Source organism: Bos mutus, chromosome 5 (assembly GCF_027580195.1).
Source record: "Bos mutus isolate GX-2022 chromosome 5, NWIPB_WYAK_1.1, whole genome shotgun sequence".
Taxonomy (NCBI): domain Eukaryota; kingdom Metazoa; phylum Chordata; class Mammalia; order Artiodactyla; family Bovidae; genus Bos; species Bos mutus.
In genome coordinates, this window is record NC_091621.1 from 23,126,291 (window position 1) to 24,256,329 (window position 1,130,039).

The 1,130,039-nt window shown below is 40.6% G+C and overlaps 8 protein-coding genes, 3 long non-coding RNA genes, 1 other non-coding gene and 2 pseudogenes across 33 annotated transcripts; 9 read left to right on the forward strand and 5 right to left on the reverse strand.

Annotated features, from left to right (window-relative positions):
* Positions 1–2,399: 2,399 nt before the first annotated feature.
* Positions 2,400–47,452, forward strand: TBK1 (TANK binding kinase 1). The gene is made up of 21 exons (XM_005902530.3): positions 2,400–2,484; positions 5,174–5,291; positions 9,356–9,496; positions 12,570–12,699; positions 14,612–14,793; positions 19,538–19,698; positions 22,542–22,652; positions 25,697–25,876; positions 28,351–28,547; positions 29,409–29,467; positions 29,864–29,955; positions 31,443–31,544; positions 32,820–32,898; positions 36,991–37,112; positions 37,211–37,287; positions 37,888–37,927; positions 38,729–38,830; positions 38,959–39,055; positions 39,960–40,066; positions 40,290–40,361; positions 45,201–47,452. The coding sequence occupies exons 2-21, from the start codon at positions 5,205–5,207 to the stop codon at positions 45,250–45,252; spliced, it is 2,190 nt and encodes a 729-aa protein (XP_005902592.1). The 5' UTR covers positions 2,400–2,484; positions 5,174–5,204; the 3' UTR covers positions 45,253–47,452.
* Positions 47,453–131,040: 83,588 nt separating this feature from the next.
* On the forward strand, positions 131,041–206,831 carry RASSF3 (Ras association domain family member 3). Its single transcript, XM_005902529.3, has 5 exons — positions 131,041–131,429; positions 197,290–197,397; positions 199,444–199,672; positions 201,236–201,345; positions 204,131–206,831. The coding sequence occupies exons 1-5, from the start codon at positions 131,319–131,321 to the stop codon at positions 204,278–204,280; spliced, it is 708 nt and encodes a 235-aa protein (XP_005902591.2). The 5' UTR covers positions 131,041–131,318; the 3' UTR covers positions 204,281–206,831.
* LOC138987910 (uncharacterized) lies at positions 131,436–170,841 on the forward strand. The gene is made up of 2 exons (XR_011464191.1): positions 131,436–132,114; positions 170,159–170,841. It is a non-coding gene; the product is annotated as an uncharacterized lncRNA (long non-coding RNA).
* Positions 206,832–217,889: 11,058 nt separating the features above from the next.
* On the reverse strand, positions 217,890–267,628 carry GNS (glucosamine (N-acetyl)-6-sulfatase). Its single transcript, XM_005902527.3, has 14 exons — positions 267,277–267,628; positions 256,195–256,254; positions 252,728–252,934; positions 250,739–250,804; positions 250,205–250,303; positions 248,420–248,587; positions 246,379–246,461; positions 244,980–245,098; positions 243,174–243,277; positions 235,815–235,916; positions 227,714–227,821; positions 226,613–226,723; positions 224,838–224,998; positions 217,890–220,527 (listed from the first exon to the last, which is right to left on the reverse strand). The coding sequence occupies exons 1-14, from the start codon at positions 267,490–267,492 to the stop codon at positions 220,449–220,451; spliced, it is 1,683 nt and encodes a 560-aa protein (XP_005902589.2). The 5' UTR covers positions 267,493–267,628; the 3' UTR covers positions 217,890–220,448.
* Positions 267,629–267,677: 49 nt separating this feature from the next.
* On the forward strand, positions 267,678–559,280 carry TBC1D30 (TBC1 domain family member 30). 12 transcript variants are annotated; one of them, XM_070370534.1, is made up of 16 exons: positions 267,678–267,813; positions 278,336–278,479; positions 278,652–278,761; positions 290,438–290,602; positions 332,956–333,017; positions 333,559–333,624; positions 338,299–338,424; positions 340,035–340,220; positions 345,693–345,861; positions 347,843–348,011; positions 352,633–352,738; positions 360,712–360,824; positions 362,656–362,795; positions 365,386–365,592; positions 365,765–365,806; positions 368,952–372,543. In XM_070370534.1, exons 3-16 carry the CDS (start codon positions 278,671–278,673, stop codon positions 369,734–369,736), a joined length of 2,427 nt encoding a protein of 808 aa, XP_070226635.1. In that variant the 5' UTR covers positions 267,678–267,813; positions 278,336–278,479; positions 278,652–278,670; the 3' UTR covers positions 369,737–372,543. The 12 variants fall into 12 exon arrangements, 9 of the variants coding, with proteins under 9 accessions (XP_070226635.1, XP_070226636.1, XP_070226642.1 ...); XM_070370536.1 differs by lacking the exon at positions 267,678–267,813 and adding an exon at positions 267,837–269,694; XM_070370535.1 differs by having other exon boundaries at positions 278,336–278,761.
* On the reverse strand, positions 303,333–305,708 carry LOC102278459 (E3 ubiquitin-protein ligase SIAH1-like). Its single transcript, XM_005902526.3, is given in 2 exon segments — positions 303,333–303,689; positions 303,691–305,708. Coding segments are annotated over 2 exon segments (1,116 nt in total). The 5' UTR covers positions 304,450–305,708.
* Positions 467,775–468,416, forward strand: LOC102281560 (large ribosomal subunit protein uL30 pseudogene; annotated as a pseudogene).
* WIF1 (WNT inhibitory factor 1) lies at positions 543,908–635,761 on the reverse strand. Its single transcript, XM_005902525.3, has 10 exons — positions 635,257–635,761; positions 634,568–634,707; positions 579,384–579,492; positions 566,665–566,805; positions 565,393–565,488; positions 559,445–559,540; positions 554,840–554,935; positions 548,939–549,034; positions 548,332–548,427; positions 543,908–544,689 (listed from the first exon to the last, which is right to left on the reverse strand). Exons 1-10 carry the CDS (start codon positions 635,402–635,404, stop codon positions 544,568–544,570), a joined length of 1,140 nt encoding a protein of 379 aa, XP_005902587.2. The 5' UTR covers positions 635,405–635,761; the 3' UTR covers positions 543,908–544,567.
* On the reverse strand, positions 556,388–556,499 carry LOC138988014 (U6 spliceosomal RNA). The gene has a single exon (XR_011464363.1). It is a non-coding gene; the product is annotated as a U6 spliceosomal RNA (small nuclear RNA).
* A 72,401-nt stretch (positions 635,762–708,162) lies between the features above and the next one.
* Positions 708,163–798,939, forward strand: LEMD3 (LEM domain containing 3). 2 transcript variants are annotated; one of them, XR_011464195.1, is made up of 14 exons: positions 708,163–709,727; positions 746,727–746,764; positions 750,824–750,890; positions 753,153–753,220; positions 771,459–771,538; positions 771,623–771,768; positions 772,885–772,986; positions 773,094–773,196; positions 773,873–774,051; positions 778,728–778,809; positions 780,620–780,725; positions 780,826–780,904; positions 781,122–785,581; positions 794,407–798,939. XR_011464195.1 is itself a non-coding variant. In XM_070370542.1 (13 exons), the coding sequence occupies exons 1-13, from the start codon at positions 708,200–708,202 to the stop codon at positions 781,283–781,285; spliced, it is 2,742 nt and encodes a 913-aa protein (XP_070226643.1). In that variant the 5' UTR covers positions 708,163–708,199; the 3' UTR covers positions 781,286–787,929. The 2 variants fall into 2 exon arrangements, 1 of the variants encoding a protein (XP_070226643.1); XM_070370542.1 differs by lacking the exon at positions 794,407–798,939 and having other exon boundaries at positions 781,122–787,929.
* On the forward strand, positions 788,073–791,670 carry LOC138987911 (ubiquitin-conjugating enzyme E2 D3 pseudogene; annotated as a pseudogene).
* Positions 798,940–811,547: 12,608 nt separating the features above from the next.
* On the forward strand, positions 811,548–991,907 carry MSRB3 (methionine sulfoxide reductase B3). Of its 6 annotated transcripts, XM_070370543.1 has the most exons (8): positions 811,625–811,736; positions 850,582–850,682; positions 852,783–852,909; positions 872,259–872,367; positions 873,981–874,058; positions 916,380–916,408; positions 981,692–981,789; positions 991,668–991,907. In XM_070370543.1, exons 2-8 carry the CDS (start codon positions 850,653–850,655, stop codon positions 991,872–991,874), a joined length of 678 nt encoding a protein of 225 aa, XP_070226644.1. In that variant the 5' UTR covers positions 811,625–811,736; positions 850,582–850,652; the 3' UTR covers positions 991,875–991,907. The 6 variants fall into 6 exon arrangements, with proteins under 6 accessions (XP_070226645.1, XP_005910414.2, XP_070226644.1 ...); XM_005910352.3 differs by lacking the exon at positions 850,582–850,682 and having other exon boundaries at positions 811,585–811,736; XM_070370547.1 differs by lacking the exons at positions 811,625–811,736; positions 850,582–850,682 and adding an exon at positions 811,995–812,141.
* LOC138987912 (uncharacterized) lies at positions 852,941–872,251 on the forward strand. Of its 5 annotated transcripts, XR_011464200.1 has the most exons (5): positions 852,941–867,507; positions 869,561–869,681; positions 869,955–870,470; positions 870,590–870,656; positions 871,002–872,251. It is a non-coding gene; the product is annotated as an uncharacterized lncRNA (long non-coding RNA). The 5 variants fall into 5 exon arrangements; XR_011464198.1 differs by having other exon boundaries at positions 870,590–872,251; XR_011464199.1 differs by having other exon boundaries at positions 869,955–870,177; positions 870,271–872,251.
* Positions 991,908–1,111,483: 119,576 nt separating the features above from the next.
* On the reverse strand, positions 1,111,484–1,117,977 carry LOC138987814 (uncharacterized). Its single transcript, XR_011464108.1, has 3 exons — positions 1,117,850–1,117,977; positions 1,116,487–1,116,577; positions 1,111,484–1,113,385 (listed from the first exon to the last, which is right to left on the reverse strand). It is a non-coding gene; the product is annotated as an uncharacterized lncRNA (long non-coding RNA).
* Positions 1,117,978–1,130,039: the final 12,062 nt, after the last annotated feature.

The following is a 1,130,039-nucleotide window of genomic DNA, read 5'->3' on the forward strand; positions in this document are numbered from 1 at the left end:
GAATCTATAATAGAGATTAAAACTTCATGGTACCTGCTGCTGCTGCTGCTGCTGCTAAGTCACTCCAGTCGTGTCCGACTCCGTGCGACCCCAGAGACAGCCTCCCAACCAGGCTCCTCCGTCCCTGGGATTCTCCAAGCAAGAACACTGGAGTGGGTTGCCATTTCCTTCTCCAATGCATGAAAGTGAAAGTGAAGTCGCTCAGTCCTGTCGGACTCCTAGCGACTCCATGGACTGCAGCCTACCAGGCTCCTCTGTCCATGGGACTCCAGGCAAGAGTACTGGAGTGGGGTGCCATTGCCTTCTCCATCATGGTATCTAATCATGTGTAATAATTCACACTTTGCTTCCTTGAAGTTGTCTAGAGCACTTCACTTAGGGGGTGCCATAGCAATTAGGAAACTTTCATCATAAATTGCCTTACCTGTATTGTATAATAGTCTCCAAAAGCAAACACCCCAATAATTGTCTCAAGGGTGAATCTCACCTTAACAAAGCCTCACTGAGGCAAGAAGACAGGGATTTGTATGTCTTAACTATGGAACTACAAGTTTTATGAGGCCTGGTACAGTTTTGGGCCTAACAGTTTATTTAAATCTTAAATACTAACATTAAATGCTTCACAAACGGCTTGATCTTCCAGAAAAAGTATTTCAGTGTTCCTCAATGCAGTAAACATTTTGAATCAAGGCCTTCAGCTAATCACATTTTCTCCCATTCAACTTTGAGATGTAGGTTATACTGTTATAAGGAACTTGGACTCAAGGCCTTCTCCTTGGCATTAGATAGGGGTGAACTAAAATTAGTGGGAATTGTAAGCAATGAATAGACCGTTGTTAGAATGATTCCATCATTAAACATTGTTTAAAAGTTTAATAATGTAAATTCCTTTGTAACATTATAGTGGATTTTGTTTTCTCCGTTTTGTACCTATGATATATGATAAAAACACGCTTAAGGACTTAAGTATTAGTTGCTGAGTCTCTGTGACTCCATGGACTGTAGCCAGACAGGTTCTTCTGTCCATGGGATTTTCCCAGCCAAGAATACTGGAGTGTGGTGCCATTTCCTTCTCCAGGGGGTCTTCGCCACCCAGGGATCGAACCCAGGTCTATCGCATTGCAGGCAGATTCTTTACCTTCTGAGCTACCAGGGAAGCCCTAAAAAACAGGCTTAGGTTAAAAAACAAATTGTCTAAAGCCAGTTCAGTCGCTCAGTCGTGTCCGACTCTGCAACCCCATGAACCGCAGCACGTCGTCATTAGCAAAAAGCGCTGGGACTGCAATCCAGGTCAGCTCCATTCAAAAGCCTCTGCTCTTAAACCACTCTGCCACAGTTTCCTTCTTTCACTCCTGGCACCTGTAGTTCTCACCTGGAAAGGACTCCCGCCTTCCTCCTCCTTCCCTCCGGAATTTCTCTCTCAGCAGCAAAAGTCTCTTGAGCCTCTAGTGCTGAGAAAGGTTGCAGTGCTGTCAGTGGGCCAGAGGGATCTCTAGGGAATAGCTGCTTGAGCTCTCAGCGGCACAAATATTGCAGGGCACCTGATTTTAGTCCCTAGATTCTCCACTATTGTCATTTTCCAAAGCAAGAGTACTGGAGTGGGTTGCCATTTCCTTCTCTAGGATATCTTCCCGATCCAGGGATCGAACCTGGGTCTTCCGCGTTGCAGGCAGACACTTGACCGTCTGGGCCACCAGGGAAGCCCAAAAGTGAATGAAGTTGCTCAGTCGTCTCCGACTCTTTGCGACCCCGTGGACTGTAGCCTACCAGGCTTCTCCGTCCATGGGATTCTCCAGGCAAGAATACTGGAGTGGGTTACCATTTCCTTCGCCAGGGGGTCTTCCCGACCCAGGGATCGAACCCGGGTCTCCAGCGTTGGAGACAGACGCTTTAACCTCTGAGCCACCAGGGAAGCCGGGAAGCCCAAAATACAATCTAAAAAGATGGAATTAAATGAGCTTGTTTACATTCGATAATCTGGCTCCCCTGCAGCCAACGTGGTCTTCTTTACGTACGAATCTATCCCTGCAGCGATGGCCCCGCACGTGTCAGTATTCTGCATAGTTGTGATTATTATATGTTTGTAATCATCGGTCCCTATCTGTCTGCCCCACTATCACTGCACTGGGGGACGCGGCGGAATTTGCCGCGTGGGAATCTGAATTCTTGCGCTCACTGCGCAGAGCTCTCCGGCTTTACCCTCAGAGTAAGCGGGAGACAGGCGGTGGATGTGGACTGGGTCGGACTCAGACACCCACCCAGCCTCCTGGATCCTCGTCACAGAAAATCGCGGAGCCAGCCGTGCGACCAGCCTTGGCAGCGGAGGCTGAGGCCCAGGCCGAGCCGGCGGGAGTGCGCACGCGCACCCGCGCGCCGGCCGTCGGTCACGTGGCCTCTGTCCAGGGTTTGCGAAGCCGGAAGTGGCCTGAGGCGCAGGGAGGCCGCGGGAGCCCGCTGGCGGTGGAGCGGCGGAGACCGGGCAAGGTAAGCCGGGACGGCTCGGGCGGAGGGGTTGCAGACGCGTGGGGCACGGGCTGCGGAGCCAGGCATGGCCCGCGAGAAGCAATCCCGCCCCCGTGGGAAACTGGTGTGCTGAGTCAGGGCGGAGGCGGGGCGGGCGACCCGAGGAGCCTAGCGGGACCCGAGGCCGAGCCCTCCCCGACCCTGACTGGGCGGACACCGCCTCCAGGGTGGCCGGGGCGTGCGAAGCCGGCCGAAATGGTCTCGCGGGCCGGTCCGCTGCGTCTGGACTCTTCGCCCCATGGCCGGCCCTTTGACCCGGGCCCTCACGGGTCTGGTGTCGTTGGGCACCGAGAAAGAGGATGTATCCGTTACTGGGGTTGGGCCCTGGCCGCCCGGGCAGGCGGGCATTGATGCCCCTTTCCCTTGGAGTTAGACTGGCTGCTTTCTCCTGTCTTTCCGAGCGTGAACGCGATCGTTTGATTTTTCAGACGATTAAAAAGACATGTCATTAGGGTTTTAATGAAAACAGCAGGGGTTGGCTCACCGGAAGCTAGAAGCCGAAAACGTTTTTAATGAACATACATGTAATGCAAATTCCCAAACGTTTCCTTTGGGAAATGGCTTACGAGTGTATTTTCCAGCCCGTTTCCCCGGTGTTTTCAATAGGTGTCCTCAAAACAAGTTCTCCCCAATAATTGTGTGCGTAACCGAAGGCCGGCTTTTTTCGCTGTAGAACGCTGAATGTTATGTTTAATAAATGATTCACTTAGTGGTAGAGTTTGGAAATCCTGGAACTTTGTCCATATGCGGCGTCACCAAGCCGGTTTTCATCTATGAACAAATGGTAACTTTCAATTTGGACGGTATAAGGAAGTAGACTTAAGGCAGGATCGCCAATCCCGTACTTGTTGAGTGCCTGCTTATGTTGTGTCAAATTTTTGGAAAGATTTATATAGCAAGCATCTTCTAGGTGTGCTGAGTCATGTTTTAGCATGCTGTTGTTGTGGGATAATTGGTAGATAGTTTGAAAAGGCATTTCCCCAATCATTGTGACACCGTAGCTTAATATCTGCATATGCTGCTGCTGCTACTGCTAAGTTGCTTCAGTCGTGTCCGACTCTGTCCGACCCCATAGACGGCAGCCCAGCAGGCTCCCCCATCCTTGGGATTCTCCAGGCAAGAATTCTGGAGTGGGTTACCATTTCCTCCTCCAGTGCATGAAAGTGAAAAGTGAAAGTGAAATCGCTCAATCGTGTCCGACTTGTAGCGACCCCATGGACTGCAGCCCACCAGGCTCCTCTGTCCATGGGATTTTCCAGGCAAGAGTACTGGAGTGGGGTGCCGTTGCCTTCTCCATCTGCATATTAGAGAGCCTCATATCTTAGCTGATCAATGTGTTTTATATTACCCATTAGATGTACATAGGTACCTAATGATATTATTTGTCAGTTATAGTTAGCTCAAGCAGCAAAGTTACATTAATTAGGGAAGCTTTTCATTCTTGAGAAATACTTGAAGATATTATTGAAAAGATATTTGACAATTTTATTATATCAGTAGCTGATATATGTGTATTTCATATTTTGAAAACAGAATCTTATTTTTACTGCTTATTTCCCATAAATTACTGTATATAAAATTATTTATCTGAATTAGTTGGGGGTAAAATTATATTCATATATCTTAATATACAAAGATTGTTGAAGTTTGGACCTTGTCCATTCTTTGTGTTCTTAACCCTACTTGGAATATTGGCATTCATTAATTCATTCCAGAATATCTATTTCTGACTTAACTGTGAAAGGATGTTAAGATTAAATGTGACACTACATCAGGTTTAGATTGGCATGGTGGAACAAGTGTTTATGCTATTTAGCATACCTCATTTTTACTCCCATCATGGAGCACAAATATTTACAATATCCTTATAGATACACAGTTTTAGAATATTGAAGGACAAGGGTAGGGGTATTGTTTTTTTTTTAAAGACTTAATTTTTTTAGAGCAGTTTTAAGTTCACTGCAAAATTGAGCAAAAGGTACAGAGATTTTTCCATATATTTCTTGCCTCTAAACATGCATAGTCTCCCCTGCTTATTTTTAAAGACTTGTTAATATACACTAAGTATGTGTTTATTTATATATTTGGAGGTTGGAAAAACTATCCTTAAGTTAATTTCAGAATTTGTGGCTGAAAGGTCTCTTTTGAATCCTGGTTGTCAGGCTCTGGGTTGAGGAAATTTTAAATTAGGAAAGGTTATGTAATGGCGACAATTGTTTTCGTTAGTGTTGCCTTGCACCTGAAAGAAACAAAGTTATTTTTTTCTATATTTTTGTTGTATTTTACCTTATTTTATTTAAAACACTTTAAAATATGATGCATCAGTGATTAATCTCTCAAAACATTTTAAGGAGGTAAATTATCACTTTCATTGACAGAGAAAAAATTAGAAGGAAATAAATATTTTTTTCAGCCCTGTGAATTAAACTGAATATATAAGATGTCATTAGTTAAAGCTTTTTCAGAGCCCACATAGCATTTTAGTCTTTACTATTGCTGGAAAGTTAGATTTTTATTGGACTGTTTGTACACTTCAATTTAGCAGTAAATTATAGGTGCTCTTTCTTGAGAATAAAAGTAGCTAACATTTGTTTCTTAAATGTATTATTCCCTTAAAACAAGCATGCAATTTTTTTTTCTTTTCTCTTAGTATAACAGGAGGATCGCCTGAGCACGCCGAGATGCAGAGCACTTCTAATCATCTGTGGCTTTTATCTGATATTTTAGGCCAAGGAGCTACTGCAAATGTTTTTCGTGGAAGACATAAGGTTGGTACGGAGAATTCTGTGAAAGCACTGTATGTGTAGTTTTCTGAGATGCACGCTTACACTTGGTGGGTTTGATTATTTTGTCTAAAGAGAGTATGTGTTTCTGTGGTTATTTAAGGTATTGCTGGTGTCAGAGGCGGTGTTATCTACCTAGGAGTGGCAGAGGTCATGTGCTGGGGAAAGGAGAAAAACAGAAGGTTCTATGAAAAAAGGAACTAGGGAAAATTAGTGTTGGCCTTTTGGCTCTCTCCTCCACCTGGTCCTCCTGCGGTAGAGAGTGAGCTCACTGACAGAGTTCAGTGTGGCGGTGATTTGGGGTAGGAGGCAGTAGAGAGAGGCGTGGTGAGGAGCAGATGGGAACTTTTGAGGGGAACCCCCAGATGATTCTGCTGTGCTGTAGTAAGGCTTCTTGCCCCTGAAGTAAACCAGCATTCTACAGAGTAGATTGGTGTAAAGTGAAGTTATCAACAAGGAGCCCAGGTTTCAAAGGCTATATCCTGGTATGAGGTAATCAGAACTGGTTAGTGCAAGGGAGAATAGAATAAAAGGGCTAATCCCAGAGGCATTTCAGGAACCAAAAGGACTCTGTGTCAGCTTCTATACTGGAAAATGAAATGAAAGATAATTGAAGTCATTTAAAAATGAAGAAATTTAAAATCATTAAAATTTCTGTTCTGGGAAGGAAGCTGCAAAAATAATAGAATAAAAACATCCTTTTATGATGCAAATAATCATCTACTAGTTTTTCAGCACTAAGAATTCAGCCCAGGAGCTCAAAACACTTTAGTAAGGAGGAGTTTCTATATATTTTTCTGTAGCCTTGAGACCACCAGTCAGTTCTGTCTGTGACAATGAAATAAATGTTCACAGAGGGGTGCTATTTCCTCTGTGGCTCTTAGGGAGTGAATCAGAAGTGTCGAACAGTTTTCAGCTTTTTTTTCACCTCCAGTTTTTAGAATTATCCACACGTTCCAGTCCTTGATCAGATTCATGGTGATCAGCCTTGAATATTCCTGTCCTAGAAATTGTTTTTGTTTCGTGCAATGTGCCAAGAAGAGAAAATGGGTGGCAGCACTGAATTTAGCAGTGAGACACATCTGACCCTCTGTCTTCCTATGACCCAAATTAACTTATCAGACTTACCTGGTATATGTCAAATACTTTGAGTGGACCTAGTGATTTTAGCCACAGAATTTATTAAAATCACTAAGATTTTAATGATTTTAAGTACAGTTCCTGCATGAAGAGTTTTGGGTTTAGTAGCAAGGTGGCACTGGAAGGAACATAAATTAGAAACTGAGGGAGTGACAGGTACTCAGTAGTGGTAGGAACTGAGGGAGGCATATTTAAAGTGCCTGAGGCTAGTAAATATCTATTTACTAGTGCCTTTCCTTACTTCCCTACTTAGATATCCAGTGTCCTTCATGTTAGTACTTACATTTAGTAGGTGGTATAAATGCCTGATGACTGAAAGAATGAGTGAATGAGGACGAACTACAGTAGACTACCCTGACACGACCTAAAGTTCTTCAAAGGAAGTAAAAATGTTCTTTATCCAATAGAGTTCAAAAACCTCAAATAAGGATTTGAGAGGCATAAGAATTGACTTATAATATTGCCAACATCTAGTTTAGTATTCAAAATGTGTTTTGAGAAACCATATTTGTTCTCAGTGACATCAGTTGGACTATACCCCCAAAATCCTGCTTCCCCCTTAATTACTGCTTGTTTAAGGATCTTTAATTGTATTAGCTAAACCCTTTTTATGTTATTGCTGGGAGTGACCAGGTCCCTAAATTTACTATTTGTTATTCAGGGTATTTGTTGTTGTTATTGACTAGTTGCTAAATCGTGTCCAACTGTTTATGACCTCATGGACTGTAACCCACCAAGCTCCTCTGTCCATGAGATTTCCTAGGCAAGAATACTGGAGTGGGTTGCCATTTCCTTCTCCAGGGGATCTTTCCAATCCAGGGGTTGAACTCATGTCCCCTGCATTGGCAGGCAAATTCTTTACCATGGAGCCACCAGGAAGCCCTGTACAAAATATGAAAGTGAAAGTGTTAGTTGCTCAGTAGTGTCAGACTCTTTGTGACCCCATGGACTATAGCCCGCTAGGCTCCTCTGTCCATGGGATTCTCCAGGCAAGGACACTGGAGGTAGCCATTCCCTTCTCCAGGCAGACTTCCCAACCCAGGGATCGAACCCAGGTCTCCTGCATTGTGGGCAGATTCTTTACTGTCTGAGCCACCAGGGAAGCCCCATACAAAGTTTATTACCTACTTAATTTGTCTCTTTTTCATTAAGTTGCCTGGAGCTGCTACCGTGTGTGGATGAATGTATATGCATGTGATAACTAGGTGAAGTTAAAGGGGGGAGAGCTTTAGGAAGGACATGTTGACCTGCACGTTGTATATATGTGTACTCGTGAATCTCTAAATATTATTCGTAGTGCTTTGACTTAAGGACAGTGACTGATAGGTGACTGTGCAGTTGAATGGAGGGAAACTGGGACATGCTGTCACATATCCCAGTGAACTCAGGGGTATGTTTAGACCACAGAAGAGTGGAAAATACTGGCCTTGGTCACAGTGGATACATTGCAGCATTGTGTTATTTCCCCTGCTTGCTCTTTTCTTAGGATTCTCCTCATTTCAGACTAAGTTTAAGACAAATGTTCTCAAGAAAAATCTCTGTCGGGTGGTAATAGATTTGATAGTGTTCTTATCCTGGCTGATCAAATGGTAAAACAGTATGAATGAGCCCTGGTTAAATTGTTCCATTTTCATTCTGTCTGAAAACAGTCAGTTGGTCTTTTCCTCTGGAAAGAATATACGTGTATTTGGTGTGGAGGGAGCATGGGAGAAAGGGAGGAGTGATCTCATCACACAGATGATGGTCTCTACAGAGTGCACTTAAGACTGAGCTTGTGAGACAGCTAAATGGTCTTAAGAAGAAGATCATGAAATTCTAAGATGAGGGGAGGAGGGCGACGAGATGTAGGTGGTTAATCTGGGTGGGAAGCTGTAGAGAGGGCTTCAAAGCAGGAAAAGCGCAGGGTCCTCGAAGACAGAGAGCCATGAGAAAGCTTTACGTAAGGCATGCTTGAACCCCAAGCTCATAGAGGAAACGAGCTTTCCACTAACTAGGCGGGTTCAGCCTTGGGTTGTGGGAAAAGTAAGGTTAAACTCAGAGAATCTGGCCTGAGTGATTGGAAAGAGGTGAGAGGGTTTGCAGGAGAGCCTTTAAGGTTAATTCTGTGAAGAACATGAGAATGTGCTGTTCACCTGGAATGAAGCATGTGTTTTGTACTTCTAAGATGCCTTCCCAATTTCGGCTGTGCTTTGTAATTCTGTGTTTGATGTACTTCAGTGGACCCTGAGAGAGTGAGAGTTGGGCTACCGCAGCTGTTTTGGTAAAGGAAAGGAAATGCCTTTGATCCTTTAGAAATTATGTGGGAAGCAGCAACCTGCCCTAGTCATCTAGGTGAAGTTGCAGAAAGTCCCCAGCAGCAGCCATGGTGCAATCCAGCAAGAAGGGTGTGCTCTAACCTTACTGTTAACTCCTCCACTTCCACATACACACATTTTATCCAGCTAGGGAATCTTAAAAGTTAATTGCCTTACTTTGAGATTCTTACTAAAAATTTCATATGTGGAATATAATCTTTATAATCTTTCTCTTCCTGCTTTGATTAGTTTAAAACTATTAGTTCCCAGAGAAACCTTGTGAGTTTCACTATTTCTCAGTCAAAATACGTGTTTGCCTTTAGTATTGTTGGCTGTCTTTGCCACATGTATCACAATGGAAGCTTTATTTATAATATGAAAGAAAATAGCCTTTTCTACATTCCAAAGCATACTATTTGAAATAAATATTGAGCAGTTGATTAATGTATTTTAGATTAAAAAAAAAAAGATCAAGAGTCCTAGTATAAACTACCAATGCTTAAAAATATTCAGGGTGTTCTACAAAAAAGATAAATTGCTGTATCTTGTTCTAATGCTACCTTTTTTATTTTCTTTATATTATAAGTAAATAAAAGCTTTCTCTCCTTTTCTTAGAAAACTGGTGACTTATTTGCTATCAAAGTATTTAATAACATAAGCTTCCTTCGTCCAGTGGATGTTCAAATGAGAGAATTTGAAGTGTTAAAAAAACTGAATCACAAAAACATTGTCAAATTATTTGCTATTGAAGAGGAGGTAAGTCATCAAGCTTTAGTTAATCCTGTCATGTTTATTGTTGTTAATACAATTCAGGAGAAATAATCTAACATAAAAATTGTTCTATAAAGAGTGGGTTTTTTAATGCTGAAAATTAAGGCTCATACCATCAAATATTTATTCTCAGAAACAGATATAACAATGGAAATTGTTGGAATGGAATGGACTATAACAATGGAAAATCTCATGGAATCAGAAAAAGTAGTTGAAGTAATAAAAGAATATACAATGTGGTTACCAGTATTATTACTAACAGCAAAACCTAAGCGAAGTTAAATTGACATAATTACATAAAGAGAAAGTTAAACAATGCAAGGAAGGCTTTATAAAAAATCTTTGGAATCCAGAGAGTGATATGTGAATCCAGTTGTCAAAGACAGAATTGATTTTAGTGGGAAACAGTGAAAATAAAAATGTCTTTAGAAAAATAGAAATCTCATTATTATGGGTAATCAAATCACACCTTTTTGAAAAACAATTTGGCAGTTTATATTCCTTATATCAGTGATTTCATTTTTAGTGATTACTTCTTAGAAAGTAATCAGAAATGTAAGCTATAATTTCATGCACAAAGATGTTCATTGCTGTCCTGTTTATAATAAAAAATGGTTAAATAAATTAGAATGGTTGATGGATAGTTAGCCAGAGTTAGCGATACTGAAGATTAAAAGCATAGCCCTCTGGACTGCCAAGTCTGTTCAAGACTTCTTACACGAGCCACAGAGGAGTTGACAAACCGTGCAGTCAGAGAAGTCCCTCCAGACTGCTCATTCAGACACGAGCTGCAAGTTCAGGCGTCTCCAGGGCCATCTTCCCTTAAGATCAGCTGGCTACAAATTTGGGGCTTCCCATGACTGCCCTCAGATTTGATAGTTTGCTAGAATGTTGAATGACTCACAGAACTCAGGAAGGCACTATACAGTTGACCCTCAAACTGCACAGGTTTGAACTGCACAAGTCCACCAATAATAATGTGAATTTTTTTCCACTAAATATGTACTACAGTATTACACAATCTGAGATTGGTTGAATCTGCAGATATGGAGCTACAGATACAGGGCGTTGACTGTAAACTACTTTCTACTGCATGGAAAGTCAGCACCCCTAACCCCTGCTTTGTTCAAGGGTCAACTCTACTTACAAGTTAGTATCTCAGCAAAGCAAAAGGATATAAATTAGAACTAGCCAAAGGAAGAGATCCATAGGGCCATAGGACAGAATGTAGGAGGGTTCTAAACATGAATCTTCCTTTCCGCAAGGATACATTATCCTCCTGGCATTGATGTATGATATGATAGTACACACAGAGTACTGTCAACCCTGTAAGCTCATCCAAGCCTTTGGAGTGCACAGTTTTTACTGAGGCTCAATCACATATTCCGCATGGCCGAACTTTAGTCTCCAACCCTTCCTGTGGGTTCTGGCTAATTCCTTAGCCTCCAGAAGTCGAAACGGAAGTGCACGTCCTAAGATCCCCATCATAAATTACATTTTTAGACCGTCACATGGCCAAAGCCCCCAGATAGAGACACTTTTAGCAGATAGGACATTCTAGAGGCCTATTGAATCAGCTCCCAGTAGCCAAGGGCTTTAACTCTCTAGCTAAAATTAATTCTGTACTGCACAGTGGTTCGGTTCAGTTCAGTTGCTCAGTCGTGTCCGACTCTTTGCGACCCCATGAATCGCAGCACACCAGGCCTCCCTGTCCATCACCAACTGCGGGAGTTCACTGAGACTCACGTCCATCGAGTCAGTGATGCCATCCAGCCATCTCATCCTCTGTCGTCCCCTTCTCCTCCTGCCCCCAATCCCTCCCAGCATCAGAGTCTTTTCCAATAAGCAGTAATAAAAAGAAATATTTAACAAAATTTCAGTCACCTGGGAGCATGCTTATATATAATGTTTTGTGAGAAAATGAGTATTAAAAATATATATGCAGTATGATCTTGATAAATACAGTATGGTGTACAAAGTGTTATGTGTCTATAATGTGATTTGTTACGTAGAAAAAAGACTGGAAGGAAACATACCAAATATAATTATCTCAGTGATGAAATTAGAGATATTTCTCAAATTTTCAACTCCTCAAAACTCAGTTATTTCATTATTTAAAAGCAACAGCTTTTTTCTTTTAAAATTATTTCTTTCATACTACTCAATAGTAAAGAAGTTTTTTAAATATTTTATAAATTTATTTTGGGGATATATAGAAAAAAATTATAAAAGGAAGAAAGAGTAAAAAATGATAATGACTGCTGTACTTAAGATTCATTCACATTTTCAAGTTTCTGAAATGGGCATTATGTTATAATCAATGTGTATTTGTAAGTTGGTAATGCTTCTTTTTTTCCTCTATAAAGCTATTGTTAAATTGATGTTGTATCTTATAATCAATGGTACATTAAAATCATGGTTTAAAACAGATCAGCAGCTCAGATTCCTATGAGCTGACTAGAACTTTGCTCCAAGGGGACCACTCAATTATTCTGCTACCTATTTTTTTTAAGGCTAAAACTCAGGGAACTCTCTGGCAGCCCGGTGCTTAGGGCTCTGGGCTTACACTGCCTGGGGCGCAGGTTGAGTTCCTGATCTGGAAACTAAGATCCCACATGCCACATGGTACTGCCCCCCCAAAAAGCTATAACTCCCTTCTTTGAAGTAAAAGTAGTGAAAGTGTTTGTCACAAGAAGAACTCAAGTGTTTTAAGAGATTCATGACAAAAGCTCATATCCTAAATGTACTATTATGTATTAGAAATTAAACAATTTTGAAAGATCCGTTATAACATTGTAGCAGTGATTTTCTAATTGGATTTAGCCAGCTTTTACTGTGGTTTGTCTTTAAAGACAAATCCAATTTTAATATTAATTTTGGAAAGTGTTAACTCTCATCTGTACAGTCAACAAATATTTAACAAACCCTAGGTAAAAAGCAGTTCAAAATACCTTCATTATTGTAGCAAATCCAACTTTTAAATGAAGTCAGATGAGTATTGGCATATATTGAAAATTTATTTTTTCCATTTCCCCAGTCAGTGATTTTTTTTTTCCAGACAACAACAAGACATAAAGTACTTATTATGGAATTTTGTCCATGTGGGAGTTTATACACTGTTTTAGAAGAACCATCTAATGCCTATGGACTACCAGAGTCTGAGTTTCTAATTGTTTTGCGAGATGTGGGTATGTTTATTTGTTTATATGATTATATATGTGTGTAAATATAATTTAATGACATAAGAATTTTTAAAAATAAATTTCTTACATTCAAAGCTAAAGACCTTTATGGAGTGCTTTCTTAAATATGATATCAAAAGCACAAGTACAATAAGAAAAAAGTAGATAAATTTCATCAACATTAACTTTTGTGTGTCTAAAGGACAGAGTCAAGTAAAAAGACAGCTCATAGAATGAGAGAAAATATTTGCAAATCAGATGTCTGATAAGGAATTTTTATACCATCAAGTCAACAATAAAGAGACTACCCGATTTAAAAATCAGTAAAGGATTTGGTAGACATTTCTCCAAAGAAGATATGCAGGTGACCAACAAATATATAAAAAGATCATTAGGCATTAAGGAAATGCAAATCAAAACCGTAAAGAGATGCCACTGCATACCCACTAGGATGGCTAAAATCAAAAAGACAAAACAAGCATTGGTAAGGATGTAGAGAAATTGAAACCCTCGTATACTGTTGGTGGTATTGTAAAAAAAAGTGCAGGCACTTTACACAGTAGACTGACAGTTCTTCAAAAAGTTAAACAGTTACTATAGGACTTATCAATTCCATTCCTAGGTATTCATCTAAAAGAATTGAAAATATTTCCACACAAAAACTTGTGTACCAGTATTTATAATAATAGCAACAACAAAAAAAGGAAGCCCAGTATTCACCAACTGGTGAATAGATAAATGGGCTACATACAGTGGAGTGTTATTTGTTTGCAACAAGAATGAAGTAGTGGTACATGCTGTAACGTGGATGCACCTTGAAAAATTATGCTTAGTGAGAAACACCAGATACAAAAGGCAACAGTATTTGTATGATTTCATTTATGTGAAATGTTCAGAATAGGCAGATCCTTAGAAACAGAAAGCAGAGTAATGGTGGTCAAGGCTTTGAGAGAAGAGTGGAGTCAAGGAGTGACTGCTAATAGAGATGTGGGGGTTCTTTTTGCATAATGATAATGTTCTGAAATTGGTGTGATGGTTTGTATACTCTGTGGCTCTATACTAAAAACTGCTGAATTGTATACTTTAAAAAATGAGTTTTATGATATGTAAATTTTATCTCAATAAACCTGTTATTAAAAATAAAAAAGAATATGGCAGCCACAGGGAATAATATCTTCTTGGAAAGAAATGAATCAATATTTGAAGAATAGGAAAAGCCCAGTGTTATAAAGTATGAGGTTAGTGGGAATTCTTGAAATTGATACTGGAAGCAGTAGAGACTACTTAGCTTCCTAAGTATACTGGTAGTCCTGAGTTTCCATAATTGAATGTTGATATCTTGAAACTTATTTTTATATGTCATGCTTGGACATTAATCTGTCAGCTGTCAAACAAATGGTTCAGACTATCATTCTATGACACTGCATGTCAGTTAGCCCAAACAATTTCAGCAATTTCTATTAATATTTTTTTTTACTATATTATGTATTGAGTCTAGTTTACTATTTTATGGAATTTTTTTCCCCAAAGTAAAAATTTTAATTATGGTGAAATATTATTTTTCTTGGAAATTTGTATTCTTGGGTTTAGGTAGATGGCCCACAGGTATATAACAAAAAGTAATTCAGGAAGTCATAGGCTTAAGATCATTGTGTTCCATTTTCTTGACAGTATTTAAGAGAGACTGGACTCTTCCTTAGACCATATTGATCCCTGTTCTTCTAAAATTTCTCATTACTCAAGCATGAAATACAAAATCTAAGTATAATCTATTACTTCTTTGATTAAGATGACTTTGGACCAACTTATGTAAAAACTTACATTGAGTGAATAAGAATATATTAATGTTCATTAGTGAATCTGATGCACACACACATACCTACTTATGATTTCCTTTGTTTTATATTTATTGTTGAAGTGGGTGGAATGAATCATCTCCGAGAGAATGGCATAGTTCACCGTGATATCAAGCCAGGAAATATCATGCGTGTGATAGGGGAAGACGGACAGTCTGTGTACAAACTCACAGATTTTGGTGCAGCTAGAGAATTAGAAGATGATGAGCAGTTTGTTTCTCTGTATGGCACAGAAGAATATTTGGTAAGTCATGCATCACTAATAATTTTATTTTGGAAGCTGGATATATTATAAATATGGGTAGTTGGTCAACCAGATCACTCTATAAAATGTCTTAACTCATGGCAAAAACTAAATTTTCTATTCTAATGAATATGGTATGTAATGTGGAATTAGGTATTGGTTTCTAAGGGTGTTGCTTTCTGTTAAAAAAATTCTTGTAAGTTTTATAATACTCTTAAATAATTTTACTAATGTTATGCATCTATGTTAAAAGAAAGAACTGTCTGTACACTCCAGAAGCATCTAGCTAGTAAAGGCTTCCTTATTTGGATCAGAGCAGTTAATATATTACAAGCTTGTTATAATACAGTTCTCTGTAGAGCAAACTTCATTATAATTCTGAAGAAGACTCTCTTCAGGGAGGCTGGTTACTGAAAGATGAAAAGAACCATTATTAGAAACACACACAAAAAAATGAAATGCCTCTAAAAGATCTAACTTCAAATACTAGAAAACTAGAAAAGCTCCGTGGTTGAAACAGTTTATATAGATGTGTTTGTGTGAAGTTAGTAAACATTTGAAACACTTAAGAAAGGCACTTAAAAATAAGTACATTTAACATGTAATCAGAAAGTTTATAATATATAGCTGTCACTAATTGGTTATGGCTCTGAGTTTTATTTTAAAAGTCTTAGATTCTGTGACTTTTTTCCAATTGGATTCTGTGATGGTTATTTTATAATTTGAATAAAGTCAAGGTGCCCCTATAACTTTATTCAGATTGTTCTAACTCTGGCATGCATTAAAGTATCTTAACTTGTTCTATCAATATGTAACCACTAATTAATCTGCAGTTGTATTTTGATAATCTTTTATTAAGAGTACTTAAAAATGGGGACTTCTCTGACAGTCCAGTGGTTAAGACTTCACACTTAGAGTGCAGGGGCACGGGTTTAGTCCCTAGTCGGGGAATTAAGATCCTGCTGTGCAGTGCGGCCAAAAAAAAAAAAAAAAACCTAAAAATGGATTATATTCACCCAACAGCTATTTATGTACAAGCATTGTTGTGGGAATTGAGACTTCTGTAGTGTACCGGAAATACATGATTTCTGCTCCTGTGGAACCTACAATCTAGTGAGGACAGTAGACAAGTAAATAAGATAAATTCAGATAATTAAGTGTTGGAAAGACAATAAGGTAGCAAAGCAGAAGAAAGATAGCTGGGGAAAGCTTCCTTTCAATCTTAAGTCAGCTGATACTTTAATGATGAAAACAGGCAAGCCATGCAAAGATCTGGGGGGAAAGCAGCATTACAAGCAACTACAAAGGCCTAAAAACAGAAGTGACCTTGGATGTTTGGGAAACAGAAGGGATGACAGAATAGCTGGACCTAGTGAAAAGGCAGGTGATAAGAATTGGAGAAGTAAGCAGAAGCCAACCAGAGCACAGACTGGTGGTTTCTACCCTGTATGGTCACCCCCTGTTAATAATAAATGTTTTACAATATTCTTTTCAGTATCTTGAAATGAAATTCTTAGATAATATAATCAACCAGCATACCTAATTAAAGGAAGAGCATAGTATCTTAATATAAAGGAAAATATGATAAAATCATAGCTATTTAATATGTAAAAGTTTACTATCAATTTCAGTAGCAAACAACTGAAATCATTAGATGCCTGTACCTGTGTATGATGTTACCCCCAGTGCACATGCAGTGATAACCTGTGTATTGAATTGGTGAGTCATATTATCATAAGTCTTGTTACTGACATCATTTTCCAAAGCACTGAAGAATTCCTGATAAAGTTTCTAACTTAATAAAGTAGATTTGTGTATATTGCATTCCTATAGCTACAAAAATACTGTTTACTTTATAGTCAAAAATACACTGTTTACATATAAAATGAAGTGAGATCTTTATAAACAGATTTCTTAGCTGCACAAATATCTAGCAGGATATTCAAAAGTCATGCAGGAAGTCAGCATGTTCAACAGGATGTCTCTCATCTCTGGTCTTTGCCCACTAAATTCCAGTAGCCCTTCCCAATGACTGTGGTGATCGAAAGAAACAACGGCAGTACCATACTAGCCTTTGTGAGGGTGATCCCTATTACCGACTGTCAGTCTTTCACATAGTCTGTGAAGGCCACAATTTAGCCTCTGCCACTAACAGACTTGTAAAATGGAAAGAACACAACATTAAATAAACTAACTTCCAAGTCCATGCTGATCTCTTGGCTGAAATTTTACTGTAGTCTATTTTCCTATTTCAGGTTATTCCCAACTCTTTTTTCTAATAGATTACACCAGCAGTTATGATATAAGACACACACAGCCTGAAACTAAGCAGTCTAGAAATATTTCTGTTTTTAAATGAAAATTTTTCTCATTTTGGAATTCCCGGACCAGATGTTGAATCTTCTCCTTTTTATGTGTTAAAGACCAAAGGAAGCACCAGCATTTTTTCTTCTACTGTTTTTAATATGATGGCTTTCTTAATATGAATTACCCAAAAAGTTCATTCGGGTTTTTCCATAAGATAGTGCAGGAAAACTCAAATGAACATTTTGGCCAAACCGATTTAACCTGAGAACCTAGAGTAGGTTTGTCCTTATGCTCCTGTCCCAGATGCAGGGGCCTGGGCACACTAATGCTAATCCCTGTGCAAATACAAGTAGCACGTTCAGGAGAGAGCCTGTGGACCCAGATATGTCAGACCAGCATGCATCAGGCCATTCCAGCTAATCATTCTCAGCCTAGGGAAGGCTTCCAGCTATACTATTTAGGAACTATATTAGTGCACCTTTTGAGGAGGTCCCGCTTTGTCTCCTTCTAGAATCGCTGTATCTGCTCTTCCCAGGTTGGCAGCCTCATGTTCTTTGAAGATCAGGCATGTCCAGGTACTCTTGGCCTCTTCATAGCACCATTGATAAAGTAAGAACCTTCTGCTAGGACAGAGGTCTGGCTCGTGCTTCTTTAGACAATAATGCCTTATGTACCAGGCCACAGAATCAGCAAAACCACTCAGACCCTGTGTATCTGGTAGCCATGTTCCGACATACGTCTTAAGCCCCTCATGCTTGTCACCTCTTCTAATTTCTCATTAAAATGTATTTCCCAAAAAAGTCCCATCCATCCCCCCCAAAATAATCCAGAGCTTGTGACCCTTCGAGAGATGAATTCATAAACTGCATCATTTACAGTAGAGACACCCTCCCAGCAGTGTTATCCCAGTCCCTTGGGCCACTGCCGTATACCACAGTGTCATAAGGCATTGTTTTAGTTTGGGATCATTTGGGAGATCACTCTGCTCTGGTCCAGAGTACACTCTTACAGGTTTATCTACCAAAAATCTTGATTTACAGCATGTAATTTACATAAAGACAGTGTCACGGAGGCTAAGCATGTATGACTTCTGGCTGTCCTTTGCAGAGCTTAATGTCCATAAGAATCTCTGTCTGGATCTGTAAGCTCCTAAGCCACGCCCTATAAATTCCATCTGTTCTTCACAACTGTATCATAGTGTCTTCTGTGCTTAAGGACCATGTGGTGAACATCAGACCAACTTATCTGAGTTGCTGTATCCTCCAACATACCCAATCAGGCTAGTCCTCTGAATTTATTCTAGAAATTTAGTTTTCATCTTAGAGCCCTTATGACTTGCTCACATGGATTGCATGTGAGGTACGAGGGAAAGGAATTGAGGCTGTCTGATATGTTTTGGGTATGAGCAACTGGGTAGATGATGATACCATTTACTTAAAGGGTAAATATTAGAAGGAAGCAGGTTTGAGTCAGAAGACCAGGAGTCTGTTTTTGATACCTTAAGTTTAAGTTACCTTTTAGACATTTGAGAAAACTGTAGGATATATGAATCCAGAACTCAGGACAAGAAATGGTTTGGAACATTAAAGGATATAGGTAACATTTAATGCCACAGGCTGGAATGGGAGATGAAGAAGTAAGGCAATTGTCAGTGTGGACGGCTGTTTTGAGTTTTGCTATGGAGGGAAGCAGAAAATTTAATGATAGCTCGAAGAGGTTGTAAGGTCAATTTGGAGTTTTTTTTAATGGGAGATATGAAAGCATGTGTGTAAGCTGAAAGAAATGAGCCAATAGAAAGGGGGGAAATGATGCATAAAATAAAAGGGGTAGTTTTAGGAATTGATTTCTAGATTTGATGAGATGATATGATGGGCCCCACAGCACAGAAGTGGTGCTAGTGGTAGAGAACCCGCCTGCCAGTGCAAGAGACATAAGAGATGCGGGTTTAATCCCTGGATCGGGAAGATCCCCTGGAGAAGGAAATGGCAACCCACTGCAGTATTCTTGACTGGATAATCCCATGCACAGAGGGACCTGGCAAGCTACAGTCCCTGGGAGTGCAAAGAGTCAGACACGACTGAAGCAACTTGGTACAGCACAGGTGGAAAAGTTAAGCCTTTGATAAGAGCAGTTCCATTGTAACTGGTTCTGAACACAGATTCAGGTAGGTTGGCTTTTGGTAAAAGATATAAAGGAGAGTTGATCTCTGATTGCTTCCATTTTCTCACTGTAGAATGAAGTGAGGTCATCAAAATTGAGGGTCTAAGGAGGTGGTATTGGAGGTTTGAGGAGAGAGAGGAAGATGTGAAATAGTCTTTTCAGATTGGGAAAGTAAAATTATTAGTAAAGTAGAATTTCCAGACATTATTGAATACCTATTTTTGTGTAATGTATTTCACAGAACACAAGTTAGCAGCTTTTTCTTTTCTTTTTAAAGCATCCTGATATGTATGAGAGAGCAGTGCTAAGAAAAGATCATCAGAAGAAATATGGAGCAACTGTGGATCTTTGGAGCATTGGGGTAACATTTTACCATGCAGCTACTGGATCACTGCCATTTAGACCATTTGAAGGGCCACGTAGGAATAAGGAAGTGATGTAAGTGATTTCTCCATTTAAAATTAGAAATGATTTTTAAAATGTATATGTCTTACTGTATTTCATCATGTTAGAGAGGTACACTACTGAGTATTGATCTAGCCATCATTTCCGATATTTTAAACTATTTGATTTTTTAGTAAGAGTACAACCTTATAAAAATGTATAGAGATACTGTTTCATACTGTGTTTAACTATCTTATGTACAAAGTATAAATGGCATCCATATTTGGTCCATCCAGTCCATATTAAAAATATTGTGCCTTCTGAAATTTATTTCAGCACTATTTAGTCCTTTTTGTATGCTTATTAGTTTTTTCCTCCATATAACTAAGAAAATTAAAAAATACTTGCATGAAGTAATAGAACCACTAATAGAATTAGTGGATCAAAAAGAAATATGAACTGACCTGATTTCTTTAACTATTTCAAAAATAACATTTAATGTAATATTATTTTTCTAGTGTTGCTGTTTCAGTCTAAAACATTTTGCTGAATGCATTTTACTAGTACATTATACATTTATGCAACTGCCATAGTTACTAGGAAATTATTACTATATATGAAGTCACTGTTATAAACCAAATAATGGAAGAAAAGAGGGGTGGATTGTTAGATGTGAAGTTTATGATAAAACTCATTTGTACATTGGCCGCACATCTTTCTGTTTTGAAAGAAATTAGTGGTTGATCTTGCCTCATGAGAAATAGCCAACCTCTGTACACATAAAACTATAAGGTGAGGTTATGAATGTTGTTCAGTTCAGTGAAGTATAACTCACTTGACAGCCTTAATGTGTTCAACTGTTCTTTTAGATTTTGACGTTTCTCTCACATCTTTATATATTTAACACTGCCTTTTATAAGTGGAGCTTTCCTGGTGGCTCAGATGGTAAAGAATCTGCCTGCAATACAGGAGACCCAGGTTTGATCCCTGGGTAGGGAAAATTCCCTGGAGGAGGAAATGGCCACCCACTCCAGTATTCTTGCCTGAAAAATTCCATGGACAGGGGAACCTGCTGGGCTACAGTCCATGGGGTCACAAAGAGTCGGACATGACCGACTAACACTTTATAAGTAATAATCACAAGTGTAAACGTAAAATCTTTGGTCTTACCTCAGAAAATTAGGAGAAGCATATTTTTTCTTTTGTTTGTTTGAGGAGGTAAAACTAGTTTAGCTGATACCATGACTTTTGCTAAAACCTGAATGTTTTCCGTCAAGGAAAGCATACATATTTGTGGGAAGAAGTTATCCATTAGTGTACTGATTTTGGTATAGCATCATCACAGCAGAGTCCTTTTTATAAAATCTCTTCATTAGTGAAGGCTTAGAGTCAGTTTCTGTCTTTCTTCATTAAACATAAAGTGTGCCAAACAGTTAATCATGCTTTGCTGTCATAGGTGTTTTAAAGCAGTATCAGCATGTATTGCTGCAGTAAGAATGGGTTAAATAAAAGTGTAATGCTCTTTAATAAAGGAAACATGACTTATAAACAACTGGGAATACCTGGTACATTCTAATATCATTGGAAGAATTTTTTTCTTTAATTGCACAGAAACTAAACTTTTTATGAACATTGATGCTAATGAATGTTCAGAAGCGCTTTAAGAAATAATAAGGATTGTTTTGCTTGACTATTGAGTGATGTATTCCTCTCACATTATAGGAGTGTTGATCCCTCAGAATCTTATTTACATGTTAATAAATATATTTAGATATGTATCTTAACAAAATAAGTTTTTACAAGAGTTTATAAGCATTACCTTAATTAAGAATTCTGCCATTCATTCTTTTCACATCTCTTCTTGCATTATTCTCACAAATCTCTACTTAACTTCTCCACAATCTGATCCTTCTCACGTGAATGCAACTTATTTTTCACATTAATTTCCTTCTTTGAAAAATCTCTTAGTGCAGAAATCCTGGCTGTCTCTACTGAAGAAACAGCAAGCAGCTCAGATCAGTTGTTCTGGTTCCTTCTACTTTTTTAAAGAGTATGTTAATCTGCTCAGAGCACATTTATGTAGACATAAATCAAAAATTATGTCAGAAATACTGTCTATAAACTTACATAAGATTCTGATGTGTTATGATGTACATTTTCATCTTGAAGGCATGAACCTCTTATTTCTCTCCTAATTTCAGATTTTGTTTTAGAAAGGGCTGACACCCGTAAGGCTGCTTTCATTGCCCCACCTCCATCATTATTAGTATTCTTTCACTTCTTCATTCATCTCTTTCTTGACTTCATCTTTATTTTTATCACCATCATCAAGAAACAGATTAAGTTTGGCTTTTAATTTTGGTACACACATCTAATCCTGTAATGTGTATATATTTTCTCAATATGCAGAAACTTTCTGATACTGTGCTATGTATAGTTTTATCTTTTTTTTTTTTTAAAGGAAGCTATTGTTCATTCTGTAGTAATTTCATGGTCCAGTTGACTGTGCCTTTGGATAATATGAGTAAGAGGGATTAGATGCTTTTTTCCTAGTCTAGAGACATTCTGTAACATAACTTTTTTTGTGTTTGCTCAATTTTTTCAGATGGAAAAATGAATATTTTTGTTGTGAACATCAAGATGCTGTTATATGGCACTCTGAGAACCCAAATGAAAATTAATTATGGCATATGTAAAATAATCGTACAGCCACTATTCTACTTCAGTCAGTCAGATTCAAAGTGTTTTGATTGTTTTATGGATCCTGTGAACATCAGTCGCAAAGTTTTGTCTAGTAGATAATTGTAGGTGCAACTGAGGAAATATTTTTGCAGAGCCCTTTGATAGGCTATGCAGTAACAAACTGCTTATTTTAATCTGCTTTTATTCCTCCCAAGGTATAAAATAATTACTGGAAAGCCTTCTGGTGCAATATCTGGAGTACAGAAAGCAGAAAATGGACCAATTGACTGGAGTGGAGACATGCCTGTTTCTTGTAGTCTTTCTCGGTAAGTACAGTGTTATGTGCCCTGTTCTCTTTGGTGTTGGGATCTTTGTTGATTAAAGTCACCAATACTTAAGTGTAGTTTTGTTCTTAATTTTTCAGTAGATGTTATTAAAGCATGCATTGATTTGTAATTTTCATCTTTGTGGAAATGTAAAGATTGATTTGAGTCTATGTAAATAATATTGCCAGATCTCTTTTAAGACATAGAGCATACATACATTTTTCAGATTGCTAATCACTGGTCTTAGAATTGTGTCCAGTGTGGGGTTCCAGCTTAGGACTTCGGTGTCTCTTGTGCTGACCTTCATTATGACCAAGCACAAATACTGGTACAGATAGGAATAACTAGAGTTCTAAGAAACAAACGTTGAAGAAGTCTAATATTACCCTCATTTTCAAAAAGTAAACCTATTATTCAAAAGGTGAGAAATAACAGTTTTCTACTGCTTTTTCCAGCATTTCAAAAGTTCATATGGGTCTTAATATAGCAGCCAGAACTCAAATTATACATGAATCCTGTTATCACAGAGAGAGATTTAAGGTAAAGGAAATTAAAAGTAGAGAGTAAATTTTTTTTTCTGTTGTATATCTTTTTTTATTGATGTATATTTGATTTACAAAGTTGTGCTAATTTGAGAGTAAATTATTTTAGATTTTACTCTGAAATAAAACCAAGGCAATCATCAGTATTTAGAATTTGTAATTACTGAATTACTTTCCATTTTTCTTGAGTGTGGGGATTGTATAATCCACAAGTGAACATATAGGTTATGTTTTATTGGTTTAACGCCTTTTAGAATCTGTGGGTGCTTTTTGTATTACTTTCAACATATAAGTAAATATGTTTATTCAAAATATTTAGACTGTACATATATACTATATATACCACAAGTTAATGAAATATGTTCTGTCATTTTATGTATTGATATCTGTGAAAACTCATTTAAACCAGTAGTTCCAGTGCGGAAATAATTTTTGAAAACCACTGGCCTCTGTGGGAGAGGGAGAGGGTGGGAAGATTTGGGAGAATGGCATTGAAACATGTAAAATATCATGTATGAAACGAGATGCCAGTCCAGGTTCAATGCACGATACTGGATGCTTGGGGCTGGTGCACTGGGACGACCCAGAGGGATGGTATGGGGAGGGAGGAGGGAGGAGGGTTCAGGATGGGGAACACATGTATACCTGTGGTGGATTCATTTTGATATTTGGCAAAACTAATACAATTATGTAAAGTTTAAAAATAAAATTAATTAAAAGAAAAAAAAAAAAGAAAACCACTGGCCTGACAGTTTCATTTTTGTGTGTTAAAAGTCTCCAAAACTAAATTGTGTCATGCAACTAGAATTACCAAGAGAAAGTCACTTTATTGGAGAGCAGAAATTCAATGTTATAGTAGTGATCTGTGTTAAATTTTGATTTAGAAAAGTACCCATTTGGAAAATCTCAGGCAAAACTGATAAAATTTAAAGGGGTCAGGAAATGAGCACTCGCTGTTTAATGTTTAACTATATTGCTGACATTCACACAGTGTTGTGTCAGTCTGAAATATAGATTGCATATTTCAGGAGGGTAGCAGGCCTTATCTAATTATTCTTCAGTATACTAAGTTATAAATTTTTTTATAAAAATTGCTTAGGTATCAAAGTATGTTATATGATTTTTTTAAATACTAAAGACTTTGAGTACTAACAATCAATAATGAAAACAACTACCAAAAATGTAAGAACTACAGAAAAAAGATAACCATCTTCTTTCTCATATGTATTAGTCAAGACTAGATAGCCAATGAGACAAATCTAACTCAGCTTGAGTGAAAACAGATATAAGTGAAAAATAGATTGACGTAATTCAAAGTTCATGTGTGTATGTAACTCAGAGCTCCACTGAATCCTCAGATTCAGATTATCATCAAGACTTGGTGGGCTTTCCTGGTGGCTCAGCAATAAAGAATCCACCTGCAATGCAGGAGATGCGGCAAAAGACCTGGGTTTGAGCCCTGGGCCAGAAAGATTCTTCAGAGAAGGAAATGGAAACCCACTTGAGTATTCTTGCCTGGAAAATTCCATGGACAGAGTCTGGTGGGCTACAGTCTGTGGAGTTGCAAAGAGTCGGACACGACTGAGCACGCACATGCTGCATACACATACCGTAAAAACTGTTAACAGATAATTATTTCATTGTCATGTAGTCAAGAATATATTTTTAAGATGACTTGAAATTCCATGAGTGAGTCTATTTAAACATATTTTAAAATTCAGGTAGTGCATGAGAAAGAATTAAGTTCTTTCCATTCATTTTTTTTTTTTTAATATTTAAGTTTATTAGTTAAAGATTGGAGGCTTCCCTAGTAGCTCAGACGGTAAAGCGTCCACCTGCAATGCAGGAGACCCCAGATTCAGTCCCTGGGTCAGGAAGATCCTCTGGAGAAGGAAATGGCAATCCACTCCAGTATTCTTACCTGGAGAATTCTATGGACAGAGGAGCCTGGCAGGCTACAATCCATGGGGTCACAGAGTCGGACAAGACTGAGCGACTAACACAGTCAAAGATTATTCTTAGTTTAATTGGCATTAATTGATTGCTAAATGATTATAGTGATTTTCCTTCTTGAAGAAGTATGCTACAAAAGGCATATGAATTCAGCATAAAAAATTAGGTGTTGGAGTGACATGTTAAAAGGACATTAATGACCCTGAAGTTAAACCATTATCCTCATGACCACAGGGTTCCAGTCAACTGATCTCACCTGGATAGCCATGTATATACAATGTTAGGATGTTTGGAAAAGTGAGGAAACTAGGGAAGGAGAGAATCAAAGAAAATAACATGTAAAAGCCAACATAAAAATACCATAATCCCTGGTTCATTGACAAGTAATATTAAATCAAGGTTACCTGGCTTTCCAAAAAGTTGGTAGATTTTTTACAATTTTAAATTAATCTTATCTGATAATAGTAATAACAGTTCCTTTGATTTGTTGGTAAATATTATGATTTTGTACTTAGATTCTTCATGTAATTCTTTTCAATACTATTTTAGGGGTCTTCAAGTTCTGCTTACTCCTGTTCTTGCAAACATCCTTGAGGCAGATCAAGAAAAGTGTTGGGGTTTTGACCAGTTTTTTGCAGAAACTAGTGATATACTTCACCGGATGATAGTTCATGTCTTTTCACTACAACAAATGACAGCTCATAAAGTTTATATTCATGGCTATAATACGTAAGTACCTCTTTATATTTTTTCCTATATCATGATGTTATATAATAGTTACGTATCTTCACAAATCAGGTGAAGAAAAGATGTACCCATTTCTGGGTAGAAAGTGTTAGAAAATGTTTTGGTACTTAGTAAATTACTTTTCACTTATCTTTAAAGTAAAAAGATTAATTTTCTAAAATTTACAAGTAAGCTAACTTGTTCTTAAACTACAAATTTTACAAGACTATTTTCCTTTATGTGCCTTCTTTCAAATTACTTAACCACATAACTACAATTAGCATTTACTAATAAATGAGCCAGGTTTTATTAAGAGTATTGTCCTGTCACTTAAAAATATTAAAGCATAAGTCTTAAAGATAGTTCATGTAATTATTTGCATATGTGGCCTAAAGCCCTTGAGTGCTGGGGAAAGACCCATTCCTTTTATCTTAAAAAAACAGATTATACCTACGTGATAAAAATCTACCCATGTGATAAAACTACATATAACTAAATCACACACACCTTTACATGTAGAACTAGGGAAATCTGAATAAGATAGGTGGATTATGTCAGTATCAAGGTCCTGATTATAATAGTGTACTATACTTATGCAAGATGTTACCACCGGGGGTAAACTGAGTGAAGAGTATTTAGTGTCTCTCTATACAATTTCTTTCAATTGCACATGAACCTACAGTGATCTCAAAATGCTTTTTTTAAATGAAAGTGGAAAGCATTACAAACCCATTCTATATGCCTTAGTTTCTATTTTAACAAGACTCAGGTAGCAGTTTTGATGCCTCATGAAATTAAAAAAGAGACTTTCACTGGTTATTTATTAAGGAATAAAATCAATTAGATGGAATAAAACTTTAGACATTTTGTCTAATATCTGTATCCAATAAGGGGCTTCCCTGGTGGTTCAGATGGTAAAGAATCTGCCTGCAGTGCAGGAGACCCAGGTTTGATCCCTGGTCAGGAAGGTCCCCTTGAGAAGGCAGTGGCTACCCACTCTAGTATTCTTGCCTGGAGAATTTCATAGACAGAGGAGGCTGGTGGGCTTTAGTCTCTGGGGTTGCAGAGTCAGACACGACTAAGTGACTAACACTAACTAACATTACAATATTATAAACATTGAAAATAATGTAAATAGAATGAATAAAATAATATTAATATAACATTAGGTTCAGTTCAGTTCAATTGCTCAGTCGTGTCCGACTCTTTGCAACCCCATGAATTGCAGCACGCCAGGCCTCCCTGTCCATCACCAACTCCCAGAGTTTACCCAACTTCATGTCCATTGAGTCGGTGATGCCATCCAGCCATCTCATCCTCTATCATCCCCTTCTCCTCCTGCCTTCAATCTTTTGCAGCATCAGGGTCTTTTCAAATGAGTCAGCTCTTCGCATCAGGTGGCCAGAGTATTGGAGTTTCAGCTTCAGCATCAGTCCTTCCAATGAACACCTAGGACTGATCTTCTTAGGATGGACTGGTTGGATCTCCTTGCAGTCCAAGGGGCTCTCAAGAGTCTTCTCCAACACCACAGTTCAGAAGCATCAGTTCTTTGGCACTCAGCTTTCTTTATAGTCCAACTCTCACATCCATACATGACTACTGGAAAAACCATAGCCTTGACCAGGTAGACTTTTGTTGGCAAAGTAATGTCTCTGCTTTTTAATATGCTGTCTAAAATATATTTAATCATCATCTATATTTTGGTGCTTAATAGCCTGAATAGAAATGTACCATAGTTAGGTGTTGGCCACTATTTCATTGTAAGAGTATATGTGTACATAGAAAGCCCACCTGAGCCCGAGCCAAAAATCACAGCAGAGGCTTTTTGGCAGAGAAAAATCACAACAGTGCTGCTGGAATGTTGGTTTGTTTCTTTTTTTCATGGATCTTTTTAGGGAGAATCTACCTTTTCCCCCAAAACATCATTTTGAAAATACCTGATTTTATTAGCTTATTTAACACATATTATATACTCATGTTGTAAGTGATGTTCTCAATTCCTTATATATTTGTCATGTAGTCCTCACAACAGTTCTGTGAGGTGAGGACTGTTACTCCCATTCTGTGGATAAAGAAACACAGCACAGAAAAGTTAAGTAGTTTAAGGTAGTAAGTAAGTGGTAAGCAAGCAAACTGAAATTTGAGCCCAGCTGTTCTGACTCCAGTCAGTAACCTCAAACTGTCTTCTGTATTGGCTCCCATTTATGAAATACTAAGACTCCTGTGAATTGCACATATCCAATATAGGTGTCCAGACATAAAAATGTCTTGGAATTGACTGCCATACCGATAGACCATGTGGAATTTTCAGTTTAGTAGACTTTATAGTGTCCACATCAACAAAGCAGCATTTCTGTGGACTGGTCACAATCTAAAGTTTTACTGAGAAATGGATGTCGTGGCACTGGTTTTAAAAAAAAGATTTTACCTCTCATTTTATCCCAATTATGTTGTCCTTTTCGATTTTTCTCACACAGTGCTACTGTATTTCATGAACTAGTATATAAACAAACCAAAATTATTTCTTCAAATCAAGAGCTTATATATGAAGGACGACGTTTAGTTCTAGAACCTGGAAGACTGGCACAGCATTTCCCTAAAACTTCTGAGGAAAACCCTATCTTTGTAGTAAGCCGGGAACCTCTGAGTACCATAGGATTGATATATGAAAAAAGTAAGTTGGGATTTTTCTTGTTGTTCTTACTAGCCATTAAAAAACAACAACGAACTGGGAATTCCCTGGTGGTCCAGTGGTTACAGCTCCACACTTTCACTGCTGAGGGCCTGGGTTCTGTCTCTGGTTGGGGAAATACGATCCCACAAGACACACAGCGCAGCCCAAGGGAAAAAAAACTATAAAAATGATTGTCATCTTCATAAAGTTGATTAATGATGACATTAATGTGGAACTTTTATAAATATTAAAATTTGTAAGTTAATCAAATGAGTAGTAGTACAATTTAAAATCCTCATAGATAACAAGATTTGACAGTAAATATTTTGTTTATAAAATGGTAAAATACTTTGTCATACATGTTTTACTGTAGCTCTCTGCTTTTAATATTTTACTAACCCTCAGAATAACCTTTTGTATCATAAATTTCAACAAATGTTTATTGTTTTCAGGGTGAATAGGACCCTTTGCCAGGCTTTGGAATCTAAGAATAATTAGATCTATATTTTGGAATCTTTTAAATTATTAATTCTGATGGTGAAAAAAAATTACCTGAAATTTTACATTTGTATTTAGATCTTTGGGATTTGATTTAGATTTAAAGAAAAGCATTGAATTTGTTATGTTGGAATATATTTAAGAAAAAGAGGTGAAACTCCTTAGAAATAGTTCAGGTAGTAATTTGTTAAAGAATGAGCATGTTTGTTTTTAAACCAGGGAAAGAACATTAAAGAGTTTTTAACACTAATGTTTAATTTAAAGGTAATTTAGAGGTTAATGTTTGATTTGGAGGTTGATGTATAAAGGTTAAAATAATGCATTTTTTATTTCTGATTTTAACTATTTTATTTCATATTTCAGTTTCCCTCCCTAAAGTACATCCACGTTATGATTTAGATGGGGATGCCAGCATGGCTAAGGTTAGTATTTAATTAAATTACTATCTAAACATCTGAATTAAAATTATCAATAATGGAAGCAATAAAAAGTGTATCTTTATATACACCTGTATAGCTTAGGAAATTATTCATTTAGATTGTTATCCATTACAAATTGTCTCATGTTCTCTCTTCTTTATATCTTTTCTTGAACACATAAGAAAATGTTCTTCATTGAGACAATGCATGTTTACCATTATTATATTAAGGATGAAATGTTTATTGCAGTTATATCTGTCCTTAGCTTTTAGGAACTAGTAGCTTTATCCTGTTTTTAATGATAAAAATAGGAATGTTTGAAAAATTTTATGTGAAAGTTTTTCTTACCCTATACCACAATTTAGCACCAAATATTGACACTTTGTATCTCTTCATTAGGCAATGACAGGAGTTGTGTGTTATGCCTGTAGAATTGCCAGTACCTTGCTGCTTTATCAGGAATTAGTGAGAAAGGGGATACGATGGTTGATGTAAGTAATGGATTGAAATTTGAAAATTGATCTTCACATAGACCTCACTAAATAACTGATCATCTCTTCATGGGTACTTTACCTCTTCAGACTAGGTAGGGTCACGTGCATGATTTTTACTATAGTACATTTGTTTCACATTTAGTTTACAAAATATTTAGCAGCTTTTTTTTCCTTTAATTTTATTCCTACAAAATATAAGACAGGACAAATAGTATCTGAATTTTAAAATTTTTAAAAATTAAATTTTAAATTTTAAAACAGATCAGGAGAAAATGGGACTTCCCCAGTGGTCCAGTAGTTAGGACTCATGCTTTCACTGCCATGGTCCCATGACCCTAAGAAATGTTTTGTGGATAAGTATATATGTCCTCAGAGAAGTGGAGAATGAATGGTCTCTCTTAAAAACCATGCCTTTAGTTCTATACAACGTCATTTGAAGCTTTTGGATTTTATAGACACATAATGATGGACTCGTGTGCTCCTGGGCTTTAATGCTTGTGACAGTTTGTGTATACCCACCTCACACCTGTCCTTCCCTTCTCACAAAAACATACAGGAAGCGTTTCATCATTCTTGGTCTGCTGTTTTTTTCTAAGAAGAAAAAAGTATAAGCCTCTTTTTTTTTTCTGTCACCTTTATGTTAAACCTGTCATTTATGCTTCAAATATTTTTTATGTGTTCACATACCCAACTTGTAAACCTGTGCTTTTCTCTTTCTATTAAGAAGCCTGTTTATTTTTACTAAACGGTTTCTGGGAAAATCTAAATGTTGACTTCATTCAGTATCATAGCATTGTTACTAACAGCTCTTGTTTTCTCTTGCTCTTTTCTGTCCAAGTCACAGCTCTATGAACCTTTTATTTTTTTACTTATTAGTTTTTAGTTCAATAAGTTATAAGAAAATAGTTTTTCATGTAGACCACTGTTGGCATATTTTTTCAAATAATAACTCTTTTAGGCTTCATGGGCCACAAGTTTTCTTTGTTTTCATTTTGTTTTTACAAACTTTAAAAATATAAATACTCTTTTTAGCAAAAACAGGCATCAGGCCTTAGTTTGCTGACTTGATATAGATCAGAAGCTCTTCAGTTATATACTGTCTCATTATGTGTTTCCTTAGAGATCATATTTATTGATTTAAAGTATAAATCAGACAGTAGTCTACTATGAACAGTAAAAATTAATTCTGGTGGTATAAAATATAATGTTGTTCAGCTTATTTGTGTGGTTGAAGATTAATTTTTATTCCTTAATGTAATTTGAATGCCTTAGATTTCCAAATTATTGACCTGGTAATGGTTTGTGCCCTGGATAAGTGTTACAGAGATGCTTTCAGTAATAAAAAGGTAATTGGCTTTCATAATATATCAAGACTATTAAGAAGTTTGTGTGAACAGAAGGTAGTACATCAGTGTAATTAGTGAAAGACAACAGCAAATAAATAATTCCTTAGATAGACTAATAAGAATATTATTATTTTTTAGAGAATTAGTTAAAGATGACTATAATGAAACTGTTCACAAAAAGACAGAAGTTGTGATCACATTGGATTTCTGCATCAGAAACATTGAAAAAACTGTGAAAGTGTGAGTAGATTGCCATCTTACTGATAATAGTTAAAATGTTAACTATTATTCCATTTCTGTTTAATTTGTTTAGTTATTGTTAACATGATATAGCATGCCATGCAAGTCTTTCTGTTAAGGGACAACCTTAGATTAAGTCATTTCCTCACAAGGGCAGAAATATCCAGTTGTCTCAGTAAGAAATGATACCATCTCTTTGGTAGCATTTTCTCCTTCCCTTTGAAAAGGAAAAGGAATCTGAATTAGAAACATTTCAATTTTTTACCTGCTAAACATACAACTCTGCATAGGAAATATAAAACCTGTAATCAAAGAAAGTAGGAAGTTATTCTAAAACTGTATTTTGAAAGTAGTTTTAGAATTTGGGGATTATTCTTCAATTTATTCTTCACTTCAGTCGCTCAGTCAACCCTTTGCAACCCCATAGACTGCAGCATGCCAGGCCTCCTTGTCCATCACCAACTCCCAGAACTTGCTCAGACTCATGTCCATCGAGGCGGTGATGCCATCCAACCATCTCATCCTCTTGTCCCCTTCTTCTCCTGCCTTCAGTTTTTCCCATTATCAGGGTCTTTACCAATAAGTCAGTTCTTTACATCAGGTGACCAAAGTATTGGAGCTTCAGCTTCAGCATCAGTCCCTCCAATGAATATTCAGGACTGATTTCCTTTAGAATTGATCGGTTTGATCCCCTTGCAGTCCAAGGGACTCTCAAGAGTCTTCTCCAACACCACAGTTCAAAAGCATATTCTTCAGCGCTATATTAATAAGTTTATTCTTACTTATATTAGTATTTAATTGACTCTTACTTATTATTCTTTAGTTTACTCTTACTTACTGTTACTTTGTTTACTCTTACTTACTATTGTTTAATTTACTCTTACTTATTCCTGAGAATGCCTTTTGAAACACAGTGATATTTTAAACTGCCCTGTTCCTAGGCTCTACTACTTGTACTGTGTAGAAAAAATAATAACTGAACCTGTATATACTGCTGACCTCCATTAAATCAGAAATCTAGTATTTTGACTATCCTGGCATAAGACTGAAGTAAAGTTGTCTTTTATAGTTTATCTCTTAGTCTGAACATTTATAAATACAAATATATAAAATTGCATTTTTATAGAGACATCATGTTTTCTTGAAATTGTTGATTGTAGGCTTTGCATTCAATATTCTATTCTTAAATCGTTATGATAATAGGTCAAATATAATTTATGAAACATCTTTTAAAATCTATGCCCATTTAATTTTTCTGTACTTGTTTTTGTACAGATATGAAAAGTTGATGAAGATCAACCTAGAAGCAGCAGAGTTAGGTGAAATTTCAGACATACACACCAAGCTGTTGAGAGTAAGTGTTTACAAAGTTATGACAATTGTAGGTTCATAGTCTATTCCTTTGATGACAATATTAAAAATGAACTTTCCTAGAGAGATGATGTACCTAAAGATCTCAGGAGAAATAGTAGCCTTTTCCTACTGTAAAAAACTATTCATAATTATTTAAATACCCTTTACTGCCGTGAAGTTCTTCATGACATTTCCAAATGCCTTCTTTGCTTTAAGCCCATTTCTGTCTCTCTCTTCTCTTCTCTTCTCTCCCTTTCTGTCTTTAGAATTCAGAGTGCTTTTGCGTTGCTTTTGTGGAAGTTAAAGCAAGTTCATAAATGTAATTTGACATGCAGAATGTATAAACTTGTTTAGAAATAGATGCAAGTTAGGAAAATACCCAATCTTTTCTAAAATAAAAAGTAAGGAAAGAAAGATTTGAGTTTCTCAAGGCAATAATTTGTTTCTATAACTGAAAAAGAAATTAGGACAAAATCTCTGCTGAAAAATGCAGTAGCATTTCAAGTAATCTCTGGATCTCTTACTAAAATGTGTGGTGGAAGAGCATGAAATTAGGTATTGTGAAATGACTCCTAATCCCAGATAGTCCCTGTTTACCCAGTGATTCCTGCCTGGCTACGTAATTAAGCAAGGCCTTCAATTCTGTGCATTCTTGCTTTTTTCTTCTTTAAAATGGGTAGTTTCGTACTCTGCCTACCTCACAGGTTATTGTACCAATTAAACGAGATAAATAAAAATGCTGTATATACTCCTGCATGCTTTTAGTATTTTAAGTATTCTGTCATGAAATGGATGTTAGAAATTTTAGAACTTGCTGTTATACTCCTTTTCTCTTTCCAAGCTTAGGCTGATTTTTAGTTATTTCTTTTCCTCAGTTTTAGATCTGAAATAATGGTTTTCAAAATATGAGCCATGAACAATTAGTAGTTGTAAAGTTTAATGGCGTTGCAACCAGCAATGTTTTAAAAATGAAATAGAGTAGAAAATGTCACAATGCATCACATATAAGGATATTACTAGTCCATGAAACTTTCTGTTCAGTTTTACTGTTTACGCTTTAATGATACTGGGTTAAAACAAAGTGAATTTCTTTCTATAGGTCATGACCAAAAACGTTTGGAAAATGTTTCTATAGAATAGACATGAAAAGTCAGAGAAACGGGAAATAGTTTTCCCCAGTATCTGTCCATATTAAAATACAGGCAGTCATATTGTTGTAAACGTTTTCTATTATTTTTTCTGCCTTTGTTTTGGAGCTTGACTTACCAGCTCATAGACCTCACGGCACTTTCAAGTGCCGCTGTCATTTCAGCACTTTGAATTGAAATTGCATGTTTTCTTTCATGGAGTCCAAAATGTTTCTCATTTTTATGACATTTTTGTGAGGATTTAGATTTCGTAGGAGAAACAAAGCATGGATGGTTAAAATATTCATGGAGTCTTACAAAGTCAGGGCTTTAACTTCAGGCCATTTGTTTTTCACTAGATTTCAGTGTTTTTCCTCATACATGTTGAGTTGTTGTGGCTCCTTCCCTAATGGAGACCTCAAAATTTTTTCCCACCATAAAAGTAAGATATATAAGTTAGAAAAGGTTATGTATATACATACCAATCAAAAATGATTATTAAAAGTTCTGTTCAGTTACTCTGATTCAGTTACTCTGATTCTCAGAGTAATTCTTGAAATAGCAGCCTCACCTCACATGAGAACTTGTTAGAAATGCACATTTTGGGGCCCCACCTGTTGAATCAGAAACTGATGGTAGGGCCCAGCAGTCAGTGTTGCAAGCTCTCCAAATGATTCTGATGGTGCTAAAATTTTGTCAATCACTGTTTGGTTGTCTTTTTATATATATTATTAAATGATTTTTTTCCCTATGTATATACAGTTTTTTTTATTTTTTGTATGACATTATAGTAAAGGCATTTTCCAGGTGTTTTTTTGTTGGTAATAGTACTTTTTACTGTTTTTGACTGTACTTCAGCATGTGGGATCTTAGTTCCCCAACCAGGATCAGACCCACACAAACTGCATTGGAAGCACAGAGTCTTAACTGCTGGACTGCCCGGAAGTCCCACTACTTTTTAAATAGACATTTAATAATATTACAGCCAATTGATTTATTATTAGTTTTATTTATTACCCCCCTAATGTTGGTCCTTCAGGTTGCTTGCTATTTCACACACTTTTGTGCTGTAAAAAAAAACTTTGTCCATAAACTATTTTCCATATTTTAGAACTATAAGGTAACACATTCTTAACATTAGTGTTAAGAAAGATATAAAGCATGAAAAGCAAGATATGAGTTTGGCTATATAAGAATTTAAAATCTTTTTTTTTTCCTTTGGTCTGCTCCACTTGGCTTGTGGGTTCTTAGTTCCCTGACCAGGGATTGAACCCTGGCCACTGGCAGTGAAAGCATGGAGTCCTAATTACTGGACTGCCATGGAATTCCCAAGATCCCTATATGTTAAATGAAAAAAAAAAATGTTAAAAACAAATAGATTGAGAAAATGAGATAAAGAGGCTTTTTCTGTTGTTGTTTTTTTTTTTAAATAAACACAGCTCATAGAAATGCATAAAGTGAAGTTAGTCATGTCTGACTCTTTGTGAACCTGTGGACTATAGCCTAGCAGGTTCCTCCATCCATGGGATTTTCCAGGCAAGAATACTGGAGTAGGTTGCCATTTCCTTCTCCAGGGGATCTTCCCAACCCAGGGATTGAACCTGGGTCTCCCGCATTGCAGGCAGACTCTTTACCGACTGAGCCACCAGGGAATTTTTTCCCTAACAAATGCATAAGGAAAACATTAAATCTGCAGTAAATAGACATAGAACATTTATAAATGATTTAAAAATGAGTAGATCTAAGTGAAACTCTTGGGGTAAAAAGTTCAACCCTGATAGTAATAGAAAATTGCCTATTAGGATAACAGTAAGATACCATTTTGTCTTTCAAATTAACAAGGCTTTAAAAATTATCCCTTCTCTCCAACCTTACCTCAGTCTTTTCCTGTCTCTTTTCACTCTGTGTTCATTTATTTCTCTGCCCATTTAAACAAATGAGCACACACATAACTCTGGGCCAGACCTGTTCCAGGCAGCAGAATAGCCACGATGACCAAAATCCCTGCACTCCTCGAGTTATGGGTGTTTGTGAAATATTCAGTTCTTACTCCCTGTCCTGAACTGGCTTAAGGCTTTATCTCCTTTTCCTTGCTGTGAGTGATGTTATGGGCTGGCTTGTGCCCTCTAAAATGATACACCGGGAATTCTCTGGCAGTTCAGTGGTTAGGACTCCATGCTTTCACTGATGAGAGTTACGGGTTCAATCCCTGGTGCCGTAACTAAGATCCCACAAAGCATGCAGCACAGTAAGCAAGCAGGCAAATAAGTAAAACTGTATAATGCCAGTGCTAACAGAGTAGGGTGAAAAGGGCACGTTTGTTTGTTGCTAGTAGCTGCCTAAACCATCACTTAAAACTTCGAAAAACAATAATATGTATCAGGACATTTAAAATATTCAAATATATTTATCCTTTAAGTCTAACCATCTTTTCTTTGTAAGTTATACTCAGATCTTTGGTAGATAAGTGATAAATTTATTAAGCTTAAAATGAACAGGGTCTTAGATGAAGTTTCTTTGCATTTTTTGTTTTTATGAGGACTTCCTTTTTTTAATCTCTAAACAATTTTGCATACCTACATTTATACCTGGGGTTATGCTAATAGTTCTCCTGTTTGATTTTCATGAGATAGAGTACTAACCATACTTTGTAACTAAAGAAACAGAAGCTTAACTGAATGATTACAAGTATTTTGTGTGTGTTTTTGAAAAAGAATATTTGATGTAAGCAGTGTTTATAAAATGTATTCATACTCATGTTTAATTACATATTGTCATATGATAATTATCATTATCATACTGAATACTACCTAAGAAACTGTCCTTGCATTTAAAGGTAAAAATAATTATTCTGACTTTGAGGTAATCTACAAAAGAAATACTATTCAGACATTCAGCTCATTGGCATTGTGATTTTCGTATCTGATTTTTGGTAATCTGGATCTAAACACTTTGGTTTTATTTAGCTTTCCAGTTCTCAGGGAACAATAGAAACCAGTCTCCAGGATATTGAAAGCAAATTGTCTCCAGGTGGATTGCTTGCCGATACATGGACCCATCAAGAAGGCACTCATCCCAAAGATAGACAGTAGGTTATAAGTGCATTGGTAGTTTCTGCTCTTATTATTAAATGTTCTTTTTCACATAGACTCAATTAATTTATTTGGATTTTTCTTCCTAAAACAGTGTAGAAAAGCTACAGGTCCTGTTAAATTGCATCACAGAGATTTACTATCAGTTCAAAAAAGACAAAGCAGAACGTAGTAAGTAAAATTTCCCATTTGTTACTCTAATGAGTCAGTCCTACTGGTTGTAATTCAGTTGAATTATTTGCTATATGTAATAAAGATGTCTACATAAAGTGATTTATTTCAGAGACTTGATTTCTGTAAGGCAAGAGGTTGAATGTATTAAAAATTCAACCTTTTGAGTATTTCAAGTCAGGGATCATGGTCTCTAAAACCTCTAGTGGCAATGCATGTAAAAGAAAGGAATGAGATTTGCCAATAGAGACTGAGGGGAAGTAGAGAGGAGCCCCTCGCCAACCCTGCCCCCATCAGAAGGGGAGAGCCAGTACTCAGATTCACCTAATTGTTTTTCCAGTCTTCCTAGATCTCAAGAGAAGCTAGAAATAGACTTTACTAGAAATATCCTGATTTTTAAATGTTGACAATTAATTTTTTTTAATGTTAGCAGTATATAGACCAAATAAAAAAATTTGTGGGTTATATCTACCCATGGGTCACAAATTTGTAACAGCTGCTTTAAACTCTTAGGCTTTTTGAAGTAATAATCTCAGAAAACAGTTGCATGTGATTTTATGATTCTACATTTATAAAAGTAATATATATTTTTATTTTTAGGACTAGCTTATAATGAAGAACAAATCCACAAATTTGATAAGTAAGTGTCCAGATTATGGTTTTTTAATTATATTTATTTGTTTTAATTGATGATTGCTTTACAGTATTGGTTTGATTTCTGCCATACATCAGCATGAATTAGCCATAGGTGTACATATGTCTCCTCCCTCTTAAACCTCCCTCCCACCTCCCGTCTCCCACCTTTTCCCACCCCTCTAGGTTGTGACAGCCTCAGTTTGAGTTCCCTGAATCATAGCAAATTTCCATTGGCTATCTGTTTTATGTGTTAGTTTATATGCTTCCATGCTACTCTCTCCATTCATCTCACCCTCTCCTTCCTCTCAGATTATGTTTAATAATTATTTTTGGTTATATTGTTAATGAGATTCTTCTTAAAGTTGTGATTAATCACAATAAAAAATACATCTTGATATTGGCTTTATATAGAACTGTTACTGAATGTGCACATATTTGAGGCCTACTCACCTGGCTCCCTGGTTCAGAGGTTACAGAGATAGGAGAATAAGGGGGACAGTCTTCTTCCGCCTCCTGGGCTCTGATTACAGAAGGACAGATAATAGAGAACATAGGTGAGGGCACACCTAACCACCTCTAACCTCATTCAGTAAATAGATTTTGACTGTTCTCCCCTATGAACCTTCTTTTTCTTCTCTTGCTGCTAAAATGTCTGTCTTAGAAACCTTAGGCGCTTTCTACTGTAAATATCCTAAACCCACAACAGTCGTTACAGGAAATAAATTTCATATATTTTAAGACTCTTTAATATTGGAAATAGAGACAGTGACATTGCTTTAAGCCCCTGATCATTTCTAAATTACAGGCAAAAACTGTATTATCATGCAACAAAAGCTATGACCCACTTTACGGATGAATGTGTTAAAAAGTATGAGGCTTTCTTGGATAAGTCAGAAGAATGGATGAGGTAAGTAAACTTTTTGGGGGGCGATTAGTGGTTGACTGCACAATATACAATCTAATCTATATTACACATTTTAAGTAAGGGTAATATTTCCTTAGACTGCTTATTAATCGATTCTTTTTGGTTTTCAGAAAGATGCTTCACCTTAGGAAACAGTTATTATCCCTAACTAATCAGTGTTTTGATATTGAAGAAGAAGTATCAAAGTATCAAGAATATACTAATGAGGTATAGCTTCAAAATTATCTAGAAAAAAAGCCTTTTTCCTATTAGGGAAAATTAAAATTCTTCTCAGTTTAAATCTGATAATGATTAAAAAGAGAGAAATAGGATATAATATGCCTGTATTCAGCTCCACTTGCTCATTTGTGATATGTATTTTTTTAATGTACATAGTATAACATTTACCATTTAAATCATTTTTAAAGATATTTATTTATTTATTTAGTCTTCCCTGGTGGCTCAGACAGGAAAGAATCTGCTTGCAATGCAGGAGACCCAGGTTCTGTCCCTCAGTCAGGAGGCTCCCCTGGAGAAGGGCATGGGCAGCCCGCTCCAGTATTCTTGCCTGGAGACTCCCATGGACAGAGGAGCCCGGCAGTACAGTCCATGGGGTGGCAGAGAGTTGGACACGACTGAGCAGCTGGCGCGCCTGTTTGTGTGCCTGTGTCTCGTCTCCGTTGTCGCAGGGGCTCTTCCGTTGTGGTGAACACACTCTCTAGTTCTGGCACTCGGGTTCTCCAGTTGTGGTGCAGACTCTAGAGTGAGCGGGCTCAGTAGCTATGGTTGCTCCACAGCAGGTGGGATTATTAGTTCCCCAACCAGAAATCAATCCCATGTCCCCTGCACTGCACAATGGATTGTTAACCAGTGGACCACCAGGGGAGTCCATGTGATACATATTTGGAGCCAAGTTTCAAGAACTTAGATGTTTTTAATTATAAAACATCTAATCATTTTTTATCATCTAAAATTTTTTTAAAAAGAGTTTTAGTTTAAGTATTATTGATAGTTTTGAAATTACAGCATAAAGTTATAATAGGCTTATTAAAACCTGTAATATTTGTTCCAAGATCTGTAGTAAGTATTCTGTTCTGTGATTGATGTGGTTTTTTTGTTTTTGATGTTTTAGTTACAAGAAACTTTGCCACAGAAAATGTTCGCAGCCTCCAGTGGAATCAAACATACCATGACCCCAATTTATCCATGTTCTAACACATTAGTAGAAATGACTCTTGGGTAAGAAATTTATTATTTGGTAACTGTAATGTTTCTATTTGTTTTTATTTTGTTTTACTTGCTCTTTTATTTTGAAATGTTTTATATTTGTTAGGAATACATTTGCTAATGTTATTTAATGGCTTAGATCAATCTAGAGAACTAAACATACTGTAAATATAATCGTAGAACATTTGCTTACTTTTTTTAAGCAGAGATACTTTCATTTTTATTTTGAATATAGTATGAAGAAATTAAAGGAAGAAATGGAAGGGGTAGTTAAAGAACTTGCTGAAAATAATCATATTTTAGAAAGGTGAGTAATTAAAAAATCATTCTGCCTGGTGATTATGCAATTGAGTGCATACATACATATCTATACTTGTATCTGTCTTCCTGTATCAATAGGTTAAGCAGTGAGAAAGGAGTATTAAGTTAGAACCCTTAGGTTTTGTGAATTTCATGATACCTTTTAATGTTTGGGATTTTTTGGATAAAGAAATAATTATGATTGATTTCATTTTATAGAAGCGCTGGTTAATACTAGATTTGGTGCAAATGTAATTGCAGTTTTGGGTCATGAATGTTAAATCATAACTAGGCTCAAACACATCTTTATTAGTCAAAATGCTGCTGCTGCTAAGTCGCTTCAGTCGTGTCCAAGTCTGTGTGACCCCATAGATGGCAGCCCACCAGGCTACCCTGTCCCTGGGATTCTCCAGGCAAGAGTACTGGAGTGGTGCCATTTCCTTCTCTAATGCATGAAAGTGAAAAGTGAAAGTGAAGTCGCTCCGTCATGTCCGACTCTTAGCGACCCCATGGACTGCAGCCTACCAGGCTCCTCTGTCCATGGGATTTTCCAGGCAGGAGTCCTGGAGTGGGTTGCCATTGCCTTTTCCATGTTAGTCAAAATGCTGCTGCTACTGCGAAGTCACTTCAGTCGTGTTCGACTCTGTGTGACCCCATAGATGGTAGCCCATCCCTTGTCCCTGGGATTCTCCAGGCAAGAACACTGGAGTGGGTTGCCATTTCCTTCTCCAATGCATGAAAGTGAAAAGTGAAAGTGAAGTCGCTTAGTCGTGTCTGACCCTCAGCGACCTCATGGACTGCAGCCTTCCAGGCTCCTCTGTCCATGGGATTTTCCAGGCAAGATAGGCACCATTAAAATCAACAAATATTTACCAATGAGAGATAAGTGTGTTTATTCCTATAGCATACAAATCCATGCTTCGGGATTTGACGAACCCTTGGAAAGAATTTTCTGCTTCCTACTGGTAGCATTTTCCCTGCAAAAAGTTGTCTAGATGCTTGAAGAAGTGGTAGTCGGTTGGCAAGAGGTCAGGTGAATATGGTGGATGAGGCAAAACTTCATAGCCCAATTTGTTCAGCTTTTAAATGTTGATTGTGTGACATGCTGTTGGGCATTGTCGTGGAGAAGAATTGGGCCCTTTCTGTTAACCAGTGCTGGCTGCAGGTGTTGCAGTTTTCTGTGCATCTCATTGATTTGCTGAACACACTTCTCTCAGATGTAATGGCTTCGCCAGGATTCAGAAAGCTGTAATGATCAGTTGGGCAGCAGACCACGAGACAGTGACCATGACTTTTTTTGGGTGTAAGTTTGGCTTTGGCAAGTGCTTTGGAGCTTCTTCTTGGTCCAAACACAGACCTGGTCATCGCTGGTTGTTTATATAAAATCCATTTTTCATCCCACATCACAACCAATTGAGAAATGGTTTGTTGTTGCATAGATTAAGAGAAGATGACACTTCAAAACGACAATTTTTTTTGATTTGTGGTCAGCTCATTAGTCACCTGCCTGCCAATGCAGGAGACTTAAGAGATGTCTTAGAACCCCCTGGGTTAGGAAGATCACCTAGAAGAGGGCATGGCAACCCACTCTAGTATTCTTGATTGGAAAATCCCATGGACAGAGGAACCTGGTGGGCTCCAGTCCATGGAGTCTCAAAGAGTCAGACACAACTGAAGTGACTGAGTTCGCATGCACATGAGGTACCGACTTCTCGAGGTTTTTCACCTTTCCAGTTTGCTTCAGATGCCGAATGACCATAGAATGGTTGAGGTTGAGTTCTTTGGCAGCTTCTGGTGTATTTGTAAGAGGATCAGCTTTGATGATCCTCTCAGTTGGTCATTGTCAACTTCCAATGGCCGACCACCACGCTTCTCATTTTCAAGGTTCTCATCTCCTTTCAAAACTTGTTGAACCACCACTGCACTGTAGGTTCACTAGCAGTTCCTGGGCCAAATGTGCAACTTATGTTGCAAGTTGTCTGCTCTGCTTTATGACCCATTTTGAACTCAAATAAGAAAATAACTCAAATTTGCTTTTTGTCTAACATCATTTCCATAGTCTAAAATAAATATAAAATAAACAGCAAGTAATAAGTCATTAGCAAAAACATGTAAGGTGAGACATGCACATTAATATGATGTCTGACAACGTAACCACATTTATTTAAGAATGTATTCCAGTATCAAATGGCAAATTTCAACAGTGTAAAACCGCAATTTTGCAGCAACCTAATAGAATTCTTTGAATCAGTCAGTGAAAACAAAAATCTTTTGCATATTATTTTTCCAAACATTTTCTCATTGGAATCATCATTTTCAGTTCTGAAATCAGATTTGCTTAGCAGATGGCAGCACTCTGATAGTGTAACTCACAGAACCCTCTGCACACCTCCTTGCACGTGAGCATCATCTGTTCATTGAGTTATTGGAGGAGCTGAGTGTCTGCTTATCTCCAGAATCCTAATAGATCAAGGAGAAAAAGTTGGAAAACATATAGAGCCAATAAAGCCACTTTGTTGGCTATTTTTCTCAGATTCCTTGTCTGTGTTTCTCAGAGAAGTGAAGTCATATTTGGCTCATGAAGGAAAAGCCTTCTTTTTCCAGCCCTTAGGTGTTTCTCCAGAGTCGTCTCACCACCAAGATGTTAATGCAAGGACATCATGTTTATGTGGTGTTTTGCATACTTGAAGAGCACTTTCATGCTGTATGACCTCACTAAGCATGCATTCCAGCCTTGCATTCCAGAGTCTAGCAGATTTGTCAGTGTTCCACAGATGCTGACGTTCATACCTGAGAAGATGAACTGGAGCTGGAACCCAGCCTCCTATCTCCTCACATCATCTTCCCCCTACTAACCCTGTTCTCTCAAATAAAAGACCACACAGCTTCCTAAGGCTTGAAAAGATTAAATGTCAGGAAATCACATGATATTTGAGCTACATGCAGAAAGTTATCAGACACTTCTGTGATATCATCGGCCTTCTTAATGAATTTAATGAATCGGTAAATCAACTTTTAGCCGTATGTGATTGTAAAAATTGAAATAAAAGTCTTCATCTACTGTCTCATACTTCTCCACCCCCATAGAAGTAAACAATAGTTTGTTGTGCATGTGTATTTTATAAGAATGGAATCATTCTGTTCACACTGGTTTAGTCTTTTTTCACTTAAGGCTATATATCAAGAGCACTTTTTCATATCCATACCTATAGCTTTAGTTTTCTCATTTTCAGCGGCTGCCTGGTATTCTAGCGTATTCATCTACCATATCTATTTAGTGCATCCCTATTTATTGGGCATTTAAATTGTTTCTAATTTTTCACAATTACAAACCATGTTTCAGTGAACATAAATGTTCATATATCTCTTCATGTGCTTGTGTAAGAATTTTTGAAGGGTTGATTTCTTGAGGTTTCTAGATATGGAATTGTTGGGTCTAAGGTTATGCACATTTAAATTTTGATAAGCTTTGTTAGTTTGTTCTCTGAAAGACTTGCTTATTATCCCGTTGAATGTTACCACTTTTTCAAGTGCCAGTTTGTTTAGTAGATGTTGGTATCTTATCTTAGTTTGCATTTCTTCAGTTAATAGTGATATCAAACATCTTTTTATATGTTTCTTCTTTTTTTTTTTTTCTGTGAATTGCCTGTTAGGTTTTAAAGTCTTTTCCTATTGGTTTATAGCATCTACATAGAAATTATCTCTTTATAACTTCATAAATTTATTCAAACTAGTTTCTTCACAACTTTAGCTAAATTCTAAATTTATCCAGAAAGGCTGAAGATTAGCAAGTAGAAAAGATTATTAAAATTTTTTAACAAAATTTTATTGATATATTGAATCACTTCTGTTTTGTGAAAGAAAATCCCCACTTCCCAAAGCATGTCCAATAAGTCATGCTTTATGTGCTGGCTTGACAATTCATGGGTAACCAGACCTGGCAGAATCATAACTTAAATATTTGAGTGACCACTTAAGGATTTGTGCCAGAACAAGTAATAGAAACCAAGTCTTGTGCACTGTCTCCACATAGATACCTGTCACTTCAGATTTTTTTGTATCTAAAATCACTTGTCATCCTTCCCAACTCAGTTTCCCCTGTAATTTCCTCCTCCTCTTCCCCTTTCTTCTCCTTCCATGAACATAAATTGTTCTAGACACTAGCTCTTTTTTTTGCTTCCTTTCATCATGTTTGGTAGTCTTCCTTCAAACTGTCCCCTGTTGCCCTCATCGGCCTCGTTTAGATCTCCTTCCCTCCCTCGTGAGCCATGGCCATCATCTCCTACCTGTATGCCTGACCAGCCCTTCTCCTCTGCAAACTAATCTTCCCAAATGCTGATCTAATCATACCACATAAATTCCTGCTACCTAAAAAGTCAAATATAAATTTGTACTGAATTCAGAGAATATAATAGTCTGATGCCAGCCTAATCACCCAATTTTATTCCTCCAAATAACATTCTGTTCTAGCAGGATTCCATTCCACACTGTCCCTGACTCCCAGCTCCATATCTTTGTTTATAAATCCCATCCCAAAGAAATTACCCAACCAAAGAAATTACCCAACTCTTCCTAATGCTTTCTAGATTATGTCACTCCTCGTTTTCTCTTAAGAAGTCTTCCCAAGCCATTGAGTTGTATTTTTTCAAATATTTATAATAATACCACTGTGTTTCAAATTAGAGCAAGTGTATTTTGCTCTATTTTCAAAATAGAGCAAATTATAGTTGGTTAACTCTTTAAAAAGAATAGTTTGTTCATCTAAGAAGTATTTTATATTCTTTAAAATGTTAGAGGTCAAATAAATGAATCTTGTGAGATTGCCTTTTCTTCTTTTGTGTTTTAGGTTTGGCTCATTAACCATGGACGGTGGCCTTCGCAATGTCGACTGTCTTTAGCTTTATAAGAAGTTCGAGGCAAGTTTCAGTTTGCACAAGAAAATAATGTCGAGGCATTAAATGAATGCCTGTATAGGTGGTCTCTTGTTTCTATATTTCACTATTTGATGTGGTCATGTAAATATGTATAATATTGTAAATACATAAAAATATATAAATTTTTGGCTGCTGTTAAGATGTAATTTTACCTTTTAACATTCGTAATTATATGAGGACATTTGACCTCAGTTAGCACTTAGAAGAAAGCCATGACTGATATTCTGAGATACTGATGGTCGACTTTTCTGAGTAAGGCCAACTAAGTCATGTATCTCCGACTGCCTGCTGAAAACATTTTTTAAGTGGAACCAAAATTGGCATCCTTACAATCAGTAAAGGCTGATTGTTGACACGTTTGTAAGTGACAGAATGGTGAGATAGCTTCTGTGAGTGGAGAGCTGAGCCGAACCACTGTTGTACTAAGATCTCAGTTTTTTTGAGAAGGATAAAGTGGCATTATCCCAGTTATCCTCCTATCTGTTTAATTTCAGGTAAATTACTGAGCAAAATTTTTGAAGTGATGAATTATTAAAAACTGTTCATTTTTTATTTTGGCCATAAATGTATAATTGTCATAAAAATTTTAGGATCATTTCAACTGTTTTAGGCTGTACATTTCTTCTTTACTTTAATTCTGCTTACTATTTCATGAAGAAATATCAATAAATTTCTCGATTTTAATGTAACAGTTTGTATTTTTCTGTGTACAACAGTTTGAGAAACAAAAGTTATCTTTTGAAAAATAATGTGGATGGTAATGGTCAATTAGCCTTAGAAATTGGACGAGGGACAATTCTGTGTCTCTTCTAAACCATTGATTCCAAATTTAGTAGAAGTTCTTTCATAAACATACGCTGTACAAATCCAAAAGAGAGCCTTCTCTTTGAAAAATGTACCCAAGGTTCTAGACAAAAGAATTGTGCTCAATACGAAATTATTTTATCCCAGAAGGATTAGGTTTTGGTTTTGGTTTCTCATTTCTTAGATGATTGAAGTATGATCGTGTACAACCTGTATATCATGAAGAGACCATGTTTTAAAGAGTAAATAAATTTTGGCTACTATGGACACTGGAAAACTGAAAACGGATTAGGATGTTATTTGAAATCTCAAATTGATATTTATTGTGGTAGGGAATTTTAAGTGTCACATGTACACATTATAGAAATAAATACATGGGTAAATGACATTACTTTGATTGTGACAGTTATCACCATCAAAAATTGTTTAGTCAGAGAATGTGTGGGGCAAGGGGGTGTTTAATCTCTTATAATTTTAATTTTCCATTTGACCATCTAACATGAATGTCTTTAATTGTGTAGTTTAAAAGTTTATGTCACTGAATACTAAGTAATAATTTTACCTAAGTTATATGGTCAGTTAATATATTGGAAATTTTCATTTTTATTCAAGCACCTCTAGAAAAGAACATCAATAAACAAACCCTTGCTGTGGGGACTGTATTTGTATAACTTGTGTAAGTTGTCCTGGTAAGATCAGTTCTTATCCACGCTAATAATTGGTTAAGACTTACTGTTCTGTTCCTCATTACAGCAGCATGTAAATCAAGCACACTTGCTTTCAATAGACTACTCTCAAGAATGCATCTTCATTCAAAACACCTTATGTCAATAAATGCATAGTGACTGCTCTGCTAACCAAATTTTCAGAGTTACTATGTAAGTAAAATTAGCTTTAAAATAAGTTACATCTCTAGTTTAGTAGCTTTTTTTTTTTTTCAGTATTTGGATATATTTCCAAAAGACGGAGATTAAAAATATTAAATGTAACAAGTGAAAGAGTTGGTGGATTTAACTCTTCTTTTTTTTTTTTGGTAGTTTTTTTAAGTTGATGTACAGTAATATACAATATTATATGTTACAGATGTACAATATAGTGATTCACAGTTTTAAAGGTTATATTCCATGTGTAGTCATAAAGTAGTGGCTATATTCCTTGTTGTACAGTATATACGTTTAGCTTATTTTATACACAGTAGTTTGTAGCTCTTCATCCCCTACCGTATTTTGCCCCACTCTGCTTCTCTCTCCACACTGATAAGCACTAGTTTGTTCTCTTTATCTGTGACTCTATTTCTTTTCTTACTATATTCACTAATTTGTTGTATTTTTTAGAGTCCACATAAAAGTGATATTGTACTGTATCTGTCTTTTTCTGACTTATTTCAGTCATAAGCATAATACCCTCCAAGTCCATCCACATTGTTGCAAATGGTAAACTTTCATTCTTTCCTTATGATTGAGTAGTAGTCCATTATGTATGTATACACCACATCTTTATCCATTCGTCTCTCGGTGAACACTTAGGTTGCTTCTGTATCTTGGCAACTGTAAATAATACAGCTGTGAGTGTTGGGGTGCACATCTCTCTTCAAGTTAGTGTTTGGGGGTTTTTTGGATGTGTACCTCAGGGTAGCTTGCTGTCATATGATAGTTCTACTTTTAGTTCTGCTTTGGTTTTCCGCAGTGACTGATCAGTTTACATTCCCACCAGCAGTGTACAGGGGTTTCCTTTCTCCACATCCTCACCAACGTGTGTTATTTGTGTTCTTTTTCATGATAGCCACTCTGACAGGTGTGAGGTAGGATTTAATTCTTAATGTAAAAAAGAGATTATGGTTCTAATAGAAGAAATAGTCAAAAATGAAATAAGTGAATGTAAATTATGTGGGGAAAATAGGGATATCTTTTAGTAAATAAAGAAATTAGAGGTTAAGGAAGAAATGTGGAAAATAATCCCATCATATCTTCTAAAGCTCCCATTTCCATTATTTTGGAAATGACCAAATACTGTGTAAGTGGCTTATAGCCCTTGTTAACACTGTCAGAGTGTCTCTTATTAGATATAAAAGATCTTTTCCTCAAAATATTCCTTTAAAAAATATAATACCTACATCAGTAAGTTATCCAGAATGTGTTTTTGTTTGTTTTTCTGGGGTTTCTTTAAGCGATGAAGTTTGCTTTTTGTGGTGTTCTGTGCTGAAAGAGGTTTGTTATTTGGAATTAAGAAAGGAATTACAAATTATCAGTAGGTATAAACAGTCTCAACTGAAATGTCAGAACTTTTATTGTCCCATCAGAATCACAGCCACAACAAGAGCTAGTCTTTTTATCTTTGAACTGACTCCACTCAGAAGGGCATTTTTCACCTTGTACTTTTTGTCTCTGAGGAAGTGCTGTAGAAAAGTTACAGTTACTCAAACATTTAAAATGTGCGGGGGCAGACACTGAAAACATAAAGAAGTCTTAATGCTGTCATTTTGGGCAAGATCCACCAGCCTGCATCCTATTTTTAGGAAGAGGAGAGTATCAGAAAGTCTTACACTATGGTTTTAATTGGATTTTCTCCCCCAATTGTCACTTATAAGCAGACTCCTAAGCAAATTCATAAGAACTCATGGAAGTAGAGTAGGAAACAAAAACATCTGACTTGGAAACAGAAACTGGTAATAAAATAGTTTCCTTTTGTGGGTGTGTATAAGTCAGCTCCAAAAATGTAGCGTGTCACATAAAAAAAGCACTGTCCAAACGTTACATCAGGCTGTTTTAAGGACTAATGTATGAATAAGTTTATTTCTTTTGACATAAACAGAATGCACAAAGATCAGTTGTTAGATGTAGTTCCAGGACTGATGATGTGTGTTTATCTTTTATACACTTCTTGACTTGTAAGAATCAGTCAAATTCATTCTTTCTGCGATAGATTCCTGCCAAGGTTTAAAATACATTTCATTTTTCCGATAAAAAAATGTGCAAAACAAATGGGATCAAGGCTATGGCTTTTAGAAGTAGCTTGTTAAACACCAGCAAGTCCTGCAGACTGCCGTTGCCAATTCTGTTGGATGCTGTGTTAGTGGATACTGGTGACTTTGTCCCTGTGAGAAAGTAATTGTAATTCTTTGGAGGAGGTGGGGCAGGGGTGGTGTCTATACTTAAAAATTATCAAGTGTTGCATTAGGTTAGAGTTTCTGAAGCTTAAAACTCTTTCTTTAGAAAGAACATCTATTAATACAGTTTCTAGTTATGAGGGCTAAGGTCCAAAGGACAGACCGAAGGAATGACAGAGGAAGGGGATTTAGGGCTGACAGGTGGTCCCCAGACATATTGGCTGAGAGAGAGTTCACAGCTAAAGTGTCACATGCGGGTGTTACTGTGTTTTCCTCATCCACGCTCTCGTGGAGGGCTGTTCTGAAGCACTCAATAGTACTGGCTATGGCCATCAAAAGTGACTTTAACAAGACATTCAGAAGAATAGCCCGGCTCTTTTACTGGTTCCCCAGGTCACTAACCTGCTCAAAGAATCGGAAATCCAAGTTGCTCTGGAGCCAGGGGCGAGGTAAGATATCTGAGGCTAATGCTTCATTTGAATACATTTTTTTCTGTTAGTAAAATGGAGCCTCTCTCAAGTAGGGAGGAAAAAAAAAAGCTCTTAAAACCTTTAAAAAGTTACTTAACATGGTTTTCTGAGAGAAAATTAAGAGAAAGCAATTTGAAGATGAGATATTAAAAGCCATGAACATTTTATAATCCAGTTTTGCTCTATAGGCATTTGGGTTTGGAGACGTTTTCTAAAGAGAGATGGAGAATGCTTAGCTTTTTTTTTTTAAAAAAAAAAAAAGCTCTTATCAGTGAATCTCAATTTGCTTGTGGAATTAAAATACCTTAGAATAAGCAAAAAAAGAATAATCAAATACATTCCCCTTCTCACAGAAAATTTAAAAAGTCAATGGACCATTTTATTTCTTTGGGTCAGTTTATACAGCATATTTTAGTCAAGCATTAAGGTAAGATTTTAAAGCACCTTCTGTGTACCACTGCATTTCCGTCTGGTCCTGCCTGGCTGGAATATGAGGAGTCCTAGGACGGGGTGGAGGGAAGAGGATACCTGGCTCCTGCAGAGCCCAGCTCTCACTTTCCTAGCCTGCACCTGGGGGAGGTCTGGGAGTGCCGCTGGGAACGAGGTGAGCAGACGCTCTTCCTTCAGTGTCTCATCTTGCAGCGGACTCAAAACTTAGAGCTTTTTGACACCCATGTGGCTCTGCATGTTATATAAGAGCTTAACGTTTACCCTTTGTCTGGTAGGTAATCCAGCATAATATGATGATATGATAGAAGAGCCACCACCACATCTTCCTTTAACTGATGCAGAAATGACTGTGGGTATCTGATTAAGAACTTTACAAAATGTAGGGCCTAGTACATTTCAGTCATCTCTTTTTCCTTAAACTGATACTTCCATTCTTTTTCACTATCAAAATGTGTATAATCTAGCTTAATAGTTTAAAACTCTCAGGGGATGGGTGTGTGTGTGTGCACGTGTGAATTATACTGCAAGGAAGTTAATCTAAATTAAAAGTTATTATATCATTAATAATTATTAAGCATGTTGATGGAAATAGCACATCTAGATCAAAACCTGCCACACAAGTTCTGAATAGATGTCTGCTTCTATTTCTAGTCCTAATGGTGCATTCAAGAAAGCTAATTTTTGATCCTTGAAAGCAAAAAAAAAAAAAAAGTGTTGTAGGTTCTCCAAATGGGAGCCTAGATATATGTGTTAAATATGAATATGGTGTTTCACTCCTCTGGATTCCTGTTACTATTCCTGCTAGCTGAGAAGTATTGAGGTCATTACTGAAAAGAGGACACTGAAAAAAAAAAATGACTGATTGAAATTGGGGGTGTTGATGTAGCCTCTGGCTACATTAATGTCTTAGAATTAGACGGACCTTAAATGTCCGTGAGCCCAAGAACAAATGCAAAATTAAACAACTGGGATTTCTTAAAGAAGCGTAATAATTTGCCCAAGACACGGAGCTGAAAAGTGACATAGTCCGGGGAAGTGAATTTTGGTTTCATCTTTGCCTGAGTTTGAGCTCTTCACCGCACTTCAGAGCCCTCCTGGATCTGTTCCCCCAAATCATGAGAACATAGCCCTTCTACTTGCTGCATTGATCTCATCTCTAGAAGAGAGGGGGAGTCTGTGAAACTACGAGAAGTTCAACTTACGAAGCTTCAAATTTTTAATTTCGTACTTATAAGTGCTTTAGAAACAGCAGACCTTTTTGGAACACCAGGAGGCATGAAAGCAAGTACTTTTGGAAATGCAGTGTTTCCTGTGACATGGTTTTCTAGACAGATCCGGAAAGTTCAAAGTAGAACACCTTTGAAAATACCAAAAAGCCTATGTTACAGGATGAATCTTCTCTAGGCTCAAAACTTTCTTTTTTTGAGAGCATATAAAGTAATAATAGAAATTGCAACAAAGCTTCTGTTTCCCAGATGTCAAATCTATTATTTTCATCTCAGCTCCTGCTGGAGGACATAGGGAGAAATTGGCAAGGACCCGCCTTTAGCTTCTTTTAGTCACCAAAACACCAGCATGGTGATAGACCCATGGTAGGACATGCTCAGTGCTGTTGATGAAATGTGTGGTTAAGATGTTTTAATTCTTCATCCCACCCTCTCACCTGACCCAGCAGGCACACAAAAGAACACAAACATGCATACATACACACAGCATCTAATCAAGTCTTGTCAACGGCGATTTTAGGACTGGTCACTATCAAATGATTTGGATGATTTGTCAAGAGAATTGAGAACTCATTCATGATAATGACCAGGAGTGCCAACCCAAGAAATTAAGGGACCAGAAGTCTCCCCCTCTCCCACCCCCCAAACGATTTGGCTGTGATTTCTATAGCCATCCACCTACTTGGTTTCAGCTAATGAAGCTGGGGATTCCACAGTTTCTCTGTCCCAGGAGGGGTTTAAAATGCAACAAAACAAAACATTTACAGGACTAATCCTGAGAATCTGGTTCCCTGGGGAAGAAAGAAGAGCAAGGATTTCCTCAATTCTATCCCCTCTCACTGCTTTGAGTTGCTGAACCCCCTCTGGGAATCCAGAATAGTGTTACTTCTAGAGCAGCTACGTTTTCCAAACCCAAGGTGTCAGGCACAGGGACGTGGTGTGAAGGGATGGGAGCTGACCATTGATTGATTGCAGGGGAAAGAAAGATGCCCACGTTTTTTTCTCTGAGATCACTTCTCTGTTCATTTGCTTAAAACCACATGGGCTTCCTTGTTTGGACGCTACTGTGTAGATAAAAATGTCCCTGTAGGTCCAGAAACCCCTCTTTGCCCCCCAGGTCTGCCAGGCTTCAGCAAGTGCTCTCTCTAAAGATCAGCTCCCAAATTTGTGTATGATCCAGAGTCACTTATAGCCTAAGACCAAAGACTGAATTTGGGGATGGAAAAAGCAAGCTGCAACAAGCACAAATGTTTTTAACAAAGTGGCCTTCACCTCGGGCTGATCTGCCCACAACCCAGTTCTGAGTGGGTCAGTTGACCAGGGAGGGGCTGGAAAGCTGGTGGTGGAAGGGAGGTCCAGAGTCCCATTGGATTGCTGTTGTCACTTGCTAGCTGTTCTGGCTTCAGTCATTCTTCCTTCTTCCCTTCCTTCCTCCCATCATGCTCCCAGCTTCCCCCAGAGTGAGGTTTCTAAAGCACATGTATGCTCCCGTCACTGTCCCTCCCGAGTCACACACTGCATTGTAGCTTCCTGCTGCTTACAGTTTTGTTTTGGTTTTTTTTCTGATTCTCCTGCACCACTTATGCCCAGAACACCTCTCATGATGCTCCATGGTGTCAAGGTGCAGGGTCTAAAGAGGGCGCCAATGCTCTATTTGAGATCCGCTGACTTTTAAGGTACTGACTCCTTTGTATGCCATTCAAGGCCCAGCTCGATCCAGCCTACATAGCCAGTCCCATCTCCACATACTTCCTACATTGCATCCTCTGCAATAACTACATCAGCATCCACGTCGTGCTGATACACAGACTCAGATACCTGTAAAATTCCAGATGTGACTTAACCAAAAGGAAAGACTTCCCTTGTGGCTCAGCTGGTAAAGAATCTGCCTGCAATGTGGGAGACCTGGGTTCAATCCCTGGGTTGGGAAGATCCCCTAGAGAAGGCAATAGTTACCCACTCCAATATTCTTGCCTGGAGAATTTCATGGATAGAGGAGCCTGGCGGGCTACCCACAGTACATGGGGTTGCAAAGAGTAGGACACAACTGAATGACAAACACTTTCATTAACCAAAAGGGAAAGTATCGGGTATAAGAAAAATGGGAAATGGGGGGATTCTGGCAACCTGAAGAGCTCAGGTTCCGACTTCATCCTGTTGATCCAGTTGTTGGGCATCAGGTCTTAGAGTTTCAAAAACCTTTTTGTTCATCTGCTCATCAAACTTTATACCTGTTTCAAGATACTTGTACTTCTCTTATGGCGCTTGTTACCATCTTGTACTTTGATTGTCGTTTGTGTACATTTCTTACCTCTTCTAAACTGTTCATCTGAGAGGGACTAACCAAAAGTTCATGTCCTCCTTTTCAGAAGCTCTGAAAGCATCCTCTCCTCTTTTTCCTCCTTTTTTTCTCTCTCACTTTTTGGCAGACCTGACTAGCAAAGCTGTCCTGGGGCACAGGCATCTCTTGTCCTCATTGTCTCTTTGGAAGAGACATACACATTCTTCCACTATTTTCAGCCTTTTAAAGCCCATATACTCCGCCTGCTTGCGATCATAATGAGCTTCGGCTGTGGAATGGGGAAACAGGCTGGTAGGTGGCATCAGTGAGTGCGGGTGAGATTCTGCAGACCTAGAATTTATTTGATTCTGCCCTGAAGTTTTTCAAAGCTTACTTTTCTACTGTTATCCGTTCTGGAGTTTCTTTTCTTCTGGTAGGGTGATCAGGAACATAGAGATCTGCTGTCAGAACCGACTTGAGAATACAGATCAACTGATTCCTTGCAGCCACTGTGATGTGTAAAAGGAACAGTTGAAAGAGACATGATGTCAGCTCATTACTTCTGCCCCACAGGCTGCAAACAGCCACAAATATGACAAGCCGGGTGAACAAGGGAGGGAGGGAGGTCAGTAGTGACCTCATCCCCCCACAGCTACTCATTATTCTAATTATTCTGAGGACCACAGCCACTTCTCAGTGTGAGACCACAGGTCCTCTTACTTCAGAACGTCCTGGGGTGATTGTTAAAACTTTGCCTCCCAAACCTCCAGCCTAAGGACCCGTACTCCTGGGGGAGGGGCTGTGACGCTGCAGCTTTAACAAGCTCCCCAGGTGGTGCTCATGCTGTCTTCATCCCCGGCCTACTGAACTACACACCCCTACCTTCGGGTCTCAGTAAAGCTTCCACGCTGCACTGCCGTCCACAGTCGCCATCAGAGCACAAGGACCAAGAACTTGGGTGAGGTCAGAGCCTGGCTTGGCCACATACTGGTAAGAAAGCAACTTCCCCTCTCTGCCACAGCATCTTCTTTGATAATATAAGGATGATAATAACAGTACTTATTGCTTAGGATATTAAGAATTAATGCTTACAAAGTGCCAGGTTCCTGGCTCAGTAAATTGTAGCTCCATTTCCCAATCCTGGAATTCCTAAACTTCCATCATTCATAGGCCATTGTTGCAATTTTTTGCCATATTTGCATAAGCCTCTACTAGAATCACTTAATACATATATATATTACTAAATAATATACCCATTTTACTTAGCATCATCCTAAGAAGAAATACCTGGAAAATAATTGGCTTGGTGTACTATTATATTTTTACACATTAAAATGTGTATGTGATTCAGGAAAATGTAAACTGTTCATTTCAGATACCACCATGGTAAGTCTACCTACCACCAGTGGGAAACCCTGATCAAATCCAACTTCAGTTCATGAAACAGACTCAGGTTAAGTGGGTTTTCAAAAGTCATACAGGGAGTGGTGGGCAAAGGCAGAACTAGAGGAATCCAGGTCTCCTTCTAACTAGGGCAATGCTCCTTCCTTCACATCAACCTGGTGCTTATACAGTGTTCTAAAAGATACATTGAAATGTACCGAAAATAGAACTTTCCTTCCTGAGTCTGATGTCAGTAAACAGAAAATACCCTTATACATTAAATTGGCTACAAAGGAAAGCTCTCTTTAGCCTTGAGAAGACATTGAAAGTGCAGGTTCATCTAATTTTATCCCTAATAGCCTCTAAGCGGGTGTTGGAGAACAACACACAAGACAGATGAGGCTGAGAAGCCAAGCTTCTGGGACTGACCTGTGCAGCTAGGGCTCCTGGTAATGGGGCAGACAGGCCTGTGCCTGCAGAGGGGCAGCCAGGGCAGGCTCTCCTCCCCCTCACAAGCTTGACCTCACCTAAGTTACTTGACCTTTCTGGACCTCAGTCTGTAATATTCTCATAGGATTGTTGGAAATTTTAAGTACCATCTAGGGAAAATGCTTAATACGGTGGGGGTGGGGTGCTTTTCTTGTTTGCTTTTTTTTTTTGGCTGTGCTGGGTCTTTGTTGCGCATATAGGCTTCTCTAGTTGGGCTTAGTTGCCCCATGGCATGTGGGATCTTACTTCCCGACCAGGGATCAAACCCATGTCTCCAACACTGGAAGATGGATTCTTAATCACTGGATCACCAGGGAAGTCTCTTGTGTGTTTTCCTAGACTGAATGATCATATGCAAAGAAATACAATTAGCCTTGAAGTCAGAGCTTGAAAGGAATAAGGTATAGAAAACCTGCTACACCTGGTGGTCAGAACTTTAGTGTCTTTCCTGATCAAGTGAGTTCATAATTCTATGTATCTTTAATACAGAATGCAGCTACTCCCCCACAGTCAAGCTTTCAGGGAGTGCAATTAAGCACCATGTTAAGCTAATTGGTAGTTCTTTGCAGGGGTTCATGTTGAAGGTGCAGTGGGTCTCTGGTTTTCATTGGGAAACCATTCATCTCCTACTTGGAGTTGATCCAAGGGTGAACACATGACCCAAGCCTGGCCAGACAGCATTTTTTAACACCCAGACATAGACATGTAAGTCCATCCAACCAGAGTCAGTCCTGGATCTTTCGATGGAACTTAGGAAATCCAGAAGCACTCTGTCTGCTAGATGCATGCCAGGAGCTGCTGACAGTCATCTTGCCGCCCTGAGAGAAGACGTTCTTGAAGATGGAGCCATCACAGACTGGAGAATGAGGAGATGGAGGTAGAGCAAGGGCCAAAGATCTCGTTTGAGACCATGGATCCAGCCACACCTGAATCTAATGTATCCTTGCACTTATAGGCAGTATCATTTGTCTGCAAAAATACAGGGAAGCCTAACCAACAGATTATTCATTCGAATTATTGCTATGACAAGAGAAGAGATAAATCTCAAGGGACTCAATTTTCGTATCTTATGGCAATCAAGCTGGGTGAGACATTTCCATTCAAGTACTATGCACATGCCCTGCTACCTGGGACCCTATACCCTTTTCTGCCAAGCCACTCCCATCTAAAGAGCTTAATCCCATAACTTCGGAGTCACCACAATCAAGATAATGAACACATCCATCACTCCCCACAACCCCCTCATGCGCCTTTATCATCCTTCCCTTTAACCCCTCCTGCCCCCACCACATAACCCCTCATCCACTTTCTGTTGCTGTACATTAGTTTGCACTTTCTGGAATATTCTGTAAATGGATTCTCACAACATGTACTCTTTTTTTTTTTTTTGGTCTGGCTTCTTTCACTCAGTATAATTATTTTGAAATTCATTTATATTGTTGTGTATATCAAAATAGTTCCTTTTAAAAAATCACTGAATAGTGTTTAAATATGCCATAATTTGTTTATTAATCTGCTCATGGACATTTGAGTTCTTTCCCAGTTTGCTGCTAAGTCGCTTCAGTTGTGTCCGACTCTTTGCGACCCCATAGATGGCAGCCCACCAGGCTCCTCATCCCTGGGTTTCTCCAGGCAAGAACACTGGAGCAGGTTGCCATTTCCTTCTCCAGTGCATGAAAGTGAAAAGTGGAAGTGAAGTCGCTCAGTCGTGTCTGACCCTCAGCGACCCAATGGACTGCAGCCTTCCAGGCTCCTCCATCCATGGGATTTTCCAGGCAAGAGTACTGGAGTGGGGTGCCACTGCCTTCTTTCCCAGTTTAGGACTATTAAAAAATAATGCTGCTGTGATATTTGTGGACAAGTCTTTGTATGGACAAATCCTTCCCTTCCTCTTGGGTAAATACATAGCAGTGGTATGGCTGAGTCATATGGTAGCTATACATTTAATTTTTTAAGACACTGTCCAAATATTCTTCCAAAGTGGTCCTACCACTTCACATCTGCATCAGCAGCATGTGAGACAGGGTTCCAGTAGGTCCTCCCCAGGACGTGCTATGGTCACTTTTCTGTTTTAGCCATTCTAGCAGGTGTCTGGCAGCATCGCATTGTGCTTTTAACTCACATTTCTCTAATGACTAATAATATCTAGCCTCTTTTCATGTACTTATTTGCCTGTGTGTCTTCTGTTTTTTTGTCTGTTCAAATCTTCTGTTTTTTTGTCTGTTCAAAGTCTGTTCAAATCTTTGGCCCATTTTTTAAAATATATTTTTTATTGTTTGTTTACTCTTGACTGTGCTGGATTGTCATTGCTGTGCATGGGCTTTCTCTAGCTCTGGTGAGTGGGGGCTGAGCTCTAGCTGTGGGCATGTGGGCTTCTCTTGTGGCAGCTCACGGGCTCAGAGCACGGGCCCAGGAGTTGTGGCACACAGGCTTAGTTGCCTTTTGATATGTGGAATCCTCCCGGATCAGGGATCGAACCCATGTCCCCTGCACTGGCAGGCGGATTCTTAATCACTGGACCACCAAGGAAGTCCTGGTCCATTTTTTGTATTGACTGTTTACTTTCTGAATGTTAAGTTTTGAGATTCATTGTATTTTTCTGCATCAGATTTGCAAATATTGACTCCGTCTTTTCATTCTCTTGACAGTGTCTTTTGAAGAGAAGAGGCTCTTAATTTTGATAAAATCTGATTTGCAATTTTTCTTTTATTAATTATACTTTTGGTGTCTTATCTAAGAAATCATTGCTTAACCCAAAGTCATAAAGATTTCCTCCTATGTGTTCTTCTAGAAATTGTATGCCTTTAGGCCTCACATTTAGATCTGTGATACATTTTGAATAAATTCTTATACATCATGAGAGGTATGAAGTTTATTTTAAAATATGCAAAAAACATATGATGTCCAACTGCCCCAGCACCATTTGTTAAAAAGATTATCCTTTCTCCACTGAATTTTGTTCTTCGTTGAAAATCAGTTGACCAAGTACGTGTGGGTTTATTTCTGGACTTTCTACTCAAATACTGTTTTATTTTACTGTGGTAAATATATATATATAACAGAAATATTGCTATTTTAACCATTTTTACATATACAGTTGGGTGGCATTAATTCACAATGTTCAACCATCATCACTACTTTTTCCATTGAAAAAGTGAACATATTTAAAATCTCACTTTTTCCTTGAAAAATACTTGGAAATTTTGAACTGCATTCCATCACACTCCCAGTTTTATTTTAATGTAAAAAGTAATGTTGAAAAAAAAAAAAAGTAATGTTGATGCTTCAGAAAGATGAACCATATTGGCCTTTACCTTTATGAGGATTCCACAGCACCCCTCACTCCCTATTTGTGCAAACTCCAACTCAGAGGAAATCAGAACTACGGAGACCTCACAGGTCATCTAGAAGCACCCCTTCGTTTTACAGATGCGAAAATTGAGAACCCAGATCACACACGGTAAATGACAGAGCCAGCTGAGGAATAAGAAAGGCTATTTTGGGGCTGCTGAGGGTTTGTACCAAATCCTGACCTCTTCCTTCTATGAGATCTGCCTTTGGTGAAATCAACTCCCCTCTCTGCCTCCAGGCACCAGAAAAGTGAAGCAAGGCTACCACCATCCTCACAGGACTAACCCGAAAGTTTAACCAAGGGATAAAAATGCTTCAAAGTTGACAACGGGGTGATCAGGGACAGAAGAGCACAGCCACGCGGGAGAGAAGCTTCCAGTTCTCACAGGAGGCAAGAGCGACACTCAACAGCAGTTCATGCTCTCAGGAACTTCGGGTTTTCAGTGCAAAGATAAAACAGTCCCACTGACGGACCTGCTTGAAGAAGGCAGGCTCACTTCTCCTAATTCTTGACTGCTGTTGTAAGAGGTTCCTTTTCCCCAAACAGTGGGACTTGTGACCTGACTTAGTGTATGATACTTTCCTAGTATCCTTGGAAGTCGTTAAAACCTGTTACCCAATTAACAGCCGTGCTCATAAATGCATATTTTCTTAATAGGAAAAGCACAGGGCTTCCTTCAACAACAATTATAGTATCAGTGGGTAACCTGTCTGGAGAGGCTTACTATGATGCTGGACATCATTCTAAGCAGTTTTTTCTTGTTTTGCTACACCACTCTGCATGTGGGATCTTAGTTCCCCAACCAGGGATTGAACCCATGCCCCTTATATTTGAAGGGGGGGAATCTTAACTGCTGGACCACCCTGGAAGTCCTTTAAGTCCTTATCAAAAGTCAGTGCAGTGGGGACTATCTTACAGAAGACATAATGGAGGCACAGAGAGGTTAAATAAATTGCCAAAAGCCACACAGCTCACCTCGATCATCACCTCTGTGTCCAGAGGCCTTCCTAACGACAATACAGGCATCTCCAGATAAGACTGTGGACTAGGAAACCCTTGCCCTCTCCTGGCCTGATTTATAGACCTGGCTGTGAGAGTTTGACAGCCCTGACGAACAGGGCTGCTGAGCACGCTGGTGGCCAGTTGGAAAAATACACGAAGCCAGGGAGTGGAAGGAGGCCTGGCCGCCTGGTGGGCTCTGAGTCACATAGGTCAGCGGGAGCTGGCCCACTCAGCCTGTCACCCTCAGCTGTCTCTCTGCTGCACACGGAGCCAGGGCTTGGAGATGGGAACTGCGATTTATAAGCTCTCAGGCAAAATCAACTTTCGGGTGAAGAAAACCCACATACCCGGTAGGTTCCCCTGGCTTCTGACTATCTGACGGCACCCGGGCCACTGGGAGGACTGTCTTGACATTGGTTCAGTTGTTCGTGCCTTTGATGTTACAGAAGGACCCAGCTGGCCTTCAGGGCTGGGGATAAAAGCTTCAACGGGGACTGCTGTTTGGGTTTCTTGTCATCTGAGTTCTTTTATAAGCCAGCTCACAAGTAAGCTTTATTTTCTTGTAGACCAATGTGCTTTCAAATGTTGCATGAGTTAAACAAAGGGTGGTGACAGCAAAGCCCTGCAGCTTCTTTCTATTACAGGACAGCTCAGAGGTTTAATTTTCCATAACAGATGGAACAGTAACTCCAGCATTATTTTGACCAGTTATAAATATCAAAGACATGTGTTTTGCTGGCTAGATTCTTCCTAAAAGGATTCAAGGACCTCTAGGGGTTAGTCCTCGGCTCCCAAATCTTTCTTGAGGAGCAACAGAAATTGCCTTTGGGCTCACGGTGTAGACGGGGTGATGGAAGCTATCTGGTGATAGGGGCACCGGTATGATCAGGAGAGTTTCTAATAGCTTCAGCTGTCGGTAGATCTTCATTGGCAACAAAATCGAAATGAGGGTTTAACAGAGAATAAGTAAAAGAGGGGTACCTCCCACTTTTCTCTTGCCAGTGATGGATAGAGTGCCCGTCCTGAGGCTATAAAGGCCTCTGCAAGGCTGTGGGGGAGCAGGAGGCGGCGCTGCTGTGTGTTCCTGCGTGTATTTGGAGTGAGAAGGTGACAGGGGCTGGCATGGACCCAGAGAGGAATTCTACCTGGTTTTAAGCCATCAGCTGTCTTGTTTCTTGGCCTGAGTAGCAAGATGCTGGTCTTAATGCTAAGCAATGGAAAATGTTGCCAGGGCTGTGTGTCTGCCACACGACCGTATCATTACTATTGTGTAGAGGTTCTTACAAAACCAATAAGTGGTTGTGTTTCTAGAATTGCTTGCCTGGTCCTCAGGCAAATCATTGTTGTGTTTGATTATATCTAAGACACTATCGATTGTGATGCTTTATGAACCACAAAGAAAGGAAAATGCTGGACTTCCCTGGTGGTCCAGTGGTTAAGACTCCGTGCTTCCACTGCAGGGGTCATGGGCTCAATCCCTGGTCAGGGAACTAAATCCCACATGCCAAGTGGAGCAGTCAGTAAGTAAACAAATTTAAACTGATTTAAAAAAAAAAACACACCTTTAAAAAAGGAAAGGAAAATGTTGTCAATTAGATGATACATCATTCATTGTAAGACAGTTCACTTCAGAGATGTTTACATGGTTTTAAAAAGTGCCTTTAGTATAGATGAAATTTGGTAGATAGCCTTCCAAAGTTCCTTTTAGTCTTGTAAAACAGTGCTTCCTCATAAAAGTATCCCCATCCCATTAAAACTTTGTTTACAAGAAGTAGATAAAACTTTCCCAAATTGGGTTTTGCTTTCTCTTTTTTGAAGTATGCTTTTCATAAAAGGAAATAGTGGGCCTGCTGTAGGCTTGACATTACAGTGAAAGAGATTGAAATTAATTATGAATGAGGGACAAAAATACATCAAAAGAGAGTATGTTTCCTAATATCCTTAGTAAACCTTGAATAGCTTGTAGAATATTTGACTATCACACATCTCTCTAATTCAATTGGCCTATATTGGGTTTATTAGAACATCAACACATATAAATAATAGCAGTATCAGTCCAGTTCCCAGATAAGAAAGGAGACCTATGGAGCTCTTTAAAAAAATAAGATGGTGCACACCTTGGGAAGGAAAACCATGGAATAAGGGATTGGAGTGCATCTCTGCTCTATGCTCCAAACTTGTCTTGTTGGCTTCTCTGTGACATGTGCCAGGCCTGACCAGCTGTTTTCCTGAAACTTTCTGCTGTCTTGACTTCCTTTTCCACACCCTTGCATCTTTCTCCTCTTGCCTCTTAGGATTTTACTTCTCAGTCTTCCTCACAGCACCCCCTTCAGCATCAGTGAGCTTTCCTCATCCTAGTTCTTACTATGGTAGGGATAGCTGCCACTTTGTGTGAGCTCCTATTCAAGAGGATTCTTGGACTTAACATGCTACATCATTTGAAGGCTCATGGGAGCATGGTGAGGCTCCAAGATGCCCTCTGCTCGCAGAGGGTCACTTGAGCTTCAGAGTAGGCTAATAATTTGTTTAGAGCTTTACAGTAAGTAAGAGGCAGAGGCAGAGTTCAAATCCAAACGGTCTAACCAACAAACTACACTCTTTCCAGTAGGCTACTCTCCCTCTCAGATGGCTCTCAGCCATAACCCAGACCTTGCCATACATCTGAATAAGATAAGTGACTCCCCATCTCTGACCCCGTCTCAGCGCTCCCTCCTGAACTGCAGACTCACTCACCCAGCTACCAGCTGGACATCCTCCTTCATAATCCACTGGCACCTGGATCTCAAACTGCCTAGAGCTCAGCCATTCATCTTTTCTACCAGCATCCTTACCCTGTGGCAGACATGACCTGAAGGACTCATCTTAGAGTCAGTCCTCTTTCTCTGAATCAACACCCTGACAGGACTAGCTGCATTGTTCGCTAGGGCTGCCGTAACGAAACACCAGAGACTGGGTGGCTTAAACACCAGGACTTGATTGTCTTACGGTTCTGGAGGCTGAAAGTCTGAGATCAAGGTGTTGGCAGGTCTGGTTTCTCGGAGGCCTCTACTTTTGGCTAGCAGGTGGACGCCTTCTCTCTGTCCTCACGTGGTTGCTCCTTGGGCTCTGTGTGGCCTGTGTCCTAATACACTTTTTTTTTTTTTAATTGTATATTTATCTTTGGCTGTGCTGGGTCTTTGTTGCTGAATGGGCTTTTTTCAGCGAGCAGGGGCTACTGTTGGTGGCAGGGCTTGGGCTTGTCATTACGGTGGCTTCTCTTGTGGAGCATAGGCTCTAGAGTCCGCAGGCTTCAGTAGCTGCACGTGTGGGCTCAATAATTGCGGTTCCCGGGCTCTGGAGCACAGACTCAGTCGTTCTGGTGCACGGGTTTAGTTGCTACTCGACATGTGGGATCTTCCCAGGTCAGGGATCAAACCCAGGTCTCCGGCATTGGCAGGCAGATTCTTCACCGCTGAACCACCAGGGAAGCCTTCATATACTTTTCTTATAAGAACACCAGTCATATTGCATCAGAGTCCACCCATTTAACCTCATTTTATCTTAATTACTTCTTTAAAGGCATTATCTCCAAATATAATCATATTCTGAGATATAAGGTTAGGTCTTCAACAAAGGAATTTGGGGAGAACACAGTTTATACCATGAGACTAACCTTTAGGCATCTCTAAAATCTGACTTTCCATCTTCATCCCTTTTAGTTCAGAACAATGCCATTTCTTACCGTTATGAAACTCTCACCATTATGAATATTATAAGTAATTTGTTTCTGATTACAAAAAGAATTAGATGAACTCTGTATAAAATGTAAAAAAGCACAAATAAAAAATAAACCCCTATAATTGGTAATTGACATATAGCCTTACCTTTTTTCTATGCATATATATTTTAAACACTGAATCATAACAGATTCTCCTTAGTCATTTGACCGTATCATTTAACAGTTTCTCATGCCAATGAATGTTATTCTCCAACATCACTTGTTGATCATGTCACAGTATTCCATCACATGGATGTAATGTAGTAACTGACTTCCCATTGCTTCCGCATTTCTACCATTACAGTGAAGATCCTGCATCATAAGTCTTTCCTCACATCATGATTATTTCCTTAGGGTAAGTTCTTAGAAGCAGTGTTATTGGGTGAAAGTGTTAGTCCAGTCTGAAGATTTTTGATATATATGTTCACAAATTGCCTCCCCAAAAAGGTGGTTTCAGTTCAGACTCCTGCCAACACTGCTAGAAAGTATCAAATTCTCAGCATTCTCACCAGCACCATGTGTGTGCCAATTTTCTAGCTGAATATGTTCTCTGGTTCTCACTGGGTGATGACAGAGCCAGCTTCCTTACAGTGAGTTCATTTCTGTAGCACAGCAGTCTCCAAAACAGAGTCAGCTCACAGGCCAGTTCTCACGCTCCTAAAATCTGCGACCTCGGTCTGCAGCCCACCCCTCCTCCTCTTCAGCCCTCCGTTCTGTCCTGTGCACAAAAGGCCTTGCACAAGGGCCCCTGTCCAACCCCAATCAACACTACTGCTCCTGACTGGCATCTCCTGTTGAAGGAGGACCCAGGCAAGAAGACTGCATGGGCCCTGGGAGCAGGCTGGAGACCATTTGGGCAGAGAAACTCTGAGTCCTGGGTACCCAGCGAGTGATACCCAGAAGCTGGCCATGTTGGCTCTAGGTGGGCGTGTCCTGGGATTTCCATGGGGAGAGCGTGGCCAGAGGGAGGCCAAGACAGGCATCTAGGCAATACCATGAGTACCTGCCAGTGTGCAAGATGAGCCACTAGAGACTGAGAAGATAACAGACGTTCTTCAGTATTATCCTTAAATTTTTCTATTTTATACATTTTATTGTATATGTAATGTATTAATGCAGTAATTTATGTATACAATAATAAATAAATATATTACTTACCCTGCATGCATTAGAGACATACGTTCAATTTCCTCTCTCTCTCTCTTTATTTTTAATGACAGCAGAGTGAGTTCAAAACAGTGTAAAGACGTCACCATAGGAATTATATAAATTGATGGTCTGGGTTTTTAATCCATCTCCTTTCTTTAATCCTGCCAGTTCCCCTTCCAGTCTCCATACTCCTACCAGAAGGATTTTTTTTTTAACAATATAGACCTGATTTTATCACACTTGTCCTTTAAAATATTTCTGTTGTTTTCCTTTGGTTTGGTTTTTCAGGATCTCCTGCTCCTGAATTCATCCTACCTCGCAGCTTTCCTAAAAGTAGTCCCAGGGCCAGCAGCACTGTCTCTGTCCAGCTTGCATGACTTGCACAGATATGATGCTGCTTCTGCTTGAGTTGTTCTCTCTCACCTCCTCCAGTGCCAGCTGCCTAATTTGTAGGCCACATCACCTCAAGTAGCACCTCCTCTGGGAGCTTTCCCTGGCTCTCAAAGGCTGACTTAGGCGTCTATCCTGAGCCCCCACGCCTTACTCTTGTTGCATTTGCCACACTGTGTCGCGTAGTTCATTTCTTATCCGTTTCTCACACCGAAGGCCAAGACGGGCCCTCTATGACTGCGTATTGAACTGCCCAACAGGCCTGGGGAATGAAGTAGGCATGAATATTTGTTGCACGGCTATAAGGATGTAGACAAGCATGCAGAGTAAGTCCCTGCAGATTAGTTGACTCTGACTGTAGAGACTGTGGCTTCTAGGTCACCTCTGGATGCCATTAAGAAAGCTAGGTCCCTGTTACCCTCCAGTAGGTTTAATCCTGGCATCAGCACACAAAACATTTTTTATAATGATGATGCAGGCTGCTGTATCCTTGGCTAGAAGAAGAACTACCTGTAGAGCCCCACTCAGTGTTTTCCTCCAGGTTCTTCTTGCCTGGACACCACTTTCACAGAGAAAGTTACTTCATAATAAGGCCCCTTAAGTATTTCATAGTGTAAGATGCTTCTTGAATGGGTTTCATTACTAGACTACTGTTTAGAGAAGTCTATTAGCTGGTGAGTAGAGTTATAGAAGTTCTTATCGATGTGTTGTGATCTGGCTGAAAGAGACCTTTTAGAGAGATTTACATTGGAAAACAGTTTAGGAGTTCCTCAGAAACTTATACAGAACTACCATATATCCCAGCAATTCCTCTCCTAGGAATGGAAACAATCCAATGTCCATCAGGGGATGAATAGATAAAATGTGGCGCTTCCAGCCCGTGAAATTTTCAACAATAAGGTATCTTCTGATATGTGCTACAATATGCATAGACCTTGAAAGGAGCTAGACACAAAAGGCCACGTGTTATATGATCCTGTCAAAACAAAATGTCCAAAATAGACAAATCTGTAGGAACAGAAAGTAGATTAGTGATTTCCAGGGGCTAGAGGAAGAAGGAAATGGGCAGTGGCTGCTAACAGGTAGAGGACTTGTTCTTGGGATGACGGAAATGTTCTGGAATTAGATAATAGTGACTACTGTGCAATGTTATGGTTATACTAAAAATCATTTAATTTTATTTTTTAATTTGTATTTATTTTTTTGGCCACACCATGCAGCTTATGGGATCATAATTCCCTGACCAGGGATTGAACGTGGGCCCTCAGCATTTAAAGCACCAAGTGTAACCCCTGGAACTCCATGAAATTCCCTGAACTCTCTACTCTTTAAAATGGTGAATTTTAATCAACATATAGTTCATTTACAATGTTGTGTTACAGCAAACCCAGCAGAGTGTTTGCAAAGTGATTCTGTTATATATTCTTTTTCACACTCTTTCCCACTATATCAATAGTGTGTCACAGGATGTTGAATACAGTCCCCTCTGCTACACAGTAGGACCTTGTTCATCCATGCTATACATAACAGCTTGTGTCTGCTAACCCCAGACTCCCGGCCCTTCCCTGCCTCACCCCCTCCTCCACTGGCCACCACGCGTGGGTTCTCTATGTATGTAGGTCTGTTTCTCTTTTGTACATATGTTCATTTGTATTGTATTTTAGATTCCAGATATAAATGATACAATATGGTATTTGTCTTTCTGTTTCTCACTTACTTGGCTTAGTGTGATCATCTCTAGATCCAACCATGTTGCTGCAAATGGCATCATTTCATTATTTTTTTATGACTGAGTTATATTCCATGTATTTTTATACCACATTTTCTTTATCCATTCATCCATCAGTGGACGTTTAGAAATAACCTAAACCATTTCTTGGTTATTGTAGATAGTGCTGCTATAAACATAGGGGTGCATGTATCTTTTCAAATTAGAGCTGTATCTGGGCATATGCCCAGGAGTGAGATTGCTGGATCATATGGCAACTCTGTTCTTAGTTTTTTGAGGAACTTCCATATTGCTCTCTGTAGTGCCTGCACTGATTTACATTCCCACCAACAGTATCAGAAAGTAAGAAAAGTGTTCCTTTTTCTCCACAACCTCTCCAGCATTTATTATCTGGAGACTAGACTTTTACTGATGGCCATTCTGACCTGTGTGAGGTGACACCTCATTGTAGTTCTGGTTTGCAATGGCCATCTCCATGTCTTCTTTGGAGAAATGTCTCTTTAGATCTGCCCAGTTTTTGGTTGGGTTGTTTGTTTTTTGTTGTTGGATTTTATGAGCTATTTGTATATTTTGGAAATTAAGCCCTTGTCTACTGACATCATTTGCAAATATTTTCTGAGTCAGTAGATTGTCTTTTCATTTTGTTGATGGTTTCCTTTGCTGTGCATAAACTGGTAAGTTTGATTAGGTTCCATTTGTTTATTTCTGCTTTTATTTCTATTGCCTTGGGAGACTAAACTAAGAAAACATTGCTACAATTTATGTTTTGCCTATTTTCAGAGAATGTTTTGCTTTTGTTCTCTTCTATGAGTTTTACGGTGTCATGTCTTATTATATATATATTTAATTATTTAAGCCATAAGTGGTGAATTTATATTATGGGAATTTTATCTCAATTTTTAAATTGTGAAAATGACATTGATAGTGGTCTAATCTGTCTTTGTAAAATGTATTCACTGGTATCATGTTTGGATTTCAGCAAAGGCCAGGTTTTTATAAGTGGCTCAGCATACCGCTATGAATAGGCCCTACACAAACACATGTCTCCATTACTCCACATCAGATACTGGGTTTTGGTTTGGAGGCTTCAATTTCCCTGTGCCCATCAGATGGACAGAGATTCACATACCTCTAACCAAGAACCTCCTGCACTTTCTCTTTCAGAGGGTAAATACATATGCCATTCTTACTGCCAAGACCTGGTACATCTGGATTATCCACAAAATGGGAAATTACCAAGCGGTATGCCCATTTGTGAAGTAAGACACTCAAGCCAAAACAACCCTCAGGTAGGTGCTACACAGTGCTTACAGTGTTTCAAACTGGGGATTTGAAATCCCCATTCAAGGGAGTGCCATCACTTGAATGCCAACAGAATGGGCTCCTTACCCCCATGGCTTACCTGTGTGTCTTCACAAGTGCTAACTCGTGTTTATCCTTTGCCATGACTCCTTTCTTCTGTTGCATCAGAAGTTTAACTGTGGGTTGTGATCCTAGAAATAATAGGATAGAATGTGCTAATAGTTTATGCAACAGATTTTGGGAAAGATGCAAGGTGTCAATCTGTACCATTGTTAGTCCACGTTTAGGATGAGGTCTGGCTGACAGGCGTACTCACTGCCAACTGACAATGGGACTTGAACTTTGAACGAGTGTGTTGGTTGTCTCTATATCTGATAAACAGCCTCAGCATGAACACTCTATTCAGGAATCCATCATTTTTTTACTGGTTCTGTTAAAGCCAGGATCTCCAAATAGTTGGTCAAGATCTACTTTTGATAGGTCCTCAGCCTGGTTTCTGGCAGACCTTCCTCCTCACTGTTTTCCCTGGTTTGTTGAGATTTCCAGAAGAATGGGGGTACCCCCAGCAGTGAAGCCTACTCCTCTGCTACCTTGACTGTTTCTAGCATCTTCTCTCCTGACCTTTCAAGACTTTTCTTTAAAAATCGTCTTTCCTCCCCACCCCAGAAAGTTGTGGGCAGTGGCATTAAATGATCCTCGAGTGTCTTGTTGATTTCTGGGAGCTCATTTTCATGTCTGAATAGGATTACTGAAATCAGGCAACGATATACATCTTTCCTTTACATGTGTCTGAAGTCATTATTCAGTCTGGGGCCAAGAGACGGATTCTGTACAGCCCCCTGACCAATGCTGAGCACAAAAGAACAGATAGGTGATTTTTGCCACTTACTTTTCCCCTAACAAAGTTAACTCTTGATCAGAGCAGTCATAGCTGCTGTGATGAGTTTGTTCAGCGTGTGTGGCTCTCACATCTGTTAAATTTCTATTCAGTTTAATTACACTTGGCAGGGGCATAAGGAATGAATGGGGAGTCAGTAAAGGGCATGAATAATAGCTTGTCTGGCAAACTGATGGCTTCATTTTAACTAGGGACTGATGGGACTTTTACAACGGGAGTCGATTGGAGTTCCTGCAGAGTTGTACCAGCTTTAAAACTAATTTCAGAAAATGCCTTCATCTCCAAAAGAAAAGCTTGGATTAGGGAGGCAGTTTGTAATTTAATAGGATGACTTTGGAGTGAGCAGAGAGAATAATAGAGGTATTGTGAGAGGCTCTAGGGAGAACAAATACATACTTGTTCGGCTTGAAAAAAAAAAAAAAGTAGAGTTCAAGTGTAAGGTTTAAACAAATTCTTTAGGAAGTCTCTTAAAAGGTACCTGAACTACCAATGCTGAATAAATCATACACTTCTTATATACATTTTTCAAAAGTAACACTGAGCAATCCTACTTGGCTCTAAAAGCTTTACATAATTATAAAGCAATTTGATATTTGATTTTAATTAAAATTCTTTTGGGGGGGACCATTTTTAAAGTCTTTATTGAATTTGTTGCAATATTGTTTCTGTTTTGTATTTTTTGGGTTTTTGGCCATAAAGCATGTGAGATCTTAGCTCCCCAACCAGGGATCAAAGCTGCACCTCAGCACTGGAAGGTAAAGTCTTAACCACTGGACCGCTAGGGAAGTCCCTAGTTCACTTATTTTTAAACTGTAGAATTTAAGATTTAAAAGTTGATGTTCTGGGGAGTTCCAAATTGGTTTGCTGGATAGAGCCAAAGCAGAAGATGTGAAAAATGGCTTCCCAACAGGCTAAGTATAAAATTTCTCTATATTAAAGTAAGAATGCCCCCCAACTGGGAATACCACCCTAGCATATCATTTCCTGCATATACATCTAGGGGATAATGTATACTTCACAGGAGGTGATGAGAATTAAATTCAATTTTGAATATTTTTTCTTTTCATAAGGCATATCCAATATAATACATTGTTTTAAAATTCTACCTAACCAATCTATTCCTGTGATTTGAATTGGGGTTTGATACTATATTTAGCTTTTCTCATGAGTTGTTTTTTTTTTTAAGGTTTTTTTATGTGGACCATTTTAAAAGTTCTTATTGAATTTGTTGCAATATTGTTTTTGTTTTGTTTTGTTTTTGGCTGTGAGGCATGTGAGATCTTAGTTCCCTGACCGGGGATCGAACTGGTACTCCCTGCATTGGAAGACATAAGTCTTAACAACCACTGGACTTCCAGGGAATTCCCTCTCAGGGGTTTTAAACCTGCTAAACGATCAATACGATGGTTTCAAAGTCCTTTACAGGATTCTCAGTTCTGACAATCTCTCAGGATATTAACCTTTTGGAAGTGTGTGTCAGCTGATGCTATAATGTTTGGCCACTGCTAGAGGGATAAACTTCAGAATGGTTTCAATTCTGTGGAGACCCTTAAGAAAATTATTTCAAGCAAAATTACCTAGAAGCTATAGAATTTGACCCAGAACCAATACAATTTTTCTCTCACTCACTCTTATCTTGCAACTGCTTTTTGATACGCTGAGGGCTTTGAAAGATGGTGGATGGAATAGACCCAACCACACAATCATTTTTCTATCTTACTCACCAAATCTTAAGGGACTAAGCCTTTAAAAAACACCACCAACAAATTTTGAACACGATACAATGTGCAGGAGACTGAATAAAAGTTTGAGATTTGGTGAGTGACTTGGGGAAATGATTGAACGGCTGAACCTCTTCCAGTTTTCCAAAATTGTAATTAGTCAAGTCAGGACTCAGAGAGGTAGTGATTCTGTGATCTCCTACCCCTGATAGCTGGTCATTCTCAGAAGGGTTACACAGAAGATGTAGGCTTCACAGCCGCTTGTCCCCTCGAGGCTCTGAAAGTATATCTTTTCCCAAAGTAAGGGAAGAAATGGAAGGTCTGAGTGAACTAGCAGAAAAGTAGGGTACAGCAGCCCACCACCACCTGTGCTTCTGATGCAGGTAAGGATGGGATTTAAGTATGAACGATGCTAGAAAATTTTTAGGGCTTCAGTAAAACAGCCCATCATTAAAATCGCTGAGGAGAGGTTGTCTGTTCCTCTTTCAGCTCTAGCTTCCACAGGCCACAACACCATTCTTCAAGTTGCTGTGTCTTATTTCCTTTGTTTTCAGCATTTTAAATGATACACTCTGGTTCTGAATTACTCCCCATCTGTTGTTCAGTCACTAAGTTGTATCTGACTCTTTGTGACCCCATGGACTGCAGCACGCCAGGTTTCCCTGTCCTTCATTATCTCCCTGAGTTTGCTCAAACTCATATCCACTGAGTCGGTGATGCCATCCAGTCATGTCATCCTCTGTCGCCCCTTCTCCTCCCGCCCTCAATCTGTCCCAGCATCCAGGTCTTTTCCAATGAGTCGGCTCTTCCCATCAGGTGAACAATGTCTTCCCATTGAATATTCAGGATTGATTTCCTTTAGAATTGACTGGTTTGATCTTCTTGCAGTCCAAGGTACTTTCAAGAGTCTTCTCCAACACCACAATTTGAAAGCATCAATTCTTCAGCGCTCAGTCTTATTTGTGGTCCAACTCTCACATCCATACATGACTACTAGAAAGACCATAGCTTTGACTATATGGACTTTTCTCAGCAAAATGATGTCTCTGATTTTTAATACACTGTTGAGGTTTGTCACAGCTTTTTTCCCAAAGAGCAAGAGTCTTTTAATTTCATGGCTGCACTCACCATCTGCAGCGATTTTGGAGCTCAAGAAAATAAAATCTGTAACTGCTTCCACTTCTTCTCATCTATTTGTCACGAAGTGATGGGACTATTGGGAAAGGAGTATATCAAGGCTGTATATTGTCACCCTGCTTATTTAACTTATATGCAGAGGACATCATGAGAAATCTGGACTGGAAGAAGCACAAGCTGGAATCAAGATTGCTGGAAGAAATATCAATAACCTCAGATACGCAGATGACACTACCCTAATGGCAGAAAGCAAAGAAGAACTAAAGAGCCTCTTGATGAAAGTGAAAGAGGAGAGTGAAAAAGTTGGCTTAAAACTCAACATTCAGAAAACTAAGATCATGGCATCCAGTCCCATCACTTCATGACAAATAGATGGGGAAACAATGGAAACAGTGACAGACTTTATTTTGGGGGGCTCCCAAATCACTGTAGATGGTGTCTGCAGCCATGAAATTAAAAGACAATTGCTCTTTGAAGGAAAAGCTATGACCAACCTAGACAGCATATTAAAAAGCAGAGACATTACTTTACTAACAAAGGTCTGTCTAGTCAAAGCTATGATTTTTCCAGTAGTCATGTATAGATGTGAGAGTTGGACTTTAAAGAAAGCTGAATGCCGAAGAATTGATGCTTTTGAACTGTGGTGTTGGAGAAGACTCTTGAGAGTCTTTTGGACTGCAAGGAGATTCAGCCAGTTAATCCTAAAGGAAATCAGTCCTGAATGTTCATTGGAAGGACTGATGCTGAAGCTGAAACTCCACTACTTTGGCCACCTGATGCAAAGAACCGACTCATTTGAAAAGACCCTGATGCTGGGAGAGATTGAGGGCAGGAGGAGAAGGGGATGACAGAGGATGAGATGGTTCTATGACATCACTGACTCAATGGACATAAGTTTGAGTAAGCCCCGGGAGTTGGTGATGGACAGGGAAGCCTGGCATACTGCAGTCCGTGGGGTTGCAAAGAGTCAGACATGACTGAGCGACTGAAGTGAACTGAACTGATGGGACTGGATGCCATGATCTTTTTTTTTTTGAATGTTGAGTTTTAAGCCAGTTTTTTCACTCTCCTCTTTCATCTTCATCAAGAGGCTCTTTAGGGACTTCTCTGGTGGTCTAGCAGCTAAAACTTTGAGCTCCCAAGGTAGAGGGCTAGGGTTGATCCCTGGTCAGAAACTAGATCCCACTTGGTGCAACTAAGATCCAGTGCAGCTGAATAAATATTTGGAAGAAAAAAAGAAAAGAGGCTCTTTAGTTCCTCTTCACTTTCTGCCATTAAAGTGGTTTCATCTGCATATATGAGGGTGTTGATATTTCTGCTGGCAATCTTGATTCCAGCTTGTGAGTTACCCCGTCCAGCGTTTCACATGAGGTATTCTGCATATAAGTTAAATAAACAGAGTGGCAATTCACAGCCTTGATGTACTCCTTACCCAATTCAGAACCAGTCCCTTATTCCATGTCCAGTTCTAACTGTTGCTTCTTGATCTGCACACTCCCTATCTAGCAGTAATGATTAGGTGCTGCTGCTGCTAAGTCGCTTCAGTCATGTCCGACTCTGTGCAACCCCACAGACGGAAGCCCACCAGGCTCCCCTGTCCCTGGGATTCTCCAGGCAAGAACATTGGAGTGGGTTGCCATTTCCTTCTCCAATGCATGAAAGTGAAAAATGAAAGGGAAGTCGCTCAGTCGTGTCCGACTCTTAGCGACCCCATGGACTACAGCCTACCAGGCTCCTCCATCCATGGGATTTTCCAAGCAAGAGTACTGGAGTGGGGTGCCATTGCCTTCTCGGATGATTAGGTGCAGTCACAGGAAATCGACATTTTTGTAGATTATAAATGGCTGAATAGCAGCTAATGTCATAAGGCTCAAACTCAGACTAAGGGAATTATTCTTAATCATTATGAGCAGATGGTAATTTTTTTTTTTTTTAACTTAAATATAGTTGGCTTCCCTGGTGGTTTACAATGTTGTGTCAGTTTCAGGTGTATGGCATACGATGCAGTATTTTTGCACGTTAATGGTACCGTTTTCTAATGGGAGCACCTGCAGCAGCATGGATTCTGCTGTGCTCCCCTCCTTTCGGTGCCTGGAGCGGGTCAACAGCAAGTAAGGCAGAGCCTTCCGGTCCCGACCCTTAGAGGCCAAGGTCGGGATAGTAGGTTTTGCTTGTGATATTAGAGCCACCAGAGGGCGCTCTAACACTGACTACAATATGTTTGCGCGTTTGCCTTGGACATAGGCGCCTGTGAGGCTACAGTCCACGGAATCGCAAGTCGACACGACTTAGCGACTAAATCACTACCACCACCACCAATGAAAAAAGCAATAAATATACCAAGACGGTATTTATAGAGCACTCATGGAGAGAACCAAGGTTTAGATATATCATTATTATGTTTATTGCTAACATTAGTTAAGCGTCTGTGTGCTTGTCACATACTTCATTTTATGCTTACTACAATTCCATCAGCAAGATATTTTCATTTTTACAGATGGGGAGATCAAGGCTTACAGACGTTAAGTGATTTTACAAATAAGAAAACTAAAACAGATTTTATCTAGAGGCTCAGCTCGCTGATAAAAGTCTCTTGCTTTCCCATCCTCTTTTTTCCTTTTAAAAAATTCTTTCTTTAAAAGAAAAAAGAATCAATTATACTTCAATTTTTTAAAACTATTTTTAATTTTAAAACTTAAAAAGTTGTTAAATAAACAAAGAAAGAAGAAGCCAGAGAGAGAGAGAGAAAGACAAAGAAGCAGAAGCTTGTGTCCAACAGGTCAGTGAACTCTCCAGTCCTGACTGCCTGCACAGCAGGATACAGTATCCTGCGCAGGACTGCCCTGCTCCCGCAGATCTCTCAGTCTGCTATTTCTATGACTCTCCCCACCCCCCAGCTTGCCCTAGACGACTATTTGATCTTGGTTTCACCCTTATTGGAATTCAAGCAGTAGGAGCAGACAAGAGGAGAAAGTTAGGAACCTCCATAGCCTCAAAGATAGCAGCTCTACTTCTATAACCCTTTATAGTATGTTCATGACCCACAGCGACCAAGGGCAAGGAGATAATCACGCAGCCCCCTACTAGCTGGGTGGCCTTGGTTACCAAGTCATGTAATGTTGCCAAAAAATTATATGTAAAAAATGTAGTAATATCTTATTCTTAGGGATGTTGTAGAGATTGAAACAGTGCATAGGAAAACACTTAGTCCAGTGCTTGGCAGGAACTGATTTAATTAATGTTGCTTGGAAGGACTGATGCTGAGGCTGAAACTCCAATACTTTGGCCACCTCATACGAAGAGCTGACTCATTGGAAAAGACTCTGATTCTGGGAGGGATTGGGGGCAGGAGGAGAAGGGGACGACAGAGGATGAGATGGCTCGATGGCATCACTGACTCGATGCACATGAGTTTGGGTGAACTCAGGGAGTTGGTGATGGACAGGGAGGCCTGGCGTGCTGCGATTCATGGGTTGCAAAGAGTCAGACACAACTGAGCGACTGAACTGAACTGAATATTGCCAACAAAGTTCTGTCTAGTCAAAACTATGATTTTTCCAGTAGTCATATATGGATGTGAGAGTTGGACTATAAAGAAAGCTGAGTGCCGAAGAATTGATGCTTTTGAACTGTGGTGTTGGAGAATACTCTTGAGAGTCCCTTGGACTGCAAGGAGATCCAACCAGTCCATCCTAAAGGAGATCAGTCCTGTATAGTCATTGGAAGGACTGATGGTGAAACTGAAACTCCACTACTTTGGCCACCTGATGCAAAGAACTGACTCATTTGAAAAGACCCTGATGCTGGGAAAGATTGAAGGTGGGAGGAGAAGGGGACGGCAAAGGATGAGATGGTTGGATGACGTCACTGACTCAATGGACATGAGCTTGAGTAAACTCCGGGAGTTGGTGATGGACAGGGAAGCCTGGCTTGCTGTAGTCCATGGGGTTGCAAAAAGTCAGACATGACTGGATGGCTGAACTGAACTGAACATTGCTCTTTTATTTAATTCTCCCAACAACCCTATAAGGTTTGCGTTTCACAGAGAACCTGGCTTAGGCCATGATTCTTTGAGTTCTTGTGGTTTACAGAAGAGGAAATTTGAGTTCCCCAGGGGCTAGGTGACATGCCAAAGGTCCACAGCTAGTGTTACAACTATAAAATATTTTCAAAATTTTTTCATTGTTTTCAGTTTTTTTCAGCAGGCGAGACTGAGCACTATCATTTTCACATGTGCACCTTATCACATGTGCACAAGATGTGCGCCTTACACAAGTACTAAGGCCTCCCAATGGCCTTCGGAAAATCCCTGGTGTTGGTTAATAGGGAAACAGCACCCCAAGTTTAGGGGAACCTTGAAACGGATCTAATTTAAACATCCTAATAAGATTCTCTGAACAGTTAACTTTTTCTTTATGCTTTGATTGTTGTTAAAAGAATGTGAAAGTGTTAGTTGCTCAGTTGTGTCTGACTCTTTGTGACCTCATGGACTTCTCCATGGAATTCTCCAGGCTAGAATATGGAGTGGGTTGCCATTCTCTTCTCCAGGGGATCTTCCCAACCCAGGGATCGAATCCGGGTCTCCCGCATTGCAGGTGGATTGTTTACCATCTGAGCCACCAGGGATGCCCTTTAAAAGGGTGTGGGAGAATATAATTTTGGAGGCTGGGGAACTAGGTAGAAGGCGGAGGGAGAAAGAGAAATAAACTGTGGTGGGAACACAGAGAACTAAGGCTCAGAAGATCCTGAGCAAGAACGCTGAAGCCTGGGCTTCATTGTCCTTTTTTTCCAAAGTGAGCAACTTGTATTCTACCTCTAAGTCCTATGATTTGAACATATTCTTTCTCCCTTTATCTTGCAGATCTTTCCACGTTCTCTTTTAGGTATCACACAATGCTTTATAGTCTCAGGATCAGTGTTAAAGGTGTGAAAGAGATTCACTTTTTTTCTCCCAACAAGTTTATTATTATACTCTTTAAAGGGCTACTCAATAATGACACCAGGTTCAGTCGTTAACTGAAGAGAAGAGGTAAGTTCGTTTTGTAGACCACAACTGGTCGAGCAGTAAATAGGAAGTAAGCAAGCTGTATGTCTATGATTCTGGGGTACAAGCTGCCACGAGGCAGCGAGACTGGGCCAGGGTGTTAAATGGCCCTGACCTTGGGTTAGGGAGGGTGGATAGGGCAGTGTTTGCAAACACTGTGGTGCTGGTAAGTTACTGCCAGGAAACTTGCACTTTTAATCAAGAATTACAGTAAAATATGGAGACAGTCATTGCCCTTCTGCCTGCAATGTGGGAGACCTGGGTCCAATCCCTGAGTCAGGAAGATCCCCTGGAGGAGGTCATGGCACCCCATTCCAGTGTTCTTGCCTGGAGAATCCCCATGGATAGAGGAGCCTGGTGGGCTACGGTCCATGGGGTCGCAAAGAGTCGGATAGGAGTGAGTGGCTACATGATGATGATGAGGGGACTTCCCTGGTGGTCCGAGGGTTAAGACTCTATACTTCCAATGCAGGGGCTATGGGTTCAATCCCTGGTCAGGGAGTTAAGATCCCATGTGCCATGTGGCTTGGCCAAAAAATAAATTTAAAGAAGAATTACAGTAAAATAGACACTGGTAATATGTCCTTCACAAAGAGAAATGTACTACCTAAGGTCACAAACATCTGATGCTCTCTCGGCGCCACAGAACCACCACATCTCTGAGGGAGACTGGACCTGGGGTATCAATATGCCTGAGAGCCTTCCCAGCCCATCTAGTCTCTGCTTAAACATTTCCCTTAAAGAGATGCTTGCTAATTTAAGAAGTCATCTTCTACACCATCAGGGCTTTAGGCTTCTTGATGCTAAACATAATATGTCTCCCTTCAGTTTTAGCATGTTGGCCCAATTTTTTTTTTTAAGAATTAAAAAAATTTTTTTAATTAATTTATTTAGCTGCACCTGGTTTTAGTTGTGATACATGGGATCTAGTTCCCTGACCAGGGATCAAACCCAGGCCCCTGCAGTGGAAGCATGGAGTCTTAGCCATCGGACCACTGGGGAAGTCCACTGGTCCGAGCTCTGATCCAAGGAACAATGCAGAACATATCCTTCTCTTTTCAGACTTCTGACCCTATCCCTGTTTTCTGGGTCATTGTTCCCCTTAACATGTGACTACAGAGGTTCAGGGGCAGTGCTGTCAGAAAGCAGAGGGATCTGGTGTAAAGGTTTTCTTAAGAGTGAAATTCTGGCAGGTAAAGAAACAGGCATGAGCAGATTCCTGGAGGTATCACGACCAAGTAAGTGGTAAGAGGGGCCAATAAATGGTCAGTTCCTTCAGGACCATCCTAAGGAGATGCCTAGTTTTGTCTCTGGCTCAATTCAACTAATGAGATTCAACAAGTATTCATTGTCTCCACTCTGAATAGCACACTGACTCCAACATGGCCCTATCCTCAAGGCGCTTATGGTCCAGGGAGCAATCTCATCTCCCTGTCTTCAAGGCAGGATTGTCTTCACTCGGAAAATATTCACTGAATACCAACCATGTAAACAAAATAGACAACAATAGCTACCTTTGTGCATCTTACATTCTGGTGGGGAAAAAAAAACACCATCAACAGTAAATAAAGCATATAATTATATAGTATAATAAATGCTGATAAGTGCTTTGGAAAAAGAAAAAGTAGAAAAAGAGATAAGGGAATCTGGAGTGCCAAGGGGTAAGCTGTTTTCAAATGTTTTAGTATGGGAACTTACCTGGTGATCCAGTGGCTAAGGCTTCATGCTCCAGTGCAAGAGACATGGGTTTGATCCCCGGTCAGGGAACTAGATCCTGCATGTCATGACGAAAGATCCTTTGCACCACAGCTAAGACCTGGCACAGCCAAATAAATAAACAAAAATAAATATTTTTTAAAATGTTTTAGGGAATTCTCTGGTGGTCCAGTAGTTAAGAATCTGCCTTCCATTGCAGGGGACACAGGTTTGATCCCTGGTCAGGGAATTAAGAATTAACATGCCATGGAGCAGCTAGAGAAGCTGCACACAGCAACGAAGGTCTCTCACATCACAATTAAGACCCATCACAGCCAAATTAATAAATAAATATTGTTAAAGTTGTTTAAAACAATGTTTTAGTGTGGTCAGAGTAGGTCTCACTGAGAAGGAGCCATCTAGAAAAACTTGAAGAGCGAGCCTTACAGATAACTGGGGAAAGAGCATTCCAGATGTTGGTACAAAGACCCTTGGCAGGAGTGGGCCTGGTATGTTGAAAGCCAGTATGAGTGAGGACAAGTAAGGGAGGAGGTGCGGGTGACGGTGGGTAGTCAACTAGCCCCCTCCACAGATTCGATTTTTATTCTGAGTGAAATGAGGAGTCATCACATGGCTTTGAGTAGAGAGTGATGTGTTCTAATTTCTTTTAAAAGGATCACGGGGGTTTCTGGGTTCAGAATAAATTATAGGTGGGGGCAGGGGTAGAATTGAGGAGACTCACTGAGAGGTTATTACAGAAACCTCAGCAGGAGTTTATGGTGGCTCAGCCAAGCAACAGTAAAAGGGAGGAGATGGAATCTGATTCTGGAACATCAGACTCACACTGATGTAGCTGCAACGTGTGGCTGACACTAACGAGCAACTGGAAGGATGGAGTTTCCGTCAGTTGAGACGGGGAGACCAAGTGAGACGTAAACAGTTGAACACGAGAGGCTGTCTCCACTGGAGTATTAGGGAGGGAGGTGGGGTTTTGTGATCCCCAGATGTGCTCACGTCTGCCTCCTTACAGGAAGCAGTAGACTTTCATTCCATCATGAGCGGGTCTTTGTCTTCCCCGTCCCTGTGATCTCAGTGTGTGGCACATGGCGGAGGCTCAGTGAATATTTGTTGGATGAATGAAAAATGAATTTTGATATACTACAACTATAATTGAAAACTGGAAGAATTGAAAACTGGAGAATTCCATGTACAGAGAGGAGCCTGGTGGGCTACAGTGCATGGGATTGCAAAGAATTGGACACAACTGAGCGACTAACACATGGACACTTAGGTGAAAGTGAAAGTTGCTCAATCGTGTCCCACTCTGTGCAACCCCATGGACTATACAGTCTACGGAATCCTCCAGGCCAGAATACTGGAGTGGGTAGCCTTTCCCTTCTCCAGGGGATCTTCCCAACCCAGGGATTGAACCCAGGTCTCCCACATTACAGGCAGATTTTTTACCAGCTGAGCCACCAGGGAAGCCCAAGAATACTGGAGTGGGTAGCCTATCCCTTCGCCAGTGGATCTTTCCAGGCCAGGAATTGAACCAGGGTCTCCTGCATTGTAGGTGGAGTCTATACCAACTGAGCTATAAGGGATTAAAATTTTGCCAAAAGACTAGATTTTATGTTAGGTGTTTACATCACAAAATAATAATAAAAAGGAAAATTATGGAGGTGATAGTTATTATTGGGCATAGATTGTGGTGTAGTGTCACAGGTATGTACTTACCTCCAAACTCATCAAGTTCTATAACTTCGATATATGCAGCTTTTTTTTTCCAATTTTCTTCTGATGTGGATTGTTTTTAAAGTCTTTATTGAATTTTTAACAATCTTGTTTCTGTTTTATGCTTTGGTTTTTTGGCCATGAGGCATGTGGGATCTTAAATCCCTAGCCAGGGATTGAACCCACACCCCCTGCATTGGAAGGCAAAGTCTTAACCATTGGACCTCCAGGGAAGTCTCTATGTAACTTTTTAATATGTCAATCATACCTCAATAGTGGTTTTTAAACAAATGTAAGGGATGGAGACTTGGAAAAAAAGTGATCATGAAAGGAGTTTGCATCTTGCAGGAGTGGGCCCACGTTAGTCCCTCATCTTTGCTCAGTCATTGACTAGAAGCAGCCAGTGGGAAGAGGGGCTGTGATCCAGAATGTTAGCAGCTCTGGCTCTCAGTCCTGCAAGCGCCCCGCTGCCAGAAAGCTGAGCAGTGCATTGTCGTGGCCACCACAACCTCCCACCAAGTCCCTTAAAGCCTACTTACACCACTATTGCTCATTTATCTTGTGAGTCACTGAATAAGGAAGCTGTCTCTAACCTCAGAAATGGTTTCATCTAATGTCTTCATTTTAAGGATGAAGAAAGAAAGAGGGACTTCCCTGGTGGTCCAGTGGTTAAGACTCCACTGTGGAGGGGATGTAGGTTCAATCCTTGGTCAGGGAACTACGATTCTGCAAGCCAGGCAGCATGGCTCCCCCACCTCCAAAAATAAAATAAAGATGAAGAAAGAGAGAGGCAGCAATTTTAAATAAATTTTCCCAAAGTACAGAAATTTTGGACTGGACATTTGTTCTTGTGCCAAGACCATCCTGGCCCCAGAGACTGGATGCCAATTGACTCCCCATCCTGACAAGTAACACTGCTCCTTCCTTTTCTATAAGCTCCTTGGAGGCAGTTGAGTCCAAGAGTACCACTGAACAACTCATTATTGATACCTGATAACCAAGACAGAATTATTATGCAGATAAGACCACTACACAACGCGCTTCTGTGACACCAAGAGCATATGTAACAAAAAATGCCCCAAGGAGCCTCCCCCATTCCTGCTTCTGCATCTTGATAGCATTTTACAGTGGTGATTTAGTTGCTAAGTCGTGTCTGACACTTTTGCAACCCCGTGGACTGCAGCCTGCCAGGCTCCTCTGTCCAAGGGATTTCCCAGGCAAGACAGTTGTAGTGGGTTGCCGATTCCTTCTCCAGGAAATCTTCCTGACCCAGGGATTGAACCTGCATCTCCTGCATTACAGGCCAATTCTTTACCACTGAGCCACCAGGGAAACCTTGATAGCATTTGTCTTTTACGTAAATGCTCCTTAGACTTGCTGGTGAGGAGGCCCATTCTAGGTAATGCTGTGCTTAGTTCAACTTGCATTCTTCGTATTGCTTCGCAAGTGAGCGAAAAGTACCTCAAAACCAAACTGTGGCTTTTCCATCCTTTCCCCATAAGGCTCCTTCCTTCCCACCTCTTCCCTCATCTTTCCCTTCTAACTGTGTGACTCTTCCCTGCAGCTAGTTGTTTAAGTTAAAAACCTGGCAACCTACCTCAATTCTTCTCTTTCTCCCCACATCCAAAGAACAGATTGAGCTGGCTCTGTCTCCAGAACATAGCAAATGTCCTCTACTCTCCTCTACGTCCCCCTGCCGCCACCCTGTCCAAGCCACCACCATCTGTTTTGCAGCACTATGATACCGCCCATGTTCCCTGCTGGGGAACGTAGCAGCCTGAGAATATCTTTCAAAACGTAAACCAGGTTTATTCTTAATTAAACTTTGCTTTAATTTGGAATATAGTGTATTTACAATGTTATGTTAGTTTCAGATATACAGCAAAGTGATCCAGTTACACATCTATCCATTCTTTTTTAGATTCTTTCCCCAGGTAGGTTATTACAGAATATTGAGTGGAGTTCCCTGTGTTATACACTGCTGCTGCTGCTAAGTCGCTTCAGTTGTGTCCGACTCTGTGTGACCCCATAGACGGCAGCCCACCAGGCTCCCCCATCCCTGGGATTCTCCAGGCAAGAACACTGGAGTGGGTTGCCATTGCCTGCTCCAGTGCATGAAAATGAAAAGTGAAAGTGAAGTTGCTCAGTCGTGTCCGACTCTTCGCGACCCCATGGACTGCAGCCTACCAGGCTCCTACATCCATGGGATTTCCAGGCAAGAGTACTGGAGTGGGGTGCCATTGCCTTCTCCAATAAGTTTACTTAGGTCCCATTTATTTTTGTTTTTATTGTTATTTCTCTAGGAGATGGATCCAAAAAGATTTTGCTGCAACTTATGTCAAAGAGTGTTCTGTCGTATATTTTCCTCTGAAAGTTTTTCAGTATCTGGTCTTATAACAATAACCCAGACTATATCACATACCTGTTTAAACACCTACTACCCTTAGAATAAAATATACATTCTTTTATTTTTGGACGGGATCTTAGTTGCCCCACACTCATGCCCTCTGCAGTGGAAGCACAGTCTTAACCACTGGACTACCAGGGCAGTCCCTAAAATTTGCACTCTTTACCATATTTACAAGGTCCTCTGTGGCCTGTGATCTAGCCCCTGCCTCCTATGCTGACGTGGCTCACGCCACTGCCTCACTCAGCAACTGTAAACTAGCTCCCCTGACTCCTGCTCCATTGCTTAAATAGCCCAAGCTCAGTCCTGAGTTCCTCTACTGTTCTTTCTGCTTAGAATATCTCCCCGCAGGTACGTCTTAACTGGCTCCTTGATCTAGGACTCAGATCAAATGTCACTTTCTCAGTGAGGCCTTACTTAACCACTCAAACTAAATAAAGCATCCCCCGCCCCCACCATTGTACTATAACATATTACCCTGTTTTATTTTCTTCATGCCACATATCATCATCTGACTTTATTTTGTTTAGTTTTGTCTCTCTGTTGTAGAATGTAAGTTTCATGAGAGGAGGGACTCTGTCTGTTTTGTTCATGGCTGCATCCCTCATGCTTATCTCATCCTGCACAGACTGTGTTCTCAAAAATATCGATTATACCTTTGATGTACACAGTCATCGAGTCCTGTCAACTGGCTAGACCTTTTGACTTTCAATATATACAACTTCCCAAATGGTGGGGTTGTTGTGTTAAACACTGCCAATTGTCAACATTGGCTTCAACTTTCAACTGACAGACAGACAATATTGGCTATTTGACTCTGGAACATGTGTAAGTTCAAAACAATTTTTTATAGATGAACAACTGAGGAGCCCTTGCCCTCTAACAACTTCTGTGGTATCTTTATTAGGTTGGAGGCTAATTCTTCTTGGGCGAAAGTGAAAGTCGCTTAGTCCTGTCTGACCCTTTGCGACCCCATGAACTACACAGTCCATGGAATTCTCCAGGTCAGAATACTAGAATAATGGAGTGGGTAGCTATTCCCTTTTCCAGGGGATCTTCCCGACCCAAGGATCGAACCCAGGTCTCCTGTACGGTAGGTGGATTCTTTACCAGCTGAGCCACCAGGGAAGCCCAAGAACACTAGAGTGGGTAGCCTATCCCTTCTCCAGTGGGTCTTCCTGACCCAGGAATCAAAGCAGAGTCTCCTACATTGTAGGCCCTAAATATAGTAAATGCCTCCTCGTCCTCATCATGTTTCTACAAGTTGCCCTCTCTAAGAGAGAAACAATCATGTTTTAGAAATACATGATTGGTCCTCTCTCAATATATTTCCATACATTGTTTTTCTTTTCTGGGGGAGCTATGCCACATGGCTTGTGGGATCTTAGTTCCCCAACCAGGGATTGAACCTGAGCCCTCAGCAGTGAAAGCCCAGAGTCCTAACCACTGGACTGCCAGGGAATTATCTTTCATACATTTTTAACAACCTCAAAACTAAATTCTGCATACATAAAAGAAGGTAAACTACAACTCTCCTGCAAACCAGAAACAGAAGTCCGGTTCATAAGCAGAGAAAGTGTTTTTGCTTCAGTATGGTATGTGTGTTAGGAGAACACTGGAGGAACCTCTTCTTATACTAGTCACCAATCCCCAAAGGACTAAAGTCTTACTGCTGGAACTCTATCCAGAATAAGAGAGAAGAGAAACTTCTCTAAGAATGCTCACCATCCTAGACATTTCTCGTTTTTTTCCCCCCAAGGAATGTGAACTATCTTGTTTTACATTTTTTATTTTATCATTTAATCCATTTGCATGGCACTGTTGCAGAGCAACTGAAAAACACATTCCAAAGCACAACTCATTGGAAGTAAGGACACTGACCTCAAAATTCAGTGTCCAGCAGTGCCCGGCACCTAGGGAGCACTCAGTACGTATGTTGTGTTGTTGCTCAGTTGTGTCCAACTCTTTGCAACCCCATGGACTGCAGCACGCCAGGCTTCCCTGTCCTTGACTACCTCCTAGAATCTGCTCAAACTCATGCCCATTGAGTCAGTGATGCCATCCAACCATCTCATCCTCTGTCGCCCCCTTCTCCTTCTGCCCTCAATCTTTCCCAGCATCGGGGTCTTTTCTAAAAAGTCGGCTCTTTGCATCAGGTGGCCAAAGTACTAGAGCTTCAGCTTCAGCATATTAACCAGGCCAGAAGTCCTGGGAGGGTCCTGAAAGGAGACAGAGTCCCAATTCCCAATGACTCATTGATGAGTTCATTGCCAAAACTACCCAGAGGGTAGGTGGAAGTGGAGGGGACTGAGATGGTAGTAAACACATCCTAAAATGGCAATACTGAGAAATCTAATCGAATATGAATTGAGGGTTCCACATGCAAGCACCAGGAATGCTCCCAGACAGAGACCAATAGACCACAGGCTATTGCTGCTGGAAGCCCATGAGTGAAGTGAAGTCGCTCAGTCATGTCCGACTCTTTGCAACCCCATGGACTGTAGCCCACCAGGCTCCTCAGTCCATGGAATTTTCCAGGCAAGGGTACTGGCGTGGGTTGCCATTTCCTTCTCTAGGAAACCCATAGTGAGACCTAATGTAAAGATGGCGGCCAGTTTGCTGCTGACAAACAGGACTTTGCTTTTCTAACCCTTCTGTGCACGTTGCATCTGTAACACGGACCTTAGTATGCATGCCTGCCCCATCCTCCCTAAGGGCTAGGGATCCTAGACTCTTGAAAGTCTGAGGTGCTGTTGTGTTGTTGCCAGGTGGGGACCAGGATAAAAAGCAGTTGTTGGAGTGATTAGGTCCAGATTAAGTACAGCTTTATGGGCGGAGGCTGAGACCTTGAATCCTACCCTCGAGCAGATCTGCAGACGCTGCAGTTCACTGAGGGAAGTGATAATTGATCCTCCTGCTACTAGTCAAGGAGTAAGAGAGCAGCTGGGGTTTGCAACTGTTGTGGCAGATCAATTTCAAATGAGGCGTAGGGAGGAGAAGCCTGTGGCAGGAGCTGGGCTGGAGACAAAGGCTTGGGTGCGGTTCCCAGGGGAGAACCTGGGTGACATTTTACCTGAAGCTGAGAGTCACACCCTGGTTCTTGGTCCTGCCTTTACCAGTCACAGCAACAGGAGCAACTCTCTTACTTGAACAGGTGCAAGTATAAAGAAATGAAAGGAACACCTCCCAACCCGACCACAGGCCACACACTAGAACTTCCTCTGTGCAGAGAGACAGGGACCAGCCATATTCACGTGTCCATGCCCTGGTTTTCTTCCCAGGCACGTGGCTCCCTTCTTTCCCAGATACCTGAGTTCCTGCCCAGAAAATGTGGTGGAGGTGCTGTTGGCCACGGTCAGGCCTGGCCCTACTTGCAACCAGCCCTCACTCCTCATCCGCTGGCTGAATAGAGAGGACTTTGGGAAACCCAGGGATGCTGGAGCCGGGAGTGGCAGGAACCTGGGCCCCTGAATGACTGCCTATCCATAGGCAGGGGGACTAGGATTTGGGGTTCCCTATGATGGCTAACTAATATTCTGCTTCCCAGGTGGCTCAGTGGTAAAAGAATCCTCCTGCCAGTGCAGGAAAGGCAGGAGATGCAGTCTCAATCCCTGGGTCAAGAAGAACTCTTAGAGTAGGAAATGGCAACCCATCCAGTATTCTTGCCTGGAGAATCCCTTGGACAGAGGAGCCTGCTGGGCTACAGTCCATGGGGTCTCAAGAGTCGGAAACGACTGAGCGACTGAGCACATACGCACACATAATGGTTAACATAACCTGAATAACACCCTTCTGGAACTGCATCTGCTGGAAACCTTGTTCCCTGAGAGTCTCACAAAGTCACTGAGGGAGCTGCTGGTCTAGGAGTTGGATCTCCATACACCAGACACTGGGCCTCTCATGCTGGTTCCACAGGGCTTCCTGGCCTCCGTTTGCAAGCCTGCTTCCCAGATTGCAGCTCGAGTTGATGCTGGAAGAGTCTTTGGATAGATCCTCTTGCCTTTCCCCTCACAATCTGGGCTGTGCCCAAGTATGTCTGTGTATATGTCTCTCTGTGTGTTTGCTTGTTTTGGGGGGTTTGTGAGTGTGTGTGTGAGTGTGTATAACATAAAATTTGCAATTTTACACAGGGAACTCTGCTCAATATCATGTGGCAGCCTCTAGGGGAGGGGAGTTTGGGGCAGAATGGATACAGGTATATGTATGGCTGAGTCCCTTTGCTATCCACCTGAAACTATCACAATATTGTCAATTGGCTATACTCCAGTAGAAAAATAGAATGTTAAAAAAAAATAAACACACACACGCATATTTGATATTCTTTTTTCCCAGAAATATCTAGGCTTTACCTAACATGAAACAATGAACCTCTGGTTATTTAACTAAGTTAAAATAACATAAGGTCCCTAAACACTTCATGAATCAAGATATAAAATTTGCCATTTTAACCAGTCTTGCTGGTTTCTCTTCTTGCTGTTACAACAGAGGGAGGGCCCTAGGCTTTCGGAAGGACCACTTCCCCCTGTTGGAGTTGGGATGGGGTCCTTCTGCACAGCCACTTTTCCTCACACGACCCCCAACACACAGCGGCCATTCCTCCTAACCCTTCCCTGTTTCCAGAACAGCCTCCGGAGTCCAGCCCAGCAGGAGCTGCAGGCGCGCATCTTCTCACCTCTTTGGGTGTCCCATTGTGTAGAAAACCCCAAAGGTGTGTCATTTTCACTCACCCACAGCACCAGCCCTGTGCTGTAAGGTCACCGAGGAAGTCTCGCAGTGGAATTTGAGGACAGTTGATGAGGCCTAAGTGTTGCTCCCAGAACAGGCTCTGGTTAGGACGTGTCCATACCCACCCCAGCATTCAGTGACCCAGACACAGAGCTGTGTATGTGGGTGGCAGTTTCTCTCTTGCCCCTCCCCCCCGCCCCCAAGTGATGTCCTCTTCTGCCCAGATTTCTTCCCACTCTTGATATGCCTTCTAGAAAAGCTGTCTTGCACTGTTGCTATTGAAGCCTCCAGAGTTCCTTTGGGGCATCGCTTTTGAGCACAAATTAGAACAAGGCTCCTCCTCTGGCAGCCACAGGTGCCCCAGTTTGGCTGGTAGAGGGCGGGCTGGATCCCAGCCTCTGCCTGGGTTCAGTCAGGGATATACAGTGTTCCCCCGGACCCTTCCACCTGGCTGCCGGAGTCTTCTCACAAACATTGCCATGAGTTATATTTTCTACTTTTACTATTATTTTTTGGCTTTACTATGCACAATGTGGGATCTCACTTCTGCCTACCAGGGGTCAAACCCTGGGCCTGGCAGTGAAAGCACTGAGTCCTAACCACTGCGCTACCTGGGAAGTTCTACCGAGAGTCTTAAATAACCAGTTCCTCCCTCCTCCAGCTCATCATTGTCACCCTAGGGGTTCAGAGGCACAGGCTTTGGGATTTTAAGGTAGCCGGAGGTGACTTTAGTCACACTGTGCCAAGCAGAAGGCTGTGGACTGATGAGAGAACACTACTACCTTGACACCATTGTTCCTATGGGGAAATGTATCCCTAGGTCTTTTCCAACTATCAACTTAAAAATAAATCTTAGCGGACCCTCACCAGAACTAAATCAGCAGACACCTTGATCTTGGACTTTGTAGCCATCAAAACTGTGAGAAACAGGGAATTCTCTGGTGGTCAAGGACTTTCACTGCCATGAATCCGAGATCCCACAAGTCAAGTGGCATGGCCAAAAAATAAAATAAAAAGTGGCGTGCTAAGTCGCTTCAGTTGTGTCAGACTCTTGGTGACCCCATGGACCATAGTCTGCCAGGCTCCTCTGTCTATGGGATTTCCCAGGCAAGAATACTGGAGTGGGTTTCCATGCCCCCCTATAGGGGATCTTCGCGACCCAAGGATTGAACCCGTGTCTCTTATGTCTCCTGCATTGGCAGGCAGGTTCTTTACCACTAATGCCACCTTGGCCTTAGAAAACTAAGTCTTTGGGGACAATCTGCCCATGAGAAACAGGACCTGTAATGTAGGCTACTACTTCTCACCCTCAGGCTTGTGAATGGCTATAGCTGACTTACTTTGGCCTTAGCTGTCTCAGATTTGATTGTGGCTCCAGAGTCTGCCCCACAAGTTGTGCAAGCTTTGGAGAACAGATTTCTGGTTGTAGGATCTCCTTTGTAACTTGAACCCCAAGCACAGGAGGTATCTTTGTACATGATTAATTTAATTAAAAAGTAGACAGGGCTTCCCTGGTGGTCCAGTGGTTAAGAATCTGCCTACCAATGCTGGGGACTCGGTCCCTGGTCCAGGAAGATTCCACATTGCCTTGGGGTGACTGAGCCTGTGCACCACAACTGCTGAGCCCGTGCTCTGCAAGAAGAGAAGCCACTGCAATGAGAAGCGTGCACACTCTAATGAAGGTAGCTACCACTCGCCAAAACTAGAGAAAGCCTGTCTATAGCAATGAAGGCCGAGCGCAGCCATCAATAAATAAACAGTTTTTTAAAAGTGGACAGATGCTGATGATCTCATGTCTCCTTTTGGAATGCTTGCCTGGTGCCAGCCTAAAGCTGATGTTTAGTAGCTACTGGGCTAGGAGGTTAGAAGTTTTACCTTTAGCCTTTTACCCTGGGCGTTTCTCATCTGGGCATCATATTAATACCAAGGGACAGACAAAGCTGAGCTCAGCACCACCACTTGACCTCATTTCTGTTTTAGGAATTCTCCCTGCAACCATGCAGTTTGAGCAGAAAGCCATCTCTGAAGTGTTTTGAATTTTAATATCTTTTCATACTGCCTCTTTCTTGTCAAGACACCATGTGTGCCTCTGGCCTAACTTGCTGACTAGAAAACTGAAACACACTTCTAGCTGGTAGCCAGAAACAAAGGGAAAAATTGTCTGTCTGAAGAGCTATTTAGCTGTCTGCATTTCCATGCCCCCACTGTCCCACACCCCCTCCTATATGAACAACCCCCACAAGAATCCAGCTGCTTTTCTATTAACGTCAGTCATGGCATTTCTCACAGTGGTCTGTTTAGCGCTGAAAAAGTCGGAGCTCTGTGATTTCAGTGTGGTTCATCACAGCACGTTGAAGCCTGGGTCTTGAGGGAGCCTGCCACAGGGGAGGGTCTTGAGAGGGTCTCAAGGCATCTGCCAAGCCAGACCCCAGGTTAAGATGCCTCCAGAAACCTCGCTTAAAGTTATGTCCTTTTAATCAGCTTGCTCCTCGGCTCCTTAGACACTACACAGGATAGGTTCAAGGAGTTGGCAGGGGCTTCATCTGGAAGCATTTTCCTGAAACATGCAAATATTTGTACCTCGAGGGACTCTGACTCCAGAAAGGCGTACACCAGCGTGAGTGCTGTGGAGGAAGCATAACTCATGGGACGCTCTGAGGGGAGACCAGGTTTTACCTAAGCAAGAAGAAAATTTTGAATTCCAGCAACAGGAATAACCCGTAACAGGAAAAAGGCTACAGGAATAGAGAGGCAGAGTGGGTGTGAAACAGGCAGTACCTGAAAGTCAGGCCTCCAGATGTTAACTGGCCTGTGGAAGAGGCGTGTGGGGAATGCCATCACTATCTGTCTGCTCTGTGCTTTCTAACGACATGCTGCAGATACTGGGCCCTGACCTCTGACACAGAGCAGAAAGGCTGTCAGCTCTTCAAGACAAAGGCTTCAGAAGACTGGGAGGCCACCCAGCAACCGGAAATGAGAACACCCTCCTTCCATCCTGAAGGCGGCTCTGCAGCCTCAGTCTTACCGGGCAATGGAGAACGCCGCTGCCATGAGTTCTGGCTTGAGATGGGCTGAGGCTTCAGGCTTAATGAGTCTCCTGATCATTCAACACTTTCTTCTGCACTTTCTTTAAGACACCTGTGCTTTTTGGCTACCCTGAGCAGGGAGAGAAGCCAAGCTGTTGGCAGCCTCCTCAGATCTGGTGTTCACAGCATCACAGAGGCTATTTCCAGCAATTATCTTCCCATCGTAGGTGTTCTGTGGGGAGATTTGTGGCATTTTCTCTACATGGTTCCATACAGGTCTCCAGCATTGCAGGTGGATTCTTTATCAAGGCATTCATTGAAATTGGGAGATGAATTCTGTTCAAATGGTCTACCCTCTCTTCTTGTCAGGTTCCCACACGCTGGCCAGCCTGACCATAAATGGCTGAGCACACAAACCAAGCCGTGCTGGTGAGGATGGTGGGGGCAAGCAGAGTGCGTTTCGAGATTCTGTTGGTGCTAGAATCACTCATTCTATCCTTTCTGATAGGCAAAGGGCAAATGTCCTCCTACCAAGCTCAGACTTTGTAGTTTATGATGCTTATAAACATCCTCTCACCCTGAATTAGGCCCAGTTCCCCTCTGGATTTCTCCCATGGCTCCCTGAACCTGTCTTTCACAGCTCCTCTCACAGTTTGTGACTAGATTTGTGTGGGTGTGATTATTTATGTCTTCCTCTCATTAGACTGTCAACTTTATGAGAGCAGGAGTCACATCTGCTCTCCTCATGATTGACTCCCAGCACTAAACACAGAGACGGGCATATGGTTGGAGTCCAATCGATATTTATTAAACTAGTGAACAAGTAAATGAATGGATGGATGAATTAATGAATGGAGCTTAAAGAAATCATAGACAGTAAGTCTAGTGCCATCATTCAATAGATGAAGATACAGAAGTTAAATAGTTTGTTCAAGTCTATGAAACTTTTTTGATTTCACATGTATGAAGACAGATTGAGTCTGTCAATTAATTCTGAAGTATTGATTGAACATGTATTCCGTTGTGTTAAGAAACTCTAAGATGGCTAAAATTCAATACTCCTACTGTTAAAAAGTATCAGTTAAACTGAAAAGAGAAAAGTAGTGACTATTCATTAAGTGCTTTCAATATATTATTTCATTTATGAAATAGGTCTTAGCATTTCCATTTAACAGATGGGAAAGACAAGCTCAGAGATAATATTACTCAATTGTGTTGAGCTTTTACTATATGCCAAAGCATTTCTACACGTTTTATCTGCATTCATAAATTAATTTAATCATCAAGACTTGACTAGGGGAGGACCCACTTCCAAGCTTGGTCATAGGAGTATTGTCAGGACTCATGTCTTTACTCGCTGTTGGCCAGAGACAGCTCCTCACTAAATGGGCCTCTCCATAGCAGGCTCACAGCATGGCACCTCGATCTTCTGAGAGCAATGCCTGAGAGAGACAGACACAGAGAGAGACGGAAGTTAAAGAAGTTAAAGTCTTTGTAACATAGTCTCAGGGGTGATTTCCTATCACATCATTATCATTTTTTAATAAACATTTGTTTTTAATTTATCTAGCTGCACCGGGTCTTTGTTGAGGTATGTGAGATCTAGTTCCCTGACCAGGGATTGCGCCCAGGCCCCCTGTGGTGGGAGCAGAGTCTTAACCACTGGACCACCGGGCAAGTCCCATCATTTTCTATTCATTAATAATGAGCCATTAGGTCCAACCCACACTCAATGAGAGAGTATTACACAAGGGTGTGAATAACAGGAGGCGGGGATGACAGGTCATCCTAGAATCTGCCAACCACAGCAAGGTTAGTTTAATAACCCAAAATTAGTGTATTAACCACAGTAATATAACAAAGAAGAAAAGGATGATCACCTCAATAGATTTTTTTAAAAAAACAAGTATTTGATAAAATGTGACACCACTGATGACAAAAGCTAAAAATGAAAGTGATTGGTCTTATTCTGATAAAAACATGAGATAGATTGCGTTAATACCCTGACTTCCTCACCCTTCCTGTACCACACCCTTTGCCATGTAAGTTTATGGTGGCCTCCCATCATGAGCAAGATTACTGTGGACTCTGGACTCAGCCATATGACTCACTTTGGCCATATATTGCCATTAAAATATTTGGCATATTAACAGATGTGATGCCAGCAGCGTTCTGAAATGAGACTGCCTATTGGGGTTTGCTCTTTTGTTCTTCTGCAATTCACTGTGAGAAAGACCTAAGCAGGCTAGCCCACTGGCTCCATGAGGAGATGAGAAACAGGTGGAGCACAGCTACTCCAGCTAAAGTATGCAGTCAAACCCAGGTGAGACCAGAGCCACAGGTGACGTGTATATGCGTGAGTGACCCCATCCAGGACCAGCACAACAATCCAGTGAAGCTCAGCTCAGATCAGCTGACTACCACACATCTGTAAGACGTGTCTATTGTTATATGTCACTGGGGGTTTTGTGGTTCTTTTGTTATGCAGTAAAAGCTGACTTATACAGGTTATCTATAAAGCTACCATCAGCAAATACCAGCTTAAGAGTGTTATGTTAAAAATTTTCCTCTGAGACTAGAAATTTCTTAAGTTGGACTGCAATTCATACTTCTTTTTAACTTGGGCATTTTCACCAGTGCAAAAAGGCAAGAAATGGAAATAAAAGAAGAATAGAAAGAAAAAAATAGTTGTCCTAATTTGCAGATGATCTGACTATATACACATACAATCCAAAAGAATCTTCAAATCAATGATCAGAATTAGTAAATGGATTTATCTAGGTCACTAGATTCAAAGTCAATATATAGAAACAATTGTATTTCTATATGCCAGCAATAAAACAAAAGATTTTCAACATCTCTGTACAGAGACTACTGAGAGAAATTAAAGAAACTACAATAAAAGAAAAAAGGACTATGTTGTGTTCATGGATTGTAAACACGTCATCCCCAAATTGATCTCTTCAGTGTAATCCCAATAGAATTCTCAACAGGACTTTTGTGAAAATTTACATATTGTGTTTCCAAGTAAATTTTGAAACCAAAGGGCCAAGAATAGCTAAAACCATCTTGAAGAAAACAATATGGAAACTTTTTTTTTTCCCTCAGAAAAATCAATATAATTAAGGCTGTGTGGCTTTTTGTCTCAAGCACAAGCAAATAAACCAATGGAACAGAATTGAGAGCCCAGAAACAGACTCACACATTTATGGATATTTAATTTAGGACAAATGTGACTGCTCTGAGCAGTCTTTAAGATAAATATTTCTGGATTGGTTGGCTATCTGTATGAAAAAAAGAAAAAGTAGCTGGACTCCTATTTTAGTGTTACACAAAAAAGAAATTCCAGTTAGGTTGCTGATCTAAATGGAAACACAAACTTTAAACGATACAATAGACCAGTTAGACCTAATTGATATCTATAGGACATTTCATCCCAAAACAATGAATTTCACCTTTTTCTCAAGCGCACATGGAACCTTCTCCAGGATAGATCACATCCTGGGCCATAAAGCTAGCCTTGGTAAATTCAAAAAAATAGAAATCATTCCAAGCATTTTTTCTGACCACAATGCAGTAAGATTAGATCTCAATTACAGGAGAAAAACTATTAAAAATTCCAACATATGGAGGCTGAACAACACACTGCTGAATAACCAACAAATCACAGAAGAAATCAAAAAAGAAATCAAAATTTGCATAGAAACGAATGAAAATGAAAACACAACAACCCAAAACCTGTGGGACACGGTAAAAGCAGTCCTAAGGGGAAAGTTCATAGCAATACAGGCACACCTCAAGAAACAAGAAAAAGTCAAATAAATAACCTAACTCTACACCTAAAGCAACTAGAAAAGGAAGAAATGAAGAACCCCAGGGTTAGTAGAAGGAAAGAAATCTTAAAAATTAGAGCAGAAATAAATGCAAAAGAAACAAAAGAGACCATAGCAAAAATCAACAAAACCAAAAGCTGGTTCTTTGAAAGGATAAATAAAATTGACAAACCATTAGCCAGACTCATCAAGAAACAAAGGGAGAAAAATCAAATCAACAAAATTAGAAACGAAAATGGAGAGATCACAACAGACAACACAGAAATACAAAGGATCATAAGAGACTACTATCAACAATTATATGCCAATAAAATGGACAACGTGGAAGAAATGGACAAATTCTTAGAAAAGTACAACTTTCCAAAATTGGACCAGGAAGAAATAGAAAATCTTAACAGACCCATCACAAGCATGGAAATTGAAACTGTAATAAAAAATCTTCCAGCAAACAAAAGCCCCGGTCCAGACGGCTTCACAGCTGAATTCTACCAAAAATTTAGAGAAGAGCTCACACCTATCCTGCTCAAACTCTTCCAGAAAATTGCAGAGGAAGGTAAACTTCCAAACTCATTCTATGAGGCCACCATCACCCTAATACCAAAACCTGACAAAGATGCCACAAAAAAAGAAAACTACAGGCCAATATCACTGATGAACATAGATGCAAAAATCCTTAACAAAATTCTAGCAATCAGAATCCAGCAACACATTAAAAAGATCATACACCATGATCAAGTGGGCTTTATCCCAGGGATGCAAGGATTCTTCAATATCCGCAAATCAAACAATGTAATACACCACATTAACAAATTGAATAAATAAAAACCATATGATTATCTCAATAGATGCAGAGAAAGCCTTTGACAAAATTCAACATCCATTTATGATAAAAACTCTCCAGAAAGCAGGAATAGAAGGAACATACCTCAACATAATAAAAGCTATATATGACAAACCCACAGCAAACATTATCCCCAATGGTGAAAAATTGAAAGCATTTCCTCTAAAGTCAGGAACAAGACAAGGGTGCCCACTTTCACCATTACTATTCAACATAGTTTTGGAAGTTTTGGCCACAGCAATCAGAGCAGAAAAAGAAATAAAAGGAATCCAAATTGGAAAAGAAGAAGTAAAACTCTCACTATTTGCAGATGACATGATCCTCTACATAGAAAACCCTAAAGATTCCACCAGAAAATTACTAGAAATAATCAATGACTATAGTAAAGTTGCAGGATATAAAATCAACACACAGAAATCCCTTGCATTCCTATACACTAATAATGAGAAAACAGAAAGAGAAATTAAGGAAACAATTCCATTCACCATTGCAATGGAAAGAACAAAATACTTAGGAATATATCTACCTAAAGAAACTAAAGACCTATATATAGAAAACTATAAAACACTGGTGAAAGAAATCAAAGAGGACACTAATAGATGGAGAAATATACCATGTTCATGGATTGGAAGAATCAATATAGTGAAAATGAGTATACTACCCAAAGCAATTTATAGATTCAATGCAATCCCTATCAAGCTACCAACAGTATTCTTCACAGAGCTAGAACAAATAATTTCACAATTTGTATGGAAATACAAAAAACCTCGAATAGCCAAAGCGATCTTGAGAAAGAAGAATGGAACTGGAGGAATCAACCTACCTGACTTCAGGCTCTACTACAAAGCCACAGTTATCAAGACAGTATGGTACTGGCACAAAGACAGAAATATTGATCAATGGAATAAAATAGAAAGCCCAGAGATAAATCCCACACATATGGACACCTTATCTTTGACAAAGGAGGCAAGAATATACAATGGATTAAAGACAATCTCTTTAACAAGTGGTGCTGGGAAATCTGGTCAACCACTTGTAAAAAGAATGAAACTGGACCACTTTCTAACACCATACACAAAAATAAACTCAAAATGGATTAAAGATCTAAACGTAAGACCAGAAACTATAAAACTCCTAGAGGAGAACATAGGCAAAACACTCTCCGACATACATCACAGCAGGATCCTCTATGACCCACCTCCCAGAATATTGGAAATAAAAGCAAAAATAAACAAATGGGACCTAATTAACCTTAAAAGCTTCTGCACATCAAAGGAAACTATTAGCAAGGTGAAAAGACAGCCTTCAGAATGGGAGAAAATAATAGCAAATGAAGCAACCGACAAACAACTAATCTCAAAAATATACAAGCAACTCCTACAGCTCAACTCCAGAAAAATAAACGACCCAATCAAAAAATGGGCCAAAGAACTAAATAGACATTTCTCCAAAGAAGACATACAGATGGCTAACAAACACATGAAAAGATGCTCAACATCACTCATTATCAGAGAAATGCAAATCAAAACCACTATGAGGTACCATTTCACACCAGTCAGAATGGCTGCGATCCAAAAGTCTACAAATAATAAATGCTGGAGAGGGTGTGGAGAAAAGGGAACCCTCTTACACTGTTGGTGGGAATGCAACCTAGTACAGCCACTATGGAGAACAGTGTGGAGATTCCTTAAAAAACTGGAAATAGAACTGCCTTATGATCCAGCAATCCCACTGCTAGGCATACACACTGAGGAAACCAGAAGGGAAAGAGACATGTGTACCCCAATGTTCATCGCAGCACTGTTTATAATAGCCAGGACATGGAAGCAACCTAGATGCCCATCAGCAGATGAATGGATAAGAAAGCTGTGGTACATATACACAATGGAGTATTACTCAGCCATTAAAAAGAATACATTTGAATCAGTTCTAATGAGGTGGATGAAACTGGAGCCTATTATACAGAGTGAAGTAAGCCAGAAGGAAAAACATAAATACAGTATACTAACGCATATATATGGAATTTAGAAAGATGGTAACAATAACTCTGTATACGAGACAGCAAAAGAGACACTGATGTATAGAACAGTCTTATGGACTCTGTGGGAGAGGGAGAGGGTGGGAAGATTTGGGAGAATGGCATTGAAACATGTAAAATATCATGTAGGAAACGAGTTGCCAGTCCAGGTTCGATGCACGATGCTGGATGCTTGGGGCTGGTGCACTGGACGGCCCAGAGGGATGGTATGGGGAGGGAGGAGGGAGGAGGGTTCGGGATGGGGAACACATGTATACCTGTGGCGGATTCATTTTGATATTTGGCAAAACTAATACAATTATGTAAAGTTTAAAAATAAAATTAGAAAAAAAAAAAATTCCAAACAAAAAATAAATGTGAACATGAAAACAATAATGTTTCTAGATATCTAGAAACATCTAGGTATCAAAGATGTTCCCAGGATCTGGGGGTAGGTAAAGATTTGTTAAATGTAAGAAAAAAAAATTAACTGAAAAGGAAATAATTGATAAATAGATGAGAGACTGGTAAACTACAGTGCACAGGTCAAATCTGGACACTTGTTTTGTAAATAAAGTTTTACTGGCAGACAGCTATGCCAAGTCATTTACATATTATCTACGGCTGCTTTCATGATACAATGGCAGACCTGAGTGGTTGTGTAAGAGATCTAATGACCCACAAAGCCTAAAATATTTACTCTATGGTCCCTTTCAGAAAAAGTTTGCTAACCTCTGAATTAGACTAAATTAAAAATAGGAATTTCAAGTCATTGAAGAGCATCACTAAGAAGGTAAAAAGGCAAGTCTCAGAGTAGGAAAAATGTATATAACTGACAAAGGTCTTCTATCTAAAATGTATACTGCATGCCAAGAAATTAATACGAAAAAAGCTCAGTAGAAAAATGGGATAAAGAGATGACTAGGTACTTATCTCACAAAAGAAGAATGGCCAACACATCTTTTTTTTTTTTTTGGCCACCTATGGGGGCTTGCTCAGAGAAGGCAATGGCACCCCACTCCAGTACTCTTGCCTGGAAATTCCCATGGACAGAGGAGCCTGGAAGGCTGTAGTCCATGGGGTTGCTGAGGGTCGGACATGACAGAGTGACTTTACTTTCACTTTTCACTTTCATGCATTGGAGAAGGAAATGGCAACCCACTCCAGTGTTCTTGCCGGGAGAATCCCAGGGACAGGGGAGCCTGGTGGGCTGCCATCTATGGGGTCGCACAGAGTCAGACACGACTGAAGTGACTTAGCAGCAGCAGGGGGTTGCTGGATCATCAAAAAAGCAAGAGAGTTCCAGAAAAACGTCTATTTCTGCTTTATTGACTATGCCAAAGCCTTTGACTGTGTGGATCACAATAAAGTGTGGAAAATTCTGAAGGAGATGGGAATACCAGACCACCTGGCCTGCCTCTTGAGAAATCTATATGCAGGTCAGGAAGCAACAGTTAGAACTGGACATGGAACAACAGACTGGTTCCAAATAGGAAAAGGAGTATGTCAAGGCTGTATACTGTCACCCTGCTTATTTAACTTCTATGCAGAGTACATCATGAGAAACCCTGGGCTGGAAGAAGCACAAGCTGGAATCAAGATTGCCAGGAGAAATATCAATAACCTCAGATATGCAGATGACACCACTCTTATGGCAGAAAGTGAAGAAGAACTAAAGAGCCTCTTGAGGAAAGTGAGAGAGGAGAGTGAAAGAGTTGGCTTACAGCTCAATATTCAGAAACCTAAAATCATGGCATCCAGTCCCATTACTTCATGGGAAATAGATGGGGAAACAGTGGCTGACTTTATTTTTTGGGTCTCCAAAATCACTGCAGATGTGATTGCAGCCATGAAGTTAAAAGACGCTTACTGTTTGGAAGGAAAGTTATGACCAACCTAGATAGCATATTAAAAAGCAGAGACATTACTTTGTCAACAAAGGTCCGTCTAGTCAAGGCTATGGTTTTTCCAGTGGTCATGTATGGATGTGAGAGTTGGACTATAAAGAAAGCTGAACACCGAAGAATTGATGCTTTTGAACTGTGGTGTTGGAGAAGACTCTTGAGAGTCCCTTGGACTGCAAGGAGATCCAACCAGTCCATCCTAAAGGAGATCAGTCCTGGGTGTTCATTGGAAGGACAGATATTGAAGCTGAAACTCCAGTACTTTGGCCACCTGATACAAAGAGCTGACTGATTTGAAAAGATCCTGATGCTGGGAAAGATTGAGGGCAGGAGGAGAAGGGGACGACAGAGGATGAGATGGTTGGATGGCATCACGGACTCAATGGACACGAGTTTGGGTAAACTCCAGGAGTTGGTGATGGACAGGGAGGCCTGGCATGCTGCGGTTCATGGGGCCGCAGAGTCGAACACGACTGAGCGACTGAACTGAACTGAACTGATGGGGGCTTGTAGAATCTTAATTCTCTGACCAGGAATTCAACCCTTCCCCCCCTGCAGTGGAAGCATAGAGTCCTAACCACTGGACTGCCAGGGAATTCCCTGGTTAACACATATGTTAAAATGTGCTCAACATTGTTAGGGAAATCAAGATCAAGAAATTCCTAATCAAGGGAGTTCCTTGGTGATCTAGTAGTTAGGATTCCACACTTTCACTGCCTTGACCTGGGTTTAACCCTTGGTTGAGGAATTGCAAGCCACACAGCACAGCCAAAATAATAATAATATTTCTGATGAAGTGTAGGAACCTGAAAAGGATGCATGGTTTTTTCCAAAGTAAAGGATGCAGGATGCACGGAGGTACCCATGCGATGATGACAGATATGTAAAGTGTGCATGCCTCTGACCAAGGACTGAAAAGTATTTTGCAAAAGCAAAAATAGTTGGTAGTGATAATTTTTTTCTTTTCCCTGAACAATTCCTGAATTTGTTGTATGATCTTTCTATGAATGGCAAAAGAAGGGAAGGGGACTTCCCTGGCAGTATAGTGGTTAAGACCCTATGCTTCCAATGCAGGGGCGTGGGTTTGATCACTGGTCAGGAAACTAAGATCCCACATGCCTTGTGGCGCAGCCAAAATGTTTTTTTTTTTTAATTAAAAAAAGGACAAAAAAAAAAAAAGGAAAGCCTTTCTTCTCTTTGAGAAGTCCCATTCCCCCCAGAAATGTACTGTAGTTTGTAAAGGTCTACTCTGATGAGTTTCTTTAAAAAGGACTAGTCTATCCCTTAGGGGTTGTGTGGTCAGGAATGCTAGCTTCTATTTTCAGCCCTGCTGACAGACAGATGATGAAGTTCACGAAGGTCCTTTAAGTTTTTCCCATCTTTGAAGTTGAGAACAGTTCCACTTGTTGCTGCCATTTACATTAATGAGGTACATTTAATGCCCATGAAGTTCATTGTGGCATATCAGATTAGTCTTCCTTTGAGAAATCGGCGATATTTATGAAGGAGAAGGAAGCAGTAGGAGTAGTGTCAGAAGTGAATTCTTTCAACCAATATTATTGCACAACTGCCCTGCGCAGGGTATTGTGTCAAAGTTATTCAGTGCAATAAAAGATGTCTGAGTCAAGCCTTCAGGGAGCTTGCAGTCTTCCAGTGATTCTAACTGAAGGTTTGTATCCACCGACCAACAGCTCTGGAATTGTGATCTAGAATATTGTGATAAAATCATAGCGTTTAAGTTATAATTAGGTGTTTTAATATGTTGTTTGGGGAAGAGAGTCGTGAGTCATAGCAAAATGTTAAAAAAAAAAAAACTGTTCTTAGTGTTATAACTTTGTGTTGCCCAAGATTACATTTTTTCCCAGGATCTGTAAGGAATTATAGGGTGAACTTTGATTATGCTGTGAAAGGAGTACAAAACTAGGTCTTCGTCTTCTGGTTCTTCTGATCTATGCACCATAGAGTTAGACTCTAGTGTTTTAAAAGAGCCTAAAGGGCATGACTAGTCCAGTATTTTTCATACTGTGGGTTGTGAAATCAATGGACTAGGTTATGACAAGCATTTTCAACAAGTAAAACAGACTAGAATAAAGTTGCACATGGTAAAGATAAGTATTATTTAGCAAAAACCTGTTTTAATACTGGAGTGGGTTGCCATTTCCTTCTCAAGGGGATCTTCCCGACCCTGGGATCAAACCTGTATTGCAGGAGATTTGTTGAATCTCCTGCATTGCAGGTGATTTCTTTTCCATCTGAGCCACCAGGGAAGCCCATGTTTTAACTATTATATTGGTTGCATCGGTTCAGTTCAGTTCAGTCGCTCAGTCGTGTCCGACTCTTTGTGACCCCATGAGTGGCAACACGCCAGGCCTCCCTGTCCATCACCAACTCCTGGAGTTCACCCAGACTCACGTCCATCGAGTCAGTGATGCCATCCAGCCATCTCATCCTGGGCTACCATAATCAAGTACTACAAACTAGAAGGCTTAAAGCAACGGAAATTTATTCTTATCTATGTCCCTGCCACCCTGAACGCACCCAATCTCATCTGATCTTAGAAGCTAAGCAGGGTCGGGCTGGGTTAGTACTTGGATGGGAAAAATTTATTCTCACAGTTTTAGTAACTGGAAGTCCAAATTCAAGGCGTCAGTAAGGCCATGTTCCCTCTGAAACTCTGGGTAGAAGGCTTCCTTTCCTCTTCCTATTTTCCCATGGTAGAGAGAAACCCTTAGCGTTCCTTGGCTTACAGCTGCATCACTCATCTTTGCTTCTGGGGTCACATGGCATCCTCTCTGTGTGTTTGAACACGTCTGTATCCAAACTCCCCTGTTCTCATAAGGACACCAGTCATACTGGATAAGGGCCCACCCTAATGACTTCATCTTAACTTGATTACATATACAATACCCTATTTCCAAATAAACTCACCTTCACAGCTACTGGGGGTTCCAACTTCAATATATCTTTGGCAGGAGTGGGAGGGTGGACACAGTTTAATCTAAAACAATCATATATATTTAAAGCCTGTGTGCTGAGTCACAGTGTTAAATGTACTTAATATTAGTTGTGATTAAAAAAGAAACGGCTTAACACTTTAATCAGTCATCCAGTTCTTGACTTTTCTGTAATATATTGACAGTAGTACTAGGGTCCACATGGAGCCCATCAAAAGTGGCTGAGCACCTCAGTAGATACCCTGTGGGTCTATGGACAATCCTGATTGTTGACAATGCTTTTATCAGGGAAGAACTTATTAGGATTGTATACACAGCTAACAGGAGATCTAACAGAGCACCTTGAACCATCAGGTTAGGTTTTTTTGTGGCAGTGGTTACAGATAAAGTGCTCTTTCAGAACAAAGTATAATATGGAAATAATAATGATAATTACAACAATATACAGGACTGAGCGACTGAAGAACAACTTCCATATAATAATAATTAACATTGTTATATAAAAGTATAATACCAGAAAGCAGTCACATTTAGTGATGGAAAAATTTTAAAATCAGTTTTGGGAACTCCCCAGTGGTCCAGTGGTTAAAACTTGGCACTTTCACTGCCAAGGGCCTGGGTTTAATCCCTGATCAGGGAACTAAGATCCCCACAAGCTGTGTGTTGTGCTTAGCTGCTCAGTCGTGTCTGACTCTGCGACCCCACAGACTGTAGCCCACCAGGCTTCCCTGCCGATGGGGATTCTCCAGGCAAGAATACTGGAATGGGTTGCCATGCCCTCCTCCAGGAGATCTTGCCATCCCAGGAATCAAACCCAGGTTGCCTGAGTTGCAGGTGGATTCATTACTCTCTGAACCACCAGGGAAGCCCAAGAATACTGGAGTGGAGTGGGTAGCTTTTCTCTAGGGGATCTTCCCAACCCAGGAATCAACCCAGGGTCTCCTGCATTGCAGGCAGATTCTTTACCAGCTGAGGTACCAGGGGAGCCCCATGAGCTGTGTGGTGTGGCCCCATACACACACACAAAAAAAACAATTTTAGAGGCAAGTTTTAAATGTTACGTATAAGGAAGATCTCATTGCCAAAGCTTGAAGAAAGATGCATCTTTTAAAATCTGAAAGGCTTGTTCAAAGGAGATCAAGATACTTTTTATTGTAGAAGATAGAAAAAATGAACTAGGTTAAAGGCTCCCCAACCAACAGATCTAGGCCTGCTGTAAAATTGTGAAGCCTTACCTTTACAGATCTCTCAGCGTGTTGCTACCACCCTGCCCAGCTCTCTGAAATTCACCATCTTTTCCTCCTCTACTTAGACACCTGGCTGCCAGCACCCATCTGCTCTTTCTAATGAAAAGGCTTTGTCCTGAAAAGTTTACCTAGTCTGACCTTTCCTTAGGTAATTTCTAAATAAATCATTGTGTCTATTTTTACATTAAAAGCTTTGCCATTTGATTCATAGAAGATCATTGTTAGATATTAAAGGACACTCCAGGTAACAATCTTTTTTGTCTCTGAGACATTCAAGCTGCAAACAGTCCTATCAATGACAACTCATCACCCTGCCGAGATTCTTGGAGGGGTGGGACTTAGTGGGGAGGTGTGGGGCTACATTTTAGAAGGAAAGGAAAGACGGTATGGAATTTGAAAATATCTCGTTCTGAAACAACCTGCCCCCCTGACACCCACCTTCACACCTGCCCTGGAGTCAGACCTGGGTCATTGGTGGCTCCTGGTTGTGCTCTGGGGACTGCAGGACAGGGAAAACACCGAGGATTAAGCCAGAGTTTTGATTTGGCCCTGCCAGTGATTTCACTACCAGTTTGTATACTTGTTTATTTTGTCATCTTTACATGGAAAGGCTGGGATCCCTGGGTCAGGAAGTTCCCCTGGAGGAGGACATGGCAATCCACTCCAGTATTCTTGCCTGGAGAATCCCATGGACAGGGGAACCTGGTGGGTTACAGTCCATAGGGTCGCAAAGAGTCAGACACGACTGAGCGACTAACACTTTCACACTTGTGTGCTCATTTATTTTCTCATCTTTACAAGGGAAGGCTGACTATACAGAGGAACTTTGAGCTACCACTCATTTTCGCAGGGCTTGATCCATGCTAGTATATAGTAACATAATTAATTTGGCTGCTCAGGTCTTAGTTGCAGCACATGGGATTTTTGGTTGCAGTGCATGGACTCTCTAGTTTTGGCAAACTCTAGTTGTGCCACAACTCTAGTTGTGGCAAATGAGCTCAGTAGTTGTGGCTAACTGGCTTAGTTGCTCTGTGGCATGTGGGATCTTAGTTTCCCAACCAGGGATTGATCCCCTGTCCTGTGCTTTGCAGAGAAGGCAATGGCAACCCACTCCAGTGTTCTTGCCTGGAAAATCCCATGGACGGAGGAGCCTGGTGGGCTGCGGTCCATGGGGTCACACAGAATCGGACACGACTGAAGCGACTTAGCAGCAGCAGCAGCCTGTGCATTGCAAGGCAGATGCTTAACCACTGGACGACCAAGGAAGTCCCCCTCTACTTTCTTTTTGCTTTCAACACGAGCAGTTTTCAGACCTCCAGAGATTTCCTTTAACCTACCTCCACTCCACTCCCTACCCAAGGCAACAGGAGGCACTTGGGAACATACACACAGCACAAAGTATTGAGCCTTTGTCTCAAGTGGGAAAAAAATGGTCTCCACCCTCTGGCATAGTTAATGCAGCTGCATTGTTTGGGCTTTTTCTAAAATTAAAAATAATCCCTTTAATTACTTGCTGTTTATGGGCTCAGTGGTAAAGAATCCGTCTGCCTGAAGGAGACTTAAGTTCTATCCCTGAGGTCGGGAGGATCCCCTGGAGAAGGAAATAGCAACCCACTCCAGTACTCTTGCCTGGGCAATCCCATGGACAGAGGAGCCAGGCAGGCTACTGTCCGTGGGGTCACAAAAGAGTTGGACCTGACTGAGCAACTGAAACAGCAATGGGGTAAAGAGCTCAAGGGTTCTGAGTTAGGTTAGAGGAAATCAGACTTGTATTTCAGTCATCCACATGATGTTTGCTGACACCAAACACACCCCCCATCCCTCAGGTCATCCTGACAGCCTTCCAACAAGGCTCCTGCATGGAGTCTCCTTGACTTCCTGACCCCCAATCCTGTCCTTTTCCCCAAAATGTTGTCTTTTTTTTTTTTTTTTAGGCTGTGCTGGGTCTTCACTGCTGGGCCAGGACTTGTGGCGAGTAGGGGCTACTCTCTAGTTGCGGTGGGAGGGTTTCTCATTGCTGTGGCTTCTCTGGTGGCGGAACCTGGGCTCTAGGATGTGCAGACTTCAGTCGTTGTGGCTGCAAAAGTAAGCTCAGTAGTTATGGTTCCTAGGCTCTAGAGCACGGGCTCAACAGCTGTGGTGCATGGGCTTAGTTGCTCTGTGGCATGTGGAATCTTCCTGGACCAGGGATGGTATCTGTGTCCGCTGCATTGGCAGGTGGATTCTTATCCACTGTGCCACTGGGGAAGTCCCTCCTATTTTCTTTTGAACCTCACTGGCAAGATCTTATTCTGCATGGAAAACATGGTGGGTTTATCTGTGCCATCAATTTCTGATAAGCATACATTTTGTCCTTTGTCCCTCCACATTCCAGGCTCTAATCATGCTCCAGTGTTGCTGTACAGCTCTTGCCCAGAAATACTGCTGTCCAACTAAAACCATATATTCAGGCAGCTGATTGAAGCCAGAGACCCTGACCTTGAGCTGCGTTGCTGTGCAGTAATCTGAGCCATCTGCGCTCAGCAACAATTAAAACCTTCAGATCTCTTGGGCGTTTCCTTCCTCTGATGATAACTTAGGGGCTGCAGCACAACTCGGAGGGAAACAGTGCAGTCTTTGGTGCCAGCTTGATTCCTGCGGGGCAGTTCTAAACAGAGAAATCCCTGCTTGATGTACTAGTTCTTTCCTCAGCTGAAATGCAGGTTCTTAACATCTAACAAACCCTGAACATTTAATTATTCTGATTGCCTCTTTTGCCCAGAGGGGCAGAGGAACCTTCTGTTTATGGAGCCAGAGTCAGACAAAATTATGAGGTAAAGTTGGTTGTGAACAGCTCATGTCTCCTCTGTAGTCCAAATCTCTTTTTCGGCCTTTCCTGCCAGCTTTCCATCCCCTCAGAGGTCTTGCTGCCTTCTGCTAATGAGATCCAACAACAACAACAACAATAAAACCCCAAAGCAAGTTATTACTTCACTCCTTACCTCCTTTCTTTCCCTTCAAAATGCTTGAATCCTTATGATTGTGACCTTTCCTATCAATTCCGGGGGAAATGCACACAATAAATACATTTAACCAAAGTGGCCAAGAAAGTCATACTGTCACTCTTGGGAGACGGAGGTGAGAAGTTATAAGAAAAAAAATCCTTCAGGAAAAGAATTTGAAAAGGAATAGATATAGGTATATGTATAACTGAATCATTTTGATGTATACCTGAAACTAACACATTATAAATCAACCACAGTCCAATATAAAATAAACATTAGAAAGAAAGAAAAGTCCTTCCAGAGAATTGATTTCTTTTTTTAAATTTAATTTTATTTTTAACTGGAAGATAATTACTTTATAATATTGTGATGGCTTCTGTGATACATCAACATGAATCAACCATAGGTATACATATGTCCCTCCCTCTAAAACCTCCCTCCCATCTCCCTCCAACTCCCACCCCTCTAGGTTATCACAGAGCACCTGCTTTGGGTTCCCTGCCTCATATAGCAAATTCCCACTGGCTATCTATGTTACATATGGTAACGTGTAGGTTTCAAATGGAGAAGGCAATGGTACCCCACTCCAGTACTCTTGCCTGGAAAATCCCATGGATGGAGGAGCCTGGTGGGCTGCAGTCCATGAGGTCATGAAAAGTCGGACACGACTGCACGACTTCACTTTCACTTTTCACTTTCATGCATTGGAGAAGGAAATGGCAACCCACTCCAGTATTCTTGCCTGGAGAATCCCAGGGACGGGGGAGCCTGGTGGGCTGCCGTCTATGGGGTCACACAGAGTCGGACACGACTGAAGTGACGTAGCAGCAGCAGCAGGTTTCAATACTATTGTTTCAATTCAGCCCTCCCTCCCCCAGTGTGACCATAAGTCTGAGAACTGATTTCTGATGGAAAGCATTATATCCTTAGCAAATCCCTGGGAAGGAGGAAAGATTTGGTTGGCTGGAATGTAGCAAGTTACACTACGTCCATTGCAGTCTTATTCTATAGGAGCAAGCCCTCTGGGAAGGCACAAAAGGGTTCTTCAGACTCAGGCTCTGCTGCTGGACGGAGCTGCCACTCTAGGTCTAGAGACACCACTGAGGATCTCCTGGGTGACCGCTGGAAAGTCTTAAGACTGTAAAGAGTTCTTTCTCTGAGCATCAGGCTGGGGAGACTATATTGGGGTTGTAGTGCTTGAAGCACTAAGATTTGACAGAATAGTTCCTAACTCAGATGCCAGTAAATGAAGAGGGGTGAAAATAAGATATTTCTTTCCCCAATGCTTGATCAATACTCTTACTGAGTTTTGGAGATGTGTCTTTAACAGTTGTCGTGGAACACTATTACAGACCTTCACTGTCTCACTTGATCCTCTTTAGAACCTTGTGAAATAGGCATTTTTCACACTCTTAAAAATTAGAAAGTGAAGATCATGCATAAACTTATTTTTGAGAGATAATCACTGATACATATTTTAAATAGTATTATCATCCTCACTTAACAGGTGAGAAAACCAAGATTCAAGAGAAGTAAAATAATTTATCCAAAGCCAAATGTTCTATCTCCAAATTTGTATGCTTTTTATAAGCTTACTTTCCATACCCTCTCCTCCTCTGTTTTTGTGGAGTGGTAGTGATTGTGTCTATGCCTTTTTCTTATTTAAAAATTTTTCCTACTCGATGAACATGAGTTTGAGCAAGGTCCTGGAGTTGGTGATGGACAGGGAAGCCTGGCGTGCTGCAGTCCATGGGGTCTTTCACAAAGAGTTGGACACAGCTGAGAGACTGAACTGACTGACAAGGGAAAAAATGGCTAATAGTTTGAGAATAACCTAATGTGGCTGTTTTATCTATAACACTGTTATGTTGCCTGGCCAGGGTATTGCTAGGTGAAATGTAAAATATATAATTTAATTTGGCTTGCCTGATAGCTCAGTTGGTAAAGAATCTGCCTGTAATGCAGGAGACCCCCATTTGATTCCGGGTCAGGAAGATCCGCTGGAGAAGAGTTAGGCTACCCACTCTAGTACTCTTGGGCTTCCCTTGTGGCTCAGCTGGTAAAGAACCTGCCTGCAGTGCAGGAGACCTGGGTTTGATCTCTGGGTTGGGAAGATCCCCTGGAGTAAGGGAAAGGCTACCCACTCCAGTATTCAGGCTTGGAGAATTCCATGGACTGTGTAGTCTCAAAGAGTTGGACACGACTGATCGACTTTCACTTTAATGTTTATTTTTTAAACTACATTTTATTGAAATATAGTTATTTACAATGTCATGGGTTCTTAATGTTACTTATGTTTTTAAAAAATTATTTTATTGAAGAATCAGTTCAGTTCAGTTCAGTTGCTCAGTTGTGTCCGACTCTTTGTGACCCCATGAATCCCAGCACACCAGGCCTCCCTGTCCATCACCAACTCCCGGAGTTCATTCAGACTCACGTCCATCGAGTCGGTGATGCCATCCAGCCATCTCATCCTCTGTCGTCCCCTTCTCCTCCTGCCCCCAATCCCTCCCAGCATCAGGGTCTTTTCCAGTGAGTCAACTCTTCGTATGAGGTAGCCAAAGTATTGGACTTTCAGCTTTAGCATCAGTCCTTCCAAAGAAATCCCAGGGCTGATCTCCTTTAGAATAGACTGGTTGGATCTCCTTGCAGTCCAAGGGACTCTCAAGAATCTTCTCCAACACCACAGTTCAAAAGCATCAATTCTTCGGCGCTCAGCTTTCTTCACAGTCCAACTCTCACATCCATACATGACTACTGGAAACACCATAGCCTTGACTAGATGGACCTTTGTTGGCAAAGTAATGTCTCTGCTTTTGAATATGCTGTCTAGGTTGGTCATAACTTTCCTTCCAAGGAGTAAGCATCTTTTAATTTCATGGCTGCAATCACCATCTGCAGTGATTTTGGAGCCTCCCAAAATAAAGTCTGACACTGTTTCCACTGTTTCCCCATCTATTTGCCATGAAGTGATGGGACCAGATGCCATGATCTTCGTTTTCTGAATGTTGAGCCTTAAGCCAACTTTTTCACTCTCCTCTTTCACTTTCATCAAGAGGCTTTTTAGTTCCTCTTCACTTTCTGCCATAATGATGGTGTCATCTGCATATCTGTGGTTATTGATATTTCTCCCGGCAATCTTGATTCCAGCTTGTGCTTCTTCCAGCCCAGCGTTTCTCATGATGTACTCTGTATATAAGTTAAATAAACAGGGTGACAATATACAGCCTTGACGTACTCCTTTTCCTATTTGGAACCAGTCTGTTGTTCCATGTCCAGTTGTAACTGTTGCTTTATTGAAGTATAGTTGATTTATAATGTAGTGTTTATAATTTAATTTTAAAGGACTGGGTTTTGGTGGCTTTCCCTGGTGGGTTTTGATAGTGGGTCACCATCCAGAAGACCCCAGAGGACTAATGTTCCTGATGCCTGGTGGTGTCACCGCCCACTCCCCTAACCTCCCCACTGCCCCAGCCCCACCTCCACTCCCCCACTCCTCCACCCTCCGTTTCACATGTGGGATAAGGGACAGATGCTTCTTGTTCAGAGGATGGTGGGGTTCTGTTGGTATTTGCCAGGCACTTGAGCTTCTACAGTTGTGGCTTCTATACTAAGAGGTGAGGTCCTGGTTGGTTTCTATCATTCCAACTGCTTACAACATGTAACTGAAAAAAATGGAAACTGTAACAGTTCTATTTTAGCTGTAGCTAAAAATATCTCAACATAGACAATGGTATCTCAACCCAATATTTTTTCAAGACCATGATATTTGTTTTTTTCATGGTATTAACTAAATAAACAGTCACACACACACATACACCACTCCTCCTCCCCCGCCCTAACCCGCTGCATCTTTAGGTTTCTATAATTATCAAAATCCATTTGCTAAACTAGTACATCAAGGAAGAGCAAGTTATCCCACATTTTATTAACATGGTTACTGAGAATAAAGAAAAGGAATAGAGGAAAACGTCACAGGGGAATATTTCTTTATATCTGGTCTTTTGCTGCTGTGATGGATGGAAAATCAGAACAGTGAATTATGAACTATCCAGTCAACTGTACATGATGTAATCCACTTCTACATGTCATAGAGTTGGTGGGAGCTGTGTATATCACTATTTAAAGTATTCATTCCTGTAGATTAAAATCCAGCATAGAAAATATATGTATTTAAAAATATTTTTTCTTATGATAAAAGCAATATATATCAATTATAGAAAATCCACTAAATGTAGAAGACAGAAAAAAAAACTAAAAATTATTGATAATTCCTCCAGATTAAGATGGTATTTATAAATATCTTAGCCTTCTGGTATTTCCCTGCTGGTCCAGTGACTAAGACTCTGGGCTTCCACTGCAGGGGGTATGGGTTCAAACCCTGGTTGGGGAACTACGTTTCCACATGCCATGTGCTGTGGTCAGTAAATTTTAAAAATTTTAAAAATAAAACAAATATTCTATCCTTTTAATCTTTTTTCTATGCATAACTTATTTTTAGAAAAAAATTGAGATCATGTCAAATATTTAGTTTTGTATCATGTATTTTTTGTTTGATATTAAATCATGAATATTTCTCCATGCTATTAAATAAGACGATTTTGATGTCTGTATAATATACATATGTAAAACCTGTTTTATGTAACTTCTAATGTGATTGAATATTTTTAATGGGGTAAAACTATATACCTTTTAATTCCTGTGATTTTTCCCATGACTTCTTTTTAATTTTTATGTGTAAAAAGTTGCTATGACCAAATTTTTTTTTTAAAAAGACTGAAGGTTACAACAGGTGAAATATAGCCAATATTTCATAATAACTATAATTGGGATATAACCTTTAAAAATTGTGAATCACTATGTTATGCACCTGAAATATACGATATTGTACATCAGTTATGCCTTAGTTAAATTTGTTAAAATAAAAATAATTTTTAAAAATTAAAACCTGAAAGAAAAATTAGAAGTAATTACACTTGTCTTTTGAAAAAGAGTAAAACAGAGTATTTAGATAATACCAAATCTGTTACATAAATCAAAGAACAAGGGCAACATGCAAATTCCAACATGGTTGGAAGTTAATTCTCTTTTTCATATTCAAAGTGTCAGAATCATTGAACAGTTCAAGATGATACTCTACAATTAAAGACCAGAGCAGCCGTCCTCTAGTTAGGGCTTTCCCATAGGCCAGTATTGCTTCAATAAACATGAGCATGATTTTAAACCATTTAGAGGTGCTATTTAAATCAACGTCCTTTTTCTCTCCATAAAGGAAAAGCTGTTCCAGACCTAGACTCGCCCTGTAACAATGCTTTCTGTGACAATTTGATGAACATTAATTTATTAGCCCAATTCTTCCATACATAAAGGAAGGGAGCCAAGATAGCACAAATACATTAAATAACCACTGTGTTCTACTATGATTTCTTTGTAGACATAAGCCCATGAAACTGACTTTAAAATAAAGGGGAAGGGACACCCTTAATTTCACAGTAGTGTTCAGGAGGAATACAGGTGGACAAACACACAGACACACGATGGAAAAGCCTAAATGTATAGCAAGGTTTTTAACTAGTTCTAGACTATTCTTTCGGAGAAGGCAATGGCACCCCACTCCAGTACTCTTGCTTGGAAAATCCCGTGGATGGAGGAGCCTGGAAGGCTGCAGTTCATGGGGTCACTGAGGGTCGAACAAGACTGAGCGACTTCACTTTCACTTTTCACTTTCATGCATTGGAGAAGGAAATGGCAACCCACTCCAGTATTCTTGCCTGGAGAATCCCAGGGATGGGGAAGCCTGGTGGGCTGCCGTCTATGGGGTCACACAGTCGGACACGACTGAAGTGACTTAGCTATAGCAATAGACTATTCTTTTACATAGGAAATTTGGGGTTTTAAGGTGATGTTTCTAATGTGTATAATATTTAACCAAAGTGCTCGAGTAAAAGCTAAAATAACATGAATTTTAATCTCATCACATGATGTTCATCTCCTCTGTGAAAGTGAAGTCGTTCAGTCGTGTCTGACTCTTTGAGAGCCCATGGACTATATAGCCTACCACGCTCCTCCATCCATGAGATTTTCCAGGCAAGAGTACTGGAGTGGGTTGCCATTTCCTTCTCCAGAGAATCTTCCTGACCCAGGGATTGAACCCGGGTCTCCCGCATTGTAGGCAGACGCTTTACCATCTGGGCCACCAGGGAAGTTAGCTTCATTTCCTCTGTGAAGTTGCTCAGTCGTGTCCGACTCTTTGCTACCCAGTGGACTATAGCCCACCATGCTCCTCCGTCCATGGGATTCTCCAGGCAAGACTACTGGAGTGAGTTGCCATTTCCTTCTCCAGGGGATCTTCCCGACCCAGGGATCGAACCCATGTCTCCCGCATTGCAGGCAGACGCTTTAACCTCTGAATGAGCTGGTCTGGTAAAAAATCTGAGTCCCAGTGTCAGTTCCGCTGAAACTCTCTAAGACTCAGTTTCCCACCTGTGAAGTGACAGTAATTACAGAACCTTTAGGAGAATCTGAGATAACTATGTGAGAAAGTACCACAAGCATCTACAAAACTATGGACCAAGATACATCAAGCTGTTATTATTATACTCCTGTTTAATTTCTCCAAGTAGAAATATAGCAAGCAACTGAAATACTCCTCAATGACACAAGGAAGCTCAGTATCTTTAAGGTTTCTAAAGAGCTTTGAAGATGAAAGAGTGCTAAGAGATTTCTTCATAGGAGTTCAGATCTGGTCCCAGTTGAATTTATTTTTAAATAGTGTGAGAGAGTTAGTGATTGTATTCACATGGAGTTACTAAAATTAACATCTTAAAAAATTTTTTATTAAAAACTTAATATGAGAACGAATTGTCTAATGAACTCTCATATACCCATCAGGAACATTCAAGATTTTGCCACCCTTGTTTTATCTATTCCCTTTTGCTCAATTCCCTGACAGCATATCATTTCATCCATACATCTTGCAAAATATATTTCTAAGAAATATGCACATGAAAAACAATGGTTATGAGTAAATAATGTATATTTTAGGGAGTTCCCTGAGGGTCCAGTGGTTAACACTCTGCTTTCAGTGCAGTGGGCATGGGTTTGATCCCTGATTGGGGAACTAAGATCCCACATGCTTTGTGGTATGGCCATAACAAAGTCAAAAACAAACAAAACCAATCCTGCCATTATCACTTAATTAGTTTATCCTACAAATATTGCTATAATCACTTAAAAATAATACCATTATAACATTTTTGCACCTTAAGATTAGTTAGTAAATAGTTTATGTACTTAGAACATCACACACTAAGGGACATTCAGACAAAATACTATTTTAAAGACATTGAGAACAATTCTTTGTGTGTGTTTCTTTGATGCTAAATACTTACTTAGTTTCATTTATCTTAATGTATTTTCAATTTGTAGGGGGGTTGCCTTTCCCTCCTTCTGATAGAACTTAAATAAGTATGTAGTCATTCACACAATTCCAAAATCCAAATCATATACCAAGATATGCTCACAAAATTGTGATTCTATTCCCCGTGTCCCCACTGGTTCCCTCTAACTCTCTAAAAGTAACTAATTTTATTTTTTATTTTTTGTTTATCCTTCGTTGCTTCTTTTAAAAAATATTCTCCAAGTAGATAGCATATGACAAACTGTTCTACAGTGTTCTAATGGAATGGTTAATCTTGGAGATCATTCCATAGCAGTGTGCTGAGATCATTCTCATTTCTTTTCAGGGCTACAACGTATTTATTATTTAGCTCATTGCCCAATTGGTAGATAGTTGGGTTATTTCCACTTCTTAAATTATCATAAATAACGATACAGTCATAACCTTAACCATGAGACACTTTATATTTTTGTCCTGTGTCTTTGACATTGTTTCCTACAAGAGGAAACAAATACGTAATTTTGCTAGGTATTGCTAGACTCTTCCCCTGGAGCTGGAGTTGCACCCACTTTGCATTCAAACAACTATATGTACATCACCTGGAAATATAGCCTTTATCTTATAATAATTTTAAATGGAGTTTAGTCTATAAAAATACTGAAACACTGTGCTACATACCTGAAACTAACATAACGTGAATGAAACTGTACTGTAATTTGAAAAAGAGAGAGAGAGAATCTCTTGATGGTCCAGTGGTTAGGACTCAGTGTTTTTACTGCTGGGGCCCTGGATTCAATCCCTGGTTGGGGAAATAAGATCCTTCAAATAAATAAATAAATTTTAAAAGAGGATTGTAAAATTGAAGATGCAATATAATGACAAGAATCGAGTAAAAGAGTAAATCGAGTAATCGAGTAAAATAATCTCATGATAAAAAAATAAAACAGTGGTCACTGTGGTGGTTAATTTTATGCATCAGCTTGACTGGGCTGAGGGATGCCCAGATAGTTGGTACAAAATTATTTCTTTTTTTTTTATATATTTATTTATTTATTCAGCTGCATCGGGTCTTAGTTGCAGGACATGGGATTCTTCAGTGCAGCCCACAGATTCTTAGTTGTGGTACATGGGCCCAGTTGCTCTGCAGTACGTGGGATCTTAGTTCCCTGACCAGGGATCGAACCCAAGTCCCCTGCACCTCAAGGCAGACTCTCAGCCACTGGACCACCAGGGAAGTCCCCAGAACATTATTTCTTAATGTCTTTGAACGTTTCTGGAGAAGATTAGCATTTGAGTCTGCACACATGGTAAAGAAGCCCTTTCATGAGTGTGGGTGGGCATCATCCAATCCAGTGAGGGCACAGATAGAATAGAGGGTCCGTTAGCTCTCTCTTCTTGAGTGGGAACATTTATCTTCTGCCTTCGAACATCAGCACTCCTGGTTCTTGGGCCATCAGACTCAGACTGGGACTACATATATCATTGGCTACCCTGGTTCCAAGGTTGTCAAGCTTGGGTTGGGACTAGACCACTGGCTGTCCTAAGCCTCTGGCTGGCAGACCAGATCATGGGACTTCTCAACCTCCATAATCTTGTAAACCAAGTCTTCATAATAAATCTCTTTTTATATAGGTGAAAAAACAAAAAGCAATCATATGTGAGAGTGTGTGTTTCCTTGCGACCTCAGTAACAAGGTTGTCTAACTTTTTTTGGATTTTTGCCAATTTGATAGAAAAGAAGCTGTATCTTACAGTAGTTTTGCTTTTTTATTTCCCCCTTTCACTTTTATTGAGATATAATTGACACACAGCACTGTATTTGTTTCCCTTGTGGCTTCCCTCAGGCTTCCCTTGTGGCTCAGCTGGTTAAGAATCTGAAATGTGGGAGACCTGGGTTGATCCCTGGGTTGGGAAGATCCCCTGGAGAAGGGAAAGGCTATCCACTCCAGTATTCTGGGCTGGAGGATTCCATGGACTCTATAGTCCATGGGGTCACAAAGAGTCGGACACGACTGAGCGACTTTCACTTTCATTGTATATGTTTAAGGTGTACAGTATAATGATTTGACTTACACATACCTGAAATGATTACCACAATAAGATTAGTGAGCATCCATCATCTTATACAGATAGAAAACTAAAGAAATAGAAAAAAATTTTGCCTTGAGAAAAAAATTTTGCCTTGTGATGAGAACTCTTAGGATTTCCTCTCATAACTTTCATCATCTAACACACAGCAATGTTTATTTTCTTTATCGTGTACATTATATCCTTAGTACTTGTCTTACAACTGGAAGTTTATAACTTTTGATTGCCTTCAACCAATTCCCCCTCTGCTTTTCTATCTGCATTTCTATTGTGAGGTTGCACTTCTTTTTATATAGATTTAAGGGCTATTTTCTTTTTTCTGTGAACCAACTTATCTTTTGCCCACTTTTCTATTGGGTTCCTGCTCTTCTTGATGTTTAGGAATGTTTTTTAGATTATGGATATTTTCCATTTTTGACAAAATTTTTATTATTTTTTCCTGGTTTGTTAATTACCCTTATCCTTATTTAAAAAATTAGGGGGAAAAATAAATAAATAAATAAATAAAAATTAGGGCATAATTTATACACAGTGGAATTCACCCTCTATAGAGCACAGTTCAACAAGTTTTGACAAATGTATACAATTGTGTAACCCACCATGACCACAGTCAGGATTTAGAATAGTTAGTTCCTGTCATTTATCTTTGACTCTGCCCATTGTGTTCTATTTTGCCATGATTTTGTACTTTTTATTTTTTAGCTACTACAGCCATGACTTAATGTAAACTGTTTATTTCAGTGAATATCTCATAATTTTTTCCTGAGTTTTAAACAAACATTACATAACCTAAAGGTACGTTCCACCTGGGGAGGAGAGGACACATATAACTAATAAAATGCATTTTTTTTCTGTTAAAGTTGTTAAAGCAAAACTGAATAGAATTGCTCTTTTTCATTTGAGGTGTTGTGGGGCAAGCATTAAGTTGAAGGTACAAAAAGAAATATGGCAGGCTTTAAAGGGCCTTTGGTAGTATTGCTATTTCCAACATGCTACTAAGAGGGAGGCGGAGGAGCCTGGTAGGCTGCAGTCCATGGGGTCTCGAAGAGTCAGACATGACTGAGCGACTTCACTTTCACTTTTCACTCTCATGCATTGGAGAAGGAAATGGCAACCCACTCCAGTGTTCTTGCCTGGAGAATCCCAGCGACGAGGGAGCCTGGTGGGCTGCTGTCTATGGGGTCGCACAGAGTCGGACACGACTGAAGCGACTTAGCAACAGCAAAAAAGATTCTATGAGTCAAAAGCAACTGAGGAACAGCCAACTCCAGAAAAACTCTAAAACCAGAGTATAAATTTCCCTTTTGCAAAGGAAATTTACATTTTTAGAAAGGAAATCTGCATTTGTACACGTCTTGCTCTCCTGTAGAAAGAGAATGAGCAGCGACTCTTATCTAAGATGACTTGAGTCTGCTTAACTAATCTTACTTAACAACCTTTATTTACCTGGTGACCATCCTACAACTTCCCCCTCCTCTGTTGCCATAGTCCAAAATTCCCTTCACACTGATATGAAGATATTTAAGCCCTGGGATTTCAGTCCTTTTCTGGAAAGCTCCCTCATGCCTATGTAACAAACGTATGTGCGTGCTCAGTTGCTAAGTCATGGCAACTCTTTGTAACCCCATGGTCTGTAGCCTGCCAGCCTCCTCTGTCCACGGGATTTCCCAGGCAAGAATACTGGACTGGGTTGCCATGTCCTGTTCCAGAGGATCTTCCAGACCCAGGGATTGAACCTGCATCTCCTGCATTGGCAGGAGGATTCTTTACCACCGAGCCACCTAGTAAGCCCCCATGTAACAGATATTTTCTCCTACTAACAAATCCTTTTCTCCTATTAATCCTTTTGTCAGCTTAATTTGTAGGGCCTTCAAACCTGGACCTAAGAAAATAGAGGAAAAATTTCTTCCTCCCCCTATTACCTCCCTGGGTAGAATGTGCATTTAGGCTGTATAATGATCATTTAAAATCCAGAAGAGAATCATGAGAAATTTGTTGAAAGAACCTGTTTACATTAAAAAAAAGAGAGAGACAAAATCATGGTAAAATAGAATACAGTAGTCAAAGATACATGATGGAAACTGTCCTAAATATAGATTATGGTCATCGTGGGTTACACAGTTGTATACGATTGTCAAAATTAATTGAACCATCGTGGGTTACACAGTTGTATACGATTGTCAAAATTAATTGAACCGTCCTTATCACTTGCATTTTTTGAGTTTAGCAGAAGATTGAATTTTGCTAGGTTGTTTTTGACAAGAGCAGTCAGTGATACAAAGTTCAAGGATTTGAAGTCCTGTCTCACGATGCAAAACCAAGGGTCACCCTTTCTGCACTGTGTGAGCCCCTCACAAAACCACAGGAAGTTTCACAAGAGATGGTCAGCTTGTTTGTCCTCTCTTCTCTGTTTGGTGTTACAACACAAGCCCCATGGCCTTGCCTGCCCTGCCCCCACGCCCCAACACTCTCCTTCATGTCAAACCCAGGCTGGTAGTTTCCAAATTCCTGGCAGATAAAGTCTTGCCTCCTTGGCTTATGTTTCTACACCTTGCCCCTCATCTTCTCAGGTCAACTTTTCTTCTCATCTTCGAGTGTTTGATTCAGTCATCAAATAGGCTGTGCTTAAGTTTTTGCTAGTGACCTTTTCTCTCGTCCCTGAAACTCCCACTCTATTCTCTGCCTGTCTCTCTCCTTTGATGCTGCTGCTGCTGCTAAGTCGCTTCAGTCGTGTCCGACTCTGTGCGACCCCATAGATGGCAGTCCACCAGGCTCTGCCGCCCCTGGGATTCTCCAGGCAAGAACACTGGAGTGGGTTGCCATTTCCTTCTCCAGTGCATGAAAGTAAAAACTGAAAGTGAAGTCTCTCAGTCACGTCTGACTCTTAGCGACCCCATGGACTGTAGCCTACCAGACTCCTCCGTCCATGGGATTTTCCAGGCAAGAGTACTGGAGTGGGTTGCCATTGCCTTCTCCTTTATGACTCACCAAATCTTCACGTTTTCTGATCTTCGGTTTATATATTCACATATTCTTCAGAGATGGCCTTGGCACTGTTTATCTGTCACTATTAGGGAATTGTTTCTTTGGGTATGTTTTCCTCACCAAATATAAGATTTTATAGTTTTCTTCACTAAAATATAAGATTTTGGAGGACAGGGAACCTATCACTTAAAAAAAGAAAAAAACTTTATATATTTGTATTTGGCTGGGCTGGGTCTTCACTGCTGCTGGGGCTTTTCTCTAGTCGCTGTGAGCCGGGGCCGCTCTAGCTGTGGTGTGCGGGCTTCTCATGGCAATGGCTTCTCTTGTGCTGGAGCACGGGCGCTAGGGCACGTGGGCTCAGTATCTGCAGCCCCAGGCTCTACAGCACAGGCTCAACAGCTGTGACACCTGGGCTTAGCTGCTCTGCAGCATGTGGGACTTCCCGGATCAGGGATTGTCATGTCTCCTGCACTGGCAGGCGAATTCTTTACCACTGAGCCACCCAGAAGACCCCCATCACTTCTTTTATACTTTACCTGGTTTTTCTGATTCTGTGCACACAGGGAGATCTGAATTGTTACTTAACATAACGAAAGAATGAAGGTAACAGAGCGCCAGAGGAGAGCAGGGGAGAGCTTTAACTCAGCTCTGGAAATCTATCCCCATCACCAATTCTTCTCTTCTATGTGGACAATTTTATGTAGCCCAGGACAATTTATGTGCTGCCCTTAAGGCTTCCTTCATAGAAATTCTGAAGCCACCATGAGCCTTTCCTGGACCAAAAAAAAAAAAAGCGTTAATATCTAGCTAAAGCAGTTATCTTAAAACACAGACTTCAAAGTCAGATATTTTAAGCTCTGGGAATAGGTGCTATTTACTGAAAAAACAGTCATCAGACCACTGTCCCGTGTTTGTGATAAATGTTCCATAGTCAGCCACTGTTGAGGAGAATCTTCCTCTGTCCTTCACAGGTTCTTTTGGCTGGTTTAATGATCAAATTGACATCAGGCAGATTAACAGGAGAAAAGCAAATTTATTTATTTATTTAATGTCCACATTTATTTGTTTGCTTTTTTTAAAAATTTTACTTATTTATTTGGGTGCACCAGGTTCTTATCAGCAACACACAGAATCCTTGATCTTAGTTGGGGCCTGTGGGATTTAGTTCCCTGACCAGGGATCAAATCCAGGCCCCCGGGCATTGGGAGTATGGAATCTTACCCAATGGACCAGCAAGAAAATCCCATAAAGCAAACTGAATTCCATACGTATGGGAACCACACAGACAGGAACAGTTGGAAGACAGAAGGGTAAAATGAGGTATATATGCCACCCTGAGCTAAGGAATGGGAAAGGGGCCTGGGTGTTCACAGGGAGGAAGACAAGTCACAGGGCAATCGGAAGAAGAGCAGACATTTGGGAGACGTTTGCTGTGCACGTTAAGTCACTTAGATAAATTTATCTCTGGTAATCATTCTCATTTTGGGAAAGGGCCTCAATTTAAATTCTTTTCCCTAGTTAAGGCAGAAGCAGAAGTTTCCAGCTCACAGGGTCCTGATTGCCTTTAGTTCAAAATAAGCCACATGCCAAAGTGGCACGTTTTGGGGAGGCTTGTCTTGAACCCCTTCACCACAGAACTGTCCCAAGTCTCCTTTCCTCCCTCCAGCTACCAGCCCCTTGAGATTAAATCTCAAGCAAAAATGGCAGAAAATGTCTTTTTATTCTTCATAGGTTGTAAAATGAGTATGTCTGCAGAGAGAATATCACTTGACAAGTAGGCCCAGCAGTGGCCTACTTGATTGACTCCTTTCTTTTTATTTATTTATCTATTTGGGTCTCAGTCATGGCACACAGAATCTTTGATCTTAGATGCAGCCTGTGGGATCTAGTTCCCTGACCAGGGATGGAACCTGCATTGGGGGCTGAAGTCTTAGCCACTGGACCACCAGGGAAGTCCTTGATCCCTTTCTTTTAATGTCCCAGTCACAGCTCTGCTTTCAGAGACCCCTGCAAGAGACAGTGCCAGTGTGTGTGTGTGCTCAGTTGTGTCTGACTCTTTGTGACCCCATGGACTGTAGCCTGCCAGGAGTGTGTTGACAGTTCCTACCCCGATGCCAGTGTGAATGGGGCATAATAAGGATGACTATTCCATGGCGAATGAGGGCAGGTTCTCTCTACCTGTGTTCAAAATAAAAGGCTCAGAGCTAAAAGCCCTTGGCAGAAGTGTGGGAGTAGGGTGGAGTCTTAAATTACTTGGAAGGACTGGTGAAAACAAATATTGGAAAGTTCAGAGTCCTAGTCAATTGAATAAGAATAATCATTTCTCTCATTTAAAAACTCCAAATAGCAATTTTTTTTACACAAATGCACTCTGTTATAATGCATTTCAAATCAATTCACTGCAAATCATTTCTGGTTGGCAGAAACCTGGCTCTTCTCTGAGGCAGCCGGCCTAGATTGGTTAAGTCTCAAAGGCTGTACAGTGGTAAGGAGGGTGAATATAGGAGTTACTACTGCTTCACTCAGGGCAGCTGCTATAGAAACCTGTGTTTCTTTTTTATCAGGGGACAATGATGGGGCTTCTGGGGGTTAAATGAATTAATACAAACCAAGCATTCAGAATACTGCCTGGCACATAGTGAAAGATCAATAAATGTCCAGTGAATTTTATTTATTTATTTTTAATTGAAGTATAGTTGCTTTACAATGTTGTTTCAGGTATACAGCAAGGTGATTTGTGTGTGTGTGTGTATTTTTTTTCCAGATTCTTTTCCATTATAAATGTTTAGGCTTTGTTTTTTTTTTTAGTTTTCTTTGGATTTTTATTGACAACATATTGACAAGTGTAGCTTGGTGTGTTGTTGGGTGTTTTTTTTTTTAGATTCTTTCCCATTATAAATTATTATAAGATATTGAATATAGTTCCCTGTGCGATACAGTTGATCCTTGTTTATCAATATTTATTTTTTGCCTTGTCTGAGGGATCCTCTATGATAATAATATCTTGGAAGTTAAAAATGAGATACCAATTGTATCAGGATTTTTTTCTATAGGATATCTTTCATTGAATGTGACTAAACTAATACTTTAATGAAGGCAAACAAGTATGTTTATTCCGTAAAGTTCCCAACTATTTGAGGAACAATCCACCTAATTAAGTTTTAGCTTCAGATGTCCTTTGGAAGTCCTGTATATTTGCCAAAATGATTCAACTATGTTTTTAATGTTTTGTTTTTTTGTTTTGCTTCTTTGAAGGCAACTAGAGTTTTCATTCTAAAATTTTCATTCAACATGTATACATTCATCTTTTTAGCTTGACTTATAAAAATTCTCAACTAATTCATATGTAGTTAATGGTATGTGGAAAATACCAATGAACATCTTAGACTCCCATGGTGGTTTTGTATGGTGTTGGGTTTTTACAATTTATGAAGCTATAGCAAACAAAATTTTATTGTCACTATATTTGATTTTTCAACCTTAAACTACTTTTTACTCTGGACCACTTTTCCTTGTTTTCTTTTGAGATTTGCATGAGAAAAGAAATGTTTAGGTATAGAAGTGCTAAATGTTTTTCCTCTTGTCCTCATAATCTTCTCTTAGCACCCTCGCAAACCCCCAGAGTGTCTAAACCAAGATCATATTGGATTTTTATCTATCTAGGGGCTTCCACTGGAGAGGGGAATGGCAGTGTTCTTGCCTGGAGAATCCCAGGGATGAGGAGCCCAGTGGGCTGCCATCTGTGGGGTCGCACAGAGTTGGTCACGACTGAATTGACTTAGCAGCAGCAGCAGCAGGGCCTCCCCTGGTGGCTCAGATGGTAAAGAATTTGCCTGCAATGCCCGAGACTTGGGCATTTGATCCCTGGGTTGGGAAGATCCCCTGAAGAAGGGAATGGCTACTCACCCCAGTGCTCTTGCCTGGGAAATCCCATGGACAGAGGGGCCTGGTGCACTACAGTACATGGGGTCACAGCGTTGGACAAGACTGAGCAACTAACACTTTCAACATTTTTCAGGCTTACTGAAACTATACTTGTAGTTATTGCCTTTTAAAATAAAATATTTTTCACAGAGTTATTATTGAGAGTCTATTTTACTATTATGACTTAACTTTTCAGAGGTTTTAGGACCGAGGCCCCCTTCTTCCATTCCATAATCCGTGGAAAAAGTTCCTCGTAGTGTTGAAACTCAATTGTTAAAAAAGTTGCAGCTATTATCTCTAAGTTTCATTTTGATTTTATAAAGCTAAGGAATATTCCAGGCATACAAAAAATACAGACAATACCATAAAAACTCTCTTCAATATCTAGATATTAATAAACTATTTATTAATATTTTAACATATTTGTTTTAGTCTTTTTTCTCTAAGAAATAAATGCCACAGCTACAGATAGAGATTGCTCCCCATGCTTCTTCCCTTCATTCTCTCATATTTGGGGCATAACCTTCTCATCTTTCTTTTGTCTGTCTTTTAATGGAGACAAGTGATTATCACTTAAGAGTTCCTGTTAATGTCTATGGCTTTGAGGGTCCAGAGAAAGAAGGTAACATGATTAAGTATCATAATGATGAAGGGCTTTTTCATCAGATATGTGCTTTCCCTTGGCCTGTTCTTATCCAAATAATGAGGAAATGCAAAAGCCTAAGATGAAATCTGGGCTTCCCTGGTAGTTCAGCTTGTAAAGAACCTGCCTACAATGCAGGAGACCTGGGTTTGATTCCTGGGCCAGGAAGATGCCCTGGAGAAGAGATAGGCTACCCACTCCAGTATTGTTGGGCTTCCCTGGTGGTTCACACAGTAAAGAATCCACCTGCAATGTGGGAGACCTGGGTTCAGTCCCTGGATTAGGAAGATCCCCTGGAGGAGGGCATGGCAACCCACTCAAGTACTCTTGTCTGGAGAATCCCCATGGCAGAGGAGCCTGGCGGGCTACAGTCCACGGGGTTGCATTGCAAAGAGTCGGATGCAACTAAGCACAACACAGCAAGATGAAATCTACTTGGATATAGACACCAAACCATGGGGTCATCTTTGGAATATTCATGCCAGGTAGTGTCCCTTGCAGGAAATATTTTGGTTTGTTTTAGTAGGTCCTAGTTGGATTGGCAAATCTAGTGATGGGAAGGACCATTTGTTTTTCCCTCCACCATGTCCCATACACCTAGGTAACCTTCATGATAATAGGTAGTGAGTATATTGTTTTCTTGGGTACTGGAGATATGCCCAAACATGGAAATACTATCCTTACTGTAATCATATTACCTAACATTAACTGAGTTGTTATTATGTGCCAGGCACACTCACCTTATCTATTCCCTGTAAGAACTCGTCAAGATAAGTACTGTTATCCCCCATTTTCCAGACATGGAACCAAAGCTTAACCAGGTTAGACAATGTGCTGCTGGTTACGTGATCTCAGGCTACATTTCAACCTAGGCAGTCTAATTTCCAAGCCCACATACTTAACCACCAAACACACAGCCTTCCAGTTATTATATTGTTTATTTCTGTGGTCATGAAAAAAACTGGAGTAACAGGAGGGTGATCATTGATACCACAGGCCCTGTTTGTGTTGAAACAGAAGAGATACTGATTGTACCAGTGTAGCTACCAACGTGCATATCCTCTAAATATCAGCCCTGAGGTAACCAACTGCCATCATCTTTGAATCTGAGTGTCATAGAATTTTTGAGACAAATTTGAGCATATTTCCTTTTTAAAAGGAATGTAGCATATTTAGCATATTTCCTTTTGAAAGACATTTTATTTTTTAAAAAGTATTATTTTTTTATTTTAGGCCACACTGTGCAGCATGTGGGATCCTTGTTCCCCAACCAGGGATCAAATCCGTATCCCTTGCATTTGGAGCACAGAGTCTTAACCACTGGACAGCCAGGGAAGTACCTTAAAGCCATTTTAAAGACCAGTCCTTTAGGACAAGTTCTGTCTATTTCAATGTGAGAGAATGACCTTTCTAAATTATTTTCAGGGGAACAAGTCATCATTTTGAAAGTCTTATTTCTGATTCTGTGTCTCTATTGATTCTACCCAGTGTCAACAGAGAACAGAACTTGGCAGAAACATGATGAGAGGGACTTTTCTGGCAAGGAAAAAAAAAAAGATATGATGGGACTGTCTCATGATAATATGGCTGACTTAAGTGGCTTAAACAATTTAAAAAACACTGTTTCACATAACAAGGAGTCCTAATTAGAGCAGCTTCAAAGTTGGTTAATTCAAGGACCCATGCCAGTTCTTTGCATCATTCTGCTTTGCCATCTTTAGTCTTTAACTTTTGTCTGCAAAATGGCTACAGAATTCCCAGGTACCATATTCAGGCATGACAAGATCCAGGGGAAGAAGAGTCTTCTTTTGGTGAGTCTCTTTTCAAGGTAAGGAAACTTTCCCCCAAAGCCACCAGCGAACATTCCCTCAGGTCTCAAAGTCTCAGCGGGCAGGTCTGTAGGAGACCTGCTCACACCTAAAGGAGTTGATTGCGAGAGCCTTGGGACACCACGGGCATGCGTGTTCAATTGCTCTGTCATGTCTGAGGCTTTGTGACCCCATGGACTGTAGCTCACCAGGCTCTCTGTCCATGGGATTTTCCAGGCAAAAATACTGGAGTGGGTTGTCGTTTCCTCCTCCAGGGAATCTTCCCAACCCAGGGACTGAACCCACGTCTCCTGTGGCTCTTGCATTGGCAGGCGAGTTCTTTCCCACTGCGCCACCTGGGAAGCCTCATGTGGCACCACACCTGACTGAAAATCAGGCCTTCCTTCTGGGCTGGGATTGGACCACCCTCCCTGGGAGGGGAGGATTCCTGAACTAAAGTCCTTGTTTGGTTAACAAGGAAGTGAGTCATGGATGTTGAGTATGTAACAAAGTCTAATATTTAGGGCAAGAAAGGCTAATATTTGCTTGGCCTTGTTTTATGCCAAGGGCTTTACGTGGATTCTCTTATTTCATCCTTAAAGTAAACTAAAGGAGCTAAAACAGGGACATTGTTAAAGATTTCCATTTTACTTATGATGAACCTGAGGCAGAGAGGCTAATTGAATTATTAACGATCACACAAGAGTAAGTGACAGTGTTATTCAAATTCCTGCCAGGCTAACCCCTATGGTCATGCTTCTTCCGTATGACAAAGGTATCCAAAAAGCAGTTGTTTTCAATGTGACCTTTATTATAAATCTCCTAGATAAATTATCTCAGTCTTTAGTATATCCTACGAATACTACCTACAATTATGATTACACAAATGTAATCACTGCATACATGCTGTTTCATGACCTGCTTTAGAAAATACTTGCTAATCTCATGAGTGAACAATGTACCTTGTTGTTTTAATTTGCTGGAGTTTTCAGAAGCCTTAACGGTTTATATATGCCCAGCAACCAAAGGATTCCTTTACAAAAGTAAGTCAAATCATGTCATTTCTCTGTTTCAAACCTCCAGTGGTTTCTCATCTCAGAGTGAAAAGCAAAATCAAATTCCCTATAATCCTCAGTCCAAAGGGTCACAAAGAGTTGGATACAACTAAAGGACTTGGTGCACACACATGCATACTTAGTCAAAGTGTGCGGTGTCTAAATTTTTTCTACATTTATTATATTTGAGTTTCTACTATTTGTGGATATATACTACTTAAAGAATCTGATTTAAACTTTGGGATTTGTAATCACATTTATTTTTCTCCTGGGTGGTTTATTTTGTGAGCAAGGGTTAAAACTGTTCCAAAAGCCTCTTCTTCTGCATTAATTCAAGGAAAATGGTTTGTGGTACAGGATGATTAAAATTATGAAATATTTGTGTGTGTTTATAATATTTACATGTATTTATTGTTTTCAATATAGTCTCCATTTAGCATAGAGATAAAAGGTCACTAGGCTATAAATTTCAATCATTAGGGGCTTGTGTAAGTGGGACATTTATGATAACAGAGTCCACTTACAAATTCTACTCTGTATTTGATGGTAAGTCCATTCAAAATTGAACTTGCTTGCATACATTTTATTTACTCCATCACCTTCCTTGAATTTTAAATGTTAAAAAGTCTAGTTGCTTAATGTGACATTTTCATTTTTTACAGACAAGTACCCGTTTTATGTGACTTCCCAGGTGGCTCAGCAGTAAAGAATCTGCCTGCCAATGCAGGAGAACAGGATATGCAGGTTCGATCCCTGGGTTGGGAAGATCCCCTGGAGGAAATGGCAATCCACTCCAGTATTCTTGCCTGAAAAATTTCATGCATAGAGGAGCTTGGCAGGCTACAGTCCATGGGGTCAAAAAGAGTCAGACCTGACTAAGTGATCAAGCACACACCAATTTCATGAACCAAATTTTAAATTTGTGATTTTTTTTTTTTATCAGGAATACTATCAGGAATTCCCTGGCAGTCCAGTGGTTAGGGCTCTGCACTCTCATTGCAGAGGTTCAATTCTTGGTCGGGAACTAAGATCCCACAAGCCACATGGCGTGGCCAAAAAAAAAAAAAAGGGTACTAAAGTTTGCCCAAGTGTTTTAAAAAAATACTATCAGAAAAATGTGGATATGTGACTACTATGCTGATTTAGGAAACAGAATACCAATTTTTCTTTCTTTTATTTACTTATTGCTTTTTGTTGTTTAAAGCAGTGCTTCTACTTCAATTATGCCTTTTTGTTACACCCAATTCTGATGATGCGCTGACAAATATAAAAATTAATTCTGTCCTTTGGAACTTAAAAACAATACCAGGAAAATATCCTATTTATGGTATGGTGGCTCACAAAGCACTTTAATGTATTTTTTCTTTTAATATCTTTCTTCAGAGTATTCAGGAATTGTGCAAAACAATTTGTTCTGGGTGGGGTTATTTCCTTCTTTCCATTTACAATCAAACAAGTTATGTTATATAAATCCTTTAACGTACACACGACTCTTAAATTGGAGTATTTAAGTATTTAAATTGAAGTATCATCACTGCAGATGGTGACTGCAGCCATGAAATTAAAAGATGCTTACTCCTTGGAAGAAAAGTTATGACCAACCTAGATGGGTAGGTTATGACCTAGATGGCTAGAAAAGTTATGACCAACCTAGATTATTCAGTGGCTGTGAGGCTGGAAAGGCTTCAGTGTTGCAAGATCTTTAAAGTGTACTAAAAAAAAAAAAAAGTGTACTGGCTGTAATTCCAAGGCCTGCTGCCTAGGGTGACCGAGAATCCCTTGAGTTAATAGACAACTTTGCAAACTGGATGTGAGTAAGCCTGAAGGCGTGCAAGCCTTCTTTCTGTCTGAGGAGAGAATGACTGAAACCAATTCTATCCTTCTTGTCATCTCTGGGTTGAAAAGCAGAGACATCACTTTGCCAACAAAGGTCCGTCTAGTCAAGGCTATGGATTTTCCTGTGGTCATGTATGGATGTGAGAGTTGGACTGTGAAGAAGGCTGAGCGCCAAAGAATTGATGCTTTTGAACTGTGGTGTTGGAGAAGACTCTTGAGAGTCCCTTGGGCTGCAGGGAGATCCAACCAGTCCATTCTGAAGGAGATCAGCCCTGGGATTTCTTTGGAAGGAATGATGCTAAAGCTGAAACTCCAGTACTTTGGCCACCTCATGTGAAGAGTTGACTCATTGGAAAAGACTCTGATGCTGGGAGGGGTTGGGGGCAGGAGGAGAAGGGGATGACAGAGGATGAGATGGCTGGATGGCATCACTGACTCGATGGACGTGAGTCTGGGTGAACTCTGGGAGTTGGTGTTGGACAGGGAGGCCTGGCGTGCTGCGATTCATGGGGTTGCAAAGAGTTGGACATGACTGAGCCGCTGATCTGATCTGATCTGATCTGATCCCACCAGGGAAGCACAATTAATAAGGATTGTGTTAATGAAATAATGGAAAGCAAATGACAAAAGTCTATCATAAAGTAAGTATATCATCTGATTTCCTTACATCAGTTTATGTGCATGGCACACATAGGGGTTGGGCTTCCCTATGGCTCAGATGGTGAAAAATCTGCCTGCAATGCAGGAGACCTGGGTTTGATCCTGGGGTTGGGAAGATCCCCTGGAGAAGGGAAAGGCTACCCACTGCAGTATTCTGGCCTAGAGAATTCCATAGACAGGAGCCTGGTGGACGACAGTCCATGGGGTCACAAAAGAGTGGAACATGACTGAGTGACTAACATTTTCACACAGGGATCAGCTTAGATTGGGTGAAATAACAGAATATCTGGTTTCTAATTATTCAGTGGCTGTGAGGCTGGAAAGGCTTCAGTGTTGCAAGATCTTTAAAGTGTACTGGCTGTAATTCCAAGCCCTGCTGCCTAGGGTGGCCGACAATCCCTTGGGTTAATAGACAACTTTGCAAACTGGATGTGAGTAAGCCTGAAGGCATGCAAGCCTTCTTTCTGTCTGAGGAGAGAATGACTGAAACCAATTCTATCCTTCTTTTCATCTCTGGGCCAGTTCTCCCTCCCAACTATTCCACATGGCTGACCACTGACCAAGGAGAGAACCTAGAAGGGCATCTGAAGCTCTTCAGATCACAAGGGCCCCAGTCCTTAAAGTAGCTCCCCTCCTCTCTTTAAGCCTCAGTTGCTCTAGATGCAGTGAAGTGGAAGTCGCTCAGTCACGTCCAACTCTTTGCTACCCCATGGACTGTACAGTCCATGGATTTCTTCAGGCCAGAATACTGGAGTGAGTAGCTTTTCCCTTCTCCAGGGGATCTTCCCAACCCAGGGATCAAATCCAGGTCTCCCACACTGCAGGCAGATTTATCCGCTGAGCCACAAGGGAAGCTAACTCTAGAAAGTATCCTTCAAATCAAAGACTGAAAAATAATTGGCTCATTCAGGAATTTTAAAACAAGTCTCCAATTATCATTTGTTTTTTATACCCAAAATAGGAGTATTGCATGGACTGTTACAGAGAATTAATAGCCCTTGTTCCTTTAAATTTTCATGTAAAATAGTACGAACTACCTTGAAGTTGCTCAGTCCTGTCCGATTCTTTGTGACCCCCACAGATTGTAGCCCCCCAGGGTCCTCTTGTCCATGGAGGTCTCCAGGCAAGAATACTGGAGGGGGTGCCATTCTCTCCCACCTAGGGATCCGAACCCCAGGTCTCCTGCATTGCAGGAGATTGTTTACTGTATGAGCCACCAGGGAAGCCTGCTAACTACCTTACGCAGTTGTTTTCAGGACTAAAGGAGATAATGCAAGAAAGTTTAGCTATAATGGCGGAAAATTTTGTTTTCTAACCCTCTCTTCCCCTCCTAATGTAACTCTCCTAAAGCCGGCTTACCACAGCAGAACTGAAACTTCAAAAACACCTTTCAGTCAGGATCTCTGCAAGGGAATTAGTATGGTTTAAATCAATTTAATAACACCAAGATGTAAATGAGTATCACCCACAGGTGGCCTGGAGAAAAATTTTGCATTTTAAAAGAGGATTAGCTGACTGGAAGGATTCAGAAAATACGGAACTTGTTTGTTTTTTGAGGAGGATGAATAGAGTTCTCTGAACCCTTCACCCCAAGATTGAAACCGTGCCTTGTAGGTAAAGCAGATTTTGGAGGGGGAGATTTAAGAAGCACGTTTAATTAATAAGCACTGAACCGCAGAACTAGTTCACCCTTCAACGCGCCAAATGGCCTCAAAGATCATAATGACCTTGGCCGTCCTTATTTCGGAATGAATCCTCACTAGAAAGAAGGGCGAGAGAGAAAGACCAAAGCTCAACTGAATTTCCGGAAAGGATGTTTTTATTTAAATAAACTCTACCCAGTCGTTACTTCCTCACGCTTCTCAGCTAACTTTAACCCTCCTTGGAGGGCCGGGTTGCCAGAGTTCTCTTCGGGGCGAAAAGACTGCAGAACTGCGGAGGGTCTCGGGGGTGGGGTGGGGGGGTCCCCTCCGCCCTGCAATCTTCACCCACCGGACCCCGGGAGGGGGCGAGCAGTGCGGAGACGGCGGAGAAAATTTCCGGCTTTGCTTGGGCCCTCCCCCAAACCCGAGCTAGCCGGGCGCGGGGACTGATCTCCGAGGAATTGGCAGTTTCCGGGAGGCTGGGGTAGCGACCCGAAGCACAGACGCAGCCATCTAAGCAGGGATCCGGGGGGCTCCCCAAATACTGCTCGGGAAGAGCAGCGCTCGTAGAACAGCCCAGCTACATCGCCCCCACTCCCACCTGCGCCGGGAGTGACCAGACCGCCTGGAGCGCGTCCCAGGCCTCTCGGGGCGGGGCCCGCGGAGCGCGGGGCGGGGCCGGGGCGGGGTCGCGGTCCAGGGGGCGGGGTCGCTGGGCGTTTCTGGGGCCCTAGCCGCGCCAGGAGCCGGGCCGGGAAGCCGGGAGGCGGCGGGAGGGGCCGGGACGGATTGAGCGGCGGCCGCAGCTGCAGCAGGACGGCCCGCCGGCGGCTTGGGGCCGCGCGCCGGGAACCTCGCGGGGCGGGCGGGCGCTGCACCCCCTGCCTGGCCGCCAGCGCCCCGGGGAGGCGGCCCGCGCGCGACGGGACCAGCAGCATGAGCAGCGGCTACAGCAGCCTGGAGGAGGACTCCGAGGACTTCTTCTTCACCGCCAGGACCTCCTTCTTCAGGAGAGCGCCCCAGGGCAAGCTCCGCACCGGCCAGCAAGTGAGTGGTGTGCCGGGTAGGCGCAGTAGCCGGCGCCCAGTCGCTCCCGGGAAATCCCGGGGCGGCAGGACCCCAACTCCACGTGTCTCCGCGGGGTGCACGAGGGATGCTCGCCAGGAAGGAGGAGGAGGCCGTCGAGAAGGGGCTTCTGTCTTTTCGGATCCCGGAGTAGTGCCTCGAGCTGGTGCCTGCGGGCTTACGGGCTTGCGCTGGGCGCACCGGGGAGGAAGGCGGAGGAAGGGCGGGGAGGCGGAGGGCCCGCTCCCGCCTGCCGCGCCAGATGGCCTCTGCGACTCCGCCTTGGGCGGCCGGCGGCTGGGGAGCAGTTCTGAGAGCCAGGAGTCGTCCCCAGGCCACTCCCCACGTTTCCCCTGTGCCCGGGGACGCCTTTCGCCCCCTCGCAGTCCTCATGGCGGCCCCCTCTATTAGTCCGTTCATTGGCTCGTGGCCCCCGGAGGGTTTTGGGGGCAGGGTAACGGCCAGGAGTGGACGTGGGGACCCAGCCTCCCATACCTTCTCGGTCCGAGCGCCTCTCGTGGCGGGGTTGGGGGCGCTGAGGGAAACACGGGGCCTCGCCAGAGCAGGCGCACATTAAATCTGGGTGGCAGGAGTCACGGTGGTGCGTTTCCAGTAAAGTCACGTTTATAGGTGCCTCTAATGTTTTGTAAACAAGTTCCGGTACTAGGTAGGAGCAGCCGGCGAGAGCTGAGCCTTGGGTCGGTTTCTTCCTTTTTTGGAGGAAGCGTACAGTGGAAAGCATGACTTGGGAAAAGATTGGAAGGGAACTTGGGTTGGTTTCGCCGACCATGATTGTGTGTTTCAGGGAGGCTCCCCCGAAAGGGGACGCTTGGGCTGATGTCTGAGTCCGGTGCTTGAACCCCGCGGCCTCCTGGCCCTGGGAGCCTCAGCAGGGAAGTCCTGCCAACGCAGACGTGCTGGTATCCGATTAGAGAAGGCTGGAATGGAACAAATTGATTGCTCTTAAAAAACAGCAGGCGCGCGCCCAACATTGCCATCAGACTTCTTTCTGGAGACTAGAGGCAAGGAAAATCAGGGCCGGATGATGACTTATGGGACGAGTGAGGACGGAGTAATGTGTCAGGATTTCCTTGCCAGACCTTTTAAGTTTACTTAACCACTTTAGGAGGTCAAATTTCTTTTTAAGATTCGGAAGTTTTAGTCTTTTGAACCTCTTAACTTCCCAAACCTGAAGAAGGGGCGAAGGGTAGGCAAGGGCAAGAGTCAGGTGCCCTTACTCAGTAGCTGATGATCCCAAGTGAAGTTCCGAGTCAGTTGTTTCTAAGGCTTAGTCACTTTAACCTGAGGCTGCTATAACCTATGCTAGGTGACTTCATCAACAAAGTTACGTATTTCTGAAAGTTCTAGAGGCTAGATGTCTTGAGATGTGGGTGCCAGCATGTTGGGTTCTTTTTTTTTTTTTTTTTTTGCCTTTAGGGGTATGCAGGGGATCCCCCCCAATCAGGGGTCAAACACTTGCCCCCAGGCAGTGGGAGCCAGGAGTCTTGACCATTGGACCACCAGGGAAGTCCCAGCATGTTGTATTCTGATGAGGGCCCCTTCCTGGCTGTAGATAGCTGATAGCTATCTGGCAGTGCCTTCACTCCAGGAAAAGGGCTACCTCTCACCTTCTTATAAGGCCACTCATCCCATCCTGTGGGCCACCCTAAAGACCTGATTACCTCCCAAAGGCCCCACCTCCAAATCTTATCACATGAGAGTTTCATCATGTGAATTGAGGGGTAGGGGGCAGAGGCAAACAGTTCATAGCAAGTGATATCTTATTTTTAGTGAAGTGTATTTTAGCCATGAGTTTGCTGTGAAGTTTGGAAGTCAGGAATGCCTGCCTCTCCAGTCAGTGCATTGAAGAATTGCATTTCCTTCCCTTTTTTTTTCACTTTGCTTTTCTCTTTCTTGGGCTCTGCTTCCTTTCTCTTCTCTACTTTGTGCTTTTTTGGTTTTTTTCCACTTATGTCACTGTCATCATTTGACACTTTGAGTAGAGACTGTCAGAGACCGTTGTGCTCATTTGAAGTCTATCCCAGAGGTACTGGTAGCTACAGGAAACTAGCTGGTGTTGAATTCTCCAGGCATGAGATGCTCCTTTATGAGGGCCAAGGTATCCAGGTTGAACTTGTATGAAAATGTTTTAATGCTTTAAAAAGTAAGAATGTTTTTTTTTCTGGGTTTGTACACTTCGAATGTCTATGTTATACTCATTAACTTATGTAATATTCATCTACTATATATAACATACTCATTTAATGGTACTTATTTAGTATTTAGGATTGTCCTACCATCAGTATATATTTTGAAGATTGTGCTGAAAATCAGAACAGTAAGTCCTAGATCTTGCTTAAAGAGCTTCAAAGTATATTCTGAAACTTTATTGCTGTGTATTTCCCCTTCTAACATAACACTTACTGGATTCTGAGTTAGAGGACTTATTTACCAGTTGAGAAGGTGTACTAACTGAATTTTTGTGGGCATTTTGGTTTATTTGAAGAGTGAGTCTGTTAAATTCCTGAAAAGATTTATGAGTTAAGGAAGTCAAACTTATCATAAATTTAAAGCAAAGCACTCTTTTTTTTTTTCTTTTTAGCAAAGCACTCTTAATGCAGAACATGTCTTTTACCCAATGTTAGATAAATCTTTTTTTTTTTTATGTCAGTGATTGTAAGAATTAGGTAGGCACCTCTGACATATAGTTTAGAAGTGAAATTTATGTTTTCTCTAAAGAGGTGGGAAGAGAAGTGTTGCCAGAAGGATCTATTATGGATAATAGTGATTTTTTAAAAGTGCTATACCACCTGGTGGAAAAGCCAGGAAAATGTGGTTTCTAGAACTCTTGAAAATATCCAGGGAAAATAAGATGTCTGTGGTAAATGCAGGATGGTGAGAAAGGGGGAGAGAGGGTGAGAAATTTCTTTCTTCTCTTGCCAGGCAAAGGAACATAGCCCAACTTTTTCTTTCTTATTTTATATCGGTGCCCTCTTTAAGAAAAAAAAAAAGGAAAAGGCTTAAAAACTTGTCTGAAAGGTACAAAGGAAAGCAATTGTGGCCTTTTTCTAGGAGTTTGAATGCCATGCTTACTGCTGTATCCCCAGGGCCTCCATCAGTGAATATTAGTTGAATGAATTGATGTTTTCCTGGTTTGATAATTGTTGGCTCTTTATGGGTTTTCAGTGTACCTGGTCTTATGATTCTCCCAAGAATCCTCTGCAGCATTAACCTAATGAAAGGTTGGGCCTCGTTAAGTGATTTGCTAAAGAGGGACTTAGCAGCAGCAGCAGCAGCACACTTAGGTAGGGAAAAGGCAGAGCTCAAGTTTCCCTGACTCAGTTTTCACTGCTTCTTGGCTATAAAAATAATTTTAATATTCCAGTTTACTTTCGCAAAATGGGCATCTGTAATTTAGGAGTTTCTTAACATTTTGACACCCTAACTTTCATGTATCTTCATTACAGTGTTCATAAGTCATCCTTTTGAACGTACTGTTATGCTTTGTGCAGAAGCAAGAATGTCAACAGTGTGTTAACTCATAATTTTCCTTTTCTATGTATTCAGGCTTCCAAGAGTAGAAATGGACTAAAATCATTAATCTATCAGAGCATATTCTGCTTCTTCTCTAAACCAAGGTGATCACTTTTCTTCCTGAGCCTTGGGTACATAATAGGAATAAGAAATGATGCTGTGTTTGCTTTAGAAGTAGAATAATTAGGAAGTAACTATAATTATAATACAAGGGAGTTAATAAAAATTTTTTTAAAAGATAAAGAAGTCTTATTTAGGAGCTTGAAATTGTCTTTTGAACCCTCCACACTTTTTAAGAAGTTCTGCTGAAGAATGGGTTAATAAGGCAAGCGTGTGAGACTCCATGTAACAGATCTTAAGTTCACCCATAGGTTTTTTCCTTGTTATAATTTAAATATTTTGGGGTTTCTCTGGCTCTGCACTTTACACCTAGAACCAACAGTAATGAGTTGCACTAGTTTATTCAGTGTTTCCATTAGAAGTTTTGGTGATAGAGTGCTAATTTACAACATCAAAGGTCTTTTGCTTAAACTTTTTGTACTGACAGAGCCCCTGTATTACTGAATATAAACATTCCCAGCAGTTGTTTTGCCCGGTGTATGGTTGTTTGCACATCCCGTCGCCGTGTCTGATATATTCTGTTCTTACATAGTGTTAATCCAATGGAATTTTGTGTTTGTGTGAGCAGGACTCACAGAAACACATTCCTTTAACTGAATTTCAGAAGAAAATTGGTCACCAGTCTTATATACCAGCAAGCATGAACAATACACTCTCTACCCCATTTCTTTTAATGGCTAACATGCAAGAGATAGAATTCTTTGGAAAGCAGTGACACAAAACATTTACAAAAAGGAAAGCTAAACGCATCCAATAATGTGGTTATTCTTCTTAGATTTCCTTTGGCAGTTAGTGCATGTCATACTGTAAACATTCGTTTTGGGGACAAAAAAGTGAGACTGGCCGAATGCTTTCTCGTGTACCGACTCCTTGCCTAGAGCATCAACTCTTGTTTACTCTTAGCTTTCCACAGAAATTGCTGCCTTTTGATAAAGACCCCAGCTTGAGGCTTGCTTTTCGTTTCTAATTTGTCCCAGGGTCATTGGCTAGCCGGGCCCCTCTTTGGATGGATGATGAGAGACAGTGTAGGGTATAATAAGGTAAATGCTTGCAAAGATACATCTTGACTAACTTGGCCCATTTTTGTCCTTGTCTCGTTGAAGAGCTGATACGTGTTGCCTTGTAGGAGGCTATTATTCTGGTTAAGCAGGCAGGCTACAGTCCTACAGTCTGTGGGGTCGCAAAGAGTCAGACACAACTGAGTGACTGAGCACACAAAGCATTGCCTATTATTATATATGTTATATATGAAGAGCTAGCTCATTGCTTGCTCTCTGATGCAACAACTTTTTAAAAAAATACTTATTTATTTACTTACTGGCTCTGCCCAATCTTAGTTGCAGCACACGGGATCTTTAGTTGTGGCATGTGGGATCTAGTTCCTCCACCAGGAATCGAACCCAGACTCCCTGCATTGGGAATGCAGAGTCGTAGCCACTGGACCAGCAGTGAAGTCCCTGATGCAACAACGTTAATTAAGAGTCTTTAACTAGGAGTCTAGTCTTATTAGGCCTCTTCAGTTCCCTTCAGGATTCAAGTTAGTCCCCATCACAGAACCGGGGCCTGGAATTGCTTCTCTTAGTTCTTCCCTTGTCAACTTACATGCCACCTTCTCAGAGAAGTCTTCCTGAACCACCAATCCAAACTAGACACCCTTCCCTACTCTGCTCTTTCCCTTCATAGCAAAAGTTGTAATGTCTTGTTATAGTTTGTTTAGAACAGAGACTAGCATGTTTACCCAGGGTCTAAAATAAATGCCTGGCACTTGGTAGGTGCTTGAGTAAGTGAAAGCCTACTCATCATTTTGAAAGAAAGTCCCAGTACTAGGTTCTGTGAGTTTTCTTTTAAACACAAGTACACAATTTCCCCTCTTCTCACAACTAGACCATAATCCTCCACTGCATCTTATAGAGGGTAGTCATTTAAAAATGGGTAATATTGGTGGTAACCGTTACTGCTGGTTTAGCTCACTTTATTTTTCCTTATTTTAAGCTTCAATCATTCATTCATTTATGCAACAATTGAGTTTATTTTTGCTATGAAGGGAAAGAGCAGAGGGCTGCTTCAGATCCAGTGATTCAGAAAGACTTCTCTGAAAAGGTGAACTGTAAGGAGAAAAATGTGACCACTCCACCCAAATCTGGCTCTGGGAATAGAGCAATGAAAAAACAATGTCCCTAACCTCATTTAGCAATAATTTTTAAAAAGCTTATTAAATAAATAAAGCATCTCTTCATTTTTTTTAAAGAGCTTGCTTCTTTGGTAAAAGGAAACTTTTGAACTGTTTACATTCAGGAATACCCCTGTTGTGCAAAGTTTGGTAAAGCTATTACGTCTATTTAGATAGAAATGTTGGCTGAGATGTGTGTCCCTGTAAAACAAGCCACATTTCTCTGTTGACATCTGTCCTAAAATTGTGGAGACTGTAATATATAATCATCCTATAGTTAGTGTTGGCTTGGCTGTCAATGGCTAGTTGAAATGGTTTTTGCTTACTTGTATATACACACATACATGCACATACACACATTTTTAATGGAGAGGGCCCAGTTACACACCAAGAAAGAGATATCAGAGCCTATAAAAAAATTAACATGTGAAATGAATGTAAACGTGTCACAAAAATGACCATCATTCTAAAAGTGTGTTGCCCGCATAGGGTAGTTACTAGTCAGGTATGGCTGTTGAATACTTGAAATGTGGCTAGTCTGATTTGAGAGATGCTGTTAAGTCTGAAATCTGTACTGAATTTCCAAGACAAAGGAAAGAGAAAATATATCACAATACTTGTTTTTATTATGGGTTACATGTTGAAATAATACTCTGAGTATATTGAGTTAAATAAAATTAACTTTTATATGTTTATTTTTTAGCATGACTATTGGAAAATTTAAAATTAATGACTTCCTAAAATAACTGACTTCCCTGGTAATCAGTGGTTAAGAATTCGCCTGCCAGTGCAGGGGACATGGTTTGGGGACATGGTTTCGATCCCTGGTCTGGGAAGACTCCACATGTGGAGGAGCAGCTAAGCTCGTGCACCACAGCTACTAAGCCTGAGTGCTGCAACTACTGGCCTGTGTGCTCTAGAGCCCGGCTCTGCAGCAGGAAAAGCCACTGCAGTGAGAAGCCCATGCACAGCAGCTACAGAAAGCCCACGTGCAGCAATGAAAGCCCAGCACAGCCAATGCATAATAAAGAGTGGCTTGTGTTATACCTCTGTTAGACAGTGCTGTTTGCAAAAGCAGAGCTGTGAACTCTTGCCAAGGGTATGAACCTCTATTCTCTAGATGGCTGCAGGTGGACAGATTGGGTACCAGCCAAGCCCACTGGGAAGATTTTTCTTTGTGAAGGGAAATGTGCCCTTTGCTGTTTGGAATAGTTTCTTCTTAGCTTAGCTTGGGTCACACATATGAGCTAAATGAGCATTTTGAGGTTGTGAAACTTGTGTATATAGGACTTCCTTTTTTTTCACTTATGAACTGAAAGGATAAAACCATCCTAGTGGCATTCTAACTGCAACTGTGCCTTCAGTGTGCAGAGGCAAGGGCTCGTCTTTCATAGAGTATTAAAACAGCCAGAGTAATCTGCATTTTATAGACTGTAATTGCCTACCGCTGCTACATATGATTCCATCAGCTAAGATAATTTGCTGATTATATATTGCAACACTCAGTTCTTTTTCCAGATACTAAACGAAGTGAGATAATTAGAGGAGGAAAAAGCGTGAGGTGGGAGATTGGAAGCCAGAAGAATAGATTCAGAAGATCTTGGATTTAAAAGATTTGGAATGTAATCAGCAGAGTGTTTTCATGAAATTAATGCCAGTTGGCCAAAGTATGTGTGTGGATTGTGAAAGGAGCTTTCTAAATTCATTTCCCAAATGTTTATGAATATTCACAATGGGCTAGACTGCTGCTGGGGATTCAGTGAACAAAACAGATTGAAACCTGCTCTCATGGAGTTTAGTTAGATCAATTCTTATCCCTGGTAAAGAGCAAGATCTTAATTCAAACTTTGGCTCCATGTTTGTTATATATATGCTGAAAAAAGGAGTAATTTCTCATATGTACATCATTTGCACTGGAAAGATTTTAAAGATTTTGTGGGTTAGCTAGAGCAGTATTTCTAAATTTTTAAAAATAGTGATATAAAAATCACATCACAGATGATATTAATACATAAATATTTTGAAGAATTATTTTCTAGGCTTTTTCACTTTTTTGTTTTACACATATGTAATCTTACTGTACTGGTATTTTTTAAAATTGTGATTTGGGAGTTCCCTGGCAGTCCAGTGGTTAGAACTTTGTGCAGAGGGCCCCGGTTCAATCCCTAGTCAGAGAACTAAGATCCCACAAGCTGTGCGGCCCCACCAAGAAAAAAACATAAATTGTGGTTTAATACAGGTAACATTTGCCATCAAAACCATTTTTCAGTGTTCAGTAGTGTTAAGTGTATTTACACTGTTGTGTATTCAATTGCCAGAACTTTTTCTTGGGAATTGAAACTCTGTCCTCATTAAATTACAATACAGTTCCCCTTTCCTCCTCCCCGCCAGCTCCTACTTTTTGTTTCTGTTTGGCTGTTTGATATCTCTCATTATTCGTGTTTTTGTGACTGGCTTATTTCACTTAGCATAAGATCATGGCATCCGGTCCCATCACTTCATGGGAAATAGATGGGGAAACAGTGGAAACAGTGTCAGACTTTATTTTTTTGGGCTCCAGAATCACTGCAGATGGTGACTGCAGCCATGAAATTAAAAGACGCTTACTCCTTGGAAGGAAAGTTATGACCAACCTAGATAGCATATTGAAAAGCAGAGACATTACTTTGCCAACAAAGGTTCGTCTAGTCAAGGCTATGGTTTTTCCTGTGGTCATGTATGGATGTGAGAGTTGGACTGTGAAGAAGGCTGAGCGCCGAAGAATTGATGCTTTTGAACTGTGGTGTTGGAGAAGACTCTTGAGAGTCCCTTGGACTGCAAGGAGGTCCAACCAGTCCATTCTGAAGGAGATCAGCCCTGGGATTTCTTTGGAAGGAATGATGCTAAAGCTGAAATTCCAGTACTTTGGCCACCTCATGCGAAGAGTTGACTCATTGGAAGAGACTCTGATGCTGGGAGGGATTGGGGGCAGGAGGAGAAGGGGATGACAGAGGATGAGATGGCTGGATGGCATCACTGACTCGATGGACGTGAGTCTGGGTGAACTCTGGGAGTTGGTGATGGACAGGGAGGCCTGGCGTGCTGCGATTCATGGGGTTGCAAAGAGTCCGACACGACTGAGCGACTGAACTGAACTGAATGTCCTTAAGGTTCATTCATGTGTCAAGATTTCCTTCCTTTAAGTCTGAGTAATATTCCATTGTATATGTATACCTCATCTTGTTTATCCATTTACTCAGTCAGTGGACATTTGGCTACTTCCACCTTTTGGCTCTTGTGAATATTGCTGTTGTGAACAGGAGTGTACAGTGATATCTCTTGGAGACCTTGCTTTTATTATTATTATTGCTTAGAAACTTTGGTATTATTTCAGGTATGTACCCAGAAGAGACACTGCTGAATCATGTAATTCTGTTTGTAATTTGTTGTACTGATAGGTTTCCTGCTATTTAAACTTAGAATTATGAGATATAGCTGTGTGACTTCAGCTATCATTTTGATGTCTGTATTGTATTTTATTGAATAGGCTCTCATTCCCGAAATAGGGAAAACATGGACGTTTCTAATTTTTGCTACTATACATAACACTGTAGTGAACAAGAGCAAGAAACCTTTACCATTTATGGATGTTTTTTAGGATAGATATATAAAATAGAATTTACTGGGCATGAGGGTGTAACCATTTTTATGAGTAGTTATTTATTGTCAGTTTAAGACTATTTTTAATCTAGTTTCATTGCACCCTCAGCTGCCCTGGATGCAGTCATTAAGATAGAGGAAAAACGTTGCAAAGTCACCTCTTTGTTATTTAATTTGCATTCCCTAGGTTAATAGTGAGTGTAGGGACTTCCCTGGTTGCTCAGTGGTTAGGCCTCTGTGCTTGCCCTGCAGGGGGGCACAGGTTGGATCCATGGTGAGGGGACTAAGATCCCATATGCCATGGGGCAACTAAACCTGAGTGCCACAACTAAGAAGCCAGTGTGCTGCATGAAAACCCAGGGAATTTAATATTTTTTGGTGCTTTTGCATGGATCTTCCTCTTGGTGTGAGCAGTGTTCATGGCCTTTGACCATTTGTTAGGTAGGTGGAAGTCTGGAGAGCTTTGCTCTTTGCGTCTCATGTCTATTTAGCAGGGTAAATGCTTCTTCCCCTTTTTTGTGGTCAGCTGAACTTCAGGTTATTTTTGACTTTGTTTGTACCAAAGGGTGTTTGCATATTCTCTCCTTTTGAAATACATTAGAATGTGTTTCAGGCTGACATCACTGAAACTCAGAGCAAAATACTTTTTACTCCTATAATTACGGCACGGGAAAAGCATTGCTAAGACAGCATCAGCGTCCTGTGAATACACTGCAGGATATAGAGGGCGGGGAGCTGGATGATGTGTCTTTTACTAATCATGTGAGAAAGGGTGACTAGGAGTCCTGTTTTCTTTGAATTTCAGTGAGTTTACCATGAGTTTTCCCACCACTATGGTAGAATTTGGAGGAACTGAAGTTATAAGTGTACTGGGAACTGAAAAAAGTTTGGGACAAACTAGTAAAAACCCCACCTACGAAAGAGGATTTTTATACCGTTTACTTATAAGCATATTGTCCTTGGTTGAAAAATTGCGATTAGATGGAATCTGACCCCATAGTCCACTTCAAGGTTCACCTGTGTCCAAAATTGTTGCTTAATGTTTTATAATCTGATTGTTTCACTCTCATTTTTTTCCTTCTTTCAGAATATTTTAAGTAAGTGAATCTTTTAAAAGGCTGTGTAGAGTTACTTCTGACTTTAAATAGATGATGAACCCTTCTCAATCTTCATATTCTTAGACAACTCAAATTTACGCTGAAAACTTCCCACAGATGCTTGTTTCGAGAATATTTTTTTATATTTTTCCAGTTAGATCATAGAAATTTGTGTATCTGATATAGTTCTCCAACAGCAAAACAAACAAAAACCAAACTTTTTTTTTTTAAATAGAAAGCATAACTAGGTGCACTGCATTGGAGAAAAAAAAAATAGTAATTCTAAAATGAAGTTTAACATTCCATAATGTTTTACAGTTAAAGGAGCTTTCCAAGGGAATTAAGATTCATTTGGTTTATTTGGGCTTTAATTTCAGCGGAACTTTGAGATGATAAATTAAACAGAAGTTTTATTGGTTTAGGCCTTAAGCAGATCCAGGTTTAATGGCATGGCAGAGGTGAATTCAGGGGTTACTTGACTGTAGTCAGTGATTTCCCAGCTATGGGAAAATGTAAATATTATGTAGGTGGCTTAAAGAAACAATAACATTACTTTTGTCTGTTTAAGCCTGTTTCTGTTGGTTTAAATGGGCTTGTGGATTGCTTTTTCTTGCCAGTTTTCCTTTGAGGGGAAGTGTTGCCCTTTGAGAGCCTTCTGAAGTTTGAGAATTCCTTTCTTGCTTTTCCTAATGATCTGTGTGGGACACGCAGCCCAGTTGGCTGGTGTGAGGGTGATGGTTCTGCCATGCTGAGTTGTGGGGTTGGATCCTCGCTGTCCTGTGGCTCTCAGCTAGAGGGAATTTGTTCTGTGAACTGTACCCAGAGCATAATTGTACCTGACATTTGGTGGAGAGGGTCTGGAGGTAGGTTGTGTAGAATGAATATTTTTCAAAAAGGCGAATCTAGCACCAGTATCAGCAAATTAACTTGAAAGCCATTCTCACAGCACATAGTTCTGTGCAGTTTTAATTACAATGGATCTCAGCAGGGAGAAGCAAGATAGGGATTGGGGGTTGAGAAGTACAAACTGTTATATATAAAATAAGCTACAAGGATATACTGTACAGCACAGGGAATATAGCTTCTATTTTATAATAACTACAAATGAAGTATAACCTTTAAAAATTTTGAATCACTGTATTATACACCCGTAACTTACAGAATATTGTACATCAATTATACTTCAATTAAAGAATAAATCAATATTTTTAAGAAGAAAAAATGGATCTTGATCTTTTCAGGTGAAGCTATTACTGTTTTTTAAAAAAGGGACTGGATTTTGTTATGGGCTAAAAGGATGGCGTTCTTCTAGACTACTTGCAAGCAGTTGTGTGAGGCAGCCGGAGTTAAATCAGTGCTAGCTGTGTTGTTGTGGGCAAGTCACTGCATCTCTTTAAGCCTCAGTTTCTTCATCTGTGTATGACGTGCGTGCCTGGCACATAATAAGCAGTAACAAATATTAGTCATTGTTATTTGTAGAAGGTTCTATATATGATCATGTACTTTGCGTATGCTAGGTTGAATAGAGAACTGACAATAGTTGAGAGGTTTGAAGTGAACCTAATAATCTAGCTGAAGAATAAAAGACAGCAGGAAATTAGGTTGTCTCTCTTTGGCTATATGGACCAAAGTAAATTGGGAATCTCAATGTAATTGATCAGAAAGGCGCTCCATTCATTCCCAGAGGCTTAATTTTCTTTTCTTCTTCGTTTTCCTCCTTCTGTATCACTGTGGTGTCTTTCTTTTTTGGTAAAAGGGCTGATTCCTCCTGACCAAGCCTGAGGCCACCCATCAAAGTCTTCACCCGCTTCTTCCTCCTTTAGCAAGCCATTCCATCGGAAAGAGAAAGAACAGGCATAGGGGAGTGGGGGTTCTTTTGCCCAAGCCTTTGTGTAAAAGTTAACGTACGTGCGAAAGCGTTTTTCTTTTCATCTTCGTCTGTTCTCCCTGTTTTATCTGCCTCAGAGTACAGGTTTTAGTTGCAGTTTTGCTGGAGGTTGCTGGCTTGACCCGGTGACAGATTCCATTTCTTTCTGGGGCTTTCCTTCTGCCTCCAGAAGCTCTAAATCGCCTTGTGCTCGGCGTTAGGGACTTAGTCACTGTCTTCTTTCTGGTTTTCCTAAGGTCAGGCGGAATGAGGTAATTCATATGAACTTTGTAATATGCTGCAGGGGGAAGCTGTGGTTAGAGTCCTGGTTCCGTGCGCTGTGGCTGGCCTCCTACCCACAGAGGGTCTGTCTCCTCTCTAAGGCATTTCTGTGTTGCTGAACACATCCGCAGTTTGGAAACAAGCTTGCTTTTGCAGAATTTAAATGTAGGCATGAAAGAAACTCGATGAGTCATGTGATCCATTTGGCTAACTCTTCAGGGGTCACTTATGCTCTCTGAAAGTGGTATGAGTTTTAGAGTCCGGTGGGGAACCTCTTCTTTGGGCCACTTGAGCCTGTTGGGGTTTGCTGTTCCCTCTCTGCCCTCAACCATCCCTCCCTTTGGAGGAGGGATGATTGAGGGCAACCAATAATTAGTTGGTTGTCTGAAACTGGCTTTATATTAATTCTGAATACCATTGTGAAGAATTTTAATCGCTTTAAAAACTTCTAATTTGACTGAGCTGTAGTATTACTGAAGTACTTTTTTAAACAAACAAAAATTATTTATTTGGCTGCACCGGATCTTAGTTGCGGCATGTGGGAATCTCATTCCCTGACTCAGGATCGAACCTGGGCCCCCTGCATTGGGAGCACAGGATCTTAGCCACTGGACTACCGGGAAAGTCCCTACTGGAGTACTCTTATGAATAATATCATCAATTTATGTAAAAGACTTGCAACAGTATCTGGCATGTGAGTGCATGTTTAATACACTAATATTAACTAGTGTTTTTTCTACTGGTTTAGCATTATCGATTTAAAACAGTTTGGTGTAGGAGCTTTGATTCAGACCGGTGGCTCAGATGGTAAAAAAAATCTGCCTGCAATCCAGGAGACCTGGGTTCCGTCCCTGGGTCAGGAAGATCCCCTGGAGAAGGGAGTGGTTACCCACTCCAGTATTCTTGCCTGGAGAATGCCATGAACAGAGGAACCTGGCAGGCTACAGTCCATGGGGTCGGAAAGAGCTGGACACGACTGAGTGACTAACACTTATTGAGACAGTTTGGTTCAATAGAAAATCTCGGAATCTAGAATTACATTAGGCTCTTGCTTTTGGATCTGTCATCTATCAGTTCTGAGAGCTGCAGCAGGTTCTTTAACTTCCTTGAGTATCATTTTGGTAATCTTTAAAACAAATTATCATAGAGGGGTTAAATGAGAAAATGTGTGTTATAATTCCTAGATTATAGATTGTAACATAATTGTTAAGTATGACAGCGTCACAGGTGTGTTTAGAGACTATAAAAGTTTTTATTTTTAATATATGTCTTGTCTCTTATAAATTGATTACATATTCTCAGCTTATCATGGTATTAGAGGTGACACTTGACAAATAGTTGTTGAAAAATGAATTTATTCCTCCATCTCGTTCATGTGTGTCTATATCTGCAAAGTGGTGATTTGTGTTTGAACAGTTACATCTAAGAAAGTTTTAATTACTTATGAATGGATTGTGATACTTAGGAAGCACTCAGATACTTTGGGAAAAAATGACATTCTAGTTCATTGTCAGATGAATCAGGGACCCAAGTAAATTTCATTAGTTTTAAGCCTCCCAGATTATCCTGTCTGTAAACTTCATGACTCTGATGCTGGAAAAGATTGAAGGCAGGAGGAGAAGGGGACAATAGAGGATGAGATGGTTGGATGGCATCACCGACTCAATGGACATGGGTTTGAGCAAACTCCAGGAGATGGTGAAGGACAGGGAAGCCTAGTGTGCTGTAGTCCACGGGGATGCAGAGTCAGACACAACTGACTGACTGAGCAAAAACACGTTTTACAAGGGTGAACCACTTCTGTCCTGTTCACCTCTGTATCCTCATTGTTATGTGGTGCTTGGCTCAGGGCACAGAGGGGGGCCATTGATTTTTGTTGATTGGCCATCTGGTTGTTGTTTGATCAGACTCCCATCAGAATTATAATCAAGAAAAAGAAGTTGGGTGACATAGTGGAATAGATTTCTTTTGGTTTCAAGAGTAGTAATAGTAAGCAATGACAATAGATTCTGTATCATGTGAAAGTAAGACTTTTAGGTGAAATGGAAAGTATTTTGGACTGGGGATGGTAGAGACCTCCTAGGTAGGTAGGTTTAATTGCAAAGTCATGTCTGACTCTTGCAACCCCATGGACCATAGCCTGCCATGCTCCCCTGTCCATGGAATTTCCTAGGCAAGAATACTGGAATGGGTTGCCATTTCCTCCTCCAGGGAATCTTTTCTGACCCAGGGGTCAAACTCAGGTCTCCTGCATTGCAGGCAGACTCTTAACTGACTGAGCCACAAGAGATCCATGGAAATTTCTTAGGCTTGCTCTTTGTTAAATAGCGAAGATAACTTTTGGAATTACTTAGCCACTTTGAGTTTCAGTTTGTTCCTCAAAGGTCTTGTCCAGTTCTGGGACAAATAGTTAATTTATACTAGAGCTGCATTAGTTATTGGAGGGAAAGTAACAGATAAATCTTGAAAAGGACTCCATGAAATGTATTGAGATGCCAAATGAATTAGTTTGGAAACAGCTATCTGAAGTCTTATCTGGTTGGATGGGGTTGAATTTAAGGGTATTGATTAGTCATTGCTTTTTGAGAAATGAGTAGAATATGTAGAATTATTTCTTTTTTGAAGAGTGAACATCTTGGGAAAGAATCAGAGAAGTTCTTGAGATGTATTTAATTCATCCATATATAGTGCCAACAAGAATGGGTGTCATGCAAGCTGAAGGGAACACTTAATTGTCCTGAACTTCTGTATTGCTGGAGTTATAAATGTAGTGTCAAGAGCTACTTAGGAAAGAACCCACCAGCAGTGCCACATTCCTCAAAGACAGGGCAGGATAAATGTTTGAGAGTCCTCCGCTTGCTGAGAACGTGAGGCCAGGAGCCACTGTGCTCACTGAGGGTGCATTCTTGTGGGCTGGTGTGGCATTTGGGAGTGAGGCAGTATATACATTTCCTTTGGAAAACTTAATTTTTTCTTTTGTTTCTAATATCTCCTTTATTCCAATTGCACGTACTCTTGCCTGGTAAATGTTCCTTGAAAACTACTTTTAGCAAGTAAAATCCTACTACGAAACATTTCAGAGTCTATTGTCTAATACAGCATAGCCAAATTCCAGGCTTCTAGAGGCGTCTGTCCTCTTGCCCACACTGTGTGTTGAATGCCTTAACCAGCCTCTCCATTCACTGATCCTGAAATACCCAGTTTAAGGCTCATTTCTTAGAATCTCTTGTCCTCTGATTGCTTTATGTGTATTTAAATATGGCTGTCTTGACGAGAATGAAAATTCTTGGGGGCTGAGGATTTTTGCTATAGAGGCCATGTCAAATGATTTATGAATGTGATGATTAACTTGGTTCATTACTGAGACATTGTCTTTCCAGAGAATTTTTTTTTTAGTGGCTGTGCTGCACAGCTTGTGGGATCTTAGTTCCCTGACCAGGTATTGAACCCAATCCCTGGGCAGTGAGAGCACCAGCGTCCTAACCACTGGACTGCCAGGAATTCCTGAGAATTATTTTTAATCTGGGCAGTTTATTTAGAACTTGGCTCTCATATGTTTCTAATTTCATATATACTTCAGGGGATGTTTCTTCAAGAACCTGAGGGGGAAGATATATCCTTAAAATTGGTTTTTAAATATTTGAGGGATTATTGATAATTTAGAATAATGTAAATCTAGGTGGAATGGTCTTTTTAACCTGAGGAGTCTGAGGTTTTTGGCTATTTTAGCTAGAAGGAGTATGCTTAATGTATAATTACATCAAGCTTTGCTTTCAGTCATGGAAATCATTGAAAATTATTTTTCTAGCAACAGCTGTTCTTTTCATTAAATATACCATAGTATCCCTAAAGTTTTGTGGTGCATTTTCAGATTGGAAAATGTGCGATGTGATAAACAGAAGAGATGATTGATTTAGTTAACTGCTCACATTTTGTGTTTGTTTTAATTTGAAATATTGGCCTCATAAAAATGAATATTGTGTCAGAATAGTTTGTGTGAACTAAAATGTTAGCATCTTGTGGCAAGTAAGGCACTGAGTCTCCAGATCCTATATGTTACAGTCATTAAGCATTATTTGAAGTATCTCTGAGTTTACATAAGACATTCCATTCATTTAGACACTCACTGATTTTTAACACTTTTAGTGATCAAAAGGGAAAGTGTGGGCTGAACTATAAAGTAATAGATTTTCCCCAGATGTAAAATATATATCTCAAAAAAGATGGAAATATAAAGTTCAAAAGCTACTTGGAGGGACTTCCTTGGTGGTCCAGTGGCTAAGACTTCATGCTCCCAGTGCAGGGGGCCCAGGTTCAATCCCTGGTCAGGGAACTAGAGCCTGCATGTCGCATCTAAGAATCTCGCATGCTGCAACTAAAAGATCGTACGTGCCGCAACTAAGACCTGGTGCTGCGAGAAAGAGATAAAAAGAAAAAAAGAAAAAGCTGCTTGGAAACTCCAAACCATTCTTTGTGGCTGTCAGAACATGATACATCCAGTCGTGTCTGCCTCAGGAGTCAGTTCTAGCCAGTCCCCAGTGGCTGTTGATGAGAGTGGTGATAAAGTGGAGGAGGGGTTAGAGATACTGCTGATTTGGGAGGATTTGGTCATGTTGAAAGTGTTGGGGCAGTGACAGAAGGGAATCAGGGAGGAATTCGTGAGTTTCTGGCTTGGGTGACCGGAAGATGATGCTGTCACTGACCAAGAAAGGGAATATAGCAGAAAGATCAGATTTGGGATCTGATAAGGGTAAGTTCAGATAATATATTGACTCCATTCTTCCCTGGTGCCTCAGACAGTAAAGAATCTGCCCGCAATGCAGGAGACCTGTTTTGATCCTTGGGTTGGCAAGATCCCCTGGAAAAGGGAATGGTAACCCTCTCCAGTATTCTTGCCTGGAGAATCCCATGGATAGAGGAGCCTAGTGGGCTACAGTCCATGGGGTTGCAAAGAGTCAGACACAACTGAAGCAACTTAGCGTGCTCATGGGGTCTTCAGCCAGAAGGATGGAGGGTTCCAGGGTTTAAGGGGCAGTCGAAGCAGAGTGTGTTCATGGAAATGGATCAAGGAGTGGCTGGAAGGGAGGGAAGAGAACCCAGAGAGAGTGGGTGTCCTGGGAGCCAAGGTAGGGTCCTGCCTCAAGAACAGGAGCTTGGCATTGCTCATCATCAGGGAAATACAGATCAAAACCACTGTGAGCTATCACCTCACACCTGTCAGAAGGACTCATCAAAAAGAACACAAAATAGTAAATGTTGGCGAGGATATGGGGAAAAGAGAACCCTACTACATCGTTGGTGGGAATGTAAATTGGTGTAGCTGCTGTGGAGAACAGTGTGGGGGTTCCTCAAAAACTTAAAAATAGAACTACCATATGACCCAGAAAGTCTACTCCTGGATATATATCTGAAAAAATAAAAAGAGTAATTTGAAAAGATACACGTACCCCTCTGTTCATAGCAGCACTGTTTTCAATAGCCACGATGTGGAAATAACCTAAGCGTCCATCAACAGATGAATGGAGAAAGAAGAGTGGTACATATATAAGATGAAATACTACTCAGATACAAAATAAATGAAATAATGCCATTTGCAGTAACATGGATGGACTTGGAGCACATCATGCTAAGCGATATAAGTCAGAGAAAGACAAATACTGTATGTAATCACTTATATCAGTAATCTTAAAAGTATAACAAACTAGTGAATATAACAAAAAAGAAGCTGACTCAAGATATAGAGAACGAGTTACTGGTTACCAGTGGGGAGAGGGCAGTATAGGGGTAGAAGAGTAAGAAGTACAAAATACCAGGCATAAAATAAGCTGCTGCTGCTGCTGCTAAGTCGCTTCAGTCGTGTCCGACTCTGTGCGACCCCATAGACGGCAGCCCACCAGGCTCCCGTCCCTGGGATTCTCCAGGCAAGAACACTGGAGTGGGTTGCCATTTCCTTCTCCAATGCATGAAAGTGAAAAGTGAAAGTGAAGTCGCTCAGTCGTGTCGGATTCTAAGCTACAAGGATATATTGTACAACATGGAAATAGCCAGTATATCTTTAAATATGGAGTATAACTTTTAAAAATTGTGAATCACTGTATTGTATGCCTTTAATTTGTGTAATATTATATATCAACTAAAATTTTAAAAAAGAACGACTTTAAAAAGAAAAAATAAAAAGAGCAAGAGCTTGGTCAGTAGGACAAGGACTGCAGAAAAGCAACGAAGGACTGGAGCGGAGCCAGTAGGAGGTCTCGGAGACCAGTAGGAAGAATACACGAGCAGTGAGGATAAGGGGATCGTTGTAGGGGATGTCTGTCTGCCCAGTGGAAAGGACTGTATTTGGACCGGAAGTGGAAGGGACTGCTTAGAAAGACGGCTTCCTGGAGAACGGGGTCGGGGGCAGTGAAGTCTGGAAATACGCACATGATACAACAGATACAACAGGAGATGACTAGGAACTTGAGTTGGTGGCAGATGGATTTGGATGGAAGAGGGAGGTTTGCACAGATGGGGGGCAGGCATGGGCAGAAATCCTCAGAGGCAGGAAGAGGGAGTGCTGGTATACCTGGACAGCTGGCTGGTGTGTGGGCGTGGCAGCTGCCGGTGTGGTGAGAGCCACGCCTGAAAGAGGAAGGGTGACTGGCTCTGAACTAGTTTGCTTGCCAGACTGAAGACTTTGGACTTTGTTTTCTGGGTAAGGAGGTGCCATTTAGGGAGGAATAATACGGTCTATGACTTTGAGACCAATAGCAGTTTATGGCAGAGTTGAGAGGCAGGGCCGTGCCCTGGTAGGCTATTGTCATAGCCTGGGTGAACATCATTAGGGCTAGAAATAGGACAGGTGTGGTGGGAGAGAGGAGAATTCCAGAAGTTGAGTGAGTAGATTGGCACCTGCCTGATCAGGTGCGGGAGGGAGAGGAAGGGGAGGAGGAAAAGGGAGAAGGAGGTGTGGAAAGTGCCTGAGAGCATGACAGCATTGTTGTGGAAACAGCACCGGTCTAGTGAGGAGGGGGGACAGTGCAGTTTTAGGCACATTTACAAAACATCTATGGAGCATCTAGCTGACAACCAGGACCAGGGCTCTGGAGCTCAGGCGGGAGGTCAAGGCAAGAGGCAAAGACTTGGCAGCATGAAATCATCATCCTTGAGTTAGAGCCGGTTAAGATTTATTTGAAGGAACAAGAGAAAAATAAATCTTGATGTGGAGCTGTAAATGTAAACTTCTCAGACCACCGCAGTATATTTTTATCTTTCTTAGAATAAGGCCTTTGATGACTGGAATGTGGACCTGCCCCCCCAAATACCTCAAAATTAACATGACAAGATGTTAAGAAATGTTTCACTAGAAATGCTGTTATCTTGATAGTTTTTTCTTCTCCTGTTAAAATCTTTTCCTTCAATCCTTTTGTTTTTTCTTTTTGATGAGACAGACATTAGAAGACTGATGGGGACTAGCTAGCTGGTTGTATTTTTGAAAAGTCTTTGAAGGTGAAATATACTGGGTTAAGTGTGGTATCAATGCATTTTATTCCCTGGGTTTGGCAACGGTGGAGAGATGATCTAACACAATGTCCAGGGATGGATTTAAAGAGAACTAAAGTGGTTTATACTTCTTTTCAGGAAATAGGCTGATTGCAATTTATGTTTAGCTAAATACTGACTTGTAGAGCCTTGCCTTGGGATGGTCTCACAGAAAATCTATGTTTTCCTGCTTTCCTTTGGAAAACCTATAAGCCGGTAATATTGCTGTTCTGTGGAAATGTTAATTACACAGAAGTAGGTTCTTTAAATCTCTGGAATGTCCAGCAGTGTGGTGGGCGTTCTAGAATTTGTGGAAGGATGTGAGTGGTTATTCTTCCCAACCCCAGCTGCTCTCTGTCGAATTATCTCTACTGCTTCCCTTTTGACTTAATGCTTCAGAAGCGAGTTGAATCTGTCTGCTTTAATGGTATCAACAAACATGTATTGAGTGCCTGCCTTACACCCAGAGCTATGCTTGGCTCTGAGGATGGACTCAGAGAGGAATAAGTCAGTATTCCTTCCCTCAACAGCACAGTCCAGTGGAAAATCATAAAGAGCTGTTGTGATTTTGTGACGTAAAAAGAAATATGTATTTGGTGCAAAAATTCTAAAAGCCCTTGGAATGTCCTAAGTGTTAAGAGTGATGAAAATGAAAGGAATGTCTTTTATTATTCATAATAATAATAAGCAAGGGGATCAAATCAGCCAATCCTAAAGGAAATCAACCCTGAATATTCATTGGAAGAACTGATGCTGAAACTCGTCAGTTCTGAAGCTCCAATACTTTGGCCACTTGAGGCGAAGAGACCCAGATTCTGGGAAAGATTGAGGGCAGGAGGAAGAGGGGACAACAGAGGATGAGATGGTTGGATGGCATCACCGACTCAGTGGACATGAGTTTGAGCAAGCTCCAGGAGATGGTGAAGAACAGGGGAGCCTGGTGTGCGGCAGTCCATGGAGTCACAGATCAGACTGAACAACAACAAAGCTGCTTTCAACTAACTAGAGTTTCTGTTAAGGAGGTGAAGTCTGAGAAGCCCCTAAGGTTTGAGGGGCTTGTTGCCAGGGGAACCAAGCACGGGATTAGAGGTTTAGGATAGGGAGAGTGGCTGGAGATTGGGTTCAATCACCAGTGGCCAGTGAGTTAATCAATCATGCCTATGTAATAAAGCCTTCATAAAAACTTATGTGCAAGGGTTTGTAGAGCCCCCTGGCTGGTCAACAAGGACAGGTTCTGGGAGGATGGCACCCATGGAGAGCCATGGTCAGTTTGAACCTCTTCCCATGTACCCAGTCCTATGCCTTTCTTTCCACTTGCCTGTTCCTGAGCTGTGTCCTTTGTCATAAACAGGGAATAGTAAGTAAAGTGCTTTTGGGAGTTGTGTGAGCCATTCTAGCAAATTATCAAATCCCAATAAGGGATTGTGAAAACCCTCGATTTACAACTGGTTGGGTAGGAGCACAGGTGACAACCTGGACTTGCCATTGACATCCAGAGTGGGAAGGAAGCTGTGTGGGCATGACCTCTGTAGCCAGGGGATCTGCTTACCCAGAATTCTCAATGCGAGAATGGAGTTAGTGTGGGATACTCAGGCGGAAACCCCCACGTAGCGGGAGTCAGAAGTGCAGTGTTGTGAGCAGTACAGCAGAGTACAGAAAGTTTTCCTTTCAGAGACCATGTGGCTGCTGACCATTGATAACCATGGTGGCTCATGTTCATGGCCCAATTACAGTGCATTTTACCTTGATTGCTTCAGTTCATCCTCACACTAACCCAGTGAAGTAGGCATGGTCATTCTCTTTGTACATGAGAGGCATGGAGAGGTTCACTGGTAACTGGTGAGTAGAGGAACCAGGAATAGAAACTGGGCAGTCTGCTGTGATAACCCACACCTCAAGAAAGTGGTGACTTCCCTGGCGGTCCAGTGTTTAAGACTCTGGGCTTCCACCCCAGAGAGCGTGAGTTCCATCCCTGCTTGGGGGACTAAGGTGCTGCATGGTGGGGACCAAGAGAGACTAAGAAGAACAGGAAAAATAAATAGTTAAAAAAAAAAGAAAAAGTGGTGAAGAGAGTAGGGGAAGTTAGTTAGGGTGCCTCTGTCACATGTGCAAAGTCAGGGGAGGAGTGTGTGGAGCTTGGGCTGGGGGTTGGGGAACAGTGAGAGGAGAAACCATAAGGTTAAGGTTGAATTAAGCCTGACTAGTTTGAAGTCAAGTAGTGGAAGGTGATGCTAGAGGGAGGGAGGGAGGGACCCAGATTGTGAAAATAGGCGGTGTCTCCTTTTACATTGTTTACCGTGAAATTCCTAAAAATATAGTTTCACGTCTGTTGCACATTTACTGTGGACATTCAGCAGACGCTGTTTGAATTTATAGCATTCTTATTTTCATCCCAGTTGTACTCATTATCAGCTAAAAAAATATGCTTGTACCACATGGGTGGAAGTTACAGTGATTATATGATTGTCTCTTGCAACTCCAGAGAAGTTGGGAATTTCTGCATGGTTTATTGTAATTTAGAGAGCAGTCTGTAATTAGCAGACTTTGGAAATTTGTTTCAAGAAGTGGGAGACCAAGGCCCTCAAGAGGCTAGCTGTATATTGCTGCGTGTTTGTTTTCCTCTCAGATCAGAAAGAAAATTTAAAGGGTATCTTGGGTGAGTTCCAAGTGTTAAAGTCAGCCACTCGCCCTTATTGGCACACTGAGATCCCTCCGATGTTTGCAGTAAGGATTACTGAGAACAGACCATGCTCAGAGCTTAGTACTGTATGTAACTGGGTCATTATGAAAGAGTCCTGCTCCCTCCCTGTAAGGAGCTCTGGGGTTGCATGGAGAGATCTACGTAATAGGATGCAATTTGTGAACAGTAACAGCAAGGAGAGAGGATTAAAATAAATACATTCTGTGTATGCTCAGTTACTTCAGTTGTGTCTGACTCTTTGCAGCCCTATGGACTGTGGCATGCCAGGCTCCTCTGTCCGTGGGATTCTCCAGGCAAGAATATTGGAGTGGATTGCCATGCCCTCCTCCAGGGGATCTTCCTGATCCAGGGATCAAACTCTCATCTCCTGCTTGGCAGGAGGATTCTTTACCCATTGAGCCACTTGGGAAGCCCAGATACATTGAGGAGACATTTAAAATAAACATGTTATAATACTACCCCTGATCTATTCATTTGTGAAACTCTTGATAAGTATGGGGGTGCCAGGAGGCAGAACAGAGAAAAGGGCAGACCTAATTAGGAATACCTCCTGAAGTTTATTTGGATTTGGGTGTCGGAAAGATAAAAGCTCAAGCAGTACTCTTGCCTGGAAAATCCCATGGACGGAGGAGCCTGGTGGGCTGCAGTCCTTGGGGTTGCAAAGAGTTGGACACGACTGAGCGACTTCACTTTCCCTTTTCACTTTCATGCATTGGAGAAGGAAATGGCAACCCACTCCAGTTGTTGCCTGGAGAATCCCAGGGACGGGGGAGCCTGGTGGGCTACCGTCTGTGGGGTCGCACAGAGTCGGACACGACTGAAGTGACTTAGCAGCAGCAGCAGCAGCAGTGATGGAGTGGGTGTGTCTTTTATTTGTCTGAAGAAAAAGCAATGGTGTGTGTTTTGAAAAGGTTTAGATTGTCTCCAAAACATGAATTTTATAGACTTATTTTCAGAAATACCCCATGTGCCTCTAATAGCGGTTATCTCTGGGGGTAGGTGTAGTGAGTACTGTCTAGGAACATTGCAGATTCTATCAATTGGAATCAGTCTTAAATGGGGATGTTTCTTCCTGCTCTTTTTCCATAATTGTTAAATCAGATATTTCTGCCAGAGAATCCAGGGTTATAATACAAAAGGAAATTATTTTCTAATTGCTATATTGTCAAAGTAAATGTGACTTTCTTGAAGCAGGTAAGAATGCTAGGAAAGTGTGTTTTTCTTTTTACTATTGTAAAATAATTCTGAATACAGTAATTATATGAAAAGAGTATGAATACCTTTGTAATTGCCATCCATCGCAAAAGAGAAGACACTGCAGATAAGAATTGAAGCCTCTGTCTGGGTCTCACTTCTGGCCTCATTTTCTCTCTCCCTTCCTTTCTCTCCAGTTTTTTTTTTTCTTAATTATTGCCACCCATGTATTCCGTATTTTTTCCATGGGTGTCTGTGTAAATACTCATCATCAATAGTGTTATTGCACATGTTTTTAAAGATGGTAGCAGTGGTGTCCTAGTGCGTCTTTTTGTCCGGCGCTCACTTCTATTGTTCTGCCTTGCTTTTGAGAATTTTTTCGGCTCTAGTTCATTCTTTTTAACTGCTCGACACACCATAGTGTATCCATTTCCCTGTTGATGGACATTTAATTATGATTTCCTCCCATTTTTCTCTAATACAAATGATATTGCAATACACATTTTTACGTGTCTTGTTTCATGTGCATGAGATTTTCTGTAGCTTGTAATCTCAGGAGTGGACCTGCTTAGTTATAGAGAAGGGAATGCATCTTTGTGTCCTTTGGATACGTTCCTTAGTCCCTTCTTTGAAATGGAAGCTTGAGGATTAAAACATTACCTCTTTTTAACTTGTATAGTGATTTTTTTTTAAATAATCATAATGAGCCTCTGAAACTTGTGGTTTGGGGGAAAAGAGTACAGAATAGGTAGTATTTATGATGCATTAATTTATTGGTGATTTACGTAAAGTTCCATTTAGTTGAATAATGCATGGTTGCATATCTTCACCTAGGATCTATTTTAAAAAAAGAGAAAAATTTCAACTCTATTTCTTTGATTACCAGTACATACTCACGTGAAGTTAGAGTGAATGTGACTCGACAGGACAGGGGAGACGTTTGAATAGAAAATAACGTGTTTTGGTGGTTGTTTACATTTTCTTACGTTTACTTGAAAGTCTCTTTAAATTAAAAGCATCCTATTGAGGCATAATTGACATGCAACATTATATTAGTTTTAGTGTACAAACATCATGATTCAATATTTGTATATATTACAAAATGACCACCACAGTAGTCTGGTTAACATTTTTCACCAAACATAGTTACAGAATTTTTTTTCCCCTTGCAATGAGAAGTTAAGATTTATTCTCTTAGCAACTTTCAGATATGCAATACGGTATTAACTGGTGTCACCATGCTGTCCTGAAAATCTCTTTTTAAATCCTTGTTATCTCTCAGGGTGATCAGGTAGAAGGGAGCAGGTGCCTGAATTATGAAGAATGGCGTAAGTCATGACAGAGTCTCTATGAAATGACCTAGTGTGCTCTCTTTGGGTGAAAGAGGGTTCTGTTTTCTTATCATCTTCTTCCTGCTCAAGCTGCCTACGTGGAATTTGTGGCTTACAAGATACCCGTTGGACTGGCTTTAGGCTGATAATATCACTTCCTTCATGTTTTCTTCCACATCTTTTTTTAAAAAGAATATATTTATTTTTGGCTGCGCTACACAACATGTGGGATCTTAATTTCCCGACCAGAGATCGAACTTGCTTTCCCTGAATTGGAAGTGCGGAGTTTTAACCACTGGATCACCAGAGAAGTCCTTCCATGTCTTATTTTTTAGAACTTTTTGGTAACTCTTTTCAGTGAGATCCTAAAACTTTCCTGTTATGGTTTAGTTGTTTCTCCAAGTATTTATTTCTTCTGGCAGGAATCAATAAGAGAGGTACTTCTCATGACTCTTGGCTGCAAGTTGTGATGTGTCATTATTGACAGCAACCTTTTGAGCAGCATGGATGATCCGTTATTTTTGTGATGAAGAAATGAGGGGTAAACTTTGTATTTATGGATTTAATGTAAATTTCGACTGATTTCATCTGAGTCTTTTGAGAGCCTTTTATATTCTCCTCCACTGTCTTGCTGGTTGGGACTTGGAACTTTCAAGTGAGTGACGGTCAAAGCTGACAACAAATGGGAAATCCTGTGGATGTGGGGTCCTGTGATTCTGTGCAATTGTTGTTACTGGATTTGAGAAGTAACTGACTCCAAGGGGTATTTAAGTTCATCTGTTCTTGAATACCTGCATTTCTTTAGTCATGTGAAGTACATACTGATTCTTATTCCTATACTTGGAACCATCTAATTATAATTATTTGTTGCAAATTACCTTTTGAGGTTTCCTTGTAAGTTGATCAACTGACTTGGTTATTTAAATTGTTTGCTTTATCCTCTGACCTAGTACTTACACTAAAGTTTATCCTAAAAAAAAAAAAAAACCAAAAAAACAAAACAACAACAAACCTATGGAAAGATCTCTTACAAGAAGTCTCATCACAGTCTTGTTTTTAATAGTGAAAAATTTGGACACAACGTAAAGGCCCAACACCAAACCTCTCAGCTATATTAACATTCAACTATTTAAAATCATTTGTATAGTGATTAAAAGTTCAGGTTCTGGATCTAGACTGTATAAATTCTAATTTTAGTGTTGTTACTTAGAGCTGTGTGACCTTGGGCAAGCTTCTTTTTTTTATTTTTTGAATTGTAAAATATACATAGCATAAAATTTACCATTTTAATTCCCTTCAGGCATACATTTAAGTGATTAGTGCATTCATATTGTCATGTAGTTAATGAAATTCATCATTGTAACAGTTAACAGCTTTCTTTGGGTTATTTTGGATATCAAAGAAGTTAAAAGAGTAGACTGCCTGAAGTCAAGTGAAGTGAAAGTCGTCATGTTTGACTCTCTGCGTGCGACTCCATGGACTGTAGTCTGCCAGGCTCCTCCATGGGATTCTCCAGGCAAGAATACTGGAGTGGGTAGCCATTCCTTTCTCCAGAGGATCTTCTTGATCCAAGGATCGAACCCAGGTCTCCTGCACTGCAGGCAGATTGTTTACCATCTGACCCAGCAGGGAAGCCCCCTAGACTGGTTCATAGTAAATACTCAATTCAGTTAAGTTCAGTTGCTCAGTCGTGTCCAACTCTTTGCGACCCCATGAATTGCAGCACGCCACGCCTCCCTGTCCATCACCAACTCCCGGAGTTCACTCAGACTCATGTCCATCTGATGCCATCCAGCCATCTCATCCTCTGTCGTCCCCTTCTCCTCCTGCCCTCAATCCTTCCCAGCATCAGAGTCTTTTCCAATGAGTCAACTCTTCGAATGAGGTGGCCAAAGTATTGGAGTTTCAGCTTCAGCATCAGTCCTTCCAAAGAACACCCAGGGCTGATCTCCTTTAGAATGGACTGGTTGGATCTCCTTGCAGTCCAAGGGACTCTCAAGAGTCTTCTCCAACACCACAGTTCAAAAGCATCAATTCTTCGGCGCTCAGCTTTCTTCACAGTTCAACTCTCACATCCATACATGACTACTGGAAAAACCATAGCCTTGACTAGATGGACCTTTGTTGGCAAAGTAACGTCTCTGCTTTTAATATGCTGTCTAGGTTGGTCATAACTTTCCTTTCAAGGAGTAAGCGTCTTTTAATTTCATGGCTGCAGTCACCATCTGCAGTTATTTTGGAGCCCCCCAAAATAAAGTCAGCCACTGTTTCCAGTGTTTCCCCATCTATTTGCCATGAAGTGATGAAACCAGATGCCATGATCTTCGTTTTCTGAATGTTGAGCTTTAAGCCAACTTTTTCACTCTCCTCTTTCACTTTCATCAAGAGGCTTTTTAGTTCCTCTTCACTTTCTGTCATAAGGGTGGTGTCATCTGCATATCTGAGGTTATTGATATTTCTCCGGCAATCTTGATTCCAGCTTGTGCTTCTTCCAGCCCAGCGTTTCTCATGATGTACTCTGCATAGAAGTTAAATAAGCAGGGTGACAATATACAGCCTTGACATACTCCTTTTCCTATTTGGAACCAGTCTGTTGTTCCATGTCCAGTTCTAACTGTTGCTTCCTGACCTGCATACAGATTTTTCAAGGTCTGGTATTCCCATCTCTTTCAGAATTTTCCTCAGTTTATTGTGATCCACACAGTCAAAGGCTTTGGCATAGTCAATAAAGCAAAAATAAATGTTTTTCTGGAACTCTCTTGCTTTTTCAGTGATCCAACGGATGTTGGCAATTTGATCTCTGGTTCCTCTGCCTTTTCTAAAACCATCTTGAACATCTGGAGATTCACGGTTCACGTATTGCTGAAGCCTGGCTTGGAGAATTTTGAGCATTACTTTACTAGCGTGTGAGATGAGTAGAGTACATTAGCTATTTTATTTTCATATAAAAATAAAATGTGTGAGTGTGTACATGTATATGGGTATTTGTTGTTTTTAATCACTAAGTCATGTCCAACTCTTTTGCACCCCCATAGACTGTAGCCTGCCAGGTTCCTCTGTTTGTGGTGTTTTCCAGGCAAGAATACTGGACTGGGTTGCCATTTCCTTTTCCAGGGGTATATATATATTCTTGTTTTAAAAACAAAGATGTATATCTATATCTATATCTATATAAGGCATACACTATAATGATTGCATATGCATAATGAAATGGTTACTCAGTTAAGCTAATTAACATCGTTTCCTCACATAGATACCATTTTTTTGATGTGTGATATGACAGGACCTGAAATCTATTCTTAGCAGATTTCCTGTTTTCAGGACAATATTATTAACTGTAGTCATGCTGTACATTAGCTCTCTAGACTTACTCATCCTGCATAACTATAACTTCGTATGCTTTGACCAACAAACATTAGCTATTGTTAAAGTATTCAATACCCAGATACTCACGGAATTTTTTAAAATGGAAAAGATTTTCACTGGCAGACTCTTATCTCCTCTGGGTGATAGGAAAAGTCTCATTTTGCTTCTGTCCTTTTTTTTGCCTCCTGTAATTACCGTGTTTTTCTTTTGTAATAGGAAAAAAAAATTGCATGCAAATTTTATTCCAGAGTCTTTGGATAAAAATACCCAGAGGTTACTGGCAAGTTAATCTAAAAAGGACAATTTTATTTTTCACTTGATCTCAGAGTTTCATTTGTTCCCCCTTCATTGAGTAATTGTTTAAATAAAGTTAAGGTTCATTGTGGCGTGCCTACAGTTGTGTCAAAAACACATTTTCATACAAAGGCCAACTTCCTTAAGGGTATACTTAAGATTGTGTATAGTTTGTTAATCTTATTGTGGTATTTTGTTTTTCTTAACTATAGTTTCCTGTTCTTTTGATTTTGCATGTGGACATTGCTGGAAATAAATATTTTGGTCTGCAGAGTTTGTAAGCGAGATGGAGTGGTGTTTATAATTCAAGGAAATAGCGGAAACTGACATCAGTTGAAATTGCATAAAAGGCCAGGTGTACTTTGATTAGAGTAAGGTAGAAGAGCCAACTCTTTGGAGAAAAAGACCCTCATGCTGGGAGGCAAAAGGAGAAGGGGGCAGCAGAGGATGAGATGGTTAGATAGCATCACCGACTCAGTTGAGCAAACGCTTCGAGATAGTGAAGGACAGAGGAGCCTGATGTGCAGTCCATGGGATCCTAAAGAGTCAGACATTGCAACTGAGCAGCAAAAACAACAAAGAGAGCGAAGAATAGTCTCTGTTCCCTGTGCCCACGTTGTTAAAGCCGTTACTAAAGATAAAGAGAGTGAAACAGAAACGTTTCTCAGCGGGGTCATGTTTTATTTTAGCAAATGTAGTTTTTGTAATACCTGTTTATTATTTTTTAAAATACATTTTTATTTCTTTATGTGGCTGCACTGGGAGCTTGCGGATCCTAATTCCCTGAGCGGACATGGAACCCATGCCCTCTGCAGTGGAAGCACGAAGTTCTAACCACTGGACTGCCAGGGAAGTCCCTTAATACCTGTTTAAACATCAATACATTTTCTTTTCCATTTTAAGTCACGTTGCCTCTGGCATATGTGCCATATTTGTTTTGACTTTCTGGCGTACCTCGGAACCCCTGGAGGCTTGTGTAGATGCTGGAATGAGAAGCAAGGCCCACACAACTTGGGTATTTTCTTATGGATTCAGGTGGAATTATTGATGGTTTGCATGCTTTGAGAGAGCTTCTGTGAGTTTATTCAACAAATATTGAACACTCACTGGGTTGAGAATTTTTGTGGGTTGGGCCAAAAAGGAGTGACAGTAATGTACAAATAATTTAGGCAAATAATTATTAAGTGATGAATACTGTGTACTGTATTAATGAGCATGTACTGAGTGAATTAGTAAGAAAAGGCATGGTATTGGGTGCTTAATTGTATCAGTTAACCATCATCACCCTGTATGTAATCCTAAGACTGGTATGGTTATCATCTTTACTTATAGGAGGGAGTACATTAGGGAAGGATTTATCCTTTCTTTAAAAATATTTTCATCTTGAAAGTGTTTATGTACATTTGGGATATTTTCTATTTTATAAAGTAATACTTTTTATTACTAATCTTCTCTCCTGCCATCTATCAAAAAAAAATTTTATTCCTGAGATTAAGCATGGAGTATATTGTGTCTTCAGACACAGAAGCTTCATCTGTACTTGTGTAGATAGCTAAATGTTAAAACTGGAGATATAGCTGGCATAAAGTTGTAATGGTACAGTTTAGCAAGTAGCACTCTCTCTGCCCCTTTCTCTCCCCACCACCATCACCTAAATCAATACAGCACATTCTGCCACCCCAGGAGATTCCTTTGTGTCCATTGCCGGTCAGTAAGCTCCTTACCCCTTGCCTAAAGCCACTGTTCTGACTTTTATCACTGTAAATTAACTTTGCCTCTTCAGCTTCATATGAATGAAACCACGCAGTCACTATGCAGCCTTCTGCTCAATACAGTATCATGTCATTGATCCGTGTTGTTGCGTGTGTCAGCGATTCGTTATTGCTGTGTGTTATTCCATTGTATGAACATGCCATAGGGTACCTGTTTTCCTGATGAACATTGGGATTGTGTTTTCAGCTTCTTTGATGAACATTATTGTAGCGCATATCTTTTGATGGACATATATCCTCATTTCTTTTGGGTGTTTACCTAGTAGTGGAACTCCTACATCGTGGGGTTAGTGTTTGGCTTTAGTAGATGTGCTCCAATGTGATCAGACCAATGTACATGCCCACCAGCAACATATGGGAATTCCCTTTGCTGCATTTCCTTGCCAACAGTTTTTTTTTTTTTTTTTAAGACATTTGAATTTTTGCTGCATCTTTAAGTAGGGAGCTTGGGAGAATGTTGTTGATTGCTGCAGCTTGGATAGGATGAAGATAAATGAACAATATACAATCAGCCATAAAATTTTGCTCAGCAGCTTTTTCAGACATAGTGGTTATTTCAGTGGCAACTGAAAAATAGTTGGTTGGACCCCACCCATCCACTTTTTATTTAAACCAACTTTGTCAAAATTCTAGCCCAATTATGCTTATATTTTTTCAGGATAAGAGACTCATCATTTCCTCTCTGGTTTTCATGTTGAAATATTTTTTAAAAATCTCCGAAAATGTCTATAAGAAACCTTATACTTCAGAAGGAATCAGTGTGCTTTTCCCTTCTCTGGCACATATTTCTTCTGTTGAAATGGAGCGAGAGACCCAGGAAAAACAATGTCTAAGTACATTTTGTTGATCTAATAACACTTATTACAGCTTTCATTGAGGGCCTCCTCTAGGCCAGGCCCCGTGCTGAGTGATTTATATTCCCTAGCTTCTTTATCCTTTATCACAACCCAGTGAGGTATAGTTCCTGTTATTATTCCCATTTTACAGATGAGGAAACTAAAGCCCTGAGAGGTTAAGGAGTTTACCCAGGTTTATCCAGTAGTAAGAAGCTGAAATTTCAAGTCTGTCTAGCTGACAAAGAGCAAAATTAGGCTCCCTCCTTATCATTACTAGTTTTTAATCATTAAGTAAGTGATAGATCTCTACATAGTTATGATTTACTAATTCAATTTTTTTTTAATTGAACTTTCCCCTCCTCATCCCCATACTGGCAAAAGGTGAATGAAGCCCATATTTGTTTTTCCCCAAGATTGTTTTTCGGCCCTCTGAGGAGTATACAGAACACAGTGAATGGGAATCGGGTCCAGTCAGTCTTCCGCAGTGCTGTATGTGGTCCTCGCGATGAGAGAAGCATATGGCTGGTGTGAGCTAGAAAGCGCATGACATGGATGAAGAGCTGTGGCTGTCGAGGTGCAGGCTTTGTGCAGGAGATACCTGCCCTGTGCTTTGAAATGACTGGACTTTGGACTTGTGGGCACTAGAGTCTGGGCCAGGGACGATGGGATGGAATCTGTGCTCTCCCGCCTCCAAGTTGCAGATACTCGTGTTTGGTGGGGCATGAGGTATGTGTCAGGCATATGCTTGGTGAGTCATGGCCCCACCAGATCCTGATCAGGTCAAGGAGGCTCTTGAATGTCTGGCTGTGAAGCTTTTCGAGGTGTTTCCTGCTTTGGGAAAATGAACTGGGCAGCACTGTGGCAGCAGGTGGAGGTGGAGAAGCCTCTGGAAAGTTTGCAATAGGATGTTGGCCATGTGGGATGGAAGGTCAGCAGGGAGGCCTGGGCTGGAGGAAATGGACACGAACTGGTTATAGGAGCTGTGCGAGTGGATGGAGGCCTCTGGCTAGCTCCCTAGTGTCTTCAGTTGTGTCTGACTCTTTGAGACCCTATAGACTGTAACCTGCCAGGCTCCTCTGTCCATGGGATTCTCCAAGTAAGAATATTGGAGTGGGCTGTCATGTCCTCCTCCAGGGGATGTTCCTGCCCAGGGATCCAACCAGCATCTCTTATGTCTCCTGCATTGGCAGGTGGGTTCTTTATCACTAGCAATGGCACCCCACTCCAGTACTCTTGCCTGGAAAATCCCATGGATGGAGGAGCCTGGTGGGCTGCAGTCCATGAGGTCGCTAAGAGTCAGACACGACTGAGCGACTTCACTCTCACTTTTCACTTTCATGCATTGGAGAAGGAAATGGCAACCCACTCCAGTGTTCTTGCCTGGAGAATCCCAGGGACAGGGGAGCCTGGTGGGCTGCCATCTATGGGGTCGCACAGAGTCGGACACGACTGAAGTGACTTAGCATAGCATAGCATAGCATAGCACCACCTGGGAAGTCCCTCCCTAGAGGAGTGGAGTTAACCAGAATTACTTATAAAAACTCTTCAAGATACACAGGCCTGGACCAACCTTGGAGCTTCTGATTGGATGGATTCTGGGATGGATTTTAAGCATCTGCTTATTCTAATGCCTTTTCCCTCCCCATTCTGCAGTTTAGTGTCAGTGAGGAAAATGGGGATGCTTCTAGGACCCACTCACATCTCAGGGGAGGAGAGTCAGACGACAGTTTCCTGTTTTGATGGTCAGGGGAGCAACATTAAACATCTCCAAAAAGGACTTGTTTCCAAAGTGGGCACACTGTTCCTGCTCAAAGATTTCCAGAGCCAAGAGCTTGCCAACTTCCCAGGCTGCCGTTTTTGGACAATTTCGAGGATCAGAAAAGCTTTTCAGTGGAGTGAGCCAAAGTGTCTCCTTGTATAGCTTTCCCAGGGTGGGCCTCCCTTGCAGGGAGCGCAGGGCTGGTGCTGTGTCCATGTGATACTCTTTATGGTTTTAAAGGCAGTTTTCACGTTTACCCAGTTTTCCTTTTCCCCAGATGAAACACCCCCAGTGTACCCTCGTATCGTTTTCAGAGCCTTTGTTATGATCTTCTTTGAACTCTTCCTTATTGTCGCTGTTGCTTTTCTTTTCTAAGATTTTTTTTTTCTTTTTTGGCCGTGGATCATTTTAAAGATCTTTATTGGATTTGTTACAAGATGGCTTCTGTTTTGTATTTTGTTTTTTTGGTCTAGAAGCATGGGGGATCTTAGCTCCCCAACCAGGGATCGAACTTGCACCCTCTACATTGGAAGGCAAAGTCTTAACCACTGGACCACCTGGGAAATCCACTGTTGCTTTTCAAATAAGACCTCCCCACATCCAGGCATTTTGACCCACACAAGATAGAGTGGGACCTTTTATTCCTGTCTCGTTACATAGAGAAAACCCTTCTGCAGTTTTTTTGGAAGGAATGGAGGGATCCCAAGTATAGACCTTAAATATACCTTTGATTTCATCTTGGACTCAACCTGCTCTTTGAGCCTGTGGACCTTAACTGTGTTAGCTGGCCCACCCTCCCGGCTGTTATTTTGCCAGTTTGATAAGCAAATGTGATCCTCTCCCAGCGGAAGAGGAGGCAGGCCTCAAGGCCAGGCCGAGGAAGCCCCTCCTGTATATCTTTATCTCATGACCCACTTGGTAAGTTCAGTTAGCCGTTGACAGATCAAATTCTAATATTTAATCAATACTGACTAATGAGTTGTCCTCGGAAAGTTCACATTTAAAAAAAAAAAAAATGGCCTTTGCACCCCAGGAGATGTTTACTAGAGAGGAGTTTTGGGCGTCTTTTCCTGCATCTTAAAGAAGCAATTGCAAGTGAAAAAAAAAAAAAAAAAGCAATTGCACTAGAGAGATTTTCTGTTGTAGGTGTTTTGTATAGCTTCTTACAAGCCTGCTTCAAATGTATTATGAGCATTGGAAAGTCCCTGCGCTGGGTGTTTACTTTTAGTCATACTCTTCAGCAAACTACGACTTGGGCGTGTAAGATTGTTTATGTGGCTAGGTCTTCTGCCTCTACTGCTGTTGACACTGATTTCTTACCTGCTTTTAGAATAGTGTCCCAGAGGTATTTGCTGTATATGCTTGACTGCATTTGATAGAAATACATTTCAGGTTGGCGCTGCAAAGTGCTCTGTAACCATATACAGAGCTAACTTACTAAGGATATGTTATTGCATTTCAGATGCTGAAATCTAATAATAGAAAAAGCAGTCTTTTGACAGGCTGTGCCTCTCTCTGATGCCCCTTCAATTTTATTTTTTTAAATTGCTAACTAAATGTCAGGAGCTTTGGCAGCAGCTTACCTAATTGAAAGCCGAGGATATTGGGGAGGCAATAAAAATGATAATGACCATGGTGCCTTTGGATGCATTTATTGAGGGATATTTTTAAGGTACCATTTAATGTTTAATCATAGATGTGATTCAGTTCAGTTCAGTCACTCAGTCGTGTCCAACTCTTTGCAACCCCATGAATCGCAGCATGCCAGGCCTCCCTGTCCATCACCAACTCCCGGAGTTCACTCAAACTCATGTCCATTGAGTCGGTGATGCCATCCAACCATCTCGTTCTCTGTCGTCCCCTTCTCACACGGACCACAGCCTCGTCTAACTCAATGAAACTAAGCCATGCCGTGTGGGGCCACTCAGGCAAAAACTGACCAGAGAGATGGGCCTGTCTGCTCAGATGTGATTATTATGTATAAACTACTAAACATTCTTGCTTTGAATTATTGGAAGTGCAAAGGCAGTAGTTTTGAAGATTGCTACAAAAACCTAGTTGATTAGATAAAAGATTAGCAGGTTTTTAAGTATATCAGCAATTTCCTTTTCTTATTGAATAGAGATGAGGAAGGGTGGTATCTTAGCTATAAATTAGAGGAATAAGCAGAATAAACATTGTAATCTTATGATTTCTTGAATAATGTAACTTTCTGAATAGTGTATTTTTATTTTGCTTTATAGAACCCAATTTGTGACTTCTTTAAAGACGCTGTCCATTTTTAAACCTTCTATATTTTAAAACTTCTATATCTTTCACTGGGACTTCCCTGGTGGCCTAGATGGTAAAGAATCTGTGGCAGTGCAAGAGTTGTTCAGTCACTCAGTCCTGTCCGGCTCTGGGACTCCCTGGACTGCAGCACGCCAGGCTTCCCTGTCATTCGGTATGTCCTGGAGTTTGCTCAAACTCATGTCCATTGAGTTGATGCAATGCAGGAAACACGAGGTCATTTCCTGGGTGAGGAAGATGCCCTGGAAAAGGGAATGGCTACCCACTCCAGTATTCTTGCCTGGAGAATCCCATGGACAGAGGAGCCTGGTGAGCTATAGTCCATGGGGTTGCCAAGAGTCAGACACGACTGAGCTACTAATACACTCATCTTTCACTGTGTGCTATATATATATAGCATAGTGTTTTTCTTCATGGCAGGTGCTCAGACTATTTTTAAAACATACATCCCATGATTTATTGGCTGTATGCTCATTTTTCAGAGAAAGCATTAGTTTATTTGCCTGGGCCAGTGCTTGAGCGGCCCTCAGACTCAGGGCCCATCCAGTACTGACGTGAATGAGGCCTTTACGCTCTTCACTTAGTCCTTTGCTGCCTTTTACTCCAGGAGAGGTCCTGATGAATGTGTGATGGAATTATGTCAAGGTTACCATAGTAATCACATACTTACTTTCTTAAATTATGTGGTGCTTGGAGAACTTCAGTATATAATTCTCTTATCTTTGAAGTCCTGGCATCTTCAGCAACCCCAGTAGCATGCCTACAGAGTGATGTCTGAGAGGATGACCATGGAGCCCAGCTCAGGTTGACCCAAGCATCATCAGGTTGGCAGGGGCGGTTGTCAGTGGAGCTGCTTTTCTGGATCATGAGCAAGTTCATTTTGGGAAAGGATCTGCCTGCTCCATTGACAGATGGCAGTTTTTCCTCTATCAGTTGGTAGCACTGCTGCTGCTAAGTCACTTCAGTCGTGTCCGACTCTGTGACCCCATAGACGGCAGCCCACCGGGCTCCTCCGTCCATGGGATTTTCCAGACAAAGAGTACTGGGGTAGGGTGCCATTGCCTTCTCCGGTTGGCAGCACTGGGAGGAGTCATTTCTACCTTGGCACAGGTGGATCTTGCCAATAGTCTAATTTTTTTTTTTAGAATTTTTTTTTTATTGCTAGTACATAGAAATACAGTACTTTTTTTTTATGGTTGCACTGGGCCTTCGTTGCTGCGCTCCGGCTTCCTTTAGATGCGGTGTGTGGGCTTCTCGTTGTGAAGCACAAGCTCTAGGGCACGAAGGCCAGTAGTTGCGTGAGGCGGTCTCAGTAGACGTGGCACTCAGGCTCTAGAGCACCGGCTCCAAAGTTGTGGCGCACGGGCTTAGTAGCCCCGTGGGCAAGTGGGATCTTCCTCAACCAGGGATTGAACCCATGTGCCCTGCATTGGCAGGGGTATTCTTAACCACTGGATCACCAGGGAAGTCCCAGTCTGACTAATTTTTAATTAACAGGCTATATTCCACCTGGAATGAATTTACTGAGATTGCCTTCTCTTATTTCCAAGTAAATGATTTCAGTAAACATCATGGTCTCCTTTGTTACAGCATTAACTTCAGTGAAGGCTATTTTAAAACATTTCTTGTGTGCTATGACTTACTGACTGTCAAGAACAAATGACACACAGTTACCTGTCCTAGGAGAAATCAGGTCCCAAGAAAAAGGAGGGTGAGGGGATTTTAAGTTCAAAACTGGTTCACAGAGAATGCCCATGCTTTCCTCTAAGCAGCTCAGTTGTAGATCATAGAAGGTTTTGAAATTCACAAAATGCTCACAAGTTTTTTATTTAGTATTTAGTTCATCTGTAATTATGAGTACGTAATTTGCCTTTTTTTTAAAGCTGTGATATTGACACTGTTTTATTTAAGAGGATGCAGCATCCGAGTTTTAAAACACATGACTGACTTAAGTGTCATTTCATAACCTGTATTGTTGTTAGCGGTGGAAAAGAGGCTGGATTCTGCACAGGACAGAGGGCGTATCTGGTCTTCCATTGTGCTGGGAAGGCAGGGCTGGAGAAGAGCCCTGGACGTTCCACAGAGGAGAGGCCTCTCCTGAAGTGCTCCTCTTGGCCACTGTTACTGCTTTGTGTGGGCTCAGTTGTGTCCGATTCTTTGTGACCCCGTGGACTGTAGTCCACCAGGCTCCTCTGTTTGTGGAATTTTCCAGACAAGAATACTGGAGGGGTTGCCATTTCCTACTTCAGGGGATCTTCCTGACCCAGGGATCGAACCCACATCTCTTGCGTCTCTGCACTAGTGGGCAGATTCTTTACCACTGATGCTACCTGTTAGTGCTTTAAAATTGTTTAATTATAAACAAAACAAAAGTTACTTCCTTAGGAACATACTTTTTAAGAATTATAAATTCCTTTATTCTTAACTAGAATCTCAAGTTAGTGGGGGAGGAAGAGATCTTGGGATATGTCTAGCAACAAAATTTCTGACACAGTGTTTACTGGAGGGAGTTATTTTTGAGGTTAATGGTGATATACGTATATATGCATTTGACGGTCGTAGATAAGTATTTATGGGAATTTCAAGTACCTGCTGAGTACTTTGGGAGATGCGGGAGGGATATAAGACTAACAACTAGATACAGAGTTTAAGATCGTATGGGAAGAAGTAAGGTACAGCTCTAATGGGTACAGGGTTTCTTTTAGGGTTGATGAAACTAAATCTGGAACCTGGGGATGGTTGTACAGCCTTGTGACTATACTAACTTGTATAGTACACTTGTGACTATACATTGAGTTGTATGCTTCAAATGGATGAATTTTATGGTATGTGAGTTGTATCTTAATAAGGGTGTTTTAAAAAAAGATCTTATTAATGAATTTACAGTGAAGATTCTAGAATTGCCTTTGACTTCCTGCTTTCCTTTTTCCATTCTCCAGCTCTCTGAAAGTAGTTGAAATGAAAGACAAAGAAGACCAAACACTCTTCCCTTCTGTGGTGGGGACATGTGAGCGAGTGGCCCAGACCTGTACAGGGGAAGTCGTTTACACAAGCTGTGAGGCTGTGAGCTCAGAGATAAGAAAAACCAGGCCGAAGGCCCACTCGGCCAAAAACTGACCAGAAAAATGGGCCTGTCTGCTCCCTGGGAAATCTGAGATTTCCTGAAACTTGGTCCCATAATTTGTGGACAAAGCTAGGCTGTCAACTAAGTAGTGCAAAGTAAAAGTGAGATTGTGGCACAGGCAACAACATGGAGGAACCCTGATTACTGGGGGAAATACCAACAACCTCAGATACACAGGTGACATTTCCTAATGGCAGAAAGTGAAGAGGGACTGAAGAGCCTCATGATGAAGGTGAAAGAAGAGTGGAAAAGCTGGCTTAAAACTCAGCATTCAGAAAACTAAGATCATGGCATCTGGTCCCATCACTTCATGGCAAGTACATGGGGAACAAGTGAAGTCAGGGACAGATTTTATTTTATTTTATTGGGCTCCAAAATCACTGTGGACAGTGATTGCAGCCATGAAATGAAAAGACTTTTGCTCCTTGGAAGAAAAGCTATGACAAAGCTAGACAGCGTATTAAAAATAAAAAGCAGAGACATCACTTTGCTGACTAAGGTGCATAGTCCAAGCTATGGTTTTTCCGGTAGTCATGTATGGATGTGAGAGTTGGACCGTAAAGAAGGCTGAACGCCGAAGAATTGATGCTTTTGAACTGTGGTGTTGAAGACTCTTGAGAGTCCCTTAGACAGCAAAGAGATCAAACAGTCAATCCTAAAGGAAATCAGTTCTGAATATTCATTGGGAAGACTGATGCTGAAGCTCCAATACTTTTGGAGCCATTTGATGTGAAAAGCTGGCTCATTGGAAAAGACCCTGATGCTGGGTTTGATTGAGGGCAAGAAGAGAAGGGGGCAGCAGAGAATGAAATGGTTAGATAGTATTATCAACTCAATGGCCATGAGTTTGAGCAAACTCTGGGAGATAGTGAAGGACAGGAAAGCCTGGCATGCTGCAGTTCATGGGGTTGCAAAGAGTTGGACATGACTTAATGACTAAACAACAACATTAAGAGAAATATGCCAGTCACAGAAGGTCAAATACAATATGACTCCACCTCCATGAGGTACCTGCTGCTGCTGCTGCTAAGTCGCTTCAGTCGTGTCCGACTCTGTGCGACCCCATAGATGGCAGCCCACCAGGCTCCTCTGTCCCTGGGATTCTCCAGGCAAGAACACTGGTTGCCATTTCCTTCTCCAATGCATGAAAGTAAAAAGTGAAAGGGAAGTCGCTCAGTTGTGTCCAACCCTCAGCGACCCCATGGACTGCAGCCTACCAGGCTCCTCCATCCATGGGATTTTCCGGGCAAAAGTACTGGAGCGGGGTGCCATTGCCTTCTCCGCGTGAGGTACCTAGAGTTGTGAAATTCATAGACACAGCAAGTAGAACAGTGGTTGCCAGGGCCTGGGGAGTTAGTGTTTACTAGGTACAAAGTTTCAAGATGAAGAAATTGTGGAGATGGATGGTGATGATGGTTACACAACAATGTGAATGTGTTTAACTTCACTGACCATTTAAAAATGGTTAGAATGGAAAGTTCCCTGGTGGTCCAGTGATTAAGACTCCACACTTCCAATGCAGGGGCCATGGGTTTGATCCCTGGTTAGGGGGCTAAGATTCTGCATGCCACATAGCTCCCTGCCTACCTACCAAAAAAAAATGTCTACCACAATAAAATGTTATGCCTACCACAATAAAAAAAAATAATAAACTTAAAATTACTTAGAGGAAAAAGGGGACAAGGTATTTGGATTCTTTACTAGACTGGACACCTTTTTTGGTGGCCTTGCTTCTGCTGCTGTCGCACGCGCACGTGTGTGTGTGTGTGTGTGTGTGTATGAGAGACAGTGCTTAGTGAGGCCTCTAACCTGCTCCACCTTCTTTCCCGTCCTTCCACCAGTCACTCATGGAGCGTTGCCTGTGTTCCAGAAACTGGGCTGGGCACTGGGGAAAGAGGCATTTATAATGTAGGAGGTTGGGAAAGATGCATTTGCTTTTTTCCAGAAAAGATTGTGACATTATGTTGTGCTCATCTATGGTTCGAAGTGTGGGTGGCACTATTTAGGTATTACTTGGGCTGGGGGATAGGATGGGCGGGAGTGACAGTGAGATGTCTGGAAACCTGATTTAAAGTAGTAAAATCAACATGTGACTGAAAGTTGATACTTGCAGATGAACTCTTTGAAAAAAACAGTGTTTCTCAAGAAGAGTAATATGACTTTGTATATAACTTAAAAATTCTTTATGGAAGAAAGAATTCCTTATGGTGCTAGAGGAGCCACCAGGATAAGGATGAGACAATCTATTTAATGGCTACTGTTTCCTGAGACAGCAGAAGAAAGACACAGCTAATTTCTTAAGGAACTGTGGAGGAGACTAAAGTACAAATGTGAAGCAGATCATATTTACAGAGTGTCTTAGTCTGTTCACATGCTGTAACAATACAATAACAATATATAACAATATTTTTGTTGTGTCCTCATATTGCAGAAGGGGTGAGGGAGCTGTCTAGGGGTCTCTTTTATAAGGGCACTAATCTCATTCATGAGGGCTCCACCCTCATGATTAACCAACAACTCCAGCACTACCTCCTAATAGCATGACTTTGGAGATGCAGTCAGTCTAGTACAGAACAGTATATAAGTAACTGACAATTAATTTATTAAGGACAAATTAAACAAGAGGAGAAGCATGAACGTCAGGTGGGCCAGGGACCACAACCTCTAGCTAGGAAAATCCAGTTTCAAAACACATTTAATGTTTTAAGAGAGAGAGAGGTTGCAGAGGCAGCCCTCATCTGTTAAATAGATTCTTTACTAGGGAGGAGGTGGAGTAGAGGTGAAGTGGGGCAAGGATGTGATATTTTTGGAACAGTTTGAGATACTAAGTAAGTAACTTCCTGATAAGATTAATTTCCTCCTAAGTTAAATCTGCAGTGTGGTCATGCTCTTACTAATGAAAAAGTCAAGTGGATAAGCTGGAATGATCTGGCTTCCTAGCTGTTGTGCTCAGTTCTGAGGTGTGTACTGAGCACACTTGAGAGAGTTGGCTTTGGGATAAGGGAGGGAATCTGTTTTTGTGGAATACCATATTTTTTTTCTTAAAAACTTTTTTTTATTGAAGTATAGTTGATTTACAACGTTGTGTTAATTTCTGTTGTACGGCAAAGTGATTCACTTATTCATGTACATCCATTCTTTTTAATATTCCTATCCATTGCGGTTTATCACAGAATAGTGAAGATAGTTCCCTGTGCTGCACAGTAGGACCTTGTTGCTTATCCATTCTATATCTACTACTTTGCATCTGCTGACCTCAAATTCCTTAGCGTACTTGGTTTTGATTTGAGATTTGTTTGTGAATTTCACAGTAAAAGTAAGTCATAGTCTTTTCCTGTCCTGTCAGTTTTCCACTGTGTACGCGTGGCAGGGTAAGGGAGTGGTTTGCGACAACTCAGAGTATAGCAAAATTTAAAAGGAAGTTTAGAAAAATCAAATACTAAGAATTATTATCCTAATGTGGCTGGAAACAAGTCCTCTGCTTTTTTTTTTTCCCCCAGAAAAAAAACTAGAAAATAATTAGATTAGTGATACCTCTTTCTTTCTATGTGCTCACGTTCCATTCCTGTTAACCAGTTACATTTAGAAGGCATTGTAATAATTGTAATAGGCAGTTTTGGAATTTATCCCTGGTAGCTCAGAGGGTAAAGAATCTGCCTGCTATGCCAGAGGCCCAGGTTCGATCCCTGGGTTGGGAAGTTCCCCTGGAGAAGGAAATGGCAACCCACTTCAGTGTTCTTGCCTGGAACATTCCATGGGCAGTGGAGCCTGGCAGGCTGTGGTCCATGGGGTCACAAAGAGTTGGACAGAACTAAGCGACTGACACTTTCACATTTTCACTTTAATTTTTCTTAATTTTTTTTTATTTAAAAAAATGTGAACCATTTTTTTAAGTCTTTATTGAATTTGTTACAGTATTGCTTCTGTTTTATGTTTTATTGGCCCCCAGGCATGTGGCGTCTTAGCTCCCTGAGCAGGGATTGAAACTCTGTGCCCTGCATTGGAAGGCGAAGTGTTAACCCTTGAACCAGCAGGGAGGTCCCCGTAATAGGCATTTTAAAGGAAACTAATAAAGTGCTATCTCATTTTGTTTAAAGCTGTGAATACTAAAGAGTTTGTGTTGGCCTATATTGTGAGAAAACTGCTGCCTGAACCTGGCTTGGTGCTGTCAGCTCTGGGGGACAAAGGCTAAGACTTTATCATTATTCTGCTTTCTTGATCTTTAAGGAGTAGGTCACAAATATATGTGTATTTAAAAAATAGGCGGTGACATTATCATTTGTTTTTCCTCATAAAGGCTAGGGAATTTCTTTTTACAATAGATTTTCCCCAATGACTAAAATAACATATACTCAATGCAGACAACTTGGGAGTAGACAAAAATAGAAAAGTTTCTGGAAAACCTCTCCCTTTCAGGGAAACGATTGACTTTATTTTGTAGTAGTCTGTGTTCCTGCTGACTTGCCTTTTTCTCATCTCAGCAGATCTTTCTGGTTTGGAATCTCCTTTGTGGAGGGCTTGTCAAGGACACAGCTGTCCTTTCTGCCTCCACTCTGGTCTCTTGAGTTTGGAGGACTTGGAAGGCAATCACCTGGCTTTCTCACCCCATCCACTCCCTGTCTTTCAAATTGTTAAAATGCTGAAATCCGTAAACTGGTTAATGGAACATCCTTGGTGGCCCCATACTTGTGAACATGTGTCACCAGGGCTTGTGTCTGAGACTGAGGCTTGACAGTCGGAACGCATCTTGCTGAGGAAAAAGACCCCTTGTGCAGGAGGCACTGGGTCCAGACTGCCCCACTTCTCAGTTGAACTGTGTATGGTGTGAGAATCATTCAGTCGTGTCCAGCTCTTTGCGACCCTGTGGACTGTAGCTCTCCAGGCTCCTCTGTCTATGGAATTTACAGGCAAGAATACCAGAGTAGGTTGCCGTTCCCTTCTCCAGGGGATCTTCCTGACCCAGCAATGAAACCTGGGTCTCCTGCATTGCAGGCAGATTCTTTACCATCGGAACCACCAAGGAAGCCCTCTCAATCAAACTGTAGCTGCGACTGAAAAAATTGTACAACTTGAAAGTTGAGAATTATGTTTTATTTGGTGGTATTCTGAGGACTTAAGCCTGGGAGACAGCCTCTCAGAATAGGCCTGCGGGACTGCTCTGGAGAGGTAAGGGAGGGACCAGGATATGTAGGAGGTTTTGCAAAGGAAAAAAAAAACAAACTCAGGTAGTCAGAATACCAAAAGATTACTCTTGAGAATCCCTGGTTCCAGTGTTTTAAGAATCCGCCTTCCAGTGCCTAGGACACAGGTTCAATCCTTGATCCAATAAGACCCCACATGCTGCGGAACAACTAAGCCTCTGCACAACTACTGAACCTATGCTTTAGCACCCACAAGCTGCAACAAGAGAAGCCACCTTAATAAGCTGCGCACTGAACTGAACTGAAGTGCTAAGGAGGAAAGCATGGAAAGGGAGATATAGGGGGGGTGTGTGTGTGTGTATACACTGGTAGAGAAGGAACATTGACTTATTTAGCTTGTAACGTAGCTGTGTATAATTTCACTATGTAATGAGTCTTTAAAATTTTTTCTTTTGCGTATTTTATTTATGTGTATTTGGCTCTGCTGGGTGGTCTTCGTTGCTGTGCGGGCTTTTCTCTAGTTGGAGCGGGAGCTGCTTTCTAGTTGCGGTGTGAGGGCTCCTCTTGTCGCGGAGCACAGGCTCAATAGTTTTGGCACACAGGCTTAGTTGTTCACTGGTATGTGGGATCTTCCAGGATCAAGGATCCAACCGGGGTCTCCTGCATTGGCAGGCAAGTTCTTTAGGATGAGCCACCAGGGAAGCCTTGTAATGGGTCTTTATGCTCCAGCTGGAGGCAAGTACTCACCCCTCTGTTGAATAGGACTTCCTCTCTGTCCCTGGAATGCTGTTTCTGGGAGGATGTAGGTTCTGAATATTGCCTGGCTGGAAATGAGGGCTCCACAACAAGGTTTGGCGTTTGAGAGGGGTGTGTGTGTGTCATAAAACTCAAAGTTTTAAATAGAAACTGGAGGGGCCACTTTCTTGGAAAAAGTGCCCAGTGCTAGAAGCAGTAATGACGTAAGTGCCAGAATTGGAGCGGAGACGTAATCTTGGCACACTGCCCCCCCCACCCCCCAATCTTTCCCACACTGGTACTTCTCTTTTTCACATACTGCAGATTCTATCCTTCTCCTTCTTACATCCCTTGAGGCCATTTTGGAGAAAGAAGTTTTTAAGGGACGAACTACAGTTAGCATATGTGACAAGTGATAAAGGCCGCCTTGTGTGATAATCTATTGTATCAATAGGTAAAAGGAAGAAGCTTTTCAAAGAATAATCAGGTTTCTAAAAATGTACATGGATAAAGGAAAGAGGATAAGAGATCTACTAAAGATGTGGTGTGTGCTGATTGATGAGAAAAAAAAATAGCTTTCCTAAATGCCGGCCATATCTTGTTTAGTGGCTAAGTGTGGGTCTTAGAAAGTACGGAACTCCATTCCAAAGTGCAGGCTTGTGCAGTGTGGTTTGTACGTGCAATTTCTCATTACTTCTCAGTGATGCTTTTTAGTTTAAGAAATATGGATTCCATTACTGGTTTTAAAAGTTATACTTCAGAAACTTTGCTGATGGCTACTCCTAATTATTTGAATTTTCTGTGCAGTGTGGGTACCTCAGTATTAACAGTGGTCACCAAAACATTTTAATACTAGGGCTCAGACTTCTCTGGGCTTCCCTGGTACCTCAGTCAGTAAAGAATCTGCGTACAGTACGGGAGACCTGGGTTCGATCCCTGAGTTGGGAAGTTCCCCTGGAGAAGAAAGTGGCAACCCACTCCAATATTCTTGCCTGGAAAATCTCATGGACAGACGTGCCTGATGGACTACAATCCATGGGGTCGCAAGAGTCGGACACAACTTAGCAACTAAACCACCAGACTTCCCTGGTGGTGCAGTGGATAAAAATCTGCCTGCCAATGCAGGGGAAAACAGGTTCGATCTCTGGTCCAGAAGCAGTTAAACCCGTGCCCCACAACTGCTGAACCTGTGCCCTAGACCCTGCGAGCCACAACTACTGAAGCCCATGCACCCTAGAGCCTGTGTTCTGCAAGAAGAGAAGGCACTGCAATGAGATGCCTGCACACCACAACTAGAGAACGCCCAAGTGCAGCCAGACCCAGCGCAACCAAAATTTAAAAGTAGGCCTCCACTAGAAAATCCTAGAAACCACCCCTGCTTAAAAAATCAGAGATCCAGAATTAAAAGGTACAGGGGTTGCTGTTGGTTAAGGTATTTTGTGGCCTAAACTATCTTCTAAAATCAGAAAAGCAATGAAGTATTGTGGAAAGTTTAGAATTTGCATGGGTCTGGGTTAGAATATCAGCTCCTCTTTCAACCAGTTATGAAACGATTTGGGCAGATTAGTCTCCGCATCTCAGTTTTCTCACATGTGAAATTATTATCTCACAGAGTTGTCGTTATGGTGATTAAATGGCATCTATATGTGTTTGGTACAAAGTTGATGCTAATGGCTTTTAAAAAAATGTTTAAATGTTTGTTTATTTTGCGATGCTGGGTCTTGCAGCACTTGGGATCTGTGATCTTTAGTTGTGGGATGCGAACTCCTAGCTGTAGGATCTAGTTCCCTGGCCAGGGGATCAATTACAATATTGATTTTGAGAGCCCCAGTCAGACTGCCTGATTGACAGACATTACTTTTTAATGTTAGATTTTCATGTAATAATTAATCACTAACTAGTAATAATAGTAATAATAATGATGATGGTAACCGGGCATTATTATAAGGTGCTTTTGTGTGTGCTATTTTGGTTACTCTGAACAGGGACTACTTGAGAGCAAGTATTTGTATTATGTTCATTTTGCTGACAAGAAACTGAGGTTTTGTGAGATTAAGAGATTTAGAAAGTAAGGAAAGAAAAATGTTACCTTAAAAGATCACTTTTTATTGATTAAGATAACATCTGAGTTGAAAAGTCATGGGAGATTGCTTTCATAAGATAGTGTTTTGAAGCAATTCAGCCTTTTGCAGGGCAGAAGCCGAGACCTCCTGCGGCTGTAACGTGGAACCACTGTTCGTTTCACAAATAAGTACTGGGCCCTTTGAAATCCGAATGAATGGAATCCTAAAGGTCTGGTGTATTGACGCTACCTTCCTGAAAATTCCCAGAAAGTGTGTAACTTTACTTTGCTGTCAACAGATCTGTTCACCTGGGGAACTGGATTCCTGCTGATTACTCTCAGTTCCCGCTGGAATGAGAGTCCAGCCTGAAACCTCTGTTTTGCAGGGAAGGAAATAGGTTGGAAAACCACAACAGATAGGTCTGCCCAGGGTGTCTGGTGATCAAGCTGAACTGTGCTTTATTTCTTTTTTCTGATTTTTATTTATTTTTGGCTGTGCTGGGTCTTTATTACTCTGCAGCCTTTTTGTCTAGTTGCGATGAGTAGAGGGTAACCTCTAGTTATGGTGATCAGGCTTCTCGTTGCGGTGGCCTCTCTTGTTTTGGAGCGTGGACTCTGGAGCTCCCAGGCTGCGGCAGTTGCCGCTCCCAGGCTCTAGAACGCAGCCTCAGTAGTTGTGGTGCTTAGTTGCTCCTTGGCATCTTCCCAGATCAGTGATCGAACCTGCATTGGCAGGTGGGTTCCTTACTGCTGAGCCACCAGGGAAGCCCTGAAATGTGCATGATTTCTGTCACTTTCTCTCTTCCTGTGGGATTTCTGATGATGAGGCTCACCGGGCAGCTGGGAATTTGTGGTGAATCAGCAGTTGCCTGTCATTAAATTTAGAACTCTTAATACCCTCCATACTCCAGCTACCCACAAATGAAAAATATAAAGTTCTAGAATGTGACATTCTCTCCTCATGCTTACATTTGTGCTTATTTCTCTGTTTGGATGCCAGCATTTTAGTGAATTCATAGAGAAGTTGTATTGATCTCAGAGTGTTATGAAAATAAGTCCAAATGGACATGACAAACCCTAGATAAGAACCTTGATTGGATCAAAAACAGCTATAAACGATATTTGTGGGACAAATAAGTAACTCTGAATATGGACTTGATACTGGATAATATGAAATTATTGATTTTCTTAGGTATGATAATAAGGATGTTTTGATTATGCGGCAGAATGGCCTTATTCTTGAGAGATTCATGCTTAAGTATGAAGGGGTAGGATGTCATCATGTCCGCAGTTCAGAGATGATTCTGCAAAAAGTGGAACTCACTCCCTACACAGAAGGGTGAGATTAAACTCACCGAGGGCAGGGTTTGCACCAGAACCAGTACCTGAACATGTAACTGCACAGTGAGTATCTGCCAGTGGGAATTCCTTACAGAGAAACCAGCCTGCACAGCCAGCCACCTCTGTCCCTTCCCCCGTACCGAGCTCCTCCAGGTCTTTGAATCTTCCCCCAAGCACCTTGCACAGTGCTGGCTCTCATTAATCTCTGTTGAAGGAATGGGGAAAATGCTGAACCAGAAAGAACAGCAGTGGCCACCTGAAACTGGGTTACTTTTTCCTTGCAGACATGGGGACCTGCAGAAATGCAAGGATGAGGGGGCAATCTGTCTAGTTCTTGGGGGTTGTTTTCAGGGAAGTGAGGCTGAGTTATTAATAGTAACAGATCTGAAGAAGGAGCTGCAGGGCACTGGGTGATACAGCTGAAAACCCCAAGTATTTGTGCAGAAAATAAGCAGGTGCCATTGTGCATCATGAAAGCTGAGCTTTCTGGAACGTCCCATCCTTAACTTTGGAATTTGGTTTGGTCTTAGGCTGAGCTAGTTTTTTAAGTTTTACAAGCCTAGGGTAAATCTACAGCTGCTCTCAGGTTTTGAAACACATTTAAGCCCCTTGTTGGGTGGTATTGAGAATGGAAGGAAAACTTGGCATTTTGTCCAGATTGATTGCTGATTGTTCATACGTGTTTTACAAGATATGCAGTGAGAAAATCTAGGCCGTAGTCAACTTTCTTCCCCAAGTGCTAAGCACTTGATTATGGTATTCAGGCATTGAATGGAATTAGTTACAGAATGCCTAATGTCAATTGTGTATTTTATGTTTTAGGATGAAAGAAATGGGACTCAAAAGAGGGAAAACAACTTTTTTACTTGTTACAAATTTGAAATCTATTTTTCTTCTTTCTCTAACTACTGAGAAATCAAAGTAGTTAACTGAAACAGACTCTAAAAATACTCTTTAGCAGCATGCTAAAGTATTCTTTCTTTGTCTAAAATTAGCTGATTTGAGCTGGGCGCTCTGGTTTTCAAAAGCCTTCCAGTAGATTCTCCAGCTCCTCCTCCCTGGTTTTAAGAGCTCTCCATAACGAGTTTGATGGGGAAGCAGAATTTACAAACGCCCAAGGCGGGTTCTGGCTTAGATCTCACCTCCTCCGGGAAGCCGTCCTGAGGTATTCCTCTCCTGCACTCATTTCTGACGGCTCTGACACTGTAACCTCCACTAGTACCCCTTTTCCTGTCCCAACCTGCCCTGAAGGGCACACCCTGTGCCCTGCTCACTGTCATCAGTGCCTCACACAGCTGTTGGTTAAATATTTAGTGAAAGTGTTCGTCGCTCAGTTGTGTCTAATTCTTTGTGACCCATGGACAGAAGCCCACCAGGCTCCTCTGTCGATGGAATTCTCCAGGCAAGAATACTGGAGTGGGTAGCTATTCCCTTCTCAGGGGATATTCCCCAGCTCAGGGATTGAACCCAGGTCTCTTGCATTGCAGGCAGATTCTTTACTGTCTGAGCCACCAGTAGGCTCTCATATTTAGGTGCTGAACAGGTACTTGTTGAATGCTAAAATTGGTCCATTGGCTAAGTATATAGAAAGTATTTGTTGGCAGTCTTGACAAAGAGTCTTATCAAGAAGGAAGTGGGGACAGAAAAGAGAGTGGGAGAGAAACTAGTTGAAATGGGAGTGTCTCAGACATGTTGACAAGGTCAGGATGTGGTAGGAGAAGGCCTTTGCCTGGAAGAGGGGTGTGGCAGAGACAGCTACTGCTTGCCCCTCCTCCTCTGCCTGAGCCCTCTAGATGGCTTTGGACAGAAGTAAGGTGTGTTTTGTTTTTAAAACAATGTGCTTTCAAAAATACCTTTTACCTGCTTTGACTGGGAAATGACATTTATTTTTATGAAAATATGTGTACTTAGTAAACAGATTCCATTTGTTAAGTATCTGGAAATGTTTTTTAGTTGGCGTGTGGGATGTGTTTGTATTTTCTATCACTAGTTCCTTGAGAGGCTTCCCTGGTGGCTCAGACAGTAAAGAATCTGAGAATCTGCCTGCAGTGCAGGAGTGAGTGAGTGAAGTCAGTCCTGTCCGACTCTTTGTGACCCCCCTGGACTGTAGCCCACCAGGTTCCTCCATCCATGGGATTCTCCAGGCAAAAATACTGGAGTGGGTTGCCATTTCCTTCTCCAGGGGATCTTCCCAACCCAGGGATCGAACCCAAGTCTCCTGCGTTGCAGGCAGATGCTTTAACCTCTGAGCCACCAGGGAAGCAATGCAGGAGACCTGGGTTCAGTCCCTGGGTTGGGAAGATCCCCTGGAGGAGGGCATGGCAACCCACTCCAGTATTCATGCCTGGAGAAAATCCCCACGGACAGAGGAGCCTGGTGGGCTGTAGTCCATTTCAGTTCAGTCGCTCAGTTGTATCTGAATCTTTGTGACGCCATGGACTGCAGCAAGACACCCTTCCCTGTCCATCGCCAACTCCTAGAGTTTACTCAAACTCATGTCCATCGAGTCGGTGATGCCATCCAACCATCTCATCCTCTGACGTCCCCTTTTCCTCCGGCCTTCAGTCTTTCCCTGCATCAGGGTCTTTTCCAATGATTCAGTTCTTCACATCAGGTGGCCAAAGTATTGGAGTTTCAGCTTCAGCATCAGTCCTTCCAATGAGACAATGAGATTTGTGTCGAACTCTTTGCAGTCTCATGGATTATAGCCTTTTTCATACTGAGAACGCTATGAACAGTATGAAAAGGGCTATAGTCGGTGGGGTCGCAAAGGGCTATAGTCTGTGGGGTCGCAAAGGGTCAGTCATGCCAGTGACTACGCACAGCACAGTTCCTTGAGACAAGGGGGTTATAACTTCTATTTTAGGCCAATAGAATTTCTGTCTTAGACATATTCCCATTTTACAGGACCAGACTTCATCCCATTGAGTTCTGAATCAGTTGAGAAGACCAGATTGAGAAGGATAGAGACCAAAATTTACCTTTACTCCTGGTTTGGAGCTGATACGGATAATGTAGCTTATCCCTGTGGGCAAGGGGCCTTCCTGAGGCTGACCTCCTGTGCTGTACTGGTGAAGACCCCCCTACAGGGTCAGAGCAGGATGCTGGCCCCCAGTGAGGACAGAGGGAGGGGCTGACTGTGCACGCATGCCCACTTTCTCCTTCCAGACTCACTGCTCCCCCTTCTGACAGGGTAGAGAGAGGATGCCTTCTCTCCCTTTTAAGTGATAAGAAAACGACACCTGGAAAGGTTTTGTACTTTCTTAAAGTCACCCAGCTAGTTGGCAACAGATTTTTCTCCTGGACTCTAGAGGTCATTTGGTACACATAGAAAGGACATGGTTTGGGAACTGGCCAGGATTTGTGTTTACATGCTACCTCTGTGACCTTTGCCTGGGTTTATGCATCTGTACAGTGGGGTTAAACTTTCTACCTCAGGGCTTTTGAGGGTTCCATGAGCTCTAACCCGTGTTTAGTAAGCTGGCCAGTGTTCTGTTTCTTTAAATGAGCATCACACGCATCAGCCTGCAAGACTGGGTCATTTATCAATCCTCCAGTTCATTTTTTTCTTTTTTAAATCTGGCATGGAGCCTCAGAAAACTTGGTGATTGGGGGATTTTGATGTTTTAGAAGGAAAAAAAAATGTCCCTAACTTCCTTATGTCCTAAATTGAAAGAAATATACATGTCCCACTCACCCTAGAAAAACTTGCTTCATACCTAGAATTGACTTTATATATAGTCAGGAGTTGAAAGTGGCCTATTTAACTTTGGGAAGCCAGCATCTTTATTTTGGCTGCACTGCATGGCTTGTGGGATTTTAGTTCCCCAACCAGGGATTGAACCCGGACCCTTAGCAGTGAAAGCCTGGAGTCCTAATCACTGGACCTCCAGGGCATTCAGCTAACATCTTTCAAATCTAAATATTCACGTTTCTTTTCTAGGACTTTCTTTAAGTAGCTGTTTGAAGAGTTTTGTTTTGTTCGGTGTTGGGGTGGGCTGGGGGGTGATGCACACATCAGTGGCCCGAGTGAAGGGGTGAAAAGGTGAAGCAATCTTTGTGCCAGGGGTCTGGCCCAGAGCTTGTACATTGTGATATGGTGTGGTCGCTGTCTTCAGGTCTCCTTAGACAGATGAAGCAGTTCCCTGTGCCCTCTGGGACACTGTTGTTTCAGGCAGTTGCCCCACGTGGGGACAAGGATGCAGCTCTAAGCCGGCCCATATCCTGTGTTGAATACTGGCATTGACCCTCCACTTTGAGTGTCTGCTATTTCTTCCTGTCCAGATCTTCAGTTTAGTGAGGTCCACACAACTTTGATCCACATGTTTGTTTCAGACCCCTAATGCCAGCACATTCATTAAATTCAGTTTCTCTTCTTTCTTCCCCTTCAAATCAAGCCTTTTACTTTATAGTCCACACCTCCTAGCTGAGCAGCACCTCCACCCGCCCTTGCCTCCCCCATCTGGCTCCGGGTGTGGGGGTGGCTGTGCGGCCAGGCTGCTGACCCCTAGCCCTGAGGAAAGGTGGGGCGGGAGGGTGCTTCCTCCAGGCCTTGGACTTCCTGTGCTCACAGGGAGGAAAGCGGAGCCAGAGGGTGTGTGAGCCCTCAGGTCTTGGAAGTGACAGAAACATTCCTGCACAACAAAGAAAATCCAAGTTGCTTGTGAATTACCCCCCACTGCCAATGGCTATTCAGTTTCCAGGGCGACTGGAATGTGGCTTTTATTTATAAATTGGACTAATAGGGTGATGTTTAAAAAGCTACTTTTCCTTTCCTTTGGTCAGTCCTTCGCAGTAGCAGGTTGTGGTGGTGGTTGTTTTTTAAATAGCTGGAAGAAGCCTTCTTTATTTTGCAGACCGCGGTGCCTTATTTTCACCTAGATCTCTGGTTTGCTCTCTTCAGGCAGCTTCCCTACTTCGACCTCTGCAAGTGCATTTGGCTGCAGGCGTGAGCTCAGTTGCTTTAGTGCCTCTCTTCTCAGTGTCAGAGTTATCTCCCCGGGGGTGGCTCGCCTGCCAGGAGTGGCTGGCACATCAGAGTTTGTTCAGTTGCTCTGCCAGGGTGCTGGATTACATTGTGTTTACTGTTTCCTTGGCTGTTTTTTAAATTTTTTTAAAATACGTGAACGTCTCCCCCATCCCCCACTAGCTTTTACTCCCCACCTCCGCCCCTGGAAGAATCCCCTGGACGGGGGAGCCCCACAGACTGCAGTCCACGGGGTCACAAAGAGTCAGACAACGGTGGAGCAACTAACATTTTCAACACACTTTCCACCCCAATTAACAGTCATACAGACCAGAGAAGTTTTTGAAAATTTTGTCAAAATTTTGTACAGAAAGAGAATTAAAGCCTTAAATCTTACCAATCAAACATAAACACTTAACATTTTGAAATATTTCCTTCTTGTCTTCAGGCACGTGGCTTGTTACGTTGGATATGCGGCTTCTCCTGATTTTTTTCTTTTGTTTTGTCTTCCATTAATATCTCTCTGTAAGCATCATGTTCAGAGCTTCTCTGTGGTCTACTCTTAAGGTATATGAGCGCATTTAACCATTTCCCTAACACTGGGCATGTAGTTTGTGATTTTTAACTAATTTTCTGTAGACTCAGCCAGGTGAGCAGTGCCCCTGGTAATTGCTAGTTGTGTTAGTACCTCACCCTCCAAAATAGGTTGCGTATCAACCGCCTCCCCCTCTGGAAGCTAGTGACGCACAAACCTGATGGTCTGTCCACGAGCTTTCACCTCCTCCACGGTCCCTTCCCTCCTTCTCCTCCTTTCTTGGCTGAATGGGCTTTGAGTCAGACAGACCTCCTGTGACCTCAGGCCCTGCACTAACTGCATGCCCTCGCCATGTGAATTCTTCGAAACCTCCATTTTCCTATTTGCAGAATAGGGATAAGAATGAGTCCTCAAAACAAGTTATTATAAATGAGTTCTGAGTCGGGTGTGAAGGGTGTGGTGAGGGGGGTCTGACCTGGGTGATGCAGCTGCCACCACCTCCAGCAGCCTTCCAGGGTTTCAGGTTGGCTAATTTTGCCCATCTGGTTTTGGAATAAGAACAGAGAGAATAGGGAAGCAAAATGGGGGAGGTGTATTGAGATTTTTCTTCCCGTTCTCAGTATAAGGGCTTCCCTGATAGCTCAGTTGGTAAAGAATCCGCCTACAATGCAAGAGACCCCGGTTTGATTCCTGGGTAGGGAACATCCCCTGGAGAAGGGACTGTCTAATCCACTCCAGTATTCTGGCCTGGAGAATTCCATGAACTGTATAGTCCATGGAGTTGCAAAGAGTTGGACATGACTGAGTGATAAAGTTAAAGTGTTTGTTTCAGCACTGCCTGAACCCTCAGAGCAGGGTGTCTGGGATCCCTGGCTGGGCTCGTGGGGTGGGAAGCATGGGCCAGGGTCGCCAGGCCCTTGCCTATTCTCCTGGCAGGGGTCTACCTTCCTAGTCTCTCCCCTTCTGGTCTTTCTGTTGGTGTCTCCCAACTCACCCCAAGCCTTGAGGTTCTTGTGATGACCTTGATGTTTCTCAGCTTATCCACAACCAAGCAGGAGGGCAAGGAGCAATTCCTGTGCAAAAGAGTATCTTTAGAAATTGCTGGAACTTCGCTGGTGGTCCAGTGGTTAAGAATCCTCCTGCAAATGGGGACCGTGGGTTTGATCCCTGGTCTGGGCAGATGCTGCAGGGCATGTAAGCCCATGCGCTACAACTACTGATCCCCTGCTCCAAAACAAGAGAAGCCACCGCGATGAGAAACCTGAGCACTGCAGCTAGAGAGCAGGCCCCGCTCACCGTGGCTGGAGAAAGCCTGCACACGGTAATGAGAACCCAGCACAGCCAAAATATAAATAAGTAAATTTAAAAGAAGATGGCTCATGTGAGACTCTTTAAGGTACTTATCTCCCAGATTTTTTTTATGAATTGCTCTAACTTTTCTTTTAATTCTTCCAGAGTACTGTCACCTCCTTGGTAGGAAGGAAGAAGGTGATTCCTCAGAGAAAACCAATACATGGGCAGTTAAGGTGGAGCTGAATCTGTAAATATCCTTCATGTGCCCGTTTTCTGCACAGATCATTGTCCTTCTGAGAGTGGAGGGCGTCATGTGTTGCTCGTGAAGAATACACAGAGAAGAATGAGGCCTTGTACATTTGGTACTTCAGCCGTGCCTTTTAAGGGCTATGAAGAGGCTGAATCAGAAGAACCATCTTGAGTGCAGTGGAGCATGGAGGGGAGGAGAATTCAGGCCGAGGCAGTGGATTGCATTAATAGGAGCATGGGTAATATAAAACAGCTTAACTGCGCATGGGCTCCTTCAGACTCTCCACTTGCATGTTAAAAAATTGTTCAGAGTCTGGGGAATTCCCTGGTGGTGCAGTGTGCAGTGGTTAAGACTCTGTACTTCCATTGCAAGGGGCACAGGTTCAGTCGCTGGTCGGGGAGCTAAGATCCCACATGCTCCGTGTACCACGAGGCAGGCTCCCCGCTGCGCGCCACCCCCTGCCCCCCGCAAAAAAAATGTTCAGTCTGGACATGTGACTTGGAAGGACTGCCAGTTCTCTCCCTGTACCTGTGGTGCCATCTCCGCACCTCGGTTGGTTGAGAGTGAGCTATGCAAATATGTTTTTAACTGGTGCTTTAGCAAGGCTGCACTGAGTAAGAACTGAAGATGTACAAATCCACCCCTTCCAGGAGCTGTATGTGACTGTCTCTCTGGACATTATCAACTTGAAGAAGGTGTCGTCATCTACATTTTTCAGCTCTATGTCACCTGAAAATGGAGAACCTAAGTTGCTTTTTAATTCTCCTATTATACTATGACGGCAGCTTAGACTCCTTACGATAATTGGCAGGGAAGAAGATACCAAGCTTGCATCTCACAGTTTTCCTTGGAGTGCTTGTCTACAGACATTTCTTATTTGCTTGGGACTGTCCGTCTTCTGTTCAAATTTGCTTTCAGCTGGCAGGTGGAATTTGTTTTCAGGGTGACAGCCCCGTTGGTTTGCAGTCCGTGCCCCTGGTTTTCTGATTCCTGCTGTTGGCGGAGCTGGAGCCTGGAGTTGCCCATATGGGCTCCACCTGCCTCCTCCCTGCCTGCTGCCATGTTCCTTTGTGCTTCCTGTCTGGTGCCCCTCCAAATGAGCCTGCTCATTTCCTTTCTCCGGAACCTCCCCTTATTGCCAGGGTTCAAAGGTTTCATCAAGGATATGGTGGTCACCAGACCTGACCTCCAAACTCTGACCTTTGAGTCTCTAGTATCCTTGGGGTAATCTCAATCAGGGGACTGTGGCCACAGCTGTAATTGCTGCTGAAGGAGATGGACGGCTGTCAGATGACCTCTAGAGTCTTGAGCAGTGACAGGTTTTAATCTAAAATTTAGGGCAGATGCTCTGTCATGTTCCCCATTGTAGCGTCTTGTCTCTTTTCCCTCTTGGTTTCTTGGCCACCTCTGATATGTATTTTTCCCATTAATTTTCCTACTGCCCAGTGGACTTTGTAAGCATTGTATTTGATTAGGGTGGTGGTGTAGATGGTATAAAATCTTAGAAAAGTTACTGCTGAAAGGGACTATGATCCAGTGCTCTCTTAATCATCAAGGAAACCGAGTTTTTGAGGCCATGCCTTCTTTTGGAAACCTGAGTCCCTTCTGATGGAGACCTCAGAGAAATGGGCTTCCCAGTGGATTGGGCCAGGGCAGGAGTGCTGGCTCATCTAGGGCCACATTCTTTTTGTAATGATCACAGCTGATTAGCAGGATTTGGTTGTGCTTGGCTCTGAGGCCTCTCATAATCTCTCCTTTCTTTGTTGCCTTAGAATTTAAAGAAAGTTAAGCCAGTTGTGAAATGTATCACCTTTCAGAAAGGGGTAGCATCTTAATTGACTCCCTTTGAAAACATGTCACACTGGGATTTTTTAAGTACACCATGTAATCTGGTATGCCTTGAGGTTGAGACCTCCAGCTGGGGCACACTGGGGAGACTGGTCCACCTCCAAGTTTGTTTTCTGGCTCCAAACAAATGAGTGACTGTTTGACGATTGGCACGCGACCCGGTTTTAAAGTACAACCATATAGGGTATGGCAGACTGGTAACTGAGAGGGGGGCGGTTGAAAGAGCGAGGTCATGGAAGGCCCAGATGAAACGCTTTTAATGTGTATCACAACTGCAATTAATCTTATTAACACGCTGGGCTGGGGCTGCTCACCCTGCCCCGGGTGTTCAGGGGTATTGGAGGGGCATGCTTTGAAGGACTGTTTTCTTTGATGGTGCAGATGGAACAGAAGCGTATCAGACTTTGTATCTGGTACCAGAAAGGCCTTTTGTGTGCCCGTGCAGATGCATTCCGTTTTGAGAAGCAAACAAAACTTAATGCAGATTGATAAGATGTACAAAAGAGAGTGGGTTTTCAACGTGGTCTTGTAGCTGTGGACTCTGGGACCAGACAGAATCAGCTGAAAAGGGAGGGAGCCTCCTCCTTGGTGCTCAGCATCCGGCTCGTGACAGCTCCGGGAGCAAAAAATTTAAAAAACATGAGTTGTTGGGAGGCAAGAGTAAAAATACAGGAAACACCAAACCAGAGAAGGTGTTGTGATGAGAAATCTAATGGATGGGGTGGTGCAGGGGTTCCTGAGGCTGCTGTGGTTAGAATGGCTTCCTGGGTGGGGTGGCCTTGATAGGGTCACAGGGTGAGGGTTGGGAGTGCGGGGCACTCATGGGGGAAAGATAGTGGGCCAGAGGGCAGGGTGGTGTAGTGGGTAGGGGTGAGGCTGACCTGTAGATGCCACACTTTGATCTATCCATGTCTGTCTTCCACAAGTGTGTGCGAGAGAAGCTAGTACAGTACTGCATCCTTATAAGGCTGCTGCCCAGTTCTGTTTCTGCCACCCCCTTTTTTTTTTTCCAGAAGTCCTCTAAAATACCTCTAGATTCCCTTCTGCTGTACTCTTTGTTGTTGTTTAACAAGTAGCCTTGGGGACAAAGAGGTTGTTTGAAATATTGAGTTCAACAAATGTGGTTTGGGTATGCTAATATCCTCTGACGAATACACAGTCTAGTCACTAAGTGAATAATGGATGGGAAAAGAAATATCTGTTCCTGTATATAATGTACCCACTTGCTCATAATTAGTGAATGTCACACTTAAAACATTATTAAAGATCTGTTCTCTTCAAGTCTCCTTGCTGTGTATGTACATATGCCAGTTTTGCACCTGCAGGGCTTCTCAGAGACTTCAGCATCCTGAAGTTCTTTGGGAATCAGCGAGGGGGAGTAGAGGAGGAGGAAGAGGGGGACGGCCCTTGCTGTCCACAGGACATCTTGGAGGATTAGCAGTGCTGTTGACAGTGTCCTGTGCGTTGCCCTTGCTCCCTCAGCTGCCCTCCACTTGGTCCATTTACTTTTCCCGCCTTAAGACAATAGCGGTGCATCTCTTGAACCAAGGACGTTGAGGGGGCTGTTACATCCCCGCTTCCTTTTTCTTTGCTATTGGAGCGGCAAACAGATGGCTGCATAGAAGAGCTGCCTACAAGCTAAATTTGGGCAAGACGGGTCCCTGAATCTTCATATAAATGGAAATAAGAGTCCTAGCTCTATATCCTGCCACTAAAAAAAAAAAAAATCTTCCTGTGTGGTGGGGGATACAACCCGAGACTGGTGAGAATGAATCAGTGTGCCATGGCCAGACGTCCCTTGACGTGGCACCCGTCAACCCTGGTGCCATGAGAATGAGGCAGCAAGCAGCACGCTGTGCTTCTAAGGTCAGAACGGCACCTGGGACTTCCCTGGTGCTCCAGTGCTTAAGACTCTGAGCTTCCACTGCAGGGGGCACAGGTTCCATCCCTGGTTGGGGAGCTAAGAACTAAGATCCCGCATGCCCCGTCACGTGGCCAAAAAACCCAAATAAACAAAACAGACAAACAGAAAAGAAAAAACAGCAGCACCCAACCTTCCAGAAACAAGTGTTCTGGTTCTTTCCTTCAGGAATAGACTCTTCCTTACTCCGGACTCTGCCTGCAGTGCAGGAGACCCGGGTTTGATCCCTGGTTTGGGAAGATTCCCTGGAGAAGGGAATGGCTACCCACTCCAGTATTCTTGCCTGGGAAATCCCATGGACAGACGAGCCTGGTGGACTACGGTCCATGGCGTCACAAAGAGTTGGACACAGCTGAGTGAGTAACACTTTCACTATTCCAGAACAATTGTCTTTTTACTGTGATGTATTTTGCTTTGCTTTCTTGTGGGTTTTCCTCCCTTGTTCATGACACCTGCCCACGTTGCAGTTCAGCTTCACACTGTCCACTGGAGTTCCACTAGCTGCCTGAGGCTACATAGCCTTAAATTATTTAAAATGAAATAAAATTTAAAACTCAGTTCCCCATTTCAAACTCTCAGGTGCCATGTGTGGCTTGTCCTATTTTGGACAATGCAGATATAGAGCTTTTCCATCATTTCAGATCATGCTGTTGGATGGAACTTTCTGAGTTCCCACAGCACCTCTACCTACTTTAACACTTAGAGGTTGTGGTGCCGTAAGCGAGGAATGTTTGGCAGATGTTGACTGTAAATATGAAGCTGTCCCCCATGGACTTTCTTGAGAGCACCATTCAGGGTTGAGCGGGGCATTTCGTGTGCCTGCTCAGTCATGTCCGACTCTTTGTGACTCTTTGGACTGTAGCCTGCCAGGGTTCTCTGTCCATGGGACCTTCCAGGCAAGAGTACTGGAGTGGGTTGCCATTTCCTCCTTCAGGGGATCTTCTGGACCCAGGGATTGAACCTGAGGCTCATGTGGCTCCTGAATTGACCCTCTTGGGACTTTGCAGGCTTAGCTTTGTGTAACAGCGTTTCTGTGTTCATCACAGGGTTTCCGCTTTGCACATGTAAAGGACATCTCGGGACAGTGTTTTCCTACCTGCTAATCTAATGGTTTAAAATACAATTCAGGAGCATCGCCCCTGACTTGCAGAAAGCGTCTTTTGAGCTCCACGAATGGCTTGCTCAGTAGTTCCTGGAAATCACTGCTTCATCCTGTGCTTTCATATGCAGACCTGCTTTGGTTTGCTTATAGGTTCCTCCTTGATTGCCGTAGAAGAATCTCTCCTGGAGGAGATTTTCCTATTTTGCTTAGGTCCATGATACTTTATATGATGTCTTTGTTGGAACAGAACCTGGAAGGAAGACGTGTGAAGTCTTTACCTAGACTACACTTCTCTCAAGCTATTTGTGAATTCCATTTGCAGCATGGCCAACTTGTCCAGGGAAGGGTAGTCTTAGGAAGGAGGGTGCTTGGTGTTTTATCCCCTACACAATACAAGGCTGGCACCTGTTCCAGCTGTAATTGCACCCAGCATCCCAGTCTTTGAGGGACATCAGTAGGTCACTGCCTATTTCAGCTGGAGAGGAGATGAAAAGTAGGAATTCATGAGTTTGGAATGGAACCTCACTTAGAGAAGGTACCTGTTGACTTGATAAGTTTATCCTCCTCCACTGAGAGAGGCTGGGCCCCAAACTGGTCAGGAGTCAGAGCTGCTCCCCATGAGAGCCGCAGGACTGCCAGTGGGGAGGTGATGACAGTCTTTACTCCTGTCTTGGCATGATGCGGATATGTATTGTCCTCCACTCAACCTAGGAATCTGGGCTATTTGCAATTTTTAAAGAGTCAGTTGTTTCTGGGAGAGGTCTGTGATGCAAACAAAATAATGCCACACGTGCAAGGGCAGGGAGTACGACAGACTTGACTAGGCTGAGAACCAAGAAAAGGCAAAAAGGCTGGGACCAGAGTGGTCTCTCCCAGTTTTAAGTGCTTGGTACAGAGCTGGGCATCAGGAGGCATGTAATAAGTAGTTGTTGAATAATGGGTTGTATTGGCCATGGGTCACAAAGAGTCGGACATGACTGTTAGTTTCATAACAGTCCTATAAAGTTCATATTGTTCTGTACATTTTAAAAAGATGAGAAAACTGAGACTCAGGTTAAATAACTCACCTTTGGTCCCACAGCTAGAATGTGGCAGAGCCATGATTCAGACCTAAGTATGCCTAAGCCTTAGACCAGCTGCCTTCACTAGGCTCAAACAGAAGGAGCAATAGGGCCATATTCACCTTCTCTTCTTTTCCCTCCCTCTGCCCTCCCATCTCTCTCCCTTTCTCCCTGTTCCCCCCTCATAGTTACTCTCAGATGCTTTATACTTGTTTAGGTTTTTTTTTTTTATTGTTATATTTTTAACTCAAGAAATTATGCTGTATTTTATACAGTGCTGTTGTCAATTATATCTCAATAAAACTGGAAGAAAAAAACTTTAATTGTGATATGATTTCAGAATTAGACAAAAAAAATGGCAGGAAGGGTGTAAGCAGTGTCCAGGTTCGTAGGGGTCTGTATATTCTTGGACAGTTGTGTTGTGAGCCCCTCCAACCTGGAGCCGGGCCACGCTGACTTCACACAGTCTGAGCCACACTGCCTGGGATTCCTGTGTGTCTGGGAGGTAGGGCGTGCCCCTTACGAAAGTTCATCGGTGTAAAAACAGCAGTGTGACCTCACCCAGAAACTGAGGTAAACCCAAGAGCAAGCCGTCCAGAGATTGCTAGGTGTAAACGTGAGCAAAGAGTCTAGGGTTTATAGTTTTGAGCTCACCCTCTGAGAAACTGGAGGGTTTGGGGAATGTAAAAGAAAAGTGGCTTATAAAAAAGATGACTGGTAACTAACTTCCCAAGCAGACACTCTCAGGCGTGGCACCATACCCTCCCCAGCTGCCAAGAACAATAGCGGATGCGTTCAGAGACTCCTGCGACCATGCCATTTCCTCCTCGCCATGCAATTACAGATGAATGTTTATGCTCCGTGCTCTGTGCTCCACGCCCGCCACGCGGTTTTTTTTTTAACCCTCTCCTTCCTATCACCTTTGTACTCATGGAATCTACTTTCTCCCTTCTGGGTTCTGTTCTGCTAGTATAGTAGTAGTGTTAGTAGCTCAGTCATGCCCGACTCTTTGAGACCCTCCTCTGTCCATGGGATTCTCCAGGCAAGAATACTGAAGTGGGTTGCCATGCCCTTCTCCAGGGGATCTTCCCGAACCAGGGATCAAACCTAGGTCTCCTGCATCGCAGGCAGATTCTTGACCATCTGAGCCACCCGGGAAGGGTGTCCTCCACTCCAGGGCCTCACGTGTGGCTCCTAGGCCTTTCCCTTTGCTGCCAGACTCCTTTACTTGGAGGAACTGAGCTTAGTTAACCTCCTGGAAGTCTTTTTTCTCTGGCATTCCTCACTCACACCTGTGCTGGACAGGAAGTGCCATGAAGATGGAGGTGCTGTGTGACGTTCCCTCACGGGCAAGGCCTGGCCCACAGCTTCTGTTGAGAAAATACTTGCTGAATGAGTGGGCCTTGGTGAGTGCTACCTCAGTTGACTGAAAAATGCAAGATCACAGAAGAAGAATGTAGATCTTAGACTCTTATCAGAAGGAAAAAAAAATTAACTCTGGGTGGTGATGAATGTAAACTAAACTTATTTTGGTGACCATTTTTATGTACATATAAAGTCATTAGGTTCTACACTTGAAACAAACAGGATGTTACACGTCAAAGTCACTTAAGTCGTGTCCAACTCCGCGACCCTATAAACTGTAGCCCTCCAGGCTCCTCTGTCCAAGGGATTCTCCAGGCAAGAATATTGGAGTGGCTTGCCATGCCCTGCTCCAGGGGATCTTACTGAACCCAGGATCGAACCTGAGTCTTCTGTGTCTCCTGCATTAGCAGGCGGGTTCTTTTCCACTATCACCACCTGGGAAGCCTACTATGTTTATACCTTAAACTATTATAATGTTGTGAATCAATTATACTTGATTCACAAGTATATATAGGTATTTAAAGAAAATACAAGCTCACAGCCCTTTAGGGTTTAATTGCTTCTCTGGGATTTGCTTTGCAGTTGATCTTTTAATAATGAGATTTTAGGTTTGGAGGAGATCTTGGAGACCTTTGGGTCCAGCTCTTCTCTGTTGTTGCTTCCTATGGTTTGCTGGGTTTGTAATCTCTGAGGAAGTCGGCTAAGTGGTTTACACAGGCATGTCTCAGTTATGCGTGTGTGCATGACCCAGGGCAAGTTTCTCTTCCCAGACTGGCCTGCGCCTTTAACTAAAGCTCCTGGGAATGCTGACCCGAGGGGGCCTCAAGATGGGAGCCAAGTCCAGTGTCTCAGCAAAACCTGTGATCAAAGACTGACCGAAATGATCTGACCGCCTGCCCATTGCTCTTCTGCACTCCTCTCAGCCTTTCTCTCCTTCTTTCTTCAAGTAGTAAGCCCCTGGATCACATGTATGCTCCAGTATTCAGACAGGTCACTATTTTTGTGTATTTTTCATGGTGAGCCTTTGGTTTCCTTGACGCCTTGAGTGGAGCCGTCCTGTCTCGTCGGTCACGCTAGTGGAAGCACGTTTTTGCTAACAGAAAGCCGGGAAGCACTTTGGAGCTGTCTACTCCAGTATCGTTTCTTATTTGAAAAGAAACGAGAGAGCAGACTCAGGTTAGTAGCCCAGAGCACAGCATTAGTTTTGGTGACCTGGCCTAGCTGCAAGTCTGGTTGGAATGGGGCACTTTCCCAGCACCCTTTGCCCTGCCAACATCACGTCCCACACCCATGACATGGAACGTCTCTTATTGTATACTTTTGTTTTTAAAATGTTACGTATATATATTTTGTTTAATGAAAGGTTATTTTTGGCTGTAGTGTGTGGCATGTGGGATCTTAGTTGGGATTCCCAACCAGGGATTGAATGCTCGTCCCTAGTCATGGAAACGCAGTCTTACCCACTGGACGTCCAGGGAAGTACCATGTATTATAATTATTTTCTTTTTTTTTCTCAATTGAGGTGTAGTTGATTTACTGTGTTTCAGGTGTACAGCAAAGTGGTTCTGTTTCAGATAGATTCTTTTTCAGGTTCTTTTCCATTATAAGTTGTAGAAGATACTGAATATGGTTCCCTCTACTATACAGTAGGTCCTTGGTGTTTATCTTTAGTATTTACTAGTGTGTTTCTGTTAATCCAAAATTCCTAGTTTATCCCTCCCCCTCTTATTGTATACTTTTTAGGGTATGCTTTGAAGAGTCTTTGGATAGTTCATAGTGAATAATGAATGCTGGAAGACTCATTTTCTGCTTCAGCCATGACCTGTAGCTGGCTAATTGTGGACTGGAAAGAGCAGGTCAGGCAGAGAGACTTGAGAGACATGTTTTAAATAGGAAATAGTCACTGAAGCTCCTAAAAAGTTACTTTAATCTACAGCTTTTTCCTTCCCTAATCATTGACACCAAAAATAAGATTGCTCTGGGACTTGACACTGGTAGATAGAATGCTCCCCAAGGGACTTGAGGTTTGTTTCCAAAGCTGGGCAGTGACCACGCTGGCCTCCCAACACTGACCCGTCAGACCTCGCCAGGACAGGACTGGAATCGAAAAGTTCCTGAGATGACTTACAGTCAGCACAGCTCTCTCTGGGTCTCCAGTCAAGGAACTTGAGACCTGAATGGATTTGATGCCCTTAAAGTTCTTTCCTCGCTGGTGGGGGTGTGTTCATCACACTAGCTCACAGTGCCTGGTGGGAGCAAATGCCTACTCGGATAGCCTGCAGCTGCGAGGATGGGGTGATGTATCTGGCTGGAAAAGAGGTACTTTTTAAAGGCTGTATTTAGGGGGTTATTAAATCATCCGATCTTCTATCTTGAAGGTTATTAGGACCCTCTTCTTTTTTTGAGTTTATTTCCCAGGCTTGAATCTGATTATGCAGCCTTTCTTTAAGTTTTCAAACACCCACACAGGAATGGTGGGGGCCTATTCAGTTTAGTGGAAACAGCATAGTGGACCTGCGTTAAAATCGAGCCTGGTCTCTTAACCAGTTGGGTTGTCCCCGGCAAGAAACTTGACCCCTGTTAACCTCAGTGTCTCTGTAACATGGGGATGCTGACGAAGATTAAATGAGGACCCCGGGTGGAAGTGCCTGGAGTTACTGAGGGTCGGTGGGCTTTGGGATCAGGTTTTTCAGGTAAGTGCCAACACTTATACAGAGCAGTTTTTATTGGTATATTAGTTTATGTCTTAGAACTTGATCTCATCTAGAAACGAAAGTAAAAATGCCTGCTTGGTTAGGTTTTTGGGAGAAGCAAATGCCGTGTAAGTCAGGTGCCTGGCATGCCTGGCTTCAGGGGCCACAGTACTCTGGAGTGTGGCCATCGGTGATCGACATCAGCTGTCACACGATGTCATGCACTGGTTGAGCTCTTTAGACAAAACAGTTAGTGAAATTTTCACAGTCAAGAGAGGATTTCACTAAAATCTTCCCCTCCAGAGTGTGGGGAGAGACTGGAGGGATGGGGGTTGAGAGTGGGTGGGTCCAGGAAGTCTGGCTACCTGTATCTTCCTTTGGAAGATGAAATTACCTTCTGGCAGTTGTGTTGAATTTGACAGGTCAGTGATTAGTGCCAGTTTAACACTTATTAACTACCATTTGCTGATAAAGACTGTAAAGCTATAAAAATCGTAAAGTTCATAAGGGGTGTGTGTGTGTGAAGGTAAAGTGCTCCATAGTTATTGTTTTGTGGCATGTGAAAAGAATCCTGGCTTTTCTGCATTTTTTCCTATGATTGCTCATGGATGGTTTGGCTTATTTTTCTTCTAGGATGTGGAGAAAGAGAAGGAAACCCACAATTACCTCAGCAAAGAGGAAATCAAAGAGAAAGTTCATAAATACAACTTAGCAGTCACAGACAAGTTGAAGATGACCTTGGTGAGCACCCATGCTAATAATACTGTTTAGCTTGACAATGTCAAAGGACAACTATAAGTTGTTGGTACCACAGTCTGTATGTTTAAAAATGTCTGAATCACGCTTGCAGAAATTTAAAGATTAAGGTATATAGGACCGGAAAACCCGATATTTCTGCATCTTTCAAATGAAAGCTGTATTTTGAAGTAGCTTTATCTCAAAATCAGTCAACGCTTCATAACATTTTATTTTGAAAGATGTTATGACCTCCAAAGGGTTCTTAGCATTGAGTGTAATCCTTGCCTGTTTAACACAGGGGCGGTAACTCAGATTCTAACAAGGCCTTAGATAAGTTTTACCTTACGCAAATAAATCTGGAAGTGTCAGGAAAAGGATTTTGTCACCATGGATTGGGATATAATTGAGCTTGGAGTTTTCTCAGCTGGTTGTGGGTGTAAGACGGAACGTGTATTAATAATACTCAGCTTCCTACACTGTTGTTTCAACTTTGTGTTTTCTGCACCTTTGTGCTGGAGCTGTTTGAAGCTCAGTGGGGAGCGAGGATGTAGGAGGGAGAAGCCCAGGCTTGGTGGCACAGGAAGGGAAGCCCACAGCAGAGCCCGCTGCGGGTTCCTCTGGCTGGTCTGGCCTTGCCCCGCCACTTGGTGACCTTCCTTGAAGCACCTGCCACCCCTCGGTGCCAGTGTCCAGGGGCTTGAAGCCCTGCCTGGCCGTCTAGTGACCCTGAACTGACAGAGCTCAGATAGGACGACCTGGTTAGAACAGGTCCCACTGAATTCTGTGACCCTTGGGGAGGAGCTTTTAAAAGTATAAACCTTGTGAGAAAGGATCCCTATCTGGTGGGATTCTACCCAAAAAGGGAGGCAGCAGATAATACGCCTCTTTATTCCACCAGTCTTCATCTCCTTTTTCAAACATGGTTTTTATCAAAGCAGAACATTCCTCCTCGGAGATTAAAACAGATGCAAATTTCCATGTCATTTCAAAGATTAAAAAGAAAAAGTGAAATGTTGTATAATACTTTCCACAAGAATAATGAGTGAATTAGTATTATAAATTGATCTTATAGAAAGGAAGAAAAATAATGGCCCGTAAAGGAGATTTTTCATGTTCTGTGTTAACTGTCATTTATATATAACTTAACCTGAAGGCTCATTTAAATAAAGCATTACAATATTTGTTTTTTTTCTGAATATACTAGAAGTTAAAAGTGAAGACCAGACCATTATAACTATTTGTAGCAACTAAAATATTCTACCACCAATTAAGACAAGTGAAGGTGATTTCCCCTGGTCCAGTGGTTAGGACTCCACATTTCTACTGCAGGAGCCCCTGGTTAGGGTATTAGGACCCTGCATGCTGCGTGGCCTAGCCAAACAAAAAAACAAAAGAAAACACAAGTGTTTGTATCATAATGTCTGTGGTTTACATTGTAACTTGAATTTGTTCTAAAAATATTTCTGCTTGAGGTGTCTGAAGTGCCTCATTGTATATCCCATGCTAGCGGGGAATCCTACGCTATATAAAATAGTTTACACAAAATTGGTAATAGCTGGCACACAGGCTAGCCACTAGGAATGAAAATAGCTTGTTTGCTTCCTGTCTGCTGCTTGTTATTTGACTGTTTCAGAGTCCTAATTGTGACTTTCCTTTTTTGTGTAATAGCTGGTCATCAGTTGGAGATGTTGTTTCCTTTGAGCAGTTAGCCTGCACATGGCCCCAAGCTTTAACAAGCCTTGTGGTTTGGCCAGCATCTGTGCCAGGGGATGGGAGGCTCACCCGTGGGCCCCGACCTTTCACATGCAGCTTCGCAGGCTTTGGTCCCCACATCTGCCCTGCAGACCTTGCCTGAGAAGCACTTTCCTGGAGTGTGTTAACCTTTCCGAGGTCATCTCCTGAGGGGCCCTCTTGAATGAGCCTCTGCCACAAAGCCATAAAAGAAGCGAACAAGAGAGGGAGTGTTTCACCTTCCTTTTCTGTTGTTGTTTTGATACGCTCCTTCCCTAAAATGCCCAGCTCATGTGTGTGTTCCTCTTCCTGCCTCAGAATTCAAATGGGATTTACACTGGCTTCATTAAAGTACAGATGGAACTCTGCAAACCTTCACAGACTGCTGGAAAACCCACTCCCAGTAGCAATGGCTGTATGAACACCCTTCACATCAGCAGCACAAACACGGTTGGCGAAGTGATTGAGGCCCTGCTTAAGAAGTTTCTTGTGACCGAGAGCCCTACCAAGTTTGCACTTTATAAGCGGTGTCACAGGGAAGATCAAGGTACCATGCTTAAAATGAAAATGGTTCCTGCTTTTGTTTCTGTCTTTTGACTTCATTTGTGGAAGACTGGTGGATGTACCTGTATCAGTTATGTCAGAGCCCAGGGACATATTCTGGAATAAATGGTGAATGCATCCTGGTTGTCCGAGTTTTTCAGGTGGACAGCTCTCGGTCTGAGAGCCCAGAGGTATCTGTATGTGAAGTATGTGATGGGTATTTATGGAGGATTTATGGGATAGCCTCCCTCCTCTTTGCCCCCACTGCCCCACCCAGCACAAAGAATGCCTTTGGGCTTAAGTTTTCAGTAGCACATTGATGTTGGATGTGATTGGTGAACTTGCAGGCTTCTGTCAATGGCACAGTCCTACGCCCTCCTTTTCCCTTAGCCTGTCTCATGCTAGGTGTGACCCTGGGATGGGGGCACCCTGCCCACCCCACCTCTACCCCTCCAGGGGCATATGCAGTAGATGAATAACATTTTGATCTGAGGTCTACCTGTCTGAACTTAATACCCACTATCAGTGGATTAAACAGAATCTTAAATTACTGCATGAAACTGAATAAGATATTCCAGATCAGGTCATCGCTGAACAGAAATGGATACCGATGGTGGACAGCAGGGATTTAGTGATTCACTAAGTACTGATTTGAAAATGGTGTATATATGTGAACTTGTGCTTTCCCTAGTTTTTGAGTTGAGCCTATAGCAGCTGTGGCAGAAAATCCACTCACCTTGGCATGATGGGAAAGTCCCTTGGTTGCCTAGGGATAAAACCCCAGTAGATGCTGAGTATGCTCACGCTTCTTCAACACATACTGTGGGCTGAGCCTGCAGAATACAGGGATGAATAGGCCAAGGTTCCCATCCTTCAGAGGCCACAGGCACTCAGCAGTGGGGGGAAGTTTACATCTCCAGGGGAGATGTATGTATAATGTATAACGCAGTGGTATCTGGAAGTTTGTCTTGCCACCGTCTTTGCCTGCCCCACCTGATCTTTAGCTGCATAATCTAACAGTAATAGCATCCTACTGATGTATTACCCACATGGCAAATCTTTCAACCCTACAAGGCAGAGAGAGAGAGAGAGAGAGAGAATACAGATGCAGAGAGAGAGAGAGAGAATGCAGAGCTTGCGTTCAGACAGACTGCTTTGTTTGTGCCTGCTGATTCTAAATTAATCTGTAGGAAGATTTGCTTCTAGAGTTCTGATTTCATGTTCTTGGGAAGGTATATTTTTATTGTTGCAGGGATTACAGATCCTTTTTTAAGTTTATCTTGCTTTCTAAAAGGAGGAACGGGATTAATTATAAGCCCATTTTGAGAGTGCTACTCATTTAAATCCATTCTCAAGAATTATTTCCTTTTTAAAATCAAGGCCCAGTTTACATTATGCAGATAGAATGGAAATAGTATAGAACTCATTCCACTGTGGGCTATTTATTGGTGACAAGATGAGGGGTGGTGCCCGGGTGGCTGAGGTAATCACACTGTTGCGTTGATCTGGGGATGGGGAGGGCAATGATGTCGTGCTGTGTTTGTGACATGCCTCTCGTTCTCACCAGTCTACGCCTGCAAGCTCTCGGACCGGGAACATCCACTCTACCTGCGTTTGGTAGCAGGTCCCAGAACAGACACACTCAGTTTTGTTCTTCGCGAACATGAAATTGGAGAGGTAAGTGATTGTTCATTCTTGCTTTAAACTCTGCAGACCAGCTGGTCCTGTTTTATCGCTCTGGTCTAGTGACTCTACCACTGACTGCGGAGGAGGAGGGGTGGGGAGGAGAGAGGGAATGTGTGTGTCTGTGTGTGTCTGCCTGTCATGGGAGGAGAGGTGGTCCTGTGGAGGCAGGGTGTTTTTGAATTGTCAGAAATGAACCCAGAGTTAGTCTACAATATAATTTTCTTGTAACACTCATTATTTTGGTCTGTAATTTTCAGAGGTGGAAGGATATACACTTTTTAAAAAATTTGATCACCACCCAGTCTCATTTTCACCCTTTCTACCTCCACATTACTCTAATCCAGCTGAGCTTTGAAAGTCGACACTCTCCATATGTTTGCTGGTAATCAAAGTCTCCAGGCTCCTTTGCTCTAAAGGGAATAAAGGGAAACACAGTCTCTTTACTGTGAAAGCCATTTAACTTTCTAGACTCTCTCTTTCCTCTTTGCCCAGATGATTTAAGAATTCATGTCTATACGTGCATTATTTGCCATTTTCTCTCCAAGAAAGCTTGTATTTAGATCAGTTCAGTTGAGGGAAAAGGCACTTTAGACTGTCCTTCTAGATCAAGTGTCAGTTGAGTAAACCTCTCAAGCTCTGGGTCTCAGCCTTTTGTCTAGAATCAGAAATGGCATGAATTGTCTGTGTAGAACATTTTGTGATGCAGTGAGAATAGTTCTAGGTTAAAAGTTAAAAAACCAAGACTCTGCTTCCTGCCATTCCTTTTACCAGATTAGGAGCACAACAGTGGGTAAATCTATTCTTTTCAGTCCTCAGTTTTAAAATCTGTAAAGTGGGATTGAAAAGGTGGTTTTGAGTCGCAAATTAGAAATGTATGTAAACATGCTTGGTAAAGAGTATGTTTATATGTCACTGTAAATTGGAACTTTATTTAGGGGAGTTTTAGGAAGACAGTGATTTGGGACATTTTGGAAGTTTCTTTTGATCTTTATGTTTTGAAATCTTTAAAATCCACTCTCAGTTTGAAGAGATAGCTTGGTTACAAAAGTCTAAAATTTGAGGTTTTGGTTGGCACACGATAGTCTACCCTCTGCAAACCCAAGTCAGACATATCAGCACAGTCTTGCCAGCACCTTCCCTTTCTTGGTGCTGCTTTCTGAGTGTTGCACGTAGTTTAGTTAGTGTAATTGGAGCTGCATTGTCTGGGAGGGAATTATGTTGGCTTGTTTTGAAATTCACTTTACATTGTGTTCTAATGTTCCAGATTGCTTTTCTGACCTCTCTATGGTATGCTTGTGTCTCAAGTTTTCGAGGTTAACTGAATTGAGAGAAGAAACTTTCCATAGCTGTCAGAGAGTGGGAGGGAGATGCTATTTTATAACATCTTTATTTTGGAGAACTTATGTGAAAAATAAATTGTTAATTTTCAAATTAACAGAGTATTCTAATGTAGACAGTTCTGTTCTCCTGCTTCACTTCTCATTTTCTTTAGTAACTAGCTCAGTCAATCTCCAAGAGCCAATCTCCTTCAATCATCGATCCACTTGGTGGTTTTATTCTGTCTCCTCTCTCTGCACTTGTAATAGGTTATCCTGTTTTTCCCTACCCCACACGCCCTGGGAGTCCCCCATCAGACATTGCTCTTGGCCGAGATAGTGGTGCTCAGCCCAGGACTGAGGGCCTCCTTTTGGGAGGGGAGGACATGTAGTTTGGAAAGAAACCTCCCAGGTCATGCCACATACCCTTCTTGATGTTTACTGCTTAAAAAAAAATTTTTTTTTTTTTTTAATTTTAAGAAAAATGCCATGAACATTTTGTGCCTGCCAAGTACCAGGTGCTATTAGGGAATATGAAGTCAGAAGCTCAAGGGCCAAAGACAAAGCCCACATAGTTGGAAGTATAACAGATGCAGTACAGACAAGAGAAATACTAAGCAAATAATTATAATACTATTTAGATCCTTTGTGATCAGGCCGTGATCAGGGCTTCCAGTGTTCAGTGAAAGTTTCTAAAAGACATAATCCTGACTGAGAGAGAAGGGAAGGAAATCATGGAAGGCTTCTCAGAGACAGTGGCATTGAATCTGGGACTTGAAGGTTCAGGAGTTTGCCAGGCAGAGTGGAGGAGGGGAGAGCATGTGCAAAGCCACACAGGATAATGAGTGAGGGGCACAGGGACAGAGATGGGACTGGAGAGGGGAGGGTCTTTCAGACGTAGCAGAAACAACCACGGGAAGCCATTGGATGATTCCAGACGTGGAGGGTCACGCCTAGACTGGCATTCTAGAGAGAGTGTTCAGGCTGGTTGTTTGGGGGAATAGATTAGGGAATGGAAAAGTGGAGCTAGGAGGCTATCCCAGGGTTGGAGGGGAGGGTGGTGGTGGATAGGAGGGAGTAAGATTGACAGTGGGAACTGGGGAAGAAGGCAGTGACAACAAGGACCCCACGGAGAGGGAGGGTGGAAGGGAGGGTGGAGTTGCGTTTCATGCTTCTGTGGGTTAGTGTCTGATGGAGATAGGTGTTGGCTCTTAGAGCCCTTTTGGAGGCCCTGGGAGGAGGGGAGCAGTGGGCAGTGGGAGTGAGCTGAGGTGGGGATGTAGGGCTGGTCAGGAGGCTCAGCACTCGTCCACCAGGACTTCTGAGAAGGCCTGGCAGCGTTGGGCAGTGTGAGTCAGGAGGGGAAGGCAATCACAGCCCCATGTGCTCCCCGCCCTCCTCGTTCCTAAGTCTTGAATTAATAAACACCTGGCATTTTTCATTTTTGTGTTCCCTCACAGTGGGAAGCCTTCAGCCTGCCAGAGCTGCAGAATTTCTTGAGGATCTTGGACAAGGAAGAAGACGAGCAGCTACAGAACCTGAAGGAGCGCTATGCAGCCTACAGACACAAGCTGGAAGAAGCCCTCAGCCAGGCGTGGAAACCGGGGTAAAGTGTGGGACTCTCTGCCCCTCAGGGACGGCACGGGACCTGCGTGTGCACCGGCGGCCAGGGTCTCTCTTGTCGGAGGGCGGTTTTCTTGCCCTATGATGCTAGGGCCTTTCCTCTTTACAAATCTCTAGATCTAGTTACCCCAAACTGGTCACGCAGCATCCTGCAGCTTGGGCGTCCTCTGTCAGGGATTCTGCAAGCTTGTTCTGTTAACGGCACCACGGTGTTACCTCTTGGCAAGCTGTGAACCTGTGGTCTCATCTGGAGCATTCTAGAGTGCTTTGAAGCATGGACTTTGAGGTTTTTTATTTTTCCTTATTTTCTTTTAGTTAAGTATATGATGATGTTAAGCTTAAGGTTGTGCAAATGATTTTTTTAAAGCTTAACAAGGACTCTGAATACTTGTCTTATGTTGAAACTACCTGTCTGTTACTGGGTTTTTTGTTTTGTTTTTAACGTCAGAGGAAACAATTCATGTGAATTGAAGGGCACAGGAAGCTAGGGACGCTGAGGAGTTGGTGAAGGATTTTGGAGGAGTCTGACAGAAAAGAGGAAGTATGGAAGAAGGTGGAGGGTGGAGGTGGGGAGTCCTGACGGAAGGTGGTTTGGGTAAGTGGATGGTGGAGAAGGAGGTGAACTTGCTTGTTTAAGGGGTTAAAAGGTTTCAGTTTAGAGACATTAAGTCCATTGTCATATTGCTTGATTTCCTGGTGAGTAAAATGTGGGAACGGAAACCAAAGAAAGTAGGAGCTAGAGCCAGAGGAGGAACTGACGGCGGCGGCAGGGAAGCCAGGAGGAGCCGCCATCTTGGTGAGCTAGCGCCCTCCCGGAGCGGAAGGTCTGACTGGTGCAACTTCTCTGCGCCGTCTGGGCCGTGAGCATCAGCTATGACGCCAGTGAAGTTACAGTTTCACCTGAGGTTGTTTTTCAAAGTGGAAAAGGAGTTTCGGGAGGAGGCAGTGTAGCCCCCAACCCCCTTCCCCCCCTCCCCCGCCCCCCACCACTGGGACTTGTCGAGTGATTTGCAGAGTGAGGAGCTCTCAGCACTCTTTTTTGACAATCATGCCCTCCTTTCCCTTTAGTCTTCCCCTCCCTTCTTCCTCCTTCCCTCCCCTCACTGCTCTCCCTTCTCCCTTTGTCTTATAAATTGAAGTAGACTTGATGTAGAACAGGGGTGTGGATTAAGGAGGCACAGGACGGACCATCAGATCCTCAGTCCCAAAGGGTGACTGTAAAGTGGGGGAGGGGTGGGGGGGCCGCGTCCACTCCCAGCGGACCACAGAGGAGGGGGGTTCTTACGTTTTTAACAGAAGTGCATGTTCCTGCAGACCAAAGAAGTGCATGTGCAATAGGAGCCTTCCTTAAAACAGGTCAGATAATCTCATTTTACGCAGTAGTTAGTCTGAAGCCAGCAGGAGAGGTGTGCTTCTGGAGGGGCCTTCCAGTCTATTTGTAGTCTAGATGGTGTTTATAAATTCCCAAGGAATTGTTAACACTTTGGTGACACCTAATGGATTCTTTTTGAAATTCCAAGGTGCTTCAGTTCTTTGCCTCCTAAGTGAACTGTGCCTTTTTTAAAAATTGCATTTCTGTTCCCTTCTTGGTGGCTCTTCTGACTTCTCAGAGAACACCCGTCTTGTTGGAGGCAGATATGTCGCTTCTGCTATGCCACACACATTTCTGAGACAATCATATCTTCCTAAGCTTTTTAAGGAAAGTTGGAAAGAAACCAAAAAAAGTAGAACTAGCTATAAAATATGTATGGCACATCTTGTTTAATTTTGCATGTAAGTTCCTTTTAGTGCCTCAGTGAGGTTTTAGTGACATTGTCAACCAATACTTTACCTTCATTGTTCAGGGAATGCCTTCATGATTTTTATACTGGTTTTACTATTCAGACTATGGCTTAGGTGTGAGTGTACTGTTATCAACCACCTGGTCTTTTCATTACCCATCCCAGTAAGCTCATATTTTGTGAAGCCTTCGTTTCTCAGACTAAGACACTGTTCGGACCTTAAAGTGTAGTACCTGATGGGTATCTGTGAAATTTTTTTTTTTTTTTACTTGAAGTAGACTGTCTAAATTAGGCATCCTCGTCTGTATGATCCGGGACCTCGCTCATTGTCATGTGCACTACAAGTTTCAATTTGGAAAACTTACTGTGTTGAAGTCCTGTCGGTTCATAATTCTTGAAGACCAATGGTCTCTCCTCAACACTGGTGGCTGCAGCATTTTTAATGTGTAAGAGGCCATGGGGGCCAAAGATTTAAAAAATTATTGTACAAATTCTTATGTTAAATTAAACTATCTAAGCTTTGCTGTAATACTGTTTTCTCTTCAGTATGTGATGGTACAGGAACGAGGTTAAATGAAGGGGTGGTATTGCAGGGGAGCATTTTAAATCACAGAATTTAAAAAAAATTATAATATTTATAATTTTCATGAGTTTAAGTTTATTTTTATGGGGAAGAGTTTTTTTTTTTTTTTTTCCCTAAAATTGTTTCTGGAATGGCAAATTGTTTCCATTATTAAAAGTTGAAGTTGTTCGTTGATGTTTGTGTGTTTTTATTTATGGTAATATGCCAGATAAAAGAAGGTCATGGGAGTGGGAGGAACTGCTTTTGAAGATAATTGTGGACATGGGCTGAAACGTGACAGTTTTCAGTAGGTTTATGTGGTTCACATTTGTTCTTCCAAATGGTGCTTTTCCTTTGCCTTACCATCTGCGGAAGATAACTGGAGGTGAGTGTCTGCCCACATTCCTAAAACAGTTGTTTTGTGAAATATACATATATTTAGAAGTGTATGAAGTGTATACATACAAGTGTATGAAGCACGTGAATAAAGAATTATTATAAAGTGGCTGCCCTGTGACCACTACCAAGATAAAACATTGTCCCTTCCTTAGCAAGTCTTCTCCTTCACCACCTATTCCTTTCCTGAGACCTCCCACTTAAAAAATGTATTTGTTGGCTGCACTGGGTCTTTGTTGCTGCGTGCAGGCTTTCTCTAGTTGTGGCGCGCAGGCTTCCCATTGTGGTGGCTCCTCTTGTTGCAGAGCGTGGACTTCAGTGGTGGTAGCGCATGGGCTCAGTAGTTGGGACACACAGGCTTAGTTGTCCCTCAGCATGTGGAATCTTCCCAGACCAGGGATCAAACCCATGTCCCTTGGATTGGCAAGTGGATTCCTAACCACTGGACCACCAGGGAAGTCCCCTCCCACTCTTAAAATAGACCACTTTCAACGTTACATTATCTGTTTTTTTGAGTCACTGTGACTGTCTCTCATGGGATTGGGTGCACAACTGCTTCTCTTCATAGGCTTCCAAGCCTGGTGGAGACAAGTGATTTTACTACTGCACTAACCCTAGAGGAGGTGAGGAGGTAGGTGCAAAGCTGTACCAGTTGGTGAAGGGGAAAACATTTAAGTGCCATACCTGCTTTGCAAGTGAAAATATTATGATAGAAATCATGGCTCAATATAGGTCTTTTTCCCAAAAATATCCAGAAGAATCTAGTTTAGAAGTTTGGCCTGGGTTACTACCCAAGGTGCATTTGGGAATGTCTGGGAATTTTTATCCCTTTAAGGGAGTTAGCTTCTTGCCCAAGGAATTTGTCATCAGTTGATAATTAAATGAATATTCTTATGTTGCAAAGTTTGTTCTCAAGGATTTGTACACCGTTTTGGGACTTTGTGAGTTCAGATCAGTTCAGTCGCTCAGTCGTGTCCAACTCTTTCTGACCCCATGATCACAGCATGCCAGGCCTCCCTGTCCATCACCAACTCCTGGAGTTCACTCAGACTCACGTCCATTGAGTCGGTGATGCCATCCAGCCATCTCATCCTCTGTCGTCCCCTTCTCCTGCCCCCAATCCCTCCCAGCACCAGAGTCTTTTCCAATGAGTCAACTCTTTGCATGAGGTGGCCGAAGTATTGGAGTTTCAGTTTTAGCATCATTCCTTCCAAAGAACACCCAGGGCTGATCTCCTTTAGAATGGACTGGTTGGATCTCCTTGCAGTCCAAGGGACTCTCAAGAGTCTTCTCCAACACCACAGTTCAAAAGCATCAATTCTTCGGCACTCAGCGTTCTTCACAGTCCAACTCTCACATCTATACATGACCACTGGAAAAACCATAGCCTTGACTAGACGGACCTTTGTTGGCAAAGTAATGTCTCTGCTTTCAGGTGATCCTAATTAGGAATTTTTCTGTTTTTGAATGTTTGAATGAAAGGAGGAGTCTATATACAGATCTTTTATATATGTGTGTGTGTATATATATATATGAAATATATATTACATTATTTTTATTTATTCATTTTTGGCTGCACTGGGTCTTTGTTGCTGCACAGGCTTTTCTCTAGTTGTGTTGAACAAGGGCTGCTCACCAGCTGTGGGCTCCGGGTTTCTCGTTGCAGTGGCTTCTCTTGCTGTGGAGCACAGGAGGCAGGGTGCACAGGCTTCAGTAGCTGCAGCTCCTGGGCTCTGGAGCACAGGCTGAATAGTTGTGGCACATGGACTTAGTTGCTTCGTGGGATGTGGGATCTTCCCAGATCAGGGATCGAACCCATGTCTTCTGCATTTTCAGGTGGATTCTTTACCACTGAGCCATCAGGGAAGCCCCATATACAGATTTTCTTTGATTAACTGTGGGGTTATGTTCTGATAAACCCATCATAAATTGGAAATATATAGTAAGTCAAAAATGCATTCCATACACATCATCTCCCAAACATCATAGTTCTGCTTAGCATACCTTAAACCTGCCCGGGACACATGCATTAGCCTACAGTCAGGCAAAGTCATCTGACATAAAGTGTGTTAAGTGTTGAATATCTCATGTAATTTATTGAATACTCTCCTGAAAGTGGAAAACAGAATGGCTGTCTGGGTACGGAATGTTTTTTTTTCCCCAGAATGTTGTAAGTATATTGGTTGTCTACCTTCATAAACAAACAAAAAAAATCACTAGCCTGGGAAAAGATCACAATTCAAAATCCCAAGTACATTTTCTAGTGAACACGTACCACTTTCACACGGTCGTAAAGTCAAGAAACTGTTAATCAAACTATTGTTAAGTTGGGGACCTTCCGTGCTTAATAGCAAGTTCAGACACAGTGCTTACCGTGTTCTAGGCATTATTCTAACAAGTTTAATATGTATTAACTCAGTTTCCCCCCATGAGATAGGTATTGTCAACACTCTCATTTTACAGATGAGGAGACAGAAACCCATTGAGGTCCAGCAGCTTGCCCACGGCCACTCTGTGAGTGAATAAAAGATGTCCCTTCCTGTGCACCAGCTTTCCCTGTGAGGTCTACCCTGTTTTTCAGTAAAACTGCCTAATAAGGGCCCATCAGAATGCCTGTAGTGGGCAGTTCAACTGAAATCAGGCCTGTTGGTAGAGTTGGGATCTGTGGGAGATGGAAGGACAGGCTTGATGTCAGAGCACTCTTATCCTTGGATGTTGCGGTTCACTTAGCATTCCATTTAAGTGGTTATACTAAGGTACAGAGAAGGAGGTGCCTACCTGTGTTTTCATTTACAGGTTCTGTTGCGTGCAAGAAGCTGACAGGGTAGGTAACCGAGCCTCATGTTCTCACTGCAATTAGATAATTCCCTGGACCCACTAGAAGAATAGCTTCAAGAAGTCACAGTTCCCAGGAACCACTAAATACTTGAGAAGGCTGGAGTTTTGCTTCCTCATCAAGGATGAGCCTTTCCAAAGAAACATGGGAAACTAAATATGCAAATTCTTGAAAGTATACATTTGCCTGGTGTGAATCACTGCTTGCTTAATTAAGTGCTTAATTAGGAAAACAGATTTGTATAAGGATGGGGTGAGAAATGGGGCCAAGGGGTGGTGGTGGAAAGGGGTGGGCAGATTAAATAGCTGTCAGTTGAATGTATTAATTCTATCTGTAGGATTTTTTTGGTTTTTAAATTTTTCCTGGTTTTTGGATTTTTAGAGGTTGGTAGTTTGGGGGTTCATTTTGGGTTTGTTTTTTGGCAGATCTTTCCTTTTAATTCTATAAGGTGAGACTGACCAGGTAGATGACAGACCTTCTAATCTTCGTATTAGTTTCCAAAGTCACTTGTGACTCACTTGGTGGCAGTTGAACTCAGAAAGCTCCTCTTTCTGAGAAAGGTAATTGGCATTTTAAAATGTTTACACACAAACAGAAAGTATCAGGACCCTTTGTAAACTTAAAAGAAGTTGGGTTTTGGCTTTGTGTCTGGGAAGGGAGTTCCTTTATCCAGGAGAATTGGTTTTGATCTTTCTAAGCAACAAGGCTTACCGTGAATGCTCCTCTGTCTTCAGCGGCCACAGGTCTGCATGTTGCCTGATGTGTGCACCCTCCCCTCGCTTTAGCCACCCTGTGTGGACACAGGAGATTAATTAAACCCTGTGCAGTTCCTTTTCTCTGAAGTTCTAGGGGACTCTGATCCAGAGGATGTTCTGATTTTCAAATGAGAGAAAATTTGCTAAAGTTCTAGTCATTCTGGAGCAGCACAAAGTTCTAGTCATTCTGGAGCAGCACCCTGAGGTGTCTTACCACAAGTTAGAATCCTTGAATCATGGGCTGGGAGGTGACAGCTTAAATTCACATCTTTTTCATGCATCTGTGACCGCCCGAGGAAAATGTTCCAAGTCCATGACTTTTAGGTAAAACTGAGCATGTTATTAAATGCCTGATCAATAAAAGATACTTGTCTGAGAATACACAGCAGCTTTAGAAGTCAGAAACTTGGCTGTCAGCCTTCAGAAAGCCCAGGCCTCATTGCCTTAGTCCCAGATGGACTTTCTGCAGGAGTTTGTGTTCCTGTCCCGTGTGTCATGCCTGTGTCACCTTCGTGCCACCCTCTGCTCCCGGCTTGTTTTTAAAATTTTTGTTCTATTCCAAGCAGTGGCACTATAGTTCTTGGGGGAAAAGTGTTATGAAGCTAGTAGTTGGGAAAGGGTAGTGTTTAAGATCTGTTAGATGAGATTTCAAGACAAAAATGAGGTGATTACTCGTTTCTTTATAGACTACCTATAGGTGCTGATTTTTAAAAAGCAGATTTTTCTCTACCCTACCCCAAAGCTAATACTAAGCCCTGAGAATCTCCTACTTTAACAAGCACCCCATGTTTTTTTCAAATACTAAGTGTAAATCTTAGAGCTCTGCAGAGTATTTCATAGATTGAAGGGATATATCCAGGTGCACAGTTCTCTTTAAACAAATTACTTCCACACTGAGAGCAACGGCCAGCCTGCAAAGAGACTCCCAGTCTTGCCTCACTTATCCCTGGAAAGGATAATTCTTTGCATAGTGTTACCCTGTGCCCCAACCATGCATGGCTAATTGGATTTTAGTTAGGCCTTGGATACAAGACTGTTGATCAGTTAGACTTTCTTAAAATCCTAAATAAAGAAACAGAGGAATTGTAGTTAGTCTGTGATGGGTACTCATAAGCCAGGGGACTGAACCCACCATTGAGCCTGTGTCAGAAGCAGAGAGAGACTGCAGAGAAAGCAGGGGAATGGAGCAGCAAGAAGCCAAGAGGAGAGTCTGTGGCCTCTGGAAGGTGAAGAGTAAATTCAGAATCTACTTGATATTTGTTAGCTGTTGAATTTCTCCTGGTATCCTCTTCCCTCAGAAAGGAATTATCTTTGTTTACATGAACTCTGTACTCGTGCCCATTTCTACAATGGGGTCAAGAGTAGAAACGGAGGGAAATTTATGGTACTAAATGCCTTTTAGAAGAGATGAAAGGGCTCAAACGAATGACCTCAGCCTCCTCTTAAGAAAAAGAAAAGCAGAAGAAAGGAAGTGATAAAGAGTGGTAATAGATGAAACAGAAAAAAAAAATCAGGAAAACCAAAAGTATGTTCTTAAGAGATCAGTAGAGTTGATAATTCTCTAACCATACTGACCAGGCAAGAGAGAGAGGACGCAAATTACTGATACCAGGAGCGGTGACATCACTACAGATATATTCATATTTTAGGTCCTTGCATTGCAATAAGTCTCCTTAAAAATTAGTGTTATTTTTTGGAAAAACAAAACCAAGGTGAGTTCTACACATTCCTAATTTTGCCTAGTTTTGAAAACTTTGCCAAGTGACAAATGCTGATGTTACTTGTACTATCAACTGTTTGGGTCCCACAGTTATTCACAGTATTGTGACTTTAATGCATATGATCAATACTATTCTAACAATATTTAAGGTTACTTTCTGCTTATTAAAATGTGAATTATGATAGTTTCCTTCCTCTCTTCCATCCTCCCCTTCCTGTTCCCCTCCCTCCCTCCTTTTTCTTTCTCTTTCCACAAACAGCTTAGAACTAATTGTAATCATAGTTGAGGAATGAGTGTGTCTGTTTTACTGTTGGGTTCTGTGATACCTGTCTTCTTACAACGATCCTTTTTTAATTTTTTTAATAACTTTTCACTCCTATTAGTTCTTTCTGTCTTCGCACAAAAAGAAACTTGAGTAGAACACTGAGTGTTTTAACGTCTTTTATTCAACAAGTACTTTTAAATTACCCGAGGATGTTAGGACTGTGTCGATTATGGTGAGAAAGAACATCATGGTCCTGTCTTCACCGAAACTGGTTTGCTTCAGTTTCCATGTGTAATGAAAACCGGCAAGTGTCACAAAGATGAGATACAGAGCGTTGTGAGAGTTTATTACTTAGGCTAATTTTAGAGAAGGCTTCCTAGAGGGAGCGATTTAGAGCTACGATTTTTAAGGATGAGTCGGAGTTACCTGGCAGAATTTATGATTTACAGGAAACTTTTCTACGTAATAGCCACTGGTTTCTCAAACCTTTCTCTTGGTAGTGTGTTATATTGGCGTCACTCTTGCTGTCTTTCCTGTTATGAGAAAGGAACTTACAGAGTGCTAAATAATTCTCAGTGGGTTCTGAGTTCATCTTTGGCAGGGGCAGAGTTTAAATTTACAGTAGCAATTGCCCTGGATCAGCTGTTTCCTCCCCTGTAAAGCAGAGAGGGCATCATGTTTGCTTTCTCCATAAGGTCAAGGTACTCTACTCCCTGTAAAGCCTAATGTAGTGTAAGGTGGTCCTATTTTCCAAATTCTTCCTATAGTGGTGTATGGCTGCTTTACTTCTGGGCCAGGATGTTTACATAGCATGTTGACACTGACATTCATCTAAGCAGCATCACCTAGGATGTAATTTCCAAGAGGGACATTTTTTTCAAAGTGAAATTTTTTGTTTTTGTTTTTCTTTTTTAACCTCATGCTTAGGGAAGGCAAAACACTCAAGATCCAGGGCAATTGACAGACCAAAAAATCTACATTCAGTGCTTTTCTATGTGCCTCCCATAAATATAACGGCAGAGTGCTGTCTGCCTGCTCTGACAAGTTAGACCCACAAGGCTCAGAGCTGCAGGACCGGGGCTGCCCATGCTGTCACGGTCCTGTAGGTGCTGAGCGATCCAGACCAGAGGGTCACGTGTGGGTGTCACCTGGGGGCCCTGGCCTTTGTTTCTCGTCCGGTGTTGTCATGTGTGTGAATTCTCACCCCAGATAGCAATCTCTCTGGGGACTGGGGCATGTCCTCAGCTCATTTCAACTCTCTGAGCTGGGGGGCATAACGTCTGTGGGACTAAACATTTCATCGTGTCTGGAAACAGCCAGTTGGGCAGCTTGGAGAAGGAATGGGGCTGTTCTGCAAGGCTTCCTGCCTCTCCTTGTTAAGTCAGTGTTCACCCCCGGCTGAACCCTTCACTAGGGCCCTAAGTGGCAATACAGGGAGGAAGGGGGCAGGGTGACCGAGGCCCCGTTTTTGTGTTCCCCTGCTGTACAGAAGACCAGACTCAGCATCCCAGGCTTCGTTCTCTGTGGAATCATCCATAAAAGTGCAGTCACTGGCTGAAGACTGCCTGATAGATGACTCAGTAAGTGGTCCCTCATTCCAGACCGCTGAAAGGATCCAAGTTCTTGTGTTGATGTCAAGTCTAATAAAGTTGCTACTCAGGCGATCTCGGAGGAGCTGGGAAACACAGGAGACCTGGGGAAGAAAAGGACATAGGGAAGCCACTTTCCTTCAGGACTTAAACAGAAGCGGCTGCATTTCTGAGCTACTTTCCTAGCATTAGGACGAGGCAAAGGAGTAGCATCTGATGGTCTTGATTTGGACAACAGGTGCCTCAGAAGCCAAGCCAAGATCTTGGCCTGCAGCAGCTGCTGAAAGCAGCTCCGCCCATGCGCTGGGCTCTCCCACGCACCAACTTGTGTGTGTAAGAGACCCTCTGGAGGGAAGACTTGGACTTGTGTCTGGGGCCTGCCAGCCTAGAGTCCATTAAAATGTTTTCCAGCATGTGCTGAGAACAATACTTTAGCAACCATATAAAGAAGCTTCTACTAGGTTTTGGCAGTTATAGCTGCAAACTGGTATTTACTTATACCTTTCAGTTACACAATGTGCAGAAGGTCGTCTTCTGCCTTTGGAGACAAGTTGAGCTTCTACCACTGGGCAGCTTTGCCCTGTCCCAGGCTCCTACCGTTTTATAGGTTTTGGCTAAAGGTTTGTCCCATTTTCTCTTGGTAAATTAGGTTTGGTCATTATTTTATACATTGCCATACGTAGTTACAAAAATAATTTTTTTATGAGGACGTTTAACATGTACTCGTAGCAAATTTCAAATATGTAATACAGTATTGCTAACTGTAGTCACTATGCTGTACGTTACCTCCCCACGGCTTGTTTTAGAACTAGAAGTTGGTACCTTTGGGCCCCCTTCACCTGTATGTCCTACTCCCCAACCCCCACCTCTGGCAACCACCGTATCTGTTCTCCATAGGGATAAGCTTGGTTTCCTTTCCTGTTGTAATTATTATTTTTTAAATTCCACGTATTAGTGAGATTGTAAAGTATCTGTCGTTCTTTGGCTTACTTAACATAATACCCTTAGGGTCTATGCATATTGCCACAACTGGCAAGATTTCATTCATTTTTATGGCAGAATAGTATTGTATATATATACATCTTCTTTATCCATGCATCCATTGATGGATACTTAGGTTGTTTCTGTATCTTAGCTATCGTAAATAATACATAGGTTGTTTCTGTATCTTGGCTGTTATAAATAATGCTGCAGTGAATATGGGATTTCAAATTAGTGTGTTTTTTTTTTTTTTTTCCAGATAAATACCCACAAGTGGAATTGCTGGATCATATAGTAGTTCTGTTTTTAATTTTTTGAGGAACCTCTTACTGTTTTCCACAGTGGCTATTTCAGTTTACATTCTCACCAGCAGTGCACAGGGATTCTCTTAACATCCTTGTCTTCTTATTTTCGGCTGTGTTGTGCAGCTTGCAGGATCTTATTAAATAGTTCCCTGACCAGGGATTGAACCCTGGTCAGTTGTTTCTTGTCCTGCTCAAAGCTTTCAAGTTTTCATTGTTGAGTAAGATGTTAGCTGTGGACTTCTCATCTATGGCTTTTATGTTGAGGTGCATTTCCTCTATAACCATTTATCATAAACGAACATTGAATTTTGTCAAATGCTCTTTCTGTATCTGTTAAGTGATTATCATCTTTCATCTTGTTAACGTGGTATATAACATTGATCTGTGTATATGGAACCATTCTTAAATCCTTGTACTAAATTCCACTTGATCCTGGTGTGTGAACCTTTTAGAGTGTTGTTGAATTCAGTCTGCTGATACTTTTTTGAGGATTTTTGCCTCTATATTTGTCAGGAATATTGACCTGTTGTTTGGTTTTGGTATGAGAGTAATGCTGGCCTTGTAAAATGAGTTTGGAAGTGTTCCTTCTTTTTCTATTTCTGGAAGAGTTTGAGAAGGATTGGTGTTAATTCCACTTTGAACGCTTGGTAGAATCCACCAGTGAAGCTACCTGGTCCTTACTAGTGATTAGACTATTCACATTTCCTGTGTTTTTCATGATTCAGTCCTGGAAGGTTCTATGTTTCTGGGAATTTATTGTTACTGGCATCTGATTAATTGTGGTACTCTCTTAGGCTTCTTTGTATATCTGAGGTGCAGCTGTAATGTCTTCCCTTTCATTTCTGATGTTACTTATTTGAGATCTTGTTATTCTTGGTGAGTCTATTTAAAGGTTTGTCAGAGGAGCTCTGTTTTGAAAAGTCAGGCTGTGGAGCAGGACAAGAAACCATTTCAATGGTAGTGTCAATTCTCCTTCTTAGTCAGAAACTATTTTCCCCATAAATACAGATATCAGGGACAAGTTTTCTTTTCAATCTACATGATGTCCTGGAGGTCAGAAAAAGAATATTTCTCTTTCATAACCTAGCTCACTTCCAGAGTAGGCACTCAGATCTACGAGGGTGGAATCCTTCTTAGATCACAGCGACAGCAGAATTTAATAGAAAGACGTCTTCAAAGCCAGATCTTTGAAATCTTGACTCTAATTAGCTTTACGAGCTTGGGTAAACTGAGTTAAAGAACCGAGTCTACAGAACCCTTTTTGTCACAATAAATGCTAATTACAACCATTCTTTGTATTCCTCTGCTCTTTGAGGACCTATCAGCAGGTCAGAGCTGCAGGTCACGAGGATCTAGATCTCAGGTCTCACCAGCTTAAAGTGTCATGAAAGCGTCCTCTCAAAGACTGAGATTTAGAACTGTCATCTGCTCTGTGGTCCTCCTGAAGCCAGCTCCCACGTTCCACATATAAATCTTGTCTTACGGAGGAATCCCTAGGCCATCAGTAAAGTTCTCTGCATCGAGCTTTCAGCTGGGGGCCTTAGGTTCTCTGCTCTTGCCACAACAGACTTCCAGGCACACATATGACTAGTCCATTAAACCCACTGTGGGTAGACAAAGAAGATGAAACAAATACTAAGTGTGTATGGTATTTGGTTCTACAGGGCAAGGTAGTCTCAGTGGGAACAGACAGGGTGCAAGTTAGAAAAATGGATGGAGTCATCTGTACTTACCCTCACTCTGAGTCTGTGCAAATAAAGTCTCCTCTCCCTTGCTGACTTGATACTGTGATAAATCCAAGTATTTGTTTTTCTGATGGTAGTCTGGAAACTTAATGGGTGTCTTCTCACCTCTTGTTTTTCTGGTCTTCAGAACTTCTAAGAGGCAACCTACTACATCTGAGATTGGCAAATTATGGCTTTTTCCCTTTTTGATGATGGAACATAGCCATGCATATTCAGTTGTGGGTTGTCTATGGCTACTTTTGTACTGAAACAGCAGAATTAAGTATCTGCAATACAGACATGGCCTGCAAACCTAAAATACTATCCCTTTAAGAAAAAAAGCATGCCAACCCCAGTAGGACTTCATTTCTCATTTAGGGCAATGGATCACGTGACTAGATATCAAGGCAAAGCACCTTTGGAAGTGGCCAGTTTAAAGCTGGCCAAGGTAAGTTTTTTTTTCCCCCCTCCAAACTGTAAATGCATGAAGAATCATCAGGAAGATTTTCTGCATGCTACTCATCAGGGACACATACATGAGCTTTCCAGGTAGGGACTATAGTACCCCATGGAAACAGCCCGTCTCCAGTACTAGGTGAGCCGTTAAAACATTAAACAGTATATAATAACAAAGAGAGTCAAAATTACTACTTGTGGACTAAAACAAAGGACACATTTCCACTACAACAGAAATAAATTTTAATTCATTGAAAAGTGCAGCAGTGAACAGGGTCCTTCGAAGGGCACTTTCTAAGTCAAATGACTGAGATGACACAGAGCCAGGGCAGGACTTCCAGGAACAGATGAGGCAAACACAGGAATTCACAAAGTCAGTGGGACCTAAGTGGTGGTGAAGCGAGAGACCTAAATATTCCCACCTAGCTCCACTGGTGGGTCAGTTTAAATACCCCTTTGCTGTCTCTTAATAAGGATCCTGGGACAATTTATCTTCTTCTGTTAAAATACTAGTCCTTAGACCCTTAGAAGTAAATTTAAGAACAGTTGCCAGACTACCCTAATGTTGTTAATTAAAACATTTAGAAACAGCACCGCTGGTCGAATTCAAAGATGCTCAAAAGGCATTCCCTACTTTTTAGTTGCAGGGAATGTTATTGTATTTGAAGGAGAGCTTTGTAGTAGGAAGTCTAATAAGGCAAAATCTTTATTCATCCCCAAGATCTCTGTTCATTCCTGATAGTTACAGTTCTCTATTCTGAAGGGCACCTGGTCTTCTTAAAAGGGAAAATAAACCTCCAGTCAGTACAATTGAGAGAAAAAAGGCAATCCTCCTGCAGTGAGGCCCTTATGCATATTCTGAGGAATTTCAGTGCATTTTATGGTCTGTTAGTCTATAAACCAAGGCTTCTTTATGAAAGATGATTTTAGCATAGACCCAGAGAATGAAGCCAGTCCAAGAGAAAAAAATTAGAGACCATTTAAAAATGAGAGGTACAAAGAGGGCTTCAGTCCATCCCCCTACCAACCCAACCCAAAATCTGCATGTAAGAGCAGGTAGTTGATCTGAGTTACTCTCATGACCTCATCTGCTTTTAGGAAGCAGCATCATAAAACTGAATAATGTCACATCACAGTACAAGACCTGGTAAGAGTTGGTTTCTTTTTATTTGGGAATAACTGGTCAACTTTCATTAATGTGGAAACTGACTGATTAATGTTAAGAATCATAGAATAAAGCTGATACCCATACTCAACACTGTAGTTTGCTTTTAGTTACAAAACTGTTAGAATTTCTTTTCCTAAAACAGTTCAAACAGAAGTATTCATTTCTCTTGCCCATTTCACCTCTAAATACCACAATTACTGGGATTGTGTGAGGTAAAGGAATAAACCTAATGGCTATTAACCCAACATGGCAATCTGGGATTGTGATAGAAAGTCACTTATTATGGCCATGTGTTACAAAGTGCTTAAAGCTCAACCTAGGACCTTACATAAGGCTAAAATCAGACTGCCTGAGTGGGACAGGTTATAAACCATAGATCCTCTTCTTACCTGCTGCCCCACCATCAACTAGCCTTCTTGTGAAGACAACATAAGAATGGGGATTAGTCTTTGAGCCAAGAGACAGAAATATAGGTGTTCTAAACAGTGAGGAAGCATCAAAAAAAATCTAATTTTGACAGAGAAACAGTAAACAAGGCCCAAACTGCACCAGACTCCAAAAACTCAGGAAGAAGTTAGCTGAGAGGGAAGAAGCTAAGTAGTTGGTACCTCACATCAACTCTAAAATTCTTACATCTTATAACAATGAACAGAATGTCAGCAAAATGCAGAGGGAGTGTCACAACTTCACTTGTGGGCCTGGAACCCAGGCTCCCTGCTGGGCAGGCACTTAGTACACCTAATTTATGGCCTTTCATCAACCGGACAGCCCTACCTACAGAAGGCCCTCCGAAAACACAACCTTCACCAACCCTTGGAAGTCCTTCTCTGCTGAAATACTTAACCCACTTTTTCAGATCTTAGAGGGGAGACATTCCCTCAATAGCCCTGGTGTTAACGGGCTCCCTATGTGAGCAGTCACTGGCAAGTAGATGTCTATCACCTTCAGGAACTACTTAGAATTAGCCTGTACCAAAAGCTTGCTACTGTTCTATTTCAATGAAGCACAAGCCCAGAATTCCCAAAAATGAATAGAGCTTGGTTGATAAGTTTTGAATTTGTGACCTTACCACGTTGTGATGAATATTATAAAAAGTGTATTTTTACTAATCTAAAACCAATGGTTTTTGTTTTTAATCAGGTGGTTCAGCTCTGATGGTGGTTCTTCAAGCCATGTGATATTGGTATTTTTGATAGTGAAGTGCTCAATCTGGAATGCTATGCAGGTCCTCTGATTTTAGGTCAAGCTGGATACCAAAAACATTTCCCACCCCCGGCAAAGCAGTGCCATTTATCTGAATGGATTTATAAGTCCAGATCACATGGGGACTAATTAAAAACTGTGGCCCCAGGACAAAAAGGGTTTGGTGAGAACAAAGATCTCAGGAGTATTGTCATCAGCTAAATAAAGGGACCAGGGACAGCCACTCCTGACACACAGGCAGAGTTCACAGTTTAACACATTGCACAAGGAAGTCAGCTGATTGGGTTGCTTTTTCAAACAGGACTTAAAGCCAGTCCAGAAACCCTTCCAGGCGTGGTCTTGAAGACTAGCTACAGACACCTACTCCAATCACTTCATCAGAAAGAGGTGAGCAGAGATCCAACCGCACAGGTGCTACAGAAGGTGTTTTGAAAATCTTCGTGTCCTGACGCTGCCATGATTGCTGAACATAAGCCGAGGGTCAAACCTATACCTGGGGACAGAAAAAGCGTAAGACAATGTGGCATTAACTGTTGTGAGCCATTGAGTACTTCATTCAGAATATTAACTGGAAAGACTGGCAGGAAGGGATACAAAAGAAGCAACTAAATCACCAGAAGAGGATCTAGTGGGAAAGTAGTACAGAGCAGGAGTACTTAGTAATTAAGAGCAATTCCATCATAAGTCAGTGAGCACAAAATAATATAGTAAAAGTGCAGAAAAGAAAAACAGAGGTAAGGCAAATCTTGAAAGGTGTTAGGAGGAAAGGTTAAAGCTTTTCGGGGGAGGGAGGAATCCCTAAACTATAAAGCAGCCTGGTGCAAGAGTGTAGCCCTTGCTGAAAGCCCCTGCCGCATTTTCACAGCCCCGTCTTCTTTTACGTTTTGACACACAGACCGTGGTAAGAGGTAAGGTATGCACTTCAGACAGGAGCTTGAGTCTGGCTTATTATGAACATAGGTAAGTCACTGACATCTCTGGCCACCAATAAAACAGGAAGGCAACTTATGTGAAGTATCTAGCACATAAAATCAATTCTGCCTGCTGATGCAGAAGATGTGGGTTTGATCCCTGGGTCAGGAAGATCTCCTGGAGAAGGAAGTGGCAACCCACTCTAGTCTTCTTGCCTGCGAAATCCCATGGACAGAGGAGCCTGGCAGCCTGTAGTCCATGGGGTCACAGAAAAGTTGGACACAACTTAGCAACTAAATAACAAAGGAATTTAAAAGCCACGTGGACTTTAGCTTAAGCCAACATCAGCAAAGCCAGCATTGAGAATCTTAGCCCTAACCCTCCAGAATGTAAACAAGACACTTAGTAATGGTTAAAAAAAAAACAAAGCAATTTCATGGAAGAAGGCATAAGAGAGTAAGGTGTTGTTGAGACCATCTGGATTATATAAGTGGCTGAACCCCATTAAAGCTTCTATATAAACCTTAAGGTTCTGCGAGGCAGGTGTGGAGATCTACTCATCTTGTGAACGCCCAAGACAAGCCTCTCATACAAGCTGAGGCTTGTTCAAGCAAGATAATGTGTCCAAGGATCAACAGCTGTTTTGAGGATGGAGACAAGATGGCTGGGTAGAAGGATATGAACTTACATCTTCTCATGAAGACAAAACCACAACTACCTGCTAAACAAACACTGGCAACCCCCCTCCCCCCACCATCCCCAAACTTACCAAAAAGATATCCTACATCCAGAGACAAAGAAGAAGCCACCACAAGGCAGTGTGGATGGGAGGTGGGGTGAGAGAGACAAGATCATGTATATATATGGGCAGGTCCCTCTGCTGTTCACCTAAACTCTCACGACATTGTCAATTAGCTAGCCCCCAATACAAAAAAAGAGAAAAAGCCACAACAAGACAGCAGGAGGGGTGCAACTGTGACAAAATCAAACCCCACACCCATGGGTGGGTGACCCACAAACTGGTAAAATATTTTATCACAGAGGTTCTCCCACCAGGGTGAAAGTTACGAGCACTACATCAGGCTCCCCAGCCAGGTGGTCTTGCATTGGGAGGAGGAGCTCCGAAAGCATTTGGCTTTGAAGGCCAGTGAGTTTAGACTTGGGGAGGAAGAGAAACTCCACCCTTGGAGGGTGCAGACAGTATGCACCAGGACCCAGTGGAAAAGCACTGTTTTCATAACGTCTGAGCCAGATCTATCTGCTGGTGTTGGAGGGTCTCCTGGGGACGCAGGTGGGCAGCTGTGGCTCCCTGTGGGGACAGTGGCACTGGTGGTGGTAGTTCTGAGCAGTACTAGTTGACACGAGCCCTCCTGGAGGCTACCTTCTTACAAGGCCCGGCCTCACCCAACAGCCTACAGGCTCCAGGGCTGGGATGCCTCAAGCCAACCAACCAAGAGGGTGGGAATACAACCCCTCCCATCAGCAGACAGGCTACCTAATGTCATCCTGAGCCCACAGCACCTCGCTAAACATAACCCATGACATGGCCCTGCCCACCAGAGGGACAAGAGCTGGTGGAGTTGGACAGTGGGCCCAACTCCACACCAATGGGCCCACACCCAGTCTTCTCACCCCCTAGGAAGCCTGCAAAAGCCTCTTAGACTGGCCTCATTCACCAAGGGGCAGATAGCAGAAGCAAGAAGAACCACAATCCTGCAGCCTGTGGAACAGAAACTGCAACTAACTTTTCTAACAGAAAAGGCAGACCAGATGCAACAGCAGAGGAATATGTCTTATACAAGGGAACTTGATACATTCCCAGAAGAACCACCAACTGAAATAGAGACAAGCAATACAGATTCAGAGTACTGACAGTAAAGATTATCCAAGATCTTGGAAAAAAATGGAGATACAGATACAAGAAATGCTTAATAAAGAGACGATCTGAAGAAGAAACAAACAGATGAACAAAACCTGAATGAAAAATACACTAGAAGAAATCAGTGACAGAATAAATGAGGCCAAAGAATGGTTAAGTGAGCTAGAAGACAGAATGATGGAAAGCACTGCCTTGGAAAATAAAGAAAAAAGAATAAAAAGAAATGAGGACAGTCTAAGAGACCTCTGGGACAACACTGAATGCACCAACATTATAGGGGTCCCAGAAGGAGGAGAGAGAAAGGGCCTGAGAAAATATCTGGAAAGATAATAGCTGAAAAATTCCCCCATATGGGAAACAGTCACTCAAGTCCAGGAAACACATAGTCCCGGGCAGGACAAATGTAAGGAAGAACACACTGAGACACACATTAATCAAATTGGCAAAAATTAAAGAGAAAAAATTTTTAAAAAAGGGAAAAACAACACATACAACAGGATCCTCATAAGGTTGTCTGTTGATTTCTCAGCAGGCCAGGAGGGAGTGGCATGATATATTAAAAGTGATGAAAAAGAAGAACCTAAAACCAAGAATACTCAGAAAGGCTCTCATTCAGATCTGATGGTGAGATCTAAAGCTTTTAAGTTAGTCATCAAATCATAGGAGGAGAGAAAAAAGGGGAAAAAAAAAGACCAGCAAGAACATACCTATGTATCAGTAATTAGCTTAAACGTAAGTGGATTAAACGCTCCAACCTAAGGAAGTACAAAACAACCCGTATATACGCTGACTACAAGAGAGCCACTGCACGTCTAGTCACTACAGGCACTCTATGTCTAGTAACAGACAGACTGAAGCGAGGGGCTGGACGTATTCCATACAAATGGAAATCAAAGGAAAGCTAGAGTAGCAATACTCATATAAGACAAAACTGACTTAAAAAAAAAAAGGACTCTTATATGAGACAAAGAAGGATCTCAGTTCCCTGACCAGGGATTGAAGCCACACCCTCAGTGGTGAAACTGGAGTCCTAACCACTGGACAGCCAGGGAATTCCCATTACCTAGCTTTAGTTTACTGGCATCCATGTCTCTGGCTCTACATACAGTGTTTGAAAGCAAAAGTGTTACATTTCTTTAACAAATAGTCTACAATCCCCTTTCTTTAGTCACATACATTCCTTACGAACTTGGATTGAAGATACCACTTGACATGTTAGGTGGCTAAATAATTAAGTTACTAATTTTCATCAGCCTAGGATATCATTCTTTCCTCTTTCCTAGAATCAGAGTACACAAACTGAAATAATTCTTTGCCAAAGAGAGTTTGATTTTTAATTTTATAATCAAGCCCAAAATGACAGGCGGCTTCCCACATGCAGCTCAAATGCATAGGGTGTTGTGAACCATGTTACTGGTACAAAGTTACTATTTAAGAGGCGTGAGAGTAGGAAGAACAGAAGTAACTTAGTGAGTGAGTTAAATGTCTTTCCAACCTTCATATACTGCAGTGGGCTTATTTATTTTGACATCTGAGAGCTCATACTTACATTTTGTGTATTTATTATATTAAATTTACTGGCAAGTATTCAAGTTTCTATAATTGGGGCTTCTGAGAAATGCAAGGCAGGCAAGGCTCTGAGAAGCGCTAGGACCAGGGTGGCCCTTGGTCAGCTTACATTAAAGCAGCCCCAGGTGTTACCAGAGCAATCAAGTGGGTAACATGACAAGAACCACAGGCAGGAAGGGTAGCAAGAGCCCTGTGTGGTGGGGACCAGGGCTGTGCCTCCAGCTAGAGCACACACTGCCTGTGGAGAGCAAGACTTTCAAGCAGCTCATTTTCTCAGCACAACTGGCTGCTGCACTAAGACCCAGCATTCCCCGTATAAAGCAGAGCAGTGAGAAACAGCTCAGCTCAGAGCAGAAGGACCCACTGGGCTCCCTCTGCCTCCAGGAACGGCAGAACTGCTGAAGACAACTGGGCAAAGTCACTGAGGACGATGGGAAACTTACCCGGGGTCAAAGACCCCTGGAGTGCGGCAGGTTGGTCCAGAGCAGGACTGTAACATCATCAGCCGATAGTTCATCTTTCCCAGCAGCTCTGGATCTATGCTTTTAGCAATGTTATTGAGTTGGTGTGGGTCTGCAGTCAGGTTATAGACTTCTACAAACACCTACAGGAAATGAAAAGATGGAGGAAAAAGAAGAGCAAGGGTTATCACATCTGAAGAAATAACGCCTCATGTGAGATATTTCTAAATGGAAAGAGAGGAGGTGGATTAAAAACCAAGGCCTGGGAGAATAGCATCCGGTCTCAAGATCCTCAAAGAGCCCTAGGGTACGGAGCAGACAGTGGACCATCTGTTCTGAGGGTTGAATTACTCTGAGTCTATGGCCCACGTGCTGGAAACGGGCCTCCAGCACTCCTGTGCCTTCAGGGAAAGTCAGGAGGGAAAAGCCTTCCTTCTATAATTAAAGCGGAGAACAGAAGGCAGGACTGTCAAATGGCAAGGGCTCAGAAACGAGACCAAGTAATAAGGTTACTGCGTGAGACTTGATATCTGAAGTTTATCTTTGCCTTACAGTTGTGAGGATTCAAATGAGAACAGATATGAAAGGAACCCATCTTATAAAAATGTTAAGTTTTCCTATTTTAGATACATACCACCACTTGAAGAAAGAGACGTTATTTCTAAAATGAGAGGCATCTAATAACACTATTTTCCCCTCCATCAGTACTTTGTTCTCCAGATTGGAGTTAAGTGATAGGCTCAGAAGATGTACATCAATTTTGCTTATAAAGGCTTCAAGGAGCTGCCCTCACACGATCACTTATAAAGCGGAAGGGACTGAGTTTGAGGGAAGCTCTCTTGCTTGTTCTCTGAAGTGCTTATGACCCACAAATAAATAGTGAGCAAGTCAATTTCTGAGAAACATGATGAGTGCTGGCTCCATACGGCAAAATGTAGGCTGCCAGATGGGGCAGGTGTGCACCCGCTGATGAAGAGTAAGAACAAGGGACTGGAGTGCGTGTGCTCCTCCAGATAATCCACACTGATCCAGGCTGGCTGAAAGCCACCTTCCTCCAAGGATGCTGCCTTTAACTTGATGATCCATGTGAGCAGCACTGGTCTATGCTGTGCTAGGAACAGGGGGGTCTGAGCCAGCTGCTGGCCAGGAAGCTTTCTAGGAAAGGCCCCCGACTCCTTTCATCTCCATAGAAGTTCTTACCCTCACCCCAGACCAGGCATGTAGCATTCTGGAAAAGTGAACCGTGTGTATTTCAAGTGTATGTGTGGGAGGTGGTGGAAGTAGAGAAAGCCCCACCCAGCAAGGTCAGTTAGAGAAGTCAAGTATGGCCTTGTGGAATTCTATTTCCTTAACCAATGGAGACATAAGTGTGAGTATAGATAAGAATTGGGAGATTGTGACTGACACACGTATGCTACCATGTATAAACAGATAGCTAGTGGGAAGCTGCTCTACAGCACAGAGAGCTCAGCCTGGTGCTCTGTGATGACCCTGAGGGTGGGATGAGGGAAGGGGAGGGAGGTTCAAGAGAAGGTGATATATGTATCCACACACAGCTATGCACTTCAGGGCACAGCAGAAACTAACACAATGTCGTAAAGCAACTATGCTGCTGCTGCTGCTGCAACTTTACCTCAGTGAGAAAATAAACCCGATTGCCCCAGGAACAGTCCTGGAATTTCTCTTCGGCCACCAAGTCCAGCTAACAAAGCCCTGGCAATAGACACAAGGGGTGGTGGGGCAGCAGGCCCTCTTACCTCCTGGTCATCAAACTCGCAGTATTGTAAGTTCCACCGTTCTGACATGGTCCTCACACAGGCATAGGTGTTGTTATATGCATCTTCACACACACAGTCAGGGAAGCATTGCTGTAGGGACATTGAAAAGTTAGCTGAAGAGCACCTTCAACAGTGACAAATGCTACTTGCATACAGCAGCAGCCAGGCTGGCTTGAGCCAGACATACAACTGGACAGAAAGGAGGAAACTTTCCACAGAGAAGTAAATTGAAAACAGACGTGAGACTCAGCTCCTACTAAGGGCTGACTCGATTAAGGAACATGAGGTGTGGCTGCTGTGTGTGTAGACTGCTGCCATCCCTGCCTGCTAATCTCCTGACAGGAATGAGTTCTAACGAGCCCCTGTAAATATACAGGTTGGTAAGGAGAAGAAATCACTACGCAGGTGAATCACTCTGCAGGTTTTTTTAGGTACTTTCATCCTCAAGGCTTGGGGAAAGTCTGAAATGAGCTTTGTGGAATCATTTGCAGTAAGTTGTTTATGAGCACTCTTATCACCAAATAGGACTTGACTTTGATTCCATCAAGTCTTCCATACCATCTTTTGGTTGGGTTTTTACTATATTTTAACATGTCAGTGTCAGGCTTCCATTTGGAGTTGACTCTATTACCCATTCTCTAAAGAGTGGCTGATGTCGCTCATGTCCCCTCCATGACCAGTCTGGCTGCCACCAAATCAAGATGCTCATGCTGGCCCGCTTATAGGTGGAAACCCTGTCTCTCTGCTGGATGCCACTGATCACATCCCTAACAAAAAGTGGTACCACAGTTGGGATGGGTAGAAGAAAGGAAGGGGTCCCGATAAAGTAAGGAGGGCAGATTTGTGAACTTGGTATAAAAACTAGAAGAATTCGAAGTGTCCGTTTTTGACGGCAGGTCGGCAGATCATCATTTTCAGGATTACTTTTACCTTTGTTTATCTCCTAACCTCCCAGAGTCAAGTGACAAACTGAAAGGAGGAGGACTGAGATTAACTGAGTTTCAGCACTTGGCACGTCTAAACCCACGCCAGTTGTGCCATCCGTGAGAAGGCGTCTAAGACAACTTGCGCCACACTCACAGACACTCCAGGACTCAGGGAAGGACACGTGGGGTCGGTGACGTTGCGGCCTTCTCCCTGATATTCCACCAGGACGTCTGATCGCCAAGTCAGATTACTGGCCCCTTTCTAGAAAGAAGAGCAAAAGTGGTTTCAATGAGGCGTACAGAGTAGGCTAAAATCACAGTGTTATTCATTCTACCACTCAAGGGGTCCTGGGAGTCAAAATGAACTGACCGTTCAGTAACTTAAGGGAATGACTAAAATGGAGGCATTTGAAGGCTACCGAGTATCACGTCCAGTTGTAGAGTCCTCACATGCTCTGTCGCTCAATCATGGCTGACTCTTTGTGTCCCCATGGCCAGGCTCCTCTGTCCATGGGATTCTCCAGGCAAGAATACTGGAGTGAGTTGCAATTTCCTCCTCCAGGGAATCTTCCCAACCCAGAGACTGAACCCATGTCTCCTTTGTCTCCTTGCATTGGCAGGTGGATTCTTCACCACTGAGCCACCTGGGAGACCCCCAGGATTCTCACAAGTAATGTCAAATGCTTTGAGCATAGTTATTTCTCAAGACCACTCCTGTGGAGCAGGTCAGGAATGGAAACCAACGAAGTCGTGAAGCAAGAATCAAAGTTGTATGGCAAGGTGCTGAAAGTTCAGATCAGACTAAACAATACTGTCTATAAACTCTAAAAATTCGTCTAAGCTAGTGCTGAGAAATTAAATATGGCTGGTGAGCTAAGGACTGTAACAGGACTTGATGGTCAACAGGTTCTTGATGGTCAGAACGAAGATACCATACATATATAAACTCATTTCATTTTTGCTGCACATCAATGGAGCAGAAGGAAAAGAGCAACGGCATTTGAAACGGGAATGTTTAAGACAGGCACACAAATGGTGAAAAGGAGAGGGAGTTTGGGATCAAAAGGACAGTGTAAGGCCAGGGTGGAAGCAGGACACCTGGTATGTGGGTTCCTGATACCCAGCTTTCAGACAAGGAAGCAGTGCCAGGGCCGGTGGACAGGCAGGCTGGTACCAAACAGAATAAGGTCCGGACAGCAGGCTGCCCACTTGTACTACATAGAATGGCAGGTGACGAGAGGCTCTGGGGCTTCTGAACAAGGAAGTGACACAGTCAAGGCTGTGCTTTAGAAAAGTCAGCCCAGCAGCAGAATCTGAGCTAGGCCAGGCTAGAAGGGGCTCCTAAGGGAGTTCCTTGATGATCAGTGGTTAGGACTTGGCACTGTAACTGCCAAGGGGTGTGTGTGTGTTTGTGTGTGTGTGTACACGGGTGTGTGTACGTGGGGGAGCGAGCTCTTAAAATGGTCTATAGTCATAGTAGTCAAAATCTGGTTTGTGGTCTATCAGCAGCACCTGGGGGCTGCTTAGAAATGCACCATCTCAGGCCCTACTTTGGTCTTAAAAAGCCTGTCTGCATTTTTAGTAAGATCCTTGGGTGACTCATATGTACAGTAAAATTCGAGAGGCACTGCTCCAAAAGAGTGGTGCTCAAAATGTGCCCCCAGGAGCTGGAACTGGTTACAAACTCAAATTCTTTATTCCCAGTGGGGGCGGGGAGCGGTCTGCACTTGAACCAGCCCCTCAGGCACTGCTGATGGGTGCTAGTGTGAGAACCACTACCCTGAGGACTGGAGTGGACCTATCTAGCCTGGTGACCACAGTAGGGGGGGAGTGTGTGGTCTGCTCAAGGCTGTAGGGGGTCACAGCTGCTTGGAAAGGAGAGTCAGAGAGGAACTGATGTCCTCAGTCACTGTTCTATGAAGAAACCCGCACCATCCTGTGCAGATGAAGGTCACAGAAATCCTAAGCTACAAAAGACTTCAGCAGTCACCAACTCCCCTGTAAGAACCCATTCTGCCAATCCTGAGCCATGGAAGCTGGGGCTCAGGGGAAGAGCTTATCTGTCGGACTTGAGTGGACCTCAAAACCGCACACTTAAATGTCAAAGCATGCAGGAAGGAGAAGAGTGCCTGGGGGTCGAGAGCAGCTCTCCAACTCAGCTGCGTGTTAAAGCCACCGTGGGGCCACGTCACATCTCCAATCAATCAGGCTTACTGGGGCTGGGACCCAGGACTTAGCATTTTTCTTTCCCAGGAGATAGGAATGTGCCACCAAGTTTGAAACCAACGAAGGGGTCATTCAGTGTTTTCTGTCAAAGGCTAGATAGTATTTAGAGACTGTGGCTACACAGTCTCTGTTTCCACTACTCGATTCTGCTATTGCAGCAGGAAAGTAGGCCAAGCAACACACACATGGACTACACGGATGAGCACGGCTGTGTCCTGATACAGTTTCATTTTCAAAACCCCCAGGGTGGGCTTGACTTGGCCCACAGGGGTTTGCCACCCCCTGGTCTACAGCAGCCCTGTGCAGCAGAACTTTCTGACTGAAATGTTTTGTAACTGTTGCCTGATACAAGGTGTCTGGAGCAATTGATATGTGGCTACTGCCACTGAGGAACTGAATTTCTCACTTTAGTTAAATAGTCACAGGCGGCTAGTAGCTACCATATTAAGGCAGAGCGAGAGGTACGACAGCCCTAATACACCAGAGGTTTCCACAGGACTAACCTTCAAAACAAAAGAACAAGGAAGATAGCCAGGTCCCAGGGGGCATTTACGAAACTGCAGAGAAATTAATTATACATAGCATAATGACTTTAGCCCTGTAGTGAAGTTGTTTTTTTTTTCTAACTAGAAATAAGATTAACGGTGTAAGATTTGTTTAGGAAGAGTGAAGAGATAAAAATTTCCCTCTATATGATCCTATAGATTTATTGCAATTCCAGCCAAAGCCCAAAATGATTTTTTAAGCAATCTGAAAAGCTGTTTTTATAAAGTTTACATGGAAGATAGAAGAAAGATAACTGTCTTTTAAGATACCCCTAAGAACAACTCTTAAGAGACCCCTAATAACCCTAAGAGAGAAGAGTACACATGCAAGGTTTAATTATACAGCTTTGTAACAACACACTGGTTGAGGGACAGACATATTTGTGTAACAGAAAAGACAATTGAGTATTTATAGAAAAAGAAATGAAACTGAATTCCTGACTCCTACCATGCAAGAAAACCAATTCCAGATACATCAAGGACTCAAAGGTTAAGAGGCAGAACTACAGAATTTTCAGAAGAAAATTTGGGAGAACTATTTTCTGACCTCAAGGTTCAAAAGTATTTTTATAAACAAGACACAAAGGACACTAAATCATCTCATAAAAGAGGTGCTTCACACACTCCTGCACTGTCATATCTTAATGCAGGGAGAAGACAAGTCACAAACGGGGAATATCATGGCAAAAAAGGCATTTCACAAGGCAAGAAACACAAAAGACGTAAGTGAAAGATGACTCACTGATCAAACACCCAACTGAAAAAACAAGCAAAGGATCTGAACAGACATTTCTCCAAAGAAGATATACAAATGTCCAACAAATACATGACAAGGTATGTTTGTGACAACAAATCAACAAGATTAGTCATTAGGAAAATGCAAATCAGAACCACAACGAGTCCCACTCATACCCACTCAGTTCAGTCGCTCAGTCGTGTCCAACTCTTTGCGACCCCATGAATCTCAGCACGCCGGGCCTCCCTGTCCATCACCAACTTTCGGAGTTCACCCAGACTCACGTCCATCGAGTCAGTGATGCCATCCAGCCATCTCATCCTCTCTCGGCCCCTTCTCCTCCTGCCCCCAATCCCTCCCAGCATCAGAGTCTTTTCCAATGAGTCAACTCTTCGCATGAGGTGGCCAAAGTACTGGAGTTTCAGCTTTGGCATCATTCCTTCCAAAGAACACCCAGGACTGATCTCCTTTAGAATGGACTGGTTGGATCTCCTTGCAGTCCAAGGGACTCTCAAGAGTCTTCTCCAACACCACAGTTCAAAAGCATCAATTCTTCGGCGCTCAGCTTTCTTCACAGTCTGACTCTCACATCCATACATGACCATAGGAAAAACCATAGCCTTGACTAGACAGACCTTTGTTGGCAAAGTAATGTCTCTGCTTTTCAATATGCTATCTAGGTTGGTCATAACTTTCCTTCCAAGGAGTAAGCGTCTTTTAATTTCATGGCTGCAGTCACCATCTGCAGTGATTTTGGAGCCTCCCAAAATAAAGTCTGACACTGTTTCCCCATCTATTTGCCATGAAGTGATGGGACCACATGCCACGATTTTCGTTTTCTGAATGTTGAGCTTTAAGCCAACCTTTTCACTCTCCTCTTTCACTTTCATCAAGAGGCTTTTTAGTTCCTCTTCACTTTCTGCCATAAGGGTGGTGTCATCTGCATATCTGAGGTGATTGATATTTCTCCCGGCAATCTTGATTCCAGCTTGTGCTTCTTCTAGCCCAACGTTTCTCATGATGTACTCTGCATGTAAGTTAAATAAGCCGGTTGACAATATACAGCCTTGACGTACTCCTTTCCCTGTTTGGAACCAGTCTGTTGTTCCATGTCCAGATCTAACTGTTGCTTCCTGACCTGCATATAAGTTTCTCAAGAGGCAGGTCACGTGGTCTGGTATTCCCATCTCTTTCAGAATTTTCCAGTTTATTGTGATCCACACAGTCAAAAGTATCAAAAGGCAAAATGATAGGATACTGAGAGAGGAACTCCCCAGGTCAGTAGGTGCCCAATATGCTACTGGAGATCAGTGGAGAAATAACTCCAGAAAGAATGAAGGGATGGAGCCAAAGCAAAAACAATACCCAGTTGTGGATGTGACTGGTGATAGAAGCAAGGTCTGATGCTGTAAAGAGCAATATTGCATAGGGACCTGGATTGTGAGGTCCATGAATCAAGGCAAATTGGAAGTGGTCAAACAGGCGATGGCAAGAGTGAATGTCGACATTCTAGGAATCAGTGAACTAAAATGGACTGGAATGGGTGAATTTAACTCAGATGACCACTATATCTACTACTGTGGGCAGGAATCCCTTAGAAGAAATGGAGTAGCCATCATGGTCAACAGAGAGTCCGAAATGCAGTACTTGGATGCAATCTCAAAAACAACAGAATGATCTCTGTTTGTTTCCAAGGCAAACCATTCAATATTACAGTATTCCAAATCTATGCCCCAACCAGTAATGCTGAAGAAGCTGAAGTTGAATGGTTCTATGAAGACCTACAAGACCTTTTAGAACTAACACCCAAAAAAGATGTCCTTTTTATTATAGGGGACTGGAATGCAAAAGTAGGATGTCAAGAAACACCTGGAGTAACAGGCAAATTTGGCCTTGGAACACAGAATGAAGGAGGGCAAAGGCTAATAGAGATTTGCCAAGAGAACACACTGGTCATAACAAACACCCTCTTCCAACAACACAAGAGAAGACTCCACACATGAACATCACCAGATGGTCAACACCGAAATCAGACTGATTATATTCTTTGTAGCCAAAGATGGAGAAGCTCTATACAGTCAGCAAAAACAAGACCAGGAGCTGACTGTGGCTCAGATCATGAGGTCCTTATTGCCAAATTCAGACTTAAATTGAAGAAAGTAGGGAAAACCACTAGACCATTCAGGTATGACTTAAATCAAATCCCTCACACCCACTAAGACATAGTAAAAAGATAACAGCAACTGATGGCAAAGACGTAGAGAAACTGAATCCTTTTACACTGCTGGTGGGAATATACAGAACAGTGCCATCACTTTAGAAACAGTCTGGAAGTTCCTCCAAAGGTTAAACAGAAAAATCACCACATGACCTAGCAGTTCTACTAAGGATACACTCAAGAGAATGGAAAACATTAGCTCACCCAAAAATCTATATATAAATGTTCACAGCAGTGTTACTCATAGAGTCAAATGGGAAACAATGCAAATGTCTATCAACTGATGGCTGGATAAATACGTGGCTGGATAAATACATGGAATACTACTGTTTAGTAATAAGAAGGAATGAAGTAGTAACATGTGTTACAATGGGGATGACCCTTGAAGACAGCTCAGTGTTTTCAGCCAATCACAAGAGACCACATACTGTATGATTCTATTTACAGAAAATGTCCACAGCAGACGATCTGTAGTGACACAAAGGAGTGCCTGTCTGGTGCTGAGAGAGGGAGCCTGGAGTGACTCCTAGTGTATCTGGGGGTTTCTTTTTGGGGGTAATGAAAACGTTGTAAAGTTAGATTATACTGAAGTTGTACAACTCTGACTATATCAAAACCTAGTGAGCTGTCAACTTTAAACTGGTAAATTGTATAGTAAGGGAATTAAGCTGTGAAAAAAGTGATTCATCTCATTAATAAAGAAATGTACCGTAGAACCAACTATAATTTTGTTGTTTTTCACCCCCTAGATAGGCAAAAAAATGAAGCAGTCTGATAGCTTCATATAGAGCAAAAGGAATTCTTACACATTACTGGTGGAATATCAACTGATGATGATTTTGGACAATAACTTGGTGATATTTGTAGGAATGAAGATGTGAGGTTCCCGTGACCTTGGTGTGTATACACATGCTCACTGGGAAACACGTATGAGAATGTCATGGCAGCACCACGCCTAGAGCAAAACTAGAATACCACAAATGTACAACTGATAAAAAAATATAATTAAGAGGTGAAGCATTCCTTCTTATGATGGAATATTAGGTTATCAGTGAACAATATGGATCAATCTGCAAACAATGCTGAACTGGAAAAAAAGGCTTGATTACAACTAGTAGAATGTCATCTTTAGAGTGCAAAACAAGATAGGTATTTTTCCCCCAAGACAGGTATGTTGTTTATGGCTACGTACATGATAACTACTAAAAAAATAAAAGCCAGAGAGTAACAACCATAAAATTCAGAAAAGTGATAACTGGTAAGGGCAGGTAAAGGGGTGGGATGGGGAGGAGTGCATAGGAAGACCCATCAATATGAGGAGTATTTCAGTTCTTAAATGGGATTATGGGTTCATGGGTATTTCCTGTGTTTTATAACTTACATGAGTGACATGTACTCTCTTGGATAAGTCACACCTCACCTAATAATTGTGACAGATTCATACAAATCAGTAAGAGTTACCTATAATATACAGTACTGATCCGTCAAACTTCTCTATGCCTAAACATATTCACATACATTTTTAATGAAAAAGAGATGCTGTTTGAAACCTCCTTTTCTCCCTGCAGTATGTGGTGGTCATCTTTCTAAGTCAATATATACTTACGCACATCATTTAGTGCTGCTTCAATAGTCTTGTTTAATTTTGCCACAATGTGACCAATTCCCTTCTGTATATTCAGGTTTTATAATTTTCTTCTATTACTACTGTATGTAGGGTTTTTTAATTAAACTTTTTATTACGTATTGGGGTACAGCTGATTAACAATGTTGTGACAGCTCCAGGTGAATATTACACGCAGTTCTTTATAGTTAGCACTGTGCAGTGCCAGACACAGTAGGTACTCAGATAATTCTTGAACGAATTTTGTTCTCTTAAGAGTAAATTCCTAGATCTGCTTGATGTGTGTATTCTGAAGTGATGGGTCTTATTAAATTAGCCTACTGATAGCTTATACTGATTACACTTCAATGAGTCTGAGTAGCTTTCATTTTTTTTCAGACTTCTATAATTACTGGGTATTAATCTTTTTCATCTTTGCCAGTTCTACAGGCAATAGGGGCCTCCTTCAGTTAAGCCTTTCTTTGATCAGCATTGAAGCAATCTTTTTGCACTGACTCTAGTCATTTTTAATTCCTCTGAGAATTGATTAGTTACTTCTTTTGCCTATTTTTATACTGAGATATTAATTTTCACTTTTAAGAATTCATCTATTAGGATTAGTTACCCTTTTTCATATATGCTGCAAATATTTTCTCAATTTGTTACCTGTCTTTGTGTATGATGGGGCTTTTGGGGGAAGAAGGAGAAAAGGAAGGATGCAGAACTCTGTTTATATGTGTCTAGTCTTTTTAAAGAAAGCTCCTTCCCACTACAGATATGAGAAAAGCTGTATTCTCTGCTTCCCAAATTTAATAGTTTTAAGATTTAAAGGGTCTCCCCTGAAGATTTAAAATTTAACTCTACTTATACAACCTGGAATTTACTTCAGAGTCTTGGCTCAGGGCTGATTGAGAGCTTTATACTCACCAAAATGGGCAAAAAAGACATCCCATCCATCTGGGTCTTATTCAGGCTATAGCCCGCAATGTCCAGAATAGTAGGGCCCAAGTCAATGTTGGCAACGAGCATCTATGAGAAAGAGAAAGAAACAATAAATTGACTCAGAACACAGCTGGTCTCATTTTCCTTTTCTATCTACACTAGAGTTCTCGTTCCCCAAACCCATCCTTGAAACAAGCAGCACTTTCTATTATCTTTTGTACAAACCATACTTCCTATTGCATATATTCAAATATAACTATGACAATTTAAGATATAAAACATAAAGCCTTATAAAGTTTATAATACAGGCCCCTGGGAAGTTATGCTTATTTTACACAGTTATTGACCAAAACATTTTTCAAGATTCCTTTAGGATTGCCTTGAGTCTGTTATGAATGATGAGAAATATGTCAGGCTACTTTATACAAGTGTTTTCCACCTTGATTATTCTCACTAGTTCACTACTTGACTTCAAATTGACTCCTGACATTTTTGAAAGGCTCAAAGGTTGAATGCTTGTCGCCCATTAGGGTATCCGCCTTTTAAATACTTTTTCAAAGTGACAACATGGCTAAAAATATTTGCAGTAGGCTTTGGAGAGTGCAGAAAATTTATCTCAACAATGCCTCAGTAAGTTTCCTTAATAAGCACGAAACCTGGATGTTTAAATAAAAAAAGCCTAGAAATTAAACACTGTGTAGCATTTATTCCTTGACATATCTCCTTGATGTACTGGATAATTTTCCTTCTGTACACAATATCTCTACCAGGTCTAAACCTGCATAGTCCGATAGAGGATAGAACAGGAGTCATATGTGTAACTTAAAATTGTCTAGTGACCACCCTAGTGGCTCAGACAGTAAAGAATTTGCCTGCAATGCAGAAGACCTGGGTTCTATCCCTGGGTTGGGAAGATCCCTGGAGAAGGAAATGGCTACCCACTCCAGTATTCTTGGCTGGGAAATACCATGGACAGAGGAGCCTGATGGGCTATAGTTCATGGGATAGCAAATTGAGCAATTAATACTCTCACTTTCAATGATCACACTAAAGTAGAAAAAAAAGAGGTAAAATTTATTGCAAATGTTTAACTATTACTATTTAATATATAAGCAATACAAAAGAAAATGATGAGATTTTACTTTATAAAAAATTTTGAACCAATTATTTGAAATCTGGTATTCTGCATCTCAGTCTGGAGTATCCCATATATGTTCTGGCTCAACAACAACATGAACTTTTGTAGCAGAGGGCATAGGTCTAGAAGTCACATGGTCACAAGCTAGAAAAAGCCTTGGAATGATGAGACAATCCAGGGAAATGAACTAATGTTCACCAAGCACCTACTCCGGGCCAGTTCCTAACGCATATCCTCATTTAAGCCTCACCATGATTCTAGGAGCTTCCCCGGTGGCTTGGCGGTAAAGAACCTACCTGCCAATGCAGGAGATCCAGGTTCAACCCTTGGGTGGGGAAGATCCCCTGCAGAAGGAAATGGCAACCCACTCCAGTATTCTTATCTGGGAAATCTCATGGACAGAGGAGCCTGGCAGGTTACAGTCCATGAGGTCGCAAAGAATCAGACACGACTTAGGGACTGAGCATCCACGCACCATCCTAGGAAGCAGTATTTCCCCCATTTTACAGATGAGGAAACGAAAAGAGAAGTAACTGAAACAAAGTCAGCAGCCTGTAACTGGAAAAGCTGTCATTTACTAGAAATAAATACCAGTCAAGAAAACTGTAGAGAAAACTCAGATCATCTTAGGAGAAGCCAAAAGGGGATTAAAAAAAACAACAACAACAAACTAATCCTGCTACTTTTAATTTAAAAACAAAACCAAAGTGCAGACACAAAAGGCAAGAAGACATCTTCTGAGTAGCAGCCAGGTTTCCTGGCTCCTGGAGAAGGAGTGATGGTTCCTGGAGGGCAGAGTAATATACATATCCTGGCTCTGAATCAATTAGTATAACTCTGCAGCTGTTGGAAATTAACCTTCAGTAGCAGGCAACTCAGGAAAAGCAATCCATACGTTAGTGAGGATAAAAAACACAAAAACTATGTCTCTGGGGATTGGTGTTGGGCGGTATCTTTCCTGGTTCCAAGTCCCCCAGGTAGACTAAGCCACTTAGGAGACAGTCAACAAGAGTGAGTATGAATATGAAAGAGACCATGGCAGGAAAAGACAGACAAGCAGAGATACCACCTCCAGAATCAGATAAATGCAACAAGACTTCAAAATGTGGCTGACATATTTTCAATGATGTCCAGAACATGAATGAAGCCAGTCCCACAGGTATTATTAACATGTCCAAGGCACCAAAATAATGAAATGGACAGACATATAAAACAGTGACTGCCTGGCTCAGCCATCAGCTAGGGGTGGGAATGCCCTCTAGTGGCAGGCTGTTCTGCGTGTGGGGGGGGGGGCGCGGGGAATGGGGAGAGGGGAGGGGGCGGGGAGAAGGACTGCAAGATCCAGAACAAACCAAGTCGCTAAGATTCAGCACAAGTACCATAAACACCATCCCCAAGACACTCTCTTTCCAAGTGTCTACATAATCATATCTTCCCTAAAAATGATGGAGTTTTGTTTGACTACTGGGTTTTGTTTGACTAAGAAGTAGAGTCTCAAAATTAGCATACAATGTTAGGAGATGGGGGACTTCCAGTAGATACCAAGTGTAATTGAAGAATTTGAGAGAATTACCTCTCTCTGGTTTTTATACAGCCAAGAATTACAATGTATACTGTGAGCCCATCACCATAAGGATGTCTAGAAACATTAGCATTTCAAGATCCTAAGATGGTACTGCTTTTATCACTGAGTGTAAACCTAAAGATTCATTTATGCATTGGAACAGAAAAGGCTCTGCCAAGACCAAGGAAATCAGTCCATAAATCACAGCCTCACAATTTATTTGGGAATGGTCCTAGGATTTAAGTATATAGACATTTTGATCAAACAGAAGGCCCTAAAAAACTGAGGCATGAGATTGAGGGATATCATGTCTTGAACCTGCTTATTTTTAGGTCTAGAAACTACCTAAAAGAATACGGGCTCCCAGGACTTCAGACAGACATTTAAGCCCTGATGTTAAAAGAGTTCATGTAAGGCTTTCAAAAGAAGACTGGAAGCGTACCAGATAGCACCCCAGACCCATCTAATGAGCAGCCCTGAGAGCAGAGAACGCTTCACCTCGATTTGCCCCTCATCCCCCACTTCCCTAACAAGGAGTAAGCTGGGATGAGACCTAGTAACACTAGAGAATTCACACTTAGCATCTTTCCAATTTCACATGGGGAAACCAAGGCTTAGTCTAACCAGTCTTAAAGCCAGTAAGCGGTCTTCCTGAGTCCCTGCTCAGTTCCGTTTCCCCTGAATCATGCTATGTCCTTTCCATTTTCCTACCAACATTTTCCTTTGTTAAAGCCCGAGAACTTCCACCACCAAATCTAAAGCTAGGTTAATGTTCCTCCAGAGGAGAAGACCTCAACAGCCAGCGCTTAGCATCCGCCCATACCACCTGCCCCTGCTCTCCTCAACAGCCAACACAAAGTTAAAGCCACTGCTCAAATGTGCCCTGTTCTGGCCACCAGGCTGTTGCCAGCTCAGCTCATTATGCTCAACTCACCACCCCGTGACCCTCACACAGAACCTGCACTGAGACAACTGCGCTGCCAGCACAGGATGAATCAGCCACCATTGCTGACACTGTGTTAGAGGCAAGCTGGAAATTTCACACTTCTCACACCACAACTGCCAGTACAGAATGTCATAAGCCATGGCATAAGCACAGATGACTTAGTATGTTAATTTCTACTGCACAGTAAAGTGATTCAGTTATACACATACAGAGATACATTTTTTTTTTAATATTCTTTTCCATTATGGTTTATCATAGGATATTGAATGCAGTTCCCTAGGACCTTTTAAAAATTTTTTGTTTTATATTGGAGCATAGTTAACAATGTTGTGTTTTTCTTTTGTTGGCTGTACTGCATGGCTTGTGGGCTCTTACTGCCCTGACCTGGGATGGAACCCAGGCCCTTGACAGTGAAAGCACCAAGTACTAACCACCGGACCACCAGGGAATTCCCCCAAACCCACGGATTTTTGAGAACAGTTAACTTTCAGACTTGGTTCTGCCACTTACTGTGTAACCTTGGTAATATCCATTCACACAACTTGGATGTCCACCATTGTACGTTAAGGGCTAGGTATTCTTTTTTTCATTGAAGTACAGTTGACTTAGTATGTTAATTTCTGCTATACAGTAAAGTGATTCAGTTATACACATACAGAGATACATTTTTAAAAAATATTCTTTTCCATTATGGTTTATCATAGGATATCGAATGTAGTTCCCTAGAGTACATAATAGGACCTTTAAAAATTTTTTGTTTTATATTGGAGCATAGTTAACAATGTTGTGTTAGTTTCAGGTGTACAGCAAAGTGATTCAGTTATACGAATACATGTATCTATTCTTTTTCAAATTCTTTTCCCATTTAGGTTATTGCAGAACATTGAGGAGAGGTCCCTGTGCTATACAGTGGGTCCTTGTTTATTCACTGCATAAGCAATTGCTTACATCTGCTAATCCCAAACTCTCACTAAGGGTTGGGTAGTCTAAGTTCGGATAATACCTCTCAAGTAGGGACTCCTGGAGTCAAAAAGACATACTTAGTCAGGTGTGTTAAGTGTGAGGCCAGCTGGGAACCTGGGAAAGGCACCCACTCTCTGTGGGGCAGGTATCTGCCTTGATGTCCCAGAGGAGAGCCCTAAACCAAAGCCCCAGAGGACACTAACTTAGCCGAGTGAAAGGAGCATGAGGTGGGCATGCAGACAGAAGCGGCCAGCCGCGCAAAGGTAAGGGGGTGAGAGAGACGCCTGGCCCAGGTAGGAAGTGAAAGGGGTTCAGCACAACTGCCACCTTCTGCCCATGAACCAGCTGATCTCCTTCTTCTCCCGGTGCCTTCACAGGCACTGTCCCGCTGCTGAGGACGCCCTCCCACAGATCTCCACGTGACTGAAGCCTTCCAATACCTGAGTCTCTGCCTAAATGCCTCAGAGGCTTTCGCTGATGAATGCAGCTCAAGTATCTGGCTCCCCCTTGACACAGGGAGTTAAGAATTAACCTTCCAATGACAGCTCTTGCTGTGACTCCCAGGCTCCTCATGTAGTGTGCTGGCACAAGAAGATACCTGTCTGAACCGTAGTCATGGTTGAGTGTATGAATTCTGGTTAAGCACACATCAGCCAGACTGCCAGAGTTCAAATGCAGGGCTCTGCTATTCTTTAGCTACACCATCTTGGGCAAATCACTGAACCTCAGTTACCTCATCTATAAAACGGGGATAACTGTATTCATATCTCAAAAGGCTGTGAAGGTTAAGTGAGTTGGTATAGGCAGTAACACTTGGAACAGCACCTGCTGCATCCTAAGTATTCAATAAAGGTTATTATTGTTGAAATGGCTTCCTAGGACCTGGTTTCACTTAAATGACTTATAGAAGATGAAGTTTCTGATTTTAGTGACACTGTCAACTTGAAGAAAAAAGGAACAGTCTGTTTCCTGGGCAGCTGGCTGACATCTGTGCTCATCAGCCTCCCTCCTCGCACAGATGTCGTCCCATTAGCCCTCTTCCTGGGACATGCACATGGCTACAGATGTGCCTCCTCAATACACTCCCAACACCCAGAAAAAGCTCTTATGGTTGAATGGTCTTCCAATCTTGTCCACCTCTCCTGAAAGGAGATGTCCGTTTAGAGGGTAATGGATTTGTAGTGGAAAAGTGACTGGCTTTAGAAATGTGGGTCTTGAGAGGAAAAGAAAATTCAGAAGGCAGTTATGAAGGCCACTTTAAGTTTCTGAGAGAATTTTAACAGAATTCCAATCAAGAGCATTGTGAAAGGAAACAAGTAAATGGCAGACATTTAAACAAAGTAAACATTAAACCCTCAAATCAAATTCAAGTACACAGGATTCCTAGAAATGCTGGCCTATCTTCCAATTTTAGCTTAAATGATCCATTTTCTTGATTTTTGTTTGTCTCTCTCACAGAGCTCAGACTGAAATTGTGCTATCCAGGAAGACAGTAAACATAACTGGTAGAGCCTATCAATTCTTCTCTCTCAAGGTCAGACCAGAGAGTTTGGATCAAGGTGCCCATCATCTGCCTCAGTATTAAAACCAAGTATGAAACCAGATGGAAATGGTAACAAAAGAATAATGTGATCCTTTATGACAATTTTAGGAAAGAGAATCAGTAAAGCAGAAAGGCATTAGTAAGGAAGAGTCCCACAGAGAGGGACTAAATTCTCAGAAGACAAGCTTTCTGTAGCCTTATATGCAGAGGGAGCTCAGACCAGGTGGACATCAGCCGGGAATACCTGGGAGCAGGCTGGATTGAAGAATCAGAATCTGCATGTCAACAAGGCCCCCAGGGGATGCGCACACACAACAAAGCCTGAACAGCCTGGCTCGACAGGGCTGTGGGCTCCAGCCTGGGCTGCCTCTCAAGGGTCATTGTTAACTTGAGGGAAAAAAAAGCAGAGACAGCGTTTCTAGTCCAGTCCAAGTGATTCAATCCAAAACTTTGTGGATGTTGAGCCTTTCACTTTCACTTCCAGGAGGTAGTTTTAACGAGCACCCTGGGGAAGTGCAGTCACCATGTAAAGATTCAGTCTTAAGAGACAAGCAAAAGCTATTCATGCTGATGTGATACGTATACAAGGGGAAAATACAGCGAAGAGTGGGTGGCCAGCAGTTTACTGTTATTATATGTCAGACAGTGAAAGACAAATACTATAAGATATCATTTATTTGTGAAATCTAGCAAATACAACAAACTACCAAATATAACAAAACATGGATATGGAGAACAGATACAGACACAGAGAACAAACAAGCGGTTACCAAAGGGGAGATGGGAGGAGGAGGAGAAATACAGGAATGGAAGGTTAAAAGGTACAAAGTATTAGGTGTAAAATAAGCTACACGGATATACGGTACGACACAGGATATACTGTACAATACAGGATATACAGCCAATATTTACAAGTAACTCAATGGAGCATGGCCTTTAAAAACTGTGAATCATTATACTATATACCTGAACTTACAGAATTATTGTACATCAAGTATACTTCAATTAAAAAAAAGAAAGAAATAAGAATCACCGTTTGCAAAGCTTATAAATACACTTGTAAAATCTTAAGCCAATCAGCCTTTATCCTCAAAGGAGGAGAGACAGAATAGGTCTCCTTTTGGGAGGAAATGCTTTCTTTTCTCAGGCAAATACTACCTGTACACGGCATCACCGTATCAGGAACCTACCTTGCTTGTCTGATTTGGTTTGATCCCAGGCCCTCGAACCAATAGTGGAACTTTGATATCAAACTCATACAGCTGTCTTTTGTCTATTGGCAAAGAAAACTGTCCTGGAGAAAAAAATGCATAGGGTAAAGATGGAGCCAAGATAGAAATGTCTCTCACGCATGCATTCATTCAATCAACAGTAAAAATAAAAAATAGCCTTGTTTTACTAATTATGGTGTCTTAGCAAAGAGCTTAAATCCCCCAGGGTCTCTAATTATTACAAGGCAGGAAACAGTGAGCTCATCTTCTTTAAATAAATGTCCCGAGGAACTCCCTGGCCTTAAATAGGCAAATACAACAAAAGGAATGACTAGAAAGTATTGAAGCACAAATATACATTATTTATGTATGATACTCCACCTGATCACAACTGAATGAAGTTAGTCTTAAAGCTGTTAAATAAAGGAACAAAACCATTTATCCAGCCTTTCCTGAATAAACTGTACCTCAAGATAGCCAAACAGTTGATGAGGCAAATTTCCTGAGGAATTCCAGCTAGTAAATTCAAAAGGAAGGACAGAGTTATGAAGTCAGATTTTTCAGTTTCTGAGGGAACTGATTTACGCACAATCATCAATGGACGTTTCAGGCACAAGAGGTTCACAGGAGGAGCTCAGGTTGGTCCACATGAGCCATCAATCAGAAACAACATCTCTAAAGTGAGGCAACCAGACACCCAGGCTTCATGATGTAAAGCAGTAAGAAGTACACAGCAGCATCAATAAGAAAGCATTCTTGTTGAAAAACACACAGTTCTATTAAGACTCTCGCTCTAACTATCAATCTATAGAAAATGCTGAGTATAGATAAACAAGTTATCACATATGCAATTAGCCACATCTAGAATGTGATATTCTAAAGGACAAAAGACCAGTTTCTCCGATAAATCAGTGGCAAGAGACAGCCTTACAACACATAAAAAGTAAAGGTAGCGTATGGGTTTTATGTAGGTTCTGATACGTAATCAACTACTCAGAGGCACAATCAAGTGCTGACGTATGGAATCACCATGTCTCGAGTGCCTTCAGAAACTTCTGGCTAAAAAAGAAACATGCAGAAGGAATGAGGAATTCAAAAGACTGGCCCTGTGTCACTGAAAATTAAAGCTAGACAACGAAGGTTAATTTACTAGTCTTTACTTTGACTTTAAAAATATTCATAATAACACATGAAATGCCTAATCAATCTGCTCCTGTGCAAATATCAGATTAATTACCTTCAAGTTTAGGAAATTTAAGAGTGGAGAAAGAAGAAAATACTGATTTTTAGCTAAAGAAGGTCCAAGTAAAAAGGATGAAAGTCAAGGACACGGGGTTGACTCATATGGCAGCTGTGAAAAGACAAAAGCCACAAAAGAAAAACCACACATACCAAAAACCTAATTTCACAAGAAAGTTTTTCCCCAAGGCAACCCTCTCTTGGTCTTCCTGTGTAAAATGTCATACCCCTATTCTCTAAGATCCACTTATCTTTTAAATCAAGTTTAGTTTCTCACCTCTTTCATAAAGCCTGCCTCCAACCCATCAAGCTTATTCTCTGCTTAGACTCCTTAGAACACCACATAACTTAGCCTGTCAAATGGCAAGTAATGAACCTGGGTCTTTCCCCAAGGGAATGAGTTGGCCTTCTAACCAGAGGAGCCCTGATGGCAAGACCCGCCCTCTGGCCTATTCACCCCTGCAAAAGGACAGAAGCTCCCAGCCAGCGCTACTGACTGGGTGAGAACGGAAAGGCACTTCACCAAGGTCATGGTCTGCCCCTTACCTGTGTGATAGCCATTGTCTGAGGTATAAAAGATGTAGGTGTTGTTGAGCTCCCCATTGAACTCCAATCGCTTGACCAGCTTCTCCACGAGGTCATCCACTGAGAGCAGAGTCTGCCACCTGAATGTGAACAGAGGGCAGCAACAGCACCTCAGAGACAAAGGGCTGAGGTACTGCCATCTTGCCAAAACAGCAAAAGCCAAGTCCAAACAGGCTCCTAAACCCAAAACACCCCCAAACTCCCTCCCAAAGAAACCCCTCAAAGCCACTCTTCCCCGAAAGCTCCAATCCCATATTTCCTTTCTTTCATTGCAAAACACAGATTAGAAAATTCCAGAACACTCCAAATTTAACTGATTCCACAGAAATAAATTAGGCTTTTTAAAAATGAATTAGCTTTATTATTTATCATAACTGGTGATGAGAATGAAAGACTATTGGTGTTGATGTATGACAGACACCAACACAATATTGTAAAGCAATTATCCTTCAAGTACACAAACAAACAAACAAAAAACCCACTACCAGAAGGCAAACTTGTCAAATCAGCACTGATTGACAGAGATGAATTCAGATGGACCTGTGCTGCAACAGTGTTTAATGGACTAAAATGGGCCAACAAACTGTAGTCATGGGTCAAAGCTTGACCACATTCTTTCTGTTTTCAACTGTGGTACAAGACATAAAATATTACTGTTTTAACAATCTGTAAGTGGATAGGTCAGTAGGGTTCAGTATATTCACAGAGTGAAACCAATCTCCAGAACGTTTTTCACCTTGTGAATCTGAAACTCTACACCCCCAAAAACGACAACTTGTTGGCTGTTTTTATATCAAGTTTTACTGGAACACAGCCATGCTCATTCATTCTCATACTGTCCAGGGCTGCTCTACACTCCAACAGCAGAGCTGAGCATCAGCAACAGACACAAGATGGCCTACAAGCCTGTAATATTTACTATCTGCCCCTTCACAGAAGAAGTCCGCCAATTCCTGGTCTAAAACTAAATACACCGTAAGAGAAAGTAATGAACTTTTAAAAACCTGACTTAAAAGAATTTTCTCAAAAACTCAAAACAGCAAAGGCAGATATTTTGCTCTAGTCTAAGCCTTTGGGTCTTATGTAATTTTCTTTAGACATAGTGAAAAGAAAAATTTCAATCAAATGGCTCCAATATGTAACATTTTAACGAGTCAGAAGAATGGACTGTTTAATCAGTCCTAAGGGCCAAAGGCCACCTTACTGCTAAATGCGGAGACCCCCTATTAGAGTCTCTCCCACCAACTTGCTAAGCTCTGATTTTTTTCTCACAGATAACCACATGGTGCAGTCCTCTATTCATGGGTTGCTTCTGAGGGTCCTCAAAGACCACCCAGACTGAGAAAGGAGCAGCTCTTACCTTTTCCTAAATGCATTATCTAAAAACTGTATTGAAGAATTAGTCATTGGGGTCTTGGCTTGCCGAATTAACCAGTGCTTGTTCTAAAATTTAAAGAAAAAAAAAAGTTAGCACCAAGTCACCAGAGTCAAAGTACTAGAGTAGATAAAAGGATCACTTGATACTTGAGCAAAAAGGAACTAACTGGAGCCTGTTTAAGCAACTTCAGATTTTCCCTCCACCACCCACTCCCACCTCCCTTCTCTGTGTTTGTAAGGAAAAAAAAAACATTCTGCAAATTATCACTTATTTTTTAGCTTCTTCCCAACCCCTCCCTAACAGCAGAAGGCCTGGGATCCTTCCTGAGCAGCATAAGACATTTAGAGAAAGATACTGGAAACTGACTAGATTACATTTGTAACTTGGAATCTGTGCTTGAGTCTGCCACTCAAACTACAAAAGGGTAAATACTAACTTTACCTTCCTCTAAGTTTTGCCTAATAAGTTATCATTCTATTCCCCTCTATCTTCCTACCTAAGGTATAGACCTTGGGGGAAAAACCTTATCATAGCAATTTTCTAAAACTTCAAATCCAAATCTAGAGGCTTCTTCTCATTTAAATAAAGAAGTTTTTTTTTTTTTTTAATTGCCAAATACTTTTGATTTTCATCTCCCTATTCATACAACCCTAGGCTGCCACCATGCAAACTATGATCCTCAGTCTTCTTTAGTTAGTATGCTTGAAAAATGCTATACAGCATGTTCTCCTATTGCAAATTCATGTTAGAACATGAATAACTGAGAAATTCTATAGCACAGTGACGTATTTAACCTTAAGCTGCTAAGCTTACTTAGCCATGGGAACTTGTGTGTACTTCTTTTGGAACAGAGAGAGACCAGCCCTTTGGTTTAAAACTCAATTCACTCAGTTTTAACATCATACACACCAAGCACAGCCTACCATGTGCCAGGCAACGTGCTAAATGTTTCTATGTACAGACTCTTGAGAGTCCCGTGGACAGCAAGGACATCAAACCAGTCAACCCTAAAGGAAATCAACTGTGAACATTCATTGGAAGGACTGATGCTGAAGCTCCAATATTTTGGCCACCTGATGCAAAGAGCCACCTCCTTTGAAAAGACCCCAGTGCTGGGAAAGATTGAAGGCAGGAGAAGGGGACAACAAGAGGATGAGATAGTTGGATGGCATCACCGACTCAATGGACTTGAGTTTGAGCAAACTCCAGGAGATGGTGAAGGACAGGGAAGCCTGGCGTGCTGCAGTTCATGGGGTCGCAAAGAGTCAGACAGGACTGAGAAACTGAACCACAACAACAACTTCAATCCATTCAAGAGTTGCATGAGAGGTCAGGATCTCCCACTTCAGAGGGAAAAACGGAAGTTAAGCCTCTTACTAACCGTCAGGTCACTTAGTTAGAAAGCGGTAGTACTGAATCTAACTCCAAGACTCATTCTTTCTACCACCTCACGAGTAACTAAGACTTCAGGGAAACAAGCATCAGGTGGTAGCAGTCTTCAGTCTTCGAACCAGTGAACTGCCCATCTCCTGGACCGAGGGAGGGCTAAGTGGCACTGGAGGCAAACAGCATTTAGGTCACAGCCCTTTATTACACTCCTTGCTCTGGCTCACTTCTCCATCCAACTTCCCTTCCCAATCACATTACGCTGTGTCACCACTTTTTCCTATGCCTCCACCCAGAGGAGAATGCTGCAGGCCCCATTCAGCCCCAAGGGACACGTCTCGGCCACTGCCGGGCAGGAGAGCCAGCGTGGAGGTTATCAGCAGGGACTGTAGGCAGGAAAGACAGCATTTCTCTACCACTCCCTGTGGACTCTCGAGCTGCTCGCCCAGTGCATGGCAGGAAACTTACCTGGACTCCTGAAGCACGTGTATACTACCTAGTGTGCTAGAGACAGGCACAGTTACCTCGAAAAGACTGAGAAGGAAGACCAACTACATGACTCAAAGGCCTCCTGACCAGTGTATTATACACGCAATCACATCGAGCCTGGCTTGATGCAAGGCTGAGGGGAAGTTACCGTTCCATGGATGTTGAAGTTCTTGTTTCTTGGTGCAAAGACGTTCTGGAAGGCGTTTTGGTATTGAGGTGCAGCCGTCCATGGCGAATGAGGCGCTGGGGTGGAGATCATCATGAAGAATGGCTCGGAGTTGGACTTGTAGTCCAGGAAGTCCAAGGAGACATTGGCCTGACACACAGAAAGATTGGTCACCTCACCCTACCCAGCAACTGAGGCCTAGACAAGTATCTGTTCTCTGTGAAAGGGGTGCAGGGGCCTATGCGCTTCTCGCAGTTGTGGCACACAATCTACGGCACAGTCACTTGCAAGCGTGTTGCTGGAACGAATCATCTAGCTTTCAGGCAAACGCGTGAAAGTACTGGAAAGCACACCCCTTCTTAAGAAAGCCCGAGAAGGAAATGGCAACCCAGTCCAGTGTTCTTGCCTGGAGAAACCCCATCGACAGGGGAACCTGGCAGGCCACAGTCCCTGGGGTCTCCAAGAGTCAAACAAGACTGAGCAACTAACGCTGACGATTTTACATAACCTAAAAGTTGTTATGCCTCCCATGAGGAAAAAAAGAATAATTTGGCCATTTTAGTATTAATTTACATTAATGCAGCTCAGAGCATAAACATTTGATGCTTTAATGAATATAAAACAGAGTCAACCTAATTCACAATAGGGGGAAAAGTGAATTAAGTTACCATAATCTTACAAAAATGCTGGCATCAAGAAGGATATCCTAAGTTATCCCAGCTGAAGTTAAGCTAAATGAATAATATTAAGTCCAAATATGCCACACCAGGGTTTTAATTTATCTGGACTTAAATTTTTCATTTGCTTCTCTGGAGACAGTTTATGAAAATCAAAGCTTCTCACATACATACATGCTATATTTTTAATTGTTCTAGTTGATGTACATCTTCATTTCTCCCCAACATGAAACTCAAAAGACACTATCAATTTCCTACCATCATCCCACCCATCTAACTTCACTTCAGCCCCGTCAGAAACTCTGTGGTTTCTCCAACACGCCAGGCACACCCATCTCAATACCTTCACACTTTTTGCTTCCTTTGCCTATGGCACTCTTTCCACTGATCTGTATAGCTCATTCTCATCTCCTTTAGGATTTTGCTTAAATACTATTTAAGTATCTTCCATGCTCTGCCTTATTGCTCTAACTCATCACCATCTAACAAGACAACACACATATGTGTAAATAAACCCACCCCTAAAAGGTGACCTCCCATAGAATCGGGGACTTTGCTTTATTTATTGCTTAGTACTAGCTCCAAGGGGTGCTGAAGTACTTGGTGAAAGAATGCCCTTTGGGGGGTTGTCATTAGAACCATCTTAGACAGGAAAGGAGAGTCCCCAATTCATGTTCCCATCTCAGTACTTTTTTTAATATATAATACTCAATGCCTGGAGAACCTCCCTGCCTCTATCCCCTTACCCTCATGATGAAGCTGTCATCCTGCAGCCTGTGAGTAAAACTGGGGTCGAGAGTAGGAACCCTTACAGTGTAAAACCTCTTCAAAGTAATCTCCACAGTTTTAGAGATTAGCCTTTGGAAAAGGGATTTGCTGCTGGAATTTCAAAAACATTAGATCTGAGCCTGGCTTAATTACAAAGAAAAACACTCTCAGGAATCTTTAACCAGCTGAAAATATTCTTCAGCAGTTAGATCAAGTTATTATTCATGCTACTCAAAGTGAACAAATATAACTAAAGGTTTCTGAGGCAGAGTCTTTAGTTAAACATGAGCTAAACTGCAAGGACAGAGCTTCCGGAACTCACCAAGACATCTGTCAGGTAGTCCACACTGTAGTTCTCACCATGCTTCCGTGCCTTCCCATTGATAGACAGGGTGTAATTATAATATTTAGAATTCTTTTCCTATTAAAGAGAGGAAAGTGAGTTGTCTTTTTTTTAAATGAGGCCAGCATACAAAATGAAAGTTGGAAACCATACTGGGCTAAACTGTACTCTGCTTAAACAGTGGTAAGACATAAAAGGTAACTGCTCAAGTCAATACTGAATTAGACTTCTTGACTACGGTTTTATTAACTACGAGTAGAATTTCAATAATATGTTTAGTTAAAAAAAACCAGAAACAGATCCGGTAGAACAGCAAAATATGTTGCTAAACCTTGTGGAATGCAAGAAAAATATCTCACAACAGAGTGACTCACAAATCAACAGACTTTCAAGGAGATGAAATGGCCAACCGTAAATGCAAACCAAGTAACGCCAATATCAGAGCTACAGTAGAAAGTAGACAAGCATCTGTAGGGTTGTGTGTAACTGTCGCTGACTTCACTGTTCACTCACCAATGCATACCAGTAACTCCAGCCCAGAGGAACGTGTCCGAGTCCACCTGCATCTGGGGCTCCATACTGGAAAGCAAGACAAGCAATGCATTAGAAGTTCATGGGATGGGACCAGACCAGAAAGAAACACGAAACTTGTCAGAATCTTTTTACATCAGTGCCTGAAACCCAGTTAAGTGCTCAATTCCCACAAGTACAAAAATCAATTGAAAAGGGAAGAACACTAAAGACCTAGGAATTTCTGAAGCATAAGTTGGCAAATTATGGCTGGTCGGCCAAATCTAGTCTGCCAACTGTTCTGGATGGCTGGTAAGCTAAGAATTTTATTCCAAACCTTAAAAAATATAAATACTAAAAAAAAAAAAAAAAAACAAACCAAACAAAATCAAATATACTTGAATTAAAAAAAAAAAAATCAAAAGAGGATTATTTTTGTGACAGTTTGCCTGAAATTTAAACTTCAGTGATGGTGAAGCACTACTGAAACACAGCCACACTCCCTGGTTTCCGCAGGCCTGTGGCTGCTTTCCAGCGACAATGACACAACTGAATAGTCACTACACAGACATATGGCCTGCGAAAGCCTAAAATATTTACTCTTAGTCCTTTACAGGAAAAGGCAATATAGCTAAAGCCACAGGGCTCATCTGCTGAGCTACTGACTGCATAGACTGAATGGTCTAGCCAGCCTTGTGGCTAAGAGCCCAAATCAGGCTATAAGTTCTCAGTCTATCACTTCAGCTCTCCTGCTGATGGAGTCCATTTTTGCTACTTTATTTATGTTTACTTTTTGACCATGCCACATGGCATGTGGGATCTTAGTTCCTTGACCAGGGATTGAACCTGCACCCCCTGAATTGGAAGCTCGGAGTCTTAACCATTGGACCACCAGGGAATTGCCCTTAAGACTACATTTGGACTCAATTTATCTGATGAGATGAATTAAGTGAAGAGATCACAGAGTCATCCCATTTTATCTTGACAAGGCTTAATACTGTCCATTTAACACGGTACCTCTAAGAATAATTCTTTGTATTTTGAAGAATTTCTAATTTTGTGTATGTTAGAAGATCTTCAATATGAAAAGTAGTGTATGTTCTCTTTATGACCTGTAGCCATAAACCACCACATTTATTACTCACGATTCTTTTCAAACTGACTCATTTTTCATCAAACCCACAAAGCTGCAAATTCCCCCAATTATTACAGGCAGGGAGAGAATTAACAAAGTTCAGATCAGATATTAAAAGCTCTAGCAACCACGGATAAAGTACATAAGAAAACACACATGTTCTCTTTGTCCTGAATCCCACTTTTACTTTAAAAGATAATCTCAAACACTCTCAAACACATTATTTTCATTAAGCCTGAACTCTGACTAAATGCTAAGGCCAGTGTGGTGGACACAAGGCCCTGAAGTCTGGCCTGGGCAGGTCACAGTGAGGCCTCCCTTCATCCCAGGCCTTCAAGGCCAGCATGCCAACCACTCAGGCACATACTTCAATGGCCTGAATGTCTCAGGCTTGGGTGCTCTTCCTTCGTCACTTATCTCCCCACAATCTGTTTCCAAAAAATGGGTTAAGTTGTTATTATTCAGGAATGAAGCTCAAAGGAAAAAATTCTTCACTCTGGTCCTGATAAAGGAGAACTGGAAACAAAGATACCATGACAGCCATGTGACAAGCAGAATTCTTGAGGAAGAAAGGGAAGATGTCTCAGACCACAGTGGTCTGAGACTATTTTAAAATAAATGCTCCAGAGACTGTTTGAAGAAAGAATAACCACCATGTCCAAATCCTGTAAATTACATTCATGTAAATAAGTTCCTATTTAACAGGTAGATTAAGAGAAATGCCAGATACCTGAAAACCCTTTAACATGACTTGAATGGATACTAATTAAAAAAAAAATTAACATGAATTATATACATTCACATTTCAGGAGCTGTTATTAAAAAACAAAAGGGAATAATTAGATCATTCAACATACCTCATTTAAGTATTTCCCTGCAAAAAAGGTCTGATAACCACACATTGATCTGAGAATTGCTGGGAAAGTATTCGGTTCTTGGATCTTCTGCCAGGACTTACTACTGCAGTTTCCCTCCAGAGTGTTGTTAACCACGTGATGATTGTGTGGGTACTTCCCTGTCAGGATGCTGGCTCGGCTTGGGCAGCAGAGAGCACTTGGCACATACTACAAAGGGAAGAGAAGCAACAGAGACCGAGTTACACAAGACAGATGGATTTCGCATCATTTCTAATCAGAATAAAGAAAGCTGCTCAATTCCCCTAACTTCAAATCTCTAGTTTCCCGTGGAATTGGGATTTTCTTTATACATGACACACTTCAGAGCTGCTTTAAGTTCTCTAGTGGAGACAGGAAACAGAACAACCAAGAGAACACACCTCTTTTTCCGCTAGTTTCTTTTTACAGGATAACCTGAAGTTGTTCTAATCTCATTGGCCAAATTAATTTTACGTACAAGGAACACAGCATGCTGGGAGCGAGGTCCTGAACAAACATGAAGAATACTCCTCCAATCTAGGGCAGCTGAGAAGTAGGGAGTCATTTTCAGGCTGATCTGGAGTTTTGTAGATTACCTGCATCACTTTAATACACTGGACACAGATTTTTTTTTTCCCTACTCTAATTATGTATCCACTAGCTCCTATCATCAACAGAATTACCCTATTTGACCTAGTAATATTTGTCTAGGTCCTAACACTCATTACCTATCCATTTTACAGAAGGGTAATAGTAGCTTATACTCACACCAGCAGGGCAGGAATGCTCATTTTGCTCATTTGAGCACACCCTTGCCAGAATTACGTATCATCCCTTTGAAATAATTCACATGTCTCTGGCCTTTCAAATTGGAATTGGCGTTCTTAAATACTGGTGAGGATGAACATTCTCCACATGCATACTGATCAATTATGTTCATGTGAATGGTCTGTTCACGTGCTTTGCACATTTTCCCCTCCTGTTATACATTTTTTTTTTTTTTTAGACTTCCCTAGTGGCTCAGACAGTAAAGTGTCTATCTGCCTACAATGCAGGAGACCTGGGTTCAATCCCTGGATCGGGAAGATCTCCTGGAGAAGGAAATGGCAACCCACTCCAGTACTCTTGCCTGGAAAATCCCATGGATGAAAGAGCCTGGTAGGCTACAATCCATGGGGTCTCAAAGAGTCAGACACAATTGAGCAACTTCACTCACTCACTACATAAGCTTTAAGGAAGGATTCAATAATGCTACAAATACTTCCAAGTTTTTACTTTTGCTTTTTAATTTGGTTGGATGTTTGACCTTTGTAATTTTCACACTGGCAACTCTTTTAATTCTTCTCCTTTTTTATTTCCTGATCTATTTTTTGGCCAGTGCTATGCTGTTAACTGGATCTTCATATTACATTTCAGGGTCTGGTAGAGATATCTCTTTAAAATTTTTACCTTGATTATTCTAACCTACTTATTATTCCAGATAACTCTGGAATCACTAAATTCAGCCTAAAAAGAATCCCACTGGGATTCTGACTAGAAGAAGCATTTTATAATGTGTCTCCCTGCAGAAATGATGTGTATAACTATGCATGAAGTACTTTGCTGCTGTGTCACTTCAGTCGTGTCCGACTCTGTGCAACCCCATAGACGGCAGCCCACCAGGCTCCCCTGTCCCTGGGATTCTCCAGGCAAGAACACTGGAGTGGGTTGCCATTTCCTTCTCCAATGCATGAAAATGAAAAGTGAAAGTGAAGTCGCTCAGTCGTGTCTGACTCTTAGTGACCCCATGGACTGCAGCCCACCAGGCTCCTCCGTCCACAGGATTTTCCAGGCAAGAGTACTGGAGTGGGGTGCCATTGCCTTCTCCGTGAAGTACTTTATCACTCACCAAATATTCTAACTGCATTTATAGGTCTTAACCATTACTGGACACCACTAGCTATTCCTAGAGTCTATATTTTCCTGCCTTTAATCAGCGGGATCACCTCTCCCCCAACCTCATCTTTCTCTAACTAGTTACATGGAAGAAAGTTATTTACAGCTTTTCATTTCTAACGTACTAAATTCTATTAATTTAAAAGCTTTCCAACAACTCTCTTATGATTTCTAAGTAGAAACTTCAGACAAGTGGAAATAACAATTTTGGTCTTCACAAGACTTAATGCCAGTGACTAGACAGTTCAGTAGATGATTAAGTGAGAGATACTGGGCTCTTGTTGTCTTCCCTAAGAACAGTACCCTGAGACTTTAATCTTAACTATAAGTTGTGCTATTTGTTTGAAATAGTCATCATGGTATATTTTCTAATGGTTTAACAAACTATAAGAAAAGGGGTGCCAACATTTCAGATGCCTTTTTTTTTTTTTGGATGTGGACCATTTTTAACGGTCTTTCTTGAATTTGTTAAAATACTGCATTTATGTTTTTGTTTTTTGGCTGCAAGCATGTGGGATCCTAGCTCCCCGAGCAGGAATCAAACTCTCACCCCCTCAATGTTGGAAAGCAAAGTCCCAACCACTGGACCACCAGGGAAGTCCCTCAGAGGACTTTTAAACACCTACTGAGACAACCATCTAATTTTCCTTCTTTTAACCACTGCTGGTGGACGATATAACAACCACCATTACGCAGTGGTACTTACTACAAGTCAGGCATTGATATAAATGCTTGCTTTACCTGTAACAATCCATTTAACCTCTGAGATAGGCTTTAGTATTCCTATTTACAAATGGGGAAACCAAAGGCAAAAAAGCTTAACAACTTGCTCAAGGAAGCACAGCTAGAAAAGAGACAGCAAGAACATTCAAACCACGGTGGTCTGGTTCCAGAGTCTGTGTTCTTCACCGCAACACTGTGCTGCTCCTTCAAAGGATTTCCTGACACTACACTATGCTACCACTGACTTGGTTATGAGCATGGTTCCTGAATTTGATTTGTTAGTATTTTGTTTTGGATTTTTGCATTTATGTTTATATATGAACATATACACATGTATTAATATTATGTATATGCATGCACACACATATGCATAGTTGTTACATTTGTTCTGTTTTGTTGGTATTATCTTTGCTAGGTTTGACTAAAAGGGTTAACTGGGCTTTGTAAAGTAGCCTACAAGCTTTTACCATGGAACACTTTACAGAGTACAAACGATACCCAATTCTTACAATCCGTTTTCAAACCTCCAATGATGAAGGTTTAAATAAACTTCTCTAGTTCTGAGCTGCAGATCAGAATGGCTTACAAGATACCTGCCATAGATCTTTAATAGTTAAGTAGTAATATTTCAATTAAAAGAACTTACATCACATTAAATAGAATCCTTCCTTCAGATCAGGCATTTAACTAGAAGAAAAGCCATAAAAATTACAGTAGACTACTCAAAAGAGTGTTTCTTCTTAGAATATAAACACAGAGTTTAACAAAATTAAATCAGCTTCAAAACTTACAGCACTGGAGAAAGTCATTCCCATTTCTCCAATGAGAGCCTTGGTTTTCTTCAGTGGTGTCTGTAAAATAAATAAATATTCATCAAACAATTTCTTCCAATAAACTAAAGCACACAAGACAAAATTTGTGTTTTTTGATTACTCTCAACCTTTTATTCCCAAATGATCAGCTCCATCTGACACTAAGAAACAGCTGAGAGTCCCATGTGATTCAAGAGATGAACCCAGCAAGTTTGATTTCAGTCAGTTAGTGAAAGTGAAAGTGAAGTTGCTCAGTTGTGTCCGACCCTCAGCGATTCCATGGACTGCAGCCTTCCAGTTATGTCCTGTGCAAAAGTTCAGGTAGTTAGAATGCTTGCAGGAAGGGAAAGTTCACAGCTGATGGCATTATTCTAGCAACGCTGATTTCAATGTAATGAGATCTTGATGCCCTTCTTTCATTTATCACCAGTCCCCTTACAAAAAGATGGGGCATATCTACCTCCAATAATTCATCTTTACAAGCAGAATGTGGAAAATGATATGAAAGGAGCCTTTCACCCCTTAAACAGAAATAAAACAACACTTAGGTTCTAAAAGTTAGACAAGGCCCCCAAACTGACTCAAATATCAGTCACTTGGCAGTACAGGCCATGCACACTTTCTGAGTATAAGCTCATGGCCCTCTGCACCAGACCAACCACCACCTCAGGTAAAACTTGAGCCAAAGGGCAAACAGATCTACACAGAACCTCATCAAGCCAAAGAATAGTCAGAAATTAGTTTATATCCTTGCTTTTTATCTTTTGCTCAAAATTTAAGATCCTGACAAGTATAGAAAACAACTAGTTTCCAATCCTATGGTGAGGACAGAAAGCATGATGTTGGTCATTTAGATACAAATAATAGTAATAAATACTAATAATCTTTATTCAGATTCCAGACAGCAAGAAAGGACAATCTGAAGAAGCTCATTTTAGCTGTATTATGAGAGTCAGTTCATGATGATTCTGAAGTGCCTTTGAAAGCTGAGATCATACTGAACAGTTTTAAGTGTATTTTGTTGTGTAAAAATTCCTTACAGACCAATAACCCAAATACACAATTATATTAATAATAGGGTCATTCTCCCTGTATCAAAGTTACCACCATTGTTTTATACAGATGTTAGAAAACCTAAAGATCCATTAGCCTGAGAATTTTCATTTATTCAAGAACTCTGAAAAAGCATTTGAGAAAACTCAACATCAATTTAAGATAAAAATTCTCAAAGTAGATAGACAAGGAATGTGCCTCAACATAATAAAGGTCGTATGTAACAAGTTCATAGCTAACATCCTACTCAGAAGTGAAAAAAGTGAGTCTTTCTTCTAGGATCAGGAACAAGACAAGGATACCCACTCTCGCCAATTTTATTCAACATAGTTTCAGAAGTCCTAACCACTGCAATCAGAAAAGAATAAGAAAAGAAATTCAAATTGCAAAGGAAGTAGTAAAACCGTCACTGTCTGAAGACGACATGATACTATGCACAGAAAATTCAAAGACATCACCAAAAAACACTAGAGCTCAATGAATCTGGTAAAGTTGCAGGGCACAACAGTAACATTCAGTTAATAAAATTAATACGGTGTTGCATTTCTGTACACTAACAATGAATTATCAAAAAGAGAAATTAAGGAAACAATCTCATTTATAATCACATCAAAAAGAATAAAATACCTAGGAATAAACCTACTGAAGGAAGTCAAAGACCTACACTCACAAAATTGTAAGATAGTGATGAAAGAAACTGAAGAAGACACAAACGGATGGAAAGATACACCTGACTGATGGATCAGAAAAATTAATATTGTTAAAATGACCAAACTACCCAAGGCAATCTACAGATTCAATGCAATTTCTGTCAAAATACCAATGCCATTTTTCACAATACTAGAACAAACAATTTTTCAATTTGTATGAAAACACAGAAAACCCTGTATAGCCAAAATAACCTTGAGTAAAGAGAATGGAGCTGGAGGTACCATGCTCTTTTGATTCAGACTATACTACAAAGTTACAGTAATCAAAATAATGATATTGGCACAAAAACAGTCATGTAGATCAAAGGAACGGAAGAGAGAGACAGAAATAAACCCATGCACTTGTGATCTATTAATATATGACAAAGGAAGCAAGGATACTCAAAGGAGAAAAGACAGTCTCTTCAATAAGTGGTGCTGCCAAAACAGGATGGCTTCATGTAAGAGAATGAAATTAGGACATTTTCTCCCACCATATGCAAAAATAAACTCAAAATGGACTAAAGACCTAGATGTAAGACTGGAAACCATAAAAATCATTAAGGAAAAGAGAGGCAAAATGCTCTCAGACATAAATAGTAGGAATATATTTTTGGATCTGCCTCCTAGGGCAAGAAACAAAATAAAAAACACATGGGACCTAATGAAATTTAAAAGCCTATGCCCAACAAACTATTGACCGAACAGCAACAACAAAAAACCACCTACGGAATGGAAGAAAATAGGGGCAAATGATATGACTGATAAGAGATTAACATTAAATATATAAACAGCTCATATAACCCAGTAGAAAAAAACAAACAAACCCTGATTAAGAAACAAAAGACCAGGGCTTGCCTGGTGGCTCAGCGGTAAAGAATCCACTTGCCAATGCAGGAGACATGGGTTTGATCCCTGATCCAGAGATCCCACATGCCCCGGAGCAACTAAGCCTGCGTTCCACAACTACTGAGCCTGTGTTCTACAGCTGGGACCCACAACTACTGAGCCCACGGGCTGCAACTACAGAAGCCTGTGTGCCCTAAAGACCATGCTCCCCAACAAGAGACGTCCACATACCGCAACTGGTGAGTAGTCCCCGCAAGCCACAACTATAGAAAAGCCCGTGCAGCAATGAAGACCCAGAACAGCAAAAAAAATTAATAAACTTATTTTAAAAAAAGAAACAGATGACCTAAACAGACATTTCTCCAAAGACATACAGATGGCCAGACACATGAAAAAAGATGCTCAACATCATTAATCAGACAAAAGCAAATCAAAACCACAATAAGATACTACCTAACACCTGTCAGAATAGCCATCGTTAAAAAAGACCACAAATAACAAATGCTAACAAGGATGTGGAGAAAAGGGAACCCTTGTACACTGCTGGGGGAAATATAAATTGGCACAGTCGCTGTGGAAATAGAACGGAGGTTCCCCAAAAAACTAAAAATAGGACTACCATATGATCCAGCAATGCTACTCCTGCATATATACCTGCAGAAAACAAAAACATTAATTTGAAAAGATACAGGCACCCTAATGTTCATAGCAGCATTATTTACAACAGCCAAGACATGGAAGCAACCTAAGTCTCCATCAGCAGGTGAATATATAAAGAAGATGTGGTATATATCTACAATGGGATATTACTTAGCCATAAAAAAAGAATGATATTTTGCTATCTGTAACAACCTGGAGGGTACTATGGTTAGTGAAATAAATCACACAAACACTGTATGTTATCACTTATATGCAGAAGCTAAAAAATAAAACAAACGAATGAATATAACAAAAAAGAAAGGAATTAACAGATACAGAGAACAAAGTAGTGGTTTACCAGTAGGGAGGTGGAGGTGGGAGGGCCAAGACAGGAGTAAAGGATTCAGAGGTCCAAACTACTATGACTGAAATGTATAAAATAAGGTACACAGAAACACTGCACAGCACATGGAAAACAGCCAATGTGGTATAACTATAAATTGAGTATCATCTATAAAAATCTGGAATCATTATGCTGCACACCTGAAACATACTGTAAACCAACATACCTGAACACCAAAAAAAAAAAACCACTATAGTAGTCAGAACAGAAATGGTATAAAAACAGAGACACAGATTAATAGAACAGAATAGAGATCCTAGGAATAAATCCACACACTTATGGTCAATTCATTTATGACAAAGGAGTCAAGAATACACAATGGGAAAGGAATATACAATAAATGTTGCTGGGAAAGCTAGAAAGCCTCATGAAAATCAATAAAGCTAGAATACTCTTTCATACCATATGCAAAAACAAACCCAAAATGTTTTAAAGACTTAAATATGACACCATAAAATTCCTAGAAGGAGGAGGCAAAACACTCTGACATAAACTGTAGCAATATTTTCTTATATCAGTCTCTCAAGACAAAAGACATAAAGGCAAAAATAAACAAACGGGACCTAGTCAAACTTACAAGCTTTTGCACAGCAAAGGAAATCATAAAGAAGAACATAACCTATGGACTGAGAGAAAATAGCTGCAAACAGTGGGACCCACAAGGGGTTAATTTCCAAAATATACAAATAGATCAGTATCAAAAAAACAAAACCCCAATCAAAAAGTGCAGAAGACTAACAAGATGTTTCTCCAAAGGAGACATACAGATGGCCAACAGGCACAGGAAAAAATGCTCAGCATTGTTTAATTATTAGAGAAATGTAAATCAAAACTACAGTGAGGTATTACCTCACACCTGTCAGAAAGGCCATCACAAGAAGTCTACAAATAATGCTAGAAAGGGTGAGGAGAAAAGAGAACTTTCCAACAATGCTGGTATGAAAGTAAATTGGCGCAGCCACTATGGAGAAGAGTATGAAGGTTCCTTAAAAAACTAAAAGTATAATTACAACATGATCCAGCAGTCTCACTCCTCAGCATGTATCTGGAAAAGACAAACAGTCTAAAATTTGCAAAGATACATGCACCCCGATGTTCACAGCAGCACTATTTATGACATCCAAGATGTGGAAGCGACCTGAATGTCCATCAATAGATAAAGTAAGATGTGGGGGGGTGTGTGTGTGTGTACACACGCACACATATACACACAGTGGGATATTACTCTGTAATAAAAAGGACGAAGTTTTGAAAATTTACAGCAACATGGACGGACCTAGAGATTATCATAATAAAGGACACAGAAAGACATATAATATTATATGATACACTTGTATGTGGGATCTAAAAAAATAATACAAATGAACTTATTTACAAAAACAAAAACAGAGACTCACAAACATAGAAAACAAACTTACGGTTACCAAAGGTGGGGGATGAAGAGATAAATTAGGAGTATGAGATTAACAGATACACATGACTATATATAAAACAGATTAAAAAACAAAGACTTACTATGTACCATGGGGAACTATGGGCTTCCCAAGTAGCACTGTTGGTAAAGAATCTGCCTGCCAAGGAGATGCCAGAGATGTGGGTTCAATCCCTGGGTTGGGAGGATCTCCTGGAGGAGGAAATGGCAGTCCACTCCAGTATTCCTGCCAGTGAACTCCATGGACAGAAGAGCTTGGTAGAACACAGTTCATGTAGTTGCAAAATAGTCAGACACGACTTAATGACTAAACAATAACAATAAGGAACTATATTCACTATCTTACTATAAACTATAATGGAAAGGAATCTGAAAAAGTATATGTATATATACAACTAAATCACTTTGCTGTATACCTGAAACACGATACTGTAAATCAACTACAGCTCAATTAAAGAATAAAAAAAAATCTACAGAGCAAAGGAAACTTACTGAATGGGAGAAAATACTTGATAAAGGATTAATAGGCAAAATATATAAAGAACTGACACAATTCAATAGCAAAAACAATATCCAACTAAAAAATGGGCAGAAGATCTGAATAGATGTTTTTTCCAGAAAAGACATATGAATGGCCATAAGGTACACGAAACAATATTCAATGTTTCTAATTGTCAGGGAAATGCAAATGAAAACCACAATGAGAACCTCCCACCTGTTAAAATGGCTATACTCAAAAAGACAAGGAATTACAAACACAATGAGATAGTACCTCATATCTATTAGAATGGCTATTATTATAAAGACAAGAGATAAAAAGTTATGTGGCAGTCTGGGTGGGAGGGGAGTCTGGGGGAGAACGGATACATGCGTATGCATGGCTGAGTTCCTTCTCTGTTCACCTTAAACTGTAACAACATTGTTAATCAGCTATACCCCAATACAAAAGTAAAAGTTTTTTAAAAATAAAATACATGCACAACTTTAAAAAAATGTGTTGGTAATACAGAAAATAAGGAACCCTTACCAGGCTTCCCTGATGGCTTAGACGGTAAAGAGTCTGCCTGCGGTGCAGGAGACCTGGGTTCGATTCCTGGGTTGGGAAGATCCCCTGGAGAAGGAAATGGCAACCCACTCCAGCATCCTTGCCTGGAAAATTCCATGGACGAAGAAGCCTGGCAGGCTACAGTCCATGGGGTCCCAAAGAGTTGGACATGACTGAACAAGTCCACTTTCTTTCTTTCTTATGCAATTGTTGATGGAAATATAAACTAGTTCAGCCAGTATGAAAAAATCATATGGAGGTTCCTCAAAAAATGAACAATAGAACCAACCATATGATCCAGCAGTTCCACTTCTGAGTATCTGAAGAAAATGAAAACACTAACTTGAAAAGATACGTGTACCCCCATGCTCACTGCAGCATTACTTACAACAGCCAAGACATGGAGACAACCTCAATGTCCACTGACAGGTGAATGCGTAAAGAGGATATTGTACAATGGAATAATACGCAACCATAAAAAAGAATGAAAATATGCCATCTGCAGTGAATACATAGGGAGGGGAAATAGGAATGCAAAGTGTAAATGGGAAAAGGACTGTGTGAGCTGATTATAGGGAACTTAATAGTCAAATTGGTATTCATTCAAAGCTACCGGAGACTGATTTTACAACAAGACTAAATTGTGCGATTATTACACATTTACTAAACAAAGTGTGCCAGGCACTGATCAGGGCAGTGGTGGACAAAAGATAGAAGGTCCCTGCCCTCATGATCCTTGCACTTAAACAGCAGGGAAACAGACAACTGTTTCAGGCAGTGAAGAGTACCATAAACCTGGACATTGTACTTGAGGCTGATGAGAGCAAAGGGGGAAACTACTTTAGATGGGTGGTCATGAGAGGCCTCTTTCAGGATGTAACTTCAGTACTGACAGTCACATGATGAGTCAGTCATGCAAAGCACGAGAAGATGCTTTCAGGGTGAGTGAACAACAAGTAAAATGCTGCCAGAGAAGGAAAGCAACACCCATGAGGGTGGAACAAAGGCCAGTGTGCTAGAAGTAGCAAATTAAGTAAAGGGAAGAATGCGGTAAAAAGACAAGGACAGAGAGATAGGAGCCAGACGTCAATGCAGGGCTGTATAGTCATTCAGATTTTAGCTTAAGTGAAAGTCGCTCAGTCATGTCCAACTCTTTGAGAACCCATGGACTATACAGTCCATGGAATTTTCCAGGCCAGAATACTGGAGTGGCTAGCCTTTCCCTTCTTCAAGGGATCTTCCCAAACCAGGGATCGAACCCAGGTCTCCCTCACTGCAAGCGGATTCTTTACCAGCTAAGCCACAGGGGAAGCCTAAGAATACTGGAGTGGGTAGCCTATCCCTTCTTCAACGGATCTTCCTGACCCAGCAATCAAACCGGGGTCTCCTCCATTGCAGGCGGATTCTTTACCAATTGAGCTATCAGGGAAGCCCTTTAGTTTAAGTAGCAACGGTGTATTAATAACCATAACCTTTATACTGCTAACAGTAGTACAAGGGATAACCATGCTGTGTGCTTAATCAAACAAGTCCCAAACAGGAACTTGTTTGTACCAAAAATGTGTATGTGAACCCATGCTAACCTGAATGATAAAGTCAGTCCTTAAGATCTAAACACAGACAGAGGCTGGTCAGGTTAAGGCCAAACTACATTCTTTAAAAAACAACCAATCTTACACTTGCATATAACTAATGTGCTGCTTTACTTGTCTGAAGCAAAAAAAAAAAAAAAACACAACGCTAAAGGAGTCATTTACTTTCCTGGGCCCCAAACACAGCTGCTCTGAAACAACATTTAGACCATTCTGATAGTTCTATGGCTAACTTTTAAAAATGAAAGATCACTTTGCCTTAAGCAAAGACATGATGTATTCATCTCCTTTCCTCACTTCCTTGAGATTTTGACCAAACGGCACTTTTTCTAGAGAGAATGACTTTAAAAAGAGCAACCCGTGCTTCACTGAAGAACAGTATGCCCATCACACCACCACAACAAAACCAATCGTAACAAAACCAAGAAACAGATGAACAGTTCCCTGGGCAAAAACTAAAAATGGAGTTCCACAGATGAAACCTACAACAAAAAAGATGAACTGTTGAAGATGATGCTGCCACATAAAAAACTACTACTTTTTTGGTAGATGATGGCAAGATTCCACATCAAACCACAACCCATACAGGTGCTACAATCCTTTGACCTGAGTTAGTCTGGGGGATTGACACCTGTTTATTTGCCAACTATGGCGGCAATTCATGATCTTTTCTGCAGGGTCGGGGGTCAGAGACTTCCCTCTCTCTGCAGAAATGAAAATAATACACACAAAGTATTGCATGTAAATTAAGGAGTTGCATGACCCCACCTGTGTTCCTCAACGTCACCTGAAAAAATCTCTGATCTATGTATGGTATAAGTGACTATGCTGATATGGGTATGTTGAATGATATCTGGTAAATCAGTATTACCACAGTATTTTAGAATAGGAGAAAAAGCATTTAATCTCAGGGTTCTGAGATTACAAGATGCCAGGATTTGCTCCCAATTATAGCTATGTGAGGCTTCCCTGGTGGCTCAGTGAAGAATCTGCCTGCAAGGCAGGAGACCTGTGTTCGATCCCTGGGTTGGGGAGATCTTCTGGAGAAGAGAAAGGCAATCCACTCCAGTCTTCTTTTCTGGGAAATCCCAGGGACAGAGGAGTCTGATAGGCTACAGTCCAGGGGGTCACAAAGAGTCAGACACAACTGAGTGACTAAAAGCACCAACCACATTGCTATATGAAGTTTGGCCAAGTTACTTAGCCCCTTCTAAATTTAAGTTTCTCATTTTTTAAGGTAAATATAATACCTACAATAGAGGATTCCTGTGATGACTGAAGCACAGGATAAAACACTTCACACTTTGACTAGTTCTAAAAGTGAAAGTCAAAGTCACTGAGTCGAGTTCAACTCTTTGAGACCCCATAGACTATGTGGTCCATGGAATTCTCCAGGCCAGAATACTACAGTGGGTAGCCTTTCCCTTCTCCAGGAGATCTTCCCAATCCAGGTATCTAACCCAGGTCTCCTGCATCGCAGGAGGATTCTTTACCATCTGAGCCACCAGGGAAGTCCAACTAGCTCCAAGTAGGTTCTCAAATGCCATTATTTCTTTGCTCTTCCCCTTCAAGTCTTGTTTGACTATTAGTGGTAGAATATTCTGTAAAAGATTACAGAAGTCAGACTTCTCCAGAAAATTGAGAGTATTAAATTTGACTTTTCCTCCACTTAATTTTGGCTCTTCTCTCCAGCACAAACATCTATAGAAAGAATCTGCTCCTGGTTTAAAGGAGTAAACCTGATTAACACACTAAGGGGAAGAAACCTCAGATACACACAAACCACACTGGGGGTCTATGAGAGCTGAAGAAACTGAATCCTGAATATCTCAGTCAAGTGATGAACTTTGTATTCAACTGAGCTATGAAGACTTGGCCTTTTAATTAAGTCACTAAACCATTATTAATTTTTGATGGAGATGGCTTGATTTTTCTGGCCAAAACACTTCAAAAATATATACAAAAATGTGTTTAAAAAGGAGTTACGTGGGACTTCCTTGGTGGTCCAGTGGCTTAGACTCCATGCTACCAATGCAGGGGGTGTGGGTTCAGCCAAAAAAAAAAAAAAAACACTTTCGTTAGGAGGGTAAGTGTGGCAGCTGGAATGGTGGGAAAAAACAAGTAAAATCCAGGAGGGCCATTAAGTCAAGATTCTTCAATGTCAGTGGGACTGGGCAGAAACTAAAAGGCAATGAGGTACACGTGGCAGGTACAAGTATGGAGTTAAAATGCAAGCATCTTAAACATCATTTAGAAAAGACTCTTATACTCTTGAACACAGCTAAAACACACCTACATTTGGATATGCTTACTCTGACTGCCATGTATCACACATTTTCTATTCTACTCTATTCCGTAGGAAAGTAAAAATGCTGGTGGCTACTCACTGAACTCATTTCGTAACTCACTTATGGGTTGAAATCAGCAGTCTGAAGGACACTGAGCTAGAGTGTTCCCACACAGTAAAACTTAGGAACCTCGTGCCTCAAGTGTTTCAAAGCAAAAAGAGAACTGAAAGGAAGAAAGCAATAAAGAACTTGTTTTTAAAAAGATTAAGGGGAATGCCATTCCCAGGATCAGAGCACTAGTCAAGATTTGTCTGTACTGCCACAACCACTCATGTGCCTGAGGCAAGCCACTTTCTGGGCCTCCCGGAGGTAGGGGGTTAGTTGAGTAGATGCTCTTGAAGGTCACAAATAAGAGAACGCGAAGATACTGAAGTAAAATTCACCCTGGCAAAGAATGAAGTCTCGGAAGAACATCCATCTGATACAAAACGGAGTGCTGGCAGTATTTAATGCATCAGCCAGGTGCTCAATTAGGCTAATTGAATCTTCCTGATTCTTGTAAGGCAATGCATTCCCTGAGGAGTTCGACAACCTACCTACCAGAACAGTTCACGTCAGCACTTCTTTTATAAATATTAGGCACAGACATCGTACACAGGGTCAAATGCATAAGTGGCTTAGGTCCCTCACAGAGGGGGCTGGTTTTGTCCTCTAGCCCAAAAGACAATCAAGGCTTGTGTACTCTTAGCCATCATCTGCTACTTATTGGTTCACCCCATCCCTAACTGACGTCCACATGTTTGTCTTGAGACATGAAGCAAACTCCTCAGCGGTACGGTCCAGAATAGAAGCTCTGTGTGGTGCATGCATGTGTGTGGACCCAGAACCGACACGAAAGGAAATAGAGTCCTTCACCTCTATAAGCCTGCGTATGGGCCTGGCGCGGCGAAAGCAAATCAGCTCGGGGTAGAGGTAGCTAGGTGAAGGAGTTTGGGTGGGGAAAAAGGGCCAAAAACCCAAGAGTCAGCCCGGGAGATGGAGGGGCGGGGCAGAAATAAAAAGAAGAGTTACCATGCCACCAAGCACTTCGTCCTGGTCATCAGCAAGAAGCAGCACCACATTGGGCCTCCGAGAGCTCTTCGCCGCCCCGGAGACCCCCAGGCAACCACCTAGCAGGAGCAGCAGCAGCAGCAGCGGCGGCGGCGGCGGTAGCGCGGGGCTCCCGGAGGTCAGGTGGCGAGGGCCGCCTCGCCGGGGCCTATCTGGGGCCAGAGACAGGAGCCGCATGGCGGACAGGGCTCCGGGGGTACCCCGGGCGGAGTGGAGAGATCTGCGGCTGACTGACGAGCAACTGGAAGATAAGGGTGTACAGTAGGGGGCAGGGGCTCAGGTCAGGCGTTTTCTCCCGGGCGGGATCACGTGAATCGGGGGCAGGAGGCGGAGCACGCCGTGCGGTCACGTGACGGGTGATGGGGCGGGGCTTCGGGCGGAAAGGGAGCTGGGCTGGAGCAGCCGGTAGGGAAAGCGGGAAGTGGCCTGGAAGCGGGGAGGAGGATGCCGCCCGGCGGACCCGCCCTTGCTCCCAACTCGGGCAGAAGTTGGGTTCTGGTAGGACCTGTTTCGGAGTGCTTTGCGCAGGGATGAAAATGGGGGAAAGATCGGATAAAAGGAGGAGGGAATCAGTCAATAGGAAGCAATTACAGCATCTGGTCCAGTCACTTCATGGCAAATAGATGGGGAAACAATGGAAACAGTGACAGACTTTATTTTGGGGGCTCCAAAATAACTGCAGACGGTGACTGCAGCCATGAAATTAAAAAATGCTTGCTACTTGGAAGAAAAGCTGTGACCAATCTAGACAGCGTATTAAAAAGCAGAGAAATTACTTTGCCAACAAAGGTCTGTCTAGTCAAAACTATGGTTTTTCCATTGGTCATGTATGGATGTGAGAGTTGGACTAAAAAGAAAGCTGAGTGCCAAAGAATTGATGCTTTTAACTGTGGTGTTGGAGAAGACTCTTGAGAATCCCTTGGACTGCAAGGAGATCCAACCAGTCCATCCAAAAGGAAATCAGTCCAGAATATTCACTGGAAGGACTGATGTTGAAGCTGAAACTCCAATACTTTGGCCACCTGATGCGAAGAACTGACTCATTTGAAAAGACCCTGATGTTGGGAAAGATTGAAGGAGGGAGGAGAAGGAGATGACAGAGGGTGAGAGGGATGGATGGCATCACTGACTGGGTGAGTGGGAGCAAGCTCTTGGAGTTGGTGATGGACAGGGAAGCCTGGTGTGCTGCAGTCCATGGGGTCGCAAAGAGTTGGACACGACTGAGCGACTGAACTAAGAAAAAGGAGGTATATGCCTCCCAGGTAGTGGAAGCTGGTGGGCAAAGTCTGGGTATTACTGTATTTAATCCCTGAGTCAGTGCAGTTCAGTTCAGTCGCTCAGTCGTGTCAGACTCTTTGCGACCCCATGAACCGCAGCACGCCAGGCCTCCCTGTTCATCACCAACTCCGGGAGTCCACCCAAACCCATGTGCCATCGAGTCGATGATGCCATCCAACCATCTCATCCTCTGTCGTCCCCTTCTTACACAGACCACAGCCTTGTCTAACTCATTGAAACTAAGCCATGCTGTCTGGGGCCACCCAAGATGGCTGGGTCATGGTGGAGAGGTCTGACAGAATGTGGTCCACTGGAGGAGGGAATGGCAAACCACTTCAGTATTCTTGCCTTAAGAACCCCATGAACAGTATGAAAAGGCAAAAAGATAGACTGAAAGATGAACTCCCCAGATTGGTAGGTGCCCAATATGCTACTGGAGATCAGTGGAGCAATAACTCCAGAAAGAATGAAGAGATGGAGCCAAAGCAAAAACAACACCCAGTTGTGAATGGGACTGGTGATGGAAGCAGGGTTCGATGCTGTAAAGAACAATATTGCATAGGAACCTGGAATGTTAGGTCCATAAATCAAGGCAAATTGGAATTGGTCAAACAGGAGATGACAAGAGTAAACATCAACATTCTAGGAATCAGTGAACTAAGATGGACTGGAATGGGTGAATTTAACTCAGATAACCATTATATCTATTACTGTGGGCAGGAATCCCTTAGAAGAAATGGGAGTAGCCATCATGGTCAACAAAAGAGTCCGAAATGCAGTACTTGGTTGCAATCTCAAAAACGACAGAAAAATCTCTGTTCGTTTCCAAGGCAAACCATTCAGTATCACGGTAATCCAAGTCTATGCTCCAACCCAGTAACGCTGAAGAAGCTGAACTTGAATCCTTGGGTCAACAAACGCTTATTGAAAGCTCTTATATGTAAAATTGCTTTTAATATTTCCTGCAACTCATTTTAACTGTAAACCTGACTATACTATTCCTCAGCTGATACCGTGATTTCAAACCAACAGTTTCAGGATATTTTGGCAGCCTAAATATCCTTTGATGGATTTTGGAATATTTACCCTAACATTCAATTGGTGAGTTTATGAAAGACCTCTTAGATGAAGTTGGAGGCTGTGTAATTAAGCAAAAATCAATACACTGCTTTATGGTTACCCAACCAAATATTAAGTAAACTTTGGGGGGAAATTCTATGAACCTAAGACTCCAGATAGTTCTGTGATAGCTCTAGAACAGCTGCTACTCTGCCCAAGTCTAGGAAACAGAACTATCTGTGGCCTTGGAGGGTATATGTTTAGTGAGATAAGTCATACTGAGAAAGACAGATACTGTGTGGTATCATTTATATGTGGAATCTAAAAAAGAAAACAAACTAGTGAATATAACAATAGCAAAAGAAATATCCCTGGCAAGGTGAACAAGCCTTATCAACTGAGAATAGCAGGCTGTCGCTTCTGTTTCCTAACAGATAAAGTGTATTTTTTCTAAGCTGAGCCCTCTGACTGGAAGTCTTCAAACTTGTGGAAGCTCTGTGGTAGTATAAGGTAAAAATAATTATGGAAGTGCTTAGGAATGTCATACATACAATCAGGCTTATGCAAAAGGTAATGTCCTTTATTTTATTACTATTTTTAAAAAGTACAGAAGACAAGAGAATCTTTTAAAAATGAAGTAGAATATATAAAACAGATAACTAGGAAGGACCTACCATATAATATAGGAAACTCTTACTCAATACTCTGTAATGACCTATATGGGAAAAGAATCTAAAAAAGAGTGGATTTAACATATGCATAACTGATTCACTTTTTGCTGTATAGCAGAAACTAACACAACATTTTAAATCAGTCAGACACAACTGAGCAACTTCACTTTCACTTTTCACTTTCATGCACTGGAGGAGAAAATGGCAACCCACTCCAGTGTTCTTGCCTGGAGAATCCCAGGGATGGGGGAGCCTGGTGGGCTGCCGTCTATGGGATCGCACAGAGTCAGACATGACTGAAGCGACTTAGCAGCAGCAGCAGCATACTCCAAAAAAGTTTTTTTAAAGTGCTGTGAAAAAAGAGAATGCAGTAGGTTTCCACTGCAAGAGAGAATTGTGTTGGGAATCTGGTCAGACTACTCCCCAGATGGCCAGTGTAGTGTGTTACAGCCTCAAGCTTGGCTAATTTGCACCCTGATGGAAAAACTAACCCTTATGTATTCAGATTTCAAGGCTTCCAGTAAGACTTTCTGCGCAAATAAAAATAATCTATCTGCACCAATGCTCCAAATTGTAAAATTTTATCACTGTTTTTGTTTTGAAAGTAGATTGTAAATTATTTGAGGCCAGAGATTGTATAATTAGACACGAGCTTTGTTCCAAATGTTAGGCTCATGCTGAAGACACACTCCCTCTTTCATGGAATTTGCAATTTAGTGGCAGAGAAATTTGGGGCTTGCCAGGTGGTTCAGTGGTAAAGAATCCACCTTGCTAAGGCAGGAGACACGGGAGACTCGGATTTGATCCCTGGGTCGGGAAGATCCCCTGGAGAAGGAAATGGCAACTCACTGCAGTATTCTTACTAGGAAAATCCCACGGACAGAGGAGTCTGTAGGGCTACAGTCCATAGGGTCATGACGAGTTGGATATGACTGAGCATGCACATACAGGAGAGAAACACACAGTGTAACAATCTTAAAAGTATGTAATTGCAAATAGGGACACATGCTATGAAGGAAAAGTAGAATGTGATGAGCATTTAAGCGGGTAGTTCAGTTCAGTTGTCACTCAGTCGTGTCTGACTCTGCAGCCCTATGGACTGCAGCACACCAGGCTTCGCTGTCTGTCACCAACTCCAGGAGCTTGCTCACACTCATGTCCATTGAGTCGGTGATGCCATCCAACCATCTCATCCTCTGTTGTCCCCTTCACCTCCTGCCTTCAGTCTTTTCCAGCATCAGGGTCTTTTCATATGAGTCAGTTCTTCACATCAGGTGGCCAAAGTATTGGAGCGTCAGCTTGAGCATTAGTCCTTCCAATGAATATTCAGGACTGATTTCCTTTAGGATTGACTGGTTTGATCTCCTTCTAGTCCAAGGGACTTTCAAGAGTCTTCTCCAAGACCACACTTCAAAAGCATCAATTCTTTGGCACTCAGCTTGCTTTATTGTCCAACTCTCACATCCATACATGACTACTGGAAAAACCATAGCTTTGACTAGACGGACCTTTGTTAGCAAAGTAATATCTCTGCTTTTTAATACTCTGTCTAGGTTGGTCATAGCTTTTCTTCCAAGGAGCAAGCATCTTTTTATTTCATGTCTGCAGTCACCGTCTGCAGTGATTTTGGAGCCCCCCCAAAATAAAGTCTGTCACTGTTTCTATTGTTTCCCCACCTATTTGCCATGAAATGATGGGAGCATATGCCGTGATCTTAATTTTTTGAATGGAGTTTTACTGATCTAAGATATCCTGAGGAAGTAACTTTGAATGACAGTCTGAAGTTTAAAGAAGGTAATATGTTAATAGAATAGTTGGTGGTAGAATGCCTCCTAGGCTTCCCAGGTAGTGGTGGTAGTGGTAAAGAATCTGGCTGCCAATGCAGGAGGCAAAAGAAATGTTATTTGATCCCTGGATTGGGAAGATCCCCTGGAGGAGGAAATGGCAACCTGGTCCAGTATTCTTGCCTGAAAAATTCCATGGACAGAGGAGCCTTGTGGGCTACAGTCCATGGTGTTTCAAAGAGTCGGACTCGAATGAGTGAGGGTGCACACACACACACACACACACACACGCACACAGAGAAAGTTTCCTAGACATGGACTTCAGCATGTGCAAAGGCTCTAAGGATGTGCATTCAAATAACTTAAAGAAGCCAGCATGGTTGCAGCTGAGGCAGAGAGGAGAGGGAGAGGTAGGCAGGGTCCAGACCCTATGTTAAAGATTTTGGTCTTTAGCCTAAGGCTAAAGGGAAATCACTGGAAGAGTAGAGGAGAAAAATAGTCATACATACATTTTTATAAGATCCTTTTGGCTGTGGTATGGTGTACAGACTAGAAGAGGACAAGAATGCATAAAGGTAAATCAGTTAGATGGAGAAGATGATGATGACAGAGGCAAAAACAGATTTTATATGACCTGAAGCTTATATACAATTTGGGGGGCTCCTTAAGCAAAAGAATAGCAATTATAAATACAAAAGTTAGTATTTAGACTGAGAAAATAAATAAAGGGACTTCCCTGTCGCTCAGACAATAAAGAATCTGCCTGCAATATAGGAGCCCCAGGTTTGATCCCTGGGTTGGGAAGATCCTCTGGAGAAGGGAATGGCAATCCACTTCAGTATTCTTGCCTGGAGAATCCCATGGACAGAGGCTGGCGGCCTACAGTGTGTCCCCTCGTGGGGTCACAAAGAGTCAGACACAACTGAGCAACTAACACCAGACTGAGAAAAGAAATTGTAATATTATAAATTACTAAAAGTTGAAAAATATTATGAATAATGCAAAAATTTTAAATAATGAAATATTTTATTAGTTAACTGTCAGACATTTCTCTCCAAGCTTTCCCCCCAATTTTTATGGAGTCTTTAAGTGACTCTTCATATGACAACGGTTTGTAATATTTTCTATAGAGATAATACAAAGATAATTTATTTTTTCTCTAGCATGGTTATCAGTATTTGTTTTTCATTAATACCTCAGACAAAATCTTTTCATCTTCGTAGTTCGTTGTTTGTGTGCGTGTGTGTATGTGTGTATGAAATTTCAGAAGTTCCATCAAATATTTTACATGAGCATTTCAAATTTTCTTGCACAGTTACTAATCTTAGATATTCTTTGAATTGACAGCACTAATTTAGTGATCAGTGCACTCATTGTAATCACCTATTTTGAGTTTAGATCATCTTCATTGATATTAGTTTGAGGTCAAATCAGAAAAAAATTTAAATATTTTAAAATGAATTTATATGATTCACTTCTCCTTACCAATTGATTATCAAATGATTCAAGAGCCTATTTATTTGCAGTTTGTCTCTTCCTCTTAATGAGTTACTGTCTTTGTTACGATCTGAAAACAAATTATCACTACTCACTTGTCAGTGTCAAAATAATTTTGCTTGATTTTCTCACTCATCTTTATCATTTTGATTTCATATTCATTAATTTTTAATCTCAATTTTATCTCAATGCTTTAAATCAATAAATCTAAGGATGATGAAAGAAGGTACCTACTATTATATACGTCCACATCAGGAGTCTATAATTTATCAGTTGTTTCATTGAAGCATTCCAAAATATCTTTCTAAAATTGCAATTAAAATTGAGTTTTACCAATGGGTTGAATAATGTTATTACATCTCCTGGGTATTCTGGTTTGTCTTTTATCATTGCAAATACACTTTAGAGTCCATTTTCGTTGAGTCTTATGTTGTAAGGGTTGAAAACCTTTGTAAATCACAGACCTTTTACTATACTTAGACTCTTCAAAGAAAAATTCCCAATGGTATATGTGTTTAAAATATTCCATATAGTAGTTGAACCTGAAAATAAAATACACAGCTGTTTCACATTATTGAAGTAGTTAACAATGTCAAGTACTTTGAAGGCAGCCTTTCCTTTCACAAAAATAAGCTAATGAGTTTTGCATGGCTCCTATTCTGTAAAGTTGTATTTAAAGAGCCTGCAGCCTTTTGGCTTAATCGTGGTAATAGCTGTGCTGACATATGACTGATTGTAAATGTTGCTCAATTGCATGTTAAAATAGCCCAAATCTTGTCCCACTTTGAAGTTTCATAAATGTTTTCAGTTGGCTAAAAAAATTAAAAATTATTAACAGGGTTTCCTATTAGAAGCAACCCCATGGACTGTAGCCTACCAAGCTCCTCTGTCCATGGGATTTTCCAGGCAATAGTCCTAGAATGGATTGCCATTTCCTTCTCCAGGGGATCTTCCCAACCCAGGGATCGAACCCGGGTCTCCCGCATTGTAGACAGACGCTTTACTGTCTGAGCCACCAGGGAAGTCTATTAGAAGAGTAGTGCACAATAATTGACAACTGATCAGTATTTGTCACATCCTGAACAGAATATGTAATATTATTTGGTGTCTGGTTATGAACTTGACTTACCACTTTAAAAAACAAAATTATTTATTTATTTTTGCTGTTAGCTCTTAGTTGTGGCACATAGGCTTCATTGCCCCACGGCAAGTGGGTTCCTAGATCCCCCAACAGGTATTCAACCCTTGTCCCCTGCATTGGAGGGTAGAAATTTCTTTTTTTTTTAAATAACTTTATTTACTTATTTATTTATTGGCTGTGCTGGGTCTTCGGTGCCACGTGGGCTTTTCTCTAGTTGTGGTGAGTGGGGGGCTACTTTCTAGTTGCTGTGTGGTGGCTTTTCATTGCAGTGACTTCTCTTTTTGCTGAGCATAGGCTTTAGGGTGTGTGGGCCTCAGTAGCTGCAGCTCAATGGCTCAGTAGTTGTGATTCCCAGGCTCTAAAGCACAGGCTTAATACCTGTGGCACATGGGCTCAGTTGCACGGTGGCATGTGGGAATCTTCCTGAACCAGGGATAGAACCCATGTCTTTCGCATTAGCAGGTAGATTCTTTACTACTGAGCCACCAGGGAAGCCCTGGAAGGCAGTTTCTTAACCACTGGACCACTAGGAAGTCCCATGACTTACCACTTTTAAGAAAGCATTTTCCTATCACTTTAATTAATTTTTCATAAATTATTTTGATAAAAAAGTTATACTTATTCATTTTGTCATTTTCCCCAAGAGTTTAAACCAAAATGTATAAAATCCAGCTACTGAAAAATTACCATAAAATTTTTTAGGTACAACACCATCTTTTATCATAACCTGTTTCACTTTTAATAACCTCAAAATTCTAGCCTCTGGCCATGAAAGAGAAACAGGGCCAGATTAACCCTCCTGCTCTGAACAAGTAGAAAACAGGACAAAATGTATATTTTCACACAATGGACAAGAGTCAGTGCAAGACTGTAATCTATGTGTGAAGGAAAATAAACAATTGCCCCAGTTTTCAATGGGGAGGCACATTCTGAACCAGGGAGCCAGAAAAGGGATAACATGTAGAATAAAGTTGAATTGAAAGGAGAAAGGTTCAGTTGAGGGGGGCTGAAATAGCTAGAATTTGGGGCAACGTTCCAAAGAGGAGGAAGCTATGTAGGTGCTGCTGCTGCTAAGTTGCTTCAGTCGTGTCCGACTCTTAGCAACCCCATAGACGGCAGCCCACCAGGCTCCCCTGTCCCTGGGATTCTCCAGGCAAGAACACTGGAGTGGGTTGCCATTTCCTTCTCCAATGCATGAAAGTGAAAAGTGAAAGGGAAGTCGCTCAGTCGTGTCTGACTCTTAGTGACCCCATGGACTGCAGCCCACCAGGCTCCTCCATTCATGGGATTTTCCAGGCAAGAGTACTGGAGTGGGGTGCCATTGCCTTCTCCATATGTAGGTGCAAAGATATATAAATCTGCAAAGATATCCTTGTGAGACTTTGTTGAACACTAAGATGTGCATGCCTTGGGTGAAGGCAGTACAACCTAAGGCAATGAATGACCAGGGAGATGTAATAATTCTGAGAGGAGTTGGAAATGTTTGCGATCCAACCATCCAGAAGGGAAAGTCTTTCTTGATCACAAGGAGCATTCAGTGGAGAACACAGAAAGGTTACACTTTTGTAACAGAGCTAAACTATCATGAATGAAAAAGTACTGTATGCCTACAATAAGGAAGTTAGAATACAAGTCTCAAAATACCAATCTGATCTGCAAGAAACAACTTGCATGCCAACACAAGGCCCCATACTCTTTAAGGGAAGGCTACAAAATCTAGACACAAAATATAAAATTTACAATGGCCTAGATCCAATAAAAAATAACTACTACACAGGGCCCCTCAAAAGGAGAATGTGACCCATAACCAAAAGAAAAATCAGTTAGTAAAAAGAGATAATAAATGACAAGATGAATAAATTAGCCCATCAGGGTATTAAAACACCTATTATAACCATATGTCATAATAGAGTTTAAACAGATTTGGGCAGCCTGTGGAACATCTATCCATCCATTACATTGATGATATCATGCTGATCAGGTAAGATGAACAAGAGGCAGATAACAGGCTGGAATCTTTCATGTGACACAGCTCTTGAGGATAGGAGAGAGACTCTATGAAAATTCAGGGACTCGGCACTCAGTAAAGGATCTTAAGGGTCCAGGGTTGTGTCAGGACATTGCCTCCAAAGTAAAAACAAATCACTGCTTCTTCCACTTCTTGCTGAAAAAAAAGAAAGGAGGGAAGGCACATTGCTTGGTAGGCCTTTTGGTATTCATACACAACCCATTCTATCTAGGAGTATTACTCTAGCCCGTATGCAGGGTGACAGGAAAGGATACCAGATTTGGGTAGAGGCTGGAGCAGATAGGGCTTCCCAGGTGGCACAGCAGTAAAGAATCCACCTACAGATGCAGGAGATGCAAGAGACGTGGGTTCAATCCCTGGTCAGGAAGATCCCCTGGAGTAGGAAATGGCAACCCACTCCAGTATTCTTGCCTGGAAAATCCCATGGACAGAGGAGCCTGGCAGTCTTCCATCCATGGGGTCACAAAGAGTCGGACATGACTGAGTGGCTGGAGCATACACGCTGGAGCAGAAAAGCACTCTGTAGCAGACATGGCTGCTAACACAATCTGTGGGGCTTTTTGTTAAAATAACAGGAAAAAAGTGCCACTGAGGATGATAAGATACAAAGATTTTCATTAAGAAATATTGAATTGCTTACAAAATACAGTAGGGGTTATAGTGAAATATGAATAAATAACACTAATCTTACAAACGGCAAACATTTTTTGGTGTTATAATTTATATAATACAATAATAATTTATTAATGTGATATCTTGATTGATGATATAATTTTTCTGGCTTGCTTCCCTACAAATTCATTTCATAGGCCTTCAAAATGTGTATTTTTAACAATGTCATTTTTCAATTGATATAACTAAAAGCAATCTCAGTGGCTCTGAGCAAATGCCTGAATTGCAAATAATTTTTGATAATTTTTAATTTTAAGGAGGATATTTCTTCTAATATAACTGATACTGGAGCTTTTAAGGGTACTCTATAGAGTGTATAACAGTGGTATAAATTTTTGACAGATTATTTCAAAACACAAATTTTAGCACAGGTAGAGCTAATGACTGTGGAATAATTTTTATAAAAACAATTATTTCTACAGATCAGTTTTATTTAGATATGAATTTAATTTTAAATGTAAGTCATACATTTTTATAATTTTGCAATTGTAAAGTTATAACTGGTGTAATAGTTACATTGTAATATTTCCTCTGACATTTCCTATGACTTGTGAAGGGTATACAAGAAACCTCAGGTGGCTTCAAGTTTTTATATAAGTGCCTGTATATGCATTTTACCACTATACCTTCAATTATAAGAAAAAAGTAAAATTTTAAGTTGTTTTCATCATTAATAACTAATTTATCCAGAGCTACATATGAAAATAGTGTTCTTTTCCACCCAGTGCAATGATCTTTTTAAAAAATAAATTAATTAACTATTTTTGGCTGTTATGGGTCTTTGTTGCTGCATGTGGGCTTTCCCTAGTTGCAGCAAGCAGGGGCTACTCTAGTTGTGGTGAATGGGCTTCTGTTTATGGTATGCTGTCTTCTCATCTTCTCATTGCAGTGGCCTCTCTTGTGGAACACGGGCTCTAGGCACGTGAACTTCAGCAGTTGTGGCTCAGTTGCTCAATGACATGTGGAATCTTCCCTGACCAAGGATTTCAGGGACCTGTGTCCCCTGCACTGGCAGGCAGATTCTTGCATCACCAGGGAAGTCTCCATGCAATGATCTTTAAATTTAATTTCTCTCTAAGCTCGTGGATATTTGATTTGCCACATTGTAGAAGTTTTCTAAACCAGAGACTCTAAACTCTTTGAAGAAGTCTAATAATTTTCTGATATGCTTCATTTCAATATCCACATGTGTGCTTTTATTTTATAGTGATTTATTGACAAAGTATGTTGCCTGAAAGCTGGCAGTTCCTGTCCTGGACCTCAAGAGATCTGGCAAACATCGTTGGGGAACAGATGGGCAAGCTCTACCCTTACAGTAGGTCTCAGTATCAGTTTTAAGTAGAAAATCTTCCTTTCCTCCTGCTGCTGGCTGCTGCTTTTCCACTGTTCTCTCCACTGTTGCTGCCACCAGCCTGGGCTCTGGTCTCTGCCTGTTCACCTGTGGGCCCTGAGGCTCTCTGGCCTGCCTGGAGACAGGGTATGACAATTTCTTGGTGCTTGGCTACTGCCTGCTCTACCCCCAATCCTGGTTTATCTCCACTGTTTATGCACATCTTCCATTGTCCCATGGCACTTCACTGACAAAACACAAGTTCAAAAAAAATATTTTTAGTAATTTCAAGTTGATGACAACAAAATGTTAAACCAAGCCTGGGGACTTGCTGATAATGCAGATCTGTATAACTGCAGAGGTCATATCTTGCAATCTTCTCCTGGTGGCAGTTTCAACTCGTGGTGCACGTTTGGGCCATACATTCTGGCAGACTGGTACTCCAGGTATCAGTGATGAGAAAAGATGCAATGTGAAGCACACTCCAATAGGAAGATCACAATGCAGACTCCTGGGACTTTGGAGCAAAGTTATGCTACCTATAGCAGGAATTACACATCTTTTGAAAAACAGCTCCTAATGTACTGAAATGGGACTCTTGGCCATGAGGCACTAAATGATGATGCTTCCTGAGCTATCCATCACCAGTTGGGTTCTCTAGGATCCTCAAGTCATAGAGTTGGTCAGCATCAGCAGTAGTTCTGCTGCTGTGCCGTGCTTAGTTTCTCAGTTACGTCCAGCTCTTTGCAACCCCGTGGACTGTAGCCCGCCAGGCTCCTCTGTCCATGAGATTCTCTAGGCAAGAATACTGGAGTGGGTTGCCATGCTGTCCTCCAGCAGCTCTTCCAAACCCAGGGATTGAACCCAGGTCTCCCACATTGCAGGTGGATTCTATACCGACTGAGTCACCAGGGAAGCCTCAGCAGTAGTTCTACATAAGATGAAATGGTACATCTCGAACTAAGCATGAATAAGAGCACAAACAAGTGCATGAAGAGATAGTGCAAACTTCCATATCACTCATTATGGTTACCCTGTACTCCTATCTCGGCTCACACCTGTGGGACTAAAGATCAGCTGAAAGAGGAGGAGAAAGCATGAGCTTGGTTTAAGGATAAAACAGCTTGGTATATGGGTGGGTGATGGTTGCGCTACAGCCTCACTTGGGTTGGCCTTGGCCTTGAATGACAGTGATGAGAGAAAACCTTTTAATGAGCAGAGCTTTGGGTGGTGCACTTGACCATCCAGTTTATGTAGAAAGAAGTGATCTGAAGTTAGAATATTCATGGACTCAATGGCAATGATGAATGGCCTCTGCAGGCTGTTCATCACGTTGGGAGGAAAATGACTGGGAGATTGGAGAAGGGGAGGTCTGGGGTGGAGGCAAAGGGATAGACATGTAGGAACAGGCTCAAAGTGTGAAGATCTTTGTATGATGTGTTTACATCCATCAGAAAGCATTCATGTGAGGCACGAAGCAAGGATTTAGACAAAGCAGTTTAGGCAAATGATGTTAGTTGGCCTTTGTCAGTGACTACCTAAGTGCTGGCACAATAGACATCTCATTTTCAAGGAATGTCACTTAAATATGGGTGAGAGATGAGAGATTCAGTTCCCAGCTGATAGGCATTGAGCAGTCACATTTTTTTTTTAAACTATTGCAGAGGGGAGGTTATAGTCTGTCACTTTGAAATATAGTATAATAATTTTTCAGCACTAGTCAAATGAGATATCCAAAGTTCCTCTAAGCACTCAAATTTTATGACTTAAATGTCTTTCTACTGTCTACTATGTATGGACTCTTGAGAGTCCCTTGGACTGCAAGGAGATCCAACCAGTCCATTCTGAAGGAGATCAGCCTTGGGATTTCTTTGGAAGGAATGATGCTAAAGCTGAAACTCCAGTACTTTGGCCACCTCATGCGAAGAGTTGACTCATTGGAAAAGACTCTGATGCTGGGAGGGATTGGGGGCAAGAGGAGAAGGGGACGACAGAGGATGAGATGGCTGGATGGCATCACTGACTCGATAGAAGTGAGTCTGAGTGAACTCTGGGAGTTGGTGATGGACAGGGAGGCCTGGCGTGCTGCGATTCATGGGGTCGCAAAAAGTTGGACACGACTGAGTGACTGATGTGATGTGATCTGATCTGATGTATTACTATGTATTTCCCAAGGTGTCTGTCTAAGGCTTGGTGTCTTTTTAAAGTATGAAATCCTCTTTTTATCTCTTATCTCAGCTTTTTGGATTGAAAAATATGATTCTTCATGTATAGTTATTAAATTGAAAACAGAAATTGTATTGCACTCCAAGGATATAAATAAATTGTAATCAGCAATTAATTTTGAGCAAGAGTGAACTTCCATGAGAAGCTGAAACCTGGCAATGACCCTGTACATTTCTCTTGTGACTCAAAAATGAGTAATCCCTGAAGGATTAGAGTAAAAGGTTAACTGCTAGATTCTACAAATCAGCCATTCTAAGAATCATCATAATTTTCATCATAGCGATTTAGTCTTTATGTGTTTGCACATGTTGAAAAAAATTATCAAGATATCAAAAATGTTGAGAGCCTTGTTAAGGTAGTTTTAAATGACAGGTGAACAGAAGGTTATTGGCAAGACTATGATATAGGTTTGGAAATAATTTAACTGTTCATAGTCTGTATCTTGTACACAGATTTATATAAATTACATTCTATAGATTATAGTAAATTACACTCAACTTTGAGATAGATGCTTCTTCAGTTCAGTTCAGTTCAGTTGCTCAGTTGTGTCCGACTCTTTGGGACCCCATGAATCACAGCACGCCAGGCCTCCCTGTCTATCACCAACTCCTGGAGTTTACCCAAACTCATGTCCATCGAGTCGGTGATGCCATCCAGCCATCTCATCCTCTGTCATCCCCTTCTCCTCCTGCCCTCAATCCCTCCCAGCATCAGGGTCTTTTCCAATGAGTCAACTCTTCGCACGAGGTGGCCAAAGTATTGGAGTTTCAGCATCAGTCTTTCCAATGAACACCCAGGACTGATGTCCTTTAGGATGTACTCGTTGGATTTCCTTGCAGTCTAAGGGACTCTCAAGAGTCTTCTCCAACACCACAGTTCAAAATGCTTCTAAGCTTCTTGTAAATATAATGCAATACTAGACCTTATATCTGGTAAAAGTAATTAATATAATTATCTAAATATTAAAACTAAAGTTCCAAACAAATTAAAATGCTAATTATTATTAGTAACATAGTCAACCATAGTAAATTTAATTTAATCTATTAATTAGTCATGATCAGTTTGAAATCATATTCCATCTCGCCAGTGGTTCTCTCTCATATCCAATTAGTTGACTTCAGACCTTTAGGGAACTCATTGCGGGCCTTTCTCTCACTGGGAAAGCAGAAAGGCGGGGTACAAAAATGGACTGCTTTCATCAACACCTCTTCTAGGATTCTGTTTAATGGAATTCACTTTTTTTAGGAAAGGAGGTCATTGGTTGATCTTTTCTCTAGTTTTCATGTTATTCATTCAGTTAATTAATTCAACACCTATTTATTGAGTACATATAGTGCACTGGCATCTGTTCCAAGTGGTGGCCATACCGCTGAACAAAGGAGACAAAACTGTCTGCTTTCAAGAGCTTATAATTTACTAGCAGAAGACAGAGAATAAAATTAATCCATCAATGTTATAATATGTTGGAAGGTGGTGAGTGCTATGGAAAAAAGAGAACAAAGAGGGGGAAGAAGGGAATACTGACGGGTAGAGAGCTGCAATTTTAAATGGAGCAGTTAGGAAGGATTCATGGAGAAGATGATATTTAAACAGAGACCTGACCTGGTGAGAGAAGAGTCACGTGGATATCTGGGCCAAGATCATTCCAACAAGAGCAAGGAGCTTGAATCTACTTTCCTTGTTAGTTTTTATTTTGCCAGTTTTCTCTCCTCAGGAACAGGAGATGATTTTGAAGTTCTGATTCATTTAGAAATGTTGACTATCAGTGACATACTGTGTTCCTGGCCTCTTTCATCATCCCTTTCAGCCCACTTTGAGTTTCTTTATAGGTCCTGATAGTGATACCCCGGATGTGAAACTGTGCTGAAGACTACTAGTTATCACTTCTCTTACTAGGTGGAGATAGAGAGAAAGGGCTGGGAAAGGCTGGGAAATCAGCTAAGAAAGAAATTCAATTTCAGTGTTTCTCTTTCTTAAGTCTTGCTTGTTGCAATGTTTGACATCTGAAGGAACAATTTCAGGACTCAAATGCCATGCTGGAGACAACAGGAAAAAAAAAACCCTCAAAAAACAAAAATAACAACAAAATAACAAATAATTCCATTCCTTCTATTGTATACATTTTAAAGTTAAATGGATATAGTAGTAGTTAATACAGTTAGAAAACCAAAAAATACTATTTCTAGTGCAATTTTAAATTCTGGATACATTAAAGTTATAAAACTTCTGCTTCCCTTATAATTAATTCCAGTTTCTAAAACAGTCTTATTGCTCTCACTCTATGTTTACATATATCTTGGTGGCGGTCCAAAGGACATGGGGTTTCTACAGGCTCTATTACGCAAGTGCCTTGGAAAGTAAAAAGTGTACTGAACAAACATGAAACACCCCCAATGTTCACCAGGTACATTGTTGTTCCTTTAAAAAATATGCAAGTATTTAACAGCATTAGTTCAGTTCAGTCACTCAGTCATGTCCGACTCTTTGTGACCCCATGGACTGCAGCACACCAGGCCTCCCCGTCCATCACCAACTCCCAGAGCTTGCTCACACCCTTGTACATCAAGTCAGTGATGCCATCCAACCATCTCATCCTCTGTCATCCCCTTCTCCTCCTGCCCTCAATCCCTCCCAGCATCAGGGTCTTTTCCAATGAGTTGGTTCTTCGCATCAGGTGACCAAAGTATTGGAGTTTCAGCTTCAGCATCAGTCCTTCCAATGAATATTCAGGACTGATTTTCTTTAGGATGGACCGGTTGGAGCTCCTTGCAGTCCAAGGGACTCTCAAGAGTCTTCTCCAATACCACAGTTCAAAAGCATCAATTCTTTGGCACTCAGCTTTCTTTGTAGTCCAACTCTCACATCCATACACGACTACTGGAAAAACCATAGCTATGACTAGACGAATCTTTGAGGGCAAAGTAATGTCTCTGCTTTTTAATATGCTGTCTAGGTGGGTCATAGCTTTTCTTCTAAGGAGCAAGCGTCTTTTAATTTCATGGCTGCAGTCACCATCTGCAGTGATTTTGGAGCCCAAGACAATAAAGTCTGTCACTGTTTCCATTGTTTCCCCATCTATTTGACATGAAGTGATGGAACCAGATACCATGATCTTAGTTTTCTGAATGTTGAGTTTTAAGCCAACTTTTTCACTCTCCTCTTTCACTTTCATCAAGAGGCTCTTTAGTTCTTCTTTGCTTTCTGCCATTAGGGTGGTGTCATCTGAGGTAATATAGTAGTATCAGGAGATAGACAGATACATACTTATCCATAACGAAATATGTATTCATCCATAATGAAAGCCAGAGACTAAGTTTTAAGGAAAATTCACTTGACTCTTTGTGAATGGCCAGTTATTCAGCATCTCTGTGCTTCAGCTCTCTCATCTGAAAAGTGAGGGGAAGAACAAATAGTTCTTACCCTTCTAACTGTATGGTAACATATGTGAACTAGTTTTACTGTGGTGATCATTTTGCAACATGTACAAATGTCAAATCATTATGTTGTATCCCTGAAACTAAAATAATGTTATATGTCAAGCTGGGGATTTCCCTGGTGGTCCAGTAGTGAAGATTCTGGGTTTCCAAAGCAGGCAGTGAAGGTTTGATCTCTGTTCAGGGAACTAAGATCCCACATCCTGCCCAGTGCGGGCTCCCCATCCCCCAAAATGTGCTTACTCCTTAATTGGGTTAAAGTGAGAATTAAATGGGAAGATTCATGCAAAGAAGGCAGAACAGGCCCTGGCACACGAAAACATTGACAATAATTAATAATTCACAAAAATATCTACAGTGGAGGGGCATCCAATTCTTCCATTGAGGTCTAGGGTATCGTGTAAACTTTTTATTTTACTGACAGAATCAGCTGCGTCAATTAGTTTTGTCTTCTGGTAACATTTATTAAATCCCCATTCTGTTAGGTCTTGTGCCAGAGATTTAGTTGATCTTAATCTAGGTGAAAGAATCTTTATTAATCTTAATTCTTTCACCGAAGGAAAAAAGTTTACAGCGTTATTAAATCGCAAGTACATGCCAGATCTTCGGAAAGGTTAGTGTCAGAATCTAAACTAAGAAACGCCTTTGTTCTGTGCTTAGTCGCTCAGTCGTGTCCGACTCAGGTGGGAAGGTGAGAAGGGCTGGCTTTGAGGAGTATGTGAAGGAGGGAGCTCCTGGCCTCGGCCTATTGCTGGGTGTTTGGAACTCTCCCAGGCACCTTTTCCTACTGGTGGCTGAATAGGATGCAAGAGTTGCCCTCTTTTTGAGTTAATCACTTACATGCAAGTGAAGGCGGCAGCAGCCAGAGCGCCCTTCCCCCTCCGGGCTAAGGGCTTCATCCTGATACGTTCTGGCCACATCCTGCTCCTTGGCTCTCTTTAGACAGTGTTCCCGGGCTCAGGCGGGCCTCACCTGCGGCAGGTGAACCCAGGTATCCACTGGTGTGGCCGTCCCCTCCCCCCCCCGCCCGGGGCCGAGGAGCTGCGGCGCGGGTTCCCGCCCCGGGGAGGTCGGGCACCGGGGGATCCGGAGCCCGCTGGCGCCGCGCCCGGCCCAGGACACCGGCTGCGGGGCCGAGGCCGCGCCTCCTCCCGGAACTGGCTGGCGCGGCACCGCGGGAGGAGCGGCGGGAGCCGGGCCGGGGGCCATGGAGGTCCTGCCCGCCGGTGGGGGTCGGACGGGGCGCCCGCAGCCCGAGGCGAGGCCGGAGGACTCGGGGCGCGGAGTTCCCCCGGCGGAGCGAGCGCGGGGCTCCCGGGACTCCTGGGAGGGCGAGGAGGACCCGGAGCCTGGCGAGCCACGAGGCAGCCGCACGGCGTCCCTGGTGAGCGGGCTGCTCACCGAGCTGTACAGCTGCACCGAGGAGGAGGAGGCGGTCGGCGGGGGCCGGGGGCCCCGGGGCCGCCAGCGGCGCCGAGACAGCCTCGACAGTTCCACCGAGGCCTCCGGCTCCGACGTGTTCCTGGGCGGCCGCGGCGGCGCCGGCGACTCCCGCGTACTGCAGGAGCTGCAGGAGCGGCCGAGCCCGCGGCACCAGATGCAGTACCTGCGGCAGAAAGGTGAGGGCCGGGGCGGGTGGGGGTGTTCGGGGAGCGTCCTTGTGCAGAGCCCCCTCCAGGTCTGCCGGCGCTCACCTGTGCGCACCTGTGCTGATGGGCCGAGCGCCCGGAGATACTGTGTTTAGGGCGTCTCCTTTGATCTGTCGCGGCTGTCCACGGTGTCACGGATTCATAACTAGTCTTAGTTCTTACGTCCCCCCATTCCCTCTCGAGTCGGCGAGTGAAGCATCACTTGTTGGAATGGTAGCCACGGGTCTCCCCCACTCCCCGACCCCTTCCCCATCCTCGTGTTTGCAGAGGCCGGAGGCGAGAGGCAGTCCAGGTTCTAATTTCATCAGAACAGCTGTTAAGACGGGTTTGGAGTTTCTGATTTACCCATCTGAAATTACCTAGAGGGGCCCCAGGCGGAATAGAGGTGACCCTCGGGGCTGGTTTAAGAAGGGGAAAAAAAGCTTTTTTTTTTTTTTTTTTAATCCTCCTTCTTTGGCTACGTACTTGAATAGTATTTAGTGAGGCAGAATAATTCAATAATGCAATTTCTAAGCAGAACGTGTGAGATCCATTGCTTAAAACGCCTGATTTCAAGAAGCTCACTAGGTGGATTTTTTCCCCCTTGGGTGGTGGGTTAGTGGAGGGCCCTAGAGCAAAGTCGTTATCATAGCATTTAACTGCTGGAAACTTCAGTTGAAGAGGTCGATCAGAAAATGGCCTTTGACTTTTGGGGGCAGAGGTTAGTTTGGTGTTTCTTTTGTTATCAGACTCTGATACTGCTGTCTTGTCCTAATTGAGATATTTTTTCCCCCTCAACTTGCCTTTCAGGCACTTACACTTACTTACAATTATCTTTTTGTATAGATATATCCAGACCTCAATTTACAAAGTGAAGTGAGGTGTGGAATACAAATGCTAAGCTATCATAACATTTCTTGAATTAATGTCCTTGTGCTAAATTACCAGAAAAGGGAGGAACAGGAATACTATGGAGTGGTCTCCTGTCTCCTATTTGTAAGATCAGTCTAGCTGGTACCAGAGGGGAAAAGAAACTGGAAATGGAGTAAATCTGTCTGCTTTCTGAAATCTGTGTAAACAGCTTTTGCTTCCTCTTTTGGCTTCCCCTGAAGATTTTTTTCCCCCAGTTGATTGTTACAAATGGCTTCCACCTTCCTCCCCCTGCCTGAGACTTTAGCTGGAGTCATGCCATTTAATTTTATACAATTATTTGGCTGTTCTCAGAGTGTCTGTTTATGCCAAGAAGTTCCGTAGGGCAATAGTTCTTTCAGAATCCAGCGAATCAGTTTTGAAGAATTATGATTTGGCTTTTTGTTTTTTTCACAAGGTTATTCACTTTTCATTACTGAGAGAATTTTGTGGATTAGTAATTTCCTTTTGGAAGAGGAAATTTGGCAAGCTAAAGTTTAACGAAGAAAGAGGTCACAGTTTTGGAAATACAGATCACAATGAGTGACCACTCTCCTACTCATTCCTAAAACCTATAAGCGCCAGTTTTGCCCAGGTCTCAGTCTTAAGCTCCCTACTAATCTCCTCTTTCTTTGTAGTCGACTCTCTAAGGAAGAGCATGATGCCATGTTATGCCAATCCTACACACACAGATACACACCTTTATCAATAAACATCATCAGAGTGCTAAGATTGAGGAATCAAGTGATGGAAACTGCTGTCTGCTAAAATAATTGTACATCTTATTAGGTTATTTGATTTTTTTCAGGATCAAAAAATATCCTTCCTGACGTAAAACAGTTAAGACTCTCTTATAAAGTAGATAACCTGTGTGTTAATTCTCTTTTCCCTCTATTAGAGATTTTGCTGTGGCACCTATTTAGATATTTAGCATGTGTGGGTCATTTATTTATGTGAGGCACCATAATGGTTTCTCAGGAAATCCAGGTGCTCTTCTCAGTGTTTTCATTAAGGGCGTGAACTTTGGAGTCAGCTTGAGTTAACATCCTGCCGCTCGCTGTTCCTTACTAGCAAGCTCTTTAACCTCTCTGAGTCTCATTTTCCTTACCTACAAATAGGGATAATAATGCTGCTGCTTCATAAGTCAGGCAGAGAAAAACAAATATATACTATCACTTATATGTGGAATCTAACAAATAATACAAATGAATTTATTTACAAAATAGCAACAGGCTCACAGACATAGAAAACAAATTTATGATTATCAAAGGGGAAAGCCAGGGGGAATGGATAAATTAGCAGTATGGGATTAACAGATGCACACTTCTATATGTAAAATAGATAAGCAACAAAGATTTACTATATGGCATAGGGAACTATATCTTGTAATAACCTCTAGTGGAAAAGAATCTAAAAAAATATAACTGGATCGCTTTGCTGTATATCTTAATCTAATACAAATATTGTAAAGCCACTACAACAAAAGAAAATACTACTGCTTTATAGCGAGGAAGTGACACTTATGTAAGTTAATGTGTATGAAGTGCTCAATAAATGTTCAGTCGCTTAGCTGTGTCTGACTCTTTGTGACCCCATGGACTGAAGCACACCAGACTTCCCTGTCTATTACCAACTCCCAGAGCTTGCTCAAACTCATGTCCATAAAGTTGAGGATGCTTATTTTAATTATTACATACACTGGAGTTCCTTAAAGAGGAGATGATGATCATTGATGATGATCAGTTGATGATCTCTTCAGTTTTCCTCATTTATTTAACACTGTGTTAGGAGCTATGGCTGATGCTGTGGGACATATAAAGATAAAGGAGACCTTATTTCTATCTTCCGGATATTTATATACCAGCAGATGTTGCTGTAAAACGCGTTTTCAAATTCAACTATGAGGATTTTTCCTATACTGGACAGTGCATATTATTCAAAAAAAATCATAGAGCTCTAGGTACCTTAAGAGTCACTGAAAATGACTCTTTTGTGGAAGGAAAGTGTAATTTAAATGCAAGATGATGATATTCCTACCTCTTTTGTTTCTAGAAGGAGCTACTTTAAACATTCAAATTTGCTCTATTTGAAGGAATGTAGATTTAAAGAGTCTGTGGTGTTTTCCTGTTGCTTGATTCCATATTTAATCATCCTCAGAACCCAAGTATTTTCAATTAACCTAAGTGTGTTCTTCTCATTATATCTCACATTTGAACTCAAGGAGAGAAATAATGGGCTTTTGTTCTCTTCTTCATAGCAATTCCTTATTCTTTATTGCTCTTTATATTAATGTTTATAAATGCTATTCACATTTGTTTCCCAGAATAATCTTGTATAATTTGAGACCTGGAGCACAGCCTTGTCTAAGATCAGACAGATAGTTGATTAATCCCAAGGCAGTTCTTTTTAACTCAGGGTCAAATGCATTTTTCATAATGAGGTCAACTGAGTATGACAGCTGTTAAAGCAAATACCCCCCTCCACTTGTGTTACTCAGACCCCCAAAGTTCACTTCCTTTGATCTCTGGAGTATTTTTCTTACTTTTGAACATTTCTTTTGTTCTCTCTGATCCTCTCTAGTTTCTCTAAATCTCTTTCAGAATGAGTAGATCCAAACTGCACACACGACCTCTAATGAGGGCCTCGCCAATGCCATGCCAAGTAGAAGGCTTTGCTCGCCTGGCAGGTCACAGTATGGTGACTAATGATAACATTAAGTATAACTAATGAAACTCCCAAATTGTAATGATTATTCACGTAAATGTTGTGATCGCTTCTGATTCTCAAGTCTTTTTTCTTTTGTAGAAAAACTGATGTTGAGAGTATTAGTTTTATGGATGTGAACTATCTTTTATTTATCTGATTGAAGGAAATTTATTTTCTACCATATTTGGAGGTGAAGTATTGTCCCAATAATCAAGCTCTTGGAAGACTGTGTATTTGAAACAAGATGGTCATCACTGCGTGTATCTACATTAGAAAATGTAGTATTACCTACTTTTAACTGATCATTTACAAAGCTGAGTACTTTAAAAAGTTGTTATCAGCTGTTAGGTTTATCATTGATTTAACAGACTAAAAACTTCTCTTTTCTTGCAAGTTTACCGTCTGAGCACTTTAATGATACAATTTTGAGTCAATGAAACATAAATTTGCAATCAGAGCTGGATATCTTAAGATTCTTTGCTTACATGTTACAGGTAGCCTCAAGAATACAGTTTATTTTACAGTATTTACATGGACAGGGCAGGAAATAGATGCACTCATCAGAGTGCATCTTCATCAGAATCATCTGAATGATTACTTCATCAGAATCAGCTGAATATGTGTATGTAATTCTGGGTGAAAATTCAGGATTACTTGGTTTAAAGGATGTTCCAGAGATTTATCTTATGATCAGTATCATTTTGGAATTTGTATTCCTCTCAGAGTATTTATTGCTCTCTTTTCCTTTTTGCTGATAGACACGAATGAACTGGAGACGATCCTTCGAGAACTGAAGTACAGGATTGGCATTCAATCAGCAAAGCTACTTCGGCAGCTGAAGCAGAAAGATAGGCTTGTGCACAAAGTACAGAGGAACTGTGACATTGTGACGGCGTGCCTGCAGGCTGTGTCTCAGAAGAGAAGTAAGTGCGCAGTGGGGTTAGCCCTGCTGCCCTGTGGGACTGGAGTGTTAGTGAAGCTACATCAGTAGTCATGATATTTTCGAATATTTGTATTGAGAAATTTTAAACGGAAGCCTACCCCTTCAGCCTATCCCTTCTAGAACAACTCAGACCGTTTCCTATATTTTTCAGTTAAGTGTGTATTATTGGTTTGGCCCAAAAGTTTGCTTGGGTTTTCCATAAGATAGAATGGGAAAACCTGAATGAATTTTTGGGCCACTCCAATACATATCTGATGTTACAGACTTAGTTTTATTGTTCTAAATTTGAAGTAGTATTCTCCTTTGAAAATGGTTGTTTTTGCCTAGTGCTAAATAATGTCTAAAATCTTTATTTTTAAAATGGCAGCAGAGACACAACCTGGAAGTCATGCCTCTGCTTCCTTACGCTGTGTGTTGCTCTAATAAGTGAATTATGCAGTTGACTTAAAAGAAGGAGACTCTTGTCTCCAGGATCTTATAACTTACTCTGAAATCTGAAAATGATAAAATATTTTAAAAATTAAATTGTGTCAGGGGGTTAATCCATTCAAAACCAAGAGATGCATGGTTTGTTAAAAACAAAATGTTAAATTACTAATCCATGTTAGATACTAGATATAAAAGCTTATGAATCGGTTTTTTAAATTCTCCATGCAAGAGTTTTATGTTTTTTATTCTGCTAATATTTCCCCATTTTTGTTTTGTATTTTTTATTAACATGCAGCACGGCAGAACAGTATGTTCAGGTATGGTAAATATAGGCACAGTGATGTGTTTTGATGGAATGCAGCTTTTTAGGTGCATGTGAAAGTTGCCTTTTTGTTCCTTTACCTTCTCACATTTTGCGTGTAAAGTGACACTTCCTAGAGTTTTTTTTTTTTTTTAATTCTAAATTAAGATGTGTCTATTTATGTAAAACAAGTTTCAGGGTTTGATTAGCTTCAGATAATATAATGGCTTAAATTACATTCTTATGTTTGTTATTTAAAAGAAAATACTGTTTGCTTCCTCTCCTTTTATTGTATCACTGTTATCCCAAAATTATTATTCATGGTGTTTACTGAAGCAGGTTTTGACCTAATTAAACAGAATACTGCTTTATTATTATAATGATGTAATACTCCATACAAGAAGCAAAAATGTCATTCCATAGAGGGTTTTCTCCAGAGCTAGGTACTTGTCTGAAATTGCTGGAGAAGGGTAGAGATACAGAAATATACATGTACATATATAGACATACTATATAGTACATATCTATCTGTATATGCATGTGTATCTACAAGAAGTTTCATGTGTTATAAGTATTTGATATTTTTCCGTGGATTCTGGTTGATTCACTGGTATTCAGTAAAAAAGGTATTATTTTCCCTTTTAATGGTGAAATGTTTTGATCTTGATTTTTCTCTTGTCAACTATTGTTTTCGTCTTCCCATTAGTATTGTTTGTTCCAGAAGTTAAAAACCCAGAGTGGTAAATGCATGGATTTGGATGTGTGGGAAAGTGTAAGTGGGTGATGGAGCCAGTGTTAGGAGAGAAAGGAAGGTCAGGTCAGCACAGTATCACGGGTTGCTAATCACCAGGGACTGATCATCATTTAGAATTTCACTTTGCTTGACTGATGAAAGGACTGGCTTTTATGTCTTTTAAGAAAAATATGTCCACAAGCCAGTGATTCAACTTGTGAACTTGCGGAGGCACCATTCCTATGTATTTTAGATTTTTGTCTCTTTAAATCTAGGGTTTTACATTTCAGAGAATGTGGGGCATAATGGCTCCTTTCCTGGGATTTAAATTCTCACTTAGCTAATTAGACTCTATTAGATGGAACTAATAGAGTATTTTTGTTGAATTAAGAAATAACAATGTCTCAGAATTATTCTTATCGCATGATACAGCATTATGATGTAGACATTGTTAGAAATTTGACTAAGTGGTTATTTAGAGAACTCTATAGAGATTTGGAAATGGCAACCCACTCCAGTATTCTTGCCTGGAGAATCCCAGGGACGGGGGAGCCTGATGGGCTGCCATCTATGGGGTCACACAGACTTGGACACGACTGAAGTGACTTAGCAGCAGCAGCAGCAGCAGCAGCAGCAGCAGAGATTTGGTGTTTAGTGACTGAATGCCTGAGTTCAGTAGTTGTACATTTGTCCTCTTTCCTCAAAGTTAGCTAATAACAGATAAATAGATGTATATAATTAGTCACTGAACTTTCATTTTAGTAGTGACTGTCAGTGATTCATTCAAATACAGCATTGTTTATATTTAATGTGCAGGAGTCCAGATAATCCCTATTTTTCTCTCCATATAGATTCAGTGCTTATGATTCTTTCCATAAGTGGTTTTTTCCCTTTCATAACATGCCATAGGGGAGAAGGCAATGGCACCCCACTCCAGTACTGTTTCCTGCAAAATCCCATGGATGGAGGAGCCTGGTAGGCTGCAGTCCATGGGATCGCTAAGAGTTGGACACGACTGAGCGACTTCACTTTCACTTTCACTTTCCACTTTCATGCATTGGAGAAGGAAATGGCAACCCACTGCAGTGTTCTTGCCTGGAGAATCCCACGGACGGAGAAGCCTGGTAGGCTGCAGTCCATGGGGTTGCACAGAGTTGGACATGACTTTCGCAGCAGCAGCAGCAACATGCCATAGAATAAAACAATTTAAATCTTTTATTAAAATGGGTTTTTCCTGTTGATACATGAAAGGGGATATATTAATTTTGAAATAATCATAGGTATGGATTATGAGCCAAAATGACTAGACCATTTTTATTTCTAACACAAGCACTTAGACTTTTTGATTTTCTACACCAAGTCTTATGGTAACATCCCTTTATTTTCACATTGGGGTGAGAATAAGAGCAGGATCAGTATTTGCCTTCCAGAACAGCAGATTTTTCCCTTATATTTTACCAGTCATCTAAAGGTAACCATAGTATAAGCACTTTAATATTAATGATATAATTAATAATAAGAATAGTAGCAGCAGTTATTATTCATAAGTATGTGTTTTATGCCAAACTGTTGGTTTTATCTCTCGTAGCAATTCTGAAAGTATATTATCTTTGCATGTGTGCTTAGTCATGTCTGACTCTTTGTGACCCCATGGATTGTAGCCCTCCAAGGCTCCTCTGTCCAGGGGGTTCTCCAGGTAAGAATACTGGAGTGGGTTGCCGTTTCCTCCTCCAGGGGATCTTCCTGACCCAGGTATCAAATCTGTTTCTCCTGTGTCGTGGCAGGCAGATTCTTTACCACTGAGACACCTGGAAAGCCCATTTAGGCACATTTTATTGTTTTTATGCACATTTTATTGGGAAATTGAGATTCAGAAAGTTTAAGTAATTTGTCTAGTGGCTGAGATGGAATTTGAAGATAGATATCCTAAAAATTCACTCTTTATACCATAAATTGTGACATAAGAGTGTTCTACTTTTTTTCTTAGCCACTAGATTGATACTGGATTACTGTTGGAGCAATAAGAAATTTTTAACATGCAAAGCATGTAATATAGAGTTTCAGGTTTATTAGAAATACTGCTTTAGCATTGTTTTCATGTGATATAAAATATCTTTTCTTGGCCAGGTGGATTATGGAACAAATGCATGTGGTGTGCAGGAAAATCCACCCAAAGACATTAAGATGATGGGAAGAATAAGATGACTATTTGGCCAGGAGTTTGACTCTGATGTTCAGATTTTTAAGCAGTTTGCTTATCCCATGGTTTGACTATTTTTCCTGAAAGCAGAAGGGAGGCCACCTTAGTGATCGGCCTTGCCTAGTTCTACAGTTTTTTGCATTGGTGCATTAAATGTTTAAATTATGCTGGTTGAATTTGTGAAAGGTGCTATCACTCCAGTGATAAAATCTGGTGAAAACCGGAAAACTATGAAAAGCATATATATGAAAACAGTGTTTTCTTTTTTTAAAGAATCACTCTATTTATTTACTTATTTGGCAGCACTGGGTCTTAGCTGTGGCACACAGGATCTTTGTTACGTCATGCAGGTCTTTCATTGCAGGGTACGGACCCCCTAGCTGTGGCATGTGGACTTCAGTAGCTGCGGCACATGGCTCTCTAGTTGTGGTGTGTGGGTTCAGCCGCTGTGGCCGTTTCAGTAGTTGTAGCTGGTTCAGTTAGTTGCTGTGACATGTGGGATCTTCATTCTCAGAATAGGAATTGAACCTATGTCCCCTGCATTGCAAAGTGGATTCTTAACTACTGGACCACCAGGAGAGTCTTGGAAATATTGTCTTTATTTTTAGCCTGGTCAGTAAGTACAGGAATTTTAGGCAGCTTAGAGATTCATTTTATTAGTGCGTCAGCCCTGGCATCTTGATTATTATGATTATTATAATTAAATCTTGCTATCATAAATGCCTGGTAGAGACTTTTGTCAAGTAGGAGTGGTCATTGTTCTTCTCTGTCTGTGGTTATCTTCTCTGCAGTAGTACCTTGTCGTCTCTGGCAAGAGAAGGAATTTGTGTGACCCTAACCTTGGTGTCACTGACATTCAACATTTCCATTAAGAAGCAATTCCCTTTGCTTTTTAAAAAATTATAAAAGTAATGCACTCAACCATCTATCTACTCCCAGGTATTTCCCCAACAGAACTGGAGATGTATATCCCCATGAAAATTGGTACATGAATGTTCATAGCAACTTTTTTTTTTTTTTTTTATCATAGCCCCAAAGTGGAAACAATGCAAATGTTAGTTAGTGGATGAATGGATAACCAAATGTGATAAACCCATATGTTGGAATATTATTCAGCCATAAACAGGAATGAAGTTACTAATTCATGTTACAACATGGATGACCCTTGAAAACATGCTTAGTGAAAGAAGCAGACACAAAAGTCCACATACTTTATGATTCCATTTGAAATGTTCAGAATAGACAGATCCATAGAAATAGAAAATAAATTAGTCATTGCTAAGGCTGGCAGTTTGGGAGAACAGGAAGTGACTGCCGATGGCAAGGCTTTTTTGTTGGAGTGATGAAAATGTTGTGCTGTTAGATAGTACACAATTTTGTGAATATACTAAAAATCATTAAACTGTACAGTTGAAAAGGGTGAATATTTTATGGTATGTCAATTATATCTCAATAAAAACTGTTTAAATAAATTAAAGGAACTTTGGAAAATACAGAAGTGTGAAAAAAAAGGAAAAAATAATTTTCTAAAGATGGTCTCTTAAATTTTTGAATTTTTATTCTATTTGAATAAAAATATGAAGTTTTTAATATGAAGTTTTTCCAAAATCAGTGTACTGTATAATATTTCTGTATTCTGCCTTTTTCGTGTGACATTCCGTAAACTGGTGCCATTGTCATAAATTATTCATAAACATAATTTTGAATGATTAATGCACTATATTTCAGTCTACCATTTTTTTGTTGTTGTTACCATCTCATGGCAGTGATGAATCTCCTTTCAGTTGTGGGTACAGAAACTCATTATTTAAGCAATATTGGAAACTGATGGACTTACCTAATTAAAAGTCCAGGGCTGTGCCTTCAGGTGTAGCTAAATCAGATACACGTGCTCAAAGAGCATATTTAAAAATATGTCTTCATCTCTTAGCTGTGCTTTCCTCTGTATTAGATAATACCCAAATGACCAACAGCAGCTCCAACACAGCAAACTTATCAAAAGAACAGATCTTTTTCCATAATTCCAGAAAGTCCCATAGTTCACTTTCCTTGACTTAGTTGGGTCACAGGCTTACTGAGAATCAGTCAATCCTTTTTTATATGTATGTAAGAAGGTGTTAGGGCTTCCCTGGTAGCTCAGGTGGTGAAGAATCTGCCTGCAGTGCAGGAGACCCGGGTTCAATCCCTGTGTCAGAAAGATCCCCTGGAAAAGGAAATGTCTACCCGCTCCAGTATTCTTGCCTTTAAAATCCCATGGACAGAGGAACTTAGTGGGCTACACAGTCCATGGGGTCGCAAGAGTCAAACACAACTTAGTGACTAAACCACCAACAAGGTGTTAAAGTAATAAGTGCTATGGGGAAAAACAACAGGATAAGAAAGATTTGGAGTTGCCGACAGTTGGTGTTGATGTTGTCAATCCTTTAAATTTTAACTATTCTAGTGAGTGTTTTAGTGGCTGCATGATTTTTGTTCTAATTTTGCTGATTACTAATGTGGTTCAGCACCTCTTTTACTATTTGTCTCTAAGAAAGATTGTCTCCTTTTTCTTATAGATTTGTAGGACTTCTTTATGTATTCTGAATATGAGTCTTTGTCAGATGTATGTGATGCAAATACCTTCTCCCACTTTTCTGGTTAGCATTTTCACTCTCAAGAGTGTTGTTTAGAAGGAATCTATGTATGTTCTGCTGGGAGTCATTCTTTCCTCTCTGGAATCTCACCTGCTACTTTGTGTATAGGGTCAGATTCCTGACATGTTTTGTTTCCTGTTGTTTAGTCAAGTTGCTCTTCCTGGGGTGTACTAAACCTGGTGATTTTTTTCAAAGCTTTTTTTCCCCCTTTTGTTTTAATATACTGAGAAAGAAATGGGAATGTTAAGATCAATTTTAGGAGTGGTGTGTGTTGAGTCTGACTCTTTGAGACCCCATGGACCACAGCACACCAGGCCTCCCTGACCTTCATCATCTCTCGGAATTTGCTCAAACTCATGTCCTTTGAGTCGGTGATGCCATCCAACCATCTCATCTTCTGTCATCCACTTCTTCTCCTCCCTTGAATCCTTCCCAGCATCAGGGTCTTTTCCAATGTGTCGGCTCTTTGCATCCGGTGGCTTCAGCTTCAGCATCAAGCCTTCCAATGAATATTCAGTGGTGTGTATGTTAAATAGCTATTCATTCTGGAACATGGGGACAGGGTTGTAATAAAAGGGTATGGAGCAGTTGAAAAAGAAGAGTGTCATTCAATGAACTAGAGTCCTTAGTTTTTATGTAGTCCAGTTTACTAGTCTTTTAGCTTCTTGGAGGGCCAGCTTCATCGGCATGTGATCTGTGCAGACACATGGGGCCTGTGCTCATTAGAGCCCCACACTTGATTTAATGCTCTGTTGTTGCTGTTTATGATTTTAAGGGGTCCCATAGATTACAAAACCAGTGCTGCATTTATAGCTGGTGCTTTTTTATTCTCCCATTTTATTTTCAGAAAGTTTTAGTATTTTGTTTTCAGATCTTGAGTCACCTAGAATTGATTCATTTTGTTTGTGATATGACATAGGAGTCAAATTTCATTTGTCCATATGGACATCTAAGTACTTAGCCTAGTTTATCAGAGACCATCCTTTTCCCACTGCTCTGTGGTGCCATTTTTGTAAAAATGTCTGTATGTGTGTGGTCTACTTTGAAGCTTTTATTCTGTTTTGTGTATCCTTGAGCTAATGCAACACTGTCTTAATTATTGTACTTTATGGAACCCCACCCAAGTACTCTTGCCTGGACAATCCCATGGACCAAGGAGCCTGAAGGCTGCAGTCCATGGGGTCACTGAGGGTCAGACACGACTGAGCGACTTCACTTTCACTTTTCACTTTCATGCATTGGAGAAGGAAATGGCAACCCACTCCAGTGTTCTTGCCTGGAGAATCCCAGGGACGGGGGAGCCTGGTGGGCTGCCGTCTATGGGGTCGCACAGAGTTGGACACGACTGAAGTGACTTAGCAGCATAGTAACTCTTGCCATCTGATTCTCTTGGTTCTTACACCTTGTTCTTCTTTAAGATTGTTTTATTATTGGCTTTTTGGGAATAATTGATGTCTTTACAATGGTGGGTCTTCTGGTCTGTAAAGATGGCATTTTTTATTATTTATTATTATTCCAACTTATTTGAATGCTATTTTACAGTTTTCTATATAGAGGCCTTATATATTTTTACTATATTTATTCTTAGGATATTGAGTTTTCTTGATGCTGTTTTGAATTGGTATCTTTTAAGAAATTGTTTCTAGTCATTTTCTGCACATGAATTTTATATCTAGTAATCTTACTTTTTCTTTTGTTAATTTTAATAATTTATCGTAAAAGCTTCTGTTTTTTTCTAAGTGCAAAATCTTTATCACCTGTGAATACTTTGTTTTATGGATTTCTTTACCATCCTTTTATTTTTCTCCTCTTGTATATTGGTTAGGAACTCCAGTTTAATCTTGAATAGAAGCAGTGATAATGGTTGGAAATTTTTGTATCTTTTTTTAGATTCCACATATAAGGGATGTCATATGATATTACTCCTTCAAGGTACCTCTTTTTCCATTCTTTAGAAGAGATTGTGTAAGACTGGAATTATTCCTTTCATAAATGTTTGGTGGAATTCACTGGTAAAATATTTAGGCCCTAAGTTTCTTTGTAGGAATATTTTAAATTATGGATTCAACTTTAAAAATTATAGCATTATTTGTATTCTCTAATTCTTATTCTGTTAGCTTGGGTGAGTGACATAGAGTTTGCCCATTTTATATAACATTTCACATTTACAAGCATAAAAATTTTAATAAAAATTTTGGGTCTCTTTAGTGTTTTAATATACTAAAACAATATCACTGATTTAAATAGAATTCACTTACCACTTAAAATATTATAGAATGTATCACCATAAAGAAGAATATTCTAATACATATATGTATATTGAAAAATAAACAAAAGGTGATGTATGTGGATATCTACCTATCAAGATTGAGTAACAAATATTACTGGCACATTAGAAGTCTCTGTGTGGAGAAATGCAAATCAAAACCACAATGAGGTACCATTTCACGCCAGTCAGAATGGCTGTGATCCAAAAGTCTACAAGCAATAAATGCTGGAAAGGGTGTAGAGAAAAGGGAACCCTCTTACACTGTTGGTGGGAATGCAAACTAGTACAGCCACTATGGAGAACAGTGTGGAGATTCCTTAAAAAACTGGAAATAGAACTGCCTGTGACCCAGCAATCCCACTGCTGGGCATACACACTGAGGAAACCAGAAGTGAAAGAGACACGTGTACCCCAATGTTCACTGCAGCACTGTTTATAATAGCCAGGACATGGAAGCAACCTAGATGTCCATCAGCAGATGAATGGATAAGAAAGCTGTGGTACATATACCCAATGGAGTATTACTCAGCCATTAAAAAGAATCCATTTGAATCCGTTCTAATGAGGTGGATGAAACTGGAGCCTATTATACAGCGTGAAGTAAGCCAGAAAGAAAAACACCAATACAGTATACTAATGCATATATATGGAATTTAGAAAGATAGTAATGATAACCCTGTATGCAAGATAGCAAAGAAGATACAGATGTATAGAACAGTCTTTTGGACTCTGTGGGAGAGGGAGAGGGTGGGATGATTTGGGAGAATGGCATTGAAACATGTATAATATCATGTATGAAACAAATTGCCAGTCCAGGTTCGATGCAGGATACAGGATGCTTGGGGCTGGTGCACTGGGATGACCCAGAGGGATGGGATGGGGAGGGAGGTGTGAGGGGGGTTCAGGATGGGGAACACGTGTACACCCGTGGTGGATTCATGTTGATGTATGGCAAAACCAATACAATATTGTAAAGTAATTAGCCTCCAATTAAAATAAATACATTTAAATTAAAAAAAAAAGTCTCTGTCTGTTCCTCCCTGGTTGAGATTGGCTTTCTCCCTTGCATTTGTGTTAATTATTCCCTTGCTTCTCTTTATAGTTTTTCCCACCTCCTGTACATATTCATAAATAACATATAGTTTTAAAGAGCTGAGTAGCAAGCCCACCCCTACTTGTGAAGGGAAAGGGTAATGTTACCTCTGGAAAAGCTTTGAAAAGATAACCAGTTTCTGGGTCACAGTCTGATGAATTCACTGGAGCCCCTTCTGGGGTTGTCAGAGGGCAAGATTGTAAGCGGGTCGTGTAGCATTTGCCAGGACTGTAGTTCGGACTAGTTGCTGAATAATAAGCTAAGTTAGGGGAGTAGACTACTGCTTTTTTTTGTAATTTATTTTTTTATCGAAGGATAATTACTTTACAATATTGTGTTGGTTTCTGCTATATATCAACATGAATCAGCCATAGGTATACATATATCCCCTCCCTCTTAAACCTCCCTCCCACCTCCCACCCCATCCTACCTGTCTAGGTTGTCACAGAGCACCTGTTTGAGCTCCCTGAGTCATGCAGCAAAATCCCCCTTGACTATCTATTTTATATATAGTAATGCATATGTTCCTGTGCTACTTGTCCATTTGTCCCACCCTCTCATTCCCCTACTGGGTCCACAAGTCTGCTCTCTATTACTTTTTGGCTGTGCTGGGTGTTTGCTGCTGTGTGCAGGCTTTCTTGTTGTGGTGAGCGGGCTCTACTCTCTAGTTGTGGTGTGTGGGCTTCTCATCATGGTGACTTCTCTTGTTGTGGGGCGTGGACTCTAGGTGCATGGGCCCAGTAGTTGTAGCCCAGCTTAATTGCTCTGTGACTGCTGCTTATTTTTGATTTGAAGCCCGCCATGGCTTTGCTCCTGCTCTCAGAAGTAGGTCCAAGCAGAATACTTTTGTGGGTATGGAGGGGAGTAGAGAATAGGCACTTCATCAGCGCACTGAGATAAACAAGCCCAGGTGAGAATCTGGGCCAGCTCACCTGGGAATTCTCTCCTTTAGTTAGAAAGAGGGTCTAGTAGCAGGAAGCATCTTGTGTTGACTGCAGTCCACACCCCTGTGACCTGAGTTGCTGCTCCACTCCGCACTGGCCATGCCGTGTCTGAACCTGAGCTGCTGCTCCACTCTGCCCTGGCCATGCCATGTCTGAACCCGAGCTGCTGCTCCACTCTGCCCTGGCCATGCCGTGTCTGAACCTGAGCTGCTGCTCCACTCTGCCCTGGCCATGCTGTGTCTGAACCTGAGCTGCTGCTCCACTCTGCACTGGCCATGCCGTGTCTGAACCCGAGCTGCTGCTCCACTCTGCCCTGGCCATGCCGTGTCTGAAGTACACCTGTCATCTTGAGATCTCTCTTCACTCTTATCCTGGAGGTTGTCTTTGCTGTGTTGGATCTCTTTCTTCTTGTGTCCCGTATTTTTCTTCTTATTTTTTATATCATCGCCCATGTCCCCTTGAGAAAGGATGCCTATGAGGTCAATTTCTGAAAACTGTGCAGGGATGGAAATGTCTTTATTGTATCCTTACTTTGATTGACACTTCTATTCCTGCTCTGTTGCCTCCTTGCTTTCATTGTTGGTCTAGAGAAGTCTGAAGCCTTCTGATCTGTCATCCTTTGCACTGGACTGTTTATTTTTCCTCGTTGAAAGCTTGTGAACTCTTCTGTTTGTTCTTGGCCTTCTGAAATTCATGGTCAGGTTGCTTGGTATGGGTTTATTTTCCTGCATTGTGCTGGGTCTAGACAGGCTTTTTCAATCAGGCAACATGTCTTTCAGTTCTGGAAAATTTATGTGAATTAATTCTTTGTCTTTCCTCTCTCTTTTTTTAAAATCAAGTTTTATTGAAGTATAGTTGCTTGACAGTGTTGTGTTAGTTTCTGCTGTACAACATCCTCTATATTTTTTTTTTTCTTTTTTCCTCTTTCTGTAATTCTATTATTGTTTGGCTGTTAGAGCATCTGAACTAGTTCTGTAATTCTTTTTTTTTTTAATTGGCCAGATATTCTTTTAATGAGAATTATAAAAGACCAAAAACATTTTTTTGCAAATTGCCTTTTTTTAAAACAATGATTTGCTTTTAATTACATATACTGTGTGAGACGATGCCTTCTTTTGCAAAACCAATAAATACAAGAACAAATTTTAAACATATGTGATTTGTCCAAGATATGTGGGGGGGGGAGCCTGATATTTTTTCCTCAGTATTAAAAAAATCAGTACTCTCTAGCTTGATAAAGAATAAGTTTGAAGGTATGACTCAACTGGAGAAGAGAGGGAGGCCATTTTATAGCTGCTTTAAATAGCTCCTGATGGTTCTTCCAATATTACCTTTGCTTTTCTGAAACCCATATCTTCACAAAATAGTTGAATTTAAAATATTTCTAATAAACTGATTAATGGGGGAAAATATGTATCAAACACATGTATAAATTTTACCATCAACAATTATGCATATCAATAAGACACTAACTTTAAAAGGTACAAAAAAAGTGAGGAAAACCGTGAATTACAGAAAAGAAAGTCAAATTTATTTAATGAAAAACTAGAATTAATAAAAATTAGCAAATACACACACACAAAAATATACACACAGCAGCAGGACTATTTATTGACTCACATAGGGGAAAAGCAGTGGTCTAAGACCACTCAACATGGCTTTTCAGTTAAAGGGAAAAAAAATCCAAACATGCACACACATACACACACACACACACACACGCACGCACACAAAAAACAAGAACCCAGTATTTTTCTACAATATACTCAATCTACAACAAACACAAATTCAGAATTATTTTACAGTGCTTCCTTTCTTAATATAAAAGATGCCCATCTTGGGTGTGTGTATATATATATATGTATATATATATATATTTCAGTGGCTTACTGTTGACTTATTTTTAAATATATTAGTGTTATTACATTTATGACATTAAATATATTGCATGTTATTACATTTATTTAATGGCCTTTCCTTTTATTTACCATCATGTGTCTAGCTTCCACCTACCAAAAATTTCTGATTGGTAGGCAGATAGGTGCCTTATTCTCTGAAATCGAATGTGATGGTTTTAAACACTGGCCAGAAAATGTTTGATTGCCATTTCAACACATGGAAATAGTTACATTGATGCCTAAATTGCCATTTTCTGCAAAAAACTGTGCAACTCTGGTGTCAAAGACTAGGCAGTCGCTATTCGTAATGGCTGTTGCAATTTCCTCGTGAATAGATCGAGGCGTGGCTTCCCAAGTCAGCCGCCGCCTCGGACCGTTTAGTTCAAGTCGATAAGCAAAGTCTTCAACCTGTTTGCGTGTTCCTATCAGCTGTACAATCGCAAAGAATTGCTGGTGAGCAACATATTTTTCCTGTTTCTCCAAGACTAATATGAAGTGAAAACCAAAACAGGACTGCATCATCACCCAGTCAACAGCACCAGGAAGATTAATGTCTGTTGCAAGGAAAAACTATGTCCTCTCCCTGCAGGGTTGTGATGGATTCATGCTGATGCATCAGATGCGGTATTACAGCATCCAAAGAGCCTTGCCATTTACAGGAAGCACCAGGGCACGGACAGGAGTAAGGCCTAAACTCACAGAACTCTTCGTGGTCTGCTTTTTCTGTGTGTGTCAAAGTTATTTCACATCCAGAAGATGCATATTTACAAGGGAAAAGGACTGAATCGGCCACTTTCTCCATAGCCAAGTTGCGAATGGATCTCAATGGGTCGCGGCAAGTTGGACAACGGGAGATCTTTGGGCGACAGTTGCTCCAAACAAGATGGCCACTGTGACACTGAAGAATGGGTGGTAACACATAGTCAAAGCAGATTGGACACTGAAAGAGACTCGCCCATTCACTGTTGCACGAAGTTGTGCCAGTCTGGGAGGTTCCAGTAGGTAACGCTGTTGCTGTCTGACGACTCATTTCTGTGGACGGAGAGCCCTCCTCGGCCCGGTCCTGGTTCAAACACGCTGGGTCGTCGCCAACCGCCGCCACCGCCTCTTCCTCAGGCCAACACTGACGGGACACTCTGGGTCGCTGATGCCGCTGGAGAGTGCGGCCCACAGCGGCCGCCCTGTCGCCCCCCAGGCCTCTGTCGCCCCCCAGGCCTCTGTCGCCCTTTCCCACACGCCTTCCCGCTAAACACCACACAGTGGTGCGGCCGCCATGGAGGCGCGGCCGCCATGAGGAGGTGCTCTGGCGTCCTGGGCGCGCTGTCATTCTCGTTTTGTTTCCTGTATCTGTTACTTTGCTTGCCTTTCTCAGAGATTATCTCAACTTTATTTCCCAATCCTGTTATGGGGACTTGTTTGGGGCATTGTTATTTGAATGTTTCATGTATATATACAGTATTCTGTTCTTATAGATGCAATATATTTTCTTATTGCTCTAGGGATATTAATTATGGAGACTTAAAACAGACACACAGAAAACAGCTATTTGGAGAAAATAGGCTGTACAGGAAGGAAAAAAATTTTCAAAACTGCTGTTCTGGTTCGAGTTCCCTGAATATTTGGTAGTCCTTGGCTGTCTGCTCTTAAATGTGAGGATCTAAAAGAATGACTTGAACTCTGTCTGAGCTCACCACTAGGGCTTATGGGCTTGGAGCTTTACTGAAGGGTTGTCTGGATGGGACCTTTCTTATTCCCTACCCCCAACCCCCACCCCCCAGCCTAAGTCAGTGTCTTTAGGTTTTTCTTGTGGAGCTGGTGAGAGGCCTCAGGGAAGAGTCTCCTAACTTCTTGCCTGGGTGGAAGTTTTGTGGGGATAAGAGCTGGGTCTCTGCATTCAGCACTCAGGGTGCATATGGTCAAAGAATCCCTCGGTTTCAGGTCGAGTTCTCACTCTTAGCTGGTTGTCCAGCAACTCTGTTTTAACCCTTTTCAGGAACCAAAACTTCGGTCTCTTTTGCAGGGATGGTAGAGAAGCAAGTGGGGCTTTCCAGGTGGTGCTAGTGGTAAAGAACCTGCCTGCCAATGCAGGAGACCTCAGAGACATGGGTTTGATCCCTGGGTTGGGAAGATCCCCTGGAGGAGAGCATGGTAACCCACCCCAGTATTCTTGCCTGGAGAATACCATGGAGAGAGGAGCCTGGAAGGCTACAGTCCATGGGGTCACAAAGAGTTAACCATGACTGAAGTTACTCCACACAGAGGAGTAATTGACCAGCCTCATGAAGTAGAGGAGAGAATCTAGGGATCCAAATGTTTTTCAACAGCTTTCTCCCAACTCTCCTTATTAAGCCTGGCTACCTCTTTCATGGAGTATGTGGTATAATAGAGTTTGGATTTCAGCTTTCCCGTGTCATTTTGGGATCCGGCTTTCTAGGATCTGCTAAGTCAATTTCTACTTGTCTGTATGTTTTTTCTATACAATATATTTCAATAACTCTATTGCTCTTGTCTATGCTGTTTTTTTGTTGTTGTTGTTGTTTGTTTGTTTTTTTACTTCTTGATCCTTGTTGGTTATGATAAACAAAAATCTCTTAACTGTATTTTTAGTGTGATTTTGATGGGGACCAAAATTAGTTGGGACCAAAATTCATTGGAAGGACTGATGCTGAAACTCCAACACTTTGGCCAGTTGATGTGAAGAACTGACTCATTGGAAAAGACCCTGATGCTGGGAAAGATTGAAGGCCAGAGGAGAAGGGGACGACAGATGAGATGGTTGGATGGCATCACCGACTCGATGGACATGAGTTTGAGCAAGTTCCGGGAGTTGATGATGGACAGAGAAGCCTGACATGCTGCAGTCTATGGGGTCACAACGAGTTGGACATGACTGAGAGACTGAACTGAAAATTAGTTGGAATTTTTTTTGAATCTTCCTTAATCCAGATGCGTGTGCTCCTTTTTCATAAGCTTGTTTGTTTTTCTAGGTGGAAAGAAATGAGCATTTTTTCAACTTTACTGAAGTTTAATTGACTTAACTTAGCATTTAGATTAAGGTAGATGTGCCTTAACTTTGGAACATGGTTGCAGAATTGTGAATTTTGGCATAAATCTGATAACAGATTTAGGTAATGTCTTGATATATGATTAGCAGCTTGGTCTGCCCTAAAGTTACTTAGTAAGACTATGACTAGAATAAAGAAAGTAGCTTATCATTGCTTACAATACATTTTAACAACAGTTTCCTCTCATATTCTTTAAGCTCTTAGTGTCTTGCTGCCGAATTATTTTTTCATATTGTCATAATTTATTTATTTTTATCCATATTGGAAATTTGTAAAATGTTTGAAAGTACTGTATAGCTTTGGAACCTCTCACTTCTGGGGAGATTCTTGTGACTTTGAAAGAAAAAACAGTAGATGTTTCTTGTGACCTCATCACAAAGAGAACTGGTTTTTAGACGAAAAAAATCAGTCTCAAATTCGTAATAATTTAGAGCTAGAAGAGAACTTAAACGTGATTTCTGTTTACTCCCGACCTTAGGGTTGAGCAAAATGAGGTGTGGAAGAGTTAAAAGTGTTGCTGAATATAATCTAAAAACACAGAACAGAACAACAACAACACAAAAACTGAATCACTATGCTGTACACCTAAATCTAACCCAATATTGTAAATCGATTATACTTCAATTAAAAAAACACAAAACATTATGGAAACTGTGTTGATCGGTAACTCAATCAAGGCTCCCCTGGTTGGTGGTGTCCTAGTGATCATTTATGACAAAAGGAAACTACATTCATCAGCAGAGGGAGTTCTCTTTCTCTTTTTAGTTTTCCTAAGAACCGTGTTAAATCTATGTTCTCTGTATTGTTGGTCGTTACTTGAATCCTAGTTCAGCCATGTAATTACACGAGGTGCAGTTTCATGTAAGTCCTTTGACATCCCTGTGCTTCATTTTTCTCATCAGTGGGGGTGGGGGGGCGGGAAAAAAACGGGGGCGGGACATGATGATAATACCTACTTCATAGGATGGTTATGAGAATTAAGTGAGTTAAATTATACAAAATGCTTATTGAACAGAGTCTGGACATACCGTTTTCTATGAATGCCATTATTCCTGCTGGGAGGAGATTTAGAGGCTGCCTTTTCCATCAACATGTGGGTACTTGCCTTTTGAAGGCAACTGTGAAGGCTGTTGGGGTTCTTCACATTTTAAAAATTTGATAAGATGGGATTGTTTGAGGAGGAGATACTGGTTATCATAATTTGGGATTTAGACTTTTCAGCTCTTTGGGAAAGGATGGCTTACTCTTGTCCAATAGCATGGAAGGAGATTGCTCCTCTTTTGTGTGTTTCCATTGAAAAGCTGATGGTTAAACATGTTTTGGGGATACACATTTTATCTGAAAGTAGGCAACTGCCTGTGTGTATAAGGCCAGTAGGGTCCAAGGTGAGAATCACCTAAGTCCCCCTTGAAGCCTTGCGAAGAAGAACTAGGAATAGAAATGATAGGAAGTGCTACGTGGCTAGGGGTAGGTGGGCTGGGGAAACATCCCAGGCAGAAATAATTGTAGAGGCTGTGAGGACATCAGTACTTAGGATGTACTTCTGGTAATCCTAGTATTTCTGGGTATAAAATTGGGCTAGTGTAACTGCCTGTTAACATAGAACACTAATGTCCGTGAACTGCCTTCTCAGCTGGATTGAAAGCTGTTTGAGGGCATGGCTATTTGACAATAGCTATTGGATAAGTAAACATTTATTTTGTTAGTATATAGTACTGATAATGATAATGCAATATTATCTCTATGTGAGGGTGAAGTGAATGGAGAAAATTAGATGACGTCATTCTAGTTAGAAAGTCTGAAAAATAGGTTGAGAATTTATACTGTTTATAAATTTATATATTTATAAGTTTATATATCTCAAATGGTAAAGAGTCTGCCTGCAATACAGGAGACCCGGGTTCAATCCCTGAATCTGGATGGTCCCCTGGAGAAATAAATAGCAACCCACTCCAGCATTCTTGCCTGGGAAATCCCATGGACAGAGGAATCTGGCGGGCTACAACTTAGTGATTAAACAACAAAAAAGCAACAGGAGAATAGCCAAGACAAATTATTCAGCTATGTTTTCTTTATAGAGTATCTCTTTCACATTATTGTAAAATTTTACCTCTCTACTCTCAATTCTAAATATGGATCTGATTAACTCCCTCCCCAAACTGCAGGACCTTTATTTTCCTACCTACTTCTTGGAATTTTCGTCAGGATTTTACTTTTGACGTCATTGAGCAATAGTCTAGCATTTTTTTTTTCTGGGGAGGGCATGAACAAGTTGGTATTTGCAATGGACTCTGTATAGAAACATGTTTTAATGTTATGTTGGAAGAGAATTGTCTCTAACGAATGCACATCGTTGGCCCGTGCCTGGTCTTTTAGAGCTCTTTTTTGTCTTATACAGTATCTTACACCATTTGCAGAAAGAAGTGTTCTGGGATGTGGTCACTAAGGCAACATCAGAATTTACTCTTTGGCCTGCGATCTCTCCCAGAAGCTTTCTGTGCTGTATGGAAGTTGCTATAGCTGGGCTCCTTGTTTTTTGTATGTGTCTAGTTCTTCCAGCTCAAGGTGGAGATCGCCTCACACCTTACTGACACTACCCAGGGTTGACAGCAGAGGGCAGGCCTGCTCCTTTCCCTGACCTGGGACCTGCACTCTTCTGCCTAACTGGGTCTGCTGCCTCTGACATTCAGCAGTTTTCTGACTTGTCAGATCACAGTTTCTGGCATCAGTTATGTAATATAATTCAAACCAGTGGAGAAGGGACAGAGAAATCATTTCCTTGTTTTCTCTATACATCTTGGATTCTTTCTGGGAAGATTCTTTTAGCCCATGTTGGTGGCCCTCTCTGAACTTTTTCTGCCCTATTTCTCCCAGGATGACCCATAAGAGGTATTAGGGATTCGACTCTCTGCTCGTGTAATGTGAGAAGATTGTGGTCCTCAGGTGTAAGATTCAGCTCTCTATTCATGTAATGAGAAGGTGTGGTTCTCAGGTGTTAGGTGATGATTCTTAATAGGTCATCAAGGAAGCTTTTCAAGTTTGATTCCTGCACTGAGAGCCACATCCATATGAATAGATTTGTTGTTGTTATTCTTGGAAAGATGTGATATTATTTCTCCTTTGTAGAGCAGGTGCTAAGTTGGCAAATAGTATTGGGCTGTGAGTTCAGGAGTCCTGGATTCTGTGTCTGATGCTGTTGGTTTTTCTGCACATCATCCTGCTTGCCTTTGTTCATATATTTGAAGAAACAGTATTCTTCTAGGGGACTTACTGGTGACTCTTCATAGTATCTCATTGAGGAAAACAACATGTCCTCTTTCAAAGTTTTAGCCTTTGTATTTGTGAGCAGAAACAATTCACCCCATGTCAGAAAAACAACAAATTTCCCAAACCGATCGTTAAAAAATTTAGTTGCGATGTTTATCCCTTTATTTGAGTGAAAGTTGAACAGTGAGTGGAAGGTGTCTCCGTTATTGTCATTGTCATGCTGTGCTCAGTCATGGCCGACTCTTTGTGACCTCATGGACTGTAGCTCGCCAGGCTCCTCTGTCCATGGGATTTCCCAGGCAAGAACACTGGAGCTGGTTGCCCATTTTGTACACCAGGGGATCTTCTTGACCCAGGGATCGAACCCACGACTCTTCTGTCTCCTGCAGTGGCAGGTGGGTTCCTTACCACTAGTGCTACCTGGCAAGCCCTAGTGTGCTATATAGTCCACAGGGTTGCAAAGAGTCAGACATGACAACGAAGAGTCAGCAGCAGTAGCACACACACGGGCACCTGGGAAGGCCAGTGGTTTGTGAGATTCACTCCACCTGTGTGGACCAGTCACCTTCAGCATCCAGTGGTATCAATGTCCTCTCCATGGATGGCTGGGACCATACTTTCTTAAACTTTCCCATTAAGTTAATACTCCTTGCACTTGAATTTCAGTCTGTGTTTTACTTGAAACTATATCCAGAATTGGTATCAGTGCTGTAACTATAGTTAGGGAATGGGAGTCTCAGAATGAGTAAATGACCTGACTGGGATTTCCCTGTTAATCAATCCAATGCTCCTCTCAATTTATAGAATAATGAAATTTGAGATCCTTGGGGACCAGCTAGTCCAGCATGCTTATTTTACAGGTGAGGAAATCGGAGGCTGAAAATGGCTAATAAGATGGTTGCAACTACCTCACATCTATTAGGAAGGCTGCTGTTAAAAAAAAGAAAACAGAAAATGATTGTTGGTGAGAATGTGTGAAAAACGGAAACCCTTTTAGAGGGGCAGTAAAATGGTGCTGCTGCTATGAAAAATGGTATGACAGTTCCCCCCAAAACTAAAAATAGAAGTACCGTATGATCTCACAATTCTGGGTATACAGTTGTCCCTCGGTGTCTACAGGATCACTTCCAAAATCCTTGGATGCTTGAGTCTCTCTGTATCTGTAGTGCATATCTGTGGAGTCAACCAGCTGCAGATGGTGTAAAAAACCTGCATATAAATGGACAAGCACAGTTCAAACCCATGTTGTTCAAGAGTCAACTGTATACCCCAAAGAATTGAAAGCAGGGTCTAGAAAAGATATCTGTACACCCATGTTTATAGCAACGCTTTTCACAGTATGTGAAAATATTCCACAAGATGTGGAAGTGACCCAAGTGTCCATCGACGGATGAACGGATACATGAAATGTGGTATATACATATGTGTGCTTAGTTGCTCAGTCGTGTCCGACTCTGTGCGATCCCATGGACTGTAGCCCACCAGGTTCCTCTGTCCATGGGGATCGTGTCTGACTCTGTGCGACCCCATGGACTGTAGCCCACCAGGTTCCTCTGTCCGTGGGGATTCTCTGGGCAAGAATACTGGGGTGGGTTGCCATGCCCTCCTCTGATACATACATATGGTGGAATCTTATTTACCGTTTAAAAGGAAAACAAGTCTCACATATGCTAAAACATGGCTGATCCTTGAGGACATTATGCTAAGTGAAATAATAGTCACAAAAAAACAAATAGGTACCACTTATATGAGGCATCTAGAATCATGAAATTCACAGAGACACAAAGTAGAATGGTTGTCACTAGGGGCTGGGAGGAGGGAGGATGGGGAGTTGTTTAATAAGTAGAGTTTCAGTTTGGAAAGATGAAGAGTTCTGGAGATGCATTGCACAACAGCGCGAATGTACTTAACATTATTGAACTGTACATGGAAAATGGTTAAGAGGGTAAATTTTATGCATATTTTATCACTCCCCCTCAAAGGTCTTATGGCCACTTGGATAGTTGGAGCTTCCTTGCCTCTCAACTATTCTGTGCTTGTCCTCATATGCCATTAATGACATTCTTCCCACAAAATCAATCATGCGCCAGAAGCTAACACATCCTTTCCTAACTGGGTTGTCACCACCCAGAAAGATCATTTTCATTGTTGACATGTGGTTGCTGTTTGATGCTCCATTGTTGAAGTGTGGTTGCTGTTTGATGCTCCATCCTCCTCTCTTCAAATTGTTCTTTCCCACTCTGCGCTCCAGGCAGGATGAATTACAGCTGGTTGTAAAAATTCACCACATGCTCTTGGCACGTGCTATTCGCTTTGGTACTCTCCTCTCCATTACCTCTCTATGGTAACTTCTACTTTTAGGATCCAGCTGAGGCATCATGTCTTCTGGAAAGTACCTTTGACCACAGACTCTGAATCTGGGGCTTCTCTGTTCAGGCTCGTCCTGGCCACATGGAGTTTTCATGCTTCTGTCCTGTGGTCTGTATCTACCGCTGGACTGTGCCTTACTTATTTGACGTTCCCGGTGTCTAGTACTCTGCTTGCATAGGGTAGTTGCTCAAAAACCTCTGCTGAAAAAATAACTGTCTTGGAAGATGCTGTTGTAAGAGAGGCATATTCAAAAATGTACATCATCAATCACTGATCTGCAGCTCTCTGGCTTCTTTTTTTAAAGAATATCTCTCATCTTTTTAAACTGTGGTAAAATGTAACCTAAACTGCACCATCTTTTTAAAAATAATTTTATGTATTTATTTTTCACTGTGCTGGGTCTTTGTTACTGTGCAGGCTTTTCTCTGGTTGTGGCAAGCAGGAGCAACTCTCTAGTTGCAGTGCACAGGCTTCTCATGGCGGTGGCTTCTGTGGCAGAGCACGTGCTCCAGGGCTTCAGGAGTTGTGGCTCTGGGCCCTAGAGCTCAGGCTCAGTAGTTGTGGCCCACTGGCTTAGTTGCACTGTGGCATGTGGGATCTTCCCAGGCCAGGGATTGAATCCATGTTTCCTGCGTTGGCAGGTGGATTCTTTACCACTGAGTCACCAGGGAAGCCCCTAGACTTTTCCATTTTAAGTATGTGGTTCATTAGTATTCCGTAGAGCATAGTTGCTGTGCAGCCATCACCACCATCCGTCTCCAGAACTCTTCATCTTGCAGAACTGAAGCTCTGCACCCATTAAGCAAAACTCCCCAGTCCTCTCCCCAGTCCCTGGCAACCTCCACTGAGTATGGGTCCTTTTACCATGGGCTTATTTCATTTAGCAGAATGTCCTCAAGGTTCATCCGTGTAGTAGCAGCATGTGTCAGAATTGCCTTCATTGTTAAGGCTGAACAATATTCCACTGTGTGTAGGTAACACATTTTGTTTATTCATTGATTGACACTTAGATTGCTTCCACCCCTTGGCTATTGTGAATAAGGCTGACATGAACATGGGGCAGCTCTGACTTATTAAGCATGACAAGCCTGTCCTTGTGTTGTTCACACAGCATCACATAAACACAGCTTTCATACTCTGAATTCTTCCTACCTCCATCCTGAGTCATTTTTCTCCATCCATCTGCTTTCTTCCCTGTTTCAGTCTCCCCAGTTTAGGTCTTGTAACTTGTTTTCCTCACTTAGAACTGCTTCTGTTGTGACAAACCCACAGCAAGTGTAATACTCAAGGGTGAAAAGCTGAAAGCCTTCCCACTAAAATCTGGTACAAGACAAGGATGTTCACTCTTACCACATCTCTTCACCATAGTATTGGGAGTCCTAGGCACAGCAATCAGACAAGAATAAGAAACAAAAGGTATCCAAATTGGAAGGGAAGAGGTAAAATTGTCACTCTATGCAAATGAAACCATAGAACTGCTTCTGTGGTTTCCCTCTGCATCTGTGATTCACACTCACCCTCTTGTCTGTTTTTTCAGATCAGTCATGCTACAGACCCAGTTGTGGAAGACCTGTTTCTCTACCTCGTGGAGTTTGGGATCTTTTGACAGAATGTTTTCCCTTCCCTCGTCTATTGTCTCCTTCCCATCAGCATTTTCTCTTCTGCTTTGCCAGCTATTCCCACTGGAGAAAGGAAGCTCCACTGGCAGCAGCCTTCCCATGCTCTGTTCAGCGTGAAGCAACCCCTTCCTTCCCCTTGACCCCTGCTGCTTCCTTTCCCCAATCTCCCATGATTGCAAGGCTTCGGAGACATCAAAAGTGATCTCCTGAGCTAGAGATGACCTATTGCAAAATACAGCCCCCACTCTCAACAGCCCTTGTTAGGGAATCTGGTGGGAGAGGGGTTTGTTTCACATCTTTTCTGCCTGGTATCCTGCTTCTCCAAGGTCACGTGCTGTCTGTCCCTGTAGCACCGTCTTTTCTCTTCACTCTATGCCTGTTCCTCCTCTTTTAGTCCCCAAAGTACCGCTGGCAGGAGGCTGGCTGTGAGTAATGTCCTTGACTGAAGGTTTTAGGATGACATGGAGGAAAGCTGCAGCATGGAAGTACAAGAGGTGGTTGACTGGTGAACTGAATCTTGGACATCCTTGCTTTTAAATGTTCTTGGGCCATTTTCCTCTGGGAATTTCTCCCTGGTAGTCTTTTCCTTTAGGCTCTAGTAATCTGGTGGCTCAGATGGTAAAGAATGTGCCTGCAATGCAGGAGACTCAGGTTCGATCCCAGAGTCTGGAAGATCCTCTGGAGAAGGAAATGGCAACCCATTCCCGTATTCTTGCCTGGAGAATCCCATGGACAGAGGAACCTGACGGGCTGTAGTCCATGGGGTTGAACAGAGTCTGGACATACCTGAGGGACTAACACTTTCACAATAATCTATTTTAGGCTTCCCAGGTGGTGCTAGTGGTAAGCAGGAGATGTAAGAGATTCAGGTTTGATCCCTGGGTTGGGAAGATCCCCTGGAGAAGGGAATGGTGACCCACTCCAGTATTCTGGCTTGGAGAATCCCATGGACAGAGGGGCCTGGTGGGCTATAGTCCATCTGGGTCGCAAAGAGTCCAACAGGACTAAAGTGACAGCCCAAGCACAATCTATTTTAGGGCTCAACTGCCCTTGCGGTCAGAAAGCCAGAGGATCAGGAGTTAGACGGTAAACCCGCACCACCACCACCGCTGCTACTGCTGCTAAGTCGCTTCAGTCGTGTCCGACTCTGTGCGACCCCACAGACGGCAGCCCACCAGGCTCCCCCGTCCCTGGGATTCTCCAGGCAAGAACACTGGAGTGGGTTGCCATTTCCTTCTCCAAAGCATGAAAGTGAAAAGTGAAAGTGAAGTCGCTCAGTCAAATCTGACTCTTAGCGACCCCATGGACTGCAGCCTACCAGGCTCCTCCTTCCATGGGATTTTCCAGGCAACTGGAGTGGGGTGCCATCGCCTTCTCCGAAACCTGCGCCACTGGGCTTGCCTAAATTTTTCCTCACAGGAGAGTCAGCTGTAGTTAACTTTGCTGCCTGTGCTACCCTTCTACGTACCCTTCCCAGCTCATCTAGAATGAGCTCAGGTGGGATGGTGGAGGCATTCTAAACACTTCTGTTTGGCTAAAGTTCATTTTGAATCAAGTCATACAGTAAATTTTGTTTTGATTTTTAAAACTTTTTTATTGAATGAAAGATTCTTTAAATTCTATGGTGCTTTACAGTTTTTAAAATGTTCACACACATGATTTCATATAATCTCATAATAACCCTTTTTTCTCTTTTCCTCTCCCCTTTTATATTGCCCTTCCTCCTTCCCAGTGGTAACCACTGGTTTGTTCTCTGTATTTGTGAGCCTGCTTCTTTTTTATTTTATTCACCAGTTCATTGTGTTTTTTAAGTTCCACATATAAGTGATGGGTTTCCCTGGTGGCTCAGATGGTAAGAAAATGCTGAAGAGCAGGCTTTGATCCCTGGGCTGGGGAGATCCCTGGGAGAAGGGAATGACAACCCACTCCAGTATTCTTGCCTGGAGAATTCCATGAACAGAGGAGCCTGGTGGGCTATACAGTCCACGAGGTTGCAAAGAGTCTGACATGACTGAGTGACTAACACTAACTAACTGCAGGTGATATCATACAGTATTTCACAGAGCACAGTGCCCTTTAGGTTCATGCATGTTGCTCCAAGACATTATTACATTCTTTCTTAATGGCCAAGTATTATTCCATTGTGTGTGTGTGTGTGTGTATACACACATGCACACATCCTTTTTACCCATTCATCTTAGGTACCAAGTGTACCTAAGTGATGTACACTTAGGTTGCTTCCATTGGGGTGCATGTATCTTTTTGAATTAGTGTTTTTTGTTTTTCTTCAGATATATACCCAGAAGTTGCTGGGTCATACGAATCCTCCCTAGCAGCTGCACCAATTTACACTTCCACCAACAGTGTATGAGGGTTCCCTTTTCTTTACGTCTTCGCTGGCATTTGTTCTTTGTGTTCTTTTTAATGACAGCCATTCTGACCTGTTGTACACCAAATTTTGTAATGGAAGTGTTGGACATCCAGCAAGGAGGCATCTGAAGCATTGAGTCACTACATCAAAGCCTCAACATCAGCAAGTGGTTAATGAGCTTTTTCTGTTGTGTGTGATATTGTGCAAGAGTTTCAAACACATTTTTAAGAGTCTGGGCAATTTAGTCTGAATCATCTCCAATGTTACCCTGACTCTGGGACACAGTGATTGTGACAGCTGGTCCCTGCACAAGAGGAAGCACAACAATGGCACAGAAATTATTCAAGAACAATTATACCCAAAGTCCTCATCTTCGAATGTTTTCTCTCTATGGAGAGGATCTTTGGTTTGTCGCTTTCTCAGCTCTTGAGCCTGTTTCCTGTTTCACATTTGACAGATTATTTTCAGAGACAAATCGTATCTGCAGTTTCTTGGGGGAACTTCAAGGGGGCCCAGATTTTTCCTGGATGAGTTATAAGGGTGGTTGATGCAGAAATGATTGTCTTGTGAGGTTTCCACCAAGCCCCATGTCGCCAGGGGCTCTTAGAGGAAACAGCTGGTCTTCAGTAATCCTTCCCTAAGAGCTTCACCCATTTTCTCTGGCATCATGGAATCTTTTTATTTAATTGGCAGTGCTATGTGGACCTTGTTGATGCTGCTTCTCTGTTATCACTACCAGTACCTTGTTTGTTTTAGTAGGTAAATAATACATGGGGAGTTTAAGGAGATGGTGGATGTTTCATTCACTTGGTAACATAAATGAGGCTGTGAACAAGTCTCCTTTCAAAACTTCCAGAGTGTTTTTGGTCCTGCTTAGATCAGAACTATCTGGTTATATTTTATTGGCTTGGTGTAGCTTTTCAGGGAGGTGGACCTGGGTTCAACTCCCAGCTCCACCACTTATTAGTCATATGACCTTGGGAAACTTACTTAACCACTTCATTTGTTCCTTCTTCTTTCCTTTCTTCCTTCAGGAATAAAAAAATTTAAAAAGTACAAGGAAAAATACAATAAATTCCTATATTCCTACCACTCAGAATTAACTATTTATAGTTGAATCTATTTTCTTTTAGTCATTTCCCTGTCATGCTTAGTAAAAAATTATTACCCTGATGATATATGTGTATACTCTCCCTTTACTCCCCACTTCTTGGGGAATAATGCTTACCTTGTGGGGTTAAAATAAGATAAGAGACCTAAAGCACCTAGCCAGTGCCTGAGCCATAGCAGACAGCTGGCGCACGGTAGCTGTTATTTATTTTTCTCCTTCCATCCTTACTTCTCTCTTTGTGCATCTCCATTAGAAACTGTAGTCCTCGAAAACTGACAACCTTCTAAAAATGATTTTTTTCTTCCACAAACTCTTTTCCCTTCTAGGGTGTATTTGTAGCCCCCAACTCAAGGAATTGATATCAATACATGTGGGAATGGATAGAATGCACCAAACAACTTATTTATATTGCAAATAATCAAAATACATTGAAAGGCCAGGACTTGCTGGTGAATGATGGATTACATTTGGGAAACCCTTTAAAACAAAATGATTGAACCAAATTTTAGATAACTGCATGCATTATTTTAAAAGCTGTGATATTGCAGGAATAGAAAGATTGAGATGAAAATTGCTTATTTAAACTCTGCTTAGGAAGATTGGTTTCTTCCTTGTAGTGATCTTGCAAAGCAAGAGGCTGTTGAGTAATTAATACTAGGGCTTTATTAATTTATGAGAGCAGAGAAGGATTAGCTTGTTTGCACTGAAGTGAATTCTTTCCAAGTAACATGTTGAAAAAATTAAATGATGAGAAGTGCAAACAGTTTGTCAATTTAAATGAATATTCCTTTTTATGGGCTTCCTAGACTTGTTTTAGGAGAAGGCAATGGCACCCCACTCCAGTACTCTTGCCTGGAGAATCCCATGGATGGAGGAGCCTGGTGGGATGCAGTCCATGGGGTTGTTAAGAGTCAGACACGATTGAGCGACTTTGCTTTCACTTTTCACTTTCACTCATTGGAGAAGGAAATGGCAACCCACTCCAGTGTTGTGTTCTTGCCTGGAGAATCCCAGGGACGGGGGAGCCTGGTGGGCTGCCGTCTATGGGGTTGCACAGAGTCAGACATGACTGAAGCAACTTAGCAGCAGCAGCAGCAGCAGCAGCAGCAGACTGGTTTTGAGGCTTCCCTTGTGGCTTAGCTGGTCAAGAATCCGCCTGCAATTTGGGAGACCTGGGTTCAATCCCTGGGTTGGGAAGATCCTCTGGAGAAGGGAAAGGCTACTCACTCCAGTATTCTGGCTTGGAGAATTCCATGGACTGTATAGTCCATGGGGTCGCAAAGAGTTGGACACAACTGAGCGATTTTCACTTTCACTTAGACTGGTTTTGCAATAAAATCTCTAGGCCCAAAAGCAAGGTAACATAATTAAAGAGCAAAGACACTCAAGTGACCAGGTGGCATCGTTTGTAACCTACAACAATGTTGATGTAAAAACTTTCAAGATGTCTTTCCTTAAATTCTAAGTGCCTTTAATACTGTGTACTAATGATAACAATAAATCATTTATAAAGAACTTACTCTGAGCCAGACAGTACCATAAGTGCTTTCCTTGTATTATTTGATCCTTAGAATAACTGTTTTGAAATACATTGTTTCCCATTTAATGGGTGAAGAGATGAGATAATTAACCTACCCAAGTTTATGTAGTTCCTGAATGTTGGAGCCAGGTTTCAATCCAGGTAGCTGGTTCTAGAGTCTGATTTTAGCTGGTGTACTATCCTGGAGGTTCCCCAGTAGCTCAGGTGGTAAAGAATCCACCTGCAATGTGGGAGATCTTGGTTTGATCCCTGGGTTGGGAAGATCCCTTGGAAGAGGGCACGGCAATCCACTCCAGTGTTCTTGCCTGGAGAATCCCGTGGACAGAGGACTGCCAATAGCTAGAATTTAGGAGTGTTTTATCTGATGAAAGTGAAAGGCACTCAGTTGTGTCCGACTCTTTGAGACCCCATGGACTGTGGCCCACCAGGCTCCTCTGTCCATGGAATTCTCCAGGCAAGAATACTGGAGTGGGTAGCTATTCCCTTTTTCAGGGGATCTTCCTGACCCAGGGATCAAACACAGGTCTTCTGTATTACAGGAGAACTTTTTACTGTGTGAGCCACCAGGGAAGAGTAGAACACATATGTGATATTTGAGCATCACGTATATTTTGGAAACTTGTCAGGGAGACTAAGAATAGTGATTATGGATTTTTTTTGGATACATGGCATAAATGTCAGTCAAAATAACTTCATAAACACATCTGCTTATTTCTCTGGTAGTTGAATAAAAAGTCCTCCACCCCTGCTTTTTTTTTTTTCTTAAGGAGTGAGAATGTCTGGCTCTCTTCTTGACATGAGTTTATGATGTTGTTTATTGTTCGTGTTCTTGTACTGAGTGTCAGGTGTGTATGAGCCCCATGCTGCTTGCAGGCAGGGGAGGCGAGAGATCCAACAATGAAGAAGTCTTAGATCCTGTGTTCAATGCAATTTATGTTCTACTGAGAAGCGTGTAAATAATTCAAGGGTGTGGGTCAATGAGGTGTGGCGGTGGGAGAAGTGTGGCGTCTGAAATATAGGCAGTTACCATTTAAAAATGTTCAGTCAGCAGGATCCCAACCTGATATTCTTTGTGTCATAAATGCAATTAAAAAAATTTACTGAGTTCTTACTGTATTTTAGGCCTCATGCTAGAAAATTATTTTGAACTTTCCTAAAATGGACTGTGGTACTTATTTTCAAGCATTAGGAAGATTTAAAGTTTAGAGAAGCCAGAGGTAACTTTATTTAGACATAATCTATTCCCTCCTTGGGAGCTGGTGTATGTGATTGATGCTGGCATTAGGCCAGAGTGACGTACCGCCCTGTGACACTCTGTGGCAGGCTGGGACAAAAGACAGTGGCAATTAAAGTGTCAGTGCTGCTATATTACGTACATGAGTATACTAGGCCACACCTGTATTGCTTCTAGAACAGAAGAGCACTTGGGAAGTACATTTAGTAAAAGTGTCTGCTTCCTTAGGAGTTTTTCTCTGTTACCAAAACTTTACATTGACTTGCAAAACTGGAACACATAGATGACTATTTTTAAGACTATACTGGTGAATTCCTGTGTCTGTGGAGGTAAAGATAAAAGTGAGTATCAGTCACCAGACTTGCTACCCTTTAGAATGCTGAGGCCTATATTGACTGACATACAATAAAATTCCTCTTACCCCCAAGTCTCTGTCACCCGCATAATTCAGGAGACATGTGTTTTCCTTTTAATGTAGTTCCTAATGTGATTTTCAGTTCCTTTCTAATGCCTGTCCCGGCCTCTCAGACAATGAGAATAAAAATATAAAGACAATGTAAGATTTTTTGTAAATACATAAAAATTCAGTTTGTTCAGGCTCCTCTTTTTAAGTCAAGAAAATATAATGATACATTTAAAAAATATCCTTAATGAGGATTGAAGCCTCATTAAGCCTCTTTTTTGCTTAAATGTCAGTTTATCTGAAACTATAATAATCCAAGCTGTATTCTCTAAGCATTATAGTTGGTCAGTATTTATACTGGATGGAGGAATTCTTAGAAAGTAATAGACTCTGAATATCCATTCAGTTGGCCTCAGAGAATCGTAGTGTTGGAAGCTGTCTTACTGATGATAATAGTTGAACCTCATCTCATTTTAAGTGTCCTTTCACAGCACTCCTGACTGCTGGGCTTGCAGTCTTTGCCTGGGAACTCCAAAGAAAGGGCATTATGATCTCCTGAGGCTACGATTTACTACAGTTAGAGTGTCCTTAAATTCTGATGTGTGCCTCTCTGTAACCCCATTTAGCGGTTCTGATTTTGCACTTTGAAGTGAACATGAATATATAGTCAATATTCCTTCCCCTGAGTGAGAGCATGAGGGTAGAAATGCTAAAAGGGAGCATCTGGTGAGGACCTCAGTGGGGTGTTCTAGCCAGCCAGACTTTCCCTGTAGGTCAGGTCCTGGGCCTGTTGTGCAGACTTCTGGTAGACTGTGAACAGGGCTATTTTATTTAACCTTTATTTTGTACAGTTGTCAACAAACAACTGAAGAGAACACCCCAGTGCAAAGGTATTGAGTGACTGCTTTTCATCACTACAGTGTTAGAGTCTTGACTTTCATTATGCGACCCCATTCTCACAATTACTCGAGGGTAAGTATCATTAATTCCAAAGAGGAGAAACTGAAACCCAGAAATTAAGTAACTTGCCCAAGGACATAGAGCTAGTAAGTATGGGCATTGACATTCTAATCTTGGTCTCTCTCCTGCATCATCAGGATCTTCCTTTTATTTTATTTTTTATTAAATTTATTTACTTTAAATTGAAGGATAATTGCTTTACAGAATTGTGTTGGTTTCTGCCAAACATCAACATGAGCCAGCCATAGGTATACATATGTCCCCCCTGCCCTAGGACCTTTCTGACGCACCATGTTGCCTCCTGGAGGCCTTACCAGGTGTAGCTTTCATGGGTTTCCTCATCAGTTCACATGTTTTGTATCTTCTCTTCTGAATGAATCCAGCTGGGAAGTCTAAGTTTCCCAGGCCAGCTAAGTCAACATTCATGTTAATTCAGCTCTCTCTCCTCTTTTTGATACCTCTATAGCATTACCAGGAGAAGGCAATGGCACCCCACTCCAGTACTCTTGCCTGGAAAATCCCATGGACGGAGGAGCCTGGTAGGCTGCAGTCCATGGGATCTTGAAGAGTCGGACACAACTGAGCAACTTCACTTTCACTTTTCACTTTCATGCATTGGAGAAGGAAGTGGCAACCCACTCCAATGTTTTTGCCTGGAGAATCCCAGGGACGGGGGAGCCTGGTGGACTGCCATCTATGGGGTCGCACAGAGTTGGACACAATTGAAGTGACTTAGCAGCATAGCTTTACCATCAAAGTTAAGCATATTGTTTTTAAAGCATATTATTTCCTTTTTTCTCTCTGCTGCTGCTGCTAAGTCGCTTCAGTCGTGTCCGATACACATCAATAGGTATGGGAAACCTCTCCTTTCATATTCCTCAACTGGATCAAAAAGCATCTCAGAATAGTTTGGTTTAAAGACTGGGAAATCTTAACTAGTCCACTTGTGACCAGGTTGAACCACGATTTCATCTTCTAAAGTGATTGGTCTGAGTTCTACTCTTGATGTGCAAATAGAAGGCTGAATATCACAATTATGAGAAGAACAGAGATGAGCTTTGTCCTTTTAGCCTGCTTTCAGGTGAAATTTAATAGTTCAATAAAATGAAGCCCTGGGAAAACACTGGAATGTCTGATAGGAGTAGAGATAATGGTATCCCTCCAAGTACTTGCATAGTAATTAATTTTTAATTGAATTTTAGGGGATGTATAATATTATATAAATTACAGATGTACAACATGCTGCTACGTCACTTCAGTCATGTCCGACTCTGTGCGACCCCATAGACGGCAGCCACCAGGCTCCCCCGTCCCTGGGATTCTCCAGGCAAGAACACTGGAGTGGGTTGCCATTTCCTTCTCCAAGGCATAGAAGTGAAAAGTGAAAGTGAAGTCGCTCAGTCGTGTCTGACTCTTCGTGACCCCATGGACTGCAGCCTACCAGGCTCCTCCATCCTTGGGATTTTCTAGGCAAGAGTACTGGAGTGGGGTGTCATTGCCTTCTCCGATGTACAACATAGTGGTTCACAATTTTTAAAGGTTATATTCCACTTATATTTGTTATATTTGCTATAATCATGCTCCCTGACTTTGTACTATACTATAAAGCTAGAGCAACCAAAACAGTATGGTGCTGGGAAAACTGGGCATGTAGAAAAGTGAAATTAGAACATCATATACATTGTCTAACATCATATACAAAAATAAAATGGATTGAAGACCTAAATGTAAGACTGGATACCATAAAACTCCTAGGGGAAAACATAGGCAGAACACTCTTCAACAAAAATCATAGCAATATATATTTTTTTTGCAAAGTATTTGAAATTAACCTTTCACACTGTCCTGTTACTACCTGCTTTGTCTGTCCCTCAGTAAATTTAAGCTTCTTGAAGATAGAGAACATACTGAATTCAGACTTTTATTTCCCAGAGGCCACAGCACAATGCCTTTCCACAGCAACTGAGGAATAACTTTTCACTAATGAATGAATGAATAACAGAAATTAAAGATGTCTTATGTGGTCAACATAAACCTTCCTTAAGTGGTGTTGAATCAATTTCTGTTATTATTATTTTTAAAAATTATTTATTTATTTTTGGCTGTACTAGATCTTCACTGCTGTGCTTGGGCTTTCTCTAGGTGTGAGTGGGGGCTACTCTCTGTTGCGGTGCATGGGCTTCTCATTGCAGTGGCTTCTCTTGTGGAGCAGGGACTCTAGGCACGTGGGTTTCAGTAGCTGCAGTACATGGACTCAGTATTTGTGGCCCACAGGCCCAGCTGCTCCAGACATTCAGGATCCTCCTGGACCAGGGATCGAACCTGTGTCCCCTGCCTTAGCAGGTGGACTCCCAACCACTGGACCACTGAGGAAGTCCCTCAATTTCCATTCTTTTGAGGCAAAAAAATACTTTCTAGAAAATAGAAAATTTTGAGTTAGCTATGCATCTGAAGTTATGCGGACCTGGCTGCAGGGTTTTATACGTATTTCCAGGATGGTACTCTGAAATAGGGCTTCACTCTAGCTAGGAATTAAATTTTTATATTAGATGAGTTTTGAATTTGAAACCTTCTGGTTTGTAAATAAAACTGGTTAGCCTTAAAATACTTCATCCAAGATATTCGCGCATGCTTGGGGTAAATGTTAGGTGTGCTTTTGTCTTGGAAAATATCTGATTAAAAGCATGATTCTGAGAAAGCAGAAGCAGGGACCATTGGGACGTAGAAGATGGTGCTGAGTGTGATTTGGTGTTGAAATTTCAAAGCTTCTCTGTTCCATGTGCAACAGAATTCTATCTCTGAGATAAACAAAATAGAAAAGCTACACCTAATTGTCTTCAAGGATGCCTGTATTTAAGTAGAGACATAGGTTTTATGACTAAGAGAAACCATTCAAAAAGAAAACAAAATGGTCCAGTATATCATGCGATGTGTCAGATAATTGTAAGGTTCTTCCTTTCCTCTCTGTCTCTCTCATGAGGGAAAATGTTTATGACGATGTCTCCATGAGCTCACAGTTGTGTGGGCTCCTTCCTGGGTAATGAGTTGAAGGAGCTATTTATTAAGGCCCTACTTTTAGTTCGGTCTGAGGAAAGAACTTATGGGACTGGTCACAGTTTACGGTCCCTTTAGGAGATATGACTTTTCCTATTTAGGAGTTGCTCACGGACCTGCAGAAGTTGTGGGGAGAGCAGAGAGAGGAGACTTTATGCCACCAGGCTGTGTGTGTGTGCGCGTGCTCAGTTGTGTCCGACTCTTTGCGACCCCATGAACTGTAGCTTGCCATGCTCCTCTGTCCATGGGATTTCCCAGGTAAAAATACTGGAGGGGGTTGCCATTTCCTACTCCTGGGCATCTTCCCGACCTAGGAATCAAACCTGCGTCTCCTGCATTGGTAGGTGGGTTCTTCACGACTGTGCCATCTGGGAAGCCCGTGCCATCTGGGAAGCCCATGCCACCTGGGAAGCCCGTGCCACCAGACCACCACCCTTTTCATTAGCACAAATGCAAAGACATACCAGACTTCCCAGGTGGCTCAGTGATAAAGAATCTGCCTGCAACACAGGAAATGCTGGTTGGATCCCTGGTACGGGAAGATCCTCTGGAAAAGGAAATGGCAACCCACTCCAGTATTCTTACCTAGGAAATCTCATAGACAGAGATGCCTGGCGGGCTACAGTCCATGGGGTCACAAAAGGGTCAGACACAACTTAGCAACTAAACAACAACAACAGAAGACATAATATCTCCTGCCTGAGGAAGGACAGCGCTGGGCCTGGTGTCTGGAACATCTCTTCTAACTCTCAAACACTTGTGAGCTTGAGCGCAGCTGCCAGAGAGAAATGAAGCCGGGAGGATGAATTCAAGCCACCTCCCCAGAGTGGGTCAACTCCCTTTGCTTTCTCTCTCTTTGCTTCAGGTTTTCAGAGCTTTGTCTCTTGGTAATTGTCACTACTTGCTCTGTTCAGTCCCCAAAGATAAACACATAGGCCCTTTTTCTTTTAAGATTTACCTGTTAAAAATAGCAGCATTAGGAAATCACAGAAACCCCGGACCTGATTGCCTTCTGGAAGCCCCGGGGGACTTGGCTTTTATTTCTTAAAAATGTTGGACTTGCTTTTCCTGCTAACTTGTCTCCTTTCTCCATTAAAGGAGTCATCTGCTCTCAAGAAAGCTTCACTGCCAGCATGTAGGCCTGGAGATGCACAACTAGCTGAGTGATCCCTACTTTCTTGTTTTGGCCTGGAGCTTGCATCTCTGGGGATATACTATGGGTATTGGACTCTGAGACGTTCAGAGTATTTCCTCAAGCGCTCATTTTCTTTGGCAAGCCAGTAACAGATTCTCATCCGATGTGACGTTTTTGGTTTTCTTAAATTCAGCTTTAATCATAACTGCTCTGGACTATGCCAAAGGCTGATTTGCCCAAACGTGAATTCACAGATATTATTTGATTAGGAAAAATCACTCAGTTAGTGAAGGGTGATGGTAAGTTGGCTTTGGGTGGAAATCTCACCAGCTAAGATCCTCCAGCTGAGTTCATGCTGGCATTGTTTCCTCTACGAGTTGACTTCAGATGACATCTTTATCTTTTGCTTTTGGAAAACAATATTCCAGACACGAATAAGAAACTATGAGTCATACAATAAATATAATGCTAGGCTTGTGCTGTGACTGTTTTTAGAGCATTGTATTTTAGTGCTTAATTATCTGTTTACTACAAAAGTTGGCAGTCTTGGCTTTCCTCTCCCATGTAAACAAAATAATATTATTTAATTCCTTCATTATGTATTGCTTTAATAGTAGAAACTCTTAAATTTTTGTGTGTGTGTGTCAACTTCTGTGTAGTTTAGAATGAGAAATTTTCAAGAAAGTTTTTTTTTTTAAGAGTCAGCTTTTCCTTGTAATAAATCTAAGTGCAATAAGATTTTGATCTTGAAGGTAAACAAGCCCCTGTCACTAACAGTAAGAGAAAATGCTGTAACTGAAGAATTTCAGAGAAAAACCTTTTTGTCAGCCATGACATATCTGGCAGTCTGAGGTCTATACTCGAGCTTCAGCAGCCTAGAGATATGATTTTATCAATTCACTGAGAGTTGAGTGAATTCAGGAATATTGACTGCGGTTAACTGGTCAGTGTATTCTCTCCTCAGTGTCAAAGCCTCTACATAAGCCAAATGCAATCAAAAGTTTGCTTGGTGAATGTGGAGTCTGAGCCAAAGGGTGTGGGATGGTTTGAGTGGTGGATGTCAGCCAGGCCTAGACGTCCTCTCTAGCCTGGAGGCAGTGTTGTAGAGCAGCGTCCATTTCTCCTCCTCTTGGTTGGTGAGGCTGTCTTTCCTGCTGGCCCAGTGCTAAAACCTGAGCATGAGTAGCCTTTCGTGTTGAGAACATAAACCCTCTGTGGTTTGAGCAGATGAGACTTCTGGAAAACCAGACCATGTGTCCACTTTCCAGCTGGATTTTCTTTCTCCTTCCAGTTTTCTTCCTTTAACTATGGGTGTTCAATACCATCTTCACCCAGGGGTTTGTGTTGCCCTCTAAAAAACTGGCTAACGTCAAACATCAGATGGGCTTCCCTGATGGCTCAGTGGTAAAGAATTTGCCTGCAGTGCAGGAGGCACAGGTTCAGTCCCTGGGTTTGGAAGATCCTCTGGAGAAGGAAATGGCAACCCACTCCAAAATGCTTGCCTGGAGAATCCCATGGACAGAGGAGCCTGGCGGGCCACAGTCCATGGGGTTGCAAAGAGTCAGACACGACTGAGGGACTGAGCACGAATAGTTGATTTACAATGTTGTGCTAGTTTCTGGTGTATAACAAAGTAATTCATTTATATATATATATATATACACACACACACACACACACACTTTTCATATTGTTTTCCATTACGGTTTATTATAGAATATTGAATATAGTTCCCCATGCTATACAGATGTACCCTGTTGTTTATTTTGTATACAGTGGTTTGTATTTGCTCATCCTAAGCTCCCAGTTTATCCCTCTTCCACCCCCTTTCTCTTTTGGAAACCGTTTGTTTTCTGTGTCTGTGAGTCCGTTTCGGTTTTGTAAATAAGTTCGTTTGTGTCATATTTTGGATCCCTGGTCTTAGTGATATCATATGGTATTTGTCTTTTTCTGACTTACTTCCCTTGTGGCTCAGCTGGTAAAGAATCTGCTTGCTATGCGAGAGACCTGGGTTCGATCCCTGGGTTGGGAAGATCCCCTGGATAAGAGAAAGGCTACCCACTCCAGTATAGTGGGTAGTCCGTGGGGTCGCAAAGAATGGGACACAACTGAGCGACTTACTTCACTTCACTTCTGACTTACTTCACTTAGTATGATGATATCTAGGTCCATCTATGTTGCTGTAAAAGAATGGTATTTCATTCTCTTTATGGCTGAGTAGTATTCCATTCTGTATATATACCACATCTTTTTTAATCCATTCATCTGTCCATTAGCAACCATTGTTTTTGATGCTCAAAGTGTTCCAAATAGGCCGATAGTGTCCTGTTTGTGTGGCTCTCATGTCTTTTTGACATGACTCAGTTAGTCTTGAAGCACCTCCTTTCTTCCTTTGTTCATCAAGATGTTTCTAAAGGAACCCTGATTCCTTTTAGTGGGGAATGAGTTTTAGAGACCAAATTCTGGGTGCTAGGGTTATTCAGTGATGCTGGGTGGCTCTTAGTTCTAAACCTATTCAGTGGCTTTATATGTATTTTTGAAAAGAAAAAAGACGAGTTCATACATTATTTCCATTTAAGATACACTGTTGCAGGATTAAAAAACTTAATTTCTTTGATTGCACACTTTTATTTTTTGTTAGATTGAAAACACCTTGGTTCCTTTTGACATGAACATCATTTATTTAGGTTATTCTATAGTGTACATAAGAATTTTAAAAAACCAATATTTTTAATAATAATAATGCTACAGAATGACATTTAAGATTTCTTTGTAGTTCTATTTGCTCTTAACAGGTATACCACCATTCTACAAGCATAATACTATACTCTAAAGCAACCTATTTTTTTCTGTGTTCTTCTGCCATCAAAAGGATATTGAGTTAGGTTCATGTGTTTCTATTCATTTGTAAATTTTAGAGTTTCCTTTTTGTTTGATTTATTAATATTATTACTATAATGAATTAATAATACTATTAATAACCATTAATAATATTAATATTATTCCAGAGTCCAAACTACATAAGGTACATCCAGAGAAATGTTTTCTATTCCTCTCTCTTCTACATTGTTCTCTTCCATATAAATACTATTTAGTTTTTTTTAATCCATCTGTTGTAACTTTTCTAAATATATATACAAATACCTTTGTATTTCCCTCCACATCCTTTCCTTTCTTATGACTCATTCATCTTTATGATTAATATCCATTGGAGAATGTTGGAATGTCCTAGTTTATGAATGACTTAAAAACAGCAGTAATTATCGCTAGTAGTTCTGACTACTGAAGTCTCTGGCTGGTGAGATGGAGGAGCCACTTTAAAAATCCCTGCTTTTAAGCTTCCTTGGTGGCTCAGAGGTTAAAGCGTCTGCCTGCAATGAGGGAGGCCTCAGTTTGATCCCTGGGTCGGGAAGATCCCCTGGAGAAGGAAATGGCAACCCACTCCAGTATCCTTGCCTGGAGAATCCCATGGACTGAGGAGCCTGGTGGGATCCCCTGGAGAAGGAAATGGCAACCCACTCCAGTATCCTTGCCTGGAGAATCCCATGGACTGAGGAGCCTGGTGGGCTACAGTCCACACGGTCACAAAGAGTCGAACACGACTGAGCGACTTCACTTTCACTTTTAAGTGGAACAGTTTTATTTTTAATTCCACTTCCATAAGAAACAGCCATTATTATAACAATATTATATATTTAATATATAATTAACATACAACATATATTAATAATATTAATATATAATACTACAACTAATGATAATACTTTTAACGTGCTTCCCATGCCCCTCTAAGATGCTGGGAAAGAGTTTAACACAATTTGGGATGAAGCTGGTGCTTCACCATCTACCAGCTACTCGCTGGTGTTCTGCACCTGAGATTTGCTCCCTTTGATGCTCCCTCCAGCGTCTCAGATCTTGGGAGAAACACGGAGATCTCTGTCACTGCTCCTGGTCTCGCCGTTGCTCATCCGCCCGCGCCCAGGCTGGGGGTGCTCCGCGGCTCCCCCACGCAGGTGCCGGGAGCCTGCCAGGCGTTGGGGAGCTAAGGCTGCCCCGCCTGCGCACGGTGATGCCGGGATTGGGGGCGGGGGCGCCGCCTCCGTCTCCCAGCACTTGATCGCTCCCGCCCTCCTCCCCGCCCCAAGCCCTCTCCAAGCCTCAGCCCGGCTGGCTCCGCACTGCAGATGCCTGCCTGCCGCTCCACTCTCAGCGGCTCCCACGGTGCTCCGCGGGTCCCTCGATCCCCTAGCATTCTCGCTGCTTCCCAGGGACCCTCGACTAAGCGAGCTCACCAAGCCCCCAGCGCGCGCCAAGCCGCTGCGCCAGTGGAGCGGCGGGAACCCAGGCGGAGCGCGGGATCCCAGGGCGCTCTCGGATGCGGCAGGACAAGCTGACCGGCTCCCTGAGACGTGGAGGGAGATGCCTGAAGCGGCAGGGTGGTGGTGGCGGCGGCGGCGGTGGCGGCGTGGGCACCATCCTGAGCAATGTGCTCAAGAAGCGCAGCTGCATTTCTCGGACCGCGCCCCGGCTGCTCTGCACCCTGGAGCCGGGTGAGGACCTGGGGCGGCAGAAGGGAGCACTGGAGAGTAGCTTGGCGCCCACCTCGCTGATATCTCTGCCTTAGCTGGGACTCCGCTAGGCCCGGGATCACCCGCCGGTCGGCGGGTTCTGGGTGCCGCGGCTGGGCGCAGGTGGGGCTGGGTCGGCCTGGGGTAGGGAAAGCGAGGACCCAGGCCTGGCCGGGGCAGCGGCCTCCCTAGGCGCGGAGGAGGCTGCTCCCGCCGGCTGCCCGCGCGCCCCCACCCCGCGGCCTGTGAGTGGTCCAGCCCTGGCTTGTGCCCGGAGCTGCTGGCTGTTGGTGCGCTCGGCTAAGTGCTGGCGGCTGCCTGGGCTGTCAGAGGCCGCGCAACCAATTGTGCTTCGGACTCAAAAGAAGCCACACCTTAAAGGAGGTGTGGGAGGCGGAGAAAGGCACAGGTTTGATACTTGGGGTCGGAGGGAAAGGAAGTGACCGCGAAGGAAAAAAAATCGGGTGCATTTTCTTGAGCGTCCCTGCTTCGTGGGTGCCGGGATCATATCACCGGGAGCCTCCGGGTGGAGAGCAGGCAGGAAATACTCCTGCAAAGTAGAGATCCTTTCTGTAGGTAAAGACCGAGTGAGCTGCCTGTGTTAGGTAGGCCCTTTCTGCTGTCAGCCTGTGTTTACACATCCCTACATCTCCAGGCTGCATAATTCCGCGCCTGCTGCATCACCCGGCATTCCTCCCTGGGGGTTTTATGAGCCCAGCCCTGGCGTGCTCAGGCCCCTGGGCATAAGGCTTCGTGGTTAGGAGTGGCCGCAGAGGGAGCCGGCTGTGCCCGGACCCGTGCTTAGCGCCCACTTGTCCCCAGGGTGGCACCAGCTGGCTTCCAGGTGGGTTTGTCCTCCCCTGAACCCCCTCCCCCCTCCCCCCTCTCCCTGCTCCTGAACCGCCTCCCCCCCTCCCTGCCCCCTCCCCCCTCCCCCTCCCCCCTCTCCCTGCGCCTTTGGGGACCTGCTATCCCGAGGCTGCAGAGAGAATCAAGGCACTGAGCCCCAAAGGGTGGAACGCGTCACTGCCTTTCCGAACCTCGTGGTTTCTTTGTTTTTCTCCCCAAGGAAGTGTCTAGTTGCAAAAACTGTAGTAGTTGTTCAGTCTTTCTTTAGCCTTAGGAAAAAACAAAAAACAAACAAAAAAAAACCTCTTTCCCATGTTAAAAGTGTTTTGTGTTCCTGAATCCGAAATATCCAATGATTACCAGATGAAACACAAACCTCCTCTTCCTTATTCAGTTAGAAGAAAAGAGGTAGAAATGACCTGATTTCAGCTTTTACGTGCAGGCGGCGAATGATCAATTCCAGTGAAATCCTGTGACTCATTTTTGATCGTGAGAAAATAGTTGTGATTTTGACTAACCCCAGCCGGGTGTCAGCTCAGCAAGGCGATTGGCACGATGCCCAGCAGGTACTTCTGATAAAGTCAAGGGAGCATATTCGGTCGTACATGCAGGGAATCCAAGGATTTTAGATCGGTTGAGATAAGAGCATGGGACCGAATTTCCTGGTCTTTGTTATGTTATAAAGCAAACGCCATTACTAAAAACGCTTCTATTCAGCACCCTGCATCTGGACAGCAACCTCACCAAGAGGTTTTATCTTGTCTTAAAATCATGGCTCCAGCTGGAGGCACTCTTATCGCCCGTTGTATCATTGCACAGTGAGGCAAGACTTCATTTAAATCATCTCACAGTAATGAGAATCCATCAAGATACATAATATACCTTCAAAGAAGAAAATCTTATCTATCCAGACACTGTATGCTTTTGGCTGGGAAGCTCTGAAAAGAATTATAAGAGCACTGATTATAAAGCTTGACTTTAGAAATCTAGGACCGAACTCTTGTATACATAGTACTCTTCTAGGACTCCAAGAAGGGCATCTTCATACTGTCATGGGCTTGGGTAAATCAGACACATCTCTTTTCAGCTTATATGCTTTGACTCCATATATGCTTTTAAAAAGACATGTCTACTTTATCATTAGACTTTTACAAATTCTAAAGTATGTTCTTATCTACATACCAGATTCTAAAGAAAGATTGTTCCCTAAGTACTGGAAGTTGTGGAGAGGTTTCAGTATGCTTAATCTGCTGTTCAACATCTTAGAAGCAAAAATGTCATCATAAATGACAATTGTAAATTGTAAAACAATGCTATTGATAATTTTTGGTGTATCTTGGTCCTTGAATTATTAAGTTTAAAATGGGCTTAAAATGTCATTTTGAAATTATAAAAAAAAGAATACATAGCATTTTCAGGTTTGTTTACATTATTTTTGATATCATTTAAGTGGGAATAAAAATTGTCATGTAATTTCATCTCAATAATAAAAAAGTCCAATATGAATATAGCATATAGTCTTTATACATTTTCCTCTTTACTTTCTTCTATTCTGTAGATTTGAGATTTGAGTCAAAGAAGTTTATCTAAGGTTGTAGATAACTTGAAATTGGGGTTCAGTTATATTCTTAGCTTGTAATCTAAATATACAAACATATCTTTAATGAATAAGTCTATCATGACAGAATTTTAAAATATGGATTATTCCACAAGTGGGAAGGCAATGACATTATTTTTTTTATACCTTTTGATATTTCACTGAATTTTCCTTAATAGAATTAGCCAATGCAACTGTCTTAAAAAAACAAATTCTGTAAATAAAGAATTCTCTTCCCATGTTTCATAAATATTAATTATACTGTACTAAGTGATTTACAGTTAATCATTGCAATAACTAACTGAGATAGGCTTTATCCTCATTTTAAGGATGGAGAATTGAAACTCAGGTTAAATAATTTGTTTGACTGTAGGAACCAAAGCTGAATGCAAGTCTGTATGACTGCAAGCCCATGTGTCACTTTTTGTTTTTGCACAGCACCAGACAGCTGTGGAACCACCATTCTATGGATAAGTTCCATTCTATTATCATAGGATGTGTTTCTATTTTAATAATTAATATTCTTTTTCTTTTAACAAAATTGACAATTAACAAGATTGTAATCTAGTAAAAAACAAGTGTTTTAAAAATTTTATGATGACCCAGTAGTATGAGGTTAATTTTTACTTTTATTTTTGATATAGTGTATTTTCTCCCTAAATAATTGTTATTTATGTCTTTTTATTTTAGGAGTTGACACAAAGTTGAAGTTCACTCTTGAGCCATCTTTAGGTCAAAATGGTTTTCAGCAGGTAATTTTATTTTTAGTTTCAAGAATACCTTTATTTGGGGGTAACTACAAGGTACACTGAGATATATTCTCAAAGTGAGAAGATTAGCATGTGCTTGGATATGCATAAGATGAGTCAGTTTTTAAAATTATGGATGAAATAACTTGTGAAGCTCTAAGTGGCCTGGATTTATACTTGCAGTGAAAAATTTTGTACTTTCTTTTAATGGTTTCAAGTGTGGGGAAAAAATTGAAAAACCAACTGCTGTTATTCTGAATCTATAACACATGTTTTGATTTCTCAACCAGAGCTTCCCCTTGTGTGCAGGTGTTGCAAGTGGATAATAGGTGTGTTAAGGGGGCCTAAGTGGAGGAGCTTGGGGCAGTCACGGCCCTTAGACCAGACAAACCTAGCTGAAGGAAGCTCGGAATGTTTACCCCAGTGTTCCGTATAAATATTATCATATTATCATATTCTACAAATGTCAAGATGGAAAAAAGGTTGAAAAGTGCTTAACCAGGTCAATATTATCACTTTGACAGTGTTTCTTCTTTATTTCTAGTGGTACGATGCTCTAAAGGCAGTTGCCAGACTATCAACAGGAATACCAAAGGAATGGAGGAGAAAGGTGAGGAGGATTTGTATGGCTAAAATGCAAAAGGACCATCACTCTGTCTCTCTTTAAAGTGTCTGGAATGTCAAAAAGAATATTCTAGATTTAGTAATTTGAAATCTGTCCCTCTTCATTATTCATTAATTCAGTAAGTATTTATTGATTATTCTGTGCCAGGTACTTTCTGTAGGTACTGGGGATACAGAAGTGGGAAAAAAAAACCCCAACAGACCAAAATTTTTATCCTTGTAGAGTTTATTATGAATATAATATAAAGTATTTCAGATGATGCCAAGTGCCATGCGTAAAAATAAAGCAAAGAAAGAAGTAAGGAGAGTGCAGGGGAATGGAGGTAAGGAGGTAGCATTTTAAATGGCAAGGTAACATTTGAATAGGGCCCTTAAAGCAGTGAGCAGGTGGCCACGTAGCTACCTGGTGGAGGAGTACTCCAAACAGAAAACACCCTCAGGTGAGAGCATCTCAGGAGTATCCAAGCAGAAGTAAGAGGCCAGGGTGGCTGAAGCACAGAGGACAAAGGGGAAAGCAGTGGGGGGTGGGTCGTAGAGGTAATGTGATGACCTTGGGGGAATGGCAGATCCTGTAGGACCTTACAGGCCATAGGAGGACTTTTGCCCAGTGTGAGATGAGAAGCGTTGGAAAGTTTTCAGAAGGGGAATACCATGGTATGACTTATATTTTAAATGGACCATTCTGACCGCTAACTTGAGAAAGTGAGGGACAAGGGCAACAGCAGAGAGAGAGCAGTGAGACAGTGCGCTAAGTCGTGTCCGACTCTTGCAACCCCATGGACTGTAGACTGCCAGGCTCCTCTATCTATGGGATTCTCCAAGCAAGAATACTGGAATGGGTTGCTATTTCCTTCTCCAGGGGATCTTCCCGACCCAGGAATCGAACCCAGGTCTCCAGCATTGCAGGCAGATTCTTTACTGACTTGGGTGGAGGGGGTGTAAGAACAAGAGAGCAGTAGGAAACTTGCAATAATTCAGGCAGGAGTTGATCAGGGTTTTGGTAGTGGAGATGGAGAGAAGGGATAAGATTCTAGATGTATTTTGAAGACTGAGTTGACTTGAATTCCTATTAGATTGAATATAAACTGTAAGAGCAGTGTCATCAAAAACTTCAGGATTGACTTGAGCTTCTGAAAGGGAAGTGTTACTATTTTACCAGAGGGGACGAGCATGTGTGTGTGTGTGTGTGTGTGTGTGTGTGTGTGTGTGTGTATCTATGTAGTTGGGGGTGACGGTTGGTTAGATGATTGGTTTTGGATATGTTAAGGTTATGATGCCTGTTGGATATCTAAATTGAAGATATCAAGTGTATATTTGCACATACGATTGTGATGCTTAAGAGAGAGGTCTGGCTAGAGATATTAATCAGTCTTAGTCCTGCTAAGTCATGTTCAAAAGTCAAAACTGGACAGTTGATAGTTGTTGACCTGTTGATAGTCAAAATGTCAACTATTTATTTGTAAACCTAGTTTCTCCCCCTTTTAAAAAATCTTTATTGAAGTATAGTTGATTTACAATGTTGTATTAATTTCCACTGTACAGCAGAGTGATTCAGTTATATATTTCTTTTTCATATTCTTTTCCACTATGGTTTATCAGGGAATATTGAGTTGCCTTGTCTAGAATAACGAGTATAGTTCCCTGGGCTACACAGTAGGACCTTGTTGTTTATCCATTCTACTTATAGTAGTTTGCATCTGCTAATCCCAGACTTCTTATCCATCCTTGCCCCTCCCCCATTTGGCAACCACAATTCCCATTTCTTTTTAAAACTTAATTTTTTTATATATTGGAGTATAATTGATTTATAATGCTGTATTAGCTTCATGTGTACAGCAAAGTGATTCAGTTGTACACATACATATATCCATTCCATTTCAGATTCTCTTTCCATATAGGTCACCACAGAATATTGAGTAGAGTTCCCTGTGCTGTACAGTTGGTCCTTGTTGATTATCTGTTTTATATACAGTACTGTGTATATGTTAATCCCTCACATTTCCCCCTTGGTATCCATAAGTTTGTTTTCAAAGTCTGTGAAGCTGTTTTGTAAATAAGCTTGTTCGTATTATAAGCTAATCTTAATACTCTTAGAATTTGAACATTGAAGGTTCCTCAAAGTGCATATGAAAAATGGCATTATGAAGCAACTTTTCTGGATAAGGTAATGAAAGGAGTAATGGTATCCAGTGATTCCTTTAAAAGAATTATTCTTTATGGGAACCCATCTATCAGTTTTCTTGTGTGTGTTAGAGAGGGATGGTGGAAATGCAGAGGCGAAAACAGGCCCATTCTCCATGGAGCTGCAAAGGGTCAGACACGACTGAGTGTGCACACACACATATGTGTGCACACACACACAAACAAAAACACACTCCACCCGCCTCTCTCTCCATGGATGGCCAAGGAGTTCTTGCCCAAGCATAGAGAGTAATCTGGAGCCCAGTATAACAAGCTCATAAGATACTCTGGAATAGGGAATGGCTACCCACTTCAATAAATAATAGAATGGGAAAGACTAGCGATCTCTTTAATAAAATTAGAGATACCAAGGGAAATTTTCATGCAAAGATGGGTACAATAAAGGACAGAAATGGTATAGATCTAACAGAAGCAGAAGATATTAAGAAGAGGTGGCAAGAATACACAGAACTGTACAGAAAAGATCTTCACAGTCCAGATAATCATGATGGTGTGATCACTCATCTAGAGCCAGACATCCTGGAATACGAAGTCAAGTGGGCCTTAGGAAGCATCACTACAAACAAAGCTAGTGGAGGTGATGGAATTCCAGTTGAGCTATTTCAAATCCTAAAATATGATGCTTGAACGTGCTACATTTACTATCCCAGCAAATCTGGAAAACTCAGCAGAGGCCACAGGACTGGAAAAGGTCAGTTTTCACTCCAATCTCAAAGAAAGGCAATGCCAAAGAATGCTCAAACTACTGCACAATTGCTCTCATCTCACATGCTAGTAAAATAATGCTCAAAGTTCTCCAATCCAGGCTTCAACAGTACGTGAACCGTGAACTTCCAGATGTTCAAGCTGGTTTTAGAAAAGGCAGAGGAACCAGAGATCAAATTGCCAACATCCATTGGATCATCGAAAAAGCAAGAGAATTCCAGAAAAACATCTATTTCTGCTTTATTGACTATGCCAAAGCCTTTGACTGTGTGGATCACAATCAACTGTAGAAAATTCTGAAAAATATGGGAATACCAGACCACCTGACCTGCCTTTTGAGAAATTGGTATGCAGGTCAGGAAGCAACAGTTCAAACTGGACATGGAACAATGGACTGGTTCCAATGGGGAAAGGAGTGTGTCAAGGTTGTATATTGTCACCCTGCTTATTTAACTTATATGCAGAGTACATCATGAGAAACACTGGGCTGGATGAAGCACAAGCTGGAATCAAGACTGCCAGGAGAAATATCAATAACCTCAGATATGCAGATGACACCACCCTTATGGCAGAAAGCAAAGAAGAACTAAAGAGCCTCTTGATGAAAGTGAAAGAGGAGAGTGAAAAAGTTGGCTTAAAATTCAACATTCAGAAAACTAAGATCATGGCATCTGGTTCCATCACTTCATGGCAAATAGATGGGGAAACAGTGGAAACAGTGACAGACTTTTCTGGGCTCCAAAATCACTGCAGATGGTGATTGCAGCCATGAAATTAAAAGATGCTTGCTCCTTGGGAGAAAAGTTATGACCAACCTAGACAGCGTATTAAAAAGCAGAGACATTACTTTGTCAACAAAGGTCTGTCTAGTCAAAGCTATGGTTTTTCCAGTAATCATGTATGGATGTGAGAGTTGGGCTATAAAGAAAGCTGAGTGCCGAAGAATTGATGCTTTTGACCTATGGTGTTGGAGCACATTCTTGAGAGTCCCTTGGACTGCAAGGAGATCCAGTCAGTTCATTCTGAAGGAAATCAGTCCTGAATATTCACTGGAAGGACTGATGCTGAAGCTCCAATACTTTGGTCACCTGATGTGAAGAACTGACTCATTTGAAAAGACCCTGATGCTGGGAAAGATTGAAGGTGGGAGGAGAGGGGTATGGCAGGGGATGAGATGGTTGGATGGCATCACCGACTCAATGGACATGAGTTTGAGTGAGTCCATCACCAGGTGATGATGGACAGGGAGGCCTGACATGCTGCAGTCCATGGGGTCGCAAAGAGTTGGACAAGACTGAGTGACTGAACTGGACTGAACCCACTCCAGTAATCTTGCCTGGAAAATCCTACAGACAGAGGAGGCTTGCGGGCTACAGATTATGGGGTTTCAAGAGAGTCAAGCGTTACTGAGAAACTACACAACAACAGCAAAGATAATCTAGCTATTCTACTGAACTGAAATAAAATTTGATATATTTTTGTTTTCTTAACAATATCCTTAATGGCTGGATTGTTACTTGGTACATAGTAGGAACTCAATAAATATTAATTGAAAGAATAAATAAAAGTCCCTAATTGGTACAGTTTAGTACAGCAGACTTTTCAGTGAGGTTCTTAGTTAACTTTCTACATATAGGCTATATCTCTTCTGGTAACAGTTTTCATTTTCTTGCTGGATGCAGTCAGTATTGCCTAATAAAGAAAGATGAAATTATGTATTTTACTTTAGCATTCTTCTTTATTACTATTTTAGGTTTGGTTGACCCTGGCAGATCATTATTTGCACAGTATAGCCATTGACTGGGACAAAACCATGCGTTTCACTTTCAATGAGAGGAGTAATCCTGATGATGACTCGATGGGAATTCAGATAGTTAAGGTAATACCTCTGAGTTTGATTTATTGTCTTAACTTGGAAGATTTTTAAGAACCAGATGCGTCCTGGACAGACGATCAAGCCATGGTTTGAATGTGTATATTTCCTGCTTCCTAATTTCATTAGTTTAACAACTTTTTAAAATGGGGAATTTGTTGATGCCTTGTCTTTGTGCATCTGCATGTTGCTAGTAAGAAGAAAATGTATCCATTCATATTCGACTTATTTTGCTTGCATGATAGGAAATTGAAGTTCCTTTTTTGTTTAGCATGCGTCAGTGCTTTTAACTGGATTTTTACATCAAAGTCACTGAGAAATTTAGTTAAGCCTATTTCATATTAGAATAATTGGGCAGTTATTAGGATTTTGATAATTTCTTAGCTGTCATTTTATGAAGATAGTTAGATTGACTGATGGGTTTACTTTACACCAGATGGTTGAATGTTCAGGCCAGCTGTGGAGGCAGCCGAGGTTCACCTACCTGGATTATTACTGCTGATTAGAGCCTGGCACCAAAAGCCAAGGATGCTGATTTGATTTAATCCCATTATTCTCCTCTTACATAAGCCTCTAGGGCATGCTTTTTATTTTATATGAGTACATTATGTGTGATGCCTAGCTGAGGTTTTAAAAGGAAAGTTGTTTCATGTAAAGTTTGGTCACCAGAAGTTGGCTAATGTTTTGGCAGATTTGAAAATATTTTTTTTCAGGAGCAAGTACTAACTAAAAAGAGCTATATTTTCATCTTATTTGGTGTATTTCAGACAAGTTTCAAAAAAAAATGAAATTTTATACTGTAATATGCTTGAAAAGCCTCTGTATTATGCACATTTGAGCTGTTTGTTTGGAATTTCAGTATGTGTTCCCTAGAGATGAAGTATTCCATATTTGAAATACTTTCTTTCAAGTGGTGAGTTAAGGCAATGCATGTTTTATAAGAATCATGTTCTTAGAATCTTTTTTGCTCGTTGAAATGAATATCACTAAAATGAATATGTCCTGAAAATCATAGTCTCTGCTTGATAATTATAGGTATTGCCTTCATTATATATTAAAGCACAGCAAATATTTCTGTCCTTTTATACATATTTATCAAACAACTTGGACAGAATGATTTTTCTGTGTCTTTTTGGTACTGGTTGCATTTTGCTCCTGAATACTATTTGGAGTTTTGATAACTAAAATTTTTATATATATATATGTATGTATATGTATCTTTTTTGATAGAAAGAAATAATGTTAGCATCTATCATACATGTGTTGAAATGACTTGTTTTATTTGAGATGTATCATTAAAATAAACTGTCAATTTATTTGAAAGCCTAATGTTATATTTGTTAATTCTGAGGGCCCTTTTGTGTTAACTCTGGAAATACTTTTGGTAGAAAATTTGCCTGATTGAAATTCCCCTTGCAATGCCTCAGCATATTAGAAAACTAAAAGACACAAGCTTTGGTCTATGTATATAAGTTGCTTATATATTTTAAAAACTAAAATCCATTTTGATAGTCTGACTTAATGCTGAGACAAAGAAAAAAACAAAAGTTTTTTTTTTCTTTTAGAGAGAGCATAAGGAGTTATTTTAAAAAGTGTTGTTTCCCCTCTCATTTTAGGATCTTCACCGTACAGGCTGCAGTTCGTACTGTGGCCAGGAGGCCGAGCAGGACAGGGTCGTGTTGAAGCGCGTCCTTCTGGCTTATGCCCGATGGAACAAGAATGTCGGGTACTGCCAAGGCTTTAACATCCTGGCTGCACTGATTCTGGAGGTGGTGGAAGGCAACGAAGGCGATGCTCTGAAAGTGAGTGTCAGACTCTGAAGAAGGCAACTGAAATTCTTCAGAGAGTGAAATACTAGAACTGTGGTTTCTCTTCCCTGATGCCCCACCTCCTTCCAAAGTATATACTGTATCTTTCTAATTATCCATGATTTCCCCAGGTTAAAGCTCACAGGACAAACTTCTGTAGCTGCCAAATTTGAGGAGAATGATTATGTTTTTAGCTCCCTTATGAGAAATATAAGGACATATATATGAGTGTGTGTGTGTGTTAGTTGTTTAGATGTGTTTGACTCTCTGCAACCCCAAAGGCTGTGGCCCACCAGGCCCCTCTGTCCATGGGATTCTCCAGGCAAGAATACTGGAGTAGGTTGCCATTTCCGTCTCCAGGACACACATATATATATATGGCTTTTTGAGGATGAGGGTGGGGGAACAGATCTTTCTTTCTCTCTCTCTCTCTGGTGTGCAGCATGTGGGATCTTACTTCCCCAACCAGGTATTGAATCCATGTTCCCTGGGTTGGGAGCTTGAGTCTTACACTGGATCACCAGAGAAATCCCTGAGGCATCATATTTTTAAACCAAGTTCAGTACTACTTATATTGATTACCCAGTGCTGCATAGCAAATCAGTTGCTTCAAACAGCAAATGTGTATGATATTTCTTTGAGTCAGGAATCTGGGCACAGCTTAGCTGGCTCGGGGTCACATTATCGTGGTATTCAAACTCTCAGCTAGGGCTTTAGTTTCATCCGAAGGCTCAATTGAGTGGGAAGAGCACTGGCCTCCAAGTTCATTCATGTGATCCTTGGTAAGATTTCATTCCCCACAGATGGCTGGACTGAGGGCCTCAGTCTTTTGCTGGATGTTGTCCTCTGCTTTGTGGGCCTTTCCGTTGTGCAGCATGGTGGCTGGCATTCCTTAGAGCGAGCAAGAGAGTGAAAGAGAACGAGCAAGTCAGAGGAGACTATGTTACTGATCTGCAGCCTAGTATTAGAAGTGACATTCCATCACTTTTGCCCTGTTTTATGTTTTAATTTATTTTTAATTGGAGAATAATTGCTTTACAGTGTTGTGTTGGTTTCTGCCATACATTAATCAGCATAAGCATACACATGTCCCCTTCTTCTTGCATCTCCTTCCCACCTCCCACCCCATCCCACCCCTCTAGGTTGTCACAGAGCACCAGGTTGCGCTCCCTGTGTCACACAGAAACTTCTGCCATGTTTTATTTATTAAAAGTCAGTCACTAGGTCCAGCTCCTATTTAAGGGTAAGGGCTTATACAAGAGTGTGACTATCAGCAGGTATAGATTCTGGGGGGTCATGCTTTAAATTGCCTTATTTGTTATACTTAATTCTGGTTGGTTCTTCTTCTTTTTTTTTTTTTTTTTTGATGTTGACCATTTTTAAAGTTTTTACTGAATTTGTTACAGTATTGCTTCTGTTTTATGTTTTGTGTTTTTTTGGCCCCAAGGCATATGGGATCTTAGCTCCCCAACTAGGCATTGAGCCTGAACCTCTTGCATTGGAAGGTGAAGTCTTAACCACTGGACAACCAGGGAAGTCCCTGGTTGGATCTTCTTAACAGGTTGCTTTCATATCTGGGGTGAGGTATGAAGGAAATAGGCTGCAAGTGAATGTCTGCTGAAAGGTGCTTGTGTGGAGAAAGGCTATGAAAGTGAATGATATGTCTTATCTTTTAATCTTTGATGTCTAGGGCCTTTTTTTAGTTAAAAAAAATTTCTGGAAACATTTTGAGATGGGATACTAGTAAGTTAAATTTGTAGGTCTGAATATGACTCAGTGAGTCACCACAAAAAGTCTTTATGAGAAATGAAGGATTTCAGGTGTCGAGGATGGCCACTGCCTTATTTGCTTGGGGTAATATATGGTTGCTAATTCGTATTTGGACCCTGAAACTGTTGTTGATTGCGGTGCTGTGTGATGGATGAGATAAATACTTAGTTTTTGTATTCAAGGTCCCACTCCTCCCAATTCTGTTTAATTATAGTGCATACCTTAGTGAGAGTCTCAGTAACTCACTTAATGTCATATGGAAAAATGAACACATTTTTCTCTTGGTTGTATACACATTGTGTTGAAATTAATTATAAATCCATCCTGACATGATCTCAATCTGTATTCAGCCACTCAGACTTTCCATTCATGTATTTAAGGAAGCAGCTTTGAAGCTACTTGTGTATCACATAGTTAGGGGTGGAAGAGGGGGAGGCAGTGGCAAATCAAATACATGAGTTTAGAACATTTTTTATTAAAAGCAATTTTGTTTACTCATTCTGTATGCTTTACTCCGTTTTTTCCCCAGGTGTAATTTGCACGACTATGGAATGAGAGCTGTTTAGTTGAAAAGCTGAAATGAACAATTCCGATTAGAGAGTAGGGTGGAGAGGTTTGGGATATGGGATGTACATGCCAATCAAATCATGAATCTCAGTGACGCTTGAGAAGCTAAAAATTCACATAAAAAGATGAATTAGACAAAGCTGAGGAACTGAATATTTATATTTCTGCTTCTAAGAAAATGAACTCTGTGGAATGAAATGACATCATGATCATTTGGGAATCTTGTGGTTAGACATTCAGTATGCAGAGGAAGGTTGGGTTCCTGAAGACAGTTCTTATGCTAAGGGAAATATTGGATGTCAGTGTTTTTCCAGGGGCTATTTTGGCCTCGGTAAGTTTTAGTTAATAGGGAAATAAATAGTTTATCAGAGTAGGTAAACCATTTTCCCTGATTTTTTGCATTTATTGTTTTTTCTTAGTAACTTAGGTTTTTAAAATAGTAAAAAACAGAGTTTTGAAAATAGTTAAAAACAAAGATTTAACTGTTTGTTAAAAATTTGAAGCTTCCCCATTATGTTTTTAATACTTCATTTTAAGGAGCAGTTTCAGGTTGAAGTCAAAATTTAGAGGAAGAAACAGAGATTTTCCATATACCCCCTGCCAATGCAGGAGACATAAGAGATACTGGTTGGATCCCTGGGTCAGGAAGATCCCCTGGAGTAGGAAATGGCTACCTACTCCAGTATTCTTGCCTGGAAAATTCCATGGACAGAGGAGCCTGGCAGGCTCCCAGTCCATGGGGTTACAAAGAGCTGGACATGACCAAGCAACTGAGCTTGCACGCACACTTTTGTAATAAGTGTATAGTGGTATCTCATTGCTTTAATTTGAATTTCTCTGATGACTGTGATATGAAGCATCTTTCATAGCTTATTTGCCATCTGCATATCTTCTTTGGTAAGGTATCTGTCAAGGTCTTTGGTCCATTTTTTAATTGGATTGCTTGTTTTCTTATAATTGTTGAGTGTTAAGAGTTCTTTGTATATTTTGGGTGACAGTCCTTTGTCAGATGTGTCTTTTCAAATATTTTCTCCCAATCTCTGGCTTGTCTTCCAATCTTCTTGACAGTGTCTTTCACAGAACAGAAGTTTTAAATTTTAATAAACTCTAGCCTACCAAGTATTTCTTTCATGGATTGTGCCTTTGGTATTTTATATAAAAAGTCATTCCCATATCCAAGGTCATCTAGGCTATATTTATCTCCTATGAGTTTTATAGTATTGTGTTTTACATTTAGGTCCATGATCCGTTTTGAGTTACATTTTGTGGAGAGTGTAGGGTTGTTCCAGCACCACTTGTTGACGAGACTATCTTTGTTCCACTGCCATTATTTATCCTATTTTTTTTTTAATCTAATGTTTGTTCTTTGAAATACAGGAGTGGTTGGAGCAACATAACTGGCTCTTATGTCTTATGTTCGACTTTGAGATGCCTCTGGACAGAGAATTTCATTGGGTCAGATGAATTACTGTGATAATTGGAATTTTTTTTTTCTAGTTTTCATATAATTTTGAGGGATTGTAATCTTTTCATAAAACCTTATAAATTCATTTATATAATTCATAAAAATCTTTCTTGGTATTATGTAACTTACTCTAGATGAAAAGTGCAATAATAGACTGTTACCTTTAAATTTTGTCTTTGTGATCCCATCAGTTCCTCTTCTTCTTACCTGTAGAGTGTGAGGTCCCTGACAGAGGCCTCTGCTCTGCTAAAAATCTGTCCTCCCCCTGAACTGGCCTGGCTCCTCAAGGACTTCCTCCCTCCACACAAGCTGAATATATTGCTTTTATTGCTAAGCTCTTATTTCTAGCGTGATGATACATATACCTGGTAAATTCTGTCTGTGTGTAAGAAAGCTAAAGTGATTCCCTGGACGGGTCACTCCTGTAATATAGGCTTCAGGGAGGCCTTTTTGAGAGGATATTCCCACCCTTGTTGACTTAGTCAAAACTATGACCCTGAAAGTAGAAGTTACAAGTCAAGGATGAGAGAAAAATGGGCCCTTGGCAGATCTGGGAGATAATTTTTTTTAAATAGTATTTTGTGAAAAAATATGAGACAGCTACTTCTCCACCACTGTATAGGGCCAGCTATGATTTTGCTCTTAATTTTGCTTTTCCTGTATTCTGGGAAATGTGTAAGTCACCTAGGGATGAGGGCATTAACAGGGCATTCAAGCTGACAGGCAAAGGACCAGAGATTGACATATAGAACTCGGGTGTATTTTTCTGGGTCTTTCCAGTGGTTCTTGACATCTTAGAAAAGATAACCACGAATAGAAAAGTTAGGATGAAAACAGTAATTTGAAGAATATGAGGCAGTCTCATCTGATTTTAAAAGCTCCATATGCTCAAAACAAAAATGTACCGTTTGTTGCATTGTCCCAGGAGAGAAAGTGGACAAAAAGCTGACATTGGTTGTTCAAAAACTCAGGTTGATGGTCAGTGAATCTTGCGATCGACTGCTGTTGGGATATTCCATGATGGGCCAGCTGTGAGTTTTCAGATTAAGGTTGTAAAATTGCATTGATATCAAGGAGTTGACCTTGAGATTTCTGCTGGATGCTGAGAAAGCTTGAGCTCCATGGCTTGTCAGGGAGGCTGAGGATTATATCATCACAGCTACTTCCAGGATGAACTCAGGTCTAGTGGCCCAGCTAAAAATTTTAGACAGCAGCAGATTCGAGGTCAGAGTGAGTTAAACCAGTGGTCCCCAGCCTTTTTGGCAGCGGGGACTGGTTTCATGAAAGACAGTTTTTCCATGGATGAGGCTTGGGCAGAGGAGATGGTTCAGGCCATAACATGAACAATGGGGAGTGGCAGATGAAGCTTCACTCGCTCTCCCACTGCTCACCTTGTGTTGGCCAGATTCCTAACTGGCCAAGGGCTGGTGCCAGCCCATGGCCCTGGGGTTGGGGACCCCTGACTTAGACATTTATGCCACTTGCTCCTTACCTTGAAGTGGAGAGGAGCCTTGAAAATCCAGAACATTTGGTGCTGACACGTGTAAAGAATGGTGTGCTTTGGCTAACTGTCTTTTGCCAATTTGAATATGTTCTATGTAGGACGTGTTAGTATAGCAAGCAGTTTTTGTGAAGCAATCTTATTCTATATCTTTTTTCTTCAGATTATGATTTACCTTATTGACAAGGTACTTCCTGAAAGCTATTTTGTCAACAATCTCCGGGCACTGTCCGTGGATATGGCCGTCTTCCGAGATCTCTTGAGACTGAATCTCCCTGAATTATCTCAGCACCTGGATACTCTTCAGAAAACTGCAAACAAGGAGAGTGGAGGTAGTGATGATTCGATGCTATTTTACCTTTGAAAGTAGTTTCCTTTTCTGATACCACTGTATCTGTGAGCCTAAACCTTGAATAGTGAAACATGGTTTCAGATATTTCACTTGGTCGGAGCTTGGTGCAGTGAAATAGATTTCTAGAGAACAAAAACAGAACTAAAAACAAAACCCAAATGGAGGGCCAGATGTTGACTCTCTAACTGGTTATGGTTAAGAAGTCAGTCAGGAACCCAGTACCTCACCAGTACCAGCTCACCAACTATATATTGTAGTCTAGGTAAAGAATGGTATCCGTGCCTTGTTATCGGTTAATCTGCTCTAAGTTGGCATCAAAACTATAGGAGTTCTTTAAAATTAAACTACAGGTACAGCTTGGGCAAGCCTGTGGTTTTGCTTCAACCACTGAGGTTATGGAGAGTAGAATATGTATTTTCATGAGGTTGTAGGAGATAAAAGCAGTCCTTTGGGCTGAGATGTTTAATGCTCCTTTTATTCACTCATGTGAAGTGAAGGATATTTAGACTTACTTGAGATAAATGGACCAGTTCTTACTGGAGAAGGGCTCTCTTGGCCTTCAGGTAGAATCTGAGCCCTGAAGGAAGGGACTGGGTTGATTAAGGTGGCAATGGAGATGGCTCTGCAAGTAGCTGAGTCTCTGCCATCTAGTTGGCATCACCAGCTTCCCAAGTACCCGAGCTTCTAGCTGTCATCATACCCACTTCTTGCACTTCTCCAGATACCAAAAATACAATGTTTGCTATGTTTTCTTTAAATGGCTGTCAGTTCCTGACCCATGCATTTAAATCTGGGAAAATCTGAAAGGGTTTTGAGGACCTCATCTATGATTAAAATACACTGGAAATTATAGTGACACCCAGGTGTCTCTAAGCATTTTCTTCCAAGTAGTTGGAGTAATCTTATTTAATTTGGCTGTGCAGTATACTTGTGCACCAGTGAGGATTTCATAAAGCTTCCAGCAAGACCAGATTGGCCTGTTCCAGAGTCAGACACACTTCACTGGGCTCCACATTTGCCCAAATGCCTTGGTGACCTTAGATACTAGCCTGTGAACAAAGATACTCCTTTGTGTGTAGGTAAGAAGGAAGAAAGTGGATACAGGAAGACAGATCTTCTTTTGCTTGTACTTGGGTAAATGTACCTTCTGACTGTAATTTGGAGAAAGGATTAGTCTAGTATCTAAATTTTTATATTTCATTAAAATATATGCTTATGCAATCATAATGAGAAGTGGGAGAGGACTCTATTGTTTTAGTGAATTTGGAAAGTTCAAAGTGAGCTGGATCCCAGATCTTTAAAACTGAATGTAGTTTAGTTAAAAATATTTTAAAATGTCACTTTGCTTAATCTCCAAGTATTTGGGGATTTTCCAGCTTTCTTTCTGTTATTGATTTCTGGTTTAATTACATTGTGGTCTGAGGACTATGGATAAATTAACAAGTAAACAAGTAATTGCTTATGAGCAATTTTATTTTTATCAGCAGCATTTGAATAAAAGTAGGTTTTAGGAGGTTTTGGAAATCAGCTTTTACTTTTGAGTGGTTAAAATCCTTTCTTTTATCCTGTTTTTTATAGGGAGAGCATCCTCCTTGATTTTCAGTGCCCCATAGTAGGTACACTCAAATTAAATTTTAGGTTAAGATTTCTGAAATGTCACAAAGAATTTGTGAAGTTCATAGTATTGCAATTTTTATTAAACACACCTATGTTCTCCCCCTACCCCCACCCAAATAAGGAAAGAACAAGAATTTAGAGAGATTAAAAAAAAAGCAGCCATAACATATTGGGTTGGCCAAAAAAAGTTCTTTTGGTTTTTCCTGTAAGATGTTATGGGAAAACCCAAATGAACTTTTTGGCCAAGCTAATATTTGAGTGGACATGAGAGATTGAAAGCGGGTATTTTCATATCTTGCACACCATCAATTCTGCAGAAATGTAGAGTGTTTTTTTCATTTCAGGTGGATATGAGCCTCCACTGACCAATGTCTTCACGATGCAGTGGTTTCTGACTCTCTTTGCTACGTGTCTCCCTAACCATACAGTTTTAAAGATTTGGGATTCAGTTTTCTTTGAAGGTTCAGAAATCATCCTACGGGTGTCGCTGGCTATCTGGGCAAAGTTGGGAGAGTAAGTAATTTCCCCTTCCTGTTCTGTACTGTGGTGTGAGAGTCTTCCAGCGCTTTTGTTCTCCAGTGTTTATTCATCAATATTTAAATCAATATTCATCAATATTTAAATGTGAGGACAAGAGAAAGTTGTGAATGCTGTGCAATTGCTTTTGCCTTCTGAACTCTCTGTCGGCTCATCAGTGAATGTTGGGGGCAAGTGGAAGCTGTTTTAGAGAAGGGGGCAGGCTGTTTCAGGCCTGGAGTTCTCCTCCTCCTCAGTGCTGGTGTCCTGGCAGGCCCACGCTGTTGGCATCTTTTCTAAACCTGGTTGTGGAGAGGGAGAGGGACTTAGGTGGAAGAGGAACTGAAAGATCTGGAGACAGCTGTGTGGGTTTGTTGGTTAAGACTGCAATTTGGCTTATGTTTGAGTCTTTATAATTATTTTGTTGTTCAGTCGCTCAGTCGTGTCTGACTCTTTGTGACCCCATGGACTGCAGCATGCCAGGCTTCCCTGTCCTTCACTATCTCCTGGAGGTTGCTCAAACTCATGTCCATTGAGTCAGTGATGCCATCCAACCATCTTATCCTCTGCTGCCCGCTTCTTCTCTGGCCCTCAATTTTCCCAGCATCAGTGTCTTTTCCAGTGTGTTGGCTCTTCACATCCAAAAGTATTGGAGCTTCAACTTCAGCATCAATCCTTCCAGTAAATATTTAGGGTTGGTATTTTGTGGAATGTGATAAAATTAAACGAGATACTATGTATAAAGGTATCTAGCATGGTGCCTAGTGCCTAGTCAATAGTAGAACACATGGAACTTCTTTCCTTTCATCGAGTTAATTCCATTTGAAATCTATTACCACCAAACAGATTTCACTTACATTCTTATCTAGTATCAGGGCTGAAAACACTAGGGTATTTTCACCCATCTCTAATGTATTATGACTATTACATTAAACATCTGCCTTTGGGTAATGGGAGAGACATCAGGATGAAATTGTTACAGTTAACTGAACATGCAGAAAAGTTTTTAATGTTTCTTTCCTAGAGCTATTTTTAAATGACTTGAGTGGGTGCCCATAGACAACACGTTAGAGAACTTATAAATCACTTCCAGTGTTTTGTTTCAGAAACCTCTTAAGTAGCCTTTTTATTGATGGGAAGTTGTTTCCTGAGAGACTTGCAGCATTTTTTAATTTTGTAAGAAAAATCCACCAACTAACAATTCAGGGATTTAAAAAAAAAATCATTGTTGTGTGGAAGTGTCTTTAAATATCACGTAGCAATCTCCTCCGCCATTGTTTCACTGCAGATAGCTTTTCAGTGAGGCAAATAAATTCACCTGTGGGGGATTTGTTGTGACATTTACATACCTGTTTACTTTCTTCTGATGTCAGCCTTTTTCTGCAGTCGTGTATTTCCAGCCTACTACTTCACAAACTGAGCATTGGTAGTTTCTCTATTACCAGTATCACACTCTAGCCATCGTGATAGTTGCTGGATAATTAGCTTATAGGATTAAAATACTACAGCACTTGACTGTATGCTGGGTTGATTCTAGTCCCCTTTTTGTTAGTTCTTAATTATGGGGCAGGAGGAAAAGAGGTGGTTCTTATTTTATTCCTATGTACTCTACCCATTATCTATCAGAATTTATTGATATGGTCATCCCAGGGATGTCACACTATTGAAATAATAATAGCTACACTTAATATCCAATATTCACAGAGTGCTTGCAATGGACAGGCATGATTCTAAGCACTGTAGATGTAAAATTAACTCATTTAATCTCACTGTCATCCTAGGAGGTAGGTTCTATTATCATCCCCATTTTACAGATGTCATCACTGAGGCACAAAGAACTTAAGAAAATTGCCCCACGTCACCCAGTTTGTAAGTGGAGAGACCTGATTTTGAGTGTGGGCACCTTGGCTGTATTATCTGTGCTTCTAATAATGTGAATCTACTGATTATAAATGGCTCCTGTTTATGAAGTTCAGGAATCTGTGAGTTAGACTGGTAGAATTTTAAATGTTTCAGAGTTTTTGCTCATTATAATTTTCACATGTTTTGAGCATTAAGTGAAAGGAAAGGCAACTAACACACAACATCAAGGACCTGCAGTCATTATATTAAGAAGATTAAACACATTATCTTACTCACTTCTCCCCACAACCCCATGACATAGGTAGGATTATTCTCCCTGTCTTTTCAGGTGAGAAAATTGCCCCAGGAACGCTGACTAATTAGTTCAAGGTCCCACAGCTAGTGAGTAGAGCTGGGATTTAGCCCTGGATCTTTCTGACTCCCGGGCCTGTCGTCTTCCCCACCACCTATCCATTGGAAAAGTCCTGAACATCCTGCAGATGATCTCTGGGTCATGTGTACCGCAGTGACATCAGGGCTTCATGTGTGCGTATCCATGGGCCCTTCCCATCACCTTGATTCTGCAACGTGAAACTTCCTCCTCTGCTCGTACAAGGGCACTTGTGGAACGTGTAAGCTGTCGACCGTCAGCAAAGTCTCAGCAGCATCTCTTTCACGTGTCCTTTCTTCTCTGACCTAACTGCCTTGGCTCCCTCGCTCATTGCCTCATGCCTGGCACAGCCCTCCATGGCCTTCCATCACACCCTACACTTGCCATGCCGCCTCGGGGGAAACCTTGCCAATGGCACGTCTGTTCCCACACTCTCTGTTAAAGGCCTTTCCGTGACTCTTGTCCTGAGAGGGCTCAGCAGGCAGATTAGGCCTTTGCGATTTGCTCTCTGCACCTCTCTACCTTCAGCTTCCCTAGTGGCTCAGTGGTAAACAGGAGACAAGGGTTCGATCCCTGGGTCGAGGAGATCCCCTGAAGGAGGAAATGGCAACCCACTACAGTATTCTTGCCTGGGAAATCCCATGGACTGAGGAGCCTGGCGTACTGCAGTCAAGGGGGTCACAAAAGAATTGGACACGACTAAGCAGCTAAACCTCCAGTACTCTTGCTTGGAAAATCCCATGGACCAAGGAGCCTGGTAGGCTGCAGTCCATGGGGTCGCTAAGAGTCGGACACGACTGAGCGACTTCACTTTCACCTTTCACTTTCATGCATTGGAGAAGGAAATGGCAATCCACTCCAGTGTTCTTGCCTGGAGAATCCCAGGGACGGAGGAGCCTAGTGGACTGCCGTCTATGGGGCCGCACAGAGTTGGTACACGACTAAAGCGACTTAGCAGCAGCAGCAAGCAACTAAACAACACCATCACCCTCAGCTCTCTCTGGCTACCCCTGGCCATACAGCCACCCCCACTGTGATCTGTGGACCTACATGCATTTCCCCAGGTAGGGCCTTCTGTCTCCTGTATGCACGTGTTTGGGATGCTTTTTCCTCCTTATCAATCTGGAGAATATTTATCAAAACTCACCTTAAACATTACTTCTCTTCCTCACTCTCCACCTGGCCTCCAGGATAAACTTAAGCACTTTTCAGTTTATGCCCACAAGCTGCTCTAAATTTTTGCATCGGCACTTCAACAGTTTATTTCATTTATTTACCTACATGATTGTGGCATTGTGATTTGAACAGAACTCTAGAGCCTGAAGTTTTCCCAGGATCATATTTTTTTTTGACTGGCTTTATGGAGATCCCCCAACCTTAGCATATGTCAAAGAGTATGTCTTATGATTGGTAAGGCAAATAGTTTTTCTGCTATGCCAAGAATGACATAATAGATAAATATCCAGGTCTCTGCTTTGGGTAATTCCTTTTTCTTCCCTCTCTAGAAGAAGAATTAAAGTTTTACCTGTCTCACAGGATGGCAGGTGACAGTCTTTATTTACCTGTTGAAGCAAATGCAAGAAACAAGGTGTAACTGCTATGTTTAAAATGGATAACCAACGAGGACCTACTATACAGCACATAAACTCAGCTCAATGTTGTGTGGCAGCCTGGGTGGGAGGAGAGTTTGAGGGGGAATGGGTACATACATACATACATACATACATACATACATACGTGGCTGGGTCTCTTCAGTGTTCACCTGAAACTATCACAGCATTGTTAATCAGCTGTACCCCAATACAAAATAAGAAAAAAAATATAACAGGGTGTCATCGCCAGCTAGCAGCAGTGTCCTGAGAAGATTGGAAAGACTGTGAAAATATCCTGAGGACTGATGAAATGTGCAGATAAAGTTCTTGTGTGTTTCATCTTTCATTTCTACCGTGGTTTGGTTTCAGTCTGTCAATGGTACTGCTGTTTGCAAATTGAGAGCAACAGATTCCCTCCAGGGGATAATTGTTCTTGGGTACCCAATTTCTTAGTTATTATTTCTGATCAGTGATGGGTGTTCAGATGTGTAGAAGGTGTCATGTGGGAGCAATAAAAATGCCACAGGTGGAGCTGTGAGTCAGGAGAGTGGTATAGCAAAGAGAGGAACTCACCCTGGAATAAGGACCACTGTGTTGACCTTCCAGTTTTTAAAATCTTTTCTCTGCCTACCACAGGCTGTACTGTGAGTGTAATCATAGGATTTTGACTTCCATTGATTGCTAACTTGGTTGATTTGATGGCAAGGGAAAACATGTCTTATTGTGCCTGCAGCGTGTGCCTAATAGCAGGGGTCTCCTAAACAATTCCTTTTTCTGTCCTTTCTTTATCTAGGCAGATAGAATGTTGTGAGACAGCAGATGAATTCTATAGCACCATGGGGCGCCTTACCCAGGAGATGCTAGAGAATGATCTTCTGGAAAGCCATGAACTCATGCAGGTGAGTGGGCAATGCCTGCCCCGCTTGGCTCAGGGGACCCCAATACCTTGAGAACAAGCAGAGGAAGGAAGAAACGAATAATGAATATTTATTATGACTTTCATTAAACAATGTTATATTTCAATTATGGCTCAAATAAAGCTGGAAAGTTTTTTAAAAAACCAAAAAATGCAATACAAAAACAAACAAACGAAAAACCCCATCAGAGCACCAGCCCCCGTCACCAACAAATCCCCAGGCACTTTTTCTGGATCTGATTCTTAGCCTTAACGGGAGACTGGTGGGGAGAAATAATTATTTCTGGGAAGGAATTACTGAGGATCAAAAGAAGATTATTCTACTTCTCATTTTGGTTTATTTGTTTTGTCCACATTTGCAACTCATGTTTTTACATAGGAATCATAAATTTCAAAATTGCCAACTTGAAGGGTTTTGTTACTTTCTGGCATGTTACTGTATCTCAACATCATACTGGGCAAGTCATTAAAAATGGCAGTGAGTGTAGAAGAGATAGCAGATTTGTTAGCTCTGTGTCTTCCATTAGGCTCTATAACATGAGTTTTTTTCTCATTCTTCTCCTGGGCTTCTGATGACACTTTCTCTTCCAGGTTCTTCCTTCATCCTGCAAACTAACCAGCAGTGGTTCTTGTCCAAAGTGGTTGTTGGGCCTTGGTTCCTTCTTTCTCTGTCGTGCCTCTCTCTCTCTTTTTTAAAATTTCAACTTTAATGTTGGGTTCCATGCCTGAGGTCATTTTGGTGGCTGGGGCCCAGTCAACGGGTTAGAAAACAAAGACCCAGGCCCTCATTTAGGACTTGAGAAGAGGTTTTATTTCTCTTCTCATCTCCTGGCACCTCCACCTACTTCTCGGAACCCCTCACTTTTAGCGGAAAGCTGCCCAAGTTGTTGAGAATACTGACCACCTGGTAGAATTTCCCTGAGCATTTCTATTTTTTATTTCACCTTTTCTTTGCATTCTCGTCTCTCCTTTCTTCCTTCCTGTCTGACTTAGAGCAGGAAGTACGCTATCTGCACCTGACCTCTGTGCTCTGATTCCAGCTCCTGTCACACCTCCCGAGCCATTGCTTCCTTGCTTCTTTTCTCTTGTAGAGGGAAGTGTCTTTTATTAAACATTATTCTCATATTCTACCTATGAGATCCTTTTCAGAGGTCCCCAATCTTTTTGGCACCAGGGACAGATTTTGTAGAAGACAAGTTTTCCACAGACCAGGGTCAGGGAGTGGTTTCAGGATGATTCAAGATTCAAGCATGTTATTAATTATGCACTTTATTTCTAATCTAATGCTGCCAGTGATCTGACAGGAAGTACTCTCTGTGGCCTGGGGGCTGGGGACCTGTGCTTGACATCCTGCAGAACTGCCTGATTCACGTGCCCTGGGCAGGACTCAGATCTCATCCCTTTTTCCTCACTCGTGAAAGTTCAGTGACTACTTATTACCTACAACACAGAGCGTGGGTTTCTCAGCTCATCAGCCAGTGCTCTTGACTGTCTGGCATTTACCTGTCTTTTCAGCCATAGTTCCTGTTGTTCCCTTTTGTACCCTTGATCCAAGTCTAGGTAAGTCACACTGTCTTCCATGTTCCTGGAGCTCCTGGGGGATATGCCTGCTCCACACCTTTGCTCCCTCTGTTCCGTCTCCCTCAGTCGCTTCACGTGTTTCCCTGTTCAGTCTCTTCACGTGTTTCAGGCCTGCCTCCCTGTGAAAGTGCCAGTTCATGTGCCATCTCCTTCATGAAACTGTCATCAGTCAGTTCAGTCCAGTCGCTCAGCTGTGTCCAACTCTTTGTGACCCCATGGACTGTAGCACACCAGGCCTCCCTGCCCGTCACTAACTCCCGGAGTTTACTCAAACTTATGTCCATTGAGTCGGTGATGCCATCCAACCATCTCATCCTCTGTCATTCCCTTCTCCTCCCGCCATCAATCTTCCCCAGCATCAGGGTCTTTTCAAGTGAGTCAGTTCTTCGCATCAGGTGGTCAAAGTATTGGAGTTTCAACTTCAGCATCAGTCCAGTCTCTGATAGGCTCAACTAAAAGCATCTCCTTCTTTGATTCACCACATTTTCCTTGTACCACTCTTGTGAGCCTTCATCACATTCTACCTTGATTTGAGGCTGGATTTTATTTCCTCAGAGATATTATGAATTCCTGGAGGACAGGGACTCTTTTCTCATAATATGTAGCACTTGACCTTCTCCTAGAAAGAAACAAGAAAGAAAGTGAAGTCACTCAGTTGTGTCTGACACTTTGCGACCCCATGGACTGTAGCCTGCCAGGGTCCTTCGTCGGTGGGATTTTCCAGGCAAGAATACTGGAGTGGGTTGTCATTTCCTTCTCCAGGGGATCTTCCCAACCCAGGGATCGAACCCAGGTCTTCTGCACTGCAGGTAGACTCTTTACCATCTGAGCCACCAGGGAGATACTGCCTTCTCCTGCCGCTGCTGCTGCTGCTAAGTCGCTTCAGTCATATCTGACTCTGTGCAATCCCATAGACGGCAGCCTACCAGGCTCCCCCGTCCCTGAGATTCTCCAGGCAAGAACACTGGAGTGGGTTGCCATTTCCTTCTCCAATACATGAAAGTGAAAAGTGAAAGTCAAGTCGCTCAGTCATGTCCGACTCTTTGTGATCCCATGGACTGCAGCCTACCAGGCTCCTCCGTCCATGGGATTTTCCAGGCAAGAGTACTGGAGTGGGGTGCCATCGCCTTCTCCGCCATAATGCCTAACGTAGTGCTAAGAATCCCCCTGGCTGCTCCATGGATACACAGAAGTATAAAACATTAGAATTTGAGGCAGTGTTTTTCAAACTTGACTGTGTATAAGCAACATGTCAGGAGTGTATTAAAAGGCAGATATTTGGCCCATGGGTCGTGGTTATGCAAGTGGTTTGAACTAACACTTATAGAAACACTGGTTTGAAAGACTCTTAAAGGTCCAGTAACCTAATTCTGTCACTTAACAGAGAAGAAACTAAGACATGGAGAGTGAGCATCTTGCCATATTCTTGGGTTGTCTAGTGGCAAGCCCAGAACTGGTGGGATCCAAGCTCAACACGTGGCCTGCTGCTGCTCCTCGCCACCCAACACAGGGTTTCTACCTTATTCAAAACATGTCTTTCTAAGATCGGAAATCCCTTTTAGAAGAATGGCAACATTTTATTTCACCTGAAGTTTAAACATTGTAAATGATAGATACATTGCACTTTGTCTTCTGGGAATTTCCTATCTTAGATACCAGGAGAAAAGAGAGCCCCCTCTTTACTTTGCTTTAAGAGAATCCTAGAAGGAAAAATGTAGACTGTGGCTTGATTGATTAGATTTCATTTTAGCAGCATTTCTCCTGCCGAGGAAAACATCTGGTAAAGATGAACTGAGCCTAATTTTGTACAACTTATGATTTCATGTTTTTTGTAAAACATGTCAGTGATGAAAAAGAGAAATACTATTCCTTTTCAGCAGTACCTAAATATAAATGTCTATTTAAATGCATGTTGGTAGTTTGGGCAGTAAATAGACTTGTTGGTTTTCCTTGACATCGTAGAGTATTAAGGAAAGAAATGCTGAATGTCATTTCAAGCGCTCTCTTTTCTATATTTACTCCTTAAGAAAATTAATTCAGTGGCTATGATCCAATTACGGTAGACCTTAAGTCTGTCAGCAAACTTGAAATGATGAAAAATCCAATCAGATGAAAAATGTGGACCACATACAAGATCTTTATTTTTGAACTGAAGAGATGCAAAGATTTTCCCTGTTTGGTTTTCCTTATTTCTTTCAGTTCTAGGTGCCATGCACCAAATTATCTACTGGGTTTGTTTGTTTGTTTTACCATAAATCTCATCACTCTTTTATATTATTAGCAATGGCCATTTAAATAAGAGATAATGTTAGAAAAAGAGGTTGGGAGAATACTGATGAAATAGTTTATATGGATTTTGCTACGCCTTTTGACAAAGTCTCTCATGGATTCTTTGAGAGAAAAGTTATAGGTTTTTTTTTCTAACTGCTCCAGGACTTTGTTGTGGCATGCAATTTTTTTTTTAGTTGTGGCATGTGAACTCTTAGTTGCAGCATGTGGAATTTCATTCTCCGACCAGGGATAGAACTGGGGCCCCCTGCATTGGGAGCACAGAGTCTTAGGAACTAGATCACCGAGAAAATCTCCCTCTATAGTTTTGTATATAGTTATTATATATAGAGGGCTTTCCTGGTGGCTCAGCAGTAAAGAATCTGCCTGCAATGCAGGAGACCCAGGTTTGATCCCCGGGTCAGAAAGATCCCCTGGAGGAGGGCCTGGCAATCCACTCTAATACTGTTGCCTAGAGAATCCCACGGACAGAGGAGCCTGGCACGCTGTAGTCCATAGTGTCACACAGAGCCAAACATGACTGAAGTGACTAAGCAGCAGCAGCATTATATATAGAAAAGTTAGTTACATGCAATTACTAAACGAGTTTGGAGAAACCTCACCAAAAGTGGTTGTCAATAATTATTTACGGTTACCTGAGGGGAGCTTTCATGTGCCATGAGACTGTTCCCTTTTTCTATCAGTGATGAAATGGAAATCACATGGATGTGAATGCTTGTCCAATAGAAGGATACCATTTGATTATTAGTGCTGTCAAAAATGAAACTGTCTTGGCTTGCAAAATTGTGTGGGACCATAACTGGAAGTGTTCAAGCAACACCCTTATGATCAAATGTTGGAGATGCTCTAGAGGGCGCTCTTGCATGGGAGGGAGGTTGAACCAAATTATTTTTAAATTCCTTTTTAAGATACTATTTGTGTACTATACTTTGGCTCTAAGATAATTAGTAAAAGTCCTTTCTTGAAATCAGTTGTAAATCTCTGATTTGCACAGTTGAGTACCTGGAGCTTCTCAGGTATCCTGAGAACTGTGGTGGTATGTCATGTACCTTCATGAGATAAATATGTCTGCTGACAAGTGAGACCTTTAAGTAAGTGAGTGAATACATGCGAAATACTACAAGGACATTTCTTTCAGAAACACTGATTTATACTTTAAAGGGTTAACTAAAAGTAAATTATAGAGAAAGGAAGAGCAGGAAAAGAGCATGAATCCCAGTGGAGCCGGTGTTCTTTTTGGTTCAATGGCTTTAGCTGAGCGGCCCTTGAAGGAGCTTGGTAAGACCCAGACCGTTTACTCTGGGGCAGGATGGGACAGAGTAGGGCCAAAATGTACCCCTCTTTCTTTTCTTACACACTTCCTTCATAAGTCTGGGCCAAGGAGTTTTCTGATAACTTTTAATAAAATTAGCAGAAATAAAAGGTGACTTTTCAGCTAGACATCTCACTGATTGTCTCCAGTGAGACATCTTCCTTCATTTGTAGAGAATTTTGAAATTCCTAACATTAGTAATTTCATTTTTTTTAATAGTGAAATTTATTTTTAATTGAAGGATATTTGCTGCACAATATTGTATTGGTTTCTGCCAGACATCAGCATGAATCAGCCATAGGTATACCTGTATCCCTCCCTCTTGAACCTCCCTCCTAGTAATTCCATCTTTTAAACTTGAATCCCAATGATATGGGTTTGTTTATTGAGATATGATTGACATATAGCATATTAGTTTCAGGTGTACAACATAATGATTCGGTATTTGTATATATTGTGAAATGATCACAAAAGTCCAGTCAACATCCATCACTGTGCATAATTAAGACTTTTAAAAAATATTTATTTATTTATTTTGCTGCACCAGATCTTAGTTGCAGTATGTGGTGTCTAGTTCCCTGACCATGGATCAAAGCTCTACTGGCCTTCTATACTGTCAGTAAAGCAGCTTTTAGGGCAGTGAACTGATGGCAGCCTTTTGTGGCATCAACGAGAGTGTACTCTGACCATGTTATTAATGAAATCATATGAAGTATTTCAGGCAACAGAATGTATTAAAATAATATGACAAAATGTACACACCCATGACCCAGTTTAAGAAATAAAACATTAACAACACAGGTGAACACCCTCATGTACTCCTCTCAGGTCCTGCTCCTCTCAGAGGTAACCACCATCCTTCACTTTTTCATGATGAGTTTCATGCCTTCACTTCTCAGATGAAGAAAAGCAGGCACAGAGAGGTTGGGAAGCAGCATAATCTCACATTCCGGACTAATGGGAGCCACAGGGCACCTTCTGCTTCTTTCCAGGGGGAAACAGTTCACTGTTAGTACATTTGTGCTGCTTCTCAGCCATTTTGGTACACGGATCTTCCTGGACTTAGGACGGGGTTATATGCAGATAAACTCATCATACACTGAAAATGTATTTAATACACCTAACCTACCAAACATCACAGTTCATCCTAGCCTGCCTTAAACATGAAGCCATTTATGTTTAACCTATACTTAAACACTGCCTTAAATACTCAGGACACTTATGTTAACCTATACTTGGGCAGCATCATCTGACATGAAGTCTGTTTTATAATGGCAAGTTGAATAACCCATATAATTTATTGAATGCTGAACTGCAAGTGAAAAACAGAACAGTTGTCTGGGTCCAGAATGGTTGTAAATATACTGTTTGTTTCCCCTCGTGATCACTTGGCAGATGGGGAGCTTGATTGCCTAGCATCATGAGAGAGTATCTTTGGCACATTGTAAGCCCAGGAAGAGATCCAAATTCAGAATTCAAAGAAGGGTTTCTACTGAATGCATATCGCTTTTGCACCACCATAAAGAGGAAAAATCATTTAAGTTGAACTGTTGTGAGTCAGGGACTGTCTGTGATCAAGTATGCATGAGATAAATTGATTTAGAGAGGACTTTTGTGGTCTTGATACACTTTGTAACTTTGCACAGTAAGCAATGGAGAATCAAAGGAATTGTAGCCAGCATTTCTGTGTTTGGAGTCTTGGGATGTTACACTAAGGTATAAGTGGATAACACGAAGTTTGGAGACAGTCCGATGTGCAGGCTGTTTAGAATCGAGATTTCAGTGGACTGTTCCAGTGGCAGCTCTGAGCTGTGGGGTGAGACTGCAGCGCTAGGAAGCCCCTTTTAGAGCCCTCCTTTTTCTACCTGTGCAGAGATGAGAGATTTCCTAAACCTTCTGAATAGAAAAATACTACTTTAAAATATTTTCCTCTAAAAATGTCATCAGGACATTGAATGGCTTCCTAGAAGAAATGAAAGTTCATGTGACTAATATGCATCTTCTGATGAATAAGAGCCCAAAAGATTGAAGAAATGTGTTTGGAGCAATTAAGTTTTTATCAAATTAAGAGAACAAACAAGATGATTTTCTTCTCCCTGGTAGAATGATAGATCATCTTAAAATTCTGGAGGAAGCACAGGTACTTTTCCCATTTTTATTTATAGATTTTTTAACAGCCTATGCTTTACACCCCTGTCACTTCCTTCTTTTTCTTTTTTTTCTTTAAAAATAACAGTTAACAATTTTCGCCTAGAACTCATTCGCAGACATTTGAAAAGGTGGTATCTTTGGAGGAAGCTTGCAGGTGATCATGAGATTGTCCCCCAGATTTAATTTTATCTGGAAGGCTGACATTTGATGTCTATAAAAATCATCAAGGAAAGCTTTGGAAAATGAGCAGTACATATAAAGAAGATTGATGGGTTCTCTGGGAAATAAGTAATAGGGAGCTATGGATTTCTGAATTAACCTATCTATCAAAGGAACAGGGGGATGTCAGACTGTCCTCATTTCTCCCGCTCCACCCCTACCCTGCGTTCACCAGGTGGAGTGCCCAGTCGCAGCTGGATTGATTTGAGGACTCATTATTGTTTTATTTTTTAAAAATTCTTTTGTCTTTCTCTAAGATAATACTGAAGTGGACTCTCTCCATCCGCTGTGTAAGGAGCAGTCTCTACCTCTTCACACCCAAATCATAGAACTTTCATGTCTTCGCAGGATTGATAAAGTTAAGACCACGATTTCAGACATGGCATTTCGTTCTTGTTTTCCAGACTGTTTATTCTATGGCTCCATTCCCCTTTCCACAATTGGCAGAGTTGAGGGAAAAATACACTTACAACATTACACCGTTCCCTGCCACAGTTAAGCCCACCTCAATTTCTGGGTAAGATCTTTTTTTCTTTTTGCCTTGTTATTTTCATGATGAAAGACTTAATATTTTGCTATTTATATTTATTGAACCTCAGAAATACATTCAAAATAGCTTGGTGCTTAAAATCTGAATATCTCTTTCCCAAAGGCTTTGATTTAAATTCAGGAGGAAGATTTTTGAAAGTGTTACTTTTCGAAGAAGGTTGGGACATAAACTGAAAGGGTATTTAGCAACCCTACAACTTATTTAAAAATATCAAATATTAAAAATTTCAGTAATTTAAAAAGTATAGAATTGGTGCCTGAAGAGACAGATGAGCTAATTTAAAATACTGTGGTGACCAGAAATTGACAAATATATGTACATAGGAATTTAATATATGAAAATGTACATCACAGTGAAATGATATACTATTTAGTAAGTGGTACTGGGCCTATGAGACTCAATCTGGAAAGAAAGAAAATAGGAGTCATACTTTATACCACACATCAGGATAAATTCCATATAGATGAGAGAGTTAAATGGAAAAAAAATGAAATAATAAAATAAGCAGCAGAAAATATGGAAGGATGTCTTTATATCTTTGTAATTGGGAAGGTGTTAATAACTGACTCAAAATTTTAAAGATAAAGGAAAAAAGCACTTTAAAAATAATTTTCTGCTTGACTACAACCAAAACAGAGCCAAAAAACAAACAAACAAACAAAAAACACCTCCATAAGCAGACAAAAAAATACTTGTGGAAAAATATTTGTAACTGATTTCTCTCATGTATAAGTTTCTTACAAGTCCATAAGAAAATGACCACCCAACTGAAAAATGATGAAAGGAGGGGAATAGGCCGTTTACGTAAAAGGCAGCATCACTTAGAATCAGGGAAATGCAAAGTGAGATTGTGAGATTAAAGTGAGATTTAGATTCTGTTTTTTCACCTATCAGATTGACAAAACTTTAAAAGGTTGGTGTGCTCTCTGTCGATAAGGCTGTAGGGAAACAGACACTCTTACACTTTGCTGATGAGAGGTTAATTACCATAGGATTTGGGGCAGGCAATTTGACAGTATTTCCTCAGATTTTAATGCACATATCCTTTGATCCAGCAATTCTACCTTTCTGATTTATCCCACAAATATATTTGTACACATGCAAAACACAGTGTGTATAAGGTTATTAACTGCAGTGATGTTTGTAATAGTATAATATTGGAAACCACTCAAGTGTGCATCATTAATAGCCTAGTCCATAACATGGACTATATAGATACAGTACAGTACATGCATACACATGATTATGTATACGTATATGCAGTATAGTGCAGCTGTTAGAAAGATGAGGAAGAAGCTCTGTGTGTGAATACAGAGACTCTTTTTTCAGTTGAACAAAAGCAAGGTGCAGAAAAGTGTACTCATAGATAGTATGCTAATACTTATGAAAAAGAGGAGAAAAATAAGATTAGTCATATTTGCTTATTTACCTGATAACAAAGCTGAAGAATACATCAGAAATGAGTAACAGTGATCACCTATGGGGATTATGTGAGGCAAGAACCAGGCAGAAGTTGAACAAGGATGGGAGATGGACTTTATATTGGGTTGGCCAAAAGGTTTGTTTGGGTTTTCCTGTAACATCTTGCAGAAAAATCAAATGAACTTTTTGGCTAACCTAATATATAGTTATATAATAACTATATAGATATATTAAAATGTGTATTATAAATATAATTATATAAATGTGTTATATAAATTATAGCATATATGTATGTCATTTAAATCATGTAGGTATGTTACTTAAAAGTAATGCCACTATTTTTTTGAATATTGCTTTTTCTTTTATGTTTTCCAAGACGACATGGTAAGGTCAGAGACAGCGATGAAGAGAATGACCCAGATGATGAAGATGTCATTGCTAATGCAGTGGGGTGTCTCGGACCTTTCAGTGGACTCCTGGCACCTGAACTGCAGAAGTACCAGAAGCAAGTTAAAGGTAAAGAGGTGGCCTCTGTTAGATAATCACAGTGTGTTGGTTCACTATGGGCAGGGTATTATTATTGTGGCCTATAATATATAATATATTGTGGCCTATTGTTTCCTGAACTGATTACCACTGTTAAAGATCTTCATTAGAAGTATCTTCTCTGTTACTTTATCATTTGAGAGGATCTCTCTGTTATGTGTCACACACATCATACATATTTCTTTTTCTTTATGATTAGTTTTGCTTTCCACTCATCTGATTCAAGTTTGTGTGCTTAGTTCCTTAGCACAGAGCCAGACATATAATAGATGCTTACTATATTCTGTTTGAGTTTAATTGGAGTCATTATAGACTAACTTCTTTTCCACTATAGAAATATTCTCTAAAGCCAAAACATTATGGTAGCCTCTATTTGAATTTCAGTGACCAGAAACGTATTATCTCATAGGACATTCTGCTAAATTCCTCTGCTTAGCCCAAGGTTTCTAGATTTGAAAAGATAACTTCCACTTACCAGTTCTGATTATCAATAGTTCTTCTGTTCAGAGCAAAACAGAACAAGTCTGCTCCCTCTTCTGCTGGATGTCTCTTGGATCTTGAGACCAGTCATCATATCCCCTAGAGCTTTCTCCATGGTTCAGAATTTCTTAAAGATATGTCTTCCAGAACTTTTAATATTCTATAAATTCACCTCTAAATGTCCTGCAGTTTGCTAGTATTCTTCTTAAAAATGGTACTTTAAATTGAATGCCATGCTGTTTGTTTTTTCCTTACAGAGAACAGACTTGCTGTGAAGTCTGGACATTATCCATGCAATGAACTCTTTTAAGCAGTTTGTTGTTCTCCCACTATGATCTTTCCTATCTTGGGTGGCAGTTCTTCCCTTAGGACATTTAATTCTGCCTCTTCAAGTTTGAAGACCATTTTCCTTGCTGGAAGAGTACAGGAACAAAAGATGGCAGGCACCTCTGCATTCTCTCTGCCATCTGCTAGCTTTATACTGCCATTTCAAAGTCATGAGCTATTTTCTCATTTTTTGTTCTTCATGCTTTTTTTGTTTGTTCATTTTGTTGTTGGTGTTTTGGTCGTGGTAGTTTTAACCCTCAGCATGTTTTGTATTTTAACCTGCTTAATGTTCAGTTCATGTCATTTTGTGTGTGTGTCCTTGGTATGCACTCCCTTGTCATCTTTTGAAATGACTTAAAAAAAAATCTGAACTCAACCAGGGTTCTGTTGATTTTGTAATGTCTTCTTCCTTCTCTTTTGTTGCCTGAATTTTAGCTTTTGGTTTCCAGCCATGGGATCAATATGTATTATAACTCTAACATTTTGAATCTAACATTATAATGTATTATTAACTCTAACATTTTTATAGTTTGGGTCTATGTTCCATTTTTCTACCCTGTTATTTTTTCTGTGCAACTATGTACTCTGGTTTGACATGGTAACTTTCTCCTAAATTTCATCATTAGTCTTTGTTGTTGGTTTTACTTTAGTTTAGATTAGCAGATCTCCTTTTAATTTTCTTCTCCTTAGAGAAGTATTTTCAATAAACATATCAGATATTCAGTCTTTATCTGAATAACGCTTTCAGCAGATGTTAGGATACTTAAAATCCCCTAATAATCTTTGTTTTTAAAGCTTGTCCCCAGGCTGGTTTTACATACTGTGTTAGAAAAATCTCAATTTATCCCCTTTTGCCTGTGTGACATGGGAGTGTATTCTCACACAGTACTTATTTCTGTTTCTTGGCTTCCTTGGTGGCTCAGATGGTAAAGAATCTGCCTGCAATGTGGAGACCCAGGTTCGATCCCTGGGTCGGGAAGATCCCCTGGAGAAGGAAATGGCAACCCACTCCAGTATCCTTGCCTGGGAAATCCCATGGACAGAGGAGCCTGGCAGGCTATAGTATACAGGGTTGCAAAGAATCAGATACGACTGAGTGACTAACACTTTTCATTTTCATACTTGGATGTAATCTCAAATTTAAGGGATAAATCTAGTTGTTGGTGTCACAGGAGCAGAAACCACACCAGATATAACAAACATAACAGAGAGTCAGGAAATGCTTATTAAATGAATAAAACCATTAATTTCTAGTGGTACTGTGTTCTGAAGTCTTAATAATCTTGTCTTGCTATTTTTAACTAAGGAAAAAACTCACTTTTAATGCCTAACTAAACCCTGCAAACGGACGATCCCTTGTAAATTCTTGTGCAGTTATATGGAAATCTGTACCCTGACTTTAGACAGCTAGAGTTGTATTTTTCTAAGGGAAGTTTAGGAAATGGCAGTGATTTTTATCTGGAAACAGCTGACCTTATGTCCATATAATGATCAAAGTGGTAATAAAATCAAACAATGAACCCACACAGCTCATTTCAGATTACAGTTAGGCTAATAAGAAAATGAGGAAGTATTTTCAGGACCAAATAAAAACAAGTACTAGACACATTCTAGTATACCTGGATTTTTTCTGTGGTTCAGAATTTCCTGGAGGTTAAGATACTACCCTGGGTTATATAGTGTCATCAATTCCCACTTAGTTCTATTCTCCCCCAGTGACACCATCTCCTTGGCTCTCTTCCCTGGAATACAGAATCAAATGGGGACCAGAGTCTGAGATCCAATAACATTGCAGAACTGAGTCCAGGAGCCATCAATTCCTGCCGAAGTGAATACCATGCAGCTTTTAACAGTATGATGATGGAACGCATGACCACAGATATCAATGCACTGAAGCGGCAATATTCTCGGATTAAAAAGAAGCAGCAGCAACAGGTTCATCAGGTGTATATCAGGGCAGGTAATATACTTCTTTGAGTTAATTTCAGCTGTGTGTCAACTTGTGCAAGTCGACACAAGTATTTCTAGAATGGCCTGGAGATTACTGCTCAACTCTGGCTCAGCACCCACCAACACAGCTGGCAGGAGACAACAGCATCTTTACCTTTTCACTTTTTATTTTATCTTATCAGGCTCTAAAGAAGAAAAAGGTCCCAAGGACCAGGCAGCTGATGGTATCAAACACCTCTTTGCTTTTGGAGACGGGTTTACAAATGATGAGAATGTTGCAAAGCCATGCAATCCTTGGATTTGAGACATATTGGAGCTCTTGCTTCTTAAGCTCCAGGCATTTGGAAGTAGAATTTAGTCGTCTGTGTACTAGTAAATTAAGCTATTCTTCAGCCATTTAGATAGTAATATAACAGATGTTGTGATCAGAGGAAAAGGAAAAATCCATTTCTGTGCCTGGCTGATGGGTTAGCAGCATCTTGGGAGTCTGCTGAGAAGAACACAGTTGTACTGTAGTTGGAGTTGCTCTTTTCCAAGGATTGTTGAGCTTCTTTTTTTCTTTAAATTCCCCGAATCCCAGTGAACAGTCTATTTTATTATTTAATATATGCTGATTTGGGAATTGATTTGTCTTATTCTAAGTGAAATCCTAATGAAAATGATGCCAGTCCAGAGTTAACCACGGTATAAATTTGACATGTTTTTAAGAGACTGGTAAGCATGTGACTGTCTTGCACAAAAACTGAATTTACCTTTTACTTGTTGGGAAGAAGTAGGCAACTTCTTGAAGATTCTTACTTTATCCTGAATCATTATAAAAATCTATCACAAAAGAAACTAAAAACTATAACACTTTAATTTTCAAAGCATTGATGTATACATGTCCTTATTTGTCCTTAAATCTACAAGTAAAGCAAGAACAGATGTTTTCATATCCTTGTGAAAAATAAGGAGATGGTAATTCAGGAAGGCTTAGCAATTGTCTAGGATTATATAGCTATATTGAGTGGTCAGGCCAGGGCTATAACCCCCATGTTTTGATTCTTTATATAGTTCTGTTTGAACCACTTTCAAAAGCTTTGGATGGGATGTTGAACAGTTGCCTTTGGGTACTAAATCAGCCCACTGTTTGGACTGTAGTCTGTACTGTATGTACAGACATACAGAACTATGGTCTATAGGTCAAATTCTGCTCAATGTCTGTTTTTATAAATACAGTTTTATTGGAACACAGGCATGCCCATTTGTCTGCATATTGTCTATGATGGCTTTCACTTCAGTGGCAACAATATTTATAGTCTGGTCTTTTATAGGAAAAGTTTGCTGACCCCTACTCTAGATCATGGTTTCTGTGGTTATTTTTAGAGAAATATTGGTACTCAAGGGCAAAGTTCAAGAACATTGCTTCTCAGACTTTAGTGTGAATATGCATTGCTTGGGGATATGTTAAAATGAAGAATCTGCTTCCTGTAGCTGTGGGGTGGGGCTAAGATATGCATATACTATAAGCCTCTAGGTGATGCCACTGCTGCTGGGTGAGGATTGCATGTTGAGTAGAAAGGTTTTGGAGATGGTATAGGTTAGGATTAGCAGTACAGGTGGAGAGAGTGAAATTCAGCTAGAGGCAAAAGTTCCCAGCTTCTGGGAAGTCCCTGGTGGTCCAGGGTTTTACACTGCCAATGCAGGGGGCACAGGTTTGATCCCTGGTCGGGGAACTAAGATCCCACATGCTGCGTTGTGTGATCAGAACAAACAAAAATCCTCAGCTTCTGAGATTTAAAGAAAGGTGGTGAGGCTGGTGATTGAGGTACCAACTTTCTAGGTTTGGGAGGACAGGAAGTTAAGCATTTTAGTCCTAATAGATTCTGTTTTTATGAAGAAATTGGAGAAAAAGTTGTTTACTTGGGAGTAAGTTGAAGGTTGTGTAGGAGCTTAAAGAAGGAATGAAAATTTAGATTGAACACTGAAAGCAATGGGAGAGGGAAAGAAAGTTTGTTCAGTGCAATTGAGGACCTAAAAAAATAGGAAGTTATGAATTTAAGGAATATCAATCCACATAACTGTATGAATCCCCCATTCCCCTCACCGCTACCCCATTAAGCTCCCATTTTGGAAAAGAGAACATGAATTGTGGCTCTAGAGTGGAGTTTTGTCGGGCATGTGTGGTACAGCCACAGGGATGCTGAAACATGTGGTTATTGATGAGGTGTGGTCCAAGGGATCAGCCATGCTCCTAGCAGGGTGGTGGTGGTGGTGTAAGGGAGCCGAAGAGACAGTGAGAGATTATGAGAAGACTGGGGGATCAAGGAATCGAAGTCTCTATGGTTCATTACCAAGAATAGTTACATCCAAGGTCTGAGAGCTAGAAGAGTCAAAGAGAATAGGAGAGTCCAATATTTTTCATGTGAGGCAGATCTGGGTGATGTTTAGGAAGGAACTGAACAGGTTGAGGATGGGTCAGTCACAGAGGCTGTGATGTAACTCAGGGAGGTAAGAGGACATAGTGCGAAGGGGAAACAGGTGTCCAAGTTTCACTGAAGACTGGCCTGTGACCAGAGGTAGAGAGGTGAGAGCAGTTGAGAAGCACAGAAGGGAGGATGACCACAACCACATGACCCAGGTGATGTCAGAAGGAAGGCTGCTCACACAAAGATGGTCTTTTTCTGCTACTTCTGCCTGCAGCTCTTGTCCTTGGGGCTATGAGCGTGCAAACTTCATTGAAAACAGGGGCTTGGTCATCGCCACAGGAGGGAGACAGTACTACTATAGTGTCTTCCAGGAGAACCCAATTTTGGGTGCTTTCCTGTTTTCAGTTTGCTTTCAGAGTCTGTTAAGGACACAGGAGTGGACCTGGGACCAGGCACTTGATGTCTGTGATGTCACGGCGTTTTTACCACCTCCTTTCACTTCTCTCATTCTGCTGTCTCTCACTTAATAACATGCAGTGTGTGGTTTTCCCACCTCTCAGATGCTGACAGCTGGTAATCCATATGGTCATAGTGTTTGACTTATTATTTAAAAAAATTTTTTTTTCCAAAGATTTCCTAGATATATAACCTGGGAGGTTGCTTCTCAGAAGCAAAGTTCTCTGTAGAAAACATTAGAGAGCCTGGACTCTAACTGATAATAAGGGGTCAGAGTCTGTTCCCTTTGTGTCCTCAGCCCCTTGTCTCCTCTGTATTAAGGGAGAGAATCGGTACCCCAGGCTCAAGGACTGAATTCAGTTTCTGCTGCCTTCAGTTACATGACTCTGTCCTTACCTGGGAAATATGTGGGCAGTGGGCAGGGACAGCCTGTCTTGACTCCTCTTCCAAGATGGATGTTTTTCTCTGTGGTACCTTTCACACGACCTTTCAACCTTTCTTTCAGACAAAGGGCCGGTGACCAGCATTCTCCCGTCTCAGGTAAACAGCTCTCCAGTTATAAACCACCTTCTTTTAGGCAAGAAGATGAAAATGTCAAACAGAGCCGCCAAGAATGCTGTCATCCACATCCCTGGTCACACAGGAGGCAAAATATCACCCATCCCCTATGAAGACCTTAGGACTAAGCTCAATTCTCCATGGCGAACCCACATCCGTGTCCACAAAAAGAACATGGCCAGGACCAAGAGCCAGCTGGGCTGCGGGGACATGGTCGGGCTGATAGAAGAGCAGAGCGAGGGCTCCAAGACTCACACCCTGGGGGCGGCCAAGGCATCTCCTTCTGATTGTGTCGGGACAGCTCAAGGCGGCTGCTCCGATGGCAGCACAGGCAGGACCATCGAAGGGCGGTCTCCGGAGCCAGTGTTTGGGGATGGAGATGCTGATGTGTCTGAGGTCCAGGTGAAGATAGAAGCCTTGGAACTGACCCCAAGGGATGCTGCTGCTGAACCTGAGCCCAGGGTGCCTCCACCCAGCCAGCGGCACTTCCCAGAGCCACCCAATGCCCCGGGAGGAAACAAGGTCCCTGGCAAGGCTCCCCAAGGTGGTAGCCACCCGAAGACCCCCATCTTTAGCCCCTTTCCCAGCGTTAAACCACTGCGGAAGTCCACCGCCGCCAGGAATTTGGGATTATATGGTCCGACAGAAAGAACCCCAACCGTGCACTTTCCTCACATGAGCAGGAGCTTTAGCAAGTCCGGCAGTGGCAACAGCAGCACAAAGAAACGGTGACCTTCTCTCAGAAACTATCCACATTCACCTCTTCACGGTGGCAGGAGGGTTCCAGCTGGATGGATGGCTCCAGATCAGCTCCCGTTGTCCACTGAGAGTGAATCCAGAGGTTCAGAGATGAGCAGCGGTCCTTAAAAAATGGGAATTGGAAATTGTATAATTGGCGCTAGAATCGGGATGTCTTCTGATTACCGATACAGTGGGTTCTTGTGGCAAAATAAATATTGTGGTTTTAAAGTGTTTGCCCAACTTTTCCTTGTGAGCTGTTTAGAGAAGACTTTGTATCTAGACTGTTAACTCTTCTTCCTTCCCTCCTGTTCTGAGGGCCTTCAGGGTCCCAGTGGCAACCCCCCAAAACTTCCAGTTCTCTGGGTGTTATTAATACTCAAGCATGCACACACAAGCTGGCTAGAACAGAAACTGCAAAAAGAAAGTTAGTTTCTTAGTTGCAAAAAAAAAAAAAAAAAACTTCCCAATTTCCCTCTTCATGCCCTATTTGGGGCAGCGGGGAAATGTTTGTATGTGTGAGTTTTCCTTCAAGAGTTTTGGCCAGTCTCAAAACTGGTTTTTATTCTTGTGCTGAAGTTCAGGAGAAAAATCTAGACAGCCTTTCCTTCACTTTCTGTTTCTACCTGCAAAATGAAGAAAACCCTCATCTGTTGAAATGTAGGTTCATCACCAACTTGAAGATCTTATACAGGGATCCCAAAGGGAATATGCATTAAGCAATTGCCCCAAACAGCTTGCTGATTCCACTAAGCTTTCCCCGAGCTCCATGTTCTTCTCCTAAGGAGAGTATAGGTCCTCAGCGGTGGGATCTCTGATGGGCTCTACACAGAGCTTGTCTGGCACCCTCCACCATGCAGCTCATTTACCGACCAGCTCTCCACTACAGATGCAGGAAGCCTCTGCTCAAAAGCCAGAACATAGTACCTGTAACTCTGTTACTTGAATTTTGTGCTTTTTTGGGGAGGTTGGAGTTCTTTGTTACTTGAACACTGCCTTTTCCTGGAGAAGGCCCCAGTACTTTCTAGCTCTCTCTCACCCCTTCCTCCTCAGAGATAGTACCTGTTATCTCTACTATGCAGATGGGAACCCTGAGTCACCCAGAGGTGAATAACCCTTCAGATACTCCAGGTAAATACTCTCGGTACTCAGTGTGACTCAGCCACGTTTCCTCCAGTGCAATAGGCGGGTTTCATGCTCTTTGTACACAGATGCGTTGGCTACCTAGGTTCTAGAAACCAAGACTTGGAAGCCATTCACTGCACTCCCTCCTGACTCAAAGAACCTTTCGCCAGATGTTACAGAGTGCTGTCATGGCATTTTGTAAAAGCAGCTCTGACCTGCTTATCTGAAAAGGTAGTTTATTAAAAAACAACAACAACAACAACAACAACACTTCATGCAGCTCTCATTTTGGCTGGACAGAAGGCTCACTCCACAACCCCCTTTTCCCACTATCTTTAGAGACAGACTCAGCGATTTTATCCTCGTCCCTGGAAGACCTTGACCAGGCTGGCAGGCATTTTGATGATGCAGACAATATTCATTTGACCTAACTGGAGGATTGCTAATTCTGAAACCAAAACTATAGTTTAAGAAAGGATTTTTTTTCCTATGGAGAGGCACTAATGTTTAGAATAAAATAGAGAATGTGATTATGTGGGCTTTTTTTGAACAGAAAACATGAGAATGATATATACAATGAGAAGAGTTATCCTTTTTGTGGTATTTTTACCCCTTAAAGAGTTGAAGATAGAAAATCTGAGTAATAAGTTATTGCAGTTTGGGTCTGGAATTTGGTGCTCTCCAAAGTTAGCATGCAGCTTCTTAAAAAGCAACCACACCCACAGCCTGTGTCTTGGAAAGAGTGTAGGTGGAGAGTCGGGATTACTTTGCATAAGAGACCATGTTTTCCAAAGTTAAGCCAGAGATTTCTTCCATCTGCTCAGCCTTTCAGATAAGAATGACTCCACCTTGTATTCTTTTCTCCTCCCCTGTCCCGAGTGAGTCAGAAGAGTCCCGTTCCCTGGAGGGATGTCTGATTTGAACAGAGAATTGTTTTTCTTCTCTTGAGTCAGTTTCCAGCTCCCCGAGGGGTCTGAGGTTGGGGAGGTGGGTAATGAGGTGGAGGGTACTTACTGCCGTTCTTAGGCTTGTGCCATCGCTGTCTGCTACCTATCTTAGGGTTTGTAGCACATATTGTACAGTTTCTTGCAGTTGGTCTTCCTGAAGAAAGGGTGGATGTGATGGCATGCAGTTGGGGATAAGTATTTGTTGATAATGAGTAAAGTACTGAAAGGATAATAAATAGTCTTCTGAGGTAAGAATGACCACATCAGGATTTCAAAATCCGACAAATTCCAGTTCAAGCACTCTGTCCTGTTAAAGTGCATGCATTGTACCATGTAATCACCATGTGAATTGGTCAATTTGTGAGCTTTGCCTACTTTAGAAAATAAAGAATCTGTAGTAGCCTGTAGCACACAGCATGTACGAAGACCAGTGTGGACTTTTATCTTCCTTTGTGTTGGACACTGTATGCCAGCACCAGAAGTACTTACCAAGTAGCAGTTTCTTTATTTGTAGATATGTCTGTACCCCATCAGCACTATTCTGGGAGTCGATTTATGTCTCTGCACCTCAGTCCTCTTACAAAAGCCTCCAGCTAATCTAAACCTAGTTTGTAATGTCAACATGGGGCTGTAACTGTTTGGAATATTGTATTCCCTCTTTTTGTCTCTCTTGTTCTAAAGAACTGTACTGATCACAGAAATATATGCATAAAGATTCTCATTGTTGTAGCTATTGTGGTGGTGTTTAATCTGAACGCCTGCATAGAATGCTGTGTGACTGTTCTCATCCTCTTCTCTTTTCCTGTCAACTTCCCCCCAGCCTCCCCCCTGGCCTTTGTTCATGTGAACCAAGGAGCAGCCCAATAAACTCCAGTGACCCCAGTTTAATCGCTAGGTTGCAAGGTGGCCTATGATCTGCCAGGAACTTGGCAGAATGCTGGGTTCCTGAGTATGAGTAAGAGAGTTTGCTCAAGAATGTGCGTACGTGTGTGTGAATGTATGTGTATAAAATGAATATGTAGATCTTTCGTTTCTCTTCGTTGTAATAAAATAAGCAGTAATTTATCTTCCGGGTCTTATGGAATCTAGATGAATAGAGAACTGTGGCCAAGTGTACAGCTGCTGCCATCTCCCCTCATAAAATCTCTCTCTACTCTTTCTGAGCTACTCGTTGTTTTTTTTGCTGCATACAGCCATCATCTGAGGCAGCATTTTAAATATACTATATTTCCTTATTAGAAAAGTGACACGTGGGTTAAGAAAACTTGGAAAACAGAGCACAAGGGACCATCGGTGTTCTGGAATGGGTCTCTCCGCTGTTTGTTTATGTTTGCATGGATACATACACCACTGTCTTCTAAAAGGTGTATTGAGAGCACTAGTTGAAGCTTTGTTTTTCCAAATGCTCTTCTACAGCAGCGTTTCATTGACCAGTATTTTATCATGTGTTCATGCCAGAATTCACACAACAGCATCTTATTGTAAAAGAGATGTCTTTTTTTTTTTTCATATTGAAGTGTAGTTGATTTACAATATTATGTTAGTTTCAGGTATATAATAATTAATTTGGTTATACATAGATCTGTATATTGTTTTTTAGATTCTTTTCCATTATAGTTTAACATGAGATAGTGAATATAATTCCCTGTGCTATACAGTAAATCATTGTTTATCTATTTTATATATGGTAGGGTGTATCTCAAACTGGTATTTTTTGGTTATAGATAGTACTGGAAAGACTGCCCTAACACTTATATCTTTGTGCACAGACCTAAGAATTTTCTTAGGGTATGTTCATCCAAATGGAGTTGGCAAGGTCAGAAAGTACGTGAATTTCTAAGATATATATATATAAAGATATATATAAATAAATATATGTATATATTTATCTCCACCTCCAAATTGCTATACTTGAAGACTGAAGTAACTACAGAAGTACTCAACGAAAATGCCTTTTTTTTTGGTCCCTAGGGCCTCCAGAATTGATAGAAACAATGATAATAGGCATTCATATCTCATCCCTGACTTTTAAGAAAACCATTAAGTAGGATGTTTCCTGAGGTTCTTGGTAGGTATCTTTTAACAGGTTAAGGAAAGTACCTTTTATTCTTTGCTCACTAAGAGTTTTTAAAAAATCAACACATATTTAACTTTATCAAATGATCCCTAAATTGCATCCTTTGAAAAGGAAGTGATGCTTAAGACTTTGTATCTTGAACTTGAGAAAATAGCTATTACCAAGTTTCATCAAAGCATATTAAGGTATTTTAGAGTTGGAAGTGATAGTGATGAAAGTCCTATGTGCAAATTTTCATAGCAATATTAAATTTACTAGAGGAAATTTGGAAATAATGTAAACATCTGAGGACATGGATAACAGTTGCATGAATTATGGTTCATATACAAAGTGGAAGTGTAAGGGCCCATGTGTGTTTGGACTGTTGACATGGTGGTTCTCTTATCTTCATGAGGCAGTTCAGGTGAAAATTTCAGCGAAATCTGGAATCACAGAATCACTGGATACAGCTATGAATGGGAGGCCCTTACTGGATGATGGCTGAAACCAGAACCGTGCAATGTGGCTGTTCCACAGAGGCAGTCTGGGCTCAGTTAAATGGGGACTGAATGGAGATACGAAGACACTTGGGGTTGGTTCAGCTCCCATGAGGTTCCCTGCTGGCCATCTCCTGAAGCTGAGTCTACTTCCTAGTGTGCAGCTCTGATCAAACCCATTGACCTTTTTGCAAAGTCACTCTCCATCCCATTCTGTTCCTTCCTTCCAGCATGGGCAAGCCTTATCTGACTGCCTCCCCCTGCATCCCAGGGGCCTCAAGAGGTTAAAAACTAGGTTTTTAACTTTAACTAAGGTTAAAAAACTAGAAAGTTGACTTTCTTAATTCTTTCTTTCTTTCTATATACTCCCATAACACTTCTAGTTTTTCTTTAGGCAGTGTTGATCCTTGAGAAGGAGGTGGATCAATTGCCCTAAGGGACCACTAGCTCTCTGGATGGAAATAAGCTGATACTTCAAACCCAGGTGTCTCCCAATCCCTGGAGAGTCTATAAATCTGGATTGAAATAAAGCAAAGCAGCCACAGAACAAAAAACCTCCCCTAGAAATTTTGATACTGAACTAGATTTGACAACCACTGGTCAACCTATTTTAATGGTCTTTCAAATAGTCTCCCAGCCCACCCCACCTCTCTTTGTTGGTGTGACTACATATTGCTGCCAGAGTAATTCTTCTAAAATGAAAAACTGATCAGACAACTCCTCTGGTCAACACCCTTCAGTTGGTTCCCATCTTCTGAAGGATAAATGTTGAAACCCTTATCTTAGCTGGATCTAGCCCATGGTCATTTTTCCAGCTTGTTTTCCCACCATCTTTCCCATTCATTGCCTTCTGCAATCTGTCGTCATCAGCACAATAATGTCAACCCTTTGTTGAGATCTTATCTGCTAGGCACTGTACTAGCTCCTTTATGTTATCTTGCTGGCATATCCCTCCAAAGAACCCCACAAACATATTATTCCTGTGTTAGAGATGATAAAAGTGGGTGAGTGGTTGTATTCTTGACCACAGTCACCTCATGGTAACTGGCAGAGTCCTGATCCTTCTGACACCAGAACTTAAGCTCTCTGCTTTGCACTGTCTGTACCGTCTGAGACCTTTGCATACAGCAACTTGAAATGCCCTGAAAGCTTCTTACTCTCACCCTTGTAACTGTGTATTTGTTAACCTCTTCCCTGAGCTCACTCCTTGCTCCAGTCTGCTTGGAAAACACCCACCCACCCACCCTTTTAGTCTTATCACACACATTAATAGCATCAGCTCCAACCCTTGCCACTTTCCAAGAGTATGATTTTGTGTGTGTTTCTTAACCTTCTCTTTCCACGTCTGTACAATGAGGATAATAATTTCAATCTCACAAGGTTTGTTGTAGACTTCTGTGAGTTTTGCTGACCTAGAATTAACATTCTTCCTTTGGCAGTAATGTCCTGGAGAGGTTTGTTCTCCTCTCGCCACATACATCTCTGTGAGGCTGATGCCCTAGGAGCACACAGTCCAAGCTAAGCCATTCAGCATTCTCCCTCTTCCCAGCCATGGTGTCTGACCCATGGTCAAGCACACAAAGAATCTCAATTCCTGGGCTCTTGTTTTGAACTCGTGGGGAAAGCTGATTTGCTCATTTTTAGTGGATTTGAACCTGGAAGGAAAAAGCCAAGGAGCTGCTGCTAGCAACCATCTTGTAACATCTCCCCATCCAGGGAGAGATTCTTGGAGGAGTGAATCGAGACTGAGCAAGCAGATCTGAGAAACAGAAACCTGGCTCTTTTTATATCAGAGACCCCTGGATCAGACCATACCTGAAGCAAAATTACTCTCTCTACACCACTTATTACATCAGCCAACCTTCCAGTTTTTGGTTTTAACCTGTTTGGTCAGGTTTTTTTTATCATTCATATTAAAAACCTGTTAATTGGAATAGCCATTTTATGAGGATGACAGGTTAAAAGGCAAAATAGTAGGCACCGTGACTAACAAGGAGCTAATAGCTTTTGTTGACAGTGACTCAGACATCTCCTGAGCTCTCTCCATGATTTCTGGCTCTGTCCTCCCCATCCTAATAATGGATAGTATAAGTTGGTGACAGGAAGTGTGGTTCTTGTTTTATGAATGGGATTCTTTCCTCCAACCTTTGAATCTTCTTTGGCCTCGTATCTCCTTGTGGCAGAAGGAGAGGTGATTCTGAGTATGAAGCAGTTTTCCACCAATTTCACCTCTCATTCCAGCCCCATCTTTGTTCACAGCTGAGTCCTGTGGGGAGCAAAATAACTGTAAGCAAGTCACAAAAGGGTTATTTTAATGAAATTCCACAAAAGTTGGGCATCCAGGCAGCCTGTGTGTGGAACTTCCTTCCCCGGGTGTGATGGAAACCAAGGGCATCTCCCCCTGTTCCCTCAGGAGCCTGTTCAGCTCTCTCACAGGGAAGGCTCTGGAGCAGCTCTGATGGCATCTGTTGGAAAGTAGCAGGGCTGGATGGGAGTGGGTGGGCCTCTTGGGGGCCTGCAGCATCCACTGGGAGCACCCACTAGGAGCACACCTTCTGGGAAAAAAAGAGGAGCACCTTGTGAAGATTTCAAGAAAACATTGCCTGGTGTTAAGGGGATGGAAAGACCTTATAGCCACTGCCTCAAAATATGTGAGAACAATGGTTTTTGAAAAATTTAAATTAATTTTTATTGCAGTATGTTTGCTTTACCATGTTGTGTTGGCTTCTACTGCATAGCAAAATGAATCAGCTGTACATACAGGTATATCCCCTCCTTTTTGGAGTTCCTTCCCATTTAGGTCACCACAGGGCATTAAGTAGAGTTCCCTATGCTATACAGTAGGTTCTCAATAGTTGTCTACTTTTGCATAGTATCAATAGTGTATATGTATTAATTCCAATCTCCTAGTTCCTTCCACCCGACCCCTTTCCCTATTGGTATCCACACATTTGGAGAAGAGTGGTTTGAGTCATTGTTACAGGGATCCTATGTGGACCAAAAATTTGCTGAGTCTGTGAAAAGTCAGGTTACATAAAACCTGTATCACACATACGTGCTAAATTCCACAAGTGTATATGCAACAGAACCTAGCAGATGGTGAAAAGCTTTAAAGTATTTTTTTTTTTTTTCCCCATATGGAGCTATGGACTGGAGTTTCTAGTACGTTTTTCAAGTGGGAAACAAATCACAGAGTCATGGAATTATTTAACAAAAATGCTCGTATCAGAATAATGAAATCACTAAATGTCAGACCCAGAGAGCATGGAGCTCAGTTTCAAAAATTTACTTCCTTATTTGTTTAAAGTGGAGTATATTTGCTTTACGACGTTGTGTTAGTTTCTGCTGTGCAACAATGAGTCAGCTCTATGTATACGTATATCCCCTCCTCCTTGGACCGCCCCCCACCCCATCCCACCCATCTAGGTCATCACAGAGTGCAGAGTTAAGCTCCCCATGCTTTACAGCATCTTCCCACTAGCTAGCTATTTTACACATGGTATATATTTTATGCAATGTATATATGTAAGTGCTACTCTCTCCATGTAAACTTTCACTTTAAATAAGTAATATTTGCACATGTTGAAAATTCAAAATGTACAAAAAGCATATGGTAAAAACTAAGTCTCCCTCCATACCCTGTCTCTTAGCCAGCAGTTTCCCTGTTCACTGGAAACCACTGCCACTGCTTTGTTGCATCTCCTTCCAGAGAGATTTTATGCATATTCAAGCACTTTCATACACACACATCTGCATAGGTAGTGGCATAAGAACCTTCTGGAACCTTCTGAACCCTTCTTTTTCACTTATGTATCACAGAGATGAGTGCAGGCAGCAACCTCAGCCTTTTTTTTTTTTTTTTTTTTTTTTTTTTAAATTGCTGCTTTAATTTTCAACTTACTGTACACAGTGAATTTACCCTTTTGGGCTTTGTTAGATAATTTGATTGCTTACAGTTCCATACCTGTACTAAGCTAGTGGTAAAGAACCCGCCTGCCAATGCAGAAGACATAAGAGATGTGGGTTTGATCCCTAGGTCAGGAAAATCCCTTGGAGGGGGAAAAGACAATCCACTCCAGTATTCTTGCCTAGGAAATCCCATGGACAGAGGAGCCTGGCAGGCTACAGTCCATTCATGGTGTTGCAAAGAGTAGGACATGACTGAAGCAACTTAGCATTTAGTTCCTTCCCGATGAGTATACATATCCTTGTACATGTGTTGTTATATTACAAGCAAGCAAGTTTAGCTGTAGGATAAGTTCCTAGATATGGAATTATCTGGTAACTGTGTGCATTTTAGGTTTTGATAAAGTTGCCAAATTACTCTCTACAGTTGTTCTGTATATAAATTTTGACTTCCATTGGAGATGTGTGAAAATGCCCAATTTCTCCTACCCTCATATTACTCAATATCTTATCAAATCTTTTTATCAGGTATTTAATGTGTATTTAAAAACATGCATGAAGTTAACACTCATTTAAAAATTCTTTATATGTTGTTTGTTCATAGCATTTGCTCAGTTTTGCTCTTTTTTTCCTTGTTGATGCCAGTTCTTTTTTAAAAAAAATTAAAATACAGTTTTATTCTAAATGTGGACAATTTGCATATGTTTTAATTGTTTTTTAAAAAACTATTTGTATTGGGGTATAGCCAGTTAAGAACATTGTGATAGTTACAGGTGCACAGCAGAGTGACTCAGCCATACATAAACAGTATTCATTCTCGTCCAAATTCCCTTCCATCCAGGCTGCAACATAATGAACAGAGTTCCCTGTGCTATACAATAGTTAGTTGTATGGTTAGTTGATAGTTAGTTGATATAACTATTGATACACTATTGATACTATTGATATACAATAGTTAGTTGATGGTTATTCATTTTAAATATAGCAGGATGTGTGTGTGAGCTGTAGTGTCTGACTCTTTGTGACCCCGTGGACACATGGACCCCATCTGACTCTTTGTGACCCCATGGAGCCTGCCAGGTTCCTCTGTCGATGGGATTTCCCAGGCAAGAATACTGGAGTGGGTTGTCATTTCCCCCTCCAAAAGATCTTCCTGACTCAGGGATTGAACCCGTGTCTCTAGTGTCTCCTGCATTGGCAGGCGGATTCTTTACTAATGTGCCACCTGGGAAGCCCAATATAGCAGGATACTAGTTCTTTATACAAGAAAAATGTCCTTGTCTGTTATATGAGTTGTGATATTTTTCTTATTTTGCTGATTATCTTTAAATTTGTTTATATTAATTTTTTGACATATATTCAGAAACATTTTTGTTTTCAAATTCATCAGTCTTTTCTTTTATATCTTCTGGATTTTGTGTGACATTTAGAAGGGCCTTCTCCATATCTTGTGCTTATTTGAAAAGTCTCCCTTTTTTCTTCTACTACTTTTATGGGTTTCATTTTCATAATTAAATCTTTAAATTGAAGTGTAGTTGATTTACAATGTTGTCTTAGTTTCTGGTGTACAGCAAAGTGATTCAGTTACACATATACTTTTTCATGTATTTTCTATTATGGTTTATTACAGGATATTGAATATGGTTCCTTGTATAATAACAAAGCTATACAGGACCTTGTTGTTTATCTTTTTAAAAAAATATATATAGTAGTTTGTATGTGCTAATTCAAAGCTCCTAATTTATCCCTACCTCACCACTTTCCCTTTTGGTAACCAAAAGTTTGTTTTCTATGCCTGTGAGTCTATTTATGTTTTGCATATAAGTTCATTTGTGTTGTATTTTCAGATTCCATATATACGTGATATCATATGATATTTGTCTTTCTCTCGCTGACTTACTTCACTTAGTATGAAAATTTCTAGGTCTATCCATGTTGCTGAAAATGGCATTATTTCATTTTTTATGGCTGAGTAGTATTCTATTGCATATATATCCTATATCTAGAAGCAATCTAGATGTCCATCAACAGAAGAATAACTAAAGAAGTCACAGTACATATACACAATGGAATATTACTCAGCCTTAAAAAGGAATGAATTTGACTCAGTTCTAATAAGGTGGATGAACCTAGAGCCTATTATACAGGGTGATGTTAAGTGAGAAAGAGAAAGACAAATATCATATATTAACACATATGTGTGGAATCTAGAAGGTTGGTACTGATGAAGCTATTTGCAGGGCAGCATTGAGACACAGACACAGAGTACAGACTTGTAGACACAGCAGGGGAAGGTGGGACAAATTGAGAGAGTAGCATTGAAACATATACATTCAGTTCAGTTCAGTTCAGTCGCTCAGTCATGTCCGACTCTCTTCGACCCCATGAATTGCAGCACGCCAGGCCTCCCTGTCCATCACTAACTCCCAGCGTTCACTCAAACTCACGTCCATCAAGTTGGTGATGCCATCCAGCCATCTCATCCTCTGTCGTCCCCTTTCCTCCTGCCCCCAATCCCTCCCAGCATCAGGGTCTTTTCCAATGAGTCAACTCTTCGCATGAGGTGGCCAAAGTACTGGAGTTTCAGCTTCAGCATCAGTCCTTCCAATGAACACCCAGGACTGATCTCCTTTAGAATAGACTGGCTGAATCTCCTTGCAGTCCAAGGGACTCTCAAGAGTCTTCTCCACCACCACAGTTCAAAAGCATCAATTCTTCGGCGCTCAGCTTTCTTCACAGTCCAACTCTCACATCCATACATGACCACTGGAAAAACCATAGCCTTGACTAGACAGACCTTTGTTGGCAAAGTAATGTCTCTGCTTTTGAATCTGCTATCTAGGTTGGTCATAACTTTCCTTCCATATGTAAAATAGATAGCCAGTGGGAATTTTCTGTATGATGCAGGGAGCTCAAATCCAGGGCTCTGTGACTAGAGGGGTGGGATGGGGTGGGAGGTGGGAGGGAGGTTCAAGAGGGAGGGGACACATGTATACCTATGGCTGATTCATGTTGATATATGGCAGAAACCAACACAACACTGTAAAGCAGTCATCCTCCAATTAAAAATAATAAATTTAAAAAGAAAGTTCACAGCCAACAGTTGACACATTGCACTGTTTTTATTTTCATAGTGGTCCTGACCTGAGTGGAATCATTGCAAAGTGTTTCCAGTAAATGAGCATCTCCTCCAGAAATCCTTCTTCACTTCAGCTGCTTTGATATGGATTTTGGTGCCAGCAGCTCAGATGATGACGGATAAGGTAACTTTTAAAATTTCTATAATTAGTGGTGGTGGAGTGGGAGAGATAAGCGGTGCTGTAGAACCTGTGGAGGGTAAAAGGGAGGCTCTGCACCCAAAGCAGTCAGCCCCAGAGAGTCTGGTTCTGCCTTCCTTTTGAAAATTCTCTTAGAGATGAACTCTGGAAGGAATCGCCTCCATTGCTTGAGTTGGCCTCATATGGGATTTGGAGTATCACAGAGGGACACGGTAAATATGATGGCACGGTGTAGTTATACTGACGTAGCTTGAAAGGTCAACAAAGAATAAGTAAAACACTTTTAAAGGGTCTCACCCAACATCAAGATTTGCATAAAGGCTTGCCACAAACAACAAGTCAACCTGTGATGATATAAAAATAACAAATTAATAATCAAGTCATACCCAACCATTGGATTTCCAGATTAAAAAAATTTTTTTTCTAAAAAAGAAATTATGCCAAGTGAATGTCTTATTTTCCTTGAACTGACTGTCTTCCAAAAAAAAAAAAAAAGTAAAACAAACAAGAAAAACAATAGAAACAGCTGCATAGCTTAACCCAGAGAAGTGGTTGGGATCCTGTAAAAGTATTATTAGTCGGAACCAAGCTTTGTCTGTGCAGTAGCGAAATGGGGATCTGGACTTCTGCATGACCGGGTCTGAGTTTCTGAACCAGATGGAGTAAGGCAGGCTTTGGATGAAAGGGCTTGCTGCCACCTTTCAGCAAAGCAAGGCCATGGTTGCACCCGCAATTGTGTTTTCATATCCAGGTCCATGAGACCCATGACTCTACCATACTGATCTCAACAGTGGAAAATCTGGACTGATGCTATGGGCTACAGCTGCAAGCCTCATAGTGCGGTCTGGGGACCCTGCAAGTCGCTGAGGTCCTTTCATGGGGTTCCTGAGATCAAAACTATGTTTATGTTAATAACAACACTAAGATATTGTCTGTCTTTTTCACGTTTTCTCATGAGTGTACACGGAGTTTTTCAGAGGCTACCTAATGTGAGATATTAGAACAGACTGAATGCAAAAGCCAGCTCTGTTGATAACTGGACATGAAAGAAATCTGCAAAAGTGTAAAGCAATGCTACTTTCTTATCAGATATTTTTGTTTTGGAAAGTGAAGCTATTTTTTGTAAAATGTTGTTTATGTTAATGGATTAATTGTTGTCATTTAAAAAAGAATTCATATATTTTGAATTGACATAAAAAAGTAAATATAAAATTACATAAGCTTTGAGCTCTGTATGGTCCTTATAATTTTTAAGAAAATGTTTAAGAATTTAGGAGGATCCTGATACCAAGAAGTTTGAGAACTGCTGGTCCATGGGGTACTGAAAGAAAATAAATGCAAGATAACAATAGTTATTTATAAGTACTTCCTGTTTGACAGGTTCTGTGCTAAGGGCCTAACATGGATTACCTCATTTTACTCTCATAACCATCCTAAGAGTGGGTACTAATGTCCCTTCTTAGGTTACATACGAGGAACCTGGGCTTAGAGAGGACAAATATTCTCAAGGTCAGAGAGTTCAAAAGTGGCAGAGTGGAACTGAACCCAGGGAGTGTGGTTCCAGTTCTCACCCTAAACCACCTAGTGACAGTGCTTCTAGAAGTCAGTGCCTGCTCTTTTCCCTCTTGCGGCCCATCCCAGCCCTCCCCCTAAAAACTGGGTCTGATGAAAGAGGCAACCGGAGAATCAGATGTGTCGCTGACTAGGTCTCCCCACTCCTGAGTCAGGGTCGACTGGAACAGCTGTTGGCACCCATAATAAGGAGGATGCCACATGGACCCAAGCTCCCCAAACCCATACTCATCTCTCCTTCTTAAGTTAATTTTGAACCTGAAAGAGTATGATTGTTAAAAAAAGAAAAAGTAAAGAGGGACAAATATGAAAGGGAAAAAACTCACAAAAATCAGTAGAGGGAATTTTGTTTCACAAGACTTAAGATTCTCTACTATTTTAATAAACAAAAACTGGACCTTTTTAGGTGATGTATGATGTTTGATTTATGCAACATAGACTAGCAATGATTTAATGGATCTGCATTCAGTAAAGAAACCTTGGATGTATGTGTGTGCATGTTAGTCGCTCAGTTGTGTCCGACTCTTTGCGACTCTATGAACTGCTCTGTCCATAGGATTTTCAAGGCAAGGATATTGGAGTGTGTTGATATATATCTACGGCTAAATGAAAGTATCATTAGCTATATTAAGAGTTTGTGCGTGTGTGTGTGTGTTAATCGCTCAGTCGTGTCCAACTCTTTGCAACCTCGTGGACTGTGGCCCACCAGGCTTCTCTGTCCATGGGATTTTCCAGGCAAGAATACTGGAGTGGTTTGCCATTCTCTTCTTTAGTAAGCTCTTTATGCATCATTTTAATGATTCTCTGTTTTACTGAGTTTCTATTTTCCAACTAACTTCCCACCCATCTGGTTGCATAAGAGATACAAAGGGATGGGGAGAAAGATTGGTTTTTCATTGTTTTTTCCACTTCAACTGAGCACGGGTATGACAAACTTATGTAACCACTAGGTGCCACTGTTGCTTCATGCAATATCGCCAGACCCCTGCGTTTTAGCATATGTTGGGAATTTTATTTTAAAGTGTTCAGGGTGTTTGAGTGGGGGTTGTTGTTGTTCAATCACTCAGTTGTGTCCAACCCTTTGCGACTTCATGGACTGCAGCACGCCACGCTTCCCTGTCCTTCACTATCTCCCGGAGTTTGCTCAAACTCATGTCCATTGAGTCAGCGATGCCATCCAACCATCTCATCTTCTGTCATCCCCTTCTCCTGCCTTCAATTTTTCCCAGGATCAGGGTCTTTTCTAATGAGTCAGTTCTTTGCATCAGGTGGCCAAAGTATTGGAGCTTCAGCTTCAGCATCAATCCTTCCAATGAATACTCAGAATTGATTTCCTTTACAATGACTGTTTGATCTCCTTGCAGTCCAAGGGACTCTCAAAAGTCTTCTGCAACACCACAGCTCAAAAGCATCTGTACTTTGGTGTTCAGCTTTCTTTATGGTCCAAATCTCACATTCATACTTTGACCATATCTTTGACTAGATGAACCTTTGTGGGAAAAGTAATGTCTCTGCTTTTTAATATGCTGTCTAGATTTGTCATAGCTTTTCTTCCAAGGAACAAGTGACTTTCAATTTCATGGCTGCAGTCACTGTCTGCAGTGATTTTGGAGCCCAGGATCCACAGTGAGTGGGGAAGGGACCTGGAAGAATCCCATTGGTGCATGCCCACCCCCATCCCATTCCCATACTCCCATCTTATAAATTTTTTTACAGTATATAGAATTGGCTGTTGAGTAAGGAGCCCTCAAGCACAAAGTTCCCAGTCAAAGATCATTATTTCTTGAAGAATGACTTTAAAATCAGCTTCAAGTAGAATGTGAAGCTAGCTGAGGGAAAGCAAGGGCTGTGGCCGGTTTAGGCATAAGTGCCCAGTGCAGTGTCCAGTAGAGGTGACTCTGTCTTAAAAAGATGCCCTGCCTGTTGTGCAATGGTAAAAGTTGAGCCTGGAGCCCAACAGCATCTCTCTTTGGAGAAGATGGAGAGGAGGAGCTCACAGTGGGGAGGGGAGGAGGGCTAGCCACGGCCACACCCTCTGTAGGTCCTGATGTCTGTTCTAGGGACCCCAGAACTGAAAGATGAACTGGAGTACCTTCTGAAATACACTCCATACTGAGTCATACTTTGTTGGGCGTCTTGTTTCACTGTGGGATGGATCTGCTAGACACTACATTCTGTGTTCAATTTACCTTAATCATTTCTCATGTGATTTCCAGACTCAGGGTACTTATTTGTTGAGCAGCGTTAGGTCCAAGGCTCTGTGCCAAGCCATCTGGAACATCCTCTGGAGAATATTGGGGTTGCTGATGTCCTTTGATCTCTGGGTCGGGAAGATCCTCTGGAGGAGGGCATGGCAACCCACTCTAGTACTCTTGCTTGGAGAATCCCAAGGACAGAGGACCCTAGTGGGTTACAGTCCTTGGGGTCGCCAAGAGTCGGACATGGCTGATTGACTAAACAACTACAACAAAACGTCTTTCCAGCTGTGTCTTTCCTGGAATGAAACATAGCTTTCCAGGTAAGGTCTAATTCACGCCAAATATAGGGATAATTACTTCACTTGGTCTGGAAGCTTCCATCTAATAAGATTGTATTAACATTTATATATTATAACCACTCTGATTCTTCTGAATTTGAGTTGGGTTTCAACCCCCAGGGCTCTTTTCTTAGGATGTGTGTCAGGGCAGTTTTTTTTACATGCTGGACTTTTCCCACCAAAATTTCCACTACAAACCCAGGTCTTTATTCATCCATTCATTCAATTAGTTGGTGTTGGGGACCTCACAGTCCTATATGTCATTTGGCTAAGACATATGACAATTTATTCTACCTTTTATTTCTTTTCGTGTAGATGACTCTCCCAGGGTTATGCCATTCTCAGATTTGGAATATATATCTGCTCTGACTTCATTCTAATTGCTAAAATGTTACTGTTTGTGCTTGTTCATTTTATAGGAACTTTAGAAGGATCTGACTAATTTTTTGAAATCTGATTCCTCAAGGAATATGAATGAAACCTAGCTTGGGTTTTGGATTCTATTTATCATTGTGTTATAAACATAGGGCTTTAAAAAATTTCAAGTTTACTTAATTTCACATTTTTAGTAAAATTTGTTTCATATAGGTACATAATTATGTTTGAGTTCTTAGAACAGTAGCTTATATGAGAGAAATCAGAAATAGACACTATGGAAGCTTATACCGTCCTACACATGTGAAGCATTGTTGATATTTACTTTCTGGGGCTCAATTATTGTTTGGGGGAAATAAGAGCTTGAAGGCCCTTTTTAGTATAACTGTAAGAGCTTCTGATTTAAAAGGATGATCGGAAGCTAAGAATAGTAAGCCTCTACTTCATAAGGAGTAAATGTTTCCAAGAAGCCTTCTAGAAATACATAAGGTGTCTCTTTTCTTGCAGACATTGACCAGAGTTCATTTGTGTTTTGCTTTGGTAAGCCGTTAGTGCCACACTGGCCAGACTGGCCCTTGTCTCTATCGTTGGAAGAAATAACCAAGTCCAAGTGGTTCCAGCTCTCACTAAGTGTTGGGCTTCACTCTTGGAATTAACTAAGTAATATATTATCTGAACAATTACTAGATTGATTATTAAATATTAGTCATTTTGTGTTTAGAGGGTTTTCTTAGGATGAAGTGTAGAGTTAGGAAGAGATCTTTCTCCCAGTTTTGGTCTATAGCGACCCATTTTGGTAAATGACAAGATTAATGATTAGATAACGTTGCTATTATTGCATTTAAGATGTTACTCGTCTGTGTTGATTTGGTATTTCTATATAAATATTTCCTGTTCATGTAATACCTAAGCTTTCAGTTTATTTAATCAAACTGTGATACTATCATAAATCGGAAAACAGATGGAAATTAAATGGAGATAAGACTCCGAACCAGAAGAACTGTGTGTAATAAATTAATGAGAAATTAAGCACAGTGATGAAAGAAATATTTACATTGCCTGCTGCATTTTTTATGCAAGTAGATTATAATTTCTTAGAGAAGGCCCTAAAATAGTCAGTCTAGGTTTGGAAAGAAATTTTCTACTCACAGGTTCTAGTTCATGGATTGTTTTCACTCGACTCTCAGGACATGCCGCTCTCTTGGTTTCCCTTCTGCATCACTGATGGCAGCTATCCATCTCCTTTCCTGGTTCCTCTCTTTATTTCCATTCTGTTTTATATTAGGGTGCCTTGGGGCTCAGCAGATGGCAAAGAAAAGACTGAGGACCGATTCCAGGACACCACACAATATTAAAGATGTGAGTCAGAAGAGAAGGACAGCACAGGAGGTTGAGAAGGGACAATTAGGCAATTGGGACAGAACTAAAAGTGAAGACGATTTACTAAGAAGGAGGAGATCAAATGCTTCTGATTAGTCAAAGGCAAGAACTAAGAATTAATCATTGTGTTTAGCCACATGCACATCTTTGGTGATCTTGATAAAAATAATTTCAGTGTTTATGATGAATAGGTCTGAGATAGAATAGAAGGAAAGTTATTAGAGACAATCAGTACTGAGAAGGCTTTGGGGAGTTTTGCTGCAAATGGAGCAAAGAAAAGGGGTAGTGGCTAACCAGAGGATGTATCAGAGAATCAGATGTGACTTTTAAGGGCTGATTGTAAGACTATAAGCAGGAAATGAGGCAAGAGTCCCACAACAAAGGCCAAGGCAGATCTTGGTTGAAATAATTCAGAACGCAAGTCGAGAATGAGGCAAAGCACTTCCCTAGGGGTCCAGTGGCTAAGACTCTGTGCTCCCAATGCAGGGGGCCCAGGTTCAATCACTGTTCAGGGAAATAGATCACATACACTGCAACTAAGAGTTTGCATGCTGCAACTAAAAATTCTGCATGCCAAAACTAAGATCAAAGATTCTGCATGCTGCAACTAAGACCCAGCACAGCCAAATCAGTAAATACCTGAATAAATAAATAAATATATTTTTTTAATGAGGCAAAAGTCTAGGGATTAATTATTTTGAGTTTTTATGGACCAGAGGCAGGCCTACTGGCTTGGGCCAAGCTGGACTAGACAGTTCTTGTAAAGATATCCTTTCAAGTAAAGGGCTGGAGTTAGCTATATGAATTTTTCACAGTTACGTCACCCAAGATTCCCTGGTATCTTTGGCTTCTTGGGGTGGACTTAGTTTGTGTTGCTTTGAATGTGGAAGTAAATTACAGGGCAGTGGATGTTTGGACTATTGCAGTAGCCCTTTATCTGCCTTCGGCTTGTTCCCCTTTGTTCCTTTCTCTGTTGCCATTAGCATCTTTCTAAATGCTAAGCCAGCTATCAGTCCTCTGTCTAAAAACTGTCTATAGCTTCCCATCGTAGTCAAGATAAAAATTTAGACTCCCTTGTACGGCATACAATGTTATCCTGAATTTAGTCCCTACCCATTTTCCAGCCTCATATCCTGCTTTTCTCTGCCTTGTAATGTGTAGTGGAGTTCCTGTTGTCTGCTGCTACACACACACCGTGAAGTTTCACACTTCCATAACTATGCTCATGCTGTGTATCTTTCTGAAACACCCTATCTGCTTTTCTGCACTTGGCCAACCTTTATTCATTGTTTAAGACTCATTTCCTTTAGGAAGATGGATTGATTAGAATTATGTTTGGTTGCAAGTGACTAAAAATAAGAGTGACTTGGCTGCTGCTCAGGAATGGGAAGATGTGTGTTACCTGCCTTCACCTCTAGGAGAATCAAATAGTCATATATTTTTGTTTCATTTTAAGATTTGTCCTGAGCCTTGTTTTAGATGAATCCATTAGTTCATTAATTCATCAATGACTGATTCACAGGCAAATTCACTATAATTTACTATATGAAATGTTGTTTCTTCTGGCTTAATCATCAGGGTTGTGGAGGTATAGAATAGCAGATCAGTTATCGCTCTGTAATCTCTTGAGATGAATTATGTATAGCTTTAATGCTTCTCTGCTTATTCATATTATTATTTGTTAAAAAAGATTGAGCACTTGTCATTTGCCAGACACAGTGCTTGGTGCTCAGGACGCAGATTGAAAGAAGGAGCTATAGTCTAGTGAGTGTAGGTAAGAGAAGGAGTAGACTAGAGTGTGTTAAGTGCTTGGATCAAGGTTTACTCACAGTGTTATGAGAGTCCAGGAGAGGGACATGTGATCAAGACTAGGGTGTCAGAGAATAATCTCCAGAGAAAGTGCTGTTTAAGCTGAGTGTTGAGTTATCAGGGAGCTAATGTGGAGGTAAACTGGTGGTGGCTTGATGGGATTAGAACTCTCCATGATGTTCATCAACCCTAATTCACACAACCCAAGGGATTATACAGTCAAATTAAAACTAGTGTGCTTGGTGTCAGACAGTATTTTATTACAGTGCCCATAATCTCTATCACCCCACCCCAAGTTATCCCAAATTACTATAGAATACAAGTTCCCAGTTTCAAGTATATGTCTACCTGAATGCCCTCCTATAGAGACCTCTGGAGATGTTACTGCCCTATATCCCTCCCCAAACCCACCACTCAAATTCATCCCCGCCCCTGATGCCTACAAATCAGCATTATCCTTAGGCTCATCCAAAGAGAAGGAAGAGGAAGGAGTGGAGTTGAAGGAGGCAAGCCTTAGAGGAGGGATGGGGCTTTGGGATGAGAAAGGACCAGCAATAGGGTGAGGATGCCTGCTGTGGATGTTATGCTATTGTGTGGCATGTCTCTGCCTTATGCTTCTGAAGAACTCTTTCTCCGTCTGGTGGTGCAGAAGAGAAAGTGGAGAGGGTCTCATTCACCAGTGAGGGAGTTTATGGAAAGAGTTCCCATGAAATGTGATTAGGGGCAGTGTCTTGCTAAAGGTTATGGTGAAGAAGGGACAGATTTGAGGAATATTATATTATTATTTTTTACTGCCTTCTTCTGATTGTAGAAGAAATACACTCTCATTAAATCATAAAATTTAGAAAACACAGGAAATTATTTATCATTATCAGAAATTTCAACATCTAGTGATAAGACTGTTCATATTATGGGATATTTTCCAGTTTATTTCTATGCATATTCAGACAAATTATATATGTTACCTACCTATTCTATATAATCAGGATCCAACTTTATGTACATTTTTCCTGGTAGTTCTTTTTCTTCATTATTGTGGTGAGACATACATTCCATAAAATTTACCATTTTAATTATTTTTCAGTGTACAGTTCTGTGACATTTAGAATATTAACATTATTGTCCTTTCCTGGCACTTGAGTTCTTTCTATCTGCAGACATTGGTCTTCCTTTAATTCAAGAAAAGGTCTTCTAGCATATCTGGATCATTTCTTTGGTTCTAAATGTCGCCTGTGTAAATATGTGCATGTGTGTTTAACCATCCTTGAATCTACATTTGGAGGAGAGTGAAACGATGTGAGTTCTAGTGATTTCTGCATTTTTACCCTCTTGAGCTGCTTCAGAAGTTAGGTGTTTACTCTGATGAGAGTGAAGACCTCTATTTTGGAGGCAGGTCAGCATAACTCTCTGCAGGTAAACCATAGACTTAGGATGCAAAGGGCTCTTGGTAGCCTGTGCAAAGAACCAGAGCCCTGCATGGTATGAGCCAGTGCCCACACCAGGAATGTCTTTGCTTTTCCAGGTCACCTGCAGGGAAAGAAAAATTGTCTCTCAACAGAGAACCATCTTTCTGTTTGATGATGCATGCCTCTTGGCATCTGGAATTTAATCGACTCTTCTCTTAGAGCCAGGAATCTGGGTGGGAATGTCAGATGTGATTCGGTCTTTCACAATGGCACCAAAGAGAACTTATCAACACTCGGTTAACAGCTTAATGAGATGATGATGAAAGCTGGACACATGTGAGGGTGTGGTGCCAGGGGTCCAGCCCCGGTGGATCCAGGGAATTCGAAGCGGGGATGGCGTCGGCGAGGATCAGGAAACAACTGCTTAATTAAATGTTAATTAAGGATATAAAGAGTAATAGAATAAGGATAGCTCAGTGAGGAAATTCAGTGGAGAAAAGAGGCTGAAATAAGGATAGCTCAGTAGGAAAATTCAGTGAAGAAAAGAGGCTGAATAATTCAGCCAGAAGGTAAGAGAAAGAACGACATGGGGAGACCAAACAAGGCCCGCACTTTATTTCCCAGAGTAGTTTTTATACCTTAAGTTGTGCATAGAGGATAATGGGGGAAGGGGTAGAGTCATGCAAGGACAGCAGTTCCTGATCCTAATAGAAGCCAGGCTTTCAAACTTATCATATGCAAAATTTAGGTGATTTACATCATCTTCTGGCCAGGAGGCCTGTTAACATTTTAAGAAACTTATTTTTCCTAAAGGTGATTGGTCAGGAGCCACCCTCCAAAAGCATTAGATAAAGTTGCATTCCTATAGGGCAAAGGTGTGGTGGGCTCAATCAAGAAAAGAATTAACTCAAGGGTCCAAGGTTACAAACATTGAGGCTACTACTTACATTTCTATACACCCATTATATCAATCAATACACTGCCAAGGACACAGTAGGTAAGGGATATGGAGACTTAACAGCAAACATTGGCCCAACAAGTGAAAAACCCTTCACCAATACAATTTATAATCAATCTTTTAACTACTCAAAGGAATCTGTGTTTAGACAGTTTAGAACATCTCCTGCCTCTCACAGTTGGGAGGCTCTGAACAATCACATGTGGCCGGAAGAACCTATTCAGGCAGGCTAGAGGACTTCCAAAGGAGTTTGTAGGTTGAAACACTCTTGTCATGCCCAGGAACTTTATTAACTGGAGCTATAAGTTAACACTTTTTCGGAGAGAGGTGGTGGGGGACAGCCCCCCATAAAGTCAGAGGTGTAGGTGAGAGCACAAGGCAGAAAGTAGGCAGACTCTGGTTTTGGGGGTAGATGCTCGAGAATTTCCAGGGGGACTCCTGAGGCTCGATCCCGCCTTTGCGTATGCCGAGCCTCCTTCCTCATGACCTTTGCCACGGGCGGAGTTCCTCACGCTGGCTCCCAGCAGTGATAGAATTCCAGTTGAGTTATTCCAGATCCTGAAAGATGATGCTGTGGAAAATGCTGCACTCAATATGCAATATGCAATATGCACTCAATATGCAATATGCCGGCTCCCGGCAGTGTGGTAAGGAAGAGGCTGGGGTTTTATGAGGTGGTGGCAATGTCTAGCTCAGTGTTGGGCACGCGTTTGCCAACTCTAAACTGGGAGTTTCCTTACTGAGAGTCTGATTGGACCTGATTTTAAAGCAACTGTTTTCTTTGTTCCCTGACTTTGTTTACTTTTATAGATTGCTAGCCATGCCGTGAATGTGTGCTCAGTCATGTCTGACTCTTTGTGACCCTATGGACTGTAGCCTGCCAGGCTCCTCTGTCCATGTGATTCTCCAGGCAAGAATACTGGAGTATGTTACCATTTCCTTCTCCAGGGCATCTTTCCAACCTAGGGATCGAACCTGCATCTCTTGCATCTCCTGTATTGGCAGGTGTGTTCATTATCAGCTGAGCCACCAGGGAAGCCCTAGATTGCTAGCAACCAACCAAGCACTAATCATAGACATTGACTAATCACTTTATAGATAATAAAAGAGCAAGCATTAAATACTTGTGTGCTCTGGAGATAATTATTGCAACTTTATTTATACCTAAAGGGATAGTTCAAGACCAATAAGATGTTGGGAAGGAAATTTTTTTTTTCGCTTTTTCCATAGAACTTTTTTTTTTTTTAATTGAAGTATAGTTGGTTTACAATATTGGGTTAGTTTCAGGTGTACAGCAAAGTGATTCAGTTACGCATGTCTGTTCTTTTTCAGATTCTTTTCCTTTAAGGGTTATTACAAAATATTGAGTATAGTTTCCTTATACCGAGGGTCCTTGTTGGTCATCTATTTTATATATAGTAAAATGTGTATGATAGTAAGTATTTTTTAAATTAAAAAGATGATTTGACACTTAGGAGGTGGCATGTTGTGAAGAGAGGACCAAAGCCCAAGATTTGGAAAATTTGAAATTATAAATGTGGGTTGAACTAGATAACTTGAAAGTATTCTTTCTCTAGGATTCTTTTTCAAAATATTTATTTATATTTATTTATTTGGCTGCACTGAGTCTTAGTTGCAGCCTGCAGGATCTAGTTCCCTGACTAATGATGGAACCCCGGTCCCCTGCTTTGGGAGTGTGAAGTCTCAGTCACTGAACCATGAGGGAAGTCCCTCTCTTGAAAGTCTCCTTTCCTTTGTCTTGTTTGGACCAGTGGTGTCACCACCTGTCTAGTTTCCTAAGGAGAAAGTGTGGAGACCTCTTTGCGTTGCTTTTTCCCTCACCTATAAGGAATCTAAGCAAGTAGAGAGGAAGGAGCAGTTTTAGACCCCAGATGGGCTGGGAGAGACCTGGCCTTCCCTCAAACATGGAGACCTCTATGATCTTGGTCACATCACTTATATCTGAGTCTGTTTCCTTCTCTGTTATAGAAAACATGGTTAAAAGCACTTGCCATCAAGGGTAGAGAGAATGTATGTAAAACATGGAGCTCAGTAGCGGGCATGGAATAGGGCCTCCATACATGTTAGTGGTTCTTATTCAATAGGGCTAGAGCTTAACAACTGCTATGCACGAGCTCTTCCTCGGTGCTTGGCACTGTGCTACATGCATGTCACATATACTTACTAATTTAATTTTCACAACAGTCTTTTAAGGTGGATACTGTTATTACCTGTATATGTTTTGCAGATGAGGAAAGTAAGAGATCACACAGCCTGTAAATGGTAGAACCAGGACTTGAACCTTGGACAGTCAGACTTCAAAGCCTATGCTCAGCTACCACGTTCTTTCAATTCTGTCTCTGAAAAAGGGTCTTCTTTTTGTCCATACCTCTCCTTTTGATGCTTTTAGATTATTGTTGTAGCTTTCAAACTGGCCTGTTTCTAGCTTTTCTATTACTCCCATCAATTCTCCTTGCTGCCCAGTGTGCCGTTCAAGGCCCTGTCCACATTTCCAGCCTTATTTCCTTTCTTTTTGAAATATTTATCTTTTTATTTGGCTGTTTCGGGCCTTAGTTGTGGCACTCAGGATTTCTCCTTGCATTGCACAGACTCTCTAGGTGTGCTGCGTGTGCCAGAGCACATGGGCTTCGGTAGTTTGTGCGCTCGGGCGTAGTTGCTCTGCAGCATGTGGGATCCTGATTTCCTGACCAGGGATCAAACCTGAGTCCCTTGCATTGTAAGGCGGATTCGTTAACCACTGGACCACCAGGGAAGTCCCCATCTTTATTTCTTTCCAGACCTCTTTCCAGTACTGGCCACTCCAGCCCAGGGAGAGCCTTTGCGGCTCTCTGTGTGTTTTTGGATGCTGATTCGTTCTGTTGGCTGGACTCGGGGTTCTCCTCCCCAGTTTGTTTGTCACCCCTCAAGGTCTGATGGAAATCTCCTCCTCTCTAAAGCCTCTCCCATCCTTGCAGGCCCCATTGGATCCCTTCCTCTGTTTGGCCAATCTTCTGCATACTCTTATGGGAGCTGCACATTTACCTGAGGCAGGAAAACCCACCTCATTTATTTTTATGCCCTAGTATGTAGTAGAAGCTCAGTAAACCCTGCTGGGGTTATGATTCAAATTTTAAAAGGTAGAAGAGAAGCTTTACTGTCTTTGCTCATTTTACAAATAACTAAGCTTGTTGGCTAGAATCAGACACCCTCAGCCCACCACTTAGAACCCACCACTATGAATATTTTAAAATATTTTCCTCCAGACCTTTTACTATGTTTACAGGAACACAGAGATAGAAAATTTTCAAAGTAAAGTTGAGATCACACTATGACTCCATCTTTGTAGGATAATCTTTTGGCTCAATGTGCTGCAGGCATCTTTCTATGTGAAAAATTAGGAGTTGGACCATCACTTTTTGAATAAGTCATCATACGCTGGAATTTTAGGCTGTTTCCAGTTTTTCCAACTACTATAAATAATACTGGGTTAAATATCCTTACATGTGGCTCCCTTTTTTCAGTTATATTTACCTAATCACTGTTTTAAAAGGAATTTAGGTTATTTCCAATATTTTCCTACTACTATAAATAATACTTGGATAAACATCCTGTACACACATCTTTGTCCTCTTTTCAATTATTTTCTTAGGATAATTTATTTATAAGGAACCTCATTGGTTACCCATTGGTCAAAGGGCATGTCCTTTGTAAAGATTTTGGATGCAAATTGCCAAATTACCCTACAGTAAGGTCATGTCAATTCATACAAACATTACCAGTGTGTGACGGGTCCCCTTTCACCTCTCTTTTGCTCACACTGGGGGTTTTATGAAGTGTAAAAACTTGATTAGTTATGTTTTATGGACTGGTGTCAGGCCTTAACCACAAATAGCACGATTTCCCTAGGAAAGTGTATACTTCCTAAATGGCCAACTTAGAAATAGCCTTCCTCCATAAGAGGGAGGTTGGCTGGGAAAATGTCCTGGGATCTTTCCTTAATGCCATCCATTAGAAAATGTACCAAGACTTGAGATGGGTCCCTCCACATTGGCTTAATTGCTGTGAACCAAAGGACCCTGAAGGAAAATAGTCTCTCCTGTAAGGACGTCTTGTGATATGCACTCCTATGACAAAATTATCATGTTGTTCTAGGGGATATTTATTATACATTTATGGGATAATCAGGTCAGTGATATTTAGAACTATATACAAGACTCTTTGAAAGGATTCAGGACAGGAGATTAATTGATGAGTTCCCCCCAAATATGGCTTTTACCCCAGCAAATTATATTTAGATAACCAGTACAAGAAATACATAGACAGGTTAGAGAGAGTTAAGAGAAAATTAGTAAAAATGGTGAAGTAAACTGGTATTTGCAGGATGGCTGGATGGCATCACCGACTCAATGGATGTGAGTTTGAGTGAACTCCGGGAGTTGGTGATGGACAGGGAGGCCTGGCGTGCTGTGATTCACGGGGTCGCAAAGAGTCGGACACAACTGAGCGACTGAACTGAACTGAACTTAATGGTGACACAAACGTAGAGAAGAGACTTATGGACATGGGGGTGGGGAGAGAAAGGAGAGGGCAGGGTGAATGGAGAAAGTAACATGGAAGCATAGACACTACCATATGTAAAATGATAGCCAATGGGAATTTGCTGTATGACTCAGGGAACTCAAACCAGGGCTCTGTAATAACCTAGAGGTGTGGGAAATGGCAGGGAGGTTCAGGAGGGAAGGGATATATGTAGCCTATGGCTGATTCATATTGATGTATGGCAGAAACCAACACAGTATTATAAAGCAATTATCTTTCAGGTAAAAATAAATAAATTTTAAAAAATGGTGAAGCAAACGGGGTCGGGGGCTGATTTATGAGGAGAGATTAAAGGCACCAAAAACACAGAGCTGGGACCCAGAAAGGACTTCAGGGAATGTGATAACAGACAGGAAATACTTGAAAGGTGTAACCCGCCAAAGCAAAGACTTATTTAGCCTGGTGCCCAAAGCGTAAGCGATGGCAATGAGGTGAAATGAAAGAGAAGATTCACTAGTTTACTCAGGGGTGTCTCCAGAGAGATTGGAGGTTCCCTGACTGGAAACATTTAGCTCCAGACGGCACTCAGCTCCCCCAAGGAGGGATTCTAGACCGGAAAGCAGGACAATTGACTTGCAGGTTAGATCACGCCAAACTTTGGAGCCCTTCCACGTTGTTACCTCACGGTGACTGTATAAACATACTATCAGGGGTCCCAAAGGTAGAATAACACGTCTCATCTCTCTTTCATTTCCTGCCTTTAATGCCTCTAAGTGAGCAAGTCGAATCGTGTCTCAACATACGCTGCTTCCATTGAGTCTCTCCACAGGGAGCCTTAACGGCAGAGGTGGGGAGCTGACGCTATTGTTCAGGAAGACAGTGGCTGTGGCCCCGGTGTTCTTTCCTGCCTGTCTGAAGTCCTGAAGGAGGACAAGGGGTAGAGCCCAGCCGTCAGGCGTGGAGCCCACCCACCGTAAACCTGGAGAGGATGTCTCTCACCAATGAGGCCTCAATATTGTTGTTCTCAAACTAACCCCCAACATAGAAATGTAGGGGCTCTATCTATCCCTTCAGAATTCTCACAAACTAGCAAGTCCCAGGGGAGGTGGATAAAGTGTGTGAGGACCTGCTTATGGGATATGGTCATGATTTGGGGCTCCTTGCTCTGTTGTCAATAATAGTTAATTTGCTTGGGTTTACTCTAGCCAGTACTCGTTATTCATAGAATGGGGAAGAGAACAATAAGGATCACTAAAACAATAGCATACACACACACACACACACACACACACACTCTCATAACCCATTGTTTAAAGCATTCTGCCCCCCATGACAAGCCAAGTGTTTAGTAAGCAGGTCATGTGCTCGAAGCTGGCATGGCTCCATGAGTAAAGCTGAAGCTGCTTTTTGTAGAATCAGTGCTGGGGCAACTCAAGGTGGCAATGGAGACTCAGGAGGAGAGAGGGTATACTGTGCTGCCACCTCTCATCAGATAGAGAGAGAGGCCGTCTCTGAGGTATTCATGTTAGGAGCTTCCACTTTGGCCATGCTGCTGCTGCTTACCAACCATGTGACCCAGCTCAGATGATTAAACCTCGCTCAGTCTCCATCACTTCATTATGAAAAGGAGAGATAAGAGCAGCAGCAGCTCATAAGGTTTGGGAAGAGGGTTAAGTAAACAAAACATTCGATGTACTTAACCAGCCTTGTACAAGGAAGCATTCAATAAATGTCAGTTGTAACATCCCTGCCCTCCTCCTGCACACACACACACACACACACACACAGATATGCATAGACATATGGCATCGCCTATCTCAGAGTCCACAGGGTCTTCTCTGGGCCCACCTGTGAGAAAGGGAAAGTAAGGGAAAGTAATACCTTACCTCTGAAGGTATTTCTGAAGCTGCAACCATGGATTCCCAGGAGATGCAGTGAGAAGTTACAAGTTTTTTTTTTTTTCTTGCTGCTGCTGCTGCTAAGTCGTTTCAGTCATGTCCAACTCTGTGCGACCCCATAGACGGCAGCCCACCAGGCTCCCCCGTCCCTGGGATTCTCCAGGCAAGAACACTGGAGTGGGTTGCCATTTCCTTCTCCAATGCAGGAAAGTGAAAAGTGAAAGTGAAGGCGCTCAATCGTGTCCAACTCTTAGCGACCCCACGGACTGCAGCCTACCAGGCTCTGCTGTCCATGGGATTTTCCAGGCAAGAGTACTGGAGTGGGTTGCCATTTGCCTTCTCCAGTTTTTTTTTCTGAATTCAATGCTTTAATATTAAATATATTTAATGTTTCAATATTTAAAAAAATGGAATTTGGGATCATATCTGTTATCACCTTATGTCCAACCACCACCGTTTAATTTCAGTGCCCACATTTGCTGCCAGGTTTGTAACTAGCGATAACAGAAATTGATAGCTTTAAACTTTCTCTTAAACTGAGATATGAGTCTATCAGTTTTTCTGTATGTCTCCCACGTTTGAGAAAAGCTTAGCTATTCTATACTAAGCTATGCTTAGGCAGGTAAGGATGTTGAAGATGGAAGGGCACATGTTGGACAGTCCCAGGAGAACCTGAAAGAAGGAGAACATTCCAGAAAGAGGAGGCAGCATCTGGTAGAGGTTAATTATGAGCTATGACCTAGGCTGACTTGATTTAGAGGCCAGTTCAGTCACCTGGGCTGCAACATTGGCACCTAGAGGCCATCACAGATGTATGAGAATTAGAGAAACATTTATGTGAAATCCCTGGAGACATGGACTCATCTTAAGGACCGACATCTCTTCACCCACATCCACAACACAACACACAACCTACGTGCTCAAGGAGTGGATTTATACTCTCCTGTGCAGACTCTGGTCAAGGCACTAACTGAGGCAGCAGGAGTGTTCCCTGGGTTACATCTCCACGGCCGTGAAGACCCCGCTCAGCCACAAGAAGCAGAGTTGTGAAGGGGACAACTTCTTTTTTTGTTTTTATTTATTTATTGGCTATGCTAGGTCTTCCTTGCTGTGTGTGGACTTTTTCTAGTTGTGGTACTCGGGCTTCTCATTGCAGTGGCTTCTCTTGTTAAGGAGCACGGGGTCTGGATTGTGCGGGCTTTAGTAGCTGTGGTGCATGGACTCAGTTGCTCTGAGGCACGTGGGATCTTCCTGGACCAAGGATCGAACCCATGTTCCTTGTGTTGGCAGGTGGATTCTTAACCACTGGACCACCAGGGAAGCGCTGTGAAAGGGACAACTTCTATACAACAAATACAGAATCAACAGGGGCCAGTTCCTCACCAGGGAATGAAAGTGGCAGAAGACATTTTTAGAGGAGGAGATTCGACAGTGCCCCATCTGAGGCTGTCAGAGAGAGGGGTGAAGACAATTGTATAAAATACCTAATATTGGGACTTAGAACTCAAGCAGGAATTGTCGTGCTTCTGCCGTGACTGGCCATCCTGATCTTGTATAACGTGGGTCTTGATTGCATGAGCTCAGGCACCTCTGCTCGCGCCCTTGGGACAGCAAAGCCCCCAGTTGCACTTGGCTCAGCCTCTGGACCTGCTGTCCTGCAGGTCCAAACAGCTCCTTCTCCCAACTTGGAGATCACACGTTCCAGGTTGGCTAACGTGTGACCTGGAGGGCAGGGGCAGGTCTAAGAGGGAGACCCGTGGGCCAATCTCACTGAGACTCTGCTTTCCCATCAGAAAAATAGGGATAATTTTGAGGTTGTAGGAAAATCATCTAGCCCAGGCCCTTGTACCCAACAAATTGTTGCTATCTCATGGTTGTTTAAATCTGATAGTAGATAGAACAGGGTGGGGAAGCCTGGCTTCCTGCCCGGAGAACGTAGTAGAAGAAAACTTGAGTTGCTCAGCCTTTGAGACTTTTTTTTTTTACCTTAACTGGTTGCCCTGAGGATCTCTAGAAAACAGATCATTGTCTCACTGGCTACATGTGTGCAACTGAGAATTCTGCTTGGAGGGCATGAGAGTGTCTGGGAGAAAGGGCCACACTGAGTTTCCTGTCCAAGCCATCTTCTCTCCGGCTTGGTCTTTGGACATGGACTTATCTGACTGACCAAAGGATCCCTTTTCATTTTCTCTCTGTAGCTGATTAAGGTGACCTTAAACTCTAGATAGATTGTAAATATGTATATAGGGACCAGTATCTGTGCCTGATGAATGTAGCTTATCACCTTGGTAAAAGTCTGGACATTCAGATTCTAGCTCATCCTAACTATGTGACACAGGCTTGGCCCTTTCACTGTCTGGGGCCTCAGTCACTTTATCTGCAAGTTCCTCAGGAGACTGGATTAAATGTTATCTAAGGAAGGGCCCTTCAGTGTTTTTAGCTGCTCTGTGAATGAGTTACTGGAATGCCTGGTGGTTTTTGATTTTCTTAAAAGTCCTGGAGCCAACCCCTGTAGTCTTAGAAAGGTGGGTTGAGGAAAATCTGTTCCATGAACCATCCCTTATAGGGAAAAGTATTTAATTGAGGATCTTCTCAGTTTTTATTTTATTTTAAAATTTTTTATTGAAGTATAGTTGCTTTACAATGTTGTGTTAGTTTCTGCTACACAGCAAAGTGAATCCCTTATCATATACATATATCCTCTCTTCTTGTATCTCTTTCCCATTTAGGTCACCACAGAGCACTTAGTGGGGTTCCTGTGCTATACAGTAGGTTCTCATTAATTACCTATTTTATACATAGTATCAATAATGTATATATGTCAACCCTAATCTCCTAATGGGCTTCCCTTGTGGCTCAGCTGGTAAAGAATCTGCCTACAATGTGGGAGACCTGGGTTCGGTCCCTGGGTTGGGAAGATCCCTGGAGAAGAGAAAGGCTACCCACTCCAGTATTCTGGCCTGGAGAAATCCATGGACTATACAGTTCATGGGGTCACAAAGAGTTGGACATGACTGAGCAACTTTCACTTCACAATCTCCCAATTCATCCCACTCTGCCCTCTTCAGTCTTTAAATTCACCTTTTCCTTCTACTGTCTATGTATGGGCTTACTTTTCACTGGTATTTCCCTGATTCAGTGGAAATAAAAAGAGGTGAACACCCTATGTACATCAGTGAGGAAAATCTTTGCTGCCTTTGGCTAAATCAGAGTTACAGTACATGAGTTTGATGGACTTTAAACCCACTTGGGTGTCTTCAGAGAAGAAACTGTAATGACCTCTAGAAGCAATAAGAAAATAGAGAACACAGGAATAAATTCCTCTTGGGCTTCCCTGGTAGCTCAGTGGTAAAGAATCTGCCTGCCAACGCAGGAGGCATGGGTTCGATCCCTGGTCCAGGAAGATCGCATATTCCATGGAGCAACTAAGCCCGTGTGCCACAGCTACTGAACCTGTGCTCTAGTGCCTGGGAGCACCAACTGCTGAGCCCATGTGCCTCAACTACTAAAGCCCACAAGCCCTAGAGCCCATGCTCTGCAACGAGAGAAGCCACCACAATGAGAAGCCTGTACTAGGCAACGAGAGAGTAGCCCCTGCTCGCTGCAACTAGAAAAAAGCCTGCATGCAGCAACAAAGACCCAGCACAGCAAAAAATAAATAAATAAATAAAATTATTTAAAAAAAGAATTCCTTCATTTAAAAAAAATTATTTATTTTAATTGGAGGCTAATTACAATATTGTGGTAGATTATATTTTATACAATTGATTTTTCACTAATAATTAGGATATGTTTGGGACAATTTGACAAAATAAGTATTATCAAACTAATAAATTATTACATTTCTGAAAAAAAAAAAAAGAATTCCTCTTTAGAGAGCTGTCTCCCGAAACCAAAGGCCTTGGGATGATCTTACATGCCGTGAGATAAGTGAGGTATTGCTGAGACGATGGCAGGAGGGCCAGCTCCTTTAGTTAGTTAATTTACTCTTGGCTGCATTGGGTCTTCAATGCAGTGTGCAGGGTGTTCCATTACTCCTGTGTGCAGGAGCTCCAGTGTGCAGGAGCTCTAGAGCACATGGGCTTTGTAGTTGCAGCATGCAGGCTTAGGTGCTCCACAGCATGTGGAATCTTCCTGGACCTGGGAGTGAACCCGTCCCCTGCATTGGAAGGCAGATTCTCAACCACTGGACCACCAGGGAAGTCCTACGAGGGCCAGGTCTGAGGGAGAGTCCTTCTCTTCTCTACTTCAATCTCACCAAGTCAAACTGAGGATGGAGAAGTGGTTTACGGTGAAATCCAGAGCCCCATGCAGGCTGCTGAGGCATGTCCCTATTGTAACGCCACCTGTAGGTCCAGGAAGCATGAATGCACATTTATTTGGATGCAACTGGCTCTAAAGTCTGAGGCAGGAAAGCAAGAGCTAGATTTTCTGTAACCTGAATTCTTTTAGCTGTTAAAGTGTTTTTGTGCAGTTGGATGAGTGGAAAAAGCATGAGGTTAAAGCAGTTAGTGGTCTTGCTAGCTCCTTTATGGAAACAGGCAGGAGTGAACAAAGGTAGGAAGAGAAGGAGAAGAGCCAGTATGTGGGAACTCTTTGTACTTTCTGATCAATTGTTCTGTAACCTTAAAACTGCTCTAAAAAAAATCTATTAAAGAGAAAGAAAAAGCCACAATCGGGGATGAGTAGTTCACTTTGAAAAATAATGATTTATCAGTATTTGCTCCCCTTTTTATTGTTACTGAGCTAAAAATCATTTCATAATAATAATAAAAACATAATATGTTTTAAGAAAGAACATAGAGGGATGGGTCATTTGCTGGCCTGACCTCTGATGGGGTCACTGAGAGCAGAGGTGAGCCTGGAACATGACCCATAATAGACACTCAATAAGAATAAAATGAATGGTTAGATAAATGAAATAAGTGAGGTGATCAGCCTGTGTTGGGACTTAGGGGTCTTAGTGGTGCTCTGGGGCACCACTCAGGCACAGCCTCCCTCTGGGGACCAGCCTTGTCCCCTGCCCCAGGGGACACTCACTGTATTCCTGGACTCCTCAACACAAAACCATAAGCTTGCCTCTTCCTCATCAACCCTGAAGGCAAATGATTGAGCTTTATTTATTTATTTTTGACTTAAGAGTTTTGCTGTTGATTGTAGGGGAATAGAAGCAAATCAGAATTTCTTTCTCTAAGTTGCTAGAATACTGCAAAATTCTCAGTGCCTTACCCGCAGTGGAACTGGATGAGCCTTTGGTATTCAGGGATTGGTTTTTATCTCCTGTCATGTCACCCCACTTACTAGCTAACACTATTTGTCTTCTTGGTGATTGTATGCCTCATTTTCCCTGGATACAAATTCCTTGACAGAAGGAATTTTGCTTTCTCCTCTAGTGGATGTTCTGATTGGAGAAGGAAAGAATGGAAACCCAAAAATCAAAGGCAGTTTGGAGAGAAAATTGGAACCTGAGCTGGGGATGTTAGCAGGAGTCAGACACATTTGGAAGACAATTGGAAATAGGGACATCTGACTTGTTCATTTGTTTAATAACTACAGTAAGTCGTAGTTATTACTGTACCCATACGTACAAACCTTCAAGTTGCAAATGTTCAAAGGTGCAAATGTGCCCCTCTGTGCCAGCTGTTGTATTGTGCTTCTGTACTTTCCAGGCTACTGTATTGTAAGATTAAAAATGTTTCCTTTTTTTTAAATGAATTATTTGTGTGAAAAGTATTAGAAACCTATTACAGTACAGTACTAGATAGCTGATTGTGTCAGTTGGGTACCTAGGCTAACTTTGTTGGACTTATGAACAAATTGGACTAATCAACAGACTCTCAGAATGGAACTTGTTCACATATAGGGGACTTACTGTATTACTGAAGCACCTACTGTGCACCATCTACCATGTGGAGGTTTTAGATGCCGATTGACCTTCAGCTGCAGATGTCCAAACTCAGGAATAGAATCTCTAGACCTGGTTCTCAACTTACTTCTGCTGCCAGGGTGCTGCGTGGGTTGGACCCAATGACTTACCCTCTCTCTGTACTGAGGAGGTTAGCTGATATTACACTGCCTTGTGGACCAGTTGTGAGGATTAATTGGCGTTTATAGAGTGCTTTGAGATCCAGAGATGAAAGGTCTATTTCATCTGCCAAATCACGTGATGACAGTAGCATGGTGAGGATGAATGATTTAGAGCTTATGAGGGACTTTGAAGATGAAAAGAGACTAATTATTATGATTTCTTTTAGCTTCTGGGCAATACTGACCTGGAGGTTTATGTGTCCCCGAGGCTCTCTGGCACCACTGGGATTCTGTCTTTTTTTCTTGTTCCTCCTAAGAAGTTACATTAGTCCTCAAAAATTTTAATTTGCAGTTTCCAAAAGAAAAATCAAAGGCAGCATCCTGCATTATAGAAACACAGCTTCAGTGAGCCTAGAGCTGAGAGAGGAGAGGGAGGACACAGAATGAATTTTTCTGTAACATTCTCATCCCTGAATTTAGATCCAGTTGCTCACTGATTATTGGCACCAGTGAATTCTACTGAGAGTGACTCCCTTGAGAAAAAGAAATCTAAGGAGTAATCAACCTGAAGGTTGGCTTGAGGCATCAGTTTGTTTAATGTTAGATTTAGAGATGGGCTTTCTAGGTGACTCGGTGGTAAAGAATCTGCCTGCCAATGCAAGAGATGCAGGAGGCAGGGGTTCAGTCCCTGGGTCAGGAAGATCCCTTGGAGAAGGAAGTGGCAACCCTCTCCAGTAGCCTTCCTGGAGAATTCCATGGACAGAGGAACCTGGCAGGCCGCCGTCCATGGGGTCGCAAAAGAGTCGGACACAACTGAGTGACTGAGCTGCATGCAGATTTAGAAATATGTTCAGAGATAAAGTCTCTGAGGATATATTGAAACTATTTCACATGAAAAACAAAACATTTATCTATAACCTGCCTATTGCTGGAGTTTTTCTCCTTCTTAAGGACCCATAAGACCCACTCCTGAAGGTGGAAAGATTCCCCCTGGTACTGCAGGGCCTTCCACAACTTCCTTCTGGGTTCCCAGGACCCTGGAGAAGGCCACCACTGGCTGGAACGTAGACTAAAGCTGTGTCATACCTTGGAGGAGGGTTTCTGGGCTTGGGGGAACAAAATCCCCAAGGGATGGAACCTGTGCCTCCTGCAGTGGCAGTTCTGAGACTTAACCACTGGGCCACCAGGGAAGTCTCAGAGATAATTGTCTTGATCCTTTTGTGCATCCCTATGTCTCCTACCACCTAATTTCCTCAGACCTGAGGGTCTCTTTTTACTGTGCTCTTTTAGAGTGTACACCGGGTAGGTTCAGCCAGGAAGCAGGGGGCATGCTTTCACTGATAGTCACCCTACCTTCTAGCATATTTACAGGTAAATGAGAGTTTGGCTTTTGAAAAACATGAAGAGAGTGCAGTTTAAGCCAGAACCACCAAAAACACGAAGTCTCCCCTGAGACCCATTTCTGGGAATTCTTATCACTGTACAAAAATCACTATTGTGCTAAGCTTAAACACTGTAATCCTGTGCCCTGCCAGAAAATGCATTTGCACAGGCATTTCTGGCCTGAAGAATTTGCGTCTGAAGAATCTCAAGGACGTGTATCCGAGTGCCAAGTATAGAGAGCACCCTAATACTAGTGAGAGGGGATCTGAGAGGAAACGGTCGTCTATTCTTTCAGAGCCTTACCGTAATTCACGAACAGGGAGGCCATTCAGTGGCATAACTGAGTTTTCCATTTCTAAATAGTGATATAATAACATAGTAGTTTGATCCAAAATTTTGTCCCCGAATGTCCCATTTCTTGGCAGTGATTTTCAGTGCTACACGTGAGTTTTGTTGGATTTGGGGAGTGTTTCCCATTCTTTTGCCAGTGCTTTCTGAAGTTGTCTGATTGCTTGATGAAAGATGCTTTGTGAAAACAATGCCTTGTTTTAAGAAAGCATTATTCAATTTTTATGCCATATCTCTTCCTAGTATTTGCGTTAACAGATTGCCCTAGGTAAATCTAAAGTTGCATGGTTTTTAAGCACAGTTTCTATATACATTTATTATCATTTTTTTAATCATTTCTGAAGATTGTCTTCAGTAGTCTTCTATATATCTTGTTTTTGTTATGTCTGATTCTAAATTTACCCAGAGACGGCTGTGGTTTGATGAGTTTAAAATCACAGGAAGGACATGTGCTAAATTAAAGGCTTGTTGGTAATTCTTTTTTTTTTTTGGATGCTAGGTATTTTTAACCCTCTTCTCTTGTTGAGGAGAAATAGGTTTTTTTTTTTTTGAATGTATATTTAAAAACATTTTTTTTGATGTATGACTTCTGAAGCTGAAAGAATGCTATGATGCAGGAAAGGGCGGGGAGATTATTTGCAAGAGAAACATAAAAATGAAATATTAATACAATCAGACACTAGCTTCAAGGCGTTTGTTCTCCAGAAAATAAATGCTGCCACATTTCATTTCTTGAAGCCCTCTGTCTAACATAGTTCATATCTCTGTCCTCATTATTTAATTATAGGCCTAAGGAGTCACTGGAGAGGGAGGGCATCTGGTCTGATGATTGATTTTATTTATTGGTTGTGGTCAGTTTAGGGGCCTCTGGGAAGTAGGCAGTTTCCAAGAATAGCAGATTTCAGATGTTACTTAGTTGCCTATTCAAAGATTGGTTCAATTCAGTTCAGTTGCTCAGTTGTGCCCCGCTCTTTGCGACCCGATGGGCTACAGCATGACAGGCTTCCCTGTCCATATTTAACCAGAGTTGAGTTGCTGCCTGACTGTCCACAGGTGTAACACACTGACTGTCATTCTCTCTTATAGGGATTTCATCAGAAAATTCTCTGGGCACTCCTGGAAAAGTCTCCCCAGTTAGGACTAGGGTAGGAAGTGTGCTTTGACTTGCCAGCTGGATTCCACATGATGAGAGTTAGAATCTTAATTTGGAGTTGAATGGTCACAAACAAGGGTTCTATGACCATTAAAATTATAAGCACCATTTTTTCTGGGGAGGGAGCGAATAGTTTTTATGCTGTCCCCTAAAGAGCCACAATCCTGAAAAGAGGGGAAATCTTTTCTAAGCAGATGGCTCACTCAGTCTTCCCCCCACCCTGGACTGGCCCCTGCGTCAGTGACAGGTGTCACTCACACGTGTCCCTGCTAGAGAGGAATGCCGGCTCCTGTTGAGCCCCACGCTGATTCCCTGAGAGCTGGGATGGGAGAGTTGGAGTCATACTCAGAGCCCCGTAGGCCCTGGCAGGTGGTGTAAGCCTGTAAAGCAGGGCCCAGGCTAGGGTGGTGACAAGGGAGGCACACGCCCTTTTAGGGGTAATTTGACCCTCTTTACCGTGAGTTCTTGTCGAGCAACCTTGTAGCTCAGTGCTGCAGGTGGTTTACAGATCTCACTATGTTTAAATGTCAGCGACTATTTCAAATCTTGGAGTCTTGAAGAAACCCCACAAAAATGTCGCTTTGGAGGCTTGGGTAAGTCACTGAAAGACTTTCAGCTTAGAATTCTTTTTCTTGTCTCAAAATGACATTTTAACTACTCAATAAAGTCTTCTATCTTGACTATACTATCTTAAAAAAATTTTTTTTTTTGCCACATCCTTTGGTTTGTTGCCTTGCTGCCAGAGTTGTGGTTTACACTGAGGGTGAACTCAGTGCTCTGTTTTCCTCACATATATTTGGCATCAGTTTCTTTTCTATTCTGAAGTGAAACCCATAGATAATACAACTAAGAAGCATGATTTAAAAAAAAAAGAGAACATGTTACCTTAACTGTAATACATAGGAGAGGTAACAGGAAAGAAACTTACAATCACAGTGTACATGCGTGTTTGCTCAGTCCTGTCCGACTCTTTGTGACCCCCTGAACTGCAGCCTGTCAGCCTCTTCTGTCCACGAAATTTTTCAGGCAAGAATACTGGAGCAGGTTGCCATTTCCTACTCTAGGGGATCTTCCCTGACCCAGGGTTGAACATGCATCTCCTGTGACTCCTGCATGGGTAAGCAGGTTCTTTACCACCGAGCCACCTGGGAAGCTCAATAGTGTATATATTAGCATGTGAACACTCCGGTATGACAATATCAGAAGTGGAAAAAGCCCCTATAAATTCCCCAAATGTTCGCTAGGGGGCAGGATTGTCACCATGGGAAATCACAATGCTAGACGCTTCTGACCCATGGGAACCCTATCTTGCCTCTTTCTAACTCATTAGACTTAGCTCTGCCCTCTCATGCACACAGATCACGTTCAGTTTTGTCTTTATAGGACAACGTTTAAAAAAACTTAAAAAGAGTTTCTGTTTCTCTCCTCACATACATCTCATACCCAGATCTTGTCTTTTTTCTTCAGTCAAGCATTTTCAGCTCCTTCAACCATTCCTGACACACTTCATCCTCCCAGTGACCTTCGTGAGCCTTGCCTCTGCCATTTTCATATGTCTGGGACCCCAGTTCTGAATCCATCCTGCATGCAGGATGTGTGTGAGCTGCCCTGTCTTTCCTCTCCTAAGCCCCAGTGAAAGAAAAAAGTGAAAATGTTAGTCGCTCAGTCATGTCTGACTCTTTGTGAACCCATGGACTGTAGCCTGCCAGCCTCCTCTGTCCAGGGGATTCTTCAGGCAAAAATACTGGAATGGGTTGCCTTTTTCCTCCAGGGGATCTCTCTGACCCAGGGATTAAACCCCCGTCTCCTGGATTGCAGGCAGGTTCTATACTGTCTGAGCCCCCAGGGAACAGTGGGCATTTGTAGTCACCCGTGTAGAAGAACTTGGACTGTTGTGTTCCGTATGGCAGCCAAGGCCATCTTGATGTCACAGTGAACTAAGAAATGAAGACCTGGTTACGAGTGCTAGGCTGTCCCCTGGGCATTATAGTACACTGGAGCATCTGAATGGCCAGATTGAACTGTATGGACCTGTGACGTAAGCTATAATCCTAGTATTTGTACTGGTGCAGTTAACTGCAGCCACGTCTCATTTGTTGATTCACTCTGGAGACTGCTTTGTTGCTTATTACTTTTGAGTGTTGGTGTTTTCCGTGTTTAAGTCAGCAGTTTTATTCAGTGCTCTGATTTTCAGATGAGACCTTTCATGGACGCATAGGAAGCTGATTAATTGTTTTATTTGGCTCTTTTGTCCTAATGGGCTTTCTCCATCTAACTTCACATCTACTCCAATGTGAAACTTGGCCTAAGACTTTATTTATTTCTCTATTTGTATATTGATTTATTTAAAAAATTTTTATTTGAGTCAAATTGCTTTACAATGTTGTGTTAGTTTCTAATCTATAGCAAAGTGAACTCTACATATGCATTTATCCCCTCTTTTTTGGGTTTCCTTCCCATTTAGGTCACCACAGAGCACTGAGTTCCCTGAACTACACAGTAGGTTCTTATTAGTTATCTATTTTATACATAGTACCAATAGTATATGGGGCTTCCCTGATAGCTCAGTTGGTAAAGAATCTGCCTGCAATGCAGGAGACCAATAATGTATATATGTCCATCTCAATCTCTCAGTCTATCTCATCCCCATCCCCTTGGTGTCCATACATTTGTTCTCTAAAGGCAATGCCAAAGAATCCTCAAACTACCGCACAATTGCACTCATATCACACGCTAATAAAGTAATGCTCAAAATTCTCCAAGCTAGGCTTCAGCAATATGTGAACCACGAACTTCCTGATGCTCAAGCTGGTTTTAGAAAAGGCAGAGGAACCAGAGATCAAATTGCCAACATCCGCTGGATCGTAGAAAAAGCAAGAGAGTTCCAGAAAAACATCTATTTCTGCTTTATTGACTATGCCAAAGCCTTTGACTGTGTGGATCACAATAAACTGTGGAAAATTCTGAAAGAGATGGGAATACCAGACCACCTGATCTGCCTCTTGAGAAATGTGTATGCAGGTCAGGAAGCAACAGTTAGAACTGGACATGGAACAACGGACTGGTTCCAAATAGGAAAAGGAGTTTGTCAAGGCTGTATATTGTCACCCTGTTTATTTAACTTATATGCAGAGTACATCATGAGAAACACTGGACTGGAAGAAACACAAGCTGGAATCAAGATTGCCGGTAGAAATATCAATCACCTCAGATATGCAGATGACACCACCCTTATGGCAGAAAGTGAAGAGGAACTCAAAAGCCTCTTGATGAAAGTGAAAGTGGAGAGTGAAAAAGTTTGCTTAAAGCTCAACATTCAGAAAACGAAGATCATGACATCTGTTCCCACCACTTCATGGGAAATAGATGGGGAAACAGTGTCAGACTTTATTTTTCTGGGCTCCAAAATCACTGCAGATGGTAACTGAAGCCATGAAATTAAAAGACGCTTACTCCTTGGAAGGAAAGTTATGACCACCCTAGATAGCATATTCAAAAGCAGAGACATTACTTTGCCAACAAAGGTTCGTCTAGTCAAGGCTATGGTTTTTCCAGTGGTCATGTATGGATGTGAGAGTTGGACTGTGAAGAAGGCTGAGCGCCGAAGAATTGATGCTTTTGAACTGTGGTGTTGGAGAAGACTCTTGAGAGTCCCTTGGACTGCAAGGAGATCCAACCAGTCCATTCTGAAGGAGATCAGCCCTGGGATTTCTTTGGAGGGAATGATGCTGAAGCTGAAACTCCAGTACTTTGACCACCTAATGCAAAGAGTTGACTCATTGGAAAAGACTCTGATGCTGGGAGGGATTGGGGGCAGGAGGAGAAGGGGACGACAGAGGATGAGATGGCTGGATGGCATCACTGACTCGATTGTCATGAGTCTGAACTCTGGGAGTTGGTGATGGACAAGGAGGCCTGGCGTGCTGCGATTCATGGGGTCGCAAAGAGTCGGACACGACTGAGCGACTGATCTGATCTGATCTGTGTCTCTATTTCTATTTTGCAAATAAGATCATCTATACAATTTTTCTAGATTCCACATATATGCATTTAATATATGATATTTGTTTTTCTCTTTCTGACTTATTTCACTCTTTATGATAGTCTCTAGGTCCATCCACGTCTCCACAAATGATGCAATTTCATTCCTTTTTATGGTTAAGTCAGTGGCACCCCACTCCAGTACTCTTGCCTGGAAAATCCCATGGACGGAGGAGCCTGGTAGGCTGCAGTCCATGGGGTTGCTAAGAGTCGGACCTGACTGAGCAACTTCACTTTCAATTGTCACTTTCGTGCATTGGAGAAGGAAATGGCAACCCACTCCAGTGTTCTTGCTTGGAGAATCCCAGGGACGGGGGAGCCTGGTGGGCTGCTGTCTATGGGGTCGCACAGAGTCAGACACAACTGAAGCAACTTAGCAGCAGCAGCAGTATTACATTGTATATATGTACCACATCTTCTTTATCCATTCTGGCCTAGACTTGAAGAATTCATGAATTTACTGTTTTTTCTTTTTAAATTTCAGGGTGTCATAGGAGTTACCACATTGCATATATGTAGTATGCACAGACTCATATATGCATGGACTTCCATCATCTCAGTTATTTCTCTCTTGTCTTCTCCTCCTTCCTCCTGGACTGCCTGTGAAACTTCAAAAATGCATTCCTCTTTTATACAGAATAATCCAATTCTCTTTAACTTTGGTTATAGCCAACATATAGGACCCAACAATGTGTATTAACCCATTTGGGCTGCCACAACAAAGTGCCATAGACTGGATGGCTTATAAATGACAGATATCTAGTTCTTAAAGTTTTGGAGGCTGGAAAGTCCAAGATTGGAACTTCCAATCTTCTGGATTCAGGTCAAGAAGCAACAGTTAAAACTGGACATGGATCAATGGACCGGTTCCAAATTGGGAAAGGAGTGTGTCGAGGCTGTATATTGTCACCCTGCTTATTTAACTTATATGCAGAGTACATCATGCAAAAAATGCTGGGCTGGAAGAAACACAAGCTGGAATAAAAATTGCCGGGAAAAATATCAATAACCTCAGATATGCAGATGACACCACCCTTATGGCACAAAGTGACGAGGAACTAAAGAGCTTCTTGATGAAAGTGAAAGAGGAGGGTGAAAAAGTTGGCTTAAAACTCAACATTCAAAAAATGAAGATTATGGCATCTGGTACCATCACTTCATGGCAAATAGATGGGGAAACAATGGAAACAGTGACAGACTTTATTTTCTTGGGCTCCAAAGTCAATGCAAGTGGTCACTACAGCCATGAAATTAAAAGATACTTGCTTCTTAGAAGAAAAGCTTTGACAAACCTAGACAGTGTATTAAAAACAGAGACATTACTTTGCTGACAAGGGCCTGAATAGTCAAAGCTATGGTTTTTCCAGTAATCATGTTTGGATGTGAGAGTTGGACCATAAGGAAAGCTGAGTGCTGAAGAATTGATACTTTTGAACTGTGGTGTTGGAGAAGACTCCCTTGGACTGCAAGGAGATCCAGCCAGTCCATCATAAAGGAAATCAGTCCCGAATATTCTTTGGAACGACTGATGCTGAAGCTGAAGTGCCAATACTTTGGCCACCCGATATGAAGAAAGACCCTGATGCTGGGAAAGATTGAAGGCAGGAGGAGAAGGGGACAACAGAGGATGAGATGGTTGGATGGCATCACTGACTCAATGAGTTTAAGCAAGCTCTGGGAGTTGATGATGGATAGGAAAGCCTGGCATGCTGCAGTCCATGGGGCCGCATAGAGTTGGACACAACTGAGTGACTGAACTCAAGTCCAAGATTAAGCTGTTGGCAGACTCAGTGGTGAGAACCTGATTCCTGCCTCACAGAGAGCCATCTTTTTGCTGTAACATCACATGGTAGAAGGGGGAGAGATCTCTCTGGGGTCTCTTTTATAAGGGCATTCCTCCCATTCAAAACACCCGCATGACCTAGTCATCTCCCAAAGGTACCACCTCCAACAACCATTGTGTTGAAGGAATAGATTGCAACATATGAATCTGGTGGGGGATATAACATTCAGTCCATTGTACCAGGGGAGAGGAGTGAAATAGGGAGAGAGGAGAAGGTCTCACTGTGCACCCAGTCTTTGTTAAAATGATTTTTCAGACCAAACTATTTCCCTTTCTAAGATTCTTATGCCAGCTGTGAAAATTACAACTTATTTTCTCTGTTCTATACATTTGGATGGTTTATGCCATCCACTTATGTGAATGGAGTACACATTTACCATTTATTTGTGTATTGCTTCCACACGCATTTATTAAGTGCCAGCTCTGTGCTGGGGAATGAGCTAAGCACTGGTCTGCACAGCCCTTAGCTCAGGGAACTGGTGTTTTGGTGACAGGCAGAGAAGCAGACAAACATGTCAACCTTGTGTGTTTTGGGGGCAGTGTCACTGGATGCTACGGGTGCACAGAGGAGGGCTGTGTAATCTGGCTTTCAGAGGTCAGAGAGTCCCAGGTCGAGCAAATGATGGTCGAGTCTTAAAAGATGAGCAAGAGTTAGCCAAGAGGGGAAGGGAGTTCCAAGTAGGTTGAGAAGCTTGTGCAAAGGGACAGATGGAATCTCTAGCACGTGGCAGAGAACATCAGTCCTAGCCACGCTCAAGTGGCTTGCTTGTGATCGCAGCAAAGGCTCTTCCCATGCATGCTAAATGCCCCCAACTGTATTTTTGTTCTACAAGTAAAGGCCCATGTAGTTTACTTATGGTGTTTGTTCAGCAAAGCCTTTACCCTTGGTATTAAGAGCTTGATTCTTCTCCTGTCCCCATTGAATTACTATTCTTCCCCTTCCTGCTATCTTGGCAGCACTTAAGGAAATGAAGATATTTGGAGAGGCTCGAGGCTCTTCTGAGATCTCATCTCTAAAGAAATAAAAATCAGAATTCTGGCCTGTGGGTTTGCTCAGGGTAGAACACCTTGTAGTTGAGTAGAAATAGGTTCCTGTCCCACTTCTGCTATTTCTGCCTGCCTGCTGGCAGGCAATCATTTAACACTTTGAGCCTCAGTTTCCTTATCCATAAACTGGGAATAAAATAATTCCTGCATTATAGAGTTGTGGTGGTGTGAGGTAACATCCCATAGACCAGAAGCATTCAACAAATGAGAGCTTTCGTCTCAATTCTTATTAAGAACATAAAATTCCGCTTGCTGAACAGGGAGATAGTGGCTGTAGAAGTTTCTGCATATGTGGGGAAAAATGGTTAAGAATTGTGCCCGTAACAGGTGGGGAAGGAAATCTCCTGATCTCATTGCCTTTCTTTGTCACCAAAATAAGAAAATCAAGGAGCTGTTACAAAGAATTTGCCAGGCCTCAGTGTCCCCCTCTCCAAAATAAAGATTGGATTAGATGATGTTTCAAGACCCTTTCAAACTATAACACTTCATTTATTTCAGTCTCCTGAATAATTGCTAATGGAGGAAATCAATTATCAAGGTCCAGCTCTTCTAAATTATGGCTACATAGTAGAGTCCTTAAGAAGTTTTTGAGAAACCCTGATGTCCAGTTCCCAACCAGGCATGTTAAATCAGGGTCACCAGCGAGGGTGGTGATTTTATGGGGCAGCTGGTGTTGAAGGTTTCACTAGTGGCTAAAGTCGTCTTGTCTTTGATTTTCATCTGATGGCATCCTTTATAGTAAGTCCCCTAGGTTGGAGAATTAGATGTCAAAAGTGAATATCGAAAATTGCTTCTGTTGTTGCTTGTTCAAACATTTTTGTTTTACTCCTTAAAGTGAATAATTAGTCTTCTCAGAGATGTATGTAATTGCCAGTCTTTGAACTTCCTTTACCAAAATATTCCTAGCATAAAGACATATGTTACCAATTATGCTTTTAATTAGAATGGAAATGTGTGTAAAGCTCTTTCATAGAAATGCATACTAAATCTGTTTTAGAGAAAATTACTTGTCAGTCTTTTTTTTTTTTTTTTTTTTTCTTTTTATTCAATCCCAGTTCAGGCTTTGGCCTTCAATCAAGAGAAGCCACTACAATGAAATCTTTTTTGACACTATGTGGAAATAGCTGTCCTTGATGTGTGTCTTTATTTATGTCAGGGCTCCTAACAACTCCCACAAATAAAACCTGTTTTTTCAATGAAAAACATTTCAAAGTGGAAGAAGGGTATATGTCATGTTGACCAAAATAGCATGAGGATAATGAGCCCAATATTGAAGAGGCTTTAAAGGCCCAAATCTTCATGAAAAATATTTGTTGATTTTACTTCACTATAATTGGAAGAGAAAACATAATGGTATTTTTGCATGACAATTGCTTGATGTGTATTTATTGAACTTCATCATGTGTGGTCTGTTAAAATGGATTTCATAGGAGACATTTCATAAGTCATATATATGTGTGTATATATCTGAGAGGTAATAACTACATACATTGTTTTGTTACTTGCTTTTTTTTTTTTAACTTACTTATAGTAGATGTTTTTCCTTGTAAAAATCTTCATTCTCCATCATTTTAATGACAATATATAGTATTCTTAATTTTCAATACATGAGAATTTACTTAATTTCATTATTGAGCATTTAGATTATTTCCAACTTTTTCATACGTTCCAGTGAACATCCTTATTCATATATCTTCTTGCCTTTGTACAATTATCTCTTTAGGATGAATTCATAGAAGTGGGATAACTGAGTAAAATAGTGTTCATAATTTTAAAGATTTTGATACATCTCACCAAATTGTATTGACGGTGGTATCAATTTATACTCCTATCTGTACAATTATTTCTTTTCAAATTCTTTCTGAAAATTTGAAAAGCAAATTCTTTTCAGCAATAGAATGTTGTGAATCATTTGAAATACAAAGTAAAACGGTGCCCTTACATTAACTCAGCAAATACCTTCCTAACTCTAAACTCATTCTGCAACATAAAATGCTAGCCATGGCTAAACACATAGTGAAGTAACAAGGGTGGAGGCCAAGGGAATGAAGAGGAGAAAGAGGTTGTCAACAACGGGCTTAGAAGAACTTCACCTTTTTTCCTCTTGCCAGTGTCTGACCCAACCTCTTGGACAATGAGCTTCCTCCCAAAGAAAAGTCGAGGCTGGAAAGAAGGGGAAACTAGAAATTCTATTTAAAATTCCACTGGGTCTTATATTTGAGATTGGCAGCACCGAGGCATTCCAGATGGCTCTGTCTATTCTTTTGAACCTACCTTTTGATCTTATTTAAATTTCCTCCTCATTTCACCTGTCTGGGTTTATTGCCTGGAAAACAAGCAGGTGAACATATTAGCTCCTCCTTAAGGTGCCCCTAGACTACAGGAAATTGATGTTCAGGTCAGGAATCATATAACATGACTACATGCTCCACATTTATGGGCAAGTTAAGCAACAGGGAATTTTATGCTGGGATTTATGACACAAACTTGTAGCAGACACATTGTGAGGTGGGAGGGAAATTTAAATAAGGAAAAACTCTGCCATTAATATTGATTCAAGTTCTCCACTTGATGGAAAAAACATGGAAGAATTTTATTCTGGAAATTGCCTGTGAGTTAAACAAGGGGCAGGAAAACAAAAATATAATAAACACATCACCCCTCCTTCCCCATATATTGATTCCCCTCTTTCAGATGAAGTCAGTTTTCTAGTCAGTCAGTGTACAGGCCGGAACTATCTAAAAGCTTTTAATTTGATTCTTTAGTGACCTTGATCCCCATTAATTCCAGGAGGAAAGGGGGAAGAAAAGAGAAATGTATGTTGAGTTGAGATGGCAAGATTTCTACATTTTCTGAAAAAAACTGACCTACACCTATGGATCTGTCTTTACAGCCCATAAAAGCCAACACAAAGGAGAATGCCAGCTGGAATCGTTCAGTGAAGGTAAAGGCTTTCAAAGCCCTGGCTAGCAGCAGGTGGAATATGCATTAGGGGTTCTTTTATTGTTCAAATAGTATTTATTTTCCATGGGAAGCAATATGATTCTTATATAGTCAGTAAAGAGCATATTCAGGAGTTTTGCCCTTTAGCCAGCATGGCTGATGGTTTGTAATGACTCTGGCATCCATTACCCATAGAACTCAGAAGACCAAGGTACCAGTGGCCATGGGTCCTGGCTTGATTCTTCAGACCCACGTCAAGGTCCATACATATACAGCCTAAGGGCCAGAACGATTTCAGAGTCTTGGGCTCCTGGTCAGTGATTGCTTGGAAAACTGCTCCTCCAAGCCAAACTAGCTTCTCTCTGATCACTGCTTGTTTGGCCAGCGGCACCACTTGGGTGGATAAGCTGTGTATGGACCAGGGAGGTTTTGAGTAAATTGTCTTGTTTGTCCTGATAACATCTTTGTTTAGGAGTTACAGTGGTTTGCATCCTAAAAATAGGTGGGTGGTGGTGGTGAGCAGATAGAAGAGCAGGGGATTCCTAAGTGGTCCCCTGCCTTGGGAATTCAGGGATTCTAGGAAAGGCCAATGGTGTCCAATGCCAGGAGACTCAGACTGTATGCTCCTTGAGGGGAGGCCTTGCTGGTTTTGTTCCCCACTCTTCTTTCAGTGCCTGGCACCCAGTAGGAGCTTCTTAAATGTGTCATGTTGCCCAAGATCAAGTAGCATGGTAGGGGGTGATACCACCAATTGTGACAACAGTAAGCTGGAAAGCTTTACTAAGCCCTACAGAGGGATGCTCAAGGGACTTAAAAATCTGAAAAATGGTTCCCATCATTAATTTCTACTTTTTCTCACGATGTGCATCTCGGGCTGAAGTGGGCAGGAGGTGGCTTGTTTAGGATGCTTGATTCATCATTGCTGAGAAGTCAGGGAAAGCTCACGTTCTGAACCCAAGGACTTTCTTCCCTGCTTTTTGTTAAATACAGAATAAGGAGTTGGATCCTCATTGAAGAGGGAATGCACGGCATAGGGCAGTGGCTTGTTGAAACACAGATGCCTGGGTCCCACTTCTCGAGTTTCCGACTCAGTGGGTTTGGGGAGGAGCTGAGGATATGTGTGTCTAAGAAGTTCCCAACTGGTGCTGATACTGCTCTTCTGAGTCTGGACTTTGAGAGCCAGTGGGCTCAGAGGAAAAAGCACTCACATTGGAGTCAGATAAAGCTGGACTCCTGTCTTGCTGTGTGACCTTGGTCAGGTCAACTTTGCATAACCTTAGTTTCCTCATTTGTAACATGGTGGCAATTTCCACCTCATAGGACTGTTGTGAGGATGAAATGGAATAAAGTGGCCAAGATGGCTGATCCTTGGTATTCACTCGCTTCAAAAATCTGAGACCTTTCTCCCTAACTCCTCCTGTGGGCTCCTCAGACAACACAGGGCCTGTTTGAGAGCTTATGCCTTGTGAACTGAGCATCTGCTCTGTTAGTTTCATATTGAGTTCCTTGGACTGCAAGGAGATCAAACCAGTCAATCATAAAGAAAATCAGTCCTGAATATTCACAGGAAGGACAGATACTGAAGCTGAAGCTTGAATACTTTGGCCACCTGATGCAAAGACATGACTTGTTGGAAAAGACCCTGATGCTGGGAAAGGTTGAAGGCAGGAGGAGAAGGGGACGACAGAGGATGAGATGGTTGAAAGGCATCACTGACTCAATGGACATGAGTTTGAACAAGCTCTGGGGGTTGGTGATGGACAGAGAAGCCTGGTGTGCTGCAGTCCATGGTGTCGCAAAGAGTCAGACATGACTGAGCGACTGAATTGACTGACCGCTTGTTTACATATCCTGAGGGTTTTACTGTTGCTGAACATTTGCTTTGTGAATGGCACAGTGTGAGAGTCTTTTTACATTATGTGTAACACTGGATGTTATTCCTGTTTAACAGATGAGGATGAATAACTTGCACACAAAGCCACAGCTAGTAAGTGGCAGAGCTGAAGTGTTTACACCAAGGCCTCCTCCCCACAAGGCTCTTGGCTTCTTTGTAATAGTGCTTCCCATGATTCCATGTGGGCCAAGATTATTAGGTCCTTTTCTCTAATTACTCACTCACATGGTGTATCTGGGCTTCCCTGGTAGTTCAGCTGGTAAAGAATCCTCCTGCAATGCAGAAGACCCGGGTGTGATTCCTGGGTCGGGAAATTCCCCTGGAGAAGGGCTAGGCTATCAACTCCAGATTTTTGGGGCTTCGCTGGTGGCTCAGATGGTAAAGAATTGGCCTGCAGTGCGGGAGATGTGGGTTCAGTCCCTGGGTTGGGAAGATCCCCTGGAGGAGGGCATGGCAACCCACTCCAGGATTCTTGCCTGGAGAATCCCTATGGACAGAGGGGCCTGGTGGGCTACAGTCCACGGGGTGACAAAGAATCAGACATGACTGAGCAACACAGCACAGCATGGTGATCTATCTACAGAGGGAACACATCTGAGAGAATTAAGCAATTATTCTGAGGATATGAATGAAAGGGGATTAGTTTTCTTGTGTGTTTTGAAACCTGGTACTCTGTTGCATTCATCACACATGCTGCTTTGTGCACAGAGGAACTCAGTGAATACTTGTGGAATTAACAAAGGCTCTGAAGGTTCAGATCAACTGACACCCTCATCTGCCTTAAAATTACTGGGTTCCCTCCTTAAATGATGCTGAAGTTCCAATACTGTGGCTACCTGATGCAAAGAGCTTACTCATTGGAAAAGACCCTCATGTTGGGAAAGATTGAAGACAAAAGGAGAAGAGGGTGGAAAGGATGAGATGGCTAGACAGCATCACCAACTCAATGGACATGAATTTGAGCAGACTGGGGAAGACAGTGAAGGATAGGGAAGCCTGGCATGCTACAGTCCATGGGGTTGCAAAGAGTCGGACACGATTCAGCTACTGAACAACAATAACAACTTAAATGACCGATGAGACTTGCCTCATTATCATTCATATGCACTAATTAGCTGTGGTTCCTGAATAGTTATGAAGATTCCCTTTTAAAGTTAGTTAATTGATTAGGCTGTGCTCAGTCTTCGTTACAGCATGTGGGATCTTTAGTTGTGGCATGTGAGCCTTAGTTGCAGTATGTGGCTTCCCTGACCAGGGATCAAACTGGGGCCTTCTGCATTGGGAGAATGGAGTCTTAGCCACCAGACCACCAGGGAAGTCCCAGTGAAGATTCTCTTAAGTGTTGATTTAGAACTTTTGCTGAAACTGATCCGCAGTTGTTAGTTATTTCCCTTGCCTGGATAATTTGCACTCATGATTTGATTAGCCAGAACAATTTGGTAAAGCAAACCAGGGAGCCTTATCACCAGAGGATCATTTTTGAATCCTTGCAGGTAAAATTTCACCTCTGTTCTGTGTAAGATAACCTTGAATCTTTCCATACTGAATCCTGGGTGTGTAGAGAAATAGTTCTCAACAACAACAAAAAATCAGTCATTTACTCCATGATCCTTTACTTCTTTCATAAAAACTTCTAGCAAATCAGAACAGAAAACTGCTCTGAGCAGGGAAGGCCACAGGAACGGCCTGTCTTGGTGGGAAAGTTGCAAGCAGAAGGCTTCGGGCAGGGCTGTGGATTGTCAGTCATCCAAAGATGCATGGCAAATAGCCCACTCCTGCTACTGGGCATTCCTGAGGGCAGTGGTGGCTTCCCCCTGGCGACATCTGCAAATAGCAATCAGGGATGTAAAGGGGGCGAGTGGGCTACACACTCTGAAAAGGTGGCCGCCTTTATGCTATTTTGTCACATGCACTGTAGATCACGGCTTCCTTCCTTGGAGCAGATGTAATCTTACTATTTTGTCAGTGTAAGTGTTTCAAGGACAAATTTTAATTGTGCTATGCTGCTGCTAAGTCGCTTCAGTCATGTCCAACTCTGTGCAACCCCATAGACGGCAGCCCACCAGGCTCCCCCATCCTGGGATTCTCCAGGCAAGAACACTGGAGTGGGTTACCATTTCCTTCTCCATAATTGTGCTATAAGTATTGGAAAAAAAAATGTCCAAAAAACAAAACAAAACAATTTCCAATGAGCAGCACACAGTCTCTACCAGTTAATTGCTGCAGGTATTTGTTCTGAATGGCTAGTACCTGTAAGTTATCTGTTGTTAAATTGTTTGAATAGCACTCCTGTGGTTTCTGTAATAGAAACCAGTACAGCAATTTTATATCTATGCTTTGCAAGATCAGTGGGGGGCTGATGACATGGCATGATTTCCTAAAATTACCAACACTATCACTTGTCTGATAATGGACAGGTAAGAATGAGTGAGGTGGTGATTATACTTGAGCTACTGGACCCAGAAGAATGTCTAACAGTGTGACACAGGCCATGAGATGTACAAAAGGAAAGATTGTTTTGGCTCAGACTCTGATCAGAAAGCAGCTCTTCTGCTTGACTTTTTCTCTGATTCTTCTTTCCCAGTCCAAGTCAGAGCAGCAAGGAAGGCAGACCCAGAATATTCAGACTAGAGACAGAGTCCATTTCCTGGTTAGCATGTCAGGCAGGCAGCCAGCATTTTATGGGAGATTTGAGAGAAAAATCATTTTCTATAGAAATCAGTTGGCAAAGATGATTCTTGAACTTATATCAGTTGGATTGCATGTGAAGAGACCAAGAATATGTGAAAATTAATCAAAAGAGCCTTAGCTCAAGATCATACTCATTGCAGCTGACTCGTGCAAAGGAGCATGTTGTATGGCACAGTATCAGGTGAGCAGACCTGGAAGAAGAGGAATCCCATGCAAACCCACCACACAGGAGGTGCTCATGTCCACAAGCTGTTTTCATCGACCACAGCGACATAGCTCACTCATGTCCTGTGTCCTCTGCCAGCCTGACAGCAACTGCAGCAGGTTCACTGGACAAGGGATTTACACCAACTTGAGCAAGCCGAATTTCAGTTCTCTTTTTACTAGAACTGGAAAGTGGGAACCACTGACATGTGAATAAAAAGCAAATACATTCATTTCTCAAAAGCATGGCCTATTTCCTTTAGAATACAAGAGAATAAAATATCATTTACAAATGTATAATTTTATACTTAAGTTTTGGACTCACATGTAAAAGGCAATAGTCACTTATTTATTTACTTGAAGATTCTGTCAAACTGCACCATGGCTTCAATTCTTAAGAGAAATTTGGAAACAAACACAATTTTTTTTTTTTTAAATTAAGTGAAGTAGATAGACTTAAAGTTCTCTTTGCTCTGTCTCTTTTTTGATATTTTATCCAGGCGGGATTTTTTTTTTCAGTTTAATTCAACATTCATTTATTGGACTGTTCTTTTATACTTGGAATCAGGTTAGCTGCTGGGGTATAAAGATAAAAACCATATATCAGAACTCTTTCATTACCAAGATGTCTTATTAGTATATGTGTGTATATGTTGGGGGTAGGTGTACCTTAATTCTTGTTTTAGATTTGTGTATATGGATGGATATGTATGCAGGTCAGGAAGCAACAGTTAGAACTGGACATGGAACAACAGACTGGTTCCAAATAGGAAAAGGAGTACGTCAAGGCTGTATATCGTCACCCTGCTTATTTAACTTACACGCAGAGTACATCATGAGAAACGCTGGGCTGGAAGAAACACAAGCTGGAATCAAGATTGCCGGGAGAAATATCAATCACCTCAGATATGCAGATGACACCACCCTTATGGCAGAAAGTGAAGAGGAACTCAAAAGCCTCTTGATGAAACTGAAAGGGGAGAGTGAAAAAGTTGGCTTAAAACTCAACATTCAGAAAACGAAGATCATGGCATCTGGTCCCATCACTTCATGGGAAATAGATGGGGAAACAGTGGAAACAGTGTCAGACTTTATTTTTTTGGGCTCCAAAACCACTGCAGATGGTGACTGCAGCCATGAAATTAAAAGACACTCCTTGGAAGAAAAGTTATGACCAACCTAGATAGCATATTCAAAAGCAGAGACATTACTTTGCCAACAAAGGTTCATCTAGTCAAGGCTATGGTTTTTCCAGTGGTCATGTATGGATGTGAGAGTTGGACTGTGAAGAAAGCTGAGCGCTGAAGAATTGATGCTTTTGAACTGTGGTGTTGGAGAAGACTCTTGAGAGTCCTTTGGACTGTAAGAAGATCCAACCAGTCCATTCTGAAGGAGATCAGCCCTGGGTGTTCTTTGGAAGGAATGATGCTAAAGCTGAAACTCCAGTACTTTGGCCACCTCATGCGAAGAGTTACTCATTGGAAAAGACTCTGATGCTGGGAGGGATTGGGGGCAGGAGGAGAAGGGGACGACAGAGGATGAGATGGCTGGATGGCATCACTGACTCGATGGATGTGAGTCTGAGTGAACTCCAGGAGTTGGTGATAGACAAGGAGGCCTGGCGTGCTGCAATTCATGGGGTCGCAAAGAGTCAGACATGACTGAGCGACTGAACTGAACTGAACTGATAGGGGTAGAGGAAACTTTTTTTTTTTTTTTTAAGAAAATATCATTGACATTATCTGATTTCTTAAACATTTTTTAAAATACCTATTTATATCTTTGGCTGCTCCAGGTCTTATTTGTGGCACGTGGGATCGTTGATCTTCATTGGGGCATGTGGGATCTTTAGTTATGGCATGCAAACTCTTAGTTGCAGCATATGGGATCTAGTTCCCTGACCAGGGATGGAACCCAGGCCCCCTGCATTGTGCATGTGGAGTCTTAGCCATGACCACCAGGAAAGTCTCTGAAGTTCTCAGATTTCAAAAAAGTTAAGAAAAATCCTTCTGAATGACAATAGTGGGGTTTTCTTCATGGAAAAGTGGAACTCACAAAGGGCTTCCTAACCCAGCCCACTCTTGTGTGGTCCCGTCCCAAGTGCTCCAGGACACAGGAGTCTCCCTGGGAGAATGTGCCCCCCTCTGGCCTAACACAGGTTCATCTTGACCTTGGTGTCAACTCAGAACCCACCCTCCAGCAGGGATCCACTCAGCCTCATTGTCACCAGGTCAGATGTTCTCAGAGAGTCAGTGTTCTCAACTAAATGAACCCCAAAGCAACTTTAAAGGGGAAGAAAATAACATTTATCATGTTTGAGAAAATAAAGGACTTTAAAAAGGCAAGAGACGAAATAAACTTTGGGTGCAATACCTAACCGACAAGTACAAGCTATAATAAACAATAAGCACTTGGGGAACCAGGCGTTCCCCTGACTTGGTGAGACCATTAGTCCATGGTAGGTACAGTTGTTTTTTTTCAGTGTCAATTCAGCACTGTAGTTATTAAACAAACAAACAAAAACCCACTGAGTCATTTGGGAGTGAATTGAATCAGTAGAAGAAGTCATCCTTTCAGCTTGATAGTTGCTTTATATCCAAGTCCCCATTGGCCTCTTGGCCCTTCAGGGGCAGCATGAGGGTCCTAGGCCCTAACATTCAAGTATCACCTGGTTTCCTTGTCTCTATAAGGTTTGAGAGACCAACTAGTCTTATGAAAGATAGAGTGTGCGCGTGTGTATGTGCAAGTGTTTATGTGTGTAAAACCTATCTTTTCTGCCACCTCTGCTAAGTCACTTCAGCCGTGTCCGACTCTCTGTGACCCTATAGACTGTAGCCCTCCAGGCTCTTCTGTCCATGGGATTCTCCCATGCAGGATTCTCTCTCCATGCAGGAATACTGGAATGGGTTGCCGTGTCCTCCTCTAGGGGATGTTCCCAACCCAGGGTTTGAACTTGCGTATCTTATGTCTTCTGCATTGGCAGGCATGTTCTTTACCATTAGCACTATTTGGGAAGCCCCAGTTGAATACTAATTCTGTAAGATTCCTCTGTGATCATCTGGGTGTTACTCTCATGCGTATTTCCCAAGAGCCCTGGTCTCATCACTTCTGGGTAGATACAGGTCACTATGACACAATCTCAATAACAACCTTTGGTGATCAGATTATAAAATCAGAACCCCTCAAAGAAACCCTTTGAGGTCAAGGTACAGAGAGTATTTTGAATTTCTGAGAACAATTAGAAGCTCTGAGTTCCGTCTCTAATTTTTTCCAAAGCCCCACCCTATGACTACACCAAGAGGGTTCAGTATTTGTTCCCTGGGGAATAATTTGTTGGCTTGTGGACTTAAACATTCCTATGGAGTGAAAAGGAGTGGATACCCACACATATCACCCCACCAAGGAACCCCAAGGCCCTGAGCCCTAAGACAACCTCATTCTGACCCTAATTCCATCAGTTTTCCTAGATCCCTAGGAACTCAGGGATTCTAATGGTTCTCATTCATTTAATTGAATGCTAGTCCCTGCAGGGCTCCTGGAGTGGGTAGGGGCAGGGATTAAAAATAAAAATTGTGCCTTTTTGTAGGAAGGAACAGCATAAATCTTGAAAGGCTTTAGATCTACAAATATTTTCAGCCCAGAGCAGGACTCATTCTGCAGTAGGTGATAAAAAGTGAAAAGCATTAGTTGCTGAGTTGTGTACGACTCTAAAGACAGCCTACACTGAAGGAGACCCAGGTTCAATCCCTGGGTCAGGAAGATCCTCTGGAGTAGGAAATTGCAACCCACTCCAGTATGCTTGCCTGGGAAATTCCATGGACAGAGAATTCTGGCAGGTCCTGTATGGATGTGAGAGTTGGACTGTGAAGAAAGCTGAGTGCCAAAGAATTGATGCTCTTGAACTGTGGTGTTGGAGAAGACTCTTGAGAGTCCCTTGGACTGCAAGGAGATCCAACCAGTCCATCCTAAAGGAGATCAGTCCTGGGTGTTCATTGGAAGGACTGATACTGAGGCTGAAACTCCAAAACTTTGGCCACCTCATGCGAAGAGTTGACTCATTGGAAAAGACTCTGATGCTGGGAGGGATTGGGGGCAGGAGGAAAGGGGACGACAGAGGATGAGATGGCTGGATGACATCACTGACTCAATGGGGATGTGAGTTAGAGTGAACTCCGGGAGTTGGTGATGGACAGGGAGGCCTGGCGTGCTGTGATTCATGGGGTCACAAAGATTCGGACACGACTGAGTGACTGAACTGAACTGACAGTCCATGAGGTCGCAAGAGTCAGCTCAATTTAGCGACTAAACCATCACCTTTTTGACCCCTTGGACTGTAACCCGCCAGGCTCCTGGAATTCTCCAGGCAAAAATGTAGGAGTGGGTAGCCAGTCCCTTCTCCAGGGGATCTTCCTGGCCCAGGGATCGAGCCCAGGTCTCCCACATTGCAGGCAGATTCTTCACCTTCTGAGCCACCAGAGAAGCTCCACAGTAGATGATAAATGAATGTTAAATTGAGTGAGGAGCTGACTTTCAGGGTGCACCTTGGTTTGACAACTTACTTTAACATCACCAGTTCTCTGTAGGGTATGTAGGGTTTTTGTTCTTGTTTGTTTGTTTCTAGTCCTGGAATTCTTAGAATTCCTGGAATTCTGGGGAACAAAGAAAAGATTGTTAGATGGGGAGATTCTGCTCCATGACTCTCTGCAGACAATTTACAAAGCGGATGGATGGTTCTGTGGTTGACCAAACCACAGATGAGCTCCTTAGGGACCGATATGGAATGCATATCTAAGGCTTGCTTGATTAGGCCTGTTCCAATATAATTTATGGTGTTAAGAGATGTTCCCAAAATATAGTATTCCAGAAGTCTATCTTGGGGAGCCTAGAGTTTCTCAGGGGGAAAAAAGCCTCCTTTCATATAATGGACTCTTAGTTGCTTTCCTGTAGAGAAGCTAAAAAACATGTGAGTAAGGGATGACCTTGGAACAATCTCAGAGAGATCCACTCCCCATTTCCCCATCCCCACCCCACCAAGTTGTTAGGTGCCTTGTTGCATCTTCTTTGAGTCCACGTTCATTTCCTCCAGAGCACAGGCCTGGAGTGTACATATCATAGTATTTATCCATGTGTTTGTTTGATTACGGTCTACTGTCTTTCTCTAGGATCCATAGGTGCAGGAATTGGGTATGATTTTAGTAACTATTGAGTTCTCAGCACTTGGTATAGTATATGGCACAAAGTCAACACTAAATGAACCAGGACTTCTGTGAATGAACTTGCACTCTATTTAAGAGCCATTAGTGTCACTGTCATAATGCACTTGCTGCTATTTGCTTTGTCACCTTGCAATTTTACTCACTCTCTGACACTATTAAAAATATGCGTACTGGGGATATATATACACACATACATCAGATCAGATCAGTCGCTCAGTTGTGTCCGACTTTTTGCAACCCCATGAATCAAAGCACACCAGGCCTCCCTGTCCATCACCAACCCCCGAAGTTCACTCAGACTCATGTCCATCGAGTAGTGATGCCATCCAGCCATCTCATCCTCTGTCATCCCCTTCTCCTCCTGCCCCCAATCCCTCCCAGCATCAGAGTCTTTTCCAATGAGTAACTCTTCGCATGAGGTGGCCAAAGTACTGGAGTTTCAGCTTTAGCATCATTCCTTCCAAAGAACACCCAGGGCTGATCTCCTTCAGAATGGACTGGTTGGATCTCCTTGCAGTCCAAGGGACTCTCAAGAGTCTTCTCCAACACCGTAGTTCAAAAGCATCAATTCTTCAGCGCTCAGCTTTCTTCACAGTCCAACTCTCACATCCATACATGACCACTGGAAAAACCATAGCCTTGACTAGATGAACCTTTGTTGGCAAAGTAATGTCTCTGCTTTTGAATCTGCTATCTACGTTGGTCATAACTTTCCTTCCAAGGAGTAAGCGTCTTTTAATTTCATGGCTGCAGTCACCATCTGCAGTGATTTTAGAGCCCAGAAAAATAAAGTCTGACACTGTTTCCACTGTTTCCCCATCTATTTCCCATGAAGTGATGGGACCGGATGCCATGATCTTTGTTTTCTGAATGTCGAGCTTTAAGCCAACTTTTTCACTCTCCCCTTTCAGTTTCATCAAGAGGCTTTTGAGTTCCTCTTCACTTTCTGCCATAAGGGTGGTGTCATCTGCATATCTGAGGTAATTGATATTTCTCCTGGCAATCTTGATTTCAGCTTGTGTTTCTTCCAGTCCAGTATTTCTCATGATATACTCTGCATACAAGTTAAATAAACAGGGTGACAATATACAGCCTTGACATACTCCTTTTCCTATTTGGAACCAGTCTGTTGTTCCATGTCCAGTTCTAACTGTTGCTTCCTGACCTGCATACAAATTTCTCAAGAGGCAGATCAGGTGGTCTGGTATTCCCATCTCTTTCAGAATTTTCCGCAGTTTATTGTGATCCACACAGTCAAAGGCTTTGGCATAGTCAATAAAGCAGAAATAGATGTTTTTCTGGAACTCTCTTGCTTTTTTGATAATCCAGCAGATGTTGGCAATTTGATCTCTGGTTGCTCTGCCTTTTCTAAAACCAGCTTGAACATCAGGAAGTTCACGGTTCGCATATTGCTGAAGCCTGGCTTGGAGAATTTTGAGCATTACTTTACTAGCGTGTGAGATGAGTGCAATTGTGCAGTAGTTTGAGCATTCTTTGGCATTGCCTTTCTTATACACAGATGCATATATATATTTGCATATGTATGTGTGATGTATACACGTGTATATATATGTGCATATATATGTGTATGGGCATGTTATATATACATACACACCTCTGTGTGTGTGAATGTGTGTGTGTATCTGCAAAATCATGGAGACAAATTGCAAACTGAGAAATATATGCAGTAAATATGACAATATGTTAGTATTCTTATTATGTAGCGGGGAACATCAGTTAAATAAAAGAAAAAGAAAGAGTTTAGCTATTTGGAGTTGCCAAGAGCTTCTTATGTGCAATACAGCTGTACACTGGGATCATTTGGGAGCTTAAACAAACCCTCATGCCTGGGCCTCATCCCCAGATAGGTGTGGCTGTGGCCTGGGCAACAGCAGTTTCTAAGAACCACTCAAGAGATGCCAGTATGGAGCCAGGATAGTGAAGGACTGGTTGAGAACCAGACAGTCCTTTTGGAGCAGATTTTGTACCTTTGTGAAGACTCACTCTGTATCTCAGGTGGGTTGTACCCCTTTCTCCAGGCAAAGTGCTTCAGAAATGGGGCCTTTCTGTGTGGTTTAACAAAGAGAATGAGTGTGGAGAGGAACCCAGGATCCTTTCTGAAGTGAAGCAATCAAGATTTTGACCCCTACTTTTTTGAGATTCAACCTTCCAGTGGATTGAGATGGTCCCGGGGAAGGTCCATCACCAGGAAAAGATCTCAAGAAAAGTCTTTCATGAGAGAAGGGGGCATCTGATCATCTGGGCCCAATGCAGGCCACATTTTAATGATTAAAATGGTGACAGACTGCTCCGAGGCTGTTTTACCCTCATTAATGTTGTTGATCTGGTTGCGTGTATTTAGCCTGCAAGTAGGTGGCTGACAGTGACGAATTGTCCCATCAGAATGACATGGCTGGGAGAGCGTCGGTTCTCTGGTGGGAAGATGGGTAGTCGGCTAGCAAAACCCAACAAATGTGCATCCTTCTTCCAGTTAGCTGGTGAACTCCTTGAGCGCAATGGCTCTGCTTGCCTCTCCAGCTTCAACCTTCTTTGAAGAGACTATGAATGCGGTTAATTATCAGCTTGTTCTACTTCTTTCTCAGTTGAGGCTTTGCCTTAGATTTTTGCTCAGTTTCCTTGCCGCTAAATTATCTTCCTGAACTTGTGAGGGACAGCTTGTTGGAACAAGGAAAGGTGTTCACACAGAAGTACCCGCTCTATGCTGAACAGGAAAGACAAAAGGGACCTCAGTTGTGGCGTTCAGCCTCCAGGACCCCTTGAGCAATGGGGGAAGAGGCTGCTGGCACAACCACTGGAAGACAGAATTCATTCCAAGTCTCAACAATCCTTGAAGTCCTTTGCATGCTCTTAGAGAGTCTGAATGAGTGTCACTTCAGATGTGGTGAGAAGCTGAAATGGAAACTATTACATCAAAACATTTCATTTGGTGGGGGGACTGTTCGGAAAAAATCTTAATTTTTTTTTTTTAAGGAACAAAGAGAAGTTGATGAAAGGATTTGAGGTTATAATGACCAAAGTCTCCACTGCCTCCCTTCTCTCCCCACCCTTCTTCCAAAATGGAGAAAAGAAATGAAGCCAGAGAAATGTCTTAAATATTGTCAGTCTGGCAGGCCAAGCTTTTAGCTAGGACAGCATGTAGTAGTAATACCTTTTAATTACAGTTGTACAATTATAAATAGGAAAGAAATGAAAAGATGAAGATGCGGTTTGTAATGAAATTACCATAAATACCATGGCAAGCTTTAAAGTCGTCACGAAAATCCATAATACCAAAACATGAATGTGGAGGTTAACTTTTACGAAGGGTTGAAATTAAAATTTTGTGGATTTGTGGTCTTCCTTGTTAGCTTGGTATTTCCTCCTAAGTACACATAAGCACCATTATTTTGCAGACACAAACAGACCTTTAAAAAGTCAGAGTCCTGGTTGGCAACTCTTCTGTTCTCCAAGCCACTTGGGCAAGCTGACATAGAAATGACTTGGGTTCCCAAGGCAAATGGTAGAAACATCAAAAGAAATCTAGTCCAACTGCCTGGACGGTTTTGATTATTTCTCCTTTTGGAAGCAGACATGTATTTTGTTCGTGATACACAAGTTTATCTTGCAGTCTTTCTTTAAAGATCCATTTTACTTCCCACTGAATGGACACATTTTTATGACTGAGGATAGGGGATCGTAATTGTGAACTGCTGCATCCGTCCTGAGGCGAATGTTAAGCTATTCCATGGGAGCCTTTAGATGTTACATCACCTTTTGGTGCCTTTGCTTTTCTCACAAGTTAGCTCCTGTTTGTTAAAATACTGCTAATGAGATCAACATCACGAGGTCAATTTCCATAAGCCTGTTTCCTAGCTGCATACTGCTAAGACATCTTGAAAACATGAAACCTTGATCAGAAGAGAGATCAAATAAATGAGTTTGGCTCACTCTATTGCAAACCTTTCTCCAACATTATGAAAATGCTTAACACATGTCCTAGTGATGGTAGATTGTGTCCTCTCTTTGCACGTGACAAGAGACTTTTTTCTTTTTCTAAAGTGAGAACAGAGATTTTGCCACTTTTTGCTGCCATTTAGCTTATGGGCTAGTGCAATCAAGAGGTATATTTTTATACCTCTGCTATGAATAAGAAATTATGCTGTGACGGCTATCTAGGATTAAAGATGGGACAGCAAAGTAAACTTGAGGATGCCAAATAGGGGAAAGTATTGAGGGAAAAGGGCAGATTAGAGAAGGCTTTTTATGTGAACTTAAAAATCCAATGGATAATGGAGAGTCATTGAAGGTATTTGAGCATGGAAATGACATCATGAAAATGGTATTTGGGGATAAACTGAAAAGTAAATAACCTAGAAGCTGGTCACTGCCTGCCCTGGATACACTGTGGGGGCAGGAACCAAGTGACAATCAGTTTTCCTTAGCTTGAGGCAATGGGAAACCTAAAGCCCAATTACCAATGCCAATCAATGGTGGGTGGGAAGTCTGGCTCCTGAGAATTCTCTCTTCCTTCCTCCCACTGCCTCTACCAACTGGGCTAGGTGATTTCCAGTGAGGGATGCAGCTCTCCAAGTATTGCAGCACCCCAGGTGGGAAGAGAGGGAGGTTCTTGGAGTACAGCACCTCTTAGTTGAGGATGCCTGTAGTTGTGTGTGGTGGTGGTGGAGTTTGAAATGGTCAAGAAGAAGTGCTCTCATTCCTCTCTGCTCCTTTCTAAACTCTCAGGAAACTATCAATCTGGATGACTTTGATTAGCCCCTCCATCTGATGCCACTTGCTAGCCAAGAAGCTAACATGCTGAATTCACTGGGGGAAAATAAGGAGAGATTGGACGGGTCTGACTTTTACGAGGACAAGCTGAACAACCTATAACAAAGAAAGTTAGAATTAATGGATCAGAGCATAAGAATATAAAACATGCATAATATATTCAAAGGAAAAAATATCAGAAATAGAAAAAAAGAAATGAGCAGTCCTAAAGAAGACCCTACCAGAGATACTGGGTAAGATGAAGACAATAGATGAAGAACTCAATAGAGGGATAGAACAGTAGAATGAAAATCTTAGGTGAACTAATTAGTGAGCTGGAAGACCAAGCCCTTAGGCATCAGAAAGCAACAATAAGGAGAAAGACTGACTAAAAGAAAAATTAAGAGAAAAAGATATGTACCAACATAATAGGGATCCTAGAATGAGAAAGGAGAAAGTAATGAAGAACTATTTTGAGAACTAAGAACTCTGTATATAGAAATATAGATAAAAGGCTTTAGATTGAAAGGGCTTTCAGTAGAGATAAAGAAAATGATACAGTAGAGATAAGGAGAAATCAATACAAGCCATATTATGAAGACATTGAAGAAATTAGAAAGCAAGAAATTCTAGAAGATTCTTGAGAGAAAGAACAGATGACCTTGAAAGGAACAAGAATAAACTGTGATCACATCTCTCAACAGCAACACTCGATGCAAGGCAACAATGGAGTAATACTTTCAAAGTGCAAGTATGTTGTTTCTGAGGTTTTATACCTTGTTAAACTTCATGCAAAGATGGGCTCGATAAAGGACAAAAATGGTATGGACCTAACAGAAGCAGAAGATATTAAGAAGAGGTGGCAAGAATACACAGAAGAACTGTACGAAAAAGAGCCTCATGACCCAGATAATCACGATGGTGTGATCACTCATGTAGAACCAGACATCCTGGAATGTGAAGTCAAGTGGGCCTTAGAAAGCATCACTATGAACAAAGCTAGTGGAGGTGATGGATTTCCAGCTGAGCTATTTCAAATCCTGAAAGATGATGCTGTGAAAGTGCTGACTCAATATGCCAGCAAATTTGGAAAGGTCAGTAGTGGCCACAGGACTGGAAAAGGTCAGTTTTCATTCCAATCCCAAAGAAAGGCAATGCCCAAGAATGCTCAAACTACCGCACAATTGCACCCATCTCACATGCTAGTAAAGTAATGCTTAAAATTCTCTAAGCCAGGCTTCAGCAATACATGAACCATGAACTTCCAGATGTTCTGGCTGGTTTTAGAAAAGGCAGAGCAACCAGAGATCAAATTGCCAACATCTGCTGGATTATCAAAAAAGCAAGAGGGTTCCAGAAAAACATCTATTTCTGCTTTATTGACTATGCCAAAGCCTTTGACTGTGTGGATCACAGTAAACTGTGGAAAATTCTGAAAGAGATGGGAATACCAGACCACCTGACCTGCCTCTTGAGAAACCTATATGCAGGTCAGGAAGCAACAGTTAGAACTGGACATGGAACAACAGACTGGTTCCAAATAGGAAAAGGAGTACGTCAAGGCTGTATATTGTCACCCTGCTTATTTAACTTATACACAGAGTATCTCATGAGAAACGCTGGACTGGAAGAAGCACAAGCTGGAATCAAGATTGCTGGGAGAAATATCAGTCACCTCAGATATGCAGAACACTACCCTTATGGCAGAAAGAGAAGAGGAACTAAAAAGCCTCTTGATGAAAGTGAAAGAGGAGAGTGAAAAAGTTGGCTTAAAGCTCAACATTCAGAAAACAAAGATCATGGCAGGTGGTCTCATCACTTCATGGGAAATAGATGGGGAAACACTGGAAACAGTGTCAGACTTAATTTTTTTGGGCTCCAAAATCACTGCAGATGGTGACTGCAGCCATGAAATTAAAAGACGCTTACTCCTTGGAAGGAAAGTTATGACCAACGTAGATAGCAGATTCAAAAGCAGAGACATTACTTTGCCAACAAAGGTCCGTCTAGTCAAGGCTGTGGTTTTTCCTGTGGTCATGTATGGATGTGAGAGTTGGACTGTGAAGAAAGCTGAGTGCCGAAGAATTGATGCTTTTGAACTGTGGTGATGGAGAAGACTCTTGAGAGTCCCTTGGACTGCAAGGAGATCCAACCAGTCCATCCTAAAGGAGTTCAGTCCTGGGTGTTCATTGGAAGGACTGATGTTAAAGCTGAAACTCCAATACTTTGGCCACCTCATGCAAAGAGTTGACTCATTGGAAAAGACCCTGATGCTGGGAGGGATTGGGGGCAGGAGGAGAAGGGGGTGACAGAGGATGAGATGGCTGGATGGCATCACCGACTCGATGGACATGAGTTTGAGTGAACTCCGGGAGTTGGTGATGGACAGGGAGACTTGGCGTGCTGCGATTCATGGGGTCACAAAGAGTTGGGCACGACTGAGTGGCTGAACTGAACTGAAATGAACTGAAATTTTCACTGAAATGCAAGGGGTCAAATGAAGATATTCTTAGCTATACAAGGTCTAAAAATGTTTGCCTTATAAAGACATGCTTTAACATGCTGTTGGAAGATGAAAAGTCATTCTAGGCTGCTAAGAGTATAGGGTATGTATCAGTCAGCCAGAGAACAAATCATTTTAGATGTTTCAAGCTGATTTAATGCAGGGAATTGATTACAAAGATGCTGAAAGAGTCAAAGGAAAAGGTGTTCTACTCAGAGCTCAAGGAGCTGCTATTACCCCTGAGTTGGAGCCTCTGACCCCACACTCGGTTTGGCTGCTGCTTGCTGCCCTGCCAGTGCTGCTGGAAGCATGGGGTGACGCTGGGCTGGAGCCACCATTGTTGCCGCTGAAGTACTGTCAGAAATAGAAGGCCTCTGATCATCTTTCTACCTGCTGATCAGGTGCAGGTGCCTCCCACTGGGAGAACCTAGCTAGAATTCAGTGAGCAAGGAAGTCTGGGAAATGTAGAACCTTTTGCTTGCTCTTCTTCAAGAGAAGAATACAGAAGAGTGCATTTGGGACTAGGAGCCAAAGATACATATCTAACCTGGGAACTCAGGGTGTATCAATAAACTAGAAAAGTTAATTCTTGTCTAAATAAGGGGAACAAAGAGAGAAGAAAGGCATGTCCATTACAATCTAGAACATAAATGAACAATACCAATATGGCAGGGAAATGAGAGTATGCTAAGATATGTGTGTTCTGGGTAAAGATATAGATATTGAAAAATGTAAGAAACTGATACATTCAATCTCGCTAGTTGTTGTAGGAAAGATGACTAAAACAATAGTGAGATAACACTGTACAGACATCAGGGTGGCAAATATTATAAAATTGAAGGACTCCAAGTATAGGCAAGAATTTGGTTAAAAAAAAAAAGGAATCCTTGTGCATGTAACTGGTACAGTCATAATCTGGCAGTACTGAACAGAAACTCAACATTCAGCCAAACCTCTCCTGGGAATATAGGCCAGAGAAATACTTGTATCATAAGGGGACAGGAACAATGATGTCCATTGCTGTATGTGTGTGGTAGTAGACAGGTGGAAGCTAAGAAGTCAGATGCCTATCGCTAGGAAACTGATTAAGTAAAACGTGGGAGCTTACTATGGAATATGAGCTAGGTATCTAAGAACATTATGAAAACAGAGAAACATAGTGTTAAGTGAAAATAGGAAGATAGAGAATAAGATGTATAGGAAAATATTACTTGTGAAAAATAACATAATTCAGTGACATTGACAGTCTAATTAGAAGTATAAATCATTTTTCTGTTCAAACACATCAAGTGCTCTAAATTTTACCTTCCTCCATTTTCCTCCAATCTGAATGGGTTACCCCAAAGCAACTGTAATCTCTATATATGTCTCAGCTATAAATAATATTAGGGGCTTCCCTGGTGGCTCAGAGGTTAAAGCATCTGCCTGCAATGCAGGAGACCTGGGTTTGATCCCTGGGTTGGGGAAGATCCCCTGGAGAAGGAAATAGCAACCCACTCCAGTATTCTTGCCTGGAGAATCCGATGGACTGAGGAGCCTGGTGGGCTACAGCCCACAGGGTCGCAAATATTTATGAAATAAAAAAAGAAAACTAACATATATATACACTAAACCTCTACGTAACATTTAAGAATACCAGAGTGAGTTGAATGGTAACCCCCTCAAAAGATATGCCCACATCCTGCAATTTGTGAATGTGATTTTTTTTTTAAGAAAAAAAGTCTTTGCAAAAGTAATTAAGTGAAGATCACAAGATGGGGTCATCCTGAATTATCTGGATGGGCCCTAATATTAACAACAAGTGTTCTTAAAGAGACACACAGAGTATGTGAAGAAGACAGCCAGATGAAGACAGGCAGAGACTGGAATGATGCAATCCCAGCCAAGGACATCTGGAACCTGCAGAAGCTGGAAGAGGCAAGGAATGGACTCTCCCCTGGAACCTCCAGAGGGAGTATGAGCCTTCTGACACCTTCACCTTGAACTTCTGTACCTCCAGAGCTGTGAGAGGATGAATTTATGTTTTAAGCTACCATGTTGGAGGTAATTTATTACAACAGCCACAGGGAACTAATACAGATGCCTTTTTAAACTTTATTTGATAGATTTCTAAAGCTGTACATGAGGTGAGTCAGTCAACCAGGGGTCTGCAGGGACCAAGTAGCAGTGGCAGGAGATTGTCCTGGTGACCTGTGCCCTATACTCCTCTTCCACACCATTCCTTCTTTCCCCTTAGAGTCTGTTCTTATCCTGTGTATTGGTTATCCACTGCTGGGTAACAAGTGACCCCTGTATTCAGCATCTTAAAACAACAAGCATTTGTTATCTCACAGCTCCTCTGTATTAGTAATCTGCGTGGTGTGGCTTAGTTGAGTGCCTCAAATTTACCATCTCTTTAGAAGGCTACAGTCAAGATCCCTGCCAGGGCTGGAGTCATCTCAAGGTAAGATTTGTTTTCACGCTTACTCTCATGGCTGTTGGCAGGCCTCAGGTTCCCACTGGCTGGAGACATCTGTCTCATAACCCACATCTGTCTCATAATCCACAGGGCTGTTCACAGTGTGGTAGTCTGTTTCCCCCAGAATGAGAGAGAGAGGGGCCAAAACAGAAGCTGTGATCTTTTATAACCTCATCTTGGAAGAGACATCCTGTCGCTTCTCTCTATTCTGTTCATTAGAAGTGAGTTACCCAATCCTGTCCCTACTCAAGGAGGAGGGAGATTACACAACGGGTGGGTACCAGGAGGCAGGAATCACTGAAGGCTGTTCAAGAAGTTGCCTAAAACACTCCACGAGGAAAATAAAGAAACAGAGCACTGTCTCCTAGTAAGGAGTAGGATGTATACAAGTAAGAGGAGCCATGGGAGTTCTTATGAGAAAACGTGTTTTAAGCAGTTTAACATTTACTCAGACCTCAACCATTTCTCTCTGAGCTCCTCTTTGGGTTCTAGTTTATTAACCAAACCAACTGAACAAAAACTAACTGACTCCCATGCTTCTCACTTCTCCAGATTTCAGATTCCATCCCCTCCACAACCTGTTTGCTGTTGTTTACTTTCTGAAACCCTCAGGAGTTATTTTTTATGTTTTGTCCAGAGTTTATAGTAGTTAGTGGGAAGGTTGTTCTGTAAGCAGCTTACACCACCATAGTAAACATGGAAGTCTACTTAAAATACATTTGATCAATGTTTGCAAATATGTTACCCTGGTGACAGTGGGAGGGAAAAGGATGAACGAGCCTAGGAATTGCTGGGTCAAAATGACTTGTTTGGGCTTTCATAAAAGACTCTAAGGGTTCTAAAATTCATGTTTCTTCCTGAAGTAGAAAGAATATGCAATGGGGAGCTTGGTGGATCTGGTTTAAATTCCGGTTCTACCATTACTAACAGAGTGACCTCATGCAGTGAATTAACCTGTGATTTAATTTCCTTGTCTGTAAATATTGAGTAAAAATATGTGAGTCTTTGGAATGTACAGGGTTAACCAAAACAATGTATGCGAAATGCATGCAGAGCCCTGCATGGAACACAGGTGGCCTTCCTCAGAGCTCTTTAAGCTTTCCCTCCCTCCCTTCATTATCTAGTTATCCTGTAAGTGCATTGCGCCAACACATTTTGGCATTTGCTAGACCATCATCTAGAGCATCCCAGAAAGAAAACAGCTCAGTGAGAATGGCTTTCTTTGTAGGGGAAAGTGTGGTGTGCGCAAGGCTGGCTCCCAGCCTGGGATGCAGGGGTCAGTGGGGCTGCCGCCAGCCGTCTGCTGTGTTAGCCGGGGAAATCGACTCACAGCCCTCCTGGCACCTACTGCTGGCCTTGGGTAAACATAATTACAGTCTTTAAAAGGAGAAGAGGGAACACAACCAAGATCCCCACTCACCATGTAAACAGGATGTCCACTGAATGGCAGCCATGGAGATGTTTATGTTCTGTTCAGGGGACAGTTGACCAAAGGCCTTTGGGAGCTTTATTGCTGCCTGGAGCAGTGGTCTGCCAGCCATGGAGGTGGCTGGGTTCTTCCCGGGTTTGTGAATGCTGGGTTTTAGCTGAGATCTCTGGGGCTGTGCTGTCTAGAACTGGATGCAGTCCTTTGGGATGCTGGGTCTGGTTATCTGCTCAAAGGCCCTTTATACAGAAATGGGGCATTCTGTGTCTGTGCTCAGCTTTCAGAGTGCCTCCTATGAGCTGGAGGCTGACTGGTGGAGGCCTTTATGAAATAATCCTCATTGATAAGCTACCATTTACTCAGAGCAAGGCAGCAGGCCAAATACTTCATGTGGATTATCTCATCTTTTAACCCTCATCACAACCCTTTGTGGTAATTTTATTGTCTTGAAGAGGCCCTGCAAAGATAAGCAACTGGATTAGAAGTCAATTCAGTTTAAAAGTTTTTTTTACTAATTCATTTATCTGTTTTGTTTTTTCAGTTGTGCTGGGTCTTTGTTGCTGTGCACGGGCTTCCTCTAGCTGCAGTGAGCAGTGTCTGCTCTTTATTGTGCTGTGCGGGCTTCTCATTGTGGTAGCTTCTCTTGTTGCAGAGCACAGGCTCTAGGCACACAGATTTCAGTCAGTGGCAGCACGAATGCTCAGTAGTTGTGCGCGTGGGCTTTAGTTGCTCCATGGCATGTGGAATCTTCCCAGACCAGGGATGGAAGCTGTGTCCCTTGAATTGGCAGGTAGACTCTTATCCACTGTACTACCAGGGAAGTCCATGAAATCAGATCAGTTTTATCTCCCTGTGTTTAATGGTAAGCTACATGAAGGCAGGGACCTGTCAAGTTCAACACTCCATCTCTACAGCCCAGCATAGTGTGTGCGAAAACTTTTTTTTGTGTGTGTGTCTCGGCTTTCTTTTCTTTTTTTTTTTCTCTTATTAGACCCAAACCCAAGCTCGATCTTCTCAGCTCGCAACAGGCTAATAATTGGGAAACGAGGAGTTAAGGCAAGGAATAGCGACTTGATTCAGAAAGCTGTGCACCTGAGAAGATGGTGGGCTAGGGGAGAAGGCGATGGCACCCCACTCCACTACTCTTGCCTGGAAAATCCCACGGACGGAGGAGCCTGGTAGGCTGCAGTCCATGGGGTCGCGAAGAGTCGGACACGACTGAGCGACTTCCCTTTCACATTTCACTTTCATGCATTGGAGAAGGAAATGGCAACCCACTCCAGTGTTCTTGCCTGGAGAATCCCAGGAATGGCGGAGCCTGGTGGGCTGCCGTCTATGGGGTCACACAGAGTTGAACACGACTGAAGTGACTTAGCAAGGGCCCTAGAGTACTGTCTTATGGGGTGTGGATGCCAGTTTCTTTTCTAGAATGGTGAGGAGGAGGAGGTGAGGAAGTAAAGTAAAAAGGCCATAAATCTTGTAAAATTTCTCTTAACTTGGCCAACCTTGGGGAGGGGATGTGTTAACTGCTTCTTTTTCTGCAGTTCTTTGCAGGTGGGCAGGGTCAGAATGTCTTCCTGCTAGCTGAGCAAAGGTGCTTAAGTTTAACATTCAGGCAGAGGGGCAGATTCCCCAAGGCAGGCCGTTAAGTATGCTTACACTACAAGACAACATCCCTTTAATGACTATAATAACAAAAGCAACCAAAAGCAAAGATTAAAAGAATAGAAATAGATCCAACAGGAGTCATTTTCTGGGGAGCATATTTCCCCGTAGTAGTGAGAGTGTGTGGGGGCATGGTGTACCCCACACATTTCTTTTCTGGTGACTCAGGGTGCTCATTGGTCAATACTGGCTGCAGTAGAGTCTTGGGTATGGATTGAGGCACCAAGGCAGTGACTACTTGGCAAAGTGTCTAACTGAGAAGCCAAGTCCTGTTGTAGTCCCGTCTTCTCTGGAACTGAGGTCAGGGAAGGCATCTCTTGGGTCCATCCAGTCCAGCCTGCTCCCAGGGCAGCAGAAACAGTGAAAGGAGATGCTCATCTCAGCTGGCCTCTGTCTGTGGTGCACGAGCCAGCCCTGGAGAACAGTTTAGCGGCTGCTCTTCCAGTCGCAGGAGGGTTTAAGTGGAGTTGGGAAGATAGGCTGAGCAGATTTTCCAGGAATGCCAGGAGGTGATCCCTCTCCCTTTATAATTCTAGATGCACTAGGTGGGTATCCAAGAGCCCTTTAGTCTTTGAATTCCTGAATAGAAGGGAGGGGCATGCTTGTTCTGCAGGATGGATTATAACATTAACATGCCCAGGTTCTGAATAGAGCATGATCTTTATCCTAAGTCTGAGTTTTAGATTAGAGGGAGATGCAACCTTCTCACTCTCTATTCAGGTCTCCTTCTGGGGAGGCACCTGAGTGCTGATCATTCCACTGCCTAGAGCTGAGGTCCTAGTGACCTCCATATTGTTACTAAGTCTCAGGCAAGTGCAGATGGTTGTTTTCAATGGCCCAAGATGTCAGGATACTGCTGAAAAGTAAAAGCATGCCAAGGCTTGGCCAGACTCGTGTTATTTGGTTGATGCTGTTAGGTAGTTAGAATAGGGAGAAGGAGTCCCAAATGGCGGTGGCTAAAAGACAAGGAAGAGAAAACCCGTGAAAATAGAACAGAGGAAGGTCAAAGGAAGGTCCGAGGACCGGAATGAGGACTTCAGGTAGAACAGCACTCCTGACTAAGCCCAATTTACATAGGGCAGGCCCAGGGGGAAGAAAAAAACGTATAAAAAGAGGAGCCAAAGGGTTCACTCTCTCCCTCCCGCGCGCTGGGGCGCTCTTCTCTTCGTGTCTTTGGATCGACGTGCCCTCACGCCTCGAAGATGGATTTTCCTGCTATCTTCTAAATAAAATAGAGCTGTAACACTGAGCTGTAACACTGATTTGTCTAAGAGCTATAACACGGTCCGTTTGACCTGAGAGCTATAACACAGTCTGTCCGAGACCCGAGAGCTGTGACACACCGAGGGGGCTTTAATGTCCGTCACTCCAAATCTTTGTTGTGACGAGACAAAAACCGAGGAGCATACACTCGCGTGACAATGCTAAAATGATGGAAAGGATGAGGTCTTGTGCTGTGTGTGTTCATTGTTGGTGGTGGATTCTTTTTAAAGCATTATAACCATCACATTCTCTCTGTCCCAGATTCTGGACCATTGGTTGATGATATGTCCTGTTAGGATACACCAGACTCTCAGATAGGCCTGGGATTTCAGAGAGCAGTCTGGGACCAAAGGTATAATTCAGCATCCTTCTCAGTGGTCTCTTTATGTTTATTCAATCCTGCACACAGCACAACCTTCCACTATCTTGCTTCCTCTCATCATTCAGTCTCAGTGTCCAGTCTGGGCTCCTATTCCAGATGCTTCTCACAGAGAGTGTAGCCTTAGAAAGCAGAGTGGGTTTTATAGCTCCCCTGGCATGCCAGTGTATCGCATCTTCTTTATCATGCCTTATGAATTAGCAGCTCTCTTCATAAAAGAGGAATTTGGGCTGGAAAGAAATAGCCTGGGCCTCTAACCACCACTTCTGCCCACATTTTCTATGCGAACTGGGTTGGCATTTCTACCTTCAGTCTGCTTGGTCCACTGCAAATTTTGGGCTTTATGTTCAGCATATGTGACCTGTTCCCTGAGCTTCCCTGGTGGCTCAGATGGTAAAGAATCTGCCTGAAATACAAGAGATCTGGGTTCAGTCCCTGGGTTGGAAAGATCCCCTGGAGAAGAGCATGGCAACCCACTCCAGTATTCTTGATTGGAGAATCCCATGGACAGAGGAGCCTAGTGGGGTACAGTCCACAGGGTCTCAAAGAGTTGGACATGACTGAGCACACATACATTCACTGGTCTTGTGCCTGCTTCTACAATATGTGCTTGTGCATGTGTATACACACACACACACACACACACACACACACACCACTTTAACTCCCTCAGTGCCTAAAGAATCCCCCATTTAGATGTATAAAGATCAAGTATCCTGAGACAAGAATGGGTTATTTTCTTGGGGCAGCACTTATTAAATGAATTAACAATATCCCAGAGATATGAGTCAGTTCAGTTCAGTTGCTCAGTCATGTCTGACTCTCTGTGACCCCATGGACTGCAGCACACCAGGCTTCCCTGTCCATCATCAACTCCTGAAGTTTGCTCAAACTCATGTCCATTGAGTTGGTGAGACCATCCAACCATCTCATCCTCTGTCATCCCCTTCTCCTCCTGCCTTCAATCTTTCCCATCATCAGGGTCTTTTCCAATGAGTTAGTTCTTCGCATCAGGTGGCCAAAGTATTGGAATTTCAGCTTCAACATCAGTCATGAATATTATGGTTCAAATTTGGAGAACTCCTCTTTCTCACTGTCAACCTTTCCTCCTTCAATTGCTGTTTCCGTGACATTTTGGAGCTGGTTCCAGCTTTTCAGGTATAGATCTGGTTGAGCTTCTGTAGAATGTTGTATTGGTTAGGTAGTAGGGATCACAAAAGTTTCAGTTGAAGCAATAGACTTGGAATAAAGTGATAAGCTTAGAATTAGAAGCAGTGCTGGAGCGACTTTGAGGAGATACCCCATGTCCAAGGGCAAAGGAGAAGCCCCAGCAAGATGGTAGGAGGGGTGAACTCACGTTTAGAATCAAACCTCGTACCTACCAGAGACACTCAGAGGGCTCAAACAAACCTTGTGCACACCAGGACCCAGAGACCCCACAGAGACTGAGACAGAACTGTGTTTGAGTGTCTCCTGTGGAGGTATAGGTCAGCAGTGCACTGCCTCAGGGGCAGGGGCTTTGGCGCAGTAGACCTGCATATGGCATAAGCCCTCTTGGAGGAGGTCCATACAGCCGCCAGTGGAAACAGTTTGACAGTGGAAACAGTGTCAGACTTTATTTTTGGGGGCTCCAAAATCACTGCAGATGGTGACTGCAGCCACGAAATTAAAAGATGTTTACTCCTTGGAAGGAAAGTTATGACCAACCTAGATAGCATATTCAAAAGCAGAGACATTACTTTGCCAACAAAGGTCCGTCTAGTCAAGGCTATGTTTTTTCCTGTGGTCATGTATGGATGCGAGAATTGGACTGTGAAGAAAGCTGAGTGCCGAAGAATTGATGCTTTTGAACTGTGGTGTTGGAGAAGACTCTTGAGAGTCCCTTGGACTGCAAGGAGATCCAACCAGTCCATCCTAAAGGAGTTCAGTCCTGGGTGTTCTTTGGAAGGACTGATGCTAAAGCTGAAACTCCAGTACTTTGGCCACCTCATGCGAAGAGTTGACTCATTGGAAAAGACTCTGATGCTGGGAGGGATTGGGGGCAGGAGGAAAAGGGGACAACAGAGGATGAGATGGCTGGATGGCATCACCGACTTGATGGACGTGAGTTTGAGTGAACTCTTGGAGTTGGTGATGGACAGGGAGGCCTGGCATGCTGCAGTTCATGGGGTCGCAAAGAGTCGGACACGACTGAGCGACTGAACTGAACTGAATTGAACAGCCGCCAGGACTTACACAGGACTGGGGAAACAGATTCTTGGAGGGCACAAACAAAACCTTGTGTGCACCAAGACCTAGGAGAAAGGAGCAGTGACCCCACAAGAGACTGACCTAGACTTGCCCATGAGTATCCAGGAGTCTCTGGCGGAGGCGTGGGTCAGCAGTGGCCTGCTGCAGGGTTGGGGGCACTGAGTGCAGCAATGCCTGCATGGGATCTTTTGAAGGAGTTTGCCGTTATCTTCATTACCTCGACCATAGTTTGGCCTCAGGTCAAATGAGCTCTGACTATCAATAGAAAATTAGATGAAAGATTTACTGAGCATGGCTTCACCCATCAGAACAAGACCCAGTTTCCCGCTCAGTCTCTCCCATCAGGAAGCTTCCATAAGCCTCTTATCCTTCTCATCAGAGGGCAGACAGAATGAAAACCACAATCTCAGAGAACTAACCAATCTGATCATAGCCTTGTCTAAGTCAATGAAACTATGAGCCATGCTGTGAAGGGCCACCCAAAACGGAAGGGTCAGGGTAAAGAGTTCTGACAAAATGTGGCCCACTGGAGAAGGGAATGGCAAACCATTTCAATATTCTTGCCTTGAGGACCCCATGAACAGTATGAAAAGGCAGAAAGATAGGACACTGAAAGATGAACTCCCCAGGTCAATGGGTGCTAAATATGCTACTGGAGATCAGTGGAGAAATAACTCCAGAAAGAATGAAGAGATGGGGCCAAAGCAAAAACAACACCCAGTTGTGGATGTGACTTGTGATGGATAAAGTCTGATGCTATAAAGAGCAATATTGCATAGGAACCTGGAATGTTAGGTCCATGAATCAGGGCAAATTGGAAGTGGTCAAACAGGAGATGGCAAGAGTGAACATTGACATTTTAGGAATCAGCAAACTAAAATGGACTGGAAAGGGTGAATTTAACTCAGATGACCATTATATATACAACTGTGGGCAAGAATGCCATAGAAGAAATGGAGTAGCCATCATAGTCAACAAAAGAGTCTGAAATGCAGTACTTGGATGCAATCTCAAAAATGACAGAATGATCTCTGTTCTGTTCCAAGGCAAACCATTCAGTATCAGAGTAATCCAAGTCTATGCCCCAAGCAGTAATGTTGAAGAAGCTGAAGGTGAAAAGTTCTATGAAGACCTACAAGATCTTCTAGAACTAACACCCAAAAAAGATGTCCTTTTCATTATAGGGGACTGGAATGCAAAAGTAGGAAGTCAAGAAACACCTGGAGTAACAGGCAAATTTGGCCTTGGAGTACAGAATGAAGCAGGGCAAAGGCTAATAGAGTTCTGCCAAGAGAATGCACTGGTCATAGCAAACACCCTCTTCCAACAACATAAGAGAAGACTCTACACATGGACATCACCAGATAGTCAATACTGAAATCAGATTGATTATATTCTTTGCAGCCAAAGGTGAAGAAGCTCTATACAGTCAGCAAAAACAAGACCAGGAGCTGACTGCGGCTCAGATCATGAACTTCTTATTGCCAAATTCAGACTTAAATTGCAGAAAGTAGGGAAAACCACTAGACCATTCAGGTATGACCTAAATCAAATCCCTAACCATTATACAGTGGAAGTGACGAATAGATTCAAGGGATTAGATATAATAGACAGGGTGCCTGAAGAACTATGGACAGAGGTTCATGACATTCTACAGGAGGCAGGAATCAAGACCATCTCTAGGAAAAAGAAATGCAAAAAGGCAAAATGGTTGTCTGAGGAGGCCTTACAAATAGCTATGAAAAGAGAAGTGAAAGAGAAGAAAAGGAAAGATATACCCATTTGAATTCAGAGTTTCAAAGAATAGCAAGGAGAGATAAGAAAGCCTTCCTCAGTGATCAGTGCAAAGAAATAGAGGAAAACAATAGCATGGGAAAGACTAGTGATCTCTTCAAGAAAATTAGAGATACCAAGCGAATATTTCATGCAAAGATGAGCACAATAAAGGACAGATATGGTATGGACCTAACAGAAGCAGAAGATGTTAAGAAGAGGTGGCAAGAATACACAGAAGATCTATACAAAAAAGATCTTCATGACCCAGATAGCCATAATGGTGTGATCACTCATCTAGAGCCAGACATCCTGGAATATGAAGTCAAGTGGGCCTTAGGAAGCATCACTATGAACAAAGCTAGTGGAGGTGATGGAATTCCAGTTGAGCTTCAAATCCTAAAAGATGATGCTGTGAAAGTGCTTCACTCAAGATGCCAGCAAATTTGGAAAACTCAGTAGTGGCCACAGGACTGAAAAAGGTCAGTTTTCATTCCAATCCCAAAGAAAGGCAATGCCAAAGAATGCTCAAACTACTACACAATTGCACTCATCTCACATGATACCAAAGTAATTCTCAAAATTCTCCATGCCAGGCTTCAACAGTACATGAACCATGAACTTCCAAATGTTCAAGCTGGATTTGGAAAAGGCGGAGAAACCAGAGATCAAATTTCCAATCACTGTTGGATCATGGAAAAAGTGAAAGAGTTCCAGAAAAACATCTAATTCTGCTTTATTGACTATGCCAAAGCCTTTGACTGTGTGGATCACAAGAAACTGTGGAAAATTCTTCAAAAGATGGGAATGCCAGACCACCTGATCTGCCTCTTGAGAAATCTGTATGCAGGTCAGGAAGAAACAGTTAGAATTGGACATGGAACAACAGACTGGTTCCAAATCAGGAAAGGAGTATGTCAAGGCTGTATATTGTCATCCTGCTTATTTAACTTATATGCAGAGTACATCATGAGAAATGCTGGACCGGATGAAGCACAAGCTGGAATCAAGATTGCCGGGAGAAATATCAATCACCTCAGTTATGCAGATGACACCACCCTTATGGCAGAAAGTGAAGAAGAACTAAAGATCCTCCTGATGAAAGTGAAAGATTAGAGTGAAAAAATTGGCTTAAAACTCAAGATTCAGAAAACTAAGATCATGGCAGCTGGTCTCATCACTTCATGGCAAATAGACGGGGAAACAATGGAAACAGTGAGAGACTTTATTTTGGGGGGCTCCAAAATCGCTGCAGATGGTGACTGCAGCCATGAAATTAAAAGACGCTTGCTCCTTGGAAGAAAAGTTATGGCCCACCTGGACAGCATATTAAAAAGCAGAGACATTACTTTGCCAACAAAGGTCCATCTAGTCAAAGCTTTGATTTTTCCAGTAGTCATTACTGGATTTGACAGTGGGAGTATAAAGAAAGCTGAGTGCCGAAGAATTGATATTTTTGAACTGTGGTGTTGGAGCAGACTCTTGAGAGTCCCTTGGACTGTAAGGAGATCCAACCAGTCCATGCTAAAGCAAATCAGTCTTGAATATTCATTGGAAGGATTGACACTGATGCTGAAACTCCAAAACTTTGGCCACCTGATGCAAAGAACTGACTCATTTGAAAAAACTCTGATGCTGGGAAAGATTGAAGGTTGGGGGAAAAGGGGCCAACAGAGGATGAGATAGTTGGATGGCATCACCGACTCAATGGACATGAGTTTGAGTAGGCTCTGGGAGTTGGTGATGGACAGGGAGGTCTGGTGTGCTGCAGTCCATGGAGTCACAGAGAGTCAGACATGACTGAGCAACTGAACTGAACTGAACTGAACTGGAATTAGGGATTTGGAAAGTATCAGATGGCCTCCCTGTTCTGGAATAAGTTTTATTAGTATCAAAGTGATTTAGAATCATTTTCCCTCAATTATCTCTTTTTGTCCAGATCACATCAGCCGTCATTACACACGGAACCTAACCTCGACTGCTATTTATGATGTGGCTGGGTATGGTGAACCCATCCGTCTCCCCAGCCCATTCTCCCCTGCCTTGTGGACTTATATGTGTGTGCAGGGAAGGCTAAACTCCTTCCCTCTGGTTTCCTTTTAAAAAAAATGTATTTATTTATTTGGCTGAGCCGAGTCTTAGCTGCGACATGTGGGATCTATTTCCAGACCAGGGATTTAACCTGGGCCCTCTGCATTGGGAGTGTGGAGTACTAGCCACTGGACCACCAGGAATGTCCCTGGTGTCCTTCTTTCCCATAGATGCCACGTGGCCAAGTTGCTGCTGCTTCCACCCAACTCTTTCCCAGTTCTCACCACCTTCCCTATGGCTGGGGCCTTCCGTTTGGCAGGGTTCCTGCCATGCTGGATGGGTTCAGATGGCATCGTGCTCCTTCCACCAGGCTGGGACAAGAGTTCCAGTTCTTTCCAACTCAAGGTGGAAGGACATTTTTGTGTCATTTTCATGATAGATCTTTCAACCAAACTTAGAGCTAAAATATTACTCTGCTGCTGCTGCTGCTGCTGCTAAGTCGTGTCAGTCATGTTCAGCTCTGTGCGACCCCATAGGCAGCAGCCCACCAGGCTCCTCTGTCCCTGGGAGTCTCCAGGCAAGAATACTGGAGTGGGTTGCCATTTCCTTCTCCATTACCCTGATAAGTCAATTTTTATAACTCTCACTAAGGACCTGACACAGAATAAGTTCACTCCTGAACACCATCTAAGTTCAGTCTCAGGAAATGAGGCAAAATTGTTCAGGTGTCTGGGGTGTGGGGCTCTGATTATCAGGCCCTCAGTTTCCTTTTTTCTCTCTCAAGGAGCCTGGAACCTTTTTATAGTTGGAACTTTCCTTGGGGGTCCTCCTTGGCAACCCAAGTGCCCATGTGTATACAAAACTCTCATCAGCAGCATTTTTAATCACATGAAGACCTGTTGGGGCTCATACAGATCTTTTCCAGGTCAAACTCAGTATATTGTATTTTTGGAAAAATGAAGATATTCATTGTAATTATGTTTTGGAGGCAGGAATTGTTTATTTTCTAAATGCCTTAATGTATTTTCTACACTTAAAAAAATAGGACAAAGTGAGATTTGAAGAAGACAGCAGATGTTTACTGTTAAACCTGGAGATATTTCTCAATCCCTTTTACTGTCACTCCTCTCACTTAAGAATCTGTACAGTGAGAGTCATGTTTTCCGAGGCCCTGAAGTGTCTTAAAGTTTTCCCTATTGGTCATTGCTTAAATGAACACCCAGGGGGGCTATTTTACAGATTCTCAGTTCAGTTCAGTCGCTCAGTCATGTCTGACTCTTTGCAACCCCATGAATCGCAGCACGCCAGGCCTTCCTGTCCATCACCAACTCCTGGAGTTCACTCAAACTCACGTGCATCGAGTCGGTGATGCCATCCAGCCATCTCATCCTCTATCGTCCCCTTCTCCTCCTGCCCCCAATCCCTCCCTGCATCAGAGTCTTTTCCAATGAGTCAACTCTTCACATGAGGTGGCCAAAGTACTGGAGTTTCAGCTTTAGCATCAGTCCTTCCAAAGAACACCCAGGACTGATCTCCTTTAGAATGGACTGGTTGGATCTCCTTGCAGTCCAAGGGATTCTCAAGAGTTTTCTCCAACACCACAGTTCAAAAGCATCAATTCTTCAGCTCTCAGCTTTCTTTATAGTCCAACTTTCACATCCATACATGACCACAGGAAAAACCATAGCCTTTACAGATCCTGCTGCTAAGTCGCTTCAGTTGTGTCCGACTCTGTGCGACCCCATAGACGGCAGCCCACCAGGCTCCCCCGTCCCTGGGATTCTCCAGGCAAGAACACTGGGGTGAGTTGCCATTTCCTTCTCCAATGCATGAAAGTGAAAAGTGAAAGGGAAGTCGCTCAGGCATGTCTGACTCTTAGCGACCCCATGGACTGCAGCCCACCAGGCTCCTCTGTCCATGGGATTTTCCAGGCAAGAGTACTGGAGTGGGGTGCCATTGCCTTCCCCGTTACAGATCCTAGGATAGCAAATGGGTCCCTTTCTTTCTCTGTATTCCATATGTCTTCTTGGGTCCTGGCTTTGGGGGCTGAGCTCAAGTCCTCCGCCAGGCTGAGGGAAAGCAGACAAAGCTCTGGGTGCCTCAACTCTAAGGGAAAAGGACATCCTACTGGAGACTAGGGTGCAGCCATGGGAGCTGGGAAGACTGAACATCATTTGGCTGAGTCAATACACGAGCAAACCTGATATTGGAATGGATTCTCTTGATTGATACATACTGATAAAAATCTTGGTGGAGGCTGTGGGAGGAGAGGGAAAAGATTTAAGATCTGAGTAGAAAGAGTTTAAAAACAGATTCAGATTCATTACAGTTGCTGGTGGAGACTCTTAATGATTCAAAGTGTTTCTTTGGGTCAGAGAGTCATGGGGCTTTTTAAAATTGAACTTTTTTTTTTTAATTACAAAAAAACGAATTAGCAGATTCCCCCAAAATATGAATTGGGCTTTGGCAGGAAACTGCTTCTTCCTGCCATCAGAGAGTCATGCGAGACTCAAAATGGCAAACATCTGTTTGACGGGCATCCTGACCTTGGCTTGGCAGAGAACTCAGAAGAAACAGCATCACTATTCAATGTATATTTTCATTTGAGACAGCAAGTATGGTGTGTAGCAGTGTGACCAAGTGTTAAGAACAGAGCAGCTATTTAGTAAATATTTATTAGGACACACCTAGGACTCAAATAGCTCAGCTTCACACAGACACTGGGATAAAATTTCACGGTGTGTTGTGTATTCTGTACCTTACTGTGGTACTTTCTTGTGCAGGTTAGAATTTGGTGGGTAATTAAATGCATGTAATACAAGCCACTGGGCTTCCCTGGTGGCTCAGCAGTAAAGAACCTGCCTGCCAATGCAAGAGATGTGGGTTCAATCCCTGGGTTGGGAAGATCCCCTGGAGTAGGAAATGGCAACCCACTTCAGTATTCTTGCCTGGAAAATCCCATGAACAGAAAGAAGCCTGGCAGACTACAGTCCATGAGATCACAAAGAGTCTGATACAACTTAGCAACTGAGTATGAATACACACCACTGGGCAAGGTTAAGCCTAGTTCACGATCATGCATGTGAACTAGACAGGCAGTCATGCGTTCCTTTTGACTCTTTACTTAGTTCCTCCTTACTCATTGGGCTTCCCTTGTGGCTCAGCTGGTAAAGAATCTGCCTGCAATGCAGGAGACCTGAGTTCAATCCCTGGGTTGGGAAGATCCCTTGGAGAAGGGAAAGGCTACCCACTCCAGTATTCTGGCCTGGAGAATTCCATGGGCTGTATAGTCCACGGGATCGCAAAGAGTTGGACACGACTGAGCAGCTATCACTTTCACTTACTCATTAACATATTAGCAGACCTTTCCAGGGTGCTTGTATTAAGATTAAAATCATAAAAATAGTCTGAAATTCATGAATGTATGTTTGCTCTTGTAAACCTTATGTCAGATACTTTTCAGAATTAATAATTTTTCAGAATTTTATATAAGTAAAATGGTAGATTTATAATATATAATATCCCCAGCAGGTACTAGGGTGATGTTTTTTAATAAAGCATTTAAGTATTTTTGGCACTAGGTGGATATGTATGAACATAGACACTGATTGTGATAAAGACTATAAGTAACCTGACATCACTTCATGGCAGGCATTCTTGCCAAATGAATTATGAAAAAGATTCAGTTTTCAAAGACTTAAAGAATGTTCACAATTTTAAGTCAAGGAATGGTAGACTTAACATTCACTATGACCGATATAGTTTATTACTTCATACAGATATTGAAATAAAAGTTTACAAAACATGTTGCCAGGAACATATTCACCTTTGCTGTGACTATTTCATCAGATTACCTAGAAAACAGTTTTGACTTTTCCCTACAAACAAGCCTAATTAGAGGAAAATCAGCCCCACCAGCCACTGCAGATCTTCTGCCATTTGTGTTTGGAGTCTTTGCCTGGGCTTCGAGGTTGGCATTCTATTGGCATCACTCTGCTGGTTGACTTCTCGTCAACTGTCATGTGAAGTGGGAAATAGAATTCCATCAGAGCCACACTAACGCTTCTGAATTCGAGCCAGGAAGTATTTTATTTGATGCACGAAACAACATAAAGCCGACATCCTGGCCCATGTGCCCCGTGGCATCCACATCAGTGGCTGGGTGGAGAGCAGGGGCAGGATGGAGCTATGGATGAGACGGTGCATGTAACCACGCTGCTCTTGTTTCTGTTATCTCATGCGCTCCAGATTTCTTCACAGCCTAGGACCTCTGTGCTTTCTGCTCCCTCTTCTTGGAACACACTTCTTGTGACTTCTGAAGAGCTAATCCCTTCTTTTCATTTAGGCATCTCCTAACAGTACCTCCTGTGACAGATGTTCCTTGACCACCCTATTTAATGCTGTCCAACTCCAGTGACTCTTTATAATGTTACCATATTTTATTTTCTTCAAAGCATTTCTATGAGATGACCCTGCTGTTTGTTTACTTATTTACTTGTTCATCCTTTTTCTCCTTCAGAGTAAAAACTCATTGTCATTCAGACTCATTGTCAGGATGTTTAGTCCCTGGCATATGAAAGGGCTCACTAAACATTTGTTGAACGCATGAATGCTCCCTGCAATGTCACTAGTTCCCCCACTTTAGGTTGCCTCCTTCTCCCATTCCAACATCCCAATGTGCCTTTTGTGACAAATGTCCCAGAAGAAAAAATATTGCAAATGTGGGAAACGTGATAGAGCATGAAGTGGGGTAGAATATAAATTAGCTTCATAAACTGTGAATCATAAATCATGGTTCCATCTGTTCTGTGACAGAGTGAAAACAGCAAAAATTTTCCACAAGATAGGAACTGAAAACAGAGAGAAGCCATGAGTTTGGACTCATGGAAAGCCTATTACTATATTTTCATTATCATCTTTCTCCCATGCTCCTCAGCAACAGTTTTGGTCATACTATGCCCTTCTGAAACAAGCCCAGGAATTTATTCATAGTAAAAATTGGTTCCTTCCAATCTACAAGCTTGTACCCCTTAACTCCAGACCAGACACCTAGAAGCCATTCAACAAATATTTGAAGGCTATCAATGGTAAATTCCACTGTTACAGATTTCTTCTTCCAAGTTAATTACTTATTTTTTATAAAACAAAAGATTCTTTAAAACAGATAACCTACAGAAGAAAGTCCATTCATTTACAGTCTAGTATTAAATGATAAGCCTCCATGAAAGATTTGATGGGGTATGGAGCACTAAACAGTTTTTAAAGCATGAGTCACGACTTGAGCAGGAGAGGCCTGGGTGAGGCATGGTCACGGGCAGCAAAAGGGCACAGGGTGTGCTGAGAAAGGATGAGACATTCAGAGGGGACAGAGGAATGAAGAAGGGTTTCTAAGACAACTGGTTCACATTAAAATTTTGCCTAAGGCCAACATGGTGGAGGAGGATGTTCTGGGAGACTTGGTGCCTTCAGATTATGTCTACTGGCTAAAAGCATGGTGAAGACAGGAGGTCACCAGGACATCCTGGGGCTGAAAAAACCATAGTTTTATCTTGGGGAAATTAAATTAAAATGAACATCAATACACAGATTGACATTTCTGACAGGCTGCCCAAGAAGTTGATGGCAGTGACCACCTCTGGGGAATGAAACTGAGGGATGGTAGGGTTGCCGGTCAGTCTGCAGAGTTTTGTTGTCCTCTCTATAACTTTTTGTAGAATTTTAATTTTTCCCCATGACATGTAATTTGTTTCACAATTACAAATCTTTAAAAAATCAATATCTTTTAAAGACTTTACCATGTTATGTTAACTGAATGAAAATGAATATCACAGCAATTGTACGTAATAATAGTAGGGGGGCTTCATGACAGGGTTCAAAGAAACATTTTTTGGTGAATTTCATTTATTTATCATTCTTTTTGACTGCGCTGGGGCTTCACTGCTGTGCACACAAAGCTCTCTCTAGTTTTGGCAAGAGGGGGCTAGTCTCCAGTTGTGGCGCACAGGCTTAGTTGCCCGGAAACATGCTGAATCTTCCTGGACCAGGGATCAAACCCATATCTCCTTCATTGGCAGGCAGATTCTTAACCACTGGACCCCCCAGGGAAATCCTAACATATTAATACAAGACGAAAACCCTTGCATTCATAAAACACTGTTTGTGTATAGTTTTCAGTCTTCTGTGCTGAATGTTGCTCAGTCCCTCAAGACACTGTTAGAGCTCCAGGAAGAGACTCAGCAGTAGCTCTAGAACTCAGACCCTCAGGTTTAAAATTCTCTGACATAATACCTCCTGCTCAACTCCATCTACTCTTCTTGTGACTTAGTCTCCTTTTTTTTGTCCCTCTCTTATTGCCAATTAGACTGCTGTCTCTCAGAGTGTTTTTAATTTAAGCCCTGCAAGACCAGAATTGACTGTAGCTATGCTGTACTCAGGCTAGCAATAGTTTCCTAGACTTATTCGCTCCCTGTATCTTTATCATAAAATGAAATCACCTGAGGTCACATGCAAATCCATGTGATCTTTCCAACCTGAAAGCATCTAACACATAACTCCTGTACTTAAAATATCCAAATACTACTTCATTACATTGATAATACACTGAATAAATTTTCAAGTTTTCATACACAGTCCTACTTCATCTCTAGCAAAGAGAGGTGTACAGTAAAGTACACAAACGCACAACCACATGTAGAGGATATATTGTTGTTGTTCAGTTACTAAGTCTTGTCTGACTCTTTTTGACCCAATGAACTGCAGCACACCAAGCTTCCCTGTCTTTCATCACCTCCTGGAGTTGGCTCAAACTCATGCCCATTGAGTTGGTGATGCCATCCAACCATCTCATCCTCTGTCATCCCCTTCTCTTCCCGTCTTCAATTTTTCCCAGCATCAGGGTCTTTTCCAATCAGTTGTCTCTTTGCATCAGGTGGCCAAAGCATCAGCGCTTCAGCTTCAGTATCAGTCCTGATGAATATTCAGGGTTGATTTCCTTTAGGATTGACTGGTTTGATCTTGCTGTTCTAAGGGACTTACGTGACAATGTAAGTCAGACTTCCCTGTTGTGATCCCTTCCTATAATGGAAAGGGCTGTTTAAGTCACAATTACATGCAGGGAAATAAGACTTGCACCACAATTGGTAGGTATGATCTATAGATGTTGGGAATGCAAGCTTTTTCCAAGTATCTGCTTCTGGAACAGCATGCCTTGTTTCATCTAAAAGACAAAAAGTGAGCAGGCCACTATGGCTTTACCCAAGCATTAGTCAAATGCTTTGGATAACTGTAATTTGTATAAGAAAAGAATTGTACACAGCTGCAGTGATATGGCAACCCACTCCAATGTTCTTGCCTGGAGAATCCCAGGGATGAGGGAGCCTGGTGGGCTGCCGTCTATGGGGTCGCAGAGTTGGACACGACTGAAGTGACTTAGCAGCAGCAGCAGTGATATTAGAGTTGCCCTAAAAAATTTGGGGAGTTTTCCTTTACATTTTCTACTCTTATGATTTTGAAAAGGCAGGCGACTTTCATGGGGGAGAGCTGTGGAAGTGACCTTATTTGAAGCAGCAGAAGGATCATAGAGATGGTTGAGCAGGCTCTGTGTTGTTTTTTTTTTTTTTCAGTGTCCACACAGTTAACACTTGTTTGATTTCCTTGAAATTGAAGTAAGTTACAACCACTTCCCTGGCCTTATAAGAGTAATTTGTTGCTGAAGAACTCCTTGCAGGCAGACTTCTTATAGGTAAAAAAATGGACTATCCATTGAAATTATTAATGCACGGTTACTTTAAAAATGAACAAAGACTGTGTATTACTGAACCTTGGTAGAGAAATCTGTCTACCAAACATAAGAAATTTCCCGTTTACCGAGAAGGCCTGTGCTCTGCCATGTTGTATGAAAGGGGCAGTTTCCAAAGAGGTGGTGTCCAGACAGAGGCAGTCTTTCCTCCCGTGAGGAATGTGTGACCACGTGATCATTTCTTGACAATAAAAGTTGTAGCTGTATGCATGACTTCTGGGCTGGAGTTTTAAGAAGAGATGTACATTTTCCAATGTACTTGTCTCCAGGATTCCACTGGATACAGAGTACACTGAGGCTTTAGGGGCTGCCTGGGAAATCCCATGGACGGAGGAGCCTCGTAGGCTACAGTCCATGGGGTCGCTAAGAGTCAGACATGACTGAGCGACTTCACTTTCACTTTTCACTTTAATGCATTGGAGAAGGAAATGGCAACCCACTCCAGTGTTCTTGCCTGGAGAATCCCAGGGACAGAGGAGCCTGGTGGGCTTTTGTCTATGGGGTCGCACAGAGTCGGACACGACTGACACGACTTAGCAGCAGCAGCAGCAGTAGCCAAAGGAAGCCTGGATCCCTGAATCACCATGAGGCAAGAAGCTTCAGGTCAACCAGAAATACCTACATTGAACTATTTCTCAGCAAGGAAAAAAAAAAAAAAAAAGACAACACCTGTATTGTGCAAAGCCACTGAAATGTGGAGTTTATTTATCCCCCTAGTTTGAGGATCAGGATACTTGTTCTGTGAAATCCCAGATAGTAAATATTTTAGGCTTTTGGGGAAAAATATGGTCTATATCTCATGTTTTTCTTTTTTTAGCTGAAAAAAAATGCAATTTTTTCCAGTTTTTTCAGGTATAACTGGCATATAACATTGTAAATTTAAAGTGTATAACATGATGGTTTGATACATATATACTTATATATATGTATCTTCTTTTTTATAACCCTATGAAAATGTAAAAATCATTCTTGGCTCACAGGCTACAAAAGACAGCTACAGGCTTAACTAAAATAAACTTTTAAGACAAAACAACAGCAAAAGCTCACACAACAAAACAATATCAACAGTACATGAGCTATTACTCCTGTTGACTGTAGAGAAGACCTTTAGGCCACTTGAGCCAACCATTTCAACATGAGGATGGCTACCTGTGGTTATACCTTGTGGGGCCCAAGTGTTCCCAAGGCACAGACAATCCAAATTGGTTCTCATAAATGCAAAGAATGTCTCCAAAGTTGAAGTTGGAGTAGTATATCAAACTACTAAAAGAGTTGAAATCTCATAACTGAATTGGTATACCTAAGGATATGAATGGATTATGGCTTCCTTTCCCACCATCTTGCTTTGTTATCATACAGCACTTCTTCCACCACTCTTTAGTTTTGTTTCCTGTGCTCCTGTTACTGTGGTCTCCAAACAGTAGATCAAGATCAACCAGCAGATCTTGAAGCTCCACATGGTAAGATTCCAAGATGGTGTCTCCATTTCACAGACATGTTACCTTCACAGCCCGGGTTTCCCAGGTGGTTGGTGGGGCTGTCAGCCCTGGCACCTTCCATTCCACCCAGGTCCTTGTCTCAGTTAGCACAGAACCCAAGACCATTCAGCTTTCAGGAAAATCAACATCCAACAATAGGATGAGTTATTCAATGAGACTCTTCTGCAGCAACTCCCATGAAGATTTCAAAGAATTTCCAATGGTGTGAGAAAAAACTTGTGGAAGAATATTAAATGAAAAGAGCAGAATTGAAAATTACAGGTTTAATATGATCCAAACTGTCTAAATGGGTGTTCATTGGAAGGACTGATGCTGAAGCTGAAACTCCAATTCTTTGACCACCTCATGCAAATAGTTGACTCATTGGAAAAGACTCTGATGCTGGGAGGGATTGGGGGCAGGAGGAGAAGGGGACAACAGAGGATGAGATCACTGGATGGCATCACTGACTCAATGGACATGAGTTTGAGTGAACTCCGGGAGTTGGTGATGGACAGGGAGCCCTGGCGTGCTGCGATTCATGGGGTTGAAAGGAGTCGGACATGACTGAGCGACTGAACTGAACTGAACTGAAACTGTCTAAAAACAAAGACTTGAAGGAAATACACCAAAATGTTAGCAGTGGTTTTCCTGGGTGGTAGATTATGAATGATTAAAAAATAATAATTCTGTTCTATGCTTTTCTGAAAATATATACAAATGGGCCTATGTTATTTTTCAAAAAGATCAACAAAATTAATGGTAGTTCTTGCTACAAAGTCTTTGGAGAGCTCTGCTCTGCAGAGTGAGTTCCCAGCCCGAGTCTTGCTCTCTGAGAGTTTTTGCTCTGAGAAGTTCTTAGGGGACCCTGAAGCCCATGTTCAGATCAGGAACAGGAAAGGGAAGAGGAGAGTGAAGGACAGAGTTCTGAATATTAGGGAACATGAGATTTGAACCAGAGGAGATCTGGAGGCCCAAAGCAATGTTTGTTTGGTGAGCTGTTTCTTATCCAGTGTCTTATCCCCAAATATGCTCTGTCCACTCTGGTTGTTCTCCATCCCTCCTTGGTACTCCACAAGTCCTGGCACAGGAAGTGAAGCAAGAAAGGCTTGCAGGTCAAGGCTGTCCCCTCATTCTCACCCTTCCATGAGGGGGTGAGAGCAGAAGCCTCCCACACTCTCTTCTTGTGACCCCAGCCCTGCAGTGCAGACCGTCCTTACTGTCCCTTATCTTTCTCAAATGATCATTGCAGGGTTATGCTGTGGTAGCCCCACATGGGTTATTTCCTTTGCACACATGCTTGCGTATGCCTGTGCTCCCTCCTTGATCCTCTGCTGCGCACATGGTTATGCAGAACACCTGTTCGTTCAGCTAGTCAGCAGATTGCCCTGGAGGTACCAGGGTACAAAAGAAGCCAGATAGAAAAAGGTCCTTCGCTCTTGCAACTGACTTTCCACTATGGAGATAGACAGTAGCAAATACACATATGCTGTAATGTAGAGTAGTGCTGCAAAGAAAAACAGGCTGAGGAAGAGGCCATTGAGCTGGGGTGAAAGGTGTCTTTAGATACAGTGGTCGGAGAAGGCTTCTCTGTGGAGGCTCCATTTTACCAGAGACTTTGATGCAATGAGTGAACTAGCGAAGTGCAGTGTGCGTGGATATGTGTTCTGGCTAAGGGAAGAGTAAGCACAAAGGTCTTGAGTCAGGAACAAGCTTGAATCCTGTCCTCAAGTTGTTCCCATTCTAGTGAATCAGACATATCAGTAAACAGGAAATTGCAATATTGTGTGAGAGACATTTATCACTCCATGTTTATAACTAAGTTTTATTGCCTTTAAAATGTATATTATCTCAAAAAATATATGCTATCTCTTTCTGGCTTACTTCACTCTATATGATAGTCTCTGGAGTCATCCATATCTCTACAAATGACCCAGTTTCATTCCTTTTTATGACTGAGTAATGGTCCATTGTTGGAGAAAGCAATGGCACCCCACTCCAGTACTTTGGCCTGGAAAATCCCATGGATGGAGGAGCCTGGAAGGCTGCAGTCCATGGGGTCGCTGGGGGTCGGACACAACTGAGCGACTTCACTTTCACTTTTCACTTTCATGCATTGGAGAAGGAAATGGCAACCCACTCCAGTGTTCTTGCCTGGAGAATCCCAGGGACGGGGAAGCCTGGTGGGCTGCCGTCTTTGAGGTCACACAGAGTTGGACACAACTGAAGTGACTTAGCAATAGCAAAATAGTCCATTGTATATATGTGCCACATCTTCTTTATCTATTAACATATATATGTGGAATCTAGACATATGGTGCCCTTGACCCTATTTCCAGGGCAGGCAGGGATAGAGTTTCAGACTTAGAGAATGGACGTGTGGACCCAGGAAGGAGGGAAAGGGTGAGATGAATTAGGAGACTGGCATTGACATATGTACATTTCCATGTGTAAAACAGATAGCTACTGGGAAGCTGCTGTATAACTTAGAAGGTCAGCTTAGTGCTCTGTGATGACCTAGAAGGGTGGGATGGGGTGGGTCTTGGAGGGAGGTCCAGGTTAGCTGTTTTACTTTGCTATGCGGCAGAAACTATCATAACATTGTAAAGCAATTGTACTGCAATGAAAAGTATATTATCTATTGTCTGTGCCCCCAGTTGGAGAAGGAAATGGCAACCCACTCCGGTATTCTTGCTTGGAGAATCCCATGGACAGAGGAGCCTGATGGGCTGCTGTCCATGGGGTCGCACAGAGTCAGACATGACTGAAGCGACTTAGTATGCATGCATGCATTGGAGAAGGAAATGGCAACCTACTCCAGTGTTCTTGCCTGGAGAATCCCAGGGACAGAAGAGCCTGGTGGACTACTGTCTATGGGGTCACACAGAGTTGGACACGACTGAAGCAACTCAGCAGCAGCAGCAGCAGTGCCCCCAATAGAAAATAAACTCCGTGAGGGTGGGGATTTTTGCTTTTTTTGTTGTTGTTGTTCACAGCAGTATCTCCAAGTCCTAAAACAGCTACAGGCACATAGTAGATGCTGTTGTTGTTTAGTTGCTAAGTTACATCTGACTCTGTGAGACCCTATGGACTATAGTCTGCCAGACTCCTCTGCCCATGGGATTCTCCAGGCAAGAACACTGGAGTGGGTTGCCATTTCCTTCTCCAGGGGATTTTCCCAACCCAGGGACCGAACCCGTGTCTCCTGAATTGGCAGGCAGATTCTTTACCACTGAGCCACCAGGGAAGCCCAGGTAGGCACTCAGTATTGTTTAAATGGAAGAAAGAATCCCACACTTGCCCCCTTTCCCCCAGTTTCCCTCCCTGGAGGCAACTACTGTTATTAGGCTTTGGGAGGAGTGTGCTATTTAAATGGACCACCACACCCTCCACCCAGCTTTCAGGTGAGTCTCTGCTTTTGCCAGGAGGTGGAGGGTGCTGCCCTCCCCACAGCTGTCACATGAGCTACAGTAGACACAGATTCTCCTAGGCTCCTCAGGACCTGGGTGCCCTTCCTGACTGTGGAGCACAGGAGTTATTAATAATCAGGCAACTCAGGCATCCTGAATTCAGGCTTCTATGAGAACTTGGCACTTGGGAAAGACTATGTCCACTGCCCTAGGCACTGAGGACCACTCCTTCAGCTTATGGTGTATTATACACAGGACATCTGGCAGCAGTTATTCTTTCTGCATGTGAGTGTGTAAAGTCAGTGCTGGCACAGGCCTCAGTGCCCTAAATGTTGGTAGCTTTTGCTTCTGCGGTGGACTTGACGCACGATCCCTGAACAGCACCCTGGCCAGGGATCAAGCTAGGGTGTAGGAACTCAGTTCCCATCTCAGAATGGGAACTACTCCAGTATCAGATCATCCACATAGAGCCTCTGGGGGAGTCAAACAGAATTTTCCGTCATTTCCTTCATAGACAAAAGAGGCCCCTGAATTTTATAACAGGGGCCATTTACAATTTACAAGTATTAGGGACAGAAGAAATCAATAATTACTGAATATCCATTCTTATTAGATGAATTAGAAAATTATGGTCCAGAAAATTTAAATGTGCCCAAGACCACACAGCAAGTAAGACAGTGGTTATTTAATTCGTTTTAGAAATTAGAGCAGATTTCCTTGCCTTGAAGAACATCTTCTAAAAAGCAGTTTCCTTCTGGTGCCTGCAAGGCCCCATTCAGATTTCATTCCATCTCTCTAAATCCTCTGGATCGAGTTACTGCTTCTTAGGGTTGCAAGTACCTACCACAAAGCCTAGCACTTTGTGGACACAATAAAGGTTTGTTAATAAATGGAAGAAAAAACTTAGCCACTAACACTTTGTGTGAATTGGCATTAGTTTATTGGACTTCGCTGGTGGTCCAGTGGTTAAGACTCCACCCTTCCAGTGTAGGGGACATGGGTTTGATCCCTGGTCAGGGAAGTTCTGCATCCCACATGTTGTGGTCAAAAATAAATTAATTTTTTTTTAAAGATTAATTTTTTTAAAAGACTTAGTTTTTTTTTTTTTTTTCCTCCCCCATATAGGAATAGCATATTCGCTAATTTTAACAGTTATCACGACTTTGCCTTCTCTATTAACAGCCACAGAATTCATCCATTTGCTCAGTCCAAAGTTCTGGACTACTTCCCGTCATACGGTACATGCAATATGTCATCAAATTTGACCGTTTCTCCCTCAAAAGGTGTCCCGATCTGACTAATTCTCACATCTCCCCTGCTACTACCTGATTCAAGTCACTATCAGCTTCTATCTGGATCACTGCACTAGCTTCCTTCTGCCTCTGCTCCCTCCTGCCTCTGCTCCCTGGACACAGCAATCAGAGCAAATCCCATAAAAATGTGTCAGATCACATGACTCCTACATGGTCTGTGCCCCTCTCCCCACCTTCATCCTGGAGCCCATTCTCCCCTCCCTCAGTTTTATTGAGAGAAAATATTGCCTAAGTTTAAGGGGTACAACATAATGATTTGATGTGTGTGTACAAATCATCTGTATGTATACAGATTGCAAAATGATTGCCATTAACATGGTGATGAGAACACTTTGTATTTACTCTCTTATGAGAACACTTCATATTTATTCTCTTAGCAACTTTCAAGTATACAGCACAGTAGCATTAACTATTGTCACCATGTTGTACATTACATTCTCAGAACTTACTTTTCCTGTAACTGGCAGTTTGTATCTTTCGATTACCTGCATCCATTTCCCTCACCCCAACCCTCCACCTCTGGCAGCGACTAATTTGCTCTTTGTCTGTATGAGTTCTTTTTTTCTTTTAGATTTCACATACAATTGAGATCACATAGTATTTGTCTTTCTCTTGACTTCTTTCTCTTAGTGTAATGCTATCAAATGAAAATAGCTCAGTGCTGTCCAACTCTTTGCAACCCCATGGACTATATAGTCCATGGAATTCTCCAGGCCAGAATACTGGAGGAGGTAGCCTTTCCCTTCTCCAGGGGATCGTCCCAACCCAGGGATCGAACCCAGGTCTCCCACATTGCATGCGGATTCTTTACCAGCTAAGCCCAAGGGAAGCCCAAGAATACTGGAGTGGGTAGCCTATCCCTTCTCCAGGGAATCTTCCCAACCCAGGGATTGAACTGGGGTCTCCTGCATTGCAGGTGGATTCCTTACCAACTGAGCTAGGAGGGGAATCCAGTGCTAATCAAGGTCCATCCAAATTGTTGCAAATGGCTGGACTTCCTTCTTTTTGTGACTGAATAATATTCCATAGTGTGTGTGTGTGTTTATGCCATATATTCTCTATCCATTCATTTGTTCATGGACACTTAGATTGTTTCCATGTCTTGGCTATCATAAATATCAGTGCAGTGACCCTGGAGGTATGGATATATCTTTGTGATAGTGATTTCATTTCTTTTAGATATATACCCAGAAATGTAGTTGCTGTATTATATGGTAAATCTATTTTTAATTATTTGAGCACTTCTATACTGATTTCCATGGTAGAGCACCAATTTATATTTCTCCCAATAGTGTACAAGAGTTCCCATTTTTCTACATCCTCATCAACACTTATTATCTCCTATCTTTTTGATGATAGTCATTCTAACAGGTATGAGGGGATATCCTGTGAATTAATTTGCATTTCTCTGATGATCTGTGTTGCTTAGCATCTTTTCATGTTCTTGTTTGTTGTTCGAATATCTTCTTTGAGAAAATGTCTATTCAGGTTCAATGCCAATTTTTAAACTGGTTTTTCTACTGGGGCATATGGATTCATATATATTTTGGCTATTAACATCTGATAAGAATTGTGGTTTGTAAATATTTTCTCTCATCCTATATGTTGCCTTTTCATTTTGTTGATTGTTTCTTTTGCTATGTGGAAGCTTTTTAGTTTGATGTAGTCTCTTCAGTTTATTGTTTATTTTATTACTTGGGCTTTAGGTGTCAAATCCAAAAAAAATCATTGCTGAGACCAGTGTCATGGAGATTTTACCCTATGCTTTCCTTTAGGAATTTTGTGGTTGCAGGTGTTACATTTAAGTCTTTAATCCATTTTGAGTTAATTTTTGTGAGTGGTGTAAGCCAGGGGCCCAGTCTCATTCTTTTGCATATGAATATCATATTTTCCCCAGTGTCATTTATTGAAGAGACTGCTTCTTCTCCATTGAGTGTTCTTGGCTCCCTTGTCAAGTATTGATCGTATCCTGGGAACTTTTTGGTCTCATCTCCTATCGCTGTGTCTTTCTTCTTTGTTATTTTTGACTCAGTAAAAGATTTGTGTTTGTTTCAGTTTTATTTTCCTGTTGGATGCTGTTACTTTGAGTTTGTCTACCTCCTATAGTACCATGAGCTTACAAAGGTTGTCCTATTAGTACAATTTATTGACTTCTTAGTCTTGCCATGGCTTTATGTAATTCGACTGTTTTCTACTCTGGCTGCACATTAGAATTCCCTGGGCAGTTTTAAAGAAATACCATTGTCTAGGTCTTCCCTGCAGAGATTCTGAGGTAACTGGTCCTGAGAGGTAAGCAGCTGCACAGCATCAGTATTTTTTAAAGCTCCCTGGAGGGTTTAATATGCGGTTGTAACTAAGAAGGACTTATGTAATCCTTTAAAAGAATCTCCTGAAATACGTGTTAGTATTCCTATTTTGAGCCCTGGGATGGCAGGGACTTCACACCTTTTTTTTTTTCTTTTTGGTATTTTCAGTGCCTATTAGAGTGTCTGACATATAATTATTGCTCACTAAATGTTCCATCAATGAATGGGCAAACTGAGGCATTAAAGGCTTGGATACCTTATCTAAAGGTCTAGCTACCTTGTCACTAGAGGTCACACAGTAAGTGATGAGAATTATTAATGGAATCCATATCTGTTTCCAAAGCCAGCGCTCTTAGCCATATATTATACTCTCTCCTCCTAGACCCTTACCTTGTAAGAGGAGGGGGCAGTGCAAGACAGAAAAGCAACACTGAAGACAGATTTTTATTTCGCCACTTTTCCTGGGGTTTTTACAAAAATACTACTTTGTTAAAATGGGTTAGAATTAATATGGAAGATGTTGCTGAAATATTTAATGAGACTGTATCTTTCAGGAGCAGAGTGGAGAAAAGGGCTTATAATTTTGTTTTCCCTGGACTGAACTGACCCACAGTGTATTTTAGGGTGAAAACAAAAGCTTTCTGTAACAATTCTGTTTTATAGTAATTGAACCACAAGTCATTTCTATAACAGCATAAATCTATGTTTCCCGAGATGAAAGTGTATGCCACAAACCATGGCTTGCCATTTCACATATTATCATGTGGTTAGCCTCCACGTTTAAGCTTTGGTTATCTTAATGATAGAGATTTTCCATAAAAGACTGTGTGAATGGGCATGTAAGTGTGGATGTTTGTATGAAAAAGAGAAGGATTACAGAAGAAAGATGGGAAAAGAATTACATCAAGAATCAAACAATGTAGTATCCAAATACCTTTTGTTTTAGACTAAATGTTTGTGCCTCCCTCCCCACCCCCACCCCCAAATTTATGTGTTGAATCTCTAAACATCTGTGTGGTTGAATTTGGTACTGGGACCTTTAAGGAAGTAATTAAGGTTGAATGAGGTCATACGGGAGGGTCCTGATTCAGTAGGATTAGTGTTCTAGCAAGTTATCTAGTGCCTCTTATAAAGCTTTATAAGCTGTCTTCCTGTAAACATATGGAGGAAAAACCAGGTGAGACATAGTGAGAAGATGAACTTCTACAAGCCAGGAAGAAAGTCCTCACTGGAAACTGTATCAACTGGAACCTAGATCTTGGACATCTGGCTTCTACAACTAAGAGAAAATAACTTTGTTTTGTTTAAACCACCATCTATGGTATTTTATTATGGCAGCCCTAGCAGACTAATATACCTTTGGAGGAGTGTTGGTGGCTGTAAAGACATGAAAATATTATTTTTGTATCAAAATCACTAATACTATGCCAAAGCCTTTTATTGGAGTTTATCACCAGAATCTTAATCGGAGGGAAATTTCAGGAAATGGGGTGGAATTTACATGAATTGTTTTTTCTAGATGAAAAGAGTAGATTAGTGCCATCTATAAGTTAACTATTAAACCAGGTTAGAATATTACAGAGAGAAAATGGCTATGCAGACTCATGGGAAGCTGTGGGCAGTATTATTCCCCAGGCAGGGTGGAGATAGGTTTGGTAGGCCAAGAGGACTTTTTTTTAATAAAAAATTAATTAATATATTTTGTTCATGCTTAAAGTAATATCATCTAACCAAGCTTCTTAATTTACTTTATTTTGTATTTTGTGCCTTGAGATTTTGCACTTTTTAAAGAATATTTATTTGTTTATTTTTGGCTGTGCTGGATCTTCATTGCTGCGCAGGCTTTTCTCTGGTTGTAGTGAATGGGGGCTACTCTCCAGTTGTGGTGCACAAGCTTCTCTTTGCAGTGGCTTCTCTTCTTGCATAGAATAGTCTGTAAGTTGTGTGGGCTTCAGTAGTTGTAGCACACAGGCTTAGTTACCCTGAGGCACGTGGGATCTTCCTGGACCAGGACTGAACCTATGTCTCCTCTATTGGCAGACGGATTCTTTACCACTGGGCCACCAGGGAAGACTTTAGTTTACCTTAAATCTTCTAGTCCTTCAACCTTCTTTTAACATATTATATTTTCTTTGTTGACCTTAACAAATCTGATTTTCCAATCTTTTGGGGGCTGTCAGGATAAATTAAAGTCTGAAAAGCCCCAAATGCTGGGACAGATTACTGGGATCAGTAGTTCTTTCTGCTCTTTTGAAGACCCTCCACAACCATGAGTTTTGCAAAGATAATAACAGTGGAGAAAGGGCTGGTGAGCAGAAAGAAATTGCTTAGGTCTGTGCATTCCTGTGGTGTTTAGATTTCGGATCCTTGCCTGGAGGTGAATCCAAAGATTCAAAATATTGCAAAAGTATATGAAACTGCAGCCAATCTTCTTGCAGCTCAGCTACTGAAAACATAAAAAGTTATGACTCAAGTAGTTGAGGGTTGGACTAGTCATAGGTGATTTCAATCGATTAAAAGCTGTATCCCAGATATAGCTCAACTTGACTCTGAAAGAAATACTAATGATAAGCTCCTCATCCTAACTTCCAGATAGATAAAAGGGCTTGTGTTTGCTGGAAAATAAAATGAGTAAAACAAAACTAAATATTATACTTTGGTCACCACTGTTCTTTTATATACATTATTTGGAATATAACAAAAGAATTATGAAGCACACTAAGAAACAGGAAAATGGGATATATAGTCAAAAGAAAAATTAGACAATAGAAACAGACCCATGGATTACCCAGTTACTGGCATTAATAGAACTTTAAAACAACTAATACACATATGTTTTTAAAATTTGCAGGAAAAGATGGATATAATGGTTAAAAAGATTGGGCATTTAAGAAGAGATTTGGAAAACTAAAAAAAAAAAAAAAAAAACGAAACAAATAGAAATTCTAGAACTGGAAAATATAGCATCTGAATCAAACACTCATTAGATGGGCTTAACATTAGATTGAACACCATCAACGTGAAGCTCAGTTCAGTTCAGTTGCTCAGTCGCGTCCAACTCTTTGCAACCCCATGAAACGGAGCACGCCAGGCCTCCCTGTCCATCACTAACTCCCGGAGTTCACCCAAACCCATGTCCGTTGAGTCGTTGATGCCATCCAACCATCTAATCCTCTGTCGTCCCTTTTTCCTCCTGCCCTCAATCTTTCCCAGCATCAGGGTCTTTTCAAATGAGTCAGCTCTCTGCATCAGGTGGCCAAAATATTGGAGTTTCAGCTTCAACACCCAGGACTGATCTCCTTTAGGATGGACTGGTTGGATCTCCTTGTAGTCCAGGGGACTCTCAAGAGTCTCAGTGTACCTGAAGACAGACAACCCATGTATTTATATTAATATCAGGTAGTATAGGCAAGAAGCATTACCAAATGAAAGAAAGACATTTCATAATGATGAAAGGGAAAATCTTTAAGGGACAATAATGCTAAATGTATATGAACCTCAAAATATATGAAGCAAGAATGTATAGAAATAAAGCGAGAAATAGACAGTCAGAAGCATAGTTGGGGATCTTAACATACTCCTTTCTCAGTAACTGGTAGATTAAGTAGACAAAAAATGAGAAAGGACATAGAAAATCTGAACCACTCTCTCTAACTTAATTTAAATTTACATAACACTACATTAAACAACTCCAGAATACTCCTTCTTTTCAAGTGCATTTAGAATATTTACCAAGATAGAACTCATGCCAAACCATAAAAAGAAGTCTGAATAAATTCAAAAGACAGAACCTATACAGAGTATGCTCTTAGAATACAATAGAAAATAATAACAAAAAGATATCAAGAAAAATCCCCAAATATTTAGAAATGAGAAACTCTTCAAAGAAGGAATCACCAGGAAAAACATAAAAGATTTTAAACCGAATTGTAACAAATACACATATCAGAATTTGTGAAATTGAAAGACGCTTGCTCCTTGGAGCAACCTAGACAGCATTTTAAAAACCTGAGACAGCTCTTTCCCGGCTGGAACCATAGAGGGTGCAGAAGAGAAGAAAAAGAAGGTTCCTGTTGTGCCAGAAACCCTTAAGAAAAAGCGAAGAATTTCGCAGAGCTTAAGATCAAGCTACTGAGAAAGAAGTTTGCCCAAAAGATGCTTTGAAAGGCAAGGAGGAAGCTTATTTATGAAAAAGCTAAGCATTACCACAAGGAATACAGGCAGATGTACAGAACTGAAATTCGAATGGCTAGGATGGCACGAAAAGCCGGCAACTTCTATGTACCTGTGGAACCCAAATTGGCGTTTGTCATCAAGATCAGAGGTATCAACGGTGTGAGCCCAAAAGTTTGAAACGTGCTGCAGCTCCTTTGCCTCCGGCAGATCTTCAACAGCACCTTTATGAAGCTCAACAAGGCATCAATTAACATGCTGAGAATTATGGAGCCATATATTGCATGGGGGTACCCAAATCTGAAGTCTGTAAATGAATTGATCTACAAGCGTGGTTATGGCAAAATCAACAAAAAGCGAATTGCCCTGACAGACAACGCATTGATTGCTCGATCTCTTGGGAAATATGGAATCATCTGCATGGAGGATCTGATTCATAAGATCTATACCATTGGAAAACGTTTCAAAGAAACAAACAACTTCCTGTGGCCCTTTAAATTGTCTTCTCCACGAGGTAGAATGAAGAAGAAGACCACCCATTTTATAGAAGGTGGAGATGCTGGCAACAGGGAAGACCAGATCCACAGGCTTATTAGAAGGATGAACTAAGGTATCTACCAGGATTATTTTTGTAATCTGGTTAATAAACAATTGAAACAAATTGAAATAAAAAAATAAAAACCTAAGACATTACTTTGCCAACAAAGGTCCATCTAGTCAAAGCTGTGGTTTTTCCATTAGTCATGTATGGGTGTGAGAGTTGGACTATAAAGAAAGCTGAGTGCTGAAGAATTGATGCTTTTGAATTGTGGTATTGGAAAAGACTCTTGAGAGTCCCTTGGACTGCAAGGAAATCCAACCAGTCCATCCTAAAGGAAATCAGTCCTGAATATTTATTGGAAAGACTGATGCTGAAGCTGAAGCTCCAATACTTTGGCTGCCTGATGTGAAGAACTGACTCATTTGAAAAGCCCCTGATGCTGGGAAAGATTGAAGGCAGGAGGAGAAGGGGCCGACAGAGGATGAGATGGTTGGATGGCATCACCAACTCAATGGACATGAGTTTGAGTAAGCTCTGGGAGTTGGTGACGGACAGGGAGGCCTGGCGTGCTGCAGTCCATGGGGATGCAAAGAGTTGGATACAGCTGAGTGACTGAACTGAACTGAAAGATAATTTTATATTGTAAAGGCTTGCATTACAAAATAAAGAAGGCTTAAAAATCAGTGCTCTCATCTTCCACCTTCAAGAGCTACTAAAAGAAATGCAAATTAAACATAAAGTAAATAGAAAGAAGGAAAAAGTAAAAAACAGAAATCAATGAAATAAAAAAGTCAACAAGGCCAAAAGTTGGTTCATTGAAACAATTGATAATATTGATAAGCCTTTAACAGAAGACAGAAAAGGCAAATTATTACTGTTAGAAGTGAAATAGAAGTCTTGTTAGGGACCCTGTAGAAATAAAAATGGTAACAAGCGAGTATCATAGCCTATGTTATGCCAGTAAATCCAGTGACTTAGATGAAGTGAGCAAACTCCTGTATAACAAGAATTAGCAAAAAGAAACAGAAAATCCCACAAAGAAAATCTTCGGCCCAGATGATTTCACTGGTGAATTTTCCCAAATATTTAAGGAAGAAGTAATACATTCCCTAGAGGAGGAAATGGTAACCCACTCCAGTATTCTTGCCTGGAAAGTTTCATGGACAGAGGAGCCTGGCAGGCTATAGTCCATGGGATCACAAAGAGTAAGGCATGACTAAGTGACTGAGCACACACAAACATGAATAATACCAATTTTACACAAACCAGATCAACATTAGAGGTTGCTATTATTGCCATCAATGTGATTTTCTTGAGTCTATTTCCTCAGTTTTTAGCATCTATCTTAAAGCAAACAGAACAGAACTTTTTATAGTCTTCTAGAAAAAGTCTTAATTCAACAGGAAGTTATTTTGTAAGTCTTTTGTTTTTTCCTATCTGTGTTCTTTGACTTCATGATATTTTGTGTTTGCAAAACACTCTACATTGCTGTTGCCTCTGACTTTAATCTTTTCTAACCTTTTTACACAAAACCAATTATTCCTCTGGGACTTAAGAAGAAGGTCTTCCAAGCAGTGTGATCCAAAAATTTTCAGAGTCCTATCACACCTGGTTTTCTGGTGTCTTTTAATAACGAGTAAAACTTTGTTTACTTGTTTCTTCAGTTCTTTTGTATAAGCCTTTTCTGAAGAATGACAAAGAATTGTTCAGATCAAGTGTTTCCTGCTTTCATTTTGTTTCATATAATGGGCTGAGATTAAAATTTGTATAGTAAATGGAAAATTTGTGAACAATCACAATAATGGCTGGAGGAAGCTTTTTTTCCTGCCCTTCTTCAGAAATACCAAGAGGCAGTTAGACTAAATCCTTCAGAAGCGTTCTTTATTGCTGTTGTTTGATGTAGTTCCAGCCACATCAAACACACGAGGCATCCACACTTCTCTGCCTTGAAATGACTGAGGTTGCATTTTTCAGAGACCCTAGGAACCTGGTAGTAATGACCGAAGAGTAGTCACAGTAAGAATGCCTGACCTGAGTGACTAATCATTCATAACTGACTAAATAAAGAGGGATCTGTTACACTGGACACTCCTTCTCCCTATCCATTCTTAGTTGTTGTTTTTTTTAAACTTGATTTCCGGAGTAGCCGAAAACTGATTTTTTATAGACTTCAGATAAAGGACAATTTTTTTTTTTTTTTTTTTGTATTTTTTTTTCTCTAATTTTATTTTATTTTTAAACTTTACATAATTGTATTAGTTTTGCCAAATATCAAAATGAATCCGCCACAGGTATACATGTGTTCCCCATCCCGAACCCTCCTCCCTCCTCCCTCCCCATACCATCCCTCTGGGCCGTCCCAGTGCACCAGCCCCAAGCATCCAGCATCATGCATCGAACCTGGACTGGCAACTCGTTTCCTACATGATATTTTACATGTTTCATTGCCATTCTCCCAAATCTTCCCACCCTCTCCCTCTCCCACAGAGTCCATAAGACTGTTCTATACATCAGTGTCTCTTTTGCTGTCTCGTATACCGGGTTATTGTTACCATCTTTCTAAATTCCATATATATGCGTTAGTATACTGTATTTATGTTTTTCCTTCTGGCTTACTTCACTCTGTATAATAGGCTCCAGTTTCATCCACCTCATTAGAACTGATTCAAATGTATTCTTTTTAATGGCTGAGTAATACTCCATTGTGTATATGTACCACAGCTTTCTTATCCATTCATCTGCTGATGGACATCTAGGTTGCTTCCATGTCTTGGCTATTATAAACAGTGCTGCGATGAACATTGGGGTACACGTGTCTCTTTCCCTTCTGGTTTCCTCAGTGTGTATGCCCAGCAGTGGGGTTGCTGGATCATAAGGCAGTTCTATTTCCAGTTTTTAAGGAATCTCCACACTGTTCTCCATAGTGGCTGTACTAGTTTGCATTCCCACCAACAGTGTAAAAGGGTTCCCTTTTCTCCACACCCTCTCCAGCATTTATTATTTGTAGACTTTTGGATCACAGTCATTCTGACTGGTGTGAAATGGTACCTCATAGTGGTTTTGATTTGCATTTCTCTGATAATGAGTGATGTTGAGCATCTTTTCATGTGTTTGTTAGCCATCTGTATGTCTTTTTTGGAGAAATGTCTATTTAGTTCTTTGGCCCATTTTTTGATTGGGTCGTTTATTTTTCTGGAGTTGAGCTGTAGGAGTTGCTTGTATATTTTTGAGATTAGTTGTTTGTCGGTTGCTTCATTTGCTATTATTTTCTCCCATTCTGAAGGCTGTCTTTTCACCTTGCTAATTCTGAAGGGCTGTAATATTCCACTATATTAGAGTACAGATTAAGCTGCTATAGCAGAGAGTTTAAAATACAGCAGCTTTATTTTTTATGAATTAGTTTATCTTTTGGCTGCACTGGGTCTTTGCTGCTGCAAGAAGGTCTTCTCTAGTTGGGGCAACTGGAGGCCACTCTCTAGGCATGGAGTATGGGCTTCTCATTGCGGCGGCTTCTCTTCTTGCGGAGCATGGGCTCTAGGGCATGTGGGCTCAGTAGTTGTGGGGCATGGGCTTGGTTGCCCCAAGGCATGTGGAATCTTCCCAGACCAGGGATCTAGCCCGTGTCCCTTGCATTGGCAGGTGGATTCTTAACCACTGGCCCACCAGGGAAGTCTGATAGTAGCTTTAATAGTTTTTTTTTTTTTTTTCTCTCTTAATGTAACAGTCAGGAGGTAGGTTGGAAATCCATGGCAAATAGGTGGCTCTGTTCCACAAGGTCAGTCTTTGTCTTATTTCTTCATCATTCCCACCTTGGGAGGCCATGTGTAGAATTTAGGAAATCTGTTGAACTTGGATGGAAAATGCTATCTTTCATTCACCTGTAAATAAGATTTAGTATTCCTTTCACTTTTGAAGGTAGACAACAACCAACAAGGATTTTTTCAGTACCTATGACTTTGCCACCAATAGTAATTACAGTTAATTTTATATCATATAATTTATTGCAAATATCTTAATATTATACCATATCACTGCTAACGGTAGATCTGTCTTTAGAGCTTGTTATTTAGTGGGTTAGTAAACATATTATATTAATGCTTCTAAACATATTTTGAGAAGTACATTTTAATAAATTTCCCTTTTTAACCTTTATATATTTTAATATATGCATTTATAAACATTAAGAAGAACTCCATAGGTTTTATCAGACTGCCTAAGAGATCCACAGCCCAAAACTGCTTAACATCTCTGCTCTGAGATGCTTCCCTGGTCCTCATGTTAGAATCTTGCTTCTCTGATCCATGTCAACCCATTCTAGTCAGAAGGAAGGGAGAAAGAAGAAGTGGGGTCAAGCATTTTCCTTATGAGAAAGCATCCCAGGGGTTGCAAGCATCCCTTCTGCTCACATTACCCTAGTGGTAATATGATCAAAAGGCCACATCTAGCCGCAAGAGATACAGGGACTGTAATATCTAGAGGCCATGTGCAGTGCTAAATATGGTGATAATGGTGGGGTGCTCTAGTGCTAAGATGAAGGGAAGGGGAATATGTTCAGAGTATAGCTAACAATCTCTCAGTTCAGTTAAGTTCAGTCACTCAGTTGTGTCCAACTCTTTGCAACCCCATGGACTGCAGCATGCCAGGCTTCCCTGTCCATCACCAACTCCCGGAGTGTACTCAAACTCATGTCCATTGAGTCGGTGATGCTATCCAACCATCTCATCCTCTGTTGTCCCCTTCTCCTCCTGCCTTCAATCCTTCCCAGCATCAGAGTCTTTTCCAATGAGTCAGTTCTTTGCATCAGGTGGCCAAAGGATAGGAGTTTCAGCTTCAGCATCAGTCCTTCCAATGAACATTCACCGATTAACTTTAGGATAGACTGGTTGGATCTCCTTGCAGTCCAAGGGACTCTCAAGAGTATTCTCCAACACCACAGTTCAAAAGCATCAATTCTTCAGCACTCAGCTTTCTTTATAGTCCAACTCTCATATCCATACATGACTACTGGAAAAACCATAGCCTTGGCTAGACGGACCTTTGTTGGCAAAGTAGTGTCACTGCTCTTTAATATGCTGTCTCAGTTCAATTCAGTCGCTCAGTCGTGTCTGACTCTTTGCAACCCCATGAATCGCAGCACTCCAGGCCTCCCTGTCCATCACCAACTCCCGGAATTCACTCAGACTCACATCCATCGAGTCAGTGATGCCATCCAGCCATCTGATCCTCTGTCGTCCCCTTCTCCTCCTACCCCCAATCCCTTCCAGCATCACAGTCTTTTCCAATGAGTCAACTCTTCACATCAGATGGCCAAAGTACTCAAGTATCAGCTTTAGCATCATTCCTTCCAAAGAACACCCAGGGCTGATCACCTTCAGAATGGACTGGTTGGATCTCCTTGCAGTCCAAGGGACTCTCAAGAATCTTCTCCAACACCACAGTTCAAAAGCATCAATTCTTCGGTGCTCAGCCTTCTTCACAGTCCAACTCTCACATCCATAAAACCATAGCCTTGACTAGACGAACCTTTGTTGACAAAGTAATTCTCTGCTTTTGAATTTGCTATCTAGGTTGGTCATAACTTTCCTTCCAAGGAGTAAGCATCTTTTAATTTCATGGCTGCAGTCACCATCTGTAGTGATTTTGGAGCCCCCAAAAATAAAGTCTGCTACTGTTTCCACTGTTTCTCCATCTATTTGCCATGAAGCAATGGGACCGGATGCCATGATCTTTGTTTTCTGAATGTTGAGCTTTAAGCCAACTTTTTCACTCTCCTCTTTCACTTTCATCAAGAGGCTCTTTAGTTCTTCTTCACTTTCTGCCGTAAGGGTGGTGTCATCTGCAAATCTGAGGTGATTGATATTTCTCCCGGCAATCTTGATTCTAGCTTGTGCTTCATCCAGCCCAGCATTTCTCATGATGTATTCTGCATATAAGTTAAATAAGCATGGTGACAATATACAGCCTTGACATACTCCTTTTACTCTTTGGAACCAGTCTGTTCAAACTCTTGCTTCCTGACCTGCATACAGATTTCTCAAGAGGCAGGTCAGGTGGTCTGGTATTCCCATCTCTTTCAGAATTTTCCACAGTTTATTATGATCCACACAGTCAAAGGCTTTGGCATAGTCAATAAAGCAGAAATAGATGCTTTTCTGGAACTCTCTTGCTTATTGGATGATCCAACGGATGATGGCAATTTGATCTTTGGTTCCTCTGCCTTTTCTTAATCCAGCTTGAACATCCGGAAGTTCAGGGTTCATGTATTGTTGAAGCCTGGCTTGGAGAATTTTGAACATTACTTTACTAGCATGTGAGATGAGTGCAATTGTGTGGTAGTTTGAGCATTCTTTGGCATTGCCTTTCTTTGGGATTGGAATGAAAACTGACCTTTTCCAGTCCAATGGCCACTGCTGAGTTTTCCAAATTTGCTGGCATATTGAGTGCAGCCCTTTCACAGCATCATCTTTTAGGATTTGGAATAGCTCAACTGGAATTCCATCACCTCCACTAGCCTTGTTCATAGTGATGCTTTCTAAGGCCCACTTGACTTTGCATTCCAGGATGTCTGTCTCTAGGTGAGTGATCACACCATCGTGATTATCTGGGTCGTGAAGATCTTTCTCGTACAGTCTTCTGTGTATTCTTGCCACCTTTTCTTAGTATATTCTGCTTCTGTTAGGTCCATACCTTTTCTGTCCTTTATTATGCCCATCTTTGCATGAAGTGTTCCCTTGGTATCTCTAATTTTCTTGAAGACATCTCTAGTCTTTCCCATTCTATTGTTTTCCTATATTTCTTTGTATTGATCACTGAGGAAGGCTTTCTTATCTCTCCTTACTATTCACTGACACTCTGCACTCAAATGGGTATATCTTTCCTTTTCTACTTTGCTTTTTGCTTCTCTTCTTTTCACAGCTATTTGTAAGGCCTCCTCAGGCAGCCGTTTTGCTTTTTTTGCATTTCTTTTTCTTGGGGATGGTCTTGCTCCCTGTCTTCTGTACAATGTCATGAACCTCTGTCCATAGTTCATCAGGCACTCTGTCTATCAGATCTAATCCCTTAAATCTACTCTCACTTCCATTGTATAATCATAAGGGATTTGATTTAGGTCATTCCTGAATGGTCTAGTGGTTTTCCCTACTTTCCTCAATTTTAGTCTGAATTTGGCAATAAGGAGTTCATGATCTGAGCCACAGTCAGCTCCTGGTCTTGTTTTTGTTGACTGTATAGAGCTTCTCCATCTTTGGCTAAAGAATATAATCAATCTGATTTTGGTGTTGACCATCTGGTGACGTCCATGTGTAGAGTCTTCTCTTGTATTGTTGGAAGATGGTGTTTGCTATGTCCAGTGCATTCTCTTGGCAGAACTCTATTAGCCTTTGCCCTGCTTCATTCTGTATTCCAAGGCCAAATTTGCCTGTTATTCCAGGTGTTTCTTGTCTTCCTACTTTTGCATTCTAGTCCCCTATAATGAAAAGGACATCTTTTTTGGGTATTCATTCTAGAAGGTCTTGTAGGTCTTTGTAGAAGCATTCAACTCCAGCTTCTTCAGCATTACTGGTTGGATTACTGTGATATTGAATGGTTTGCCTTGGAAACGAACCGAGATCATTCTGTCGTTTTAGAGATTGCATCCAAGTACTGCATTTCGGACTCTTTTGTTGACTATGATGGCTACTCCATTTCTTCTAAGGGATTCTTGCCCACAGTAGTAGATATATAGTCATCTGAGTTGAACTCACCCATTCCAGTCCATTTTAGTTTGCTGATTCCTAAAATGTTGACGTTCACTCTTGCCATCTCCTGTTTGATTGCTTCCAATTTGCCTTGATTCATGGACCTAACATTCCAGGTTCTTATGCAGTGTTGTTCTTTACAGCATCAGACTTTACTTCCATCACCAGTCCCATTCACAGCTGGGTGGTGTTTTTGCTTTGGATCTGTCTCTTCATTCCTTCTGGAGTTATTTCTCCTGTGATCTCCTGTAGCATATTGGGCACCTAGTGACCTGGAGTTCATCTTTCAGTGTCCTATCTTTTTGCCTTTTCATACTGTGCATGGGGTTCTCAAGGCAGGAATACTGAAGTGGTTTTCCATTCCCTTCTGCAGACAATCTCTACCCTCACATAATTTGATTTGAACTCTGAAATAGTTCAGTGATGCTTTAATAAAATGTATGATTTCTCTTGATCTGGAGGGAAAAGCACATTTTTTGGTAATATTTGGAATTTGTCGACACTTTCTCCCCAAAGTTCAAATCACCTTGTAGACATTTTCATGAGAAATTGGTCTGTAAAGATTTTCAGACAGAGTACTATGGGTTGTTTTGCTTTGTTTTTAGTTATAAAGGAATGGGCTTAATTTTTTTTTAAATATTGAAGTATAGTTGATTCACAACATTGTGTTAGTTTCAGATGTACAGAATAGTGGCTCAGGTGTTTTTGTAGATTATATTCCATTATAGCTTATTATAGCATATCGGGTATAATTCCCAGGGCTTCCCTGGTGGCTCAGTGGTAAAGAATCCACCTGCAATGCAGGAAACCCGGGTTTGATCCCTGGGTGGGGAAGATCCTCTGGAGAAGGGAGTGGAAACCCACTCCAGTATTCCTGCTTGGAGAGTCCCCATGGACAGAGGAGCCTGGCAGGCTACAGTCCACAGGGTCGCAAAAGAGTTAGACACAACTGAGTAACTAACTGCATAGTAAATCCTTATTGCTGATCTATTTTATATATAGTGGTTTGTATCTGTTAATCCCATACCCCTAACTTGTCCCCTCCCCTCCCTTCCCCTTTGGTAAACATGTCTATTTTCTATGTCTGTGAGTCCATTTATTCTGCATGTAAGCTTATTTGTATCATCTTCTAAGATTCCACATAAAGGTAATAATAGGATTTGTCTTTGTCTGACTTACTTTCGCTAAGCATAATATTCTCTAGGTCTGTCCACATCACTGTAAATGGCAGAAGTTCATTCTTTTTTTATGACTGAGTGATATTTCATTATATATATATAATAAGCAAACCTAACGCAAGCCTTTTTCGACAATACTGCTTTCATTAGATCATGGTTAAGAGAGTAGGCTTTGGAGTAAGACTGCTTGGGTTTGAATTCTGGCTATAACCTTCTAGTCTTGAATAAGCTACTTATAACTGGTGTTTCAGTTTCTTCGTTTCAATTAAATAAAAGCACTAAATTAGATTAATAAAGGTAAAACACATAGAAAAGTGGCTTTTGGCAAGTTTCCAACAAGTCATAACTACTATTTGTTAATATTATGTTAGTAAAGGTAACATCCCAAACCTAAATATATTTGCAGACGTGCACCAGGTAAAAGTTCCCAGATGGTGATAGTAGTAAAGAACTTGCCTGCCAATGCAGGAGGTGTAAGATACGTGGGTTCAGCCCCTGGGTTAGGAAGATCTCCTTGAGAAGGGCATGGCAACCCACTCCAGTATTCTTGTCTGGGGAATCCCATGGACATAGGAGCCTAGCGGGCTACAATCCATAGGGTCGCAAAGAGTTGGACATGACTGAAGCGACTTAGCATGCAGCACGCTCCAGATAAAAGGAAATAATAAGATTCTTTACTTTGCTGTAGTTCCATTCAATTAGTGTTTGAAATCATTATATTCAAACTGTGCTATTGTCTCTACAAAATTTTACATGTACTTATGAATCAGGGGCTCTAATCTGAAACTCTGAGCTAAATGCAAATGTAGTCACTTTAATTGTACAACAAATGTACAAAATATTTAAGTGTAAATTATGATGATGACTAAACACAGAGAAGCCTCAGTTACCAAAACCTGCGTCTACAAGATGAACAGGACAGCGGTATTAAGCGTGCTTGGGAGGACCAGGCTGCTGCTAATTCGATCTATGCTGTTTCAATGCTGTCTCAGCTGCACTGGCCAGAAAGTAGTCGAACATTAGCCTGTGGGTTTTAGGGGTGACTTACAGTCTGTCAGCGCAGGGGTGATATAAACGCTCTGGGACTCCCCAGGCTGCTGTAGTTGTAATCCCTTAAACTAATAAATGAAGGAGAGAAAAAGAAGCCCAGACTGTAACTGGAGGCAAAGAGAGAAGAAAGGGAAAACAGGAGGAAGAATAATTTTCATGAAATGTCTTCTTTAGGCCAGATATTTTCTAAGAACTTTCAAATGTTATTTACATCAACCCTGTTGGAAGGTAGACCTGTCCGCACTGATAACAGACATCCTTGGTTGCCTATGTAACAAGTATTTCTCTCCTTTTTTTCCTTGCTGGTAGAGCATCACTTCTTTTGCATGTTTACCTCCTTCATGTGATGAGGTCCTTCCGTGTCCCATCCCTCAGGAATGAGGGTAAGCCTGGTAGGTCATTGCTTTACATTATCCTTAACAGGAATTGTTTAGACGTGAAGAAGAGATAAAATCCTAGTCAGTGAAACGTGACAAAGCTGCTAGGAGGATTCTGAGCAAGATCTCTTTATTCTTTAGATGAGACCCCTGAAGGAGACAGGCCTCTTGCTGCTGTGCATGTTTGCATCTGCATGGGTTGCATAGACGTGTAGGGGTTGTCTTGAGGTCAGAAGAGGAGCTAGCCTAACTGGGAGATTGGGATTGACATAAAGACACTATTGATACTATACATAAAGTAGATGACAACCCACTCTAGTATTCTTGCCTAGAGACTCTCCTTGGGCAGCAAGCAGATCAAACCAGTCAATCCTGAAGGAAATCAATTCTGAATATTCATTGCAAGGATTGATACTGAAGTTGAAGCTCCAATACTTTGGCCACCTGATGCGAAGAGGTGACTCATTGGAAAAGACCCTGATGCTGGGAATTATTGAGGGCAGGGGGAAAATGGGGGAATGATGGTTGGATGGCATCATTGACTTAATGGACCGGAGTTTGAGCCAACTCCAGGAGATAGTGAACAACAGGGAAGCCTGGTATGCTGCAGTCCATGGGGTCACAAAGACTCAGACACAACTGAATAACAACAATAAAATGGATAACTAATGGAAACCTACTGTATAGCACAGGCAACTCCACTCAGTGCTCCATGGTGACATAAATGGGAATCCCCAAAAGAAAGGATATATGTATACATGTAGCTGATTCACTTTGCTTTACAGTAGAAACTAACACAACATTGTAGAGCAACTATATGGGCAGTGCTCAGTCGTGTCCGACTCATTGTGACCCCATGGACTGTAAACTGCCAGGCTCGTCTGTCCATGGGACTGTCCAGGCAAGAATACTGGAGTGGGTTGCCATTTCCTCCTCCAGGAGCTATACTCCAGTGAAGCAACTGTACTCCAATAAAAATTTTAAAGAAAAAAGGAAAATACACAGAAAAAAAGAGAGAGAGACAGAGAGCAGCTAGGCTGAGGACAAAACAGATACACTGAAGCACCTCCTATCTTTGGACTTTAGTGCATGATTGTAATGGAGAAGGCAATGGCACCCCGCTACAGTACTCTTGCCTGGAAAATCCCATGGACGGAGGAGCCTGGAAGGCTGCAGTCCATGGGGTCTCGAAGAGTCGGACATGACTGAGCGACTTCACTTTCACTTTTCACTTTCATGCATTGGAGAAGGAACTGGCAACCCACTCCAGTGTTCTTGCCTGGAGAATCCCAGGGACTGCGGAGCCGGGTGGGCTGCCGTCTATGGGGTTGCACAGAGTTGGACACGACTGATGCGACTTAGCAGCAGTATGATTGTAAACAGCCTCATTGTTCAATCCTCTTTGAGATGGGGTTCTGTTACTCATAGACAAAAACATTTAGCTGATGCACCATTTTTCATATTACAAGAAAACTGAGGTACAGGAAGGTGAAGAGACCTATGTACATCATAAGGAGTAGAGAGAACGGGTTATGCTTTCTGGAATGGAGATAAGATGTGTCTCTTCTAAACAGCACTGCCCTCTCCTCCAACACACTCATACTCCAATCTGACAATTTCTTACTTTGAAATGTCAGTTGAGTCCATTTTCACTTAATGTAGTTACTGACATATCGATCCTTCACTCTTGTTTTGTTGATGATTTCAATTTGTTCCACTTTTTCCACGTTTCTTTTTAATACTTCTTCTTAGAAAAGCAGACATCTCTATCTTCCCCCAACAAGATGAGAAGTATACATATGCTTAGGCTTTTAAAACTCTCCCCCTAACTTTCTCTACCCTGATCTTGTCATTTTGGTAATATCTAGAAATTTAATTATGGATTATTATGTGTGTGTGTGTATGTATATGTATATTTCTTTTTCTCTTCTTCAAATTTAACTATTTTCAAATAATAAAAACTCCAACAGGATACTTTATTCACCTATGTTACTATAAATTTGTCTTATATTTAAAATTTATAGTATTTGCTTATTCTGAAGTCAATCAATGTGACCTAATGTTCTCTCCTGTATGTTAAAATTTGTGTATAGTGGTTGTTCTGTTACAAATTAAAAATTCCTTCTAAAATTTGTGCTGAATCAAGCATTTGTGTGCTCTTTAAAGTCATCAGTAGAATACATATTTTTTCTTCACTAAGATATTTAAATACATTTAGTTCATATATCTCATACAGCATCTCTTGGATTTTCCTTCTTTTTAAAGTACTTCATCCCAAACACGTCTTCAATGTGAGTCTTAATCTGACCATTCTTCTGAGACCTTGAATGGCTGAATGTATTTTTATCTTGCCCACATATCTAAATGACAGGAAGTGCTAGGATCTTTTCTTTCAATTAAAAAAAATTGATTTCTCATTCTATTTTCTATGTATCTTAATCTGTTCTTCATATTTCCTATATCTTTCTCTTTAGGTTTAATTTTGATAATTTCTTCAGTTTTGTTTTCCCAATCATTAATTGTTTCAGTGGCCATGACTTAATTGCTATTGAACCTTTTATTGAATTTTTAATTTCAATTATGGTATTTCTCACCTCCAGAAGTTCTGTTTTATGCTTTTTAAAATCTGGTTGCTGTTTAATCACAATATCCAAACTCTTTTCTATTTATTGAAATATATTCAATATACTATTTCACATTGTGGTTCTCATGATCCTGGTATTTGAAGTCATTGAGGATCTGATTCTGCTGTTTAATTTCTTTTGGCTTTTGCTCATCATTTTGTGTGTGTGTATTTAATTGAGGGCTGCTCATTTTTCTAGGATGAAATCTACAGCTTTTTTGAAGTGAATTTGCATTTGTTTCTGTCTCATACTTGAGAGCACTAAGAACCTGGTCCCCTATCAACTAAACTCATACTCTGAGGTCCTTAAGACCATTCAGTTGGTATAAATTTGGGTTCAATTATACATGAAGAAAAGTCTTTCCCAGTGGCTCAGTGGAAAAGAACCCGCCTGCAATGAAGGAGACGTGGGTTAGGTCCCTGAATCAGGAAGATCCTCTGGAGAAGGAAATGGCAATCCACTTCAGTATTCTTGCCTGGAAAATCCCATGGACAGAGAAGTCTGGGGGGCTATGATCCATGGGGTCGCATTACAACTGAGTGACTAAACAACAATACATGATTTCTAAAGAGGAATGTCTTATCTTTTCCCTGCTCTATTCAATGTTTGAAGGCAATTTTCCCTTAAGTGCTTTGGAGTGATGTTTATGATTTACATTTTATCCTTATACTGAGAGTGAGCGCCTTTGGGATCCTTGCTTTGTCAATAGGTCTCCCAATATATGATCTACTTTGGGAGGGTCTAGGACTTGTTTCCTAAACCCTATTGAGGCTTTGGCAGCTGATGGTCAAGACTTACTGATTTGGTAAATTTTCAGTGAAAGATGTCCCTTATGTTTCTGGATTCCCACTTCCACCTTGTTTTTGGCTGAAGTATTACTTATTTTCTTGTTAGTTCATGGATACTTTTCAGATATTTCTAGTTTTTTCCCCAGTGTTTTTTTTATTTGAATAAGAGAAGTGAAAGTTTGGGCAATACGTTAAAATTTCTGTTGATGATATTATATAAGTGTGCTTATAGAGGACCTCTGAAGAGTTAGTCTCTCTATCCCCCTTCATTTGGATTTAAGATGTCCTAGTCCTGAAAATTGTTGATTACTCTTAGGGCATGTATATCTTTTGGTTCAAACAATTACTCATGTAGAGTCCTGGTCCTCGTATCAAATTAAACTGATGGGAATGAAAAGAAACTGTGTTGATCTCAGTATGGAGCTGACTGGACCATTTTGTTGGTGCTCTGTACACAGCATATTAGAGTTCTCCAGAGAAACAGAACCAGTAGGATATGTATGAATGTATATGTACATACATATATATTATTGGTAATTGGCTTATGCAATTATGGAGAGACTAACAAGTCCCATAGTCTGCAAGCTGAAAACCCATGAAAGCTGGCAATGTGGTTCCGTCTGAGCCCAAAGGCCTGAGAACGAGGGTGGTCTGTGTGAAGATCCCAGTCCAAGGGTTAGAGAACATGAGATAAGATATCCTAACTCAATCATTGAGGCAAGAAAAAGGGGGAAAATGGAGCTAATTCCTCCTTTTCCATATTTTGTTCTGTTTAGGCCCTCAATGGATTGAATAATGCCCATCCACTTTGGGGAGGACGATTTACTGCATCCATTGGTTCAAATGTTGACCTTATGGCAACTGGACTTGGCATGGTGATCATTTTGAAAGGTATAGAAACATTGGATCATTACAGTATATAACAGGAGCTAAAATGTTGTTAGTGTGCTAGGTCCATTATACTTCAAAAAACAAACAAGCAAACTCATAGAAAAAGATCAGATTTATGGTTACCAGAGGTGGGAAATGGAGGGAGGGGAAATCCAATGGAGGAGGGGAGGATGAAGGCAGTCAAAAAGTATAAACTTCCAGTTATAAGATAAATAAGTATTAGGGATGTAATGTACAACATGAAAACTACAGTTAACACAGCTCTATGTTATATATGAAAGTTGTTGAGAGTAAATCCTAGGAGTTCTCATCATAAGGAAAACTTTTTTTTTCTCTTTAATTTTGTATCTCTATGAGATGATGGGTGTTCGCTAATGTTTTGTGGTAGTCATTTCATGATGTATCTAAGTCAATTCATTATGCTGTTTACCTTAAACTTGTACAGTGCTGTGTATCAATTATACCTCAATAAACCTGGAAGAAAACCACCCCCCCCCCTCAAATTCTCATCTCATCCAGAAACACGCTTACAGACAAACCCGGAAATAATGTTAATCTGAGCCCCCTGTGGCCAGTCAAGTTGACACATAAAATTAATCATCACACATAATGATGTTTAAAATAGGTAAACCAGACTTTAGGAATTGTACTGGTTTATCATGAAAGTCTTTCTGGACATAATAGTAAGATGATATCCTTCCTAATCTTGGGGCAAGATTGTAATAAAAAGGAATGGTTGTTCCCATTCATTCCTTCTAGAATAGAAAAAGAGGTGGGTGTTTGACTTGGGGAGGGAAGGTCACCCCAACCTGTCAGTTTTCAGAAAGAGGACTGGGAAGAATTGAACTAAGTAAGACTCAGAGAAAAGGAGAAGTGGCAGGTTCTTAATGCTCAGAGTTTTTGCTTCTGATGTTGTTTTTAATGTAGCTAGCAATAATTACAGTTGTTGATATTTTGTTTAATACTCAAGTTATTTATATATCTAATAAAAGTTGAAAACATACGTAATTTTTAAAATTCTAAGTAAACTTGAATTTACTCTAAAATATCAGCAATATAATTTAAATCATTTTTTGCTGCCATACTGTTATTTCTTCCTTCTTAGGATTATCATTATACTTATTTTGATATCTTCTTTAAGCTTCAGTAATATTATTTTGATACCTTTCTGGGATCTCAATTATCTTAGCAGAGCCTGAACAGTTAAGCTGTGGATCCCCTGTCTCTGTTTTAGAAGGATTTGTGAACTTGGGTTGGAAAACATCACACCTTGATGTTTACTAAACTCTAACTAGGTTGCACAGAATCTCACTGAAATGTAGCTTTACTTAAATTGTAGAAAAAGTTGTCATTTAGCTACTGCTGCATAACAAACACACATGTCAGTATCATTCAACAATAGCCATTCATTTCTCATGCACCTATAGGTCAGTTGGAATAGCTTTTCTGATCTTAGTTAAACTTCCTCATACCTTGGTGGGTTGTGTGATCTACAGTGAGCCAAGCCAGTGGATTCTGCCTTTTGCTGCACTTTTGTAGGCTGGCTGGGCAGTTCTGTGCCAAGTATCTTTCGTTTTCCTTAGACTAGTAGACCACTCTGGGAAAATTCTTCCCATGGTGATGAAGAATGCACTAACACACCAGTGAAAACACATGATGCTTCTTCAGGCCTAGGTTCAACACTGGCGCACAATCTCTTTGGCTAAAACAAGTCATGTGCTAGAGTTCAAAGGCTAGAGTGGGGAAGTACACTTTGCATTTTGTGAGTGGAATTGCAAAGTCATGAAGAAAAACTGAATACAGAAGTGAAAAATTTCAGTCTGTCTCAGCAGCAAACCTCAGAAGTTTAGGCACAATCAAGGGCTTTATCACCAACAGAAATCACAGATACTTTGATATTTCTAGATATTACAGAGATCTGTAAATATCATTTTTGTTCATCATACTTTGAAATTGTGATTGTTATTCAACCTGCAAGAAGCAAATATTATTTCATGAGAGCAAAGTCGCTCTATCTGCAGATGTTCAGGTGATGTAGCTGGCCAACATTTGGGCAGCTTTCTGCCACCAAAGATTGCAGTACCACCCTGGTGATCCAGACATCCACGTTGCTTTTTCTAGTGTTCTTGTATTAATATGTGGAAAGAGATAAGATCCACCCCAAAGTTTAATGTTCCAAATCAAATGAAAACCAACTGCCTTCACACTGCTATGCTATTGCAAAATAAAATTTAACTTTAACTTGTCAATATTTCAAATGTATTGTCTTGCTATTTACTATATTGATAAAGAAACCCAAAATTACTAGATCACGTTTGTTTCATTTTAATATTTTGCTGACTATATTTCAATATAACAGGTTTCCTTTATAACTCTTTATTTTATATATTTTAAAATATTATTCTGACTAGGGGTTCCAAAGACTTTACCAGAGGGCCCAAGTGCTCCATGAAAGGAAAATGTTCATGAGGTCTCTACTCTACGTACCTATTATCATCTAGTTCCTCCCAGATATTGTTTCTTTAAATAAGCCAACCTATTTCATCATGCTATGGGCTACTGAGGGAAGAGTCACATGTTTACACATGAGCCAGAGTATTTATTAAGTGGACAGAAACATGGCCTGACTCCTCACTGGCCACCACGGTGTGAGACATCCCCCAGGAGAAAGTGCATCTGGAAGAAGAGAGAATAGCAGAGGCTATCTGATTTATTGCCATATCCCCACAGAGAGTTTCTCTTGCAGAGAAACCTAAAGTTTTCTCTTTTTTTTATGAAGAGATGGACAATTTTCACTTTGTACCTCGACTCTCGCAGTGGCTTCACAGGGCAGGTTTTCCTAGCAGGATTCTGTAGCTCTTCACTCATTACGTACTATCAAGCCTCCAGGAAGGCTGCTGCTGCTGATGCTGCTAAGTCACTTCAGTCGTGTCCGACTGTGTGACTCTGTGTGACCCCACAGACGGCAGCCCACCAGGCTCCCCCATCCCTGGGATTCTCCAGGCAAGAACACTGGAGTGGGTTGCCATTTTCTTCTCCAATGCATGAAAGTGAAAAGTGAAAGTGAAGTCTCTCAGTCATGTCTGACTCTTCATGACCCCATGGACTGCAGCCTACCAGGCTCCTCTGTCCATGGGATTTTCCAGGCAAGAGTACTGGAGTAGGGTGCCATTGCCTTCTCCAGGAAGGCTAAACAATTACAATTCTTTTTCCTACAGAGCTGCTCTGCCTCCAGACTCCTCAAAGTAGAGTTCCAGGCAGCAGGCAATACTAATGGTGAGGGCTGGCACACTGGATAAAACTTATTCACCAACCCAACTCTGTGCTTTTCCTACCTTCCCTCCAGAAGGAAATACAGTCGTCCCTGCTAACTCTCTGAGGTGCTGCCTTTGCTAATATATAAGGCTTGTTAATGGGCTGATGTTATTATTATTTCCTTCCAGGTAATAATATCTCTCTTTAAAGTGTAGAGAGTGTTTTCATGTGGAGGAATGATCTAAAAGCCAGAGGTTTCAGTGAGTCAAGTGAACAGTAAGGCAGCTAATATGACAAAAAGAGAATGGTTTTTGGTATAATAAAAGGGAAGTGAAGTGAAAGTCGCTCAGTCATGTCCAACTCTTTGTGACCCCATGGACTGTAGCCTGGCAGGCTCTTCTGTCCATGGAATTCTCCAGGCCAGAATACTGGAGTGGGTTGTCACTTCCTTTTCCTGGGGCTCTTCCCAACCCAGGGATAGAACCCACGTCTCCTGCATCGAAGGTGGATTCTTTACCATCTGAGCCACCAGGGAAGCCTAGTCACTCGATAAATGTTAGTTCCAGTTCTTTTTGTGTGTGAGTGCTTCCTGATTACCTAGCTCTGTGACCAAATGTAAGTTTAAGATATGGACCTTTTCTTTGCCTGTGTGTGTGCAGAGTCGTGTCTGACTCTTTGCAACTCCATGGATTAGCCCACCAGGCTCCTCTGTCTATGGAATTTTCCAGGCAAGAATACTGGAGCAGGTTGCCATTTTTTACTCCAGGGCATCTTCCCGACCCAGGGATTGAACCCGTGTCTCTTGAGTCTCCTGATTGGCAGGCAGATTCGTTACCATTGCACCACCTTGGGAAGCCTCATTTCTTTAAGAAGGTTTTATTTATATTGTTGAGATGTTAGAGGACAATCTTTTCTTTTCCCCAGTGATTACTGTGTGGCAGGCAGCAATGTGGGCAATATAAGCAACTTAAAATTTGGAAGGAAAAAATAGCCGGCTGTCTGTTGTGTTGTCTATACAATCTCAGACCAGCAGCTGAGTTATTTCACTGAACTCTTTTGAGTATTAGAAGGCAGACTAAATTCTTTACTTGCTGCCCAGCAACTTGAGGATGGAAAACACATCGTTTGATTAATTAAAAGCAAAAGGTTGGATCTTACTTACCTTTCCATTCTTTAATTAACGAAGCCCACAGGCCACATGAGGAAGTAATAACACTCATTATGTTGTGATGAAGGACTGTGATGATGAGTTAAGTCAGATGGGACTCCAGGCATGATTTCCTTCAAGGCTTCCCCAAGATGTTGCCCTGAACATAGACAGATCCTTACTTGTTGAAGAATTCCATCTCACCAGTCCAAGCACGTGCTTCTTCAGAGAGTACAGTTCCTATTGCAAGGGAAAGAAGAGCCCTTGAAACAAAGGGTTATATCTTAATTAAGCCTAGGCATCCTTTCTGGAATTTCCTTTATTGAAAGAACACCTCCTTTGATTTGTATCTGTTTGTGTTAGTCTTTGGAAAAAAAAAAAAATAAAAGATTGATCCCTTCCAGGCAGAACTGCCCCATTTGAATGATCAAAAGCCATGTCAACCGACTTACAAACCAACAAATTATTTTCTTATTGTCCTTTAAATCTCCCAGGAAGCACCAGGAAACTTTTGAAGATAGTCTTCATTCCCCAGGCTTTGTTCACTATCCTTCATGCCTGTGGGTGGTCTCAGGGAATTTGAGGAAATGACAAGCACTCATTCTATGCAGGTGGAAACCCCCACCCCACCTTCCCACTTCCTCCAGAGTCCTTGGCTCCAGTGATCAGAGTGTGAGAGCTTCTCTTATTGTGTCACCAAGGCACTGCTGAAATTTTTAGTTAAGTGACTTCTCACCCACAGGGAAAGTGAGCTTTAAACTAACACTCGCTGCTCATTCAACTACAGCAATATCAGTTAAGATGCTGTCTCCACATAAATGTAAAGGAGGAATGAAATAGCACACTCACTTTCTTAAGTCCACTCTCTGATGGGAGTAAGGAATAACCCAGTAGCATTGTTATTATGAGACACTGAGTGTCAACATTTTTGCCCTCATTTCCTTTTTTCTTTTTTTTTAGGCTAAGTTCAGCATCTCCATTATCTTTAAGAATCAGAGAAGGTGGTGGCTTTCCAACTGGATTTTTTTTTCCCCAGAAAGGAAATAAAGGCCTGTGATAAGACTCTTTTTATTTAATGATCTCATGATATGCCCAAATTGAGCAGCAGTTGGGTTTTTTAGAAGTCCAACAAATATGCTTTTTAAGTGACTCTCTAATGAAATACCTATAAAAATTCTTGCTTCTTCACATGAAGATTCATTCACTAAGTTTGACGGTATAATAGAAGTCACCATTTTAAGTTAAATGAATTCTAAACTAAAACATTTTCATCTTTTTTTTTTTTTTTTTTAATGATGTGAAGGAGTCTTTGCTGGAAATTTAGAAAATTTTTGTGGTTGACTTTGCATGCCACGTTTCAGCAAGTTGTAAATTTTATGGCTCTGGAAATACAATGTTAGCAGTGGAAATGCTGACCCTTCTCTGATTATAGTGGCACAAATAGCAATGCTATAATCTCTGTCACTGAAAAAAATCTCATAATGCTAGAACCTTGAACATGATCTGAATTGTAGAATATTTTAAAACTAACTGAAGGAAAAAACCCACAACTCTGTGGAGTCCATGCCTGTCTTTAGCATGTTGGTTTAGCTATAGGTATGGAAGCCCTCCAAACATATTCTCTCCTCCTTATAGATCTGGACATAGTTGGCTAGATTGTGAGTAGCCCCATTTCCAGTAAGAGGCAGGTGGGATCCGAAACCTGAAATCTCTCATTAAATCTGCTATGTGTTGTGATTAACATGAACCTGGGCTGACACCACCCTGATACAAACTACCATTAACCCTTGCATGGCTTGTTGATATTACTGAAGCAAAGTCCAGCCTCTGATAGCAAATTAAATCTCAGAGACAAAGAGTTTAGGGTGAAGTAGAAAGAATAGCTTTATTGCTTTGCTTGGAAAAGAGGGTCACCGCAGACTAATGTGCTCAAAACCATGTGTCCTAACTTGGAGAGGGTGGTAAGAAGCTTTTACAGTAATAGTTAACGGAGGGAGTGATCAGTTTGTGGATATTCTTCTGTTTGGTTGGTGCTGAGGTAAGTAGGGGTCAGCATCATCAACCTTCAGGTTCTAACCAGTCTTGGGTCTATGAGTTCGTGGGTAGCATACTATTGTTAACTGCTTCTCCTATTTGGAGGGGATTTCAGTATCTGCAAAACAGCTCAAAGATGTTGCTGTGTGTAATGGTGGGGAACCAGGGCCTTGCCCCAAGGCTGCACTGCTGTTTTCCTTGACTGTTTCCCCATCCTCTCCTGTTTGTTTCCCCATCCTCTCCCTTTCCTAATTAACAACTGCTTGAATCTGCCCCTTGAAACTCAGAGATGGCTAGGAAGGTTAAGTGAAGGCTGTTTCCTGTAATTAAAGAAATGGCAAACATAGAAAAGCTTTGTGCCCAGGAGCCCCACAGGACCCTACTCAGTATCATTACCTTTATCTGGTCTTCCCAAATTCTCCTCTGACACTCCTATCATCCATTCTTACGAAGCCTCCAATTTGGCAATTTGATTGTATCTTTGAATTGTGTTAGTTGTCATCCTCTGAGAAGCATATGTCAAAACAGGATTAAATGTGTCTGTTTATTAATTAGGGGAAAAAGAGAGAGAGCTAACAAGATGGAGACACTTGTCAGACAGAGATACAGACCTGATCCCTCTGGAGGACATAGGTGGGAAGAGTGTCAGACTGCAGTGCAGTTCTAAGAAAATGTCTCCATGTCTGATGAGGAGTCTGTGAGTCAAAATTGCCATATGTCACGTCTTGTGAGTCTTCATTTAGTATCCTTATGTCAACAAAAACCATCTGGTAGCTTAGATGGTAAAGAATCTGCCTGCAATTCAGGAGACCAGGGTTTGATCCCTGGGCTGGGAAGATCCCCTGGAGAAGGGAATGACAACCCACTCCAGTATTCTTGCCGGGAAAATTCCATGGACAGAGGAGCCTGGCGGGCTACAGTCTATGGGGTCTCAAAGAGTCAGACACAACTGAGCAACTAACACACACACACATTTTGTGAGTCTGTATTAGTATCCCTGTGTCAACAAAAAAATAATAAGTTGATCTAAGAAAGTAATGGAAAATTTTATTCAAGCTAAGCTGAGGATTATAACCTGGGAATAACATCTCAGAAAGCTCTAAGAACGGTTCTGCCCATGAGAAGTCAAGGCAGATTATTTAAGTTTTTGGAGATGAAGACTGTATAGTAATCAGGTATTATGGTATATATTATTGGCAATTTACACAATGAAGATATAAGCATCATTGTGGCCCGTTACAAGATCAAGAAGGAATGTTATCTTTTAAAGGGTTGCTTACTGTGAAATAAGGACTTTATTTCTGAGTACATGTGCTGTACTCTGTCATTGGCTGACAACAGTTGTGGCAAGTGTGGCCTCAGTGTGAACATGGTAATAGATTGAGAGCACAGAACTTGGGGGCCACCAGAGGCAGCCACCATGAGTGTGTTATGAAGACCTCTAGCTCCTTCCTAATACCATCCTCACAGCTCTATCAAAGAAACAGTCTTAATAAACAATGTTTGTTCTGCAAATTGAGCTAGGCCTTTTCGAAATTATATTGTCACCACTAAGTATTGGGTTGCCCAAAAAGTTCATTGGGGTTTTTCTGTAACAGCTTATGGAAAAACCTGAAAGAACATTTTGGCCAACCCAATACTTCCAAAGAAATTCTGAACTATCTTTTGTGTCTTCCTCTTTGTGATGGTTAATTCTATATGTCAACTTGACAGAGCCACAGGGTGCCCAGATAAAGTCGTTGTTTAGTCACTAAGTCACATCCAACTCTTTTGCGACTCTGTGGACTGTAGTCTGCCAGGCTCCTCTGTCCAGGGGATTTCCTAGCAAGAATACTGGAACGGGTTGCCATTTCTTTCTCCAGTGGATCTTCTGACCCAGGGATCAAACCCACATCTCCTGCATTGGTAGGTGGATTCTTTACCACTGAGACACCACTGAGACACCAGGGAAGCCTGCCCAGATAGATAGTTAAACATTATTTCTGGGTGTTTCAGTTGAGATTAGCATTTGAATCTGTAAATTGAGTAGAGTAAAAGCAGACTGCCCTCCTTCATGTGAGTGGGCCTTGTCGAATGAATGTGTGAGGGCCTAAATAAAACAAAAAGGCTGAATAAGAGATAATTTGCCCTCTTTGCTTGACTGCTGACCTGGGGTATCAGTCTTCTGCCCTCAGACTAGGACTTCTACTGTTGGAGCTCCTGGTTCTCAGGCCTTTAGACTCAGACCAGAACCACACACTGGCTTCTTGGTTCTCCAGCTTGCAGATTACAGTTTGGCAGATTTGGGGACTTCTCAGCGTCCTTCATTGTATAAGCCAATTCCTTATAATAAATATTTCTCTCTCCATGTCTCTCTCTCTATATATATCCCCTATTGGTTCTGTTTCTCTGGAGAAGCCTGACTAAGATGCTTTGTAAAACCAATGCTTTTCTATGGATTTCCCTGGTGGTTCAGTGGTTAAGAATTCACCTTCTAGTGCTGGGGGTGTAGACTTCGCCTTCCATCCCTGGTCTGGGAGCTAAGATTCCATGTGCCTCAGGTCAACCGCCCCCTACTCCCCCCCCCAAAAAAAATAAAACAGAAACAATATTGTAACAAATTCAATAAAGACTTCTAAAAAAATGGTCCACATCAAAAGAAATCTTTGAAACTAGAGCACTTCTGTTTTTTCTTCAGATAAAGCTTAGCATTCTTTTAAAAACCTTGGAACACTTTATTTCTCTACCTGTATTCTTGCCTGGGAAATCCCATTGACAGAGGAGCCTGGCAGGCTACAGTCCATGGGGTCACAAAAGAGTCAGACATGACCTAGCAACTAAACAACAACCATAAATTTTCATATCATTTCTATAAAGCATGGAGAGATCTGAACACTTTTTGAGGTGATGAGGATTTAATGGTTAAGATTTTTGATCATAAGTGATAGAAGCCAATTCTTGTTAACCTAAAAGAGGGGGAAAAAGACTGAAAGGATATGGGGTGACTCACACCATCAGATGGCTTCTTGCCATCAAACAACTGTTGAATTTTACACTCGGTGGGAGAAACTGTATTCTCCAGTGTCATGATAGTGTTTTGAGTCCATAGCAATGAAATCTTTGCCTTGGGTTACCTGTTAAATCCCTATCTGGCTAAACATTAAGCCTGGAAAATCATCAATTACAAATGAGAAGGGGCTTGAGTAAGACATAAAAATAAATAGAAAAGGAGCAGTTGGACAGGCATGAGGCAAAGCTCTCTAGAGCTCAGGATGCTGGCTTCTATGTAGTAGCCAACTCTGGTCTGTAAAATCCAGTAATCAATTGTATGAGACTTGGAGGAAATCCCAGGCCAAGGATTCATCAATGCCATGTGTATATTGCCACGCAACAGTCAATGGTTTAGGAACTGTGTGAGGCTGTTTTCTGGCTGGACTAATTTATGGATTTTAAAATGGTTTTTGTTGAAGTGGGAATATTCAAGGGGGAAAGGTCCATCTTTTTTATTTCCCCTTGTGATGATGGACTCAGAGAGGCTATGAAGTTGGTCGATTTGGTAGATACGACTTTTACACTTTTTACTTTTCTAACAGCTACGCTCAAGATAAAGCACTCTGCAATCTGAGCAATAGAGCCGGGGAGACACAAACTGTCTCTGGCAGGAACAACTTCTAGGCTTTTTCAAAGTTGCCAAAGATCATGGGAAGAAGGGAACATGAGAGAGTAGTGGAACTATCCAAGCATATTTTGAAAGAGTCACAAAATTCAGCATGAAAGCAAATAAATATTAGAGATGACAATGAAGGAGAAAATGAATTCCAGAATCCCTGTACTACTCATTGAATTGAAATTGGTCTGCAGTCTTGAAGCTAATGAATAGAGGGTGATCTAGAAAGTCAGGCCATTTTATGATTTTAGATCTACTGCCTATAGAAATTATTATTATAGAATTTGAGTTTGAATTGTATTATAGCCTATTTCTCTCCATAAAATTAGCTGCTGCTACTGTGATAGGGAACAGGGAACAAGGAGGTAAGCATAAAACTGTGGCTTCTTTAGAACTGTTTTGTTTATTAGAACATGTTGATGGAAGGCACATTAGAGACTTTTTAGCCTACTAGTCCTATGGTGGAGGTCCAGAGAGAATAAATGACTTGTCTGAAGTCACAAGTTAAAGATGAATGAAGCAGGACTTTTGGATTCTGTATAGGCTGTAGGAAGCTGGAAAGAAAATTGTTCTCACTCTGCTACTGCTGTTGCTGCTCAGTCTAACAACCACAAAAAAATTGCCACTATGCAAATTCATAATTTTCCTGAACCTAGCAGAATACTCAGAGCTATGGGACAATTCCAAATGGTCTTAAGTTAACAATGATCTGAATGTTGACTTTCAGTAATATTTGACACAGTGGCTACTTCTTTTCTATGATGTACTTTTTTCACTTGGTTTCAAGGGCCCAACACTCTTTATTTTCTTTGTTCTTTAGTGGCTGCTGCTTCTCAATTTCCTTAAGAGATCCCTACTTTTCTTCTAACCCATAATGTTGAAGTCATATAGGACTCACCCTTGGTCTCTTCTCCCTTCCACAGTCACTCCATTGGTGAGCTCATCCAGTCTCATGGCTTTAAATACCACTTCTGTTCTGGTGACTCTCATATTTATATCTTCAATTCAGCTTCCTTCTTGAACTCCAGACTTATATATTCATTGACTTATTGGCGTATCTTCCTAAATGTCTAGTAAGCATCTCAAACTTTATATGCCTCAACTTCAACTCTAATGTCTCTCCCCACAAGACTGCTCCTCTTGGAGCCTTCCAATGTCAGTTGTAGCAGTTCCATTCTTCGAATTTCTCAGGCCGAAAACCTTGATGAAAGGGGTCACCCTTTCTCTCACATTCCAAATCCTAATCATCAGGAAATCCGACTTAAAAATGTATCCTGAATCTGACTCTTCTTCTCACCTCTACTGCTATCACTCAACCCAGTCACCCCCAATTTCCACTTAAATTATTGAGATATCCTCCTAATCAGTCTCCTTATTTCTAGTCTTGTCCTCATTCCACTTTAGCCTGTTTCAAACAGCTACCAAAGTGGACTTTAAAACATAAATCAAATTATGCCACTTGTCTGTTCAAAATCATCCAGTTCAGTTCAGTTGCTCCATCGTGTCTGACTCTTTGCAACCCCATGAATCACAGCATGCCAGGCCTCCCTGTCCATCACCAACTCCCGGAGTTCACTCAGACTCACGTCTATCGAGTCAGTGATGCCATCCAGCCATCTCATCCTCTGTCATCCCCTTCTCCTCCTGCCCCCAATCCCTCCCAGCATCACAGTCTTTTCCAATGAGTCAACTCTTTGCATCAGGTGGCCAAAGTACTGGAGTTTCAGCTTTAGCATTAGTCCTTCCAAAGAACACCTAGGACTGATCTCCTTTAGAATGGACTCGTTGGATCTCCTTGCAGTCCAAGGGACTCTCAAGAGTCTTTTCCAACACCACAGTCCAAATGCATCAATTCTTCGGTGCTCAGCTTTCTTCACAGTCCAACTCTCACATCCATACATGACCACAGGAAAAACCATAGCCTTGACTAGACAGACCTTTGTTGGCAAAGTAATGTCTCTGCTTTTCAATATGCTGTCTAGGTTGGTCATAACTTTCCTTCCAAGGAGTAAGCGTCTTTTAATTTCATGGCTGCAGTCACCATCTGCAGTGATTTTGGAGCCCCAAGAAATAAAGTCTGACACTGTTTCCACTGTTTCCCCATCTATTTCCCATGAAGTGATGGGACCAGATGCCATGATCTTCGTTTTCTGAATGTTGAGCTTTAAGCCAACTTTTTCACTCTCCACTTTCACTTTCATCAAGAGGCTTTTTAGTTCCTCTTCACTTTCTAAAAACTGTACAAAAAAGATCTTCACGACCAAAATAATCACGATGGTGTGATCACTCACCTAGAGCCAAACATCCTGGAATGTGAAGTCAAGTGGGCCTTAGGAAGCATCACTATGAACAAAGCTAGTGGAGGTGATGGAATTCCAGTGGAGCTATTTCAAATCCTGAAAGATGATGCTGTGAAAGGGCTGCACTCAATATGCCAACAAATTTGGAAAACTCAGCAGTGGCCACAGGACTGGAAAAGGTCAGTTTTCATTCCAATCCCAAAGAAAGGCAATGCCAAAGAATGCTCAAACTACCACACAATTGCATTCATTGCACACGCTAGTAAAGGAATGCTCAAAATTCTCCAAGCCCGGCTTCAGCAATACGTGAACCGCGAACTTCCAGATGTTCAAGCTGGTTTTAGAAAAGGCAGAGGAACCAGAGATCAAATTGCCAACATCAGCTGGATCATTGAAAAAGCAAAAGAGTTCCAGAAAAACATCTATTTCTGCTTTATTGAGTATGCCAAATCCTTTGACTGTGTGGATCACAAGAAACTATGGAAAATTCTGAAAGAGATGGGAATACCAGACCACCTGACCTGCCTCTTGAGAAACCTATATGCAGGTTAGGAAGCAACAGTTAGAACTGGACATAGAACAACAGACTGGTTCCAAATAGGAAAAGGAGTCCATCAAGGCTGTATATTGTCACCTTGCTTATTTAACTTATATGCAGAGTACATCATGAGAAAACTATCCAGGATTCCCCATATTTAGAGTAAAAGCCTGGTATGGGCTGAATCATATCCCCTAAATTCATATGTTGAAGTTCCAACCCCCCCAGCACCTCAGAGTGGAGATATTTGGAGATAGAATCTTTCAATTCAGTTCAGTCACTCAGTCGTGTGTGACTCTTTGCGACCCCATGAATCGCAGCACTCCAGGCCTCCCTCTCCATCACCAACTCCTGGAGTTCACCCAGACTCACGTCCATCGAGTCAGTGATGCCATCCAGCCATCTCATCCTCTGTTGTCCCCTTCTCCTCCTGCCCCCAATCCCTCCCAGCATCAGAGTCTTTTCCAATGAGTCAACTCTTCGCATGAGGTGGCCAAAGTACTGGAGTTTCAGCTTTAGCATCATTCCTTCCAAAGAAATCCCAGGGCTGATCTCCTTCAGAATGGACTGGTTGGATCTATCTTTAAAAAGGTAATTAAAGTAAAATAAGATGGTATGGGTGGGCCCTGATCCAATGTGATTAGTGCCCTTACAAGAAGAGGAGATGAGGATACTGATAACACATAGGCCAAAGGATAATCGCATGAACACACAGCAATAAGACAGCCATCTGCAAGTCAAGAAGAAAAGCCTCAGAAGAAACCAACTCTATCAATACCTCGATGTCCGATTTTCAACCTCCAGAACTGTGAGACAGTTTCTGTTGTTTAAGCCAATTGTTGTGGTACTTTGGTATGACAGCCCTCGAAAACTAATACAAAGCTCAGATCCTTTCAATGGCCCATGAGGACCTGCATGATTTGGTTCCCAGTTCCATGTCTCACCTTGTTCCCTCTTCTCCGCCTCTCCCATGCTACTCCAGCCACACTGGTTTTGAGCAAGCCAGGTATACTCTTGCTTTAGGACTTTTGCTCAAAACTGTTCCTGCCTGGACCACTGTTCCTCCAAGTATAATGGGCTCATATACTCTCCTCTCTCTAGTCTTTGCTCAAATGTGACTTTCTTAATGAAACCTACCCTGAAGACTCTACTTAAAACTTCAATATTTCCCCTCTTCCTTCCCCAGTATTTACAGTCCATGTTCTCTGTTCTGTTACCTTCTAACGTGATATAATTTACTTGCTTGTTATGTTTGATATTGTGCCAGAAGTGTCTATTGCTCCTCCATACCCACTCTTTACCATTCTCCATCCTGCTCTGTGCCCTGAGAAGGTGACATCTGTGGGTAGTATCAACAATCTTCCTTGCTCTCTGGCTTCCAGTTGAGTTCAACCACGAGAGGCTCAGTCAAAAAATTGGATGTGGGGGAAAAGAGAGTGTTCAGGCTGTGTATTTCCCCCAGTTCCTCTGTTAAAGGAGACTAGACTGGTCAGCAGTGTCCCCTTGCTGTTGGGGAAGCAAGGAGTTGAGGGATTGGCAGACTTTCAGGGGCTCTGGTGGGCTGACTTCATCTGTGGAGCCTGTTAGTCACAAGAATGTCATTAATTAGTTCACTCTCAGAGGTGTGTTTACTGAGTAAGTCTGAGCTTGTTCAGCTGACTTTCAGAATGAAGGCCTGACAATAGTTGGCTTGCAAAACCATGTTTGCTGAAGTGTGTTTTTGTTGATTATTTGAACTAGTTTAAAAGTGGTTCTGATGACTACGGATTACCATGGCTATTACTTTCTCTAATTGAGTGGCAGGTTCTGGATTTTCACCTCTCTGCCATGCTGTGCTTTCTTCTTTTCAAGCCTCCAGTAACAGCTTCCTCCTATCGCTAACCTCAAGGTGCTTTATTAGGAAAGCGTCATTGGGCTATGCGTATTCACTCCGTTTGAGTGTATAGTCTATTTTCTGGAGGATCCTAATACACTGCTTGTTTATTTGTTCTTCTACCCCTGCTAGAAAGTACACTCCATGAAGACAGGGACTTTTCCCCCTAGTTTTGCATCTAAGTGCCTGGAAGAGTATCTGGCATATAATGGTGCTCAATACATATTTGTTGTTTACTTGATAGACTTATCCTAGAGTTCTTATCAGATATAAATTGATACCTCTCAATCCATACTCTACATCTCTCAATCACTTTTTAATATTTATTTCTCTTTTTGTTCTCTGTATAAATATCTCAGTACTATTTCCTGATTTATGTTTCTCTCTTCATCTTGTTCTGTCCAGAATTTATGTCATCTAATGAATGCTTTCTTTCAATGACTATATATTTAATTTTATTTCTAATGGTTCATTTTCTAATCCATCTGTCCTGATTTCATTTCTGTCTGTTTTTGCTTCACAATTCTTTGTTCTTTTTATAGCTACTATGGCTTCTTTCTTCTCTCTTAGGCCCATAGACATACTTACATTAAAGTTGTTTTTAGTTCAATAATATTTTGCTTGGGTTGATATTTTTTCTCTCTTGATTGTAGATTTTATTGACTATTTTTCTTAGTTTTCCTCATTTGTTTTCAAATTTTGGTATATAGGCTCATCTTGAATTGGAATTTTCTTTTTATTATTTGGTTTTGCTCTCTTTCTGTCTCTGGGCTCACCTTACCCTAAGTACGTAGTCATCTTGTGGTTGACTCCATTCAATACTCAAGGGATTTAATAGAGAACCAGGTTGTACTTTGGACTCCAGACCTATGGTGATATTAAAGAGAGAGTAAATCCTATCACTAAGCATGTGGACAACTTGGTCTTGGATTGGGATAGCCGCATTCTCCTACAGTAGTAGATAAGTGGGCATAATTAAGGCACAGCTTCAGGATGTGGTTAACTGAAGTATTTTCAGCCTTTTTAAGGGCAGAAAACCATACTCCAGTCCCTGGATTTAAACAGTGATTTGGCTCAGGTCCCAGACTATCTACAGCTTTACCACGCTTTCTGGTTTGTATTTCTATTCTGTCTGTGGTTCAGAAATGATAATATTCTGTTTGAAGGAGGTTAGGCTGTTTCTATTTTCTTTTTAAAAAAATATTTTTTCTATCAATGCTGTGTGATTAAACTAGGGACAGTACTTTGAAGCATAGATTTCTAATACATCTTGATAATCAAGGAGTCAAATAGTCTCCCATAACAATTTTTAATGAATACATGATATTTCATTGGAGCAATTGCAGATTAAGCTTTGTAGACTAGATACATACATTTACTTCTTCAAGTCTCACAAAGTGACAGTTATGGTCCTATTTAAGAATGCCTGTGCCCAGCCCTCCTATTCCACTTCTCTGCTTTATCTTTCTGCAAAGGGTTTATATATAGCCTTTGAACAAACTATAAAAAAAATTGTAAAGTAAAGAATAATAATAATAATAAAATAAAAAAATAAAATAAAATAAAAAAAAGAAAAGTAATGCATCAAAATGTAAAAAAAAATAAAAGCAAACTGAAAATTGCCATATTACTTTGAAAATTAAAAAAGAAATAGAAAAAAAATTACTATATATTTTATTTATTATCTATCTTCTTCCACTAGAATATAAACCCCACAAGGGGAAGGCAGAGATTTTGACTATCTGATTCATATCTGTATTCTCAGCACATAGTGCCTGATATCCTGGTAGGTCCATAAATGTTGGTTGTATAAATGGATGAAAAAGGGAATTAAAAAAGCATAAGTCACAATGATGAGAATGAGAGCAGAAACAGCTGATGGCCATAAAGTCAACATCTTGGATACTGAAAAACTGATCCATCAGAGATACTGATACATTGATTGCAAAAATAACTAGTTCTACTTTACTCCCTTTATCTATGCTCATTGCAGTGTGACTTTACAGGTCCTTCCATGAATAAATGAAGTCTATTTCCCTGTTTCTTAAATGTGAACTGGTTGTCATTTGCTTTGACCAATAGAAAGGGACAGAGTGGAATTTTACCAGTTTCAGCCTAGGCTTCAAAGGTGAAAGTGAAAGTCGCTCAGTTGTGTCCGACTCTTTGCGACCCCATGGACTATACAGTCCATGGAATTCTCTAGGCCAGAATACTGGAGTGGGTCACCTTTCCCTTCTCCAGGGGATCTTCCCAACCCAGGGATGGAACCCAGGTCTCCTGCATTGCAGGCAGATTCTTTACCAGCTGAGCTAAAAGAGAAGCCCAGACTTAAAAGGCCTGTCTATTTTTGCTCTGAATCTAGGAATCCCTGCTTCTGCCATAAACAATTTAGGGCTAATCTGATGGAATATGTAGCCTAGAACTGAGTTAATCCAGTCATCTTCATCAGGATGAAGAGTATGTCAGTGAATTTAGCCAAGACTGGCAAAACTGCCTTCCAGACTTGCACCTGACTGCAGATGTCTTAGAAAGTCCAGCTGAAAGCAAAAATATGGCATTGATTCATAGACTCACAAGTAATCATAAATGATTCTTGTGTTAAGCAATGAATTTTGGGGGGTAGTTTTTAACATAACAATAGCTAACTGATACAATAACTCATTTAGCAAACCGGAAAAGGCTGAAAACTAAGCCCACAGTGAGGAAGTCAACTGGTTCCTCTTACCAGATTTCCCTGTAGAATCAGAGCTATCATATTCCATTTCAATGTAGAGAAGATGGTTCAAAGTCTTTATCTATTTTATTTTTAAAATTTATTTATTTTTTATTGAAGAAAAATTGCTTTATAGAATTTTGTTGTTTTCTGTCAAACATCAACATGAATCAGCCATAGGTATACATATATCCCCTCCCTTTTGAACCTCCCTTTCATCTCCCTCCCCACCTACCCCTCTAGGTTGATACAGATCCCCTGTTTGAGTTTCCTGAGCCATACAGCAAATTCCCGTTGGCTACCTATTTTACATATGGTAATGTAAGTTTACATGTTAGAACCCTAGATCTTTTTCCCCAACCTATGTATCCAAACAAATATTCCTTTTGCATTTTGGCATAAGTTGAGAAGTTTACTTTCTGGAGATGTCTTTGGACTCAGACATACCAGGCACATTGGGCACCAGGAGTAGTGAAGGAATCATTCTAAAAACAAGAAACAATTAAAAGTCATCAGGAATCATGGTACGAATCTGAGCTCCCGATTTGTTTCCCAGGACAGTAGCAGACAAGCTTAAACCTCTACATGGGATACTGGAGGAAAATTTGATCTGTCCATGGAAAAGAATTTATACACATGACCAGGTGCCACCCAATGACCCTTCAACAAAATCTACCAATCGACAAGCTCTGGCTCTCTACCTGGAGGGTTTCTAATCAGTGCTTAAATATGAAGTTTTAGTCAAGAATCATTGGCTATGTGAGGGAAGTCTTTTGTACAAAAGCCAGAGTCCAAAACAAATAAACAGAAAAAGTGAATATGGACAAGATGGAGACACTGAAGGAAGCAGAATACAACTTAAAAAAAAAACCAAAATTAATGTCTAAGAGAGATGAGAAGATATTGTACCCTCAAAACAAGACAGACAGTACTTAAAAAGAAATAATCAGATAATAAGAACAAGCTTTTAGAAATAAAATACTGACAGAAGAAATAAAAAATTTAATAGGGGAGTTGGAAGGTAAAGTTGAGGAAATATTCCCAAAAGCAGAACAAAAAGACAGAGATGAGGTCATGAGGGAAAAAAGGGTGTTTAAAAGAGAAATCCAGGAGGCTTAAAATAGCATTCCATAGGATCAAAATTTATTTACTCAGCATTTTTATGGCTTAATATTAAAACTGTTTTCGATTTTTGCAATTATCGGCAGTTCTTGCAGTGAATGCCTTTGAAGCTAAATTTTGATCTGTGCCATGATTATTTCCTTGGGATAAAATTACAGAATGAAATTACCAGATTAAAATATATAAACATGTTAAAGGCTTTTGATACGTGTTGCCAGACAGAAAGATTGTTTCAATTTATAATACCAGGATATGAGAACAGTTGTTTGTGACTTTTTCTTAAATTCAATCATCTTTGTCTCAATCTATCTGGTAATGGGTTCCCACTGTATCAACAATAGGTATGGGAATTGGCAGTTACAATTTACTTTTATTTCCCAACAGGATTAAACAAATTATCATTGGCTAAAATCCTGACTTGTCTGGGTACATTCTGCTTTGTTCTATAAATAAAAACCCCAGAGAAATCCAGTATTGCTTACAAAAAAGCTCTGTGATACCGAGCTTGCTGACTTTCACCATTGCTGTTTCAGTGTTTATCTATTTTTGTATTTCTCTATAAACTACATATTTTGGACTGCTTATCAGGTTTATGGACTTCTTATTGGTTCATATAAAAGATAGAGCTCCTAGTTTAGAACAAGAAGACTAGGTCAGGCAAAAGGAGAAGGTGACACAGGGGAAGAAAGACATTCCCTGCATTTCCAAGTATTTAGTTTTCTTGGTAGCTTTACCAGTGAAACTGACTGGAAAAGAGAACCTGATTAGACATGAAACTTGTAGCTTACCAACTGGTATCTGGTCTCTGGGAAATCACCCAACCAGAAACTTTTAACTCAGTAAATTTAATAAAAGGCAGACCTGAAAGGGCCAATATTGATGGTCTGTCCAGATGAGAAAATTGGAGTGCCCCCTTCCCCTTAGAAATAAAGAGACTTTTGTTAGTGAGTTCACAGATGCAGAGAATAGTTGCTATACCAGTTCCACATCGGTTCCCATGTTTGAGCCAAAACTAATTTCCATGACGCTGGGTTTTCCCAGATAATTTTCCAGGAAAGAGAGATAGGAGATAGGTTACATAAGAGGCTGTACTCAGTTGCTCAGTAGATAAACCTGAACATAACTCCCTGTTACTGTTAGGCCAGATTGTGACTTTTAAGGCATCCAAAAAAAAAAAAAACCTAAAAACCCCACAAAAAAATCACACACTCACTCACCAAAAACCAACCAAACAAAAGACATCACCAACATGGCCAGACTATTTTCCTTGCTCCTGAACATGCCACTCACTTTAGTTTTTGAGCTTTTAAGACACACTGTCCCTCCTAAGCATCCTTCTTTCTGTTTATTTCAATCCAGCTTCCATTTCCACCTTTCTGCCACAAGCGCTCTCATCAAGATCATTATAGATTTCCATATTGCCAAATGCTGCTTATTCTTTTCTCAACTTCTTTTTGAGAAATGAATGAATGGGCTGCTTTAAAATTTTGGTTTATTTATTTTTAACTGGAGGGCAGTTGCTTTACAATGTTGTGTTAGTTTCTGCTTGTACAGCAAACTGAATCAGCCATATGTATACATATATCCTCTCCTTCTTGGACCTCCTTCCCTCCCCCAGCCACCCCCATCCCACCTGTTCATCACCACAGAGCACTGAACCAGTCTCCCTGGACTATACAGCAGGTTCCCGTCAGCTATTTATTTTACACACAGTGGTGTACATTTGCCAGTCCCAACCTCCCAGCTCAGCCCACAGTCCTCTCCCCCACCACTGTGTGCACATGTCCATTCTCTAGATCTCGAGTCTGTCATACAGAGTGAAGTAAGTCAGAAAGAAAACACACAAACATCATATATTAACACATATATATGGAAGCTAGAAAAACGATACCAGTGGATCTATTTGCAAGGCAGCAATAGAGACAAAAAGGCTCTTGCTCATTCCTTTTTCTTTACTTTTACCTTATCTTTTAAGAAAATATAGGTTAATTGTGCATACTGATGAATCTCTTAATTCAAATTTGTGAGATATAGTTTTGACTAATAAGTGACAACATTTTGTCCACCAAATCTCAGTAATTTAGATGAAACCTTTTCCCCTCATTTCTCTCTTCCCTCCCTTCCTTCCTTCTTTCTTTCCTTCAACTTCCTTCCTACCTCCCTCTTTTCCTTCCTCAGTTCTTTATTTTCTTCTTCTCCAAACATTTATAGAGCAAGAATACTTGCTCTATAATACCAATGCTACTTAAAACACAAACACTAAAACACTTTAAAAACAGAGCTTCCATATGATCTAGCAATCCCACTCCAGAGAAAACCATAATTTGAAAAGATATGCACAACCCAGTTTTATCACAGCACTATTTACAATATCCAGGACAGGGAAGCAACCTAAATGTCCATCAACAGAGGAAGGGATAAAGAAGGTATGGTACATATACACTATGGAATATTGTCCAGCCATAAAAGAAAAAAAAGAAATAATGAGTAATTTTCATCAGTAGTGGCAACTTTCTAAAAGGACATTTTCAAGAGAAAGTTTCATCATGTTCAATTCTCGTATCAAGCAGGTAGTATTGCAATATATTTGCAGTGTGAATTACAGTTTAGTGTTCTAAAAAGATACATGAATTTTGGGGATGCCTCATATGGCAATTAAGCTCTGGAAAGATTAACATCATGCCTCTATTTTTTGAAAAGTGCACTCACTTTAAAAAAAACTTTAAAAAATCTCCAAAATGTTTACCCATTACCCATTGCAACCAGCGGAGAAGGAAATGGCAACCCACTCCAGTATTCTTGACTGGGAAATCCCATGGACAGAGGAGACTGATGGTCCACAGTCCATGGGGTGGCAAAGAGCCAGACATGATTGAGCGACTAAGCATACCACATTGCAAAACAATGCAAAAATATATAAATAATAAATGTAAAATGTCCACCTTTCCTATGCCCATCCTCTGGAGATGATGTTAATAGCTTGGTGGGTATTCTTTATGATTTTTCTCTATCCTTAAACAAAGATGTGGAGCCATATGGAGAACTTTTTCTTATTGGTTTATGTTTTACTAAAATTATAACATTACATTGCAACTTTCATGTGTAATGATATAATGTATCATGTACATTTTTCCCCAGATTAATGACTTTAGATTGAACTGTATACTCCAATGTATTGTTTTTTTTTTTTTTTTTTTTATAAATATGCAAGTTTGCTAGTGTTCTGCCATTAAAAAAAAGCTTCAGCAAATGTCCTTGGATGTACCTTCTCATGTGTTTTATTTCTTTTTCACAACGTCCCCAGAAATGCTCTCTGGTGGTTTGTACTAAGAAAGCCCCTTCTAGATTTCAGAAGCAGTGAAAAATGCACCCAACAAAAGAGCAAGTGTGGGATAGTGCTTCACAGGGGAGCAGTGTGAGAGGAGATCTGAAGTGCGCCTGAGCCGTGCTCTGCGTGTGCTGTGTGTTGGGAAAACCTCCACGACTTCATTCCTTCCCTTGAAATTGAATTATTCATGCCTTCCTTGTCATCAAAATAGCTCCTCATTATTTCTGCTGTATATAAAATGCTGCTTATTTATCTCATATACATGATTATATGTAGAGTACAAATGACTGCTGGCTCAATAGCTCCCACTCACATTTCCCCTAAACCGTTTACTTAAAAAATTTTCCAAAGGGATGCTTATATGCTGCTCAGAAAGCTGGCTGAAGAAGCTTTATGCTCACTTGCCATCATGAGGTGACAGTATTCTTGTCAAGGGGCTGACTCCAAACGCTCCATGCGTCCAGTCCTCTCAGTCCTTAAAGTCCCAGGATCTGCCGTCTGCCTTTGGGACCCCTGATGACTCTGCTATGTATAGTCATACAAGGTTTTTCCTGAACTGCACCCATGACTTTCTGGCCCTCTTGTTTCTCTAACCACTAGGCCTCAAACTCAAGGGACTGGATGGAAAGCAGTCAGCAAACCACCCTTTCCATTGTTGATTTCTTTTGGAAGCTCTTATCTTTGCAGCAATCTATCGATGATGTCCTCTTCCAAGACAAGTTTCAGGATAAAGGTTTATAAGCATACAAGAGGAAGCAAATAGATGTATTTAGAGGAGGAGGGCTGCTGCTGCTACTGCTAAGTCGCTTCAGGGCAACCTATTCCAAATGCCCTGTTACATACATATCTACAAGGTATAACTATGTTCAATATTCCGAAACTGAAGTGTTCTGTTAATTAAATATGAGGGTTTTTATGAATGATTAATAAGAAAAGAAAGAAAGAAAAGAAAACCCCAAATGGAAATCATTACTTTTACTGCATTTATACAGGTGAAGGGCTTGTTTTCATATTTGGTGGGGTTTCATATGCAAACACATATATAGTGAGAAAAACATAAAGAAAAAAAGTATAAGAAGGGATTTTTGAAAATCTTACTTATTTTTATTTGGAGGATAATTGTTTTACAATATTGTATTGGTTTCTGCCATACGTCAACATGAATCAGCCCATAGGTTTATGTATGTCTCCTCCCTCTTGAACCTCCCTCCCACCTCTCACCCCACACTACCCCTCTAGGTTGACAGCTTATTTCTGTTTAGTGCCAAATAATATTATGTTATATATCCTGGGTGTGTGTGTGTGTGTTAGTCGCTCAGTCATGTCCAACTCTTTGCAACCCAATGGACTGTAGCCTTCCAGGCTCCTCTGTCCATGGAATTCTCCAGGCAAGAATACTGGAGTGGCTTGCCATTCCCTTCTCAGGGGATCTTTCTGAACCAGGTATTAAATCCAGGTCCCCTGCATTGCAGGCAGGTTCTTTACCATCTGAGCCACCAAGGAAGCCCATTCTTGGTATACTACAGTTTATATATCCATTCGCCTACTGAAGGGCATTTTTGTTGCGTCCAAGTTTTAGCAATTATGAGTAAAGCTACTATAAACATCTGTGTGTAGGTGTCTGTGTGGATATCAGTTTTAAATTCCTTTGGGTAAATAGCAAGGAGTGTGATTGCTGAATCATGTGGTAAGTATAAACCACCAAACTATCTTCCAAAGTGGCTGTACTACTTTGCATTCCCACCAACAATGAATGAGAGTTCCCGTTGCTCCACATCCTTGACAGCCTTTGATGTTATCAGTGTTTCTGATTTTGGTCATCCTAAAAGATATGTATGGGTATCTCACTGTGGTTTTAATTTATATTTCTCTGATGATGTGTGATGTGGACAGTCTTTCTCAAGTGCTTATTTGCCATCTGTTTTTCTTCTTCAGTGAACTGTCTGTTAAGATCCTTGGCCCAATTTTTGATTAGATTGTTTGCTTTCTTACTGTTGAGTTTTAAGAGTTCTTTGTGTATTTTGGATACTGTCCTTTATCTGATGTGTCTTTTGCAAGTATTTTCTTCTATTCTGTGGTTTGTCTTCTCACTCTCTTAACATTGTGTTTCACAGAGAAGTTTTTTTAATGAAGTCCAGCTTAACAATTATTTCTTTCATGAAGTATGCCTTTGGTATTATATCTAAAAGGTATTTAACATACCCAAGGTCATCCAGGTTTTCTCCTATGTTATCTTCTAGGAGTTTTATAGTTTTGTTGTTCAGTTGCCAAGTCGTGTCTGACTCTTTGCAACCCCATGTACTGCAGGATGCCAGGCCTCCCTGTCCTGCACCATCTCCTGCAGCTTGCCCGAGTTCATATCCATTGCATCAGTGATAGTTTATGGTTTTATGGTTTACATTTAGGTCTATGATCTATTTTGAGGTAATTTTTTTGAAGAGTGTAGGTCTGTGTCTAGATTCTTTTTTTTTTGCATGTGGATGTTCTGCACCTTTTGTTGAAAAGACTGTCTTTGCCTACTGTATTGCTTTTATTCCTTTGTCAAAGTCTGGATCTATTATATGGATCTATTTCTGGGTTCTCTATTCAGCTTCATTTATCTATTTGCCTATTCTCCCATTAATTCCATGCTGTCTTGATTACTGTAGCTTTATGGTAAGTCTTGAAGTCGGATAGTGTCAGTCCTTCAACTTTGATCTCTTTCTATAATTATGTTGTATATTCTGGATCTTTTCCCTTTCTGTATAAACTTTAAAATCAGTTTGTCAATATCTACAAAGAGACTTATTGGGCTTTTGGTTGGGGTTGCATTGAATATGTAGATCAAGTTGGGAAGAACTGACATTTTGACAATATTGACCCTTCTTATCCATAAACAAGGATTATCTCTCCATTTATTTGATTCTTTGATTTCATTCATCAGAGTTTTGTGGTTTTCCACACGTTGATTTTGTACATACTTTGTTAGATTTATACTTAAGTATTTAATTTTGTGGGTGCTAATGTAAATGGTATTGTATTTTTAATTTTAAATTCCACTGTTCATCGCTGGTGCAGGCATACCTTGGAGATATTGTAGATTTGGTTTCAAACCACCACAGTAAAGAAAATAAGACAATATAGTGAGTCACATGAATTTTTTGGTTTCCAAGTGCATATGAAAGTTATATTTACAAATTACTATACTCTGTTAAGTGTGCTATAGCATTTCATGAAAATAACCTATAAAATACTTTATTGCTTTAATTAAAAATATTTTATTGCTAAACAAAATGCTAAACATCATCTGAGCCTTCAGTGAGTCATAATCTTTTTGACTCTTTTTGCTGGTTGGAGGTCTTGCCTTGATGTTGACAGCTGTTGACCGATCAGGGTGATGATTGCTGAAGGTTGGGGAACTTGCGGCTATTTCTTAAAGTAAGACAGCAGTGAAGTTTGTCACACTGATTAACTCTTCCTGTTACGAACAGTTTCTCTACAGCATTCTACCAACAGTAGGACTTGTTTCAAAATTGGAGTCATTCCTCTCAAACCCTGATGCTGCTTTATCAACTAAGTCCATGTAGTATTCCAAATCCTTTGTTGTCATTTCAACAGTCTTCACAAGCATCTTCACCAGGAGTAGAGTCTATCTTCAGAAACCACTTTCTTTTCTCATCCACAAGAAGTATCTCCTCAACTGTGAAAGTTTTATGATGAGATTGTAGCAATTCAGGCTCCAGTTCTAACCCTAGTTCTCATGCTGTTTTCTCCACATCTGCAGTTACTTCTGCCACTGAAGTCTTGAGCCCCTCAAAGTTATTCAGGAGGGTTACAGTCAACTTTTTCCAAACTCCTGTTCATGTTGATATTTTGACCTCTGCCCCTGAATCAAGGGAAGTCCCACACATGTTCTTAATAGCATCTAGAATGGTGAATCCTTTCCAGAAGTTTTTCAGTTTACTTTATCCAGATCCATCAGAGGAATCACTATCTATGGCATCTGTAGCCTTATGAAATGTATTTTTTCTAAGTAATAAGACTTGAAAGTTGAAATTATCCAACTGAATCCATGGACTGCAGAATGGATACTGTGTTAGTAGGCATGAAAACAGTGTTACTCTTACACATCTTCATCAGAGCCCAAAACAGAGATGCCCATCTTTATGAAGTTAACATTCCTAATGAGGGGAGAACCAACAGACATAAAAAGTAAATAAGTTGTATAGTATACAAAAAGTTCATAAATGGTACTGAAAAGGAAGGGAAGGGGAAGTGGGGGTGTGAGTGTAGGGCTGGAAGACAGGTTGCTGGTGGCTTTGTGACGAGCACACAGCCAGGAGACCAGCGCTCCAGGGAAAGGAACAGCAGTGACTGAAACTAACACAATATGGTAAATAAACTATACTTCAATAACGTGTTTTTACTTTAAAAAATCAGTAATTACCAAATGCGTCCAGTGCCAGCAAAAAAAAAAAAACAAAAAAAAGAAGTATTAAACATACTTTGGCTAAAAGAGATAAAAATTTGATGGTAAAATGAGCTCTATAAAATGATTACAGATGATTATGTGATTATGTGATCCTGCCCCATTTTCATAAGCTCTCTTACTGCAGTCACTGCTGTAGATGTAGAATTATTCTAGCAAAGAGCCTTTCCTGTACTACTACTGCTGCTGCTGCTGCTGCTAAGTCGCTTCAGTTGTGTCCGACTCTGTGCCACCCCTTAGACAGAAGTCCACCAGATTCTACCATTCCTGGGATTCTCCAGGCAAGAACACTGGAGTGGGTTGCCATTTCCTTCTCCAATGCATGAAACCAAAAAGCGAAAGTGAAGTCACTCAGTCGTGTCCGACTCTTAGCGACCCCATGGACTGCAGCCCACCAGGCTCCTCCGTCCATGGGATTTTCCAGGCAAGAGTACTGGAGTGGGGTGCCATTGCCTTCTCCTAAAGAAGACAGCTGTTAATGGTCCTTCTGAGAAATTTATTGCAGGTAATTCCTGACCTGTCCCACAGAGACACTTCAAGTCAGTGATATATATTTTATATTTTGGAATTGACACCTGTATAGCAAATCTAACAAAAAGTAACAGGTGCCAGTCCTATCTGGTTGATTAATACAATGTCTGGCCCCAAATCCCATCTTACGTAAAACTTTATTTGAGTAGATATTACTTGTTTTCTTAAGGGAATCTAAGTAAGAAGCCAGGAACTGAGCATCTAAAAAGTTACTTTTCTATATTTGAAAAATTAGAGAAATGTAATGAGCATGTTGGAAACAGAGGATTGCTCTTCAGTGTCTGTTGAAAATTAGCTGTCTTTGTACTGTATACAAGTACAATCTGTAAAATATCACATTCCTCAAAGGTAGATTAATGAAATTCTGAAACCGTCTAAATATGATACACCTCTTGGGTAATCTTACACATGTTAAAATTATTAGAGACATTTCTGCATCATCAAAATGACCATTTGTGTGTGTGTGTATGGAAAAAAAAGGGAAAGAATTCATAAAAGTAACATTAAGTCCTCAGCACGTGGTAAGTCCATCAGCTACATGATAAATCTTTTTCAGTGCTGTTCTCTATAGGGTGAGAGCGCCTCTTCTCCTCTTCTGCTGCCCAGCTTTCAAAAACCCAGTACTTCAACGTAAAATTGAGCTTTGCAACAAAGCAAATTTCCAAAGGCACCCAGCGAGCAGTTTGTTTCTTGCTGAGTACATTTTAAGGTTGTACTCTGACTTGTTTGCCCTTCCTCCCCTCAAATGCCATGAAGCAGTTTACTAGAGCAGAATTGCTTTTATGTGTCCTTTCTCTTTCATGTCCCTTGTTGGCTGGCTCTTCAATAGTGTGGCCGCTGGCATGAGCCGTAATGCTCGGGTAACTGGGCAAACATTTAGTCGGGTCAGACAGATCTTCCTTTTTTTAGCCAGGCTCTCCTGGCTTCTCCAAACACAGCCAGAGAAACAAAACCCATGGGAAGAAACCAAACAGTAAGTCACTTGTTTCTTTAAGGGAAACAAACTCAGAACATCATTCATAGTTGCCATTTTGTAGTTGAGGACAAGCTGCTTCAGGAACCAATGCCATGGAGATAATGTTGGAGGGGCTAGCTGGATGCCATCCTAGCCCAGACTTTCCTATGCTGGCTTCTTGGTGCCACCCTGCCTCCACTATAGCACATCAGCTTGGGGGAAGCATTCAGATTTCACATCAACCTATGGCTAGTGGGAGAAGCTTCTGGAAATCTCCACAGACATATGAGAAGCCAGCTTGAAAGGGAAAAACTCCGCGAGACACCTCTTCAAACATTTTAGAAACAAATGCCAGATGAGTGCTGGAGCTGTTCTGAGAGCCTGAGTAGAGGTTCCTTCCATCCTGGAAACTAAACCAACTAGAGGAAAGGGGAAAAAATCCAGATGTAATTTATAGACAGAAAAGGAACAATTGAATTAGGAAGAGTAGGCAAGAGCTCAAAGGTAAATCGGAGCATGCATTCTGTAGGCACAGGATCAGATGAAATGTATTTTTTTCAAAGCTTTTCAAACCTCTGAATCCTGTTGCTTTTGAAACACAGTTGAAAAAATGGAAAAAAGCATAGCTAGAAGCTCAGTTGAAGCCAGGAGAGTAGAAATTCTTGGATCTAGCAGGCTGAGCTCGTTTCAGGGATGGGAAGTGAAGAGCAAAAGGAATCGTGTTACCACATCATCCCTGTGGAGTACACGAGAGCTGGAGCCTCACCCATCATCTTTGTAGACACCATGTGGGATCAATCTTGGTGATGATGATAAGTCCTTGGTGACTGATATTTCCCTTTAAGATCATTCAGATTTGACATGAGACTGGGGTGGAATGGAAGGGCAGAGAAGAGGAGGGAGAGAAAGGGATCACTGAGGATGAAAGAGGGTAATGAATTTCAAACAAACCGCAGAAGGACAAAAAATTGGACTCCTCAGAAAAGTTTCAATACTTCCAAGAAAAGTAAGTTAAGGAAACTTCATGAAATGTGCTGCCCATAATTTAAGGTAGTAAAGGAAAGGGTTCTTTTGTATTGTGCTTTCTGAAGGCTGGTGGACACTTTTGCAAATAACGCTGTAATTCTTTCTCAACTTGCTGGTGCTTGACACTAAGCAGCACACCTAGGATGAAGTTTTTTGTATATTTTTCCAGTTTACAAGAGCACTCAGGAAGGGAAGAGCACTGAGTTAGGAGACTACAGATCTGGGTTTCTGCCCTGACTTCTGCGACCTTAGGCTAGTCAGATAGCATCTCTGGACCTGCTTTCTAATCTGTAAAATGAAGGCTTTGTGTTGGATGACCTTTCAGCATCCTCTAAGTTCCTTACGCCGTCAGATATAGCATTCTATGGCTTTATCTTATACCTTAGTCATCCCTCTGGCAGCTTCCTCGAAGTTCTCTTGAAAAGGAAAATTTTGTATAAAATATTTCTTATATAGTGATGGCATCACCGTTCAATGGACATGAGTTTGAGCAAACTCCGAGATATAGTAAAGGACAGGGCAGCCTGGTGTGCTGCAGTCCATGGGTCATGAAGAGTCAGACATAGCGACTGAACAACAAATAACAAATACAGTGAAAGAGTTCAGAACACACCACCTCCATGTATGCTGATCTTGCATATTGGTTATTTTGAGTTAATGGCATTTGAAAAACAGCTGATGGAAGAAAGGCATTCTGACCTTCCTTTTTCTTCCTGAAAAAAGGAGATAAAACTTGCATATGTCCTCCATATACCAGGAGGAAAGAAACATCCTTGTCACCAGGGATGGAGAGAAATTTGTTCAAACCCTGCTAATGTCATCCTTAACCTCCTAGTCACTTCTCCACAATTAACTATTCAGTCCAAGCCCCTTTGCCTTGTCATATTTTCATGATTTACTCCAATTTAATTGTCCAACTTAACATATAAGCTTTCGGCTTTGGCTGTTTCTTTGGATCTTCATGTCTCTTGTGAGGGCTCCAATGTACAAGTTAAAAAAAAAATGCAACTTGTGTGCTTTTTCTCTGTTAATCTTTTGTAATTCTAATTATTTAATTAGACCCAACTGGAGACCCAAAGAGGGCAAAGGGGAAATTTTTCTTTCCCTTCAATGGGCAGTGTATGTCTCTAGTTTTTATTTGCTAAAGACATGTGACATACATTGCCATCCATAGGCGTGTGCTTCTCTTCCCTGTCTTTCTTCTGGGAGCCAGGCTTCCTTCCTTTCTGTTCTTAGCAATTGCAAATGATGAAGTCCAAGTAGAACCCTTAAAAATAGTATAGAGTGAAAGAAAGAGAAAGGAAGGAAAGGAAGAGAAAAGTGAAAAGGAATTTCTGGTTAAAATGAGAGGAAAATAAGGAGGATATGAGGGAGGGATGGTGAGGGAAGGAGCTCCCACCCCACCCTAAGGAATGGACGTGGTCTCTGGGGACCCATCAGGATGAGGGGAGCTCCACAGTGCTGAGTCCAGCAGCTCTCCAATGGGTCAAAATTTATAAAAAGAACTAGAGATGCTTTAACTAGCCTTGTTGTTGTTCAGTCACTAAGTCATGTCTGACTCTTGGCAACCCCATAGACTATAGCAGGCCAGACTTCCCTGTCCTTCACTATCTCCCAGTTTGTTCAAACTCACGTCCGTTGAGAGAAGATGCCATCCAACTGTCTCATCCTCTGTCATCCCCTTCTTCTCCTGCCCTCAATCTTGCCCAACATCAGGGACTTTTTCAATGAGTTGGCTCTTTGGGGGCTCCTAAGACTCATGCAAGCCCCTCAATTGCCATTGCACCCATGGATAAAGCTCGCTCTGCTTCTACATTCACTTTCCCAGCCCAAACAACTCACACACTGAGGGTTTCCACTAGACCTCTGTGTGAGACGGACACAGCATCCCGCCATGGTCTATCTGGGCTGACCATAGGGGCCAGGCCAGAACTCAGCAGGGGCCTCCTATTGGCAGCTGTGTTCAGCAGCCCTGCTCAAGCTCTTCCATATGGGCATTCTTGTCCAAGTGCACAGGAGGCAAAGCTCAAATCGCCACCCATTAATCAGCAACTCATAGTGCTTCAGAGAATTAGAATCTGGTAAAGCACAGGGAGTATAATGTCAGTGTTATTCCCCTAGAGGAGCAACTCTGTTTGGAAAAAACCAGTACTTAGTTTTCCTCTCTTAAATCTCCTTCAAAAGTGAACTTCTTTCTGTAAAACTTGGCTTTGTTAAAGGTCAGGAGAGTGGTTAACCTTGGCTGGGGGCCAGGGAAGGAGTGGCCATGATTGGAAAGAGCAGTGAAGCTCCTGAGTGCTGGTAATGTTCTCTTGCTTGATTTGGGTTCTGGTTACACACATGTGTTTGGTTCAGTACACCATGATTCGTGTGCTTTCATGTGTATATGTTACAGTTTAATTTAAAAGGTTTTCTTTAAGAAGTGCCCAAGTTGCACTCTTCTTGAGGCGAGGGACTGTGATGCTATTCACATTCTACCCCCTGCTTTAAGTACAATGTCTGGCTTATAATAAATACTTAAATAAATACTTTTTCAATGAAACCAAAAGGAGAGAATGTCTTTCCTCTGGTATCCCAGCAGCAACCATTTGCCATCCTTCAAAGTGTTGGTTCTGACCCAGAGAACTGCTACATCCATACAGTTTATAGAAGTCAGAGGATGACAACCTCATAGCACTACTTTGATAAGGAAACTCAATAGACATGTGCCTGGCCTTTTTGTGTTCTAAGTTCTCTTAAGCAGAGGATGGATTTTCAAGCCTGGAGAAACCATGCTGATTATATATGGAAGTCTTTCAGGACAAGGGCTCCATGGTGGAGAAAAAAACAAACTTCAAGTATAAAGACCCAGCTGTTCTCGGAAAAGCCAAGAGAACTGGCCTGGGAAGTTCTGTGTTACCCATAGTGGTTAGAGCAGCCGACACCTGATGTTTCCAGGTCAGCCTTGCTGTCAGGCATTGCGTTGTCAACATGGGACATATTGTCCTGGCACACACACACAAAGTTGCTTAGAATCTCGTTGAAACAACCACAAACTTACAGAAAAGTTGAAACTATGGTATGAAAACATTAAAAAATGAAAATAAACCAAACATCTATCAGAAGGTTAATAAATGAGTAAATGGTGGCATATTCATCCAATGAAGAATTACTTAGGAATAAAAAAGGAAGGAGATAAGAGGAATGAGTCCCAAAAGGACCATGCCAATGGAAAGAAGTCAGACCCCTAAAAGTACATGTTGTGTGTTTTCATTTAGACACGAATTCTAGAAAAGACAAATCTGCATTATGAGACAACCAGAACAGTGGTTGTCTTGTGCCAAAGGTGGGATTAGGGATCAAAGGCGATGGGCACAAGGACCTTTCTATGATGAACAAGATGTTTCATATCGTGATTGTCATGGTGATACTATGGGTGTATATATTTGTCAGAAGTTCTTGATATATATCTTAAATTGGTATGTTTTATTGTATGTAAATTTTAACAATAAAATTTTTTTAAATTGCAAAAAGAAAAAGAAAGGTGAAACTATGGTATAAAAGCATTTTTTTTCTGAACTATCTGAGAGTAAGATGTGAATTGGATGCTCCTCATCCCTAAATACTTCAGTGGGTATTGCATGCAAACAATCTAGCCCCAGTACAACCATTAGGTTGGTATTAGGTCAGGGTATTAGCAGATACATCATTGCCACCTAAACTGTAGCCTCCACTATAGTTTCACCGGCTGTCTCCATAACGCCCTTTATTGTGTGAGAAAAGATCCAATTCAGAACCATGCATTGCATTTGGTTATTATACCTCTTTGGTTTCCTTCATTTAGCTGCAGTTCTTCAGTCTTTCCTTGACTTTCTTGACTTTCATACTTTAAAAGAAACAGGCCAGTGATTTAGTAAACTGTCCATCTATTTCGGTATCTCTGCTATTTTCTCATCATTAGATTCGGGTTACCATTTTGAGCAGTGAAATTGCAGAAGTGAGGCTGTGTTCCTCTCATTGCAGCCGATCAGAGGTGCAAAGACTTGAATTTGTCCCATGATTGCTAATATTCACTTTGATTACTGGATTAGGGTTGTGTATGCCTGGTTTCTCCACCATATGGTTGCTTATAAGTATTTTGGGGGGAGATAATTTGAGACTGTGTGAAACTACTCCATTGAAACTATCCCATTCATCATCAAACTTTCAATTTACTCATTTATGAATTAAGTCTGTGTGGACTCATCCTTTCTATCCTCTTTACTTAGTGGGCATTGCTATCATTGTTCCTTTAAAAGCTTTAATTTTGAGGTCCCTCAATTTGATCAGTGGGCCTCCAAGCTGACTTCTATGTCCGTTTGACATGTGTTAATCATTCTTTGAGTACTTTCGTTTTCTGGTGTAACTTTCATTTCTTCTAGGCACATCTTGTGTTTCCCCTGCTCCAGTGGGGAACATGCCTTTTCTCCCAGGAACAAGAACAACACACACACACACAGAGACACACACACACAGAGACACACACACACATCTTTATCTGACTTTGTGCTAGTGCTAAGTCACTTTAGTCATGTCCAACTCATTGCCACCCTATGGACTGTAGCCCGCCAGGCTCTTATCTCCATGGGGTTTTCCAGGCAAGGATACTGGAGTGGGTTGCCATTTCCTCCTCCAGGGGATCTTCCTGACCCAGGGATCGAACCTGTGTCTCTTGCGTCTCCTGCATTGGCAAGTGGATTCTTTACTACTAGCACCACCTAGGAAGACCCTTCTATGACTTTGTATGTGGAAAACTATGAGTTCACATCTGTCAACTAAAAAACATATTCAAAACCTAAAAGTTGAGAGTTTTGTTTTATTCGGCAGGAACTCTAAGGACTTCAAGCCCAGGAGGCAGCATCTCAAGTCACCCTGAGAGAACTGGTCTGAAGAGGTGGGGCAGGGAGGGGGAAGCTAGGATGTAAAGGAATTTTGCAACAAAGGGCACATTAGTCTGAACTAAATAAAACCAGATATCTCAAGTTAAGGAATTTAGTGCTTCTCTATGTATGGGAAGATGCAAGAGTCTGGGCTCACTGAAATCATTCATTTGATATTCCCTCAGCTATGTGGGGCCAGTCTCCTGTGTTTTCACATCCTGAGTTTCCTCAGGGCTTACCTTAGGGTGTGGCTGCAGTCTGATGGCACTTATTCTTTATTTTCTTCCTGTATTCCCTTCGGTGGTGGCTGCAGTCGCAGATGACTGTGACACCCTTTGCTGACTGACAAGGCAGGAAGTATTCCATTCATCATGTTCATGTCCCTAGTTCTAGCCCAACACCAGCATCACAAGGTTCATATCTAGTTTCCCTCTCCAACAGTGAGAGACTTGACTCCTGAGCTTTAACGTATTTGCTTATTTGATCTACCTTCTTGAAGATGACTGATCTCCCTTCTATTCCATCTCCTCCTCTGTAGGGTACCCCTCTGAACCATCACACCCTGCGAGGAACCCTACACCCTTTGCTGGGTCACCTCTCCATGTGGCCCTTCCTCACCCTTCTTGGGCTCTGACATCTACACTAAACCACCTCACATGGGATGCCCCCTTCTGCTACTCCATCTCCGGCGCCCTGTGCTGCCCGCCCCTCCGTTTCACATTCTGTGCTGGACTGCCCTGCATGTGGGGATCCTCCTCACCCCATCTGAGCTATGACACCCTGATGTAGCTGCATCCACGTGTGGCGCATTCTCATCCCACCTGGACACTGACCCTCTGCTCCGGGCTCTGCAGCTCCCATCTCTCTCCCACTGCCAGTGTGGAAGTGAGGCAGGAGACAGACGGGCTCCCCAGGGTAAAGCAGTTGGAGATTCATTCTCTGTTGACCAAAACTCCAAAATAAGAATAGCAGGGCAATTAAGAGAGGAGGCTGGGCCCTGCCTGGACTACATGTTTCTTTTCTCAGAGTCAGGAGACTGCCCCGACCACACATGCACAGAAAAGGCTCCCTGGAGGCCAAAGAGGAGTCATGTCAAGAGATGTTCTACCCAGATGCCTTTTTGGTTGGATCCATCTTGGCTATGAGAGGCTTGGACACGCATGGGAGGATCCAGAGATATACCAAATATGGGCTGTGAACCAGACAAATCAAAATGATTGGCCAAAGGAAAGCTGGAAGAAATGCCCCATAAAAGTAATTCAAACTGCCATGAGGGCATGACTCAGTAACTCAGGGACTCTCCCTCTGAGTCCACTTGTGTGTCTGTCCGTCACACATACTGTACTCTTTTTCCTCCTAATAAATACTTTGCTTGCTTCTCTACTTTCCATTTTTGTGGAAATTCTTTTCTGCAAAGTCGAAGGGCCAGGGCCCTTGTCACTGACCATTGGTCCAGTGGCTAGGATTTGGTGCTTTCACCACTGCAACCCAGACCCAGTCTCTGGCTGGGAACCCAAGCCCTGCTCCAAGCCATTGCAGGCTGAGACACCTTGAGATCAGAAGCCCGCCTTGGTCTGCCCCACTTAATGGCTTTAGGATCAAATTCTTCAGGAAAGGAAGGAAACAGAAATGAAGGGGAAGGGAATTTGGGAGAAGGAGAGCTTTCTCCTAAATTTTGGGCCCCTCCCCCACAAAAAATTAAAAAATGTGTTCAGCGTAATTGTTTTAACAGCATATTATATTCAATTTAGATACTGAAGGAGGAAACAGAACAGGCTCCATCTTGAAAGCAGGACTCCATCTTGGGCCGGACTGTGGACTTTGAGCTATATGCCCAGTATCTATGGAAATGACATACCAACTGGAAAACCAAACCCCCAGGATGGAAGAGCCCCAGGGCTCATACCTAGACTCTCCGTTGCCTAAAAGAATACCCTAATTATCTGTGTAACTGAATAGAATAATAAATTCTATTATGCTTACTGGGGTATGACCACAGGCCTATTGATAATTGTCCACAGTTAACTACCTAGGCTTAAGGCGTACGAATCACAGGTTAACTTTGATTGTATCTTTCTTTTCCGTTGTTCAGACTAGTTTCAGAGAATTTGGGGAGGTGGGTTTGAGCATGTACACTTAGGGAATATAAGGTTTTCACAAAAACTGGTCAGGGTCCTTGGCTAAGAGGAGACTCTACCTTGGGCCCACGGTATAATAAACTGCACTCCACTATCTGCATTGTCCTTCTGAGTGAGTTTGTTTCCTGGAACACGTGGCTACAACAATACTTCACCCATATATTTTGACTTATAACTGAGAAACAGATATCTTTTCTGACCAGTAAGGAGAAATATCTGATTCTTTTTATCATACTTTTCAGAAAATTGTTTACCATGTAAGTCTTACTATGATTTCAAATAATCCTGATCAATCCATCCAGGCAGAGAAAGATTGAAGAAGTGAGTAACAATTTCAGTGAGAGCAGAGGAAGACGCTGCCTTTAATGTGTAGCTCTTAATCAAGAGAGTCACTGGAACCCAGCTGGCCATCCTTCCTTGTCCCAGAGGGATCCTGGTCATACCACAGAATCTGTAGGCAGTGTCTGGGCAGACAGAGGGTGGGGTGAGAATGGGGTGGGGTTCTGTTCCCAAGTACCCAGGGGTTGGCCTCGGCGGCATTCCAATGGCACTGCCTTCCCACACACCTTACTTTTCCCTGCTTCTCGATCTTGTTCTATCTCAGAAAAACCCTTCCCACCTGAAGGCACTCCCCAGAAGTTTGGAGCCAGCTTTTGGGTCATTTTTCCCATTTGAGATGCTTAATCTGGAGTCCTAAGAAAAAATATGAGTAGCAATGCCATTATCAACATTTCTTCCAGAGATCTTTATGCCAAAGTTCTCCTGAAGGCTTGTGCTAGTAAGCCAGAGGATCACACTGTCTTCTCTAACTCTCCCTGTTATTGTTGTTTAGTCGCTAAGTTGTATGTCTCTTTTGTGACCTCAAGGACTATAGCCGGTCAGGCTCCTCTGTCATGGGATTTCCCAGGCAGGAGTACTGGAGTGGGTTGCCATTTCCTTCTCCAGGGGATCTTCCCCCTTGATCAGGAAGGGATCAAACCCATGTCTCCTGCTTGGCAGGCTGATTACCACTGAGCCATCTGGGATGGCTGTAACCCTCCCTACATTTGTAATAATCAGTAATATCAATACTGGTTTTAAAAGATGCAGAAATATGTAGTAAGAGATCTCACAATGAATAATAACTGCATGGAAGTAATACCTGCATGAAAAAAATGCAGGTAGAATGATTAGTAGTGACCTTGTTAATGCTTATTAGTTCCTTTTCCTTTAAGCCTGGTGCTGCTGCTGCGGCTAAGTTGCTTCAGTCGTGTCCGACTCTGTGCGACCCCATAGACGGCAGCCCACGAGGCTCCCCCGTCCCTGGGATTCTCCAGGAAGAACACTGGAGTGGGTTGCCATTTTCTTCTCCAATGCATGAAAGTGAAAAGTGAAAGGGAAGTCGCTCAGTCGTGTCCGACTCTTAGCGACCCCATGGACTGCAGCCCACCAGGCTCCTCTGTCCATGGGATTTTCCAGGCAAGAGTACTGGAGTGGGGTGCCATTGCCTTCTCCGTCCTTTAAGCCTACACGTAACTAAAAATTGAATTCCTAATCATTTTTTTGGACTTCAATTAACCATTGCTATGCATCATCTCTCCCCTGAATAAGGTTACACTGGGTCCATCACCCTAAACTTGTTATAAGAGCTTACCTGATTATAGTCAATTAGTCATACAATTGTTTATTTAATGGCTACATTTTCTACTAGACTTTAGCCTTCTTGAGGGCATGAATTTTATTAGGCTTATTTATCACTTACAACTCCAGTGCTTAGCACAGCACTTTGCCCATAGAACTTGGGAAAAAATATTAGCTGAATAAATAAGTTATATTTTCTGAGCTATGATATTGTTGCAGGAACCAGTACTCGAGAAACCAAGCACCACACTCAGAGAGTTGGAGAACTCAGGTTTACTACGCCGGCAGGCCCAGAGGAGTTACCATTCCAAGCTCTGAGCCCCGAATAAAGGGATTACAGAGTTTTTATAGACAGATTATAGTGGACAACACTAGCTGTTAATAGGCTGGTTTGAACTAAGGGGTTTCACATGCGCGGGAAGAGCAATCAAGATGGACAGGGATGCCTGACCTTTACACGGACAGGCACGATTAAGCAAGTTTGCAGGGGCCGGGTGATTGCAAAGGGCAGGACAAGGGTGAGTGAGATAAACTCCAGTTCCTAATATTGCAAGTCCCCACTTTCTGAGACTACGTGGCCTACGTGATCTAGACTTTGCAAGGGGCAAGCTGAGTTACAGAGGCAGAAGGAGAAGGAGGTTATGTAAAATTTTAACTCTTCCTCTTCAATATTACTGACTTCACATTATTTAATCCCAACAACACCCAATTTTATAGATTGGTAGACAGGCTCTGAGAAATTAAGGAACTTATGCAAGTATGTGTAGATTTTAAAAAGTCGACTCTGAATTCAAACCCACATAGTAAAAGGATAACTTGTACTGGTTAAGAGCATGGGTTCTGTAGCCACTGCCTGTATTCAGGAATTTTACAGGCTGTTATTAGGGCTGGATGAACTAATGAAGGCAAAGCATGAAACAGAGCTTGGCATGGAATCAACAGTCAGGAAACATTAGAGATTAATATTATTTTGCTTCTTATCCTGTGTCTTTTCTGTTCTAACATGTTGCCTCCTCTCCTTAGTGAAGAGACTAGCCCATGGGCTAAACCTCCTCTCCCTTATTATCTAAAAGACTAATCAAAATTAATATAAATTACCATTTATGGACAATAATAGAAAAATAATCAAAGTCTAGAGTCTAAGCTAGAAGATGGAAGGAGCCTGGGTCCCTGAGTCACTGTGTGGAGGAAAATTGCCATCCACTAGGTGGGTACCCACCACCAATTAACTTGTACAGGTTTCCGGATTTGTCGGTTTATTTGTTACAGCAACTAGTAATACCCTGATTAATGCATCTTTTTTGTACAAACAGTGGGGTGTGTAAACTCAACAATAGTTGCTTTGAAACATTTATTATCCCTGTCTTTGTTTCTCTCTCCCATTCATTCTCTATGTCTCTATCTTTGTCTCAGTTACTTTCCTGTGGAAATCTCACTTGAACATTATTTAGATTTTGGAGGGAGTGGAGAAAGTAAACAAGAAGTCCTATATAAATTTTCACATCCAAACAAACCTTATTTTGGAGTATTGGGACTTGCATAGATTTTGTTCCAGTTATTAATTTTTTACTATTTATTCCCTGTTAGTATGAAAATTCTGCTCTGAAGAAGGTGGTGGTTAGGGAAGGATTTGAAATTCCTGGATCTCCATTGGTAATATGATCATAAAAACTCACCTCTAAGCTCCATAGGTGACTGCAGCCATGAAATTAAAAGATGCTTACTCCTTGGAAGAAAAATTATGACCAACCTAGATAGCATATTCAAAAGCAGAGACATTACTTTGCCAACAAAGGTCCGTCTAGTCAAGGCTATGGTTTTTCCAGTGGTCATGTATGGATGTGAGAGTTGGACTGTGAAGAAAGCTGAGCGCTGAAGAATTGATGCGTTTGAACTGTGGTGTTGGAGAAGACTCTTGAGAGTCCCTTGGACTGCAAGGAGATCCAATCAGTCCATTCTGAAGGAGATCAGCCTTGGGTGTTCTTTGGAGGGAATGATGCTAACGCTGAAACTCCAGTACTTTGGCCACCTCATGCAAAGAGTTGACTCATTGGAAAAGACCCTGATGCTGGGAGGGATTGGGGGCAGGAGGAGAAGGGGACGACAGAGGATGAGATGACTGGATGGCATCACTGACTCAATGGACGTGAGTTTGAGTGAACTTCGGGAGTTGGTGATGGACAGGGAGGCCTGGCGTGCTGTGATTCATGGGGTCGCAAAGAGTCGGACACTACTGAGTGACTGAACTGAACTGAACTGAACTGAAGCTCCATAGGAAGAGAATTGCCTATATATTCCAAAGAGGGAATTTCATATAAAAGCTTGCTGCTTTCTGTTTCAATTAACCCCACCTATAAGAATCCTGGCTATTTGGAAAAAAAAGATTATGAGATGATCCCACTTGTAGACTAACAACCCAGATTAAAACCATTGGAGTCTCAGGCTTAGTACCACAAGTGAACTATAAGAGTTTCATACTTAGCCTGAATTACATTTATAACTAGAGGAAGAAGCTGCTTTCATAAAAACAAAACAATGGCAGTAACAATAAACCCAGAAGTATCAGGCTTACTTGGAATGTCTTATGTCAGACTCTCTGAGAACCATCCTATTGCATTCTCTTCCATCTGTCGAACTTGTTTAGGAATTAACTTGATTGATGGACATGTTTCCTGACATTCACCATAGAAGTTACAAGGAATACCATGTGGTTATGGTAGGTTTTTTAAATATATTTTTTATTATGATTATAAAACTAATACATTATTATTATTATTTTAAAAATCCATAAATATCCCCAAATGCAACAAATACTATAAAAACATCTGTAACTTTACTACTTACTTAAAACCCTTTTGTATTTGATATCTCCCTGTGGTTTTTTTTTTTTTGAAATCTGTTTCTCTATTATACATCTATCATCTACATACCTACCTATCTATTCAAAATTGGAGTCACAACTTACATATGATTTTTAACCATATTTTCTCATTTAATATGCATGATAAGAATTTTTCCATGTCGCTGAATGGTTGTATAATGTTTCATTATAGATATATTTGTTCTCCAAATATTTTCTGAGCTCCTTCTCTGAACAAGCAAAGATTTGCTGTAATTTATTTAGTCATTTCTCTGTTGTTTGAACATTGTTCAAACTTTTAAAAACATAAGTCAAATCATATCTGTCTGTGCCAAATATGGTTCCCCATTTTGCTAAGAGTAAAAACTTATGTTTTGAGTTCCCTAGTGGTCTAGTGGTTAGGATTTAATGCTTTCACTGCCATGGCCAAGATTCAATCCCTAGTCTGACAACTGAGATCCTACAAGCTGTGTTGCATGGCCAAAGTTTAAAAAAAAAAAACACACAATTTTTTTTTAAATTTTTATTATTTTTTAATTTAAATTTATGTATTTTAATTGGAGGCTAATGACTTTACAATATTGTATTGGTTTGGAGAAGGAAATGGCAACCTACTCCAGTACTCTTGCCTGGAGAATCCCAGGGATGGGGGAGCCTGGTGGGCTGCCGTCTATGGGGTTGCACAGAGTCGGACACGACTGAAGCGACTTAGCAGCAGCAGCATTGTATTGGTTCAGCCACACATCGACATGAATCCGCCACGGGTGTACACGTGTTGCTCATCCTGAACCCCTTAAGAGCTTACATCCTTATGATGGTCTTTGAGGCCCTTCACCATTGCCCCCAACCCTTACCTCTCTGGCTTCGATTCCTCTCCTTGCCCAGCCACACCAAACACACTGGACTCCCTGCTGTCTTTCTAATTGCCAGACAGGCTGTGCTCCTGAGCCTTCGCACTAGCTATTCTCTCTGCCTGGAATGCTCAAGGACCCACGACCCAGATTTCTCACCTCCTTAGAATTTTTGCTCAGGCATTCTCAGGAAGCAAACTGTTCCTTTTTTTCTTGCCTCTAGCCACGCCTGATCACTCTTGCTCTCTTTTGTCTTTTTTATTTTTCTTCAGTATCTATTATTTTCTCACATAGGATTATACTTTATTTATTAAATTTACCATTTATTATCTTATTCTCCCACAGTAATGTAAATTCCATGAGGGTGGAGTATTTGTCTATTTTGTTCACCAATATATTGCAGGTGTTCCAAACACTGCTTCGCAGGTAGTTAGTTGCTCATTAAATATTTGTTGCATGAATGTATAAATGTTTTTGCATTTTTAGCTACTTGTGAACAGTGCTATATAGGGTCTAAATCTTTGACTGAATCTCTTGTGATTCTGAGATTTCATGGGGTTACTGAGTCAAAGGAAAAAATTTTAAGGCTTTATGATATATATCATTAAATAGATTTTTAGAAAAGTTCTGATTTATGCTTTTAGCAGCATAAATGTTCATCTCATTACATTAATACATGCAAAAGTTAACCTTTGTTAATCTGAATGCTGAAGAATGCTACTCATTTTAAAATTTTACGTTAAAAACTTTCACAATTATCTGACTACTAGTAAATTTGAAGATTTAAAATTTAGCTTATTAGTTATTGATCACCTGATCACATTCCTTATTGATAGATTGTAGCAAATATTAAGATTTATTTTCATTTTTGTTAGGGATAATTTGTACACACCAAGTGAATATATTTAGGGAAAAAAAATACTCTTAAACCCACCGCCCAGTTTAAGAAGTAGGACATCATCAATTCTTTTGAAATCCCCATGAGTGCCTCCCAGTCCCCTTTCTCAGCATCTTTACAGAGAAACATTGCTTTTTTAATGTGTCCCAAATGGTATATTGTTTAGTTTTGCCTATTTTGAAGATGGAGTCGTACTGCACTTCAACATTGTATTTCTAAAATGTTTGATTTCTACAACTGCAACTCATTTATTTTTACTGCTTTATACTATTCTCTTATGTATATATACCACCATTTATTAATCCAGTGTCTTATCAATGGGAAGTAGGGTTGTTTCTAACTCTTTGGTATGATAAATGACACTGGTGTAAACATTTTGTTTGTGATTTCTGAGCCATTATATGCAAACTCTCTGTAGGGTATATACTTAGGAGACGAATTTCTGGGTCATCGAGGATGTGGAGGTTCAACTTTTCAAGATAATGTGAAACTTTTCCAGTTTGGTTGTATTAATTTATGTTTTTAATAGCAATAGAGGGCTTCCCAGGTTTCCCAGTGGTAAAGAATCTGCCTGCCAATGCAGGAGACACAGGTTAGATCCCTAGGTCAGAAAGATCCCCTAGAGTAGGAATCGGCAGCCCACTCCAATATTCTTGCCTGGAGAATTCCATGGACAGGGGAGTCTGTCAGACTACAGTCTATGGGGTCACAAAGAGCTGGACAGGACTTACTGACTGAGCATGCATGCACTAGCAGTTGACAATATATTCAGTTCAGTTCAGTCGCTCAGTCGTGTCTGACTCTTTGTGACCCCATGGACTGCAGCATGTCAGGCCTCCCCGTCACCAACTCCTGGAGTTCACCTAAACTCATGTCCATTCAGTTGGTGATGCCATCCAACCATCTCATCCTCTGTCATCCCCTTCTCCTCCTGCCTTAAATATATTACAGACTGTATTTCTTCACATCTTTATAACATGTGACTTGAGACCCAAGGCTGCTGCTGCTGCTGCTAAGTCACTTCAGTCGTGTCCGACTCTGTGTGACCCCATAGACGGCAGCCCACCAGGCTCCCCTGTCCCTGGGATTCTCCAGGCAAGAACACTGGAGTGGAGACCCAAGGCGAACAGTGGGCAATTTGACAGTGCATAGCTAACTTCTAAAATTGACCCTAGGTCTTTCAGAGATTAAAAAAAAATCACTAATAATTGTATGAAAGAAAAATTTCTAGAGTTAATCTCCAGAGCCATTTTCTTGTTATGTTAGCAGAAAGGAAAATATCAATGGCATTTTTGTCACTATATCTAGAATGATTTAAGAAATCACCTACATGTCAGAGTACCGGCTGGAGCAAGGTACAGCCCTCTCTCAGAGGGATTGTCTCCTGAAGGAACCTATTTTTTTTAATGAATATTTTTTTTTCTGTTGGATATCCAAAGGGGAGTTGGCTGATGGTTATACAGGTCTGGAATTTTAGAAAAAGGGAATGTCATTATTGTTCCTTTTGAACAAATCAATCTAATGAGCATCTATTTTTAGTCTGCTTTATAAAAGACCCTAAGACCTGAGATGTTTGAGAGAAAAGAGAATATTACTCCCATTTCCACTCTGTTTCCTTTTAAGTTAGAAGATTTCAAACTCTCAAAAATAGGATTCATTCACTTTTATTTATTGCGAACAAGTTTTTGTCATTGATGTGTACCTCTGGTGTGTAATCACTAAGCCCAGGTTAGGTTAGGAGAAGGCAATGGCACCCCACTCCAGTACTCTTGCCTGGAAAATCCCATGGACAGAGGAGCCTGGTAGGCTGCAGTCCATGGGGCCGCTAAGAGTTGGACACGACTAAGCGACTTCACTTTTCACTTTTCACTTTCATGCACTGGAGAAGGAAATGGCAACCCACTCCAGTGTTCTTGCCTGGAGAATCCCAGGGATGGGGCAGCCTGGTGGGCTGCCGTCTATGGGGTCACACAGAGTCGGACAAGACTGAGGTGACTTAGCAGCAGCAGCAGCAGCAGGTTAGGTGGCCTGGTTGATCCCTAAATACATGGAAAGTCATCATTTTAAGAAATGTTTTCAATAATACTATGTCAGAGTTAAACAACCAGCCCAGAGCTTTCTGTCCATCTTGTGCAAAAACCCATAGGAAATAACATGGAATTGATCCAAGGGGACATGGGAAAGTATTATCATTCAGCTATGGAAGGCCTGGGCTAGACCACTGCAGGCTAAATATGTCTTGACCCCCAGAACCCCTCTCTACCTGATGGAGGAGGCTCCAGCTGGCCTGAAGGAGAGCTATATATGTGGAAGTAGAGATGGGTGACTTGCTTTGCTGACACTCACCTTTGGGCCAAGCTAAGCTCAGTAAGTCCACTGGGCCACAAGACTTCTGGTCTCCAGGAAACTGGCCAAGGGTGGATATGCAGGAGATCAAGAAAAGAGCAGAGGAAAGAATGACCCCATGGACTATGGGGCCAAATCTGAACCTGACCTTTCCCATTGCGCCTCTGAGTGGGTCTTCTCCTCAGCTGTGCTTGTCTGCCAACCCAGATTACACACACAGCATTGACACACGCATACTCCACACTCATATTCTTTTGTCAACCTTTACATCACTCACTTCACCTTTAGCATATGTGGCCTTGTGCTATATTCACTTCAAAAAATAATTTCATTGAAGTGTAATTTGTATACCATGAAAGTTACCCATCTTAACTATATAATTCAATGATCTTTTTTGGGGGGTAAGTTTACTGAATTTTGCAACCATCCCCCAAATCCAGTTTTACAGTAGCTCTGTTCCCTCAATAAGATCCTTCATGTCCATTGGCAGTCAATCCCTGTTTCCCACCCTCCAGGCCCAGAACCAACTAGTAATATGACTTCTTATAGATTTGCCTTTTCTGGACATTTCATATGAATGGAATTGTGCAAAGTGTGGTCTTTTGTGTTTGACTTCTTTTCAGTTAGTGTGAAGTTCTTCCATGTTGTAGCATGTATCAATTTTTCATTCCTTTTTATTGCTGAGTGGCTGGTGTTCATTGTGTTTAATCACTTGCCAGTTGATGGACATTTGGGCTGCTTCCATTTGGGGGCCGTTATGAATAACCCTGCTGTGAACATTCATGTGTAAGTCTTTGTATAAGCATAGTTTCCATTTCCCTTGGGTATATACGTAAGAGTGGAATTGCCTCATCATATAAGTCTGTGTCTAACTTTTAAAGAAACTGCCAACCTGTTTTCGCATCAGCTGTACCATTTCATGTTTCCTGTGGTTGACTTCTTCTTATGAGCTCTGTTTCTGTTGATAGGCTGTAGCTTCCTGGGGACAGCATTTCCTGCCTGTAGCTCTGGGTAACCATAATTCTCAGCATAGTCTGTGGTCCTTAATGATGATATCTGTAATGGGTTGAATGGTGGCTGCAAAGATATATTCACATTGTGATTCTTGGAATCTATGAATATTACCTTATATTGTTGCAGGAAGGCGGACCCCTTCCAGGACCTGAGAGTGGGCTTTTGTCTAAAACTTGGAAATGAATTGTCCAAGGAGACACATATGCAGACAAAGCAAGAGGCTTTATTGGGAAGAGACACCCAGGTGGAGAACAGCAGAACATATGCAGACAAAGCAAGAGGCTTTATTGGGAAGGGGCACCCAGGTGGAGAACAGCAGGCTAAGGGAACCCAGGAGGACTGCTGTGCCACGTGGCCACATGGACAGGCTACAGTCCACGGGGTTGCAGAGTCAAACATGACTGAGTGACTAACACTTTCACATATAAAGAACTAGAAAGGCGGAAATTAAAAATTTTTCTTTATTATCCTGGAAAAGCCCTATCACTAACCTAGGATCCTGTCTTGTTCCCAGGAATGATTAATTGCTGTTAGAAGAGCCCCATGTTTAAGGGCATGAGCACCCAAGAACAACAGTGATTTAGAAGAAAAGTGAAGGGAATGCTAGCTGCTCCATCTCTTTATTAGAGTGCTTGATGCATTCAGAGCACTTTGGGCTTGAGAGCCAACTCTTAGGAATAAAGGCAGGGCCCAGAGAGGGGCATAAGGAGGTCAACATCTAGCTTAAAATGTGCCATATTGGGGATCTTGGGTGAGAATGGGTACCTAGAGAGTGACAGGGCTGGAGCCTTTTGTTCCCAGTCTATTAGTCTTTAGATGGTCGCCTTTTGTTCTCTGTCCACCCCTCCACCTCTGATTTAAAGTTGACTAATTTTTAAGAAGCGGTGTGGCGATTAAAAATTGATGAATCACTGTAAGCACAGTAGCAAGGCAACTGATGTAGAGACACATGCTTTAGCTAGGTAATTCACATGGGCTTCCTGAATGTTGGTGGGACTTAAACATCTAGAAAATTAATTCACGATAGGGATTCATTTATCCTTCTGTTGATAAAACTAGTTCTGTGAACTACAAACTTAAATTTAAAGTTTAAAAGTACTTACAGAAATGGAAGTGTCTTTTAATACTGCTTTAAATGAGTAAAGCCAGAATGCTCAATTCATTCTGGAATACATCGTGGGAAAATAAGCAAATTATCTAAAACCAGCCGATTTACAATTTAAATTGGAAGTTCTTTGTGTTGTGAGCTATAAGTTTCAGTTTTCCTTGGATTACCTACAAAGAGATAGGATAACATTAAAAATTCTGAAGGAAAAAAGGGTGTGGTAGAGAAACCCCCTCCGGAGACTTCAATCTATTCTAGGGTTTTGCTCCCCCTGAGGATGAGATGGCTGGATGGCATCACTGACTCGATGGACGTGAGTCTCAGTGAACTCTGGGAGTTGGTGATGGACAGGGAGGCCTGGCATGCTGCGATTCATGGGGTCGCAAAGAGTCAGACAGGACTGAGCGACTGATCTGATCTGATCTGAAGTGTGCTGTATGGAATTTTATTCCTGGGAAATGCTTTAGGGCAGAAATATCTCTGATTAAATAAGTTTGGGGACTGCCACAGATTAGTCCCCTCTTGAAGGTATACAAGGCTCATTAGTACAATCTCTGAGCAGTGCTATCATAAAGATAACTCCCTAATTTTCTGTAACTCTCCATCTCTTGGGCTTCCCAGGTGGCGCTAGTGGTAAGAAAAAAACCCACCTGCCAATGCAGGAGATGCAGGAGACACGGGTTTGATCCCTGGGTCAGGAAGATCCTCTGTGTGTGAAATGACAACCAACTCCAGTATTTTTGTCTGGAAAATTCCATGGACAGAGGAGCCTGGCAGGCTACAGTCCATGGGGTCACAAAGGGTCAGAAACAACTGAGAGTGTGCATACACACGCGCACACACACACACACTCCATCTCTTAGACTTATTTGACCCCAGAATCCTGTTTTCATGTAAATCTTATTAACATCTTGAGCAATCAGTGTTCTCCAGGACGCAATTTTGGAATCCCCACCACTAGGATTATTACTATTGCTTCTGAATTATTTTATGATCTTCAGCAACCCTAGCCTCAGTTTCTCCTTTGAACTGATAACCCCTCACAGACATGCTGTGAACCAAAAGTTCCACAGAAAGGTGCCCTAAAAACCTTGGCATGCGATTTCTGTGCTGGACTAAGTTCACTCACCGAAAAGCCACCCTGTTAGTTCTCCTGTTACCCCATTCTGCCAGGACTCCCAGTAATGCCCCTCTGTGGAATGTCCGTCTCGAGTTGGCACCCACATAAAAGCATGGACACACGGCAAAGCCAGGAAGGCTACAACTTGCTTAAATTTCAACCTGATGGTCCATTTCAAAGGTCATTCTTTTTTCTTCTAAAGGCGCAGCCGTGGCAGTAATTTCCTTTGGAGCATTTTTAGCCACTTACATCGAGACGAGTTGTCATGGAATAACCTGTGTTCACATCCTCCTTTCAAGGGCGGCTTAAATGTGGAGCCAGGATGGCTGTAGCCTTAAGGCTCACCTCGGCTGGTTACTCTGAAGCTGCCTTCTCAGTCTGGTTTTGGTTTAGAAACAAGGTAGTACGTAATCCAAATAAACAAGCCAGGGCAGAAGATCCAAATGACTGAAAAGCAAAACAGCTTTAAAACTCCACTTGGATCCTTGAGGTTCAGTGCTTGTGACACAAGCCAAAGACTCATTATTCACCAACGTGCCCCGTGGACCTGGTGCCCGTGGCTGCTCTGCCTCCGCAGGGCCAGTGTTTGTTACTTCCCAAAGTGTGTTATATTTTAGGTTTAAATGCAAACTCTGAGTAAATATTCATCTTTACAAAGTAAGAAAAAGATCACAGATTTGCTTTTTAGTTTTGGGGTGTTTCTTGGAAGTGAGGAGAGACTAATTTGGACTCTGAGGACATTTGTCTTTCGAGTTTCTGGAGAGTGTCATAAGGCTTTTCATTGAATCAAGCTTCCATGGGTGGAGATGAACTTGATTTTTATCGTAAGACTTAAGATCTCAACTCCAGCCAGTTTTCTGCCTTCCTGTCTCCTAATAAAGAACATCAGTTAGAAGTTAGAAAAACCCAAGATTATCTTTTTGGTTAAAATGGATTATTCACAGAATTCTGAAATTCAGCTTTTCCTTGTGAGCTGTAAACTTAAAGCTGTAAATTCCTTCTCAAGCAGGAACTGAGGAACTTGACTGGATTGAAGCATAAAGCAATAAGTATTTGTCCCTTAATTTGTCCTCTACTTTCCTTCCTGTTTTTGTGTTTGTGATATTAATACAAGGGAAATTTAGTCAATGGTCACTGACTTTGGTTTGATAGCTACCAAGTCTTTCATTCTCAAGGCTTGAGTTCTCGAGTCGAGAGAAGGAAAGACAAAGGAAGAGCTCATTTGGTCAGTGTCTAATGAGGTGACAATGCTCTACGTTTTACTGAAACCACCTTGTCCATGGACCTAAGGCCTCGCTCCAGGACAGGGCCAGCTTCCTAGGTATGCGAATTGTACAACTGCATGAGGACCCACACAACGAGGGGTCCCAAGCTCGGTTCAGTGCCCTGTTGTCACCATCTTGATAGTGCTAATCCTTTTTTTGAACAAGGGGCCCCACATTTTCACTTTGCTTTTAGTACCTCAAATTTCATAGCTGATCCTTCCCCTGGATTATCATTAATCAAGGCTCTCTGCTTTCCTCTTGCTCTTTTCTCTCCCTTCCCCTGCCACCATGACCCCAGTGAAAAGAAAGTGTAAGCGTAGCTTACACTTAGTAGCTCAGTCATGTCCAACTCTTTGCAACCCCTTGGACTCTAGCCCGCCAGACTCCTCTGTCCATGGGATTCTCCAGGCAAGAAAACTGGACTGGGTTGCTCCCATTCCCTTCTCCAGAGACATTCCCGACCCAGGATTGAACCCTGGGTCTCTCACATTGCATGCAGAGTCTTTACTAACTGAACCACCAGGGAAGCAGTCCATGACCCCAGATTCAGCCTCAAGACCATGCTCAAGGCTGGACTCTCCAGTGTCATATCCACTGAAACAGGAAGCTGAGTATTCACCCTGCAGTGAATCAACTTTCAATGATCATCCTGTGGATTTTACAGATTATTTGTCATTTCAGGGTAGCTCTTCTTGGTTTGGATTTTTGATACATGCCAGATAATTTCAATAGTCATGCAAGCCAAACACCATTAGGAAGAGAAATGTGTTACCAAGAAACAATCCTGTGATGCTGATGCTTAATACAGAATATTTTCCATTTGTAATTTTGATATTCTTAAGATAAACCAGTAAACAGTTGCTAAATCAATTTACATTTTAAGTTTACATTAGAATTTTAAAAAATCTTGCTGAATACCTGAATACTTTATGATATCATTTCCTGTATATGGTTTCTATTTTTTTTTTTATCTTGAGCCATATGGAGGACATTTATTCAATATGCCTATTAAACTTTTATATTTGTACCACTTGCATAAACTGCCAAAATTATGATGATGAAACTCCTGTCTTTGGGTAGTCATTTGTTTTCCTTCCTTTTCTTTTTCATTGCCTCAGGAAATTCTTCTGAAACGGCCATGTTTCTCATTTACCCAATTTAAAAATTGCTCACCTGGCGATAGCCCTTTCCTCTTTACTACTTTGGTAGAAAAGTTTTCATTAAACTGTACTTTATTGTGATGATTTGTCCCATCTTGAAGAATATGGAAAGAAACAATCCTATCTATTGTTACTCTGTCGATATGACTGACAGCGTTGTGTATTACATCACATTCTGATCTCCTAGGAGAACCCAAAGGAGACATTGCTCTCTGCTCTCAATTGGAGTTGGTATAAGTGCAGGCCCATCTAGGGCTCTGCTAGCATCTCAGACTGTGTCATTAGGCACACTGGACATGCAATGAGAGAAAAAAATCTAGTTAATATGTGTCTTATTTTACATTCCACATAAGTGACTTCGTATGATACTTGTCTTTCTCTTTCTGACTTACTTCACTTAGTATGATAATCTCTAGTTGCATACATGTTGCTGCAAATGGCACTATTTCATTCTTTTTTATGGCGGAGTAGTATTTCATCAAATAGGGGTACCACATATCTACAAACAAAAACAAACTCACAGACATAGAGCACAGACTTGTGGTTGCTGTGGGGTGGGGCGGGAGGAGGGAGAGGGGTGGACTGAGAGTTTGGGGTTGGTGCTTAGTTGCTCAGTCATGTCTGACTCTTTGTGACCCCATGGACTGTAGCCCACCAGGTTCCTCTGTCCATAAGGATTCTCCAGGCAAGAATACTGGGGTAGGTTGCCTTGCCCCCTTGCCTCCAGAGATCTTCTCAGCCCAGGGATGGAACCCAGGTCTCCCGCATTGCAGACAGATTCTTTACCATCTGAGCCACCAGGGAAGCCCTTGGGGTTGGTAGTTGCAAACTATTACATTTAGAATGGATAAAACAACGAGGCCCTAATGTATAGCACAGGCAACTATATTGAATCAGTTCAGTTCAGTTCAGTCACTCAGTTGTGTCCGACTCTTTGCGACCCCATGAATCGCAGCACGCCAGGCCTCCCTGTCCATCACCAACTCCCGGAGTTCACTCAGACTCACGTCCATCGAGTCGGTGATGCCATCCAGCCATCTCATCCTCTGTCCCCTTCTCCTCCTGCCCCCAATCCCTCCCAGCATCAGAGTCTTTCCCAATGAGTCAACTCTTCACATGAGGTGGCCAAAGTATTGGAGTTTCAGCTTTAGCATCAGTCCTTCCAAAGAACACCCAGGACTGATCTCCTTTAGAATGGACTGGTTGGATCTCCTTGCAGTCCAAGGGACTCTCAAGAGTCTTCTCCAACACCACAGTTCAAAAGCATCAATTCTTCGGCACTCAGCCTTCTTCACAGTCCAACTCTCACATCCATACATGACCACAGGAAAAACCATAGCCTTGACTAGACGAACCTTTGTTGGCAAAGTAATGTCTCTGCTTTTGAATATACTATCTAGGTTGGTCATAACTTTCCTTCCAAGGAGTAAGCGTCTTTTAATTTCATGGCTGCAATCACCATCTGCAGTGATTTTGGAGCCCCAAGAAATAAAGTCTGACACTGTTTCCACTGTTTCCCCATCTATTTCCCATGAAGTGATGGGACCAGATGCCATGATCTTCGTTTTCTGAATGTTGAGCTTTAAGCCAACTTTTTCACTCTCCTCTTTCACTCTATATTGAATATCCTGTGATAAATGGAAAAGAATTTGTAAAAACCATAACGGAAAAGAATCTGTAAAAAGAATGTATCGCTATACGTTTTTAACTGAATCACTTTGCTGTATAGCACTGGAGTGGGGTGCCACTGCCTTCTCCAGAGATTGGCAGCAACATTGTAAATCAACTCTACTTCAAAATAGAAAAACATCTGATAAAACTTTTTGGGAGGTGTACTATATATGGTCAGAGGAAATACTTTTGTCAAGCCACTTGCAGAGGTGTTAAGAATTTCAAGGGGTGTGATCAAGTAAAAGTATGCTCAATAAACTCCCCTCTGAGTAGCGTGGCTGGACTTAACTAGAGAGCTTTTGTCTGCTGGGTGGGGCACAGAATTCTACAGTCAGAGACAAATTGCCTGGGATATTGGATGAGAAGCTGAACCCTGTCAGCAACCCTTATTTAAAAACCTGTCATACATGCAGCTCCTCTGTAAATAAATGTGGAAAATTTAAAGACTATCAGCTTGAAGGTGTGCCAAAAAGTAGCTTTCCCACACACCTACACATCTTGATCTAGCACTAATGTGAATTCCTTACATAGTTTAACTTCCCCTGAGCAACTAGTTCATTTTTGCGTTTATGATCTTTGGGCATCATTACCAATAATGGTTTCTTCTTTGAGGTCCTGGAGCAGAGCTTAGAGCCAAGTATATGGTCCACCTCTCTCAAGTATGAAAAGTCCCTGTATACCTCTGTCCTAAGCTCATCCCTGGGTCCATTTTATTGTCTAACTTTTTTATTTCTTTTTGCCTCATTTCTCCTAATTATTTTATCTTACAAAATGGTGTACATCTTCTCAGACTGCCTTTACTCAATCCTACTTCAGCTTTTAAATTATTATTTTCATGTGTGCTAAGTAATGCTGAAGAAGCTGATTGGTTCTATGAAGACCTACAAGACCTTTTAGAACTAACACGCCAAAAGATGTCCTTTTCATTATAGGGGACTGGAATGCAAAAGTAGGAAGTCAAGAAACACCTGGAGTAACAGGCAAATTTGGCCTTGGAGTACAGAATGAAGCAGGGCAAAGGCTAATAGAGTTTTGCCAAGAGAACACACTGGTCATAGCAAACACCCTCTTCCGACAACACAAGAGAAGACTCTACACGTGGACATCACCAGATGGTCAACACCAAAATCAGATTGATTATATTCTTTGCAGCCAAAGATGGAGAAGCTCTATACAGTTAGCAAAAACAAGACCGGGAGCTGACTGTGGCTCAGATCATGAACTCCTTATTGCCAAACTCAGACTGAAATTGAAGAAAGTAGGGAAAACCGCTAGACCATTCAGGTATGACCTAAATCAAATCCCTTATGATTATACAGTGGAAGTGAGAAATAGATTTAAGGGACTAGATCTGATAGACAGGTACCATGATGAACAATGTCATGGAGGTTCATGACATTGTACAGGAGACAGGGATCAAGACCATCCCCATGGAAAAGAAATGCAAAAAAGCAAAATGACTGTCTGGGGAGGCCTTACAAATATCTGTGAAAAGAAGAGAAGCGAAAACCAAAGGAGAAAAGGAAAGATATAAGCATCTGAATGCAGAGTTCCAAAGAATAGCAAGAGATAAGAAAGCCTTCCTCAGTGATCAAGGCGAAGAAATAGAGGAAGACAATAGCATGGGAAAGACTAGAGATCTCTTCAAGAAAATTAGAGATACCAAGGGAACATTTCATGCAAAGATGGGCTCGATAAAGGACAGATAATGGTATGGACCTAACAGAAGCAGAAGATATTAAGAAGAGGTGACAAGAATACACAGGAGAACCGTACAAAAAAGATCTTCACGACCCAGATAATCACGATGGTGTGATCACTCACCTAGAGCCAGACATCCTGGAATGTGAAGTCAAGTGGGCCTTAGAAAGCATCACTACGAACAAAGCTAGTGGAGGTGATGGAATTCCAGTTGAGTTATTTCAAATCCTGAAAGATGATGCTGTGAAAGAACTGCACTCAATATGCCAGCAAAGTTGGAAAACTCAGCAGTGGCCACAGGACTGGAAAAGGTCCGTTTTCATTCCAATCCCAAAGAAAGGCAATGCCAAAGAATGCTCAAACTACCGCACAATTCCAGTCATCTCACACACTACTAAAAGAATGCTCAAAATTTTCCAAGCCAGGCTTCAGCAATACATGAACTGTGAACTTCCAGATGTTCAAGCTGGTTTTAGAAAAGGCAGAGGAACCAGAGATCAAATTGCCAACATCCGCTGGATCATGGAAAAAGCAAGAGAGTTCCAGAAAAACATCTATTTCTGCTTTATTGACTATGCCAAAGCCTTTGACTGTATGGATCACAATAAACTGTGGAAAATTCTGAAAGAGATGGGAATACCAGACCACCTGACCTGCCTCTTGAGAAACGTATATGCTGGTCAGGAAGCAGCAGTTAGAACTGGACATGGAACAACAGACTGGTTCCAAATAGGAAAAGGAGTACATTAAGGCTGTATATTGTCACCCTGCTTATTTAACTTCTATGCAGAGTACATCATGAGAAACGCTGGGCTGGAGGAAGCACAAGCCGGAATCAAGATTGCCGGGAGAAATATCAATAACCTCACATATGCAGATGGCACCACCCTTATGGCAGAAAGTGAAGAGGAACTAAAAAGCCTCTTGATGAAAGTGAAAGTGGAGAGTGAAAAAGTTGGCTTAAAGCTCAACATTCAGAAAACGAAGATCATGGCATCTGGTCCCATCACTTCATGGGAAATAGATGGGGAAAGAGTGGAAACAGTGCCCAACTTTATTTTTTGGGCTCCAAAATCACTGCAGATGGTGATTGCAGCCATGAAATTAAAAGACGCTTACTCCTTGTAAGGAAAGTTATGACCAATCTAAATAGGATATGAAAAAGCAGAGATATTACTTTGCCAACAAAGGTTCATCTAGTCAAGGCTATGGTTTTTCCTGTGGTCATGTATGGATGTGAGAATTGGACTGTAAAGAAAGCTGAGCGCCAAAGAATTGATGCTTTTGAACTGTGGTGTTGGAGAAGACTCTTGAGAGTCCCTTGGACTGCAAGGAGGTCCAACCAGTCCATCCTAAAGGAGATCAGTCCTGGGTGTTCATTGGAAGGACTGATGCTAAAACTGAAACTCCAGTACTTTGGCCACCTCATGCGAAGAGTTGACTCATTGGAAAAGACCCTGATGCTGGGAGGGATTGGGGGCAGGAGGAGAAGGGGACGCCAGAGGATGAGATGGCTGGATGGCATCACCGACTTGATGGACATGAGTTTGAGTGAACTCCAGGAGTTAGTGATGGACAGGGAGGCCTGGCGTGCTGCGACTCATGGGGTCACAAAGTGTCAGACACGACTGAGCATCTGAACTGAACTGAAGATACTTCAGTTGTGTCTGATTCTTTGAAAACCCTATGTTTCATAGCCTGCCGGGCTCCTTTGTCCTTGGGATTCTCCAGGCAAAACTACTGGAGTGTGTTGCTGTGCCCTCCTCCAGCAGATCTTCCCAACCCAGGGATTGAACCCATGTCTCTTAGGTCTCCTGCATTGGTAGGCAGGTTCTTTACACCTTCCTGTTCCTCCTTCATTGTCTTTTTCCTCTGCCTCCTCCTCTTCTGTGGTAACATCATAAGAGTAACAACAAAAGAGCTGACCTCCACTGTTGTGATTCTACATGAATTGACAGTGACCAAAGGGTATATAATTCAGATGAAAATTCATAATGCATATGGTGGAGGGTAAAAGGGAGGAGTGGCTCAATCAATTTGCCCAATAGTAAAGGCCACATTGTTATATAAATAAACATACATAAGTAAGCAGCAAAGTATGTTAACTGTATGTAGAATCTAAAAACACAATAGAACACAAGTTAGTCACATTGCACCTCACCAAATAAAGCTATTATGTATATTGTTATTAAAAGTATCTCAATATATAATGAGTATCCTTCATTTATAATATGACTCAGTTCAGTTCAGTTCAGTCGCTGTTTGCGACTCTTTGCGACCCCATGAATCACAGCACACCAGGCCTCCCTGTCCATCACCAACTCCCGGAGTTCACTCAGACTCACGTCCATCGAGTCGGTGATGCCATCCAGCCATCTCATCCTCTGTTGTCCCTTTCTCCTCCTGCCCCCAATCTCTCCCAGCATCAGGGTCTTTTCCAATGAGTCAACTCTTCGCATGAGGTGGCCAATTTTTGGGCCTAACCTCCTAGCTGTATTTCCAAATGCCTTAGCAGACAATTCCACCAAGATGTCCTAAAGGCACATTAAAATTATCTTCAAAACAAAACTCAGCATCTCTGGAAAGGCACATCCCTGCTCACTCTTGTTCCTCCTTACTCATTAGCATCACTGTCCAGGTTCCTTTCTTTTCTTAACCCTTGCATCCAATCAGTCATCTAGTCCCCTGATTAGATTTGATGTCTCTTTTAAGTCTAAGCTCTCCTCTCTGATGCTAAAGCCATTTCAGATCCTATTATCTCTTCCCTTTACCTGAAGTCTCCTATGGGGGTGTATGTGTACTCCAGGTGTATGTAAAGTTACCTTTGAGGGTAAGAGAAGGAAATAATATATTAGAGATGCTACATATATTTTTACCTCTTCCTTTTTTAAAATTTATTTTTATTGAAATATGTTTGACTGTGTGTGTGCTAGTCGCTCAGTTGTATCCAACTCTGTGACCCCATGGACTGTAACCTGCTAGGTTTCTCTGTCCATGGGATTCTCCAGGCAAGAATAATGAAGTGGGTTGAATGTCCTTCTCCAGGGGAATCTTCCTGACCCAGGGATCAAACCCAGGTCTCCTGCATTAGCAGGCAGATTCTTTGCCATCTGAGCCACTGGAGAAGCTCAGCCACTGGGGAAGTACAGGGACTATAGTGTTGTGTTAATTACTGCTATATTACAAAGTGATTCAGTTCTGCACACATACAAACATTCTTTTTAAAAATATTCTTTCCCGTTATGGTTTATCACAGGATATTGGATATAGTTTCCTGTGCGTTACAGTAGGACCTTGTTGTTCATTCATTCTATATATAAAAGTTTATATCTGCTAATCCCAATCTCCCATTCCATCTCTCCCCCAATTCCCTTCTCCCTGGCAACCACAAGTTTGTTCTCTGTGTCCGTGATTCTGTTTCTGTTTCATAGTTAGGTTTGTGCTGTGCTTACTCAGTTGTGTCTGACTCTTTGAGACCCCACGGACTGTATGTAGCCTCTGACTCTTTGTGACCCCATGGACTGCAGCCTGCTAGGCTCCTCTGTCCATGGGGATTCTCCAGGCATGAATACTGGAATGGGTTGCCATGCCCTCCTCCAGGGGATCTTCCCAACCCAGGGATCAAATCCAGGTCTCCCGCATTGCAGGCAGATTCCTTACTGTCTGAGCCACCATAGTTGGGCTTATTTTTGTCATATTTTAGATTCCACATATAAGTGATATCATATGGTATTTGTCTTTCTCTTTCTGGTCTACTTCATTTAGTATGATAATCTCTGGTTTCATCCATCTTGCTGTAAACGGCATTATTTTGTTCTTTTTTATGGTGGAATAGTATCCCACTATATATATGTACCATATCTTCTTTATCCATTCATCTGTTGATGGACATTTAGGTTTTTTCCATGTCTCGGCTATTGTGAATAGTGCTGCTGTGAACATGAAATATATTTCTGACCAAAACAAACGATCCTTTCATATGTTAGACTCTGGGAGAGAAGAGTAAAAGCGCTTCAGAACAAGTTTTAAATGTTTAATTCTTCTAAGAACTGTTTCTTCCAAGGTTTTAAAATTGTGAAATAGAGTTCTTCTGTTTGTTTAAAAAACACCTTCTTAAGCAATAGATTTCTCTTGAAGGGTGTATGAATCTTTTTGAATTATAGTTTTTTCCAGATAATATGTCCAGGAATGGGATTTCTGGATCATATGGAAATTCTATTTTTAGTTTTCTGAGAAACCTCCATACCAAAATGTAAACCTCCAGCTTACATTTCCACCAACAATGTAGGGTTTACCTCTTCCTTTTAACACTTCTGGCTTTTATAATGTACACAGTGGTACAGTTATACATGTAAATAAATAATGGTCATATACAGGACTATGAGGGCCTTCCCAGACGGCACTAGTGATAAAGAAACCCCTGTCTAGGATAAAGAATCTCCTGCAGGAGACTTGAGACGTGTGTTCAGAGGAGGGCATGGCAACCCACTGCAATATTCTTGCCTGGAGAATTCCATGAACAGAAGAGCCTGGTGGGCTATGATTCATAGGGTCACAAAGAGTCGGATACATATGAAGTGACTTAGCATGCACACACGTGTAGGACTATGAACTCAAAAATTTCTGCTGGAGTGTGCAGTCAAAATGGTTTGGAGATGACTAACCTAGACTTGCAGTTTGTCACCACGCCTTCAGTCCAGCTTCCTTGCAACTCTATTATTCATTATGAGTTAATACAAGTAAAGTGTTTGGAATAAACTAAGCACTATGTAAGTGTCAACTATTATTATTATTATTATTATCCTATTCCCAAAATTAACTTTCTGCTGCCTCTTAGATACTCCTAATCGTGCATCTGGACTTTTATTTAGAAGTCTTTAATAAATAAGCCAGTTCTTATATTAGGATTTCCTGGATCCTGGTCTGCTTTGCCAAGTCTTTGTGAGCATAGGCTGACACTGGGCTCTGGCTAGTTGGAGGAGAAAGACTGCTGGTCAATCACCTCCGCAGGATGTGATCACTCTGCTTGCAGCCTCTCCCTTCATCTCTTCCCGGAACACATGTCACTTCCCTAAATCACACAACTGATTATGTCACTGTCCAGTGTAAGAAAGCTTGTGAACTTTATCTATAAAATAAGGTCCACATCCCATTGGGAGAATGAGGCGAATAATTGGTTGAAAAGTTGCTACCTAGGATTTGTAGAGTTTTGTGTTCTGCTGTATTTGCTGAGAAAATAAGAAGAGCACAGTATTGGGGCTTCAGAGGCAAGTGGCATGAATTCAAGCCCATCCCTATTATGTGTAGTCTTGGGTAAATCACTTCCTGTCTCCATGATTTGGTTTTCTTCTATGCAAAATTGCATAATGATACCTGCCTCATAGGATTGTAAGATAACACATTTCATATTCTTGGGAACCAATATGTTTTTTTTTTTTAATTTTATTTTTATTTTTAAACTTTACAAATTGTATTAGTTTTGCCAAATATCAAAATGAATCCGTCACAGGTATACATGTGTTCCCCGTCCTGAATCCTCCTCCCTCCCCATACCATATATGTTCTTAATAAATGGCAGCACTTAAAAAAAATTGAAGTATGGTTGAATTACAATGTATGGTAATTTCTGATATATAGCAAAATGATTCAGTTTATATATATATTCTTTTTCAAACTATTTTTTGATAGTTTATTACAGGATATTGAATTTGGTTCCCTGTGTTATATAGTAGGACCATTGTTTATCTGTTTAATATATGGTAGTGTGTATCTGCTAATCTCAAACTCCTAATTTATCACTCCTCCACCACCTTTCCCCTTTGGCAAACAAATGTGTTATGTCTGTGAGTCTGTTTCTGTTTTGTAGATAAGTTCATTTGTCTCATACTTTAGATTCCACATGAGTGATATAGTGTGGTATTCGTCTTCTCTGACTTCATTAGTATGATAATCTCCAGGTGCATCCATATTGCTGCAAATGGCATTGTTTCACTCTTTTTATGGCTGAGTAATATTCCATTGCATACCACACGTTCCTTGTTTAAATTTTTATTTTATGCTGGAGCATAGTTGATTAATAATGTGGTGTTGGTTTCAGGTGTACCATAGAGCGATTCAGTTAAGCATATACATGTATCTATTCTTTTTCAAACTGTTTTCCCATTGAGGTTATCACAAAATATTGAGCAGTATTCCTGTGCTATACTGTAGGTCCTTGTTGGCTACTTTTTTAAATTAATTTTTATTGGAGTACAGTTGATTTTCAATGTCGTGCCAGTTTCCACTGCACAGCAAAGCAACCCAGCGACACACATACATACACTTTTTTTCCAGTTCTTTTCCCATATAGATCATTATAGAGTGCTGAGTTCCCTGTACTGTACAGTGGGTTTCTATTAGTTATCTGTTTTATATATAATAGTGTGTATATGTCTATCCCAATCTCCCAGTTTATCCTTCCCCATATTTCCCCCTTTGTTACCATAAGTGAATTTTCTACATCTCGGACTACATTTCTATTTTGTAAATAAGTTCATTTGTACCTTTTTAGATTCTCCATATAAGAAATATCACTGTTTATCTTTGTCTGATTTACTTCACTCAGTATAATGATCTCTAGGTCTATCCACGTAGCTGCAAATAGCATTACCTCATTCCTTTTATGGCTAATATTCCACTGTGTATCCCACATCTTCTTTATCCTTTCATCTGCTGATGGACATTTAGGTTGTCTCCATGCCTTAGGTATTATAAATAGCGCTGCTATGAATGCTAAAATGCATATACCTTTTTGAATTACAGTTTTCTCCAGATATGTGTCCAGGAGTGGGATTGTGGGATCATATGGTAACTCTATTTTAGTTTTTTAAAGAATCTCCATACGGTTTTCCACAGTGGCTGCATCAATTTACATTCCCAGTTGGTAACACTTTCATTTGTAATATTTTCACACCATTAGAAAGTCTTCACTAATGGGATATTTAACATGGTCTAGTTAGAGAAGATTTCTTGAAAGAAATGACAACAAGCTGGGAGCTGACATAAATAGGAGTGTTGCAGGCTCTGACAACAGAGGAGTGTAGGGTGGCCTGGCTGAAGCAGAGGCAGAACTGGGAGGGAAAGATGGGGCTGGAGAGCTAGTCCAGAGTCAGGGAAAGAATATCTTCTCTTTTTTATGATATTGCAAAGTTTTAACTTCTATTCAATTGCAACCAACTTTATTTCCATAAACTAGCACATGCAAAGACCACTCCATACCACACTCAGAAAACTAAAGCAGCATCTTTATTTTATACAAACAGTATAAAATGTTTATGTAAGAGCTGTGTTTTGTTTACAATATATTATATTGCTTCAAGCCAATGCCAACAGTTCATACATATATTCCCTATTTTATTGTGTTTACAATATATTATATCATTAAATGTCACTACCACAGTGTTATTTCTTTCTCTCTCTTTTTTAATACTGAATTCTCTGGAATCATGGTAAGGTCATGGTAAGGTAAAATGTATTATGAGTTTAAGGGGAATTCAAAAAATGTAACAAGTGTCTAAATACATGACAAAATAAATTGAAATGCAAAGACTTCAGCACTTTTAACTGCTTCATCCAAACCCTTGTGATTTATGCATTTTTATTCCATTTATCTTCTCTAATGTTGCCCAGCCTCTCAATACCATGAATGCATTGCACTTTTGGAAATTATCTGCCAAGTACACACTGAAAAGACAAAAATTTAACCTGAACAACTGACATAACATAAAGTTGGTCCCAAAGCACCGAAACAAGAAAATCTATACCATCATGCTACAGCTGTACTTAGAAAACTTAAAAGGAAGAGTAAATATCAGCTCAGTGATTTATAATGAAGCTAATAAAATTCAGGCCAGTATTCTTAACTGTAATAAACATTACTTGAACATTCAACACATGAAAGGTTAACAAAGGCTATGAACTTGGTGTAACTTAAAATGTTTCAGATGTCGGAGTTCACCAGATGTAATTGGATTCAGGTGGGTCCTGCCGCTCCTCGGCCTTTTTAACTGAAGGCGTGTGCTGCCTGAGCTGGGCGCCTGCTGGCCTCAGGGTATGCAGGAGGCTGGCTCCATACCCTGCAAAATTATTCACAGCTTAAAAGAAAAGAAACTACAAAAACAAGCTCTTCAGATTCATTATTCACTATTCAAATAAAATCCATTTTCCCTTTCCAACCCAGAGTGAAAGACCACAGTGACCACAAAAAGCTACCTGAATGATGAGATGTTACAGGTTCAAGATCTCTTTTAAAAGAAATTCATTTTACTAACTCCATCAAATCTGGCTTCCATTGAATCTCTGATTCACTATATATTTTGGTCATGACACGCATGAAGCAAACTTGGGATGAATGTTATTGAATGGAAGGATGTTCTCCATCCAAAGGCTCGTAAGGATCAAGCACTGAGGTCTCATTGCAGGAGTGCTTCTGCAGAGAACGTTGTCATTGATCCTTTCATTGCCTTGCAAAACCAATCTCCATTATTATTGAACTGCAGTCCATGGGGTCTCGAAGAGTCGGACACGACTGAGCGACTTCACTTTCACTTTTCACTTTCACACATTGGAGAAGGAAATGGCAACCCACTCCAGTGTTCTTGCCTGGAGAATCCCAGAGACGGGGGAGCCTGGTGGGCTGCCATCTATGGGATCGCACAGAGTCGGACACGACTGAAGTGACTTAGCAGTAGCAGCAGCAGCAGTTCAATAATAACAATTCCCATTCTTCATAAAGATCACATGATTAGGCATGGCTATTGCATTTACACAAAATATGAATTTTATAAGAATTAAAGACTTCCATAAGTCAGACAGAGAAGGTGAATTATTGTATGAGATCCCTTATATGTGGAATCTAAAAAGAAATGATACAAACAAATTTACTTAAAAAAAGAAAGAGACTCATAGACCTAGAGAATGAACTTCTGGTTGCAGGGGGTGAAGGAGAAGGATGGGTAGAAGGGATAGCTAGGGAGTTTGGGATGAACGTGTACACACTGCTATGTTTGAAATGGACAACCAACAAGGCCTGCATAACACAGGGAACTCTGCTCAATATTATATGGCAGCCTGGATGGAAGGTGAGTTTGGGGGAGAATGGCTACATTTATGTGTAGCAGAGTCCCTTTGCTATCCACCTGAAACTATCACAACATTGTTTATTAATTGGCTATACCCCAATACAAAATAGAAAGTTTTAAAAAAATGAATCAATCTAAAAGAATTTAGGAAAAGAGAAGTGTTTAAAAAAAAGTACACCAGTACATATATTAGAGAAGGGTTAGGATTTGAACTGCCTCCTTCTCAGTGGGCTTTTGTGAGCCTTGGTCAAGATGGGTGTCTACTGATAGCATTTCCAGTTCATCGTAAGAGGAGTATAACACAATAATACAATGTGAGTTGTGAGTTACACAACTCAAGACTTCTTTTCTTCTTATGAACTTCTGAAGATGCCTGGATCACTGACTCACTTCTGCTGATTTCCTAAAACTGATCAGCAGTTAAAAATCTGCCTCCATCTTCCTGTGCATTAGAGTCAAGTTTGGCATTTCATTTGTTCCCTGTGGTTTTTAAATGCAAGCATGCCGTTAAGTAACTGCTGAGAACAGAATGCTTTGTTCCTGAATGCTTTTCTTTGAATTGTCAGCATGTAGGCTAGTAGCTCATGGACCGCCAGACAATGAGCCAACAATCCCTACCCTGCTGCTCACCCTGCCACCCATGAAGCCCAAACCTCCCTGGTGAGGCAGAGCCTGAGCCAGGAAGTCTGTCTCCAGTGTCCTCCTCCCATCTAGGATGTCTGGGTGCCTGGGACCTCCCAATGTGTCGCCTCACTGGAAATCTGTTCATAGCAGAACTCTCTGCCTCACAGCTTCCTTGTCATCTCCTTTTAAGCAAAATTAACCTCATTCTTTCAGCCTGATTCTCTCAGCCACTGTACAAAATGGCTGGGGGGCCTCTCCTGTAAAACCTGCTTGCATTTTAATCAAGCACCAAGGCATCTTCTTGACATGCATGGCTGAATCTGAAATGCGTGCCTGAATCTGAAGGCGGCAGAGATGACAAAAGCTTTCAGCAGCAAACTCTACAAGTGAGGGTGCTACTGGGGCTGGGAGACCTGTCAGAACTGCTCACCTAACTGCACGCATGAGGGCCTCTCACTTGCCTTCTTGGAATGGTTAATTGTCTATAGGTCTTTTACCTGAAGGAAGGTCCCCTTCTGCCCCATTTGGTACCATTCCATCATTCCCACCTGGGTAAACGAGCCATTTTCCAGAGGAATCCACTTTTTGTTAAGCTATGTCCACCTGAAGCCAATTCAACCTACCATCCAGCCAAGGCAATGGTGGAAAAAAGACTCAGCTCAATGGCTCAGTGTAGCCTAGGCCAGACACCAATATACTTTAAAACAAACAAACATGTAAAGCTACACATAACTGGTTTTATACATATCAGAATAGTACAATGTGTGTTATAAAATATGTGTGTTATAAAATATGTACAAAAAGTAGGAATTAGAGATTGAGATATATAACTATACATATAAAATTTCTACATAAATGTAATAAAAGAACATAAAATATTTTTTTAAATGTCTTCGAGCTAATATTTTCCCTTAGCACCCCAGATGATTATGCATCACCCTTTGGAGACCATTAGAAAAACACCTGATATGAAAGTGATCTGTTCACTTTGTGTACATTATTTTGGAAACAACTTGATAGGCATAATCTGGACTTGTATTAATCAAGGGAGCTGCATGACTGAATGAAGCCTTCCTTTGCCCACAGAAAGTAGCCAGTGGGTCCATCCTCAGCAGTTAGAGTTCAAGCTGCAGGATGAAACTGCAGAAATGCATTATTTGTTTCCTTCACTTGCTGATTGACTGCCCCTCTCTCTTGATTCTGGGCACCACCAGGAAGGATCTTTTCTGTCTGTTCACTGGTATGTTTCCAGTGCCTGGATTCATGTTTAGCACAGAGACGATATCAATCAAAACAGAATGATTGAATTTAGCAACTTTAACTTTCATTTTGTGTATAAAATAGACCAGTGGTTTATTATCTTATCAGATCAGATCAGATCAGTTGCTCAGTCGTGTCCAACTCTTTGCGACCCCATGAATCGCAGCACGCCAGGCCTCCCTGTCCATCACCAGCTCCCGGAGAGATAGTCCATTTTTGGTGGTCAGTAAATGTGAAAAAAAATACAACTCCATGTTAACATCTCTCCTGTACTTCACAGACCTTTTCTCTCCCTTGAAAGAACCTATTTAAAGCATCCCAAAACCAACACAGTGTAAAGATTTTACACAGCAAACTCATGTTCTAATGCTCCTTGATCAATCCTGAACAATAACATGAGAACTTTGTAGCTACTGATCTACATTTGATTTAGAAATCTTACTTTTATTCATTTCTATCATAGTTAACATACCATATTACCAAAACAACCTGGAATACTAACTTAACCTGGAAAATATTTGTGGTGATATTTTACAGATGTGGTGGTATTTTACAGCGATGCTTTCTTTCCTCTACACTCTAAAGCTTAGAGAGTTCTGGTGGTAGTGGGGACCAGTGGAGAGAGCAGGAAGAGGAGGAGAAGTTGGTTTTATGCAACGGAAAGCAGAGCTGAGTTATGGCTTGTCTGTCCTGGCCTTTGGAGCCAGGGAATAGACGTGCAAGAGTCTGGCTCCCCAGACAGTTCACACTCACTTTTATTGCAGTGTCTCCCATGCCAGCCTTCCCGACACTGGCATTTGTTGGGTTCGTGGCAGGTTCCATGTGTGCCGCAGCCAGGTTTGCAGACAGCTAGAGTCAAAGGAGATAAATAGAAAGTTTCCTGAGCTTTCACCGGTTAACAGAATTACGCAGCTATCTTCCCTGCAGTTCTTTCGAATGTGTTAGTTTTGGCTTCATCCCTTCATGTGTTTTTCTAAGTCAGTCTCCAGCTAGAAGTCAGCTTTGGACTCTTTTGAGTCAGTCCTGGAAGTGAGCTAGACTTGATGTTTCTCAGTGACAAAAGACACTCAGGAGGACTTTGAAACTGCCAGGCAATGGAAGTTTATCTTCCTTAAGAAAACTCCTAATAGTTAAAAAGTTTGGTGGTGTGTGCAAATGTGTCTAAGTTTTTTTTTTTTACATGCATGGATTTCATATGTCTTTGGTCTACCTCAAGAAACATAAATGTCAGTGAAGAAAGGTTAATTGTGATGCCTTGGCAACATGCAGCAGGTACAGAAGTTAGGAAGTAAGAGAGAAGAGATCCCTGCTAGTTTAACTACCCCATAACACAGGTCAGCTGTGTGTACAGGGTACTTACGCTTTGAACAGAGGTCTCCTTGGTAACCTTTGGAGCACTTGCATTTGTTTTTACCAATGCATTTACCTCCATTTCGACAGGGCTGTGGGCATTTGCCTGAAATAGAAGAATGCAAATAAGCAAGGAACTCTGTTCTCCTTTCAGAGGCAATTACATTTTTTCAAAGGAATCGCAAGGCTTTGAGAGGATCAAGGCTTTTAAGTGGCAGTTATTTCCACTTATTTCAGATCAACCCTGGCTTTGTTACTGTTTGAGCTTCGTTTTGGGGACAAATAGGCTCATATTTTATAATTTTGGATATGAATCTTCCACAATGAGTATTGTTCAAATGCTGTATTTATATCACTTTTTTGACAAACAATGTTTTATCTGATTCATAAAAACTTGTAATTCAAGATATATTGAAAGTGAAGATATGGATAGCCCCCTAAGTGATCTTTCCTCTGAGTTCTGATTTTTGTATGTCACTATTTCTGAAAGCAGGCCTATACCTGGACACGATGACTTCTGTCTTAGCCTAGGATTCTCCAGAAATCAGGACCTGCCTGCAGAGTTTATTCAGGGAAGTGATCCTTGGGATGAGGAATAGAGGGCAGGGAGAGTCAACAGCAGAAGAGAAAAAGCCAACACAAAAGTATGTTTGTAGGTTGTTCATCACTACAGCAACTGGGCTCTATTCCGCAGCATCTTTCTGAGGAGTCAGGTAGATGGACTGCTCCTTCAAGTTGCCTGAAGGGAGAGAGAGGGGAGTGTTTATTCATCTGCACCAGTGTCCACTGACCAAAGGTCACGCCATGGAATCACTTTCTTGAATTTCTAGTCTGTGACTACAGATTATATACGTATAATCTGTATACATGTGCAGTTGCTCAGTCATGTCTGACTCTCAAGAGTCTTCTCCAACACCATAGTTCATCAGTTCTTCAGCGCTCAGTTTTCTTTATGGTTCAATTCTCACATCCATACACAACTACTGGAAAACTATAGCATTGACCATACAGATCTTTGTTGGCAATGTCTCTGCTTTTTAATATGCTGTCTAGGTTTGTCATAGCTTTTCTTCCAAGGAGCAAGTGTCTTTTAATTTCATGGCTGTGGTGACCATCTGCAGTGATTTTGGAGCCCAAGAAAATAAAGTCTCTCACTGTTTCCATTGTTTCCCCATCTATTTGCCATGAAGCGATGGGACTGGATGCTATGATCTTCATTTTTTGAATGTTGAATTTTAAAAGCCAACTTTTTCCACCCTCCTCTTTCACTTTCATCAAGAGGCTTTTGAGTTCCTTTTCACTTTCTGTCATAAGGATGGTGTCATCTGCACATCTGAGGTGATTGATATTTCTCCCGGCAATCTTGATTCCAGCTTGTGCTTCTTCCAGCCCAGCATTTCTCATGATGTACTCTGCATATAAGTTAAATAAGCAGGGTGACAATATATAGCCTTGACGGACTCCTTTCCCAATTTGGAACCAGTCTGTTGTTCCATATCCGGTTCTAACTGTTGTTTCTTGACCTACATATAGGTTTCTCAGGAGGCAGGTAAAGTGTTCTGGTATTCCCATCTCTTTAAGAATTTTCCACAGTTTGTTGTGATTTATATATATATATATATATTTATTTATTTATATTTGTATTCAGTACTCAGGGTCTCTGGTGGGAAGCGAGAGACGTGTGGCTCAGCTCAGGTGCAATCAGACTGTGTTTGTACAGATTAGGTCATCGCAGTGATGGAGGGAAAGGCTGGCTGAGAAGGACACGAGGTGGGGCACACAAAGTCCTTGATTCCACACTTGGGCATTTTCCTGGAATGTCTCAGATCCTAAGAATACTTCATGCTTTATCTCTGTGCCAAATGAGGAGTGCTGATATTTTCACAGATCTCTGCATCTCAGGATTTTAGAGCTGGATATAGATGTAAAAATCATATTTTTCTTCTTTCTTACTTCTATGCATTTGCAATCTAGAATTTGCCATCCTGAGGCTGAAGTTTTTTCTGGGTAAGCATTATGCTTGACAGACATGTAGTGAATCCCATATGAAAATCATTTTGCTAAAAACACTTTCTTTTATTTATCCAAAATGACTTTCCTCACATATAAATCTCACTGTGGAGATTAGAGAGACAATTGAGATGTTAGTGTCTCTCAGAAAATTGAAATGCCATTAGAGCTGTAGGCTTTTCTGACACAGGGATGTTTCACAGAAAGGTGTTAAAACAACCTTAATACTTGAATGCCACCTTTCTATCAACCATTAAAATCCAAAAGAACCCTTTTTGCTAGGTTTGGACACAAAGAATAGCACTTACTCTGTGGTCAAGATCCAACTTCAATTTAAGGAAAGGAATATCTAACTCTGAATTTCCATTTGTGTCAAAGGAACATCTGATCCCATCATATGCTCAAAATTGGATACTTTGCAATGTACTGGGGTTTTTCAACTAAGCAAGATGTGGGACAATAATTAAATGGCAGAAAAGATAGAGGATATATTGTGAACTACTTGGGGGGTCCAAGGTTCCCCATATTCCAGGAGATGTGAACTTAGTATCCAGAGAGAATGGAGAGAATGGCTGATAGAGACGATCTTTTCATTGTCTCCAAGGATGTTTTTGTTCCCTTGGCAAGAGGGAAGTGAGGACCCTGAGGCTTACTGCAGCCAACAGGGAAGACGTTCTCTCTCGGTTATCACAGAACAGAAATCTCTTTGCAGGTGACTATTAGAAGGCCATTCCTAGATCAAACCTCATGGAACCAAAATATCATGAAGGGATGACTGTTTTAAAGTTCAGAATTCTATAAATGTCTTTATTATTGACTTTCTTTTCCTAAAACTATATTGTGAACAAATTCTTATCATTGGATAGTGGAACCCTGAGTCAATGTGAGAAATCACACATTTTTACCCAAATGAGACTGCCTGAAGCACTGCCTGAAGACAAATAGATTTGACTAATTCTAGACAATTCAAATTTTAGCTATAACCAGTGAGGACAGTGAGATAAGGTATTGACAAAATAAAGATATTAAACTTCCTCTACCCATCAGACTGGGAGGTAAATCTGTGACTATCCTTCACATAGAGAAAAGATGAACGTGGTTTACCATAAGTGCCAACAACCACCATCTCTGAGTCTTAGAATTTTACAAGTGATTTTTAACTGTTTTATCCAATATTCTAATTTTTTATGGCAAACATTTTATATAGATTACAATAATAAAACCCATTAAGGTATTAAAAAACCCACTTTTGGTACCATATAAATAATTTGGTTTTTTAAACTGAAGGCTCATTAAGGAATCTTATAAAGTTTATGAACCTTAAAGAACAAGAAAAACATATGTACAAATATCCAGATACTTCTAACCATAGTCTTGTTTGTTAACCTGCAAGTATATCTCACAATCAAGTCAGAATGAAGTTTGAGAAGCCATCAACTTTGATAGAGGCCAGGGGAAATGATAATAGCATCAGAATACATATTTTATCTAAAAAAAAAGAGAGACAATAACAAATACTGGTAAGGATATGGAGAAATTGGAACCCTTGTACATTGCTGGTGGGAATGTAAAATGGTACAACCACTTTGAAAAATAGTTTGGCAGTTCCTCAAAAAATTAAAGAGTTAACACATGGTCTAGCAATTCCACTCCTAGGAATACTCAGGAGAACTGAAAACATGTTCACACAAAAACTCGTACACAAATATTCATAGCAGCACTACTGTTTGCAGTAGCCCTAAAGTGGGGACAGCCCAGGTGCCCATCAGCTGATGGATGGATAAACCAAATGTCGTTGGTTTATCCACACAATGGAATATTATTTAGCAAGTAAAAGGAAGTAATGATACATGTAAAAATAGAGGTGAACCTTGAAAATACGCTAAGTGAAAGAAGTCAGACATAAAAGGCCACATATTGTATAATTCTATTTATATGAAATATCCAATATCTAAGTACATTAGTGGATTCCAGGGGTTTGGGGTGAGGACCATGAGGAGTGACTGCTGATGGGAAAAGGGTTTCTTTGGGGGATGGTAACATGTTCTAGAAGTAGATGCTGTACAACTTTGTGAATATAATCAATATCAATTGTATGCTTTAAAATAATTTTATGTATGTGAATTATGTCTCTTGTTAAAAATAAGATATATAATTCAACTTTTTGTCTCTATTACACTATAGGCACTTTTCAATACAAGGCCAATTTTAATTTTTCCTGGTAATATGGTTCTGGCGATAGAAAAAAAAATTTCCTAAAAGGATTTGAGTATAACTTGTGATGGCAATAATCAAGAGCTTTCAAAGGCCCACATTTTTGGTGCAATTAGGGGAAAAAAAAGAATAGAAAACATTATCTCTGCCAATGGAAAGGTCATAAACCTAAGGGCATGAAAGAGCATATGTCCATGAAGAGAAAGGAACCCATGAACAAAGATTCATAAACATGAACCAATTAAGTACACAAAGTCTGAGTGTAAGTGTGTGGAGAAAATTGAGGGGAGTTAGTTCAGAGATATCTTTATCGGGGCAGGGTAATTAACAAGAACAGAAACCACATCCTGACAATTAAATTACATGTTCTATGAAAACTTCAGAAGTATTTCATTTGAACTCTATAAAAAAAATAGTCATTTCAGCTATTACTCATTAAAGTGAAAAAATCCCCACAAATAAATTAGAGGTTGAAAGTTAAAATAGTAAGTCAGTATTATTTAATTCTGAACCCACTACAACTTCAGAAACTATGGCTAGAGCAAACACAGTGGTGTTTTATGGACATAATACAGCTGGAGGTGAAAATGCCGTATTCCAGAACTTCCAGAAAAGTAGGGACATGCTCACTCACATTCCTTTTGTTTCTTCCTGAGCCAGGCTTTGGTGTTATCTGTTTTTGGGGTCACAGAGCAATCTAGGGTGAGGTTGGCTCATTTCTGAGTTGAGCAGAGAGCTTCAGTGATGGGAAGATAACAGGGCCAGGGCAAAGAGTTTGGTATCCTGGTTCCCAAAACAATGATTATCCACCACATTCCACCCTTAAATTTGTATTTTTTTTTTTTTGGTATCACAGCATGACAAACATCTAGAGAAGGCATAATGTGCATTGATTTTAAGTTTATGGATCAACTATTTTTTTTTTTGTCAACCATAAATAAACACTTAAGAGACACTTCCTCAATCTAGATACAGAGCATTTTAGGCACATCAGAAAGTTTTATTGTGCTCCCAATCACTATTCTGGTTTCTATGATCTCCTAATACTTTTGCCTGTTCTTGAACTTCATAAAAATGGAATCATCCAGCATGCATTTTCGTGTGTCTAACTTCTTTTACTTAGCATAACATCTGTGCAATTCATTCACGCTGTTGTGTGTGCTATTAGATGCTTTTGTTTTTATTGCTCTTTACCTTACTTCCCTCCTTTTTCTTGAGTCTGTCTTTTTCTCTGAGATGGATTACTAGGCTCTGGCTGGTTGGGAAATGTGGCAGTGAGTTGGGAAATGTGAACAGAAAGAAGAAAGCCAGAGGTGGGGGAAAAGACTCTATGCCTGCAGGTAAGTGAACAAATTCCAGCTGTCCTTAAGCTCTGGTCTACATTTCTAGTCTCAAACTATGGACTCTCCACAAGAAACAGTGCAACATGGTGAAGAGTGCAAACCAGACACAACCGAGTCAGAGAGTGTTTAATGAGTCAGCTGAGCTGATCTATGCCTCTCCTCTACCCCACTGTTAGCCAAAATGGATGGCGGCTGAATCTAGAAAAAGAAACCCCTGGCCTGAGACCTTAGACGAGCTATTCATTGTCTCGGGGCTTCAGATTCCTCATCAATAAAATGAAGGGGTTAGACCGTGCCGCTCATGTTCCCCACCCCAAACAAAGACAATGCAGGTCAGTACTCACTTGTTTCACACTGCTCTCCCTCTAGTCCTGGAGGGCAAATACACTTTCCAGGGTAGAAACAGGTCCCTCCGTTAAAGCAGGTGGCTGAGCAATTTGCTGTTAGAATGAATAACAGGGTATTGCATTAGATAGTCACTTAAATCTAACAACAACATTTCATTAAGGCTAAGTGATACTTCTTAGGCATCTGCTACTTGCCCATTTACTTATTTAATAAAATAAGCCATATTACCCAGACAGCAGTGGTAATCAATTGCTTGATCATTTGCAGATTCAGGCAATATAACAGGATACCACACACATGACACCAGACCCACCTCTAGGGGTTTGTTTGCCTCTTAGTGAAAAAAGGCAACGGTGGGTAAAAACAAATATCTTTTTAATTTTATTGTAAATATCTATGCTCTTAAAAAGGAAAAGAATGCTATAAACCCAAGAAAATATTTAAGATGAATGAAGAATAAAAGGAGAAAACCTTCTTTGGAGCAGATAAAAGGGAGAGAAGTCATAAATATTAGGATTGGACAGAGGAGAAAGCAACTTTTTTCCTGATTAAGAGGAACAGAGATGCATCTTATATAACAGAAATTTTTGAAAAAAATAAGTTTTTATGACGTTTGCAAGAAAGAGTAATTATATTCAGGAAAGGGCAGCCTATTCCCCTTTATGAGATCCCGTAGGCAGGGAAGTGGCAGCGGCATGAGCTAGAGGGATGACGAAAGTGGGTATGTGACTGTGGGAGTCCAATAAACTAGATTTTCCAGGTGATAATCATACTGCTGGTAGTTCATCCTAAACCCTCCTTTTTAGAGTCAGCTTCTGGAGTTTCACTGCTCACTGGCACCTAAAATAGAGGGAGGACAGAAATGAAAACGGGGGAGAGCAAGTATCTAAAAATAGACAAGTTGGCTCATTCTATAACGGAGATGAAAATAAGAACTCAGCTATTCCAGTTTCACGGCCTTTTTGTTCTTGTCCTATATAAAACAGGCCAAAATTGGCTGTAGGTGAATGAGAGCTGGAATAAGCGTCCAGGAAGAAAATCAGAAAGGATTTCCAAAAGTTCTAAGTGTGTGCTTTCTTTGCGGAAATGAAATCCAACTAAAATATTCTATGAATATCATGCTTCCTAAATGATAAAACTTTTGTTAAAAATCATAAGCATCTCCTAGCTTAAGGCCATGCTGTACTTGCCTTGGCAAAATCAAGTTTCCTGTCATAGAGGGTAACAAAAGCACTGGAGGACAGGATTTAGGATTTAGGAGAATCCGATTTTTGAACTTCCTTTGTTACTTGCTGCTAACATTGTTGAAAGTAAAGTGTTGCTCAGTGCTGTCTGACTTCACAACCGCATAGGCTGTAGCTCACCAGCCTCCTCTGTCATGGAATTCTCCAGGCAAGAATATTGGAGAGGGTAGCCATTCCCATCCTTCTCCAGGGTAGTATCTTCCCCACCCAGGGATCAAACCCAGGTCTCCTCCTTGCAGGCAATTACCATCTGAGCCACTGAAGCTAATATTAGGGCAGGACCTTTTGTAATAATCTAGAATTATTATGGAATGTTTCACAAGTTTGCCTGTCATCCTTACACAGGGGCCATGCTAATCTTCTCTGTCCTGTTCCAACGTTATCACATGTATTGCCAAAGTGAGCAGAGGACAGTTGTTTTTGTGAGCATGTCTTATCTCCCCACTTGCCCCTGTTTCTCCTGGGGATAATAGGAGATGAGAAAACATCAGGATCTGTGTCCACTTTGCTGGATCTCGCTGGACACTATCCTTACTAACATGTAGAATGCAATGAACCTGGGAGTTTAATCAAAAGTTACAGAATGTGACCAACATTACAAATGTGTCACATTACAAATGTGACAAAACTGATTATTGAATCTGGCCACACCCTTAATAATTGCATAATTGCTTCTCTCCATCTCTGTTGTGCGATGATTCTTGACTAAGAAAATGAGCCAGAGACACCAAAGGACTTTCACTGGGGCTGAAGGTTTGCTGGGCCGGTATTTAACCACTCAGCCGTTAACGTTCACAACAGATGTCCCAAGAGCCAATGAAAGTTAATCTTTAGTGTTTCTTTGAATCTGTAGTGCTAAGGTCTAGTTCCATGCCAGTAATTAAACCATTTTTCAGAAGCTCTATACTCCCTCCTGGATAATAAATGCATCTTTTGGTTGAAATAGTAAAAAAACATTATTTCTTTTAATGTTCCCAGATCTCCAGTGAGACCAAGTGGAATTTCAACAGACTTTCCAAAAGAATAAGAAAAAGTTACTGGAGTCTAACAAGAAGGAAAATCTTTCATCTGAAAGGTAAAATATTACAAATGTAGAAGGACTGGAATACACATAGATATTTTCCTTCACAGGACCATGCAGTGTTGAGACACCCTGGCATAAAAAGACATTATAGTTGATTATCAGTCACTGTGCATACTACACCAATAATAAGCCTCATAAATGGTCTTTTAAAATTGGATAATACATTTGTTCTTCATCCAAATTACTGAAGGATTGGCTCTATTGCCTAGTAAATTTGAGATAATATGAATTTAATTCTGCTTCTAGAATTAAATTCTGCCCAATTCTGAAGTAGCAGAAGGGCTGAATGCTAAATTTAGACAAATGAAAAGAAGCTGCACAAGAAAGAATTTTTTACTCACTGGCTATTATTATCAGTGTCATTAGTGATTAATCTTTATAAAATTTTAAAGTTGTTTTCATTCCAATGCTATAGTTTTCAAAGACCACCTACAAATAAAAGGTAGAGATGTGAACATGTGCTCTCAGTTAGCTTAGAGATGGGGGAACCAGGGGTCAATGGCTTAATTTCTATTTACAGTTGGGAAAAGCATGGCCCACAGAGATTGGTTTCTCTACTCAGAGTCACTTGTAGAGGAACCAGGTTCTGAAACAGGTAGCCTGAGTGGCAACACGGTACAGTGGAGGGTGTGAATTTGGGTCAAGGTACTCAAGGTCTATAAACTTTATTTTGCTTATCTGGGACTATGATGAATAATTATTTACATATCTCAAAAGATTGTTAGAACTAAAGTCAGGTAATTGTATGAAGGTACTTTGCATATCACAAAATAACAGACAACCATAATGATTATTCTGACTCATGCTAAGGGCTCTTTCCTTTAGCTTTTCTTTCATTTTAAAAAAGCTGCTCATTTTGATGTTAATTGGTGCTATCTGTATTATCACTAAAGAGACACTTCTCAAAAATAAGCACATTATTTTATTTTGGCCAATCCAATATTTATTTTAGAAAATAGTGCCCTACTCATGCAATTGGCTTTTCTGGTGGCTCAGTGGTAAAGAACCCGGCTGCCCATGTAGGGATGTGAGTCAGTCCCTGGGTCGGGAAGATCCCTGGAGGAGGAAATGGCAACCCACTCCAATGTTCTTGCCTGGAGAATCTCGTGGACTGAGGAGCCTGGTGGGCTACAGTCCATGGGGTTGCAAAAGAGTCGGACACAACCAAGCAAACAAACAACAACAACCCTCACACAATTAGCATTTTTGACAGAAGGATAATTTCATTAAATACATACACTTTAAGGATGTTAATTTTTTTCCATCATACACTTTACAGATGTTCATTTTTTTCCATAAAAGATGTGAACCAGGCAAAGTAGATAGGTGTCTTGCGAGACTATGAATCACACCATTCTACTCTAGAGCCATGTTTGAATCTACTTTCTGAAAGTAAAATCTGGCTATGCTGCTGATTCATAGTAAGGAGGGACCTATGCTCTCAGGGATGTGATCTGTGAGCAGAGAATTAAATGGGTGATCAGTGAACTTCTAGGTCAGGCAATTTGGAAGAGATTGTTTTAGAAGCTCACCCATAAAACTGATTTGGGACGTACGAAAACAGCAATGGGCCAGGAGTAGCTAACTGTCCATGAAACTTCATGCTCCCCTCCCATAAAGGGAGATAGCTGTCCAACCAGGAATGACATTTCTCCTGCTTGCATCCAGGTAGGTAATGAGGCTAATTCCTATCCATGGAATGTGTGTTGAAAGTTTTGTGGGTCACTTTTGGACTTTTTTTGTTTTTTTTTAAGCAGTGCCTATTCCAATCTTTGCTGGAACCAGAGAGCTCCTAAGCTGTCAGCAGGATCATCAGTGCCTGGGGCCCTGAGTCACTGTATGGAGAACTGCCTTGCACACTGACCAGGTTCCTGCACTGGAGCATTCTGTGAGTGAATGTAAACTTGTACTGTGTTAAGCTACACTAAAATTTATAGTTAATGTTAAAGCAACCAGCGAAGTGATACACCCTATTTATAAAGCTGTTATGAAGAGTGATGTTATAGTAAATATACTTCTTTTAATTGAAACATATATATTACCATATGTAAAATAGGTAGCTAGTGGGAAGTTGCTGTATAACACAGGGAGCTCAAACAAGTGCTCTATGATGACCTAGAGGGCTGGGAAGGAGATTCAAGGGGGAGGGGACGAATGTGTACTTATGGCTGATTCACCTTGTTGTATAGAAGAAACCAACACAACATTATAAAGCAATTATCCTCCAGTAAAAAAAAAAAAAAGTAAAAAGAACCTTGTTCTTAGGAAGTTACCTTTATCGCAATTGACTCCATAGAATCCAGGTGGACAGATGCAGAAACCGGGAGTAACACATAGCCCGCCATTCATGCATCGTGGTGAGCAAAGGACTAATGGGGAGAGAGAATTCTAATTAAGGCCAATAGGGTTTTAGAAACAGGACCATTTTGGAAATGTCGATAATATAACAGGTCTACATTTTCAAGCTTTGTGGTTGACTCTAAAGGGGTTGCTCTGTAAAGATAGAAGTTTGCTATATTAAAATTATTTTTGTGCAGTAAATAAGGTTATATTTTTAACCAATTTCATAGAAGAGAATTTTGGAATTGTTCCACTTGAATGGCTGATTAAAATTTTCCCAGAATCATTATTTTAAGTAAGATGTGGTCTTCTTAAGAAGTATCTTTTTCTGCCTTATTTCCTCAATTTTTCAATTTCAAACTATCTTCTGTAAATATCATTTTCTGCTGTATTTCCTCAATCTTTCAATTTCAAAATCAGTCCAGATGGAGCTCAGGACAAGATGGTGGAATAGAAGGACTTTGAGATCACTTCCTCTCATGAGAAGACCAAAATCACAACTGCTAAACAATCATTGATTAAAAAAAAGACTGGAACGTACCAAAAAAGATATTCTACATCACAAAGACATAAAGAACAAACCACAACAAGATGGCAGGAGGGGCACACTCTCTACACAGTCAAATCCCATACCCCCCTGGGTGGGTGACCCACAAACTGACAACAGTTGCAGAAGCTCTCCCACAGGAGTGAGAGCTCTGAGTCCCACATCAGCCTGCTCAGTGTGGGGGTCTGGCATCAGGAGGAGGCTAGACTTGAGTGCAGGAGCTCCACCGGACTGCGGGAAGCAGAGACTCCACTCTTGGAGGGCATACCTGGGTCTTGTGTTACCAAGACCCAGGGCAAAAGTAGTGACTTTACAGGAGTCTGGGCTAGACCTACCTAGTCTTGGAGGGTCTCCAGGAGAGACAGGGGGAAGCTGTGGCTCACTCTGGGGACAAGGACACTGGTCAGAAGATTCAGGCAATTTTCACTGGCATGAGCTCTCTTGGAGGCCAGGCCAACATTTTGGAACCAAGACCTGAACCCATCCAACAGCTTACAGGCTCCAATGCTTGTACACCTCAGGCCAAACAATAAACAGGGTAGGAACACAGCCTACTCATCAGCAGACAGGCTGCCTAAAGACTTTGTGACCTCATAGCCACCTCATCTTGTTCAGTCACTAAGTCATGTCTGACTCTTTGCAACTCCATGAACTGCAGCACAGCAGGCTTCCCTGTCCTTCACGATTGTTTAAACTCATGTCTACATCTCAATGATGCCATCCAGCCATCTCATCCTCTGTCGCCTCCTTCTCCTCCTGCCCTCAATCTTTGTCAGCATCAGCCATCACTACAGACACCCCTTGACATGGCCCTCCCCACCAGAGGGCCAACACCCAGCTTCACTCACAAGGCCCCTCCCAACAGGAAGCCTACATAAGCCTCTAGACCAGCCTCACCCACTGAGGGGCAGATAACAGATGCAAGAAAATCACAACCCCTCAGTCTGAGGACCTAGCCCACCAACAACAGGCCAGACCCTACCCTGGGTGGGACCAACTGGGCCCCAGACCTGCAACTAGCAGGCCAACACAAGCTTTGGGACACCATGGAAACAATCCCACTTACCATCACATCAAAAAGAATAAAATACATAAAAAGAAACCTATCTGAGAAGACAAAAGATCTATACTCAAAAAAAAAAAAACTGTAAGACACTGATAAAAAAAAAAATTGAAGACGATACAATCAGATGGAAAGATACACCATATTCTCAGATTGGAAGAATCAATATTGTTAAAATGACCATACTACCCAAGGAAGTCTACAAATTCAGTATTCAGTTCAGTTCAGTCACTCAGTCATGTCCAACTCTTTGCAACACCATGAATCGCAGCACACCAGGCCTCCCTGTCCATCAGCAACTCCCAGAGTTCACTCAGACTCATGTGCATCAAGTTGGTGATGCCATCCAGCCATCTCATCCTCTGTCGGCCCCTTCTCCTCTTGCCCCCAATCCTTCCCAGCATCAGAGTCTTTTCCAATGGTCAACTCTTCGCACGAGGTGGCCAAAGTATTGGAGTTTCAGCTTTAGCATCAGTCCTTCCAATGAACACCCAGAACTGATGTCTTTTAGGATGGACTGGTTGGACCTCCTTGCAGTCCAAGGGACTCTCAAGAGTCTTCTCCAACACCACAGTTCAAAAGCATCAATTCTTCGGTGCTCAGCTTTCTTCACAGTCCAACTCTCACATCCATACATGACCACTGGAAAAACCATAGCTTGAGTAGATGGACCTTTGTTGGCAAAGTAATGTCTCTGCTTTTCAATATGCTATTTAGGTTGGTCATAACTTTCCTTCCAAGGAGTAAGCACCTTTTAATTTCATGGCTGCAATCACCATCTGCAGTGATTTTGGAGCCCAGAAAAATAAAGTCTGACACTGTTTCCCCACTTATTTCCCATGAAGTGAGGGGACCAGATGCCATGATCTTAGTTTTCTGAATGTTGAGTTTTAAGCCAACTTTTTCCACCCTCCTCTTTCACTTTCATCAAGAGGCTCTTTAGTTCCTCTTCACTTTCTGCCATAAGGGTGGTGCCATCTGCATATCTGAGGTGATTGATATTTCTCCTGGCAATCTTGATTCCAGCTTGTGCTTCTTCCAGCCCAGCATTTCTCATGATGTACTCTGCATAGAAGTTAAATAAGAGGGTGACAATATACAGCCTTGACATACTCCTTTTCCTATTTGGAACCAGTCTGTTGTTCCATGTCCAGTTCTAACTGTTGCTTCCTGAGCTGCATATAGGTTTCTCAAGAGGCAGGTCAGGTGGTCTGGTATTCCCATCTCTTTCAGAATTTTCCACAGTTTATTGTGGTCCACACAATCAAAGGCTTTGGCATAGTCAATACAGCAGAAATAGACGTTTTTCTGGAACTCTCTTGCTTTTTCGATGATCCAGCGGATGTTGGCAATTTGATCTCTGGTTCCTCTGCCTTTTCTAAAACCAGCTTGAAAAACTGGAAGTTCATGGTTCATGTATTGTTGAAGCCTGGCTTGGAGAATTTTGAGCATTCCTTTACTAGCGTGTGAGATGAGTGCAATTGTGTGATAGTTTGAGCATTCTTTGGCATTGCCTTCTTTGGGACTGGAATGAAAACAGACCTTTTCCAGTCCTGTGGCCACTGCTGAGTTTTCCAAATTTGTTGGCATATTGAGTGCAGCACTTTCACTGTAATCCCTATCAAATTACAAATGGCATTTTTCACAGAACTAGGACAAAAATGTTTTAATTTGCATGGAAACATAAAAGACCCCTTGGAACAGCCAAAGAAATCTTGAGAAAGAAAAACAGAGCTGGAGGAATCAGACTCCCTGACTTCAGATTATACTACAAGGCTACAATCATCAAAATAGTATGGCACTTGCACAAAACCAGACAGAGAGATCAATGGAACATGATAGAAAGTCCAGAAATAAACCTATGCACACCTATGGGCAATTCATCTGTGACAAAAGAGGCAGGTCCATGCAATGGAGAGAAGATGATCTCTTCAATAAGTGGTCCTGAGAAAAGTGGACAGCTCCATGTAAAAGATGAAATTAGAACATTGTCTAACACCACACACACACACAAACATAAAAATCAAAATGACTGAAGACCTAAAGATGAGACCAGATACTATAATACTCTTAAAGGAAAGCATAGGCAGAACACTCTTTGACATATACTGCAGCAAGATCTTTTGGGATTCATCCCCTAGAGTAATGGAAATAAAAACAAAACCAAATAGGACCTATTTAAAGTTAAATGCTTTTGAATAGTAAAGGTAACCATAAACAAAATGAGAAGACAAGCTGCAGAATGGCAGAAAATATTTGCAAATGATGTCACCAACAAGGGATTAATTTTTGAAGTGTACAAACAGCTCATATAGTTCAATATCAAAAGAACAAACAACTTAATCAAAAAATGGGCAGAAGTTCTAAATAGATGTTTTTCCAAAGAAGAGATACAGGACTAACAGGCACATGAAAAGATGCTCAATATCACTAATTATTAGAGAAATGCAAATCTAAGCTACAATGAGATATACCTCACACTGATCAGGCTGGCCATCATCAAAAATTCTACAAACAATAAATGTTGGAGTGGGTTTGGAGAAAGAGGAACTCTCCTACACTGTTGGTGGGAATGTAAATTGGTGCAGTCTCTATGGAGAACAGTATGCTACTGCTGCTAAATCGATTCAGTTGTGTCCGACTCTGTGCGACCCCAGAGACGGCAGTCCACCAGGCTCTCCTGTCCCTGGGATTCTCCAGGCAAGAACACTGGAGTGGGTTGCCATTTCCTTCTCCAATGCATGAAAGTGAAAAGTGAACATGAAGTTGCTCAGTCGTGTCCAACTCCTAGCGAACCCATGGACTGCAGCCTACCAGGCTCCTCTGTCCATGGGATTTTCCAGGCAAGAGTACTGGAATGGGGTGCCATTGCCTTCTCCGGGAGAACAGTATGGAGGTTCCCCAAAAAACTAGAAATAGAGTTACCATATGATCCTACAATCCCACTCCTAGGCATATCCAGAGAAAACCAGAATTTGAAAATATACATGCACCCCAGTGTTCATTGCAGCACTATATATAATAGCCAAGACATGGAAGTAACTTAAATGTACATTGACAGATGAATAAAGACATGGTATGCATATACACACAATGGAAAAATACTCAGGCATAAAAGAATAAAATAATGCCATTTGCAGCAAAATGGATGGACTTAGAGATTATCATACTAAGTGAAGGAAGGGAAAGACAAATATCATATGGCATGGCTTATCATATGGAATCTAAAAACATGATACAAATGAACTTATATGCAAAGAAGAAACAGACCTACAGACATGGAGGGCAAACTTATGGTTGAAAGGAGGCCCAGAGAGGGATAAATTTGGAGTTTAGAATTTATATATTTGTACCACTATGTATAGAACAGATAATCAACAAGGACCTACTGTAGCTTAGGAAGCTATACTCAGTATTTTGTAATAACACACAAAGGAAAAGAACCTGAAAAAATAGATATATATGTATGAATAACTGAATCATTTTGCTGTACACTTGAAGCTAACAACATTGTAAATCAAATATTTTAATCCAAAAAATAAAAAAATAAATGCAAACAAGAAAAATTCTTATTTTTTCGAAGATGAAAAATATTTTTCTTATTCTTGTTAAATAAATTCATTCTATGTGAGCTTGTGGTTTATATACCTTTGTGGTTGAGAGCTGGACACAACTGAAAGACTAAGCATGCAGCCAGTCATGGGATTAGTAAACATTTTCATGTTCATCTCTTTTTTTCATATAACTTTCTTAGTAGTAATTTCACTGAAACAGATATACTTACTACACAAATATGATCTTCATCCTGCCTTTTTTGCCTAGAGCACCTTCATAACTCAGGTGTAGACTTAATTGTGATTCAAGCTACTTTTAATTGGAGTAGATACTTTCAAATTGGTCACAATACTCTTTTTAAAACCAATTTTAGTGGAGGGAGAAAAACTCAAAACTTTCGTAAGATTGTGCCAAAGCAGAGTGTATATAACAGTGAGCCCCGGTAGGGGGATGGAGGAGAGTAAAGTGGCCACAAAGAATGTCAACACTGCACCAGTTTTCTGTGCCTGTCACCACATATTGGATTTAACAGAAAACCACTCCTAGAAGAAACACTTCCCAATAGCTTTCCTGTGGCTTTTTAAGGCTGCATGAATCCATATAATGTGACCAGAAAGATAATTTCAGGGGATGTGCTAAAAATACATGTGGGGCTCCTGTGTGACACCCATTTCACTAAGAAGCAAGCCAGGGAGCTGGCTGTCCGTGTTCTTTACCTTTTTCACAGTGAGGGCCGTAGAATCCATCAGGACATTCGCAGACCCGTCTTTCATTACAAAAGCCTCCATTTCTGCATCCTCCTGGGCACTCAGCTTCACCAAAGAGAAACAAGCTTTGTATAGACACTTTTCAAAACATAGTGAGTGAATTACAGGGAGCACGAGGAGTTTAGCGGTCACATTTTCCCCAGCACACCGATTGTAATCTATTGAATACCAATATTTCCACTTCATTCTCTCTACATCACTTGTACTTTCTTAAGTTTTCAGGAAAGTAAGACTTTGCTTCTCTCAATCCTACTTTCAACAGTTAAGGGGCTCGTGGAAGAAGGCAAAGCAAGCTTTATGTTCTTCCTTCATCTCACCTATCAATTTACTGCACTGGACCTTCAATTCACACTGAGATAGAACAATGGATATTGCCCTCCATATTCATTGTCAGAGTGGGTAATGACTTTTTGGTACATCCCTAGGGCACTGAAAGCCTCCAGAGCTAAAATTCTGTGCTGGAAGAGCTTATATCAGAATAGGGAAGGGGACAGGCCTTCCCTTTCCCTGGTTACCCAGGCTGTGGTGGGAGGTGACTTTGCCTGGCAGAGATTGCTGTTGAGATGGCAGTGACCTGTTTTCCATGAAAGTCAAAAGGATCAAGTGTTTGGCAGCATGTATGGGTAGTGGTAGTTGCTAGTGATGACTGGTGACCTTGCTATGAGGTTGAGGACTCCCAAGACTATACTGGAATAGGGAGAGAAAGAGGTGGAAGACAGAGCATTTTGAAGGGTACTGGAGTCCCTAAAATTTTGAGTGGGGTCAAAGTAGAGCAAGTCTGCTACTGCTAAGTCACTTAAGTTGTGTCTGACTCTGTGCAACCCCATAGACAGCAGCCCACCAGGCTCCCCCGTCCCTGGGATTCTCCAGGCAAGAACACTGGAGTGGGTTGCCATTTCCTTCTCCAATGCATGAAAGTGAAAAGTGAACGTGAAGTTGCTCAGTCATGTCCGACTCCTAGCGACCCCATGGACTGCAGCCTACCTGGCTCCTCCATCCATGGGATTTTCCAGGCAAGAGTACTGGAGTGGGGTGCCATTGCCTTCTCCGAGAACAAGTCTATCTTAGTACTATTACTGGACCCTGCACTTAGCAGCCCCTCCTCCCACTGGTGTGGTTATAATTATACAAAATAATTATCTAGCTACCTAGCTACAATTTTTTTGTCCAAATCACACCTGGAAGTTTTATGTCTTCTCTAGAATCACCATCACTGATTACCTTGTTGACATGTTTTAAAGAAGATGGCATTTTGAGGTGTCTGCAGGATGGTATTGCCTTCAGAATTCATGACAATCACATTCACTTCAAATGCTGCCACTCCATCTTGTTTGCCGAGACATGGGAAACCAACCTGAACAACTAAAGAAAAAGGAAGTATGGAGACACGGTTTATCTAGTTGATTCCAGTTTTACAGACACCTCAGTAAGACAGCAAAGAACAAAACAAAAATGTTCACATTCCGTTATTTGACATTCTTGTATCTCCACTAAAGTAAGAGCTATATTTTGATTATCTGGGCATTCTCCCCAGAACATATACATCATGCTGGGTAGAGAAAGAATTAATGACCCTCCTTAATTTGTACCCTACTAATATAAAACTGAAGATATTCTGTTCATAGTCTGAACTTGTACCATCTTGAAAAAAAGATGGTAAAATTTTCTCTGAAAAGTAAAGGTGCAAATAGGTAGCATAGATTAATTAATTAATTAGGAAAAGAAACTGTATGAGCATCTTTACCAGCCTCCATATAATTCAAAAAGAGCTAAAAATCAACATTCCAGAATCCATTAAATAAAGCTCTATAAGCAACACCCCTACTGGTTTATTTTTACTGTCTATGCTTGAAAGTGACAAAATATCTCCTTTGGAAATACACCACAACTCAGACTAGACCCTAGTCATTGGACCAAGTTAATGAAGTTAGTATTTCCCCAGGCTAATTGTCAATATTAAGAAGTGTTCGTATCTCAGGGATTTAGAAGAGAGTTCACTGTGGTGAAATAATCTCACAATAGACTTATAACTAATGGTTTAGGTTCCTAAACAGGAGCTCCTTCTTTTCAGTGAGATGAACAATCCCTTGGGGTGTCTAGGTGTGACTCAACAGAAAGTGGGAACTAAGAGTGTTGCTGTACAGAGGAGGAGAGAGGGCCACCAATTGTGAAGTACCCACAAGTCATTAGGTAGAAATGGGCTCAAGCCATTGGCTGAGAGGCTGACTACATAACATTTCTGAAATCCACAGGATTATCATCACATATCCACTGGGGAAAACTGATCCACTAGATTCTAGTTCTTCCTTATGAATAGAAGAAATATTACTAAGAGACATACATATGAAATTGTTTCATTTTGTTTCTGTATGGCAGGTTATGGTTATTGCCAAGCTTGGGAAAATCATACCATGCCAAGAAAAATTCTTAGTTTTTATAAACCTTCTTCCTAGGTTTATAAGAAGAAATGAGCTAGAAACTGATCTTCTCTTTTCCGTAAGGCACTGCACACCAGCTGGTCATAAAATCTTCTTAACATGCTTGGCAACTGAAAACCTACTCTCAAGGCTTTGGCATTGTCAGTGTTCATTACTGTGCCCTTCTCCAAATAACATGAATTTGTTTCCTGAATCTTGAGATCTGACCATTGCAAATAATCAATTAAATGGGGAGCAGGGGTTGGGGGTGGGGACCATTTAAAAGAACTAAAAAGAGAAAAAAACAAAATTGTTTCTGAAGTTCCAAAGTAAAATTGTCCCCATTGAAAACCTTGGTTGAATGAAATCTTATATATGAAAATGTAAGTTTACAAAACACTAAAATCCGTTGTAGGTATTTCCATTTCAAAAGGAGGTGAAGGAGCTGACAGGTAATTTCCTTCAGTCATTAACGCTACAATGCATTTTCACTTTGTTCAGATATAAAGTGTTTTTCTCGTGACTCTTGCGCAGATGGGTAGGCCAATAATTGCCCTGAGGCATAAAAACATGGAAGAACCTAAAAGATAGAACTTTCAGAATCTTCCTTACCACATCTTTCAGGTTTATCTTTTTCTTGGACCTTACTGAGCCTCTACTTTGTAGCCCACCTAATTCTCTTCAAGGCACTTCAGAGTTTTTTTTTTAGCTTTCAAAATCTTGGTATGGAAGAGAAGACCCTTGTATGCAAACTCATCATCATTTCTATTTATCAGCATTGTCAAGTTGCAAAACATATCTTAGATATCAAATATCAAAACATGTCATAATATGTATAGGAAATTCCATTGAGAATAATTACTAGTTTGTCCATATTTCCAGATGTGCTAAAAGCAAACCATTTACAAATCTAAGTTATGACTACATGTCCACATGCTCCAGTCATCAGGGGGTCTTCTAGACAATTTGGAAGGTTCTCATGTAAATGTGTGATTAGTTAACATAGCCTCTAAGTTCAGTGTAGGTACCAAGATGCACAGAGTTCCCTGGCCTTAAATATGAGTGAGTGTCAGTCAATTAGTTGTCTCTGACTCTTTGCCATCCCATGAAGTATAGCCCACCAGGCTCCTCTGTCCATGGAATTCTCCAGGCAAGAATACTGGAGTGGGTAGCCATTCTCTTCTGCAGGGGACCTTCCTGACCCAGGGACAGAACCCAGGTCTCCTGCATTGTAGGCAGATTCTTTACCATCTGAGCCATAATAGTCCCACCTAAACAATATGGCTCTGAGCAATTCCAGGGAAGAAAAATGAGGATATAAAGTCCAATAGAAAGAAAACATGCCATAAGTAACTTCTTTAGAGTTTTCAAGATGAATTTTTCCCTTTAAATGGATAAATACAAATTTGAGTCAATATACAAACAGTTCCCAGTGGCACTAGTGGTAAACAATCTGCCTGCCAACGCAGAAGAAGCAAGAGACTCAGGTTCGATCCCTGGGTCAGGAAGATTCCCTGGAGTAGGAAATGACAGAGTTGGACACAACTGAGCACACACAAAGAGTTCATCCATTCAGTAAATACTTACTGATGTTACCATGCGACACCGTTCTAAACAGTGGCGGTGCTTTAGCAAACAAGACAAAAACCCCAGGCTTTTGTGGCACTGAGGTCTCAATGATTTATTTTGGAGATATTTTGTGACAGTTAAATATTTCAATCATTTAAAACATCTAGAAAAATAAAGCAAACATTGATACATGTTTAAAGCTACAGACTGGTTAGAATTCAAAGTAGCTGCAATGTTTGAGTCTGCAACTACTAGATTCTTTGGGTCTCAACTTTAATAACCTAAGTTCAATTTGCCTGTATTTTAACTTCACAACAGATGCATAAGTGTCTTCTGAGCATATTGTCTAATGCTTAAAAAGGACCAGGTGGAGAATTGCACTTGCTGTGATCCATTGATTTGGATGGATCACGTGGTTTAGTTAAACTTCTCAGGCCTCAGTCTCCTCCTTTAGCCATAAGACCAATAATACTACACTAAAGTAGTTAAAAAAAGTTTTTTTTTGGTGTGGAAAGACCTGCCATTTGAAAGGTTAAAACTGTAATGTTACTGTTCACCATCAAACATGTCTTTCATTTTAAAAAGTCATTAAAAAAACTCACACATCTAGCATAATTCTGCAAAATTATGCCAAATGCAAATAGAGGAAAATAAAGTCTTTTATATTTTTGATTAGGAAAACCTGAGGCAATCTTGGCAGAAAACTAAAGATGTGACATCTTCATCTTCTGAGTAAATCAATAGAAAAGAATTATTTTACCAATCTAAAATTATGCTCAATGAATATTAATATGAAGTATTTTCTATCTTCATCATGTAAAGATCTAATAAACTCTAGGTTTAAAATTCTGCTCATTTTATTTATATATTTGTAATATCAACCTGACAAATTCAACTTCCAGTGAAAGATGAACACATGAAAAATCCTCTCACCCTAGGTAAAAATATTTTTCCATATATATTCACCTCTTTTGATATAGGAGGCATTTAAACATAACTGTTATGTTAACCTCAGTACAGAATGATTTGAAAGGAACTAGGAAATAATGTTCAGAGGTTAGGAGATACATAGTTTATGAGTTTCAATAAATTCACTTTTAAAGTAAAAGTAGAAATTAAGGAAAGATGTATAAATTGCACTAATTACACTTGCCCACTTTTCAGTTTTGAAATGTGAAATAGAAATTTTATTCCTTTTCTGCAAATTCCACTTGTCCTGTTTTCTGTTTATAAATTTTACCTGTAAGACCGTTCAGGTAATAAGAATTATAATTGAACACCTTTTTAAACATATTTCAAAGAATTTTGCTTAGAAAACAAAATCTGACTTTAGTTAGCCTCATTTTCAGGGACTTGTATATAACCTGTGCTCAACTCAAAATAGATTTCTTTCAGTTCCCAAACATGTGGTGCATGTCTGCAGTACCTGATTCTGCACACCTATCCTGCTGCCTGTAATGTTCTTTCTCCTCTTTTCTGTCCCATGTTCTCCTGCTCACCTCTCAAAACCCAAATTAAACAGCACTTGTTCTCTGTAGGTTTCCCTAACATCCCCCGCTGCCGCTGATGACATCAGTTCACATATACCTCTGTATACAACTGCATTATAATCTAATGATTTGATTATGATTATGCACCCTTGCTAGGCTTCCCAGATGGCTCAGTGGTAAAGAATCCACCTGCCAATGCAGGAGATGCAGGTTTGATCCCTAGATCAGGAAGATCCCCTGGAGAAGGAAATGGCAACCCACTCCAGAATTCTTGCCTGGGAAATCCCATGGACAGAGAAGCCTGGTGGGCTACAGTCCATGGGGTCACAAAAGAGTCAGACATGACTGAGCCTCTAAACAACAACAAACAACAAATCCTTTGCTAAGAACGTGATTTTCAAAGGGAAGGACCGTATGGTATGTGTTTTTATAACCTCAGCACTTAGTACATTGTCACAAACTAGGCACTGACAGTAACAAAGATATACCTTATGGGAGACATCCATATACCTTTACACAGACACACACTTGCACAAATACATGTGCACACCTGCACACATACACAGAAAGAGACAGAAATACCCCTTAGGCAGTGGGAGACAGAGTACAATATGAACAATGTGCACTCAGAAAAAACACACGCATAAAGAAAAAGACCTCAAAGGGAGAAACAGCACAGGCTCTCTATTTCCAAGGAATAACAGAAACGTGAAAGTTACCATGTGCTTTTGCAGCAATAAGCCTATGAATAGAGAGCCCTTTTACCGAAAGCTAGATGGAAATGAGGTCAGATGTTGTGAATTCCAGTGCCATCTAGGTTGTATAATCGAGACCAGGGTAAATTAGAACAACTCAGAAAAACTCAAGTAGATTGAACATAACTCACATGGCATTCAAGTACACACTGATGTGCCACCAACTGCACACAAACTAACTCTTCTATAGACATAAACAACAAACTTATTCTGATTAAATAGCTCTTCTACACTGAGACAGGCACAGTGCTCACACAGCCTCAGCCTTGGTCATGCAAGCCACTGCCTCCCAACAAAGGAAGAAATGAGAAAGGCAGGCTAGGCCAGAGCTCATCCTCAATATCACATGATTATATGCTGCTCCATGAATATAAATCATTCAACACAAGTAGTCATCCATGCTCCACGCTGTGCTGACAGCCATTCATTCTCCCAGCAATACTTACTGAGCATCTACTCTGGGCTTCACTTTCTGCTCAGAACAGGGGTCACTGCGAAGAAGATGGTCCTCCCAGCATTAACACCTATATGACAGTTCCTACTCATTGGATTCCTGATGGTCTTGGTTGAGAAACATTCCTGCTGCCTTGGTTTCATGGGATGACAGAGACAGAGTGTTCCAACAGGCCAAGCCTTGGCTTGATGGAAAATGTTTTTTGTTATCCAACTCAGGTATTTTACTGGACCATCCAGTTTGTATTTCCTCTTTTTGTTCCCTTCTGATGCCAGAAGGCAGGCACTTCCTAACTGTTAAAGATCAAGAGTTTTCTATTTCATGCAATGCTTAGGCACATAGGAGTCTGTAGGAGAAAAGAACACCTTAGCAGCTTGAAGATATTAAACAGACCAGCAGAGTAATGAATGCTACCTGGATGCTTAGGAGCAAGACACACTGATTTGATTACTTTTTAATAATTCAAGTTACCCTCATTGCTCAGGCTGGGGGTACTGAGCTTAATGAGGCAATGAATAATGCCCTGCAATGGACTAAAATTCCCATAAACTTCCTGCACCTGCATTTCTGCAAAAAAAAAATCCTACATCTGCTTCCAAAAACCTACTTTGGCCACCTCATGTGAAGAGCTGACTCATTGGAAAAGACTCTGATGCTGGGAGGGATTGAGGGCAGGAGGAGAAGGGAACGCCAGAGGATGAGATGGCTGGATGGCATCACTGACTCAATGGACTTGAGTCTGAGTGAACTCTGGGAGTTGGTGATGGACAGGGAGGCCTGGCGTGCTGTGATTCATGGGGTCGCAAAGAGTCGGACACGACTGAGCGACTGAACTGACCTGAACTGAAGGAGGGGAGGTTATCTGTGTAAAGTGTATGTGTGTGTGCATGCATACATATGCATGAGTCGCCTCATCCCAGAAGGTTTGTTCTTTTTAGTCTCACCTTGTCTAATGCATCATCCACTTTCTCCTCTACATTTGATTTATAAAGATTCTAAATTATCAGTAAATGATGTTTTCTCTAAATGTAACCGATTGAAATATATATTCAAAACCTTACAGTTTCAACATCCCAAGAAGTAGATTTTCAGTAAGCTTTTTTTTTTCCAGCAGACACAAAAAATTAATAAAGCTGGGAAGATTTTGGAGACAAGCATTTGATTAGAAATCCAAAGATACAAGATTAATTTAAGTTGAACAGGTGTCACTGTGCAATTAATTTAATTAATGCATTTTCAAAGGGTTAAATGAGTTTGCAGTTCTTTAATAACAGAAAAAGATGCAGGAAAAATTCAAAAATATAAAATGGAAATTGAGAGACATGTTGTATATTTATCTTATTCCTGATCACTTCTTAAAAGATCAAAAAATATCAAGAAAAATTTTATAGAAAATTATCTTTGACCAAAAAAGAACATCAACTGACATGGCACAAAACTGAGTAACGCCCTATTCTAAGAATTTGGTGGTCATATTCTAAGAACTTTCTTGTCTCCATGATGCAGCAGTATGCAATAGTACAAGCATGATCATCTGAGCAGAATTGGGGTTTTCCTGTATTTGGAAAGGGATATTCACATCCTTGGGGCTATAAACCTCAGGTGAGTGTACCTCTGGAACCCAAGGCCTTTTCCTTCATGGGAACTTCCATCTTGATTGGAAGCAAATCCTCTGAGAGGGCCGTGAGTCATAGCAGCAGCATTGTGATGACCCACGAGAAACTCAGATTCACTCTTCCTGTCTATACTCACATGGGCGCCTATGCCAGAAAATTAGAAAAACTCTGTGCTTATTTAATCCCCAACTCTTACAGTGCTGGGATTCATCAATACAGATACATTTGGAAGTAGTAGATAATCACAACCTGAAAATGGACTCTGTAAGGGTGCCTGATTTCCTGTTTCACCAATTTAAATGAGCTCCCTAGGGAGGAAACCATAGACAAAATGAAAGGGCAACCTATGGACTAGGAGACAATATTCACAAATGATGTGACTGACAAGAGGTTCATCTCCAAAATATGCAAAAGGTTCATACAGCTCAATATCAAAAAAACGAACAACCCAATCAGAAAATAGGCAGAAGATCCAAACAGATATTTCTCCAAAGAAGAGATACAAACAGCCAACAGGCACATGAAAAGATGCTCAGCATCACTAATTATTAGAGAAACACAAATCAAAACTATACCACCTCACATTGGTCAGAATGGTCATCATTAAAAAGTCTACAAATAATGAATGCGATCCATCACAAATGAAAAGATAGTTTTGACCACACAGGATTTTAAACCTCCTCAAAAAAAAAAAAAATATAAATGATAAGTTGAAAAAAACTACAAATACTTTACAGTGATGCCGGGAGCCAGCGTGAGGAACTCCGCCTGTGGCAAAGGTCATGAGGAAGGAGGCTCGGCATACGCAAAGGTGGGATTGAGCCTCAGGAGTCCCCCTGGCAATTCTCGAGCATCTACCCCCAAAACCAGAGTCTGCCTACTTTACTGCTTTGTGCTCTCACCTACACCTCTGACTTTATGGGGAACTGTCCCCCACCACCTCTCTCTCTCTGAAAAAGAGTTAACTTACAGCTCCAGTTAATAAAGTTCCTGGACGTGACAAGAGTGTTTTAGTTCACAAACTCCTTTGGAAGTTCTCTAGCCTGCCTGAACAGGTTCTTCCGGCCACATGTGATTGTTCACAGCCTCCCAACCGTGAGAGGCACGAGATGTTCTAAACTTTCTAAATACAGATTCCTTTGAGCAGTTAGAAGATTATTAGTATAGTATAGTGGGTTGATTAGAAATTATATTGGTGAAGGGTTTTCATTTATTGGGCCAATGTCTGCTGCTAAGTTTCCATATCCCTTACCTACTGTGTCCCTGGGAGTGTATTGATTAATATAGTTGGTGTATAGGAATGTAAGTAGTAGCTTTAATGTTTGTGACCTTGGACCCTTGAGTTAATTCTTTTCTTGTTATAGCCCACCACATTTTTGCCCTATAGGAATGCAACTTTATCTAATGCTTTCAGAGGGTGGCGCCTGACTTTAGAATAATCACCTTTAGAGAAAAATAAGTTTTCTGAAGAAAGGGTCATAAAATGTTAACAGGCCTCCTGGCCAGAAGATGATGTAAATCACCTAAACTTTTGCATATGATAAGTTTGTAGGAAGAAAGCCTGGCTTCGATAAGGATCAAAGACTGCTGACCTTGCATGACTCTACCCCTCCCCCCATTATCCTCTATGCACAACTTAAGGTATAAAAACTACTATGGAAAATAAAGTGCGGGCCTTGCTCACCGAAGCTTGGTCTCCCCATGTTGTTCTTTCTCTCACCTTCTGGCTGAATTCACATCTGGAGCATGGAGGCTCGCCAAGCCTACTAATTTTGCCTGGGCTTCTAAGATCTGACCGGGGAGGCCTTAGTGTCTCCTCTACTTCGGGAGAATGGGAGGACGCCTGCAAACTCCTTGTCTTGGAGTTTTATTGAGTTTTCCGCGTAAACCAAGTTATTCAGCCTCTTTTCTCCACTGAATTTTTTCACTGAGCTATCCCTATTTAACCACTCTTTATATCTCTAATTAACACTTAATTAAGCTATTGTCTCCTGATCACCGACGTCGTCTCCCCTTCGAATTCCCTGGATCTACCGGAGCTGGACCCCGGCACAGTGAGCTTTGCAAATTAATGAAAAGAACCACAAAAAATGAGCACAATGTACAGACATTTTACATTGTCTAATACAAGAAAATAGTCTCCTACCTCAATAGGCATTTAAAAAATCAAATTAAAAGAACATTGAGAAACCACTTTTCACTTTTTAAGCCAGCTAAACAGCTAACATGATTAATAACCCATGTTGATGAGACTGCAATAAGTCAGGCTGTCTGCCACACTGGTAGCCAGGGTACCAATGGGTGCAATCTTTGCAGAAAGTAATTTGGGATTTTGGCAATTTGTTCCAAGAGCCTTATAAAAAGTTCAAGTTCATATCTTTTGACACGATAATTTTACCTCTAAGAAACTATTTTAACAAAATAATGAGAACTCACTGTTTGAAGATGACATGATCCTCTATATAGAACACCCTAAAGACTCCACCAGAAAATTACTAGAATTAATCAATGAATATAGTAAAGTTGCAGGATATAAAATCAACACACAGAAATCCCTTGCATTCCTATACACTAATAATGAGAAAACAGAAAGAGAAATTAAGGAAACAATTCCATTCACCATTGCAACGGAAAGAATAAAATACTTAGGAATATATCTACCTAAAGAAACTAAAGACCTATATATAGAAAACTATAAAACACTGGTGAAAGAAATCAAAGAGGACACTAATAGATGGAGAAATATACCATGTTCATGGATTGGAAGAATCAATATAGTGAAAATGAGTATACTACCCAAAGCAATTTATAGATTCAATGCAATCCCTATCAAGCTACCAAACGTATTCTTCACAGAGCTAGAACAAATAATTTCACAATTTGTATGGAAATACAAAAAACCTCGAATAGCCAAAGCGATCTTGAGAAAGAAGAATGGAACTGGAGGAATCAACCTTCCTGACTTCAGGCTCTACTACAAAGCCACAGTCATCAAGACAGTATGGTACTGGCACAAAGACAGAAATATAGATCAATGGAACAAAATAGAAAGCCCAGAGATAAATCCATGCACATATGGACACCTTATCTTTGACAAAGGAGGCAAGAATATACAATGGATTAAAGACAATCTCTTTAACAAGTGGTGCTGGGAAAACTGGTCAACCACTTGTAAAAGAATGAAACTAGAGCACTTTCTAACACCATACACAAAAATAAACTCAAAATGGATTAAAGATCTAAACCTAAGACCAGAAACTATAAAACTCCTAGAGGAGAACATAGGCAAAACACTCTCCAACATACATCACAGCAGGATCCTCTATGACCCACCTCCCAGAATATTGGAAATAAAAGCAAAAATAAACAAGTGGGACCTAATTAAACTTAAAAGCTTCTGCACAACAAAGGAAACTATAAGCAAGGTGAAAAGACAGCCTTCAGAATGGGAGAAAATAATAGCAAATGAAGCAACAGACAAACAACTAATCTCAAAAATCTACAAGCAACTCCTACAGCTCAATTCCAGAAAAATAAATGACCCAATCAAAAAATGGGCCAAAGAACTAAATAGACATTTTTCCAAAGAAGACATACAGATGGCTAACAAACACATGAAAAGATGCTCAACATCACTCATTATCAGAGAAATGCAAATCAAAACCACTATGAGGTACCATTTCACACCAGTCAGAATGGCTGCGATCCAAAAGTCTACAAATAATAAATGCTGGAGAGGGTGTGGAGAAAAGGGAACTCTCTTACACTGTTGGTGGGAATGCAAACTAGTACAGCCACTATGGAGAACAGTGTGGAGATTCCTTAAAAAACTGGAAATAGAACTGCCTTACGATCCAGCAATCCCACTGCTGGGCATACACACTGAGGAAACCAGAAGGGAAAGAGACACGTGTACCCCAGTGTTCATCGCAGCACTGTTTATAACAGCCAGGACATGGAAGGCAACCTAGATGCCCATCAACAGATGAATGGATAAGAAAGCTGTGGTACATATACACAATGGAGTATTACTCAGCCATTAAAAAGAATACATTTGAATCAGTTCTAATGAGGTGGATGAAACTGGAGCCTATTATACAGAGTGAAGTAAGCCAGAAAGAAAAACAGCAATACAGTATATTAATGCATATATATGGAATTTAGAAAGATGGTAACGATAACCCTGTATACGAGACAGCAAGAGAGACACTGATGTATAGAACAGTCTTTTGGACTCTGTGGGAGAGGGAGAGGGTGGGATGATTTGGGAGAATGGCATTGAAATATGTATAATATCATATATGAAACGAGTCGCCAGTCCAGGTTCGATGCAGGATACTGGATGCTTGGGGCTGGTGCACTGGGACAACCCAGAGGGATGGTATGGGGAGGGAGGAGGGAGGAGGGTTCAGGATGGGGAACACATGTATACCTGTGGCAGATTCATTTTGATATATGGCAAAACCAATACAATATCATAAAGTTAAATAAAATAAAATTTAAAAATATATTTTTTCAAAAAAAAAAATAATGCGATGAACTTTAAGATTCTGCTACACACATTAATCCAACAAGTGTTTTTTGAATGCCCATTCTGTGCAGGGCCTTATATTGACAGTCGTGGTGTATTGACCATCTATTACTTTAAAAAAGAATGGTTACTGTGATATTTTTAGTATGCAAACCCTAAAAACAATCTACATAACATACAATAAGGGAACATAAATTATGGTATGTTCATAAAATAGAATATTATAAGCACATTAAGAACTTTCGGAAAAATCTGCAATGACATGGGAAAATGCTTATGGTAAAATGTTAAAAGCCAGAAAAACATCATGTAAAAACAATATATAATATTACTACAATTATGAAAAAAAAATAGACTCAAGGCAGAAGGAAATATTGGAACATGTTAACATAAGAGATCTCTGTATTTTTCTAAAAGTCATAAAACCTGGGCTCTAGTTTCAGCTCTGCCACTTACTACTAATATATGACTTTGGGAAAGTCAGTTAAACCTCACAAGCCTCGATTTTCTAATTTTTAAAATGGAGATGTAATTCAAGCCTTGACTCTCTCCCAGAACATGAATTAGATAATGTAAGAATTGGTGCTTTGTGAGCTGAAAAGTTCTAAATACCTAACTGCATACTATACTTTCTAAGCAAAGAAGGATGATTAGGTCTGAAAGACTGAACCCTTTTCTCCCACTTTTGCATTTCTCTTCTCTACTTCGAATTCCTATTTAATACAATGTTCATTTAGGGGAAATTTTTCTTGATTTATCCCATTCCCTCTCAATCACTTAGTTTGTATCTTTGCCACACTTATATGCATTACATTAATTAGCACTTGTTGGCCAAGTATATTTCATACAGTGACTTTCTTTTTTTAATCTGGAATCATTTATGAACTGAATTTTTAGGAAATTCTAAAACTTCCATTTCTTCACGCCTATCCTAATCTTTTGTCCAAAGGAAATTGGGACATAACAACTGATTTGCCCTAAAATCAATAGCTGTCTTCAAGAAAACATCCTGTAATCTCTCTGATGGATGACATTTGGATCTAAAATAGTATTCCCACCACTATTATATTTTAAGCATAAACCTTTCTCTGAGGCAAAGACCACCCACCTGATGCCTTGTGAGGCACTGTTCCCAGAAGAGGGACATTGACAGTTGGGTCTGCCATGATGCCTTTATCCAAGGAGCGCAAGGACAGGAATTCATAGAAGTATTCTGCCTACAACAAAAGGCATTGACAATCAGTACCATGGAAACCACAGAGAGTGGGAAGGCACTTCTCAATTCATCATCCCTCTGATGGAATACTGACATTTTTCACCATCGGAATTCTGGAACACACGACACCTATAATATTGTATAGGCGTAACTCTCTCTTCTGGGTTTTAGAACTCTAGAATTAGACTGCTTGGAGAGAAGTGATTCTTCCAAAACATTAATAACACATATCCAAGATATTTACAAGGTAGCCTTTTAGCTTAAAAGGATTGAGAAAAATGCTCTGAAGGAAATAGTTGATGTCAAAACAATCTTCAACTAGCCCTTATAAAATCCATCTGTTTCTTGGGTCATTCTTTAATTCTTTTCAAATGTGAAGTGACTTTTTTGATCAGAATTTGGAAAGACATAATAAATAAGTGATAACAAAAGCAAAAACCTAAGTGCAAAAGAAGATATGAAAGTCCAAAATTTAATGATCTTGGTGTTAACATTTATTTTTCAGTATCATTTCCTTTGGAAGGTTTATATAATCTTGGTGTTAACATTTATTTTTCAGTATCATTTCCTTTGGAAGGTTTATATAACATCTCAATTTAATTATGGAGAGAAAAAGTCTAAAAATGTAAAAACCACCTCTGCAATATGACAATAAGCCATAAAACTTTACATTGTAAACATTTTCACTTTCCCACTGAATCTAGTTGAGAAGTTGATTCTTGTTACTTGAATGGCCACAAACTACTGATAGTAGTAATGTATAATCTCACTGTAGAGCTTTGATGCTTAACTGATTCTCATCTGGGTTATTAAAGGGACTTGTAATGGAAACAATGTGTTCTTGCTTAGGAATAAAGAACAATCAATAAATCATACAGATACCAAAATAAAAGTTAGGCAGACTAAGTGGTTCTGCAGTTATCTGCAGAGATATCCAGAATTTGGATTGGTTAATTAAGCTGATTACATAAACATGGGCTAGGAAGAGGTTTTAAAAATACAGCCTTTCTTACATGCAGTATAAAAAATTTACATGCATTATAAAATTTATTTTCCAACATGGAAGATATAAGAGATACATGGTAGACTGATACACCTTTCTGCTTTAAGTCACAATATCAATGTATTAGGCATTAAGAACTTCATGAGTAAAATAATGTAAAAGGTTAATCTTAGAAGGTAATCTGTAGGGATACTGTCACACCTGTCTCAAGCTGAAAAGCGCTTCAAGGTTTTACCAGGTCAAAAAGAGCACCTTCATTAACCAAAATTCCACTGCAACTGTTTCTTTGACTTGTGGCAATGGTTCCATAAGACCACTGTGAAGGGTTTCCTGGGTGGGTAAAAATGTTGTGTGAATTAATTTTACTAAATTCATTCATTAGGAGGGCCTTGAGGATAAAGAGTCATCAAGAGTTAATTCCTACCCTGTTTAAGGGAAGGCAGAGAATTGCAAGAAGTCTGATGAAAGGAGTATCATCAGGAAAGGTCATTCAATTGAATGAATCCCTTTGAAAGCAAGAACATTAATTATGTCCCTTCAAGAAAACCAATGATTATTAAAAGTGAGCTACATCTTAGATGGCATTTCATGAATTCAAGTGTTTTAAATGACTTCTACAAGCTGTACTTCCCTCTACACTTTACTAGATAATATTTATCATTTCACATTTTGTTCTAAAACATATCTTGGTTGGCATTATAAAGGATTTGGTGCTGTATGCCTTTATAGTTAGTAACTTTTGGTTATTTATATTACCAAATACAGTAATAATAACTAGCAACAATAAAACATCACTCACGAATGGCATACTACAAGCCAAGACTTACTCGAAATATTTGTATTTGTAGTACATTTAACATTGGAAAAGGGTTGAGTGAACAGAGTGCAAATATGTTGAAAATAAAACAATTCAGTTTTATTGAAAATAAAACAGTTTGAAGCTATATTGCTTCAAATACCGCAAGTTATCATTTGTTGCTCCATAATTATACCTTTGAGCTTTATCACATTATACACTAAATCTATGTTTATGTGGATGATATATTTTAAAATTGCATTTATAAAAACAAATGTAATTTCAGCAAGTTTTAAAAATTATTTTTTGGGTTAATAAGAAAAAGGATGAAAGATGAGAGATGAAGATTAAAGAGAATGACTGCATAGGATTGATGATAACTGATTTTTTGCCTTTTCTCTCTCTCCCAAATTTTCTACATATGGTTCCATGCCTTTCATAGTGAAATAAATACACTAATTTAACAACAGACATAAATCATATACCCTGCTTTCAGTTCTGTGTGGCTGATGATAATCACCAGCTCTACTTGTATAAATCTCTGATCATAGACGAAATATTCTTCTTAGGCTTCTATTTAGCATGGCTGTGCTCAGGTAACAATGTATTCAAATCTCTTGCTCTTCTTCCTGAAACTGTGCTTCAAGAAAACAACACTCAGTATCTAAGCAGCTTCTAAATGTCTCTTTCAGAAGCTTTTGATGATGTTCACCCAATGTGGGACAGAAAGAATTTCACCCAGTCCAAAAACGTAACTTCCTAGAGCCTTTGGGTCTCCTGTTATTATCGTTTCATAACAAACAAACAAACAAAACCTTTGCCAGTTTCTTTTTAATTTTTTTTAAAAATTATCATTTGGCATGCTTCAAGTCTTAGTTATGGCATGTGGGGTCTTCGTTGTATCCTGCAGGATCTTTCCCCGTGGCCTGTGGTCTCTCTTGTTGTGACGGGCAGGCTCAGTAGTCGCAGCACGTGGGATCTAGAACATACAGGCTCTGTAGTTGTGGCACACAGGCTTAGTTGCCCTGTGGTGTGTGGGATTTTAGTTCCCTGACCAGGGATTGAACCCGAGACCCCTGTATTGCAAGGCAGACTGTTAACCACTGGACTGCCAGGAAAGTCCCTCCTGTTGCTGTTTTTCAGTATGATCATGTAAGGTGGGTTGGGAAGCATGAATGTGCTATATTCAGTCCCAGAGAGTTTATAATTTGCGTTGGCATGACCTCACTGCAGGATGTAGCTGGGTTTAATGAACTCATCTGGCCAACCAATACTCTGATCTTATCAATCACAAATTTCACAGTAGGGTGACCCTTTGATTTCTCTGAGAATCAGTAAACATCATGGCTTTTCTGCTACAATCCTAAGACTGTATCACAAAGCAGGAACTGGTTAAAATGGCTTCTTCTTTGGATTTTATCAGCAAAAGACAGTTGCCAGAGAAACCCATTTTTATTTGTTTGGCTTTCTTTTTAGAGATATTGATGCTCTAATCTCTAAAATAAACAATTTTCTTCATATATGGTATATTTGTTTTTAAAAGAAGTTTATGTCCACTGCCTTCTTAAAAACTCTAAGTTGAAAATCACTTAGAAATTGACCAATTCTTTGATAGTGAAACAGACTTCTTTCAAAGTTTCACTGTCATTATAAAGCAATCTATCCAAACCACCAATACCATATAAATGTTTTTACAAATAAATCATCATCACCATGAAGTAGAGATGAAATAAATTCCTCATTTAAATTAAGGGCTTAAACACTCCCCTCAAAGTCATAGAGAATGGTTGATGAAATAAGTGATAGATTTATTAATGTTATAACTCCTAGATAGGACTTTCTGCTTTTACTTTATTTATAATATAATAACTATTCTTAGTCCCAAACTCTCTCCTGGAAAAACTTATTTGGGGGGCAAATAAAACCTAAATTCTATGCCAAAGGGAACAGAGAGCTAGCTTTAAAGTTTGGGAACAAGTCTTACAAATTTCAGATTTATTACTAAGATAAAAGGAGCCCAGAGTATGAACTGTAATAGGGAGGTAGCATGCTGGAGAGCATAAAACCTCTATTAGGAAAAAGTACATTTTGTTACACTCAGTGACACTAGTGGAAACTCAGGTAGAGGTAACCAGGGTGCTTATTTAGGAATCACATGAAAAGATTGCCTTGTACTCAAACAAAGAATGGGTCTATTCAGAAGAATAATTCACTTCTAAATTAAGTTGCTGAGAAATCTTGCTGGCCTGGTTTGCCACACAGTAAATTTTCTTTTCATACAGAAGTATAAAAGACACCCAAATATTATCAAGGAAGGAGTGCTGGAGCCCATTTAACTTGCTTCCAAGCAACTTGGCTGAATATTCAGGTTGTTCCTTCCAGAAGAGATGAAGACATCATTTAAAATACAAATGGGACAACTCAGAAGGCCTTCACTCTGGCACTCTTTTTTGAGTAGACATAGAGAAAGGAAGCAGAGAATTGCATTAACCATTGGAGGGAATGGAGAGAATCCAGTATTTCTTTTTTACCTTTGAAGTTCTGAGTTTATGGTGTACACTTAATCTAATAAGCACAATAATTGCAGGAACCTCTGAGTTAAGAATCAAAGGTTCTTCATAAAACCATGGTTCTCAAACCCCTTTCAACTTCACGTATTATGATGTTGGCCTAAGCATTCACGGGAAAATACTAAAACAGTAAAGACATCGTATCTGCCCCCCCTAAAATTTTAAGTAATTCAAAAATATAGAATATAGTGCTGTAAAGTTTGCAATTTTACAAATAATTTTTGCTAAGTGTTTACTATACTCCAGTCACCGTTCATTTAATTCTCACAAAAACCTACTACTATTATAGCATTCAAGTATGTTCTGATTAGCCAGGCCCTGAGCGTGAGAATTACTAAAGGAATATAAAATAGCTCCTATACAGTATGTGAAAGGCAAGAAGAAATCTACTAAAATAAGAAAGGAAAATAGTTCAATGTTGAAGTTCCAAACAAAACGAATAAGCATGCCTAATGCTTCAAATAATCTGACGCCTGAATGTCTAGACCCCAAAATTGCCAGATCTCGCATTCTTCCTCAGCATTCTTCTTGTCACCTCTCTGCAAAATTTCATCCTTCAAATTCACAACTCGTTGTCCCTGGATTCTGTGACAGTCTGCTGATTCTTCTCCCACATCTTGCTTTTCCTGCATTTCCTTATTAAGGCTCCTGTCAGCTCAAAATCTCGGAAAAATCATTAGGACCCAAGCCTCAGCTCTTCAATCTTTATATTCTGCCATAAAACTCCTGCACTTTCAAGACTGAACTTTTTCCTCCTGAGCAACGAGCTGCGCGGTGTGAATAGTTCACAGCACCTCATGGCCGTGCTTGTGCTCACAGAGCCTCATTCATCACCTGCCCAAAACAGCTTCCCCACCTGATTTCTTAATTTCTGTTGACAGAATTATTATTTTTTCATGACAAAGGTACTGAACCTCAGAGTTGTCATTTCTTGCCTCTTCTGATAGCCAGACACCAAAATCTTATCGTTTGTCTCTCCATAATCTCTTTTGAGCCTGTCTCTCCCATTCCCATTGCTTCCGTCTTAACTCAGACTTTATTTCCTCAAGGTGGCATTACTATAAAATTTCTGAAATATCCTCCCTCCCTTCCTCTTTAATGCCATAACAAAAACTAATATATCTAACTGAAACATCACTTTTTTTTAACATCACTTTTTTATTAAAGTCGGAGAAGGCAATGGCACCCCACTCCAGTACTCTTGCCTGGAAAATCCCATGGATGGAGGAGCCTGGTAGGCTGCAGTGCATGGGGTCGCGAAGAGTCGGACACAACTGAGCAACTTCCCTTTCCCTTTTATTAAAGTATAATTTACAATATTGTGTTGTCTTCAGGTGTATCATATAGTGATTCAGTATTTTTGAAGATTATATTCCATAATAGGCTATTACAAGATAGTGGGTATAATTATCAGTGCTATCCAGTATATCTTTGTTGCTCATCTATTTTATATAGATTTATATTTCTTAATTCTATACTCCTAATTTTTTCTTGGGGATGGTCTTGATCCCTGTCTCCTGTACAATGTCACGAACCTCCATCCATAGTTCATCAGGCATTCTATCAGATCTAGTCCCTTAAATCTATTTCTCACTTCCACCGTATAATCATAAGGGATTTGATTGAGATCATACCTGAATTATCTAGTGGTATTCCCCACTTTCTTCAATTTAAGTCTGAATTTTGGCAATAAGGAGTTCATGATCTGACTATGCCAAAGCCTTTGACTGTGTGGATCACAATAAATTGTGGAAAATTCTGAAAGAGATGGGAATACCAGACCACCTGACCTGCCTCTTGAGAAACCTATATGCAGGTCAGGAAGGAACAGTTAGAACTGGACATGGAACAACAGAGTGGTTCCAAATAGGAAAAGGAGTACGTCAAGGCTGTATATTGTCACCCTGCTTATTTAACTTACATGCAGAGTACATCATGAGAAATGCTGGTCTGGAGGAAGCACAAGCTGGAATCAGGATTGCCAGGAGAAATATCAATAACCTCACATATGCAGATGACACCACCCTTTATGGCAGAAAGTGAAGAGGAACTAAAGAGCCTCTTGATGAAAGTGAAAGAGGAGAGTGAAAAAGTTGGCTTAAAACTCAACATTCAGAAAACTAAGATCATGGCATCTGGTCCCATCACTTCATGGCAAATAGATGTGGAAACAGTGGCTGACTTTATTTTTTGGGGCTCCAAAATCACTGCAGATGGTGACTGCAGCCATGAAATTAAAAGACGCTTACTCCTTGGAAGGAAAGTTATGACCAACCTAGACAGCATATTAAAAAGCAGAGACATTACTTTGCCAACAAAGGTCCGTCTAGTCAAGGCTATGGTTTTTCCAGTGGTCATATATAGATGTGAGAGTTGGACTGTGAAGAAAGCTGAGCACAGAAGAATTGATGCTTTTGAACTGTGGTGTTGGAGAAGACTCTTGAGAGTCCCCTGGACTGTAAGGAGATCCAACCAGTCCATCCTAAAGGAAATCAGTCCTGGGTGTTCATTGGAAGGATTGATGCTGAAGCTCAAACTCCAATACTTTGGCCACCTGATGCAAAGAGCTGACTCATTTGAAAAGACCCTGATGTTGGGAAAGATTGCAGGCAGGAGGAGAAGGGGATGACAGAGGATGAGATGGCTGGATGGCATCACCGACTCAGTGGACATGAATTTGGGTAAACTCCGGGAGTTGGTGATGGACAGGGAGGCCTGGAGTGCTGCGGTTCATGGGGTTACAGGGAGTCAGACACAACTGAGCGACTGAACTGAACTGAAACTCCTAATTTGCCTTTCCCTAATCCCCTCTGCCTTTTAGTAATCACAAGTTTGTTTTCTCTATCTGTGAGTCTGTTTCGGTTTTGGACATAAATTTTCCCTGATGGCTCAGATGGTAAAGAATCCACATACAATACAGGAAACCTGAATTTGATCCCTGGGTTGGGAAGATCCTCTGGAGAAGGGAATGGCAACCCACCCCAGTATTCTTGCCTGGAGAATTCTATGGACAGAGGAGGCGAGGGCTACAGTCCACGAGGTCACAAAGAGTTAGACATGACTGAGTGATTAACACTTACTTGTATTATTTTTTCAGATTCCACATATAAGTGGTATCATATAGCATTTTTCTTTTCTTCTCACTTCACTAAGCATAACATTCTCTAGATCCATCCATGTTGCTGCAGATGGCAGTAGCTCTTTCTTTTTTATGGTGGAGTAATATTCCATTGTGTTAGTTGCTCAGTTGTGTCTGACTCTTTGTGACCCCCATGAACTGTAGCCTGCCAGGCTCCTCTGTCTGTGGAATTCTCCAGGCAAGAATACTGAGGTGGGTCAGCCATTGCCTTCTTCAGGGGATCTTCTCGACCCAGGGATCAAACCCAGGGATCAAACCCAGGTCTCCTGCATTGCAGGCAGATTCTTTACCATCTGAGCCACCAAGGAAGCCCTGGATTTAGAAAAGGCAGAGGAACCAGAGATCAAGTTGTCAATATCTGTTGGATCTTAGAAAAAGCAAGGGAATTCCAGAAAAATATCTGCTTCATTGACTATACTAAAGCCTTTGACTATGTGGATCACAACAAACTGTGGAATACTCTTCCACTGGGAATACCAGACCACCTTACCTGTCTTCTGTGAAACCTGTATGCAAGTCAAGAAGCAACAGTTAGAACTGGACATGGAACAATGGACTGTTTCAAAATTGGGAAAGGAGTACATCAAGGCTGTATATTGTCATCCTGCTTATTTAACTTCTATACAGAGTACATCATGTGAAATGCCAGGCTGGAGAAATCACAAGTTAGTATCAAAATTGCCAGAAGAAATACCAACAACCTCAGATATGCAGATGATACCACTCTAATGGCAGAAAGTGAAGAGGAACTAAAAAGCTGTTGTTGAACGTGAAAGAGGAGAGTGAAAACCTGGCTTAAAACTCAACATCAAAAAACAAAGATTATGGAATCTGGTCCCATCACTTCACAGTAAATAGATAGGGAAAAATGGAAACAGTGACAGACTTTATTTTCTTGGGCTCCAAAATCACTGTGGACAGAGACAGCAGCCAGGAAATTAAAATATGCTTGCTCCTTGGAAGAAAAGCTAAGACAAACCTAGAGAGTGTATTAAAAAGCAGAGACATCATTTTGCCAACAAAGGTCTGTATAGTCAAAGCTACAGTTTTACCAGTAGTCTTGTACAGATGTGAGGGTCAGACCATAAGGAAGGCTGAGCACTAAAGAAGTGATGCTTTCAAACCGTGCTGCTGGAGAAGACTCTTGATAGCAAGAGTCCCTTGGATAGCAAGGAGATCAAACCAGTCAATCCTAAAGGAAATCAATCCTGAATATTCATTGGAAGGACTGATGCTGAAGCTAAAGTTCCAATACTTTGGCCTCCTTATGAGAAGAGCAGATTCACTGGTAAGGAGCTTGATGCTGGGAAAGATTGAGGGCAGGCGGAGAAGGGGGTGACAGAGGACGAGAGGGTGGGATGGCATCACCGAGTCAATGGACATGCTGCTGCTGCTGCTGCTAAGTCGCTTCAGTCGTGTCCGACCCTGTGCGACCCCATAGACAGCAGCCCACCAGGCTCCTCTGTCCCTGGGATTCTCCAGGCAAGAATACTGGAGTGGGTTGCCATTTCCTTCTCCAGTGTATGAGAGTGAAAAGTAAAAGTGAAGTTGCTCAGTCGTGTCTGACTCTTCGCGACCCCATGGACTGTAGCCTACCAGGCTCCTCTGTCCATGGGATTTTCTAGGCAAGAGTACTGGAGTGGGGTGCCATTGCCTTCTCCAGTCAATGGACATGAGTTTGGACAAACTCTGGGAAATGGTGAAGGACAGGGAATCCTGCTGTGCTGCAGTCCATGGGGTCACAAAGAGTCAGATGTGACTGAGCGACTGAATGACAACAGTATTCCGTTGTATGTATGTACCACATCTTTATTTACTCCTCTGCTGGACATCTAGGTTACTTTCATGTCCTGGCTATTGTAAACAGTGCTGCTATGAACACAGGGGTGCATGTATCTTTTTGACCTAGTATCACTTTTGTCACATCACCATTCCCCTGTTTCTCCTTATCTCCAGGATAAGGCCTTTAGCCTGTTTGAATGCTCTCCAAAATTTGGCTCCATGTTTCTCTTATTTTTTAATATTCCTCAACAGGGACATGCTGCTGGAGCTCAACTGGCCTACTTTGAACATACCAGAGCCATGCCTGTATTCCAGTGTTTTCACTTACACTGACTCGTGTGTGTGTGTGTGTGTGTGTGTGTGCGCGCTAAGTTGCTTCAGTCGTGTCTGACTCTTTGCAAGTCAGACTGTAGCCCACCAGGCTCCTCTAACTGTAGGACTTCCCAGGCAAGAACACTGGAGTGGTTGCCATGCTCTTCTCCAGAGGATCTTCCTGACCCAGGGATCAAGCCTGCGTCTCCTGCAGCTCCTGCACTGCAGGTGGATTCTTTACTGCTGAGCCACTGGGAAGCCCATACTGACCTGTGATAGGACTTAAACCAATTTGGCCCTTAAACATGTACCACCATATATTATTAAGAAATTTTTCACATGGGTATATCATGTATTCTCATGTACATCTTGGATTCTTTGTGTTAAGAATGGGATTACATTTTTTTTCCGGCACTCTACTGGAGATTCACTCAGCCTTTAAATATTTGCTGAATGAATGAATGACCTACCAGGAAGCATTCAGATGTGTAAGCCCAGTGCATCCAGAACACTCTGTTGTGGTGAAGTGGCATTAGCCTCTGATTCTACTGACAAGCAGCAGCTTCTCTGTTTTGGCAATTGGTAAATTACTTTTACGGGTCAGAAGAGTCTCTTTTATTTTGCTGTCTGGCCAGTCACCCCAGCATACATAGAGAATAGTGAAGGTTTTGGAAGAAAAGATCAAACAAACATTGACATTTGATAGCCAGCCAGTCTGGGCATAGTTTGTAACTGTTTCATGCTTGTTTAGGGACAAAACCTTGGCAATCAGGCTCCCAGAAAGAATACAAGCAAATAATATAAACAAGGTCTAGTTCTAAAACATGACTTTATCCAGTGCTCTTCTGGTTCATATTTTCTACTTGGGTCTCTCCTATAAGTTACATATGTATAATGATAAAGACAAGTAATTTGTATAAGTTTTAAAGTTAATTAAATTTGTGAAATTCACTCAGTTGTGTCCGACTCTTTGCGACCCCATGGACTATACAGGCCATGGAATTCTCCAGGCCAGAATCCTGGAGTGGGCAGCCTATCCCTTGGCCAGTGAATCTTCCTGACCCAGGAATTGAACCAGGGTCTCATGCATTGCAGGCAGATTCTTTATCAATTGAGCTACCAAATTTGTAAAGTTGTATAAATGTACATAAACTATGTGTTCTGTAAATTACAATATGCAATTGCAATGTCACTAAAATATCAACAATGACTTTTTTCCTGCTTTCTTTTGAAGGCCCTAAGAGGAATTTGCTTCAAAAACAAAAAGAAAAAGCACCTTCTCATGCAGGGTAGTTATTTCCTCATGTCACTGGCTTGGATGAAATTGACACTGAGATTAACAAGGCTTAAAGAGAGAATTTCAATTTGCCTAGTTCTTCTATTCTAGTAATCATTTTTTATACACCCTAGACTAGACCACAGTCAGTGGACCGGTTGAGGGAGTGAAGTTATTGGAATATAATGGTAATACTAAAAGTTAAAGTCCAAGTAAACACACCCGGGACCACAAGAGTTTTGTAAACTAAAACTGGCAGGAGATCACACGGTTTGGCTTCACATGCATCTGAAATATCTAAGACATTTTCCATTTTTTCCTCCTAGGGTTTGGAACTATCCTTGCTCATGCAAACCAAAAACAGACCTGGTTATCCGACAAATCCCTGGCTAGTCACTCTCTTTTAAGAGTCCTAAAGATAGGAAAGCAATGCAATAGAGAATTAAATTGCTATTTTGTATTAGATAAAACCAAAAGTTAGGATTGTTTATTTTTTTTAATGTATTTTATGTGGGAGAGTTAAAGAGTTGACTCATTGGAGAAGACTCTGATGCTGGGAGGGATTGGGGGCAGGAGGAGAAGGGGACGACAGAGGGGACGGATGGCATCACTGACTCGATGGACGTGAGTCTGAGTGAACTCCGGGAGTTGGTGATGGACAGGGAGGCCTGGTGTGCTGCGATTCATGGGGGTGTGCTGCGATTCATGGGGTCGCAAAGAGTCGGACACGACTGAGCGACTGAACTGAACTGAACAAGGAAGTAGAAAAGCAAAGCATTAGACAATAAAAAAGGTTTTCTTAAGTTCTTTTGAAGACTGAAAAAATGGATATCAGCGTAAAGACCATGTCCAGCTTCCCTGGTGGCTCAGTCAGTAGAAAGAATATGCCTGCAATGCAGGAGACCTAGGTTCGATCCCTGGGTCGGGAATATTCCCTGGAGAAGAAAATGGCATCCCACTCCAGCATTCTTGCCTGGGAAATCCCACAGTCAGAGAAGCCTCCCAGGCTATGGTCCATGGGGTTGCAAGAGTTGGACACAATTTAGTGATTAAACCACCACCACTAGCACAGTAGACCATGTAGGCTCTAAAGAAAATCCTGTTCAGCACACATTCATCAGACTCCCAAAATTTTCCTTGGAAAGAGCAATGGAGGTGAGGTAAGAAATAGATGGGTCCCCAGACTGAACAGCTGGTCTTTGTCAAGTGAAATAAAATTGAAGATTTGTTCTTATTCAGACACTCGAAGGACAAAGCTAATGGCAGAAGCTGAGCTCTGCTAAAGAGATAAGATGACCTTTCCTGAGGTCAAGGAAAACTTCCCTGTCTTGCACATGTGCAGGAAGGCTCCTTGGGGGTTAAAAAAGGACGGGTCACCACCCATAATAAGTGTGGACATACTCCAACAGGCCTCTGCAGGGGGACCATCTTAGCAAAAGGTTGCACACGTGTATTGAGCAGGGTCTATGAATCAGTCAGGTGTAAGGAAAAAATCTAATTGGCCAAAAGTAAACAAAGACCCAGAAGTACTATCCTATATACATGATTTAAATCACTTCTTTACCGTGTCCCTTTTTAGAGAGGATGCCCATATGCTTTCTCTCTGGGTCTGCATCTCTGCCTAGCTTCTGACGTAGCTGTGCTTCTCATTCAGGATGCCCACACTCCTCTCTGGGTGTGTATTTCTGCCTTGCTTCTGTCTTAAACAAACTGCTTCTGTGCTCTCACATGTTACACTGTCTCTGATGACAAACTCTGTGCCTGTTTTTACAGTTTTTGCCTCTATGAAACATTCTTGCTTTCAAAGGAGGTAAGAGCCAGGGAAACTTTGCCTCTAGCCCCTCGTGGCCTAGCAGCTAGGATTCCTGGTTTGTATCTAGGTTTCAACTCCTGGGCACTAAGATCCCACTTTAGGACTGTTCACTGCTGTCTTTCTGAGATCACAGGCAGCAGTGGGGCCTCTGACCTCAAGGCTTCTGGGACAAGTACCTCCTTCTTAGAATAATCTTGCCCTGATTCAAACATTTGCAAAGTTATGGATCACTGCCAACCTAAAAATTAGGCCCTAAGAAGGAGGATTGTTTGGGGCAATATTGAGTGGGGTAAGGTAAGGAACATCATTCCAAGAGGTGCAGATGGCACTTTGGAGACTAGGGACAGTCTATAAGTATGGGGGGGAAAACCATGTGGAGGAACTCAGGAGCACAGCTACAATTTCTCCCAAGTACTAAGACAGAAAAGTTATTGGAGACCATGGCAGGGCTAATAAAGCAGTCTGAATGGTCTTAGAGGAGATGGGAGAGGGAGGGTTCAGTTCTAACAAAGAAAAAGGAATACTTTTTCTATTTTTCCCTCCACATCTCAGGATTTATATTTGAATATATTTTTGTTAAAGCTTCAGAAGCATCACTGGGTATTCATGCATTGGCTAGGGTGGGGGAGAATGTACTAAGAGTTATTTCTTTAATAATTATTTAAAAACTGAGCAATCACACTTAGACCTCATTTATTCTTCATCAGCATCTCGTCTCCTTGTTCTCTCCTTCACACAATTCACATGGCAGTGTATTTCAGCACATCACATTTTGGGGGGACACAATGACACTTACAAAATGTACCAATAAATTTGGGTAGTACATATACATATACTTCCCTGGTGGCTCAGACAGTAAAGTGTCTGTCTACAATGCGGGAGACCTGAGTTCGATCCCTGGGTCTGGAAGTTCCCTGGAGAAGGAAAAGGCAACTCACTCCAGTACTCTTGCCTAGAAAATCCCATGGACAGAGGAGCCTGGTGGCCATGGGGTCGCAAAGAGTCGGACACGACTGAGCGACTTCACTTTCACTTATACATAGCAAAGTCAATATTGTGTTTCTTCCAGAGTTCTTTATAATATATAGTTATCTCTAGAGGTATACACAGAGAAGGCGATGACACCCCACTCCAGTACTGTTGCCTGGAAAATCCCATGGGCAGAGGAGCCTGGTGGGCTGCAGTCCATGGGGTTGCGAAGAGTTGGACACGACTAAGTGACTTCACTTTCACTTTTCACTTTCATGCATTGGAGAAGGAAATGGCAACCCACTCCAGTGTTCTTGCCTGGAGAATCCCAGGGACGGGGGAGCCTGGTGGGCTGCCGTCTATGGGGTCACACAGAGTCGGACACGACTGAAGAGACTTAGCAGCAGCAGCAGAGGTATACATATTTCATTCTATTGATAAAAAGCGCTAAAATTTTTAATGGGCTTAGAAATATTGGGAGATATTGTCGATGATGGCTTATCCCATATTTAATATCAGGTCTTATTTTTCTTAGTTTCAGCTTCAGGTAATTTTCTTCAATTATTTAATATATTTTTCTTGAATCCACATGGACAGTATTAACTTCTTTGATAAAAATCATAAAAACCAGACTTTCCCCCTTAACTTTATGTTTTAAAAAAGATGCATCAAACTACCTTGGTAACAGCTGTGAGATAGGCCTTAATTTGACTGCTTTATTCATATAATTTCAATTTCATATACTAGAATACTATGTGACAAGATATCTTCCAATGCCCAGTTGTTCTGTTCCTACCTAAGAGCCAAACAGGAAAAAAAAAAAATATGTAACCTCATAATTAGATTCACAGAGGCCAAAATTTACAGAACTAGTTGAGTAATCAGTTCAGTTCAGTTCAGTCGCTCAGTCGTGTCTGACTTTTTCTGACCCCATGGACTGCAGCACGCCAGGCCTCCCTGTCCATCACCAACTCCCAGAGCTTGCTCAAATTCATGTCCATCAAGTTGGTGATGCCATCTAACCATCTCATCCTCTGTCTTCCCCTTATTTACCTGCCTTCAATCTTTCCCAGCATCAGGGTCTTTTCCAGTGAGTCAGTTCTTCACATCAGGTGGCCAAACTATTGGAGTTTCAGCTTTAGCATCAGTCCTTCCAATGAATATTCAGGACTGATTGCCTTTAGGATGGACTGGTTGGATCTCCTAGGAGTCCAAGGGGCTCTCAAGAGTCTTCTCCAACACCATAGTTCCAAAGTATCAATTCTTCGGTGCTCAGCTTTCTTTATAGTCCAACTCTCACATCCATACATGACCATTGGAAAAACTATAGCCTTGACTAGACGGACCTTTGTTGGCAAAGTAATGTCTCTGCTTTTTAATATGCTGTCTAGGTTGGTCATAGCTTTTCTTCCAAGGAGCAAGCATCTTTTAATTTCATGGCTATAGTCACCATCTGCAGTGATTTTGGAGCCCCCCAAAATAAAGTTTGTCACTGTTTCCATTGTTTCCCCATCTATTTGCCATGAAATGATGGGACCAGATGCCATAATCTTAGTTTTCTGAGTGTTGATTTTTTTTTTTTTTTTGAATGTTGAGTTTTAAGCCAACTTTTTCACTCTCCTCTTTCACTTTTATCAAAAGGCTCTTTAGTTCTTTTTCACTTTCTGCCATAAGAATGGTGTTACCTGCATATCTGAGGTTATTGATATTTCTCCTGGCAATCTTGATTCTGGCTTGTACTTAATCCAGCCCAGCATTTCCCATGATGTACTCTGCATATAAGTGAAATAAACAGGGTGACAATATACAGCCTTGATGTACTCCTTTCCTGATTTGGAACCAGTCTGTTGTTCCATGTCTGGTTCTAACTGTTGCTTCTTGACCTGCATACAGATTTCTCAGGAGGTGGTCTGATATTCCCATCTCTTTAAGAATTTTCCAGTTTATTGTGATCCACACAGTCAAAGGCTTTGGCATAGTCAATAAAGCAAAAGTAGATGTTTTTCTGGAACCTTCTTGCTTTTTCGACGATCCAACGGATGTTGGCAATTTGATCTTTGGTTCCTCTGCCTTTTCTAAATCCAGCTTGAACATCTGGAAGTTCACAGTTCATGTACTGTTGAAGCCTGGCTTGGAGAATTTTGAACATTACTTTGCTAGTATGTGAGATGAGTGCAATTGTGTGGTAGTTTGAGCATTCTTTGGCATTGCCTTTCTTTGGGATTGGAATGAAAACTGACCTTTTCCAGTCCTGTGGCCACTACTGAGTTTTCCAAATTTGCTGGCATCTTGAGTGAAGCACGTTCACAGCATCATCTTTTAGGATTTGAAATAGCTCAACTGGAATTCTATCACCTCCACTAGCTTTGTTCATAGTGATGATTCCTAAGGCCCACTTGACTTCGCACTCCAGAATGTCTGACTCTAGCTCAGTGACCACACCATCATGGTTATCTGTGTCATTAAGATCTTTTTTACATAGTTCTTCTGTGTAGTGTTGCCACCTCTTCTTAATATCTTCAGCTTCTGTTAGGTCCCTACCATTTCTGTCCTTTATTGAGCCCATCTTTGCATGAAATGTTCCCTTGGTATCTCTAATTTTCTTGAAGAGATCACTAGTCTTTCCCATTCTATTGTTTTCCTGTATTTCTTTGCATTGTTCACTTAAGAAAGCTTTCTTATCTCTCCTTGCCATTCTTTGGAACTCTGCATTCAGATGGGTATATCTTTCCTTTTCTCCCTTGCCTTTTGCGTCTCTTCTTTTCACTATTTGTAAGGCCTCTTCAGAAAACCATTTTGCCTTTTTGTATTTCTTTTTCTTAGGGATGGTCTTGATCACTGCCTCCTGTACAATGTCAGAAACCTCCATCCATAGCTCTTCAGGCACTCTGTCTATCAGATCTAGTCCCTTTAATCTATTTGTCACTTCCATTGTATAATCGTAAGGGATTTGATTTAGGTCATACCTGAATGGTCAGTGGTTTTCCCTACTTTCTTCAATATAAGTTTGCATTTGGCAATACAGAGTTCATGATCTGAGCCATATAATCTGAGTCAGTTCCTGGTCTTATTTTTGCTGAAAGATAAGACACTGAAAGATGAACTCCCTAGGTCGGTAGTGCCCAATATGCTCCTGGAGAAGAGTGGAGAAATAACTCCAGAAAGAATGAAGAGATGGAGCCAAAGCAAAAAAAAAAAAAAAAACATGATGTTGTAAAGAACAATACTGCATAGGAACCTAGAATGTTAGGTCCATGAATCAAGGTAAATTGGAGGTGACCAAACAGGAGATGGCAAGAGTGAACATCGACATTTTAGGAATCAGTGAACTAAAATGGACTGGAATGGGTGAATTTAACTCAGATGACCTTTATATCTACCACTGTGGGCAAGAATCCCTTAGAAGAAATGGCATAGCCCTCAAGAGAGTCCAAAATGCAGTATTTGGATACAATCTCAAAAATGACAGAACGGTCTCTGTTCGTCTCCAAGGCAAACCATTCAATGTCACATTAATCCAAGTCTGTGCCCTGACCAGTAATGCTGAAGAAGCTGAAGTTGAACGGTTCTATGAAGACCTACAAGACCTTCTAGAACTAACACCCAAAAAAGATGTCCTTTTCATTATAGGGTACTGGAATGCAAAAGTAGAAAGTTAAGAACTACCTGGAGTAACAGGCAAGTTTGACCTTGGAGTACAAAATGAAGCAGGGCAAAGGCTAATAGAGTTTTGCCAAGAGAACACACTGGTCATAGCAAATACCCTCTTCCAACAGCACAAGAGAAGACTCTACACATGCATATCACCAGATGGTCAATACTGAAATCAGACTGATTACATTATTTGCAGCCAAACCTGGAGAAGCTCTATATAGTCGAGTAACAGTCACCACTATAAATGTTTTTTATACTTCAGGAAAAACCATTGCCTAGAACATGTAACACAATTAGCCTTTCTAATTTTCTAGGCTCCTCTGGATATTTGCTATTTTAAATTGTTACTCATACATACACCAATCATCCCTCTTCAAGAAACAGAATCAAAGGAATTTCCTGGAGAATACTGATGCTGACAATCCATAGTCTGAGGACTGGCTCAATCTATGTGGCCAACTCCAGTAGTATCCAAGGACCCCTGAGCAATTCTTTTAAACATCTCTTCTTCTACACACAACAATTCCATAGACTCCTCGAAGTCCTCTGCCCATTCCTACTGTCTTCACTCAACTGATGACAATATCTTATCCACAAGACTGTTAGACAGGAATACTCTCCACTTTCCTCCATCCATCTACAAACAGGCACACCCACATTCCATCTTGCTTCCTTCCCACATCCTGAGTCTGGCAGCATCGATAATGTCATCTTCTCTCATTTATATTAATGTAATGAAAAGGTTAAAAACCCAACCCTGTCTCTACCAGGCTATCTTTCTTCCTTCCTGTCATTATGATGCTGCCAGAGGAGGCTATACTCATGGGCTTGGTTTTCTTGCCCATCAGTCTTCTGCTCACTACAATATGGCTTTTGCCCTCATTACTAACAACATGCTTTCTTAAAAGATCACTGATGACTTCCAAATTGTTAAATCCATTGAGAGCTGGACCTTGCTCCTTGGAAGAAAAGCTATGACAAACCTAGGCAGCATATTAAAAAGCAGAGACATCACTTTGCTGATAAAGGTCTGTATAGTCAGAGCTATGGCTTTTCTAGTAATCATGTACAGATGTGAGAGTTGGACCATAAAGAAGGCTGAGCACTGAAGAATTGATGCTTTTGAACTGCGGTCCTGAGAAGACTCTTGATGGTCCCTTGAACAGCAAGGAGATCGAACCAGTCAAACCTAAAGGAAATCAACCCTGAATATTCACTGGAATAACTGATGCTGAAGCTTCAATACTTTGGCTACTTGATGTGAAGAGCCGACTTATTGGAAAACAACCTGATGCTGGGAAAGACTGAGTGCAGGAGAAGCGGGTGATAGAGGATAACATGGTTGCATGGCATCCAAATCAATGATATAAGTTTGCACAAACTCTGGGAGATAGGGAAGGACAGGGAAGCCTGGCATGGTGCAGTCTATGGGGTCACAAAGAGTCCAACAACAATTAGTGACTGAACAAACAAAAATATTCTCTTAAATGTTTTTTATTACAATCAATTTCTCTTTCTCTCTTTCTCTCTCTCTTTTTTTTTTTTTTTTGACCTATACATTACAACACTTTCTCTTCTCTCTCTCTTTCTCTGATGTCTTTCACTATGACCTTCACATACTTCTCCTTTTATAACTGCACCTGACAAAGGGTTCAGATGTGGGCCCAGACACCATTAGAGAATCCATAGCTTTTGTGTTTCCATAAATATGACTGTTTTTCTGGGGAGAGTAGACCCTAGCTTTTATCACATTCTTAAAGGAGTCCATGACTCAAAAAAAGGGTTAAGAATCACTGCCTTCAAGGTGAATGTTTCCAGGATACAACTTCTGGGCTCCTCTTCCTGCTTTTGCTCTCTTCTTGGGGTATCTTATCTGTTTCTCTGTCTTCAACTTACACCTATGTTTCTGTGATCTCCACATTTTTATCTCCAGTTTTTACCCTTCTTCTGAGTTCTAGATTCATATCAACAACTATCTACAAGACAGCTCCCCTTGGACTTAACATGTTTGAACCAAACTCATTATCTTCCCAAAGAACCTCTTCACTTTTATTTCTTAAGATAGCAACCAGTCCATAACCAATTGTCCAACCTATAAATGTGTTAGTCTTTATAAAGTATTCTTTCACCAATCACCTCCACAAATCCTCATTGATTTTTCAGATCTATCCCTTTCTTTTCCTTCCCACTGTTACTACCAAAATTCAGACACTTCTCACCCATGCTGCTGTAATTGTCCCTGACCTCTCAATTAATGACTCCCAGATTTATCCCCTCCAATCCACATTATCATCCAGTTTTTTCCTCTTTCATGCCAGCTGGACCACATCACTGTTCCCACTTAAAACTCTTAATGATTTCTGATGACAAGGCGGAGTTCAGTTACAGCTTTACATCAGGCTCTGCCCACAAGCTCTTCTCTCATGTCTTCCCTCACAAGGCTTTGATCCAGTGACAGCAAGTTTTGAGTCCATTAAGCTGCCATGCTTTCACACAAACCCTGCTCCCTTCTCTATGTTTGAAATGTTTACCACCTGCCTTGTTGGATATGACTGAGCGACTGAGCATGCACACTTTTGTCTACCAAGCAAACTTTGACTTAACCTTCCAGACTCAGGTAAAATGTCACCTCTTTGGTAAAACTTTTCCATTCCAGATGAATCTTTCCTGTACTTTCCCTTATCTTTACTATTGTATTTATACTAACAATCTATTTACTTGACTTCCCACTCTCCTCTGTGGCAAGAACTTTGTCTATTGTCTATTTTTATTTGAATCCCCAGTGACTAATATTATGTTGGCCAAAAAGTTCATCTGGAGTTTTTCAAAACATCTTACAGAAAAACCCAAATGAACCTTTTGGCCAACTCAATATATATTTTTGTGGCTCAAAAACTATTCTTATTTGAATCCCCAGTGACTAATATATTTTTGTGGCTCAAAAGCTTAGGTCCAATTAGTTATATCCTTAAAAAAAATAGGTAAATCATGTCTTACTATGTCTAGTCCAAGTCATGAAATTTCTGATTTTAAAGGAAACAGAAGCCCCAGTATACTTGTGAAGCTTTGACTGAGAGAGGTAGACGGGGATTCCAATCACAACTTAGCAGGAAAGGGTGACAGTGAGGCCACCAGCTACACTGGTTCTGAGCCTACTCTCCATGGAGACAGCTTCTGCTGCTGCTAAGTCGCTTCAGTCGTGTCCCACTCTGTGTGACCTCATAGACGGCAGCCCACCAGGCTCCCCCGTCCCTGGGATTCTCCAGGCAAGAACACTGGAGTGGGTTGCCATTTCCTTCTCCAGTGCATGAAAGTGAAAAGTGAAAGTCAAGTCACTCAGTCGCGTCCGACTCTTAGCAACCCCATGGACTGCAGCCTACCAGGCTCCTCCGCCCATGGGATTTTCCAAGCAAGAGTACTGGAGTGGGGTGCCATTGCCTTCTCCCAAGTTGGTCTGACTGTAGCCCAAATTCACGCCTGCCTCTGGATGATATTATTTGGACTGCTAGCCATCTCCATTGGAGAAGGCAATGGCACCCCACTCCAATACTCTTGCCTGGAAAATCCCATGGACGGAGGGGCCTGGTAGGCTGCAGTCCATGGGGTCACTGAGGGTCAGACACGACTGAGCAACTTCACTTTCACTTTTCACTTTCATGCACTGGAGAAGGAAATGGCAACCCACTCCAGTGTTCTTGCCTGGAGAATCCCAGGAATGGGGGAGCCTGGTTGGCTGCCGTCTATGGTGTCGCACAGAATCGGACATGAGAAGCGACTTAGCAGCCGCCGCAGCAGCAGACCAACTTGGCTTGAATTCTCATCCCAGTGCTTACTAGCTGGCCTTGGGCAAAGTCTTAGCCTCTTATTCTTTCAACCCGTATTCCTGAGTGTGCCAGGCACCGGGCATTGTGTATGCCTCCAGTGCCGAGGTACAAAACCAGTATTTGTCCTTATGGAGTTTGCAGGCTAGAAGGGAGTTGATGAAATAATTAAGACTGTGATAAAGTACTTCAGAGTAGAAGTGTGTAGTGCTTTGAGAATATGTAATTTGACTTAGCTGGGCTTCCCAGGTGGCACTAGTGGTAAAGAAGGCATGGCAACCCACTCCAGTATTCTCGCCTGGAGAATCCCATGGAAGAAGAGCCTGGCAGGCTGCAGTCCAGAGGGTTGCACAGAGTGGGACACGACTGAAGAGACTTAGCACGTACACACAGGGGCTCAAGAAAGGCTTGCCTGACTTCTGCCGCATAAGTGGAAGTTAAACAGCTGAAAGAGGGAACAGCGCTTTCGGCAGTGGAAAGGCCAGGTGAGGAAGCTCTGACAGAACTTTGGCAAGCATGAGGAACCGGAGGGAGGGCCAGCCCCTGCTTCACAGCAGTTGCAAGGATTAAAATAAGTACCATGTGTAAAGTAGGTAGCCAATGTTGGCACATAGTAAGCATTCAACAAATATTAAGATTATGCAAGTCCCTTATTGACGGGGTGTGGCAGCAAAAGTTTCTAAACAGTGGGAGAACCCACAGGTAGAAAGAAGCAGTCTGGAGGTTTCTGGATGGTTGGGGTGGGAGGAATGAAATCAAACCATCCTGAAGGACATCAGCCATGAGCTGAGGTGACAGAAGAGTTCAAAAGGGAAGCAGTGGCTGAGAAAATAGTCTAAAAACTTTTCCCTTTTTTTGCTTTTTGCAGACATGCATTTACAGTCCATGTTATCATACATGGCAAAATTGCAATTACCTTATTTCTTTAGCTTAAAAACAAGTTAGAAATGCTTATCAAAGTATTAATTTAGATATGGTTAAAATAGGATGTTTTATATTTTATGTGATGTTTACCACAATAAAATTTTTTTAACTTTTTTCCTACAAATTATAGTATATCTGTAAAATGGAATATTATGTTTCTATTTAACACACTAAGGTATAGCTACAAAAAATATTAATTTAGAAGACAGAAGAGCAAGTGAAACTACACCACAAAGATGTAATCTACAAAATCTAGGTTATGGGAACCTCTATAGGCCAAAAACCTAGTCTCCTCAACAAAGATTTGAAGCAATTTAAAAAGGGAGAGCAATGAAGGGCAAACACAGATTACACGAGACCTAAAAGACTTAGTCCAACTCTCACATCCATACATGACTACTAGAAAAAGCATAGCCTTGACTAGACGGACCTTTGCTGACAAAGTAATGTCTCTGTTCTTTTAATATGCTGTGAGAGTTGGACTATAAAGAAAGCTGAGCACCAAAGAATTGATGCTTTTGAACTGTGGTATCAGAGAAGACTCTTGAGAGTCCCTTGGACTGCAAGGAGATCCAACCAGTCCATCCTAAAGGAGATCAGTCCTGGGTGTTCATTGGAAGGACTGATGTTGAAGCTGAAACTCCAATACTTTGGCCACTTGATGCAAAGAGCTGACTCATTTGAAAAGACCCTGATGGTGGGAAAGACTGAGAGCAGGAGGAGAAGGGGACGACAGAGAATGAGATGGTTGGATGGCATCACCAACTCAATGGACATGAGTTTGGGTAGACTCCAGGAGTTGGTGATGGACAGGGAGGCCTGGTGTGCTGCGGTTCATGGGGTTGCAAAGAGTCGGACACGACTAAGCGACTGAACTAAACTGAAAAGACTTAACCAATCACAATGTGTGGACCTTATTCTGGATCCTTATTCAAATAAAGAAATCTTTAAAAATGTATGATGTTTCTGAGAGATAGTAGGAAATGTAAACACTAACCAGATGTTTGTCTATATTAGAGAATTATTTTTACTAGTTTTGTAGGGGAGTTGTAGTTATCTTTATAGCAACATACTAAAATATTTATGGATGAAGTGATACACCACCTGAAATTGTTTCAAAATGCTATGGGGAGAGGAAGTAGGTACAGAGTATAGATAAAACAAGACCAGCCAAAGTTAATAATTCTTGAATTTGGATGATGGACACATGGGTGTTCATTTTACTATTCTGTCTATATTTGTATATGTTTAAAATTTTCCATAATAAAAAGCTTTTTAAAAAAGAAAACAAAATCTCATATTGACATCTGTGTGGAGTGAATAAGCTTCAATTCACAGAGAATAACACACCCCAAGTGATACAGCAGAGTTTCCCTGCCAGTCAAGTGCTTCCAATACAGGGGGCACAGGTTCGATCCCTGTTTGGGGAAATAAGATCCCATATATGGCACAGCAAAACACACACACACACACACACACACACAATGAAACTTCATTCTCAAGTGCTAACCCTCTGGCTGGATGTTCATAACCAAGGCTCCCCCGCCTCTCTCATCCAGACACACCAGCTTCCTTGCTGTTGCCTTAGCGTGCCAGGCACCTTCCCACCTGGGGAGCTGGGCACTAACTATTCCTTTTGCTAGGGTGCTTGCCCCTCAGATATGCACAGTTACACCCTGAATTTTATTCAAGTAAAATGCCATCTCATCCAAGCAACCTTGCTCATACCTCCTCTCTGAAATAACAACCCCCACCATGCATATTCTTATTTTCTGCTTATAATTTCCCACATAACACTTATCATTACTTGACCTATGTCCACTTAAACTTTTTATATCTCCTATTCACCACATGGAAAGTCAGCCCCATGAGGGCCAACACTTCACCTCTCTTCTCTGCTGCATCCCTACCACCTCAAGCAGTGCCTGCCGCATTGCAAGTGCTCAGTCAACTCACAGGATGAAGGAGAGATGGAAGGAATAAAGATCAGCTACATACAATCATCTATTCTTCTGTTTATGTTTCAATTTGGAGAAGATTTTGTTGTTAATTAATCAGAATTAATTTACTTTAAAACCTTTGCCATCGTCAGAGCTGTTGGCTGAAATGGAGCCATAAGGTAAAAGGCAAGATCTAGGAAAATTAAACATGCTTTTGGAAATATACACACAGTATAATTTAACCACAGTATCATTTTTATCTGTTGTGTGACTTCTGTTCAAATTGAAATATAGGAAATTGGTCGTATGGGAGAAAACATTACATTTAGTTTAAGCAGAAGCAAGACAATCAACTCTGCATCCATTGGTTTTGCATCCATGGATTCAACCAACCACTGATGGAAAATGGATGAAGCTGCAGATATAGAAGGCCAACTGTGTTCATTGCACTGCGCCATCATATATACTAATGGGTAGAACATCATCAATTTGGGTGTTCATGGGGGCTCCTGGATACTCCCCAGGTGGTGCTAGTGAAAAAGAACCTACTTTCCAATGCAAGAGACACAAGAGACGTGGGTTCAATCCCTGGGTCAGGAAGATCCCCTGGAGAAGGGCATGGCAACCCACTCTAGTATTCTTGCCTGGAAAATCCCATGGGCAGATGAGCCTTGTGGGTAGTAGTCCATGGGGTCACAAAAAGTCGGACATGACCGAAGTGACTTAGCACATGCAACCAACACCCTGTGGATACTTATACCCTTAAGTAAGTTTAGTCAAGTAGTAGTTTCTTGAAGACAGAGGCAAAGACGACTTCTGTAGTTCTTATCTTGTCTAACACTGTAGATGATATAGGCAATAAATACTACTGACTTAAACCAGTACTATATATATATATATATATATATATATCTGTTGTTGTTTTTGTCAGAAAAGTGTCTGTATCAATACAAGTAGGTGAATATGAGGATGAGAAGTCTTGTAAATAATTGAACAAGTATCTGGGAGAAGAGTACGCCAGCACAAGGAATGCTGCTGCTGCTGCTAAGTCACGTCAGTCGTGCCCGACTCTGTGCGACCCCATAGACAGCAGCCCACAAGGCTCCCCTGTCCCTGGGATTCTCCAGGCAAGAACACTGGAGTGGGTTGCCATTTCCTTCTCCAATGCAGGAAAGTGAAGAGTAAAAGTGAAGTCGCTCAGTCATGTCCGACTCTTAGCGACCCCATGGACTGCAGCCTACCAGGCTCCTGTGTCCATGGGATTTTCCAGGCAAGAGTACTGGAGTGGGGTCCTATTGCCTTCTCCGGCACAAGGAATGGTTAGTGCCAAATCCCTTGGGCGGGATGGGACATAGGACAATCAGGAAACAGCACGGAAGCCAATGTGGCAAGACCAGAGCAGACTGGGCACTGTGATTATGGGCGCCCAGATGGGAGGGAAAGCATTGCCCTGGCACAGGCAAAGGTGCCAGATGCTCCCAGAGGAGGGACTCAGGAAAACTGCCCTTAATAACAAGATCAGCTCTAACCATCCTCTGGAGGTTAACTGTGTTTGACGTGGGTGACACCGACACCCTGCCTTGCACCTCGTCTCAGTATTTTGTGGCCCTCCCACCTGCACCCTGGGCATCCAGCCCAGGAGGAGGTCTAGTGAGAACAGTCAGCCGTGGTGCCTTTCAGGTCCCAGCTAAGGGCGGGGAGGAGTTTTAACTATGAGTACAGGTTTACTACTACACAGAAATGGATATTTTGATTACTGAAATGAGAACAGTTTTAGCACTAATCAGAAGACATTTTATTATCTCTGGCTGACGAGCAAAATTCCAGGATCTGCCTGAGGATTTGTCCAAAGGTCTAGGAGAAAGAAGCCCACATAGTAGATTTGGAGGTGCTGTTGTGAAAAAGACTGCTCTATGGCGTTTTGCTTATTTGCTGTAATAGTTTTAAGTCCTTAGATCCTTACAGAAGGATTTTTAAGAGCCAAAGACAGGACACCGCATTTTCCATTTGAGTGTAAGCCAACCACACAGCCTCTCATTTTGCCCACTTAAAACACGTCAGAAGATTAGCACCATTCTGAACCTTCCTTTATTACTAATTGTTATGTTACATAGTTGCTTTTTCATTTCTAAAAGTTATTTCCTGTAGATTAGTTATCTACAGGATAATAAAATGTCCTCTGATTAGTGCTAAAACTGTTTTCATTTCAGTAATCAAAATACCTATTTCTATGTAGTAGTAAACATGTATTCATAGTTAAAACTCCTCCCCGCCCTTAACTAGAACTTGAAAAGCACCGTGGCTGACTGTAGTTCCTCTTCTGAGAGGTAAACCGAGTTAAGGATAAGCACTGTCTTCCCAAGCACTGTGAATGTGCTTTACAGGTAAAATAAACAGTTACGAGGCAAATGCAAGCAGACACCACAGTCAGCCAAGCTGATTCATTTAAAAAAAAAAAGCACATTAAAGGTGAATCAACTGTCATCTTTCCATGATGACTGTTGATCTGATGTGATGAGAGAAAGTTCACACACGTGGATGAGTCCACTGGGCTCCCTGATGGTCTGGGACATCGTTAACTCATAGACTGATTCTGGCCCTGGTTCAAACTTCTAAGCCTTTGTTCTTGGGGCTCAGAGGATGGCTTTGAAGTTCAGGATAAAGCTCTTCTAACACACCATTACCAAAGAATAACCTTTTGATTATGATCTCATGAAAGTCTAATCAATAACTTACATAAGTTACAACCATGGCACAGTGACGATCCTGTAATTGGACCTTTATGAATTCCATATGTTACAATCTCGGCATTAGCTAGCAGTCTTGCATAATACATGTATCTCTTCCCCAAACACAGCCGCTGAACTTTTTTAAAAGGCTATGAAACTTTTCACAGCTACCGAAAAGAGTTCAGCCTTGAACTCTCTGGGCCCTTAAACTAGGGTGTGGGTACCTAGCGGGTAGGAATTTGGGGAAAGCTTAAAAGGCTACTTCCTCCAAATCCAACAGACACTCATTTGTGTAAAGCAATTAAAGCCAATAACTTTTTACTTAATTGCATGGCTTGTGTGCTTTGAAAAAATATTATCAGGGGAATAAAAGACTTCTCCAACAAATCACTGTTAAAACATAAATGGAAACTATATTCATTCAGCAAAAGGCATACTCTCATGTGAAGTTCTCAAATAACCTGGACTTGGCAAGGAAGCCATTATGTCATTATTTATAGTATCTAAGATTTATATTTACTTCTAGCTCTCTCTCATTAAGCTAAATTACATTATTACTAAATTTTAAAATGTGGGTGTTCAGTGTAGCTTCACTAGCTTCACTTTGGGTGGAAGGGCAGTAGCAAATGAGAGAAGATTTGGAAAGGAAAGTACCTAATCCAGAGCCATGGGAGTTAAATACAAACAAAACAAATCCAGAGTTTTCTGATCTATGTAAGGGGACAAGGAAGTCTAAATTGAAGGAACACTTGATGACAGAATAAAAGATATCCAAAGATCAGTCCTACCTTTTTGGACTAAACATCAGATCTTTAAAGAGAAATGAGAATATAAAGCCAAAAGCAATGGCAAAGAGAGGACACGTCAAAGGAGTTGTTTTTGCATGTTGGCCCCTTCCTCAAAACTATTACTACCCCGGCCCAGTGTCACCTATTCAGTTTCATTACCAGTAACCACGATTTTTTTCCTTTTGCAATATATTTTAAAGTTGCCAAATCTATTTCCTAGCAAATGTATATATGCCATTAGATGCCTTAGTTCAAAATAGCACTGCTAAATCTTTGTAACTCTACTGCTATTGTATAGAATGTCTCCACTTGCAAATGTTACTAGCTTTCAAATTAAAATTTGAATTACTAACTCACAATGCATTCATTGTACCCATCTACAAAGAAATATGATATCTGGCTTTATATCTCCTCTATTTGATTATAATTCCTAAAGGCTGAGACCATAATTGTTTAGCAAATCTCTTTTAAATGCTTTAATGTCATTTTATAAAAGTAAATTCAAGTATCTTGTGCATGCACACACATACAGAAAGGGATGATCAAAGCGGGCCATAACATCAACGGAAGAAGGATCCGGCTTTTAACTTCTTCAGTTTGATTTTTTTTTTTTTTTTAAGAAAATATCAGTGAGCTTATTTTGGTCCAGGTTCAATTCCTGGGTAGGGAATTAAGATGTCGCTTCACGCCCCCTCTCATTGCAGCCTTGCTGAGATCAGTCCCCAGTTGTGACAGAGGATAACAGGTTACATAAGGAGGAAAAGACAGACCAATAGGAAAACTGTATGTATGCAAATCAGCAGAGCTTATATGATCTGAATCATGATTTGCGTGAATGTGTGGAAATTAAAAATTCAGGAGGGGCTCGATTAACTTCAAAAATGTCCTTGGTTCTGGGCTCCCCTTCTGTGGCATTGGTACAAGACCGCTCACCGGTTGCCTGGGAGCAGGACTCAACATCCTGGGACTGCCCTGGTGGTCCAGTGGCTAAGACTCCACGCTCCCAAGGCAGGGGGCTTGGGTTTGAGCCCTGGTCAAGGAACTAGATCCCCATGTGCCACAACTCACAGTTTTCATCCCACAACTAAAAGATCCCACATGCTGTAGCTAAGACCCTTTCAGGAGGGGAAAAAAAGAATGGCTCTGGAAATTACAAGCAGATCAGCATCAATATCTCTCTTTTAATAGCTAAAGGGATAAGCTAGACATCAACGTAGAGTCACAAGGCCCAAATAGTGCCTGACTTAACTGATGGTTTTCCTTAAGAGAGAGCACAGGAAACGATGGAGAGAGTCTACTTTTATTTCAGAATCACTATGGATTCCTTCCCACAACTGGGACATCTAGCCTTTCTATCATGCTATGGAATGGTGACACAATCAAACTAAGAGGTATGCCCAAAGCATAAACCTATAGAAGGCTAGTCTGCACACTGGTGTTTCACTCAAACTGATCTTGGAAAACCAACCACTTAGATATTCTTATTCTTTTAGAAACAAAATGTGAAGTTGCTCACAACAGCTATAGACTTTCTTAAATCAAGTAGATTTTAACACACTGCAGGACAGAAGTGTCCACATCTTAACCTATTTTAATTGGTTAAATTAAATAAAACATTATTAAAACTAGAATAAAATATGCCAACCACTAAAGCATAATGGGGCAATTGAAACTAGGCAAATCAATCTAGAAAATCATAGCTTATCACAACCTGAATTTGAGTAAGCAATTTCATGCTATACAAAAAGTCAACTTGATTATGAAACCTATTGTGTGCAAAAATCCTTTCGTGCCATGCATTAAATATAATACTACTATTTATTTAAATTATATGAATCCAAAATTTCAGAGAAACATACAAAAAGCTTACTAAAGCTATTTAAAATGGCTTATGAAAGCTGCTTTTGAAAGTTAAGTATTACTTTTCTAATTTTGTTTTTTGTCTTTAATTCTTACAAGGCTTTTTTTCTTTCTTTCTTTTTACATATCAGTATGGGAAACTAGTCTCTGATGTCAGTGACTTTTTTCTAAATGGCTGTCCTTAAGGGTACAACAAAAAGAAGTGAGATTTCATTGTAGTAAGTGAGATTCTGGATGGATAGGAAGTGTGGGCCATCAATATGACGAAAGTCTGGATAGCCAAAATGATGGGGGAGTTCTTACAGAGGCACTTGAAGATTCACCCTGCAATGCTTCCTGTGAGAGGCTGAGCTCCCTTCCAGCTCTGCTAAGCTATGGCTGACCTTGAAAGTGTCTTTGTTCACAAGCAGCTTCTCTGTCAACATTTCCTCCCCACTCCTGTCTGGACTGGTGCACTGGCTCCTTCTTGTTTCGACTTTTTCCACTCCCAAACTTTGTCATTTGTTCATGCTACTCTTCCTGAGCCCCCCAAAACTGCTTTATTCTGGAAAAAAAAATCCTCCCATACATTTATTTCTAAGTTATCTCACTCCCACAGAACTCTTTCCATCAGCTTTTTTTTTTAGAGTCATCTTGGCATTATCCCTTATATTTCTGTCCCGAGTGTTTTCCCTCAATTTGCTTTGGTTGAGCCGTATCACTTTTCATACTATTAGAGGAAATGAAAGTAACAGAAGTTCTAGTACCATGGGGGGAAATCATGTTTATTAAATGGAAGAAGGAAGGAAGAGGGGAGAGGCTGTAATTCTAAGATTGGTGGCTTCTAGGGGAAAGAATTTAGCCCCAGGAAAAGCCAACATTCTAAAATGAAATGAGAGAAGGACAACAGGACATAAGGGTCACTAGACGTTGTGCTGACATGATGACTTTCTTCCTTCTTAGGCAGTGGACAAAAGACAAAGCCAATCCTTTGCCTTTCAAAGTCAAGTAAAAACAGTGCTATGTTTAAAGATATATATTATCTGACTACTAAAAAGTTTTCAGCTCTCATTGAAAAATCTTTATCTATAGTTTCTTTTGATGCTGTTGGAATCTCCACAATTCAGGATCTCAGAGAGCTCTGTAAACAGGTCAGTCTTCATAAAGTACCCCCTCTAAGGTAAAATGGTAGAACATGGTAGCTTTGAGCTGGAAGAATGCCAGGAGATCATGTGGGGAAATTGAAGGTCATAGAGGTTAGGTTATATTTCCAAGGTCAGCACTGGCAGAACTGGACCAGCATGTTTTCCATGATATCACACTGCCTCCCTAACAACCATTTCCATGATGCTAACATTGAAATGAAAGGGGAAAAACCCACACTGATACTAGCCTAGGATTTGGGGGACTGCCATCATTAAATATCCACCGTGTCCTAGGCACTGTGTTGGATGAAACGTACGATGGCCAGAGCTGAGCAGCATCTGTAAGGATTCCATCCAACTGCTGCCCCCAAATTGAACTTTAAAGTGTGTGTGTGTATGTGTGTGTGTTTACTGGACTGGATAACACAAGAACAGATCAACAGATTTCCTTGACTCCATCCCGGCAGAAAAATTGTAGGCAATTCTTTCCTTCCACATTTTATGGGACCATTGAATTGTGATGTGGTGATGCTACTACACCTTTTCACAGCTTAAAGATTCAGAGTGAAACAAAGTGGAAAGCTCTGCCCTGGCTGTCAGCAGATGTGTGCTCTTTGGCCAGCTCTGTGGCTAGCTTTCTCTGTGATCCTCAGAAAGTCAGTCATCATCTCTGGTCTTGAATTTTCTCATCAGAAAAATAAGGTGTCTGAGGAATCTTTAAGATTCCTTCTCTTTTAAGAGTTTATCATTCTAGGTGGAGGCAGTTCTTGACAAATTCTTCCAGGGTTGAACCTAGAGTCTGAACACTTGGCCATTTCTCTTCTGTTCACCATGTGTTCTTGTAGTTCATCCTGCATAGATAACTAGATGCAGAACTGGGCTCAGTGAAGAGTTAGTTCTTGAACTTACAGTTACCAGGGGAAGGATGGGGGGTGGTGGGGAAGGGATAGTTACGGAGATTGTGATCAACATGTACACACTGCTATATTTAAAATATAAACCAACAAGGTCCTACTGTGTAGCACAGGGAATGTTGCTCAGTGTTATAGGCAGCCTGGATGGGAGGGGAGTTTGGGGAGAATGGATACATGTATATGTATGGCTGATTCCCTTTGCTGTCCACCTGAAACTATCACAACATTGTTAATCGGCTATGCTCCAACATATAATATAAAGTTTAAAAATATGATATATATATATATATGTTTTTAAAAAATAGTTCTCAATGTTAAAGCCATGGCATATCAGCTCTGTGCTCTTAGTGATTGGAGACTCATGATTCATTAGAGTCATCCTTGCAGAGTGTATGGAGACATGGATATTTGACACACAGATATCCTTGTTCGCACATTTTTGTCTTTATTAATGTCTGGGTTCTTCAAAGTGCAGAGACACATTTTGATAAGCAAGTAAATAGATGACTTAGAACGAGGGAGCCAATGGGGTGGCTGAGAACGCTTATGTCCATTTCTCTTCTGTTCATCATGTGTTCACATAGGAGATCTCAGAGAAGCATGGGAAGAGCTCCTGCCTTTGAAGTGGCTGCAGAAGATGCTCACAACAGAGAGGCCAGCAGTTTATAAATCATTATTTGAATCTACCTACCAGGTTTTAGTTCCCCCCTGAACATTGTATTCCACAGAGAGCACATTCAGCAGAAGTTAACACGCTTTAAAGGCTAACATGCAGAGTATTTACTCAGATATCAAGACTGCTGAATCAAGTGAAACCAGTTCTTTAGCTGCCTGAGCACTTTCTCTTAAATACTCCCCCTTCCACTCTTTCCCCTTCTACCCACTTGGATGTTCAGCTCTGATAAGCAAATTTACTTTGTCTTCTCTGTTACCAAACACCCATAGTGAAGTGAAGTGAAAATCGCTCAGTTGTGTCCAACTCTTTGCGACCCCATGGATATAGTCCATGGAATTATCCAGGCCAGAATAATGGACTGGGTAGCCTTTCTCTTTTCCAGGGGATCTTCCCAACCCAGGGTTCGAACCCAGGTCTCCCACATTACAGGTAGATTCTTTACCAGCTGAGCCACAAGGGAAGCCCAAGAATATGGGAGTGGGTAGCCTATTCCTTCTCCAGTGGATATTTCAACCCAGGAATCAAACCAGGGTTCCCTTATTTTGATAAATATAGCAAACTATGCAGAGAAGGCAATGGCACCCCACTCCAGTACTCCTGCCTGGAAAATCCCATGGATGGAGGAGCCTGGTAGGCTGCAGTCCATGGGGTCCCTGAGGGTCGGACACGACTGAGTGACTTCACTTTCACTTTTCACTTTCATGCACTGGAGAAGGAAATGGCAACCCACTCCAGTGTTCTTGTCTGGAGAATCCCAGGGACAGGGGAGTCTGGTGGGCTGCCATCTATGGGGTCACACAGAGTCGGACACGACTGAAGTGACTTAGCGGCAGCAGCAGCAGTAGCAGCAGCAAACTATGACATTCTTCCTTGTAGAAAGTGCTATCTTCTAGCTACTAATGATAGTAACTCTCTAAGCTTTGAAGTTGATCTACTTGCTAATTCCCCTCTACCTTGTCCCAATCAAAAGTGACAAAACTTTACCACAGAGTGTTGGGAGAAAAAATTACTTAATATCTGTTTAGAAAAAAATTTAATGAGTATACATGCAAAAATAAATATTCCAATCACTATTTCAAAATATTTTTGGATAAATATTCCTAAATATCTATATGAAACAGGCAGAGAAACTCATAAATATTTATTCATAGTCACTGAAAATTCATAGAAAATGTGCTTTGTTGCTATGTTAAAGGAATTACCTGGTTTATTCTTTAGAAATTACCTACTAGTTTTGTGTTTTTAGATTCAGTTCACTTCAGTCACTCAGTTGTGTCCGACTCTTTGCGACCCCATGAATCGCAGCACGCCAGGCCACCCTGTCCATCACTAACTCCCAGAGTTCACCCAAACTCATGTGCGTCAAGTTGGTGATGCCATCCAGCCATCTCATCCTCTGTCATACCCTTCTCCTCCTGCCCCCAATCCCTCCCAGCATCTGGGTCTTTTCCACTGAGTCAACTCTTCGCATGAGGTGGCCTAAGTATTGAAGTTTCAGCCTCAGCATCAGTCCTTCCAATGAACACCCAGGACTGATCTCCTTTAGGATGGACTGGTTGGATCTCCTTGCAGTCCAAGGGACTCTCAAGAGTCTTCTCCAACACCACAGTCCAAAAGCATCAATTCTTTGGTGCTCAGCCTTCTTCACAGTCCAACTCTCACATCCATACATGACCACTGGAAAAACCAGAGCCTTGATCAGACGGACCTTTGTTGGCAAAGTAATATCTCTGCTTTTTAATATGCTATCTCCATTGGTCATAACTTTCCTTCCAAGGAGTAGGCGTCTTTTAATTTCAGTGTCATAAAGTCTGACACTGTTTCCACTGTTTCCCCATCTATTTCCCATGAAGTGATGGGACCAGATGCCATGATCTTTGTTTTCTGAATGTTGAGCTTTAAGCCAACTTTTTCGCTCTCCTCTTTCACTTTCATCAAGAGGCTTTTTAGTTCCTCTTCACTTTCTGCCATAAGGGTGGTGTCATCTGCATATCTGAGGTGATTGATATTTCTCCCGGCAATCTTGATTCCAGCTTGTGCTTCTTCCAGCCCAGCATTTCTCATGATGTACTCTGCATAGAAGTTAAGCAGGGTGACAATATACAGCCTTGACGTACTCCTTTTCCTATCTGGAACCAGTCTGTTGTTCTATATCCAGTTCTAACTGTTGCTTCCTGACCTGCATATAGGTTTCTCAAGAGGCAGGTCAGGCGGTCTGGTATTCCCATCTCTTGAAGAATTTTCCAGTTTATTGTGATCCACACAATCAAAGGCTTTGGCATAGTCAATAAAGCAGAAATAGATGTTTTTCTGGAACTTTCTTGCCTTTTTGATGATCCAGCAGATGTTGGCAATTTGATCTCTGGTTCCTCTGCCTTTTCTAAATCCAGCTTGAACATCTGGAAGTTCATGGTTCACGTATTGCTGAAGCCTGGCTTGGAGAATTTTGAGCATTGCTTTACTAGCGTATGAGATGAGTGCAATTGTGTGGTAGTTGGAGCATTCTTTGGCATTATTTTTAGATTAGAAGTATAATTTTAATTAATATCTATCTGAAGAGCTATTTCCACAGTTAATAACCACCCCTATGAGGCGGTGTTGACCTTGGAGGGCTTCACATCCCTGTGTGGAAAGGAGAGTTGCTTACTGCTCCCCCACTGCCCCCTACAGTAGGAAATTCCTACTAGGTGAATTGGTTAGAACTTAGCAAAATGCAGGCTAAAATCAACCTCCATCAGTACCATTTAGAAAACTTCATTTGGAGGTTTAGAAATACGCCACAAAAGGACACTGAAAAGGACACCCTTGCCTAATTGTGTTTGAAATGTGTAGCTATGACAAGTGCTGTCTTCCATCCACAGCCACAGTGTATGTGCCAAGAGCCTGTCCAAGGATATCCCAGTTGCTCTGACACAGAATTCCACTTGTGGACTTCAGTCCTAAGGGACAATTTTATTCATACTATTAATCCTAATATGGAAAAACTTTTATGCATCAAGATGCCCTTCACAGAGCAATTTATATAGTGAAAAACTATCTAGAGGCATAATCAAAACAGGAGAATATTTAAATAAACCAGAGAACAAACATAATAACATGTGAAACTGCTCCCACTTGTCCTTAAGCGAACAACAAACAAGTGAAAGTCGCTTAGTCCTGTCCGACTCTTTGTGACCCCATGGACTATGCAGTCCGTGGAATTCTCCAGACCAGAATACTAGAGTGGGTAGCCTTTCCCTTCTCCAGGGGATCTTCCCAACCCAGGGATCGAACCCAGGTCTCCCACATTGTGGGTGGATTCTTTACCGGCTGAGCCACCAGGGAAGCCCAACAACAAACAAATAAGGACATAAATTGTTACTTCAGTGCAAAGAACTAGATGAAAAAAAACCAAAATATTTTTTATTAGTTTTTATTGGAGTATAGTTGCTTTACAACGGTGTGTTAGTTTCTGCTGTACAGCAAACTGAATCAGCTGTACGTATACATATATTCCCTCCTTTTTGGATTTACTTCCCATTTAGGTCACCAGAGAGCATTGAGTAGAGTTCTCTGTGCTATACAGTAGGTTCTCATTAGTTATCGATTTTATACATAGGAGAATCCCAGGGATGGGGGAGCCTGGTGGGCTGCCGTCTATGGGGTCGCTAAGAGTCAGATATGACTGGGCGACTTCACTTTCACTTTTCACTTTCATTCACTGGAGAAGGAAATGGCAACCCACTCCAGTGTTCTTGCCTGGAGAATCCCAGGGACAGGGGAGCCTGGTGGGCTGCCGTCTATGGGGTCACACAGAGTCGGACAAGACTGAAACAAATTAGCAGCAGCAGCAGCAGTGTATATATGTCAGTCCCAATCTCCCTATTCATTCCATTCCTTCCCCACTTAGTAGCCATAAGTATGTTCTATAAAAAACACCAAAATATTAACATTTCTTAACATAAGTTAACCATACATGACTTCCCTATTCTTCTTTCTCTTTTTCTGTATTTTCCAAAAAAATGTAGAGTATACTAGTTTATGATGGAAAAACGTAATGAAGTTAAAAGAAAACTATAAACATTCATAAAAAGAAATAGTTACACCCAGGAAATTAAGTACTACAAATTCTAATGAAGCCTAGTTTATGTTCCTGAGTATTGGGTTTTGCAAGTTATAATTACTATAAAGACAGTTTGCAAAGAAAAAAAAAAATCTCAATTTGTAACAGTGAGACAAGATCTGAGTTGATTCTCTATTCTTTGTAAACAGCCAAGCCAGGAATAAACGTTATGATTTGGAGAAGCTCTTAAAGGATAATCAATAGTAATACTATAGCTGCCCTGTCTTACCTGCCTCTGAGTTTAGCTCTCAGTTTATTAGTCAAACTGAATAGGCTAAAATCAAGCTAATAAGAAAACCAGAGAAAAGTTGTCTAAAATAGATTTTAGGAGATTTGATCCGCATTCTGAAGGCAAACAGGATTTTGAAAAGTTAATTCTGCTTAAAATTTATTTTTGTTGTTGTTACAATTTAACTGAACAGTCCAAACTGTTTTTTTCTTCCTGTGATTTGAATTCAGACATAAAGCTAAGAACAATGCAGAAATGGTAATGATGAATAATAAATCACAGACATTTTAGAACTGAAAGGAACTCTTATTTTACAGATGAGAAAGAAAATGAAATACTTGTCTGAGGAACCAGATAAATGGTGTGGGGGCCAGGCCGGAAGCCAGGTCTCCGGAGGCCGGCTCAGTGTGACACTCTTGAGTTCAGAGAGTGAGCTGCCATGGCTTGGGGTGGAATCTGGGCACCCTGCCAGCACGCTCCCTGCCTGGGATCTGGCTGACTACCTTCCTTTGGCTTCATGGCTCCCATTTAGCACTAACAGCTCATTAATTCAAAGGGAAGAAAAGGCCTTACTTTTTCAGTGTCTACTACGTGTCAAGTACTTTGTACACATTATGCAACTGCATTTTGCTGCCACGGTACAAAGTAAATTAATTCTTTTCTTTTAGTACTTGAAGAAATGAAGGCCCCAAGAGTTTAAGTCGATCAGGATTTGGCCGAGGTTTTCATTTGTCTCATTTTGATGGTAACTTCTCCCACTGTTAGGCAGCTGACATGGAAAACTAGATGTGTTAGATTTCTCCAGAGAAAAGAAACCAAGGGGATAAATAGATTGACTGGCTATAACGAATTGGTTCATATAATCATGGAGGCTGATAGTTAGCAAGCTGGAGACTGAGGAGAGATCGTGGTGCTATTCCAATCAGAATCCAAAGGCCTGAGAATGAGGAGCATCAGTGGTATACATTCCAGTCTGAAAGAAGGCAGGCTCAAGGCCCAAGAAGAGCCATTCTTTCTGAATGAAGGCAGCAGGTAGGCGGAGTTCTCCCCTCTCGCTCCTAAGAGGGTCAACCTTCTTGTTCTATTCAGATCTTCAACTGATTGGGTGAGGCCCACCCACATTGGCCCTTAGTCTACCAATTCGAATGTCAGTCTCAGCCAAAACAACTTCACCGATAAAGCAAGAATAATGTTTGATCAAATGTCTGGGTGCTCTGTGGCCTGGTCAGCTGACACATAAAATTAACCAGTATACATCATATTCTTCAGTATGTTGAGGACCTGGACTAGGGAGAGGTAAGCAAGACACCCGGATCACGGATTTACAGAGGCGCTCACTTCCAGGTTCAACAAGCACCCTGGAAGCCTTGCCAGTCTCGCCCTCGTCCTGGCTCTATGCTCCACTCAAAAGGGCAGATTCAATTACCTTTCTTAAACTGAAGTGTTTATATTATGAAACAACTTTCCAGAATCATGTAAACACCATTCTGGAAACGTCTTGGGTAGGCAGAATTTCTTAAGGAATTGAAAGCAAAAAATATCTGGACTACCAAAAGAAAACAGATCTGGGGGAATTCCCTGGTTGTCCAGTGGTTGAGACTCCATGCTCCCGAAGCAGGAGGCTGAGGCTCGATTCTTGGTGACGAAACTAGATCCCACATCTGCCACTAAAGATCATGCATGCCACAGCTAAGGCCCAGCACGGCCAAATAAATTAATATTTTAAAAAGGAAAACAGATGAAAGGTAATTATTTCTATGCTTACTATGGAATGGAATGATAACCCACTTATATTTTCCATGGAAAATATTTCCTTATAATTTAAACAGTATTCTACTGCACAGATCCTAAAGCCTTTCCACAAAATCACAAACACACAAATCTGTGCATTATAGAAAAATGCATAGCTATTCAAGATTAGGCTTGAATTATTTTACTTTTGACTAAAGGTTACTCCCTGTAAATTACAGTTATCTCTCATATTTAGTTATGTGCAGTTACATTAATGCATGACTTTTTTCACAGTTATTGGAAGGACTGAATGAACCTAATGAGATCATATAAATGAAAATGTGTTTTAAACTATTAAGTGCAATAAAGAAAGGCATCATTGCTATTAATGGGATGATAGAGCAATGTCTTACCTCAATTTAGGAGCATGTTGTGCTAAGTTGCTTCAGTTGTGTCCGACTCTTTGTGACCCTACAGTCTGTAGCCTGCCAGGCTCCTCTGTCCATGGGATTTTCCAGGCAAGAATACTGGAGTGGGTTGCCATTTCCTTCTCCAGAGGATCTTCCTGACCCAGGGACTGAACCCACATCTCTTATGTCTCCTGCATTGGCAGGCAGGTTCTTTATCACTAGCGCGAGAGCTGTACTAATTTATACACTCTCCTTCCATTAACAAGTAAATGTTTCCTCAAACTCTAGACACCATAGGACATGCAATGATAATTCTCCAAACTCAAGCCTGTGGGTATCCAAGAAATCAGATTAGTTTAATAAGCAAACTTTGAGAACCAAAGACAGCTAGTCTGGAGTCAAGTTCTATTTGGCATTTGAAATAGGTCTTGACTTAGATGATTTGTTATTTGCCTTGTAAAATAAGACTCTAAATGACATGGGTTGCAGGAACTCAATATTGATGTCTTCAGTTGGGGTCAGGGTCTTAGCTGTACTGCATTAGGTATCAAGTGACAGACTTCAGTGCTAAACTTTGGACAGGGGCAGACTTATTTTTGCACAGAACACCAAGCTGCTTTGAGGCTGTAAGGCTTGTGAAAAATATAGCCCAGCTTGGCCTCTTGAGTTTGTATAGCTTAGGAAGCAAGGAGAGGCTGAACCTGGACCTGAGGAGGCGGCTTCTCTCAGCGCCTCACTGCAGCAGCAGAGGTCAAGACAGTCCCCTCCAGGATGGAATGGGTATAGCCTTTCTAAGAACTCACAGAAATAGTTGGTCTTTGCTAGAGAAGAAGTAGGAGTAAATGAACCAGAGGCCCTACATCAGCAATGGAGGGGACAAGTCAGTAAATTTAAGGGTACAAATGCAAAGTAGCACTCACCAAATGTGAGTGCACAGACTGGTAGAGTCTTGGAATATTAAAGTTACAACAGGAAGACATGTTTTGGACCATTAAGAAGAGCAACTTTCTATGATTACCACGATCAAAATCACTAAATAAATTCTGCCATAATAAGTTCACTGCCACTGAGCATGTTCAGCTAGAGGCTGTGTGATCATGATCATGGATGCTTCAAAGAAAGGTTGGGATTCATGGGGTAGATGAGCTCTGAGATCGCTTTCAACTCTGCTAGTCCGTGACCTTTACATAGAAACCAAAGAAAAAAAAAAACTGGATGAACATGGAGAGATAACCCAAAGCTTGACTCCTGTCTGAAACTGAGCAGTTGTTTAAAAGGAAGAAATGGGTAATCAGTGTATCATGAAATCATTCACATTTTTAGTTATTTAGGATGAGTTCTCAAACATCTGATGAGTTTTAATGTTTACAGGGACACTGAATTTGGGAAAGTTGTTTTCTAACACTGAATAGATGAATGGTCTAATGAAATGAGTTACATAAAGATCACGGTACCCACAAACAGGTCTCTGTGAGAGAGAGAGTACCCCTACAGCCTTTAAAAATGCTGGAGTGGAAAACTCCACAAAGAAATAACCTTTACATTGCCATCTGCTGGCTACTGGTATAAGTGCAATATAATACAATCTGAAATATCCTAATCAGATCCAACTGGAAATAAGAATACTGATTGAACTTACAAGTGATAGGAATCAAATGGCTTCATTAAGTACTCAAATGCAAAATAAATACTAGAATACTTTTATAAGTCTGTTGGAGATCCACCTGGTTATTGCCTTAATTAGATGTCCTACTTGACTTGTGAATTCTCCCAGTGGTGCATCCATGACCAGTACTGAAACAGCCCTTGGAAATGAGGCATCCTAACAAGTCCTACATTGGCAGTTTATTCAGGCCAATGTTCAGCTCCCACAGATAGTTTCCTTTGGGAGAGCTGACTCTATCCCCTAGTAATATAGTGACATTTGTTATATTCATTTCCAAATATATATATATATATTTAATATATATGGCAAGTGGAAGGCAGACTACATTAGGCCAAATTATCTTAAGTACATAAGTCATGAAGTCAAGCAGAGAAGCCATTCCAAATGCACATATTTTAGTCTCACATATTTTAGGCTAGGCTTTGAAGAACACAGGGCCCCTATGCTGATAATTCACTCCTCCCCCAACAGAGGTAATGCGCCCTCTTCAGTACTTTCATAGCATCTTGTTCATTCTGCATTTAAAATGTGGTTGTTACTGTATTATTGCTATTTTGGTTCCTATCTGCTTCTGTACTAAATTGTAGTCTCCTTGAAAGCAAGCTGTAGTGTTGGAAGAGACTCTTGAGCACCCCTTGGACTGCAAGGAGATCCAACCAGTCCATCCTAAAGGAGATCAGTCCTGGGTGTTCTTTGGAAGGACTGATGGTAATGCTTAAACTCCAGTACTTTGGCCACCTCATGTGAAGAGTTGACTCATTGGAAAAGACTCTGATGCTGGGAAGGATTGGGGGCAGGAGGAGAAGGGGACGATAGAGGATGATATGGCTGGATGGCATCACCGACTCAATGGACATGAGTTTGGGTGAACTCCGGGAGTTGGTGATGGACAGGGAGGCCTGGCGTGCTGCAATTCATGGGGTTGCAAAGAGTTGGACACGACTGAGCGACTGAACTGAATTGAACTGAAACCAAGCATCATATACAATTTACATTTCATTTTTTTAGCATTCAACACATGCTTTGTCATTAGGTAGTCCCTCAATAAGTATTTATTGAGTTGAGATCAAAAGAAGGAAGGAAGAGAGGAAGACAAGAAGGATCCAAAGTGTCCAAAATCAGTATTTCTATTCTATACCTCATGTCTTAGCTTTAGACTCTAGTTTTCAAATGCAGACTCTAGTTTTCAAATCTCAGACTTTGCCATCTGAGATGCTCAGCAGAAATTTCATCTTCAGCAATTTCCAAATGAATCCTACTATCGTTGTGCCTCAAACTGTTCTGTAATTAGTTTACCAGTTAAGACCTAACTATCTTCCCAACCATGTAAGTCACCCTCTATTCCCCCATTTCCAGACTACCTACTTTCAATAAGTTCTGCCAATTATACTGAAAGAGACCCATCAGTGGTATCTTCCTATTTCCTCCCTCTTTCTCCCAATTACCTGCTTTGGTTCACATCCTTGCCACCTCTTATGGCATCTTAAATAACTTCCTAATTTGCTCCTGTCCTCAGTCAGCTACCTCATCTACCCTTCATCTGCCACCAAAATTATCCTCCATACAGATACATCATCATCTACTTTTAAACTTTCAATGGCTTGCCACTTTTTATAAGACAAGCCAACAGTGGCATACAGTAGTCATCATAATCTTCTCACACTTACTTTTTGAGATATTCTGTTCCATAAACCCTAACAATTCTGGACAAACTGTCTTTCTCCAGCCGCTCCGCTGATTCTCAATCCTGTGTGCCTTCCCACAGGTCATCCAGTAGACCTAGAATGCCCATCCTAACCCCACCTGCCTTGGTCACTGTCTGCCTACTGAACAGTTTGTGACCCAGTTTAGATGGTACCGCCACTGTGCTGTTTACCCCAGAAGATAAGCAACTGCAAATTTACCTGATCAATGGCAAGATCCTCTGGTTTTATATTCCCCTAGCACTTTCCTTAGGGCATTTAATAGGGGCAACAGCTAGCCCATAGGAAAGCTCTGTGCAAATTAGGTAGAAGTGTCCCCTCTGGGCAGGGGCAGCTCTGTGTCAGGCTGTAAGACTTGACAAGTGAAATATGGGCTGGATTTCAGCTTAGTCAGGTTGAACTTGGCGCTTTGGTCAGATTCCCTCAAGCAGTGAAAAACCTCGTCCAACTGAACGTGGTAGCCCAAGAACTTACCACAATGATTACGATTGCTTTTTTTTTTATTTTTTAAAAAAATATTTATTTATTTGGCTGCACCAGGTCTTAGCTACAGCATGTGGGATCTTTTAGTTGTGGGATGAAAACTGTTAGTTGTGGCACATGGCGATCTAGTTCCCTGACCAGGGCTCAAACTCAAGCCCCCTGCCTTGGGAGCGTGGAGTCTTAGCCACTGGACCCCCAGGGCAGTCCCAGAATGTTGAGTCCTGCCCCCAGGCAACAGGTGAGCGGTCTTGTACCAATGCTACAGATGTGGAGCCCAGAACCAAAGACATTTTTGAAGCTAATTGAGCCCCTCTGTAACCGTGGCCAAATTCCAGTGGTCATCACTAATAAGCTTCCCGACTCCAAATTAGGCAAAGATGCCCACTCCAGTAAACACCTTAGGGCACTCTAACCAATCACCTAACACTAACCTTCCGGCAGGGATTTTCTTTGTCTTGAGGCTATAAAAATTGGCTATGAATCCACGAAAACTGTTGACTCTCCCTAGCCTGTGAGGAGGTCGCCCATTGTGCTCATAATACCCCTTTATCTCTGCTCTTCATCCTTAATAAACTCATTTTCTTCTAAAACGCTCTATATGTGGAAGTTCTTTAGCACCCAGCACTTGGATTGCCCCAAGACATAATGGCCTTTCTGATGCCAGTCTTTACCACCAGCTGATGAATTCCTAGAAGGCAGGTAGATCAATCAAAATTTGTATTCTCAGAACCTAGGCCATGTAAACATTGATAAGTATTGTTTGAATGGCTATTTTTTGGCATGAGGAGATATTCCAAAAATTATCAAAGATCTCTTAAGTATATAAATGCGTACATAAGTGTTCTTAGTTGTGTAGTCTTGGGCAAGGAATTTGACTTTCTTATGCTCTGGTTTCCTCATCTATGTAGTGGACATAAAAATAGTACCTACCCTAGGATTGTTGTGAGGATCTGATGAGATAGTATCTGTAAAGTGCTCAGAAAAGCACCCCGTCCCGAGTATGTCTTATTAAGTATTGTCTGTTACTATTAACATTGGATAAAAAAGAAAAGATTCTGAGGTGAATCTTTTTAACATTGACAATGACACAATTCTGGAGGAAGAATTTTTCTGCTTTGATTTAAAAAATATAGAGACATTTCAGTTTATATAAAAGATATTACCATTAATATTAAATGATTCAAGATATTTTAATATTAAGGTATAGAATACTAATAGTTCAGAATTTGGAAGGAGTTTAGAGGTAACCCAACAGCTTTTCGTATAGATATAAGAACTGGTCAAGTGACCTTTCTGCAGGTTCTAGTGTTTCTCCATCTGACCCTTACCAAGTGTCCAGCATCATTTCTTCATTTCCTCTCTTCCAGAACCCCCAATATTCTCCCTTCCACTCAACTAGCCTCAGTCTCAGGTACCATTAGCCTTGCCCACAATGCATTTTCACAACTTTTTTTTGCCTCTGCCTGTGATATCTTCCTTCCTGTGCCTTGCTCCCATCTTAGAGGATTTAACCCCTCATGCACATTCTTCAAGCCCCACTTTGATTATTAGATCTTCTCTAGTGAAGCCTTCCCCTACTTCCTCAGCCAAAGCTAGCTGCTTCCTCCTCTGTGTTCCCAGAGCTCGCTCTGTGTTCATATACCTATTTAGCATGAATCAGAGTAAGGACAGGACTTCCCAGGTGGCTCAGGGATAAAGAACTCATCTGCCAATGCAGTAGATGGAAGAGATATGGGTTTGATCCCTGGGTTGGGAAGATCCCCTAGAGAAGGAAATGGCAACTTACTCCAGTATTCTTGCCTGGAGAATCCCATGGACAGAGAGGAGCCTGGTGGGCTACAGTCTATGGGGCTGGAGAAAGTCGGATATGACTGAGCAATTACACACTGGAGTGCAAGGACTCTAGATCCCACCTGTCTAGGTTTAAATCCCAGTTCTGTCACCCTTCACTTGTTCCTCCTTTGCTCTTCTCAGTTGTTTTCTCTCTCAAATGGGAACAATTATGTATTCAGTCATTCAACAGTTCATTATTGATTGCCTATTGTGTGTCCGAGAAGGCAATGGCAACCCACTCCAGTACTCTTGCCTGAAAAATCCCATGGATGGAGGAGCATGGTAGGCTACAGTCCATGGGGTCATAAAGAGTCGGACTCGACTGAGCGACTTCACTTTCACTTTTCACTTTCATTCACTGGAGAAGGAAACAGCAACCCACTCCAGTATTGTTGCCTGGAGAATCCCAAGGACAGGAGCCTGGTGGGCTGCCATCTGTGGGGTCGCACAGAGTTGGACACGACTGACGTGACTTAGCAGCAGCAGCATTGTGTGTTAGGAGCTGTTCCAGGACCTAGAATTGTATGGCAAATAGGTCAAAGTCCTTGCTGTCATGAACATTTATGGGGAGAGTCAAATAATTAAAAATGAACAGTGGTTTGGCCAAAAAGTTTGTTTGGGTTTTCCATAATGCTATATAGAAACACCCAGCTCAGAGGCATCCCCCATTCTGCTGACAGGATGATCTAAATTCTAACTGCCTCTGTCATACTCCAGTGGGTTAGTCACTAAGTCGTGGCTGACCCTTGCGACCCCATGGACTGAAGCCTGCCAGGCTCCTCTGTACATGGGATTCTCCAGGCAAGAATACAGGAGTGGGTTGCCATTTCCTTCTCCAGGGGATCTTCCCAACCCAGGAATCTAACCGGTGTCTCCTGCATTGCAGGCAGATTCTATTGTACTCTGTTTCATACTTTTTCATGGATTGACTCAACATTACCTAGAGAGTAAGTTTCAGGTGCCTTGACATGAAGGATGAAGTTGTGGAGACCTAGCCCCTGCCTTCCTCTCCACTGCCTACCTTGCACATACACTCCAGCCACACCAAAGTACTAGTTCCCCAGATAATGTATGCCTGGTCTCTATGCCTTGCTTTACGTTGTCTCCTTTCCCTGAAAATCATCCCCTCTTCCACATTTGTGCTTGTCCAGTTCAGACTCAGGGCCAGAGTTCTTTCTCCTGTGTGCTCTCATTCTAACCTGGGAATGCTTCAGTACTTCTACAACACTGCTGCTGCTGCTGCTACGTCGCTTCAGTCGTGTCCGACTCTGTGCGACCCCATAGACGGCAGCCCACCAGGCTCCCCCGTCCCTGGGATCCTCCAGGCAAGAATACTGGAGTGGGTTGCCATTTCCTTCTCCAGTGCATGAAAGTGAAAAGTGAAAGTGAAGTTGCTCGGTCATGTCCGACCCTTAGTGACCCCATGGACTGCAGCCTTCCAGGCTCCTCCGTCCATGGGATTTTCCAGGCAGGAGTACTGGAGTGGGGTGCCATTGCCTTCTCCGGCTTCTACAACACTACTTACCAGGAATTCTTAAAATGATCTGTCTCCATATAGCTGCCTCTCTTGTTGGCTTCTAGTTTTCTCAAGGGCAGGGATTGGGTTCTTTTGGTTTTTTTGTCTTTGTTGTTTTATTCTGATTGTCTTTTTAGTTTTTTTTTTTTTTTAAGAAACATTTACTTTTAATTGAAGGATAACTGCTTTACAATATTGTGTTGGTTTCTGCCATACATCAACATGAACCAGCCATATGGGACTGGGTTCTTGATTATGTTTTGTACCCAAGGCATGATCTGAGTTCTGGCCAAGAGCAGCTAAGCAGGGACTGGGTTCATGTCCTTTATCTCACTGTCAGCTAAGAATTCACTCCCTAAATATGTCGCTTTGTCCCAGGCCCACAACACACTGCTGCCTGGGAGATTTGTTCAGGTGAATAGGTTTCAAAAATGCCTGATATTTTCCAAGTGTCTTTCATCAGATTCATCCATAAAATCTAAAAAGAAGATAAAATGTATCTCTCAGAGGCAGAGACATTTGTTCCTTGATCCTAGAGTTTTAACTCATAGGTTTTGAAAGAAAATCGAATACTTGAAGAAGCAGGCATAGTTTGAATTCATCCATTTACACTGTTCAACTTCTTATCATTTCAACTGCAAGATCACCTGCCAAGTATAATTCCTATTATCTTTATCATACTTTTTCTTGATATTTGGAAAGTTTTTCTTAATAATTAGAAATGTAATATAAGAGTTGAGAATGCTAAGTCAATTCCTCTTTGAACATTATTTTCTTTACTTAAGCATCCTTCTACAGTAAGTGCAAAGCTCTAGATTCCATCAGCAAATTGTTTTCCTATGCACTCACATAAAGTGATTTTTTTTTATATAAAGTGGTTTTCTTTAATAGTTCTATGCTCTAATCACCTAAAAAAATTTAACCTGGAGCTGAGACTAATCATCACAAACTTTAAAAAGTTTAGTAAGAAAAACAAGAGCTAAATTATAGTTGTAGAAAAGCCATTGTCACATAATCTAAAATATGACACAAATTAATTTATCTATGAAACATGCAGACACAGAGGTTGCAAACATGAAACCACAGGCTTGTGGTTGCCAAGGGGGAGAGGGTTTGGGGAAGGGATGTTTTAGGAGTTTGGGATTCGCAAATGCAAACTATTATGTATAGAAACGATAAACAACGAGGCCCTACTATATAGCACAGGGAACTATATTTCATATCTGTGATAAACCATAAATGAAAATGAAAAAGAATGTGTGTATATCTATGTATATGTATATGAGTCACTTTGCTGTACAGCAGAAATTAATACAACACTGTAAATCAACTATACTCAAATAAATTTTAAAAAAGAAAAGCCACTGTCTACTTAACAGAGAAACCAGATTTACTTAATATGTCCCTGGGACAAAGCTGCAAAATGTTTGAGTCCATTCTGTTCATGGTAGAAAAGAGAGAAACCTCCTTAAATTGTTTGTACCTTCTTCTCCCCCAAAACCCTTGTTCATTGTTTGACCTTGACATCTCCTTTACTGAATTTCCATAACCTCTCAGATAAGATACAAGGTCCACTGTGATCACCTAAAAGATGCCTTCCCCTTTAAGACCTCCACGCCCTTGAACAGCCTGAGCTCTTCACTTGAAAAGCACTTTCTTCTCTTGCTGGTCTGATGAAAGCTTACTTATCCTGCAGGAATTAATTCGGAAGTCACCTGCTCAGCTCCTGGCTCCCTTCCTCCTCCAGACAGGGAAAGGGGTGGCCTTCTTTGTGCTCTCAGCCAGCCCTAGACTTTCTAACCTCATTTGCCTGGGTGTGATGGATATTTGTTTCCTAGACTATGGGCTCCCTGAGGGCAGGGACCATGTTTACTCCTCTTTGTATGCTCCAGTGACTGACTGAGTGTCTGTATCTGTTCACTGACTGAGTGCCAGCGGCAGAGAGAAACACTGCATGGGAGAATAACTCCTCATCCACGAAGTGTTCAGGGGAATGTAACCAAGTTCATCCCAGGCTGGCAAATGGAGAAAGCTGGCTAAAAAACTGCAGCAAAAGAAGCCCTGATCTGATAATACTTCTTCCAGAGATGTGGCTGAAAGATGAAGAGCATTTTCACTACATTCTTGTTAGGGGAAACACTGACAGAAACTTATCCACCCCAGTTAGGCACCATAGTAACTATCTGCATGAGTCATCTTATAACAGGAGGTCTGGTAAGGAACATGGAACTAACAAGCCACCACCAACCGGAAGAATTTGGGAAAGGTCAAAAGGAGACGCCACATGTCCTACCAACTTCCCAGAACCCTCCTCGCTGGAATCCCTCTTGGCTGAGCAATGCATGGGGCATGAGAAAGAACCCTCAGTCAGAATGACTGGCTAGAGAAAACCCAGAAACTAATCCCATCACCATAAAACCCAAGACAGTGAGCCATATGGCAGAGCAGTCCTCCTGGGTTCCCTTACCCTACTGCTCTCCACCCAGGCACCCCTTCCCAGTAGTCTCTTGCTTTGACAGCAAGTGTTTCCTTGGAGACAATTCATTTCAGAGTGTTAGACGAAAGTCCACTCTTGGGCTATGGAAGGTGTCTCCCTTCCTGTACGCTCTTCAATCCTCAAATTCTTTCCTTACAACACTCATCCTACTCATCAGGGACATTTAAGTTAAATGAGTTTAATCCAAAACAACTATGCTGAGACCTAAATGTTAAAGAATGCTGTGTAACATATATTCAATAAAGTCTTGATTTTAAAAAAAATGCTTTATCGAACATCATTTCTTTCCACCTCACCACAACAAGTTAAAAGATTTCTATTGGTGCAAACATTTAAAAGTCAGGAATAAACATAGAGGATAACAGCAAAGGGTTTGTTTATGTATGTTGACACCACTGTGTGAGGAAGACCCAGCAGGGTTTACATTTATGCCATATAAATCGCTCTAGAACCAGATGAGGCTTACAAGGTACCTTGCAACTCATCTCCTCTAAGCTATAAAGTCTCTCTTTTTTTTCCCTGGCAAAAGTTTGAGAAACTTACTGCTGTTTTCTATCAGTGGATACAACAGATGGCTGGCACATGCCTGCTTGCTTAATGAAATGGGCCCTCTGCAGAATTACTCTTTGATCCCTGGTGGCACGTCCACAACACCACAATGCAAAATACCACAACACAGCAGAATCTAAACACTAAAGGTTTAAAGTTGTGCTTTTGATATGAGTACCTTCTTTTTTAAAAGAAGAAATCATGCCCACAGTATGTAAACGTTTCCACATTCTCACTTGGAAACCATGAAACAGGGATCAAAAATCGAGGCATTTCCTTCATTTGGTGACATAAAACCACTGCAAACTCCAAGGGTGCAAAGGGATAAACTACTTGGGTTGTAACCACCAACACAATCATAACTCCATCAGGAAAAAAATGTGGACGGTACACATTGAAGGATTTAACTAATGACAATAAGCACTACCATAACTTCAGAGTTGGGAGGAGGTGTTTAAGGGCATTTGGCAGTTGCTTTGAAGAGCGAGAGGAAGTATTTAAATGAAAATTCACTCTCTATTGTTTTTCTTTGATTTTGGTCAAGGGGAGAAAGGAAGGAAAATACCATTTTAATACAGGTCTTCTTAACACAACCAGTCCAAGGGGAAATTTGAGACTTGGAATTGCAACCAAATTAAGGGGCCCAGTGTTACATCATATCAACCACCATACTGCAAAACAAGCTCTCTAGGGGATGATCCAGTTGGTTTTATAGATACCTGTCAGTAGAGTGATCCTATTAAAAAAAAAAAAAAACCTAGCAAAAATGTGAGTTAGTTGTCAGGAAAATGGTCTGTTTCTGACTTTTTTTTTCCCCTCAATGGTACTTTCTTCATTTTAAATCTGAGTTTGGATACAAATACACATATACAGGCTTTCCAGGTGGCACAGAGGTAAAGAATCTGCTTGCCAATAAAGGAGACACAGGTTTGATCTCTATGTCAGGAAAATCTCCTGGAGAAGGAAATGGCAACCCGCTCCAGTATTCTTGCCTGGAAAATCCCATGGACAGAGGAGCCTGGTGGGCTATAGTCCATGAGATCGCAAAGATACACATTATGCATGCACGTGCATTACATTACACACTATTATATATAAAATAAAAAACAAGGACCTACTGTATAGCACAGGGAACTATATTCAATAGTTTGTAATCTATAATAGAAAAGAATCTTCAAAAAATATATATACATGTATAACTGAACCATCTAAAAAATAATATATATATGTATAACTGAACCACCTTGCTGTACATATAAAATAACACAACATTCTATAATAAAACAACAATGCTTCACTTAAAAACAACCAAAAAAGGCTAAATTTGGGTGCTAACTGGAATCATTTACAAAGACACAACAATCTAGGCAAAAGTCTCAGTCTTTCCTTATAGTTGGCTTTGTATTATTGCTATTCTGGCAGTTTTCAGTAATTCAAGAAGTTTTTTTAATTGTAGAGAGCTAATAAAAGTTATGAACACATTTATATTTAACCTTACATTTTGGAAGATATTTCACTTTATACACTGTATCTTCAGCATATCTACTATTTTCTATTTTCAATGACCACACATTGAACAAAGAAGCATGTTCCTGCAGTTTAACCCAATAAAGTAAATTTTCCACACCATACACATGTCCACCCATTTCCCCAGGGCAGCAGGTAAAATGTTCTTCCTTTCCTGTATCCACAGCAATGTTCTAAACTTTTGTTTTTAAACATCCTAAAACTGAGAAAAATGAATATATATATATATTAGTGACTTCTAGAGGTTGCAAGAATTATGACCACTATACATGACTACTATACCAGGCTTTCCTGGTGACTCAGTGGTAAAGAGCCTGCTTGCAATGTAGGAGAAGCGGCAGGAACCTCCGGTTCAATTCCTGGGTTGGGAAGATCCCCTGGAGAAGGAAATGGCAACCAACTCCTGTGTTCTTGCCTGGGAAATCCCATGGATAGCCCTTGGGTTTTTAAGAGTCGGACACGACTCAGCAACTAAACAACAACGATACATGACATAAAGCTTACTCTAAGATCTGGACCTGTTGGTACAGATCATCAGAGCTTGCTTAATAATTCAGGTGATGGACTTCAAGTTAATATTGGCCCATTATCTTCATCCAGAAGATTTCTCTTCCATAGACACCAATTTCATTCCAACCCTTGCCAAACATCACAAAGTACAGGCATTTGGTCGTAAGAAGATAGGAAAACTAGCATAGATGGCTCAGCATAAATTCATCATCACTGCTACCAGAAGCCAGCAGAAAAAGGGATGCCCTATTAACTGGGGACCAGAGTCACAGTACCTTAGCATCCTTCTGCAAGTGACAGAACATAGTAAAGTGATTAAGATCAAGTCTCTATAATCTTTATAAACAAAGATCTATTTATATGATTTCTAGAAATAAAATATTTGGCCTGACACCAAATTTCTTCATATGGAAATCAAGAGTGGTGTCTCAGTATTAGAATTCAGATTTGTCTAACAAAACTTCTCATTAAAGTTTTATTTGAAAGCCTTTTGGTTTAGAAAGGGTTATTTTCCAAATAAAATGTTTAATTAATGTGTAGTGTAGAAAACCAAAATAGTTGCTCTTGGCCTCTACTTGTCTCAAATTTAGGGAAAAATTAGAATAAAGAATGCCTTATTGAAAAATATCAACTATTAAAAGTTATATACAGTAATAAAGACTATTTTCCCTTTAATTATCCCAATCTTTTAAGCTTAAGCCTCTTTAGTAGAAATTCTCTAATCTAAAAGCCTTGAGAAGGTGCACGTCAGAAAATGAATGAATATTTTAAATGGGCAATCAAGTAGAGACAGAATTTTTAAGAGAGAGGAAGAGGTCAAGGAATCTGATTTCAGGCAGGAAAGTTTAGCAAAGCAGACTTTTGAAGATTTCACAAAAAAATAGTCAGTGAGGACTATACATAAGCAAATTCTTTGGGATCCATAGGTTAAGATCAGCCATTTTACCATTTTGTTGAGTGATCTGCAGTGCAAAAATGAAACTGGATAAAAATATAAGTAAACTATTTATAATACAGTACATCATCCAGTTTTAGATTCTGAAGTATAACTTTTTACATACGTTTAATGTAAAATAATTTTTAAAATTACAAATCAAAACACATTCACTGTGGAAAAACCAAAACATAGATAAACCAAAACATAGAAAACCAAAACCAAAAGGTAGATATAACTAATGTTAACACCTTGGAGGATTAGACATTTATCAGACATGTTTTCCTGTAACTGTCCATATATTCTGTAATGAAACTAAACAGAATATACTATTATAGGCTATTGCATAATTTGTCATGAACATCTTTCCATGGCATTGAGTAGATATCTAGATATTTTTATTAATGCTTCTTGCCATTATCAGAGACTTCTAGGTTGCCCATTTTTTTCCTTTTATTAATAGCATGACCACGAACAGGCTGGCACCAAAAACTTTATTCGTATCCATGATTATTTTCTCAAGATGAATCTCTGGGAGTAAAATATCCTAGTCAAATGATCCATGTCAATTCTTTTGCCATCAGAGTCAAATTGCCCTACAGAAAAGCTAACATGCATCAGAAACAAATCAGTAAGGATAATCCTCCACAAACTAAAAATACTTTTAAAAACTTGACCAACGTAGTGTGAGAATACGAATCTCACTGTAATTTTTATTTGCATTTGTTTGGAGTCAAACATGAAAGTCATTTTAAATGGCCCCAAGAATAGCATGGGTTAGTGAACAAATACTTTATTGGAAGTAGATAACACCTACTGGATCTTCAATCCTAAAATATTTTAATTTTCCATGGTTACTGAAACATTTAATATTTAAGATTAAATTTTCATTAATAAGCTATGTGTCTTGCTTGTGCTGAAATCCCTAAATGTTTGACATTTTGAATGAAATAATTAGATAATGGAAGGAACTCTTCATTTTTCCATGTAGATGCTTTGATGTGGTTTGGATTTAGCCAAAGTTGCCTTTCTAAAGTCTTAGAGTATTTTTTGGTATTGAAGTCATATTTTTTCCATATTCAAAATTTCCATGCATTTCAAAAATTATGGTGCTGGAATCACAGAACTTTATTGGCATTAGTCACATCTAAATAATATTTTAAAACATCTTGCTGTTTGGCATCATGTAGATCCTTTCCCCTTTCTCAGTATCCCCCACTCCTCCAAAAAGGAAACATAACAGATTTCACACAGTTACCTGTGGTAACCAATCTGGAGCAAACTGAACTGAGGTGCTAACATTGGCCAGCATAATCCACAAGAGGAATCAACAACTAAACCAGAGAGAAAAAGACTCTCGAAGCTTCATCTACATGCCAGTTCCACCACCCTCTCTAATCCTCTACAAGAAATATTCCTCAGATTCTTGGATATGCAATCCATTTTGTACTCAACAATATGCCAACGTTTGCAAAGGGGAGAGAGCATGGAATTTAAGCCTTTGCTTCAAGTTCCATTCTTCGGAAGACAAACTCATAGGAAAAATAAATAGATTGATAAACCAATCAAATCAACTAGCCAGAGCTACTAATATTTTCTACTTTGCCTGAAGTTACTGAACACTGTCAGCTAGGGAGGGGTGCAAGTCAAACTAAAGGTTCTTTGCTGTTGTTTGGTCACTAAGTTGTGTCCGACTCTTTTTTTGACCCCCATAGACTGTAGCCTGCCAGGCTCCTCTGTTCATGGGATTTTCTAGGCAAGGATACTTGAATGGGTTACCATTTTCTCCTCCAGGGGGTCTTCCCAGCCCAGGGATCAAACCCTTGTGTCCCACGTTGACAGGTAGGTTTCTTACCACTGACACACAAGGGAAGTCCCTAATGGTTCTTACAAATCTATAGAAGTATAAATAAAGAAAATGTTCCTTTTTAAAATCACAGAATCAATATTGATCCCAGCTGACAAGTGGTCAAACACAATAGATTCAGGTGAAAAATAAAAGGTGACAATAAAAGGCCATTCGTTGATTTATCACTGGGTTTCACAATAATTCAAGATTAGCTGTCCATAAAGTATCTATGAAGAGGAAACTGTAGCGGGGGAAGGAAGGAATACCCTCCTCAGAGAGCAGTAGGAGCTTCAGTGAGCTTATCTGCAAAATGGGGGTATTAGAATAGATGACCCTCCTGTTAGGAACTCTGGTGGACCCAAAACATCTATTCCTGTATGACAATGGAAGTGTTGAAGGATCTAGAGTTGAAAGGAAAAACGAGAGAACAGACCTGTGGAAAAGGCAGCTTAAATAATCATGCCTATACTACAGCAGGTAATTAGAGAGAACCAAAGTGGTGTCTCAATTCAAAGTAACTACTTTTTATAAAGTGTTTTCTGGATCACATTCTTTATGAAAATAGCCATTTAAGCAGCTTTAGAATAAAAAGACCTAAAATGTGATTTAAATTACAATGATTTTCATAAGTAGACACATTTTACCCACTAATGAGCAGAAGAATTTATTAACTTACCATTTGTCCTCTAGAGTAAATTCTCCAATTGAACAAAAGAAACTAAGCTTACATTTTATCTTCCCTTTCTTTTCCAAAATACAGGTCATTTAATACTGAAACATAAAAAAAGATGCTAATATGCTAAGAAATAAAAGGAATGCTTCTTCATAAAAATACAGTGTAGTTTTCTTTTTCATGTGAAGGTATTAAAAAACCAATAGCTTCCAATATTTTACAAACATTCTTCTATGACACTTTGAGTCTGTGAACTTGTACCAGAAATATATAGTGTTATCATTAGTGAATAACACTCAATATGTCATTTTTTCAAAGGCACAATATCAAAAGTACTTACAGACTTTAAAAATTGTTTTAAAGTGTAAACAATGTCACAGATGGTTGGTTGGTATATATCGATACTATGGGGGAAAGAGACTTTTAAGTATTATGTTAAATTTTAAAGTCAATGAGCACAGAAAAAAGTCATGCTGCTATTTGAGGTCATTATATTTCCAGCAGTCTGAAGACACTGAGACTTATCAAAATAGTGATCTTAGGCACTTTGCCTAGCTCTTTCTTTTGGGAATCTTCAATTTATGTGACATATTTAAATAAATGGGAGTTAACTCTTTATTTGCTTTGGAGATCAGATGAGAAATCACTCTTGAAAATTGTAAAAAAGAAAAATGTAGCCGACTACATGTTATATCGCCTTATTTCTATCTGCCATCAGGTGCTGGAAATATTATAGGGTGATTTTCTCCAGCCTTTCTGGTAAACAGGACTCACCTGCCCTGCAGCTTGCCAGGTGAAATTCATAGAATGGATATTGACAGGAATAGCTGGCATTCTCTGCTGTGCTCTTCTGAAATCATGGGTAAAGGGGGCCATTTTCCCCTCTGAAACAATCAAGATATCTTCTTCAAGTCCTGGTTTAAAAACACACACACAAAGAAATAAAGCTATCAAACTAGCTGAACTTAGAAGAATCCAAATCAGAACTTGCGTGCCAAAAGAACACCGAAGAATTAGTAATGGGTCATTTCTTTTCACAAAGCACCTGCCTTCAAGTACCAATTAATCTTCCTGTGGATGATAAGAATGATGGCAAAGACATGCTTTCAGTGAAACGGAGTGAACTGTGGAGTAAACTGGTGCCAACACATGCTCGGTCCACTGAAAAACGCTGGATTGTAGAAACCAACAACAGCATGATCAGAACATTAGAACAGCTTAGATTTATGGAGAGAAAAGCTTAAACGCTTTTAGATGGAAAAGCGATAGTCCATAGGATCGCAGAGTCCGACACGACTGAAGGGGCTTAGCAAACACGCAACTAACTAAAAAGGGTACAATCTTCCTTGGAAATTAAGTTTTAAAAACATTCTAAATGCATGTATCTCTCCTTTAATAGAAGAGCTGCAGGGCATGAAGACCCAGGCATTTGGGAAGAAGTAGAAGCTCCCGCGAAACCTTACCTATGAGCACTCTCGCCTGGTGAGCGTCGATCCACAGGTACAGGCTTTCCTCCGGCTGCTGCCCGACCTCCGCTCGCAACACCAGCAGGCACGGGAGGATGCTCCAGAGCCAGAGCGCGCCGGCAGGGAAGGCGCTTTTCCGGGCCATGCTACTCCGGACCGCCTGGATCGTGGTTCTCGCAGCTGAAACTCCTCCCGCACCTACCCAACCTGCCGCCCTTAAGTTGTCTCCCAGCCGGAGCAGTTCCCCGCGTAGACGGCTGGGCGTGTAGCCTCTTGGCTCTGGTACGAGTGAGCCTGGGTGTGCTGGAGGAGTAGTAGGAGGAGGGAGAAGAACTGGAGAGAGCGGGACAAGGGAACCGGGAGCAGGTGGGAGAGGAGGGAGCGGAGGCGCAAGACTGGCAAAGCAGGAGATGCCAGCCCGCCGAAGGAGACACAACGGTCAGAGGGTTAAATATAGCGGGAGAGTTAGAGCAGGAAGGGCAGGCTCAAGTGCGGTGCGAGCAATGAGTGACGGTGCCCAGTCGGTCGCCACTGGGGGGCGCTGGGGGGACGCGCGGGGGTGGGGAGGCGCGGAACCCCGGAGACCTAGTCCACCCGCCGTGCGCCGCTTGGGAGCAGACGCGGAAAAGGGCGCTCCAAGGGACCCCTGGGACGTCACTTGCGCTGCCTCTGGCCAGATGAGGCATGAACGGAGGGAAATGCGGTGAATTGACTTATTAAGGCTTGACTGAACCCAGACGATAATAATAATGATAAGTTCCATTGGTACCCCGGTGTTAAATGAAGGCTCATATTCCTCCACTTTTCTCACTGTCCCACTTCTCCCATATTCCGCCCCTGTCATTCTTCACTCTGCAAACACTTGGCGCATTCCCATCTATTTAAAACCCGAGAGTCCACTGTCCAGAAGTGCCCTGGTTGCTGGCGCTGGGGCTGACCAGGGCGTGGGGCTTTCACTCCTCGCTTGTCTGACACTGCGGAGAATGCTTTTTACAGCTGGGGACGCTCTTCTCCCTGCTCACCGGCAGCACCCTGAGCTCTGGATGACAGGCTTGCCTAACGTGCTGGGGCCGGGCTCAAAAAGTCATGACTATCTTCATGTTGCTGCTAAGTCACTTCAGTCGTGTCTGACTCTGTGTGACCCCATAGACGGCAGCCCACCAGGCTCCCCCGTCCCTGGGATTCTCCAGGCAAGAACACTGGAGTGGGTTGCCATCTCCTTCTCCAATGCATGAAAGTGAAAAGTGAAAGTGAAGTCACTGAGTCGTGTCCGACCCTCAGCGATTCCATGGACTGTAGCCCACCAGGCTCCTCCGTCCATGGGATTTTCCAGGCAGGAGTACTGGAGTAGGGTGCCACTGCCTTCTCCGACTATCTTCATAGTTGCGAGTATATTGAGAAATTTGGAGGCGTGCCGCGCTGGTACTGAAATCTCAGGCGCTTTAGAGCAAGCCAAGGCTCTGGCCTTGCATACGGGAAGAGTAGTTGGCTGGCAATGGGCTCTGGCCAGCTACACCCATTAAACCCCAGTAGGGATTTAATTTGCCCCCCTGCCAAATTCCTTGGGTGTGTGATGAAAACGGAAGCAAAAGGGGGTTTCTTCTTTTGTTTAACTTAGATTTCAGACTCAGCATAAGGTTGTTTACTTCTCTGTTTTTTGGCATCCAAATGCTGCAACAGATGTCCCAAGGATTGAGCCTGTGGGGTTTGGCGTATTGTTTGACTCACTCCCTTGTGGGGAGGGGCTTCCCTGGTGGCTTAATGGTAAAGAATCCGCCTGTCAGTGCAGGAGAGGCATGGGTTCCATTCCTGGGTCAGGAAGATCCTCTGGAGAAGGAAATGGCAACCCACTCCAGTATTCTTGCCTGGGAAATCCCATGGACAGAGGAGCCTGGTGGTCAACAGTCCAGGGGGTCACAAAGAGTCGGACATTACTGAGCACACAGGTACAAGGTGAGAGAACAAACCTGAAGTGGAACAGGTGCATGCATTAAGTATTGGGTCATGAGTTACTAAAGCATATGCATTTCTAATTATGAAATATTTTCAGTGGTACAACTGTTCATCTTCAAAAAGAACAAGTGTTTTGATGAAAGTTTTGCTTTCATTTTAGGTTTGAAGGATTTGTTAACAAAAGAAACCACTGGTCACACAATAAACAATTTCAATATTTAATCGAGGATTAATTGCCTTCATTTCAATTATACAGTCATTAAAAGAAAAGACAAAGATCCTTCTAGTGAAAGCTATGGTTTTTCCAGCAGTCATGTATGGATGTGAGAGTTGGACCATAAAGAAAGCTGAGCACAGAAGAATTGATGCTTTTAAACTGTGGTGTTGAAGAAGACTCTTGAGAGTCCCTTGGACCACAAGGAGATCAAACTAGTCAACCCTAAAGGAAATCAGTCCTGAATATTCACCGAAAGGACTGAAGCTGAAGTTGAAACTCCAGTACTTTGGCCACCTGATGCGAAGAACTGACTCATTGGAAAAGACCCTGATGCTGGGGAAAATTGAAGGCAGGAGAAGGGGAAGACAGGATAAGATGGTTGGATGGTATCACTGACTCAATGGACATGAGTTTGAGCAAGCTCTAGAAGTTGGTGCTGGACAGGGAAGCCTGGTGTGCTGCAGTCCATGGGGTAGCAAAGATTTGGATATGGCTGAGCAACTGAACTGAAAAGAAAAGAATAAAGAAAAGTAAAAGCACATATATCACCAAATTGCGCCAACCAACATCCAGGCTTGAACAGCCCTAGGAAGCCCCTCATTAATAGCAATCTGGAGTCCCATTTGGGAAAAGGTCCTGGAAAATGCGTCCACCCCATGGGTGAGACTTCAAATTACAGTTTCCAGGGCTCCCACTTACAATCCTGGGCTACAAACATATCATCAATTTGCACACAAAAGTGCAGCCCTGGTTCTTTTTTAAACTTTTACAATGCTGTTTGTTTTATCTTGTGAGTCATAGGATTTTGTTAGATCTGGGGTTGGGGTGTGGGGATGCTGGCCAGACCCTCAGGAGCTCAAGAATTCCAGACCCACCTCCTTTTTTTTTAATCTACAGTGCTGCCTGACTTGTGTTTGCAGATAGGCACAGAATCCAGGCAGTGTCCAGGCCAATCAGAAGCAAGTCAGAACCTGCTCTCCTGCTTCTGAAGCCAAAACAAGACTTCCTCCATTTTAATTTCCCTAACAACAAGAAATCTCCAATGGATTTGAACTTCTTAATTGTAAAAGTACTTTAAGAGCTTACTTCTCACAACACTTTTAAATAGGTAGGTGATATTATTATTCCCACGTTACTGATGGAGAAACCAGGCTCAAAAAGGTCCAGTAAGTTAGCTGACTGTGGTTACCCAGTGCTAACTATGGTTACTTACCTGGTCAGTGGTAGAGTCAGGGTTCAAATCCCAGCCGCTCTGATTTCAAAGCCTATTCTCTTAACCACTATACCTCACACTGACAAGTAAATCATGATTAAGTCTGTTTGCAACCAAACCTTCACAGCTGTTCTACCTTTACAATAAAATTCACATCTATTCAAAGATTTCACTATTTTTTATTTCAGTGAATATTCATTTATGTAATGCATTCATATACATTCAGCAATACTTAAAGCACTTTAGCATTGTAATGCCAATTGTTCCCCAAAGATAATAATTTCACAACACAGTAGACATTTTCTTTACTCCAGAAAGGTGCAGTTTTAGTTGAATGTATTTTTTTTCCCTCAATAGTGCTCTAACCCCTCTAGCTCTTAATGTAAGGACGCCCTCTACAGGCTGTTCTAATCAAATAGTAATCGGTAAATAGCTTTCATAAAATTTACTTTTTGGTAGAGAAAAAGAGGCACTAAATTCCCTCCTAACTCAACTTCTTCTGCGGGAGGTTCTTGTGCAACAGTTGATTCTGGTACTGGTGATACTGGTAATACATACAGCTGTAAGGAATTTTTTTCTCTGTTTACTTCTCCCCAGCAGTGGACACTTGGAGAAATTACATTTTATGGTAGAGAAAAGTGTTATTTAAAAATACTGGATTTGCTTTCTTTTGGTTTTTGAAGGGGAGGAAGGAGCAGATGTTATACGCTAGTCAGCTATTTTTCAAGAGTAAGAGGGTGTATTTTGGGGGAAGAAGGTCCATCTAAGATTGAATCAGGCTGGATTTTCTTCTGATGTTAAAGAGCACGGAGGCTTTTTCACTCAGAAAAAAAGTCATATTTTAAGATTTCTCTGCTCAAATAAAAATGTAATGTAACAATATTTATTGGCACATGATAAAATTCTGGAAGTAATGTGCTAGGAGGTATTACAAGTCAACTTTATTTAGTTTGAAAACTCTACCATGTATTTTCCAGTCCACTATCCTTGCTTTCCTTGTGTAACTCACTCTCGTCAATTACATTTGTGGGCAGCTTCATGTATGTGTTCACTCGTGTACGCATTCAACATATATTTATTAAAGCCTATTTTGTGTAAGAAACTGTCCTGGAAGCAACAGGAAAGACAAAGGCAATGAAAAATATCATGAAACTACATAAGAGACAAAACACAATCCCAGCCCTCAAAGACCACTGGGGCTATTAAAACAAGTAAGATAAGGATTCAGTAACCATAATTCAAGGCAACATACAGTGATTATTGATGAGACAGGATCGGAAATTCAAAGGAGAAATCTCATATCTGGGATTCTGAAAGTTTTTTAGTTCATTCATTCAAAAAACAGTGTGTGATGTATGCACTGTACAGGTAGAGGGGATAGAAAGGCACGTGAAAAGACAGCCCCGGCTTTTGAACTCAGTCTAACAGGGGAGATTGTTAATGAACAATAGGGAAGAATAAGCACTGTGATGGGTTTGTGCACAGGGTAGTTTGGGACTTCGATAAAAGTTCCCTAATGCAGACTGGGACAAACGATGTCCAGCAGTAGCAAGAACCAAGAGATGAGAGAAAGAATGGTACGATCCAGGCCCTGCAGGTACCGACCTGCAGTGTGATGAGCCTGGAGTTGGGGAGAGAGGGATGGATGAAGCCAAAAGGGTAAATAGGAGTTGGTTATGGAAACTGTGCTGAGAAGAATTCTCAACAATTTATGGAGACACACTGTCCTCAAGGGCTTCCCCGATGGCTCAGCAGTAAGGAATCTCCCTGCCAATGCAGGAGACTCAGAGACACTGATTTGATCCCTGTGTCAGGAAGATCCCCTGGAGGAGGGCATGGCAACCCACTTAAGTATTCTTACCTGGGGAATCCCATGGACAGAGGAGCATGGTGGGCTACAGTCCATGGGGTCGCAAAGAGTCGGACACAACTCTCCTGCTGGCCACTCTGCCTTGTGGTCTCAGCCAGAGTATTTTGGTGACCACAGGGATTAGGACCGAGAATCGGGCATATCAGCTGCACTGTGAGCTGCATTTGGAGAATGGGGAGCAGGCACCCCTGCAGCACACTGGTCTGGAAAGGGAGCCACAAGATTGTAAGTGAAGAGGGCAAGCTGCCAAGCATTATTTTTAAAAAATGTTTATTGACATATAGTTGGTTTACAACGTTATGTTAGTTTCAGATGTACAGCAAAGTGACTCAGTCGTACATATATATACATCCACTATTTTTTAGATTCTTTTCCCATACAAGCCATTCTAGAGCATTGAGTTCCTTGTGCTCTACATTAGGTCTTTATTAGTTATCTGTTTTATATATAGTAGTGTGTATATGCCAATCCCAGTCTCCTAATTTATCCCTCCTTCTCTTACCTCCTGATAACCATAAGTTTTTTTTTTTTCAACATCTGCAACTCTATTTCTGTTTGTACCTTTTTAAAATTAGCACCGTGCTCTAACCAGCTAGCTAACCAGCCATGACTGTTCGTACCCTTTTTTAGATCCCACATATAATAGCATATAATATTTCTCCTTGTCTTACTTCACTCACTATGGCAATCTCTGAGTCCATCCATGTTGCACCAAGCATTATTTTAATGCAGTCCTGTTTTAAAAACCAAACATGGTATCTATCAAGTTAATGTGCATATAAAATCAAACATGGAAAATATCTAAAAGATTACACACCAAAATATTTCCAGGGGTTACCTATGAGGAGTGAGACTTGGACTAGGGAATGATTTTCACTTTATGCATATTTTCTGATTTTTTTTTTTAATGGGCAGATGCTCTTGTAATTAAAAAGCATTTTGAAGAAGAAAGGTTGTTTCTCTCCTGCTTCAGTGAGTTTCTCTTGAAATAGGCAGCTGTCACCACGCTGAGCCAGAACCTCTTATGACATTGCTTGCGTACTTTATCACTTAAGAACTGTACATCACAACACCTGACAGCTCATTATTGAAGCACAGCACAGCCTGAGGATTCCTCACCATCGCATGTAACACTCCTGCTCTCCTTCCCTCCCATGATAGCACTGCCAAGCAACCTAGCATATCTTGTCTTCCACGAACCATACCCATTATTTTCTCTTCATCCATGCTGTTTCATCCCTATGACATTTAACATTGCTTTTTTGTTTTTTACTTTTTAAAAATGTTTTAATTGGTGGAAAATTGCTTCACAATGTTGTGTTGGTTTCTGCCATACAACAGTGTGAATCAATCATAATTACATATATATACACACACACACACATATATCCCCTCCCTTTGCAGCCTCCCTCCCCTCCTTGCATCCCACCGCTCCAGGTCGTCGCAGAGCACCAGGCTGGGCTCCCTGTGTCACACAGCAGCTTCCCACTAGCTCTCTGTTTCACACATGATAGTGAATACATGTCGACGCTACTTTCTCAATTCGTCCCACCCTTACCTTTCCCACTGTGTTCACAACTCTGTTCTCTACTAGGTTCATCAGTACCATTTGTCTAGATTCTATATCTAGAAAATTGGTACTAACTGTGCTATTTTTTATGATAGAGAATAAAAGGAAAACAACTGCATTATCCAGTAGTAGAGAAATGGAAAACAAATTTGATTAAGATGAATTAGTAAGATGAATTATTACTGAACTGTTAAAGTTCTGACCTGTGAATTCAACCATGAAATTATTATCAGTCAAGATAACATCCATTAACCATCACTCCCAGAAGTTGAACAAATCATATACACTTTAAATATGTGCAGTTTATTATATGGCAACTGCATTAAATTAAATAAGCTTAAACATTTTTAAGAAATAAAAAAATATTGAAGTTTCATCAGGACACGAACACTAATCATAAAAGAAAAAAATTGGTAAATTGGGTGATATTAAAATTAAGAAGTATTTTTTAATCAAAGGATAGCACTGAGAGTGAAAAGACAAGCTATAAAGTGAGATAAGGTACTTGGGCATATATGACTCTTATCCAGAATATGTAAACAAGTTCTATAAATTAGTAAGAAAAAGGTCAAACAATCCAGTAGAAAAATGGTCAGAAGGCTTGAATAAGCACTTCATAAAAGAGCATATCTAAATGGCTAATTAACACAAGAGAAACTGCTGAACTTCATTAGCAATCACGGAATCAAAACTACAGTGAAACCAATTCATGTCATCAGAATGGTTAAAATGAAAAAAAAAAAAAGACTATGTGAAGCTGGTGAAGAAGTGAAACATATATTGCTGGTGAAAGTATAAATTAGTACAATTATTTTGGAAAACTGGAAATACTAGTAAGGCTCAGTGATTGCACTTCTATGGAGAAGCCCAACAACAAAAAAAATGTGCACCTATTCATCCAAAGACATGCAGTATTCTGGACTTTCCTGGTGGCCCAGTGGTTAGGACTCTGAGCTTCCACTACAGGGGCATGAGTTCCATCCCTGATCAAGCTCCTACATGCCACAAGGCACGGTGTGGCCAAGTAAACAAATAAATACTAATAGTAAAAAAAGGCATGCTCTATTTATCTTGGCCCCTAAGTGAAAACAACTCAAATATCAACAGTGGAATGAATTAATCAGCTATTATTATTGGTACAGTGGACTACTTACACAGCAATGAGAATATGCAAACTGAGATCATGACATTGGTCCCATCACTTCATGGCAAACAGATGGATAAAAAATGGAAACCGTGACAGACTTGATTTTCTTGGGCTCCAAAATCACTGTGGACTGTGACTGCAGTCATGAAATAAAGATGCTTGCTCCTCGGAAAAAAGCTATGACAAACCTAGACAGCGTATAAAAAGCAGAGACATTACTTTGTCGACAAAGGTCCATATAGTCAAAGCTATGGTTTTTCCAGTAGTCATGTACAGATGTGAGATGTGATGTACATCTCACATGTGAGATGTGGACCATAAGGAAGGCTGAGTGCCGAAGAATTCATGCTTTCGAACAATGGTGTTGGAGAAGACTCTTGAGAGTCTCTTGGTCTGCAAGGAGATCAAACCAATAAATCCTAAAGGAAATCAGTCCTGAATTCATCGGAAGGACTGATGCTAAAGCCAAAGCTCCAATCCTTTGGCCATCTGATGCGAAGAACCAACTCATAGGAAAAGACCTGATTCTGGGAAAGATTGAAGGCAGGAGAAGGGGACGACAGAGAATGATATGGTTGTATGGCATCGCTGATTCAATGGATATGAGTTTGAGCAAACTCTAGGAGATAGTGAATGACAGGGAAGCCTGGCATGCTGCAGTCCATGGGGTCACAAAGAGTTGGACATGACTGAGCGACTGAACAACAACAACAATTACATGCAACACAGATGACTTCTGAAGACCTCAGGTTGAGCTAAATAAGCCCAAAGGGTGCATACTGCAGGATTCCATTTACTAAAAATCTCAAAATAGGAAACACTATCCATGATACTAGAAGTCAAAATAGGGAAGGGATTGACTTTGGAAGCGGGTAATGATTGGAAGTGGCTATTAAAGGTGCTTCAGGGTGTTGCTAATGTTTTGTTTCTTGATCTGGATGTTAGCTACATGGGAATGTTTATTTTGTAAAAATTTGTTAAATTGAATACTTATGATTTGTGCACTTTTCTATGTGTACATTTCAATAAAACATTTACTAAGAATTATCATATAAAAACAAAATTATAAAATATTTAGCAGAATACACACATGGGTGCTAAGTCCCTTCAGTCGTGTCTGACTCTTTGTGACCCCATGGACTGTAACCCACCAGGCTCCTCTGTCCATGGAATTTTCCAGGCAAGAATACCAGAGTGGCTTGCCATTCCCTTCTCCAGGGGATATTCCAGTTTAACGGGTACAAAGTTTCAGTCTGGGATGATGAAAAGTTCTGGAGGTGGACAGTGGTAATAACTGCACCATAATGTGAATATGGTGGCTCAGCTGGTAAAGAATCCACCTGCAATGCAGGAGACCCTGGTTCAATTCCTGGTGGGGAAGATCCACTGGAGAAGGGATAGGCCACCCACTCTAATATTCTTGGGCTTCCCTGGTGGCTCAGCTGGTAAAGAATCTGCCTGCAATGAGGGAGACCAGGGTTCAACCCCTGGGTTGGGAAGATCCCCTGGTGAAGGCAACAGCTACCCACTCCAGTATTCTGGCCTGGAGAATTCCATGGACAGTCCATGAAGTCACAAAGAGCCAGACATGACTAAGCAACTTTTACTTTCAATGTGAATATATTTAATGTAATCTTAAAATGTTAATAGTAGCTCTCTCAAGTTTTTATTTTCTTCACTTATTTTTCCTTTCTTCTTTTTGCTTGTTTTAATTTTATTTGCTTATTGTTATGTTCTAACATTTCTACAACCAAAAAGTTACTTAAATATTGAAAATTATTGCTGAAACAGTAGCTATGGATTCTTGTGAAAGAAATGGAGGACACTAACTGTCACGTTAGCCACTTCTATGTATGAAGCATCTGTTTTATTAATTTACTCCTCACAAAAGTTCTGTCAGGGAGTCACTGTGCATGTTTATAGAAGAGGCTCAATGAGGTTAGGTAACTTGTATAAGGTCAAGCAGTGAAAACTCCACCGAGCCAAACAACCTCAGGAAAGTTTAATTCCCAAGTCTGTGTTCATGTCACATAGAGCTCTGACTATGGCCTTTTATTTTTATTTTTTTTTTTTTATTTTTTTGACTATGGCCTTTTAAATTATTAAAGAAGCAGGTCCCAGTGAAACTCCTAGTTACAACTCCACCCAGTCTGTGAAGACACATCCTGTATGAGAAATCATGACAGGAAGGAAGGCACTGGGGTCTGAAGTCGGAGCTGGGAGTTGAATTTGAGATGGACAGAGAGGTTGGACCCATCCAGGAATGTAACTTTCTCAGGCAAGAGACAGAGAGCTGAGAAGGACGACAGAACACAAATATGTTGTTTCGACAATAACTACATAGTTCATGTGAAAGCACTTCGTAATCTGCAAAGCCCTACTCATAGCTAGTATTGTAGGAGCTCCAGCAGCAGTGGCCTGAATCACTAAGATGCCTGCCTGCCCTCACCTGTACGTCCCAGGCTGTTCTCAGGACAGAGGACTGGGAGGATTTTCTTGTGATCACTGATCTCTGAAGTCTCCAGAGCACTATGAACCTTCCTCCCTTGATTCTTCTTTCCAGTTTATTTGCTAATCTTATGAATTCTAATCTCATCTGAAAGTCATCACAGACACAGGCATCCTAGAATACAGACTCCTGAAGCAACAGAAAATTCCATGGGTAACAAATACTACATGAAGGAGCTTTTTTTCAGAATGAGCCTCAAAAAAAAACAAAAAGAAGAAAAAGAAAGCAGAACAGTTTTGACATAGAACTTTGATGAGGCCATTTTGCCTAGAGCAGAAGCAAACATACCACTTTCACTCATCCTTTTGAGAGGGCTGTTGTAGAACTACTAAGAATGGTACAGTCACCCCCACAAGATAATCCTCACTCCTTCCTTCCTGGAGTCTTTCTGTTTAGTAAGGTTGGGGGATGGCAAAGAACTGACAGGATGGGTGAAGACATCTAGTTTGCACACCACTTGGGAAAAGAAGATCTTGGGTCTGATAGTTTGCAAACATTCTAGAAAAAAATATAGGTGAGCATTTGGCAATCTTTCTAAACTAACATTCTAAAGATATACATGGATATATATCATATATATGTATGAAAGATACATATATAAGATATATATATATGTATCTTTACCTATGTAGATACATATATATATATTTATATTCATATATATATAAAATCATATCTATATCTATATCTCAGGGATATAAGAAATAATATTAAAAGGTAAATGATATCCTGAGGGAAATTCTGGGTTAAAATCCTTCAGTTCAGTTCAGTCACTCAGTCATGTCCGACTCTTTGCGACCTCATGGACTGCAGCACACCAGGCTTCCCTGTCCAGCACCAACTCCTGGAGCTTGCTCAGACTCATGTCCATCGAGTTGGTGATGCCATTCAACCATCTCATCCTCTGTCATCCCCTTCTGCCTTCAATCTTTCCCAGCAACAGGGTCTTTTCGAATGAGTCAGTTCTTCGCGTCAGGTGACCAAAGTATTGGAGTTTCAGCTTCAGCATCAGTCCTTCCAATGAACACCCAGGACTGATCTTCTTTAGGATGGACTGCTTGGATCTCCGTGCAGTCAAAGGGACTCTCAAAAGTCTTCTCCAACACCACAGTTCAAAAGCATCAATTTTTGGCACTCAGCTTTCTTTATAGTTCAACTCCCATATACATAAATCCTTAACAAAGACAATTCTTGCCAAAATTTTAAAAAGTGATGACTTTCCAATAGAAAAATGGCAAATACGGGCAAAACTCCAGAGAATTGACATACACATACAAATAAATTAAACACTATGGCCATTTAAAGACATGGAACCAACCAAAATATTCACACATGATGGAATATTACTCAGCCATAAAAAGAATGAAATAATGCTATTTGCAACATGAATGGACCTAGAGATTATCATACTAAGCGAAGTAAGTAAGACAGAGAAAGACAAATATCATACGATATTGCTTCTATATAGAATCTAAAATATGACACAAATGAACATATCTACAAACTAGAAACAGACTCACAAACACAGAGAACAGTCTTATGGTTGCCAAGGGGGAGGGGAGGTGAGGGGACGGATTAGGAGTTTGGGATTTGCTGATGCAAATTATTATATATAGAGTGGATAAACAATGAGGTCCTATTGTATAGCACAGGGAACTATATTCAATATGCTGTGATAATCCACAATAGAAAAGAATATGAAAAAGAATATAGATATGTATGTGTAACGAATCACTTTGTTGTACAGCAGAAATTAACACAACATTGTAAGTCAACTAAACTTCAATAACATTTTTTTTTTAAACTATAGTAGTTTAGCATTTTGGAGAAGGCAATGGCAACCCACTCCAGTACTCTTGCCTGGAAAATCCCATGGGCAGAGAAGCCTGGTAGGCTGTAGTCCATGGGGTCACTAAGAGTCGGACACGACTGAGCGACTTCACTTTCATTTTCACTTTCATGCCTTGGAGAAGGAAATGGCAACCCACTCCAGTGTTCTTGCCTGGAGAATCCCAGGGATGGGGGAGCCTGGTGGGCTGCCGTCTATGGGGTCGCACAGAGTCAGACACGGCTGAAGTGACTTAGCAGCAGCAGCAGCAGCAGTTTAGCATTTTAAGATATCTAACTTTGCTGGTAATTGCAGAAATGCAAATAAAAACAATGAGATATTCCCTTTAACCAGACTGGAAAAGGTCAGTTTTCATTCCAATCCCAAAGAAAGGCAATGCCAAAGAATGCTCAAACTACCGCACAATTGCACTCATCTCAAACGCCAGTAAAGTAATGCTCAAAATTCTCCAAGCTAGGCTTCAGCAATGTGTGAACTGTGAACTTCCAGATGTTCAAGCTGGTTTTAGAAAAGTCAGAGGAATATATGGCAAAACAAATACAATATTGTAAAGTTAAATAAAATTTAAAAAAAAAATAATAATAATAATAAAAAAGAAAAGTCAGAGGAACCAGAGACCAAATTGCCAACATCTGCTGGATCATGGAAAAAGCAAGAGAGTTCCAGAAAAACATCGATTTCTGCTTTATTGACTTTGCTGACGCCTTTGACTGTGTGGATCACAATCAACTGTGGAAAATTCTTCAAGAGATGGGAATACCAGACCACCTGACCTGCCTCTTGAGAAACCTGTATGCAGGTCAGGAAGCAACAGTTAGAACTGGACATGGAACAACAAACTGGTTCCAAATAGGAAAAGGAGTACGTCAAGGCTGTATGTTGTCACCCTGCTTGTTTAACTTCTATGCAGAGTACATCATGAGAAACGCTGGGCTGGAAGAAGCACAAGCTGGAATCAAGATTGCCGGGAGAAATCTCAATAACCTCAGATATGCAGATGACACCACCCTTATGGCAGAAAGTGAAGAGGAACTAAAAAGCCTCTTGATGAAGGTGAAAGAGGAGAGTGAAAAAGTTGGCTTAAAGCTCAACATTCAGAAAACGAATATCATGGCATCTGGTCACATCACTTCATGGGAAATAGATGGGGAAACAGGGGAAACAGTGTTAGATATTTTTTTGGGCTCCAAAATCACTGCAGATGGTGACTGCAGCCATGAAATTAAAAGATGCTTACTCCTTGGAAGAAAGGTTATGACCAACCTAGATAGCATATTCAAAAGCAGAGACATTACTTTGCCAACAACGGTCCATCTAGTCAAGGCTATGGTTTTTCCTGTGGTCATGTATGGATGTGAGAGTTGGACTGTGAAGAAAGCTGAGCGAGGAAGAATTGATGCTTTTGAACTGTGGTGTAGGAGAAGACTCTTGAGAGTCCCTTGGACTGCAAGGTGATCCAAACAGTCCATTCTGAAGGAGATCAGTCCTGGGATTTCTTTGGAAGGAATGATGCTAAAGCTGAAACTCCAGTACTTTGGCCACCTCATGCGAAGAGTTGATCCATTGGAAAAGACTCTGATGCTGGGAGGGATTGGGGGCAGGAGGAGAAGGGGATGACAGAGGATGAGATGGCTGGATGGCATCACTGACTCGATGGACGTGAGTCTGAGTGAACTCGGGAGTTGGTGATGGACAGGGTGGCCTGGCGTGCTGCGATTCATGGGGTCGCAGAGTCGGACATGACTGAGCGACTGAACTGAACTGAACTGAACTGAAAGAAAAGATGGAAATGATTGATAGCATTCTCTGTTGCAAGGGTTAGGAGTTGGTGCAGTCTTTCCAGAGAGTTATATGGTATCTCATATCAACGTTTATTTATTTATTTAAACTTTTAATTTTGTATGTGAGTATGGCCAGTTAACAATGTTGTGATAGTTTCACGTGAATAGCAAAGGGACTCAGCCATAATATGCATGGATCCATTCTCCCTCAAACTGCCTACCATTCAGGCTGTCACATAACATTGGGTAGAGTTCTCTGTGCTGTACAGTAAGTCCTTGTTGGTTATCCATTTAAAATACAGCAGTGTGTACATGTCTATCCCAAACTCCCTAACTATCCCCTCCCCCCATTCGCTCCCACCCTGGCAACCGTAAGTTTGTTCTCTAAGTCTGTGACTCTGTTTCTATTTTGCAGATAAGTTCATTTGTATCATGTCTTTTTAGATTCCACATATAATGATCACATCAAATTTTTTTCTTTTTTAATTTTTTTTTTTTAACACGAAAAACATTTTGTACTAGGGTATAGCCAAAAAACCCGTGGCTGATTCATGTCGATGTATGGCAAAAATTGTGGTGACAAAATTGTAATTAGCCTCCAGCTAAAACAAAACAAAACAACGTTGTGATAGTTTCAGGTGAACAGTGAAGGGACAGCCACATATATATACATGTATCCATTCTCCCCCAAACCCCTCTCCCATCCAGGCTGGCACATAACATTGAGGAGAGTTCCATGTGCTATATATGGAACATGTGCTATACATGGTTTTTGTTGGTTGCTGCTGCTGCTAAGTCATTTCAGTCGTGTCCGACTCTGTGTGACCCCATAGACGGCAGCCCACCAGGCTCCCCCATCCCTGGGATTCTCCAGGCAAGAACACTGGAGTGGGTTGCCATTGCCTGCTCCAGTTGATGAAAGTGAAAAGTGAAAGTGAAGTCAGTTACCCAATTTAAATATAGCAGAGTGTATATGTCCCTCCCAAACTCAACTATCCCTTCCCCGCATTCTTTCCCTGCCCCAAAAACCGTAAGTTTGTTTTCTAAGTCTGTGAGTCTGTTCTATTTTGTAAATAAGTTCCTTTGTATTGTCTTTTTAGATTTCACACATATGTCTTTTTAGACTCTGCATGTAATGAGCACATTAACGTTTTAGATAGGCATATTCTTTTAACAAAAATTTTTACTTCTGAGAATTGATGAAATAACTAGATAGGAATGAGACATACATGAACACGAATGTTCTTGATTAACTTTACTATATTAAAGAACTAGAAATAATTTTCATCAAAACTGAACAAATGACCACACAGTAGACTCCTTTGGTGCAAGTTAAAATGGGGTCTGGGATTTCTCTAGAGGTCCAGTGGTTAAGGCTCCATGCTTTCCCTGCATGGGTTCCATCCCTGGTGGGAGAACAAAGATCTGCACACCGTGGGTGGTGTGGCCAAAAAAAGGGGGTCTAATGGAATTTGTTGACATAAAAAGAAGTACTCATTATTTTAAATGAAAAAAGCATGGGTGATCATGGTATTCTCAACAGTATAATTATAGAATGGTTTAAAATATGTCTATGCATGTTAACATATTTGTGTATATCTGGACACTACTTATGTTAACAGTGATTAAATGATTACTTCATCACAGATTTTCACTTTCTTCTTTATCTTGTTTAGTTCTATTATCTAGGACCTTTACAATAAAGGTGTATTAATAAGAAAAAGCAGTAAAGCTATTTCACTGGTTTGAAAAATATTTAATGGGTTTTTTTGCCCCAAGCAAAGAGATTGAATCAAAATGTCATGTGCCTCTGCAAATAACGACTATTTGAGAGTCTGCAATAGCATCATTTGAGGTTAGCTATCAACAAGCTTGATTAAAATCAGGTTTTACAAAGACTGTTCTCATTTATGCAAGAATACCAAGGGACTGAATGCTGAGTGGAGCCTTGTTTACAATATATTTATAGTCCCACAAAATTTCACCTTAGTACCACTTGGGAGGCAATGTGGAGTAATGGAAAAAATACAGATTGTGGAAACAGAACAGAGTCCTCCCTTCCCTACACCCATCAACTGAATATTTGAGGATGCTTTGTTTGATTAGCTACTTCAACTCAGATTTAGTTTAAGGAATGTTTCTGGCTTTAAAGTCTCTGAAATATAATAGGTATTTCGTGAGCATCTGTAAAATATACATGGCAAGATTTAATAAAATATTTGGATCCAAATGGCTCTCTCCTGTAAATTACTAGCTTCTTCCAAGTTACTACAGACTGTCTGCAAAACTTTACTCTCAACAGAGGTTATTCTAATGGCATAAATGTCTTGAATATTTATCACTAATGTATATGAAGCTATATAACTTTGGCCCCAAGAAGAAACTTTGCTCTGCCCTTTGGTTATTGCAATAAAAACATTACCATTAATAGACAATGGGGACACAGGTCTAGCTTCAGAATCTGCAAGAACTTAGCAGCATCAACTAGTATCTCAGAAAACATCATGACTCTAAAAACCCTTCTCACCTAAGAAAAAACTCTCTTCATAATTAAAAAACATTTACCAAGGCTTTTATAAAATATATTGTGGAAGTTGCCTTGTTTAAAACCATAATAAGGGTTGAATTCTCTCTTGCATTCATTCCTGAGAATACGCAAGTTTCTTGAGGCATTTTTCTCTGGATCATTTGAACATAACACCTTTTCTTTCCATTCATGGAAATAATCACAATCAAACAGTGCCAGTTTATGTGACTGGCTTCATTTATGTAATATACTAAGGCAAAAAAAAAAAAAAAAATTGGGTTTCCCAGGTGGCTCAGTGGTAAAGAATTTGCCTGCCAAGCAGGAGATGTGAGTTTGATCCCTGGGTCAGGAAGACCCCCTGGAAAAGGGAATGGCAACCCATTCCAGTATTCTTGCCTGGGAAAATCTCATGGACAGAGGAGCCTGGCGGGTTAGAGTTCATGGAGTCGCAAAATAGTCAGACACGACTTATTGACTAAACAACAACTAAGGCAAAACAGATTTTTGCATGTAGTAACTTTAAAAAATATGCACTTGTGAAGTTTTGAAAGGACACATTCAAAATTTTCAAGGGAGATTAATTAATTGTGAAAGTAAGACCTATTGAAGGAAAAATACTTTGGCAGAGTTAGGTACGAAATAGGAAATTAATTTTGTCACTTTCAAGTTGATTAGGTTTTCAGAGACTGTTTCAGGCTAAACAAACTCAAAACAGAACTGGGATAAACCAAAATGATAATCTGTTAATCTCTAACATGGGGAATCTATTTTTGGAAACTAGAATATAAAAGTCAGCACTCTAAGACTTCCCTTTCCAAGTATGAAGGTATATGCAGAATTCACCTGGTAATCAGAAGATCTGTGAATGGGTATCTCCACTGAGAGTCTTGGCTGGCATGAGTTACTTAATCTTGGCCAGTGAGTCTCCACTGCCATCCACTGGGAGGCATTTTAGAAATGCCTTGTGGGGAAGCTTTTGGTTATTACAACAGTTGGAGGGCACTTTGGGCTCTTAAAGGGTGTGAGCAGGGATAGCAGATGTCCTGCTATGCACAAGACCCAACGACACATGAACTGTCCCAGAGTCTACGTATTTTTGATGACTGCATTGGAGATTCACGTAGATGAAAGCCTCTTATAATTATCTGAACCGAGAAACCTAGCTCCATTCTACATATAAACATACAGTTTTAATATACACTGAATTTCCAGAAGTGCAACTACTGGGAGTAGTGAGATTCTGTGAAAAGTAACACTGTATTTGGTTTTGTTTGGATCTTTACCAAGAATTATTCACCTTTTGGAAAAATCACATAACACCTCTGCTTTTTTCATTTCCCTATATTTTTATATATAATACCTTCTTATCTTCTTATTTCCCTTAAAACCAAACTTTTCATTAAAGTAGATGCAAACATCCATTTGGATTTTATTTAAGGATCATAATGTAAGAATAACAAAATATCTAAAACATTGGATTGGCCAAAAGTTCACTGGGTTTTTCCATAAGATGTTACAGAAAAACCTGAATGAACATTTTGGCAGACCCAATAAAAAGGCAACTTTGTGTCAGTCTAGGCTATATATTGGAGAAGGCAGTGGCAGCCCACTCCAGTAGTCGTGCCTGGCAAATCCCATGGATGGAGGAGCCTGGTAGGCTGCAGTCCATGGGGTCGCTAAGAGTCAGACACGACTGAGCGACTTCACTTTCACTTTTCACTTTCATGCACTGGAGAAGGAAATGGCAACCCACTCCAGTGTTCTTGCCTGGAGAATCCCAGGGACAGGGGAGCCTGGTGGGCTGCCCTCTATGGAGTCGCACAGAGTCGGACACGACTGAAGCAACTTAGCAGCAGCAGCAGCACGCTATATATTATGTAATTCTATTTATGTGACATTCTAGAAAATCGGGGATACATCAATGGTTGCCAGAGGCTAGGGGTTCCAAGAAAGGTTTAATTACAACCGGGCATCAAGAGGGAACTTCTTGGGGACAGTGTTAACTGTTTTGATTCTTGACTGTGGTAGAGACTACTATATGACTGCATGCATTTGTTAAAACTCAGACATGCATACCAAAAAAGGTTGAACTTTACTGTATGTGTATTTTTAAATGTTTAAAAACTGGGGGGAGAAAACCACAAACAAAGCACAGAAAATAAACAACCAAAATGGCAATGTTGGGTCTTAGTGTTGAGAACCACTGAACTAAGCCATAGACACCCTGATCGTATCTAAGTTTCCACAGTTCACATCTCCAGTGACTAAACTCCTCATTCTCCTCAGTCTTCTGCATAGTGTCAGATACGTGCAGAGATATAAACTCCTCTTTATAGGACTCATGACAGTGAATGAACTACATCTCAATCAAAGCTGGCAAGTTATTGGCAGTTAGGATTAAAATCTAGCCACTTAATTCTAGTGATAATTTACTACATTATACAGCCTCACTAGTTTTGTGCTTCAATGGAAAAATGCTGTGAATTCTTCAGCTTTTCCACTCACTGCTATGTTACAACTCTAAAGTAAAATAAAATAAATTACTAGGACTCACATTATACAACCTCGTGAGTTTACTAAGAAAGCAAAAAACAAAAAATCTTTTTTTTGCTAGAAGAAAAGTGTACTATAATATTACTTCTACAAGAGAAAATACAAGTCTCTTGTATTTTTATAAGGTGTTTACAATTAGTCAATGTTTGGATTGGGGTGTTAAAGACCTTTTGCCATTTACAGTATTTATTCTTCAGCCTTCTGAAACTGCTTTGGGAAATTTTAACATGTAGAAATGTTTAGTTCACTTATTGTAGGTGATTAAAACAGTTAAGGAAGGAACATTAATAAATGCCTTAATTTGGATAATATTCAAATAATAGATGTCAAAATGATGAATTACTAGCTTTTTATATTTTCTTATCTAATGATTTAACCAATTAAGTTATATGAATATGTAATAAGGATATATGGTTCAGATAATCATTAATTGATACCTGTGCTAAGAATCTGTAATTCATTTTCAGCATGTTGGCTAAAAGAAGAATCAAATAAATGTCACTTCATTAAATTTGCTTACAATAATTGACACTGGGATTGAGTGTGAAGTCAAATGATTAAAAAATTGAAAAAACCAAACTGTACTTTATTGACCATAAGTTGAACCATGGGTTTGAAGGCAAGATGAAGCCTCCAATGCTGATACCATACATTCTATTACAGTATCTATTATAGTGGTACATCATCAACCTTCAAGTGGCACTCCTGTTATATTTACTCAAAATTGTAGTTGTGATTGTCCCATTCATCATCAATTGAAAATTGGAGGGGTGGCAGTGGAGATAGAGGTATAGATGAAACACAATTGGCTGTGAGTAGATAATTATTGGAACTGAAACTTCCTCTGCTGCTATGATGAAGTAACTGGTGCTAGACTTGTCCTTCTTTTGCAAACAACGAGGAAAGTGGACAAAATATAAGAAGCAACTGTTTTAAGACACTGAATGATAGGAATTGTTAAGTTTGTAAACCCTAAAAAAAAAGAAAGCCCAAGATCGCTCTGGATGTTTTTCTGAAGGCACTTTCCTGACTATGGAGTAGAGAAAGGGAATTCAAGCAGAGCAAGTTAGTCTCTGGGGAAACAGAGATGGGGAGATCAAGGCAGATGGAATTTGTGAAGCAAAGAACTTAGAAGAGAGATTGTGGGGTTGGGAGGAAGCTCAAGAAATGTTTGCAGAAGTTCCCTTGCTGCTGCTGCTATGTTGCTTCAGTCGTGTCCGACTCTGTGGACCCCATAGATGGCCGCAAACCAGGCTCCTCCATCCCTGGGATTCTCCAGGCAAGAACACTGGAGTGGGTTGCCATTTTCTTCTCCAATGTATGAAAGTGAAAAGTGAAAATGAAGTCGCTCAGTTGTGTCCGACTTGTAGCAACCCCATGGACTGCAGCCCACCAGGCTCCTCCGTCCATGGGATTTTCCAGGCAAGAGTACTGGAGTGGGGTGCCATCACCTTCTCCAAGAAGTTCCCTTATTAAGCTGAAAATCCACAGGGAGTAACTTCACAAGGCTGGTTAAGGATCTACTCAGAAGCAATAACCTTAAAAGTTCCCAGAGCTGATGCAGAGCAGGGAGATATTTGAGCTCCAATCAACCAAATTGTAGAGACTTCACTGAACACTTGAAGCACTTGGTGCCAGAAGGATAATCCTTTAATGGCGGGGTTAAACTAGCTCTAGTATACATATTACTCCAGATCCACTCTAATGGCTTCCCTTGTGGCTCAGCTGGTAAAGAATCTGCCTGCAATGCGGGAGACTTGGGTTTGATCCCTGGGTTGGGAAGATCCCCTGGAGAAGGGAAAGGCTACCCACTCCAGTATTCTGGCCTGGAGAATTCCATGGACTGTATAGTCCATGGGGTCACAAAGAGTTGGACACGACTGAGCAACTTTCACTTTCACTTTCCACTCTAATGAAGCTTAACAACAAGATTCAAATGGATTGAACTAACCTGCAAGTTAACTCTCTTCAAAAACAAGACTCAACCCTTAAAAAAAATTTTTTTTAAATCCTGACATTTAAAACCTGAAATTCATAATGTCCAGCATCCAATAAAAAAATTACTAGATGTGTGAAGAAGCAGGAGAAGGTAATACATAATCTAGAAGACAAATGAATCAATAAAAGAAGAGTAAGAAATGATGAAATTCACAGATAACTACTTTTAAGCACCTACTTTAAACATGCTCAAGGGTTTAAAGGAAAACATAAATATAATGAGGCAAGAGATGGCAGCTATAAAAATGATACAACTGGAACTAATACACTGAGAAGTGCAATATCTAAAATAAAAAAATTCACTGAATAGGCTTCAAATCAGATTAGACATTATAGTAGTTTTCTATAAACTTGACATAGCACTAGAAATTTTCTAAACTGAAACACAAAGGAAAAAGACTGAAACAAAATACAGCCTCAATGTCTGTAGAACAATATTAAGCAGCCTTACATATATGTAATTAAAGTTTCAGAAAGACATAGGGAAAGGAGGAAGAAAAAACTATTTGAAAAAAGAATGTCTAAAATATTTCCAAATTAGATGAAAACTGTAAATGAGCAGATTCAAGAAGCTCAACAAATCCCAAGCAAGATGAACAGAGAAAACTGCACTAAAGCACATCTTAACCAAACTGCTGAAACCACGTGATAAAGAAAAGAAACTTTAAAGAAGGCAGAGAGTAAAAGACACATTACTTATAGAGGAATAAGCTTAAGGCTTCTTTTTAGAAACAATTCAAGCTAGAAGAGAACGGATTTTACAGTGCTGAAAACAACACCAACCTAGAATGCTATATTCATTGGAAATGTTCTTTAATAAATTAAAATGAAACAAAAACTTTTTAAACAATAGTTGAGAAAACTTGTCATCAAAAATCTGATACAAAAAATACAAAAGGAAGATTATATAAGATGGAAATCAGAAAAGCTAAATATGAGGATAAATACAAAATAATCTTTTCTCTTTTAAAAATTCCTTTAAAGCAACTGACTCTTTGAAGCAAAAATAGTAATAAAGTATTGCAAAGTTTATAATATATAAAAGTAAGACGTATGACAGCAATAGCACAAAGAATGAGAGGGAAGAAACTGAAGTATAGTCTTATTACTTTCTTTAGCATACATGGAGAGGTAAGTATTATTTGAAGGTAGACTGTGCTTAGTTATAGATGAATGTTGTACATCCTAGGAAAAACAGTAAAAAATAAATAAAACAAAGAGGTACAGTTAATAAAATAATAGTGGAGATAGAATACTAGAAATAATCTAAAAGAGGGGAGAAATGAAAACAGAATAGATATAATAAGTAGAAAACAAATAGCAAAATGGTAGACTTAAAACTAACTTAAGGGGCTTTCCCAGGTGGTGCAGTGATAAGAAAAGAATCTACCTGTCAATGCAGGGGACACAAGAGACGTGGTTTCGATCCCTGGTTTGGGAAGATGCCTTGGAATAGGAAATAGCAAACTTCCTGGAAAATTCCATGGACAAAGGAGCCTGGCAGGCTATCGTTCATGGGGTTGCAAAGAGTCATACACAACTGGGCAACTAAGCACAGCACAAAGCTAACTATATCTTTAATCACATTAACTATAAAAAGTCTAAATACCCATTTAAATAGCAGAGATTGTCAGACTGGATTTTAAAAAAGGAAGACTCAACAATGCTGCTTATGAAAAAAAAGTGTTTTAAATATAAAAACTCAGGTAGGTTAAAAGTAAAAGGATAGAAAAAATGAAAAATGTATATCAATCAAACATTAGTCATAAGAAATAGAGGCATTATTAGCATCAGAGAAAACTGACTTCAAGACAAGGAATATAAGCAGAGATAATTGTTGAAGTTGGGTGATGGATATATGCCAGTTCATTATACTATTCTCTTTAGTTTTGAAAATGCTTGGCATTTTTCATAACATAACATTAAAAATTGAAAGATGAGAAACATGTGTTAAAACAAAAATTTTTTTTTTCTGTATAGACTGAATATACTCATCCTTATTTCATTTACCCATTTTGAAATAAAAATAGCTTATGCTGTGGGTTTGCATTACCAGCCTTAGTATCATAGAAACCTACTTTTTCTTTTTTCTATTATAATCATTTTAAGAGAAATTAAAGTAATACATATTTTGAAATCATACTTAGGATCTTCCCTGGTGGCTCAGACTGCAAAGAGTCGGCCTGCAATGCAGGAAGCCCAAGTTTGATCCCTGGGTCAGGAAGATCCCCTGGAGAAGGAAATGGCAACCCACTCCAGTATTCTTGCCTGGAGAATCCCATGAACAGAGGAGCCTGGTGGGCTACAGTCCATGACTAAATATACAAGCACCCACAGGAGTATTAGAGAAGGTTAATAATTCCCCTGGTAGATGTGGCTATTAGGTTCTGGAAGGCTGTGGGTGGATTTCAGTTTTATAGAGTTCCCACAGTTACTACATATTTGGAACACTGTATTGCAATTCACATTTTATAGCTACTTTTCTCAAACACTCCCGAACAGAAAAGAATGTTTTCCATTATTAACAGAATAATTTTTCTTTTCTCTTCTTTTTTTTGCAAAAAAGAGAAGCAATTTGAAAACTGCCAGATTGAAAATGGCACATAATTGACATGACAATAAACCATTTCACAGAGAATAGCCATACATGGCATTTAGCCCAGTTTAAAAAGATTTTGTCATTTAACTTCCATCTTCTCCATTGTTATTTACCATCCTTACTAGAGTTTCCGTTTGTCACAGATAAGCATAATTTCCAATCTCAGACAAGATTTTGTAGATAAGCTGTGCTTCTCATATACAGAAGTCTACGAATATTCTTCCCTAATTCACTAGGTAAGATTCAATAAACTTCCAACAGAAACTGAAAGATAATGTTTAACAGAAATTTTACCAAAATACACCTTAAACATGAAGCATTTTTTGTTACAATATTGATATCTTCTATTTTTATAACGCCATACTTATATACAGGGCTTCCGTGGTGGCTCAGTCAGGAAAGAATCTGCCTGCAATATAGGAGACCTGGGTTCAATCCCTGAGTAGGGAAGATTTCCTGGAGGAGGGAATGGCAACCCCTCCAGTATCCTTGTCTGGAGAATTCCATGGACAGAGGGGCCTGGTGGGCTACAGTTCATGGGGTCACACAGAGTTAGACATGACTGAGAATGCAGGCATGCATAGGTTTCAAAAAGATTTTTAAAAAGAAAACTTAAAAAAAAACAAACCATCTTTTTATTTTGTATTAGGGTATAGCCCATTAACCGGAGAAGGCAATGGCAACCCACTCCAGTGTTCTTGCCTGGAGAATCCCAGGGACGGGGGAGCCTGGTGGGCTGCCGTCTCTGGGGTCGAATAGAGTCCGACACGACTGAAGCAACTTAGCAGCAGCAGCAGCAGCATAGCCCATTAACAATGTTGTGATAGCTTCAGGTGAACAGTGAAGGGAGTCAGCTATACATATACATGTATCCATTCTCCCCCAAACTCCCCTTCCATCCAGACTGCCACATAACATTGAGTAGAGTTCCATGTGCTGTATAGTACATTCTTATTGGTTTTCCATTTTAAATATAGCAGTGTGTACATGTCCATCCCAGACTCCCTAACTATCCCTTCCCTCATCCTTTCCCCAAACAGCCCTTACCCTGCCCTGCAACCATAAATTCACTCTCTAAATCTGTGAATCTCTTTCTGTTTTGTATGTAACTTCATTTGTAACATTTTAGATTCCACGTGAGGGATTTATATGATATTTCTTCTCTGTCTGACTCTAGATTCATCCATGTGACTGCAAGAGAGATTTCAAGTGGTTTAAAAGATACATTGAATATAACTCGATGGCATACATTTTCAAGACAGGGATTCTTACAGTTTAAATCAGAATATACAATTCACCCTGCTGCTCCCTTCCCTCTCATGAAGAATGTAAGAAGTTGCTTACATTGTTCACATTAGTGGTTGTCAATCCTGGCTGCATATTAGTGATCTCGAGTGGCCATGGAGCAGGGTTTGAGTTCCCAGGCAGAGATGGAGGCCAGGTTACTGTGGTAAAAGCACCAGATCCTAGCCACTAGACCAGTGACAAGGGCCCTGGTCTTCAGCCTTGCAGAAAAGAATTTCCACAAAGATAGAAAGTAGTGAAGCGAGTATTTATTAAGAGGGAAAAAAAGGACAGTACATATGGATAGACACACAAGGGTCTCAGGGAGAGAGAGAGTTACTGAGTCGCGCCCTCATAGCAGTTTGAATTACTTTTATGGGGCATTTCTTCTGGGTTTCTTTTAACCAATCATGTTGATTTGCCTGGTTCATAGTCCATAGTTGGTATATCTTGGGATCCTCCCATGTCTGTGCACACATCTTTTAGCCAAGATGGATTTTATTGAAAAGGTGTCTGGGTAGAACATCCCTTGACATAACTCCCCTGTGGCCTCCAAGAAGCCTTTTCTGTACATGTGTGGTCAACGAGGTCTCCTGACTCTGAGGAAGCCTAGCCTCCTCCCTTAATTGTCCTGCTATTCTTGTCTTGCAGTTTCAGTCAATAGGGAATGAATCGCCTCAATTGCTTTACCCTGTCAGGGGTTGGGATGGGGGACGGGGTGGGCATCTGCTTCCTATCTCATTAGACTCTCATGGAGCTCTTTGGAAACCTACCCACGCTAAGGTTCTAACCAAGCCCAAATACATCAGGACTGGCAGCATCAAGCTGGGGCTTTCATGGTGATTCCAATGTGCAGTCAGTGTGTGGAACCTATGCCTGTCCCCACACATACACTCTCTACCTCTCTGACTTCTACAAGTCTTCCCTAGATCATTTCACTCTAGCCACACAGGCTCCTCACCAACTTTCTGGCCATCCATCACATTCCCTACTCAAGGCCTGTGTATCTACTATTCTCTCCACCTGAAATATTTTTCTCCCAGACAGGCTTGCTCCCTCACCTCCTTTAGGCCTTTGCTCAAACTCATCTTTGCATTGAAGTTTCCTATCCCTCCTATTTAAAACCATACTCTCCTCCACCCTGCTCCAACATTTTCATCTCCCCTCCCTGCTTTATTATGATTGGTAGTCTTTCTCGCCATCTGACATATCTTACGTACTTTATACACTCTCTCATCTCTACACTCCCCAAAACTAAGTTCTGCAAGCTTAGTCTGTTCTGTTCACTACTATATTCCCAGGACCTGGGAGAATGCCTGGCACTTATTTAGCACTCTATGCATATTTGTTAAATCAATTAAGAGAGAGAAAGAGAAAATAAAAGGCCTTATATACGACCCCCAGGACTTCCCAGGCAGCTCAGACGGTAATGCAGGAGACCTGGGTTTGACCCCTGGGTCGGGAAGATCCCCTGGATGAGGGCATGGCAACCCACTCCAGTATTCTTGCCTGGAGAATCTGCATGGGCAGAGGAGCCTGGTGGGCCACAGTCCATGGGGTTGCAAAGAGTCAGACACGACTGATCGAAACAGCACAGCACACATCACAAGAACCGTAAGTGTGACATATTGGTTGGCCAAAAAGTTACAGAAATACCTGAACATACTTTTCAGCCAACCCGGTATTTTACAGTTAACCATTACCATAACATTAGGAAGAAGATATCTGTAATTCTTTCCACAGCCTCCCTCCTTCTAAGGCCACCTTCCTGTAACATGGTATAGGAGAGATACTTCTCTGGGCCACCAAGGATTTTTTACTCCTCCCTGCCACCTGAAACTTCAAATCACTTGTCATTGTCACGTGACGCTCTTAGCCTCACATAAAGATCAGAAAAAGTGACTCTAGGGTAGACCTCACTGTCCATGCTGGTCTTTTCTTTATGACCCAACCACTCACTCACATATAAGTACAGACAGGTGAGATTTTTGTGAAATCCTGGAAAAGGGGGGTTAAATCAAAGACATGCAAACGCAGACTTAGACATCCCCTTTCCGTCACGTTTTTTATTTGTTCACCTTACCGTTCCCACTGGCAAGCTTTCTCCCCAGGTTCCAGCCTTGTCTTCTCTTTTTTCTTCTCTTCCCTCCCATACATTCTCCCTCATCTCTCAGCTGTTTGTTTCTCCACTACGCACAGTTCAGGTAAAATTTCCTCTTTCAGTATATGCTCTGTGATCCCATTTGCACTTCCCACTTATTGTTAAGATATTTTCCTAAATGAAAACAGCTCTCCCCCACCTTGGCAAGAATTATGGGGAGGGCTGTAGAAATAATTTCTCTCAATGAAAAAAATGTATATACAATGAAGGGAAAGAGAGAGGTTAATGACTATCCAAGGTAAAATCTCCAGTAATCGGGATTCAAACCCAGGTCATCTGTGATACCTTGTGTCTTAGTTAATGATAAAAGAATCTTGTGTTAGGCAGAGATTAGTGTGACCATTTCACAGAGAAAGACACTAGCTCACAGCAATAGTGCCTTGTTCATTCAGATGTGTTTATAAATGTGGGTCAACCCATTAGACTGGTCTTTTTATTACATTATAATAGAAGCCGTAATACCTTATACTAAGAAACCATAAGTTTAGTTAATATAATTAATAGAAGTGTATTAGTTAATATAGCTAATATATCTGTAGCATTTTATTTTGAGGAACTAAAAGTTTAGAGAGATATAGAATTATAGCCAACAATTATATGGCATTTACCAGGTGTCAAGCACGCTTGTAAGCATTCTACATGTGTTAGTGTATTTAACTCATAATCTTGGTGAGCTCTCTAATAATGATGATGATGATTGCTTCCACTTGACAGTCAAAGTCACACAGCTAGTTAATGACAGTGACAGCTGGGATTTTAAAACAACTAGCCTGATTCCAGAGTGTTTGCGCTTAATCGCTCTGCAATATAAGGAAACCATCCCTCCTTTACATTCTGACTCCACCCAGCACATTTGAGGATTGACTTATTGGCCAGGCTCTTCTACGTGCTTTACATGTTATCTCATTTAATCCTTACAAAGTCCGGTGAGGTCGGTACTCTTGTCTACATTTTACAAATACGGAAACTAAGGCTCATAGTTAAATGAGTCATATAAGATCATGGAGCAAATAAACAGTAGAGCAAAGATTTGATCCCGTGTCTTATTTACTACACCGTATTCTCTTTTCGGAGAAGGCAATGGCACCCCACTCCAGTACTCCTGCCTGGAAAATCCCATGGACAGAGGAGCCTGGTAGGCTGCAGTCCATGGAATCGCTGAGGGTCGGACACGACTGAGCGACTTCACTTTCACTTTTCACTTTCGTGCATTGGAGAAGGAAATGGCAACCCACTCCAGTGTTCTTGCCTGGAGAATCCTAGGCCCCGGGGAGCCTGGTGGGCTGCCGTCTATGGGATCACACAGAGTCGGACATGACTGAAGTGACTTAGCAGCAGCAGCAGCATTCTCTTTTCAGAATATACAGTACCTATATAAATGAACATATACAAATACATACACACCACATGGAATCTAAGAGCTCAATGAGCTTAAGAAAAAAGGCAAACATATGACCTTCTGATTTCATTTCTGATTTTAAAAATATGATTGGAACGTTTCCCCCTTGCCCTTGAGGGCAAAGATGATGTCCTATTTTTGTTTATATCCCCAAAACTAGGCACAGTGTTAAGTAGGTAAAAAAGGAAACGTTCGTTCCCATGAATAGTGATTTACTTCTTAAATCGTGAATATTGGAATATGATGGACTCCTGTAAAAATGACTTTTTATGCTTTTAGTGTGATGGAAATTGGAAGTGACCATAAGTATAAGAGACAGTGCAATACCTGGCAGATGTTTGGCTTCACAAATAAATTTCACTTTAGACATTCAATACAGCTCATGGGATTCAGCCAAATGGTAAGTCTGAAATAAAACTAGCTATGAATAAGTGGAATTTGGTGACTGAAACTGCTCTTTGGGTTATGGAGAAAATTGCCACAGTCAACAAGGTACTTTAATATTCTGTGGGTGATTTAAAACAGAAAGGGGATAATAAAACAGTTTTTGAACAAAAAGGTAATTTGAACCTGGTAAGCAGGCTTGAAAAATATTTTTTGAAGGAGAGTAAGGGCAGTGTTGGAGAAGGCAATGGCATCCCACTCCAGTACTCTTGCCTGGAAAATCCCATGGACAGAGGAGCCTGGTAGGCTGCAGACCATGGGGTCGTGAAGAGTCGGACACGACTAAGCGACTTCACTTTCACTTTTCCCTTTCGTGCACTGGAGAAGGAAATGGCAACCCACTCCAGTGTTCTTGCCTGGAGAATCCTAGGCCCCGGGGAGCCTGGTGGGCCGCCATCTATGGGGTTGCACAGAGTCGGACATGACTGAAGTGACTTAGCAGCAGCAGCAGCAAGGGCAGTGTACCTAGGTAGGTTTCTACACTGGACCATGCTATTAAAAGAATGGGGTGGTGGGAACTGAGGTAGGCAAAAAACGGACCCCAAAGATTTTCTGTGTCCTAATCCCCAGAATCTGTGGATATATTACCTTGTGTTGTGTTAGTTGTTCAGTCGTGTTTGACTCTTTGTGATCCCATAGACTATAGCCCGCCAGGCTCCTCTGTCCATGGAATTCTCCAAGAATCCTGGAGTGGATTGCCATTCCCTTCTCCAGGGGATCTTCCCAACCCAAGGATTGAACCCAGGTCTCCTGAATTGCAGGGAGAGTCTTTACCTTACATAGCAAAAAAAAAAAAAAATCAGATGTGATTTAGTTAAAGATCTTGAGGTGATGAGATTATGGTGGATTATCCAGGTGGTCTCAATGTGATCAAAGGGTCCTTCTAAGGGAAAGTGGGAGGCAGGAGAGTGAGACAGAGGAGATGGAATAACAGAAGCATGGATTGAGTAATGCGCTTTGAAGATGGAGAAGAGAACCACAGGCCAAGGAAGGCAGGTATCCTTTAGGAGCTCAAAGAGGCCAGAAAATGATTTTCCCTCTTCAACCGCCAGACACAACACAGCCTTGCCTACACCTTCATTTTAACCCAGTAAGACCCCTTTTGGATTTCTGACCCTCAGAACTATAAAATAATAGATTTGTATCATTTTTAAGCCACTAATTATGAGGCAATTTGTTACTGCAGTGATAAGAATCTGATAAAGAAGCCAACTTATCCATCATTATCACAATTCAAACAAATCATTTTTAAAGAGCTAATCAAGCCAAAGAATATATCATAAAGAATAAGATTAATACATTTGACTATGTAAAATTTCCATGTATCCAAAATAAAAGACAAATAACAAACTGAGAAATATACCCAGGACAAATATGACAGAGAGAGAAAAAATCATCTTCCTCTTGAAAAAGAACTATCGAACTAGAAGATTTCCTAATGGAAAAGTGGGCAAAGAACATAACTAGATAATAACCAGGAAGAATGCAAATGGTAAAAAACATATTTTTAAAAAATTATCTCATTTTTAAGGAGAAAATGCAAATTAAAACAAGACTAAGACACTATTTTAATTTATAAAACCTGAACAGGGGACTTCTCGGGTGGTACAGTGGTTGCTGCTGCTGCTAAGTCGCTTCAGTCATGTCCGACTCTGTGCGACCCCATAGACGGCAGCCCACCAGGCTCTGCCGTCCCTGGGATTCTCCAGGCAAGAACACTGGAGTGGGTTGCCATTTCCTTCTCCAATGAATGAAAGCAAAAAGTGAAAGTGAAGTCACTCAGTCGTGTCCGACTCTTAGTGACCCCATGGACCCCATGGAGGAGCCCACCAGGCTCCTCTGTCCATGGGATTTTCCAGGCAAGAGCATTGGAGTGGGGTGCCATTGCCTTCTCCGGGTACAGTGGTTAAGACTCCACAATTCCAATGCTGGAGGGCACAGGTTGGATGCTGGTCCAGGAACTAAGATCCCACATGCCCCATGGCCAAAAAACCACAACTGGAACTCTTTTAAAAATTTCATATTCAAAGTTAGCAAGAGTTCCACCAGAGAGGCAGTGCTGGTAGAGGTGTTTATTTATGAGTACTTTACCAAAAAAAAAAAAAAAAAAATTTGCTATCATGTATTAAAAGGTATGGGGCGTCCCTGGTAACTCAGCAGTAAAGAATCCACCTGCCAATTCAGGATAAGCAGGTTCGATCCCTGGGTTGGGAAGATCCCCCGGAGAAAGAATTGGCAACCCTTTCCAGTATTCTTGCCTGGGAAATCCCATGAACAGAGGAGCCTGGAGGGCTACAGTCCATGTGGTCACAAAATCGTCAGGTACAACTTAGTGACTAAACAATAACAACATTAAAAGGTATAAAAATGTTTACATTCTTTTCTCCAGTGGTTCAGGTTTAGGGAGTGGCTGGTTTTTCTCTTTCTGTTCCTCCATGTCACCATTCCACCGTTCTTGGTTCTACTACATGTTGTCCACAGAAAGATCCCTGCGCTCCCTTGCTCTTTAGCTTCTAGTTGGGTCTAGCCAGTGAAGGAGAAGAGAGAGCAGAAAAGCGGAGGAAATCTGAGGACATTTACCTCCCATCACTTGATCCCTCCCTCCTGCCATGGCTTTGTGAACAACTTTGTTCTGTAAGCCAGTGGTTCTCAAACTTCAGAGAATCAGAATCATTTGGAGGCCTTGTTTCCAAATTGGTAGAATGGGGAAGGGCCTGAGAATTTGCATTTCTTATAGATTTCCAGGTGTTGCTGATACTGCTGATCTGGGGACCACACTTTGAGAAGTACAGATTTAAGGTCATGGTTTCCTGTGGGGCAGCTCTAATTGCTTGGTTGAGACTTTCTTTGTGAGCCAGTAAAAATGTGGCCCTTTTCTCTCTTGGGCTAGGGATGGGAAGGGTGTGTTTGCCAATTCCTGAGTGCTTCACCATTCGTTGTTGATTCCTTTATTTTTTTTTTAATTTTATTTTATTTTTAAACTTTACAATATTGTATTAGTTTTGCCAAATATCGAAATGAATCCGCCACAGGTATACCCGCGTTCCCCATCCTGAACCCACCTCCCTCCTCTCTCCCCTACCCTCCCTCTGGGTCATCCCAGTGCACCAGCCCCAAGCATCCAGTACCATGCATCGAACCTGGACTGGCGACTCGTTTCATACATGATATTATACATGTTTCAATGCTATTCTCCCAAATCTCCCCACCCTCTCCCTCTCCCACAGAGTCCATAAGACTGATCTATACATCGGTGTCTCTTTTGCTGTCTCATACACAGGGTTATTGTTACCATCTTTCTAAATTCCATATATATGTGTTAGTATACTGTATTGGTGTTTTTCTTTCTGGCTTACTTCACTCTGTATAATAGGTTCCAGTTTTATCCATCTCATTAGAACTGATTCAAATGTATTCTTTTTAATGGCTGAGTAATACTCCATTGTGTATATGTACCACAGCTTTCTTATCCATTCATCTGCTGATGGACATCTAGGTTGCTTCCATGTCCTGGCTATTATAAACAGTGCTGCGATGAACATTGGGGTACACGTGTCTCCCTTCTGGTTTCCTCAGTGTGTATGCCCAGCAGTGGGATTGCTGGATCATAAGGCAGTTCTATTTCCAGTTTTAACCCTGCCCACACCTCTAGTAATCATCAGTCCTTTCATGAAGCTCTCTTGAATTAAACATTTGGAATAGGTCATCAATTTCCTGCTAAAACCCTGGCTGATATAAGGATTTACCCTTGAGAAATAATCAGAGGTGCAGACAGACTTTTGAGCAAAAGTGTTCTTTGCAGCATAATTTACAATAGCAGAAATATTAGAAACAAGGTGCATAGCCAACAATAGGGGAAAGATGGGATATGAGGTAGTTATGAACAGCTAGCTGTATAACTGTATCGGCTAACGTAGGGAATGCTCATGATGCAACGTTTAAGTGAGAATAAGATATAAAACCATATTCAGTGAATGTCCACAATTTTTATAATCTTGTGTGGATGTGCTTATATAGGTTCAAATTGAAATGAAGTTGAAGAGAGAATAGTTTACTGAAGGAGGATTCGATTCACCAGTATTATTTGTATTTTTCTGATTGAGCATTTTGAATCCAGAAGTAACTCCAATTAACATTTTCTTCCTTCATTTCCAGTTGGCTTCAGAATTAAAACCATACTTAATATTACATAAATATAAATATTATACTTAATCGATTTAAATTTTATATTTAATTAATGAAATTAAAATGTGCTTAAATATAAAGGAATAGGAACCAACTCTTCATGTCACAACCTCTTTATTTTAAACACGTGGATTCAGACAAATTTAATCCACAAAGTTTTACTGAGTACCTTCCCTCAAGGAAGTAACAGTCTTGGAAGGCACATAAGACACAAATAAACAAAAATAAACAAATGGGACTTAACTTATAAGCTTTTTTTACAACTTTTATACCATAAACAAAATGAAAAAACAACCTACAGATGGAGAAAATATTTGCAAATGATGCGACTCAGTTCAGTTCAGTTCAGTGGCTCAGTAATGTACGACTCTTCACAACCCCATGGACTGCAGCACGCCAGGCCTCCCTGTTCATCACCAACTTCTAGAGTTTACTCAAACTCATGCCCATTGAGTTGGTGATGCCATCTGACATGCATCTGTCATGATGCGACTGACAAGGGTTTAATTTTCAAAATACACAAACAGTTCATAAAACTCCATAACAAAAAACCAAACAACCCAATTCAAAGATGGGACAGAAGACCTAAATAGACATTTCTCCAAAGAAAACAAACAGATGGCCAATAGGCACATGAAAATATATGTGCCTTTAATTTTCTAAATGCGTATCAAAACTACAATGAGTTACCACCTCACACCAATCAGAATGGCCATCATCAAATAGTCTACAAATAATGATGCTGGGGAGGGTGTGGAGAAAAAGGAACTTCCTACACTGCTGGTGGGAATGTATATTGGTGTGGCCACTAGGGAAAACAGTGTGAAGTTTCCTCAAAAAATTAAAACTAGAGTTGCCATAGGATCCAGCAATCCCATTCATGGGCATATCCAAACTATAATTTGAAAAGACACATGCACCCCTATGCTCACAGTAGCGTAATTCACAACAGCCAAGACATGGAAGCAACCTAAATGTCCATCAACAGATGAATGGATAAAGAAGATGTGGTATACATATACAATGAAATATTACTCATAAAAAAGAATGAAACAATGTCATTTGCAGCAACATGAATGAGCCTGTTGAGGTTAGCATACCAAGTGAAGTAAGTTTGAAAGAGAAAGACAAATGCCATATGATATCACGTACATGTGGAATCTAAAATATGACACTAATGAACACATCTATGAAACAGAAACAGATTCAGAGACATAGAGAACAGACCTGTAGTTGCCAGGGCTAGGGGAGGGAAGGATTGGGAGTTTGGGACTAGCAGATACAAGCTATAATATCCAGAATGAATAAACAACAAAGTCCTACTGTATAGCACAGGGAACTATATTCAGTATCCTGTGATAAACCATAGCAGGAAAGAATCTGAAAAAGAGTTTATATATGTATAACTGAATCACTTTGCTGTACAGAAAAAATTAACAAGAGCATTGTAAATCAACTATACTTCAATAATAGTTTTTAAAAAGACACAAGATCAATGTGGAATAGTGGGAAAACCACCATTTGGGATTAAAACACTAGAGTGTGATTTTAGGTTTTGTCACAACCACAATCAAGCAGTCCATGAAATCTTTTGCAGAGTATGTAGTAGAACATAAATTATAAAGCTCAATTATGTAATCAGGGAATCAGGAAGAGCTTTTTCATCATTCTGAATGCTCTGTGGCATGCATAGCAAGTATGTGTTTACTAAGCTGGAGTTAACATTAGTCTATCCTTTTAATTCTTCTCTGCTTCAAAACAGATGTACACATTGTTCTCCCTGCACATGCATAATTACCAAAGTTTTGGCATATTAGTTATACTGAGAATGAAAATTCAAAACCGGAGGATAGTTAAAACAGAGGAGGCATTTTTCATAGATGGGAAAATGCGTATCTCATCCCTGATTCTTAACAAAGATATGTTTCCATGAAGAAAACTGGAAAGGCTGCTTAGGAATCTAGCTTATAGAAAAATAAGCAATTCAAATTTGTATGAGTCAGAGAAAAAAATTACTTTAAAAATTATACAACTGGAGGAAAGACAACCCAACAATGAACTGGTATCATCAAACTGTTAATGACTATGGGGTTCAAATAAAATATGAATGTAGGATAAACCTGAAACTCTGAATTAAAAAGAATATGAGCAACTAAGATGCAATGAGATTTTCAATTCTGCCATTTCAGTTCTGATCACATCATTCTAATCATCCGTTTCTTTCACTCCTATTGAACCTCCTGGGCTTCCCAAGTGGTGCAGTGTAAAGAATCTGCCTGCCAATGCAGGAAGTGCAAGAGACGTAGGTTTGATCCCTGGGTCAGAAGGATCCCCTGGAGTAGGAAATGGCAACCCATTCCAGTATTCCTGCCTGGAAAATTCCATGGACAAAGGAGCCTGGTGGGCTATAGTCCATGGGGTTACAAAGAGTCAGACACAACGGAGCAACTACACATGCACACAAGCCTATTTGTCCAAATAATAAATTCAAGTTTTACTTTTCCCTGCTCCTTCATAATATCTGCTGGCTGGAACTTCATTTATCTCCATATCCACTAGACTGAACTCTTTCATCACTACATAAATTTATGCCATAGTCTGTTTGGCCAGACCTCAACTTTAGGAATCCCTAATGTCTTTTCTTTGCTCAGACTCTGAAGCTGCCAAACCCAGCTGCAGAACCACAGTACTATTCTTCAGTTTCAGTTCAGTTCAGTCACTCAGTCGTGTCCGACTCTTTGCTTCCCCATGAATCACAGCACGCCAGGCCTCCCTGTCCAACACCAGCTCCCAGAGTTCACTCAAACTCACGTCCATCGAGTCAGTGATGCCATCCAGCCATCTCATCCTCTGTCATCCCCTTCTCCTCCTGCCCCCAATCCCTCCCAGCATCAGAGTCTTTTCCAATGAGTCAACTCTTCGCATGAGGTGGCCAAAGTACTGGAGTTTCAGCTTCAGCATCATTCCTTCCAAAGAAATCCCAGGGCTGATCTCCTTCAGAATGGACTGGTTGGATCTCCTTGCAGTCCAAGGGACTCTCAAGAGTCTTCTCCAACACCACAGTTCAAAAGCATCAATTCTTCGGTGCTCAGCCTTCTTCACAGTCCAACTCTCACATCCATACATGACCACAGGAAAAACCATAGCCTTGACTAGACGAACCTTTGTTGGCAAAGTAATGTCTCTGCTTTTGAATATGCTATCTAGGTTGGTCATAACTTTCCTTCCAAGGAGTAAGCATCTTTTAATTTCATGGCTGCAGTCACCATCTGCAGTGATTCTGGAGCCCCAAAAAACAAAGTCTGACACTGTTTCCACTCTTTCCCCATCTATTTCCCATGAAGTGATGGGACCGGATGCCATGATCTTCGTTTTCTGAATGCTGAGCTTTAAGCCAACTTTTTCACTCTCCACTTTCACTTTCATCAAGAGGCTTTTTAGTTCCTTTTCACTTTCTGCCATAAGGGTGGTGTCATCTGCATATCTGAGGTTATTGATATTTCTCCCAGCAGTCTACCTTCTGCCTAAAATTGTGAGAAAAGGCACAATGAAGAATCTCTCCCAAATTGCCTCCTAGTTAACCAGGAAAAAAACTTATATGAGAAAACTTGTCTATGAACATATGGTAAAATAAAAGATATAGTCAGATTTTGTTAAGAAACAAAATAGTCCTGCCTATCTGTGAAGTAGACTTGAAATATGAAATAAGCTTGTTCTTGCTCATTACTTGTTGCCACAGTGACCATGGCTCAGTAACTAAAGGCACTGACTTTCCATCCACTCTAAGCTACCTATGCCATTTATTATCAGATAGGAAAGGCATAGAATGACTTTTAGGTATCCAAGAACATAGAAGTCATATTGTCTTTCCAAACAAATGCCCTAAAGGCTTGCTTCAGAATCCCAACATATTAATAAAAATTTAGATTCAAGAAAATAAAAGTGATGGCTAAAGGAATTAGGGTAATCAATAAGGTAAATTAAATACCTAGAGAGAAGTTGAATTTTTACAAATAGTGTATAAATTTGAAATAAAATTAGTTACTTGAAACAGGTGATTTATACTATTTAATATAAAGATAATGATGTAATTTTTGACTACAATCTAAAATAACCTTCCCTGCTCCACCCCGCCCAAAAGGAAAAAAAAAAGAAAGCACAGGAGAGAAAGGAGAAGCTTCACCAAAGGAAATCAGAGCCCTGGGTTTTGCATCCTTAATAATGGGGAGTACAGTTCTTATGTTGCTCTTGATTTTAATAATTAGATGGCAAAAGTCTAAGAATGGTTTAATTGAAACAGGATGCCTTCCTTCCTAATTATCTCAGACTATAAGAACAAACTAACAATCCATGTCTAAAAGAGGAAAGGGATTAAAACTTAGGAACTATAAAATAAGACCTTTGGCTTTTTCTAACAATTAAGATGGTCATTTACCTCTTTTTCTGCCCAGAACCCATGCATTTTTCTGAGCAAAGAACCTCATCTGCCATCCCCACTCTATCCATACACTACAGATGAAAAAACATTGTTTTACATGATGTTATGTACCTGGTCTAATTATGTAGACGTGAATATCTGACTTAAGCTAAATCAGTCCTAGAACCTCGCCATCCCCATCCACTCACCACCCAGCCCTGAACATCATACTCCTTTTCCAGGGTTTGTTCAGGAGTTGTGCACGAGGGTTTTTTTTTTTTTTTTTAACTTTGAGGATAAAGTTGGGAAGATGGGTGGAGAGGTATGTATGGACAGTAAGAGAAGCAAAGAAGGAAAGCAAAGCAAGAGGATCTTGGAGCCTCAAGTCTCTGATTCAGGGCATCTCTAGCTGCACTCTTGCCCCTTCTGGTTACAGGAGCCAATGCATTTTCATTTTGCCTAAGTTAATTCAAGATGAATTTCTAAATCTTCAAACAAATATACATGTAAGATTTATGATTATAAATGCAAATGAATTTAATTCTCTTAGTAAAAAGTCAAAGACTCAGATTCCAGTAGAAAATAAATCCAGTTTTATGGCCCCCTCTACAGTACCTGACATCTTGAAATCATCTGAGATTTTACTTCTGGAAAATTAATTTTTTACTTTGTGTATTAATAATGAATTAATTATAATTAATCCATGATAAAGTTTACAGATTCCTTTATTGTGATAAATGAACTAACACATGAAAAGTGATGCTTGGCATACCCTAATCATTCAACAGTATTTGCAGTGATGAAGAGGTTTTATCAACACTCCACACAGAGACCCTTTCTCTCTGCACTCATCTCAGACACTAGCAAAATAATGCTCAAAATTCTCAAGGCTAGGCTTCAACAGTACATGAACCAAGAACTTCCAGATGTTCAAGCTGGATTTAGAAAAGGCAGAGGAACCAAAGATCAAATTGCCAACATCTGTTAGATCACAGAAAAAACAAGAGAATTCCAGAAAAACATATACTTCTGCTTTATTGACTATGCCAAAGCCTTTGGCTGTGTGGATCACAGCAAACTGTGGAAAATTCTGAAAGAGATGGGAATACCAGACCAGCTTACCTGCCTCCTGAGAAACCTTTATGCAGATCAAGAAGCAACAGTTAGAACTGGACATGGAACCACAGACTGGTTCTGAATTGGGAAAGGAGTACATCAAGGCTGTAAATTGTTACTCTGCTTATTTAATTTCTATGCAGAGTACATTATGAGAAATGTCAGGTTGGATGAAGCACAAGCTGGAATCAAGATTGCCAGGAGAAATATCAATAACCTCAGATATGCAGATGATACCACCCTTATGGCAGAAAGCGAAGAGGAACTAAGGGCCTCCTGATGAAAGTGAAAGAGGAGAGTGAAAAAGCTCGCTTAAAACTCAACATTCAGAAAACGAAGATCATGGCATCCAGTCCCATCACTTCATGGCAAACACATGGGGAAACAATGGAAACACTGACAGGTTTTATTTTCTTGGGCTCCAAAATCACTGCAGATGGTGAATGCAGCCATGAAATTAAAAGATGCTTGCTCCTTGGAAGAAAAGTCATAACCAACCTAGACAGCATATTAAAAAGCAGAGACATTACTTTGCTGACAAAGGTCCATCTAGTCAAAGCTATAGTTTTTCCTGTGAGAGTTGAACCATAAAGCTGAGAGCAGAAGAATTGATGCTTTTGAACTGTGTGCTAGAGAAGACTCTTGATAGTCCATTGAACTGCAATGAGATCAAACCAGTCAATCCTAAAGGAAATCAGTCCTGAATATTCATTGGAAGGACTGATGTTGAAGCTGAGGAGCCAATACTTTGGCCACCTGATGTGAAGAACCAATTCATTGGAAAAGACCCTGATCCTGGGAAAGATTGAAGGCAGGAGGAGAAGGGGACAACAGAGGATGAGATGGTTGGATGGTACCACCGACTCAATAGACATGAGTTTGAGCACTCGGGGAGTTGGTGATGGATAGGGAGACCTGGCATGCTGCAGTCCATGGTGTCGCCTAGAGTCGGACACAACCGAACTGACTGAACTGAATCCTCAGCTTTCACTGTCTCAACTACCTGGATGATTTCCAAACCGATGTCACCTACCTGGTCACCGCTCTTGGGCTCCCTTGTCTTATTTTCAATTTCTCATACAAATCATCACTTAAATATTCCACCAGAACCTCAAGCTCAACATATCCAAATTAAACTACCTCCTAATTTCCCAATTCCAGCTAATGGAACAAGCATTCTCCTCATTCCCTAATCTGGAAAGCTTTGTTGATCCTCTTGCCCGAATCCTTCATCAAGATAGTTGAGCCCAATGCCAAGATCATGCAGCTTCTCAGTCCATGTTAGTCTTCTTCCTTGTCCTCCTTTAATTTCAATACACTGCCAAGTCCTGTTAAGACTTTTTAAAATGCCACTTGTGCTTACCTTTCTGACTCCCTCCTTCCAGTGTATTACCTTTTACAGAATTGAACTAGACTCCTAGTTTTCCTCCTAATTTTCCAGTTTCTTCTCTCTTCTGCTATCCTTATAGAGTATCCTCTTCAAACATGCCATTCACACATTTCTTATGTGTTACCTAACAGGTTCCCTGGTAGCTCAGACAGTAAAGAATCTGCCTATAATGCAGGAGACCCAGGTTTGATCCTTGGGTTGGGAAGATCCCCTGGAAAAGGGAAGGGTAACTCACTCCAGTATTCTTGCCTGAAGAATCCCATGGATAGAGGAGCCTGGCAGGCTATAGTCCACGGGGTCGAAAAGAGTCAGACACAACTAAGCAACTAGCACACACAACAGGTTCCTTGGGGCTTCCCAGGTAGCTCAGTGGTAAAGGGTCCACCTATAATGTAGAAGATGCAGGTTTGATCCCTGGATCAGGAAGATCCTCTGGAGAAGGAAATGGCAACCCACTTCAGTATTCTTGCCTGGGAAATCCCATGGACAGAGGACCCTGGTGGGCTACAGCCAGGGAGTCACAAAGAGTCAGACACAACTTAGAGACTAAACAACAACAGGTTCTTTGCTTTGAACATAAGTCTAAACCCCTCAGCCAGACTTTCTACTGACATGAGTCTAACCTATATCACCAACTTCCCGCTTTATGGACACTATGGCTCAGTTGACCTGGCACACTGGTTCCTACCCGATAACCCAAACACTTTCTGAATTATCTGATATTTATCCTTGATATTTCTTCTGCCTAGAAAGTATTCTTGAATCATCTCTGCCTATCAAACCCTAGCTATCCTTCCTTCCAGGACTTTGTCAAATATCACCCTTGCCAAAAAAAGCCTTGATTTGTGCACCAGCTATAACTTGTTCTTTCTTTAAGCCACTATAGCATTCTGTATGTTAGTGATGAAAATATTTTTCTTAAAAGATTTTCAGAATTTGTTATCTTGACCTCTTACTGGATTTTAAGTGTTTAAGAGTTTTTGTCCTGTTTATCTTTTAATTTTATGAAGGCCCTTTTTAGTACAGCATATTTCACAGAGTTCAATGAATATTTATTAATTTATTCAATGAATATTTATTAAATTTAATAAAGACTGTATTCTTTAAGACAGAAAAAAATTATTTTGAAAGCATGACCAATGTTTCTTGAGCAGACTATGTAAAACAAAGACTTGTTCAAATATAAAAGGCTATTTACTATATGTAAATCTTTGCTTAGAGAATGAACTAGTTAAGCATGTCTTTGCACAACACATGAGAAGGCACCCATCATTTTTTATGGTGGTAGACCTGAATGAAACATGTACTCTGCAAGAAAACCAGGCCACAGAAACACCTGTGAATAGAGGTCTTTCTGAATATTTGATGAAGTGCCAGAAGTTAACCCTTATACACAGTTTATTTAGAAATATTTGACTCTCTGTGTTATTTTTGTTAACATGGAGATAATAACAGCTTTCACACACTACACTGCACAGCCTGAGCAGATGTAAGAAAATAATGGAATACAGGTCTAGGAATGCGGATTGCAACTCAATTCTGGAGGACCTTGAATGCTAGTATTGAAATTTTATTTAGTAAGCAAATCATGAATTTTTGTTTTTGTTTTTTTCTTACTGTTTGTGCTTGATGTTGTGGGCACTATCATAGACATGTGTTTCAGGGAAATTAACTGCAGAGCAGCAAGTAGGTTGGATTGGAAGGAGAGCCTAGAGGTAAGGACCAACTCATCTACTTAGAGTAGGAAAAGGTCAATTGGACTAAAATGGCATAAGTAATGGACAGGAGGGAAAGGATGCTGATGAAGGAACTATTACAAAGGACTTCAAGTGACCTGTAAACGATTATGATGGTCAGGGTAAGGAGAAACCAGAAATTGCTCTCAACGTTTTGACTCAGAAAGTGGAGACAGTACCATTCAGTGGGGGCTGGGATGGGGAGGAGAAAGAGAGAGAGGCCCTGCAGGAGCTGGAAATGTTATTTCCTTTACTTCTCTGGTGGTTCAGATGGTAAAGAATCTTCCTGCAATGCAGGAGACCCAAGTTCAACCCATGAATCAGGAAGATCCCCTGGAGAAGGGAATGGCTACCCACTCCAGTCTTCTTGCCTGGAGAATCCCATGGACAGAGGAGGCTGGTGGCTACAGTCCATGGGGTCACAAAGAGTCAGACATGACTAAGTGACTAACACTTCCTTCCTCTGAAAACAGGTTTTCCTCTTCCTTCTCCATCTTTTATTTTGGTTACTCTTCATTTGTTTGCCCTTTGAAAGTTAGCATTTCAGACAAGTCACTAATATCTGGGTCATGCGAGCCAGTTAGATATCTCTTTTTGAGTAGCAAATGGAACATAATTCTAAAGGATTTATCACCTGCAGTTTCAGGTTATCAGTGTGGGAAAATAGATTATGGTTATGTGCTCCTGGGGCAGGGAGAATATAAACTGGGAATTAGATTTTCCATTTAGAGATATGTATATGGTTTGGATTTCTATAGTTTAGATCAATTTTGTTGATATTTACATATAATAAAATACATTCATTTAAGTGTATTGTTAGGTATTAAGATTCATATTTAAATCTTTGAGTGGATATGTTTCTTTTTTAATTGGGCAAATATCCAGGAGTGGAATTGCTAGATTACATGGTGAGTTTATGTTTGACCTTATGAGAAACTGCCAGATTGTTATCCAAAGTGGGTGTACCATTTTATATTCTCACCAGCAATGTGTGAAAGCATTGGTTGTTCCACATCCTTGTCAACACTTGGTGTTATCACCTTTTTGAATTTTAGCCATTCTAGTGGGTATGCTGTTGTATTTCACTGTGTTTTAATTTGCTTTAATCAGCAAATAACTCAAATAACTAGTGATGTTGTACATACTGCCATGTGTTCATTGCCCATTTTTGTATCTTCTTTTGAGAAGTGTCTACTCAAATACTCTGCCCATGTTTAAATTGGGTTCTTTGTCTTCTTACTGAATTATAAGTCTTTGAGATACATGTTCTTTATCAGATATATGTATTGTGAATATTTTCTCCCAGTATGTGGTTTGCCTTTTCATTTTATTAAATGCGGTCTTCAAAGAGCAGAATATTTTAGTTTTAATGACATTCAATTTACCATTTGCTGGGAGCCGGTGAGGCATTCCACTCGTGACAAAGGTCATGAGGAAGGAGGCTCGGCATACGCAAAGGCGGGATAGAGCCTCAGGAATCCCCCTGGATATTCTCAAGCATCTACCCCCAAAAAACCAGAGTCTGCCTACTTTATTGCTTTGTGCTCTCACCTCTGACTTTACTGGGGGCTGTCTTCCACCACCATCTCACTCTCTCTGACAAAGAGTTAACTTACAGCTCCAATTAATAAAGTTCCTGGGCAATTAGGAGTGTTTAAATCCAAACCCCTCAGATAGCTCTCTAACTCGCCTGACAAGTTTACCCGGACTACTACAGCTATGCATATGATTGTTTACAGTCTCCCAGCCTCGAGAGGCACAGGAAGCTTAAGATATTCAAATAGATTAGAGCCTCTCAGAGAGTTAGAAACTGTCAGAATAAAACTAGTAAAAGATTTCATTGATGAGCCAATGCTTGCTGCCAAGTTTCCACATCCCCTGTATTGTATCCTTGAATGTGTATTAATTAATATAGTTGGTATGTAGAAAAAATAAGTAGTGGCCTTGGTGTTAGTAAATTTAAACCCTTAAGGTAATAAATTCTTTCCTTTGTTGTAAACCCATTACACACCCACCCTATAGGAATGCAATTTTATCTTCGGAAGATGGCGCCAAACCTTAAAATAATTACTCTTAGAGAAAATAAGTCTTTGTTGATAAGTCTTTGTCAAGAGTCATAAAATGTTAATAGGCCTTCTGGCCAGAAGATGATGTAAATCACCTAAACCATTTGTATACGATAAATTTGCAGGAAAGAAACCCTGGTTTTTGATAAGGATCAAAAACTGCTGACTTTGCATCCCCTAATATCCTCTATGTGTAACTTAGGGTATAAAAGCCCCTGTTGAAAATAAAGCTACGGGCCTTGCTCACCAGAGCTTGGTCTCCCCATGTCATTCTTTCTTTTCACATTCTGGCTGAAGTCTCCATCTGGAGCGCGGAGGTCCTCTGCGACCATTTATTTGCCTGGGCTTCTAAGACCCACTCGAGAAGGTGTCTAAGGTGGGGCACCTTCCGCTATTCGAGAGGGCGCCTGCGGCCTCTGTGGTCAGAGCTAACCTGGTGTCACAGGTTATATTGATTTTCCGCGTAAACCAAGCTACTCAGCCTCTTTTCTCCACTGAATTTTCCCACTGAGCTATCCTCATTCTATTACTCTTTATATCTCTAATTAACATTTGAATAGGTCACCGACGCCGTCTCCCCTTCGAATACCCTGGATCAGCCGGGGCTGGACCTCGGCAACCATTTTTCTTAATGACCATTACTTTAGGAACTCTAGTTTAAGAAATATAAGCCTCAGCATTAACTTGCTACAAATTGCAAATTGTTATCAGTTTGCTTGCAAATTGCAGAATTAGGTTAGAATCTAGATAAACTGTACAAAAGTCCTTGAATGCGACTTCCACCTTTGTTTATATTATTAGGTATCATTTTGTGGGTGTATTGTACACCCTTTCCTTCTCCAGGGGATCTTCCCACTGCAGGGATCCAACCTGGGTCTCCCGCATTGCAGGCAGATTCTTTACCATCTGAGCCACCAGGGAAGCTCTGTACACAATAAGCAGTATAATAAATACTTCATATATTTCATTTAATCATTACAAAAAGCCTTAGTGAAGAGGAAACTTATTTGAGTAATAAAATAAGTTAAGGCTTAAATATTATCAGTGGCAGAACTAGAGTCTACCTGACTCCAAATCCCTTTGCATCTTAAATACTATGCAGTATCTTGTCTAGGAAATTTTTGTATATGTAAAAATCAAGAAGATATTTTCCTACGTTTTCTTCTAGAAATACTATGCTTTTAGTTTTTATGCTTGTGATCCATTTAGGTTCATTTTTGTATACAGTGTGAGGAAAGATTGGAATTCATTTCCTCCTATGAATTGAAGTTGCTCCGTCATCATTTTGAGAACAGTCTCCTTTCCCCCGCTGAATTACCTTGACACCTTTCTGGAGAATCAACTGGCAGTTTGTGCGGGTCCATTTCTGGAACCACTGTTCTGTTCCATTGATTTGTATCTCTTATATGGATACCACACTTGTATTGCTTACTGTAACTTTGTATCTTGGTGATATTATGATTTATAGTAAAAAATACATAATTCTGGCACGGCATTCCTATAACCCTTCAAATTACTTAAGTGTGGAGAGTGATAAAGGTGTCTTTTGTTATTTTGATGAGGTGATCTTTGGAATACTCCTAACTTACCTAAAAGTCAGGACTGGTCACCAGAGGAATCAGTGAAGTGATTAATGGATTGGAACTTTCCATCCACGTCAGGAGAAGGCAGAAGGACTGGAGGTTGAATCAATCATCAGTGATTTAATCAATCAATGAAGCCTCCATAAAAACCCAAAGCACAGGGTTTGGGAGCTTCTGGGTTTGGGAATATGGAGGTACTGGGAGAACTGAGCAGCTGGGCAGGGCATAAAAGCTCCGTGCCCTGCCCAGTGCATCTCTTTCATCTGGCTGTTGAGTTATATCCTACTATAATAAACTGGCAATCTAGTAAGTAAAATATTTCTTTGAGTTCTATGAGCTGCTCTAGTAAATTAATCAAACACAGGGAGGGGGGTCCCAGAAACCTCTGATCTATAGCCAGTTGGCCAGAAGTACAGGTAACAACCTGGACATGTGACTGGTGTCTGACAAGCCTAGACAGTGTATTAAAAAGCAGATACATCACTTTGCTGAAAAAGGTCCATACAGTCCAAGCTATGACGTTTCCAGTAGTCATGTACGGATGTGAGAGTTGGACCATAAAGAAGGTTGAGCACTGAAGAATTGATGCTTTCGAACTGTGGTGCTGGAGAAGACTCTTGAAAGTTCCTTGGACGGCAAGGAGATCAAACCAGTCAATCCTAAAAGAAATCAACACTGAATATTCATTGGAAGGGCTGATGTTGAGGCTGAAGCTCCTATACTTTGGCCACCTGATGCAAAGAGCCCACTCACTGGAAAAGATCATTTTTTAAAATGATCTACTTCTCTATCACAAATCCCTTTCTGCTTAAAATACTTCAGATGGCATCTCTTTCTAGCACTGTGATACACACAGTTAGGAGACATTCAACAAAGGTTTAAGCAACCAGATGTGAAAATAAACAGTCAGTTCAGGGACAGAAATTAAGTTCCTGAAAGAGACAGGTGTGCCAGACACAGTCTCCATCACAAGAAAACAACATGCTACCCTAGTTATCGGGCAATCAGAATCAACTTCAGGACAGCCTATGTGTTCAGTCGGTAAACCCCTCCTGGGGCTTTTGTGGCTCCTGCCATTTCCTATGCCTAGGAAGAAGTCTGATCCTAATTTGCTGGGCAGGATGACACCTTTATCTCACGGTGAAGACATCTCAGTGATGACAATTAGAGAGATGCAGGGACAAGGCAATAAGCAGAGCAGTTTAAAGCTTAAAAGAATAATTTCAAGGTGAATAAAAGGCAAAGCTACTTCATAAGGTATTTAGTATATGTGTGGTACTCATTACCCTCAAGATATGAAATAGATATATAGCTTTAAATGCATTTTTCTTCATAGACCATTAAGTAGTCAAACACGTAAGTAGTCAAACACGTCATTGAGCCCATTCGTCATCCAATTTAGAAATCCCCTCCATGTTACTGACTAATGATTATACCACCCTTGCTTGAATAGAGTGATAGTTCACTATTTCACAAGCCTGGCTATTACACTTTCCTAATCATCAGAACAATCAATGGAATTCTGTTTTTAATGTCAAATACCACATCATTTCTCTGTAAGTTTTCTGTCTGAGGGCAAGCACAAAGTCTCTTGCTACTTATCTCTATTTCAAAGTATCTCTGATAGCCATTTCCACTCACAGAAAGCCTCAATTCCCTTTTAGGAAATCATATTTCTTCCATGGTGTATGGTTTTCAGAAGAAAAAACCTGTCTGCTTGCCTCCCACTTTGGAAACAAAGGGCAAATCCTTCCTTTCTTCACCCTTATAAAAGTAGTATATGGATGCATCCTAGGTTTGGTACTACACACTTTCTCTTCAGTTTTTAAATCTTAGAATGTGGAATGAATTTAAAAAAATAGACATCATTCAACACAGAGGAGAGGTAGTGAGCCAACTGCAGTTTGCAGTTATGAGACAGTGGCTGCATTTCAGCCTCCACATCAATTAGTGTTACCTTGGTTATTGTTCATTTCAGAAACTGGTTCTCTAATCTCAAGGCTAAGTGCTGCAATAGCCTCTCAATGGTTTAATTATCTTTCAGTGTTTGTTTCTGTTGCTTATGATTCAAATCTCTAACCAAAACACTATATATGAATGAGTGGATAGTTTTTTTCCCCTTAAGTGTTGTCTCTGCTTCACTTAGGGACAATTTGGTTGCAATAGATAGAACCCACTGTGGCTGACTCAAAAAAAATTAGTTTTATTGAAAGAGTACAAAGAAACTTCAAGACACTAAGAGCATGAATTAGAACTGGGTCCAGGAGAATTGGAGCAGGGAAATGGGAAGTCAGGAACTGTGGTTATTCTTTGCATCTCTCAGGGGTCAAGTGTTTTCTTTCATATTTGTGTCTCTCTTGTGGCTTCACTGCTATTTTCTACACATATTCTTGTGTCTATTCCTCCTAGGTTTGTGTTCAATCATCTCACATTGACTGCTTTTAGCTTAACCTACAATCAAGTGACTAAAATCTATGTCAGATTATCCAAGGAAAGAAAAATGTGCTCTCTGACCTGCCAGTGGACTGGCTGACTTTGAATTAGGTATTCATCCTGAGTCAAATTAGCTAGGGAAGAGGTGGGAACAGGTTAATTGTATATCCCTCTGCAGGCAGTGGATGTGGCAGGTCAAGGTAGAAGGTGCAGCTGGGAGTGACTGGCAAACCAACTGATTGGTCCAGTGTGCGTTTGATGGCAAATGCTCCCCACATGGTCAGACATTTTGAAAAATTGTAGTCTGGGAATTGGAAGTTATCCTTTTTGAAGACGCATCCAAGATTTCCTGTGTGTATGCATGTATGTGTATGTGTGTGTCTGGTCAGTCATGTCTGACTCTTTGCAACCCCTTGAACTGCAGCCTGCCGGGCCCCTCTGTCCATGGAAATTTCCAGGCAAGTATACTGCCAGGGATTGAACCCACAATTTCTGTGTCTCCTGCACTGGCAGGCAAATTCTTTCCCTCTGAGCCACTAGGGAAGGCCACATTCCCTACTCACTAAGAATAATATTTCTCACCAAAGGACACCAGCTTGTTGGTAAATAGTCATACTGACCAGATGTTGCCCCTGAGAGGCTGACAGAGACCTATCCCGTTTCTCCTCACTCCCTGTCACAGGCAGGATGTCTATAGACCTCCTGCATTAGAATCAACTGGGAAGCTTGTTTAAAATGGAGATGGATTCTTTGGATTCACTCCAAACTACCAAATCAGCATTTCTGCAGGGGCAGGATTGGAAGGAGCTGCCCATCTATCTGCATTTTAAATAAATTCTCTAGGTGATTTTCAAGTACATTAACATTTAAGAACCACTGGACAAAAATATAAATTACTTGAGGATAGGGTACAATTAGTCTTATTCAGCATTAAACCCCTTATACATTGCCTGGCACATAGAAGATACACACAGAATCAATAAACTATCTCTTACATTAACAACATAATTCTGATTATATAGAAACATGTATCGGTGATAAGGCTTAACTTAAAATTACTGACTGAATCATAAACTGGATTATATTACAATACCAAATTATTTTTATCAATTACTAAGAATACTTGTAAGGTGTCAAACATCCACCAATTATTAAAAAAAAAACTCCTTGTAAACAAAAGTCAAGGACCAGATGGCTTTGCTGGAGAATTCTACTAAATATACAAAGAAGAACTTATACTAAAACTTCTCAAATTCTTCCAAAAGATTGAAGAGGAGGAAATATTCCCAAAGTCATTTTATGAAGCCACCATGATCCTGATACCAAAACTAGACAAGACCAGATCAGATCAGCTGCTCAGTCGTGTCCGACTCTTTGCGACCCCATGAATCGCAGCATGCCAGGCCTCCCTGTCCATCACCAACTCCCGGAGTTCACTCAAACTCACGTCCAACGAGTTGGTGATGCCATCCAGCCATCTCATCCTCTGTCATCCCCTTCTCCTCCTGCCCCCAATCCCTCCCAGCATCAGAGTCTTTTCCAATGAGTCAACTCTTCGCATGAGGTGGCCAAAGTACTGGAGTTTCAGCTTCAGCATCATTCCTTCCAAAGAAATCCCAGGGCTGATCTCCTTCAGAATGGACTGTTTGGATCTCCTTGCAGTCCAAGGGACTCTCAAGAGTCTTCTCCAACACCACAGTTCAAAAGCATCAATTCTTCAGCGCTCAGCCTTCTTCACAGTCCAACTCTCACATCCATACATGACCACAGGAAAAACCATAGCCTTGACTAGACGAACCTTTGTTGGCAAAGTAATGTCTCTGCTTTTGAACATGCTATCGAGGTTGGTCATAACTTTCCTTCCAAGGAGTAAGCGTCTTTTAATTTCATGGCTGCAGTCACCATCTGCAGTGATTTTGGAACCCAGAAAAATAAAGTCTAACACTATTTCCACTGTTTCCCCATCTATTTCCCATGAAACCAGACAAAGACACTGTCAAAAAGAACATGACAGGCCAATATCTTTGATGAATATAGATGCAAAAATTCTCAACAAAATATTAGTAACTGAACTCCAACAACACATAAAAATGATCATACATCAAGATCAAGTAGAATTCATCCCAGCGTCACAAGGATTGTTCAAGGTATATAAATCAATCAATGGGATGCACCACATCAACAAAAGACAAAACCACATGATAATCTCAGTAGATGCAGAGAAAGCACTTGATAAAATTGAATATCCATTCATAATAAAATTTCTTCCCAAAGTACAGAGGGAACATATCTCAACATGATAAAAGTCCTTTATGACAAACCCACAGCCAATATAATACTCGATGGTAAAAAGCTGAAAACCTTCCCACTAAACCTGGAATAAGACAAGAAGGCCCACTCTCACTGCTTCTACTCATCATAGGATTGGAAACCCTAGCCACAGTAACCAAACAAGAAACAGAAATAAAAGGTATCCAAATTGAGAGGGAAGAGGTAAAATTGTCATTATATGCAGATGATGTGATACTACATATAGAAAATCCTAAAGACTCCGTACAAAAACTACTTGCTGTATCCTACAGCAAGGTAGGATACAAGTTTAACATATAGAAATTATTTGCACTTCTTTATATAACAATGAAATATCAGAAAGGAAGAGTAAAAGAAAAGCAGTCCCTTTTATTTTTTAAAATTAAATTTTTTTGGAGTATAGGTAATTTACAATGTTGTGTTAGTTTCTTTTGTACAGCAAAGTGAATCAGTTATACATATATCTACTCTTTTTTATATTCTACTCCCATATAGGTCACTATAGAGTATTGAGTAGAGTTCCCTGTGCTATATAGTAGGTTCTTATTAGTAATCCTATTTTATATTTAGAAAAGGCAGAGGAACCAGAGACCAAATTGCCAACATCCTCTGGATCATGGAAAAAGCAAGAGAGTTCCAGAAAAACATCTATTTCTGCTTTCTTGACTATGCCAAAGCCTTTGACTGTGTGGATCACAATAAACTGTGGAAAATTCTTCAAGAGATGGGAATACCAGACCACCTGATCTGCCTCTTGAGAAATATGTATGCAGATCAGGAAGCAACAGTTAGAACTGGACATGGAACAACAGACTGGTTCCAAATAGGAAAAGGAGTACGTCAAGGCTGTGTATTGTCACCCTGTTTATTTAACTTATATGCAGAGTACATCATGAGAAAGGCTGGACTGGAAGAAACACAAACTGGAATCAAGATTGTCAGGAGAAATATCAATAACCTCAGATATGCAGATGACATCACCCTTATGGCAGAAAGTGAAGAGGAACTCAAAAGCCTCTTGATGAAAGTGAAAGTGGAGAGTGAAAAAGTTGGCTTAAAACTCAACATTCAGAAAACAAAGACCATGGCATCCGGTCCCATCACTTCATGGGAAATAGATGGGGAAACAGTGGAAATAGTGTCAGACTTTATTTTTCTGGGTTCCAAAATCACTGCAGATGGTGACTGCAGCCATGAAATTAAAAGACGCTTACTCCTTGGAAGGAAAGTTATGACCAACCTCGATAGCATGTTCAAAAGCAGAGACATTACTTTGCCAACAAAGGTTCGTCTAGTCAAGGCTAGGGTTTTTCCTGTGGTCATGTATGGATGTGAGAATTGGACTGTGAAGAAGGCTGAGCGCTGAAGAATTGATGCTTTTGAACTGTGGTGTTGGAGAAGACTCTTGAGAGTCCCTTGGACTGCAAGGAGATCCAAACAGTCCATTCTGAAGGAGATCAGCCCTGGGATTTCTTTGGAAGGAATGATGCTGAAGCTGAAACTCCAGTACTTTGGCCACCTCATGCGAAGAGTTGACTCATTGGAAAAGACTCTGATGCTGGGAGGGATTGGGGCCTGGAGGAGAAGGGGATGACAGAGGATGAGATGGCTGGATGGCATCACCGACTCGATGGACGTGAGTCTGAGTGAACTCGGGAGTTGGTGATGGACAGGGAGACCTGGCGTGCTGCGATTCATGGGGTCACAAAGAGTCTGACATGACTGAGCAACTGATCTGATCTGATCTGATCTGATCTGATTTTATATATAATGGTGTGCATATGTCAATCCCAATCTCCCAATTTATCCCTCTCACTTCCCTTTTCTCCTTGGTAACCATAAGTTTGTTTTCTATATCTGCGATCTTATTTCTGTTTTGTAAATAGGTTCACTAATACAAAAGTAATCCCTTTTAAAATTGCATTAAAAAGTACTTAGGAAAAAACCTGACCAAAGAAGGGAAAGGATTATATGCTAAGAACTATAAAACATTGATAAGGGAAACTTAAGATGATTTAAATGGATAGCTATCCTATGCACTTAGATTGGAAGAGTTAATATTGTTAAAATAGCTACACTACCCAAAGTAGGTGATATCTATCAAATTATCCATGACATTTTTCACAGAACTAGAACAAATAATCCTAATATTTATATAGAACTATAAAAGACCCAGAATTGCCAAAGGAATTCTAAGGAAAAAGAACAAAACTGGAGGCATAACCTTCCCAGACTTCAGATACTACTACAAAGCTACAGCAGTCAAAACAGCCTGGTATTGGCACAAAAATAGACATATGGATCAATGGCACACAATAGAGAACCCAAAAATAAACCCACACACCTAGAGTCAATTAATCTTTGACAAAGGAGGCAAGAATATACAGTGGAGAAATGACAGTTTATTCAGCAATAGTGTTGGAAAAGTTGGGTAACAGTAAATCAGTTAGAACACTCCCTCACACCATACACAAAAATAAACTCAAAATGGCTTAAAAATTTAAACATAAGAATGACACCATAAAATTCCAAGGGAAAACATAGGCAAAATATTCTCTGACATAAAACTGTAATAATGTTTTCTTAAGTCAGTTTCCCAAGGCAATAGAAATAAAAACAAAAATAAATGAATGGGACCTAAACAAATTTATTAGCTTTTGCAAAGGAAACTATAAATAAACAAAAAGACAAGTTACAGACTGGAAAAAAAATATTTGCAAATGATACAACTGATAAGGGGTTAATTTCCAAAATAGAAAAACAGCTCATACACACAAAGAACAAACAACCCAGGGAAAAAAATGTGCAGAAGACCTAAATAGATATTTCTGCAAAGAATACATGCTGCTGCTGCTGCTGCTGCTGCTACTGCTAAGTCGCTTCAGTCGTGTCTGACTCTGTGTGACCCCATAGACGGCAGCCCACCAGGCTCCCCCGTCCCTGGGATTCTCCAGGCAAGAACACTGGAGTGGGCTGCCATTTCCTTCTCCAATGCATGAAAGTGTAAAGTGATAGTGAAGTCGCTCAGTCATGTCCGACTCTTAGCGACCCCATGGACTGCAGCCTACCAGGCTCGGGGATTTTCCAGGCCAGAGTCCTGGAGTGGGTTGCCATTGCCTTCTCCGCAAAGAATACATACAGATGGCCAAAAGAGGATTAGCAGATACAAACTATTATAAATGAAATAGATAAACAACAAGGTCCTACCATATAGCACAAGAAGTATATATATAAATACAAAACAATCACTTTCCTTATACCAGAAATGAACACAACATTGTAAATCAACTACACTTCAATTAAAAAAAAAAGTCAATTTTTATGATACTTTTACTAGAATCCTCCTTTGTTTTTATGTTAGACTAGCCTGCAGCTCACATTTCAATTCTTCTTCTCCCAGAGGCATAGGTATGGTATTCATGTCCTATGAGTCCAATTTCAATTAATTTTACATCAGACCATTTCAAGGTAGAAATAATTGTCTATATTATCCTTGCTGTTCATTTTTCTATTAGTTACCTTTTTTTGGGGTCACATTCTTTGAGACTTATGGGATATTAGTTCCCCACCCAGGGCCTGAACCTGGGCCAGGACAGTAACAGCACCAAGTCCTAACCATTGGACATCCGGGGAATTTCTCTATTAGTTACTTCTTGTGTTTCACAGTTGTTGAGTGCATAAAATGACTGTGGGATGAATGGGCATGTGGGTGGTAATGGTCATGTAGATAACTTGCTAGTAGTAATCCCAAGTGACTCTTTAAGAAAGTGGTGGGTCATAGTCTTTCTTTGATCTCCTTTTTTGTAAAAATGTATTGTTTTTACACTATTACAGAACAAATATAACAGCAGTTTTATGCTTTGAAATTTATATCGCTAATTTCATGAACTTTTAGAAATTCTATAATATTTCTGACAGTTATGAATATTGTCTCCCTCTGTGACACTGTGTCAAAATACTATGACATTAGAGGGAAAGGAAGAGACTCATGTTCCAGCTCAGCCCACCCCCCACTCACTTCCTCTCTTGCCACTGAAAGTCTGCCAACTGTCTTGTTCCCTTCTCCTGTTGCCATTTTCCCTTCCAACACCATCCAAAGATCCTGGTACTATCTTCTGGAGACAGAGGGGTTTAAATTAAGTTTAACCTGAAAAAAAACCTTCATGTACATGAAATATATCTCCAATTCAAAACATACCCAAAATCCAATCACTTCTCTTTTCCTGCACTGCCACCACCCTGGTCCAAACAACATCACCTCTTGCCTGATTATTTCAATAACCTGTTTTACCTCCATGCCTCCACCCTGGCCCCACCGGCAACAGCCTACTCACAGTAGAACTCCCACAAATATGCCTGAAAAACACATGAGATACAGTCACTCTTCTATCTAAGCTCAGTTCTCTGCTCTGTGATGACCTAGAGCAGCGGAATGGAAGGGTGGGAGGGAGGCTGAAGAGGAGGGGGATATATGTATGCATATAGCTGATTCGTGATGTTGTACAGCAGAAACTAACACAACACTGTAAAGCACTTACACTCCAATTTAAAAAAATCCTCCACATGGCTCCCCAACTCATGTAGAAACTGGCCAAAATCTTGAAGTCCTGGTGGCTCAGATGGTAGTGTGTGCCTACAATGCAGGAGACCTGGGTTCAATCCCTGGGTTGGGAAGATCTCCTGGGGAAGAAAATAGCAACCCACTCCAGTATTCTTGCCTGGAAAATCTCATGGACAGAGGATCCTGGCAGACTACAGTCCATGGGGTCAAAAGAGTTGGACACAACTGAATGACTTCACTAAAAGGCCCTATCCTGACATACAGTAGGTAGTCAATAAGTTTTTGTTGAATGAATGAATAAATTTAAGGAACTCTTAATTCTTATTTTCAGATTAGTGCTCTAGTTCCTCAAAACTTCCTCAATGGCTCAAATAGTTTCCAGACTTTCATTCTGGTCATCCTCTCACACAAATTTTAGGTGTTTAGTGTCCTTTCTAAAATCTGGCACCATGATTAATATGGTGATCCAGTTTTAGTATAACCCACACAGCTTACTCCATACATCCTTTTATCACTGTCATGTAGGATTACAATAGCTGTTTTGGAAGCCATGTCATAACACTGAGTTGCATTCTGTTTTTAATGAACAAAAATTCCCATTTTTGTTCACCCAGAAATTGAAGTTAATTCAAATCTACTCATCTTTGCCTCTGTGCAGTAGGTATTTTGAAACAATGTAAGGACTGATCAAAAATTACTTCTTTCACAGAATTTGATTCTTTTTGTTCAAAGACATTTGCATCAATGCTTCTAATTGCTCAGTTTTGCTACTATGGCAACACTGTTAGTTGTTACTATTTTTTCAGCCATTACATTTTCCATCATCACCCTGTCCCCTTGTCTTCCAACTGGTATGCAACACAAAGGGATTGTTTTTTCTTTTTTCTTTTTTGCTGAGATTATATTCTGAGATCTTTTAAACGATTCTTCTGATATGATTAATTATAGTATAGAAAGAAAAAGTAAATAAATTCAGAAGACCTAGGTACTAGCACATTTTCTAGCTTTGTGATCTTGGAGAAGTAAATGAAACTCTATGCCTCAATTTCATCACCTATATAAAATGAGAATGATAACTTGCTTTTGCTATTCAATAGGGTTGTTCAGTGACAGCTTGGAAGTGCCAAAGCAGTACTGATGTAAAATAAGAAAAATGGCCAAAGATCCTTAACCAGGTACAATTAAATAAGCTTCTTCTCTTATCCTGTTATTTTTCCCCCCTTAAAATACAGCTATATAGTACTGAGAGCTGGTCTGATGTTAGGATGCCTGGGTTCTAACCTTCATTTTCTCACTAACTAGCTGAGGCACCTTGGACAAATAATATAACCTTCTAAGCTTTATTTTCTTAACTTAAAAACAATAGGATTTGCCTACATACTTTCTAAGATCCCTCTCAGCTTTTAAATTTTTGAAAATCTGTCATGCTGGCCCACATTCAAGAATAACACAAATCTTATTTGCACATTTGTCTTCATTAAGGTACATGTCTGGTGGCTTTTATGATTGAGATACTTTTGCTGCATTTCAAACAGGAGTAGAGGTGCAGTGCCTGTAAGAGCTAAAGGCTTTTTAAAAGAGTTCCAAAACACCAAACTGAAACCAAAAAGTTTAGGTAAGTAATTAAAGAACCACTTGAGCTAAACTAGAAAGAATTTTCCAGTTACTGAATGTGAGTTTTGTAGCTCAGACCCCACCCAAAACCCATGGGTACTACAGACTTTAATAACAATAATACATCTTATTTAAACAAAAACAGTTAATCTTTTATATGAAGTTTAAATGTTTCAGACATTAGCCATCAATTACTTCTTTCCTTTAGAAAAAATGCACCACTTGGACTTTTACACAAGAAAGTCAAAATGCTAAGAAGGGAACATTAATATGAATGAAGAAGAGAAAGATGACTTGGGACATTACCTCAGATTCTTTTATGAAGTTTATTTTTGTTAAATATGCAATTGAGCATTTAAAGTGAGTAAAGAAAAATTAATATTATATTATTCATAATCCACTACTGTATGAAACTTTATAAACACTTATTAGTTTTTAATTTACAGGCATATATTGAGTTCCTTAACTTCTGGGGAATAATCAACTTTAGGCCTTCATTGGAAGAGCCTATTATCCACAGGGAGAGTAGATGAGGAGAATCTTCAGAAATGTGGCTTAGCACCTTCCCAGACATCACTTTCTTAAGTTTTTTTCTATCTCACATAACACGAGCCTCTTTCAGTCTCCTCTCTGTTGGTTTCATGTTATCTTCTCTTTCCCTAAATGTTGGAATACTTCAGGGCTCAGTTCTCTTATCTTCTCTTGTTTCTGTGTAGTTATTTTCCGTGGCTGTGAATTCCATCCATATGTTGCTGATACTTATATTTATAACTTTAGCCCAGACTCCTGTAATACATCTGCTTATTAAACTCTTCTATTTGGAAGTCCCAAACATAATATGTTACAGAGGTTCATAACATTCTACAGAAGGCAGTGATCAAAAACATCCCCAAGAAAAAGAAATGCAAAAAGGCAAAATGGTTGTCTGAGGAGGCCTTACAAACAGCTGAGAAAAGAAGAGAAGCTAAGGGCAAAAGGAAAAGGAAAGATATACCCATCTGAATGCAGAATTCCAAAGAATAGCAAGGAGAGATAAGAAAGCCTTCCTCAGTGATCAATGCAAACAAATAGAAGAAAATAATAAAATGGGAAAGATTAGAGATCTCTTCAAGAAAATTAGAGATACCAAGGGAACATTTCATGCAAAGATGGGCTTGAAAAAGGACAGAAATGGTATGGATCTAACAGAAGCAGATGATATTAAGAAGAAGTGGCAAGAATACACAGAACAACCATATAAAAAAGATCTAATGACCTGGATAATCATGATGGTGTGATCACTCACCTAGAGTCAGACACCCTGGAATGCAAAGTCAAGTGGGCCTTAGGAAGTATCACTATGAACAAAGCTAGTGGACGTGATGGAATTCTAGCTGAGCTATTTAAAATCCTAAAAGATGATGCTGTGGAAGTGCTGCACTCAATATGCCAGCAAATCTGGAAAACTCAGCAGAGGCCACAGGACTGGAAAAGGTCAGTTTTCATTCCAATCCAAAGAAAGGCAATGCCAAAAAATGTTCAAACTACCACACAATTGCACTCATCTCACACACTAGCAAAGTAATACTCAAAATTCTCCAAGCTAGGCATCAACAGTACATGAACTGAGAACTTCCAGATGTTCAAGATGAATTTAGAAAAGGCCAAAGCCAAGGAACCAGGGATCAAATTGCCAACATCCACTGGATCATAGAAAAATCAGGGCAATTCCAGAAAAATATCTACTTCTGTTTCATTGACTATGCTAAAGCCTTTGACTGTGTTGATCACAACAAACTGTGGGAAATTTTCTTAAAGAGATGGGAATACCAGACCATGTCACTTGATTCCTGAGAAATCTGTATGCAGGTCAAGAAGCCATGGTTAGAACTGGATATGGAACAACAGACTGGTTCCAAATTGGGAAAGGAGTCCGTCAAGGCTGTATATTGCCACCATGCTTATTTAACTTCTATGCAGAGTACATCATGAGAAACGGCAGGCTAGATGAAGCATAAGCTGGAATCAAGATTGCCAGGAGAAATATCAATAACCTCAGATATGCACATGACACCACCCTCCTGGCAGAAAGCAAAGAGGAACTAAAGAGCCTCTTGATGAAAGTGAAAGAGGAGAGTGAAAAAGCTGGCTTAAAACTCAACATTCTGAAAACTAAGATCGTGGCATCTGTTCCCATCACTTCACAGGCAAACAGACAGGCAATGGAAATAATGGAAATAATGACAGACTTTATTTTCTTAGGCTCCAAAATCACTGCAGATGGTGACTGCAGCCATGAAATTAAAAGACACTTGCTCCTTGGAAGAAAAGCTATGACAAACCTAGACAGCATATTAAAAAGCAGAGACATTACTTTGCCAATAAAGGTCCATCTAGTCAAAGCTATGGTTTTCCAGTAGTAATGTATGGTTGTGAGAGTTAGACGATAAAGAAAGCTGAGCACCAAAGAATTGATGCTTTTGAACTGTGGTGTTAGAGAAGACTCTTGAGAGTCCCTTGAACTGCAAGGAGATCAAACCACTCAATCCTAAAGGAAATCAATCCTGAATATTCACTGGAAGGACTGATGCTGAAGCTGAAACTCCAATACTTTGGTCACCTGATGGTAAGAACTGACTTACCAGAAAAGACCCTGATTCTGGCAAAGATTGAAAGCAGGAGGAGAAGGGGATGATAGAGGATGAGATAGTTGGATGGCATCACTGACTCAATAGACATGAGTTTGAGCAAGCTCTGGGAGTTGGTGATGGACAGGGAATCCTGGTGTGTGGCAGTCCATGGGGTCAGAAAGAGACGAACATGACAGAGCTTCTGAACTGAACTGAAACATAACATATCCAAATGAATCTCTTGACTCTCCCCAAAACTTATTATATCTCCAGGTAGGTACATCTCAGTAAATAGCAACTCCTTTCTTCTGGATACTCCATCCCCAAAAGTTGGAGTCAGTCTTGATTCCTTTTTCTCAGATCCAACATCCAACTTGTAAGTAAATCCTGCTTAGCTCTACCCTTAAAATATGTTCAGAATCCAAATGCTTCTTACTTTCTCACACTACTGCTCTGTTCCAAACCATAACCTTTTTCGCCTGAATTTTTGCTGTAGCCTCCTAACTTATCTCTTTTTCTTTCTCTTTCCCCTCCTAAAATCTATTCCAAACATAACAGGTCTTAAATGTAAATTAGATTATGTTGCTCCATTCCTCAAAACCTCCCATCTGTTCATCAGCCTTTCTGTGAAAGCAGGATCCCGCCTTGTGTATTCCCACTCTGGTTTTTGCCCTTGCCATTCTCTTCAGATGCCTACACAAATGGCCCTTTATGGGAAAGGTCTTCCTAACCACCCATATGAGATAGCGTCCCCCACCTATGACCTTTACTCCCCATCCCATTTACCTTGCTTTGTTTTTCTTCTTAGCACCGTTCATTAACTGACACATTACGTGTTATTTGTTAATGTCTATCTTCTTGAGCTAAAATGTAAGGTCCATGATATTATTTTGTTCATTGTAGTGTCTCCATCCCCTTGAACAATGTTTGGCCTACAATAAGAACTCAATAAATATTTGTTGAACAAGTCAATGAACAAATCCTGCAGTCTTAACTAGAGACGACAAAATATTTGCTTTTAGCACCTAAAAAGTAGGCATGCCATTCATTGAATTGATATAGTGAAAATGACTGAATTGGAGCTATATACATCTGAACTGCACAAATAAGGTATTGATCAAAAAAATAAGTTGCAGAGAATATACAAGAGAAAAAAGACAGTCTCTTCAGCATGAAATGATGGGAAAGTTGCACAGCTACATGTAAATCAATGAACTTAGAACACATCCTCATACCATACACAAGTAAACTCAAAGTGGCTTAAAGACTTTATAAGATATGACACCATAAAACTCCTAGAAGAGAGCATAGGCAAAAATTCTCTGACATAAAGTGTAGCAGTATTTTCTTAGGTCAGTCTCCCAAGGCAATAGAAACAAAAGCAAAAATAAACAAATGTAACAAAACTTATAAGCTTTTATACAGCAAAGGAAACTGTAAACAAATGAAAAGATACCTATGGGTCTGGGAGAAATTATCTGCAAATGATGCAACCAAGGGTTTAATTTCCAAAAATATACAAATAGTTCATAAAACACAATAAAACCCCAATCAAAAAATGAGCAGAAGACCTAAACAGACATTTCTCCAAAGACGACACACATATGGCCAACAGACACATGAAAAGATACTTAACTTTGCTAATTATTAGAGAAGTAATTTGAGAAATAATAAATTTCTTATAATTATTAGAGAAATGCAAATTAAAACAGCAATGAGGTAACACCTCACACCATCTCAAATGGCCATCGTTAAAAAGTCTAGAAATAGCAAATGCTGGAGACAGTGTGGAGAAAAGGGAACCCTCGAACACTGTTGGTGGGAATATAAGTTGATGCAGCCACTATGGCAAACAGCATGGAGATTCCTCAAAAAACTGAAACTAGAGTTGACATATGATCCTGCAGTCTCACTCCTGGGCATGTATCCGGACAAAACTATAATTCAAAAAGGTACATGCACCCCTATGTTCATAGCAGCATTATTGACAATAACTAAGACATGGAAGCAACCTAAATGTTCGTGGACAGATGAATAGACAGAGAAGCTGTGGTACATTTATGGAATGGAATACTACTTAGTCATAAAAAAGAATGAAATGCCACTTGCAGCTACCTAGATGGACTTGGAAATTATCATAGTAAGTGAAGTAAGTCAGAAAGAGAAAGACCAGATGATATCACTTATATGTGGAATTTAAAATATGACACAAACGAAACCATCTACGCAACGGAAACAGACTCACAGACATGGGGGACCGACTTGTGGTTGCCAGGGGGAAGGAGAGGCGGGAGAGGGACAGATGGGAATTTGGGGTTAGTAGATGCAACTTTTATATACAGAATGGATAAACAAGGTCTAACTGCATAGCACAGGGAACTATATTCAATACCCTGTGATAAATCATAATGAAAAACAATATATATATATATGTATAACTGAATCATTTTCTGAACAGCAGAAATTAACATAACATTGTAAATCAACTATACCTCAATAAAAATGTAGGTTCAGAAGAAAACATATTTTATACATATATAAAATTTTAAAATAGCTTAAACATACTTTATAGATATTATGATATATATATTGTATATATATTATATGTATATAGAGAAAGACAGAGACAGAGAAAAGAGCAAGAAGAAAGGGAAGATGCATGAGAATGCTAAATACCAAATTCAGACAGCAAAATGAGTATTTGAAGGAGGTAATATGGGCAGAGATGTTCACAATATAATTCTTTTTGTATATGAAAACAAAAAAATTAGTTATGTATACTTTAATGAAAAATTCTTGGGAGGCTAAAGGAGATAATCTTTCCATCTTTATGTATAATACAATTAAATAAAATTCCCATTATACAACACTGTTTTCCTTCAAAAACCTTCTTACTACCACGCATGAGGTCTTTACCTTTTTAAAATATTCTTTTTATTTTGGAGAATTTCAAACATGTAAGAAATATAGAGAGATTAATATGTTAAACCCCCATGTACGAGGAGTTCTCCTTCTCTTCAAAACGGAGTAACAAAGATTAGATTTATCCTCTGACCTGAAACAACTGAAAATAAACTGAAACAGTTTCAAGACATTGTATATCAGGCAATGAAGGACACTGGTCACTGAGAAAGGAGGGAAGAATGAAGTGAGCCTGATGCCCCAACTTTATCTGGACAGAAGTTTCAAGCCTGACAGCAGAGAGGGGAGTCCAGTGAACATCGCTGTGGACCTGTTCTTCAGGGGCCAAATGCACAATGAAAGAACACACACCATTCAGAAACATTCCTCTTGTTCGGGTGGGCAGAAATGTTCTTATTTAGAGGCAAGCAGAAGCCAGGAGCAAGTTTCTGTCATGAGTGATGGGAGACAAAGCTTTCCATCCCATTGACAGAAATCAAAAGTGGTCTTCTCCCTCTGCTACCCACTCTGTCCAGGCTTAAACTTCTGGAAAGAATGGATAAGAAATATCAAAGGATACATAACCAAAAGTTTGAAAGTATTATAAAATACAGACTTGATGATTTTCTGTGCCTGTCTCCTATCAAGTTCTCGTATCACAATCAATATAACACAAAGTAACGATTTAGTAGAAAAATTGGATAATCATAAACTGAGCTATTCAGATCTCTTTACACCATTGTTTATATGACATGAGGCAGAAAACCTTGGTGTTAAGATGCCTTTTGCTGCTTAAGGAAACCAAATCTCTAGAGTAGCCTGGGTCACGAGCCTCTTTGTAGGTGTATTTCTTAAACTTCATGCTGAATTTGTAGATTCACACTTCTCTCCTAGTTCTAGCTAATTCTATAGGAGTCTTATCTCTAATGTATTTCTTCTTTGTGTGCCACCTCATAGTCTTTCTAATACTATTTTGTGACATGTGGTATCACTTAATAAGCCAGGCCCTTGGAAGGATGGAAATTTCATTCAGACACAGATCCTTATCTCAAAGAACACAGAGGGAGAAATAAACCAAGTATATGAATAAGTCTAACGTAAATGCACAAGAAGAAGTACTATATGAAAGTACTTTCAGAAAGTTTGGAACTTGTAAGAGATCTTAATGGTCAAGTATTCTTACTTCATTTTACAGATGAACAAACTAAATGAAAAACGGTTGAATGATTTCCTCTGTGAAGTACAATCTTCTCATGTGAGGCATTGTGGTGCACTGGAAAAAACAGTGAATTCAGGATGAGACAATCTAGGAATGATTTTGGATATCAGCTAGTAAACTCTCATTAAGCACAAATTATCAAACTTTCTTGAGCCTTAGTTTTCGCATCCATAGAAACAGGATAATAATGCTTGCCTGTTAGTGTTGGCAAAAAGATCAAATGAGATCATGAAAAGGCTGTCTTGATTATGAGATAATATGAAAATATAGAATATTACTACAATTAATTAACTGCAGAACTGGAATAGACCTCAAATCTCCTCACGTTGAGACCTATGTCTATCGCATATTAATATGAAACACTCTCTATGACTCCTTGTACATGATTTAGCAATTCACCTTCTTGCACAGGGTAGATTATAATTATCAATCATATGTATGTTGTTTACTTGAGTTGTATGAGCATTCATCACCTGTTTGAGTTATATACAGCAAATTAAAACAGATGCTCTTTCTATGAAACTTTCTTGGCTAATTCTCACAATAACATAGGATAAGAATTTTATCTAACATTTCTCAATACCATGTTGTATTTTCAGCCGGTTTATTCTGGCTTCTTCCTTAGAAGCACTGTTAGAGTTGAATAAAATTGATCAATTAAAAAGAAAAACATCAGGAACTTTGTAGGTCAAAGACATCCTTGAGGCACTTTAAGAGAAGTTAAGTGATAACATCATTATAATATTGTGTTACTTCTTTGATCTGCTAAGAAGTTAAATGAAATAATAAGCTTTTTTTATTTCTGAGTTTTCTTTCCAATTGTTGCAGGTAGCAATTAAACTAAGGAATAGGTTAACTGTAAAAGCTTTTGTCCTCTTCCTCACCTCATTACATACTCCTTTCTCTTTAGGATGGGTGAGGAAAGTGGGAACTAAGTTTATTTCCACACATATTACTGTATGATTTAAGAAAAGTATTCAAGAGGTTGTGTGCTGTACTGGAAAGAACATGAAATTTGGATTCTGAGGCCATGGGTTTCAGTTCTCTGTCTGGCTCTTTAGACTTGAGTCAAGAAACTTTTCTAATGTCAGTTTTTTTATTTGTAAAAGATGAAAACTAATAGAATCTACCCTTTGGATTGTCCAAGGAATTGTATGATCAGATCAGATCAGATCAGTCGCTCAGTCGTGTCCAACTCTTTGTGACCCCATGAATCGCAGCACTCCAGGCCTCCCTGTCCATCACCAACTCCCGGAGTTCACTCAAACTCATGTGCATCGAGTTGCTGATGCCATCCAGCCATCTCATCCTCTGTCATCCCCTTCTCCTCCTGCCCCCAATCCCTCCTGGCATCAGGGTCTTTTCCAATGAGTCAACTCTTCACACGAGGTGGCCAAGGTATTGGAGTTTCAGCTTTAGCATGAGTCCTTCCAAAGATCACCCAGGACCAATCTCCTTCAGAATGGACTGGTTGGATCTCCTTGCAGTCCAAGGGACTCTCAAGAGTCTTCTCCAACACCACAGTTCAAAAGCATCAATTCTTCGGCACTCAGCCTTCTTCACAGTCCAACTCTCACATCCATATATGACCACAGGAAAAACCCTAGCCTTGACTAGACGAACCTTTGTTGGCAAAGTAATGTCTCTGCTTTTCAATATGCTATCTAGGTTGGTCATAACTTTCCTTCCAAGGAGTAAGCGTCTTTTAATTTCATGGCTGCAGTCACCATCTGCAGTGATTTTGGAGCCCAGAAAAATAAAGTCTGACACTGTTTCCACTGTTTCCCCATCTATTTCCCATGAAGTAGTGGGAACGGATGCCATGATCTTTGTTTTCTGAATGCTGAGCTTTAAGCCAGCTTTTTCACTCTCCACTTTCACTTTCATCAAGAGGCTTTTGAGTTCCTCTTCACTTTCTGCCATAAGGGTGGTGTCATCTGCATATCTGAGGTTATTGATATTTCTCCTGGCAATCTTGATTCCAGCTTGTGTTTCTTCCAGTCCAGCATTTCTCATGATGTACTCTGCATATAAGTTAAATAAACAGGGTGACAATATACAGCCTTGACGAACTTCTTTTCCTGTTTGGAACCAGTCTGTTGTTCCATGTCCAGTTTTAACTGTTGCTTCCTGACTTGCATTCAAATTTCTCAAGAGGCAGATCAGGTGGTCTGGTATTCCCATCTCTTGAAGAATTTTCCAAAGATATTATTGATAAATAACCTCAGATATGCAGATGACACGACACTTATGGCAGAAAGTGAAGAGGAACTAAAAAGCCTCTTGATGAAAGTGAAAGAGGAGAGTGAAAAAGTTGGCTTAAAGCTTAACATTCAGAAAACTAAGATCATGGCATCTGGTCCCATCACTTCATGGGAAATAGATGGGGAAACAGTGGAAACAGTGTCAAACACTTGCTATGGTTGGGACATAAATTTGAGTCTGAACTTCCTAGCTATCATATCAAAGAGGGAAACAATGGCAAGTCAGCAAACCAACAAACAGGCTTCCCTGCTGGCTCGGTGGTAAATAATCTGCCTGCCAATTGAGGAGAAGTGGGTTTGATCCCTGGGTCAGGAAGAGTCCCTGGAGAAGGAAATGGCAATCTAATCCAGTATTTTTGCCTGGGAAATCCAAGGGAGAGAGGAGCCTGGCAGGCTTCAGTCCACGGAGTTGCAAAAGAGTCAGACATGACTCAGTGACTAAACAATAGCAACAACAACAGCAGACAAACAGTGGCCATACACAAGGCGAAAAGCAAATTTGTAGTTTTCCAATTCCTCAAAAAGTGAAACACAGAATTACCATATGAAATGAAATTCTTAGGTACATACCCAAAATAACTGAAAGAGGTATTCAAGCAGATACTTAATATTGATGGCAGTAGTAGTCACAATAACCAACAAGTAGAAACAATCAAAATTTCTATCAGTGGATGACAGATAAACAAAATGTGGTATATCCATACTAGGAAATACTATTCAGCCATAAAAAGAAACAAAGTGTTGGATACATGTGACATCTTGCTGAATCTCAAAATGCTAAATGAAAAGAGTCAGATGCGAAATGTCACATTATTGTATGAGTCCATTTATATGAAATATCCAGAGGAGTTAAATCCATAGAGTAAGGAAGAAGATTAGGTTTCCAGGGAGCTGAAGAGGGGAAGAAATAGAGAATGCCTCCATAATGGGTATGGGGTCTCCTTTGGGAGTGTTGAAAATTTTTTGGAACTAGGTAGACGTGATGGCTGCACAACTTTGTAAATGTATGAAATGCAACCAATTGTATACTTTTACATGGTCAATTTTATGTTACATGAATTTCATTTCAATAAAATAATAATAATAAATAAATAAAGCAAAATCCAAAACTGAAACAAATGAGTTGTCTGGAAAATTGCAACTGCTGATAATATTGAGGTCAGAAAGGACACTCTCTAAGGAAATAAACCCTAGCAATATCACTGAACATAATGTGTCATCATTCTTCAGAAGGTCCTTCAATATAGGCTAATGTCATGATTATTAAAAGAAATACGGCAAAACGTATGTTCCTGGGAACCAGGGGGAGTACGGTGTTAGTAATGTGGCTCAAGCTACACTGGTCTCTGACAAGCAGGCTTAAGGCATATTAAAACATATTAAACTACTAAAAATATATAGAGGAAGAGATAGATTATCAATTCTTCTGTAATACTTCATAAATTTTCCTTTAGTCAAAATTTTGGAAGCTGTAGAGCAGGAGTGAGTTTGAGACTGCACTCCCTGTAGAGTATGTGGGTGCAGTTTGCTAATTTAGAGCCTGTGCTAAGTTAGCCAATCTGGAAGCAAGAGTAAGAACCATTGGTAAATGAGGAGAATGTTGAAGTGAGTAGCGACAGTGCTGAGTCAGCGAAGGTTCTCCTGAGAAATTTTAGATCTGCTCAAACAAAGGGTAATTATAACCCCACAGTAGTTCCATGTAATAAATCATGCCCTCAGTATCGTGAAGGAGGAAAGGTTTCTAGTAGAGGCCATGGGACTATGTATATAAAAACTCTTTGTAAAGTATAAAGTTTATACCAATCATAGTTTTCATTCTTATGAATATCTGGGTATAATACCTAACAAACAAACAACATATTTGAATAGCATTTTCATATACAATATTCATTAATTATTCTTAACAAATACTTATCAAATATTATTTGTGTACCCAAGGATAGACTATATTATCAACATTTTAGAAAATAATTGAGGTTCTGAGAATCTGAGATTTCCTTATGTCACATAACTTGGAGACTCCAGACCTTTGGTTCCTAGATCATTCCAAACTTTATGCCCCAAGGGCTGAAATAACTAAGGACTATGGTTGCCAAATTCCTTCGTCTTCCTTAAGCACTAAATGTGATTATTTAACACCCTGGGCAAAGATTCATCATTTCTATTTCTGTCTGTGCAGTGGTTCAATTCAGTTCAGTTCAGTTGCTCAGTCCTGTCCGACTCTTTGCAACCCCATGGACTGAAGCATGCCAGGCCTACCTGTCCATCGCCAACTCCCGGAGTTCACTCAAACTCACATCCATTGAGTCAGTGATGCCATCCAACCATTTCATCCTCTGTCGTCCCCTTCTCCTTGTGCCTTCAATCTTTCCTAGCATCAGGGTCTTTTCAAATGAGTCCGTTCTTCACATCAGGTGGCCAAAGTATTCGGGTTTCAGCTTCAGCAGCAGTCCTTCCAATGAACATTCAGGACTGACCTCCTTTAGGATGGACTGATTGGATCTCGTTGCAGTCCAAGGACTCTCAACAGTCTTCTCCAACACAACAGTTCAAAAACATCAGTTCTTCGGTGCTCAGCTTTCTTTACAGTCCAATTCTCACATCCATACACGACTACTGGAAAAACCATAGCTTTGACTAGACAGACCTCTGTTGGCAAGGTAATGTTTCTGCTATTTAATATGCTGTCTAGGTTGGTCATAACTTTTCTTCCAAGGAGCAAGCGTCTTTTAATTTCATAGCTGCAGTCACCACCTGCAGTGATTTTGGAGCCCCCCAAAATAAAGTCTGTCACTGTTTCCCCATCTATTTGCCATGAAGTGATGAGACCAGATGCCATGATCTTAGTTTTCAGAATGTTGAGTTTTAAGCCAGCTTTTTCACTCTTCTCTTTCACTTTCATCAAGAGGCTCTTTAGTTCTTCTTTGCTTTCTGTCATAAGTGTGGTGTCGTGTGCATATCTGAGGTTATTGATATTTCTCCCAACAATCCTGATTCCAGCTTGTGCTTCATCCACCCCAGCTTTTCTCATGATGTACTCTGCATGTAAGTTAAATAACAATACAGCCTTGATGTATACTTACCAATTTAGACCAGTCTGTTGTTCCATGTCCAGTTCTAACTGTTGCTTCCTGACCTGCATACAGGTTTCTCAAGAGGCAGGTCAGGTGGTCTGGTATTCCCATATCTTTCAGAATTTTCCATAGTTTATTGTGATCCACACAGTGAAAGGCTTTGGCATAGTCAATAAAGCAGAAATAGACATTTTTCTGGAACTCTCTTGCTTTTTTGATGATCCAATGGATGCTGGCAATTCGACCTCTGGTTCCTCTGCCTTTTCTAAATCCAGCTTGAACATCTGGAAGTTCACGGTTCACGTACTCTTGAAGCCTGGCTTAGAGAATTTTAAGCATTACTTTACTAGTGTGTGAGATGAGTGCAATTGTGCGGTAGTTTGAGCATTCTTTGGCTCATTGCCTTTCTTTGGGATTGGAATGAACACTGATCTTTTCCAGTCCTGTGCCCACTGAGTTTTCCAAATATACTGGCATATTGAGTGCAACACTTTCACAGTATCATCTTTCAGGATTTGAAATAGCTCAACTGGGATTCCATCACCTGCACTAGCTTTGTTCATAGTGATGCTTCCTAAGGCCCACTTGACTTGGCATTCCAGGATGTCTGGCTCTGGGTTGGTGATCACATCATCATGATTATCTGGGTCATGAAGACCTTTTTTGATTAGTTTTTCTGTGTACGCTTGCCACCTCTTCTTAATATCTTCTGTTTCTATTAGGTCCATACCATTTCTGTCCTTTATTGTGCCTATCTTTGCTTGAAATTTTCCCTTGGTGTCTCTAATTTTCTTGAAGAGATCTCTAATCTTTCCCATTTTATTGTTTTCCTCTGTTTCTTTGCAATGATTGCTAAGGAAGGCTTTCTTATCTCTCCTTGCTATTCTTTGGAACTCTACATGCAGATGGGTATACCTTTCCTTTTCTCCTTTGCCTTTCGCTTCTCTTTATTTACAGCTATTTGTGAGGCCTCCTCAGACAAGCATTTTGCCTTTTGCCATTTCTTTTCCTTGGGGATGGTCTTGATCCCTGCCTCCTGTATAATGTCATGAACCTCCGTCCATAATTCTTTAGGCACTCTGTCTATCAGATCTAATCCCTTGAAACTATGTGTCACTTCCACTGTATAATCATAATGGATTTGATTTAGGTCATACCTGAGTGGTCTAGTGGTTTTCCCTACTTTCTTCAGTTTAAGTCTTAATTTGGCAATAAGGAATTCATGATCTGAACTACAGTCAGCTCCTGGTCTTGTTTTGGCTGACTGTATAGAACTTCTCCATCTTTGGCTGCAAAGAATAAAATCAATTGGATTTTGATATTGACCATCTGGTGATGGTATTTTCTTTAATTGCTGTTACATGGAGTTCTGTCTCAGAATCCATGCTTACCAAATACACACACAATGCTTGGCTGTACATTATTGGCTAACATATGAGTGTACCTTGTGTTAGGTGTGGTGCTAAGAATTAAGCAGACATATTTTCATTTAATCCTAAAAATAGCTTTCTGAGGAAGGTTTATCATTTCTCTTTTGTTAATATAGAAATTACGACTCAGAAAGATTAAATAATTTGACCAAAGCCACACGCAGAAATATATATATAGTCTGACAATCCTTATAGGAGAATATTTAAAGATTCCTGAAAATCCGAGGCTGACTTCTGTGATTCCTACCTGAAGAGCCAGTAGGGTGTGGAACAAATGTTGAAAGTTCGTGACAGGACTCGGTCTATATCCAGTTTTGCTTAACTTCAGACTCACAGCTTAACCACTCTGCTATTGTGAGACATAGGTCTAGTATGTCTGTAATCATTTGATTCCCCACCCAGACAATTATGGTAATAAATTTTGGGTCATTATCATTATAAGTGGCTAAACTTTTCTATGTCAAACCCTCTTTAAAGTACTTAACAGTCATAGAATTCAGGAACATTTATGGATTTTAAAGTCCTCTAATGAATGACTAGGAAGTGCCTGTCCATGTGAGAGTATTTTTGAGGAGATGGCAAAAGTAAAAAATATAGATTACTGAGTATTATTCTGCTGTTGGATTCAGGATGTCAAAAAGCTAGTATGTATACTTTTGACGAATATTTTCCTGTTCAGATGTGTATAATGTAACAGGGCAAAATAATTCATTTGATGAAGATATCATGGTGTGTCAGATACTGTGGTAGATGCTGCCACATAGCTGCTCAGTTCAGTTCAGTTCAGTCTCTCAGCCGTGTCCAACTCTTTGCAACCCCATGAACCGCAGCATGCCAGGCCTCCCTGCCCATCACCAACTCCCGGAGTTCACTCAGACTCACGTCCATCAAGTCAGTGATGCCATCCAGCCATCTCATCCTCTGTCGTCCCCTTCTCCTCCTGCCCCCAATCCCTCCCAGCATCAGAGTCTTTTCCAATGAGTCAACTCTTTGCATGAGGTGGCTAAAGTACTGGAGTTTCAGCTTTAGCATCATTCCTTCCAAAGAACACCTAGGACTGATCTTTAGGATGGACTGGTTGGATCTCCTTGCAGTCCAAGGGACTCTCAAGAGTCTTCTCCAACACTACACTTCAAAAGCATCAATTCTTCGGCGCTCAGCCTTCTTCACAGTACCATTCTCACATCCATACATGACCACTGGAAAAACCATAGCCTGGACTAGATGGACCTTTGCTGGCAAAGTAATGTCTCTGCTTTTCAATATGCTATCTAGGTTGGTCATAACTTTCCTTCCAAGGAGTAAGCATCTTTTAATTTCATGGCTGCACTCACCATCTGCAGTGATTTTGGAGCCCAGAAAAATAAAGTCTGACACTGTTTCCACTCTTTCCCCATCTATTTCCCATGAAGTGATGGGACCGGATGCCATGATCTTCGTTTTCTGAATGTTGAGCTTTAAGCCAACTTTTTCACTCTCCTCTTTCACTTTCATCAAGAGGCTTTTTAGTTCCTCTTCACTTTCTGCCATAAGGGTGCTGTCATCTGCATATCTGAGGTTATTGATATTTCTCCCAGCAATCTTGATTCCAGCTTGTGCTTCTTCCAGCCCAGCGTTTCTCATGATGTACTCTGCATATAAGTTAAATAAGCAGGGTGAAAGTATACAGCCTTGACGTCCTCCTTTTCCTATTTGGAACCAGTTTGTTGTTCCATGTCCAGTTCTAACTGTTGCTTCCTGACCTGCATATAGGTTTCTCAAGAGGCAGGTCAGGTGCTAGGGTTTGAGTATTCAAGAAGTGTCAATCTGCCAGGGTTAGAGGAAAAGGGAAATATTCTTTACCAAACAGGGCAAATCTCATCTCTCTGAGAATCATTTCCTATTCTGTAAATGAGAGGGTTGGATATCCAGGTCTTAAGTGATTCCGTTTTTTGACTGTGTATGGTTTCTTCTCTTCTGCCACTACGCTCATGTGAAAATATTCATCTCACACTGTCTTAGCTTTGCAATGCATTAAATTAGTTTGACAAGTATCTACTGAATTTCTACTCTCAGGCACTAATGGGGTGAATGAAGCAAGGTTCCTCTGTTCATAAAACCTACAGTTTAAAGGCACAAGACAATAAATAAATAGGAAGACAAATGCATAAAAATAATCACTAATAATAAACAAATAACTATAGGTTGGAAAGGTTCCAAGAAGAAAATAAGCAAGATGGAACATTTTTGTTTCTTCAGTCATATAATGTGATTGGCTCTTTCAATTCCCCAAATGACGACCTATATCAAGGTTATCAGATTTTAAAAGCGAAAAAATGATGATACCTTACAACTAACTCGGGAATCAATAAGCATTACTCTTGAGGAAAACTGTATTGGGGCTGGTTTACTCTGTATCTTTTCCTTGAAACATTAGAGGAGCTGCTTCTCAAAATGAGCCGCGAGAGAAACTTTTTTTTTTTGGTGAGTCAAGCGGAAAGACAAAGTGAAAAGAGCACCAGGGCTCAGGGAAATTTGCCAATCACCTTGCCATCAAGATTTCTTTAAGTCTCTAGGCTCCCCTTGGCAGCGGGAATCTGGATGAAAAGAAAACTAATGCCAAGAACTTCAAGGCAGATTTCCCTTCAATTATTACTGCCCGGTGGCAGGAACCTGGAAAGAAAAGGTCAAGGTGTGGCTTGGCAAGAGGCAACTCCCGGGAAAGGCGCTGAGAAGGGCAGGGCGGAGAACAGACGGAGAAGGAGACACCCCGAGATGCAAGCGCAGAAAAACTTTCGGCCGCTGAAGCCGCGCGCGGCTCAGGTGGCCCTTTCCCGCTCAGGTGAGCTCCTCCCGTGCCTCCCATTGGCCAAGGCGCCCGTGGCGCTTGGGAGGGCGACGCAGCCCGGTCTAGTTCAGGGTCTAGGGCGGCGCGTCACTTCCGGTAGCGCGGAGCTTGTAAAACACCCTGGAGAGAAAATGGCGGCGGCAGCGGCTTCGGCGCCTCAGCAGCTCTCGGATGAGGAGCTTTTCTCTCAGCTCCGCCGTTACGGCCTATCTCCTGGCCCAGTGACGGAGAGCACCCGCCCGGTCTACCTCAAGAAGCTGAAGAAGCTTCGAGAGGAAGAGCAGCAGCAGCACCGGTCCGGGGGCCGCGGCACCAAGACGCGGAACAGTAATAACAATAACACGGCAGCCGCCACGGTCGCCGCCGCCGGACCAGCGGCGGCGGCCGTGGGGATGGGGGTCCGGCCGGTCTCCGGCGACCTCTCCTTCTTACGGACTCCTGGGGGCCTGGGCCGGGTTTCGGCTTCGGGTCCGGAGACCCCCTTGGGAGGGCCTGGGGGCGCCTCGGCCACCCTCACGGCTGGCAGCAAAGTACTGCTGGGCTTCAGCTCGGACGAGTCGGACGTGGAGGCCAGTCCCCGGGACCAGGCCGGCGGCGGCGGCGGGAGGAAAGACCGGGCTCCGCTCCAGTATCGCGGGCTCAAACCGCCGTCGGCGCCCCTGGCCGCCAGCGAGGTGACTAACAGCAACTCGGCCGAGCGGAGGAAGCCCCACTCGTGGTGGGGGGCCAGGAGGCCGGCGGCCCCCGAGCTGCAGAGCCCGTCGGGGAGAGATGGGGCGGCGGACGACGAGGAGCAGGAGGGGGAAGACGGCGAGGACAGGGACCCGGAGGCCGAGGAGCCGCTGTGGTCCGGCCGGACCGTGAATGGCAGCCGGCTTCTGCCCTACAGCTGCCGGGAAAACTATTCGGACTCGGAGGAAGAGGAGGACGACGACGTGGCCTCCAGCAGACAGGTATTGAAGGACGACACCCTTTCTCGGCATCGGCCCAGGCGGGGCCACAGTAAGCCTCTCTCGCCGCTGCCTGCGAAATCGGCCGGCGGCCGGCTGGAGACCTCAGTTCAGGGAGGGGGAGGAATCGCGATGAATGACAGGGCGGCGGCCGCCGGGAGTCTAGACAGAAGCCGAAACCTCGAGGAGTCGGCGGCGGCGGCGGCGGAGCAGGGAGGAGGGTGTGATCCGCTGGACTCCAGCCCCATTCCTAGATACCGCGTTAACGCTAAGAAACTAACCCCTCTCCTGCCGCCGCCACTCGCGGACATGGACTCAACCCTGGATTCGTCCACAGGCTCCCTTCTTAAAACCAATAATCATATCGGCGGCGGGGCCTTCGGCGTGGACTCCCCCAGGATTTTTCCCAACAGCCTCCCTCCCAGCGCGGCGGTGGCCGCCTCGAGTTCACTCAGGATCAATCACTCCAATCATACAGGCTCCAATCATACCTACCTGAAGAACACATACAACAAACCGAAGCTTTCCGAACCCGAGGAGGAACTTCTCCAACAATTTAAACGGGAGGAGGTGTCCCCAACGGGGGGTTTCAGTGCCCACTATTTGTCCATGTTTCTCTTAACTGCTGCGTGCCTATTTTTCCTCATTTTGGGACTGACTTACCTAGGCATGAGAGGGACAGGAGTATCCGAGGATGGAGGACTCGGCAGTAAGTATTCAACCCCGTGGTGAAGGCAGCAAAGGGAATGCTGTTAGTGGCCGGCTCTAGCCGCACTGGGCATTTTACCCGAGGTAACTTCAACCTGCAAGCACATGGTTTAATAGTGCAACACAACACATTGAGGGCATTCGTGTTATCTTTCTTTAAGAAAGAATATGGTTATCGTGATAAGAATGATAACCCTGTGGCTGGTTTTAAAATTTTTCTGTATGATGTATTGGGGAATTCAAAACATCTTCTAAAAGAACAAAATATTATAAGCAAGCCTGTTAGTAGAGAGCATTAAAAATGTGTGACTTAAATTTTCTTTGGGCCTTAAGTAGTAACCATATGTGGAGATACCAGTCCAGTTACTCAAAATTTGAAGTTATTTTGACTGTTCAGAAATCATAAAGGCAGTGGGTTTTTTTGTTTTTTTCAAATTGAGTTGTTCTGAAAGGCAGTGTAAGATCTCTTGAAACTGTAGTTAAATATTTTGTAATATTGCAGTGTTATATTTTGTAGGATTAAGTATATGTGTAGGTATCTCTAATTTCTTTAAAGTGAATGAATGCAGAAAGTCAGAAGGCATGCTTCTAAACTGATTGATTTCCCAGCCCAGAGCAGCTCCACTTCCACCAGTGGAAAAAAGTAGTGGAATGGCAGTGCAGGGGTTTGCAGTCACCTTAATTTGGATTGGTCTCCAGGCCCTGCCTTTTGCTTTGCTGAATGGCTGTGGGCAGTCACATTCACTCATTCATTAAGCCAGCATCATCTGTATTGAGCACTCAGGATACAGCAGTGGTTAAGTCAAGGTGTCCCTGCCCTTCAACACAGGAAGAAGATGAATACTGATCACTTTATGTTCTATGAAGGATGTAAGGATGGTGTAATTGGTGTACTGTACTATAGACAGGGCTCTACTATATAGGGCTTCCCTCATAGCTCAGTTGGTAAATAATCTGCCTGCAATGCAGGAGACATGGGTTCGATTCCTGGGTCAGGAAGGTCCCCTGGAGAAGGAAATGGCAACCCACTCCAGTATTCTTGCCTGGAGAATCCCATGGACAGAGGAGCCTGACAGGCTACAGTCTTCGGGATCGCAAGAGTCCAACACAGCTTAGCGACTACACCACCACTGTAGACATGGTGATGGTGGGAACTTTGTGAAATGAGACCTGAAGCAGGACAAGACGACAGCCTTGTATTAGACAGGAGAGCATTCTGGGCAGAGGTTACAAGAGGAGGAGGAAAGGCCTTGATTTGAGCAAGGGGGAGTGAGCTAGAGTGTGAGCTTCCCTGACATAATCTGTAAAATGATGCTAATCTGGATAAGAATGATGCCTGGGAAGATTAAAAGAAAGTAAATTTAGTAAGATGTACTTTAGATGTACTTTAAAGAAATTAGAGATATCTACGTGTATACTTCGGAGAAGGCAGTGGCAACCCACTCCAGTACTCTTGGCTGGAAAATCCCATAGACAGAGGAGCCTGGTGGACTGCAGTCCATGGGGGCGCTAAGAGTCGGACACAACTGAGTGACTTCAATTTCAGTTTTCACTTTCATGCATTGGAGAAGGAAATGGCAACCCACTCCAGTGTTCTTGCTTGGAGAATCCCAGGGACAGGGGAGCCTCGTGGGCTTCCGTCTATGGGGTCACACAGAGTTGGACACGACTGAAGCGACTTAGCAGCAGCAGCAGCAGCGTCACACATAATACTACAAAATGTAACATTTTGTTAGATTCAGCAGTACATTTAGAAAGATGTACTGCTGAATAGGTAGGTTCTCAATGTTAGGTCCTTCTCTCCTGTACCCCACTCCCTGAAACTTTCTACCCTTTTCACTCAACATGAATTTACTGTCATGGTTTGTATTTATAAAATTGACTTCCTAGTTCAAAATAATTAGTTTTATTTCAAAATAGTCAAAAGATGCAGTTAGCAGACTTAAAGAGTGTAGTGAAAATAGTGTAAGCCTCTGTTTGGATATAGTCAATTCTAAGATAGTCAAATAATAGATTATGACAGTCCTTAACTATAGAGGGATTAGAAGAGGACTGAAATCCAGCACTCACGTTAAGGTGCCCTGGAAGCAAGAGGGATATATATATAGAGTCCTACCCCAGATATTACAGAGAGAGACAAGAAATAAAGTCTAGTATCTAGAAGTTACACTAGTGAAATTCACATAAATGACATTACCTATGAGCAGTACCTATCTGCATGCTTGTTTCTGCAATGGAACTGGTCTGTTCTGTGAACTGGCCCTGTTTTAAGAAATAAAGGGTTTGCAAGTATTATTGCTGAATCTGCCCAGCAAACACAGAGGCAGATGGTGTCATCCTCACTTTATAGGTGAGGACAGTGAGACTCAAAGAAGCTAAGAAATGTACCCACAGTTAAACAGCTAGTGAGTGACAGGACTAAGATTTGGTTTCTGATTTTTTTTCAACTATTATGCCCATCCTACTTTGGGTATTATTTATAGAAAGCTTTCTAAATTAGAGGATACTTTTATTAGAATTAAGAAAATAATTGAATACTTGGTAGGATTTCATACAGAATTACTGTATGAAAGGTGCACAATTCTCAACTAAGGTGACTTACACATCTTTCTTGTCACTGTTAAGATAAACGACTAATATTTTCTTAGGCACGAAAATTTTAAATGGACTAGAAAGGGATAGGATTGCTAGGGCTTAGGTAACCGCCAATCACTTTCACCTGTGTGGAAGGAAGGAAATTATAAAGTAGTTTGCACTTTAATAAGTGGTAAATGTAAGGTAGCCTGGGGGGTGGAAAGAACAGTAGCTAAGAGACAGAGAATCCAGGTCTTAGGACTTGTCAAAATGACCTTAATCAAGTTAACCCTGAGCCTTGTTTTCTTACATATTAAATGGGAAAAACAGTTTATGCTGTATGTCACAGTTGTGAGGATCAAATGACACAGTTTGTAAACAAATGTAAAGTGATATTCAAAAGTTTGGACAGCAGTTGTATTCCTGGTAAACTACAGTATGTATGTGAAGAGAAATGGTTGTCATTTTTTTTATATTTACTAGAGTATTTCTTGCCTATTCAACATTTAATTTTTATTGAATTCTGTGAAATACATATTATAGATATTGATATAGAAATTTGAGTCAAAATGTGATGAATCCTTAAATGTATTATATACTTGACCTACTGTATATACTGGTAGAAAGAAGGTGCCTGTTAGTTCAGTTAGTGTGCACACCTAACGGTGAGTAACTTCACTCCCTATATTTATGTATTCTGAATCCTTTGTCACAGTATAATGGTTAGTCAGTGCTTAACTGTAGGTTTCGTTGATCAACCTGTGTGCTTATGGAAATAGTTTACTTTGAGTAATAATTTTACCAGAAGATTGTACGTTAAATGTGAGAGGAAGCTTTAGCGAGATTTTATTACTTATCTTTTAAATTATGTATAACATATAGTAGATTAGCCCTTTTCTTTAAAAACTTATCAGTACCCTAGATTTAGTAATTAAGTTACTCTGAGTCTCTGCTTTCTCATATGTAAAATTCGGGGGTTGCCTTAGATAATGTCTATGTTCTTTCTAGCTCTAAGTTTTAAGATTCTGATTTTGAACTGCCTTACCAAAACAACTCAAGGATCAGCTTGAAGTCACATTAGATCATGACAACCCACCAAAAGAAAATAGAAAGGCAGAATAGATTAACTTTCTTAGGCTCATACGATCATTATTTAAAAGTTGTTTTTCAGTTACAAGAGACATGATTTTCGTAGAAAATTTGAACTGAGATCTATGAAGCAAAAAATGAATCAGTATTGTATGCCTCACCCCCTAGTCTCACACTCAACCCTGGCATAAATTCAAATAATAAATTAGAACTTTCTTAATGCTTTGCATGTAAATATCAATATATGCATACATATGTACATGAGTGTGTGCACACAGACATTTTCATTGAACAGTAGAGTGCCTGTTATGTGCCAAACAATATTTGAAGCTGCAGGGATATGTGGAGAACAAGGCAGATGAAATCTCTCCTCTCATAGAGTTTACATTCTAGCGGGGTTGGGGAGATGGACACGTGAACAAATGATAATTTCAGTTAGTGATAGTTGCTAACGTGAGAGTAATGATACTAACTTGAAGGCCATAGAAGTGACATCATACTGTACATATTCTTCAGCTTATTTTTTCACTTAATATTGTATCATGGTTAACTTTCCTTATAGTAAGCTTAAGTACAAAGCCATAATTTAAAAATCTCACACTTCACTTGTCCCTTTCTAACCCTTTGCTGCTGCTTAGTCACCATATTGTGTCCATCTCTTTTGCGACCCCATGAACTGTAGCCCGCTAGGCTTTTCTGTCCTTGGGATTTCTCAGGCAAGAAGACTGAGTGGGTTGCCGTTTCCTTTTCCATCTAATCCTATAAAAATGCTAAAATCTCTGCCATCCTGAAAATGCTATTTAACCCTGTTCTCTAGCTCTTACTCCTTCTCAGCCAAGATTAATGTCTCTTTCCTCCCCTACCATTCACTCAGCCTCCATCTAGTTTTTTTTTTTTTTTTGCTTCACACCCTCTTCGGCATTTATTATTTGTAAACTTCAAAAAAAAATTATTTATGTATTTTTGACCATGCTAGGTCTTTGCTGCTATGGCATCTTCTTCAAGTTGCAGTGATCAGGGTTGCTCATTGCAGTGGCTTCTCTTGTGGAGCACTGTTCCTAGGGCGTATGGGCTTCAGTGGTTGCAGCGCACAGGCTCAGTAATTACATCTCGTGGGCTTAATTGCTCTGTGTTTGTGGAATCCTCCCAGACCAGAGATCGAACCTGTGTCCCCTGCGTCCGCAGACTGATTCTCATTCTCTGTGCCACAAAGAAGTCCTAGTTTAGCTTTCTTTACCCTCCATTCCCTCTGTAACCTCACTGTTTGCCTCAGTTACTCAGTTGTCAAATCCAAAAGGTTTAAAGTTCACCTCTTTGATACATTCAATACATCGACAATTCACTTTTCATGAAACTGTCTCCTTCCCAAACTTCTGTAACACCACTCTTTCCTACTTTTCATTTATTTGTCTGCCTATATTTTAAATATTGGTGGTCTTATTCTTTTGCAGTTTGCCTAGTTTCTCCTGGCTAATACCTCCCAATTTTATATTTTTTGCCTTAGATTTCTCTCTTCTGGGTTCTTGACTTAATCATTTATTAGAGAGTTTTTTCTGGATGTACCAGAAATAACAACAGCATCTGTCCTTGTCAGCTTTCATTCTTTTACTTTGTTTCTCCTGCTTTGTTCCTTGTTTTAGTTAACATTTGTATTTAATAACATGGTGCATTTCCATCCACCCAGAACTTAAAGCTAAAAATCTTAAATTTGCCTCCATTCCTTCCTTTCCTCCATCTCGCTTCCAAACTCAAATCACCGTCTAACTTGTTACCAAATCCTGAAGTTCTACCTCCTACCTATGTTTTGAATCAGTCTCTTTCTCCTCATTCCCCACTGTCTTGCCTGAACTGTTCTAGCAGTTTCCTAATAGTTGTCTATGCTTCTGGACTGTAGCTTTTCCAGTCAACTTTTCAGTGCCAGAGGATTATTTCTAAAAAAAAATGTAATATTTCATTCATGCTTAAAATTACTCAGTGGCTTTCCCTTACTCATTAGATGAAATCTAAACTCCTTGGCTAAACTGTTCATGATCTAAGTATTCCTGCTTTTTCTTACTTCATTTCCTAATAGTCCCTCTTACCACACTTTACTTTCTGGAAAACTGGAACTTTCTAATTTCTCACCTCTGTCTACTCTTGACTCCTTATCCTCCTTATCCTGGAGTTTGGCTCATCATTTGCTGCTCAAATAAGATCTTTCCCATTCTTCATATCATTTATTTCAGCGTTTATAATTGTGTATGCCCACTGTGCCACATAGATTACAGCTCCTTGAGATGATGTTTCTACAGGAGGAATTGAGTACACTGGTACAGGCTTTTCACTCAGTTCTGTGTTTGAATCCCTCCTCTCTCGCTTGACCACAGGGTCATGAGCCTGGATGACTGAAAGAACAATAATACCATTGACGGGGATTTAGTTCAGTTCAGTTGCTCAGTTGCGTCCGACTTTGCAACCCCATGAATTGCAGCACGCCAGGCCTCCCTGTCTATCACCAACTCCCGGAGTTCACTCAAACTCATGTGCATCGAGTTGCTGATGCCATCCAGCCATCTCATCCTCTGTCATCCCCTTCTCCTCCTGCCCCCAATCCCTCCTGGCATCAGGGTCTTTTCCAATGAGTCAACTCTTCACACGAGGTGGCCAAGGTATTGGAGTTTCAGCTTTAGCATGAGTCCTTCCAAAGATCACCCAGGACTGATCTCCTTTAGAATGGACTGGTTGGATCTCCTTGCAGTCCAAGGAACTCTCAAGAGTCTTCTCCAACACCACAGTTCAAAAGCATCAATTCTTCAGCACTCATCTTCCGTCACAGTCCAACTCTCACATCCATACATGACCACTGGAAAAACCATAGCCTTGACTAGACAGACCTTTGTTAGCAAAGTAATGTCTCTGCTTTTGAATATGCTGTCTAGGTTGGTCATAACTTTCCTTCCAAGGAGTAAGTGTCTTAATTTCATGGCTGCACTCACCATCTGCAGTGATTTTGGAGCCCCCCAAAATAAAGTTAGCCACTGTTTCCCCATCTATTTGCCATGAAGTGATAGGACCAGATGCCATGATCTTCGTTTTCTGAATGTTGAGCTTTAAGCCAACTTTTTCACTCTCCACTTTCACTTTCATCAAGAGGCTTTTGAGTTCCTCTTCACTTTCTACCATAAGGGTGGTGTCATCTGCATATCTGAGGTTATTGGTATTTCTCCTGGCAATCTTGATTCCAGCTTGTGCTTCTTCCAGCCCAGCGTTTCTCATGATGTACTCTGCATATAAGTTAAATAAGCAGGGTGACAATATACAGTCTTGATGGGGATTAGAGATGCTGAAAAGGGATTTTGGGGGGGAAAGGTGGCATAGAGAAAATTAGTTTATTTGAAGCTTATTTTTTGAGTTATTCAAGTGGAAATAACCAGTAGGCTATTGTAGTTACACAATTGGAATAAAGATGAGAGAGTGGTACATAATGTGAAAGTAAAGTGCTGTTTATTAAAGGAATAGATAACTTTTTAATATTTGTTTCTTTTTTTTTTAATATGGGTTTTTCTTTTTCAAGACAAAATCAAGTGCTACAAAGGGTACCGTAGTTTTTTTAAATTATATTTTTACTTTTTCGAGCAGTTTGACTAGCCAAAATATCTAAAACTTTGTATCTGTAATAAAATAGGTATAAAGAATTTTGAAAATTATTTGTTGCTCTCAGTCTTGAAGAATGAAAGCTGAGTGAGCTTGAAGTTTTTAAAAGTTGACCACTTTGTAAGAAAAAATTCTTAAACTTCCAAGACCATTCATGGGAAAACCAGCGGTTTGTATACCTCAGTTTGATGATTTGAGAAATTAAAATCTACTGTATAAAATGTCTTTTATCTGAAAATTATCTCTAGCATAATTTATTATTTTTTTTTTTTATAATTTTATTTAAAAAAAAAAATCACATGCTCCCCATCCTGAACCCTCCTCCTCCCAACCTCCCCATACCATCCCTCTGGGCCTTGCACCAGCCCCAAGCATCCAGCATCGCACTGAACCTGGACTGGCATCTCGTTTCATACATGACATTTCACATGTTTCAATGACATTCTCCCAAATCTTCCCACCCTCTCCCACAGAGTCCATAAGACTGTTCTATACATCAGTGTCTCTTTTGCTGTCTTTTACACAGGGTTATCGTTACCATCTTTCTAAATTCCATAAACCTGCGTTAGTATACTGTATTTATGTTTTTTCCTTCTGGCTTACTTCACTCTGTATAATAGTCTCCAGTTTCATCCACCTCATTAGAACTGATTCAAATGTATTCTTTTTAATGGCTGAGTAATACTCCATTGTGTATATGTACCACAGCTTTCTCATCCATTCATCTGTTTGATGGACATCTAGAAATTTGCTTCCATGTCCTGGCTATTATAAACAGTGCTATCGATGAACATTGGGGTACACGTGTCTCTTTCCTTCTGGTTTCCTCAGTGTGTATGCCCAGCAGTGGGATTGCTGGATCATAAGGCAGTTCTATTTCCAGGAATCTCCACACTGTTCTCCATAGTGGCTGTACTAATTTGCATTCCCACCAACAGTGTAAGAGGGTTCCCTTTTCTCCACACCCTCTCCAGCATTTATTATTTGTAGACTTTTGGATCGCAGCCATTCTGACTGGTGTGAAATGGTACCTCATAGTGGTTTTGATTTGCATTTCTCTGATAATTTCTCTAGCATAATTTAAAATACAAATCATCAGAAAACTTGTAAATTTCCTATGAATATATTCATGGAGTCTAGTTTGAAACACTGGCATAAATATCAGGGCTTGGATCATTAAGAAAGAAACCTGGGTTTGAATTTGGGCCTTTCCTCTTGTTAGCTTTTTTATTGAAAGCAAGTTGCTGAACCACTTTAAACCTCAATTTTCTCACCTGTAAAGTAGAGTTGTGAGAATTAAATGAAATAATGCCTGTAAAGTACTTGGCTCAGTACATGACACATAGTAATAATAATAGCTAATCCTTAATGTAGCACTTTGTGCCAGGCACTGAACCTAAACAATTATAATTGTTATGTAATCTTCATGATGCAGGTATTTATCTGATTTTGTCGATAGGGAAACTGAGACACAGAAGTTACGTAATTTGCCTGGGGTCATGAGTGCAGAGGCAGTGTTTAGACCCAGATAGTGGCCCTTAACCACTCTGTTAGATTGCCTTTTAATGTGAGTAAGTACATAAAGGCTCTGTATATGTCCTCTACTATTGTTTTTATCTAGACAATTATCAAAGATGTGGATAGGTGAAGCAGCTTAATACATGAAATCCTAGAGTGCCAAGGGTAATCTGTGAAACTTCATTAGGACAAGAAATTACAAATTTTTACTCACTTGACATTTAGGAATGGTGTGGAACCATTTATCCTTCCTTAGATTTTAGATTAATCAATTCACTGATGTATAAGGAGGGCAGTCTGCTGCAATATAATACAAGTTACATAATATATAAAACCATAAGTATATGATACTATTTCTAATTCTTGAAAGATTGACCTAGTTTCAAAAGTGGTGGGGAAAGTGGTCCTCTGATTTGTATTACCACTTTAAAACTTAAGTTTTCCATTGTTCATTTTCAAGATGTAAAAGTCTTTTAAGTATAATACATTTGTTCTCTCATTTGCACCTTTTAAAAGAGCTTTGTATGTATTTTCCTATGCTTATAATTTATTTCAGTGAGAATGAAGCATTCTAGAATTTCCGGGATTTTTAAAAAATTAGATATTTTCATTATTTCTCAGTAGAGTTATGAAGTCTTAAAATAACTTCTTGCTGAGAAGTATTTTATTTAAGTGAAAGGAACCTTTGACCAAAGAGGTTATAACATCAGTGCAAAGAGATATTTATCTAGTTTATAAGAGTTTAAAACTGAAGTAATCTTTAAAATATTTGGTAGGCAAGTAATAGTAGCTTCTTTATGAAAACTATATTACTAATCGTGTATCTTTATTCTTATCCTGTATTAAGTATACATGCAGAATTGCAACTATTTAATTTGGGAACCAAGCCCATACTAATTGTATAAATTATTAAAACAGTTATTGTCTCATAGCTTTAGACTTTGACTTTCATACTCAGAATTTATTTTTAACAGATTTTAAAGTGAACTGGTAGCAGTGTATTTGGATTTTGCTGTTTTAAGAATGTATGTTTTAACCTGAATCTCACAAGTGGTAGTTTAAAAAACAAAACAAAACTTGATCTAGTTAATATTCTTCATTAACGTCACTCTGAAAAGTAGTTTTTAAGGGGGAAGTGTTTAGGTTTTAGTTTTTATCGAACATTTTTATGGTTAGGTTTTACATGTTTTATCTTACTCTTTTGAAAATACATTTCTAAGGAATTACCTTTTTAAAAGGATTATAAAAATTTATACCAACAGGTAGAAATATCTGAAAATAAAGTAACAAGTCTATCTTATAGAAACCATCATTATTACTTTTACAAGGTCTTAATTGTTTTTCTTTATTCTAGAGGTATAGATTTTAAGGAGGCTTCCCAGGTGGCTCAGTGGTAAAGAACCACCCTGCCAATACAGGAGATGCAGCAGAGCAAGTTCCATCTCTGGGTTCAGATAGAGGAAATGGCAACCCACTCCAGTATTCTTGCCTGGAAAATCCCATGGACAGAGGAGCCTGGTGGGCCACAATCCATGGGGTCTCAAGGACTTGGACATGACTGAGTGACTGAGCACACACATAGAGTTCAAAGTTATGCCAATTGTTTTGTCTTGATAGCAGAGTTACTGCTCTGTGTCCATAGTTTTTTGCTTAGAATGTTTTTGCACAGTGACTTATGCATTCATTTTTATAGCTGTATTGATATCAAATGGCAAGTTAATATTTAGAAATAAGGCTTGGGTGTAAAACTTTGCAAGTTAGTGACAAGTGATGAAGAATGTACCAACAAAATTGCTTCCCTGTCTTGAATATACATGAATGGGGAAAAAATCCTTTAGGGGCAATGCGCATTTTAACACACGGAACATCAATTTTATTTTGCAGTTTGAGATCTCTTTTACATGTATATATGTACAAAAGGAATTTGCTAATTGTGGCTATTCCAAAAAGCACTTTGTACTTACAAAGGAAACTTTTGCTCTGTAGGAATTCACCTAGGTATAATTTTTAAAATTTACATATAAAGAAAGTAATTGAAATTAATTGGCAGAGGGAAATTTATAGGCTATCTGTTTCTTCTAGTACCTGGGGTGTGGCTTAGAACCTTGCTCAGCCTTAGTAATGACTTCCTAGATTAAGGATACCTATTAAAGTGGAAGTGGAGTCGCTCAGTCGTGTCCGACTCTTTGCGACCCCATGGACTGTAGCCTACCAGGCTCATCGGTCCATGAGGTTTTCCAGGCAATAGTACTGGAGTGGGCTGCCATTTCCTTCTCCCGGGGATCTTCCCGACCCCGGGACCAAACCCAGGTCTCCCACATGGTAGACAGACGCTTTACGTTATGAGCCATACCTATTAAGGTATCACAAATGCTTGCTTTCTTGAATTAGTTCACTTGAAGAAACATTGTTTCTCCTAGTCAATCATCCATTTACTCACTCATAAATTATTTATTGGGCACCTCCAACCAGTCCATTCTAAAGGAGATCAGTCCTGGGTGTTCTTTGGAAGGAATGATGCTAAAGCTGAAACTCCAGTACTTTGGCCACCTCATGCGAAGAGTTGACCCGTTGGAAAAGACTCTGATACTGGGAGGGATTGGGGGCAGGAGGAGAAGGGGACGACAGAGGATGAGATGGCTGGATGGCATCACTGACTCGATGGATGTGAGTCTGAGTGAACTCGGGAGTTGGTGATGGACAGGGAGGCCTGGTGTGCTGCAATTCATGGGGTCGCAAAGAGTCGGACATGACTGAGTGACTGAACTGAACTGAACTGAACAGATGTGATTCTAGAGGATGAGTATATGTTTTGTAGAACTGTAGGAGTGATCCATTTTCCCAACACACCACCTTCCTCCTCTCCCCTTGCAGTATCTTCTCTCTCCTAAATTTATGTACTACCTAGTGCATCATTGTTTCAGATTTGTATATTGTAACTTGGAAAAGATGACTTTAAAACTTATTTTCTGCAAATTTGAATACTCCCTGTGATAAAGTTTACCACAAAAGAAATAGTTTCATTTCTTACAGGACTTTAGAAGTAATAAAGTGTATAGCTTGTAAGAAGTTGCTGAATAGCACAGGGAGCTAGGCCTGGTACTCTGATGACCTGGAGGGGTGGGATTGGGGGAGTGGAAGGGAGGATCAAGGAGGGGATATGTGTATAGTTAGGGCTGGTTCACGTTTTATTATGCGGTGGAAACAATGTCGTAAAGTGATTATCTTCCAATTAAAAATAAAAAAATGTTAAAAGTAAAAAAAGAGATAAGAAGAATGAATTTATCCAAAATGAAAATGTTACCAACTTGAAACGTTTAGGACTGTGGTTCAAGATGTTCTAGAAGTATTCTTACAACAAAAGTTTTGTTTTTTTTAAATGTCATCTTTAAATCTCCCTTCATTTGGATTGTAAAGCCTTACATGATAAAAGTGTTTACTAAGAACTTTCTGTATTCAAGCAGTTTATCTTAATTTACATGAAGGGAGCTATTAATATTTATCTCCATGGGGAAATTGAAATACAGAGGGAAAATGGTTAGATTTGCCTTGTGTTAAGATCCCACCACCAACTAAGTTTTCAATCCAGCATTTGAACCCATGATCTGACTTAAGAGTCCACAGTCTTAGCCACTGGGAAGCAGTAGATTTTCTTAATGTATCTTTTCTCACGTAATAACTTTATTGGGGCAGGTAAGTCACTCGTAACCTCTGGGCCTTGATTTTTGCATCTGTCAAATGAGGGGATAGTAAAATCAACTTTACTTACAGCCATGACTTTTGTAGGGCACCGATGTGATGTTTGTGGAAATGCTTTCTAGAAATTAGAAGTGATGTATAACTATGTTATCTTTTATTTTTTTAATTGGAGGATAATTGCTTTACAGTGTTGTATTGGTTTCCTCCATATAACAACACAGTCATAACTCTGTGCGTGTATGTCTGTATCTCAAGAAAGATTTTGAGCCCTCATCCCACCCCTTGAGATCGTCACAGAGTGCCAGGCTGGGCTTCCTGTGTTATATAGCAGCTTCCTGCTAGCCATCGATTTTACACATGGCAGTCTGTATATGTCCACACTACTTTCTTAATCTGTCCCACCCTCTCCTGCTATTTTTCATGTCATAAGTTAGAATTTCCCAACAATAGTAGTTTAAGCAGCATGTGTTCAGCACTATGACATGTCCTGCTACTGCTAAGTTGCTTCAGTTGTTTCCGACTCTGTGTGACCCCATAGACGGCAGCTGACCAGGCTCTGCCATCCCTGGGATTCTCCAGGCAAGAATGCTGGAGGGGGTTGCCATTTCCTTCTCCAATACGTGAAAGTGAAGTCCAACTCTTAGCGACCCCATGGACTGAAACCCACCAGGCTCCTCCATCCATGGGATTTTCCAGGCAAGAGTACTGGAGTGGGGTGCCATTGCCTTCTCCCATTATGATGTTAATAAGTAATAGAAGAGTTGGTTAAATTTATAGCACCTATCAGAATTTTTTAAGCTGTCTCTCAAACTGTCCGAGTAGATAAAAGGAGTCATCTTTTTCTATTACCTAATTAGTGCCTTATTTCTAGGTGCTGAAAAAGAATTTTCTTACCTTTGTTGTTCCGTCGCCAAGTCACATGGGACTCTTTTCGACTCCATGAACTGCAGCACGCCAGGCTTCTCTGTCCTTCACTATCTCCCAAAGTTTGCTCAGACTTATGTCCATCGAGTCATTGATGCCATCCAACCATCTCATTCTGTCACCCTCTTCTCCTTTTGCCTTCAGTCTTTCCAAATATCAGGGTCTTTTCCAATGAGTCGGCTCTTTACATCAAGTAACTAAAGTATTGGAGCTTTAGCATCAGTCCTTCCAGTGAATATTCGGGGTTGATTTCCTTTAGGATTGACTGATTTGATCTCCCTGCTGTACAAAGGACTCTCATGAGCCTTCTCCAACACCACAGTTTGAAAGCATCAACTCTCAAATCCATAAATGGCTACTGGAAAAACCATAGCTTTGAATATACATACCTTTTTCGGCAAAGTGATGTCTTTGCTTTTTAATATGCTGTCTAGATTGGTCATAGATTTTCTTCCAAGGAACAAGCGTCTTTTGTGGCCTCAGTCAACTGTCTGCAGTGATTTTGGAGCCCAAGAAAATAAAATCGGTCACTGTTTACACTTTTTCCCCATCTATTTGCCATGAAGTGATTGGACTGGATGGCATGATCTTTTTTTTTGAATGTTGAGTTTTAAGCCAGCTTTTTCACTCTCCTCTTTCATCCTCTTCAAGAGGCTCTTTAGTTCCTCTTTGCTTTCTGCCACCATCAGGGAAGCCCCTTATCTTTACAGTTATATTAATTTAATAGGTTATGAAACAGTTTGAAATTAGATTTTAGCCTCCTTGACCGTTAGATTTGCTGATAGGAAAGATGGGATACATTGCTTTAATCCAAAATATAGTAGTGAATTTGAAACAGAAAAACGTCTCTTAGAAGTATAGATGGGTCTTAGAGTAAGCTTCGGAGAAGGCAATGTCACTCCACTCCAGTGCTCTTGCCTGGAAAATCCCATGGACGGAGGAGCCTGGAAGGCTGCAGTCCATGGGGTCGCTAAGAGTCGGACACAACTGAGCAACTTCACTTTCAGTTTTCACTTTCATGCATTGGAGAAGGAAATGGCAACTCACTCCAGTGTTCTTGCCTGGAGCATCCCAGGGACGGGGGAGCCTGATGGGATGCCGTCTATGGGGTCGCACAGAGTTGGACACGACTGAAGCGACTTAGCAGCAAAGTAAGCTTCTGTTAACATTATCTGAAGAACAGACAGTACTTGGAGCTGGTAGGGAAGAATGGCCTGTTACATGCTGTTCTTCAGCTAGTTTGTAAGATAGGATACCGTGAGTACTGTTACTGCTAAAGTGGAAAGATGAGGTGTGCCCCTATGAATAGGCAGTAGATTGAACAGGGAGTAATGAAGAGATTGGGGGGTATAAAATAATAAAATGAATTTGATAAACAACATCATGCTGATTTAATAAGGAATTTAAAGTGCATTAGGATCTTTGGTCTCCTAGTTAGTTCATATGTAGAACATAATGAAATTTTCATCCCATTTTGCATTTGAAATTGTATCAGAGATATGGTTTTAGACCAGAACTGTCTCAGAAACGTAGTATAAGCCATTATGTAATTTTAAGCCATATGTAATTTTAGTTTTTCTAGTAGCAACATTAAGATGTAAGACAGGTTTACTTAATCTGGTAATCTAGAATATTATCATTTCAATGTAGTCAGTTTAAAAATTAGATATTTTGCATTCTTTCTATATAAGAATGTATGGCACTAATAGCTGATTTTATACTCACAGACTGTCTCAGTTCAGACTAGCTAAATTTCAAGTGGTCAGTCGCACAGGTGGCAAGTGGCTACTATGTAGAATAGCACAGGTCTAGACTGCCCTGAGTTACGGAGTTATGTTGGTATAATAAGATCTAACAACTGCTAATTTTTGAATCTTAATAATGTGCCTTGCATTGTGTTGTCTATAATATTTTCACTTAATCTTTATAATAACTTCATGATGTAGCTTTGCTGTCTCATTTTGTAGATACAATGAGGTATAAGAGATATTAATTTAAAGTCTAGGGTCAAACATGTAGGACAGCAGGGATTTAAAACCAAGTCTGACCCTAAAATCCTCGTCCTTTTCACTGTATTGCACTGTTGTAAAGCATAGTCACTTGCCTAAGGCAGGTTGGTGAGTGAGATTCAGTTCTTCACTGCTCAGTCATTTTTGATTCACTGCAGTGACTTGATTTAATTAATCCTTATTTTAAAGTATAAATACAGATCATTTTAGTTTAACCTAAAATGGAATCTGTATCCCCTAAATTCTTCCTTATATTTCTTTTGGGGAATATTCTTTATATTCTTTTCACCATTTCCTGTTGTAAACTGCTTTGTATAGCTCTTCAAACTAGACATGTAGGAGGAAAAAATGACATTTTGATTCTGGCACATGACTGTTTTGGGAGATAAGGAAAAAGTCAGCTACTGTTGAGAAAAATGAAAATAGAAATAACTAATAAAACTTCTGTTGTGGTAAAAAAAAAAATTTATAGGTTTTAGTACTTTAGTTTGAGAAAGATTTCAGTCAGTCAGTTCAGTCATTCAGTTGTGTCCAACTCTTTGTGACCCCATGGACTGCAGCACGCCAGGCTTTCCTGTCCATCAACAACTCCCTAAGCTTGCTCTAACTCATGTCCATCAAGTCGGTGATGCCATCCAGCCATCTCATCCTGTTTTGTCCCTTCTCCTACCACCTTTCCCAGCATCAGGGTCTTTTCCAATGAGTCAGTTCTTCACATCAGATGGCCAAAGTATTGGAGTTTCAGTGTCACCATCAGTCCTTCCAATGAATATTCAGAACTGATTTCTTTTTGGATGGACTGGTTGGATCTCCTTGCAGTCCAAGGGACTCTCAAGAGTCTTCTCTAACATCACAGTTCAAAGCACCAATTCTTCGGCACTCAGCTTTCTTTATGGTCCAACTCTCATATCCGTACATAACTACTGGAAAAACCGTAGCTTTGACTAGATGGACCTTTATTGGCAAAATAATGTCTCTGCTTTTTAATATGCTGTCTAGGTTTTTCATAACTTTTCTTCCAGGGAGCACGCATCTTTTAATTTCATGGCTGCAGTCACCATCTGCAGTGACTTTGGAGCCCAAGAAAATAAAGTTTGTCACTGTTTCCGTTGTTTTCCCACCTACTTGCCTTGAAGTGATGGGACCAGATGCCATGATCTTAGTTTTCTGAATGTTGAGTTTTAAGCCAGCTTTTTTCCACACTCCTCTTTCACTTTCATCAAGAGCCTCTTTAGTTCTTTGCTTTCTGCCATAGGGTGGTGTCATCTGCATATCCGAGGTTATTGATATTTCTCCTGGTAATATTGATTCCAGCTTGTGCTTCATCCAGCCTGGCATTTCGCATGATGCACTCTGCATATAAGTTAAATAAGCAGGGTGACAGAATACAACCTTGATGTACTCCTTTCCCGGTTTGGAACCAGTCTGTCGTTCCATATCTGTTCTAACTGTTGCTTCTTGACCTTAAACTAAACTGAATTTGACCTTAAACTAAACTGAGAAAGATTAGGGGTGGTCTTATTCATCACGCTCTTTGGTTTATAAAACATCTCAGTTCTTTTGCATGGTGTTATTTTATGGTGAATTTACACTTAACATTTAATGAATTTGAATACCTAATGTTTGCTCATAAAGGCAAGTTGTTTGCTTCTAGAAGGAAAAATGAACAGTCTATGATTTTTGAATGGTTGCCTTCGAAATCATGTGTAAAATAGTTGTTTAAACTTGAAAGATGTCTAACTGCACTGTTTTAAGTTTCTAGGCTAGCCCATAGAAAGTTATTTAAAACCATGTCATTTTACAAAAGATACATGCACTCCAGGGTTCATAGCAGCTTTATTTATAGTTGCCAAGATAAGCAGCCTAAGTGTCCATGACAGATGAGTGGATAAAGATGTGTATATACACAGATGTGCACACACACACAATGGAATAGTACTCAGGCATAAAAAAGCAACAAAGTTTTGCCTTTTGCAACAACATGAATGGATTGTAGGGTATTATGCTAAGTGAAATAAGTCAGACAAAGGCAATTCTATGATATCATTTGTATGTGGAATCTAAAAAAAACAACAACAAACTAGTGAATGTAAGAAAAAAGAAACAGTCTAACAAATACAGTGAGCAAACTAATGGTTACCTTGGGGGAGGTAGAGACAGGAAAGGGGAGAGGAGCAACAAAGAGGTAAGGGATTAAGAGGTACAAACTGTTATGTATAAAATAAGCTACAAGGATATATTGTACAACACAGGGAATATAGCCAGTGTTTTATAATAACTATAAATGGAGTATAACCTTTAAAAATTGTGGATTACTATATTGTATACCTGTAACTTATATAATATTTTACATCAACTATATAATATTGTACATCAGATCAGATCAGATCAGTCGCTCAGTCGTCTCCGACTCTTTGCGACCCCATGAATCGCAGCACTCCAGGCCTCCCTGTCCATCACCAACTCCCGGAGTTCACTCAGACTCACATCCATCGAGTTGGTGATGCCATCCAGCCATCTCATCCTCTGTCGTCCCTTTCTCCTCCTGCCCCCAATCCCTCCCAGCATCAGAGTCTTTTCCAATGGATCAACTCTTTGCATGAGGTGGCCAAAGTACTGGAGTTTCAGCTTTAGCATCATTCCTTCCAAAGAAATCCCAGGGCTGATCTCCTTCAGAATGGACTGGTTGGATCTCCTTGCAGTCCAAGGGACTCTCAAGAGTCTTCTCCAACACCACAGTTCAAAAGCATCAATTCTTCGGCACTCAGCCTTCTTCACAGTCCAACTCTCACATCCATACATGACCACAGGAAAAACCATAGCCTTGACTAGACGAACCTTTGTTGGCAAAGTAATGTCTCTGCTTTTCAGTATGCTATCTAGATTGGTCATAACTTTCCTTCCAAGGAGTAAGCGTCTTTTAATTTCATGGCTGTAGTCACCATCTGCAGTGATTTTGGAGCCCAGAAAAATAAAGTCTGACCCTGTTTCCCCATCTGTTTCCCATGAAGTGGTGGGACTGGATGCCATGATCTTCGTTTTCTGAATGTTGAGCTTTAAGCCAAGTTTTTCACTCTCCACTTTCACTTTCATCAAGAGGCTTTTTAGTTCTTCACTTTCTGCCATAAGGGTGGTGTCATCTGCATATCTGAGGTTATTGATATTTCTCCTGGCAATCTTGATTCCAGTTTGTGTTTCTTCCAGTCCAGCGTTTCTCATGATGTACTCTGCATATAAGTTAAATAAACAGGGTGACAATATACAGCCTTGAAGAACTCCTTTTCCTATTTGGAACCAGTCTGTTGTTCCATGTCCAGTTCTAACTGTTGCTTCCTGCATACAAATTTCTCAAGAGGCAGATCAGGTGGTCTGGTATTCCCATCTCTTGAAGAATTTTCCACAGTTTATTGTGATCCACACAGTCAAAGGCTTTGGCATAGTCAATAAAGCAGAAATAGATGTTTTTCTGGAACTCTCCTGCTTTTTCTGTGATCCAGCAGATGTTAACAATTTGGTCTCTGGTTCCTCTGCCTTTTCTAAAACCAGCTTGAACATTAGGAAGTTCACGGTTCACGTACTGCTGAAGCCTAGCTTGGAGAATTTTGAGCATTACTTTACTAGCGTGTGAGATGAGTGCAATTGTGCGGTAGTTTGAGTACTCTTTGGCATTGCCTTTCTTTGGGATTGGAATGAAAACGGACCTTTTCCAGTCCTGTGGCCACTGCTGAGTTTTCCAAATTTGCTGGCATATTGAATGCAGCACTTTCACAGCATCATCTTCAGGATTTGGAATAGCTCAACTGGAATTCCATCACCTCCACTAGCTTTGTTCATAGTGATGCTTTCTAAGGCCTACTTGACTTCACATTCCAGGATGTCTGGCTCTAGGTCAGTGATCACACCATCGTGATTATCTGGGTCATGCAGATCTTTTTTTTTTACAGTTATTCTGTGTATTCTTGCCATCTCTTCTTAATATCTTCTGCTTCTGTTAGGTCCATACCATTTCTGTCCTTTATCGAGCTCATCTTTGCATGAAATGTTCCTTTGGTATCTCTGATTTTCTTGAAGAGATCCCTAGTCTTTCCCATTCTGTTGTTTTCCTCTATTTCCTTGCATTTATCGCTGAAGAAGGCTTTCTTATCTCTCCTTGCTATTCTTTGGGACTCTGCATTCAGATGTTTATATCTTTCCTTTTCTCCTTTGGTTTTCGCTTCTCTTCTTTTCACAGCTATTTGTAAGGCCTCCCCAGACAGCCATTTTGCTTTTTTGCATTTCTTTTCTATGGGAATGGTCTTGATCCCTGTCTCCTGTACAGTGTCACGAACCTCAGTCCATAGTTCATCAGGCACTCTATCTATCAGATCTAGGCCCTTAAATCTATTTCTCACTTCCACTGTATAATCATAAGGGATTTGATTTAGGTCATACCTGAATGGTCTGGTGGTTTTCCCTACTTTCTTCAATTTAAGTCTGAATTTGGCAAAGTATATATCCTGTTTTAGCACGTGTATCAGTTCAGTTCAGTCGCTCAGTCATGTCTCACTCTTTGCTACCCCATGAACTGCAGCACGCCAGGCCTGCCTGTCCATGACCAACTGCTGGAATCTACCCAAACCCATGTCCATTGAGTTGGTGATGCCATCCAGCTATCTCATCCTCTGTCGTCCCCTTCTCCTCCTGCCTTCAGTCTTTACCAGCATCAGGGGAATGAGTTAGCTCTTCGCATCAGGTGGCCAAAGTATTGGAGCTTAAGCTTCAACGTCAGGTCTTCCAATGAACACCCAGGACTGATCTCCTTTAGAATGTACTGGTTGAATCTCCTTGCAGTCCAAGGCACTCTCAAGAGTCTTCTCCAACACCACAGTTCAAAAGCATCAATTCTTTGATGCTCAGCTTTCTTTATAGTCCAACTCTCAGATTCATACATGACTACTGGAAAAACTGCCTTGACTAGACAGACCTTTGTTGGCAAAGTAGTGTCTCTCCTTTTTAATATGTTGTCTAGGTTGGTCATAACTTACCTTCAGTATTGGTATAAGTTTTAGGTCCTTAGAATATGGGCATGTTCTGTGGGAGTTGCATTAGGAGACAGCAAGTTTATTTTTGGCTTTTTGTATTTTCTTTTCGTTCTCTTAATTCCTGTTCTTATGCTGGCCTAAGCTTCTTGCTATTCTGCTATAATCTTGGTTAAACATCTAAGTGCTCAGTACTTCAGATTTTTTCTTTCTTTTTTTAAATTGAGGTATAATTGACTTAGTGTATTAGTTTAAGGTATGCTATTAATACATAATGATTTGATATATGTATGTTTTGTGAAGTGATAATCACTAAGTTTAGTTAACGTCCATCACCATATATAGTTACAGTTTTTTCCTTGTGGTGAGAACTTTTAGGAGTTACTATCTTAGCAGCTTTCAGTATACAGTGCAGTATTATTAACTATAGTCACCACACTGTCGATGACACCCCCAGGACTTATAACTGGAAATCTGTACCTTCTGACCACCTTCACCCATTTCCCCCACTGCCCTACCCCCTGCCTCTGGCTGCCACCAGTCTGTTCGGCGTCTATACGTTTTGTTTGTTTGTTTGTTTAGATTCCACATACAAGTGAGATCATACAGAATTTGTCTTTGATTGATTTCATGTAGCATAATGCCCTGTAATAAATAGTAGGTCCAGTTATTGGGTGTTTGGCAACTATAAACATAAATGTTTACACTTAAGCATTTAAATCTTAAGCAGTTTACATATTTTGACAAATGAAGAATTTGTAATGGAGGACTAGGCTAATCACTTAGTCCAAGATTGCAGGTCAGAGAGAGGAGTTAGAGAGTTAGGTTGTTGGTTGAACTGTGGAAGTATGAATTGAAAGCTCACCCCCTAACTATTTTACTGTATTGCATTTCTCTCCCATTCCCTCTTTCCTTTTTAAGAAATTGCAACTCTGATTTTCTGAGTTCAGATTTTCAGCTAAATGATAAGAGAAATTCATTTGATTGAATTAATTCACAATATTATAGAATTCTGATAATAAAAATATGATTTTGATAAAACTTGATAATGTGATGATCTTTAGTGAGAATTGAGCCAGTATGGAATCAGAACTTAATCCTGTTTCTCTAAATCATCCTTCATTCTTATATGTGTTGTAGTTGGGTTGCCTCCATTTTTCAGTCAGAATTTAGCTCAGTAGTTCTCAACTTAATGGGCCGAGAACATTTGGGAACACCACCCATTACAAGGTATTGTCTGATGACCTAACAGATGATTTGCCCTTCTCATATTGTGCTGTTATTTTTAACTGTGTATCAATACTACCATGATTAGAATATAAAAAATTACATATTCATGATAGAATTTTGTCATATTTTCTTAGTGTGTAAATACTAAAAATACTACCTTGGGGATCTGAATATCTTGATGTAAATGAAATCCTTTTACTTGTAAAGAAACATTGCTTAAAACATGGTATAAGGAAATTATATACACTGGTTATATTTTAGAATTTGTTTTCAAGGCAACCATAGTGAATAATGGGAAATCAGCTGTAATATTTGAATGAATGACTAGCTTGCCAACCTTCAACTGGTAAAATCCCTTTAATCTTCTCAGAGGTGATTCTGCTTTAAATACAAGATCTTTATTAACCCAGATTTTCTCTCTGATTAGCGAAATTTTGGGCATTTAGTATAAAATTCAGGTAAGGGGGTTTTGGGCAGAAAGCCTTAACTTGGGGGTCTTCTATTTTGTCTCTTTCTAGTTTAAGAGTTTCTGAGGACCGTGATTTCTTCCCAGTAGCTCCAGGGCATAGACAAGTGAGGAATGGAGTAGTGGCGTATTGTGTTATTTTGTAAACTGAGTGCCGTCTATTTTTTTTTATTTCATACTAGGATTGGGAAAAAAATGAAAAAGCTAAGATTTATTAATCTCTTTTCTCCCCACATTGCTAAGCATAATCAGAAACCATCCCATTTTATGTTAGTTTGCTAGATAGAGTCTCAAAGAGGGTGACCTGCCGAAGGTCCCAAGTCATAAATTTTGGAGCGAGTATTCCTTGCTCCAGAGATTTTTCTTTTTCATTTTACCTCACTGCCTTTCAGTGTGAAGAGTTATTTTTCATTCATCTAAATGACATGATTTCAGAAGTAAGCATTATTTGAGGAAGTTTTTATTTAAATTATAAAAATTTAATTTGTAATTTTAGATTAAAAAATTATTTTTGGCTGCACTGGATTGCTTTGTGTGGGTTTTCTCTAGTTGCAACAGGTGGGGATTGGTCTTAATTGCGGCTCATGGGCTTCTCACTGCAGTGCCTTCTCTTTGCAGAGCACTGGCTCTAGAGCACGCAGGCTCCAGTAGTTGCGGCACACAGGCCCAGTAGTTGGCACCTCCCAGGCTCTAGAGCACAGGCTCAGTAGTTGTGGTGCATGGGCTTAGTTGCTCCTTGGCATGTGGAATCCTCCCAGAGCACGGATCAAACACCTCTGTGTCCCCCTGCACTGGTAGGTGGACTCTCATCGTCTGCCACCAAAGAAGTCCTGTAATTTGAATTTAAAAATGTTAGTAGGTTGAAATTAATATATTAAAGTTATAAATTATATTAATATTGTGTCACCCAAGAAGGAAAAAGAATAAAGATACCACCCAATTACTTTGAAAATATTTAGTGCCTTTATAAGAAAATTCTGTAATATTTGAGCTAGAAAATGAGAGAAATAGAATGATTTAGGGTCATTGCCTAAATTTTATTGTAGGCAGAATATCAGTCCACATACATTTAAAGAAATAGTGGTACAGCATTCTGTTGGGTTTGTTTCAATCAGTTCAGTCACTCAGTCATGTCTGACTCATTGCGACCCCATGGACTGCAGCACACCAGGCTTCTCTGTCCATCAGTAACTCCTGGAGCTTGCTCAAACTCATGTCCATCGAGTTGGTGATGGTATCCAACCATCTTATCCTCTATTGTCCCCTTCTCCTCCTGCCTTCAGTCTTTCCCAGCAGTAGGGTCTTTGCCAATGGGTCATTTCTTCACTTCAGGTGGCCAAAGTATTGGAACTTCAGCTTCAGCATCAGTCCTTCCAATGAATATTCAGTCAGGATTGATTTCCTTTAGGATTGACTAGTTTAATCCCCTTGGAGTCTTCTCCAACACCGCAGTCCAAAAGCATCAATTCTTCAGCGCTCAGCTTTCTTTATGGTTCAGCTCTCACATCATTCATGACTACTGGAAAAACCATAGTTTTGACTAGATGGACCTTTGTTGGCAAAGTAATGTCTCTCTTTTTTTGTGGGGAGGGGGTTAGTTTAGATTGCTTATTTAATTTTATTTATTTTAAGGAAATACCTCCTTTCTTTAAAATTCTTTTTTGATAATTTTGTAATGGATTTTGTAAATACATGGTGATATGGATTTTGATGTTTTAAAGCAAGATTAAAGCTTGTAGAGTATACATTTGCAGGGGTTGAGAAACAACTTAAAATAGTAAATCAAATTTCTGGCAAGTCAGTTTGCTAACTAGAACAGACATAACATGAATGTAAATATATGTGTAATCTTGTGCTTTAATTTATAAGACTTTTTTCCTACCAGTTTATTACAGATTTGTTGCCATACTTTTTTGGGGAGGGGGCCTATTTTTGTTAATAAATTTTGATTCTAAGGGAAGGAATTTTCCACTGAATGAATAAAAGTAGATGAAAAAAGTCAACATTTTTGTCTTATACAATCACCTTAGAGTTTAAAGGACTTAGAAGTCACTGGCTGCTTTGGACAGTGGGATTTGGGAGAAGATGTTTTAGTTCATCTCTCAAGAGTCTTAAACTGGAGGTTTACTCAGGGTGTCTGTGGACTTGGACTGTAAAGACTTTGGAATTTAATTCAGGTCAAGGTACTCTGGGTCTGTACTGCATGCAGTTATTTCACTTACTTCTTAAAACAATCCTGAGAGCCAGGTGGTGGCTTTAATCATTTAATCATTCCCATTAGATTAAGAAACTGAGGCTTAGGGAGGTTAAGAAACTTGTCTAAAGTTAGTAAGTAGTAGAACCAAGATTTCAGTACAGAGAATCTGACTTCTGGCATGGGATCTTTGTCCTTGTACAGTACTGTCTACCTGGATTTCATTTGAAACTGTCTTCACCAGCTCCCCCTCCCCCAAAAGTTTTATATTCTACTAGACCAGGAGTTCTTAACCCCCTCTGGTCTCTGAACCTTAAAGAAGCCATAAGTGGATTCCAGGTAAACTTGAAATTAGATGCAAATTTTGAATGTGTATTCATTTTTCTCGGAATAGGGTCCATAGATTTTGGCAATTTCTCAAGGGTCTCTGACCCTCCAAAGTAGTGAGAATCACTGCACTGTAAGCTGCTCTGAGGAAAGTACTATGAGTTTTCATCTTTGTATTCCTTAGCATCTGGTTTTTTGATTGCTCAAAAATATTCATTGAAGAGAATTTAACAAATAAGAGATAGTATGTGGGGAAGTAAGCTTAGAATTGGTCATAATTTGGGAATTTTAAGATACCTTGAAATGTTTACTAAATGAGTAGAGAGCATTAGTTTTATTTTCTTGGTTCAGAAAATTGTTTTGTTACTGACAAGTTTGAATTTTCAGCTGTAGTATATAGTAGCCCTATGAAGTTAGGTTTTTTGAAGTCAGAGCTTAAATTAGCAAAATTTAAGTGTGTTCAGAAATGCCATTGAAAAGTCCTCTAGATCTAGAGGCTGCTATGTGGTTTCTCTAAAAGGCCAGTTTTGTGTTTTTTGTTTTTTTTCATCCAGTGTAGGAATGAACTGTTTTAGTACTTGGTGGAGCTCTAAGGTCCATGATGCTGCTAAGTCACTTCAGTCATGTCTGACTCTGTGCGACCCCATAGATGGCAGCCCACCAGGCTTCCCCGTCCCTGGGATTCTCCAGGCAAGAACACTGGAGTGGGTTGCCATTTCCTTCTCTAAGGCATGAAAGTGAAAAGTGAAAGTGAAGTCGCTTAGTTGTGTCCGACCCTCAGGGACCCCATGGACTGCAGCCTTCCAGGCTCCTCCGTCCATGGGATTTTCCAGGCCATAGTACATCTTTAAACATTAAAATCATACTCTGTGCTTAAAGTATTCCTAATTATGAGAGCCACGTGGAAACTGAGAGCAGCTGAGGGAATGGCAGTGTCATATCTCCCATCTTAGGCTTTGTCTAGAGCACATGTGTTTTGACTGTATCAGGGTAGATTGGTTGTTGGGAATTGCATGCTTTATTTTTTTTCTAAGTGATTGTTCATGTTCACACATTTATTTGTATTCTCTCTCTACTACAAGTAGGAGTTAAAAGTAGACATTAGGTGAAAATCTGATGATTCCAGCAAATGTTGTACTTCTGTTCATTGTGTTCAAGCATGAGTTTTACTCTCAAGGTTTCATATATTTTTACCAACAAAAAAGTTTTTACCACGTCAAAACTGCTTACATTTTGTTTTATTGAATGTTTTTCTTTTTTTTTTGATCTAATGATGACATATTTAAATTCCATATTTAAATTCCTCTGTTTGCCAAATGACTTCAATTTCATCTGCTTTCTTCCAGAGCTAAAAGGCAAGATGTAACGTTTGAGCACATTGCTCATAAAGTCGGTGTTGAGGGGTTTTTGTTTTTTTCCTGTTAGTTCCAAATTCAGTTTATATGTTAGTTTTGGTCATGCTTTAATCGCTGTGCTTTGTCTTTGCATATAATGCTCCTTTCCGTTGTCTCTGTTTAATGCATGGAATAATAACTATTTTTGGGGTTTTTTTTTTCAGTTTTATTCACTTTCTCATTGCACTGCAGCTTTTCTCTCTCCAGCTTTCTTATTTGAATAATGTCTCCTTGCTGCTCAAAACTAACTATGCATTGTGACTGAGAATGTTACTAAGTAGAAGGAAAGTGTTAGTCACTCAGTGTCCAACTCTGCAACACCATGGACTGTAGACCAGCAGGCTCCTCTGTCCATGGGATTCTCCAGGCAGGAATACTGGCATGGGTTGCCATTTCCTTCTCCACGGGATCTTCCCAACCCAGGGATCAAACTTGGGTCTCCCACATTACAGGCAGATTTCTGTACGGAGTCACAAGGGAAACCCTAAGTAGAAGGAAAACCTCATGAATTTAGTTGTATGGCAAATGCATGTTGTTTTATCGCATTGTGCTGGAGATGGGTTGTACAGTGTATCACAGATTCCTTTTGGATTTCTAAATTCTCTTTTAGCAATATTCTTTTAGAACAGCCTCTTTATAATACAGTTTTTATTCTTGGCAACATAAACCTTGAGGAAGTGTTATAGCCAGTCTCTAGTGTATAACAGTTAATGTTTAAAATCTCTTAATACAGTGAGCTGTCACCATGTTTAATAAATTACAGTATTGTATTAACATAAATTCCTTTGGGTGCCAAGATATCTGTTGCACAGATGCTTGCTATTATTTATAGGTTTGTTTCTAACCTTTGTAGGTTGACTTTTATTTTTCTGTTCATTTGTCACCATGCAGTAGCATAATTCTTTAACTGGCATATATGCAAAATAGTTTTCAGGAAAAGACTTTGAAAGTACTGAAAAAGCAGATCACTCAAAATTTTTGGACCTTAAGCAGTATAGTAAGATAAAGTCCCATAATTTAAATAGATATATTGTCTTTATTTGAATGTGTTCTTATATGGCCTTTCTTCCCAACATTGGGTAAACTACAGAAGTGTCTTTATCTGACAGAACTAGATGGTGGCAGTAGCCTGATCGGTCTCTTTGGTTTTGAACCTCTAGGACCTGGTGTTGGGGTGGGGAAAAATTCATTTGTTTGTATTTTATTTTAGAGTAAGCTGTTGGTATTTTCTGTAAGTCTGAGTCTTCTTTTATATTAAACATTTTTTGAGTGGGAACTTCAATTTTATTTGCTAGTCAGATTCAGTAATCAGTAACTCAGATATTCTTCTTTAAGATATGGATACTCTATTAAGATATCAGAATTAATTTTTAGAAGGAATGTGTAATGTTTTGATGTGCTAGTGATCTAATTTTCTAATTTGTCATTATTTTAGATACATGAAGCCAGTTTTGTAAAATCATTGGTAGATGAACTACCTCCAGCTCAGGAGGTTAAATGTATTAGAAAATAGTTTTGAATATTTGTAAACATTTACTTTTTAAAAGTTACTAGATAAAAACGCCTACATTTTGCTACTTCCTTATATGCCAAGTTTCTCACACTATTTTAGTAAAATAGGATAAAATCTTATCTGTAAATGTAAATTATATGAATTTTTAAAAATAAGACTATAGTAGCCAGGTCTTTCTAAAACAAAACAAAAAAACTCTTAGATTCCAGTAACTCTTCTAGCTTTTTGCATAAGAGGAACTTTTCAGTTTTCAATTTGTTAAGAATTTAGACTAACTTGGAAGAAGGAAAAAAAATTTTTTTGTACAATGAGCTGCAACTATTACAATTGGGGTTTTAACCTAATGTATCTAGGAATTGAAGTGGTCTTTTACCAGTTTTCTGGTAGGATTTTAGCAACATTAATGAATGGGGCTTCCCTGGTGGCTCAGTGGTAAAGAATCTGCCTGCCAGTACAGAAGATGGGAGTTCCATCTTTGAGTAGGGAAGATGTCCTGGAGAAGGAAATGCCTGCCCACTCCAGTATTCTTGCCTGGAGAATCCCATGGACAGAGGATCCTGGTGGGCCACAGTCCACAGGGTTTTGAAAGAGCTGGACATGACTTAGCGACTAAACAACAACCACCATTAACAAATACTTATTGTTTTGTTTTTTATACTTTTTCTCCTGTAGTATTTTTTAATGAAACATTTCAAACAGGAGATTGAAAGATTGTGCTGTGAGCACTGTAGATTCTACAGTTTACATTTTCTGTATTTGCTTTACTATGTATCTTATTCATCATTCACCGTTCTTTTTCAAAAATATGTCTAAGTAAATTGAGGATATTAGAATATTCCACCCTTACATACTTCATGAATGTTAGTAATTAAGAGTGAGGTTCTTTTTCTTTTTAGGTAAAATTTGCATGTAGTCAAATGCACAAATCTTTAAGGTACCATCAGATGAGTTTCAAGGAACACATGTAGTCATGTAACATAAACCCCTGAGATATAGAACATTACCTTCACCTCTTCTTCCTCCTGCCCAGTCAGTACACTGTCACTGTTCTATTGTTTTCACCATAGATTTATTTTGCTTATTCTAAAACTTCATATAAGTGGATTCATAGAATACTCTTTTGTGAGGCTTTTTCACTCAGCATGATCTTTTTGAGGTACATTAATGTTGCATTTTCTAGTAGTTCATTCCATTTTATTACTTTTGGTTTATTTTGAAACCTCGGGTGTACTTTACACAGAAATTATTTGTCCCTTCCTGAATTCTTAAAGCACTCTATACTAAATTCTAAGGTATTTGTTATATCATAGATACTCATTTATCTTCACTACTACGTAAGCAACATGTTTTCATAGCATGGTGTGTAAAATATGCCCCACTAATACTTGTTGAATGGTCTATAGTTAAAAGTCTTTCTTACAGCTTTTGTTACAGAGATCCTAAACTTGAGTTACAATTATAATGTAAAATCAGTGCTTAGACGACTGGAGAAGGAAAAGGCCACCCACTCCAGTCTTCTTGTCTGGAGAATTGCATGGACAGAGGAGCCTGGTAGGCTCCAGTCCATGGGGTCCCAAAGAGTCAAGAGACGACTGCAGGACTAACCCTAGTGCTTGGATGAAGATTAAATAAAATTTTAATAAAAATTTTAATTATAGTCTGTTGTCAATTTTTTCCAAGGGAGTCTTCATTTTTATGGTGAGCAAATGTGAGACTTTCAAATGACCATAAGTTTGAAAGAGATCATAATGATTCTTAGCATATAAGGGTGAAGAGTGGGAATCAATCAAATAATAAGACTATTGCCAATTTAATTTTGACTTTGACCTTTTATTTCTCTGAATACATTGTTTCAGTTTTCATTATATTCTTGGTACTTTGATAATCACATTTAAAGCCTTTTTTATTTTATAGAGTCACCGTGTACATTTCTTATTCTTTAAGAAAACTTATTTGGAAGTAGCACAGGATCGTTGGCCTCTCAGAACAGGGCAAGTGAAAAGCTGGAAGTCTTATATAAGATATGAAAAGTGGAGAAGCATCTGTGTTTTTGCCGTTCTCGTTTCTTTCACTGATTATCCCAATCTAGGTCTGTACCTCTGTAAATCCAGATAGATAGGTAGGCTTAATATGGAAAGGTTATTTATGAGTAGAACATGGTGATACAAGAGTTTGTCTTAGGCAAATTTTATAGTAGACAGTTCTTGTCCATAAAATTCTGCCTATTGTGATTGCTGATTGAATCTCAATATTCACAGTAATTTACTAAGTACATTTAAAGTGAGCTGTTCCTGAGCTTTAAAATGTCCGTATATTTAATGGAGCCATGGAACAATAGGTGAGCTCTCAGAGAACAAATGGGCAACAGTGCCGTGTTGCGAAAGAATGCACTGCCTTGTTCACCGTGTCCATTTTTAGATCAGTCTGGCTGGCAGTGAAATGCAGAAGTGCTTGCCACACAGGTGCTGTGTTCTGCAGCTGTTGGAAACATTTGCCCTCCCACCCACCCACCACTCCCCACTCCCCCACTTCTTCACATATAATTATGCTCTGTTTAAACGTTAATGCTAGAAGATGGGATTTGAGAGTTTGAATGTCTGTTTATAACTAGGTACAGCTCAGAGAGATAATTGGTCATTTAAGCAGCTGAATTTAATTGTCTAGATACTTGAAGTTTCCAAAAACTAAAAACCTAGCCTTAAGGTCAGAGTTTTAGAATTACAAGAGACTGCCTTTACCTTTGAAAGAGCATGTCTGCAGAGTTACTGACCTCCAGACTGAACTTCTTGAAGACAGAGCTTATATATATATTTTCATTTTTTAATCTGTTGCAACACGCATAATGCCTGGCACCTAGTAGGCACTTAATATATGCTTGTGAGAGTCTTAGATAGCAGATGAAGCCAAAATATTATTTAGATGTGGTATGGTTCTAAATCAGAAAATTATGATTTTTTTTTAAGCAGATGCCTCATGGTAAGTTTTATAGCAGCCTTGAGAACAAAGTGCTGTGACAGCAGAGAGAAGGGGAATGGTCAGTGCTGCCCATGGTGGTTGTCGAATACTTTATGTTTTGATATATCATGGAAAATCTTTTCCTAGACTACAGTTTAGAGAACTTGGTTTTGAAGTTTTTATCATCTTAAGAGACATCAGTGTATTTTCCCTAAAGCAGTGTCTTTTCCTCTCTATCCCCATTTTAGGCAATTTTCATGCATTACGTAAGGAGATTAAAGTTTAATGATTCCAAATCTGAAAGTTCTAGAGAAGAATGTTTTCCGTAAACTGACTAGAACAAATATTTTCTTTTCTGTAGTTGCCTTTTCTTTTCTGAAAAGAAAGTAGGCTTTGAAGTCAGACTTAGGTTTGAATCCTACCTCTTTAAACAGCATTTACCTGAAGGAAGCAATTTAACCTAATCATGCATCAGTTTCTCTGTCCATAAAATAGGGGTAATACCTGCTGTAAAATAGTGATATAAGGAGAAATAAGCTACTTCCTAAAAGCGTGGCATCAGTATTCCTGGAACATATCAAGAATTTAAGAAATATTCAGTTCAGTTCAGTCACTCAGTCGTGTCCGACTCTTTGCGACCCCATGAATCACAGCACGCCAGGCCTCCCTGTCCATCACTTCCTTTTTATTTGAAGGAGAATCTTGAGGAGTGAGCAGGATTGTAGTACTTCTTTAGCTTTAGGGAAGCTGTTGTAGGAGGCTGCACTATGCCTTCAGGCTTCTGTTCTTTCGGCATATATTAGTACACAATATCTGCAAGGCAGGTAGAGATTTTGCAGTCTTGTTGGTGGAGGAAACAAAAACTGATAGTTAAGTTATAATATAAGATAGTAGGGATACTGAGAGTAAATACGTAGAGGTTCTGAGAAGAGGAAGGTCCTGATAAACTGCAGTTGTTAGGCATCCTTCATGACTGTAGGAGAGCTGCAAACGACCTTAAAGACAGAATGAAGGAGCAGGAAAAACATTGAGAGGATCAGAAGGATAAAAAGTACAGAGCCTTTCTGGCAGAAATTTTTTTCCACCTTTACTCAGATATAATTGACATACAACATTGTGTAAGTTTAAGGTGTGCAAGTATGTCAATTTGGTAAATTTATATATTGCAAAATTACCACCTTAGCATTAGCCACCACTTCCAGCCTGTCACAGAATTGTATCATTTCTTTTTTGTGGTGAGAATATTTAATATCTATTGCTCTTAGCAGCCTGCAAGTTTTTAACAGTATTGTTGGCTATAATCACTGTGCTGAACATTAAACTCCCAGAATTTGCCAATCTTGCAACTAGAAGTTTACCCTTTGATCCGTATTTCTCCCATTACCCCCACTGCCCATCCCCTGGTAACCACCACTCTACTCTCTGGTTCTCTGAGTTTGGCTTTTTTAGATTCCACAGATAAGTTATATCATATTGTATTTGTCTTTCTCTGTCTGAATTATTTCACTTAGCACAATGCCCTTAAGGTCCATCTATGTTATTGCAAATGGCAGGATTTCCTTCTTTCTCATGACTGAATAATACTCCATTTGTACATACGTACTGCATCATCTTTATCCATTCACCCAATGACAGGTTGTTCCCATATCTTGGCTATTACAAATAATGCTGTGATGAATATAGGGGTGCAGATCTCTCTTTGAGATCATGTTTTCATTTCTTTTGGATGTATACCTCATAGATTTGCTGGATCATATGGTAGCTCTGTTTTTAATTTTTTGAGGAACTTCTATACTGTTTTCCACAGTGACTGTACCAATTTACATTCCTACCAACAGTGTATAAAGCTTCCCTTTTCTCCCCATTCTCACCAAATTTACCTCATCTTTTTAAGGATAGCCATTTTAACAGGTGTGAGGTGATATCTCACTGTGGTTTTGATTTCCAATTCCCTAATAGTGATGTCGAACACCTTTTCATATACCTCTTGGCCATTTGTATGTCGTCTTTAGAAAAATGTCTGTTCAGTTCTTCCTGGCAGAATATTTTTATATGGCTTGTAATAGTAGTTTCAACTATTTAGAATAGAAAAATGTTGGGGCTGACTGAAACTGTCTGTGCTGATGTAGAGGAAGCAGGAGGAAAGTACCCTGAATGTATTATTTCGAGAGAGTGACCTGTCACTTACTACGTGTGTCTTTCTTTTAAAGTGTAAGCCAGGTAGCATGCTTCCTATTCTCGGAGATTTCTTGCTCAGATTAATAGATAAAAAATCTTCAAAATCCTATATTATCTTATCTATTAATTCCCTTAAATAATCTTTGACTTCATTTCTTGCTATTTGCTCTCTCATCCACACAGCTCTCTTTCCAGGAGTAATATGACTGACATGCTACCACTTCACAGCCTGCGGACTTCTTTCTGTCTGTAAACCTCTTCCTTCAGGTATCCATGTGGCTTGTTCCCTCAGCTCTCTCGGGTTTCTACTCCAGTGCAATCTGAGGAAAGAGGAGAAAAGGGAACTCTTGTACCCTGTTGGTGGGAATGTAAAAATTGGTGCAGGCATTAGGGAAAACAGTATAGAAGTTCCCTCACATGGCAAGTGCCATTCCTACTGTTTTATTTCCAAAGCACTTAGAATCATTTGACATGTAAAAAGTGCATTTGCTCATTGTCTCTTCTAATCCTTCTAAAATATAGACTCCTTGAGGGCAGATACATTTTTTTTTATTCACTGCCACACTACCAGTGCCTAGTGCAAACTAGACAGGAAATACTTATTAAATGAATAAACTTTTTCTTTCTTTCTGAGTTGTAAAAGAACTTTGGTCACTGTAGACTTTTCTTTCCTTTAGTGCCATTGAATGAACAAAACAGGGCCTTCCTGAGGAAAGCATCAGTTCATTTGGTTAACATTAAACATGTACTTTGCAAATATAGACATGCCTCAGAGATACTGTGGGTTTGGTTCCAGACTTACTGTAATAAAGTGAATATTACAATAAGGGGAGTCACAGGAAATTTTTGTTTCCCAGTGCCTATAAGAGTTACACTTACACTATACTGTCTAAAAAATGTGTAATAGCATTATGTCTAAAAAAAAACCTACATTTGTAATATACTTCATTTTTCCCCTTTTTTATCTGAGAATTCATAATGTTTGACAAATTTGATCTCACCCTAAGAGAATGGAAAAGGTTTACACTTGTTTAGAAAGGGTCAGTAAAACTAGTAACATTTTTGAAATTTATGTGAGAGAAAGATGTTTAAAGAAGGGGAGTCAACAGTATGTCTTGAAAGTAAGTAGGAAAATATCACAAGATTTGAATTAGTTCCTTGTGAATCTAATCAATCATTTTCCATCACAGCAAATTTCCCATCACATTCAAATGATTGAATCTAATCAGTCATTTCCCATCACAGCAAAATGTGATGGGAAATGATTGAATGATTTTGAAGAGTCTTTAGTATAATTAAAGACATATTTTTAAGACTGATTTTTGGTAGGACAGTCAGAAGAAGAGAAGTCAAAATTTTAAGGACATTTATAAAGAAAAGTTTGATGTATTTGAGGTTTGAAATAATCTGAACAAGAAAAATGAAGGAAAAATGGCCACAACAGGAGAATTTGAGAAAAAGCAGAAATGAGACGCTGTTTGGGATGTATGGAATATAGGAGGACAGTGTTTGAAATACCAACTTGTTATTGTCATTGCTTTAGGATAAGTGATGAGGGCTTCCCTAGTGGCTGAGTGGTAAAGAATCCACTTGACAATGCAGGTGATGCAGGTTCGATCCCTGGATCAGGAAGATCCCCTAGAGAAGGAAATAGCAACTCACTCCAGTATTCTTGCTTGGAAAATCCCATGGACAGAGGAGCCTGGAGGGCTTACAGTCCATAGAGTCGTAAAGAGTCGGACATGACTAAGTGAGTAAACAACACCAACAAAGCAATAACTATAATTTACTCTCGGTTTCCATCCTTAGAAAAGAGGCTAGAAAGTGAGGTGACAGTTTTTTTTTTTTTTTTTTTCCTGTGAATTGCTTTTGGAATATGGTTTCTTCTCTACAATGGCCTAATTAGCAGGGGAGGGAGGAATGTTTTCACTAGGGATAACAGGATGTTTTTTATCCTTCTATGATCATAGGTAATGTGGGTGAGAGAAAAAGTACTGATGTAGTTTCAGAAATACTGAAATGATTTGGGGGGATAAAACTTAGATGCATAGAAATGCTTTTGCTTTGTTAACACTGCTGTTTTTAAATGGAGTTTCCTTTCGAATCTTAACCTCAAGACTGTGTTTACTTTTGTTTGTTAATTTAGTAGGTCTGTCTGTTGACTTAGTATGTGACAGTTTTCATGGAAGTCAGGGAACATTTTGCTTTAATTTTTAGCAGTAGGTGTGTATATTGTTGGCCTTTTAGATATGGCATACTCTCAGCTAGCCAAGTGTGCTAGATAAGAGGCCGAAACCTAGAAAGAAACAACTGGCAGAGCAGTGTTTTTCAACAGAATTATTGTTCTGCTCTTTGGCTTTCTTATTGTCATTCTATACATCTCCCTTCCCAGTTGCTCAGACGTACCCTTTTCCAGCTTCCTGCAAAATTTAACGCTTCTGCTTCTATGTTAACACACAGCATTGAATAAAGAAGGGCAGATTTAGCCTAGACAGCTCAAACAGCACTTTTCAAGCACTAACTGTTTGCTCAATACTATGCTTGACTCTGAGCATACAAACCTGAATATACATGATCCCTTGTGAGAAAATCACAGCAGAGCAATCTAGTGGGAGAACATCCATAATCTACAGTAATATTTGCATAGAGATACTTGAAGAGCTAGTTTCCATTTAGTAATCTTGACAAAAACAAATGCATAAACAGTCAGAAAGTGGTCCTCTCATGGCTTTTCTTCATAAATATTAAAACCTATATTTTAGAATTGCATGTTTTAATGTTTTTTAGAATTTCTTTTCAGTTCAGTTCAGTCGCTCAGTTGTGTCTGATTCTTTGCGACCCCATATAGACAGCAAAGAAAATATTTGTTTTTTTAGAATCATTTGACCAATTTAAGTAGATTGACAGAGCATTTTTGGTAGTATATTGAACTAAATATGGCTTTATTTTAAATTATTTAAATTTTACATTAATAAAAGTTAGTGTATTAAAAAGGATCTTTTCAGTCCAAGCATGTTCTGATTCTTCACATTTTATTTAATCGTTAAGTTTTATTATCCTTCCTATTTTCCTATTGAGTACTTTTGATTTTTTGTTTTTAAAAAATTTTTCTTGGCATGAAAACCTTATTGCTTTATAGAAAAATGCTGTCTGAAAATTCATTATCAAATCCTTTTAAGATGATAGCAGAATATGTTTCTCCCCCTTTTTAAATTGTATTTTTTTATTTAAACTGGTCTCACACATGAACTTTCTTAGAATCAAGTAGTTCCTGGTTCCTATGGGACTTCCTGTTTTCTCAAATAAAAATAGAAAAGCACCTCAGAAAGGAAACCTGGTCAGTGTGAACAGCTTTGTAGGCTCAGTTAGTCTTAGTTGTGTCCTGACTTACAGAGATCCAGGTATCTGAAAGCTTTGAATATTTTTGCATATAATTTTAAAGTAGAGGGTAAGGAGGAGATTCTAAATAATAACTAGAAAAGTGCTATATAATATTCAGCCATAAACTTGTTTGAATCTTTTGGGGAAGGATGGATATAGGGAGGTTGAATGGAAAATGGTAAATCCTTTCTTTATAATATATATTAGAAAAAAGTTGTTTAGTATTGAGACCTAATTCTTAGCTATTTTGATGTGTGTGTATGTTTCTTGACACTTTTCCAGATGTTAGCAAGGACTAGGCAGGTTTGTCTTTTAATCATTGGAAGTAAGAATTCTAAATTAATTACTCAGTTTTAAAGCATCTTGCATATTTCCTCTAGTAGTAACTGACTTTTATATTTTGAAGAGAAACCAAGTTAAGGAGCCAAAATAAAGTCACTAATAGTAATGATCATAGGTAACATGTATTAAGTGTTTGACACTGTATCAAGCATTTTATATGATTTATCTCATTTAATCCTAACAACTGTATAAAGTAGGTGTCATTACATCCTTCCCTTGTAGAAGAGGAAACTACAGCTTAAAGTGGCTAAGTAGATAGTAGTTCAAGGTCACATTGCTAGCAAGCAATGGAGCTAGGGCTGGAACCAAGTCTGAGACCAGAGCACCTACTCTTAATTATTATAGAGCAAACTACAAAATCATAGTGAGAATGGTAAATATAGTAAGTCTGAAAAAGTAGTTCTCTAACCTTTGTTATCATCAATTTGTTTATATTTTGTTTGCATGTTTACATTCAGTTTTAGCAGAGTACCTTTTAGCATTTCTCAGGGCTTGGTTAGGGGGATTGTTATTCTTAAATGATACTAACAGTTCTCTCTTTTTCTTTCCTTGATAGTAAAAAACCCCTTTGATGAAACATTTGGAGACATGCAAGTAAGTAAATCTTAATACTGATACTTTATGTCATGTTTTTTATGATAAAAGTATTAGGATGAATATCAACTGACAATAGGAATTTTAAACGTTCTTTTATGCTGAGGCAATAAATTCTCTTATTTTTGAGTATTCCTTTTCTATAATATAATTAAATCTGACACAGATTTTCTCCAAAGAGCAGAACTGTTTATCATTTAAAGATAAAAGCCAATCGCAAGGTAAAATGGCAGTGGCATGTCACCTGGGGATCTGGTCTTAGCCTTCAAAGTGTGTGTGTGTTTTCTTAGTTGTTGGATACTCTCGCAGATTTTGCTCTTCTTTTGTTCTCTTTGGATTTTTTGCTCATTGTTAGGCCTTTTCAACTGTCAGGAAGCAGAGGATTTAGAGTCTTATGCAACCTATTTACGATTCTTTTTCTTTTTAAAGGATTTATAATATTAATTTTAACCTAAGTGTTACATGGAAATATTTTTCACTTGCCCCTCATCATTATAGGCAATACAAAGGTTGTGATATTTAAGTTTATATTATAATACACAATTAGTTGTGTTTTTTTTTTGTTTTATTATTATAGGAACTGAGAGTAATATAGATAGACCTGTATGGAAAACATTGTTGTGCTAAAGGATATGTGATAATGTGAAGTCAGATCCATAGATTGTTACTTTAGATTGTTAGTATTGATTATTTTCAGTAGTATTTTATTGTGACGATACTTTTTTTTTTTTTTAAAGTTGACTTGATCGGTTATGATATTATCATTGCTATGGCATTGTAGTTTAAATTTGCAGTGTATACTCACTGAACGTTGAAAATGCAAGACTTTATTTTCTTCTGTATAATTTTCCACTTGGAGGAACCTGAAGTTCCTAACCTCTGAATAATAGTAATCATTATAATGAAGATAATGCCTAGTCACTTGAGTGTTCATTCTGTGCGAGGCACTGTGCTAAGTAATTAAAATCCATTATTATCATTTAATTAAGGACTTGATACAAATACAGAAAATATCCTTGAGACAGTTGGCTGAAATAGAGACGGGAATATTTAAAGGTGACACTATATGAGAAAATTTGGTGGCGTCACCCTATAGTTTGACTTTTCCTCCTACGAATCAGAATGATTCAGAGAATGAGATTTGCTTCAGAGAATGATTTATATGACTAAAAGAAAATCTGGAGCTTACCAAAATACACAATTAGAAGGTAGCTATTAGTATTTCAAATTAAAAATTATTTTTGCTAATGAAAGGTTACTTTTGAAAGCTTACTTTAAATATGGATTTATTTGTAGATCTTTAATTTGTTTTCAGGGTGATCAGTAGACACATTTCAAGCCAAGAATTAGAAGAGAGTTTGAAAAGCAGAATGGAGGAAGTTAATAATGAAACTATAAGCCAATATAAGTTTCTCTAAGAAAGTAACTTTGGAATTTAATATACAGACCTTTCAGGTTTACCTATAGTTTAGCATAATGGTGCTAAAGATTATTGAACCAAAGCCTTTCTGCTCTTCAAAGTTAATTTGTTTCCATTAATAAAATATTCCATAAAAACTATTTAGATCATAATTTAGTTGATCATTTGAATGGCACTTGACACCCTTGTAGTAATATAGATGGTCATTTTGAATGAGTTGCCACTGGAAAAATAATTCTTGAAAAAATTATAGTTGAGATTTTGGGGTGTTTAAATTCTTTGTAAGAGACTGTAATAGCATATATACTATCCAGTATGAGATCCAGTTATGTATGATTAAGTTTTGTTATTTTTTCTACTTGTCTAGTCCAGCGTTAACAGATCTGAATGAAAAGATGATGTTTATTCCCAGGCCTCTGATGTTCATTAAAGATATAATCACAGAGGACGGTGTCAAATATTTGGCTTTAGTTTTGATTTTGAAAGGGGTGTGGAGAGGGGCGTGATCAAGACATGTAAAACAAAAAGGAAATCACTCTCTTTTCCAGATAAGAGAGGAAAGAGACTGAAAATGCTCAGCTCTTTTAGTACCAAAGCTTAGTCAGATTTACCTTGGTTTTATATATCAAGTCTGTAATCTACACAATCAGTGGGAAACCTCATCTTATTATATTGAACATATTTATTAAAAGTGATTTTGTGGTTTAATGTATCACAGATGCGTAGCTTTCAGAATCCTGTATTTCAGTCCCTGCAGTTACTTTTTGATGTCTGATTTTTACAGTTTGGATTTTTAATCTTATTTCATAAGGACTGACTTGATTCAGAATCTGATTGAGATAGAGTTGAGGGAGTGAAAAAGCAAACGGGAAAAGCGAGTAGTTTGCTACTTGCTACTTGGAAAGCAAGTAATGCTGAAGGATTGTCACCTATCTTTGTCTCTATGAACCATCTCACATAAAACCTGGGACTCTGCTAGTAGGATTGCGGCACCTCTGATGAATTTTCTTCTTCCTCCTGTCACTCATTAAAGCTTCATTGACAAAAGTATGCCATGTATAGTGTGCAAACTTGTCTCTTCTGTCCTTGAACATACAGCGTGAAAATAAATGGATGTGATTACATGTCATTGGGCATATGAACTTTACTTTCCTACCTTTTTATATCCTGTATGAATTTGTTCCTGGTCACATTTATCCAATAATCCTATTTCGTCAGAAACTTCGGGAGAAAGGAAATCATAAAGACATAACCTCTCATGAATCATGCATTTATTTCAAATAGTTTGATAAGCTATTCTTATCCCCTCTTCTAACCCACCCTGCTCCATTGTTTATGTCCATCTCCGTTAATTGTGATTACTCTTAAATTGAGGTCTCAGTGCTTTAGCCTTCTTGAGAGGGTGCTTAGGTGTTGCAGAAGTCTCCACTTTGGTTTCCTTTCATATGGTCAGAATAATATTCCTGACACACATTTCTGTTTAACTTTTCTTCTCCTAAATGTTCAGGATGAAGTCAAACTCTTTTTCTTGGTATCTAGGGTTCTCTAGCTATTGATTCCAAACTACTTTTCCAGGAGTTTGCTGAGTCAAAGTTGGCTACTGGTTATGTAAGAAATATAACCAAAGCATTTACGCTTTGAGGCCTATGCTGTGCCTTCTGCTTGGAATGCTGGTCAATTCTATTCTTTCTGTGAAGCTCAGTTCAGATATTCCCTCTTCCATAAATGGATCTTTCCACCCCTCTGTCTTCTGTATTTACATTGTACTTTGTTTGCAACTATAACATTTAGTATGTTTTCTGCCCTTAAGAACAGGAATCATCTTGTTGGTGTGGATTTCTCGCTTTTCTGAGAACAGTTCTTAACTCCCAGTTGTTGTTCAGTCACTCAGTTGTGTCCAACTCTTTGCTACCCTATAGACTGCAGCACGCCAGGCTTCCCTGTCCTTCACCATCTCCTGGAGCTTGCTGAAACTCACATCCATTGAGTTGGTGATCCATCCAACCATCTTGTCCTCTGTCCCCCTCTATTCCTGCCTCCAATCTTTCCCAGCATCAGGGTCTTTTTCAGTGAGTTGGCTCTTCATGTTAGGTGCCCAAAGTGTTGGAGATTCAGCTTCAGCATCGGTCCTTCCAGTGAATATTCAGGGTTGTAGATGCTTATTAAATGTTTCTTTCACTTTAATGGTTCATAAACGTATGCATGACCACTTTGGGAGCCTCGGAGTGGTTTGAGGGTTAATCAAAAATGTCAGGTTGGTTGACATTATCTGGTTGTCAGGTTAAAACAAAACATGAAGAAAACAGTCAATATGCATAAGTATGCATTGTATAGAGGGGAATTGGGAGCATTGCTTTGATTGGGGGGGGTTGTTATGTAGGAGAACTTTTCTGGCACTAAGGTTAGTACAATACCCCAATCATCCTCAAGAAAGTAGAATATTTAGATAGTTTAGATTCTTAGGTTAAGGTTTCTTTAAAATATGGTAGCCATTGGTTAAATATGAATTTGTCTTTTATATTATGTAGCTTCTATGATTTTTAAATTTACTTAATGTTTTTCTTTTCAAACAAAGATTATTATTTGGTGCATATTCCCTTAGGATCAGGTATTTTATAATGTTTTTCTTTTAAATTTAGGAAAGTAAGAAAAATCTTATGATGAACACTTTATACAAGCTTCATGATCGATTGGCACAGCTTGCAGGTAATTGTCTCAACATTCATAGTATGTAAAAATGTTTTGAAGATTGTATATGTAGCATGTGATATCAATAGAAATGGTTTTTCCTAAGTTCAGTGTTGTTATATTACATACATGTGGATATTTTCTCTTTATAAGTTTTTACTCCCTGTAGGGAATGGGTTTTTATTTGTATAGATATGTTTAATCAAGGCCTTTATCCTGCCTGACATATGTATACAATGAAATATAGATATATACTATATTATATAAGTTAACACTTTTTTACTGCACTGATAGTAACAGAATTCTGAAAGCTTGTATATCAATTGAATTGAGTAAACAACAAATTAACTAAAATCATAGATCTAATATAAAAGTACAGATTTTCTTTTGGTGAAGGTATAGGTGTCGTTTCTTTGGATAAGGTAAATAGATTACAGAATTTCTTTCTCCTGACACGTTGCATTTTCCTCATATTCTTCTCTAAGTAAATCTGAAAATTCTCAGGTATGCAGCATATCTGCAATTAGAACAAGAGAAGTGAATTGGCATCAAGTTTAGCATCTGTAAGCTATAGTAGCCACCTTGTCATTTATTATCTTTTAAGTTGTTTCACTTATTTTACATATAATCTGAAAGAAGTGACTTTGGATTCTCTTCCTATAAACAGTTACAAGGAAAGCAAAATGTAATTTTACAAACTTTTGTATGTAGTGAGTCCTTTTGTAGAAACCAGATCATTTGTAGAAGCCTAGTAGGTAAATGTGGAACTTCTCTGGTCCAGTAGAGGCATTTAGAATCCGGATAGTTCCCCATCCTCTCACCAAGGTTTTTTTTTGGGAGGAGGAAGTTAGTTCTTTAATTCTGGTCAGTGTTTTTGGCTAATAATTCTGTATATATCATTAAAAGCATTTTTTGTATTGACTGATGGACTGTTAACATACATATGCTGCAAACTAATGACATTAATTTGGTAGCTGTAGCACCCAGAAATAGAGTATTTAATCTACATGGAATTCCTGATATTGCTCCTATAATACAAGCTTCTACAGTTGTCTCTATAGCAGTTTTTTATGAAGTGTATTAGATCAACATAATCTGGAGTGCTTTTAAAGATACAGATTCCTTCCTGTAGAGCAGGGGTCTGCAAACTTTTTATCTGTGAAGGGGCCAGATAGTAAATTTTTAGGCTTTGTGGGCTAGACTGTCTCTGTCACAGCTACTCAGTTCTGCTGTTAGAGCATGAAAGCAGCCATAGATAATACATAAGTGAATGAATGTGGCTGTGTTCCAATAAAACTTCATTTATTAAAAACTGGTGGTAGGGCACAGTTGGTCTTTGGGTTTGCCAGCCCCTGCTATAGATCTGTAGAATTGGATCTCTGAGGATAGATTATAAAGTTTGAAGACTTTTTTTGGTTCATCTAATAGGTATTCTCGTTTTACAGCTATGACCATTAAAATCTGGAACAAAATTTATAAAGTTGGAATATGGTTGCTTTTATGATAAAAAAAATCTGCCAAAATTTCTACTTTAACTATTATACTTTGATGTTAAAAAAGTTTTTTTTTAAGTACTTTAAAGAAATAGTAGGAGAAACAAAATTGAAGTTCACTGTAAGGATAATTGATATCTCATAACCATAGAGTGCCTGGTGGGGTGAATAAAGCTTTGGATTCTCTTATAAATAGGTATGAGAAAAGGAAAATGTAGTTTTCCAAACTTTTGTATGTAGTACACCTGATTATAGCTAGAAGCTTCTATCTAATTTCCCTGTTGATCTGTGTTATAATGTTTTTTTAAGTTTTGCACATGCCTTGCTAAAAGTAGGCTTAGTAATACTCCAAAATGGACATTTTAATTCAGATTACTTGAGTCTTGAATTATTAGCTTTAGTAATAGATGTACAAGTTAGCACAATGAATTTTCCCCATTGAAAAATATATCCATAAAGGGCTTTCTTTGCACCAATACCTATGAATAGGCATCAGTGAGCACTACTTGGTTCTTACCCCTGGCTAACAATTTCATTAGGAATATAAAAGGAAGGTACATTTCTATGTAGATTGAAATGCATATAAAGGTTGTGGTTTATGTAAAAATACTTGTTTACATTGCCTATTGTAAGTTTTTTCTAGACAAGAGTGTTTGTCTTCTTTCTTTACCGATGATAATAATACAGTCTATAATTGTGTATTTTATAAAACTGTTTTGATTAATTATATTTGTTTTCTTTTGTTTAACATAGTACTGATTCAAAATTAATATGCTAATCTTTTCAGGAGATCATGAATGTGGCAGTTCTAGTCAGAGAACACTTTCTGTCCAAGAGGCAGCTGCATATTTGAAAGTAAGCAGTGAATTAGAATTTTAATAGCTCTATTCCTAAAGTTAATATAAATTATTACAATTTATATTTACCATCTGATGCATTTGATTACTTTTACTGTTAAAAGTTTGGGCCTGCTGTTCGGTGTAATGTGACCAGATAGAGAAAGCAGAATTACTCAGCTGTTTTAAAGTACTCTATTATGAGAGAATGCACAGTAGTTTGGAAAGGGTGCAAACACCATTGATGAGAAAGAAATTGAGATAGGTAAGTAGTACATAAGAAAGCAAGTAAACATCTAACCATTGTCATTTATTTCAGTCCTTCTGCCCTGCGATAATTTCATTTCATGGTTCTAAGAGAACTTGCAGATACATTTTTCTATACGACTGTGAGTAATGTTTAGGAAATCTTAAAGGAAAAGTACTAGAAGGTTAAAATGGAGACGTGTCACTCTGATTGCTAAAGAGGGGAGAGTGGATATTGAAAATCATACTAGGGAGCTTGATGTTAGTCCAGTTCCGTAAAGATGTGAGTACTTGCATATGGAAATACTAATCCCTAAAAGTTGGCATCCATTCATTGAGAACAGGTCATGTCATACAAACTTCATTGTAATTGTGGTAAAAAACACATAATGTGAAATCTACCATAAAGTGCACGGTATTGTTGACTTATGTATATGTTATTGTGCAGCAGATCTCTCAGGCTTTTTCATCTTGCATTACTGAATCTGTGTACCCGTTGCACAGCAACTCCCCTTTTCCTTCTCCTAGTCCCTAGCCACCACCATACCACTTTCTGCTTCTATGAGCTTGACTATGGTAGATACCTCATATAAATGGAATCATGCAGTATTTGTCTTTCTGTAACTGGCTAATGTCGTTTAACACAATGCTCTCAAGGTTCATTCACGTTGTAATAGATGGCAGAATTTCCTTTTTTTTTAAAAGTTGAATAATATTCTACTGTATATACCTCACATTTTCTGTATCCATTGATATGTTGGTAGGCATTTAGCTGTTTCCACTTCTTGACTATTGTGAATAATACTGCAGTGAACATAGGAGTGCAAATTATCTCTTAGATCGTGTTTTCAATTCTTCTGATAAATACCCAAAAGTGAGATTGCTGGAACATGTAATAGTTCTATTTTTAATTTTTTTATTAACTTCCATACTGATTTTCTTAGTGGCTGCACCATTTTACATTCCCACCAACTGTTTACAATGTGCGTGTGTGCTCAGACACTCTGTCGTGTCGGACTCTTTACAACCCCGTGGACTGTAGCCTGCCAGGCTCCTCTGTCCATGGGATTCTCTTGGCAAGAATACTGGAGTGGGGTGCCATGTCCTTCTCCAGGGGATCTTCCCAACCCAGCGATTGAACCTGCATCTCTTACATCTTCTGCATTGACAGGTGGATTCTTTGCCACTAGCGCCACCTTGGAAGCCCATAGTTTACAAGGATTCCCTTTTCTCCATATCCTTGAATACTTCTGTTTTCTTTTGGTTTTGGTTTGTTTTTTTAATAACGGCCATCCTAACAGGTGTAAAGTGATATCTCATAGTGGTTTTGATTTGCATTTCCCTGATTAGTGATGTCAAGCATCTTTTCCTATACCTGTTGAAGTTCCTTATTTATTTTTGGTTATTAACCCTTATCAGATGGTTTGTAAATGTTTTCTCCCATTCCACAAATTGTGTTTATACCCTGTTGATTGTTTCCTTTGCTGTGTGGAAGCATTTTAGTTTGATGTAGTCCCACTTGTCTCTTTTTGCTTTGGTTACCTGTGCTTTTGGTGTTATATCCAGAAAATCGTTGTCAAATCATAATTTAAAAATCATTACTAAGACCAATATCATGAAGTATTTCCCTAAATTTTCTTCTAAAAGCTTTATAGTTTCATGTCTTATGTTTAAGTCTTCACTCCATTTTGAGTTGATTTTCGTGTAGTGTATGATAAGGTTTCAGTTTCATTCATTTACATGTGGAAATCCAGTTTTATCAGTACTGTTTTGAAGAAACTATCCTTTTCCTATTGTGTGTTCTTAGCACACTTGTTGAAATCAGTTGACCATCAATCTGAGTGTGTCTCCATTTTATTCCATTGGTCTATATGTCTGTCTTGATGCCAGCACCATACTGTTTGATTACTGTAACTTTATGATATGCTTTGAAATCAGAAATATGGGGCCTCTACTTTTGTTCTTCTTGCTTAATATTATTTTGGCTATTTGGGATTCTTTGTAGGTCCATATGAATTATAGTATTGATCTTTCTATTTCTGGGGAAAAAAAAAAAAAACTGCTACTGAAATTTTGATGGGAATTGCATTGAATCTGTAGATTGCTTTGGGTAGTATGGACATTTTAATTAAGTCTTCCAGTTCACGAACCCAGGATGCCTTTTCATTTATTTGTGTCTTGAAATTTCTTTTAGCAGTGCTTTGTAGTTTTTAGTGTGTAAGTCTGTTACCTTCTAGATAATGTTTATTCCTAAGTATTTTATTCTTTTTGATGCTTTTTGTAGATGAAATTTTTAAATTTTCTGGTTGTTCATTTTTATGTGTAGAAATGCAACTTATTCTTGTATGTTGTTTTTTTTTTTTCTTCGGTGCCACACCTTTGCTGAATATACTTAAGTTCTAACATTTTGGGGTTTTTTTTTTTTTTTGGTGGAGTCTGTAGGGCCTTCTATGTACACAATCATGTTATCTGCAAACAGATAGAATTTTACTTCTTCACTTCAAATTTGTATGCCATTTATTTTCTTTTCTCACCTAACTGCTCTACTGTATTGAATAGAAATGACAACAGTGGACATCTTTGCCTTATTCTTGGTCTCCAAGGAAAAACCTCAGTTTTTCATGATTAAAAATATATTAGTCATCAGCTTTTCATATATGGCCTTTATTGTTTTGAGCTAATTTGCTTCTCTTCCTAGTCTATCATGTGTTTTTAATCACTTAAGGTGTTGAATTTTGTCAAATGCTCTTCCTGTATTTATTGAAATTATCATATGATTTTTCCTTCTGTTAATGTGATGTATTACATTGATTGGCTTTTGTGTGTTTGTCCTTTCATTCTTGGAATAAACCCCACTTTTGATCCTTTTAATATGCTATTTAATTCACTTTGCTAATAGTTTGTTGAGGATTTGTGTCTATATTCATCAGGGATATTGGTCTGTATTTCCATTCTTGAAGCATTTTTGATGTCAGAGTAATGGTGGCCTCATAAAATGAGTGTGAAAGTGCTCCTTCCCTGTTAAGTTTTTGGAGGACTTTGAGAAGGCTAAATGTTAATTTTTAAAAAAATATTTGGCAGAATTCTCCAGAGAAGCCATTGAATCCCAAACTTTTCTTTGTTGGGAGGCTTTTACTGATTCAGTTACTGATTCAGTTTCTGTACTAGTTATAGATCTGTTCAGACCTTTTCTTCATTATTTAGTCTTGATAGGTTATATGTTTCTAGGAATTTATCCATTTTTTTCTGTTATCTAGTTTGTTGACAAATAATTGTGCATAGTAGACTCTTAAAATCCTTTGTATTTCTCTGACATCAATCTTAAAAATCTCTTTCATTTCTCTTAAAAAAAAATTATTATTTTTTTTTTGGCTTTGCTGGGTCTTCGTTGCTCGGCGCGCTTTTCTCTAGTTGCAGCGAGCAGGGTCTGCTCTCTAGTTTTGGTGTACACGGGCTTCTCATCGCAGAGGCTTCTCATTGCAGAGTGGGCTTCGGTAGTGGCAGCGCAAGCGCGCAGTAGTTGTGGTGCACTGCTTAGTTGCTCTGCAGATGCGGGATCTTCCTGGTTCAGAGATTGAACCAGTGCGTGTCTCCTGCATTGGCAGATGAATTCTTTACTACTGAGCCAGCAGTAAGGCCCCTTCTTCCTTCATTTCTGATTTTGTTTGAGTCTCTTTCTCTTTTTATTAACTAAGGGTTTGTCAATTTCGCTTATCTTTTAAAAAACCACATCTTTGTTTTGTTGTTTTTTTGTCCTATTTTCTATTTTGTTTCTGCTCTAATTCCTATTGTTTCCTTCTGCTAACTTTGGGCTTAATTTATTCTTTTTCTAGTTCTCTGAGGTGTAGAGATGGGTTATTTGAGATCTTTCTTTTTTAATGTAGGCATTTACCGTAGTGAAATTCTCTGTTAGAACTGCTTTTGCTGTATCCCATAAGAAGCTGTTGGGTTTCTTACATCTGAATGTCCATTTCTTTCCCCAAATTGTAAAGTTTTGGTTATTATTTCTTGAAATAAACTTTCTGCTCCTTTCACTCCTCTCCTTCTGGGACTTCATAATGTGTGTATTGGTCCAATTGATGATGTTCTGTAAGTCCCTTAAGCTTTCTTCACTCTTCTTCATTCTTTTTTCTTCCTCCAACTGGGTAATTTTAAATGACTTATCTTTTAGCTCCTCAATTCTTTGTTTTCTGATGGATTTAAGACTGCTGTTGAACACATGCTGTGAATTTTTCAATTCAGTTGTATTCTTCAGCTCCAGAGTTCCTGTTGGTTCTTTTTAGTATTTTCTCTCTCTTGATATTCTCATCTTACTTATATGTTGTTTTCTGAGCTCAGTGAGCATCTTTATGCCAGTTTACTATGAAATTTTTATTGGATAATTCATATACCTCAGTTTCTTTAGGGTCAGTCCCTGGAGATTTATTTTGTTGTTTTAGTTGGGCCGTGTTTCCTTGTTTCTTTTTGTGTGTCTTGCTTGCTACTTTGTTTTGGGATATTCCATTTGAAAACACAGCCACATCTCCCAGTCTTTAAGAACTGCCTTCATGCAGGGGAAGACCTTTACTGTGATCTCAGATACGCTGGGGTCTCCTCAAATCTTTATTGTGGACTTGTGGGTATATATTCCCAACTAGAGAGGTTTTACAGGTTTCTTTTTTTTTTTTTTTAATAGTTTCACTATATATTGCAATTATTTTTTAAGTACATAAATTTTTAGTTGGAGTTTCAGTATCAGACTCTCAAAAGTTAATAATAGAATGAGTAGACAGAAAAGTAGAAGGGTATAGTAGATCTGGAAAGCACTGTGAACCAATTCAACATAACTAAGATTTATATAATTTTCACATAGAAGTGGGATACAAATTCTATTCAGGTTCCCATTGATTATAAATCAGGAGACACTGGAACATATCCAGGAACGTAAAACAAAGTATAAAAATTTCATGGTCTGAAGGTATTGAAATACAGGGTCTGTTCTCTTATCACCATGGAATTATGTTAGAAATCTATCAAAAGATATTTAAAAATAACCCACGAAAAAAAAAACAGTTGATGGAAAAAGCAAATAAAAATTACAAGACAGAAAAAGAACATTAAATTCCAACAATTAACTAAATAATATGCCAAAAGAAGAGTTGATCTGACTAAGATGACTGCAGCTCTTGCACAGTCCTGACTTCATTGCACCCTTTTAAATGGGCTTCCCAGGTGGCACTAGTGGTAAAGAACCCGCCTGCCAATGCAGAGATGTAAGAGACATGGGTTCGATCCCTGGGTCAGGAAGATCCCTGGAGAAGGAAATGGTGACCCACAGTATTCTTGCCTGGAGAATCCCGTGGACAGAGGAACCTGGCAGACTACAGTCCATAGGGTTGCAAAAAGTTGGACACGACTGAAGCGACTGAGCATGCAAGCATGCAAATTAGAAATGCTAAAGGTTTGCATACATTGTACGCTAAATAAAAAACACTCTACACACTATTTTAAATCTCAAATACTATGATTTTTCAACATCCTGTTCAGTTACTTTCATATCCTTCTCATGATAAGTTTATATATCTGAGAGTTTATGATTTATATATAAAAATTGTATCATATAAAAAAAAAAAAAAATAAAATAACCCACGTAGCAGCAGCAGCAGCACGTATTTTCAAGTGCAATGTGACATATACCAAGAGAAATCTTTGACTTAGCCATTGAAAGTCTCGATAAAGTTAGAAGACTGAAAAAGCGCAGAGGGTGATTGCAGAGAAGAGAGCATTTAAATGAGAAGTTAATATCAGAATAAGAATTTAATACCAAAGATACTTTAAAAATCCCATGTATTTGGTAATGTCCACTTTTAAATGATGGATGTGTCATTTAAAAGAGTATCATTTAAAAGCCATAACAAGAAAAGAGTTGTGTCCGACTCTTTGCAACCCCCATGGACTATAGCCCGCCAGGCTTCTCTGTCCATGGGATTCTCCAGTCAAGAATACTAGAGTGGGTAGCCATTTCCTTCTCCAGGGAATCCTCCCGACCCAGGGATCAAGCACAGGTCTCCTGCCTTGCAGACGGATTCTTTACCATCTGAGCCACCGGGAAGCCCCACATCAAGGAAAATTAGAAAACATGCATGACAGAATAAAAGTGAAAAGAGAATTATCAAAATTTGTTGCATGCAGCTAAAGCCACTCAGTGCAGCTAATGCAGTGTGGGATCTTGAATGAAGTATGAAAACAAATAATGGGCACTAATATAAAATTCTGTGAAATTTGAACAAAATCTTTTTATAGGAGCTTATAGTCTCTTGCTCCCTCCAGTGCCTGTCTGCTGTACTGCGGGTCCTCTAGAGCAACAGCAAGCTGTCCCGCTCCTTTTTATTTTCAGCAACCCTCAGGCATCTAGCCCATGTCAGGTCTCGGTATTTTGAAACAGGTAATACAGAAACCAGTCCTTTGGGTAGCTCCTTGAAAAACTGAAACATTGGACACACGTTCCAGCTCTTTCCCTCCTCAGGGAGCAATGAGGAGTTGGGGGTTTTCTAACACTTACTTTGCACTGAGCTGCAGGCAGGGTCAGTGGCAAGTGAGTGTGTGCTAATTCATGGCCTTTGTTCTTGGTGATCCCCAGCCTGGTGCCCTTTGACCTATTAGTGCTTAGATTCAAGCACGACAGAACCCCATCCGTCTGCTACTGCTAAGTCGCTTTAGTCGTGTCTGACTCTGTGCAACCCCATAGGCGGCAGCCCACCAGGCTCCCCCATCCCTGGCATTCTCCAGGCAAGAACACTGGAGTGGGTTGCCATTTCCTTCTCCAGTGCATGAAAGTGAAAAGTGAAAGTGAAGTCGCTCAGTGACCCTCAGCGACCCCATGGACTGCAGCCTTCCAGGCTCATGGAAAATCTGTCCATGGGATTTTCCAGGCAAGAGTACCAGAGTCGGGTGCCATTGCCTTCTCCGCCCATCCCTCTGGTGGCCCCCCCAAAATCTGAACATTTAGATAAATACTCCAGTCTTCTCTTTCCCTGCTCAAGGAGAAGCCAGGAATTGGGAATTTTCTCCCCATCACATTATGCTGTGCCAGAGGCAGGGGCTCCAGTATGTGAGTGTTACAAATTTTCCTACTTTCATGCAGCTGGTTTTGTACTTGTTTGGGATGCAAGAACCTCTTAACTGGTTTCTGGGTTTCTTATCATACAAAGGGAATTAATCTGTGTATTGTTGAATTTGTGTCTCTAGCAGGGAAGGAGGATCAGGGCCTTCCTATTCAGCTGTTTTGCTGACGTCACCCCCTCTTTTTTGTTTTTAAATTTAGAATATTGTATTGTTCTAAAGCTTTCAGCAAGGTTTTGGTGGCAGTCTCCCATGATATGTTTGTCAAAAAAGAGAAATATGGACTCAGTTTTTAACTTAATTCATAACTTACATGTAGATAACACAGAAGATGTGAAGACAGTATAGTACGATGAGGAGTAGATGTTGATTCAAATTGTAGCACTGGCGTGTAGAAGCTTTGTGTCCTGGTAAAGTCCCTGTACTTCTCTGTACCTGTGTCTCAGTGTGAAAATGGGACCGTTGTTATTAATGACTGTCAGAGTTGTTGGGAGAATGTAAGTGAAAGTAGAAAGTACCTAGTTCAGTTCCTGATGGTTATACTAACTTCCATTAAAATTTATTTCTTTTTTTGTGTGTTTCCTAACTAAACCAGTGTCATTCTGGAGAGAGTTTTCTTTAACATGCTGCAGATTTTGTCTGTCAACCTCATTCTCTCCTTTGTTTTCAGTTGTGGCCTAGATGACAACATTAATGACAGGTGAACCTGTGGAGAGTGTAGTAGCTAATAGTTTGGATAGCTGAAGGATCAGGATCCAAAAAGGTCTAAATAAGGAGGACTTATAATTACAAGGCTGTGTCTTAAAGAGTAGAAGAATTGCTAGATGAATTATTCAGGTAAAGGCAAAGATAGGATTGGATTGAGTAGGCTAAAGGGAACATAGAGTCAAATAGTCCAGGAAAAGGGCAGAACATATGGGGATCCAAAGCAAGTGAAAGTTTTTACTTTTAGCAGTAGGAAAAACTGATCCCAACCAATGAGTCCCTCTTGGTTTCCCCTTTTTTTCCCCCCAGTTGACTCTCTCTTGGCTTGCCTTGTGGCTTGGGCTTCCCTTGTGGCTCCGCTGGTAAAGAATCTTCCTGCAGTGCGGGAGACCTGGGTTCAGTCCCTGGGTTGGGAAGATCCCCGGGAGAAGGGAAAGGCTACCCACTCCAGTATTCTGGCCTGGAGAATTCCATGGACTGTATAGTCCATGGGGTTGCAAAGAGTCAGACATGGCTGAGCAACTTTCACTTCACTTGACTCTCTCAGAGTGGTAATGGCACAGATATCAGACATGTGCTATTGTCGGTCATAAATTCCTGGGATAGGATTAAGTTACTTTTCACAAGAACCCTGAGATTCTTTAACTCTACTGAATTGTGTTCGAAGGAAGGACTAAATGGATGGGATAGGGCTTGGGGACAGGATAAGGCTTCATCTTTTTCTTATCCAGCCATTTGACTGGATAAGGTGAAAAAGAAGGGACATAGAACCAGAGTTGGGACAATTGAAATCTAAGCCAAGCAGCAGTGGGTACAAAAGAATTACTTCTATTAAAATCTGGCAGCAAAGAAGTTACTAGAAGCACCCCTTCATGAGTTGAGTAGAGAACTGTCTGTATTGAGGTTTTTTTTTTAAAAATGATGATAGTGAATTCCAGTCTTAAAAGATCTTCGTATCTTTTCTCTGGAACTGTTTTTTGTTTCAGATTAGGTTTTGCCTTTTTAAAGAAGAAATTTAGTAGAACATATAATGTGTCTTTTTACAAAAGATTTTGGATTAATTTCTTAATTCGTTAAATGAAGTTACTTTCTGGAGATAATATCCTTTTTGTTATACATTTAGGGGGGTGTGTGTGTGTATTCTTTTTGGAGTTTTCATTTTCAGATTTTCAGTTGCTGTGAAATCTGATACGACTTGTACCAAAGATGCAGTTTGGACTGCTACTAAAAGAAAAACCTTAAACAGGAATTTTTCAAAAAAAATAAAGTTTTATGGTCTAGATAAAAGTGTAGGTGCTGTTTTTAATAGGCTTCTTCTTCTTTTTTTCTTTTCAATATAACATTACCCCATGCTTATGATTTAACTCATATAGAAAATAAAAGGAAAACTGCATTTCAGATTCACCACCTAAAGTTAGCCACTCATTTTGGTCCATGTTTCTCTAGTCTTAGATTTCCCCCCTGAAATTAGTATCAGTATAAATGTTATAAATACTGATATTTTTTCCTTAAAGTTGTTAGCATTTTCCCATGTCATTGTTCAGGCTTTTAAAAACTGTTCCTCTTTATTACTGAATAATATTTCTTTACATGTTTTTATTCTCCTGGGTTGTGGGATTTCAGTATTATGAAAGCACGCTAATTTTGCATTATAGTATTTGATTTTGTGATTATTTCCTTATTTCCTTAGTCCTAGAAAGGAAATCACTTATTCAAAGAACTTTTGTTAATACTTTTGAAATATGTTGCCAAATTACTTTCTAATTTGTAATGATAATTTTAGCACAACCTATTTTATTTTACCCAAGTTCTCACATAAATATGGAAGAATCCCACTACAATTCTGGTATCAAACAGAGACAACCATATGTATATCGTAGGCTTTCTGCTTCTGGAGAGAGACCTATTGTACCTTTTATGTGCTTGTACCATGGTTTCACCTGCAACACAATTAAGTTTTTGCATTCAGGAATAAATGAGCTAGAGAATATGTAGAACTCCTATGCTGTAAGCTAATTTTCCCCCAGCGTCTGGTGCATTTTAAGTAAATGTTTGATTGAGTAAAAGGAATGAATGGTTTAGTTCCTAAGTCACCTCCAACTCTTTTGTGACCCCATGGACTGTAGCCCACCAGGGTTCTCTGTCCATGGGATTTCCCAGTCAAGAATGCTGGAGTGGGTTGTCATTTCCTTCTCCAGGGGATCTTTCCGACCCAGGGATTGAACCTAGGTCTCCTGCACTGGCAGGTAGATTCTTTACCACCGAGCCACCAGGGAAGCCCAAAATGAGTGAATAAGCCTCAGTAAAAACTTTTTTCACTTTGAGTCTTTATATTCCATTTTTTTTATTTCTCACACTTTCTTCTTCAAAGAAAATTTAAATAAATGTGACAATTAATTTAAATAAATGTAACATTTTTTCTTACTCCTACAGTGTTTTTCTTGGGCTTTTTATTCCTCATTTTTGAGGTTGAAATCTAGTTTTGATTTGTGAAAAGTTAAGAGGTCCCTCTGGTGGAACATTTAGGAAATACGTGGCACTATTATTTTCATGAAAAGACAGATGCAAAGTTAAATGATAGGAGCTTTGTATGATAGCATAGCAATAGAATGATGAAATGAATGGTGGTTCATTTCCTAGGTCACTTTTAAGACCTGTTTAATTTTAAACACAATATGTTTTAAGATTTGTGAAGAATATAACAGGAAAGAAGATTGCAAATATGCCAAATTATGGGCTGAATAAATTTTTATGGACTAACTTGGAATGTTAATCACTGTTAATAAGATTGTGTCTTTGTGGAAAAATAAATATCCTAAAAAATAGAATGAATTAATACCTTTCATAATGGTTATAGTATTTCAAGTATAATTTGTCTTGGTACTTTCTGTATGTTACCTTTGATTTCACAGTGATGCAACAAGGTAGGTGGTTTCAGACTCACCTTTATAAAGAAAATAAAGCTTAGTTCAGTTCAGTCACTCAGTCGTGTCTGACTCTTTGCGATCCCATGAATTGCAGCACGCCAGACCTCCCTGTCCATCACCAACTCCCGGAGTTCACTCAGACTCACGTCCATCGAGTCAGTGATGCCATCCAGCCATCTCATCCTCTGTCATCCCCTTCTCCTCCTGCCCCCAATCCCTCCCAGCATCAGAGTCTTTTCCAATGAGTCAACTCTTTGCATGAGGTGGCCAAAGTACTGGAGTTTCAGCTTTAGCATCATTCCTTCCAAAGAAATCCCAGGGCTGATCTCCTTCAGAATGGACTGGTTGGATCTCCTTGCAGTCCAAGGGACTCTCAAGAGTCTTCTCCAACACCACAATTCAAAAGCATCAATTCTTCGGTGCTCAGAGGGGTTTAATAAGTAGGTCATCCAGCTAGTAAGTGATGGAACTGTGAATAGAATCAAAATATCTGCTCTTTTCACTATACTATTCTGCCTCTTAGATGGAAGAGCTGGGTTTATAACCCATACCTCATACTGAGTGGTCAAGAGACTGACACTGAATAGGGTTCAGAATCTGAAGATGTGAACAAAGTATATGCATCTGCCTACATGACTTATTTTCTCTTAATGTCCTCTTATGGTTATACATACAGCAATTCAGTAGTGGAGTCATGATCTGATTCCAGGCCTCTTGGATTCTAAAGACCATATTCTTTCCATTATTCCTGGAAGTAAAAGATCAACTTTCCACTGAAACATTAAGAACTAAATCATACTCACTGTTGATTTCTGTGTGTCATATTTTACGTAATTTAAAGGTAGCATCTAGTGTGTATTGTTTAGCCCCTAAATCATGTCTGACTCTTTTGAGACTCCATGAACTATAGCCCAGTAGGCTCCTCTGTCCATGGGATTTTCCAGGCAAGAATACTGGAGTGGGGTGCCATTTCCTTCTCCAGGCTATCTTTCCGATGCAGAGTGTCTCCTTCATTGCAGGTAGATTCTTTACCACTGAGCCACCAGAATATTCACTAAAGCCACATAGCTATTAGTGTCATGCAAATTATCCATTTGTGAACTTTATCTGGTAGATTATTAATGTTGGCTTAACTTTTCGCTGTACCACTATCTTTTCCCCTCCATGTGTTTTGTTGCTTTCTTTAATGAACTGAATCTTTTCCATGAAGCAGTATTATTTTTGTGCTTTGAAACTGTAATCCAAGTTCAAAGCATCTGATATGGGTTTTTAAATTACACATTTCGGCTAGTTATTTTGAAAATAAGGTAAATTTGTGATTGGGGATCAATTACAGTGTATTAAAATAGTTTTAATTTGTTAAAGATTTGGGAGAACTTCCTTTCAATTTAGAAATATTTCTGTGATGCTGTCAGCAGTGTGTTAGCTGAGCTGTTGCTTATAAATAAATAGTAACAAGTAATTATGTTAATAATAGACCTACTTTAAAAATTAAAAACTTTGTTTCCTCTTGAGGTTTATCATCAGTTATTTGAAAATGGGTGTTTTATGATACAGGAATGCCTTACCTCGAGGATTGGCAAACTGCAGCTCATGAGCCTGGTTTTGTATGGCCTGCTGAGGTTTTACAACATTTTTAAAGGTTGCATTAAAAATATGTAAGTGACAGAGACAAGAAGTGTATATGTTGCAAAGCTTAAAATATTTACTGTCTGCCCTTTGCTAAAAAATTGGCATACCCCTTGCATTACAGTTTTCCAGGTGGCTCCAACAAGTGAATAAAGCACTTCAGACTTAAAATCAGGTAGATGCTGTGTGCTGCAGCGTTAGCATGAACTGTTTAATTTGCATATGCCAGAAAAAAAATTCAACTTTTACTTCTACAAAAATTCCATTTTATGATACTGCTGCTGCTGCTACTGCTAAGTCGCCTCAGTCGTGTCCGACTCTGTGCGACCCCATAGATGGCAGCCCACCAGGCTCCCCTGTCCCTGGGATTCTCCAGGCAAGAACACTGGAGTGGGTTGCCATTTCCTTCTCCAATGCATGAAAGTGAAAACTGAAAGTGAAGTTGCTCAGTGTGTCTGACTCTTAGTGACCCCATGGACTGCAGCCTTCCAGGCTCCTCCATCCATGGGATTTTCCAGGCAAGAGTACTGGAGTGGGGTGCCATTGCCTTCTCCATTATGATACTATAGAACTCCATGTACTATGTCAAATATTTGTGGAAGTAATGGTTTATTTAAGAACTCAAACTCTGTTAAATCTTTAATGGGAATTTTAAATAAATTATCATTTGTTTTCTAAAATGTTTATTCATAAAGGAACATTCCATGGTTCTGTTGTGTTGCAAGTAGTGGTTGGATATCGAAGGGTATTTACATAGGAAAGGAGAACAGAAAATGGAAAAATAACAACAGATACCTTTTTCTATGCTTCTGCTGTTTTATAACTAGAAGTGTTAAGTTCTTTGTTCTTCCACATATTTAACTTATTAGAGTAGCTGTCCTTGTTAATTTGAACCATTATGTTTATTTTTAACGATAATTAACAAGAGCAGTCATGCTATTTATAATCTTTAGCCTCCATTTTTATATTTAAATTACACAGCAAGTAAACTTGGAAATTCATTTAATTTTGCATTACTTGAAATATGTTTAGTCTAATTTTTCACGTTCTGTATAGTAATGAAAAAATGTCATAAAATACTGCATACTGCATTGAACAGAAACTGAAAAATGTGTATGTAAATACAAGTTAAATACAATGTATGTACTTCATTGATTTTTAAAATATCCACATCTTTCAAGGGTGGAATCTTGTTTGTGTCTTTGAAGGATACAGTCTTTGAAAAGAACTAAATGAGTACAAAATCCTTTTCAAAAACCGATATATTGCAAACAGGAATTAACACAGGTCTTCAGCTCTGTGTCAGTTCAGTTCAGTCACTCAGTCGTGTCCGACTCTTTGTTACCCCATGGACTGCAGCACACCAGGCCTCCCTATCCCATCACCAACTCCCGGAGTTTACTTAAACTCATGTCCATTGAGTCAGTGATGCCATCCAACCATCTCATCCTCTGTCGTCCCTTGCTCCTCCTGCTTTCAATCTTTCCCAGCATCAGAATCTTTTCAAATGAGTCAGTTTTTTGCATCATGTGGCCAAAGTATTGGAGTTTCAGCATCATTCCTTCCAATGAATATTCAGGACTGATCCTTTAGGATGGACTGCTTGGATCTCCTTGCAGTCCAAGAGACTCTAAAGAGTCTTTTCCAACACTACAGTTCAAAAGCATCAATTCTTCTCACCTTTCTTTATAGTCCAACCCTCACATCCGTACATAACTACTGGAAAAACCATAACCTTGACTAGAATGGCTTTTTTTGGCAAAGTAATATCTCTGCTTTTTAATATGCTGTCTAGGTTGGTCATAACTTTTCTTCCAAGGAGCAAGCATCTTTTAATTTCATGGCTGTAGTCACCATCTTCAATGATTTGGATCCCAAAAAACAAATTCTGGCATTGTTTCCATTGTTTCCCCATCTATTTACCATGAAGTGATGGGACCAGATGCCGTGATCTAGTTTTCTGAATGTTAAGTTTTATGCCAACTTTTTCACTCTTCTCTTTCACTTTCGTCAAGAGGCTCTTTAGTTCTTCTTCACTTTTTGCCATAAGGGTGGTGTCATTTGCATATCTGAGGTTATTGATATTTCTCCTGGAAATCTTGATTCCAGCTTGTTCTTCATCCAGTCCAATGTTTCTCATGATGTACTCTGCATATAAGTGTAGTAATCAGGGTGACAATATACAGCCTTAACATACTCCTTTCCCGATTTGGAACTGGTTTGTTGTTCCATGTCCAGTTCTAACTGTTGCTTCTTGACCTGCATACAGATTTCTCAGGAGGCAGGAAGGTCAGGTGGTCTGGTATTCCCATCTCTTGAAGAATTTTCCACAGTTTGTTGTGAACCACACAGTCAAAGGCTTTGGCATAGTCAATAAAGCAGTAGATATTTTTCTGGAACTCTCTTGCTTTTTCGATGATCCAGTGGATGTTGGCAATTTGATCTCTGGTTCCTCTGCCTTTTCTAAATATGGCTTGAAGATCTGGAAATTCACAGTTCACATGCTATTGAAGCCTGGCTTGAAGATTTTTGAGCATTACTTTGCTAGAGTGTGAGATGAGTGCAGTTGTGTGGTAGTTTGAGCATTCTTTGGCATTGCCTTTCTTTGGGATTGGGATGAAAACTGACCTTTTCCAGTCCTGTGGCCACTGCTGAGTTTTCCAAATTTGCTGGCATATTGAGTGAAGCACTTTTACAGCATCATCTTTTAGGATTTGAAGTTGCTCAAGTGGAATTCCATCACCTCCACTAGCTTTGTTTGTAGGGATGCTTCCTAAAGCCCACTTGACTTTGCATTCCAGGATGTCTGGCTGTAGGTGAGTGATCACACCATCATGATTATCTGGGTCGTGAAGATCTTTTTTGTATAGTTCTTCTGTGTATTGTTGCCACCTCTTCTTAATATCTTCTGCTTCTGTTAGTTTCATACCATTTTTGTCCTTTATTGTGCCCATCTTTGCATGAAATGTTCCCTTGGTATCTCTAATTTTCTTGACGAGATCTCTAGTCTTTCCCATGTTAATATTGTTGTATGGAGTTTTCAAAATCTTGTATTGCTTGTGCTTTATCTAATCCTCATCCATGCAATATAACCAGAAATATGTTCTCTTGATGTTTCTTTATCAAAGCTTTAATCTTCTCTAATTTAGAGTAAGTGAATATGAGTTCTGTTTGATTTTTTAGTTATATGCAAGGTGATTTCTGCTGTCTACTTACAAAAATTAAAACAGTAATTATTGGGAGGGAGGTTCAAAAGGGAGGGATATGTATACCTGTGGCTGATTCATATCGAGGTTGACAGAAAACAACAAAATTCTGTAAAGCAATTATCCTTCAATAAAAAAATTTTTAAAAAAGGCAGAAATTGCCTGAACTTATCTTTTATAATTGCATAACTTTTTGAAGCAATACTAAACAAAATTTACTTTTTCTTATTTTCTAGTTCTTATTCACATGATTGTATATCTTTCATAGTAATAGTTGAATGCTGTATTTTACTTTTTAAAGTATATAGCTATTTAGCTCTCGTCATGATTATTTCTAATTTAATAATATCCAACAGAAGTGATCTCATATATAAGTCATCTTTTAATCATTAAATGCTAACATTGAGTACAAATTTTTTGGTATTTATAAATAATGCTGAAATTATCACACTTAAAAAAAAATAGCCTATAGGTTATCGTTAGCATCTGAAAACCCTGGCAGTAGTTACACATAAGTAATGATGCCTAGCAAGATTAGTTTTGCTTCATAAAATTCTTTATTATACTTTCAAATTTGATATATTAAAATAACATTAGAAAGTAAACTGATCAAATGAGAACATTGTAATTTCCAATGCTGTTGAAGAATCTGTTGTTAAAATGCAGTAGCTATTACATATAAATATTTTTAAAGAATTTTATAAAGTGACTTCTTGTTTCTATTTCTACTTTTAGAAATTCATTTTTTTGCACTTCCAAAAGTATATAAAGACATACTTTTGAATAGAATACAAGTTCCCATGAGCATGGAGAATTTTGGCTTTTTGCTTAGTGCTACATTTCTAGGTCCTAGAACAGTACCTGGCACATAGTGGGCCCTCAATAAATATTTTGAATGAAAGAATTTTTAAGGATGTTTATTACAGTATTATTTGTTATACTCAAATAATTGAAACCATTTCATGTTCATTAGTGAGAGGATGATGGTGTAAAATAACCACACAATGGAATACTGTTGTACTGGAAAAAATTGGAGTTGTCTCATGAATATTTATACTGATATACATTGACAACACCAGTTCATTCTGTGAAAAAAGCAAGTAGAAAAACAGTTTGTATAATACAACACCACTTTCGTTTTTAATATTTTGATTTAAAAAATACATAATCCACTTATGCATAGCACTTCTTAAACTTTCAGGTTTCAGGATCCTTTTGTAATCCTAAAATTACTGATGATCCTAAATGGCATTTGTTTGTAGAATATATATGTATGTATTTATTTATTTAGATATGTATTTGCCATATTAGAAATTAAAGCAACATTTTAAAGTTTACTTATTCATTTAAAATAAGAATAATGACTTTATTACATGTTAGCATAAATAGTGTTTTATGAAAAATACTAGTTTCCAAAGTAAAAACATTTAGTGAGAAGTGGCATCGGTTTACATTTTTGCAACTCTCTTAAATGTCCAGGTTAATAAAAGACAACTGAATTCTCATATCTGCTTCAGTGTTCAATCCATTGTGATGGTGTTTTGGTTGAAGTACATCACAAAAATCTAGCCTCACACAGATAGGTAGTCAAAAAAGCAGGGGAAAGTATTTTAATTCTCAAGTCAGATAGATACTCTTCTTTGATACAGCATCAAAACTCTACAAGTAATAGTTTCTTAAAGATTAGTGTAGTATAGAATTTAAAGCCATGACAGTGAACTTTTCATACTAAGGCCTTTTCGTCTGTTTTGCAGTTAGAATGGATCTTTTACCTACACAATATTTTATAGCTTATGATTGGTCATTTGGAAAATATTGGGTCACTAGTTATTCGAATCTTCAAAATGTTGACACATTTTAATATGCTGTACTCTAAAGTCACATTTGTAAATATCACAGCACAGTCTCATTTCAAAAGTTTTTAAGCACTGAAATTGTTAAGCTCATAGTAATGGATGTAAGTTTTAAAAATTCTGCTTTTCACTTCATTTGAAAGCTTTAATTTTATCATGAATAACACAATCAGTTGTTTCTCTGAAACTGATGGGCATATTCATTCACTTGTTGAGAAAATGGCTGTGAAACCTGAGTCTAAGTAATTTGCCATTTTGTTCATCTACAAATAGCATTCCATTAAAAAGAAAAAGTGACTAATTCACTCTTATCATGATGATACTTGAAAAGCAAATTTTAAAAACAATCTAGATTTATTTTTTAAATAAAAAATGAAAAAGCATAGCAAAATGTTAACAGTGGTTATCTTAGGGTGGTGGGGAAATGGTGACTTTTTTCTTTTCTTTCTTTTCATTTTTCTGTATTGAATAATACATTTTTATTATATAGTTTAAAGTGTTATATGAGGTATGTTATTTATAGGACAGCTTACACATAAAATCAAGTGAATGTGAATTATTAAGGTTATTTTCTTTATTTTTCTTATTAGGATTTAGGTCCTGAATATGAAGATACATTTAACATCTCATTAAAGTGGATTTTTGAAAATGGAAAAGATGTTGGGATAAGGTAAAGGATTTGGTTTCTACTTTGTCTATTTTGTAGTCTAAGCAGTGATTTTGACTAAATTCTCCCTTGATTATTTTTGCATAGGTGTGTTGGTTATGGCCCTGAGGAAGAATTGACAGATATAGTTGATGTTCAGTTTTTACAATCCACAAGACCACAGATGTCCTTCTGGTGTCGTTTTCGACGTGCTTTTGTTACTGTTACCCACAGGTTATTGTTGTTATGCTTAGGTAAGTTGTGAGAATGAGAAAGATACATTGTAGTCTAGATTTTTGCATGTGTATTTCATCAAATGCCAGGGTTGAGAATATACTTCTGTAATAGTTGTCATTATAAAGCGCATCCAGAAGTCTTCACTAAGATATAGTAATATTGAGGGTTTTTATAATGTTGGTTGGCTTTCCCGGTGGCTCTGATGGTAAAGAATCTGCTTGTAGTGCAGGAGACCCAGGTTTGATCCCTGGGTGAAAAAATCCCCTGGAAAAGGGGATGGCAACCCACTGCAGTATTCTTGTCTGGGAAATCCCATGGACAGAGGAGCCTGGTGGCTATAATCCATTGGGTTGCAAGAAGTTGTACACAACTGAAGGGACTAACACATACACAATGTCAGTATCAATCTAAGGGCTTAGGAAACAGTGCTATGAGAAGTAGGAATCAGACTTTGTCATATGAATGTTACAGAAAAAGCAAATACAGTGCATAGATAGAAATCCACTTTAGGAAATAGAGCAGGAAGATACAAAAATTAGCTTGTTTTTTAAATACTGAGTTAGAAATTAACTTTTTAAAAATTATTTTTAATTTTAAAAATATTATTTATCCAAATTAAAATTTTCATTCAGGCCTCTTAATTTTATGTGACTACTAGAAATTTCTTCTCTTTTCTACCCAAGTCCTTTAAAAATAATTTAGTTTGCTTAAAATTAAATGTTTACAGTTTCATAAGACTCACTTTTCTAGTAGCTTAATGCTGCAAAGAAAAGGTTTGTGAAGCATGTTACTTTGTATTCAGAAAAAAAAAAATGGAATTTAAATGTTCAGTTGTCAACCTAAGGAAGAAATTTTTTTCTGGAAAGATTAAGTGACACACTGGGAAATGTTTAATATTAAATTTTTATATTTAATTTTATTATATAGCTAAATCAAACCACTGTCTTGAAGACTTATTCCACTATCCCATTATGGCAGTTAAAATAATCACCTATAGAAACTGTCAAAATGGCTTTTTTTCCTTCCACTTTGTTATACCAGATTTAACAACTGACGGTTGTTTCAGGTTGCAACAAACATTACTGAATGCCACTGACCACAATTTTAAAACACAATATATGTAAATATTACAGGTGTAGTGATGGTTTGTGTCGTTCTGCGTTACATGAAATATCGCTGGACAAAAGAAGAAGAGGAAACAAGGCAGATGTATGATATGGTGGTAAAGATTATAGGTACAGTATTTGTAAAAATCTGAACTATTCTAGAATACTCATCATGTGATAAATTACATGGTGTCCAATAGTTGTTTTCTTTATATATTTTTTTGATTTACTTTCAGATGTTTTACGAAGTCATAATGAAGCTTGCCAGGAAAATAAAGATTTACAGCCTTACATGCCTATTCCCCATGTGCGAGATTCTTTAATACAGCCTCATGACAGGTGTGTTCAAAGCATTATGAGTTGAAGTAAATCAGAATGTTACCTTCTGCGGTCATGAAAATTGCATTGAGAGTTATGACCCTTCTCAACAATAGCTGTTTTACTATACAGGTGTCTTTTTGTATTTTAAACTCTTTTCTAAGCTTTCATCTATTATCGGCCTTATTTTAAGTGGCATAATAGACAACTGGATTTCTAAGCATACTTTTCTTACTTTTTAAAAGTCTCTACTTTATTTCCTTCAATTATATCCTGATAAATAAACAGAGACAGACAGTAGCCAGTGATGTTTTACTAATGTTTTAAAATACTTTATTTTGTTGTTAATGAAGCTTTTTAAATAAAAGAATTCAACAACAACTTCTTGAAAGTAAAAGATGATGTCACATCCTAAAGCAGCGTTCTTACCCTGTGTAAGATGTGTAGCAGCATATCAGAATCATCAGTAGAGCTTTTGAGAGGGGAAAATACCAATGCATTGTTCCACCTCTGGACATCCAAATATGATAAATTTGATGGGAATTTCAGGCACCTTAATCTTTTTGGGAAAAACTGCATAAGCATTGATAAGAACAGCCCTAATTAAGAATAACAACTACTACCTTCAGTTACTAATATTTGAAAAAGATGACAAACAAAGATGATAGTAAATTTGTCATTTTCCTTCAAATGATAGGAAGAAAATGAAGAAAGTCTGGGATAGAGCTGTTGACTTCCTTGCTGCTAATGAGTCTAGAGTTCGCACAGAAACACGAAGAATAGGTGGTGCAGACTTTCTAGTTTGGCGGTGGATCCAGCCTTCTGCCTCCTGTGACAAAATATTAGTAATACCTTCTAAAGTGTGGCAAGGTCAAGGTATGTATGCTTAACAAAAAAATATAGATAGTTTTTTCAAATATAAAATTCTTATGTGTTTAAAATAGTACAACTGAAAGATATATGATGGCAAAGCTCCCTTCCAGCCCCATCCCATAGAGAGTCAGTGTTAGCTTCTTACTGTCCTCCCACTTTTCTGTGTGCTAATACAAATAACGTGGTTTGTCTTCACAGTGATATAGTACTAGATACATTACTTTGATTTTTTTCTCTTTCACTTACTAAAAGCAACCTAGTATTAAAGATCTAACTGCATTCTTTTCCCCTGATATTTTTTGTGCAGATAATTTGTAATATATAATTTTATATATTTCTTACTTATATATACATGTTTATATATGCACAAGTATATATTTATTTTACATTTAAAACATATGTAAGTGAAATCATAACTTTTTAACTTCTCTTTTTTTCTATTTTTGCTTGCCTTTTTCATTAAGAGTCTTTCACCAATGCGATACTTGCATATCTCATGCCAAGTCACTTTTGTGGGTGTCTTTCCATATTTTTCTTAATGTTTGTATAGTTGCAAAAACAGATATAAGTTTATAGGAGGATTTGGTGTTTGGTTGCCTTATGTACCTAAACCTCTACAAGTAATAACTGTTAGCACATTTGAATTTTTTGTGTATTAATGGTTAATTGCAAAAAGAAATCTCATGGCTAGTTTAATTTGTATTTCAGAACTAGTAGTGAGTTGAGTTTCTTTTAATCTTGTTGGATAGAAAGCATATTTATCAATGCTTGCTATACTTAGACTATATGGGAAAGGTAAGTTAATTGTTTTGAAATTGAAATAAAATGCAATCTCTCCCTTTTTTCTCTAATTGAGTTTCACTTTCAAAGACCTTGAATAATAGGTTCCGTAATCGTGGCATAAAAATGAAGCTTTGTTGCCAAGATGACACTAAACCATTAACTATTTGTTTTAAAGGGTGCATGCTGGGGAGTTCCCTGGTTAGCATTTCAGGCTTTCACTGCCGTGGTCCAGGATCAATCCCTGGTCAGTGAAGTGAGATATCCCAAAACCGAGTGTTGTGGCTAAATAACAAAATGGTGCGTGTCTGAAGAGTTGGTATAATAGTTACAGTAGTCTTTTGAGTTCACTACCACTGCAGGCTATTGTCATTTAATGGTACTTTCCCCAAGTAACTGTTAAATAGTCAACCTTACTGAATTTTTAGTTCAGTTTCTAAATAGTACTTAAATAAGAAATTGATGATAATATTAGTATGTCGAAAGGTATTTTAAAGCACCAGTTAAAAATTAAACACTATCTGCTGGGAAGCACAAGAATTCTCTATGCTTCTGACAAATGTCATGTTTGGAATAAACAGCATTCATTTAAAGGACCCAAAGGTAGCTCCTGAGGTATTTAAAATGTATCATTCAGTAGCTACTGTATCTTTACATAGCCATGGGAATTAGAGTTCAGTTAGATCAATCCGTTTGATCTTTTGAACTACTTTCTGACTAGAATTGGCCAGGGATAGTTTCTTCCAGGTCTTTTATTTTCTGGAGTCTTGGGTGTAGGCTAAAATAAGGTGATATGAATGTTTCTGTTTTTTCTGGTTGAACCCCTGCTAACCTAGGTCATTATTAGAATTTCAAGGAAGTCAGACTGTCTGCACCTAAAAGGTCATCTAAGAACAGAATCTATATACTGCTAGAGAAGTTCGGAAGGTACTAGAGGTTCATAAACCTTCTTGATGTGAGATTTGGCAAAGATTTTTCATATCTAGTCACTATACCTCCATCCCATGTCAAACATTGTTCGAATATTCATACTCCAGATGTTTCTTATTACTGACACTTCTGAAAACTTTAATTGATACACTCTGGTTTTTGTCTTGAGCTCATCCTTTCAGCCTTCCTGCTTCATGTATTTGGGAACTCCAGAATCTCTGATTCTTCAGTGCACATTCTTTCTCCAGTTCCTTTAGCCTTTCTCCTATCTTTACTTCTTTTCCTGTCCATCTTAGTTTCCTTGGTCCATCTTTTCAGTCACTCTCTTGCTAGTACCCTTATGTCATCACCTGTCCTTAATCTTACCCTGGTAAATTCCAACCAAGGATGGAACTGTTTATCTCTGCTTGTCTGTATGCTAATGACTGAGCAGAGCAAGGAAAGTCATAACCACTTGGCAGACTGGCACCTTTATAAATAATTAACTGCAAGTAGGTTGTTAGTACTACTTGCCTTTCTTGTTCTTACCATTTTTTGCTAGTCACTTCAGTTTCCTATTCTACTCAATAGCAGTTTTAGATCTCATCCCCTCTTTTCAAACCTTTGCTCTTCTCTGTCTTCTGATTCTCAGTTGATGATTCAAATAGAAGCAATTGGATTGTACCTGCCTCAAATTTCCACCACCAAATCCATAGAATTACCAGAATCTGTCCTATCCTGGTAGCTCAGATGGTAAAGAATCTGTGTACTGTGGGAGACCTGGGTTTGATCCTTGGGTTGGGAAGATTGCCTGGAGAAGGAACTGGCAGCCCACTCCAGTATTCTTTCCTGGAGAATTCCACGGACAAAGGATCCTGGCAGGCTATAGAGTCCATGGTGTTGCAAAGAGTCAGACATGACTGAGCAACTAACATAGACATGCTCATCCTCACCTCCTGTTGCAATCAAGGAGCTTTCTCACTTAACAGGGACCCAGCCCTTCTTTTTAGAGGATCCCTCTGGATCTCATTCCCTCTAGTCTTCTCCCATATCTTCCCTTACTGTGTTTTAAATTCCTGCCTCTCCTGGATCTTTTCATTAGCACTGAAACATACTGTAGTCTCATCTTTAAAACACATTGTTGCACTATACGTTGTCCTGTAGCTGTCACCCTGTGTCTCTACCTGCCAAACAGCATTAAACAGTTTACTCACTGTCTTTACTTTTTCACCTCCCATTTATTCTTTGCTGCTAAGTTGCTTCAGTCGTGTCCAACTCTATGCGACCCTGTAGACGGCAGCCCACCAGGCTCCCCCATCCCTGGGATTCTCCAGGCAAGAACACTGGAGTGGGTTGCCATTTCCTTCTCCAGTGCATAAAAGTGAAAAGTGAAAGTGAAGTTGCTCAGTCGTGTCCGACTCTTAGCGACCCCATGGACTGAGGCCCACCAGGGTCCCCCGTCCATGGGATTTTCCAGGCAAGAGTACTGGAGTGGGGTGCCATTGCCTTCTCCCCATTTATTCTTTAGCTGACTTCAGTCTGTTACCCATCCCCATCATTTCAAGGAAATAGCTCTCATTGCTAATTTCAATGGACATTTTTCTTTCTTGTCCTTATTTTACTTAGCAGTATTCACAATTGAACCTGCCTTGGTACTTCCTTGTTTTGTGGTTGCCACTTTCTTCTGGTTTTCATCCTACTTCTTAGCATTTCTTAATTCTTTTTTTCCAAATTTTCCTGGACCTCTAAGTATTTAAGTCTTTCCAGGCCATCTTTTATCTTCTCCTGGTCTTCTCAAATGATCCTATGCTGCAACTTCATTTGCTATATATATGTTGATAACTTTCAATTTTATATCATGCACTAAGTCTTCTGTTTTGACTTTCAAATTTTTATACACAGCTGTGTACTTGTCTTCTGTACTACTAAGAAGCGCCAGACTTTCAATACATGCACGAACATAATGTCATCTCTCTCCAAACTGACCTCTCCTCCAGTGTCCTGTTTAATTAATGATACCGTCCCCTCTTCAGTCGGTTCTGTCAAAAACCTGGGAGTCATCCTTAATCTCTCCCTGAGTCCCTACATGTGCGGTCATTAAACAAGTCATGTCAAATCTGTTCCATAATAGATTTGACTGATTCTGTCCACTTATTTCCATCTTCATCATTGACCTGTCTTATCCACATTGCCATCATCTCCTCTTGGACAACATAATAACCTCTAACTGGTCTCCTTGCATTCATTTTTTACCTCCATCTATTTTCCACATAACAGTCTATTTAAAAATTTTAAGAGATCCTGTCTTACTATTCCTGTCCTTAAAACATTTGAGTGGATTCCCATTGCTCTTATGGTAATGTCCAAGGACTTTAATGTGGCTTACATAGTCCTCCGTAATCCAGCATCTTCCTCAGGTTTATCTTTCTGTTGTTCCATCTCTAGTCACAGTGGCTGTCTTTTAGTTAATTTGAATATATCAAGTTCCTTCTTGCCTTGGGCTTTGTATAAGCTGTCACCTTTGCTTTAGATGTCCTTTACACCTCTCTTTATTCTGTCTCTGTTTATTCTTTAGGTTTCAGCATAAATTTTTTCTTTTTTAATTGAAAGATAATTGCTTTATAGAGTTTTGTGGTTTTCTGTCATACATCAACAAGTATCAACCATAGGTACACCCTCCTCAGTGTTATCTGATATTCACAGATGGGCTTAAGTACATTGACAGCTTTCTATACCCTTCTTTCTTAGAATTTGCCACAGTTATAATTTCTTTGTTGATACTGTTTTTCATCTGTCTCCCCCACTGTAAAGTGTGAGATCAGTGACTCTGTGTCTGTCTTGTGACTGTGTGTGTCTTATTCACCTTGATCCAGGGATCTAGCTCATAGTAAAAGCATGCAATGAATATTTTTTGAATGAACTCAGTGACTGAATACCTTTCAATAAAATGGAACACTGGAAAATAGTAAAACTAATTTGTTTTTTTATAGCATTTCATTTAGATAGAAGAAATTCACCACCAAATAGTTTGACACCATGTCTGAAGATTCGAAATATGTTTGATCCAGTTATGTAAGTATTATGACAAAAGGTACATGCAATTTTTTAATATTTGGATGAAAAATACATGATAGTCTTATAATGCTGTGTCTATAATTGAAAAATCTCCTTTACTTCTAAATATTAACTACCAAAATGTTATGGTTTTCCCAATTCTTCTTTTTAAATTTGAAACAAAGTTTTCCCAAAAGACACAGGTGTATAATGACTTGAAAAACTTTTTAAAATCTTTGTATTTACTGTGAATCCCTTATAGAAGACAGATGCTTGAATCAGATTAATGACAGATACGATGATAATCAACAGTATCCTTTATTAAATGTATGTCATGTTTGCCACCACTCTTTGCCTCTGTAGGCAATATAAATAAAAATATCTGCTGTCTTAAAATTTCCAAACCCTTATAAAAAGTTTTCTACGAAAGGTACATACCTTCCTTTCTATAAGATTTGTCTACCTGTCATTGCAATATTTGAGGAACTTTTATGTCCATTTACCATTTGAGAAACTTTTCTATATAATTACAGTGACACTTGCATTCCAGAATATAGTATAGTCAAAAGTTATTTCTTTAAAATCCATAATATTTTACATATAAGCTGTAATAATCTTTAGAATTTGCTTCCTAGAGGTGACTGCTTATCTGTCCAATAATAGGACAAATCAAATTCTGTTTTTTTTTTAAAGCTGATAGTGGAAATTGTAATATATATAAAATATGCATAATTCCCATCTGATAACTCATTTATTTCAAGAAATAGTTGATATGGTAGATTAAGTAACGGTGAAATTGTTAATGTGAAAAGCACTGTCAGCATACACACACACAACACACACCCCCTTCATTTTGCAGAGGTAGAAATGACAGTGTGGTGATCCCTCTACTGGGAGTCTCACCCTATACCTTAGAGATTAGGAAGTCTATGCCAGCCCAGTATTTTATTACCTGAGATGAAGATTTATGATTTGAAGTGGAATGGCCTTTTCCTCTGCCCCACCGTCTGTATCTCACAAGAAAGACAAATGTGTGTTACTATAACAGAACCTCTTTCATAATAGTAAAGTGACTTATTTTTGCAAAATGTTTGTCCTGTATAAAGTTTCTAATATTTTGGGAAAAAAAGCTCAGAATATAATATTTACTAAGAATTTTCCTTAAGTTAGGAATTTGAAAATGTCATTAAAAATAATACTTTTATAAGTTTATCACAACTCATTGAAGTGTTTGTTAACACTTGTTTAGATAGAAAAGAGAAATGACTGTAAGTGCAAAGGATTTTAAACATAAAATTGAAAACATATTTATCTTGCTATGGTAGGCTGATCCTTCTTCCTGTGGTAGGCTGATCCTTCTTGCTATGGTAGGCTGATCCTTCAGTGCCTCAGCTTGTACAGTCTTACACTGGAAAGTGAGAACATAGCTGGGACTTCTGAATGCCAACATTTTTAAATCTACCTACTGCTAGTAACAAGCATTTATATACTATTAGTTTTTTACAATATATGGTTTTTAAGCTGTCCTGATTCTAGTTAGGTATGTGGTGATGCTAGTGGTAAAGAACCCACCTGCCAATGCAGGAGACATAAGAGATGCAGGTTCAATCCCTGGGTCAGAAAGATCCCTTGGAGGAGGGCATGGCAACCCACTCCAGTATTCTTGCCTGGAGAATCCCATGGACAGAGGAGCCCGCTAGGCTACGGTCCATGGGGTTGCAGAGTCAGACACAACTGAAGCAACTTAGCATGCACTCGTTGAAGAGACAGAAAACTTCTTTCTAAGTAAGAATATGGCTGTTGATTTTTGTTTTCATTAATTTTTTAGGGAAATAGGGGATCAGTGGCATTTGGCAATTCAAGAAGCAATTTTAGAAAAATGCAGTGATAATGATGGCATTGTTCACATTGCAGTAGACAAGAACTCTCGTGAGGTAAAGTAACTTTCACCATTGAATTCTACATTTTGAATTGTTGCTATTAAACTAAGACTATTTCTTTCTTCCTTTTTGTTTTCTTTTTAAAATATTACAGGGTTGTGTATATGTTAAATGTCTGTCTCCAGAATATGCTGGGAAAGCTTTTAAGGCATTGCATGGCTCTTGGTTTGATGGTAAGAAATTCGAATACTACAAACATTTTGAAAAGATAAATTATGGCTTACTGTTAAATTCCACCAGATTTTAAATTAAAGAATCTTAGGTTATCATTTGTAGAGTAATAATTTTAATTATTTTATTTGTGTTCATTTATCTTTTACCACGGTTTGTTTTCTATTAATATTAAGCACATTCATACAGATCTAAAATATTATTTTTATCTTACAACAGGGAAATTGGTTACAGTAAAATATTTACGACTAGATAGATATCACCATCGCTTTCCCCAGGCTCTTACTTGCAACACTCCCTTGAAGCCATCAAATAAACATATGAACTCTATGTCTCATCTTCGTCTTCGGACTGGCCTAGCCAATTCTCAAGGAGGTTCCTGAAAAGACTTCTTCCACTCCTAAGACTGTTCTTTACAGTAGGAAAATTCCTGTTTGGCTTCCTGTCTCCCTTTTTAAATGCTTTTTGTATGTAATATTTTTATTGAATACAGCTCTATTTGAACGTTCCAGAAATCTTAAGGTTCCAAAGGGACTTAGCAGTGAGGCAGCAATGCTGAGTAGATAGAGTAATTGTTTTGTTCAGTTTTTGGAGTTCAGTTAAGCCAATGCACTTAAAAGTTTTGCATGAGGAACATTGACCTTATTAAGCATTTTCAAATGTGATGGTTGTATTTTTGCACCAAGAAGTGTTTGAATAACCACACAAAAGCATGGGGAAAAGGCTTCTTGTTTTTCCATAATTTCCTGTAAACTGATATTGTGAATTTTTGTATACAGTCACCTAAATAGTTCCTTACAGGCTAATGTGGTAAAACTGTTAATTTCCCAATTTAACCTTAGGTTTCTATTGCTTGTAAGAGATTCATTTGCTACAGCTGGAATATGGGAAAATCAATTCGGGTTTAGTGGTTACATAAAAGTGTAAGTGGATGTTCATGTACTTAAACTGGCTTTTGTATATATGTATAAATGCTGGTGACGGCCAAAGTAGTCTGTTTTGTGAGGATGTCTGCATTAAAGCAGTAAAATAAGCTTCCTATTTTATTCATAATCTAATGTGTGTATATATATGTATGTGTATATATGTGTGTATGTATATATATATGTGTGTATGTGTATATGTGTATATATACACACACATATATACATATGGCTATACTATCATACAGATCAAACAGCCGAACACCTGGAAGTATTAGATACAAGTTTAAAATAACTTTTATAGGTTTTATATAAAAATGTCTGAGTATGATTTTGTGTGAAAGTTCCAATATCAGTTGTAATAGATTCAAATTTATGTGAGCAATAAAAAAGCAATTGGCAGATATTGGGAAACTATTTTGTGAAAAGCTGTATTTATTATAAATACTAGGGCTATGACATAGTACCGCTGGGATTAAGTCATTTTCCCAATCTATTTATAATTTAATGAAATGTTAGCTTCCCTGTTATATGTCAAGTTTAAAACAGGGCACATTGTCGCAGCAAAATGTGTATTTGAAAAATTCCGTTTGCAATTTTGGGTTATGAAAGGTCGCAGTATATTAAATGCACGAGTGATGGTCACTTTGTGCCTGGGTATTTACTTTGTTTCAGTAAAGTTACTTTATTATGGTTTATGATTTCAGATTAAAATAGTTATGGAGCAAAGTTTACTTGTAGCAATTGGCTTTTTAAAAATAACCTGTTGATATATCATTGTCAGTCCAAATGAATATGTGAAAAAGCTGAAATTGTACCAATCTTGATTTTGTTTAAAGCTCAGTTTCCTTTTATTTAAAATTGTATATGTGTTAGGTTTGCAGCATGAACTTGCACAGTTAATGCACGTTTCCTGGTTAAGTAAACATGATGCACACTGTTCTGTAACAGAAAACCTTATTGTGCCTTACCTTTGTGCTTTTGTGGGCACCATGTTTATGAAGAATAAAAAATGATTTGTTACCTGAAGAGAATAAATTTTAAATTCTCAGTTTATGTCTCAGATGCTAACGTGTGAAAATATAAATATATATATAATATATATAATAACCAATCTTTCTGTATTTTATGTGCATCACAGTGATTTATCTGAGCTTAGTGACCCCATCTTGTGACCTGTTACAAGAGTGAATGTAAAAAAATAGTTGTGGCATTTTAAGAGGTCGCCTTTCGATGCATATGCATCTTTTTCTTGCTTCTAAAACATATTCCATGTAAGCATTGTACACTTATTATTGTAATATATACTATTATGCAGCTTATTTTACCTGAAACTGTTAAGCCGACCAAGATCCCTCCCTGCAAGACAGATGGGAATGTGTATAATAACTAGATATTTGAAAAGTTCTGAAGTTTGATGTAATCTGTTACTTGTCCTGTTTAAAAAAAGGAAAAAAATTCTAATTAAAAATTTATTAGGTTTTTTTTTAATGTGTCTTGGCTTTTAAAAAAATTTTTTTAAGTGCTCTGTGTGTTTATTATATTATTTTTAACCAGTGAAAGTAGATCCCTTTATTTTTAATCTTTTTGGGTATTTGTAAATATACATATGCTATAAAAGTGGATGAAAGTTAATTTTCTTTATGAAAATGTCTTTGTCTAACTTTCAAGTGTTTGGCTCAAAGTGGGGCAAGAATATAGATCAGATAGCACTGCTTGGTTTAGCTAAACATTTTTTCATAGCAAGACTTGCTCAAAAAAGGAAGCCATTCTTGCACACATTCTGGCTCAAACACTTTATCATAAATAAACAGTCTGTGGTCTTGCTACTTTGAGTAGCATTGCTTTAGATTTTTAGATGGTTTAATCAAGTAAAAAGAAGATTTAGTTGGTAGAATTTTATTGATTGCTAACAAATGTCAGGCACTGTTATTTGTTAGGAGTACAAAGATGAAAAAGACATGACACAGTCTTCAAGATGGTCATAATCTAGAGGAAGAACATAGACAGCTTACTTAAAAGGTACTGTTGAAAATACAGTGAGTGAAGAAAGCAGAATAAATTCTGGGAGTATAGAGAGGTACCTTATGTATCTTAATAGTTGGAAAAGATACCAGGACAGATAAAGTATTAATAACATTAGACACTTTTGAATTAGTATAGATACAGTGATACGTCTCTTTTCACCTGAGCTCTCAGGGAAGCTTCTATTCTGGTGATGAGCTCATAAAAATTAATGTGTGGAACCTGAGTTACTACAAAATCCATTTTCATGCTCACTGGTGTGCAGATTCTTGAATATCCTTGTGAATATTGAAGCCTCTTATTGAACTTTGTTATATTTTGTGTGCTATTCACTATTTGGATGACAAGTTGTAATTTCCAAGTGAACAATGTCTTGAAGTATCATATGCCCAGAACATTTCCTTTAATCATATTGACCTTACAATTTTCATTCCTTGCTCCTGGTGACATTACATTACTATAGGTCACCTACATGGCAGCTTCACCCTTTTTCCCTACACTTATCTCATCAAGTCACTTCTTCAGATGACTCAACAAAGAATGTAAATCAAGCAGAGTTTTGGCAGCCACTCTTGAAAAGGGTGTTCAAGAACAGGTATTTAATTGAAAATTAGAAACCATTAGATGTGGTCTAAAGAAACTGTCCATAACTCTCATTCTACTGGCCTAGTGAGCATGACTAGCTACTCCCTTTAAGTCTCACTGGAGAAACTTTATGACTAGAAATACATCCTGATGGTAGATTTCTATACCTAAGAATCTCTGCTTAGGGCAGCAGGAGAGACTCATTTTGTTGATTCTTAGACTTTAAAACCAGTAGAACCTGAGTACTTTAGATTTACTGTTTCTTGCATGGGTGGACATTGGAGACCTGCACATGCTCCTTAAAGTTGGAAAGAAGGCCATCTAGGTATAGAAAGATCCATATAGTGAAAGCTATGGTTTTTCCAGTAGTCATGTATTGATGTGAGAGTTGGACCATAAAGAAGGCTGAGCACAGAAGAATTGATGCTTTTGAACTGTGGTGTTGGAGAAGACTCTTAAGAGCCCCTTGGACTGCAAGAAGATCAAACCAGTCAATCCTAAAGGAAATTAGCCCTGAATATTCAATAACAATGCAGCAGCTTTATTATACATCATTATACAACAGACAAATTCAAAATCTATTTGGCTTAGGAATTTTACTAAAAAGATAGCTAGCCCAGAGATAAGAAAACAGCAACTGAAAAAGGCAAAAATTGTTCATTTTTAAAATTATAGTTGATTTACGTCATTGTGTTTCAGGTGTACAGCAAAATGATTCAGTTATACAAACCAGTCAATCCTAAAGGAAATAATTCCTGAATATTCATTGGAAGGACTGATGCTGAAGCTGAAGCTCCAATACTTTGGCCACCTGATGCAAAGAGTCAACTCATTGGAAAAGACCCTTATGCTGGGAAAGATTGAAGGCAGGAGGAGAATGGGGCGACAGAGGATAAAATGGTTGGATGGCAACACTGACTCAATGGACATGAATTTGAGCAAACTCTGGGAGGTGGTGAAGGACAGGGAAGCCTGGCATGCTGCATTCCGTGGGCTTGCAGAGTCGGACACAGCTGAGCGACTGAACAAGGCAAGAGAACACATGAAAAAGACAGATTGAAGAGAAACAACCTAGTGCGTGTATAAACCTCACACAGTTTCTCATGGTGGAATTACTGAGTACAAGACTATATAGAGACATGAAAGGTAGGTGATGGTCAGTTCATGGAACACGCAGGTTATATTATGAATTTGGATGAAGGTCGTTAAAGGGAGATCGGCTGAGGATTTGTTGGGCTGAAAAATGGAGAAAGGATTTGAAAAATATCCAAGAGATAAAATGGGAAGGACTTAATTGGATATTGAGAGAGAAATTGGTGTCCAGTTTTCTAATATAGGAATTCTAATCCAATATTTGGAGAATAGGTGATAAGTGAGAAATTGGATGGGAAAGATGATTAATTGAATTTTTTGATATGTTGAGATTGGGATGGCTATGGAATATCCAGGTGGACATCCCTAGTAGGTGATTAGATTTTCAATTCTGAGGTATTCTGAGAAAAATCTGAGCTGGAGATAGATACAATTTGCAAGTTAAAACCACAGAGGTGAATTAGATGACCGAGAGAGAGAGGGAGTCCATATAGAGACAGAAATTTCGTTTAATCCCAATTCTGCCATATATAGCTATTTGACCCTTCTGTGGCAGTTTGGGTTGGGGTGAGATATTAAAATTCTGAAACAAATTAAGAGGGTAGAATTTGAAAAGGTCTTTGAATGGAGTGATGTTGAAAGAGAAATTTGGTATAACACATTTCTAGCTTGGGCAACCGGTTAGATGGTGTTGACATTGCCTAATTATGGATGGGGATGGGGGGAGGGGAGCCAGATGCTAGTCAGGATACTAGATAAGACTTTCCAGAATTGTAAGAGTTAGGCTAAATAGTCCTTCTGACTTTTCTTTTTCTAGTGTAGGATGCTGTTGGAGGAAAGGTGACAGGGACAATCTATCACCCTTGAGACTCTCTCCAAAAAAACAGAATTGTTAACTTCCACAAGGTTCTAGCATTGTCTATGATTGTCTAAGAGTGATTGAACATTTTCCTGATTGTAGAAAATGAGATGTTGAGTATATCTGTAAACCTATGACTATTGAAAGAAGGAATAAATACAAAAGTTGGTTTTTAAATAGGATTGTTTGTAAATAGTTTGCCACGCACTCATGACCAGGAACTTGTTTGTTGCTGTATATTATACCCTTATAAAGCCTTTGTAAGCTAGTCAGGTTTTATAGACCTGAAAACCATTTTTTTTCCCTTGGTGACTTCATTTCTCCTTTGATTTATTGAGCTAATTAAAAAACATAACTTTAAAGGGCAGTTTTAGTTTAATAGTTCCAAGTGCTACAATACTTCCTTTTACTTAAAAAAAAAATTAATGTGGATATTTTGAGATTTCATTGACTTTATTTACTACTGAGTAATAGCTAAAGCTCAAGTTGGCCTGTCTTTCTCTAGACCAGTGCTGTATGATACTTAATAGAATGTCAACCATGTATAATTTTAAAATTTCTGATGGCCACATTGTAGAAAGTAAAAAAACAGGTGAGATTAATCTTAATACATTTTATTTAACCTTATATATCCAGGATATTATGATCTCAATATGTAATAAAAGTTTTAATTAATTATTTTTTACATGCTTTGACATCTAGAATATAGATTATGTCTACAGCTAGGGTGACCCTGTGTTGTATAACTTACAGTACTAAAACTTGTACAGATGGTCACCTTATTTATAGCCCATCTTTCAGATGCTACATTTTCACTGAAAACGTTTGATCTATATTTAGGTTTCATAAAATCTGCTGTTTGAAAAGTTTATTCATATACCCAGTTTCTTCCAAAGAGACTTAAAAATGTTCCTATAACTAAATCAGGTATCAGTTGTTAAATTTACATTAATTCAAATTAAAAACTTCAGTTCTTCAGTTGTCCCAGCCACATCCTAAGTGCTCAGTAGCTACATGTAGCCAGTGATTACCATGTAGACAGTGCCAGTTTAGACAACCTGTACGTTCCTAGCTAAATCCTAGTACTCAGCCAGCCACTGTGCTACAGCTAAACTGCACTGCTTGCCCTTCCCCTTCGTGCTTAACTTTTGCTTGATGCTGACTTTACTGGCATTGGTGCTATTCTTTTTGCCTGAAACATGCTTCATTTCCTTCTATATACTCAAATGTTGCTCCTCTTCCAGGAAGTGTTATTGTTTGCCCTTGGGTTGGAACTAATTTCTATCCTTTGCATTCCTGAAGTATTTGATTTCACTTGTCTTGTGGCTTTGGCAGTTTCTGTCTTGTGTTCTAATATTCATTAATCTGTTGTAGTTTGGATTCTGTCCTTATTACCCCTCTGAAATCACTCTTTAGGGATCACCACAAACTTCCTTTTACCAAATTCTAGAGTCATTTCTATGTCCTCACCTTTCTTGAACTGAGCACTAACTAATACAGCTGATCATTACCTCCGATTTTACTTAAAAATTTTTATTACGAAGCAATTCACACACACTAGAATATATATGAAGGCTTCCCTGGTGGCTCTGCAATGCAGGAGATGTGGATTCGATCCCTGGGTTGGGAAGGTCCCCTGGAGAAGGAAATAGCTACCCACTCTTGTATTCTTGCCTGGAGAATCCTCATGGACAGCTGGCAAGCTACAGTCCATGGGGTCGCAAAGAGTCAGACATGACCAAGCGACTTAACACTTTGACTTTCACTTAGGAAGTGTATATTTTACTTACATTTTGAAGTACAACATCATTTAAAAAGTAGAACATTAACTTTGAAGTGCCTCAGTGTCTAGGAGAAGGCAATGGCAACCCACTCCAGTACTCTTGCCTGGAAAATCCCATAGATGGAGGAGCCTGGTAGGCTGCAGTCCATGGGGTCGTGAAGAGCTGGACACGACTGAGCGACTTAGCAGCAGCAGGAGCAGCAGCAGTATCTTTAATACTTCTCTATCTTTCCTAACTTCCGGATGACAACTGTCTGAATTTTGTATCAATAAATCTTTTATTTTTCATTATAATTTTACCACATGTTTATGTGTCTCTATAAGTACAGTATTTCCTGCTTTTGGCTTTTCTGTGAATAGAATCAAATTATATGTATACTTTAGTGACTGTTTTTGCTCAACTTCGTTTTTGAGATTCATCTGTATAGATGCATGTAGCTATCACTCATCGTCATGGCTGTATAGCATTCTATTACAAAATGCATACCATGATTTATCCATTCAACTATGGACATTTAGATTATTTTTAGTTTTTTTATTATTATAATCAAGGTAGTTATGAACATTTCTTCTTGGACATGTTTCCAGCTGCATGCATTCAAGTCTCCTAGGTCATTGAAACTCAAGAAATATGGTTCTTCAATTAGCAGTATAAACATTACTTGTGTTAGTCCAAGCAGATTTGGGGCCCCACTCTAGACACTGAATCAGAAATTTTGAGTTGGGGCCTGGTACTCTGTTTTAAGGGCTTCCCTTGTGGCTCAGGTGTTAAAGAATCTGCCTGCAATGAAGGAGACCTGGATTTGATCCCTGGTTTAAGAAGATCCCCTGGAGAAGGGAAAGGCTACCCACTTCAGTATTCTGGCCTGGAGAATTTGGGTCACAAAGAGTTGAACACGACTGAGTGACTTTTACTCACTCTGTTTTAATAAATCCTCCAGATGATGCTGGTGGCATACTGAAGTTTGAGAACCATTGATCTAAAGGTACCCTTTGTGAGATTAATTTGTACCTTCTGATTATGATTTTTGGCTTCCATATTCTTTTTGAAATACTTTTTAATATTTTTTTTCCATGACACTTGAGTACTCCTGATGAGGAAATGATTTACAACTGATGAGGAAATGATTTACAACTAAGGGACTAGACTGAAAAATCACAAAGCCCATCAGTGTGTTCTACAGTGACGCTCTCAAGGCTCTGGCAAAGCCATAAACTGAAACAGTTTTCTTTTATGATAGTCAGCCTGCTCAAAGACAGTCTAGCTGCCAATTAATCAGTTTATTAAAAAACTGTATAAACCAGACTTAACTGTTTCTAAACTGTCTGCAATTTGTTCCCTCCCTTTCCCCACATTTTGCACATTTTTTTGTCTTTTTTTATGCTTTGATAAGTTTTTGATTATCTACCTCATGTGACTAAATCTGCATATAAGTAACTAATTAATTATTTCTGAGTATCCTTTCACACACCACAATTCTGTTACTGTTTTTTTTCTCCTACTTAACTGGTTACTCTTTTTCAGTCTCCTCTGCCAGCTCCATCCCCTTTACTCAGTCTTTTAATATTACAGTGCCCTGGGCCATAGTGTAAGCTCTTCTGCTATTCTCTATCTAGATACTTGCTCTAAATAGTCCTGTTTTATGGTTTAGTTGCTAATACGTGTCCGACTCTTACAACCCCATGGACTGTAGCCTACCAGGCTCCTCTGTCCATGGGATTCTCCTGGCAAGAATATTGGAGTGGGTTGCCATTTCCTTCTCCAAGATAGTCCTACATGGGCCTAATAAATGACATGAATTTTTATCTGCAGCCTTGACTCCTCCCCTAGGTCTAGACTTGTTTTTTCAGCTCAGTACTTGATATCTCCATTTGGATGACTAAAGGTTTTTCACCTTTTACATACCAAAACAAAACACTGATTTCCATGCCTAACTGCCTCCAAACTTATTATTCTAGTCTTTCCTTTCTCCATAAATTACATACATCTTAAACTGAAAACCTAAGAGTTATCCTTTATTTCCTCTTTTCTTCCTCAATTACCACATTCAGTTAGTCTTTTCAGCTCTTCCATATCTATCTAATCTCCTGTCTATCCATTCTCTTGATGCCATCATTTATGTCTTGCCTGGATGGCTATAAAAGCTTCCTAAGCTGGTTTCCTTGTTCCCTGCCCAGCAACAGTTAATGTGACATGCAGGAATCAAAGTTGTCTTCAGAAACATATATCAGAACACGACATTCCCTAAAACAAAATCTTGCAATGATTCCCACTGCATTTCAAATAAAATCCATTTATTTTATCATGGCCTTCAAGGCCCTCTATATACTGGACTATGCCCATCTTTTCAACTATTTCTCCTATCATGCCTCAGCTTTCTCCACTCATTCTGGTTTACTTTCTCCCCCTCTGATACACAGCTTACCTTCGGGCCTTCATACTTGTTTTGTCTGGAATTCTGTTCCCGGGCCTAGATCTTTATGTTTGATGAAGTCCAATTTACTATTTTGTCATTGTTGTTGCTTGTGTTTTGTTGCCTAAGCCTTTGTATAATCCTAGATCATGATAATTTGTTTTCTTCTAAGAGTTTTTTTATTTTTCCTGTCATGTTTAGGTCACTGATCCATTTTGAGCTACGTTTTACATACAATGAGAGGGTAGGGGTCCAGCTTCATTGTTATATATGTGAATATCTGTTTTGGATGTCCTGGCAACATTTGTTGAAAAGACTGTTCTTTGCTCCTCTTGAATTATCTTGTCACTCGTGCTGAAAATTAGTTGACAGTAAAAGTGAGTGTTTAGACCCCCATAGAGCCAGGGAGGCACCAGCTGCCCCACGGGGCGGAGGCCGAGTCCACAGTGTGAGGGAGTCCCTGGCCCCTCTGCGCCTATGTCTGGCAGAGCCGGTGTGAGATGAAGAGACAATCCTTCCCAGCCACTGGGATCATCAAGAGTTTTGGCCGGACCTTCAAGCACACACCGAGATAGGAGCCAGACAAAAAGCACAGACTATGGTGCTGAAACAGATTAATAAGAAACTTAGTAATTTGGCCCGTGACCCTCCAGCACAATGTTCTGCAGGTCCAGTTGAGGATGATATGTTCATAGGCAAGCCATAATTATGGGACCTAATGACAGCCCATGTCAAGGTGGTGTATTCATTTTCCTTCAGACTACCCCTTCAAACCACCTAAGGTTGCATTTACAATAAGAATTTATCATCCAAATATTAATAGTAATGACAGCATTTGTCTTGATATTCTAAGATCACAGTGGTCTCCTGCTTTAACTATTTCTAAAGTTCTTTTATCCATTTGTTCACTGCTATGGGATCCAAACCCATATGACTCCCTAGTGCCAGAGATTGCATGGATCTATAAAACAGACAGAGATAAGTACAACAGAATATCTCAGGAATGGACTCAGAAGTATGCTGTGTGATGCTACCTTAAAGTCAGAATAACCTGCATTATAACTGGAGTAAACTTTAAATTACTATTCCTTTTTTGATTTTCTTATTTGGCTGCTCCCCTATCAGACCTCATCTTTTTTAATTTTATTTTTTATTTACCTCCCTTCATTCATTCACATGGTCATCTGAGAAGATTTAAGTTCTTCCAGCTTTGAACAATAACTGCTTTTAGAAACTGTAAAGTAGTTACAAGAAAACAGTTGCCCAAGATTCAGAATTTTTTAAAAAATGGAGCATGTGTATTATGTGGCCAATGTCTTCACTCTAACTTGGTTATGAGACTAAAACCATTCCTCACTACTCTTACATGCTGAAGAATCATCTAAGAGGGAGGAAGATGGATGCTGAGTTGTCACATCAAAGGAAGCAGCATTATTTAGCAGCATCCATTCTTGTTTAAGCCTTCCACTGTTAGAGATTTGAGGTTACATGGTATACTTTATGCTCATAACTGATGTGGCTACAGAATTGGTATTGAATTTATAGTATCAGCAGAACAGAAAATGTGATGTATTTTATGTATGTCAATAAAGGAATGACCAGTTCTGGTTCTACAGAGAATGGAAATTAGAAGTCAAACACCCTTTGTATTCCAAAATAAGGTCTCAAAACATTTTGTTATTTTCATTTAAATTGTTAGGAGGCTTGGAGTTACTAGTTAATCTATCTTCCAGTATACTGTTTAATATAGCAGAGAATAAATGATGCAAGTTGTCAATGGAGGAGTGACCAGCTATTAGCTCTGCTAGAAACTGATTTATTTTTCTTCAATAAAATTACGTAAACGAATGAGTTAGCTGCCTGGATTAATCAGTATGGGAAACAATCTTTTGTAAGTACAAGGCTGTTTTTTGTATGTACTTTTGGGATTTGCCTCATTGTTTGACATCAAATGATGTAAAGTTCAAGACAGTAAATATTTTGCCATGTTCAGTTAAAAGTATGCAGTCTGTTACAAGTTGACATATTGATTGCTGGATCTATACAGAATCAATAAGCTATTGAGATAGTGTAGCTTTAGTATGCTGCACATGATACTGGTAGCCAGGGAGTTCATAGATGGGCTTGGAACCCAGCAGTTTTACAAAGTACATATGGAGTTTAAGAAATTTATTTTCCAGGTGCAATCCCTGTATAACTAAATTTTTTCTTCACCTTGCACACTTGACAGCTGAAAAGACCATAACATGGAAGTGACAATGGGTCAAAATTTACAAAATAAAGTACTCTTTTGGTGTGGGAGTTGACATGAGGCTATGTTGAAGTGACTACCTATGTGGGATATTGAGTTTTTTTAGTGGATTGAATATCCATTAAAATGAATTTGTTCAGCCATTTATGTTAATGAGTATGTAAGTGCAACAGATACCACTTCAGGTGATTTAGTTCAGTTCAGTCTCTCAGTAATATCCAACTCTTTCAACCCCGTGGACTGCAGCACGCCAGGCCTCCCTGTCCATCACCAACTCCTGGAGTTTACTCAAACTCGTGTCCATTGAGTCGGTGATGCCATCCAACCATCTCATCCTCTTTCATCCTCTTCTGCCTTCAGTCTTCCCCAGTATCAGGGTCTTTTCCAATGAGTCAGTTCTTTGCATCAGGTGTCAAAGTATTAGAGTTTCAGCTTCAGCATCAGTCCTTCCAATGAATATTCAGGACTGATTTCCTTTACGATGGACTGGTTGGATCTCCTTGCTGTCGAAGGGAATTTCAGGAGTCTTCAACATCACAGTTCAGAAGCATTAATTCTTTGGCACTCAGCTTTCTTTATAGTCCAACTCTCACATCAGTACATGACTACTGGAAAAACCATAGCTTTGACTAGACAGACCTTTGTTCTCAAAGTAATGTCTACTTTTTAATATGCTGTCTAGGTTTATCATAACTTTTCTTTCAAGGAGCAAGCGTCTTTTAATTTCATGGCTGTGGTCACCATCTGCAGTGATTTTGGAGCCCAAAGAAGTAAAGTCTGTCACTGTTTGCATTGTTTCCCCATCTATTTACCATGAAGTGATGGGACCAATGCCGTGATCTTAGTTTTCTGAATGTGGAGTTTTAAGCCAACTTTTTCACTCTCCTCTTTCACTTTCATCAAGAGGCTCTTTAGTTCTTCTTCACTTTCTGGTATAAGTGTGGTGTCATCTGCATATCTGAGGTTATTGTTATTTCTACTGGCAATCTTGATTCCAGTTTGTGCTTCATCCAGTTCAGCATTTCTCATGATGTACTCTGCATATAAGTTAAATAATCAGGGTGACAATATACAGCCTTGACATACTTGGAACCATTCTGTTGTTCCATGTCCAGTTCTAACTGTTGCTTCTTGACCTGCATACAGATTTCTCAGGAGGCAGGTCAGGTGGTCTGGTATTCCCATCTCTAAGACTTTTCCACAGTTTAATTCAACAAATAATGTATGAGACATGTGAGGAAAACTTTTCTAAAACAGATCAAAGAAAATAAATGGAGATAATCATCTTTCCTTGATAGAAAGACTGAATATAGCAAATAGGCTCCCTAATTCTTCCTAAAGTAGTGAAAAAGTTTAATGCAATTCCAGTAAAGGTTTCCATAGATTTATTGGGTTGGTGCAAAAGTAATTGTGGTTTTGCATTGTTGAACTTTGCTGTTCAACAGTGCCATTTAAGAATGTATTCGGATACATTCTTAAATGTGGTTATTTTATACATCATTTTATTGCACATTTCTTGCTTCATTTTTTTTTGCTAATGACTTATTGCTGTTTATTTTATATTTGTTTTAGACTAGGGAAATGATGTCTAAAAGCAAAAGACAAAAAGCGAATTTGAGCGATTTTCTTATTTGAGTTCAAAATGTGTCATAAAGCACCGGAGATAACTCACAACATAAACAATACATTTGGCCCAGGAACTGCTAACGAACATACAATGCAGTGTGGTTCAAGTTTAGCAAAGGAGACAAGAGCCTTGAAGACAAGGAGTACAGTGGCTGTCCATTGGAAGTTGACAATGACCAATTGAGAGAGAGAAGTTAACAAAGAACTCAACATCGAGTATTCTACAGTCATTCAGCATTTGATGCAAATTGGAAAGTTGAAAAAGCTCAGTAAGTGGGTGCTGTGTGAGCTGACCAAAAATCAAAAAAATTGTTGTTTTGAAGTGTTACCTACTCTTATTCTGTGCAACAGCAATGAACCATTTCTTGATCTGATTGTGACATGGGACAGAAAGTGGATTTTATACAACAACCAATGCCAAACCACTCAGTGATTGGACCAAGAAGAAGCTCCAAAGCACTTCCCAAAGCCAAACTTGCACCATAAAAAGGTTATGGTCACTGGTGGTCTGCAGACTGTCTGATCCACTACGGCTTTCTGAATCCTGGCAAAACCATTACCTCTGAGAAGTATGCTCAGCAAATCAGTGAGATACACCAAAACTGCAACACTTGCAGCCAGCATTGGTCAACAAAAAGGACCCAATTCTTCTCCACAACAGCAACAGCACCCTACCACACATCATACAACCAGTGCTTCAAAAGTTGAACTAATTGGGCTACAAAGTTCTGCCTCATTCACCGTAGACCTGACCTCTCACCAACTGACTACCACTTCTTCAAGCATCTCAACAACTTTTTGGAGGGAAAATGCTTCCACAACCAGCTGCTGCTGCTGCTGTTGCTAAGTTGCTTCAGTCGTGTCTGACTCTGTGCGACCCCATAGACGGCAGCCCACCAGGCTTCCCCGTCCCTGGGTTTCTCCAGGCAAGAACACTGGAGTGGGTTGCCATTTCCTTCTCCAATGCATGAAAGTGAAAAGTGAAAGTGAAGTCACTCAGTCGTGTCCAACCCTTAGCGACCCCATGGACTGCAGCCTACCAGGCTCCTCTGTCCATGGGATTTTCCAGGCAAGAGTACTGGAGTGGGGTGCCATTGCCTTCTCCATCCACAACCAGCAGGAGGCAGAAAATGCTTTCCAAGGGTTCGTTGAATCCCGAAGCACAGATTTTTATGCACAGAAATAAACTTATTTCTCATTAGCAAAAATGTGTTGATTGTAATGCTTCCCATTTTGATTAATAAAGATGTGTTTGAGCCTAGTTATAATGATTTAAAATTCATGGTCCAAAACCACAATTACTTTACTAGTAAATTAATGTCTTGGGATTGTAAATGAATTTATAGAAAATCAGCTGGAAGGAATAACAAAGATATTAAATTATTGAATTAAAATATGGTTAATAAGGAGAGATTGGCATCAGATGTTAAAATTAAATCTGTGTTAACATTGTTACACAGTTATATAGTCAGACAACTAATGCTTTGAAACAGGTACTTATCAGTGCATAACTGATACTAGAAGGTCACTTAAATCTATTTGCTGCTGCTGCTGCTGCTGCTAAGTCACTTCAGTCGTGTCCGACTCTGTGTGACCCCATAGATGTCAGCCCACCAGGCTCTCCCACCCCTGGGATTCTCCAGGCAAGAACACTGGAGTAGGTTGCCATTTCCTTCTCCAATGCATGAAAGTGAAAAGTGAAAGTGAAGTTGCTCAGTGGTATCTGACTCTTAGGGACCCCATGGACTACAGCCTACCAGGCTCCTTCATCCATGGAATTTTCCAGGCAAGAGTACTTGAGTGGGGTGCCATTGCCTTCTCCGTAAATGTATTTAAGGGGGACCAAATTTTCATAAGTAGTTTCACTAGAACTTTTAACTTGAAATTTTTTGCTAAGACTACAAAAAAACCTTACTTTCTTATAGTTAACTTATAAAATATTTTAACTCTTAGAAATGTTTTTTGACAAAACCATTAGAAACATGGAATGATAATCTTCACTTCATGTTGGCTGTTCCATAATTGAATCATTTTACAAAACATCCCAGATTTCATCCATTTTTGTAAGAGTATCTTCTAGTCAAATCTTGTATCTTTGACCTTTTGTTCTTGTCAACTTTAATAGCTAGTTGGACTGATTGACACAGTCTATGGCTCTGCTCATGGCTTAAACAGTTTCCCATCATCTATATCAATTTCATGAAATGCTACATATTTTGTGAGACTTGCAAGTTCTCTTCATAGTCAATTTTCATTGCACTTGCATTGTATTTTTGAATGACAATCTGTAAGACAGTGGCAAACACAGACATTAACACAGGAGGTACTATGAAGCAGGAAAGAATGTTTGAGAAAGGGTTGTTTTCTCTTTTTTTTTTTTTGGCTACACTGTCCAGCTTGTGGGACCTCATTTCCTCAACCAGGGATTGAACCTGTGCCCTTCAGCAGTGTATACATGGAGTTCTAACCACTGGTGGTTGTTTAGTTGCTAAGTCATGTCTGACTCTTGTGACCCCATGGACTGTAGCCTGCCAGGTTCCTCTGTCCATTGGATTCTCCAAGCAAGAATACAGGAGTGGATTACCATTTCCCCCTTCAAGGGATCTTCCCGACCCAAGGATCGAACCTGTGTCTCCTGCATTGGCAGGCAAATTCTTCACCACTGAGCCATCTGGGAAGCCTCCCACCATGCTTTAATAACATGGAAAAATCAAAATCACTTTCCTTGGTTTTCCCCAAAGGCAGCTGAATATACTTAAAACACTATTTAGGGACTTCCCTGGTGGCCCAGTGGATAGGAATCTACCTGCCAATGCAGGGATCACAGGTTTTATCCCTGGTCCAGGGGAATTCCACATGCTGTGGAGCAACTAAGTCTGGGCCACAACTGAGACCACGTGCTGCAATTACTGAAGTTCGTGCCCCCAGTGCCTGTGCCCTGATTCAAGAAAAGCCACCACAGTGAGGAGCCTGTGCACTGCAACTAGAGAAGTTCTGTGAGCAGTAACGAAGACCCAGCACACCCAGAAATAAATAAGTAATTAAAAAAATATATTACTGGGTTATAAAACAGAACCTTATATATGAAGATAAGTGGAATAAATATTACCCTATGAAATTTACATGTTTGTAGAAGTATGCTATTTTCATTGTATGTAGAAAAAAATAAAGTTCAGTTGAACTTTCATATGGATTTGAACTGCATGGGTCCACTTATGCTCAGATTTTTTTCAATAGTAAGAACTACAGTACTACCTGATTCATGACAGGTTAAATTGGCCAATGCAAAACCACAGATACTGAGGAATCAAATATAGGTAGGGTTGATTATAAGTTATACTTGTATTTTTGACTGCACAGAGGATCACCACCCACAACCTGTGTTATTCACGGGTGAACTGTACATCATAAAGTATATCATATTCTAATATTCGAGAAATTGGTAAGAAAATTACTATTTACCTGGAGTAATTTTTAAAGATATGCCTTGAAAATTTTAATATTCCACTCACCTAGGAGCTAGAACCTGATTCAAAAATAACCAGTTTTCAAAAAAAAAAATTCACAGGGTTAAAACTATGGAAAGATTAATCACTGATGACTCATGAAGCAACTCAGAATCTTGAAGTGCCTCATTTCAAAACTTATTGTAAATCAAAAATTAGTTATTTGAGTTCCCTGTAAAGGTCATGAAAGATGTGTTATTTATACTCATGTATTTTCCTGTAATCTTTCCACCTCTTAAGGGCATATAGAAAATAAGAGTTTAAAACTTATCCTCTGCAGTTGGAAAGTAGACACGAAAATTACTCTGGTTGCTTAAATCAGGGCAAGATCTATGGAAGACCTGTCTTAGAATCATTTGGGATGCTTGTTAGAAATGCAGATTTCTGAATCCCTCACCAGACCTGAATCACTGTATGTAGGAGAGCTCTCAGGATAGTAACAAGTTCTCCAGGTATTCTCATATTTAAGTTTGAGATCCATTGCCACATGACTTCTGGATCTGAGATATCAACCTTGAGAGCACAAAAATAATTCCTCCCATAAATGTTGATACAGGGGAAAAGTGACATTAAAATGGGTGTGCTACTTCCCACAGAGTATAATAAGAACAGGAAATAATATGTTCTGCCATCAGATGAAAGGAATTTTAGAGGCAAAGTTGAAAATAGTTAAGAGCTATTTCATTCTTTGTTATACTAATAACATCATTGCTTACATAATGTGTAGATTTTTCAATGTATTTTTCCTTATTGATGTTAAGTGACATGAAATTAGCTGAGCCTCATTTGATTCCTTTGGAAAATGTTTTTGTTCATGTTTTGCTTTTACTTTAAACACTCAGATGTATCTTTAGGAGTTCTTTCCACTAAATATCTTGAGTTTTCAGAGCTACGGTTGTGATATATGTTTTCATTAATGCTAGCCATTTTTACTTGTAATCCCAGTTATAATTGTTACCAGTGGGAACTGAATAAAATGGTTTTTATGGGACTTCCCTGGTGATCCAGTGGTTAAGTATCTGCCTTGCAATGCAGGGAACATAGGTGCAGTCTCTGGGGAACTAAGACCCCACATGCTACAAAGCAACTAAGCCCACACACCGCAACTCCTGAGCCTGGCTCCAGAGCTTCAAGGCCCAACTAGATAGTCCCTGTGCCCACTGCAGTAAAGGACACTGCAAACGCAACCAAGATGAGGCAGCAATATATCCATACACACACACACACATACGTATAATGGTTTTTGCTACTGCTAAGTCACTTCAGTCGTGTCCAACTCTGTGCGACCCCATAGACGGCAGTCCACCAGGCTCCTCTGTCCCTGGGATTCTCCGGGCAAGAATACTGGAGTGGGTTGCCATTTCCTTCTCCAGTGCATGCATGCATGCATGCTAAGTTGCTTCAGTCATGTCCAACTCTGTGCGACCCCATAGATGGCAGCCCACCAGGCTCCCCTGTCCCTGAGATTCTCCAGACAAGAACACTGGAGTGGGTTGCCATTTCCTTCTCCAATGCATGAAAGTGAAAAGTGAAAGTGAAGTCACTCAGTCGTGTCTGACTCCTAGTGACCCCACAGACTGCAGCCCACCAGGCTCCTCCGTCCATGGGATTTTCCAGGCAAGAGTACTGGAATGGGTTGCCATTGCCTTAGAAGGAACTAAATTTTTTATTTTTCTTTTTACACAACTGTGTAAAGTTAAGTGGCTAATAGTTTTCATTTGGTCAGTTTGTTTTCTTTGTGAGAGTTGAACACACATAATTCTTCCTTAATCATCCCCCAACTTCCCCTTCTAAACCTTGCGTTTGCTCCCCCAGCCCCCCACCCCCCACTGCTGCTGTGCTGTGTTCAGTTGTGTCCCACTCTTTGCAACCCTATGGATCCACCAGGCTCCTCTGTCCATGGAATATCCAGGCAAGAATACTGGATTGGGTTGCCATTTCCTACTCCAGGGGATTGTCCCGACCCAGGGATTGAACCCACATCTCCTGCATTGGCAGGCAGATTCTTTTACCACTGAGCAACCTGGAAAGGCTGCTTTTTGTTTTTTCTATAGGAGTTGAATGTACATGAATTCTTCCTTAACTGTCTCCAATCTTCCCCTTCAAACCTCAAACTCCTCCTCCCAGGCCCAGTTTAAAAAGAATCAGTCAACAACATTTACTGAGCATTCATCACACCATGGGGGATCACAAAAGAAGAATCTAGGCTCCTTTTCTAAGTTCTCTATCACTGATAAGAGTTCAGTCGATATCCAAATCCTGCCTGTCTTACTCCCAAATTTGCAAGACTCACTTTGGCTCAGGGGCAGTCATGGACCAGTCATGAGGTTTGGCCTTATTCGCCTCCACCTGTCTTCTCCAAAACGCTCTCCAGAGGTATGGGCTGTGGGCTTTTTGTGGTCTCCAGTTTCACGGGGAGCCGTTCTTGGGTACTGTTGATCATCAGTTGTGAATCCTAGTCTGCCCCATATCTGCAAAAGTGGATTGAAACCAGACCTCTTTCTCCTTGCTATCATGACTTTTCAGCCTCCACAGAGTGAGACACTAGGACCTAGTAAAGATAATTTCAGGACAAAATTACAAAGTAGGAGAGAGAAGGGTTCAACTTCGGCAGCTCTGTTTTGGATTTTCACCTGCATTACCCAGGAGAGAAAACCTTAAGGTCTTAAGCTTTTAGATGGAGAAAGTCACCTTGAATGCTCCTGGCTTTGGGTTTGTAACACCACTTCAAATAGATTTCCTGCTTTGAATCTTTCAACTGTTCCTACTTTTACTTGAAAGGGACCTTGTTGTCTAAACTTCTTCCTTCCCACTCATACCACACACTGTCCAGTCAAGACAGACCAGGGGTTTGGGCTGCATAGGGAAAAACTCCCTGGCCCAGTCTCATGTGCACATGGGTGTGTGTGTGTGTTTCTCATGTGCACATGGGTGTGTGTGTGTGTGTGTGTGTGTATGTTTGTGTGTGTGTGTGTAGGAGATGATGGATGGACTGTGGGTTCAGGAAATGATGGATGTACTGTCGGTTCTCCAATTCACGTTTCTTATTCAATTCTTTTTTTTTTTATTCTTGGCAATTTTATTTTATTTTTAAACTTTACATAATTGCATACACATTTAGTTTTACCAAATATCAAAATGAATATATTGAGAATACATGTGTAGCCACAATATAGTAACCCTCCTGTCTGGAAAACAAATAGGTCTGTAACGAACCGTTTCATATATTTCTTGATCTCTTTAGGATCTGTAGAGCAGCTGGAACTAGCTCTATATGACTCTCTTCATTTCATAGTGGTCACACTGCCCAAGTTTTTGTTGTTGTTTCAGAATATGCCTCAGAAACATGGGGATTAGGGTAGCAATAAGTTCACCAGTTTCTCTCTAAGATTGCCAGACATAGCAAATAAAAATAAAGGATGCATAGTTAAAATGGAATTTCAGATAAACCATGAATAATGTTTTAGTGTAAGTATGTGCCATGCAATATTTAGGATATACTAAACAATTATTTGGTGTTTATCTAGAATTCAAAAATCTGGGCATCCTGTGTTTTTTTATCTGGCAGTTCTTTTCTTATCATATCTCCTTGTTCATCTCTCGTCTCACAGCTACCGTCTTAGACTAGGGGCTCTCATTACCTCAAGCTTGGGTTTCTGCATCTGCCTGGGTTGCCTTCCCAACACTGCTCTCCTCTACTGATCTATCCCATAGCCTGCTACACACTAAAAGTTTTTTAGATGCTACTTTCATTAGGTTTCTCTTCCACATAAGAAATCACAATGACTCCTGTTTCTTTCCAAAGTGATTTTCTAAAAGAAATGATAATAAAAAGAAATAGACTCACAGAGAATGAACTTATGTTTGCCAGGGAGAAGGATGAGGAGAAGGGATAGTTAGGGAGTTTTGGATGGACTTGTATCCACTGCTATATTTAAAATGGATAACCAACAAGGACCTACTGTAGAGCACATGGAGCTCTGCCCAGTGGTATGTGGCAGCCTGGATGAAGGGGAGTTGGGGTTGGGGGAGAATGGAAACATGTATATGTATGGCTGAATCCCTTTGCTGTTCACCTGAAAGTATCACAACAATTGTTAATTGGCTAAACTCCAATAAAAACTAAAAAGATTTTTAAAAAAACCCTGATTTTCAGTCAGTGTACAATTAATCGCATACCAAACTATGTGGGTTTGTGGGTATATGCATTTTCCTTAGAGGATCTTTTATTTTTTCAATTGGGATCTGAATGTGGTATCTTCAAGCTAGGTAGAGAACTGTGGCTTATACAAAGAAGCAAAAGTGGATAAATTTAGAAAAATGCACCTTGCCTCAGTCATGACTTTTGCTTTAGACATCAGCGTGTTAAAATCTCCCTTGTTAAATCATTCGACTTCCACCAGCATTTTGCAGAATAGGCAGAGCAGGGATTACTTCATTTTAAAGATAAAGTAACCAAATCCCAGAGATGTGAACTGTAAAGTCCTGCACAACTGTCATGTGGCACAGCCAGGGTTTGAGGAGAAATCTGCCAACTGCAAGTTTGTTTCTCTTTCCACTTTTAGATCACCAGCTTTAAAAATGGCTTCCCAGATGGTTCAATGGGTAAAGAATCCACCTGCAATGCAGGAGGCACAGGGTTCGAAGCCCTGGGACAGGAAGATCCCCTGGAGGAGGAAAATGGCAACCCACTCCAGCATTCTTGGCTGGAAAAGCCCATGGACAGAGGACTCTGATGGGCTACAGTCCAAAGGGTCGCAGAATCGTACATGACTGAGTGACTAAGTAGAGTAGTACAGCTTTAAAAACTATAAAAACATTTGTACAATATTTTAAACAACAGTTTTAAAGCCACTTTGTATATTGTTGAGCCTCACAAAACTTCCTCTCCGTCTCTAAAGAGATGTCATTATTCCCCGAGCTGTGTGGTAGGCTTATCATTTAGCTGTCCTTCACACGTCACAAAGATGGGGGGGTTGGCCATTTGGCCTATAGCACTAACTTTTCAGTGTGGTCACAGCAGTACTTGTATTCCAGAGCTGCGATTCCTCAGAAATCTAGAGACTATTTTTTAGGGTAGGTTTCAGAGTCGATTTATAAGTCACAAAATAAAATCATCTTTAAGATTTTATGTTTGCTGCTGCTGCTGCTGCTAAGTTGCTTCAGTTTACTCAAGCATAAAAAGAATATAACTTTATATGGTGATTCATCTATTTTGGTTCTAAATTTTTGTCCTTTTCCACAAATAATATATTCTAAGCATATAAATTGAAGAAAGAGAAAAAAAAAAAGAAAAGCTTCTGTTGCCTCCTAGGTCTCTTTATGGTATTTATTTTTCTGCTACCTCTTTAGCAGCCTCACTTACTTTTTTCTTTTCTCTCTTTTGGCCAGGAGTGCAGCTTGTGGGATCATAGTTCCCTGACCAGGAATCGAACCCATGCCCCCCTAAATAGGGAGGTTGGAGTCTTAACCACTGGACTTCCAGGGATGTCCCAAGCCTCACCTTCTTAGTGGTTCTGCTAAAAAAAAAATCAGTCTGGGGACTTCTCATGATCTCTCATGGTTGTTCTCTATGCTACCTGCAGCCCAGACATTCTCCTATAAATGCAATTTTCATATTTACTGCTCTAGATGAACATAGTCTTCTGTGTCTAACAGGCATTTCCAACTTAACATGCCCAAAACCGAGCTAATATACCACCCCACCACCTCCTTCTAGGTCATCCATAGTTTAGGAAATGGTAATTCCACAACGCTCAGCCAAAAATGGAAAAAAGTATAGAGGCATTCTCAACTGCTCTTTCTTTCACAATCTACACTCGGTCTGTCAGCAAATCTTGTGGCCCCCTCTATCCAGATTTCTCCAAGACCAGATCACTCTTCACCACTTCCACTGCTTCCTCCCTACTCCCAAATCACCATCACCTCTTGCCTGGATTATTATCAGGACCCTCCTAACTGCTCCCCTTTCTGTCTCTGCACTCCTTAACAGGACAGCCAAAGGACGTCAGATCATTTCAAAACTCAAAACCCTACAGTAGCTTCCCTTCTCACTCACAATAAAAGCCAAAGTCCTTGCAAGGACTCAAAAGATCCTACATAGTTCCCTCTCAGGCCACGTTTTCTAACTTTCCCCCTACACTCCTTGGCAGCCTTTTCTCCTGGATGGTCCTCCTATGAGGCAGGCCTGACTCTGCTGTGGACATGGCCTTCGCACATGCCATTTCCCCTCTCCCAGACACCACACACACGGCTTCCTTTTTCTTCCATGTCTTTAATGTTACAATGCCAACACTTTCAGCAACCTTTCCTGCCTTATTTCTCTTATTGGCAGTTTATCACTAGCATACTAAATATTTTACTGGTTTATCTTGTTTATTGTCTATCGAGCATATAAAAAGCATTCAATAAACGTTTGTTGAATGAATGAATGAATGAATGCAAAGATGATTTTCCTGTGTTGAAGCTATTTTTAAAAATGTATTATATTTTTTGATGGCAATTCTAAAACTGGTTTTCACAAAACAGTTTGAGGAATCCTGTGTAGCCTTCTAATCTTATTGAGAAAGTTAAAAATATATTTGAAAACATAGTTATTATTAGTAACCTTGGGTATGAATATAAAATGTAAATTTGAAGAAAATATGTGTTGACAGGATTACTAAATCTGAACAGACTTCCTTAAGAGGTGATTATGGATACAAATGTAGGACTCTCAGCTGGGAAGAGAAACTATGAGTCATTTCAGAGGAAATCATATTAGATAAGGCTTAAAGGCAGAGTGGCTTTGTGGTAACTGAAAGTTAGTGAGCAACTACAGAAGTTAATAACATTAGTACTACATTGATATTTATTAAGGGTTTACCATTTGCTAGCATGAGGCTAAGGGCTAAACATCATGTGGTAGGTATCTTTATTTTTCCATTACACAGAGAAAAAAGAATATCAAGGCTTAGAGTAATTAAGTAACTTACCCACTGTCCCAGAAGCTTTAATGGCAAAGGTAAAACTACTGCAGAAAACCCTGGAATGTAGCACCGTTTTGGAGGGCAAAATACCATTTCCCAGGAAGCCCAACATAGTCAGGGTTTCCTCTACCTTCTGTTGGAGCCACTTTGGATGAACAACACATCAAAGTGCTGGTTAGGGGTAAGTTGTGTGGAAAACACCACACCTTTGAACACTGGACACACACCCATGGGGTGAGGTGCCTTGGATACCAGAAGCACTCAGGAACAGGCTGAGTGAAAAAGCAGGAGCAAGTCTCCTGTCAGAATTTTCCTGTACCAACTAAAAAGTTTGTCCCTCTCTTCCGGCCTCCTTATTCTGTGTGTGTAGTTGACTTTGCATATGCTGCTTTATGTGATACAATCTTGCCAAAAGCCAAGACGCTTTGCTCGTCTAGAGAGGATTGCTTAATTCTCTACAATATTGAAAGTCTTGTTGTTAAATATTTATTACTTGTTGTAGCGTATCCACAGCCAAAGCTGATAGATTCGGGCAGCACATTAATCATGGGAATGCATTCTTCAGATCTCTTCAGAATTAATCAGAGAAAGGGATGGCCTCAATGGGAACAATTTACAAATACCGTTTCAGATGCAGGCAAACCATTTTACCAAGAGAAGAAGGAAAATACCCACTTTAACTCAGTCTTCTGTCTAAGAGTTCTTGTCGTTTTAGTGCCTTTGATGACTGGGGGCTGGGAGGGTGTCGTGGAAGTGGGAATCCTTCCTCAGAATCTAAGAAAATGTTTGGTGTCTCCCTTAGCCAGTCAGCATTGAGTCTGTGTCCTTCACATTGCTGAGAAGAGTTCTCAACTCTTTTCCCACTGCAACATCTTGAGGCATGGGGGCATACTTCCATGTAAAACTTCTCAGCAGGGCTAAGAGTGTAAAACTTCTCAGCAAGGCTGAGAGTGACAGCATTCTACTTTGCAAGATAAGAAAGCAGAATTTTGCGAGTTTGGATTGAGTGAAGTTTCTTCTGGGGAGTCTGTTACACCCTCCTATGAAGTAATTTCCTTACTTTCCAATTGATCGTTAGTGGTTTAGAACAACTGTTGCTGTTCAGTCTAAGTTGTATCCAACTCTGCGACCCCATGGACTGCAGTAGGCCATGCTTCCCTGTCCATCACTATCTTCCGGAGTTTGCTCAAATTCATGTCCATTGAGTCAGTGATGTCATCCAACCATCTCATCCTCTGTCAGCCCCTTCTCCTCCTGCCCTCAATTTTTCCCAGCATCAAGGTCTTTTCTAATGAGTCAGTTCTTCCCATCAGGTGGCCAAAGTGCTGGAGCTTCAGCTTCAGCATCAGTCCTTTCAATAAATATTCAGGGTTGATTTCCTTTAGGATGGGCTGGTTTCCTCTCCTCGGTGTCCAAGGGACTCTCAAGAGTCTTCTCCAGCACCACAGTTTGAAAGCTTCAATTCTTCAGCATTCAGCCTTTCTTTATGGTCCAACTCTCACATCTGTACGTGACTACTGGAAAAACCATAACTTTGACTATATGGATAATATACTTGATAAATAATATATTTGATAAATGCTCATTGAATTGAGCTAACTAGGTTTCTCACCCTGCCTGGGACTTTTGAATAATATTAGGTTGAATGTGTCCATTTTCTGTTTGCGTCTACCCAAGATGTTCTTTTGGGTATATGATGTGGGGGCTGTCTCAAAGCTTTGCAGAATGGCTGAGGGCATTTCATTAAAGAGGTGAGAACAGTACGTCAGAGAGATTGTAGCTTGAATGCCTGCCGTGCTTACAGACTCCTTTTCAAGAGGCTGCCCCAGATTCAACCCCCTAAAAAGGCAGCAACACAGTCTGCTTCCTTCTTCCTTTTGGCCATGTTGGGTCTCAGCTGTGGTGCTTGGGCTTTTCTCTAGTTATGTCATGTGGGCTCAAGAGCCCACAGGCTTAGTTGCCCCTCAGCATGTGGGATCTTAGTTCCCTGACCGAGGACTAAACCTGCACTCCCTGTATTGGAAGGTGGATTCTTAACCATGGATCACCAGGGAAGTCGCCAGTCTGTTTCTTCAGAACAGGTGACCATGCCATGTCCCCTCTGAGCCTTCCATCTTAGCGACAGCTGAAGAAGTAGGAGGGGCACCTGGCTCAGAGGTACTTAGTGGCTTATGAGATAACCTCATACAAGAGCTTTCCCCAAGAGAGACAGTAGTGATAGAATCAAACTCTCCCCTCCAGGGCATTTGATTATGAGCTCTAGAGAACTGGCAGCTGGTAGTGGGCTTCCCTGGTGACTCAGATGGTAAAGAATCTGCCGGCAACGTGGGAGACCTGGGTTCAGTCGCTGGGTTTGGAAGATCCCCTGGAGAAGGGAATGGCAACCCACTCCAATATTCTTGCCTGGAGAATGCCATGGACAGAGGAGCCTGGCCAGCTACAATCCATGGGGTGGCAGAGAGTTGGACACGACTGAGCAACTAACAGTGGGAGCAGGAGCAGAAGGATCTGTGATTGTATAACTTGAATTTTGCTGTGTTTGGAAGACATTAACAAGGAGTTGGGGAGTGGCGAGATGGGCTGGCTCATGCGGGCGAAGAGCTGGTTGAGCACATCTCTTCTCAGCTTTGACTCCAGAGACTCAGATTGCTGGGAGTATTGACATCCACATAAATTGGCTTTTGCACAATTCAGGCTTCCTTCCTCCAGATCTGGTTGTTAAATATTTACTAGCACACCACTGGGGTGCGTGAGGCACCCCTGTAATATATACATAATAAATAGAGGAAGCAGTTACCTCCTCTGAGAGTTTTGTCTTAAAAGTGATGCCGAAAGCTCAGCTTCTCTGTACATAGTGTGGAATCAAATCTCGAAAACAGAGTTTGGGGAGAGGGTTACAAAGAGTATCTAGAGTGCACAGTGGTAAAGAATCTGCCTGCGGTGTAGGAGACACATGCAGGAGATGCACGTTTGAGCCCTGGGTCTGGAAAATCTGGAGAAGGAAAGGGCAAGCCACCCCAGTACTCTTGTCTGGAAAATCCAATGGACAGAGGAGCCTGGTGGGCTACGGTCCATGGGCTCACAAAAGAGTCGGACACAACTGAGTGACTAAGCAGATTTCTTTGCCAGGTGAAGGGGGACACAGCAGGCCTATGCCCTCAAACCAAGTGTCCCAATTTGAGGAAGACTGTGGTAAGTTTTTATAGTAATTGTGCAAAGAGGGTGTGATCAGCTCGTAGACCTTCTTCTGATGGGTTGATGGTGAGTTAAGTAGAGTCCACATTGTCAACCTTCAGGTCCAACTGGTCTGGAGTCTACATGCTTGTGGGCAATATACCATTGTTAATCCTCAACTTTTCCCACCTGGAGGGGGTTTCCGTATCTGCAAAACAGCTCAGAGATATTGTTGTGTGTATTGATGGGGACCCAGGACCTTGCTCCAAGGCTGCTCTTGACAGTTTGTTTCTCCTTGGTCAACTATCCTCTCCCTTCCCTAGTTAAAAACTGCTTGGGTATGCCCATTGGAACTCAGGGAAGGTCACAGAGGGTGAATGAAGGCTGTTTCCTATAATCAAAGAAACACTGGACACAAAGGCCTGTGCCCAGGAGCCCCCACAGGGCCCTGCACATATCAAAAGCAAACATAGTTTAAAGTCATATATAAACGTGATTGTCATTAAGATTATAGTAACAGAGAAACTGTTGGGAAATAGATGATTTAAACTACAAAACTCATAGGAGTGTGGCCAGAGGGCGGTAACTTTCCTGTTTCTGGTACCCATCAAAGGCACAGGCCCCCACCCCAGGCTCACAAAGGATGACCTGACAAGCCGGTTAAGTCTCTGGCCTTATTTCCACATGTTTTCTTTACCCTTGTTACTTGAGGTAACCTGAGTGCACACTAGTTACTTAAAACCACAAGAACTCAATGAATACAGTTTTTGAAAACCTCATTTTTTTTTCCCCCTAATGTAGAGAAAATGGGGCAGATTAGAAGAGTAGAAAGAGTATGTGCAGCCTTTGGAATGAGATTTGAATTCCAATACTACTTTATCCCTTCCTGATAGCATAATTTACTTATCTATGCCTCTTCTTATCTGTAAAATAGGGACAAAAAATAAAAAACTCAAAGATATTTGGAAGATTTAAATAAAATGCTGTGTGTAAAACAACTAGCACAGTGACAGGCACTTACTATGTACTCAGGAACTTCTGTTCTTTCCTTTCCTCTTTAATGTATTTATTCAAGCTTTTAGAACAGCTGCTAATATCTCTGTCAAGTCAGCAGTTGACAGAATTAATCAACCCTCCACTTACAGTAACAGGCAGTGTTATACTGCATTGTTTGTAATTTTATGTAATTTTGTGCTTAAGGTCAACTAAAATATTTTAAATATAGACAAAATTATTACAATCCCTTGAAACAAGCTTTTCTCTACACTTAGGGAGCTCCTGTACATCAGTCTACAAAATGTGCTCATTTTACTTTTGTTTTTAAACAAACATTTAAACTATGGGCAAAGAATTATACTACATGTTGTGGGGGGTGTGTGCTAAGTCACTTCAGTTGTATCTGACTTTGTGACCCTATGGATTGTAGCTGCCAGGCTCATCTGCCCATGGGATTTTCTCGGTAAGAATACTGGAGAGGGTTGCTATTCCCTTCTCCAGGCGATATTCCCAATCCAGGGATCAAACCCATGTCTCTTGTATCTCCTGCACTAACAGGCTGTGGGGGAAATAAAAAGTGAATATGAAACGAGAAGTGCTTATATAATACAAAATATATAAAAAAGAGGAAAGGGAGGGAAACTTAAAGAGTTTCCTGAATATTCCCCTTCGGATACCCCACTTCTAGATACTTAAATTGAATAATACCATGTGTCCTTTAAATCCCTAATATACTGTTTTACAGTTTATTTACTGTTAGTTTACTTAGGTTATCTGACCTTCATCTCATTATCACTGCTAGTACATTAAGGATGAAATCTGCCCATTTTCCAGGAATAATTCATGGGATGTGGTGTTTCTCAGTACCAGATGATTTAAGGGGAACCACTTGCCAATGGATTGGTTTTTGGCATACAGGGCCTTAATACTATGCCAGAACTGAATTTGTTTTGAAATAAAGTTTCTAATTTTCAAATATAGCATTTTCAAACAAATAGTGTGATGTACAAATTACTGTACTTTAGGTCATGTTAGAGTAATCCACCCTCTAAATCTGTTTGACTTTTACCCCTTAAGTATTTTCCATCAGTTAATCATTTCTGTAGCATATCACAATGGTTATAAATAATTACATAATCCTACATCTTCAGGGCCTGTCCCATTAGTGCCAGTGTAAAAAAAAAAAAAAAGAAGTAATTAGACATCATTATGTCCTCTTGTAAAGCTAAGGTCATTTGGCCTTGATTGCTGGCAGTTATCAGTGCCAAAGAAAAGTCAAGCCACTATTGGCTTAGGCCTATTATTAAACATTGGGCTTGACACTTTTGAATAAAGGTAGTACCTTTTGAATAAATTTCAACACTACCCTTCAGATAAGTTGAAAGAAATACAAAACTAGTGTAAAGAGGTTGAAGACCATATATGGTATTCAAATATAAGTTTGGGAAGAGCCCGTTTTTAACTCTCGCTAAGACTCTTGAGAGTCCCTTGGACTGCAAGGAGATCCAACCAGTCCATTCTGAAGAAGATCAGCCCTGGGATTTCTTTGGAAGGAATGATGCTAAAGCTGAGACTCCAGTACTTTGGCCACCTCATGCGAAGAGTTGACTCATTAGAAAAGACTCTGATGCTGGGAGGGACTGGGGGCAAGAGAAGGGGACGACAGAGGATGAGATGGCTGGATGGCATCACTGACTCGATGGATGTGAGTCTGAGTGAATTCCGGGAGTTGGTGATGGACAGGGAGGCCTGGCGTGCTGCGATTCATGGGGTCGCAGAGTCTGACACGACTGAGCGACTGAACTGAACTGAACTGAAGGGCGAGGCACACACACACCCATACACACACCCTGGTGTAAAGGTCCCACTCATCTGGGATGCAGAGGGCTGGTTTTGTGTGTTAGATCAATAATGCTTGTTCGTTCTGTGTAGGATGGCGCGCCTGAGTGTGTGCATAACTGACAGCTATGCTCTAGCCTCCCCCCACACTCAAGAGAAGCGCTTGCCAAATATTTTTATCCCTTTACTCCCAGAGCTCGCAATTGATTGGGGCGCATGGCAGGAGTCTCCTTAAACTCCTTAGACGCCTTCCCGCGGGTCCCTGGCTAGCTGTCGGGTCTCCTCGTGATGGTTCTTCTTTCTTTTAATTCAGGGGTCTTAGGCGGGACCCGTGCCCCGCTCTGCTCTTGGGCCCCAACACTGGAAAGGGATGACTTCTGGCAGAGGGCACCTCCGGTCGCGCTCCGCGGCCGGCGGCCGGCGGCCTTGGGGCGGCAGCCGTGGAGGAGGAGGATTCAGAGAAGGGAGGGAGCTGGCCGCTGCCGAGGCCCGGGCAGCGGGCACCGTCCGCGGCGGGCGAGCTCCGCGGTCCTCCCTCGCTCGTCTCCTTTGCTCATATTTGGACTCGGCTGCCCGTGCCCAGGAATTTCCCGTCATGCCTCCCGCCGCCCCGTCCGTCGCCCGGAGCCGGGGAGGAAGGGAGGGAGGCTCGGACAGCGGCGCCGGCGGCGGCGGCGGCGGCTCCCTGGCACTTCCATGAGCCCGCGGCGGACCCTCCCGCGCCCCTTTTTGCTCTGCCTCTGCCTCAGCCTCTGCCTGGCCGCGGCTGCGGCCCGGGGAGCAGTGCAGTCCGGTGAGTTGGGGCTCGCTCCCCCACCCCTTGTCTGCCCTCACGCCCGGACCCCGCCGAGTTCAGATGTGACCCCGACCTCCGCTCCCCTGCGAGCGCCGGCAGCGCCCCCTTCAGCCTCCTGCCGGGAGCCCCCCTCTCCTGAGCCCAAGAGGGGCGCGGGTGGTGAGAGGCGGCTAGAAGGAGGTCAGGGCTGGCTTCGCCCCCGCCGACGGGAGGCGTCTGGCAGCGTCGCTGACACCTTATCCCGTCCCGGGAGCGAACCTGAGCCGGAGGGAGGCTCTGGACCGACGTGGGCCCCCGAGGGAGGGGCTTGGCAGGGCGGCTGGGGAAGGGACGCCGCCTCAGGCTCCGGAGGGCGCGGGTCCGCGGCGGGGACCACCTCGGAGTCCCCTGCCCCGCGCGGAGGTGTGTGTGTGTCGGGGGCCGGGGGGTACTCCTGCGCAGCAGCCGCTGAGATAACGGGCCCGGGCGCGTGGGAACGGCCATCCAGGCCCGTGCCTCCCGCCGCGCGTCCGGGAGGGGCGCCGGGGAGCCTGGCGAGTAGGGGGACAGCGCCAGGAGCGGCGGGCGCGTGGCGACAAGCGGCGCACCCAGAAGCGCACCGCCGCCCTCGCCGCGGGGTCAGGCTCCCGCGGGCCCGGCTGGTGTCTAATAGGCCAAAACTGAACAAAATCCCGAGTTTTCCAGGTACCAGTTTTGTTTTGTTTTTGAGCGGAAAAAAAGGGCATCGGAGTCTGGTTTGTAAGTTTCACCCTGGGCTGTTTACAGCTATAAAAGATCGAAAGGTGCCATTCCTGCCTTACTTGGTTTAGGACTACAAGCTATCAAGCGAGGTAATTTTGCAGTCTTAACAGGACGATTTTTAAAGATACTTTCTCTAAATAATGTGGAATAAGATTATTATAAAAAGTAATTATTTGAAAGTACAAATGTAGAGTTTAAGGTAAATGTCAAATTGCAGGAACCTTTATATTTGTGATGAGTATATAGTCATCAAAACTTCTCGATGCCTAATGTTATCTGGAATGGAAGAACAGAAAATATAACTTCTCAGAGTTGAGATTTCTTCGGAAATTTTAGTTTGCTTTTGTTTTTGCCACCAATAATCTAAACTGTCAAAATAAGATATGGCTAACACCTAAGACTTATAAATTAGTTGAAAACTGACTCTACTAAGTATAGATTATATTCAACACCCTCTGGTCTTTTGCTTCCTATTTCCATTTGCAGTGGTGGTGGCAAAGTAGATTTTTAAGTTACTTTTGTCTATAAAATAATCTTTAGGATTCATGTAATTTATAAAATGGATAGGCGATTTTAAAAATATTTAGTGTGTGCAGATTATTGGTGTTAATTTAAATAATATCAATTTCATGTTTGCTTCTGATTAATATTATTTTTTTTAAAAAGACCTATTTTTAACAAATTTACACTTTAAAAGTAACTTTACTAGCACTTCTTGGGGGACACAACAGGTTCTATCTTCACATTTTATCGGCGGTCTTCTAAAATATACTGTGCTGCAGATAAAGGGTAGATTGTACTTCCAGACAGTATATGTTGTTTTTTTTTCCCTCAGTTATGTGTTGACTTAATACTTGTGGTCAAGCAGCCCTTGAAGACTGAAATCCGGAGTACTATGGCCCCTTGCCAGTAATTTTGAAAACCAAGTTTATATTTGGACCATTTAAACATTTATTCTTTTAATTTTGGTCCCAGCTGACATATAAGTCTAATTTCTGGTGACTTTTATTAGGGCCCTACGTGAATGTCTGGATTTTTTTTTTAATATGTATTAAAATAAGCAACTCTCTGCCATTTAGAGTTTTGTCACAGTGCCTAAACTGCCTATCTGCCAAGGCTGCAAATATACAACATCAGATAGGTTTTTGAATCAACACACAGTTTTTTGACTTTTAAAGGTGCTTGGTCTAATACCTTAACTGAAATGTTAACCCATTTGGTCAGAAACCGTTTTGCTAAACTTAAGTAATAAGAATATCCAAAAAAATATCCCAACAGTAGTTTTCATAGATTTTTCTAATACAGTATTTCTTTTATAATTAAAAATAAATTTTCAACCATTAGAGAAACTTTAGGAAATAATCGTTTTTGGTTCTGTCACAATCTGGTCACAGTCCCTTGGATTTTCATCTCACCTGTATTACTGTATTTAGGGATTTGTTTGATGAATTTGGTTTCAATGTTTAGCTTCCTTCTCTGTAAAATGATGAATTTGTGCATAAGTCTCTATGTCCCTTCCAACTCCAGGATCCTCCAGGATTGTTTTTGTTTATATAAACCTGCAGAGCCACCCACTAGATTGGTCCAGGCTTCTGACTGTCAACTCTGACTTGCTCTACATGTTTAACTGGTCTCCTTGTAGTCAAATCTGTTGGGTGTGGATCCAGCTTTGGGGAGATGGGATCTGTCTCAGGAAAATCTTGATACTTGCCCCATCACACAGACGTATACACCTGAAAAGAGTGCCATGTTATTAACCTTCTGTTACTTTCTTCCCCTTATCTAATAGTAGAAAGTGCTGGTTACGTCATAGGGTCAGTAGTTCAAGCAGGCCCTAAGATGTTTTGGTACTCAGTGTTGAAATTTGGTCTGGGTCAGGGATATCACTGGAGAGCACCCAGACCTCTTTGCATGGTTGGGAGAACTGTGGCTAGTCACTCGGGGCATTCCAGATGAAATGCCCTGTGCTCAGTTATGACCTTTTTCTCATGCCTCAGAGGAGACTGAATGGGATCTACTCATCTGGTTTATTCAGAATTATATTGGCTTTGGGTAGGAGAGTAATCAGATAATTCTTTACATTATCAGTTGTTACTCACAGATTTAGAGAACGAACTTATGGTTGCCGGGGGAAAGATTGAGGGAAGGGACTAGTTAGGGAGTTCGGGATGGACATGTACACACTGCTATATTTTAAATTGATAATCAACAAGGACCTACTGTGTAGCACAGGGAACTCTGCTCAGTGTTATGTGGTAGCTTGGATGAGAGGGGAGTTTGGGGGAGAATGGATACATGTATATGTATGACTGAATCCCTTCACTGTTCAACTGAAATGATCACATTGTTAATGGGCTATACCCCAATACAAGATAAAAAGTTTTAAAAAAATTTACCAGTTGTTAGCATCCCTGATTGCTATGCAGATACCTCAAGGCTTTACCTTGAAGATTCCTACATTTTCTCCTTCCTGGAGATAATGGATTTTCTTTTTAAAAATACTCAACACAGTCCTGGATCCCTGTTCACATATTTGTCTCTATAATATACCAAAGTCGTAGTTATGGCTTTTAAAGGAAATACAAATGAGAAGAAAGTATAGAAAAGGTAGCTCAGTAATAAATCAGCCAATTGACCTTATGAAGGATTTTGGTTATTGCCTCATTTAAGCTTCTGTTCCAAGTAACAGTGGTGAACTTGAACTAGTTTTAGGAACAAGAAAGACTGGAATGTGATGGAAGTCAAATGCACACAGACCTTATTAGGGACTAGGAATGGAAAACCTGAAACTTCCTCTGTCTCTAGTCTTTGCCTTTCTTAGCTTCATTGATCTCTCTGTGCGAGATCTTTCCCCCGCTGTGTTCACAGTCATATGTGGGTGCTCAGTGGTTTCTGGATATGTAGGTGTCCCTCAGTGCCAAGCACAGGGAGACACTGAATCAATGAGCCCTGATTCCAAATTCCTGGAATAACTATATAGACGTAGTTTGGGTCACATGGTTAATCTAGATTTTCTCTACAGTCTCTTCTAATTGTAGACTTCTTTGTACTATGCAAGCATTTACATGGTTTGACTTTGCATTTTTAAACTTTATATTACAAGGTTACTAGTCCTTAACATGTATGTATAATTTTTCCTTGATTGCAATGTGTGTGTAGAAGCGTGTCACCTTCAATGGGATTCCAAGATGTTCGAGCTTTTCATTCATACTACTGCAGGAATGCCGAAGAGCCAGCCTCTGGGAGTAAACTGAGTGCAACACCACACTCAGGGATTATGACGCAGCTTAGGATCCAACAGAGCTGTGAAAATCCTGTTTAATAACGACTAATCCATCTTGCAGATAATCATCTGCCTGTTTTCAGGAATTCATTGAAGTAAAACCCTGAGCTCAAATAGCTCATACACTCCTAATTCATTAAAACTGTGTAAGTGGTCATTAGAGACATTCAAAATAGTAATAGTTTAGGGGCCCAGGGTTCATCAGTTGGTTTCCTATTTCTCACACTTGTAGCATTTTCCACCTCTACCTTTCCTTTAGACCATTTGTGCTGCCTGGAATACCTTTTTCTCAAGATTTGTTGAAGTCCTTACAGCCTCTGTTGCGTGGTATTTTATGAAGCTTTCTTAATCTCTTAGAATTTCTCCTTTTTTTAAATGCTTCTAAGACATTTTGTACCTTGGCTGGAGCAAGATTTTACTACCTGGCATTATGAAGTCCGCATGTATGAATCTTCTTCGGGGGATTATAAGTTCTATGAGACCAATGAATCATCTTGAAGGACTCTGGTAGACTGTTAGCATCCATTGTCCCACATGTAATGCTTCTAACTTTTCAAATGTTCTGAAACTTCTATGGCATCCTGCTTGTCACTACCTTTTTCTTTTGACATTGCAGCTCAGTCATACTGCTTGTCTTTGGCAAGGTTCCTGTCTGTTTTCTAGGTTTTACAGGATTTTCCATGAATATGTTAATTTTCTGTGTGAGAATCAATTATTCAGAATGATGGAATGTTTTCCTATAAATTGAGACGGCATGGGGAAGGAGACTTTTATGGAAGGAAATCAGCTTTTGTTGAGTACCCAATATTTCCCAGATCAGATTGACCAGGAGTAGGACACAACTGGAGCATATATGAGGGGGCATAGAGAGAAAATAAAGCACAAAGATGGAAAATTAGGTTTGGCCTAGAACACGGAAGGCTTTAATGCTAGTCTAGGAAATTTGAACTTAGTTAGTAGGCTATGAGGTTTAAGTTATTTTTGGTCCTGGAAATGTCGTAATCAGAGTTGAATTATAGGATATATTATCATCTAATTATCCAGAGGATGAATTGAATTGGGAAGGAAACCACTGGACTAATAAGGGAAGGTTACAAGAGTTTTTGTTAGAGAATGAAGACATAAGCCAGGAGTGCCAATAGGATTGGAGAAGCGTGGCTGAAGTGAATTAGACAGAAAGAAACAATTAGTTGGATGTGGGAATAAACAGAGGGGAAAAGAGAGGGATGAATAAAAGACGATGGTAAAATGTGAAGCCTGGGCGATTAGGAGGAGTGAACTTGGGGCAGGTTGGTAGGTGGGGGTAAAAAAATAAGTTGTGTTTTAGATCTATTGCATTTGAGGCGCTGGTGGACTATTCATGTGGAAGTGTGTGGTAGAATTAGAAATGTGAGACTGAAGCTTGAAGAGACCAGAACTGTAGATAAAACATGTGTGAGTAAGGAAGGTTAAAAATAAAGGGGAGAAGAAACGTTTGTTGACTGGAGCAAGAACAAGGGCACAGGAAAAGCACTGTAAAGAAGATACAGTTTGATCCGACTGAAAATGCCTCATCAGCATATGGCATCCTGTTTATGAGCATTCCTTGTTTAGGGTACGTGACATCTTCTCCCTCCACAAACAGTGCCTGGGAAACATTGAGGAAAGGATACCGCAGCTAGGATGACCTTCCTAAACTGCAAAATTGTTGCTGCTACATCTTTGCTTAATTTCCTTCAGTGGCTTCTTATCTTTTTTTAAGCTAGGGAACTAACTCCTTAAAAGTCTTCATCATCACCAAGCCTTGTTCCTCTGGACTTTGAGCTTCTTCCAAGTTGTTCAGTTGGCCTTGAACACAGGTTCTGCTAAGTCTCCTCCCAGTTCCTCCCTTCACCTTTCCCAAGAATATGAAGCAGATGTGATTCCCACCAGATGGAGGACTCTTGGTTTGTTGTTGTTCTTTATGGGCAATTAAAAAATGATTTTTCCTGTTTGTTTATGGCTGTGCTGGGTCCTCGTTGCTGTGCACGAGCTTTCCCTAGTTGCAGAGAGTGGGGGCTAGTCTTCATTGCAGTTGCAGGCTTCTCACTGCGATGGCTTTTCTTACTGTGGAGCATGGGCTCTAGGGTGTGTGGGCTTCAATAATTGCTTCATTAGTTGTGGTACATGGACTTAGTTGCCCAGCAGCATATGGGGTCTTCCCAGACCATGGATCAAACCACTGTCCCTTGCATTGGCAAGGTGGTTTCTTAACCACTGGACCACCAGGTAAGTCTCTTTATGGGCATTTTTTATTGCCATGCTTAGATTTTTATTTATACAATAATTATTGACAATTTCCTTGTTGTTGTTCAGTCGCTAAATGGTGTCCGACTCTTTGCCGCACCGTGAACTGCAGCACGACAGGCTTCCCTGTCCTCACTGTCTCCCTGAGTTTGCTCAAAGTCTTGTCCATTCAGTGTATGATGCCATCCAACCATCTCATCCTCTGTTACTCCCTTCTCCTCTTGCCCTCTATCATTCCCACCATCAGGGTCTTTTCCAGTGAATCTGCGCTTCTCATCAGGTGGCCCAAGTGTTGCAGCTTCAGCATCAGTCCTTCCAATGAATATTCAGGATTGATTTCCTTTAGGATTGACTAATTGGAGCTCCTTGTTGTCCAAGGGACTCTCAAGAGTCTTCTCCAGCACCACAATTCAAAAGCATCAGTTCTTCAGTGCTCAGCCTTCTTTATGGTCCAACTCTCACATCCGTACGTGACTACTGGAGAAACCATAGCTTTGACTATATGGACCTTTGTCAGCAAAGTGATATCTCTGCTTTTTAATACACTGTTTAGGTTTGCCATAGCTTTTCTTTCAAGGAACAAGCATCTTTTAATTTTGTGGCTGCAGTCACCATCCACAGTGATTTTGGAGCCCAAGAAAATGAAATCTGACACTGTTTCCACTTTTTCCCCATCTATTTGCCATGTAGTGATGTGACCAGATGCCATGACTTTTGTTTTTTGAATGTTGAATTTTAAGCCAGCTTTTTCACTCTCCTCTTTCACTTTCATCAAGAGGCTCTTTAGTTCCTCTTCACTATCTGCCATTAAAGTGGTATCATCTGCATATCTGAAGTTGTTGATATTTCTGCTGGCAGTCTTGATTCTAGCTTGTGAGTCATCCAGCCCAGCATTTCGAATGATGTACTCTACATATATGTTACATAAGCAGGGTGACAATATACAGCTTTGATGTACTCTTTTCCCAATCTCTAGGAAAATAATTTATAATAAATCACATCCCTCCTGCTTTCTTACAGAATACTTTGCTTCTCTTTTCAAGTGTCACCTACAAGGTTCTTGAACACTTGAGTTGACTTCCCTGGCCACTATACCCTGACTCTGATGCTTGGCTGGGGGAGCCTGGAGCAGAGGTGTGACCTGGCATTTGTGTACTCAGGTTGCCCAGATGTGTGCTGGTTTGTAAACTGTGAGACAGTTTCTTGATACTCGACTTCTTTAAGGAAAGTGGAGGGAATTTACTTCATTGAGAAGACTTATGTGCACTGACTGTAGGTAGAGAGGTTTGTAGAGTATGGAGATGACTGCAGGGGAAGTAGAGAAACAGTGCTGGTTCAGGAAGTGTGTTCTCAAGGCCTAGTTCCTGACCAACTGTCTGTCCTGGTTCTGTTTCTAAAAATAGTACATTGCTCATAATGCTTGTCTAAAGTGACATGTTTATGTCCAAGTACTAAGAGTAATTTCTAACTCATTTCAGAAATGCTAGCAGTGTAGTTTTAGTAGTATTGACTGAGAAAATATATACTAACAAACAGCCACTGTAAAATTTTGAATATTTTAAAATATAGATGCAGTATCGTATGTTTGGAAAGTACACATATGTGGAAATTATGACTCACAAGTCTATAGACAACACTATTTCCTGCTTTATGGATACTCTCAAGGAGGCTCTGGTCTCAACTTTCAGCAACTCATTGTCGTCTCACTTCAGAATGTGGGGGAGACTTCTGCTTGAAAATGTGAGCCATAGCCAAACTTTTCAATGAAAGGAAAACTCCTTCTCAACATCTTCTTTCAACTGTAGTTGCCTGCTTTATGCTAGGCAATGTACCTTATGCTAAAGCTGGGCTATTAAATAGTCTCAGGGATTAGTACATGAACACTTTTTTAAAAATTAAATTTTCTGGTATATGAGCATCATTTTTAGGGCTACGATCTGTTACTATAGAGATAAAAATTAGTATATGATTTGTATGAAGTACTTTTCTGCAGTCTGTCATGGCCATGGCATGACTGTCTTCTATTACTATAAATTACACTGTGAAATTTTATAGTTATTGGGTTAGTTATTTTATTTAAAGCAAAAATGAAAATCCAAACAAAACAAAATCAATCCTTCAGTACATATGTTAAGGCAACATTGAAAATAAACCCATGCTACATGTTAGAGCCCTTAACAAATATCAGGACAGCCCTTATATAAATCCAAGAACCCTGAATTTACCATTATTATTTCGTTTCTTTTGCTTCCCTTGTGTTTGGTTCACAGAGCATTCAAGCTTGGTTGGGGTTGGGAGAGATCCCTAGTGACTATTGTAGGTAGGTATTTCTTTTGTCTTAGATTAGTGGAGTGAAATAAGGAAAGGTGCACAGTCCAAAAGAACTGATGTGGGTAAGGGACCACAGGTAAGGTTCTGGGGCTCTGGGCTCACATGACTGAGCGTGAAGGAGTTCACGCACTGTCGGCCCTGTTCCTGGTTTCTTGGTGTGTGAACATGCCTTCTAGTCAGAAGGGCTGGAAAGATGGGTTGAAGGCAGAGGGTGTTGACCTTTGTGCAGGATCAGTTGAAACATTGCAGACTCATTGACATATCTGCATTCTTGTGTGTATGCTCATGTCCCGAGGGAGTCAGCATAGTCACTGGATAGCAACTAGAAAGGCTGGGTTTCCTGGTCCTGTTCTTATCTAAGGCATTTTAGCTTCCTATGCCTCAGTTTTCATACCTGTAAAATGAACAAATTTTGGATGGATAATACCTGATATTGCTTTTGCATTAAGATTCTGTAATCTATGGCTTGTCTAAAAGTCTTCAAGTAGCTTTCATACTTTTTAACAGAAGTGACATGATTAATAAATTACACAAAATTATGTATTGTCTTGTTGTACTTGGTTCAAGCTATTTTGTGGAACTAAATATAAAGGTTATTCTGAGACTAAGATCCTATTTGAACCTTGTAAACTACTGTGCCCAGTAATTTGATCCATAGCAAAATTACATAACCTTTTTAAAGATTTAGTATTTATTTAGAGGATAGGTTACAATGTATTAGAAACATCATATTATTAATAACAGTCCCATCTAAAGTAATGGCATTAAACATGAGAAATTACATTGGTTTTTCTAAATGTACAGCTAAGAATTGTTTGTTTAGGCTTGGAGATGTATCTCAGTTAGGAAGAGTCCTGTTTTATCAGGGTACACTGCTAGTGGAATTTACCTTTGACCATCCTAGAAATATATTTAACTGTTTAATTTAGTTAGTTTGATCTTATCATTAAAGAAGAAAATCTCTTCCATTGAGCTTTTTAAAGAAAAAGAAACAACTAATTTGAGAGGTTAAAAAAAAGTATCTTCTCCTGCGTTTAAAATGTGTTACTAAATGTTTGCTCTTTTTATTGTAAAATATTTCACACACACACAAATAACATCTATACAAGACAGAAAGAATAATTTTTAAAAGTTTGGGTACCCTACTCAGCTTCAGGAATGGAGTGTTGAAGTTGCCTGTGTGACCTTCACCAGGCCCATCTTCCCTTAGCCTAGAATTGCTCACAGTCATGTATTTTGTGGTTATCACTTAACACAAATAACTAATAAACTCTTGATCTCTTTATAGCTTTACTGTAGATATTTCCCTACATATTTTATTGTTCAGTTTTGCACATATTGGAACCCTACATAAGTGGTATTGTGACATTATATTTGTGTTATCCATATTGGTGTATATAATTCATTTTTAGAGATTACCTTTTCTTTCATTATCTATATGTTTTTCTTTGTTTCATTTATTTCCACTCCTTGAACTTTTATCCATTAGGGCTCTTGTGTTTTCCTGTGAATCAAATCTTTGTATTTTGTCCCATTGCTTTTATGTTTCATCCTCCATATATTAAATAATAGTAATGATAATAATAATAGCAAATACATACAAATGTTACTGTGTGCCAGGCACTAGTTTCACTATGTGCTATTTACATATATTAACTCATTTAATGCTCATGGTAACTTTATCAAGGAGATAAAATATTACGATAGTTCATATGTTAAGATTAGGGTCTGAAGCACAGAGACATTAAATCCTTTGAATTCAGGCAGTCTGGCTCCAGAGTCCATCCTCTTCTTCGTATACTGTTCTGACTCACTCCTCCTGTAGGCTTTTCTTTTACTTACATTTTTTCTCATTTAACTTTTTAGGGTATTACAGCATTTCTGTGACATTCAGAAAAGAATCGCCATAGTGAGACGTCAGATTGGTTCTCCTGTACAGTCCAGTTGCTTAAAGTCATGCCAATTTAATCTGCTTCATGGTTAGACCGTGACTTGTATTTATTTATTTGGCTGCGCCGTGTCCTAGCTGCGGCGTGTGGAACTGAGCTCAGGCCCCTGCATTCAGGGAGTGCAGAGTCTTAGCCACTGGACCACCAGGGAAGTCCCTATACTGTGACTTTGTTACACAGGTGTGCTTTTTTCCCTCCAATTTCCTGGGATTTATTATTGCTCTTTTTTTCTAACTAGAAGGAAAAAACTATGCCTTCTTCATATTCTTCAAAAATCTTTCAGTTCTGCACTTTCTGTATGTGGTTTGGAATTGATACCATTGATTCCCTGTGCTAATTTGGGCCAGTTTCTTCATATTAAGACAATGGCATCTGCTTTTAAAAAATATGAGTGACCTTATATGAATCACTCAAATTTCCTGAGCTTTCGATTTCCCAACTAAGCTGTTATGTTAAGTATGATAATTTTAGTAATCAGACATATATAATTGCTAATCAGAACTTCCTGTGTCTGTGGTATAACCAAGTGTGAAATAACCAAGAGGGATCATGAGGGAAAATAATTGAAGGGAAGTTCTAGATAGTGATTGGAAATTGCCGATTGTTCCCAACCCCTTAAATTATAGACCAAAAAACTTTGGCATAGAGAGATAAAATCCCTTTGAATGATTACTTTTTAGGTATAGTTGTAATTTTTTCCTAAATTAATTAATTTTCTCTTATATTCTGTGATTTTATGACTCCTTTGGATGGTGTGCTTGCTCAGTTGTGTCCCATTCTTTGCAACCCCATGGACTGTAGTGCTGCCAGTTCCTCTGTCCATGGAATTTTCCAGGTAATAATACTGGAGTGAGTTGCCATTTCGTCCTCCAGGAGATCTTCCCCACCCAGGTGTTGAACCCACATCTCTTCCATCTCCTGCATTGTAGGCAGATTGTTTACCCCTCGCACCACCTGGAAGCTCTTGGATAATCTAATATCTCTTATTTGTGTGTGTGCTAAGTCGCTTCAGTTGTGTCCGACTCTATGTGACCCTATGGACTGTAGCCTGCAAGGGTCTTCTGTCCATGGGATTGTCCAGGCAAGAATACTGGAGTGGGTTGCTGTGCCCGCCTCTAGAGGATCTTCTTAACCCAGGGATCGAACTGCATCTCTCACATGCTCAAATTTCTCTCATCTTAAAAAAAAAAAAAAAAAAAAAAAGCGTACTCAACTTGTCATCCTCTGAGACCAAGTAGTTTTACAAGGTATTTATATGCTTACTGTCACTATTTCTCTGCCATCTATCCAAAAATATGACTGGATACATGTTACATGTCAGGCACTAACTAACCTAGTATCTGAGGATGTAGGATGAACCAGAGAGACTAGGGACTTTCATTTTTAGTTTGGAACCAGGATGGCCTGTAACAGAAAGAAGACCATTTTATGGTAGATGCAAGAGGGAGAATGGTTAGAGTTACAGGCAAAGTTCAGTTCGGTTCAATCACTCAGTCGAATCCGACTCTTTGCAACCCCATGGACTGCAGCACACCAGGCCTCCCTGTCCATCACCAACTCCTGGAGTTTACTCAAACTCATCTCCAATGAGCTGGTATGCCATCTAACCATCTCATCCTCTGTTGTCCCCTTTTACCGCCTTCAATCTTTCCCAGCATCAGGGTCTTTTCAAATGAGTCAGTTCTTTGCATCAGGTGGCCAAAGTATTGGAGTTTCAGCTTCAGCATCAGTCCTTCCAATGAATATTCAGGACTGATTCCTTTAGGATGGACTGGTTGGATCTCCTTGCAGTCCAAGGAACTCTCAAGAGTCTTCTCCAACACCATGGTACAAAAGCATCAATTCTTCGGCGCTCAGCTTTCTTTATAGTCCAATTCTCATATCCACATGTGACTACTGGAAAAACCAAAGCTTTGACTAGACAGACCTTTGTTGGCAATGTAATGTCTCTGCTTTTTAATATGATGACTAGGTTGGTCATAACTTTTCTTCCAAGAAGCAAGTGTCTTTTAATTTCATGGCTGCAGTCACCATCTGCTGTGATTTTGGAGCCCCCAAAATAAAGTCTGTCACTGTTTCCCCATCTATTTGCCATGAAGTGATGGGACCAGATGCCATGACTTAGTTTTCTGAATGTGGAGTTTTAAGCCAACTTTTCCACTCTCCTCTTTCACTTTCATCAAGAGGCTCTTTAGTTCTTCTTTGCTTTCTACCATAAGTGTGGTGTCATCGGCGTATCTGAGGTTATTGATATTCCTCCTGGCAATCTTTATTCCAGCTTGTGCTTCATCCAGTCCAGCGTTTCTCATGATGTACTCTGCATATCAGTTAAATAAGCAGGGTGACAATATACAGCCTTGACATACTCCTTTCCCGATTTGGAACCAGTCTGTTGTCCAGTTCTAACTGTTGCTTCTTGACCTGCATACAAATTTCTCAGAAGGCAGGTCATGTGATCTGACATTCCCATCTCTTAAAGAATTTTCCACAGTTTGTTGTGATCCACACAGTCAAAGGCTGTGGCATAGTCAATAAAGCAGAAATAGATGTTTTTCTGGAACTCTCTTGTTTTTTCGATGATCCAACAGATGTTGGCAATTTGATCTCTGGTTCCTCTGCCTTTTCTAAATCCAGCTTGAACATCTGGAAGTTCTTGGTCCACGTACTTTTGAAGCCTGGCTTGGAGATTTTTGAGCATTACTTTACTAGCGTGTGAGATGAGTGCAATTGTGTGGTAGTTTGAGCATTCTTTGGCATTGCCTTTCTTTGGGATTGAAATGAAAACGGACCTTTTCCAGTCCTGTGGCCACTGCTGAGTTTTCCAAATTTGCTGGCATATTGAGCACAGCACTTGCACAGCATTATCTTTTAGGATTTGAAATAGCTCAACTGGAATTCCATCACCTTCACTAGCTTTGTTTGTAGTGATGCTTCCTAAGGCCCACTTGACTTCACATACTAGGATGTCTGGCTCTAGGTGAGTGATCACACCATCGTGATTATCTGGGTCATGAAGATCTTTTTTGTACAGTGCTTCTGTGTATTCTTGCCACCTCTTCTTAATATCTTCTGCTTCTGTTAGGCCCATACCATTTCTGTCCTTTTTCAAGCCCATCTTTGCATGAAATGTTCCCTTGGTATCTCTCATTTTCTTGAAGAGATCTCTGGTCTGTCCCAGTCTTTTGTTTTCCTCTATTTCTTTGCATTGATCACTGAGGAAGGCTTTCTTATCTCTCATTGCTATTCTTTGAAACTCTGCATTCAAATGGGTATATCTTTCCTTTTCTCCTTTGCCTTTTGCTTTTCTTCTTTTCACAGCTATTTGTAAGGCCTCCTCAGACAACCATTTTGCGTTTTTGCCATTTCTTTTTCTTGGGGATGGTCTTGATCACTGTCTCCTGTACAATGCCATGAACCTCCAACAATAGTTCTTCAGGCACTCTGTCAATCAGATCTAATTCCTTGAATTTATTTCTCACTTCTACTTTATAATCATAAGGGATTTGATTTAGGTCATATCTGAATGGTCTAGAGGCTTTCCCTACTTTCTTCAATTTAAGTCTGAATTTGACAATAAGGAGTTCATGATCTGAGCCACAGTCAGCTCCCAGTCGTGTTTTTGCTGACTGTATAGAGTTTCTCCATCTTTGGCTGCAAAGAATGTAATCAGTCTGATTTTGGTATTGACCATCTGGTGATATCCATGTGTAGAGTCTTCTCTTGTGTTGTTGGAAGAGGGTGTTTGCTATGACCAGTGTATTCTCTTGGGAAAACTCTATTATCCTTTGCCCTGCTTCATTCTGTACTCCAAGGCCAAATTTGCCTGTTACTTCATGTATTTCTTGACTTCCTACTTTTGCATTCCAGTCCCCTGTAATGAAAAGGACATCTTTTTTTTAAGGGCAAAGGGGGAGGGCCAGATCACATGGGGCTTTTACACCATTGTGAGGAGTTGAGACACTGTTCTTTGTGATTGAAGCCATTAAGGGCTTTTGGGCAGGCAGTGACCATATCTAATATGTACTTTAAAGTAGTCATTCTGGCTGCTATGTGGAGAATGATTTGCAGGGACCAAGTGTGGAAGCAGGTCAACCATTAGGGCTAGTTCAGTTGTTCAGAGAGGAGTTGATAATGGTTTGGACCAGGGTGCTGGTGGTGGAAGTGATAGGTTGCTGATGGATTGGCTACAGAGTCTAAGAAAATGAAGAAACATCCAAGCTATTCCATTGAAACTGCTTTGATTGAAGCCACTAATGGTGTCCATACCACTAAATCCAGTGGTCTCCCTATCTTCCTTCAATGAATTTGGTATACTGACCACTCATTCCTAGAAACGCTATGACAAACCTAGATAGCATATGAAAAAGCAGAGACATTACTTTGCCAACAAAGGTCCATCTAGTCAAAGCTTTGGTTTTTCTAGTAGTCACATATGGATGTGAGAGTTGGACTATAAAGAAAGCTGAGTGCCGAAGAATTGATGCTTTTGAACTGTGGTGTTGGAGAAGACTCTTGAGAGTTCCTTGGACTGCAAGGAGGTCAAACTAGTTCATCCTAAAGGAAATCAGTCCTGAATATTCATTGGAAGGACTAATGCTAAAGCGGAAGCTCCAATACTGTGGCCATCTGATGGGAAGAGCTGACTCATTGGAAAAGACCTTGATGCTGGGAAAGACTGAAGGTAGGAGGATAAGGGAACAAAAGAGGAAGAGATGGTTGTAAGGTATCACTGACTCAATGGACGAGTTTGAGCAAGCTCTGGGAGATGGTGAAGGACAGGGAGGCCTGGTGTGCTGCAGTCCATGGGGTTGCAAAGAGTCAGACAGAACTGAGCGACTGCACAACAACACTCCTAGAAATAGTCTTTTCTCTTAGCTTCTAACACTGTTATTGTTAGATGTATGATTTGAAAAAAATGAGAGTGTTAGATGCTTAGTTGTATTTGACTCTTTGCGACCCCATTGACAGTAGCTCACCAAGCTCCTCTGTCCATGGAATTCTCTAGGCAAGAATACTGGTGTGGGTAGCCATTCCCTTCTCCAGGGGATCTTCCTGACCTAGGGATTGAACCCAGGCCTCCTGCATTGCAGGCAGATTCTTTACTGTCTGAGCGACCAAGGAAGCCCATATGATCTTAGGCAAATTAATTAAATGATCTGTGCCTCAGTTTCTTCTCTTGTAGATTGAGGATAGAAGTATTCCTACCACATGGACTATTGAAATTATTAGATGAGATAGCATATATGAGTTACTTAGTGCAGAGTCTTCCACAGACTTAGTTCACAGTAAATGTTAGCTAGCAACCTCATCACCATCCTAATCTCATCATCACCGCTGTCGTTCTGGAACAATACTCTCGTTGACCTCTGCCTTCTTTGGCCACTGCTCTTTCTTGGTCTTCTTTGCTAGTTCTTTCTCTTCCAGCTCACCTCTGGATGTTGAAGTTCCTCAGGGCTCTGATATTTTGTTTTCTCATTTTACACATTTTCTTAGGCAATCTTATTTACTCCATGGCTTCAGTTCCATCTGATGAGTCAGTTCCCCCTAAGTTTACCGACAACCTAGCTCTGCATCTATGCTGCTGCTGCTAAGTCGCTTCAGTCGTGTCCGACTCTGTGCGACCCCATAGACAGCAGCCCACCAGGCTCCCCCGTCCCTGGGATTCTCCAGGCAAGAACACTGGAGTGGGTTGCCATTTCCTTCTCCAATGCATGAAAGTGAAAAGTGGAAGTGAAGTCGCTCAGTCGTGTCCGACTCTTAGCGACCCCATGGACTGCAGCCCACCAGGCTCCCCGGTCCCTGGGATTTTCCAGGCAAGAGTACTGGAGTGGGGTGCCATTGCCTTCTCCGCTGCATCTAAGCTACAGTCCTGTATATCCACTTGTTTCTATCTCATCTCCTTTTGGTTGGTTGTGTGTACCTTTAATAGGTTAAACATTTATTATTACAGGTACGTCTCCCAAGGTTACATCTCCCACCTTGTCCCTTACCTTAGTAGATGGTATTACCATGTGCCCAGTTGCTTAAGCCAGAACTGGAGTCTTATTAAATTTATTTCTTGTCTCATACCCTGTCAATGGTTTGTGTGGATTTTTCTACAATAGCTTCGCAATTAGGCTCACTACCTCTGTTCTGATGCCACTCCCATCCATTTCCCGCCTTTTAGCCATGGCATTCTTTTAAATTTGAAGATCTGATCATGTTACTCTCCTTCAGTTACTTCTTTTTCTTTTTAGGATAAAGTTCCAAATTGTTATAATAGCTTCAAGATTTCTTCTGCTTACCTCATCAGCCTCATCATCTCATCCATCTGTTCCTCACTTACACCTTCTAGCCACACTGCTTTTCTTTCATAACCTTCAGTGAGCTACACTCACTTTAACCTCAGGGTTCCTGCTCATCTTTTTCTTTGTCTGGTACACTTCTTTCCTCATTCTTAATTTGGGCAACCCAGCCTTATCCTTTATTCTTAGTTTAAATATCACTACCTGCAGGTTGGCTTTCTTATGCCTCTCAAACTAGACTTCTTCCTTCTGTTATATAGGATCTTTATTCCCCTTTTGCCTTTCCATGATCTTTATTGCACTTGCTAATAGTATCTTTCTCACAAATATGTAAGCTTCTTGGTGGCAGGGACCATGGTCTCTCATTCCTCACTTTGTTCCCAGCATCTGTTTGTTAAATAGAGTAACATGAATACAGTGTGGGCTTGCTAGTGAGTGAGAGAGGCTTCTGTCCGAGTTTGGTGTGTTTTTCTTAAATCTTTCAAGGTGATAAAAGGGAAGAAGACAAAAGTTTAGTGTACAGCAGTTTAACTTTCAGACTCCAGGGATGTCAGCTAGCGAGTAAGGAAGCAACATCAGAACCGGAGGTGGCCGTAGCGAGAAGTGTTGCCTTAGGGTTAGTTTCTTTTCTAGGATTAAAGTGACATCAGAATTTTCAGGCAGTGCTCTGAATATTTCTCAGGCTTCACTGTCTCTTTCAAAAGTCAGCCTTGACAGTGCTTCCCAAATCCTTGGAATGCTAGACTTGAGCATCGCCACAGAGCCCCTGTGAGTGTGGCTTTCAGTGTCAAAAGTGCTTGCCGAGGTGACCTGTTGGGTCTGGGCAGACCCTGTGCCCAATATCAAGCTCTCATTGCCTCCCACCTACCTGTTCTCTGGCCTTGGCTCCTCCTTCTTAGACTCCTGGATTCTCCTTCACTAACTTGCAGGAACAATGTTTGCACATAGATGAGTTAGGAGTTGGCCTTTTTTTAAAAAACATCCTCTGTACTTTATCTTATACAAATTTATCGTATTTTAGTTTCCAGGGCTGGTATAGATTTTGCTCTATTTTTGTATTCTGCTTACCATTTCAGTGGGAAGTGGTTGGAATCTGATTGAGGAAGAAGATGAGTGAGTTCTTTTTTGAAAGATATTTTTTATGTTGCCACCTTTGCCTTTGTGTACATGTGGACTCACTTTTGCACATGTATGTGTGCATATGTGCAATCTCTCTTTTTTCTCTCTGCTTCTTTTCTTTTTTGTTTGCATTATATCGTTTCTTTGCTTTGTAACTCTACTTGAGAGTCACTTTTTAGCAGGTGCATTTAAATCATTTATATTTTGTTATCGTGGATGTATCTGATGACATTCCTTGTCTTACTGTTTTATACCTTTTTTATGAACTTTTCCCCTTGATTTTCAGTCTTTGGCATATGGTTTCTGTGTTTTATTTGCTTTTATCTTTCATAGGGATTTGAAAGAGTGACATCATATTTTAGGTTCCACAACCTTGAACAAGTGTTTAAAAACATTATTGAACCTGAACTAATCTAATCATTAAATTAAAAAAAGTAAGATTCGGTAACATTTGGCTCTTTTATACAGGAAGAATTTTGGAATCTTTTATTTTTTTCCTTCTCTGCTTTTGTTAACTAAAGTGGTACCTATAGATCTACATGATTGTTGCTATTATTTTTATATTATATGATCTCTTAAGGATTTTTATTTTAATCTTTTTCATTTAATTATATAATAACATCTACTGCCTTCAGTGATTATGACCATTTATCCCTTAACTCGTCATTCTTAAGGATATTTTGATTCATGTGCCATTTGGCTAGAGTCTATCCATGAGTTGATGTCTTTTTTTTTCTCTTTTCGGTAGGGAAAAATATATGCATGCATGTTTCCTGAGCTCTCTTATTACCTGAGGGAAATACAGACTGTTGTATATAATGTGTTAACCTTCCCTTGCAAAACAGCATTTAATTGAAACCAAAAAAAGCATAATTAGAAGGCTGGAAGTTGCTCATAGAATAATCTGAATGCAATTAGTACTGCAATTATGGAACATAAAATACTGCTAGCATTCCCTATGGAAGAAAAACCTGGGAACAATGGAATTTATTGGCATTCAGGTAACAAGTCAAAGGCTTTGGTGCTTCAGTGGTAGAATTCTCACCTCCCAGATGACAAACCAATATCAGTCACAAGATTACTACTGGGAATTCAATACCTCTGATGTTGTAGATACTTTTCAGGGTCATGATGCAAAATTAGTTATAAGTCCTAGAATAGTTTTATCTCTGAGTAAGAATGGCAGTTTTAATTGAATTCCAGCAATATTTTATAACTGCTATGTTCAAATTAGAGTTGACCAAAGCCTGGCGTGCTGCAGTCCATGGGGTCACAAAGAGTCAGACACAATTGAGCGACTGAACAATAATAAAGTTTACTTTGTCAAATTCCTGTTTTATTATTACATTTGCCTCATGCATGGATAAAGTTATATCACTCTATGTAATCGACTGAAACAGTTGATTGCAAAACGAGGTTTTTCCTTTTGGTCAGAGATAATGATTTTTTGACAATCATTAAACTATAATTACTGAAGTAGAAAAATTAATCTTAAATTAATCTTATCTAAGTTGTATATTAAACAATCACCTTACTCTTCCCCTGTCCAAAATTGAACTAATTAAACCCTCCAACACAGACACACAGACGCAGGCATACACATGAACACAGTCATACTCATTCACACACGCACTCTCTCTCATTCTGTGTCTCTACATGGTATCTCAGACTTCTTCTTGCTTTTCCTTCTCAGTAAGGGAAGTAAAATTCACTGAGCAGTCTTCTAGTTATTTTCAAAAATATTATCTCACTTAATCCTTCTGAAATTTAGTGAAATAAGTGATATGATCTATGTTACACAGGTTAGGAATCAGAGACAGGTAACTAATTTGCTCAAGATTTATCAGCTGGTTAAGAGAGAGAGTCAGAAGTTAACTCCAGTTCTGACCCTTTCCTGTATACTGCACTGCCTGGGTATAGTATAGGACTCTATCCTGGGGGAATTGGGACATTCCCTATTAGGGAATGGGTTAGGGTTAGAGTTTGGGTTATGAACAGAGATGGGGGGAAACAGAGGAAGTGATATTTGAGTTCAGTTCTGTGAAAATGTTTATTGAGTCTTTATTTTACAGATGTGAATCCTGCTGACTACTCTTAAGGAATTTTTAAGTGGAGTGTGTACATGTCTAAAATTCTAACTTGCAATAATAGAGGTACTGAGGTAGGAAGTATTAGAAGCAGAATTGATTCACTTTCTAATGGCATGGTTGGGGAGAAAGGTGAGAGGAATAGCTGTGAAAAAATGTTTCCTAGGGCAGATGATATCTAAACTGGTCTTGAAGGTTAAAAAAGAAAAGTTCATTCTTTATATGGTATGGAAAATATAAGTGGTATAGTGAGGATGGAAGAGTTTGTAGGAAACAATAAATGGTTGACTATTATCAAAAGAGAATCTTTATTCATTCATTCACTCAACAAATGCTTTTTGAGTGCTTATTAAAGGTTAGACACTGGTGAGGACTAGAGATAAAGTAAGGGATAAAAGAGTTAATGGATTGTATAATGTCCAGTGAGTGCTGGGGTCTGAAGTTAAGATAGGAAGAGAAATGAATCTGATAGGTCTTGAATGCCAGAATAGGTTGGTTGTGTTTTCCTCATGGTTGTTGATAACTGTGGAAGCACATGAAGCGGAGTTCTGACGTGGTCAGAGTGAGTTTACATTATGCCTGCAGCAGAATGGAGGATGGCTGTGACCAGGAGTCAGGGTAGAGGCAGGAAGACCATATTCTAGATGAAAGATGGAAAGAATATATTTGAGCAATATCTTGGAAATAAAGTTGGCGGTACTTGGTGTTGATTAAGTATAAAAAAATTAAAGTAGAAAATGACTGAGGATGACTCTCAAGTTTGGAGTTTAGTGGTTGTATGGAATGGGAGTACTTTTTAACAGAATCAGGAATACAGAAAAAATAATAAATTGGTGAAGAAGGAAACAAATTGAGTTTTGGAGATGATAAATAGTTTAAGGTGCACATGAAATACCTAAATTCTTTTTAAAATATGATTTAATCATCTAAAATTAATGAAGAAAAACCATTGAGGACAAAGTAGAAACAACATAATGCAAAATATTTAATGTCTTTCACTTTATGGTCTCATTTAGGGCTTCACCTTTCTCCCAAGTTCAGCATAGTGTTAAAAGATAGTTGATGAAGGCATTAAGATTTATCTTTCAGTGGAATAGGACTACATTTTCATAAAACTTGTCCTTTATCTGCTTTATCAGATACAAGGCACAAGGCATACTATCATGAGCAAATTCTTACTTTCTGCAACAGAAAGTAAACTTAGAGGGGAGGGATGCTAAAATTCTGATACAAGAGCAAACATTGGCAGTTTCCAGTGCTAAAACTTTCTATTCCAGGAATGGTGGAAAAGTTCTAATTTAAATATTTGAAGCATGATTTACATATTTTTAGGACTTATATTAAACTCATTAAAAACAGTCTTTTAGTGATAGATACAGATAACTGTATAGTCAAAGCTATAGTTTTTCAAGTAGTCATGTGAGAGTTGGACCATAAAGAAGGCTGATTGCTGAAGAATTGATGCTCTTGAACTGTGGTGTTGGAGAAGACTCTTGCGAGTCCCTTAGACTGCAAGGAGAGCAAACCAGTCAATCCTAAAGGAAACCAACCCTGAATATTCCTTGGAAGGACCGATGGTGAAGCTGAACCTCCAATACTCTGGCAGCTTGATGTAAAGACTTGAGTCATTGGAAAAGACACTGATGCTGGGAAAGATTGAAGGCAAAGGAGACAGGGGCAGCAGAGGATGAATTGGTTGGATAGCATCACCAACTCAATGGACATGAAACTGAGCAAACTTCAGGGGATAGTGGAGCACAGAGGAGCCTGGTGTGCTGCAGTCCATGACATCATAGAGTCGGACATGACAGCAATAGATAATAACTGTAGTTTGGAGTCACAAGGGTAGGGCAGGATTTGGTCAGCCTGTAATAGCAAGTTTTTCTTTAGATGAAATGGTCCACTGAGGCACTGCATCTTTTTTACATGCCTAAGTTTGTTTTATTTTTGTCTTTGCACATGGTTCTTGATGAGAGGGAACTTCAGGTGAAAAGCAACAGCCTCCAATTCTATCTCTTCTCATCTTTGCTTCACTCTTTTGAAGCAATGTTCTAAAATCATTCTTCTGTCAATCTCCTAGTTTTGGTCAGTAAAGTTAGAGCACTATTTCTGATTCATCAATTTCAGATAATATACAGTTATAAAAAACAAGTATTTATATGCTCTTTCTTCTCCCTTATGTCTACCATTGTTTATTGTTTTGTTGATTTTTAAAATTCCCTTATTGTTCATTTGGTGGTGGTGGTGGTTCATTAGTCGCTAAGTCATGTCTGACTCTTACGATCCCATGAACTATAGCCCGCCAGGCTCCTCTGTCCATGGAATTCTCCAGGCAAGAATACTGGAGTGGGTTGCCATTTCCTTCTCCAGGGGAACTTCCCGACCCAGAAATCAAACCCAGGTCTCCTGCATTGCAGGCAAATTCTTTACCAACTGAGCCACAAGGGAACCACTATTGTTCACTTTTGTAACATTAAATAATATGTTTGCTCATCAACTTTTGATGTAGCCACATGACAAGCTGTTGTGACAAAGCGATTCCAGGCAGAGTGACAGACATAAGTAGAAGTTTCTCTTTCTCCCCAATGATAGCCTAAGGTAGCTAGTAGCCCAAGGCTGAGTTGGTGAGTAGGTAGCTTTGCTTCATGGCCTGTTAAGTCTGCCTTTCTCATTAAGTAGCTTCCATCCCAGGGTTCAAGTGTGCTGCCGCAGTTTTTGCCTTTTCCCAGGGGAGGAAGAAGTCCATGGGGTCCAAAAGAGTCGGGCACAACGTAACGACTGAACAACAACAAGAGGAAGAAGAAGTCTAAAGCAAGTGACTTTGTCTTTAAAGGAGGTGACTTGAAAGATCACACATAATTGCATTGGCTAGAGCTTAGTATCATATTCACAATTAGCTACAGAGGAGGCAGAGAAATATAAAATTTCAGAAGTTTTTGTTACTCATGGGAAGAAGGGAGGATGGATTCTAAGGGACCAGTTAGTATTTTGCAGTCTAGTTAGTATCTCTGAATTTTCTGCTTCATAAGATGAGAGTCCTAGTTCAGTTGAGTTCAGTTCAGTCGCTCAGTCGTGTCCGACTCTTTGCGACCCCATGAATCGCAGCACGCCAGGCCTCCCTGTCCAACACCAGCTCCCGGAGTTCACTCAAACTCACGTCCATCGAGTCAGTGATGCCATCCAGCCATCTCATCCTCTGTCGTCCCCTTCTCCTCCTGCCCCCAATCCCTCCCAGCATCAGAGTCTTTTCCAATGAGTCAACTCTTTGCATGAGGTGGCCAAAGTACTGGAGTTTCAGCTTTAGCATCATTCCTTCCAAAGAAGTCCCAGGGCTGATCTCCTTCAGAATGGACTGGTTGGATCTCCTTGCAGTCCAAGGGACTCTTAAGAGTCTTCTCCAACACCACAGTTCAAAAGCATCAATTCTTCGGTGCTCAGCCTTCTTCACAGTCCAACTCTCACATCCATAGATGACCATTGGAAAAACCATAGCCTTGACTACACGGACCTTTGGTGGCAAAGTAATGTCTCTGCTTTTTAATATTCTATCTAGGTTGGTCATAACTTTCCTTTCAAGGAGTAAGCGTCTTTTAATTTCATGGCTGCAGTCACCATCTGCTGTGATTTTGGAGCCCCAAAAAATAAAGTCTGACACTGTTTCCCCGTCTATTTCCCATGAAGTGATGGGACCAGATGCCATGATCTTCGTTTTCTGAATGTTGAGCTTTAAGCCAACTTTTTCACTTTCCACTTTCACTTTCATCAAGAGGCTTTTTAGTTCCTCTTCACTTTCTGCCAAAAGGGTGGTGTCATCTGCATATCTGAGGTTATTGATATTTCTCCCGGCAATCTTGATTCCAGCTTGTGCTTCTTCCAGCCCAGCGTTTCTCATGATGTACTCTGCATATACGTTAAATAAGCAGGGTGACAATATACAGCCTTGACATACTCCTTTCCTGATTTGGAACCAGTCTGTTGTTCCATGTCCAGTTCTAACTGTTGCTTCCTGACCTGCATACAGCTTTCTCAGGAGACAGGTCAAATGGTCTGGTATTTCCATCTCTTTCAGAATTTTCCACAGTTTATTGTGATCCACACAGTCAAAGGCTGTGGCATAGTCAATAAAGCAGAAGTAGATGTTTTTCTGGAACTCTCTTGCTTTTTTGATGATCCAGCAGATGTTGGCAATTTGATCTCTGGTTCCTCTGCCTTTTCTAAATCCAGCTTGAACATCTGGAAGTTCACCATTCACGTATTGCTGAAGCCTGGCTTGGAGAATTTTTTAGCATTACTTTACTGGCGTGTGAGATGAGTGCAATTGTGCGGTAGTTTGAACATTCTTTGGAATTGCCTTTCTTTGGGATTGGAATGAAAATGGACCTTTTCCAGTCCTGTGGCCACTGCTGAGTTTTCCAAATTTGCTGGCATATTGAGTGCAGCATTTTCACAGCATCATCTTTCAGGATTTGAAATAGCTCAACTGGAATTCCATCACCTCCACTAGCTTTGTTCGTAGTGATGCTTTCTAAGGCCCACTTCACATTCCAGGATGTCTAGCTCTAGGTGAGTGATCACACCATTGTGATTATCTGGGTCGTGAAGATTTTTTTGTACAGTTCTTCTGTGTAATCTTGCCACCTCTTCTTAATATCTTCTGCTTCTGTTAGGTCCATACCTTCTCTGTCCTTTTTCAAGCCCATCTTTGCATGAAATGTTCCCTTGGTATCTCTAATTTTCTCGAAGAGATCTCTAGTTGTTTTCCTCTATTTCTTTGCATTGATCACTGAGGAAGGCTTTCTTATTTCTCCTTGCTATTCTTTGGAACTCTGCATTCAAATGGAAATATCTTTCCTTTTCTCCTTTGCTTTCGCTTCTCTTCTTTTCACAGCTATTTGTAAGGGCTCCTCAGACAACCATTTTGCTTTTTTGCATTTCTTTTCCATGGGGATGGTCTTGATCCCTGTCTCCTGTACAATGTCACAAACCTCTGTCCATAGTTCATCAGGCACTCTGTCTGTCAGATGTATTCCCTTAAATCTATTTCTCACTTCCACTGTGTAATTGTAAGGGATTTGATTTAGATCATACCTAAATGGTCTAGTGGTTTTCCCTACTTTCTTCAATTTAAGTCTGAATTTGGCAATAAGGAGTTCATGATCTGAGCCACAGTCAGCTCCTGGTCTTGTTTTTGCTGACTGTATAGAGCTTCTTCATCTTTGGCTGCAAAGAATATAATCAGTCTGATTTCAGTGTTGACCATCTGGTGATGTCCATGTGTAGAGTCTTCTCTTGTGATCAGGACACTATATTTCTAAGGTCTGTGTCTGGGCACTGACTTGTTAAATGAGTAAGAAGCTTCAGCAGACCTGGTTAGTGGCCAGGGAGCTTTCAGTCACTCCAGAAAATAAAATCTTCATAAGCAGTCATTTTGCTGTGATCAGGAGCTACTCAGTCAGTTTACACATGAGTGAAATTTTTAATTCTTTTTTTCCAATAGCAGTATATTTATTTTAATAGATATTAGTTAAAATACAGCTTACACATCAGACTTGGGATTCCACATATATTACCACATAGGAAAAAGCTAAACTCAACTTACATAAAATATTAAGTAAAATAATAAGGCAGAGGGGTTATGAGGATATGGCAAAAATTGTGAGGAAAACCTCTAGTTCTTGAAGGGTTGGGACTTATTTGTTAGCTCCAGAAGATCCAAAGTGAAGTAGCTTTCTCCTATTCTTTATGTCTGAATATGAGAAGAGAGCCATATCTTCTGACTCTCTTTGGGGTATTTAGAAATAGAAGGGGTGACTGATGAGAGGAAGACCTTGGTCTTTTCAGAGTGGTCTCATTGTCTTTGGCATTGGACTTCCCAGCCTTCAGACCCTGTTGTTTTTCTAAACAAGGACAGCTATCTGGGAAATAAGAGTCCCTGCCCTTGAGGAATGTTTAATGTACTACAAAAGATTAAAATAGACTTCAGCTCAAATTCTGTCTTCAGTACTGACCATATGACCTCAAGCAGGTTATTTTCTGAACCTTAGTTTCTGCTGGAACACATAATCCCCAGATCCCAGTGGCTTCAGCCACTGAAGTTTTATTTCTTGCTTGTATTGCCTGTTCATTGTCTGTCAGATGGGAACTCTGCTCCACATCTCCTACTCCAGGATTGTGGTTAATGGAGCAGCCATCATCTAATTATAGAACATTGCTGATCACTGTTGGAGAGAAAGAGAGTTCTGGAGAGCTTCACGCCAGCAATTAAGTGATCTGTCTTAGAAGTGGCACATGGTATCATTTCTGTTCACAACTTCCTCCCCAGGACTAGTGACACAATCTCATGCAACCACAGGGGCCTAGAAGGTACCTGGAAAATGGAGATTCAGAGTGTTGTGGAAATAGCACTAATGACTACCACATATAGGAATGCCTACCTCAGGGTTGATGTGAAGATTAAATGATATTAGATACAGACATGGACATGAACTTGTGTGTGCCAGGCGCTTCTCTAGTAGCAGTTTTGCGAGGAAACTATTATAAATTCCAGACTTACAAATGAGACTTTCATAGCTCAGAGTAAACCTTGTCAAATGAAACCTAGCTAGTTGGTGAGAAGGTTTAAATTTGAACTCAAGTACTAGAAAAGCAAAACTATTACATAAACACAACAAAATGAAACAGTCAAAAAGACTGAAAAATTCTGAAGGTATTTTTTAACAGTAATCAAAAGTGATTTGTTTATGTGGGTTTTGCTTTTCTGTTGGCACTTTTTAAATATGAAGAAAAGCTTTTTAGGTGAAACACATGTAATGTAGATGCTGTGGACTGTGAAATCAATGTATAAGTTAGAAGAAAAAGGTATTGGTGATAGAAGTTTTAAAAGATTAATGTGAGGGACTTCCCTGATGACCCAGTGGTTAAGAATCTGCCTTGCAATGCAGGGGACCTGAGTTTGATCCCTGGTTGGGGAACTAAGACCCCACATGCAGCAGGGCAACTAAGTCTGCATGATGCAACTGAGCCTCTGTGGTGCAACGACTGATCCGTGTGCCTCAACTAGAGAATTGGTGCGCCACAGCGACAGATCCCACATGATGCAACGAAGGTCCCTAGTGCAGCCAAATTAAATAAATATTAAGAATAGATTAATGTGAGAATGAATAAACGCCTGCATTTGACTAGATGACTACAAAACAGGAATCCTGGGAAAAAAGATAGCATTTAGTAGAGTTAAAAGTAACATCAGAAGATGGACTTATATCTGGGCTTCCCTGGTAGCTCATCTGGTAAAGAATTCACGTGCGATGCAGGAGACCCTGGTTCAATTCCTGGGTTGGGAAGATCCACTGAAGAAGGGATAGGTTACCCACTCCAGTATTCTTGGGCTTCGCTGGTGGCTCAGACGGTAAAGAATCTGCCTGCAGTGCAGGAGATCTGGGTTCGATCACGGGGTTAGAAAGATTCCCTGGAGGAGAATATGGCAACCCACTCCAGTATTCTGCCCTGGAGAATTCCATGGACTACAAAACAGGAATCCTTGTAAAAAGATAGCATTTAGTAGAGTTAAAAGTAACATCAGAAGATGGACTTATATACATAATTCTATTTTAATTATACCATTGGTATACCTTCTTAATGGACACAGAGTAACCCTTGTGTTGTCAGTATTAGGTACAATTCTTTATGTCCTTTTCTTACTTTTTGTGTGAACTGATTAAAAAGGAAACTGTAGATGTCACAACGTGTGCATAAAAGGAGTTTTAGCTTAATGTTTTCCCAAATGACTTTCTGACCTGTGCTAGGTCTGTTTATCTCTGTTTTGCTGTTGACAAAATAAGAGCTTTGGATCAACTCATTGTTTTTCCCACTTTTCTTCCAATGAGATCCCCATGATGGATGATATTTCATGAGCAACATCCTCATGTAGTCATATACAGATGATACTTATGGACTGAGGAGCAGATGGTCCAAGCTGCACATTCCTGGTGCTAGTTCTAGTTTCTGAAGAAAACACTTCAGAAAACAAGTGAAGGAAAGTGACATTATTAAAGAGATAACTCTAAATATATCCTAGTTGTTTTCTTTTTTTTTTTCTTTTTTTTTTTTTGTTGTTTTTTTCTAGTCTATCCTATCAATCTTTTTGCCTACCTATGGGCCAGTGCCATTTGTTCATCCACCAACTGATCCAATAAATATTACTCGAGGGCCTACTCTGTGCCAGGAGCCCTCTGGGTACCAAAGTATCAGTGGCAAACCAGAAAGCAACACTAACTCCTGCTCTCATGGCATCTCCAGCCTTAATGGGAGGGACAGACAATAAAGTAAGTATGTAGTATGTCAGATGGTGATAAGTGGTATGAGGAAAAACAAACATAGAAATCAGGACATAGGGAACCAAGAGGTGACAAAGGCTAAAATTTAAATAGGATGGCATCATTAAGAAGGCAACATGTGAGCAGAAACCTGACTGAAGTGTGGGAATTAAGCATAAGCTGCAGAGATATTTCGGAGAAGGCAATGGCATCCCACTCCAGTACTCCTGCCTGGAAAATCCCATGGATGGAGGATCCTGGTAGGCTGCAGTCCATGGCATCGCTGAGGGTTGGACACGACTGAACAACTTCACTTTCACTTTTCACTTTCATGCATTGGAGAAGGAAATGGCAACCCACTCCAGTGTTCTTGCCTGGAGAATCCCAGGGACGGGGGAGCCTGGTGGGCTGCCGTCTATGGGGTCGCACAGAGTCAGACACGACTGAAGTGACTCAGCAGCAGTAGCAGCAGCAGAGATATGTGGGAGGAAGAGCTTTCCAAGCTTTCAGTGTTTTACATTTCACTGAGGTGTTTCACTGAGGTGAAAGCCAGCTTGGCATATTTGAGAAACAGCAAGAAGGCTAACAAGGCTGCAACAGCATGAGTAACTAAGGAGATGAGTGGAGGGAAACAAGGAATACTGGTTTAAGCTGCCATAAAATACCACTGGCTGGATGACTTAAACAACAAGAACTTATTTTCTTATGGTTTTGGAGGCTGGAAGTCCAAGATCAAGATGTGGACAGGTTTGATTTCTCCTGAGGCTTCTCTCTTTGGACAAGAAAGTCGGCCACCTTCTTGCTGGGTCCTCAAGTGGGCTTTTCTCTATGCCTGTGCATCCCTAGTTGTTTTCTTAAAAACCTTATCCTTAAAACAACAACATCAACACAACAAAAAACCCTTATCCTCACACTTCAGCATCTAAAGACAATTTTTAAACAAATTTGTTGTGATACGCCTTTCAACTAATTATTTTACCTGTGTTGAGTGGTCATTTCATGTTCAAAAATCTCTGCATTAGGTGTTCATCAAGAATTTTCCTAGTTCTAAACTTACTTAATGATAACAATTCTGTTATTCTCAAGTATTTCTGAAAGTTCTAATTCCTTGATTATTCTACTAGCAGTACATGAATTAATAGTGCCATGTACATGATACAGGTTCAATAAATACTGTTGCTGTTGCTCAGTTGCTCAGTCATGTCCGGCTCTTTGGGACCCCATGGACTGCACCACGCCAGCCTTCCCTGTCCTCGACTATCTCCTGGAATCTGCTCAAACTCATGTCCATTGAGTCAGTGATGCCATCCAACCATCTCATCTTCTGTTGCCTCCTTCTTCTCCTGCCTTCAGTCTTTCCCAGCATCAGGGTCTTTTCCAATGAGTTGGCTCTTCGTATCAGGTGGCTAAAGTATTGACTGGAGCTTATCAACAAATTAATTTTCCTTTTTCTGGACATAGCAGTAATTCACAGTTTGTTTTCTTATCCCTTAGCAGGACGTATACTTTTATATTGCAAGGAGTGGTGCTGAGGAAATTGGGCTGTAGTGTTCTGATTGTTACTTTCAGAAATCTGTCATAACTGTCCTCCTCAATTTGATAAAATAATTCAAAATTTTATATTTGCATTTTGTCCATAGACTAGATGAAGTGGGAAATGAACTAATTACCTTAGAAGTAGCAAGAGGTCTAAATACTACTGGCATTATTTTCTAACCACTTGTTTTTTCTAAACAACATGGGTTACATTATAAATGTAGTTCTCTGTTCCCTGTTCACTTATTCAACAAGTGCTTATAGGGACGTCCCTAGTGATCCAGTGGCTAAGACTCTATGCTCCCAGTGCAGGGGACCTGGGTTCAATCCCTGATCAGGGAACTAGATCCCACATGCTGCAACTAAGGCCCACCACAGCCAAATAAATAATAAAAATAAAACATAAAATAACCCAAACGCTCATGAAACATTTTCTGGGCTTTCTATGTGTCAACCAGAGGGTTAGACCAGCACCTCTCAAGGTGTGGACTAAGGATCCCTGGAATCTGAGAGCCTTTCAAAGGATTCATGAAGTCAAAACTATTTTCATACTAATGCTGACGTTATTTTCTTTTTTCACTGTGTTGACATTTGGGTTGATGTTGCAAGAGCAGTAGAAACTGCCAGTGAGGCAGTGGAAACAAATATTATTAGTAGTCATTCCATTCTTCACTAACATGCACATAGGAGAAAAGGCCATTTTCACTTAAGAATGTTTTTGATGAACTAGTAAAATTTATATAACTTTTATTAAATCTAGATCTTGAGTGCATATCTTTTTAATATTTTGTGTGAAAAAACAAAAAATACATTTTTATAAAGTGCTTCCACAATGCAAAGTTGTCTCCAGGAAGAGTACTGGGGTGTGATTGTTTGAAACACCATTTCACTTGACAGAATGACCAAAAGATGAATTGTGTGTGTGAGTTAGTTGCTCAGTCATGTCCAATTCTGCGACCCCATGGACTGTAGCCCGCCAGGCTCCTCTGTCCATAGGATACTCTAGGCAATAATACTGGAGTGGGTTGCTATTCCTTTCTCCAGGGGATCTTCCCGACTCAGGGATCAAACCTGCGTTTCTTATGTCTCCTGCATTGGCAGGTGGATTCTTGACCCTCTGAACTACTGAAGCCTATGGTTATTTAAAGTTGGATATTTGGGGATTTCCCTGGTGGTCCAGTGACTAATTCTCTGCGCTCCCAATGTAGGGGACCTGGTTTCCATGGTCGGGGAACTAGATCCCCCGTGCCAGAACTAAGAGTTCTCATGTCACAGCTAAAGATTCAGCCTGCCTCAACTAAGACTCAGTGCAGCCAAATAAATAAAAAAAAAACTAGATAAATTGGATATTTGGCAGATATTTTCTCAAAAATGAACAAAGTGATTCTGTCACTTTAAGGAAAACAACTAACTGTATTTGTTGGCAATGATAAAAGCTGAGCTTTCAAGTTAAAAAATAGAATTCTGGAAAACATGTATCTGCCACTGTGAGCTTGACAGCTTCTCAACATTTAAAGATGTACCTGACAAAATCAGTGGTGACTATTAACGATTATGATTTTTGATACTAAAAGCAAAATGTGTCAACATGTGAAAGATATGCATAACCCAAATGAACCACTGTTTTCTAAATTAACAGTGTGCGATGTTACAAAATCATACACAGTTAAAAGATCCAGTAAAAATGCAAAATAGACCAATGAATTTTAATGTAATAGTATGAAAAGTTCACTGATAATACGTAGTTTCAGACTGTCATTGTTGAATTTTGGTGTTAATACCAAAGAAGCATATCTGTAGTTATCTGAAATATTCCTCTATTTTCCAACTGCTTATCTGAGTGAGGTGAGATTTTATTCATACATATACTTCAACCTTGTAGCTCAGTCAGTAAAGAATCTGCCTGCAGTGCAGGAAACCTGCATTCGATCCCTGGGTTGGGAAAATCCCCTGGAGAAGGAAATGGCAACCCACTCCAGAATCCTTTCCTGGAAAAGAGGAGCCTGGTGGGCTGCAATCAATGGGGTCCCAAAGAGTCGGGCATGACTAACGCTTACTTATACTTCAACCAAAACAACATATCACAATAGATTAAATGCAGAAGCAGAGATGAGAATCCAGCTATTTTCTGTTAAGCCAGACATTAGACAGATTGACTTGAGAAAAATGTAAAGCTTTTCCCTTTAAATATTTATTTGTTTGTTTTGGCTAATCTAGTTATTTTTCACTGAAAATGTCAGTTGGTAATGTGTAGTGTTGTTATTTTTATTTTTGTTATTCTAAATGGAATAAACAAATACTTTTAAGTGGCTGTTTTAATTCTAATGTAGTAAATATTGATGGGTGTAACTACAGAAACAAAAGGCATTTGCGGTCCTTTTTACATAGGAGTGTAAAGGGACGCTAAGATCAAAAAATTAAAAAATGGCTAATCCTGGAGATATTAAATAAAATATTCTTCTTTATGTAACTTTTCTTTGGTTCCCAACCCCTCATAACCCTGCCACTCCCTCCCCCTAAAGTGAAAGTAAAAGTGAAGTCGCTCAGTCATGTCTGACTCTTTACAACCGCATGGACTGTAGCCTACCAGGCTTCTCCGTCTGTGGGATTTTCCAGGCAGGAGTACTAGGGTGGGTTGCTGTTTCCTTCTCCAGGGATCTTTCCAATTCAGGGATTGAACCCGGGTCTCCCGCATTTCAGGCAGATACTTTACCCTCTGATCCACCAGGGTAAGCCCCCTAAGCTGGAAGAAATTGTCCTTCCTCTGAAATTCCATGTACTTTATTTCTGCCTCAGTAAAGGCATTGAGTACATATCTTTTGGTTCCATCTAGGCTAATATGTTTTTTTGACAGCATGTATCTTTGTGTATTCATCAACTGTTAATACATTGTTTTCCATGTGGTAGGAATTTATACAGGTGAGCTGACTAAAACTTGGTATCTTAAAAGTGTTATCTCTAAATGGTTTGGAAGGTTGAGGATTCTGATAGCTGGGCTTCTATTGTTTCTTATAACAAATACAAAAAGATCTCTGCTTAACAAAAGAAATGCCTGATTCTAGATTCTAGCTAATTAGGCATGTTAATTTTGAGAAGTAAACGATTGGTTGATCAATTCATTCAGCAAATACTCAGTTCAGTTCAGTCGCTCAGTCGTGTCCAACTCTTTGCAACCCCATGAACAGGCAGCACGCCAGGCCTCCCTGTCTATCACCAACACCCGGAGTCCACCCAAACCATGTCCATTGAGTCGGTGATGCCATGGTGCCAAGTATAGAACTTTATTGTAGACATTTAGATTAGTGGTTTCCACATGCTGGCCCATGATGAAGTTTCTTCTTTTCCTAAGAAATGAGAATAATAGCAACAATGAAATGTTTTTCCTCAAAACTTAACTATATTATTCAAAAGAACATTCTTTATCTTGAGGTTGCTTTCTGAGTTCTTGGTGTCCATATAATCTTTCTTTTCTGAAATTATGGTGAGATTAGAGTTCGGGGCTTTTTGTTCTTTCTTGACAAAATTAAAATTTGTCAACTTTCTGTTGGCTCTTGAAGTTTTGGGGGGAACATTTTACTAACTCATGGAAAACCACTGCTGTAGACATTCTTTTGGCATTTATTGGAAGAGATTTGACCTTTAGGTTTGACTTTTTAAATCCACTAGCACAATCAGCTCATTTATTTTGGAGTTAATTATCAACTGTGTGAGTTCCCTGCTTTCCCGTTTATATCATCTCTCTTTGGCAAATGATTGTTCAATTGCAAGAAAAAAAGTAAAAGGAAATAAAAATAAACCCAAACCAAAAAACTAACAAACTAATGTTTGTCAAATTTTTGGATGTTGGAGTTCTAGGGATAATAAAAGATGGAGAAGTAAACATTTTTGACCAAAATAGGGCATTTGAATTATCTTCAGATCTCAAGTCAGATGGCACTTTCAACTTCCTACCTCTTCACAGATACTTCTAATTGCCATGGAGGAATCAATTGATCTTAGTTCAGATTCTTACCTTTAAGCACCATTAAACAGTTGAGATGGCAGAGATAGCAGGGTGGGAAGTGATGATCCTGAACAACCATTTCCATAGTCAGTTATTTATATAATCATTCTTCCACTCAACACATGAATGGCTGTTAGGTGCCAGGTACTAGGGATACAAAGATGAAAAAGAAACTGTCTCTACGCTTAAGAGGTTTATAATCTAGAAGAGCGGGGTGTGAGCAAATCAGTGCCCTAAAAATTGTTAGTAAGGGATGTGACAGAATGCTTAGTGCTTCGCTGGGGACTCAAATAGGAGAAGTTAGAAGGGGTGGGAGTTGAGAGTGGGGAAAGGAGAGAAGAATATGGAATGAAGAAAGATTTGGAAGTGGAAGTAGGAAAGAGCAAACCTGTTTGCGGAAAGTTATTGTTGGCCACCTGATGCAAAGAGCTGACTCATTGGAAAAGACCCTGATGCTGGAAAAGAATGAAGGCAAAAGGAGGAGAGGGCGGCAGAGGATGTGCTGGTAAGATAGCATCACCGACTCAATAGACATGAGTTTGAGCAAAGTCCAGGAGATAGTGGACGACAGGGAAGCCTGGCGTGCTGCAGTCCGTGGGGTTGCAAAGAGTCGGAAACAATTTAGCGACTAAACAACAAATGAGTATATTGGTATGGCAGGAACGTGGGGTGGGGTGGGATGTGGAGTATGGCAAGAGAAAAGGCTGAAGGTTAGGCAGCAGCTAGATGTAGAACTTTGGATGCTTTGTTCAGTAATTTGGACATGATCCAAAGGATTTACCAGAATGTGTTCTGTGGGCTGGTGATAGGAAAGAAAGGGGTTTTGTAAGGTCAAAACCATTTAAAGGCATCAGCTGAGACAGGTGTATTTATTGTGAAACCTCTCAGGCCCTTCCTATTAGGTAGCATTTCCACTACTAATTTTGTCTGAAGGGGTAACGCTTGTTCTCAGAACAGGGTTTGGGAAACCCTGCAACATGCAGAAAGGAACCATTAAAAAGTTTCAAGCAGAAAATTACAGACAATTGTGCAATCTAATTCTGTTCTCAACACACAGGGTCACACTGCTCATTAGGTATCGTTCAACCCCTATTTTTACACACTAAATAACTCCAAAGTGATGTACTAGATATTATGAGAGATTAGAAAGATGTGTACATTGTGTCTAGCATTTAAAAAGAACATGTTGGTTATCTATAAATGTTATTCACCTGTGAAATTATTTGAGACAAAAACAGTACAATATGGCTGATTCACATGGCTGTACTGCAGAAACCAATAAGACATTGTGAAGCAATTATCCTCCAATTCAAAATACGTAAAAGACAAACAAAAAGCAATATAAAAGTGAGGAAGTTGAGGATAAACTTGAGGAGCTGTAGATTTTCTGGGTGGTCTTGAGGCAGGAGATAGATGCCACTGCTGCCCCGCCCACGGCACCACCCCCCAGAGTAAAGCGATTGGAGATTCATTCCCTATGGACTGAAACTCCAAGATGAGAATAGGAGGATAATTAAGGGAGGAGCCTGGGCCCTGTGCAGACCACATGTTTCTCATTCTTGAAATCAGGAGACCTCCCTGACTACACATGCACAGAAAATGTCCTTGGAGATCAAAGGGAAATGATGCTAACTAATGCCAGGCTACCCACAGGCCTCTTCGGTAGAATCCGTCTTGGTTAGGAGTACACGTGTGAGGATCCTGAGATATACCAGGTATTGACTGTGACCCAGGCACATCAACATGATTGGTCAAAAGAGACACAGACGTGCCCCATAAAAGTAATTCAAACTGCCTCAAGGGGGCAACTCAGCGGCTCTCTCTCTCTCAGTCCGCCCCTGTGTCTATCCACATGTACTATATTCTTTTTTTTTTTACCTCTTAATAAATAATTTACTTGCTTCACTACTTTCTATCTTTGTGGAAATTCTTTTCTGCAAAGCCAAAGGCCAGGGCCCTCGTCATTGACCACTGGCCTAGTGGCTAGGATCTGGTGCTTTCACCACTGTGACCCAGACCCTCTGGCTGGGAACTCCAGCCCTGCTCCAAGCTACTGTAGGCCAAGGCCAGTTGAGATCAGTCTTTGCTCAGTATTGATTTCCAGGGAATGTTATTTATTTATTTAGCTGTGCTGAGTCTTAGTTGCAGCATGAAGAATCTTTTTAGGTGCAGCACACAAACTCTTAGTTGCAGCATGTGGGACCTAGTTCTCCAGTCAGGGATCTAACCTGGGCCCCTCATATTGGGAGCATGAAATTGTACCCACTGGACCACCGGGCAGTGTAAGGGGTGTTTAATGCTAATTCTTTTCCCAAATATTGTCATCACTCAAAGAATGTGTTTCTTTTGCCTCTTTTTGGACTAGGATTGTTTCTGGCTAGGGTCTTCGTCCAGGCAGCTTAAGGGGCACAATGGGAAAAGGCAGGCTAATTGAAACGTGAGTATTTGGGAGGGAGATAGTGTGGAGAGTGGAGAAGGCAATGGCACCCCACTCCAGTACTCTTGCCTAGAAAAATCCCATGGATGGAAGAGCCTGGAAGGCTGCAGTCCATGGGGTCGCTGAGGGTTGGATACGACTGAGGGACTTCACTTTCACTTTTCACTTTCACGCATTGGAGAAGGAAATGGCAACCCACTCCAGTGTTCTTGCCTGGAGAATCCCAGGGACGGGGGAGCCTGGTGGGCTGCCGTCTATGGGGTCGCACAGAGTCAGACACGACTGAAGCGACTTAGCAGCAGCAGCAGCAGTGTGGAGAGTAAGTGTTGGTTTGTCAGAAGTACCGTATCATCAACATATTGAAGGTTTAGTAGATGCAAGTGGACTCAATCCTGAGCTTCTCTACGCTATATATCCTAAAGGTATATCAAAAGAGTGTAAAGAAAAAATTTGAAGATGAAGGGGAAAGAGAAGTTACATGTGGTGGGACAGAAAAATTAAATCTAGATGTCTGAGTATGTCTCAGGCTTTTTACTTCCTTAACTCTGTACTTTTTTCACTCAAAGTCAATAGAGTCTTCAAATAATCTTCTTGAATTCAGTTCAGTTGCTAAGACAGGGAAGCCTATCTATCACCAACTCCTGGAGCTTGCTCAAACTCACGTCCATCAAGTCGGTGATACCATCAAACCATATTATCCTCTGTTGTCCCCTTCTCCTTTTGCCTTCAATCTTTCCCAGCATCAGGGTCTTTTCAAATCAGTCAGCTCTTCACATCAGGTGGCCAAAGTATTGGAGTTTCAGCTTCAACATCAGTCCTTCCAACAAATACCCAGGACTGGTCTCCCTTAGGATGGACGGGTTGGATCTCCTTGAAATCCAAGGGACTCTCAAGAGTCTTCTCCAACACCACAGTTCAAAAGCATCAATTCTTTCAAGATCAGCTTTCTTTATGGTCCAACTCTCACATCCATACATGACTACTTGGAAAACCATAGCTTTGACTAGACGGGCCTTTGCTGGCAAAGTAATGTCTCTGCTTTTAATATGCTGTCTAGGTTTGTCATAGCTTTTCTTCCAAGGAGCAAATGTCTTTTAATATCATGGCTGCAGTCACCATCTGCAGTGATTTTGGAGCCCAAGAAAATAAAGTCTGTCACTGTTTCCTCTGTTTCCCCATCTATTTGCCGTGAAGTGATAGGACTGGATGCCGTGATCTTACTTTTTTGAATGTTGAGTTTTAAGCCAGCTTTTTCTCTCTCTTTTACTTTCAAGAGGCTCTTTAGTTCCTCTTCGCTGGAACTAAATCATTTAGTTCCTCTTTTTGAATTAAATGAATCTTTATTAAGTATTTATTATCAGCCACATTGTCTATTAGGAGAACATAGAGTCAGAGTATGTAGAGTGAATTGGTAACAACCTTAAACTTTCCATTGCCAATTATAGTGGTCAAGAGCACTGGCTTTGAACTAGATGGCTTGGATTCAAATCTGTTAAATCATTCAGTCCAGTGACTTAAGGGCTCTGCTTCTTACCAGCCAGGAGATCTTAGGTAAATTCCTTAACCTCCTTATGCCTCAATCTCTATATCTAAAAGTGGGAAAATGATAATATGTACCTTTTAATGTCCTGAGGATTAAAAGAGCTAATAAATGCGAAGTGCTTAGAATACTGCCTGTCATATGGCAAGGGTTTCCTCAGCTGCCAAGCTTAGAATATCTTTATCCTACCATGGAAATCAATCCAAGAGTAGTAAGTTTTCTGGCCTAAATCAGAATCAATGTTTGGAGAATGGCCTACTAAGGCTCAATAGGATTGGATATAAATGGACTGTTAGAAATTTCTAATTCATATAATTTTAAAATAAAAACAAATATTTGTACATTTAAATGCTAGTAGTAAGATGGGACTTCCCTGTGGTCCAGTGGCTAACACTTTGAGCTCCCAATGCAGGGGGCCTGGGGTTCGATTCCTGGTCAGGGAACTAGATCCCACATGCTGCAACTAAAAAGGTCTCACATGCTGCTGTGAAGACTGAAGATCCTGTGTGCTACAACTAAGACCCAATGCAGCCAAATAAATAAATATTAAAAAATAAATAAATAGATAAACACTAGTAAGAGCTAATGTTTGTGAGCATAAACTATGTGCCAGGAGTTGTTCCAAGTGGTTCTAACCAATTAACTGATTTAATTGTTATTTTAGAGTTGAGGAAACGGAGGCATTGAGAGGGTAAGCCACTTTGCCAAGGTGACACCACTCCTTAGGGGCAGGACCAGGCTTCAAACCCAGGCAGTCTGATCTCATAGATCCTACCCATCCATTATGATATCACGTCTTTCATTCAGTGTATTCTGCAGTTTAGACTGGTTTGTCAACGTATTTTACTTCATGTATTGCAAGCATAAACTAAGAGAAACTAAGTGGAAAACATTAGTTTAAACTAAATTTGTTACATTGTTTCACCATAAAAATATTCCATTTTCTGTTCTATAGGTGAGTTGCTCCTGGTGTCACATTTAGAGCCGTATTAACTAGGATACTTTTGTTTCCTGGAGTACAACATTATGAGTTTGATTTCACCAAGGCATCCAGAGGCATGTATCCGTTCTCTAGAAGCGTTTCTCACTTTCCATCTCAGCTACATTTTTTTCAGGGTAGACTGTAGTACATGGTGCATTTTTGCAAAATTAGCTGCTTTGGCTGTTATCCTCACAATCCTAAGCTGTGAAAGGGCATGCTTTGTAGGACTTGAGGACAGAGGGCACTGTGACAAACTGTACTTTTTGTTAAAAAGGCTAGATTGCTCGGAAAGTAGTCACTTTGTTGCTCTGTTTTGTTGGATGCTAACTCAGATGGGTTCCCTTTTAAAGAAAACTGGGCAAAACTAATTTGCCACTAGATGGAGCCCTGGCTTTTTGGGTAGAAATAAAGGCAAGCGTCAGAACATTAAATCACGCCGTCATATCATGCTGAAGGGCCCCCGGTATTTGAGGCCCTTAGCTTTTAATTATAGAATGCATCTTTGTTCTTTGCCTGACCTGCAGAGTGACATCACTCCCTTTCTTCCTGTGCGCTGGCTTTGACACAAGCCAGATGGCTGTGGCCATCGGTAGGCGCGCAGGCCGCCTGGTACAGCAGTTGATGAAACAGAATAGGAAGACGTTTTATGGTCAACTGCAGGAGCACAATGAGGCTGCAGCTTTGCTAAGTAATTACATTCACCGTGCACACTTTACTCCTCACAGCGAAGGTCACAGGGAAAAAATACATTTTTATTTATAGTGTTGTGAGGTATAGACCTTTGATCTTTTATTAGTCAGTAGTCTGCTCCAAAGGAATGCTCTCTTTCCCTGCTCTGCAGTCACTCGTGCAAATGACATGTTTATTTATGTTTAATGGTTCTTTCAGGCTGTGCATTGTGATACTTACCTTCCCTCTTCCTCCTTTTTGTCTCCAGTTAGTAACACAAAAATGTTTTGGTTTTGTAGTGAGTTTAGTTTGGAGAAGTCAGAGTTCAGGCATGTTAATACAAGCAGATTTCTGTCAGATATACTCCAGAGTGATTTGGTCAAATATATTACTGTTTATTATGTGTTTGTTCTTTGAGGAGGTCAGGAGAGACCAGGAACAGACTTTTATTTGGGGGGAGAAAAAGTGGGGGGTGAGAGGGTCAGGAAATGAACGAGACATTAATTTTATATCCATTTTTGGACATTTAGTGGTTAAGGGCACTTGTAATGTTAATTTTAAATAAAATATGGGAAGTTTCTATTCATCCAGTATTTCCACCTTCATTTGAAGTTAATCTTTACCAACTGAAAGATTGTCTAAAACTTTAAAGAAAATCCTAACAACTTTTCTTTAAAGTTTAACATTCACACAGTTCCACATGATTCATTTCCGAAAACTTTAAAAATTATTTTTACCTCCTTTAAGGCTAGGTTGTGAACATTGGTTACAGAATTGATCTAGAAATCATAGATCATAGAATCAAATGAAAATTCGTAGTTGATATGTCGTCTTCAAACGTAACGCTGTTTCTACAGTGAAGCCTCCTAGTTGTCCTTAGGTTATTTGGCTCTCTATTTTTTAAAAGTATGAAACTCTAACAAAAGAAATCTGTTAATCTTACAGGATTTTGCAGTCTTCTCCAGATTCGCAAATAATTGCTGGAAGAAGGCAAAGTGGTGTGAGGAGAGAGGGGGACTTTGTAGTTGGATAGAACAAGGCTTTTTAATTTTATTTCCCCCCCACTGGCTGTTTGCTTTGTGCCCGTGGACCTTTGAGCCTTGGCTTCCTCACATATACATTGGGTGATAAAACCTACCTCCTAGGTATATTCTAAGAATTAAATGACACAATGTATGTGTATTTGGCCCCAGACAGTTCCTGTCACTTGGTATGAAGTCAGTAAATGTTAATTCCTTTCAACTGTTTTAAACTTTGTCTCTTTTTCCAACCTCTTGCAAAACGTGTTCACACATTACACTATTATATAGTGTGTATTTTATTCATAAGATATAAATAAGCCTGGGTTGAAAGTAAGCTCACCATCTGAAAAATAGGCATTTGCAATGTATTAGCACTGTGTGTGTTCAGTTCCGGATAAAACCGTAACATCAATTGTGCAGTGGACGTGTTTAACATTTGTGATGTTTTAATTTGTTTTTGTTTTCTTTTTTTCTCCTACTCAGCTCTTGCCCCTGTTCTTTGCCTCTCGTTTTGTTGGTGAAGATATCACAGTGATGTCTGCATTCAACCTGCTGCATTTGGTGACAAAGAGCCAGCCAGTTGCCCTGCGAGCCTGTGGGCTTCCCTCAGGTTGCTGCTCCTTGTGCTGTTCTAAGTGAGGGCACTGGGCCGGGGTGGGGTGTTTCTGCTGCAGGAAATGATACACCACAATGCTTTGCTAAATTTCGTTTTCTTTTACTTGGGCCCTAATTTGAAGACGGAAATTGGTTATAAATCACCACTCTACTTAGAGTAACATTCATTTCCACAATCCTTACAACCCTTGGAAACATTGTCCAGTTTCCTTGCTTAGTATATAATTGTCACTAATATTTCATGATATCTTCTTATTTTTTAATGCACACTACACATCTGAAAATCATAATGTTCATAAGAGGCTGGCAGTCTTGATAAGAAACCACCCCGAATCACACAAAATAGGACATTCATCTTGTTAAAGGATAATAAAAATGCTTTTCATTCCACATGTGGTCATTCCTTTAGGAAAGAAAGAAAATTAACATGAACAACTTTAGTGTAATAAAGTTAGTTATTGTACTTGCAAAGAAAAGATGTTCTATTTAACAAGGACCAAATAGAGAGAATTACTATAGCATGTATTAACTGGTTCTTAAATTAGAACCACCAACCAGTCTTTTTAAAAATGTGATTTTAAGCATTTAAGAGAGACATAAAAGTCCAAAATTTTACTATTTGCCTGTGTTTAACATTATAATTTTGTTATGAAAATCACAATGGCCAGATATTTTCTGTGAACGTTATTATCAATATTACTTTTCTTTTAGTTTTCTCTATTACTGTATTATATAGAGAATTTCATTCTAACTCATTAAATATTCATTGAATATTAGCTATGAGTGCCAGGCATTGTGTGAAGCAGTGAGGATACAATGATAAATAAGATCAAGCCAGTTTCTTTAACAAGCACAAGATGGAGCTGAAACTGTGTAAAGACCATTGAACCATATGGTGATAAGACTAAAGTATTTATGCCTTGGATGTTAGGGGAATGCAGACGATGGTCCTAGCTCTTTGCTTAGGGGAAGAGATTTTTGGAAGGGAGGGAAGTCTCTGAAGTTTAAGGAAGGCTTCATGTAGGATATGCTTAAGTTGAATCTCAGACTGTGAGCAAGAGTTAGCCAGATGTCCAAGTAGGGGGAAGGACGTTTCTGACATATGAAGTAGTGTGGGAAATACATGAAGACCTGAAAAGGCAAAGTATGTTCAAAGAAATACAAGTTATTTAATGTGGCTTGCTTGGGTGGGTGAGGGCAAGTTAGAAGAGATAAGAAAGAAAGGTAGACAAATCGTAAAGTGCCCTATATGATGTTTTTAAAATTTTAAATCTTAGGGAAGGGATGAAGGGAGAGTAAAATGACTTGATTTGCATATAAGATTTATTGATTTAGTATGATGGACGGTCAGTGCTGGTTCCAGATATTTCTAAGAGAAGATTGAGATGGCAGCTTAATTAGAAATGAGGATAAGGCTTTTGTCTTGAAGCTATAGTTGAATAGTAAACACTGTCCATTTCAAAAAATAGCTTTTATGTCTGTGAGTGTTGAGAGGTCAATAAAGTTTAATGCTTGGAGTCCATAACCACTCTTCCTGACACCTTTGCTTCCCAACCTGCCATGTTCCTGTACTGCTGCCACTCAGCATGTTGGAAGAGCTTGAGGCTGGAGGGACTCATGGAGCATAGAGAAGCTTAACAATGATTGTTACAGTATGTGTGCAAAGAAGGGGGATGGATAAGAGAAAAATTCAAGTTATAGAACTGACAAGTTGTATTTCTTTTATTGTATGTAAGCTGGAGGGAGAGCATCAACCAGTGTAGTTTCTGTGCTATGTGAAACTTTTCCATGACTATGAACTACATAGAATAATTCCTGGGTCGGGAAGATCCCCTGGAGGAGGAAACGGCCACCTGCTCCAGCATTCTTGCCTGGGGAATCCCATGGACAGACCTCTGGTGGGCTACAGTCCATGGGGGTCACAAGAGTCAGACTCAACTGAGCAGCTGAGCACACATGCACATAATAATTGGAGTATGCAAGTTATTTAATATGTAACCATGTTTTCCACTGGGAAAAAACCCCAGGTAGGAAAGCACTAGCACAGTTCTTGTAACATTAGTTTGTCATACACCAAGGAGGCTAAGTATTTATGGAAACTTATTAATTAACATGGTATCACTTGAGATATGACAGTTATAGAGTTAAGAGGTTTCATAATGAAACTGTTTAATCAAAACATGTGTCTTTAAATTTTGATATCCACATGATTCAAAGATAAATTCAACAAAGATGATAATTTTTAAGAAGTAACCATTATAGCACAATGCTTAAGCACACAAATTCTGGAATTCCACACATCTAAATTCTAGCTTTGCCACTTAACTGGCTGCGTGCCTTGACTTCCTTGTTTGTAAAATGGGAATAATAATAGTACTCACCTGAAAGGGTTGCTGTGAGAACAAAATAGCTTAGGATGTGAAAAATGCTTTCAACAGTGGCTGACATATAGTAAGCATTGTGTATAATGTTCACTAGGTCACTGTAGACATCTGTATCAATATAGATATATATTTTTTCTGTTTTTCTAGTAAAATAGACTTTAAAAAATATTTCAATACATCCCATATTGCACTTAACTCTTTTTACTTTGATCGGAGCCACAAATGCACTTTATATTTGAGAAATAACCATGTTTATTCAGATGTTTGTTGTTTTGATCTCTTTATTTTACTCATACATCCCACTGAACCAGAATTCAAGTACTGTAAACATACAACACATTTCTTTTATTCTTGCTGCTGCTGCTGCTGCTACGTCGCTTCAGTCGTGTCCGACTCTGTGCAACCCCATAGACGACAGCCCACCAGGCTCCCCCATCCCTGAGATTCTCCAGGCAAGAATACTGGAGTGGGTTGCCATTTCCTTCTCCAATGCATGAAAGTGAAAAGTGAAAGTGAAGTCGCCAGTTGTGTTCGACTCTTCGAGACCCCATGGACTGCAGCCTACCAGGCTCCTCCATCCATGGGATTTTCCAGGCAAGAGTACTGGAGTGGGGTGCCGTCTAGTACTAAAGGATGCTCAGAGGGACTCGGTCTTTTTTTCTTAGGGCTTGTAAACCTATTTTACTTTGATAAATGATTTGGTAGAGTGGTATTCCATAATTGCTCAGCCATTCAAGGACCTTGTACTTTTTAAAGTGTTATGAAATTTCCAGTGCGCACGTATTTTATAACTTCAGTGTCAGCAAAATCTTTGTTACCGTCCATTTCTCTAACAGAATTTTACTCTTGTTGTTGTTCAGTCATGTCCGACTCTTTGCGACCCCATGGACGGCAGCATGCCAGCCTTCCCTGTCCTTCACTATCTCGCAGAGTCTGCTCAAATTCACAGAATTTTACTCTTAGAAAAGTAGATATGTTGAAGACACTGCTAAGTTCAACAATAATGTGAAACAAACAATTTAAATTTTGAAAAAGGAAAATGAAATTGAAATGGGAATTCTAGCCTTCATTACTTTATTCAAGTAGAGAGGGAAGAGGCCAAATTTGGAGATATAGGAAATTAAGGTAAAAGTTTGACGTCTTGCTTTAATTTACTGTTCCCTGGTCAAAACCCATTACAATAAAAATCTCTGTAAATCAAAAAGACTTCTGCTCCCTAGCCAGTACCCTACTAATTTTAGGTATTATTCAATACGAAATAATTCCAGAACTGAAAAATAATTGGAGCAGGCTCTTAAAGTTGATTATAACTGGATTGACCTGTATGAAGGCCATATCCCAGAAGGCTGATCTATCATTTTTCAGCTTTGACTTCCTTTTCTTCTTATTTTTAAATAGGCATAATTTCAATTTAGAGCTTATTAAGTGCATCTGAGTTATGGTTTGCTCATGTTTGTAATTAAAGGTAATTTTTTTTTCTCTCAGAGCTCTTCTTAATTTCCTATAACAGTTTCTTTTATGTATTGAAAAAGAGCACTGGAATAGGAGTCAGAGAACTAACCACAGCTCTATCATTAACTTGTGTGACCTTGAACATACCAGTAAACCTCTTCAGATCTTAGTCTTTATTTTTAAAATGAGAAATTTAAATTAGAAAATCTTTTCAGTTTTGAAATTCTGTGATTTGATGAACTGTCATTGTTTTTACTTGGCTTTGGGTTAATCAGATCTTAAGAGTCGGTACTAATTAATGGCTGGGAATTTACAGAAAAATCTGCTTGGTTGTGGTGGGAAGACAGAAATATTTTCCATGTTTGAACATAAGAATTCCTTGCCTCTAAATCAGGATGGAAGGGGTTATCTTAGCAAGGGTTAGGAAGCACAGTTTTACATATAGTTTCAGTGCTTGATAAAAATTAAGTCAAATTGTAACTTAGACTAGATATCATGGTAGTTTTCAGCCAAATGAGAGTATTTGTCTAAGTAGTACTAATTGCAGTGATAAATTATGCTTTTCTCCAACATCATACATGTAATATGTGGTTGTTACTCTTATAGACTTTACTGGCGTGTTTAACAGTCCATGAATTGAACAGCCACATGGCAGTTTGTAAAGGTGTTATGTCATAATATTCTAATGTAGAAATTAGAAGTCTTAAAGACAGATACTTTGCAAATGGTGTTTGTAAGTAGGACTATCATTTGGTTAAGTAGGGCTCTCCAAGAATCAGGGGCCTGTGGCTCCAGAGCTTAGCACAGTGCCTGGCACTTAATAAATATTTGTTAAATGAATGAATAAACATTTGGAAAGTTTACATGTAGGTGAAGTGATAGCTATAACAGAGAGGACAAATTTATCTGAGACTATTTTGGCCTCAAATAAATCTAATGGGAAGGTTAAATTAAAGTTCATAGTTTGAGTGCCTTTTGAAAATATTATAAAAAAACCAATTTCTCTTTTCTCACTGTATGCGTTAATACAATAGGTAGATTTCTTAGGTATAAATCACATTGTAGCCAAACAAATGACAATAAAAAATGGTAACACAGATTCAAAGTATATTATCCAAAATTTCTTTTACTTTTTCTCTCCAGCAATTTGAGTTTTGGTGATAAACTGTTTGAGGAAGGGAATAAGTACATATGATAAGTACAAATTATACATATTATGAATAAGTACATATTATAACCCATAATATAATAAGTACATATTATAACCTACAGTCCATGGGGTTGCAAAAGTGTCGGACACGAGTTTGCAAATAAACAACAGCAAATACTTACCATGAGAAGTAAGAACTCTGGTTCTTTTGGTCGCTTTTCTGTGGAACAAATTAATATTGTCTGTTGGGCTTTAAGTTCTGCATTTGTAAAGAGAAAGTACTACATATATGCACCAAAGCAATGTCCATAAGTAAAAAGTACTATTATTCAAGTCTGAGCTGGCAATATTTCATTAATAGCATCTGATGTTATCTTTGTATTTACTGTAAAGAAATAATTGAACTCAGTGGTGTGCTACTCACCTACCGAATAGATTGGCTTTCTGTATTATTTTTATTTTTTAACCATTTTGGATCTTGAAAACGTGAACCATGTTTAATCTAAAAATTTTTTTTTTTAAATTAAAGTTATGACTTTTCTTCTCCAGAAGAAAAGAAACATATGTTCACCTAGAAGAAACATATGTGCACCTATGCAAGTTTTCATATAGTTTCAAGATTTTTTTTTATTGGATACTCTGATACTTGTAATTGAGGGCTCTTTGACCACAGATTCAGAACCTGTCTTCTAAAAGATACACTTGAAACCAATACAAAAACTCTAATCAGAACGCATTATTTCTAATTTCTGTATTGATGTCACCAATGAAATTTTCTCCCACGAGTTCAGTTTAATGCTCTCTATTCTCTGGCTTCACATTCTTACATGTTCATCTTACCTAATTTAATTCGATTAAATTGAAAGTGCCTTGTGGAGGGCTATTTTTTTTTTTTAAAGGAACAAAGAGTTCTTAAAAAAAAAAAAAGACATTCAGATTTCAGCTCCCTTAATTCACAAAATTTGCAATTAATTGATTGAATGGCATCCACTCTTCCCAGTAGATGGCACTAGGCTTACATTCTTTCACAGCTTGAAAGGCTATTGATATCATTAGCACATAGGTGCATTGTGAAAACTTAAACAAAAGTATGTCAAAAATATTCAGTTAAGAACACATGGATTTACAAACCACAAATTTTTTCTGCTTATATTATGTTCAAACAATATTTGTAGAGTGCAAAACCTTTTTCCATTTTCAACAGGCTTCCAACTCCCTTGTGCTTGGACATCTCATCGAAATTGTCTTTCATGTGTAGACTTTCTATAAACTAAAACACGTTTTCATAAATTAACTTATCTTGTATCCAAATAGCTGATTTAACAGTAATTTATGGTTTTATATATAGCTAAATTTTCTTCAGCAGACCACCCAAGAATTAAAGAAAATTTCACATTTTGTTTTGCTATGTTTTGAATTTTTATAGAATCTTGAAAATGTTATTAATTTAACATGTTGACTGTTAAGCATGAGTCCTTTCTTGCATGAATGAAAATATTTTTGGAAGCTAAGAAAAATTATATTTAAAATGTTGATGAGTACTCGAATACAGCTATATTCTTTACTAAAACAAAGTGTTTTAATAACTCCGTGATATAATAAAGTATTAGTTAATGTTGAAAAATTGCTGTACAGCATCTAATTACTAGATGAGTTTTAAAAATCGTTTGTGCATGAGGCTAAATTGCTATAGAACAATAAATGCATATGTATGAATAAGGTGTTGGGCATATGGTTTGTTAAATGTGGAATTTGTTAATTTTTTTAAAATATAGAATAAATTATTCACCTACATTAATAATTATAAAATATGTAACAAAATCCATAAAAAAGAGTAAAAAAGAGTTTTAATTTTGAGAAATTGTTTAACAATGACCACTGAATATGAAATATTTTAAGTTCTGAAAACAAATGATAATTTTACTAGTTTATTGAGACAGCACAGACTTTTGGGAATCATATAGGTAGAATTATTAGATGTTTATCTAAACATGTTCACAAAAATTTACCTAACAGGTCATAGAAAGATTTATTAAAACAAGCCATCTTTTGCTTTCAGCAAATACGTGTTTAATGAAGAATGGGATGTGAATGACAGTTCACAAGGAGTTACTAATACATGGCTAGATACTTGATGAATTTTCATCGTCAGTCTTTTCTAGTTTATAGCTTCATCCTAAACATTTTATTTAGAGATTGAATCTCTAATGGCTGCTTCTGCTAGATATATTTTAACTTAAAATGCTTTGAATAGATTTTATTGAGATGCAGTGGCAAATTATCTCAATTTTTGTGCCTTTGCATTTGAAATCAACCCTTTGAAAATTTAAAATCCCCGTTTATTTTAATTCTCTTGGTTTTTCTCTCTCTTTTACATTTAGTATATTTGCAATTGTATTAGTCACTTTAGAATGCATGTTATAAAAATTACCATGAAATGACAAAGATATCAGTTATTTAGGTGACTTTTAAGAGATATGCATTTATAGAATTTAAATTTACTTGGTTACTACTATGGTAAGCATTTCCTTCAACAGTAGATATGTTTATTGTAGTCAACCACATAATTGCAAATTAAGAATGTACTGCTAATCTAACTTGCTAGATTACTTAAATTTTAAGCAAGCAAATAAAACCCCAAATTTTATAGCTATAGTTTTTAAGATTTAGTTTTGTTACAGAAATGCATAGTGGCTCACAGAATGGCACAGCTGTTCATAGTATATTCCATTTTGATCAATATTTCTTATGCAAATTTTAGATAACATCACAGCAAGTTTCTGAGTTTGCTATCCTGTTTTTGGTATTGATGAAGAATGAGTTTGGAGGCATAATCTGCATTTACCAGCTGAGCCACCAGGGAAGCCCTATCTGCATTTACTAGTTTGTTTTTACCACCAACTTGCCTTCTGGCCCCAGAATCTGTTTTGTACCTTTTATTCCTATTCCTCATCTGTAAACTTAGAACGAAATACATTCTTGTCAAATTGTTCACAATTAGATATTACCTTCAAGTGTTAACATTACTTGACATTTCCCAGAAATTCATTCTGTGCAACTTTAATCCCTGGCCATAAGGGAGAATAAACTGGAAAAATATAAAAAGGCAGGGGTGGGACATCAAATAAGTCTGGGAAAGTTGATAGGTTTGATCATCAAAATCTATTTCTATTACAGGAAAACCCATAGTTCCTGCATAGTAAGCTCTGGCAAGGTAGAGATTTTTTTGTGTGTTTAGTTCACTATGGCATCTTAGCAACTAGACTTCAGTCATCTGTCACTAATTGAATAGGTACTCAGTAAATATTTGTTGAATGAATGAATGGTGATGAATAAGTAACATCATCTTATGTATCAAAATAATGCCATATAGTAAGTAATGTGAGCTCTGTTTTTAAGGAATATACATTCTTGGAAAGATGGCTACTTTGGGCCCAAATTTTGTTATCTATAGAATAAAGGGAGTTATATATTTCATGTTTTTATGATTATATATAAACATTTCCTCCTTTGCTTTACTACTGAAGGAAAGAGTAGAAGAAATAAGAAAAGCATTGTGCATCTTTCTGCCCAGAATGGCTGACGAACTTCTTAGATTAGGATTTGAAGCAGTGGCAGTTCTTTTGGGGGATATTGAAGGAATGCAGCAGATGGAGTTATAATTAGCAGGAGATTGTACGAGGAGAGGGTGGCGGCATGGAGAGTGGGAACAGACTGTGGGCACATCGGTTAGTGAGAGATGGGCATGTGTACAACAGAGCTCTGGTTCAAGAGAGGAATATAATGAATGAATAAATTAGAGGAGGAAAGCTGCAGACAGGAGCTTGCTCTCATTAGCCAGGTGTGTGACCAGGTCATGCAACATCTTTGGGCCTTAGTTTTCTTCCTCATGAGGGCTTTGGACTAGAAGTTTATAAATTCCTGAATTATGAACACTTGTTCTACTAATAGCCTATATAACTGATTCCATCATCATATGGAGAAACTGCATGCTGCCACATCTAAGATGACCTGTTTTCACATTTCACCATCTTGGTAATGAGGATGCAGCATGCAGATCATTTCAATAAGGAAGTATTGCTCTGGTTTGATTGACAACTCTTTTCTACCTTTCTAGTGGAGCGTAAAATAGTGGTGTGTCAAAATACCACATATTCAATAATGGACGTTGGCATAAGAAAGTCTGGACGAACTCTTCTTTAAAGCCCATGTAACCTAGATTTTCCTAATCTGGTTTGACTGTGGAAACTTCTCTCACCCCACAACAGGAACTACCTGTAAGCATTTTTTTTTTTTCCAGAGCCAGTGTTTCACATGGTATGTTTTGCGGAATGCTGGATTAAGTAATCTCAGAGTCTTAAATCCAGAGAATTAATGGAATATTAGTCATAATAAAAGACTTGAGAGTGGAACTCTACAGAGGTAATAAGAGATTCAGAGTAGTAATTAAGAAAAAATTTAGTCCATTATTTATTTTTTAAAAAATTTCATTGGTTTATTGAGCAAATATTATTTCAGATTTTAAACTAAGTTCTAAGAAACAGCCAGAGCTGTCATTTAGAAAACATCTTTAGGAAGGAAATTTAAATAGCAATAATTAAAATGGAAAGTTGAATAAATATTTAAATACAACATGTACTTATTTAGTACTTACTCTTCTCTGGGCACAGTGTAAGGTTCTGGGGATGCAAAGATTATTGAAATTATCCCCCTGTTCCTTAAGGAGATATTGAATAATTCAGAAGAAGTCTTATGCCTTTACTTTAGTTATCTGGCTGATGAAGAAAACTGTAAATTTTTTGACTCTTTTTTTTCTCCAGAATCTCTTAGATTTTTCTGGACTGTATACATGTAGAGCTAGACTCAGATTTAGCTGTTCATCGAGTGACAATTGCAGACTTATCTGTCCATTGAACTTAATTAATCTAGATTTTAAATTTGATTTGGGCGATAATGTAATTTTAGACGTTTACAAAGCTGAGCTCTTAGACAATGTAGATTTTAGTTTCTTTGTAAAAAAAGTATACTTGATGTTATATGGAAATAAAATTCTGCATGGTAGTCTAAGAGAGGGCTCCTCTCCATCCTTTTTGTGGCTGGTTACTCTCATCTTCCCCTCTCAATCTGTGCTCCCAAGATGATGAGGGAGGATGGGAGAGAAAACGATTTTTTGCAAGTCTTTTTGATTGCATGTGAAATGTAGAATGGAAATGAGCCTGTCTGTTTTTAATTTTTTTTTCTATACCAGCTATGATGTTCTACTGAAGACCCATACTGGAAACAAATATTAAAACCAGGGAACGCTAACTTTGTCAGACGTTTCACTTGCAATCAGTTAGACTTGAAGTTAAGTAACTTTCTCTTCCACTATTGTCACTTGAGGATGGCCGTGCCTTTCAAAATTCTCTTTTTACTCAGATACTTTGCAAGTAAGAAAGTGCTTTCTGGATCAACACATGTTTGAAATATTTCCCTGAACTCTAGTCTTCACGGTCCACATTAATACAAAAGTCATTGCTCTTGGTATTGGCATTACATTTGGAAGAATTGATAAGTACTCTTTAGTTCGTTTTAATACACTTAGAGAACAGTGATAAAATGATTACTACACATGAATTCAACAATTAAAACTTTGTAACCTGAAAATAAAGGATAGAAATGTAAAATGTGGTTTGTGTTTTACAGAGTTCATTCAGGTTAATTTATCATCGGATAAATGTAGTAGTAAAGCTCTCCATTGTCTCCTCTCAGGAAAATCATGCAGTCTTACAGATTATTTACTATTAAAGGCTAGAATTTGAAATCATGTTAATAGACTTTCGATGTTGTGGGAGGTACATTTACTCCTATTGACTTGCAGTGAGAAAACATTGACATATTTCCCTTTTAATTTTAAAACTGCCTTATTTCTCTGCTGCCCAATTTTTCCTCTTCCAGATCAGAATATACATTTTATTCTGGCTATTTTACTTTGTTAAATTAGCTAATCCCACTGACATGAAAGACTCTGATTACCATCTTGACATTGTGTGTATTTGATCACACTACATCTATCAGCTTGTTTACATAGCATTCTCTTCCCTATTTGAATCTCCTTTGGTCCGCTGACCCTGTAGATGCTGTTTCTACAAATAATGTGAATTTTCTATATCCCAGTTATAATCGGACATAGTCAATGTTGGTGGGCAAAGTTTAACAGTATTAATGTCTTCTTTGTTAACTCTCTTGACACAAAACTTTACATGTATTTTTCCTATAAGACTGCACATTGTATTGATTGTTTTTCTTATCTTTACTGCTACAATATGTGTTCCCCTAGGGGCAGTAACCTTGACTTACTCATTTTTAATTTTCCAGTGCTCATCACAGTTCTTACTTCACTGTAGATGTTTAATAAATAGTTTCAGAAAGTATGAATTAATATTAGGCTCAACAGTTTATGTGTTCAAAGAATTTATAATCTGGGAAAATAAAGCAGAAACAACTGAAGATATTTGAGAATAATTGCAAAATATTATATTAGCTCATGTAAATAGTACCCTGCAGAGTAAATACACTAGTACTGAGGATATTCAGATGAAAGATCAGAGTAGGGATGAATTTATAGGGATATGTAGACTTGGAAGGAAAACTTCCTTGAAAATATTTTCTTAGTTTATCTATTCAAACCTTCAGTATAGAAACCAGAAGACCAATTTTATCATTCAACTATGCACCACTAAAACATATGGTCTTGTTTAATTCAAGAAGTTTAAAATGCTGTGTTGCCTTGGCATGCTTATAATGTCCATTGATGTTAATTAGAACTCTGTGCACGCGTCAGTAGAACAGAGCTGAAACTGATCTGTAGAACTGTCTTATGTGAAGTATAATAGAAAAACAGCAAGAAGGCATGAAATGCGATTATTACTATGAGAAATAAAGATATGCCTTTTCTCACGTATAGAAAAGAAAAAGCTCTTTACCTTGTGATTCCTGTGACCTAGAGGGTTTTTTGGTTTTCTTTGTGTTATATTTAGGATGTGGCAGACTGACAAAATTAAACTGAACCTGAGTGTAAAAATTAAGGATGTTTTAAAAAAATGAAAACTAAGTCAAGGTACTAATTTTATACTTTCTTTAGTTATAGATGTTTCCTGCTACCACCTATAAGATTACTTTGAAGGGGAGATTTATTGAAATGTTTCCTAGGGGTAAATGTTTGGCCAAAGGATTTTGTTCTCTAGGCCTGTCAAAAATTCATCACCAAAGAACATCTACTGAGTATCTTGCACATGACTCCAGGTTGGGAGTGATGATCGATAGTCTGAAAGGGATGACATTAAATACACAGAGCAAACTAGCAGAGACTGCACTCTTGATTCTGTGCTCAGCGTTCAACCAAATACTCTCTGAGAGCTATTTTGAGTATAGCGTTTGGCTAAAAGGATTTCACTTCGCTAAAAGGAAGAAAGAAAGGTCATGTCAGACAACATCTGTTCTAAAATATTGCAATTGTAAATTTCCAGATAAAAAGTATATTCTTTTTGTTGTTGTTGCTTATCTACATTTTGGCCACCTGATGCGAAGAAATATCTCATTTGAAAAGACCCTGATGCTGGGAAAGATTGAAGGCGGGAGGAGAAGGGGATGACAGAGGGTGAGGTGGTTGGATGACATCACCGGCTCAATGGACATGAGTTTGAGTAAACTCTGGGAGTTAGTGATAGACAGGGAAGCCTGGCATGCTGCAGTACATGGGGTCACAAAGAGTTGGACACGACTGAGCGACTGAACTATCTACACTATTCATATTCAAGTTTTAGTATTTGCTTTGTAGTTACTTGTCTCCATCTCTACCACTGGACTAGAACTTTTTAGTGTATTCATCTCTTACATATCTTACAGATAGTGAGGGACAGGGAGGCCTGGCATGCTCCAGTCCATGGAGTCACAAAGAGCTGGACATGACTGAGTGAACAACAACAACAGTCTCTCACATTGGCTGTTTTCCCCAGGTGTTCAGGAAGCTCTTCCTTCAGATAGTAGCACAGACAACTTCTCCTCCTTCAGGGCTGGGCTCAAATGTTACCTCTGTGAGGCTTACCTTGACCATTCTATTTAAGGTTATAGCTCTTACTTCTAGCACTCCCAGTCTTCTTTGCTCTGCTCAGTTTTACCTTTTGTTCCCCATCCTGTATACTTATCACCTTCTGAGAGGCTATATAATTTTCTTATTTATTTTCATTGTATTTTATCTGTTTTCTACCCCTGCTGGGATGGCAGCTCCATGAAAGGATCTTGATTTTGCTCACAGATATATCTTAAGTGCCTAGAATAATGCCAGAATATAGTAGGTGCTCAGGGCTTCCCTGGAGAAGGAAATGGCAACCCACTCCAGTGTTCTTGACTGGAGAATCCCAGGGACGGGGGAGCCTGGTGGGCTGCCGTCTATGGGGTTGCACAAAGTCAGACACTACTGAAGCAACTTAGCAGCAGCAGCAGCAGCAGCAGCAGCAGCAGCAGGGCTTCCCAGGTAGGGCAGTGGTAAAGAATCTACCTGCCAAGTGTCGATCCCTAAGTCAGGAAGATCCCTTGGAGAAGGAAATGGCAACCCACTCCAATATTGTTGCCTAGAGAATCCCATGGACAGAGGTATCTGGCGAGCTACAGTCCACAGAGTGGCAAAGAGTCAGATATGACTGAGTGCACATGAGTAGGTGCTCAGTAAGTAATTGTTGAATGAATAAGTATTTTACTTAGCCGAGTACTCTGTAAACGCTTAACAATTTTGATGACTTAAAAAACCAGTAAGAAAAACGTCGTATCGGTGGTCCTCAAAGTAAGCCCTGCAGCCCTGGTTTCATGGAAACCCCAGATCTGAAGCCAGTGTCATGATGTTTTAGATGGTATGTTCTTCTCAGGAACGTTTTTCCTTTATAGGTCCATGCTGAAAGAAAAAAAATCAAAAGAATTGAGCATGCTTTTACAAGCATGGAGCTTTTCTTTCTTGTGTTATGCATTTTTTAAAAAACCTTTATTAAATTACTAGAATGCAAAACAAAACACAAGGAAAAGTGGTTCATGGTGTATAATTTTATATTCTATTGTAAAAATGGGCTAGACTTGGCTTTTATAAATGCACACTTATTTAGAAATTCCTAACACTACTACATCTGGAATAAAAGTTTCTTGAACTTTCCAAAATGACAGACTAATAACCGACTAAAAATTATAATTTATAGTGAATATTGAAATATACCATTTTTAAATACAGTGGCAAGATATTTCAACATAAGCTTTTCTCAAAGGAAAATAAGATAGTCTTATCATCTCTAATTCACTTACTATATTGGGAAAATAATAGTTTTATTTTTTTCTGATCCTAGGACCAAAATTAAAATTATAGAATCTTTAGATTTTGTTTTGTTTTGATTTTTCACACTGAAATATAAGATTTATGTCTTAAAAGTGCCCTAAGATTTAGGTTACAGATTTGATTTACTTCTTAACAAGAATTTTAAAAGCCTTTCAACATTTTATAGACATTGTGAGAATCCCATTTGAACCTTGTCACTGACCCTCTGCTGAAGGAGTGAACCCAGGTAAAACAGACATTGGCTAATAGGTAAATGTTTTTACTTTCTGGATGTATTACAGGGATCATTACTTTCCTCTCGTTATTTTTAGTTGTTAGTGATAGTTTTCAAGTTGAAAGTTATCATATAATTTAGGAAGAAAGAAGAAATTTGTAGCTTAATTTTTCCATGGGTTTTGTACTCTGACAGCCTGAGATTTGAGTCAGTATATCTTTTTGCTGTTTGTCCTTAGTAAGTTATGTTATAACCTCTCTGAGCCTCAGTTTCTGTATCTGTAAAATGGACTTGACATCTACCTCCTAGCATTATTGAGAGGATTAAATGTAGTTATGAGAAAGTGCCTGGAAATATGACTGGCACAGAGTAGTTACTCAAATTTTAATTTTCTTTTCTTCTTCCAATTCTTGTTCGAATCATTTTAAAAGAGAACTTGTGAGGAAAATACTATCTCAAGAGAATCGTTTTAGAAAAATAATTATCAATAAAATATTTTAGCACACTGAAATGCCTGATCTGGTTATCTTCTAAAGTACAGTTTTAACTTCAGAATTCACTGTAATCAAAATGATAATTTAATACTGTATTTGTTTAGACAGTGTTTGTTAACTGCTAGTTGTTGTGATTCTCATAGCAGACTTCTGAGGGTAGTAGTACGTAGAGAGAGACCCATTTGTCTAAGGTCCCATGACGAGGAAGCAGAGGCAGGAAGTGAACTCTGATTCAAGTCAATACTGGATTCAAGGCAACCATATGGAACAAGCTTTGATATAAAAAGAGACTTTGGGCATATTTTAGCAAATAAATGCCCTTGGATTGGGTTCAAGGTGGATCTGATATATACCAAACTTCCTCCGTAAGGAATGACATTTTGATCAAATACCAAGGTAGCAATATCGCCCTGGCAGGTATGCTTTGTGTTGCTTGTATATAGATACACACACTCGTGGCTTCAAAGTACTCTATTAAGCATTTAAATAAAGAGAAAAATCTTTTCCTAACATACTTCTAAGTCAATTTAGGGGTCATTGAACAGATGTCATATAATGCTAATGTTAAATTACCCTGTGTAATAAGAAAATTACAGTACCTAAGTGAAGATAGTAAAGGGAAACCATCCAATGAATTATTCTAGAATTTCAAAATGAAATGATTTCTTCGAAATTAACAGTGGCACCACATGACTTTAGAAAAGTGAGTCTGATAGGGAGAAGGAAAATTAGAGACAAAAGTGAAGCCTTTCTGTGTTTATATATGCCAGGTTTTGGTTATGATGCGAGGAGGGCTAATGTAAGAGTATAGCTTTCAACTGTCCAGGAAAGCATATTATTATTAAACTATGTGGCAAGAAATTTATTAAAATTTGACTAACTTCTCATTGTTTCGTATTAAATCACAATAGTTGTTTCTAGTCCACACACACTTCCTTTTGCTATTAGGCACACTTTAAAAGCCTAATTATTTTGAGAACATAGTATGACCAAAGAATAAAAATGTACCAAGTTTGACAACTTTAAATAAACACTAGCATTTCTTAAAGAACAAACCTCACTTACAGTTAGGAAACAATATTTATATTTAAGGTTGAAAAGCCAGGATGTAGGAAAATTTTGTTAATTTGGAAGATGACCTTTAAGTGCACCAAAACCAAATAATTTGTAGGCTATGACATAGGGCACATTCCTACAAAATTTGTGTGAATACTGCTTTAGTGGTTCTTGAAAGACAAACAAAGAAAGCTGGAATGAAATCTTTACCCCCGCCCCCCACCCCTCAAAATAAGACGGAGCCTAACAAAAGAGTACAGCAGCACGCTTTCAAAGCTTGCCATTAAAATGAGGTCTCTGTAGCACGACTAATGAGATGGTTCATAGTGGAAAACAATCTGCTTTTAAGAATGTTTAGATCAAAAGTAATTTCTAATCTATGAAATAAAGTCTTTTCAATACCCTTCATTCACCAGCAAAGCTTTTATGTTTGTATTATTTACTTCAATCAGATGTTTTCAATTTTACCTTCTCTCCTTGTACAAATACTTGACATGGTTCGTCAATACTGACCAACAGTTTTATTCTTTTTCTTCAGAAAAGAGAGATTTTTGGAGAGAAGGAGAATGAAAAAGAGAGAAACATCTTTGCCTAAACGATTTGCAAGCATCTGTGCTTTAAGCTACTTTTTATGAACACTCCTTAGTAAATGACTCAAGGTAAAAAAGCAGAAAAGCATCCAATGTTAGGAAATTGCAATCCAATACCATGTAATTTAAACCTGCAGTTGCTTCTCTTGTACTAAATGACATACAGATGGGTAGCTTAGTTCTCTCAACTTTGGGAACACAATTGGTCTTTTTGTATGAATGAACATATATTAACAAAAATATTTTGGACAGAATTGTTTCAGAATTGTTTAACTGTACAGAGTTTAATTATCTGTGCCACTGCAAAGAATAATTTTAACCAAGATATTTTTGTCATATTAGGTTTGCAATTAATGAATTTTTCTGGACGAAATCAACAAAGATACAACCCTTCCAACATATAAAGAAACAGAAACAAAAAACACCTTTTAAGATGTCTGTAGCGAATTGAGTGGAGACACCTCTCACAGCCAGTTCTGCTTTCAAGCTGTGGAGAGGCTTGTTCTGATCGGACAGACATTTCTCAGGAAACATTTCTGTCTGTCTCTTAGAAGATATAAAAAGTGTAAGTAGTAGGTATTTGGATAAAGCCTGGTGTAATAGGGGGTCCAGTGAGGTGAGTGACATGGCGGCTATTCATTCCTATGGCTCTTTTCAGGCCAGAGCAGCACCAACCATGCTCTGTGGAAGGTCGGAAGAGGTGCTGTTTGACAACCCACAGGCCTGCTCCGAGGTGTGCTTTTCCGTTTGCCTCTGGTTTGCTCTTTTCCTGCCTCCATATTTTCTCATAGAGAATCAGTCACTCTGTCCTGGTGGCCCTGATTCTGGAAGCTGATATCCTTCTTCTGAGGAGTCAGGGTCAGTGGTTAGTTAATTGTCTCTTGTTATAATTCCAGTGATCTCATATACTATGACACTAGGTGCCTTAAAGTAAAAGGAGTAGGAAGCATTTTTACTCCTCAATCATATTTTTTTAGGTTTCCAAAGAAGTTTTTACTATTCTGGAAACTTAAGCAAGCTTTCTCTTAGTAACTTCAAAACATGGTAAGAAATTTTTTGCACGTAGGGCCATCTGCATGCCTCTTTCACCCTGTGATGCAAAAGCAAAGAAAAGCAACTTTACTGCGTTGAGTAAGGGTTGCCATGTCTGTAGTTAAAGGTATCCCTCAGTATTCATGGGGGATTGCAGTTACCAAAATCTGAGGATTCTCAGGTTCCTTATGTAAATTGGCATAGTATTTACATATAACCTATGCACATCTTCCTTTATACTTTAAATCATCTTTAGATTGCTTGTAATAATACCTAATACAATGTAAATGCTGTATTAATAGTTGCTTTAGCATGGCAAACTCAAGGTTTGCATTTTGGAACTTTCTGGAATTTTAGGGGGCTGGTGAATATTTTCCATCGTGTTTGGTTGAGTTTGTAGTTGTGAAACCCACGGATACAGAGGACTGACTGTATTTCTCTTCAGTCATTTGTTCAGGTAAGACAGAATAACACATATAAGCAGGTGTTGTCTGGACATTTTACTGCAGACTATATAAGTTGAAATAAAAGCTAACATTGTTATTAGAATCACATTAAAATTATTTTACCATTGAAATGCATTTAATCAGTGAAGTCTTCCTAGGTATACTTTACAAAAGGAAAATATAGGTCCGTAAATAAAATCCAATTTTCTTTTCTTTGTCTTTCCCACCTTCCTTATTTTTCTCACTCTTTTTTTGGAACTTCTTGAAACTATATTAGTATACATGCCTTCTTCTGGAGTCTGTTACAAGTTTCTTGCCCATTTAAACACGGTAAGATACAGTCTTGCAAGAGATATTTATTTTAAAGGACTCTTCAGAACCCGGTGAGGCCTCTGACAGAACGACTGTGCTGTGCTCATTTGCTTCAGTTTTTCCGACTCTGCAACCCTATGGACTGTAGCCCTCCAAGCTTCTCTGTTCATGGAATTTTTCAGGAAGAATACTGGAGTGGGTAGCCCTTCCCTTCTCCAGGGGATATTCCCAACTCAGGGATCGAACTCCCGTCTCCTCTGTCTCCTGCATTCCAGCAGATTCTTTACCAGCTGAGCCACTGGGGAAGCCCCAACAGAATCACAAAGAATCGCAATTCCTAGTTGTGGAAAAATGCATCTCTCAGGTTCCGTAAATAACTAGGATAGTATTTAAATCACCCAGGATGGAAATTGAAGGAGGACGGTTTCAAGCTCTTCTACTAATTGAATGGAGAGTTACTGTTTAACATAATATGCCCATCATCTTATACATACAGCAGAAATGCTTATAAATAGTTATGCTTTTTGAATTTGTTTGTAAAAAAAATTCAAGGTGTTGGAAGACATAAAGGATGTATTCCCATTTTGTGAATGTTCAATGGGTTTTTACTGTCTCGTGCTAGCAGCTTTGGCTGTAGCACATCATTAGTGCACCAGTGGAATCTCTTGAATCTTGAGTACCTTTCTTTCTAAATTGAGAGAAGTAACTGCAGTTCAGGTAAGTTTGTCGAGTGTGTTAGGGACTGCTCTGGTCATTGACAAGTGACAGCAGAAGCTGTGTTGTGGCGGTCAGCCAAAGCAATTATTTAGGATTGAAGCTAAAAGTCCTCCTTCTCCCATATCCTCTCTTTTTCCAGGGTCATGTAGGGATAAAAAGAACTGTAAGGTGGTCTTTTCCCAGCAGGAACTGAGGAAGCGGCTAACACCCCTGCAATACCATGTCACTCAGGAGAAAGGGACCGAAAGGTAAGGCAAGCTTACGAGCATGTCATTAGGCAAGAGCTAGTTTTCTTCATCGTCTGTACCCCTGCTCCAACCTTTGAATCCTCTCCCTTGCCATTTAATTCAAAGGATTCTGCACTTATTTGCTAAAGTCTACAAATTAGTATCCTTGAAAAGGTTGAAAATGGTATTGTTTAGATTAAGACTAAGTTTTATTTATTCTTTCCCCCATTTAATGAACACTCTATCTTTTGTAAAGTCACAAGGCTTTTGTTAAGGGCCTGTTTTTAGTTTACTACAAAATGTGTGGAAGTAATAGCGATTTAGGTACATTTTTTGGGAAGACATCACAGTAAGCAAAACCATGAGGGAATGGCACTTTGCCAGGATGCTGAAAATTTGAAGGTGGCCATTGTAAGTATAGATGTTTTGGCTGCAAAAAGAAGGTAGCATAATTTAGTTCCTTTCTACCCCACTCCAATTTCTTTTTGAAGCACATGTGGAGAAAGTATTTATTGGCTCATTTGTGGTTGGAATGTCAAAAATTTTCAATAACTGCCCTCACATGGCTTTGGTCCTTGGAAGTTCGCCCTAAGTCCTGAAAAAAGAGTTTGTTCACTTCCAAGACTGTTTTTGGTGAATAAAGTCTCTCTCAGCTGATTCCAGCTCAAAGGTAACTTGCCAGAGTCTGACCATTCTGTTGTCTAATTTATACCATGGAGCTTGGCATAAGGCCGTAACTTACCTCTGATCCAAATTTATTAATGATGTAACTTCTTGTTTTCATTCATGAACTGAAAGAGCTCTTTACCACACATGGGGTCTTTGTTAATAGGCAACACTCTCTTCCTGTCACAGTATATACTGTTTACTGACTTGACCAAATGTTGAATCTCTGACAAAGTCCACCCTCACCCCGCAAGGAGCTAGAGATGGACTCGGGTCTCGCCCGAGACGTCCACTCGTCCTGTTGTGTACATGACTAGCAAAATGATTTAATGCACACAAACAACTAGAGATTAGGTCATTCTTAAAAATTCTGTTTATAAAAAATTGGACCTCATAAAGAGGGTGAAAGGATAATAAAAACAAGCTGCAGAGCACATAGACTTTTTGTTGGGCTAGCACAGCTGATTTGTATTAGCTGAATGACCTCCTAGCCTTTAAGATTGTTAACTTAGAAAAATATTCCCTTAAAGCTGCAATATTCCTTTTCAAACCAGAAAACAAGACTCCTTCCACTTGAAGTGTTGAACCCTTCTGTATTTTCTGGTATACATTCTTGGACACTGTAGAGGAGCAGAAATCTCATGTAATAATGTTTTTCTCTGTGAATCTGAACTACAAGCTTTTTTTTTTAGTAGGAAAAAAAGTTTCTAAGCATTACATAACTAGACAGCTTGATTTTTTTTTAAATTTAACCTGTATTAGTTTGCAGTAGTTATATGCACATTTTATTATACAGATTTGAAATATATTAGTAATGTTCAGATTTCCATATGTTTGGTCTGTTCTCATTTTAAAACAAAAAGCCCTTGAAAGATTTATTAGAGAAATATATTTTAAGCAAATACGTTCTATAAGAAATAATGCTAACTTTGTTTAATTTTTTTTATTCTCTGTTTATTGTGTATCAGTGCCTTCGAAGGAGAATATACACATCACAAAGATCCTGGAATATACAAATGTGTTGTTTGTGGAACTCCGTTGTTTAAGTAAGTATATTAAAAACCTAAGGATGTGAGCAAATCACAGATGGTAACGAGCTTGATTTTGCCTGTTCACATTCGATCTTCCCATTCCTAAATTTTCTTATTTCTAATTTTTCTACTCCCTGCCCCCCCACCACAAAACAAAGTAATTATTGGCTTTCATAATAAATTACCAGTTTGGTAGAAATCAGTTTGGCTGATTTCTTGTTACTCGAATCTTTTAAAATACCTAGCATTAACCTGTTCATCTCAGTAACCAAGGTGCTTAGCAGAGCTATGAAAGAGATTTTGGTGAACATAAAAATGTCTATATTTATTTATTTTTCTATCACCAAGTGATGGCCCTAAATTTATTTATTGGACCGTATTGGAAGTTCTTTACATGCATCCTTCAGATTGAATATTATCCACCAACTGGATTATTCACACTTCTGCAGTAAAGGGCAATACCTTTATTGACAGTCAAGTGGGAATTATAACAAATATTTATACATATGTAAGTAAATTACATACTCTGAGTTTAAAGTTTTGCATTGATCGAAAATCTTTTATTTTAAAGATCCCAATAGATTACTATAAAACAGGCAGTACATAGATTTTTTTTTTTTAATGGAATAGTTAAGTCAGACATTGTATTCTAGAGATTATGGATGTTATCCAAGAAAGAAAACTCTTTATTAAAAATGTATTTATTTAGGAAGAAAAAAATCCTAGGAGCCCCATACTCCCCATGGAGATGCTGATTTAGGGAATAAAAAGAAACTTTAATTGCGAGTAAGTGTCATTTATTTAAAACAGAATTACAAATTTCTTAGGGGAAATGCACAAACAAGAATCTGATATGTGTAGCTTGTAAAACATACTTAATATCTCCTCGCAAATGTTTCCTTTTGAAAACACTAGCATTTACAGATTTTCCAGAAATAACAGGAAACAGTAGTTTCCTTAAAAAAAATTTTTTTGAGTTTAAAATCTTTCTTAACTTGCATAAACCTTATTGCACATTAGTATTGGTTGAGAATCTGTTCTGAATTCTTATGTATTTATTCATTCTGTTAAAAAAAACCAGCCCTTCAAATTGTCACCCATTTCCTCTCAGAAAACACACGTCTTTATATTTCAACACCTTTAGTTTGTGTCATAATAGTTGATATAACACTTAAGATAGTTGCCGAGACATGTTAAACTTGTTAATATCCCAAATGGTAAAAATTGGCCACATCTCCTTTGCTTTTGTTTAAGATTCTTCATTTCTTTCCTTATTATATGATGCAGTGAAGTAGTGGATCTAAGGAAAACTCACTGTTTTAAATAAGAAACAGAGCCACTGTAAATGAAGGATTTAAGCCATGTGACATCTTGAGTCACAAATAGTAAAAGCAAGACCTTTATTCAACCATAGGTACTGGTGGGGTTCAGGAGTTTCATATTTGATGTGATACTGACTCTAAAGGAAACTTTAGCATTCTTGTAAGGAAAGCTTTTAGTTTCTAAATTTTTATGGAATATAATTTAATATTTTTAGTCTGCATTACATGAAAAAAAAAAATGCTGAACTTGTCCCACTTGGTTTCTTGTCAGTTTTAGGGGGAACAATATCTCTCTTTGGCCTTCAGTATAGAATGCAGTAGTTCTTTGGTCTGGCGCTGCTTTCTTCATACTGGAAAACTTGTACCCTGGGTGTCCACAGGGCATGAACAGCTTTGAGGGAAGCAATTTTCTGATCCTCAGCCCTATGCAAGCATTTTCTTGAAACTGCTGTCTGTTACTGAGGGAGTCTGTAGTCTGCCACCTCGTCCTTCCAATCTCCTCTGTCATGGTTCCCCTTCTCCCACTTCACAAAGGATGGCATAGCTTCCACCCATCCCAATGCTTACTATGATTTATCATCACAGGGTAAAAATCTCTAAGGCATTGAGCAAAACGACAGTTCAGGAATGCATTACTTCTGGAAAGACCCTTGAAAGCAAGGCCAAAAAACCAAAAAAAAAAAAAAAACCAAAAATAAAACATTGAGAAGTATTGAACTGGTTAAAAAAAAAAAAGTATTGAAACAGTATTTCATCTTGGAGATACTCAGTCTGCCTGCCAGCTGTCTGTTATCTATCGCTCCATCTGTCTGTCTGTCTATCCATGTTCTACCAGTCATAAGTGAGATGTGTGTCATGAAAACATGTACGGACATATTTGTTCAAAATTTTTAGATGAAAGTCTTTGTGTATATATGTGTGTACAGGAAATAAATCCGATTTACTTGAGACAGTTTGCAATCAGGTTATACAGTAGTCTTCTCCATTCATTAACTGATCTAGATACATCACTCTACGGTTTTGACAAAAATATATTTTAAGAATATCTATATTCAGAACACCAGATAATTTATCTTTTTTCAATTATTTAACTTCTTGGTAAGAAATTTTAGCTATCACATTAAAATGTATGAGGAAGTGTGTATCAGTCAGCACCCAATCTGGATACAGAAGCCACACAATAATTTGAACAGGAAAGTCTAATACAGAGAATGACTACATGTGACAGAGAATGGTGGTGATGAGGGATTGGTAGGTAAGAAGCAAATAGAAATTCTGAAGAATGTAGAGACAGCAAATACAGGAAGTGACCATGACCCCTAGGGCTGAGACAGACCTCAAGGGAAAGCTTCCCCTGCAAACTGCCCCTGTTTCCAGGGGCTAATGGCCCAGGAGTCACTATGGGGCTACGATGGTGCAACTTTCTGGGAATCTGCCTCCTGGAATTTACTGGATACCTCCTTTCTGGGGTGCTGGGGAAAGCTCTTTGCAGGGAAGTGTCTCACTGGGGGCCCTCCACTCCAAAACTACCTGAGGGAGGTGCCAGGGCAGGCTGCTGGCCACCAGGCGCTGCTCATCCCCGTGCCCTGAAACCAGCACCTTGCTGCAGAGGAGATACTGGAGTCACAGGAGCCATCGCCAGAGAAGCAGCGTGGCTCAAAGTGTCGGCAACCAGAGAGGCTGTGTATACCAGGGAGTTGGGTGCTGGGGAAGCTGTCCCCATTGCTAGGGCCTGCAAATACGGGACACTCCATGCACCACGTGAGCCACATGCCAGGGAGGCAGCGGGCTCTGCAGGAGCCTGTTTGGAAAGCATACTGAAACCAAGAAGGAAAAACCTCCTTCTCCTGTATCCTTCTCCTGTGTCCTCTACTGACAAAGTTTAATATTGTGTTGGCTGACAAATAAAAAAAAATATTTAAAGGTCCCAGCTCCATTTTAGCAAAGCAGGTGAGGAAGATACATTTAGAGGTGAGAGGCAATGTATTGATAACTGGCACAGAGTCTCTGTTTTATTCAAAATTCTTTTAGGGATTCGTGAGCAAAAGTTTGAAAGCCACTCAGTAGTCTAGTGAATTAATGGCTTCACTGTCAGACCCCCTCTTGATATAGCTGGTTTCATACTTTGAACACAAAGTGTGGGAACAATTAACTTGGGTTAGTATGAGTGTGAATGAGAAAGTGTGTGGAGGTTTTGTTTGTTAGGAGGGAGTGAGGAGAGAAAATTCGGCAGAAAAGACTAAATAGAGGAACAATAGGACAAAAAACAGTGGGAGGAAAACAGATAAATAAAAGTAATAAGAAGGAAGTGCTGAGTTTAAAATCATTAGCAGTATGAAAAGGTTGTTTTTCCAACTGCCATTTCTGTTACCTTACTCACACTCATTTTGTGTGTGTATGTGCCCACATTCACATATATGTATAATTCTCTTCATTTACTTGACTGATATATATATGTATATATAAAATACTTCCTTACATAAAAGGCCATTCAAAACTTGTACTCTCCCCTAAGTACATTCCCTCTCAACAATATACTGCTTTTTTACTGCTTACCAAGTACAAGAACGTTATTCACAGGCTGCTTTATAAACCAACTGCGTAATTTATTCCATGGTTCACGTTTTCTTCACATTCACAAATTCTACCAAGCTAAGTTTATTTCTCATATAGTACTACTGACTTTCAGTTAGTAAATTAACTGACAGAAGTAAGAATGTTCTCTTCTCTGGCTATTTGAACTTCTAAATTTTCATAAAATGAATTTATTGCACATCAGATAAACCATAAAAGGCATTGGTGAAATAATTTAATTCAGAAAGTATTTTTGACATCTTGGATTTTGCTCACACTTTGCCAGGTATTGTGAAACAAAATAAATTTGTGAACACTTTTTTTCCTTAATGTATTTATAGTTTTGTTGGTGTGATATGATAAACAATAAATAATGACAAACTGTGGAGAAACAACATTAATCTGCACATACCTGTTTGAAGTGCTTTCGTGAGTAATAGGAGAGTATGTGACTGTATTCCAGTAGGGTCTGTTTTCATGCAGGAGATGAGAACACACCACCAGGCAGAGAACATCTGATAGAGAATGCCATACGAGGTAAGGAATTAGAGATAGGATCAAAACTGGGTTTTTCAAGGAAACAGTTCTGAGACTGGTGCAGAAGGAGTTGGGAGGTGAGTTATGTTGGGAGTAATGGTGAAATGTCTAGAGGGTTAAAAGGAGCAAATAAGGAAGCCTTGGGATCCCAGCGAAGCCTTTTAAGTTTCTGCTTGAAATTCTTTAAGCCTTGGCATCCTTTCCTCCAGAAGCCAAATCTGAGCCTTCCAGGGTGAACTCTGGTGTTCTTCATCTCTGCTCCCATAGCACCTTGTATGCATGCATTTCCTTCATTGCACTTTCTGCTTTGTTCTGTGCGTGAGTGCATGCTAAGTTGTTCAGTCGTGTCCGACTCTTTGCAACCCCGTGGACTGAAGTCCTCCAGGCTCCACTGTCCGTGGGATTCTCCAAGGCAAGAATCCTGGTGTGGGTTGCCATGCCCTCCTCCGGGGGATCTTCCTGACCCAGGGATTGAATCTGTGTCTCAGGTCTCTTGCATTGGCAGGCGGGTTCTCTACCACTAGCGCCACCTGGGAAGTCCCACTTTGTTTTGTAATTATCTGTTTATGTGCCTGTCTGCTCACTAGTAAGTAAACTCCACAGTTGCAAGGCCATGCCTTAGTCGTATTTATATCTCTGGTGGTTTAGTCGCTAAGTTGTGTCTGACTCTTGCGACCCTGTGGACTGTAGCCCGCCAGGCTTCTCTGTCCATGGGATTCTCCAGGCAAGAATACTGGAGGAGGTTGCCATTTCCTTTCCCAGAGGATCTTCCCAACCCAGGGATTAAACCTGGGTCTCCTGTGTTGCAGACAGATCTTTACCAACTGAACTACAAGGGAAGCGCTATTTATATCTATTTATATCTCTAGCCTCTGGCATAAAATAGCCACCAAATATTTGTTTGTTGATCAGAGGCATGTCTGAAGTTTGTGAGATAGACTGTGGAAAGACTTTGAATAAGACAAACGCATGATGAAAATGGGAATTAAGCCAGAACAGTTCACAAGATAGATTTCTGGAGCTGAAAAGAAAAGAAAACAGGGGTTTAGTAGCTTCAGTGGGAACGTTTTTCCTTGTCAGCTAATAAACCTCAATGTTAACCATATTAATCAGCTCCTAATAATTTTAAGGTTTTCAGGAGCCACATAAGACAGTTTTTATTTTCTACATGTTTACTAATAAGGCCTTGCACTGAATTAATAGCTCATTTTACACAGGTTCACTAATGATGAGGATAATAATAATAGTAAATAATAATCAAGAGTACATAGCACTTACTTCTTGCTTATTATGGTTCTAAGTGCTTTGTATTTAACTCAGTCTTCACAGCAAAACATTTTATAAATGAAGAAACTGAGAGGATAAGTATCTTGTGAAGAACATACAGATGGTGTACATGGATTCAAAACAGTAATACTCAAACTTTTAGGAAAGAACAAAGTTAATTATAGGAAAATGAATTTTAAAATTTTATTTTGATCACTCATATCTGATTAGTTTACTCGGCATGCTTGAACAAATGCAACACACATACATACACACACACCTCAATTCCTTGAAAAATCTGCCTTTGTCATAGTATTTAAGTTGAAAATTGAAGACTCTTCCAATCTGGGGAGGGCTGTTGTCTTGTTCAGTCGCTCAGTCGTGTCCAACTCTTTGCTGCTACGTGGACTGCAGCACGCCAGGCTTTCCTGTCCTTCACCATCTCCTGGAGTTTGCCCAAGCTCACATCCATTCAGTCTATGATGCCAACTCACCCTCTGTCGTCCTGTTCTCCTCCTGCCCTCAATCTTTTCCGGCATCAGGGAGGGCTGAATCAAAATAAGCAGATGCATCATGGCAGGCCATTAAGAAGAACTCAGCTTCAGGCTGGCGGCTATCCTCAGGGAAGTCCCTTGGAGTCTGAGCAGGAAGATGTAGCCAGTGTTTAGGAAGCCATCGGGCCATTTACCATCTGAGAAGTAGGGCAGCAGTTGGATTTCTGGGCTGGATTCTAGTTATTAAAACTGGAAAGTCATTTTATTTTCACTACTAACCCCCCGTTACAGTTTCTCAAGGAACTGTGTTCCAAATTTTTTTTATCACTTTTCTGTTTTAAATTCTGTCCCTATATTTCTGAGAAAATTGAGGCCACCTGACATGAGCTCTTTTAAATGTCTTTCCTTCTATCTTGAAATTTCTTTATATCTTCATTTTTATCAGACAATCAGAACAAGCACGGGCTGAAATCAATTGATGGGTTGAATTGAATACCAAGCCAGATGTGTGACCTCAAATTCATCACCTATAAAGTGGGGAAAATAAAACCAAACAGGTGTAAGAAAAATGCCAAGTATATGGCAAGTATTCAACAATGTTAAATTCAAGTGGCCTGACCGAGTTTGAGGAACATATCATACCATCACAACAGTCTAAGAAGCTCCTTCTAACATGAGAAAGTGCAGGCTTTACTAGAGAGCGTCTGTCTGTTAACAGTAGATGTTAGTGTGGTGAGTCACTGCTCCAGCTATGTTGCTGTTTCAGATGGGACTCTGCGGCAAAACTGTTCACACATGCTGCATTTCACATGCGCCTCCTGTGCAATCTTATTCCAGGCTACTAGAAGATTTAAGCCTTTTTTCAGCTCTCTAAGAACATAAGCCATTTCACTGAAGAAATTCCAGTTCAGTACCACACACAATTTATTCAACTATTCTATTCCATTTATTATTACTAAAGGAGACTTTCAACATAAGTTTTCCCTCTTCTGATAGAGTGGTGTGTGTGTGTGTGTGTGTGTGTGTGTGTGTTGGGAGCACAGAGGGGGAGGAGATAGGGGAAGAATGAAGGAGTTTTTCATCCTTACTTTCTATTCAAATTCCATTCTTCCAATTCTTTTCCTATCCATATGATATCTACTCATAAACCATTCCAGTCACTATGGAATTCTACCAGGAAGAGTAGCATGAATTTAACTTCAAGCTTTCTTTTTATGGAACTCTAGCTGGAAATTGTTCATAATTCTAGCAAATGTTTCTTAACCTTTAACAAAGTACATTTAACTTGAATTTAAAAGACCTGAATTGCCCTTCACCTCATTCTAAATCCTTTAACAAAGTAAGCTCTCCAGTATGGTGAAACCATTATGAAATGAACTAGATTTCTGAGTAGTGACTTAAACTTTTGTTATATCTAAATAACTCATATATTATTTTGAAGAGAATACCAAATTGACTTCTCTCATCCCATTGATCCTTTCTGTCTTGTCCATACATACAATGATATACAGGGAAAGCATCTGTAATGTAGAGAATTACTGTTCTGTCTTCAAATCACCTGAAAGCTCAGGGCAAGACCACAGCTAGAATGAAAGAAAAGTACTTCATGGAATTACTGGCAAAGATAGGGAGAGAAAAATATTGTTAGTTTTTCTGACTAATTAAACCTGATTCATTAAACCATCAAAAGAAAAGCATAAATAGTAAAATCATAAAAGCATAGCATAACATAAAGAACAACTCCAGTTTGAGAAACTTGAAAACTAGAGTAAGGCATGATTCAAAGTCTGACAATATGCAAAGATAATTGTAACTGCATTTCTCTAATTAAAAACTACATAGACACATGTAGAAAAATTGAAGTGATAATTACACATAAAATCTTTGGATAGTTGACATTGGGTACAGCACTGTCTGTGTATCTTGGAATGGGGAAAAATGGGGAAAGGTAATCTTGCCTTCTATTTCCTTAACTAAATCCTAGTTGTTTAATTTTTCCAATGTAGACAGAAATAGATTAGTTTTTTCTTAGTGAATTAGAATGCATAATAAATTGGGAAACATAATAGGCAAAACTTTTAAAACTATAATTCATGTAAATGTATCCTAATTATATGAAAATACATCAGAAAATTAATGAACATCTGTTATTCCCATTCACAGACTTTGAAATTATTTGAAGACAGTTTATAATGTACAAGTTTTAGCCAGTACTTCTGAGGCAGTCCACAAAGCTGCTCTTCTTATAAATGAATAATACTTTTTTCAAAACATGGTCATCAGTTCAATGAGAATTGCATAAATTTTCACTCAGATACATGTCTTCAGTGTGTCTTATACATGGATAAGTGACCCACCACATAATATTATCAAAGAAAAGTGCAGAAGCTATCCAGAGTACCAAGCGGAAATAAAGTTTTATGAAGTTCCAGCATGGACTTAACTGCATAACCGTGAGCAAGTTACTTAAACATTCCACCTCATTTTTCTCATCTGTAAAATGGTAAGAATAACATTAGCCCTTTCTAACTGAGAGTACTTCTGTACCAAATGAAATAAACACATAAACATGCTATAAAAGATATAAAGAACAACTCATCCGGCTTGCAAAAAGGCAAACAACCTGATAAAAGAATAGACATTTTTCCAAATAAGATATACAGATGACCAACAGGCACTTGAAAAGATGCTCAATATCAGCAGTCAGTAGAGAAATGCAAATCAAAACTGCAATGAGGTATCACCTCATACCTGTCAGACTGGCCATCATCAAAGTCTACAAATAATAAATGCTGGAGAGGGTGTGGAGAAAAGGGCACCCTCCTACACTGCTGGTGAAGGCACTGTGGGAAACAGTATGGAGGTTCCCCAAAAAACTAAAAATAGTTACCATATGATCCTGCAATCCTGCTCCTGGGCATATATCCAGACAAAACTATAATTAGAAAAGATGCATGAACCCCAGTGTTCATAACAGCACTGTTTACAATAGCCAAGACATAGAAACAACCTAAATGTCCATAGACAGATGAACAGATAAAGATGTGGCACATATATACAATGGAATATTAGTTAGCCATAAAAAGAATGACATGCCATATGCAGCAACATGGAGGACCTAGAGATTATTAAGTGAAATAAGTCAGAGAAAGATGAATATCATATGATATCACTTACATGTAGAATCTAAGAAAAAGATACAAATGAACTTATTTACAAAGCAGAAATAGACTCACAGACCCAGAAAGCAAAGAAATTCATGTTTACCAAAGGGGATAGTGATGGGGAGAGGTAAATTAGGAGTTTGGGATTAACATATACATACTATTATATATAAACTAGATAAACCGTAAGGACCCATGAGGAACTATAGTCCTAATAACCTATAATGAAAAAGATTCTGAAGAACAAACATATGTACATATATGTATAACTGATACACTTTGCCATATATCTGAAACTAACACAACATTGTAAAATAACTATACTTCAATTTAGAAAATAGTTAAGGGACTTCGCTGGTGGTCCAGTGGTTAGGACTCCCCATGCTGCCAATGCAGCGTGTGCAGATTCAATTCCTGCTTGGGGAACTAAGATCCCACATGCTGTGCAGCGAGGTCAAAAGGTTTTTTTTTTTTCAATTTTTAGATACTTTAAAAAGATATAAAGATATACATATAAATAAGGTTTGTGAAGACTGCAGCTTTAAAATTTTACATGGTAAAATATAAGTAGCATACAAATCTAAAATTAAGTCAGTTTCTATCCAATAATTTAATGTGGATTCTAAATTCCCCAAATAATGGAACTTAGATGAAGTAACTGAGAGTTTTAATACATTAGTTACTTACAAGTCTGTCCCTAACAAATCTAGAAACCTCTAGAGAGAAGAGGTCATGATGTAGGACTTTTGCAGCTAACATCTGCACCCTGTGCAGGGGTATGAAAGTGAAAGTCGCTCAGTAGTGTCTGACTCTTTTCAACCCCATGGACTATACAGTCCATTAAATTCTCCAGGCCAGAATACTGGAATGGGTAGCCTTTCCCTTCTCCAGAGATCTTCTCAACCCAGGGATTGACTCCAGGTCTCCTGCACTGCAGGTGGATTCTTTACCAACTGAGCTAAGATGCTACATAGCCTGGCTACTTAAATTATTTATTAAATAAATGGCTTTAGTTCCAGTAAATCAAGAGTAACAGCAGAGTTAAATGATTCAAGTTGATACTGGAATGGTAGAAGTATAAATAAAAACGTGGAGTCTCTAAATTGTTACCCCCTGCCGCACTTTTCAAGCTAACATCTAGAGACCTCTCAGGGAACTTAATTTTAGTGGATGCTTCTTTCAACAGTAGCACTGCTTGCAACTGCAAAGATGCACCTATTCCAACTAAGGCAGAGATGGACATGGCTGGGACCTTTTACAAGGAACACTGAAAAGAGCAGAAAGTGAAAATAGACCAGGTCAGCTACCAAAAGTGATATCAAATGTAGTCAAACATGTTTACTAAATATAAGAAGGATTAAAAACAACTGAACTAAATAGTGACGCAAAACACTAGAAAAATTACAGTAGGAACAACAAAATAAACTGGGATAAAATGCTCACTTCTTTCCTCAAAGGCGTTTGCCAGTTCTAGGCAATGGGAGAAAGGTAAAGATTCCAGATGTTTAGAAGCAGAAATGCCAGGAGACTAGGATTTCTTAGCCTTAGTACTATTGATGTTTGGGCTGGATAATATCTGGTCATAGGGGGCTGCCCTATACATTTTTGGATGTTTAGGCCATCCTTATTCTCTACCCACCAGATAGCTGTAGCTCTTGTCCCTCTTTTTCTCCCACCCCCTCCCCACCATCATGACAAATATAATCCCAAGAATTGTCAAATACCCTGGGGTGGGGGTGGGCAGCCAAAATTACCAACAGTTGAGAACAGCTGGTCCAAACAATCTACAAAATGATAAACCCTGATTGGTAGGGCTTGCTGATTCTTGTGGTGCAGATACTTCCACCTTAGGCTATTTCAAGTTACAACTCTCATATTACTGAATGTGGAGTTGACAAGAGATGTGTAGTAACATCATTATACAGTATTTTTATAATACAAATACACAGATGTAAATAGCATAGAACAATAGTTAAATTTAGTTGAAAATTTAGAAGAGGTGAATTTTGAATATGTATTATCTTTGTTTATAATTTAATTCTAAATTTATATAATTGGTTTTTAATATTGTTTATGTTCAGCAACTATATCCCAAAGTTTTAAAAATTATAACAATAGTCTTTTTTGAGCTTTAGCACACCAGTATAATGGGGACAAATCAAAGGTAGACCAAATTTATCAAAAACTGCAACCCAACCCCAACTGAGTTCAGTCCCTGATTAGATTAAGTTAATCTTTCCCCCTTCCCCACCCCATTCCAGCTGCCTATCAGAGAATAGGATAAACCCTCTGTAGAAGATTACATCATCATCATTCAGAGTCCAATTTTTCATACACAATGTCTGGCATTCATCAAAAATTGCCAGGCATACCAAAGTAAAGGACCAAGGGAAATAAACTGACAGAAGAAACAGGTCTGTAAATGGCTCAGATATCCAGATAGTCAAGTCATCAGGCACAGATTTAAAATAACTGTGATTAATATATTTATGAAAATAGATTGCAAGATGGAGAATTTCACCAGAGAACAGAAATCTGTTGTTAAGAATAAAATAGTTCTAGGTCTGAAAATGCAATAACTGAAATAGAAACACATGAGATGAATTTAATATCGTATGAGACATAGAAGAATGCAGGGCTAATGAACAGAAAACAGGTAAGTAGATAGATTCAGACAAGCCAAGAGAGCTAGAAATATGAAAAGGTATTGGTAAGGTAATATAAGATACACAGTTTCAGGTTTAATATATTCAGTTCAGTTCAGTTCAGTTGCTCAGTCGTTTCCGACTCTTTGCGACCCCATGAATTCAGCACGCCAGGCCTCCCTGTCCGTCACCAACTCCCGGAGTTCACCCAAACTCTTGTCCATGGAGTCAGTGATGCCATCCAACCATCTCATCCTCTGTCGTCCCCTTCTCCTCCTGCCCCCAATCCCTCCCAGCATCAGAGTCTTTTCCAAATATATTAGAACCACAGAAAGGGAAGAAAAAGATAATGGGAAAGAAGCAACATTTGAAGGACATGATAGTCAAGAATTTTCTCAAACTGAGGAAAAAACTCAGGTCACAGATTCAAACAATGCTACAAAACTGAAGCAGGATGAATTTAAAGAAAGCCACATCTAGGCACATCATAGGCAATCAGGTGGAAAATCAGAGGCAAACAGAAGATATTAAAAGCACTTAGATAAATTAACTTGAAAAATAAAATATTAGAATTAAGTAAATCCAAAAAGTTGATCTTTGAAAAGACCAATGAAGAGAACTATTTCTATCAAGCCAAATAGAAAAGAAACAAGAAAGGAACATAGGAATGTCAAAACACTAGGAATGAAAATGGGATAAAATCAGATACAGAAAATGTAAGAGAATACTATGTAAAACCCTATTCTCATGAATTTAAAATCTCAGCATAGTTTTCTAAAAATAAAAAATTTGACTAAAGAAGAATTATAAATGAATTGACCAGTAACTCTATAACCAATCAAGAGTTATCACAAACCAGCTTAGACTTTTACAGAAAAAAAAATTATCCCTATGCTAGTATAAACTGTGTCAATCACAGAAAATAGAAGAAAGCTTATCAACTTCTTTGACAAAGGTAACATACCTCTGGGATTGGGGGCAGGAGGAGAAGGGGATGGTGGAGGATGAGATGGCTGGATGGCATCACCGACTCGATGCACATGAGTTTGGGTGAACTCCGGGAGTTGGTGATGGACAGGGAGGCCTGGCGTGCTGCGATTCATGGGGTCTCAAAGAGTCGGACACGACTGAGCAACTGAACTGAACTGAACATACCTCTAAAACCAAGATGTGACAGAGACATTACAAAGGAAAACTATAGACTGATCTTATTTATGAAAGTAGATATAAGGACCAACACTGTGTTGAGTGAGTAATATGCCATGGTAAAGTAGGGCTTAGCTTAGGAATGTATGAATAGTTCAGTACCAGAATAGCTTATGGAAATTTTTAGTATATTCCCAGGAGAGATTTTTATAAAATTCCAAGTGCATTCTTTAATTAAAAAAGAAACACTTAGTGAAATATTAGAAGGAAATACTATGATTGTCAAATCTAAGAAGCCCTTAATTAAAGGATTTATTATTATTTCAAGTAGCACTAAGAAAAGAAAAAACTTGCCAAGTAGGTTGTGAAATGTTTATTACAGACACATTCAGGTTTCAGAGATGTTAACATGTATGGAATAAAAAGTGCCAAATAGAATCAATGAAATACATATATAAATAGTGTTGGGGCAACCAACAAAGTATTTAAAAACTAAATTTAGACTCCCACCCTCAATATCTTACAACCCAGTATCTTATAAATATATCTTATCCAATGAAGTCTATGATGAATAAAAACTTTAAATATTAGTAGTAAGACCATACAAGTTCTAGGGGAAACTGTAAGTAGGAAATTGGTATAACATTTGGGTGAAGTAAGCTTTTCTAAACAAGATTCCCAAAGCAGAAATCAAAAAGAAAAAGTATATAATATTAAGTTAGATTACCTAAATATTTTACATTTCTATAAATCAAAATAATACTTTAAAACTGGTAAACAAACTGGAAAAAATTATATAGACAATCCATGTGACAAATAGAAAATTAATATTCAAATCAATTAAGAAAGACAAACATTGAAAAGATGGGCAGAAGATATAAACAGATATTTTTCAAAATAAGAAATATAGGTAATAAGTATAGGCAAAAATTATTCACTTGTTAGTAATTTTTAAAAAGGAATAAAAGGAGGAATAGTTTTTTATATATAAAATTAGTGAACATTTCAAGTATCATCAAATCCAGTGATGGTCAAGGTCTGGGAAATTAGCACTGCTAGTAACTTTCTGGACAGTTTAATAAGTTATGTCAAAAGTCTTTGTAGTCTGCATGCCATTAATCTAGCAAATACACTTCTAGGAATTAATGCTGGACAGTCATGTTTATGCACAATGATATAGCTACAAGAATGCTTTTAATCACTCTTTTTGTGGTAGTAAAAAAAGAAATACTTAAAATATCTAAAATAGGGGGCTAACTAAATGAAGTATCTGGGAAAATGTGTATGGCATTTCAACTAGTATTGCAAAACAATATTTGGTGATCTGGAAAGAAGTTTAAACAAACTTAGAAGTTTACAATCAATAATTATATATGACCCCATGTTTGTAAAATACATATATTTCCATATATATGAAAATAGTTTAGAAGGCTATATACTAAATGTTAACAGTAGTTATCTGTGTGGTTGGATTGTAGGTGACTTTTTTGTGTGCTTATCTACTCTTTTAATTCTTTTAAAAAGATACATATTTTGGGGGGAGCAATAAGAAAAATATTATTTTAATATTACCTTTACTCAATGTTACAAACACCAATTTATTTATTTATTTATGTCTGTTGAACATAGGTTTGATGATTTTTCTTTTTTTAACCTTTATCCTTTAGAAAGCTTTTATTGGAGTATAGTTGATTGCCAATATTGTGTTAGTTTTTGCTGTACAGCGAAGTGCATCAGTTATACATATACATATACCCACTTTCTTTTTAGAGTCTTTTCCCACCTAGGCCATTACTGAGTATTGAGTAGAGTTCCCTGTGGTATACAGTAGGTCCTTACTAGTTATCTTTTTATTTCCAAGTTTACCTTTTTCCAGTGATAATTTGAAAGAATGAAGTGGAATGTCATTTCACATTCTGTATGAATGTGATTAAATTATAAGTTTAATATAAAGTATGTCCATTTAATAATTTATTCCCATCTCAAGTGGATATTGACTTACGGCCTTCTTTTGTAAGTTGTTGCTTCTTTTTTCTCTCTCTTCTATCCCTAAGTGATTGGTGGTGATGATAACCAAGGGGAGGCAGTCACTGAGAGCTTACACTTAGCTCTAACCTTTATTTGCATACCTTCTCTGGGCTTCCACTTCAAGCATCATTTCAAACTCTCTCCCTCCTTGTGACTGTCTTCCATCTTCCCATCGTCTTCACATAGCCCTATTTCTAGACATCTGGAGGTAACTGATGAAGGATGGAACACCAAAGTCAGAAGGTTTGTATTTATTCCTGAACAGATTTATTTCAGTAAACTGTTTATTGTGTTTGATTTAGGGTTTTAAAAATTAAAAAAAAAAAGAATGAAGTCTTACCACCTGCCAACATTACAGTAAGCCCTTTAAAGAAAATTATCCCCTTTATTCTTTGTAACTGAAACAGAAAATTAAAGCTCACAAAGGACATGTAATTTACTCAAGGTAACACTAGCAGTCAGAGATGGAGCTAGGACCCCAGTTCAGGGCTGCCTTACCCCAAAGAGACCACTCCTTAGCTCCTGTATTATGTTATAATGCCTCCCCAGATTCTAGGTGATGGCTCTTTTTGCTTCCATCTGGTAGCTATCACACTCTGGTGTTAATTGGTGCTAATTTTCTGGTGATGACCAAGTGACTATACTTGGATTTTAAAGTGGAGAAAGGTATGATTAAAGTGCAAGACACGAGGTTAAAGTCACAACTTTCCTCACTTACTGTGTGTGATTTTGAATAAGCTACTTAACCTCTTTGAGCCTTAATTTCCTCATTTGTAAGATGAGGATAAGACCCATGTCACAAGAACTTTTGAGGGGATTAAGTAAATAATGTTGAAATGTTTTATAAGTGGAAAAAACAGTCTGTAAATGTGGAGCACTGATTTGAAAATATTATAAGGATTGACATAAATTGTGGCTTTCAGACCTAAAGTTCAGTAGAGAAACGGAGGCATGCCACTTAATTTAGAACAGAGATCAGAAGGTTTTTAGGTAAGTCATGCTTTAAAATTCTCCAAAGTTATATCTGTTTGCTGGGTGATTCATATTCTGGTAGTTATTACAGATCAGAGTTGATTCTAACAAGTAGCAATTTGCTGCAGAGCATGGAGATGATTGTACTTGTCCAGCATAAAGGCAGATCTAGAGAAATGCAGGAGACAATAGATAATTGATAGTCCCATTAAAGTGGAGAGTGAAAAAGTTGGCTTAAAGCTCAACATTCAGAAAACAAAGATCATGGCGTCTAGTCCCATCACTTCATGGGAAATAGATGGGGAAACAGTGTCAGACTTTATTTTTGGGGGCTCCAAAATCACTGCAGATGGTGATTGCAGCCATGAAATTAAAAGACGCTTACTCCTTGGAAGAAAAGATATGACCAACCTAGATAGCATATTGAAAAGCAGAGACGTTACTTTGCCAACAAAGGTCCGTCTAGTCAAGGCTATGGTTTTTCCAGTAGTCATGTATGGATGGGAGAGTTGGACTGTGAAGAAAGCTGAGCGCCGAAGAATTGATGCTTTTGAACTGTGATGTTGGAGAAGACTCTTGAAAGTCCCTTGGACTGCAGGAGATCCAACCAGTCCATTCTGAAGGAGATCAGCCCTGGGATTTCCTTGGAAGGAATGATGCTAAAGCTGAAACTCCAGTACTTTGGCCACCTCATGCGAAGAGTTGACTCATTGGAAAAGACTCTGATGCTGGGAGGGATTGGGGGTGGGAGGAGAAGGGGATGACAGAGGATGAGATGGCTGGATGGCATCACTGACTCGATGGACGTGAGTCTGAGTGAACTCCGGGAGTTGGTGATGGACAGGGAGGCCTGGCGTGCTGTGATTCATGGGGTTGCAAAGAGCCAAACACGACTGAACAACTGAACTGAACTGAGTCCCATTATCTCACAAGTTGGCCAGACTATACTCTGTGGTTCAGTATAAAACTCTTGCTTTAAAAGGTTTATAGACAAAATGGACCACATTCAGAGAAGAGCAACTGGTGGTTCAGTTCAGTTTAGTCGCTCAGTCATGTCCAACTCTTTGCGACCCCAGGGACTGCAGCACGCCAGGCTTCCCTGTCCATCACCAACTCCCAGGGTTTACCCAAACCCATGTCCATTGAGTCGGTGATGCCATCCAACCATCTCATCCTCTGTCATCCCCTTCTCCTCCTGCCTTCAATCTTTTCTGGCATCAGGCTCTTTTCCAATGAGTCAGTTCTTCACATCAGGTGGCCAAAGTATTGGAGTTTCAGCTTCAGCATCAGTCCTTCCAGTGGATATTCAGGACTGATTTCCTTTAGGATGGACTGGTTGGATCTCCTTGCAGTCCAAGGGACTCTCAAGAGTCTTCTTCAACACCACAAAAGCATCAATTCTTCGGCATTCACCTTTTGTTGTAGTCCAACTCTCACATCCATACATGACCACTAGAAAAACCATAGCTTTGATTAGATGGACCTTTGTTGGCAAAGTAATATCTCTGCTTTTTAATATGCTGTCTACGTTGGTCATAACTTTTCTTCCAAGGAGTAAGCGTCTTTTAATTTCATGGCTTGCAGTTAGCATCTTCAATGATTTTGGAGCCCCCCAAAATAAAGCCTTGTCACTGTTTCCATTGTTTCCCCATCTATTTCCCATGAAGTGATGGGACCAGATGCCATGATCTTAGTTTTCAGAATGTTGAGTTTTAAGCCAACTTTTTCACTCTCCTCTTTCACTTTCAACAAGAGAGTCTTTAGTTTCTCTTTACTTTCTGCTATAAGGGTGGTGTCATCTGCATATCTGAGATTATTGATGGTTACAAGACTCAAATCATGTCACTTGAAGAGATGAGGGGAGAGAACTGAAAAATGCTTAGTTTAGGCAGAGGGTAAGAGTCATGGAAAGTTATTGGTCTACTTTGCATGCATGTGCATGCTAAGTCACTTTAGTCATGTCTTACTCTTTGTGACCCTATGGACTGTAGCCCACCAGGCTCCTCTGTCCATGGGGTCCTCCAGGCAAGAATACTGGAGTGGGTTGCCTTGCCCTCCTCCAGGGGATATTCCCAACCTAGGGATCGAACCCATGTCTCTTATGTCTCCTGCATTGGCAGGCAGATTCTTTACCGCTAGTGCTATCTGGGAAGCCCATGGTCTACTTTGTGTGTGTGTTTGTTAAGTTGCTCAGTCATGTCTGACTCTTTGCAACCCCATGGACGATAGTCCACCAGGTTCCTCTGTCAATAGCCCTCCACGTTCCTCTGTCCATGGAATTTTCCAGGCAAGAATACTGGAGTGGGTTGCCATTCCCTTCTCCTGGAGATCTTCCCAACCCAGGGATGGAAATGGAACCCAGGTCTCCTGCATTGCAGGCAAATTCTTTACCAGCTGAGCTAACAGGGAAACCCATGGTCTAATTTAGCAATTTGCAAATCTGGCTGTCCATTAAAAGCACAGATTCCAAGCCTCTCTCCTCAAAATTCTGATTTAACAAGTTTGCGATGGAGCCTGGATTATTTTTTTTAAAGCTCTCCTCTTATTCTTACGCTTGGTAAAAGATTTCCCTTAGGGTGACATCAATAGGATGATGTAAGGGAGGGAAAAAACACTACAGACAACAGACAGTAAGAGCTGAAAAGATTTATCAACTGTCTGAATTGTGAGATTGGTGAAAGTCTTTAGCTGTTAAACTACCGCACAATTGCACTCATCTCACACACTAGTAAAGTAATGCTCAAAATTCTCCAAGCCAGGCTTCAGCAATATGTGAACCGTGAACTTCCAGATGTTCAAGCTGGTTTTAGAAAAGGCAGAGGAACCAGAGATCAAATTGCTAACATCCACTGGATCATCAAAAAAGCAAGAGAGTTCCAGAAAAACATCTATTTCTACTTTATTGACTATGCCAAAGCCTTTGACTGTGTGGATCACAATAAACTGTGGACAATTCTGAAAGAGATGGGAATACCAGACCACCTGATCTGCCTCTTGAGAAACCTGTATGCAGGTCAGGAAGCAACAGTTAGAACTGGACATGGAACAACAAACTGGTTCCAAATAGGAAAAGGAGTACGTCAAGGCTGTATATTGTCACCCTGCTTATTTAACTTATATGCAGAGTACATCATGAGAAATGCTGCACTGGAAGAAACACAAGCTGGAATCAAGATTGCCAGGAGAAATATCAATCACCTCAGATATGCAGATGATACCACCCTTATGGCAGAAAGTGAAGAGGAACTCAAAAGCCTCTTGATGAAAGTGAAAGTGGAGAGTGAAAAAGTTGGCTTAAAGCTCAACATTCAGAAAACGAAGAGCATGGCATCCAGTCCCATCACTTCATGGGAAATAGATGGGGAAACAGTGGAAACAGTGTCAGACTTTATTTTTTGGGGCTCCAAAATCACTGCAGATGGTGATTGCAGCCATGAAATTAAAAGACGCTTACTCCTTGGAAGAAAAGTTATAACCAACCTAGATAGCATATTGAAAAGCAGAGACATTACTTTGCCAACAAAGGTCATCTAGTCAAGGCTATGGTTTTTCCAGTGGTCATGTATGGATGTGAGAGTTGGACTGTGAAGAAAGCTGAGCGCCGAAGAATTGATGCTTTTGAACTGTGGTGTTGGAGAAGACTCTTGAGAGACCCTTGGACTGCAAGGAGATCCAACCAGTCCATTCTGAAGGAGATCAGCCCTGGGATTTCCTTGGAAGGAATGATGCTAAAGCTGAAACTCCAGTACTTTGGCCACCTCATGCGAAGAGTTGACTCATTGGAAAAGACTCTGATGCTGGGAGGGATTGGGGGCAGGAGGAGAAGGGGACGACAGAAGATGAGATGGCTGGATGGCATCACTGACTTGATGGACGTGAGTCTGAGTGAACTCCGGGAGTTGATGATGGACAGGGAGGCCTGGTGTGCCGCGATTCATGGGGTCGCAGAGTCGGACAGGACTGAGCAACTGAACTGAACTGAACTGAAAGATTAATTTGATGTTTAACACCTGGCTTGGGAAGAAAGATGATGAATGCAGTTTTGGAAGCATGATGGATTTCAGGTTTTAATCTATAATTTCAGGTGCATCAGTATTCCCCAAAGTATGTTCTACAGAGTATCTGTTTAATCAGAATACTATTCCTACATTATAGGAGCTCCACGATATGTTAATGTGTTCAATGAAAAAAATTTTTAAAAGAGTTCTTTTGATGAGTGAAACAAGATTGCTTATTGGAAAACACTGAGTGAAAATGAGTCAAATGGTTGCTTTACTATAAAAATCAAGGAGTGCTCAATTCACTCGTGTTCATTGTAGAGCTTTAGGAGTAGAATGTTGTATGTAGTATTTTTTGAAAACTTCTGACCACGAAATCTTTTCTTAATTGAGAAACTTACAGTGAGGCCAACATTACTGATAACACACACAGGGAAATGCCAAAGTAGATAAGAAGATGTTTAAGTTTAGTATGCAGGCCAAAGTTGGATATATAGATATTATAGGAGACATGAACTAGACTGTGAAGTAGTGCTGAGACTCAGAAGAATACGAATTAGTCATTGGGTTTGGCAATTAAAAAAAAAAAATTCTTGGTGTGTTAGTTTCAGGTGTACGGCAAAGTGAATCATATATGTATATATATGTATGTATGTACATATATACACACACACACCAATGTCCACTCTACTTTTTAAAGATTCTTGTCCCATGTAGGCCATTACAGAGTATTGAGGAGAGTTCCCTTGGGGTTTGGTGGTATTAGAAAACAAGTTTGGTAGACCTGGTAATGAAAAGAAGATTGTGAAGATTTTAGGATGCAATCTGGTGTTTTCAAACCACAAGCTGACGTGGAGATACAGCAAAATTTTTGAAGTTGGAATAATCCCCCAAAACACAGTCATCATAGCTGTGTCATTATAGTTAAAATAGGAATTTGAGGCCAATCTCTTGTGACTGGATGGAAAACAAACTGAAGGGAAATTTTTTTTTTTTTTATAAATTGCATAAAGTTGTAAAGTGGGATCTATTTAAGGTATTAGAAACAAGGGAAAAAGATTTAAAGAACAGGTAGAATAAACTTTAGAAAAGATTAACTTTTCCCCTTCTATTTCTGGGCAAGAAGTAAAATAAAAAATTTTAGATTAATATCCATCTATGAGATAAGTTTTTAGTGTTTAATTTTGGGGAGTAGCTGGGTTCTTTGCTTGTGTGTAAGTGTTAACCATGCTTGCCGTGGAGTCAGAGCTCCACTCATGGCAGTTCTTATTACTGTTGCTGTTGTTTCCACTCTTTGAACACTTACTGCATTGCGCCACCACCAGTGAGTGGACAAAGGAAGGGAGAGTCAACATCAAAACAGACGTTGACTTATTATTCCTTTATTTCATGATCATGGATTAGCTGGCTGTAACCTAAGATTCCTTCTGCTATTTCTGTCTTTATTATCTCGTATTGTACTTGGAACAAACTATACTTTTGTTCGTTTGTGTCTAGATTTGTTTTTTAGTGGTCATTCCAGTTGCAATTATTTTTTTGCCCTAAGGAAAGTCGGCCTTATGTTGCTGGAGATTTGCACATTTTACTTCTATGTACTCACTTAAGTATATAGTGTTAATGGCTGTTGCATGACTCATAGTCTACATAAGCATAAATTAACTCCAGTACCTCTGTGGTGTGCCCTCTTTGAGATTGCTCTGGAAGACCACCCAGAAAGTGGAATTTACACAAACTGCAAAGGCCCATTCAACTTAAACTGAGCAGCACTGACCAAATTACATTTGCATCCTTCAGTATGAACCAGCTATGCACTTGCTCCTGCTTGAGGTTCCAACTGTTGATCTTTAGCTATAAAGGGCTTTATGGGCTGAATTATGGCTACTTTAAACGAGACCTCTTCCTTCAAATAGAGTGCTTTGCACATAGTGAGCACTCCATAAATACTCTTGACTATGACTGAATGAAAATTCAGATCTTCTAGTAAACTTCAGTTCATGGTTTCCGGACTCAAAGGAAAGCTTCTTGGTATTGAATCTTTGTCTTTCGTATTATTTTTGCTTGGGGGGTTTAATGGAATGTAAACTTACTGACCACACAAGACACATCTTTTTAGTGTTTAATCTTTCTAGATGATTTGCTAGGCTAGTCTGAGTAAACCATACAACCGAAAGTTTTATCATTTGATTCATCTGGCCAGAAACAATAGCTTTGACATCAAATGTTTTTAAGAAGTTCACCAAGAAAGTGGTTAATGTGTCATTTTTTGCTGTGGGATTAGATCTTTTCTGACAGATCTTTTACTTGTTTGGCACTTACTTCAGTGCTTCACAGATAACTTTATAAAGTGATGCACAACAATCTGGAAGGTGGAAGGTGGGAGTTTACACAATGTGATGGGGATTTTTTTTACTTCCTTATTGGGCAAAAACTTTTTTTGGAAATTACTAATAGACACAATTCTACATAATTAGGAACTTGGGATGCTTTGTTATTTTAAATAGGAAAACTTTTTCTTTATTTTATGCCATCCAGGTCAGTGGTTGTCACAATCATCTGGAGAATATGAGAGTATAGATTTCCAGATTAACCTGTGCTATTTAAAAGCTTGATATAATCATACATTTTCCAGATTCATCGCTGTGGACTTTGGGAACTGGTGATTTAATATGAATTTTTGTCTCCAAATAAGGTCAAGAAATATTTTGCATCATCTCTTTTTAAGGCAGTTATATACTTTTCTATTATAAAGCATTCTTGTAGTATCTTTGAGATTAAAAAATATTAAAAAATTATACTAATCTGGGATCCCATGTAGGACCATACAGCTTGAAATTTTCTTATTGATTCAACCACCTCACAAGAATAAATCGGGAATTAATTAGCAAAAAATTGAGGTAGCAAAATGACTCAGAAGCAGCACAATCTATTTTTCTTTCATTTCCCCCCATATGCTAAGTAAAGGTACTATTCATTATCCAGATCAGTTCAGTTCAGTCGCTCAGTCGTGTCTGATTCTTTGAGACCCCCTGAACCGCAGCACGCCAGGCCTCCCTGTCCCTAACCAACTCCCGGAGTTAACCCAAACTCATGTCCATTGAGTTGGTGATGCCATCCAACCATCTCATTCTCTGCCGTCCCTGTCTCCTCCTGCCCTCAATCTTTCCCAGCATCAGAGTCTTTTCAAATGAGTCAGTTCTTCGCATCAGGTGGCCAAAGTATTGGAGTTTCAGCTTCAACATCAGTCCTTCTAATGAACACTAAGGACTGATTTTCTTAAGGATGGACTGGTTGGATCTCCTTGCAGTCCAAGGGACTCTCAAGAGTCTTCTCCAACACCACCATTCAAAAGCATCAATTTTCTGGCGCTCAGCTTTCTTTATAGTCCAACTCTCACATCCATACATACTTGAGCAAAAAACCCAAGAGTCATTCCTGATTCCTTTTCCTCACCCCCATATCTAATCTATCGACGTATTTTGTGCTGTGCACTTTCAAAATGTGTTCTGAATCTGACCCCTCACCATATCCACTGCTTCATCATCATCTTTATAATCTTTGACCTAAATTAATGTGATGGTCTCTTTGCTTTTTTTTTCCTAAATAGACTTTTTTTTTAAATTTTATTTAATTTTTAAACTTTACATAATTGTATTAGTTTTGCCAAATTTGAACAGTTTTAGATTTGCAGAAAAATTGAGGCGATTGTATGGAGTTCCCATGTACTCCCTTATTCAGTTTCCCCTATGGATATCTTACATTTGTTTAGTATGCTTGTTATAATACATGAACTAATATTGATATATTTTTATTAGCTAATTTTATTCAGATTTCTTTATTTTACCCCTTATGTTCTTTGTCTGTTTCAGGATCCTATTAAGGTACTACATAACACTTAGTTATCAGGTCTCCTTAGGCTTCCTTTTACTCTGATAGTTTCTCAGACTTTCCTTATTTTTGATGACCTTCAAAATTTTATTGTTATTTATTCATTTTTTGCAGGATTTGTACTTTTTTACATTGAAGATAATTGTTTTACATTGTTATGTTGGTTTCTGCCATACAACAATGTGAGTCAGTTGTAATTATATACATCTCCTTCCTCTTGAGCCTCCCTCTCCGACTTCTTCCCAGCCGTCTAGATCATCACAGAGTGCCAAGCTGGGCTGTCTGTTGTATAGCAGCTTCCCACTAGCTACCTATTTTATACGATAGTGTACGTATGTCAATGCTATTTTCTCAATTTGTTCTACTCTCTCCTTCCTCCACGGGGTACCTCCATTCCTTCCCTGCAAATAGATTCATCAGTACTATTTTTCTAGATTCCATATATATATGCATTAATACCTGATATTTGTTTTTCTTTTTCTGACTTCACTCTGTATATTCAGGCTCTAGGTTCATCCACCTCACTACAACTAACTCAAATGTATACCTTTTTATGGCTGAATAATATTCTATTGTATAGTTATGCCACATCTTCTTTATCCATTCATCTTTTAATGAACATCTAGGTTGCTTCCATGTCCTAGCTGTTGTAAATAGTGCTGCAATGAACATTGGAGTACATGTGTCTTTTAGAATTGTGGTTTTCTCAGGGTTTATGCCCAGTAGTGGGATTGCTGGGTCATATGGTGACTTTTATAATTTTAAGGACTGTTGGTCAGGTCTTTTGTAGGCTGCCTGTCTGTTGGGATTTGTTTTTCTTATGTTTTCCTAATGATTGTGTTGTTGTGTTAGTTACTCAGTCATGTCCAACTCTTTGCGATCCCATGAACTGTAGCCCACCAGACTCCTCTGTCCATGGAGTTCTCCAGGCAAGAATACTGGAGTAGGTTGCCATTCCTATCTCCATTTCTAATGATTATATGGAGGTTATGGGTTTAGGGAAGGACCACAGAAGTGAAGAGAGAGTTTCATTACCTCATTTCAAGGGTGCATACTATCAACATGACACTGTTTTTTTTATACTGAACTTGGTCTCTTGGCTGAGGAGTATTTATGGGGTTTCACCCCATGTGAAGTTACTCTTTGTTTCCCCCTTCTCATATTGTCCCCTTTGGAAGGAAGACATTATGCACAGCTCACAGTTAAAGAGTAAAGAGTTATGCTTCCCATCTTGATGGGTAAATTATTTGGAATTCTCCTGCAAGTGAGATTTGCACCTTTTTCCCTAATTTTTTATTTAATCATTTGTTTATATCAATATAGACTCATGGATATTTATTTTATACTTTGGGTTATTTTGTTGCTCATTTTTGTTCCAATTTTGGCTATTGGGAGCCTTTGAGATGGCTTCTATATCCCTTTTACATATCTCCATTAATGTAGGGCTTTTTGTTTCTTTGCTTGTTTATTTTCGAGCCCTTCCTTCCTCTCTGGCACTACTTGATGTTCCTGGCTTATCTTATACATTTTCTGCCCCAGTCCTAGAATCAGCCATTTCTCCAAGGGGTCCTAGTTCCTTTTATTAGAGAATGGTATTAAAAACCAAGATCTCGGTGCTAGGTGGATTCTCTGCTTTGGTTGTTTTTCCATTGTCGTTAATTCTTCATGTAGGTGTGCTTAGTCACTCAGTGGTGTCCAACTCTTTGCCACCCCATGGACTGTAGCCTGCCAGGCTCCTCTGTCCATGGGATTCTCCAGGCAAGAATACTGGAATGGGTTGCCATGCCCTCCTCCAGGGGATCTTCCCAAGCCAGGATTGAACCCAGGTCTCCCGGGTTCGTAAAGGAGGTAAAGGAGGATTCTTCACCATCTGAGCCACCAGAGAAGCCCAAGAATACTGGAGTGGGTAGCCTATCCCTTCTCCAGGGTATTTTCCTGACCCAGGAATTGAACTGGGGTCTCCTGCATTGCAGGCGGATTCTTTACCAGCTGAGCTACCAGGGAAGTCCTCACATAGCAGGGTGAGGATTTAAATAATTTAAATCAGATTTTAATTTGTTCTTTTAAAATGCAGAAGATTTATCATTGTATCTTCAAAAATCAGTTTCTTATAATGGCTTTTAAAGTCGTGACCTGGCTCTCATCTACTCTGCTTTCCTCTCTTGCTGTTCTCTCTTTTATTCACTTCTTTCTAGATACAGTCTCCTCCCATTCCTCTTTCTCTCCCCCTCCTTCTCCTTCTCCTTCTTCATGCCAAGCTTGGTTTTTGCATTGGCCCTTTCCTTTGGAATCTCTACTAAAGATTCCATTTTGCATCTCCATTGTGTGTGGGCTCTTTGTCGTTCTTTAGGTGTCAGCAGAAATGTCCTATCCTTCTAAAGCGTATCTATGACCACTTTATTTATTACTTCATTTTCGTTTTTAAAAAGCTTTTGATTTTGTATTGGGGTATAGCCTATTAACAATGTTGTGATAGTTTTAGGTGAACAGCAAAGGAATTCAGCCATACATATACATGTATCCATTCTCCCCTAAACTCCTCTCCCATCCAGGCTGCCGCATAATACTAAGCAGAGTTCCTTGTATTATAGAGTAGGACCTTGCTGGTTATCCATTTTAAATACAGCAGTGTGTTCATGTCCATCCCAAACTCCCTATCTATCCCTTCCCCTTGTCTTTCCCCATCCCTGGCAACCACGTTTGTTCTCTAAGTCCATGAGTCTCTTTCTGCTTTGTAAGTAAGTTCACCTGTATCATTTCTTTTTAGATTCCACATATAAGGAATGTCATTTGAAATTTCTTCTCTGTCTGACTTATTTCCCTCAGTATGACAATCTCTAGGTCTGACCACTTTATTTAAAATAGTTCCCCCAACCTCACCCCTAAACTCTACCCCACACCCACTAGATTTTACTACAGAAGACACTTTATTTCAGCCTGTATGAAAAATCATCTAACTTGTGTAGTTGTTTGCTATCTGACTCTGTTTACCAGAATATGAGCTCCATGAGAGCAAGAACTTTGTCTCTCTTAATCTCTGCTATATCCCAGAGCCTAGACCAATACCTGTACATGGTCAGTGCTCAATAAATACGTTTAGTGAATGAATGGAAAAAAGAATCAATGGTTTTATCATCCATTTTTCCCTTGAAAGTTTTCCTTGAGTTTTAATTTCTCCAACTAGAAATGCTAATTTTTTTAAAGTGAAATGATGGATGAATTTAAGATTCTTAATGAAAATTAGTTCCTATGCTCAGTTTAGTTACTGAATTGTGTAATCCTAAAATTCTCAAGGAAAATTCATTCCTATAATATTTTCCTGTGCTTCATACATTATTAATTTGGTTCCAAAGAACTGTATGGAGTAGCAGGTATTATTACTTTATAAAATTATGCAATTTTTAAAGGTTACATTTCATTTACAGTTAATACAACATATTGGTTATATTCCTTGTGTTGTACAATACATCCTTGTAGCTGATCTCACACCCAATAGTTGAGTAGCAGATACTGTCTTTACAAATGGAAAACATAACTGACTTTTTAAATTCTAATGACTTATTTCAGAATTTTGTAGAAACAGGGAGTAAACTTAAGATTGGAAATCAGATCTTTTTCTCCATGATCTCTTTATTCTTAATTTAGGTTTTTCTCTTCCAATTTTGTGTTGCTTCTTCTGTTTGTGTACAGTGATATCTAAGAAATGAAGGGCTTTGGATTAACTTATTGCTTAGACAACTAAAACATCTATTTTAAACCTGAGATTATTAACTAGTGATTTTTAAGATATAATTCTATGAAATAACATACTCACATGTCTTACTAAACAGAAATTTAAATGATTATTTTATGACTTGTAGCTATCACTTAGTATTACTCAAATTTTAAAATATTTTTAATAACTAAAGCTGTTATAAGACAACAATGCAGTTAGGTTCTAATGAACTATATAGCTTGGCCTATAAAGAACTCCTATAGAATTTTGTAAAGTGTAGAGGTTGATCCCCTTTTGTCTTTTCATCCATCTACAGTTGATCTTCTCAGAGGCCATTGATATGTCTAGAGTCTTTGCCTCTATACAAGTCAACCGTGGATTGCTCTTATTTGAGTGTCTTTTGTTGTCTCTCTAAAGTTTTAGGATCTATCAGTTATTGTGTCTGTCACTAATCTGCTAGCCACAAAATTCTATCATTCTTTTTCTCATTACAACCTAGGATAGAAAAGAAAATTTCCAGGGAAAATAAGAAAACAAATATTATATGTAAAACTGAGGTAGAGCAATAAACTTTACTACCCACCCCCCAAGTCTACCTCATGCTCCAGAGAGCATATAACAAGTACGTATACAGCATCAGTGTCAAAGGACCAAGCAGAACCATTGGAATCATCCTTCCACAGTGACATAAAAAGACAAAGAGCCCATTGATTATCATCTTCTGCTGTTCTTACTGGTGGTCTCTGCTCATGTGAAGAAGCAGCTGCCCAATGGTCACAATGCAGTAAAACACTTTGGCAGAATACGGTTAAAAATACTAAGGAAGAATATGTAAATCAAATATATTTTGTACCTGAAATGGGTTAAAGTGTATAAAATCCGTAGACACTTTTATTTCCAGCTGATTTCTGGGTTTGGGGCTTTTATTGGAAGTCTCGGGTTGCTAAATGGCTGACAGAAGAAGAAATGAGATGTAGAAGTTGGCTAGTGTTGCCATAACAAAGTACCGCAGATGGAGGTTTGAACAACAGAAATGTATTGTTTCACTGTCCTGGAGGCCAGAAGTCTGCGATCCAGGTGTCAGAAGGGCTGGTGCCCTTGCAGTTCCTCTCTTTGACTTGTGGGTGGCTGTCTTCACGTGGTCTTCCCTGTGTGTGTGCCTGTGCCCTAATTTCCTTTTCTCATAAGAGCACCAGTCATACTGGATTAGGGCCCACTTGAATGACTTCATTTTAACTCAATTACTTCTTTAAAAGCCCTCTTTCCAAATTTACTCACATTCTGAATTACTAGGATTTAAAACTTCAACAGATGAAATTTGGGAGGACACAATTCTGCTTCTAATGTGAAAGTATATTCTGTTCTCCTTAACCCTGATTATTACTTTAAGTGTTTTGAATTTATTCTTAATAGCTAAAGGATCTTTACTTTAAAAGCTTTGTTCTCTCTGCTGCTGTTGCTAAGTCGCATCAGCCGTGTCCAACTCTGTGCGACCCCATAGACGGCAGCCCACCAGGCACCCCCCATCCCTGGGATTCTCCAGGCAAGAACACTGGAGTGGGTTGCCATTTCCTTCTCCAATGTTCTCTCTACAGATATAAATATACACAAGAAACAGATTATTTTAAATGATTAAGTACTAGAAATCATACAGACAGGAAATGATATTGAAATTCAAATAAGGCAGTTATCAATATGGCCTAGAGAAAATTATAGAACCTGGGGAGCCAAAATGACCTTAACAATTGTTTTTTTCAGTCTTATTCATCTGCAGGTTCAAGTTCTAAGAGGTAAATTTTTATCACCTCATACTCACTTTTCCTCCACCCTCTCTTCTCTCCTTTTCTTTTCTTTTTCATTCTTGGAAACTGCAGGAAAATTTAGATAGCTTACCTCTCCATGGGGTAGTTTGTGTGGAGCAGCATTGATTCATTTCAAATGTCTTGTTTTACTAATGAAAAAAAATACAGCTCATAAGTTAAATGACCTCTTGGTTGCTGAACTAGCATCCAACTAGCATCCAATACTGATTCGTATTCCAGTATGCTCTCAAGTGCACTGTGCAGCTCTTTTAGTTAGAGAATGGTGTATTTGTGTTTTAAGGACAAATAAGATTTCTACAGGGTTTCCCAGGTGGTGCTAGTGGTAAAGAACCCACCTGCTAGTGCAGGAAACGCAGAAGATTCAATTTTAGGTTCTATTTTAGGTTCAATTGCTGGGTCGGGAAGATCTCCTGGAGAAGGGCATGGCAACCCATTCCAGTATTCTTGCCTGGAAGATCCCATGGACAGAGGAGCCTGGCAGGCTATGGTCCATAAGATCGCCAAGAGTCGGACACGACTGAAGCGACTTAGCATGCATGCATGCGAGATTTCTGTAGGGCTTCCTAGGTGGTGCTAGTGGTAAAGAACCCATCTGCCAGTGAAGGAGATACAAGAGACGCGGGTTTGATCCCTGGGTCTGGAAGATCACTTGGAGTAGGAAATGGCAACCCATCTTTATTTCCAGCTAATGGAAAATTCCATGGACAGAGGAGCCTGGCAGGCTGTAGTCTCCATGGGACTGCAAAGAGTTAACATGATTGAGTGACTGAGCGAACACACACACACACACACACACACACACACACACACTTTCTATATTGTGTAATTAAGTCATTTATATTATTTTCTATTAGTCTTTCCTCTTAAATATTTCCAGTTTCTTCAGTTATTTTTATTGCTGTTTTCTCATTTTTTTCTACATGGTGTTGGCACTCATATTAAAATCCCAAGTAAGATATCTATCAGAGTACGTGTGTGCTACTATGTCGCTTTAGTTGTGTCCGACTCTTTGCAACCCTATGGACTTTAGCCCACTAGGCTCTTCTGTTCATGGGATTCTGCAGGCAAGAATACTGGAGTGGGTTGCCATGCCCTCCTCCAGGGGGTCTTCCCAACCCAGGGATCAAACACCGGTCTCCTGCATTGCAGGCAGATTCTTTACTGTCTGAGCCACTAGGGAAACCCATGAATATTGGAATGGGGAGCCTATCCCTTCTCCAAGGGATCTTCCCAACCCAGGGATCGAACCCTTGTCTCCTGTGGCTATTGCATTGCAGGCAGATTCTTTACTGCTGAGCCACCAGGGAAGCCCATCTATCAGCATAATGCATTCTTTCTTTTTATAGTATAGTATTTTGTTTTTACTTGTTAAAATACTATTTGTACTTGTAGCCACTAGCTTTAATACTATTGCTACCATTTTTTAAGTTTTAAATTTAGACTTCTTTTTTAAAAATTTTATTTACTCTATTTTTGCTCCGCTGGGTCTTTGTTTCTGGGCATGGGCTTTCTCTGTGGTGGGGCTGCTCTTTGTTGTGGTGCCTGGTCTCACTGTGGTGGCTTCTCTTGTTGCGAGCATGGGCTCTGAGTGCACAGACTTCAGTAGTTGCAGCACACAGGCTCGAGTGCAGGCTCAGTAGTTGTGGCTCACGGGCTTAGTTGCTCCAAAGCACGTGGGATCTTCCTGGTCCAGGGATCGAACTTGTGTTCGATCTGCCTACACTGGCAGGCAGATTCTTATCCACTGTACCATCAGGAAAGGCCCCTTATTGCTACCTTTTTTCAGATTTTCATACATGCCTAGGACCTGACCTAGGCATTTTATAGTATCCTGTCATTTAACCTATGTATGTGTTAGTTGCTCAGTCATGTCCAACTCTTTGTGACCCCATGGACTGTAGCCCACCAGGCTCCTCTGTCCATGGAATTCTGCAGGCAAGAATACTGGAGTGGGTAGCCATTCCCTTCTCCAGGGATCTTCCAGACCCAGGGATCAAACCCAGGTATCCTGCCTCCAGAATCTGCAGGCAGATTATTTACTGTCTGAGCCACCAGGGTAGCCCCATCTAACCTATACAAAACTTTTTAAAGTGTAGATACATTGCTGCCATTCTGTAGTTAGTGAAAGCAAGATGTAGAGTGTGATGAACTTCTTGAAAATCACATATGATAGAAAGTGGAAGACCTGGAACTGGGCTCTGATCTGTCTGTCTCCATTGGCTACCTTTCCCATTATTGTTACCTCAGTATTAAGCACTTCATAGACTATATTACTGCTGTGTAAAGTCTCCAGGTTACCAAGGAGGCAGTGATCCCAGTGAAAATGCTAAGATCTGGTTAAGATGAGAGACAAAAACAGTACCAGTGGAAGCAGAACTGTATCATGGGGAGTAGGAATTTATACAGCTGTGTTGTCTGCAGTAATTACAGTGCTCAGTGAGAGTGATAAATGAAGAAGAATTGTAGCTGCACTCAGCCTGAGCATTCTCAGTAACAGGCTCATGTCAGAGATCTTCTAACAACAAGGTAGGAGGAACTATCTTACCCTTCTGCTCATGATTACCAGTTTAATTTCTAAATTTCTGGTTTCTTAATTTATATTTTTTTTAGTTGAAAAAATTAGGCATGTAGTTAGTGGGTACCTTTTATTTTTATCTCTTTGTTTTTGTGGTAGCTAACATGTCTTTAAACATTTAAGTTCATTTTGTTTTCTTTCTGCATATTATCTGTCTTTTGTGTTTTATAGCATCATTGTTATCAAAATATAAAAAAATATATCAAAATATAACATAGAGGCCTAAGCTTTAAACACAGTAAGTAGATAGTTCATGACCTAGTACTGCTATGGTAGCAATATCAGTTAGAATATGTTGGGTTAAAAGTAACAGAAATACCCACACAAAAATGGCCTCACAATGCCCAACTTGGCTTTCTAACTCAGCAGGAACTCTAGAGAAAGACTGTTTTGAAATCGGAGTGACATCAGAGTTCTGGCTTGGCATTTCTACAATTTTCTTCGTCTTTTCCTCCTGGTTACAGGGTTGCTACAGCAATTCTAAGTGTCATATCCTCACATAATAACTTCAAAGGCAGGAAGCAGGGAGAGTGTAGGAAAGGGGCTCTCTCCCTAAATCACCCCAGTCCTTCTCATGAGGGAAAACCTAACCAAGAAGTATCCTGTGCAGGCTTCGCTGCACCTGTCACTGCTCACAGCTGGCCTCCACACCTGTCCTTGAACCAGTCCCTGACAGAAGGAGTTTAGAATTGCCACAGTTGGCTAAACCTAATAATGATTCGGTCCTGAGGTGGTCACATTTTTAGCACCCTTCAAAAACTTCAACTCTGTTATCAGAGAAGAGGGCGACTGCCAATTACATACATAACCGGTTGTGTCTGCCACAATTATCGAACTCTTTTAGTGTGATCAAATAACTCCATGAACAAAGGTAGAATGAATTACAACTCTGATGAGTGCAAAGGAGTGACTGGTGCTGTAAAAATAGAAACTCTAGGGATTTAATCTAGTCTGGCCACTTGTCTTCAAAGAACTGATAATTAAGCTAATAATGGAGAAAGTTTTAGGAGTTAAGTAGGCGGAGGGGTTAAGAGATACTGGAGTGGATGAGGGGGAGGAAGAGAGAGCTTTCCAAGGAGAGGAAGCATACTGTGTTTATGTAACTGAAAGAGGAGCATAAATATTCACTGCCACTATTACTAGCCTCTGGTCTGAGGAAAGCCTTTGAATTACTTGTAGGGGTAAGAAATTCTTAGACTTATAAGTAGGATCCTGAAATATTGGAATTTCTGATGTCTGTATTTTATGAGGGACAACAGGATGGGTTATTAGACTTCGATTGTCCTGGAAAATCCTTGGTATGGAGTTGCCGTGTAAAATACCCAGGCAAAAATCAGTGTGCCCCTCCTATTCCTTCCCTCTAATAACTTTTTGCAGCTACAATCTTTAGTTGACACCCATTAAAAATAATATGAACAGCATCCTCATTCTACATGTCTGAAACCTTTTGATACATTGACTTCATTAACTTGTAGTTCATACTTACATGAGTCCCATTTAAATTTTTTCAATACAATTGAAAGTAAGCAAAGAGCAGTGGAGACTTTCATGGATTCCTCATAAGAGACAGTAAAAATTTTTAAATAATAAAATAACTTGACTTCAATACACATAGAGCTTTCATAGATACCGGGTTGTGTGTGCTCAGTCACTCAGTCATGCCCAACTCTTTGCAACCCTATGGACCTTGGCCTGCCAGGTTCCTCTGTCCTTGGGATTCTCCAGGCAAGAGTATATTGTCTTGAAGTGGGTTACCATGCCTTCCTCCAGGGGATCTTCCTGACCCAGGGATCAAACTGGCATCTCCTGCATCTCCTGCGTTACAGGCAAATTTTTTAACAATGAGCCACCAGGGAAGCCCAGATACTGGGTTATTTCCTGTAAATAGAGAACAGTCGTTTTATAAACTTGTTCAGGACTATAGAGCTCTAATCTATGACTAAAACTGCCTTCTTTTGAAAATCTACAACTTTATTATCAAAAGAATGCATATGTTATTTATTTTAATTATTTAAAAAACAATAATGATACTTAAATTTTCCTAGCATCTGCCTTTTATGGTTTTAAAATTCATAAAAACATTTTAGGTTTAAAAATTCAAAAGTTTTAGTTTAAGGCTTTTTTTTTTGTTTTTTTTTAGTGTGATACTATTACAACTGCTCTGACAAGACTCCAAAATAATAATGGCTTAAACACGGTAATCGTTTGGGATTGATATGGTGCTGCCAGTGTGTGTACCATCAGCCAAAGGCTGGTGCGCCACTATCCGCTTCTCTCATGATCTAGGAATGGCTGCTTTAGCTCCAGGAAACAGTCAATGCTTCTGCCAGTGGGAAGAGGTGCAGAATTTCGCTTCAATGGCATAACTCATAATTCTTCTCCTTGCATCTTTTGACACGAACTTAGCTCCATGGTCAAAACTAGCTATAAGAGAAGTGGGAAATAGTGTAGAAAAATTGTCTTACCTCAGTAGCCATGTGCCCATCTAAAACTCAGAGATTCTATTTCCAAAATAATAAAGTGGAGAATGGATACTGGATGATAGCAGCGTTGGGGCTATATTCACCGTCTTTCTGCAGTTGCCAAAAGAACTGGTTGAATAGCTTTAAGCTTAGATAAAAGTATCTAAGGATACTTAGGAGTATCAAGGAGTGAAATGTGTCTCTGTGGAAACACGATTATATTCATGTATCTTATACCTCATACAACCTTACTTTATACATCTTTGTATTCCTACCATGCAGGATAGTATATGAATGAAAATAAGCACATAATGAATGTGTTTGGAATGAATGAATGAACACCCCTCTTTGTCTTTCCTGTATTATATGTATTTATGTGAGTTCTTTTTTCACACTTGCCACTTCTTTGTTCCTATCTATATTTTCAGTCAGTCAGTCAGTTCAGACACTCAGTCGTGTCTGACTCTTTGCGACCCCATGAATCACAGCACTCCAGGCCTCCCTGTCCATCACCAACTCTTGGAGTTACTCAAATTCATGTCATTGAGTTGGTGATGCCATCCAACCATCTCATTTGTACCCTTCTCCTCCCACCTTCAATCTTTCCCAGCATCAGGGTCTTTTTAAATGAGTCAGTTGTTTGCATCAGGTGGCCAAAGTATTGGAGTTTCAGCTTCAGCATCTGTCCTTCCAATAAATATTCAGGACTGGGCTCCTTTAGGATGGACTGGTTGGCTCTCCTTGCAGTCCAAGGGACTCTCAAGAGTCTTCTCCAACACCACAGTTCAAAAGCATCAATTCTTCGGCACTCAGCTTTCTTTATAGTCCAACTCTTACATCTGTACATGACTACTGGAAAAAACATAGCTTTGACTAGACAGACCTTTGTTGGCAAAATAATGTCTCTGCTTTTGAATATGCTGTCTAGGTTGGTCATAACTTTCCTTCCAAGGAGTAAGCATCTTTTTTAATTTCATGGCTGCAGTCATTTTGGAGCCCAAGAAAATAAAGTCTGTCACTGTTTCCACTGTTGCCCCATCTATTTGCCGTGAAATGATGAGACCAGATGCCATGATGTTAGTTTTCTGAATGTTGTGTTTTAAGCCAACATTTTCACTCTCTTCTTTCACTTTTATTAAGAAGCTCTTTAGTTCTTTGCTTTCTGCCATAACGGTGGTGTCATCTATCTGAGGTTATTGATATTTCTCCCAGCAGTTTTGATTCCAGCTTGTGCTTCATCCAGTCCAGTGTTTCTCATGAAGTACTCTGCATATAAGTTAAATAAGCAGGGTGATAATATATAGCCTTGACATACTCCTTTTCCTATTTGGAACCAGTCTGTTGTTCCATGTCCAGTTCTAACTGTTGCTTCCTGACCTGCATACAAATTTCTTAAGAGGCAGGTCAGGTGGTCTGGTATTCCCATCTCTTGAAGAATTTTCCACAGTTTGTTGTGATCCACACAGTCAAAGCCTTTAGCATAGTCAATAAAGCAGAAATAGATGTTTTTCTGGAACTCTCTTGCTTTTTTGATGATCCAGCGGATGTTGGCAATTTGATCTCTGGTTCCTCTACCTTTTCTAAAACCAGCTTGAACATCTGAAAGTTCACGGTTCACGTACTGTTGAAGCCTGGCTTGGGGGATTTTGAGCATTACTTTACTAGCGTGTGAGATGAGTGCAATTCTGTGGTAACTGGAGCATTCTTTGGCATTGCCTTTCTTTGGGATTGAAATGAAAATGGACCTTTTCCAGTCCTGTGGCCACTGCTGAGTTTTCCATATTTGTTGACATATTGAGTGCAGCACTTTCACAGCATCATCTTAAATAGCTCAACTGGAATTCCATCACCTCGACTAGCTTTGTTCATAGTGATATTTCCTGAGGCCCGCTTGACTTCACATTCCAGGATGTCTGGCTCTAGGTAAGTGATCACACCATCGTGATTATCTGGGTCGTAAAGATCTTTTTTGTATAGTTCTGTGTATTCTTGCCACCTCTTCTTAATATCTTCTGCTTCTGTTAGGTCCATACCATTTCTGTCCTTTATCAAGCCCATCTTTGCATGAAATGTTCCCTTGATATCTCTAATTTTCATGAAGAGATCTCTAGTCTTTCCCATTCTTTTGTTTTCCTCTGTTTCTTTGCACTGAGCACTGAGGAAGGCTTATCTTTCCTTGCTATTCTTTGGAACTCTGCATTCAAATGGGTGTATCTTTCCTTTTTTCCTTTGCCTTTTGCTTCTCTTCTTTTCGTAGCTCTTTGTAAGGCCTCCTCAGACAGCCATTTTGCTTTTTTGCATTTCTTTTTCTTGGGGATGGTCTTGATCCCTGTCTCCTGTACAATGTCACAGTTTATATTTTATTTACTTTCTTAAAGAGGATTTATGAGTAGAGGTGATCAGAGTCCATAGTATGATAGAGGAGTGCTTTGTTTCTCTGTGTATGTATGTGTATATGTAAAATTCAATAGAAATTAAATTAACCAGTTTTCTCTAACCCCAAAACTGATAGTGGTCACTTTTATTATCATATTTTAATTATTATTAGAATAGTTGTGGATTTTTAAAAATATTTATTTTTATTTATTTATTTGGCTGTGTCAGGTCTTAGTTATAGAACTCGGAATCTCAAGTTTTGGAATGTGGGATCTAGTTCCCTGACCAGGGATTGAACCCAGGCCCACTGCATTGGGAGTTCAAGTCTTAGCCATTGAACCACCAGGGAAGTCCCAGTTGTGGCTTTTTGAAGGTGCAGTACTGTGCCTGAGAATTCTGCAAGTATTTTTTTAAGCTGATACTTAAAGTCATTAATTAGTTTGTGAAAATGTTTCTGTACATTATGTGTATTTTTTGCATGTTGACCAGCTTTCTCTGAAGGAGATAAAATGGTCTGGAGATAACAGTTTCTGACATGATTTTTCATATTGCAAATGAGGCATTTTATAGAGTTTTTGGTTACTATATCTTGTTTTTGGCCCTCTGTTAATTTACAGATTCATTTGTTCAAGTGTTAATTCCTGCTACACATTTAAAAAATTGTCACTTTTCCCATATAATTTTAAAGTTGATATGTTGTATTTTCATTTTTATTCAGTTCAAGAATTTTTTTTTTTTGGCATAGCAGACCTTAGTTCCCTGACCAGGGATCAAACCAGTGTCCCTGCAGTGGAAGTATGGAGTCCTAACCACTGGACCACCGGAGAAGTCCCCTGCTACACCTATTTAATGACTGTTAAATACCAGATACTGTGCTCAGTGCTGGGAACATGAAGAGACCCTTCTGGGCTTGGTGTCAGTGCCACATAGCAGGGGGGGCGGGGGGTGGGGCACGCAGTTTGCTATGCCAGGACCCAAACCATGGAGTTACTAAGGTAAGCAAGAACCTCTGGGAGGAGACAGAGGCAGGCAGGCTGCTGCCGGGACTGAGGCGAGTCTGTGGAGTAAACATTTGTCAGTGATGAGCTGGAGGAAAGGTGTTCTAAACTGAGGATACTGGATGAAGGCTGTGAAATAATACGGCAATTGTTGGATTCGGTGAGAGTGAAGGCTACAGTTTAGAGGTGGATTTGAGGCAAGATTACAGGTGGGACAGGAGAACCAGGTCATGGTGGGCCCCTTATACCCCATGCAGAGGAGGGTGAACTTGGTGTCCTTAGGTCAGTCGTTTTTCAATGTTTTTGTCTGTGACCCATTGTAAGACATACTTTTCTACATGATGGCTCATTACTAGGCCTGGCCCCAACATATGCAGGGCCTGGGCAGGAGAACAAGTGGGGATAAAATACAGCTAATTATTTAAAAGTTATAAGTCAAGGAAATAAACTGTTAGAAAAGTTTGCTAACCTACCTTGACAGATAAACCTTGTAACAAAAACAGTGAAAACGGTGTATAGAATCACTGATATCAAGTAATCAAAGTGAAAATTTTATTTTACTAAGTTTATTTTTATTTATTTATTTTATAGCTATGGGGCATGCAGGATCTTAGTTCCCTGACCAGGGATTGAACCTGTGCCTCAGCAATGGAAGTGCCGGTTTTTAACCACTGGACTGGCAGGGAAGCCCTAGGATAGAGGAGATTTTAAATAAACTTGTCTTCCACCAAAAGACTGTTATTCAGCCTGGGAAAATGCAGAGGTAATGGTAACCAGGCCGAGTGGGAGGGGAGGAGAAGCTTCCCTCAACCTTCTCTTCCAATGGTTATGCAATCCGTAAGAGAAAAACCTTTCTTTTCTTCTTCATTGAGGGAGAGACTCTTTTTTTTCTGCCACAGGGTCTATACTCCTCCCCACTCTCCATTCCCACCAGCCAGGCCCCCAGTTCCAAGGCCATCAAGACCGTGACAGTCTGGCCTAAGGGGCAACCCCTGGCTTCTTGATCCTCCCAGCTGTCCACTCTCACAGGAGGGTTTGAATGAAGAATTCTCTGAGCAGGAATGTGGAAGAATAGGAAAAGCATTTTGCTCTGCCCTCTTTGTTTCCCCTTCCTTCTGCCCTCAGGTTCAAACTCCATCCTTCAAGGAGCAGCCTTTGGCCTCTGCTTGAGCTGGAGACACACACACAGTAGTAGCACTAGTAGATTGTAAAAGATCCACAAAGGCTGAGGAAGTCAGCTCAGGGCGATTTGGGCCAAAAATGCTGAGGACTTTGGTACTTGGAGCTTCCAGGGGAATAAGAGACTCCTTGCCTGGTGGAGAGGAGAGTGCAGCCAGAGGAAGGCCAGAGCAGATGTTCTTTGCTCATTTGTAAGGCTGCTACTGCTACTGCCAAGTCGCTTCAGTCGTGTCCGACTCTGCGAGACCCCATGACGGCAGCCCATCAGGCTCCACCGTCCCTGGGATTCTCCAGACAAGAACACTGGAGCGGGTTGCCATTTCCTTCTCCAGTGCATGAAAGTGAAAAGTGAAAGTGAAGTCGCTCAGTTGTGTCCGACTTAGTGGCCCCATGGACTGCAGCCTACCAGGCTCCTCCATCCATGAGATTTTCCAGGCAAGAGTACTGGAGTGGGGTGCCATTGCCCTCTCTGTTTGTAAGGCTAGTAACTGGCTAGTATGCATATGCGTGAAAACACACACACACACACACACAAATGCATGCACTTCTACCTAAAAGTTATACAAAACTGCACATGCTCTCAATATGGGATGCATCTATCTCTGTTCTACTTCATTAAAAAAAATACTAATCATAATCCACTAAATTAATTGTATAATCCACTCATGGGTCAACTTGTGATTTAAGTTTGGAAAAACTCTGCACAGTTGTTGGGTGGTGGTGATAATGTGATCAGATTAATGTTTGGAAAACACCTGGCAGCTGATTAGATGATGGGTTGGAAGAGAGGCGGGATACTGGTTATGAGATGGTTGAGCCAAAGTGTTAGTTGCTCAGTCGTGTCCGACTGTTTGCAACCCGATGGACTATAGCTGGCAAAACTCCTCTGCCAATGGAATTCTTCAGGCAAGAATACTGGAGTGGGTTGCTTTTCTCTTCTCCAGGGGATCTTCCTGACCCAGGGATCAAACTCTGGTCTCCCACATGGCAGGTAGATTCTTTACCTTCTGAGCCACCAGGGAAGCCCTAGATAGGCCTAAAGGTGGTAAGAATGAGGATAGAGAGGAGGGGGAAGGTAGTACAATCAACAGGTTTGGGTGACTAGTTAGATATTGGGGGTACAGAAGAAAACTAGAATAGCATCATCATTTCTGGCTCAAAAGGATAGGAAATAGAGCAGGAGAATTATATTTGTGGGAAAAGAAAATGAATTCAGTTTAGTATGTGTGGCATTTGAGGTCACAGCACAATGTTCAGGCAGGATTTTAGTGGGAGAGAGGCTTAGTAAAGTGGGGACTGTAACAGGGCTGTTGGGTATTAGGAAGCCATTGAGAAAACTTAGCAAGGACAGATCCTCGTGGTTCACAGAGTAACTATGTTGGGAGGTGAGGAAAGGAAGATGTGCAGTAAAGGTTAGAGTCTATCCTCTCAGTATACTCACTTGTAAAGCCAGGAAGAAAAAGGGATAACAAGAATATGACACAGGTTTGAAGGAGGGTTTTAAGTTAATTCTGGAGCTCTTCTATACATAAGGGAGGAGGAACCTGGGGAGACTCAGATATTGAAGATTTAACAGGAAGAAGGAGCAATTGCTGTAGCCTGGTTTCAGGGGAGATGACAGAGTGCCCTTTCGGACATGAGTGTAGGTAATGTTAGCAGGAGGAGCACCTCTTACACAGGATGCATGGGGAGGCAGGGATTTCCCTTTATAGACATTTGTTGACATACAGACATTTCCCGTTATAGGCATATGCACCAGGCAGTAGGCCGATGCTGTGGCCGAGCACTCTAGTAAGGCATAGTCTAGTGGAGAAGACAGGCAAGGAGACCAGCAGGACAACGTGTGGTGAGTGTTGCCGTTTAGAGTTATGCCCAGAGATGTGGGAAACAAAGTGGGCATGACGCCAGACTTTCCAGAAGAGGAGAGGACAAAAGGTAAAAGAAGGTTTGCACCTGAAACAGGAATCAGGGGCACCTGAGAAAAGGATCGAGCTGAGGACGACAGTGGGGCCAGGGTTTGAGACAGATACGAGCCTGGATTACAGTGGTGGCTGTTGATAACCATGGTTGTAATAATCCTTTTTTTGTGTTTATGATTATTGACTTTGTTGAAGCCTCAGCTGAAACTTTATTTGGGAATACTTGAGAAAACGAATTTTTATGTCAAAGGAACCTGCTTCTTGCTTATCCTTTCCCCTTTCCTCCTTTGATGACTTTTCTTGAAGCTAATTTAGGTAAAGAAAGCCACCACTTCCAAAAGTGCTTTGGTACCCTGGCGTAATTTCAAAGAAATCTCCTTTCCCACTTAGTTAACTACATTTCCTCAGGAAAAAAAAAAAAACTTCTCTGTCAATGTAACATCCTTTAACAGGACTCCTGCTGGTCGGTTCTTGTATCTTGCTGTGGCAGCTGTGAACATATATACTATTGATTGTTAATGTGTGATATAAATCCAACTGGAGCATGCCCACTAATTGGTTTGAGAGCTAGATATAGACAATGCTGTCTTATAGTAGCTTGTGTAGATAGGCCTAGTCACAGGGTTAATTCTGCTTGACAGCACATCAGCAGCATCTTGAGAGTAATTACCCAACAGAAGTTTTCCCACAGCCAGACTGAGAGCTTCAAAGGCTTCTGAATTTACAACCAGTATTAACCTATATCTGAAACATCATGTTCCCACAAGGGCTCAGATTTTTTTTTTCTCCTTCTTATTAAATGTATGGGGTTACTAGGTTCATTTACTCTGTGAAGAACTTAGTGAAAAATTACTTGATTTTGAATAATTGAAAATCTTTAATAATAAGTAAAAAGGATAATTTAAAATTTGAGAGTTTTTTAACTTGCTTTATATATTACTGAAAAGTTAATCTGTAAAGGTTAGCTGCCTTTTTTTGTGTGTTTTACAAAATTTATTCTCTTTCTCTCTCAAAAAAATGCTGAAAAGTTAATATCTTTTCCATACTGTGCCATCTCTATGGATATATACATGTTTAGAGGACCTAAGGTTATACATGCACTTAAAATGGTTAAAATAAATATGTATTTACATTTTAAAAAGCTATCTTACTTGTTGACCAATGTACTGAAATCTGTAACTATTATATCTTTCCCCCTTCTTAAGTTACTGTTTAATAAGCAAGTTTTATATTGTAAAAAATTTCTTTCCCTTTGCAGGTCAGAAACCAAATTTGACTCCGGTTCAGGTATGTTTATATTAATAATGTTATTCTGAGTATATTTTATTTACATTATTCTCTGAGGAGTAATTCATCAGATCAAGAACCATTTTGATTTTAAACAGACTAGGCAGTCTCTTTTCAAAACATGAACCCCACCTCAAAGCAGGACTATTGACTGTTTGGAATCATAAGTTATTAAGATGTTCACTTTGGGATTCTCGATGGTTCTGAAATAAGTACTAAAGGCTCTGTATCTGCAGAGTTTCATTTTAAAAGCAAAGGTGAAGGTCATAGATACTCATTGCTAAAAACAGAATGTTATTCTCTCAGTGGACAAAAATCCTGAATAATTTGAAGGTTCTCTGCAAGTGACTTGTCATCACATATGGGTAATAGATACATTTAATCCAGCAAACTGTGAAGGGTTTTAGCCAGTAGAAATAGAGATTTGTCTATGACTTATTCATTTGTTAAAATTTGTTTTGCCAGGGATGTGGGTGATGGGAAGCGAAGGTCACCTTAAGTCATTGTTTTGGCTCTGTCAAGACAAAGTTTACATTCTCACAAACAGTGGCATGTCAGCCTCACTGGGTGTTTTCTTCTCATTAAGCATGAATATAGCTATATAATCCTTACACTTGACTGTGTCCTCATGTCACTAGCTGAGATTTCCGCGCTCCAGAGTTTCTGACGGTGTTTACGATTAAAGGACCAAAATTACCTCATGTTCAGTACAAAGGAATTATGCCTTTTATCGAAGTATTAATAGATAAACATTAATTTTCAATTCCAGAAGAAAATAATTTGCAGAAAAATATATAACTCATTGAATTTAAAAGTAACATTCTTACTCTGGTTTGAGTCCAGTATGTTTTAACTTTAAAAAAAGCTTTTGTTTGTTATGTTCACAAAGGAACCAAGGACTGTACTTTTTGATGGTGATGTTAAGGAGCTGATATGTTTTTCTTCTTCAAAAACTGTATCTTTTATTGTATGGCTTAATGAATTTGTTCAACTTGGCGTGAGACCCTTTAAATATGACATCTGTACGTGTGCGTTAACAACTTCACCCAATTTAAGAACTGTGATACCAGAAATCTTTCCATTCTGTGTGCTCTTGAGCTTCTGAGTCACATGTGACAGTGATAATAGAAGGTAAACATTTCTGGTTTACAGTGTTGATGATGTGGAGACTAAAGGCATGATGGCATGGTATCCATTCTTTTGACTTTTTTTTTTTAATTGATTCATAGGAGTAAAATAGGGTAAAATATTCAAAATAGGGTAAAAAGTCTTTGTCATTTTTAAACAGTTTAAATATTCAAATATAATAAAAGAGAAATGGAAAAAAGTGAGGATTAATTTTTACATAAAACTGCCTTTTTATCATTGCCAATCAGCCATCAAATACTTACTAAAAATCCCGTTGATTATGGTCAAATCCCTTAAAAATCAAGTCAAAAACTGGGCTTAGCCTACAGGATCTGGAATATAACTTTTAAAAATGAAAAAGTCCACTAGGTTCATTTTGAAGGCAAAACCTGGAAATAGTGTATAAAACTGAAATATTAGGCAGCTATTGTCAAAGTTAGAAAATTTATGTTAAATTTTCAAATCCAAATTAAAGTGTGCTGCTAAATTCCTGTAGTGAAGGTTAGTATTTATCATGAAAATAGTTATAACATCTGTACAGGCACACATCTTTCACTCTTGTGACCAAAGATTTTGTTCATGATTCTTATTTTTTCTAAGTCTTAATTTTTTTTAAACATGTTTCATGCACAACATCTGCCTGTCTCTGAAAGCTCCAAAGTTTTGTGCTCTGAAAAATCTTACAGGGAATATGATTAAATGTTTATTTTTTCTTTTAATTTTGAATCTAAATATGTCATGGAAAGAATTCAGATGGTTTCAAGTTAAGAATCAGGTAATTCTTTTTTTTCTTATAAATTCTTTTAGCTTAATATCAAAAGAAGGGATCATGACAAAGAAAGCTAGAAATGTATTCTTTGGCATTCTATAGCATGCGAACCTTGGTTAGAATAAGGTAGCATGTTGGAACAATTAAATATATGACTTTAATAGGTTCAGGTTCTCTATTGTTCATCAAATACAGAAAGTAAACTAGCTCTGTTTAGTGTTGTATACAACTGTAACAGTGTTCCTGACAAAGTAAGATTTTTAAATGAAGGAAGATGCTGATCTTACTAAGAAAAAGAAAAGCTCTTAAAAAAATAAATAGTGTGGTCAATGACTAGCCATAAAGGAAAGAATTTCAAAGTAAAAAATATATATATATATATGTGTGTGTGTGTGCGTGTGTGTGTACAGTTTATTTGGGTCCTTCAAGTAAAGCACCCAACTTATGCAGCTTACTGCATATTTGCAGTTTGTATAAATGAGTTTCAGGCTGTAGAGTGAGATTCAGAAGGAAGGAAGGAAAGTTTTCATTGTCAGAACATGGTGAAAAATGTCACTTTTTAAATATATATATAAAATGTCACTTTTTAAATGATCAGCCTAGGAAGTGTTTTAATTTTTTCTTATCAAAGTTGTATAGATTTTTTCTACGAAAGCAGATTCACAAACAATTTTGCACATTTAAAGTTTAAAAAATTTTTAAATGAAAAAGTTTCAACTGTATATAAAAGTAGAGGGTATAGTATAGTAAGCACATACGCATTCATCATCTAGCTTTTACTGTTATCAATACTTTGCCTTTTGTTTCAGTTTTCTGTTTTTGCTTGAATTATCTTAAAGTGAAATACATTTCATGTGATTTTTAAAACCTGAAAATTATAAATTGTGTTGACTTATTGAAATAAGTCAGTTATTTTTCTGAGGTTTTCATTTATCTCAGAAATTTGAGTCACATACGAATTCTTATGGAAAGGATCTTGACATTACCGTGTCCACATTCAGTTGGAGATTTTGGAAGTTCTATTCATGTGGTGAAGGTTAAGAAAAAATCAGAAGGTGCTGAATTAATTCTAATCTGAGAACCCCAGAATTGTTCTGTTCTCAAGACTAATTTGATGCAAACTTTAGCTACCGTCTAGCTGTGTCCTCTATGTACCGAGTTGTATCCTGTTTAACCCCCATTTCTGTTTATAACCCAGTGACCTAAAGGTGAGCTTTGCCAATTGAGAACAATCAGCCTACCTTGTTTCTAAAGGAGTTTTAAGGGTTCCATTTTAATACTGTTTCCTAGTTAATGTACTAATGTTGCTTGTCTATGATCCTGAGTAGTTGGTGATTTTACTAATAGAGTAAAACAGACTTCCTTTTATGTTCAGAAGTAGCAAGAGGCAGTGCTCTTTTCCCCACCTCCCAAGAAGGGAAGTTAGTTGATGCTGGAGGAAGCAGAACACTGAGTTTCGTGTAGTGATTAAACATGAAAGCCATATATCAAACCTCAGGAGAAACATGCTTTTGAAAGAGGCAGAGAACTGTGGAGCATATTGCGTGATAGGCTATGTCAACAGAGCCCTGGAGGTCAGTGTGTGGATGCAAACCAATTAAATAAAGACCTTACTGGCTTTGCTTTCTATCATCTGGATGGGGAGAATCACAAGTTAACATGCACAGGGCTGAAGTGTAAACTTTGCTTGAATAAGCTAGGCACCTTTGGAAACTTCATTAACTCTTTCAATTCACTACCAAGTTTGGTTGGGTTTTGTCTTGTGTGTTGTTGTTGTTTTTTAAAAATTTAACCCAAGTCCTTAGGAAGTTAAAACAAAACCCAGACTGTATGCTCTCTTGGCCTTTCCGTACATACCTATCAGCAAAGGTGCCAGTGATGAGCAGAACCGAAGACAAAGCAAAGAATGCATTGCTGAAAAGATCAAAGTTGGCTGTGTAGTCAAATTTCAGTGACGTGAGCGTGTCTTTTAAAAAACAACCCGTTTGGAAAAGCAGAGCTCTTGCAGAATAACTGGAAAAAGATGTTTTTTCTCATCTCCTGAATTCTGGGTATGAGGAAAAGATATAGTTAGAATTTACTAGCTACTACATAACATCAGGATATTGTTATTTCTGTTCTATTAAAATAGTTTTTTGACCAAGAAGAACATGAAACCTATAAGTTAAAAACTGTATGGTAAGGACTTCCCAGAGTCTTACATTTTGTGGTCCTCACCTTCTCAGGCAGTGTTTGGGTGAGAAAATGAAATACCAAGTTAAATGGTATAGTTTCATGGTCCATAAACATTCAAAACAAAGATTTTTTTTTTTTCCTGTAGAGTCATGTTGGCTGAGAAAGTGAATAAGCTTATGTTTAGTGGTTGTTGATTCTGGACTGCTTGGAATAGCAGTACTAAGGAAATGGGCTCATAGAACACAGCAACTCAAAGGTATAAGATTTCATGAAAGCAAATTATGGAGGATTAAGAAACCTAATGAGCATGGTTTAGTGTGGAGAGTGGAGGAGAGAGCTCACTATTAAATAAAGTCCAAGAGTGTACAAGGTTAGGAGATCCTAAAAGACACGATAATAAAAGGCACAACAGAATATAATTATCCTGAAAGAGAGAGAGAGGAAAAAAAAAAAAAACCCTCAAAAGCTCCAAGGAACAAAAAGCAGCTAGTGTCGCTTTTAAGATCTGTAGTTGAAAAGGAGTCTACACCAGGGAAAGGAAATCAAAGAATATAATCAGTTAAAGCTTGAGGCAAAAACATATGGGTGGTGAAAAATAGAGTGGGCTGTTAACAGTGGTCACTAAATTAAGGAAAATAGGGAATTTGAATATAGAACTAGAATTTTGAAAGTTTATTAGCAAATGGGACAATCTGCCGAACATAGTAAGCCTTTCTCAAGAAATATTAATAAGGAAAGCATTTTCAGATCTTATAAATATGAGAATATGTTGACAATATCATTTTACTCCTACAAATCTATTTGTTATTTTAGATTTCTTATTTTTGAGGTTCTCTTAACAGTGAAGAGCCAGGAAATATAAATCTCTGTAAGAATATTGAAGTCTGTCTTTGGGCATCATTCAACATATATTTATTAGGCATACTACATGCCAGATGCTGATACTCTACCTCTGAGCAGAGGGGATACAATTCCTTCTCTCATAGACTCTTAGCTGGTTGGTCTGTTATACAAATTCACATGAATTTCTTTGCATATTTAGCTGAGAAGGGCTACCGAGGTTAAATTTAGATCCAGATGGTGTGCTAAAGAACTCTTGATATTTAGATATAAGCTAATATATTTTAAATTTTGTTAAATTCACCTTTCTTTACTTTGTTCAAAGCATCTCACTGCTTTCTACCTTAAAGAAAACACTTTTAAGAGAACAACCTAATAATGCTAATGGCTAGTGTTTAGTTTTTCTATAGCTTTTAATAAGGAGTGACATTTCACATTTGATTATCATTAAGAGAGATTAACTTAGAAGAGAACAATGACAAATGTTTGTGAATACCATTCTCTTCACTTTTATTTATTTTTTAATTCATTCTTTTACTGGATCATATTCGAGGTTGGCCTGGAAAATCAGGCAACCTCCTCTGTAACAATCTCATGGGATTGTGTGGAATCACTTAGAGGGGACATAGCCCTTCATTTACCTTTTACAGACTAGAGACCAGGAAGCAGTGGGGCCTGGTGGCAAAGTACTGAGGTGCTGGAGCAGATAAATCTGAGTGAAGATTTATCTCTCTTTACTTCTAATAATTTTCAATTGGTTTTCTTGGATTTCATGTATAATCATTATGTCATAGACTTAAATTTTGTGCTTTCATTCCTTCTAATTTGCAATTAAAGCATTTAAAACCATAAATTTCCTTCATCAAAGCTTTAACTGACTCCGAGATTTTTTTAAATCATATTTTAAGTAGCTGCCGTTTTGATTTTCTTTTGGACACACTGATTATTTAGGAAAGTGTTTTTTTGAACTTCCAAACTTTCTACTTGCTACTTTTGTTTAGTAATTTTCAGTTTCATTGCTTTGGTGGTCAAAGAATGTGACCTTATTACTTTTTTACTAAGTTTATCGTTCTGTACTTACTAGATTTTTATCTTGGGGCCTAGTTGGTGTTTAATTTTTATAACTCTTCTGTGGGTGATTTGAAAAGTATATTCTCTGCAACATAAGGAGTGTGATACATAGTTATTAGATCAACCCAATTCATCATTTTTACCATTATTTGTTTGTTTTATTCTACCTGACAAAGACTTTGAGAGGAGAGATAATTTGTCATTCAGTGTTTTTTCTCCTGAATTCTGCCTCCTTAAGTATCACCATCTCTGTGTTGTCTGCTCTAGGTACTCTATATATTCTGGCACTTGCCATCTTGCTCAGGTCACAGATTGCACTTGTCCTTCTGTAGAGAACATTATTCCAGAGCAGTGCTCATTGAAATGAAAGCTGCTCTAATTAGTAAACTTCTTGTTGTTGTTCAGCTGCTAAGTCGTGTCTGACTCTTTGCAACTCAATGGACCGAAGCCCACTAGGCCCCTCTGTCAATGGGATTCTCCAGGCAAGAATACTGGAGTGGGCTGCTATTTCCATCTCCAGAGGATCTTCACAATCTAGGGATTGAACCTGCATCTCTTATATCTCCTGCAATGGCAGGCAGATTCTTTACTGCTGAGCCACCAAGGAAGCCCAATTAAGAAACTTATGTTATTCCAAATTTGTATGTGAAGCAAGAAGCTGTTTTACCATTGTAAATACAAGTGTTTTCCTCTTCCCTCTTGCCCTTGATACCATAACTTTATCAGGAAAAAGGCTCTGCCCCATTATATGATGCAAACCTTTGTTTTCTCCACTTAGCATCCTCCCCTACTTCTCCATCTGTCTGGCAAGATTCTATTTGCCTTTTAAGGCTCAGCTCAGGCATCACTCCCTCAATTAAATATAGTCTTCCTTAACACCTCCCCAGAAATTCATCATCCCTTCCACTGTACAAACACTGGATCTTGTATTTACATTTACTATAGCATTTATTATCTGCTATAATTATTTGTGTGGATCCCTCTTTCTCTCCAAGTCTATGACTTTTTTTGAAGGCAAGAATCATGTCTTATTCACCTTTATAATTTTGGTATCTGGTGTGAGATAATTAGTTAAGAGATTGGGAGTCTTTGTTCTGTTTTCCAGCTGTGATCGAAATGCTTAACTAACGACCGAAGATTTATCCTCCCCTTTCATGGTGTAGAGTTGTTGCTGGGAAGTGGCTCCTCAGCCAGAGATTACAGTTTCCAGCCCCTTTGCATCTGTGTGGGGACATATGACTAATTCTCCCAGTGGAGTATATGTCATTTCTGGGCTAAGTGGATTAAGTATCCAATAAGCTTTCCCACATCTCACTTCCCCTTCTGAGGTGACATCAGGGGTATATGTTGAACATGATGGCATCACAGTATGGAAAGAGTCTTGGTTCCTGAGTCATACTTGGAAGAGATCCACTCAGGAGAGCTCTTCATCCAGGAACATCTTCATTGGCCTTTATGTAGAGGGAAATAAACTTTTACTGTAATAGGCCACTAAGATTTTGCCATTGTTTATTAGGGAAGCTAATGTTCCATACCCTGAATAGCCCAGTGCCTAGAATATTCCCTGGTAAATAGTTAGTAGTCACTGATTACTTCTGATTAAATGATAAAATTAATGGCTATGGATTACATTATCTATAAATAACCTAAAGAAAGAAAGAAAGTGAAGTCGCTCAGTTGTGTCTGACTCTTTGCAACCCCGTGGACTGTAGCCTACCAGGCTTGTCTGTCCATGGGATTCTCCAGGCAAGGATACTGGAGTGGGTTACCATTTTCTTCTCTAGGGGATCCTCCTGACCCAGGGATTGAACCCAGGTCTCCCACATTGGAGGCAGATGCTTTAACCTCTGAGCCACCAGTAACCTAAAGATGATCCTTTAAACTAATGATCTTACAAATATAGTATACTATGGTCTGTGTGATCACTGGGCCCGTCAGTTAGTGATCGTCACAGTAACAAAGTGTGAAAGGACACCATAAGAAGCAGTGACTTAAAGCAACAGTAGTTTATTTGTGCTCACACATCTACGGCTTGGGTGGGAGTTGGTTGACATAAACTAGTCACAGGTTAGGTTCAGGTCTGCTTCACAAGTCTTATCATTAATGGTAAAAGAGAAGGCAAGCCCCACTGGTCAAGCACATTTCAAGTCTCTGCAGCAGATCTGGTAGTATCCCATTGACCAAGCACGAGGATGTTCAAGCCAAAAGGAAAGAAATGGAAAGAGCATGTTCTTCTCACTTGTCATGTGGTGTTAAGTATTCTGCCCCTCTAGTGGGCAGAACTGTCAAATCACACGGTGAAGGCTGTAGAGATAGGAAGGGAAGAATAATAGAGGCCCCAAATTGAATCTATCACAGGAGAACTTTATGTCCTTCAGTTCAGTTCAGTTCAGTCGCTCAGTCGTGTCCGACTCTTTGCGACCCCATGAATCACAGCACGCCAGGCCTCCCTGTCCATCACCAACTCCTGGAGTTCACTCAGACTCATGTCCATCAAGTCAGTGATGCCATCCAGCCATCTCATCCTCTGTCGTCCCCTTATCCTCCCGCCCCCAATCCCTCCCAGCATCAGAGTCTTTTCCAATGAGTCAACTCTTCGCATGAGGTGGCCAAAGTACTGGAGTTTCAGCTTTAGCATCATTCCTTCCAAAGAAATCCCAGGGCTGATCTCCTTCAGAATGGACTGGTTGGATCTCCTTGCAGTCCAAGGGACTCTCAAGAGTCTTCTCCAACACCACAGTTCAAAAGCATCAATTCTTTGGCACTCAGCCTTCTTCACTGTCCAACTCTCACACCCATACATGACCACAGGAAAAACCATAGCCTTGACTAGATGGACCTTTGTTGGCAAAGTAATGTCTCTGCTTTTGAATATGCTATCTAGGTTGGTCATAACTTTCCTTCCAAGGAGTAAGTGTCTTTTAATTTCATGGCTGCAGTCACCATCTGCAGTGATTTTGGAGCCCCCCAAAATAAAGTCTGACACTGTTTCCTCTGTTTCCCCATCTATTTCCCATGAAGTGATGGGACCAGATGCCATGATCTTCGTTTTCTGAATGTTGAGCTTTAAGCCAACTTTTTCACTCTCCTCTTTCACTTTCATCAAGAGACTTTTGAGTTCCTCTTCACTTTCTGCCATAAGGGTGGTGTCATCTGCATATCAGTTATTTAGTAAAAATATTTTATAGAGTTAGCGTGATTATATTTTTAAGTGAATCTAATTCCTTCTATGTAGTTGCATCATTTGGTAACCTAACTTCAGATGTGATATTAATGGATATATGATGATAGAAATATTTATATTACATAATGCTTTACCATTTGAAAAGCATCTAATTAATCTTATCGTTTGAGACTCACAAAAATCTTTGTAAGATACAAAGGGATATTTTTACCTTTCTGAGATACAGTAAGGTTTATTGAGTTGCTTAAGTCCACATAAGTGGTAATTGGCTAATCTAGGACTGAACTTCAGGTCTTCAAGTTGCAAGGACTGTGTCCTTTTTGTTAGATCATAAGATAGTTATTTTAATGAGCACCTTTTGTTTTAAAGTTTTCTATTATTAGCTTTTTGTTTTATATAATTACTATGTATACTATTATATATTATCAAATTTAATCTTTTTCAAATTAAACATAATATGTTTATAAACACACCTTAAAAATACCAAGTATAGTACAGATTTATAAATGATTACAATGTGGCCATTAGTAGGCCACTGAAAATGTTCCTGGCAGTTTCCCAAGAGGCCTGAAATATTAGTATCAATTGCCTTGGTGAATTTTCTGTTTTCCAGTATCTAGTCTTAAAATTTTAGACTCAGAAACGTAGATATTTCCATAGCTCCCAGGGATGGACTCATGTGGACAAACCCCAAAGATGGATGAATGAAACTAAAATTCAGATATATTTGTTTACAATGAGAAGTCTAATTTTCACATAGCTCAGAATACTTACATCTGCACGATCATTGTCTTTTTTCTCTAGTCAAGCTCTATAACTCGCAAAATTACCATATGAACTCACTTTATCAATTTGTCAAAATAAATCATTCATGTTGGGCCTGAAATTTCCTTACTATTATATATTATCGCCCTAAAGGCAGACCTACATAGGGAGTCAGATCATGTCCAGAAAGTTACCCTGTTGCACACAGAAGAATGTCAACTTAAAAACAATGCACAACCTAAGAGTTGCGAGTTAAGCTTTATTTGGGGCACTATGAGGACTGCAGCCCAGGAGACAGATAGCTCAGATAACTCTGAGAGACTGTTCCCAGGACCTAGGCGGAAAGGACATATATATTATGATTTTGGTAAAGGGGAAATACATGCAATCAAGCACTTTTTGTTTGTTTGTTTTGTAGAAAGTTTCTGCTGGTCCTGTGAAGCTTTTGCTAGTCACGAGAAATAGTCGTCACCATGAAGGATCTTAGTGCTTTTCTAGATATGAAGAATTGGGCTCATAAAATCAGCTCCTGAGAATATCTAACTTTCTGAAGACCTGTCCTACCAGTTTTTCTCTGAGCACAGAGTGCCTCATTTCTGCTCTTACCCTGAACTCCTTCAAAGGGTGTTGAACGTCAGCAGCTGCAGCAGCACATGATTTAATCCCTGTGGAGGCAGGTGGCAAGCACTCATGGCAAGTGCCAATTTGTGGTTGACAAGAACAAAGTTTGAAAACAGACAAATTGAATGTTTAGCTTTATGAGTTAAAGGTACCATGAATTATCTGTCTCAAAATAGGAATGGTCCTGGCCATTGAGACTTTATTTGGCTCTCATTGGCTTCAACTTCATCCATCCATCTGCTCATGCATCCATACAGAAGATAGTTTTGCCATTAGACTTGGCAAACATACTACAAATCTGCTACTTAAGACTTTGTTTCCAAGTTCTTGGAGCAGGAGACCATGGGTAGTAGCTTTAGAACTTAAAATTTACAATTTAAATGTTTTTTAGCTATTGAAGCGTATATTAAAATTTTAATGGTTTAACTCACCACTTCAGCATACTAAAATAAAGATATAGACCAACGTCAATATATAGGCCAAGATAGAGGCCATTTCCTTTACCCTAGAATGTTCCCTCATGTTTTCCTTCAGTCAGTAACTACTCCCCAGAGGGAACCACTATTCTGACTTCAGTTATCATTGATTAGATGTCTATTCTCTAGCTTCATATAAAATGGAATCATACAGTGCGTAGTCTTGCATGTGATGCATGCATGTGTGCTAAGTCGCTTCAGTCACGTCCAACTGTTTGCAACTGAACCCTCATCTCTTATGTTTCTGCTTAGCAGGTGGGCTCTTTACCACTAGCACCACTTTGGAAGCCCATTGATATCTTTTCTCTATACTATGTTTTTGAGATTTACCCATGTTATTTCTATGGGCTTCCCATATGGCTCAGTGGTAAAGAATCCACCTGCTAATGCAGGAGACGCAGGAGACATGGGTTCGATCCCTGGGTTGGGAAGATCCCCTGGAGAAGGAAATGGCAACCCACTCCAGTATTCTTGCTGGGAAAATCCCATGGACAGAGAAGCCTGGCAGTCCGTGGGGTTGCAAAGAGTCGGACATGTCTAAGTCACTGAGCATGTATGCCTACATGTTATTTCTAAGTACCAGGAGCTATTACCAAGTAGTATAAGTTGGGAAGCTTATTTTGGCCCAATTATGGCTACCATTCATGCAGTTGTGTTGGCTGTGTGTAGTCTCTTGTTTCTAAACATTCTCAGGTCTAGATTACTGTTGTTAATGCATTGAGCCAGTATGTAGACGCTTTTGCATTGATTCTGCATGATCAGTCAAATCATATGTGCATGTAGAGCACTTACTATACCTAAGACATGGTGGCGGATATATGAGTATGACAGTTCCTGCCCTCATGGAGCTTATAATCTAACTGGAGAGATAAGATACATATACACACACACTAAGGTATCTGTAGGTGTAGGACAACATGAGTGGTTCCAGTAATAGAGTCATAGTAGAATTTAGAAGAAGGCGGATTACTTTAGGTTATGGTGATTGATCAGGGAGGTTCCATGTTGAAGGCAAGACTTGGGTCTTTAAGGCTAGAGTTTAGATAGAAATAAAGCCAGTCAGTCAGTTCAGTCGCTCAGTAGTGTCTGACTCTTTTTGACCCCAAGAACCGCAGCACATCAGGCTTCCCTGTCCATCACTAACTGCCGGAGTCTACCCAAACCCATGTCCATTGAGTCTGTGATGCCATCCAACCAGCTCATCCTCTGTCATCCCCTTCTCTTCCTGCCCTCAATCTTTCCCAACATCAGGGTCTTCTCAAATGAGTCAGCTCTCCACATGTAATGTTTACATAGATGTTTTCATAGTAATGTTTACATAGATGGTGGCTCCTAAGAGCCCTTGCGAAGAAAGAGTATCCACATTTTTCAGATGTGCAATTCAAGAGGTGGGATGGGAAGTGACCTGCAGGGGCAGATAGTGGGGCAGTGGGCCTCGTTCATCATCAGTGTTGCTGGACTGCTGCATGCCCCGCGCATGTCTGGGCAGCCAGGCCCATGGTGCCCTCTTGGTCTCGGATCACAGACCTGCCATTTCTGTTTTCAGGCCTTGCCCAGAGGGAATGGTTCTCCCTCAAAGCTCTCAATTCAGCTGCTCAGTTGTGTCCAACACATTGTAACCCCATGGGTGCAGTATTCCAGGCTTCCTTGTCCATCACCAGCTCCCAGAGCTTACCCAAACTCATGTCCATCGAATCACCATCCAGCCATCTCATCCTCTGTCGTCCCCTTCTTCTCCTGCCCTCAATTCCTCCCAGCATCAGGGTCTTTTCCAATGAGTCAGCTCTTCGCATCAGGTGGCCAAAGTATTGGAGTTTCAGCTTCAGCATCATTCCTTCCAAAGAACACCCAGGACTGATCTCCTTCAGAATGGACTGGTTGGATCTTCTTGCAGTCCAAGGGACTCTCAAGAGTCTTCTCCAACACCACAGTTCAAAAGCATCAACTCTTCGGTGCTCAGCTTTCTTCACAGTCCAACTCTCACATCCATACATGACCACTGGAAAAACCATAGCCTTGACTAGATGGACCTTTGTTGGCAAAGTAATATCTCTGCTTTTTAATATGCTATCTAGGTTGGTCATAACTTTCCTTCCAAGGAGTAAATGTCTTTTAATTTCATGGCTACAATCACCATCTGCAGTGATTTTGGAGCCCCCCAAAATAAAGTCAGCCACTGTTTCCACTGTTTCCCCATCTATTTGCCATGAAATAAAGAGGGAGATCATTTTAAATAATAAGTCAGTTGAAGGCAGACACAGAAGTGAAGGTACAAAATATATTTGAGGAACAGTAAGTAAACCAACTTGCCAGAACTGGAGGACTTTTGTTGAGTGCTAATGGTATACTTGAGAGTCTATTAGATTAAAGAATTTGGACCGAATTATGTGGATAATAATAATAGTAACAATTGCTAACTCTGCTTTTATATTGCTGTGTGACACATTGTACTTAGTGCTCTATATTTACTAACTTATTTAATCTATAAGAATTCTAATAATTATTTCCATTTTATAAATGAGTAGACTAAGGTTCAAAAGATTGGATATTTTACAGTATGAAATATTTTAAGGAATAAGTACAAATGTAGTAATAAGCAAGCTAGAAATCACTTGCTTATTATATCAAAATTGATATTAAAATAATTTAAAATGACAATGACTTTTTAGTTCTTTTTATGTCTCAAAAAATGTTTGGTCTTGTCTTTTGTATTATAGAACTATACTATAGGAAAGAACATTTTCCAAGAGGTTATTTTGATTTTTGAATTAATTTTCCTGGATAGAAATCAAAGAAGAACAAATTAAAAGTAAATTTTTGCTTGATGACCACTTTTAGTGGATTTTAGTGCATTTTCAATATATATATTTTGGAGATTCAAATACATGTATCACTTAAGTGGTCAGATGGCCTATTTGGTATTCAAATACTGCAAATTAGTAACCTACCAGTTTAGTTGTACTGCTTTTTTGTTTTTGCTGAAATTGTGCTGTGCTGTGCTTAGTTGCTTAGTCGTGTCTGACTTTTGGCGACCCCATGGACTGTAACCTGCCAGGCTCCTCTGTCCATGGGGATTCTCCAGGCAACAATACTGGAGTGGGTTGCCATGCCCTCCTCCAGGGGATCTTACCAACCCAGATATCAAACCCAGGTCTCCCGCATTGCAGGCTGAATCTTTGCCATCTGAACCACCAGAGAGGCCCTTTGTTGAAATTAAAGATATTTAATTGATATACACTAAAGATATACTTATTCAACAGTATGTTTTTACACAGTAGTACGGGGTAAGATTTGTTGAATAAGTGATGAATGAATGAATGATAAATGGAATAATGTTGAGTTTTGCAAAGGGAAGTATTTTTGTCACTTACAAGATAATGCAGAATATTTACCACTTGTAAAAATCATATTTTTCTTCAAAAAATGTACCTATAAACTACCTTGCATCCAAATCATTCATGATATTGATGGAAGGCCATTATATAGATGGTGAGAGATGTAAATAACAAGAAAATTTGCTAGCAACTAATATATTTTACAACAGAACATAGCAACACAAAACAGCAATGCAAAGACTTAAGTTTTAGAGTTTATCAAATTAGTAAGCCCCAGGCTCCCCAATCAATGAAAAATAGAGTTTGAGATATTATCCTGATAACATATTGGATTTAAATTCATTTCTATGCTACAATATTTTATCAAAATGAAGTCAATTTCCCCCTGGGTTGCTGCATACTAAAGTAAAAGATACTTTTACTATACAAATGAAAGGGGCATTGAAACTCATTCAAATGTGATACATTAGAGTTGACTTCGTAGGAATTTCTTCAAATTTGTCACATTTTGTGGCTTGCTTTATGTTAATTTTTATCTATATTTTTGCCTTTTAAATTATACTATATGAAAATGTACTCAATTTATTTTTTTATCATGCCTTGTTTCTTAGTTAGCAGTACTTCTTAAAATATTGTCTAGATACGTGTCTTTTGCTGATTTATTCATTTAGACATTTGTTGGTTTTTAAATTCTAAGTATTGTACTAATATATTTATTTTTCTAGCTGTATGATTTTATGTTTTTTAAGATTGTAGAAGAATACTGCATACTACAACTTAAAATTGCCTTTAGTTTCAAGTATGTGTGTTTATATATACAAGAATTTAAAATTTCCCCGCAAATCTAGTTTTAAAATTATGTGAAATTCATCCATGATGAAATACAATTCCCCCTTCCCAAATTTTCTGGGTAATTAGCATGCATTTTATGTAACCTGAGGATTTTATAAAATTTTATGAGAATACAGTCATGTCAAAATACAGAAATTTCATAAATGTTTTGTTAAAATGATTCATATTTTTTTGTAAATGAATGAATGAATGAAAGGGAAAATATTAGTGTCAAGTGAATACCATTTTGTCAGTTTGGAAGTTTAATGTGCATGCGTGCTAAGTTGCTTCAGTCGTGTCTGACTCTTTGTGACCCTCTGAACTGTAGCCTGCCAGACTCCTCTGTCCACGGGGATTCTCTGGAGTGGGTTGCCATGCCCTCCTCCAGGGGTTCTCTGACCCAGGAATCTAACGCCTGTCTTGTATCTCCTGCATTGGCAGGCGGATTCTTGACCACTAGCGCCACCTGGGAAGCCTCCCTTGGAAGTTTAATGTAACCACACTCAATTCCAAAATTGTTGATTATACTCAGATAAAGCTTTCATGTTGCCTTAACCAAGCTATTTGTAAATTATTTCAAGATAATTTAGTGTCTAACAGAAACAACTTTCAGTGTAGAAATTAACTATAAACTACTGTTAGGATATTCTTACATGACTATGATAAACAGGCAACAGTCACCTCTCTCTGCTACCTGTTTGTTTTATAGTTAACAAGGCCAAGGGGGAGAGGCTTTTGATTATTTTGTTTGTGCGCCTGCACATACCTGAGGAAAAAAAAATCACAGATCCCAGTGTCAGTTTAATTATGCGACTGATTTAACTATTAATTCAACAGCTAGTTACTGATCACAATGTTTTAGTATTTGTAAACTTCTCAGTGGTAAGGGTGACAACAAAGTAATGATAAATGTATGTGTTTTCCTGAAGTAGGAAATTATAGAAATGAACAAAGATGCTTTGTTAGTAGGATTATTTTAAATTTAAAGATATGCAGCTTAATATTTTATTACTTAATAGGCATGACACTAGATTTGAGGAAAACGTTTAAAGACAACATTTAAAGACAACCATGCGTATTTTCACATGGTTAATTCTACTCTCTATTTTATAACCAATTTTAAAGGAAATATTTTTATGGTTTTTCAAAAGACTAATTTGTTTTGTAGAAATCCTGTCTTAGCTATTATTTTTTTTAATTACCTTTTAGAAATTCCCCAGTTTGAAAAGCAGTTAAACTAATTCTCATCTTTATCTTATAACCAGTTTATTAAAAAGTAACTTTTTTCTGTTCTTTCAAAATACTTCAGATTTATCTATTAGAAATCTGAAAGATACCATGTCTTACTTTTATCAAATGATTGATGGTAACTTTCTCTTATGATTTATTCTTCTTACTGCTAGATTTAATAATCTTTCTTTTTTGACATGATTTTTCAAGAAGATATTTTCCCAATTCATATGAATTTTGATATATATGTTGTGTCACCAAACAAGTCATGGGTCTACGTAACCAAAAAATGAAAGCATCTACATTTATCTGTTACCTGCATTTCTCACTGAGTTAATAGAATGGTTGTATATGGGATGTTCAGAAACAGGAAAGCTATGGTTTAGCAAATGTTTTAATCTGTTTCAAATAACTTAGCAGGGAAATCTGGTAAAAATGACATGATTAATGACTGAATATGATTAAAATATTTTCACATTCTGTTTTTAATGACCACTATCTTAAGCTTTTACTCTAAAATTTATAACCAGTAAAATATTACAGGAAAAATATATCATTCATAATATAATCCACTGGAAGTTGTGTTTTACCTTATCAAATTGTACTTGCTTTTTAGCCAAAACAGCATAAATTAAAAAGAAATTTCAACTAAAATATAGCTTTTGTGCTACTCTTGAATACATCCTTTGAAGTGTTAATATTTATTAGGTTAAGTTCAGCATAAAAGAACTAGGATTTTTGTTTTCAGTTAGGCAGGGTAGCATTTCAGTCAATATGTAATTTTTGCGTTTACTTTTACAACTAGGCAGACCTTCATCATTTGCAAATAAGTTATTTTAGAGGGTTTAACTATAAATGTTTTCTATGTATATAAATAGGTGGCAAATATAACTATTAATTTTGGAGTTTTGCCCATTGATTGTAGTTGTTCTGTCTTTTTTATCCAGAGATAATGATGTGTATTCAGCCTCTGTCATATTTACCTAGAGGAAGTCTTTTTAATCCCTCATTTTGCTCCTTCACTGAGGTTATGTGTAAATACTACATAAAATGGCAAATGGAAAAACGTCTGTTTGGTCTAAAGATACCATACATCTTAAACAAACACATCAGTCTGTCTTTTGAAAGCATAGTGATAGAAGTTGTGTTTGGTGGGAAAAGGAGGAGGATGGATAAGACCAAAGCAAAAATATGTTGCAAGCTATATGAACCAGTATTAAGTCCTCTTAAAAACTGGATAAATTTTTCTGATTGTGTCTACTTAAGGCAATCATGTCACCCCCATCCCTACACTGTTTCTGTGTTTCTTAATTTCTGTCACCACTGGTATACCATTTTTATAAAAACATACATTGATTTCTGATCAAATCTGAAGCTAATTTTTAATCCGATATCATAGTACAATTTTTTTTAAAACCATGTATATGAATTTATAATCCCATATAGGAAAAAATATGGTAATTTGTTTTAATTATTTCTAATTTGAAATTCCACAAAATGGACTATAATAACTTTAACTTCCTATCCTATAGAGTCTTTGGGGTTAGAGCCCCTGTTTAATTCTTCTGTTATATTTATCCCCGGCACAAAGCACAAATAGGTCACAAGTGATGACTGAATAAATGTCTACTAAACTAATGCCAAATGATTAGTCTTTAGTGGCTTATATTTGGCTGACCACATCTATTATGCAAACCAATATATTTGGTATTGTTGCTGACATCTTGTCTTCTTTTTATTACACCATTGTCCTTGTCCTTTTCTCTCCTTTCCCTCTTTGGTTGGATTAACTACATTTTTACTCCTTTTAAAAAACTTCTCGTTAAAAGTTAGACGTAAGTTTATATTTATCTGTCTACCAGTTAACTTTAAGAAGCCTATTTGACTTTGTGTTCTTTGTTAATATAGGGAGTGTGTTAAATTCTAAAACCTCCATCTGGTCCTCCCAATGTAGGTACTTTAGTACTTTTGATTTGTCTCTGACCTCCGTGCCCTTAGGAGCTTTCCTGGTGGCTCAGATGGTAAAGAATCTGCCTACAATGTGGGAAACCCAGGTTCATCCCTGGTTCAGGAAGATCCTCTGGAGAAGGGAATGGCTACCGACTTACGGGATCACAAAGAACTGGACATGACTAAGCAACTAACACACAAACACACACACACCTGTGTCCTTAAGCTGCCTTCAATCTGGAATTTTTGTAATATTTTTCATTATGTCTTTACTTTCTTAAAAACCATTTCTGAAGAATTTTATTAAGTGTTACAGCCATGTTGTGAACTGCTATTTAGAATTAACTGTTTAATTTTACCTGTTTATTTTACTCATTACTGTTTCTTGGGTCCTGATCTTTCTTATATCTGTTTTCGTTTTGCTATAGAACTCCTTTAGGTATTCTTTCAGAAATGGTTCTAGATAGCAAATTAAGTGAGGTACTTTATATGTTGATTATTTATTCACACATCTGATATCAGAAAGGATTCAAGGCAGAGACTGCATTGTGCAGTTTTTCAAGTTAGGAAGTTGATGAGGAGAACGTACGTGGTTCTAAGATCTTTGCGTGTGCTTCCATTAAGAGTAGACTTTTTATTTTTCTTTTTTATGCTGAATGTTTTTAAAGGTGTGATTTAAAATTAATTATAACTTATTTGCTAAGAATTTTTCTCTTGGAGGAAAAAAGGACTTGTTACATATCATACAGTTAAAAATATGTACTTCAATAAATAGTTAATAAGCATCTTTTCTATGCAACAAATACGCAGTATTGATACCCAGTATGTTTCCAACAAATACCCAGGATGTTCCATGTGGAACATACTACATACAATACTTGGTAAAATGTATTAAAATATGCATTTGTTCATGTTATAGTTTAAATTTGCCTTTATAACTCTGGAGTTTTGTTTTAAGAATATTTTAAAATTAAATATATGTAAAGTAAAATTTAAAGATCTGTTATTATCATCTTTAATCAGATTGGAACACAAGTTGTACAACTTTTAAAATACCATTATCTATTTTTGAGTACTTAGCTAAGTTAACAACATGTTACAGCAATTCAAGAGACGAGAGGGTTTCACTTTGCTTTTTTTACTTCACAAAGATTAACGTGGCAAAGAACTTTCACGTCAGTTTTGTTGGAAGTGAAGGAACTATCTATTTTGCAGATACATGTGATTTTAATGTAGACTGTATTTTCTGATATTTTTCAGTCTTATTTCATTGTTTCTACTTTTGGGTTTATTTGTGTAAGACTACTGCAGAGCTAATGGATGACAGGATTATAGTACAACATTGGTATCTCATTTTAAAAGCATTCAGGGAGTTAGTTTGACACAACAAAGAATATAGTTTGAAAATGAAGGGCAAAGAACAAAGGGAGGTAGAGGAGAAATGTGGCAGTGTGAATAAATAAAAATAAAATACATGAAAATAAAGGCTGAATAGTCTGCACATTTTAAAGACTTAGTTTTCCCAGAAACTAGCCTTCCAGAAAAACTGTACCAGTTTATAGTCTCACCAGTTGTATAAAGTATTATCTTTTTCTGGTTACATTGGCCAACTCTTGAGTATTACCATCTTCCTATTTTCTTTACTAATCCGATAGGTGAAAAGTAGGATCTCATTGTTTTAATTTACATTTCTAATGTCTAGAGAGAGTGAACATTCTTCTTCTTATGTATTATTTATCATTTATAATTCTCTTCTGAATTGTTTATTAACTGTGTGTGTGTGTGTGTATCTGTGTGTCTGTGTGTATGGCTGGAAGTAAGAGCAGGGCTTGAGTCAGACAGACCATCATTTATATCCCGGCTTTGCCTTTTAAGCTTTGTGTATTTTGGGGCAAGTAATATAATCTCTCTCAGCCTAGTTTCTTCATTTGTAAAACAAGAATACTTATAATACCTATGTCAATGTTATGAAGACTAAATAAAATAATATATAGTTAAATCCCTCATCAAGTGTTAGGTACACATTAGTGATGCTATTGCTGATTATTAAAAGGGTAATGCATTTAATATTTCTCCCAATTGATTGCTTGATGTTTAAGATTTTTTTTCTCTACAGAAATTTAAAAAATTTTATTAGTAGCATGTCAGTCTTTTCTTTTATAATGTTTACTTTGGGATTATGTTAAGAAAATTGTTCTTCACACCCTATCCTATAAAAATATAATGGAAGTATTTTTGAATGTGACTGAGCTATAAATTGAATAATTAATTTTAGTGACTCAGACTAAGAAGGTAGACTGATAATATGATTTTTCATTTCTTTGGGAAAATGTTAACTTTTACTCTGGTTGAAAAAATTCAGAAAACATTAATTCAATATTTAACAAATTATTATTAGTTTTTATCTTTTGGATTATTTGTATATTTACTTTATACAATACCTTTGCGTCCATTAGAAAATGGTGCTGTCCTTAGGTCAATGAATTAGATAAAGCCCCTTTCTCTACCCTCTACTTCACTGTAGCTGAGTGACTTTTCCGGGTCAGTGTGAGTACACAGGCTTGGGAGAGAGGGAAGTATGAGCTGGAGTTTCCACATGACTCTTCCACCAGATTCCTTTTGCACTGCCTGGATTTTACCACGTTATCTGATGGCCCATTTCCATGTTATCATAAAATGGCTCAGATTAATGAAATCAGATTAATTTTGAGGAATTAATGACTGATTTATCTAAAACCACTTGCATAATTTAAGTGGATGGAGTAACCTTTTATAAAAACAAGAAAAACCTTTTTATTTGAATATTGTGGGCAAAAAATAAGAGAGCAGTAGCACAAAGCATACAGCCCTCTATTCTTCTACCCTGATTATTAATTCAGTGTGTTCTTAAGGGTTGATTCCTTCCTCCCAGTAAATAGTGTTGTTAATGACCCATCTGAGGCCATGTCTTTTTGAATGTTTTTCTTGTTATGGGAAAATTGATAGGTATGATGTTGCGTCTCCAGCAAAATGTGCTTTGCAGAAGTTTCACCCTCTCACTATGCTTAATCATCCACGGTGCTCCTCTCTTACTTCTGTATTCTTCTGTAGCCTATTATTCATGATTCTTTCTTGCTAACCTTGTAACCATTTTTACTTTGCTCTTTGGAACTCTCATTCCATTATGAATACATTCTAATTTATCTTCAAGTCTCTTCAGAAAATGTCTCCTTCATTTTCTTGCTTTGAGATTTGGCTCTGTCCCAAGGTTCTTCTTGCAACTGCAATTTTTCCTCCACCCCTCAAGGCAATGTCAGTTGTAACAATGTCAGAAGGTAACAATCCTCATTACCTTCTTCAAAGCCTCAGTTTTTCTTTCTCATGTTAAGAACTCTTTTGAGGTTTGCCATCTTATTCAGTGACTTAGAACGCACAGTTCAGTTCAATTCAGTCACTCATTGTGTCTGACTCTTTGTGATCCCATGGACTGTAGCACGCCAGGCCTCGCTGTCCATCACCAGCTCCCGGAGTTTATTCAAACTCATGTCCATTGAGTCGGTGATGCCATCTAACCATCTCATCCTCTGTCGTCCCCTTCTCCTCCTGCCTTCAATCTTTCCCAGTATCAGAGTCTTTTCAAATGAGTCAGTTCTTCGCGTCAGGTGGCCAAAGTATTGGAGTTTCAGCTTCAACATCAGTCCTTCGAATGAACACTCAGGACTGATCACCTTTAGGATGGACTGGTTGGACCTCCTTGCAGTCCAAGGAACTTTCAAGAGTATGCTCCAACACCACAGTTCAAAAGCATAAATTCTTCGGTGCTCAGCTTTCTTTATAGTCCAACTCTCACATCCATACATGCTTTGACCAGACGGAACTTTGTTGGCAAAATAATGTCTCTGCTTTTTAATATGCTGTCTTGGTTGGTCATAACTTTTCTTCCAAGGAGCAAGCACCTTTTAATTTCATGGTTGCAATCACCATCTGCAGTGATTTTGGAGCACCCCCCCCCCAAATAAAGTCTGTCACTGTTTCCCCATCTATTTGCCATGAAGTGATGAGACCAGATACCATGATCTTCGTTTTCTGAATGTTGAGTTTTAAGCCAACTTTTTCACTCCCCTCTTTCACTTTCATCAAGAGGCTCTTTAGTTCTTCTTCAATTTCTGCCATAAGGGTGGTGTCATCGGCATATCTGAAGGTATTGATATTTCTCCCGGCAATCTTGATTGCAGCTTGTGCTTCATCCAGCCCAGCATTTCTCATGATGTACTCTGCATATAAGTTAAATAATCAGGATGACAATATTCAGCCTTGACATACTCCTTTCCCGATTTGGAACCAGTCTGTTGTTCCATGTCCAGTTCTAACTGTTGCTTCCTGACCTGCATACAGATTTCTCAAGAGGCAGGTCAGCTGGTCTGGTATTCCCATCTCCTTCAGAATTTTCCACAGTTTATTGTGATCCACACAGTCAAAGCCTTTGGTATAGTCAGTAAAGCAGAAATAGACGTTTTTCTGGAACTCTTGCTTTTTTGATGATCCAGCCGATGTTGGCAATTTGATCTCTGGTTCCTCTACCTTTTCTAAAACCAGCTTGAACATCTGGAAGTTCATGGTTCACATATTGTTGAAGCCTGGCTTAGAGAATTTTGAGTGTTACGTTACTAGCATGTGAGACAAGGGCAATTATGTGGTAGTTTGAACATCCTTTGGCATTGCCTTTCTTTGGGATTGGAATGAAAACGCACCTTTTCCAGTACCATGGCCACTGCTGAGTTTTCCAAATTTGCTGACACATTGAGTGCAGCACTTTCACAGCATCATCTTTTAGGATTTGAAATAGCTCAGCTGGAATTCCATCACCTCCACTAGCTTTGTTCATAGTGATACTTCCTAAGGCCCACTTGACTTCACATTCCAGGATGTCTGGCTCTAGGTTAGTGATCATACCATCGTGATTATCTGGGTCGTGAAGATCGTTTTTGTATAGTTCTTCTGTGTATTCTTGCCAATATGCTGCTTCTTAATATCTTCTGCTTCTGTTAGGTCCCTACCATTTCTGTCCTTTATTGTGCCCATCTGTTTATGAAATGTTCCCTTGGTATCTCTAATTTTCTGGAAGAGATCTCTAGTCTTTCCCTTTCTATTGTTTTCCTCTAGTTCTTTGCACTGATCACTGAGGAAGGCTTTCTTATCTCTCCTTGCTATTCTTTGGAACTCTGCATTCAAGTGGGTGTATTTTTCCTTTTTTTCCTTTGCCTTTCACATCTCTTCTTTTCACAGCTATTTGTAAGGCCTCCTGAGACAACCATTTTGCTTTTTTGCATTTCTTTTTCTTGGGCATGGTCTTGATCCCTACCTCTTATACAATGCCACAAACTTCTGTCCACAGTTCATCAGGCACTTTATCAGATCTAATCACTTGAATCTATTTCTCAGTTCCACTGTATAATCGTAAGGGATTTGATTTAGGTCATACCTGAATGGTCTAGTGGTTTTCTCTACTTTCTTCAATTTAAGTCTGAATTTGACAATAAGGAGTTCATAATCTGAGCCATAGCCAGCTCCCAGTCTTATTTTTGCTAACTGTATAGAGCTTCTCCATCTTTGGCTGCAAAGAATATAATCAGTCTGATTTTGGTATTGACCATCTGTGATGTCCATGTGTAGAGTCTTCTCTTGTGTTGTTGGAAGAGGGTTTTTTCTATGACCAGTGTAAAACTTTATTAGCCTTTGCCCTGCTTCTTTCTGTACTCCAAGGCCAAATTTGCCTGTTACTCCAGGTGTTTCCTGACTTCCTACTTTTGCATTCCAGTCCCCTATAATGAAAAGGACATCTTTTTTGTGTGTTAGTTCTAGAAGGTCTTGTAGGTCTTCATAGACTGTTCAACTTCAGCTTCTTCAGCATTACTGGTCTGCGCATAGACTTGGATTGCTCTGATATTGAATGGGTTGCCTTGGAAACAAACAGAGATCATTATGTCATTTTTAAGATTGCACCCAAGTACTGCATTTTGGACTCTTGTCGACTATGATGGCTACTCCATTTCTTCTAAGGGATTCTTGCCCACAGTAGTAGATATCATGGTCATCTGAGTTAAATTCACGCATTCCAGTCCATTTTAGTTCGCTGATTCCTAAAATGTCGATGTTCCCTCTTGCCATCTCCTGTTTGGCCACTTTCAATTTGCCTTGATTCATGGACCTAAAGAGCAATATTGCTCTTTACTGCATCGGAATTTGCTTCTATCACCAGTCACATCCACAACTGGGTGTTATTTTTGCTTTGGCTCCGTCTCTTCATTCTTTATGGAGTTATTTCTCCCCTGATCTCCAGTAGCATGTTGGGCACCTACCAACCTGGGGAGTTCATCTTTCAGTGTCCTATCTTTTTGCCTTTTCATACTGTTCATGGGGTTCTCCAGGATAGAATACTGAAATGGTTTGCCATTCCCTTCTCCAGTGGACCACATTTTTTCAGAACTCTCCACCATGACCCATCCATCTTGGGTGACCCTACACAGCATGGGTTATAGTTTCATTGAGTTAGACAAGGCTGTGGTCCATGTGATCAGATTGGTTAGTTTTCTGTGATTGTGGTTTCCAGTCTGTCTGCCCTCTGAGGGATAAGGATAAGAGGCTTACGGAAGCTTCCTGAGAGACTGACTGAGGGGGAAACTGTGTCTTGTCCTGATTGATGGGGCCATGCTCAGTAACTCTTTAATCCAATTTTCTGTTGATGGGTGGAGCTGTGTTCCCTCCCTGTTATTTCAGATCAGATCAGATTAGATCAGTCACTCAGTCTTTGCAACCCCACGAATCGCAGCACACCAGGCCTCCCTGTCCATCACCAACTCCCAGAGTTCACTGAGACTCACGTCCATCGAGTCAGTGATGCCATCCAGCCATCTCATCCTCTGTCATCCCCTTCTCCTCTTGCCCCCAATCCCTCCCAGCATCAGAGTCTTTTCCAATGAGTCAACTCTTCGCATGAGGTGGCCAAAGTACTGGAGTTTCAGCTTTAGCATCATTCCTTCCAAAGAAATCCCAGGGCTGATCTCCTTCAGAATGGACTGGTTGGATCTCCTTGCAGTCCAAGGGACTCTCAAGAGTCTTCTCCAACACCACAGTTCAAAAGCATCAATTCTTCGGCGCTCAGCTTTCTTCACAGTCCAACTCTCACATCCATACATGACCACAGGAAAAACCATAACCTTGACTAGACGAACCTTTGTTGGCAAAGTAATGTCTCTGTTTTTCAATATGCTATCTAGGTTGGTCATAACTTTCCTTCCAAGGAGTAAGTGTCTTTTAATTTCATGGCTGCAGTCACCATCTGCAGTGATTTTGGAGCCCAGAAAAATAAAGTCTGACACTGTTTCCACTGTTTCCACATCTATTTCCCATGAAGTGATGGGACCGGATGCCATGCTCTTCGTTTTCTGAATGTTGAGCTTTAAGCCAACTTTTTCACTCTCCACTTTCACTTTCATCAAGAGGCTTTTGAGTTCCTCTTCACTTTCTGCCATAAGGGTGGTATCATCTGCATATCTGAGGTGACTGATATTTCTCCCAGCAATCTTGATTCCAGCTTGTGTTTCTTCCAGTCCAGCGTGTCTCATGATGTACTCTGCATATAAGTTAAATAAGCAGGGTGACAATATACAGCCTTGACATACTCCTTTCCCGATTTGGAAGTTGTTCCATGTCCAGTTCTAACTGCTGCTTCCTGACCTGCATACAAATTTCTCAAGAGGCAGATCAGGTGGTCTGGTATTCCCATCTCTTTCAGAAATGTCCACAGTTTATTGTGATCCACACAGTCAAAGGCTTTGGCATAGTCAATAAAGCAGAAATAGATGTTTTTCTGGAACTCTCTTGCTTTTTCCATGATCCAGCCAATGTTGGCAATTTGATCTCTGGTTCCTCTGCCTTTTGCCAATGTTGGCAATTTGATCTCTGGTTCCTCTGCCTTTTCTAAAACCAGCTTGAACATCAGGAAGTTCACGGTTCACGTATTGCTGAAGCCTGGCTTGGAGAATTTTGAGCATTACTTTACTAGCGTGTGAGATGAGTGCAATTGTGCGGTAGTTTGAGCATTCTTTGGCATTGCCTTTCTTTGGGATTGGAATGAAAACTGACCTTTTCCAGTCCTGTGGCCACTGCTGAGTTTTCCAAATTTGCTGGCATATTAAATGCAGCACTTTCACAGCATCATCCTTCAGGATTTGGAATAGCTCAACGGGAATTCCATCACCTCCACTAGCTTTGTTCATAGTGATGCTTTCTAAGGCCCACTTGACTTCACATTCCAGGATGTCTGGCTCTAGGTCAGTGATCACACCATCATGATTATCTTGGTCGTGAAGATCTTTTTTGTACAGTTATTCTGTGTATTCTTGCCATCTCTTCTTAATATCTTCTGTTTCTGTTAGGTCCATATCATTTCTGTCCTTTATCAAGCCCATCTTTGCATGAAATGTTCCTTTGGTATCTCTGATTTTCTTGAAGAGATCTCTAATCTTTCCCATTCTGTTGTTTTCCTCTATTTCTTTGCATTGATCGCTGAAGAAGGCTTTCTTATCTCTTCTTGCTATTCTTTGGGACTCTGCATTCAGATGTTTATATCTTTCCTTTTCTCCTTTGCTTTTCCCTGTTATTTACCTGGGGCCAAACTATGGTGGGGCTTCCCTGGTGGCTCAAACTAAGACATGAAGTGAAGTCACTCAGTCTGACTCTTTGCGACCCCATGACTGTAGCCTACCAGGCTCCTCCATCTATGGGATTTCCCAGGCAAAAATACTGGAGTGGATTGCCGTTTCCTTCTCCAGGGGATCTTCCCAATCCAGGGATTGAACCTGGGTCTCCCACATTGCAGGCAGACACTTTACCATCTGAGCCACTAGGAAAGCCAGGAAATGACCCAAAGAGCTTAGCTAATACTTGTCATAATTTACTAAACACTGATCATTTCTAGCTGTTACTATTTGTGTCCTTTCAAACAAATGAGCTAAGTAGAGATAAAGAGATTAATTTGGAATGAATGAATGTAGGAGTTGTATTTGCTGCCCTGTCTGGTTTTAACGTTTCCCACAGGTGAACTTGCTGGAGACCTTTTTACACTGTGGCATTTGGGTCCTGTTTGTTAGAACTGCTGCCATTGGGACCTCCCCTCCCTTTTGTAGCATATTTGATATTCAGACCTCATTCTCATTTTGTTTCAGCAACTTGGGAATTTTTTGGTTACTCATTGTGTAGGTTTTCAATTAACTGGGCTTTTCAAATAAATACAGTTCAGCCACACAGAGTACTATTTTCAGATACAGTGTATACTGCGTTTAAGTCTGTTTTTCCTACTTACCTAATAATGGCATTTATACAAGTAAAAGATATATCTAGTGAACAAATGGGTGTTCCTAGCTCTGGATATGCCATGGAGGCTTTAATTCTTTTTTATTAGTGATGTTTTAAAAAAATCTCTCCCAAATGCTTGGAGGAATGGGAACATGAGCTTTCCACAGGGAAATCTTACTTGTATTGTTTCTTTTAATATAAGTTTTATGTAACTGTCTATTCTGTGGTTAAATAAAATATGTCCTCTCTATGGTTACCAGTGTAACCTTTGTACACATGCTACCCGTGATTCTCAGATCTCCTTCTTAAAATCCCACATGCACAAATGAGTGCAAATTTTGTACTCTTTTACCTTTGAAAAATTTGTGAGGATCACTATATTGTTTTGATCATTAGATTAGCAAATGCTTAACTTCTCACAAAATTCCCCTTAAAAGATATTTAACTATTTCTGGTTTTCAAATATTCAAACATACATGCCTTTTAGAAAGACAGAATATATGTATATGATTATTAATGAAAGGGAAGAAAGAATTATTGCTACACCATAATCTATTGCTTATGTCATTGTAAACTAGATTATTTATAATATATATTTTGTGTCTACATGTATATTTATATTTGTGTGTGTTCACTTGCTCAGTTGTGTCTGATTCTTTGCAGCCCCTTGGTCTGTAGCCTACCAGGCTCCTGTGTCCATGGAATTTCCCAGGCAAGGATACTGGAGTGGGTTGCCATTTCCTTCTCCAGGGGAACTTCCTGACCCAGGGATTGAACCTGAGTCTCTTGTGTCTCCTGCATTGACAGGTGGATTCTTTACCACTAGCGCCACCTGGGAAGCCCCACATTTATATTTAATATACACTAAATATATAACATATGTAATATACAGTACATGTATGCATATGAGTGAGTGAAAGTCACTCAGTTGTGTCTGACTCTTTGGGACCCCATGGACTGTAGCCTGTCAGGCTTCGCTGTCCATGGGGATTCTCCAGGCAAGAATACTGGAGTGGGTAGCCTTTCCCTTCTCCAGGGGATCTTCCCAACCCAGGGATCGAACCCAAGTCTCCAACATTGCAGGTGGGATTCTTTATCATCTGAGCCACCAGGGCATATACATATACATAAAACAGAGGATGTGATTTGTCATGATTTGATTTTATAAGAACAGAGTGTTAGCATCTGAAAAAGGAACATTAAAGATGGTGTAATCCAACACTCATTTAAAAATGTTACACACTTAAAGAGGCAGCACGTGGATTCCCCAAGATCTCATGTGGAAGAACCTAGTTTAGAATTCGGGGCTGTGTTCATGATACCATTACTGTAGTCATATTTTCATTCAATTCCAAAGCCTTTTAATTTGAATGTCATAGTCACTATTGTTAGTGTGTGTGTGTGTGTGTGTGTGTGTGTGTGTGTGAGAGAGAGAGAGAGAAAGAGAGGCTCAGCCCTTTCCATTTATTCCTATCCAGTAATTTGGCAGATTTCCTTTAAACAAGCGTCATCAATTTAGGAGCAGGCCGATGAGACATCACTGAAGCTAATGAGAAAAAAAAAAATTAGCGAGTTTCCTCTCACTGAAAATGTTCAATAGCCTCCCTCGTACCTAAAATACGTTATGTGTTTTTTCATCTTGCAGCCTCAGTAGAAGAATAAGTGGTTACTTGATTTTGCCTTTACCTGTGTTCTTCGTTCTCCTTACTGTGGGCTTTGAGATTGTATGCCGTGTTCAAAGGTTTCTAAGTAGCCCAAAGTGAAAGTGAAAGTCACTCAGTCCTGTCTGACTTTTGTGACCCCATGGACTATACAGTTCATAGAATTCTCCAAGCAAGAATACTGGAGTGGGTAGCCTTTCCCTTCTCCAGCAGATCTACCCAACCCAGGAATCAAACCGGGGTCTCCTGGATTGCAGACGGATTCTTGACCAGCTGAGCCACAAGGGAAGCCCCCAGGTAGCCCAAGAGCATCCTAATTAACTGGATAGGCTTAATGGGATTGAAAATGATGTTTCAATGACTGTGCCTTTTCATTAAGCGACATTATTAAGAGTACAGCTAGCTCTGTTTAATTACACTGATACTGGTACCCACTCCTTTTGAGGAATTTAGTGCTCTGTATCTGCTAAGTAGCACCTGACAGTTTCTCATCTATTGATGTCTCTTTTGGAGAAGAAAATGACAACCCAGTCCAATAGTCTTGCTTTGGAAGATCTCATGAACGGAGGACCCGGTAAGCTACAGTCCATGGGGTTGCAAAGAGTCGGACATGACTTAGTGATGAAGCAATAACAAATGTCTCTTTAAATTTCTAAAATGCCCTTTTCCCTACCTTCCAGACTAGGCACATTTGTTCAAATATCAGACCATGCTTTATTTACACATTAATTCTTTCTTTTAAACATCAAATGTTCTAACGGATTGGGCACTTAATATGTATGGTGGAACGTTGACTCAGGCCCTGCCCTAACTGGATGGGTTCTTTAAATATGATTCCAAAGAGGAGATATGAGATTTTTGGAACTAGCAAATCTGATTATATCATCCTTTTACCCAGAGGTTTTCAATGGCTTCCCTTTGGCTACAAGGTGACATCTCTTTCCATCTTGGCATAAAATGGAAAGGCTTTCATGATCTGGCCCTCTTTCTGTCCATATTTAAGGCAAGCTCAGAGTAACAGGTCAAGGAAGGTCTCTGGCTTTAAACTGAAACCTGGAGGACGAGTAGGAGAGATGTAGGCAAGGGAGGGGAAGGCTTGAATGAGAATATTCCCAAGAAATAGAATGAGACTCAGTGAAGGTCCTGCTGTTGCTGCTGCTAAGTTGCTTTAGTTGTGTCCGACTCTGTGCGACCCCATAGATGGCAGCCCACCAGGCTCCCCCGTCCCTGGGATTCTCCAGGCAAGAACACTGGAGTGGGTTGCCATTTCCTTCTCCAATGCATGAAAGTGAAAAGTGAAAGTGAAGTCACTCAGTCGTGTCCGACTCCTAGCGACCCCATGGACTGCAGCCTACCAGGCTCCTCCGTCCATGGGATTTTCCAGGCAAGAGTACTGGAGTGGGTTGCCATTGCCTTCTCCAATGCATGAAAGTGAAAAGTCAAAGTGAAGTTGCTCAGTCGTGTCCGACTCTTACCGACCCCATGGACTGCAGCCTACCAGGCTCCTCTGTCCATGGGATTTTCCAGGCAAGAGTACTGGAGTGGGGTGCCAGTGCCTTCTCCGTTTAACCCCCTATGGTTTTGCAAACTCAAGTACCTGAAGCCACTGCCATACCCTGTGTTTCGCTCGTCTTCCTGTGCTTGGCCTTGCAATACTTCAGTCCTCTTGACTCTACATTTAGACCCTGCATACATGATGCTGTGCAGTCTACCTGAATACACTGGCACTGGAGCTAGAGAATTGGGGTCTAAAAGATGAGGAATGTCCACACAGCCGTGAAACAGAATTCCTTGTTCGTTAGCAGCATTCTGCCTCTAAATCCTGCTGGTATTCAGGAGAGAGAAAGTCTGGGACCATTAAATACCTGAAAATGAAAGAAGAGCTTCCTATCCAGTGTCCAGCTCAGTCCCTATAACCCTTCTTAAGATACGCACTATTATCCGGAACCTGCATTGAGGGCTGCTCTGCGGATGAATGTCACAGCCTATAAAGCCACTCAGAGACAAGCTAAGTATTCGGCAAGATTTGTCTCAGCTTTTCCTGCCATTGAATCCCTCTTCCTATTTCTGATGCCTATTTATTGTGGAAGTCTGTTGGCTATCCCTTTCCTATCTGTCCATAATTTGATTTTCTAAATCACCTAAATCTGTTATCAGATTTTTTTTCTAAAATGTAAATCTGCCATGTCACCCCTCTGCACAGAGTATTCAATGGCTTTCCACTGGCTGTAGAATGAAATCTCTCTCCCGTGCATACAAGGAAGGTCTTACATGGCCTGGATCCCTCTCTGTCCAAGGTGACATTCTTCTCTCCCCACTCTCACCCCTAACAATTTCTATCTTATAAAACCTGAACTGATTCTCACAGAATGGAATTATGTGCTGTTTTGGCTGTTTCTGGGCTTCCCAGGCGACACTAGTGGTAAGGAACCCTCCTGCCACTGCAGGAGGTATAACAGACGCAGTTTCGATCCCTGGGTCAGGAAGATCCCCTGGAGGAAGGCAGTATTCATGTCTGGAGAATCCTATATGGACAGAGTAGCCTGGCAGGCTTCAGTCCACAGGGATTGTAAAGAGTTAGACATAACTGAAGGGACTTAGCACGCACGCATGCACATGGCTGTTTCTGGGCCTTTGCACACCCAGTGCACTCCCTTGGAATAGACTTTTTATTTCCCAGTAAGATAGACATATGAAGGAAGGCTATTTCTACTAGACTTTTGTGCTTCTATAAAAGCATTATCTTACTTTATTATGATTACTTGCCAGTCTCCAGGCTCTTTATAAGGTTTTTGAGGATGAATCTACGTCTTTTCATGGTATTTTACCCTCAGCCTCTGGTAGAGTGGTAAACACATCCATTCACTAAATATTTACTGCTTTAGCAACAAGAGGAAGAGTGGTAAATCAGTGGCAGGGCTCCTGATCTTCAGGCATTTACATTCTAGTGTGTATATGTGTCTGGCACTAAACCAGTAAACCAATAAACATGATGACATCTGATAAGAAGAGCAGAGGAAATGGGAAGGATCACATGGTAGGGAATGGTGATGTAGGGAAGGAGGCACTAATTTAAATAGGATTTCTAGGAAAGCCTCACTAAGGAGGAGATATTTGAGCTAAGGTCTAAAGTATGAGAGTCCAAACAAAGAGTTTAAGGGAATGTTCTAAGCAGAGGAGAAAGCAAATATAATAAGCAATGAATTTGATATGTTAGGGAAACTGAAAGAAGACCAATGTGGTTGGAGCACAATGTGGAGAGTGGTTCAAGATGTGTTTGGAGTTCCCCGGTGGCATAGTGGTGAGGAATCTGGGCTTTCAATGCCTTCCTATAAGCTGTGCGGTGCAGCCAAAAAAAAGAGAGAGGTGGGTGGGAGTTGGATAATGTACACTTTTGTCTACCTTGAAATATCTCTAATTGAATGTGTCAGGTCTGGTCTAATTATGCACAGGCACTGTATTGGAGAGGGGGGCGGCAGAGGATGAGATGGTTAGATAGCATCAACAGACTTGATGGACTTGAATTTGAGCAAACTCCAGGAGATAGTGGAGGAGAGGGAAGCCTGGAGTGCTGCAGTCCATGGGGTTGCAAAGAGTTGGACACGACTTAGTGACTGGACAACAACTGTATTGGTCTTCTTCATCTTCCGACATAGCCTTAGGATGCACTTCTCCCCAGTACTGTTCCCACCAGGCCCCAAATCACTGCTATAAGCATGTTAAACATATCTCTCCTTGGTTTTATTTATGGAATTTCACCAGATCTGGAAACATTACAGGAATCAACTTGGCTCCAATGTTTCGTCTTCTGAGCTGGCCTTTGATGGGAGTCATATCACAATGAATTCAGGATGATGTTAACAGTGATTACAGAGGAACAGGACCAAGCACGGGTCAGAGATTTCTAAGTAATACCAAGGATGGGGATCCTTGCATTTGTTCCTGGCTTTTGTCTTCATCTGAACCAGCAACATGGAAAAGGAAAGAAAAACTCCGTAACCAGTTCACTCTCCACCCTAGCAGAAAGTTAGTGTAGAAGCCAGTGCAGAGATCACGCGTGAACTCTAGAAATCTTACTACACTTTTCAGAGATGGCAATGGAATTGTTTTTGTTTTATTAAAACAATTGCTCATATTAATGAGCAATGAAGGAAGTAACTGCTGATCTGAAGTCTCTAAAAGGCTTCAGGATAGTAGTGAAGCGGACTACACATTCTTCCAGCTGCCGCTGTTCACAACACTCTTGACAGTTAAAATACATCACACATTCTCTTGTCCTTTTAATGTAAACATTTACTGCTTAAAGTGGACTATAGAATCAAACCAAAATAGAAGGATGCAGACTGATATTTCAGAGGTGAAGCTAAACACGAGACCAAATTAAATAAAAGTAATTTGCAATCTAACTCATAGTTACATATTGTACATTATACTGTGTTTGTCCCTGGGAAAGATTAAACAGAGGGCTTTCATTGCTTGCTTTATTTTTACAACCTGTTACCAGAAGGGGATTTCCTACAGAACAGGCAAAATTTTGAGTTAGAATAAAGTTAGGAAAAAATGGAAAATGTTTTAAGGTAAGGATAGGCTCCTGGAGGCTGATTTTCTTCTGTGCCTGAGGATTGTCTAGAGTCAGGGAAATAATGCCATGTCTGGTTTTTGTAGTTGTTGATCTCCCCAGGAAAACCCAACCTCCTTCTTTCTTCCCCACTGGCATCTGGCTCATGCCTTTACCTTCAACTCTTACAACTTCTTTCAAATTGTATTAAATTTGAAGACAAAGAACCTTCCAAATGACCCACATTTGAATCCTGGGCCTATTTCTGGGCTGACTTGAGTAAGATAGAGATTTTTTTTTTTTTAAAGGATATAAAATTTTGCTTAAAAATCCCAGTACTTAAAAATGTGGCATTCTATAAAATGTTAGACCCTATAAGAAATTCTGGTATCCTTGAACTTATTAGTAGTTTTACCCTGAAAGGAAAAATTATAAATGAATATAGGTTCAAATTTGTTCACTTTTCTGTCTTGCTTAAGATTTCCATGCGCAACACATAAATTTATCAAACTCCTTTCCTGGTGACAGTACATCATTAGATTACTTCAGTGAGTATTCAGGAGATTTTAATCTTATGAGTCATAAAATTCTTTTATTCCCCAAAGAATTTCCTGTGTCTGCCTGGAATTTCGCATCTTTGTAGTTGTAGCGGGACTCCTTGAAGCAGTTACTTCCTAAATGACTGTGTTCTTGAGGTCTGTATGTAATACCTGGGACGCCGGGTCACAGATTGAGTCCTGTTTTTCAAGAAAATTGAAAAATGAATCCCTTTCACTGCCTTAGTTCTGGTGATTTTATTCAGAAATTTCCTTACATTTTTTAACCTCTTCCTTTCACGATGGAGATACTTTCACTTGCTGCTTATGCAGTCGGTTCCCAGCCTTTTGTGCCCACGCAGGCCTGTTTTTGTTTCTTTCCGTGAATTTCCTCCAGCGACTGGATATTAGTGCGTTGCTGGCCTGTCCCATCAGGTTTTCATCACTCACTTGGTGTAAAGGAAAAGGAGATAGGGTTACAAATATATAGGACCATTTAGCAATTGATGAGAAATGCCTTTGGATATCCCTTTTCCTCCTCTTTTTTTTTTTTTAAGCTCTTTTTGAAGAAGGTGAAAGTGAGGTTATAGTGGAAAGCCAGAATCCTTGTGTGTTCCCATTTAAAAGGTCCAGGGAAGTGAAGATGATCCTTTTTGACATGTGAGTTTTAGAAAGCCTTACTGATTATTGCTAATACACACTTTGCTTATGTGAAGAGCTTCATCTGCATGTGCATGTCTTTGTGTGTTTTAAAAGATAATGCCTAACTGCATTCTGATAATAAATGGCAGCTGAACAAGCACGGAGGAGACTGAAGTCCATCTGGATATACCATTTGGCAAGATTCATCTAGCCTCGGACAAACAAAGTGGAGGGCTTGTAGAACATTGACTCTAACAAATAAATTATTCAGTAGTTGATTACTAGGAAGTCTTTTATTAGATATCAGTATGTTTGGTGTCGTTAAAACAAATTTAGAATTTTATCCAAAAAGTTAGGATCTTATATAATATTTGCTTTATGGCTACTTTCTCATTTTTCAGCAAAGGGCTTTCAAAATTTTTAAATCAATAAAAGACGATAAAAGAATATACAAATCAGATCAATGTTTTACTTGGTTGATTAGTATATTACTTATTTTTAGAGCAGAGAAAAAAGTCAATGCAGTAATTACTTTCTGTTCACTATATGTGAAAATATAAGTCCTTGGAATGTAGCACACATTACCATTGCATAATCTATATCCATATGCTGTTTATAACAAGCTGAAATGTTAGACCCATGAGAAAAGAACCAGATTCTGGCACAGGACAGTTTTGTGGTAAGGAAAGATGAATGGATTCCAAAAAAAAAAAAATGGTTAAAAGCTTGATGTTTCCACAGTAAAATAAGAGAACTGAAATGGGGGTTTTAGAGATGTATGTTAACACAAACTGACATTTAAAACAGTTAATTCCTTTCTTCATCTGTATTTTCCTCTGGCTCTTCTGACCCTGATTTAGGTAACTGAACTGACTCACACCTTTCTTAGCAGGTAAGGACAGGAACAAAGACGTCTGGCACTGTAGCCCTTGCCCACCCGCTTGTGTGGCCTTTCTTTAATAGCTGTTTCCTCTAACAGTTAGAGGCAGATCTGTGCCTCTTTAATAGCTGTTTCCTCTAACAGTTAGAGGCAGATCTGTGCCACTCAGTGATGCCTCGGTTGGAGCTTGCTGGCTTAACAGTTGTATTTTGCTAACGATGCTAGGACTACATGTTTGATGGCCAGTGTGGGTATTTTCATACCGTGAAAAAGGGCTTTGTCCAAACATTTATTGCTCACCTCACCCTTTCTTAAATAAATCTGAGATAAGGAGATTGGTGAATATGAGAATGACTCAGTAAAAAATCTATTTGGAGCGCATTAAGATGGCCATTATTAAAAAAAAAAAAATAGAAAATAGCAAGTGTTGGAGAAGATGTGGAGAAGTTAGAACACCTGAACATTGTTGATGAGAATGTAAAATGGTGCACCCAGTGTAGAAAACTGTATGGAAGTTCCTCAAAGATTAAACATAGCAATTCCACTTCTGGGCATATACTCAAAAGCACTGAAAACAGAGAATTGAACAGATGTTTGTACATCCACGTTCATAGCAGCACTATTCACAATAGCCAAAAGGAGGAAACAACTCAAAAGTCCACTGAAGGGAGAATGGATATACGTGGTATATACCCAAATTGGAATCTTAGTCTTAAAGAGGAATGAAATCTGATACATGCGACAATATGGATAAATCTTAAATACATTATCAGTTCAGTTCAGTCGCTCAGTCATGTCTGACTCTTTGCGACCCCATAAACTGCAGCACGCCAGGCCTCCCTGTCCATCACCAACTCCCGGAGTTCACCCAAAATCATGTCCATTGAGTTGGTGATGCCATCCAGCCATCTCATCCTCTGTTGTCCCCTTCTCCTCCTGCCCCCAATCCCTCCCAGCATCAGAGTCTTTTCCAATGAGTCAACTCTTTGCATGAGGTGGCCAAAGTATGGAGTTTCAGCCTCAGCATCAGTCCTTCCAATGAACACCCAGGACTGATCTCTTTTAGAATGGGGACACAAAAGAACAAACATATGGTTACACATATACGAGGTACCTAGAATAGTCAAATTCACAAAGACCTAGAGTCACAGAGAGAGAAAGAATGGTGATTAACAGACGGGCAAGCAGGGAGAGAGGGGAGTTGTTTAAATGGTACAGAGTCTCAGTCTGAGAAGTGGAAAGGTTCTGGGAGACAGACAGTGGTGATGATTGCTCAACAATGTGGATATACTGAGTGGCACTGAACTGTACACCTAAAAATGATTAAAGTGGTAAATTTTATATTATGTATATTTTATCTCAGTAATTGTGTGTATATAAATGTATATAAAATATTATTTTCTTGGGTTCCAAAATCTCTGCACATGGTCACTGCAGCTATGAAATTAAAAGACCCTTGCTCCTTGGAAGGAAAACTATGACAAATCTAGACAGCACATTAAAAGCAGAGACATCATATTGCCGACAAAGGTCTGTATAGTCAAAGCTATGGTTTTTCCAGTAGTCATGTATGGATGTGAGAGTTGGATCATGAAGAAGGCTGAGCACCAAAGAACTGATGCTTTGGAACTGTGGTGCTGGAGAAGACTCTTGAGAGTCCCTTGGATAGCAAGGAGATCCAACCAGTCAGTCCTAAAGGAGATCAACCCTGAATATTCATTGGAAGGACTGATGCTGAAGCTGAAACTCCAATCCTTTGGCCCCCTGATGCACAGAGCTGACTCACTGGAAAAGACCTTGATGTTGGGAAAGACTGAGGGCAGGAGGAGAAGGGGGTGGCAGAGGATGAGACAGTTGGATGGCATCACTGACTCAATGGACATGAATTTGAGCAAACTCCAGGAGATAGTGAAGGACAGGGAAGTCTGGCATGCTGCAACACATGGGGTTGCAAAGAGTCAGACAGGACTGAGTGACTGAACAACAAAATAAATGTAGAGGAAAAACACACTCCTGTGTGTGTGTCCTCTACTCTTAATATTCTATTATAGCACTACTTCAATTCTGATACCAGGCGTGTGGGTTTTCCACACATCAAGCAATTCTGAAACACCAGCTGGGTGTCCTACAGTTTAACTCAATTCTAACAGTGTTTACCAGGAGGTAGTGTCAGATTGGGCTTTCCAGGTGGCGCTAGTGGTAAAGAACTGCCTGCCAATGCAGGAAACATAAGAAGCATGGTTTCGATCCCTGGGTTGGGAAGATACCCTGGAGGGGAACATGGCAACCCACTCCAATAGTCTTGCCTAAAGAATGCCATGGACAGAGGAGCCTGGTGGGCTACAGTTCATGGGGTTGCAAAGAGTCAGACACGACTGAAATGTCTTAACACACACACACACACACACACACACACACACAGTGTCAGAGCCCACAGGCCCATTGAGGGCTCAGCCCCACAAGACAAGCATCCACCTTCTACTTCAGTTGCAAGGCTGGGTTGTTATTTGTACTGATGACTGACCTATGACTATAAATCAAAGGTTCCCAAGACTTCTCGCTCAGGTTTGATTAATATGCTAGGGCAGCTCACACAGTTCAGAAAAGCCATTTGCTGAGTAGATTATCAGTTTGCTGTGAAAGGATATAACTCAGGTCCAGCTAGATGGAGGAGATGCACATGGCAGTTATGTGGGAAGTTGGTACAGGGTTTCCATGCCTTCTCCTTAAGCACCGCTCTCCTAGCAGTTCTACCTGTTAATCACTTGTAAGTTCTCTGATCCCATCCTTTTGGGTTTTTTATGGAGCTCAATCTTCAGCCCCTCTTTTCACCCAGGAGGTTGGGGTGCATGCGTGCATGCATGCTAAGTTCTTTAGTTGTGTCTGACTCTGCGACCCTCTGGACTGTAGCCTGCCAGGCTCCTCTGTCCATGGGATTCTCCAGGCAAGAATACTGGAGTAGGTTGCCATGCCCACTCCAGGGGATCTGCCCAACCCAGGTTTCGAACCAGTGTCTCCTGCCTTGCAGGAAGATTCTTTTACCATCTGAGCCACCAGGGAAGCCCCAGGAGGTTGGGGAAGGAGGCTAATCCTCTCATCATGTGGTTGATTTCCCTTGGCAACCAACCCACAGCCTTAAAAAGTCACGGTATTAACATAAACTCAGGGGTGGTTGGTCGAAAGGGGCTTGTTAGGAATGACAAAAGACACCTTTGTTGCTCTGATCACTTAGGAAATTCCAAGGGTTTTAGGTTTGCCAGGAAGGGAACAAAGACCAAGTATAATTCACAATATCACAGTCTAGCCCCCACTTCATGTATTGACCCCTTACAGCAAAACGATTATAAAAGTCAAAAGGTACTGACACATTGCTAGAGTCCCATTGTGCAGTTAATAATTATCTAATCTACCACTACAGCATATGTGAATGTGTTGCAGGGAAAGGCCACATAGGTTCATATATTTATATTATTATAAATATTAATAGGGCCTCCCTGGTGGCTCAGATGGTAAAGAATCTGCCTACAATGCAGGACACCTGCATTTGATCTCTGGGTTGGGAAGATCTCCTGCAAAAGGGAATGTCTACCCACTCCAGTATTCTTGCCTGGAGAATTCCTTGGACAAAGTAGCCTGAAGGGCTTCAGTCCATAGGGTTGCAAAGAGTCAGACACAACAGAGCAACTAACACTTCAAGCTTCCATGATGGCTCAGTGGCAATGAAGGAGACACAGGAGACATGGGTTTGTTATTTATACTGTTATAAATCACAATATCACAGTATATTAATACATATTATCTAATGTAATTTGCCATAACTTTTATTTAATAGTAGTTATTTTACAAAGTCCTATACAAGAATTTTCTTCAAACCATCATAACTAGAGATTAAAGAGGAGAAAATTAGACTTTAAGGTACAGTGGCAAGAAGAAAAGACATCCGCTCCTCCTATACTCTACTAAAGTCTAATTAAGATCACCAAAGCAATGTGAAAGAATTTTTTAAACACTGAGAATTACTGCCAGATAAGGAAGATTAGGATGTGACTATGGATGCTGTTAAGGGAAGATTTGTCATTCTCCCTCATGAGAAAGTGGTATAGTTGTAAGTTAGGGTGATCCTGTCAGAACCCAATACTTCAGACATTGGAGAGTCTGGAGCTTAGAGGCCAGGCTAGTGCTGGGGACAGTTGGGGAGCTTTCCATTTTGGAAATCCTGTCACCACTGTGGAAAAACTATTTATATTGAGAAGCAATTGAGTGGAGAAGTCTAAAGGCAGTTATCATCACACAAGATAGGTCAGGATTTGGATTTGTCCTTGCAGGGCCAGGTGGTAGATAGTAACCAGATGGACGCCAGACATTGTTCCACCATATACTTGGAAAGGAGGCCAGGCCAAAGATTAAATTACATGTGGAAAAGATATTCCTTGGCGTTTGCCAAACACAGGGAAAGGTATACAGAGTCAAATGTCCCCAGTGAGGACAGCCTGTAACACCTGTTCCCTCAGCGTGCTGGATTACTGGCCTGGTAATAGAATGGTTCTCCGAGTTGCAGTTGCCCTCAGCAGAAGTCTTTAAGGTCAAACTTCAGTAGTTCTGGTGTTGGTCCTGTCTTTACCCATTGTATGCTGAACGAGATCCTGGCCGCACACTTCCACCCCTCACACACAGCCTGTAGACCTGGGCACTGTCTCTGGGGTGTTTTGGAAGGCATGTCTGAATGTTATCACACTGCTGCTTTACTGATAATGCTTCTCAAAGGTTGTTCTATGATGCTGATAGTTTTCCTGACTGAAAAAATACTCTTTGCTCTTTCATAAACTTATTTCATGGGATTTCTACAGAAGGAAATCTTCTTCTGCCTCTACGCTGCTTCCTTGACCAGAGTCTACTTTGTGGCCTTTGCTTTTGTTTCTCCATAAGATATTCTCGTGGATCCATACACTGCAGCCCAACAGCAGATCCACTCGACTTGTGTTGCCCTGGTGCCTAGCTAGATGCCGCATCTCAGGCTTTCTGGGTTACTTTATCTGCAGGGAGAAACTTGATCATTTCCCTACATTCCTTTCAAAGTCTGACATATTCTTCTGAAAATCTTCAGTAGTGGAGAATCATTGCTCTTTAAGGTGTTAACTTTTCTACATATGGTCAAATTAACCTTGCAGCCCAGTCATGTGGAACCTTCTTTGGTTTAAAGGCTACATATTTACAGTGTGTGGGGTCCACTCTTCTTTTTCGAAAATTGGACAAATGGATCCTTATTGTCTAGTACACCTGGGAGCTGGACCTATACATCCATGTCAACATCTGACTTCAAGCTCTTGGCTCTATCCTCTGACTTCTATCCTGCTTCTTTGGAATTGGCATTCCTACTGTGATCTTTCTATCCTGACTCTGGGTATCTTCTCTCGGATTTGGCTTAGATCTGCCCTCTGGACTCTATTCTAGTGTATTCTTTAGAACAACCTCTGTCCAATATTCAGAAAACTTAAAATGTAGTCTACTGTGTGTGTGTGTGTGTTAGCTTCTCAGTCGTGTCTAACTCTGCTCCTCTGTCCATGAAATTCTCCAGGCAAGAATCCTGGAGTGGGTTGCCATTCCCTTCTCCAGAGGATCTTCCCAACCTGGGGATCAAGGCCGGGTCTCCCACATCGCAGGCAGATTCTTTACCATCTGAGCCACCAGGGAAGCCTACCCTGCAAGTAGCTTAATATCTGGTTGGGAAGATAAGCCTAAACATAATAAAACAACAGACAGTAATTTAAAGTGTCATTGAGTAGGTTTCAGGTTGTCTAATACTGTAGACATTCAGAAATAGTGGGGAATAATTATAGAACCCTTCAGGGAACATACAGGACTTCAACAAGGTTTTAGCAAATGGTTGGGATTTAGAGATAGCAAAATTCCAGTTAAGTGAAAGCATATGAATGAAAGAAAAAAGTGGTAATGAGCTTGGGTGTATTGATGCAACCATGAAAATATTCCTCATCTTTTCCATAAATGAGATAGTAAATAGAGTAACAACAAATTGAATTGGGAAGTGATTTGGGCAGGGAGAGTCTTCTGTCTGGTAGTCCAATTAAATGTTATCTAGATAGAAAATAGATATTTTGATGGTGAATGAGGGGTGGAGAAGAAGGAATGGAAATTAAAAATCGTAATAATCATGGTCATTAATGACTAAGTAGATGTGGGAGCTGGAGAAGGCAATGGCACCGCACTCCAGTACTCTTGCCTGGAAAATCCCATGGACGGAGGAGCCTGGTGGGCTGCAGTCCATGGGGTCACTAAGAGTTGGATACGCCTGAGCGACTTCACTTTCACTTTTCACTTTAATGCATTGGAGAAGGAAATGGCAACCCACTCCAGTGTTCTTGCCTGGAGAATCCCAGGGACCGGGGAGCCTGGTGGGCTGCCATCTATGGGGTCGCACAGAGTCGGACACGACTGAAGCGACTTAGCAGATGTGGGAGCACAACAATGGTGATGCCATCATCAGAGGCAGGAAAGTATGTGTAAGTCAAGCCTCTGATTTGTTGTTTCAATACAGTTACTTTCATTTTATAAAATAAGGTAAGGAACTCTTTCTGACTCTTTGCACTTTCCTGTTTAAAATTTTTGTTGCTTTTTTCTTTATCCTTCTGTCAAGACCAAATCTATATTTTAAAATGTTTTTACATATTTCATGACTATTTTGTGTTTACTCTTTAGCTTTCTCTTTGCCAGACAACATAATCCAGGTACTTGTTTCTTTAACCATTTGTACAGGCCATTTTTAAAAACTCTTTTTTGTATTTGTGACTATCTTCTGAATCTTTTTCATTTATCCACATCTTTCTCTGGATGGTAAATTCAGATTTGGTCATACTACTTCATTATAGTTACAGCCTGAACAATATCGATTTTGAATAAGGAATAGTACGTCAAGTTTCTTCGAATGGCTACACCAGTCCATTCATAGAAGTATAGTGTTACAGTACATGATGAGCCAGGTTCAGGTCATTGTGCTTCCTGCAACGTGCTTTGAAAGATTTTGGTAACATTTGTGAAAGTTTGTAGGAAAGTGTTGATGGGCTTTCAGGCAAGATTCCTTCTCTAAAGGGTAAAGGTCTCTGATAAGAAAGCAATTTATCAAGGTGGCAGTAAAAGATAAAGCATGGTTAGTAACTCAAGGTCTGTGAAATCCTGAAGTTTTGGTATGTACATTTAGATTAATCGTTTTCTAGAGGGGATCCAGATATTTCATTCATTATTCAATAATCCCCAATAAATCTCAGGAAGTAGATTCCTATTTCAAATTACAGAAGAAGAAAATGAGGCTCAGTGAGGTTGTATTTACTTATCAGAGATTCCACAGATAGTTAATTGCAGAGCTAGGATTGAACCCAATTTTGTGTGTGTGTGTAAATTAAACACCAAATTCCATGCTTTTTCTACTTAATACATCCTACTTAGTCAAAATGATTCTATCATTTTGCTGTACAACCTGAAACTAATACAATATTATAAATCAACTATACTTCAAGTGAAAGAAAAAAATTCTATTCATTAATGAAAAGATACATTTATTACTAAATCGGAAATTTGTTTTTTTTTCCTGGTATTTTGATAATTCTGTTTAAAAGTTGTTTCTTTTCTGTAATCCCATGTATTCCTTCTCATGCATTTAAAAACATTATCCTGAATGGTCCATAGCTTCACCAGACTTCCAAAAAGCCCATGGGACCAAAAAAAAAAAAAGCATAAGAATCCCTGCTTTGGGTGTTACATTATCATTTCATCATTTCCAAAGTTTTTATTTTTTTTTAAGTGCATTGCACATGTAACATGCAGCTCTGGGTTTTACACATATAATATTTCTTATTGAAAAAAACATTTACAAAAATCATTAATCATCTGGTAAAACGTGGACTATTTGGCTTTCAGGAAATGTTTGTAGCTTCTTACTATTTTATTTCTTTTCATCACTAGTTATATTCTGTCACAGACTGTCTCAACTCGATAACTCTCTAGGCTGCCTCAGAGACAATTCGGTGTAGACTTTGTGGGAAGCAAAGTCATTCTTGTCATTTGCAGGCTGGTTGCAAAGTGGAATATGATGCAGCTACTAGATCATTTCTGTTTATGTGTGTAGATATGATTTTGTGAAGCTGTAAGAACATGGACAAAACTGTGCCACAATCCTTATTAGGTTGTTAACATAGATTTCCTGCAGGATGAGGAAAGGGACCAAGAAAATAGAGGGAAAAAGGTTGCACTTAAAAGTATGTAGGATATATTCACATTTATGCATTTGTATATGGTTAATAAATGTATGCATGACATGTTTAAAAAGTAATAGGACACACTACCTGCATGCTCAGTCCCTCAGTCGTGTCTGACTCTGCGACCCTGTAGATGTAGATGGTAGCCCAAAGGTCTGAGGAAGGATTCGGGATCAAGCCTCAGGAGTCTCCTGGAAATTCCGAGCAATCTGGCAAAGGTCATGAGGAAGGAGGCTTGGCATACCTCTCTGAAAAAGAAGCTTACAGCTCAGTTAATAATTCCAGCTGAATAGGTGGATCAAGCCTACAAACTGTCCACAGATTCAGGGTATAAAACTACTTTGAAAAAAAAAAGTGCGGGCCTTGTTCACCAAACTTGGTCTCACCATGTCGTTCTTTCTCTTACCTTCTGGCTGAATTCTTCAGCCTCTTTTCTCCACTGAATTTCCTCACTGAGCTATCCTCATTCTATTACTCTTTATATCCTTAATTAACATTTAATTAAGCAGTAGGACATGCTACACCAGGGTATAAAGTAGATATGCAGTAAGGACCTACTGTATAGCACAGGGGACACTGCTCAAAACTCTGTACTGGCCTATGTGGTAAAAGAATCTAAAAAAGAGTGGATCTGTGTGTATGTATAACTGATTCACTTTGCTGTACACCTGAAACTAACACAACATGTCAATCAACTATACTTCAAAAAAAATTAAAATAGAAAAGTAATAGGAGCCAGGCAACAAAGCATTAAAAAGTAATAACATTAAGATATCTTGGAGGCTAGAGACCCAGGGCGATACCTGGAATTAGGCAAAGAGTTGAAATTGAGAGGTAAAAATTATTTGTGTAGAAGAGCTATTACAAATAAAAAAGCACAAAAATAAAAACTATTAATTGTCAAAGAGCTATTATACTGGTTCTTGATTGAACCTCAAATCAAAGGAGGTGATTTTAAAAGACCTTTTATATAGCACCAGACCTTGGCGAAATTTCCCAAGGGAGTTTTCTAATATAGGAAATCCAATTAAAATTTATTTTTATATAGCCTTTAAGACCATAATTTTGGTAATTATTTAATAATACATGGTTGAGACTTTAGTAGTACATGGTTGAGTGCTTTATGTCTTTGGATGCCGACCACACCTTCTAAAATATTATGCTACCCAAGCGGAGAAGGCAATGGCACCCCACTCCAGTACTTTGCCTGGAAAATCCCATGGATGGCAGAGCCTGGTGGGCTGCAGTCCATGGGATCGAAAAGAGTCGGACACGACTGAAGCGACTTTACTTTCACTTTTCACTTTCATGCATTGGAGAAGGAAATGGCAACCCTGTTCTTGCCTGAAGAATCCCAGGGATGGGGGAGCCTGGTAGGCTACAGTCCATGGGGTCGCTAAGAGTCGGATATGACTGGGCGACTTCACTTTCACTTTTCACTTTCATTCACTGGAGAAGGAAATGGCAACCCACTCCAGTGTTCTTGCCTGGAGAATCCCAGGGACGGGGGAGCCTGGTGGCTGCCGTCTATGGGGTCATACAGAGTCAGACACGACTGAAGTGACTTAGCAGCAGCAGCAACAGAAAAAAATCGAAAGAAATTATATAGGTTGCCATGACATACCCTCACGAGATAGTAATCCATGGAATGCTATATTCTGGTTTAGGGACATAAGCAACAATAAACAAGTGAGAGATGACCTTTATCAAAATGTCATAAATATATACATTGATTTAGTGTGATATCATTTTCACAATTTTGTTAATACTTTCTTCATCTTCAATTTGGTTCACTTATTCAACAAATATTTATGTAATGTTTGTTCAATACTAAGTAGCCAACTTTTGCAACTGCACTTTGCATCATTTACAACTGGTTTAGTGAGGAAGGGCTTAAATGTTACTGCACACACAGCTGACAGAATGCTGTATCAACCTATAGCCCTTGGAATATACTATGGATGTGCTTGTATCTTTATGGAATTTTCCCCATTTATTTTTTTGTTAGGATGATCCAGTGCCAAATTAAAATATGTGTGCAGTACCACAATCCTTTCTAGCCAAATTCATGTATCTGAAGTTCAATATTCTTCATGTGATGACTTCTAATTTTTTAATGCATTAACCTGTCAATGGTCAGAATCAAAGCCACTGAAGGTTTTCAATTTGTACCCATGGCTCTTGCTGAATATAGGATCTTGGCTCCATGGACTAGATGAGTTTCGGCTTTCTGAGATACTAACGTGCTGTTAATATGAGGACTATTAGGTGGGTTGCCTTCATAGAGGTCCCTAGAATATAGGTAGCAGTTGGGAGTGGAGAGAAAACTGTCAGCCAGTTATCAAAATCTTCACTAAACATTGGTAAGTGACCTAGTGCGGTTCAGTTTAGTCACTCAGTCATGTCCAACCCTGTGACCCTATGGACTGCAGCATGCCAGGCTTCCCTTCCATCACCAACTCCAGGAGCTTGCTCAAACTCATGTCCATCAAGTCAGTGATGCCATTCAACCATCTCATCCTCTGTCGTCCCCTTCACCTCCTGCCTTCAATCTTTCCCAGTATCAGGGTCTTTTCCAGTGAGTTGGTTCTTCACATCAGGTGGCCAAAGTTTTGGAGCTTCAGCTTCAGCATCAGTCCTTCCAATGAATATTCAGGACTGATTTCCTTTAGGATGGACTGGTTGGTTCTCCTTGAAGTCCAAGGGACTCTCAAGAGTATGCTCCAACATCACAGTTCAAAAGCATCAATTCTTTGGCCCTCAGCTTTCTTTATAGTCCAACTGTAACATCCATACATGACTACTGGAAAAACCATAGCTTTGACTAGACAGACCCTTGTCAGCAAAGTAATGTCTCTGCTTTTTAATAGGCTGTCTAGATTGGTCATAGTCTTCCTTCCAAGAAGCAAGCATCTTTTAATTTCATGGCTGTAGTCACCATCTGCAGTGATTTTGGAGCCCAGGAAAATGAAGTCTCTCACTGTTTCCATTGTTTCCCCATCTATTCAGTATGAAGTGACGGGACTTGATGCCATGATCTTCACTTTTTGAATGTTGAGCTTTAAGCCAACTTTTTCACTCTCCTCTTTCACTGTATTCAAGAGGCTCTTCAGTTCCTCTTCACTTTCTGCCATAAGGGTGGCATCATCTGCATATATGATGCTATTGTATTTTTCCTAGCATTCTTGATTCCAGCTTGTGCTTCTTCCAGCCCAGCATTTTGCATGATATACTCTGCATATAAGTTAAATAAGCAGGGTGAAAATATACAGCCTTGACATACTCCTTTCCTAATTTGGAACCAGTCCATTGTTCAATGTCTTATTCTAACTGTTGCTTTGTGACCTGCATACAGATTTCTCAGGAGGCAGGTTAGGTAGTCTATATTCACATCTCTTCAAGAATTTTCCACAGTTTGCTGTGATCCATGCAGTCAAAGGCTTTGGCATAGTCCAAAGCCTTTTCTGGAACTCTTGATTTTTCTATGATCCAATGCATGTTGGCAATTTGATCTCTGGTTCCTCTGCCTTTTCTAAATCCAGCTTGAACATCTGGAAGTTCACGGTTCATGTATTGCTGAAGCCTGGCTTGGAGAATTTTGAGCATTACGTTACTAGCGTATGAGATGAGTGCAACTGTGTAGTAGTTTGAGCATTCTTTAACACTGCCTTTCTTTGGGACTGGAATGAAAACGGACCTTTTCCAGTCCTGTGGCCACTGCCGAGTTTTCCAAAATTTGCTGGCATATTGAATGCAGCACTTTCACAGCATCATCTTTTAGGATTTGAAATAGCTCAGCTGGAATTCCATCACCTCCACTAGCTTTGTTCATAGTGATGCTTCCTAAGGCCCACTTGACTTCACATTCCAGGATGTCTGGCTCTAGGTGAGTGACCACACCATTGTGTGATCTGGGTCATTAAGGTATTTTTTGCATAGTTCTTCTGTGTATTCTTGGCTCTTCTTAATATCTTCTACTTCTGTTAGGTCAATACTGTTTCTGTCCTTTATTGTGCCCTTCTTTGCATGAACTTTTCCCTTGGTATCTCTAATTTTCTGGAAGAGATCTCTAGTCTTTCCCATTTTTTATTTTCCTCTATTTTGCTGAGGAAGGCTTTCTTATCTCTCCTTGCTATTCTTCAGAACTCTGCATTCAGATGGGTAAATCTTTCCTTTTCTCCTTTGCCTTTCACTTCTCTTCTTTTCACAGCTATTTGTAAGGCCTCCTCAGACAACCATTTTGCCTTTTTGCCTTTGTTTTTCTTGGGGATGGTCTTGATCTCTGCTTCCTGTACAATGTCAGGAACCTCTGTTGATAGTTATTCAGGCACTCTGTCTATCAGATCTAATGCCTTGAATCTATTAGTCACTTCCACTGTATAATCATAAAGGAATTGATTTAGGTCATACCTGAATGGTCTGGTGGTTTTCCATACTATCTTCAATGTAAGTCTGAATTTTGCAATAAGGAGAATGAATGAACTCAATGAAATTATGAGCCATGGCATATAGGGCCACCCAAGACTGATGGTCATAGTGGAGAGTTCTGAAAAAAAATGTGGTCCACTGGAGAAGGGAATGGCAAACTACTTCAGTACTCTTACCTTGAGAACCCTATGAACAGTATGAAAAGGCAAAATGATATGACACTGAAAGATGAACTCCTCAGGTCAGTAGGTGCCCAATATGCTACTGGAGAAGAGTGGAGATGTAACTCCAGAAAGAATGAAGAGAAGGAGCCAAAGTGAAACAATGCCCAGTTGTGGATGTGACTGGTGATGAAAGTAAAGTCCGATGCTGTAAAGAATAGTATTGCATAGGAACCTGGAATGTTAGGTCCCTGAATCAAGGTAAATTGAAAGTGGTCAAACAGGAGATGGCAAGAATGAACGTCGACATTTTAGGAATCAGCGAACTAAAATGGACTGGAATGGGCAAATTTAATTCAGATGACCATGGTATCTACTACTGTGGGCAAGAATCCCTTAGAAGAAAATGGAGTAGCCCTCATAGTCAACAAAAGAGTCCAAAATGAGGTACTTGGGTGCAATCTCAGAAATGACAGAATGATCTCTGTTCATTTCCAAGGCAAACCATTCAGTATCACAATAATCCAAGTCTACGCCCCAACCACTAATGCTGAAGAAGCTGGAGTTGAACGGTTTTATGATGACTTACAAGACCTTCTAGAACTAACACCAAAAACAAATGTCCTTTTCATTATAGGGGACTGGAATGCAAAAGTAGGAAGTCAAGAGATACCTGGAGTAACAGGCAAGTTTGGCCTTGGAGTACAGAATGAAGCAGGGCAAAGGCTAAAAAGAGTTTTGCCAAGAGAACGCACTGGTCATAGCAAATACCCTTTTCCAACAACACAAGAGACAACTCTACACATGGACATCACCAGATAGTCAATACCGAAATCAGATTGATTATATTCTTTGCAGCCGAAGATGGAGAAGCTCTATACAGTCAGCAAAAACAGGACCAGGAGCTGACTGTGCCTCATATCAAGTGACCTAGAGATTCTACGTATTTGTATTGTGTGTGGACTCAGTAGTGTTTGACTCTTTGTGACTCTTTGCACTGTAGCCCACCAGGTTCCCCTGTCCGTGGGATTTTTCAGGCAAGAGTGGGTAGCCATTTCCTCTTCTAGAGGATTTTCCCAACCTAGGGATTGAACCTGTATCTCCTGCATTGCAGGCAGATTCTTCACCTGCTGAGCTATTGGGGAAGCCCTATAACTAATTCTATAACAAAGACTTCAGGTGCTGTGTATTTTAAAACCAAAGCAAGAATTATTTTTAAATCTAAGATTTTCAGAGTAACAAGAATATATATAGAAAGTTCATTAAACCAAAATTTATTAAATCTCAGGCATCCTTCTAGGAGCTTTGAATGCATTAGGAACAAAACAGTTATCTTTACACATAGGGAGCTTACATTCTAGCTGGCTGAATACAGACAAGAAAAAAACAAAACATAACAAAACTTATTATAAAGAGTAAGTTATATAGTTTTTTGGAACATGATTAAATATAAGAAAAGGAAAAGCTAGATAATGGGGATTTGGTATTGGCAAAAGATTTCCTTAAAGAATTTTTAAAAGAATGAATAATTATCAGAGTATGTCTTGATTTGATGTATTTTGCTTCCTGTCTTTTTGATGTTATTTATTTTAAAATTTTAATATGTTAGGAAATATACAGTGTTTGATAAATTGTTTCAATTTTGCTATGTGTCTGCTACAAAGGAAAAAACATCTTTTGTCATGTAAACAACTCTAAGTAATCATTTTGTTCTGGATTATTTGTCTTTAATAGCCTTTCTGAGCAATCTGTTCTGTTTCAAAATATTCTTTCAAGATGGGTTGTCAGAAATTTAAATTGTAGTAGGTGAACTGAGTTTTGACATGTCATAAAAAGGTGATATAGAGGAGCAAAGGATCATAGATTTATGAAAACAAGGAAATATTTTATTTCATATTGTTGTTACTAAAAGTAATAATAGAATAAAGATCTAAAGCCTATTCAGAAGCTTAGAGAGAGTTTAGTTAGAGAAAAGCATCAGGAGAAAAGTTAGAAAAGAAAAATAAGTTCAAGACCTAACTTCCTCTTAGAAGTAATCTTACATTTTTATCAGGCACATATATTTAGAGGGAATAGTCTAAAATTTTGGATAGGTACCCAACTGAAGAATGTAAGTGATAGTCTGACAGCCCCCAGAGATGCTATATAGTGAATAGGCCCAATTCACTACCGCAGTTGAATGGAACATTATTTCACTGTTAGTCTGGATTGCCTGTCGCTGAGAATAGAATCTGTATTTCTTTGAATTTCCCCATTCTGTATCCCTCCTGGAATTCTTAAGGTCAGTTAAGCACAGTAAATAATCTTCACTCAGCAAGCAACCCAAATCACCATCTTCCTGTTCGATGTAGCTAATAAATTCTAAGCAAACTCGAAACTCTTTGTGAAGCTTCCTAATGGATGCCTTCACTGGACTGAAGAGCTTTTGAAACAAAATAAAATAATCATCTAAAGTTGAATGTTTGGGGATCAAGGTTACTAGGTCAACACTAAATTTAAAACTAGTTTGAGAGACATTTTTTAATGGCACTTAGAAATTATGGCTAAAGGTCAGGCCGCTACATGCCATGTTGCTCAGAGCCTTTGATGCTAAAGGTCTACGACTGACTTATGTGTAAGATATATTTTTTAAAACATTAACTGTGATTTAAAGTAGCAAGAGACAGTGTTCAGGCCAGGGAAAATAAAAGTCCCTCTCCCCAGTTTTTTGGTTGAAACGGTTTGAGCTTAGTAATTTTATTGAACCTGAAAAAAATTATTAATAGCTGCCTTCACAAAGGGGCACAGGGAAGCCTTCCTCTGTCAATTCCTGCTTAGGGGTTTCTGAGATGTTTTGTGACTGTAAGGAAACTGTGGATGAAATCCACACCAATTAGAGATCTTGTGTGTTTGGAACCATTTAAAAATGCTGTGTGGGGCTCAAAGGAATTAGTGAAGGCTGCTGCAGTACAGCTACATTATTAATCTCCAAAGAGAATAGATACCAGATGTTCATGCTGCCCAAAGGACACCTCAGTGTTCTTGACAATTTTTAGTCATGTTGTCCTTTCACAGATGCCAATGCCTGAAATCCTTACAGGTGACAAGGCTATGTGGCTTCTACATATGAGATTATTAGTAATCAGTTTGAGGAAATGCACTATTGATAGGCAGGAAAATTATCATATTAAGTTTGATATTTGTAAAAAAATTGCCTAAAACAAAATAGTAGAAACTCTTCATCTTTTTTTTTTTCTGATCAGCATAGTGATAGGCAGGTCCACACTAAGTAATAATCCTTTAATTCAGTCCAATTTTGTTGTTAAATAATGAATTTGTGCTGATATTTTCTTTATTAATTCATTCAACAGATATTTCTATGAGCTATGTGTTGAGGATATAATAGTAAAGAAAGCGGTCATATTCACATGGAGCTTAGTAGAAGAAGTAAACAGTAATCAAAAATTACCCACACAAAAATAAATAGTCACAAACCATGATACATGCTTTGAAGAAAAAGTACTGGGTGCGGTGAACATCTTTGACAGTGAAACTTGACCTAGAATTAAAGCTCTGGATTCATTTATTCATCCATATTTAGTGAGTACCTACTACTGTGCCAGAAAAGCAGGACAGATTGCCATGGTCATTTAAAACTCAAACTTATAACTTTCAGTTTGGTAGACCAAAAGATATTAGGAGCGAAACAACAACAGACAACTTGAAAAATAAAGATAAAACAATTCTGGGGATGGAATTCTATTTTAGTCTTTTAGCCTTTCTTCAAATACAACTTCTGTTCAGAAAGCTAAGGAGCAGTTGAGTAATGCTTAAGATTTTTTAGCATGTCTAAATATTTTTCATATCACTTATTTTATTGCAAAAACTCCATAAAAAAGTAATAGTGTAAGATATTAAACACCTTAGAAAAACAAAAAGGTGGAATCAGTAGGAGGGACCCCAAGAACCCAAATATTTTAGCACAAATGTCATTATGCTCTCCTCTAGCCATCAACCTGGCTTACCTTCCTTCCCTGCCAGGCTTTGTAAAGAGCAGTCTGTTCACTTTCTCCACTTCACATATGCTGTTCAGCCCAACGGAGTTCAGCTTCTGTCATCATCACATTGAAATGTCTCTTCCTCAAGTTCCTCAGACCTCCTAATTATTGAGTTCAGCAATCTCCTCTCAGATTTTACTTGACTGGTCCTTTCTGTAGATTCTGTCACTACTGTCTGCCCTCCAGCCTTGAACAGTTTTCGCTTTATTATCTAACTTTGTCTTGGTGCCCTTGTCCTCCTCCTGTTTTCTGGAACACCCTCTTCTATTTTCCTTTGCCGACTCATTCTTCAGCTCACCGTTTAAATACCTGTGTGGTTCTCCACGGCTACCCTATTCTCCTTCTTCCAAACCTCATTCTAGTCTCACTGTCTTCTGTGCTCTGCAGACTTTCACATCTGTATCTTTAGCCAGGGTCTCACTTCTGAGCCCACATATTTCTCTGCCTCCTAGGTAATTTCACACTAGACTGATTTTGTTATTTTCCCTGAAAACATGCATGATGGGCATGGTCCAACTGGTCATACAAGCTGGAAATCTAATCATAATCTGACCCTGCCCTTCTCCTTCACTCCCCCACAGGTACCCCAGTCACCACAATCAGAACTGTGCTCTCTCAGTCTCTCTATGATCGCTCTCCTGATCCCCAATCTCAGTCTCTCTATGATCGCTCTCCTGATCCCCAATCCCATTGCAATCGTCTTCATTTAGAACTTCTATTCCTGTACATAGTCTTCTTCTGGGAGACCTGCTTTCATCTTCCTTTTTATCCAGCCTGCTTTCAGAGCCATCTTCCTAAAACACAAATCTGATCATGTAGTCTTTATGTGATTCCCCATCATCGTGCCATTCAGTGTCCCAGCAAGAGTGCCACTGCCATTTAGAGCTATTGGGTTACTTGACAACAAGACAGAAAAGCAAGGTAACTAGTAACAAAAATAAAATTCATGTTTGAACTGTACTTTGTGTGCATATGTGCATGCACACTCAGTCATGTCTGACTCTTTGTGACACCATGGACTATAGCCTGCCAGCCTCCTCTGTCCATGGAATTTTCTAGGCAAGAATACTGGTGTAGGTTGCCATTTCCTTCTCCAGGGGATCTTCCTGACCCAGGGATCAAACTCATGTCTCTTGTGTCTCCTGCATTAGCAGGTTGGTTCTTTACCAGCTGAGCTATAGTACATTGTGTTTACATTTTATTAGCATTATTTATATTCATGGGCTTCCCTGGTGGCTCACACGGTAAAGAATCTGCCAACAATGCCAGAGACCTGGGTTTGATCCCTAGGTTAGGAAGATCCCCTGGAGAAGGAAATGGTTACCCACTCTAGTGTCCTTGCCTGGAGAACCCCATGGACAGAGGAGCCTGGCAGGCTACAGTCCCTGGGGTCACAATGAGTCAGACACGACTAAGCAACTAACATTTTCACTTTCATTTATCATTATCTTCATTGATTTTTAGAATCTATAGATTGATTCTAATTTTATATATATTCTAAACTCCTTGCTTTAAGTATCATTTTTGCTTGAGGTACCACTCATTAAAGCTGAATGAAGCATAGGGAAAATGTTTGCCAAAACCGATGGTTTTATTTTTGTCATACTTACTATTAAAACCATTTACTTGAGAGTTTGCCACTTGAGAGTTTGCCTCTTGAGACTATTGCTTGTTTACAATAATGAAATCATGTCATCAGCATATGGGGGATGCTTGTCCTTAAATTTGCTATGGCAGGAGGGCCAAAACACAAGAAATTCTCAAACCACATTAAGCAAATATAAAGTTGAAAAGTAGTCTAAGAAATTTCTTTCCACTGAACTGGTCAGGGAGGAGACTATCCTGCCTGCCTTGATTCTAAACCCAGAGGGCACTGCAGAGGTCATGAAGGAAGTGCTAATCTCATCTAGTTAGCCCATAATCACATTTTAGCCAGAGTCAAATCTGAACCAGTTAAAGCTGCTAAACCTTACATTAATTTTGGTATTTTTTTATCAGTAAGGTAAAAAATAATATAATTGTGATTAGTGGAAAAAATTATAATGCCTGGAATCTGTTGCTTCTTTCCATAAACTATTAGATCAAGACACTAAAATCTGCAGTCTATTAAAAAGAATCTCAGCTTCTTGATGATAGACTGAGCATTTGTTATTCAGTCGCTAAGTCAGGTCTGACTCTTTCCTACCCCTTGGACTGTAGCATGCCAGGTTTCCCTGTCCTTCACTATCTCTCAGAGTTTGCTGAAACTCATGTCCATTGAGTCAGTAATGCCATCCAACCATCTCATCCTCTGTCACCCACTTCTCCTCCTACCCTCAATCTTTCTCAGCATCAGGGCCTTTTCCAATGGGTCAGCTCTTCACATCAGGTAGCCAAAGGATTGGAGCTTCAGCTTCAATCCTTCCAGTGAATATTCAAGGTTGATTTCCTTTAGGATTGAATGGTTTGATCTCCTTGCTGTCCAAGGGACTCTCAAGAGTCTTCTCCAGCACCACAGTTTGAAAGCATCAGTTCTTTGGCACTCAGCCTTCTTTATGGTCCAACTCTCACATTCGTACATGACTACTGGAAAAACCATTGCTCTGACTATATGGACCTTTGTTGGCAAAATGATGTTTCTGCTTTTTAATATGCTGTCTAGGTTGGTCATAGCTTTTCTTCCAAGGAGCAAGCATCTTTTAATTACATGGCTCCAGTCACCATCTGCAGTGATTTTGTTTATTAAAAAGAATCTCAGCCTCTTGTTCATGATGATAGACTGAACATACAAGTTTGTTTTCCTGTCTCCCAAGAAACCTCTTTAAAGTGACAATTTTAAAAAACAGAAGAAAGAGGAGGAGGAGAAGAGGGAGGAGAAGTTAAATAGGAAAAGAAACCTGTTGCAAAGAGAGTTAGATTGGGGGTGGGGGAGTAACGGGATCTTGAGCAGACAAGAAATTATAACCAGTTTTCCCAAGGGGAAAAAAATGGGAGGAAATGCATTAATGGGTATGGTTGATTAAAGAAAGATACAACCCAGAATATGTGCTAGAGTTGTTTTGAGATGCCCGGCAGAATTATCAAGAGGCAAACGGGACTGACAACAAGATGTTGAACTGAAAGTCTAAAGAACAGCTAGACCAGCTTCACATCTTCCCCACTTTCATATTTAGACTGACAGATTATCAGTTAGTCACATGGAAAAAGAGAAAACCTGGAAAAGTCCTCTCTTCAGATATTAAACAGCCTGTCTGGGAGAACTGGTGCTGTTGTTGAGGTGTTGTGCTCCAAAATGAATCATTCTTCAGTCAGCTATTCAAGGGAACCCTAGGACTAACACATTCTTGGGTATCAGCAAATGATAGCCATGTTCACAGAGCTCCCACTCAGCTTTTCTATTCAGAGTTAAGACTAGTAAGGAAACAAACCTGTAGTGTACCTAAAAGCAGAGGACCTTGCAGAGTATAGCTGCAGAAGATAACTGACCCAGACCTCCATTCTCACAGAGAAACGGCCAAAGATCACCATCAATATACCAAGAAAACCAAGAGCATGAAAGACAAAAGCCAAGATAGAGAGAACAATTACCCTAGAGAAAGCAGAGACATTTTAGAAAATAATAGAAAAGCTAAAATAAAACAACCCACTAATTTATATTATCAGGGATATTTGAAATACTTCATATATAAAAATAAGATGATGCTGTTAAAAAAAAAACACACACACACAAAATGTAAAAACAAACAAAATAACTGGAGGCCAGGAAAATGTGAAAAAATAATTTGCCAGAAGGTACCTATGATTTGATGTCATTTATATAAATCATTCGGAGAAAGCAATGGCACCCCAGTCCAGTACTCTTGCCTGGAAAATCCCATGGGTGGAGGAGCCTGGTAGGCTGCAGTCCATGGGGTCGCTAAGAGTTGGACACGACTGAGAGACTTCACTTTCACTTTTCACTTTCATGCATTGGAGAAGGAAATGGCAACCCACTCCAGTGTTCTTGCCTGGAGAATCCCAGGGACGGCGGAGCCTGGTGGGCTGCCGTCTATGGGGTCGCACAGAGTCGGACACAACTGAAGTGACTTAGCAGCATATAAATCATTAAACATTTAGAACGTTGTATATTGTTTATGGATATTACATTGCAGAAAATGAATCAGAACATGTGTTGGGGGGCTGCTCAGTGGCTCAGTAGTGTCTGACTCTTTGCAACCCCTGGACTGTACCTGCCAGGCCCCTCTGTCCATGGAATTTTCCAGGCATGTATTTTCCAGGTACCAAGATGTATAGGAGTAGGGAAGAAGGTTGGAGGCAGATCTGGCTGTAATTGTAACGTTTCATTCTGTTAGAAAAAGAGAAAATTGAAGCAAATTTTTTTATTATTATTATCTATCAAATCTGGATAATATCTGTTAAATCGTGGATGCCTACTATATTCTGTAAACTTTTGCATGTGTTTTAAATATTTGTAATTAAAAATTCAAAAATTGAAATGCTGAATTACAGAAAAATTTTGTACAATTGTATAATGAAAATCACAGTCTAAAAGAAAGAAGAAAACGTGACATGCCTTTTAACATGTAAAACGTTAAATGCAATGTAAAAACAGGAAAATGTTTGATTTTAAGTATTCTGAGATTATGACAATTGGACCATCCAGAAGGAAAGATAATTCCACAACACTTCAGCTCTGCAGTAAGCAATACATGTATAGTCTTAATAATATACAGACTGCTTGCTTATTTTCAACTCTTAGGATTAATCTATAAAAACATGGAAGACTTAATTAAGATTAGGCACTGGAAAGGCAGGAAAGAGTAGGTGGAGGGAGGATCAGAGCACTAAGGAGAACCAAACAGTATTAAGTTATAGGCTAGTCGTGCATTCATTCAATTGTTACATAGCTTTTATTTAACATTCTTATGTTGAAGGCACTATTTTAAGTAATTGGCAATACGTGCTAAGTCTCTTTGGAGAAGGCAATGGTACCCCACTCCAGTACTCTTGCCTGGAAAATACCATGGATGGAGGAGCCTGGAAGGCTGCAGTCCATGGGGTCCCTGAGGGTCGGACACGACAGAGCGACTTCACTTTCACTTTTCACTTTCATGCATTGGAGAAGGAAATGGCAACCCACTCCAGTGTTCTTGCCTGGAGAATCCCAGGGACGGGGGAGCCTGGTAGGCTGCTGTCTATGCGGTCGCACAGAGTCAGACACGACTGAAGTGACTTAGCAGCAGCAGCGGCAGCTAAGTCACTTCAGTCGTGTCCGACTCTTTGGGACCCTATGGACTGTAGCCCACCAGGCTTCTCTATCCATGGGATTGTCCAGGCAAGAATACTAGAAGCAGGCTGCTGTGCCCTTCTCCAGGGGATCTTCTCGACACAGGGATCAAACCCGTGTCTCCTGCACTGGCAGGCAGGTTCTTTACCACTAGCGCCAGCTGGGAAGCCCAATTAGCAATACTGCTGCTGCTGCTAAGTCGCTTCAGTCGTGTCCGACTCTGTGTGACCCCATAGACGGCGGCCCACCAGGCTCCCCCGTCCCTGGGATTCTCCAGGCAAGAACACTGGAGTGGGTTGCCATTTCCTTCTCCAATGCATGAAAGGGAAAAGTGAAAGTGAAGTCGCTCAGTTGTGTCCAACTCTTAGCAACCCCATGGACTGCAGCCTACCAGGCTCCTCCGTCCATGGGATTTTCCAGGCAAGAGTACTGGAGTGGGGTGCCACTGCCTTCTCCAAATTAGCAATACAGAGGTGAACAAACTCCCTGCCTTTATTCAATTTACATTCTAGTTCAAGAAGCAGACGTTACCAAACAAGGTTTTAAAAGAATTATCAATAAAAGGAATGTAACTGTAAAAATTAGAAGGGGGAAGGAAGGGGAGATAGTGTAAATATGAATACTAAATCATAATTCACAAGAAAATCCATTTATAGTTCATAAACAGCACTGTTCAATGGTGAAATGTTTTCTATTTGTGGAAAATAACGGTGGAACTATTCTATATCTGTATCTATGTTGTCCAGTGTCATCACCATTAACTACATGTAACTGTTGAGAACTTGAACTGTGGTTAGTGTGACAAAGAAACTGAAATTTAAATTTTATTTAATTTTAATTAATTGTAATTTGACTTGTGACATGTTCCTGGCTACTACTGTATTGGACAGCACAGATTTAAAATGAAGGGATCAGATAGCATATGCATATTTTGTAGAAATAAATAGAAAGCCTGTTAAACATGATTGTCTACAAGGTGGGGAGAATTTAAAGGGAACATTTCACTGAGTCATCTTGCACTTTTGATCTTCTGCTACATGCATGCATTTGGTTGATTAAACTTTTGGGTCTTTGAGGGGGAATAGAGAATCATCCTTTTAAAAATGTTATTCAGGTTATACCTGAAGTATCAACTGAAGTGAATAACTGGGCAAGAATCAGGGCTCTAAGCTTCAAACAATTTTTGTTATTAGGAGGTCTCCATAGAGAGTTTTATTATTTGGCTTGAGATAGCTAGTAAGGTAAATATTGGTCAGTGAGGTTAATAGTTTCTGGTTTCAGAGAAACTAAAAGCTACAAGTTTTGAAATCGGGTCCTACAATTATAGAGCTGTGAGAATTGCTATCCACAGAAAATTATATATCCAGATCTCCAACTTGTCTCACCAAAACCATGCTCAAATATATATCATCATTATTAAACTATCACTCAAGCCCAAGTGGCCTTATTTTTGCATTTGAAGATAACAAAATACTTGTCATTACATTTCAATTCAATGTATCCTTGGTCATGGATAGTTTCTGCTGTGTTCTACTGATGGGTCATGTAGCTAATTTACTGAGGTTTCTAATCTTATCTGGGGGTTGAGGGAGGGGGTAGGGGAAGAGGAAGCTGTATAGCTATCCTTGTTAAATTAAGAGTAAAGGAATGAGGGCCACTTTTTCTAGACATGGTACAGATGGAATTGGCTTCAGCTTGTTTATAATCTGTTGCTAGTTTTAACAACTTGTTTTGAAGATATTTGAGAGGAAGGAGGAAAAGGTTGGAAGAGAGAGCTAAGGAAGTTTTTCTCAGGGGGCAGTTGGAATGAAACATTTTAAATCTGTGAACAGTACACTACTTTTGGAGAGCTGTATCACTATAAAATTCCAGGTTCAAGTAGACTTAAAGCAGCTTTGTTAAGTTACATTACGAGTCAGCAGGAATTATTCTTCCTACTGCAATCTAAAATAAATCCACTCTAGTGTAGGTGATAGCAAGCACCAATGACCTACTGTTAATAAACTAGATCACTTACTCTTACATTCGAGATGTAAATGAACATATCCTGGATTTGCATCACATTATACCAGCATATACCATAGACACCAAGTTATGTCTGCAGATTAATTTGGCCTGATGTTTGGGTAAAATCGAAGCAGAACTGTCATATTCCAATTTGTCGGTATAAAGTGTAGTACTTGTAGTTACTTGCTATTAAGAAAGGAGAATTCTTAGAAAGGAGCATTATTTATTGAATATAAGTTGTTCTTGATATTAACAGGCTAATATCTAAAAGGTACAGTTTATGGTCTTGGAAATAAAATGATAATCAGCCCATATCCAAATGCTTTGAATAGAAACAAAAGGATGTACTGGGGATAGGGTGAGTCAACTCTGTTTATACAGGTTTTCACATGACTTTTCTTTTAAAAAGTATATGGAATGCATCCAAAACAAATACTGTTTTGTTAGATGAGAAGACCAAAAGGGAAATCCTAGAGAAAGGAGGATGGATGATCTGTCTTTAATGTCAAAACTGACAAAAACACATCCCCCCCTCTTTTGCTCAAGATAATTTTCTCAACAAGACCCAGATTGCTTCAGTCTTTGCCTATCACCCTTTGAAGCACTTTCCTTATTATTAGGAGTGGGGGCAGGGTTTCCTTTGAGGATTTTTACAGCAGTGAAGAGTTCCTCCTTTAAATACTTTCACATGATGAGGGAATTCTGCTTTCAAAGTGCTGTCATCACTGTGGCTTCTCTGCCATAAGACGATTTATTCTTGGGTGAAGGTCCTTCTTAGTTTGATTGTCAATAGGACTTACCTTTCTAATGGATTCTCTTTCTATAGAGCTTGCTTGTTCTGAGAGACGCAGCAAAAGGGCTCAACGTGCTCTTCTGTTCACCTTACTGATGAAGTTGACCGGTGATTCTCTTTTGAAATATGTTCCATCATATACAGTTACAGACTTCAACGTGCCTCTCTTTGTCAGTCTCCACCAATTAAGATGTGGGTGACATGTCCAGTATTCCTGTTTGAAAGCTATATTTCTTCTACAGTGCAAAGGGACACTGTGAGTTTGGGGATGTCTAGTGTCTCTTCCAATGTTTAGAAAGCACCATGGTAAATAACAAAGACTATTCAAGTGTCAACAGTGTTCCCAGAAACATTGAAGTCTTTTGAGAACCTGTACTCCATGTCACTCCAGATCACCCTGCTCAACTCTTAAATAGTCTTTTGGAAAATTCTATAAATATTTAATTCATGAAAGCAAAATGTATAGCTGTATGGTTTCATAGCTCATTTGAAAGCAGTTCTCTCCCCTCCCCAAAATCTTTAGTAGGCAGTGATTCACAATTATTAGAGAAAAATTGGAGTGAATAAACCCCAAATAAAGCATATCGTTTTCTCCATATTATTGCCTAAAGGTGAGTTTTTAAGTCTTCCTGGCTGTTTTAGATAAATGAATAAAAATCTTACCTATATCCCAAACTAGATGAGATCATTTACATCATTACTCTTGGACTTTCCCTTTAAACAGTTTGGTCTTTAGAAGGTGCGGGAATTGGTATTGTCTAGCAGGGTACCCCGGAGAAGGCAATGGCACCCCACTCCAGCACTCTTGCCTGGAAAATCCCATGGACGGAGGAGCCTGGTGAGCCACAGTCCATGGGGTCGATAAGAGTCGGACAGGACTGAGCGACTTCACTTTCACTTTTCCCTTTCATGCATTGGAGAAGGAAATGGCAACCCACTCCAGTGTTCTTGCCTGGAGAATCCCAGGGATGGGGGAGCCTTGTGGGCTGCCGTCTATGGGGTCACACAGAGTCGGACACCACTGAAGTGACTTAGCAGCAGCAGCAGCAGGGTACCCATTCACTATTCCCTTCCACCTAGCAGCTCTTAAGTGCAACAGTGTATCTATCAACTAATCCAGACTGGTAGTAAACATAATTCTTAAAACCTACAACTTCCTTCCTGCTAGAGTGTTTAAATGATTGACCTCTCAGCCCTTCACTGAGGAAGAAAGTGGAGCTTAAGTAGAGCGCCTAGACTAAATCAGCTGTAGATTAAGACAGATTCTAGTTTTGGCTTTGCCACTTCCTGCCTGAGTAAGGTTGGCAAATAACTATTCCTTCTGCTCCCCAACCCTCTCCCTGCACAACCCAGTAAAGTAAGTAACCTAGATGATCGTTATGTGTTTTTACCACCTTAAATAAATAATAAGGATATTTCACCTGGATGGAGAGGCTTAATTATAGAAATTGAGCCAAATTGGATAGTCCAGTGAGAAATTAGAACTGATATTCCTTAATCTGCTTTTGTAAAGGAGTATGATTATGTTCTCTCCTCTTGTGGACTCTATGATGTTCTATTAATATTCATTCCACTTTCTTCTATAAGCCAAATTGAAAATCAGTTTAATATACATCTCACCTGTACCTCTGTACTGTATATCATGGGAAGCTCTGAATATACTGAAGTCAATTACCTTCAAGATGCTCACCACCTAAGCAGGGAGAAAGCATGAAAACAAATCACAAATCTAGTGTGATGAGTAGAACAAGATAAGGATACACAAAACGCAGGGGTAAGCGTGGGAAATACATGTATATTTCCCTGGATCTATTTTAAATTCTAGAAATAGGAAAATGTGTGCAGTGGGGGAGGGTGGTAGCTTTATGGTAAATTCTTTAAAAAAAACAAAACCTCCTGAATCTTTACCTGTTTACTGCTGAATCAAATATGTCTCCTCATAATATTATTTGCTATAAACTGGAATCAAACAAGTTAAGACATGGAAGGTTTTCAACAAAAACCAGAATGTTCTCTTTCTTTTCATAGATAAATTATTTTTCAATGTCTTAAAACTTTGGGATTCCCTGGTGGTTAAGATGGTTGAGTCTGCCTGCAATGCAGGAGACCCGAGTTCAATCCCTGGGTTGGGAAGATCCCCTGGAGAAGGAAATGGCAAGCCACTCCAGTATTCTTGCCTGGAAAATCCCATGGATGGAGGAGCCTGGCAGGCTACAGTCCATAGAGTTGCAAAGAGTTGGGCACGACTTCACTTTCACTTTAAAACATTACCACTAAGTTTCTCTTTAGTATTGGTAGCCTGGCGTGCTGCAGACATGGGGTCGCAAAGAGTCGGTCATGACTGAGCGACTGAACTGAACTGATTGGTGCTTCTGTCGTTAAACAAAGAAGAGCACTGAAATGCGTCAAGTAATCATTAAAAACCAAATAGTGTAGCCCAGAATATGTTGAGAGTCTCTCTGGAATTTAGAAAATGGGGAGAAATGAGTTTTCTTAAGGATACTGATGTTTCTTAGCATAATTAGGTTTTATGGATTATTAGCCTGTATCTACTAAGTTAAGGTTTTCTTTGTGATTTGTAGCAATCTTGAATTAAAATCAAGGAATTGGAAAGTGTTTAAACTCCAGGTGTTAAATCTAGCACTATGAAAGCTGTACTGTTGCATGAGGGGAGTGCGGGGTGGGGAGCTTGGGGGAATTTAGTATAAAAACCTGGTCTGAGCTAATTTGTTTTGTTTGAGACTGGAAATCATATTGTTGAAACTTGCATTCTGTTTTCTTTAAATAGGTGTATTAACACAAAGTACTCTGCTTTCAAAGGGCTTCCTCCTTTCTACAGGAAAAATTTCGCTTCTGGAAAAGAATTGCACAAGCAATTCAGCAACATTGCACCTCTTTCATCATTTGAGGAATACAGACTTCAGCTCAGTAACTCCAGACATATTTTCTGGAAACATGTAAAAACAAGCCCATAAGTACTGAACGTAAAACCTGGGTACACCCATAAACATGTGTACAGTCTTAAGGTCTACTTACCACTGAGTTTTTTAAAGCTGTGTGCATATTTTAAAAATCACTAGAATAAATGAAAATTGGAACAAGATGCTGTTTGAGAGAAGGTGCTACCTGGAGATTCCTGAGGAATACTGCTCTGTAACTGTCCTATGAAGTGAGCATGCCTCTTGCCCATCAATAGATAGCACCTGTGCTTTCCAGACTACTTCCTGTTATTCAGTCGCTAAGTCATGCCTGACTCTTTTTGAACCCATGGACTGCAGGATGCCAGGCTTCCCTGTCCTTCACTATCCTCCTGGAATTTGCTGAAACTCATGTCCGTTGAGTTGGTGATGCCATCCAACCATCTCATCCTCTGTCGCCCCCTTCTCCTACTGCCCTCAGTATTTCCCAGGATTAGGGTCTTTTCCAATGAGTTAGCTCTTCGAATCAGGTAGCCAAAGGATTGGCTTCAAAGCTTCAGCTTCAACATCAGTCCTTCCAGTGATTATTCAGGGTTGATTTCCTTTTGGATTGACTGGTTTCATCTTGCTGTCCAAGGGACTCTCAAGAGTCTTCTCCTGAGAAATTATATTAAGATGGAAACAACAGAATTTAAAAAACATATATTTTAACTATCCAAGTGTTAGTTGCTCAGTTGTGTCCAACTCTTTGTGACCCCATGGATTGTAGCCCACCAGACTCCTGTTCATGAAATTCTCCAGGCAAGAATACTGGAGTGGTTAAGTCATTCACTTCTCCAGGGGATCTTCCTGACCTAGGGATCAAATCTAGGTCTCCTGTATTGCAGGCAGATTCTTTACCATCTGAGTCACCACGGAAGCCCTTAACTATCCAAACTAAGTACTAAAAAAGTACGGTTCCTAAAGAAATATGGAATAGTTAAAGTTAACAGCCAGACCAGTTGGATTGTGTTTTGGAAAAAAAATTTAAAAAATCACACTGTAAAACTCATAGTGCTTCCGAGCTATGCCCAGTGACTCTGAAGAAAAGAACAAGAAGTGGAAGTGGTGAAAGAGAGCTTTGTAAGTTTGGGGATGTGCTCAAAACTACTGGGTGTTCTAAGAGAGTCTCACGAAACATAAATCTCAATGCAACTGTAATCTGGATGTGAGGAAAAGGTTATTCTTAAAAAATAGTTGCATTTTTGCAAAATACTTTAACCTTCAGTCTTCGGCCTTTCTTTTCTCAGGTTGAAAAAATTAAGCATGATTCATATACTAAAGATTTCCTTTCTGTGCTTAGTATTCCTTTTAGAATGGCATTCTAACCCATGGTTGTATCTCTCTCTGTTTCGGTTCTTGTGTGTGCTCTGCCCCAGGTTGGCCTTCATTCCACGACGTGATCAATTCTGATGCGATCACATTCACAGACGACTTTTCCTATGGGATGCACAGGGTGGAGACCAGCTGCTCTCAGGTCAGTGTACCCCACCTAAAAACCCCAAATGTTGCTCATTCTGCTTTGCAAACACTGCCAAGACTCCTGGTTGTGCTAAATGTAGTAACTAAGGCCAATTGACCCATCACAAAAGCGACAGACAAGCACAATGAGGTCTCTATCAAGTCCTAATGATATCTCAGTCTTGAGGAGTTTAGCAAGTCCTATTAAATGTCAGTCATTGGCTTCAACGCTAGTAAACAAAATCATTGGTAGGAAAAATTCTTCTCATCGACTCAATACAGTGGGGAATTGAATGAAGATTTCATTACGTGACTTCTCGTGACCTGACATTTTCTCTCTATGTGTGCTCATTGTTCAGTCATCATACCTCTAATGGTAACGATCCGAACATGGTCAACAAAGACCCCAAAAACGTCTCTCCTTGGATGGATGTGAGGAGGGAAGTTGGAGAACAGCAGTAGGAAGAGGAAGTTTAGTGGCAGGCTGTGCGAGGGCAGAGAGAGAACGTGCGAGAAAATAATTCCTTCTATAAGTCTCCTATCCTCATTTCTAAGGATGTTCCTTTCACTCTCCTCTGACTGAATCAGTGCCGGATCTAAGGGGGAAATGAACATGTGTTGAGGAGGAGGGAAAAATATAGTTAATCTGTCATCAAGAAACTTGAACTTAAACCCAAAGACATGGCCAGAACCTTCTTGTACATAGAACTAGAGCAACTGCACATTCTAGTCCAGAGTAGGTCATCCTGCTCTACTTTGCTTTACATAAGTGAAATGGAAAGTCTGAGTGCTGTGGTACCGAAGCGCACTGATGCTAGAGTGCGTTGCTGGGGGCTGTCTCTTGTACAAATTAGAGGTGGAGGGGCACCGTCAGGCAGCTGTGAGGGCAGAGGGATTGCCACGTGAGCCTCCCTCAGCATTCTTCCACCTGCCCTTTAACCCTGTTCTTCAGCCACAGGAGGTTTAGGGAGGAGGTGGCATATTTACTACCAAGTAGGGAGGAAGATTGGTTTGAACCTAACCATCTGATGAATTTCTATTTTATTTTTTAAGTAAAGCTGGCAAGTGAACTGTATTCTAAGTATGAGGACCACTCTCTCCCTTGAAAAAGTAGGCTTTATATCTTATCTAAGTCACATTTTCAATTCACCCTCATTTCTCAGATCTGAGTGTAAGTGAGAAAGTGGTACTTTTTGATTCTGGGTCTCACCCTCAGAGATTTCTAATTTAATTGATCTGGGTGAGGTCTGAACATCAACCTTCTTAAAAGCTCCCCAGGTAAATGCTCACAGTAACCTTCTGAGTAGATAATGTTTCTGTCTCTCTTACAGTGGAGGAAACTGAGGTACAAGAAGTGCAGTTACACTTGTATAAATATTCATAGATTGAACTGAGATTTGAGTGTGGGCATTTAGCTCCAGAGCTTTTTATGGTGCTCAAATGGATAGATAAGTAGATAGATACAAGCACCATAAAAAGTCATGTTGAAATAAGAAAAAAACAAATCCGATGATCCCCCAGCAGTTAGTTCAATTCAGTTCTGGATTCAATTGAATGTTTATTTTCATAACTTCCACAAAAGCAAATTGCAAATATCTACCCAGGAATCTAAAACATTTGACAAAAAAGTGAGATGGGATGGTACATAGTCATTTATAACTTAGGTACATAGTATTTAGTAAACCTCCCTTAAGGCTAATGGTTGTGGGTGTTTTTTTTTTTTTCCCTTTAGATTTTTAAGCTGCCTTAAAGGCTGTTGTATGACTGCTCCTTTTCTTTTCACTCAGAACCTATTTTCAAACATTGAGTTCTATGAAAATTATATGAAAAGGGACAGAAAAAGTGGGGCATAAGATAGTAACTTTCCTTCAGGGCCTACTCTCTGAAGTCTTTGTGACTAATTCTTAAAATTCACAGTTGGAATACACTTCCTCATTTCTCTGTGCCAGCCACTGAGGTGACATCAGTAGGAGTCAAGATAAGACCCTTAGGAAGGTGTCTTGCAGGGACCAAAGAGGAATGAAACCACAAACTGTGCCCCAATTAGGCAACACTCATAACAGACACCACACTAACCCGGGCATAGCTCTCAGCCCTTGGTTAAAGGCCTAGTGACTGTTACTGTTCTTTGGGTGCAGTTGGGTAAAGCACTGATACTCCTTTTCAGCCTCTTTTTCCACCACCTTTATTTCTCACGTAAGAAAGTGCATCTTGCTGACGATGCGTGATGTGTGTGTGGTCAGTCGTGTCCAACTCTTTATGACCCCATAGATGGTAGCCAGGCTCCTCTGTCCATGGGATTGTCCCAGGCAAGAATACTGGAGTGGGTTACTATTTCCTCCTCCTGGGGATCTTCCAGACCCAGGGATCGAACTCATGTTTCTTTTGCTTCCTGCATTGGCAAGGGGATTCTTTACCACTGAGCCACCTGGAAAGCCCAGAAAGTGCTTGACCCTTTCTTAAATAAAAGTCTTAAATTTACAGAAAAGAGCAAGGGATATTTGTTCCGTTTCTTTCTTAAATGTGGAGAGAAAGGGAGGGAAATTTGTTCCATTAATGCATGTGCAAAAGTGCATGCTTTGGGAAGTAAGTGCCACATAGAAAATAATCAGGTTCCAGCCCCAAAGAACATGTTTGCTGGAATCTTCCCCATGTGGACAGAGTGGGCCTGTCTGCCCCACTTTGGGCTAATAGCTCACTAAGCCAAAAGTGTGTATCTTTCCTTTCAGTTTCTTTGTCTTTTAATTTGTGCTTGACACATAAATTTATTTTTCTTTTGTTTTACATTTTTCTTTAGTTTTCTCTTTTCTATTTTCTCATTCATCCTTTTTATCTTGACATGGTGGGGAGGGGTGGGGGGAACTGATTTAATGGTTTCCATACTAGAGAATGGAGAAGGCAATGGCAACCCACTCCAGTACTCTTGCCTGGAAACTCCCATGGACGGAGGTGCCTGGTAGGCTGCAGTCCATGGGATCGCTAAGGGTCGGACACGACTGAGCGACTTCACTTTCACTTTTCACTTTCATGCATTGGAGAAGGAAATGGCAACCTACTCCAGTGTTCTTGCCTGGAGAATCCCAGGGACGGCGGAGCCTGGTGGGCTGCTGTCTATGGGGTCGCACAAAGTCGGACACGACTGAAGCGACTTAGCAGCAGCAGCAGCATACTAGAGAAACTGCTTGTATTTTACTTCCTGGTTTCTCATCCTTAATACTGTTTTTCACTATCGGTTTATCTTCTTTTATCTTTTATTCTTTCAGTTTATGTAGTCTTCTACTTGCAACTTATCCCATTTTTTTTTTTTTTTAACTTTTGGATGTTGACATGGTAACTTATCTAATTTGCTTCTCCTCTTAATAAAACTCTTGTGTTTTGAGTTTACATGGCTTGTCATTTCTCTGGACTGAATTGCATCAAAGGAGTTTGTGTTATGACAAATCTGTTAGTTGTTTTCAGTAGCTTAGAGACATTTTCAGTTGGACATGTTATGTGGAATGCTTCTTTCTTTATGGTAAAGATGGAGCATCTAAACAAGAAGACCCTTTTACTGCCAACTTAACACCAATAAACTGAGCTTCTGTGGATAAAACCAGTAGATTCAACTTGCCTGCAAGGCAGTATGGTGATTTTTTTGGTCTATGGGTCTCTAATTCTTGCTTTAGTACTTAGAATTCTTCTTCCTCTTCTCCTTTTTCTCCCCTCCCCCATCCTCCTTACTCTTCCTCCCCTCTCCCTTCTTCATTGTTATATGAATCACACCATGCAGTTAAGCCTCATATTTGGGTGCATGCATGCATGTTAAGTTGCTTCAGTAGTGTCTGACTCTTGGCGACCTTATAGACTGTAGCCCGCCAGGTCCCTCTGTCCTTGGGATTCTCCAACCAAGAAAACTAGAGTGGGTTGCTGTGCCCTTCTCCAGGGGAGTCTTCCTGACCCAGGGATTGAACCTGGGTCTCCTGAATTACAGGTAGATTCTTTACCGTCTGAGCCAGCAGCTGCTGGTGCTGCTGCTAAGTCGTTTCAGTCATGTCCAACTCTGTGCCACCCCATAGACGGCAGCCCACCAGGCTCCCCTAAAGCCCCCTATTTGGGTAGAAATGACAGACACATTGGGAGCCATGCCTCCCGCCTCTTTATACTACATTGTGGCTTTTCCATGTGTCCAGTGACATCTTAGGTTGTGATATTTTAGTAAAATTTTTATTGAGAAAATTAAGATTTATTCAGTACAGTAACCACTTTCCAGAGAAATAATACAGTCAGGTCCTTCTAAAAGAATCTCTGTGCTTCTCAGTGATTTTTTAGAAGGACCTGATCTTTAAGTTAACAACACAGAAAATAAGCAAGGGTAGTAGAGCTTCTTTATTTCCTTCATCAGGATTCCTGCTTCTGAAGGAAACTGGTTATCCTTTATATTCTGATGTTCATTGCAACTATACCTGTTCTGTTTCACCGTTCTATCTTCTAAGTTAAGGAATTATACTCCACTTATCTCTTCCAAAGTGGAACTTTATCTTAAATCTGCCCACTTTGGGGTGGGCATAGGTAGGTATCTCCCCCCTGGCTGTAACAATTTCCTAACAATTCTCAGTTATAAAGAATTTTCCTCAATTTTATATAACTTACATTTTTAGCTAGTGATAAAAATGTTGCTTCTAATCCAGTTTCACTGATGACTATCAATAATTGCTTGACAGCTTCTCCCTAAACCTCCAACCCCAGCCTGTTTAGCAACATTGTCAGGAATTTAAATTCAGTGGAAAGAGGTAAGATTTGCATGATATAAACTGTAGTTCAGCAAGATAAGTCCCTCCTGGAAATACTTGGGGAATTCTTCCTTCTTTAGATCGAATTTCTACATCTGCAGCAAATGGGAGACCAATAAATCACTGAACATTTTGTAATAATCTTTGAGGAAACCACCAGAACCCTGAGTTTACCCAAGCTGGACTCTGTTTATGACTGTAGCTATTACTGTTTGAATCTATAGTAGAGTCCCTTAGTTTGTTTTAGATCATTATTAATTTGTTCTAAGTCAGCCAAATCAACAGAAAGGTAAATATCCACCAACACAAAGTATTTTTCAAGAGTTGAGCAGTTTTGGGTAAAACTCCAAACCTTATTAAACTTTTGCAGATGACAACTCATATATTGCTGATGATTAAAGATACCCATGTGTTACAATAGGGTTTCAGACTCACAGCCCCCTCTCTTTTTCTTGATCTTTCAGTAAAATCATAATGCTAAACTGGTGACTTCACAATCCTTTCCTTGGCAAAAGATTAATATCACAAGCACAGAAGAAAAGAGCCCTACTTACGCACAAGTGTCTTCAATAACGGTGGGAGAAAACAGGATACTACTGGCAAAGTCAATTGCTTTTCTTCTTAAAACTCTTTTCTCCTTCCCATCCTGCCCCATGCACCCAAGTGTAAAAGCCCGGCTTTGAAACCACTTCATCTTGTAGATCAAACACTTAAGAGAAAATGACAACAATAAAGCCTAAAACATCCTAGGAATAGCTGGGAGAAAACCCTCTAAGACAGTTGGAAATACATCAGTGCAGAAATATGTAACTGGGTTCAATGTACTATTTGTGTTTCTTATGCACACAATTGAGAATTGCAGTCAGATTTTAAGGAATTATGTTAAATTTGATGCCCAATCACTTTTTTTGGATGTGGGGGGTGGGGTGGGCGTCCTTTCCTTTTGTTCTCTGCAGGTTCTTTAGTTGCCAGTTTTTCTGAGTGAGAGGCTTAGGTGATAAAGGATTCCTGTGGGAATTTAAAATTTTTCTTTTGAACAATGCTTATCTCATGCTTCCTCAGAATGAGAGCTAGAATATTCTGTCATAGTTTGTATTTTACCTATAAATGAAAGAAATACATAACTACCTTAAAACAACTTTCAAAATGCACGCCGAAGATTCTACCCTGAAATAAATCATTAACAGCAGGTTTCAGAGATTTCTTCATCGGGCAACCAGTTTGTTTCAGTTACAACCAGGTGTGCTGAGAGAGCCCAACACATTGCCAGTTGGCTGGGGCAGGGGAGGCAGAGCTCGCAGGCGGCTAAAGAAACAGTGCGTCACTGACAACTTTCATTCATCATCCCAGCCTTCCGCCAGGGGTAGAAGGTGGAAAGAATGGGCTCCATGTGCGTTCCCCTCAGGGAGGAGCCTTCAGGGTTTGTGCACTTTTAAAAGAAATTGAGTACTAGTCTTTTGGACTGCAAGGAGATCAAACCAATCAATCCTAAAGGAAATCAGTCCTGAATATTCATTGGAAGGACTGATGCTGAAAAGCTCAATACTTTGGCCACCTGATGAGAAGATCCAACTCATTGGAAAAAACCCTGATGCTGGGAAAGATTGAAGGCAGAATGAAAAGGGGATGACAGAGGATGAAGATGTTTGGATGGCATCACTGACTCAATGGACATGAGTTTGAATAAGCTCCGGGAGTAGGTGATGGACAGGGAGGCCTGGCATGCTGCAGTCCATGGGGTCACAAAGAGTCAGACACGACTGAGCAACTGAATTGAGCTGAACGTTTATGGGAGACTGGGTGTTCCTGGGAGGAAGCAGAAATGGTACCGTGTGGTTAGGCTTCTTCCAGACAAGTGGTCTTACAACTTTACAGGCAGCCAGATGGGCACGTGTGTGGTCAGTGGTAGTTCAGTTTCTAAGTCATGTCCAACTCTTATGACCCCATGGACTGTAGCCCGCCAAGCTCCTCTGTCTGTGGGATTTTCCTAGGCAAGAACACTGGAGTGGGTTGCCATTTCCTTCTCCAGGGGATCTTCTCTACCCAGGGATCTAACCCAGGTTTCCTGCATTGCAGGCAGAGTCTTTACAAACTCAGCCACCAGGAAGGCTCATGTATGTGGTCGCACAGATATAAATGAACACCTTGCTCTTCCCTCCAGCTGGCTCAAACCGTAAAAAATCTGCCTGGAGTACAGGAGACCTGGGTTCAACCCCTGGGCTGGAAAGATCCTCTGGAGAAGAAAATGGTGACCCACTCCAGTATTCTTGCCTAGAGAATCCCATGGCTAGAGGAGCCTGGTGGGCTACAGTCCATGGGTTCCCAATAGTTGGACACGACTGAGCGACTAACACCACACTGTACTGCTCCTCCCTCACTTATGTGAGCCTGGAGTGAATCTTCCAGAACATCTTGTGCAAGCATGATGAAGCAATCACTCTTGTTTTTAGGGGACCCACATCTTTTCTGAGGATTTCCCTACCCCATCCCATCGCCAACCCATACAGTTGTTTGCGAATGATTTTTGTTGCCTTTTCCCAATTATAATTTCTCCTCCTCATCTCCCTCCCGTTTTCTCTTGCCTGGATTAGGGACATCTAGAATCTGTATTTTTCTTACTGTTTAACCAAAAGACTAGTGTCAGATTTAGCAACTGAAACTGCAGGCTGATAACGAACTCAAATCCAATAGATTAAATTACTCTAATTTGGGGAATGAATGACCTGGGCACTAAATACTACAAAATGGCTTTAAGTATACCGTTGCTATGCTTTATTTTTGAAGTAAGATAAATAGAACCATTCGCTAAATATGCTTGAGATGATTAATAAAGGTGCTATCATTTATTTTTGCCCAGATAACTGTATTCTCTCATTAAAAAAAAAAAATCTATCTGAGGCTTTTATGTGAAAACTCCACCTCTCAGATGCCAAGTGATCAAAGTGCTGGAGCTGCACGTGAGATCACTAATTGTGCACACATACTGGTCGCCGAGAGCACCGGTTCCTGTTGGCCTGCACGCTGACTGTTCTGGCAGGCAGAAATAGGTGCTTTCCTGTGTCCATTGGGTAAGCATATGTATTTTCACTGGTGCATCTTAGCTGCTGATGCCTGAAAATTTGGCCTCAATTGTTTATAGAAAGGAAAAGCAATCTGAGCTGTCAGCCTTGATATTACCTAAACCTGCATAAAATGTGGAAAAATAATGCAAGATTTGTTTTTTAGGCCTGTTTCATATTTTCCAGGCAATAGATCAAATCAGTTCAGGGTTCATTTTTAGTTCTTTAATAAGCTGACACAGTATGTTGGCAGTAAAATAAGAATGCACTTTTAACATGGAAGTGCCATAGAGTCGAAGTTGCTATTTGTGCTATTTATTAATAATAGCGAGCCCTCGAGAATGGAGCTTAGTGCTTTCAGTGGGGAAACTGAGATTCTAGTCCTTTCCGTTGTAATAAGCACCGTCCTTCACTTCTCTCTCATCGTCTCCATTTGGTATGGAGGGACAGAAAACCCCATTCCCTTGTCAAGCCCTTCTTTCTTTCCCTGCAGTTTATAAGTGTTTTATACACCAAATGAGCACAGTGAAAAGAATTAATAAATCGTCTCTATGCCTCTTCTCGCATATTCTTCCCTAAATCTTGACTCCTCCATCTGCTGGAAATGTTCTCCCCCAGATCTGCTTCTTCACTTCCTCCAGGTTCTTATCCCAGAGTTGCCCTGGGAGAACTGCCGTTGACCACCTCACCTGGAGCGCCAGCTCCCAGTCTGACAGTCTGAATCACTTTCTCTCTGTCTTAGTTTCTGTGGGTTGGTTGGTTTGCTGTTTGTTTGCTCCTTAGTGTTTATTTCCACCTACTATGCTTACAGCTCCTTATTACCTTTGTGTTTTCTGTCTCTACCAGTGGAATGTAAGTTCCATGAGGCCACTGCCTGTACCTCTGGAGTCTGGGACAGTACCTGACATAGAGTGGGTGCTCCATAAATATTTGTGGAATGAATAAATGGGGATCACTTGCCCCAGGCTTTGATTTCTTTGTTACATGACAAACGATATGTTTTTGTAGCCTCTTTAAATGTGGCGTGCTAACGTCCTGGTGGGCTGCCGTCTATGGGGTCACACAGAGTCGGACACGACTGAAGCAGCTTAGCAGCAGCAACACCAATATCTCCATACCCTTTACCCTGTCCCTGCTGAGAAGGATGGGAGGTAGTTAGTGTGGCCTGTGCACTTGTCTCCTGGAGCTGCACTCAGCAGCAGACTGGTGAGCCAGCCTATTTGGAGACACTTTCTCTGGGCTGGATTTCTCCTAAGCGCCATCATAACCAACCATCCCTCCTTTTGCCTCTGTCTGGACTCTCCGCCTCTTCTCCTTCCCCTCTGGGGATAGTCAGTAGCATGGATTGAGCTCGACAGCTTGTTTCTTCTCCACATGATCCAGTTCGTGCAGGAAAGCAACCCGCCTGGTACCCACCTATCCGAGGCCAGAAAAAAGGATTTCGAGGACTAGTGACATTTCCATTCGCCACTCTGCAGTCCTGGCGACCATAACATAAATCTGTTGTGCCCTGCCATTGCTTTACTGGGTTCCAAGAACATCCAATGCTTTTCTGATGTTAAGTTTTACTGCCCATGAAAGCAAACAACACCTCCGTCATGGCCAGTTACACAGTATCTTTTACAGTGGACTTCTGCATACCTGAAACCCACCCATCCAAAGCCAAAAGCAATGCCGGGGGCGGGGGGCAGGTGGAGTGGGTGGGTGGGAGGGGGTGGAGATTTTATTCTGCCATGTTTCTTACAAGGGAAGATCAAGGGTCAACTCAATTCATAAAATTACTGCAGTCATTTTTCAGCTGGCTGAGCAGCTTCACAGATCAAAAAATACAGTGGCTCCTAAATGATTTCTGATATGCACAATTCTAGTGTTTTTTATTCTCAGCATGTGGTGCAAAGCCTGCCAGAAACCATCTTTGTAGCTATTGACAGGCAGATTAGAAATCATCCACGATGGTTTCCATCATTTCTCTACAGGCCGGTCATCCATTTAAACCGCTGACTGCGAGTTCCCTCAAAGCCTGCGTTGTACACACTGCTGACCTACAGTTTGCTCTTCTGTTGCAGTGCGGTGCTCACCTTGGGCACATTTTCGACGACGGACCTCGTCCAACCGGCAAAAGATACTGCATAAACTCGGCATCCTTGTCTTTCAGCCCTGCAGAGAGCAGTGGCGCCCAGGGGACAGCGCGGGGGGCAGCCCGGCCCCCGGTGACAAGACGGAGCTGTAGAGACGCAGCCGGAGGCGGCGACAGAAGAAACAAGTGTACTTAATGCACAGCTTATTAAAGCGAATCCCATAGCGTTTCTCTCAGATCTATTTTTTCAAAACTAGAAGGGCAGTTTTATGCTATTGGTATTTTTCTTCTTGCTTAAACAGAGGCCCTGGCCATCCATGCATTTTGCTGTTGACTAGATGGGGAACTGCAGATCTTGAGTGAACTCAGAGATAGCTTCGTGAACCTTCTTTACAAGCCACTTGGGTAGCATTTGGCATTATTTTCTTCGCCCACATAGCTTCCTTTGCTTTCTTTTATTTCCGCCTCCCTCTTGCTTAAGAGGCAGAAGGTACTCGGTCTTCAGACAAGAAAATCAAGGTCTGCTCTGCAAAGCTGAGACCAGGGCTGAGGGGTGATGGGGATGTTGAGACCTGCGAGACACATGGCCTGGAGGCATTTGTGCAGATCCACCTAAGATAAGGATGGAGTGATGTCTTAGGAGACTTTTCAGCTTTGTGGAAAGTTTGAGCTAAGGTCGTTTATTCTCACTAAAAGGGTGTGAAGGTCTAAAGTCTTTCCTTATGTTAAATTGTTGCCAGATCTGAGGGGGCGCCCTGAGTGTTGTGGCAGAGAAGTAAACATTACCTCATGGTTAGGCCTTTATTTTTATTTTTTCCTTGAAAACATCAGAATGTAAGATAACTGTAAAATGTTGAGCCCCATTTTGTCCAAAGTTCACAAAAGAAGAATGCCTGCCATTGCCTTTTGTAAGTCTGTTCCTCCACACCTAATACCAGCTGCAGCTGGAAGGGCATTTTGGTGAATTCCCCATGTAAAATAAAATATTGGGAACAACACACTTCATTAAGGCAACAGAATAAGAGCGAAAGCAGAGAAGGCTGAGGAGGAAGCCTGGGGGCTAGATGTCCAGAGCCCTGCAGAAGAGCTGACCACAGGTCACCAGCAGAGCCTGGCAGGGGCGGGGGTGGGGACCTTGTGCACAGGGCCAGGTGACCTCCTAGAGGATGTTGGGGCTTAAAACAGAAACAGCCGGGAGCTCACGTCCCACCCTTGACACTAATCTGCTGTGTGACAAGGGACAAGCTATTTGTTCAGCCTCTCCATGTCTATTCTTTATGTATAAATGCGGACTTAGAATATTTGTAAAATAATTGACACTCTCAGGGGAAAATTACTGTATTGCTGTACAGTTAAGATCAGTGTTGTAAAATTAAACTGATCTGGTTCTAATTGCCTCAAAGGCCGAAGCCCAGGCATTTGAAATGGAAAGAAGCAGAGAGGGGGTTGACTTAGCTGATTGGTATGGAAACAGTTGGGCCAAGAGCCAGAAATTTTTCTTTGTAGCAAGATGGCTGGTTTTACTCTAAGAAGCTTGGCTCGGCTTGGTTGCTGTATAACATTGAGTCTGGTGGGATGGATGTCATTGAGCACAGTAAGGTTTTTATGGCTCTGAGCAATGGTGATATGCACTGGTATTGCCGCCAGGTGTGAAGGTACAGTATATGACTGATATATATTGTGTTTGTAGCCTTAGTGCTAAGCCCAAAGTATAGCTTTTAAAAAATAATATTGTGTAAATTTTTGAAAGCTTATGAAAACTGACATCTTTCCTTATCAGCACCAAGACCAAAAATAAGAAACAGAAACACGTGACAATCTTAAAGAAATGAAGAGAAACTAAAATGAAAAGTTGTGATCAATCCAAGTGTCAGTGTGGTCATGCCCACATCCTTCTGTGTCTCCACATGCCACCTGGTGAGGCCCTGACCTCCTGTGATCTTCACTATCACTCGGGCCACACCTTTGCCATTCCAGGCCCATCGTGCTCTTCCTCCCTCGGCTCCCAGATGTGGCACCTCAGGTCCTGGGGTCACTCTGGAGTTCACAGGTTTCACTCCCCTGAGACACTGAATTTAAAACCCTTGAAGCCTCAGCGTCTAGACTATCCTAGAAGTCTTTTCTGACCTCACAGGAAGAGTCCCAGCATTTCCCAGCAACCCAAGGACCCCTAAAGAAACAGGTCTCCCAGGAGATGTCTGTCCCTCATGTGGTCCATCCTTTGGAGGCTCACACAGCACTTCTTGACTGGCTCCCTGCCTTATGTGGTGGCCTGCCCTGGGGTCTGCTGGACACAAGCCACAGTGTTGGGGTAGACAAGGAAGATAAACGAGGGGCTTCTCCCTCTCCACAGAGACTCTGGATTTTCATTGTTCCTCCAGTTTTATTGTAGGGCTTAACATTCCCCTCAAAAAGCTCATCTTCTAATGCTTGGTCTTTGTTTCAAGAAAAGCCAGTTTTCTTCTACCACATTTTCCAGCATCAACTTTAAGAAAAATGCAACCTCCATTGCAAAAAGAAAGTGGGGTGTATGCCTGTGGTTTAATTTCAGGTTGCTTTTGAGTTTAAGTGGTATCGAATTTCAGTATATTTCTGTCTTATGTTAAAGAAATATATTACTAAAATGTAAGTGAGCAATAATGTCAGCTGTCGAGCACTAGATTTATTTTTGCAGGATATGGAGTGCAATGAACTGAGTCAATATGGTGAGGTGTATGTGATCTGCAGGAGTTATACCATTTAACATAGGAAATGCATGGGACTTTCCCTCTCTGCACTCAGACCCTCCCTATACCATTAGGAGATGCAGGTTTCTTTGCTGATGTGCAAAAAAGTTATGTCCATACACTTAGGTAGAATGGATCTGAAGAAGGCAAAAATTCATATTGTACTAGGGGACATTTCTATGTGTTCAAACTTTTCACTTTATAGATAAATTTAAACTAAATGCAAATGACATAGCAATTTGAAAGTCTCCATGTTCATTGAATTGAATATGCCTTGCTTTAAAATACAGAATATGATGAAAGGGATTAGCATTTTTTCTGAGAGTCAAATACTACTTTTGCCTTAGACAGCTTTGTAATAATATTTCTCTAAGCAATTCAAAACTTTTGAAAAATGACATGAAATTTTCATTAAAAACCATTTTCCTATGTTTATTGTATATGGAAATTATTCAATAAAATTTCTTTATAAAAATGTTTTCCTCTCTGATTCCTAAGTGAAAGTGAAGTGAAAGTGAATTCGCTCAGTCGTGTCCGACTCTGATTCCTAAAGACTTCTCTTATTTTTATCATAGATGCATAGACCACCCATTGGAGCTTGCCACAGGCTGCTCTGTTTACCTCCTTACCCAGCTGATGTGTCTCTTTGTAGAGAGGGCCTTTATCTGGTGTGACCTTCATAAGCGGGCTCTGAGAGTAGGGTCTAGTCTGCTCTCCATACCTCAGGCCCCAAGAGAGGCCTCCTGGGATCCAAAAGGTTGGAGAGAAGGGAAACATTTACAGAATTATTCTGCCTTTACCTCCCCTCTGCAGAATCTTCAGCGGCTTGTATGTATTTTTGTGCTTAAGACATGGACTCTGGAAAGTTGCATCACGATAACTCTATAGCTGAAAATGCAGGAATGACACCATGTCGATGCCTGGGCTTCTGTTAAAGAAATTGACAGGAGACTTACCCTGTCATCAAGGACTGGTTTCCAGGGAGATATATTAGGGGTATTTCCCCACTGCTCACAGATGATTCACTTTTAAATATCTCTAACGGAAGAGTTTTAATATAGTATTATTTGTTATTAAAAGTTTTTAGTTTAATTTTTTGGTTCGTTGTGTTGATTTGTTCATTTTGAGAGGAGAATTGAGGTGATGAGGACTTTTGTTTTTCAGCCAGTTCTTTAAGAGTCATACTCCTGGGATCCTAAAATTCACAGGCCAGCAATTTCATGTAGTGTACCTGAGAACAACACTTCTCAGGTGTGGTCCTGAGAAGTGTGGTCCCCAGATGACAGCATCAACATCACCTGGGAACTTGCTATAAATCTGAGTTTTCAGGCTTTCTCCCGTGCTCACTGCATCAGAAATTCTGGTAGGGCCTTATCAATCTATGCGTTAGCAGCTGTCCTTGTTATTCTGGAGTTTGTTCAAGTTTAAGAACCACTGCCTTGGAACTTCCCATGAAAAAACATCATTTAGCATTAATTCTAAAGGCATTTCTATCTGACCCTCCAAAATGGCTTATTTTGTCATCACTGGTTATCTCCCTGTAGAAGTGGGTCACTTTTCCCAAAACTTCATGTCTTTCTGCTATTCCTGTTCTTCACTGCTCATTTGTCTTGTTCTGGAAGACTAACTGGTTCTCATCAATCAGCACCACCTTAGCTCTTGTTCACATATCTGAGTTAACCTTAGACTGCCCAGTGGTGCTCACTGCTGCCTCTTTAGAACATGGCAGAGTTCATCTCAGCAATTCCAAGAACTAGAGGACAGATGTCACTGCATAAATTTACATCATGACCGTTCCCATTTCTTTCATCATCACTTTTTTAATCCATTAGAGGAGATTTTTACTAAAGGGCCATATACCCAAATTGTGACTCCTTTTTATCAGAAAACTGCCAGTTATCCAGATCTTAACAATGAAATGATTTCTAGAAGATGCTGGTTAAAAAAAAAAGTCTTGGGACAGGCTTACAAGCATCCTGTAATGACTTCTTACCAGTGTTTATTGTGTATTACATAAGTGATAGAAATTTAACCATTTTAATGTGAGACCTGAAGAAATGCCACATAAAAGAATCGTCTGGAAAGAACTCTTCCTATCCAATACCTCCCAGAGGCTAGCCTTGTCCTGGACCAACCTGGAAAGGGATTGGCCAAAGGTGATTATAGGTTCTAAACCAAGCTACTCTACAAATTCATCATGCAAGTAAGGGGCATTTATGGAACTATGATAGGATAAGGAGACTAGAGATTTAGGAACCAAATCAGATCCTCAGGCCTACCTGAGACTTACCCTAATTTTTAGATTGGTTTACGGAATCACACCATTGTCAAATTCTGGATGCTAGAGAACCTCATTTTTATTTCAAGGTTTGCAATTCCCCTCCCTGCAGGGTCACCTCCACCACCATTCCCAGCAAACACACACTCACCCTTACAATCCAGGCTGGTCAGGAACCAGACAGATTTTCAGGAATGAACAGCAGGACAAGTCAGTAATTTTTAAGTACTTACCTCAGCACTATTCTGAAAAGGTAAGGGAGTAGAAAGGTGTCAAAATAACTAGAAAGCAAAGTAAGAGAATGTTGCGAAGGCAGGGCTATCAGTGATAATCCTATCAGCTGGAAATGCCTAGAGTCACTCACCTGGGCCCTAGTAAGTTTCCCACAGACATCTCCCTTTTCCAAACCTGGCCAGACCCTTGTGGTTCTTATTATGGTTACAAGACGCCCTCAGCAATAACTGCCTGGAAAGTTTGAAGCAAAAAGTGTATTATTTATGAGCCCTGGAGAATACCAGGCATGCCCTGGGACAGTAGAGAAAGAATGAGTGAGCACAACCTGGGGTTCTGCTTTTATATTGGATTGAGGGTGGAACCCTAGGGCTTCATGGGCTCACTCTTTACTGGTGAATTTAAAATGTAAGAGCTAGAATTTAAAGATGGGAAAAAAAAGAAAAAACAAGTGGCCCAAGTGGCCAGTTATCTAAATCAATCAGGATCTCTAGAGCAAAGGAGCCTGGGTCAGGGCAAGGGGAGGGGGATGACGGAACGGGTGGGGAGGAAGAGTTCCCCTGTCCTGGCTCTTCAGTCATGTGACTGCCAAAATGTTTATTCAACCCAGCCCTCTTTGAAGTGGATGCCTTGGCAATGGAAGCTTAAATCAGACATTTACGTTGCAAAAGAAAAGCCAACTGTCAGCGCTTATATTACAACCTACCCTGTGATTCCAGGCATTCTAGTCAACGGTGAGGACATTAAAGGCCTAGGTAGCTGATATGCTAAGAGTCAGGTGTAGGGCATGTTGTAAATAGAAATTGCACATGTAAATTGGATTATAGTAGCAAAAACTAGAATAATTATATAGGCAGTAGTGTGAAATCCTGTAGGTACCTGTTGCCCTAAACTTGAAAGGTCCAGTCCTGAAAATAGATCAGGGATCTCAGGAGCCCTGGAAATCTGTTCAAAGATTTGGTAAGATTGTGGAATATTTTAACATCTTGGGCCATCTGGTGTAAAAGAGTTTGAGCCTGTCCTGAGTTGGTGAAAGTGAAAGTCGCTCAGACACGTCTGACTCTTTGCAATCCCCTGGACTATAGTCCCTGGAATTCTCCAGGCCAGAATACTGGAGTGGGTAGCATAGCCCTTCTCCAGCAGATCTTCCCGGCCCAGGAATTGAACTGGGGTCTCCTGCATTGCAGGTGGATTCTTTACCAACTGAGCTATGAGAGAAGCCCTGAGTTGGTAGGTTGCTCCATATCTCATTGAACCAGGTCTCTGAGTCCTGAGAATAGGTCAGGCTCCTCTGTCCATAGAATCTTCCAGGTAGGAATACTGGAGTGGGTAGCCATTCCCTTCTCTGGAGGATCTTCTCAACCTAGGGATCGAACCCAGATCTCCTGCATTGCAGACAGATTCTTTACCATGAGTCAACAGGGAAGCCCCTTTAAAAGCATACATTATCTCATAGAACAATTTTTCAATGTGATGAAAGCCAAGTTTACTAAGAGACTCAAATGTCTTTGGTTCTACTGTAGTAAGAGGTCAAAAGTAGGTAAACCTTAGACTTGGTTAGTAATTAACATTGTTTCAGTATTTTTTCTTATTTGGAAGTGATCAAGACATTCAATGAATTCCCATCATTTCATTTAACTTAGCAAAACTCTGAAGTTTCAAGTTACCAAAGAGATTTGGGAAGTTATTTTTAAGTAGAAATTCTATAAGACATGATTATTGCTAAAAAGTTGACGTACGTTTTTATTTCAATTACATGCATCTAAATTATTTTCTCCCAACAATGATGTTTAGACTATTAAGGAACTTTCATTAGACAGATGGCCATTATACCCAGCTACATTTCTTGCTGACAAATTTTGTAAGCATTGACATAAATTTGTTTGAATGGTAAACCCTGGTAGGACAAAAGTTGTTTATCCGAATTAAATTTAATGCTGATAACTCTAAAGATATACCTATTTTAATTAGAGCAAATTTAAACTAGAATTATTTATCAAAGATTACTCCAGATCATGTGAATTTGAAGAACATTTTGGTTAGTTTCTCCATTACTGAGTTTTAGGAATACTCAATTCATAAGTGCCTATTTTTAAGCCAATTAAGTAGAGCTCTTTTACAAATTATGGGCTTCCCAGGTGGCACAGTGGTAAGGACTCTGCCTGTCAGTGCAGGAGACACAGGAGACGTGTGGGTTTGATCCCTTGGTGGGGTAGATCCCCTGGAGGAGGAAATGGCAACCCACTCGAGTATTCTTGCCCGCAGAATCCCGTGGACAGAGGAGCCTGGTGGGCTGAGTCCAAAGAGTCTCAAAGAGCTGGACATGACTGAGCACACACACACACACACACATATACACGCTTTTATAAATTAATGTTGGCAATGTCATCTGCAGATAGAAAGAGAAAAAATCATATAAACATAACATACATCTGTAGACATACATAAACATGCAGACAGATACAGAGACCCTGTAACTTCTGTTCCAAGATTTTAGCCATGAATCATGTACAACAACATAAAACTCACTAGGTCATAAATAATAGTTGAATCCAAATTGGCAGAACAATTTAAGGTTACCTGCTTCAATGGCTGAAGTTTTTACTAATATTTGTGGAAAAGATTTTTAAGATTTATATTTGTCCTTGACAAGTCATCTTGAGGCTGTGGGCTAGGTTTGGGACAGAGAGCTTTTACAGCATTTTGTATTTTAAAAGGCCGATTTCTCCTCGCACCAAACCTAGTCCACTTTGCTTGAGTCTCAGGTGATTGTGTGCAGAGTCGCAATTGCCTCCTGAGGTGTTTACATTTCAAAGACACAGTAAGCTATATGTCTTCAGGAGACAAAGATCATAAATTTTCTCCTAGGAGTTTTACTGCCTCTTGGATGGTGATGGCAGTCTCAATAAAATGTAGCAACTGCTGCCCTGTAATTAGAGAGTCCTTTGTAATAGTAATTCTCTGGACTCAAGGTCAAGGGGGACCCCCCCTGCAAGACCAGAAATGAAGAAGGGGATCATTTGGGTCAGTATGGCCAAGAAAATGATGAACCCATGGTGAGTGGGTGCCGTCGCTTCAGTCTTGTCCAGCTCTTTGCAACCCCATAGACTATAGCCTGCCAGGCTTCTCTGTCCATGGGATTCTCCAGGCAAGAATACTGGAGTGGGTTGCCAGTGCCTTCCTCCAGGAGAGCTTCCCTACCCAGAGATGAAACCAGTGTGTCCTGCATTACACCGATTTTTTACCACTGAGCCACAAGGAAGCCCAGCGAACCCAATGGCTCATGCCAACTTTGCACTAAGTCTTAATGTTTTCCATTAACTGTGAGCTTTAACAATGATCACTGATGCAAGGATGGCCCAGCCCCAGGCCGTAAATATGCCAATGAGGAGAGGAAAGACCCTGACACAGATATCATGGCTCTAGGGCCTTGGCCTTGTCATTTCCCTCTTCCTTCTCACTAGAGGCTTCGATAGTCCTGTCAGCTTCTCCACAGGCACAGGGACACCTCGTGAGCCCTGGCTTCTAGTTCAAGCTCCTCCCCGCATCTCATGAGGCGCCCAGGGGAGGAGTGGACAACTAGGGAAGAATAGGGGGAAGCTTGCAGAGACCTTTGCAAGCTCCTTTGTGACTGTTAGCTTGACTGGGAGCTCTGGAACCAGCTGGACAGCTTGTTCAGGTATTTTTATCTGAAAACGTGCAGGGAGCAGGTGCTACCAGTGGGGCTCCTTAGAAAAGTCACAGGTGATGAGGCAGCAGCGTGCATCCTTGGTTTCTTGGTAAGGCTGCGTGTGAAGTGTGGTGACCACGCCCTCTGATGAGCCAGATGTGGCCTCCTTGCCTCCCCAGCAACTTTCCAGGATGTTCCAGAGCACAGGGCAGAGCCCCTGAGGCCTCGGCTGCTCCAGCTCAGAGCTGAAGAGTCGCTTTCTGCACTTTGGGTGCCCTCTCCCCCTTTTTTTTAAGATTTTTTTTTTTAATATGTGTGGATCTTTTTAAAGTCTTTTATTGAATTTGTTGCAATATTGCTTCTGTTTTATGTTTTGGTTTTTTGGCCACCAGGCACGTGGGATCTTAGCTCCCCAACCGGGAATGGAACCCTTACCCCCTGCATTGGAAGGTGAAGACTTAACCACTGGACGCCAGGGAAGCCGCAGGGTGCCTTTCTGATCAAGATTTTCCTCTTCTCAGTCCTTAAAAGTGTGGCACTGAAGAGTGTCTGCTCATGCTTGTGGGAACTGGGCCATGTTGGAAGATGAAGATGAACACCCAGCCTGCTTTTCAGGGTGACATTTGATGGTGGTCACAACCAGGAGCAGGATGCTTGGCAGGCAGTTGTTGTGAGTGAGGGTGTGGGGGTGGCAGTGTGCATGTGCCTGTCTAGAAGCAGGTGGGTAGTGGGGGCACCAAGGCCTTGTTGTTGTTCATTGTTCAGTCGCTCAGTCATGTCCGACTCTTTGCAACCTCCTGGACTGCAGCACGCCAGGCTTCCTTGTCTTTCACCATCTCCCAGAGTTTTCTCAAACTCATGTCCATTGAGTCGGTGATGCCATCCAACATTTCATCCTCTGTCAGCCCCTTCTCCTCCTGCCTTCAATCTTTCCCAGCATCAGGGTCTTTTCTAATGAGTTGGCTCTTCACATCAGGTGGCCAAAGGATTGGAGCTTTAGCTTCAGCATCAGTCCTTCCAGTGAACATTCAGGAGATTTCCTTTAGGATTGATCTCCTTGCTGTCCAAGGGACTCTCAAGAGTCTTCTCTAGCACCATAGTTCCAAAGCATCAATTCTTCAGCGCTCAGCCTTCTTTATGGTCCAACTCTCACATCTGTACACGACTACTGGAAAAACCATAGCTTTGACTATGCGGACCTTTGTCAGCAGCCATGAGTAACAAACAATTCAGAGCCCATTGCAAACAAATAAGAAAACCCACAGTAGCCAATTAGTACCCCTCTCTCCTTCCTGCTGTCTGAAGAAAATTTTGCATTTCAGTTGAGGTAGAATTTCTGATTCCAGCTTCCACTTCCTGGTTTTCTCCCATCACCTTAATCTTATGTGTTGGTACAGGAAACCTGGTGGCTTGGCTGGTAAAGAATCCGCCTGCAATGCGGGATACCTGGGTTCGAAACCTGGGTTGGGAAGATCCCCTGGAGAAGGGAACGGCTACCCACTCCAGTATTCTGACCTGGAGAATTCCATGAATTGTATAGTCCATGGGGTTACAAAGAGTTGGACACAACTGAGAGACTTTCACTTTCACAGGAATCCACCTCTTTGCAGGTGGCCGCTCTTCACCAGGATGTCCCAATGCATGGCTCGAGGATTGAATCTATATCCACTAGTACAACATACAGAGTCTTCTCGGCCTCTGGAGTGTAATACCAGAGTCTTGGCATGTTGGTGTGCCCCAGCACTGAGCAACACTCACGAGGCTTCCATGGGTTTTTTGCATTTTTCAAGGAGCTGGTGTTCTCCAACCCTGGAGTCTCAGGGTTCTTAGGAGGTGCTGGCACTAGATGTTCACAACACTTGTATTTGTCCATTTAATTTTTTAGCAATATGGTATCAGGGACCATGATATCCCATTGGGTCATGGGGACAAAAAATTACAGCAGCAAGTAAAGCAGGGGCACAGAGACCATAGGCCTCTGAGGTGTTTTCCCTCTGGTGGTGCCGTTGGTTTCCAGTTCCAAAACTGTTTCAGTCTTGTAGGTTAGGACAATCTGGGAACAACTCACTGACTCAGCAGTTGCAGGAAGAGGTCTTCTGCCCTCCTTACTTACTGAAATCCTTTCCTCATGCCTTTAGTCCAGAGCTTCTTTTGGGGCAGTGACCATAGCCTTGTTATCCAACCACCCTCCTTAGCTTTCCTTGGTCTTGAGGCACGGAGGACACTTATGCACATTGGTGTTGAAGGGAGAGAGAGAGATAGAGAGCATGGCCTGGGATTCTGTTTTTCTTGGGGTTGAGGATGGAAACTTAGTGTTTGATGGGCTCTCTCTTTATTGGCAAGTTTAAAACATAACAGCTGGAATTTAAAACATGGAAAAAGAGAAAAAGAAAAAGTGACCCAAGTGGCCAGTTATCTAAATCCACCAAGATGTCTAAAATAAAGGTGCTTCCTGATGGGGATTAGGGAGGTGCCTGTGTCCTGACTCCTCGTGTGGCTGCGTGTGTTTGTTCGAGATAGCCTTCCTTCACGTACACTGGATGCCTTAGTGATTGAAGCTTCTGTCAGCACTTGCATTAGAAAAAGAAAAACCACTGTCAGGGTTTTCACTACAGAGAGGTAGAAGGGAGTCTTAAGAGTTAAGATGAGGTTGCCTGAAGCTTTATTCCCAAGGCCTTTGATCTCACCATGGGGCTTCTTTTTACCTTAAAGATATTAAGCAATTTCTATAAGTTCAGTTCAGTTCAGTTGCTCAGTTGTATCTGACTTTGTGACTCCATGGACTGCAGCACACCAGGCCTCCCTGTCCATCACCAACTCCCTGAGTTTACTCAAACTCATGTCCATCGAGTCAGTGATACCATCCAACCATCTTATCCTCTGTTGTCCCCTTTTCCTCCCACCTTCAATCTTTCCCAGCATCAGGGTCTTTTCCAATGAGTTGGTTCTTCGCATCAGGTGGCCAGAGTATTGGAGTTTCAGCTTCAGCATCAGTCCTTCCAATGAATGTTTAGGGCTGATTTCCTTTAGGATTGACTGTTTGGATCTCCTTGCAGTCTAAGGGACTCTCAAGAGTGTTCTCCAACACTCTTTGTGACCCTATGGACTGTAGACCACCAGGCTCCTCGGGTCATGGAATTCTCCATGCAAGAATACTGCAGTGGGTTGCCATGCTCTCCTCCAGGAGATCTTCTCAACTCAGGGATCCAACCGATGTCTCTTGAGTCTCCTGCATTGGCAAGTGGGTTCTTTACCACTAGCACCACCTGGGAAGCCCCTAACTTACACAACCAAGCTCAAATTGAAGTTCAAGTTTGTTCAAAAGCTTCCAAGGCTGTGCTCCCTACTCTGCACTGAACTGCCTCCACTGTAGACCCTGGCCACCTGGATAGTGTTCAGTTCAATAAGGCAGGTATTACACAAGGGTAAAAGTGTGGTTATATCATTTTTTATTTATTTTAAATTAATTGTAAAATTTGCCCTTCCAAAATATATTCTGCTGTGTGACTGCCTTATCTCAGAGAGAACTAAATAACATTGTACACCTTAATTTTCTTTACACTTCAGTGATGGAAAATTTCTTTTTTTTCCCCCCTTAATAGTCCAAATCATATCTTTTACTACTTCAGAAAAAAAAACCACTCTTTGGATCCATATGGGAAAAAAGGAAGAATACAGGTGATTTTAAAGATGCATTTGATCAAAATATTTCATTTCTGGCATCACTGATCCAGTTAATCTCTCCTCGTCTGGAGCCCAGGATGGGGGAGTGGAGATGGGACTTCCTTACTGATGTCGCTGAGGCAGTGAGACTCTGCAGTTGGAGACTGAAGGAGGGGGACAGATTCCTGAGTGCTCTAACCACACCCAGAGCATGTCTGCAGGGCAAATGATGGACCTGTCCCAAGAACTGACGGAAACAAGAGGTTTGTTTCTGTTTGATTACAGTTCATGACAGATTGATAACTGCAAAGGCATTCAAACTTGGTGTTTCGCCACCCCCCCCTGCCCCCCACCTTTGCTTTAACACTACCGCTTGTAAGGCGAGTCAGGCATCTGGTGTTTGTTAGATGGCTGCGTTGCATCATCCTGGTGATTGCTGGGGAACATCTCTCAGCATTCGCGCGATTGGAGAGAAGACTGTGGGGCACAAAATGGCCTCATCCGGTTTATATCTTCATTATTGCGCGTCTCACATACCTGCTTACATCTGGAAAAAATCTCCAGGTAAACCTCTTGGGCTCTTTTTCTAAAGAGTAACTGTAATTATTAGGGCTATACCCAAATTCAACTTAGAATAGGTATGTGGCTGAACTTCAGCCAAAATCCTGTGCCTGTCGAAAAGAAATTTTCCTCTTTTTAACATCCAATTACATAGGAGGGGCCTTTTCCCCACACATGGCCAGTTGGGTTCCTGGTTCTCTATACCCAAAGTTTCAATTTATGCCCTGAGGGAAAAGGCAAGGAGATTTTAAGGAAAAAATTTAAAGATTTCTTCAAGTCTCCCACTGACATTTTTTCTTAGTATCAAATCCCAGAATCCTAATATGTATTGCCGGTCATGTCAAAATTTTGCAAATATTTTCCCCACTAGGTACTTTCACAGACTTTCTTACCAAGTAACATCATCACAAAAAAACCTTGCTATTTTCCTGTTTCCTGCTTCTCCCCCTTGTACAGGATTCATCCACTCAACACATTTTGATTGAGCACTTGCTGGGGTACCAAGCCCTGTGCCAGGAAACCTAAAACTGAGTAAGATGTGATGCTTACAGTTAGTTGGAAAAACAGACATGCAGCTAATTACACATCATACTGGAATGTTGCATAAGGTGAAAGTGTGAATTAAACATTGTGAGAACTCCTCTGGGAGAAGAATGAATTGTGCCATTGAAAGGGATGTAACAGAGTGGGTGGCAGTCAAGGAAAACTTCATTTAGACATGAAACGTAAGCTGAGTTTTGAAAAATATGTGGCATTTCGCATAGATGAGAAGAAAACAAGGTCAACCAGAGAAACAAGAGGACATGAGACAATTAGTAAGGGACTTAAAGGAGCTCTGACTCTTTCATACAAGCTTCTGTTTCCACTGAGAAGTAGTGGTTTTCCAAGATCATTTCATGATATGATTCTTTTTCATTTACCTCTCCTGTTCTTTTAAAAACATTTGTCATTGGTAAAAATTCATATATCCAAATGCTCATATATGGTATATAACACATATGATACATGATATGTGATATATGACGTACATGATATATCTGTTATGTATATGTATTGTTGTTGTTTTCCAGTCGCTTAGTCATGTCCGACTCTTTGTGACCCCATGGACTGCAACATGCCAGGCTTCCCTGTCCTTCACCGTCTCCTGGAGCTTGCTCAAACTCATGTCCTTTGAGTTTGTGAAATCATCCAACCATGAAATGTATATGTGTGTGTGTGTGTGTGTGTGTGTATATATAATGTATCAAATGTATACATATATATTTATATACGGAGAGAGAAAACCATAAGGAAGAAGAGGAGGAAGAGAGCAGTCCAGTGGCTAATACCCTGAGCTCCCAATGTAGGGGCCATGGTTCCATCCCTGATCAGTGAACTAGATCCAATATACAATAATGAAGAGTTCATATGCTGCCACTAAAGATCCCACATGCTGTAGCTAAGACCCAGCATAGCCACATACATAAATAAATAAAAATAATATTTTTTTTAAAAACGGAGGAGTTCTTAAAAGAGATCTCGATTGTCATTTATACTGCTTCCATGCCCAGAGCGTGTGAAGAGGAAACAGCCTCTGCGAAGTCTTTGTATCTGCTTCCACCTATGTTCTACTCCCCGTGCTTGAGGGCAGACCATCGTGAGCTCATCTGGACCACTGCAGCAGTTGTCAAAGTGGCTTCCTGTCTCCAGGCTCCTTCCCTTCCTTCCAGATGCCACAATGCAGCCGGTGATCTTTGGAAAGTGTAAATCTGGTCATCTGGCTGCATCCACTCTAGAATGCAGTGCAAACACTCTGTAGTAATGCCTAAAAGAGCCCTTCACAATCTGGCTACAAGCTGCCCCTTCCGTCTCCTCTCTCGCCTCCCCTCCCTCACTCCCACCCACAGCTACTGTCGACTTCTTGCCACTTTTGCGTGGCACTCATTTTTATGCCTGAAATATCCTTCCTGCCTTTTCTGAGTGGTAGACTTGAGTCATCCTTCAAATCCAGGCATAGCATCTCTTTTATGAAGTCCATTCCCAATTTCCTCTCCTCCATTAGCACAAATGGATTCCCATTATCATTTGTCTGTGTCTTGATTCTTGAGTTCATCATATTGAATAATTGTCCCCTCACCAGATTTGGAGCTCCACTTGAGGACAGATGCTTTGGATAAATCATTTTAGTAGTTTCAATGCCTGGAACAAAAGATAGTTAGACTCACTCTAAATGAAACAGATGGCTAAGTTCCTTTTTTATTTTTCTCTTCGATTTCTTTGCCTTTCCCCATCTTTTCTTCTAACACTCCACCTAGGTCTGTCTTCTGGGCAATACTCATGTCACCAACCAAACCTCTTTTGTCATGATCCTTCTAGGAGCTAAATCTGACAGATAACAGCAACGGCCTACCCCACCCCCACAGAATTTATTAGAGGTTGACTTAGTGTTAAAATTCACTATCTCATCTGATCTTCTGAGAAAGAGAGAAGTCACAGATGAGAGGCTGAAGGTGTGTTTTCTTTGCCGACACCTTTATAAAACACAAAAATATATCTTCACCAATATTTAAAATCAGGAGATCTCACATAAAAACCCAGCATTTACTGTGCTTTTGAATAGAGGGACAAATGGCAATTCTGGGAAGTTGTCAGATAGTGCTGAGTCTCAGCTGAGTACTTGAAGTCAGCATGACATTTCCAGTTGGCCGCAAACCTTGCCGCTTCCTGCAAGCTCCCATTCATTGTCCTGTGTATATTGTTTTATTGTTTCTTATAATAGACAAATGTGTTTTGAACTCCTGTCTCCTTCCAAATAGGAAAATAAAATATAGACTATGCAGGCAACATGACATTTTGTTTTCACTTACCTATTTCCTGTCTGAAGAAGGGAGTGGCAACCCACTCCAACATTCTTGCCTGGAAAATCCCATGGACAGAGGAGCCTGGTGGGCTAGAGTCTTGGGGTCGCAAAGAATCAGACATGACTGAGCGACAGAGCACAGCACAATGCCTATCTCCCGCCTTGAAGTAGGTAATATTTTTATCTTTATTTTACAAATGAGGAAACTGAGGCAATGGAGGTTGAATAACTTCACCATGATTATACATCTAGGAAGCATCAGGGCATCAGGGCAAAGACAAGGCCATGCATGTGTGCTAAGTCACTTCAGTCGTGTCCAACTCTTTGCGCCCCATGGACTGTAGGCTACCAGGCTCCTCTGCCCACTGGATTTTCCAGGCAAGAATACTGGAGTGGGTTGCCACACACTCCTCCAGAGGATCTTCCTGACCCAGAGATCAAACCCGAGTCTCTTACATCTCCTGCATTGGCAAGCGGGTTCTTTACCACTATGGCCACCTGGGGAAGCCCGATTTGACTGCAAAATTCATCCTCTTAAACGGAGACTTTTTGATCCTGCAGTTCTACAAATAAAATCCTTGAGCTTTCACACCTAGTTTATACATTTACTTAAAAAAAATTATGTATTTATTTGGCTGCAATGGGACTTAGTCATGGCATGAAAACTCTTAGCTGTATCATGTGGGATCTAATTCCCTGATCAGGGATCAAACCTCCCCTGCATGGGGAGCGCAGAGTCTTAACCACTAGACCACCAGGGAAATACCTACATTTACTTTTAAATTATGTACATCCATCACTATAGTAATATATAACACACACATTCTGAAATATATACAAAGATAGAAAAATTTAACAGATGAGTTTAAAAAATTTAAACTCAAGTTTAAAAGTAATTTAAATGTTATTTTGAGGATACCAAAAATATTTTTGCCTTTACTAAAATATTAAGATTTTAAGTAAAATATTTAGGGATGGCAGCATGATTTGAATCCATCATTATTTTTGTTTTTGAAACAATGTTTGAGGGTCTGGATCTAAATTCAATTTATTTTAATACTTACTTAAGTGATTGATATAACTGAAAACTATATTCCATGACATCCCAAAAGAAAGTTACATTGTGGGTTCACTTATGGGTCATGACACTTATATTTTAAATCCTAACCACTTGTGTACAAAGATGTCTGTGGACTTTTGGTTAGTGGATCTGCATATTCCCAGATGTCAATAAGGTGTTCTTGCAAATTATTCTGGAGAAGGCGATGGCACCCCACTCCAGTACTCTTGCCTGGAAAATCCCATGGACGGAGGAGCCTGGTGGGCTGCAGTCCATGGGGTCGCTAGCAATGAGACGTGACTGAGCGACTTCACTTTCACTTTTCACTTTCATGCATTGGAGAAGGAAATGGCAACCCACACCAGTGTTCTCGCCTGGAGAATCCCAGGGACGGGGGAGCCTGGTAGGCTGCAGTCCATGGGGTCGCTAAGAGTCAGACACGACTGAGCGACTTCACTTTCACTTTTCACTTTCATGCATTGGAGAAGGAAATGGCAACCCACTCCAGTGTTCTTGCCTGGAGAATCCCAGGGATGGGGGAGCCTGGTGGGCCGCCGTCTATGGGGTCGCACAGAGTCGGACACGACTGAAGTGACTTAGCAGTAGCAGCAGCAGCAGCAAATTATTCATGTATTTTTAAAAATATTTAGCAAATGTGAAAATCCATTGTACAAGGTTGAAAGCAGGTTTTAAAATTCCGATCCTAAGTTTTAAAAGCATTCAGATGTAAAAAATTCTTAAGATAAGACACATGCATCGTTTTTGGCAATAAAAATCACCCAGAAATGGAGATAGTTCCAAATACCCATTTTTATAATGCTCCCTCCAGAACCTGAATTTCTTTTAAAAAGCAGTTATTCATTGCTGAGATGTCATTTTTACATGAAAGGAATGGATTGAGTACATTTTTCAAAGATCATTGTCGGATAGCATACGACTAACAGGCACTTGTCATTACAAAAAATGTTGGAAAATTTGGAACTTAAAAAAACAAAACTCATCTTTAAGATCGATAGCCCTTCCATGGAATGGCCAGCATGTATAAAATATTTTCAGAGCTATTACCTATCTCACTGCAAGACATTTTAAAGATTGTCCATACTTACAGGATTTATTTTTATAAAATTAACCACATCAGTGACATACTGTAGCACTTCTGGCTTCGATCCCTTGTGAGAAGGTTTATTGATACATAAATAGTGAAGGGAAAGACATTCAGATGCAGTACTCTTTCTGGAATCTTCCCATGGAATCCATTCTTTTTTTTTTTTTAATTTGTTTGGCTGCACCAGGTCTTTGTCGCTGAGGGCACGATCTTTAGTTGCAACATGTGAGTTCTAGGTCCCTGACCAGGAATCAAATCCGGCCTCCCACGAGCATTTGGAGCACACATAGTCTTCACCACTGGACCCCCAGAGAAGTCCCTAGTGGAGGCCATTCTTTTCGTCAGCACTCCGTTCTCTACTCAAAGCACGTATGGCAGTGATGGTCACACTCACAGAGTCTACCATAACATTCAGTTCAGTTCAGTCGCTCAGCTGTGTCCGACTCTTTGCGACCTCATGAACTGCAGCACACCAGGCCTCCCTGTCCATCACCAACTCCCAGAGTTTACCCAAACTCATGTCGGTGATGCCATCCAGCCATCTCCTCCTCTGTCATCCCCTTCTTCTCCTGCCCCCAATCCCTCCCAGCATCAGGGTCTTTTCAAATGAGTCAACTCTGCATGAGGTGGCCAAAGTATTGGAGTTTCAGCATCAGTCTTTCCAAAGAACACCCAGGACTGATCTCCTTTAGGATGGACTGGTTGGATCTCCTTGCAGTCCAAGGGATTCTCAAGAGTCTCCTCCAACACCAAGTTCAAAAGTATCAATTCTTCAGTGCTCAGCTTTCTTTACAATCCAACTCTCACATCCATACATGACCACTGGAAAAACCATAGCCTTGACTAAACGGACCTTTGTTGGCAAAGTAATGTCTCTGCTTTTGAATATGCTATCTAAGTTGGTCATAACTTTCCTGCCAAGGAGTAAGTGTCTTTTAGTTTCATGGCTGCAGTCACCATCTGCAGTGATTTTGGAGCCCCAAAAAATAAAGTTGGCCACTGTTTCCACTCTTTCCCCATCTATTTGCCATGAAGAAATGGGACCAGATGCCATGAAGAAATGGGACCAGATGCCATAATCTTCGTTTTCTGAATGTTGAGCTTTAAGCCAACTTTTTCACTCTCCTCTTTCACTTTCATCAAGAGGCTTTTTAGTTCCTCTTCACTTTCTGCCATAAGGGTGGTGTCATCTGCATATCTGAGGTTATTGATATTTCTCCTGGCAATCTTGATTCCAGCTTGTGCTTCTTCCAGCCCAGTGTTTCTCATGATATACTCTGCATATAAGTTAAATAACAATATACAGCCTTGACGTACTCCTTTTCCTATTTGGAACCAGTCTGTTGTTCCATGTCCAGTTCTAACTGTAGCTTCCTGACCTGCATATAGGTTTCTCAAGAGGCAGGTCAGGTGGTCTGGTATTCCCATCTCTTTCGGAATTGTCCACAGTTTATTGTGATCCACACAGTCAAAGGCTTTGGCATAGTCAACAAAGCAGAAATAGATGTTTTTCTGGAACTCTCTTGCTTTTTCAATGATCCAGCAGATGTTGGCAATTTGATCTCTGGCTCCTCTGCCTTTTCTAAAACCAGCTTGAACATCTGCAAGTTCACGGCTCATGTATTGCTAAAGCCTAGCTTGGAGAATTTTGAGCATTACTTTACTAGTGTGTGAGATGAGTCCAATTGTGCAGTAGTTTGAGCATTCTTTGGCAGTGCCTTTCTTTGGGGTGTGGGCTTCCCTGGTACCTTGGACGGTGAAACGTCTGCCTACAATGCGGGAGACCCGGGTTTGATCCCTGGGTCGGGAAGATCCCCTGGAGAAGGAAATGGCAACCCCCTCCAGTATTCAGGCCTGGAAAATCCCATGGACTGAGGAGCCTGGTGGGCTACAGTCCATGGGGTCACACGACCGAGCGACTTCTTCTTCTTTGGGATTAGAATGAAATCTGACCTTTTCCAGTCCTGTGGCCACTGCTGAGTTTTCCAAATTTGCTGGCATATTGAGTGCAGCACTTTCACAGCATCATCTGTCAGGATTTGAAATAGCTCAACTGGAATCCCATCACCTCCACTAGCTTTGTTCGTAGTAATGCTTTCTAAGGCCCACTTGACTTCACATTCCAGGATGTCTGGCTCTAGGTCAGTGATCACACCATCGTGATTATCTGGGTCATGAAGATCTTTTTTGTACAGTTCTTCTGTGTATTCTTGCCTCCTCTTCTTAATATCTTCTGCTTCTGTTAGGTCCATACCATTTCTGTCCTTTATCGAGCCCATCTTTGCATGAAATTTTCCCTTGGTATCTCTAATTTTTTTTAAGAGATCGCTAGTCTTTCCCATTCTGTTGTTTTCCTCTATTTCTTTGCACTGATCACTGAGGAAGGCTTTCTTATTTCTCCTTGCTATTCTTTGGAACTCTGCATTCAAATGGGAATATCTTTCCTTTTCTCCTTTGCTTTTCACTTCTCTTCTTTTCACAGATATTTGTAAAGCCTCCTCAGACAGCCATTTTGCTTTTTTGCATTTCTTTTCCATGGGGATGGTCTTGATCCCTGTTTCCTGTACAATGTCATGAACCTCCATCCATAGTTCATCAGGCACTCTATCTATCAGGTCTAGTCCCTTAAATCTATTTCTCATTTCCACTGTATAATCATAAGGGATTTGATTTAGGTCATACCTGAATGGTCTAGTTGTTTTCCCTACTTTCTTCAATTTAAGTCTGAATTTGGCAATAAGGAGTTCCTGATCTGAGCCACAGTCATCTCCTGTCTTGTTTTTGCTGACTCTATAGAGCTTCTCCATCTTTGGCTGCAAAAAATATAATCAATCTGATTTCGGTGTTGACCGTCTGGTGATGTCCATATGTAGAGTCTTCTCTTGTGTTGTTGGAAGAGGGTGTTTGCTATGACCACTGCATTCTCTTGGCAAACTCTATTAGCCTTTGTCCTGCTTCATTCCATACTCCAAGGCCAAATTTGCCTGTTACTCCAGGTGTTTCTTGACTTCCTACTTTTGCATTCTAGTCCCTTATAATGAAAAGGACATCTTTTTTGGGTGTTAGTTCTAAAAGGTCTTATAGGTCTTCATAGAACCGTTCAACATCAGCTTCTTCAGCGTTACTGGTTGGGGCATAGACTTGGATTACTGTGATATTGAATGGTTTGCCTTGGAAATGAGCAGAGATCATTCTGTTGTTTTTGAAATTGCATCCAAGTGCTGCAACCATAACATTATGTTTATTAAATCAGTTATATCCATCTTTCCTTTTTGGACTCCCAAGACAGTAGTTCTCCATTATTGAAACAAAATCTAGCAAATACCATAAGCTGAGATGTGACTGAGACTTTTACTGCAGTAAAAGTATTCTATTTTTTTTTTTACTACAAAGTAAACTACAAAAGCTATGTAGTTTGTCTAATGACTTTTGTTTCTTCACATTTTCAATGTATTTTCTCTGCATCTTCCAATGACATTTTTCTTTCTGTAAGTATATTTTAGTTTGTTACCATCTTCTTTTCATATTACTTTGGGTACTTTCATCAAGGCAGGAAAAACAACTGGTGTGTGGCCTTTCATGGTTTACTAACACGAATCATTACATTTACGGAAGATTGATAGTGTATTGAGTATTATGTGCTGCTAAACAGCACTGAAAAAAAATCGTAAAATTTGCTTTCCTGTTCTGAGCATTTGGTAACTTCATGTTGAGCTCACTGTGATGGTCTCATACTATCAGCTGCTATTAACTCAAGACACCATATCCACCTAAAGCAAGTTCACTGATAACCGCAGTGGGTATAAACTGATATTTCGTCTACTCAGCCTCATCACCTCTCATTTTTTGCTGACTTCTTGATAGATCTCATCTATGCTTTTACCTCAAAATGTGGCTGACACAGAGCTCCAATCAGAATTGGCGTCTCTGTCATTTACTGGTGGTGCGTTTGGCATTACATTTTTATTATCTTCAGTCTGCCCTTTAGTTGCGGAAATTATCTGAAGGCACTTGTCAGTACTCCAAGGGCTCATTTCTTTACCTATGGATTATCCACAAATTTTCTAGTAGCACATGAGTGTGCCTCTAGGAACTCTAGAGGTGAAGACCCCCGCCCTCCCCCGCCCATTTCCCCCTGACACTGTGTGTGACACGTGACCATCGATCCTGTGAACCTAGTGAGGACACCAGCACCAGTCCCTCCATCAGATAGGTTGTCCTTACTTTCCGAGATAACGTGAGGCCACAGAAATCACCGAACAAGTGGAAACCATGCAAATTGATCCTAATAACTAATTGGAAAATTCCAACTGTTCTATGACTCTCAGAAAGTTTGGTAAAAGTATTAAAAGCTCTTTTACAAGCTGTTTTAAGTGTAGAGAAGAAAGGAAAAAAAGTAAAACAGATATTTATTGAGTACACATGCGTGTGCCTTCTAAGTCACTTTAGTCATGTCCAACTCTTTGCAACCCTATGGACTGTAGCCCACCAGGTTCCCATGTCTGTGGGATTCTCCAGGCAAGGATACTAGAGTGGGTTGCCATGCCCTCCTCCAGGTTTTGAACACACATCTCTATGTCTCCTGCCTTAGCAGATGAGTTCTTTACCACTAGCACCATCTGGGAAGCCCCTGAAAGTTTCACTTTCAGTAGTTGGAGTCGTTTGGTTAGCACTTGCCTCCTCGTTGTTTAACTTAAGACTCAGCATCTTTCCTGAGTCTTATGCCACATATCCATGGTCAACTAGAGGGCTGGCTAAGGATTGGCTGCTCTAACATGGCCCTTCCTGGGATACCTTGGCTCTCCTGCATGCATCTCTCATCTCCAATTGGTTGGCCTTGGCATGTTCTCCTGGTGGTGACAGGGGTTTAAGAGAAAAAGCAGAAATGTGCAGGTGCTTTTTCAAACTTCTGCTTGTGTCATTTGTTACTATTCCTTTGGCAAAAGCAAGTTACATGACCACAGCTAGAACCAGTGTGAGCAGGCCTTACCAAAAGAAATGGATATAAGATAACACGAAAAATTCCAGCCATTAGTAGAGTCAGTCAGGACCAATAGAAGACACAGTATGTTCTGGCCATCCTGTTTTCTGGCCATCATCTTAAGAAAGTTGCTTAATACCCCTGAACCTTAATTACAGGCATACCTCATTTTATCTGGCTTTGCTTTATCATGCTTAGCAGATACTGCATTTTTTTTCCCACAAATTGAAAGTTTATGGCAATCGTGTATTTATGGCAATCTACAGAAAATCTATCAGAGCCATTTTTCTACAGTATTTGTTCACTGTGTGTGTCTATGTCACATTTTGGTAATTCTCACAGTATTTCAAGCCCTCTCCCAGCAGAAAGACCATAACTCACTGAAGGCTCAGATGCTGATTAGCATTTTTTAAGCAATAAGGTATTTTTAAATACCCTATTTAAGGTATTTAGTTTTTCTGGACATAATGCTATTGCATACTTAATAGAGTACAGTATAGTATAAACACAGGTTTTATATGCACCAGGAAACCAAAAATTATTGAGCTTCACTTTATCGTCATATTCATTTTATTGTGTTAGTCTAGAACCAAACGCACAATATCTCCAAGGTATGTCTGTACTATATTGTGACTTAGCCTCTATATAATGTATTTTTTAAAATATTTTTCAAATTAAAGAAATATATGCACAAATTTAAAAAGTGAAACAGTGCTGAAGACATAGCAAAAAGAGCCCATGACCCTTCCTCCCGTTGGATCCTATTCCACAGACAGTCAGTTTTAACTCTGCTTGCTGTTTCTCCTGACATTGTATCTCTGTTTTGAAATAATATCCCATGTTGTGCGTGTGTGCTAAGTCTCTTCAGTTGTATCCAACTCTTCGCGACTTCATGGACCGTAGCCCGTCAGGCTCCTCTGTCCATGGGATTCTCCAGGCGAGAATACTGGAGTGGGTTGTTATGCCCTCCTCCAGGAATATTCCACACTGCCATTAATTAATTAATTCTAGGCATCATTTATTGATATATTAACTCTCTTACTTCCCTCTTTTCTCTCTCCTCATCCATCCAACGTAGTTTTATCATGAGTTTTGGTGATAGCCATTTAGGGTCTTCTTTATTATAATAATAAAAAGAATTATTTAGTGTTGAGCCCAGTAGTATACTATTATTGTATTTCTTTTTCTGTATGACTTGGTTTTCCTTGGAGTTAACCATTGTCTCGTGTGTTCACATACTCATTTATGTCCTTTTTTCACTTAGACTCTAGTTAAGCCTTCCTACGTCTACCAACTACTTTGTAAAATGACTTTCAAAATAATGTTTGTCTCTCCCAAGAATGTCAAATAATACATAGTACATTTTACTCCTAGAAATATCAATACTGGAGTCCACCATACACACAAACACCCACACACAAAGTATAGGCACATGCGACTCTAGAATTCCCTGTACCAGTTTGGACTGCTTGCTCCCTCGATCTTCAGCACTGCTGATGCCCTAGATCCTTACTTTGTCATCATCCTGAGGATGCCCATCATCCTTTCCTTGTGCCGCATCCTTTGAATCCTTTCATTTGTGTCCTTGTTTCAGTAGAGCAGATCTCCTCTGTATTCCTATGAAAACATTAAACTTTTGAGTCACGGTATGTTTTGAAAATAGCCCTCTTCTGCTCTCACACTTTATTTGTATTTTGGCAGAGTCTAGACTTTCAGGGTGAAAGTCACTTTCTCTTTATATTTGGAGACATTGCTCTGTTGACTTCTGTATTCCAAGATTTCTGTTGAGATATCCCATGGAGATTCTAATCTTTTGGATATGCGCTTTGCCTCTAGAGTTTGAAAAAGATAATATGCCCCAGAGAGAGTCTTCTCCCATTCGTCTTTCTGGGAATTTGAGGGGTCTTTTCAGTCTAGAATGGTGTGTCTTGCACTCTAAGAGATTTTCTCATCATTCCTTTGCTTGTGCCCTTTGTTGTGTCTCTGTGTTCATTTTTTATTTTTCCTTTCTTTTTTGTAATTTCTGTTAAAGGTTGCACTTCTTAGATTGATTTCTTTTTCTTCTCTTTTCCATCACTTTTGTTCTCCTTTCTAGGAAATTTTCTTACATTTCTTTACAACCACTTTACTGAAAATTTTACCTTTCATATATTTCATTTCTAAGAGCTCTTATTCTCTGGTTGCTTTTTTAAAATATAGCATCCTTTTCTTGTTGTTTTAAAAAAGCAATATCTTCTCATTTCTCTAAGAAAAATCACTGCTAATTAAAAAATACTTTTACTTCTCCACTCTATATGTATTTCTTATACTGCCATTTCTTTGACCACAGTTTCTGGGAAAGGCTCTCAGCTCCCAAGGGACCAGGTGTCATTACACTGGGCTCATCCAGATAATCCAAGATAATCTCTCCATCTCAGGATCCTTAACCCTAATCACATCTGCCAAGTCCTGTTTGCCATGTAAGACAGTATATTCGCAGGTGCTGGAAATTAGGAGATGGACATCTTCGAGGAGGGACCATTATTTTGTCTACCACAATGTGCAAGAATTTCTCTAGGGCATATCCCTAGGAATGAAACTTCTGAGTCATAGTATATGTGCGTTTTCAATTTTATAAGAAGATGGCAAAATAATTTTCCATAGTTATACCAATGTATACTTCCACCAGCAATATATAGAAATCCCTGTCCTCTTGTCAATGCTTTGTGTGATTGAACTTCTTCCTTTTTGCCAATCTGCTGCTGCTATGTCACTTCAGTCGTGTTCGACTCTGTGCGGCCCCATAGACGGCAGCCCACCAGGCTCCCCCATCCTTGGGATTCTCCAGGCCACAACACTGAAGTGGGTTGCCATTTCCTTCTCCAACACATGAAAGTGAAAAGTGAAAGTGAAGTGGCTCAGTCATGTCCGACTCTTAGCGACCCCATGGACTGCAGCCCACCAGGCTCCTCCATCCATGGGATTTTCCAGGCAAGCGTACTAGAGTGGGGTGCCATTGCCTTCTTTAGTGTGTGTAAATCATCACAGGTTACATTTGAAGCTTCCTCATTAATGATGATGCAGAGCCTCATTTCTTATGTGATGGCCATGGGTTCCTCTGCCAGGAGAAACACTTGGCCATGAAGTTTGATCATTTTTCCCTTGGCTATTAAAAAAAAATTTTACTTGTATTTTTCTGCATTTTAAATATTAATCTCTTTCTTATATGTGTGGCAATCTTCCTCCCAGTTTGTTGCTGATCTTTACACCTTCTTCATGGTGAATTTTAAAATTTTTCTCTGGTGAGCAGTTATTATCAGTTTTAATGTAGTCAGATTTATCAATCCTTTCTTCTGTTACAGACCCTGGTTCTTGGACTCTTCAATTAGTAGAAATTGATAAGAGGCCAGATGAGAAATTCAGACAAGGCACAAGGGATCGGAAACAAGTTAACAGCTCACTTGCTTGCTCCTTGAGGGGAGCAAGTTGCTCCCTTAAATGGGGTGAGCGTGGGGACACCTGGGGGGTTGGGCCAGAGGAGGGGCAGCTTAGGTGGTCTGCAGCCACCCCCTTCCCTTGGTGGAGCTGTGTGCAGGGATCATGCCCAGTATCCTGCTCCTGGCCCCTGAGAAGTGGTGGTTGGGTTTTGGCCTTTTTGTAACTTGTTATTCATAATTTGCCCCAACTGCACATGCAGGTAGTTATTTTCAGTTCCTTATCGTTTCTTTGTGTGCTGTTGTATTCTGAAGCTGAAAGGAGACATTGTTCAGGTGTGAGCATGGTCTTAGCCCATCTCTCTTCCATGTCGTCACTTTTTTTTTCTTTTCTTACTTTACTGTATTGATCAGAATGCCAAGTACATAACTGAACTTCATAGTGTTAGAGAAATTTCATCTTGATCCTGGTTTAAAAGTAAATGATTCCTACTTTTCATCTCTAAGAGTGCTACTGTTGTAGGTTTTGGTGATTGTCAAGTTAAGCATATTCTCTTCTATTCTGTTTGCTACCAGTTTTTATCATGAATTGGTGCTGAAATTTATTCAATCCTTTTTCTGCATCTATTAAAATTATAGTATCATTTTTGGTTTTAAATATACTCTTTTGGCAATTTACATGTATAGGATTTCCAACATTAAACCATTCTTTTGTTTCTAAGATAAACTCAGTTTGACAGAATTGGTTCCTCAGTATTTTGGGGTTTTGACCTCTGGGTTTATGTGTGAAAGTATCCTGTAGTTTTTCCTGTTTATTCTGTCCTTAACTGCTTTGGGCATTACAGTTTACAGATCTTATACAGTTAGGGTATTTCCAATTCTTTTCAATTTTTCCAGAAGAGTTTGTAATAGATTGGAATGATTTGTTCTGTGATAGTTTGGTAGAGTTCACCTGTAATAACATTTGGGCCTAATGTTTTCTTTGTGGAATTGTTTTAACTACTTATTTTATTTCTTCAGTGGTTATAGAACCCTTCAGACTTTCTACTTCCTGATTTCATTTTTATTAAGCTCAATTTTTCTGAGAATCTGTTCATTGTAACTATGTATTTAAATTTATAGATATCAAGTTGTTCATAATGTTCACTAATCCTTTTAGTGTCTGCCTTGTCTGTATTTATGTATTCCTTTTCACTCCTGTTGTATTTTAATTGTGGCTTCTTTTTTTCTTGACTAAAATACGAAAGATTTTATGTTTTGAAACAACCAAGTTTTGGTTTTGGCAATCTTCTGTGTTGTATCTTTGTTTTCTGTTTATGACATTCCTGCTCTTATTTTGTATTATCTCTTTCATTCTGCTTTATATGGGTGCTTTTTCCTAACTTCTTAAATTGGATGCTTAACTTTCTAATTTCCTTTCTGCTTTTCTATTATAATTTTCCCTCCAAATAGTATTTTCCCTGAATCCTACAATTTTTTTATGTGTAATAAGTTTATTATCATTCACTTCTATTTTAAAAATTTCTATTATGTTTGCCTCTTTGATTTATGAATCATTTATTTCTCATTTATTTTAATTTTGTTGTGGTCAGAAACCAAAGCCTATATGATAACTATTCTTTAAAATTTGCTGAGGTGTGTTTTATAGCCTTGAATGTGACCAGTTTTTATAAATGTTTCCTGTGTGCCTGAGAAAATCATGTGCTTTCTAACTGCTAGTTCTGTTGTGTGAAAGTTATTAATTACATCATTCAATTCTATATTTTCACCACATTTTTTGTCTGCTTGACCTAAAATAATGGACAAAGATACTTTGAAATCTCCAATGCAATTGCAGATTTGATAATATCTCTGTACTTAAATCTTTTTGAATTTTGTATATTTTGATAATTTTGGGTAATGCAAGTTTGGAATAATTATTTCTGCCAGATGAATTAAATATTATCAGTATGTAGTGATCTTCTTGATCCCAAATAATGGTTTTGATGAGTATATATTTTGCTTGGTAAAAAGTGTAGCATCGGGATGACCCAGAGGGAGGGTATGGGGAGGGAGGAGGGAGGAGGGTTCAGGATGGGGAACACATGTATACCTGTGGCGGATCCATTTCAATATTTGGCAAAACTAATACAATATTGTAAAGTTTAAAAATAAAATAAAATTAGATTGGGTACCTAAGAAATACAAAAAAAAAAAAAAAAAGAAACATTTTAAAGAGAGACCTAATCTAGGGACCAGAAATCTCCCCAAGTGACCCTTTAGCTCAAGGGTGCCACACAATAAAGCATTCTATAAGAGGGAACAGAATTTTTTCTGTTTTCATTTAACTATATTTTCTAATTTTGTATAGAGAGTAGCATTTACAAAGCAGGTAAATATATAAAGTGGAACAAGTGCTATAAATAAAATTTCTATCTCCTATAAGGCCCTATGGTAAATAAAACAAGGTAAGGGCAGGCAATCAAGAAAGGCTCCCCCAAAGTACCATTTAATGGATTGTTTATGTAAATATAAAATGAATAAATAGAGCTTTATGAATAAAAAAAAAAGTATAGCATCTCCAACTTTCGTTGTTTAGCATATATATTTTGAATGTGCATTTTTGCATTGATCTTGTTACTTTATGTTTCAGTGGTTCTCTTTTAAACAATATATAGTGGAATTTTCTTTTTTAAAATACAATCTTATAATCTCTTTTAACTGGTGAGTTTACATGTATATATATGTTATACATATATATACATGTATATATACGTTATACATATATATATACACACACATACACACACACAAAGATTGAAATTATTGCTGTGTTTGGATTTGTTTATGCCCATCTTATGCTTGCTATTTTCCCTGCTTATTCTATGATTTTATTTTTCTCTTTACATTGATTTTTGTTTGTTTTTTTCACTTGCTTTTTCTATTAGTTTGGAAGTCATAAACTCTTTATAAAATGTTACCATTGAAATTTACCATGCATGGTTAACTTAACAGCATCTAAGTTTTTTAGTATCTGAATAATTCAACAACTTTAGTCTACTTTGACATTAATTGTTCACTTTCCAACTGAGATACCCTTGATAGATTATTTTAGTTTTGTCACTTTGTTCATCTCACAATATTATTATTTATGCTGACTTACTGATTGTACCTAGAGGTAATGATGACTTGCCTACATGTTTACAAATTTCTTTGTTCACAATTCTCTCTTATTTCCTCAACTCTTCTTCCAAGCCAATTTTTTCTTATTCCTGAAGCTCATTCTTTAAAAGATTCTCTGGTCAGTGTCTTTTGAAGATAAATCCTGTCTCTTTTTTTTGTTGTTGTTTATCTGAAACAAAAACAAAAATGATTATTCTCATTCTCCAAGTTGTTTCTCTCTTTTTTTTATAGTTGTTTCTCTTGATACATAGTTTTTTTAAAAATTATTTTGTTTATTTATTTGTGGCTGTGCTGGGTCTTGGTTGCTGCACTGGAGCAGGCTTCTCACTGCAGTTTCTTCTCTTGTTGTGGAGCATGGGCTCTACGGTGCACAAGCTTCAGTAGCTGGGGTGCATGGGCTCCGCAGCTGCAGCGCATGGGCTCTAGAGCATGTGCTCAGCAGTTGTGGTGCATAGGCTTAGTTGCTCCTTAGCATGTAGGACCTTCCCCAACCAGGGGTCGAACCCATGTCCCCTGCACTGGTAAGTGGATTCTTATCCACTGTACCACCAGGAAGTCTGGTATGCAATTTTAATTTAGCAGTTATTTTCTCTCAGCACTTTGGGCATATTATTTTCCCTTTTATAGCTGTCCTAATTATTATTATTATTATTATTTTGGGACTATCAAATGGTCAGCTGTATTTCCAGTAAATATATAGTAGAGAGTACAACCTGGACCTTGACCATGATCAGCTTTCCTACTAAGCCTCACCTAAGTGAATTCACATGACACAATGAGCTACAAAGAAACAGGATAATTGAATCTATACCACTGTGCAGGGCTTTAAGGGTAAGAGTTACTAGCTGTCCTAATTCTGTGCTTTTCACACCCCTCCCCCCACAACTTTTTTTTAAATTGTAGTTGATTTACAATGTTGTGTTAGTTTCTGTTGTAGAGCAAAGTGATTCTGTTATACATATATATATATATATATATGTATCCTTTTTAATATTCTTTTCCATTTGGTTTATCATACGATATTGAATATGGTTCCTTGTGTGGCAATATAGTAGGACCTTGTTGTTTATCTGTTCTATACATAATAGTTTGCATCAGCTAACCCCAAACTCCCAATCCATCCCTCCCCCACCCAACCTTCTTGGCAACCACAAGTCTGTTCTTATGTCTGGGAGTCTATTTTTGTTTTGTAGTTCTGTTCACTTGTGTCATATTTCAGATTCTACATATAAGTGATATCCTATGGTATTTGTCTTTCCCTTTCTGACTTCACTTAATGTGATAATCTCTAAAGTCCTATGGGTGCTTATAATATTGTCTCTTTTTTCCTCAAAATTCTTCCCCACTCCTTTTTTTTCAAATCCTACTTATACAATATTTTTCTTACATTTGTGGATTGGTCTCTTCCATCAGTTCTGGAACATTCTCCTCCTTTATCTGTTTGCATGGTCCCTCTCTATTACTTTTTAACCTTGGTTTACAATTATATATATATAAGTCTTTCTGACTCTCCATATTTCTTAATTATCCTTTTATATTTTCTAATTCCTTGCCTCTGTGCTGCATTATGGGTAATAGATTCAGCTTTATCTTTCCATTCTCTAATTCTTTGCTTAGTTGAGTCTCATTTGTTGGTAAACTCATTCACTTAGTTTAAAATATCAATGCTTCTATATTTCAATTCCAAGAGTTCTTTTGCTCACTCTTCAAACATGGTCAGCAATATTTGGTAGTCTCTTATCCTTGACTTTTTTCAAAAAAGTCAGAAAAAAAATTTCAAAATCTTTCATATTTTGTCTATTTGGTTATTTCATAGTCTATAACTGGTAATTCCAAAATCTGAGATTCTTAGGGTCTAAATCTGAGATTGCTTCAGCCACCTCTTTTTTAAATTCATTTATTTCTTTGGGTGTGCTGGATCTTTGCTGCTGGGCTTGGTCTTCCCTTAGTTTTGGCGAGTAGGCGCTACTCTCTAGCTGCGGTGCCAGGACGTCTCGTGTGCAGCACTGCTCTACGCGTGGGGGCTTCAGTAGTCGCGGTTCATGGGCTTAGTTGCCCCTCAGCATGTGGAATTTTCTTGAACTAGGGGTTGAAACTGTGTCCCCTTCATTGGCAGGCGGACTGTCTATCACTGGGTCGCTAGGGAAGTCCTGTAGTCATCTCTCAAAAGTGGCTTCTTTCCATTTTGTTTGGTTCATTTTGGATTGTGCACTCATACCTTTTACAGAATGTATTCTTTGGGAGTTACAGGATGCTTTCTTTCAGAGAGAATTTACACAAAGCTGGGGCCATGTGTGTACTTTCCCAGTCCCGGATCAATCGACAGACCTTATGCTCACCTCTCCCATCTTCACACGGGGCCACGGTGAGGCTCCCAACCCCAACTCAGGTGCTGACACTTTTGCTGCCACGATCCCAGGCAGACAACTCAGGAATCAACTGATTGAAGTTTACTTTTGTGGTGCTGTACTCATATTTCAGCTAGCCTTTATATTTCTCCCTCAGAGGAAGGTACAGGGAAGGAAGCTGGAGATTTGTCTTACTTTTTAGTAATCCCAAAATGTGTTAAAATGATCTTTGTTGTAGTTTATCCAGGCTCTAATTGCATTTTGGCAGGAGGGAACTGTATTGTATAATCAAGTCTGCCATACTGCTAGAAGCAGGAATCTCTTCCTGCTTAGTCTCTTAACCAATTTCCCTGTCACCCCATTCTCCTCTGTGAGTAAGAATAATCCCATCTGGTGTACCTGGAACTTTGAATTCCTGTGTCTTTTCTTTTAGGACAGCTTTAATCAATATCTCTTTCTGAGGATCCTTAAGTTTGACTTTCTTCCACTCACTGTGTCACTTAACTTTTCTCCATCCACTTTCAGTCTTCATATATTGTGATTTATGGTTGCATATGTCTTCTAGTTCATTGAAGATGGAGTCTTTGTTTTCCTGTGTTTTGTTTTTCTTTTCCTTTTAATGCAATTTTTAAGACAAAGAAGAGGTGGAATGTGCATTACTCTGCCATCTTCAAAACTCTGCTTTAACGTAAAAGTCCTTTAAAACTGATTGCTCACATAGCTTAAAAGAATTATTATAACTTCCACACAGTTCATATTTTGAAAGAGTATCTTCAACTTTGGGATCCTTTCCAGTGAGAGGTAAGTAGCTGGTCAAATAAGAGGAGATGCTTTGGATTTCATAGATTAGATTTTATACTTTTGGATCAGCAGTCAACACTGCTGCTGCTGCTGCTGCTAAGTCGCTTCAGTCGTATCCAACTCTGTGCAGCCCCATAGATGGCAGCCCACTAGGCTCCCCCATCCCTGGGATTCTCCAGACAAGAATACTGGAGTGGGATGCCATTTCCTTCTCCAATGCATGAAAGTGAAAAGTGAAAGTGAAGTCATTCAGTCCTGTCCGACTCTTAGTAACCCCATGGACTGCAACCTACCAGGCTCCTACGTCCATGGGATTTTCCAGACAAGAGTACTGAAGTGGGTTGCCAGTGCCAGTCAACACTGCTGCTGCTGCTGCTGCTGCTGCTGCTAAGTCGCTTCAGTCGTGTCTGACTCTGTGCAACCCCATAGACGGCAGCCCACCAGGCTCCCCCGTCCCTGGGATTCTCCAGGCAAGAACACTGGAGTGGGTTACCATTTCCTTCTCCAATGCATGAAAGGGAAAAGTGAAAGTGAAGTCGCTCAGTCGTGTCTGACTCTATCGACCCCATGGACTGCAGCCTACTAGGCTCCTCCGTCCATGGGATTTTCTAGGCAAAAGTACTGGAGTGGGGTGCCATTGCCTTCTCCGCCAGTCAACACTAGACACCAATGGAGACAGAGCTTCTGAAAGGAAGCCAGAACAAACATCAGTCCTTTATGGAATTACTCTACAATTACTGTCTTCATGACTTTTTTTTTTTTTCATCTCTAAAGAGATACATGTGGGTAAAGATTTTCACATTTGCCTTGAATGAATATTGATGCTTTCTATAAGTTCTTATCTCTCCAGGATTTTATGCCATTTATCCTTGTCTTGCCCTTGAATTTGACTTTACTTCTTCATGTTAATGCTTCTCCCCTTGCACAAAAGATTGAATCATTAGTGTTGTTTTCTTTGCCTATTCCTAAGTGAAAGAGGAGAGTGAAAAAGTTGGCTTAAAGCTCAACATTCAGAAAACGAAGATCATGGCATCTGGTCCCATCATTTCATGGCAAATAAATGGGGAAACAGTGGAAACAGTGTCAGACTTTATTATTTTGGGCTCCAAAACCACTGCAGATGGTGACTGCAGCCATGAAATTAAAAGACGCTTATTCCTTGGAAGGAAAGTTATGACCAACCTAGATAGCGTATTGAAAAGCAGAGACATTACTTTGCCAAAAAAGGTCCGTCTAGTCAAGGCTATGATTTTTCCACTGGTCATGTATGGATGTGAGAGTTGGACTGTGAAGAAGGCTGAACACCAAAGAATTGATGCTTTTGAACTGTGGTGTTGGAGAAGACTCTTGAGAGTCCCTTGGACTGCAACGAGATCCAACCAGTCCATTCTGAAGGAGATCAGACCTGAGTGTTCTTTGGAGGGAATGATGCTAAAGCTGAAACTCCAGTACTTTGGCCACCTCATGCGAAGAGTTGACTCATTGGAAAAGACTCTGATGCTGGGAGGGATTGGGGGCAGGAGGAGAAGGGGATGACAGAGGATGAGATGGCTGGATGGCATCACCGACTCGATGGACGTGAGTTTGAGTGAACTCCGGGAGTTGGTGATGGACAGGGAGGCCTGGCATGCTGCGATTCATGGGGTCGCAAAGAGTCAGACACAACTGAGTGACTGAACTGAACTGAACTGAACTGAAGTGCTTTTTTGATGTAACTGTCAAAAATTATTTAAGAAATTTCACGGGCACTTGAAAGAAAAAAGCTTAATATCCTTTTAAGATGAAGTCCATCATTAAAAAAATTAAATTTTAAGGAGTGTTCCCAGTCTTGGCTCCTTGGATCACCAGCCTAAGAAATAAGAAACTATACAAGCATCACTATATTTATTGAATATGGGAAACTTGGGCTTCCCACTAATAAAAATATTTTTGTAGATGTGACTTAATTTGAGTTCTTAAAATTCTGAGGGAAAATTGCCAGCTTTATTTGAGTTAGGATAGGAAGAGTTTTACAGTGAAATATTTCAAAGTGGTGGTGAAAAAAAAACCCACCTAATTCAGAACAACAAAAATTGGTCAGCCATATTTTCAGGAAGCCTAGTCCATCCTGAGCAAATGTTTTTATACCAAATAACAATCCTTCCATAATCACTTTTATTGAGAGACATCCCAAGGTTACCAGATGGAAATATGTTAAATATGTTCTGAAATCCAATCTAACGGAATCCCAACATTTGAGCTCATTCACAGGAAGGCATTCAAAGGCAATGCAATTTTCATAAAATATGTCTGTCTAGGTAATCATGAATGCTGAATATTGTCAGGGTTTCTCAGGAATTCTCAGGCTCGTGGAAAATCTTTCCAATTGGACTTTTAACCACCAAGAAGAAATAACAATAATAACTTGAAATTTAAAATAAACAGTGCTGGAAAAATACTATAACTCCCACCCCGAAAGGCAGCAATAGGAATTTAGTGCTACTTGTAATATGACACGGGGATGTGAAAGAGAACATAAATACTAGACTTGGGACTGACTGCTTGGGCATGGCAGACAAGTGGAATATATAAAATAAAGCTGATTTTCCAGAAATGATCCACCCAGGTGATCCTTGCATTCTCCCAGTAGTTATCTGAGGATGTGTAAATGGCAGGAATATATAAGTTACTCAGTAACGAATTCATCACTGCATGTGATGCTAAAAATTAGAAGGACTTGGTACTAGCTCTGGGTGCCTACCTCCTTGAGAACAGAAAAAGAAAAGAAACAGGCTGGGAGAAGACCTACTTCTGGGCACAACTCTGTCTGCAAAGTCGCTCAGGCTTGGAGGTCTCTGAAAGAGTAGACAGAGGAAGAGAATCAGAGCTGGGCTTTAATGGTTTTGTGCCACAATTGCCTTTTTACATTTTGCTTCCAAACAAAGTCTCCTATAACAGAGCAGGGACTATATACCAACATAATTTTTTTTTTTTTGCCAAGTTGAATCTGTCGAAAAATGACTCAGTGTTGAGGGGAGTGGGGTTTTCTGGCTTTTCCTCATGCATCTGAGTCTTTTTATTCTGATATGTTAATCCTTCAAGTCATTTGATCTGCCCCAGGCAATATAAACAACATTTACAGCGAGCCTTGCACTCTATCCGTCATGCGCAAACGGCCTGCTTTTCCCATTGCCACATGAAAGTGAGAGATTCAAATGGGACCATTCAGACTTCCCTGCTCGGAGACAATTAGGCAGTGTCAGCTTCATGCTTTGACGTCACTATTTCTCCAGGAGCTAGAATCTGATGGGGGAGGGAGGATGGTTGTTTCAGCACTTCCTACACAGCCAACAAGGAGTAGATTTGGGGTCATGCTTGAGCTCCATGGAGACTACAGTAATAGTAAAGCCCATGATTCTCTATATAAACAGAAATTGTGGCTGAGGGAGGGGAGACTTTGAATCAAAAATTCATTCTCCATTGGTAAAGTTCATTGTACTTGGTGTGAAATTGTCCTGTAAATGCCTTTATTCCACAAATATTTATTAATAGTGCCTTTGTGCAAGGTCATTTCCACCCTGTGTATATATGATGGTGGTTGTTTAGTCGCTAAATCGTGTCCGAATTTTGTGACCTCATGGACTGTAGCCCACCAGGCTCCTCTGTGCATGGGATTTCCCAAGCAAGAATACTGGAGTGGTTTGCCATTTCCTTCTCCAGGGGATCTTCCCAACCCAAGGGATCAAACCCGGGTCTCCCGCTTGGCCTCAGATTCTTTACCTACTGAGCTATGAGGGAATCCCCTGTGTATGTATAAGGTGTTTTAAACCTGATTGTCAGTGTGGATCATCAGCTTGCATTGGTTGCCAAAAAGGGCTTTCAGTTTTAGGAAAGCGGAGAGGGACACATCAGAAACAGTCACAGGCAGAGAGTACGCCAGAGGGTGTGGGAAGATCTGTGGTGCAGGTCTGTGCGTTGTCACATTGCACAGCGAGCAAAGTGGAAAATGGGAAGAGAAGTTGTTTGTAATTCCTCACCAAATCCAACACCACAAGAAGCCAAGGTATGGGTTTTTTTTCAGTTTTGGTTTCTTAAAATTAGGTGCTGGAACTTTCCTATGCTGCGAGTGGAAGAGTGAATTGGTACAGCCACCTTAGGAAACCGGCAGTATCTACAAGACCTGAGGGCTTCCCAGGTGGCTCAGGAGTAGAGAATTCACCTTGCCAGTGCAGGAGACATAAGAGACGTGGGTTTGATCCCTGGGTCAAAAAGATCCCCTATAGGAGGACATGGCAACCCACTCCAGTATTCTTGCCTGGAAAATTCCATGGACAGAGGAGCCTGGCAGGCTACAGTCCATGGGGTGGCAAAAAGTCAGACACGACTGAGGGACTGAGCATGCACACACAAGAGCTTAACAGATGCACACCTTATGGCCCAGCTATTGTACTCTTAGTTATACCCTTGGCAGAGGTGTTCACCAAAAGACTGGCACGTTCCTAGCAGCAAGAGTGGAATGAGTAGAGAAACTGAAGAATATCCATACAGTGAGTATGAACAAATCAGTACTGAGAATGAACAAATCATAACTGCACACAGCAACAGAGATGAACCTTCCAAATACAATATTCAGAGAAACAAGCCAGACACATAAGAGTGCATACTACACAATTTCATTTATAGAAAGTTCAAAAACAAGCCAAGTAATCTTTGTGCTAGGAATCATACAGGAGGTTCCCATTGGTGGGGGGTGTGGTGATGGTTAGTGAGCAAATAGGAGGGGGTCACAGGGAGCTTGGGCTCAGTTGGTAAAGAATCTGCCTACAGTGCAGGAGACCCAGGTTCTATCCCTGGGTTGGGAAGATCCCCTGGAGAAGGAAATGGCAGCCCACTCCAGTATTCTTGCCTGGAAAATCCTATAGAGGAGCCTGGCGGGCAACAATCCATGGGGTCACAAAGAGCTGGACACGACTTAACGACTAAACCGCCACAAGGGAGCTTGTGTGGGTGCTAAAAATGCTGTTTCTTGGTTGCTTGCTGCATAAATAGTTATGCCTAGTCTGTGAAAATTCTTTGAACCAAGGACTTATGAATCATTTTCCCAGTGGCTCAGTGGTAAAGAATTTAGCTGTAATGCAGGAGACATGGGTTTGATCCCTGGGTCAGGAAGATCCCCTGGAGAAGAAAACATCAGCAACCCACTCCAGTATTATTGCCAGGATAATCCCATGAGCAGAGGAACCTGGTGGGCTACAGTCCATGGGATCCCAGAAAGTTGGACACAACTAAGCGACTGAGCATGCATGTAGGCATGAATCATTAACTTTTCTATGTGTATGTTACACTCCAGTAGAAAGTATAGCTTCAAAAATAGATGCCTCCCCTTTATTTTTTAAATCTACGGAAATTAATTTTCTCCAATTACCAAACGCAGTTCAGAAATCAGCAATTTCTTTTCTGGCTCCCTGTGTTCCAACCCACTACTCCTCTTTCCCAGGCCAGGTCCCATGCTATAGACCCTAGATTTTTCCAGTCAGTGTGCACATGCAGGCACATACATTTGCACACATGTGCATGGGCACACACGTACATGTTTCCTTTTACTTTCATTAAATGTGAGTTTGCTGCAGCTAAGTCGCTTCAGTCGTGTCCAACTCTGTGCGACCCCATAGACAGGAGCCCATTAGGCTCCCCCGTCCCTGGGATTCTCCAGGCAAGAACACTGGAGTGGGTTGCCATTTCCTTCTCCAATGCATGAAAGGGAAAAGTGAAAGTGAATTCGCTCAGTCATATCTGACTCTTCGTGACCCCATGGACTGCAGCCTACCAGGCTCCTCCACCCATGGGATTTTTCAGGCAAGAGTACTGGAGTAGGGTGCCATTGCCTTTTCCGAATGTGAGTTTAGCTCTATGCGATCAATGTACGTTTCTGGTACAAAAGGCAGTCTGCTGGGAACTTAATATGCATTCATTCATTTTACCCTGAACACTATCCTATAAGGCCAACATAATTGTCTTCATCTCACAGGTGAAGAAACTGAGGCCCAGAGAGACTATGTACCTTGCCACAAGTCCCAGAGCTAACCAGGTCTCACCGATTCCAGAGTCTTTGCTCTTTCCCCTACGCTAAAGCCTCCTTCTCCTTAAGCAAGAAGATAGCAACTTGAGAACTACATCATGTTAAGGGAGACATAACCCATTTGCCTCTGTGTTTTATGACCATGCTAGATAGCATATTCAAAAGCACAGACATTACTTTGCCAACAAAGGTCCATCTAGTCAAGGCTATGGTTTTTCCAGTGATCATATATGGATGTGAGAGTTGGACTGTGAAAAAAGCTGAGCACCAAAAAATTGATGCTTTTAAACTGTGGTGTTGGAAAAGACTCTTGAGAGTCCCTTGGACTGCAAGGAGATCCAACCAGTCCATACTAAAGGAGACCAGTCCTAGGTGTTCATTGGAAGGACTGATGCTGAGACTGAAACTCCAATACTTTGGCCACCTCATGCGAAGAGTTGACTCATTGGAAAAGACTCTGATGCTGGGAGGGATTGGGGGCAGGAGGAAAAGGGGACGACAGAGGATGAGATGGCTGAATGGCATCACCTCGATGCACCTGAGTTTGGGTGAACTCCAGGAGTTGGTGATGGACCGGGAGGCCTGGCGTGCTGTGATTCATGGGGTTGCAAAGAGTCGGACGTGACTGAGCGACTGAACCGAACTGAAATGAACTGATACATGACAAAGAGGGGAAATGACTGGCCCTGGGTTTCATGCTAGTGGCCACTGTTTCATATATTAGCTATTCACTGTAGGAGGGGCTTCCCGGTGGTGCTGGTAGTGATGAGCCCACCTGCCAATGCAGGAGACATAACAGCTGTGGGTTCTATCTGTGGGTCAGGAAGATCCCCTGGAGGAGAAAATAGCAACCCACTCCAGTATTCTGCCTGGAGAATCCCCATGGACGGAGGAGAATGGTGGGCTACAGTCCATAGGATATCAAAGAGTCAAATACAACTGAAGTGACTTAGTACCCATGCACATTCACCTTAGGAAACATGAAGGAAAAACAAAATAACAAGCAAGAACAAAGGTTAAAGAACTGCAGAAGAATAGACACAGTATGTTGCTTTGGTATTACTCTTTACAGTTTTATAATCTGACCCAAATTTCTTCCGTTTTTGTCTCAAGGATGAACCACAACTAAGCCTTTTTTAAAACTTTAACTTTTATTGAAATGTAGTTGATTTACAATTGTGTTAGTGTCAGGTGTACAGCAAAGTGATTCTTTTTCAGATTCTTTTCTGTTATAGATTATTACTATATATTGAGTAGAGTTCTCTGTGCTATACAAGTAGGTCCTGGTTGGTTATCTATTTTATATATAGTAGTTCATATATGGAGAAGGCAATGGCAACCCACTCTTGTACTCTTGCCTGGAAAAATCCCATGGACGGAGGAGCCTGGTGGGCTGCAGTCCATGGGGTCGCTAAGAGTCAGACACGACTGAGCGACTTCACTTTCACTTTTCACTTTCATGCATTGGAGAATGAAATGGCAACCCACTCCAGTGTTCTTGCCTGGAGAATCCCAGGGACGGGGGAGCCTGGTGGGCCGCCGTCTATGGGGTCGCACAGAGTCGGACACGACTGAAGCGACTTAGCAGCAGCAGCAGTTCATATATGTCAATCCTAAATTCTTAATGTATCCCTCCCCCTCTTTCCATTTCGGTAACCATAAGCTTGTTTTCTATTTGTGTCTGTTTCTATTTTGTATAAAAGTTCATTTGTATCATTTTTTTAGATTCCATGTATAAATGATATGATATCTGTCTCTGTCTGGTTTGCTTCATTAACATGATAATCTCTAGGTGCATCCATGTTGCTACAAATGGCATTGTTTCATTTTTTATGACTGAGTAATATTCCATTATATATATCCCATTACCTATATAATGGAGTAATGTATGTAATATTTTATAAAGTAATATTCCATTTTCTCTATATATATTGGACAGGAAGCCTGATGTACTGCAGTCCATGGGGTCCCAAAGAGTCGGACATGACTGAATGATGGATCTGATCTGATCTGATATATATATATTCCATTACATATTTAATGAAATATTACTCAGCCATAAAATGTATATATATTATACATATATATATTTTATCCATTCACCTGTCAATGGACATTTACGTTGCTTCCATGTCTTGGCTATTGTGAAGAGTGCTGACATGAACATTGGGGTCCATGTATATTTTGAACTGAACCTTTCTTATACACAGGTGAGATGGTCCTGCTTTGGGATTTAGAAAATGCCTCACAAGTCACAAATGATTTTGCACTTCGATCTCTTGAAAGTTCTCTGATATATAGAAGGAGATAGGGATAGATCAATAAACATAGATACATAACTCAGCCACAAGAAAGAAGAAAGTCATGTGGTAACATGAATGTTCCTAGGAAGTTATGCCCAGTGAGAGTCAGACAGAGAAAGAAAGCTACTTATGTCCTCCTCTGCCCCTTCTCTCTTCTCTTTTTCTTCTTGTACTCCATTTCCCTCTCCTCCTCCTCCCTCCCCCACCTCATCTTCTTCCTTCATTTTAGTGAGAAAAGACTTTTCTAGGTAACCATTGGTATCATTCATTTTCCTCATGTCCCTCTTCTCAATGCCGATTTGGCTCAAACCTAAAAGATCACAGATTTTTTTTGAAACTGACTTTCCGCCAAAATTCTTTAAATAGGCCAACTGTTTTTATTCTCTAACATTTTAAAACTCATTTGCATCAGAGAGAATTGGAAGGTCTTAGAGTATAGTTATCTGGTGTTTCCTCACAACCAACAAAGATTATTATTCCAGTTGATAGCATTTTAAGTCCAGTAATGATGAAAGTTCTCTCTTTCATAGAAATATCATAGGGACAAAGAATACGGAAGTACTATTATTGCCCTTGCTACTGGATTTTTAGATAAGAGCCTTATCTCAGTATTTAAATCTTCTGTCTACCTGGCTTTACTCAGTAAGTGGAGAGGAAGTGGGTTTCCTACACGGCAGTAAGACAGGCTACTTCTCATTTGTTGCCATCTTCCAGACGCCACTTTTCCACAAATTACTCTGTATTGGGTGAGATGGTTGCCAAGATAGGCAGTCTAGACTATAATTAAAACTAAGTTTTTTTGTTTTTTTTTTCACTCTATACATTTAACCGTTTATTTCTTGAAGTCATCCTGTTTCTCCTTAATATGTCTCTAGGAAAATGAACCACAAGTAACATGGGCTTCACTGTAGTTTCCTTAGGCACTATGGCCATCCTTGGCTGGGGTGTTAGGATTTACAGCGGCTCCAGATTCAGGTTGGGTGATGGCGGTAGGTATCAGGAAGTTTTCATGGATAGAACCCCAGTTGAGTATAATAAAAATTTATTTGACCGGAAGTGATGGACACGAGTTTGAGTGAACTCCAGGAGATGGTGATGGACAGGGAGGCTGGCGTGCTGCGATTCATGGGGTCGCAAAGAGTCGGACACGACTAAGCGACTGAACTGAACTGAACTGAACTGTCTTGAAAATCACCAGGACCGAACTACCAAAGTCCCCAGGGCAGCTGCATGAGATCTGTCAGACCCATTCTTATTTATAATTCATTGGAATCATCTAGAATCTCAAAAGCACTGGATGCTTTCTCAACAATTCCACCATTCATTAGAAGTAACCTAAGACGGGTTCCATAATGAAGACTTTAAAGTATCTATAAGGAAGTATGGAGTCTAACAAGTACGTGCATACTAAGTTGCTTCAGTCCTGTCTGATTTTTTGTGACTCTATGAACTGTAGATTGCCAAGCTCCTCTGTCCATGCAGGATTCTCTACCACCAAGCCACCGGGGAAGCCCAGTCTAGCAAAAACTGAGTTGCAAAATTCTCCAGGGTGTTTTAGTTACATTTTTGAGCACTCACCACAGACATAGACATATAGATAAGGTTTCCTTCATGGGTTTGCAAATCTCTATTGTTCACTGTTGTGTTAGAAGGTATTTAGAAAATAAAAGGTCTGGGACTGGTCCATGATGTGGACTGTTTTTTAAAGTATTTATTGAAATGGTTACAATGTTGCTCCTGTTTTACATTTTGGTTTTCTGGCCACAAAATACGTGGGATGTTAGCTCCCTGATCAGGAGTTGGACCTGCACCCCTGCTTTGGAAGGTGAGGTCTCAGCAGCTGGACCACTAGGGAAGTCCCCATGATGTAATCTTGCTCCCCGTTCTGCCCATAAGCTTGCTCAGTCATTGTAGTCTGTGGCTTCTTTTCCTTTGGAAAATGATAACATTTTGTTGTCTTAGGAGGTGTGGCAAAGATTCTGTGACATGCTTATTTAATAGAACCTGAAAATTCAGAGCCTCTGAGGCTGTGCGACTTTTAATTATGCAGAGCATGTCTTGTAACTTAAGACACTTGACTCTCAGCAACTGTGAGTATGGCCTCTTTTCTGCCTTTGGAATAATAAAAATAGTAATAGGGATAACCACAGTGAAAGTTAATGATACCTGTACATGTGTGCATACTTGGTCGTGTCCAACTCTTTGCAACCCTATGGACCATAGCCCGCTAGGCTCCTCTGTCCATGGAGTTTTCCAGGCAGGAATACTGGAGTGGGTTGCCATTTCCTACTCCAGGGGATCCACCTGACCTAGCAATCGAAGCCATGTCTCTTGAGTCTCCTGCATTGGTAGGCAGATTCCTTACCACTGTGCCACCTGATGCCTGTACTATATGTTAGACACTAGGTTAAGTGAATCATAGGTATTATCTGATTTATTCCTTCCAACCACATCATGAGATCTGTGTAATTCTTATCTCTATTTTACAGACAAGGAAACCGAGGTACAGAAAGGCTCAATAGCTTATTCAAGGTCTTCCAGCTAGAGAGAGATGGAAGAGAGAAAGAACACAACCAGCCTGCCTCCAAAACCCGTGTTCTTAGTCTTTATACTCTCCTGGGGCAAATACGTTAGATCATCTACTATAAAGCAATTGAAGAGATCAAGAAATACTCCAGGGCAGATTTTGTTGCCTTTTGAATCCTTAATTATTCTTTCAAACTTTCCAGTTGGCATGGCTCTCTGCTCATAAAAGATGTTTCATTGACTGAAACGTGACTCCAGAAGTCTTGTGAATGCAGCCAGCGCACAGTGGGTAAGAAGGAGTTAAAAGCACTGACAGTCCTTCCTGTGCGGAGTCCTGCCAGCAGCAGTTCATCACAAAGACCGGGGCTTTGATCCTGACAGCTCTCCTTTCACTCAGGGGGAGCAGGGAGGTTTTGACGCGGGGAAGAAGGAAAGACTATAGAGAAAAGGGTCTTGTTTGTTTCCTGGGTGGATTGCCTCCTTCTTGGCATGCCTCCAGGAAGTGAGTCTTTTCCTGCCCTGAAACTTCAGGGAAATAAATCTCTTCCCTGTAGAACAGACCTGAGAGAGGCCCCAGGGCAGCCACATGAGATCCATCAGGTCCAATGACTTGGCTGTCAGGGTGGCCAGCTTGTGGCTTGGCAGGTTGCATCCCCTGGCTGAGGCGGGAGGGTAGGGGGCGTCAAATGACCCAGGGAGAGGAGGGTGATGCCAATGAGGTCTTTGATCCTGGGGTGCGGGGAGCGGGCAGCAGCCAGAGCAGGGACCCATAGAGAAATAGGTGTTTTGAGACTGATCCTCTGGGGGAGAAAGCCTAGGAGGAAGGGCAATTTTGAACGTGTTTATAGAAGGCAGCCAGGAAGGCAAGCTTGATGGAGACTGGATCCAGCACTCCAGAGGCCAAAGGAAACCCAAGAGAGAAACAGGAAGTGTCCTGGATGCTAGCTCATGAGAAAAAGCCCCAACACTGAGAGTAAGAGCAGGAGAAGAAAGAATTGGGGGGTGGGGAGGGGTGGGAGGGGTAGGGTCCCCAGAGTGGTCATGTAGCTTCTTACAGACCAGGATCCTCTGATGCCCATTCTTATAACAGTGTCTTTGTTTCTTGCTGTAGAATTTATCCTGTGCAAGTTGAACAAGGTGATTCACTTCCCAACTCAAGTCAAGGCAAGTGATCCTGTTTGTCACAGTAACTGGGATGGGTGAGGATGTAGCTGGGCCAGTAAGAAGGGGAGACTTTTGTTGGACTTGAGGAAGGCATTCTTCTCCTTGGACCTGAACTTAAGAATGATACTGAAGAGATTGCATTTATGTTGGGACTGTGATGGCGGAAGGAGACTCTACTTGATAATTATTCCAGCATTTACACTCCTCCTGTAACCAAGCAGGACCATATCGGGCCTTCCCAGGACAGGCCTTTCCTCATACCCTCTCTGAAGTATCTAGATAACAGTATCCGATGCACATTTCCTGAGTGGTTTTACAGATGTGAAAAAAACCCACCAAATGGAAAGATGTTAACTACTTGATGACCATAAGCACACAGCCCTCACGTTCACTGGAGCCTAAGGACTGATAAAGTTAACCCCTACTGACAACACCCTGTTCCCTCACCACCAGCCAGAAAATTGTCCAGGAGCTGATTACATGCACTGGGACCCCGCCTCCCTCACCTGGCATTTAAAAATGCTTTGCCAAAGCCCTTCGGAGAGCTCTGGGTTTTTTAGGGCATGAGCCACCTGTCTCCTTGCATGGCCCTGTAATAAACCTTTTCCTGCTCCAGACACTGACATTCTGATTTGTTTGGCCTCACTGCGCATTGAGCACACAAACTTGTACAAATGCTCACCGCTCCGAATTTGATGAGAGGCGTATACTCCTTCAGAGCAGTAAGGTCCAGGTTGGCCAGGTGACTTGCCTCACAGTGGGTAGCCAGCCCTTGAATTTGGGTTCAGCCACGTGACTTGCTTTGGCCAATGAGACGTTAGCAGAGATAACACAAGCAGAGGCTTGAAATGGGCTTGTGAGGTTGTGCTGGCTCTTGGTGCATCCACTGTGGCCACGAGAAGAATCTCCCAGGTAGCGGCTGCCCTCTCAACCCAGCCTCAATATACATCCCCAGCCTGCATGGAGGACGCAAGCTTAGCTGGACTCCATGTGAAGCAGAGCCTCTAGAATCTAACTCAACTGACATGCGAAGGGGGTGACTAAGCCCAGGTGACATCAGCTGACCTGTGGATGTGTGAGAAGGAAATGCTTGTTGCTGACTGCCTCTGATATTTTGTTGTTGCCTGTGCAGCAGCATCCTCGTGATAATACTTAACCAACAGTGACTTTGTCAGAGAGAGGCCAACATGGCAGTGACAGGGCTAAAAGACACAGTGAGAAAAATACAGTGAGTCCTGGTAACCTCATTTGAAATCCCTGATCAAGCTGTTCCTAGATCCAGGTGACTTCTGAAACTTTCCCATTCAGTAAGCCCAAAATACCTCTTTTGCTTAAGCTATCTCAGATCAGATTTTTGTCATTGGAATTGGGTCCTGATTTGACTGCTGCTGCTAAATCGCTTCAGTCATGCCCAACTCTTTGCAACCCTATGGACTGTAGTCCACCAGGCTTCTCTGTTCACAGGATTCTCCAGGTAAGAATACTGGATTGGTTGCCATACCCTCCTCCAAGGGATCCTCCCGACCCAGGGATTGAACCTGCCTCTTTTATGTCTCCTGTACTGTCAGGTGGGTTCTTTACTACTAGCACCACCTGGGAAACCCCTGATTCAACTAGATACATACTAAATGTTAAAAGGACCTAAGTGCCCTTACAACGCAAACATACAATATATACACGTATCATAGAGATATCTGCTTATAGAAAGAAGCAAAAAGCAGATAGAAAATTAGAAATCAAATAACAAATGGAGGAAGGGGCTTAGTTTCTTGGAACACAGATTCTGAAATGGAGATTTATATGCAGGTGAATGGTGGGGAGATTTATTTGCAGGATCAATATCTGGGAGGAAGTAAGAGAAACAGAATGAGGCAAAGGGAAAAACTGAGTTCCAATGCATCTTGCAGCAGAGACCTCAGGAGCCCTCATGGGAGCCCTGGAGCTGGGCTGGCCTCTCAGACTTGTTCCCATGGAGGCGAGGGAGCCAGACCTTTGTATCCACCCCATTGACCAGGCATTGGATATGTGCTGGCCTCAGAGAGGCATTGTAACCTTGAGTGAGGCAGTTCCCTTTAGCTGAATGCAGGTCCTGGAGAGACACTCAGCTGTGAGTGGCAGCAGAGAGGTTGAGAGGCTTGGTCCTAAAGGGGATAGATGATAGTCTGATAGTCTGAGAGTCTCTTGGACTGCAAGGAGATCAAACCCAATCAATCCTAAAGGAAATCAACCCTGAATATTCACTGGAAAGGCTGATGCTGAAGCTCCAATACTTTGGTCACCTGATGCAAAGAGCTGACTTGTTGGAAAAGACCCTGATGCTGGAAAAGATTGGGGGCAGGAGGAGAAGGAGGCGACAGAAGATAAGATGGTAGGATGGCATCACTGACTCAATGAATATGAGTTCGAGCAAACTCTGGGAGATAGTGAAGAACAGGGAAGCTTGGTATGCTGCAGTTTATGGGGTCACAAAGAGTCGGACATGACTTTGTAATTGAACAACAATGATTGGGTATGGCAACAGAGCATCCACTACAAAGGCCACAGTTAGATGCAGGGACTAGAATGGTCTCTGGCTGAAATTATCTAACAGGTGAGAGTACAGTATTACCCAGCAGCCATTATTTGATCTACTTTTGCTTTGCGTTATCAACAAGGGAGTCACAAGTCAGCCAGCCAACAAGCATTTGTTTAATATGGAAAGGGTACAAAAGAGCCTGAGGGGTGTGGGTATGTGTGTGTGTGCATGCGCACGTGTATTCAGAGAGAAAATAAGTGATAATATGATAATAGTAGTTCAATTCTAGGAGAGTCAGAGGAAATTTGTCATGAAAAGCCATGTCATAATGTCAATCATTTACTTCTTACAAAAGCGATGGGAGACTAGAAGGACTGGTTGCTTCTCCAGTGTACAGTCTTCACAGTGATGATGTTTGGGAATAAAGCTTTCATGCTGCCGAGAATCCCATAGGCCTAGAGGTACAGACATTCAGTTCTTGCTAAGGCAATCAAGGGAGGTCTGTTGCTCCCAGAGCTGACCTGATGTTCACCATATTGGGAAATGAAGGCCAGTTTCCTCTCTTAAGCATCCTTATCTTTCCTTGGGATATCCTTGTTCCCTCGTCCATCTTTCTCAATAGTGTACAGAGCCTCCCGTATGCCAGCTTAGAATGCAAAGGGGGAGCCCCTTTTCTTACAGCTCTTCTTGCTGAGAAATTCTGCTTCTTGACTTTTCAGCGCTCTTATGTGGAAATGTGTTACTTACAATGCCTGAAATATTTGGGGTGGAAGGGGTGGAAGCAGGGAAAGTAATAATATTGGCAACACATCATAAATCCTCAGAGACAGGGATGCTGAAAGTGGCAGAATTAAGGACTTTGGAAAGCACACTGGGTCAGCTGTGAAGAGGGCACTATTGTGAAACACTCGAGGGCTGTTTTCTTAATCCTGGTGTGCAATATGGTACAGAGAGCATTCAGGAGTTACACCATTAGACCACTGATTTCACATGAGTTTAGTATTTCATGTTAATCGTTTTGACATTTCCAGACATTGGCTAATATTGGTCCCCGTTCTGTAACAGCCTATTTCCCTCTTCTCCACATGAAAGGCAAAGCTGTTGAGTGTTCCATCCCCGTTGGGTCTGGATTTTTACCAATTGTTTGTTTTAAGTGAAGTATGATTTTTAGGTATAAAGGAGAACTGAAATTTTCTTTCTAGCCGGTCTTTTTTTGGAATTGGGGAGTTAAGAGTTTGAGGGAGACAAGATATATTGTGAAAGGAGAAAGAATTTCAAGACTCAGAATGAAGAAACTGATTAGATTTTTAAATATAGGATTTGAGATTGTTTTCATCAGAACATGAAATAACACCTATAATTTGAATTTTAGTATTCACAATTTAAACTATCTTAAAAATATGACTCTGTTATCATGGATGTCATATAAGACAGTGATTCATATTATTCATTATGCCCTGCTAACAACTCTAAAATAGGATTAAAAAGGTCTACTTTCCCCAAGAAGGACATTAATTTATAGATATTTTGCTACAATTACTGATCAATTTGGAAAGGTTGTAAAAACATTAAAAAAACTGTAGTAAGATAAGCTTTATTTTGAATTATCAACAATTGTTATGAAAACCCTGTATTTCATGAGATTTTGCATTTAATAAATCTCAACATATTTCCTGGTAAGAAATCCTAACAAACTTGGGATAGAAAATCTCTCTCTCAAAACCCCATGGAAAATTTTTACCATAAAACTACAGCAAATAATATGGTTGCTGGTGAAATACTAAAGTAGACCCCTAGATGCAGAAATAAGGCAATGATGCCAGCTATCACTGCAAGATGCCACATAGTGGTGAAGGTCCCAGCTATTGCAATAAGATAAGAAAAAAAATGTAGAGAGATGGAAATGAAGAGAACACTATCTATATAGAATATCTGAGAAGTTCAAGTGAAAAACCACTAGAACTAAAAATAAAATAGCTCAGCAAGGTAGTCAGATATAAAAGATCTGATGTATAGTGATGTTCACTTAGAGACTATAAAGGAAACAAAGACCATATTCACAAAAGCAACAAAAACAAAGCACATAGGAACAAATCTAACAATAAATGCAGAAGACCTACGTGAAGAAAACTATAATACTTTACTAAAGCATATACTGCTGCTGCTGCTGCTAAGTCACTTCAGTCATGTCCGAGTCTGTGTGACCCCACAGACGGCAGCCCACCAGGCTCCCCCGTCCCTGGGATTCTCCAGGCAAGAACACTGGAGTGGGTTGCCATTTCCTTCTCCAATGCATGAAAGTGAAAAGTGAAAGTGAAGTCGCTCAGTCGTGTCTGACTCTTAGCGACCCCATGGACTGCAGCCTACCAGGCTCCTCCGTCCATGGGATTTTCCATGCATTAGAAACCTTAAATAGATTGAGATAATATCATATTCTTCCATGGGAAGATTCAGTATTGAAAAGATGTTAATTCTCCCCAAATTAACTTGTTAATTCAGAGAAATTTCAGTGGAAAACAAAAAGCAGTTCTGGCTTTCCCTGGCAAAGGGAAAAATGTTTCAGTTTATAAAAACAGCACTTGAGCCCACAAAGCTTTTGTGGGTAGTAGCAGAACTGCCACTTCAAAGGAGCACAGTTCCACAGAGATGACAATTCATGGCTTAGTCACTCACTGCAGCAAACTTGGCTGGTGACCAGTTATGCCATGAAGCAGTAGGACACCTTCTGCAGCTCTGGAACCTATGTCTCCTCTGCTGATTGAAACAGACTTCGCTGGAGCAATTAAGATCAGAACTGATCCTCGGTGTTTATATTTATCACAAGAGGGAAAAGGGCCTCAGGGATGGAGAAAAAAGGGGTACTCTCTAGATAATAAGACAGGACATTTTCTTTGAAACAAAAATTTTAACATTTGACTTTATTTTGTTTCTCAATCTGATGTAGTGGCCAAAATCAATTCTGTAATTATAAACATAAGGATAATTAATTAATTTACTTTCTTTTTCCCTCCAGTCATTAGCCTCTATATTTAGAAACAATATACACATCTATACCTGTTCCTTGCTCTTCATTAGGTCTTTGTGTGTCTTTCTTTTGGAAACATTGCTAGATGTTGTATGAATTTTTAAATCTAAAATGTCCGAAAATAGAAAATCCAAAGGATGGTTCAAGAGTATTGGTGGAAACCGTTATTATCTTTATTCATCCTCTTACAATTGTTTTTGAAAAGTCCAAGAGAATAGAGGAGATGCCAGGAAATTAGAAAAATGCAGCGATGGTGCAAATGTTCAAAAGACTGAAGTTGAGCAGTCTTTTCAGATTACTCTCCCTCACTGTCAGTTTGCAAGATTTGGGAATAATTGTATAAAGCTGAAATACAAAAAGAGAGAGACACACAAAGAAGTTTCACAAAGCAACTTGAACTTGAGTATGTGCCATAATAAAGGGATAAGGAGACTGGTCCACAGATGGTCATTGTACTTTGCTTAAGCACATCGCCTGCCAGGACCCCACACGACTTCATTTATCAAATTCCTTAAGCTTGAAAGAGCAATTGTGATGACTTCACTTTACCCTAGCCCTGAACACAGTGAGAAAGATCAAGGGGGGAAAAGCTGAGCTATATATATCCAGAAGCAGCCATGCCAGACGATTTGATATATCATCTGAGTGATCAGGAGAGAGGAAGACCAGAAGACTGCAGTCTAGAAAAAGTTTCTGTACATTTGGGAGTTTCGGAGACACCGAAAACACCAGCAAAGATCTAAGAAGTGAGGCTGACAGGAAGTAAGAAAATGAAACCAGTGCCAAGAAAAAAATTCAAACCAACTCATCAGGGAAAATAGATTTGGGTATTCAGGGTCAAGAGTAATCTGAGAAAGCCACAGTGATGTCATGAGGATAGTGACAGCAAATTAGATATGTAATCAGTGTATCTCTTCCTTGAGCTGCCTGTCTAATGTAAGCCTTGAAGTTCCATCACCCGGAGGGCAAATTGGGGTCATATAATTTCAGGATCACCCTTGCCATTTTCCCACTGTCTTCTGGCAACCAGATCCAGACTCGTGGGTTCATTTTGGCCCAGGTTTCAGCCCTCTCCTTCTCTTGAAAAACCTTGGAAGATGTGGTGCCCCCTCGTCCTGCAGTGAGGACATCGTGGTTTCTGGAATGGGACGGGGATGTCTGCAAGTGTCCTGGAAATTTTCTCCCTACTTCCCTGCTCCTGACCACCAGAAGAGAAATCTGAAAAACTGAAACTATCTTTTCAATAATCTCCTTTCAGAAATCACATTCATAGCTGGGTTTGCCATTCATTTTTGTACCACGAACTTTATGAAGTGGAAATGGCTGAACTTATCTGGCAGGGCTCTCCGCTCCAGACGGCCAGCTCCCCAGTCCCCGAGGTGTGAGGGCTGGGTTCTCCCCAGCACGTTCTTTTCAATAAACATTCCCACACTTGGCCCTTTACTCTAGCCGCCCCGTCCCTGCCCTCCCAGCGCCTGGAGCTTTCCACCTTGGCTCTGGCTCTGCTGAGCCTGGGCTCAGCCTTCCAATTCTAGGTTGACCTTGGCTGAGCGCCCCACATGGTCATTCTTCTTGTAAAAGTAGAAAATCTCAGACACAGATTTCTGCACTTGGCCTCTCTGCAGAACGTTTTAGTGCTCAAGGCAAATGCAACCTCCAGCTGACACCGAAGGAAAGCAAGCGCACTTGCTTCCCAGAAGTCTGTGTTTACTGAATTGGATTTGGCCTTTGGCGACCCTGCTGCTGAGTCCGTGGTGAGAAGAGCCTCGGGCTGGGTCAGGTCTTGGGTCTATCCTCGGCTTGTTTAGCACCTGCAAGCACATAAGGCTCGCCCCCGCCACCACCCGCCCCCTCTCTGACGTTCTCAGTACACACTTCACCTCCCACCCTAGAGGATAAACCCTTCCAGGACATTCTTCACCGTCATTGCGCCCCAGTGCCTTTTGCAAAAGACTATTGTATGTGTGTTCCTCATTTGCACAATTGACAGAATGGCAATACCTATTTGGGTGGTTTTGAAGATTAAATATTGTTTAGATCCGTGTGTGGCTATTTGAAATTTATTATTTAATTGATTCAGCCAAATTAGATAATTGATAATGAAATACAATGTGAGGGACTTCCTTGGTGGTCCAGTGGTTAAGAAACCACCTGCCAATGCAGGGGACAAGCATTCAGTCCCTGGTCTGGGAAGATACCACATGCCGAGGGGCAACTACGATTGTGTGCCATGACTACTGAGCCCATGCTATAGGGCTGCAACCACCAAAGCCTGCACACTTAGAGCCCATGCTCCTCAACAAGAAAAGCCCATGCACCGCAGCAGAGTATCCCCCGCTCATCACAACTAGAGAAAGCCTGTGCACAGCAACAAAGACCCAGCACAGCCAAAAAAAAGAAAAGAAATACAGTATGAGAGCAAATTGGAGAAACAGTCAAGCTGGGAATTTTTGATCTTTGATCTTTTTCCTTGGTTTTTATCCCATGGAAAGATCCTCCCATAATCCACAATGTAGCAGGTTTTACCTTCCTGTCAGAGAGAGCTGGGGTAGGGGCTTGGATAAACCTCCTAGTTCTTGGCATCTGACAGACCTGTGACTAAAGAGAGTTCTGCAATTTCTAACGGGGTGACCTTAAAAATCTTTGAGCCTCACTTTCCTCATTGGTAAAATAGGAAACACAGCTTCTACCATATAAGGGAGTTGGGAAGATTAAATGCTCCCAGTGCTGAAGAATGCTTGATAATCCTTGCTTTGACTCCTGGTATCAGCACCCTCCTGAGCCCTGACCAACATCACCGCAGGCCCTGGCTTTTCACAACCTCCCAACAAATGCAGTGAATTATGTGGTCTAGTCCTCCACTTCCTATCTCCAGTCAACCTGCTTGGCCCTTCCGTTTTTCTTTCAATCAAGCCTTTCTGGTTGCTGCCCATGTTTTGGTGTGACACGTTATATATTTTCAAGGTAAAGATTCTAGACCAATTTCATTAAGAATCTGGAAACCTCTTTGACATTTTTCTTGGATAAAATTATCATTCTTTGATTCCTTGGCCACCTTATCACCAGTATCAGGGATGGCAAATATTATATGTATTGCACACACCCTCCTGAGTCAACGACAGACTTCACTAGTTGATCATAGCATGTTTTCCCACGAGCCAGGAGAGTCTCAGAGTTACTTTGAGGACATCATATGATCTCTCTACACCTTTTACTTGTTGTCTAAGAGCATGGACTTAGCTAAGGACTCATGAGTATGTTAGTATGATCCTTGCAGTCATCTGCCAGTCCTCTGTCTACTCTGTTAGACTGAATGTACATATTGTGAAGAATTCTCCTCTGACCATTAGTTCAGCTCTGTCAAAAAAAAACAAACATATGGCCACTAGCCCTTGCCTGGTAACTATAACCAAGGTCTGTCATTGTAGGTTATGTAATGAAACTATCTTTTATTTTGCTCTTTCCTTTTTTAAATCATCATTATCTCCCATGACATTAAATAAGTATTCTTTGAAAACATGAGATTTAGTAACTATGCAAATAACCTATCCAATTGATATACTTCTATTTAACAGGTTCCCCGGTGTTGGACTTGGTATACAGCAACTCCTGGTATCTGGCTATGTAATTCACACTGCAATGGCTATCGTATCTATGTGTGTGCCTGCATCTCCAGTTATTTTTTTAGGGTGGATTTCTAGAAATTAGAATCATTGTGACAAATGGTAAGCTTTAAGGTTCTTGATAAACATTGCTATACTGCTTTCTGGAAATACTGAGACTACTACATTTCCTTCAGGGTAGAGTAAGATAGCCCCTGGAAAAGAGAATAGCAACCCACTCCAGTATTTATGCCTGGGGAATTCCAAGGACAGAGGAGCCTGGCGGGCTACAGTCCATGGGGTCACAAAGAGTCGGACACAGCTGAGTAACTAACACACACACACAGTGTAAATTAGTAGTATTAATCATCACTAAGCCAGACACTATTCTAAGAACTTGACATACAATAACTCAATCCTCACCAGAGCCTTATTTTACAGCTGAGGAAACTGAGGCACAGAGTGGGTGACTAAACTGCCCAGAATCACAGAGCTGGTACATGGCAAAGCTCAGATTTGAATCCATTTCCCTGCCCTAAAATATTTCATTGCAGCTTCAACAGTCTTGAGCACAATCGAATGTTTCTATTTAGAGCAAGATTTAAATAAATCTATTGCTGGAATGGTTTGCATTGGAAACGAACAGAGATCATTCTGTCATTTTTGAGATTGCATCCAAGTACTGTATTTTGGACTCTTGTTGACTATGATGGCTACTCTGTTTCTCCTAAGGGATTCCTGCCCACAGTAGTAGATATAATGGTCATCTGAGTTAAATTCACCAATTCCAGTCCATCTTACTTCACTGATTCCTAGAATGTCGATGTTCACTTTTGTCATCTCCTGTTTGCCCACTTCCAATTTGCCTTGATTCATGGACCTAACATTCCAGGTTCCTATGCAATATTGCTCTTTACAGCATCAAACCCTGCTTCCATCACCAGTCCCATTCACAACTGGGTGTTGTTTTTGCTTTGGCTCCATCCCTTCATTCTTTCTGGAGTTATTTCTCCACTGATCTGTAGTAGGATATTGGGCACCTACTGACCTGGGCAGTTCATCTTTCAATATCTTATCTTTCTGTCTTTTCATACTGTTCATGGGGTTCTCAAGGCAAGAATACTGAAGTGGTTTGCCATTCCTTTCTCCAGTGGACCACATTCTGTCAGACCTCTCCACCATGACCCAGCCATCTTGGGTGGCCCCATATGGCATGGCTTAGTTTCATTGAGTTAGACAAGGCTGTGGTCCATGTGATCAGATTGGCTAGTTGTCTGTGATTGTAGTTTCAGTCCGTCTGCCCTCTGATCCCCTCTCTCAGTGCCTACCTTCTTACTTGGGTTTCTCTTACCTTGGACATGGGGTCTCTCCTCATGGCTGCTCCAGCAAAGCGCAGCCGCTGCTCCTTACCTCTGATGTGGGATAGCTCCTCTCGGCCACACTCCTGCGCCATGGCAGCCGCTGTGCCTCTCAATGAAAGTGAAAGGGGAGAGTGAAAAAGTTGGCTTAAAGCTCAACATTAAGAAAACTAAGATCATGGCATCCGGTCCCATCACTTCATGGGAAATAGATGGGGAAACAGTGGAAACAGTGGCTGACTTTATTTTTCTGGGCTTCAAAATCACTGCAGATGGTGATTGCAGCCATGAAATTAAAAGACTCTACTCCTTGGAAGGAAAGTAATGACCAACCTAGACAGCATATTAAAAAGCAGAGACATTACTTTGTCAACAAAAGTCCATCTAGTCAAGGCTATGGTTTTTCCACTGGTCATGTATGGATGTGAGAGTTGGACTGTGAAGAAAGCTGAACGCCGAAGAATTGATGCTTTTGAATTGTGGTGTTGGAGAAGACTCTTGAGAGTCCCTTGGACTGCATCCTAAAGGAGATCAGTCCTGCGAGTTCATTGGAAGGACTGATGTTGAAGCTGAAAATCCAATACTTTGGCCACCTGATGTGAAGAGCTGACTCATTTGAAAAGACCCTGATGCTGGGAAAGATTGAGGGCAGGAGGAGAAGGGGACAACAGAGGATGAGATGGTTGGATGGCATCACCAACTCAATGGACATGAATTTGAGTGAACTCCGGGAATTGGTGATGGACAAGGAGGCCCAGCGTGCTGCGGTTCATGGGGTCACAAAGAGCTGGACACACTGAGCGGCTGAACTGAACTGATTGCTGGAATAACTTGAGAAAAGTCTTATCCAGAAGCAGATGATGGCCCAGGTTACATTGTTCAGTCCTTTCAGCACAACAGTGTTTTACAAAGAACTCAGATCACTTGGTGCAGAGTAAATGAAAGATTGGTTATAACTTTGCATACATGAGGGGATGAAAGAGTCCAGTCTCACATTTAGGTCTTTAGTCCATTTTGAGCTTATTTTTGTGTCTGTTCTTATGAAAGACATTGTTCATTCTAGTCTTACCCCAAATTTGGTAGATAGGTCTTCTTTTCCATGTGATTGTTACTATTATAACAGAAAATATGATATCACACAGGTTTCTGGGCTTTGTTTGTTCTTAAGGGTACATGCTGTTTCAAGCACGCTCAGGTTTCTAGGCTCTTGGGATCCTAATCATTGAGCTTAATTACTGTGACTCCCGATAACTCCTTGGCAAATATGTTCCTGAGCTCAATCTGGGTGAGAGAAACGTATGTTTTACCCTTGCAGCCTCCCAACCTTGGCCAGGCAATGAGATGGACAGCCTTTCTCTCTCCTTTCTTGATGCATCTCACTGGATGATGAGACTGGGGACTGTCAGCCCAGAGGCCACAAGTGGTGAATGTAAGGGCTTTGGTTAGTGGAACTCCAATGGGGCAAAGATGGCGGTGGGTGGGGAGAAGTGAGGAGAATTCTGCCTAAGTGAATGTCCTGCTCAGTCCTTGTCTTCTGCTTTCCCTTCTCCTCAATATTGTGACCGAGGATGAGATGGTTGGATGGCATCATCGACTCAACGGATATGAGTTTGAGCAAACTCTGATGGGGAAGGACTGGGAAGCCTGACATGCTGCAGTCCATGGGGTCACAAAGAGTTGGACACGACTGAGTGACTGAGCAACAACAGCAACAAGATCACAAGGAATGAAGCCCCTGCTCCTCTTTGTTTTGTCCCCAGCTGCTGCTCTGGTAGGATATCCTTGGCGCTGCTCAACCAACTCTGTCTTGAAGATAAACAGAAGCTGGTGTCCTGCTTTCTCTCAGTCTCTCCTCCCTGACAAGGCCAACGCTACTCACTGATGAGCTCTTGTAAGGGTTTGTAAGAGATGCGGGTTCTATCTCTGAGTCAGGAAGATCCTCTGGAGAAGAGAACAGCTAGCTACCCACGCCAGTATTCTTGCCTGGAGAATCCCATGGACAGAGGAGCCTGGTGGGCTACAGTCCAGGGGGTCTCAAAGAGTCAGATAGAACTGAAGCAACTAAGCCTGTACCCTTTGTAACAAAACCAGGAAGCAGACAAAGCTTAAGAAGCCTTCTTCCTCAAGCCCACTCCCTTTTCTTTTTCACCCAGATTCCCTCAGGAAGGAGGAAAGCTACCTGGGGAATCACAGTGGGTTCTAGAGGTGTGAAGGCATGCAGTGGTGTGCAGGACTGGGGAGGGGAAAACCCAGACGGGCTTGACTTCTGGGCTTTTCCTCATAGGAGTGGATGGGCATGTGGGCGTGAAGGGGAGAGAAACCAGCACGCAGGCCTGGGAGTCTCTGGAAGCTCTTTGACATGGAAGGTGTGGAAGAGGGACTTGGGCTGGGATTAAAGGCTCCCAGCACTTTTCGTCCCTCCCTTCCCCTTTGCAGCCAGTCTTGCCCCCTAGTGGGCGTGGGCTGCAGGAGCAGGACTCCTAGGCAGCTCTGCAGTCCACAGTGGAGAGAGATGACAAGACACCAACAGGGAGAAGGCATGGATGTTTCAGACAACAGTCCACGGTGGAGAGAGAAGGCAAGACAGGAACAGGGAGAAGGCGTGGGCATTTCAGACAGTAGCAGCCTGGGAGAGGAGGAAATCCTTTCTAGAACTCAGCTGGGGAGATGGGGTGAGGCTTGATAGTCACTGCTGTTATTACATATGGAACAGGTGGACAGAAATATCAGTCACTATCTACAAATATATCCCTGACAGACTTGAGCTGAGAACTAGGAGAGGATGACGATAATGAAGGCTACCTTTTGCTGAGTTTTCCGTGTGCCAAACTACAAAATCCTGTGTCATCCTCATTGCAACTCTGTGCAGTGATCATTGTTGTTACTTTGAAGATGAGAAAGTTGAGGCTCAGAGATACGAACAAGCGTGCCTAAACCACGAACAAGTGCAAAGATAGATTCCAACCTTAGAGGGACTGTCTCTAAGACCCATTCAATTTAATAGCTCCGAACAGAATATGAACTCTAAGCCAAGCCCAGCAAGGGCATAAAAAATGAGAATGACATCACCCTTATTTTTCAAAAGTTTGCAGTCCAGTGGTATTTCCAGACCTCATTTGTATTTCTTCCCTGAGTCAAGTCCACCCCATTTGATACCCAAACTCCTTCTTAGGATTTCTTCTCCATGCAGAGAGAAGAGGCACTGAGTCCCTTGTCACCAGGCCAGTGGGCTCATTGCTCTTCCTGCAGGCAGAGTGAAAATGAAGACAAGAATCCAGAGAACAACCATGTGCCTTCTAGTGCAGGACTCAGACTGGTTTTCTGGAAATTTGGAGCCTTGAATTCAATCCATGGATGTCCATGCTTCTGCAGAATGCTAGGGTCCCTCTGGGCACCTCAAGAAGTTTTGCCCTCCTGCTTCTGGTTAACAAGAAGGTCAGGACTGACACCCACCCCGCAGCTTGGCCTTTGACTTTCATTCTTTGAATATCAACCCAAAGAATTTCAAAGCCACATTTCACTACCAAACTACCTCCCTGACCCAGTGCATCTTTCAGATATGTGGCTGTACTTTTCCACCTTTCAAGCTTCCCTACATGGATCATTCTGCAGGGGGAGGGAAAGCAATATGATTTACCCTCTCTCTGTTTCCATTGTTATGCTGGCCACCTCCTAGTGGCCCCCATAAGCGGAGGCTCCCTGCTTTCCTGCTTGCCTTCTGTGGCATTTGAAGTTTTATCCCTTATAGTTTTGAATTGCACTGTGCTTTTGTCTATCCAATTCTTGATGTTGTCATCCGGACTCTGATTTTATCTTACTCTGGAATCAGGTGGCCCAAGCCTTATTTATTTATTTCTATTTTCACTTGAGATGGCTTTTTTGGCTTATTGTACCTTGAATGCTGTGGCTTTAACTTTCAAATGTGGCTACGGGTAGCTGGGGTACTTCACCAGTGGCTCCTAGGCCATTGGAGGGGGAGGACATTAAGAGGGGGCGTGATTGGAAAAAATGCTGGGGGAGCCCTGGGACAGAGATGACTTTGCCATTGGTTGTGAATGAGGTCAAGTCTCTGCTTCAGAGCTGGGGAAGACATGTTTTAGAAGACCTGAGAGGGAGATTCCTTGAGGGAGCATGGATCCTGCCCAGATGGAAGGGGAGGTCTCTGGGAATTCCCTGGGATCTGTGCTCTGCCTGAGAGGTTCCAAGAGACATTATCTCAGTACATTCCATTTTAATAAAGAACATTTAAGAAGATGGCATCTGGGGAGCATGTGCAGCCTACAGAGTTGCTATAGGTAAAAAGAATTCTTTCCGCTCGTGGTAAATCCACAACCACTTGGCAGTGCAGATTTATTTCCCCTAAATCTTCCCTGCTCATGGTAAGAGGCTCAGGTTGAGTTGCAACAATCCCACCTCTGTAATGGTCCATACGAGGAGAGCTGGTGTGCCGTTGCAGGCATGTCCCACAGTGGATCTCTCATCCATGCTAATTACCATCCCCCGGTATGGTATAACCGCCACGAGTGTTAGCTAGGTCTGTCCGGTGACAAGTTTCCTCCAGGCGTGGGAAAGGCCAGCACCATGTCAGCAGCACCCACACTTCTCACTGTATTCTTCGCAGCTTTTGTCAGATGAGGACATGGTTACTGCCAACTGTCTCCTTAGAAGCAAATAATGTGCTTCTAATAGTGTAAGACTTTAGAGCATGCATTATCCCTCCTTAGAACTTTGGAATAAACTTTTACCCATAAAAACAAGAACCCTCTCACTAAACCTTATCTGCCTTTCTTTCTATCTGGACAAGGTATACTATGATTCTCCTCGCACCTCCCCCATGCTACTTACCACAAGAAAGGTGATAATATTCCTTTCTTACGGGGCATTGGTGGAGGTCATCTGGAAGACATGACCACTGGTTGACCCACAAGCTGGATGTAGGTAATTGGTGGTTCCCCAATCCCTCCTCTGTCCTTGGAATATGTGTACTTCTTACCTTCCCTATTCCCAGAAGCTGCCCCAAGGACACAGCCTTGACATAAAAATGTGGTTTTGAGACCATCTGGATGGTCTACGTGACTGAGCCCAGTTAAGGCCTCTATATAAACCTTTAAGATTTTGGTGGGCAGATGCAGAGATCTATTCATTTTGCAGCCATGTGAGACAAGTCTCATAAGTTCCTTTTCTTGTTAAACCTGTCACATACAAATGTGGAGTGGTCTGCCTCTTTCTTTGGTCTCTATCTGCCCTCTGTGAGTCTGGGGGCTGATAGATTACACCTGGGAAGCTCTCTAAGAAGTTTCAAACTGCCACTGGGAAGCATGCATCCTAGCTGGGAAGGTCAGAGAGTCAAATTTTTGTCTCTTTTTTTTTTTAATATTTTTTTTTTTTTTTTTTTTTTTTTTTAATTTTATTTTTTTTTAAACTTTACATAATTGTATTAGTTTTGCCAAATATCAAAATGAATCCATACAGGTATTTTAATCAAGAAGATGTATATTCTCTTGCTGCATCTGAGTTTTTTTTTTTTTGCTTTTCCTCTTTAGAGATTAAGAGATTAGACCCAAAGATCCCTTTCCATTCCAAATGCCAAGGATACTTCTCAGAATAATGTCTGCAAAGGTCTACATGGCTTGCTCAGTGTTCTTTCCCTTTGGAGGCAAACAGTGTGCTCCTAATAGTGGTAAGACTTTAGAGCATGTAAAGTCCCTTCTTAATGATGCCGCATCCTCTGAAAATCAGCTACTGCCAAGAAGTTGGATCTCTTAAACTGTTGGGGGCCAGAGTGAGGTACTCCGCCCATGACAAGGGTCATGAGGAAGGAGGCTCGACATACGCAAAGGCGGGATCGAGCCTCAGGAGTCCCCCTGGAAATCCTCAAGCATCTACCCCCATAACCAGAGCCTGCCTACTTTACTACTTTGTGCTCTCACCTACATCTCTGACTTTACGGGGGGCTGTCCCCCACCACCTCTTTCGGAGAAGGAGTTAATCTAGAGCTCCAGTTAATAATAATTCCTGGGCGTGATAAGAGTGTTTTAACCTACAAACTCCTCTGAAGGTTCTCTAGCCTGCCTGACAGGCTCATCCGGCCACAGGTGATTGCTCACAGCCTCCCAACCTTGAGAGGCACGAGATGCTTTAAACCTTCTAAAAACAGGTTCCTTAGAAAAGTTAGAAAACTATTAGTATAAGTATAATGGGCTAATTAGAAATTGTGTTGGTGAAGGGTTTTTCATTTGTTGAGCCAATGTTTGTTGCTAAGTCTCCACATCCCCTGCCCTTACACACATTAATGAATATATAGAAGAAATAAGTATTAACCTTTGATATTAATCACGTTAGACCTTAGGCTAAGTAAATTCTTTCCTTAACTAAAACCCACTACACCCTCACCCTGTAGGAATGTAACTTTATTTGGGTGGCGTCTGTTTTGAGAATAATCAGCCCTGGAGAAATAAGTGTCCTGGTTGACTGACCGCTGTCACAAGGAGAGGGTCGTAAATTGTCAGCAGGCCCCCCTGGCCAGAAAATGATGTAACACCTCTAAGACCTCTGTATACATTTGTATGAAGCACCTGACTTTGATAAAAGTCAGGACTGCTGACCCCACGTGACTTTTGCATAACATCTCAGTGTATAAAAGTAGACCATGGAAAATAAAGAATTGGGATCAGTTTCTCGAAATACTGGTCTCCCCATGTCACTCTCTCTCTCTCACTCTGGCTGAGTCTCCATCTGGAGCGAGGAACCCACCATGCTTACTAATTATGCCTGGGCTTCTAAGATCTGACCAGGGAGGCCTCAGTGTCTCCTCTCCTTCGGGAGAATGGAAGGACGCCTGCGGCCTACGTAAGTGGTGCAAGCTTCTTGTCTTGAAGTTTTATTGGTCTCCCGCGTAAACCAAGCTACTTAGCCTCTTTTCTCCACTGAATTTTCCTACTGAGCTATCCTCATCCTATTACTCTTTATATCTTTGATAAAATATTTAAATAAATAGGTCGCCGACGCCGTCCCCGCTTCGAATACCCTGGATCAGCCGGGGCAGGACCCCGGCATTAAACCATGCAATATATGTTCAGGGTTTGTTTTTTAAATGAACTCCAACATCACAATAACTAACTTTATTGAGCATGTACTATACATTAGGTATTCTTCTAAGTCTGTACACATAAAGTCCCTTTTCTTTAAATGCTTCTCTCTTTTGCATATCACTTTTATTTATCTATTTACTTTATTTATTTTTGACTACGTTGGGCCTTTGTTGCTTCGTGCAGGCTTTCTCTAGTTGCGCTGAGTTGGGGCTACTCTTCGTTGTGATACTTAGTTTTCTCATTGTGGTGGATTCTCTTGTGGAGCACAGGTTCTAGGTGTGCGAGCTTCAGTATTTGCAGCACACAGGCTCAGCAGTTGTGGCACACTGGCTTAGTTAGCCTGTGGCCTGTGGGATCTTCCCGGACCAGGGATTGAACCCGTGTCTTCTGCAGTGGCAGGTACATTCTTATCTACTGTGCCACCAGAGAAGTCGGTAAAGTCACTTTTCCTTTCATCCTCACAGATATCCTGTGAAGTAGACTTTATTTTTTATCCTCATTTCACAGAGAAGCAAACCAAAACATAGAGTGGATAAATTACTTTCCCAAGGTCATATAACTACATGCTAGAACTGGGATTCTAGTGCGGGCTGTCTAACACCGGAATTTATGCTCTTTTAAACTCCAGGTGGAATCTGCATTCCTGCAAATGTTCCCCTCCTCCCCGCCCCAGCCTCAATTATTTTAGGTTCTGTTTGCAAGGACATTATATTTCCCAAATGTTTGAGTCTAGAACTTACTTGTATGTCTTGGAGATACGATTTGACTCAGGTTGTAACACCACACTTGATATGTACAAGATCTTAGGATGAATAAGCTTGACACTGAGTTTCTTTTAAAGAACCATAGAGACAGATGACTGTCTCTAACATGGGTAGATATTGATTTGGAAACTTCATTCTATTTTCTGATTATATTTTCTAATAGGAAGCCCTGATCCTTTCACCGAACCTCTGGCCATAACCTCTTGCTTTGGGCCTTAAACAGACAATGAGCTCGGCTTGTCTTCATTAATGAGAAATATTGCCCAGTCGCTCAAAGGGAGATTGCCTGGTGGATGCCTTCCGGCAGGGACAGGATGTGGCTCCAGCTGCAACCTCTCCTCCTCCTTCTGTACTCAGCTCCCACCGTTTTAACCAAAACCAACAACCACCCTCCCAGAGGTTTTTCTTAAGCTCAGGGACCCCCAGCTCACACCCCCAACCACCCCCAACTCACACCCCCAACCACCACCACTGAAAGAAATCTCATGGCACCTAGAGCTAGGCCTGGCACACGATAAGCACTCAATAAATATTTGTTACCTCATGGCAAGATGGATCCGTTCAGCAGTGATTTTTCACTTTTCCCAAAGATGCACTGCAGGGTCCCTTTAAACGGCCAGCTCCCCGAGTGCATTTAAAATGCGACTTGATTTATAGGAATTCCATGTGCATGGTTCTGCAGGGCCACATCAATCGTGTAAACTGAGATGCGTGTGCTGCTGGGTTCCCACTGACCTAGCGTGCTGGCAGCTCTCCTCCACCAGCTTGGAATGCACACAAACCCCGGGTCTGCTCTCCCTCCTTTTATCACAAAGGCGCTCATTTTGTGAATGAACAGCCACTGCCAACAGCATGATGGTATTCCCAGTGACCTTTGCCCGGGGATTGGATTCCCGCCCAGCAGGGAGACAAGGCCTTAGGAAAAGGCTAGTTCATTGATTGCCACAGCCCGCTGGGCTGAAGTCTGGGGAGGAAAAGGCTCGGAGAACTTTCCTTTTTTTTTTTTTCGTGAATTGCCTCAGAGAAGCCACCCTTCCCGCCTGTGTAGCTGTCTCCCTTCTTTGTATGGGCATATTGGATTCTGTTCAGCAGGGAAGTTTTATTGCTTTTGCTGCTCTGCTCCTGCCTCTTTTTTTTTTTTTTTGTAGCCATGAATAAGAATCACTCTCGTTTGTCTGTGCCATTTCCCGACTGCAATTCTGGGGTCCTCATGAGCTTCACCCTGTCCTCCCCCCACACCCCTTTCCTCCTCCTCCTCACCATGGTTTTTTCAGTTTGATGTTTTTAGGTATCAAAGGAAGGTCTCCAGGAACCCTGCAACTAAAGACTTTAATGAGGACCATGCCCAAGAAATTCTGGCTGCCAGAGACATGATGATGATTTATGTCGCTCACTCACTCCCTAACAGCAAGAGGACTATTTGTAAAAATAAAAAAGCTGCTCATATGGAATTAAACAAGAGCATAGCTGCTTCCTTCCAGACCCCGGGAGCTTAACAAAGAGCATCCACACTCGGTCGCCAGCAGCACATGGCTCGGGGCCGATATTAGTCTTCCTGTCACATAAAGCTAACTCCTGTTAGCCCAGGCAGCAGCGCACACTCTGTCGGTAGACTTCAGAAGGCTGGTTCTGAGGAAAGAGCAAATGTGCACAGACACAGAAGGTTATGTGTGCTCACCTTCAGGTCTAGGCTGAGCCACTGAAGGATCCTGTGTGTCCAGAGCCGGGGCTGCTGCTGTGGGGGACGCTGAAACTCGATGCAGGGTATTTGTTTCTGGCATCGGAGTTGAGTGACTCATGGATACCAGCTGGGTTCTGGCCAGCTCGGTGGAGTAAGCGTGGAGGGAAGATGTAAACTCTAAGGCCCCTACCTCCTCCTCTGTGCACTGAGGTTACCGCACAGCCTTGTTGTCAGCAGTAATGGGATAGAGCACAGAAAACACAACCCAGTGCCGAGACATGGTGGTGCAGTGGTGAAGAGCCTGCCGGCCGATGCAGGAGACACAACAGACTTGGGCTGGATTCCTGGGTCAGGAAGATTGACTGGAGAAGGAAATGGCAACCCGCTTCAGTATTCTGGCCTGGAGAATCCCACGGGGTCGCAAAGAGTTGGACTCGACTGATCATACAGCACATGCCAATACTTGCTAATTATGATCGCTCTGTATTGTGGCTGCCGTGAAGCAGTGCCTCTCAGACCTCCTGCAACAGCAATGGACTGTCCTGTGTTCTCTCGTGTGACGGGTAGTCAGGTGCAGATTCCAGTAGGACTCAGAAGAGGCACAAGAGAACACAGCAGGTCCTAGAAAGGGAGTTATTGCAGGCCACGAAGTGTCCTAGGGAACAGCTGGTTTCTGGTCAAGCAACCGAAGACAGGATGGAAAGAACTGTCTAGGTCAGGGCCTAGTTCTTTACTATCTCTTAGACTTGCCTAGCCGTTGGAGGAGCAGTCTCTCTCCAGTCAGAAAAAGTTTTTCAATATGTTAAAATATCATATGCAGAAAGTTTAAAGTATACACAGTGGACAGTCCCAGCTGCAGGGCTCTAAATCCTTGGTGGTGCTGGGCTGGCCCCAAGGCCACACTTCCCCCAGGTCCTCCAAGCTGTTGTTGGAGCCTAGCAGAGATGCTGGTACAGCCTCCTCTTGAGAGGCCTGGGATTCCTTGAACAGCAACTTTAGCTCAAGGATGCCCCAGGAGTTGAGTCTGGCTCAGTCTTCCTGGGAATGGGGCTGCTCCCTCAGATGCTCCCATCTTGTCTCCCTCACAGGGGTCAGACCTGCATTAGGTCTGAAGGTTCTCTCTGCCTTTTCTGCTCACCCTTGAACCTGTTTTCTCCCACAGACGCTTCCTCCAGTAAGTGCAGTAATATGTTACATGTCTGAAGCTCTACATCACAGTACTAGTATAGAAGTTGCTAGTAAGCCAACTTCTCTGATTATGGACATTTTTTCACTTTGTCACTTAACCTTAGAAACATTGACTAAGTAGGCAAAGAGTGCTGTAAACTGAATGTTTGTATCTCCCTCAGTTCCTGTGTTGAAACCTAATCCCCAGTGTGACAGTGTTTGCATACGGTGATTAGGTCATGAGGGCTCCACCTCATGGGACGACTTGCCTGGTGGTCCAGTGGTTGAGAATCTACCTTGCAGTGCAGGGGACACAGGTTCTATGCCTGGCAGGGGAACTAAGATCGCACATGCCTCAAGGCAACTGGGTCTGTGTGCCACTACTACTGAGCCTGCAGGGACTGCATCAAAATAACCCACGTGACACAGTGAAGATTCCCATGTGCTGCAACCAAGACCCAGCAAAGCCAAAGAAAAAAGTAAAAAAAAAAAAAAAATTTTTTTTAAAGAGAGAGATCCCAGGGAGCTCCTTGCTTCTTTTGCAAGTGAGGATGCAGTGACAAGAAGGCCACCTACAAACCAGGAAGTGGGTCCTCAGCAGACATGGACTCTCTTGGCACCTTGATCTTGAATTTGCCAATTTTCCAGAACTGTGAGAAATAAATCTCTGTAGCCATCCAGTCTATGGAATTTTTGTAATAGAGTCCTGAATGGGCTGACAGTGTGTGTTGAAAGACACATACACAAATAATCATAGTAATATGGTGAATATTCAAATAAAGAAATGCAGGTATCCATGAGAGGAAGTACTTTATTCTGCCAAGGTTGTGGGAGTGCATGGGGATCGACAAGGAAGTCTTCATTAAAGGATAATTAAACTCAGGCGAAAGACACACACTCCATGCTCTCACCTTTATCTGTGGTGTGACCCGAGGAGTGAATGAGAAGGAAGAACAGGAGCCCCAAAGACGTACAGCATCACATCCTTCTGTGAGTTTTCTCCCTCCTCTCTCACTGCCTCTTACAGTGGCTGTAAAGTAGCAGTAATTCTCCACAGAGCTGAGAAATATTCCACCTTGCCAAGTTGAAAGAGACACTATGACCTGAGCTTGTCCATACCGGAAGGCAACTGTCAGACCAGTAAGCCTAGTTTGAGCCTAGTTTGAGAGACCACCAGGGAACAGCGACCCACACTCAAGTTGCTCACCCTGGAGGTGGTGTCGATACTTACTCAGGGTCAGCCTGACCCCAGATCCAGCCTTCATGGTCAAATGGGGATCTGCTATGGATGGAATGGTGTTCCCTCAACACCCCAACTTCATACACTGAAGTCCTAAACCCTAGTACCTCAAAATGTGACTTTATTTGGAGTGAGGGTCTTTATGGGGGAAATCAAGTGAAAGGGAGGTCATCTGGGTGGGACCCAATCTAGTATGACTGAGTCCTTATGAAAAGAGGAAATTAGATATAAAGACATGGCAAGAGAAAAGACAATGCAAAGAGTCCTGGGGGAAGAGGACCATCTCTACACTAAGGAGAGAGGTCTGGAACAGAGCCTTCCATCGAGACCCTCACAAGGAAACAGCCCTGCCCATGCCTTGATCTTGGATGCCTAGCCTCAGAACTGTGAGACGATAATTTGCTCTTGGTGGAGGCTGCCAACCTGTGGTACTCCAGATGGCAGCCTGAGCACAATATTGCGACTCCTCCTTCCCCCCTTCCTTGGGGAAAGGATCAAGGCCCACTCTGCTCTCAGCCGTAGCACAGAGTGGTGAGCAGGGAATGATGGTGTTTTTCTTTCCCAGAACTGGGAATCAATCTCTGACTGTGGGAGAGAGAGCTGGGGAGGTGAGGCCTGAGGAAAAGCAGAAAGCTGGGCTTACCACGATGTAAGATGAGGAAGAATGGTCCAAAGAACGCAGGTCCCAGGAGCCTCACGCAAAGGTTGAGAAAGATACACTTTTGCACCTTCGATTTTAAGGCACAAATGCTATTGGAGAACGAGGCAAGTTATTTCTCAGGAACTGAAAATGAAGATAGGCCATCTGATAAGGATTAAAGTAGACCAGTCGCACTGCAGTCCAAAAGGGAAGAAAAATGAGGCAAGAAGAGGGATGTGCTTAAGGACTATGACCTAAACAGCAACTTATATGAAACCTTGGTTTTACCCCTTGAGAAACCTGAAATGGGAATTTGTGAGAAAAGCCTGAATGATACTGCAAACTCACATCTTGACATGGCTGGAAAGGAAGGCTTCACTGGCCCTGGGTCAGAAGCAAGAAGCATGAGTAATTTTAACTTGCAAGGTGTGATGTGACGATGCAGTCACTTTCCTGGGGACAAATCCAGTCAGACCATGACAGATACTACATTACAGCAAACCATGTCTGCTGGGAGTGAACCAATGCCCAAGGCAGGGCCCATGGTATCTTACTGCCCAAACCATCTCCCTTAAGTGAAACATTTCTTGGAATTAGTTTATTCACTCTGGTGTTTTTTGACATACTGAACAGGCACATTTCCTGCTAAAACGTTTTCTTTTTCATTTTAACGTAAGCAACAGAAATGTGTGGGGTGGACTTCCCCAGTGGTCCAGTGGTGAAGACTTTGCCTTCCAATGCAGGGCAGTGTAAGTTCAATCCCTGTTTGGGGAACAAAGATCCCACATGCCACATGTAGCCAAAATTTTTAAAATATGTAACTAAATAAAACTTGTTTTTTAAAAGAAATGTGTGAGGTTATTAAGCATAAATCTTTCCCCAAAATGTACACACTTACTGCACGTGCCTCTTTTCAGTGTCCCTGAGTTGGCTTAAAGCTCAACATTCAGAAAACAAAGATCATGGCATCCGGTCCCATCAATTCATGGGAAATAGATGGGGAAACAGTGGAAACAGTGTCAGACTTTATTTTTTGGGGCTCCAAAATCACTGCAGATGGTGACTGCAGCCATGAAATTAAAAGACACTTACTCCTTGGAAGGAAAGTTATGACCAACCTAGATAACATATTCAAAAGCAGAGACATTACTTTGCCAACAAAGGTTCGTCTAGTCAAGGCTATGGTTTTTCCTGTGGTCATGTATGGATGTGAGAGTTGGACTGTGAAAAGGCTGAGTGCTGAAGAATTGATGCTTTTGAACTGTGGTGTTGGAGAAGACTCTTGAGAGTCCCTTGGACTGCAAGGAGATCCAACCAGTCCATTCTGAAGGAGATCAGCCCTGGGATTTCTTTGGAAGGAATGATGCTAAAGCTGAAACTCTAGTACTTTGGCTACCTCATGCGAAGAGTTGACTCATTGGAAAAGACTCTAATGCTGGGAGGGATTGGGGCAGGAGGAGAAGGGGATGACAGAGGATGAGATGGCTGGATGGCATCACTGACTCGATGGACGTGAGTCTGGGTGAACTCCAGGAGTTGGTGATGGACAGGGAGGCCTGGCGTGCTGCGATTCATGGGGTCGCAAAGAGTCGGACACAACTGAGCGACTGAACTGAACTGAACTGAACTGAGGGGAGACCAATGTGGCCAGTGCACCTCATATGACCTTATGCCTCTCTCCCGCCATAATTTATGGAGCCTCCTCTACCCCACTCCTATATGGCCAGTACTTACAGGAGTAGTACAAATAGCCAAGATGAAAGACAGGAGAGAATTGGGGTCTAAATTAGAGAACAAGTGTCCCCACCCTCATTCATGCTGAGGGAAGCAACTCAGAGAGAATGTACACCCACTGTGAGAAGCAGTGATGCTGAAAGGGCAGAGGGCGACCCTGGGGTCTTCAGGGGGACAACAGCAGAAGCCACAGCTAAGGAGGGAGGACTCTGGGAGACACAGTCACCTTTCAGGGGAATTCTTTAGTTCACTGAGTGCTTTATAGGCATGAGGAGAACGAGGTCCTGAGAATGGAGAGCAACAGGGACCCACCGAGAGGTGTGCATTGTGCTCTGTGGGTCTGAGTGACTGCCCTGCCCCTCAGCACTAGCTTGGGGAAGTCCTATGCTTTTTCTTCTCGCTCTTCTCCTAACCATGTCTTTTCCAATTACCATTAGGAATATCCTTACATAACAAAAGCCCTAATCTGAACTTCAATTTTCTTTCTAGAGGAGCAGAAATGGGCATTTCTCTCTGGGTATCTTGCTGGCATTCTATGCTCACCATGGTCACATGTACGCCTGCATGCTCAGTTGCTCAGTCGTGTCCAACTCTTTGCAACCCCATGGACTGTAGCCCGCCAGGCTTCTCTATCCTCGGGATTCTCCAGGCAAGAATACTGGAGTGGGTTGCCATTTCCTCCTCTAGGGGATCTTCGCAACCCAGGGATCAAATCCATGTCTCCTGTGTCTCGTGCATTCCAGGTGAATTCTTTACCTCTGAGGCACCGGGAAAACCCCTTTATACTCATCACTTTTCCCCATCTCTTCTGCCCTCCCCTCCACAAACCAACAGAAGCTCACACCCTTTTTCACTTGTGGAATCAAAGCTTCAATTTCCTTTGACTCCTTTGTCTTCCCCCCAGTCCGGTTTACCATGTTCTTTTCAGCTCCCTGTACAAGATATGTAGGAGATGCACTTTCTGTCCCAGTTCAGCAGTCAGTATCACTGTCCCCCCATCCTCATCCTTCAATATATCAATGCTGTGGACTCCCAAGAGATTCTCCAAACTGTAACTCTGAGCTTCCTCCAGTATCCCCACTGGTGGAATTCCCTTTGAGATGGCAGCCCCAATGCCCCTGTTTCCTCCATGAATTCTCCATAATATGCCCAGTGAGTTATGGGCTCTTCCTCTTTCCAAACCACACAGCCAAAATGTATCTTACCTTGTGTTCATGAAGATGCCTCCCAGGTTTCTATATTATGCCCTCTGTGCTCCATATAAACCTATCCAACATTTTACTTCACTTCTCCACTTGGATAACTTACGAGCACCTCAAATTAAATGTCCTTTATTTCTTATATTACTTATAAACATGTCTTTTCATTGTTCAATTGCAAGTATTAATATCTGGGCAAAATTTTTGGTATATCTGATAGAAGTAAAAGACATAATAATTTTTCCCTCTAATATATTTTAAAAATTATTTTTATTTATGTATTTATTTGGCTATGCCAGGTCTCAGTTGCCATATGTGGGGACTTCTATCCTTATTGCAGCATGTGGGATCTAGTTCCCTGATCAGGAATGGAACCTGAACCCCCTGCCTTGGGAATGAGGAATCTTAGCCACTAGATCACCAGGGGTGTCCCCTCCTTTACTATTAATGGAACTACTTTGGCATTTAACAGTTTTTCATTTAATGGAAGTGTTTTCATAAACAAATTCAAGTTCTTTAGTGAGGGAAGGGATGGGTATACATGTTTATAGAAGGTGATCAATAAATAACTGAATGGAAAACAGAAGGTATTACCCGTTGCTCAGACCCTGAGCTGGCCCTGGAATTCAAATCTCACAAGCCAGCCTGCTTTCTCTATACCATATCTTGCCCTGCTTAGGATGATAATTATTTGCATACAAATCTTATCTTCTTGAGTGCAACCTCCTCAAAGTCAGGTCTGTTTTAGTCCAGTTATAATTAAACTCACCTTTCCATTTAAGGAGATTCTGTATGCACTTTGTTGGCAAATTTACTGTAGAACCACCCCCCACATTTATTTACTCAGCAAACACTGACTGAGTGCTTCACCAGATGTCAGGCACTGTGCTAGTTTCTGAGTACCCAAAGATGAATGCAGTTCAGTTCAGTTCAGTTCAGTTGCTCAGTTGTGTCTGACTCTTTGCAACCTCATGGACTGCAGCACGCTAGTCCTCCCTGTCCATCACCAACCCCTGGAGTTTACCCAAACTCATGTCCATTGAGTCAGTGATGCCATCCAACCATCTCATCCTCTGTCATCCCCTTCTCCTCCCACCTTCAGTCTTTCCCAGCATCAGGCTCTTTTCAAATGAGTCAACTCAGGTGGCCAAAGTATTGGAGTTTCAGCTTCAACATCTGTCCTTCCAATGAACATTCAGGACTAATTTCCTTTAGGATGGACTGGTTGGATCTTCTTGCAGTCCAATGGACTCTCAAGAGTCTTGTCCAACACCACAGCTCAAAAGCATCAATTCTTCGCCTCTCAACTTTCTTTATAGTCCAACTCTCACATCCATACATGACTACTGGAAAAACCATAGTCTTGACTAGATGGACCTTTGTTGGCAAAGTAATGTCTCTGCTTTTTAATATGCTGTCTAGTTTGTCATAACTTTCCTTCCAAGGAGTAAGCATCTTTTAATTTCATGGCTGCAGTCACCATCTGCAGTGATTTTGGAGTCCCCCAAAATAAAATCTGCCACTGTTTCCACTGTTTCCCCATCTATTTGCTATAAAGTGATGGGATCAGATGCCATGATCTTAGTTTTCTTAATGTTGAGCTTTAAGCCAACTTTTTCACTCTCCTCTTTCACTTTCCTCAAGAGACTCTTTAGTTCTTCTTCACTTTCTGCCATAAAGGTGGTGTCATCTGCATATTTGAGGTTATTGATATTTCTCCCAGCAATCTTGATTCCAGCTTGTGCTTCAGCCAGCCCAGCGTTTCTCATGATGTACTCTGCATATAAGTTAAATAAGCAGGGTGACAATATACAGCTTTGACGTACTCCTTTTCCTATTTGGAAATGAATGCAGTGTGGTCCCTAATATCAAGATGCTCAAAATTTAGTAAAAGAGAAAGAGAAAAGGCAAAGAGTTAAATATAAGGAAAAGAAAGAGTCAAAGGCTCTAATAGAAAAGTAAAGGGAGCATGCTGGTGCAAAAGATTTGACTCTACCACAGGAAAAAAAGGATTAGAGGAAGATTTCAATGAAAAGGGGGCTTCCCTGGTGGTTCAGATGGTAAAGAATCCATCTGAAATGCAGGAGACCTGGGTTCGATCCCTGGGTTGGGAAGATCTCCTGGAGAAGGAAATGGTTACCCACTCCAGTATTCTGACCTAGAGAATTCCATGGACAGAGGAGCCTGGCAGGCTATAGTCCATGGGGTTGCAAAGAGTCAGACATGACTGAGCGACTTTCACTTACTCAGTGAAAAGGATGCTTGAGTTTGATCCTGAGGGGATAGCATTCAGATCAGATCAGATCAGACCAGTCGCTCAGTCGTATCCGACTCTTTTCGACCCCATGAATTGCAGCACGCCAGGCCTCCCTGTCCATCACCAACTCCCAGAGTTCACCCAGACTCACGTCCATCAAGTCAGTGATGCCATCCAGCCATCTCATCCTTTGTCGTCCCCTTCTCCTCTTGCCCCCAGTGAATGTTGGTTGATGCTGCCTCCAAGGCACTGTTGACTTGGGCTCTGGAACTGTTCCTGAGGTTGGATTATAGTTTTCCCTGGTGAATGTAGAAATCAATGAGAGAAAATAATAATGAAGACATGAGCACTGACCTCAAAGCTGGAAAGAATTCATTCATCATGCATCTTAGATTAACTCAAAGAAAATGAATAGAGAGGATTATCCAGATTTCGTCCTTGTTTTTTCTCCTTTTCATTTTAAACTTGGCCGCAGCAGGATTCTCTTAAAGCTTCTCAAAGGTATAAGAGACTGTCAGTTGGTTATTATGATTGAAGTGGAAGGGCTGGAAGCATTTTCAGAGGTATCCAAGTGCATAAGGTGCAACTATTAGGTAATGAGTTGGAATTTTAACAGTCCTGGACGCATACATCTTAATGAGCATGGTCCCCCGGGGAGGAGGTCAGCCGCTTATTCAAGTGATTTTGCCATTACTGAAAGCATTCTGAGAATGCAGGTCTCTCTGGAAATTGTCTTCAAACCTACAGCATGTTCTTTTGAATTGCCCTGATGATGGGTAAACCCTGATCATTTGAATCTGAATTTTTACTTATGTGTAATGGGTAATTTTCCAGGCCCTACCAGCCTGGGGAAATAGTTTAATGATAAGACAATGACATAAGCCCATTACTCCATACCTCAGCTCCACCAGCCACTTTGCTAGAAGTCTGAACCACCACATTCTGCCTCCAGGTGTCCATTTAGCAAGTGAAGAGAAACATTGGGGTGGAGAGACAGGAGAGTGGAGATGAGTTTTTACAAATAGGCTTATTTTAATTATTCGTCCATGTTTTTCTCCATAACTCTTGAGTTGTCTGGCAACCAATTCTAATCCATTCAACAGTAGCCCAGTGGGTCTCACTGAATCTAGAAGATACTCTGTGGAGATACTCCATGTGTAGCTTATTCAAGACCCATGCCATCAGTTCCTTCTCTCCTTTTATGCTATTTCAACTCCGCCATTAAGAAGTGAAGTTACAGAGTTCCCTGGTGGTCCAGTGGTTAAGATCCGCCTGTCAATGCAGGGAATACAGATTCCATCCCTGGTCTAGAAAGATTCTACATGCTATGTGGCAACTAAGCCTGTGTGCCACAACTACTGAGTCCGTGTGCTGCCAACTGCTGAAGCTCGTGCACCTAGAGCCTGTGCTCTGCAAGAGAAGCCACCAATGAGAAGCCCATGCACTAACTAGAGAGTAGCCTCCACTCGCCACAACTAGAGAAAACCTGTGTGCAGCACCGAAGACCCAGTTCAGCCAAAATAAATCAATTAATTAAAGGAATTTTTAAAAAGAAGCAATGTCTGTCTTCCATCTGCTAAAATCTGGGCTGACTTGTGGTTGCTTGGACCAACAGAACACATCAAAGGTGACATTGCACTAATTCTGTACCTAGCTTTTGAGAGAACTGGCAGCTTCTACCTTCTGCGTCTTGGATTACCTCCCCATAGGATGTCTCTTCTAGGAACTCAGCCACCACTTGATGAGAAGTATAAGCCATGTGGAGGTCACGTACTCCAGTGGACAGTCCCCAACTGAGCTTCCAGCCAACGGCCTGCATCAATTCCAGCCATGTGAATGAACTTCCTCGGACGTCCTGTCCATTGAGACTTTAAAGAAGTCTCATCCAGCATGAGTGAGATACTCCAAGTGAGAACCACCCAACTGCAGCTAGCAGCCTCACAAAACCATGAGAAACATGTATTATTGTTTTAAACTTATGCATTTTGGGATCATTAGTCACGCAGCAGTAGAGAAGCAGAATGTCCCATATCCCTATTACGCCAGCCCTGGGCCAGTAGTCTTGACTCACTGCCCTGCTGTCACTGATACTGACATTCCTTCAGGTAGCCCACCCACAGTTAGTCCCTTTGGTAAGTAACCTCTATCAAGCAGTGAAGCTGAGGCCCTTGTATAGCTTGCCCATCTGTACTACCTGCCAGAAATTACCATTTTCCTATTTTTTCTTTATTCTTGTTCTATAGCTAAAACCCAACCAGTGGGAGGAAGTAGAAGAGTTTGTTTTTACTATAAGATGGGGCTATATTTTGCCAGAACCTTGGCCGTCCAGGTGGTAATTCCCTTGCTTCACACCCCAGATCCAAGAGGACAGAAAATTCAAGTCCCCTACTTTTTCACCCATTAGTACCCCACTTTCCACTTTCTTCTCTCCTCACCTTCTAGCCAGCCACTTTCCCCAGAATTTGTCCATGTGATCCAACTAAATTTTTAAAAACTAGCACACTGTTGCACACACATGAAATGCTATAAAAAAAAATCTATTTGCTATCTCATTTATTCATTAAGTATTCATTTAGATGCTGGTTTTATACCAGGTACTACACTAGGTTATAGGGGGACAATTAACTCAATTTTTCAAAACTTAAAAAAAATATGGATGTGCTGAAGTGGTAGAAAAGAGCAGAGGAAGCAAGCTTTTGCAACAGATGGAAACCAAAAAAAAAAAAGGAGCTAAGTCTCAAAAGGGAGATGAGTGATGAAACTATGGAATTCTATTTTAAGTTTTAAAAAAGTATCATTTATATAGTAATGAGGCTGACTTCTTTGAGGTTCATATATCAGTCCAGAAGGGGATTTCAAAATAGTATGCATGTCCAACATGTTTTTAGTGATAGAGACGTAACTGGAAATTGTGAAGCCTCCTAGGATGACTTTGAGTAGGACTCTCCTTACTGGCATGTGAAAAGTTCTTGAGGGGTTGTTAAAGAAAAAACTCAATCACACCCGTATCTGCTTCAAAGATGGGAGATGTGTGAGAGTGTTATATAATTTTGCACAGCTCTCAAAGGAAGCGGAAGTGTCTGCAGCGTTGCTTCTTCTCCATCTTTAAGACTCCAAGGAGGTAAGTGTTTCAAAGACAGAGATGCTCCCCTTGGTTTCAGTTCACCTGAGTCAGAGTTGGGGCTCTCATGGTCCAGACCTCTGTTCCTCAACTCTCTCACCACCAAGTCACCATCAGCTCTCACCAAGATCATAGCAAGAGTTTCCCAACTGAACTTTTTGCTTCTGTTCTTGCCCACTTCCCACTAGCTTGTTCTCCACTCAGCATCCATAGGGATTCCCTTAAAACAAACATTCAAAAGCCATTGTTTCCCTGTCCAGTACCTTCTAATGGTTCTCCATATTTCAGAATAAAAACCCAAGTCTTTAAAATGATCCATAAAGTGCTTCAGGGTGTGTGGCAATTCCCAGTCACCTCTCTGACTTCATCCCTAGCCCTCTCCCTGAGATGCTCAGCACTTTGGGCTCATGGCTCATCTGATCCTTTTTTAAACAAACCTTTACATGCTCTGTTCCCTCTGCCTGGTACCCTCCCCTTTGAGTAGCCACATGACTCACTCCCTCACTGGCTTTATTCTCTGCTGAAATGTCACCTTCCATCTGTGAGGTTTTCACTCTCCAGCCTTTTAACAAGAGCAGTTCTTAGCTCTTCTTAGCACTTATCCTCCTTGCATAAACTGTTTTTCTCCCTAACCCTCAGAAGCACACACATGACTTTTTCATTCATTGTTTCTCCCAGCTAGAAGGTTAGCTCCAAGAGACAGGTAGTAATTTTTGTTTGTTCACTACTGTATCTCTAGCATCTACAGTCATGCCTGGTACAAAGTAAAAATTCACATATTCATTAACTGAGCTTCCCTGGTGGCTCAGATAGTAAAGAAACTGCCTCTACTGCTGGAGACCCAGGTTCAGTCCTTAGGTCAGGAAGATCCCCTGGAGAAGCAAATGGCTACCCACTCCTGTATGCTTACCTGGAGAATTCCATGGACAGAGGAGCCTGGTGGGCTGTAGTCCATGGGCTCGAAAAGAGTCAGACAGGACTGTGTGACTAACATTTTCAGTTTCACTCATTAATTTAATTAGCTACTCCCAATGGCAAAGTGAAAGAGGAGAGTGAAAAAGTTGGCTTAAAGCTCAACGTTCAGAAAACTAAGATCGTGGCATCCAGTCCCATCACTTCATGGCAAATAGATGGAGAAGCAGCGGAAACAGTGGCTAACTTTATTTTTCTGGGCTCCAAAATCACTGCAGATGGTGATTGTAGCCATGAAATTAAAAAATGCTTACTCCTTGGAAGGAAAGTTATGACCAACCTAGATAGCATATTAAAAAGCAGAGACATTACTTTGCCAACAAAGGTTTGTCTAGTCAAGGCTATGGTTTTTCCTGTGGTCATGTATGGATGTGGGAGTTGGACTGTGAAGAAGGCTGAGCGCCGAAGAATTGATGCTTTTGAACTGTGGTGTTGGAGAAGACTCTTGAGAGTCCCTTGGACTGCAAGGAGATCCAACCAATCCATCCTAAAGGAGACCTGTCCTGGGTGTTCATTAGAAGGACTGATGTTGAAGCTGAAACTCCAATACTTTGGCTACCTGATGTAAAGAGCTGACTCATTTGAAAAGAGCCTGATGCTGGGAAAGATTGAGGGCAGGAGGAGAAGGGGATGACAGAGGATGAGATGGTTGGATGGCATCACCAACTCAATGGACATGGATTTGGGTGGACTCCGGGAATTGGTGATGGACAGGGAGGCCCGGCATGCTGTGGTTCATGGGGTTGCAAAGAGTTGGACACGACTGAACTACTAAACTGAACTGAACTGAACTGAACTGAATGGCAAAGGAGAGGGACTTCTTAACTACAGGAAATGGCTTAAGTATTTGAACAGTCAACCCAATGTTTAATTTGGGAGGAAAGTCTCCTGTATTATCTTACTAATTTTAAAGACTTTTGTTCTGTTCCATAACAAAATCTATTAGAAAAAATAATCTAGGGGTGAAGTAGACATTCTGAATATACATATGATGTCTGTCATTCATTCTGGAAGGGAATATTGATTGAGTACTTGTGAAATGCCAAGTACTTTCAGGGCATTTGGGATTGTATCTGTCTCTCTAGGGTGTATCCTTTCCTGTTATTTTGTAATCCTTCTAGCACCATATACCTTCAAGAAGCATGTGTCCTACAAAATTCAGAATTTATTGGAGCAACTTGGGGTCAATTCTTCTTGATTTTCTATTATTGCCCAATAAATCATGCCAAAACTTGGTGCTATGAAGCCCCACAATTTTACAAATCAGGAATTTGGACCGGGCTCTATGAAGGCAGCTCCATAGCTTTTGTTTCTGTTCCATGTTGACTGGGGCCTCAGTGGGGTGGCTCGAATGGCTAGAGAACGGTTGGTTTGCCTGGGGCCATGCGTCTGGAAATTTGTTCTGAAACTTGCCTGAGTTCCTTGGTTTTTTTCCAAGTTATATCTTCTGGACCTGAAATATTTTTCACTTTCATGACAGGTGCTGGGCCAGACTAGCGAAAAGAGCTGGGACTGGCTAGGCATCTTACTCTCTCCATAGCCACTTCATGGAGGCTAGCTTGGGTTTCCTTACAGCATGGAGGTCTTAGGGCAGTTGGATCTCTTCCATGAGAGCTGGCTTCCCCCAGAATGAATTTTCCAAGAGGCTAGACAGAAGTTGGAAGGTTTCTTATGATTCAACCACGCAAGTTTTAGAATATCAATTCCACCACATCAAGCATGTTCCTAACACCAGCCCATATCCAAAGAGAGAGCAATTACATTCCACCTCTCAATGGAAAGAATAGCAAAAAAAAAAAAAAAACTGAAACCATTTTTAATCTATCATACTACATGTAGGCAGTGAGCTAATACCTTATTTGCAGCTTATTTTTTAAAATTAATTTTTATCAGAGATAGTTGCTATAAATGTTGTGTTAGTTTCCGCTGTACAGCAAAGTGAATCAGCTATATGTATACATATATCCATTCTTTTTGTTTTTTTAATCTTAGGACAGTTCTATGAAGTATGTAGAGATATTGTTTCCATTTTCCAGATAAAGAAATTGACACTTTGAGAAGTAACTTCCCCTTGAGCCAATAGCTAACCACGGAGCCAGGAACAAAAAAACCCCCTCAATTTCCTTAAATTTATAAAACAAACAGTATTCTGCCTATTTAGAACTTGTTTCAAGACATAAAAAAGTGAGTGGAGGTGGAAGCTTGGTTCCTATGATAAGTCCTTGTTAACTGCAGATCAATAAAGTGTGTATTAATTGTTCAGTTGTGCCCACCAAGCTCCTCTGTCCATGGAATTCTCCAGGCAAGAACATTGGACTGGGTTGCCATTCCCTTTTCCAGGGAATCTTTCTGACCCAGGGATTGAACCCGGGTCTCCTGCATTGCAGGCGGATTCTTTACCATCTGAGTCACTGGGGAAGCCGTGTAGATAAAGAAGAACCTCATCAAAGCATCCGACATAATAAGCCCATCTTCAAACTTGGACCAGAGAGAAAGTTTCGGGCTCCAAAGAAGAATGTCAGCAACTATAAAATAAAGCAGCTCTGCTTAAGGGTGTATGTGAACCACAGCTGGTAACCCCAGAATGGGATATTGATTTCTTCAGGGCAAATGAAAGAGAACATGTATGCCAAATTGTGTGGTGTGTTTTAACCTAAGAAAAATAGTGGCGAGGCTCTGGACCGACCCTAACAATCCCACATTCATGAAGTGGCTCCAACCGGTGGGGCTGTGTTTGGAATGGAAAGACCCAGAGCCGAGTAAAAGGAAAGTGGAATTTGTCTTTGGCATTTTGAAGTCCCTTCTTAGCTCATGGTTTCGAGCTGCTTGAAAAGCTTGAAGGGAATTTCCACACTTAGCGCACTTCCCGTGGCTGCCTGCCGCCTGGCTCCGGCGCACATTCTGTGGGCTTTCGTGTGTCCCATTCCTCAGCCTTATAATAGATGCTGTCAGTAGGGCTGGATCCTGGCAGTGTAAGGCGGGTCACTGTGAAAGGTTTACCACGGTCCTGTTTCCTGACTGAATGCTTGGTTGATGGTATCTTGTCTGATTCATATCCTATTGGAAACGGTGTTAAACAGGGCCCTGCAGGACATCTGGTTTTAGTCAATCTGGCGTATGCAGCCATGTTTGACAGGCAGCGGGGGCTCGGCTGCTGGGTTTAAAAGAGAAATTCGTTTCAGGGAAAGATTTTTTTTTTTTTGCTTCAGTGACCTGAGAAACTTACCAATTGCTTGTGGCTAACACGATGCTGGACACACGTGAAATACTTTAAAATAAAAGCCATTGCTGTTTACTTGTTTTGTGTCTGTGTTCACCAGGTATTGTACCAGGTGCTAGAGAGATAACCCTGGACAAAACAGATACACTTCCTGCCCTCAAGAAGATTATAGTCTAGTGGAAAAGACAGAGATTGCTGAGCCGTGCTCAACAGCTTCAGTCATGTCTGACTGACTGTGACCCTGTTGACCATGGGATTTTCCAGGGAAGAATACTGGAGTGGGTTGCCATGCCCTACTGGGATCTTCCTGATCCAGGGATCAAACCTGCATTTCTTGAGTCTCCTGCATTAGCAGATGAGTTCTTTACCACTGATCCACCAGGGAAGCCTAAACAATCTCAAAAACTAAAGTAAATAAATGCTATATAAGAGGGGGAGTAATGGGAGCTAGACTTAGAATGAGGGGCTCAAGTAAGTTCCATGGAAGAGACACTGAAACAGCATCCTGGAGGATAGAGAGATGTCTAAGCAGAGATGGGGGAACAGAGTTCCAGACAGAAGGAACAGCAAAGTGGAGAGAAAGTGGCTCAGATGGGGCTTAAGAGATAGGGACAGCCCACATTATGCAGGACCTGATGGCCAAGAGCAGGATTTTTTGTGTTTTGAATCCACTCTTCAATTTTGTTTAAACCACTTCCTACCACTGTCAGCTTGATTGGAAGTAAAGGCTCTCTTAGGCATTCAGCTAATTAGATCCTGCAATAGCCAATTAGGAGTCAGCCTGTCATTCCCAAGGCTGCTGGCATCCTCCACTGTAAAAGTGGAGTGGAATGGTCAATATTATAGTGCTTGTTGTTCAGTCACCAAGTCGTGTCCGACTCTTTGTGACCCAATGTACTGCAGCACACCAAGCTTCCCTGTCCTTCACTAATGCCTAGAGTTTGCTCAAACTCATGTCCATTGAATCGATGATGCCATCCAACCATCTCTTCTTTGGTCACTCGCTTCTCCTCTTGCCCTCAATCTTTCCCAGCATCAGGGTCTTTTTCAATGAGTTGGCTCTTCATATCAGGTGGCCAAAGTATTAGAGCTTCAGCTTCAGCATCAGTCCTTTCACTAGCTTGGCAAAAAGATGAAATTCAAATGTGAATCTATTTTCCTATTTATTATTTCCTCTGTCATTGCCTATTTATATTTCCATTCAATCAAAAATTACTGAGTATATCCTATGTACAAAATACCTTGAAAGTGTCAAAGAGGTCTGAGACACATCTCTTCTTTCTAGGAGTTTATGACTCAGTAGAGGAGTTAGCTCTGTGAATCACCCCACAAAAGTACAGACTTATGCAGAGAAATGGACAACATCTTAAAGATCATCTGGTCCAGGTTCACAGATATATTCTTCAGTGTCAGAGAGGTCTATGCATGCATGCATGCTAAGTCAGCTCAGTAGTGTCTGACTGTTTGTGACCCTATGGACTGCAGCCTGCCAGCCTCCTCTGTCCATGGGATTTCCCAGGCAAGAATACTGGAGGGGGTTGCCATGCCCTTCTCCAGGGAATCTTCCTGACCAGGGATCAAACCCATGTCTCTTATATCTCCTACATTGGCAAGCGGGTTCTTTACTAGCCCCACCTGGGAAGCCCTTATCAGAGACACTTACTATACATTAAACATCACAGCTGTCCTAAAGGGATGGGAGGATCTACAGCAGCCAGAAGGAAACCCACAGCAGTGAGGATCATCAAGGAAATGGAAGATGTCTGCATCTCTGGCTCCAGCCCCCAGCATAGTGCCTGCCTACATGGATTTGGGTTTTCTGAATGAATGAACTCAAAAGAGCAACAGATTCACCTGACCTGACAGAACTCACCAGCCCATGAGTGAGTCATCGATGCACATACGTTTTTATGAAGGAAAAATTCTTCCCCTACTCCACCAAAAGTGTAGGACAAAGTCATTTGGAGGTGGGTAAGATGGTGAGTGAGTAAAAGACTTTTAAAATAAAACACGTAATAGGGAAGAGTAGAAGAAGTTTAATTTGGCTGAGTTAATTTCCAGCCTGTAGTCACTAAAATGTCATGTCACTTGAAAGTGAGAGTTGGATGGTCAGAATGTCATTATGTTCTTGTAGTCTGCACAGATCAGCTCTCTTACACAAAGCAGAGGTGCATCCTTGTGATGCTTGTGGAGGCGCCAGGAAGGCCCCTATTACTAGGAGCTTCTGCAAATGATCACACAGGCTGGGCACACACAGCTCCAGTGGGCACCCTTTATAGAGACCAGGAGCTTCTCAAGAATTGAAAACCCAGAGAAAAGGGATGAAAATGAGACCTCAAGGTCTCCAGCCTGAAGAAGTTGGGGCGCATAAATAGCGGACACAACTGCATATCACTGAGGTGTGTACAACGGGTCATAAAAACGGAGAGGAGGAAGCACCTGGTGCTGCTGAGAGAGGGCAAGAGAAAATTTCTTATAGGAGATTAAATTCCACTAGGGCTTTGAAGGCTGCATGGGAGCTGGCCCAGTAGAGGAAAGAGACCAGGCAATTGTAGTCAGTAGGCACAAGCGAATCCACAGAGGGGAAAGAACCGCCGAGTATCCCAGATGGCTTAAGCTTAGGATGCCCCATGGGGAATGGTGGGAGGGAGGCTAGAAAGATAGGGTGAAGCTCTGAACACCAAAACTGTGGAGTTCAGACTTCAGTCTGTAGACAAAGTAGGGCCACTGATGCTTTTTAAACACTGAAATAACACAATTGGGCGGCAAGCATGGACTAGAAGCTGAGGGACTGGTTAGAAGACATTATAATCCTGCCGAAAATGAAGATCTGAATTCTGAACTCCAAACAACTGTTTCAAAACAAAACAAAACAAAAAAGGGATTAGCCCCTGGAAAGCATCTGCTATGCTTTTGGTAGGTATGTGGGGTTTTGAAAACAGCATGGAGAAGTGGTCTGGTTGGGAAAACAAACACAGGGATGAATAAGTGCTATGGGAGCAAAGGGCTTCCCAGATGGTGCTAGTGGTAAAGGACTTGCCTGTCAATGCAGGAGATGTAAGAGACGTGGGTTCCATCCCTGGGTTGGGAGATCCCCTGGAGAAGGGCAAGGCAACCCTCTCCAGTATTCTTGCCTGGAAAATCCCCTGAACAGAGGAACCTGGGGGTGCAAAGAGGCAGACACAACTGAAGCAAGTGTCTATCTCTAATCCAAGGAATTCTAGGGAAGTACAGCAAATGAGGGGACTTTTGAGTAGAGTTTGGCATGCAGAGGAGTCTGAGAAGAGCAGTTCTGGGTGTAAGAAGTATTGTGTGCAAAGTCTCATAAGTACGAAGGAGCAAAGGGGAATGAACCAGAAGGATGAAGCAGGGATTTTGTCATGCTGAGGACTATGGCCCTGACTCACCTTGTTCGTTCTCTGTTAGTAGAGGAAAACGTGGCAGTTTCCAGGAAAAGCAGCTGTAGCCTAAGCCGTGAGATGGTCTGAAGGCCAGTCCATCCCTTCTGTCCCCTTGAGGTTGGAAAGGTGGGAGATGTTTGTACATGTAACAGCCTTTAGTCACAGGAATGCAGGGGCTGTCCCATGAAGAACAGTGCCCTAATTCTTTGAATCCCAAAGTTGGTCAGGTCAGGTGAAGACCCAAGGCCTTGGGGGTTATGTCAATAAGTGCATGTGTGTGTTTGTGTGTGGTAGTTGTTGGTGGTAGAGTGTGAAATTAGGGTGAAGGGAGCGCGCTGGGCCATGAGAGGCTTAAAGATATTTGAGAGTCTTGTCAAGGGTCTCTGATGAATAACAGAACTTGGCCCCAAGGAAGGGGACCCAGAGAGCCCTTTACCTATTTCACAGTTTTGCAATAGACTACCCAATTTAAGGTTCTTAAACATATACCTTTAGACATTTTAGAAAACAAGCCAATATTCTCTTGTAAGAATAATACTAATATTAATTGTAAAAATAATAATAGTAACAATACCTAACATTTATGGAGTGTTTATTATGGGCAAGTCACCATTACAAGGGATAGTCACTGTTTTCAGTGCTTTATATAAATATTTTTCTTTTCTTAAATGAAGTACTTCATTGAAGTATAGCTGATGTCCAATATTACATTAGGTTCAGTTGTACAATATAGTGATTCAATAATCAAATACATATGAAATGGTCACCACCACAAGTCCAGTAACCATCTCTCACCATACAAAAGTACTTGTTTTATTTTATTGTTAATTGGAAGATAATTACTTTACAGTGTAGTGATGGTTTCTGCTATACACCAACATGAATCAGCCATAGGCATACACATGGCCCCTCCTTCTTAATCCTCCCTCCCATTTCCCTCCCCATCCCACATCTCTAGATTATCACAGAACACCAGCTTTGGGGTCCCTGCATCATACAGCAAATTCCCACTGGCCAGCTGTTTTATATATGGTAATGCATATGTTTCAATACCACCCTGTCTAGTCTTCACCCCTCCCCCTCCCCCACTGTGACCAAAAGTCTGTTCTTTTTGTCTGTGTTTCCTTTGCTGCCCTGCAAATAGGCTCACCAGTACCATCTTTCTAGAGTCCATGTATATGCATTCATACATGATATTTGTCGTTTTCTTTCTGACTTACTTCACTCTGTATAATAGGCTCTAGGTTCATCTACCTCATTAGAACTGACTCAAATGCATTCCTTATTCTAGCTGAGCCATATTCCATTGTATATATGTAGCACAACTTCTTTACCCATTTATCTGTCACTGGACATCCTTTAGTAGATTGCTTTCATGCCCTAGCAATTGTAAATAGTGCCACAGTGAACAATGGAGTACATGTGTCTTTTTCAATTATGGTTTCCTGAGGGTATATGCCCAGTAGTGGGATCGCATTATATTAATATGTATTAACTCATTTAATCTTTAAAGTAACTTGATGAGATAAGTACCATAGTCTCTATTTTACATACAGGGAAACCGAGACCTAGTAACTTGTCAGAGATGATGCAGCTGATGTACAGTGGAGATGGTTTAAACCCAGAGGAGGGTTTTCCTTAATTGACTCTGAACAATCTTTTTAATTTCTGGTCATTGAGATGTTCACTGGAAAATTCTGCATGTTGTGTAGAGCTTGTTCCTGAGTGGGACCTAAGTCACTGGCCAACTCATGGATGGATGACTTGTTTAAGCCAGTGTCAAGAGGCCTCTTTTCCCTGTGTGTCCCCCTACTATGTGGCTTGATCATTCCATTTAATGGGTTGGAAGCTTTGATGCCCAGACCTGCCACAGATATTGCTTGCTAGTCCCATGGCTACTCCTGCAACTGTGTTCCCATAAAGGCTAAGCATTATTCAGATACCCCATCTAGCCTGAACATTAAGGAGATGGGAACCCAGAGGCATAAGGAAACTTCAGAGAACCATGGAAATAATTTTTTTCTTATCATTTTGGACCAATTTGCCAATTACCCAGTTGAGAAAAACTTGCAGAAAAGCAATCTCCTAATATGGCACTTTGACTATACAATATAAACATTTGTATTCATGGGACAAAAAGGCTTGAGATGTGGTTAAACTCTCCAGAGACACATTATTCTATTTTCTTCTCCATGATGTGATGTGACATTATACAGTGTTGGGGATGTAGAAATCTTGTGTACTTCTGCATTTTCCCATTGATTCTCTCATGTTATTTCGATTGTACATTATTTTCCCAGAAAAATCATCATAAACCATTTGGAATGGTCAGGCTTTTAATGGCTGTTAAAGATTTTTCTCTCTAGCTTTGCCATCAGAAATAGAGACTCTGAGAGTTTCACTCTCCCACAAGGAGTTGGTAGTAGAACCAAGAATTGCAGCCCCAGTTCCCACTCCCTCATCGCATGATCCCCACCCAACAACTATTTTTTCTTCTGGCCCTGGCTCAAACCCAGGCTTCAAAATGGAAAGATCTGTCAAAAGCCTGACACTAAATAGCTTTGTCCCATCACATTGTATTAAGTACTCTTCTGCTGGATGAAGTGCAGGTCAACCTAAAGCCAAAAGCTTATAGTGTGCTCCGGAGGTCACGGAACTCAGCTTTGCACCAGACCTCAGAGTAAATTTTGAAGACAAGAGTCCTCCCACTGGGCTCTCCACTCCTGGGCAGAGAGCACACCTTGGGCATGGACCCTGGTCAATCCTACAGAAAAGTTCTGTAGATGGTTTCTGAGATCCCCAACCCCTATATAGGCTCTCCACTCAAAGCCCTTTGGCTCCACATGTCTTCTAAGCTGCATCTGCAATTTTCTTCTGCTTTCCTTCTATTGTCACGTCCCCAGTGGCTCAGACGGTAAAGTGTCTGCCTACAATTTGGGATACTCGGGTTTGATCCCTGGGTCAGGAAGATCCCCTGGTGAAGAAAATGGCAACCCACTCCAGTACTCTTGCCTGGAAAATCCCATGGATGGAGGAGCCTGGTAGGCAATAGCCCATGGGGTCACAAAGAGTCAAACACCACTGAGCGACCCCACTTTCTTCTATTATTTCCACCTCTTTTTCTTTCTAACACTTGGTGGAGACCTTTCACAAATATCCTCCCCGCCACCTGCTCTGTTTCTTTCTTACAGTTTGTATAAGGTGAATGCCTTCAATCAGTTAGAAATGTAAAGGACTCTTGGAGGAAGCACCTGACAAAAATCAAGGCAGATCTGCTCAATATCTTTTAAGGAAAAGGATGGTCTCTTTTTAGGGTAATCATAATCCCAGAATCTTCCCACAAATGTATTATTTTCAGAAGAAACAGACAGAAAGTCGAGTATGAATTAATATGAATTCTAGTAACCACCGTGCAGTGAGTGTTTACTTGTGTTAAACTTGTATTGACTTGTGTTTTATATACATTATTTCATTTAACACCCTCAGTTTGACTCTCAATAACCCAGCAAGGGTTATTAGCGTCCTCATGGTGTAAATTAGCACCATTTACCAAGGTGGAGAGATGTTAAGGACATTTCCACGGTCACAGAATTAGGAAGCTTCAATGGAGGAAGGACACTGAGCATTCAAAGACATCAAGACTTCTCAACTGAATGATGCTGAACAAATGCGACAAAGAATATGAAGCCAGGAAGGCTTAAATGGCAAGAGTCTGAGGGTAACACCAGCCAGGAAAGAAAGAAGGAATAGTGGTGGGGGCGTAGGATGGGGCAGCTAGGAGCATGCAAAGCCCATATCCTCCAACATCTCCCACCACACCCACCAGCACAGAGGCATTGCTGGCAGAGAGTGACAACTATGATAATTAACTGATTGGTCAGGGAAACAGCTGAGTGTTCATGAATGTGATGGAGGGAAAAACCACCGCATAGACAGAACTTTCTTGTTATGGGTGAGTTCCTACAGGGCCTCTGGTTTCTTTTTCCTCTGAGCTGTCATCCTCACTCTGGGCCTAGGCTTTCAGAAGCAGTAAAAAATGGTCCCATGGTGGAGACAAAATGGTCACACCCACTCTGCTGAACCTTCTGGTGGGCTCTGCTGACTTGGCCTCAAACTCAATCCAGAAAGCTGTCTTCCAGCTTCCACCAGCTCTCCTGGTTGACTCTGCTGCCGCTTAGTTGCTTTGGTCATGTTCAACTCTGGGCAACTTTATGGACTGCAGCCCACCAGACTCCTCTGTCCATGGGATTCTCTAGGCAAGAATACTGGAGTGGGTTGCCATACCCTCCTCCAGGGGATCTTCCTGACCCAGGGATCGAACCCAGGTCTTTTACACTGTAGGCGGATTCTTTACTGCTGAGTCACCAGGGAAGCCCCTGGTTGACTCTGCTGCTGCTGCTGTTGCTAAGTCGCTTCAGTCATGTCCATCTCTGTGCGACCCTATAGACAGCAGCCAACTAGGCTCCCCCATCCCTGGGATTGTCCAGGCAAGAACACTGGAGAGGGTTGCCATTTCCTTCTCCAATGCATGAAAGTGAAAAGTCAAAGTGAAGTCGCTCAGTCGTGTCCGACTCTTCATGACCCCATGGACTGCAGCCTACCAGGCTCCTCCGCCAATGGGATTTTCCAGGCAAGAGTACTGGAGTGGGTTGCTATTGCCTTCTCCAGGGTGGTTGACTGTAGTTCCTTTCAAATCATCAAGAGGAACTTCAGGTGGGCTCTGTGAAGTTATGAAGGAGGGGTGAGAGCGTCCTGTTGTCTATCATGGAAGGCAGCCCAGAATAACAAGAGAGCTCTGACCCACGTATATGAGACAGAGAGAGGCAGGCAGCTTCCTGGTTCTTGATCCAAATAGCCCACAGGAGCTCGCAGGAGGGCTCCACTCTCCCAGTACATTTTCTGTATCAGACTTGAGGAAAGATCCTCTCATTTTGCATGTATACTAAATTTTGGAGAAAAACCATTTCTATTTCAAAAGAGCAATTCTTAAATCGAAGAACTAAATCTCTATCAATAAAATTAATTTTCTGCCTGCTGGCCCATTATTGCATCATGAAAAAACAGCTGGCTAGATTGTCAGTATATTTGGAGGCTATGTTTAGGATGGTCCGGCTTACAGTTAGACTGTGGAGCATGCACCAAATTCTTTAGGGAGAGGTAGGCAGTCATCCTCCACAGAATTGTCAGGACTTGATTTGTAATCAAGTTGCTTTTCACAGCAGTGATTCCTTGTAGCTGAGTTCCATGGTCAATAGCCAGAGATTCATTTATTTAGCTGCATTAATCCATCCTAAGCAATCCTTAGGGAAACCAGCTACTCGCAAAATGGTAGGAGGGTAGCCCCTTCTTGAAGAGGCTGGTTCTGAGGCTTCCTGGTCGCCCCCAAACCACAGAAAATGAGCCACTTCCCAGCCCAACCCACTGCTCCAGACTCTTTATTTCTTCTGTGGCCCTTGGGCTTCAACAGGAACACAAAACAGAATTAGGATGCTTGCTAAACAACCCAACAGATGCCACTGTGGCTGCTCCAGAGGGGAGTACACAGTTTTCAGGGCCTCCCAAGAAGTCCAGAACACAGGATGCCCTCAGCCTGGATCTCTTTCCCTCCAGGGCTTCACACATCCTGGACACTCTGGATGGGTAGCCTGGGGGTTCACGGGCTGGTAGGGAGTTGCATAGCCAGTGGAAGCCCTTCTCTCCCCCTTCCTCCACCCCAGCTCCAGGTAAATGTGTACATTTAAAACCACAACCACAAAGGCCTCAGCCCTTGAAATTTTCCTGGAAGCCAATTAAAGCCAGGAGAGCCACAGTAGTAGATAGAATTAAGCTATGTACCAATTCTCTCTGGCTTACAAGTTCCTAAATCGTTTGTTTACACATTAAGAGCAAAAAAGGACTGTAGTCTTTCCTCTTAATTGCTGTAATTATACTTGTGCCACCCACAAGAGAGGCTGTTGATCTCATTTCTAAAGGGCAATTGCTGTCGCCCCACTCTTCTTAGCACTTTACAAGGTTTTTCTCATTTTCTGATTACCACTGGCCTATTGAGCTGCCAGGAGAAATTTATTCTCCTGGTGCACGACACCCTCCCCTTTACTTTTTCTTTTTCCTTCTCTCTCTCTTTTTTATCTTTCTTCTTCCCCCCCCTTTTTTTTTTCTGCTGCTGAGTAGTTACCAGGAAGAGCTGACTTCCTTGGGATCAAAAGGGATTGCAATTTCTGTGATCAATTGTATGTGGTTAGGCAATCTCAGAATATCCTGAATGTGGAAGTACTCAAAAGCCCATAATCTGGATAATAGTGGTCTGTGCTGGCCACATCCCTTAGGAAAGGCTAGGGAAACCTGGGTCAAAAAACTTGCAAACTCTTGTCTGGCTCACGTGCATTCAATGCTGACTTGGGTCGAGAGTATTTCCTTTGGGTTACCTGATACGGAGCTATTTGAAGTATCCTTGTAGCCTTCTACGCTGATCCCTGAAAGTCCTGCCTGAATCCTTTCCCTGTTTAATCGTGAAGGAATGCTGTTCCAAAGACGTAGGGTCAGAAGGGCACAATAAATCAATCCAGATACACCCCTAATGAAGAGCAAATTAAACAGCATTTGTTTTAAGTTCATAGGTCCTCTTGGAAGATGTCTTTTTAGTGCAAGCAAAATTCCTGGGTTGCAGGTATGGAAGATGGTGGGGGTGGTGTGTGAAAGGCTTATAGTCTCTGGTCTTTTTTTAAAAAAACTCTGTGCCTGTTTTTTTTAAGTACCTAAAATATCCCCAAAGTTAGTTTGCCTGACTGGCTTTGAATATAGTGTTTTCTGCTGCCCTTACCCTGGGACAGAACTCTGATTCCTGTGGACTCTGGGGTGACCCAGCCTCTTGGAATAGTTTCCCCATGAGTTCATTCAGGTGGTCCTGGGTGGCTGCATAGATGTTTCTAAGAACCCGCCATTCTCAGGGCTGCAAAAATTGAGCTAAAATAAAGCTTCCAGTCACCTACAGTTCCAGCATCATTGTGCAGATACAGCCTGTGGCACTGCGAAGATTAAATCACCAAGTCTAGCCGCGTCAGCCCCACCCCAGCCAGTGACTGGAGCAAACTTGTTGGAACTGCGTCAAAAGGAATAGAAGAGCTTTCAGTCTTCCACGGCCCTGAAGCATTTTGGTAATAAATAATAAAAAGTATTTATTACATGTTACAGTGACACTGTGGAATTCAAATGCTGTTAACCATAACACTTTCTTCCTCAAATGTTAAAAAAGAAAGAAAAAAGTATTAGGGTTGGGCAGGGACGACAGCAGGAGCAGTGGCTTTAAAATCCAAGGAATGTGGTGGAGAGAGACTTGTGTGTTTTAACAGTCATAGAATGGGGGAAGAAAGTGGGGAGCCGACACGGACAGGAAGTCAGAGATTAAGGTTTCAGGTCTGGTGTTGCCACTGTCTGGCTCTGTTACCTTGTACAATAGTTCTGCCCCTCTTGAACTTGGCTTTTCATTTATCCCACAAAGAGTTTGCAAGCCATCTTTTTTTATCAGCTATTTTCAGCTCTTTAATAAAACCACTGGGTCCGTTTTCCCTAAAATTCAGTGGCATATGCTTCCTTTCCCCCAGAAGCGTCCAGGCTCAGGATGGTTTGTGGGTAAGGGACAAAAGCCCCATGTGTCCTTGGCTACAGTTTGTGTGCTATGAACTTGATGGCAATGTCCCCCAGCTTGCCTCCCTCCAATACCGCAGACAGCTTCTGGCAGTATAAGGCAGTGGTTAAAAACAAAAACTCCTGACTTGGGTTCTAGCCTCAAGTCACCTGTAACCAACTGTGGCATTTGGGGCAAGTTACTTAACTCCTCTGAGCTTCAAGGCCCTCATTTGGGAAATGGTGGCAATTGTAGGGCTTGTAGGGCTAAAACCTTGAGGGCTATTTTGAATATTAATTCTGAAAATGAATGAAAGAGCAAAGCATAGTGCTTGACACGTAAACTCTCAATGAAATGAACAATAACAAAAATATATTTCCTAGGCCTTAGGGTCTTTATGTCAGTGCAAGTATGCTCAGTCACTCAGTCACGTCTGACCCTTTGTGACCCCATGGACTGGGGCCTGGCAGGCTCCTCTGTCCATGGGAATTTCCAGACAAGAACACTGGAGCAAGTTGCCATTTCCTACTCCAGGGGATCTTCTGGATTTAGGGATCGAACCCAAGTCTCTTGGGTCTCTTGCATTGATAGGCAGATTCTTTATCACCGAGCCACCTGGGCAGCCCCTTTATGACAGTAACTAAAGGTAAACGGTGGCCGGAGCAGCAAGGAAAAGTGTCCTGATCTGTATGCAGGAGCCTCCGCCAAACATACGTTAGCTGCTCTGGGTTCTGGCAGTGGAGGCAGCAGAGCAAATCTCAGGATCCACACACTGGTTCAAGAAAGGGTTGAGAAGCCTGCAGGAAACAGATGAAAAAGAATGTCGATTTTACATTCATTCATTCAGCACAACGTACCTAGTCCATTCGGGCTTCCCCAGGGGCTCAGTGGTAAACAACCCACCTGCAAGGCAGGACAGGTAAGAGACACAGGTTCCATCCCTGGGCTAGGAAGATCCCCTGGAGAAGGGAAGGGCAACTGACTCCAGTATTTTTGCCTGGAGAATCCCATGGACAGAGAAGCCTGGTGGCTACAGTCCATGTGATTGCAAAGAGTTGGACACGACTGAAGTGACTTAGCACACATGCATGCACCTATTCCAGTTATGGTTTTTAATATTTGCCATGTGCCAGACCTGTGCTGGGTATGCTGCAGGATTACAGAGATGAACAGCCCTATGCCTGCTTTCAGGGAACTGACAGCATCTAGTGCTACAAGTAAGCGAACAGTTATAGTAGAATGCCCCCCACTGTGGGGAAGGTAAGTACAGGGAGCATGGGAGGCAGGGTGAATGTCTTGACTTCAGCACTAAAAGTCACACATCCCAGGAAAACAGTGGAGGTCAGTCACCCCAGTGGGGCAAGCCAGAGAGCAGAAGCAGCTAACCTAAACTTGCCTAGTCAGGGAGGGCTTCTTGGCAGGTGGAAGCGCTTGCAAGGATAAGGAGGAGTTAGTTAGGCAGGTTGACGAGAGGTGGGGAGGGAGAGGGTCCTAAGCAAAAGGAACCACTTGTGCAAGGACCTAGAGGCAAGAGAAACCACAAGGAAGTCGAGGGGCCTGAGGAGAGATGCTGGAAGGCCTTCCACAGCTGTGGGCAGCTGTTGCCCTGCCAGTGAGTCCCATGTCCCCTTGATCTCCTCTCTGACTCATGTTGCTTGAGACTATTGGTATAGAAAGTTATTGGAGATGTTGTCTGGCTTCCTTTCATATCAAACAGGAGGGCAGAGGAGACTAATTCTTCCCAAGGTCCCTTCCTACTCTTCTGTCCACCGTCACGCCAGTAAGGTGTCCATTCGGTGTACTAGACAAATGGCCTGCACCTTCCCTATCTATTTCAGCTGCCTTAATGAGCCACACAGATCATCACACAACTGATTTGCCAACAGTGATGTGCCCACCTTATTGCTGACCCCAGTGGATGTGCTGGCTGGGCCACTAGCTGCCTGAGCCACCATGGAGATGCAGTGCTGTTAATTTTGTTTTTCTGAATGGAAATCCCCTTTCCTGGTGAAGCATCACACCCTTTCCCCGACTTGTGAGGGCCCAGAGAACCACCTGGTCTTTTTTCTTTCTTCTTTTCATGATTTCCTAAATGGCAATATAGGAATTTACTCTATAGGAATGCTCTTTGCTTTAACTTGTTTCTTCTCCAGAGTCTATTCTATAAGTATAAACAGTATTAGGTCAATGATTCCTGATTGTTAATCCTCTAGGTATGTGTTTCATCTTCAAATATTGGGCTGGTATGGACTCATTGGGAAAAACAACAACTTAGTGTCTTTTATAAAGCCTCTCCCAGGACAGAAAAGAACATGAACAAAAAAAGTCTTGACATCACTTAATAAAGCTTTATGAGTAACTCCTATGCTACTAGAGATAACATTGCTAATGCATATTGCTCAATGGGAGAAAATGTCCCAGGCTACACTTTACAACAGGCAGAAAACTTTGAGCTGTCTTGCCAGTGCTTTATAGTAAGTGCCAAATCCTTATGACTTTCTTAGGCATTTATTGTAAGAACATGAATCATGATGCATCACTCTGGTATTTGTGTGGCTGCTCAGTGTTAAGTCCCCAGGACCTCCATGGAGTTGACTTTATTTGGTTTTCCACTTCCGTTTCTGAGTGAAAGCCACATGAACTCAGACGTGAAGGCTCACAGGAGCCCGAGTGGGCGACTCTTTTGTTGCTGTTTTGGTCTGCCTGTATTTGATGGCTGTGGTCTGTGTTGACCTGAACCACTTCAGGGGAGACTCAGCTGGAACTGCCCCCACTTCCTCAAGTTTTCACTGAAACAGTTCAGTGGATGAAAGAGTTCTAGGGTGGTGCTCAGGATTGCCCGGACAGTTGCAAACCTTTGAAGCACTTAGGGAAAATGTGGCTAAAATTTTGGAGCATTGACCTGTGTGTTTTCTAACTTCCTATCTATAATCCTGAGAGTTGGTCTGGATATTAAACCCTGGAGGTGGCAGTTTTCCTAGAGAAGAGTTACTGTCCAGAAAACAGTACAGGGTTTTTTTACTTGATGGAGACACTGGGTGAGTGGCTTTTCTATAGAAAAGTTGATAGTGCCTGCCTCAAATCCTCAATGAAATGCTCATGGGTATTCAACTGGTACAGTATATTCACCTCAAAAGTCTAAATTGTGCTGGCGAAACGCCAGAGGTGATGATGAAAATATTTAGCCCAGCCAACAATGAACCAGAATGAATATCCTTTACCATCAAAGGGATGATGGCTGTGAAAAACAGACATGGCCATATCTGTGCTTCTTACCTGAGTACCAGGCCAACAGAGCACCGACCAGTTGCAGTGGTGAAACTGATGGTTCATTCACTGATTTGTTCCAAGAACATCACATGCTTACTATGTGTCACTCACTTTGCTAGGCACTGAAGGTACAATGCTGAACAAATTCAGACTTGTTTCTGTCCTCCTAGAGCTGATAGTTTGTTGTGAGAGGTATTCATTAATTAATGTGGGAAATCACAAAAATGTAAAAGTGTTTTGGGTTTTAAAAGTGATAAAAAGAATTAAATATATATACACACATACACACATGCACACACACGTGTGCGTACACATACACACACACGCACACGCACAGGACTTCTCTGATGGCTCAGACAGAAAAGAATCTGCCTGTAATGTGGGAGACTTGGGTTTGATCCTTGGGTCGGGAAGATCCCCTGGAAAAGGGAATGGCTACCCATTCCAGTATTCTTGCCTGGAGAAATCCATGGACAGAGGAGCCTGGTGGGCCACAGTCCATGGGGTCAAAAGAGTTATACATGAATGAGTGACTAACACTTTCACTACTTTTTCACTAGTATATGTATCAGTTCAGTTCAGTCGCTCAGTCGTGTCAGACTCTTTTCGATCCCATGAATAACAGCATGCCTATATATATATAACATAATATAATAAAATGTTAACCTTGATGAGAAACTGCACAAGTACCATGAGAGGCCTTGACTTAGCTGGGTCTATTAGACCTGGAAGATGAGAAGTAATTAACTAGACTACCCCATAAGGGAAGGATGCTTCAAGCAAAGACAGTAGAGAGCTCATGTGAACCTGAGTGGTTTGCCCAGTTCACACTGTTAACTCATTAAATATGAGATGGTATAGAGCTCCAGAGGCCCCAGCTAAGGGTCCATCTATACTAACTCTGTCCAGCTCAACTTTCTACAGTGACAGATAGCACTATAGCTATGCTGTCCAAGATGGTAGCCTTTAGGCATATAAAGTTCAGATCAGATCAGATCAGTCGCTCAGTCGTGTCTGACTCTTTTCGACCCCATGAATCGCAGCACACCAGGCCTCCCTGTCCATCACCAACTCCCGAGTTCACTCAGACTCACATCCATCCAGTCAGTGATGCCATCCAGCCATCTCATCCACTGGCGTCCCCTTCTCCTCCTGCCCCCAATCCCTCCCAGCATCAGAGTCTTTTCCAATGAGTCAACTCTTCGCATGAGGTGGCCAAAGTACTGGAGTTTCAGCTTCAGCATCATTCCTTCCAAAGAAATCCCAGGGCTGATCTCCTTCAGAATGGACTGGTTGGATCTCCTTGCAGTCCAAGGGACTCTCAAGAGTCTTCTCCAACACCACACTTCAAAAGTTATTGAGCACTTAATCTGTGGCTAGTGTGTCTGAGGAACTGCCATCTAATCTAATTTGAATCAATGTAAATGTAAATAGCCACATGTGGCTACCATATTGGAAAGTACAGATCTATGTGAACCAAGTCCTCAGTTAGCCCAGGTTACCTGGGGCAGAGGGCCACTGAAAAGGGGAGGAAATGTTTTTCTGAGATGATGATAAGTGCCCTGACCTCAATGACTTCCTTTATTCATTCAGTCAGTCAATTAAAAACAAAAATATACTGGGTACCTATTTGTGCCAGGACATGGCTAGACCTGGAGATTGCCTGATTGGCCAGACCTTGCTCTTGAGGCATTCACAGGCTAACAGAGGAAAGCGGCTCAGAGGAGTGACAGCAATCCCCATGACTGAGATACAGAATCATACTTTTTAGGGTTGCTGTCAATGGGAAAAACTGAGGGAGAATTCTGCTTAATCTCAGGTGTGCTAAACTCTATTGGTGAAGGTCATGATTTCTAAATTCCAACTGTTCTCATACCCTAAAGACTTCAAACAAAGGGGGAGGGCTTTGATATAACACACAACACACCTTTTTTAAAACCCCCGAATTCAGTATAGCAAGTGTTAGAAAAAGAAGTGAATTTTTATTTCCCTAGACTTTGGGTTTTTATACACATTGCTGAGTTTGTGGAGCTGAGCCTCACTGATGAATATTCTTCAGAAACAGATAATGCGTGTGTAGTGTGTGCTCAGCTGTGTTCAACTCTTTGCGACCCCATGGACTGTGGCCTGCCAGGCTCCTCTGTCCATAGAATTTTCCAGGAAAGAATTCTGGAGTTGGTTGTCATTTTCTCCTCTAGAGTACCTTCCTGACCCAGGGATCGAACCCACGTCTCCTGCATTGGCAGGCAAATTCTTTACCACTGCATCATCTGGGAAGCACCCAGAAACAGATCATGAGACCTCAAATCAAGGATTTTGGTGAGATCCTATTTCAGTCACAGCCAGAATTTACCAGGCTAAAGAAGGTGCTAATAATGTTTACACACTTTTAAAAGGCACTTTCTCACAAGTGGCACTGTTCAATCTCCTCAAACATTTAAAGCTCCCTGCTTTGCAAACAGAATGCGGACAGTTATTACATCATTGTAAAAAACACTTCCTGACACTCAATTAAACTCATTATGCCTAAATAGTCAATTCCTGCCAATGTACAATTTAAATCATCACTTCAAAATAATTTGTTTCCAATTACCAGGATCTACTAAATTACCTCCTTAAACCAATCACCTGGAAAAACATTACATGCCAGGGAGAATAAAGAGACTTTTCCCATTATGATCCCAGGACATTTTTCAGGGGTTTCTTCTTATGGTACTTCGGTTTTTCCAATGAGTTCTGGCTCATAGCTTGTCTCTCCATCTTGGAAATCTAAGGAGCGAGAACCTAGAGGCTGTGTCCTACTGAGCTAGTTAGAAACAACTATGATTCCCCAGAGAAATTAGCTGGGGAGCTTTGAAAAAATACAGAAGCAAAAGTTCCCCTCCAGAAACACTGCTAGAATTGTGAAGGGAGCTTGAGAATCTGTACTTTTAAAAAACATCTCAAGGGATTTAATAATTACTAAACTGACTTGAAAATATCGTCTTGTTCAATTAGCATACTTTATAGTTACATTTATGACACAATTTTCAAAGTGTAGAGTTTATCAATGTTTATTTTTCTCCTGAATTAGACCTCTGCTGTTGCTGCTAAGTCGCTTCAGTCATGTCTGATTCTGTGAGACCCCATAGACGGCAGCCCACCAGGCTCCCCCGTCCCTGGGATTCTCCAGGCAAGAACACTGAAGTGGGTTGCCATTTCCTTCTCCAGTGCATGAAAGTGAAAGTGAAAGTGAAGTCGCTCAGTCGTGTCCGACTCTTAGCGACCCCATGGACTACAGCCCACCAGGCTCCTCCATCCATGGGATTCTCCAGGCAAGAGTACTGGAGTAGGGTGCCATTCAGAACTCCCTAATTCCAAAGTGATCCAGAGCAATGTATTCTCACTGAAAATACTTATTTAAATTTTGTGATATGTTTTGCTTATTTCTTCATTTACCAATCTTCTTGCGTCTTACTCAAAATTTTTTTTTCCTACTGAAGTATATCATTTGGCAATTCTTTCAGTGAAGTGTTAGCAGTAAACTCTTTTAGTTTTTGGAAGTCTGAAAAGATGTTTATTTTGCTATCATTAAAGAGTGATATCTTAACAGGTTGTAAAAAGCTGAATTAACAACTGTGTCCCATCAGTACACAGAAGATATTAATCCATTGTCTTCTGGAATCCATTATTGATGATGATAAATCAGCTGTTAAACTGATTAGCATTTCTTTTAAGGTAATATGCCTTTTCTCTAGGGAGACTTTATTTTTATGTAAAGTTATTTCAGTAATATGCATTTAAGTGTGAATTTTTATTTAATTATTGTATTTGGACTCCATATTCTTTTTCAACGTAAGGATTCACAATTTTCTTTATGTACAAAAATATTTTGCCACCTTTTCCTCTCATACCTCTCTTCCACATGTGGGGCTTCTCATTCTATCTCCATCTCCTTTATCTTTTCTTTTATGAACTCCATCTCTTTATCTCTTTGAACTGTGTCCTGAGTGATTTCCTCACATCTATCTGTAACTTATTAATTTTCTTCTCAGCCCTACTTTCCTGTTTTACTCATGTATTAAGGCTTTTTAAAGGACTTTGTGTTTCATAACTAAAATACAAATTTGCCTCTTTTTAGAAATTCTCCCATTATTTTATCCAAAATATTTCTTTTTTGCATGTTTCTTTCCTGTTCTCTTGAATATTTTGAAAAAATTCTGGTTGAAAACCTCTTTCAGATTTTGCTCAACTGTCACTTTTCTTATAGATCTTCTCACTGTCTTTCATGGGAGTTTATTTCCCATGTGCTTCTAAGCTTATGTTTACAGAGAGTTGTGTCTTATGTGAGGCATCTCTCTGGGGAAGCCCAAAGTTTGCTTGCAGACTAGTTTTTATGTTAATTTCCCATTCCCATTTTATGCAAGTAGTGTGGACTCAGAGCTCTCTCCTGGACAGAGTGGTCCTGGATCTGTTTCTTTCAAGTGACTTCTCCCCTCTTTAGTGTGTGCATGCATGCTAAGGCATTTCAGTGGTGTCTGACTCTATGCAACCCTATGGACTGTAGCACACCAGGTTCCTTTATCCTTGGGGATACTTCAGGCAAGAATACTGGAGTGGGTTGCCATGCCCTCCTCTAGGGGATCTTCCCAACCCAGGCATTAAACCCAAGTCTCTCATGTCTCCTGCATTGGCAGGTGGGTCTTTGCCTCTGGCACCACCTGGGAAGCCCCTCCCCCTTTTAGTGCCATATCTCTAACCAGTGGGCAGAGTTTCCTAGTGCTACATCACGACAAAATGTCTCAGTGTCTGACTCTAGGCATGATTTTGGATTCAGCTTTATAGGACAAAGGGAGGGGTGGGTGATTTCAGCACTCGTCTTGTAGAACCAATACTTCCTCAAGCCCTGGCATATTTCAGCCTCAACATGCCCATTTCTTTACCAACAAAGATGCATCTAGTCAAAGCTATGGTTTTTCCAGTAGTCATGTATGGATATGAGAGTTGGACCATAAAGAAAGCTGAGCACCAAAGAATTGATGCTTTTGAACCGTGGTATTGGAGTAGACTCTTGAGAGTCCCTTGGACTGCAAGGAGATCCAACCAATCCATCCTAAAGGAAATCAGTCCCAATATTCATTGGAAGGACTGATTCTGAAGCTGAAACTCCAATACTTTGACTACCTGATGTGAAGAACTGACTCATTGGAAAAGAGCCTGATGCTGGGAGGGATTGAGGGCAGGAGGAGAAGGGGACGCCAGAGGATGAGATGGTTGGATGGCATCACCGACACAATGGACATGAGTTTGAGTAGGCTCTGGGAGTTGCTGATGGACAGGGAAGCCTGGTGTGCTGCAGTCCATGGGGTTGCAAAGAGTCAGACACAACTGAGTGACTGAACTGAACTGATGCCCATGGAAAATTCTGTCTTCAACTTCTACTTTGAGCTCTTTTTTTTGAGTAGTCTAGATCCTGACAACTTGAAATTAAAATAGCTCTGCCATTTACTAGCTGCAGGGCAAGTTACTTAATTCTTTGTGCCTTAGTTTCCTCAACTGTAAAATACGGATTATAATTGTATCCTCACAGAGATTTTGTGATCATCAAATGAGTTAATATATATGAAATCCTGAGAGGAGTGCCTGGCACATAGTAAGGGTTAAATGTACATTTACCATCATTATTTCTTGCTTTCAAAAAATAGTTCTTTTCCAGTTTTTTAAGGAATCTCCACACTGTTCTCCATAGTGGCTGTACTAGTTTGCATTCCCAGCAACAGTGTAAGAGGGTTCCCTTTCCTCCACATCCTCTCCAGCATTTATTGCTTGTAGACTTTTGGATCGCAGCTGTTCTGACTGGCGTGAAATGGTACCTCATTGTGGTTTTGATTTGCATTTCTCTGATAATGAGTGATGTTGAGCATCTTTTCATGTGTTTGTTAGCCATCTGTATATCTTCTTTGGAGAAATGTCTATTTAGTTCTTTGGCCCATTTTTTGATTGGGTCGTTTATTTTTCTGGAATTGAGCTGCAGAAGTTGCTTGTATATTTTTGAGATTAGTTGCTTGTCAGTTGCTTCATTTGCTATTATTTTCTCCCATTCTGAAGGCTGTCTTTTCACCTTGCTTATAGTTTCCTTTGTTGTGCAGAAGCTTTTAATTTTAATTAGATTTCATTTGTTTATTTTTGCTTTTATTTCCAATATTCTGGGAGGTGGGTCATAGAGGATCCTGCTGTGATGTATGTTGGAGAGTGTTTTGCCTATGTGACCCAGCAATCCCACTGCTGGGCATACACACCGAGGAAACCAGAATTGAAAGAGACATGTGTACCCCAATGTTCATCACAGCACTGTTTATAATAGCCAGGACATGGAAGCAACCTAGATGTCCATCAGCAGATGAATGGATAAGAAAGCTGTGGTACATATACACAATGGAGTATTACTCAGCCATTAAAAAGAATACATTTGAATCAGTTCTAATGAGGTGGATGAAACTGGAGCCTATTATACAGATTGAAGTAAGCCAGAAAGAAAAACACCAATACAGTATACTAGCACATACATATGGAATTTAGAAAGATGGTAACGACAACCCTGTATGGAGACAGCAAAAGAGACACAGATGTATAGAACAGTCTTTTGGACTCTGTTGGGAGGGGGGATGATTTGGGAGAATGGCATTAAAACATGTATAATATCATATAAGAATCGAATCGCCAGTCCAGGTTCGATGCAGGATACAGGAAGCTTGGGGCTGGTGCACTGGGATGATCCAGAGGGATGGTATGGGGAGGGAGGTTGGGAGGGGGTTCAGGATGGGGAACACGTATACACCCGTGGCAGATGCCTGTTGATGTATGGCAAAACCAATACAATATTGTAAAGTAAAAAATAAAATAAATTTAAAAAAGAAAAAAAAAATAGTTGTTGTTTAACTATTATACATATATGTATATGTATATTATATGTATACATTAACATTTTTATTGTATATTATCTCATTAAATATTTTTATCATTACATGTGTATATATTTGTTTTATATATTTTATTTCATAATTTAAATTAATTATATATATTTTATTTCATAATTTACATAGTTAGCATATGATTTTCATTCTCGTGAATAAACTTGGCCTTTTTCAAGTGAGGGCACAGTGGTAGCCAGAGGATATGGGAAACTTACATTATATTCAATTGCTATATACAAGATTTGGGGCCCCTGAATTCTCAATGGTTGAATTCTTTTTTCTTCATTAAAAGCTTGGCTGGGCTCTGCTATCCTTCTCTACTTCCCAAGGCTGTCACTGCTGATCTTTACAAATTCATCTTTATTTTGAAGGTCATGGAACTCTAGAAATGTTTAGATGTATTTGAGCTGGCAGAAGAATTATTTTACTTCATTCATTCCTCCATACAAAAGGTTTTTTATTTTGTATTTTACCATTTTATTTGACCACACCAGCAAGTCTGTTGAACTGATTGTGGTATTTTCACAAGGAATAATGATCTGAGGGAAGGGGGCCTGTTCCCGAAAGCAGGATTGTGGATGCTAGTCTTGGCTCCATTTCTCTGGTTTATTAAAAGAGTGTTTATAAAACCACTCTATTTGTATTTACCAAGAATATTAGTGGGGGAAAGGGGCAAAAAGATGGCTTGGGACTCAGAATTCTCTGAGGACAACTCAATCATGAAGTAGATCATATTTATACCGAAGGCCAAGGCTTGGATGCAGTGTGTCTGACAGCTCCCAGCCACACATCAGCAAAGCTGTACAGTCAACCTTCTCTCATCCCTCAGAAATAAATGAAAAAACTAGTCAACTAACCAGCAGGCTGCTCAGAGATTTCTTGAGTAGAAAGATCTGAAAGAATTATTTGACCAAGTTTTCCTGTTAACATTCCAAGCCAGTTAGAAATTCTAGTAAGCTCTTGCTGTTCCCCTGCAATGAGGAGCACAACTTCTTGTGACCTGTCTTTCCTTTCTTGCTTGGAAGCCATGTAGACTGTGGAGGCATAGAGCTTATCAGACACACACACACATTTGTGTGTGTGTGTGTGTGCTCAGTTGCTTTCAGTTGTATCTCTTTGTGACCCTGTGGACTGTAGACCACCAGGCTCCTCTATCCCTGGGATTCTCTAGGCAAGAATACTGGAGGGGTTTGCCATGCCCTTCTCCAGGGGATCTTTCTAACCCTTGCTGGAACTCATGTCTCTTACATCTCCTGCATTGGCAGGTGGGTTCTTTACCACTAGTGCCACCTGGGAAACCCTTATCAGAGACACTTGTGCTGGTGTGCAAAGTTGCTTCAGTCGTGTCCAACTCTTTGCAATCCTATGGACTGTAGTCTTCTCTGTCCATGGGATTCTCCAGACAAGAATAGTGGAGTGGATTGCCATTCCCTCCTCCAGGGGATCTTCCCGACCCAGGCATCAAACCCAAGCCTCTTGTGTTTCCTGCATTGGCAGGCAGATTACTACTAGCATCACATGGAAGCCCAGTCAGAGACACTTACTTACATTAAACCTCCATTTTGGCATTAAAAGCCCACCAAATAGTCTTGAAGGGTCATAGAGTCAATACATAGTGAGAAACCCTAATCTGAGAATTTCTTGCTGCATGGCCTCAATCAGCCTGCAATATGCCAAATGGGTAGACTCACTCATATGTGGCAGGACTTTGATGTGTGTTACACAAAAATGCTTCTAAGCTGCAAGACAGAGTTCAGTAAGTGCTTTTGTTTGTTTAGATTTCTGTAGGTCAACCCAATATGTTATCAGAGGAAATCAATTCATAGTAAATAGAGACACTGGAATTTCAAATTTTAATCTCAACTTTGTCAAGGTATCATTAATTCAACAAATACTTATTAAAAATCTACCCTGTGTCAGGCACTGTGCTAGGTTCTGGAAATTTAAGAGAACAGTGCAGACACAGATTCTATTTTCTTGGAATTTATAAGTTGAATGCCCTTCACCAAATAGCTTGACCTCTCTGAGACTCAGTTTTTCACCTGTATAATGGGATTGCAGTAAGTACTGAGAAATACATGGGGAAGTGCATTATAAATTCTACTGTTTCATATTGGAGATTGCACACACACACCCCCACACATACCCACACATGGCTCGACTGTGTTCCAATTACTGCAAAGCATAGTGAAGGCCTGAAGAAGTTTGGTAAAAGAGACTATGACATAAATCTTCATATTTCTAAAAAGGGAAGGCTGTATGGAGACTTTTTAAAGACTAAATAAGGATCCTGAGTATGACTTAGGCTTCTCTCAAGAATTTTTGGGAGCAGGCAGGTTCTAAACTATAAGCCAATCTGAGCATTTTTATCTTCTCCTGTGCACATGCCCTTCCACTCCTGGAGCTGCAGTAGTGGGATAATCTGATAGACCTCAAAGTCACAAATGGAGACAAAGGAATGTAACATATGCCAGAAAGATGCCAAGGGTGTCACCTGCAGAAATACCTGCTACAAACTGGCCGTGAGAGCATCTTCTCCCCAGACCCCAGGAAGCAAGAAAACACTAATGAAGAACAGGATTTAGTGAAGACTTTGTGTTTGGGAGGAGGGAGACTGGCCTCAGCTTCTCTTCTCCAGGCCCAGTTCTCTAAAATCAGCCTGAAGTAGGTATTCTGGACAGGACTGAACATGGACAATGGACAAAGGAGGCCAGAGAAGCTCCCAGTTTCCTAGGATGAAAGGCCACTGGACTGGAGTCTTCTTTCTTTGCTAGATCAAGGACATGTGTCAAACACTTGTTACATGGAATGATAAAGGCAAATGGAATATAAGACTATTCTCAGAGGTGCTTAAATTCTACCATTCAAAAGAGAGGAAGTATTGTGAGACAGGAAAGATAACCAAAATGACAAATTAATATCATAAGTTCATCCATTTCTCCCAGACACTTACCGGACCATGGGCAAAGGCTTTCTTATTGACCTCCTAATTTTCATTCTTGATTTTGTTTTGTCGTTTTTTTTACCAGCTAAATTCGGATTATGTCTCTCTCCTGTTTATTATTTTGTGCCTTCTTGCACTTGGAAGAAACCACAAACCCTTTGTTTTGACCCAAAAGACCCTTCATGATCTGGGCCCTCAGATCTCGTCAAAGTTGTCTCCCACCCTTTCCTTCTGTCCCTGCCTTTCATTCATACTGGCCTTGTTGACTTTCCCATATTCTCAAGCTTCTTTCTGCCACAGGACCTTTGCATAGGCTCTTTCCTCTCTGGATGATTCTCCCCCATAACTCCAAGAGTCCTCCCTAGCATCCCACTTAAAGCAAACCTACTCCTGTTTTCTTTTTCTCTCCTGTAGCATTCTAGGTACTTTCTTCAAAGCTGCTGTTCTTGTTTGTAATTTATGTGCTTGCATATTTGCACGACTAAACCTTAAAATCCAGGAGAACCAAATCCACTTATGTTTACTCACCATGTGCTACTGCTTGAAACATACTATGTGCGTGTGCTCAGTCTCTAAGTTGTGTCTGACTCTTTGTGACCCCATGGAGTGCAGCCCACCAGGCTCCTCTGTCCATGACATTGTCCAGGCAAGAATACTGAAACAGGTTGCCATTTCCTTCTCCAGGGGATCTTCCCCATCCAGGGATGGAACCTGCTTTTCTTGCCTCTCCTGCATTGTGGGCAGGCTCTTTACCACTTATACAGAAACATATGATGGCAACTAACAAATATCTATCAAAGGGATAAATTAGTGTTTAAATTTCTTTTCCTCTTAATTCTTACTGAGCACACAGGCAATGATTTAGGCCACAATTTCCCTGGGCCCCAGCGCCTTTGCACACTCAGGTCCTTCTGTTAGGACGGCCTTTCACCCTCACCTGATCTCTAGGCTCCTACTTATCTGCTTCAAGATCCAACACCACCCTTTCTTCTTCTGTGATGCTATCTCTCGTCTCTCTTGTGTCTCCTCGCTACCCATACAGATCTCTATTTGTGTTTATGACACCACACTGTGATTGCAAGTTTATATTTCTGGACCCCTCTCCCCCAGAGGGAACTCTCTGAGGACAGGAAGCAGGGTTTATTCCTCTTTGCATCTCCAGCACCAGCATGTGGAATGCCATAGTCACATGATACACACTTGTGAGGAACCTACAGATTTTTATACACTCCATAGAAAGAGAAGGGGTGAGGGGAAAGCCGGCCAGTCCTGCTGACTCCTGCCAAGCGGCAGAGCTGGTGGTGATGTCCGAAGTCCGTTTCTCCTGCTGAACAAAGGGCTGTCTATGAACAGAGAGGATGGGATACCCCTCCCCCATTCCCCACCCCTCAACCGGCCCCATTCAGAGGTGAAAGCAGCCTGTGTCCATGCCTCGCTAGGGTTTCCCCTTCCTTTGAGAGGAGAACATTCTTAAGGCAGATTTTCAAGCTGAAGTCATCCAGAACAAAAGCTGCTTGCCAGCTGGGGCCCGGCTGCCCGGCGCCCCTCCCCCTGCAGCCCGGGCGCCATTACTGCCTAATGGGAGAGGGGTGTGAAGGCTTCCGGTGCAACATCTGGCTGGGGCCACTGTCAGCTGGGGAGACCGAGACCAGCGACTGCCCCATCTGATTCCTTGAGATTGCTGGAGGTGCCTCGGAAGCCGCAGAGAAAGTGAGAAGCAGGAGAGGCCACCCGGGGTGAGGCTGTCGGAAGGCCGCACCCAGCCTCCTTCTTCCCCTGCCTGCCACGCGGAGACCTATGCTCGGCCCACAGCTGTGACCTCGGGTCCTTGAGAAAGAGGGGCGGCCCCTGCTTAGTACCCGAGGGGCTGGAGGGCCGGCTGGAGGCCTCCTGAGCAGCCAAACTCAGTTTGTTCTCATGTACTCAGGTCAGGGTTTCGCTGCTTCCTCTAATGCTCTCTCTCCCACCCCCTTCCGAAGGACCCTCCTGTTCTCCCAGTCTGTTCTTATCTCCCTTCAACGGTGGAGCTGGGACACTAGACTATTCCAGAGCTTTCTGTTTGCATCTTTGCTCTCTGCTATAGACAATTGTCCTGACAAAAGATTTCTGACGGTAACACCTAGCTGTGGTCAAGGAAGTTTGTTTTTCAAATTTTAACAATGACTTCTGAAAACCAAGAAAAAACTCAAGAGGAACGAGTGGAAATTTCAAGTTCTGTGGTCGGCTTTAGGGGCAGCCTTGCATTTCAGTAATTCCTCAAATCAGTTCCACCTAGACATTGAGTCCGGGTCTGATTTTCTTCCTTCTTGAGGCCCTGGAGTGTATACCCAGAACATAAGTTTGGATTTTTGGAGGGTCCATGCTGGCTAGTGAAGCATCTGTAACCTAGCTGCAGACCAACACAGCAGACGTTATCTTAATGGTACTGATAGATCAGGAGTGTCACACATCATTAAAATAGCTGATTGATTAGAGGAAAATAATTAGCTTGCCAGTGACTTGCTAGAAAGCTTTTTGACATACCAAGAAGTAGATATGGAAGGGATGAGGGGTCATCCATCTTTTGATCATTTGTTTTTCCTCTAAGGTGATGAAAAAGGCCCTGATAACCCGTAGGAAAGGGAAGAAATATAAACAAGTTCTGGTTCTTCTTTGCCATTTACTCAGAGAAAAGCTATCTGCAGACTTTCTGGAGTGTGGTGTGTTTATTACAGTTACATAGATACACTCCTTTAAATCAAACACGCTGTTAGTGCCTTGGAGTTGTAAATCAGTGGTTCTTTTCAAGTGACTTGATAGAATGTGATATTCTGCTTTCCCTTGACAGGCTATAAACACAGAAACCTAAATATTATAATCAAGGCCAGCCATTGGCAGGCAGGACCATGAAGAAGGGCGTGGAGATTCTAGTGGTTTTTCTATACCCTTCCTGCTTTCTGTGTATCTTTCTCTGGGTGTTCAGAATCATTTTCTTGTCCACTTGGGAGTGAAGTGGACAACCACTTATCCTCAGGATTAATACGGTGTAAAGTGATTTTGTACTCAGATACATTTGAATTTTAGTTAAAGGCACAAAGAATCTTAAGCCAAAGGATGTCTCTGGAGAGGTATGCTGCTGCTGTGATGGGCCTTCTCACCATCCTGTAATCACGTTGCTGACTCAGTGCCCCAACACCACCTGATAATACTGCACTCTTGGAGTACAGAGGGTGGAGTAAGAACATATCCTGATCACCTCGGAGCCTTCAGCATATTCTGAGATGCACCTCCTGCCTCCCTTCCTGTTAGGACTCTCCACCATTGGTTCAAAGAGCTACAGATGAATGTATGTTATTATGCTTGTGTTAGAAAATGAGATGGTGGAACTCCATTGTCCCAGAGAACAGTGCAAGTTTGGGAGTAAGCTGAAGTTAGACATTCTACCCCATAAAAGTCATATGACCTTGGTCACTTAGTGTTCCCGAAACAATAGACTGCTGATTTTACAAAGCCTTATGAAGCTTGCTCCAAGCAAGTTAGGACACAATGCTTAGCAAGTAAATATTATTTTTCTTCCCTTTTAAAATACAATTCAGAGTTTAAAGAGTTCTTTTTAAACTCTGAATTACACCTGAATATAATTTGTTGACTTTCAGCTGTTAATCAACTTGTACAGCTTTAAAAAATATTATTGACTTTCTTTTCTATACATGCTCTTTGAAAGAAAAGAAAATCTCCTATAAACTTTCTTTAGGCAGGATTACTAAGTTGTTTGTTGTCCAAAAAAATTTCCTGTACTTTTTCAATGCATATGGCGCCCCCCCTTTTTTTTGGAACAATGTTTGCCATCACACCACACACACGTTCTGTTTTGTGGTTTTCTTTTCTCCTCTAATACATCATGAGCACTTTCCCATGTCATTAAACGTGCATGGTGTGTATGTGTTTTATAGTTGCTGCCACTACTAATGAGAGCCCATTAGTAAGATGACACTTGTTCCTCTAGGACATATGTCAGTCATTGAAATGACTGCTTCCAAGCAGAAGTAGCGGCTGCTTTGCGGGTTTTATTTTTAATACTCTCACTTCCAAAGCTGGCTCTTGACAAAACCTGAGGTTCTTGTTTGCATTTTTGTCTCTGGTATGGCTGGATCTGGGAATAAGGATGTAGGATGGGTGGCGGATTTCAGCCTACTTCTTCCACTGGCCGGAAGTTCCCCTGCATTCTTTGACAAAAGGCCATACCTCAAAAGCAGTTACCAGAAAAATCCTTCAATCCACCCCTGGCCCCACAGCAGTTGTGGCAAAATGGTGTTTGAAAGAATAAATGCATGTATGAGGCAAGTAGCCTTCTGTTCATTCAGAAATAAGGATCCCATGTTGGTTATATATAGTTATTCTCAGCATGACCTTACGGGTAATTTTTAGCTTTCTCCCTCTCTCTTTTTAAAACATTTGTTTGGTTGTGGGAACTTCCCTTGTGGTGCGTGGGCTCCATAGTTGCAGTGCCCAGGCTTAATTGCTCCACGGCACGAGGGGTCTTAGTTCGCAGACTAAGGATTGAACCCTTGTCCCCTGCACTGCAGGGCAGATTCTTAATCACTGGACCACAAGGGAAGTCCCTTAGCTTTCTCTTTTATGTCGCTTAACTTCTCTCTGTGCCACTGTTTCCTTTTCTGAAAAATGAAGATAATAATAGTACCTATCTTGTAGGGTTCGTTAAGTATTAAATGAATGAATGAATACACAATTTTGCCTGGTGAAGAGCAAGTGCTCGTGAATTTAGCTGTCTTCCTTCTCCTCGTCATTATGATTATGTGCTTTTCTACACCTTATAAAATTTCTGTGGTAAGTTCGCTATCCATACACACAATATTTTTTAAAAGAAATCACCCATTGCCAGGGGAGCATAGCCTCTTAGGCCAATGAAGTGAAACAGAATTGAAAGATTGGTTAGATACTAGGAAAAGGAGGTTGCTGATATAGACAGAGATGGAGAGGAAAGAAAACAAGGGAGGCAGAAAGGAAAACCATGAAAAAGGAGGGGACAAATGATGAGCTGGCCAGAACTCAGGGATGGGGAGGGCCAGGCATGTGTATTTCAAAGTTGCTCCATGGAACATGAGCTAAGGGCTCCCTCCCTCAAGGAGAGAGCTCACAAAACTGCGGCTGCTCCCCATTCCCTTACCCAGTTCATAAAGAACAAAGGGGTAGGCAGGGAGAAATGAGAAGAAAGTAAGAGTAGGGAGTGGAAGATGAGGAAATGGGAGCTTGGGAAGGTAGATTGACTTTCAAAGTTCTCAGCTAGTTGTTGGCAACCCTGGGTCTGGAACTCAGCTTTCAGGATATCCAACTCATTCCAAGACCTCTCCACCCCACCTATCTTCTCCATGTACCTGGAGGCTGAAATGTAAATGTAAAACCTGACCTAAGAATTTGGGATCTGCTTCTTGGCTATTAGGGTGGCCATATATTCAGCGTGGACCAAAGATGCTGGCCAGTGGAATGTTCCATCAGTGCCTTGCGGAGGATTGGAAACGACCCATGTTCCACCACCTGCATTCCACCGCCCTCTCCACCAACTCCCAAGCCTTCTGGTGGTGTTATCTAGACCTGCCTGTCCTTCCAGGGAACAGTCAAGGCCTGTGCCAAGTCAACTGTGTCGTTGATCAGTAGCTCACTGTATTCATTGTGCAAAACGTCAGGGAAAGAGTCCATTGGATATTTTAGTTTTATACCAGCCAGTGCACACGCGCTGTCAAAGTGCCCTGGATGAGTAAGACTCAGAAACGTCCTTCATTTCTAGCCTGATGGACCTGGCTTCTGGAATCATGGGCTCTATGAAAATACTGTTTGGTGCTACAACTTTCAAACAGTGGTTGCACTTAAGTATAATTTTAATATGTAAGGATAACCGTGTTATTTGCCTGCCACTCATTTGACTGAATTGTTGCCTCAAATATGAATGCGTTCCCTGTGAGGGAAACTTGTTTATGTGTGTTTTGGTTTATAAAAGGTGAAGAGTAAACCCTGATGGTAAATCTTCTGTCACCATTCAAGGTCATTTCTGGGGGCCTCCATACCAGGCACACCATGGAGATGGCCAGACCTGTGTTGTGCAAATAATCTAACTTTGATTAATACAAGGAACAAGGGAAAAAGTAAAATTGAATTGGCATCCATTAGTTAAGACTATTTCGTGATATTTTCTATGGAAAAAGGTGTGAGTTGCGTTATCTGCTTTCTGGCAGCTGTTGCATCCTGCCTCCCCCCAGCCCTGGCAGTGAACAGGGACTGGAGCCCAAGGAAGATCGTCAAGTGGGATGAAATCTTGCCACACTTGGGGCTGGTGCAGAGACTGAGACTCAATTCCTTAAGATGATGCCATAATGTATGAGAGGAGGGCTGTTGAGAAAATCAGGGCACTCTGAATCAGTCTAGTTTATACCTCTAGGAGTGATATTTTCATCCCATGTCAAAGCTTTGCAACACCTGAGAAAATAAGTAGGAATGTCTTTGTGGTTATGAACTTTACATGAATGATGATAATTTTGAGATACGAGCCAAGGTAGAATAGTCCTTATCTTCCTCATTCTTCTCAAGGTTGTGGTCTGGACTTGTTCATGTCAAAAGCCTGTAGCAGGGGACCCATGGAAGCCCCTCTCTCTAGAGGAGACGAGGGTTCCCTTTGTTCTTTCTTGGCCTCTGGAGTCACTGTGGAGCGATGCAGCATAACACCAGCAGATGGCATGTGGCGTCAGCCTCCCAGGCACTTGAACTTGGGAAAGCCATCTTTTCTCTATCATAAAAGTCAAAATTTTAGTTAGGAATAAAAATGTGCTTGTTTTAGCTATTAGATATGGTGCTTGATCATCTAGCTGTGTCTTTCTATGATGTCCAGGTCACCTGTGATGGAAACAAAGCCAAATATAACTCAGACACCATCTCTCTCATTTCTTAAGCTAGAGATGATTAAGACTCACCCTGTTCCTCAACTTGTCCAGGACGTTCTTGGGAGCCTCATAGGATGCTGAGGAACAAAATAGCAGGACTAACAACAACAACAAAAAGATTCTGGGGAGAAGAGAAGAGGATGAGACCACCTTCCCAACATGGTCTGAGCACGGAAGTAGATGGTCAGCACAACCCATTCTCCTTTCCCGACCCAACAAAAATACCTGGGGCTGAGTGAAGTTTCCCAGAATGCCTGCTGCCAGGGTATAGTTAGAGATCATTGAAAGCATCACTTGGGGTTTTGAAAGCAGGTTATTTCCACACTTAGAAAGCAAGCAGAATTTAATTTCTTTTTTTAGGCAAGCACCTTGTCCCTACCCTCCCTGAGGCCTGGAATACTGAGTCTGGAGCTTTAACAGAGAAGAAACTTCTAGTCCTCTAAGCAGAGCGGAGGGAGGAACAGGTGGAAGTATAAATGCCTGGCTGCATAGGCGTGGATGAGGAAACCCAGAGATCTACCCTCCAGTTGTCTTCAACCAAACCCTGTTGCAGCCTCTGGCTCCACCATCACTTTCTATAGTATGTAGTGTCTCTAAAGCTTGACTCTTTCAGGGACTGTTAGGAGCAAATTGCTCATTAGGAAAAAAGTCTTCTTGGGGCTTCTCTGGTGGTCCACTGGTTAAGAATCTGTGGGCCAGTGTGGGGGACAGTTGTTTGATGCCTGTTCTGGGAAGATCCCACATACCACAGGGCAACTAAGCCTAGGCACCACAACTGCTGAAGCCTGAGTGCTCTAGGGCCAGTGCACCACCGCAAGAGAAGCCACCGCAGTGAGAAGCCCATGCACTGCCACAGAGAGTAGCCACCACTCGCTGCAACTAGAGAAAGCCAGAGTGCAGCAATGAAGACCCAGCATAGCCATTAAAAAAAAAGGAAAGGAAAAAGTCTTCTTTTGCAGGTAGCTGTCATTCTGTTAAACCCTTGCTCTATGGTGTTCATAGTTTCCCTGATTGTTCGTCTTACTTTCCCAGGAAAGAAATTCCCAGCATCTCTCACAGCTGGGGAGCAAGCATGCGGCTGAGATTCACCAGTCAAGAGCACCCGCGTTAAACTCTGGTTTGGATGTCAGCCCCTGAAGCAAACAGTCGATTCTGAGCACTGTACATCCATGCTGCCGGCGAAAGTGGCAGCAAAGAGCGGTGGCGGCAGGAGCATCCTCACCAGGTCACTTCTGTGTTCTGAGGAGCCTAGCCTTGTGCTTCTTTTCCTCCAGACCTCCCAAAGAGTCACCGAGCTACTAATAACTCTTAATAATTGCTGCTTAAACCAGTGTGAATGGTTCTATAGTTTGCAACTTTAAAAAAAGAAAGAACAAAAGAAGAGAAAAGAAAGAAGGAAACGAATTTTAAAAAATTGGCCCATGAAAGCAGGATCTATCAGACTCTAAATTGTGGAATTGGGCTTAGGGGTGGAGGGTGCAATTGGGCAGAGGAAGCAAGGTGTCTTTGTTATGCATCAAGGACTAAGATTAGGGGCCCGCTGACTGTGACCACAACCGAGATAGAGCCTTGTGATGTGGAGCTTTCAAAGGTGACAAAGAGAACTGCTTCTTCATGCCCCAGAGAATCAATTAGAAACCATGATTCCAAAGTAGTCACCTTAGTAAGACCCCATGCTTTTTCTCCCATTAATTAACAGCTTTCTGTAAGACACCTTGTTGAGACTCATTGGAAAACTTCAAGTTCAAGGGATGTCTCACCATAGGAAGCTATGATTTCAAATTGTTTTGAAGTGGGCATTGAAGACGGACTAGGAAAGGACAGATGACTAATGTCAGAAGGAAAAGGAGGAAATCTTCGAGTTTAAAGACTGTTCACACAGGATCTTTGGCCATTGTCTACACGTACTTGCCACTGATGAGGAACAAGGAGAAAAAAGCCAACTGAGATATTTAGGAAACCACATTGTCAAAGATGCTTCAAGACTGCCTGGCAAACATCTATGATTTTATCTTGAAAACAAATCCCAGGCCTCTAGGTCCACACCAACAGGAAGAAGTCTATGAAATCTATACACCCCCCATGAAAGCTATGCTCTTTATTACTTGTTGTTGTTGCTGTTCAGTTGCTGAGTCGTGTCTGACTCTTTGCAACCCCATGGACTGTAGCCTGCCAGATTCTTCTGTCCATGGGATTTCCCAGGCAAGAATACTGTAGTGGGTTGCCATTTCCCTTCTTCAAGGGATCTTCCTAACCCAGGGTTTGAACCTGCGTCTCCTGCATTGGCAGATGGATTCTTTACCACTGATCCACCAGGGAAACCCTTTATTATTTACCCAGGATGAATTCATGTGGGATAATTTGCAAAAAGATTACCCTAGAGGGCAGCTTCTAGGATCACCAACCAAGTAAGTGCCTAGATTGGGAGCCATTGCTCTCTCTATTCAGCAGGATCTGGTATTTGCTACTGCTTAATGACCACTGAGGTCTTCCCTGGTGGCTCAGTGGTAAAGAATCCACCTGTGATGCAGAGGATGCTGGAGATGTGGCTTTGATCTCTAGGTCAGTAAGATCCCCTGGAGAGGCATGGCAACCCACTCCAGTATTCTTGCCTGGATAATCCCATAGACAGAGGACCTGGCAGGTTATAGTCAATAGGGTTGCAAAGAGTCAGACCCGACTGAAGCGAGTGAGCATGCACGCAATGACCTCTGAGTAATTCTTATTCTTCTATTTTTTAAACTGAAAGTTTCATAAGTCTTGGTTATCCTGTCTCTTCTTCTCCACCATTGTAAAACAAGTGTGTTGGAAGATGACTTGTCTTTGAGACTTCAGATTTCAGTAAATAACAGTTTTCAAAAAAAGTATTATTAGAAGCCCTTACTATTTTAAATAGAAGATTCATCAGAGGAAGAAAGACCCTAGAAGGAGAAGGAATGTGTTCTGGACTTAAAATATTGTTCAGTTATATTAACAAGGACTGAGTTCTAGAAGGGGCTCCAGATATATTAATGGTAAGAATCATTGTGTTATCCTCTTTCCCTTCTGTTGGATTTGCTTAACATGTGGTTGATGAGAAGAGAAGTGGTCTAGAGAGAACTAGGGTGGGTTGTAGATAAGATGAGTATTCCCAGGTGGCTCAGTGGGTAAAAGAATTGCCTGCCAATGCAGGAGATGTGGGTTCAGTCCCCAGGTTGAAAAGATCCTCTGGAGGAGGACATGGCAACCCACTCCAGTTTTCTTGTCTGGAGAATCCCATGGACAGAGGAGCCTGGCGAGCTATAGTCCACAAGGTCTCAAAGAGTTGGACACAACTGAAGTGCCCGAGCATGCACACATGTAGGTAGGATACGAGTGGCCATTCAAGATGTGGAATAGTAACCTGTGAACAGAAACCATGTTGATCTCTCTGTTCTGTTTGCCCCTCTCAGCTGCTTTCTTATCATGCCCTCCTACTTGGACTCTATCAAAGTGGCCCCATCCTTTTCCTTTCTAACCCAAATCTTACGGCATAGTTAATTTAGAGGACAGTTGAGGTACATATGAAAGTGGCTCAATCCGCTTTGAAGCTGTGGGGAAGGAGTTGAACTGGGCAGTGGATGTGCTGGGGTTGGAGGTAGGAGGGGCTTGTGGTTTCCCTAATGAGCTCTGATTGACAGCTTCTGCTTCTGGGGATCATCTCCAACACGGAAGAGCTGTCTCATTCCTTTGGTTCCCTTAATATCTACCCAACCAATCAACTGACTCAATCGAATAAGTAAATAAAAACCAAGACCTTTGTGGGTGTAACAGAAGGCAGAGGGAAGCCAAGTCTTTTTCAAAGTAATGTAAATAACTTAAAAACCTCAGCATTCTCAAGGCTAGAGAGACTTGGCCATTTCGGCTAATTCAGGTTCTAATACTAACTTCCTCCTCCCCTCCCATTGTTTCTTGGGCCCCTCACTCCTTCTCTTCCTGCTTACTTCTCAGGAGTAATCGGCTCAAACAGACCCTACTAAATATGCCCATATTTGAATGCAGAACAATTTGGCCTTTACTCTATATTCCCCTCTTCTTCCAGACTCTGGGTCTGATTTATCTTTTTACACTCAATAACCTATTAAAATAGTACAATAAAGACTATACCCGAAGAAGAATTCTGAGGTAGCAGTTAATTATCCATGAACCCTTTCACACAAAGTCAATAACCAGTTGCACTGGTTTTTTGTTGTTTTCTTTTTAGCTTTTACTTAGTGTTAGAATGGCTATTGTTTTGGTCAGAACTACTTATAAAAATTTGCCCCAAAATTCAGAAGAGTGCAAAGAAGCGAAAAATTTGTAGCCCTGAAAACTCAGTATCTCTTCTAGGCAATCCCCATTTCTCCTCTCATTCATATGTTTAACTTCCTCTCTCTAAGCAAAGGATCATTGGTTTGACTTCTTAGGGCTGCCTCACTTAATTTTAGAGAAATACAGATCCTGTCTGAGATCCAAGGAGGTATTTGTCAGCATTAAGGGCCTCCTTCGGCTCCATCCATGCCCATAATATTTGGCAGGTGTTCTTCATAGTTTGTGGTTTGGGATTGTAGCTGTTTCCTTGCTTCATTCATGATAGGAAGATTTTTTTCCTTCTATTTTTGTTCCATTTATTGTTTTCGTTGGCTTTTTAGGAAGAGGAATGGCTAATGTGTTTTTACCCTGCTGTCTTTAACAAGAAGACCAAGGTTTAAAAGTAATTTTGTGTCTGCTTTAAATTTTTTTACTTCAACAAGAAAGTTAAGAGAAGGAAGGTATTCAAAACTCTAGTTAATTTTCAGTTGTTTAGGTGTCTGATAAAGAAGAACTTCCGTGAACAGCAGTCAGTTCCTCTCAGATGATGGCCTTCCCATGGCACTGGTACCCTGGTTAGAATTTTCCCAGGGAGGGATGGCCTAGCTCCCTGGGAGCTATCACCATAGATTGCCCATGCGGAGAGAGCAGACCGCAAATTACACCAGCTGCAAACACTTACACAGCACATGTAGGAAGGTTACATGCCCAAAGAGGCTGATGCCCAGATACTGAGAGGACTCATACCTCAGTTGTAGAATATCAGGAGCCTACAGAGAAAGACAACCTGTGAGTTACACATCCCTGCTTCGGCTCCATGAGGGCCCATAAACTTCTCCTTCATCCAGATGCCATCTTGAGAACAAAGGAGGGAGAAGCTTAGAAGGCAGAGAATTGGCTCTGATAGGGAATTTCAATGGTTGAACTGTGTGAATTCAGCACCGCTTCTTTTTTTCACCCTGGAAGAGGCTGTTCAGCAAGTTTATTTCTGCTGTCTGTAGGACCGAGAGCTTCAGTGTAAGATTAAATCAGTTATAGAAAACAAATAAGCTACTGTTTTGGTACATCTGATTTGTAAGATGTAAATCTTGACCCTACAACATCTGTGGTGTCAGCTCCATCTTTCCTCAAGAGGCAGCCTGCTAGAATGAAAACTGCATGGGCTTGGGAGCTGACCTCGGTGTACTCCTGGCTCTACCACAAACTGGCTGGGTGATATTGGTTAAAACAATCTTCTAGTTCTAAATTCCATCAGCTCTAAACTGCAAGGGTTGGACCAGATCTGCTATTTTCAAAGGGTCTTTTTATTTTATTTTTTAGCTGTGCCCTTTTTTAAATAAACTCTTACTTAGATGGACAATATATAAAACAGATACATTTGGAGTTTCCTCTGGCAAGTAGGGAGGTGGTGTCAGGGACCACATGTACTTGAGAGCCCCTTGGGCGCCCCCAGGAGTTTGTAAGTCACTCCTGAAGGCTATGATCTCTCATCCTTTTTGATTCTAATCCTCAATGATTCAATATCTGCCCAAGGCCAAAAGGAGCTGGCAGAGGCATGAAATATTCTGTGGTCCACAGGCATCCAAGGAGATGGGTGCTAACTTGTATTTTGGGGGAGAAGACAACTATCTTAATGTTAAAACACAAAAATTTCCAGAACTTCATGGTGGAGAAGGCAATGGCACCCCACTCCAATACTCTTCCCTGGAAAATCCCGTGGACGGAGGAGCCTGGTAGGCTGCAGTTCATGGGGTTGCAAAGAGTTGGCCACAACTGAGCGACTTCACTTTGACTTTTCACTTTCATGCATTGGAGAAGGAAATGGCAACCCACTCCAGTGTTCTTGCCTGGAGAATCCCAGGGACGGGGGAGCCTGGTGGGCTGCCGTCTATGGGGTTGCACAGAGTCAGACACGACTGAAGTGACTTAGCAGCAGCAGCATGGTGGATAGAAGTTCTGTCATTTACAACCAGGAAAAAAACAGCAACAACGACAATAAAAAGCCTGGTGTAACCCATAAACTAGAAACTGGGTGACTATTGTGTGATTAACATGGCAGAGTCATGTCCAAGATTCAGCAACCGTTTAGCATTTCATTTGTGCTGGGTGCTGGCTCTGTCATCTGGCATGAGTCCTGACAGCATCCCAAGAGGTGAGTATGATTTTCATTTTACAGATAAGGCCAGCACATTAAGTAACTTGCTCAAATATCACACACTATTACAGAGAATCACAACTTTTTAGAAAAAAAAAATTTACTGCCATAAATAAGATGTGCACATATGCTATCAGTGAACCCAAACTATGAACTTCTCATTCCATAGAAACTACCCTTCAGTGACACTCAGAGCATTTTTGCACACGAAATGGATAAGGAAAATGTCTGAGATAAACAATCTGAATTTTAAATGCAGATCAAAGGTCCTTGCTGTGGTGAAAGAAGTCTGTGGGTATTTCAGGAAGGTTCACCAAGAAAGTAGGTATCTTCCTCCACTTTATGGACTTATATTTTAAGAAGCCCAGTCATTCTAGTCCATGCAGAAAAAACTTCCAAACGAATATTTACAATGTGGATCTTATATTAAACATTTGGTTTTATAAACTTGAATATTTGTAAAAGCATATGTAAAATAAATTTTAGTACACAAACTGATGTGTGCAAAACATATCAATTTCTTTTTTTCTTTAAATTGGGTTAGTTTTCTGACTCTCAACTGCCATGCTTCTCTAAGATGGCAAGAATGTCCATCTCATCCTTGTCAGGAACCCCATCTCCTTTCAAGAGTCACACCAGAAACCAGAGGGTTTACTTGCTGCTGCTGCTGCTAAGTCACTTCAGTCGTGTCGGACTCTGTGTGACTCCATAGATGGCAGCCCAGCAGGCTCCCCTGTCCCTGGGATTCTCCAGGCAAGAACACTGGAGTGGGTTGCCATTTCCTTCTCCAAAGCATGAAAGTGAAAAGTGAAAGTGAAGTCGCTCAGTCGTGTCCGACTCTCAGCGACCCCATGGACCACAGCCCACCAGGCTCCTCCGTCCATGGGATTTTCCAGGCAAGAGTACTGGAGTGGGGTGCCATTGCCTTCTCCGGGGTTTACTTGCAGTGAAGACAATTGAGGAAGAGCCTCTGATCTCCAGTCTTTTAAGGTATCACTGGCATCACTCTGTGATGCTCACACTGGGGCCCTGGGTTTTGGTGGTGCCATTTGTGAGTAGGGGGCTTTGTAGCGGGTACCTCCCTCTAGGCACATCAAGAAGTCATCTCCTCTGGGAAGGGCTAGCTGCATGGTGGCCATGTGACTGTGTCATTTCACAGGGCCCTGAACTCAGAAGAGCCCTGGATTTGTTTTAATGCTCTGTGGTTGCCATCTCGATATTTGGACAAGAACCGCCATGTTTCATTTTGCACTGGATCCCCCAAATTACATAGCTGACCCTGCTGTGGGTTTAAGTCACCACCTCCTCTGCTCACCTTCTCAGCACAGCCTGCGGTCCTGTTTCCCTCTACCACCTTAAGAAGAACTTCTGTCTCTGACTCTCTGTCATCCAGTGCTTCGTCCTCTTTCTCAGAGTCTGGAGGACGTGTTATTTTCTCAACGGCTGTAGGCATTTACAAAAAGATAGGAAGAACCGCAGACTCCTCAGGGGCTTCTGTCTTCCATCCTGCAAAAATCCCTGAGGCAAGGAAGCACACGAGGGACTGGTTCCTACTTAAAATGAGAAAAGACAAAACAAATATGTGGGGAGAAAAATGACACATTAATCTGCCAATAAATTATTGTTACATGTATAGTTGTGTTTTAATTAACTCTAAGTAAGTTTCATGATCAGTTTTGATGATTTTGGCCAATAAAATGGATCTCTAGGACCCAAAACATATTGTGCTTAGTCATTCAGTCATGTCCGACTCCCTGTGGCCCCGTGGACTGCAGGCCACCAGGTTCCTCTGTTTATGGAATTTCCCAAGCAAGAATACTGGAGGGGGTTGCCATTTCCTACTCTGGGGGATCTTCCTAACCCAGGGATAGAGCCCACGTCTCTTGTATCTTCTCATTGGCAGGGAGATTCTTTACCACCAGCTCTTGGGAAACCCCAACACGTATTGCTGCACTCATGAAAAGCAAGAATACAGAGACCTAAAGCGGGTGTTTCCAACAGTAGGGTGATCATGTACATTCTAGTTTAAACTTGGACATTTTTTTATGTCTTTGTTGCTCTATGCAGACTTTCTCTAGTTGCGATGAGAAGAGGTTACCCTCTAGTTGAGACGTGCAGGCTTCTCATTGCGGTGGCTTCTCTCTCGGAGCACAGGCTCTAGGGTGTTCAGACTTCAGTTGTGGCCCACGCAGGGCTTAGTTGCCCTGCGGCATCTGGGATCTTCCCGGACCAGGGATCAAACCCATCTTCCCTGCACCGGCAGGCGGATTCCCAACCACTGGACCACTAGGAATGTCCCGAACTGGGGCATTTTTGAAAGGGCCACTATTTATAGTTACACTGGAGCGCTAAGAGTGAACTGGGACCGCTTTGGACACACCTTGGGATGCATAGTCCCCCATCTACAGCACAGAGTCAGGACTTGAACAGGTCTGTGTAGCTCATACTCTCTTGATATTAATTAGGATAATCTGTGGCCAGCTCAGCCAACTGCCATGAGTGCTTTATTCCACATCCATTCAGTTTTGGTCCTGTTGACACAGCCTGAGAAAGACTAGGTTCACAACCAGAGAATTTTATTCATGAAAAGCCCGAGAACTGCATTCCTGAGTTGCAATTGGCCAGTGCTCCAGGCATGAATGGGGGAAGTTTCATCTTCAATATTTACTAAAAACAGACGCTGAAGTTTGAGAAGCAAATGTAAAGTGCTCATTTCAAAAGCCTCTTTATATACATGTTAAATCAGTTTGTGGGAAAGAGACCACAGAGATTGTTTAAACATTCATAATGATGACACAACTGTTCGAAAATATGCAGTTCCTTGTAGTTATATGTGGAATTAATTGCATATGGAGGAAGTTATCTTTTGAAACTGGATTAAAAGGAAATAGTTCATAACTCAGTGATATCAACATGCACACCATTGTACTCGGGACTAAGCTTTGCCTTGTCTTTCTTATCTCAGCCACTGTCTGAAGAAGTTGTTTTTTTGCTTAAGGCGTCATGACTGAAGTATGTAGCTCTGTGGAGGACAAAAAAAAAAAAAAAAAAACAACTGGGGCCAGATGGAAGAAATGTCACTTTAGCCCAAGTGGTTCTACTGGGAGTCTCTTTCTGACCTTGCATTCTGGAGTTCAGCTTACGTGTGTCGGCCCCTTAGTGGAGAATGTAGAGAGCTGGTCCCTCTCTACTTCTCTGCTCCTTCAGAGTAATGCAGCCAGGGTTTGGGAGCAGGATTTCCTCCCTCGCCACACAGCACGTTTCAATATTCATCCTTCAATGAATTACCCACAATTCTTAGCAGTGCATCTAGTTAACCACAAAGCAGTCAGAGAGCTATGTTTAGAGAGAAACAGCTCCTTATCTCTTGCACTCCAAGGGAAATCAGCAGTCATTTCCTAGAGATGGTCTCAGCGTGACTCTGGGGCTCCAGTTCCTCTATGATACAATCAGCACTCAGCCAAAGCTACATAAAGTGGTGGCACTCCCCCGTATGTCTAACTCAGGCACTAATCACACTTTTAGTACATCTGTTGTTTTAAAATTTCCAGTCCCATTAATTCTTCCTTTTTTTTTTCTTTTTAAGATATGAGGAGTTGAGAATACCCATATTCACTTTGAAGTACCGTCACTTAAATGAAATATCTGGAAAAAAAAAATCGAGACATGAGGCAATCCTGAAAATATGAATAAAAGAATATAAATATTTCTCCAGCCTCTCTAGTCTTCATTAAAATACGCAAGAGGAAGAAACCGGTTTGCCCTTCTATATTTAATTTGGACTCTGACCTTTTTGAAAACTTCAGCAATATGATTAATTTTAGCTTATCTTATGGAATGTCTCTCCACCTATAAATAAGTCTATTCATCTTCAGAAGAGCATAAATATTCCTCCTGTTTTACAGTTATTTTTAAATATTTCTTACATATAATTGTAATGGGATCTATTTCCAGGACAATAGCTAAGTATCAGTTACATTTCCATTATGCTCTATTAGTTTCATGGTTGGAAAACTTAAGCAAAAATAAGCTTCTCTGGATGAATATGAATCCAGCATTAACCAGAGTAACATGAATAATTCAAAGAGCTCCTGACATTCGATCTAACAAAACCAAAAAGAATAAGAAAAGAGAAGAGAAGGAGGCAAAGAAGAAGGAAAAAAACAGGAGGAGCATAAGGAGCGCTTGGGAGTTTTTAATTTTAGGTAGAGGTATAAAAAAATTACATTTTTTATATTATCCAACATAATGTTAGAAAATCAGAAGACCCTTCTCTATACTTTATTAGTGTCTGATTTTCCACTTTTCTGTCTCCCAGAGTCTGCAGGCTCAAGCTAGGTCCATGTAGCCACATAGGAAAGCACTTTGCCTAAAAGAACATACTAAACCCAGCAATGCATTATTTTATACCTTGAGACTGAGGACGTTAAAAATTATTTCCAGGGTGATATTATCTTCAAATAATTAATAGTATTTATAACAATAACGTATACTTTAAACTGGTGATAAAAGCAACCTGCTCAAGGAGAGATGGCATATTCAGCTATTAAAAATCATATTGCTATGGGAAAGAAGTTAAGTATCTGGTATTTCTAGAGCCACAGTTCATTTCTTATATTTGGATTCAAACCTTTAAAATGAAAACTTACACATGGGACTCATACATGGGAAATGAATGATCAGTTTGTTTGCTTTCTAGATCATTCCCCATTGGAAGGACAAACTTTCCATCAGAAGACAAAGGATACACTTTTCTCAGAGAAATATCTCCCCATTGATAAATAGAGAGCAAACACCGAACACTTAAGTAGTGTTCCCGCCAGTCATGTGAGCCGTGTCAGCATCAACCAGCTGGTCCTTGTCTGTTTTGCAGTCAAAGAAAATGGGAACTCAGCATGTATCCAAGTTCCCAAGGATAGGAGGATTCGAGCTGCCAGGTGTGCGCATGGGCAGAATGCCCAACCCCAGGTCATCTTACAAAAAGCCTTGCTCAGACATGGCCAGCAAAGGAAAGCAAGCAAAAGGTCACAGTTGCTGTTTCTGCAACATAGTCACTCTCAGCGAGACATCCTCATATTTTGTTTTTTTCCAGTTGTTAACTAAATGTTTAGGGAGCACATTAGAGTCATGAAAGGAGGTTGGAAGGGCAGGCAGCTCAACTGTTGCGATTTCTACCATTCATGAAATCGATACAATTTTTTCAGTAATCAAAGGTGTGTTTCGAAGAACTGAGAATGTGGCAGGCAGGGGTAGGGAATGGGGAATTGCCAAGTAACCGCCACCTTTGACCCATTTGCTTCTATTGATGCCATCTAGGAATAGGGATCATATTTATCAACACACTTTTCAGGCAGAGCTTTCAAGTATTCGCGTGTAACTATTGTGGAGCAAATCTTGGGCAATCCACTTTGCTTCTGTCTAACCTGGAAAGGTGAACTGGAATGAGAGTGATTTTCTGCATAATTTGATCCAATGGATGAATACTCTGGAGTCATGTGATAGGGTCAAGGTTCTTTCAGCTCATGCCTTAGAACCCAGTTACACGGGAGACCATGTTTGAACAATGTCCTTTAAAGAATTCAGTAACTCAACCCCACTGGACATGAGCCAAGACAAGCCTCTCGAATGCCAAATTCCACTCTAGTGGGTCATGTTATTGGATGGCTCAAATGAATTTGGGCCAGGAAAAAAAGGGCCTCCTTTCCCTCAATAGTTAGTTTCTTGTCTGAATTATCCAGATAATGGCTTTACTTTTCAACTTTCCTTTGCCTGCACAGAGTAGAAAGGCAGCTCTACATTTTTGTCATAATAGAATCATTACCTATAATTCTCAGAAATCATCCTCTTGAAAATGGGTAACTTTGTATCAAAAAGAGCTACCTAATTTGTAATAGTGACTTATTCTTTTATAATTTCTTTTCATTTGTTCACTGTGACTAACTCAACAAATATTTACTGGACAAACAAAAAGACATATTATCCTTGTGTATCATGTCCATTTGTTTGGAAATCTCATTTAGCTGAAAAATCTTTAAAGTGTTATGAAGCACCAGGAAAAGGTGAAAAACTTTTGGAAAAGTTTTCTGCAGAGGCCATGTTTCTTTAAAAACAGAAAGTTCAACTTGTAAGACATGTGTATTCTTTGAAGTCAACATGACATCTTTTGATGAAGAAGATTTCAGGTATTAACATTTAATCCTGACAACATTAGTCCCCCACCCTCCATCCCAGATATACCATATCTCTCTTTGAAGACTGGAGAAGTGGAAACCTTCATATTGTGACTTTTCCCTTACAGGATGGTCATTTCACTCCAATACCAAGTTGTCTTGTATCTACTAAACTCACCAGTTCATCTTGTAAAGCCAGAAAATATAAAATAAGGCTACAGGGGAGTTTTCTTTCCAGTCTCACCTGTCATTTCTGCTCTCCCAATCCTCCTTCCCAAAACTTAACAGCCCATTTGAGAAAGAAAGCAACTCATACTTCAAGGTAACCCATATGTAATGTATCTCTTTTTCTGCTATGGTATTGATCATTGCTGTCTTGGTTCTTACAATAAAACAAGCTACGTTACCCAAGGGTCAGAGAGAGGGAAGTTACATCCTGAGAATGTTAAGATTCAATGCTAGTTTTGAGGACCCTCTTGCAGTCTTTAAATATGGTCTTCAATGACTTGGCAGTTGGGAACTGAGGAACAATAGCGGACAGTCACAGGAACATGACAATAAAGCTAAGAGGCTCACCTGTTATTTGCCTGAGTGTGTTACCTCTCTCATGAGTGACAACTGCGTGACTCCAATTCTTCAGAAGGGGTCAATCAGAGGACAGAAAAGGCTGTGGGGACATTCAAGCATCAGATGAGTAGATGGATTGGGTGATCATAAATTGTATGAATGGACTGGATGACCATAAATTGCATGCATTACAATTAAAATCTTTGCTATTGTTGCAATTTTTATAAGTGTGAGAGAATGTCAAATATAATTTGCATACCAAAAGGTACATAAGTCAAATACATGCAAAATCACCATTTAGGTAAAAAATAGGACATAGCCAGCACCTCAGAAGTCTCTCCATGACCTTTACTGATTACCTAACAATCTGATTTTTATGGTAAACACATCTTTTTCTATAGATCTGTTCCTTAAATACACATCTCTAAGCACTGTGGTTTAAGTTGCCTATTTTCTAAATTTTGTATAAACAGAACTATAGGCTTATGTGTTTTGCTATTTTTATTCAACTTTATGTTTCTGATTGGCCCATGCTGCTAGATGTAATTGTCCTTCATTCATTTTTGTGGCTGGACCCAGATTAAGTTTGACAGGTGAAGATTTAGGCAAGTCCTAAGACTCCATGACTTAGGACTTCACTAGTACCTCAGTGAGACTGTGTCCAGAGTTCTGTTGCAGAGAATAGAATCCTATCTAGGTGGAGATTTACTGCAGATTTTATGCAGCATATAGATCACTTGAAGGGCAGACAAAACAGTCTCTAGGGGGACCTTTTAGAAACCTCCCTCCCCTCTCCCCAGCCATACCACAGTACTGGGCACCCAAGCAGCTCCTACCACTCAAAACTTCTCAGCCTCCCACCCTACGTCATCACCGCCTTGACCTTGAAGCCACTGTAATCAGAAATTGTCCTAATTAAGAAGGTCCCATGCTTATAAGGGGGTTCCCTCGTGGCTCAGATGGTAAAGAATATGCCTGCAAGTAGGAGACTCAAGTTTGATCCCTGGAGAAGGGAAGGACTACCCACTCCAGTATTCTTGCCTGCAGAATCCCATGGACAGAGCAGCTTTGTGGGCTACAGTCTGTGGGGTAGCAAAGAGTTTGACATGACTGAATGACTGACACTTACTTACTTATGCTTATAAAGTCATGAATGTTGCGGATCCCAGAACCATTCTATGCCTGATACAAACTTCACCAGCAAAAATTGATAACCCTTTTTTTCCCCTTCATAATACCAATGAAAGGCACCTGTGCTAGTGACTAAACCTCTGCTGGCATTGCCAAGAAAGACCAAACACTTCCACGGCATGCTTGGCAGCAGAATAGCAAAAGCAACACGAGGACATTGGGTTTGCAGAACTGGAAATACCTGGAACTTCAGCTGAAGTGGGTGGGAAAATGTAGTCTTTCGCTTTCCAGCATTGTTATACAGCAACGGCTTTCACTTTGGGGATCAGGACTCGTCATTAGTGAATCATGAAAGCACTGAAAAAAATAAAATAGAGCAGAATAACATTTTCAGAGGGCATCAACCTAGGGTAATTTCTGTTTTGTGCCATACACACAGATGTATGCATTGCAAAGTAAAATATTTTCTCACTGGGGGTTGAGTTTAAAATAAGTTTGAAAGCCACTACACTGAAAGGGGAATGGAATAGATGTCAAGTGCCAAGCAATCATATGCCCCCAACTCCTGCAACCTAACATGGAGTGATAAATGTGTACAAGAATGGGACACTTTGACAAGTCTTGTTGGCTACTATAATCTAACAACTCACTTTGGAGCATCTTAGTGTCTGGATTACCCTTTCAGCCTGCACCCCTTTTCAAGACATCATCCATGAGTCCCAGAATGATCTTTCTGAACACAAATCTGATTATTTCACTCTATTTTAAAGCATTCAGTAGCTTCCTCTGACTTATAGCAGTGACCTACAAACTTAAGGTGCTTGTTAAAATACAGATTCCCAGATTTTCCTTAGAGATTCTAATTTAAATAACTTGAGGATGGGTTCCAGGAATCTGCACTCATAGTGGGAACCCCTAGTGAATAAAATCTAGACTCCTTGCTGCTGCTGCTAAGTCGATTCAGTCATGTCCAACTCTGTGCGACCTCATAGAGAGCAGCCCACCAGGCTCCACCACCCCTGGGATTCTCCAGGCAAGAACACTGGAGTAGGTTGCCATTTCCTTCTCCAATGCATGAAAGTGAAAAGTGAAAGTGAAGTCTCTCAGTCGTGTCCGACTCTTAGCGACCCCATGGAGTGCGGCCCACCAGGCTTCTCCGTCCGTGGGATTTTTCAGGCAGGAGTACTGGAGTGGGGTGCCATTGCCTACTCACCTTAAAGGACCAATATTACCTCTCTAGGAAACCATATTTTATACCTGCCTGCATACTCAGTTGCTCAGTCATCTCTGACTCTTTTGCGACCTCATGGACTGTAACCCACCAGGATCCTCTGTCCATGGGATTTTTCGGGCAACAATACTGGAGTGGATTGTCATTTCCTCTTCCAGGGAATCTTCCCAACCCAGAGATTGAATCAATGTCTCCTGCATTGGCAGGCAGATTCTTATCACTGAGCCACAAGGGAATAATACTAAGTATTTTTTTGTATTATAATCACACTGAGTTGTAACTATTTGTTGACATTATTTTGCTATGAAAACCAGGAACTTATTAGATATAAGCACTGTGTTTTATGGTTTGGGGCTTTTGTTGTTGTGTATGTCCACAACCTGGCACCATGTAAAAGTACCATCGATACCCACTCAATACAATGAATGGGTGATGTATTGATTGGTACTTGGATGGATAGATTGTTCAATGAAGAGAACTACTTCTCTAAGGTAGGTATGGTTTCCCTTTTGATATCGGTTTTCAACAGAGATTAGAACTGTTACTGCGGGAATATCTGAACTTCTGTCGGGATAGCTGACGCCTTTGGAAAACCAAATGAATTACATGTTAAGACCAGGTTCTATGGATTCAGCATGAGTCACCCATAGGGGGCAAGGCTGGTGGGTGAAATTTTGATTAAGAATTATATTGGTGCAGTCTCAAAATATTTCCCCACAATATGCTGATCACTTACAAGTGGGAAAATGGTGAATTTTATGTTTCCTGAGAAGATGCTGGGAAAGATTGAAGGCAGGAGGAGAAGGGGATGACAGAGGATGAAATGGTTGGGTGGCATTACCTACTCAGCGGACATGAGTTTGAGCAAGCTCTGGGAGTTGGTGATGGACAGGGAAGCCTGGCGTGTTGTAGTCCATGAGGTGGCAAAGAGTGGGACATGACTGAGTGACTGAACTGAACTGAGAAGTCTCAAGAAAACATAATATCATATCATTTTCCTGCAAAGAAAACATGACCTGATTCTGGACGTGAGACAAACTTAGGTAGAGAAATACATACAGACTGAAAAGATGGAAAGACTAAAAAAAAAAAAAAAAAACCACTACTCCAGATTGAGTGATATTGGAAATCTATGACAATTAAATGATCTTGGTTTGGCTACTGGACCATAAAAAAACAGATGTTACTGGCACAGTTGGAAAAACTTAAGAGTGTTCTATGAACTGGATGATAGTATTGATTGTTTTGTATTGATAGAATTGTATTGTACTGATATTGCTTTCTGAGCTTGGCTGTACTTTGGTTGTGTAGAAGACTGTTTGTTTTGGAAAGATAGAAACTGGGGGAAGTGAGAGTGATGAATCATCAGCTCTGCAGTTACTGCTTAAATGGTTTAAAAAAGAATAATGACAAAATTAGATATGTATGTGTGTGTAAAGAGAGAGGTGGAATAAAGGTGATAAAATATTAATAATTTGGAACTCTGAGTAAAGAGAATGTGGGAGTTCTCTATACATGTCTTGAAATGTTTCTGTATGTTTGAAGTAATTTAAAAATAAACCGTTGACTTCTATTTGTGACCAAGATGGAATAACACGGATCAAATTTACCTTCTTACCTTAAACAACTGCCAAGGCAGCTTGAATTTGGAGGACAAAGTACCTGGTTCAGAGGAGAAAGCTGCATACAGACGAACTCTGAAGATGTGCAGAGGGTTCCTTTTGACCATTTAGCAGAGACTGATCGGCTTACGTATATGAGAAAACTGTCCAAGGTTGGAGAAAACATTAACAAAAAAGTATTCAACACTTGGGCTACCCTGGTAGCTTAGCCAATAAAGGATCTGCCTGCAATGCAGGAGACTCTAGTTTGATTCCTGGGTCAGGAAGATCCCCTGAAGAAGGGATAGGCTACCCATTCCAGTATTCTTGGGCTTCCCTGGTGGCTCAGACAGTAAAGAATCTGCCTACAATGTGGCAGACAGGTTCGATTCTTGGGTTGGGAAGATCCCCTGGAGGAGGGCCTGGCAACCCACTCCAGTATTGCTGCCAGGAGAATCCCATGGATAGAGCCTGGCGGGCTACAGTTCATGGGGTCACAAAGAGTCTGACATGATTGAGCAACTAAGCACAGCATTCAGCACTCACAAAGGACCAGCAGTAGTGTCCGTTCCCACCAGGCCGACTGTAAAATGTCAAAATTCATGAGATATTGGGTATAGAGTGTTTAGAAGAGTCTTGCCTCAGTACTAAGGGACACATGACCAAGATTAAATGCAGCGCTAGTCTAGGCTAACAAGTCTTAAAAAGCAAGGCCCAATAGGATCAAAATTTTTCCAAGAAACTCAGCTGCATATGAGAACAAAGCTGAAGAATATTTATAGGTATACAGAAATATGCAGGAGCCAGCAAGGTAAAATTCACAATGTCTGGCATCCAATAAAAGAATAATAGACTATCCTAAGAAGCAGAAAAATGTAACCTATAATAAGGAGAATAATCAATCAATGAAAACCTACATAGAACTGAAACAGATATTAGAATCAGCAGAAACAGACATGAAAAGAATTATTTTAGCTATATTCTGAAAGCCCCCAAATAGAGATATAGAACATATGAAAAACAATGCAAAAAATCGAATAACTCAAGCTAAAAGCTACAATGTCTGAGATAAAAAAATTCACTGGATAGAATTAATAGTAGATTAGATATTACAGATGAAAAAATTAGTGAATTTGTAAACATAGCAATAGAAGCAATATGAGATGAAATGCAAAATGAAAATGATGAGCTTCAGTAGCTTTGAGACAACTTTTAACATCCTAATATACTGTAACCTGAGTCCCCAAATGAGAGGTTGGTGAGAGAAAAAAATATAGTTGAGGAAATGACTGGAAAATTCCAAATTTGATGACATCTGAAAACTACCTATCTGAAAATCCCAATGAACTTCAAGCACAAGAAACATAAAGAAAACACACAATGGGGGAAGGCGTTGTTGTTGTTCAGTCACTCAGTGGTGTCTGACTCTTTGCGACCCCGTGTACTGCAGCCTGCCAGGCTTCCCTGTCCTTCACCATTTCCTGGGGAAAGGAAAGGGTGAGATGAATCGAGAGTGTAGCATTGAAACATATACATTACCATACGTAAAATAGACAGCCAGTGGGAATTTGCTGTATTGATGCAGGGAGCTCAAATCTGGTGCTCTGTGACAATGTAGAGGGGTGGGATGGGGTGGGAGGCGGGAGGGAGGTTCAAGAGGGAGGGGACATATGTATCCCTATGGCTGATTCATGTTGATGTATGGTAGAAACCAATGTTGTAATTGGTTTGTATTGTAATTTGTTGTATTGTACTGTACCACTGTATTGTAATTTGTTACCAATTGTATTGGTAAAAATATTATAAAGCAGTTATCCTCCAATTAAAAATAAATTAAAAAAGAAAACTATACCAAGACATATGGTAATCAAATTTCTCAAAAGCAATGATAAGTAGAAAAATCTTAAAAACAGCTCCAGAAAAACTACACATTATATACAGAAGAACAAAAATAAGAAAGATAGCAAATTATCTGGCACAGTAGAAGCAAGATGACAATAGAGAAACATCTTCAAAATACTGAAGGAGAAATAACTAAACCCTCTTACACTATTGGTGAGAATGTATATTGGTGCAACCACTATGGAAAACAGTATGGAGGTTCCTCAAAAAACAAAAGAGCAAGTTGCCATATGACCTAGGAATCCCACTCCTTGGCATATATCCAGATAAAAAATATAATTTGAAAAGATACATGCACCTCTATGTTCACAGCAGCACTACTTACAATGGCCAAGACATGGAAGCAACCTAAATGTCCATCAACAGATGAATGGATAAAGACGATGCGGTACTTATATATAGTGGAATACTACTCAGCCATAAAAAAGAACAAAATAATGCCATTTGCTGCAACATGGATACAACTAGAGATTATCGTACTAAGCAAAGTAAGTCAGAAAGAGAAAGACAAATACCATATGATATCACTTACATGTGGAGTCTAAAATATGACACAAATGAACATATCTATGAAACAAAAACACTCACAAACACAGAGAACAGATTTGTGACTGCCAAGATGGAAGGATTGTGGGGGAGGGGAGAAAAAAACTGTTTCAATCACACAAAAGCTGAAGGCATTTATCACCAGCAGCTCCTCAGTATAAGAAATGTTAAAGGACAGTCTTCAAGCAGAAGGAAAATGTTACCAGATGAAAATTTGGATTTACTAAAAAGAAATTTATTTTGGGGGGCTTCAAAATCACTGTGGATGGTGATTGCAGCCATGAAATTAAAAGACGCTTACTCCTTGGAAGGAAAGTTATGACCGACCTAGATAGCAGAGACATTACTTTGCCAACAGAGGTCCATCTAGTCAAGGCTATGGTTTTTCCTGTGGTCATGTATGGATGTGAGAGTTGGAGTATAAAGAAAGCTGAGTGCCAAAGAATTGATGCTTTTGAACCGTGGTGTTGGAGAAGACTCTTGAGAGTCCCTTGGACTGCAAGGAGATCCAACTAGTCCATTCTAAAGGAGATCAGTCCTGGGTGTTCTTTGGAAGGAATGATGCTAAAGCTGAAACTCCAGTACTTTGGCCACCTCATGAGAAGAGTTGACTCACTGGAAAAGACTCTGATGCTGGGAGGGATTGGGGGCAGGAGGAGAAGGGGACGACAGAATATAAGATGGCTGGATGGCATCACTGACTTGATGGACGTGAGTTTGAGTGAACTCTGGGAGATGGTGTTGGACAGGGAGGCCTGGCGTGCTGCAATTCATGGGGTCGCAAAGAGTCGGACACGTCAGAGCAACTGAACTGAACTGAAAAAGAATGAAGAGAACCATACATGGAAATTATGAGAAAATATATGACTTATTTTTTATTATTAAATTCCTTAAAAATATTTTATGATTTAAACAAAAATTACAGTAATGTGCTATGGGGTTTATGGCATATGTATAAGTAAAATGGATAAAGACAATATCATAAAGGAGAAATGGAAGCATAGTATGAATATGGATGATATGGGAATTTTTCCAACACCTCTGTGTCAATAACATCAACACCATAGATGAAATGGATAAATTCCTTGAATGATACAAATTATCAAAGTTCACAAAGGAAGAAATATACAGCTTGCTTAGCATTATATATATTTAAAAAGTTGAATTTGTAGTTAAAAACCTTCTTGTAAAGAATATTCCAGATTTAAATGGCATCACTAATTAACTCCATCAAATATTTAGGGAATCAGTTCAGTCCAGTTCAGTCATGTCTGACTCTTTGCGACCCCATGAATCGCAGCACACCAGGCCTCCCTGTCATCACCAACTCCCGGAGTTGACTCAGACTCACGTCCATCAAGTCAGTGATGCCATCCAGCCATCTCATCCGCTGTTGTCCCCTTTTCCTCCTGCCCCCAATCCCTCCCAGCATCAGAGTCTTTTCCAATGAGTCAACGCTTCGCATGAGGTGGCCAAAGTACTGGAGTTTCAGCTTTAGCATCATTCCTTCCAAAGAAATCCCAGGGCTGATCTCCTTCAGAATGGACTGGTTGGATCTCCTTGCAGTCCAAGGGACTCTCAGGAGTCTTCTCCAACACCACAGTTCAAAAGCATCAATTCTTCGGCGCTCGGCTTTCTTCACAGTCCAACTCTCACATCCATACATGACCACAGGAAAAACCATAGCCTTGACTAGATGGACCTTTGTTGGCAAAGTAATGTCTCTGTTTTTGAATATGCTATCTAGGTTGGTCATAACTTTCCTTCCAAGGAGTAAGTGTCTTTTAATTTCATGGCTGCAGTCTCCATCTGCAGTGATTTTGGAGCCCACAAAAATAAAGTCTGACACTGTTTCCACTCTTTCCCCATCTATTTCCCATGAAGTGATGGGACCGGATGCCATGATCTTAGTTTTCTGAATGTTGAGCTTTAAGCCAACTTTTTCACTCTCCACTTTCACTTTCATCAAGAGGCTTTTTAGTTCTTCTTCACTTTCTGCCATAGGGTGGTGTCATCTGCATATCTGAGGTTATTGATATTTCTCCCGGCAATCTTGATTCCAGCTTGTGTTTCTTCCAGTCCAGCGTTTCTCATGATGTACTCATGCATATACATCATGATGTACATGATGCATATAAGTTAAATAAGCAGGGTGGCAATATACAGCCTTGACGTACTCCTTTTCCTATTTGGAACCAGTCTGTAGTTCCATGTCCAGTTCTAACTGTTGCTTCCTGACCTGCATATAGATTTCTCAAGAGCCAGGTCAGGTGGTCTGGTATGCCCATCTCTTTCAGAATTTTCCACAGTTTATTGTGATCCACACAGTCAAAGTTTTGGCATAGTCAATAAAGCAGAAATAGATGTTTTTCTGGAACTCTCTTGCTTTTTCCATGATCCAGTGGATGTTGGCAGTTTGATCTCTGGTTCCTCTGCCTTTTCTAAAACCAGCTTGAACATCAGGAAGTTCATGGTTCACGTATTGCTGAAGCCTGGCTTGGAGAATTTTGAGCATTACTTTACTAGCATGTGAGATGAGTGCAATTTGCAGTAGTTTGACCATTCTTTGGCATTGCCTTTCTTTGGGATTGGAATGAAAACTGACCTTTTCCAGTCCTGTGGCCACTGCTGAGTTTTCCAAATTTGTTGGCATATTGAGTGCAGCACTTTTACAGCATCATCTTTCAGGATTTGAAATAGCTCAACTGTAATTCCATCACCTCCACTAGCTTTGTTCATAGTGATGCTTTCTAAGGCCCACTTGACCTCACATTCCAGGATGTCTGGCTCTAGGTCAGTGATCACATCAATAAATGATACTAATTCTACACAAACTCTTCCTGAAAATAGAAGAGATGGAAATAACTTCCCATCTTATTCTGTGAGCCCACTATTACCTTAATACCAAAACCAAACAAAGACATTAATGAAATAAGAAAACTATAGGTCAGGATTCCATATGAACATACATACAAAAATTTGAAATCAAATTTTAGAAAATCAAATCCAAGCATACATGAATGGCATGGTACATTATGATCAAGTGAGGTTCATTCCAAGAATGCAAGTCTGGCTTACTATTAAAAATCAACTGGTATAACTCATCAAATTAACACACTGAAAAAGAAAACCCATATCATCTGAATATATGCAGAGATAACATTTGACAAAATCCAGCCTCCATTCCCGATGAAAACTTTCAGCAAACTAGGAATAGAGAGAACTTCTGCTCACTCTGATAAATGACATCTAAGAAAAACCTACAGCCAGTATATAATACTGAATGATGAAAGACTAAATGTTTTCTCTGTAAGTTCAGAAGAATAAAAAGATGTGCCTTCTCATACTCATATTCAAAACTGTACTAGAGGTTTAGACAGAGCATTAAGGTAACAAAAAAAAAGCATCTATTTTGGAAAGGAAAAAAGTAAAATTATTTCTATTTCAGAATGCATGATCATCTATGTAGAAAATCTGATAAAATATGCAAAAGCACTCAGAACTTCAAATTTAGTAAGTTTGAAGGATAAAAGATTGGTATCAAAATCAGTTGTATTTCTATATTTCTCTATTAACAACCAGAAATAGAAATTTAAAAACACTATGTGGAATAGCACTAAATATGTAAAATTCTTAGGGATAAATCTGACAAAAAATTGGCAAGGCTTGTACACTAAAACCTACAAAATATTTCTGAGGGAAATGAACTTTGACCTAAATAATTGGAGAGATATAACTTATTCATAGGCCTTAAAGGTTCAATATGATGATTCTCTAAATTTATCTGCAGATTCAATGCAATACCAATAAAAATCTTAGCAAGCTTTTCTTCTATTGATACAAACTAGAAAACTAATGCTAAAATTCATACAGGATTGCAAAAAACATCAAAAGCTCAAAACATCTTTGAAAAAGAATGTTGGAGGGTTTATACTACCTTATTATAAAGACTTACTGTAAAGACTTTATATAGACTTATGTAAAGTAATGATGACATTGTGACATTTTTGTACATATAGACAAATAGGTCAATGAAACAGATCAGAGAATGCAGAAATAGATCCAAATATATACCAACTGATGGACAAAACACATGTGGACAAGTAATATCCAATATAGGCGTGAAGGCAATTCAGTGGAGGAAAACTTGTCTTTTCAGCAAATGATGCTAGAAATAAAAACTTGGATTCATACCTAGAATTATATGAAAACATGATTCTCAAATTAATTAACTTATAGATCATAGATTTAAATGTAAGCCTAAAACTATAAAAGTATAAAGCATAGGCAAAGATATTTAGGTAGATGCAACATGGACAGGGAGGCCTGGCGTGCTGCGATTCATGAGGTCGCAAAGAGTCGGACACGACTGAGCGACTGAACTGAACTGAACTGAACATCACATACATAACCTATAAAAGAAAAAAAATGGTAGTGATGAGTCATTAAATATTTCAATGTTAAAAATGTGCTCCATACTCAGCTTTACCAGTAAGTATTAGAAGTGTTGGACAAAAAAAATCCATCCAGGAAAGTATCCTGCCCAGGTGCTCTATTTCTTCCTGCTGAAACTGCCCTGGTTCATGTCCTTTTTGAGTCCTGGTTTACAAGTTTCTTTAGTCCACTGAACATCCCCAAACCTTTCCATTAAATTCACTTCTCTACTCAGAATCTCGTTCTGTTCATTACAACCAAAAAACTTGAACTGATACGTCTCATTAAATCAGATATTCGAATCTTTCTGTTTCCCTAGTTAGAGCAAAAGGTCTATCTCTAGATTTCAGTTGAACGAATATAATAACAAAATCTAGATGAAATGACCATGGTTTCCTCTTACGAAACTCAAATTCTTTGGGGATTACATTAGGGGTATATATTGCAATTTACTACACCCAGGCTATAATAATGGGAATAATTTGGTGGGGTCTGGGGCAGGGGGTTCTGGCTCTGTGAGGTTTTATGTATCTCCAGTGCCAATCACAGTGCCTAGCACATTCTAGGCATAAAGTCAAAGAGCGCATTCACTTTATCTTTGCAGCAGCATTGCTGCTATGAGGGTGCTGCACTCTGAAGGCTAAATTCTTCATTGAAAAACACTATGATGTGTTACTTTGCCGTGGAGGTTTTGTTCCTCTGTGTCACCCACAAATCATTATCCTCACCTTGCATTCATGTTAAGGAAATTAAAGTTCTATTGCATAAACTGCCAACCACACTGCCCTGGACTGTCTTTTTATGACTGAACTCTTGGTTTTACTTTCACATGAAAAAAGTAACTGAGGTTCCCAAATGCCAGACAATTTGAACTAGTACAGCAGTTTTGGCAATTTCTTTTAAAGAAGCATGAACAACATATGCCTTAAAGATCCCAAGCATCTGCTGAAAGCATTTACACTTTGCATCCTTGATCTGTGAGCAGACTGTAGAATAATCCTCTGCCACCTGAGTAGGAGTGGTGTGCCTGGACGATCTGCAGATATTATAGAGTTTTCATTTCTTGCCCTTAGAATTAGCAGATGCTCTACTGCATGTGATAGAGAGCATTTCTGTTAGAAGCAGACCCTTTAATGTCTAATACATGTAACCATATAGTCTCACTGTTTTTTGTGAGACCATTACAAATATAAAATCCCATTCAATTAGTGGGTGCATTTTGCTTCAGACCAAAGGAGATATTCCTGTGACATTCTATCCAAGAAGCCCCTAAATTGCAGTGTTCAGATGGCAGTAAGCTTTTAACATGCAATATAAATTGCATCTTTCCAATCAGATCTTTAATTTTCTTTTGTGGGGTTGATAGCTCTGAACAAAGATGATTTTTAGGTAGTAGTTTCTGCTAATAATCCCATGAGTTTATCAGAGAAAGTAGCAGTCCAGGCTCCTTTGTCCATGGGGATTCTCCAGGCAAGAATACTGAAGTGTGTTGCCATTCCATTCCCCAGGGGATATTCCCGACCCAGGGATTGAACCTGGGTCTCCTGCATTGCAGGCAGATTCTTTACCATCTGAGCCACCAGGGAAGCCAGAATAATCTCCTGAGTCCATCAAAGAATCTAGTCTTATGCGAAGCTAAACACTTCCTACTGTGATAAATGTTGGAATCCCAGAAATGGTCAGAAAAGCAGTAGACATATATTGAAGGGGAAGCAATTTTTGTTTCATGATAATTTAAAGTCCTCCCCTGGTCATAGAAATTCCAGAAACCAGGATAAATGATATCAAGCTTGTTCGTATGTCTCCAAACTGTCATTTAAAAAATGCACAGGTTCCAGGGTTTGATTGTAAGTATTTTTAATGAATGGAATATTAAAATATTCACTGAAGCATACCAATCATTCCGGACATTGGATTTGTGTCTGTCTTCTAGTTATACTTAAGAGGACATTTGTGTCCTCAGAAAAGATATTGAACATCTGCAAGTATTATAGATAGAACTTGACTTCGTCAAAACTCCTCTGATTTCCTCCATCTTTCCCATAGCCTAAATTTACTGCATCCTGCAAGGTCAGGAAAACAACTGGACCAAGTTTTCCCTCCTTTCTTCCAACCCCACCTTCATCGACCTCTATTTTCTTTGGCATGTATAACAATAATAGTTCTTTATTTACCAAGTATATTTTAAGCCATCAACATATAGAAGCTGCTGTTCTGAACCTCCTATGGCAGCAGTTCTTTAGAATTGCAAAAAATAAAAAAAAAAAAAAAAAAAAGGCCATCTGTTGTCTCAGCTATCTGTGGAGCTGGAGTGAAGGCTTAACTTAATGCTCTTCAGCAGAGCAATAGGAAAACATCCATCACCCAGTGACAGGTTAGCTCGTCTGCCCCAACGAACGGATGTCTGCAATTGCACACATTAAGGAAACACAGTTGATCACCCTAAGGATACAATAAAATCTCAGAACTTCAAGAAACTAAGGACTAACTGCAAAGAGGCCAGATTCTTGCAGAACGCAAAAGCTATTTCCTAATTGTATATCTGGTGCATTCCACATTCACATGCAACTCTCTGGCTTTGATATTACTGACTGGGTGGTTGCTCAGGGGTCCTTGATGTGTCAGGCCTTTCCATTGCTGAAGTAGAATAAGTAAGATGACTCTGATTGCTTGCCCTGCGGGGAGGCAAGCTGGCTTTGCCTGTCCACATAGAATCC

Coding starts and splice junctions, on each gene's coding strand:
- TBK1 (XM_005902530.3), top strand. CDS start 5,205: ATGCAGAGCACTTCTAATCATCTGTGGCTTTTATCTGATATTTTAGGC. Junction 28,548..29,408: donor AGGATTGATATATGAAAAAA/GTAAGTTGGGAT, acceptor TTCATATTTCAG/TTTCCCTCCCTAAAGTACAT. Junction 38,831..38,958: donor AAGTCAGAAGAATGGATGAG/GTAAGTAAACTT, acceptor TTTGGTTTTCAG/AAAGATGCTTCACCTTAGGA.
- MSRB3 (XM_070370543.1), top strand. CDS start 850,653: ATGAGTTTGATTTCACCAAGGCATCCAGAG. Junction 850,683..852,782: donor TTTCACCAAGGCATCCAGAG/GCATGTATCCGT, acceptor TCTCCTACTCAG/CTCTTGCCCCTGTTCTTTGC. Junction 874,059..916,379: donor TGTGGAACTCCGTTGTTTAA/GTAAGTATATTA, acceptor TTCCCTTTGCAG/GTCAGAAACCAAATTTGACT.
- RASSF3 (XM_005902529.3), top strand. CDS start 131,319: ATGAGCAGCGGCTACAGCAGCCTGGAGGAGGACTCCGAGGACTTCTTC. Junction 199,673..201,235: donor GTGTCACAGGGAAGATCAAG/GTACCATGCTTA, acceptor CGTTCTCACCAG/TCTACGCCTGCAAGCTCTCG. Junction 201,346..204,130: donor GCGAACATGAAATTGGAGAG/GTAAGTGATTGT, acceptor GTTCCCTCACAG/TGGGAAGCCTTCAGCCTGCC.
- GNS (XM_005902527.3), bottom strand. CDS start 267,492: ATGCGGCTCCTGTCTCTGGCCCCAGATAGGCCCCGGCGAGGCGGCCCT. Junction 252,935..256,194: donor GAATGACTTTCTCCAGTGCT/GTAAGTTTTGAA, acceptor TTCCCTTTGTAG/TATGTGCCAAGTGCTCTCTG. Junction 246,462..248,419: donor ACTTCAACATCCATGGAACG/GTAACTTCCCCT, acceptor TTTAAATTTTAG/AACAAGCACTGGTTAATTCG.
- LEMD3 (XM_070370542.1), top strand. CDS start 708,200: ATGGCGGCGGCAGCGGCTTCGGCGCCTCAGCAGCTCTCGGATGAGGAG. Junction 774,052..778,727: donor TAAAGTGTGGCAAGGTCAAG/GTATGTATGCTT, acceptor GTTTTTTTATAG/CATTTCATTTAGATAGAAGA. Junction 780,905..781,121: donor GCATGGCTCTTGGTTTGATG/GTAAGAAATTCG, acceptor ATCTTACAACAG/GGAAATTGGTTACAGTAAAA.
- TBC1D30 (XM_070370532.1), top strand. CDS start 285,644: ATGGAGGTCCTGCCCGCCGGTGGGGGTCGGACGGGGCGCCCGCAGCCC. Junction 340,221..345,692: donor ACGAAGGCGATGCTCTGAAA/GTGAGTGTCAGA, acceptor TTTTTTCTTCAG/ATTATGATTTACCTTATTGA. Junction 365,807..368,951: donor CAAGGACCAGGCAGCTGATG/GTATCAAACACC, acceptor CCTTTCTTTCAG/ACAAAGGGCCGGTGACCAGC.
- WIF1 (XM_005902525.3), bottom strand. CDS start 635,404: ATGGCCCGGAAAAGCGCCTTCCCTGCCGGCGCGCTCTGGCTCTGGAGC. Junction 566,806..579,383: donor AGTGCCTCACAAGGCATCAG/GTGGGTGGTCTT, acceptor CTTTTTCTTTAG/TTGTTCAGGTTGGTTTCCCA. Junction 559,541..565,392: donor CGGCCCTCACTGTGAAAAAG/GTAAAGAACACG, acceptor TCTCCCCATTAG/TCCTTTGCTCACCACGATGC.